The sequence below is a fragment of the Ambystoma mexicanum genome, chromosome 8 (assembly GCF_040938575.1).
Source record: "Ambystoma mexicanum isolate Mex_15411 chromosome 8, UKY_AmexF1_1, whole genome shotgun sequence".
NCBI lineage: Eukaryota > Metazoa > Chordata > Amphibia > Caudata > Ambystomatidae > Ambystoma > Ambystoma mexicanum.
The window spans coordinates 606706510-607859942 of record NC_090929.1 but is presented as its reverse complement, the minus strand read 5'-3'; the positions used below and the strand labels follow the sequence as shown (position 1 = coordinate 607859942).

Genomic DNA, 1153433 nt, shown 5'->3' with positions numbered 1-1153433 from the left:
GAGTTTCAACCTTGAAACTATATTGTCTATAAACTACCCGAGAAGCAGGTTGCACAATGAATGAGGTAGAGGAGAGCGTTTTGTACTTAAACAATAATGCTGCGTTACGAGGTCCAGACTGGGTGGTAATGGTTCTCAGCCCAAGTTCACAGCACGTTGTTTTTTGCCCAAATAATAGGGCATTATGACTATTAGCTTCCCGGGGCAAACACACATGGTGCTATGGATGAGATAACAGGGGGAAACATGGAATGGGACAAGCTCACGACCAGTGTATCTTTTCATGTAAAAAAGGGAACATTGTGGCCAGGGTTCCAAGTGGAGTCCCATTTCCTTTTCCAGCAAGAGGCTGGTGAAGGGTAAGAGGGTGGGCATCATGATGGATCTGGGAAGGGGGGGTGCGTTCTAAGGGCAGGGCAACACATAGTGCACCAGGAGATTATAAACATCCCCCCAGCTTCGGACACAGGTTTTCTTCTGATAATAAAGCTTGCGATCAGGCGATGCTGATTGTCTGGCACAAATTCCAAGTGAGCTCAACACACATGAGATCTCCCAGGTCTCCATTTCTCATCACCACCTGGCCCGCTCCAATACATTTGTGAATTTTGCACCCATGCCTGTGAGTCACATGTAGCATGTGCTTGGGCCATGATTGTGGGCTGTATGAGAGCCGTGTTCTTGTTGGCTTGAGTTTGCTAGGTTGTAAGGAGGTGTAAGTTGGATTTTCCACTCACAGATTCTGTGATCATGATGGGTAAGCCTACCTCTGTAGCTGCTAAGAGTGACATGATGCATGCTTGAAGGAATGGGTGCAAGGCTTGTGGATGATGGACTAGCTTTACCTGTCTCTGGACAGGTGATGCTTGCAATCTGTTATGGCTGTGTGAATTACCTGCTGTCATTCTTGTTGATGAATGGCAAAACTAGGTGGTGAGGTGAAGAGGGAGACCTAAACGTAGCCCTTGTTACACTCGCTCCACTTTCATCACACAGAGAAATTAGCGGTGCACATAGTTTATGGCCCCATCTCTTTCATTGTAAGTGTACCACAGGTGTGAGAAGCGTTATTCACTCAGAAAGTCATTCAGAACATACCCTAATAACGTTACTGAGGACATTTTACATAAGTTTGCAATCAATGGAGTAGGTTGACTGCCCGAGACCACACAGAAGCTGATAGTCTCATGACTGACATCATCACATAGATAATTTTGACATGACGCACATAGGCATGCCTGCACAACGCAACACAATTTAGTTTTATTGCGTATAGACACAAAGCAAATGCTTATGACTCACACAGAGGACAGACACATGTATACATTTAACTACATGGAAACTGCACTACGCCTAAGAATACATGTGAATGGCTTGCTGACGCTTAAACACAACTAACTTGGATGGCCAAGCAAATACAGATGAAAGCAATAGGTAAATTGGAGTGAATTGGAAAAGCGGGACGAACTTCAGAACACAAGGAAATGCTGATAGGCTGCTTCTGCTGAAGCATGCAGACTAGGCTTCCAGTGCAAACACTGTGCATAACCTCACCAAGAACAAATAGGGAAGGAATGTTTCAAGTAAACAGAAGCGTTATGGCACAGTCAAACATGATCTTAATTACAAGCAAGGTAGATCCATTCCGTGGTCCCTATACATGTGATCAAGACAGAGCCTATTAATTCTAGTCAGACCGAGATGACTGTTCCCATCAAACCAAAGACAGAAGGATACAACAGTATTACAGGTTCAAAGCTGAATGTTCTCAAGGCATAGGAGATCGGAGTTGGTAACTTATGGGAACATGCAGCACCTCTGGGGTCGTTCACACTATCTTGAATAGTTGCACTTGGTCTGATAACTGTCCACAGCTCCAAGGCTGAGAATACCCTTTCTGTCCAAGCTAAGCATACAATATGTTGCACCGGCCAATCACCTCTACACTAACCTGTAACTTTGTATTTGTGACACATAGAGATGGTCCCAGGAGGTCACCCGATATGGCTTACCCAATGATCCTACTAATCCCTTATAGAATGCATATATATAGTTCAACTCACTAACCAATCTCTTCCTCTGTTAGGTTTTTGAAATGGAACTTTGGTTTTGTGACGTCACTGGTTAACAAAATGGAATGGCAGGTGCCTGGAGAGCGAGAGCATGTGGAGAATTTTGCATTGTTTATTTGATCTCTGTCATTCTAATTGTTAATAAAGACAGTGAACTTTGTCCTATGGCTGAGTCTTCCATTCTTTGGGCAGGGGATTTCCAGGGGCCCCCTTCTTTTTGCCCGTAAACTGGGAGACTGATAATAGTTTCCCGCCACTCTATTACAAGTGGTAGCAGCGGACAGTCGCTAAGAACTTTTGGCATTAAGACCGTCTTTTTCCCTCCATGTTCACGAAGGGATGTGTCGCAACCGGCGATTACCGGATTGAAAAGCGACACTTGAATACTGAGAACGTCCTCAGGAGCCACTTTGGAGAAATTCCTGCCTGCTCCCATGAGATGGCAAGCAGACCGGATGGCAGAGAGGCAGATTTTGGGTGAGGCGGTGCCAAGGGGCTTCAGCGGAACCATGGAATGTAAGTATAGATACAGCCGCATTACAAATATTGGAGCGGGGAAAGTGTTATTTGTCATTGTATTTCTATGTTTTTGTGAAGGATCCCTGTTTCCAGGCGCATTAGCTGTGTTACGGCTGAAAAATGAAAAAGACAATAAAAGTATCCCTGTTTCTAGCTGGTCAGCTTAGCTTACGGATGAAAGAAGAAAGACAGTAAAAAGTTTACCTGTTCTCTAGGTACTTGCTTATTTTGTGGATGAAAACCAAGAAAAAGACAATAACAAGGATACCTGTTTTATGGGCAGTTATGCTTGGTTTACAGGTGATTTATGTATTGGTCCCTGTTTTCTAGGTGCCAGCGTAGCTCCCTTAGGTCACGGAAGGTGGCTTCTTAGTTTATCTCATTGATATATATTCCTATATGCAGCAGTGTAGAAGAAAGACCACATTATTTTGGTATTCCCTATCATTTGAGAGGTAGGAAGACCGACATGTGTTATGTCATTTGTGTTGTGTTTTGGGATGTCGTAATAATTGGGGGTGTATTTGAAGTATTAGGGTTTTCCTTTTGAGCTTGTGACATCACGCGTAAGGTTGTTGAATAGGATTTTGAGAGTTTATGTGGAAGTGAAGGCCCGCAATGCAGCACAGATGTGATTGTAAGAGAAAGCAGAAAAGGAGAGAAATGGGAAGTGTTGAAAAACCAAAGAGGACAGCTTTAACGTGATGAAATGATGTTCCGATTATCGAACAGTGTAGTGCCATTTGGGCTCGGCTCGAGGAGCATGTGAAGAAATTGTGGTTTGGCCATTAAGGACAGAGAATACAGTATGGGTGGTGCACGTAGTGTGCTCGTATTGATGGTGGTGAGCCAGAGAGGCTAGTTGAATGGTTTGAGAATTGTCATGGTTTTGGAGAATTTAATTGAGAATTGACGATAATTGTGAAATTTACAAATTGACATGGTATTCAAACATGTCAAAAATCCTGACTTGAGGTCAAGTAAGTATTATCAGTCAGAAAGAGATGTGCTGCCATGGGGGATACACTGATCCAACATGTGTGCGAGTCCCTTCCGCAATATCAAGACAAAATACGCAAGTATAGTGCAGAATGAACTCACGTTACAGAGGGAAAAATGGCAAAGCCATGGCCCCGGGAACGCAGTCTTTCCAAATATGTGCTGCAGCACATGACAACATATCTGCATGCCTCCTATAAAGGGAAGACACTGAGCAATAGATTAGCTATATTGGGGGCATGGAATATGTTTCAGTATGGGGAAGAGGACATACTCAAGTAAGAGTGTATGCTGGACCAACTTGATGTCAGGTGGGAAGCACCCATGGCTCCTCCTCCTCCTCAAACTCCAGACCACAAAACAGAAAGCCAGTGATTTTTCCCCTTTAAGGAATTAAAAGCAGCAGCAGGATACACCAACCTCGTTTAGCACCACCCGAGTATAGCAGCAAGGATACTCTTAGCGGTGCAATGCAGGCAAGTAAGAGAATAGAGGCTATAAATGATTAATGCAAGGAGCACAGCAACCTGCAAGGGAAACTGCGGGGAGAGTACAAAGGTATAGTGTGACATAGTGAGAATAACAAAGTGACAGTTCTGACAAATGAGTGGGTAGGGGGACAGATATTGCTCAAATTGGACAGAAGGGCTACAGACGAGCATAAAAGTACAGGAGAGGAAGCCCTATAAAATAAAGGGATGAAAGAAGAGGACAGATAATGTGGGAAGTGAATAGAAGAGAGAGGAACAAGAAAGAGGAACACAAGTTGCTGAAAAGGGAAAAGGAAAACGTGAGAGGAAAGGTAAAGGAAACGACAGAAGGAGATAGAGGAAAAGGCCATGAAAAAGGTGGAGGAGGAAAAAGAGAAGCAATTGCAAGTGAAGAGGAAGAAGAGAAAGTTGGAAATTGAAAGACTTGTTAAAGAGTGTCGACATAGAGAGGAAGAAGAGTAGGCAGGAACAGGAAAGAGACAGAAGTAGCGAGAGATGCCTCAGGGAGGTAGCAAACATTATGACAGGACCGGCACTTCTAAGTGATGATGAGAAAGAGAGGATACAAAAAAGAATATGGATACTGTATCGGAGCAGGAGGGATAGTGCCTGTGCCCCGATGACAAGCAGGAGTAAAGCAGAATCTCCATTGTGTGGGGTACGAGATTCATTGGACAAGGTGACAGGGAAATGACAGGGGAAACACATGTTGAGGAGACTTAATTTTGAAGATGGGGCCAGATGAATACCTCGAGGTAAGTGACGATGATGAGGGGAAGAGGCCTTGCCAGCCCTGCAGTGAAATAAGCCCTGAAGGTGAGACATTGTGGGGAGGAGAGAAAGACATTGTGACTAATAAGGAAGAACCCGAGGGGTGCCTGCAGCATCCCAAAGATAGGTCACATAGCGCAGATTAATTTACTCCATATGCACAGAGGCTCAGAGCCTTAACGGGACGGAAATGAGCGGGTACGACAAGAGCATTTACAGCTACAAAAGACATAGGGATATATGACAAGGGAATGCAATTTTCACAGTTTCCGTTGCTAGAAAAGGGTGGCAGATGACCACAATATATACCATGGCAACAGAGGGACAAAGATAAGGAGCGGGAAATGGATATATGAGTTAGAGAGGTTGACGGCAGAGACAACACTGGCAGTTGGCGTCATAAAGAGCTTGCTCTCAGCCATTCTTGGGGAGGTAGTGCATGATGTTTGGAAACAAGCTGGGTATCCTGGAGTGATGGAACAGAACACAGTGCATGATGGTGCACCATTTAATAAATACACAGCAGCCATATGGCAAACCGTAAGAGCCCAGTACCCAGACACATCTGACATAAGCATGATTATGGCTTGCAAAATGCTTAAGGACGAGGACCCACTTCAATATATTCAGGTGATGCAAGAATGTTGGCATCTCGAGACGTGAGAGCCATGGGATAAAACAGTGGGGCTATAGTACCATATATTAAGCCAACAGCTACCAGAGCAGATACACAAGCAGATGAAGAAATTAGTGGGGATGGAAGTGAAGCCATGGTCAGAAATTCAGCAAACTATAGTACATTATTGCTGACTAATACAGGAGAACGCAAGCAAAAAGTGTGAGAAAAGAAAGCAGGAAGAAGCAACATTAGTGCAGCAGAAGCTATCGAGGTATACAATGGGAGGGGCAATGTTGACGAGTTGAGAGGGAGTAGTTACCCCCAAAGCACAAAATAGGCAACAGGTACCAGGGGAACGTTTTGCTGGAAGACGAGATGCCAATTATTGGGCACGAGGAAGGGGAGGATGGCCCAGGAGAAGAATATTTGGACATTCAATGCAGCAGGGTGGAGAAGAGTTTAACGGGCGACCACTGAGACCCCTGTGGGGTCCACCACTATGCTGCATGTGCTGCAGGATAGGTCTCATATCAAGACTATGCAGAAGCAGAGGTGGAGAACAGCAGAATGGGGGGACGACATACCAGCCAGCATATCAGGCAGAGCAACCAGACTATTATGCCCAAGATCACATGCAGAAATATGCGCCGCCACCGTCACCAGCAAAAAGTACACAAGTATAGTCACACCAACACATGGTATACACACCGCAGGCACAGGGCTGTACACAGTCACCACAACCAGCCCAGCAAGCACTAGCACAGCAGAATGTTGGAGCCACAATACACACAGACTCTATGATGCAGACTCCTGTACAGAAATTAGGGGGAGTGATCGTGGTGGGAGGTAATCCCTTCACAGGGACAGGAATTACTCTATATCCAAAATAGGACAGCCCACAGACAGGTCTTATGTGTTCAATCCTATCCGGTACACCCGGCCTGAACAAGGAACCATATGTAAGTGTGACCATAGGTGACAAGACATTTTCCTTTCTCGTAGATGCAGTGGCGACCACCTCCTGTATCAGAGCGGGGAGATACCATATTTCAGGCATTGCCATGAATGTACAGTGATTCTCTGGGGCTACATTCTTGGTTCCTTTCACTGATGAGCTTCCCATTTCTATAGGGGAACATGCCCTAACCATGCCATGGTTATATTCCCTACAGACACCACTCAACATCATGGATAGGGACATGATGAGCCAACTTAACACGACCATCGATTTTACTGGTCATCGGATAGTGTGCTCGACACCAGGAATTCTCTACATGAAGGTGGAGAACTCATTCAGGCATACTGCGGGCAGACTGTGCAGAAGGGGTGCCAGTGACCCTTGAGTTGTTCCAACATGGAGTGTAAGTACTATTAGCATAGCTTCCAGGGATACAGGGGATACTGCTGTGTATACCCAATGGATTTTTAGAAGTGAAGGAAGGGCAAATGTTCCCACTAGAACTGGAGATAGCTGTAGTAAGGAATGAGAGGGTAATACTACATGGGACTGATGACAAAGTTTGCGCATGGAGAACATTAATCGTGGTAGGAGACGGGCACAAACTGACTGACTTGGCGGATGAAGAACTGTTACGAGATGACCATTCAGACCTTGACACTGTGTTTTTTATGAGCATTACCTATTGGGTGAGCATTCATTATAAGGACATACCACAGAGAATGGCCCTACTGAAAAAGGCACAACTGCCTTTTCTCGAAGAAGGTTGAGCACAAGTACTCAGTGTCTTATGGACCGACAGCCCATATGAGGCTGGCCTGCTAAAGGACGTAGGAGGTGTTAAAATAAAGTTCAAGCCATGGGATATCTTACCAAGGGCAAAACAATATCCTTCATTAGGGAGGCCGATGAAGGCATTTATGAGACAATATCCACGTTAATGCAGTAAGGAATTCTGGTACGTTCAGAATCATAGTATAACACAGCTGTGTACCCGATGAAGAAGCACAGGTAGTATAGCTCAGTGGCAACACGCTCGCCTTGGAAGCAAGATGACGCAGAGCAACATAAGTGTGAATCCCGGGTCTGCGCTTAGAAACCTCTTCGGTATTAAGCACGTTATAAAAAAACTGTTATGATATTGAGGAATCGCAGGATTTGACATAGTTTCTATATATAAACAAGTAGTGGAAACACACAGGGCTCCCTTAAGAGTACTGTGAAGTACCCTTTATATATAAAAGGGTCATCCAAATGGACTTAGGAAACATGCGTCTGGACAGCATGGTCATTCAGTATGTGGACAATATCTTGGTTTGCAACAAATCAGAGGAAAAGTGTAGAAAGGACTCAGTACAATTCCTGACAGTGTTAGCAGAAAAGGGTTACACTGTGGACAAGGTGAAGTTACAATTTTGCCAAAGCGAGGTGTTGTACATTAGACAGTTAATATCACAGGCGGGTAGGAAGGTAACCCCAGAAAGAGCAGAGGCGATCTTCAGAACACCACTGCAATGAACGGTAAGAGAGATGCAGCAATTCTTAGGTCTCTGTAATTCTTTCAGGGCCTGGTTGTTCGACTATACCACGCACATAAAACCCCTTTTAAGCTGGCTCAGGGAGGCCCAGAGCAGGAACTGTAACCTGACATGGACACAGGAGATGACCGAAGCATTCAAGGAATTGAAAGGGGCAATATGCACCGCCCCAGTGTTGGGGATTTCCAATTACAGTGAGGAATTCAACTTGTTCTGACACTTCAAAGGAGTAGTGATGACAACGGTGCTCAAACAGAAGACGACCGTAGGGCACAAACCAATGGCCTCTTATATTGGAAATTTGGACCCAGTGATGAAAGGACACTACCCTTGCAAACAAGCATTGGCTGCTACTGCATTTGCAGTGGAGAAGTCTGTGAATATCACAGTGGGATTTAGTCCCACACTGTACGTGAAGCATGCCCTTTTTGCTTTCCTTGAAAATCTCAAGAGCGCATTGACCATGCAAAGAGCATCCGGATAGGAAGTGATCATCTTGAATCCGGTGTGGAATTGTAAACCCAGCAATGTTTATAGCTGATCCAGTAGAGGAGGGAGACTGTACCACGTACACAACATTATTATGACATTGCTAGAGCAGGAGAGAATGACCTTGAAGGAGAGGGAGTTCTCTTTATTGACAGGTCTTCAAATATAGACCAGACGACAGCAGAGAGACATACTGGGACGGTGGTAGTAAAAATAAAACCGGACGGGACAGTTAAAGTAGTAGCAAGCACAAGTTTGCCTTCTTATTTTTCAGTGCAAGCAGCAGAATTTGTTGGCCTTATAATGTCATTAGAAGCGAAGGAGAATGAGGAGGTTACTGTGTATTCCGATTCCGCTTACGTGATGTCCACAATACATTTCGAAATATAAACATAAGGGCGTCCCCAACTCTATTCGGGGCCTGGGTAATATAAACAAAATATGAAGAAAAGTGTCCTGCCAGGAAATATTTAGATCATCCAAAATGAATTCATTATAATTTTCAAGTGTGGTGGAAGCAGGGGCACTTAATGACACTCTACTTAGTATTGCCCTAGTGAATTACGGGCAAACTGACACCAAAGTTTTTCTTTAATATTCTTTAATATTCAAAAGATCACAACTAGTTGGTCTTTTGGGGGCATGGCTAAGCAGCCATGTAAGAGGACGTGTCCGGCTGGAGCTCCCACAGATCCTTTCATAATCCTGAGAAAAGCCGTGCAATAAATGGTCCTCATAGCCTAACACGGAGAGGCACGTGTAGAGGAAGCAGCCATTCACGCATTGGGAAAACAAGATACAGCTTGCTGGAATGATTGAAGCAGCCGGAGACTGAGCAAGTTTGCAGGAGCCTGTGGCGAACAAAAGGAAAATGGCCGCCGCCTGATGAGCCGGGGGACAAAGGCGAGACCGGCCAGAGCGCGGACCATCGGATTTCCCGGAGGCTGGCTAAGTGGCCCGGAACAGCTGAGACACAGGCCAATGTGAGTGGAATGGGAGGAAGCTCGGCACCCTTACCGGGAGCCTGAGGCCGGCACTGCCATGTGATGCCATAATTGCTTGATCTGGGAAGCCACTGGGAGCCAGAGAATGCTGGCCACGAATACTGCCCACAGCGAGGAGCGCTCGGAGGGGGGAAGCAATGAGCCGGGCCTGATCGGAGTGCTACATTGTTTCCAACTCCACAGGCTCCGGCGCGATAACGAACAGTGGCTGACGCACTCATTCAATCTACTGCATTGAGGAGCAAGATATTGGAACACTGCAGCACGCTGTGCAGACGCTCGCACAAGTGGACACTTGGAACGGTTGCGCACCTGAGAGAGTCGGAGGGCGGGCACGCTCATTGACTGCATGTGGATGTATGAATTGCGGCCAACACAAGGGGAAGATTAGCCCCGTGAGAAGGACCAAGACAGAGTCGAGAGACATTTATACAAATGTAATGTGCCCCTACTAAATAAATAAAGAAATGAGATGGGATAGAAGGCTTCAAGAGGCAGGTGACGTGCCCCTCATGACTAAGGACTGTGCAAATTAAATACAGAAGCCAAGGTTGACCTCCCCTGGCGTATGCAGGAGGTGGGCGGTGTGGTAAAGTTAAGCGCGTCAAGCAGAGAGCTCAGCGAAACACCACCCACGAGCAGACGGCACCCGCGACCCGGCGGAGCTCACGGCTAACACACGCTGAGCCAGCGCTTGCACCCAGGCTAACCCAGATGCACTGGGGAGTGTGCCTACGCATACAGATCAACGGGGGCTGGGGCCCACAGACTGCGTGGACAAGAATCACCTGAGCACAATTACGTGGGTGGACAGTGGGTGAGAGAGTCGGAGAGCGGACACGCTCATTGACTTATTGACTGCATCTGGATGTATGAATTGCGGCCAACACAAGGGGAAGATTAGCCCCGCAAGAAGGACCAAGACAGAGTCGAGAGACATTTATAAAAATGTAATGCACACCTACTAAATAAATAAAGAAATGAGATGGGATAGAAGGCTTCAAGAGGCATGTGACGTGCCCCTCATGACTAAGGGCTGCGCGAATTAAATACAGAAGCCAAGGTTGACCTCCCCTGGCCTATGCAGGAGGTGCGCAGTGTGATAAAGTTAAGCGCGCCAAGCAGAGAGCTCCGCGAAACACCACCCACGAGCAGGCGGCACCCGTGACCCAGCGGCGCTCACGGCTAACACACGCTGAGCCAGCGCTTGCACCCAGGCTAACCCAGATGCACTGGGGAGTGTGCCTACGCATACAGATCAACGGGGGCTGGGGCCCACAGACTGTGTGGACAAGAATCACCTGAGCACAATTACGTGGGTGGACACAATCCACTCCAAGAGTGGACCTAGTGGTATACAGAAACTCCTAACACAGCCTGCCCTCCCGTTGACTGTGGTCTAACTTGATGGAGACCAGAGGTCACATACTGTTGAGCTTGCATACACTAGCTCAAAATACATGGAGATGACCAACAAACTTCCTGGAGTGAAGGGCAAGCAACCTACGCTCGACGAATATACCAGAACATCGCCGGGGGCAGAAGGGGCCAGGAGCAAAGACAAAACCCACCCAAGGGGCACAGACAACATGGGCAAGGACAAGGAGATCCTCGCCGCAATTGCTGACTTGAAAGTGGCCTGGCAAACCAAACAGGGACTGGTCATGAATGAGCTGAAGACAGCACTGGAGCTCAAAGTCGGGGCGGTGCAGGAGGAGTTGAATCTCCTCCGGCAAGATGTTAGAGCGCTGGCAGAACGCAAAGGTGACCTAGAAAAGGAAGTGGCCCCGAATACAGCTGCGTGTGCAGCCCACAAATCCGAGATCCATGCCCTGGTGCAACGTGTGGGCAATCTGGAAAGCAGGGCGGAGCAGGCAGAAGGACGTGCCCAGAGAAACAATATACATATCGTTGGATTTCCTGAAGGAGCTGAGGGACCCAACCCTACAGAGTACATCGAATCAATGCTGCTGCAGGAGATAACCGGAGGAGTGATGACCCAGGTTTTCGCTGTGGAAAAGGGCGCACAGGGCCCTGATGAGGAAGCCACCACCGGGAGCCCCTCCCAGGCTGGTGATAGCTAAGATCCTGAACTATCGTGACTGGGAAAAAATCCTTGAGCACTTCCGGAAGGGCGGAACGATACAAAGGGCATCGCAAACATAGCGGCATACCCGGATTAAACCCTGCAAGAGCAACGCCGACGCATGAACTTTGGTGCCGTGAAAAGAAGACTGCGGGAATCAAGCTACAAGTATATGCTGATCTACCCGGCAAAATTGAAATTATTCCACAAAAGCAGAACATTGTTTTTTGAAACCCCGGAGGATGCTACAGAATGGCTGGACATGCAGAGCTGTCCCCAGGAATCGGTAAATCCAGAAGGATGACGGCGCAGATAATTAACATGTGACCGTGGTAACCAGGGTGTGGCAGTCTAAGACTTTGGGACTTGGATATAGAACAGCTCATGGCTTACTGGAAGTGTGCGGCCAGGGCAATATAAACATGCATGATCCTTGAGCATGGGTACCTTAGCCGAGGTGTAGGAGCCCAACGGAACCAGCCCTCATACCCTCACGTCGAACAGATTAGTCAGGTCACCAGCAGACCGGTGACACCCTGCCGGGTTCCTGATCTCAGCATTCCGAGGCAGGACCAAACGCAGGGGAGCCTGAGATCCAGGGATGGAGCTGGGCACCAGTTGCGGTTGAGTAGGGTGGGGGGGAAGGGGTTGTGTGCAGTGGTTTATAGTTGTTTAGGGAGGGGGGGTTGATGGGGAGTTTTTGTTGGGAGTGGGAGGGGAACAAGCCCAATCTTGTGTCAAATCAGGTGGGAGGGGGAAACTGGGAGGGGAGGCGGGACAACTCACAGATGGCGTCGGGTAGCCTTAGAGTGGTGACCTGGAACGTAAGGGGCCTCAACAGCTATTTGAAGCAAAATAAAGTAATGATGTACCTAAGAAGACTGAAGATTGACATAGCACTATTACAGGAAACCCATCTCACTAGGGAGAAGATGGAGGTGGTCAAGAGAAAGTGGAGAGGGCGTACCACGGGAGCCACATATTCAGCTTACGCGAGTCATCACGTGGGTGGCACCGCATGTACCATTTCAACTGCTTCAGACCACAATAGACCCAGAAGGCAGAATGACAGTGGTGTGAGGGATGCCGGAAAACAGGGAAGTGAGCATTATAAATTGATATGCCCCTAACCAGGATATGGCGGCCTACTTTAGGACCCTATATGGCAAAATTGGCCACCAGTGGGTGGTGCAATTTTATGGGGAGGGGACTTCAACTGTACATTAAATCCTAAAATGGACAAATCAGATGGTAAACCAGACAGACCCACTCCAGCCGCAAAGGCATTACAGGCCCTGCTGAGAGACTTTGGACTCGAAGATATCTGGAGACAGCTACACCCAGCAGATATGCAGTATTCTCACTACGCTGCCCCACATAACCTGCACACGAGGCTGGATTACATGTTTGCTGCTTCGTAGCTGGTAGGAGAAATTACGGGCATGTAATACAAGGCCAGAGCGCTCTCGGACCACTCCCCCTTGATCCTGGAGTGGCAACATCTGCCCCCTATAGCGAGAATCCCGACGTGGAAGCTCAGAGCTGAGGCCTTGCAGGACTCGGGATTCCGGGAGGACCTGAGGGAGGTGATCACTGAGTATTTCAACACTAACACAGGAAGTGTTCAATCGGTGGGAACCTTATGGGAGGCATCAAAGTAGTAGTAAGGGGCGTAGCCATATGAAAATCCAGAGGGCTCAAAGGGGGTATAGAGCGGGAGTTACAAGAAACAGAGAGGGAGCTGGAAGGCATAATGCATAAGGGGGGCACCTCAGAGGAGGATGAGGAAATGATGAAGCAGTTACAACAAGCCAGTAGTGAGCACTGGGATGGACTATGCAAGCTGAGTTACAAGAAATACGTCAAAAGGCAACACGCGGGAGGAGACAAGCCAGGCAGGCTGCTGGTCTGGTTATATAAAAATGAAACACCACGGCCAGTGATCCGGGAAATCAGAGGGGATGAAGGCCAGATCTGGGATACCCAAGAGGGAGTAAATGAAGGGTTCCTTAGATACTACAAACTTCTTTATGAGGATGCAGGGGAAGAGATGGATCAAGAGATTCAGGAAACACTAGAGGACATAGGCTTGCCCAAATTAGACGACCTGGAATGGGAAGACCTGGAAGCCCCAATCACGTTAGAAGAATTGGAGATAGTGATCCAGCACCTACTCACGTGCAAAACCCCGGGGTCGGATGGGCTCCCCAGTGAATTCTATAAAACATACAAACAAGAGGTGCTCCCCCGCTGCTGGCCGTGCTTAATGAGGCGTTTGAGCATTGTAGGTTGCCAGAGTCCCTATGGGAGGCGGTGGTTATCCCGCTCTTAAAACCGGGTAAGCCAAGCACAAACTGTGGGTCATACAGACCCTTATCGATGCTTAATCAGGATAGGAAAATCCTCACAGCAGCGCTGGCAAACAGGCTTAAGCGAGTCATTGGTAAATTGATACACCCTGACCAAACAGGCTACGTTCCTGGCAGGAACATATCCGACAATCATAGGAGACTCCACCACATTATTGTCCAAACAGAGAAGGACCCCGGCTAACTGGTAATAGTCTCGCTGGATGCTATTAAGGCCTTCGACTAGGTGAGATGGGCTTGGTTGCTAGCGGCTCTGAGAGAATACAGGATGGGGCCGGGATACCTGAGGTGGGTCAAAATGCTGTATAGTTCCCCAATTGCCAGGGTCAAAACGGGCGCAAAAATCTCAGATAAATGGCAACTCAGCAGGGGCACTAGGCAGGAATGCCCCTGGTCGCCCATGCTGTATATCCTTGCGTTGGAGCCACTGGCAGTCTGCCTCAGACAACAGTACAGGGAGATAGGGATCCACACTGCGGGAGGTACGCATCTCATATCATTGTACGCCGATTATATACTCTTATATCTGTGCTTCCCAGAGGAAAATCTACAATATGTCCTGGAGGTGATGGAACGTTATTCCACACTCTCAGGCATGGCAGTGAACCCCAAGAAATCAAGCATGTTCCCCCCTGGGGAGGTACAGACACACCCTGCCGAGGAGCCTACCGGTCTTGCCAATACCCTGGCGGACCGAGACGTTCCGATACTTAGGAATCAATATATACCACACGACAGAGGAGGAACACAAACACAATACGGTAAAGGCAGTTGAAGGTATTAAGAATAGCATGGGGTTTTGGTCCAGACTACCCCTGGCCATGATGGGTAGAGCAGCTTTGATTAAGATGGTAGTCCTGCCCAGATTATTACATTTTTTCGCAAACATCCCGGATGTGATCCCCAAACGCTTTTTTGTTAAACTCCACAGCCTGTGTAGGGGTTTCATATGGCACAACTCCAGGAACAGCGTGGCCCTTTGGAAACTACAAAACTCATGTGAAAGGGGGGGTATAAACCTGCTGAACTTTGAGTTATATTATTTGGTGGGACAGCTGCAATATGTGGCCAGGTGGTTGTCTGAAGAAGAAACGGCCGAAGCCAGCCTATTGTATAAGGACCCTGCCCCCTTCTTCCTTAGAGAGACAGTGTGGTTGCCTAAACCAAAGGTGCTAGGAATGGCGAGACTGTTGGTGCTAGGCCGAAATAATATGGCGCAAGGCATGGTAAATAGTGGGAAACCCAGCCCCATTCTCCCCGCAGGTGCCGTTAGTGGCGCTATGCGGGGAGGACTCCCAAATGATAAAAGGGATCCGCAGATACTGGGAACCGTTGGGCCTGACAATCCTTGGAGATATATGGCAGGAGGTGGCACTAGACTTTCAGAGATTAATGGAGGACACCGGGGGGCATAAAGGCCAACACATTACTTATACCAAAATTATTAAACGGGTGCGAGAAAGGTGGCCTGAGGCAGTGTTCACGGAACAACCCGATGCAACCATCGAGACGATGTATGATATTTCGGAGGGTGGGCATGAAATATCTCGTCTATATGAGCTACTAGGTACTAGGGTGGGAAAAGAGCTGTTCCAACTGAGGCGAGACTGGGAGGAGGAGGTGGGAGAACCCATGTCGGATGGGCAATGGGACAGAGCCAAAGGTATCATAAGAGGGTGTCCCGAAACGCGAGGCTTCAGCAGATTCAGTTATATGTTACTCATAGGGCATACATGACCCCCAGTAAAATCACCAGGTTTGGAGGCCCAATGGCACAGAAATGCCCAAGGTGCAGGGAGGAGGAAGCTGGGATGCTACAAATGTTTTGGGCTTGTCTGGAGGAGGGGAGGTTTTGGACAGAGCTGAAGATACGCCTAGCGGAAAAAGGGATTATGCTGGAGGTGGAGTCAGCTTGGGCATGCATGCTGGGGGGCTTCACCAGACCCCGCAACCTGAAGCACATTAGTAAGATGAAAGACCTGGCCTGCATCATGGCCAAACAGAGAATTGCAATGTGCTGGAAGGCAGCCCAACGGCCTAGAATTGAGATGTGGTGGGCAGACCTCATGAAGTGGGCAGAGGCAGAAACGGCTACTTAGTATGAAGCAGTCAGCAGGGGGGGGTGGGACCCTTGATAGCATGGAGACAACTGATGGCCTTGATGATGGGACCCTCCCAGGCCGACCCTAGTGAAGATGATACGGAAGAGATAACTGAAGTAAACACGCCTGGAGATAAATAGGAAAGTGACATGGAAGCAGGGGCTCGAGTTAAGGGGGCGGGAAGGGGAAGGACCGATACGTTTAATTTGTAATATAATGATGTGAACCATAAATGTGGATGTCCTCAACATTTGTAATGTTTGGAGTATTGTTAATAAAATAAAAAAAAATATTTTACAAAAAAAACTAGTTGGTCTTTTTTAATCCTGTAAATTCCAGGTATTGCATTTTTTTTTGCAAAAATAAAATCACTTTCCAATTTTTTAGAAAATAGAACAACATATATATTCATGCATCAGATAGGTACCATCCATTTAGTTTTACCTTGTGAAGACTTTCACATATACCTTTTTTAGACACATCATTAGTTCACACTACATTTCAGTCTTTAACAGTGGAAGAAGAGGGTCTATCGACGTGCTGGCGGCACACCAGTGCAGCACGCGCCCCTATTGGCTGGACTCATGGACACACCACAACTCCCATGGGCCATAGCAGTCAAGAAGTGCCAGGCACAAACCAGGGGATAGGTCTTGATCTCCTGCAGTAACAAAGCTGCAGACACAAAGGTGAAGTGAGCAGCATACCTTACCAAAAACAATTAGGTTAATACCCCATCTCATACAAATATGTGTGCATAACATGATATTGAGAGAGGGTATAGTTCTTTGTCTCCTACCCAAATAGTAGAATTTCGGGGGGGGCACCACTAGAAGAGTTGGAGTTGTGGGTGAAGAGAGGATGTTCAATATCCGCCACCAATGTATTGTGGCGCAGAAGGACACAGGAAAGCCAGTGATTCCTGCGACATTGTTGCAGATTATGCTCATGCAGCTTTATTTCCCCACTTACCTAAGTAAGGTGTTTTTGCTGCACATATGGGAGAAGATTGGTTTGTTCACAATCTGGCAGAGTATTTTGCCACATTTATGGATAATTGCATAGTATGTAAAAAATACAATGCGGGTCATACGTTGCATGTAGTGCGAGTTGCAATACTGCACCCTATTGTGCCCTTCTAACACTTCCACATTGATTATGTGAATATGAACCAAGTTCTCTAAGGGTACCACTACATGATCATGGTTGTATGCCCCTTTGTCTTGCTGGATTGAATCTGGTCCATGCTCACACCCTGATGCCCTCAGTGCAGCGGAATTCCTCGTCAGAGAGGTGTTCCCACAATGGTGGTGTGCAAGGTCCTGCATTCAGACAATGGGCCTCAGTTTGTAAATGAAACCTTTGAACAAATTACAGCCCTGCTGGGGATTAAACGTATGTTTTCCTGTGTTTATTCTCCGCAAGTGAATGGGATTTGTGAACAACTCAATGGCTTGCTGAAGGAAACAATAGAAAAAATAAAAGCAACATCAAAGAAGAGAATAACTGCATTGCCTACCCCTAGACTTGATCACATTGTGCAATCAACCTGGATCCGAACATAATTTAACCCCTCATGAGGTGGTGACAAGAGGATACATTATACTCTCACATGCTCTTCCCACTCGAGTGTTGACAGATGCCCAGAGTACAGCCATTGTCTTAGGTGATGAAAACCGCAAATACATTGCTTCAATGATGACTACTGCTTCTTTTATCTCTTGACAGCTTCAATCCTGGTGGGGGCGGGAGGGCAGGCAGGATGAGGAAGACAATACACCAGTAACAGACTCTGAACTGATCAAGCAACCACCTCCTTACCCAGTAGACCAGGTTTATCTATGCAATTTTGTTTGGTCTTGGTACAAGCCCAGGTTTGAGGGCCCCTGTTCCCTAAAACAAACCACTGACAGAGCAGTGAAACTCATGGGATAAAGGGCCTTTAATTACTTTGGAGACATCAAGCCTGCAGACGTGAGACCTCCTCTCTCCAACACGTAGACAATTTGATGCAAGAAGAACAACAAGAAGAGGAAGAAATACCTCAGTGAATGCAACTAGCGCTAGACAAGAACAAAATGAAAAGCTAGACTAGGCACACCATCTGTTCCTCACACTAGGTAATCATTGTGAAAGTTTGAACTGAGTTTGGCTAATGATTCTATACCTGCACACACTTTGAGAAGCACTTTTCCAAACTCACAGCTACATCTGGACAGATGATACCACATAAGGTGTTTTTTTATGCTCTCCTTCTTTATGTGGGACACACTTATCCCATATTAACCCAAGGTAACACACCTATCATCGCACTGTTCAAAAGTGTCAAAGTGCAAATTGTCTGGGAGCAATTGTGTTTTGCTGCACTTGCTCAGTATCACCAAAGGAGAGCTTGACTAACACACCAAAATAAGTAGTGGTGTATTTTAAAGACTTTTTCAAACTGTCTCATGAACTCTATGGGCAATAAATAAGACATCCGGCATTACAGAAAATGGAAGCTGTGGCAAGATCTATTGTATTGATATTTTTCACCTTCTGTTGTCTCTACTTCTTTAACCTCTTTACACTGCAAAAGGTTGTATTGTCTTGTGCATATGTTTTGGTACCTTTAAACACAACCCCCATTTCTGCTCTCACTCAAGCCATATCTGTGTGGGTAACTAACATTGCCTGAGAACTAAAAAGACTTGCGAAGCACAGAAATAGATTTTGAATACGTCAATTCATACCAAGCAGATTCGGCTCATGTATCCAATAACACGTGGTACAAGCACATGTCCAAGGTGGGGAGAGAGAAAACGAAGGAGAGCTGCTTTGTGTGCTCTCTCATCACCTATGCAATAAATACCTCCAGAACATTCACAGCAACAGAAACCCAACAGCCAGAGCACAATGCTGCATGCACCTGCCACTATGCAAAACAAGTGCCAATTCCAAGGCAGATGGGCTACACTTGGATGTCACAGAAGACGTTCCCATATGAAGACGGCAATAACAAGATGCAAGATATGATAGATGTCTATTGGAGCACTGACAAAACAATAGAGTACTTTGATGGCCCAAACAAGAGAGAAGCCAGAATAGTGACACAAAAGTTGTTACAGTGCCCAAAGACAGGGCAAAGAGAGATGGGGGAATGCCAGGATGCTGGGAAAGACCTCAGCCACTAGTATGTGGACAAATATTCATAGGAGAAGGGTGGAAGGAAGGGATGGTAGGAAGCAGAGTGCATGCCCTATTGATGGTTCCGGTAGAAGTGGTGCAGAAGAAAAATGATGATAGCCTCAAGGAATGAGCAGTAAGTGCAAAACTGCTCACCTGGGTGGAAAACAAAGCAGGTCCCATGCCAATCACACCACTCGAGAATGCTTCCTTGTGTTTCCGGAATGAAGGTCCAGTGAAGGTTGGAGAAAATAAAGGATGCAAATGCATATCTAAGATACCATCCATGAAAGTCGGTACTGCAGTTCTAATGGATAACTACCGGGCCTCTGCATCCAAGGCATATATGCAACTGCTGCCAAACTGGTGAGGGCTAGGCTCTCTAGTACAACTCAAACCACCAGCATTACTAGTGCCTTTGAAAAGACATACAAGTAGATTGATTCCCCAAAATGGTTACAAACCAGAGGAAGAAGAGATATGTAGAGCTGACAAGAGTAAAGAGTGGAAACTGTGTCGATAATAATGGAGGATGCACTAGACGCGATAACACCAGAGCACAGATTATTCAGCAGGATGGAGATGTACTTTATGACATTCATTCCAGCAGTTGTGGCGAATGTGAATGGCAAGTGGCTCCAGGTCACCAGATGGAAACTGTTACAAATAATAAACTCAACCATCAAGGGGTTTAACACCATCAAAGAAGAGTTGAGAGCTGTCAGATTAATGACTTTACAGAACAGATACATCCTGGATCTTCTCACAGCTATTGAAGGAGGCGTTTGCACCAAGATCGGGCCTTCTTCCCATGATGAAGAGAATGGGACACTAACAGAGGCACTAAGAGGTTAGGGTGAGTGGGCACCGCAAGTATATATTGTAGAGTTTAAAGCTAAATATTATTCTTAATCTTATATAGTTATTAGGACCTGTTGCCAGTATTGCCCCACTTGTACTGTGGGGTACGGAAAGCATATAGAGACGTTGTCTGGGTTGGGATGTACCAGGCACCTGAAGGACCCGGTGTGAATGTATCACACATGCTTTACATGTCCATTAGAAATTTTTGTACCTTGGTTCTGGAATATTGCATACACAATTTCTCACAACTGTCAAATGATTTTTCATAAAAAGAAGTTTTTTTTATTCCTGTCATTCCATTTTGTTAAGCTGTGACATCACAAAAAAAAATGTATATCCCAAAAACCTAACAGGGGAAGGGATTGTTTAGTGAGGCGAACTATATATTCATTCTGTAAGGGATTAGTATAATCATTGGGTAAGCCATATCTGGTGGGACCACCTCTATTTGTCACAAATACAAAGTTACAGGTTAGTGTAAATGTGATTGGCTGGTGCAAAGTAGTGTATGCTTAGTGTGGAAGGTGGTTGGCGATTGGACAGAAAGGGTCTTCTCAACCCTTCACAATCGCTAACGTCATCTGAGTTGCCTCAACCAGTGCTTCAGAACCTCCTAACATTACTGAGACAATAGGGATGACCCTGAGAAGCCATGTAGGCCAGCCAGCAGCTGTTTGTGCAGCCTTGCTCACTGAACTGCCTGCCGCCTGATACCGCAGCTGTCTCCCATCTTGAACTCTGTCGCAGAAGCTGCAAAGCACCCTGAAACTGACTCTATACTGTCGAGCACCACGTACTTCTACAAGCACAACGTACATAGTTGTTCTGTCCCCATGGTCCTTCTCTGAAGGCACCTAGTGACAATGTATGACCCATTGCTTCCTTTGTGCTGAAACCAAGTATCCTTGAACTATTGCCATTAATTACTTTACCTAATACCCTCCTGTTAGTATCCAGAGTGCATCCCTTTTCCTTCCCGAAACTCTCTGTCCTCTGCATTCCTTTACAGGATGGGTTGTATTTTGTAGTGTGCTAGAAATGTCTGTTGAACAATAATAAAGTAGATATTTTTATACAACCTTGACTGGGCAGTCCCTTTTATCATTGGGAAATATATTTTTGCTGTGTTGCAACTAACCAATGATCCACGACCTTTCAGAGATAAGCCTGCCGTTCCGTCCACGTTGCCAAAATTCGACAAGGAGGTTTATAATTTGCTTGTGTTTCCAATATTTTCAGATCCCTTCTGGTGTACTAGGGATGGGGGAATGATTAATGGTTTAGAAGCCGCTATTCATCCGTGGACCACTGGTTCCCCCGGAAGTTGATTTGTCACATTGTTGGCAGGCTGGCAGATCTATTTGGAGCCTTACGCACAGTGTAGTTACCCAACGATAAAAGTACTGTTGCAGGCAATGTTTATTCACTGCTAGGCATTTGTAATAATCATGGATCTTTTCATAGAGACTGTGAAAGGCATGAGCAAGGATGTCCTGTGCATCTTATGTCAAGAGAGGTGACTTCCCTACAGTACTAAGGTTAATAAACCTGAATTGCTGATCAGCCTCCAAGCATGAGTAGAACAGGGACGTTGGGGAGCAGACCCTAGGGGATGGGCTAGGTCCTGTGTACCTGAGAGCAAAAAACCTTTCAGAGGGGGCAGAGGATGATGACTCGGAAGACAGCATGAGCAGTGCTTCTCGCCAACCATCTCGCCAGGGGGCAAGCGTGGTTTCTCAACACTCTAGAGTGACAGTGAGGTCAGGGGCTAGTGCGGCATCCTGCAGGTCCAAGGCCTCAGAAAAGTCTCTAAGTGGCCCAGTAATTATTCTGGCTGTTAATGATGTAGCGGCTAGAAAGCTCATGCTGGAGAAGAAGAGACTTGTGCTAGAAAAACAGAATCAGCGGGTCAAGGTTACCATAGAGTGGGTCAGGGTCGCCATAAAGCTGCGCAAGCTGGCGCTTGAAGATAAAGGCTCGACTTGTCCTCCTGTCCTCTGTGTTGTTGCTCCGTCCCTCTGCATGCTGTGATCAATAGCCCTTTGGGCACCCTGCGCTATGTGAAGGCCATGGTCAGAGGCTGTCAGAAGCACTGAGAACTTTACATTTCCTATTTGGGGCCTTTGAACTGGTGATAGAAACTTGCTAAAGCACTTGGCTTTCTATCTTCCTTCATTGTCCTTCCCCTCATCCTGAACCCTGGTCAGGTTTCCGAGAGCTCCATAGTAGGTTGCAGCATTTCTTATTGTTATATTTCTAACAAGATGGTCAGGACAAGACAGGGCTATACAAATGACACCCCTATTCGCCATAGGAATCATCTTCTGGAAGTGACTGCTGTTAGCGCTCGAAGGAGGAGATTTTGATTATACAGGGGATGCAGAGCCGAGTGACCAAATGGTTGGTATGGAGCCTGCGGTTCCCTCGTGGTCTGTGTCCTCACAGTCTGGTGATGATGAAGGGGAGAGAGACACTATACTGCCTGTGTACAACTTGGGGCTAAATTTTGAGCAACCCACTGAGACAGAACAGTTTTGCTCCTCTCAATGGCAGCAAGTGAGGGATGCAATTGAAGTTGAACCTGAGGTTGAGGACAAGGTGGGCACAGTTCTGAAGGGCTTGCCCAAGCTGGATGAGTTTGCATCAGCTCGGGGCTCAGATCACACTGACTTCTTCACAGCTCAGAAAGAGTGTCCCACTCTGGCGAGTCTGTGGAAGCAGATGGAGGAGCAGGCTAAGGATGAGGCCCATGGACTGTTCAAAGTGTACTGGGAGGATGGACTCCTGTAGAGTGAGCCAAATGACTCTGAGTGCAAGGGCACCAGAAGGTTGGTGATTCCCCAGTGCCACAGAAAGTTCCTTTTAGATTTCGCCCACCAAATTCCTTTAGCAGTTACTTGGGAGTGACTAAGACAGTGGACCGGTTGTCTGTGCAGTTTTACTGGCTGCAGTTCGGCGTAAAGGTTAAGCAATTTGTCCAGGACTGTCCAACTTGTTATGCTTCTGGCAAGTCAGATGGTGCCACAAAGGCCCCCTTAATCCCACTACCTGTGGTTGGGCGGCCTTTCGAGAAAATAGGCATGGATATTGTGATATTGTGAGTCCTTTGGATCTTCAAACTGGCTCACGGATCAGATACGTCTTGGTGGTGGTAGCCCATGCCACAGGGTACCCTGAGGCTGTCGTTCTGAGGAGCATCAAAGCCCCTGTGGTTGTGAAGGCTCTGATTGGGATATTCTACACTGTTGGATTCCCCAAGGAAGTTGTTTCTGACAGGGGATCAAACTTCATATCAGCATATATGAAGGCTATTTGGGAAGAGTGTGGAGTCACCTATCGTTTCTCTACATCATCCCATCCACAAACAAATGGTTCAACAATATCCTGAAAGACATATTAGGTGGCTTGGAAGAGCACCTGAGGAGAAAATGGAGTATTTTATGCTGCCATGCCTTCTGCTCACCTACAGGGAGGTGCCACAGAGCAGAGTAAGCTTTAGACCCTTTGAGCTTCTGTTTGGACATCCTGTTCGAGGTCCCCCCAGTCTAGGGAAAGAGGCATGGGAGGGATGGGAGGTCAAACCATCATCCCCTACATGAGATGTGGTGGAATATATACTTGGACATCGGTCTAGAATGGCAAGGTACATGGAACAGTCGATGAAAAACCTAAAGGCCAGTCAGGAGTTGATGAGGCACTGGCACAACCAGAAGGCCAATTGACAGTTTATTCTCCAGACCAGTGGGATTGGATTATGAAACCTGTCAAACCCAGTGCCCTTCAGGACAAGTGAACTGGTCCTTACTGTGTGCTGTAAAAGGTAATTGAGGTGAATTACCTCATTGACGGGAAAGGACCTAAACAGATGTGCAGGGTCTTTCATGAATACCGGCTAAAACCCCATGATATTTGGGATTACTTGGTCATGGCATTAGTGACTGATGGTGAGACTGGGCAGAAGACCAATCCCCTCCCAGACCTGCTGCACACTCAAGGCACCTCAAGGCACAGATGGGTCAGTTGAAGGTGTCAACCTTACAATGGACCTGTCAGAACAGCAACTGACAGACTGTCACAGTTTAAGGCTACAGTTTACTGGTCTGTTTCCACAGATCCCAGGTCATGCAGATTGGTGCACCCATTATGTGAACAACGAGACAGTAAGCCAGTGAAGACTAGGATTCACCAAATGTCCGATAAGGTCAGGGACACCATCAAGGAGGAAGTTTCCAAGATGTTGTCCCTTGGAGTGATAGAGCATCCTACAGCCTGTGGCGTAGCCCAGTGGTACTGGTACCTAAAAAGACCAGTGGGGGGAAGACTGAAGTTTGCTTTTGTGGGGACTACAGGAGGCTCAATTCTTTCACGAAGATAGATGCTCACCCCATTCCTCGGGCAGATGAGTTCATTGACAAGCTTTGCGCTGCCAAGTACATGAGCACTTTTGACCTCACGGCAGGGTACTGGCAGGTCGGCTTGACAGATGGAGCGAGAGACAGGTCAGCATTATCAACTCCAGAACAACATTATCAGTTCTCGGTGATGCCTTTCAGATTGAAGAATGCACCTGCCACTTATGAGCAGATGGTTAACCAGGTTTTGTCTGGTCTGGAAAATATCAGTGTCACCTTTTTAGACGACATTGCTGTGTTCAGCCAAACCTGGGAGGATCACTTATGCCACCTGAAACAAGTGCTTCAGCTGCTGCAGAATGCAGGTCTGACTTTCAAGGCAACACATTGCCAGATAGCGCAGGGCACAGTGACTTACCTAGGCCACTTGGTCGATGGAGGTGAGAAACAAACTCTCAAAGTGAAGCTACTGACTGTGAAGGATTGGGACATCCCCACCACACACGCTCAGGTGAGAGCCTTTCTAGGTCTCACCGGCTGCTACCCGTTGTTCATCAAGTGGTATGTGACCATTGCCGTGCCCCTGAATGATGTAACTGCCAAGAAAATGCCAAAGAAGGTAACTTGGACCCTCGCCTGTCAAACCTCCTTTCAGGAGGTATCTCATCCTCAGCACTACATTTGCACTGCTGAGGATGAGATATCTCATCCTTTTTAGCACTAACCTCTGGGAGGGTGGATCATCCCCCCTGTTGCAGCTCTGATCTCAATGACCCCCAGGCAGTGAAAGGGAGGAGTTCCCCTTCCGTGCTTGGGGGTCGGGGTTAGCCGTGATGACTTTGGTGCACGCTACATGCCTCAACGTCATCAGGAAATTATATTTACATCCTGACTGGGCTGTGTTACAGCTTTTGCATCCAGGGAGGGAAGGGGAAACTGTTGGGGCTCCATGTGACCCCCGCTGAACTTGTGGTCGGTTGGTCAACATTGGAGGCAGTATCCCAAGGGAGGTGGCAGCACACCTCGCCGTCTTAGAAATCTGGCTGGGCAGCGTTACAGCTTTTCCCTCCGGGGAGGGTGGTGGACCCTCCGGGTGCTCCCTGGGACTGCCACCGGGCTTGGAGACGGTCAACCCACATGGGAGACTGGCACCCAAGTCCGGGAGCAGTGCCCCCGGCTGTCCTGGAGCTTTGGCCGTGCCGCTTCACAGCTTATCCATCCAGGGAGGGATGTTGACCCTGCCAGGGCTCCCTGGGACTACCGCTGGACTTGGGGACGGTCATCCCACATGGGAGATAGGCACTCAAGGCTGGAGACATCACCCCGAGCAGAGCTCTAGCTGGGCTGCGTTACAGCTTTTCCCTCTGGGGAGGGATGGAGACCCTTGCCGGGACTCCCTGGGACTGCTGCTGGATTAGTGGATGGTCGACCCACATTGAAGACAGGCCCCTAGGGCTGGGGACATCACCCCAAATGGTTCTTGAGCTCTGGCAGTGCTGCATTACATCTTTTCCCTCCAGGGAGGGATTGTGATCCTTCTGGGGCTCCCTGGGACTGCCACTGGACTTGGGGATGGTCAACCCACATGGGAGACAGGCTCCCAAGGCCGGAGACATCACCCATGACCATCCTGGAGGTCTAGCCTGGCTGCATTACAGGTTTTCCCTCTGGGTAGGGATTGTGACCATTCCGGGGATCCCTGGGACTGCCGCTGGTCTTGGGGACGGTTGACCCACATAGAAGATATGTGCCCATCGTAGGGGGCAGCACACCCAGCCGTCCTGGAGCTCTGGCCATGTTGCGTTACAGCTTATCCCTCCGGGTAGGGACGGGGACCCATGACTGCCGCTGGACTTGGGAATGGTCGCTCCACATGGGAGACAGGCGCCCAAGGCCGGAGTCAGCACCCCTGGAGCTCTGGCTAGGCTGCATTAAAGCTTCTCCTTCTGGGGAGTAATGGAGAACCTGCTGGGTCACCCTGGGTCCGCCGTTGGACTTCTGGACTGATGACCCGCATGGAGCTTTGGGCGTGCCACATTGCAGATTTTTCCTTTGGGGAGGGACGCGGATCCCGCCGGGGTTGCTCCATGACCACCACTGGTCTGAGGGTCAATCAACCAATGTGCGAGGTAGGAACCTAAGGCCTGGGGCAACAACCCCGACCTTCCTAGAGCTCTAGTTGGGCTCTGCTACAGCATTTCCCTCAGGGAGGGATGGGATCCTGCCGGGGCAACCTGGGACAGCCGCTGGGCTTGGGGCCAGTCGACCCACATGGGCGACAGGCGTCCAAGGCCAGGGGCATCACCCACATATGTCCTGGAGCTCTGGCCATGCCATGTTACAGATTTTCCCTCCAGGGTGGGATGGTGTCTCTGCCAGGGCTTCCTGCGACTGCTGCTGGACATGGGGATGATTGACTCACATGGGAGACAGGCGCTCAAGGCTGGGGGCATAATCCCCGCCATCCTGGAGCTCTGGCCTGGCTGCATTACAGGTTTTCCCTCAAGGGAGGGATGTGACCCTGCTGGTGCTCCTGGGACTGCTGCTGGATTTAGGCTCGGGCGACCCACATGGGAGACGGGGCCCCAAGGCCAGGGACATCACCCCCAGCTGACGTAGAGCTCTGGCTGGGCTGCGTTACAACTTTTCCCTCTGGAGAGGGATGGAAAACCTGCCAGGGCTCCCTGGGATCGCCGCTGGACTTGTGGTTGTTCGACCAACATTGGAGACAGGAACCCAAGGCCGGGGGCAGCACCCCTCGCCGTCCTAGAGCTTTGGCTGGGTTGCGTTACAGCATTTCCTTCCAGTGGGGGGGGGCCTGCCGGGGCTCCCTGGAAAGCTGCAGGACTTGTCGACCCACATTTGGAGACAGGTGCCCATGGCCAGGGCCGGCATCCCTGGCTTTCCGTAAGCTCTGGCTGGGCTGTGTTACAGCTTTTCCCTTCAGGGAGGAACGGGGTCCCTACGGGGCTCCCTGGTACCATGGCTCGACTTATGGACCGTTGACCCACATTTGAGAAAGCTGCCCGAGGCCAAAGGCAGCACCACAGGCCATCGTGGAGCTCTAATGGTGCCACATTACAGCTTTTCCCTCCTGGGAGGGATGTAACCCTGCCGGGGCACCCTAGGACTGACAATGGATTTGGGGATGGTCAACCCTTTTTCTTTTCCGCCCAGGTTTGCGCACCCACACATGCGAGTTACCGTTTTCATTGGGAGACCGGTGGAAACGTGGGAAGGTAGGACATGTGTTGTTCCCGGAATGTTTCAGTGGGTCCCATTTGCAAATGTCTGAAAAATGTTTTTTTCCCTATATTTTGGAATTTGCTGGGCCTTGTGAGTAATACATTCTAGGGCGATTCACGCAAGTCAGAACCTCTTTGGATTCTCACGGGTGTCTTATTTTCAGAAATGCATGGGGTTCTCTGTTTTCCTTGGTGGCTGCGACACCCCAGTCCCAAATCTATAGGTTATGCACAAGACAGAATAGAGTAAAAACGCGGTCTTCCCAGGCCCTTTGATGTACCAGTGGTTTAGTCTTTTCCCTTTGAGCCCAGGTAAGTGCAGCAACGCATATGAGGTAAGGTTTTATTGGGACACCTGCTGGAACGTGGGAAGATAAGACATGTGGTGTTGCCGGCGTGTTTTCAGAGGTTTCCTGGTGGCAAATGTCTAAAAATTGTATTTTTACCCCTACATTTTGGACTTTGCAGGCCCTTGTGGGTAATACATTCTAGGGCGATTTGCGTAAATAAGATCTCTTTGGATTCCAACGGGTGGCTTCTTTCCAGAAATGCATGGGGTGCCCTGTTTTCCTTGATGGCTGCGACACCCCAGGCACAAGTCTGTGGGTTGTCCACAAGACCGAATACAGTAAAAATCTGGTCTTCCCAGGCCCTTTGGTGTTCCAGTTGCTTAGCCGTTTCCCTTTGCACCCAGTTAAAAGCTCCCACGCATGTGACGTACCGCTTTCATCAGGACACCTGTGGGAACGTGGACAGGTAGGACATTTGTTGTTGCCGGCGTGTTTAGGTGGTTTCCTGTGGCACATATCTGAAAATGTTGTTTTCTCCCTATATTTTGGACTTTGCCAGGCCTTGTGGGTAATAAATTCTAGGGCAATTCCCGCAAGTCAGACCTCTTTGGATTCCCACGCATGTCTTTTTTTCAGAACTGCATGGGGTTCCCTGCTTGCTTTGGTGGCTGTGACAACTCAGTCCCAAATCTGTGGATTGTCCACAAGTCGAATACAGTAAAAATGTGATCTTTCGGTGCCCTTTGGTGCACCAGTGGTTAAGCCTTTTCCCTTTCCGCCTAGCTAAGGGCACCCACACATGTGAGGTACCATTTATGATTGGGACACCTCTGGAAAACGTGGGAAGGTAGGACATGTCTTTTACCTGCGTGTTCTGGTGTTTGCTGGTGGCAAATGTCTGCAAATTGTGTTTTTATCCCTTCAAATTAGACTTTGATGGTCCCTGTGGGTAATACATTCTAGGGCGATTTGTGCAAGTCAGAACTGTTGCATTCCCATGGGTATCTTGTATGGGGTTCCCTGTTTTCCTTGGTGGCTGTGACACCTCAGTCCCATATCTGTGAGTTGTCCACAAAACCAAATCCAGTCTTCCCCAGTGCCTTTGATGTACCAGTGGTTTAGCCTTTTCCCTTTGAAACCAGGTCAGTGCACCCATACATGTGAGGTACAATTGTTATCGAGACTCCTGTGGGAATGTGGGAAGGTAGCACATTTGGTGTTTTGAAAACTTTTTCATGCATTTACTACTGCACTTCGTTACACAACCCTCTAATTTCCCAAATGTGACCAACATTTAGTCACTGATTTAGGCACTGTACGCTTTTGTATCTGTGCTACTCACTTATCCTTCAAAAGGTATGCCTGTGCCCTTTCAAAAAGTGTATGCTTGCCATTCTTCACCACATTCGTTTTCCTTTTTTTCAAATGCTAAGTATAGGCCGTCAGCATAAAAATCCTGTATAGCATGGCTCAGTTGTTGGCTCATGGTATTGCTTGTTTTGTGAAATATTACCAAAAATGTGTGATGTCCCAACTAGAAGAGTCAGGGGAATGTAGCACTGCATTGCTTTTCTCAATATTCACAGACGCCATTACCTGACAAGTACAAACATGTCCACCTCCTACTTTTTTTTCTGTCACTGGCGCCATTACCTGACAAGTGCAAACATGTCCAGCTCATACTTTTTTTTCTGTCACTGGCGCCATTACCTAACAAGTGCAAACATGTCCAGCTCATACTTTTTTTTCTGTCACTTTTCCAATTATTTCCAAAACAATGGGAATTTTAGGTACATAGTTGTTGCCAGACCTGCGCAAATGACCACTTCCTGAACTTGGAATTTTGTCTACCTTTCAGAAATGTATGCCTTTCTGTGTTCCCATTGAGCTTTCCTACCCTCCACTTCCATTCCATCCAAGCATGTCCTATTAAAAAAAGGGAGAAATCGCATAACTCTACCAAAACCGATGGCAACCTTATGAAAAATATGTTTTTTAGTTTCCACTTAACCTGTTCTTGAAAGCTTGGAAAATGGTGAATTCAAACTGCAAACTATTTGTTTCTAGCTCTTACAGGGAAAAAAAACACAGGTGTCTTTGTACATCTTTGTATATCATTTTATTGGCATTTTCTGGAAAAAACACAAAATGTAGTAACATTTTTTATTACTTTCTAACAATCCCCTACAGCAAACGACTGATCTGTTAAGGCATTATGAGCGTCTACATGTCAGAAGAAAAGGGTGCAAATGTGGTTGCGATATCACTTGTAACAAAAAGTGCTGACATACCAAAATAGCCAAAGAAGGGCTCAGCACTGGGATGGAAAACCCTCAGCAGTTGAGGGGTTACAAAGGATGGATTGTTCTGGGCCCCAGTTCTGGATGTCCCAGACAATGGTCAGGAGTTAATTATCCTTACAGACATCTGTGATTTTGGGATTGGAGCAGTGATAGTGAAGCTGACCTCTCAAGGGTTAAAGCAACCTGTCGCCTACATTACCAGGCGATTGACAAAAAGCTAAAGGAACTGAGCTGTCATTGAAAAACAGGCTTATGCAGTTGTGTGGGCTTTAAAGGAGATGAAATCCTTCACCTTTGGGTCGCACTTTGCCATCCAGACAGACCACCAGCCTCTTTGATGGTTAAGGGCCATGCAAGGGGAGAACCCTAAGCTTTTGTGTTTGACCATATCCCTAATCCCTACAGGGGATTAGATATGGCTCAAATCGGAATGAGGAATGGCATTTGGAATGGGGACTTACCGGGTCCACCTAGGGCGGAATGTCCCGGTAAGTCCCCTCTCCACCAGACTGGACCCGGACACGATTTTGGAGGCAGCCATGGCGCTAGGCCTCCAAAGTCATAATGAGGCCCTTAGTCTCAGGAGGGGTGAGAGTGATCAGAAGCCCACAATGAGCACACATAGTACAACTCCACAGAATACTCTTAGATAAGTGTATATCAAAAATACATTTATTATAGGCCTTATAAATAAACACATATACACCACAGTAATAATAAACAGTTACCACAGATGCCTTACACTATGTACCATACATACAAGTGCGTTTCACCCATTGCGGATCAGGGGGAGAACACCACTACAACCTGTGACAGAAGAGGAAAGTAAACACAATTATCACATTAGGCAGTTCTTCAAAGTCGATCTCTAACTTATGCAGTCCAGCCCTAAAAAGTGAGAAGCCTTGTGCTCAATGGTACAGCAGGGCGATAACAACACGTGGTTGTGCGTAAGAGCAAAAGCGGGTCCTCTTCAGGGAGCTGTAGCAGTTCAGGAAGGGGCATGAGACGATGAAGAATAATGCCCTCCTATTCGAAGAGAGTCTACTCTTGCAGGTAGAGTGACTTTTGGATGTTGGCAATAGCTAGGGAGCGCAGGCTAGCCCAGCTAATGTCAGTATTTTTTCAAGGATTCTCATGCGTAAAAACAATTGGCTGTGCCAGGGGGCCACGGGTAAGTGATGCAAGTACTCACCAACCCTCGAGACAGTCCGGGCAAAACTTTGCCAGTATAGTCCAGGTCACTTGTATATTTAACATCTGCAGTTACGCGTCACTCCAGCTCTCAGCAGCTGCGGGATGGGACAATCATCCTTGGCGGGACAGTAGCCTTGTCTCAGCTCTCGAAGAAGAAAGGAAGACAGTTCCAGTGCAGCACATCTCAGGGCACAGGTGGGCAGGTATCCAAAGCTCCTACTGTGACTGTCACCACAGCGGGGTCGGCGTGGCACACTCTCCTAAATCATGATCCAGAGGAGCTAGAACAACGAGTTTTGGCAGGAGAGGGCCCAGATGCACAAGTTAGTGATTACCAAAGTCTTGAGTGTCAACTCGGGATGGCGGTACTCTATACGATACCCTGTGTATGAGCTGGTCAGTTCAATGGATGGACTAGGGACACTTCCAAAGAGGCTCTTTTCGAGGGTAAGCAGGAGATGCCAAGAGTAGTTGGTTGCACTACTCCAAAGGGTCGAAGCGCCCTTGCAGGCTTTCTGTGCTCGATGCAAAAGCAGGAGTCCGACGGTACAACAGTGGGTTCAGGGTGCCAAACCTTCCAGCACGTCCCTGGTGGTTCCATGGTTCTGATCTTTCGTGTCAGGATACTTGGCTCCTTCTGTAGTTCAGTGTGAACTTCGGTTGATCGACCTGTAATAGGATGCAGATCCCATTCTCTTATTCAAGATTCTTGTGCGCTCAAATCTGGGATAGCTAATCGAAGATCTGCTCTCTTGCATTCACGCCAGGCGTGGGCTAATCATGGCCCACAGTGGTTCCAGTGATTCAGGGCTACCAGACATACTGGCACCAGTAGTGTAGATTGGGACCAAACAGTTCCAACCCTCTTCTTGGGCAATAGCACACGTGATGTGCGGGAGTCCGCAAAAGATGCGGTTTTCGCGGGAGGCTCTCGACCTGGGTGAAGGCAAAGGGACAAAATGGCTAAAGGACTGAAAAAAAATCATTTGTGGTATGGCCATTTTCGGCACTGGCCACGGTTTTGGGTCAAACGGAGTAAATGCAGTAGGTCAATGAAAAAGAGGTAAAAATACTTTAAAGGTAAACTGCTGACACCAGTTCATCCTAGGCACACTTGACCTATCACCAACAAATCCTTAGAGGGCAGGTAGGGCCATAAAACAAAAGGACCCCTGTGCACAGCACAGTAAGGTACTTGGCACATAGATAAAAAGTTAGCAAGAAATGGCAACATAGTCAAAGAATAAGGAAACATAGTTTTCCAGTACTGACAGCCTGAATGACGTGTCAATTTCCCCATAACAAATGAGCAAAAGCCCAGAGGAGCGCAGCTGAAGGCTGTGTTCCACTGGAAAAAGTCAGGTTAGGTAAGCCAAACAAAAGCAAAAAGTTTGTGGGGTCCATACATGGATGGAAAATTTCACATAAGGGCAATCTTTCCTAACAGAAAAGTAGGATAAACTTCAGAACACAGGGAAGGGCTGACAGGATAATTCTGCAAGTAGAGAAGGAAAGTTCTAAGTTAACGAAGTAAACAGAAGAGTTAGGGCATGTGTGAGGGACACAGTCAATAATCCTCTTAATAGCAAGCAAGGGAGCTCCATTGCACAGTCACTAGACATGTGATCAAAACAGTGCCTATTCATCCGATCCAGGATGAGGTGGCTGCTCCCATCCAATTAAAGACAGAAGGATACAACAGTTATACAGGTTCAAAGCTGAATGTGCTGTCTCAAAGCCTAGGAGATTGGAGATGGTAACTTATTGGGAACCTGCAGCACCATCGGGGTCATTCCCACTAACTTGAATAGTTGCACTTTGCCTGGTGACTGTCCAAAGCTCCAAGGCTGAGAAGACCCTTTCTGTCCAATCCCCAACCACCTTACACGCTAAGCTCCACGCTAAGCATACAATTTGTTGCACCGGCCAATCACCTTTACACTAACCTGTAACTTTGTATTTGTGACACATAGAGGTGGTTCCAGGAGGAGCCACAAGATATGGCTTACCCAATGATCATACTAATCCCTTATAGAATGCATATATAGTTTGTCTCACTAACCAATCCCTTCCTCTGTTAGGTTTTTGGGATGTAACTTCATTTGTGTGATGTCACTGGTTAACAAAATGGAACGAAAGGAGCCTGGAGAGCGTGAATACTTGGAGAATTTTGCATTGTTCATGTTGCGATCCTTGTCATTTTAATTGTTAATAAGGACAGAGGACTTAGTCCTATGGCTGGCTCTTCCATTCTCGAAGCAGGGGATTTCCAGGGCCCAGTTCCTCTTGCACATAAACGGGGTGACTCATACTAGTTCCCCTGCCAATCTATTACAATGAGGTACGCTTGGATGCTTATCCCAGGGGCCACAAGTTTGCATGCTGTAAATCCGATGGGGCTGGTTTGGATCATTTGACTGTTGATCAGGTGTTCCGATTTGCAAAGATGGGAGGTTTGCTGATGAGGTTTTGAGATTCCATGTACTTCTCTTCCCATGTTGAGAGAGAGTAGGTCTTAGTAAATATGGTGGGGTGCTTCCACGTTAGGGATGTGCTCTACGCATAATTTGGAATAATGTAAGCACATAAATTGATGGAGTTTTCAATGCCAGGGAATTGGAAGGTGTGCACAGCTGTGAGACCATATATTCCCTGAACCCCTTTTCCTGGGCGAGGTGCCAGTGTATATATGTGCAGATGGTGGCAGAGATTGGCCCTACGAGGTAGTGGAGTTTAGGGCTGAGAGCTTTGGGTTTTGTTGGCCACTGATGGAAGGTGCAGCAGGAGTGAAAGGCACTGCAGGGATCTATGGCCAGCCATGCCATTTTCCTTCTCTTGATATCGGCGGTTCTACTTGCTGAACATCTCCGGAACTGCATGGTAGTCAATAGGTAAGGGAGATGCAGTCACAGATGTTCTTAGAAGCCAGCAGGTGATGCGATGATGCTTGGAACAGAACTTTACTCCTTCTCCAATGTGATGCATTGCATGGCTGACATAGATGACCTTACACACAGTGTACCCCATGATGGTGGTGTATCCTGTATTTTTTGGCCGTGGGCTGAGTATACCTCTCAGCATGTGCAATCACATGGTCAGAGGCTCTGCGTAGAGGCACTGCTCAGTGAAATCTCAGCATACTAATCTTGCTAATAAAAGTCTTTACTCCTGCTCAAGCAAGGCTCCCCGTTTTAATCATGCCATTTGAGGCACAGTGTACCATGCATACTTAAACAAGATGTACAAAACAGCATCCTGCAAAATACAGAGTATTATCTATATTATACTTCCAGGGAAGTGTTTGAGTTAGTGTGAATATTGGGAGGGGCGATATGCAAATCATGAGATTGTGGGGCTTGTAGGTCAGAAGCACACAGTAAGGAGGCTGATTTTGTGTATAGGGGGGGTGAGTTGCTAAATGGACACCCGAAATGCTTTTGCACTGCTCATTTGCTTGCTATCAAGATCTGCACTTCGAGCAAATAATGTTCTCTGGAGAGGTGTGTACTGTGTTGGGTTAATGTAGGAGGTGTATTATTTTATGTGAGTTTGGAGATGGAAGGGACTGTTGAAGCTACTGGGCTATTGCATATTGGGTTTTGGCTGACCTTTGTAGAGCAATACCAACAGATGGACTGTGTTAGTGGGAAGATGAATGTTGGTTATGGGAGTTCATGGTCATGGAAATTTGCCATTGGATCGGTGTGACAAACTTGGACCGTGTCTTTTTGTTGATGTTTCCAATGTATGGAATGGTATCATGTATCCGAGGTGATGTCCGTATTGTGACTGGGTGTTTGTACATGCCTAATCTCTATTATTTAGTACCGTGTAGACAATGTTATCCTCCTTTCAATTGAATTAACAGCCATGTTTTTAGGAGTTTCAGAAAGGTCAAGTGGTCCTCCATTGTATACATTCACCTAGTATGCTGTTCCAGAGGTTAGTGGTCATGACTGAAAAGAATGCCCACATTGGAGTTTCGTTTTGTACTGTGGGACCATCACTAGTGCCACCTCACTAGACGATACCATCTCACTCAGAACATACTGGATGAACTTCACCATGGTCTCTTCTGGTACCGTGCCATGGAAGACTCAGTGGATGATGCAAAAGCTTCTGAAGTGGATCCAATGTTTGATTGGAAGACAGTGAAGGGAGTCTCAGACTAATGTGTTCACAGTCTCAGTAGGAGCCATGCTGCTGCCATTTCTGCTCCAGGTAATCTGGGAGGCCTATCTGAAGGTTGTTGTCATAGCCCAAATTTGACAGTACTAAAATGATGACTGCAAGAACTCTGTAGAAGAATGACAAACATGGCCAGATTTATCAAATACATTTTAGGGGGAGGATTCTGACCAGTGCATTGACTTGTAGTTCCAAGGTAACGTAGTTGTCCATGAACATCATAAAGTGTTAAATATCTCAGTGGGCCAAGAGTAATTTCCCATCTCTTCAGGCATGGATTGTCATAGCAGAATCTGTGGTCTTTTTAGGGTAGACCATGAGTTCAGTTTTGTTTTGGTTGCACTTTAATCTGCAGTTGATTAATGATAAGCGTCTGGCTGGGTCTGGTTGGTGATTTACAAGTTCGTGTTGAATATTCATATTTGTAGCAGGTACAACTTTGTTTGGTAATGATGTCAAAGAGTGGACTATACAAATGTGGAAGAGGATAAAGGTTTGGATGTGTGTGGCTACATGTGATGTTGCATTGCACTGAAGCGAATGAAGGCACATGAGCCTGCTATGTGCTTTGGAGAGAAATTACACCATCTCGCATAAAGATGGTAGCTTTAGCTCTCTTTCAAGTAGCATTTCTTTAATATAATTGTGTAGCTAATTGTATAGAAGCTTGCTTGCATTTACATTGAGGATCAGGGTGCTTGGAATGTCTTCATCTGCAGTTTTCTTTCACTTGTCCCAGAGAGACGTCAGTGTTAATTTGGCCGCTTTTTTGGGCCTAAATCCTCACTGAGTCTGCTATATGAAGTTATCAGATTTTATTGGAGACATTGCAGAAGTTGTCAAAAGATGTTTTTTTCCCACCACCAGAGTTGCATCAGTTATGGAATATTGGAAATTAGACAATGTTGAACCAGGTCATTGGGATTAGCTCTTTACTGAGATGACTAACATAGGAATTCTTGGAAGCTAATGGGAAACATCTTTGCTCTATTAAGCAACTGAGAACCTCTCAGAAGAGGTAGAAATCTTATTTCCTTGGGTTGCCTTTGTAGTTGTCTGATGGCCAGAGGGCCTCCGGAGACCCTGCTGTTTTGCTGGATCTGACTAGTTACAACAGCAGATGTTCTGTGAAGGGTCAAAGCATACTCGAGACTAGGATTTTGCTGGCATTGGAATGGTCTCGCATATGTCCTCGTGGCCAGAAATGGTGTTCTTGGTGTTCAGATAATCATGGAACTGTGTCAGAGTGTTAATGAAATGGATGTAATGGCATTGCAAAGCTGTTCTGAAAGTAGTGGCGTGTTTCTGCAGGACGATGAGTTCCTAATCCATACCTTGATAAATGTGAGAGTTTCTTTTTTTTTGTTGGCACTCAGCGCATTCTTTGTTGGAGGAGTGTGCTTCCCTGGCGTTCATGACGTCCACCCTCCTAGACGCAGGGTTATCAGCTGTAAGATATGTTGCAATTGTTTGTTCCCCAGATTGGCACCATCCTTATATTTTTTATTTTATTGCTCATTAGCACCCTGGAAGGGGGTGCTGGCCAATCAGGAGGAAGCTCATAACATGGCTGTATGGTCTTGTATAACCCGTGTTCCAAGCAGCTTCAGTGCTCCTAGCCAGTGCCCCTTCCCTTCCCTGCTCCTCCTCCCCTTCCTCTAGCCTCCTACCCTTCCGCGCATGTCCCTCATCTTTTAGCACCCGGGTAGTTTTCTATACGAGTCTTAAAAGTTTTTAATTACAAAATAAAAAATAAAAAATGTACCTTTCGTGTGCCACGTCACTGTGCCATAGTTTCTGAAGTCTGTTTCCTTGTTCATGACTTCACAGTCATCAGCTTCTCGAGGACCAACCTGAAAAGAGTGTGCATTATCTATTCCTGATGTGTTCCGGGGTCCTTCGTTTTGGTTAATGGGGCACCAAATATATGTTGCTGGGTTGAAGCCGTGGTGTTAGAATTTCTCCACAGAAATACAGTAAAATCACCCAGAATGGTAATGTAGTAACAGTCCACAAATAGTTGTGTTACTGCACTGATAAATGTGTCCAAGAACATGAGGTTTGCAGATCAGCAGGAAGATGAGTATAGACTTATGAGTGATGTTGCAGTGCACCAGGAGAGTTGCACAGTTCCACGTGTATGTTGTTGGAAGTACCTGTGTGGATGTGAATCCCTTGTGTTTGAGGGAAACATCTCCTACCTACATTCCTGTCATGCGAAAATTCCTTCTACCTACGCACCGGCCCTGCTAACGTAGGAAGTGGGATCCCTTCATGCAGATGCAGAGAGTAACCGTCTATCAGCCAAGTCTCATGTTGAAGAGGAGTCGTGGTGCCCTCAGCAAGAAGGTCATAGATGTGTGACCTATGATTGGTTTTGGATTCAGTATTGATGAGGAGGCTGTGGTTCGGCTGTTGCTCTCAATCTGGTGGAAGGGTTTCCCAGCTGCCTTCAGCTCGGTCCTGTGTTGACAGGCAGCCAATCAATGTTTGACTTTACGATACAACTGTCCTTCTTTCATGTTTGCACTGTAGTAGGAGAGAAGGCTTCTAAAGTGTTGATGTTGTCCTCGAGACGGCGTAAACGGTTCCTCTTGGCATTGTGGTCATATTCCTGGCTCAGGTGTCCTGGGTTGGAGGATTGTAAGTGAAGTCTGTTTTTTATTGTGTAGCGGGTAATGGCAGGCGAGAGGTCAGATTACAGACTCATTGGGGGTCTTTGCTCTGTTCCAGTGTTGGAGGAGTGTTGATGTGCTGGCCGGCTTTAGTTAGTCTGATCCGCGTCTATGATTTCTTGTATGCTCCTCCATTTTCTAGGCTGATCTAACTTCGGAGAGATTTTCTTTGGGTGTGGCCGTATCCTTATTTGAATCATTGTGATGACTCACAAGACACAATGCAAGGTAAGAAGTGAACGCTGTAGAGAGGAAGAGCACTCACCAGGGCAGGAACACTTTGGCCTCTTACCTAGCGGTGAATGTGGAGAATCTGCAATTCCAAATGAGGGGTCCCAGAATATGGGGTCATGATATGGTGGTTTGAAGTGAAGCAAATTTGGGTAAAGTCAGGTTTTTAATAGTTTTAGGATTTGGAGGGAGCCTTTAACTTGTAAATTCCAGCACTGAGCAGGCCTCTGTCATAGGTTTGTGGGCCATCTCCCTTAGGGTGATGAAACTGAAATATTTAACTTCATGGGGCCACAGTTGAGGACCAAATGAATGCAGGTACATAGAGGAGCTTAGATACGAACAGGGCACGTCAAGTAATAACCAAGTAGCCAATTTCAGTAGATAGCAATCGCCATTCAGCATCCAAGGGGGAGCTTCACATGCCACTGGCCCGCGGCATCAAGGAAAGCCTCTGAATACATCCAGGACTCAGGCAAGTCTCTGAGTACTAACTATGTTCGGACATAGCTCGGATTGCCAATCGTGATCAGACAATGCTTTGAGTTCCGACCTTTTTCAGGAGATGTTATCAGTTCAAACTCTGCTCAGGTAAGTTTCAAAACACCAGCCATCTCCATTCATGGCTTAGAATGCCAAAGGTGTGCAGGCAAGGCTTTCAACATTGCCAAGAGAAGCCTGCATCAAAGTTCTAAGGGACAGGAGGAGATAGGGGTTGGAGAGAGTGGAGGAGGAATTATGGGTGGAAAGGAGGTACTCGTGATATGTCAACATGTTTTCTTTTCATGACATTACGACAAGCTATTTTGGTTAGTGTATGTATAGTGTCTGGGTGCAGCACAGGGAGAGGATACCAGAGTTTGGGAAATATTTCAGGGATAAAGTGTACACATCTTGTTAAATTGCAATATTGCGGATGTAGAAAGAAAACTCAACCAAGAAAGAAATATTCAAAATAATACCCTGACATGCTGGGTGGTAGTGTTCTATAAACCTCATACTCCCTCTCCCTGTCTATCCCCTTCCACCTGGCTCCCCCCTCTCTCTCTGTCTCTCTGTCTCTCTGTCTCTCTCTCTGCCTCTCTCTCTCTCTCTCTCTCTCTCCCCCTCGCTCCTACTTGCCATGGTTCAAACACAGGCCCAGCACTCTCCCGATATACTGCTTAAGCCAGAGTGCCAGAGGTCTCTTGTGTTGTAACCATGTGCAGTGCTCAATTAGACAGTGCAAATAGCCAAGTGCCCATTTAGCCAAGCTGGGACCCTCACATCCTTGAACAGATATTTTGATGTTTTTTGTAATTACAATAAGGGACATAATCAGTACCTGTGGTCGATTTTTTGCTTCTGATCTGGACCAGTATAATAATAATAATAATAATAATAATAATAATAATATTAATAATAATAATAATAATAATAATAATTTAGCATTTATATAGCGCTACGAACCCTCAGGAATCTGAGCGCAGCTTATTAGTACCCATGGCGTGTGGTGCTCCTTTATCGACCTTGGAAATTATCTGTTGACTTGGAGTCGTTTTCAATCGGCCCCCCAGAAGTGACACGGAGCAGCCACTGCAGAGCTCTCAAGTTACCTTACTTAACATATGAGAAAGTTATCAGTCATGTGTTTTCTTGGAATCCGGGCACTTGTAGTTTTACAAATTGTAAAACATGAAAGAAAAATACTGGAAGTCCCAGAATTCAAAGGAAAAAAAAAACAGTTTTGGGTGTATCTTCTCGTGCCTTGAGATCTCTGCCAATGGGTGGAAGGAGTTCAACAGAGAGAACACGTTTATGCCTTTAATGCTCTAGGATTTTTGTTATGGCTCCTGAATAGGGGAGCCTGGCTTTTGGATGTATTAGAACCTTGTAAACAATGGATTCTTTACCAGTCCCATTGGGACCGCATACACGATCCCTCGTGCAAGGTCTTACCCTGCAGCATCTAGACAGAAAGGAGAAAACAACACACACTTGAGGTTAGGAAGAGTGAATGCAGGATGGGAATCTTCAGAAGGGCTTCTTCCAGACAAAATGTAGATCCAGTAAGTTTGGATCCACCTTTGGTATCCTGGCATATTGTCAAGACGGAAACAGAAGCGCGAGTAGAGGTGGCACCACATATGTGTGAAGGCACATTTGGCAGGGGATGCCAATGACAGATTTGAAGGTAGGCTGAGTTTTGTGGAACTTTGGGACTCTGAGTCAATCATTCTTGATGTGGTACATGCTGGTCGCATTATTCCTGGGGTGTTATAGTATAGAACCGTGTGTCATATTATGAGTCAGCTTTCTTCTCTCTGGGTAGGTTTATATGTTTTTGAGGTGTTTGTTTAGGTGGGAAATTGGGCTGTGCTTTGCTGTTTGCTGTCTTTGTCGTATTTTGGGTAAACTGGAGGCAGCTTGAGATTGCTGACATGGGAAGAGGATAACGGGGATGGAAGGACACCATAGATCGAAGGAGTGTAGGAAGCAACAGGAAGGGGATAGCATGGATCGAACAACACAATAGATGGAAGGATATAGGAAGACATGGGAAGGGGATAGGAGGGATTACAGGACACAATAGATGGAAGGAGTGTAGGAAGCAATGGGAAGGGGATATCAGGGATGGAAGGACACCATAGATGGAAGGAAAAGGAAGCAATGGGAAGGGGATAGCAGGGATGGCAGGACACAATAGATCGAAGGAGTGCAGGAAGCAATGGGAAGGGGATAGCGGGGATCAAACAACAGAATAGATGGAAGGAGTGTAGGAAGCAATGAGAAGGGGTTATCGGGGATGGAAGGGCACAATAGATGGAAGGAGTGTAGGAGGCAATGGGAAGGGGATAGCAGGGTTGGCAGGACACAATAGATGGAAGGAGTGTAGGAAGCAATGAGAAGGGGATATCGGGGATGAAAGGATACCATAAATGGAAGGAGTAGGAAGCAATGGGAAGGGGATAGCGGGGATGGACGGATACAATATATGGAAGGAGTGTAGGAAGAATGGGAAGGGGATAGCAGAGATGGAAGGACACAATAGATGGAAGGAGTGCAGGAAGCAATGGGAAGGGGATAGCAGGGATGGAAGGACAAAATAGAAGGAAAGAGTGTAGGAAGCAATGGGAAGGGGATTGTGGGATGTTTTGACCCACTTTTGCTCTGCTATGCATGCATCACTCTGCTATGATGGTGACCAGAATACAGCAAAATGGCCGCAAAACTCGTGTGCGTGCCAAAATCCCTGAAAAATCGTGCTTTACAAAGCACAAAAAGATGGCTGCCAATCTGCCACGCATGTTGTCAGTGGTGGAACAGAACTCTTACTCCTGAAATATGTCACTGGGCTCCACAACAATTGAACATGGAGTACAGAAGGAAAAAGCAGTGCTTTGCTAAATGAAACCCAGAATCTTGCGTTAAATCCCTTTTTCTTGGTGGCTGAAACTTCAGAATGCTGGTACAGAACACCCTCAAACATCCAACATACTTGCTGTGTGCTACAATTCACTTAGTTTTAGAAATCATGGTGAACTTACAAAGTCGTGAAAAGCTGAGAGCATAAAGAAATTTCCACAGCAAAAGTGGCCTGTCTTTGAATCTGTCAAAAATCTCTGGGTGCAATACCCTGGGCCGCCTGAATGACAGCTGTCAGGAGCCTGCCTGATTAAACTTTAACATGTATAAACTGAAATCAAATGTTTGCAATCTAAGAGGCCTGTTACTGATAGGAACCCATCTTCTAATTCTTTTGATCCCATGGTTTAGAATCTTGGATGAGAATTTAGCTGTGAATTTATACAAGTTTGTTTTAAGCTAAGGAAATTTCAACAGAAGTAACAATTAAAATAAACCTGGCTGAAGCTACCAAACTGGAAAAACAGGTTTCTCACAGAAAGAAGGTCTTTCCCCCCAGCAGGAAATCACACAAAAGCTCTTATTATGGGGTTGGGAAAGAACCTGGCCTACAGAGGCATGAGGAGCAATGACCAGCTGCAACTAAGGAAATGAGAGGTGTGACGACAGTCGTAAATGGCCTATGCCAAGAGCAAGCAGGGAGGAGACTGCTCCTGGACTGCAGGGAGACAAAAAGAGGTGGACCCAAACAACCATCTGTGGCTGAACATTAACAAAGAACAATTTTCTTAAAGACTTATAACTTGCCAGTCAATATTGTGAAAAATATAAAAGTAACTTATTTGTGAATCCAAATTTTGGCTGCACGTTTCAAGAGGCGGCAAAATCGTGTGACATGTTCTGGAAAGAAACGGCAAGAAATGTGATTTTATGCAAAATGTATTTCCACTAGAATTATGAAACTTTATACACTTATGCCCATATTAAACACGCACACTTGGAGAAATTTGCTTAAAATTGGGACATTTTGTTCCTGATGAAAAGGGCAACATTCTGTGAAAAGCAGAGACAAGAACCCACAGCTACGGGGTTTTGAGGAGTAGCTGCTATGTAAAATATGTAATCTGTATATTTGATTGTTATAGAGGTTGCACATGTGTAAATATGGATTGTGCCAAAAGTAGATTTTGTGTTCCAGTGGCTAGGGGTGGTTTCTCAGCCTAATAAAATCACACCATAAAGCTGACAATCTGTTTCTCTCCTCCTATCAAGGCAGAGAGTAGACTCTGACCCAATCACCTGTCAAAAATGACAAGCTTAGGCTAAACCAGCCCACACACACCCTTTATGATGCCTGTTCATAGCATAACTAGAGACAGCTCACCACTGATAAAGACAGACAGATTCACTCACTATCCCGATGCTGGCGGAGCACCCAGCTGCTGAACTCTACATCTTCCTTGCTCCAGACTCCAGAAACTTGTCAAAGCAAAAACCCATTGCATAGCTGAACCATTTTCAGCTAGGCCTCAAATTCCAGAACCAGAACCCCACAAACCTCAGGGGAAGCATCATAATACAGCCGGGCTGCTATGTACTGCCTGCCTGCTGAAAATAATATCCTCATAACCAAGAAGGGCAGCTCCAATCCAGTCCTGTGCCGTGCTGTGACCAGAGGGCCTTGCAGATCCAGTCCAGTCCTGTGCGGTGACCAGAGCACCTTGCCGATCCAATTCAGTCTGATGTGCCCAGACATCTGTCTTAAACCAGATCCAATCCCCTGACCAGAATTGACGGTTCCATTTAAAAACATATCCATTGAGTATCTATAGAAAGAAATGTGTCACTGGCATATGTATTTTGCATAGTCAATCCCTATCTTAAACCCATCCTATCTTGGTATTCAGAACCTTTATTGTTAGGAGTATTTTTGAATTGTCTGAACTCTCTATCCAAACCATCCTATCTTCCTCCACAACTAGTACTGTTAAAACTATCTTTGCACTGATCTTTTCTCATCTGAAGAAGGCGAGTTTCCTCAACAGGCAGTCATTCTAATCAAGTGGCTGTGTTCCTGTGTGGTATTCATATTGTTCATAGTCATCCTCTAGTGTAAGAAACCCTTTTGTCATTTTAAAAGTGCATTCCTGTTTTCCATTCTTGCACCTATCTCGAAAAAACAACCTCTTCTAAAACATCCATAACTCCCTCAGTTTTTACAATCATTGCTTATGTTTGTGTACAACTATCCAAAGCGGCTCCCATAAGAATTCAGAGCAATTTCAGCAATTTTGACCATATTTGGTGTTTTTGCCCAGTCCATTCTAAGGATAACTTTAAAAGCCATTCTGACAGCTTGACAGTCAATTCTGTTTTCTCTTGTGTTTGGAAGGGGGAAAGTGGGATTGCTATTCTGTTGATTCTTGCCTTTCCTGAATACCTGCTCTGTCCTCCTATCTCTTTACATTGCCTATTGGGGGTTGAGGGGTGTGCAGGGGGAACCTTTAACCACAGTGCTATCCTATCTGAAATCACACACAAGTATTATTTTCTGTGCTGAATTGTTTGCTCACTGCTACTCCTTGTGTATTTAAGAGAGTATTTCGTGTTACCTCACCCCATTTGTCAGTGTTGTGTACCTATTAAGACTATTGTGATAACATTTTAAATACATAAATACATCTTTACATTTGCAACCCAGCCTGATTCCTCGTTCAGTGTGACCGGAGGGGTTCCAGGAGAAGGGCGTGATATGAGTGGTATATCGTTCAGAATAAAGAACATTTGGGGGCTCGTCACGATATCCTGAATTAGACATACCACTTGTGACAGTCTAACACAGTGTGCTAACTGACTGGGTACATACACCTTGTTGAGCTACCATACTGTGATACACTGCAAAAACACCCTTCAATAGAAATACTCAAAGGAGTTAGGCCTGTTTTGTAAAAGTAAAGTAACCCTGAGATAAGTCAGAAGGAAATTAATATTTCCGGAATGGCGACCCTAGTGGAAATCAATATTGCAAGGGAACACCTACTGCACAAATTGTTTGTCAGGGGTGATTGGGTAGAGCAGGATGAGAAAGTTTGGCTGCAGGAAATCAACCAACAAGTCACTGCCACAGAATTAGATACATGGTAGGACCTGGGACCTTTACACCAGGCACTTACTGAACTCTATATGGCCCCAAAAGTAAAAGAAGAGCAAAGTAAAATTGCCAAAATAGCGGCTTACCTGTACCTCCACATTGGAGTAATACAGGAAGAATATGCCAAAAGCCTAGATCTGGCAAAGAGCCAAGTATAATTCCTAGAGAAAACCCAAACTGATCTGGACTCTGCAGAGCAAAGGCTACAAAAGAGCCAAGAAGCAGAGAGAGAAACCAGACAGTACCTGACAAAAGTAAAGGAAGATCTGGATCTCCTGCAGCAAGAGAAGGCAGAGCAAGATACCAAAATACTGACACTGCAAAAATAGTGTCAAGAAAGGTTGGATTCTCTACAACAGAGCCAACAAAAGCTGGAGCGGCAATTAAATTATAATAGAGCCTGCACAGGGCAGATGGTTGCCCTAGAAAATCAGATTGATGAACTAAAGGAGGAAAATAATACATTAATAGTGAAGGATCTCCACACTCAAACAGATTTTGATGGGGAGCGCCAGAAATTATGTGCCATTAGGAAACAAAGGTACGCCCTGGCTGAGCAGAGGGGAACTCTATGTCAAGAGAGGGACACCCTAGGCCAAGAAGTCAGCCATTTAAAAACCAAGCTAGAAGAAAATCACCTGGCCCTTCAGGGACTGGGTGAACTCAAAATGGACTATGAAAAGCTGTTAGAGCATACCAGGAGGGTGGACGATGATCTGGCAATGAATAATCAGGCCAGTAAGGACCAAACTCAGGATGTGAGTCTCCTGCAGCAAAAATTAGCCCAATACTCCCAATGCAGGCAGGAAGCACAGAGAGACATTGAGGCTCTCTGTGAAAAAAATTACAGACTCCATAGACAGATAGCCATGAAGGAACAACTCATATAAACCAGTAAGGCCTTAATAGTGGAACAAAAGGGTTATATTCTTGCATGCCTTCAGGGAGTAGGGGCTGAGAGAGATGAGGTCAGATGGGAGAGGGAAACCCCTGATCATAACCTCAGGAACCCTGGCACCAGAGACTGTAATCCCTTCAATTCCACGGACTCTGCCACCCCCATGTCCACTGGCTCACATGAACCAAGGGCCACGGGGATGGTAGACTTCAACCCAAGGGGAAATATGGGGCTAATAGGTCAGCGCCTCCCAGAAATTGATGGCCGGGCATCTATGTACAGGTTCCCAAGTGCTAGGGCCATCTTCTCTGATCAGGGAGACACCAGTGAGGGGAGAATCAGAAAACTGTATCCTCAAAAATATCACATATCTAGAGATCAGATGGTAAAATTTGGTGGGGAATTCCATGAGACTAGGCCCACCAAGAGCATACTAAAAACCTCTTCCGAGCTAGGACAGTGGGGGCGGGAGGGTACTCAACCAATCCTGGGAGCAAGAAAAAGTCAGAAGACTCTTCTGAGCGCCACAAGTCCCAAGAGACTAGGCCCCCACATTCTGCCAGCCATTCCCAAGCTCGCAGAATCCGGGAGAGCCTAGAAGATCAGACAGCCACTTCTAGTAGCAGTGCCTCTGAGTCAGAGGATGAGTGGACCAGGGTGACCAGAACTAAAAAGGCTAACAAAGTTAAGAGGGCTTTACTCAAGGATCCCCTGAAGCAAATAAAAGCTATTAGGAGCGTCATCACGCCCTACCAAAAAAATTCCAAATATTCGGTTTGGGAGCACCTTGAATTATTTGAGCAGATGATGGAGACTTTCCACCTGAAGGACAGCCAAAGCTGTATTCAGTACATAAAGTGGACATTTTCCCCTGAGTACTCCAGCTTTTTTGCGGGGCTGGAGGATCAGAACCATTCCAGATGGTCCACCTATAGGGCGGCCATCCTGAAACATTTTTCTATTCATAGGAACCCTCAAGAGGCCCGCAAGGCAGCCTACAACCTACAATGTGGGGAAGACCAGGCCCAACAAGAATTTGTTCAGGAATTGAAACACGCATTTGCGCAGACCACTACAAGGGTGCGCATTGACAGTAAGGAATTTGTGAACCCCTTCTTTCATGCTCTCCCTAAATACATTATGACCCAGCTAGTGAGGGACTTTCATGAGAAAAGATCACTAGACTGGATCATTGAACAAGCAACGCACATCTATGAAGTGCAGAAGCCGCTGGAAAGTAAAAATAATAGCAAAAGCCCCAAATCAACCAACACCCCTGCTGCCGCTAAGGTGGCAGAGGTGAAGGTTGCCCCCATTATAGATCTGGAGATGGGGGCCTAAAAACCTTCCCGCGCAGAATCCGACCAACCCCAAACCCAGAAGGTCCTCGGGCCAATCACAAACGGGGAGCCAGGGAGGTACCCCCACAAATGGGACCCCTAACCCCACCCTAACTACATCAGCCCACGATACAAGGGAAATAGACCAATCCTGGGCTATGTGTGGACTCCCCCGGCCCAAGTGGGGAGGATCCAACCGGACAGCTGGAAACCCAGGAAACTTCGCTCCTCACTTTCCCCAGGAGGGCAGTAATCCCCCAAATGCCAGACACATTTCTTTCCCCCATACCCACCAAACTTCAACCACCAAAACAACCCTTCTTTCTTTCCCCACTTTCCTGAGCCCATACAGCCCAATCCGGGAGAGGGGAGGCCAAGGGTGGAGGGGTACCCACACTATCCGAACCGGGGTATTATGCGAGAAGGGATAGTTACCCTACCCGGGATCAACCCCGGGTAGACCAGAAAACCCTGTACCAGCCAGAGCGGATGTGCCAACTGGAGCGCCAGGTCCAGAACATGGCACAGGATCTGGGTCGCATGCTGAGGGCTCAACCCTCAGATGAGCATGGCGGCGCAGAACTCCTCAAATCCAGGGTCTGGTGCTCCAAAACAATGATGGGGGAAGAACTCAGACAACCCACCGGTTCCCAGGGAGGAGGCACAAGGGGAAGGGGGGTGTAAAGCTTTAGAGGAAACTCCCTTCCCCACCTGTGGAAAGCCCCAGGAAACCCAGGAACCGGAACCAAAATCTCCTGCCCCCGAAAGTCTGCAACCCAAGGAGCAGAGGGTGGGTAAGAGAAATAAAGAGCCTAAAAAGGCCCATTTTGTGGAGGAGGTGCAAATCTTCCAGTTTGAAGGAGAGGGGTCCTAAGAGGATCCTGGGAAAAATATCTTCTCCTTCAGGGATGGGGGAACTCCTCCCAAAGAAAAAGGGGTCCCAAAGATCCCAATCCAGACTGGGTAGATGTGGGGACTGAGTTAAAACCACCCATCATCAAATCCCAGAATGACCAACACGAAAATCCCCTTGTTCAAACCCATTCTGGTGACTGCCTCCAAAAAGGAGGGGGCAGCCCAGAATCAGAACCAGGGGAGCCCAAAACATCCCCCATATCCAGCTGTCACCTTTTCCTTACAGGTTCCCAAGATCACAAACAGAATCCTGCTCAAACCACCTCTCTGTCAGTATCCAAAGCAAAGAAATTAACCCAACAATTTTCCAAAAATGTGCATTATCTTTGCCCCCTTGAGGAAAGCAGGGAAGATTGTATGCCCCAGTCCAAATACCGGGGCAATGTACAATTTTGGCACTGGTGGACACTGGATCCCAAGCCACCCTTCTGTCAAAAAGGGTCTTTGAGCAGCTGAATTCGGGAAGGGGGAGAAATACCAAATTGCTCTCACGTCTCTTCCTGGACAACTTCAGAACTTGGACGGGAAGGAAATTCCTGTCGAGGGGACTGCGGATTTAGACATTAAAATTGGGTGACACCAAGTGAAGCACCCGGTCATAGTTGTGACTCCATAGGGCACACCATGTTTACTAGGGAATGGCATCGTGAGTAGATTGTCTCCCCTCATAGATTGTGTAAGCAAGGTCCTCTGGACCCAGACTAACCGACCAATAATATTGAAACAGAATGTCAACCATGTTAGTTTAAATGGCACATGCCACATGGTTGAACAAAAACCTGACCAAGTTGAATTTCACTTCCAGAATAACCAAATACCAGATGTGACAGTAATTGTAGTAGGACAGCAGACTGGTGATGGGGAGTTTTCTCTATTTCTGAAAATCAACCTTCCTTCCAGTCTAAGGTGGCATTCCACACTGGAAGGAAACACTCTGAAATTCTATACAAATTCACAATCTGAAAATCCCATTCCTATAGTCCAAAAAGAAGAGAAATCAGCTCAAAGCTTGGCTGATATTCAGAAAATTGGAGAGCAGTTGTTCATCCCTATTCCGTTAAATGAGGGGAAGGACTCTGTTCTCGCCCAAGTGTGTGTGGACAACAGTAAGAGCTTCATCAGCGAGGCCATGTTCCGCAAACTCCCAAAAGATCTAGCCATTCCCACATTTAAACTGGTAGACAAATGGAAAATGGACCTGGAAACACCCAATTCCAGACATCTCCTGCCTAGCAGGTGTATGCTCAAAATTTCCATAGGCAACAAGAGAATAGTCTATAATTGTTGGTTCGTGCGAGATGTCCCTTCTGCATTTTATTTAGGCAGTGACATTCTCAATCGCTTTGCCATTAGTTTGGACCTAATAAAGTTTGATCCCGATTAGCGGGTAATCCCATGGACTTTGATGAACCAGAGAAAGCATTTCGGTTAGCTCAACTGCTGCCTTATGCAGTTAAAATTCAGGTTGGAGAGGAAGTCACCATCCAGAACGGACCCGACAATTCTCACTGGAAGTAAAAATTAAAAGAGGACAGAAACTGAAAAATCCTGACACCTATTTGCAGCTTAATGCTCATTCCCAACAGCAAGGGTTGGGGGTAAACCCAACACCACTAGTCAACATAGAACACAACACCATTCCAATAGAGGTGGATAACAGCAACCTAAAGAGTATCACTCTGGGTACAGGCACCATTATTGGAATGGTGGTTGATGACCGACATTTTTCCATAGATTTAGGTAACAAACTGTTAGGACCAATCCCCAAGGACTGTTTTGACAGTGATAGCGATGATGACACAACACCAGACAGGATCTTCACCCGGCATGGGGGGAATTTCCTTGTGTACTCTTCCTGGCCTTATGGTAAGGCAGATGTGACCTGTGACTTCAGAAGGGATGAGGTGATCTTTCAAGTCCACAAGGACTGCCTTCCCCACCTGAAGCCATTAGTCCATGTCAATACTCTGACCAGGGACTTCTCCACCCAGTTGGAGGAGGCCACTGAGATAGCCAAACCAGAAGTCTATCCAGGCTTCAGGCAGATGGTTGAAGAGAGAGTCAACCTAGCTGATGCCTGTGAGACTCTGGAGCAAAAGCAAAAATTGAAACAAGTTTTCTTAGATTTTCAAGATCTCTTTGCGGTGGACTCATATGACTGTGGTCGCACCGACATCCACACAACAACAATTCCCATGGACCCTGGCATGACTCCAGTGGTTGTGAAGCAATATCGCTTGCCTCTCGCATCAATGGAGTCCCTTACTGAAATAATTAAGAACCTTAATTCCAGAGGGATAATTCGTCCAGTCCACAGCACCTTCAATAATCCGGTGCTAGGGATTTTGAAACCTAACGGCCAGTGGAGACTCTGTGCTGACCTGAGGGAGCTCAACAAACGGGTCGATACTTACCGATGGCCTCTTCCCTACATTGACCAAGGTCTGGCCCAGATCCAGGGGTCGAAGGTATTCACTGCCATAGACCTAACCAATGGGTACTGGACTGTACCTGTCAGTAGGGAGGACCAGTAGAAGCTTGCCTTTACCTTCCGGGGGCAGCAGTACACTTGGACCCGGACTCCCGATGGATACATCAACTCCAGCAATGAATTTAACATCTTTCTACATAAGGCCATGCCCCACCTGGGTGAAAAGGGTAACCTGGCCTATGTGGATGATGTTGTAGCCAAAAGCTAAACTGTGGAGGAACACATAGCAGAGATCAGTTATGTCCTTACACAGTTGAGGGCTGCCGGAGCAAAACTCTCTTTCCAAAAGGCACAGTGGTGCAGAACCTGTGTCAATTTCTTGGGGCATTAGATAACTGTTCAGGGTCTCCGTCCCCGGGAAAATAAAGCAGAAACCCTCCAGAAAATAAAAGTCCCCACAACTCTGCAGGAACTATGGAGCCTCCTTGGACTAACTAATTACAGCAGAAAGTTCATTTAGGAGTACGCAGAGATCACAAGACCCCTGATCTATCTTTGGAAGGGGGGGTCAAGTGGGAGTGGGGTCCAGAACAAGCCGAGGCAGTAAGACAACTCAAAAGAAGCCTCTCACAAGCACCTTGCCTCACTTACCCTGTTAAAACAAGGAGTTCTTCTTGGAGACAGGGTTCTCAAATACATGCTTGACTGCAGTATTATATCAAAAGAATGACAAGGTCAATAAAGTAATCTCCTATGCGAGTAAAACTTTATTCTCGGTGGAGGAAAAATTCAACGATTGTGAGAAGGCACTCCTGGCAATGGTGTGGGCATTGAAGAATTACCGCCCGTTTGTCACAGGTCTGCCCCTTCTCACCTGTCTGTGTTGTTTGTTGGAGTGCTTCGATGGAGTCTTCTTTCGCACAGTTCGGGTCTTGTATAACCCTGTGCATAGGTCCTCGGGCTCCAGCGTGCGTTCAGCGTCCCGTCTCCTGGGAACGTTCAGATGTCCGGGAAAAGTCCAGGAAACGGCGAGGAGTGCACTCGGGGAACGAGTGCAAGGAGATCCGGGAAGCAACAAAGGACAAGAAAGAAAGGAATGAAGGAGGAGGAATTTAGGGGACTGGGAACCAGGAATCAAAGGAATTCGCAGTACGAAGTACGGCAGCACACGTCTAGCCACTGCAACTGGTAGCGTTGAGACGCGTAGGGTCGCAGGGGCGTGTCAGCCTTAAAGAATGTAGTGCGTACGATGCGGAAACTGGTAAACAGCGTTCTGCATTCGGCGGCCATGTTGGGAGTAATGCTGAGTGCAAGCCCCTATGGGTCAGGGACCAGGATGTCCAGAAAGGACGCATCCGATGGTTCATGACAGCATGCCTCCTCCGAAGGCCTGTTCCTCTGGGTTTGCCCGGGTGTATAAGGTGGTACCTTTGGAGTAGTCTGGGGGCATTTAGGTTTGAGACTGGTTCCCAGGTGAGTTCACTGGGAGGGTACACTTTCCACTCAACCAGATACTGTAGCTGACCATGTCTGTACCTGGAGTCACATATTCTGGACAATTCGTATTCTAGCTGATCATCGACAACCACAGGGGTAGACCTTGGAGTAGTCCGGGAGGTCTGGACATATGGTTTCAATAGAGAAGTGTGAAACACTGGGTGGATCCTATTCCAGGAGTCTGGTAGTTTGAGTCGGAAGGTCATTGGGTTAATGATTTCCTTTATGGAAAAAGGACCATAGTACCAGGGAGCCAACTTATTTGGTCCTAAGTGTCGAGGCAGTAGTTTCGAGGGCAGCCAGACCTTATCACCCACTGCATAGGAAGGCCCTGGTCTTCTTTTGGAGTCTGCATAATGCTTGGTGTTAGTTCGGGCACTTTCAAGGTGTTCTTTGGCTTCCTTGTGTACGTTGATGAGGGTTTCAATCCAGGAGTCAACTGTAGGAACTGGTGTAGGATGTGGGAGAATGGATGGTAGAACCGAAGGGTGGATGGAATCCTTGGCTGCAGAAGAAAGGGCTGGTCTTGACAGCCAAGTGATCCGAGTTGTTGTAGGCGAATTCAGCCACAGGTATTAAGAGTGACCAATCATCCTGGACCTTGGTGGTGAAGCAACAAAGATACTGCTCCAGGGTTGGGTTCACACGTTCAGTAGCTCTGTTGGTCTGTGGATGATAACCAGAGGAGAGGGCACGTTGGATTCCTAGTATACGGCATAAGTGTTTCCAGAATTGAGATATGTATTGAGGTCCTCTGTCTGATATGATCTTGGAAGGGAGTCCATGAAGTCGGAATATGTGTTCCAGGAAGATTCCAGCAAGTTCTGAGGAGGATGGTAGTTTATACAAGGGTGTAAAATGGCCATGCGAGTGAATAAATCAATGGTAACCATGATAGTTGTGTATCCCCTGGAAGGTGGTAATTCCACAATAAAGTCTCTAGCGATGAATTCCCTGGGCACTGGTACTGGGCAAAGAAGAAGGCCCAACGGGCTTGACGACTATTCCTACATTCCAGGGATTTTAGAACTTGAAGATTTCGATGGTCCTTACCGACCTGAACAGGATGTTTTGCTCCCAGGAGTAGAGGACGCCACTCTGTGAAGGCTTGACGGATGGCTAATAGTTCCTTTTCCAGAACAGAATAATGGGTCTCGCTAGGAGTTAGGGTTCGCGAGAGATAAGCGATGGGTGTTCTAACTTGTCCTCAAATTCCTGTTTTAGGACTGCTCCGATGGCGTAGTTGGAGGCATCCGTCTCCACTAGGAGAGGTCGATCAATGTCAGGTTGAGCCAGGATGGGGGCTTGTGTAAACTCCGACTTCAATTGTTGGAACGCCTCATCTTGGGCTGCTGTCCAGAGAAAGGCACTATCCTTTTTCAACAATGTAATGATCGGTTGTACTATCTCCGAAAAGGAAGGTATGAATTTCCGGTAGAAGTTGGCAAGCCCCAGGAAGGATTGAATCTGTTTCACAGTAGTTGGAACAGGCCAGGATAGTATGGAATTTATTTTTGAGTGGTCCATTCCAATTCCTTCTGGACTAAGGACAAATCCCAGCGAGTGAACAGTAGAGACATGGAAAAGGCATTTCTTGGGTTTAGCCAGGAGCTTATGTTCACGTAGCCGCTGTAAGACTGCCTTAACATGCTCTTCATGCTTAAGATGGTCCTTGGAGTATACCAGTATATCGTCCAGGTAAACTATGACGAATAGGAACAGCATATCGGAGAACACTCGGTCCATAAAATGTTGGAAGACTGCTGGGGCATTGGCAAATCCGAAGGGCATAACCAGGTATTCAAAGTGACCAAAGGGTGTTCTAAAGGCTGTTTGCCATTTGTCACCTTCCTTTATAAGGATCAGATGGTAGGCACCTCTGAGATCCAATTTCGTGAAGACTACAGCTCCTCTCACCACTTCCAGGATATCGGTAGCGGTCCTTGAGGGTGCATTGATTAAGACCACAATAATCAAGGCAAGGCCTAAGCTCCTTGGTATCTTTCTTGGGAACGAAAAACAACGAAGCTCCCGCCGGGGATTTGGATGGTCGTATGGTGCCATTTTGTAGGTTGGTATCCAATTATTCTCAGAGGGCCCTTTTCTCTGGTTCTGATAGAATGAACATCCTTCCAAAGGGAATCACTGCTGAGGGTTCAGTATCAATAGCGCAGTCTTCAGGTCTGTGAGGGGGTATGGCCTGATCTATGGCAGTTGAAAACACATCAGTGTAATCCTGATAGGCCCTGGGGACCTGGATAATATTTGAGACCGTGAATGGGCCTTGCTGGTCTGTCAGCGTATCTTCAGAGGATCTTGACGAGGAATCCAGGGATAGACAGTGAGACATACAATGTTCTGAACCATGAAACAAGGATCCTGCCGCCCAGATTATGTATGGGCTGTGCTTCTGTAACCAGGGCATACACAGTACCATTGGATAATGGGCATACTTTATGATGTCAAATTTGATCACCTCTCGATTATGGTTTATCGAGAGCTGGGTCTCTTTGGTTTGCAGGGTTATGGGTCCTGAAGAGAGAGGTCTTCCATCAATGGCCTCTACAGGTTGCATGATGTCTCGAGTTTCATATGGAATGTGGTGGGTAGTGACCCAATCCTGATCTACAAATATCCCCATGGCCCCAGAATCCACTAATGCCAGAATGGGGTACGTTTCTTTCTTGGACGGCGATAGAAAGGCCTGCAAGATCACAAGGTTGTTTTGTCCAGGAGAGTTCAAGGATAGAATAGATGTGGAGCAAACATCTCTCTCCCGAAGCTGTGCTCCATCTAGGATCAGGAGCTGGCGTTTCCCGAACGCCATGGAGGGGCTAAAGGACATTCTCTCATAAGATGCTTATCAGAGGCACAGTACATACACAGCCTGGTGTGAATCCGTCGCATCCTTTCTTGCGGGGATATGGGTCAGCGGAAGGCCCCTAGTTGCATGGGTTCTGTGTCTATGATCGGGGCAGGAGCGGGCTCAGGTCTAGAGGAAGGTTCTATAGAGGTCTTTTGGTAAGGCATGTTAGTCTTCTTCTTTTCCGCCTTCCTTTCCTGGATACGAAAGTCTATTTGTAAAGAGAGGTCCATAGAAAGGCACATTTTGGGCACATTAATGCAAGATAATACTCATAGAAATCTCCATAGCACATCAATTCCACATAAAGACCCAACACAAACCTCACATCCAACACAATTATACACGACATTCAGCGCGTGCATCCCCTTCACTCACACGGGCCCATGACACACTATCAACCACACCAACACAATTGAGGCAATCACATACGGTTGAGGCCATCACATAAGAACAATATCCACACACACTGGCCTCAATTCACACAAATAATGGCTCACTGATAATCTGGAAGACGCCCAACGTCTTCCTTGTCCCTTAGAGCAGAACTCCTTGGAACCCTACACATCCAGGGTCTCGACAACGCCGCACAACACCAGAGAATCCATGACACACCCTTCCACTCGGGGTGCTCCCATGTCAATCCACCACAACAGATGTCTGTGCGCATATTACCAGTTTGCCTGGCCTTCGCCCTCACACAGCACCACTCGAGCTTAACAGGCGACTGTCCGAGGCTGCTATCTTTCACATGGACACAAAACTTCAGCACATGTCCTGTGTCGTGAACGCCGAGCGCACCGCAACGGATAAACCCTTCCTTGCGCTCAGCTGCACATGCTGGAACGCACGCTCGAACGAGGGCAACGTGATCACCATTACACGTTTGGCCCCTCCTCCAAGAACATATCCGCGTTTCAGCCTCTCCAGCAGAACGCGTTCCAGACGTTCACACTGGAATACTTCTCGATGGCACCTGACGTCATCAAAACTCCCCCCAGGCGCTGCACTGTTCGCAAGCCCAGTGCCCCTCCACTGAGTGAAACGATCGGGGGCCCGCCACATCTGAGAGTGTGAGGTCAAGACCTGTGGACCCGGGCACCTCCAGCTGCTCCCCGGAGCCCCCATGGATGCAGACCGTCCTCTGCCCGCTAGCTGGACCACCCGGCCTCCAGTCAAACTTGCAGGGGCAATCACACATCCTAAATGCGGCGCTCCAAAGCCGCGACAGAAGAAACACCATTACCAACACGGCTCACACGCTAAGAGCCACCTCCTCCCTGGGCGTTCCTCCTCCAGCCACAAGCCAACCTCGAACCTCAATCGGAGCTAGGAACAACGGCGCCTGACGTGCTGGGACCAACAGCTGCCGCATGGAAGGTACTCCTTGGAGCCCTGCACACCGACACGTGTGCTGTTGGTGACTCCACAACAAAGTAACAGGATTCAGGTACGCTTAGGCTGGTACACACCCCAGGAACTGCACACCAACTTGTGTGCCGGACAGGCTCCTTTACTCAGCCCCACCTGGCCTGCTGAAGAACCTGCACAGTCCAGATCAAAACAACTCTGGACATCAACCTGCTGAAAGCTTAGTACTGGACATGAAATCAGTGGAGGGCAATGTTTCCTGGCTTCAGACTGTCCCCTCCTCAAAAGCATCCCATCCTCGTCACCAATGTAATAACTTGGAAGCTGATGAACACCCGAATCAGCAGGTAAGTTATTAAGTAGGTTTATTGTAGTTCAATAGCCAGGAACAAACTTCTCATGTCCTTTCCAAGTCAGCATACCTCCAACTGCCGAGCATAGAATCCCCTTTCAGATCACAACACACCAACACTCCACTCACACTGACCTCACCACATTCCAGTACAGTGATGTCATCACCTCAGCTACCAAGATACATTACAACAGTCCATAAGAGCCTGGAAGGAACCTGGGCGAGCTACCCTGGCTAGCTCGTCTTTTATCTCTTCATTCAGTCCTCATCGAAAAAGGGTAAAGCAGGCCTCTGAGGACCAGTCTGCTTCCTTGGCCAGTTGCTTAAAGCATGTTTTATAGGTAAGCATATCCTGGGACCCTTGTTGGAAATCCAGTAGGCGTTCTTGGGCACTGTAAACCTGTTCTGGGCGGTCAAACATGGTCTTTAGAGCCCGTACGAACCCATCATAGTCATCCAGGAGGGCTTCTCCAGAATTAACTAAGGCCGTAGCCCAAGTTAATGCATTCCTGGAAAGATGCGAAATCATAAAGCCCACCTTTGCCCTGGGGGTGGAGAAGTAGTAGGGCTTAAAGGTAAAATGTACTAAACTCGAATCAAGGAAGCCACAAAGGTTCTTTGATGAGCCATCATATTTATCCACTACTCCGCCCAGCAATACACTTTCCTTGGTCGCGGAATCACGTGACAGGACTAGTTGTTTTAATGCAGCATTCTCGGCTTTGAGATTCTGAACTTCTGTTGTTAACTCCTGCATGCCACGCATGAGGTCTTGAACTGCAGCCTCCATGTCCGTATCTGTATCAGTTTGTTGGTGTCTCAATCCGTCACAGGTTTCCCCCTTCTCACCTGTCTGTGTTGTCTGGTGGAGTTCTTCGATGGAGTTTTCTTTCAACCAGTTTGGGTCTTGTATAACCCTGTGCGTAGGTCCTCGGGTTCCAGCGTGCGTTCAGCGTCCCGTCTCCTGGGAATGTTCAGATGTCCAGGAAATGTCCAGGAAATGACGTGGAGTGCGCTCGGGAATGAGTGCAAGGATATCCAGGAAGCAACAGAGGACAAGAAGGGAAGGAATGAAGGAGGAGGAATGTATGGGACCGGGAACCAGGAATCAAAGGAATTCACAGTACGAACTACGGCAGCATACGTCTAGCCACTGCAAGCGGTAGCATTGAGACGTGCAGGGCCATGGGGGCATGTCAGCTTTATAGAACGTAGTGCGTACGATGCGGAAACTGGTAAACAGCGTTCCGCGGCCATGTTGGGAGTACTGCTGGGTGCAAGCCCCTATGGTCAGGGACCAGGAAGTGCAGAAGAGAGAGAGAGACGCGTCCGATGGTTCATGACAGCGTTTATCCAGGGGGAACACATCATAGTGGATAGTCCACACCAACCTTTGCAATATCTTCAAAGTGACAGAATCCGGGCCGGAAATGTGAGTAATTCCTGAATTACTTCATGGATTCTGTCATTGCAAGGCTTACCTGTGGAGGTCAGTTATGGCCAAAACAAGAAGAGTCACCTCGCTCAAGGTCTGGCTGACTTGCATGAGTGTGCCAGAGAAAACTGTTTCGAGGACGAAAGTCTTAAAATCAAGGCCAACATGGTGGCCTACCTTTATTCCCCACACAAAGTCTATAAAGAAGACCAGTGTGAGGGAATACCCACTGTCTATGTGGATGGGTGCTCCTACCATGTTGACAACAACGGGGAAAAGGAACCTGTGGCCAGCGTAGGAAATGCATGCGTGAATGATGCCCCAGAACCCTCTGCTGGGTACAAAATCGGTCCTCGAAGTAGTCAAGTGGCAGAGCTAATGGCTGTGCATCAAGCCATCCTCACTGCTGTCCAACACCAACTCCACAAACTGGTCATAATCACAGACTCAGATTATGTACAGAACGGGTTCACGGAGCACCTGGTTAACTGGAAAACCAGAGGCATGCAATGTGCTAATAATAAACCATTAAAACATGGGAAATTAATACAAAATATTGCTGATCTGGTCACCTCGAATGGGATGACCATCTACTGGAAAAAGATCAAGGCCCATTCTAAAGTAGAGGGACCAGACAAAACTGGAAATTATCTAGCTGATCAGCTGGCCAAAACCGGAGCTATCCAAGGGGATCTACTTAGATAGAGTCCCTGTTGGGGGAAATCCATGTCACTGTTATCACTAAGTCCCAGACAAATCCTCACAAAGAACTCTCAACTGCACAATGGAGTAAGGAGACCCCAGACGTGGATTTGATTACGGCTCAAGAGGGGGATCCGATAATTGGTAAGTTTTATGAACACATTGAGGACCCTGAAAATGTTCCCCTGACGGATACCGATTACATAGGGAAATAGGACCTCAGAGTGTTGATGAAATGTCCAAAAATGTTCCGAATCCAAGACGATTTGTTGGTGAGGAGATCCATAGCTGGCCATGACTAGTGGGTGGTCCCCACCTCATTCTGAAGCCTGATGCTAAGTCACACGCATGATGCGGCCACAGCCGTGATCGAGGGTTTGATACAACATTATAAATCTTGCAAGAGGTTGCATACTGGCCACACATGGGGCAGGACCTCAACCAATACTTGAAGGGGTGTCTTGTGTCTGCACAATTTCAGCCAACATCACTCACAAACCGTGCTCCCCTCCAAAAGAGGGGGATGACACTGCCTTGGTCACATTTACAAGTCATTTTTATCAGGCCCGTGATTTGCTCCTCTAGGGGGGACAACTACATGTTGACCGTAACATGCTTGTTCACTAAATGGTTGGAATGTCTCCCGGCCCCAAATTGCAAGGCAGAAACAGCAGCTGCCCTGATGATCAATCACATCTTCTTGTGTTTTGGACTACCCCAAAGGACTGAGTCAGACCGAGGTAGCCACTTCACTAGCAAAGTGATGACAAAGATGTGGAGATACTTGGGGTCAAAAGGAAACTACACATTGACTACCGGTAGCCTCTAGTGGTGGAGTTGAGAGATACAATAAGACTATTGTGAGCATATTAAAAAAGTTTGTGGCAGATTCTGGGCCAAGTTGGGACATTCAATTACCCCTTATCCTGATGGCCATCAGATCTACCCCTTCTTCTGCAACAAAAATGTCTCCATTTGAGCTGATGACTGGAAGAAGGATGGTGCTCTACAGAACTCAAGAGCAGACCTTGATAAATGCCTCCACAACCCATGAGTGTGTTGAGAATCTGAAAAAACACCTTCAACATGCTTTTTCCTATGCTCAGCGGAATCTAGAAAGATCTGCAGACAGTATGAAGACCCATTATGACCTTAAGACAACTAAAAAAATACCAAGTAGGAGACCGGGTCTACTTGTACAATTTCCAAAGGAACCAAGGCAAACAGTGCAAATTCCTCCCAACTTGGCGGGGTCCTTTTGAAATTGTAGACAGAATCTCACCAGTCGCCTAAAAAATCTGCATCCCAAGGGCAGTTTGGCAGAAGGAGAAGATAAGTGGGTCCACATAAACCAGTTGAAGAGTTGCCATCCCAGGTATACTTTGTGGCAAATAGAGGAGCCAACCGGAAACCAGAGGGGGACATTCTGGCAACCTATAAGAATCCACCTGTTAAAACCATTAGTAAATACAGGCGGGCAATATTGTAAATTGTGTTCAATGTATGCATCTGCCCCACTACACGAGTAGTGGTGGGGAAATGTCCATAAACATGCTCTGTTCTGTCTCATAGCATTGGAACCAAGAATTTCTAATTACCAAGGAGGTCCACTCGGGGGACCTGGAGGAAAGACCCAAGGATCCCGGAGTCTTGCTCGATACTCCCATCCAGAACCGGCGAGGAGAGCATGTCGATCCAGCACTTATGGGAGAAGCAGACGACTTTCTCCACCTGGACCAAAGAAGGAAAGAACATCCCAATCTCCTGACTTCTACTTGACAGGCGGTCAACTCAAGTTGGGAGGGGGGGCTCTATTTGATTTTTTTAACCACTTTTGCTCTGCTATGCTGCATCACTCTGCTATGATGGTGCCAGAAAACAGTAAAATGGCCGCAAAACCCTGGTGCGCACCAAAATCCCTGAAAATCGCGCTTTGCAAAGCACAAAAAGATGGCTGCCAATCTGCCACGCATGTTGTCAGTGGTGGAACAGAGCTCTTACTCCTGAAATATGTCACTGGGCTCCACAACAATTGAAAATGGAGTACAGAAGTAAAAAGCAGTGCTTTGCTAAATGAAACCCAGAATCTTCTATTAAATCCCTTTTTCTTGGTGCAGAACACCCTCAAACATCCAAATTCTTGTTGGGTGCTACAATTCACTTAGTTTAAGAAATAATTGTGAATTTACAAAGTCCTAAAAAGCTGAGAGCAAAAGAAATTTCCACAGCAAAAGTGGCCTATCTTTGGATTTGTCAAAAATCTCTGGGTGCAGTACCCTGGGCCGTCTGAATGACAGCTGTCAAGAGCCTGCCTGATTAAACTTTAACATGTATAAACTGAAATCAAATGTTTGCAATCTAAGAGGCCTGCTACTGATAGGAACCCATCTTGTAATAGTTTTGATCCCATGGTTTAGAATCTTGAATGAGAATTTAGCTGTGATTTGATAAGTTTGTTTTAAGCTAAGGAAAATTCAACAGAAGTAACAATTAAAATGAACCTGGCTGAAGCTACCAAACTAGAATAACAGGTTTCTCACAGAAGGAAGGTCTTTCTCGCCAGCAGGAAATCTCACAAAAGCTCTAATTATGGGGTTGGGAAAGAACCTGGTCTACAGAGGCATCCAGAACAATGACCAGCTGCAACTAAGGAAATGCGAGTTGTGAAGACAGTCAAAAATGGCCTCTGCCAAGAGCAAGCAGGGAAGAGGCTGCTCCTGGACTGCAGGGAGACACAAAGAAGCGGACCCAAACAACCATCTGTGGCTGATCATTAACAAAGAACAATGTTCTTAAAGACTTATAACTTGCCAGTCAATATTGTGAAAAATATAAAAGTAACAGATTTGTGAATCCAAATTTTGGCTACACGTTTCAAGAGGTGGCAAAATCGTGTGACATGTTCTGGAAAGAAACGGGAAGAAATGTGATTTTACGCAAAATGTATTTCCGCTAGAATCATGAAACTTTATACACTTATGCCTGTTTTAACATGCACACTTGTAGAAATTTGCTTAAAAATTAGACATTGTGTTCCTGATGAAAAGGGCAAAATCCTGTGAAAAGCAGAGACAAGATCCCACAGCTATGGGGTTTTGAGGCGTAGCTGCTGTGTAAAATATGTAATCTGTATATGTGATTGTTATAGAGGTTGCACATGTGTAAATATGGATTGTTCCAAAAGTAGATTTTGTGGTCCAGGGGCTAGGGGTGAATCCTCAGCCTCATAAAATCACACCATAAAGGTGACACTGTGTTTCTCTCCTCCTATGAAGGCAGAGAGTATACTCTGACCCAATCACCTGTCAAAAGGGGCAAGCTTAGGCTAAACCAGCCCACACACCCCCTTTATGATGCCTGTTCATAGCATAAATAGAGAGGGCTCACCACTGATAAAGACAGACAGATTCACTCACTATCCCGATGCTGGCGGAGAACCCTGCTGCTGAACTCTGCATCTTCCTTGCTCCAGACTCCAGAAATTTGGCAAAGCAGAAACCCATTGCATAGCTGAACCATTTTCAGCTAGGTCTCAAATTCCAGAACCAGAACCCCACAAACCTAAGGGGAAGCATCATAATACAGCCAGGCTGCGCTGTACTGCTTGCCTGCTGAAAATAATACCCTCATATCCAAGAAGGGCAGATACAATCCAGTCCTGTACCGTGCTGTGAACAGAGGTCCTTGCAGATCCAGTCCAGTCCGGTGCCGTGCGGTGATCAGAGCGCCTTGCCGATCCAATCCAGTCGATGTGCCCAGCCGTCTGTCTTAAACCAGATCCAATCCCCTGACCAGAATTGACGGGTCCATTTAAAAACATACCCAGTGAGTATATATCGAAAGAATTGTGTCACTGGCATATGTATTTTGCATAGTCAATTCCTATCTTATACCCATCCTATCTTATATTCAGAACCTGTATTCTTAGGAGTATTTTTGAATTGTCTGAACTCTCTATCCAAACCATTCTATCTTCCTCCACAACTAGTACTGTTAAAACTATCTTTGCACTGATCTTTTCTCATCTGAAGAAGGTGAGTTTCCTCCACAGGCAGTCATTCTGATCAAGTGGCTGTGTTCCTGCGTGGTATTCGTTTTGTTCATAGTCATCCTCTAGTGTAAGAAACCCTTTTGTCATTTTAAAAGCGCATTCCTGTTTTCCATTCTTGCACCTATCTCGAAAAAACGACCTCTACTAAAACATCCATAACTCCCTCAGTGTTTGTGCTAGAAACAAAATTTCAACTTCTGCTTGAAGCTAACATCCACAGCTTTAAATCGTGATTATCGTGCCGTGAAAAGTTTGCCGCAAATATTCGTTTTTGGAAATTCTTACACGTGTAAAACAGCTTTTGATTGCTTCTGACTTGAGCTTTAAGCTTTCAAATTGTTTCTTGGTATTAAATCATTGCTTGTGTTTGTGTGCAACTATCCAAACGGCTCCCCTAAGAATTCATAGCAATTTCAGCAATTTTGAACATATTTGGTTTTTTTGCCCAGTCCATTCTAAGGATAACTTTAAAAGCCATTCTGACAGCTTAACAGTAAATTCCGTTTTCTCTTGTGTTTGAAAGGGGGAAAGTGGGATTGATATTCTGTAGATTTTTGCCTTTCCTGAATACATGCTCTCTCCTCCTATCTCTTTATATTGCCTATTGGGGTGTTGAGGGGTGTGCACGGGGAACCTTTAACCACAGTGTTATCCTATCTGAAACCACACACAAGTATTATTTTCTGTGCTGAATTGTTTGCTCAATGCTACTCCTTGTGTATTGAAGAGAGTATTCCGTGTTACCTCACCCCATTGGTGAGTGTTGTGTACCTATTAAGACTATTGTGATAAAATTTTAAATTCATAAATAAACCTTTACCTTTGCAACCCAGGCTGATTTCTGGTTCAGTGTGACCGGGTGAGTTCCAGGAGAAGGGCATGATATGAGTGGTATATCGTTCAGAATAAAGACAAAAATAAATAAGGATTTCACTTGTGCACTACATGCTAGGCGTTGACTTGGTTGCGTGCCGGATAGAAATCACTTACAGGATAGCGGAGAGGGATGGACATAATTGAAGGAAAGAGTGTAGGAAGCAATGGGAAGGGGATAGCAGAGATGGGAGGACACAATAGATTGAAGAAGTGTAGGAAGCAATGGGAAAGGGATAGCGGGGATGGAAGGACACAATAGAAGGAAGGAGTGTAGCAAGCAATGCGAAGGAGATAGCGGAGATGGAAGGACACAATAGAAGGAAAGAGTGTAGGAAGCAATGGGAAGGGGATAGCAGAGATGGGAGGACACAATAGTTGGAATGAGTGTAGGAAGAAATGGGATAGGGATAGCGGGGATGGAAGGACACAATAGATGGAAGGAGTGTAGGAAGCAATGGGAAGGGGATAGCGGGGATGGAAGGACACAATAGATGGAAGGAGTGTAGGAAGCAATGGGAAGGGGATTGCGGGGATGGGAGGACACCATAGAAGGAAGGAGTGTAGGAAGCAATGGGAAAGGGATAGCGGAGATGGAACTACACAATAGATGGAATGAGTGTAGGAAGCAATGGGAAGGGGATGGCAGGGATGGAAGGACACAATAGAAGGAAGGAGTGTAGGAAACAATGGAAAGGGGATAGCGGATATGGAAGGACACAATAGATGGAAGGAGTGCAGGAAGCAATAGGAAGGGGATAGCGGAGATGGAAGGACACAATAGAAGGATGGAGTGTAGGAAGCAATGGGAAGGAGATAGCAGAGATGGGAGGACACAATAGATGTAAGGCGTGTAGGAAGCAATGGGAAGGGGATAGCGGAAATGGAAGGACACAATAGATGGAAGGAGTGTAGGAAGCAATGGGAAGGGGATTGGGGAGATGGGAGGACACAATAGATGAAAGGAGTGTAGGAAGCAATGAGAAGGGGATAGCAGGGATGGAAGGACACAATAGATGGAAGGAGTGTAAGAAGCAATGGGAAGGGGATAGCGGGATGGAAGGACACAATAGAAGGAAGGAGTGTAGGAAACAATTGGAAGGGGATATCAGAGATGGAAGGACACAATAGAAGGAAGGAGTGTAGGAAGCAATGGGAAGGGGATAGCGGGGATTGAAGGACACAATAGATGGAGGGAGTGTAGGAAGCAATGGGAAGGGCGTTGCGACAATGGAAGGACACAATAGGAGGAAGGGGTGTAGGAAGCAAGGGAGGGAGAGAGAGCAGCATGTTACATTGCTAGTAGAGAGTGTATAGGGTCATGAGTGCTATGGGGAATAAGGATGGTGAGTAAATGGAGCAGGGCAGTGAGCATGAAGAATAAGGGGGAGGGAGAAGCGTTGTTATGTTAAGTTGTGTTCTTTTCTTTCTGCTTGTTTTATACCCATGGGCCCCCTGAAATCACTGATGTGACAGGTCTGTCCTTGTGGATGGGACCAGGGTGATATGCAACTTCATAGTTTTCCTCTCTAAATAACAGTAGCTAAAACGTGATTGGAGACAATCATGAGTGGGCACCACGCCATGGAACACGTTATTTTGCAGTGTTCATTCTCAGTACGTGGGCTCTGCGCCTTTGGCAAACCCTGTAGCATACTTTATTGGACTGTGCCATGGATTTCTTAGTGCTAGAATTTAAATATCTGTTGAAAGTAAAACTCTTTAAGTGCTTCACTCAGGGTGGATGATGTTGCAAAAACTACCCATATGACTGATATGGAGTGACATGGATGTATAGCTTCATGTACTATAATCTCAACATTTCACGCTAGCCTCAAAACAGCGCACACGAGGGAAAAATATCAAATAAGAAATAGCACAACCAGAACGGTGTGTTTTCCAGAATTTAACCCCCCCCCTCCCCCCGCACACTAGTAATCATAGTTCACACTTGGAGGAACATATATACCCGATTTTATTTTGAAGATTCAAATACGTAAGAATTAGGAAACATGACTCCACCCTATTGACAAAACCCTCTCCCCGGAGAACTGCGGTGCAACGCCTACCTAAAAGTGATAGATCGAAAACAGATTTAAAAGCACAGATAGAGCCGCGTGTTCAACATTCAACACATGCTACAATTTAAAACATATAGAAAGTGAACACATTTTGCAAAAAGCATGTATATCATTCATCAATGTTTAAAAATAGCATGCATTCACCGGAAGATTAACTCAAATCAAATTCCCTATGAATATGCATAAACTAGAACAATGTGACTTGAGTAAAAGTGCCTAACAGAGAGGCAGCCTAATGATTAAAGACTGTTCTCCACAGTTATGGTTAACTGGTTTTTGCAATGTGTGGTTGCATGCATTCATCAGTACTAATTGGTGATCTCTTGATTATGAGAGGAGTCACATCATATTTCTTTTGTAGTCCTATTTTCACTTTGTATATGACTCAGCAATACTGCAATGAGAGGCCCTCTCGGGTTAAGTGTATTGCAATGAAGAACGCTCACATTCAATTGCTCGGCCATGATACGCACTCACCGTCAGTCTGTTCCATGTATGAGCTCTTTCAATGAGTGGTACTGAAGCTCGCATAGAAATGTGCACATGGCTTACGTTCGTTACTGCAGGGCACAAGTCAAGGGTACATGATATAAGTGTTTATTTATATTGCGCCCTTACTCAAGTGTTTCAGGGTGCGACGAGGCAAGGGAGGAGTACACGGGAAGAAAAAACAACCATCTTACTAGGCCCAGTGACATTAAGAACGCGCAGGTGCAGGGGAGCGGGAGGGGGGAAAGTGCAAGCGGAAGAGAGAAGTGGAAAAGAGGGAAGTGGAAAGTGCTGAACACGTGATGAAATAACAAGTGCAGTCAGAAGGTGGCAAGTGCAATAATTAAGTGCAGACAGCGGGTGTATAATAAGTGCAGGTAAGGGGACTGTGGAGTTACAGATACAGATCCAAGGGCAAGGGATGCCGGGAGGCAGTGTGGTTGCGCAGGTGGTTGGGCTGGTATCTGGGCCTGAGTACAGAGGTTAGCCAGGAGCCCAGTGCAGAAACAGACACATGAGGAAAGTGCATTCCATTGCGCTACTATTTTAAAGAGGGGAGTCCCTAACCCATACAACTAACGTGGCAGAGGACCCTGAAATGGGGGCAGATAGGGTGGGCCAGGGACATGTGACTGAATCTGCACAAACCATGTGAGCTCTTAGAACGCACTTTCCAGTTGGGCACTCATTCAATACCACCTAATTGTAATCCTCATCCACTTACCCCACCTCCTTCCCACCAGACTAGAGGAAGACAGCCTCTATGACGTCTTCTCTGTCTCTCAAAAATCGACCCTACAGCCCACAACACCAGCAGATACAGTGATATATATCTCATAGGTTAGGAAATGTCTGCATCTTGTGCTGCTTGACTTATAACTGATTTTTAACCAACTCTATTGACCTGCGAGACACAGTCTGCTTCTTGGGAAGTCTTCTGATTTTCAAACCTCCCTCCTACCAATTTCACCAAAAGATTGTGGCTCTTTAACTATGAACCATGCACAAAGATTCGTCTCACCTATCTCTCTACACACCCTCTGGAAACCTGGCCCAGAGGGTAACTGGGAAGATCTCCCACCATTGAGTTTCCCTTGCATGCCTCTTAAGTGAGGGCATGTCATTCTGCCTCACATACAACAAACGACCTCAGTCCTACTGGTCTCCAGTACAGGTTAATTTGTCAAGTTTCTATATCGCCCTTTTAGATAGGAACAACCAGGCTCACCTCTTGCTCCTTACCATTGCCTCTCTCCACTAAACAAACATATTAATCTCAGTCGTATGTGTTAAATGTTATGCTATGTCTTATGTTATCTGGAGTGCTTTCAGGCAATAATGTCTAATTCTGTCTCCTTTTGCAGTTTACACTCCATATTTGTCTTACTGAGTTGTTTCATTGCATTAAAACGAAAAAGTATTCAGCTGGAGCTGATTAGCAAGACATGATCCAGCTGGTACCAAATAGCTTTTGTGTCATAGGGCTACGTGAGTGAGAAGTGTTTTCACTCTGTTAATGTGATGTGCTGGTTGACAGCTTGCTGCCATGTTTGAGGGTTCATCGTGTGAGTAGTATATGTTGATCAATGAAGATGTGAATCAGTTATAGGGGGTTGGGGTATGGTTATGCTCGATGACACATTTGCATTTAAATATTTTCTGGTATTGTTGGAGTAGTTGGTTGTTGCATGTTTGCAACGGTGTTTGCTGTTATGGTTTAGTTTAGAGGGTGATGGGTGACTAACCAGAATGAGTACTATCTCCCATGGTTCTTGGCTGACACATTGTGTACTGGCCAATTGCTTGTTCATGATAGCATTAGTCCAATTACATTTAAAAGTAGAAAATAGTCTGAGCCCTATTCTCCTTTGCTGAGGTTTTGTGTACCGGCTCGTTGTATGTTTCTGAGTGTATCAGTCTGATTCAATTTAAGAAGCATGAGGAGAACTAGCCCAATAAGTCAAATCTCTCCTATCCCTTGGTGAACATGTTCAGTACTGATGAGACGAACCTAAAATGAGTCTGATCCCCCATATTTCTTGACAAACACCTTTTGTCCTGGCCCATGGCACGTACGCAGTTTATCAGTCCAATGAGACCTAGCTGAATGAATCTGATCTCCTGTACTCCTTGGCTGATGCCTTGCATACTGACCTATAGAAAGTCCACAAAAATATGAGCCTAATTCCATGTAAAGGTCACAGGGACCAACTGAACAAGTCTGATATTCCGTGGTCTTTGGCTGATGAATTGTTTGTAGGTCTTTGGCATATTTGTGGAACTGGGAAGGGGAGGATGTCAGCATTGCCACTGTATATCACTTTCATGTAGCAGCACCAGCGGCTTTTGTGTAACGCTCACCTGATATCCACGGGGATGTCACTCAGCCTGTTCTGACCTCTTACGACCTCAAACCCTTCGCGGGAGTCTACTCGACTAGAGACTGGGCCTGAAACACAGGATTGGTAGAGTTTAACTCCATATTGTCTCTGTGTGCTTGAACCCCCTCTTCCCCGGGGTCCAACCCTTCCCTTTGATCCACAGCTCACCTTGTTTTCTTGGAAAGTGTGCTCTCCGTCCTGCTTTCAGCGCAGGGGCATGTTGATTGATGCAGGCTCGTTGCTGCCTAGTTACTTCACTGGCAAGAGTCCGACAGGTAAGTATAACGAGTCTTTTGAACAGTTCTCTAACTTCGTTCCTTTCCTTCCTTAGATGATGGCCGGCATCCGGGGATGGCGATGTGCTGCTGAGATGAGTAGCGCTGAAGGTGAGTGAGAGCGCGATGCACGATGCAACCCTTTCGTATTTGTATTGAACTGAGTCATTTTTATGTGTCTTTTAGGTGCTGCAACGTTTTCAGCGTGGATGCCGGTTATGAAGAAGAAATGCAGTGAGTAAACGCGGTATGTGGTGCTTCTAGATGTTTCCACGCTAACCTGGAGTGTCTTTTCCCTCTTGCAGATGGATGAGAATTTCCAGAGACAGAGTTCCCCCAGAGCGGCTGGAATTCAGGTAAGCATTTGAAGCTTGTACAGTCTTTAAAAATAAGCGAAGATTTGCTGAATGCTTACTAATTACTAATGCCTTTTTTTTCTGTTCTTTTCCCTTTTCCTTAGGAAGCAGTGTTCCGGGATGGGAATGACACCGCCGAAGATGCCCGCAGAACAGAAGGAGCGATGAATGATGGGCAGAAGCGCCGCAAGGTAAGGCTGTTCCTAACGGTGTTCTTGTTCTTGTAGGAGCTGAGCGCAGAAGAAAGATGCAGGCCTCCTGGAGACCGATCCTAACACGGTGAGTGTCACGCTGCAGGTGCAGAAAACACAAAGCATGTTTCAAATCCTGGGCGTGGCTTAAATAGTCTCTGGGTATCCCAGGTGTCTCTGGGCTGAACCACACCCAAAAGACTAGACTGCACATGCAGTTCTGGGAACCGAAATATGTGGGGACATACATCTTGTCCCCATCAATGCACTACAAGTCCAATCCCCAATGTTATCCTATGGGAGTGAGTGAGTCTGGTGCCACAAGCGCCAAGTCTCACTCCAAGTGGGTCTTTGGAGGGATGGAGAGGCCCTTGAGGGCCATGTAGGTGATCGTGGCCTTGCTCTAGCCTGACATCTTGGAGGGCTGGGGACATGAGGGGCAGGAATCATGACAGCACTCCCCCCCCAAGGCCCCTCTTAAGGTGGCTCTTCTGTCTGGTCCTGGTTTGTTTGGATGGTTTTGATGAAATCGTCTAAGCAAGCGAGGTGCATGGATGTACTCACAAGGCTCCCATGTCCTGTCTTGTGGACCATACCCCTTCCAGTCTACTAAGTAGTATAATTTGGATCTGATGTACTTTGAATCCAGGAAGTCCTTGACTTCGAATTCTGGCTCCCCTTCGACTACTACTGGCTGCGGTGGCGTTGCTACACGGGTCCCAGGTTGAACAGGTTTAAGGAGAGACACGTGGAACACAGGATGAATCTGCATGTTTGACGGTAAAGCTAGTCTGACCGCCACAGGATTTATCAGGGAGGTGACGGTGAATGGACCTAGGTATCTTGGACGGAAAGTTCGGGTTCCTTTAATTGACACGTGTTTAGACGCCATCCAGACTTTGTCTCCCACTTGGTAGTTGGGGGCCTTTACTCGGTGTTGAACAGCAAACTTCTTTTGGCGATTCTTAGCTTGAAGTAGGTGTTCAAGGTTTTGACTGGTGGCATTTCCAGGGTTGTAGGAACGTCCAACTCAGAAGTACGTGGGTGCCTGCCATACATGGTATAAAAGGGTGGGGGCCCAGTGCTGGTGTGTAGGGAATTATTATAAGCATATTCAGCTATCCATAATAGGTCGAACCAGCTTCCTTCAGCTTGGTGTAACATGCAACGCAGATACTGCTCGAGCGTCTGATTTGTCCTCTCAGTTTGACCATCCGTTTGGGGATGGTGACTGGTGGATAGCCGGATGTCGATCTGGGCCATAGAGCAGCATTTTCTCCAGAAGTTAGATACGAATTGAGTACCTCGGTCTGAGACTAAAACTGAAGGAAACCCATGGAGCTGTACGAGGCCTTCAAGAAATACCATTGCCAGAGTGGAAGCATTTGGGAGCCCCTTAAGAGGAATGAAATGTGCCATTTTTGAAAATAGGTCCACGACCACAAGAATAGTGATAAACACTTGACTGGGTGGTAAGTCAGTAATACAATCGAGGGGCAACGTGTGCCAGGGTGCTGGTGGGATTTCCAATGGTTGTAATAGCCCAGCCGGTTTCTGCTTGGATGACTTGTTTTGAGCACACACTCCACAAGATGATGATATGAATTGGATAATGTCTTTACGCCACGTGGGCCACCAATAATTTCGTTTTACCTTGGCTAGGGTTTTAGCGATTCCGGGGTGGCCCTCGATCAAGGAATTATGATAACCGGACATGACTTGTTCTCGTAGTTCTTGGTTTGGTAAGAATAAATGATTCCTGAAGTAGGGCAACTGATCTTTTATCATGTAATGTTCTCCTTGTGCACTCCACGCTTGTAATTGCTCTGGACTCATCAGGTTTTGGATTTCTTCATGTAATTCTTTCTGAGTTATGGTTGCTGTGATTCCTAGGCGCTTGTCACTCGGGATGATTGCTACTGGGTCAGGGGTCTGATGCCCTTGCTCTTCTACCCCCATACGGGAAAGGGCATCGGCCTTCCTGTTTTTCACCCCTGGTCGAAATGTAATCACGTTGTCATATTCAGCAAAAAAAAGAGCCCAACGTAGTTGTCGTGAGGATTGGGCTTTTGACGTTTTTAGGTACTGGAGGTACTGAATGCTTACTAATGCCTTTTTTCTGTTCTTTTCCCTTTTCCTTAGGAAGCGGCGTGCCAGGATGGGAATGACACCACCGAAGATGCCCGCAGAACAGAAGGAGCGATGAATGATGGGCAGAAGCGCAGCATGGTAAGGCTGTTCCTAACAGCGTTCTTGTTCTTGCAGGAGCTGAGCGCAGAAGAAAGATGCAGGCCTACTGGAGACCGATCCGAACACGGTGTCACACTGCAGGTGCAGAAAACACAAAGCATGTTTCTCAGCCTGGGAGTGGCTTAAATAGTCTCTGGGTATCCCAGGTGTCTCTGGACTGACCCACACCTAAAAGACTAGACTGCACATGCAGTTCTGGGAACCGAAATATGTGGGGGCATCCATCTTGTCCCCATCAATGCACTACAAGTTCAATCCCCAATGTTATCCTATGGGAGTGAGTGAGTTTGGTGCCATAAGCGCCAAGTCTAACTCCAAGTGGGTCTTGAGGGCCATGTAGGTGATCGTGGCCTTGCTCCAGCCTGATATCTTGGAGGGCTGGGGACATGAGGGGCAGGAATCATGACATTTTTCCAGTAATGCTAGGTTCAATCACTGTCATGAAGCTGTGCCCACCCCACAATATATGGCAGTTATGTATGCCGGCAATCATAGTGGAAATAGCTGTGCTCACAATGGGGCTCACAATGTGCTTCATCACGAGTTGGGTGGGTTTCTCAGGATACCTGCAGCTCACCTGGTTGATTGCCCCTGTGTGTGGCCCTAGAAAATCAATGACCACGCCTACAACCATGCCCACAGCCGGACACGCATCTGCATTGAACGTGCTTTCGGACCTTTGAAGGCACGATTCAGGTGCATGGATCGCACTGGAGGGGCCCTCACTTATGCCCGGGACAGAGTAGGCAAAATCGTCTTGGCATGTGCAATGCTGCACACCATTTGACTCACGCGGAATGTGCCCTTACCCCCTGGCGCAGACAGGCAACACCCAGTGGCTAATGTGACAAGGACCATGTGGCTAGAGCCCGGCCAGATGCATACAGTGATGGGGTGAGGGAGGCTAGGCTGGCCAAACAGGAACTGATTGACAATTAATTTTAGCACTGTGATTGGACACATGATATAATATATGATATGATATGATAGTTTATTGATAAAGCGCCTATACACAATATGTTTCAAAGCGCTTCAAGGTAAGGGAGGGAACAAGGGAAAATACAATTACATTCTTACAGGCCATGAACAGTAAGGATGTGAAATTAACTAGCGTACTCGGCCTGACGACATTCCAGATGGTGCAAGAGCTAAAACATAGATAAGGAAGGGAGGGGGAGAGTGGGAAGGAAATGGAAACAGACAGGCGACTACCGTACTAGGCCTGGCGACATTTCTGGTACAGCCAGAGAAAACAAAAGGTGAGGGAGAGGGGTGCAGAAAGGGAGGGGAGGAACAAAACAAGAGACTATCGTACTAGACCGAATGACATTTCAGATAGTGCTGGAGGTGGGGTGGGGGACAAGTAAGGGGAGAGGGGAGGAGACAGACGAGGTTGCAATCTTACCAGGTCCAGGGACAATTCTTATAGAGTAAGTGCAAAGAAGAAAATAAGGGGAGGAGGGGAGGAGATAGGAAAAGGGAGAGGACGAGAGAACAGAGAGTAAGCAGTCAAAAAGAGTGGAGAAGCAAGAGAGGAGAACGAATACAATTGCAGAAGTCAGTAGTAACACATAATGTTGCAAACCTGGATACAAGATGAATAGGGAACAGCGTGATTCAGGGCCACCATGAGAAAGGGTGATGCACTATGAATCAATGAAGTCCATTAAGTCAAATCCAGCGATGGCCACAAGACGGTGATGGTGAAACCAGAATGTATCAGGACAGACTCCTGCAGAAGTAGTCTGGGGGGCGGGAGGGTAGGTTAGATGAATCAAGCACAACAAGCACACCTGTGTGCGAGAAGGGGCGGCACAAGGGAACATCACAGGCTGACCAGAGGGGAGGGGATGGCCTGTGGGGACAGAGGGAGTAACCACATGTTGGTGCATGTTTACCTGCTTTATGAGCAGGGGGTCGGGCCCTGGGTCCTCCTGGTCCAAACAGATCCAAACAGAATTGCCCTTTTCTTTGTCTGTCCTTCGCTTCGGCCACCCAGGCGAGAGACGCCCTTGATCAAAGAGTTAAGAGCAGGAAGGAAGAGCAGGGCTAAGAAGTTTGGTGGTGCTTAGGCCAGGTGACCAAGATCCACTTGCATCTTCCCCCCATCTGCAAAGGAAAAGAGGCTGGAGGGCTCCTTAGTTACTAAAAAATAACCCACTAGATAGCGGTTAAACGTATGACCAAAAGGTAAAAAATAGCTAGTAAATGTATGAGGTTGAAAGAATGTTGTGTCTCCTGGGGGAAAGAACGTGAGGCTGGGTGCTGTAGAAAAAACAAACTTACCAGCTCTGCGTCAGCTAAGGTACTAGTAGCATGCAGTGGCTGCGAACTCTCAAGTGGTTATTAACCACTGAACAGGTTATCAGGCCTTGTTCTGTCGAGAGAGGGGCGCCCGCTACCTTTCAAACTAAATTTCAAGGAACCTGGGATTGGTAACCCTAGGTCTCCTGGGGGCAACCAGACGTGGTCTCCCTCTCACTGTGCTTAGAGAGGCATCAGCTTCACCTCACTGATGATCCCCAACAAGGGTGAAACACGTGTATGGGGTTGCTGGTGGTACTCTCGTTCAGGTTGGAATTGCCATTGCATTTCGGTGCTGGACTGCCCCTGGGCAGGACAAAGACTGATATGCAAATGGATATTTCCCATCTGTGAAAGGCACAGTGAGTAAAAGCAGTGGCTGCGAACTCTCAAGTGGTTATTAACCACTGAACAGGTTATCAGGCCTTGTTCTGTCGAGAGAGGGGCGCCCGCTACCTTTCAAACTAAATTTCAAGGAACCTGGGATTGGTAACCCTAGGTCTCCTGGGGGCAACCAGACGTGGTCTCCCTCTCACTGTGCTTAGAGAGGCATCAGCTTCACCTCACTGATGATCCCCAACAAGGGTGAAACACGTGTATGGGGTTGCTGGTGGTACTCTCGTTCAGGTTGGAATTGCCATTGCATTTCGGTGCTGGACTGCCCCTGGGCAGGACAAAGACTGATATGCAAATTGATATTTCCCATCTGTGAAAGGCACAGTGAGTAAAAGCAGTGGCTGCGAACTCTCAAGTGGTTATTAACCACTGAACAGGTTATCAGGCCTTGTTCTGTCGAGAGAGGGGCGCCCGCTACCTTTCAAACTAAATTTCAAGGAACCTGGGATTGGTAACCCTAGGTCTCCTGGGGGCAACCAGACGTGGTCTCCCTCTCACTGTGCTTAGAGAGGCATCAGCTTCACCTCACTGATGATCCCCAACAAGGGTGAAACACGTGTATGGGGTTGCTGGTGGTACTCTCGTTCAGGTTGGAATTGCCATTGCATTTCGGTGCTGGACTGCCCCTGGGCAGGACAAAGACTGATATGCAAATGGATATTTCCCATCTGTGAAAGGCACAGTGAGTAAAAGCAGTGGCTGCGAACTCTCAAGTGGTTATTAACCACTGAACAGGTTATCAGGCCTTGTTCTGTCGAGAGAGGGGCGCCTGCTACCTTTCAAACTAAATTTCAAGGAACCTGGGATTGGTAACCCTAGGTCTCCTGGGGGCAACCAGACGTGGTCTCCCTCTCACTGTGCTTAGAGAGGCATCAGCTTCACCTCACTGATGATCCCAAACAAGGGTGAAACACGTGTATGGGGTTGCTGGTGGTACTCTCGTTCAGGCTGGAATTGCCATTGCATTTCGGTGCTGGACTGCCCCTGGGCAGGACAAAGACTGATATGCAAATGGATATTTCCCATCTGTGAAAGGCACAGTGAGTAAAAGCAGTGGCTGTGAACTCTCAAGTGGTTATTAACCACTGAACAGGTTATCAGGCCTTCTTCTGTCGAGAGAGGGGCGCCCGCTACCTTTCAAACTAAATTTCAAGGAACCTGGGATTGGTAACCCTAGGTCTCCTGGGGGCAACCAGACGTGGTCTCCCTCTCACTGTGCTTAGAGAGGCATCAGCTTCACCTCACTGATGATCCCCAACAAGGGTGAAACACGTGTATGGGGTTGCTGGTGGTACTCTCGTTCAGGTTGGAATTGCCATTGCATTTCGGTGCTGGACTGCCCCTGGGCAGGACAAAGACTGATATGCAAATGGATATTTCCCATCTGTGAAAGGCACAGTGAGTAAAAGCAGTGGCTGCGAACACTCAAGTGGTTATTAACCACTGAACAGGTTATCAGGCCTTGTTCTGTCGAGAGAGGGGCGCCCGCTACCTTTCAAACTAAATTTCAAGGAACCTGGGATTGGTAACCCTAGGTCTCCTGGGGGCAACCAGACGTGGTCTCCCTCTCACTGTGCTTAGAGAGGCATCAGCTTCACCTCACTGATGATCCCCAACAAGGGTGAAACACGTGTATGGGGTTGCTGGTGGTACTCTCGTTCAGGTTGGAATTGCCATTGCATTTCGGTGCTGGACTGCCCCTGGGCAGGACAAAGACTGATATGCAAATGGATATTTCCCATTTGTGAAAGGCACAGTGAGTAAAAGCAGTGGCTGCGAACTCTCAAGTGGTTATTAACCACTGAACAGGTTATCAGGCCTTGTTCTGTCGAGAGAGGGGCGCCCGCTACCTTTCAAACTAAATTTCAAGGAACCTGGGATTGGTAACCCTAGGTCTCCTGGGGGCAACCAGACGTGGTCTCCCTCTCACTGTGCTTAGAGAGGCATCAGCTTCACCTCACTGATGATCCCCAACAAGGGTGAAACACGTGTATGAGGTTGCTGGTGGTACTCTCGTTCAGGTTGGAATTGCCATTGCATTTCGGTGCTGGACTGCCCCTGGGCAGGACAAAGACTGATATGCAAATGGATATTTCCCATCTGTGAAAGGCACAGTGAGTAAAAGCAGTGGCTGCGAACTCTCAAGTGGTTATTAACCACTGAACAGGTTATCAGGCCTTGTTCTGTCGAGAGAGGGGCGCCCGCTACCTTTCAAACTAAATTTCAAGGAACCTGGGATTGGTAACCCTAGGTCTCCTGGGGGCAACCAGACGTGGTCTCCCTCTCACTGTGCTTAGAGAGGCATCAGCTTCACCTCACTGATGATCCCCAACAAGGGTGAAACACGTGTATGGGGTTGCTGGTGGTACTCTCGTTCAGGTTGGAATTGCCATTGCATTTCAGTGCTGGACTGCCCCTGGGCAGGACAAAGACTGATATGCAAATGGATATTTCCCATCTGTGAAAGGCACAGTGAGTAAAAGCAGTGGCTGCGAACTCTCAAGTGGTTATTAACCACTGAACAGGTTATCAGGCCTTGTTCTGTCGAGAGAGGGGCGCCTGCTACCTTTCAAACTAAATTTCAAGGAACCTGGGATTGGTAACCCTAGGTCTCCTGGGGGCAACCAGACGTGGTCTCCCTCTCACTGTGCTTAGAGAGGCATCAGCTTCACCTCACTGATGATCCCCAACAAGGGTGAAACACGTGTATGGGGTTGCTGGTGGTACTCTCGTTCAGGTTGGAATTGCCATTGCATTTCGGTGCTGGACTGCCCCTGGGCAGGACAAAGACTGATATGCAAATGGATATTTCCCATCTGTGAAAGGCACAGTGAGTAAAAGCAGTGGCTGCGAACTCTCAAGTGGTTATTAACCACTGAACAGGTTATCAGGCCTTGTTCTGTCGAGAGAGGGGCGCCCGCTACCTTTCAAACTAAATTTCAAGGAACCTGGGATTGGTAACCCTAGGTCTCCTGGGGGCAACCAGACGTGGTCTCCCTCTCACTGTGCTTAGAGAGGCATCAGCTTCACCTCACTGATGATCCCCAACAAGGGTGAAACACGTGTATGGGGTTGCTGGTGGTACTCTCGTTCAGGTTGGAATTGCCATTGCATTTCGGTGCTGGACTGCCCCTGGGCAGGACAAAGACTGATATGCAAATGGATATTTCCCATCTGTGAAAGGCACAGTGAGTAAAAGCAGTGGCTGCGAACTCTCAAGTGGTTATTAACCACTGAACAGGTTATCAGGCCTTGTTCTGTCGAGAGAGGGGCGCCCGCTACCTTTCAAACTAGTAGCATGCTGGATTCACAAGTGATAGGGTGCAATCTTTTCCTAGAGCCATCAGGGAACTCATAGCAAATATCCAATCTTAATGTAAGGCGACGACGCACCGAGCCAGTGGGTGGAAGTTCTTATGGTTGACTGAAAAGAAATGGCATTTCTGCAAAGTGTGGTGTACTGGCAGCATACCAAGCTGTATTAAGTTAATTGATTTGGTATACTAGGAGACAAGTTGGCATAACTTAGCAGCAAGTCTATCCATAGCTGTCCACAGGGGCGTTGCTAGGGGGGGCTAAGGGGGCTATAGCCCCTGATCTTTTGGTTGTAGCCCCAGATAGAATCTCAGGAGCTACAGCCAAAAGACTAGCTAGCCCCCAGCCCCAACAGTTCCGACATAAGCTTAGCCCTGGGTCTTTTCCAGACCTAGCAACTCCCCTGGCTGTCCAGCCTTCTCCACCAACAGAAAATGCGGTTCACCAAGGCCTACAGTACATCTCAAAGAAACCTCCCATCCCATAGTTTATCTAGCTAGGATCAAATGAAAAAGTCTGGGAGCCGATTGGTTAGGGTGCCTGCTGTTCGGTCAATCAAGCAGTTTCTGAACGCAAGCCACCTGTGCATTTCTCCGGGAGACACTACGTATTTGCACTTCTTTGCACGTTTCACATTAGTGCAAGCCATAATTTTGATCCACAAAGAACCATGTGAGGCAAGGCCAATAAGGAAGACCCCCCCCACACCCCCGAGCAGGCAGTCAAAACCGCTGATACAGACCATTAATGCGTTGGACCACAATCACTTCACAGGTCTAGGCTAGTGGTCCTCAGCCTGTGGCTCTGCAGATATTTTGGACTACATTTGCTATCAGGTATGGTGTGGGATCAAAAGGGTTGTGATCCAAAGCAGCTGTAGAGCTTCAGGGTTCAGGCCCTTGGTCTAGGAAAACGTCTGTTAAGTTCTGCTTATTGACATTGGAAACTCAAAAGTAACACATGTATCCCACCCAATAACTGACATCTTCCGGACACTACTCTTTCAGCCCTAAAGAAAGCGGAACATAAGAAACAACTTACTGCTTTCTAAATGGATGGGCAGTTTTGTTGAAACCATTGCATAACCTCAAGTGTATTCATCGCATCATTTAATCAACTAAAGTAATGAAAGTGTGTATATGTGAGAATGGTATTTATGTCAGTTTGGTATATCTTGAAATTTAGATTTGAAATGGTTTGTTTATTCTTTTAAAATGTTTGGTGGTATGCCACAACCCCAGGAACCTATAATGTTTCAAACCTACAACAACAACAAAAAAAGTTTGCATAGACATTGTGTAGACTGAATTTGTAATAAAATTCAGTTTTAAACAAATACTGTTTTGGCTCTTTACACATGACCTACTGACTATGGGGCACAAACATTCAAGGCTTTTTAAACAAGTGCTGAGATGGGAGGATAACACAACCTGCACATTTTTTATAAAGAACACTTCAACACAATCATGATTATCCTTGCATTTTGACTGTTTTCCACGGGCTTTCATGTATGTGAAACTAAACCCATCCACCCACCACCAACTCCCCTGCACACAGTCCCCACGCCCCCATCCACCACCAACTCCCCTGCACAAAGTCCCCCACCCACCACCAACTCCCCTGCACACAGTCCCCCCACCCACCACCAACTCCCCTGCATACAGTCCCCCAAACACCACCCGCCACCAACTCCCCTTCACACAGTTCCCCTAACCCCCACTCAAACATGCGTCCATTGGATGGCCTCCCTGGCCGACATTGCAAGTCCAATCACTGGTTACGTGGCCACTTCCCATGTGCACTGGATAGTTGAGAGCGCTTTAGCAGCCTATGCTGTGACCTTCGTCGTGGGGTTCCCTGTTGGGACTCCTCGGTGGGGGTGGCAGAGGTAGATGGGATATATGCAGGGATTAGTATTTTTTGCCGGAAGAGGTTGTTGTTTTCCCGCATTTGTTCTGTGAATGCAGAGAGCCCCTCGCATAGCTCCCTTACCGTCTGCCCGAACCCGTGAGGGATGCTGTACATGCATCCACCACCTTCTTTGTGGAGGCATTGTCCCTGGTCATGGTCTTTGTATCACCACTTATGGCACAGTTGATGGCCTTCACATGGCAAATGTGTCCTCTAGCAAGGCCCTCATTCCTCAGCTAACGTGCCTCTTTGATGTCAAGTCATGCCATCACTGCAGCCACAGGACCAATACGGATTGTTGGGGTGGGGCTGCGATGGCCGGGGGGGGGGGTTCCTGCCTATGGGGGCTTTCCTGCTTGGGAGGCTGTCCTGCCTGGTTGGGCTGTCCTGCCTGGGTGGGCTGTAGCACCTGGTGGGACTGTAGCGCCTGGTGGGACTGTAGCACCTAGTGGGGCTTTCCTGCGTGGTGGGGCTGCCTGATGATGAGGCATATGAGGGTGTGTCCTCGTCACTCACCGGGTGTAGGCTCAATGACGGCATGCCCGGGACAGTGGCCGTGGGCTGTTCACCTGCACACAGTCATTGCTCTATGGTGGTGTGCTGCTTTCAGGCACTTGCATGTGTTCAAGTGTGGGGGCCGCAGCTCCCTGCTTGTCATCATTGCTTGCCCCTCCCTCCTCCTGTGCTGTTGATATTGGAGCTGCTTCAACAGCCTCCTCTTGTTTGGGCCTGGTGGGTTGTGACCTAGGTGTGGTGTGGTCTTGGAGGGCTGGGCCGTTGATGTAGACAAGGCATGGGAGGGTTGGGACATTGCTGCTGGCGTGGCCCTGGAGGGTTGGGCCAATGCTGATGGTGTGGTCTTGGAGTGTTGGGCACTTGGTTGTGGCATGGCCCTGGAGGGTTGGGCCCTTGGTGGTGGCATGGCACTGCTGTGGTGTGGAGTGGTGGGGTGGGTCTTCCACTTTGGAATTCCCTTTCGGCCCCTTCTTTGGATGCTGGTGCTGGTGGAGGCGTGGGTGGGTGCTCGATGGGATGGTCCCTCTACCTCATCCTCCCTGGACATCTCAGGTGGTGTCTGCGTGACTGTAGGGACATAGGGAATGGCATCAGGTCACCTTCGCTCATGTGTTTTGGCATGCATTGCAGTACTGCCAGGAGGGGGGTGGGTTGCACAGGGTGGTTGGACTCATGCATTTTGCAGTGGGTTGGTATATATGGGGCATGGTGCGGGAGGGGGGACACCCTTGGGGATGTGGCTTCCCGGTGGTGGCATGGCACGGGTTGATTGTTGGTGTGGGCATTTGGCTGCTAAGCATCTGGTTTGCACGGCAATGGTGTACTGCTGTGCCCACACCATGGCTGTGTGTTGCATGACACTCGCTGTGTCCCTTGGCTGCCCTCCCCTCAGCTCTGGCTCACAGGGGTGGCCTAGGTGCACTGGCACATGGGTCCTGCTCTGGGTGCCTTTGGTGGCTCCCACACAATGCACCCATTCACAATGCCGGCTCATGGATGTACACACTGGGGGGTGATATGGTGGGCTGTTCACATTGCATTTGGTATTGGGGGTTTCACTTACCTTCGTCCTCCTGGGTGGCAGCGCCTGACTCTGCTTCTCCAACACCCTCTGTCCCTGCCATGTCGATGATGGTGCTTCACATGAGCTCCGGTGGTGGTTGCGGTGATCCTCCTCCAGTTGCAATGTTGTCAGTCTGGTGCTGGGCTGGGAAGCCCCTGACCCAGACCCGCAGGTCGTTCTAGCACTTTCTGCAGTCTTCCCCATCTCCGAGGACACGGGCGACTGCAGAAACCTTTTTGCTGATGTCCGCGCAGATGTTGTTGCAGCACTTTGAGTTTTTTTTTTTTTTTGTAGGACATCATACAGCTCCTCATAATGGGCTATCACCTCCTCCACAAGGACATTGAGCTCAGACTCCCTAAATTTGGGTTTGCAGATACAATACTAGGCTGACTTGGCCCTTGTACGCTCCTGTGAAATGTTTTTGTTTCAGTCCCTCTGGATGGCTACCAGGGACTTTTTGATGGATTGTGATTTCCAAAATGGCCTCTGCAGTGTTTCCCTTTCCGGCGGTGACACATTTCCTGTGCGATATTACTGTGCGCTACTACCACGCTGTGTTAATGTGTGGTGCCGGCAGCAGTGATGCTATTTATGCTGGGATTTTGGGCGTTAGCATTGTGAACGCCGAGCGTTAGAACGTGTGCGCATGTCCGCCTAGTCGTGATACAGTGGTTTATGCCTTACTAATCCCGACATTATCGCTAATAACGCTCAACGTTAATAAAGCCCAGATACCGCCCAACTCATGATCAGGCCTAAAATATGCCAACAATGCCAGGGTAAATATCTTTCATGAAGTTTGCCAAAATATATGCCAGCAATGCCAGGGTAAATTACTTTAATGGAGCTGCACCTACAAGATCTGAAACAATTCCAGTGTTAGTCATTTTTATGAAGTTTACCACAGCATATGCCAGCACTGCCATGGTACATCTATTTCTTGAAGCTGTACCCTCAATATATGACTCCAATCATGCTATAAATCACTTTGATAATGTCACACCCACATTGTTTGACAGATTTGTCACAGTCTTGTACTTTCATAATGCTGGTCTGACCCCTCCACCCCTGCCTAACAACGCACATACATCTATTGCACTTCAAAAAACACATGTGTTTATTTATTTATTACATTTGTATAGCGCACAAACAGCCCAGGGGCATCAAGCACTGTTACTTGCATGGAACTTAGTTACAGAGGTGATACAGTTGAGGGATACATTTGCGAGTTAGTGCATAAGTACATTAGTACAGTTTTTCAAATGTGTGAGGGGTTGGTCATTCTAAGCTGATAGCTCAAAATATTATGAAAAGAGAAGAGTTTTCATTGCTTTGCGGAAGGAGATGAGGGAGGCCTCGCCCCTGAGAGTGGGAGGTTGGTCATTCCAATGTGAGGGTGTGAGATATGGGAAGCTGGAGCCACCTGCTCTGGTTCTTTTTATTAGTGGATGTTAAGATGGATTTCTGAACTCTGTCCTGGAGGGGCAGAGGTTCAGAAGGCCAGCCTAGTTTCTTGGAACAGGGTAACCTCTGGACAAGCCAGACCAATCAGGGTAGTGATGGCGGCGGTCAAGACTAGGTCTCAAGAGGGGTGAGGGTGACTGAAAGCCCGCAATGAGCACACAAAGCAAGGACACCTACAAATGACTCCAAGCAGGTGTTATATTAAAAATATAGACACATTTATTACAAGGCCTTTGTAACATTGACCATAGTAAAGAATCACTGTAAAACTCAAGTAAACCAACACATCACAATCAAATACAATATATATACAATTACCGAAGGGTCTAAAGAGTTAGAAGCACGAAATATGAAGACCACCTAGATGGGGAGGAAAACAGGCAGTGCAAGTAATCGTTAGACCCAGTTCGCCTTCAAAGGCCACCTAACTAGAAGGAAGTCAGAGCCCTACGAAGAGTGGAGCCTTGTGCTCAAAAGTACCTGCACACGCTGGTGCCAACGGGCCAAGGGGAGTCTCTTCAAGGAAATCAGGCAGTTCAGAGCGGTGAACAAATGAGGACGAACAGATCTCCGCTACTCAAGCGCGGCCTCCACTTGCGGGCAGAAGCAGAGCGCGAGTGCGAAAAAGGCGTGCTGTTTAACACAGCGAGGAAAAGCTGCAGGCTACTGCAGGAGGGCGACCGGTTCCTAGCGTTGCTACTCACCGGTCCCCGATGCAGGTAGACCTGGGCTTCTCCGCGTCAGTTTCAGTGCTGGCAGGTTCAGATACAAGCAGGGGATGTCTCGGCGTCGTGTAGATTCCGCGGCAGCAGAGGTTAGAGTTGAGGATGTCCCAAACGCAGTGAACCCGCACAGATTGTTACCACAGCAGGGCAAAGCAGCGGCCGTGTGTATTTCAGCCTAATGCACACTTCTCACTTCAGACCTGGGAATGCCAAGTGTACGAATCGTGTGAGCGTGCAAAGGACTCGGAATACAACAGCAACCTGACGGCGGTGACAGATCAAGGCTCCTCAGTAGGCTGGACAGTCCACATGATGGCCCAGGGACGCTTCCGAAGGCTTACATGCAGGAGATGATGAAGATGCCGAGAAAGAGGAGCAGTCCTTCAGCGGGTCACCAGCGATTCCTCGGTTCAGCCTCTTAGTTGCAGGATACTTGGCTCCTGTATCCGTCGTTCGTGAGAACTCAGGAGATCGACATGGTAGTGGTGTTTCCTGCCTCCTCTTATCCAGAGTTCCCTTCGCGCCAAAACGGAGAGGACCCGATGGGAGATCTGCTCACAAAACACTCACACCATACGTGGACCTATCACGGACCACGGTGGTCCCAGGCATTCAAGACACACTAGACTGTCTGGCACCCAGGATGTGTATTGGGACCAGACAGCCCAGCCCACATCCTGGAGGCACACACAAGGCATGCAGAAGCCCGCGAAAGCATCTTTGTTTCGCGGGAAAGTACATGCCCAAATAAGGATGGCCCCGGGTCGGCTCGCCCTGGGGAAGGTGAAGGGGCAAGACGGTCAACGGACAGGACAAAGTACCTCATGGCATGGCCATTTTGGAAGCCAGGCCACCCATTTTGGCCAACCGCGAGAAGCGCGGTTAACAGGGCAAAAGGGAGTTCAATATACAAAGAAACGATCACTGCCACCAGTCCCATCCGTGACATACTTGCACAGTTCGTTATAAATCCATCAAGAGTTTCTAGGGCCTGTAGGATGACTAGAGACCCAAGAGCGCGGTAATGTAAGTTACCATGCACTCTTGTGCCATGTTGCGCGAAAACTGCAACATAAGAAAGGAACTACGGAAAACAATGTTTCCCGGTACTGACTGTTTTAAGGGCATGTCAGTTTCCCCGTAAGAATGGAGCGAAAGCCCAGAGGAGTGCGGCGGAAGGCTGCGCTTCTCTGGCAAAGTCTAGATCAGGGTGTAAAACAACAGCAAAAAGTTTGGGGGTTGCCACATGGAAGGAAAATTACCTACAATATGAAATCTTTCCTAACACTCGCCCCTCCCAGACTAAGGACAGGGGGAACTAATCCACCCCTGGATGAGTCTCTTGTTCAGGTCGGTTAAACATTCTGGACAACCCATCAGCATTGCTATGTTGGACACCTGGCCTATGCTCAATAGTGAAGTCAAAGCCTTGTTGACTTATGGACCACCTAAGCAACTTTGGATTCGCTCCCTTCATGTTCATCAGCCACTTTAAGGGTTTATGGTCAGTTTGCACAGTGAAGTGGGTCCCATAGAGGTAGGGCCTCAGCTTCCATAGGGCCCACACAACAGAGAAACATTCTTTCTCTACTGTGGACCATCTGAGCTCTCTGTCCTTAAGCTGGCGACTAATGAAACCAATAGGGTGTTCCTTACTCTTCTCATCTACTTGCGATAGTACAGCTCCTATCCCAGTGTCAGAGGCGTCTGTCTGCACAATAAAAGGTCTTTGATAATCAGGGGCCCTGAGGACAGGGGCCTGGCACAAGGAGTCTTTTAAGCCGTTGAAGGCCTTCTCACACTCGTCGGTCCAAGTTACCTTCTTGGGTTTCTTCGGAGTGGTGAGGGCAGTCAGAGGGGCAGCTATGGTGCCATAGTCTGCAATGAAGTTGTGGTAATACCCTGTAAGTCCTAAGAAGGCTCTCACTTGGGTCTGTGTAGTGGGGGTAGGCCAGTCTTGTACTGCTTGTACTTTACTGGGAAGAGGCTGTATCCTCCCTCCAAGGTAAACCACTGAGCCTTGTCCAATCTGGCATTTACTAGCCTTTATGGTCAAGTGTGCTTTCTGAAGAGCCTGTAGCACAATCCCGAGGTGTTTCACATGGTCTCCCCAGGTGGCGCTGAAAACTGCTATATCATCCAGATATGCAAGACAGAATTCATCCAGCCCATTCAACACATGATTCACAAGCCTCTGGAAAGTGGCAGGAGCATTCTTCAACCCGAACGGCATTACCCTGAATTGGTAAAGACCGTCTGGAGTGGAAAACGCTGTCTTCTCCTTGGCATGTTCTGCTATGGCTATTTGCCAATAGCCCGCAGTGAGGTCAAATGTGATGAGGTACTTGGAGGCACCCAAGGTATCCACCAGCTCATCTGTTCGAGGCAAGGGGTGTGCATCTGTCTTGGTGACAGCATTCAGAGCCCTGTAATCCACGCAGAACCTCAATTCAGAAGTGCCTGCTTTTGGAACCAAAACCACAGGGCTGGACCAAGGACTACTAGAGGGTTCAATCACCCAAAGATCTAACATTTTGTTGACCTCTGTCTAAATGTAATACCGTACTTTGTCTGACATCCTGTATCCTCTACTTTTGGTAGGAACGCTGTCTCCTGTGTCTATGTTATGTTTGCACCAAGGTGTCAAACCAGAGGACTGCGAAAACAGGGGGGAAAATTGCCTAAGCAAACTTTTCACCTCAGCCTGCTGATCAGAAGTCAGGTGAGGGGCCACTCGGACACCCTCAAAGGATCTATCTGAAGGACCGCTTTGGAACAGGTCGGGGAGAGGTTCAGACTCCTCTTCCTCAACATCTGAAGCCAGTAGCAGTGCTGCAATTTCGACTCTTGGGACGAAAGGCTTCAGCCTATTTACGTGGAACACTTTTGGAGCCTGTCCAGGCCTTCCAAGGTCCACTAAATAGTTGACCTCACCCAGGGGCTCCACCACTGTGTAAGGGCCTGACCATTTGTCCTGTAAAGCTCTAGGCCTTATGGGATTCATGATCAGGACTTGCTGACCAGGTGTAAAGTTGATGAGGGAAGCTTTCTGGTCGTACCAATGTTTCACCAGCGCTTGTCCTGCCTTCAACTTGTCACTAGCCAGACCCATCAGAAGTACCATCCGTTTTCTGAGCCCTAACACATAGTCTACTACGTTGGTAGTAATAGGGGGAGTGGGCATCTCCCATCCCTCCTTGACTATGGCTAAGGGTCCCCGCACAGGGTGACCAAACAGAAGTTCGAAGGGGCTGAAGCCAACACCCTCCTGTGGTACCTCTCGGTAGGCAAACAGTAAGCATGGTAAAAGAAGACCCCATTTTCTTCTTTGAGGTTCTCCCAGAGCCCCAATCATACTCTTTAACGTTCTGTTGAACCGTTCCACCAGACCATTGGTCTGGGGGTGGTATGCGGAAGAGAACTTGTAGGTGACCCCACATTCCTTCCACATAGCCTGCATATACTTTGACATAAAGTTGCTGCCTCTGTCAGACACAACTTCTTTAGGGAAGCCAACCCTAGTAAAGATGCCAAGTAACCCTTTTGCAACTGACTTGGCAGTTACAGTTTTCAATGGGATGGCCTCAGGATATCTGGTAGCATAGTCGACCAGCACCAGGATAAACCTATTCCCTGAGGATGTTTGCGGGTCAAGGGGACCAACGATGTTGATCCCTACCCTTTCGAATGGTATTCCCACAACTGAGAGTGGTACCAATGGAGCTTGGATTGTTGAGCCAATCTTACCAGATAACTGGCAGGAGGCACAACTCCTGTAGTGACTTTCTACTTGCACCCCCATCTTGGCCAGTAGAAGTGCATGGATAACCTTTGCTTGGTCCTCTTAATACCAAGGTGACCAGCAAGGGGCACTTCATGCGCCAGCTGCAGGAGGAAGGGTCTTACAGCAAGAGGGACCACCAACGTCCTATGGTCCACTTCTGTAGACTCTGTGGGCTCACTGTACAGGAGTCCACCTTCCCAATAAATCCGATGCTTCCCAGGAGGTTCACCCTCAAACTGGGAGCAGGCCTGTCTCCTTAGGCCTTCCAGAGATGGGCACTCACGTTGGCATTTAATGAATTCTTCCCTGTCAGGACCACCTTCTACTAACAAGTCTTTTAGTTCAGGATAGTCATTGGGGTCAAATACTTCAGGTATCGCCGACTCCTCGTCAGGTCCGGGCGATTGACCAACTTCCTCCACCGCAGTGGTAGGTGAGTTCGGGGGAATATTTTCTTTCCCTGGTTTCTTTACTCCTTTAGCCTTGGGTTTCCCCTTTGGCTGGGGCAGTGCATTGGTCTTGGCCAATGCTGCCCGTGTTTGAGACCGTGTGCAGGGTCTGTCAGCAGTTTCTCCCATGAGCCCTAAAGCTCTGAGATCGTTGCCCAACAAGACCTTTCCTGGGACGTTCCTCTGAATGCTCACTGGAATCCTGACTGCTGTACCATCGCAAGTAAGATTTACAGGTATTACTGAAAACATGCGAGGTGGACCGCCAGCCAACTTAGTGGGCATCAGAGTAGCTCTGGCAAATTCCTCTGAGTCTACCAAGGTAGAATCCACTACAGTTCGACTACACTCACTATCCCTACGAGCTGGAGTATCGACTCCATTGATCAGCACACTGTCTTTAAAGTAGTGCTTGGTATTATCTGGAATCCTAGCATAAGCCTCTGCGACTTTAGGCTCCCAGGAACCCAGGGAAACTAAAACTACCTCAGCTTCTATCCCACTGGGGAAGGAGTCTGAGGAGAAGGATGCTCCTGTAATCTCTTCTTCCTCGTAGGAGGAGAAGGCCAGATTAGCAGAGTGGACCCCCAAAGGTTTAACCTTACACCGGGGATCCCCCTTCACGTGGTCAGTTGCTCCACAAGCAAAACAAGATCCATTGGGTCTGTTTACATAGGGAGGCTTACTTTAACCAGAGTTCTGTTTCGGAGGCTGACCTCCACTACCCTGTGAGTTCTCTTGTGTTTTACCGTTATTTTTCTTTTTGTGGCCCTTTTGAGAAGAAGATTTATCAGATTCCCCACCCTCCTTATCTTTGGACTTTTCCCTTCCGCCTGCTTACCAGGGTGAGTTTTGTCCTTATGGGACACTCGATGTGACACCCATAAATCTGCTGCAATGGCAAGCTTCTTAGGATCTATCTCCTTTGAATCTGCCAAATGCTGCTTAAGCTCAGGGGAAAAAGATGCAAAAATATGTTCCAGCATGACAAGACTTATCATACCTTCAAAGGTAGAAACCTTATAACCTTCGACCCAGCCAGTCAAGTTTTTTAAGGATTCAGTTACATAAGATACCCAAGTACCACCTTCTTATTTCTTATACTCTCGGAATCGTTTTAAATATTGGGCAGGAGTCTTTCCAAACTTTAAAATGAGAGTTTGCTTCAACATTGCAAAATCTGCTTGCTCAGCCTTCGACATTTCCATAATGGCACTGCAGCCAGAATGGGGCAGTCTGCTGAGTAACCAGGCAATTTTATCAGCATTGTCAACTTGTTGAACTTCACATGCATACTCAAACATATTCAGCCAGTCCATAATGTCATTCTTTTCCTCATACACACTGAGCAGATCTTTTAGAAACCTTGGATCAGAGGAGGCCCCAGACCCATGTCCAGGACCCTTGAATCCATTTGCAACCTGAAGCTTGGCCAGTTCCAACTGGTGATCCCTGTCTTTCTGTTTTTCTGCCTGTTTGATTTTTAGCTTGACCCTATTGAACTTAAGCTCTTCCTGGTTGGCCATAATGAACTCAAGCTCCTTCTGCCTAAACAGCTGCTTTTGTTTCTTGAATTCAAGCATGGCTTCCCCATCGACACTGGCAAAGGAAACATTGGACATTTCATCCTCCCTGTCCTCATGGTTGCGGTGGACCAGTGCAGTGGCAGAACTGTCAGTTCTACCAGTGAGAGCAGCCCCACCTCCTTCTGCACTGTCCTCGGAAGCTATAGCGTCAAGCTGAGCTTCTTGCCACGCCACGATTCTTTGGATCATATCCAATTTGGTGCCTTGAGAGGAGACACCTCTCACAGCACACATCTTTTTCAATGTTTCGGATTTAGAAGCATTTAAAGTTAACAAGGTATTTGTTTCCATACTGTTAGATAGGACTGTGGCCTTTTAAAAGTTATACTACGACAATTCACTACGTGTCCTGGTAGGAATAACTTGAAATGCCTTTGCTCGTGCTCAACACTGGATACCTTCAGTCGTATCTCACCGCTGTACACCAATTTGTTAAAATGGATTTCTGAACTCTGTCCTGGAGGGGCAGAGGTTCAGAAGGCCAGCCTAGTTTCTTGGAACAGGGTAACCTCTGGACAAGCCAGACCAATCAGGGTAGCGATGGCGGCGGTCAAGACTAGGTCTCAAGAGGGTGAGGGTGACTGAAAGCCCGCAATGAGCACACAAAGTAAGGACACCTACAAATTACTCCAAGCAGGTGTTATATTAAAAATATAGACACATTTATTACAAGGCCTTTGTAACATTGACCATAGTAAAGAATCACGGTAAAACTCAAGTAAACCAACACATCACAATCAAATACAATATATATACAATTACCGAAGGGTCTAAAGAGTTAGAAGCACAAAATATGCAGACCACCTAGATGGGGAGGAAACCAGGCAGTGCAAGTGATTGTTAGACCCAGTTCGCCTTCAAAGGCCACCTAACTAGAAGGAAGTCCGAGCCCTACGAAGAGTGGAGCCTTGTGCTCAAAAGTACCTGCACACGCTGGTGCCAACGGGCCAAGGGGAGTCTCTTCAAGGAAATCAGGCAGTTCAGAGCGGTGAACAAATGAGGACGAACAGATCTCCGCTACTCAAGCACGGCCTCCACTTGCGGGCAGAAGCAGAGCGTGATTGTGAAAAAGGCGTGCTGTTTAACACAGCGAGGAAAAGCTACAGGCTACTGCAGGAGGGTGACCGTTTCCTAGCGTTGCTACTCACCGGTCCCCGATGCAGGCAGACCCGGGCTTCTCCGTGTCAGTTTCAGTTCTGGCAGGTTCAGATACGAGCAGGGGACGTCTCGGCGTCGTGTAGATTCCGCGGCAGCAGAAGTTACAGTTGAGGATGTCCCAAACGCAGTAAAACCGCACAGATTGTTACCACACCAGGGCAATACAGCAGCCGTGTATATTTCAGCCTAATGCACACTTCTCACTTCAGACATGGGAATGCCAAGTGTACGAATCGTGTGAGCGTGCCAAGGACTCGGAATACAACAGCAACCTGACGGCGGTGACAGAGCAAGGCTCCTGGGTAGGCTGGTCAGTCCGCTGGATGGCCCAGGGACGCTTCCGAAGGCTTACGTGCAGGAGATGATGAAGATGCCGAGAATAGTTGTTCCCACTATTCCAAAGGGTCGAAGTACCAGTACAGGCCTTCTTGTTCGATCAGAGGCCGAATGGTCTCACAGGGCGACAGCAGTGCAGAGGAGCAGTCCTTCAGCGGGTCACCAGTGATTCCTCGGTTCAGCCTCTTAGTTGCAGGATACTTGGCTCCTGTATTCGTCGTTCGTGAGAACTCAGGAGATCGACATGGTAGTGGTGTTTCCAGCCTCCTCTTATCCAGAGTTCCCTTCGCGCCAAAACGGAGAGGACCCAATGGGAGATCTGCTCACAAAACACTCACACCATACATGGACCTATCATGGACCACGGTGATCCCAGGCATTCAAGACACACTAGACTCTCTGGCACCCAGGATGTGTATTGGGACCAGACATCCCAGCCCACATCCTGGAGGCACACACAAGGCATGCAGAAGCCCGCAAAAGCATCTGTGCTTCGCGGGAAAGTACATGCCCAAATAAGGATGGCCCCGGGTCGGCTCGACCTGGGGAAGGTGAAGGGGCAAGACGGTCAAGGGACAGGACAATGAACCTCGTGGCATGGCCATTTTGGAAGCCAAGCCACCCATTTTGGCCAAACGCGAGAAGCGCGGTTAACAGGGCAAAAGGGAGTTCAAAACACAAAGAAACGATCGCTGCCACCAGTCTCGTCCATGACATACTTGTACAGTTCGTTATAAATCCATCGAGGGTTTCTAGGGCCTGTAGAATGACTAGAGACCCAAGAGCGCGGTAATATAAATTGCGATGCACTCTCATGCCATGTTGTGTGAAAGCTGCAACATGAGAAAGGAACTACGGAAAACACTGTTTCCCGGTACTGACTGTCTTAAGGGCATGTCAGTTTCCCCGTAAGAATGGACCGAAAGCCCAGAGGAGTGCGGCGGAAGGCTGCGCTTCTCTGGCAAAGTTTAGATCAGGGTGTAAAACAACAGCAAAAAGTTTGGGGGTTGCCACATGGAAGGAAAATTACCTACAATATGAAATCTTTCCTAACAGTGGCACACAGAGCATGTTGGTGTAAGGTGATCTGGTTGGTCTTGTGAAAGGTAGTTGGGTGCGGTGAGATGGATCCACTTGTGGGCCAGTGTCAGAGCTTTGAATATAATACTTTCCTTTATTGGGAGCCAGTGAGCCGATTTCCAGGCCTCCGAGATGTGTTCTGTCTTGGAGATGCTTTGGGCTGCGCGGAGAGCATTGTTCTGGATGACTTGGAGCCTTTCCAGGGTTTTTGCGGAATTCCCTAGAAGAAGTATGTTTCAGTAGTCTAGCCTTGAGCCAGTGATGGCTCTGGCTATGTTGGTGCAGTTCTCTTTGGAGAGAAAGTGCCTGGCTGCGTTGATTAGTTTAGCATGATAGGCAGCATAAGCGGCAATTGCACTGATTTGTATGCCCATGGATAGGTTGGAGTCCAAATAGCACTCACACCCATGACACATGCATACACAGACATGCACACTCACTGAAAAATGGATACAAACACGCATGCACAGTCATATGAGAATGTGCACCTTCATTCAAACTCTTACAAACATACATTGCAAACCATTTGAGGCATACCACACACACACCCACGCAAACAAACAATGTTTTAACTTACCTTCTCGTGTGTAATCTGCTGCTCCTGCGACCATCACCATCTCCACCCTGCACAGTTCTATTGAGGCAGTGAGCCTGGAGGACAGATGCGACTGACTCGCACCAGCACCACAGATATCTGCAATTTTGCACCTTGGCAAGACTGTACCCTGTAGAAATGACCTACAACTGATCAGAGCACATATGAGCGCAGCAAGAGCACATAGATACCCGAACTCTGCCATGGGTGTGAGGGCTTTGCAGCAGTGAATTGCCATTGAGTGTGCTGCACTAATTGCGGCACCTATAATAATGACACACGACCAGATACAAAGCATACCTCTACAACTGGCCATAGCAGATGGGCTGGTTAGCTCACCAGTATGACCTAATACATAACTACATCCTATAGCAACTGACACTACTGACTCCCATGGTCTGTGTAATGAAGGACGGCCTCAAGTGAGAGAGTGCTCTTGTAAATGAGAAGTGTCCCTCAAAGACATTTCGCTATGTATAGGTTAATGGAATGGATGTGTTGTTTGGAGACAGAGAGCATCTTTCATGATTGCCGTGATCGGCGGAATGAATGAGCAGTCTCCCATATAGCTTCAACTGAGTCACTGTTCGAATCGACAACCTTTGCAAGTCCAGTTGAATTTCTTATAAGATGACACCAACAGGGGCTTCTTCTGCACTGTAACCTGCCCTCAGTACCCGAGATTCCAGGAACACATGCTAATCCTCTGCGGTGCATTACCAAGCCACAGGCAATCAGATCAAACTCCTGGCTGAAGATCAGTACATGTAGACATAGCCAATGATCGGGATATGCCACATTCATCAACAGGTTCTGATTCTGATGCGGGGGGGATGATAGACACTCATTCAACCTCATCCTTGGGCTGTTCTTCTAGAAGTTGTCTCATTATGGATGTTCAAACACAGCTGCAGGCCATACTGAGCAAAATGAAAGCTATAGGGCAGCAGACCTAGCATACTAATAATACTGTCCAGTATAGTATGCTAGAGTCAGCTGAACGCTCCAGCAGAGTGCACTATGGACAACAAGCAACACATCAGTACACTGGATAACAATCTTGAGAACACCTCTATGGAAGGAGGTACAACGCTTGGGTGCCAAAATGGAGGACCAAGAAAACAGGACCGAGCCCAATAATCTCTGCCTTGTTGGAATTCCTGAAAATGCTGAGGGCACCGACATGGAAGGATTCCTCTACGAATTTCTTCAAGACAAGCTGAAAATGGAGAATTCATGAACTTACACCATCAAAAGAGCCAAAACAACACCTATTTGTAAACTAGCCACAGAGGAACACCCCATGCATCATCACCATGCATCTGCTGAACTTCCAACAAAAACAAGCAATTCTAAATGCGTGCCAAACTGCAAAAGACATTCACATAAACAACTCTAATGTACAGATCTTCAACAATTTCTCGTTCAGAGTCTCCAAAAGTAGGAAGGGCTTTAATTCCCTTTTTAAGGCTTTGAAAGGCACCGATTATAGATAGTTCTTCAAATTTCCAGCAGTGTGGTGTATACAGGTCAATCGGCAATGACATTTCTTTGAAGATTCTGAGGAATCTTGGCGATTTCTGAGACAATGTGAAATTGTCTCTAACGACAATGCTCCTATAGCAGACAATGATGCACCAGCACACCAGCTGTCACCACAGCCTCAGCGCAATCCCAGGACCCAATATGGATGAAAAAAAGCTGGCAAACAATTGCGAGGCCCAGGACATACATAAGTGGGAGTCGACACTGAAATGAAAATAATAATAAATAAAACACTGGCAATTGCACCAGTTGGGAACTAAACATCATCTAACTATGGTGTTCATGTAACACTGGATATCCGACTCAACAGTATGGGAAAATGGCATCACAAGTTTTCTAAGCTATGTTTTCAAGCACCTGTAGCAATACCCATCACCCGAATTCGACTCTTATCAGATCATCTGTTTTCAAGAAACATGGCTTTCCAATACCCCATGTTCTGACGGCTTCCTAACCTTCCTCAACCCAGCCCCTTTAAGAACCAAAGGAAGACCCTCATCAGGTCTATTAATGCTAATCAAGATCGACCCTACATGGTCTATACTGCACACCACAAACATCAACCCGTGGATACAAAACACAGTTATAAATATAACAACAAAGGGAGGCCCAGATTCTGACTTATCGACACTCAAGCATGAAAGAAAAATGTCAATAATGAACTTGTACTGGAATCCAGCTGCAATCAACAACGAAGCTTTCTTGGACGGTGTCTTTTCAACAATCGACAACCTCATTCTCAAATATGCAAGAATCGAATTCATCTTATGCTGAGATTTAAACCTCCATTTATGGCAAAAAGATGGACAACCCATTCCTAATGAAAAACTAACAATCCGTGCAAAAAAATGGACTAAAGAAATCACCACCCGTAACCTACTACTTATTGACTACCCTACGGATGAAACAAGCAAGCCCCTTCCCACCTGGTCCCGAGGCAAGTCATCCGCCATAATCGACTACATCTACCTATCGAAAGAACTGAGAGCTGCAGTAGAAACAACAAATATGATCACAACAACAAAGGGTGACCATAACCAACTTGTCGTACATGGACAACACATGCAGCGCCGACCTCAGCCCAATCGTCCTACTCTGCTAGAAGTCTGTACAGCTGGGAAAAAACTCAGCATAACCCAACAAGCAACAAACCTACTCATAAGACAATTTATGCAAACCACTCTACCGGACGACCAGAAATTAAACTACCAATGCTACTTCAATCCCACTACAGACCAACCAAGCAGCAAACCTCACAGACTCATCAACACTCCTACAACAAGGAGCTTCCCGAAAGGAAAAGGGCACTAAGAAACACCGTGCGGCAATTCACGAAAAGAAAAGACAAAGAATCATTCATTAAAATAAAAGCGGCCAAACAAAACTACAAGAATTAGATTAAAACGCATCGCATGATGCTACTACAAGCAGATGCAGAAGCAATCCTAGAAACTTATAAAACACACAATCTCCGAGACCTATGGAATCTCTTCAACAACAATGCAGCACACCAACAAAAACTGACAGTAAATGTGACAGAACAGCCATGGATTGAACACTACATAAAAATATACGAAGCTCGGCCATCAGAAACCGAAAAAAACTCACAAAGACAGAACATAAAGTGGACAGTAACCTGCAACTATCAAGACATTTTTGAGATGATACAAAAACTCAATATATCCTGTGCTCCAGGCCCTGACGGGACATCGAACGCAATGATAAAGAAAGATCCGCACTCATGGGCCAATCTCATGAGGAACTTCATGACACTCATAAACAAGCTCAACCGGATACCTACATCATGGAAAACCGCAACCAATGTACCCATTCACAAACAAGGTTTGAGAGATGATCCGACAAATTTCCGTCCAATTGCACTACTGGATCCCTTAGGAAAGTTATTTGCATTGATTCTTCTAAAAAATCTCACTCAGTGGGCAACCGAAACACAGTGTTTTGCAATAAGACAAACTGGCTTCACCCCGAACGTCGGGACAGATATCAACTTACTACTGCTAAATCTGATAAAACACGAAGCAATCCACAACAAAACAAAATGTACGCGGCCTTCATAGACCTTCACATGGCCTTTGATGGGATATCCAGGCAAAAACTTTGGAACAAACTTGAAAAATGGAACTGCCCTAATGACATCTTGGGGCCAATCAGACAACTTTATTCAAACACCTCTGTAACAATAAGACTCTCACGAGAAGGCCATACAACACCGAAAATAAAAGCTGAAAACGGATTAAAACAAGGATGTGTAAGGATATTTGGCGTGTTACAGCACAGAGTACAGCACTACTACACAGGTATCAATTTTTTTTTTTGCAGCACCACCACAAGGGTGCGGTGCATTGCTATGTGTGTTACCAGATTAACAAGAAAAGACAGGCTATTCAGTCAAAAACGATTTTAACATATAAGATGCAAATCTATTTTTACAGTTAAAAGCATATGTGCTCATTTAAAAATGCACACTATTTTTCACCTGAAATGCCTATGGTGCGAGAGACACATTTGAAAATAAGAACTAACCTTACTGATAACTAACCTGACTAATGAAACATAATCCACTAATAAAAATGTGTCTCCACTGCAGAATTAGGCCTATTCTGAAAGTGAACTTTTAAACGCACATCCATTTTTTTTTCTGTTCTCTCTGCTGCCCTGTCCATATAAATACAGGAAGCAAATGGGCTCGAAAGAACAGGAAATCAGTTGGTTACAAAGTATTACTATAAAAATGAGCCATTGTGTAGAGAAGGAGGAGATGGCGTGATTAATTCTGATTGGAGCAGCGTCATAGCAAGTATCATGCTAGAGGGAGTGATCAGGTTTTTGCTGGGGGGAGTTTGAGGAAGAAGAAAGGCAGTCAAGATTTGGCAGAGAGGGGAGGAAGACCTTTTCCTGGTTGGAGCATTCCTATCTGCAAAAGCTGAGAATTCCAGGCAATGACCCCGGTTTGAGAAGGCAGGCGATCCTTTTACTGGGGTTAATCTTCAAGGGAGCCACACTCAGAAAGAGAACAGCTAAAGAAAACTTCACTGAACAGATAAGGTAATTACATAAGTGTGGGAGCTTAGTGTGAGCGAGAATATGCAGTCAGTGTAGGATTCCTGTGCATGCCTTAATCAAATGCTAATGTTGCAATTTGAGTTCTGTTCTCCGCCACTCTCTTTGCAGTGTGTCATAGACAAAGCTGTTACTGTGCTGTTTTAGTTATTTCTGTAAAGAGTGAGATCGTGTTTAAATGCAACTTTTATAATACAGAAAAAATATTTGAAAGCAGACGGGTGGTGTGTCTTCTATTTACCAAGACAGTGCTGATGAGGGGAGATTTTTAAACAGTGCAATTGTCATTTTGCATGATCAGATTCAGTATGAACAGTTGGGAGTGATTGTAGCATAGCTTGTTGGAGGTACATGAGCCAACGGGAAGAGAGACTCTTTGGACATAATTCCCTACCGTATATAAGGTAGTGGAAATTACCACATATAGCTCTCTGTCGTAAATAAGTCAGTGAGATGGCCCATGGTGGCACACTAACACTAACACTGAAAATGTGGTATTCCTGAAATGTAGGCCTGAGGTCTCTCTAGTGATTACACGAAAAATGTAAGCAAAGATAAGGGATTCTGGACATTGGGGCCACCAATAAAACAAGGGAATAATGCTCACCAAAATACCACCAAAAACGCATACCAACCACGCACACCAAATATGCATGTCTGGGTGCTGAAATAATGCATGTCCACTGTATTATTGTTGTACAGGGCCCAATCTGAATACGAGGAGGGATTATTGCTAAGTTATTTTTCGGCGGTAATAAAATACCGTCAGGCCCCAAATCTCCACAAAATACCCTACATATTTATGGTGCGTTGCAGGCCGGGAAAGTGATCATAGAGTACCTACTGGGCGTGGCAAGCGTGTCTCACACTGCCATTTGCACATTAAAGGGAACCCATTTTATAATAGCAGTGTGCCACTAAAAACGAATTTCAGAATGTCACAAAGGGAAAGCACATTCTCAGATCTAGTGCAATATTTAGAGGCAAAGTTATTTGCACATGGGAATTGGTCTTCGAATAGCACGTTAGAATGGAGTAACCGCATTCAGGGTGAGGTGCAGAAAGAAAAACTAGACAATATTTTTGCAGAAGGCAGCATAATTCAGGTCTGCCTTACAAGATTATTGAATGCAGCCGATAAAAGTGCAGAGAAAGACTGTTTAATACGGCTATGCGGCAAAATATGGTTTATTTTAAACAAGTCCCTGCGAATGCAAGAGAATGATACTCAGCTAATTAACAGGTTAAAGACTGAATTAGAGGGGGCAAGTAAAAATCAGGAAATGTTGAGAGCAGAATTGGATGTATGCCAAAAAGACATGCAATTAAAATGCAGAGACTTTGATACTCAGTTATCCAAAAGCAAGAAACAATTTGAAGATAGTGAGCAAGAATTGGCACACTTAAAAGCCTTAGTGGATCACATTAGGCAGGATAAAGATGAGGTTGTTTCAGAAATGCAGATTTTACAAAAAGAACATTGTGAAAAAGAAGGTGATCTCCAGAGTGCAGAACAAGAAATGATTAAAATGATCCAAGAAAGAGACAAGAGAAATAAAGAGTTCAATGAATGCCAAATGCAAATGTGCGAAATGCAGGAGGTGATTAATAAAATGAGTGATGAAAATAATTATTTGCAAAATGAAGCAACCAGACTCCTTAAAAAGTGTAAGGACTTAGAACAGCAAATGTGCATTCCCAGGTCCCAGGAGAGGCGGCAGGGTACCACATTCAATGGAGTGGAGGTGAATTCTAGCTCTGCCCAAAGAGCTAGTGCTCCAGTGACTGGGCCAGTGACTGAACTTGGTTGCAGCGCCCTTGGGGGATTTGATACTCCCATTGGGGGCAGCCACGAATCTCATACACCTGAAAACAGGATTGAATCACAAAATAGTGCAATTCCATGCATTGCAACAAGTAGCCCCATAAAAATAATGAAATCCATTAAAGCCCTGATCAAACCATTTAAAAAGGGAGGTGAATGCTGCATTGAGGATCACTTAGAAGCGGTGCATGACATTTTTAAAGCACTCCAGATACCTAAGGAACAGTACAGACAATATTTTCATTTAACTTTAGATGCCCCGACGGCCAGCATCATAAGGGGATTAAATGAACAGCAGAATATGACATGGCTGGAGTTTGAAAAAGAAATTAGGCGTCATTTTTCTCCTTTTCAGTCATTGCAGGAGGCAAAGAAAGTCGCATACACAATTACTGCTGGACCTAATATATCCCCTCGCCAATTTTTACAAGACTTAAAAAGAGCATTTTCTCGCTTTGATGTATCTTTTGACTCAAATTCCAATCAGTTTAAAACTGCATACTCCTATGGGCTACAGAAAGACATCATATCCCAATTGGTCCGTGAATTTGACCGTGACAAGTCCCTTGAATGGATTGTACATCAAAGCACAAAACTATATGAGGTACTCTATGGTCAGGGTAGAGAAAGTGATAAAATGAAAGATACTAGACCTAAATCTAAAGAACCCTCAGCCACAGTAATGGAAATCAGGTCAGCCAAAATGTCTCTTGAGTCTGCTCAAAGCCAAGGTAAAAATAATGTGACACCTGAACAAAGGGGTAATCAACAAAGATCGCCATTTCCTGTACCAATGTTCCAATCACATGATCCTAGTAATAGAGAGAGCTACATCAGCCCTAGGTATTTAGGGGACAGACCCCGGGTAGGATACCGGCCTGATATGGCAGGTATGAACAATAACCAGAGACAAAATCAAGATCAAAGAAATGATGGTCCCTACCAGTCATTGGGGACACAGAGCAGATTTGATCCCAGCACCATGATATATGGTAATCAGGATAGGCCCCGATATGTGGATCGATTTACTGATAATGGAAATCAACATAGGGGCCAGTACCCACAATCTGAGAGACAGGACATGAGGCAAAACGTGAACTACAGTCCACGCCAGTACAATGATTCCCCACCAGGGGACTATAATCAAAGGATGGGTGCAACCCGCTCCCCTCCACAAATGAATCAAGAGTTCAGAAACCATCCCAACCGACATCAATCACCTGAGAGGTATCAGAATAGATCCAATCAGGGGGAAAACAACCAATATCGACCTAGGCCACAGAAAGAGGATCCTAGAGAGATGGAAAGGTTCCAGTGCCTTGAGGCCCAAGTGAAAATGTTAGCTGAGCAAATAGGAAAGCTCTATACAGCGCAAAAACAACCTTCCAAAGAGGGGGCTGATGGCCATAGCAATGACCGGGGGGCTTCCGAAAAGTGACTAAGTACTCATGATAACTGCAGTGCCAAAATGACAGATTGCTCTGATATAATTTTGCATAACGACTCTGAGATGCCTAATGGATTAAAAATGAAAGTACCAGTAAATGAAATTGTGACAGAAAGTGCAAATACTTCTAAAAAAGAGGTACGGTTTAACTTAGAGCTAAATAAAACAGTAAAGATTTGCACAAATGAAAAAGAAACATTAGGAATTCCAAAAGAACAAAGGAACAGATTTAAGAAAAATGACTCATGCATGGGGAATACCAGTGAACAGGGAATAAGTGGGGATGCTATAGCTCCTTCCCTGGGCAAGCAAAACAATGACCAAACACAGACAGAAAAAGGAAATACTCACAAGGAGGGTACAAGTCAATCACCTGAAGAATTCTTTGAGCCACATATTTTTGAAGAGGCTGAAAGGGCTGGTATTACACTAAATGATCACAAATGCACAGAATTAAAAAATGACAAATTGCTGAATGATGTTGTTACACATGTTCAGTTGGAGGATTGTAATGTGGTCTCTGATGTTACCCAGATGGATGGGAGAACAGTGGCCACACTCCAAAAAACCTCTGAACATGGAGAAATGAATAAAATCTCTCGCACAGAAATGGGTAAAAAGGAGGGAAAAATGTCTTTTCATTTACCAATGTGCTTAGCCAAAAGTGAAAAAGACCTGAGAAAGGTGAGCCCTGAAATCAGTAAGAATTCACATTTCTTATGTGTATTAGAGGAAGTTGAGGACAGATATTATGCACCCATCACTGTAGAAGAAAAATGCCACACCTTTGCTATGATTGACACTGGCGCACAGGCCACAATTATGTCCAAGGAGCTGGTAAAGAGTATCAATGAAGGGAGACCTCCACAGAGTCAGATCACAGTGAAGGAAAATCAAGGCCCAGTGCATAACTTTAATGGGGAGGAGGTGCCCATCATAGGTGTAACTGAGGTTGACATAAAAATAGGAAAGCACAGAATGAAACAAGAGGTATTGATCACATCTATTTGTGAAATTCCATTTCTGATGGGGACAGATTGCCTGAAAAGATTGTCTCCTCTCATAGATGGGGTGAATGGAGTGCTGTGGTCCTTAACCAAAAAACCATTGAGGCCTAAGAAACTAAAATCACAAAACAGCAATATAAATGAATGTCACACCGTTGCCAAAACAAATGATGCTGTGGAGGTATATCTCCAGAATAGCTGCATACCTAGTGTCACTGTCATATTAATGTGTGAAGACAAAATGCAGAGCGACAATGAAAAACTACCTGTACAAATATACTTGGACCCAAGGAAAGATTGGCAGACTGCCATAGATTAGCACACATTATGTTTTTATCTAAAAGAGAAAACGTGCAAACAGAATATTGCTCCTAAAACAGATTCAGAAAAACACATTACCACTCTGGCAGAAATACACATGGAAGATGAGCAACCATGGGTTCATGTTGGTATAAATGATAATCTTAAAACAATAAAAGCCTCTTTAGCGCTTGAACATGAAAGGAGTTTCATTAATGAGAAATTGTTGCAAAAAATTATGGAGAGGGAAGAAATCCCGAAATTTAGGATTAAAAACCAATATGTTTCTGGGTTGGACAGTCCAGATTTTGAAAACCGAATTGCAGGCAGATGCATGCTTAAAATTAGCATTGGGCAGAAAACAATTTACCATAATGTATGGATAGTGAGTGGAGCACAAAATGAATTTTACATGGGAAATGACATCATGCACAGAATGTGTATGGTGTTAGATTTCCTTAATCAAAAAATATGGTCACGCCTAGGTGGTCCGGCACCTGAATTTGAAGACAAAAGAAGGGCTTATCATTGTGCACAACTGGTTCCCTATGCAATCGAATTACAAATGAGGAAAAATACTATTATTCCTGCATTTACAAAACAGTTTGCAATAACACTGAAATGCAAAAATGGACAGCAGATGAAAGGCTCTGATGCATTTGTATGCCTGAATGAATCCATAAAACAGCAAGGCCTGGATTATGAATACATTCCATTGGTAGACATTGGTGAGGGATCTGTAAAAATCATGGTAAATAATAAAGGTTGTCAGGATATTCATTTAGAGGAAAACTCCCCATTAGGAATGGCCATACAAAAATCACATTATACAGCAGATTTAAATAACATGGTGATTGGGAATATTCCTGAAAAATATGTAGATGCCAAGGGCGAGTTGCCAGAACACCTGGACTCTCAGCCCAAAGGAATATTTAAAATTCATTCTGTGTATCCTTATGATTCAAATGAGACGGTGTGCTGCCATCAAGAGGATTGCATAATATTTAATTTAAATGAAAATGAAACAGAAAATCAGCCCATTGAAGTGGAAGCTGATATGCCAAAATATTTAAAAGTGGCAGCTTTACAAAAAGACACAGCCACACAGTTAGAAGAAAGCGCCGAGATTCCCTTACCAGAAGATTTTCCAGAATTTTCAAAAATGGTAGAAGAGCAGGTCTCCTTTAGCGGATGCATGTGAAAGCGATAAGGATAGGGACAACCTGAGGGAAATATTTATGGAGTTTAAGGATGTATTTGCAAAAGATGCTTATGACTGTGGTTTAACTGATTTACATGTGGCCACACTACCAGAAGGGTGTAGCAGAAACCCAGTGTTTGTACGCCAGTATAGACTACCGCTGGCATGTTTAGAATCATTGGCAGAGATTATTAAAAATTTGGAATCACGGGGAATCATCAGGCCCATTCATAGCACATCCAATACACCTATTTTAGGTGTATTGAAGCCAAATGGTCAATGGCGGCTATGTGCAGACTTGAGAGAGTTAAATAAAAGAGTACCAATATCTAGATGGCCACTGCCATTCATTGATCAAGGCCTAGCTCAGATACATGGTTCAAATGTATTTACCACATTAGATCTCACCTCTGGATATTGGTGCGTGCCATTGGCAGAGGAGATACAGAATTTATTTTCCTTTACATTTGACAGGACTCAATATGCCTGGCTTAGAGCTCCGTTCGGGTACATCAATAGTGGGAGTGAATTTGGCATATTTTTGAGAAAGGCCATGCCGGATGCAGCGGAAAGAGGAACAATAGTTTATGTGGACGATGTCCTGATAAAAAATGAAAGTTTGAAAAGCCATTTTGATGAAATAAGACATGTACTTGGCCAATTGCAGAAAGCAAGCGCCAAAGTATCTTTGCAAAAAGCACAATGGTGCAAGAAAAAAGTGAACTTTCTAGGGCATGAAGTGACTGAACATGGGCTAAATCCACAAAAGAAGAAAATAGAGGCCATACAAAGATTAAAAGATCCTAAAAATGTGAAAGGAGTAAAATGTTTATTAGGGATGACAGGCTATAACAGAAAGTTCATTGAAAATTATGCAGAAATCACTCAACCATTGACTAAACTGCTTAAACTGAATACGCCCTGGAAATGGGAAAAGGGGCAGTCTGATGCAGTGGCTAAATTAAAGGAATGTCTTGTAAAGGCACCATGTTTAGCATACCCCATAAAGGACAGGGATTTCTTTATAGAAATAGGTTTCTAGGTGGACAAAATAAAAAGAGCCCAATTGCTCAAGGGTTAGCTGACTTACATGACTGTGCAGCTGAACAAATACCAAATGAAATGGAAGTGGAAACTAGTTTGCAGGAATTTGAACAATCACCACACAAAGCTTTTGATGAAAAAACATGCAAGGATTTGCCAACTGTATATGTGGATGGTTGTGCTTTTCACATTGAAAATGACAGTAATAAACAGTTAGTGGCAGGAATAGGAAATGTCTGGTTAAAATGTGAAGGTGTCCCCAGTATAGGGATGAGGATTGGAGATAGGAGCAGTCAGGTGGCGGAATTGGCAGCCATTTATAAAGCAATTGCTACTGCAGTTGATAAAAAGTTCAGTGAAATTGTCCTGGTGACTGATTCTGACTATGCACGGAATAGCTTTGTGGAGTATTTGCCTGGTTGGAAAGCAAGAGGCATGGTTACATACAACAAAAAGCCACTTAAACATGGAAAAATGATACAAGCCGTAGACAAATTGGTGTCAGAAAATAATTTAACGGGGTGGCGCTGTGGAGCAGCCCAAGATGGCTGCCTAGCTCCTGAGCTCCGTGTGGGACTGGGCGATATCCGTCTATATCTGCGGCCACACTGTGCGTTACACGCTTATCTCTTCATCACTTTTGCCCCACACTTCAGCGCCTCTGCCGAGCGAAATTCCGGCTCCTCTACGACCCCGGGCGACCCAGATCGGGGTCCTGGACTGGGCGGCCTGACTCCGGCTCTCTCCTCCGCGGTGTGCGCGGCGCCGGCCCGAGGCCCTCCCCCTTCTCAGGGCCTGGCACCTCTCCTGAGCGCTCGATCGGGCGGACTGCGGCCCGATCGGAATCGCGGCGGCCTCCAGGCGTCCTGGGTCTGACACCCCCCGGGAGCGGCCTGACTGGGGGCCCGTGGCCGGTGGCGACGCGGACGCGTCCCGGCCCTCCGCCGGCCGTGAGAGGGCGTCGGCTGTGGTCCCTTGCTGGGGGATCAGGGGGGTGCGCCCCCGGAAGGTAAGAGGCGGCTGCCGGTGGGCCCTACATCCCCGCCCGGCCCCCCCGGGCGGACTGTGGCCCGCTGGGGGACCCGTCAGCACACCGCGGCCTGCGGATCGGCAGCGACGTCCCCCACCAGGTCCCCGCTTGAGACTGGCTCTCTCCCCCGCGGTGTGCGCGGCGCCGGCCCGAGGCCCTCCCCCTTCTCAGGGCCTAGCACCTCTCCTGGGCGCTCGATCGGGCGGACTGCGGCCCGATCGGAGTCGCGGCGGCCTCCAGGCGTCCTGGGCCTGACACCCCCCGGGAGCGGCCTGACTGGGGGCCCGTGGCCGGTGACGATGCGGACGCGTCCCGGCCCTCCGCCGGCCGTGAGAGGGCTTCGGCTGTGGTCCCTTGCTGGGGGATCGGGGGGGTGCGCCCCCGGAAGGTAAGGGGCGGCTGCCGGTGGCCCCTACATCCCCGCCCGGCCCCCCCGGGCGGACTGCGGCCCGCTGGGGGACCTGTCAGCACACCGCGGCCTGCGGATCGGCATTGACGTCCCCCACCACGTCCCCGCTTGAGACTGGCTTAGTGGCGCCCCCCCCCCAGATTCGCTTCCCGGGTCGCCTGCATCTGCGGCCCGGACCTCTCCACACTGTGGGCCCTGGGTGCTGCCCAACACCAGCACACCCCAATCAGCCCCGCTGGGCCCTGCTCTCCTTCACCCGAGAGGCCTACACAGCTGGGGTTCTCCCCCCTGGTATTGCCCCCGCACTCTTCTCTCTGATATTGGGACCACCGCCTACTCCCCCCCCGCGCACCAACCCACGATGCCTAGCAAGATCAAGGGATCCTCCAGGGGGGGTGCCATGGATAGATTCGCCAGGGCTGTCCAGAGGGAGGAGGCTGACCGGGACTTACCTATTACTGAGGAGCTGGAGAACAACGTTTGCCCCTCTCCTGCGGCCCCTGACCTGACCACGATCATGGAAGCTATGGCCAAAAACTTTGCTTCCTTTCACGAGAAGCTTGACGACATCAATGCCAATGTTGCCTCTTTAAAGACACGGGTGGATCAGGCGGGGACCAGGATCACGGACGCCGAAAACCGTATATCAACTAATGAGGATGCTATACATGCGCTACAAGATACTGTGGCATCACTGTCCCAAGATATGCGGAATGTGAAAGCAAAGTGTGAGGACCTCGAGTCGCGCTCCCGCAGGAACAATCTGCGTATTATCGGAGTGCCAGAAAACGCTTTAAAGGGCCGCATGGAAGACGCGGTCGAATCATTATTGAGGTCCCTCCTGGGTGACCCCGCCATGTCCCCATACTTCACCGTCGAGCGGGGAGTGTCGGGTTAGCTGGAGATACCTGCGGGGAGGGGTGGGGGTTTCACACTGCAAGTTGGGGGTGGGCAGTGAGGGTGGGGCGCGGTTGGGGTGGGGATTGGGGACATGTTCTCGAAAATGGCAGTGGCGGACTGACAGCTGGTCGCGCACCGGATCGCAATGCTCTAATTGTACATAATTCTGTTTCTGCATTTCAGCATCTGTGGTGGGATGTTCACTAAGCTTATTGAGATATATCTGTCCGCTTCAGTCATGGGCACTCTGTCATTGGGAGATCCGGTGACCATTGCACTGGGGTCCGGTACTGGGGGAGGTGGGACCTGGCGTCCTCTGATGTTGGATCACTATCTCTGGTTTCTCCGCAATGGGATTTTATCGATTGGGGTACTAGTATGGCTGTGACGATAATGACATGGAATGTTCGTGGCCTCAGCAATTACACCAAGGGTCGCAGGATCATGGCTTACGCTAATAGGCACCACTGCAAGGTGTTACTCCTGCAGGAAACACACTCCACTGGCCCGTTGGCCAGAAGCATTGCGCCCACATGGGGTCCCCTCAGGTACTTCACGACCTACTCTACAAGGGCCCGTGGAGTGCTGACACTAATTCACAAGTCTCTTAAATTCTCTCTTCACAGAAGCTATATTGACCCGGGGGGGAGGTACATCATCCTGCATTGCGCCATCGCCAACAGAGATTACCTACTCGTGAACACTTATGGCCCCAATGTAGACTCCCCTGAGTTTATTGATCAGGTGGTGTCCATACTCCTGGGATACGTGGGTGTACAGATCATCTGGGGTGGTGACATGAATTTTATTTTAGACCCTGCCGTGGACAGGACTGGCTCCGCCCCCAGACCCTTAGCGAGTGCAGCGCGCAGGCTCTTGACACACTGCAAGTCACTGGATATCCTGGACAGTTGGAGAGCTCTCCATCCGCTAACGCGGGAATACACATATTATTCATCGGTACATGATAGCTCTTCTAGAATTGATCTGATCCTACTGTCGGCCCAACTGATTGGTGGGGTTTCAGATATTCGTATACTTGCACGTACTCTGTCTGATCATTCACCGGTCATACTGATCGTTAACATGGGCATCCTAGCCCCCACCATGAATACTTGGCGCTTTAAATCGGCCGCCCTGCAGGACATCGTTTTCAAGGCAGACATTCTGTCGGATATTCGGTCCTACTTTGAATTCAACTCGCCACAGGACACCACCCGGGGGGTCCGCTGGGATGCCTTCAAGGTTTTCATTCGGGGGGCAGCCATCTCTAGGGAGTCCGGGGTTCTCAAGTCCATTAGGGCCTCCCTGTCGCGATCTGAAGCCAAACTGCGAGATCTTGAGCGGGCCCACCCCACCTCTGTTGACCCTGTCATCCTTTCCCAGATAAGTGAGGAACTCAAGCTGTTCAACGAGCAGGCCGTCAGGGAGGTGCAGTACTTTAGCCGACCTCAGGCGGCGCGGAAATACGGTGAGGGGGACAGACCTGGCAAAACTCTGGCCGCCTTGGCCAGGGGGGAGTGGGGGCCAGCCCAAATCACCTGCGTCAGAGGTAGCAATGGGTCGACCCAGTGGTCGGACCAACATATTTTAGAGACCTTCACAGACTTTTACTCCGAACTGTACTCGCAGCCTCCCGAACATAGCGAATCGCAGATGCGCGAGCTCCTTGCCCAGATCCCCACCACTGTCGTCTCCCATGCTACAAGGGAACAGCTAGACTCCCCCTTCACCCTGGACGAAATAGTGGAGGCCATTTCCAGCCTTCCGAAGGGTAAAGCACCGGGCCCCGACGGGCTTACGGCCGAATTCTTTCAGGAGCACGTGGCCATATTGGGCCCCGAATTGCTTGAGGTCTGGAATGAATCCCTGCGCCTGGGCTCTCTTCCCCCATCCCTACGTGAAGCTGTTATCACGGTTCTCCTTAAGCCTGGCAAGCCGCCCGATGAATGTGGTTCGTATCGCCCCCTCTCACTCATGAACCTAGATACGAAGATCTTCGCCAAGGTGATTGCTAATCGCTTTCTCCCGGTCATGCCTTATATGGTTCATGAGGACCAGTCCGGTTTTGTCCCTGGCAGGTCCACATCACACAATATTCGACGGCTGCTTAACGTAATGGCCCGCATAGACCAGAGCGTGAGTGCGGTGGCGGTGACATTGGATGCCCAGAAGGCTTTTGACATGGTTTCCTGGAGATACATGTGGCTGGTTCTGGAGACCATGGGCGTCGGTCCTGGGATGATCTCCTACATCAGATTATTATACACCTCCCCGGTTGCCAGAGTCCGCGTCAACTCTCAAACTTCTACACTGTTTCCTCTCTTCCGGGGTACCCGCCAGGGATGCCCATTCTCCCCAATTCTGTTCGCCCTTGCCATCGAGCCTATGGCGGACTTTATCAGGGAACGGCACATGCGCGGGGGAATACCTCTCCGGGGCGCCTCCGAGGTGGTCTCCCTATACGCGGACGATGTCCTTCTGTTCGTTAGGGACCCAGATCTCTACCTCGACCCTCTCCTCCGGGACATCACCCGCATCGGGACTTTTTCAGGCTTCACTATAAATTACACAAAGTCCGAACTTTTCCCCCTCACACACTCCACACTTCACCCGGCCACTGAATACCCGCTCAGGTGGTCTCCCAATGGGATCAAATATCTGGGGGTTCATGTGTCCCTGACTAGGGAGACCCTTCTGGCTGACAACTATGTGACATTGGCTGCACTGGCCGAAGCCAAACTAGAGCGCTGGCGCTCTCTTCCCTTATCATTGGCCGGGCGGCTGTCGCTGGTCAAGATGATACTGCTCCCTAAGTTCCTGTACACGTTTACAAATGTTCCCATCTGGCCTGGAAATAGTTACTTCACTGATCTGCACAAGCTGTGTGCCCAATTCTTGTGGCATTCCGGCGCGGTGCGGAAAAAGTGGGGTGCTATGACCCTTCCCTATGATAGGGGCGGGTTCACGGCCCCTGACTTGATGAGTTATTGGACTGCGGCGCAGGCACAATTTGCCACATACTGGTATCCTGGTCCTCCTTCCCGCCCGCATGTCAGGCTTGAAATCATTGCTGCCTCCGGTGCTAACATTATGTCCTTACTTCTACACCGGAAATATGAGCCTGACTCTCCCATAGACCCCGTCCAGACCACCTTGTTTGCCTGGAGGCGGATATTCGCTGCTGCCCCCGAGACTCACCCTTACTACAAATGGCTCCCCGCATGGCGGGTCCCCAGTTTGGAACCCACGAATGACTCAGCCCTGGCACGGCACTGGCGGGACCTGGGTTATCTGGCCCTTACTGACTTCTACCCGGATGGGGTATTCATAACGCCACAGACGTGGAAACCAGCCCACTCGGGCTCGCCACTTGAGCTACTTCAGTATTACCGACTCCGCGCAGCGTTCCGGGCGGCTTGGCCCACCTTCCCCAGCGAACCCCCAGACCACCCTGCCATCTCCTACATTGCCAACTCCGGGGGGGCGCGGGGAGTGGTCTCATCATTGTACAAACTCCTGCTCACTGCTTCAGCAACACCGCCCCCCAGGGCGAGAGAGGACTGGGCCTCTGAACTGGGGGTTGTTATTTCAGAGCAGCTGTGGGGTAAAATGTGCTCCCACACCAGTAGGGTCTCCCTTAATTTTCGACATCGCACTATGCAGTACAAGCTACTGAATAGGCTATACTATACGCCACGCAGACTTTCCAAATTCGCCCACTCCGACACGCGACTCTGCCCCCGTTGTGGGGCGGAAGATGCCGGTCATCTCCACATGTTCTGGGATTGCCCCAACCTGGCCCCATTCTGGGATGAGATTCTTAAGACCATGTCAGCACTCTGTGATGCGGTGCTTGAGCCTGACCCGATGGGGGCGTTGTTTGGTCAGTGGGATGCTGAGGGCGCCAGAGGAGAGGCCAGGCTGTTAAATGTATGCTGTGCAATTGCTAAAAAATGTATTCTTCAAAACTGGAACTGCTCGGCACCCCCCACTTTCCAGAAATGGCTGAACTTGGTGACCTGGTCCCGTAATTGCGAGGAGGACTACATTATTACCCTCCCAGGCCCGTCCCGGCCCAAAAACATTTGGACTGCCTTCAACAGCTATCTCAACGCCCTCGATGCTACCTCTTTGGCGGATAGCTCGCCCTAGACCCCATTTCTGTACATTGTGCTCCCCAATATGGCACTTAGCTGATCTCTATCTGCAAATGTATGCTACTGTGTGTGAACATCCCAGTGTAATGTACCTTGTCATGTTTAAAGACCATACTCTCGATCTGTTGTGTGTGTATGTCAACTACCACTGCCAGCAAAAATAAAAGTTTAAAAAAAAAAAAAAAAGAAAATAATTTAACAATATACTGGAGAAAAATTCGTGGGCATTTAAAAACACCAGGAGAGGATAAGGAGGGAAATGATAAGGCAGACCACCTGGCTAAGATTGGGGCTGTGATGGGAGAATTGCTACCTGTGTAGTAGTGCTGTACTCTGTGCTGTCCCAATCCACATGCATTTTAAAAGAAAAAAGAAAGAACAATTTGTTTTTGGGAATTGGCTTGGATTATAGCCAAGTTCTAAAAACAAAAGGAGGGTATGTAAGGATATTTGGCGTGTTACAGCACAGAGTACAGCACTACTACACAGGTAGCAATTTTTTTTTTTGCAGCACCACCACAAGGGTGCGGTGCATTGCTATGTGTGTTACCAGATTAACAAGAAAAGACAGGCTATTCAGTCAAAAACGATTTTAACATATAAGATGCAAATCTATTTTTACAGTTAAAAGCACATGTGCTCATTTAAAAATGCACACTATTTTTCACCTGAAATGCCTATGGTGCGAGAGACACATTTGAAAATAACAACTAACCTTACTGATAACTAACCTGACTAATGAAACATAATCCACTAATAAAAATGTGTCTCCACTGCAGAATTAGGCCTATTCTGAAAGTGAACTTTTAAACGCACATCCATTTTTTTTTCTGTTCTCTCTGCTGCCCTGTCCATATAAATACAGGAAGCAAATGGGCTCGAAAGAACAGGAAATCAGTTGGTTACAAAGTATTACTATAGAAATGAGCCATTGTGTAGAGAAGGAGGAGATGGCGTGATTAATTCTGATTGGAGCAGCGTCATAGCAAGTATCATGCTAGAGGGAGTGATCAGGTTTTTGCTGGGGGGAGTTTGAGGAAGAAGAAAGGCAGTCAAGATTTGGCAGAGAGGGGAGGAAGACCTTTTCCTGGTTGGAGCATTCCTATCTGCAAAAGCTGAGAATTCCAGGCAATGACCCCGGTTTGAGAAGGCAGGCGATCCTTTTACTGGGGTTAATCTTCAAGGGAGCCACACTCAGAAAGAGAACAGCCAAAGAAAACTTCACTGAACAGATAAGGTAATTACATAAGTGTGGGAGCTTAGTGTGAGCGAGAATATGCAGTCAGTGTAGGATTCCTGTGCATGCCTTAATCAAATGCTAATGTGGCAATTTGAGTTCTGTTCTCCGCCACTCTCTTTGCAGTGTGTCATAGACAAAGCTGTTACTCTGCTGTTTTAGTTATTTCTGTAAAGAGTGAGATCGTGTTTAAATGCAACTTTTATAATACAGAAAAATATTTGAAAGCAGACGGGTGGTGTGTCTTCTATTTACCAAGACAGTGCTGATGAGGGGAGATTTTTAAACAGTGCAATTGTCATTTTGCATGATCAGATTCAGTATGAACAGTTGTGAGTGATTGTAGCATAGCTTGTTGGAGGTACATGAGCCAACGGGAAGAGAGACTCTCTGGACATAATTCCCTACCGTATATAAGGTAGTGGAAATTACCACAAGACTACCATATATAGCTCTCTGTCGTAAATAAGTCAGTGAGATTGCCCATGGTGGCACACTAACACTAACACTGAAAATGTGGTATTCCTGAAATGTAGGCCTGAGGTCTCTCTAGTGATTACACGAAAAATGTAAGCAAAGATAAGGGATTCTGGACATTGGGGCCACCAATAAAACAAGGGAATAATGCTCACCAAAATACCACCAAATACGCATACCAACCACGCACACCAAATATGCATGTCTGGGTGCTGAAATAATGCATGTCCACTGTATTATTGTTGTACAGGGCCCAATCTGAATACGAGGAGTGATTATTGCTAAGTTATTTTTCGGCGGTAATAAAATACCGTCAGGCCCCAAATCTCCACAAAATACCCTACAGATGCCCTCTAGCAGCTACACTGTACAATCTCTTTACTGCAGACATCGAGACTCATATACAGTCCGATGCCCTCAACCCCCCAAAGATCAACTCAATACCGGTAAAAATCATGACATATGCGGATGACATTATCCTCTTAGACAAGACCCCTTCAGGCCTACAAAACAGTCTCAGTCAACTAAGCCTCTACATGAACCTCAACGAACTCACCATAAATACAAAAAAGACGAAAATCATGCAACTGACCAGATCGAACAATAACAACGGAAAACAACTAAAAATCTATCTAAATGACAGCCAGCTTGAAGAAGTAACAACATTCAAATACCTGGGAATCCATATAAATCAATCCAAATCTGAAAAAGAGTGGACTCTGAAATTAAAACAAAGGATCCAATCTCTGACAAGACAAGGATGTGTGATCCAGCGCAAATTTGGCAAATACTCATTCAAACCCATAACTACATATTATAAACAAAAGGTGATTACAACAATAGTTTATGGAACAGAAGCCATGATAAACACAACAGACTATGGCTGGACAAAACTAGAAACCTTCTTCTGGCGTAAGATCCTGCAGCTGCCATCTTCTTTCCCTATGCCTAGGATTAGACACGAAGTAGCGGTACAGTCCATCAGCTCAATTATTTTTTGGAAACAACTAGACCTATACCGCAAGCTCCTCACCGACGAGAAAACACTGGCAATTCAAATCTTGAAGTCCTACGACGGAGCAATGAATAACACAATTCTCGCTAAGTGGAAAGACAATCTGGAGAAACTTATGAAAACAGAAGAAATTTCACATGAAATGCTCACTCTGCGCCCTCAACATGCAAAAATAAAAATAATGAAAAATGACTGGATAAAAACTCTTGAGGAAAAAACAAAATACACCCTCAACTTACAATGCGAGATAGACATCAGATCCATTAACGAATTACCAGCCTACCTGACCATCTTTCCCGGCGCCAAAATACAAGCAATATACCTGAAATTCCGAATGAACACAATACCAACACGTTTCTATCTAGTCAAAACCAGACAAATTGCTCCAACAGAACATTTTTGCCACTTCTGTTCAGACACTCAAAAGTCTGAAACGCTCTTCCACCTACTAATGGAATGCAATGATCTCTCAGAACAAAGATCCAGATTCAGCAGCTACTACAAAATCGGAGAACAGACGATGGAGACAGAAGATAGATGGATGGAGATGCTTAACGGCAGATCGCAAAAACTCATCCTCACAATATGCCAATTTCTACAAGAAATTTTAAGTCTTGGCAAACCTGTAACGAGGTAAAAAGAAACCTTGGAAAACTGGAGACAAATGAAAAGTTAAAAAAATTAAACTATAACATTTAAAAAAATAACAATTAAAAAAAATACTTGAAAGCTGCACGGTTTAACCTACATAGTACCTAAGTATATGTCTGCTGGAGATGCGATAGTAGCACCAAACTTACTTACTACAAACTGCCATAAAGGGATGCAAGAAATGCAGATCTCTGATCACATTGTATCACTCATAGGAGGGTGGAACATGGCAGATGGCTCGTCACCTATGGTACATCGCTTGCCCTCACTATCAACAATGCATACTTGTGCAACTACTTTGTCTGGCTCCCCTTACCCAGGGGAGCTGGGATGCGAGCGGATGGGATGAGGCTTCAGTCCTCACCTATACCACCCTCTGTATGGGCTCACATGGTTATGTTTTGGGTTCCAGTTCTTAGATCCCAATGTTTATTTCCTATCCATGGTTTTATAGTTGTGGAAAGTTTCAAGTGCATAGCATTTATTTCAGTGATGATTCCAGTTTAATTAAAAGTTGGGGGATGCTGATCACGTGATCCCTGGGATCAATGCATGTAAAAATATGGCTTTTCTCACATGTATTATGCTTAACATCCAGGGCCTGGCCATCCTATCAAAAGATGACGTATGCTGAATTACTTGAGGGACCTCTAGTTGGTTATTCTTTTTTTTAACAACAGACACACCTGAATGCTGATGACTCTGATAAATTCTGTAGGGTCTGGGTGGGAATAGCAGTTCACTCCCCATGTCAGCGGAAGAGGGGGAACTCAATTCTAATTCACAAGTTTCTTAATCAACAACCTATCACTTTTCTCAACATATATGCCCCCACCACCGATGTCGCAGGCTTTTTCAAACATACCTTCTTGGCATGTGCACAATACATGGGAAATCTAACGATTGTCGGTGGGGACCTGCATTTGACCATGTATCCACAGTGGGATAGACATGGCACAGGTACAGTTGTGCACACTACCCCTACAAAATTGACAAACATATGCTCCCTCATGGATGAACTGCGATTGATTGATGTGTTGCGTAAAAAAAAAATGTAGAGAAGTGGGATTATACCTTCTATTCCAATTGGCATCACAACAACTCCTGGCTAGACCATTGGCATACATATGGTGGGCAAATGCAATATACTTCCCATGATTCTGCCTCACCATGCTGGTGCATCTTAATCTGCAAGACGCTCCCAAACACGCCGAAACAAATGCCCCCGTGCAGGTTAAACCTTGCGTCGTTGAAATACCCAGATCTAGTGATAATTTTAGGGGAGGATTCAGAGGGATGTTGGCAGACTAACGTGTCCGAAGAATACACATCCCATAGATGTTGGGATGCTTATACATCCTTTATACAAGGTTAATGGATTTCGAGATGGACACATGAATTGAAATCTTGGTCAGTCGTGAAATGCAGTTGAATGCTTATATTCTACGCACCGAGACATTACACAAGCGCACACATGAACCTAAAACATACACCCATTTACTCAAACTTCACTCGGAATTAAAGCAAGTGTCATCTCAGCGTGCCCAGAAGTCCTTCATGAGTTGGTCCCAAGTTTTTTACGCAGAGAGTGACAGACCTTTACATATGATGGCTCTGGCAAAAAGGGGTAGACTGAAAGCTCAAATAATATACTCAATTGGAGATAAACAGAGTGTACTCTCTTAAGGGGGTTGACAATATTGACAATTGATTTGCAGAATGTTACAAGGGACTATATGCCATGCCACAATATGAGACATGCAAAAGGTTCAGAGTTTCTGCACTCTAATCCATTGCCCTGGATAATAGGGACCCAATCAGACACCCTCAATGCCCCAATCACTACATCTCCCAAAAACCATGCTTAGCGCCAATATCTTAGTCTTTCAAAAGAAGGGCCATGATATGAAATGATATGATATGGCATTTATAACGCGCCTATGCACAAGTGTTTCAAGGTGCGACCCTGAAGAATGCAGCTCCTACCGTCATATATAATTGATAAATTCTGATGAGAAATTCTAGCAACATGTTTAGCATGGCGTATCGAAGGAGTGCTGCTGTCGCTCAGGGGCGTTGCTGGGGGGGGCGCTAAAGGGGCTATAGCCCCTGATCTTTTGGTTGTAGCCCCGGATAGAATCTCAGGAGCTACAGCCAAAAGACTAGCTAGCCCCCAGTCCCAACAGTTCCGACATCAGCATAGCCCCGGGTCTTTTCCAGACCTAGCAACTCCCCTGCTGTCGCTGATCCATAGTGATCAGACTGGATTCATCCAAAATAAGCACTCATCAGATAATTTACAATGTTAATTACATATTAAGGCAGGAGAGGCTGACCAAGAAGATGCAATCCTTTCCCTAGATGCCGAAAAGACCTTTGACAAGGTCAAATGGGACTATATGATTGCTGTCATGGACAGATTTGCTTTCACAGGATAGTTTCCATGACCAATCAAATGCCTTCATAACAGTCCTAAAGCCTCCGTGGTGACGAACGGCATCATCTCCATCCCATTCTTTCGACACTTTGGCACACAACAGGGGTGGCCACTGTTGCACCTCCTCTATGCCCTCACGATGGAGCCACTAGCTACAAAACTCTGAAATGACCAGGGCTGTCCCGGTATTGTGAGGGGTAGTGAGGAACATCGGGTCTCACTCTACACTGATGACCATCTGCTCTAATTGAGTCACTGCTCAGTGTCCCTGTCACATATACAATAAATTCTGCAGGACTACGATCGCATAGCAGCATGTAGGGTGAACTGGGGCACGTCGAGGAGCTCCCTCTGAGAACAGATATACCATGGGACCCAGGGGGAGTGACGCCATTTAGGCTACAACAACACCGTATTTAATACCTGGGTATAAATGTGAGCAAATACCTCAAAGAAATGCATGAACTGAACTATCCACCGGTGCTTCATAAAATTAATTTGGACGCGTCCAATTGGAAATCGATGACGTTGATGAATCGATGGGTAGAATAAATGCCTTTAAAATCAATTTATATTCCAAAACTAATATATCTAGCCTCTATGATACCGACTGCACCTACGCCTAAGATCTGGACACACATTTTTCACAATTTATGTGGCGGGTCAAAAGCACATCTCAATAAGAAGACAGGACAGGCATCTAAAACTGATGGCAGTCTAGCGCGCCGGTCTTTGAGAACTTACTACTTATTGGTACAGGTCTGCTGGGCCAAGAGGTGGCTTAACCCCGAAGACGTATTGAGTTGATGGAAGATGGAAGTCACTTTATTGCACCCTCATTCACCATAAGAGATTTTGGCTATACCTACGTTAAATCTTCCCAAACGCATCAAGATACTTCCCATAGTAGGACCAACACTTAGACAGTGGCACAAAATGAGATCTATGATGGGTGTGAACACAGATTTTGCCCTGTATGGAACAGTATACAAGCACTACTGCCATATGGGCTGAAACGTAAATTGCACCCCAAACAGGACTCAGATTGGCAGCATGCCAGGGTTCTGGATCTTTACGAAGACTCAAAATCCATATCATTCCAGGAGGCGCAACGTATCCTTGGCTTAACTGGTACTCATTGGCTTTGTTGCAAGACTTTGCAATCAGTGATCACTGCGCATGCCTCCCTAGGATTCTTAAATGATGAATTATTGGCTTGTGAGACAGAACTAGGCCATGAAGTATCGACATTCCCGTGACTACACACGTGTGTGTATCCCGCATAACATTGGCAGAAATGATACAATAGCCGAAATATGGTCTAGAGTCCTTGAACTCGTGATAAATACAGTGGACATTCATGAGTATTTACCTGGAATTCCAAAGGTATCTTTTAACCTCAAGAATATAGAAATTCAGTTAAAATAATTCACTGAGCATATTACACTCCCACTAAGCTATATAGCATGGGTCTAACACAGTCACTGACATGTTGGAGACCGAGCATATTACACTCTCAATAAGCTATATAGCATGGGTCTAACACAGTCACTGACATGTTGGAGACCGAGCATATTACACTCTCACTAAGCTATATAGCATGGGTCTAACACAGTCACTGACATGTTGGAGGCAATGTGGCGGCTTAGGTACCCATGGCAATGGGACATATACTGTGGGCCTGCCCTTGCATACGGCTGTCCTGGGAAATAGTACGCCTACATACCTAAAAAATGAATGCCTCTGAGATCGAATGTTTTTTGAGTTTTTTGGGGGATGATATTGCCATTCAAATAATTAGCTGAATTGTGTTTATTGATTGTTTAAATAATATGTGTGGTTTGAAAGCTTGGCTATAGTCAGCCTTAAACCAAAGAAGAATTGTGTTTGGGACGCCTGGATAGAGAGGCCTTGCCTGCAGGCACTGTATCCTAAGGAAAAAGACTCTGTTTGTTGCTGGCCTGGTGGCTGCATGGCCTTGTTCAGACGCCCGGGTCATGTACTATTTCCATCAGAGTGCTTGCACCTTGTTAACTCCAGGACCATGGACACACGTGCAGCCTTCACAACCTGTGATCGGACTCCATTGATAACAGTGATGCAAACTATGAGTTAACTCATACTCCCTTCTACATGGCACATATGCACAAATACAACACTTGCACCGACCTGGCATGACACGCCCCATGACTACTTTCCCATCCACCATTCCGTGGGACACTCTTGGAGAAGTGTAGAAACAGATTGTCCAAGCCCTCCCAAACCCCCACTCAGTCTTGGTTTTAAATGTTAGCACACAGTTGTTTAGTGAATACTTGTCTACCATTGGTGCACATACCACAGCCTAAACAGCCAGTGCTTTAAATGTGTCATTATGAAATGTGACAGTGTATTCGTGGCCCAGGTCTCAGCCCATCTTGGCGGAATAAAGCTTTTGAGCCTGTTCTTCACTGCCATAATGTCAGCTAAAAGGCTTTTTCAGGATAACAGTTTGATACAGTTATGTTGGTAATTTGGCTGAGCACAAAAGCATATCAACATAACATAACAGTATTCGACTTGCGTTTTATGGTGAACCCCAAATAATGCATTTTGGGTGATCTGATAAAGCACGTTAAGTCTGCTGCTGCTCTACCTCTCCTGCACTCCTGGATCTGGTTCTCACATGCTTTAAACTTGATGATTTCTTGTTCTCATCTTGGTGCAGTTGTTCAGGCAACCTTGCAGATAATATCGCCATCATCTGTAAATGTGTTATTGTAAGTAACTTCTGATCGAAATGGACATCCCTGTTCTTCAAACAAATACAAATAAAAATAACGGTATGCCTGTCCATGTTTTGAATATTCCCTCTTCCTATGTGAAAGAAAGTTGGTTGATCTCGCTAGTCCATCTATTTGTTTGTTGTTTGTTTGTCAGTGTGTGTGTTGGCACTCTTTATTTCTCTCAACCAATCAGTGTGTCAGTCTGTTTGCTTACGTGTTCGTTTTGTTTCCATCCTGGCCTCTTTTACTCTTTGACTCTTTTATTGATGCTCCAGTCTATGAACGGCTGGCTGGTGGTGCTACTGTTAGTCGCCATCCCTTCTCATGTGCTTGTCTGATTTTCAGAGACTATGCCCGTCTCTCTGCAATTCTGTGCCTATCTTCCATCCTTTCTATAAGCCTTTGAATATGTTTTGTTGCCTGTATTTATCATCTCTGTTGCATGTTGTTTTTTATCGGTCAATTATGTGTGTGTATTTAGTTGTCTCGGTGGTGGACAGGCCTATAGGGAACTCTGGGAAATTCCCAGTAGGCCTCTGCACCCTGGGCCTCTTGTGTATGGCAACCTATGTTGTTTTCAAATGTTCTCATAGGAAAAGGACTGGGCTTGCTGAAAATGTGTAATATCGGGCCACTTTTAAAATTATTTCCAGGGCTTCTTTAGGTTGCCAGTCCATTCTTTACATTAGCATATGAATCATTGGCCCTAATTCATGGAATTGTTTTGCGTGGTGCAAAGTGACTTTGCACTGGTGAATGAATCACTTTGCACTGCCAACAAACACCCTGATTCACAGAGCAGTGCAACGTGTATTTTTGCAGTGCAAAGTCACTTTGCAATGCAAAAGTGCTCTCTAGAGCACCTAAATGGGGCTAATTCATGGTGTAAAGAGTTGCACCGCAGCACTACACTTTGTTCCGCTCTGTGAATCAGGGTGTTTGTTGGCAGTGCAAAGTCACTGAGCATCCCACTGAAAATTCCCTGAATCAGGCCCATTGTCTTGTTACGCATGCTTTCTGTTTCCAATTGTGGATATGTCGTCTGGTGCCTGTTTCTCATTGTCGATTTGTTTTGAAGAATTTAGTGGGGAAACCTCCAAAGGATTGACAATGTGCGCCCCTTACCTGCAACATCAGTCCAAAGCAACTGCCCTCATGTTTTCCGTAACTGAGATGTATTTCAAGATAATTTGATTTTTCCCATTTTCCTTCTCCCTTTTCTCGTATTTTAATATACCCTTTATTGCTGCAGCCACAATCACAGCCTGCCAGCCTGTCTGTGTTTCGCTTTGTCCGCTAATGTTTCTTCTTGTTTGTGTGTGTAGTGTGAGGTTTCTGGTAAGGCTTCTATTAAAGGGAGGAATGGCATGCAGTAGGCCTCCATGGGCACCATGCGAAATCGTCTGCCAATTCAGGCTGAGCCGGTTCGGCATACAAAGGGGGTAGTTGCTCCTTGAAGTCGCCCTTGTTCTCTGTTTTGTTGCGGACTGCGGACATAGTTCTGTTCACAGGAAACATGCTGGCATACACGAATAGTCAATACTCTTGTAAACAGCGGAGACATGAAATAACCTTTGTCTAGACAGTTACATTTTAAATCAAGCATTCAACAAACATAAAGCATTAATAATAAACAAAAACACCCACGTGAGGCCAATAAAAGTGTTTGCATCGCTATAATAAAACTATCTCTTTGAAATGTAAAATGGGAATTAAGGGAATGTTGCAATGCAATAACGATGAAGCACGGGTAGTACAGCTCTGCGGCCACATGCTCGTCTTTTCCGCGCTTTCGAAACCTCTTCGGTATTAAGAGTGTTATAAAAAAAACAATTATAATGAAGGCTTCCAGTTTTATGGTATTTATTATCTGCCATTTCCGTCTGTATTTATCCATATTTATTTTTGGGCTTTTTTTTCTGTATTTATCCACATTTATTTCTTGTCATATAAAAACATAATTCGCAACCAGTATTTTTCTGTATTTAATCGAATAAAAAATGCATTTATTAAAGCACACATGCAGCCATATAAGAAATAAATGCAAGTTCAATTTATTCGATAACAAACGGTTGCTCCTGTGATTGCTGCTGCGTGAGGAATTCGACCATCCGCATGGGAAAAGTGCACTCGCTGGTGCTTTTTTGTTTGTTTAAAAAAGAATGAATGATGGGGCCATTCCCGTGCACATTTTCCATGCTCACGGCACAGCAGAAAAATAGTAATGTACTCTGCGAGGACAGAGCTTACCAGAGCCACCCTCCCCTCTCATGTGCAGCTGACACCTGACAGCCGTGGATACATCAAAAGCCTTTGGCCATGGGCAGCCTGATTGGAATGTTAAGGCCCCATGGATTTGCATCTCCACTGTGAAGCCTTGCTGGTGGCAGCGAAAACTGAAAAATGTTAATTGGCAGGCCTCAGGGAAGGCCTGGATGCAGGGAGTGACAATGGAGACCAAACACCAGACACCTCTTTGTAATGCAATGTGTGAACCTGGTACTAACACACCTCCTTCTCAGGGGCCACAACCAAAAGGCTAGTTAGCTAGTTAGCCCTGTGTGCCGACATTCCCGACATTAATGTAGCCCCAGATCTTTTCCAGACCTAGAAACACTACCGCAGATCAGAGCAGTATGTGAATTGTAGGAGACGAAATCTGCCTGCAACCCCCTACTTCAAAGGAGGCCCATGTTGTGATCAAGCGCTGCATAGGGCTCAGTTATTTAGGGAGACACTTTGATGTTCAGCAGGCAGGAAGATGGGTGGGAAGTATATGTTGTCATCCTTTTCTTGTCTTTTGCCAAGTGCCCTGGTTCTGACCTGAAGCACCACTGAAGATTGTTGGTGGGGACCCAGGATTGGTCCATTAAGGTGGGTTTGGCCCACACCAATCGCTGGGGCCCATTTGGCTTTAAAAGAGGGCTGAACCCCTCACTGATCAGATCACTGAAGACGTCTCAAGGTCTAAGAAGGATTCATTTGGACACGACCTGAAGGTTCAGTTGTGGGATGTACTAACCCACTAGTTTATGCCCTGCAACATCACTGTGTGCTGCTTGCATCAGAAACAACAGGATGGCCGCCAAAAGATCTATGCGCCAAAAAGATCTATGTGCTAAAAATCATGGAAAATGCGCAGGAAACCCTGAAAAATAGTCCACAAATCCATTTTGCCTATGTCAGTGGTAACACAGAAGACCACTGCCAAAACCTATCATTGGGCTGCCCACAGAGTAAAATGAAACTACTTGAAAAAGCAGAGCTGCATTGCAAGGGAAACCCAGAACTGCTTTAAAATCTGTTTTTCCTTGGCTGTTAAATTTGCAAAATAAGGATTCTCAAACAGCAGAGAAGATCCAACATCCTTGTTGGGTGTTAAACATCACTTTATTTAAAGAATCCACCTAAGCACAATGTCAGCAGAAGCACATTTCATCATAAGAAAATCCACATTCAAAGGTGGTTGCAGGGAAAAATATGTCAGAAATGGGCACAGTACCGCCACTCGCCTGTGTCAGAAGCTGGCATTTACCTATACTGTCATTTAAACTTGTACATTAAAATCAAAGTATGGAAAAGAAGAGACTTCCCATCAAAAGTAATATAGGTTGATATAATTCAATCTTTATGTTGTAAAAAGGCTGGAATTAGAGATTTGTGCCTATATTTGTTAAAAATGTTAATTGTATTTTAGAAAAAGACTATTTTAAACAGTGTTTTAAAAATGAGTTAAAGCCAACCACACTGGGTTTCAAAGACATTCCACAGCTTCTACTAAACAAAGGAATCGTCCCCCCTGCTCTCTGCTGAGGAACTGGCAGGGAGTTGTGAAAGGAGGTGGGCGGAGGACTTTGGCCTGTTGCTCTGACAGGAGAGAAAAGACTCCCTTGACTGAAAGAAAATGCAAATTTGGGCGTCAACAGAAACCAGCTGCTGGCAGGAAGAGGCTCAGGTTGCTCTTGGCTCAGCAAAACCTTGGAGGTTGGGCTAGACTGAAATGTGTATCTGAAACTGGAGAAAATATATTTTTGAGGAAAAGACTCATAGAAAACTGTGCCAAACTGGTAAAAAATCTGGAATTTATAGGTTGTTAAAATGAAAATGTGGCTCATAAGTAGAAACTACTCTGGAATTTGTGCGATACTCAGAGACTGAACTGTTGATATTGTAGCAATTGTGATAATGCTAGGAATATGAACATTTACAGGAGTATGCCCAGATGTTATGTGTATGTATGTGGAAAGATTTGTACAGATCTGACACTGGGTAACCAATCAAAAGTGCAAAAAACTGTCATTTGTGAACCGAAACTCTTAGGAAGATGGGACTTGGACAGATAAGTGCCTTATTTAATATGTGATGTAAATATGTATTATAAGCAAGTTGGTGATATTGTAAATATGTTTCATATTAAAAATATATTTTCTGTGTAGAAACAAAGGGGAGGTTTTTCCCTGGACCATAAACACAGCGTCATCATGACACATCATGACACACTGGTTTCCTTCTCAAATCAGGAGAAAGGGTATACTTTGACCAATCAGTTTCCTAGAGGCTGGGCTTAGTATAATCTGCCTATCCACCCCTTTGGGAAATACATAAATAGGGACTGTTGAGGACCTAAACACACACACATTCACCCATCAACTGATTTACTAGCGAAGCGCTCTGCAGCGGAACCCAGATCCAGACTCAAGAACTCTGAAAGCAGAAGGCCCAAATCCGAAGCTGAACCCTTCTCAGCTGGCCTTTAAAATCTTGAAACCTGATTTTAACCCCAGACTTCCAAGGGGCGCATCACAAATTGAACAGCCGGGTGTGCTGTTTCTGATTCTTGCCAAGAACCCTTGCTAGAACCCAGAGATCCAAACCAGTAGAGCAGAGCTGTAACCCAGAACCAATCCGTCAGATCCAGTCCAAGAGGCCGTGCAGAGACCAGAGTGCCTTGCTGAGTGCAGAACCAAGTGCCTGAATCCTGTCCGGTGGCTAACAGATTCCAGTCCAAAACCCTTTGACTAGATCCTGACGGCCCTATTCCAAAACCATAGTTGTGAGTATTTAGCATAGAACTGTCCATAGCCAAACTCTTATCCTTAAGTAATCCCATCCAGCCCATTCTATCATATCCAGAACTGCATTGTAGAACCTCTTTTGTCTGTCCTGAATTCTTCTCTCATCCATATAGTCCTGTGATAATTGTAGTGATAAATCATCTTTACGCTAATATATAGTTGCTGGAGAAAGGCGCGTGTCGCAGCGGGCAAAGATCAGACAGAGGTGCCTCTGGACTGGTGGCTGTACTGTTGGTATCTTGCATCTTCATAGCCCCTTAGTGTAAAGCCAATCCTTGTTTGTAATCTTCAAAAGCGCATCTTTCATTTGAAATAAATATTGACTCTTTTCTGAAAAAAAATCGAACTTTACTAAAACCTTCATAACTTCTGAACCGTACATGCTAGGAACAGAATTTAAGTGTCAAATTGAAGCTAAAATCCTCAGCTTTCAAACAATATAGTTTTGCCACAACCACGCTTAACGTGCATGGAGAAGTTTGCCGCAATTCTGCATTTGGAATAATTTCATCCCATCTAAAACAGCTATTCTTTGCACTCAACCTCTGAATTCAGTTTCTTATCTGCCAGTCATTCAACCATCATTGCTAGTGTTTACCTGAAGCAATCCAAAGCAGCTCCCACTAGTTTTGAATCCAATTTAGAGAATGAAATCCATTTTTAGCATTTTCCCTATTCATTTAAAATCACATTCAAAAGAATTGACCTGTTTTAAAATCATTCCTGTTTCTAAGCTTGCTTGGGGAATTGGGATTGAAACTGCATTTGTAGAGTGTTTATTCCTAATTAACAATGGGGGTCCTGGGAGTCCCTCTGCCAGACATTAGTCCTGGTTACGAGAGACTTACCCATAGTCTTTAGCTCACTATCTTTCACAGAGAAGAAATATCCCAAACATATCAGTCTTTGTCCTGCCCTGGGGCAGTCCAGCACCGAAATGCTAGGCAATTCTTCTCTGAACAAGAGAACCAACAGAAAACCCAGACACGTGTTTCGGTCTGGTTGGACCTCATCAGTAGGGTGGATGTGTGCCTCTCTAAGAATAGTGAGCAAGGGGTCCAAGTCTGGATTCCCCTAGTAACTTAGGGTGAGACCCAAAGTCACTTAAATATGCAAATTAACAAGGGGGGTCCTGGGAGTCCCTCTGCCAGACATTAGTCCTGGTTACGAGAGACTTACCCAGAGTCTTTAGCTCACTATCTTTCACAGAGAAGAAATATCCCAAACATATCAGTCTTTGTGTTTATTCCTGAAACCTGTTTTCTCCCCTTCCATCTCTTTATTGCATATATGGGGGGATTGAGTAGCATCAGGGGGAAAGAGTGATTACATTGCATTTGATTGAATTCATATCAGGTTTTATGTCTGTGCTGCATTCTTTCCTATCATTGCATTTCATTGAACCCACACAAAGTATATTCTATGCTACATTATTCTTCTCATCCATATTCCTGTTGCTTAAAGAGATTGTTGATTGTAACATCACCCATTGCTGATCATTGTATACATATTAATAGTGGGATATATAGATATTGTTCAAATTCATAAAAGTGTGATATATATATTGTTCAATTCATAAAATAAATCTTTTAACTTTGCAAAACAACCTACTTCTTGGTTCAGTGAGACCGGGGGGGGGGGGGGATTCAAAGAGAGGGGCGTGTTATAAGGGTACATCATTCAGAAATAAAAGAGTTTTAGACATAAAAATATATAATTAAGGGTTCCAGCTGGGCATATGACACCAGGCATTGACTTAGGTGGAGTGCTGGGTTGAAACCACTTACACAGTCTACCTTAGTTGTTTAAAGCACTTTATGGTCTTGCCCCTCCCTATCTTTCTTTGCTTGTTTCTTTTTATCTTCCTTTGCGTTCTCTTCAGTCTGCTTCTCATTTCCATCTTGTCGTCCCCTCTCCTCCTTGTGCCCAATCTCATTTCTGATCTTTTTTTCTCCTTGCACCTTTGAATTGGAATACTCGCCCTCTCTCTCTCTCCGATCCATCACTTTCTACTCCTCCTATCGAGCTTCTCTACACTCTTACTTACTTTTATCTGTTTAGCAAGGTCCTATTGCAATTTTTAAAATACTCTGTGTTTTGAATTTGGATCCTATTGTATGTGCTGTTTTAATGCTATGTAAAGCGCTTTGGTGTAAGGCGCTATATAAAATAAGATACAAATACAAATACAAATACCTTACATCTTCCACTAGTGAAGGAAGGCCAGGAGTTCCAAGAGGGAAGCAAGATCCCTCCTGCGTTTGTTTAGTGAAATTGGTTGGGATCACACCCCGATGTATGACAGGATCCACCGGCCCATACATAAGGAGCCAGAGACCTCAAGCACAGTGAAATGCCATCTCGGCACTCAGGCTTACCAGAATTACCACAGAACTCTGTTGTACAACTTTGCTTAACAAATGTGCAGTCATTGCTCTCTGCGTCTAGCTGAGAAGCAGTGTCTCTCAGAACCAGGCTCACACAGATTTTTGCTGCTGTAACGCTCACCTGGTATCCACGGGGACACTACTCAGCCTGTTTCGACCTCCTATGACCTCGAACCCTTCCCTGGAATCTGTTTGACTGGAGACTGGACCTAAAACACAGGATTGCCAGAGTTTAACTCTACTGTCTCTGCTTGCTTGATCTCCGCTTCCCTGGGGACCAAACCTTCCCCTTTGTCCACTCCTCACCTTGCTTTCTTGTGTAGCACGCTCTCCGTCCTGCCCTTTGGTGCAGGGGTGCATTGACTGATGCAGGCTCTATGCTGCCCAGTTGCTTCACCGGTGCGGGCCCAATGGACTGGGCTTGCTGTAACTTCAGCCCGACCGGTAAGTTGAATGATTCCTATGAACTGTCCTTTTGACTCTTGTCCCTTCTATAACATGTCTCTCCGCCCTTAGGTGTTGGAGGGGGTCAGAGATGGTGTTGTGCTGCTGAAGGGGAGCCGAACACTAACAGTGAGTGAGAGCAAAATGCGCGATGCTGCCCGCTCTTCATTGTATTTACCAATGTTTGTCTCTGTGTCCTTTTCAGGTGCAGCAATATTCCAGTGTGGCTGCCGGCTGAGAGGATAAGGTACGGTGAGTAAGTGCGATGTGCAGCGCCTCCTTATGCTTTCCGTGCTAACCTGGAATGTCTTTTCCCCTTGCAGGTCGCTGGGATGCTCCGGAGCTGAAGTTACCCCGAGCGGCTAAAGTTCAGGTAAGCGTTGACCCATTTTACAGTTTTAGAGTAAGCTAAGATATGAAGAATGCTTACTAATGTCTTTTCTTCCATTTGTTTATCCTCCCCTAGGATGCGGCGTGCCGAGATGGAGATGACACCACCGTAGCTGCCCACAGGACAGGAGGAGTGATGGATGGAAGCTGGATGCTCTTCAAGGTAAGTATAATATTAATGCTGTTCTTGTTCTTGCAGGAGCGTGGGATGCAGAGGAAAGGCAAAAGCCTTCATGAGACCGATATGAGCACGGTGAGTGTCACGCTGCAGGTGCAGACAAACGCAAAGCGTGTTTCTCAGCCCAGGCATGGTTTAGATAGCTTTCAGGTATCCCAGGTCTCCTTGGGTTGAACCACACCCAAAAGGCTAGACCGCTTACTCAGTTCAGGGAACTGGGTTATGTGGGGGCATCCATCTTGCCCACAATACATTACAGGTCCAATGCCAAGTGATTCTTAGAGCTATGTGTGAGCCTGGTGCCACAGGTGCCAGGTCTGGCTCCAAGTGGGTCTCTGGTAGGATGGAGAGGCCCTTAGGGGCCATATAGGGGATTGTGGCCTGGCTCCAGCCTGATGTCTCAGGGAGCTGGGGGCAGGAATCATGACAGCACTCCCCTCTAAGGCCCCTCTCATGGTGGTTCTCCTGTCTGGCACTGGTTTGGTTGGATGGTTTTGATGGAACCTTTTAAGCAAGAGAGGTGTTTGGATATACTCGCAAAGTTCCCATGTTCAGTCCTGTGGACCATACCCTTTCCAGTCCACTAGATAGTATAGATTAGATCTGACATACTTTGAATCCAGGATGTCCTTGACCTCAAATTCTGGCTCTCCATCGATTACTATTGGCTTCGGTGGTGTTGCAACACGGTCCTCAGGTTGAACAGGTTTTAGGAGAGATATGTGGAACACAGGTTGAATCTGCATGTTAGGTAGCAAGGCTAGTTTGACTGCTACTGGATTTATCACAGAGGTGATAGTGAATGGACCCAGGTTTCTTGGACGGAAAGTCTGGGTTCCTTTAATGGGCACATGTTTAGATGCCAACCAGACTTGGTCTCCAACTTGGTAATTGGGGCCTTTTATTCGGCGTTGGTCAGCAAATTTCTTCTGGCGATTCTTAGTTTGGAGTAAGTGTTCGGCTGCCCTTTTAAAGGTTTGAGAAATGGTCGTGTGTAAGGTTTTAATTGCTGGCATTTCCAAGGTCGTAGGGACGTCTAACTCGGAAGTGCATGGATTGTATAAAAGGGCGTTTGCCCAGTGCTGGTGTGTAGGGAATTATTATAGGCATATTCAGCTATCCATAATAGGTCTGACCAGGTTCCTTCAGCTTAATGTAGCATACAGCGTAGATACTGCTCGAGCGTTTATTTTGTTCTCTCTGTTTGACCATCCGTTTGGGGGTGGTGACTGGTGGATAGTTGGATGTCGATTTGGGCCATAGAACAGCACTTCCTCCAGAAGTTGGACACTAATTGAGTACCTCAATCTGAGACTAGTACCGATGGAAACCCATGGAGCCGTACGATACATTCGAGAAATACCTTTGCCAGAGTGGAAGCGTTTGGGAGACCCTTAAGAGGAATGAAGTGTGCCATTTTCGAAAACAGGTCCACAACCACTAGAATGGTGTTAAACCCTTGACTGGGTAGTAAATCGGTAATAAAGTCGAGGGATAACTTATGCCAGGGTGCTGGTGGAATATCCAATGGTTGTAAGAGTCTAGCCGGTTTCTGCTTGGATGGTTTGTTTTGTGCACACACTCTACAGGATAGGATGAATTGGATAATGTTTTTACGTCACGTGGGCCACCAGTAACTCGTTTTACCTTAGCTAGGGTTTTTGCAATTCCAGGATGGCCTTAGATTAAGGAATCATGATAACCGGACATGACTTGTTCTCGTAGTCCTTGTTTTGCAGGAATAAACGGTTCCTGAAGTAGGTCAACTGGTCCTTTATCGTGTAATGTTCCCCTCATGTACTCCATTCTTGCAATTGCTCAGAACTCATCAAGCCTTGGATTTTTTCATGTAACTCATTCTGGGTTATGGTTGCTGTGATTCCTAGGAGTTTGTCACTTGGGATGATGGCTATTGGGTCAGGGGTCTTGTATCCCTGTTCATCAACACCCATACGGGAAAGAGCATCGGCTTTCCCGTTTTTTACTCCTGATCGAAACATGATCACATAGTCATATTCAGTGAAGAAAAGGGCCCCGCGTAGTTGTCGTGAAGATTGAGCCTTTGCTGTTTTTAGGTACTGGAGGTTTCGATGGTCAGTTATTACGGTGATTTTGTGTCTGGCACCTAGAAGATAGTGTTGCCAGGGCTTAAAGGCTGACTTGATGGCTAGAAGTTCTTTGTCCGTGATAGCGTAATTGAGTTTGGGGGGGGTGAATTTACTCGACCAGAAGGCAACAGGGTGTAATTGGGCCTCATTAGGACCCTGGCGGAGAGGGTGTTACGCCAGCGTAGTGCATGGCGTACATCTCCGCCATACTACGAGTTCCCGTAGCGCCATGGCGGCCTTTTCCGCCTGGTTTTACCAGGCGGAGAAAACCATGGCGCTACGGGACCTCGTTGTTAATTACGCCACCGTATTTTACGGTGGCGTAATTAACTCCTTCCCCACTCCCATTATACCCTATGGGGCAAAAATGGGAATGGGGAAGGGCAGAATGGGGATTGGGGATTTACCGCTCCGCCGAGGTCGGAATGGGGCGGTAAATCCGCCAACCCCCATGGCGCTATCGGCGGCTTTCCGCCATGCTTCGCGGTGCATTTAGCACCGCGAAGTCCGCCTGGGTCCTAATGAGGCCCATTGACCCGTTTCTGGGTCCTTTTATGAGAGGACGGTTCCCATAGCCATAGTCGAGGTGTCGGTCTCCACCACGTATGGTAGGTTTGGGCGAGGATGACATAGAATCCGGGCAGAAGTGAATCTCGCCTTGAGTTCCTGGAAAGCCTTTTCTGCTTCTTCTGTCCAGTGAAACTTTTTATTGCATTTCCTTAGTAATGATGTGATGGGATGCACTATTTGTGAGAACCCCGGGATGAATCAGCGGTAGAAGTTTGCGAAACCCAACATGCTCTGGACTCCTTTGAATGAATTTGGCGATGGCCAGTTTAGGATAGCATCTACCTTTCGGATTCCATTCGGGCTGAGAATGAAGCCAAGGAATTCCACCTCGAAGACATGAAATGAGCACTTTTCTAGTTTGGCATAGAGCTAGTGTTGGCAGAGTTTTGCCAGTACAGATCCAACATGTTTGACGTGGTCCTGCTTTGATGCGGAGTATACTAGGATATCGTCAATATATACTAGGGCACAGACATCAATTAATTCCCTTAAGACATTGTTCATGAAGTATTGAAATGCAGTGGGCGTGTTGCAAAGGCCCAAGGGCATTATTTGATATTCGTACAGGCCATACTTGGTATAAAAGGCAGTTTTCCATTCGTCACCCTTTTTCACTCGATCGAGGTGATACGCTCCTATCAGATCTAATTTTGGGTAGATTTGGGCGTCTTTGACTTGATCATGCAGTTCAGGGATTAGTGGCAGAGGGTAACGATTTTTTGCGGTGATCTGGTTCAGTGCGCAATAGTCGATGCACGTTCTCAAGTCCCCTTCCTTCTTCAGCACGAAGAATAGGCGACTGGCTGCTGGAGACTTCGAAGGTTGTTGAATCCGTTTGCCAGGTTGTTAAACGGGATATCATATTGTACCTTCTTTATTGTATATATTGGCCTAAGCCCAGTCACTCTGCGAAGAAATCCACGTTGCAAAGTTCCGACCTTTGATCGATTTTGCTGCCATTTTAGGTCCATCGCCATTTTGATTTCCATTTCAAAGTCACTCTGTGTTCTAAAATGGTGGACAGTGTTTCCCGCTTGTAACCTAGCCGTCCTGACCTTCACACAAAAGTTAATGTCTAAACTGCCCGTAGGCCAAATGTTAGGGTCGTGTAATGAAACCTTGTCCTACGTTTGACCTATAGATCGAGGATTACCCGTGCCAACAAGTCCGATCCGCGGACATACATCAAATACAATGTTGTTTAAATACTAAACGTGAACACTTGATGAACTACATTGTATAGGACGCGTACTAAGACTAAGGCTTAATGTTAAATCCGAAGATACACTGTTGCCATTGTGACTTGTTGTTGTACAAACTGGAAATAATCCATATGCATATTGTTGGATAAACTAGAGGTGAACTCGCCACAAACCCTAGACCGAGAATTATTAACCTGCAGTTGGGTTGGACATTACGATTGGAAAATGTATAAAAGATGCAAATGTTTAGACGTCCAGTACCTCTCACTTCTCACACCGAAAGGGCTGGTATTCGCTGTGATGTACTGAGGGCCAGATAGCTGTCTGATACTTTGTTTCTTTGTAAAACTGTACAGTTATTTGAATAAAGATCTGTGAATCTTTATAAGCCCGTGTTTGGTGTATTTCTTTTTGGGGTACTCAGCTCTAATATTTTTCTTTTCTTTTACAAGGTAATGATCTAGATAGGACTTCAGGTGCTGGTTTTCTGGTTCAGTGAGTGCGTAGATTCGTCCACAAGGGATCTGTGCGCTGGGTATCAGGTCGACCGGGCAATCGTATGGTCTGTGCAGCGGTAGAATATTACTTGTTCCTTCTGAAATACATCTTGAAAATCCTGGTATTCACTTGGTAAGGTACCGGTTGCCACTGTTCCAAGAGTAGAAGTTCTGGTATCAATTTGCTGTCTCCCTTGGCGATAAGAAGTGTGGGGACAACTCTCGGAAAAGGCCAACTCTTTTGCTCGCCAATCTATTCAAGGATTATGAGCTACCAACCACGGCATTCCTAAAATCAACCGGAACTGAGGTGCCTTGATGAGGTCAAAAACGATAGATTCTTGATGTCCATCATGGCATAGAAGGGTTAAGGCTGCAGTGCATTGGGATACCGGACCAGAAGTTATTTCCGTGCCATCAACAGTGGTAACAGTGTCTGTGGTGGACTTAGGGCATAAAGGAAGCCTCATCTTTGCTGCGAGATCTTGGTCTATGTAGTTCCCAATGGCTCCACTGTCTATGTACACTCTTACTGCGTGCATCCAAGATGGTTGTTAGTGATTGATCAAGATTGCAACACTGCAAAATGGGAGGACTGTAGTTCACTTTCTTCGCTTGACAAGTGAACCCCTACACTTGCCGGGCTTGGCAGTTTTCCGATTCCTTGGTGGTATCTTCCTTGTCCGTGGCCCCTACTGTTCTCTTTGGTGGCTTCACTGGGCACTCTTTAAGGAAATGGCCTGACTTTCCACTGTACAAACATAACTGCTGCTGTCTCCTTTTATCCGTTTCAGCCTTAGTCAAGGGGGATCTGACCCCTCCGATCTGCATTGGTTCCCCTGAGCTCTCGGTTGTTTGGGAGACATTGGGGGTCATTATGAGTTTGGAGGCAGCCATGGTGCTAATAGCACCATGGCTGCCTCCAAACCGTGTCCGGGTCCATGGTGTCGGAATGGGGACTTACCGGGATATTCTGACCTTTGCGGACCCGGTAAGTCCCCATTCTGAAAACCATTCCCCATTCCCATTCGAGCCCCCATAGGGCTCAATGGGAATGGGATAGAAGCTTATAATGGGCCCGCAAATAGCGAGTCCGTTATTAGCTCCTTGGTCCCTTAGCGGCTCCCGCTAAGGGCGGCTGGTAAAACCAGCTGGCCTTAGTGGGACCTGCTAAGGGACCTCGGAATGCGGCGTTAGGGGGTTAACGGCACTGGCATCCTTACCGGTGCCATTAACCCCTTACCGCCACACTCGGAATGAGGCCCATTGTCCTATGAACGCACATACATAGGGCGAGTGCCCGGTCTGGTTCGATCTGCTCTTCAGTCTTGCAATCTATGATGCAATTGAACAACAAGGTTAATACATTCTGCAGTCTTTCGGAGGGTCCATCACTTGTGCAAGAATATCTTTTAGCTTTCCCCGCAGACCCCGATGAAATAACATGGTTCTTTTCTCCTCAGGCCATTCTGCTTCAACCACGAGTCTATTGAATGTGACTATGTATGTTAATAGGTCTTGGTTCCCTTGACGAAGGGACAGAAGTTTGTTGTCTAATGCCTGTCCATGAGTATGACGGGTGAAGAGTTTCTCCATCTCCTGCTGAAAAACCCTGAAGTCATGTAGCAAAGGAGCATCTTGATTAACAAAGGGTACAGACCAGTCTGCGGCACTACCGCACAGATAGGATAGCACAAAACTAACCCATAATTGGTCATTTGGAAAGGCCCCTGGCCTGCAAAGCAAATGCAGACGGCATTGATTCATAAATGTTGCATACTTCTTGGGATCCCCTGTGAATCGCTCGGGCGGGCCCAAGGGAACTGCCCCAGGAAGGGTTATCTGAACAGGGTTGGCTGAGGGTACTGGCAGTGAAGACACATTACCCAGTAATGGTGCATGTCCCGCTTGTGACTGGAGAAGTTGCCGGCTTAAATCGTCAGTACGTTCTTTAGCGACTATCAACTCTCTCTTCAGGGTGTTGGTCTCTGGCCTGGCTGTATGTACCTCGGCACGTAGCTGCCCCAACATTTGGGCTAACTGGTCGGTTTCTGACGATTCCATGACGTCCAGGTTTATTATGGTGTGAGGCTTTGCGTTCTGTAACGCTCACCTGGTATCCATGGGGACGCCACTCAGCCTGTTTGGACGTCCTACGACCTCAAACCCTGCCCTGTAATCTTTTCGACTGGAGACTGGGCCTGAAACACAGGATTGCCAGAGTTTAACTCTATTGTCTGTGGTTGCTTGACCCCCTATTCCCTGGGGACCAAACATTTCCTTTGTCCACTCCTCATCTTGCTTTCTTGTGTAGCGCGCTCTCCGTCCTGCCCTTCGGTGCAGGGGTGCGTCGACTGATGCGGGCTCTATGCTGCCTAGTTGCTTCACTGGCGTGGGCCCAACAGACTGGGCTTGCTGTAATTTCAGCCCGACCGGTCAATTGAATGATTCTTATGAACTGTCCTTTTGACTCTTATCCCTTCTATAACACGTCTCTCCTCCCTTAGGAGTTGGAGGGGGTCGGAGATGGCGCTGTGCTGATGAGGGGAGCCGAGCACTAACGGTGAGTGAGAGCGCGATGCACGAAGCTGCCCACTCTTCCTTGTATTGACCAATTTTTGTCTCTGTGTCCCTTTCAGGTGCTGCAATATTCCAGTGTGGCTGCTGGCTGAGAGGATAAGGTACAGTGAATATTTGCGATGTGTGGCGCCTCCTCATGCTTTCTGTGCTATCCTGGAATGTCTTTTCCCCTTGCAGGTCGATGGGATGCTCCGGAGCTGCAGTTACCCCGAGCGGCTTAAGTTCAGGTAAGCGTTTGACTCGTCTTACAGTTTTAGAGTAAGCTAAGATATGAAGAATGCTTACTAATGTCTTTTCTTCCATTCGTTTATCCTCCCATAGGATGCAGCGTGCCGAGATGGAGATGACACCTCCGTAGCTGCCCACAGGACCGGAGGAGCGATGGATGGAAGCTGGATGCTCTTCAAGGTAAATATATTAATGCTGTTCTTGTTCTTGCAGGAGCGTAGGAGGCGGGGGAAAGGCGAAGGCCTTCAGGAGACCGATCCGAGCACTGTGAGTGTCACGCTGCAGGTGCAGAGAAATGCAAAGCGTGTTTCTCAGCCCAAGCGTGGTTTAAATAGATTTCAGGTATCCGAGGTCTCCCTGGGTTGAACCACACCCAAAAGGCTAGACAGTTTACTCAGTTCAATGAACTGGGTTATGTGGGGGCATCCATCTTGCCCACAATACATTACAAGTACAATGCCAAGTAATTCTTAGAGCTGTGTGTGAGCCTGGTGCCACAGGTGCCAGGTCTGGCTCCAAGTGGGTCTCTGGTAGGATGGAGAGGACCTTAAAGGCCATATAGGGGATTGTGGCCTGGCTCCAACCTGATGTCTCAAGGGGCTGGGGCCAGGAATCATTACAGCTGCCCCGAATGTGCAGTCAGGGTCACACCCCAATGTATGACAGGATCCACCGACCCATACATAAGGAATCAGAGACCACAAGCACAGTAAAACGCCATCTCAGCACTCAGGCTTACCAGAATTACCACAGAACTCTGTGGTTCAAATGTCCTGTACTGGGAAAAGGGGACCAGCCCACAAGCTTTTACCGTAGTGAAACCTAGCATACGAGACCAATAGGACACCTCTTCCCTTAACCTGTCCCTCCGCCCTGATGAAGGCCAAACACACGCCAGCTTTATTAAACAGCTGTTCTTTTTTAGCTGAAACACAGTAGTGTCGACGACCCATTTCTTGTACCAGTGTCCATCACCAAAACTGTTAATTGTGCACTGTGATGTTTGTTGTGCTCACATGTTATCTGTAAATTGAATTCCATAGATGTTATAAAGGAAGAAACATACCTAATATTCATCAACTCCAGTCAAATTGAATGGACTGTACTTTTGTGTATTCTGTATAAAGCTGTACAAGTAAAAAATGTCCTTGTTTTTTGTTAAACTGATGTGCATTAAAAGCTTGTGGTATACAATACTTCTTCTATTGACCCACACAGCTTATGAGAATAATGTATTTTTTGCATAGGGACATAACCATGAATATATGCGGTCTTACCCTGATTATTGTGTTATTATATAATGGTAAGAACCTGGCATATTTTAAATACCTTCTATTTTTAAAATGCCACCTGATTATGAATTGGCATGGAATGGGATGTTTACACCGTACGGTGCATCAAAACTACTGTATGGCCAAATATGCATTATTTGCCATGTATAGCAGCCACCTCCTTCTCGCCTCCATCAATTCTGTATATGCAGCACATGGCTTTTCCACCACTGCCCCCTTTGTGCTGTTTGCTGCTTGCAGGCTATTCTGCGTAAGTGCCAACATCTGAACTATCTGGCTTAAAGTGCCCACCAGTTTCTTCCAGTTTTGAACCACTGGCTCCTGGCCTAACCCTATGGCCAGATCCCCGCTAGTGTGGCAAATGATTCTTTCAGGGAGTGACTGGGTACCCTGGCGTCTCTGGTGCTGGATGGGCGTGCCTTTGACCTTTCTTAGCTTAACTCAAAAAAATGAATCTTACCACAATCTGGTGGGGCAGAGCTCCAGAATCAATTTCCCAGCAGCAGAGTGTTTGGCAGGCTGTGCCAAAATGACTACTGCTCTGGACGAGTGCAGGGATGGGAGTGGCTACTGAGCCCCACACTACTAATAAAACTGCAGCGATCCCAATTATAAAGGTGAAGCAGGCTCAACTATAAAGGAATATCTCCCTCACCTCTTTTGCTAGTCCAGGCCAAGGTCAGGCCATATCTTCAAAAGGGTGTGTGTTGATAACTGTAGCAGCCAAAATTGCTAAAGTACAATAATGATGGTGGCGATTAAGCTAATCCTTAGGGTCTAGAGGCTTTGCATTCTGTAACGCTTACCTGGTATCCATGGGGACGCCACTCAGCCTGTTTGGACGTCCTACGACCTCAAACCCTGCCCTGTAATCTGTTTGACTGGAGACTGGGCCTGAAACACAGGATTGACAGAGTTTAACTCTATTGTCTGTGCTTGCTTGACCCCCTCTTCCCTGGGGACCAAACCTTCCCTTTGTCCACTCCTCATCTTGCTTTCTTGTGTAGCACGCTCTCCGTCCTGCCCTTCAGTGCAGGGGTGCGTCGACTGATGCGGGCTCTATCCTGCCTAGTTGCTTCACTGGCATGGGCCCAAAAGACTGGGCTTGCTGTAAATTTAGCCCGACCGGTAAGTTGAATGATTCTTATGAACTGTCCTTTTGACTCTTATCCCTTCTATAACATGTCTCTCCTCCCTTAGGTGTTGGAGGGGGTCGGAGATGGTGCTGTGCTGCTGAGGGGAGCCGAGCACTAACGGTGAGTGAGAGCGCGATGCACGAAGCTGCCCACTCTTTCTTGTATTGAACAATGTTTGTCTCTGTGTCCCTTTCAGGTGCTGCAATATTCCAGTGTGGCTGCTGGCTGAGAGGATTAGGTATAGTGAGTATTTGCGATGTGCGGCGCCTCCTCATGCTTTCTGTGCTATCTTGGAATGTCTTTTCCCCTTGCAGGTCGATGGGATGCTCCGGAGCTGCAGTTACCCCGAGCGGCTTAAGTTCAGGTAAGCGTTTGACTCGTCTTACAGTTTTAAAGTAAGCTAAGATATGAAGAATGCTTACTAATGTCTTTTCTTCCATTCGTTTATCCTTTCCTAGGATGCGGCGTGCCGAGATGGAGATGACACCGCCGTAGCTGCCCACAGGACCGGAGGAGCGATGGATGGAAGCTGGATGCTCTTCAAGGTAAATATATTAATGCTGTTCTTGTTCCTGCAGGAGCGCAGGATGCGGAGGAAAGGCGAAGGCCTTCAGGAGACCGATCCGAGCACGGTGAGTGTCACGCTGCAGGTGCAGAGAAATGCCAAGCGTGTTTCTCAGCCCAGGCATGGTTTAAATAGCTTTCAGGGATCCCAGGTTTCCCTGGGTTGAACCACACCCAAAAGGCTAGACAGCTTACTCAGTTCAAGGAACTGGGTTATGTGGGGGCATCCATCTTGCCCACAATACATTACAAGTACAATGCCAAGTGATTCTTAGAGCTGTGTGTGAGCCTGGTGCCACAGGTGCCAGGCCTGGCTCCAAGTGGGTCTCGGGTAGGATGGAGAGGCCTTTAGGGGCCATATAGGGGATTGTGGCCTGGCTCCAACCTGATGTCTCAGGGGGCTGGGGGCAGGAATCATGACAGCTGCCCCGAATGTGCAGTCAGGATCACACCCCAATGTATGACAGGATCCACCGGCCCATACATAAGGAATCAGAGACCACAAGCACAGTGAAACACCATCTCAGCACTCAGGCTTTTCAAAAAAGCTAGCAGGCGCTCCTCTCCAGAAAGAACATGGCATGATAACCTGTTCTGAGATGAGAGTTTTCAGCACACGCTTTTTGCTCACTGTACTTTTCACAGATGGGAAATAACTATTTGCATATCAGTCTTTGTCCCGCCCACATGGGCAGTCCAGCACCGAAATGCTATGGCAATTCCTCTCTGAACAAGAGTACCAAAAGCAACCCCATACACGTGTTTCAGCCTTGTTTGGCCTCAGGTTTACCAGAATTACCACAGAACTCTGTGGTTCGAATGTCCTGTACTGGGAAAAGGGGACCAGCCCACAAGCTTTTACCGTAGTGAAACCTAGCATATGAGACCAATAGGACACCTCTTCCCTTAACCTGTCCCTCTGTCCTGATGAAGGCCAAACACACGCCAGCTTTATTAAAACAGCTTTTCTTTTTTAGCTGAAACATAGTAGTGTCGACGACCCATTTCTTGTACCAGTGTCCATCACCAACACTGCTAATTGTACACTGTGATGTTTGTTGTGCTCACATGTTATCTGTAAATTCGAATTCCATAGATGTTATAAAGGAAGAAACATACCTAATATTCATCAACTCCAGTCAAATTGACTGGACTGTATTGTTGTGTATTCTGTACAAAGCTGTACAAGTAAAAAATGTCCTTGTTTTTTGTTAAACTGATGTGCATTAAAAGCTTGTGGTATACAATACTTCTTCTATTGACCCACACAGCTTATGAGAATAATGTCTTTTTTGCATAGGGACATAACCATGAATGTATGTGGTCTTACCCTGAATATTGTGTTATTATATAATGGTAAGAACCTGGCATATTTTAAATACCTCCTATTTTTAAAATTCCACCTGATTATGAATTGGCATTGAATGGGATGTTTACACCGTACGGTGCATCAAAACTACTGTATGGCCAAATATGCATTATTTACCATGTGTAGCAGCCACCTCCTTCCTCGCCTCCATCACTTCTGTATGTGCAGCACATGGCTTTTCCATCACTGCCTCCTTTGTGATGTTTGCTGCTTGCAGGCTCTTCTGCGTAAGTGCCAACATCTGAACTATCTGGCTTAAACTGCCCATCAATTTCTTCCAATTTTGAACCACTGGCTCCTGGCCTAACCCTATGGCCGGATCCCCGCTAGTTTGAGAAACGATTCCTTCAGGGAGTGACTGGGTACCCTGGCGTCTCGGGTGCTGGATGGACAGTGCATTTGACCTTTCTTAGCTTAACTCAAAAAAATGAATCTCACCACATTCTGGTGGGGCAGAGCTCCAGAGTCAATTTCCCAGCAGCAGAGTGTTTGGCAGGCTGTGCCAAAATTGACTTCTGCTCTGGACGAGTGCAGGGATGAGAGTGGTTACTGAGCCCCACACTACTAATAAAACTGCAGTGATCCCAATTATAAAGGTGAAGCAGGCTCAACTATAAAGGAATATCTCCCTCACCTCTTTTGCTAGTCCAGGCCAAGGGCAGGCCATATCTTCAAGAGTGTGTGTGTTGATAACTGTAGCAGCCAAAAATTGCTAAAGTACAATAATGATGGTGGCGATTAAGCTACTCCATAAGGTCTAGAAGACTAGAAAGAAACCTTCAGTTGAGGATTGGTTGGCAGAGTTGCAGATTCTATGTAAATATGAGAAGATTTCAATGAAGGGTAAAGGTAAGGAGGAAGAATATATTGAGTTATGGGGATTGTTTAATGCCTTAAATGAGTGATGAGGTAGTGAAATGTTGGGAAAGGTAGAATGGTGGGAAGCGAGAAGGAATTCCTTTTTTTTTTGTTTTTTTTTGTTTGTGAAGTGTTTTGTCTGTAAGTGTGAATTTTTAGTAATTGTATTCTCTATGTTAGTTGCATAGGATGTTAGGTTATTAGTGCATATAGGCAGGGATATACTGAGATTATACTTATGAATTGGATGGTGTTATTATTACGATATAGTTGTTATATTAGTTTTTGTTAGTTTGACTTATTATAACCTATGTGATGGAACTGTATTTTGATGAAAATTCAATAAAAAAGATTTTACAAAAACAAAAAATATCCAATCAAGTTTGTACAAAGATATAGGCACTCTAATAAAACAACAAATGAAACAAATGTAATAAAAACACTACAACACCACCAAAGTAAAAGAAAAACTGAGAATGCAAAACTTGCTGAGAAAAGGCACTCTGGGTTGATTAGCACGGGTGTTCAGGCAAGAGACTTGGCAACAATGTCAATAATTCAAGGATATGGCTTTGTAGAAAAAAGGGAGGGAAGGGGGGCTTAAAAGTCACTATGTTCCCAAAAATTGAAACAGGGGCATGGCCTCTTCACAATATCTTTGGATTTGGATGTCCGGGTCTGTGTATCTCACTAGTGGTCCATTTCTGGAAACAGGGCCAAGAGTTGTTCCATGATTCTGGGTTGCTGGTAAGCCCAATCCAGGGGCATTAGGATAAAATGAGTCCTTCTTTTCTGCTCTCTCACTTCAGGGAGATGTCTAGCACCTCTAGGGTATCCTTCATCTCCATTGAGCAAGGTGCTGAGTACAATGCAGCCAGCAGTGAGGCCTTGGTTCACTACTGTTCACCCCAATGCTCCCTGCTGATGGTTAGGGGACAGAGCGTTCCCCTGCCTTGGATGCAGGGGTGTAGGAGACACATAACATCTGGGGGGGACAGGGGACATCTTGGGGACTTTGCTTTATTTATTTATTTACTGTATTTTAGTCAAAGAACTTGACTTTTCACAAAATTTGAATTAAAATAGCAGTACGTATTAAATTACAAATATCACTGTACAAAACAAGAGAAAAGAAGAAAAGAAAAAAGAAGAACATTAAAGGATGCAGCAGCAAAGACCATGCCTTTGTATGTTGCATTTCTGGATTTTTCATCTGACCATGAGCTCATGGTAAGAGAGAGGAAATAACAATTGCTTCCAGTGGGCCACAGCTAGGACGCCAGCTCGTTAAGAGGCAGATCACCTGTAAGTGGACTCCTGCCAAATAAAGGAGTTGAAGCCTTTTCTACCAACTGCAAGTTGCTACTTTTTTTGTGTGGGGCAAGGAGACATGTGCGTCTCTTGGATTGGAAAGATGAGGGTTTCAGAGAAAGAGGAAATCTTGTTTGTACCTCTGAGTAAGCCCTGTTATGGGAGTAGAGGGACAAGGTGTGTGATGTTGCTGCTTTGACTGTCCTCTGGGGGGAGGGTACAGCAAACAAGGAGGATGAGCGATCGCAAGCCAACCCCCTTATAAGCACACCCCAGGTCCGCGGCCGGATGTGTTGGATGTCTAGTAGGTGGGGTGTATGTGGACCCAGGGGGTGGCCAGAGGGGCAGCCCGCCATGTGGGCTGCCCCTCTACCGCCCCTGCGAGTGCCAGCCCAGCCTCTCACGATGAGTCTGGTCCCTCTTATTCCATCTCATGCTGGCTTCAGAGCCTAGCCTTTTTTTGCCTTTGTTGTTCTGAATGCAGAGCTGGACTCTGTTCCTTTCTCGTTTAACATTTGCTGCAAAGCCTGATCTATTTGATTCTCTTATATGTTACTAGGACGGCAGAGCATGGGTCCTCTGCCCTGTTACATTATTCAAAGAGCCCCTCTGGCCTTTCTTTGCCTCTCCCTTGTCTCACTGCTTGCTTGCTTAATACATACCTCCTTGCTTGAACACTCAACATATTCTCCCTAACACAGCAAAGGCAACTGCAGTCTGTCTTACCTTCTATATGTTCCGTGTCTTGAATTGGCCTCTTATTTCCCCTTTTCTGTCGGCAGGGGAAAGCCATTTGCCAGTCACTGCCATGATGGTTCTACCTGGCCATAAGAGGGCAACAGCTAGCCAAAATTGGAAGAACATGGGTATATTATGCCAAAGGCTGGCAACTGCCTTCCTAATGCCTACACAAGAGACACAACACTTGCCTTTGTTTCTAACATTAATTCAGTGGATGAAGAAACACGAGAGCACACTTATTGCTTATAAAGAAAGGGGATGATGTCACACTTGGTTAAGCCATTTTGATCATGCCAGGAGCTAATTTCCAGCTGTAATTAAGCAATTATCTTTTAGACTTCTGGCTTTAAATAACATTAGTATCACCTGGAAATCACAGAGGTTGCTCAATAGGGTTCTTGGAGCACAAGGGGTAGCCTACTCTTGGTCATGGATGATTGGAGGGCATTCTTGCCCTGTTTTGGTGCCTTGCCCATTAAGCCATGATGGGGGGAGAGGCCTATTACATTTGGTTGTACATACCCTTTGAGGGTGGGCAGACATTGCCTCCTGCTTTAGCCCACTAACAGCTCTGCTTTGCAACTTTATCACACATACCTGTCAGGTCGCATGTAACTCAATGCTACTAATGTTATCAGCCTCAGAAGTCTGGAATCCTTTACCACATCAACTAGGGTACAGGCTTGCCACCTGAGACTTACCCATGTCTGAGTCGGCATCTGTCTCCCTGTGGGGAGGAGACACACAGAAAGAGAAGGGCACAGTGCCCTTGTGGGTTTTTCACACTTCCTCCTCAGGGTGGGCACAATTCACTCCGCAGAGAAAGTGGCACATGCTGGGCAACATTCTCCCACTTTGACAATGTCACCTAAAGAGCGAAATTTGCCATTTGAAATACCTCTGTCGACTAATTATTGTACAATCCACACTGATGGGTTTCAGCACCTGCTTAACGCGAGATGGCAATTAAGGGCATTTGCCAACGCACTCAAGAAGCACAGGACACCCTCTTACCAGCGACATGTCATGCTCACTCATTCTGATCACGAATTGGCAATTATCTGGGGTCATGTTAAATGTATTTATTTATTTATTACATGTGTAGCATCACACAAAACCTCCAAGCATCAAGGCGCAAAGTAAACTGCATGGAGTGGACCACTTCCATTGACGCACATTTTTACTTTTCCGCCACAAAATGGAAGATTTTAACGTAAAAGGCAGGTGAAATCACATTGCTTTTCCACTTTGAAAGAGTGTAAATACCTCACACAATTAGCGATTGCTGGCGGAATTGACAATGGCTTCCTCTGGACTCTGCCTGCTTTTACCAGGTTTCATTTCCAAGCAGATCCCAGAGGAATCCCTTTCCTCATTTCCATTATGAGAATCCATGATGGCAGTAAGGCCGCATTTGTCTGGTGGAGGGGAAAATACAGGGGGTCCTGGTGTGTCCACTCGGCTCCCGAACTCCAGCCAGAAAATACACGAAAATCTGGCCCATCAGAAAAAGCAACAGTAATAGTGTTTTCCACCACTTTTTCTGAACCAATTGACCTGGAAAATGCTGTGTTGCATCGGAAGCTGAATGCATTCACTCTGCCTATTATTCCACCGGAAGATTAAGCCAGGTGCTGAACACAGGTGTTGCATATTCCTGTGCACAATCTGCATTTGGAGAATTAACAACTGAGCTACCTTACAAATGATATCTCCTCTGGGGCTTTACTGTCTTAACCCCTTAACTGCCATGGGTATTTCCCCCCAGTGCCAAGGCCTTTTTTGGTGATTTCGTTATGTCGCCATTCAATCCCTTGTAACTTCTTTGTTACATGAGATATCTTGGCAAAAGTTGCCCATTTGTGGGTTTTTTCCGAAAATGGCAATAAAATGTTGGACAAAGAAGTGTGTGGTGTTTTCCTTGTAAGAGCTGGGAACAAATGGTTTGCTGTGCTGGATTTGCCATTTGTGAGGCTTTCAAGATCAGATTGAGTGGAAACCAAAATAACATATTTTGATATGCTTGTCCAAATGGACCATCATCGACGGAATGGAAGAAAAGGGTAGGAAAGCTGAATCGGGAGCCCGAAAGGCATACATTTCTGAAAAGTAGACAATAGTCCAAGTTTAGGAAGGGGTGATTTGCACAGGTCAGGTAACAACTATGTAGGGAAAGATTCCATAGTTTGGGGGGAAATCGGGAAAATGACAGAAAAAAACCACAATGTCAGCACATTTCACTCTGGTCACTCACCGAAACACGCAGCCAACAACACATGGCCTACCTTCCCGCTTTCCCACAGACTTCCCGATGAAAACGGTACCTCACATGTGTGGGTGCACCTGCCTGGGTGCAAAGAGAAAAGCCTAAAACACTGGTAACCGCAAGTCTTTTCGTACAGCAGATTTTCAGGAATTTTGCTCATGTGGACAACCTACAGATTTGGGCCTAGGGTGTCGAAGCCACGATGGAAAACAGGGAACCCCATGCATTTCCGAAAAGAAGACACCCGGGGGAATCCATAGAGGTCTGACTTCCGCGAATCGCCCCATAATTTATGAACCACAATCGATGACAAAGTCTGAAATTTTGTGGAAAAAACACAATTTTCATTTTGTCTGGGATTGTGGGTAATACATTCTGGGGCGATTCAATCAAGTCAGATCTCTGTGGATTTCCACGGGTGTCTTCTTTTCAGAAATGCATGGGGTACTCTGTTTTCCTTTGTGGCTTTGACACCCTAGGTCCAAATCTGTAGGTTGTCTCCCCAAACATTTTGGGGGTTACCAGTGGTTTAGCCTTTACCCTTTGCACCCAGGTAGTTGCACCCACACATGTGAGGTACCGTTTACATCAGGACACCTGTGCGAACGCGGGATGGTAGAACATGTGGTGTTGACGACGTGTTTCAGTGGGTAACAAGAGGGAAATGTCTGAAAATTGTTGTTTTTTTCACCACATTTCAGACTTTGCCGGGGATTGTGGGTAATACAATCTGGAGCGATTCGCGCAAGTCAGACCTCTGTGGATTCCCACGGGTGTCCTCTTTTTGGAAATGCATGGGGTTCCCTGTTTTCCTTGGTGGCTTCGACCAAGGCCCAAATCTGTATGTTGTCAACATGAGCAAAATCTGCTCTGCCGAAAGGCTTGCGGTTACCAGTGGGTTAGCCTTTTCCCTTTGAACCCAGGTAGGTGCACCCACACATGTGAGGTACCGTTTTTGTCGGGACACCTGTGGGAACACAGGATGGTAGGACATGTGTTGGTAGTGTGTTTCAGTGGGTGGCCAGAGTGAAATGTCTGAAAATTGTGGTTTTTCCACCAAATTTCAGAGACATTTCCCTCTGCCCACCCACCGAAACATGCCGCCAACAACAGATGTCCTATCTTCCCGCGTTCCCACAGGTGTCCCAACGAAAACCGTACCTCACATGTGTGGATGCACCTACCTCTGCGCAAAGGGAAAAGGCTAACCCACTGAAACAGAGAACCCCATGCATTTCCGAAAAGAAGACACCCGTGGGCACCCCCCTTTCCACTAAAAACATCCATGGTGCTTTAGTGACCCCCACACCCACCCAAAACAAGTTATAATTTGTTTTATTTTTGTTTTGCCCTTTTCCTAGGGGCAGATGGGCACATGTGTGTAGCCATCTGCCCCTGGGGAGGGGGGCAAAATGTACTGCCCCAGGCTTGGGGGGTGGCTCTGCCAATATTTGGAGTGGCCTCCCCCCCACTCCAAATGGATGGGGGCATCTCATGTACCCCTTCCTAGGGGCAGAAATATGCCCCCAGGGAAGGCTGCGTAAGGTGCCCCATCCACTTAGGGTGGGGGGAGAGGGCCACCCCCCTTTCAAACACAAATAATCCTGGTGGTCTAGTGGGCCCCCTCCCCCAACCAAAACAAGTAATAATATATATATATGTTTGTTTTGCCCTTCTCTAGGGGCAGATGGGCACATATGTGTGGCCATCTGCCCCCAGGGGGTTCAAAACATACTGCCCCAGGCTTGGGAGGGGTCGCTCTGCAAATATATGCAGTGGCCTCTCCCCCTCACCCCAAATGGATGGAGGGCATCTCATGTACCCCTTCCTAGGGGCAGAAATCTGCCCCCAGGGAGGGCTACACAAGGTGCCCCCCATCCAGTTAGGGTGGGGGGTGAGGGACACCCCCTTGCAAAAATCCCTGGCGGCTCATGGTTCCACCCGCACCACCCAAAACTACATTTATTTTTGTTTCCCCCCTTCCCTGGGGAAAGATGATCACCCATCTGCCCCCAGGGTATTGCCCCTATGCTTTGGGGGCCAGGGTGGAGAGGGCGGTTTACATAGTAAGCAGCCCCTCACCCCACTTCAAAAACAGATCCCTGCACGACACACCAAACACATATTCTGGGGGGGATAAATGACATTACATCCCCCCACTTAAAATTGTGGGGTGGATTTGTCCCCCCCTACCCCCCATGTCCTACGCCCATGCTTGGATGTCTTCTGTCTTCTCCTCTATGACTGAGGACTTTAGAGCAGGCTAAGTCCCCCAACTGAGGACCACTGCTTTCTTCGTGTTCTTGTAAGAGCCCAAAGATGAATCACGTAATAGATAATTTGATCTTCTTATAAAGGTGAAATGTCAAAAGGGATGAGTCCGAAGCACTTGCTCTAAGGGATCCAATCCGGTTGATATAACAAGCACATTTTGACTTCTGACATCACAACTGTCCTTTTCCTCACTTCTTCCGTCTGTTGCTCCGGGAGCTTACCTCTGCCATTGGACTGCACGAGGCGGCATCTCCCAGAAAGAGACATCATCATAGCTAGGTATGTCCTGCATGCCTATTCATTTATTATTGTTCAAACACAGAGCAGCTCTGAGTCTGATCACATTTGGGGGAATTATGAGGTGATTTACCTTTGTGCACACTGTAACGCACTGTGTACATTTCATCTGCTGCTACAGATTGCGCAGGTTGGGCTTTCACTATCAGTGGACACTTTGTTTTTCCTTCATGGCCGCAGCCTTCACTCTTCCTCCCGGCTTTGGATTGCCTTACTGTCATCGAGCACTGCAGCTGCAGTGGTTGGCCCACATGCCCTTCAACGGCCCAATAGAAGAGCCGGCAGGCATGTGAGCCAGCCCATCCGCCAAAGCCCTCATCTGAGGCCCCAGTCTGGACCTGCTCTTCCAACTGTCCTCTTCCTCATTTCTTCCATTTACTGCTGCGGGACCTCACCTGCGCCACTGGACTGCACGAGGCGGCATTGCCCAGAAAGAGACTTCAGCACTGCTAGGTAAGCCCAGCAGGGCTATTAGTTTATTATTGTGCAAACACAAGGGGACTCTGAGTCAGAGTGCATTTGGGGGCATTGTGAGGTGATTTACCTTTGTGCACACTGTAACGAAGCTGAGTGTGTGCATTTCATCTGCTGCTACAGAATGTGCACTTTGCCCATTTGGGCTTTCATTATCAGTGGTCGGTTTGTTTTTGCATCATGGCTGCAGCATTCACTCTTTCTACAGGCACTGGAGTGCCTTACCATTACCAAGCACTGCAGCTCCAGTGATAGGCCCACTTCTCCTTCAAAGGCCGAATAGGAGAGCCAGCAGGCATGTGAGCTGGCGCATCCCAAGACCCTCACTGAAAGCCCCTATCTGGACTTGTGAGGGCCTGGGGTGGGCCCAGAGGGCCTCCCCTCTCCTCCTCATCACTTGGCATTGCCTACTACCTCTAACCTTCCTGGACAGTTCCATCATGCAGCCAGCTACTCCACAAAATCGAGCCTCACCGGGTGCCTTCTTCCTTCATATCTAGAGTTCTTGTGATTTTGATCTGGGCTCTGATGCATACAGTAATTCACAAATGTTGATCCTAGCTGTGCCTTAAAAACATTTCTCTTTTCCTAAGCCTTACTTCCCCCCTTTTTTACTGCATCTGTGTGCCTTTTGCATTTTTCATTGCATTTGTGTGCTTGTTGTTAATTTTGAACATAGGTGCATTATTACAACGCTACAGCCCCATTCTGCATTGCATTTGTGTGTTTGTTGGTAATTTCGGACATAGGCATGTTTTTACAATGCTACTGCTCCATTTTTCATTGCATCTGTGTGCTTGTTGTTAATTTTGAAAATAGGTGTGTTTTTACAACCCTACACCCCCAGCTTGCATTGCAGTTATGTGCATTTTAATAATTTCAAACATAGGTATGTTTTTACATCACTACACCCCCATTCTGCATTCCATTTGTGTGCTTTCTGATAATTTCAAACATAGGTGTGTTTTTACAATGCTACACTCCCATTTTTCGTTGCATTTGCATACTTGTTAATTTTAAACATAGTTGTGTGTTTACAATGCTACAACCCCATTCTGCACTGCATTTGGGTGATTTCTGGTAATTTCGAACATAGGTGTGTTTTTACAATGCTACACCCCCATTTTGCATTTGTGTGCTTTTTGTAACTTTGAACATAGGTGTGCTTTTACAACACTACACCCCCATTTTGCATTGCATTTGTGTGCTTGTTCATTTTGAAAATTGGCGTGTTTTACCATGGTACAACCCCATTCTGCATTGGTTGTGTGTGTTTTTTCAAAAAAGATTTTGAACATAGGTGTGTTGTTACAATGCTACACCCCCATTCTACTCGCCCCTGCGAGGGCCAGCCCAGCCTCTCACGATGAGTCTGGTCCCTCTTATTCCATCTCATGCTGGCTTTAGAGCCTAGCCTTTCTTTGCCTTTGTTGTTCTGAATGCAGAGCTGGACTCTGTTCCTTTCTCGTTTAACATTTGCTGCAAAGCCTGATCTATTTGATTCTCTTATATGTTACTAGGACGGTAGAGCATGGGTCCTCTGCCCTGTTACATTATTCAAAGAGCCCCTCTGGCCTTTCTTTGCCTCTCCCTTGTCTCACTGCTTGCTTGCTTAATACATACCTCCTTGCTTGAACACTCAACATATTCTCCCTAACACAGCAAAGGCAACTGCAGTCTGTCTTACCTTCTATATGTTCCGTGTCTTGAATTGGCCTCTTATTTCCCCTTTTCTGTCGGCAGGGGAAAGCCATTTGCCAGTCACTGCCATGATGGTTCTACCTGGCCATAAGAGGGCAACAGCTAGCCAAAATTGGAAGAACATGGGTATATTATGCCAAAGGCTTGCAACTGCCTTCCTAATGCCTACACAAGAGACACAACACTTGCCTTTGTTTCTAACATTAATTCAGTGGATGAAGAAACGTGAGAGCACACTTATTGCTTATAAAGGAAGGGGATGATGTCACACTTGGTAAAGCCATTTTGATCACGCCAGGAGCTAATTTCCAGCTGTAATTAAGCGATTACCTTTTAGACTTCTGGCTTTAAATAACATTAGTATCACCTGGAAATCACAGAGGTTGCTCAGCAGGGTTCCTGGAGCACAAGGGGTACCCTACTCTTGGTCATGGATGATTGGAGGGCATTCTTGCCCTGTTTTGGCACCTTGCCCATTAAGCCATGATGGGGGGAGAGGCCTATTACATTTGGTTGTACGTACCCTTTTAGGGTGGGCAGACATTGCCTCCTGCTTTAGCCCACTAACAGCTCTGCTTTGCAACTTTATCACACATACCTGTCAGGTCGCATGTAACTCAATGCTACTAATGTTATCAGCCTCAGAAGTCTGGAATCCTTTGCCACATCAACTAGGGTACAGGCATGCCACCTGAGACTTACCCATGTCTGATTCGGCATCTGTCTCCCTGTGGGGAAGAGACACACAGAAAGAGAAGGGCACAGTGCTCTTGTGGGTTTTTCACACTTCCTCCTCAGGGTGGGCACAATTCACTCCGCAGAGAAAGTGGCACATGCTGGGCAACATTCTCCCACTTTGACAATGTCACCTAAAGAGCGAAATTTGCCATTTGAAATACCTCTGTCGACTAATTATTGCACAATCCACACTGATGGATTTCAGCACCTACTTAACGCGAGATGGCATTTAAAGGCATTTGCCAACGCACTCAAGAAGCACAGGACACCCTCTTACCAGCGACATGTCATGCTCACTCATTCTGATCACGAATTGGCATTTATCTGGGGTCATGTTAAATGTATTTATTTATTTATTACATGTGTAGCATCACACAAAACCTCCAAGCATCAAGGCGCAAAGTAAACTGCATGGAGTGGACCACTTCCATTGACGCACATTTTTACTTTTCCGCCACAAAATGGAAGATTTTAACGTAAAAGGCAGGTGAAATCACATTGCTTTTCCACTTTGAAAGAGTGTAAATACCTCACACAATTAGCAATTGCTGGCGGAATTGACAATGGCTTCCTCTGGACTCTGCCTGCTTTTACCAGGTTTCATTTCCAAGCAGATCCCAGAGGAATCCCTTTCCTCATTTCCATTATGAGAATCCATGATGGCAGTAAGGCCGCATTTGTCTGGTGGAGGGGAAAATACAGGGGGTCCTGGTGTGTCCACTCAGCTCCCGAACTCCAGCCAGAAAATACACGAAAATCTGGCCCATTAGAAAAAGCAACAGTAATAGTGTTTTCCACCACTTTTTCTGAACCAATTGACCTGGAAAATGCTGTGTTGCATCGGAAGCTGAATGCATTCACTCTGCCTATTATTCCACCGGAAGATTAAGCCAGGTGCTGAACACAGGTGTTGCATATTCCTGTGCACAATCTGCATTTGGAGAATTAACAACTGAGCTACCTTACAAATGATATCTCCTCTGGGGCTTTACTGTCTTAACCCCTTAACTGCCATGGGTATTTCCCCCCAGTGCCAAGGCCTTTTTTGGTGATTTCGTTATGTCGCCATTCAATCCCTTGTAACTTCTTAGTTACATGAGATATCTCGGCAAAATTTGCCCATTTGCGGGTTTTTTCCGAAAATGGCAATAAAATGTTGTACAAAGAAGTCCGTGGTGTTTTCCTTGTAAGAGCTGGGAACAAATGGTTTGCTGTGCTGGATTTGCCATTTGTGAGGCTTTCAAGAACAGATTGAGTGGAAACCAAAATAACATATTTTCATTTGCTTGTCCAAAAGGACATGCATCGACGGAATGGAAGAAAAGGGTAGGAAAGCTGAATGGGAAGCCCGAAAGGCATACATTTCTGAAAAGTAGACAATATTCCAAGTTTAGGAAGGGGTGATTTGCACAGGTCAGGTAACAACTATGTAGGGAAAGATTCCATAGTTTGGGGGGAAATCAGGAAAATGACAGAAAAAAACCACAATGTCCGCACATTTCACTCTGGTCACTCACCGAAAACACGCAGCCAACAACACATGGCGTACCTTCCCGCGTTCCCACAGACTTCCCGATGAAAACGGTACCTCACATGTGTGGGTGTACCTGCCTGGGTGCAAAGGGAAAAGCCTAAAACACTGGTAACCGCAAGTCTTTTCGTACAGCAGATTTTCAGGAATTTTGCTCATGTGGACAACATACAGATTTGGGCATAGGGTGTCGAAGCCACGATGGAAAACAGGGAACCCCATGCATTTCCGAAAAGAAGACACCCGGGGGAATCCATAGAGGTCTGACTTCCGCAAATCGCCCCATAATTTATGACCCACAATCGATGACAAAGTCTGAAATTTTGTGGAAAAAACACAATTTTCACTTTGTCTGGGATTGTGGGTAATGCATTCTGGGGCGATTCAATCAAGTCAGATCTCTGTGGATTTCCACGGGTGTCTTCTTTTAAGAAATGCATGGGGTACCCTGTTTTCCTTCGTGGCTTCGACACCCTAGGTCCAAATCTGTAGGTTGTCTCCCCAAACCTTTTGGGGGTTACCAGTGGTTTAGCCTTTACCCTTAGCACCCAGGTAGTTGCACCCACACATGAGGTACCGTTTACATCGGGACACCTGTGCGAATGCGGGATGGTAGGACATGTGGTGTTGACGACGTGTTTCAGTGGGTAACAAGAGGGAAATGTCTGAAAATTGTTGGGTTTTTTTTCACCACATTTCAGACTTTGCCGGGGATTGTGGGTAATACAATCTGGAGCGATTCGCGCAAGTCAGACCTCTGTGGATTCCCACGCGTGTCCTCTTTTTGGAAATGCATGGGGTTCCCTGTTTTCCTTGGTGGCTTCGACACCCTAGGCCCAAATCTGTATGTTGTCAACATGAGCAAAATCTGCTCTGCCGAAAGGCTTGGGGTTACCAGTGGGTTAGCCTTTTCCCTTTGAACCCAGGTAGGTGCACCCACACATGTGAGGTACCGTTTTTGTCGGGACACCTGTGGGAACACAGGATGGTAGGACATGTGTTGGCAGTGTGTTTCAGTGGGTGGTCAGAGTGAAATGTCTGAAAATTGTGGTTTTTCCAGCAAATATCAGAGACATTTCCCTCTGCCCACCCACCGAAACATGCCGCCAACAACAGATGTCCTATCTTCCCGCGTTCCCACAGGTGTCCCAACGAAAACCGTACCTCACATGTGTGGATGCACCTACCTCTGCACAAAGGGAAAAGGCTAACCCACTGAAACAGAGAACCCCATGCATTTCCGAAAAGAAGACACCCGTGGGCACCCCCCTTTCCACTAAAAACATCCATGGTGCTTTAGTGACCCCCACTCCCACCCAAAACAAGTTATAATTTGTTTTATTTTTGTTTTGCCCTTTTCCTAGGGGCAGATGGGCACATGTGTGTAGCCATCTGCCCCTGCGGAGGGCGGCAAATGTACTGCCCCAGGCTTGGGGGGGTGGCTCTGCCAATATTTGGAGTGGCCTCCCCCCACTCCAAATGGATGGGGGCATCTCATGTACCCCTTCCTAGGGGCAGAAATATGCCCCCAGGGAAGGCTGCGTAAGGTGCCCCATCCACTTAGGGTGGGGGGAGAGGGCCACCCCCCTTTCAAACACAAAAAATCCTGGTGGTCTAGTGGGCCCCCCACCCCCAACCAAAACAAGTTATAATATATATGTATTTGTTTTGCCCTTCTCTAGGGGCAGATGGGCACATATGTGTGGCCATCTGCCCCCAGGTGGTTCAAAACATACTGCCCCAGGCTTGGGAGGGGTGGCTCTGCCAATATATGCAGTGGCCTCTCCCCCTCACCCCAAATGGATGGAGGGCATCTCATGTACCCCTTCCTAGGGGCAGAAATCTGCCCCCAGGGAGGGCTACGTAAGGTGCCCCCCATCCAGTTAGAGTGGGGGGTGAGGTCCACCCCCCATGCAAAAATCCCTGGCGGCTAGTGGTCCCACCCGCACCACCCAAAACTACGTTTTTTTTGTTTCCCCCCTTCCCTGGGGAAAGATGATCACCCATCTGCCCCCAGGGTATTGGCCCTATGCTTTGGGGGCAGGGGGGAGAGGGCAGTTTACATAGTAAGCAGCCCCTCACCCCACTTCAAAAACAGATCCCTGCAGGACACACCAAACACATATTCTGGGGGGGATAAATGACATTACATCCCCCAACTTAAAATTGTGGGGTGGATTTGTCCCCCCCTGTCTCACCCAATGTCCTACGCCCATGCTTGGATGTCTTCTGTCTTCTTCTCTATGACTGAGGACTTTAGAGCAGGCTAAGTCCCCCAACTGAGGACCACTGCTTTCTTCGTGTCCTTGTAAGAGCCCAAAGATGAATCACGTAATAGATAATGTGATCTTCTTATAAAGGTGAAATGTCAAAAGGGATGGGTCCGAAGCACTTGCTCTAAGGGATCCAATCCGGTTGATATAACAAGCACACTTTGACTTCTGACATCACAACTGTCCTTTTCCTCACTTCTTCCGTCTGTTGCTCCGGGAGCTTACCTCTGCCATTGGACTGCACGAGGCGGCATCTCCCAGAAAGAGACATCATCATAGCTAGGTAAGTCCTGCATGCCGATTCATTTATTATTGTTCAAACACAGAGGAGCTCTGAGTCTGATCACATTTGGGGGAATTATGAGGTGATTTACCTTTGTGCACACTGTAACACACTGTGTACATTTCATCTGCTGCTACAGATTGCGCAGGTTGGGCTTTCACTATCAGTGGACACTTTGTTTTTCCTTCATGGCCGCAGCCTTCACTCTTCCTCCCGGCTTTGGATTGCCTTACTGTCATGGAGCACTGCAGCTGCAGTGTTTGGCCCACATGCCCTTCAACGGCCCAATAGAAGGGCCTGCAGGCATGTGAGCCAGCCCATCCTCCAAAGCCCTCATCTGAGACCCCAGTCTGGACCTGCTCTTCCCACTGTCCTCTTCCTCACTTCTTCCATCTACTGCTGCGGGACCTCACCTGCGCCACTGGACTGCACGAGGCGGCGTTGCCCAGAAAGAGACTTCAGCACTGCTAGGTAAGCCCAGCAGGGCTATTAGTTTATTATTGTGCAAACTCAAGGGCACTCTGAGTCAGAGTGCATTTGGGGGCATTGTGAGGTGATTTACCTTTGTGCACACTGTAACGAAGCTGAGTGTGTGCATTTCATCTGCTGCTACAGAATGTGCACTTTGCCCATTTGGGCTTTCATTATCAGTGTCGGTTTGTTTTTCCATCATGGCTGCAGCATTCACTCTTTCTACAGGCACCGGACTGCCTTACCATTACCAAGCACTGCAGCTCCAGTGATTGGCCCACTTCTCCTTCAAAGGCCGAATAGGAGAGCCAGCAGGCATGTGAGCTGGCGCATCCCCAAGGCCCTCACTGAAAGCCCCTATTTGGACTTGTGAGGGCCTTGGGTGGGCCCAGAGGGCCTCCCCTCTCCTCCTCATCACTTGGCATTGCCTACTACCTCTAACCTTCCTGTTCCAGTTCCATCATGCAGCCAGCTACTCCACAAACTCGAGCCTCACCGGGTGCCTTCTTCCTTCATATCTGGAGTTCTTGTGATTTTGATCTGGGCTCTGATGCATACAGTAATTCACAAATGTTGATCCTAGCTGTGCCTTAAAAACATTTCTCTTTTCCCAAGCCTTACTTCCCCCTTTTTTACTGCATCTGTGTGCCTTTTGCATTTTTCATTGCATCTGTGTGCTTGTTGTTAATTTTGAACATAGGTGCATTATTACAACGCTACAGCCCCATTCTGCATTGCATTTGTGTGTTTGTTGGTAATTTCGGACATAGGCATGTTTTTACAATGCTACTGCTCCATTTTTCATTGCATCTGTGTGCTTGTTGTTAATTTTGAAAAAGGTGTGTTTTTACAACCCTACACCCCAAGCTTGCATTGCAGTTATGTGCGTTTTAATAATTTCAAACATAGGTATGTTTTTACATCATTACACCCCCATTCTGCATTCCATTTGTTTGCTTTTTGATAATTTCAAACATAGGTGTGTTTTTACAATGCTACACCCACATTTTGCATTTGTGTGCTTTTTGTAACTTTGAACATAGGTGTGTTTTTACAACACTACACCCCCATTTTGCATTGCATTTGTGTGCTTGTTCATTTTGAAAATTGGCGTGTTTTTACCTTCGTCCAACCCCATTCTGCATTGGTTGTGTGTGTTTTTTTTTAAAAAAGATGTTGAACATAGGTGTGTTGTTACAATGCTACACCCCCATTCTACATTGCATTTGTGTGCATTTTGGTAATGTCAAACATAGGTGTGTTTTTACAACGCTACACCTCATTTTGAATTGCATTTGTTTGCTTGTTAATTTTGAACATAGATGTGTTTTTACAATGTCCCAACCCCATTTTGCATTGCATTTGTGTGCTTTTTGTAATTTTGAACTTACGTGTGTTTTTACAACACTACACCACCATCTTGCATTGCATTTGTGTGTTTGTTGTTCATTCTGAACATAGGTTCGTTATGACAACACTACACCCCCATTCTGCATTGCTTTTGTTTGGTTTTTTTGTAATTTTGAACATAGGTGTGTTTTTTCAATCCAACACCCCCTTTTTACATTGCATTTGTGTGCTTTTTAGTAATTTCGAACATAGCTGCGCTGTTACAATAATAAACTCCCATTTTGCATTGCATTTGTGTGTTTTTGCTAATTTCGAACACAGGTGTCTTTTTACAATGCTACACTCCCATTTTGCATTGCATTTGTGTGCTTGTTGGTAATTTCAACACAGGGTGTTTTACAATGCTACACCCCCATTTTGCATTGCATCTGTGGCTTTGCCACCTGGCAACTCTGAACTTTGGTTGTGCCTCATATTTGTGAGCCTTACACCGTTATTCGGCTGCTAGGCCACCTGACGAATTTGTGCTTGTGCCATGCAGTATCTCCTTCTATCTTCCATCCTCACCTCTTCTCCACCCCTATGGCTCTCTCCATCTCTCCTAGCTATTCTTACTGCTATACTATCACCTATCCTCCTTCTCCCATGACATCTGGAAGGAAAAAGTTCAAAAATGACTTCCTGGCCTCAATGCTACTTCCAAACAGATTGTCACTGATATCTTCTTTTTTGTCCCCTTCCTAGACCTCTGGACTCCTCATCTTATCACTACTCTCTCTCTTTACTCATCCTCACTTGTTAATGGTGGAACTAGATGGGAAGTACTCTTGGCAGGCCTCTCATCATCGAGGTGTATCATTAACGTCCATCACAATGGCACCATGATGGCTGAGGGTCATCAACCCAACCTCCTCCTGTTTGACCGGCACCTGCAGTCCCTCACCAACTTCCTTTCTGCGCCTGCTACTCATTCTTCATTTTCTCTGTCCCTACTCCTCCTCCAACTTGTGTATCAAGTCCCTGTACCCCTCCAGGACCTTCAAAGACAGAGACCAGCTTCATGGTGCCATGCTTAATGCTTGCTCTGCTATCAAACATTCTGCTGACATATGCCTCCTTCTTGAAGACCTTGACCTCTATATCCTACCTAGACATGGTTCAATGCCAGCTCAGTCACAGTCAATTCTTCCTGATGGCTACAACATCATCTCTAAGCCGCTCCCTAACCATCCTGGCAGTGGGGTTGCCCTGATCTTCCTTGAGTGGGACCCTGTCTCCCTCGTACCCACCCAACCTTACTCCTCCTTTGAGAGCCTGGTCTGCAAGCTGGTCATCTCTCCTGCTTCCTCCCTGACCATGGCCACTACCTTAGACCACCTGGCTCTATCTCTCTGTTCCTCTCAGAATTGGCTGATTTTTCCTACTCTCTGCATACATTTACCTCTAAACTACTCCTCCTGGGTGACTTCAACATCGACATTGGCTCCTCTATCACAGTGTCCATTCTTTTCTGTGACCTCTGCACCTCTCTCTCCCCGTCCATTCTCCCCTCGGGTCCTACTCACTCGGGTGGACACACTCTAGATGCCTTTATCCACACCAATATTTTGCTCTCCGCCCATCTTGCCACCCCACTCTCTCCTGGTCAGACCACTCCCTCCTCACCTCTGACCTGGGTCCTCTCTGTCCTCTGACTGCTCCTGCCCCAGCTCTGCCAGCCTTGTTTACAGACATCCACCTGATGAAACGAGTGGCAGGTGCCACCTTTGCATCCACCTTCATCCCCCCTCCTCCCACTGTAGACTCTAACCCTCACGCTGCTCTCAGCAACCTCCACCTTGCCATCACTAACACTCTTGACATTCTTGCCCCAGTCATGCAAATCTGCCTGAAACATGTCTCCAAACGTAACGCTTGGTACGACTCTGATCTAGCAACCCTGAAACGCAAGTCTGGACCTGCAGGAAGAAAGTGTCAGACCTCAAGCTCGTCTTCTGACAAACTGGCCTGTCGTCTTCTCCAAAGGCAATAACCTCTCTCCATTCATTCCAATGAAAGGGCCCAAATCCAGGCTTGCCTCTCTGGAGAATCCAACAAAATGGCTGAACTCTTTAAAATCTGCAAGGAACTATCCAATCATTCTGCAGTCTCCACATCACTTCTCCCCTCCCAGGCCATCTGTGCTACACTGGCCACCCACTTCACTGTAAAATCCCAGAACATTCTGAGTACACTTTCTTCACCCCTTCACCCTCCTCCCATCCCCTTTCCAACTCTGGCCTCTGATCCTCCCTCACCATTCTCTCCTTCTTCTCTCTTGTCACATCAGATAAGGTCACTAGGGTTGTCTGCTCTATGAAGGTCTCATCCAAACAGGTCTCCCCCTGTTATTCCAGAACTATTAAGGACAACATCGGCTTCCTTGCCCCTGCGCTTGCCGATGTCTGCAATCACTGTGTTGCTACTGGATGTTTCCACTCTTCCCTCAAGCACTCCCTTGTGCGCCCCCTCCTGAAAAAACATTACAGCGACCCCTCCTGTCAGGCTAACTACTGCCCCATTTCTATCACTTCCTTCCTTGGTTAACTCCTGGAGGATCTGGTTTTCCCCCAACTAGTCCAGCATACTGAGCTTGTTGGATGCCTACATGGAAACTGCTCTCCTGAACACCTGTGAAGAACTACTTGCATCTCTTGACACAAACTCGCCCGCTGTTCTCATTAAACTTGATCTCTCCTCTGCATTTGATAGAGTCAAAGACTCCATCCTCATAAAACGACTACATGATACCCTCGGTATCTCAGAGCAGACACTGGATTGACTGACCTCCTTCCTCACTGACCAGCCTCCCAGGTTATCTGGGGCTCTTTCCAGAAGCTCAATGTCCCCAGCGCTCAGGTACTTTCTAGGCTAGGCTATTGCAACAGCCTCTACCTTAATCTACCCTCTTCCTCTGTCTGCCCTTTCCAGCTTATCCAGAATAGGGCTGCAAGACTTATGCTTGACCTCATGCCCAAGGACTGGATCTCTCCAGCTCTAAAATCTCTTCACTGACTACCGGCTGCTGCAAGGATCAAATTCAAATCCCTCTGCATCACCCATAAGGTTGTCTCGGGCCGGGGACCATAATATCTACAACTTGCTCTAACCAAATACTCTCCCTACAGATCTCTACGCTCCTCCGGCTGCAATTCTCTGCATGTAAAGTGCTACTCTAAGCAGAGAGCTAGTGGCCGATCTCTTTCCTCTGCTGGCTTCCTCCTCTGAAATAGCCTCTCCCTTCCTCTCCGTCTTGAGCTGGATCTCCTAAAATTGTGGAAGCTCCGCAAGACTCTTCTCGTCACCTCTTCCTTCCCACTCTCCCTCCCGTGCTAATTCTGACAGTTACTGAGATTGGTGGCCTGGGGCCTTATTTCTCCTTCTGGGTCCTGGCTTTCCTTCCAGTTGCTTTCAGCCTCCACCCTTTCCCAGGACTTGCTTTCGGGCTCCCACTGGCCTATGCTATCCCACCAGCCCACACTTACTGTAGTAGCAGATGAACGCTCCTCGCCTAGTGATCTCAGCCAGGCCCTTCATTGCTATATGCAAATGACTCTCTGGCACTTCCCCTTCTGGAAGATTTTGCACTTACCCCCTTACCTTGTCCCTCCTCTCTCTCTGCACTTGGAAGTTACGAATGCTCACAAGGCCTAGTAGGACCGCCACTTTCTTACATCAGTGTTGTTTTATTCTGCCTATGTGTTCCCTTGTTGCCACCCCTTGCCCAGTGGGCACTTTGAAACACAATTGTTCGATGTATAAACACCTTACACAATAAATAAATAACATACCCGGCATAAACCATTATGGTGGAACACTTCCCCCACCAACCTCTCTCTCTAGCAAGTCTACCTCCATCCCCTTCCCGTGCTTTTTGACTACTAAGAGACTTCATTGGTGCACAATCTGGTATACATTTGTCTTTGTTATTGTTTAGGCAGTGCTGTTTTTAAAGCACTGGTTCAAGGTAGGCCTCCTGGGGCCTTCTCTTGTACTCTGGAGGAAGGTGTTGTTATTACTGAACAGGGATACAGGAGGCAACACCCTGGCTTTTGTTTCAAATCGCAGCTGTGGAGTCAGTGAGACCAGACACCAATGCACATCAGCCCTGGTATAGTTTGACCCAGGTCAAATAGCTTATACTAATGTTATATTAATTATCATCGTGTATATTAAGAGCACGTAGTATTCACCATGCCAAACCAGACATGGCCTATTTTTACAGATTGTCCTGCCACCAAACTGACTAAGGCAGAGCAGACAATTACTAGATTAGGAAACAGGTGCAGACGATTAAAATGCATCTTGCCTGCAGAAACGTTGCATTCCAGCCACAGATGGGAATGCACATGTGACATTTGAACCTAGCCTGTGCAATTGCAGGACTGGTATTCTACAAATGCACATGTCTGCACTGTACGTTGGGCATGGAATATTTAAGGACCGGGGTACGATTAGCAGACCTCCCTTTCAGAGCATTTTATGCAAATGAAAATCATAAAAGGTAGGGCTTTCACACCCTCAAAGATGGTATCCAACACCCATGCAGCAGCCGATGGCCTTCAGCAACAGGATACATGTGGAGTGGTGGAGGTTTCACACAGAGGACTGGCAACAGAACCTTGCTTGTACTTCAGCAAAGGTGCTATTCCTGGGTAATTGACTCTCACTTTTTGTGTTTTACTGCTTTTCCTGGGGAAGCAGTGAATCGGCATAACACGGGAATCCATGTTCACAGGCACACAGATGTGTTGCTGCCCTGTGACCTCTCCTCGTGTGTTCTGCATGTTCCCCAAAATTGTCCACACTATGCACATTTTGTGACAGTAGCCCACATTCTTGCAGACAAATAACATGGCCGTGTTTTATTTTTTCTTCTGCTGGATGAGGGTTTATTTCGCAAGGAAAGAAACGCACCGACGAACTAGATATGCCTGCAGTTGATCTACAGGAATAAGGCCATTCCAAACCCCAGGAAAGTGGTGGCCAATATGCATCTGTTTGCATAGTTTGGCCTCTCTGTGAGTACTGGTCTAGTGTGCTATCTGCTTCTATCTCTAGGTATGTAGGTCTCCACGTGCATTTTATGTATTTAGTCAGGGTGCGACCCTACTCTCTGACTGTCCCGTGTGTATGTGTCTGTATGAACCCGACCTAGATTTGATGCCTGATCTTTGTACCACTCCTGTTTACTTTTGTGGTGTTCTTTTTACGCTCCTCGCTGTGTCCCATTCTTTACACCCGTCCATTCTGCTGATGATGTAATCTGTCGTCTATTCCTTTATATTCGGAAGTGACTGACGTTGTTCCTCTTTATATCTGGATCTTTTGACACTTGAAGCAGCTCTGAATTCTGAATTTTGAGTTCCTTTGCCATGTTCGTTTAAATAGACCTGCATTCAGTTTTCTGCATAAATACTGGTTCTACTGGGTCCTTGCTTTGTCTTTGACAGCCACAGACTGAATGTGTGATCTTGGGCATATATACACTGTCCTCTGCCTTTAAGACATGTGCACCTGTGTGGTGCTGGAAGGGTTCTCTGAAGTTAGGCATAATTTGATTTAAAAACACTTGGCATGACTCTTTTGTTCTTCTACACACAACCTGTACTTTTTCATAAATCACGTGGGTGGGGACACAGTAGACCATTTTTTTTGGACAAGGTACTGTGCCCTAAGACTACTACGGTGTTGAATGCCACCGTATAAAAGCTTTATAAAATATCCTACATGTGTTCATTCACAGGATGGAATCAGGAAGAAACCCTGAATCATAAATGTTTCAAGCTGAATGTCAAAATGACATCAAAAATATGTCTCTGATTTGAGCTGCTCGAATACATAAGAGTACATTCTTGTTATAACCGGCTCGAAGTTTTTGGCAACTTCTTCTGTGTTTTCTGAATATACTTTGAATTTTGTGTTGATTTCGATTTTATTTCCTTTTGTTTGGCTCACTGTGTTATTTGACCTTTATTGGTGTGACGTTGCACGAAGGCATCGTCCGTGTCAAGTGGAAAGGGGACACAGGTATCATGAGAGAAGGGTAGGGAAGGTGAGGGACCAGTTATGGAGGAGTAAGAGGACGAATAACGACGTACGTAGTAATCCTCCTCCTGTGCCCGCCTTTTCCTTACTTGCCTTGCTGCATGAAGGAAGGCCGTATGGGCTGGTATTGGTGAGACCCAGAAGAAGTCAAACATTACACTGGCGATGAGCGGTTCGACAGATGCGTGTCGGGTCCCTGCGGGTCGTGAAGCCTAGAAACTGTAGCAGAAGAGCTGTGGGTGAATATCTCGTGGGCACTGCCGTCCCGTTAGACCCTGCCTCTGGTCCCTGCAAAGCATGAAGCCTACTAACTGCAGTGGAAGAGCTGTGGGGGAGGTTCTTGTGGGAATGGCGTTTCCGCTAGCCCTGCCTCATCCTCCAGGTGGCGGAGAAAGGCTCAGAGTCTAGGACCTGGAATGCGCACAGGTGCATGCAATTAAGATCTCAGTCACAGGAGCACACACATGAGGCCCAGGAAGCCTGCGCCGCTCCACGAGAACCTGCATTCCCTATGGCACACAAAAGCAGCCCATGTGATATCTGCCTGAGTGTCGTGGAGAAGCCATCTCAGAACCCAGCATGACGCAGAAGGCGCACACGGCTATTTACAAGGTCAGTCAACCTATGAGACCCCTGTAAGGATCTCCCAACCACAAATACAAAGGCCCCACCACACAACAGGCAGAAGTCAACCACCAACACTGTAGACTGTCGCCCTCACCTAATACCAGCCAGGAAAGGGAGAAACCAGAACATGGCCCTTCCCACATCCATCACTGCACATTCCCTAAAGGACTTATTACATCTCCCATCCCCAAGGGCAATAACAGTTACCGTCTGAAATGTCTTCGGAGGAGATCTGACATTGCCCATTACTCCAGCAGCATTCTACCTCCAGGACTGCAAGACAATCTCATCACAGAACTACCCACACACATCGTCTGTCCGAAACCACCAGCTTGGGTTCCAGATGGAGAAGGTGGGTGAGGGACTTCGAGGTATACATAAAAGCCATTGCGCCTCTTGAGAGAACAAGAAACACAACCTTCTGATGCTATCCATAGACCCCAACATACGAGACATCATGGATGCATTCCGAACTGGGAGAACAGATACCTTCACCAATCTCTAGACAACTCTCACTGATTATTTCACACCACACACCAACGCAGATTACGAAAGACATATTTTTCACACCACTAAGCAAATAAAAGGGGAATCAATGGACATCTATGTCATGCAGCTACGCATGAAATAAACATTTTCTGACTTTAACAATTATTCAAATGATGAAGCCTTAAGTTCACAGATCATAGCAGGATGTGAGTGTGCTGACTTTATGAAGAGGTTATTACAGAAACCTTGATCCTGTAAGAGTAGCTGGAGGCTCTGAATTGTGAGGGCTCTGAAGTGTAGGGACTCTGAAGTGTAGGGACTCTGAAGGTTTGCATCCCTAACAGCTCATCATGTTATCATTCGTGTGTAGCTCATCATTTTAGCATACATATGTTAGCATGAGTTTGAACTGCAATAGGGGTTCAAGGGAGTGAAACACATTTTCTGACTCAAGAGGGTGTGTCTCAGCCAGAAATGCACAAGGCGCATGATGGAAAATGCACTGAGCACAGAGCTAATGCTTAAAATTGCACATTATATCAGGATACTGTTTCAATTGATTGAGTTTCACTGAACCTAATCATAATATATTAACATACTAATCCAAACCCAGTAACATGTCCCTTAATAACATTTAGTGCAAATTAGTCTATGTGGAAATAACCTGAAAACAGTTTTGGAAAATACATGATGCACTTTTTTCAATGGGAAAGTAAATGTGCAGGCTGGGTTTGTGCTGGGTGATAAAAATGCCAAGATCCGTTTCACTAAAGTAAGCCATTGTGTGAAGCAGGAAATCCATGGAGAGATGTATCTTCTTGCTCGCCAAAAATGAAACTATGTGGTTTTCAGTGGAATGATCTGGTCATGGGGAAGGGTTTCCCTTGAGTGGCAGAACGCAGTAATAAAAAGGGTTTGATAGGGGGTAGCTGGCCAGAGACATCTTTGGGCACTGCGCTGGGAGAGAAGATGACATGGAGCTGGCAGGCAGGTGGAATCCAGTGATGGCAGGCCTTCTGATGTGGGAGTTTCTAATCTGAGCTGGAAGACAAGCAGAGAGTTTGATGATGATTTCCATGTGAAAATTAATAAGAACATATGGCCAACAGATCGGGGTAAATGTCACTTTAAGTGAAGCTTTGCTGTCTTGAGTGAGGTCAAATAGTTAGATCATTTCATTTTAGGCAATGTCTATTTTTAAACGTGCATGTGCTTAGAAAAGTTCAATTTATGTTCTTGTTTTCAAAGTGTATTTATCTTGCCAAGTTTCATGATGGCAAGGTCAGTTGATAAGACCTGGCACTGCTGAAAGCTTTTTAATGGCATTCCCTCTATGAAACAGAAAGGGCACAACTGTACTGTGTGTAAATTGCATATTTATCTGTCACGATAAAAAAAAAAAATAACACAATACAAAGTTACTTGTAGTCCTGGTGCATTTTTGCTGCAGGCAGTTATTTTATTCGGTACGCACAAAGAGAAAAGTGTGCAATAAGAAATATCCCCATGTGAAGTACCTGCTGTGAACTGCCTAGCTAGAACGTGAATGAATGTGAAGTATTTCAACTTGCCTGTTTACAAATGTAAACATTGTGCATTGTGCATAAGATACCACCAAGAAACATAAATCAATGACCACCATATACCACCATAATAAGAAATACCACAAAGCAAAAGGTATAATCCCAAAACACATCCAGAAATCCCTAGAAGAAATACTACGCCCAGCAAGGTAAGATGAAGCCTTGGCACTTCAAGTGGAGGGTCTAAGTGACATCACAATCTCACATGGAAAGAGCAAGAACATCCACAAATATAAATGATGCAATCAAGCAACGGTAACACTGAACCATTTTGCTACGGGTGTGGATATGAATTCCCCCATGAGGGTATGTGCCCGGCCATCGGACAACAATGTTCGGCATGCAGTGGAGACAACCATTTCAAAGCTGTATGCTGAATGTACCGTAGCCAAGCAAGAGGTAAAGGTAATGGAGAGAGACAAATGCAAAGTCCCCCACAGACTGCAAGCCAACCCTATAAGCCATCTCATCAAAGAGACAGAGACAAAAGAAAAGAAGGGAAACCACAAGAAAGGACATCAGGAGAGTGGAGATCGACCAAATCAATGACATCCAGGCCTAGGAGAAGACCCAAGAGGTATGTTTGATACCTAGTTGAGCAATCACAAACAGAAAGTAGATCCAGAGCATCTTCAGATGAAAACACAAGGAGAAAGGAAATCCCTCAAGCGAAGCCACGGAAGAGAGGTTACCTCTACGCACTGGGATATCCAATGGCAAAAGAACAAAGCCCAGTTTTACTCCTCCAGATAAACAACATGGTGGCTGAATTCTTAGTAGACACATGAGCCACAGTAAACTTTATAAGTGAAGAGGTTTACACCAACTTGCCTCTTGCCCCACACCTCCGACCAGCAGAGCTACACATCTACCCGTATGGGTCAAAAATCCAATGCCCTGCAAGGGCTACTTCATGGCTCAGTCCAGGTACAAAGCACAAAAAAAGAAAATACCCATGCATATCCTAGAAGCCACAACGGATAGTGGTTGCATCTTAAACTTCAAAGCGGCAATAGACATGGGCCTCATACATGTGCTCTACAGACTAAGGGCCCACAAATATCTGCACTAATCCACAACAATAGAAAACTTTCCATATCACTGTTCAAGGGCCTGGGCAAACTCAAGGAACGGCAGATCGACTTACACATTGACCCACTTGTACCGCCGGTAGCCCAACACTAACGTGGCATTCCTGTAAACATACAAAGAAAGGTGGAGGAACTATGCAAGCTACTAGACGCAGACATCATAGAAACAGCATAAGGCCCCACGCCATGGGTATCGCCCATTGTTCCAGTGCCAAAAAAAGTACTCCTCTGACATCAGAATATGTGTGGACATGCAACGACCAAATGAAGCCATACTAAGAGAACGTCATCAAGTCCCTCGCATTACTGACATGGTACACCTGCTAAATGGTGTTGCAGTATTCTCAAAATTAGACCTTAACAAGGGATATCAGCAACTTGAATTGAGCAAGGATTCACAATATATAACCACATTTGTCACCCACCTAAGTCTCTACAGGTACAAACGTCTCAGCTTTGATGTGCCCTCTGCCGCCGAGATCTTCCATGCAGAAATACATAACATCGTAAAGCATATTCCAAATCACTTAAATTACAATGACGATATCCTGATTTTAGGACAAGATCAGGAACAACATGATAACACCCTCACTTGTGTATGCATGGCACTGGAAGAAGCTCGCCTCACACTAAATAAAGAGAAGTGTGACCCTTCAATTCTTCTGACACTTATTCTTAGTGCAGGGCATGACCCCAGATCCAGAGAAAGTAACCGCTCTCACAGAGGCAGACCCACCCACGAACATATCAGTCCTATCATCCTTCCTAGGGCTCACTAGCTACTGCACCCGGTACATTCAGGATTTAGCATCAGTAAGTAAACCACCGCTAACACTAACGAAGCAACAAACAATTTTCGAGTGGACAGGAGAGTGCCAAGAGGCATTTGAAATAATTCAATGAAGGATAGCTTTTGCCAAAAACATGGCATACTTTAACACAGCAAGGGAAACAGAACTGATTTTCGACGCAAGCCCCGTGGGTTTGGGCCCCATTTTAACACAGATTGACTCAAAAGACAGCAGAATGTGTCATATTGTCTCCTATGCCAGCAGCACCTTATCAAATACTGTGGGAATAAGACCCTCGGCGGCGGGCCAATACCGCCCCAGGTAATGCCCGGGGCTGTTGTTATTACAAAGCCCCCGAGCATTATCTGTGGCGGTATTGGCCTGCCGCCGAGGGTCTTATTGCAATTAGTACCCTGGCCCATGGGATAGGGGTGCTAATGGCATTTTTTTCTGTTCCGAAAAAAAAAAAAAAAATATGCCCGCCGCCATGGAAAGGGAAAACGTAGTCCGTTTTCCCTTTCCTTGGCGGCCATCGGGAGCGGACGCGCTGGGAACAGAAGTGTTCCCAGCGCGTTCGCTTCCAAGACCAGAAGAAAAAAGAAGGTAAGTGGGGTCGGGAGGGTGGAAGGGAAGGGATGAGAAGGAAGAAAAAAAAAAACGTACCGCGGTCTCCGGCGGGGGGACGATGGAAGCCTCCAGCCGTGTGGAGGCTTGGAGCGGGGATGGCCCAGCTCCGAGTCTCCACACGGCTGGAGGTTTCCATCGTCCCCCGCTGGAGACCGCGGTATAGAAGGTAAGTGGGGCGGGGAGGGAGGAGGGAGGAAAGGCTTGGGGGAAAATAAAATCTTACCTGAGTCCCCGGTGGGGGACGAAGGAAGCCTCCAGCCATGGGGAGGCTTGGAGCGGGTATTGCCCCGTTTCGAGCCTCCTCATTGGCTGAGGGGCTGTCACACCCCTCACCGGGAATAGAGTAGCCGGCACGCAGGGCGTGGACGGGAATACCGTGTGGTATGGCTCACAAATGAGCCAATCACCACACAGTATTCCTGTTCAGCCACGCGTGCCGGGTACTAATGAGCACGCCTATTCACAAGCAGAAAAAGAGGGCCTTGCTGTGGTGTGGGCATGTGAGCATTTTCATCTTTTCCTAAACAGGAAGCCTTTCGCAGTGGTCACAGACAACTGAGAATTACTTTTCATCTATGGAAACACCCAATCGAAAATGCCCCCCACAATTGCTTGATGGGTGGTAATACTGCAAGACTACAGTTTTCGCATAATGCATCATTTATGGAAGGACAACAATCCTGCAGACTTCCTTTCACGGTATCCATGCAAGGAACCCCAGTTCATACCCTCCATAGGGAACCAATACATACACTACATTGCGCACAAGGCCACAGCCAGAGGCATAACTACAACTCGCATTGCACCAGAAACCGAAAACGACCATGCCAGAAACCGAAAACGACCTCCAGTCATTTACAGATGCCTGGAGTCGGGACAATGGAAACAAACTAGGCAGGCAGGAGCGAACACTAATCCAGAAACCCAACAAGATATCAACAATCTGGTGGCTGTAAAGGAAGAGTTAGCTCGAACTGAAGAAGGACTCCTGCTGAAAGGGACAAAGATAGTGATCCCTCATGACCTGCAAAGGAAAATTCTGGAATTGGCGCATGAAGGACATCGGGGCATCCTGTCCACCAAAAGGATGCTACGGCAGAAGATATGGTTTCCACAATTAGATTCATAAGTAGAAGAACTGCTCAAGGAATGTCCCACGTGCACAGTCATCAGTCCCATCACTTGCTCCGAGCCACTACGCATGACGGACCTTCCCAAGAAGGCCTGGGATGTGATTGCAGTTGACTTCTTTGGACCCCTGGAAGGAGGGGAATATATATTTGTGGCAATAGATGAATATTCCTGCTTCCCAAACTTACAGCTGGTACCCTATACTTCAGCCTGTCACACCATAATGTAAGAGGATTCATTTCAACACTACAGCTAAGTCAATGCCTAGTCTGGTATACTGAATGGAAACCCTTATAAATTGGGGGCTCGTAGCCGGGGATTCCGGATTAGATCTATCACTTGTGCAGATTAATACAGTGTGCTAACTGACAAGATACATACATCCGGTCGGATCACCACGCTGTGTTACGCTGTAAAGCACTCCTCAAAGGAACGCTCTAAGGAAACGGTCTGTTTTGCAAAAATAAAATACAAACTTCTGTAAGTCAGGAAGGAACTCAAATTCCAGAATGACGACACTGGTAGACATCAAAATAGCCAGAGAGCACTTCTTACATAAGCTATTTGTGAGAGGTGAGTGGACTCATCAGGACCAAATGGTCTGGTTGCAGGCAATCGCTCAACAGGTCACTGAAACAGGGTCAGATATATGGGGAGATCAGGGTCCCCTACATGTGGCCCTGAGTGAACTATATATGGCCCCTAAGGCCAAGGATGAGCACAACAAGATTTCCAGGGTAGCGGCATATTTATATTTACATATGGGAGTCATGCAGGACAAATGTGCTGAAGGCCAAGATCTGGCGAGTAGGCAACTGCTGGCATTACAGAAGGCCCAATCTGATCTGGACTCTTCTGAGCAGAGGCTGCACAGAAGCCAGGAGTCTGAAAATGAGAGTAGACAGTACATCATTAAAATAAAGAAGGATATGGATATCCTGCAACAGGAAAAGGCTGACCAGGATACCAGAATTCTGGCTTTGCAGAAGGAGCACCAAGACAGTTTGGACTCCTTACTGCAGAGCCAGAAAAAGCTGGAGCAACAGATCAATTTCAACAGGGCATGCACAGAGCAGGTAGCCACCCTGCAAATCCAACTAGACAGAGAGACAGAGGAAAGCAATAAATTGATTTTGAAAGACCTGGATACCCAGGCAGAGTTTGATGAAGAACACCAGAAAGCTGGTGCCTTCCAAAGGCAAAGGGACGACCTGGCATCACAAATGCAGGCTCTTGGTCAGGAAAGGGATACCTTAGGCCAGGAAGTCTGCCACTTAAAAAGGAAAATGGAAGAAAATCACCTGGCCCTCCAGGGACTGGGTGACCTCCAAAAAGAACACCAGAACTTGTTAGAGCACACCAGGAGGGTGGAGGATGCTCTGGCAAGAAAGGAGCAGGCCAATAGGGACACAGCTCAGGAGGTAACCCTCCTGCAGCAGAGACTGGCCCAGTACTCCAGGACCAATCAGGAGGCACAGAGAGAAAACGAGGCTCTCTGTCAGCACAATAATAGGCTCCAGCAACAGGTAGCGATGCCGGAGAGACTGATAGAGTCTAGTAAGGCCTCAACTGAGGAACTGAAAGCGCAGGCTCTTGCATTGCAACAGGAAGCAGGGGCGGATAGAGATGAGGTTCGCTGGGAAAGAGAAACTCCTGTGCATAACCTCAGGAGCCCTAGTACCAGAGGCCTTCATCTCTCCCAGTCCCTGGACTCCGCCACCCCCATTTCCCCTCGCGCACATGAGCTCAGGGCCACAGGGATGGCAGATTACTATCCGGCTAGAAGTATGGGGCTCATAGGCCAGTACCTCCCAGGAATGGATGGGCGGGTATCCGGGTATGGGCACCCAAGCACAGTGCAATTTAGTGGGGAACCCCAGGAGAGTAGGCCCATTAAGGGCATCCTGAAAACCTCTGCCCAGTTAGGTCAATGGGGGGGATACCCAGCAAATCCTGGTAGCAAGGAGGGATCTGAAGACTCCTCTGAGTGTCACAGGAGACCAGGTCCCCACATTCTGCCAGCCATTCCCAGGCCCGCAGAATCCGGGAAAACCTGGAAGATCAGACGGGCACCTCTGGGAGCAGTGCTTCTGAGTCGGAGGATGAATGGACCATGGTTACCCGAAACAAAAAGGCCAATAAGGCAAAAAGGCCCTTGCTTAAGGACCCCTTAAAGCAGATCAAGGCAATCAGGAGTGTCATCACTCCTTATCATAAGAACGCCAAGTATTCCGTTTGGGAACACTTGGAGCTCTATGAGCAAATGATGGAGACTTTCCATTTGAAGGACAGCAGTAGCTGCATCCAGTACATCAAATGGACATTCTCCCCAGAATACTCCAGTTTCTTTGCGGGGCTGGAGGACAAAAATCATTTAAGATGGTCCACCTATAAGGTGGCCATCTTGAAACATTTTTCTGTTCACAGAAATCCTCAAGAGGCTCGCAAGGCAGCCTACAATTTGCAATGTGGGGAGGATCAGGCCCCACAAGAGTTTGTGCAAGAATTAAAGCTTGCTTTTGCGCAGACCACCAGAAGGGTGCGCACGGATAGCAGAGAATTTATCAATATGTTTTTCCATGCCTTACCCAAATACATAATGACCCAGCTTGTGAGAGATTTTCATGAGAAAAGATCTTTAGACTGGGTCATTGAATAGGCTACCCGGATCTATGAGGTGCAGAAGCCCATCGAAAATAAAAATAATGCGCCGAAAAACCCCAAAACCAACAGCACCCCTGCTGCTGCCAAGGTGGCAGAGGTAAAGGTTGCCCCCGTTTTAGATTTGGAGATGGGGGGGCCTACAAACCTGCCTGCACCAAATAATTCACAGCCCAGAAGGCCCTCGGGCCAGTCACTACCAGGGAGTCGAGGAGGTAGTCCCACAAATGGGGTCCCCGGCCACCCTAACTATGTAAGTCCCCGCTACAAGGGAAACCGACCAATCCTGGGTTATGTGTGGACTCCTCCAGCCCAAGGGGGGATCCAGCCAAGCACCTGACCCGGTGAACTTCCCTCCTAACTTCCCCCAGGAGGGCAGAAATTCACCAAATCCTGGGCAGAACGTTTTCCCCAGGCATCCACCCAATTTCCAGCCCCAAAATCATCCATCCTTCTTTCCCCAATTCCCTGAGCCCAGACAACCTAATCCGGGAGAGGGGAGGCCAAGGGTGGAGGGGTACCAAAATCTTCCCAACCAGGGGTACTACCAGAGAAGGGATAGCTACCCTTCCCAGAATCAGCCCAGGGGAGAAAATAGAGCCCCGTATCAGCCTGAGCGGGTTTCACAACTTGAGCGCCAGGTCCAAAATATGGCACGAGATCTGGGTCACATACTGAGGGCTCAACAGAACCCTCAGATGAGCATGCCACCGCAGAATGCCCCAAACTCTGGACCTGGTGCTCCAGAACAGTGACGGGGCAGCACCCCGATAACCCACCGGTTCCCAGGGAGGAGGCACAAGGGGAAGGGGGGTGTAAAGCCTTGGAGGAAGCTTCCTTCCCAACTTGTAAACAGCCCCTGGAAAACCAGGAACCGGAAACAAAATCTCCTACCCCTGAAAGTCTGCCACCCAAGGAGCAGAGAGGAGGCAGGAGAAACAAAGGACCCAAACAGACCCACTTTGTGGAGGAGGTACAGGTCTTCCAAATTGAGGGAGCAGGATCCTCAGAAGATCCTGGGAAAAGGATCTTCTCCTTCAGAGATGGGGGAACACCTCCCAAGAAAAAATGGGTCCCAAGGGATTCCAATCCAGACTGGGGAGATGTGAAGACTGAGCTACCGCCGCTCATCATCTCATCCCAGAACCGACAATACCAAAATCCCCTGGTTCAAACCCATCCTGGTGACTGCCTCCAAAAAGGGGGGAGGGTGGCCCAGAACCAGAACCAGGGGAACCCACAATGCTCTGATCTCCAGTTGCCAACTTTGTCTTTTAGATTCCCAAGACTCTCCACAGAATTCTGCCCAAATCTCTTCTTTCGCCTGTCCAAAACCAGAAAATTAGCCCACCAGTTGTCCAAAAATATGCATGATCTGTGCCCCGTTGAGGAGAAGGAGGGAAGATACTATGCCCCGGTACAAGTACAGGGGCAGGGTACAATTTTGGCACTGGTGGACACTGGATCCCAAGCTACCCTTCTGTCCAAAAGGGCCTTTGATGAACTAAATGCAGGAAGGGGGGAGAATTACTGTATTCCTTTCACCTCTCTTCCTGGATCACTGCAGAACTTTGACGGGAAGGAGATTCCTGTCTAGGGGACTGTAGATTTGGACATCAAAATTGGGCGACACAAGGTGAAACACCCGGTCATAGTAGTGACTCCAGAGGGCACCCCTTGTTTACTAGGGAATGACCTCCTGAGAAGGTTGTCACCCCTAATTGATTGCGTAAACAAGGGCCTCTGGACCCAGACTAGCCGACCAATAAAATTAAAACAGAGTGTCAACCATGTTAGTTTAAACAGCACCTGCCACATGGTTGAACAAAAATCTGACCAAGTAGAATTTCACTTCCAGAACAACCAAACTCCAGACGTGACAGTAATAGCAGTACGACAACAGACTGGTGATGGGGGGGTCCTCTCTATTTCTGAAAATCAACCTTCCTTCCAGTTTAAGGTGGTATTCCACACTAGAAGGAAACACACTGAAATTCTTTACTAATCCACAATCAGACACTCCCACTCCTATAGTCCAGAAAATGTGAAATTAGCTCAGACCCTGGCTGATATTCAGCAAATTGGCGAGCAGTTGTTCATCCCTGTTCAGTTAAATGATGGGAAGGACTCTGTTCTCGCCCGAGTGTGTGTGAACAACGGTAAGAGCTTCATCAGCGAAGCCATGTTCCGCCAACTCCCAAAAGATCCAGCCATTCCCACATTCAAACTGATAGACAAATGGGAAATGGACCTGGAATCACCTAATTCCAAACATCGCCTGCCAAGCAGGTGTATGCTCAAAATCTCCATTGGCAACAAGAGCATAGTCCATAATTGTTGGGTCGTGCGAGACGTCACTGCCGCCTTTTACTTAGGCAGTGACATTCTCAATCGCTTTGCCATTAGTTTGGACCTAATAAACTTCAAAGCTTGGTCCCGATTAGCGGATAATACCGTGGGCTTTGATGATCCATAAAAAGCATTTAGGTCAACTCAATTGCTACCTTATGCAGTTGAAATTTAGATTAAAGAGGAAGTCACCATCCCAAAAAGGACCCGACAATTCTCCCTGGAAGTGAAAGTTAAAAGAGGACAACATTTGATAAACCCTGATTCTTACATACATCTAAACACTTCTCTCCAACAGCAAGGGTTGGGGGTAAACCCAACTCCATTAGTCAACATAGAACATGACACCATTCTAATAGAGGTGGATAACAGCGACTTAAAGAGTATTACTGTAGCCGCAGGCACCATTATTGGAATGGCGGTTGATGACCGACATTTTTCCATTGATTTAGGAAATGAACTGTTAGGACCAATCCCCAAGGACTGTTTTGACAGTGACAGTGATGACAATAAAACACAGGACAGGATTTTTACCCGGCATGGGGGGAATTTCCTGGTGCACACTTCCTGCCCCTATGGTAAGGAAGATGTGACTTGTGACTTCAGGAGGGATGAGGTGATTTTCCAGGTCCATGAGGGTTGCCTTCCCCACCTGAGGCCTCCAGTCCAAATCAGCACTCTGACCAGGGACTTCTCCATCCAGCTGGAGGAGGGCGCTGAGATAGCCAAACCAGAAGTCTTTCCAGGCTTCAGGCAGATGGTGGAAGAGAAAGTCAACCTAGCTGATGCCTGTGTGACTCTGGAACAAAAGCAAAAGTTGAAACAAGTTTTCTTGGATTTCCAAGATCTCTTTGCGGTAGACTCATATGACTGTGGCCGCACCAACATCCACACAACAACAATCCCCACGGACCCTGGCATGACTCCAGTGTTTGTGAAGCAATATCGCTTGCCTCTCGCATCAATGGAGTCCCTTACTGAAATAATTAAGAACCTGGAGTCCCGGGGAATAATCCGTCCAGTTCACAGCACCTTCAATAACCCGGTGCTGGGAATATTGAAGCCAAACGGCCAGTGTAGATGCGCTGACCTTAGGGAGCTCAAAAAACGGGTCCATCATTCCCGATGGCCTCTGCCCTACATTAACCAAGGGCTGGCCCAGATTCAGGGGTCACAGGTATTCACAGACCTGACCAATGGATACTGGACCGTGCCTGTCAGTAGGGAGGACCAATACAAACTGGCTTTTACCTTTGGGGGCCAGCAGTATACGTGGACCCGGACTCCCTTCGGATACCTCAACTCCGGCAATGAATTCAACATTTTCCTGCATAAGGCCGTGCCCAACCTGGGTGCGAGGGGTAACCTAGTTTATGTAGATGATGTCCTCATCAAAAGTTCATCTGTGGAGGAACACATAGCGGAGATCCGTTATGTTCTGACACAGTTGAGGGCCGCCGGAGCAAAACTTTCCTTTCAGAAAGCACAGTGTTGTAGAACCCGTGTTAATTTCTTGGGGCATGAGATTACTCCTCAGGGTCTCTGTCCCCAAGAAAAGAAAGTGGAAGCACTCCAGAAACTGAAAGACCCCACAACTCTGCGGGAACTAAGGAGCCTCCTTGGACTGACTAATTACAGCAGAAAGTTCATTGAAGGCTACGCAGAGATCACTAGACCCCTGATTCATCTCTTGAAGGGGGGGGTCAAGTGGGAATGGGGTCCAGAACAATCCGAGGCAGTAAGACAACTCAAAAGAAGCCTCTCACAAGCGCCTTGACTAGCTTACCCTGTCAGAAACAAGGAGTTCTTCCTGGAGACGGGGTTCTCTAATATGTTCTTGACAGCAGTATTATACCAAAAGCATGACAAGGTCAATAAAGTAATCTCCTATGCGAGCAAAACTTTATCCTCTGTGGAGGAAAAATTCAACGATTGTGAGAAGGCACTCCTGGCAACGGTGTGGGCATTGAAGAATTACCGCCTGTTTATCCATGGGGAACACATCATAGTGGAGACTCCACACCAGCCTCTGCAATATCTCCAAAGTGACAGAATCCGGGCCGGAAATGTGAGTAATTCCCGAATTACTTCCTGGATTCTGTCAATGCAAGGCTTTCCTGTGGAGGTCAGATATGGCCAAAACAAGAAGAGTCCCCTCGCGCAAGGTCTGGCTGACTTGCATGATTGTGCCAGAGAAAACTGTCTCGAGGACGAAAGTCTAAAAATCAAGGACAACACGGAGGCATACCTTAATTCCCCACACAAAGTCTTTGAAAAAGACAAGTGTGAGGGAATGCCAACTGTCTATGTGGATGGATGCTCGTACCATGTTGACAACAACGGGGAGAAAGAACTGGTGGCCGGCGTAGGGAATGCCTGGGTGAAGGAGTTTCCAGAACCCTCCGCTGGATACAAAATTGGTCCCCGAAGTAGTCAGGTGGCAGAGTTGATGGCTGTGCATCAGGCCATCCTCACCGCTGTCCAACATCAACTCCACAAACTGGTCATAATCACCGATTCGGATTATGTACGGAACGGGTTCGTGGAGCACCTGGTTAATTGGAAAACCAGAGGCATGTTATGTGCTAATAACAAACCCTTGAAACATTGGAAGTTAATCCAAAACATTGATGATCTGGTCACATCGAATGGGATGACCATCTACTGGAAAAAGATCAAGGGTCATTCCAAAGTAGAGGGACCAGACAAAACTGGAAATGACTTAGCTGATCAGCTGGCCAAAACCGGGGCCATCCAAGGGGATCTAATCGAAATAGAGTCCCTGTTGGGGGAAATCCAGGTCACTGCTATCACTAGGTCCCAGACAAATGCTCACAATGATCTTTCAACTGCCCAATGGAGCAAGAAGACCCCTGATGCTGATTTGATTACAGCTCAGAAGGGGGATCCAATTATTGGTAAGTTTTACCAACACCTTGAGGACCCTGAGAACTTTCCCCTGACGGATACCGATTACATTGGGAAAGAGGACCTATGAGTGTTGATGAAATGTCCAAAAATGTTCCGAATCCAAGACGGTTTGTTAGTAAGGAAATCCCAAGCTGGCCATGATCAGTGGGTGGTTCCTACCTCATTCCGAAGCCTGATGTTAAGTCACGCCCATGATGCGGCCACCGCCGGTCATAGGGGGTTTCACACAACACTGGAAATCTTAAGAGAGGTTGCATACTGGCCACACATGGGCCAGGACCTCAACCAATATTTGAAGGGTTGTCTTGTGTGTGCACAATTTCAGCCAACATCCCTCACACACCGGGCACGTCTCCACAAGAGGGGAATGACACTCCCATGGTCAGATTTGCAAATTGACTTTGTAGGCCCCGTGATTCGCTCTGCTAGGGGGAATAAGTACATGTTGACGGTGACATGCTTGTTTACCAAGTTGGTGGAATGTCTCCCAGCCCCAAATTGCAAGGCAGAAACTGCAGCTGCCCTGATGATTAACCACATCTTTTCCCGTTTTGGTCTACCTCAAAGGATTGAGTCAGACACAGGTAGCCACTTCACCAGTGAAGTAATGACAAAGATGTGGGAAATACTGGGGGTTAAAAGGAAGCTACACATTGCTTACAGGCCAGCTTCTTCTGGAGCAGTGGACAGATACAACCGAACCATTGTGAGCATATTAAAGAGGTTTGTGGCAGATTCTGGGCCAAGTTGGGATATCCGATTATCTCTGGTCCTAATGGCCATCCGATCTACCCCTTCATCTGCAACCAAAATGTCACCATTTGAGTTGATGACCGTGCGCAAGATGGTGCTTCCCCAGCATTTGCTCTACAGGACCCAAGAGCAGACACTGATAAATGCCTCCACAACTCATGAGAATGTGGAGAATTTAAGGAAACACCTTCAATATGCTTTTGCCTATGCTCAGCGGAATCTAGAAAGATCAGCCGAGAGTATGAAGACCCACTATGACCTGATAACTTCCAGGAAGGAATATCAGGTGGGGGACCGGGTCTATTTATACAACTTCCAAAGAAACCAGGCAAGACAGCGCATATTTTTGCCTACATGGAAGGGACCCTTTGAGATTATAGACAAGATCTCCCCTGTGGCCTACAAGATCCGCATCCCCAAAGGCGGTTTGGCAGAGGGGGAAAACAAGTGGGTCCACATAAACCAGTTGAAGTGTTGCCATACCAGGCACACTTTGCAGCAACTGGAGGAGTCCTCTGCAATCCCAGAGGGTACCGCTCCAGAGTAATTCAATTCCAACCCTAAAATATCCTACATATAGCCTATCAAATTCTGTGTTTCTCAAGTTTATGTGTTCCTGTCTCTTAATTTAAAACATGTGCATGTTCATATCTGTTGAGTTCTAAAATATATATGCCACCCCACTATATCAATGGTGGGGGAGAAATGTCCATGACTAGGTATTGCCGCTCTTCCTTTGTCGTCCTAGGAGAAAGAAAACCTTGAGACTGGCCAAGGAGGACGATCCGGAGACCGGGAGCAAAGACCCGAGGGGCCCGGGGTACCGCCCAATCCTCCCATCAGGACCAGCAAGGAGAACTGATTGATCGACTGCAGGGAGGAAAAGATGCTGAACTGTGCCATTTGCAGAATTGGAAGAAGATTATGCGGACATACCAGTGCGTGGGTCAAAACCTTCTGTGCACCCGACTCCCCATCGACTCAAATTCAAAGAGCAGTCGCGTGGGGGGGCCTTGTTGGGTGTCCTTACCCACTTTTGAGGTATCATGCTGCAACATTTGGTGCTGTGGGCTTAGAAAATCCAAGATGGCTAAAAAGCCCACATGTGCGCCAGAATCCAGGAGAACCACGCAGTTTGTGCTCACACCAAAATGGTTGCCTAACTTGCCACCCACCAGTGCGAGCATGATGGGCCAGGGTGCCATGAGTGGAATGGGTGCCAAAGGTAAAACAGCAGCGCCTGTTAGCAAAAAATAAAAAAACGCTTTAAAATTACCTTTGGTTTCTCTGAATGCTAGCTCAAAATGCCTATTTTCAAACATTGCAACACATCCAAAAATCTCACTGAACACCAGCAGACATCTGGCAGAATGAATTTTTGTGTGCCTACAAAATCTGGGAAGATGAAGAGCCCAAAATAATGTTGATAACAAGACTGGCTGAGTGCTAAACTGAACTGAAAGACACTAAAATCGAAATGTTTAGAATACATGAGTGACCTACTTTTGAGTGTCACATAGTTTGTCACTGTTGAAATGTCATAGTTTTGAACTTAGAATCAGCATTCTAGCTGCATGTGTAAAAATTGTAAGTTTGATTTAAACTGGGAACCCAAAATGACATGTAGCTAAAAACTGGCTTAAAGAGATTCCAATTCTGCCTGACATCTACCCCCACAGGAGTTGAAACTTGATCAAGCAGGTTCCCAGGCCTGGCTGCATTCTGTTGCCCCTGCCAAAAGGAGGTCACACACTCTCTGATTGAATTACCTGAGGACTGCAGGAAACTAAACAAAGGGCCCAGGCAGATGGTTTATTGGGGGGGGGGGGGTCGTAAATGGCTTCCTTTTGAACAAAGCCCTTCCTTGACTCAGGCAGATGGTTTATTGGGGGGGTCATAAAGTGGCTTCCTCTTGGCAGAAACAGGGAGGGGCAGCCCCCTCTGATGACAGGCTGAGCTTAAAGAAAGTGGATAGACTGGTTTCTCCACCATGTGACCTGGGAAGACACACCCCTGTTGGCCAGAATATGATTTTAAGAAAGATGTATAACTCATGGTACAGACTTGTCAAAATTATCTAAATGATACCATAATTCTTGTGATTTTTCTGCCCACATTTTAAGAGGTTTTAGGACCCGGTGGTATGATCTGGGGGTTTAGAGCGGAAAAGAGGCTGTTACTCTAAATGTATGCATGTTAAAAATCTGACACTTCCTTATCTAAATGCCCACATGCCTTGCACACAATTGTATACATTTGGAGAAAAATCTGATATGGGGAAAGCTACTAAAAAGCGCAAAAGGTTGCCATTTCTTTATCCAAGCTCCTAGAAACGCCAGGGTTGGAACAGTGCCTCCCATCAGTAATGCATGATGTGTGTATGCAATGACAAACAACTGTGTATCTGTGGAATATGTATTTGGGTCAAATATAGATTTGTGTGCAATTTGACAGGGGAGTGTTCTTTCTGCAGGCCATAAAACAGCATCACCATGACTCACATTTCCTTTCCCCTATCAAGGAAGAGAGAAAAGCTTGACCAATGATCAGTTGAGAGAGGGGCTGGTTTAGTGATGCTGCGCACACACCCACTTTCAAAAGACATAAAAAGAGCCACTGGAAGCTAGAGAGGACATTCAAATCCAGTTGCTGTGGAGCGTTTTGCCGGACCACACAACATCCAGAAGATATCAGTTCCAGACTGACTCCAGCTACATACTCCAGAACCTAGAACTTATACTTTAGAACCTAAATCAGAGGCCTAAAACCACAAGCTGAGTTCTCTGCAGCATGCCTCAAATCATTGCAAGCTACTCACAGCCGGGCGAGCTGCTTGAATCCCTTGCCAAGAACTTTTGCCAGGACCAGTGCAGAGATCCAGGAGCCGTGCAGAGACCGCTGTATCCGGACAGACCAGACCAGAGATCCAGAGTGACCCACACCGCTGTGAGCAGAACCAGAGAGCTGACCCAGATCACTGGGAAGTGCCGAGACCAGAACCGGAGTCCAGTCCAATTTATATTGTGAGTACCTAGCAGAACTGTGCAGAGCCAATCTCTTAGTTAAAATAATCTAATCCAAACTATTTTAACCTAAGTAGAACAGCCTCCTAGAAATCGTGTCATCTGTCATTTGTAAAGCTGCACAACTGTCACCTGTCAATTCTGAAGCTGCAAGCTGTCACCTGTCATTTTGAGTTTACTTTAAATCCGAAAAACTACCTTTATTTAATCGACCGTATCTCTGGAACCGTTTGGGCTAGGAACGAATTCACGCACTCGCGAATTTTACCGAGATTTGCGATTTGGTTAAAAATCCAGCCACGTGTAACCATCAACAGTCATTTCTTTCCTTGCTAAAAATTTGTTTGCCTCTTAATCACCATCTCTGAATCATTGCTAAAGTGAGCCTGAACTCATCCAAAGTATCTCTCACTCACCCGGAACCTCCTAAAGGGAATTAAAACCATTTTCGGCATATTTTTCACTTCCTTGCCACCACATTCAAAGCACTTGGGCCGGTGTTTTAAAACTCATACCTGATTTCTCTAAGTTGCTGGGGGGGAATTGAACTGAATTATATTTGATTGCATTTCTAAGAACTGTGTGCTCTCCTCTTCATCTCCTTACATTGCATAAAGGGGGGTGAATTGTCAAAGAAAAGTGATTGCTTGTTTTGTTGAAGTCATATCAAATTATTTCTGTACTGCATTTATTCCACCTTGCATTTCCTTGAACCGTATAAAGCATTCTCTACTCCTTTATTCTTCTGTTCCTATTCACAAGTGTGCTACCTCATCCTCTATACTACTCCTGAGTAACCAAATCAGTTTACTAGTAGAACATTATTCATTGTTGATTACTGCTCATATTCTTGTGTGATATTAAATATTAATTTATTATAACAGTGTGATAGATATACCATTATATTTCTCAAATAAACCTTTTAAACTTGCAAAACAGAACTACTTCTTGGCTCAGTGGGGTCAGGGGGATTTTAAGAGAGGGGTATTATATAGGGGTAGTCGTCCAGAACTCATGAACTGGACATAAAGATATATCAATAAGGGTTTCCATTCAGTATCCCAGACTAGGCATTGACTTAGCTGTAGTGTTGAATTGAATCCTCTTACAATACCCACTCTAGATAGGATGTTTACCGCCTAAGGGATACCACAAATAGTGAAATCCAACAATGGACCTCCATTTACAGGACACGTTTTCAAGATATTCACAGAATACATGGGTTTCACCCACATACAAATCACACCCGTCTGGCCACAAGACAATTGGTACTGTAGAACGCTATATGAGCAACATAAAAAAAAGTGTCTGAGTCTCATGCTTGATGGGAGAACCTGTGGAAAAAGACTATACCAAAAGTTGTGTGATTATCACAACACACCCCACAGAACTACTGGAAAAGCACCTTCTGAAGTAATGTTTGGACGAAACATGCGCACAAGAATCCCTCATGTCACAAGCACCGATGAGAGATGCAAAGACGACGCTGAGATAAGAGAACGTGACACGAGAGTCAAGGAAACCATGAAAAGGAGAGCGGATGAGAACAAAAGAGCCTGTGAAAATGATTCGGTAGTAGGAGACATCGTGATAGTGCGCCCGCCACAGACTAGGAAACACACGACTGCGTTTGTCAAAGAAACTATGACAATAATTCGAGTGAAAGGATCTCTCGTCACAGCTGAAGGAGGGAAGAGAGAGATAACGCGAAATTCTTCACACTTCAAGAAGATGCCTGGAATCATCAAACCAAGTTGTCAGCCGAAGAAGTTGAACCACACGGGTGGGATTCCTCCTACGAAGGGGATGGTCAGGACTCTACTGAAGAGCAGGCCAGCTTGCCTGTGAGAGAGAGACATGGCCATCCTTCTCTGTACCTGATGGAGAGGCAGGCCTCAGAGGGCCAGAAATCGACCCCAGAGATTCAGAGAAGAAATGAACTGAAATGTAACATTTTGTTGTGAAGAGTGGGGGTGATGTTGCATGAAGGCAGCCTCCGTGTCACGTGGAAAGGGGACATGGGGATCATGGCAGAAGGGGAGGGGCGGGAAGAGGAGGGACAGTTATGTCGGTGCAAGAGGACAACTAAAGACGTACGTAGTAGCCCTCCTCCTGTGTCTGCCTTTTCCTTACCTGCATGAAGGAAGGCCGTGTGGGCTGGTATTGGTCAGACCTAGAAGAGGTCAAACGTTACAATTGGGATTACATTTAACTCTGCCTGATGCAAACAAATAGGTGGCAATGGTTCGACCCGATTCGAAACACAAACGTGGGGAAGCGCGCCTTGTAAGGCTTGGTTTGAGTCCCCTGATGAGCCGTCTCTGCAGGGGTTTGATTACAATTGTTACCAATCATTCTCCCACAGCCTCAGCTCCTGCCCTGGCACCACTTGTGCCGGCCTACGACCTCTGTCTGCCCTTTCCGCCTCTTCTTTCCACCCATGCATGCTACACACGCAGGGCACACGACCTACAATTATAACCTCGGAGTCTAAAGAGCACAGAGAAGCGCCAGCCGTCACAGGAAGCGACATCAGAACAAGAGAAAGCATGCTGGCCACCCCCTTTTAGTCAAAGGGGGGACCTCTGAGCTGCCTTATAGAAAACATGCCTTTTAAGTAGCTGTTGCATAGTCAACAAACACGAATGTCGAAGTGGACACATAGATAAAAGGCTGCCATCAATCATGATTTAATGTAGCTCAAGTGAATCCGTCATCGGGGAGCAATGCCCGTGGCACATACTGTCCCCTGGGACTCTGGTGCGGTGTGCGCTGCTGATGACTAAACACATGTTTGTGAGGTCTTTCTCCGTGTGTGTCTTAGTCTGGCCTCGACATTGGAAATGCGCAGCTCTTGCTCGTTCGAGCAGAGCTGATTCTAAATATGACTCCGGAGAAAGAGAATGCTCCCAGGAGGCATGTCTTGAGCATTTGAGCTAAAGGTAGGCACTTCAAAATAAAACACAAATGATTTGTATTACACTTCTGCCTCTCCCCTTCTGCCTCTCTCTCTCTCTCTCTCTCTCTCATCTCTCTCTCTCTCTCTCTCTCTCTCTCACACACACTGACTGTCTGCAATTTCTCTCTAGTCCTTTCCCTCATGTTTGCAAAACCTCTCTCTACATACATTCCCATTCCCCATGTCTGAAAACTGATATCTCTGGCTATTTCGTTCCCCCATGTCTGCAATCTCTCTTACTTTTTATATATCCCTTTCCCTTATGTGTCCAATCTCTCCCTCTCCATTTCTTGTCCCCATGTCTGCAATCTCTCGCTATTTCTTTCCCCATGTATGCACTTCCTCTCTCTGTATTAATTCCTTTCCCCATCTCTGTAATATATCTCTCTATTCCTTTCCCCATGTCTGCAAATTCTCGTTCTTTATATATTCCTTTTCCTCATGTCTCCAATATCAATTTTTTTAATGGATTTTCGCCATTGTGGCAATCTCTCCCTCTCTATTCCATTCCATTTCTGCACTATGTATTCTATGTTATCTTGCATTTGTATAGCGCTTCCTGACATAGTTTATGGCATCAAAGTGCTTTAGCCTGTTAGAGAGGCAAATGAGTAGTATGATAGAACATTCAGAAGTGGTAGGGAGGAGCAAAGTCGGGTAGATAGCTGGGAAGGGGGAGAGGGATGAATAAAATGCTCAGGAAGGCATGAGCAGGAAAAGGAGGAGGAACTATGTGTAAAATAGGACTGCATTTATTGTGGAATTCAACTCTATTCTTTGGGGGGCTGCACCAAAAGGAGATATAGATAACAAAGAGGTGTTCGCTGCGCCAAGGGGTATAACTGGAATTTACTGACTCAATGGTAAACAAGTGCATGTTGAAGTCATGCCCAAAAAAACACAAACAACAATGCCCTTCTACTTACATCCCTAGGCCCCCAACAACATTTGCGAGGGGCTGTATGTCAGAAATTTGAATTTGCCAAGTTGCCAAAAGCTCCATTAAAAGCAAACCAAAAATAAACACCAATTATTTTGGTTTCCTCATTTATGCCATGATTTTTAAAACTCCTGGTCAGACTTTTGAGCCTACCAATGTCCAAGGCATGTAGAATAGAGCATGCAGCACTCCTCTACTTACTCTCCTACATCAAAAATGGCCAGGTGTTATAGATGGGAAATCTGAAAAGAAATAAGGGCACCTTTAACCAAGGGTGGGATTTGGACCATGGCTTACTTGGGATCAGAACACCAAGCCCCAGTACAGCCTTTCCGGAAGGTTGAGTGCTGCTTGGTTATATTTGTGTGCGAGGCAGGAATCCTCTGAGGCTGGGTGCTTATGGGAGTTAATTTACCATAATCCAGTCTTTGACTAGCCTTCTCACCAAGGGCTCTAGTTACTGAGTCCTCTAATAGAGTACATCATGTGAATGTTATGTCAAAATAGGGGTGTGTGGTCAAGTTAACAAATTAGATGTCCACGTCTACCCTTCTGTCTTTTTGTTTTTTTGCATGTTTAAGGAGTTGCTACCTGCTGTCTTCTGGCTGTTTCAAAGGTGCTTGAAAATTAGCCATTTAAAGCAAAACATTATAATGAACATATAATAATGAAACCTCAACATACTATAACATGACCTATGCAGCTAGTATAAAAGGAAACTGACATCACATTCGCCCCTCATCTCTCAAAAAGAGTGAATGAGTACATACAGTGGTACTCAGGTATATTCTAGTAAACATGCATTTAGCTTTGGGAAAATAACATAGTGATCCCAGCAGAACAAGACATTACACACCAGGGGCCTCATTACAAGTTTGGCGGTGGCCTTGCCGGTAAAACCGGCAGGCTGCCGCCAAACGTGCCATTTTTTCCGGTGCTCGCGAATGGGCAATTACCGGGTCATTACGGCCCCTGCCGGACACGGTAATTGCCCATTCGCGGGTGCCGGAATGGAATGCTCCCCATTCCCATTTGAGCCCCAGAGAGCTCAAATGGGAATGGGGAGGTCGGATGCACCGGCATGTAAGAGGATTCAATTCAACACTACAGCTAAGTCAATGCCTAGTCTGGGATACTGAATGGAAACCCTTAATGATATATCTTTATGTCCAGTTCATGAGTTCTGGATGACTACCCCTATATAACACCCCTCTCTTGGAATCCCCCTGACCCCACTGAGCCAAGAAGTAGTTCTGTTTTGCAAGTTAAAAGGTTTATTTGAGAATTTAAAATATATATATATATATATATCACACTTTATAATAAATTCATAATTGAATATCACACTTAATCTGAGCAGTAATCAATAATGGATAGTCTGGCACTAGCACACTTCTTTATAATCAATGATGAGTGGTTATAGGATGGATAAGATAGCAACAATACTTTTATGGTTTCAAATGGATGCAAGGTGGAATGAAAATGCAGTACAGAAAAAAAACTTGATAGGGTTTCAGCAAAAGACAATGTAATCACTTTCTTGGACAATTCACCCCCCTTTTATGCAATGTAAGGAGATGAAGATGAAGATGACACAGTTCTTAGGAATGCAATCAAATGTAATTCAGTTCAATTCAGCAAGCTTAGCCTACAGAAGTTTGAAACACAGGCAAAAGGCTTTGAATATGATGACAATGCAGTGAGAAATATGCTGAAAATGCTTTTAATTCCCTTCAGGAGGTTCAGGGTGAGTGATATCTAGTTAATATGAGTTCAGGCTCACTCTAGCAATGATTCAGGGATGGTTCTTAAGAGGCAAACGAAATTTAGCAGTTCAGGCAAAAGCAGCTATCTTTTTACAAGTAAAGAAATCGGGCCAAATCGCAAATCGTGGCAAAATTCGCGAGTTCGAGAATCGTGATTATGGCAAAAGTATAAGGAGTAGCAAGTCGGCTTGTTGGAAAGCTGAGATTCTAAGCTTTCAGAGGAAAGTTAAACCAAGTTCCTAGCACAAACGGTCCCAGAGATCCGGACGATTAAATAAAGGTAGTTTTTCGGATTTGAAATTTTAAAAGTTCAAAGCGACAGGTTACAGCTTGCAGCTAGAAAATGACAGGTGACAGCTTTGCAAATGACAGATGACAGTTAGGAGGCAGTTCTGGTTAGATTTAAAATAGATTGAATTATATTATTTTAACTAAGAGATTGGTTCTGCACAGTTCTGCTAGCTACTCACAATATATTTTGAAATAGGCCTCCCCACGGATCTGGTCAGGTTTTGGACTGGACTCCGGTTCTGGTCTCGGCACTTCACAGTGATCTGCGTCAGCTCTCTGGTTCTGCTAACAGCGGTCTGGGTCACTCTGGATCTCTGGTTCTGGATACTGCTCTGCTTTCTCTGGGTACAGCACTGCTTCAGGATCTTTCTGCACAGCTTTCTCTGGACCCAGCGCTGATCTGCACGGCTCCTGGATGCGGCTACCGCTGTTAGGTTTTCTGGATGCTGAGGCCTACTGAGAAGAGTTCTCAGTTTGTGGTTAGGCCCTTGCTTTGAGTTCTGAATCAAGTTCTTTGGTGTTTTAAAGTCTAAGTGTTGAATCTGGTATCTTCTGGATGTTGTATGGTCCGGCCGAGTGCGTTGCAGCAACTGGATTTTTTTTGTCCTCTCTAGCTTCCAGTGGCTCTTTTTATGTCTTTTGAAAGTGGGTGTGTGTGCAGCATCACTAGCCAGCCCCTCTTTCAACTGCCCATTGGTCAAGCTTTCCGCACTGCTTTGATTGGGTGAAGGAAATGTGTGCCATGGTGATGCTGTAGGTTTTATGGGTCAGAGGATTCTCCCCTGGTCAGTTTGCCCACAAATCTATATTTGACCTAAAGACATATTTCATAGATACACAGTGGTTTGAAATTACATGCACCCATCACGTATCACATGAGGTATACTCTGTTCAAACTCTGATGTTTCTAAGAGCTTGCATTCAGAAACGGCAACATTTTGCGTTTTTTAACTGGTTTTGCAATATTGGTTTTTCATTAAAAATTATACACATATACACGGCCTGTCCATACATACTCCAGTAAATTCCCATGTCTCTAGCTTAAACACAGTGTCTGTAGTATACATAAATAGCAGGGTTTTGCCCCAGAACATCACACAAATTCCCAACGCGTCTTAAAACGTGCACAGAAAAATCACAAGAATTATGGTATCATTTAAATAATTTTGACAAGTCCGCACCATGAGTTATACATCTTTCTTAAAATCATATTCTGGCCAACAGGGGTGTGTCTTCCCAGGTCACATGGTGGAGAAACCAGTTTATCCATTTTCTGCCAAGCTCAGAGACCCTGCCCCTCCCAGCTTCTGCCAAGAGGAAGCTATTTTACGATTCCCCCAATAAACTATCTGCCTGGGCCCTGGAAGGCCCATTGTTCAAGAGGAAGCCATTTAGGGCCTCCCCCCAATAAACCCTCTGCCTGGGCCCTGTGTGTAGTCTCTAGCAGTCCCTTGGTAATTCAATCAGAGATGGGTAACCTCCCCTCAGAATGCAGCCAGGCCTGAGAACTGCTGTGGATCCAGTTTCACTCCAATTGGGGGGAAGTTGTCAGGCAGAATCCAGTTCCTTAAGCCAGGCCCCAGCTAATGTCACTTTTAGTTACCCAGTTTTCTGCATTCAAATAAAACTAACAATTTTTACTTATGCAGCTAGAATGCTGATTCTAAGTTCAAAACTATGACATTTTAACAGTGTCAAACTATGTGGCAGTCACAAGTCTGTCCCTCAGTTTATTTACACATTTCGATTTTTGGTAATTTTAAACCCAGTTTCAGTTTAAGCCGCTGCAGACCTGCAGAGCTCAGCCAGTCTTGTTATAAACCTTCAAGTCACTTCAGAATATAACTTTACATTGTATCCACCTCTCAGTAAGTCTTTCTTTAGCTTGCTTTGGGTTCATTTATTCAGTTTTACACAAAAGTCTGGTGGTTTTAAAACGCCGGCTTTCTGATAGTGGTGAGTACTGGTAATGCAACCATTTTTGGGATTTAAGAAAATGAATTCCCCACAGTTCTAGGTTGCTTTTGGCAATCAGCATTGCCATTCCCAATGGTTTCAGGCTACTGTGTGGGTAGTCCAATGGTGGTTTTAGGCAGTGCCCTTCTGTGCCCATAACATCGGCAAAAATGGGTGGCAGCCTATTCTTCATGCATTTCCCTGGGCATTTTCTGGGAAGCTCTGGCCATCATGATGTTTTCAATGCCAGTAATGCACAGGTTTTTTTTGGTAGGGCTCGGATGCATGGGTAAAAACATCCCACAAGCCCCCCTCTTGCGATGGCCATTCTGTTTCACTAATGGAACTCGCAAGATCTGGGATGTTCTCCTCATCTTCTACCGGTAGATGGCACAGTTCAGCATCTTTTCCTCCATCCGGTACTGATCAATCGGTTCTCCTCGCCGGTCCTGATGGGAATATTGGGCGGTACCCCGGGCCCCTTGCGTCTCTGCTCCCGGTCTCCGGATCGTCCTCCTTGGTCAGTCTCCAGGTTTTCTTTCTCCTAGGACGACAAAGGAAGAGCGGCAATACCTATTCATGGACATTTCTCCCCCACCATTGATATAGTGGGGTGGCATATATATTTTAGAACTCAACAGATATGAACATGTACATTTTTTTAAATTAAGCGACAGGAACCCATAAACTTGAGAAACACAGAATTTGATAGGTTATATGTAGGATATTTTAGGGTTGGAATTGAATTACTCTGGAGCGGTACCCTCTGGGATTGCAGAGGACTCCTCCAGTTGTTGTAGAGTGTGCCTGGGATGGCAACACTTCAACCTGTTGATGTGGACCCACTTGTCTTCCCCCTCTGCCAAACCGCCTTTGGGGATGCGGATCTTGTAGGCCACAGGGGAGATCTTGTCTATAATCTCAAACGGTCCCTTCCATGTAGGCAAAAATTTTCGCTGTTTGGCCTGGTTCCTTTGGAAATTGTATAAATAGACCCGGTCCCCCACCTGATATTCCTTCCTGGAAGTTTTCAGGTCATAGTGGGTCTTCATACTCTCAGCTGATCTTTCTAGATTCTGCTGAGCATAGGCAAAAGCATGTTGAAGGTGTTTCCTTAAATTCTCCACATACTTATGAGTTGTGGAGGCATTTATTAGTGTCTGCTCTTGGGTCCTGTAGAGCAAATGCTGCGGAAGCACTATCTTGCATCCAGTCATCAACTCGAATGGTGACATTTTGGTTGCAGATGACGGGGTAGATCTGATGGCCATTAGGACCAGAGGTAATCGGATATCCCAACTTGGCCCAGAATCTGCCACAAACTTCTTTAATATGCTCACAATGGTTCGGTTATATCTCTCTACTGCCCCAGAAGAAGCTGGCCTGTAAGCAATGTGTAGCTTTCTCTTGACCCCCAGTATCTCCCACATCTTTGTCATTACTTCACTGGTGAAGTGGCTACCCCTGTCTGACTCAATCCTTTGAGGTAGTCCAAAACGGGAAAAGATGTGGTTAATCAGCAAGGCAGCTGCCGTTTCAGCCTTGCAGTTTGGGGCTGGGAGACATTCCACCCACTTGGTAAACAAGCATGTAACGGTCAACATGTACTTGTTTCCTCTAGACGAGCGGATTACAGGGCCTACAAAGTCGATTTGCAAATCTGACCATGGCAGTGTCATCCCCCTCTTTTGGAGGGGTGCACGGTGCGTGAGGGATGATGGCTGAAATTGTGCACACACAAGACACCCCTTCAAGTATTGGTCAAGGTCCTGCCCCATGTGTGGCCAGTATGCAACCTCTCTTAAGATTTCCAGTGTTGTGTGAAACCCTCTATGACCGGCGGTGGCCGCATCATGGGCGTGACTTAACATCAGGCTCCGGAATGAGGTAGGAACCACCCACTGATCGTGGCCAGCTTTGGATTTACTTACCAGCAAACCGTCTTGGATTCGGAACATTTTTGGACATTTCATCAACACTCTTAGGTCCTCTTTCCCAATTTAATCGGTATCCGTCAGGGGAAAGTTCTCAGGGTCCTCAAGGTGTTGGTAAAACTTACCAATAATTGGATCCCCCTTCTGAGCTGTAATCAAATCAGCATCAGGGGTCTCCTTGCTCCATTGGGCAGTTGAAAGATCATTGTGAGCATTTGTCTGGGACCTAGTGATAGCAGTGACCTGGATTTCCCCCAACAGGGACTCAATCTCAATTAGATCCCCTTGGATGGCCCCATTTTTGGCCAGCTGATCAGCTAAGTCATTTCCAGTTTTGTCTGGTCCCTCTACTTTAGAATGACCCTTGATCTTCTTCCAGTAGATGGTCATCCCATTCGAGGTGACCAGATCATCAATGTTTTGAATTAACTTCCCATGTTTCAAGGGTTTGTTGTTAGCACATAACATGCCTCTGGTTTTCCAATTAACCAGGTGCTCCACGAACCCGTTCCGTAAATAATCAGAATCTGTGATTATGACCAGTTCGTGGAGTTGATGTTGGACAGCAGTGAGGATGGCTTGATGCACAGCCATCAATTCTGCCACCTGACTACTTCGGGGACCGATTTTGTATCCAGCGGAGGGTTCTGGGGACTCATTCACCCATGCATTCCCTACGCCGGCCACCAGTTCTTTCTCCCCGTTGTTGTCAACATGGTAAGAGCATCCATCCACATAGACAGTGGGCATTTCCTCACACTTGTCCTCTTCAAAGACTTTGTGTGGGGACTTAAGGTATGCCTCCATGTTGTCCTTGATTTTTAGACTTTCGTCCTCGGGACAGTTTTCTCTGGCACAATCATGCAAGTCAGCCAGACCTTGCCCGAGGGGACTCTTGTTGTTTTGGCCATATCTGACCTCCACAGGAAAGCCTTGCATTGACAGAATCCAGGAGGTAATTCGGGAATTACTCACATTTCCGGCCCGGATTCTGTCACTTTGGAGATATTGCAGAGGCTGGTGTGGAGTCTCCACGATGATGTGTTCCCCCTGGATAAACGGGCAGTAATTCTTCAATGCCCACACCGTTTCCAGGAGTGCCTTCTCACAATCGTTGAATTTTTCCTCCACAGAGGATAAAGTTTTGCTTGCATAGGAGATTACTTTATTGACCTTGTCATGCTTTTGGTATAATACTGCCGTCAAGCACGTATTAGAGAACCCCGTCTCCAGGAAGAACTCCTTGTTTCTGACAGGGTAAGCTAGGCAAGGCGCTTGTGAGAGGCTTCTTTTGAGTTGTCTTACCGCCTCGGCGTGTTCTGGACCCCATTCCCACTTGACCCCCCCCTTCAGGAGATGAATCAGGGGTCTGGTGATCTCTGCGTAGCCCTCAATGAACTTTCTGCTGTAATTAGTCAGTCCAAGGGGGCTCCTTAGTTCCCGCAGAGTTGTGGGGTCTTTCAGTTTCTGAAGTGCTTCCACTTTCTTTTCCTGGGGACAGAGACCCTGAGGAGTAATCTCATGCCCCAAGAAATTAACACGGGTTCTACACCACTGTGCTTTCTGAAAGGAAAGTTTTGCTCCGGCGGCCCTCAACTGGGTCAGAACATAACGGATCTCCGCTATGTGTTCCTCCACAGATGAACTTTTGATGAGGACATCATCTACATAAGCCAGGTTACCCCTTGCACCCAGGTCGGGCATGGCCTTGTGTAGGAAAATGTTGAATTCATTGCCGGAGTTGAGGTATCTGAAGGGAGTCCGGGTCCATGTGTACTGCTGGCCCCCAAAGGTAAAAGCCAGCTTGTATTGGTCCTCCCTACTGACAGGCACAGTCCAGTATCCATTGGTCAGGTCTATTGCAGTGAATACCTGTGACCTCTGGATCTGGGCCAGCCCTTGGTCAATGTAGGGCAGAGGCCATCGGGAACTATGGACCCGTTTGTTGAGCTCCCTGAGGTCGGCGCAGAGTCTCCACTGGCCGTTTGGCTTCAGTATTCCCAGCACCGGATTATTGAAGGTGCTGTGTATTGGATCAATTATTCCCTGGGACTCAAGGTTCTTAATTATTTCAGTAAGGGACTCCATGGATGCGAGAGGCAAACGATATTGCTTCACAAACACTGGAGTCATGCCAGGGTCCGTGGGGATTGTTGTTGTGTGGATGTCGGTGCGACCACAGTCATATGAATCTACCGCAAAGAGATCTTGGAAATCCAAGAAAACTTGTTTCAACTTTTGCTTTTGTTCCAGAGTCACACAGGCATCAGCTAGGTTGACTCTCTCTTCCACCATCTGCCTGAAGCCTGGAAAGACTTCTGGTTTGGCTATTTCAGCGGCCTCCTCCAGCTGGATGGAGAAGTCCCTGGTCAGAGTGCTGATTTGGACTGGAGGCTTCAGGTGGGAAAGGCAGCCATCATGGACCTGGAAAATCACCTCATCCCTTCTGAAGTCACAAGTCACATCTTCCTTACCATAAGGGCAAGAAGTGTACACCAGGAAGTTCCCCCTATGCCGGGTGAAAATCCTGTCTGGTGTTGTGTTGTCATCACTGTCACCGTCAAAACAGTCCTTGGGGATTGGTCCCAACAGTTAATTTCCTAGATCAATGGAGAAATGTCGGTCATCAACCGCCATTCCAATAATGATGCCTGCGGCTAGAGTAATACTCTTTAAGTCGCTGTTATCCACCTCTATTGGAATGGTGTCATGTTCTATGTTGACTAATGGAGTTGGGTTTACCCCCAACCCTTGCTATTGGAGAGAAGCATTTAGATGTATATAAGCATCAGGGTTTTGCAATTTCTGTCCTCTTTTAACTTTCACTTCCAGGGGGAATTGTCGGGTCCTTTCTGGGATGGTGACTTCCTCTTTGATCTGAATTTCAACTGCATAAGGTAGCAATTGAGCTGACATAAATGCTTTTTCTGGATCATCAAAGCCCATGGGATTATCCACTAATCGGGACCAACCTTTGAAGTTTATTAGGTCCAAACTAATGGCAAAGCGATTGGGAATGTCACTGCCTAAGTAAAAGCCGGCAGTGACGTCTCGCACGACCCAACAATTATGGACTATGCTCTTGTTGGCAATGGAGATTTTGAGCATACACCTGCTTGGCAGGAGATGTTTGGAATTGGGTGCTTCCTGGTCCATTTCCCATTTGTCTATCGGTTTGAATGTGGGAATGGCTGGATCTTTTGGGAGTTGGCGGAACATGGCTTCGCTGATGAAGCTCTTACTGTTGTTCACACACACTCGAGCGAGAACAGAGTCCTTCCCATCATTTAACTGAACAGGGATGAACAACTGCTCTCCAATTTGCTGAATATCAGCCAGGCTCTGAGCTGATTTCACATCTTTCTGGACTATAGGAGTGGGAGTTTCTGATTGTGGATTAGTAAAGAATTTCAAAGTGTTTCCTTCCAGCATGGAGTACCACTTTAAACTGGAAGGAAGGTTGATTTTCAGAAATCGAGATGACCCCCCATCACCAGTCTGTTGTCCTACTGCGATTACTGTCACGTCTGGAATCTGGTTGTTCTGGAAGTGAAATTCTACTTGGTCAGATTTTTGTTCAACCATGTGGCAGGTGCCGTTTAAACTAACATGGTTGACACTCTGTTTTAATTTTATTGGTCGGCTAGTCTGGGTCCAGAGGACCTTGTTTACACAATCTATTAGAGGTGACAACCTTCTCAGGAGGTCATTCCCTAGTAAACAAGGGGTGCCCTCTGGAGTCACTACTATGACCGGGTGTTTCAACTTGTGTCGCCCAATTTTAATGTCCAAGTCTGCAGTCCCCTCAACGGAAATTTCCTTCCCGTCAAAGTTCTGCAGTTGTCCAGGAAGAGAGGTGAGAGGAATACGGTAATTCTCCCCCCCTTCCGGCATTTAGTTCCTCAAAGGCCCTTTTGGACAGAAGGGTAGCTTGGGATCCAGTGTCCACCAGTGCCAAAATTGTACCCTGCCCCTGTACTTGTACCGGGGCATAGTATCTTCCCTCCTTCTCCTCAAGGGGGCACAGATAATGCACATTTTTGGACAACTGGTGGGCTAACTTTCTGGTTTTGGACATTGCTAGCGAAGAGATTTGGGCAGAATTCTGTGGAGAGCCTTGGGAATCTGAAAGAAAAAGTTGGCAACTGGAGATCAGAGCCATTGTGGGTTCTCCTGGTTCCGGTTCTGGCCCCCCCCCCCCTTTTTGGAGGCAGTAACCAGGATGGGTTTGAACCAGGGGATTTTGGGAATTGTGGGTTCTGGGATGAGATGATGGCTGGCGGTAGCTCAGTCTCCATATCTCCCCAGTCTGGATTGGAATCCCTTGGGACCCATTTTTCTTTGGGAGGAGTTCCCCCATCTCTGAAGGAGAAGGTCATTTCCCCAGGATCCTCTGAGGATCCCTCTCCCTCAAATTGGAAGATCTGTACCTCCTCCACAAAGTGGGCCTGTTTGGGTCCTTTGTTTCTCTTACCCCCCCTCTGCTCCTTAGAAGGCAGGCTTTCAGGGGTAGGAGATTTTGTTTCCGGTTCCTGGTTTTCCAGGGGCTGTTTACAAGTTGGGAAGGAAGCTTCCTCCAAGGCTTTACACACCCCTCCCCCTTGTGCCTCCTCCCTGGGAACTGGTGTGTTATCGGGGTGCTGCCCCCGTCATTGTTCTGGAGTACCAGGTCCAGAGTTTGGGGCATTCTGCGGTGGCACGCTCATCTGAGGGTTCTGTTGAGCCCTCAGTATGTGACCCAGATCCCGTGCCATATTTTGGACCTGGCGCTCTAACTGGGAAACCCGCTCAGGCTGATACGGGGCTCTATTTTCTCCCCTGGGCTGATCCCCGGAAGGGTAGCTATCCCTTCTCTGGTAGAACCCCTGGTTGGGAAGATTTTGGTACCCCTCCACCCTTGGCCTCCCCTCTCCCGGATTAGGTTGTCTGAGTTCAGGGAATTGGGGAAAGAAGGATGGATGATTTTGGGGCTGGAAATTGGGTGGATACCTGGGGAAAAAGTTCTGCCCAGGATTTGGAGAATTTCTGCCCTCCTGGGGGAAGTTAGGAGGGAAGTTCCCCTGGTCAGGTGCTTGGCTGGATCTCCCCCCTTGGGCTGGAGGAGTCCACACATAACCCAGGATTGGTCGGTTTCCCTTGTAGCGGGGACTTACATAGTCAGGGGAGCGGGAGACCCCATTTGTGGGACTACCTCCTCGACTCCCTGTCTGTGACTGGCCCGAGAGATTTCTGGGCTTAGGATTATTAGGTGCAGGTAGGTTTTTAGGCCCCCCCATCTCCAAGTCTAAAACGGGGCAACCTTTACCTCTGCCACCTTGGCAGCAGCAGGGGTACTGTTGGTTTTGGGGTTTTTGAGCGCATTATTTTTATTTTCTATGGGCTTCTGCACCTCATAGATCCGGGTAGCCTGTTCAATGACCCAGTCTAAAGATCTTTTCTCGTGAAAATCTCTCACGAGCTGGGTCATGATGTATTTGGGCAAGGCATGGAAAAATGTATTGACAAATTCTCTGCTGTCTGTGCGAACCCTTCTGGTGGTCTGCGCAAAGGCACGTTTCAGTTCTTGCACGAATTCTTGTGTGGCCTGATCCTCCCCACATTGCAAATTGCAGGCTGCCTTGCGAGCCTCTTGGGGATTTCTGTGAACAGAAAAATGTTTTAATATGTCCGCCCTATAGGTGGACCACCTTGAATGATTTTGGTCCTCCAGCCCCGCAAAGAAACTGGAGTACTCTGGGGAGAATGTCCACTTTACATATTGGATACAGCTTTGGCTGTCCTTCAAATGAAAAGTCTCCATCATTTGCTCATAGAGCTCCAAGTGTTCCCAAACAGAGTACTTGGCGTTCTTATGATAAGGCGTGATGACACTCCTGATTGCCTTAATATGTTTCAATGGGTCCTTAAGCAAGGCCCTTTTTGCCTTATTGGCCTTTTTGGTTCGGGTAACCCTGGTCCATTCATCCTCTGACTCAGAGGCACTACTCCCAGAGGTTCCTGTCTGATCTTCCAGGTTTTTCCGGATTCTGCGAGCCTGGGAGTGGCTGGCAGAATGTGGGGACCTGGTCTCCTGTGTCCTGTACCGCTCAGAGGAGTCTTCAGATCCCTCCTTGCTGCCAGGATTTGATGGGTACCCCCCCACTGACCTAACTGGGCAGAGGTTTTCAGGATGCCCTTAATGGGCCTACTCTCCTGGGGTTCCCCACTAAATTGCACTGTGCTTTGGTGCCCATACCCAGATGCCCGCCCCTCCATACTTGGGTGGTACTGGCCTATGAGCCCCATGCTTTTGGCTGGATAGTAATCTGCCATCCCTTTGACCCGGTGCTCATTTGCGCCAGGGGACATGGGGGTGGCAGAGTCCAGGGACTGAGAGAAATAAAGGCCTCTGGTACTAGGGCTCCTGAGGTTATGCTCAGGAGTTTCCCTTTCCCAGCGAACCTGGTCTCTATCCGCCCCTGCTCCCTGTTGCAATGCAAGAGCCTGCGCCTTCAGTTCCTCAGTTAAGGCCTTACTAGACTCTATCAGTCTCTCCTGCATCTCTACCTGTTGTTGGAGCCTATCATTGTGCTGACAGAGAGCCTCATTTTCTCTCTGTGCCTCCTGATTGGTCCTGGAGTACTGGGCCAGTCTCTGCTGCAGGAGGGTTACCTCCTGAGCTGTGTCCCTATTGGCCTGCTCCTTTCTTGCCAGAGCATCCTCCACCCTCCTGGTGTGCTCTAACAAGTTCTGGTTTTCTTTTTGGAGGTCACTAGGTCCCTGGAGGGCCAGGTGATTTTCTTCCATTTTCCTTTTTAAGTGGCAGACTTCCTGGCCTAAGGTATCCCTTTCCTGACTAAGAGCCTGCATCTGTGCCGCCAGGTCGTCCCTTTGCCTTTGGAAGGCACCAGCTTTCTGGCGCTCCTGGTCAAACTCTGCCTGGGTATCCAGGTCTTTCAAAATCAGTTTATTGCTCTCTGCCTTCTCCCTATCTAGGTGGCTTTGCAGGGTGACTACCTGCTCAGCACATGCCCTATTGAAGTCTAACTGTTGCTCCAGCTTTTTCTGGCTCTGCAGTAGGGAGTCCAAACCTTCTTGGTACTCCTTCTGCAAGGCCAGAAATCGGGTATCCTGGTCTGCCTTTTCCTGTTGCAGCACATCCATATCTTCCTTTATTTTAGTGATGTACCATCTGCTGTCATTTTCTGACTCCTGGCTCCAGATCAGATTGGGCCTTCTGTAATGCCAGGAGTTGCCTACTCGCCAGATCTTGGCCTTCAGCACATTTGTCCTGCATGGCTCCCATATGTAAATATAAACATGTCGCTACCCTGGCAATCTTGTTGTGCTCATCCTTGGCCTTAGGGGCCATGTATAGTTCACTCAGGGCCACATGTAGGGGACCCTGATCTCCCCATATACCTGACCCTGTTTCCGTGACCTGTTGCGCGATTGCCTGCAACCACACCGTTTGGTCCTGATGAGTCCACTCACCTCTCACAAATAGCTTATGTAAGAAGTGCTCTCTGGCTATTTTGATGTCTACCAGTGTCGTCATTCTGGAATTTGAGTTCCTTCCTGACTTACAGAAGTTTGTATTTTATTTTTGCAAAACAGACCGTTTCCTTAGAGCTTTCCTTTGAGGAGTGCTTTACAGCGTAACACAGCGTGGTGATCCGACCGGATGTATGTCTCCTGTCAGTTAGCACACTGTATTAATCTGCACAAGTGATAAATCTAACCCAGACATCCCGGACGAACCCCCACTTTGTAAGAGGATTCAATTCAACACTACAGCTAAGTCAATGCCTAGTCTGGGATACTGAATGGAAACCCTTATTGATATATCTTTATGTCCAGTTCATGAGTTCTGGATGACTACCCCTATATAACACCCCTCTCTTGGAATCCCCCTGACCCCACTGAGCCAAGAAGTAGTTCTGTTTTGCAAGTTAAAAGGTTTATTTGAGAATTTAAACAATATATATATATATATATCAAACTTTATAATAAATTAATAATTGAATATCACACTTAATCTGAGCAGTAATCAATAATGGATAGTCTGGCACTAGCACACTTCTTTATAATCAATGATGAGTGGTTATAGGATGGATAAGATAGCAACAATACTTTTATGGTTTCAAATGGATGCAAGCTGGAATGAAAATGCAGTACAGAAACAAAACTTGATAGGGTTTCAGCAAAAGACACTGTAATCACTTTCTTGGACAATTCACCCCCCCTTTTATGCAATGTAAGGAGATGAAGATGAAGATGACACAGTTCTTAGGAATGCAATCAAATGTAATTCAGTTCAATTCGGCAAGCTTAGACTGCAGAAGTTTGAAACACAGGCAAAGGCTTTGAATATGATGACAATGCAGTGAGAAATATGCTGAAAATGCTTTTAATTCCCTTCAGGAGGTTCAGGGTGAGTGGTATCTAGTTAATATGAGTTCAGGCTCACTCTAGCAATGATTCAGGGATGGTTCTTAAGAGGCAAACGAAATTTAGCAGTTCAGGCAAAAGCAGCTATCTTTTTACAAGTAAAGAAATCGGGCCAACTCGCAAATCGCGGCAAAATTTGCGAGTGCGAGAATCGTGATTACGGCAAAAGTATAAGGAGTAGCAAGTCGGTTCTAAGCTTGTTGAAAAGCTGAGGTTCTAAGCTTTCAGAGGAAAGTTAAACCAAGTTCGTAGCGCAAACGGTTCCAGAGATCCGGACGATTAAATAAAGGTAGTTGTTCGGATTTGAAATTTTAAAAGTTCAAAGCGACAGGTTACAGCTTGCAGCTAGAAAATGACAGGTGACAGCTTTGCAAATGACAGATGACAGTTAGGAGGTAGTTCTGGTTAGATTTAAAATAGATTGAATTATATTATTTTAACTAAGAGATTGGTTCTGCACAGTTCTGCTAGGTACTCACAATATATTTTGAAATAGGCCTCCCCACGGATCTGGTCAGGTTTTGGACTGGACTCTGGTTCTGGTCTCGGCACTTCACAGTGATCTGGGTCAGCTCTCTGGTTCTGCTAACAGCGGTCTGGGTCACTCTGGATCTCTGGTTCTGGATACTGCTCTGCTTTCTCTGGGTACAGCACTGCTTCTGGATCTTTCTGCACAGCTTTCTCTGGACCCAGCGCTGATCTGCACGGTTCCTGGATGCGGCTACCGCTGTTAGGTTTGCTGGATGCTGAGGCCTACTGAGAAGAGTTCTCATTTTGTGGTTAGGCCCTTGCTTTGAGTTCTGAATCAAGTTCTTTGGAGTTTTAAAGTCTAAGTGTTGAATCTGGTATCTTCTGGATGTTGTATGGTCCGGCCGAGCATGTGCTAGCAACTGGATTTTTTTTGTCCTCTCTAGCTTCCAGTGGCTCTTTTTATGTCTTTTTAAAGTGGGTGTGTGTGCAGCATCACTAGCCAGCCCCTCTTTCAACTGCCCATTGGTCAAGCTTTCCGCACTGCTTTGATTGGGGGAAGGAAATGTGTGTCATGGTGATGCTGTAGGTTTTATGGGTCGTAGGATCCTCCCCTGGTTACTTTGCCCACACATCTATATTTGACCTAAAGACATATTTCATAGATACACAGTGGTTTGAAATTACATGCACCCATCACGTATCACATGAGGTATACTCTGTTCAAACTCTGATGTTTCTAAGAGCTTGCATTCAGAAACGGCAACATTTTGCATTTTTTAACTGGTTTTGCAATATTGGTTTTTCATTAAAAATTATACACATATACACGGCCTGTCCATACATACTCCAGTAAATTCCCATGTCTCTAGCTTAAACACAGAGTCTGTAGTATACATAAATAGCAGGGTTTTGCCCCAGAACATCACACAAAATCCCAACGCGTCTTAAAACGTGCACAGAAAAATCACAAGAATTATGGTATCATTTAAATAATTTTGACAAGTCCGCACCATGAGTTATACATCTTTCTTAAAATCATATTCTGGCCAACAGGGGTGTGTCTTCCCAGGTCACATGGTGGAGAAACCAGTTTATCCAGTTTCTGCCAAGCTCAGAGACCCTGCCTCTCCCAGCTTCTGCCAAGAGGAAGCTATTTTACGATTCCCCCAATAAACCATCTGCCTGGGCCCTGGAAGGCCCATTGTTCAAGAGGAAGCCATTTAGGGCCTCCCCCCAATAAACCCTCTGCCTGGGCCCTGTGTTTAGTCTCTAGCAGTCCCTTGGTAATTCAATCAGAGAGGGGTAACCTCCCCTCAGAATGCAGCCAGGCCTGAGAACTGCTGTGGATCCAGTTTCACTCCAATTGGGGGTGGTTGTCAGGCAGAATCCAGTTCATTAAGCCAGGCTCCAGCTAATGTCACTTTTAGTTACCCAGTTTTCTGCATTCAAATAAAACTAACAATTTTTACATATGCAGCTAGAATGCTGATTCTAAGTTCAAAACTATGACATTTTAACAGTGACAAACTATGTGGCAGTCACAAGTCTGTCCCTCAGTTTATTTGCACATTTCGATTTTTGGTAATTTTAAATCCAGTTTCAGTTTAAGCCGCAGCAGACCTGCAGAGCTCAGCCAGTCTTGTTATAAACCTTCAAGTCACTTCAGAATATAACTTTACATTGTATCCACCTCGCAGTAAGTCTTTCTTTGGCCTGCTTTGGGTTCATTTATTCAGTTTTACACAAAAGTCTGGTGGTTTTAAAACGCCGGCTTTCTGACAGTGGTGAGTACTGGTAATGCAACCATTTTTGGGATTTAAGAAAATGAATTCCCCCCAGTTCTAGGTTGCTTTTGGCAATCAGCATTGCCATTCCCAATGGTTTCAGGCTACTGTGTGGGTAGTCCAATGGTGGTTTTAGGCAGTGCCCTTCTGTGCCCATAACATCGGCAAAAATGGGTGGCAGCCTATTCTTCATGCATTTCCCTGGGCATTTTCTGGGAAGCTCTGGCCATCATGATGTTTTCTATGCCAGTAATGCACAGGTTTTTTTTTTGGTAGGGCTCGGATGCATGGGTAAAAACATCCCACAGGCACCATTCAGAATGGTGCTGGTGCATCCGACATGCTCTGCTCGCGGGTGCAAGTACACCCGCCAGGTCAGACCTGGCGGGCAGAGCGGCACGCGCGAGCTCAACTCATAGTTTGCCGGTCCGGGAACTGCGGTACTGGCAAAGTTACCGGTACCGTAGTTCCCAGACCGGCAAGCTTGTAATGACCCCCCATAACTGTCATGGGTTTCCCCCACCCAGTGCCAGGGCCTTTTTGGTGATTTCAGTATTTCACCATGCAAAGCCTTCTAACATTTTATCCTTCATTAACCCCTTAAGTGCCAAGGACGAGCTATCTCGTCCTTGGCACTGGGGAGGTAATCCCAAGGACGAGATACCTCGTCATTGGCACTTAAAGGGCCATAGCATTGCATAAAGTCTAGCATGCCAAACATAACTGAGTGCAGCACTTCAAAACAATTCTCCGTCATATTTCTTTATTTTCTTGCCCGCCGGGCGCCATAAATTGAGTGTTCCACGTTATCCCTGGCCCAGCTCCTTGTATGGTTTCCTACCCTTGTTCTATCCTACCCCTGTTCATTCTCCTACAGACTACAGAGCACCTCCGCCCCACAGTGTTCGCCTACAACATCTCCTGTCTTCTTCTCGCATGCCCTCTGCTGTTCACGCGTGGCATTCCTTTTCTGGAGTGCACCCAGTAGGCTCTGCCCCATCGCCCCCCCTCCCCTCAATACACTCCACTTTCAGCAAGCTCTGCCTCCATCCCTCTGTGTGCTCAAATGTTGCCACACCTGGCAGTTTCTATTCCTACTGAACCCCACCCTGGTCCTCTCTTCTTGCCCCCGCCGCTCTCATGCTCGAATTGTCCAACTCCCACCCTCCCGCTCGGGTCCCTGGTGCCCTACGCGCTCCCGGAGCTGCTCTGTCTTAATTCACGCTGCTCTCAGTAACAAGACATGTAACCTGCTAACTGCGTTTACGACAGCATTAAATCACCGTCTCCCCCGGCGGAGCCGCCACCGTGTCACAGATGGTGAAATTTGTCCTCTTTGTCAGCACTTGCCGAGACGTGACGGCATAAATACCTGGCACATTAGCCTCCGCGCGGAGAAGGCTTATCGCATGTATTAAAGCGTCTCCCCTCCCCCAGGAACGGCGGAAAGCTACCTCCTGAGACAAAACAGCACCGCCAACCCCCACCCCAGTAGTCATTTCAAAATGATGAATGTCCCACAACCCCATTGCCATATACCTAGACAGGGTGCACACACACGCACGTATTGTTCTGTGAAATCAGTGCCAATGACAATCAGAAACTACAGGCATCTGATGCTGATCTTGGCATGGGATATCATGGCAACAGCTGGGCACACGAGGCTGCATGCGGTCTCTATACAACATGTACGAGATGTTACCTCACCTGCAATTGGATGGCATTGCTGGTGCATTTAAGCCTGTCACTTGCATGCGATGGCAGTAACTGTGTGTGAGGCTGCACAGTACAACAGTACATGCAGTGGCTAGCTCATGCATGTGAGGCTTTAAGTTTCTTTGCGTGGCATTCATTTCGCATGAGGCTGCACGTTACATGTGGTGTTATGTGGCATTGGGCCTCATTCCGAGTACGGCGCTAACCAATGGCGCTATTAACGCCTTGGTTGATGCCGTACCCGGACCGGCAGCGCCTTGGTGGATGGCGGAATTACCGCCCCATTCCAAGGGTGGCGGGGCGGTAATTCCCCAATCCCCATTTACCCTTCCCCATTCCCATTTTTGCCCCATAGGGCATAATGGGAGTGGGGAAGGCGTTAATCACGCCACCGTAAATTACGGTGGCGTAATTAACATCAAGGTCCCTTAGCGCCATGGATTTTAACACCTGCTAAAAACAGGTGTTAAAACCTCCATGGCGCAAAGGGAACTCGGAGTATGGCGGTAAGGGATTACCGCCACCGCTCTCGTTAGCGGTGGCCGCTATCCCTTACCGCCATACTCGGAATGAGGCCCATTGTCTGGCATTGGATGGTATTTCGGGGGCATTTGAGGCTGTGCTTGTCAGATGGTGTCAGAAACTGGAATATGAGGCTACATCATTTAACAAAAAAAAAAAAAGGTTGCCTTTATGTTTGCACAAAGAAGAGCGATTCAATACAAAAGCCAAAGCAATTGGCCTTGCCAATGCTTGTTTTTTCCTTGATTTCATAGGCTTGTTCTTCTGGTGTTCTCATTATAAATCCAAGACTAGGTTGCGTGGAAAAAAAACGCAACTGGGCAAACACATTCTTATCTTGTTGCATTTCCATTACTCATTGAGAAGGCATGACATCACTCAGGCACGGCACTGGCCGGCATCCTTTAAAACGTGCGGTCCAGCACAATTTATTTTTCAAATATATTTTTATTGCAGTTTTAAATGCATAACAAAACAAAAGCAATGCCCTGAAATCAGGGCTTTAAGTGGAATAAGAAATCGAGTGGGGGGGGGCTTCATTTGGGGATGTGGCTTGTGGGGTGGGCGTGGCCTAAAAAAATACACAAACCATAGTAAGGTACGCAAACATATATATACATGTATGTAAGCATTCATATATTAGCTAGCGTACCTTACTATGGATGCAAGCCATCTTTTATAAACAAGTACACAAACCATAGTAAGGTGCACCCATAAATATAGAAATGCTTATATTTATATATTTGTTAGCAAGCCTTATAATGGTTTGTGTACTATGCAAGCCATCTTTTATAAACAAGTACACAGACCATAGCAAGGTATGCACACAAATATATAACATTTATATATTTGTGTGCCTACCTTATGGTTTGCCTATTTTTTAGGCCATCTGTTTTAAAGATTTCTATGTTTATAAAAGATGGCTTGAAAAGTACACACTTCAATCCATCTTTTATAAATCTTTGATGATGGACAAAGCTTCAGGTGTCTTTGTCTGTCGGCAAAGCCTTATAAAAGATGGCTTGAATTGTGTACTTTTCAAGCCATCTTTTATAAACCTCGAAATATGTCAAGGAGTCCCCAGGTTTGCCTAGGGTTAAAGACGCCTCGGCGACCTTGGGAGAGAGAGGGGAAACAAACGGACAGTAACTTCCTCTGGTGACCCCTGTCATGAGGGGTCACCAGAGGAATTTACAGTGACTGAAAGAAGTGCCAACCAGCATCACTGTGGCTGGCTGGCACTTCTGTAACAGCTTGCCTGACTTAATGGCTGGTGCATCTCCCATCGCAGCTGCGGCGGGACAATGTGTCCAACCAATGTTGTGGTGGGACAGGGGGGCCCCGGTAGGGTCCTGGCTCAGCCCCACATTTTGGAGACTGCCGGGCGCGGATGGCCCCGGCCAACTTCATGCACTGTCTGAACACCAGAGACCACCAAACTGAACACATGAAAATGACCGGTATGGCTCAGTAGCAACATGCGCGACTTAGAGGCAAAACCACACAGAGCAACACATGTTTGAATCCTGGGTCCACGCTTTGAAACCTCTATGGTAGTAAACAATCATAATTAAAAACAAATTTAGGGTGAATAAAGATAACAATAGAAAACAGCATTATAGATGTCAAAGGCAAGGAGTGTCACCCAGTCCCAGCAACCAAGCAAATGATTTTCGTTATGGGGATAAGAGATATACGGGTGAAATGTCCATAGCTTCTAGCCCGAGACCCAAACTCCTGTGAGCCTATATTCTCATGCCTCGATTACCATCCACATATACTTTTGAACAATAGCACAATTTTCATGTACAATTATTCCACCAAAAAAAAGTTGGAGATTTGAAGGAAATCAACATGTTTCTGACATAACGGGGGAGGGGTGGCAGTAGTCTAACTAAATGTGGCATTAGCACATTCCCCTGAGTCCTCTTCCAATGGGTCCTTGCTAGAAACACTGAAAGAATTTGTCCATATTGGGCGGTCCCCAAAGGCCAGGAAATTCGCCAGCAGACTGTAAGTTTACTTTATACCCATCTGGCTTGGGTTGTGCCGAAAAGTATATCCTACCCTCCCGACAACGACCGACGCTGTGAGCGGGGCCTTCACAATCCTCAGGCCCATTGCAATTGAAACGGGTGAAATGATATAATGCTGCCATTGGACCCCGTCTCCACCGACACCAACAGGGGCATTGCAAAAGGGCACAAGGATACCCCTAGGACCACTAAGAGCGCATCTAGGAAACCTAAGTGTGTAGCCCTTGAAGGGCAGAAGAGAGGGCCACATCCAGGAATGGAGGGGTACTGATGTCTGGGATAGGGGAGTGCTGCCCCGATGTATGAGTTGCCCTAGTGGCATATACATACAGTGCCCTAGTAAAGGCGCTGTACCCCCAGGAATACAGAAGTGTGTAAACATCCAAAGGATAGAGTATGGTGCCTTTCGGTACAAAAAAGATACTAAACTTCAGGAAAAAAAATAAGTGGAGATCCAGCTCCAGGGTTGGAAAAAACAACAACAGGGAGGTGGAATACAAACCCCTCTGCCATGAAGGAGACTGTCCTCCTAGGATCAGAAGCCGACTCACCCAAGGGACAAAAGTGAATGATGGTCTAAGGTGCTGAGGAAAGCACCTCTCGAGGGGTAGAATAGGTCACCAGAAATCTAAGAGGAACTCCCCCGGAGAAAGGGGAAAGCAGGTCCCAAAATCTGGTGTGGAATATGCTTTCAAGAATTCACAATGTCTTCTGTTCAGACAAACCATATGGGAGCCGAAGTGCGATTATTTGTGAGCTGGAACCCCTAAATATGGGATCCACAACATAGGGTTTGATTAAAGACTATGCAGCATGAGAGCAGGGTTCAATCCTAGGAGCATTAAAGAATTTAAAGGCATGGTCTGATCAGACAGGGAACCTTTATGCTTTACTCAGTCATAAACAGTAAGACGCAACCAAATACGCAATTACTGCTTTATGGACCCACATCTTCTTTGGGAAGCAGATGAAAAGAAAATGTCACTGGTTCCTTTCTTTCCATGTTTGTTCTACACTGTACCACATTCTGGTGAAGTCTCCATGGTGAGGCATTTGGATACCTGTAGGCAGATGCAAGTTTTATTGGACTTAACACTGACTATGAGCTTCATGTCTTTTTAGGGATCTAACTTCAGATGAACAAAGCCTGATTAGATTAACCGTTCAAAGTCTTGCACAGGGGTGGGCTTCTGCAGACTTTGCCGTGCTGTAATCTGCTGTCTCAATAAAGTTTATATTAACTTGGCTGGGCCTTATTACGGGTGAGCCGGTCCGGTACAAATGCCAGAAGAAATGCTGGTATTACCGGCCCCGGTATTTTTACTAAACCGGCTAACTCAGAGTCTGCCAGTAGGAGCAGGGGACTACCGGCATGCCTGACCTGCCTGGAGTTCAAGCCCCTACAGGCAGAGAAATGATTGAATCACTTGCGCCGTTAACAACATTGCCAGTGATTCAGTAGTTCCCATTCCATGGAGTTCTACGGGAAACCATGGAATGGGAACCTACCGCCGCTACTGGCACTTGTAATATCACGGTAACACTGGGATATCAGACACTGGTAATAGTAGGGCATGTTTGCCGGTAACCTGCCGGTAGTACAGTCGGGTTTCCAGCAAACCTGTAATGCGGCCTTAGTCTCCCACTCTTTCATTTCCATTGCAAGGAGCAGCACTTTGCAGTGCACATTTCGAAAAGGAACCATTGCATTGTGAAAGAGGCACATAGCACCCACATGGTTCCGGACAGAAGATTGAGTTTTTACTTCTCACACTTGCCGAGGCGCTAGCTCTGCTGCCAACATTTGACAATAGCGATTATCCACTGGTGTTCCTTTCAGTCAGATATACAGCATGATTTTTGCTACGATTAAGTCATTTAGGTGTTGCACGGCCACAATACTCTATACATGGGTTTGATCATTTCTGATATCGGGGGTGATGAATGGTTCTCTATGTTGGAATTTTTGACACAGCTACATGTCCATTGCACGCTTTTGGTGTTCACAACAGTTTTCATGTCCTTCTTGTGCCAGTGTTCAGAGCCAGGACACACTGAGTTGTTCATCTGTGCTGCCTTACTTACAGCCATCATTCCTTTTCCGGCTCACATACACCAGCTTGTCCTGTAGCACCCCCAGGCTAGGACACATCCAGAGAATACCAAATAGCCTACATGTGCTACCCTCCTCACAGCCATAATTCTCTTGCATGCTGCCATGCACAAAATTACCCTATAGCACAACCAGGCCGGGAAACATCTGCGAGACACCAACTAGTCCATCTGACATGCTCTCAGACACTGGCGTGTTGTGTATCAGCCCCAGGCTGGGACACATCCAGGACACATCAAGTAGTCATCCTGTACTACCCTACGCACACACATCATTCATTTTGCTTCTCTCATACACCAGATTGTCCTGTGGCCCCCTCAGGCCGGGATGCCCTAGTAGTCCTCCTATGCTACCCTCTTCAAAGCCATCATTCCTTTAGATTTCCCCATACACCGCCTTGTCCTGTAGGCCCCACAGTAGTCCTCCTGTGCTACTCTAATCACAACCATCATTCCTTTTGCTTCTCTCATACACCAGCTTGTCCTGTAGCACCCCCAGGCCGGGATTCCCAAGTAGTCCTCCTGAGCTACTATGCTCACACCCGTCATTCCTTTTGCTTCTCTCAGACACCAGCTTGTTCTGTAGCACCCACAGGCCAGGATGCCCACGTAGTCCTGTGCTACTCTGCTCACAGCCATCATTTGGTGTGCTTCTCCAATAGACCAGTTTGTCCTGTAGCACCTACACGCCAGGATGCCCAAGTAGTCCTCCTGTGCTAGCGTTCTCGCAGCTTTTGTGGGTGTCCCATGACCCCCACTTGCGATGCCTGTAAGCCCCCAAGCACATACAGACACACACAGACACGTCCGTACTGCACAGGCTTCCCGGTCACACTAACGCGGCTGGGAACGCCCCCTTTATTTATACTGCACGCAGCGGCGTGCAATGTCACGCCGCCGCGTGCGCATCCTTTCAAGGGGCAGCACCACACTCCTCCTTTTTCGGGAGGACAAACAACAAATACTTTAATACTATACACCATAAACCAAATAACCATAATAACACAACACTTCAAAACAGTTCCCCACACACCCCTTTATTAGCATCCACCCGGGTCCCCTTAGTTAACACTCCAGGGCCTCAGGCCGATTAGACATGTGTCCCAACGCGTAATCGCTGAGGTAAGCGGGTTTCCTTCGCCCAACGCTCTGGGGTACCTCCATCCGCTGGCACTCCCCGGGCGGGGGACTCGGGTATACAAGGCTGGCCTCCTCCATCATCAGGCACCTCCATTAAGTCCGGTTCAAGGGGAGGCTCAGTTCTCGGATCCTCTAGCTTCTTGAAGAAGCTCACATTGCGGGTGACAGCCGACCTCCGTCCGAGGCTGTCACCATGGACCCCTTGACAGCCACAACGTCCAATGGCTCTGGTTCGTATGGAAGTGAGAGCTTTCCATGGGGGTGTCTGTTTCTGATGAGGACTTTGTCGCCTGGCTCCAGCCGCTGCGGGTGAAGCCCTCTTCTCATGTTCTCCTGCTCAATTCTCAATCGCTGGTTCAACTCTACCTGTTGATCGTCAATCACCCCTGGCTCCTTCTCCCCCACTTTGGGCAGCAGACCCCGGGGGCACCGCTTGTACAGTGCTTCAGCCGGGGCCACCCCTGTGGAGGCCTGCGGAGTGGTGCAGTACACCCGCAGGAACTGATAGAGGGCCCTCTGCAGGCACTGTCCTTGGCCTTGAGCAATCCTGAAGGTCTTATTTAGTGTCCTTATCAGCCTCTCGGCCTCACCATTTGCCCTTGGCCAAAGGGGGGTGATCTTCCTGTGTTGTACCCCGCAGCTCTCCATCAGTTCCGAGAACCGCTCGCTCTGGAACGGCACCCCGTTGTCGGAGCACAATGTATGGGGGAACCATGGGCCGCAAACACCTTCTCCACGGCCACCACCCTGTGCTCAAAGGCCACAGAGTCCACAAACTCAACCTCTGGGTATCTTGAGTATTCATCTACGATCACCAGGAAGTGGATACCCAGCGTTGTAGATCCAAAGTCCGCGTGTACCACCTCCCAGGGTCGCGTCCCTGAGGCATCGCCTTTATGGCCGGTTCTCTCGCAGAGGAGACACCGCCTGGCACCAGACACAAGCCATCACAAAATCATCCACTTTCTGCTCTAGCTCAGGGAACCACACCTTGAGCCTTAGCCGGGCCTTGGTCTTCACAGCGCACTGGTGGCCTCGGTGAGCAAGGGTGATCACTTCTTTCACCTTAGATGACTGGGGGACGACTATCCGGTCACCTCTGAGTAGCAGGCCGGAGGCCGAGAATGATAATTCTTCCCTGACCTTCCAAAGCTGCTCTAATCCCATCTTGGCCTCTTGAGTACGTCCGGCCAGGGATTCCAGCACCGACTTCCAGGAACCCCCCTGCATGGAGTGTCTTAAAATGTGGAAGCACTCGTCTCCTGCAGCTGCCGCCTCTAGTTCCTCGAGGGGCATCGCATTAGGCGTGGCTGCCTCCACCACCATGCGGACATGATCATCAGCTTCTTCGGCACAGGTGTCATGATCTTTCCCCCCATGTGCACCCGGATGTCTGGATAGGTAGTCTGCCGCATTATTCGCCCCCGGCCGATATACCATAGTAACCCCATACTCCAGGAGGGCGAGCATCCATCGCTCGATCCTCGCCGGTGGTTTGGATGACAACCCTGCAAAGGATGGGAAGCAGGGGTTTGTGATCTGTCACGACCATCACCGGGCGTCCCAGGACATAGAGCCTGAAGTGTCTGCAGCCCCAGAGCACCGCCAGTGCCTCACGCTCAATTTGTGAGTACCGCTGCTCAGTCTCGGACAGCGCCTTACTGGCGTAGGCCACCGGGCGGACACCCCCATCCCAATCTATTTGTGTCAGTATGGCCCCCAGGCCAAATGGGCTGGCGTCCACAATGAGTTCTGATGGTAAGGCAGGGTCGAAGAATGCCATGGTGTCTTCAGCCGCAAGTGCGCCCTTAATGTCCTTGAACGCTGCCTGCTTGAGTGGGCCCCACTGCCAGGTGGACTCCTTCTTCGTCAGGGCCCTGAGAGGTTCAGATCTCGAGGCGAGGTTCTGGATAAACCATCCGCAGGAAGTAACCATGCCGAGGAAACTCCTTACAATGGACACCGACTCGGGTGGCGGTGCCTTTTTGATGTCCTGGACCTTCTTATGATCCGGCGACACACCTCCCTCTTTGAAAACAAAGCCAAAGAACTCAATGGACGGGCGCAGAAATCCACATTTCTCTCTGTGAAGGGTGAGGCCCAGTGACTGCAGTCTCTCGAATGTCTTTGCCAGCCTCCGTAGGTGGTCCACCTCAGTTATGGCGAACACCAGGATATTATCACTGATGTTCAAGACACCCTCTAAGTCTGCGAGGGCACCCAGATGATATTCTGGAATACCTCTGCTGCCGATTATATGCCGAAACTAAGTCTCTTGTAGTGGTAGAGTCCCCGGTGGGTGGTGAACATCGTGATGTATCTTGATTCAGGGTTTAGGACCACCTGATGGTAACCCGCCCGAAGATCCAGCATGGAAAAGAATCAAGCACCCTGCACTTCTGCAATGATGTCGTCAATCGTTGGGGTAAGGTGCCTCTCCCTTTTGATGGCTTTGTTCGGCAGCTTCATATCGGCACAGATGCGGACAGAGTCAGGTTGTTTAGGTTTCCTCGCCACGACAATTGGGGACACCCAGGGAGTTGGACCCTCCACCTTCTCTATGATGTCATGGTTAACAAGATTGTCCAGCTCTTTGTCCACCTGCTCACAAAGATGAAAGGGTACCCTGCGATGTTTCAGGGCAATGGGCTGCACGGACTCGTCTATGTGTAGCCTCACCGGGTCACCAGCCATCTGTCCAATTCCACTGAACAGGGCGGAGTATTTGTCTAGTAGGTCGCTAATGTCCTCGAGATACACAGAGTAAGCAAAACTGACTATGCCGAGGGCCTCGGCCGCAGCGCAGCTCAAGAGAGTGTTCGTGCTTACCGGCATCACATAGAAGCGTGCAGTGATCTGTGAGCCATCATGCTCCACCTTCGCTATGAAGGCACCAAGGGTTCCAAGCCTCCGAATGCAAAGATGCAGGCTTTTGGTGTGACCAGCTTGGGAGGCACGTCCATGGCGTCATAGTGCCTTCAGGCAATCACATTAACCGACGCTCCTGTGTCCACGAGGACCAGGACTGGTGACTTGTTGACCTCCACCACACACCTCGGTTGTCGCCTGTTCTTCGTTTTGAGGGCCCCAACACTGGAAACAAAGAAAATGTTCTCTTCCTCTTCTTCCTCCACTTCTTCCACCGGGTACCCTCCTCACCCTGGTCTACCTGGGCAACATTCGGCAGGCGATTCTGGCGAAGGAACACGGACCGAACCAGGCCTCTTGGCACCATCATAGGCAGGGCTGCCTTGCACACCTGGGAAAAGTGATCCGGCAGCCCACACCTTCCACATGTCCTTCCAGCCACTGGACACTCCGCTGGGTTGGGAAGGTCGTACCCACACTTCTGGCACGACTCACCAGCTCTGTCACAGAGTCCAGAACCAGGTCTTCTGATGCTTCTTCCACCTCGCCACATGGCACACCCTTCCTCTGTCTTGACCGGACGGGATCCAGCATCCATCCTGGCTGCCCGAGCCTCGGACACCTCATGGCAACGTCCCAGCTCAAGGATGCGAGGCAACGTGGTGCCCAGTTCTCTTAGCACCTGCTGTCTCAGTTTGCCAGAGGAGCACGCCTGGATGAGCATTGTTCTTATCATGTCCTCTGCATCGCCCCATGCACACGCCAGCGACAGGCGCCTGAGGCGGCCTTAAAAAGTGTCCAAAGTCTCATCTTCCTTTTGCCTTGCAGACAGCATCACAAATGTTTTGTAGTCCGCATTGGCAAGGGGCAGAAAATGAGCCTGGAGGGCTGTCTTTGCCCCCGCATAGGTGCCATCCGCTGTTTGTAGCGACTCGAAGATCTCCTGTACCGAAGGTCCTGCCGAATACAGCATAGTCACCAGCATGCTGTCATCATCCGTCACCTGTGCGGCCCTGAAATACATGTCGAGGCGGTCTACCCACCTCTTCCATCTGGGCCCCAGGCTGGATGGTGGACCGGAGACATCGAACTCAGGAATCGGCTGTAGAGCCGCTGGGGCTCGTGCTTGGGCCATGACGGGAGGTGTTGGCTGAACAACCGGTTGTGCCACTGGTGGCGCCTGAGGTAATGGAGCCTGACCTCCTGCTAGAGGTTGAGGAGGCTGCTGCTGAGCTGCTGGTTGCCCACCATCCTGAGGAGGCTGCTGTTGAACTGCTGGTTGCCCACCATCCTGAGGAGGCTGCTGTTGATCAGTTAGCTGGCCACTGTCTTGATCACAAGGCCCGTTCATGGGCTTGAGCGCACAGGCACCCCCAGTGTGGATCTTGGGGGCCGCAACTCACTCCCACCACCATAGCACAGTTCTGACACACACCCAGGCAAATGAAATGTCCAACCTGGCAGTGAAGATGATGATGGCAGAGAATTCACCCCCACAGAATGTCTCATGCACAGACACAGCAGACGGACATGATGATGAAAAGGATGAAGAATATGGAAGTCCCCAGCTGCAGCAGCTTGCAATGATGATGAAGAGGATGATGAAGAATGAATCCCCAGCTGCAGCAGCGCTGTGTGTAGGGACAGATGCTCCAAAAATTGAGCCAAGGAGATTTTGGGCTAAGCAGGCCCAGCCATTGTAGCCCTTCACCTCGCTTTCACTCGACGTAGGAGGCCCAAAAATATATTTAAAAAATCGGAAATCGGGCATGGGTGTGCAGGTATAACTGCCTGCTAACAGTTTGTCCAGAAATTTGGCCTGGATGCCTCTCACCGTGCAAACCAGAGCCCGGTGAGTTTCCACGGCCGAAATTCAAAATGGCCACCTGCCTCGTGGTAAATGCACGGCCTACGGCATGAAACGAAAACCCCAACAATCTCTACTTCAAGAAGAAAAATTGACGTGACTTTCACCGCCGAGCCCAGGCATTCCACTGACCTCGTCGCCAATGTTGTGGGTGTCCCATGACCCCCACTCGCGATGCCCGTAAGCCCCCAAGCACATACAGACACACACAGACACGTCCGTACTGCTCGGGCTTCCCGGTCGCACTAACGTGGCCGGGAACACCCCCTTTATTTATACTGCACGCAGCGGTGTGCAACGTCACGCCGCCGCGTGCGTGTCCCTTTAAGGGGCAACACCACAGCAGCCATCATTCCTTTTGCTTCTCTCATACACCAGCTTGTCCTGTAGCAACCACAGGCCGGGATGCCCAAGTAGTCCTCCTGTGCTACCCTGCTCACAGCCATCATTCGGTTTGCTTCTCTCATACACCAGCTTGTCCAGTAGCACCCACAGGTCGGGATGCCCAAGTAATCCTCCTGTGCTATCCTGCTCGTATCCATCATTTGTTGTGCTTCTCTCATACACCAGCTTGTCCTGTAGCACCCACAGGCCAGGATGCCCAAGTAGTCCTCCTGTGCTACCCTGCTCACAGCCATCATTCGGTTTGCTTCTCTTATACACCAGCTTGTCCAGTAGCACCCACAGGCCAGGATGCCCAAGTAGTCCTCCTGTGCTGCAGTGCTCACAGCCATCATTCGGTTTGCTTCTCTCATACGCCAGCTTGTCCTGTAGCACCCACAGGCCGAGATGCCCAGGTTGCCCTCCTGTGCTACCCTGCTCACAGCCATCATTCCTTTTGCTTTTCTCATACACCAGCTTGTCCTGTAGCACCCACAGGCCGGGATGCCCAAGTACTCCTCCTGTACTATCCCGCTTACAGTCGTCATTCGAGCGCATGCTCTCAAGATCTCAAACACACCTATGCATATCTTTCCGCACCAGATTCCATCTGCTGGCTGCACAGGTGCATTGCACCCACAAAAAGCCCCATCACAGTTGGCTATACAAAACAATTCCCAACACGTATCATTGACGGATGGAATTATATTGCTTACGTGTTCAGATGCACATCGCCTACTAGTAAGGACTGCATATAACCCGGAAAGCCAAAAAAAGGTATAGTAAAAGCACAGCACTCTATAAACCAGATAAAGGCGCACTGCCTCAGGCATTGAGAGCTAGCTAGCCTTGGTGCCGCCACTAATGGCAGGTGTCCATAGTGCACGTTGTTGTTAATTCAAGGGCTGCAGCTAGACAGGAAATCCATAATGACGAGCGAGACAGAGCTGCCAACTGTGCGCTGTCCACAGGAATCTGAAAGGGAAGCCAGGGTCCGGTGCCCCATGCAGCGACTAAAAGGTATCCGGGCCACCCCGGGATGAGGATCTGCTCTCTATCCACACCCAGCACAGCACCATCCTTCACACACTCAGCCGACAAGAGTCCTACATCTACCTGTGAAATGGTAATTTCCTGTCATTTTGAAAATGAGAGTAATGTTTTTACATTTGTTTAAAATCATTTCCGGAGAAATTAAACCTTTCTTTCATGGCGCTGCACGTCTTTATTTTGTGTTCCTTAAAGGGGGTTGCAAGCTTTCCACAATGGTCTTGGGCTAGAATATGTTTATGCTGCATTATTTGTTTGTGTTGTGTTCACAATCTTTATGGAACCTCCCCTTTTTAAAATAAAACCTGTTTCTTCATGCTGTACTGTTTTTAAAGCTGGTGTCTACACTTGTTTCCTCCAGATGAGCTTGTATCTCAAATGCGTGTACACTTCAAGGGAGTCTCGCTCATTACTACATCACTAACCTGATACATTTCCCAGGAGTCTCACGCACTACCCAGCGCATCAAGGGACATTACGTTAGTATGTCATCGTCAGAAAAACGTCGCTTCGCGAGCGGGTTTTATCGCCTAACTCCAGATCAGAGCTAGTCTGATCCGTTAGCGATGACGACACACCTATTCTCACGACCACAGACATATGCCCCCTCCCCAACCCATCCCAGTTCTCTGTTGGTATCCTACTCCCTGCTCTCCTTTTCTCTCGCCTCTGCTCTTCCTTTCTTCCACAGACCATGGTCAGGCGCACTGTGGGCACGATATGCCACCTTTCCGGTCAAGCTTCCCAGCCCTAAGACCACTATGGTGGAGAAGGACATTGTAAACATTCTTTGCAACCCAACAAAGCCGTACCATGGGGTGCCAATAACATGTACAACATAGCATAGCATGATAAAATAACATATACCCAGCATTGCAAGTGTTAGATACCTAGCTCAGTGAGTTAAATGCCCGTGATAAGATCTGGGTAATGCCCGCTCATCATGAGTAAAATCCTGACAGGACAAACTCAGCCTTTCATCTTCCCGGAGTCAAAACATGAAGTACTATTGAGATGGGTATGATATGATATGATATGGCATTTATAACGCGCCTATACACAAGTGTTTCAAGGGGCGACGAGGCAAGGGAGGGGGAACAAATGGAGGACAGACAACGATCCTACTGGGCCAGGTGTCATTCAGATTGCGCAAGTACATGGGATGAGGGAAGGGACAGTGCAGTACATGGGAATAGATAATAACAATAAGTAAAACTAACTGCCAGCAAGTAGCAAGTGCAAGGGAAAGTGCAGAAAACAGGTGTCAAGTGCTGGTAGGGGGACTGTAGGTATACAGAAACAGTCCCTAAGTGCCGGGGTTGCCAGGCAGGCAGTGCAGGTGTGTGAGACTGGCAGGGAAGGGACCTGGGCCCGAGGTCAGTGGGTGTCCAGGTAACCAGTGCAGTTCCGGTTACAGCCAGCAGGTCAGGAGGGGAGAGGAGGAGAACAAGCAGAAGTAAAGAGACAAGTTTTGAGGTGCTCCGGAACCGGAGATGGTTCTCCTCAAGTTTAAGGGAGGCAGGACGACTGTTCCAGAGGGAGGCCCCAGCTGAAGAATAAAATCTACCACCAACTCTTTGCTTGGAGAAGCGACTGACCCTGAGGGAGTTGGAGGCGAATGAGCGAAGAGCTTGAGAACAAAGATATTTAGGAAGAGAGAGTTGAAGGTATTGAGGCCCCGTGGCCCAGAAGGCCTTGTGGACAATGCATAGGTTTTTAACTTAATCCTCGCAGCCACTGGGAGCCAGTGCATGTATCAATGTATGGGATAATATACAGGATAATGTACCACCTACTCTATGTTATAAATATAATACAGGTGATAGAGGAGTCTTGTGACTAATAGAAGAATGAGGCCAAAGTCAGAGTTCCCGTATAAGGCCCCAGAACACCAAGGTGACTTGCACTCTCCTTTATTGTGCATGGTAGGGTTTTTTTTATTCCTTATGAGGCATGGCTGGGCCATCATAATCTTTAATATTTGGTCTCTTGCTTACTCTAATGCAAAATATCAGTGAAACCTATAATAAATAAATCTCTTTGGATGGAAAATGCGTTGCAAAGCATGTTTTAAGCAGTGTTACACATGTATTTGAAAGCCATTTTGTGGTTTACAATAAGTGATAATATGGAGATGGATTATTCCAGTGCTGTGTTAAACTCCAGCTGTGCAACAAAAAATATTTCACCATAATGAAGATTACCTATGCTTACAGCGCAGGGAGTCTTGATTCTATTAATTAGTAATCTTCATTCAAAGTCAACACCGGAGGCGAGCATATGCCTGTTCAAAGCTCCTCACTACTGTTTCTGCTAAAGTCTACACAGGCTTAAAATAAATGGTCCAGAAGGTAGAGTCAATCTACCAGTCAGCTTTGTTGAGAATGTCCTGCAAGGAAACCCCTACTGTGAACGCTTTAGATGCCATGGCACCCTTCATGGAAGACACGCCAAAAACAGAAGTATCTATGCCCGCTGCCACTATAATATCTCTCAGCCACTTGGCGATAGTGGCCACTGCCACTGTGTGAATAGGCTTCCTACGCACAATCATCAGCTGTGACACTCCTTGCGGGCGAACAAACGCCAATGACTGTTCATAGCATTTTAATACACTGTGCTATGCACATTTTAGGGTTGTCCGGAAAATATGAGTAAGAGATCACATCCAAATTCCCTTTAGTCTGTCTGGTGATGCTAAATACGACACTATGCTTATAGAAAACGTTCCTATCCATCTCTAATGCCCTGACATCATATACCCTCCTGCACTAGGCAGAGCAATGTGGCTAGTTTACTCAACAGCTGTTTCACTGATAACTGCTCATTCTCTGGCCAATGATCTCAGACCCTGTTGACATTCCACAATGTGGCATATTTTGGGACTGTAGGCGTAACCCTCTTCACCCCTTTAAAAATCCTTACTATTGCTGGATGCTCCCCCACGGGAGAACCGTCCATGTGTTTGTGTCCAGCTGATATGGCGGACCTATACAACCCTATCATCCGAAATGCCTTCCCTGCTTGTGAAAGGGATACCAAGAAATTAAGCGTGTGAACTACATGGGCAGAAACAGAACGAACACGTTGTCACTCGCAACAGGACACCCAGCTCTGCCATGCAGCGCCATAGCTCCTGAGGATGGAAGGAGCCCAGGACTCTCTGATAAAGAGAGCAGCCTGTTCTGAAAATCCCAGCATATTCCACCGTCGCCTAAAATTCTGCAGGCTAGTAGCCGGAGCCTCTGTGTCTGAATAAGAGGGTGAGGATGCCCTCACAGATCAGAGAGCATATCCTTCTGGGATGGAATCATCCTCGGGAAACCCATGGAAAGTTCCTTCAGTACTGGAAACCAGGCTTGCGACCTTCACTCGAATGCTATTACTAGCGCTTCTCCTCTCTCCCTGTGAATCTTTGCCTGGCAATCATAATAAATGGGGCAAAGGCATAGTGTGTTGTGCCATTCCAATCTTGCAGAAACGTGTCCGTACCCAGCGCACCTGGGTCCAGCCTCCAGTTGAAGTGCCTGGATAACTGTGCGTTGAGACAGGACGCAAACAGATTAGTAAGGAGGAGACCCCATAGACTCTGAATCCTATGACATGTCCCCCTGTGTAGTCTCCAATCACTGAAGTTTGTCAGTTAATGAGAGTTCCAATCCACCACTATATTCTGCACCCAAGGCAGATATTCCGCTGTGATGGAGATATGCTTGCTCAGGCAATAGTGCCATAAGTCCTTTGCCAATTCCGCCAACATCTTGGATCTGGTCCCTCCCAGATGGTTGATGTAGCTGACTGCCGATATGTCATCCATCCTGAGGAGGATACAACATCTTGCCCAGTCCTTTGCTAGGGCCTGGACCCTGAAGGAGCCTTCGAGCAGTTCCAAGCAGTTGATGTGCAGGGACAGCTCTGCTTGCGACCATCTCCCGCCTGTTTCCAATGTGCTTCACTTTGCTCCTTAACCTGAACTGCTTGCATATGACTCTATTATAAGATCTAGGGCATCAGCCGTTCCATGCCTCATGTTGTGGAGCCACCATTCCAGCTCTGCTCTGGCCTCACTGTCAGAGGGAACCAGTTGGTGATAACCCAAGCCCCCTTGAAGGGGATTGATCTTGAGTCTCTATAGAGCCCTGTTGGGCAACGGACCCGGGAAGGTCACTTGTATCGAGGAAGCCAGCAGACTCACTACCCTGGATAGACTCCAAAGCGGTATAACCTGCCACCTGGTCACCCCTCTCAGCTCCTCCTTGATTGCTCTGACCTTGGGTGTCGGAAGTGCCAGCGTCGATTTGATGTGTTAATGACTAACCCTCGGAATTCCATGCGCTTGCTGGGGCTTAGATCTGACTTCTCCGAGTTTATCAAGAAGCCTAGGGATGCAAGTAAGTCACTGGCCCATTACATTTTCTCCAAACGCAGCACCTTGTCCTGTGCTAGGAAGATAATGTTGTCTAGATACACAATCGTCTTCACTCCTCATTCTCGAATCTCTGCTGCATCAGCTTGGTAAAGGCCCAGGGGGCTGAAGATAGCACGAAAGGTAGACACCTGAACTGCCACACCCCACCCTTCCACAGAAAGCATAAAAAGGGCTGATAGCCGCACGCGGCCGGTCCGGTGAGACACACATCCTTCAGGTCTAGTTTCACCAGCCAGTCTCCTCCTCTGAGAATGTCTTGGAGGAGATGAATCCCCTCCATCTTGAAATGTCGGTATATTAACCAACTGTTGCTGACCTTGAGGTTTATGGCTGGCCTCACCTTTCAACTAGGAACATATTGCTGTAGAATTCCTCCCTCTGGCAGGGGCCTATTTCTATGGCCCCTTTTAATCAGAGCTGCTACAGCTCCAACTATAACTACTGAGACTCTGCCTTGGTAGATCGTGCTGAGTGCGGGCACTGATCCTGCTGTGGATAACCAACAAAGTCCAGCCTTGCAACTGTCTGCGACACCCTAGCATTGCTTGATAGCCTGCATCAATTTGCTAGAAACTGGCTAGTGCTCCCCCCAGCTGGAGGATACACATGCGGTATTGCTGTCACCTGCTACTGCACCATAATGCTGGTAGAAGCCTCTACCTCTACGACCTCTGGACCCTCTGCTTCGGACGGGAAGAGCTTCAGGACGGGAAGAAGGCATCCTGTTGCCTTGTTTCCTAATATTGGGCTCTAGGACCCTGAAGTCGACTCTGCCCCTGAAATCAACCGGTCCCTCGACCTCTGTAGCGAACAGTCCCGGCAAAAACCTTATTAGAGAATATTTTCCTTATCAATGTTTGTGTTTTCTCGAGCACTGTGAAGTCAGTGAATGTGAGAAGCTGAATCATCCCCTGTAAAGGTGCAAAGAAATAACACCACACGTTCCAAGTTTTATTCATTTAAGACATTTAAATGCTGCAAAATGGACCAAATCATGGTCCACGTGAGCCAAGGCTGAAAATAGAGTTGATTGTGGAGTCCTAGAACAACGATAGTGCGTGCTCGCACTCCCATATATTCCCAGAGACAAGAATACTCTGCAAGGCCAAGTTCAAAGGCAATCTTCATGGCAGAAGGTATGGGTGATGAAAGACGTTGGGCTAATTGAGTGGGGACGTAAAGTCAAGTCTACCTCCGGGGTCTGAGCTTGCGTGCTGCTAAGTGAACCAAATGTTCCAGACATAGCACAAGCCTGCCAACCAATTATAGAGGGCAGTATAATGAAGGGCCTTATAGTTTGAGAGCCAATGATATACTTTGTACTTAATATTGTTGAAGATTACATGTTTTAGAGAGGCATAAATTGTCCACCTGACAGTAGATATCCAGTCACTATCCCTACAGAAAGTATAGTGAGATGCTCCCCTTGATCCTATCACAATCCCCCATAAGTTTTTGTAATTTGGTACATAGTATGACATCACTCATAAATATATTTTTATCAAAAAATCACTGAGAGCTTGAGCGAACATCCGTTGATGCCCATTGTAACTCCCTATTTTAGATAATTGTTAATAATACAGCAATCTTTGCCATCTTCCTGAGTTGGTTTGATTATTCGGTGTCAGAGTTATTCTGCATCCCCATCCATTCCATGCACCTTATCCAAAGGGCTATATGTTCAATAGCATACACACACAGATTGCTAATGGGATCTTATGACTCTGGGACGACCAGGATGTACAGGGTGCTTCTTAATGCTCTTCTGAATCTACTGTAGCTGGCTTTAGTTCTGGGGGCTTTGGTGTGGTCATCGTGCAACTACGTCATACGCCCATGGACCGACTCATGTATCTAGATATTATCATCATATGCCAGGTGCAGCCTCAAATGTGCCAGTGCACCAATTATAGGCCAGGTAAAAACATCTGGGCCCATATATGGCTATACCGTCTTTCAAACATTGCTGGTCAATAGTCTTTAATAAATAGGACCTTAGAACAGAGGGTACATTACAAATATTGGGATAAGATCTCACTGCACAAACATGTCTGCAGGCATGTTAAAGTAGACCCTGGTCCATGTTCAGAAGCATACACCCAAGTATGACAATTATATGCAAGATACAAGGACATTTGCTAGGTATATCAACACAGTTATTATTTATGCATTCAGCGCTTGTAATACGTTTATTCAGAACGATTTGTCGATTCAGAGTACGCAATGAAAAGAGCCAGGATGATCTTAAAACAGCATGAGGAAGGAATGAAGACGCAGAGAAATAGGAGAACGATCACTGTATTTCAATGGCAAAAGGGTACTGGGTCAATAGATGAGGCAACACGTGCCTATTATAGATTGCATCAGATGTGGAAGGAGAGTTCTGTTCCAGAGGACTAGGGCTGGCACTGCAAATCTGTTGCATGGCTAGGATGACAGATCTGGAGGATAAGACTTCCTGAGGGATGGTATCTCTTGAATGTAGCGTGAATGTCGGATGGGTTTCGAGCGACAACTAGACCTCCAGATCCATAAGGAGGCCTCACTGAACTCAATTTCTCAGAATGTACAATGGGTCATTCGGTAGAGGTGCTTTAATTCCCATGAAGATGGGACGTGGCCTAGTAGTTTTGGGGGGCCTGCTTGCTAAAGCTGGCATAACCAAGATTGACTTGCATATGGACAGTCCCCTTCTGTAATGATGCAGATAGGCGAATTTCCAATAAAAATGATACAACAAATGAACATAAATGCAACAAATTTTGACTTGTTTGGCACTGCCACACTCTAAGTGGGTGTCATCAACAATATAGTATTGACATTGAAGGTGCCAGTGGTTGTGAATAATTCAAAGCCATCCATGAATTGTTGATTTGCTTACCTAAGTGAGAGAGGGTATGCCTGGACATGGGTCCCTTGCTTACAGTGCCATAGGCACATGAGCTTCACCCCACTGATGAGGTGAGAAAGGGCAATACATGTGTTGATTATTCCTGCCACAGGAATAGATCCTGAAGCACATGACTATGTATTGTATTTCCCTCACTAAATCAACATGTCCCACACGACTGCATGCCTTAAAATGCATCTGATTACAGATGTGATCATTGCGGACCACAGATGAAACCGTTACATATTTTTGTGAGCTGGGCCTATGCTTCATGGGACCTTCACACGTTCATACCTATAAATAAATAACTCAATAAAAAAAACAACAGTGAAAGCCAACATTATTCGCTTTGCCAATACTTTTTTTTTTCCTAATATAATACCTGTGGCTGATTTCAGCCAGACCTCAAAGCAGGTGTTATAACTGAATATGTCCAGTTCAAGCAATGCACACCCTTTCACTATCCGGATACCACGCAGCACCTTAGTAAAAGTGCAAACACACCTGCCTCTTTCAGATATTGTCAACATGACCGGGCGTCGAGGGCTCAGTGCTGACAACAGTAAGCTAGAGACGTGACTCCAATACACAACATTGCCCGGAAGGAGGGAAATGCCATGCAGACACTGTGCCACCCTCCACTGCACATGCACCTGGTGATAGATCAACAGTGTTAAGCCATTACCCACTCGTCACAAAGCATCTGCTTGTCACGCATCCCTAAAATGACAGGGACAGGCCATCACACAGCAACAATGTATTTTGCATCTTTTTTGAGCTTGAACAGCAAACCGCTAAATCCGCTTTTCGATTTTCCAAGTAACATTGACATTTCACTTATAAACACATTTCAAAAGTTGCATAATGCGAGATTCAGTTCTTTGTCGGGTTCTGAATGACATTATCATAAACTTCAAACACTGGCTTTTCGTGCAGCGGCAAAAGCTAAGCGGAGCAAACAATCATTTTCAAGGAATTTCGCTCAAGCCTTTAAAGCAGTGTATTTTGCTTTTGCATAACAGCACATTCTATAATCTCCATAATTGTTTCGGGCCAAGTCTTTCAAGAGTATTTGGATCACTTCCTAATAAATAGAGAATGACAGTCCATTGGTGGTAAACATATGCCCAGTCTTCTCAGCGCATGATGTGAGTGTCGATAGGCAGGGCCATTTTAAGCATTTTTGTGGCCCTGGGCATGGATATCTTTGGGCCTCATCTCAACCAAACAAAGGAATTAAGTGATCAAGAATATCTGGTGGAACCCCCCCCCCCCCCCCCCCACCGTGATCATAACCTTTAGGTTGCTATGCTGCCTTGCAGCATTCAAAATAAGCATGTTTACTCCTTTTAAGTCCCTTTGCCTTCTTCATTCTTGCTCTAATCAGAATGATAAACAAGTAGCATTTGAAGGCCAATATTAGCAATCTACGAAGAGGTTACTTCTCTTCTAGTATAGAAACAGGATACTTTTTATCAATAGCATCTGGGAAGGTATGTAGCCTGTAGGATTAATGCAGGACTTTATGTAAAAGGTACATGTTACCCAGATTAGGCAGGTGACTCACATTAGCTGCCTCAGAGAATGCAAAAGCGCTCAAGCATGGATAGAGTAGACCAATTGTAAGGAAGGAAAAAGCTACACATAGCATAGCATGGATAGTGAATGCAGATTAGAAGGTACCAGGGGCATCATCACGAGTTGGGCAGTAACGCTGGCACTATTAGCCCTTCCGCCAAACCCCCTGGCGCTATTAGCGCCGGATCACGGGTTTGGCGGAATGGTTATTGCCCATTTCCCATTGGACCGATCCGGGAATTCCTCATTCCCCATTGGGCCCAATGTGGAAAATTCACGCTATTACTGCCGGTGGATTTCCCCTGGTGGTAAATGTGCCAAAAATCGGCAAATTTACAGCAGATTTCCCCCCAGCTTAAAGCTGGGGGGAAATCTGCCAAGGTCATTGATCTGGCAGACCCTTAAATGCAGCGGTAATAATGCTACCGCCACATTTAAGGGTTACCGCCAACTCGTGATGAGGCCCCAGGTGTCTTTATCTAGACAGACTGAGATTACAAGTGGGACATGGTTGCCATTAGAGATCAAGGGTACAAGTGCCTGTGGTGTGCAGTATATCAATGCTCTCTATTATAGTGGAAGAAACCCTATAGCCAGATAGGCTTTTATGAAGATCATACCCTGAGAAGGAAATCACTCTGAAGGGCTGATAATTTTGAAAGGATTAGCGATTGGCAATTCTGAGAGGTTAGGCAATAAAAGATTAAATGAGATGCCCAGGATCCCACATTGCTTAAGGGTTAAAGCTGGGATGTGTGCCAACTATGCAATTTCTGCATTTGAACACTTTTGTTTTCCAGCTGTTACCATGTATTAAAACAATCGCATTTTATAAAACTGACTAAATATTCCAGAAGGGTGTTACGCAAAACAGGAACAATTCTAGCTTCGTTCTCTCCATCATCAAGGTAGGTATGTAAGTACCAGCATACCAATCGATGCGATGTAACAGATTGAATCTAGGTATGTCTTTTGTACTTTTAAGCTTTAAATACTTCCAAAACAATGGCTTGTGAAATTGTCATTCATAAACGTGCAGAAAAACCTTTGACTTTTATACATAAAGCAAAACTTTTTTGTGTCAAACGAGTAGACCTTAAAATATGCTTGCCTAAGGCCTACAACATCTGATCCGCTTTCTCCTGTCTACCACCCTTTTCACTCAAATGGCCTAGATAAGAAGAAATATCAAGTAATGAGCTAAACGATGCTACCAGCATGCAAGAAGGCAAACCTCACAGAAGACAGCATAGTAATGCACAAGAGATATTATATGATTTGACCAGGATCACTGTATCATCTGCTGGCAAAGCCAGGATAAAAGAATGAACACTTTGGTTCCACAGTCTTTAATTTGGATACTTATTCACCTCGGGACTAATAGTTTATGCTCATATTTGGAGAGGATTGCCTAGGTTTTGGAACGCCCCATCTGAAAAACCAATTTCTAGGCCTTCACAATGCGAATGACATGTTAGTTTTCATAGCAACCCCTATCATAGTACAGGAACATTGCTGATAATAGCACCTCTTATGGCCCAAAACCAGGGACGTATGCAGGTAGGTTTATAAACTTCAGAAATAGGAAAGGCTCAGCCAGCCTTGCTGGAATGTGCTCTTCTAATCTTTCATATGAACACATATCTCTGCAATGAGTGCTTAACACACTGAGCTAACTTCTGAACCATTGTGGCACTCAATTTATCAATATGGATTTCAACTTTGGCTATTGCACATGATCAACATAATTCCCACAGGAAGGAAAGAAGGATACAGAAGTTGTGCTGTACGGAACCCACAAACTATGTATTCCACAGTGAACACAGAAAGCATTACATGATTAAGGCAGAATGTACTTGTCAAAACAGTCAGACAATAGGTTTAGCGCTTCAGCAGCATGCCATAAAATCTCCTGGCGTGTGCTATTTAAGTCTGGTGAACAATAGAATCTTACTTTAGATTAGGCAGCCTTGTGGGGGCCCCCTCTAAGATGGGTCCCTGGGCAAGTGCCCCTTTTGCACTCCCATAAACACGTCTCTGTCTATAGGGAAGTGTATGCATAGCCTGACATGTCAATCATTGGACAGTACTGCAAAGGATGTGGCTTGTCAATTAACTCATCATCTTGGCAGGGAGCTACAGCATCGATTCTCAGTTCAACTTTATTTCAGCAAGCAATGCAATACAAGCGAAACAAAATACATAATACATTATATAGATTGAAATATATAAAACGTGTAAAAACTCATATAAAACACACTTCCCATTCAACTGTCCCATGCCGTTCCGAATAGAAATACGCATTAACTAATATAATGGCCCTCATTATAAGTTTGTCGGTATCCCGCCGGTAATTCTGGCCGGACACTGGCAAACCAACCTTACATTTCCTGCAGCCCGATATCCTGATATTGCCAGGATATTATGGGTGGCGGAGAGCTGCATTCCCATTGGACTTCATGGGATGGGAATGCCTGAATCACTGGCACTGTTAGTGACGGTGACAGTGATTCTAGGAACTTATTTGCCTGTAGGGGCCTGAACTCCCAGCAGGTCAGACCTGCCCGGAGATCCGTGGCACCCACCAGCAAACTTTATGTTTGCTGTTTGGGAAAAATTGCCGGAGCCAGAATGACCAGCATTTTTACCCGACCGACACACTTATAATGAGGCTAAATGTCTTGGCATCATATATCAATGCAAGGTTTCGTAAACAAGACAATCACAGCATAAAAATAAAACCATTATAATAAGCACTATATTTTTAAAAGCTTCATCCTAGGGGTAACTAATGTCTAGAAGTACAACCTCTTATACGCAGACTGTGATACAATTGAACATAGCACTCGCTTAGTTGACACTCAGTATGATCATACTTCTGCCATCTGAGTTATGGCACCATTGCAGACCTTCTCCAGGCTTTGAGTAAATAATTGCCTGTCGAGTGAGCTGCAAGACAATCCTTAGCAGCATTGCAGAGCATGATAGCTTCTGCAGCGGTTCCAACGCATCAAGCTGTAAAGAGTGGTCTTAAAAATGTCCTTCTTAGAACCAGATATTGTGGGCATATCATTCCAAAGTGGACAATACTTTCAATTTCGTTTGGGCAAACTAGGCAAATTGATGATACATTGCTGTTCCACTTGTCCCTTAAGCTTGCCACCGGTAAAATCCCTAGGCAAAGCTTAATCTTTAATGACCTCATCTGCTTTGGGCACCTATATTCCAAGTGGTCCTCATAACCGAGGGATTGTTTCAGCACCCAATGCTGGATGAATTGACTAGATTGGTCAATCTTTACCAGGGTATCTGCCTCAAGTTTTGAGACATACATTTTTTATAGAAACCTTTCGATTGCCATTCAGACTTCTAGGTTTTGACCAATAATCACTGAAACCTATGTCACAGAGGTCTTTATTTAGGTGTAAAAACCAGAGCAGCTTTCTTCCGTCCTCCTGGTTCAAAATATCCACAAGGACCTCCATTGATTTCCCCAAATTATCATTTGCCCAGTCTCTTGCCCGGTAATATACAGTTTTACCCCGAAGATTATGTCAAAACTATGTAAATTAACTTCTAAAAGAAGTGGGAGATTTTATACATTAAAAGGTAAGCCCAAAAGATTATTCAGAAACCTGTGCTCTGTGACAGCAAGGTTAGTAGAATTGGTCCTTCCTCAGAACTCGGCTTCATATAGAGCTGCCAGCCTAGCCTGATTTTGATATGCCTCAAGAGAAACCCTAACTGCCCCATTCCCATGATCTCTTGTAAATCTGGATATCGTTGTACTATATCTAGCCAGTGTAATACTTTCCCTAGCTGTTTGCCCTCTCCAACTGCAGTCCTCTCTCACCCTCAAGCCCAAATAATCATAGGAATCTACCTTCTCTATTGGGCCTTGCTTCAATTCAAGCGTTATGTTTGCTTTTTTGTTTGCCATTTTTCCCCTAAAGACCATCGACTTTTTCTGGGTGTTGATAGATAACCTGTTAATTTCACAAAATTCTGCAAAAACGTCTAGTTGCGGCCCATGCCCTGTCAGGGTTAGAGAAAGGAGAACTGCGTTGTCAGTAAACATGAGGATCGGGACTGGATGGCCGAAGGCCGCCCTAGCAAAGATGTTTCCCCCCACATCCAGCAAGGAAATAGGCCTGTTATTACAGGGTTGATCTCTATCACTCCTCTTGTAAATAGGCACTATCTCTGCTTGGGGCCAGTAGGAAGGCACCTTGTTAAATTCCAATGCAGCATTAAACAGTTTCATCAGATAATGGATCAAATTTTCTGGCTCTAAGGCATAGAAGCCTACTGGGATCTTACCAAGACCTGGTTCCTTACCAGTTTTCTGGTCTGCAATGCTAGCCTAACTTCCTTAGTGCTCAGCACTAAAGAGGGACCATCCTTGGAACTACCTGCAGGGCTGTGCCACCAAATTCCCTAGTTTTGTGGTACGTATCCTCGAAATGCTTGAACCAAACAATTTCGGGAATGCAACCCTGAATGGTGCTTTGGTCAACTGGCCATTCCTTCCCATCATTTCCAAGAACTTTTTCGAGTCCTTGTTGTTAATCGCCAGCAGGAATGAACTCCAGAGATCCTCCACATAAACCAATTTCATTGCCTTAATTATGGATCGATTAAATTCCTGTGCCCTGTGCAATGCTGCTATTCCATCAAATGTCACCTGTTTGGCTTGTTTTATCAGCAATCCTTTGGCACAGTGGCAAGATTACTGGTAAGGTTCTCATGCGCTGCTAATAAGTCGACGCATTACCCAGTATCTATGGCAAAAAAATCTCTGGGGCACGGAGACTGGAACTATACATTACTGGAAGAATTATTTCATGCTCCTTATGTTCCCATTTAATGTACCGTGAAGAATGCCCTGTAATGGATAGAGGAACTGTCGTACTCTCTGATGACACCAAAACCACTCCCAGTGGGGCACTATCCCACAGTAAGGACTACTGGATAATGATCGCTCTCTGGTCTGGGTTGCCTCACCAGCCTTGAATGTTATATTCGCTGGGGAATCGCCCATGAGCCTACCCTTGCAGGCCCTCAAGTTAGATGACATGATCAATCTTGCGACTTTGTCTGCATTCTTATACTTCCACTTGGGTTGGAGGCCACCAATACAGCAAGCCTTACCATCCTCCTCCAGGGTATTAGCCATGATATCTAATGGCTTGTTCTGGAGGTTGGAGTCGCCCATGACTATAATTCTTAACGGGCCATGACACTTCATCCTCCATGAGTCCACCCTTTCCTGGAGGAGAAAAAAGAGCCTGGAGCCTCCTTGCATGAATTGGTGGTTATGTAAGTTAATTAATAACACATCAGTCTCATCTACAAGGCTCATGTTTAATTCCATAAAATCGTTAGACCCAGTGTCAAAAACTGTAATGTTAGTAAAGAGTGTGAAGCTAAACCAGGTTAATAAGACCCTACATGGTCTACCTGTCTTGCCTTGAATGGCTGGGATTGCATATGGTGCATACCCCTGCAATTTAGGAACTGCCATTACCAAAGTCTCCTGAAAGACTATTATATCATGGGTACGAATAAACACCGGCCAATCCTCGTCCATTACATGCTTTTGAACCCATGCAATATTCCATGATGCCATATGCACCACCCCCCTGCAATTGCGCGATCTCAATGTCACCTGGCCTAGTAAGATCATTGTCTCTGTCTTCCCTCTGTTCCCGCCCCTTTGCCTCTTCGCACCTTGAAACACCTGCGTATAGGTGCGTTATAAATGCCACATCATCATATCATATCATATCATATCATATGTCATATTATTCATATTATATCATATCATACCTGAATGAGACTCGTCCACAGGGATGCCAATAATAACAATAGGGTCACCCCTAGCCCCTCCATAAGTAGTAGGGTGCAGAACCCATCAATTTCATTGATCTAAGATCTAACTATTCCCCTCGGGTTTACTTCTACTTACTACTGGTAGCAAAATCGATTGATATTTTGGACCTGAATACCAGCTCAGAACAGTGAGGCTGATTTACAACGTACGTACAGGTAGTAACTCTGACTTACTCTTGGAGAGAGAGTATCTGAATTTACCACCCACAGACCTACACAGTAACACTTTTCAAAGCAAGAACTGGGGAAAGCATATATGTATTCATGAAAGTCGCAAAATCACAGACCAGGAGTCACAAAGATGCAAATACATCACCTCAATAAACCAAAACACTATTCACCTCAACCAGTAACAGACTGAGCCCATGACAGCCAACTACATCTCCTAAACCTGCAGAAAAGTTCACAGTGCCACAAGGTCATGTACATGCCAGAGGTGCACTTTAGGAACCGCCGTAACATTGTGTTATTGCCTATGGAATCCGACTTTCCACTACAAATGATATTCATTCAAGTAAATTTCCTTCTGAGCTAATCAGCAAATTCTACAAAATACAGGCACACCTAACATCCCCGCGCCCCACACACACACACTTGAGGGAAGACAGGACAGAAAAACAAGAAGCCCACAGAATACAAAACCAAGAATGTCTGAAAAAAAGATGACTAAATATTAAGCAATAAGGACCTCAGGGTGTGATATATTTTCTAGTAATGGCCAATCAGTCTGAGATAGTGGTCTCAGTAAAGAAGAGGCCATTACATAAAAAAACAGCAGGGCCTTTACTAGCTGGTTCAGGTAATCCGTGAGCTCCTAATCATCACTGGCAAATGCTGCTGGGTGCTAATAGTTGTCTTGTCTTGTTGAAGAGTTTCGGATTGACACCACAATCTGATTACCAAAAAGAAAGCCATCAAATCTGTTTTCCACAAACAAATTGGCCGCACATGGAATGAGTCTTTTTCCTTGGCTGCCATCGGTTGTGGGAGGAGATAAGGCCTACGGCAAGGGGCAGAAAAGTCAAAACTGCTGTTAAATGATTTTCGACATAATTTAATAGAATGCAGTGCGGAAGTGGGGAGCCATGGTGCCACAGTCTTGTACCAGTGAATAACTCCTGTGTACCAAATTCAAGTCTTTCTCCCACAGGGTGGGTTCTGCTGCATGCTAGTTGCCTCGTTGCTAATTGATGGGCTTGGTTGCGGCTTGCACTATTCTGCCAAATAGTGACTTGACAGAGCTCTTGCTGAAGAGCCTAGGAACTGCTGCAGTGGCCACCATGCAGTCTCAAACATATGTACGTGTGCATGACTATGCATAGAGATACTCTCCTGATTGTGTATGTGCTATACATTATTCCACAGTCGTGTCATAGTAAACTGCTTGGCCCAAATCCAGCTCGTCTTTGAATTAAGCAGTAAGGATACAGAGGATTCCGACCAAATTAATAAAGTTTACGTGACCATCCAACAATGGATGGCTATCAATGGAATGTGTCTAAACGCAAACAAAACCGAGATGATGCTCTTTGGGGCGCCACAGGCAAGATCCAAGTTGGATTCTCAATATGCCGCTTTTTACGTTGAAGGCTATGTTATTGAAACTGTGGATAAAGCCAGGCCCTTGGGAGTGATTTTTGAGTCTTCACTTAATGTTAATGCAAATACTGAAAGTATAGCAAACAAGCCACAGTATATTCGACGAATTCTAAGGCTAGTCAAACTATACGTGTCAGAAGTAAACTGCGCCACTTTGGTACGTGTGCTTGTGATGCCTCAGCTAGATTAATGCAACACCCTAATGGTAGGGGCTAGCAAAAACAGCCCTAGACGACTTCAGGTCTTACAAAACGATGTGGTACGCATCGTCAAGAGCATACCCAGACATGAACCTATTTCCTCTCACAGGAGGAATCTTCACTGGCTCCCAGTGGAAGCTTGCATCCAATTCAAGGCACTGGCAATAGTGCATAAAAATCTTTATGGGAAGGCTCCTAGTCATCTTAAAGAATATGTTAACATCCACAACCCGACTAGGCTTACTAGGTCAAGTGACGGGATCTGTCTCATAGTTCCAAGCAGCAAGCCGGTACAAGGCATGGACAAGTCTTTTGCCTCTCATGGTGCTTCCTTGTGGAACAAACTTCCGAAACTTTTGCGTGCTGAAACAGACCTTCTGAAGTTTACGGAGTAAAAACTATTGCTTTCGGTTAATCTCCTGTTCTCTGTTTTTTCAGTATCTGACTCTTCATACCGTCTAATATTCCTGCACCCTGATGCCTGCAGGCTCTGACACATTATAAGTTCAAAAATCAAAACCAAATCAGTTTGATGTAATTATTCTCAAGACAATTGTTATGAGGGACCAAATTCCAATTTGGTTTTTAATCTTAGCAGCTCAGAACAGTCACAGAAATAATTTAATCTAATTACTTGTGTAAGCAGATGTATAATATTCATTAACATTTTTACCAATATCAGCCAATAACATTCTTTTGCACCCTGGCTGGGGTTGCCAGCCAGGGTGGCTAGGAACATGTGCTTGAATCACCGGTCCAGGCCTGTTTTCCATATCACCTGACGGCCGGCTCCCTCTGCTGCAATCTTCCCCCACCCTCTGTTCCCTTATTTTTTATATTTTTTCCCCTTTTCCCAACCCAACTTACCTGTTTGTTGTGGTGGCGCAGGCCGCTGCCGCAGCTGCTTTGCCGCTTCCCTGGCCACCATGGAAAGGGAAGAAGGTGTTTCGAAGACCCCTGCCATCCCTTTGCATGGTGGACATCTTAGAAAAGGAGTTGATTCATTGAATAGGCCACCTTGCGCGTCCCGTTCAATGAATGAAGATCTTTTTTTTTCTTTTTCTTTTTTTGCACCCCGGGTTACCGTTTTGGTAACCTAGGGTGCTTATGGCGTTAAACACCTGTTCCAGGGGCTGGAACGGGTGTTAACGTCCGGGGTCCCTTGTTAAAATGCCTCGCTTTGCTCGGGCTGTCAACTTGGGCCGCCAGGCCGTTAACACCTTTCCAGCCCCTGGAATGGATGCTTAATGCCACAATCATATAAGACTTGAACAACATAAGAGGAAGGAGGAAGTGTACATGCAACACAAACTATAATGGCAGCATTTTAAGGGTCTCTTGTCCCAGCTTTGTGAAGGGATCCAAAAAGTCTTGTACGCACAGAGAATCACCTCGATTTCTGGAAGGCTCTCAAGACCTAGCATCCTGACTGACCTAGTCCACCTTCTGGGTGAACAGGGATATCCGAGGAGACATTAAGGCAGTACCTAGCCCGCACTGAAAGTATTCCAGTCAAACCTTACAGTATAATCTGCATAACTTCATGGTAACCAGATATTGGCCTGACTTACTGGTACATATAGCACTCTATCACAATGGAACATAGCTATATCCCTACTTGGGCACAGCCACCCACACACCCACATACATCTGCACTAATCACTAATCAACTACTCAAGACATACATCACCACTGCCAATAGAATGCAGCTGAGTGCCACAAGCAAATTTGGTCCATCTGTGTGCATAATCCGTCTCCTTGACTCGCCTACTCGCGTGATAGCCCATCACCACTATCCAGATCTGCAGGGGTCGCTATCACAGACTTAGCCACCCCTTACTAACCTTCGTACTGACTAGAAAGGCACACACGCATTCTAGAATTCTCTTTCAACTCACACATCTCGGACCTGCAAATGGCAGTTGGTGCAATACAAAGGCCATTTAACATAACATAGCATAACATACAATGGACTCCAAATAGGATAGATGTACTATACGCTGCTATTCCACCAAACACTGTTTGGTGTCTCCATTGATTCCTATGTGCCACAGAGTGTAGACAGAAGCAAAGGAATTCTGTCCTTACATTTACAAAAATTCTGGACATTCACTGACCACCCACGTTTTAGTTTGGGCTATTAGTTGTTGCTCCAACACTTATATGCTGCAACTATAGCATTGGAGTACAGATAAGGAGGAATAGCATATGAGGAGGGACACAGAGGGCCTCATTACACGTTGTGCGCTAAAAACTGCAAATTAGCGGCATGGCGCTATTAACATGTCCGCCCTCGCAAGAGGGCGCTAATGGCGTACCATTACGAGTACGCGGACACAAGCATAGCGCCATGCCGTTAATGACCCTACCGCCATGCCGCTAAAGTCCCCAAAAAGTCATTTACCGCCTTCCGGGAAAGTGCAGATAGCACCTCCGCCCTCGCGCCATTAGCGGTCACCGCTATTAGCGGTGACTGTTAAATTGCGGAACCGGAAATAGCGTCATCGCACAGGAACGGGAAAGAGCACGGCGGCCATCTTTAAAAACACAATCCATTGCCATCCTCTGCACCCTGGACCTGTTTTGAGTTGGGAGCTGTGCAAATTCATCTGGGACACCTGCATCATGCCCAAGGCACTGAAGAAAACCAGTGACAGGCAGCGCAAGGAAAAATATACCAATGAGGAATTGGTCATGTTAACACAGACCCTTGCAGAGCATGCGGAGGTAGTCTTTGCAAATGACATGCGCCGGCCAACCTTGCTGAAGTAAAAAGCCATCTGGGAGGAGGTAGCTCTCAAAGTCAGTGCTGTGGGCACCAGCACGCGCAACGTGCACGAATGCAAGAAGAGGTGGGACGACCTCAGGCTGCGGGTGAGGGGCATCCTGGCTGAGAACCACCGCATTGCCAGTGCCGGTGGAGACGGCTCACCAATCCGGATGAAGGAATGGGAGGAGACATGCGCAAATATGATTGCCGTTGAATCCATTGAGGGAGTGGGCAGCATGGAGATCGGCGTGGCTACCACTTCAGATGGAGGTGAGTGTAGACATGACAGGATGCGGTGTGAATGTACTGTTACCCCCATATGTGAGCACAGACTCCTCTCATGCATGGACACACATCCACACATGCATCCATCCCTCACCATGTCAGTGTCAGACCCAAACACACACACATGCACACATCACCAGAGACAAGTCCCAAACACACCCATGCATGGATGAGGCACTGAACTGGCACATCACCTGCATCCACAACCACTGAGTCCCAATGGCCACAACTGCATCATTCATGTAATCTTCATCAAGTAAATTGAATCGCAACCAATGATATCCCCCTTCTCGTCCCTCACAGGCTCACATACAGATGGGGAGGATGCCGCTGATTCCTCAAACGCACCGGCTACATGCAAGAGGGCAAGGGCACAGGAGCCGGAGGATACCCCAACAACATCCAGGGGCAAGGGGGGAAGGGCACACCTGACGGGTAGGAAACATTGTCATGGTGCCACTGCCAGGGCAGTAGTAGCTGCACCACCAACTGCGGCCCCACCACCGGAGGTGAACCCACTGGCACCAATGCCAGCCACCGAGGGACCACCATCAGCTGCGGCTAGCTCCACTGGTGAGGCAGCCGCCACTGCCCCCCTATTCGATCCGGAGGACACCCTAGGCCAGCACATGGAGATGCACACCCCAAGCCCCCCTGGAACCCCAGCGCCTGTGCCATTCCAGACCCCTGGGTCTGATGGGACTGTTGAGGACACCAACCCTGCAATCATGTCCCCCATGTTACCATCACCTGCTGCAGTGGATGCATCGGAGGGCACAACATCCAGTGCACAGTCACCCAGCACTGCCCCCCAACTCACCACCATCCTGCAGCGCCAAAACGAGCTGACTGTGTTGGTCGGCCAGCATGTTGAGGAGGCTGCCAATCTCAGAGAGAACATTGTCGAGGCGGCGTGGCACTGCACTGAGCGGATGGACGCCAACACCGACAGGCTATGCGATGAGATAGCGAGGCTCAGGGAGGTCCTTGTCCGCATGGCTGACACTATGGACCGACCACTTTTCCCAACAAGGCCAGTCTGCCCCGTCCTCATCTTCCGGGTCGAGACAAACAAGCCCCCTCCGGCGCTCATCGCGCACCACCAGGCGCACGTCTGGCAACCCTCAAGATCCTTTCAAGGACAATGGAAAATAGGGGGTTGATGGAGATTCCTCTGTATGCATTGTCCAGGGAATACATGGCAGACACATGAGGGACTGTAGTGGGGGGTGGTGGGAAGGGTGTTATGGGTCTGTTGTGGGGGGTGGTGGGAAGGGTGTTATGGGTCTGTTGTGGGGGGTGGTGGGAAGGGTGTTATGGGTCTGTTGTGGGGGGGGAAGGGTGGTGAGATGTTTTTGGGCTTGCACTACTACACCTTTATGTCACTCAATACACTGGTTTCTGATCAAAACACAGGCTTGGACATCTTCATTGTGTGTGTGTACTTTATTGGCGACAGGGTCCATTGCGTGCTTCAAAACATACACCAGTGCATTACCCCCCATATCCATGTGACAGTACGGAAACATGTTCCTCAGAATATTTGGTTGATCAGATGCTGTCTCACAGCACGTCCCTCCTGGCCATCCCCTCTTGCAACACCTGCATCCCCTTCACCTCCGTCCTCATCACCATCATCATCCTCATCAGGTGCTTCTATTTCAACGTCAGGGGGCAGTGGCACATTCCGTTTGATACATATATTGTGCAGCATGACACATGCCATGGTGATCTTGCCCACCTTCTCATGTCCATACAGGAGAGCACCACCAGACCTGCTAATGCACCTAAAACGTGACTTCAAAAGTCCAAAAGTCTGCTCGATCACGATGCGGTTAGGGGTATGTGCACGATTGTATTCCTCCTCGTGCCTGTTCTGTGGGTTCCGTACAGGTGTGAGGAGCCAGGTCTTCAGGGGATAGCCCGCATCACCTGTATGGGGGAATGAACGGGGTCCTGTACTGTTCACCTCAAGATCGGCCTGTTCACATCACACAAATTGACATTGCATTGTGATTCAAGTACTGAATTGACAGCATACATGCAGATGGTCTGTGTGACAGCAACGTGCAAGGGGGAGGTCGACCCTGCAAGTAGAAATGCCACATTCATGCCTCCAACAGTAATTGACATGTCCTGGGTGAGGCCAGGTCTTAGGTGTCCCTGGCCCATCCAAATTAGGTACCACACTGCTAGTGTACAGACATCCTGACACCGATGTTGCCATGCTGTGAAGCATCACTTCAGTGGTGCCATAGGTGTGTGGTTCAGTGCTATGTCTAGGGGTGATCCCTTTGCATACATTCAAGGGCGCGTTGCTGGATTGACGTTGTGCTGCACTGATTCTGTATTACTGTCTTGACGCCATGTTGCTGATTTGTGTAATATGTGGCGTGGCATGATGTGCAATGTGGATGGATGTGTGATATTTTGCAACCTGCATTGTTCTCAATGTTGTGCACCTTCGAATTGCATGTGGGTTCTTCTCAAGTACATCGTGGCCTTCCCTGAAGGACATTGGCGTACATCTGTATGTCCATTTTCCCTACGGACGCCAGTCAACACCCAGTTGGAGTATGTATCTCTCCCCCCCCATTCACACCCAGTTGGAGTATGTATCTCTCCCCCCCCTTCACACCCAGTTGGAGTATGTATCTCTCCCCCCCCCATTCACACCCAGTTGGAGTATGTATCTCTCCCCCCCTTCACACCCAGTTGGAGTATGTATCTCTCCCCCCCATTCACACCCAGTTGGAGTATGTATCTCCCCCCCCAAATCACGCTGCCATGTGCTTGCCCTGCTACTCACCAAGTAGCCACGAACGTTGTCCGGTGTGTCGCTCCATGTAGCGTGGGATAGTTGAGATCCTGGGAATCTGGCACAGCAATGTGTGATTATCTTGTTGGCGTCATATACCATTTGGACATTGATAGAGTGGAATTGCTTCCTGTTTCGGTACACTACTTCATTGTGATGTGGGACCACCAATTCCACATGGGTACAGTCGATGGCCCTGATGCAACTTGGGATGCCTGCCAGTGAATAGAAGCCAACTTTTGTGTTTGCAATCTCCTGGGCAGTCTGTGGCATGGATATGTGTTCAGGTGCATGCTTCAGGAGTGCATCGAGTACCTGGTTCAGCGTGCGTGAGAATACTGGTTGTGAGATGCCATGCATCTGTCCCACTGTATGCTGATAGGTGCCTGTGGCCAGGAAGTGGAGCACACTCACCACCTTCAGTAGCGGGAGGATGGCAGTTCTGATGTCTATGAGGCTCACAATGTCATCGCTCACATGTCCACGATGCTGGTGATGGTAGCCCTGTCCAGACGGTACAGGGTGTGTATCTGCTCAGGGGTCAGGTTGAATGGACTGGCTCTGATCCTGGGTATTGGTGGGTGCCTCTGTGGTATGATTAGGTGCCGTTGTGGTGCCTGCTGTGCCTGTCTTGCCCTCCTCCTCCTCCTCCTGCGTCTCCTTTGTGCTGCCTGTTGTTGTAGCAGCTGCGCTGCAATGAGGTCCTCCAGGCCATGTAATGCTGCCAGTATTGGAACCATCTTGGTGTGGGGAGGGGTGTGGGAAGGGGTGTGGTGTGCTCCTTTTGAGCTGCCACAGTCTCCATTGCCTTCACCTGTGCTGATTTGGTCCACCTGTGGCAGGTGGGAACACTCCTCATTTCTCTTAACGGGTGGTCCGCGATGCCGGTATTTGCACCATGGCGGTAAGGGGTTTGGGGGATTTACCATGCCGCTATTAGCATGTGCACTGGCCTTGTGATGCTGTGCTAATAGCGGCATGGCGTAATTAACGGGACGGAGGGTCGCGCGCACGCGGCCTGCCCGCTATTAGTGGCACCGTAATTAGCGGTGCCGCTAATAGCGGTGTGCCGGGTCGTGATCCACATGGGGATTTAACATTACCGGTAACGTTAAATCCCTACCGCCATCCGTGTAATGAGGCCAAGAGTCTCGAGGTGTTACTTGGGCATGTGCCCACCCTTTGCCTGCTCATGGCCAGGCTAATCCCTATGGCCATTCCAACCCATTCCTGTCTCTGCCCACCCAAACCACCTCTTCATGGGAACTCTTTGAGCTCGCTTTAATCAAGCCTTACCATCAGTCTTTGCATTCAAAGTACCTGCCCGTGTATGCTCAAAGCAGTCTTCTCAGAGTTAATAAACACGCTAAAGCTATAATAAAAATGTCTAACCGGGCCTTCCTTCAGTCACTCAGGTAAAAATACTCTGCATGTTCTCCACTGAAGTCCTGTTAAAAACATGCATTGGCAAAACCAACATTTTTGGCTTGTGCTTGCGTTTTTAGCTTTTACCAGGCACTGTTATTAGATGCCCAGGTATGTGCATAATTTTACACCAGCTACCAACAATGTGGAGTTAATATGACTACGGCCATGCCTAGTAAGTGAGTTTCCCACTCCTACACAAAAGCCCAAACGGTTGGCTTTTCCGATGCTTGTTTATTCCTGAGCCTTCTCACTCAGCTTCTATCTTTTTCCCTGAATACAAAACTAGGAATGTACTAGATTCACTGCCTAAAATATTTGACCAGAAAGGAAAGAGGAAGCATAGGCAATGAGAACAGCGTGATGGAGGTAATCATAATTTTGATTTCTTTCTTGGCGTTTCCCGCTAACACAATCACAAGACTGGACTATTCTCCATCAGCTCTCTAATAAACTGTAAATTAGTATCCAGCTAGCTCAGTGGTAGACCTAGTGAACAGCTGCAAGAGATTTCCAGATATTTTAATTGCTTAACCATATCAGTGCGGACGGATGTCTGGAGTAGTGCCCATAACACACCACTGTGAGAGCGGAACTCAGACTCACCAATGTTCACTTTAAAACTAGACAGATGCCCATACAGAGCAATATGTTTGGACAAAACCAACAGAGAATCTGTAAGATCGCTCATAAAAAAAGAGTACATTATGCACACATACCACTGCTTCAACTGAACTAGTTCTGGCCCTTATGAGCCCACATGTCTGCATAAATTCCCCCAAAAGAGGCTTGAATGTAAAAATAAATAACATAGGTCATATTGGGCAGCACTGTCTATGGACCAGCATTAATTTTAATAGGTAGAGGCCCCATTGAATCGGCACAGGATAACATCAATGATCCTCTCCATCCACGCTGTGCCACCTGAGATATTTCAATCGAAGGTCGACTCTAGACTGTTTAAAGGCTTTCTAAGTGTGAATTCCAGGGCCAGCCCATTTATTCCTGCTTATATTAGCCTTAGCCATGATATCACATATTATCTATTAATATATATCCTTGGGGCAAGGATGTTGTATTGCCAATGCTTTATTCCACCTGTGACATACGGGCTGGGGGCCTAACCATGGGTAACTGGGAATGGTTGGAAAAAAAATGTATATTATGTACTGGAGAAAGATACTAGGCCCCTCGCCCTGTGAACCTATAGAAATCATCAAATTAGAACTAGGGCTGATTTCACTCAGATCATTTGTGACCTTAAAAAGGGTACGTCTTTATGTAAAGGCCATGACTTCCCAAAAAGAACAACTTTTGTTTTCCCTAGGGAAGGAGATGAAGACTAGTAATAGGGCGGCCGGTGTGATGCAAGTCCAACACGTATTTGATGATGTGGGCTGGAAACCGGATTGGAATGAGAATCATCAATCAATCAAAATGGACATTACAAGACAATTAGAACTGTGGGATTGGGGCTGTAATTTCGACCATTTTTGTAATTTAAACACATATGGGTTTGTAACTTTTATGACCTACATGTTCAAGAAACCGAAGGCCTACCTTACCTTGTCTCCATCAAAGGATCAAGATTCTTAATGTCATTGCGCTTGAACCGTTTGCCAATTTTGGCTGTACTTGCCCCATGTTGATGATCCTAGTGTGTAAAAGATTCTGTGGGATCTGTAGGAAAAAGGAACATGTTGAGTGGGGTAAGCACGTTTTGATGCAATGCCCCGAGCTAGCGTTTTTATGTTGCAGGTACCTGATACCCCAAGTGCATAATCTTAATACTATTAGGGATTCAGACTTTTGGATACAATGTTTAAATTCCCCTTCTAAATATCTGCAATTGGCACCATATAGAGTCTGGTTGGAGGTTGTGCTGAAGCTATCCACAGTTGGACTCAATGAGGGGAATTATGAAACGTAAAATCATGAAATGTGAAATTAATTGTCTTGCGGAGCTTAGAGTCACAGATATAGGGCTTCATTACGACCCGGGCGGATTACCGGCATCGATTACCGCTCCGCATGATTAGGACACGCCAACCCGCTATTAGCGGCACCGTAATTAACGGTGCCGCTAATAGCGACATGAGCGTGGGCACGCGACCCATCATGGCGGCAATACCGGCATGGTGCAAACAGGGGAACATCACAAGTCAGGCGGACATGCAAATAACGCCCTAGTGAAGGCTGAAAAGTACCTTACTGGCATGGTGCAAATACCAGCATCGCGGACCACCCGTAAACGGCCATGTGCAGTGTTCCCAACTGCCACAGGTGCACACAGTCAGCACAGGTGGAGGTAATACAGACTGGGCCAGCACAAAAGGAGCACACCCCACCCCTTCCCACACCCAGTCACACACCAAAAAGCTTTGGCAAAATGCTCTGCAAAAAAAAGCCTGGTGATCTAATAACATAGAGCCACTGAAAGTGATGTTATAGTTTTCTTTTAAATTTTGTTGTAAATGTTAATGTAATAGGATATGTTATTTATTATGGGGCCAGAGAAAATATTTTTTAATTTTATTATGTCAATATATGCATTTGTCTATATGGATTGTAAATATATGGTGTTTTTGCGTGTTGTTTGTTTGAAAATGTGAAAAGGTTTAACTGAAACACATTAATACATAAATAATACATAATTGATATAAAATCCCAGGTACACCTGGTCGGTACCAATGAGTCTCATCTAACCGCCCCCAAGTACCACATCAGTACTTTTGCAAGGAGATTGCATTCCAAGTTTAAAAGCTAAATGGGGGATAGTTCTTAGGCAATTTCGTATCCGTGTTCTTTGACCATAATAATCACTACACGCTCCAGTAATGAGCTACCCTGGCCTCCCAGGGCTGACACGTCATGAATGCAATCTTGAACCATTAGGACGAGTGCTAAAGTGAAGATCCTTAAACATCCTGGTGTTAGACCACCTGACGAAGGAGGATTACTTTCCTTTGCTAATGGAACATCAGAACTCTTCTCGGCCTGCCGTTGTAGCAAAGTCTGGTTCCGACCCATTGACTGTAAAATATCTCCAAAAAATAGACATAGAACATATTCTGCGATTTAGTCACACAATCACCCTTTGCTGCTTCAAAGCTAGCAGCCTCTGCCGATCTTTCGGACCCTTTCACTGCCGGGACTTCAATGATTTCCTATGGGTACTGGAACGTATGTATTCACCTTTAGGACAGTGATAAAGGTTTCAGTCAATTTGCCAAGCATAATCTGCCCTATATTATAAGGGAATATTTATGGACATGGTAATTTTTTATTAAATGCAAACAATAAGTACATTAGCTTAGCTTGCTTGTTTGTTTTGTTGGCTGTCTTGGCCCACGTTCAAGTTATTATGCTGCAACATTTGGTGCTGTGGGCTCAGGAAATCCAAGAGGGCGGAAAAGCCCACATTTGCGCCAGAATCCTGGAGAGCCGTGCAGTTTTGCGCACAACAAAGTGGTCCCCTGACCTGCCACCCACCAGTGCAAGCATGATGGGCCAGGGGTGCCATGAGTGGAATGTGTGCCAAAGGAAAAACAGCAGTGCCGGTTGGCTAAAAAAAAGCGCTTTAAAATCACCTTTGTTTCCCTGAATGCAAGCTCAAAATGCCTATTTTAGACATCACAAGATATTCAAAAATCTCAATGAACACCAGCAGACATTTGGCAGAATGTATTCTTGCGTGCATACTAAATCTGGAAAGAGAAAGAGCCCAAAACCATGTTCGTATCAAAACTGGCTGAGCTGTGGATGTCAGCAGCTGAAGTTAAATGGACAGAAAGCCACTAAAATCAAAATGTTTAAAATAAATGAGTGACCTACTTTTGAGTGTAACATAGGTTGCAACTGTTAAATGTCATAGTTTTGAACTTAGAATCAGCATTTTAGCTGAATGTGCAAAAATTGTCAGTTTGATTTGAATGTAGAAAACTGGTAACTAAAGTGACATTTAGCTGAATGCTGCCTGACAACTACCCCCGACAAGAGTTGAACTGCCTCAACAACTCTTCCCAGGCCTGGCTGCATTCTGCTGCCCTGCCAAAAGGAGATGACACCTCTCTGATTGAATTAGGGGAGGAGCACCTGGGGACTACAGGAAACTAAACAAAGCACTGTCCCTGGCTCAGGCAAATGTTATATTGGGGGGGTCGTAAAATGGCTTCCTCTTGGGAGAAACTGGGAGGGGCAGTGCCTGTGAGAGCAAGCTGAGCTTGGGGGAAGCGGATAAACCAGAAATTCCACCATGTGCTTTGGAAAACCACACCCCTTTGGGGCCAGAGCATGATTTTAAAAAGATGGATAATTCACAGTGCGGACTTGTCAAAATTATATAAATAACATCATCATTCTTGTGATTTTTCTGTGCACATTTTAAGAGGTGTTAGGACCCTGTGGTATATTCTTGGGGATAGTAGCAGAAAAAAGGTTGTTACTCCAAATGTATGCATGTTAAAAATCTGACACTTTATCATCTGAAACCCATATCCCTGGTGCACATTTGTGTAAAATCTGGAAAGGTTTAGAGGTTTTTATCTGGATGAAAAGGGGAGAATTCTGTCATAAGTGGACACAACATCGTACAAAGACAGGGATCGGATGGTTTGGTGCTACAGAAAATATGTTAACTGGACCTATAATATTAGAAAAATGGTACATAGATAACTATGTATTTGGGTCAGAAATAGATTTGTGTGCAATTTGACAAGGGGAGGTTCCTCCGACCATAGAACCTACAGCATCACTCTGACACTCCATTTCTTTCCCCCAATCAAGGGAGAGAGGAAAGCTTGGCCAATAATAAATGAGAGGGGCAGGCTTAGCTAGACCCAGGCACACACCCATTTTCAAAACACATAAAACATAAAAGGAACATTGAAACCCAGGTAGAGACATTCACTTTCCACTTTCTTGCGGGACGCTTTGCCGGGAGAATCCAGACTTCAAATCCATCAACCTCCAGAGACCAGAGATCCAGAGAGACCAGAGATCCAGAGAGACCAGAGATCCAGAGAGACCAGAACTCTGCAGTGCTGAGAGCAGAACCAGAGACCAGACTGCTGTGAAGAACCGCTAGCAGAAGTCCAGCCAATCCTGACCCGATCGGTGACGAAGTCGCATTCCTGTCCAAAATCTAGTGTGAGTACCCAGCTAGCACTGTGCCAAAACCAATCTCTTAGTTTAAAATAATCTAATCCAAACTATTTTAGCCTATTAGAACTGCCTCCTAAAATCGTGACATTCTGTCATTTTTAAAACTGAAAACTGTCATCTGTCATTCTGAGCTTTAAAATTTCAAATCCGAAAAACTACCTTTACTAAATTGGCCGTATCTCTGGAACCGTTTGTGCTAGGAGCATGTTTTAACTGTCATCTTAAAGCTAAGATTCTACGCTTTCCAACGAGCCTAGAACCGACTTCTTGTAGTACCTCACTAATTGCGCTTGACGCACGTGACTTAATTTGCCGCGATTTGACATTTTGCTTAATTTCAGCCACGTGTAAAAATATTTGTCCTTGCTTTCCTTGCTGAAATTCGTGTGCAACCTGACAATCATTCATAGAGCATTGCTAAAGTGATCCTGAATTCATTTAAAGTATCTCTCACTCACCCTGAACCTCCTATAGGGAATTAAAAGCATTTTTTGCATATTTTTCACTTAATTGCAACCACATCAAAGTATATTGCCTGTGTTTAAAACTCCTACCTGTTTTCCTCTAAGCTTGCTAGGGGGGAACTGAATTATATTTGATTGCATTCCTGAGAACTGTGTGCTTTCCTCCCATCTCTTTACCTTGCATAGAGGAGGGGGGGGGTGAATTGTCAAAGAAAAGTGATTACATTGTCTTTTGTTGAAGTCACATCAAGTTTATTTTCTGTACTGCATTTTCATTCATCATTGCATTGTCCTTGAAGCCATAAAAGCATTCTCAGCTACTTTATCCTCTCTATATCACTTCTAAGCCATCAAAAAGAGTGTACCACTGTAACATTATCCATTGTTGATCACTATCATCTTCACAAGTGTGCTATCAAACATTAATTTATTATAAAAGTGTGATATATATATATTGTTTAATTTTCAAATAAACCTTTTCATTTGCAAAACAAACCTACTTCTTGGCTCAGTGGGGTCAGGGGGATTGTAATAGAGGGGTGTTATATAAGAGTTGTCATCCAGAGTAAACGAACTGGACATAAAAATATATCAATAAGGGTTTCCCTCAGCATCCCAGACTAGGCATTGACTTAGCTGTAGTGTGAATCCGCTTACAAAGTGGGGGCTCGTAGCCGGAGATTCTGGATTAGAATTACCACTTGTGCAGCTTAATACAGTGTGCCAACTGACCGGATACACATATCCGGTTAGATCACCATGCTGTTTTACACTGTGAAAACACTCCTCAAAGGAACGCTCTAAGGAAACGGTCTGTTTTGCAAAATAAAATACAAACTTCTGTAAGTCAGGAAGGAACTCAAATTCCAGAATGACGACACTGGTAGACATCAAAATAGCCAGAGAACACTTCTTACATAAGCTATTTGTGAGAGGTGAATGGACTGAGCAGGGCCAGGATGCGTGGCTGCAGGCAATCACACAACAGGTCACCGCAACTGGGTTAGATATCTGGAGAGATCAGGGTCCCTTACATGTGGCCCTGAGCGAACTATACATGGCTCCTAAAGCTAAAGATGAACACGACAAGATGGTTAGGATAGCAGCATATTTGTATCTATATATGGGAGCCATGCAGGACAAATGTGCTGAAGGCCAAGATCTGGCAAGTAGGCAACTGTTGGCATTAGAGAAGGCCCAATCTGACCTGGTCTCTTCTGAGCAGAGGCTGCAGAGGAGCCAGGAGTCAGAAAATGATAGTAGGCAGTATATCATTAAAATAAAAGAGGACATGGATATACTGCAACAGGAAAAGACAGACCAGGATACCAGAATTCTGGCTTTGCAGAAGGAGCACCAAGACAGTTTGGACTCCTTACTGCAGAGCCAGAAAAAGCTGGAGCAACAGATCAATTTCAACAGGGCATGCACAGAGCAGGTAGCCGCCCTGCAAATCCAACTAGACAGAGAGAAAGAGGAAAGCAATACATTGATTTTGAAAGACCTGGATACCCAGGCAGATTTTGATGAAGAACGCCAGAAAGCTGGTGCCTTTCAAAGGCAGAGGGACGACCTGGCGTCACAAATGCAGGCTCTGGGTCAGGAAAGGGATACCTTAGGCCAGGAAGTCTGCCATTTAAAAAGAAAAATTGAAGAAAATCACTTGGCCCTCCAGGGGCTGGGTGACCTCCAAAAAGAGCATTAGGGCTTGCTAGGTCACACCAGGAGGGTGGAGGAGGCTCTGGCAAGAAAGGAGCAGGCCAGCAGGGATGGGACTCAGGAGGTAACCCTCCTGCAGCAGAGACTGGCCCACTACTCCAGGACCAATCAGGAGGCACAGAGAGAAAATGAGGCTCCCTGTCAGCACAATGATAGGCTCCAGCAACAGGTAGCCATGCAGGAGAGACTGATAGAGTCTAGTAAGGCCTTAATTGAGGGACTGAAAGCGCAGGCTCTTGCATTGCAACAGGGAGCAGGGGCTGACAGAGATGAAGTTCGCTGGGAAAGGGAAACACCTGAGCATAACCTCAGAAGCCCTAGTACCAGAGGCCTTCATCTCTCTCAGTCCCTGGACTCTGCCACCCTCATGTCCCATGGCGCGCATGAGCACATGGCCACAGGAATGGCAGATTACTATCCAGCCAAAAGTATGGGGCTCATAGGCCAGTACCACCCAGGAATGGATGGGCGGGCACTGGGGTATGGGCACCTAAGTACAGTGCAATTTAGTGGGGAACCCCAGGAAATTAGGCCCCCTAAGGGCATCCTAAAAACCTCTGCCCAGTTAGGTCACTGGGGGTGGGTACCCATCAAATCCTGGTAGCAAGGAGGGATCTGAAGACTCCTCTGAGCATCACAGGACACAGGAGACCAGGTCCCCACATTCTGCCAGCTATTCCCAGGCTCGCAGAATCCGGGAAAACCTGGAAGATCAGACGGGCACCTCTGGGAGCAGTGCTTCTGAATCAGAGGATGAATGGACCAGGGTTACCCGAACCAAAAAGGCCAATAAGGTGAAAAGGGCCTTGCTTAAGGACCCCTTAAAACATATTAAGGCAATCAGGAGTGTCATCACGCCTTATCATAAGAACGCCAAGTATTCTGTTTGGGAACACTTGGAGCTCTATGAGCAAATGATGGAGACTTTCCATTTGAAGGACAGCAGTAGCTGCATCCAGTATGTCAAATGGACATTCTCCCCTGAATACTCGAGTTTCTTTGCGGGGCTGGAGGACCAAAACCATTCAAGATGGTCCACATATAGGGCGGCCATCTTGAAACATTTTTCTGTACATAGAAATCCCCAAGAGGCTCGCAAGGCAGCCTACAATTTGCAATGTGGGGAGGCAGGGGAGTTGCTAGGTCTGGAAAAGACCCGGGGCTACACTGATGTTGGAACTGTTGGGACTGGGGGCTAGCTAGCCTTTTGGCTGTAGCTCCTGAGATTCTATCCGGGGCTACAACCAAAAGATCAGGGGCTATAGCCCCTTTAGCCCCCCCCCTAGCAACACCCCTGTGGGGAGGATCAGGCCCCACAAGAATTTGTGCAAGAATTGAAACGTGCCTTTGCGCAGACCACCAGAAGGGTGCGCACGGACAGCAGAGAATTCATCAACACATTTTTCCATGCTCTTCCCAAGTACATAATGACCCAGCTTGTGAGAGATTTTCAAGAGAAAAGATCTTTAGACTGGGTCATTGAGCAAGCCACCCGGATCTATGAGGTGCAGAAGCCCATAGAAAATAAAAGTAATGCGCAGAAAAACCCCAAAACCAACAGCACCCCTGCTGCTGCCAAGGTGGCGGAGGTAAAGGTTGCCCCCGTTTTAGATTTGGAGATGGAGGGGCCTAAAAACCTGCCTGCGCAGAATAACTCTAACACCAGAAGGCCCTCGGGCCATTCACAGACAGGGAGTCAAGGAGGTAGTCCCACAAATGGGGTCCCTCGCTCCCCTGATTATGTAAGTCCCCGCTAAAAGGGAAACCGACCCATCCTGGGTTATGTGTGGACTCCTCCAGCCCAAGGGGGGATCCAGTCAAGCACCTAACCCAGAGAACTGCCCTCCAAACTTCCCACAGGAGGGCAGAAATTCACCAAACCCTGGGCCGAACTTTTTCCCCAGGTATCCACAAGGTTTCCAGCCCCAAACTCATCCATCCTTCTTTCCCCAATTCCCTGAGCCCAGACAACCTAATCCGGGAGACGGGAGGCCAAGCGTGGAGGGGTACCCAAATCTTCCCAACCCAGGGTATTACCAGAGAAGGGATAGCTACCCTTCCCGGGATCAGCCCAGGGGAGAAAACAGAACCCAGTATCAACCAGAGCAGGTTTCCCAACTTGAGCGCCAGGTCCAAAATATGGCACGGGATCTGGGTCACATACTGAGGGCTCAACAGAACCCTCAGATGAGCATGCCACCGCAGAATGCCCCAAACTCTGGACCTGGTGCTCCAGAACAATGACGGGGGCAGCACCCCGATAACCCACCGGTTCCCAGGGAGGAGGCACAAGGGGAAGGGGGGGGGTGAAGCCTTGGAGGAAACTTCCTTCCCAACTTGTAAACAGCCCCTGGAAAACCAGGAACCGGAAACAAAATCTCCTACCCCTGAAAGTCTGCCACCCAAGGAGCAGAGAGGAGGTAGGCGAAACAAAGGACCCAAACAGACTCATTTTGTGGAGGAAGTACAGGTCTTCCAATTTGAGGGAGAGGGATCCTCAGAGGATCCTGGAAAAGGATCTTCTCCTTCAGAGATGGGGGAAATCCTCCCAAGGAAAAATGGGTCCCAAGGGATTTCAACCCAGATTGGGTAGATGTGGGGATTGAGCTGTCGCCGCCCATCATCCTATTCCAGAACCAACAAAACCAAAAACCCCTGGTTCAACCCATCCTGGTGACTGCCTCCCAAAAGGCAGGGGCGGCCCAGAACCGGAACCAGGGGAACCTAAAACCGAATCAACAGACTGGGTAGATGTGGGGATTGAGCTGTCGCCGCCCATCATTCTATCCCAGAACCAACAATACCAAAATCCCATGGTCAAACCTATCCTGATGACTGCCTCCAAAAAGGGGGGGGCAGCCCAGAACCCGAAACCATTTCCAATTGCCAACTTTTTCTTTCAGATTCCCCAGGCTCTTCACAGAATTATGCCCAAATCTCTTCTCTCGCCATGTCCAAAACCAGAAAGTTAGCCCACCAGTTGTCCAAAAATGTGCATTATCTGTGCCCCCTTGAGGAGAAGGAGGGAAGATATTATGCCCCGGTACAAGTACAGGGGCAGGGTACAATCTTGGCGCTGGTGGACACTGGATCTCAAGCCACCCTTCTGTCCAGAAGGGCCTTTGATGAACTGAATTCAGTTAGGGGGAGAAGTACCAAATTCCCCTCACCTCTCTTCCTGGACAACTTCAGAACTTTGACGGGAAGGAAATTTCCGTCGAGGGGACTGCAGAGTTGGACATTAAAATTGGGCGACACAAGGTGAAACACCCGGTCATAGTAGTGACTCCAGAGGGCACCCCTTGTTTACTAGGGAATGACCTCCTGAGAAGGTTGTCACCCCTAATAGATTGTGTAAACAAGGTCCTCTGGGCCCATACTAGCCGACCAATAAAATTAAAACAGAGTGTCGACCATGTTAGTTTAAATGGCACCTGCCACATGGTTGAACAAAAATCTGACCAAGTAGAATTTCACTTCCAGAACAACCAAATTCCAGACGTGACAGTAATAGCAGTAGGACAACAGACTAGTGGTGGGGGGTCCTCTCTATTTCTCAAAATCAACCTTCCTTCCAGTTTAAGGTGGTATTCCACACTGGAAGGAAACACTCTGAAATTCTTTACCAATCCACAATTAGACACTCCCACTCCTATAGTCCAGAAATATGTGAAATCAGCTCAGAGCCTGGCTGATATTCAGCAAATTGGAGAGCAGTTGTTCATCCCTGTTCAGTTAAATGATGGGAATGACTCTGTTCTCGCTCGAGTGTGTGTGAACAACGGTAAGAGCTTCATCAGCGAAGCCATGTTCCGCCAACTCCCAAAAGATCCAGCCATTCCCAGATTCAAACTGATAGACACATGGGAAATGGATCTGGAAACACCCAATTCCAAACATCTCCTGCCAAGCAGGTGTATGCTCAAAATCTCCATTGGCATCAAGAGCATAGTCCATAATTGTTGGGTCAGGCGAGACGTCACTGCCGCCTTTTACTTAGGCAGTGACATGCTCAATCGCTTCGCCATTAGTTTGGACCTAATAAACTTCAAAGCTTGGTCCCGATTAGCGGATAATCCCATGGGCTTTGATGATCAAGAAAAAGCATTTAGGTCAACTCAATTGCTACCTTATGCAGTTGAAATTCAGCTTAAAGAGGAAGTCACCATCCCAGAAAGGACCAACAATTCTCCCTGAAAGTGAAAGTTAAAAGAGGACAAAAATTGAAAAACCCTGATGCTTATATTCATCTAAATGCTTCTCTCCAACAGCAAGGGTCAGGGGTAAACCCAACTCCATTAGTCAACATAGAACATGACACCATTCCAATAGAGGTGGATAACAGCGACTTAAAGAGTATTACTCTAGCCGCAGGCACCATCATTGTAATGGCGGTTGATGACCGACATTTCTCCATTGATCTAGGAAATGAACTGTTAGGACCAATCCCCAAGGACTGTTTTGACAGTGACAGTGAGGACAATACAACACCAGACAGGATTTTCACCCGGCATGGGGGGAACTTCCTGGTGTACACTTCTTGCCCTTATGGCAAGGAAGATGTGACTTGTGACTTCAGGAGGGATGAGGTGATTTTCCAGGTTCATGAGGGCTGCCTTTCCCACCTGAAGCCTCCAGTCCAAATCAGCACTCTGACCAGGGACTTCTCCACCCAGCTGGAGGAGGCCGCTGAGATAGCCAAACCAGAAGTCTTTCCAGGCTTCAGGCAGATGGTGGAAGAGAGAGTCAACCTAGCTGATGCCTGTGTGACTCTGGAACAGAAGCAAAAGTTGAAACAAGTTTTCTTGGATTTCCAAGATCTCTTTGCGGTAGACTCATATGACTGTGGTCGCACTGACATCCACACAACAACAATTCCCACAGACCCTGGCATGACTCCAGTGTTTGTGAAGCAATATCGCTGGCCTCTCGCATCCATGGAGTCCCTTACTGAAATAATTAAGAACCTTGAGTCCCAGGGAATAATCTGTCCAGTCCACAGCACTTTCAATAATCTGGTGCTGGGAATATTGAAGCCAAACGGCCAGTGGAGACTCTGCGCCGACCTTAGGGAGCTCAACAAACGGGTCCATACTTCCCAATGGCATCTGCCCTACATTGATCAAGGGCTGGCCCAGATCCAGGGGTCCCAGGTATTCACTGCAATAGACCTGACCAATTGATACTGGACCGTGCCTGTCAGTAGGGAGGACCAATACAAACTGGCTTTTACATTTGGGGGCCAGCAGTACACATGGACCCGGACTCCCTTCGGATACCTCAACTCCGGCAATGAATTCAACATTTTCCTACATAAGGCCACGCCCGACCTGGGTGCGAGGGGTAACCTGGCTTATTTAGATGATGTCCTCATCAAAAGTTCATCTGTGGAAGAACACATAGCAGAGATCTGTTATGTTCTGACACAGTTGAGGGCCGCCGGAGCAAAACTTTCCTTTCAGAAAGCACAGTGGTGTAGAACCTGTGTTAATATCTTGGGGCATGAGATTACTCCTAAGGGTCTCTGTCCCCAAGAAAAGAAAGTGGAAGCACTTCAGAAACTGAAAGACCCCACAACTCTGCGGGAACTAAGGAGCCTACTTGGACTGACTAATTACAGCAGAAAGTTCATTGAAGGCTATGCAGAGATCACTAGACCCCTGATTCATCTCTTGAAGGGGGGGGTCAAGTGGGAATGGGGTCCAGAACAATCCGAGGCAGTAAGACAACTCAAGAGAAGCCTCTCACAAGTGCCTTGCCTAGCTTACCCTGTCAGAAACAAGGAGTTCTTCCTGGAGACAGGGTTCTCTAATACGTGCTTGATGGCAGTGTTATACCAAAAGCATGACAAGATCAATAAAGTTATCTCCTATGCGAGCAAAACTTTATCCTCTGTGGAGGAAAAATTCAACGATTGTGAGAAGGCACTCCTGGCAACGGTGTGGGCATTGAAGAATTACCGCCCGTTCATCCAGGGGGAACACATCATAGTGGAGACTCCACACCAGCCTCTGCAATACCTCCAAAGTGACAGAATCCGGGCCGGAAATGTGAGTAATTCCCGAATTACTTCCTGGATTCTGTCAATGCAAGGCTTTCCTATGGAGTTCAGATATGGCCAAAACAAGAAGAGTCTCCTCGCGCAAGGTCTGGCTGACTTGCATGATTATGCCAGAGAAAACTGTCTCGAGGACAAAAGTCTAAAAATCAAGGACAACATGGAGGCATACCTTAATTCCTCACACAAAGTCTTTGAAGAAGACAAGTGTGAGGGAATGCCCACTGTCTATGTGGATGGATGCTCGTACCATGTTGACAACAACGGGGAAAAAGAACTCGTGGCCGGCGTAGGAAACGCATGGGTGAATGAGTCCCCAGAACCCTCCGCTGGATACAAAATTGGTCCCCGAAGTAGTCATGTGGCAGAATTGATGGCTGTGCATCAAGCCATTGTCACTGCTGTCCAACATCAACTCCACGAACTGGTCATAATCACAGATTCGGATTATGTACGGAACGGGTTCGTGGAGCACCTGGTTAACTGGAAAACCAGAGGCATGCTATGTGCTAATAACAAACCTTTGAAACATGGGAAGTTAATTCAAAACATTGATGACCAAGTCACCTCGAATGGAATGACCATCTACTGGAATAAGATCAAGGGTCATTCCAAAGTAGAGGGACCAGACAAAACTGGAAATTACTTAGCTGATCAGCTGGCCAAAACCAGGGCCATCCAAGGGGATATAATAGAAATAGAGTCCCTGTTGGGGGAAATCCAGGTCACTGCTATCACTAGATCCCAGACAAATGCTCACAATGATCTTTCAACTGCACAATGGAGTAATGAGACCCCTGATGCTGATTTGATTACAGCTCAGAAAGAGGATCAAATAATTGGTACGTTTTACCAACACATTAAGGACCCTGAGAACTTTCCCCTGACGGATATCGATTACATTGGGAAAGAGGACCTAATAGTGTTGATGAAATGTCCAAAAAGGTTTCGAATCCAAGACGGTTTGTTGGTAAGGAAATCCCAAGCTGGCCATGATCAGTGGGTGGTTCCTACCTCATTCCGAAGCCTGATGTTAAGTCACGCCCATGATGCGGCCACCGCCGGTCATAGGGGGTTTCATACAACACTTGAAATCTTAAGAGAGGTTGCATACTGGCCACACACGGGGCAGGACCTCGACCAATACTTGAAGGGGTGTCTTGTGTGTGCACAATTTCAGCCAACATCCCTCACACACCGGGCACCTCTCCAAAAGAGGGGGATGACACTGCCATGGTCAGATTTGCAAATCGATTTCGTAGGCCCTGTAATTCGCTCGTCTAGAGGAAACAAGTACATGTTGACCGTCACATGCTTGTTTACCAAGTGGGTGGAATGTCTCCCGGCCCCAAACTGCAAGGAAGAAACAGCAGCTGCCCTGATGATTAACCACATATTTTCCCGTTTTGGTCTACCTCAAAGGATTGAGTCAGACAGAGGTAGCCATTTCACCAGCGAGGTAATGACAAAGATGTGGGAGATACTGGGGGTTAAAAGGAAGCTACACATTGCTTACAGGCCAGCTTCTTCTGGAGCAGTAGAGAGATACAAACGAACCATTGTGAGCATCTTAAAAAAGTTTGTGGCAGATTCTGGGCCAAGTTGGGATATCTGATTACCTCTGGTCCTAATGGCCATCAGATCTACCCCTTCATCTGCAACTAAAATGTCACCATTTGAGTTGATGACGGGACGCAAGATGGTGCTTCCCCAGCATTTGCTCTACAGGACCCAAGAGCAGACACTGATAAATGCCTCCACAACTCATGAGTATGTGGAGAATTTAAGGAAACACCTTCAGCATGCTTTTGCCTATGCTCAGCGGAATCTAGAAAGATCAGCTGATTGCATGAAGACCCACTACGACCTGAAAACCACCAGGAAAGTATACGAGGTGGGGGACCGGGTCTATCTATACAATTTCCAAAGGAACCAGGCCAAACAGCGAAAATGTTTGCCTACATGGAAGGGACTGTTTGAAATTATAGACAAAATCTCCCCTGTAGCCTATAAGATCTGCATCCCTAAAGGTAGTCTGGCGGAAGGGGAAGACTAGTGGGTCCATATTAATCAGCTAAAGAGTTGCCATCCCAGGCACACTCTGCAACAACTGGAGGAATCCTCTGGAATCCCAGAGGGGGCCGCTCCAGAGTAATTCAGTTCCAACCCTAAAATATCCCACATATAGTCACTAAAATATGATGATTCTGGAAAGAAAATATTTCCTGTTGTATCTTGTTTTTTAAAACAAGACTATAAAATGTAACCGGATGTATCAAATGTATGTGTTTGCCACACCATTAATAGTGGTGGAGAAATGTCTACGAATAGGTATTGCCGCTTTTCCTTTATCATCCTAGGAGAGATGACACCATGGAGACTGACCAAGGAGATTGACCCAGGGACCGGGAGCAAAGATCCGAGATGCCCAGGGTACCGCCCAATATTCCCATCAGGACAGGCGAGGAGAACCGATCGATCCAACCGGATGGAGGAGAAGATGCTGAACTGTGCCATCTGTGGAATTGGAAGAAGATGATGCGGACATCCCAGCGCGTGGATCAAAACATCCTTTGCACCCGACTCCATCTCGACTTGAAATCAAAGTGCAGTCGGGCGGGGGGGCTTGTTGGGTGTCTTGGCCCACGTTCAAGTTATTATGCTGCAACATTTGGTGCTGTGTGCTCAGGAAATCCAAGAGGGCGGAAAAGCCCACATTTGCGCCAGAATCCTGGAGAACCGCGCAGTTTTGCGCACAACAAAGTGGTCCCCTGACCTGCCACCCACCAGTGCAAGCATGATTGGCCAGGGGTGCCATGAGTGGAATGTGTGCCAAAGGAAAAACAGCAGTGCCGGTTGGCTAAAAAAGCGCCTTAAAATCACCTTTGTTTCCCTGAATGCAAGCTCAAAATGCCTATTTTAGACATCACAAGATATTCAAAAATCTCAATGAACACCAGCAGACATTTGGCAGAATGTATTCTTGTGTGCATACTAAATCTGGAAAGAGAAAGAGCCCAAAACCATGTTCGTAACAAAACTGGCTGAGCTGTGGATGTCAGCAGCTTAAGTTAAATGGACAGAAAGCCACTAAAATCGAAATGTTTAAAATAAATGAGTGACCTACTTTTGAGTGTAACATAGGTTGCAACTGTTAAATGTCATAGTTTTGAAATTAGAATCAGCATTCTAGCTGCATGTGCAAAAATTGTCAGTTTGATTTGAATGTAGAAAACTGGGAACTAAAGTGACATTTAGCTGAATTCTGCCTGACAACTACCCCCGACAGGAGTTGAACTGGCTCAACAACTCTTCCCAGGCCTGGCTGCATTCTGCTGCCGCTGCCAAAAGGAGATGACACCTCTCTGATTGGATTAGGGGAGGAGCACCTGGGGACTACAGGAAACTAAACACAGCACTGTCCCTGGCTCAGGCAAATGTTATATTGGGGGGTCCTAAAATGGCTTCCTCTTGGGAGAAACTGGGAGGGGCATTGCCTGTGAGAGCAAGCTGAGCTTGGGGGAAGTAGATAAACCAGAAATTCCACCATGTGCTTTGGAAAACCACACCCCTTTGGGGCCAGAGCATGATTTTAAAAAGATGGATAATTCACAGTGCCGACTTGTCAAAATTATATAAATAACATCATCATTCTTGTGATTTTTCTGTGCACATTTTAAGAGGTGTTAGGACCCTCTGGTATGTTCTTGGGGATAGTAGCAGAAAAAAAGGTTGTTACTCCAAATGTATGCATGTTAAAAATCTCACACTTTATCATCTGAAACCCATATTCCTGGTGCACATTTGTGTAAAATCTGGAAAGGTTTAGAGGTTGTTATCTGGATGAAAAGGGGGGAATTCTGTCATAAGTGGACACGACATTGTACAAAGACAGGGATCGGATGCTTTGGTGCTACAGAAAATATGTTAACTGGACCTATAATATTAGGAAAATGGTACATAGATAACTATGTATTTGGTTCAGAAATAGATTTGTGTGCAATTTGACAAGGGGAGGTTCCTCTGACCATAAAACCTACAGCATCACTCTGACACTCCATTTCTTTCCCCTAATCAAGGGAGAGAGGAAACTTGGCCAATAATAAGTGAGAGGGGCAGGCTTAGCTAGGCCCAGGCACACACCCATTTTAAAAACACATAAAAGGAACATTGAAACCCAGGTAGAGACATTCACTTTCCACTTTCTTGCGGGACGCTTTGCCGGGAGACTCCAGACTTCAAATCCATCAACCTCCAGAGACCAGAGATCCAGAGAGACCAGAGATCCAGAGAGACCAGAGATCCAGAGAGACCAGAGATCGAGAGAAACCAGAACTGTGCAGTGCTGAGAGCAGAACCAGAGACCAGACCGCTATGAAGAACCGCTAGCAGAAGTCCAGCCAATCCTGACCCGATCGGTGACGAAGTCGCATTCCGGTCCAAAATTTAGTGTGAGTACCCAGCTAGCACTGTGCCAAAACCAATCTCTTAGTTTAAAATAATCTAATTCAAACTATTTTAGCCTATTAGAACTGCCTCCTAAATTCGTGTCATTCTGTCATTTTTAAAACTGAAAACTGTCATCTGTCATTCTGAGCTTTAAAATTTCGAATCCGAAAAACTACCTTTACTAAATCGGCCTTATCTCTGGAACCGTTTGGCCTAGGAGCGAGTTTTCACTGTCATCTTAAAGCTAAGATTCTAAGCTTTCCAACGAGCCTAGAACCGACTTCTTGTCTTCCTACTCCTTATAGTGCCTCCGTAATTGCGCTCGACGCACGCTACTAAATTTGCCGCGATTTGACATTTTGCTTAATTTCAGCCATGTGTAAAAATATTTGTGCTTGCTTTCCTTGCTGAAATTCGTGTGCAACCTGACAATCATTCATAGAGCATTGCTAAAGTGATCCTGAATTCATTTAAAGTATCTCTCACTCACCCTGAACCTCCTATAGGGAATTAAAAGCATGTTTCGCATATTTTTCACTTAATTGCAACCACATCAAAGTATATTTTCCTGTGTTTAAAACTCCTACCTGTTTTCCTCTAAGCTTGCTAGGGAGGAACTGAATTATATTTGATTGCATTCCTGAGAACTGTGTACTTTCCTCCCATCTCTTTACCTTGCATAGAGGGGGAGGGGGGGTGAAATGTCAAAGAAAAGTGATTACATTGTCTTTTGTTGAAGTCACATCAAGTTTATTTTCTGTACTGCATTTTCATTCATCATTGCATTGTCCTTGAAGCCATAAAAGCATTCTCAGCTACTTTATCCTCTCTTTATCACTTCTAAGCCATCAAAAAGAGTGTACCGCTGTAACATTATCCATTGTTGATCACTATCATCTTCACAAGTGTGCTATCAAACATTAATGTATTATAAAAGTGTGATATATATATATATATATTGTTTAATTTTCAAATAAACCTTTTAATTTGCAAAACAAACCTACTTCTTGGCTCAGTGGGGTCAGGGGGATTCTAAGAGAGGGGTGTTATATAAGGGTTGTCATCCAGAGTAAACGAACTGGACATAAAAATATATCAATAAGGGTTTCCCTCAGCATCCCAGACTAGGCATTGACTTAGCTGTAGTGTTGAATTGAATCCGCTTACAGTTTGTTTGTTTTGTTTATACTGTGCACCAGACCCGAGGGTATTAGGGCGCCTAAGGCAAAAAGAGGGTTGTTCAGCTTAGGTTACATTGCTGCGCATTACAATAAGAGTTGACAACACACAATGTATAACAAAGTAAAAATAGTACAGGCAAATATCTTACAAGTAGGCAGCAACAGACAACGAATATGTACAAAGCAATTATATACAGTGATAAGGGTCAGATGTTGTGTTCCTTAATCCAAAGAATAAGGCTGGATCTAAAGCATGGGTAAGACATATCCTTCCTTAGGTGGGGTGGGAGAGAATTCCAATTTTGGGCAGCTTTGACTGGGAAGCTATTACCCCCTGTCTTGGAGCATTTGAATCTCGGCACTTGAAGTAGGTTAGCAGTAGCTGTTCTGGAGGGGCGGTTAGTGGATTGTTGTATGAATCTAGTAGTAAGGTACTGTGGGGCGGCCATGTGTAAGCATTTATGAATCAGGGAAGTTGATTTGAGGAAGATTTTATCTTTAGTGGAGAGCCAATTGCTAGCTCTTCTGAGGTCAGATATGTTGGCTTTCTTAGGGATGTTGAGAGCTGCTCTTAAAGCATGATTTTGTAGGGTCTGAATCTTGTTAGTAATATATTTATTGCACCCTACATATAGAGCGTTACAATAATCCAATTTGGATAATACCAATGCTCTCGCTAGTGTAATGCAATTGTTAGGTGTGAGGAAGGGTCTAGCTGCTCTGATTAGCTTATAAGTGTAAGACGTGGCCGAGGCCATGGAGTTTACTTGTTTTTTGAGGTTAAGAGTGGAATCTAGGTAGAAGCCAAGAGTTTTGACTTCCTTGGCCACTGTAATGTTATTGTTATCTATAATGAAGTTAGAGTAGTGCTGGCTCAGTTTGTTAAGATTTGCCGGGGTACCGACTATCAGAAGTTCCGTTTTGTCATCATTCAGGCATAGTCCATGAGAGGCCATTTGTGCCTGAATGATGAGATACACTCTGTTCACAAAGGCCAAATCCTTGTCATAATCTCCCGTCAGCGGGATGAGGATCTGTGTATCATCTGCATAGTTAGTGTAGGTGATACCCAGACCGTCTAGATCGTCGAAAAGGAGCTTTGTGAAAATGTTGTACAGAGTGGGTGAAACGCATGAGCCCTGAGGCACACCGCAGGTGATAGGTATAGGGTCTGCTGCTGCTGAAGGAGTGAAGACACATAGTTCTGTTATCTAAGAAGGATTGAATCCATCCTGTGGCTTATTGTGAGAAATGTGTGGCATAGTCCAAGTGGTGGCAGAGAGTTTTATGGTCGACCAAGTCGAATGCCGCTGAGAGGTCAAGCAGCAGTAGAAGTGCTGAGTTGCCGTTGTCTCTCATGGTGTCAATTTGTGCCTTAAGTTCGATTAATGCCGTTTCCGTGCCATGTTGTGGTCTAAAACCTGACTGGTGTACTCCTAAGAGATGGTGACATTCCAAGTATTGTATGATTTGTAGGTAAGCCACCTTGTTGAGGATTTTAAGCAGAAACGGTACTGTTGTAATAGGGCGGTAATTTGTGGGAATAGATGGGTCGAGTGTTGTTTTTTTTAGGAGTGGTAAGACCCATGATTGTTTTAGGTTGTTGGGAATGGTGCCTGTGGAGAATGAGGCATTTATAAGCTTGATTATAAATGGCTAGAGGTCACGTGCGGCATCCTTTATAATTTGCGCTGGGCAGGGGTCACCATGACAGTTGGACGGTTTAAGAGTGAGGATGACCTTTTCAACGTCTAAAATGGATACTTTCTTGAAGTTGAAAAGGGGTTTAGGCAGTTCAGTGGGTGCGAGAGATGCGGTAATGGGAGGCGCGGGGGCCGTGATATTGTTATCATTGGAGGCGAGGTTGTTAGAGTTAGGGGTAAGTTGAAGGGACTCTTTTTTATTGTTAATTTTAGCCTGCATGGTCGTTATTTTATTAGCTAAGGCATTCTGGATACTCTTGCACCATGTTTTGTCTTTAAGGCAGGTGTCCGGGGCTTGGATAGGTGTTTCCATTTCTTTGAGCATTGTGAACAATTCTTTGGTATTAGAGTATGCTTGGGTGATGCGTAAATTGTAAGATTCTTGTTTGGCAGAGATGATTTCTTTTTTGTACAAGGAAGCTAGTTTAGTGAGGTTATTTTTATTAATGTCTGAGGGGTCTAGTCTCCATATTTGTTCACATTTCCGTTTCTCTAGTCTAATGGCTTTTAGGTGGGGAGAGAACCAGGTGTTAATGTTTATTTTTCCTGTTTTCATTTTCTAGTTTTCAGGGGTGCTATAGTATCTAGGGCAGAGAGCATTATTGTATTGTACTCTTCGACCAAAGTGTGAGGGTCCGTGGAGGCTGGAAGAGAGTTCAGAGTAGGAAGGATCAGAGGTATACGTTTATTGGCGGTAATGTTCTTTTTAGTTCTAGTGGGAATGGCAGGGGCTATGCTGGCGGCCTGAAAGGGGGGCTGTAGCTTTAACAGAGAAGGCGATCAAGTGGTGGTCAGACCAGGGCAGAGCGTTATGGCAGTGATGGAAGTTTGACAGTAGTGTTCCGCTACCCAGTCAAGGGTTCTGCCTTTAGTATGAGTGGCACCTGTAACCTTTTGGGTAAATCCTAGTGCCTCAATGGAATCATTAATCTGTGTGGCGTTGGGGTCTGAGGGATCTTTATAACCGAGATTAAAGTCACCAAGGAGAATGCATGGTGAAGTATTTTTAAGGTTATCCGATAGGATGTTAGTCAAATCTTCTTCAAAAAAGCCTAAAGGGCATGGAGGTCTATAGATAAGGTGGATAGAGATAGTTAGCTTAGCGGTCAGGAGTTCGCATGAGCCTACATTTAGAGGAGATGCAAGTCTCATTGCTAGGCTAGTTTTAGCAATTATGGCTAGACCACCGCCTCGGAAGATGGTACAGTCTATTCTTAAGAGGGTGTAATCCTCTAGGGTTGCTAGCATGATTGCTGGGCCGGCTGCTGAATGGAGCCATTATTCCGTAATAGCAAGGAAGTCCATATTTTCAGCTGAAATTAGGTTGGCTATTTCTGTGGCGTATGCCACTAGAGACATGGCATTTATTAGGGCACCTCTTATACCGGGCAGTGTAGTCACTGTGGGTGGGGGCGCAATGTTATGGATAGGTTTAGGATGAATGGGATCTCGACAGAGTCAGCTGTTAAGCTGCAGGGGGTGTTTCGTATTGATGGATTTAGGAACAGAGGTATTGGTTTTAGTCTGGTGCAAAACCTCCCTTTTTGTCTGCAAAATCATCATACATGCCTTTGTTTTCTATTAACATATTGTACATGTCGTTCTTCCTATTCCACCTATACAACAATGCCCGCCATCTTGATGTTTCCCATATATATCAAGTGGCACCATAGGGAAAGAGGACCCTAGAGCCTTTCTCTGTAGTACCCACATGCCTGAATTCCTGTCCTTGTCAGGTTCCTTAGTTTTGTCTACAATTCTGTGAATTATGTCAGTAGGTTGCTTGGAAGAAAACATGATGTGAAGAGAGTTCCTTCTTCTCAATGATCTATGTGGTGTCCCCCAGGGATCTAACCTCTCCCCATGGCTGTTCAACCAGTATCTGGCACTTCTTGCCCACCGCATCGCCGCTCTCTGTCCCAACTTTCAGTGCTACGCGGATGATACCCAGCTCATTTTCAGGCTACCCCTGGCCTCCTCTTCCCCTTCCCTCATCTCTGACTGTCTTTCTGCTACCCATGAATGGTGTGCCGCCAATGACCTCTGCCTTAATGGCAGTAAAACTGAGATTCTACTCATCGGCACACCCACTCCTCCTTCCCTGCAGCTCTCTGGCCTGCCTCCCTTGGCCCTCTTCCTGCTCCTACCGGCAAGGCAAAAAACCTCAGGTCATCTTCATCTCCACACTCTCTTTCTCTCCTCACATATCAGACGTCTCTAAGAAGTCACACTACCAGCTACACCTCCTCAGAGGTATCCTTCCTTTCCTCTCCTTCCCCCAGAAGCTCACTGTCTCTAGAGCCCTGATTCTCTCGAAGCTGGACTACTGTAACAGCCTCTATCTAAATCTGCCTGCCTCTACTCTCCGCCCTTTGCAACTCATCCAGAACAGGACTGCGAGACTTGTCCTTGGCCTCAAGCCCAGGGACCGTATCTCTCCAGGACTGAAATCACTACACTGGCTCCCAGTGGCTGTGAGGATTAAGTTCAAACCCTCTGCATTGTCCAGAAAGCCTTCTGGGGCCTTGGGATAAAATACCTTCAACTCTCTCTTCCTAAATATCTTCCTTCTCGAGCTCTTCGCTCATCCACCTCCAACTCCCTCAGGGTCAGCTGCTTCTCCAAGCAACGAGTTGGGGGTAGATCTCTCTCCGCAGCAGGGGCCTCCCTCTAGAACAGCCTTCCTCCCTCCCTGAAACTTGAGGAGAACCATCTCCGGTTCCGGAAGCACCTCAAAACATTCCTCTTTGCCTCTGCTTTCTCTCCCTCTCTCCTGTGCTAAAATCACTGAACCTGCACTGAATCTGCAACTGGTCCACTCACCGATCTCGGTCCTTGGCCCAGCCACTCTTCCTGCACTTTCTCCCTGCACTACGGGACTGTCTATGTATCCTACAGCCCCTCCTCCCGGCACTTACCTTGCCACCAGCTGGCCCTATTATTTATCTTGTGTTCTACTAACCATGTACTGTACTTTCCCTTCCCCTCTACCCTTGCACTTGCGCAATCTGAATGACACCTGGCCTAGTAGGATCGTTGTCTGTCTCCCCTTGTTCCCCCCCTTGCCTCGTCGCGCCTTGAAACACTTGTGTATAGGCACGTTACAAATGATTTGTCATATCATATCATATGCCAATGACCTATGTACAGGATATGATGCAAACTGTGGGCGGAGAGAAGGTGTCAGCACTGTTTCAGTCAGATCAATGGGAGGGAACTTTCTATTATGTGTCCCTATGAGCAGGGTCGTGGTGGGGTATAATTGGCCTAGGTACCAATGAAAAGGTGGTCCCCAAGGGGGCTTTTGTTTGTCAAAATGAAATTAAAATTTGGCAATTTAAAGAATATTTGTTCAATAACAATGGTCACAACTAATAGGAGCACAGTGAAATGACTCACCAAACTGGATCAAATAACTGTCCCACTTGGACCAAATAAACGGTCCCAAACTAACATATGAGGTCTGCACTTCTGGTATTGCCCGATTACCCCATAGGCCAGCCCAAGCGTGCCTATACGTCTCCCATTAATGGGCAAACCATGTTCCCCGGCTACTATAGTTCTCCTATTCTGTGTTTCTCCTAGGCCGAAAACCTGCATTAGATGAGCGTGGGTTATCAAGATATAGGAGAACCCAAAAAACATTTGCTTTGAAGGAAAACCATAACCCATGCTAAGGACCCAGGCTAAGGACATTAATACATAGCATTGCTTATGATTTAAAACTCCTAACTAAGGACTCAAACACAATGAACAGTTTGAAGGAAATGGTAACTGCGTAGGAACACGGCAAGGGCAACAAAAACAGTGCATGTAGATCTACAACCCCTGTTCTTCGTATTGTTCTTCGTATTTATTCAAACAGAAAATCATATAACAGTGACAGTAGACCATACGCGTCGGATGATGACATTGAGTGCAGCAGAAATGGGCAATGACCTTCATAATAGTGGGTCTTTTCTCTCTACTTAGTGTTCCCATTTAATGAAAGGTATGGGTTGGGGAGCATATTTAATAATTTGCCACCACGGTTTTAGAGTATGGAGACCTGCTTTTTCTGGCCCTGATCCAGGGCCAGTTGGGCCCTTTGTTACACCAGACCCGGGGCAATCCACATTTTAGCCAGCCCCACACCCAGACCAGCTGGACAGGACGGGGCACTACGCAACATGCAATGAAAAATCGTTTTAGAACATGAGATGGGTTAATCGCTGAGTCGCCATGAGATCTTAACTTACTTTACACAATGTGAAACAAACGCCAAGGTGGAATGCTTAGCGATCCCGGGGAGGGACAGCTTTTTATATGTAAACCCCAACACAATAACTTTATTTAGCCACGCTAGAAATCTTATAATTCTCATTTTCTCTGTTCCACTGGCATGATTTCCTGTTGAGTGATCTGCCCGGTCAGCTCACCCTCCCTGAAAGGGGCGAAAGGTTGACCCTTAGGGTGGAACTGATGGAACAGACCCCCCTACTCTCTGCCTGACACCACCCACTGAGGAGGAAGGCCCAGAGATGGCCCTGTAGAGTTTTTTCATTCCATAGGTGGCCTTTGGCAGTCAGTCACTTGTTCAATTATCATGTCAGGGTGCTTCTCAAGAGCTCTTTAGCCAATCCCCTCACTTATCTAAACTTCTAAACAATTCTATATACATCCACAAACGAATTCATTATAAGCCCAAACGCCCACCTCAATTGCTTTAACTATTCATGGAAACCTCAACATAAAGACCCAAATACATACACAGCTACACACATTGTAAGCCATAATAAACTTGTATTTACATTATTTTACATGCGTGTGGCTGCTGCAGTCCATAGGGCTACTGACAGTACCTTGCCTCTTTTGTTACAAGTGTATAAATTAGCTGACTACCAGGGTTGGCCTGCCCCTGTCACTGCTCCTCGCTCTATGGTGCCCCATTCGCCACTTGGAGCATTGCATTACAACTACATGACTTGAGCACTTGGACTGTTTCATAGTTGTGTAGCATGTGGAGTGCCAGGATCACCAACGCTGTGCCCAGTGCATTGTCCCATCTTCATGGTGAACTCCTTCCCTGGTGTATAGCCACACTCACCACCATGCACCAGAGAGCAATGATCTTCCTCGGTGGCCCCATACCCTGGGGATCCACTAGTGTCCACGGTGCATTGTTTCTGCTGGTGAAATCGCTGCTGCTATGGGGATGCCACGATCACTGCAGGGCCCTAGAACACACATTAGCTGGGCAATGGGCCCATCCCTTGCTTTTTTACACCAATGCGGCGCAAGTGACGTTCCATGCACTCTTTGGAGCTCTGGCCGGGAAGCCAGAGCTCCCCTCTTCACCCCACCACATGACGGACATAGCAGCCCAAGACTTTTCTTCATCACTCTGCCTGACATGGAGGTACAGGCTTCAGCTTGCAGCCTCTTCACCTCCAGGCTGCTCTGCCAGATGCAACCCAGGAAGTCTTATCCCTTGGGCCCACCCCGTCTTGCTCTGCGGCAGGGTGGCAAGAGGCACATCCACATTGCCTGGTTCGGGCAGTGCTGAACACATGGCTGGGCTGGGTGGCAGCTCTTTCCTCCAGACCGCAGCATACACGCAGTCTGGGAACTTGACAGTGATGCGGGCCAACAGCTCACATTGCACCATGAGTGACCAGGCTGCTCCGGGCATGCAGTCCAGACCCACGGAAGATGCTGGGTTGCACCTGGCATATTCGGCCTGGTTTAGAAAGTTGTTAGGCCCGAGGGGCTCTACAAGATCAAAGCCTCCCAGAGAGCTGTTGTTTGCCACCTCTTTCCATCTCCCCCACTCCAACCGTACGCTCAACATTTTCTTTTTTCTTTTGTTCTCTTCTTCGTTCCAGCCGTCTCCTGGGCAGAGGTTACACTGCTCTTTTTCTATTATTCTTTTTCGCTCCATCTAGCCCCAGGATAGGCTGAGTGGTACAGTCCCAAAGCACTGTTAAATCCAGTAACTAAACACACAAATACTACATAAACACAACAACAAATAACTAAACTATTACCACACCTTGGTGTTTGTCTCTTTATTTCTTTATTTCCTTCAGGGGGCAAGCATGTAGCCCAACATAGCTGTGCCCAATATGGGCCAGGGGCTACTAGTAGGATCGCGAGAGGCCACCTGGGAACAACAAAGGTTTACCAGATGGGGCCTCTGACTTCCCCTTTGACACCCCAGAAACATGTCTGCAATCGCTTGGTGAGACGTCATAACAACAGCATCAGACACACTAAGCACATCAGTCAGTCCATGAATCATGATTACTTACTGTTGCGTGCGCACACACCCTGTGCGACCCAAGTCTCACAGCCGAAACCACAGAGAGCCGACTGAGAAGAGGAAGCTAGGGCCCACCCTACTATCACCAGGAATATACTGCTTGCATGGAATAGGTGATTGTCAGGCGCCATGTATCATGCCTCTAGGGCTTAATGCCGTTTGCTCTACACCAGTGTGAAAAGAGCTCTGGAATCAGACTCCCCTCCCCCTGTCACTGTGGCTTTTCCTCAATGTGGAAGACACCGGGTAGCATACGCTTTCATAGCACATCTCATATAGACACAGGATGCAGTGGAATGTAGGCGTTGCTGGGTGGACGTGGGGAGACGTAGACTTCCCTCTCTCCCCTACATGGCACCTCCAGCTCACGATACACGTGCATCATCCTAGATGGGGTGCAGAGTCAGCACCATGCTGGTTGAGGCTGGATCTTGTGTATGTTACGTTGTTCTACTTGATATTTGCTTACCGCCTTACAGCCATTATGACGTTGAAGCATTTTGGGTGTGGGGCCCTTCGGCAGACTGTAGTCTGAACATACATGAATATAAATAGAGTGTTACTTGCATGCAACTATAAAATGTATAATGATAGGCAACATTTCAAGTTATTAGCAGTGATGACTAGTGTAGTGACATTATAATAGCTGTGATAAGTAGAATGCACAGGTGCAGTGTGAATTGCTACTTCAGTGACTATGTGAAACCTTTCATGGGGATCAGATATATTCTTCATGGTGTGGGGCTAAGGTGGAGCCGGCGGCGTATAAGTGCATCTTTCAATTCTTAGAGCAACTGTATCCAGTTGAGGGCTCTGCAATAGTTTACACTGCAACCACGTGAATAACAAAAACACAGACAATCACATGTACATTGCATGCAATTTTGGTAGACATGTCATGATACATGCATGTCCACTTGTAGGGCCGAAAGGTTGGGGAGAGGAGGGAGGGGGTGAAGGTTAGGTTACTTTAAATACCCAATGTATCCACATGGGTTCTTATAAGCCTCTAGCAAGTGAAGAGGCCCAGACAAAGCAGGAAGTACCATGGTACTCAGATAGGATTGTTAATGAAAACGGGTGTTACTACATACAAATTGAATATTGGAAGGGGCCACTTGGATGGACTAAAAGGCAGAAGGTGAATATTTGTGGCTTTACAGTTACATAAGTAAAAGTCCTAAAATAAAACATTACTTTAAAAAATGTAACTAACACAAAATTAAATGAAACATATTTTAAAATATTTCAACTAAAAGTTTAGAGAGATCCTTTAAAAACAGGTAGAAGGTTGCCTGAATGTAAGGTTGTATGTGCTCGATAACTACACCAGAGATATGATGCATTAACTAACATATGAAGTCATTTCTGGTGCTTGTGATGCGGCGCTTAGCATGTTATTGAATATGTGGACATGCAAGGCTGTCCCTTATATATGATGATTATTCCAGGCATATAAGCTATCACATTTCACTAAGTGGAAATCATGGGATTTTTAGGCTACACTTGGTATACGGTTGCAACACTAGTACAAGTGAACATGCAATTCACATTTGATGACTATACCAGTGTCATGAGGCTTTCTGTGGCATAAAATGGCAATATTGGATATTCGCAAGAGCACTTGTTATGTGATGCCAACACCTGGACACGTGAGGCTGTAGTTTACCTATGATGAATATACCTGGAATATATAGCTGTATCCAGCATAAGAAAGTAGTACTTGTGAATTTGAGGTTGCGCCTGCCTAATGATAGCTGCTCCTGGACATGTGAAGTTAGACCTTGCATATGACTATTCTTTGCACATTTTATGTTATGCACTTAACAGGGTTCGAAATTGAGATTCAATGAGCAGGAGCTAAAACCAGCTCCTAGTCATCAGGCATTACCATTGAGGCAGGAGCTACCACTGGGGAACCAGGAGCAGGTACCTAGCACAACATGAATCTAACTACCACATGAGCTGCACATGTTAACATTTTGCACAGAATGTTTGATTCATTGTGTTTAAATGTGTACTAGATGTGTGCAAATTCTTCTATAGTAGCATTCTCAAATACCTAAAGTCATTGTCACGTATGCAAGTTTGTAAGGCACAAATTGCGTGGGGAGCTAAAAGTAGCACCTGGTAGCTGTTGCTTTCAACCTAACAAGGCGCACGTAGGCTAGAAGCAGGAGCTAAATAGCTCCCAGCTCACCTCAATTTCAAACCCTGACTTAATGAGACTTTATTGGGCATACAAGGGTAGTTTTTGGATGTTTGATGCTGAGCCTGGAATTTTGAGAGTACCTGGGCATAGGGGGTATGCCTTTACGAAGGTAGGTAGGGGCAGATAAGTCCCTGCTAGCGACCCATGGAGATCTGGCTAGTGGTCGGGTGCTGTGATGGGCTGTCTGGGAAATACGCTAGTCAAGGAGAAGTTACACACAAGCCCGAGTCACATGAGTCTTTAAAACAATCCGCTTACATTCTGGAGACTAGTCTCTTTCCTCAGTGGAAACTGAAGTGCAGGGGCCAGTAGCAAAAACGGGGAAGACACCAGAGCCCAGGCCCTCCCCACCAGTGGTGGGAATATCTGAGCTAAGGGGTGGAACCTGAGACCATTCCACAGAGAAAGTGCCAAAAAGAGAGGGTTGAAAGGGTCCTGGGTCATGTAAAGGGGAGGCCTGATCAGATGTGGCTAGAGGGCAGATGAGGAAGAACCTCAAAATGTTTCCTAGCTTCATCTTTGCTCTCTGAGGACCATCATGCAGAGAATACACCACTGCCAGAGGAAGTCGCCCAGGCAGTTCAGTAGGCTGAAGGACCAGTCAACTGATGTGCAGCATAACTGATGAGTAAATATCCTACAGGTATCACACGTTGATGTTCTCTTTCCTTATTCTACCTCTGCCCTGTAACAACCTGAAATATCATTCCTGCATCCCAACCATATCCAGTCATAACCCCAGGTAATATGTGGTTGTTAGCTGATTGGTAATGTAAGTCATATTTTATATGCTAACTGTTATTGGAGAAATTTAACTTTATTTTTGTTTCTTTACATCTGATTTTTTTTTTTTTAAACATGTTTATTTTTGATCGACACACCAGAGAAAAGTACATTACAACCTGTTCTTTCCTGACACTCTGTGCAGCTCATTGATCATCTCCTCCCCCATCAACCCCATTCCCGTCCCCCCTTAGTTAACGTCCAAATCTTGCTCTTCTGTCCGTTGTATCATCTCTGTGTTCCTTGCCGTTAGAGCGTTTGCTACCGCTCGTGGCTTAAATGTTAGTGCTGGATAGCTCTGGTCATAGTCTATTACAGGGGACCAGAGGTTCATGAAGCAGTGAAGGAGGCCTCTGTTTGCCGCCGTGATCTTTTCTGCGACAAAGATGTCCAAAATTTTCAGCCACCATAGGATCATCAGGGGTCCCTCTGGCGATTTCCAGGTTCGCGCCACTGTGATTTTAGCGGCCAGGAGGAGGTGAGTGAGGAGGGTGGCACTTCTACCCGACCTTGGGTATATGCCTGGGAGCGGGGCTCCTAGTAAGATTGATTCTGGCTCCAAGGGCATCTTTATCCCAGTTATGTCTGCTATGGTGGCGATGCATTGGGCCCAGAAGTTTTCAACTACTGGGCAGGACCACCACATATGGATGAACGATCTCTGTAGGCCGCATCGACGCCAGCATCGAGGGTCCAAGGCTGGGTTGATATGGTATAGTCTAAGTGGCGGGTAGTACCATCTTAGAAGTAGTTTATGGGCACACTTCCGATTAGTGATGCAGAAGGAGGAGGCCCGCGTGCGAGACCAAATGTCTGACCAGACCTGGTCTTCTATTGGGTGTCCTAGGTCTGTTTCTCATTGGTTCATGTAGGTTGCTCTAGCGACCAGGAGATTCGTCTGCAACAGCTTGTACATCACTGAGATGCACCCTCGGTGTGGGGGATCTGCGATTGTCAGCTCTGTAGGGTCTAGATCTCGGGTCGCTGCCTTGCGCGTTGTTGGATGGGAACACCAATGCCTCAGTTGCACGTATGTGAATCTGTCTGTTTCCGCTAGATCAAAGGTGTTTTTGCATTGTTCAAAGGTGAGTGGTTGATTCCTCTCAAAGAGCTGGTTTAGGGAGCTGAGGCCACCGGCGATCCAGTTCTTAAAGTTCACTAGGTGGGTTCCTGGGGAGAACGCTGGGTTATGAAATACCGGGGAAGCTGAGCCTAGGCCTCTAGGGATTCCCCTCTGTTTACGAGTCCATTCCCAAGCTTTTACAGTCTGCCTAGTGGAAGAGAGGATGTTCGGCCACGTTCTTCGGAGGACGGGGGAAAGGTGCAGGAGGAAGCGGAGAGGGAGGGGTAAGCGCGATTGTTCAATCTCGACCCATCTAGGTCTGTTCGAGGTTATCGTCCAGCCCACAGTGTGAGCCAGCTGAGCTGCGATCTGGTATTTCTGGAGGTTTGGGACTCCTAGGCCCCCCAAGTTCGGATTGCTCAGCATTGTCTTGAGCGGGATCCTTGACTTTTTACCTTTCCAGATGAAGCGTAGTACCTTCCTTTGGAGGCGCAATAGTAGGGACCGGGGGATCAAAACTGGAATGGCCGAACAGGTGTAAAGTAGGCGTGGAAGGAGGTTCATTTTACATGCCGCTATGCGGCCCAGTAGTGAGATCTCCTGCGAGAGCCAGCGAGTGAGGTCCTCCTCCAAGGTCTTGAACAGTGGTTGAAAGTTTGCTTGGTAGGTATCCTCCGGTCGGGCTGTGATCTGTACTCCTAGCTAGGGGATGGACTTTTCGCTGAGCTGGATCGGGCAGAGGGCTCTAAAAGAATTCTTATCTTCCTGCTCCAGTCTCACTCCCAGGGCCAATGATTTTGCAAAGTTTATCGCGAATCCTGAAACTTTACCAAAGCGATGAATTTCTGCCAGGGAGGACCTCAGCGATTGGGTGGTGTCCGATATGGTTAATAACACATCATCCGCATATAGTGCTATTTTTTGTTGAGTGGGGCCTACTTGGAGGCCTTTGATTCTGGGGTTCAGTCAGATCCTTTGGGCCAGTGGCTCCATAACCAGGGCGAAGAGCAGGGGAGACAGGGGGCATCCTTGTCTGGTGCCGCATGATAAGGGGATTGGGTTAGATAGGAAGCTGTTAACGCGGAGCAAGCTTTTCGGTGATTGGTAGTTCACTAAGACGAGATTCTGAAATGTGGGTCCAAAGTGAAAGGACTCTAGGGTGAATCGGAGGAATGACCAATCTACTTTGTCAAAGGCTTTAGTCGCATTTAAAGCTAGCACAGCCATTTTACGTGCATCTCGTTGAGTGACTTCGACCAGGTTTAGGACTCTGCGAACGTTGTCTGCAGCGGGTCTATTCAGTACGAATCCTGTCTGGTCTGGGTCGATGATGTCCGGGAGCACTCTCGCTAATCGTTTGGCCAAGACCTTTGAGTAAATGTTAGCTTCCAGGTTTAGAAGAGAGATAGGTCTATACGCTGTGATGTCTCTGGGGTCTTTTCCCGGTTTCAGGGCGAGAACCGTGATCGATTCCTGCATGGATGAGATGATGGATCCCGAGGTAGCGAAGGAGTTAAAGAGCGATGTGAAGGGGGTCACCAGCTGCGAGCGAAAGATTTTGTAAAAGCGGGTCAAGAATCCGTCTGGACCCGGGGCCCTTGGTTTGAGACTTTTGATGACTTTTTATGACTTTGTCGACCTCTTCGCTCGTGATCGGGGTCTCCAGCTCGTCTCGCACCGTAGGGGCGATCCGGGGAAGCGCTGTGTCTCGCAGGTACGAGAGCCGCTCTTCGGGTGATCTCGGGGAGGCTGTCATCGTGTCTGTGAGGTGAGTGACTGTGATGTGTTGCTTGACTCCCTCTGCGAACTGGACTCTGCCCTGGGAATCGTGGAGGCCTAGGATGGAATTTCTCTTTCTAGTCTTCGCCAGTTTTTCCACCAGAAATTTGTTGGCCTTGTTCCCTTTAGCGTAGTAGCTCTGCTTGGTTCTGGCAAGAATCTGAGCCGTGTCCTCAGCGTAATGTGCTTCTAGCTTTTTTTGAGCTATCTGCATGGCTCGATGGGTTCTGGGCGTCCAGTTTTTTGCTTTACATAAAGCTTCTGCTCTCTCTACGTCCTCCTGTAAGATCTGGCGAGTCTGGCGCTTCTTTTTGTGATAGGCCGCTCCTTGGGAGATTAGGACCCCTCTCACAACCGCTTTCATTGCGTCCCACGTGTTGGCCGGTGAGGTGTCCTCGCTCTTATTTTCTTTGAAGTAGTCTTTGATGGCTTTCGCTACCACATCCCTTAATGACATGTCATTCAAGATCGGGTCATATAGGGACCACTTGCGTTTAGGCAGTGGATCAGGGTCATGGGCTCTCAATGTTAGCATGAACGGGGCATGAGCCGATAAGATTCTGGGACCTATGGTCACCTCGTCGGTGTAAGCCAGGACTTTGGGGGAAGCCAGCAGCAGGTCGATGCGAGAGTAAGTTCTGTGTACATAAGAATAGAATGAGTAGTCGCGGACCTCTGGGTGTAAGACTCTCCATGTGTCGACCACATTCAAGATGCAGAAAAGTTTAAGCAGAGCTGTTGCCACACTGAAGTCTTTACGAGCAGGGGGGTGAGATTTATCTTTGATTGGGTCAGGGGCTCCGTTGAAGTCTCCCCCTATTATCGTTTGACCCTCCACGAATGGTCGGAGGGCATCTTCCAGAGCTGAGTAAAACACTTAGGGCCTCATTACGACCCAGGCGGTAAGTTACCGCCTGGGCCGTGACTTTACCACCATGGCGTAAACTACGTTTACGCCATGGTGGTTGGCGGACTTACCGCCCCATTCCGACCTTGGCGGGGCGGTAAGTCCCCAATCCCCATTTACCCTTCCCCATTCCCATTTTTGCCCCATAGGGCATAATGGGAGTGGGGAAGGCGTTAATTACGCCACCGTAAATTACGGTGGCGTAAATAACTCCATGGTCCCTTAGCGCCATGGATTTTAACACCCGCTGAAAGCGGGTGTTAAGACCTCCATGGCGCTAAGGGACCTCGTAATTGGCGGTAAGGGGTCGGCGCAGCTAACGATGGCGTAAACCCCTTACCGCCAGGGTCGTAATGAGGCCCTTACTGTTTAGCATTCGAGGTGTAGATCGAGATAAGGGAGTATAGCTGGCCGTAGATCCGGCATTTAATTGCTACGAAGCGGCCATCTGGGCAAAGTAAAGTGTTTAAAATTTGTGGTCTAAGTGTCTTAGCGAAGAGTAAAGCCGCTCCACATTTTTCGGTGCCGTTCGATGCCAGGATTTGTAACGGGAATTGTCTGTCCCGGTGCCTAGTGAAATCTGCTGGAATCAGGTGAGTTTCTTGAAGGAATACGACTGAGGCCTCTTCGTTCTGTAGACGCCGTAGCATAGATTTCCTCTTCTGCGGCCCGTTTAAGCCTCTGACGTTGAGGGTTAGGAACTTCACTTTCAGGTGTGGTTGAGGGTCATCGTGGGCTTTCCTCGACGGCTGGGGTGGCTCTGTGGGGGAGAGTCATGAGTTTCAGGCATCATCCAGGAGCTTGGTGACAATGCGGTTCTCTGGTGGTTTTGTTTTATAACCTCTCCAACGGGAGGGCAAACTGAAACGGGAGGGTGAACATGGATGTGTGTGGGGGGCCAGGGTTTTCTGTGCGGCCTTCTCCACGGCCAACAGGGCCAAAACTGTTTTCCCCGCCAACAGGGCTGGGGTAGAACCATTGGACTTGGTTCGCCTCCAAAGGTGAGTTGATGACATACCCCTCGGAGTGGGGTGTGGGCCGCTCGGGGCCCGCGGCATAGTTATTTTACGCTTTAGTTTCAGGATCAGCTGGATCACGATAGAGGGGTCTGACTGGATCATCGTATCCTCTGACGTCTCTGTGCTTTAGACCAGGATTGTTGTTGCTGTCTTTTGGGTGATTGGTCCGGTTCTTCTGGCAGGAGGTGAGGACTGGAGGAGAGCGAGGCCTCCGGGGAGTTTGGATGCAAGATGGATTTTGAGTCCTCAAGATGGCTGATTTTGCGTAGGGTTCCCTGGTATGTGAATTGGAGAGTGGAAGGGAACAGCCATCGATAGCGGATCTGCTGGCTTTGGAGGAACAGGGTCAAGGGCTTGAGGGCTCTTCTTTTCTGAAGGATCATCAGGGAGAGATCCTGGAATATCTGAAGTGGGGTACCCATGAATGAGAGCTTGTCCTTGGTGCGGCTTATTGCCGAGATGGCCTCTTTGGTGGCATAGAAATGGACTGTAGTGATTACATCCGGGGGGCCATCTGAGTCTACTCCTCACCTCTCTGTCTTGGACAGACGACGGGACCCCTCGGATGCGCAGGTTATTCCATCGTGCCCTATTCTTCAGGTCCTCCTGCTTAAATTCGAGCACTTCGCTTCTAGCATGGAGTGCTTGAATCTCGCGTCGCATTTCTATTAGTGTTGCGTCATGGCTCTGGGTTAAGTCCTCGACTTCTCCTAGCCTCTGTTCGGCTTCTGTGAGTCGTTGGTCGGACTGTTCTAGACGTGTGGTGAGCTTGGTCATGCAGGACCTAAACTCAGCTTTGATGTCCCGCATGAAGGCCACAATGTCATCTTTGGTGGCCAGGTTAGCTTGTTCTTCCGGGGACTTCTGTGTGGTGAGCCTAGGGCGAAGGTCCGGCTTCTTTGCTTTATCCGGCGCTAAGAGCATGGTGGAAATGTCCGAGGACTTGGGTGTTTTAGCGGGCTTCGACATCTTGCCAGTGCAGTGACCCTGGGGCTTCTTTTCCGGATGGGTCGCAAAGGGTAGGGGACTGCCCGCCGGGGAGCTGCTGTTTCAGGCTCTACACCGGGCTGAGATCCGGGATATCAGGGTGACGGTAGGCAGGGGCGCCCCAGGAATTCGCCAGGTGGCTGGGCCAGCGGAGGATCGAGGTGCAGGCTTCTATGGCCGCGTGTCCGGGTTCCTCTGTCGTAGCTGGAATGGTGTTGGGGGAGCGGAAGCTGGAGTTCAGCTACTTAACAGGGACTCAGGTGATTCACCCCCGTTGGGCCGAGTTTAGAGCAAGGCCTCAGGGCCCTCAATTAGTGAGTGCCTCGGGGGCCGAGCGCTTCGCTCACTCCGCAGGGGCGATGCTTATGGGGGATGGGCTCACCTCTCTTTTGTCGCCGCTCTCGGATGCCGCAGTTCCTCCAGTCCTTGGTTCGGATCTGGCACCGACGCTGCTCGCTGGTCAGCCACGGAGAGGGGAGCCCTTCGTTTTCACGGTTCCGTCCGCGTCATTACCCTGGAAATCTTTGGAGCGTGCCGCCAGTGCCGGGGCAAGGAATCTCTCCTCTTGGCTCCACCTCCACCTCCTCAGCAGGTCCCGTCCACCATCTTGAAAATGTTGCTGCCGGACTGCGAGCGCGGGGGAGTTCGATTCATTTCAGTGCTTAATCGGGGAATAATGGAGCCTTACTGCACATCGGCGAGTGCCCCAGCATATCAGCTTGCCATAGCTCCATCGGTCGATTCGATCCGTTCGCTAGGGGTTGATTAAATGCTAAATGCCGCGGGTCTCGGGCGGAGGCCCTCAGGGAAGCAGCCGCATCGCTGGCGCTCCAGGCCACGCCCCCTGATTTTTTTAGATCTCAATCGATGACCATGTCACATTATTGGGAGGGATGACTTTTGAGGTCACATGTCATGTTTTTTACTTCTGTGATCAATGCTGTGATAATGAGCTGTCTCTCTGTCCCCCATGACCTTCCAATCACTCCCCTGTCATGCAAGTACTAACCCCATATCAAAATTTCAATTGCCTAGCCTAAAAATGCATGCACATGAATTCAGGTGCTAACAATGAAACACTTTACATTAATAATTGCTGGGCCTGTGTTAACAGTGCAGCCGCAAACCCTGTTTATTATCTGTGTCTGGTCCTGTTCTCAGGGCCATCCTAAGCACTTTTGTGGCCCTGGGCATGAACATCTTTGGGGCCCCCTCCACCAAACCAAAGGAATTAAGTGATCAAGAATATGCCCCGCCCCCTGCCACAATCACAACCCATAGATATAAGCCTGTTTACTCCCTTTAAGTCCCCTTACCCTCTTCATTCTTGCTCTAATCAGAATAATAAACATGTAGCATTTGAAGGCCAACATTCTCAGTCTACGAAGAGGTTACTTCTGTTCTAGCATAGATTCAGGAGAATGTTTATCAATAGAATGCAGGAAGGTATGCAGCCTGTAGTATTAATGCAAGGCTGTATGTAAAAGATGCATGTAACCCAGAATAGACAGAGAACTCACATTTGCTGCCTCACAGAACCCAAACATGCTCAAGGATGGATTGAGGAGACCAACTCGAAGGAAGGAGAAAGCTACACATACCACAGCATGGATAGTGGAAACAGATTAGAAGCTACCAGGAAGGTGTCTGTATCCAGACAGACTGAGATTAGAAGTGGGACATGGTTTTCAAATAGGGTTGCCATTAGAGATCGAAAGAATAAAGTGCCTGTGGTGTTAAATATATCAATGCTCACTATTATAGTGGAAGCAACACTATAGCCAGGGAAACCATGAGTGAGGCTGTTTTGAAGATCATACCCTGAGAAGGAAATCTCTCTGAAGGGCTGACCATTTTGAAAGGTTTAGGGACTGGCAATTTCGAGAGGTTAGGCAATACAGGATTAAATTAGATGCCCAGCATTACACACACTGGTTAAGGGGTGAATCTGGGGTTTGTGCCATCTTTGCAATTTCTGCATTTGAATACGTTCATTACCAGTTCTTACCATGAACTAAAGTAATCTAATTTTATAAAACTGACTTGGAAAGCATACACAGCACATTACAAAACATCACCATTTTTATAAACTAAATATGATAGAAGGGTGTAACAGAATTATTCTAGCTTCATTCTCTCCATCATCAAGAGAAGTATATCAGTACCAGCATACCAATCAGTGTGATTTAACAGATTTAATCTGGGTTGGTCTTTTATATTTTGAAGCTTTACATAGTTCCAAAACACTGGCTTGTGAAATTGTCATTTATAAATGTGCAGAAAAACCTTTGACTTTTACAAAAATGCAAAGCGTTTTTTTGTGTCAAACGAGCAGACTTTAAAATATGCTTGCCCGAGTCCTGCACCATCTGGACTGCTCCCTTCTGTCTACCACCCCTTCCACTCAAATAGCCTACATTAGAAGAAAGATCAAGTAATGGTCTAAACGATGCCACCAGCATGCAAGGAGGCAAACTTCACAGAAGACAGTACAATAATGTACAAGATATTAGATTATTTGACCAGGATTACTGTATTGCCTGCTGGCAAAGACAGGATACAAGCATTATTATTATTATTATTTATTCAGATTTGTAGATCGCACGTCAGCCCGGGGGCATTGTGGCGCTTTGGTTTCACTTGTGGATACTTATTCATCTTTTGGACTAACAGTTTATGCTCATTGTTGGAGGTGATTGCCTGGGTTTTACAACACCCATCTGAACAAACCAATTTCTAGACCTTCACCTTAAGGATGACATGTTCGTTGTTATTGCAACCCCCATCTAGTACAGGTACATTGCTGATAATAGCACCTGTTGTGCTGCAAGACCAAGTACATACACCGACAGGTTTATACACATTAGACATAGGAAAGCCTCATCCAGCCTTACAGGAATGTGCTATTCTAATCTTGCATAGGAGCACATTTCTCTGCAATGAGTGCCTAACACACTGAGCTAACTTCTGAACCATTGTGGTACTCAATTTACCAATATGCATTTCAAATTTGGCTATTGCACATGATCAACATAATTCCCACAGGAAGGAAAGAATGCTACAGGAGTTGTGCTGCAAGGAACTCACAAACTATATATACCACAGTGAACACAGAAAGCATTACATGATGAATTGATCGAGTCAGAATGTACTTGCCAAAACAGACAGGAAATAGGTTTAGAGCCTCAGCACCATGCCATAAAACATCCTGATGTGCGCTATTTAAGTCTTGTGAACAAAGGAATATTACTTCTTTAGATTAGGCAGCCTTGTGGGGCCCCCTCCGAGGTGGGGGCCCTGGGCAAGTTCCCCTTTTGCCCTCCCATAAAAACGTTTCTGCCTGTTCTGCCACGCTCTGTAGGTCAGTCAGGTCAAGTCAACATTTCAGGGAGAGGAGGGCTAAAGCCCGGCCTGCTCAATGACCATTGTGCCACTGATCAAGACAAATACAGCTACGGGCTAATAACCGCTACTTATCATGAGACGGTCAATCAGCAGGGAGATGAAACACTAAATGCCCAATGATTATCACCTTGTCTTTTGACACTGGTTCCTTCACATCAGTCCCTTGCTGACAATGAAGAATGAATTTTCAGTGGGCATTTAGTGTTTCAGCTCCCTGCTGAATGGCCGTCTCGTGATAGTCGTGGCAATTAACGCTGGGTGTTTTTTGTTGTTGCTTTAAATATGTGCTTTGCAGTGCTCACGTTACAAACCTCATTTGTAGGAGCCCTTCAGGTCATCACTTCCAAGTGACGGTGTGAAGGGCTCCAGCAATGAAGGGCTCCAGCAAATGAAGCTTGTAACACGAGCAGTGCAAAGGGCACATGACTACCTGAAGGGCTCCAGCAAATAAAGCTTGGAACGCGGGCACTGAACAACTCCCTTTTAAAGCCTCATAACAAACATAATATATAAAAGAATCTACTTTATTATAGGACTGCTGACTGGCAACATGGGAGCAGTTGCTGGGGGCCTCCCTGTAACTTGAGCCCCCTTGCATTTGAAATGGTTGAAAGGCCCTGACATTGTGCCTGTATGTATGTGTGTTTGTGTGCACATAGCCAGCTGAACATGTGTCATTCATCAATGGGAGGCCACCCAGTGCTCTAAAGTGTTATCTGAAAACAAGCAGGCCCTCTGAAAAGGGGGCATGGCCAAATTGCACTGGGAATGGTAAAGGAGGGTAGGGCATGCATTATAATGGATACATCAGGGCCTGGGGTTGATAGCTGCAGATTATCATGAAATGGGTAGCCAGCAGAGAGCTGAAATACAAAATGTCCACTGAAACCCAATTAATCAGTCTTTGTCATCAATGGGCTAATGTAAACGAAAGGGAAGTAAAAAGGCAACGAGATGATAAAAGCGTTGCTGGATACCAAGCAAGGTGATGGCCCCTGAAGGGCTATAGCAAATGCAGCCCGTAGCATGTGCACTACAAAGTGCACATTGAAACTTCTGAATGAAAGGAGTATCTTCTAGTCTCGTAGGACTGCTGGCTGCCAACGTGGGGGCAGCTGCAGGGGTCCCCCCTAACTATCGGGCCCATTTTAACTGGAAAGTTTTAATACCCGGATGCCTTTCCTGCGTGCAGGCAAGGCAGCAGCTGATACATGCTTTAAATAATAACAACAACACAAAGATACACCTGTAATACCTGCGTCACTCCTTTATTTGGTTTGTTTTTATAGCATTTTAATGTGTGTAATAAATATAGGGAGTGGGTTTAGCATTTGTTCTCAATGCAGCATTTGAACTGCAGATCCTATGTTCCAACATTTCTGGGTGGAGCTCTTGCAGTCTGTAACTGTCACCTGTTTCACAATTTCTGTCAACAATTGGCAGCTGAAATGTTTCTGGAATTAGGAGGCTATTCGTGTGAATCTGTATGATATGATATGATATGATATGGCATTTATAACGCACCTATACACAAGTGTTTCAAGGAGCTACGATGCAAGGGAGGGCAAACAGAGGGAAGACAGAGACAGCAATCCTACTAGGCCAGGAGAAATTGAGATTGTGCAAGTGCAGGGGAGGGGGGAAGGGGTAAAGTGCGGGGGAAGACCAAGGGCAGTGCAGTGCATAGGATAAAAGTAAAATAAATAAGACAATAAATAATAAATAAATAAAATGTGGCCATCTGGTGACAAGTGCAGGGGTAAGTGCAGACATCAGGTGTCAAGTGCTGGTAGGGGCTATAGGGATACAGAAACAGTCCCCGAGTGCAAGGGATGCCAGGAGGGCAGAGCAGGTGTGCAGCCGGCGCGGAGGAGACCAGGGCCTGAGATCAGAGGGTAGCCAGGTAAACCAGTGCAGTTTCAGATTCAGCCAGGAGATCCGCAGGGGAGAGGAGGATAGAAAGCAGAAGCAAAGAGGAAGGGCTTGAGGTGCTTCCAGAACCGGAGATGGTTCTCCTCAAGCTTCAGAGAGGCAGAGTGGCTGTTCCAGAGGGAGGCCACAGCAGAAGAAAGAGATCTTCCAACAACTCGCTGCTTGGAGAAGCGACTAACCCTGAGGAAGTTGGAGGCTGATGAGCAAAGAGCTCAAGAAGGAAGATATTTAGGAAGAGAGAGAGTTGAAGGTATTGAGGCCCTAGGCCTCGGAAGGCCCTGTGGACAATGCAGAGGGTTTTGAACTTAATCCTCGCTGCCACTGGGAGCCAGTGCAGAGATTTCAGTCCTGGAGAGATACGATCCCTGGGCTTAAGGCCAAGGAAAAGTCTTGCAATCCTGTTTTGGATGAGTTGCAAAGGCCGGAGATTTAGAAAGAGGCTGTTGCAATAGTCCAGCCTAGAGAGATCCAGAACTCTGGAGACAGTGAGCCTCTGGGGGAAGGAGAGGAACGGAAGAATACCTCTGAGGAGGTGCAGCTGGTAATGTTACTTCTTAGAGACGTCAGAGATGTGAGGAGAGAAGAAAAGTGTGGAGTCAAAGATGACCCAGAGGTTTTTCACCTCACAGGTGGGAGCATGACGAGTGCCAAGAGAGGCCGGCCAGGGAGTGATAGGAAAGAAGGACGCAGGTGTGCCAATGGGGAGAATCTCGGTCTTACTGGCATTAAGGCAGAGATCGTTGATGGCACACCACTCCTGGATGGCGGACAGACAGTCAGAGATGAGAAAGGGAGAACAAGTGGCAGAAGGGAGCCTGAAAATGAGCTGAGTGTCATCTGCATAGGACTGAAAGTTAGAGCAGAGAGCAGCAATGCGGTGGGCAAGAAGTGCCAGGTATTGGTTGAAAAGCCTGTACTAATAAGTGTGCGCGTGCATGCACCGCCGCATGTACAGAGGGCTTTCTTTAATTTTCTTGATGCATTAGAATGTATCGTATTGTTAAATCAAGCCTCTGCAGACTTGAGTGGGGCTTCAGTGAGTTTGCCTCTTTGTAGTAGGTATTGATGGCTCCCGCATCAGGTTGACAAATCAGGAAACAACTGTTTGGCCCTGTTCATCATGTTGTCATGGTTTGAATGAATTTTAGTGACCTATGTGTAAGCCGCTTCTTAGCTTTGGTGGGGCCCTTCGCTACAGCTGGAAAAACAATCCAAGTCACCTGTGAGGTGCGTATTATAATGGAGTGAAAAGAATGCAGCAAGGGAGTTACATGCTGCAGATTATAAAGGAGCAGCCAGCCAGGAACTGAAATACTAATGTTCACTGAAAAGGTATTGATTACTTTTTAACAGCAGGGCACTAATGTAGAGGATACTAGATTGAAAAGGCAACAAGGTGATAAACAAATTGCTGGATATGGCAAGAGGCCTGAGGGTGGTGATGGCCTTAGGACACCAGCAATGGCAGTCTGGAACGTGCACACTGCAAAGCACACAATTAATGTCCTGAATTAAAAGAGTATGTTGCTGTGTCATATGTTGTGGCACAGGCATCATGAACATGTAAAATACTTCCCCTATGCTGTTGATGAAATGAATATTAAATAGCATGGCTTTTTACCCCATTTTTCATAAGAATTTTGTCATATAATGGACCATTTCAAAAGATGACTTTAAACATTTTCTTGGAGACAACGCCACCTACACCTCCTACATTACTAGGGCTCCCTGGCTGAGCTTGGTGGCTCACATCAATTTGTGAGAGATGTCAATGGCCCTCCACTAAAGATATGCACCTGCCACCACTGACCTCAAATTGTTTACACGGCCAGTGTCCTTCCAGGATTCACCCACCCTCCTGGCACCAAAAAGCAGATCTACTATTAGCATGTGCATAATAACTTTACTGGTTTGTGCAGTATGATGGTTTGTACTTCTGGACACCAGGGTACAGACGCCGCGCCACTCCCTTGTTTTTAAACTGGGTGAATGAAGTAGGGTTTGATTTAAAAAATGAACATCTTTCATCTAGTGCAGTGCTCAGTGTCTCCCGTCAGCAGGATGGTCACCTGTGCTCTGCCATGCCTGGAGGCTGAGGTCGACCTCTGGAGTCTTTGGCACCCCCCTGCTTTTTTGAGAAAGTTGGGGGTGGGGCTCCTCATCAGGTCTTGTAGCCCACCCCCCACATTTTGTGTTGTGCCACTGAGTAAACTGTCTTGACTACTAGCATTTTGAGTTTCTTGACTACAAGAATTTAGAGTTTATTTCATTTCAAAAACAGTTACATAATTCCTTTGCTTGTAGGGTATTAGCAAGAGTAAGATGTAAACAAGCTGGTTTCTATCTTCAATTAAATGTAATGTTACTCGTATGGGATCAACACATTAACAATAAATGACAACCATCAGGGATAGTATTTGATAGGTTCTTACAATAGGTAGTATTTTCTGCATAAATAAATACGCTGGGGACAATATTAAAAGTTAGAGAATAGAAAAGGTTCAGCTGAGCACAACACACATTCACATACAAAATGCAAACGTGCCATTTGCTTGGCATGCACCTGCCAAACAATATCAGCAATTAGGATTACAAAATTTAAAAAATCCAGGTGTTACAGGAAACATGCTATGAAATCGTACAAAAGAGATTGGGGGCATAGCGTTGCACCAAAACGTCCTAAGAATGACTATTGTTTGTTCATGGTGATCTATTGTAGAGAACGGTTTCAGACACTATGGGCCTCATTACGACCCAGGCGGTAAGGGGTTTACGGCAGCGTAAACAGCGCCGGCCCTTACCGCCTGATTCCGAGGTCCCTTAGCGCCATGGAGGATTTAACACCTGCTTTTAGCAGGTGTTAAAATCCATGGCGCTAAGGGACCTTGTTGTTAATTACGCCACCGTAATTTACGGTGGCGTAATTAACGCCTTCCCCACTCCCATTATGCCCTATGGGGCAAAAATGGGAATGGGGAAGGGTAAATGGGGATTGGGGACTTACCGCCCCGCCAACCTCGGAATGGGGCGGTAAGTCCGCCAACCACCATGGCGTAAACGTAGTTTACGCCATGGTGGTAAAGGTACGACCCAGGCGGTAACTTACCGCCTGGGTCGTAATGAGGCCCTATATCTGGGACTGTAGAATAGCTCTACTGAGCCCCTTCTGCTATGAAGGAACATGTACACATGACTTCTTCTATAGGATGCTGCCCATGAGAGAGGGTTTACAATAATCATGCTTTTCTCACAGTGCCTTAACAGACGAGAAATATCAATTTCCATATCAGCCTGGCCCCACACACAAGGACAGTCCAACAATGAAATGCATATAATTCTCCTCTGAATTAGAATCCCAAAAGCAACCCAAGACATGTGTTTCTGACTTTTACGATGTCATCATTGAGGGCCAAACACTTATACATATGGATATTTCTCCTCTGTTAAGCTACTCAAGTAGGCCCTCCCTAGTGGGTGCCATCCCATAGAACAGGCTATATGACCGTGCTCCCTCTCATTAAAGGGGATTTCACAAGTTTGCCTAACTCTTTGTCCTGCATTCCTGAGTAGCTGGTTGTTCAAAACTGCAAGTGCATGAGTCTTTCATTAAAGAAAGACTTTTGTAGAAGACTTCAGATCTTAACATGGCTGCAGTTTGGTTGTTAGTTTACTGAACATGTGTAAGAGAGTAGCATTGCTAGGCTGGGCATGCTCAGTTTAATTGTTAAGGGGAGCGCTAGCTGTGTATTGTTTCCCTGATTTCTAGCAAAGCGCTTCCTCATAATGGCTAATAAAGAGGTGGTCTTGTGACTACTTTTGCCTTGCATGGTGGTTCCTGATCTTTGCATCACCATTCGTTTACCCACTGAATCTGTGCAGCTGACCTCATAGGTCTTTTTTCAGAAAAATATTCTGAAACACTCTAAAGGTATCATTTAGGATAGACCAAGATCTTGTTTGCCTTGTGGCTGCCGACTAAGTAGATCCAAAACTCCACTGGCTTTGTGGTTGTAGGCATTTTCCTAAAATTGATGCAGACGGCTTCTTTGAGGCGAGTGGCCGATTGTCTCTGGCAGTAGGGAACTGATCCAAGACAGTAATTGTTATTTACTTTCATTTTGCAGGAATCGCACCTGTAAGAATTGCGACCCAGCATTAGAGACAACATGTTTGCAGAAGAAATTCCAAATTAAGTGTGAGGCTTTATTTATGTTGTCTGGTGACCAATCGCTTTCAGTCCAGGGATGTCATTTCACCAAAATGCGAGGGGTAGCGAAAAGTGACATCACACAACCCTTGAATCTGATGACCCCACCCCGAAGTGATATCATGGGAAGCGATGCAACACGACCTTTGACCCCTTGACAAAACAGGAAGTTGCATCAAATAGCATTGTTCCTAAGTACACTATGAAAAATATGGTTACGATATCACTATAATGTGATATACATTTCATACAAGAATGGATTACTATGTGGATTGTTAAAATCAGTGTGTATAGGCCCATATTACCAAATTAATATACATGCAAGCAGACTTCCATGGCCAAATGATAATGATGTGTTATTATATAGCACTTACGCTTAAGCGCTTTATTTAGAACAAATATACATACAATATCACCCATCCTGTGTTGGTACTTATTTATCGACTTCAGAAGCATGAAAGGCTGAGTTGAGGTGTTTAAGAACAGACTAAATTAGTGACTCACCCCTAAAGTGTGCCTGAAATAAACCTTTAATGAGTTTAGCAATTATTGTGTAGAATTCCAGAAAGAAAAATGATTTGTTATTCCTATTCTTTCTTATTTAGAGTCACTGCTGAAACTGTTAAACTTGTGGAACCCCTGTTTATTTTATATTTTTTAAGAGGCCTGAACTAGAAATCCAGCCAATTCAGAAGCAAAGAGCCACATGGTGCTGGCCAAAGCCCAGGAGGTTGCATTAAAACATTTTTTTTTTACATTTTCTTTTTTTTAGGGGTAGCAAGGGAGACCCCAGGGTTAGCAAGGGAGACCTCAGGGGTCGCATTTGCAAGCCCTGACGACCCCTAAATGACGTCCCTGCTTCAATCTCTTTGAATCCTGAGCAATTCATGGACACACACAAGCATGCAATGATAGACACACACACACTCACACCCAATGAATATCATTAAGCTGCTCACACAATTTGTGGGCTAGACCTAGGAGCTATTGTAGTTGGGTAAACTATAGAATCCGCTACTTTACTCATCCATCAACTACTGATACCACGTCATTCTCAAAGCATGCACAGAGCGATTACCCACAAACAGGATATGAGTTAAACCCGTGGAAGCCCGAGACCCTGTTTCAGAATATGCATAGTACAAGTGGACAGTGATATATCCACAACACACAATTCTGATAATAAACAAACAAGCTTTTACCTACTGTGGTAGTGTCTTCAAAGACAAAGCACGACGCAGAAAGGGCCAATTCACAAAGAAAGCATAATGAAGCATACATTCGAAGGCTCTTCATGAACAGGGCAAGAGAAGGAATGCAAAAACCCAATTTCAAAGTGTGTTTCGTGAATAAGGCCCATAGTCCCTAGCATCAGGCAAACTGGTGAGCACAAACGAATTCCCAGAATTAATTACATTTTTCTTTCTGTTGGGAATCAAATCATATCAGCTGCAAATGTTATTGTTTTTTTTTATTGTGGTTAGTAAACATATGACTTTTCACATTACAAAAGAAAAAAGAAGAAAACATTAAATTATTCGAATAATAAAATCCATCATGCAAAATAGTTACAGTACACATTTGCAATCCATTAATCTTAATTAGAAAGAGAACAGAAAAACAAGATAAAAGTGATAAAAAGTGAGAAAACAAAAAAAGAAGAAATTAAGAAACAAAAGGCAATATCTCAGCCCAATCAACACTGATAGATTATCAGTAAACCTTGATTAATCTAAGAACCTCCAGTGATGGGAAAGTGTCTTTTCCTTCTGACATTCGATTCCAAAATTCGTCTGAATGCAACCAGTCAACTTTATGAACAAAACATGAGAAGTTGTCAATCCTTTGTTTGTTAAGCCCCACACATGTTATTAAGAGATGTTTTACATTCTATTGGGAACCTATGTCACAGAGATTACAAACACTATCCTTCAATGGGCCCTTATTCCTGATAGTCCATTGGACTCTTGTAGTGTATGAGTTTAGGTGAAAATTTCAAAGATTGTCCCTCTGTCTTGGATTCGGGAACCTTTCCAAATAAGGCAGTAGGTAATCAAGGGGTTTGTCATTTACTGAGAAATTCTCAAAGCATTTCATATTGATGAATGACACTCTTTTTGCAAATCAATAAATTTGACGCATGGATTTTTATCTTCAATGGATTGTCCATTAGCTCTATTTCTGAAGAATGACAGTTGGTGATTATGCCTAATGCATCAGGTTTCAATTCCCGTAGGCTAACGTTGGTATTTCTTATCATTAGCCCACCGATATCTTCATAAAGGGAATTTTTAGCTGGGGATATGATTGACCTGTACAGCATAATCCTTCTCCAATCTGCTTAGAATGTTAAGGACAGCAGACCCAACTCATACCTTAGCCTAGCCATAGACAGCGATCGAGGTAAGTTATTAACTTGTTTCCAAATGGAACCCTCTATTCGAGCCCAATTGATCTTAGATGCCATTTGCTCAATTTAAATTCCATACATAAGAATGGATATGATTTTACCCTTATAGAACTTGATTGAGGTTAAGAGGGTGGATCTGCAAGAAGTGGAGATGATTTTTTTCATTTGGCAAACAAGTTCATTAACCTTGCTGCCTATATCAGCTTCTAGCGCTGCAGTTGAAGGGTTTGATCTAATCATAAAACCATTTGACGCCACCTACTCCTTTTTTCTTTAGATGGTTATATACCATGACAATCGATTTAGTTAGGTTTAAAATAAGGTAATTCTGACGGGTGTAGTTTTCGAAGGCTACAATCAGACGCTGTCGGCCTATCGGGTTGTGATCTAATAGGAGAACGTTGTCTGCAGAGGTCAGACATGTTACTTTAAGGTTACCAATTTTAGGCGGTGCCATCGAGTGTGGTGCCAGTTTGTTCCACAGGTGGGCCAAAAAAAGGTTAAAATGGCAGGGAGCAACAATGCATCCCTGTCTTAGACCTTTAGCCAAAGGGATAGGGGAGGAAAGATCACCTGCAAAATGTAATCTATCCTGTGTCATTGTTTTATCATGTATGTGAATTAAAATAGCTAAGAGACCAGCAGGGATTCCCCATTCTTTTAGCTTACACCACAGTTTTCCTCTACTTATGGTCGCAAAGGCACTAGAGAAGTCTATAATGATAATGATGTGGTATTTAAATTGCGCCTTCATCCAAAGCGCTTTACAATGCACATATTTACATCCTATCCAAGCCCCATAGCGACAAAACTCTTTCTCTTGCCTATTGTTTAGGATATTTAGGACCAGGACGTTTAGTGTGGTAGACAGCCCCTTCCGAAAACCGGTCTGGAACTTCGAGATGATATTTGCCTGGTACGCCCTTTTCACCATCTCCTTTAGAATTATTTGTGCAAATATCTTGCTCTCTATGTCCATTAAGGCAGTGGGGTGATAATTAGCTGGGTTCCCATAATCATCTTTCTTATAGATAGGAATTAATTGCTGAGGGCCAAGGCTCAGGACATTCACATGTTTTTATTTTGTTGTTGAACAGGTTAAGAAGGATGGAATTCCAAAGTCCCACTGCAGATCATAACATATTGTTAGTGAGGCCATCTGGCCCGGCATCCCTCGATATCGACAAGGTACGTATAAGGCCCTCCACCTCGCTTTCTGTAATTTCGAGTTCCCACTTCAATTTGGTGGTTAATCACAGCCACATGGGTTAGTTTCCTCAAAAATTCCAGTAAAATATTCTCTCCAAGTCGATTCCAAAATGCAATTCGACTGGGCTGAAACTTGGAATTGAGGTTGCTGATTTATAATGCCCTAGAAATTCTGCAAATTACCTTCTGTTACTGCTTTTAGCATGGACAGTCCATCCAAGTGGCTTCTCTCGAACCTTTTACTTTTTACTCTTGACACATTTTTGTTTGATTACATTATATTCTTTTCTCTCGCTCGAATGTCCCCAGATCAAGACCCTACCTTTCCAGTCTCATGATGTTACTTCGCAGTTCTCTTTTAAGCTCCACAGTCTCTAAATCATATGAGTGGGAGTGAGTCTTCCATCCAAGACCTTGTTTGGTAGCAGGCCTATCTATGTCCTAGAGAAGGTCAACAAAGGATTTAGGTTCAAAGAATTCCTCTGCGACCCTAGAGCCCATACATCGATTCATCATTTCGGCATTAAGATTAGCCCCTTGTCGCCTAAATGCAACTAATTGATTCATACCCTGATTTACCATTGATGTTTGGATGAATTATGAATTCAGGAGATTGAATTCATATTGACCAAAGACTGCCGACAGCGGAATATGGTCACTTGTGCCAATGTCAACAGCCTGCAACTCCAAACATCACCTCAAGAGGTACTCAGACATGATTATGCTTTCGAAATTGGACGCAAACACCACACTTCTCCAGGTTTTCACCGGCAGAATATCACAGTGAATGCAACCATTTCCCATACAGAGATTCCATTCCTCAAAATAGTTGTGCCACCAATGACCATTCAACCATTATGTACCACCATAGATCTTGTCTGCAGCTTCCTCCCCCAAACATCTGGAGTTCAAGTCACCTGCCACTAACACATTGTCATCTGGAAAAGTGGAACTTATAGTCAGGAATATATCCGATAAATCTTCAAGAGAAACCTCCAAGTTGGAGTGTGCGGAGCTCCAGGGTATGTTGATCAATATCATGGATTTACACATAAGTTGATCAGAGAAACAAATCCTAACTGGCAAGATACCTAATGTTTTAGAGGCAAGTTGTTTTATAGACCATGCCAGAATGTTACGAACAGCAACCAGTAGCCCCACCGAGGGCCTACCCCTATTCATGTTGGTTGCAAACGGATTTAGGATTGTAAAACCACCATCCAATTTAAAGGGCTCCCTTAGCCATGTCTCCTGTAAGAGGATCAAATCATTGTCTTGGAAGAGATATTTCATCATTTTTCCAGTTTTAAAAGAACTTGAGCACGGTGTATCCCAACACACAAATTTCAATATCCCCTACACTAAAACAACTCCTCATATTGGTTTTTAAAAAACATTTCCAGTCACTTCCCTGGTCAGGAGTATCGAATCATGTTGCCCCCTGCTGGCTGACAAGAGATCCTGACATCCTGAGATGTAAGCTCATCATTCCACCCTCACGCCTTTGGTTCCTTCTTTGATGTCTGATGTACCATTTGTGTCCTTCTTTCTCGCCTTTTGTCATTTATGTCCTGCTCTTCTTTCCTTTCTTGGTTGTGCTTTATCTTCGTGTGCATCCATAAATTCTTAAATCCTTCCTTGTGCTGATTCCTTTCCTCAGGTTTTCTCATACATTCATTATGTTCTCGGCTGTCTCGCTGTGTTCTCCATTCTCTTCTCATGTTCTTTATTGCCTCACTGCGTTCCTCTTCCCCTTTTTTAATCACTATTCTTACTTGCCACCCTGCTAGCTGCACTACCATGTGTTGTTGTTTTATCCCTTGCCTGAGCACTTTCCACCTCTCCCCTCTCCCTTGCACATTCCCCCCTTCCTTCTCCCCTGCACTTGCGCGTTCACAATGTCACTGGGCCTAATAAGATTGTTGTTTTTGTCCTCCCTTGTTTCCCCTCCCTTGCCTCGTCGCGCTCTGAAACACGTGTATTTGAGCGTGATACAAATAAAATATCATATCATATTCACTTCTTGTATTTTGCATTTTATGTTTGTGTTCTCCGCCATCTCAATTGGCCTCATTACAACGAGGGCGGCCACGGTATGAATGGTGCCGGGACCGGCACCGTTCATACCGGGCCGCCACATTCCGAGTACTGCAGCGGGTCCAACTCTGTACGCCTGGCCAGACCAGATGTGCAGAGCGGGACCCGCTAGCAGTACAGGATGCTAACAACGGGCCCGTTATTAACGGGCTCGTTGTTAGCATCCTCCCCATTCGCATTGAGCCTTATGAGGGGTCAAATGGGAATGGGGACGTACCGGGTCCGGGTCCCGCAAAAGGGAATTACCGGGCCCTCCAAGGTCAGAATGGCCCGGTAAGTCCCCTTTTGCGAGACCCGGACCAGGACCTGAGTTAGGAGGTAGCCATGCCGCTAAAAACGGCATGGCTACCTCCTAACTCGTAATGAGGCCTGATGTGTTTTTCATTACCTTTTGCACCTTGAAACACTTGTGTAGAGGCGCGTTATAAATGTCATATTACATCATATCATTTTATTTCATCTTTGGGGTTCATTTTGAACGCGCAGTTCCTATGCATAACGATAACAAATTTATGAAAACGTTTTTTATGCCTTTATTTTATTCTCTGGGTGATTTTTGTGTAAATGTGTGTGGGAGGATGGGAGCAGAGCACAGCTGAATCTGCCACACCATCTGCACTGCCTGACAAGTACGGGAGCATCTCGGCCCGCATCCGATTTTGGTGCAGGCCAAGATGCTGTGGATTCCTATGGAATCCTCGTGTCTTTTTGCAGGCTAAGATGCTACGGATTCTTATGGAATCCTCATAGTTTCACCACAAGAAAAAAGCAGGCCTATTCCTCAGAAATCCATGTAAATGTTCCCTCCAGCCACCATGCACGTACACTGCAAGAGGCACTTCTGCTATGATCACTTTTATCATTGGTGTAAATGCAACAGGAAAACCTGAGTTCACCCATTTCTGTGCTATATTAACGTCCTCGAAAAAAAGGTTTGCTATCGTTGCACAGAAAACAGTGCTTACTTTGTGGGGTGTTTTCCAGAGCTATGTCTTGCCACTTATTTCTGTGCGCTTATTGTCCCAGACTGTTTGATTGTGAAATGGTGTTTTGCCAGGTTTCATATTTTAGCTTTGAGGCAGTAGTAATCACACAACAAGCAACAACTGTGTGCACAAGCCAGGCAATTCTGCATCTCCGGCCTCCTCATTGTCATTAATGAACCATGTCAGTCATGCCGGTGTTTCTGCGTTATTTATCCTTTTTCATGAATAGCAATGAGCTAGAAGGTGGCAGTCCTGGGCACTCATGCAGGCCAAGCCCTACACAATGGTCCATTTAACATGTATGACATTGGAACTGCTCTGCTACTGTAATAACCATCAGTATGATCAGTAGCTCGAGCATGGAGTGCCACTGCAGAAGCCAGGCAGACATGGTACCACAGGGTTGTTCAGCGAGTAGGTGGGCAATGTCAGGAATATGGGTGGCACACATGCTTATGGATCTCCTGTGTCTCTGCAAGCGGGAGCACTCGGCTAGGCACATGCATGGCCTTGATAAGCTGGGCACTATCCCCTTCTCATCTTGTGTGCGCTGATATGCGGGTGCATGCCAGTTATGCCAACTCACAGAGGTTTAAACACACGCTAACGTTTGACTGCGATTGGTGCTGCACATTCGCCAGTGTCATTAGCGGGGCAGGTTGCACAAGGTACAGAGAGGACACCAACAGGATAGTCACCAGCCAGCAGAAGCAACAGATGAGTGTCTGCTCTGAGTACAGACCTATATATGAAGATATCGCTGCAGTTTTTGACAGGATAATTCCTTAGTTCCATAGTAGTTTTGTCTGCAATTGTCCATCACTTTACAATGTGAAGAACGCATTGTTGCTTTGTTTTCGGTGGATAGATGGTAGTATGTTACATTTTCCACCTGTAGAATCGGTCGATAATGATAACAAGAATGATGGTATAAACAATGTTTTGCTGTCATATTTCACTACACAAGTAATATGTTTTCTGTTGTGTGTATTGGTATTTGTAAATCATGCTTCGGGGACACTGTGGCCAAACCTCCACGCCTGTTCAGTCTGCCCATTTGTGGTCAGTGGCCCTAGCAAACTTGGCCAGTGACAAGCCCCTTTTGCTGGTGTTGACCCCAAAAGCAGTTTACGGTGGGGGCTACTGACAGGCCAGTTATTTGGGCAAGACCACCTGCACCGCATCATATGGCATGGGAAACCTACAACTTTTATTGTAAGTGGTCAGTTAGCTTTGCAGAGCTGCATTGGATATTGGGAGTGGGCAACTAGAGAAAACATATAGAGCTCGACCACCCTTCATCCTGTAGGGTGTTTTGTTGTGGGGAAGGAATTAGTCAGTCATGCTGGAGCATTAGCCTCACAGAGGAACCCCCCGAATCGGGAGAATGACAGCAGTCTGTGGGAAAGCTTGAGACCTATGTGAAACACTCTGCGAGAGAGCTTGACACATTTAGTGGGTGTCTATTTTTTATGAAATGGCCCAATATTCTTAGTGTGTGGCTGCCTCCTCTGATAAAAGCACAGTACCTTAAGACTTCACCTTGTGAAATAACCTGAGAATCTTAAGGGGTGGCTGTGCCCTGTGAATAGAACACGACATTTAAGGGTGGCTGTGGCCTATAAAAGAGCCCCATATGTAGTGGGTGGTGACGGCCTGCAAACTTAATTGTGGCTGTGCCCTTTGAAAGAGCCAAAGAACCATAGTGGGTGACCATGCCCGCTAAAAAAAACTCAAGAACCTTATGGGCAGACTGCATCTTGAGAAGGAGCCCTGAAGGGGTGGCTGTGCCTTCAGATACAAATCTAAGACCCTTAGCGAAAATGTTGGAAAAACTAAAGGGGTGGCTGAACTTTGTGAAAAAACCAACAACGTTAACTGGCGGCGAAGCTCTTTGAAATTGCTCGAGAACCTTGGTGGGTGGCTTTGCCGTGTGAAATAACATGAGACTCTTAAAGGATAGCTTAGCAAAGTAAATATCCCAAGAACCTTACTAGGTAGTTATACCCTGTGAAAAAACATGAGACCCATCAGGAAATGTATTGTGTTTGTTTATTAATGACCCACTGTTAACAAACCCCCAAAGCTGTGAACAGTACAAAACAGCAAGTAGAACCTGCTTATCGTACAGATCCAGGGCCGGGGATATGGCACCACTTCCATGGTGCACGAAGTAGGACGTAATAGCCTTGCTATGCTTGTCTAGATTGACTGCTGCTTTTCTATTGACACCCCCCCAGGTGGGATGCTCTGAAATCTCACGCCAAGATAATCAAAATTATCGACTTGCTGAATTAAAGTGCCATCGACTTTTAACAAGATGGATTTACGTTTTTGTTGGCAAGATTTAAACACCAATGATTTGGTCTTTCCAATATTTAAATTCAATTGAAGCTCCTTACATTTAGCTGCAAAAATGGATGGAGATTTCTCTAGGTCCTTAGGAGTGGTTGAAATCAAAACAGCGTTGTCCCCATAAAAAAGGGATGAATATTTATCGGCGGACAGTTTTGGACAGTCTTGGCACCCTTTCCATAAAACATCTATTATTTCATGGATAGGAATATGGAATATTCAAATAAAGGTGGAACAAGAGAGACCCTTTTTTATACCTGTATTTAAAGAAAACTGTGAAGTTGATTAGCCTCCCGCACCATAACGTACATAAGCATTGGTTTCAGGGTATAGCTGGATTATTATAGCAATCAGGCCTGGAGGAGCATTGCGGGTTAATAAAATCTGCCATCAAGTCGCCCTCAAAATTGAGTCAAAGGCAGTATACTTTAAAATTAACAAATAAAATATTATGCATTGATCCAATGTTCCTCTATTCATTCGGAATCCCGCCTGCAAATTGCATGTTACATTGTTACTGTCCATCCATTCCTGGAGATAACAAAGTATAATCTTTCCAAAAAGCTTGCCTACCCCATCCAAAAGAGAGATTGGGCCATAGTTTGAGGGATTTTCCCTACCCCTTTTTTTATTAATAGGGACAATCGCTGCATTATGCCAATAATTTGGAATAGTTCCCTGCACTAAGATGGCAATAAAAATCTTACAGAGAACTGGAGCCCGGACAGCTACCTCATCTTTCAAATGTTCAAATGGTACTAAATTTGGGCCGGCGACCTTGCCCCTCATAAAGGAGCACATGGTCGTTTCCACTTCTTTCACCAAAATACACACAAGGTCAGAAGTCCAAAAAGTTGGTAACAGCGAGAAAAATGGAGAGAAGAGTCAGATTATAACCCCCTCAAACTGTATCTTCCAAGCTTCACTACTAATGCTACATTGAACAAACTGTTCATCCTTCGGATCTCTGTCCTGAACTAATTTTCAAAAAAGGCAGTCACTCCCAGACCTAAGGGAATTTTGTAAAGTTCTCCATTTATCTACGATAAATTCTTTATTCTTACTCGTAATCAAACTTTTACAGTTAGCTCTTAATGCACGTAGCTTAACCCTATCCACTCCATGTACTAAACTGAAGCGGTGTTCAACTTCTCTATTTGCCAAACAACATTCGCCATCATACCAGTTAGGGTGAGCTAATATGTTCTTCCTTATTGTTTTTACAGAGTTAGATACATATGGTGGGATTTTAGCCTTCATATTTTCATATTCTGTTAACCCTTATGGGAAATGTCCAACTGGAAAATAATTTCTAGGTTTGGGATAACTGAATCATATATGCATGATTTGTTCATATAATCATTAATGGGCACCCGTTTTATTGATTTGTAAGCGTGACCCTCAATTTCTAATACTTGGCCAGGTAAGATGTCGCAAGATTTAGGACAGCCTTGTGAGACACAAATTGAGGGCAGCAAGTGATCGATGTATCTCAAAATCAATGATTCTATTCCAATAATTTACTGTAATAAGGATGTAGTCTATGAGAGAATTCTCATTCACCCTATTGAAAGTGGGCTTTGCTGGTTGATCCCCCACACATCTCCAGTTATTGGCCCTCAAACATAGGTTAGACGAAATACAGGCAGATTCTATAGCCAGGCGATGCACTCTGAAAGGATTGGCCACTACCATAGGCAAACATCCCATGAAAAGTCCTGGTCATCCCACAGACCCAGCACATTTTTTAATGGTTGCAACTGGATATAGAAGTCTACAACTACAATAATACATTTTCTTTTCACAGACAAAGGAACAAACTTTGATAACATTTGGGATTGAAGACATTCAATGGTTGCCATGCTTGGCTCAAGTCCTATTGTAAATATTACATAAACAAAACATTTCATCTTTGCTGGTCCAAATAAAAAGCATAAGGAGATCAGGGCAGTCAATTAATATGTCCTCAACCTTCAAGTTACGACAAACATCAAACCAAATTGACATGCCTCCATAGGGTCTCTCCTTGGGGCCTTTAGTTGTCGGGATGTAAAAAAAATGATAGCACCCAAAAAATACTGAGTCAACTGGCTAGGTCTCCTACAGCACTATACCATGCAACGTGTGCAGAAAGGAGCACCAGTCTGTATCAAACAGCAATCGACTAACACCAGCAACATTTGAAGAAATAAGTTTGTACCCACAGGCATTATCAGTTCTACTGTTCTCCCCTAGGTTAGTCAATCTATCGAACGGAAAATCATATTGTGCCTCCTACACTGTATGAATATATGTATATTGGCCTATGCCAAGCTGCTTATAAGTCGCTTACGGGAAAATCACGTTGCAAGGTCTTGACCTTAGATCAGTGTAAACTGCTATTTTAGGTCTATCCACCATTTTAGATTCTCCCTCTAAAGTCACCCTGTGTTCTAAGATGGTGGACAGTGTCATTCCGAATGTAACATGGCCGTCTTGACCTCTGTGTACAAGCTAATGTGTAACTTGCCAGCAGGCCACATGTTAGGGTCATGAACTGAGACCTTGTCCTTCGCTGACCTGTGTGTAGAGGATTACCTGTGCCAACAAAGCTAATCCGCGAGCATATTTTTATTTATATTATTTTTTTTATATGTTGAACACAATTAATTCAAATACCGAAATATGAACACTTGTTTGACCTCATTGTATAAAACTGTTTGAGAAGGCTCTACGAGAAATCCTAAGACAAACTGTTGCTATTGTAATCTGTTAGTGAATGTATTAAAGGTAAACCCTAAATGTATAGATGTATGAACTCGGCACGAACCCTAGATCTGTAATGTATTAACTTGTATCATCTTGGAAGTGGGTTGAACATCATGATTTCGAGAGTATAAAAAGTGTGACTATTCTAATGTATGTACTGCCCCACTCACTGAACACACCGAACCAAGCTGGAGTTCGCTGTGTTGTACTGAGAGCCGATAGCTATCTGTTGCTTTGTTCCTTGAAACTGTTCATTATAAAATAAAGATCTTTTGTATGTTCCTTTGTAACCCACGTTTGGTGTATTTCCTTTTGGGGTACTCAGCCTCGATATCTTCTTTTTGTTTTCTCAGTTGGTGCCCGAATAGGGACCCTCAAGATTGATGCCGGATCGTTGAAGGTTGACACAAGCTATCGGACCGGGATCGGACGGTGTAACAAAATAAAGGGGCCCCTTTCCGAAAGAGATGCGACACCTCAGCAGCACTGCACGACCCGATCCCTGGACGATGAGCTTGTGGTCTGAGACGGCATCTTGACGAGGGTCCACTTATCGAGGCGGGCAGATTTGCCAAAATCACTAAACACGAGGTAAGATTAGTTAGAAAAGAATCTTTGAAATCCGATCGGACCTCCTTAGGATTGATCAGGTGAGTCGTGACCCGATTCTTAAGTATCCTGATAATTTGCTTTGGCGCATTGTATCTGCAAATAAAATTATTGACCATGTAACACCAATATTTTGATTTGCCTGGGAAATTGTCTACCTGCTTCAGGGCGTTATACCGTAGTGATAGGCAATCTTTGGAATTTAGCTGTCCAGGACCACAGGAGGGGTTGCCGGCTTGTATTATTTACTGTAAGCATGGCATTGGTAGTATAGTGTTTAATGATATTTGGCACAGACAAACCAGACATGCTTCCGAACTTCAGTGGCCGATCAATGGTATTTTTGAAATCCTTCGTATTGAGTATTTAGAATCCATTTTATTAAAGAAAAAGGCTAGAACTGCAGCATTCGATGTTTTACAGAATTGGAAGAAAGAAGCTGTGTTACAGCTTAAGAGTAGAGAACAACATGCGCGCCATCATAAGACGAATGCCGAAAAAGTGTTGTTATATAACCAAAATAAACAGTCTGAGTCAGCTAGGAATATGGATAGGGCTTTCTCACTTGGCATTCAGAAAATCTATCCTTCTAAAGACCTTCATGTTTCTGACAAATTTATTGATAAATTGTTAAATGAACGAAGGCCTGGTGCCACTGCGCCACATCCGTATGTTCCTCTTCCTGCTGCTTTGCCTCTTCCTGCTGTTATTCCTGCTCTTCCCGCTGTTGTGCCTGTTATTCCTGCTCCTCCTGTTGTTCAACTTCCTCCAGTCGATGTCCCTCCTTTTGTTGCTGCTCCTCCACCTGTTCCTCCACCTCTTCCTATTGCACTAGTAATAGTACCTCCGCTGAACTGCCTGCTCTTCCTCTTCCAAGTGGTCCTGCACCCCTTGTTGTTGATGAAGGAGCGGGATCAAGGGTTGTCACTCGTAATACTGTAGCTCCAGAGATGAAACGGAACTTGATTGCTTGGGCTAAGCATTGTATGGAGAGAGATGATCGAGCTAATGTTTTTGCCAAACTTTTTAATATGGACAATTTTCCTGAGAAACATTTTTTTATTGAGGGATTAGGGATTCACTTATTTGTAATGTGGGACAGATTAAACAATACAGATCTCCCACAAGGGTTGAGGGATCTGAACACCTTAGCGCTTTCTAGAGACACTGTGGAGAAAGTACAAGAGCATGTTGAGAGGATATTCGAGTATAGGAAGGAGTTGGAAAGGTTATATAATGAGGATGACGATGAGGATAGTATGTATGTACAAAAACGGTTCCTTCCTTGTCGTAAATCGATATCCAAGGAAACAAGAATTTGTATTAAAGATGCGATTAGATGGATCTCAGACATGTCGACAACTCCAGTTGAAGTATATGACACGTATAGTCAGTATAAGCCAGAAATGCAGAGGAAAGTGATACAGGTAATGGTAGAGTACCGGCAGGATGAACGTGTGAAAAGAAAGATTTGTTGTCCCACAGAGTTATTGAGTATTTATAAGAGAGCTTTTTCACTTGACACTTCTTCGACTTCTTTAGCGCTCGATTTGGCTCTGTTGCTTAGTAAGCGTTCAGTGTTGCCTACTTCTCAGTTGCCTGAGAGAGGTTCCTCCGACATTTTTTCCGAAAGTTGAGATTGCGGCTGATGCTGTAGCAGGTACACCTGCTCAAGATATTCCTGCACATTATGTGTCGCAGTTCGTTCACATCTCGTTCTCAAGACAGGAAGTGAACTCCATTAGACAATCTATTCCCGACATTTGGAAAAATCCGACAGGATTCTATAAAGAAATAGAGTCTGTCTTGCAATCCTCAGTATTCACCTTAGGTGATATTGATCTGTTGTTTCCTGTACTCCTGCCCGTAGATTTGTGGAAACAGGTTAGGACTACAGATGATGTAGCAGGGTTAGGAGATACATGGGCTAACATAATTAGACTCGATGGAGAAAGATCAGCTGGCGAGAGACCGCCCCAGGTGATACTAACTTTAGCTGATAGAAACGTTGCAAAATTAAAAAACATAATTCCTGAAAAGAGAATTATTTGGGACAAGCTTACGGTCTGTGTGTTACACTTCGGGCTTCCTCTTTGGCCTCCTTGCAGAATACTACTTCTTTACAAGCTCCTCTGTGGACCAGATACAGGCTGCCATGGCGCCTGTACAAACTACGACGGACTCCGGGTCAGCTGACACGTCTTGTACGTGGAAGACGTACGGCAAGACACGCCTCCTTACGACTATAAAACCGCCGTCTTTCAAGGGGCTCGTTGCTGCTAATTAGCGTTACAAGCTACACGCGGTTACGTCCGTTACTTATTCGTGTCTTCTCCACACGATTCCTCATCTGAATTCCTGGTTTTAACCTTTGCCTGATTACTGGATTGGGTTGTCTCCTCCTTTATTCCTGTCGTGCTCGTCTGGTTTTTTGACTCAGAAAATTACTGGATCCGGCTCCTTTCTGTCTCTTGCAGTACTTCATTCCAGGATGCCGCTTCTGCACACGGAACCAAAGCAGAGGACTAGCTGTCAACTATCCAGAACTTTTCTACACCTTCTCTGGATGCATGTGTGCTCAGGTACATACTTAATTGGCAAATCGCGTCTCTGCTACTATTTTCTCTCTGCGACCTGTTTGGATATTTGTCTCCTGTTGGATACTGGGACATTGAGTGACTATCCTGTGAACTTGTCTTCAAGTGCATATAAACGCTCTGCTGAAACTGCACCAACCCGGGATTAGTGCGACCCTCGTGCCGTCAGGGACTACTTCCCTATACTAACATTCCAGTTTGTTATTTTCTCCTTTCGTTGTCTTCTGTTTCCTGGATTCCTTTCCTCAAAATATCCTTATTCAGGTTAGTTGTTACCAAATTCGAAATATATGTTGGGACTGATAATTCAAAAGACTCTTTAGAACATTCCCACTCATTTTGTGTTATTTATTGTAGATCCACCCTGGGGAAGCTCCACTCCAATACTTATCTAGGCAGTTTCCCATTAAATCAACTGTTCAGATTTCTTACCTTAACTTCAACACTGTCTAATATCTTTGTATTCCTTTGCAGCTTGGTATTGGCGGTATGTGTTCTCCCCGCTCTTTTATTCAATTGACACCTCTGTCTGTCCCAACTGAAACAGCAGAGAGGTACATAGTAGAAAGGAGCACCTCTATGAGGAAGCCTGAGTCTTGTACTCAGGGGAGCTCGGATGGAAGGCTGAATATCGATTCTTGTACCACCATCATCTCCAAGGTCACTCCTCCGCATCTTCGGCCTATTTCGGAGTGGTGAGTAACAGAATTAGCAGCCACAAACAATGTCCACGGAGGCCAGTGATGCTTTGACTCAAATAGTGCAAATGCTCACGGATCTACGAACCGACTTGATCAATGCACAAGAGGCACTGCGCCAATGTATGGATGCCATTCAGGCCTTGGTTACCACACCAGCCCCACAGATGGCCGGTGCTGGTGCTACAGCATCAGGATCAGGGTTTCAATCTCCGCAGCAGGAATTAAACCCCAATCATGCTTACAACCCAGTTCCCTTTAGCTCCTCCTGAACGCTTCCTAGGCGATCCTAAACAATACCGAACATTCATTAACCAATGCAAACTGCATTCTTTGTGCCGTCCCGCTTCATTTCCAACTTCTACAACTAAAGCGGCTTTTGTCTTGTCACATTTAGGAGGCACTGCAGCCGCATGGGCTAACCCATTATTAGAATCCAACAGTCATGTTCTCTACAATTGTGATGCCCTTCTTGCTATGATGAGTAAAGTATTTGATACACGTTATACTACTCAAGCTACTGACCTGGAACTCTTAAAGCATCGACAAGGGAACAATTCTCTATTGGTCTATTTGGCCCTGTTCAATCAGTTGGCAGCAGAAACTGACTGGCCTGAAGAAAAGAAGACAGCCGTCTTCTATCAAGGCCTCTCAGATGAGCTAAAGGACATCCTCTCAACTGTACCTGTAGTCCACAACGGCATTCGGGAAACTGCTAGATTTAGTCCTTCAGATTGATGCCCGTAAATCCGAAAGACATGGCGAAAAGAAACCAGCATTGTTCAGCACGGTTTCAGCAGAGGCCTCGTCTTCTTCACTTCCTGTGCCAGAACCTATGCAGATTGGTGTGGTTAGGGGACCACTTACCCCTGCTCAACGAGAATATTGTAGATCACACAATCTCTGCATGTACTGTGGGGCCTCTGACCACTTATTACCTGAATGTCCCAAAAAACCCAAAAGAAAGGCGGGAAACGCCAAATCCCGACAGTAGACAGAGTCCCTATGTCGGGAAACTCACCTTTGGACTCTACATTACAGAATCCGAGTCATCTAATCCGCCTACCTGTTACATTTTCCCTGAATCACGGTGTTTCATTCCAGACAACAGCCGTGATTGATTCAGGTGGAACAGGTAATTATGTTAATCAATGCTTTGCCTCTATGTCAAGAATACCACTGATTCGCAAAGCTATACATGAAACAGTCAATGCAGTGGATGGTTCAATTCTTGTATCAGGAATGGTAACTCACCAAACAGTTCCACTACATATGAGTACCAATGAAGGCCATACTGAAGAGATATCATTTGATATCATCAAAGCACCAGTTTACAAAGTCATTCTGGGTATTCCATGGTTGAATCTTCATAACCCTGCCATCGACTGTTCGACAACTCAGATTCAGTTCCCTTCCAATATATGCAATACCCGATGTACTACATTACTTGGAATTACCCAGGATAGTCCGGTCAGGGCACTGGTTTCTCCTACTATGCATATTGGAGCTGTTTCTAAAAATGTTGTCTCTCTGGTGCCTTCTCATTATGCAGATTATGCAGATGTTTTTGTCAAAGGGATGGCGGAGACTCTACCTCCACATAGAGCCTATGATTGCCCAATAGACCTAATACCGGGAGTAAAGATACCATCCAGCAGAGTGTATTCCCTCACTCTCAAAGAAGATGAAGTCCTTAAAGATTATATAGACAAGGCCTTGGCCATGGGATTTATTCATCCATCCAAATTACCAATTGCATCACCACTTTTCTTTGTTCCTAAGAAGGAAGGGGATTTACATCCCTGTATTGATTATCGTGCTTTGAATGCAGGAACCATAAAAAACCAGTACCCTCTTCCTCTGATCTCTGTCCTCCTTGATCAATTGGGATATTGCAAAGTATTTACTAAGCTCGATCTCAGAGGAGCTTATAATCTTGTCCATATGAGAGAGGGGGACGAATGGAAGACCGCTTTCAAAACACAATACGGTCTATTTGAATACCTTGTCATGCCCTTTGGGTAATGTAATGCCCCGGCCACCTTTCAGGCATTCATGAACGATTTGTTTTATGACATCCTTGATCAGTTTGTTGTTGTCTACCTGGATGACATTTTGATCTATTCACAAAACCAGGAAGATCACAAAATACATGTCAAAACAGTGCTCCAACGTCTGAGAGATCACAAATTGTTTGTGAAAGCCGAAAAATGCATATTTCACGCCTCAGAGGTGGAAATTTTGGGATATGATCTTACTAACAATGGGGTGCGTATGAGTCAGTCCAAAATTAGTGCTATCCTGGAATGGCCTGTGCCCAATTCAGTCAAATCTTTACAATCATTCCTGGGATTTGCAATTTTTTATAGACACTTCATCAATGGTTTTTCTGAAATCTCTGCACCTCTTACCTCTCTGACAAGTGCCAAGGTGCCATTTGTATGGTCTTCAGAAGCTCAGAAAGCTTTTGATCAATTAAAATCAGCCTTCACATCCGCCCCGGTCCTCAAACATCTCGATCCCGAGCTTCCTTTTTTTGTTGAAGCTGATGCTTTGGGTTATGCTCTTGGGGCGGTGTTGTCACAAACCTGTCCTCATTTGGGCGAGATTCATCCTGTTGCCTACTTCTCTCGTAAATTGACAGCTTACGAAAGAAATTATTCCATCACGGAACGCAAACTCTTAGCCATCAGAGATGCATTCTTAGAATGGAGACATCACCTTCTGGGGGCCAAACACCTTGTAACGGTATACTCGGATCACCGCAGTCTGTTAGCCTTCAAATCTATGAAATGTCTTACAGCTAGACAGGCGGGGTGGCATTTATTCTTTTCACAGTATCAATTTGTTATCACATACCATCCTGCTAAAGCTCAAGTTTCGGCTGATACTCTCTCTCACCTACATGCGGATGGCCAGTCCCAAAAGATCGAAGCACTTGCTCTCCTACCGAACAAAGTTGTTTGTGGTTGTTCAGTTTAGCCCTCTTTGCGATCAATCATCCCTGATTGGGTGTCAACCCATCCAAAAGAGATCACTGATTTCAACCTGGAAGTAATTCAGGGTATGCCATTCATTCAAGGGCACGTCTATATACCCTCAGGTCAAGCTACAGTTTTAGCGCTCCAGTGGTCTCACGATTCTTTGATTGCTGCACATCCAGGAAGTCAAAAGACTCTTGAAGCATTACGACGTTGGGCTTGGTGGCCTTCCATGGTTCGTGATGTAAAGGACTACATTTTGACTTGTTCCATATGCACTCAGTGTGAAACCTCTAGAGCCAAACCAGTAGGCTTGTTACAACCTCTTCCTGTTCCGTACAAACCTTGGCAGATGCGGTCAATGGATTTCATTGTGGAACTTCCTGACGTTCAGGGCCATGTGTCAGCACCGGCTTCTAATACAATTTTAGTTCCCTTCTTTATCTCTTCAACCTCCTCACCTGTGGAGTCGAAATCCTCCTATACTGGGCTGAGCGCTCGGTGTGCCGTGTAGTCCTTTTCCTTTTTTCGAGGCTGAGAGTGTCTCCCACAAGAGGAAGCCACAGTGAGAGCGTGTAAATACGCCCTGACCGTGTCCTCCTCCCAGGAGGGACAAAAAGGGGGAAAAAAGCCAGAATATGCAAAAAACCCCTTGAACCGGCAGGTATCCTGATGGCAGCTGGGCTCGTGTAAGCAGACGAGAGACGGGAGAAGGCAGCAACAGGAAGCACCGGGATAAGTAAACTCCAGCAACACCGGAAAAGAAAGTAAACAAACGAAGGGCAGAAAGCTGGGAACGAAGGAGTGAAAGGAGGGAGGAGGAAGAGAACTGAAGGCGGGAACCGGAGAAAGACCGGGAAGAGAAAGGAAAGTGCAAAAGGTAAGGCTCGAGGAGCAAGAGGTAAACAGCATGTAGCAAGACCGCGGCAGCGAGGAAAAGCAGCTGACCGTGGAAGGTTGCAATGCGCTGGATCAAGTGAGAGGAGTGCTTAAATAACGCTACGGTCAACCAAGCGGAAAAAGACTAGACCGCTTAGTGAACGCAGCGTCAAGCGTGACGGGAATCAAGAAGTCCGTAAGCTGCAACGGGGCCAAAGATGCCAGCTGAGAATGCGGTGCATGACAGTATGCCCCCCGCCAAGGCCCAGACCTCCCGGTTTACCGGGATGTAATCGGTGAAACTTCCAGAGAAGGACAGGAGCGTGGATGTGTGCTTTGGGTTCCCAGGAGTCCTCCGCATGGGAAAAACCCTTCCAATGCACCAGGTATTCCAGGCGCCCTTTGCGGTACCTGGAGTCCAGCAACCTGGATACTTCATACTCGGGTGTATCAGGTGAGTGAGAGAGAGTCGGGAAAGGACGAGCCCTTAGTGACTGTTCGGCACTCTTCAAAAGTGATGCGTGAAACACTGGGTGAATCCGCCTAAGAGAATGTGGCAGCTTTAGGCGGAAGGCCACTGGATTGATCTTAGCAGTAATGGGATAGGGACCAATAAACCTGGGGGACAGCTTAGACGGCTGAGACCATCTGGGAAGGTATTTAGTGGACAACCACACCTTGCATCCCACCTCCCAATCAGGTACTACCTGCCGGTGCCGGTCAGCTTGCTTCTTGTAGGCCTGGAGGCTATCTCTGTGCTTCAACTTAGCTTTGTCCTGGATTTCCCTTATTCGGACTAGTACCTCCTCTACCGCCGGAAGTGCAGGTTTGCAGGGAAAATGGGGAATGATGGCTCGAGGATGAAATTCATAAGAGCAATAGAAGGGAGACATTCTGCTTGCGGAATGACTGGCATTATTATATGCGAACTCCGCCGTCGGCAACATATCCACCCAGTTGTCTTGTTCCAAGTTGGTGTAGCTGCGCAAATATTGTTCCAAGGTGGCGTTTAAACGCTCCGTCTGCCCGTTAGTGTGGGGATGATATCCCGATGACAATGCGTGCTTAATATTAAGAGCGGCGCATAAGGACTTCCAGAATTTGGAGACGTATTGGCTCCCTCGGTCTGATACAATCTTGTCCGGGAGACCATGGAGTCGAAACACATCTTTAATGAAAACCAATGCCATCCCATCTGCAGTTGGAATACCAGGAAGTGGAGAGAAATGAGCCATCTTGGTGAGGGAATCGATGGTCACCATTATGCATGAACATCCTTGAGACAAAGGTAAGTCCACAATGAAATCAGTGGATATATGACTCCACGGACGTTCCGGGATGGAATCTTGTTGCAACAGACCTATGGGTCTCTTTGTGTTGTTTTTACTCTGACAGCAGACTCTGCAGGACCTGACGTAACGTTTAACGTCTTCAGACAAACTTGGCCAATAAAAGGCTCTTCTGATCCGGTCCAAGGTACTCGCCTGCCCCCTATGGCCTGCAGTCTTGTGATCGTGGCACCAGGACAATATGTCCTTCTGGAGAGGTTTGGATGGTACCCAGATCCTCTGATTCTTCAAGAACAAACCATCCTTTTGAATCATGCCTCGGGGTTCTGGATGTGAGGAGACGGCTTCTTTTAATCCGTTGAAACAAGGAGGAGATAGTGGCAACAATGCGGTTCCTGGGAAACAACTTCTCCGGGCAGGATGAGGCAACATGGGAGGAAAAAGACTTCCTGGACAGGGCATCTGCCAAAGTGTTTTGGCTTCCAGGAATATAAGTGATGCTAAAGTCATATTGTGAGAAAAAATGCGCCCATCAGGCTTGTCTGGAATTGATGCACTCCATTGACTGTAGAACTTGTAAATTCTTATGGTCGGTCCGGATTACGAAAGGGTGACTGCACCCCAGTAGGAGGTGTCTCCAGACTTCACAGGCTTTTTTCATGGCCAGAAGTTCACATTCAATTACGGAATAATTCCGTTGACTAGTAGTGAGAGTTTTTGACAGATAAGCTGTTGGATGTTCCGCGTTGTCGTGCTCTTGTAGTAGAACAGCTCCTATAGCTGCGGCAGAGGCATCTGTCTCAACGATAAAAGGCTTGTTTTGGTCCGGCTGGCATAGGATGGGAGCGCTGCAGAAGCTCTTCTTCAAGAGTTGAAAGCTCTCTTCAGCCTGAGGGCTCCAGATAAAAGGCACAGATGTCTTCTTTAATAAGTTGGTAATCGGTAGAACAGTGTTGGAAAAACCTGGCACGAAACGCCTATAAAAATTAGCCAGGCCCAGGAATCTCTGAACCTCTTTGACTGAGGAAGGAGCCTGCCAATGGAGAATAGCCTCAATCTTTTTTTGATCCATTTGTACTCCTTGTAGTGAGAGGATAAACCCCAAGTAAGGTACCGAAGATGCCCCAAATACACACTTTTCACGTTTGGCCAATAAATGATGTTTTTTAAGGCACTCCAAGACCTCTGTGAGATGCAGCAGATGCTCCGACATAGTCTGTGAAAAAACAAGTATGTCGTCAAGGTAAACTACCACTGAAATAAACAATAAATCTGAAAATATCCGGTCTATGAACCTTTGAAAAATAGCTGGAGCATTGACTAGTGCGAATGGCATCACGTAGTATTCGTACAGGCCAAATGGCGTCCTGAAGGCCGTCTTCCATTCATCTCCGGGACTTACTCTGAGTAAGTGATATGCATTGCTCAGATCCAGTTTGGAGAAAACTGTCGCTCCCTGTACCGATTCCAAGATGTCAGGAATGAGGGGCATGGGATACCTTTCCTTGCGAGTTACCTTATGGAGTCCCCTGTAGTCGATGCATGGCCTGAGGTCTTTAGAATCCCTCTTTGGGATAAAGAACAAGGGAGCACCCGCCGGGGACTTAGAGGGTCTGATGAGACCGTTGCATAAGTTGTCATCCAAATACTTTCGTAAGGCGTCCTTTTCAGTCTTGCATAAAGCGAACATTCTGCCGAATGGCACCAGGGCATTGGGTATCAGCTCGATGGAACAGTCCTCCGGTCTATGGGGTGGTAATGCCATGGGGGCGGATTCTGCAAATACCAAAGGGTATTCTTCCAATACCTTGTCAATGGAATGCACCCCAACACTCGTGGGGAGAACAGTGGGAGATATCTTTACCTCCTGGTAGTGTGCTTCTTGGAAACAGTGTGTTTGGCAATAGCTGGAATTAAAGTGCAAACAATTTGACTTCCAGTCGACATGGGGATTATGTTGTCGCAGCCAGGTGATCCCCAAGATTAGGGGAAAATGGGCTGCTCGAATGATGTCAAAAGTAATGACTTCTGAATGCTGAAAAATAGTGAGAGGAAGGGGTTTGGTCGTCTGAACGATGAGTCCTGAGCTCAAAGGTGTACCGTCAAAGCCTTCTACTATCTGGCCGTGTCTGCGATCTATCCGGGAAGCACCAACTTTGTCTACCCAAAGGGTGTCAGCGAAGTTCCCTCTGGCACCTCAATCCAAGAGAGCCAGCGTCTCTACCGGGCTGCCATGGATAGTAACCTTAACAGTTATAACCATGAGGCGGGAATCCTCAGAAGGGTTCGAGGAATCAATTGACATAGTCACGTAGGGACTGGAAGACTGCCCTCGATAATCCGTCCCAACTAGGCTCGAGGGTTTGCGTTTTCCACCGGTTTCTTGGTTAGTTCAGTACAATTATGCACCGTATGGCGATCAGAGGCACAATAGGCGCATAGGCCCTGTTCCCTTCTCCTCTTTCTTTCTTCAGGCGTTAGAGAGTCGTGAGGTTTGAGTGCTGTTGAAGGAGGTGAGGAGGTCCTTGAAAAGGAGGTACGTGTCTTTCTTCTTTCTTGGCGTCTTTCTTGCATCCTGAACTCCATCTGAAGGGCGGCCGTCATCAGATCCTGCAGGGAAGTAGGACGAGGGAAGTGAGCCATTTCGTCTTTTAATTCTTCCCTAAGGCCTCGGCGGGACAGAATAAATTGGGATTGCTCAGACCAACCCGTCTCCAGGGCCAATCTCTTAAATGAGGAGATGTAAGACAGCACATCAACTTGTCCTTGACGAATGTCCATCAAGTCTTCCCCAGCTGCCATTGAAATTTCGGGTCTTTCAAAGGTTTGTTTGACAAAGTCAACAAAGGCATCGAAATTCTGAAGGACAGGGTCATTTCCTGTGACTAGGGGGGTGGCCCAAGCAAGAGCGTTCCCTGTCATATTGGACACCACAAATCCAACCTTGGCATGATCAGAGGCATAGGTGCGGGTTCTGAAGGAAAAATACACCCTGCAGGCGTCAAGGAATTCTTTTAGAGTTTTGGGGGAACCATCGTACTTCCCCGAAGACAATGACATAGGAGGCAGGTCTGTGTTGGGGGGCTCCCTCACTGCCACCATTTGCTTTAACAGGTTGTTTTCGGTTTTCATATTTTGCATTTCGAGAGAGAGGCTTTGTACTGCAGCAATTAGTTCCTGCACTTGCTCAGGAGTTGCCATGGTTGTTGTTTGGAGGCGTTGCAAACTGTCAGCACCGGCTTCTAATACAATTTTAGTTCCCTTCTTTATCTCTTCAACCTCCTCACCTGTGGAGTCGAAATCCTCCTCTACTGGGCTGAGCGCTCGGTGTGCCGTGTAGTCCTTTTCCTTTTTTCGAGGCTGAGCATGTCTCCCACAAGAGGAAGCAACAGTGAGAGCGTGTAAATATGTCCTGACTGTGTCCTCCTCCCAGGAGGGACAAAAAGGGGGAAAAAAGCCAGAATAGGCAAAAAAACCCTTGAACCGGCAGGTATCCTGATGGCAGCTGGGCTCGTGTAAGCAGACGAGAGACGGGAAAAGGCAGCAACAGGAAGCACCGGGATAAGTAAACTCCAGCAACACCGGAAAAGAAAGTAAACAAACGAAGGGCAGAAAGCCGGGAACGAAGGAGTGAAAGGAGGGAGGAGGAAGAGAACTGAAGGCGGAACCGGAGAAAGACCGGGAAGAGAAAGGAAAGTGCAAAAGGTAAGGCTCGAGGAGCAAGAGGTAAACAGCGTGTAGCAAGACCACAGCAGCGAGGAAAAGCAGCTGACCGTGGAAGGTTGCAACGCGCTGGAGCAAGAGAGAGGAATGGTTAAATAACGCTACGGTCAACCAAGCGGAAAAAGACTAGACCGCTTAGTGAACACAGCATCAAGCGTGACGGGAATCAGGAAGTCCGTAAGCGGCAACGGGGCCAAAGACGCCAGCTGAGAATGCGGCGCATGACACCATGACACCATTTGGGTGATTGTGGATTATTTCACAAAATATGCATTGTTCATATCTTGCTCTGGCTTGCCTGCGGCTCCGGAATTGGCGAGACTGTTCTTGACGAATGTGTTTAGTTTCTTTGGATTACCATTGGTTATTGTTTCCGACCGTGGTACACAATTTACGTCATGATTCTGGAAGGCTCTTACAGCTTCTCTGGGTATTGAAGACAGGTACTCCTCGGCTTACCATCCTCAGACGGGCAGACAGAGAACTAACGCTACTATCGAACAGTACCTACGCTGTTTATGCCTTCAGTTCCAACAGTCTTGGTTTATTTCTCTGCCTTATGCGGAGTTTGCATATAACAACTCTATGCATACATCAACTGGGGTTTCTCCCTTTTTTGCCCTGTACGGTGGTCATCCTAGGGCACTCCCACTTGATCCGGTATTACCGGGCGTTAATCCAGCAGCAAGAGACTGTATAAGAGATCTCGATAAGATTCATCGGGATGTACGCTGTCATTTACTCCGAGCTCAAGATCGTGCCAAGAAGTATGCTGATGTGCATCGATCCCCTGCACCAGTCTATTGGAGTGGCATGAAGGTGTGGTTGTCGTCCCGTAATTTACGAATTGCGGGCAAACGCTTGCTTCTGCCCAAATACGTGGGACCCTATGCCATTACTGATGTTATCAATCCTGTGGCGGTCAAGCTCTCCATGCCGCGCTCATGGCGGATACATCCAGTCTTTCATGTCTCCCTGATCAAGCCTTTCATCCAGGGGACCCGTCTGCCTACACGTCCTTTGCCAATCTTGGTGGATGGAGAGGAGGAGTATGAGGTCTCGCGTATCCTGGACTGCAGGGTGTCTAGGTGTACGTTGTTCTACCTTGTGGATTGGAAGGGTTATGGGCCTGAAGACCGTACATGGGAGCCTCTCTCCAATTTACATTGTCCGGATCTTCTGAGGAGTTTCCATTCCGCCAGGGGGTTGCCGGAGTCTTTGGGGGAGGATGCTGTTACACTTCGGGCTTCCCCGCGGGCCTCCTTGCAAAATACTACTTCTTTACAAGCTCCTCTGTGGACCAGATACAGGCTGCCATGGCGCCTGTACAAACTACGACAGATTCCGGGTCAGCTGACACGTCTTGTATGTGGAAGAGAAGACGTACGGCAAGACACGCCCCCTTACGACTATATAACCGCCGTCTTTCAAGGGGCTCGTTGCTGCTAATTAGCATTACAAGCTACACACGGTTATGTCCGTTACTTATTCGTGTCTTCTCCACACGATTCCTCATCTGAATTCCTGGTTTTGACCCTTGCCTGATTACTGGATTGGCTTGTCTCCTCCTTTATTCCTGTCGTGCTCGTCTGGTTTTCTGACTTGGAACGTTACTGGATCCGGCACCCTTCTGTCTCTTGCGGTACTTCATTCCAGGTTGCCGCTTCTGCACACGGAACCAAAGCAGAGGACTAGCTGTCAACTATCCAGAACTTTTCTACACCTACTCTGGATGCATGTGTGCTCAGGTACATACTTAATTGGCAAATCCCGTCTCTGCTACTATTTTCTCTCCACGACCTTTTTGGATATTTGTCTCCTGTTGGATTCTGGGACATTGAGTGACTATCCTGTGAACTTGTCTTCAAGTGCATATAAATGCTCTGCTGAAACTGCACCAACCGGCACTAGTGCAACCCTCGTGCCGTCCGGGGCTACTTCCCTATACTAACATTCCTTTTTGTTATTCTCACCTTTCGTTGTCTTCTGTTTCCTGGATTCCTTTCCTCAAAATATCCGTATTCAGGTTAGTCGTTACCAAATTCGATATATAAGTTGGGACTGATACTTTAAAAGACTCTTTAGAACATTCCCACTCATTTTGTGTTATTTATTGTAGATCCACCCCGGGGAAGCTCCACTCCAATACTTATCTAGGTAGTTTCCCATTAAATCAACTGTTCTGATTACTTGCCTTAACTTCAACACTGTCTAATATCTTTGTATTCCTTTGCAGCTTGGTATTGGTGGTGTGTGTTCTCCCCGCTCTTTTATTCAATTGACACCTCTGTCTGTCCCAACTGAAACAGCAGAGAGGTACATTGTAGAAAAGAGCCCCTCTTTGAGGAAGCCTGAGTCTTGTGCTCAGGGGAGCTGGGATGGAAGGCTGAATATCGATTCTTGTACCACCATCATCTCCAAGGTCACTCCTCCGCATCTTCGGCCTATTTCGAAGTGGTGAGTAACACTGTGTCCAAGGGAAGTCTGAGGGTGCTACCGAGTTCTTTAATCGGTTCGAACAAGTATTCTCGGATTTCAGTGGACAAGACTTAGGCACAGAGTCTGGGAAAAGATTATTCGTAGACAAATTTGTGCGTGAATTGTTACCTGACACCCAGTCACAAATGATGTCTTCTGAGAGTGCTTGGCAAGCGAAGTCTCAATCAGAAGTACTGCACATGGCTCAGTACTATGAGAATCATGTCAATAATGAAAAAGAAAGAGTAGAAAAAAGGAAAGGTGATTTGAAGACAAAAGTATTATTGCAGCAAATTGTTAGAGGCCTTAGAGGGGGTAGTTCGCAAATAAGAGGTCAGTATGTTGCACAAGGAAATGTGCCCTTGGGTCCTGTAAACATTAACCAGTGTGCCTATTGTAGGCAAGAGGGTCATTGGCGTGCACAATGCCCGGTCCTGCGACAAAGGGCAAATAACGCATTTGGAAACATGGGTAGACGATCCAGAGGTCGCCCGGGTGTTGGGGGCCCTGGTAGAGGTCAGTTTGCACAGTATCCACAGCAACCTTTTTCACAGGATAATCAGGTACCAAATGTGGATATGAGAAACATATTTGATCATCCTTCTGCCACTTACCTCTCTGAAGAACTTCCTTTGATGACATTCTGTTTCATTAGGATTGCCCGAAGCAGGGTTTGGAACCGACGCGTATTCCCGTTAATCAGAAAGGTCCCTATGTTGAAATGATAGTGGGAAATAGGAACCATCTATTCTTGATAGATACAGGGGCACAGAAGTGCTCCATTGATCATTCTCGGGTTCCAAACATTCCACTGCCAGGGCAAACCAATGTTTCTGTAGGGTTTTCTGGCACACTAGTTGTTTGTCCAGTTTCTTCACCGGTACCTATTTCTTTGGGTCCCTTTACGGACCACTGTCCATTCCTTTTGACTTTGAATTGTGGGGAGAATTTGCTGGGATTGAATCTGTTGAAGGAATTAAATGCAGTAATTCATTGTTCTTCTGATGGAGTGCGTTTGATGATTTCACCACACCAACTTTCTGTCTCACAATTCTTAACCAGACCTTTGCCGCCAGAATTCAGTGATGTACCAGAGAGTTTATGGGCAATTGACGACAATGGTGTCGGTGTTTTGCAGATCGAGCCTGTTAAAATAGTTCTGAAACATGGAGTAAAGCTGCCACGTATTCCACAATATAAGATTTCAATTGAGGGTGAACAAGCTTTGAAATGCATTGATTCTGATTTTGTGCATCGAGGGGTGATTGAGGAAATTGCAGGTAGTTTGTGCAATAGTCCAATTTTGCCCATGTACAAAAAAGGCGATAATGCAATTCCATTTTGCTTCATGATTGATCTACATGCCGTCAATAAGGTTGTCGCTTCACAATTTCCAATTGTGCCTGATGTGACGACAATTTTAACTATGATTCTGGCTTCAGCTACTTACTTTAGTGTTGTGCATCTGAAGAATGCTTTCTTTAGTATTCCTATACATAAGGAGAGTAGATATTTTTTTTTTTGTTCACCTTAGGGGGACGCTCGTTCACCTTTACCCGTGCACTGCAAGGTTACACGGAAAGTTCTAGCATCTATAGTAGGGCTTTGAAAGAACAGCTTGAAACCCTTGAGTTGCCCTCTACTTGTACATTGCTTCAGTATGTTGATGACTTACTTTTGGCTGCCGACTCTGAGAGCGCTTGTAAGGAGGGCACTGTGTTATTATTTATACACCTGGCTAAACATGGACACAAAGCTTTGCTTAAAAAGTTTCAATATTGTTGTCAGAAGGTCGCCTACTTAGGCTATCTCCTGTCAAAGGAGGGAAGAAGATTGACACCTGAACGGATAAAACTAATTTCCCGGCATGTGTGTCCCAAATACGCAGAAAGAAGTTAGAGTCTTGATAGGAATGGCTTCTTACTGTAGGTTATGGATCCTGAACTTCTCGCTAGTGATTAAGCCGATGTTGGCTTTGACGAAGAAGGGCATTTCTTCGCCATTGCCGTGGAACATGGAGCACCAGCAAGCATTTGATATGCTCAAGACTGCATTGTGCTCGGCACCGGTTTTGGGCACACCAAGCTATGAAAAGGCCTTTGTGTTGCTTGTGCATGAATGTGATGGATGTGCTTTGGCTGTATTAACGCAGGAACATGGAGGGAAGAATAGCCCATGCAGTTACTTTTCTACCGCCCTTGATCCTGTAGCATGTGCTTTGCCAAGATGTTTACGAGCTGTCGCTGCCGCTGCTGCGTCTGTAAAACAGAGTGAGGGAATGGTCCTAGGCCATCCTCTAACCCTGATGGTGCCTCACTCTGTAGATGTTCTATTGAACAGAACTCAAATGCAACACCTCACTTCCGCACGGTTGACGAGATATGAATTGATCTTGTTTGCTCCTCACATACAAATTAAGAGGTGTTGTGTTCTTAATCCGGCTGAACTCTTACCTTTCCCGCAAGGTACTGCTTGCAGTGACGAAGAGTCACATGACTGCCTGTACACTACGGAACAAGAGACAAAGGGTAGAATTGATCTAAAAGACACTCCTTTGAATAATCCACAAGGAGAACTGTTTTTTTTTATGGCTCCTGCTTCAAACTTCCGGATGGTACATCCACAGCTGCTTATGCAATCACCACATTAAGCACGGTCGTGGAAACCAAGAGAATCATGCATAACTCTGCGCAGGCCGCAGAGATTATAGCATTGACTCAAGCTTGTGAACTTTCCGAAGGGCTTACAGTAAATATATATACTGACAGTCAGTATGCCTTCAGGGTGGTTCATAACTTTGGTAGACATTGGTCAGAATGGGGGTTCTTAACTTCACACGGTACAAAGATTCAGCATGGCTCCCTAATAGTACAACTGCTCTCAGCGTTTGCACTTTCCACTCAGTTAGCTGTCGGGAAATGTCCAGCACATCAAAAGATTGTAGATTAAATAGGAAAAGGGAACTCTTTCGCTGATCAGATAGCTAAACAGACTGCCACCAACCTCTCTGCAGATATGTATATTTCAAGGGAGACCGTGAATGCCTATGTAATGGAGGAGGGTGTTGACTCTGTAAAGGACATCCAAGCCGATGCCACATTAGAAGAATCCAAGAGATGGGCAGAGGGCTTGGGGAAACTCGATGATGATGGGTGTTGGGTGGATGTAGTTGAAGGAAAATGGCTACTTGCTGACGCATACATGATGATGATGGTCGTCATGGCTCATGGCCCTACCCATATATGTGCCCGGAAGCTTACACAAATGTTGGAGAAAGTTTGGGCAAATGGCAAAATCTCTAAAATAGCTGAGCGTTATGTTCAGAATTGCATGATCTGCTTACAGCACAATGTGGGAAAGGGAACATCAACTCCCAGGGGATGTTTTGGTCCACCTTCTGTCCCCTTTGAGGTCATTCACTTTGATTTTATCGAAATGGAACGGTGTAATAACTTGAAATATGGTTAGTTGTCATCTGTGCTATCATCAAATGGGTTGAGGCTTTTCCTGTTAAAGACGCTGCAGCCATGACTACTGCAAAAACTATGTTAAAAGAGTATTTTCCTAGGTTTGGGCTACCAAGAGTCATCTGGTCGGACAATGGTCCACATTTTGTCGCTGCTGTAATTCGGCAGATATGTACGGCATTGCAAATCGACAAACGGTTCCATTCGGCCAGACACGCTCAGAGTGCCGGACTAGTAGAAAGACACAACGGCATCATCAAGAACAAGCTTGCTAAGACGTGTGCCGGCACCAAACTAAAATGGCCAGACGCCTTACCGATCGTGTTACTAGCTATGCGTACAACCCCTCAAACTAAGACTGGGCTCTCTCCATTTGAGGTGGTAATGGGGAGACCTGCGAATATCTGGAACCTTCAGAAATGTCGGTGTTTGAAAAATGTTGAAAATGTACTTCTTTCAGATTACTATAGCCAGTTGACTAAAAACCTGTATTTGATTTATCACCAGGTGCGAGAGGCTTTACCTGTACGATATGAGGGCCTTGGTCATAGCATTCGGCCTGGAGACTGGGTGTTGACGAAGGCATTTGAGCGATCCTCTTGCCTTGCACCTCGGTGGCGGGGCCCTTTCCAGGTCCTGCTGGTCACACATACTGCGGTGCGTGTCGCTGGCAGAACAAATTGGATCCACGCGACGCATGTCAAGAGGCTTCCCCACCCGGTACCATACGATACAGAAGAAACAGAACCCCTCACCAATACTGCAACCAACGATCCCGAAGCAGTAAATAGTGACAAGAGTGCATCGGAGATTCTCTCTGAGCCCGCAAGGCCTGGGGAACCAGCCATTTTGTCTCCACACTCTCCGAAAGTTTTGCTTCCGGAAACTGTTGTTCCGAATCTTGCATCTTCACTTGCTCTTGATATGTTGTTTCCAACAGGAAGTGAAGACACATTGTTCTCAGATCAATCAATACCAGGGACAACAAGGTAAAATTTGCGTCCAAGGAAATAGACTTATGGCACAGTTAGGCTGTGCACTCGAAGAAGGAAGGAAAATCATGAAGGGCTTGCTTTTTGCCCAAGTAATTGTTTGAAAAAGGGGATTCTGTAGGCTAGGGTTGTGGAAGGACTAAGAAGTCACCCGGCCAGGAGATCGCCAGCAAAATAAACATTGGGGTTTTTCGTTTGAAGACTGCAATGCCTGCAACCACTACCGCTCGTTCAGGACTGATAAATGATCATGTGACCAGCAGTGAGAATGGACAAACTGTTTGGACCTGAAAACGTACTGCTGTCTTTTTATAGTATTAATTGGTTTTATAATAGTAATTGTTCTAGGCTTTTGGTACCTGGAAGAAGTGCATCCATTCGAAACCTTGTTACCGACTGAAAATGTACCTATGTTTCTACTCCTTTCGTGCATCTGCACACTTTAGCTCCTAGAGACTCTCAGCATAGACAGAGATACTACAATAATACATTGTTACATTTCATGAATGCTACACATGCCATTTTTAATAAGTCCAACTGTTGGGTCTGTTCGCATTTACCGCAACACAGGGATAAGGGGCTACGTTGGTATATTCATCTTTTACCTTTGACAATAACTTGTTATGCTTCTCTTAGAGCACTATTTTTTGGCCGATGGAACGATAGTATCTCGGGGAACTTTGATGGTACTAATTTGAATAGTTTTGAGAGACGTGTTCTTACACCCTTGGGATGCTCGCTTTTCGCGAATAGGAGCAAGCTCAATGTTGCTTCTATTAGGCCTTCTGATAGACTGTCTCGTCCTTTTCAATCTTTGATCTCTTTCAAGATGGCTCCTATAGGCAATAAGGATGCCATGCCTCCGTCTTACACTGTTAACCATAGCCCCGATTCAGTTTCTTTCTGCATACAGAGGAATGGCACTCAGTCAATGGGAAATTTGAAAGGTTGCACCAACGTTGCGAATTTGACTGGTGAAGACAGACCTTTGTATGAAGGTGAACCTGTCTACTTTGTTTGCGGTAATGTAGCATTTCCATGGTTACACAGGGATTGGAAGGGAACTTGTTATTTAGGCATCCTGTTACCCGGGGTATTCATAGCTAGTACTATAGAGGTTTCAAAGGCTCATCCACGGCGGGATGAGAATGGTGACACTCCAGCACAGGTTGTGGGAGACGTAGCGAAATCCCTTGTGCTATTTTGTGGACAAATTGCAAACTCTGAAGACATCAGGAGACTAGCAAGAGTACTGGAGAGAACCATCAACTGGACCACGGACATATTCTATAATATGACATTAGGACAGAAAGCAATAAGATTAGTAGCACTTCAGAACCGGATGGCATTAGATGTCATTCTGGCTGAACGTGGTGAAGTGTGTAAATTAGTGGGGCCCGCTTGCTGTGTTTTCGTGCCAGATTCCTCCCCAACTATTTTCAAAGCAATACAGAATCTGCACGTCCTTAGTTCAGAAGTGCATGTTCCCGAGGGAAACTGGGATCTTAGTGCTTGGTTCTGGGACTTCTTGCGATCTTGGGGTTGGAAGGTGCTTTCGCTCCTACTGATCATTCTGGGAATTCTGTTGTTTCTTTGTTGCTGTATACAGTGTTTACCTAGTATATGTTCGATGCTAGGGGGATGTTGCGCACAGGCGATGGGTACAATAGGACACAAGGTATACGCCACAGATAAGAATTCTAAAGAGTATGTGTTGAAAGAAATCCTGATAGACGATCTAATGGCAATAGATATTTCTGACAGTGATTCAGAGTGTATGGACGTTGAGACGTGGAGCTGTTCGTAAAGTGACCAGAAGTAGTTTAGAGCTTGACATAGGCCAAAAGGAGGGTTTCTCGAACAGAAAATCATATTGTGCCTCCTATACTGTATGAATATATGTATATTGGCCTACGCCAAGCTGCTTATAAGTCGCTTACGGGAAAACCACATTGCAAGGTCTTGACCTTAGATCAGTGTAAGCCGCCATTTTAGGTCTATCCGCCATTTTAGATTCTCCCTCTAAAGTCACCATGTGTTCTAAAATGGTGGACAGTGTCATTCCGAATGTAACATGGCCGTCTTGACCTCTGTGTACAAGCTAATGTGTAACTTGCCTGCAGGCCACATGTTAGGGTCATGAACTGAGACCTTGTCCTTCGCTGACCTGTGTGTAGAGAATTACCTGCGCCAACTAAGCTAATCCGCGAGCATATGTTAAACACAATATATTCACATACCAAAATTTGAACACTTGTTTGACTGCATTGTATACAACTGTTTGAGAAGGCTCTACGAGAAATCCTAAAACAAACTGTTGCTATTGTAATCTGTTAGTGAATGTATTAAAGGTAAACCCTAAATGTATAGATGTATGAACTCGGCACGAACCCTAGATCCATAATTTATTAACTTGTGTTAACTTGGAAGTGGGTTGAACATCATGATTTCGAGAGTATAAAAAGTGCGACTATTCTAATGTATGTACAGCCCCACTCACTGAGCACACCAAACCCCACTGAAGTTCGCTGTGTTGTACTGAGGGTCGATAGCTATCTGTTGCTTTGTTCTTTGAAACTGTTCAGTATAAAATAAAGATCTTTTGTATGTTCCTTTGTAACCTGCGTTTGGTGTATTTCCTTTTGGGGTACTCCGCCTCGATATCTTCTTTTTGTTTTCACAAATCCACTGCCTCAAGGTCAATACTACTCCTATTTCACCCTGGACTTTGCAGAGAGCCCTTAACAGTAGGGCCCACAGTCGTTGAGACATGAGAAGTTTTGGGGCGTGAATTGTCCTAAACATTCCTGGGGGAGGCCAAGCATACAGAATAGAAATAATCCCAAAGTTTTATTATTATAGCAGATTTTCCAATAGGGTAAGAACTATAGTCAATACTCAAGAATCGCTCCTTGGTACCCTGGGGACATTTACCATAAACACTGAACACAATTGCACTTGATTAAAATCGAGGTATTGTCTATTTAATGATGGCCCCTGTGATACACTCTTACCTTTTACAATGGTTCAATATTAGGGCCAGACAACCTTGCATAAGGGGAACTTTTGGGATAAAAGCCCCAGGTGACATTAGTGTCTGTAACAGAAGTTGTCTGCGGCTGGAGCTCATGAACACGCATGGTTCAGGGATGGACTGTTTGAAGAACAGACTTGTGGTGCCTTAGCAGAATGCTTATTACTAACAATAGGTATCTCCTTGGGTTGGGCCTTAAGGATATTAAAGTCAAGGGTGCACTAGACTCCACAAGAAAGGAGTTCATAGTCTTCATCTTTTCCTTGATCTTTGTGAAATCACCAGTTAACTCGGATAACCACATTTCGATTTTCTGGGCAGTCAGATCCTTATGTTTGGTGAGCACTTTGTCCAATTTCTCTACGATTTAAGATTTTTCGAGATATTCGGGTTGTTCCGTATTACAAGTCTAAGTGCCCCAAGTCTAAGGTCGACTTTGCCTTATGGTTGGCAAGACACGCCTGAAGGAGCATCTTCTCTCTAATTGACCTGTGTATATTTCATTTTGTTGTACCGTTTTATTCTGTGAAGTGCTTAAGTGGGTTTATAGTCAAAGTTTCGAATACATAGTTTCGAAATGCAATTCTTTCGAATCAAAAGGATCGAAAAAAATATTCGAATGCACGTTTTTTAGGGAAAAAACACGAATTTGTACTATACCAAACCCCCAAAAGAAACATATTTAAGAAAAATAAAAACATTAGATTTTTTTTCTCAATCCTTTTGATTCAAAACTATTGCATTTCAAAACTATGTATTTGAAACTTTGACTGGACACTGCTTAGGCGTTAAGCACTATATGAATAAAATACAAATGCAAATCGATGGCAATGTTCTTGTCCATTCACTTCAATAGATGCACATTGACTCGTGTGCCACTTTCCACTAACCTGAATCTCTAGTGAGGCCACTTGTGGTGTTCACACCAAATCACTGAAAGTGTCATACAGTGCAGCATAAACATAACCAGCACAATATCTTACTCTCTGACCGGGTCACAGTCACTCACTACCTCTCCCTACGCTTCTACCTCTAACTACTCTTAATTCACTTCAGTTTATTAGGTCTTCCCTAAATATTCGAAATCTGCATCCAGAAACAATTTCCTGCACTCTGAGAGCTGCGGAATACTGAATGGGATTTCCAGCTGCATGTCCCTCATTAAGCCATGAGGAGTAACTTCAGACAAACATTTCTAAATGTCCTTCAGGTGATTTGGCTTGTTGTGGGAAAATGTACCCAGACCTACTCACAACAATCTCTTCATTGCCCCTTTTAAGTTTCTTTCATTTCTGTTCTTATCACTGCCTCCTCCTGTCTGGAGTCCTCAGGTAATGTGACCTCCCTCCTACCCTAATCTGTCTCTCCTAGGTTTGCTAAGCTCTTTCACCTTTCTGTCTGATCTCTACTATCCTCTCTGAACCTCGCTGCTCTTTTATACCTCCTACACTTTTTACTCCTCTCTCCAGATCCCCACACCCTTCTCTTTGCTTTCCTCTTTCCATATTTTCTATTTCCTTCTTCAGGCCTCTCACTCTCCTCAGCAACCTGTACTCTCTTCTCCCCTCTTCAGGATTTTCTGCACTTCTCCACCTCCTTGAAATTCTACTCTACATTTCAGGTATCTCAGCTTGTATTAATTCCTCATTCCCGGATCCACATTGCCTCTTCCCAACATTGCTTACCTGTTTACCTCCCTCCAATACCCACATTTGGCTTTGACTGACCTGTCTGGTCTGTGAATTACGAACTGCGCTCAGCTATGGTGGAGGAATTGTGGGGTGTAGAGATTGGCTGTCTGAATTTGAATTGTCCTTCGCTGGAGTTTTGTGTTATTTTCTACTTCACAGCTGAACTCATGCAGTGAACTAGCAAGAGGGGGCCAACCATATTGTATCTTACACAACTCTGGCGCTCTAGTAAGGGCTCATATCATACTGCTCCTCTGCAAGCACTATCCCATGCGAAATTCAAGGTAATTGCAAGGTGGTTCTCCTTATATGACGCCATTGTTGAATATCCATTTAAGCGAGATTGTGAGACCCCACAGCTGACTCCCTCACGTGTCCCGCTGTCCCACCTTAAATCTCTTGGGAACAATGCAGATGACAAGCACATCTTGGAAAATGGTGTTGAAGTTAAATTTGTTTTGTTGCAGGCATCTCTTCTAAAAAGAAACCCTATTACTATCACAGACTTTGATGAGCAGTGGGTTTTGGGCAGGTAGGGATTTCTCATATGGGTTTTCTTATAAAGATGGTGGGTTGTGGAGACAAGCTTCAGCGACCATAATATCTTAAAGATCACTTCTGGTTAATGGACCAGGGTCAAGCTCAGTCAAATGTGTCAGAAGATTGCCATAAACTCTGGCCTTTCTGTACTAAAAATTCTCCCTGAGAATATAACAAATATGACAACAGCTTTAAAGGGAAACACAGTTAGTGACCAGTCTGACTCTCTAAGCAAACGAGTGAAATACACAACAGTCCTATGTGCATTTTCAGAGAGAAAACCTAGGGGGCTGAATGTAGATTTTAAGAGAGAACACTGTTTTGATGCAGAAGTGGCCACTAGGAAATCACTCCCACAAGTAAGGCAGCTGTGGAAAAGCGGATCGCCCAATAAAAAAAATAATAATAAAAAAACGGAAGCAAATCTTTCAAAACTGGCTTATCTCATATAAACATCTGCTGCTACATAGAGATGCAGAAAAAATGCTCAAGCTCATCGCATCGAAGAATACTGCTGAGGTATGGAAACTCTTCTATACCGTGCGCAAACCTCAGTTGTACTAAGTAGCTAATGCAGTAGCGGTTGAAGTTTGGGATACTCACTTCAAATTGCTGCATGCATCTTCTGGAATCGATGATCAGTTGCAAACTACTGAATCCCAGGAAGAATGGCGACTGAATATAGACAAGGAAGAATTCCTGACCTTCATCTAGGGTGGCAGGACCAAGTGGCATCTCGAACCAAATCTTAAAGAATCATCCGGAACAATGGGCCTCTTTTATTGCGGGATTATTCCATCAAATCAAGAAAACTCAGAGAATACCTGCTTCATGGACACATTCCACCATTGTGCTGATCGTTAACAAGGGCGATAGGTACAACCCAAGGAATTACAGGCCTATCAACCTTTTGGATGTCATCGGAAAACTATGCGCAGCAGTTATTCTAAAAATAATTGACAGATTGGAGTGGGTCATCAAATCATTGAGACATCTGGCAAGCAGGGTTTGTGAGAGGTATTTGCACGGGACTAAACCTATTTCTAATCAATTTGCTGAAGATGAGGGCTAAGGACAGAGGTATCCTGTGGTCTAAGCTGGTGCGTTGGGAATGCCCTATGAATATATTAGCACCAATAAAGGCTTTACACAGTGGTACTTCTATTTCGGTTAGACTGGACAATTTAGGTAATCTGTCCAAACCCAAATATACAGAAAATTGGCTTAAGCAGGGGTGCAGGTTGGCACCTGCAATTTTCAACCTGTTCATCTCTGACATTAATACGGTGTTCTCAAATATAAGATGCTTTCCACCAACTTTATCAGGTCAACCTTTGAATAGACTGCTCTACACCGATACTTGATCATGATGAACCAGACCCAGGTTGGTTTGCAGCACCAACTCAACGCGTTAGAATTATACATCGAAGCCAATGGTCTAAAGATCAACATGAACAAATCCAGAATCCTAACCTTGGGTGACAGGTCAGGAAGGAATAACAATTGCAACGCCTGGTTTTTGAGTGGTGAAATATTTTTGCAGGTTGCATCCTTGACATATCTTGGTGTAAGCCTCAGTAACAGTGAAACAGATGTGTTCCAGGAGAAAAGCCTGTACAGTAAGATGAAGATTCTGGCGGCACAGGCTTGATACTGCAAATTCACAATGCTACCTGTGATTGACTTTTATTGTAAAAAGGTAACGCCAATTCTGACCTATGGATCGGAAGCATTGTTGGCGTTATCTTACAATCTATGGCCATGGCTTGAAGGGTTATTTTGGAGGCAAGTTCTCTCTTTAGCTAAATCTACAATGGTACAGGCTATAATAGTAGATCTTGGCCTTAACTCACTACATATGGTTGTTGTCTGGAAGTCCCTGGCTTTTCTGTGCAAGTGCCTTAGGACAGAAGGAGAAAGAGGCTTTGTTGTGCTGAAAAAAGCGCTAGCCAGAAAAATAGAGCCCATACTAGATCAATGGAGTACAGGCTGCATGGTTCATAGACATAATTTCGAATACAAAATATTCGAAAGTCAAAAAGTCGAAAAAAAAACGTCGAAAAAAAAAATGTCGAATTTTTTTTAATGACGTTTTTTTTTTTCGAAATGGGGGGGTTCCCCCCCCAACCCCCCTTTTTTTTTATTTTTACCTATTTTTTTCACAGAAACTAGAGCCCAAAAAAAAATATCGAAAAAAAAAACAATTCGACATTTTTTTTTTCGACATTTTTGATTCGACTTTTTTGACTTTCGAAATTATGTTTTCGAAATTATGACTGGACACCAGGATGCATGACTCACTTGTCAAGTGTAAATGCCAGTCAAGATGATCTGCTAAAAAATCCTACACTAGTGAAGCGCAAATTGATGGATCTTGATTGGATCACCTCCTTGGTGGCGAAGAACAAGTGCAAAATTTATGGTAAGCCTATCCCAGAAGTAAGGGCGAGGGGTAGTCTTCCATCCTACCTGATCAAATTTCCAAGTGCCAAGCTCTGTTGTCAGTTCATGCGCTTCCAATTGAATTTAATTCCAATAAAGGAAATTACGGAGGTCAGGAAGCCGCAAGCAGGCCGGAACTTCTTGTGTAGGCTGTGTGGCCATTACAAAGAAACTCTTTTTCATCTAGTTTTACATTGCCAAGCTTTAAGGGATGACAGCACCCATATACTGGGAAAATTATTTTTGGAGCTCAGAACATTGGATACTGTTGTTTTGTGGAACTTGTTCACTTCGGGTGAAGATGATCTTTGACACTGGCACTCCTAGCTTTCCTAAAAATTGTCATTGATATCTTGGAGGGCCGAAAGGACTGATTTGGCCTCCAAGGGATAGTAAGTTAATATCGGGCAGAAGGAATGGTGCGCTGGAGTAAGGGGGAGTCGGTATGTTGTCAGGACATGGCCTGGGCCCTGAATTAAAGTGAAATCTAATGGGATCTCCTCACGCCATGTCACGTGAAAACTGTTTTGTTTTCGTCACTCCTTAGCGCCACCTTGTGGCATAGTTTGCTTTGTGTTTGATGATGTATCTTAATGGTAAAAAGGTTTGATTATTAAACCAAGTACCTAAATAAATTAAAGAAAAATAAGGATGGTGGGTGATGAGCATGGAAGAGTTTCAGGTTGATGGGGTATGAACTTCACCTATAGTTGTGGGGTCATCTTAAAGACAAATGGACATTGATTCTTATAATGGAGAACATAGATTAGAGGTGCCTGATTATGGAAAAAAGTGACGTTGTTGATCTTACCTCCCCACTGCAAAGATTGTTTGTTTGTCCCTTGGCAAGAAATGGCTTCCATTTATTGCTGTCTGTGGAATAAAGTGCTTAATAACTTAAACCAGGCTGTTTTTGGAGAGAAAATGTTCTCTCCTTTTGATATGTCTTCATGCGAAAATTGTGCAGGCAATCTAATACCCTTTGGGTGGCACATGATTTTCTGCAGCGTGGAATGAGCCAGGATTAATACAATTGCTTAAATTAGTCCTGAGATATTCACACATGTGGTTACTTCACTTATTATTATTGTTTTAAATAGCGTTTCATCTGCTCGATGACTTTGACTTTGAGACCTAGGCAGCTACATTGTACAACACCTAGATTTTTAGGTATGTGTGATTTCTTTGCGTTACGGTCCAGGACATGTTAACTTCTTGTCACAAGCAGCTCCTAGGCCTAGAGGCAGAGGTGCAGGGACAGATAGAGTTTAGTTTAGTTTAGTTTATTTATTTATAAAGCGCACCAGACCCTGGGGCATCAGGGCACAAAAGATATGAAGATCTTCATCTTAGTTACAAGGTACATAGATATACAAAGAATATACAGGGAGGTCACATATGCTCTAATATACAGGTATATACAAAAGTGATCAACTGGTTTAGTTACAGGGTGCATATGTGCAGGATAAACTTGGGAAATACAAGAATATCAGGCAAATTGCAATATACAGTTGCAGTTATGTACAGTGTGAGCTGGAGTGTTCGGGAAACACCTGAGACATTACAGTGTAACTTGCAAGAAATCAAGATAGCATAACGACTAAGTGAACTCAGAAAATCTGGGGTGCAGTTCAGGTACATAGTAGGCTAATCAGAGGGCAGAGAAGTGGGCGTTCAAGTGGGGTGTCAAGGGTGTTAAGAGGTGGTGGTCGGAGTGATTAGATATCATTTACTCTTAGCCAGTTAGTTAGATTCTGTCTGAATTTAGAGAAGGGCTGAGGATCTCTGATGCTAGGGGGTAGAGAGTTCCACAGTTGTGCCGCCTTAACTGGGAAGCTATGTCCTCCTATGGTTGGAGTCTGAAACGCGGAACTTGGAGGCAGTTCATATTGGCTGTTCTTGTCGGTCTGGATGAGGTTTTTTTGCATAGTCTGTCCTTGAGGTAAGGCAGTGCTTTATTGTTAAGGCACTTATGAGTGAGGGAGGAAATCTTGAGTTGGATTTTATCCAAAGTGGATAGCCATTTGTATTCTCTTCTTGTCGAGGAGATATGCTCGTTTCTATTAATCTTAAGAGCTGCTCTCAAGGCATTGTTCTGGAGAACCTGAATTTTATGGATGGTATGTTTATTCGCTCCAATGTAGAGTCCATTACAATAATATAATTTGGAAAGTATGAGGGCCCTGGCGAGCGTGAGGCAGCTGTCTGTGGAAAGGAATTGTTTACTAGCTCTTATGAGTTTGCATGTGTATGCAGTGGAGGAGGCTAATGAGTTAACCTGTTTAGAAAAGTTAAGAGTAGCGTCTAGGTAAAAGCCTAGGGTTTTCACTTCTTTAGCTACTTTTATGTTATTGCCATTGATGGTGAAGTTGGCATAGTCAGGGCTGAGTTTGGATATATAAGTCGTGGTGCTTAGGATAATAAGCTCCGTTTTGTCATCGTTCAGTCAGAGACCATGAGTGGGCATCCATGCCTGAACGATCCTGTAGATTCTATTCACTAAAGCCAGATCCTCGGCGTAATCTCCTGAAAGTGGAAGGAGGATCTGGGTATCGTCTGCATAGTCTGTGTAGGCGTTGCCCAGATGATCCATTTCGTCGAAGAGGGCTTAGTGAATATATTATAGAGTGTTGGTTACACACAGGATCCCTGTGGTACACCACAGGTTATAGGGATCTGGTCTGCTGAGGTCGATGGAGAGAAGACTCTCATAGTCTGATTGCTCAGAAAGGACTTGATCCATGTTATAGCCTCTTTAGAGAAATGGGCAGCAGAGTTTAGGTGTCTGTACAGGACTATATGGTCGACCAAGTCGAATGCAGCTGATAGGTCTAGAAGGAGGAGTAGGGCTGACTGTCCATTGTCTCTACACTCGTCTATTTGGTGTGTACCATTCATTCTTTATCCAATCCCTCCTTCTGTTGTTGGTAGTCCTGGTCCAATACATGAGTTAAAAACATTCTGATTCTACGTAATATTTAAATGTTGTGTAGATTGGACTGTCCCATTTGGGTGTTACATGAAGTACAGTTGACAGTCCATAACGTACATAGATCTAGGTCCCTGTTCTTTGTTCATTCCATTTATTTAAGCCAGGGATCCTTGGTCAAGGTCATTTTCTCTTTCTGGATCTATCTCTCCCTCATGGTCCGAATAGCATGTCATGGTGTCCTTGAGGTTTTGGTGGAGATGTATTTCTTCCTAGACTAGTGATAGGCTAAGGAGGCAGAGGGTCCCACTCCTTACCTCCTCCAGGACTATATCATACAATAGGGGGTCACACTCAGCCTGTCGGGTCACGCCAGCCCAATCACTCAGTCCAGAACATGTGACTTAGTCACGTATGTGAATGGTGACATTCACTAGGTGGCTCATGTGACTGAATGCTGGCTTATCTGAGAGCAGGCTAAAGGGAATGTGGTTAGGGAATGTGGATGTAGGCATGACAATGTAGAAATGAACTCTGGCACATTTGAACCGTGAGGTCCACAACAAATGAGGCAGCACAAGTGGCAAGTGTTTTGTCTTTGGATCTTAGGAGTTTGGAACTGAATTTGGGATATTGGTTAAAGTGCTTATCCTTGAGTGAGAGTTATCAGGTGAAGACCCGTCTCAGTGAGAACTGGATCCCTGCTTACAAAGGAAGGTGTTGCAAAACAAGAGGGGTTACATTTGACGTTCATATTCTAAGAGCTGTGAGAGATATGAGATCGGATGCACATAAACTAAAGGAAAGATCGGACATGTTAATGTTACCTTTATGGAAACTGAATGAACCTAAGATATGTATGGAGTTGAGAAGTGAAGAAAAAGGGAGGGAAAAGAGGTGTAACTAAAAAGATAGGAACATATTATGTTGAGGTAAATGGAGGAAAGCAAATCTATGCTTATGGTTCTGAGGATTATGAAAGGAAGGAATACATTAGGTATAGCCTAACATACAAAGGAGGATGAGAATAGCTAGAGTGTCTGATAATGTCTCGGTATGTACAGCGGCATTGCTGGCAAATTACATGGCAGTCATTAGGATTATGGAGACACATGTAGCAATGTGTTTGTGTTTCTAAGCATTGCCCAGGAGCAGTATTTGCATACAAATTCCAGTGATGAGAATGACAACTAGAGATTATTACCTTAAAGCTGAGATATTTGGGTGTATCAAAACTACAATCAAAATATATGAGGAAATGTGGAATAATTCATCTTCTTCAGTAGTATTTTTATGCTAATACAGTCCCTCGGCTATGCCCAGAAACACACACACACATATACACCTGAAAATCAATCAATATATTTCACCAAGGATAGTCTGGGGCCAAAAATAAACCCGGTGCAAAAACAAGGTCCCCATGTGCAATTTGTGAACTTGCAAGAACAACCCTTCAGGTTATACTCAGGGGTGCATTCTTTCAGACCATGTGAGGCAAGCTGCCCATTTTAAATAATATTGGGTCAGTAACAATGATCAAAATTATGACCTGCATGGTTAAACAAGTCATCAAATCGGCCCAAGCTGACCCACACAATTGGCCGAGAATAGCCTATGTGGCTGAGTTTTTTTGGGTACTGCTTTTATGATTTTATATGATGTGGCATTTATAACACGCCTGTACACAAGTGTTTCTAGGCCCAACAAGACAAGGAGGGGGAAACAAGGGAGGACAAAATCATGATCTTACTAGCGGTTGCGTCATTCAGATTGTGCAAATGCGGGGAAGAGGGAAGGGTACATGTGCCAGAGGGGAGATGAAGGAAGAAGTGCAGTTAACTCACAAGTGCAGCCAGCGGGTGGCTCATAAGTGCAGAGAGAAGGGACTGAAGGGTTGCAGATAGAGCCCCTTATGTGCTGGGGAGCACAGAGGCAGTGCAACTGGTCATGCAGGAGCCTGTGCCCGTGTTCACGGGGTGACAAGGTGACCAGTCAGGTGCATCAACAGGGGAGTGAAAGAGAGAAAGTGGAAGTGAAAAAGGAAGGCCTTGAGTTGTTTCCGAATGGGAGGTGGGTCTGCTCAAGTTTGAGAGAGGCAGGGAGGCATTTCCAGATGAAGGCCCCAGCCGAGGAGATAGATCTGCCCCCAACTCTCGGCTTGGAGAAGTGTCTGACCCTCAGAGAGTTGCAGGTGGTTGAGCGGAGAGCTCGAGAAGGAATATGTTTTGGAAGAGAAAGTTGAAGGTACACTGCTCGTAGGCCCCAGAAAGCCTTGTGGACAATGCAGAGGGTCTTGAAGTTGATCCTTGCAGCCACATGGAGCCAGTGAAGAAATTTCAAAGCTGGAGAGATATGATCCCTGGGCTTGTGGCCAAGGACAAGTCTTACAGTCCTGTTCTGGATAAGTTGTAAAGGTGGTAGAGTAGAGGCAGGAAGATTTAGAAAGAGGCTGTTTCAATAGTCCAGCCTAGAGAGGATCAGAGCTCTGGAGACAGTGAGCTTCTGGGGGAAAGTGAGAAAAGGAAGAATACCCCTGAGGAGGTGCAGCTGATAGTTTGACTTCTTAGAGACGTCAGAGATGTGAGGAGAGAAGCAGAGGGTGGCGTCAAAGATGATAACAAGGTTCTTAACCTCACAGGAAGGAGCAGGAAGAGGGCCCATAGTGGGCGGCCAGAGAGAGAGAGAGGAAAGGAGGGAGCGGGTGTCCCAATGAGGAGGATGTCCGCCTTGCAGGCGTTAAGGCAGAGATCATTGCTAGCACAACATTCCTGAATTGGGGCCAGACAGTCTGGTATAAGACATGAAGCAGAGGTGGCGGAGGGGAGCCTGACAGAGAGCTGAGTGTCATCCGCATAACATTGAAAATTGGAGCAAAAAGTAGCGATGTGGTGTGCAAGATGTGCCAGGTAGTGGTTGAAGAGCCAGGGAGAGAGGTTAGGCCACTGGGGAACACCCACTTGTAGAGCGAGAGATAGAAGAGAGGAAAGACAGAAGTTGTACCTGAGAGGGTCGGTCAGTGAGAAAGGAGGTCAACTAGGCCAGGGCCTGATCAGTAATACCAAGGTTCTCCCGGAGACGATTGAGCAGGATGGCATTGTGCACCGTGTGAAAAGCAGAGGATTGATCAAGGAGAATGAGGACAGAAGGGAGATTAGAGTCAAAATTGGAGAGCAAGTCTTCACTGGTGTTCAGGAGAGTGGTTTTGGTGCTTATGGCAGCTCTGAAGCCAGACTGGTGGTCATGGAGGAGGCAACCAACAGATTAAGTATGTATATTTAGCTGGGAATGGGCCAGTTTTTCCTAGAGGTTGCCCAGGAAAGGGGGGATGGAGATTGGGTGATAGTTAGCCGGACAAGAAGGATTGGCCGAGTGTTTCTTTAGAAGGGGATGCACAAGAGAGTGCTTAAGGTGGAGGGGAAAGGTCCAATGGCAATGGAGTGATTGCAGAAATCGGCCAAGGCTGGAGTAAATGTGTCGATATGGTCCTTCATTGTTCTGGATGATCAGGGTTGAACCTGCTTTGACAAGACTTTCATAGATCAGACTGTCAGGGGTGAAAAGGGGAAAGGTGGAGGAGAAAGGAGGAGGAGGGACGGCCTCTGACGGGCCAGGAGTGGTAGGAGAGGAGGAAGAGGAGGTAGAGGAAGAGAGAGTGGATATGATGTCCTGTGTTCTAGTAGTGAAATGAGAGTCCAAGGCCGTGCTGAGGGCCTGGAAAGGAACAGGACAGGTAGAGACTGAATCAGGATTGGCCAGCTCACAGATGCAGGCTTGGGTGTAGGCTCTCTTCTTAGAGAGGACAGAGAGTCTGTACTGCATTTGTAGCAGGCGGCAGGCCAGTTTGTCAGTGGGTGCCCCCGAGAATCTCCACTTCCTCTCCACCGCCCTCCACTTGCTTTTAGGGGTGGCAAGGTCAGAATTGTACAAAGAGTTGCACTTGGATTTGGGCTTCAAGCTAATCCTCATGACAGGGTCAAGGACATCCAGAGTGTGAGAGATAGAGAGTGAAGGTTAGAGAGGGCTGTGTCAGGGTGTGAGTCAGCCAAAGGTGCACGAGGAGGAGATAAAGTAGCAACAAAAGCCTCAACTGACACACACTTCATGGGTCAGATGACCGAGAAGGTAGGTGGCAGTGTTGGAGTTGGTTTGACTGGTAGGAAGAGAGAGAGGTGGGAAGAAAGGAGAAAGTGATCACTCCAAGAGGGAGGAGTTGTGAGAGGGTTTGAGAAGGTCTCAGGAGATCAGAACATCCAGGGTGTGACCTGTAGAGTGAGTCAGGCCAGAGGGAAGATATAGAGAGAGAGAGAACCGCAAAGGTTGCGAAGGATTCCTGAAGAAGGGCGGGTAGCATCCCGGTGGATGTTCAAGTCTGCGAGGAGGAGAAGTTGGGAGGTAGAGGCAAGGAGTGAGGAAGAGATGGCAGCCCACTCAGAGAGAAAGAGGGTGACCTGGCTAGCTGGGCTGCAGATAGTGCCAACAGTGAGAGAGAGGCCAGGAGAGATGGGGTGTCTGCAGACCAGGCATTCAAAGGAGGAGCAGTGCTACACTTGAATGATGGAAACAGGGATCCACTCTAGGAAACTCAAGGCTCCACAGCCCACCGGGACAGATGGTTCTAGGTTCAGAGAGGATCTTATAGCAATCGGGAAGGAAAGTGTTGAAACTTGTGACCAAGCTGGCCATGAACCAAATATTGGTGAGACCGAGTACCTCCAAATCAAGCTCTTCCAGGAGAGGGCAGATGTCAGGGGGGTGTTTGACAGCTGAACAAGAGTTGAGAGTAGTTATGTGGAGCAGGTTGCCACATTTGAAGGACTTTCGGCGAGGAGTACAGGCCAGAGGTACAACCTGCGGAAGTGTTGGAGGTGCCTGAGGATGGGCAGAGGAGGAAGAAAGAGAAGGCAGGGGAGTCAGAGAGGGAGAAGAGAGTGCCAGAGAGGTGGCATAGGATGGAGGCAAGAAGGTGGCCAGCGAAGCATCATGGGGTGATGAAGAGGTGGCAGAGTAAGGAGGCAGCAGAGGAGCCATGGAGGGGTAAGAATGGATAGCAGGAGAGGAAAGGAAGTTGAAAAGGTGCGGGAAGTGTCTATCAAAGAGGAGGAGATTGGCCTGAGGGCCCTGGATCAAGACGGTGCCAATTAAGTAAACATTAAACATAGTCTTAGAGGAGTGGAAGGGTGCCAGGAGGGCCTCCCACCAGGTGCCACCATTAATGGGAGAAGGGGAAAAGGGAGACAGAACAGAGACCATATGGGGGATCCATTGGCCTGGAGAGGGACCGACAAAGAGTATGTCAGTAAGGGTCGGTCTGGAGGATGGACTGGTATAGGTATCAGCAATAGGGAGGACTGGGTTGGAGACCAGGATGTCCCTTTTGAGCTTCATCCTGCCAGACCTAGTGAGAGGGATAGGATAGTCGATTGAAAAGCAGTTAGAAAAGATAGGTGAGACAGAGAGCACCAATGGGGTTGCAGGGAGGAAAGCGGGTTAGGGAGATGGAAGCTGAGGCAGGGGAGGAGGTAGGGAGGTCACGCAGGGAGGGGGTGGATTGGAGGGAGGAATGGGGGCACAAAAGAGAGGGGGCACAACAAAGAACAAGAACAACGGACCTACAAATAGGATGCAGTACAGAACCATCAGAAAGAAAAGAGCACAACAGGGAACCTAGAAGTAGAGAATGCCGATGGCGTACAGAAACAAGTCAAAGCACAAATCACAACAGGGAACCTGGAAGTAAATAAAGCAGATGCTATACAGGACCAAAAGCAACATGCAGAGGTCAGCAGGGAACCTAGAAGTGAAGAATGCAGGCAATTGCAATGCGATGCCACAAACCGTGGATAGCAACACAATATCAAGAACCGTAGAGAGCAAACACCAAGACAATACAGTCAAAATTACAGCCAACAAGAAACCGAACACAAAAGTAAACTAGAAGAAGAATGCAGGCAATGCAAAGTAATTCCAGAAAAACAGTGGGCCACGAGACAGTGGACCACGAGACAGTGGACCACGAGACAATGTCAGAATAGTACACAAATAGATTGAAGAGGGAAGGGCTGAGATGCGTGAGGAAGGGAAACGCAGGATAGGGGACAGAATAGGATGCTGCGACCTACGATACGAGGGAGCGTGTGGCCAAGTTGTTGGCTAAGTATTTGAGCACAGCACAATACATAACACCCAGATTTGACTTTCCTGATCAGTCGCAGTAGGTTGACAGATGCAGGCTATGTGCTATCACGGCAGACACCGGCATTCACCACTGGAGTTGTCCTTAGACTCTGGCCCTTTGGCTGAAAGGGCTGTCACGGAAGGGTGTGACTTGGGTGGCCGAATTAAAGGGCCTTCCAACTAATGGGATTGCGGTGGGAGGGAGGGACGGGAAGGGACAAAGGGAGAGGGGAACGGGTACACAAGCGCTGCAGCGTGAGAACACAACTTTTACAAATGCACATCTTGCTGTGCCATGGAGCACCTGTCCTCACCCCAGCACCGGAGAAGTTGACACTGGCTTTGCCTGATGATGGTGGGATGCCCTGTGGGGACAGAGGGAGAAGACACATGTCGGTGGATGCTTAACTGCTGTCTGAGCAGGGGTTCGGGTCCTGGGTCCTCTTGGTCCAAACAGGCCCAAATAGGAATTGCCCTCTTCTTCATCTGCCCTTCGCTTCAGACGCCCAGTAGAGAGATGCCCTTGATCTAAGAATTCAGAGCAGAAAGGAAGAGACAGGGCTAAGAATGTGGGTGGTTCTTAGGCCAGGTGACCTAGATCCAGTTGCACCTGCTCCCCATCTGCAAAGCAAAAGAGGCTGGAGGGCTGCTTAAGTAAGGAAAAAGAGCGGAAGTATATGCTTGTACATTACAAGTTAACAGTAAAACACAATACGTGAATGACGCGAGATGTAGAGGTTGGAGGGATCATATAATATCTGCTGTTCAGCAAGTGAACATGTGGCAAAGTTGAGGAAAGGATGGTAGCATACAGAAGGAGGGAAGTGGAGGTGATGGGGAAACTGGGGAGAGAGAAAGGAGAGAACTAGAAAGAGAGGAGAGATTGAGAGGCAGGGGGAGAAATAGAAGGAAGAGAAGAGAGGGGGAGAGAGTAAAGGAGCAAGAGAAAGAGCTACAAAGAGAGGAGAGATCGAGAGGCAGGGAGAGAGAGAGAGAAAAGAGGAGAGAGGAGAAAGACAAAGAGCTACAAAGAGACGAAGCAAGAAAAGAGACAGAGCGGGAGAGAGAGAGATACAATGTGAGGGGATAGGAATGGGGAGGCGAGGGAGAGAAATAGAGACAGCGAGGTAAGCATGAGCAACGTCAGAACTAAGAGAGACATAAGAGAGAAGATTAAAACAGAAGGGAGGGAGCGAGAGAAGTATATCACGCAAGAGAGGGAAATGTGGCTCGGAAGCACACAGTTTGAGAAGGTCAAGGAGTCTGAATTAGAAAGCGTACAAGAATGAAAAGAAAGTTGGAAGGAGATGACAAAAAACGAAGGAATAAAGGACGTAAACAGAAGTAAGAGAACAAAAGTCTCCGCTAATGCGAGAGTCGGAATAAAAGCACGAGTACAAAAAGCGGCAAAGTCTATTAAAGCCGGGCGCGGCCACTTAGCTTTGAAGATGCAGGGAAATTGCATCAAAGGACAGAATAATTTCATTAAAGATACTCCTGGGGGGAAAAGAAGGTCAAAATGGAACATGAGCACAGAGGGCAGACAGGGAAGGACGAACTGCCGAAACTTTGTCTGCACATAGCGGGCTGCAAACTGCTGTCTCTGTGCATCACTACTGTGCCTACACGCTAAGCATGGCAACGTCGCTCTGTCTGCAAACTATGCATTACAAATCAGTGTGTGCACGCCCACAAACTAACCTTGACAAACTACCAGGACTGGAACCAAACGCAGAAAGTGTCTGCCAGTACACATGGCAAATGTAGTGTGCCTGCCTGCACACAATTGCAAACTACTGTAGGCCCGATTCATGGAATGTTTACATGGTTCAAAGTGACTTTGCACTGCTGAAAAGTGACTTTGCACTGCCGACACAAACCTGATTCATGGAACTGTGAAAAGTGTATTTTTGCAGTGCAGTCATTTTGTGCTGCAAACATGACTACTTCCACTGACTTTACATTGCAAAAATACACTTTGCACAGTTCCATGAATCATGGTTCGTGTCAGCAGTGCAAAGTCACATTTCAGCAGTGCAAAGTCACCTTGAAAAGTGCAGAAAATCCATGAATTGCACAGTTTGGTTCTGATTCACAGAGCGTTTTTTTTTTTTTTTTTTAAATGGGATTGTGCCATTGTAAAACACTTCTGTTAATCAGGCCTTTTGTCTCCACGCTGCAACCCACAAACAGTAGTGTCTGCAAACTACCCATAGCTAAGCTACTGGCAGAAGTGGGGGAAGCATTACTGTTGTTATTTTTTTTTTAATGGGGGGCGGGCGGTCGGTTCCTCCCAATGTTTAATCAAAGAAGTCGGCAAGACTTAACTAGTAACATTAATAGACTCCCACGCCCCACTCCGACAATACCAATATATAGTCTAGAACTGGTGCCGCTGGTGCCTTTGCAGAATGGAGGGGTGTAAATGCTTGCCCTGAATTGGACCGAATGAGTGCCCGTGAACTAAACCAATAGGATTGGACCGGTGCATCCCCTCAGAAAATGTTTACAATAATGGGTTGAAGTGTTGCATTTTGCAGCATAAATCCCAGAAATATTTGGTAACAATGTGGTATTGTTACTCCGTTCTGCACGGCAACACATAAAACACACCAATAAAGCCAGGTCACCAACAGCGACAGGAGCATTTTGTGACTGGTGTTGATGTCCCCTGTCCCTAAAGTAAAAAAAAAAAAAAACATTAAAAAACCCCAGAATGCCTTGCTCAAAAATACATGCCAGCATTGCCCCACTTTCAAGCAGGTTCTGCCAAAACCAGATCATGAGGTCTATTCCCTTATCATGATTTGTGTGTCTAAAGAAAGTAATCAGGCTGGCCTCAACAATACCCAAAGAAAGTAATCAGGCTAGTCTCAACAATACCCAAAGAAAATAATCAGGCTGGCCTCAACAATACCAAAAGAAAGTAATCAGGCTGGTCTCAACAACACCCAAAGAACTAATCAGGCTAGTCTCAACAATACCCAAAGAACTAATCAGGCTAGTCTCAACAATACCCAAAGAAAGTAATCAGGCTGGCCTCAACAATACCCAAAGAAAGTAATCAGGCTGGTCTCAACAATACCCAAAGAAAGTAATCAGGCTGGTCTCAACAATACGTGTCAGCATTACTCCTCTCGAACAACTTCATATTGCGACTACCCAAAAAAGGCCTTTCTCAACAATAAATGCCTGTGCTATCCAACTTTCGTGCTGGTAGTTCCCAAATCAAATCCAGCATTCTTTCTCGATTGATGATTTTGCTGTCCCCAGTTGTGTCACAAACCGTCCCCCACCAAACATACAGAAACACATATGTTCACGCAAGCACATTTAAGCAAACAGGCCCGAACAATAATTTCACAACTGGCATTGGAACACTTGAGATCTCTTTAAACTGTTTTGCATCCCTTGAGTCCAAGACAGACACCTCGTGAAGAGTCTTTGTGATAAACCCATCCGCTTGCAGTTATTCTTTGACAAAGGTGGATTGCTGTGATTTTGCAGAAGATGTTTTCTTCTAAGTTATTTTTACTGAAAAATGTTTTATGAAAAAAACCCTCAATTGTTTTATTTATTTCCATTTGCAGGGCTCACACCCCCAAGCCTGCTATTTCTCCATGTCTTTAACCCCCCCCCCCCAATCTCCTCCCCACCTGTTTTAATCCCTTACCCCACATATATATTTTTATAAAATTGGTATTTTTTCAGCAAAAAATGTTAGGTAAAAATAACTAAGAACAAATCTTCAGTAAAATCACTCAATACCGACAAAGGTATGCATCACATGTACCACATGTGCAAATCAAACAATCTTCTATAACACTCAAGGAAATCTGAGATTTCTGAGAGGAGTGGCTACCCCAGTACTGTCTACTATGTGTGCTATAAGGTGCACAACTACATCAACGTGTGGGGGGAAGGCAGTAGACTAATGCTTCAAATTGTGGCTTTTCAATTGCTAGTTTGTTGTGCATGTCCATATGCATGTTGTCATAATCCCATGTAAGATTGAGTGGCACTCAAGTTGGGGTGTCTGAGGTGTCAGTGGGCAGTAAGAAGGGAGGTCACCGACACCAGAATAGAAACTCTTGACCCTTAATTTGTGACATGGCATAATGTCATCTGATATAGCATCAGCATATCATCCTATAAAATGGCATAATAAGAAATAACAGCTGCAGAAAGAACATTTTGCATGGATATGGGCAAAATAAATGTTATCAACTGGAGTGTTTTCAAAATTAAAAAAGGGTGATCCCCAGTTATTAGGGGATTTGTTGTGCAAGACCTGGTAACAATAACTACCTCATAATCATTCTATCTCTCAACCTAACCGACAAAACAGCTGGACATACAACCCCAGACCCCAAACAACACAGATTACACAATGGATCATACACCACCTGAAGACACGTGCCTACACTAAATGTCCCCATACAGCACACTAACTAATCAGAGGCAGACCAACAGAGCTCTTTCCACTTATTATGCACCATTCCGACAGACACCAAACATAACCACACAAACAATTTACATTAGCAACCTGCAGTGCACATTAACCACTGCTCCAGACAACTCACATAATACCTAAAACTTAGACACCACAAAAAGGTCTATATTTTCTAATCTGCACACATCAACATTTCAATAAACCGATCTAGCCCTGCTGCCCTTGTTTCTACATGAGACTCCCACCTCTTGCAGATCTGAAAGCTCCACAAACCTCTGGAAACATCAGAAGATGTGAAGTGCAAAAATAAATAACATACCAGGGCATATCAAATAGATTCACTCATTCGCCTGTGTGGCTGTAATCTGGAGGTCCAAGCAGCTTCAGTAATTTGCAGCAACAAGGGAGGACATTAATGTTGGTTCTGTTGCAGTCAGTCCACTATGCTACAATTTCTCGTGCACTGGCTGGCTAGTGAGGCTATATATATCTGCCTGTGAAATCAAGTGTTATGGGATGGAGGAAGGGCCTGTGCAACAATAACTCATTTCTAGAGCACGGCCACAGGGGCCACTTACAAACACACAGACACCATTTTGTCCTTAAATATCATGACATCTGCTCCAGTGTAAGGGAGCTTTTTTAAAGTGTCAATTTAATTACTTTTAATGACTCTCATGTAAGGAGTTAAGACAAAGTGAAATTAAATGATTTGCCCACAATCATACACACTTCGGTTAAGCAGTGACACCAGGTTTTAGACATTTCAATACATGCTTTCTGAGTTATAGTTGGTACACATATTTAAATTTTGGCTTTCGCTGACTACAATAAAATGGCCTTCCAGTGATTACTTGCAAAATACACACATTATATAGTAAAGTAAACTGACAACATTTAAATCCTAATAGAAACATGTTAAGCCAAAAGCATATAATTTGGTGTTAATTCCACATCCTTAATTGAAAACTACAAGTCCCAGAATGCAAAATAATGCACGTTTTAAATAAACTGATTTACAACAGTGCACTTTAAGCACTTTAAAACACACACTAAAAGACACTTTGCAATAAGGTCACCTGTTTCTCACACACTTCCAGTATGCTGTCATGCACAGTGTTTGGGACATCTGGCTATCTATCCATAAAAGAGTGAAGTATTTCTTTGCATCCAAGATATTATTGAATCTTTAAAAGGCACTTTTCTTCATTACTCAATTTCATTGTTTTAGTAGCAGACTCAGATTTACTAGGTAATTTGAGGGATGTAGGGGTCTTTCATTTGGAAATGTCCAATCACTCTGCCAAATGACTAAATAGTCATGTCTACAAAAGGCACTGCTAGCAAAATACATGTTTTAAAAAGGACATTGAGAAGCAGTTCCTAAGGGTCCTTTTGCCATCTGCATTGTGTCCTGCTCATGGCAGCTCTGAAGGGGAGCAGGCCCCTTCAATAAAGGAACGTGATGGTAAGGGGTTGCTGCAGCCATACATTTAAACTGCCGGCCATTAGCTGGGTAATGCTAAAAACCGAGACAGGTGCGAAAAAGTAGCAGCCTGGGACGTCAAAAAATGAATAGCCGTAAAAATGTCTCCCAGCCGCAGTGCTCTGCTGACAAGACAGCAGCCTCGGGGAACGCTCCAAAATGTCCTGGTTTTCTACACTATGGAGCACTGGGTAAGCAGCCCTACACCCTCCTCCTCGGGTAGGTACGCTACTGGTACAGTGTCTGCATCCTGCACATCGCAAAATATTTTGTGTGCACACTTTGCATGACAAAGGACTCTACGCACAGCAAACGCAAAGATTACTGTCAGCCTCATTGTGCCATGATGGGTGGAGCGGGAAATAGAGGCGTAAACATGAGGTGAAAGACTTGTATGCCTTCATTTCCAGGTCCAGCCCCTTTTTCAGGCTGACACAAGGTGCAGGGGAGGCACGCAGCGGAGATACGGTTTATGCCATGCTCACCTCCATCCCTCCTGTGTGAGCACTTCTTTTTACACCTGCATGGGATGTTCATGCAGGCATACAATGAATGGATTCCTGTAGAATCCACCTCAGTTTTGCACCTGTTCAAAACCAGGCAGATTCCATCGGAATCCATTAGTAAAAGTGTTTTTTGCATGCAGCGTTTACTTTTTCACCAGACTGAGAGGAAAGTGAAAGAGAAAAATCAAATTCATCTCGCTTCTACTCCCCCCTTCTTCCTTTGGCCTCGTGTAGGTTTAAAAGTGCTTGTGGGGCACCTCACATCACATACATGTCAATGTTAGTGGTCCCTTCATGCAATGTATGATTTTAATAAAATTACCCTGTGTCAGTGGTCGAAGAGGGCGGCAGCGGTTGGGAGCAATGTTCCTCTGCCTTTTCATTTAGGATTTACTGTTCTTGTACTTTTTTTTTTTTTAAATAAACCGTTCCAGAATGGTTTAGTTTTAAAATATAAGTGTAGAAGAAGTTTAAACTTGCACATTCCATGCACTGCACATTCCCTGCACTGCACATTCCCTTAAACAGCAGCTGTGTTTGTTTGGGGGTTTGGATTGCAGGAGGTAAGGGGTGTGGCAATGGGGTTTGGGCAGATCAGGGGCAGGTTACCAGAGAACACAGTTCCACATCTTCTTTTCCTACACTTTGATCACTGTCCTCTGTGTCTGCTCACTGCACGTGACAAAATACTGTGCCTGCTCATTACACATGAAAAACACATATGTCTGAAAACTATACAGAAAACGCTGCCTCTGCATACATTACATGGGAAATTGGCCATTACTCCACACTACATATTGCAAACTGCTTTGTCGGCACACTACGCGTTTATAAATGGTTTCTGTACATTACACATGGTGTGTTTTTATTTATAGGGGTTTTTGAAAAGTGACATTGATGGGCAAAGCAGTTACAATGCGATAGCAAGGCAAAAGGGTGAGGGTAAGGGACCAATTGTCACATGCTTTGGCATATTCAGATCGTTTAAGTTTGGTGCGAACAATATCACATGTAGTGCATGGAGGGATTAGACGTTCATGTCCAATAGCTATATTCCCACACTTAAAGATATCTAGAGTAGAGTAGGAGATCTATTTTATTTTTAAGAAAAATGTATCTTTACTTTGTGTTAGTTGTGTGTAATCAGAATAGCCCCAAATATCAGCACAACAGGTACATGCTGGCCAGTCTTTTGCCTCATAGTTATTCAAAGTTGGTTGCACTAATCTACAACCTGTTCTATAGCTAATCGTAGGGCTGCACCTCAATTGTGTTTCCAAAGTTAGATTGGATGTTATGCTTTGGTCTTGCCAATTATCTTTTTTGTTAATTGTGTCCCCTAAATAACAGTATGAAGTCACTTTTTCTCGGAAATATGTTAATATGTAATTGCAGGCATTTTACCTCCTTCATTTTCCCGCTGCAAACCATAGTTTTTGTTTTTAAATAATACAGTGCAAGGCCTTTGACATTACACATATCAGCACATAATAACACTTGTTTTAAAACTCTAATGATGTTTTTGGCACCATAACTTTGTCAACTGCAAATATTAATTTCCCTGTAAGAATTGCATTTGAAGATGGCTGATCATCTATTAGACTGGTGATTCTTTCTGCAATATCATGAATACATAATTTAAAGAATACAGGGGCCAAATGCATCCCAGACTCACTCCTTTTTCAATTGGGATCCCTTAGTTTGTTATCCCCAATCCATAGCATACATTATCCTTGTTATTTTCATAAAGACTCATGGTTATTCTTTTTTTTAAAAAAAAACTTTTATTTTTGATTCAAAAGCATACAGATACCACAGAGAAAAACAGCACAGAATAATTAAGTTATCGTTATTGCACAGCCTCTCTCTCATTCTGATATTGTTCAAAGATGGTCAAAGTCTCTTAGCCTTTGAATGTTCTTGTTTTTCATTTTTCAGTTCCTTTACCCATTTGCTCCCCCCCGCCCATCCCCCTCCCTGCTTTAAACATAACTTCAAAAATACAGAGATCGACATGTGTGAGGTCCATGGTTAGGGTTTCATTTGTGTTTGTTCCCTCTTTCTGTTGGTGGAACTTATATGACATGTGTGTTCCTGAGAAGACGAGGTTTGAAGTATTGGGCCTCTCTGTCGCGCACCCACTCGTGGAATGGAGTCCAGACTGTCAAGAATTTTAGGTATTTTCTGGGACTGAGTGCGCATATTTTCTCATGGCCATCACTCCCCAGACCTTAACCCACCACCATGCTGTTATGGGGCCCTCTTTGTTTTTCCAGTTCTGCGCTAAGGTAATTCTTGCCACTGATAGCGGGTGAGTGAGGAGAGTGGCTGTCGCCCATGACATTGCATATTTGCCATCTATAGGGACACCTAGCAGAATGGTTTTCGGGGACCTCGGGAGTTCGACGCCGGAGATGTCTTATTTGGCCCAGTATTTCCTTCCAGTAGGCCACTGCTTTAGGGCATGTCCACCACATGTGAATGAAGTCTCCTCTCTCTCCACAATTTCTCCAGCAGTTTGGCGAATATGTCTTAGTGATCTTGTGTAAGTGGTATGGAGGCATGTACCACCTGAGGCACAGTTTATAGGCAGACTCTTTAATCGTGGTGCATCTTGAGGTACCATGTGCCCGTGACCATATTTTGCACCATTCTCCTTCTGTTATAGACTCTTGCAGATCTTTCTCCCAGTTCACTTGTTATGGGAGGCGGTCTGTCGTTTGGGAGTTTGAGAGGAGTTTGTAGAGTCTGGTGACCCATTTTGTTGTCTGACCCTCCTGCAGGGTTAGCTCTAGGCCCGACGGTGGTCGTGTGCCCGCCCTTTTCACTGTCGGATGGGTTATCCAATGCCTTATTTGCGCATATCTGTAGCGGTTTCTTTCCCCTATGCTAAACTTCTTCTTACAGTCTGTGAAAAGTAGTGGGGAACCATCTTTGTACATCTCCGTAAGGGTCAAGGTCTCGGCTCCGGTCCAGCCCTCCCTGTCTTTTTTTCTGGAGGTCCGGGGGGAAATCAGGGTTGTGCAGTATAAGTGAGTATGGGTCCAGACCTTGTGGGGTGCGTTTCTTTTTCCTGGCCGTATCCCAACTCTGTAGTGAGCATTTTGTTAATTCCAGGAGGGTACCACTTCTTCCTCTATGTTCTGCTCTCAGTGCTAGCAATGTGATCAGAGGGGTCGACGTGACTGATTGTTCTATTCTGCACCATCCTTTGTGGTTCTCCGGTCTGGCCCAGCGCAGCATAGGGGCTAGTCGTGCAGCTAATGTGTATCTTTCCACTTCTGGTACTCCCAGGCCCCCTAGGAGAGGGGGACGCATTAAGATACACTTCTGGATCCTAGGCTTTTTACCTTGCCATATGAATTTAAGGATTGCATTTTGCAACTCTCTGATCTTGGTTGATGGTTGAGCACCGGGATTGAGCCCAGCACATAAAGGAGACGTGGGAGGATGGTCATCTTGACGGCAGTGATGCAGGCGAGCCACGACAGTTCCTGAGACTCCCATTTCAGCATATCGTCCTGTAGTTGCTTCCATAGAGGGGTGATGTTCGCCCCGTATAGCTTGCTTGGTTCTCTGGTGAGTCGTATTCCCAGGTATTCGAGAGAGTCTTCCACCCAGGTTAGCGGGGGTGACTTCCCTAGCGTTTCAATCACTTCCCTCTTCGCCGTGATGTTCATAGGCTTTGATTTGGAGAAGTTTATGGGGAATCCTGAAAGCTGCCTGAATTCCTCCAGTCGTGCCATCGCTCCTGGCATTGTGTCGTCTGGATCCCTCATGTAAAGAATGATGTCATCCGCGTACAGGGCGATTTTATGGGATTCCGAACCTAAGGTCACGCCTTTGATGTTGGCTTCTTGTTGGAACAGTGTAGCACATGGTTCCATTGCCATCACAAATATTACAGGAGAGAAAGGGCACCCCTGTCTCTTGCCTCTTCTAATCTTCACGGGTTCCGTTTTCTGACCATTGATTATGAGACTTGTCGATGGGGTTTGATAATTGGCTAGCACCATCTTGGTGAACTCCGGGCCACAACCCAAGCGTTCCAAGATTAGAGTCAGGTATCTCCAATCCATACTATCTAATGCCCGGGAAGCGTCCAGGGCAGCCACTGCAAACTCTTGTTGTGTCTTTTGCCCTGCATCTATAATGTCTATTGACCGTCTAATATTGCCCTGTGTGTGGCGGTCTGTGATGAATCCCGCTTGATCATTGTGTATTATGTATGGGAGGATTTTCATCAGTCGGGTGGCGAGGATCTTCGCATATATTTTTGCATCAGTGTTCAGTAACGCTATGGGACGGTAGCTTGCACAGTTGTAGGGATCCTTTCCAGGCTTCAAGGGTAGTATTGTTGTGGATATTTCCATGTCAGGTGTTACCCTCCCCTCTTCTCTGATAGTGTTGTATAGCTTCGTCAGTGGTCCAAGTAATTGAGTGCGAAAAGTCTTGTAGTACCTATTGCTAAAGCCATCTGGGCCAGGACTTTTATTTGCCGGTGAAATGGCGTCACTGACCTCTTGCGCCTGGATCGGGATTCCAAGGCTGATTCTGTCTTGTTCTGTTATCTGGGGCAAGGGGAGTGAGCTTATATAAGAGATTTGCTGCGCTGGATCCAGTTTCTCGTTACATAGGAATGCCTCATGGAAGCGTTTCATTATCTTTTTTTTATCTGGTTCTGCTGTGTGTGGTTTCCCGTGTTCATCGTTCAGTTGTACTGTGTAATTACAGGCTTTACGTTTCCTCAGTTTTGCAGCTAAAAATCGGTTTGCCTTACCCCCGTGGGTGTAGTAGAACTCTTTTGTGCAGAGTATTGACTGGGCCTTCTGGTCCGCTGTATGATTCTCGAGCTGGGCTCTGATTTTCCCGAGTGCTCATAGGGATTTTCTCGAACGGCAGACTTTGTGTTGCGTTTCTGCATTTTTCACCTCTATTTCTAGCCAGTGTGTCACTATTGCTCTTTCTATGCAATATGCCGCTGCCTGTCACATAAATTCTCCCCTGATCACCACCTTCCCCGTGTCCCATATCGTCCCCCCAACTAGTTTCCCCATTATCGTTCTCATTAAAGTAGTTGTTTATGGAGATCGCGATGTGTGCTCTCCCTCCAGTCTACTCCCACCATCACTGGCGCATGGTCTGAGTGATATTCCACCCCTATTTCTACCCTGGTTATTTGTGGGATTAACGTAGCTGAGACGAGGATCATATCTATTCTGGAATATCCCAGGTGTACCACCGAGAAGTGGGTATACTCTCTGTTATCCCCTTGAAAGAATCAACAAGTCTCAATGACCCCCATTTCCCTGAAGAACCGACCCCGAGCCTGTCTATATTTCTGATCTGCATTTGTGGTGGGGAGTGTTTTATCCAACAGTGGGTCCATAACACAGTTAAAGTCTCCACAAATAATTAGTTGGCCCTCGCACCAGCTACCCAGTTTGCCCAGTAAGTTTGTTATGAACACATCTTGGCGTTCGTTAGGAGCACATATGGCCAGGATTGTGTAGACTCTACCTTTGATCGACCCCTTTAGACCCAAGTATCGTCCCTCCTTCTTTCTGCAGAGTTGTTTTTTTTAAGGCTAGGGCCTTACCAATCAGTATGGCTACCCCCCTCTTTTTCCCTCCACTAGATGCAAAGTATTGCTGCAGGAAGGTCTGGTGAGCCATGCACTTTTCATCTTTAGGGTTGAGATGTGTCTCTTGCAGGATCCCTATTTCTGCCTGCATCATTTTCAGCCTATCAAGGATGACCCGCCGTTTAATTGGAGAGTTCAGCCCCTGTACATTCAGGGAAAGTATCTTGGATTCAGCCATATTTATTCATGAGGAGGGAATGTGCCTTCTTTAAAGTTATGGTAGGTTGTATTGGTGTCACCTTCCCCTGATCCACTGGGCCCATCTCAGTGTTTTTAGTCTCACTTTCATGTGTTGATCTCCTATAACTTTCCCAACTCCCTTCACACCCCACACACCCCCACTCTCCCCCCCTCCCTACCTTGTATTCCCATCGACCTGGATTCCCTAGAATCCCCCCCTTTAACCACTCGGGGCGTCGGGTCATCCAACAATTCACAAGGGTCGAGAAGCCCGAACTTTCCGGGTCTCGGATTGGATTCCATAGATTGCCATTCCCTGTCTCTGCACCGGTTGCTTTAAGAAGTTTATATTATTGTAATGTTTAACTCCACAGTTCACCATAGGAGTGCGTAGTAGGATATGGTGTAGTGTTGCTATTTTTCCTGCTGGCATTGGACCATTTGTGGACCTCTTAGCTTTGGTTCTCTCCTGGGTCTGCTTCTGCGCGCCGTAGTCCATTCCCATGGGTTGGGCCCCGTGGCCTGGGAGTTTCGTGCTGTGTCATTATCTAGGCGGTTCGGATCTTCTTCCAAATTTAATAAGGTCTGACCTTCCTCGCATGTATTGATTCGTGTCTGTATGCCCTCCCAGTGGAACAGCAGGCCGAAAGGGTGTGCCCATCTGTAGGGGATTCGTTTCTATTGGAGGGCTTTTGTCACTGGGCACATGAGTCTGCGCTTGTGGAGCGCAGATAGCGCGAGATCCTGGAACAATTTGATTGTATTGCCGTTGATAGTCAGGTCAGTGATGGATCTGGCCGCCCTCAGGATGTTTTCTTTTGTAGTGAATGAGGTGAAAGCAACTAGTACATCTCTGGGCGGGTGCCTGAGTCGTTCCTTCTGGGTCCAACTCAGTGTATCCTATCGAACCCTATTGATTCTGGTGCTGGATCCTGTAAGATGTTGCTAAAGGCCTGTTGTAATGTCTCACGAAGGTCGCTATCTGGGATCGATTCGGATAGGCCCTTGACCCGTATGTTGATCGTCTCGACCTATTTTCGAGGTCCTCTGCCTGTAGCTCAAGATTGTTCGTGGCGGCTGCTATTTGGTCCAAAAAGAGGCCAGACTGATTGGACTCCTCAGTTAAGTTGGAGAGGCCGTTTTCTACAGTGTCAACTCAGTCGCCAAATTCATTTACCTCCTTTCTGATCTCCTGTAGGGAGCCTTTTATGTCTTCCCTCAGCTGGCCTATTTGGGCCTGGAATGCTGTTGTCATACTGGCCTTCATACCCTTCAGGAAGGCCAACAATTCTTCTTTGTCCGTTTCCATGGCTTTCAGAGGTGATTTCGGGAATAGCTCAGTTGGTTCCGGTTGTGCTTGCATGGGGGTCTGATCCTGCTGCTTCGCCTGTCCCCAGTACTGTAAAAATTGCATTTGAAGACGGCTGATTATCTATTAGATTGGGGATTCCTTCTGCAAAATCATTAATACATAATTTAAAGAAGACAGGGGCCAAAATGCACTCATGATTATTCTTAACAAGTCGGATGGCATACCTTGTTTCTAGATGGATAGACACAAGGTGTGTCTTGGGACTGATTCAAAATCAGTTTTTAGAGTTACGAAACATAAATAAAGATTAACTTTCCTAAGGGCGACATGGTTCCCTACTAGGATAGAGAGCCTAAGCATCTGTTCTGTAGTGCAAACTCCTGTATGGAAACCAACTTTTAAGCAAGATATTATGCCTTTAGAACCAACCCAGTCCTCTAAATGGACCAAAATTCTCCCAGATATATTCACTGCTGTATCCAGGTGAGAGGTTGGGTGGTAATGCATAGGATGTTCTCTCCCACTCTTTTTGCATATTGAGATGACCTCTGCATTCAGCCACGATGAATTGAGTTTGATAGAAACAATGATGGCATTAAACAGACAGGTTAAATTTGGAACCCATATTGTTTCTTCTCCTTTAAAGATGCCGGTTGGAATATCATCTGGGCGAGTGTTTTTCCATGAATTTTGTTCACACATCTTCAAATGGGCCTCCTTAACTACAGTCTAATGGTGATGTACTAAATGTAATTCGTAGATCATTGAATCCCAGCATAACTGTTCTATAGCTTCACACTATACATTCATACGACACTCATGCCAAACACATTCATGTGTTAAGCCTCCTGGAATATTAGGTTCCCACTGTACCCTTTATTTATTAGTTCCTAAAATGTCTTTTAATCACTGCTTTTAATTGAGGCTGCCAGAAATTCCCAATTAATAACCACAAAGGCTTTCCGTTTTCATTGATTAATGCCTTGCATTCGAGTATCATTGCTAAATTTGCATCAGGCCAAGCGTTTATTTTTTGCATTGTCCACAATCTTGGTCGTACCAGGATTGATCTCAGTTGTGATCTTATAAAAGTATAACACCTGGTGTTGATCACTATGGATAATGTGTCGTTTATCATCACATGATCATATGAATCAGATTGCATCCCAAATTGGAAAAAAACCTGCATACAATATTGGTTATAATATATTGATATCCAGATTATCGCAATTGGTCGTCCTGCAATTTGATTATTTATTCTGCGTATTGGGAGAGCCCATCTACTCAGCACCAAGTGGAGTGGAAATGTATTAATCCTCATTAGAGTAGATATGAGCGGGTCTTGGTCCCACTATGAATGGTTCATGATTTTAAACAAATTGACAAGATGCCAAAAAATAACATTAATTAGCAAATAATCAATATTGCTAGAATGCTCAGATCTTCTATAAGTGATACATCTCTGCACTGCACATATTGAACTACTGTGTGTTAGCATTTTAGCATTTGCAGGAAGGAAAAGGATACAGAAACTTGCTTGCATGCTCGTTAACTTTATTAAACTGAAAGTCACTTTGTTCCATCCTGACTTCTCCTCTACCTCCCTGTGACGTGTCCTTAAAGGACATGTATAAGTATGCAAACCCCTCACAATACCTCCACCAAACACATATCTCCTTACGTCCATCTCATATGTCTTTAATGAGTCTGCTGGGTCTTTTGATGTTCCGTCTAGGCCGGTCATCTCTCACAGACTCTATTTCCGGGGGCACTGGTCCTTCTTGTTGTACGTGTCCATCTTTGCTTCTTGTCATCTCTTGTGTGTCCTGCACCCTGGCATGGTCCTTGTCCATGTCCCTCTCTCCCTCAGGCATGAGGTGCTTGACTAATAATGTGCTCCAGGTCACTTCCCTTTTCCCATTGATGGTGGTGACCATTGTCCCTTTCACTTATGTCCCCCGCAATGGCATGCTCTTGTATCTCAAATCCATCTTTATTTGTATCCTTTGCTTCACTGAGACTTCATCTCCTTCACCAAACACCTTAATCTTCGCCCTTATCGCCCAGTCGGTTCACTCCTTGGCTATTTACTTCCCTCTGGCATCTCTCTCTCTCTCTCGTGGGTCTGCTTCCATGATTTCTACCTCTCCTACCAGTGCCGGATTCCCTCCGTCCACGAGGGGTAGTCATTTCTACACATTGTAAGCCCTCATCAAGTTGCCGGGCTGTACTCCTGTCATGGTGTGGGGTGTGCTCCTGTAGTACCGCAGCATTCGGCACAACGCTTGTTGTACTGGCATCCCTTCAACTACGGCCTGTGCTATTGTCCTCTTTATGGACAACATAAACCATTCCATCATGCCATTGGTTTGGGCCACAGCGGAGTTGTCTTCTGGTGTGAAACTCCTGGCCATTGAATGGCGGCCCATAGTCCGTTTTCACAGTATGGGGGATGCCCTATTCACTGAAGACCTCATAGATCACCCCCACTACCTAGGCAAATGCTGTTCAGGCAGTCCACTTTACAAATGGAAACCTCGAAAACTCATCCAAGATCACCAGTGTGTAGTCTCCAGTTTCCAAAGGCCCATAGAAGTCCATTACGACCTTGTACCACACCCTCTCTGGAATCACCGTCACTTGTAGTTGGTATGGCGGATCACTCTTGATAGGAAATTGACACAGGAAACACCACCTGATTGCCTCCTCCACCATTGCATCCATGAGCAGGAACCATGCAGGAACCATACAGTCTGCCTGAGCATCATCTTAGTCACCTCCACCCCACAGTGTCCCTCTTGTCCCAGAAACACTAGGTCCCTTCGCAGGAAGGATGGTATGACATATTGACATCCTCTCAGCAATATTTCTTTTTCAGACACTGCTAGTTCCGTACATGCTTTTGCTATCCGTTCTATTTCCTGCTTGTTGGTGTTCTTGTGTGTGGGAACTGTTGCTAATAGTCCTTCCACTTGCTGGTGATTGTTAGTTCCCTTGCCATGCTGATGGACGGGTCTCCGGATGATATCCAAAAAATATACACACTGCACACTGTGATGTAGGTACATTGTTATTAAAATAGTTTTCCGTTTACATTATTCTATAGAAAAATTGAAAAATATTAACCACTGATGAATAGAATGTTATTCTCGAAACGTGTTGTGTACCAAGAATACAAGATTTACTACATGTTAAGATAATTGTCTTGTGTTACATCTGTACTATCTTGAAGAGCTGATTTCAGCTAAAGTGCATAGAACATATATGCGTTTTCTCAAATGTTTGGCTCTTGTTTGAGGACCTGTGAGAGAGTGTGGGGGACCCTAGAAGGGAACATCTTTTTTTGTTGCAGGTTTCCATGTGATGCCTGTGCCAGTTCTTCCATCATCAGGGCCAGTGGCCTGTCCTGCTCAGTGACGTAGCACAGATACTCTGCATCCCCTTCTCTCGGTGGCTGATGCTTCAAACTCGGGTACCACGATATACAGTTGGCTGGGTTTTTGTCGTCCCCTCCTGTCAGTGGATGAGGTTGTAATAATATTCCTGAGGTGGATATCTGGGGCAGCATCTTCATCCTCAGGTTCCCAAACAGTGACAGGAGGGCTTTGTGGTCCATAACATGCTTTAATCTCTTCACTATTACAAAGTGGTGGAAGTACTTGCATGCCCAGACTGCACCCAAACTTTCTTTCTCTGCCTGTGAGTATGCATTTTCTGGTTGGGACAATGCCTGGCTGGTGTAAATCATGATAAAACTAGCCAGCGCCTAGGGCTGTTCACATTGGGCGAGGATAGCGCTAGCCCCACAGGGCTGGCATCAACCACAATATCTGTGTGCCACGCTGGGTTGAAGTAAGCCAAATGGGTTACACAGACCAGCTCCATCTTGTCAGTTGCAAAATTCCTTTGACATTCCTGCAACCAGTGGAATGTCTCTACTTTCTGCAGTAGTCTCTGTAGAAGTTCAGTTGTGATGGCATATCTCGGGAGGTACCAGGCGTAGTACCCTGCCATCCCTAAGAATGACCTGACGTCAGCATCGGTGACGGTAGCTCACTGATGGTGTGTACCTTCTATGGGTCCGGTTGCATTCCCTGGCCAGAGAATATGTGCCCATAAAAGCATAGTTTGTCCTTGCTGATATTGCACTTCTCATAGTTGATTGTAATCCCAGCTCTACTCACTATGTCACACACGGCCATGAGGGCATGATCATGATCTTCCTGGGATGTCCCATATATTCGAATCTTATCAGAGTAATTAAATGCTGATTTCACTGGGATCTGCCACTGCCTGATGGCCTCCTGAAAAATATTTGTGGCCGACGAGATACCAAAATTGAGGCATTTGTGGTGAGTCAACCCTTTGTGAGTGGCGAATATTGTGATTATCCTTGACTTGGGTGTAGCTCCAACTGGTGATACCCCTAGCTGAGGTCCAGTTTGGAGAACTTTGTGGCACAGTTTAGTTGAACAATCATATCCTTTATTTTTGGACCTGGGTGTCTCTGTCTCTATCACAGTGTTGGCCACTCTGATGTCAATATTACGTCTTATTTTGCTCCCTTCCTTTGGCACTATGACCAGAAGTGAGATCCAAGGTGTGGAACCAGTTGCCCTCTCAATTATGCCATTGTCCATCAGCTGTTGCAGTTCTCAAGACACTGCCTCATGCAGATGGAAGCCTGCCAGCCTGGGCCATTGTGGAACAAGTCTGATATTCCCGTTGATGTGCAGCCAGACCTCAGCTTTCCCAGCCCCTGAAACAGCTCTGGGAACACTTGTTTGATCACTTCTTTCCCCATTGGTGCTCATTAAATTTATTAAACTGAAACTAACTTTCTTCCATACTGACTCCTCTTCTTCCTCCCCGTGACGTGTCCTTAAAGGTCATGTACACGCATGTGAACCCCCTGCAACACTGTGCATGAGCACTACATAAAACAAACTAGTGTGCCTTTACACTACACAATACAAAGTACTATGGGCCTCATTCCGAGTATGGCGGTAAGGGATAGTGGCCACCGGTAACGAGACCGGTGGCGGTATTCCCTTACCGCCATACTCCGAGTTCCCTCTGCGCCCTCGCCCTTAACGCCTGCTATGAGCAGGTGTTAAAGTCGAGGGCGCAAAGGGGCCTCCAAGCCAATAACGGTGACCGTAATGAACGGTCACCATTATTTGCATCTTCCCCATTCCCATTGAGCCCTATGGAGGCTCATTTGGGAATGGGGAAGAGCCTTGGTGAATGGGGAATTACCGCCCCGCCAACCTTGGAATGGGGCGGTAATTCCGCCATCCACCAAGGCGCTGCCGGTCCGGGTACGGCGTCAACCAGGGCGTTAATAGCGCCATTGGTTAGCGCCGTACTCGGAATGAGGCCCTATGTCTGTAAACTACAGATGGCAAACAACTGTGTACCCACAAAACACACAAAAAAACGACTGTCTCTTTATGGCATATGTGAACAACTTATGTGTCTGCACAGAGCCTATGACAAGATACAGTGCCTGCACACAGCAATTAGACAGCTAATGTATGGACATAATCGGCATGGCAAGCCACTGTGTCAGCACAGTAAAACAGCACATTTTTGCTGTCTGTTCCTTCCATTCAAATTACTCGTTTGCTTTTACACTAAATGAAAAATCTACTGGGTCTGCCTGGTAAACCTGGCAAACCACTGTATCTTCATGATACTGATTGACATCCTCTGTGCCCACACACAACATATGTCAAACTACTGTGCCTGCACACTACATAGGGAAAACGGCTTTGCCTGCACAAAACACATATCAAAGTGCCGTTTGCACATTATAAACAACCAGCGTGTGTGAACACCACACATAGCAATCTCCTGTCGCTAAGCACTCCATGTGGTAAACCATTGTGATTGCACAGTACAGGTTAAACATTTACATAGACTGCAAATAACATACAGTTAACTAGTGTGGCTTGACACTGGAGATGAAAAACGACAGTGTCAACATAGTAAACTTGGAAAAACACAGTCTCTGCATGACACCCATGGCAAACAACTGTGTCAGAACATTACACATGGCAAAATATTGTTTCTGCACACCACACACTCCTATGTTTGCACACTCCGTATGGCAACCTATTGTGTTTAACGCTATAGACCACACAATTACTGTGGTTGCATACTTAAAATGGTAAACTACTCGGTCTACACAACGCACAACTGAACATGGCAAACTAGTCCCTCTGCACCCATACATCAAACTACTCCCCTACGAACTATATATTTTATAATGTTGCCTATACCTAACAGACAGCAAAGGTCTTTGTTTGCACATAAAAGACTGACACCTACTGTCTGAGCACACAACACATGACAAGCTACTTTTCTGCACAATACACAGGGCAAAGTACTGTGTCTGCAATCAACACATGGCAAACAAATCAAGCAACCAGTGACTCTGTTTGCATACTACACATGGTGAACTACTGTGCCTGCACACAACAGAGAGCACTCTCCACATGACACATGAAAAACCTGATGTTTCTAAACATAAACAGAACACTGTGTCTTCACGCTGCAGGTGGCATACCTACTTGGTCTGTACGCGTAATATTTCATACTTGCTATGCCTCAACCCAAACAATGAAAATTCACGCTGTCTGTTCAAAAATATCTTAGGCTTACACTATAAGAACACCTATCAGGAACAACTCACAATTAATGTGAGTGAACTACCGTGATTGTGGCCACTTCAGAGCTCTTGTAGACTACTTTTAAGATGTGAAAGGGTGCAGTGGTTATCTAAATGATAGCTGATTGGATAATCTGATCATTTGAATTGTACCTCACAATGAGTTTACTGGAGATGGTAGCACCTGCTTTTACGAACATTGGAAAAACATGGCTGTATGGTTACCAATTGTAGTTTCTTCATGTTCCAGAATGAGAAGATGGTTTCTCATCATATTTACCAATGGCCAGCAACAAGTGCTATATGGACTCAAAGGTCCCCTCACCACCCATGGGAGGTGACCTCAGAAGCAAAGAGCATACCTATTAAACTGTTTATATCCTGTTTAGGGGGTGGAGATGATTCATAGGAAGATTAAAACCTGCTAAAATGATGATCTGTGTGGGATGAGAGGATAACAATGACAAGAACTGGGACCTGATAGTGAGTTAAGCTACTGAGGGGGGGCAATGAGGGATGTTTGCAATATAGTGCCTGAGCCAGCTCATGGTACCAGGTGACCATGCTCTCCCTCACTTTCCCCTCAAGCTCTATCCTCTCCTATCTTTTCCTCCCTCTCCTATACTCTCCTCCCCGCTCCTCTCCTCTCCTCTACTCTCTTCTCCAAAACATAACAAAAAGAAAAAACGCCAATAATTAAAAGTGAAAAAAACTACATTTGCTTCTCTCGAAATGTGAAGAAAGTGTGTGGCTATACATGGAAGATAGGTAATTCTACATTGTTTCCAGTATGTGTTTATTTGTTTCTTTCTTTTATTTATATAGCGCTCCTGACCCAGGGGTATCTGGGTGCTTTAAAAATACAGTTACATGGTTACATCAGAGTTACAGTCACAGTTACATGGGAAACAGTTTTGCTGTGGAAAACGTTCATACATTCATATTAGTAAGCAGTTGGCAAAGGATAGAGTAGGTACTATGAAACAACAGTCAGATGCAGAAGATATTAGGCTATACCCAGATTACCAACTGCTGGTAGCACGCAGTAGTTATTTAATTCTTACTAAGAATCCAGGAGATAACGCTTCTCCTGAAGTTGCGAAATATTTGTATAGCCCTGATGTTAGCTGGAAGGAAGAGCCAAAGTTGGGAGCCCAAGACCGGAAAGCTAGATCCCCCGGTTCTTTTTAGGTTGTATCTAGGGTCCGTCAGGCAGAGGGTATCAGTAGATCTGGTAATTCACGTGGAGGATCTCTGTGTGAATTTTTCGGTGTGATAGGGAGAGGCTGTGTGGTTCTACGCTTTGAAGGTAAGAAATAGGGTTTTGAGTTTGACTTTTTCGTTGATGGAGAGCCATTTGAGTTGTTTCCTTGTTGCTGAGATATGTTCATTTCTAGGTATGTTTAAGGCAGCTCTGATAGCATTATTCTGCATGCAGAGTCTGGAGTTTGTTAATTACGGTTTTGTTGGCACCTAAGTAGAGCCTGTTACAATAATCCAGTTTGGAGCTTATAAGAGCTCTGGCTAGAGTGAGGCAGCTTTCAGATGGCATCATGGATCTTCAGGCTCTTATCAGTTTGCCTGTGTAGGCAGTGGCTGAGGCGGTCATATTTACTTGTTTGCTAAGGTTGGACGTGGCGTCAAAGTAGAAGCCAAGCGTTTTAACTGCTTTGGCGATTTGGATGTTGTTCCCATCTATATTGAATATATTGTAGTTGGAGCTTGGTTTATTTAGATTAGCTGTGGAGCCTACTAGCAGTAGTTCTGTTTAATCATCATTCAGGCATAGGCCATGGACGGCCATCCATGCTGAATGATGGTATATATTTCGTTCACACGCAGTACATCTGTGTCGTATGGGCCTGTGAGGGGTAGGAGTATCTGGGTGTCATCTGCATAGTTAGTGTAGGTGACACCCAGTTGATCCATTTCATCAAATATTGGCTTTGTAAAGATGTTATACAAAGTGGGCGAGACGCAGGACCCTTGGGGCACACCGCATGTGATAGGTATGTGGGTAGCTGCTGCGGTAGTCGAGAAGACTCGCATGGTCATGATCACATAGTACCTTATGGTCAACCAAGTCTAACGTCGCTGGCAGGTCTAGAAGGAGCAAGACAGCGAGTTTGCCCTTGTCTTTAAGGTCATCAATCCAGTTTTTTAGGTCAACAAGGGTGGTTTCAGTCCCATGCTGTGGTCTAAAGCCAGACTGTCAAGAGCCCAAAAGTTTGTTAGCCTCAGGGTAGTCCTGGATTTGCAAGTAGGCAACCCTGTCCAAGATTTTTAACAGAAATTGGACCGTAGTGAATGGTCTATAGTTTGTGGGAATGGCAAGGTCTAAAGTTTGTTTTTTGAGTAATGGGAGTACCCAAGATTCCTTCAGGTTACTGGCTACTAAACCACTAGAGAAGGAAACGTTGATAAGTTTGGTGATGAATGGGGCTAGGTCCCTGGCTGCATCTTTAACAATCTGAGCTGGGCAGCTGTCACCCTGACAATTAGATGGTTTCAGAGAGGGGATGATTGTTTGAACATTAGTTACTGATACATTTGATTCAGTACTTCTGTAGGTGGCTAAGTGGCAGCTTGGTTTGTGAGTAGTCTGCGTTTGTCTGCTATTTTGGTCTGTAGTCTGGTAATTTTATTGGTGAGTGGATTTTGAATGTTTGTGCAGCATGGATTGTCTTTTATGCATGTGTCCCTTGGTTGGTTTGGCGTCTCCATTTCACTCAATATGGTGAAGAGTTCTTTGGTTCTGGAGCCTGCTTCATTTATTCTGGTGTTGTACGTGTCACGTTTAGTGCGGATGATTTCATTTTTGTATTTAGTGGAGATGGAGACTAAGTTGTTTTTGTTTTCTGGTGAGGGAGTGTGTTTCCAGAGAGCTTTGAGTATTCTTTTTTCAGATCGCAGCACTTTCAGCTCAGGGGTAAACCATGAATTCACATGGGCTACTGGTTTCCTTTCACGCATTTTGAATGGCACTACTAGGTCAATAGCTTTAAGCATGGAAGAGTTATAAGCGTCTACCAAGATGTTAGAGTGGCTTGTGTTCGGTAGTGCACTAAGGGTCGAGAATACAAGGGGCATAACTGTCTAAGCCATAATATTCTGTTCATTTCTGGTAGGGCACGGGGGTGCTATCGGGCATGTTTTGTTATGTTATGTGTAATATTCATATTGAGCTAAAATGCGATAAGGTAATGGTCAGTCCAGGTTTGCGGTACGATATTGTTTATTACAATGTTGCAGTTTAAATCTGCTATCCAGTCGAGGATTATACCTTTCTCGTGAGTGGGTTGGGTAATTCTTTGAGAAAATCAATGTTCAGCCACGGTGTTAGCTAGAAGTGTTGCAGGAAGGTCAATGAGGTTGTTGTAGCCTAAATTGAAATCTCCTACGATTAGGACTTGCGAGGTAGTTTTGATATTATCAGAAAGTAAGGTCGTTATATCCTCTTCAAAGATGTTTAAGGGCCCAGGAGGTCTGTAGATCAGGTGGATGGAGGTGGTACTTTTGTGCGAAGTTTGGAGTTTAGCTGAAAGGATTTCACATGCAGAGAGTGGTGGTGAGGGGACTAATCTCATATTGAGTGTGTCCCTGAAGATGAGGGCGATGCCTCCTCCTCTGGTTATAGGTCTGTTTACTCTGATGATAGAGTAGTTGTCTGGGATGGCTAGTAGTAATGAGGGACCTGCATATTACTTGCATGCTTCCATGTTGCTCTTCAGCTAACGTTTGTTCCACTTCACACTCGCGCCACCATTGCCACTTCATACTCGCTGCCCGGGGACCTCGTCTGCATAGTTCCTGAACCTTCCACTCTGCCAAGACACATCGTACCATCTGGTCAGGGACCAGAGCACCGCAATCAGGCTGCCATCTTGCCTGTGCCCCCTAGTGGCCTCCCATTTGGATTGTTTTTAATTAGGGATGTTAAATGGGCATGGACATTCAGGCTGTCCTGAGTTCCCCATGTCTTTTTACACCCCATAAAATAATCGCACAACGGTAAAGTCAGTTTTGGTTGTTGTGTACGCTGGATAGGCTAGGGTTTTGATAGGCATTTGATAATGCTAAAACGCCACCAAATAGCAAAAATAAAAAAATGAAACTATTCTTGGGGTGCTTGGGGCAGGCTTCGGGGTCACAGTGAGGGCTGCTTTGCATATGTGAAGGGGGAGCTGGTTTACACCGCTAAGCGGGACCACAAGTAGTTGGGGGCCATCATTATTTTGGATTGGTGACCTGAAAATGTCTGCTGGTCATTTTGGGGTTTGTTCGATTATCCTAACAATCAACTCCTTAACACCCTTATTTGAAAACCATATCTTTGAACGTTAGTGGCCTAAATTACCTATTTAAAGACGAACATACTATCACATTTGAACTCCAGCCAGATCGAGATTGTGTTCCTGCCTGACGATTGAAATACAATGTGAATTGGGAGGAATTTAATATAACCTTTACTAGACTAGGAAAACAAGGAGATTGCATATCCCTTTTTTACAAACTCCTTAAGGTAAGTTCAGAAGTAGATAAGGACAAAGGCAGTATATATATCATCTTGTACTTACAGGTTCACATGTTTTAGTACTTTATGGTGAATCTTTTTCCCCTCTGACCATAGGGTCTACTGAGAACATGCTAGACCTAAATATGACATTGGTATGGTTTGTTGGTCATGGCATGGGGGTAATTTTACACTACCAAAATGAAAGCATATAAGCAAGGCATATTACGTATGCTTCCATGTTGCTCTTCAGCTAATGTTTGACCCTGTCAGGAGATAGCAGTGGCACACAGTGGCGTTAGCATTTCTGCTTTGCTTTGCTCCTTTATAGTGGAAGAGCAGCAGGATTTACCCCTGCATAAGATGTTCATGCAGGCGTAAAAACAATGGATTCCTTTGAAATCCGCTTTGTGTTTGCACCTGGTAATGAGCACGCGTAGGAATCCATTAGTAAACGATTCATGCATTACTTTTTTTCAAAACGCAGTGTAAAAAGGCTCTTGCTTCCTTTTACTCCTCACAAATACACTCTGCTTTGTAACTGTTTGAAATTCATGCAAGGGATGCCACAGCCCCAAAGTACTAACATTGGTGGTCCTCTGCATGCAAATTTCACTTTAGTAAGCATTACCCCCTGTGTTATAAAGGGGTGATATCAGTATGGACCTCGATTTAGCCATTGATCGTAACTCATCCGCTTAAATAAGTAAGAACAGTGATAGAAACATTTTCAATATGTTAATGTCTGATCACGGGTTTGATGACAAAACATAATAGAATGTTTCTTCTTAACCAAAGTCTTGATCAGGAATGCCCTCTGCCAATTGTAGCAGCGTGCACATGTCAGAGGACCATAATATTGAGCTCTTACTAACAAGTGACATTCCCAGCCTGAAAGAGGCAACCGGGACCAGCAGACAGGACTCTTCTTGGTCAAAATAGCCAATGTATTCTGGGGTCACTCTCTTTGATAATTAGTGGATTCATTAATTAAACACTCTGGGCCTCATCACGAGTTTGTCTTGAGCCCTTAAATGTGGAGGTAATCATATTACCGCTGCATTTGAGGGCTGGGCATATCATGAGTTGGGAAAGAAAATCACATTTTTACCTCCAGCTTTATGCTGAAGGTACAAAATGACTGTTTCCGGCTCTATTACTGCTGGTGCAAATACCGCCATCGGAAATAGCACTTCCCAACCCCATTGGGCCCTATGGACCCAATGGGCAATGGGGATTTACTGCCCTTTGCCCCCACAGCTCGTGATCTGGCACAAATTACAACGGACTGAGTTGCGGTAGTGCGATCAGCGTTGGGCAGTATCCGGGTGGGATATTAGCGCTGGGATACTGCCCGACTCGTGATGAGGCCCCGATGGAATTTAGCACACTGTCCACACATCTCATCTACCCAAGAAAGAAAGAATACTCAGACACACTCTTATGTGCAAAAGCCTATTTGATGATATCTAAGAAACATCACTGTGTATAATGGCTAATAGACGCACACCTAGATACCCCGCCTATATTGGTTGGAAACCAAATGTCCCATTTAATTCTCAGAAACCATCAATCTCATATACCAAGCAAGTGAGCACGAGTGCCTTTAAGGTATTGCTTATTTAAGATCCAGGAAACAATAGACACCATCACAATTATAGGTTCTCTCCTTTCACGTTGGCCATGAACCCTTCGATGCAGACAGATATGACAGAGATGCCTCACCTGCCTGTAAGTGAAATCATGAACCTCTTTAATGTGTAAACAAGACTACATATGCACAAAAACACTGCTACTGCTTATTCAACCGTCCAGGCATGAAAACACCCCCTCCCCCCCGCCTGGATAATTCACCACCAACTTAGACATCCCACTAGAACCACACAAAATAGTTATCCTAACCAACCCTGATCAAAACCAAGGACTTCAGATATGGGAGTCTCAAAAGGGAGACACGTGGCCTCATTACGTCCCTGGCGGTAGAGTGATAACGATGCCGGTATTGCTGCCGGCGCCGTTATCAGTCTACCGCCACATTACAAGTTCTGCTTGTGGGGCCACTCTGTACGCCTGTTCAGACCAGACGTGCAGCGTGGCACCCGCTAGCAGAACAGGATGGTAGCAACGGACTCGTTATTAACAGGATCGATGATACCATCCTCCCCATTACCATTGAGCCCTACGGGGGCTCAAATGGGAATGGGGACGTACCGGGTCTGGGTCCCGCGAATGGGAGTTACCCGGCCTGCAAAGGTCGGAATGACCCGGTAATTCCCATTTTTCCGGACCCGGGTTTGGGGGTAGCCATGCCGGTAAAAACAACATGGCTACCTCCAAACTCGTAATGAGGCCCACTGTCACTGATATCTTGGGTAGAGGTTATTCAACTGGAGCGGCAACAATCCACACATTCACCTATCTGACATGGATGCAACACTCCACAGTAAGTGCAAGGTTGCAGGGAGGGACATGGGGCACACTCACACTTGCATGCTCTCTAGGAAACGAATACTCCAGACAGGGACTCAAATAACTAACATTACCCGCCTACTTACCAATTCATTATCACCACCATCACATCCCTTCCATGAATTTTAAACATTTACAAAGTAGGGTGTAAATGTCAGGAGTAAAACAAGGTGAGGTGATTGCCTTTAATCTTCACTGTTACACTCTTTGAAAAAAGTAATGGACAAATTCAACCAGATCTGGGACTATTGATGGACTTATAGGATGAAGACTGATGATATTCTTACCCTGTTACTCTTGCTTCAGTGTCCTGCTGTATGATTATTTACTGTGTGCTTTCATAATAAATGATGTGGGTTTGTTTGTGTCCTTTCTTCCCTCTTCCTCCGTGCACTTATTTGATCTAGTGTGTACCAGATGGTGCACGGTTGTTGTTATACCTCTTGACTAAACAAGTTGCATTAGTTATATGTATAGTGCATTGTTTGTATGCTACATCTTGCCTTTATGTTATTTGTTTATGTAAAATAAACATTTACATTATAAAAGATCACATTCCCTCCCTAACCTTATATTCCATCAAACAGGTAAGAGACACACACAGCAGCGACTTGATTGCTCATGCCTGCCCCACAACACACTGACCACTCTTACTTGTTCTATCATTCCACACATTACTTTCCCACACTTACCCATGTTCATAGGGCAAATCTTGTTTGCATGAGACATAACATTCCACCTGGACCAATATGTCAACACAAACCCCACATAGCCTAACCCATGCACCTATAATATCATGGGCACACAGGCAGGGCAGATGGTACCTCTGATTCTGCATGCATCAACAGCTAAGGATTCACACCTTGCCTAGCCTTGTGCTCAAACTATCCCACTCCTTGTAGAAATGATTGCCAAACAGGCTGCTAAATGGCATGTGTCAGGTAATAGACATTCCAGTTATATTACATTATATGACTGTCAGAATGCTGATATCAAAGACTGAGAGTGGGTGACATGTAAATGGGGCTTGCATGTTTGAGCACAAGCATTTTAGGGTTTTTATTTTGACACTGAGGGAGAAGAGAGAAGCAGAATTCCTAGACATAGTTCTCTCTGAGGGAACTTCACTTTGCCTCACATCCCCCAGGAATGGTAAATGCCTTATTTTGTCCGTGAGATTGTTCCAAAGTTTAGGTAATCCCCTTAAATAACCAGATTGCAGGTAGGAATTATATACCAATTAGTCCGTGTGGATCCATGCTACTAGGTGATTGGCCTGACAGCATCTTGATTTGAAACCTAAGAGTGGCAGATTTCTTGAGGCACTTAAGTAGAAGTTAAAGCGCTTCATTATGTGTTTGGAGGGAAAAATAAATACATGGGCCTCATTACAAGTTGAGCAGTAAAGACAGAGGTCATTCTGAGGGACAGAATTACATTTACCACCATGGTGTATGGCGGAATTAGCTCTATTTATGAGTCCATGTTTGTGTGCCTCAACCATTGGTAATAAAGGAAATTCTGTCCGCTGCAACTAGCACCAAAAACCAAAATCAATGGGTAAATTCACCAATTTTCAGCAGAATTAGTATTATCAATCGAAAATTGGAGGAATTACCCAATGGAATGGAATAAGCAATGTGAATACATTGCATCATTGTAAAAATGGGAAGGCCTGTGGTGGCCATTTTTAAAAACGCAATTCATCCTGGATCCACCACTTCCCATAGTCATCTAACGAGAAAACTTTGCAGAACCATGCCAGGAGGGAAGGACAAGTCAAGGGTTCCTGAATTTAAAGTCTACAAACCCAAATGTAGTGAGGGAGAGTTGCAGATCTTATCAGATGAGGAGGTGGACAATAAAGAACTTTTTTGAAGCCAGCAGCACAAGACGTCCATCCATTCCAAAACCATTATATTATTGGAAATAAGGGTCAAGGTAGTGGACACTGTGGAGCAAGATGTAGACAACTGCCGGAAGAGGTGGTATGACCTCAAGGTGTTTTTCCACAGTCTCCTTGCCACTCACACCCACAGAACATCTTCCACCGGAGAAGGCAGAGTGGTGCTGCTGCACCTTACCCTCTGGGTGGAGAAAGTGCACATGGTAGGGATTGAGGGAGTAGCAACAGCATCATTTGGAGTAGACGGCCAAGCCAAACCAGGTGAGCACAAAAAACACCATGGTGGCAGGGATATGTAAAGCAGTGAATGAGTTCCAAGACATCATTAGGTGGTGAAACAGGTGACATTGTTGATTGTAAGTCACTTGCAGGCTCACCATCAGCATTGCCACAGGCATTCTGATGATGACCCATTCCATGAGTACTCCTGGAAGTCACAGGAAGTCACTTCTGAAAGATAGGCAATTGACAATGCTGAACGGTGGTGCGGCTGGTGATGTTCCTGGGAGATTCACCTTACAATGTTGCCTAAAAAAGGCAACTATCGACTATTTCTACTGTTTGTGTGATTTTATTACACATGTTATGATTTTAGAGATACATAACGCAAACAGCGATCGTGATGCTCTAATTCTATTTACCTTTGTGCTTTGAAGCACTTCATTTTTGTATAGGTGCTGTACAAATAAACAATTGCAATTACATCCATGGCTATTGACAGATGTGATATTATTCCCAATTTCTGGGGGTGGTTGGCGAATTAGACTTAGGGCATATAGAATCTTTGAATATGACAGGAGATAAAATTGGATATAGGTTTGCCAGGATAATTAAATCCTTTGCCATGGCAAAACCTTTGTTTGCTTTTAAGGTTGACCTGGAAGGTCCAAAACAGTATGTTGACAATTAAATAAAAATGGGCAAACATAGATTAAGACACGGAATTAAATCAATTTGTAGAACTATGCTGATTCCCTTACAAAATTATCTAATCTCTAAACAATCCAAAAATAATATTCAAACTGGCTAAAAAGACGAAAATATTTGATAAACATCGCACAATGGCAAACCATGAAGCAAGTGCTTGCAGGTGGAAAAATAAAAACCATATGGCAAGCGTTGGGTGCATATACAGGTAATCCCCTACATCACTCTTTTAATCTGACTCAACTAGTATCTGGACGGCCCATATTACAACTTTTTTTGTGGATCAGGATATGTCAACTAAAAGCAGATTCACTCTGCGATTACCATTTGAGTTAACATTTGATAAACAAATAAAAAATACTCAAACGTTCAAGAGCTCCAGGACCAAATGCCTTGGCCAACATAGTTTTAAAGCAGAACCCAGAGCAATGGTCTTCCATTTTGGTGATTTTGTTTAATGAGATTTGTCGTTATTGTTGGGTCCCTCTATACTGGATGCGGCTGATCTTAATTCCAGTGCACAAGAAAGGAAGCAGGAATGTTCCCTCCAATCATCGCCTGCTTTCTATGTTGGATGTGTCCAGCAAGATATTTGCTACTTTATTTCTTAGGGTGTTGCAAATGAGGGTAGATACGTTTCACTTTGTCGGCACTTTCCAGACAGGATTCACTGCCACGACACACAACATGCTGTTGCTGGATGCATTCATTTGTAGTGCATCCAGAAAAGGAGCTTGTGCACTTTACGTGTTGTATGTCAACACGCAGAAGTTGACACGATTAACCAAACAAATCTGTGACAGAAAGGTATGAATATGTGCATTCCTTGATGGCTATTGGAAGCTATCAGCAGTTCCATGATGCAACTACTGTTTGTGTACAGCTGGATGGTGGAGGGTCTAGCACAGACCCCATCCCCACTAATCGAGGGCTGAAACAGGGCGGTCTGCTGGCCCCACTACTATTTAATACTATTTAACTTGAATATTGCACATCTGCCTGACTGCCTCAAATGTGTTAACAGCTGCCCCCCAAAAATGGGGGGCATCCACATGGACTGGCCCTCCTATGCGGACAACATTCTTTTATTAGATCATACGTATAACCGTCTACATAGGACAGTCCAGGAGCTCTGTAGATATGCCAAGGAAAATGACTTTGTAATAAATGTAGAAAACAAAAACAGATATCTGTGACAATTTCAGGAAATTACCCATTTCTTCTGACTGAAAAAACTAAACACTTTTTTGATTTTTTTACTTTTTTAAAAATAATGTGATGGAGTGCCCCAGCATCCATCCCACTCATCCCCACCACCTTAACTTATACCATTACCCCACCCTGCACCTATTATTTACTACACAAATACTAAAATACCTACCATTTTCGTTCTAACAAATTCGGTAATTTCTCCTTCGGTTTCTTTGCATTCGTTTTTCTCCACAGATTCCGAAATAACCGGTTTATGTGCCATGGCAATAGCAATTGTATGATATCTCCTCTTTTGCTCACTGAACGGAAAATTGAATTGATATTTGAATACAAATACCTTGGCTTGGAATTTGGACATGAAGCTATAAAGTAATTATTGCTAAAAAGTGTAGAAAATAAATTATTCAGAATGCGCTGATTAAGAGATTTGCATGGAATACTGCGGGTTACAGTTATTAGGAGATTGCATTATGATATGATATGATATGGCATTTATAACACCCCTATATACAAGTGTTTCAAAGCATTTTAGAAGCAGGATTTTTGCCCAGCCATTTTGTTTGCTTTGGAATCCTTACAAATGACCGATTTCCAATTGTTGAAAGTGATAGAAGGACAATGTTGCAGGTCTGTGTTAAATCTATCTTGTTCAGTTCCAATTGAGCTTGTGCGATAGGAATTTGGATTAAGATCTCTTTTATCCCAAGTTCTCAGGAAAAAGGTTATATTGTACATTAAAGCCGTTAAAAGTCTCAAGTGCCCTCCACTTCATTTAATGAGTTTGTTTATGAAAAAGAACAATAAGGTAATTACATAATATCGCTGGGTAAAACCAATGTTAGATATGTTTGAACAAATACATTGGATACCTAATTTATTGAATGACTATTATCATTAAAAACTGAATTTGAACGTAAGTTGGATACCTGTGATTGGGTAGCACATTTCATCCATATGGAATTGCTGATCAAATATCCCGGTCAATATCATTTAAGGTATCCTTCTTTGAACCTGCATAAATATCTGGTGAAATCCCTGTACGGTTTAGTGAGATGATTCTACTTGTTGATGAGATTAGATCATTTGACAACACTTTGAGTCCCAAACGCTGTATTCCATGAGAGTGTCATACTTGTCGTATGTGCAAGAACTCTTATGCCCAAGAGACTTCTCAGCAAGTATTAACATTTTGTAACACACTGATAGTGCTCTATGTAAACCGACTTGCACTTTTGTTCACAATATAGCGGCTTTATGCAAGAATTATTTTTGGTTCTACTGCCTTAATTCTGATAATATGTCCATAGTGTTGGCCTTATATAGCATATAGAAGGGATCTGAAGCCAAATTAAGTAAAATTGATTAAAATTAATGCTGGAATCCATTGTATTACTAAGCACGGAAAATTGAGAAATTGTGTAATTTTAGTTTTAGTTTTAAATTATCAGTAAGATTTTATTGTTTGTTTTATTGTTTGTATTATTATTATTAAAAAATGTAAATGTTGTACTGTGGATATATGCAACAGAGACAAACAATTCTACCACTAGCTACCCTGTCTCCTGCTACACAGGTTGTCAATGAACAACTCTACACATCGATCACAAACGGCTCATTTTGTCCCATTTGTGTAAACCACTCACCAGAAACAATATAACAAATACATATTTTAATTAATATCACAACATCTTATTGTAAAAGCCTTTAGACAAAGGATGATACACAATACAGAAATATTTTTGTCACAATTAATTTTCTTATTCTCAATATTTTTGGACATGGGACGTCAGCTCGCTTGAGCCAGGTGTAACAAAATGTCGACGCCCTATGTGAAAACATTTTGTTACACCTGGCTCAAGCAAGCTGACGTCCCATGTCCAAAAATATTGTTTTAGACGTGGTTGAGAAAGAAGTCACCTGTTACTAACATTTCATTGGTGTTTCGATTCATTGCATCTCCATCCATAAATTCAAATTTGGTGGAGGCTGAGTGTCTTCTTTTAAACGTAACAGAGAATTAATTTTGCCAAAAATATTTCAAATTTGAACGCCATCACCACTTTGTCAGGATGGATGAGTACAACCATGACGTACATGCAAGTGACCAATGGTATCCCATTTGCAGGGAAATCTAGCTACTGACAACTACCATAACTCATGACCCCGATAAGGAACCCCGTGGATGCCACACTACCATAACTCATGACCCTGATAAGGAACCCCGTTAATGCCACAGAAGATTTCCTACACCGACGTACACAGGCGGACCAGCGTGTGCCCATAGAGCACACATTTTGATGCTTGAATTGCAGGTTCCTGTCCTTCTAATGGACTCGGGGGACTTTATGAACAGTCTGTAGAACATTGGTAGGAATGTTGTTGTGTGTGTGGTGCTGTATAATATGTACATCAAGAGGAATATTCCACTGCCTGCTCAGGAGGACATGGCACCACCTGACTCCGAAGAGAAGGTGGATGAAGAAGCATGGGCTAGCAGGTGAGCATAGGATGGCCATGCTGAAGGTAGGGATGGGCCATTGAGATGAACACTGCACACTATAATGAGAACTGCTACAGCGGTAAGTATACAACATATACAACGTTGCCATGGTCGCTCAAATCTTGAGATTCTTGATTCCTGCATCACTGCAGTTCACACGCCGAACCGCCAAACCGCCAAACCGCCCTGCACTCACAAGCACCTGCTCAGAGCATGCGGACAGGAGCGTGCAGCAGGGGCTTAATGTAGTGTTTGCATTTGATGAATCCCAAAGAGTTGTGCCCATCCTTCTCCGCAGCATATATATATGCCTCCATTTTCTGCATCCCCAATCCATCTTGGACATCCCACATGTTAGTTGGCATGTTTCAGCCTGTGCTGGACTTTCCTTGTTCATCGTGGTACATTGCATGTGTGCTTATGCTAGTGTGATTGATTGGAGTATTGTATGTCTCCTGGCAGTACTGCACTACTGGGAACAGTGAGGTGCTTTCCTCTCTGCTTCGATGGTGAACCACCTGGGGCATTCACCACGTCCAAGTGGTGGGAGAGGAAGCACTCTAGCAATACAATGCAATTCCAGTGTTGCTGTCCTATGCATTATGTCCAATTGGTGAAGTGTGGAGAGGGCATGGCATGGAGTGTTAGGAAGGCCATGTTGCCCATGCCCCCTGAAGGTTCTTCCTAAATGTGCATGGTGGATATTTGGCACTGCCCCACCCCCCATCAATTCAATCCACATGCACCTTTGTGGAAACATTCCATCAGAATGTATGTGTGTTGTCCTTTGTGGGTGTCCATGTATGCAGGCAGTGGTGTTGAACCAGGGAAACAGGCATCGTGGTGGATCACAGTGGGTGCAGTCTGCATTGCAATCAATTTGCAAATTGTACATTCATAGAATGGTACTGTTTCCTATTGCCAAATGCATGCTCTAATGACTGGTGTGATATCAATATCACATGCATGTAGTCGAAAGCTGTTATTACATTTGGAAACTGTGCAGTAGTCTAAAATCTGGCCTTCATGCATGCACTTCTAGAGGGGTGGTGGGCAGAGAGATGATATGGTGCACATATTGCATTAGTGTATCCAACCGCCCAGGACTGATACTAGCTTGAACAGCAGTAGTATAGCTGTTTATATATTGATCCCTCTCTCAATCTAAGGCTGGGTGAGAGTGCGGGTGTCTGATCTGGTTTGCCGGTTTAGACGATAAGCTGTCATCAATTGTCCATCTATCAGTGCTCAGGGAAATGGTCTGACTCAGTGAATGGGTAGCATCCTTGTCACACGTCTCCTCCTGCATGGCCCTGGTAGGTTCCTTTGTTGCTGCTGCTGTGCTATCCTCTGCAGGCTAATGTAAAGTTTAAGTCCCTGTATGTCAAACTCTTTCACTGATAGTGCTGCATAGTGCATGGAAGTGTGTTCAAGGAAGGTGTGTCCCTTGCATACCATTTTGGAGGTTATTGGTTGCACTATGGGTTTATTATTTTCACCAGGATGCATTTACCTCTTGTTTGATGGAGGAAACTGGACCTATTTTTTGGGAGGAATTCCCATCATGTGTTTGGCTATATTGCTGCAGTATTTCACCTTATAATACTGTGAAATTAACACTGACATCCTGGGGCTAATTCCACTACAGGAATTAGCACTGGAGTAATTACTAGCCTTTTTTGTGTACTAATTCCTCCACCTGTAAGTCCTCGAGTGGAAATACCATCACTGGAATTACCGCTGGTTTCTGTTACCTGTAGTTCGGTGGCATGATAAAATGATGGCAATTCTGTGGCTGTCACTTTTTCCCCTTAGTACCCAACTCGTAATGAGGCCCATGCCTGCTACCACCTGATAATGAGTTGAGATCAGAAAGAATAGTTGGTGCAGAGTGTACACAGAAAACACTACATTGGCTAAATATCTGCCATTTACACCACTCAGTATTTTTTATGTACCGTTTGGCACTTTTATTGGATCTAGAGAAACCCCTTTAGTGAGTAGACGTTACCATCATGCTCGTTCACCACTGCTATTACTACAGAGCCACATTGTCATGGTTGTTGGCCGAGGATTCCCAATAATCGGTTTAAAGAAAGCTGTGTCCCCTTTAAATGGTTTAGAGTGCAGAGCAAAAACAGTTCAATGCCGTGTTAGTCCAGTTTTAAAATCACACAAGCAGCAGGTTTTGATAATGGAAGGGAGAGGCTTCCTAACCCGAATAACAGAACATGGTGAATGTCTTCTAAGTGAGGAAGAAGTGTTCTTAACCGAGCCGTGATGAGGCATGCAGGTTGTACAAATGTGCAAGAACCAATTTTGAAAGAGTTATTTTCAGATCTGATTATGTCTCCAAAACCACAAAAAGCCTGGGTGATGAAAATTCTGCGAAAGATGTGATGTGCGCAGGTCACAGGGGAGAGGAATGTTTATGAAAGATTCATGAGAGTCGGTGTGAACTCCTAGAGTGAAGTCAATACAATGATTCAAATATCTCTCTCGCTCTACTCGCCTCTCTACGTACCCCCCTCTTTTCTCCGTCCTATTCCCTCTCCTCTTCCTCTTATCTTCCCTTCCCTTTCCTTCATTTCCCTTCCCTTCCATCCCCTTCCCTTCTTTTCTTTTCTCTTTTCTTCTCCTCTCTTCTCTTCCCCACCTTACATTCCCTCTCTGCCTGTTCTCTTCTCTTGCCCCTTCCATTCTCTCTCCTCTCTTCTTCTATTCTCGTCTCCCCTTACTGCCCTCTTCTCACCTTTTCGAGCTCGATTCTCTCATCTTCTCTCCTCTCCTCTCGTCTTCTCCCCCTTCCATTCCCTTTCCTCTCCATTTCTCTTCTCTCCTCTCCTCTTGTCCCTCTTCCATTCCCTCTCCTCTCCTCCATCTTTCTCTCCTCTCCTCCCCTTCCATTACCTCTCCTCTCCTCCCACTTCCCTCCCCTCTCCTCTCCTGTCCTCTCCTCTCTTCTCGTCTCCTCTCCTCTCCTCTCCGCTTCTCTCCTCTCCTCTCCTCTCCCCTCCTCTCCTCCTCTCCTCCCACTTCCATTCCCTCTTCTCCCCCTCCTCTCCCTTCTACTCTTCTCTCCCCTCCCCTGCCCTCTTCTCTCATCGCCACTTCTGCCATCTCCTTTCTCCCCCTCCTCTCCCCTCCTCTTCGATTCTCTCCTCTTTTTTCTGTTTTCCTGCCTCTTTGTTGCATATCCTCTCTCCTCCTCGTCTAGAACCTATGAGTTGGTGACATCAAACAGACCCGTTGATCTTGGGGAGCCGATAGTCGCAGGTTTACTGACACATTAATTATGCTACCTTCAAGTGTAGCATTATCTGATCCAACTTCTTGTTCTAGGTTTGAGCATATAGGGATGGGTTGCTGATGGATTTCAGCTTGTAGAGACAGGCACAGGTTTAATAAAGAACTAGTATTGTCAGTTTCAATTGACTCACATGCCTGGGTAGGACATGACGCTTTCCTCAATTCTAGCTCCATGTGCAGCTTATTTCCACCCTTTATACCCTGCACATTAAAGTAACTGGTCATTTTAGAGTGATTTGACTTTATTCCAGACTTTATTCCAGACTGTGGGGAGACCGATCTTGTTCGTGTACCCAAGCTGGCCATATCTGTTTGCACAGGTACATGGGGAACAGGGGACATACCTTGTTTATTTTATGGAGGTTATAGATGTGTTTCGGCGGCATTAGGCCTTTGGCAATTTAAGCAGCTGCTGATACAGTGAGGTATTACTATGTATGGTGTTGATAGGCACTCTATCCATGCTCACACCCAAAGGAAGTGGCTACAACTGTCCAAGAACACTGGGCCCTTCGACAAGGGCATCGTCAAACTTCAGCTGGTACTTTCACTTCTACTTCCCGTGGAGTACAAACCTTGTGGATAACTAAAGACACCCCACAATGCCTAATACCAAACGCTCCCAACTACAATAGAATGGCTCACCCCTACAAAGAGAACAAGGCTGCTTCTAGGGCCGAGCCGCGGGCAGCTAGAAGAAACTGTACTAAGGCCCCTAGAAAGCTCAGTAAAGGCTCAGTTATAGCAGTTCCTAATCCACCTATCCAGCTATTGCCACGAGGTGCGGGTTGCACATGCCACCACACTTACTGGAACAGGAGATTACTGATCCCAAGGCAGATACTTTCACCTTCAGGCAACCACAGCACCCCTTGCCTGTCCTTTTCCGTAAATTTCCATGGGACCCAACGCCACTGCCACTACTATCTCAGCGGCTCCACTGCTACGGCCAGCACTTCCAGCACATCCAGGACTAGGCGTATTGCCGGACGGTGTTCTGGTCTCCTGTCTCAGGTGCGGGCTCAGATCTCGGCCTTCACCGCCAATACCACAATCACTGGATCATGGGAGCACAGTAGCTCAGGAGCAAGTGGGACCACTGCGGCCGTTTGTCAGCACTCGTTAGAGGAAGGGCCCGCAGAACTTACTGAACCTCACGTGTCAAGCCGCACTGCAGTGCTATCAATAACGAAAACTCAGAAGCTCGCAGCCACTTCCGATAAAAAATGACATTGTCTTATCATCGCTCTTTTTATATCATCCACCTACCTGTCTCTGGCTCTCTGTGTTCCCTCTTTTCGTTTCACCTCTCTCACATGGTGTCTTTTTCTTTTGCCATTCCCACTATCTCTCAATCTCTTTCCTTCTCTCACACCATTTATCTCCCTCTCACCCCTGAGTTTCTACATATCTCCAAATCTCACAATTTGTATCTCAAACCATCTAATTTTGCCATCTCTCAATATTTCTCTCACCGACTGTCTCTTAATCATTGATCTTCTGTTTTTTTCTTAATCCCTCTCATCTCTATTGATATGTCTATCTCTCCCCTCTGTCTCTTTCTCTCTTCCCTCGCTCTCTTTCTCCCCCCTCTTTCTCTCTTTCTCCCATTCCCCACTCTCGCTCTCCCTCTCACTCGATTTATCTCAGGCCTTTTCATGGTGAGAGAGATGGTTGAGGGAGAATTCTCTTAATTGAAAAATGAATCAGAGATAAATTTGCCTATTTTGTGTACTTTGTTCACCATTTGGTCTGTGTTTTCTCCCTATCCCAGTACCAAGAGAGAGTGTCCAGCAATCTATTAAGGTTTGTGTTAAAGTTCTGTCTGGTTGAACGGGTGGGTATTATGTATGCATAGGGTGACTCACCAGTGGTGATGTTAAATGACCAATCAAGGTCCAAGTTCTCTGAGAGGAATTTGTAGGGTGGCACAATGTTTACCAGGGGAATAAGACGAGGCTCTATTTAGAGCCTGTTATTTTAGAAAGGCAGAATACGTAATAATGTACAGAAAACCTAAAGTATTCTATAGTTCTGATACACTTTAAAGGGAAGGGTACTATAAAGCTGGGGGCAATAAAATCCACAGAAATGCATAGAGTAAATATTATTCCCACCAATAATGTTGCCATATATATAGTCATTGGGAAACGGCCTAGGCAACATTATTGATGGGGTTAATTAATATTAGGTTGAAATGGGAGAGGGGGTAATATTGTCTCAAAAAAAGGTGCCATTCTTGTATGGCAATATTTTTGTGCCAATATTAACACATGGAACCGTCCTGCAATTGTGGTTTTCAGCTGATCATCTTTCCTGAATGGTCTGGGTCCTCCCAGGAGAATATTTCTTCGCCTTCTGCATCTATTTTAAGTCGTGATGCTCACAGCTGGAACAATATGCAAATATTGAAGCACTGAAGCACTGTAAACCGGATTTGGGCTGATTCTGGGCTGATTCTGGGCCACACAATTGAAGTGGTTCTCCTGCCTTCAGTCCAGGGTGGAAAGGCCCTGGCAGAGGCAGGTTATTGTTTCCGGTGATGCCTAGGAACCACACAGAGATGGACAGCTCTATCTCCTCAGCTGAAAGATCTCACAATTAAGTGGTGGTTCTAGATCCGGCAAATGTGGTGGCAGCAGCTGAAGGTTGTCTTGGAGAAACGTTCTTGTAAGAATTGCCCTGATGAAGACAAATGTGGTGGCACTGCAAGCGCAGAGTGCTTTCTATTTCCTATGAAATGTGAGCATATGAACAGGGGTGGGGAGGACTTTTCAGTACTCAAGGGCTGAGTGCTAAGTACTGTGAGTAGGAGGTCAGGAAGCAATTTTAGTTTTTTTGAACTCATGCACAATGCACACATACTGTTAGTGCTCTGTGGTTGATATTTGGCAGCAACCAGGGTTACTGTCAGCAGGAAGAGTTGACAGCCCAGGATGCTTAATGTTGTTTTGGTTTTGGTGGGTCAGTGGGTGATCCAGCCAAGCTGTGCATTACCTGGTTTGCAGTGGCATGCTCTGAACAGGCAGTAGGTCATTCTTCTGTTAAGTAATCTAGGTTTCATGTGATAATGTTGCCTGGAAAAAGTCGCCATGCAGGCGACTTTCTTTTCCTGACCCATAAAACACTTTCCCCAAATACTCTAGGAGGGGTATAATTTTATTTCATAAACTCCAATCCTAGGATATTTGGGGAACAAGTTTGATTTTACTGAGGGTGCAGTTTTTGGGAAATGTCACCGCCTGACAGCCATTTCCCAGGCGACTTTATCACTGGACACCGGTAATCCTTCAATTAACAAGTAGGGTAAAATAGGCTCCAGGCTGTTCCGCCTGGCAAGAATGTCGGCTCCTTGACAAAACCCCACATACATTGAGAACAGATCCAATGCCTCTATGGATATCCAGTGAAGTTCAAAGTACTTGCGGAGAACCACAGTACAATGGAGTATTAGATTTGGGAAGAAAGTCAGGCACCCAATCCCGCTTATACAGACCTTTATATTGACAGGCCCTGAACATTCAGTGCCAGGTACATCTCATTAAAAATGTAAGAAATGTGGTCTGACTGTTGGGGCTGCATGGATTCTAGTCTATACAGTAACCAAGATATACCTCAAAGACTAGCAGCTGCCATCCCAAGCAACTTCCAGTCAGCCTTTAGACATGGCTATTCAACTGTGAAAAAGGGGGTAGGGCAGTGATACAAATGGAAGAAAACTGCACTCTGGCAACCCACCATGGGTGGTGCTGTGGAGTGGGTAAAAATGGCAGGGCTTGGGTTTAGTCATTGAAGTCCAGTGCTGTGCTGATCAGAGGCCTGGCCGTTCTCTTCACCCAAGCTGACAGTATATATCAAATAAAAATGGCAATGCCACTATGCGGCTCTTCTGCGGAGGAAAACATTGTAGGTGTTTTGGCAGTATTCAAACATATAAACAGGCAGTATTGACCATATATGGTATACTTAGGAATAATGCCTGCAGTAAATACCCCACACCACAATCAGGCAAAGGCGTAAAACAGGTGGAAGTTGTATTCATGTTTTACCATTTCCGCAAAGCACTCTAAACAAGGCCAATATAGTCTCTGTACATTTCTACTTTCATGAAAGCCGAGGGAATTACTGACAGAACTATTCACCCACTTGAAGGTTACTGACCAGAACATGCTAGATAAGCTGCTAGGCTATTGCTCTAGACCAATCAAAGAGCCACGTAACATTCACAGACATCATACGTGGCCACTTGGTCATTTAAAAACATGAAGTGCATCTAAATTTTTGAAATGGAAGCCATGTTGGATTTGAAAACTGAACGCGCAGTCTGCGAACATAGCGGTAAAAACATATGAAAAAATACATTACACTTGTCAAATAAATGAAACAATGTTATGGGGAGTTGAGGGGTGATGAGGATGAGATGGGATATGTCCAGAAAAAGCCACAAATCTGATGTGTTTTTCCTTCTCCGATATCTGCGAACATCTCAGATTTTCGGGATGTTTGCAAACTTCACAAATGTTTGAGGGCATCCATGCATATGTGTGCATTACAGTGTCAGTGAAGAGGAGTTGTCAGATGGCTTATAACTTTGACACCATTCAACGAAACTGCCCAAATATGTGCAATACAAATATAGACCCAACTCTGAGTGTAGTTGCAATGTTTGGTGCCATTTTGTCAGGAGGGTGCAAAAAAGGAAGTGGGAGTCCTAATATTTTTAGATGACATAACTATGGTGCCGTTTGACAAATCTGCACAACAGTTTTCAAAATTACTATAAGACCCATCTTCGTTGTTTGTGAAAAGTTTGACGGCATTTTGAGAGGGTTAAAGTGTAGAGGGGTCCCAAAATAGGCTTGAATAGGAAAACAAATCTGCTTGTGGCTCCAGCCCGAAGTGCTGGACAGATTTTTAGCAAACTTGTGCGAGGAGCAATGGTAATAATCCGAAAGCATGTTTTTGCAAATCTGTCCTGTGTTTTCATTTTTGAAAAGTGTCAAAATGTAGGTACAAACTATAGTAATATAACTTTAGTGGCATAGCCTGTGGCCATGGACAGTGGCCAGATCATGGGCATGCCCTGGACAATCTGGTCAATGGCCATGGCCACCGGGGACCGGCAATGGGGTTAAAATGGGCATGGCCACCAGGGCCCCCTAGGTGGTAACATTTTCAAAATCATGGTAGACTTAAATGGGAAGAAAAAAATCTCCTTGCAGCTACAGCCTGAAGTGCTGAATGGATTTGCAGCAAACATGCACAAGTAGCAACAGCAAGGACCAGAAAGCATGGTTTTGCAAATCTGTCCTGTGTTTTATTTTTTCCAAAATGTCAAAATATATGTGCAAAAAATAGTGATTTAACTTTGGTCCCTAGGCAGTGGGTCTGACCCTTGGCAAGGAAACATTTCTACTCTGATTTGCTTATTGGTGCCGGCGGCATGGCTGAAACCAATGCCTCATGGATATTGGACACCGCCCATTGTTTCAAGCCATGAGCACTGGCCATTGGTCACATTATGGAGTTATAGTTGTCACTGGACCAGGATGCAGGTTAATTGCAGTGGTTAATGGGTGTCGTTTGGTGAGGAGGTGTATAGTTCTATCATACATGTTAAAAGAGGAATTATTAATACACAGTAAAGAAAACAGGTTTGGGCGTTACCTAGTTTAGCTGTGCTCGGAAACAGTATTATATACTGAAAGAATGCAGCTGGGGTAGGTGTAAGCAGGCTTCTGAATGAAATCTGGGATACTGGTGTCTCTTCCTACAAGTGATGGATATGTCTCTAATACCAACCGCAAACAGGAAAGCACATCCCTTGTGATATTTCTGCTGGGAGATACCATGAATTCTGTGAACAAAGTCTCGATACTGATTGCTTCAGAATACTGTGTTTCACTCTCAGGTATTACCAAAGTAATGTGGTTCTGTAGTAAACTTTAAGCCTGCATGCCAAAAGTAAGAGCATGCTGTATGCCCAACAGGGGGCTGCAACTAACCACAGAGCCTGCAATACTTGATTGAACAGATCAGAAGCCTAAATATATGATGGATATCAGAAATGAATGCATTCAAAGCAAACCGAACATTGAGTATGCATCATAGTTAGGGTGATATCAAGCACATGCAAATAATAATGGAGCACAGAACTTTCAACTTAACCAGCCTATTCAGCAGCCAAATCATTTTGTGTTTCTCAGCCCAGCCTTGAAAAGGACCGCACTAGGTCGAAACATGTGTTGGTTTTTGGGCATACATTTATATAGACCTGTGGGCAAAAGTTTTTACTACACTAGTATATGGCTAAAACTGGGTCAGCTTCTTGTGCTTCAAATCTTGAGACATATTATGTATGACTTGCATATGTCTTGTATTACCATTTTGCAATGGTGATTGTGTACAGGATTCATGTTTATATGAGAATTATGTGGAGAAAACTGGTGATCGAAACGTTACATAAGGGTACCAATTGCTCTGCAGAGGTAATCATTTTTCAGAAGCAACTAGCAATGTATCATTGTTTAATACATTTATTTGTGGTTAGTGCATGGGGTTAAGTGTACTACAGACAGCTTTAATTTATATACAGTGACGTAACCTCATTAAACATTTTCACTTATTGAAACCATTGAAATCGAGTGAACTCACTTGGTTAAAGGAACGTTATGGTTAAGATGCACTAATAAAAACCTATGAAATGCACAAAAAAAACTTTGTTAAAGGGCGTGTTGGTTCAGTTGTACTAATAAAAAGCTATAAAATTAATTGAAAAACATTGTTAAAGGGATGGTATGTTTGCAAAGTAAAATTGAAGAAACCAAAGAAATGTGGCAGTTAGGGTAAGCTATGCAACCATAACTCAGGCCACCACCATGCACTGGTAAGATTAACACCCAGAATATCGAAGATGACATCACAAATAGCATCACATATGCCATCAATTCTGATGGAAAGTCCCTACAGGGGTTCTCTTTAGAACGTAGCTAGCAACATATGGTGATCGGGAGACCTCTAATGAACAGAAACCTTCTACTGAAGTTTTGTTGTCAATAAAGCAATTCAATACTACAGCATGAACCATACTAGATTAAACATACTCTACTTCTATGGTACCTACTGCAGCAGGGACCATAGAAGTAGAGTATTTTTAATGTAATATTCGGCCAGTAGAATCAAAAGTTCAACCCTATCAGAATCTTGATTCATGTTAAACTTGGAATTAACAGCTAACAGTACAAAAAATGGACATGAATAGCATCAATGCATACAAATCTGAGGCACATACAGAGAAAGTCTAGTAAGGAGGAAAGAAATACCATGACGAGAAAATGACATAAAGATTAGAATTCATCATCATCTATAAAAAATGTATTGTCTATCTGGGGCCTGCTTATTGTCCCATGTATGTTCACCATGAGCACACGCCACACCCTAAGGAAAGAACGTTAAGAACACTGCAGAAAGTTACGGTCTACATATACAGCACCTATAGAGTATGTGTATCATGTTTTCAATGCAGTATGACCATATCATGTCATCTGCTTAAAATTCTCATATTCACTGAATAAATCAACCATCCCGATATGTGATGTCATCAGTGATGCCATCAATGATGCCATTTGTGATGTCATCTTTGATGTCCTGGGTGTTAGTCTTAGCAGTGCATGGCAGTGGCACAAGTTATGGTTTCACCGCTTACCATAACTGGCACATTTCTTAGGGTTTTCAATTTTACCTTGCAGCCATTACGACCCTTTACCAATGATTTTTGAGCAAACGGATGCACACACTTCACTTCAATAAATAGCATTCCATAGAGTGGCCAAGGAATGAATGGGCATGCATAATGCACGTTCCACTACGCTTTATAATGCAGCGTCCAATAGAAAGCTCAGGGATGGCATTTGTGCTAAGGAAGTACTAATGATCCCCTTAAGGACGGGTATGTAGCAATCAGTGGTGAAGGATATGCTTTCATTACAACCCCTGATTGGGACGGTTCTTGCAGGGGCTGATACAGATGGGGCACCTTGCATGTGGTGCTGCGCCGTTCTGCTATCAACTTGTGCACTATGGATGCTAGAGTCAATGGGGGTAATTCATAGAATTCGGCGCACAAGTGGCGCACGCGGCTGGTGCACAGAGTGCGCGTGCAGCAGTCTGCGCCAGCCGCATGCACCAAAACCCATTTCAGCGCACAGCGTATTTATGGATTTCAACATCCATAACCAGCCATGGCGCAGAGCGGCGGAGTGACCCTGCAGCAGCGCCAGTAATGCCCCAAAACCCGCCCTGTGCGCCAAAAACATCGCACAAATCCCCTACATGGCGCAAAGGCCAGTGGACCAGCATACAACCCCCCAACCATGAAACCGCGTGGAAAACTCGTCATGCACTCCTCGGAATACGCATACCCCGCTAGCGCTATCGAAAACACGTGTAAAAGTCCACGTGCACCCCTCGGAATATGCGTACCCCGCTTGCGCTATCGAAAATGCATGTAAAAGTCCACGCGCATCCCTCGGAAGACACATACCACACTCGCGCTAGCAAAAACGTGTGTAAAAGTCCATGCGCACCCCTCAGAATGCCCGTACCTCGCTCGCGCTATCAAAAACACGCGTTAAAGTCCACGTGCATCCCTCGGAATACGCGTACCCTGCTCACATTAGCGAAAACACGTGTAAATGTCCACACACACCCCTCAGAATATGCATGCCCTGCTCACGCTAGCGAAAACACGTGTTAAAGTCCATGCACAGCCCCGGAATACACGTACCCCGCTCGTGCTATCGAAAATGCATGTAAAAGTCCACGCACACCCCCGGAATACACGTACCGCTTCCCACGAAGAGCACGTACAGAGCGATGGAAACCCACCTGGGACCTTCAACCCGTGGTGAGGGAAATGCCTGCGCATGTTACATCACAGACGCGCTTACGAGCTAAGGGCCTTTCCTCGAATTACACGCTGGCGTGCTGTTTTACACGTGCCAAATCACTCCATATCAAGCTGGCCACACAACAACACACGGAAAACCATGCTCCTGCCCAGAAGGCCGAATTACTGGCCCCCAGAGCCCTGAGCAGCCTCATAGGAGTCATCTGCTGCTGCCTGCCTGCTGCCACCATGCCCTGCCATTTGGTGCCTGCACATCTGCCATCTGCAGGGGTCCAGTGGCAGTGAGCACCCCTGCTGGAACAGAAGACTCCAGACTGAAGTTCCATCACTCCACAGCTCAGCCCCAGGACCCAGTTGCCCACCCACACCTTGCCATGTCCAACACAACACCTTCCGGCACCAGTGGCAACCCCCCAGAAGAGAGGCAGAGGGCGACCAGCTTCAGTGAAAAGGAAGTTGGTATCCTGGTGGAGCAAGTTCTGGGGCATTATGATGCCCTCTTCACACCATTGCGCCGACAAGGAAGGACGGAAGAGGAGCTGGAAGGACATAGTGGGTGCCATCAACGCGGAGGGCATTGCACCCCCCGACATCAAACATGTCCAGAAGCGCTGGGAGGACTACAAGTCCAGGACCCTCTTGGAAGCATTGGATGCAGTGGGGGCGCTGGGTCCAGCTTACCACCCAGCAGATGAGGGTCCTGGAGTGCATTCGCCAGTGCTTCACCACCAGATCCTCAGGATGCAGGCCCATTTGGAGTCGAGCGGTAAGTGGCCATGCATTCATGTTTAAAAAAGGGCATGTTGCAGCGTGCTGGTAGTTATCTACTTGGCTGCATGTGTGACATGGGTCATGTTTGGATGTGTGTGTGCAGGGACATGATGGTGCTGCATGTGAGATCAGTCAGGCGTGACGCACATGGATGGTGTATGTGTTACAATGCATCATGCAGAGCAGCATGCGGAACACACACATGTATGCATGCCATGTGTCTGTACTTTGACATGTTTGGGGTCTGAGAGATGTGTGCTGCTGTCATGGACATGCATGATGTACGTGTCCATGTGTCTGAGTAGTGTGTGCGCCATGGATGCATGACACATGTCCGTGACGATGTGTTCATTCACTGATACAGCCTAGTCAACCTTGTATCCACTGTGTCTGGGGGTATACCGGGCCAGATGCATGACCCTCCGGCGATGTGTGTGCATGTGACCAGCATGTCCCTTGATGCATGTGAGAATTAGCCCACCATTGGATGCAACTACGGTGCCTTGAATATGGATGCCAATGTATGTTGCATGTGCCATGCCTGTTCCTGCATGTGTGTTGCCTGCACTGACCCATGTGTTGTGGAGGGACATGATGGAAGTGACGTTTGACAGTGCCACTCATGTGCTATTGATTTCTGTCTAGGGCACTATAGTTCAGTACTCTGATGCTTGTGTTCAATGTCTCCCTTTACACAGCAGCGAGTGAAGAAGAGGGCGGAGATGGTGCTGTGGAGGAAAGCGGCAGGGATGCCTCCACCGGCCGGCGACGCAAGGCCCAGTCACCCTCCCAGGAAATACCATCATCCGGGAGTGAGGGGACTGGTGCCGCGTCTGCCACTACGGCTGCAGTGGAAGGGGTGGATGAGCCCCCACAGGGGCTTGCAACGGCAGAAGACGGTGCAGAGACATCCAGGTTGGTGGTGTGTATGGAGGAGGAGGCGCCACAAAGCCGCACATGGGGCCTGGTGGGGGTGGTACCACTGGTGCAAGTGGTGCAGTCAAGGGCAGGGGCAGGAGACAGCACAGGTCACCACAGAGGTGCCTGTGCATGTCTCTGTCCCTGACACCATGACTGCATCACTTTGCACCAGCAGGGATGCCCCGTCCCAGGCCCGTCCGAAGGTAGGGGGGAAGTCCACGTCATCTGACACTCCTCTACCTGCAGACGAGGGGACCCGTGACCGGATGGAGTCCATCCTGATTGGTGTTGCTGTCGGAATTGAAACAATGTTATGCCTCCTATCGCAACAAATGTATGTGATATTGGCCTACGCCAAGTTGTCTAAACATCATATGCGAACAAACTCCACGGCCTTAGAGAAAGTAATGTAAGTCGCCATCTTGGATTAAGCCGCCATTTTAGGTTCTCTTGTAATATGGAAGTCACCCTGAACATCAAAATGGAGGCTGAATGACATTCTGAGTAAGATTCTGGCCGTTGTGACCTCCGTACACACGAATAATTAATATGCCTGCAGGCCACTTGTCGGTGTCGAGAACTGAGACCTTGTCCTACTGTTGACCTATGTGTAAATGTACAACTATATCAGCGAAACTAATCAAAATGCATATATTATAGGATTGACCTGGCAAGGAACCCATAGGCCCGATTCCTAGAATGGTTAACCCGCGAGAGGGTTGGCCAAGGGCTGGATAAAAAGTATAAAAGACCCAAGTATTCCAATGTACGCTCTCTCTCACTAACGCATCGAACCTTCGTTGAAGTTCGTTATGTTACTCTGAGAGCCGAATAGCTATCCTTTTGTCAATTGACTTTGGTAACTGTTGTAGCTTTTAAATAAAGCACTTGTATGTTCTTTGTAACCTGTATTGGTGTGTTTCTTTCTGGGCTTCCCGGCCTCATATTATTTTTATGTTTTCACAGTTGGCGCCCGAATAGGGACCCTCAAGATTGATGCCGGACCATTGAAGGTTGACGCAGACTATCGAACCGGGATCGGACGGTGTGATACTGCGGGCCCGACCGAACGAGACGCGATACCTCAGCAGCGCTGCACGATCCGATCCTTGGACGATAGTCGTGTGGTCTGACATGGCATCTTGACGAGGGTCCATTTTTGAGGCGGGCAGATTTGTCGAAACCACCAAACACAAGGTAAAATTTGTTAGGTAAGTTCTTTGGTATACCGTACGGTCCTCCTTAGGTTTGGTGAGGTGCAGTCGTGACCCGGCTCTTAATTTAACCCTGACAATTTGAATTTGGCGTATTGTATCTGCAGACACAATTACTGACCAGGTAACACCAATTGTTTGTGAAATGCCTGGGAAATTGTCTAGCTGCTTTAGGGCTCTGTTCCGCAGCGATCGACAATCTTTGGAATTTAGCCGCCCGGCACCACAGGAGGGGTCGCCGGCATATACTATGTACTGTAAGTATGGCATTGGAAGTATAGTATTTAATGATATTTGGCACAGACAAACCAGACATGCCTCTGAATTTCAGTGGCCAATCAATGGTAGTTTCGAGATCCCCCGTATTGAATACCTAGAATCGGTCTTGCTAAAAAAGAAGGCCAGACCTGCAGCATTTGATGTTTTGCAGAATTGGAAAAAAGAAGCGTTGCAGCAGCTTAAAAGTAGGGATAAACATGCACGCTGTCATAAAACAAATGCCGAAAAGGCGTTGTTATATGATAAGGAAAAACATTCGGAGTCAGTTAAAAATATGGATAGGGCTTTTTCACTCATAATCCAGAAAATGTATCCCTCTAAAGATTTCCATGTTTCTGAAGAATTTATTGAAAAATTGTTAAATGAACGCAGGCCTGATGCCTCTGCGCCACCTCCGTATGATCCTCTCCCGGGTGCTCTGCCCATTCCTGCTGTTGTTCCTGCTGTTATTCCTGTTCCCCCTGTACAACCTATTGTTCCTATTCCTCTAGTTGTTGTTCCTCCACCTATCCCGCCACCCCTTCCTCTTGCGCCGATAGTTGCACCCTCATTGAATTTGCCCATATCTCCGCTCCCGAATTGTTCTGTATTGACTAACGTTGATCGGGGTGTGGGGTCAAAGATTGTCACTCGAAATACTGTTTCTGCAGACAAGAAACAGGAATTATTTGCATGGGCTAAGCACTGTATGGAGAAAGGTGATCAAGTCAATGTTTTTTCCACATTATCAAATATGGACAATTTTCCCGAGAAAAATGTTTTTATCGAAGGTTTGGGGACTCAATTATGTGTAATGTGGGGTAGATTACATAATTCGGATCTCCCACAAGGGGTGAGGGATCTAAATACTTTAGCACTTTCGAGGGATACAGAGGAAAAAGTACATGGTCATGTTGAGAGATTGTTTGAGTATAGGAGGGACTTGAGAAATTGCGGGATGAGGATGATGAAGACGACAGTATGTATGTGCAGAAACGGTTCCTTCCGTGTCGTAGATCGGCACCTGAGGAAGTGCGAATTTGTACCAAAGATGCGATTCGATGGATCTCGGATTCATCGATACCGCCAGATGAAGTATATGACACGTATAGTCAGTATACAGTAGAAATGCAAAGGAAGGTGATTCAGGTAATGGTCCAGTACCTGCAGGAAGAATGTGTAAGGAAGAAGGTTAGTTGTCCTATAGAGTTATTGGGAATTTGTAAAAGGGCTTTTTCACCCGACACTTCTTCGACTGCCTTAGCGCTCGACCTGGCTCTGTTGCTTAGTGGACGGTCGGAGTTACCTATATCTCAGTTGCCTATGAGAGAGGTTCCTCCGACATTTGTCCCAAAGGTTGAGATTCCCGCTAACGCTGGGACTGGTGCACCCGCTGTGGATATCCCTGCGCATTATGTATCGCAATTTGTTCACGTCCCGTTTTCACGACAGGAAGTGAACACTATTAGACAATCAATTCCCGATATCAGGAAAAACCCGACAGGGTTTTACAAAGAGATAGAGTCTGTTTTGCAGTCCTCTGTGTTCACCTTAAGTGATATTGACTTGCTATTCCCTGTACTCCTGCCCGTGGATTTATGGAAGCAGGTTCGGACAATAGACGATGTGCCAGGGTTGGGAGATACGTGGGCTAACATGACTAGGTTTGATGGGGAAAGACCAGATGGTGAGAAACCACCTCAGGTAATACTTACTTTGCCTGATAAAAATTGCAAAATTGAAAACTATAATTCCAGAGAAAAGAATTATTTGGGACAAGCTTACGGCCTGTGTTCAAGGAAAAACTGAAGGTGCCACCGAATTCTTTAATAGATTCAAACAGGTATTCTCTGACTTCAGTGGACAGGACTTGGGCACAGAGTCTGGGAAAAGGTTGTTTGTGGACAAATTTGTATGTGGATTGTTGCCCGACATCCAGTTACAGATTATGTCCTCTGAGAGCGCTTGGCAGGCGAAATCCCAATCTGAAGTTTTGCACATGGTTCAGTATTATGAGAACTGTGTTAATAATGAAAAAGAGAAAATAGAGAAGAGGAAAGGAGATTTGAAGACTAAAGTATTGTTACAACAAATTTTTAGAAATCCCAGAGGAGGTACTTCACAGATCAGAGGTCAGTATGTCCCAAAAGGAAACGCTCCTTTGGGTCCTGTGAATGTTAATCAATGTGCCTATTGCCGCCAGGAAGGTCATTGGCGAGCACAGTGCCCCGTCCTTCGACAAAGGTCAAACAATGCGTTTGGGAGTATGGGTAGACGACCTAGAGGTCGCCCTGGAGCAGGGGGCCCTGATAGAGGTCAGTTCTCGCAAGATCCTCAGCAACCTTTTACACGGGAAAATCAGACTTCAAGTGTGGACACAAGAAACATATTTGATCACCCTTCTGCTGCCTACCTTTCTGAAGAGCTTCCTTCCAACGACATTTTATTTTGTTAGGACTGCCCGAAGCAGGGTTTGGAACCTTCACCTATTCCCGTTAATCAGAAAGGTCCCTACGTTGAATTGTTAGTGGGGAATAGGAAACATCCGTTTTTGATAGACACTGGAGCACAGAAGTGCTCCATTGATCATTCCCGGGTTCCAAACATTCCACTGTCAGGGCAAACAAATGTTTCTGTAGGGTTTTCTGGTATACCAATTGCTTGCCCGGTTTCTTCGCCGGTGTCTGTTTCTTTGGGTCCCTTCACGGACCATTGTCCCTTCCTTCTGACTTCGAACTGTGGAGAGAATTTGCTGGGGTAAAATTTGTTGAAGAAACTAAATGCAGTAATTCATTGTTCCTCTGATGGATTACGACTGACGGTTTCACCACAGCAACTTCCCAATTCTCAGTTTTTGATTCAACCATTGCCTCCTGAGTTTAGTGTTGTTCCAGAATGTTTGTGGGCGGTTGACGACAATGATGTCGGGGTGCTACAGATTGAGCCCGTTAAAATAGTTTTGAAGCATGGAGTTAAACTACCACGCATTCCGCAATATAAAATATCAGTTGAGGGCGAGCGTGCTTTGAACTGCATTGTCTCCGATTTTGTGCATCGAGGGGTGATTGAAGAGATTGCAGGTAGTTTATGTAACAGCCCGATTTTGCCTGTATACAAGAAAGGCGACAATGCAATCCCATACCGTTTCATAATTGATCTTCGTGCTATTAACAAAGTTGTCACCCCACAATTTCCAATTGTGCCTGATGTAACAACGATACTAACAATGATCCCTGTAACAGCTACGCACTTTAGTGTTGTGGATCTAAAGAATGCTTTCTTTAGTATTCCGATACACAAGGAGAGTAGATATTTGTTCGCGTTCACCTTGGGGGGACGTTCATTCACATTTACTCGTGCACCTCAAGGGTATACTGAAAGTCCAAGCATTTATAGTAGAGCTTTGAAAGAGCAGCTTGATACCCTTGAATTGCCGCCTACTTGTACACTGCTCCAGTATGTCGATGACTTGCTTTTGGCCGCAGATTCTGAAAGTGCTTGTAAAGAAGGCACTGTACTGTTGCTTGTTCATCTAGCTAAAAATGGTCATAAAGCTTCGCTCAAAAAATTTCAATATTGTTGTCAGGAGGTCGCCTATTTAGGCTACCTCCTGTCAAAGGAGGGGAGAAGATTGACACCTGAAAGAATGAAACACATTTCTGGCATGTCTGTTCCAAATACACAGAAGGAAGTCAAAGCCTTAATAGGTATGGCTTCTTACTGTAGGTTGTGGATCCCGAACTTTTCACTAGTGATAAAACCGATGTTGGCTTTGACGAAGAAGGGCATTTCTTTGCCGCTGCCATGGAAATCGGAACATCAACGATCATTTGAGCTTCTCAAAATCGCGTTATGCTCTGCACCGGTTCTGGGTACTCCAAATTATGACAAGGCCTTTGTGTTGTTTGTGCATGAATGTGATGGATGTGCTTTGACTGTGTTAACACAGGAACACGGAGGGAAGAATAGGCCGTGCAGCTACTACTCCTCCGCCCTAGATCCTGGCGCATGCGCTTTGCCAGGATGTTTGCGAGCTGTCGCTGTTGCTGCCGCGTCTGTAAAACAGAGTGAGGGAATGGTCCTAGGCCATGATTTAATTTTGATGGTCCCTCACTCTGTAGATGTCCTATTGAATAAGACTCAAACGCAACACCTCACCTCTGCCCGGCTGACAAGGTATGAATTAATTCTGTTTGCCCCTCACATTCAAATTAAGAGGTGTTGTGTTCTTAATCCGGCTGAACTTCTACCTTTCCCGCAAAATACTGTTTGCGGTGACGAAGAATTGCATGACCGCCTGTATACCACTGAACAGGAAACGAAGGGCAGGATAGATCTTATAGATACTCCTTTGGGCAGTGCAGAAGGGGAGCTGTTTTGTGATGGCTCCTGCTTCAAACTCCCACATGGTACATCTACAGCTGCCTATGCAGTTACTACATTGAGTACGGTTGTTGAAACTAAGAGAATTCCGCATAACTCCGCGCAGGCCGCAGAGATTATAGGGTTGACCCGAGCTTGTGAACTCTCCGAAGGGCATACAGTAAACATATATACTGATAGCCAGCATGCCTTTGGGGTGGCTCACAACTTTGGGAGGCTCTGGTCGGAAAGAGGGTTCCTAACCTCACATGGGACCAAGATTCAGCATGGTCCCCTGATAGTGCAATTGCTCTCGGCACTCTCACTCCCTAGGCAGTTAGCGATCATGAAATATGCAGCACATCGTAAGGTCATAGATGACGTGGGAAAAGGGAATGCTTTTGCTGACCAGATAACCAGGCAAACGGCCACAGACCTTAGCACAGACATGTATGCTCTAAGGGAAACAAAAGATGCCTATGTAATAGATGAGGGTATCGGGTCTGTGCGAGATATTCAAACTGATGCTACAATAGAAGAATCTAAAATGTGGGCCGAAGGGATGGGGAAACTGGATGACGATGGGTGTTGGGTAGATACATCTGAAGGAAAATGGTTGCTCCCTGATTCATATGTGCTGGCAATGGTTACGATGGCACATTGTCCTACGCATGTGTGTGCTCAACAGATCACGAAAATGCTAGAACAAGTCTGGGTGAATGATAACATTTTGAAGACTGCACAGCGACATGTTCAGAATTGTATGATTTGTTTACAGCACAATGTGGGGAAGGGGACAGTAACTCCAAGGGGTAGCTTTGGGCCCCCTTCTGTTCCCTTCAAGGTCATCCACTTTGATTTTATTGAGATGGAACGGTGTAACAATCTAAAATATGTTCTTGTGATTATTTGTGCTTTTAGTAAATGAGTCGAGGCTTTCCCCGTTAAGGATGCTACTGCCATGACTACTGCAAAGACTATGGTAAAATAATTCTTTCCACGATTTGGGCTTCCAAGGGTAATTTGGTCGGACAATGGTCCCCATTTTGTTGCAGCAGTAATTTTGCAGATATGCACAGCGTTACACATTGAAAAGCGATTTCACTCGGCTAGACACCCTCAAAGTGCTGGGTTGGTAGAGAGACATAACGGTATCTTAAAGAATAAGCTTGCAAAAACATGTGCCGACACCAAATTGAAATGGCCAGATGCCTTACCTATTGTTTTGTTAGCCATGCGTACCACACCTCAAACTAAGACTGGGCTTTCTCCATTTGAGGTAGTGATGGGGAGACCTGCTAACATTTGGGGTCTTCCGAAGCCTAAAGCATTGAGGGAGGTACAAAATGTATTGCTTGTAGACTACTGTCACCAGTTGACTAAAAATCTGTATCTCATTGATCATCAGGTCCAATCAGCTTTACCTGTACGGTTTACGGGCCCAGGACACGATATTCAGCCTGGAGGTTGGGTCCTAGTGAAGGCCTACGAAAGGTCTTCCTGTCTTGCGCCTATCAGGTGCTGTTGGTCACCCAAACAGCAGTGCGGGTGGCTGGAAAGAAGCATTGGATCCACGCGACGCATGTCAAGAAACTTCCTCACCCGACGCCACACGTTACAGAAGAAGCAGAACCCCTCGCTGATGCTACAATCTCTGATCCTGGAGTAGCAAACAGCGCTGTGAGTGCGTCGGAGAATTTCTCTGAGCCCGTGGAGCTTGGGGAACAGTCCATTTCGTCTCCGCACTCTTTCAAAAAGTCACTTCCGGAAAACACTGTTTCAAGTTCTGCGACTTCCTTCGCCTCCGATACGTTGCTTCCCTCAGGAAGTGACGTTACCTTATTTCCGGATCAAACAGCATTGGGTACCACCAGGTACGACCTTCGGCGAAGAAAATAGAACTACGGCACGGGTTTTGCCTGTGCATCTGGAAAGAAAAGGTCATTGAGAGTTTTTTTCTTGTGAAAGGAAGTTTTTGTTGAAAAAAGGGATTCTGCTGGCTAGGGTTGGGGAAGGACTAAGAAGTTGCGCGACCCTAGTGTCGCCAGCAACGAACATTGGGGTCGTCGATTGAGAAACTACGATGCCTGCCACCTCCACCGCTGCTGTTCGCATTGGACTTGTAAATAAGAGGGTGACCAACTCGGACAACGAACAATGTGCCTGGGCCCCGAAAACGTATTGCTGTGTTGTGTTAATAATAATTGGAATTTGTATAGTTACTGCTGTGGGACTTTGGTACTTCGAAGAAATTTACCCTCTAAAACCTCTACTGCCAATTGAAATTGTACCTACTGTTTTGACTCCCTCTATACACCTGCACACTCTGTCACCCAGAGACTCCCAGCATAGACGAAAATACCATAATAACACTTTAATGATAATAATGAATTCGACGCATGCCATTTTGAATAAGAGTAATTGCTGGATTTGTACCCATTTACCGCAACATGGGAACAAGGGGCTAGGATGGTATATTCACCCTTTACCTTTAACGATTCTTGCTATGCCTCTCTTAGAGCACTATTCTTTGGCCGTTGGAATGATAGCATCTCAGGGAACTTTGATGGAACTAATTTAAATGATTTTGAAAAACGTGAATTGACTCCCCTGGGATGCTGGCTTTTTGCAAATAGAAGTAAACCTAATGTTGCTTCTATTAGGCCATCTGATAAACTATCTCTTCCTTTTCAAACTCTAATTTCCTTTAAAATGGCTCCGATAGGCAATAAGGACGCCGTGCCTCCTTCCTACTCTATTAATCATAGCCCTGATTCAGTCCCCTTCTGTGTACAAAGAAATGGCACTCGGTCAATGGGAGATTTTGAAGGTTGTGTGAACATTGTAAATTTGACCAGAGAGAACAGGCCTCTGTATGTAGGGGGGCCTGTCTATTTTGTTTGTGGTAGTTCAGCATTTCCCTGGTTACCCAAGGATTGGCAGGGAACCTGTTATTTAGGAATCCTGTTACCTGGGGTATTCATAGCTAGTACTTTGGAGGTTTCTAAGGCTCGCCCACGGCGGGATGAGAACGGAGATACCCCTGGGCAAGTATTGGGAGATATAGCAAAATCAGTTGTGCCATTTTGGGGACAGATAGCAAATTCTGAAAATATTAGGGGACTAGCAAGGGTACTGGAGAGAACCATCAACCGGACCATGGATATACTCTACAATATGACACTAGAACAAAAAGCAATAAGATTGGTAGCACTCCAAAATCGGATGGCATTAGATGTCATTCTGGCAGAACGTGGTGAAGTATGCAAATTAGTGGGGTCCGCTTGTGTTTTCGTACCAGATTCCTCACCGACAATTTTCAAAGCAATACAGAACTTGCACATCCTTAGTTCTGAAGTGCATGTTCCTGTGGGAGATTGGAATATTAGCGCCTGGTTCTGGGTTTCTCTACGATCCTGGGGTTGGAAGGTGCTTTCTGTTATCCTGGTTATTTTGGGAATCCTGCTATTCCTTTTTTGCTGTTTCCAATGTCTACCTAGTGTATGTGCAATGCTAGGGGGATGTTGTGCTCAAGCAGTGAGCACAGTAGGGCACAAAATATATGCCCCAGATACAGCATCTAAAGAGTTTGTGTTACAAGAAGTTCTGATGAACGACCTAATGGGTATAGACATTACAGATAATGATTCAGGATGTATGGATGACAATGCATGGAGTTATTTACAAAGATATTAGAAATGATATTAGCACTTGGCATAGGCCAAAAGGAGGGTTTGTAGGAATTGAAACAATGTTATGCCTCCTATCGCAACAATTGTATGTGTATTGGCCTACGCCAAGTTGTCTAAACATCATATGCGAACAAACTCCACAGCAAGGTCTTGACCTTAGAGAAAGTAATGTAAGTCGCCATCTTGGATTAAGCCGCCATTTTAGGTTCTCTTGTTATATGGAAGTCACCCTGAACATCAAAATGGAGGCAGAATGACATTCTGAGTAAGATTCTGGCCGTTGTGACCTCTGTACACACGAATAATTAATATGCCTGCAGGCCACTTGGGGACGTGAACTGAGACCTTGGGCCTCATTACGACCCAGGCGGTAAGTTACCGCCTGGGTTGTACCTTTACCGCCAGTTTACGCCATGGTGGTTGGCGGACTTACCGCCCCATTCCGAGGTTGGCGGGGCGGTAAGTCCCCATTAACCCATTTACCCTTCCCCATTCCCATTTTTGCCCCATAGGGCATAATGGGAGTGGGGAAGGCGTTAATTACGCCACCGTAAATTACGGTGGCGTAATTAACGACAAGGTCCCTTAGCGCCATGGATTTTAACACCTGCTAAAAGCAGGTGTTAAATCCTCCATGGCGCTAAGGGACCTCGGAATCAGGCGGTAAGGGTCGGCGCTGTTTACGCCGCCGTAAACCCCTTACCGCCTGGGTCCTAATGAGGCCCCTTGTCCTACTGTTGACCTATGATGAAAATGTACAACTATATCAGCAAAACTAATCAAAATGCATATATTATAGGATTGACCTGGCAAGGAACCCATAGGCCCGATTCCTAGAATGGTTAACCCGCGACAGGGTTGGCCAAGGGCTGGATAAAATGTATAAAAGACCCAAGTATTCCAATGTACGCTCTCTCTCACTAACGCATCGAACCTTTGTTGAAGTTTGTTATGTTACTCTGAGAGCCGAATAGCTATCCGTTTGTCAATTGACTTTGGTAACTGTTGTAGCTTTTAAATAAAGCACTTGTATGTTCTTTGTAACCTGTGTTGGTGTGTTTCTTTCTGGGCTTCCCGGCCTCATATTATTTTTATGTTTTCACATTGCATTGCGCACACGTGATATTCGTGATGACGTGCGTGCTTGCTTGGGGGACCACGCACATCATCACGAAGAGCTGTGTGCCAACGTGGCCCAGTTGGGAGGGTCCATTGCTGGGGGTTTCCTCCATGTGTTGGCCAGTCTTGCAGCCCTCTCCTCCTCTGTGCACACTATACACCAGTCATTCTCCATGCCGTCTTCTGGCCCAGATGCCACCAGAGCCCCCTGTGGATCTGCCCCAAACAATGCAGTCAGCCTGGTGGAGATCCCATCCCTGCCACAGTTGGGAGTCGGAGGTCCAGCAGGGGTGGACACCCGACCAACTGGACCCCAGCGGATGGATGATGTGCCGGCTCCAGCAGGCAGGGCACGTGCACGATGGCGCTTGTGGATTCCATCATCCCGGATGCCGTTGTGGTGGCAGAGGCAGTTGCGTCGGAGGCAGCGGCAGGCTCAGCGTAGGAGGCATCATGGCTTGGGGCCATCAACTTCACAGGGTCAGGCATCGGCCGGAGGGCAGGAGGACCCTGGATTGGGAGTGTCTTCCTCATGGCAGCGGTTGGGCTAGCGGATAGATGCGGAGCGGCGGTGGGCAGAGGAGGCACAGCTCACTATGGTCAGGGCAGAGAACTCCATGCGCAGGGCATTGAGGCGGGCTGAGTGCCTCGAGGAAACTCGCAGGGAGTTGAAACAGGCCATGACTGCATCCCTGCAAGACCTCGTGGCCAGGGAAGAGGCCTGCCTCCGGGACATTGACATGGAGTTCGATGATGCCCTGGCTCAGAACATCAACAAGTGAGCAGTTGGACTTGTCCGCTGCCATTCTACATAGTTCATTAGTGTTAGGTTTCCTTTGTTTTTTCTTTTATTTTGGATTTCAAAGACATTGCTCCACTTCGTGTATATAGTTTTTTATTCATAGGACTTTTTTGTAGGTTTCTTTTTGTTTGTGGATTATGGACCATTTGGACTTCCATTGTATATAGTTGCAGACTTGTAAACACTTTCTTTTTCAATTTACCCATGGATCAATGGTTTTCTTTTATTTGGATTATTTTTTTCTTATTGACATTGGAAATGGACCACTTTTTTATTCAACATGACGTTTATTTTTGTTTCATTGGATTACCATTTTTTTGGGTTATATCTGTCATTGTACATTGCTTTTCAAGTTTGATATCCTCTATGTTACCTCATTATGTTTTTAATATATTTTGTCTAACTTCATGATTGGTGTTGTGTTCTATCATTGGTTTTGTGCCTGTCGCAATGAACATTGCCTCAGTCATGTTTTGCCACTGTGTGGCTCTGCTGTGCTTTTATGCATGGGCATGGTGGTACTTTTAAGACTGTCATGGCATGGGTAATTTGGGAGTGGGTGCTGTGGATGGTTTCATGCTTGTACTGGCGGGCAAGGAGGCCCGACTCATGTCCCCCACCCACCCAGCAACCAGCTAGTGACGGGCACCTGCCAGCAGGCCCTGACTCATGCCCCACCCACCCAGCCAGCAGTGACGGCACCTGCCAGCAGGCCCTGACTCATGTCCCTCACCCAAGGCAGTGACGGGCACCTGCCAGCAGGCCCCAACACATGGCCCACCAAACAACATGTCCTAACAAAACAGACCCATGGACCTAATGCCAACCCAAATCCCCCTTGCCCCCCAGTACAAGCACGCAACCATCCACAGGACCCACTCCCAAATTACCCATGCCTTGACAGTCTTAAAAGTTCCACCATGCCAATGCATAAATGCACAACAAAGCCACACAGCGGCAACACATTACTGAGGCAATGTTCATTGTGAAAGGCACAAAACCAATGATAGAGTTGGGGCCTGCAGGTAGGTGCCCGTCACTGCTGGGTGGGTGGGGGACATGAGTCCGGGCCTGCCGGCAGGTGCCCGTCACTGCTTTGGACATGAGTCGGGAAATGAAGGAGCTAATATAGGATGGTCTTGAGAGCTCTTCTAAAGCCTAGATGGTTTGGAGTGCTTCTGAGTGACAGTGGAAGATTGTTCCAGAGTTTGGTGGCGGCAATGGAAAAAGCCCTGCCACCAACCCTTTCACGGTTAAAGCTAGGGACAATAAGAAGGTTAGTGGTGGAGGAGTGTAAGTCATGTTCAGGGGTATAGCGAAGGAATTTGGACTGCAGAAACTCAGCTCCTTGGCCGTGGACCGCACGATGAATAATACAGAGTGACTTAAAATGGACACGTTGGGCCACTGGAAGCCAATGGAGTCGATGGAGCACTGGCGAAATATGAGCGCTGTAGGGAGAGCCAGTGGCTAACCTGGCTGCCAGGTTCTGCATGCGCTGAAGCCGCTGCGTAAGGCCGATGGGTTGCGATAGATAAAGAGAGTTACAGTAATCTAGCCGTGTAAGGACTAACGCAGCCACCACGGGGGGGGCAGATGGCTTCTGGTATCGACATGGAGAGGCAGGCGGAAAGAATGACACCTAGATTTTTCACTTTGCTCACTGGGCTAGGAAAAGGACCTAAAGAAGTGGGCCAGAAAGCAGGGGTCCATAGTGAGGGGTCCGGAGGACAACCCACAACCATTACCTCTGTTTTATCGCCATTAAGTTTAAGCCAGTTCTGGTCCATCCAGTCCCCAACTGCCTTCAGACAATCATGGAGGCATGACGAGGTCCCAACCTGATCTTGGTCTAGACGGATCAGGATTTGGGTGCTGTCAGCATAAGAACAACAATTGAGTCCGTAGGAACAGATGAGGCAGACCAATGCCCAAATTAAGATATTAAATAGGATCGGGGAAAGTGAGCATCCCTGGGGGACACCACAAGTGAGAGGGCAGAAAGAAGAAAGAAAAGGGGGCATGGCAAGAGTCTGAGTACGATCTGAGAGAAAGGAGGTAAACCATACAAGGACTGGGCCAGATATCCCAATCTGCGCCAGGTGTGTAACGCTCACCTGATTCTCGCAGAGGCGCCGGTCTTGACTGGGCGACTACCGTATCTTCAAAGGTGATGTGTAGCACCCGGTTGGCTCTTTGGGCTGGACCTCTGTGCACTGTATGCCTGACGTGTAGAGTAAGATGTCTTAGGTAAGTGAATGCCGAGCTCTCCATCTGCCTCAGGGCAGGGTGCTGTAACCAGTTTCTTCACTGGATAGGTAGCGCAGGCCTCTTGACTTCAGAGGACTGCTGTCCGTCGTTTACTGCACGAACGGTAAGTTTCGAGTCATTCAAATGTCTTTAAAGTCTTTAGTAATGATGTCTCTTGTTTTGCAGGGTTCCGGCGATGGCGGATGACGGGCTGAAGTGAGTTGAAGATGGAGCCCGTGTGATGAATAGAAGCGCCTGGAAGCACGTAAGTAAGCGCTTGTTGCCTGCTTCACGATGCGCTCTAACTGTCTTTTTATTTTGCAGGTACGAGTTCGGAGCGGCTGCAGGGTGCCGGAATACCCACTGGATTAGATGTGGAAAGGAGTAATGGCACGTGAGTATTAAAGTTCCCCAATGTCTTTAAACGCACCTTGTTTTGTCTTTCAGATGCGGGATGCAGCGCCGAAGACCTCCGGAGCGCACGAAGAGTAGGTAAGCCTTTGCCTTTCAGATGCCGGAATGCTAACCTGTTCTTTCTTGTCTTTATAGGTGTTGCTGAAGACTGGATTCAGGATGGTAAGCCTTTGCCTTTCAGATGCCGGAATGCTAACCTGTTCTTTCTTGTCTTTATAGGTGTTGCTGAAGACTGGATTCAGGATGGTAAGCCTTTTTCCTTAGGCCCAGGACCGGATGCAGAAGACACGATGAGCGTTCTGCTGCAGAGGTTGCAGAATAACGCAAAGCAAGATTCATCCACCGGGTGTGGTTTAAATAGCCTCCTGTAGTGCTTAGGTGTCTCCTTCCACAGCCACGCCCAAGTAAGAAAAGAGTTCCTGGTAAGAAAAGAGTTCCTGCCTTCCAGAAGAGTTCCAGTGTTCTGAATCTAGGGAGTGGCTCCAGCCCCACCCAACAGGAAAAGTAGTTCCAAACAGAAGAGGATCAGAGGCTCAACTGGCAGGCAAGTAAGCAGCATGGTCTGCTGAAGGTAAGTCCACCCAAGCATTATGAGCCCGGCGCTTCCAGCGCTGGGACTGGGCATATTTATGAGCCTGGTGCCACTGGCGCCAGGACTGGGTTCAAAAGGTCCCAATTGGGACTGGTTGGCACTCGGAACCTGGGTTATGGATCTGCTTCCAAGGGAGTTGGGAAAACCCTGACCTTTTGGAAGCAGAGATCATGACAGTACCCCCCCTCAAGGCCCCTCCCAAACCGGGCTTCTCCGGGGGTTTTGGCTTGTCAGGAAATGTTCGGTGAAATCTTTTGATTAGGCGAGGAGCGTGGACATATTCAGCAGGTTCCCAGGATCTCTCTTGGGGGCCGTAGCCTTTCCAGTCAATTAGGTAGAATAGTTTAGATTTGGAGATCTTGGAGTCCAGAATGCTTTTGACTTCAAACTCGAGTTCTCCATCCACTAGGATAGGTTTTGGAGATTTGGTTAGTCGGGTTTGAGGTTGCACGGGTTTTAATAGAGAGACGTGGAAGACCGGATGTATCTTCATGTGCGGGGGCAAGTCCAACTTGACCGCTACTGGGTTTACTATGGTAGTGATGGAATAGGGACCAAGGTATCTTGGGTTGAATGTGCGTGGCCCTTTTAGAGATAGATATTTGGTGGATAACCAGACTTGATCCCCTACTTGATAGTGAGGGGCTTCCTTCCGATGTTGATCTGCTCCTTTCTTGTATTGTTCTTTAGTCCTTTGAAGGTGAGAAACAGCTTCCTTAAAGGCTTGGGTGATTGTAGAATGCAGGTAGTCTACTGCTGGTGTTTCAAGATCTTGGAGGGGATCCAACTCCGAGGTTCGAGGGTGACTGCCGTACAAAAGAAAAAACGGGGTTTTCCCAGTTCCCGAATGGACAGAGTTATTGTAGGCATACTCGGCTATCCAAAGGATATCTTTCCAAGTTTTTTCAGTTTGTTGCAGCATGCAGCGTAAATACTGTTCCAGAGTTTTATTGGTCCTCTCGGTTTGTCCGTCGGTCTGAGGGTGGTGACTGGTCGATAGTCTCACATCAATTTGAGCCGACCGACAGCAACTTCGCCAAAAATGAGAAATAAATTGACTACCTCGATCCGAAATCAGAACCGAAGGAAAACCGTGCAGTCGGACGATGTTTTCGAGAAATTCTCGGGCCAGAGTTGCTGCTGTTGGCAAGCCTTTGAGCGGAATGAAATGCGCCATCTTGGAGAATAAGTCCACGATTACTAGAATCGTATTGTATCCGGAGCATGGAGGTAGATCGGTGATGAAGTCCATAGAAAGCGTATGCCAAGGGCGAGGTGGGATGTCAATAGGGCGTAAGAGGCCTGCTGGTCTTTCCTTTTGACTCTTGTTTTGGGCGCATACTCCACAGGACATTATAAAGTCTCTGATATCTTTTTTCCAAGACGGCCACCAGAAGTAGCGCTTGATCTTTTCTGAGGTCTTGGCTATACCGGGATGACCTTCCATTAAAGAGTCGTGATAACAAGAGATTACTTTTTTCTGTAAATCTGTGCTGGGTAGGTATAATCGTTCTTTGAAATACAATAAGTTGTCCTTTACTGCAAAGTCCTTTCCCTGCAGATGCCAATTCTGTATGTCTGCTGGAGTTACAAGTTGCCTGGCTTTATCCTTAACTTCCTCTATGGATTCTGTGGCGATTACACCCAGAATTCTTTGTTCGGGAATGATTGGTACAGGTTTAGGGTTGACCAAGTGTTCTTCCACTCCCATCCGAGAAAGGGCATCGGCTTTACCGTTCTTTGTACCAGGTCGATAGGTAATTATGAAGTCAAACTCGGCAAAGAATAATGCCCAACGGAGTTGTCTAGAGGATTGGGCTTTTGCGGTCTTCAAATATTGCAGGTTTCGGTGATCCGTAATCACAGTAACGGTGTGTCGGGCCCCCAGCAGATAATGCCGCCAAGCCTTAAAGGCAGACTTGATAGCCAGAAGTTCCTTGTCAGTAATCGTGTAATTGATTTCAGGAGGCGAGAATTTGCGGGACCAAAATGCCACGGGATGCAACTGATTGGTTACCGGGTCCTATTGTGATAGAACTGCCCCCATGGCAAGGCTTGAAGCATCAGTTTCCACGATGTAGGGGAGTTCGGGGCGAGGGTGTTTTAAGATTGGTGCAGAGATAAATTTAGTCTTCAAATCCTGGAAAGCTTGTTCCGCCTCGGTAGACCATTCAAAACGTTTGTTTTTCTTTAACAAGGCAGTGATGGGCTGGACTATTCGAGAGAATTCGGGGATAAACCTGCGGTAAAAGTTAGCGAAGCCTAACATGCTTTGCACACCTTTTACGGAGGATGGTGATGGCCATTTGAGAACTGCATCGACCTTCTTTGAATCCATACGCACTCCGCCAGGTGATAATATGAATCCCAAGAATTCAACTTCAGTCACGTTGAAAACACATTTTTCCAACTTAGCGAAAAGTTTGTGTTGACTCAATCTTTCGAGGACCATTTTCACATGTTTCCGATGTTCAGATTCCGATGAAGAATAAACGAGGATGTCATCAATGTAAACAACAACACATACATCTATGAGCTCTCTGAGGACATCGTTCATAAAATATTGAAAGGCGGCCGGGGCATTGCAAAGTCCGAAGGGCATGTCCTGATATTCAAATAGCCCATACTTGGTGCGGAAGGCCGTCTTCCATTCATCGCCCTCTTTTACTCGTACCAAGTGGTAAGCTCCTCTAAGATCCAGCTTTGTATATATGCATGCTTTTCTGACTTGGTCCAGGAGTTCAGGGATCAAAGGTAACGGATATCTATTCTTAACGGTGATCTGGTTCAGGGAGCGATAATCGATACAAGTTCTAAGGTCTCCTTCCTTTTTTGGAACGAAGAACAAAGCTGAAGAAGCAGGGGACTTGGAAGGACGAATAAACCCATTTGCCAGGTATTGATCCAGGTATTGTCGAAGGTGAAGGTTCTCAGGCTCGGTGAGGGCATAAATTCTACTACAAGGAGGAGTAGATCCAGGTATCAGGTCTATCTGGCAGTCATAAGACCTATGAGGAGGTAGAGAGTTAGCCTGATCCTTCCGGAAAACATCTTGGTATTCTAGGTATTCGGGAGGTAACTGGGGAGTCTCTGAAGAAATTGCGGCCAGTGCAACACCAGGTGGAGGGTGACAAGTAGAGACACATTCTGGAAACTGGACCGTTCTTGCTCGCCAATCGATCAGAGGATTGTGTTTCTCTAACCAAGGTATTCCTAGAATAATCTGAAACTGAGGGGCCTTGATCACATCGAACACGATCTTCTCATGGTGTCCATCTTGACTTACTAGCGTCACCTCTTGAGTGGTATGCGTTACTGGCCCGGAGGCTATCTCCGTACCATCCACCGTAGTAATGACGTCCTTTACAGCCTTGGGACAAAGAGGTAGATTCATCCTCAAAACCATTTCATGATCCACATAATTGCCGATGGCACCGCTGTCGACGTAAGCTTCAATTGCATGTAATCGATCCGGATTATCAGGGCTAATGAGGACCATAGGTATCACGAAATGCGAGGTCACGGAACTGGTTTTCACGCTCGGCAAGAGGACCTCTATTCTTGTCGGGCGAGGTCGTTTCCCTGCTCAGAGTTTGTAACTTTGGTAACTGCAGCTCCTACTGCCTTCTTGGCAGGTTTCACCGGACAGTCTCGAAGAAAGTGCCCTGAGTTTCCGCAATATAGGCATAATTGCAACTGTTTCCTCCTTTCCCGCTCCCTTTGTGTTAGAGGACCTTTCAGACCCCCTATTTGCATGGGTTCCCCGGAGTCTACTCCTTTGGAAGGAGTTGGCGGTTTGGAAAATACTCGAGCACCAAACTTGGAACGATCGGCCTTCCTGTTCTGCAGCCTGTGATCTATTTGAACGACCAAGTCTATATAATCCGAACAGTCTTGTGGGGGATTCACTACTTGGGCTAAAACGTCTTTGAGCTCTCCACGTAGACCTCTATAAAACAGCGTAATCCTTTTGTCCTCAGGCCATTGAGTTTCCACTATTAGTCTATTGAAAGATGCAATATAAGCCAAAAGGTCTTGATTACCCTGTCGCAACGAAAGAAGCTCTTTGTCCAAGGCCTGCCCCTGTGAATGTCTTGCGAACAGTTTTTTCATACTAAGCTGAAAGGCTTGAAAATCATGGAGAACCGGATCATCTTGATTAACTAGAGGGATCGACCAGTCTGCCGCATTGCCACTAAGGTACGAAAGTACAAAAGCTACTTTTGCTTGATCAGTTGGAAAGGCTGCTGGCCGGCATAAGAAGTGCAACCGGCACTGATTGATAAATACTGCAAACCTCTTTGGGTCACCAGAAAATCGTTCGGGCGGAGCCAGAGGTACATTCCCAGGTAGGTTGATCTGCACTGGATTCATAGAGGATGTTGAAGGAAGATTTGCCCCTGATGCGGGTAACGGGGTCTGTCCGGCTTGTGACTGTAGCACTTGTCTAGCAAGATTGTCTGTTCTCTCCTTGGAAATAATTAGTTCCCTTCTTAGAGCATTCGTTTCCTGACGAGCTGCATGCACTTCTGCCCTTAGTTCCCCAAGTAACCGGGCTAGGGGGTCAGTATCCGAGGTTTCCATAGCGCCTGGGCGAGAGTTTTGCGGTAGGCTTTGCGTTCTGTAACGCTCACCTGATTCTCGCAGAGGCGCCGGTCTTGACTGGGCGACTACCGTATCTTCAAAGGTGATGTGTAGCACCCGGTTGGCTCTTTGGGCTGGACCTCTGTGCACTGTATGCCTGACGTGTAGAGTAAGATGTCTTAGGTAAGTGAATGCCGAGCTCTCCATCTGCCTCAGGGCAGGGTGCTGTAACCAGTTTCTTCACTGGATAGGTAGCGCAGGCCTCTTGACTTCAGAGGACTGCTGTCCGTCGTTTACTGCACGAACGGTAAGTTTCGAGTCATTCAAATGTCTTTAAAGTCTTTAGTAATGATGTCTCTTGTTTTGCAGGGTGAGTTGAAGATGGAGCCCGTGTGATGAATAGAAGCGCCTGGAAGCACGTAAGTAAGCGCTTGTTGCCTGCTTCACTGTGCGCTCTAACTGTCTTTTTATTTTGCAGGTACGAGTTCGGAGCGGCTGCAGGGTGCCGGAATACCCACTGGATTAGATGTGGAAAGGAGTAATGGCACGTGAGTATTAAAGTTCCCCAATGTCTTTAAACGCACCTTGTTTTGTCTTTCAGATGCGGGATGCAGCGCCGAAGACCTCCGGAGCGCACGAAGAGTAGGTAAGCCTTTGCCTTTCAGATGCCGGAATGCTAACCTGTTCTTTCTTGTCTTTATAGGTGTTGCTGAAGACTGGATTCAGGATGGTAAGCCTTTGCCTTTCAGATGCCGGAATGCTAACCTGTTCTTTCCTGTCTTTATAGGTGTTGCTGAAGACTGGATTCAGGATGGTAAGCCTTTTTCCTTAGGCCCAGGACCGGATGCAGAAGACACGATGAGCGTTCTGCTGCAGAGGTTGCAGAATAACGCAAAGCAAGATTCATCCACCGGGTGTGGTTTAAATAGCCTCCTGTAGTGCTTAGGTGTCTCCTTCCACAGCCACGCCCAAGTAAGAAAAGAGTTCCTGGTAAGAAAAGAGTTCCTGCCTTCCAGAAGAGTTCCAGTGTTCTGAATCTAGGGAGTGGCTCCAGCCCCACCCAACAGGAAAAGTAGTTCCAAACAGAAGAGGATCAGAGGCTCAACTGGCAGGCAAGTAAGCAGCATGGTCTGCTGAAGGTAAGTCCACCCAAGCATTATGAGCCCGGCGCTTCCAGCGCTGGGACTGGGCATATTTATGAGCCTGGTGCCACTGGCGCCAGGACTGGGTCCAAAAGGTCCCAATTGGGACTGGTTGGCACTCGGAACCTGAGTTATGGATCTGCTTCCAAGGGAGTTGGGAAAACCCTCACCTTTTGGAAGCAGAGATCATGATAAGGTGTGAGAGCAGAATGGGGTGGTCAACCGTGTGAAACACGGCTGACAAATCCAACAGAATCAAAGCACCAACTCCACACCATCAACTAATCTGGACATGTCATCTTGTACAGAAACAAGCACACGTTCTGTGCCCCTCCCTGGCCTGAAGCCAGCTGGAGCACGGTTAAAGATTTTGGAAGATTCCAGAAAAGAAGACAAGAGGGGGGTGATAAGAGATTCAAAGAGTTTGGACAGAAAGGGAAGCAAAGAGATAGGATGGGAATTAGCGTGAATTGTGATATCAAGTGAGGGCTGCTTGAGAAGGGGGATAACCCTCAGAGATTTCAGCTCCGAAGGAACCAGTCCTGACTGGCAGGAATTGTTTATAGCAGCAGTGATATTTACTAGTATGTCAGGGGCGATCTTCTTCATGATGGTAGCGGGGATGGCATCCTCAGAAGAGGATGGTTGGATTTTTAAGATAGCCGCTAGGACCTCTGCCTCGGAAAACAGTGGAAAGGTGGACCAGTTTGCAGAGGGGTAAGCGGGAGGAGCAGGCAAAGACATGACTGTATCAGGGGTCATAATCGCAGGGGATTTGGCGATATTGGAACGAATCGTTTAGATCTTAGTGATGAAAAAAGAGGCGAGGTCATCGCACAGCTTTTGTGAGGGCTTGATCATAGAAGTAAGGAGGCTAGTGAGTGTACAATAGAGAATAAGGTTTTGGGCTGACACAAGGCATTTTCAATTTTCTGGGAGAAAAAAGTAGCTTTGGACATTTTAACACTGGCCAGGTAAGTAGAGAGAGCGCATTTGTAAGATTCTCTGAGCACAGGGTTGTATCTTTTGCGCCCTTTGCACTCCAATTGTCTGAGTTGCAGACAAGCAGATTTAAGCTGATCTGTAAACCAAGGTTGGGACGGTAATCTGCGACCTTGGGTCAGTTTAAGTGGGGTGCAGAAATCTGCAGCCGCCACAAAAGTTTTAGAGAGTAATTTTAAAGATAGTGGCTTCAGGGAAGCACAGTTGGTGACTATATGGGCACTGATTGCCTTAGTATCAACCGAGCGCCATGGACGTAATAGAGTTTTAGGAGGGAGAAGTTTGCAGGGTGGTTCAGCTGCTTTGAGTGTGCAAGATACCAGATGGTGGTCAGACCATACCACTGGTTCAATAGGGCCAGGACATAACAGAGAGTCCTTGGCAAATACTAAGTCAAGCGTATTCCCGTGAGAATGAGTCGGTGCTTGGATCAATTGATGCAGGTGTAAATCAGAGAGACCGACAAAGAAGGAGTTCATTTCAGCAGATCTTGGCAAATTGAAATTGAGTGAGTCTACCATCCAGGACAGTCCCAGTCAATGACCTTGGCACAGCACATGTTGCAGGGCAGGGTCAAGTCAAGGGCACCCAGCAGCCACTGGTAGTGTTGGGACACGACCGTGATATGCTAGTGGGCCCGAATTGTCACACTACGGCTGCCCAGCGTTTGTCCCACTGGAAGCATTAAGCAGAGGGTGTCAGTGCAATTGGCGTTGAGGTGCACACAGCTCAGGAGTGCAAAAAGTGTTGGGATGACCTCCGACACTCTGCTAAGCTAAAGCGTGCCTCTAATTACAACATGACTCTGGTGACTGGCAGTGGGCCACCACCTGAGGAGGAAGATCTCACTCCGCACGAGTCAGTCGCTGTGAAGTTCATACTGCCAGAATTGTACGAAGGAGTGGGAGAGATGCTGGACTTTGATGCCCCGTCCAGTGAGTGTTGTCGGTGTTTGTAGAGACCATGTGTGGTTTGCTTGTGTGATATGTTGTGCTTGACTGCTACTACATGCTATGTGTACATGGTTCTCATGTGCGAGTCATGCAATGCTTCACTGATGAGTGCCTGTTGTGCAGCATGCTGGACATGTAGACAGACAGGGACTGTCCTCATCACCACACCTGCACCCTGCTCACATGCTGGTCACCCGGCAGCCCTTCCAGTCCATGTCCAGCTCACTGGCCCTTCTGCATGTAGCCTGGGGTGTCGCTCCACTCAGCACTGGGACTATGTCATTGCATAACTGACGTGCATGTGGGTTCTGCCTGCATGCGGGTACTCCACGTAGGCATGCTCCCTTGCCCCTCCATCCCCTACACCCAAATTTCACCATGGCACTGGTGGGTATCATGTTGGAGTACTGCAATGGCCTGTTCAATGCTCCTGTGTACATGCACACTTCCCCCTGCCAACCTGCCAGACACATACAGTGTTGTGCAGCCTTTGTCCTTGATGCAGGGTGTGTCACTTGGACTGTGCAGATGGCAGATGCTCCACAGGGACATGAGTGCCCATTCTCGCTCCATGTGCATTCCATGCATGCTGCTATGTGTCCTTGCCCGGATGATCATTGTACTACGTGTACAGGATGACATACATTTAATGGCATTTGATCATCCATTCCATGCCCACTCTGGCTCAGTCCTGCATCACGCACATGTTTAGGCTGTCACAGTCTGGGTGGGGCACAGGTCTCCCCCTGACTCTGCTCAATTGGTGTAGTGGCTCCTGCACACATGGGTGTACTACTAAGGGTTCATCATGTGTCCTGCTTACTGTCCCATTCTCATCTGCTGTGTTGTCAGTTGACTCAGATGATGTAATTGACGCTAGTTAACACTGTCTGCCAATACACAGTTCTCTGATCACCCTTTTGCTGCCATGCAATGCCTCCATGCATTTTCACTAAAGGGGTGGGGGTTGCCTGTAGCCATGCAACCCACTGCACGTGATGCCTGAACTTGCCCTTACACTGCCTTCATGTTTGTTGATTAAAATCATAATGTACTTGTTCATGTAGATAGTGGGTAACGTACACATGTTCTGCACTGCATCAACTAACTTCTGAGCCTTGTTACACTGTTCTACATGCCTACTCACTGCTGCAATGTCAAAGTGACCTTGCATGTATGGTCAGATTTTCATACTTTCACTGTCAGGAATGCCACAGGCACAGGTGCATCCTGTGACAAATGTACTCAGTACCTAGCGGGTGTTTAGCAAAGTTGATTGGTCAATCTGCGGCCTATACCAACGGGTCTAGGGCACAGATTGATTGTAGCCTGCCAATCGGGTTGTAATGACTGTGGAGCTGCTTTTTGTTTGTTTGTTTGTTTGTTTTTTGTTTTATTCATTTATAATGAGCACCAGACCCGAGGGTAAGAGGGCGCAGCAGTACAGGATATGCAAAGCGTAGGTTACAAAGTTACACATTGCAAAGTATAAATAATATAAACAGGCCGAAGCAGTGATACAGTAAATTATATACAGGATATTATACAGTAGTTGCCAGTAGTGAGGTATCAGATTCATAGTGTGGGCAGTAAGAAGCAGAGAAATTTGCTATATACAGGCTATGTCTGTAGTTCAGCTGCCTTCACGTGTGTATGTGTACACTTTGAGATACATCAAGCAAGCAGCGTTGTAGCTGCTTGTTTTGCTGTATTGGATGCTGTTCAGGTTCACAATACAGGTGTATAGTGAAAGGGGTGTTTTTGCACACTTTCATATGTACATATACAAGCAGCTTCTACGTTGTGTAGTGCAACATTGCGGCTACTCACGTATGTGTGTGTGAAAGTGCTCATTTGCACATGTGCCTTCCACAGATTTTTGGTTGACTAATGTAGTTGATTGATGTTTATGCTGGTGAGATTTCAGCTTTGTGCCCTTATGTTCAACTGGCATAATCCTGAAGGTGCACTGTTGTGCAGTATGTGTACGCCCAGGCCCACTTAGCTAATATGGTGGGGCCTGGCCGTGATGAATTTACACACAGAATAATAGAATAGAGCACATTCATAGCACAATGTGCTCGATCAGGCCCTAAGGGGTGTTCTGGAGGCTTCATGGCCTGGAACTCGGACTGTACTGGGCGTTATGGTCCCTCATGCCTGGTTGCAGGCCCTTGCTTTTCTAGGGACATTCACTATGTCTACATGGCCCATGATGCCTGGTACGGGCTGATCTGCAGATGCATGAAGATATATTGGTTATGATGGTTTAGTGATGCATGTGTACATGCATATTACGTGTGTCATTGTGTGTTTGGATTCACTTGCAGGTGTGGGCATTTAGCAGTTCAGGCAGGCTTATGGTATGTGCCATCTCTTTGTTGCCATCTGTCATTTCTGCCTGTGACATGTGCCTGACAGAGGTGGTGTGTGATAGAGGTGATATACTACATTTTGTACTTGTGTAGGCTTTGCTCTTTAGACACATCCATTTCTGCTTTTGGGATGTGTTTGCATATCATTGCCACTGGATGCATACCAGATTCTCATTTGGGTGTGACATGTCTACTTCATTTGATGGATGTCGATGTGATGTCTATGTGTGTGTGGGTTATGTGTACTCATGTTTGTTTTTTCCACTTTTCAGATGATGACACAATGGAGGAAGAGGTTGGTGATGTCATTCCAGGCACAGGATTGCTATCACACCAGCAACTAGGCACAAGTGGGGGTCGTGGGGTAGTAGGCCACGAGAACCCACTTGTGCTCCAGACCATCGTATCTAGGGCTGGCAATGAGTCTAGTCCGGATGATCACTCTGACGACAATGTCGAGTTGGATGTGCGTCATGTCTATTCATCAATGGTGAGTGATTCTGATGTGGATGATCCTCGGTCCGTGACACCCCACCTGGGGCATCATGTCAACGGAGGAATGTAGTCCTACTGCCGTGGGCGGTGTCAACCCAACAAGGACTGCGGCTCCTTGGGCCCCACGGGTGTCAAGCCCAGCAACGGGTATAGTGAGTGGGAGCAAGCCATGGTTGCCAATTCCGAAAAACAGGGGGCAGCAATTGATAATATCGCTCAGAGCAAGGAACGTAAGGCCCAATCTGGGCTCCCACCTTCTAGGCATGTGGATCTCCAGCAGTGGGCAGCACAGTCCACGGCCCGCTCGCTCAGGCTGGGCATGGCGGCCTCAGACAGGGCACACCGGGCTGAAATGTTGTCTCTGCGTCAAGCAATTGCTGCTCATGCAGAGGAACACATGGAGGCCCTGAGGGTAGACCATGATTCCCTGCGATCGACTCTGTGTGTGCTCTTGATGTCCCAGAGGCAGCAGACAGAGGAGAGGTTGGAATAGCTTGAGAATACCATCTCAGTTGAGCTACGTTCTTGCCGGGAGGTGTTCCAGATGTCATGCCAGGCCATGCAGGAAGAACTCTGTGTTACATGTGTTACCTTGCAAGAGGAAGCACGAGTATCACGCAAGGTTCTGCATGCTGACCCACGTGTCATCGCCGCACAGAACCAGGCTCACCGGGCCCGCAGACTTGCTGCCGACGAGGGGCAAGCTGCGCATAGGTGTGGTCAGGGTACTGTGCCACATCCACCTTTTGAGTCAGAGGGTGAGGAGGACAACGACTTATCTCCCACACAGGTCGGGCCGTGCAGGCGTTGAGCCCATGGAGTTTTTTTTAAATCTCAATATCATCGCATGCGGGTGTTGAGGTGCACCCTGTACCTCCGCGCTCCTGGGTGAACCCCCCCCCCCCCGGGTCGTTGTGGCCATTTTTTATTTTTATAGTTAGTTTAATTAGTTAATATAGTTTAAAATTGCTCGTCTATTGTGCATTCATGTGACGGTGTGGTGCTTTGTGGCTTTTGAAAGCATCCGCTGTCTGTTCCAGCTGGGCCCTTCAAGCTTGTCTCTTGTATGTGTTTGCAGCTTGGGGTCCTGACTCACATATGCCACTCCTGCTTGCCCTGCCATGGGCTCGCAAGGATGGTTCGGTGTTACAACCCTTTACACAAGGCTATTAGACTTTCATCATATCTGTGGCCTGTCTGCTTCTGTACTACTTGTGTTAACACCCCTAGTGGGGATTATGGATATTTTCTCCATGGCATATCTGCAATCATTTTTTGTGAGTACATTATTGAAATGTCCATTTATTGATGTTGATTGTGATGTATGTTATTTTCTTGCCAGTAGATGTGCTTGATGCACTTCATGCTGTAGACAGTAGCCTGCACCCTTTACCTGTCAGTGTCGCACTGATGGTGGGAGGGTGCCTGATGTTGACAATGTCAAGTTGGTGTATGTTGAGTTCAGCCCCTGGGGATTGTGGCAAAGGAGGATACATTAGGAATGTGACCCAAGAGGCACAAGTCAGGGTCCAGACCTCACCTGAGAGATGTCCGCCTATACTACTACTAACTCTGTTCCCTTTGGACGGCACGTTGTGTCTGTCTTCCCTCTTGGACTTTGATGCTGCCTGAGGGCGCAGTTTTCCTACTGGACTACTGCTCCTTGACTTGTTTTTCACACTCTGGTGCCGTTAGTCCGTGTTCTTCTTTCTGCTATTGTCATTGATGCAGATCTGTCTGCCTGTCTGCCGGGCTGTTATTTCCACATACTCTTACACTGCCTAGGTTTGCCTCTGTAGAATTTTGTTCAATAGCATCTTTCTGTCACTCGTCCTGTCTTTCATCTATTACATCCATACCTTTATGTTGGCTGTTGGCTTTTACCAATTCTGTTCGACTGTTGTGGCTCTTGACTTGTTGTCACCTGTTTCTGGCTATCTCACATTCTCTGTGCCTTTCAAGACTTCTGCTGTCTCTGCCTTTCTTTGTTCACACTATCTATGAATGATAGGGTTTCAGGGCAACCATCCTGTTGTGCCAGTCTCCTTCATTATTTTCGACTCAAGTTCCAGCTCTACCTGTCAGGGTACAGAACCTGGAGTTGTGTGGGAGGAGGTGAGATGTAGGTCTCAGACATGGCCCATTGACAACCAGCATGAAGACACACACAGTAAACTTCCAATACTTATTGATGCCTTTATGCCCTTTCTGCAGGAAAAGGAGCAATCAGACTACCTTTTCCAGCAGACACCGCCCAAGAACTACTGAACCCTTGCCACATTGGGTGATGCACATCTGCGCATGCACACGCAAGCAGAAGCACGGGGTTTGTGCTCAGACATCCGACAGAAGCAGACGTGTTTCCAGGAGCTCCAAGCAAGGTGAGCAGCATGAGGGGCCATGCCCCAACCGACCTTCCTCCAGGCCCCTCACACATGCAAGCTGAGTTGCGCCAGTGCTGGGGAGGTTGGCCAGGCATTGGGGAAGATGCACACAGTACAGCTAAGCTTGCTGAGGACAAAATGACAAAAATCTTTCCCAGTTGTCAGGGGCACACACAGGGGCTGTCAGCCATATCCTCAAGTCCAACCTGCTCCATAGAAGGTAAGTTGTTGGCGCAGTAGCGTTCCTAGACACACACTAATACAGTGCAAGGGGGGGCACCCAGCACCGCACAAACACAAGTTCAGTGCATATCATTAGTATATGCAAATTGCCACGTGCACTACCTATAGAAATCCACGGCTGGCAAAACGCAACTTGTACTGAAGTCGCACCTCGCCACATGTGTCTAGCAGGTCACCCAAGGGCCATTCTATCATGTGTGATTCTTGACACATGGTCTTCCATTTACTGCGGGCCACGTGTAACTGCCATAATGCATTAACAGTTTATGAAGCATCATGGGGCGCAAGCAAGAGGACACGAATGAAGCAGCAGAAAAGCGTTCTTGTTTGGGGAGGATTCCCCAAGTTTGAGGCATGAATGGTGCTATGTGTGTGGGGAAAACACACACAGAATAGTAACTCATGCTCTCTTTACAGCATTGAAGTGCTCCAGTTACCTGCAGGAGGCCAGCACTCACCCCAGAGATAAGTCTCTCTTTGTCTCGGATTTGAGCCATTTTGTACAATGGGCATGAGGAACATGGTTTCTCTGATTGAGTATGTGTAATTGTCAATAGTAGGATTTATTGTTTTGCCTACTTTCCCTTGCCCATCCACCTCCCCTCTCCTGTCCCTCTTTCCGGTTATCCTGAATACCGATGCCTATCCAAACAATGGATCCCTAACCCTCTTTCCCTGCCGGCGTCTCGGAGGCCTGTGTAAGTTTGACCTTGCAGGCACCCAGACAGTGGAGGGGGTGGTTGGTGTGTGCCACTCCTGCACCTTGATACCAGAGCTGTGACACTACCCATCAGTTGTTTCATCCTCATTGATTATTGTGTACTGAAAATGCTACCCATCCTGTTGATCTTCTGTCATTCTGCTTGGACATGTGCTTGGTCATATTCAGCAACTTCAAGTCATCTACTGGAGACTCTTCCAGGGTTTGTGGTGGGCTACAGGCTTTTTCCCAGGTTTGGGGGTTTGGCTCCTTGGAGTTCTCTGTGATTTGGTATTTTTACCAGTCAAGGAGGCCTCTGAGGGGGCTGGACCCTATTTCCACGCAGGGTAGAACAAGGAAACCAAGGGGTAGGGGGATCCTGAAGCCAGTTAGACTAGAAGGAAGAAGCCAACGTACCCCAGACACAGTTCTTCTGATGGTCATGGTGATGAGTAAATGAGGGAGGGGCTTTGTTGTCGGACAGTACCCTTGGGCTACAGTGTTTGGACACTCTCTGACATTGTCATTGTGGGGTACTATGTACATGATGTGTTCTGCTGGTCAATGGCTGTTCCTGTGTTGGGTTTGCTTTAAAGGTATCAGGAGATTGTTGTGGTTTGACATACTGAGGGTGTACACATGGGCAATGTTCACATGTGATGTGTACAGGATACTGAGGGTCACTTGATTTCACATGCATGTATTGCGTGCATGTCCCTACTGACACACACACTTCCACAATGCTCCACTACACATACAACCACCCCTCCATGCCCACACGTGCACACAGATTGACTTCTCTGGCATGTTGTGTCCCTGCAGCGCATGACCACTTACCATTTGGGGATCGTGTACATGAATCGATGGGTTATTTTTTTTGCTTGTCCTTTTTATATGATGCTCAAGGTGTATCCCCAACAGAATGGCTGCTCACTGTGCTGTGTGCTGAGCGGTGTGTTGCAGGAGACACACACAGCACAAGAGTTAGGGATTTGCGCATTTGGCTTGGCCAATGTGCATGTCAACAGGCATTGTGTCTTTTGTTGATGGTACCGCTGGTGGCATGCATTTGTATATGACTTTGTATGTGGGGGGGTTGTTGCTCAGTCATTTGACCAGATTCCATGTCAGGTGTGATTGTCTCAGGCCTGTTTCTATTTATCACATGTCACTTTGTATGTAATTGGTCTTGTGTTGGGCTTTTGGTTTGCTCTTTTGCTGTTGCATGCCATGGTGTGGCAGACAAGGGTGATGTGGGTTGGGAGGGTTTGGGTGACATACCAGTGATTGTCATGGCCTGTTTTGCAGGGGGTGGTATGATGTACACCTTGCATGTTTTCCTTTTGGTCACACTGGATTGGTTATGTTTAAGTAGCTAGGGATGCACACAATGTGGCACTTGTGTGGCAACATTCTCAGGGTGGTAGGGTTGTGACAGTTGACTGTCTCTTTGTCATCATCGATTGTCACCTGGTATTTGCCAGGCCTGTGTGCATTCCGCAGGGGTGAGAGTTTAGGTGAAAAATGTGGCCACAAGCTGGGTCTGGGCTGCCTCGCCACATGCCCTTTCCCCTCCCATGGGCAGTGCCTGTGCCTGTGGTTGGGGATGTGGGGGCACCACCATGTCCACCAGTACGCCCTATCGTGTTGCAACATTGTGCAGGACACATGCTGCCACAATGATCCTGCACACTACTGGGTTGCATATAGTAGCTGCCCGCCAGAGCGGTAAAGGGAGCGGAAGTGTGACTTGAGCACTCCGAATGTGCACTCCACTATGCCCCTGGTTGCAATATGGGCAGCGTTGTTTCTTACCTGGGGTTGTGTGGTGGGGTTCCGTATTGGCATCATCATGTGGTTGCTCAGAGGGTAGGCACTGTCCCTGGGGAGGTGATAATGGTTGTGATTAGTTGGGTTTGTGTATTTGTCTGTGTGTGACATGCACGCATGTGCACAGGCATTTGCACTCACCTAGGAGCCATGTGTCGCCATGCTTCCCAGCTTCAAGGGCCCGGCTCAGGGCAGATATTCTGTATAGGAAACTTTACATAGTATATGATAGTTTACATAGACAGAGGTGATGATTCCCTTGGCATCGCATACAACCTGTACGTTGATGGAATGCCAGTGCTTGCGGTTTCAGTAGATGTGCTCAGTGGCCCTAGGTGGACGTAGGGCCACATGGGTGCAATCTATGGCACCGAGCACTTTGGGGAAGTGTGCCACCCTGTAAAAGTTCAGGGTCATGGCCTGCCTTTCTGCGGGTGTTATGGGCATGTATATGTGCCTGTGGACTGAGGGGCGCGCAGTCATGATTGCCAACACCTGGCTTAGGCAACGTGACTGTGTGGCCTGTGAGACACCCCCAACTATGGCAGTTGTCCGCTGAAATGACCCAGTGGCCAAATAATGCAAGACATTGAGCATCTTTTCCAAGGGGCTCAGTGCTTGGGAGCACAAGTGGGTGATGTGAGGTCATCCTCCCACTCCCTGACCAGGTCTAGGATGATATGAGGTTGAAACCTATACCTGCCGTAGACCTGGTCATCAGGCATCCCAAAAAGGCTGGTCCTGGGCAAAATAATGTGGGGCCTGGCTATTCTCCTCCTCCTGTGGTGTCCCACGATCAATGCTGCGACAAATGGGGCATTCATCGTAGCTGTGTATATGTGTTTGTTGTTTGCCCGCACTTTTATACTGAGCGGGGACGCTTCGCCTGCCTTCGTGTGGCGGACGTGTTTATGCCTGTGCGCGTCTTTTGGCGTGCACGGTTTTCCCATATTCGATTCCATGAATACGTGTTGTCCGCGTGCGTGTGGGCGTTCCATGTATTTCCCTGCAGTACTTCCCCAGTTACACCTTCTTTTTCATGCTTTGTTCCCCATTCCGCATGTTCCACCCCGTGTTCCTCCCCCTTTTTGGTGTGTACGCTGACGTTGTGCGCTTTCGCTGTGCGCGTCGCTCACGGCGTTCTGAATGTTGCAATGATGTGTGCGCCCGTGTGTTCCACCCACGGATTTGGCGCACATCCCGGGGAAAACATGTGCAGGGCCTTCCATGAATCGCACGCGTGCGCGTGTGTTTGCTTTTTCACGCTTGCACCACTTGCGCCACGGATTTCGGCGCACATTTGTTCCATGAATCGGCCCCAATTACTTTCCATCTAAATTCTCCTGCTCGCCTTGTCCAAACAAATCACTTTCCTACTGTACAGGTGGCATGACTATCGTGCATAAAGTGAATGCCTGCATCTTGTGCGGTACCCCTTATTGGGTCACCCACGTTAGATCCGCAAAGTTTTGCATTTGGGGGTGCACCTTTGCACGCCTAAAATTCAATATATGCCAAGATGCAATATTGTGGATTAACAAAGGGTCTCTCTGAGTATGTGAAACACAGATTCCCAAATTCAAGTGCCTTTTTGGTTGAATGCGTTAATCCGCAAAGCTGAGGATGTGGGTTGTGTCATTGCATTTTTGAAAGCATCCAGTATTCCCAAATAGCCTGCGATTTCTCTGTAAATGTTGCAAAAGCAAGCCTGGGAAAGTGCAATGCACAGAAGGGTTAATTCTGACCCTTCCTTACAATGGCCCCAATTCTTAAAAAGTGAACAAGTAGGAAAAGCACAGAGGATGCACATTGTTTACTTGCATGATTTGGAGAAATACACATTTCACTTTAATAACTTTCACATTTCTGTGGAACTGTGCTCCGGATCAAATTAGGAACTGGCCCTCATTGGTGTGAGAGCGTATTCCCAATACTAATTTTTGTGTGCACTGGGAGGGCCTGCCTTTGCGAAATGCCCAAGAAAATGTTATCCCTGTGTGGCCGATTCAAATGCAAGTGATACAGCAGCAGTTCATGCGACTCAATGAATGAAACAGTCAGAAATGACCCTCTCATGCATTGTGCATCCCCTGTACCTGTTGCAGAGGAATTTCAATGTTTTTTCTTTACTGTACTTTTTAAAGCACATCCCATTTGCGAATTTGGGAAATGCTTGAAACGTACTGAAACAACCCCAGCACACATGGAGTGTGCAACTATGATTGAGATGCTATTTGCGATTTTGGAAAACACATTTTTTTCAAGCAAATGAAGGAAATGCACTAGCTCATCTCGTGACTTTTGTGGAAAAAAAATGTTTTGATGTACATGCCCATTATCTATAGCTTTGATCAGCAGCTTGTTTCCTAGGGGTAGTGATTTCTGTTTTCAGTTTTTAGCAAAGCATGATGGGATATCATAGTGAATTGCAGTCCCAGTTTGTAAGGTGCCCACTAATGTAGGCAGGTTTCGGCCCTCTACCCAACCCCATGCTGGATGCTAAAAAAAATTGAAATATTTGGTGTATGAGTGCGTTCGATACTCAGCTATTTATTTATTTATTTATTTATTTATTTATTTATTTATTTATTCAAATTTGTTGAGCGCACATCAGCCCAGAGGCATCGTGGCGCTTGTTACAGACATCTTAGTTGCAAAGGAAACCGTAGTTACAAGCAGTACATAAATTACAGAGGAAATATATACAATAGCAAGGCAGTATATTTACATGGCTTCCTGAGAGTTTGCTAATTATTTGCGAGGAACGAGGTTTTTAGTTTCCTGCGAAAGATGGGAAGTGAGTTTTCCGTTCGGATGTCTGAAGGGAGGGCGTTCCATGTCTGTGCTGCAATGTAGGGAAAACCTAGACCTCCGGCTTTGGCTTTTTTGATGCGTGGGGTGCAGAGTAGGTTGGCGTATTGCGTCCTATTGGGACGTGTGGAGGAAGGTTTGAGGATGGTATCTGAAAGATAGGACGGGGCGGAGAAGGAGAGGCATTTGTGAGTGAGGGTGAGGATTTTGAGGGTGATCCTACTCATGGTTGTTGAGCTGTGCACTCTCGGGATCACAACATTAGCAATTCGCTTATTCACATAGGTGTCCTACACATTTTTGTAATTGAGCATGTAAGTCAAGGTTGTCCAACATACGGCCCGCGGGCCACAATGCGGCCCTCCGAGCCATTTCATGTGGCCCGCAAGGCTGTACAGATAAAGAAAGGACATCGCAAAGGACCAAGCCGGCATGGGTTGTGATTTCCATTGGCTGAGAAACAGCCAATGGAAATACTGTTGCCATGCAAGGTACGTCATAGTAAAAAAAAAGAAAACCTTGCATGGTCACAGTATTTCCATTGGCTGTTTCTCAGCCAATGGAAATCACATATGGGTGGACTGAAGGTAAGGTATACGTGCCAGCGGCACCACCTTCACACTTCTCTTCCAGCCAGCAGCCCAGCCCAGCATCACGCCGGTGACCGAGCGAGACCGAGCGAGGCCTGGTAAGTTTTCTTTTCTTTCTGTGTTTTATTTTTTTGTAGTCCACGGCCCAGTTTATTTATTTATTTATTCAATGTTTGTCGGGTCCGTGGACCCGATTAATTTATTTATTTCTGCAATGTTGGGCCCGACCAACATTGCGGAAATAAATAAATTAATCGGGTCCACGGGCCCGACAAACATTGAACAAATAAATAAATAAACCGGGCCGTGCGTGGAGCACTGTTACTGCCTCTGGTGCCCCCCTGGAAGGGGCACCAGAGGCAGTAACAGGCCACGGCCCAGTTTATTAATGTATTTGTTCTGTTTGTCGGGTCCATGGACCCGATTAATTTATTTATTTCCGCAATTTTGGCGGACCAGCATTGCGGAAATAAATAAATTAATCGGGTACACAGACCCGACAAACATCGAATAAATAAATAAATAAACCGGGCCGTGTGTGGCGGGGCACTGTTACAGCCTCTGGTGCCCCCTGGAAGGCCCGGTTTTTGCTTTGCCACAATGTTTGTCGGGTCCGTGGACCTGAATTCTGTGCTGTGGCGGGGGCCTGTTACTGCCTCTGGCTTGGTTTGTTTATTTATTTGTTCGATGTTTGTCGGGTCCATGGATCCGGAAATAAATAAATGTATCGTGTCCACAGACCCAACAAACATTGAATAAATAAATTAACCGGGCCGTGCGTGGCGGAGCACCGTTACTGCCTCTGGTGCCCCGTGGAAGGGGGCACCAGAGGCAGTTACAGGCCCGGTTTTTGCTTTGCCACAATGTTTGTCGGGTCCGTGGACCTCAATTCTGTGCAGTAACAGGCCACGGCCTGGTTTATTTATTTATTTGTTCGATGTTTGTCGGGTCCATGGACCCGGAAATACATAAATGTATTGTGTCCACAGACCCGACAAACATTGAATGAATAAATAAATAAATAAATAAACCGGGCCGTGCGTGGCTGAGCACTGTTACTGCCTCTGGTCCCCCCTAGAAGGGGGGACCAGAGGCAGTTATAGGCCCGGTTTTTGCAGGAGAGAAGATTAAACATTAGGCAGTGCCATCACCCTGCATTTCCCCAATATCGGGTTATTACTAATCGGTTTACAGTTAAAAATCCTCGAAAATGTAACGTGCGTCGTGCTGTAGAAGAGACTCATAGGTAGATGCATTGCATACATTAGTCACCATTCAGTCACACCTCTGGGGTAATGCCAGGACGCCACAAGTTTCAGAACTTGGTGCAATCTTGGTGCGAACTAAATACAGATTCTTTACACGGGGGAAACGCACACAGCCAGCCTCTTCTACTCACTCACGCAGGTCAGTCAGCACCTGTCCTGGGAACAACACACACGGTGCGCCCGGGAACACAAACTCCAAAACAAACAACGGTCGATAAATGAGTACCAACACAGGTTGGGGGATATTGTATGCATATTTGTTCTATATAAAAAAGAGCTTTAGTTGTAAGTGCTATAGTTATACAATAACATATTATCATTTGGCCTTGGCCATCTGCTGCCACTCATAGTAATTTGACAGTATGGATCGATACACAAAGATATTATTGATACATATGGTGATCCATTCTTGTAGGAAATGTGTTCACTGTTTTCGGGTCCGTGGACCCGATTAATTTATTTATTTCCGCAATGTTGGGTCCGACAAACATTGCAGAAATAAATAAATTAATCGGGTCCACAGACCCGATGATAGCTCAGTGGGTTGAGAGTCCAATGCTGAGCTGTGTGTGTGATCTGCATGTTCGAATCCCAGCAATGCCATCTCAGCCTTTCATCCTTCTTACCTCGATAAATGAGTACCAACACAGGTTGGGGGATATTGTATGCATATTTGTTCTATAAAAAAGAGCTTTAGTGTAAGTGCTATATACAATAACATTATAATTTGGCCTTGGACGTCTGCTGCCACTCATAGTAATTTGACAATATGGATCTATACCCAAAGATATTATTGATACATATGGTGATCCATTCTTGTAGGAAATGTGTTCACTGTTTGTCGGGTCCGTGGACCCGAGTAATTTTATTTCTGGGCCGTGGCAGAGGACTGTTACTGCCTCTGGTGCCCCCTGGACCAGTCATCTATGGTAGCAGACATACAGGCTGCAATGGATCTAGTTGCAGCTCACTAATTGTGCCCCCTGCTCTTCATGAACCCCCATAGTTGGTCAACCTAGTGGTGTCATCAGTAATCAAATTTAGGGGCACAGAGGGGGCCAAAGGAAAAAGTAGGGGACATGGTCAACATAGATACAGAATATTTACTTGGCAACACTGGTCAAAACTATTATCTGCATAGTGAAGTACCTAATCACCAGTGCCATGGAAGTGGTTCGAAGTGGAATTGATATATACTTTGGGAAAGAAGCATTGTGAAAGAAATTGAGCCTCCCCACTTATATAATGGCATTATGTGTAGTGGTTAATAGCCTTGCCTTTAATTTGCAGCACTACAAAGCTGGAAGACTCTGGCAACAAGCACGACGTAAAAAAAAAAGTCTGTCATACTTTGAGTTTGTGCTCACATCGCGTTTCTTCAATTGGGTTCACCTTTGGATGATCAATTTTCCACATTTTATCTTTTGAATGGGATTATGCTTCTTTCATTACCACAGAAGTAATGAATGTGTATTACAGAGATAAGCTGCCATATGTTTTGGGCACACTGCACAGGCAGCATCAATCATTAACAAAGAAGTAATGATTGTGTATTACAGAGATACGCTGGCATATGTATTGGGCACACTGGACATGCTCAGGCAGCATCAATCATGCTTTGTACAGGACAATGCTGGCCTAAATTGGGAACAACCAGCATAGACATATTGCTACAGAGGCCTATTTTGGGCACAACCAGCATGCCAATGTGTTACATCAGTGACAGGGCTTTCTTACACTGTGGACACATTGATCATTAAAATGTGTTGTGTTCTACAATGTTCTTGTCTGCTGTTGGTGACATGGAATGTACATGTTCCCCTTTAGAACTGATTGTACATTTATGGCTTTTTGGCCACTTTTCCTGCTGTAAAATGCACCATTTCAGCCCCATATTTGGAAAAAAATCTTGGGGGGGAACCCCCCCAGACCCTCCCCAGATCATTATAGCTCCCTCGCTACGTTTGATCGCCCCCACTGTTTCAGAAAAATATCAACACGCACACAGTGGTGGAAGAAATCACAAGAAACTAACCTTTGATTACTGTCCCTGACACCAAAAGCTATGTTTGGGACTGCATGGCTATCACTGCCAGTGATGCTACTGTGTCAAAGGTCACACACCATCGATTTTGAGTATACTGCTTTGGGTGAGGGTGTTGACTTTTGGCTCGCCGGCCCACCGGGTGAAAAAAAGTTCATGTTTCGGCCCCACATTCAAAAAGGTTGGACAAGCCTGATGTAAGTGAAATGCACCATTTGGATTTCAAAGGGAGTGACGGGGAACTGAGAAGGATTAGCAATAATGTCATCACCCCCAAAATATCCATGTCGTTACAGTCATTACATGTGTGGGCTCCACTAATCTAGTTCCTACAACGGAGGCAGCAAAGCACAAGCCTAAGTCTTGACCTTAGCTCTACATGATACCGAATGCATTATCAGCAACACAATTAGAAACAGCTAAGACCCCGCTCCACAGGTCACATGCCTCTATGGTTTCACTGACCTCCAGTCCATACCTGTTTCCATCTCGTGGTCGTCCAATCATCAAAACGGACGACATTGAAAGAGATCGCAACATCCATCATCAATATAGTTTCCCATTCTCCTCCTTCGATCAATTCTAAAAAATAACCTAATCATCCCCCATAACTACACCCCATGCATACCATTGTCACTACGTTCCTTGCAAAATAAAGTTAGACATCACCCATTGCAACATGCACAGGTTCACCTCCAGAGCCCCAATCACAAACTCAATTGGCGATTGGGAACAACACATAAGCAAATAATAGCTATTGGGCCTCATTACGACCCTGGCGGTCCTGTAATGAAAGGGGCCTTTACGGGTCCGGCACCCTTCATTACGGGAGCGCCTATTACGAGGTTCCCTTTGCGGGACCCGGAACAGACGTCTGGTAAAGCCAGACGTCCTTTCCGGGACCCGCAAGGGGAAGAGGGAGCTAAAAACTGGGCCATTTGTAATGTGTCCGTTATTACCTCCCTCCCCATTCCCATTGAGCCCTATGGGGGCTCCAATAGGAATGGGGAATGGTTCCTTCAAAGAGGAATTATTGGGTCCGCCAATTTTGGAACGACCCGGTAATTCCCCATTGAAGGAACCCGGTATTGGAGCCTTGTATGGAGGCAGCCATGGCGCTAATAGCACCATGGCTACCTCCATACTCGTAATGAGGCCCATAGTCTTTCTACCAACACGGGGAGATGTCTACTTGCCTGCCCTAAATTTATTGACAGTACACCCTCTAATGGTAAAAAAATCCTGTTGCATCCAGACTGATTGACACATATTCCTAACCAAACTCAGACAGTGATTGCAATAAACAAGCCAGGCAACATAGATGGATCCACTGAAATGTCCTTCTTCGACTTCCATATGGTGGGAGAACAGGAATGCCTTTTCGCTGGATCACTTGAAAGCACATACATTTTTTTTTCAATGTGTATAAGATTCATACATTAAGCCTTTACACAATTCAACAACCATAAGAAAAATCACAACACATGAAATGCTTATTATGTATTTACAAGTTCAACATCCAAAAAGCACTATTGCCTAAATTGACCTTTTACAATTGACCTTTTGCACAATTTACCTAAATATAGTGGTCCTAATTGCCCTTCTGCACAATTGACCTTTATATTATTTTAGTTATTTTATATATGTATTGGGTTGGTTTTGGATTATAAATAATGTAAGGGGATTGGGTGGGGGGTTGCAGGGGTTTTTGGATTGGGTGGGGGGTTGCATGGGGTTTCCCCCGCATATATGTCCTAATTGACCTTCTAAATTAGGTCAATTCTCCCGAGGTCAATTCTCCCGAAGGCCAATTGCGAAAAGGTCAATTACTATACAACCCCAAAAAGCATACTAACACTTACAGCCTAAAACAGTTCCATTATTAAGTTCATATTGGGCAGCTGTAAATGTACTGTGGCAGTGGCGGATGATGTGTTGTATAAAAGCTCAATAATTAATTAATGTAAGCTATTCAGTAGAAGTCCCAATGTAAGCTGCATGCTTCAATTTGTGTGTCCTCCATGTGTAAACCCATGAACTTCCTGCAAGATCAAATGATATGATAAGTCATTTATATCGCGCCTGTACACAAGTCTTCCTAGGCATGACAAGACAAGGGAGGGAGACAGAGGGAGGACAAAACAAATGATCTTACTAGGCTTTGTGCCATTCAGATCATGCACGTGAGACAATACAACGTGTGGGGCAAGGTAGAAAAGGAGTGGTAGGGAGAGGTAGGGGGAAGTGATATATGGGTAAAGTTGCTCTAAGTAAGTGCAGCCAGGGCAGGGCGGCTCTGGGTAAGTGCAAGATGGCAGGTGTCTGTAGGGTTACAGAAACAGCCCCTAGGTGTGTGGAGGCCTTGGAGCAGTGCAGGGGAATCTGATCAAGGAGGCGCCTGGTACCCAGTGAGACTCTGAGGGTACCAAGCAACCAGTTGGTGCAGCAAACAGGTAAGTCAGCCGGGGAGGGAGAGAGAGAAAGCAGAGAAGAAAAGGAAGGTCTTGAGCTGCTTCCAGAACTTCAGATGGTCCAGCTCAAGTTTGAGAGGGGCAGGGAGGCCATTCCAGAAGGAGGCACCGCCAGAGAAGAGTGATCTACCCCAACTCTGCCTGGAGAAACGTCTGATCCTCAGAGAGTTGGAGGTAGCTGAGCCAAGGGTTAGAGAAGGAAGGTATTTTTGAAGAGAGATTTGGATGTAGTGCGGGCCCTGGCCCTAGAAAGCCTTGTGGATGTGCAGAGAGCCTTGAACTTGATCCTTTGAATCTCTCTTCACCTTTCACCTGATGGCCTGAGAACTGTCATCCTCTCAAGCAAGAATGCAGACCACATCAAGTGTCAATTTGGTCCTCTAGGGGAGGCTGTGCAAAACGTCACTCTATGCCTCCCAAACCAGATACACCAGATACCCTTAAGCAAGCAGTCCAAGACTGGAACCTGAAATCCCTCAACACTCCCTGGGATGTCACCAAAAATAGGAATGTATGATGCCATTGTTGCCAGGCTTTGCCTACAAAGCTCACAATGGCACTTACTTGTTATGCCCCCTTGTATGTTATTGCCAAAGGGGCAGCCTTTTTGTCAATATTGTGTTGTAGGGTGGCTGCGCGTTTATATGTTTATATTCATAATATCATGTAATCATTTGTTTAGGTTGCTTTTAACCCGCTGAAACCAGGTGATTTCTTCTAGAAAAACCTAATACAATATATTGTGCAAAACTGCAAACCTAGCATAAGTGCAAACCTGGCTTGAAAGCTTGGGAACGGAGGGCTGTACAAAAGTAAATACAACTGTAATAGTGAAAAGTCACTTTTGGAAGAGTCCAAAGATGACCGGGAGTCATGGATAGGTTTAGGTGAATGCAGGTTCCCAGCACTCCAAGAGGAACTGTGTGATCAATAGGATCTTCATTTATTTGCATGGATGTCTGAAATATATTACAAAATATCACTGAATAGGATGTCCAGACATCTGAGTTTTGCCGGGTATGTTCTGGAGTTGGGTGCTCTCTGACCCCTATCACAAAAGATTGTTTTTTATTTAAAAACCCATACCGCTTTGGGGAGCTGGTCAGATGACTACTTGCACTGCTGACAGAAATGAGCGCAATCGCAGATCCCTGTAAATCACAGAAGTGATGGATTGCAGGGTCCATATATGAACAGATTACCATAATAGTTATAAACTACAGAAATATACGTTATTATTAGGCATAGTGTTAAACCATATTCGCATAATATGGTCTGGTTATGAACATTGGCCTAAGCACATTCGCATTGTACAGAAAACCGCGTCTAAAATGCCCTGAATAGAATTGACTAAAGCCGCCATTTTAGAAACGTCTGCCATTTTGATTAGTTTCTGTTTCTGTCTGAAACTGGACTATGGGCCTCATTACAAACCTGGCGGTCCCATAATGAAGGGTTCCGGTACGGGACCTTCACCCTTCATTATGGGAGCGCCTATTACGAGGTTACCTTTGCGGGACCGGGAACAGATGTCTGGTAAAACCAGATGTACTTTCCAGGTCCCGCGAGGGGAAGAAGGAGCTAATAACGGCTATTTGTAATGTGCCCGTTATTACCTCCCACCACATTTGGGAATGGGGAATGGTTCCTTCAAGGAGGAATTACTGGGTCCTCCAATGTTGGAATGACCCGGTAGTTCTCCATTGAAGGAACCCGGTATTGGAGCCCGGTATGGAGGCAGCCATGGTGCTAATAGCATCATGGCTACCTCCATACTCGTAATGTGGCCCTGTGTGTTTTTCCGACCTCAGCTGAGCTGAATGAACTTTGGACTATGCCAACATGCTGAGGCTGCCTAAAGCAGAATGTTTGTTCTGTGCAAAGAAACCTTGTAGCCAAAATAAACTGCAATTTAAGTTTTGTCTCCACCCACAGCTTTATCCTCATTCAAACAACGGAACAGAATGTTAAGTAACTAAAATCGTGTGCTTTGGCAGAAACCCTTTGTGTTCATCTCTTGAAACTGGGCTTACTTTAAGCTCAAGAATAAGGAAAGATCTACATGGCCGAACAGAACAAAGTTTATCAACATTGTATTCTGTGTGTAGAGAAACATTTCTTAAACCTGAAAACTACATTGCCATATATTTGTCATGTGAACTGTGCATGAACTCTAGCAACTAAATAACTTGGAGAGGAGCTGGACAATGTAACCCGAACTGGGGAAGAGTATAAATAATGTGTGCTTCGTGACATCCAGCACTCTCTCTCCTCACGGTGTCTGCTGGTACATACTGCGAAGCGCTTGAGAGCCTTATATCTATCCATACTTTGATTAAAAAGTATAATGGTAACTCTGAACTCCTTTGGTCTTTCAATAGTTTGGTGATTTTAGTGTAATACTTAACGCCTGATCTTTGCCATCCCTGGTTGGGCTCCAACCACTGACTTTTCAGTTAATGGCCATAAGCACTAACTGAGACAGGCATGCACTCCCGAAATATCAATCAGAACAAAAGCACCTTTGAATTTAATATGCTTAGAAGTCACAGCTGCCTCTGCACAGTTTACACCAGGGTGATGTCTGAAATCTGACCTCTCCTCCCACCCATTTTCCCCACTACAGAAGTGTAGCCCTGGTATCCACTGTCAAAATAATAGTCCCACTTTTATATTGGTGGTCCTCAATTAAATGATTGAAAATGATAGGCAAATGCCAAGTTTCAGCAGAGTCATCCCCACGCCCTTGAACAGCAACCAACTCACATTGACAAAACACAGTAGCCAAGGCCAGCATCAACGAGAAGGAGTTGCAGGCCAGCCCACCCTCATGTGTATTGGAACAAGGCCAGAATCAAAGAGAAGGAGATGCACACCGGCCGATACTCATGTGTAATGGAATCTCTTTAGAGGTGTACAGCATATTATTAAGACTTTAAACCCCTTTCAAAAGCTACACTTCCTCCTCCCTCATCTCCAACACTCGTGGAGTGTCCAACCCCACTTAGGATAATCCTGTACAGGCAATTACAGAGCACAATTAAGTATTTGAATCTGTGACTGCAATACAAAGGAAACTGATTATACTTGACCCGTCTTCTATTTATGACCTAAATTGGGGATTCAAATCACAGTTATTAATTAGGGAAGAAAAAGGTGACAACTCTATTCTTACAATGGTTTTCACAGGGGATCGACATTGATCGTATGTCTCCATGCTCGTCCCACTGAAAGAGCAGTTTAATTACCACAAAAGAGAAGAGCTGAATTGATTTGTTCACTGTAATTCACAGCTAACTAGTTTATCAATAATTAGAAAGCAGAAAATGCAGAGGGAGAAGAGATAATTAAGGCCATGCCTGAGGCCATCTTGATGAAGGATGTGCAGAGGCCTTATAGATCCATGCCTTTGGAGTGAGAGGGAGATGGACAGTTAGCGCAGGGACCGGGTATCACCACTCTGGGTGACAAGAGAACCACAACATGCTTTAGACCCTGCAAAATAAAGGTGTCCTCTCTTTTTCTTATTCAACTACACATGTTTAGTTGGTGGGATTAGAGACGTGGTTCTACCCATCACGCACAAATGAGCCTCTTACATCTTTATTCGTAGTCATAACGTCGCCGTGTCAATCCGTGTCACACTATAGGACTGAGAATGACTGTATAATGACCAGAGTGGAGGAGTTTGGACATGAACTAAGGATGCAGGCACAGGGTATTTCTTATACTAAATGGCACCTCATGCAGGAAGCATTGAGGTGGGGTCAGATCTTTCTCTTTGGCTGGTGACTACCTCTGGAACAGCCTCCCTGCCTCTCTGAAACTTCAGCAGAACCATCTCCGGTTCAGGAAGCAGCTCAAGACTCTCCTCTTTGCTTCTGCCTTCTCTCTTCCGCTACCTTGCTAATCTCCTGTCTGAAACTGCACTGGTTGCCTGGTTACCCTCTGAATCACAGGCCCAGGTCCCTGTCCTCCGAGCTGCACACCTGCACTGCCTCGCGGCACCCCTGCACTTGGGCTCTATATTCAACCCTACAACCCCCCTACTTGCAATCAATTATCTATCACTTGTTTTTCTGCACTTAACCCTACACTGCCACCTGCTGGCCACACTTCCTGTTTTCAATGTTTGATCCTATGTCTTGCATTTGCTCCTCCTTCTCTTCCCCTGGCACTTCTCCCCTTCCTCCTCCCCCACACTTGCGCAAGCTCAATGTAACTGGGCCTAGAAAGATAGTTATCTTGTTTGCCCTTGTTCCCCCTACCCTTCCTTGTCACGCCTTGAAACACGTGTGTATAGGCGCGCTATAAATAAAATATCATATCATATCATCCTTGCAGTGGCATTCTAGAAAGGAACACATGGTTGACTGCTGATCTTTTCTAGAAGAGCAGCATAAATATTGTGCAGCAACTGCTGCAAGTGCTGCATGCCCAAACCGTTTAGAGTGGTTAGGAAGGTTTCTCCTTTCAAGAATTATTTAGAAATAATGGGTTGAAATGGTGTATTTTACAGCACTTACAGAAAAAGTGGGTAAAAACCCTGTAGATGCCTGGTTGACAGTCCAACAGCACACAGGAACACATTTTCATGCTGGCTTTGTCAAAAGCAAAACAATGAGTTCCGCTTCAATAATATTTGAAAGCATTGCCATCAGAAAAATAATTGCCTGTATTGTCACTGTAATAACACATTTTAATGCTGCTGTGCCCAACGTATGCCTGCACACTACTGCAAGAACACATGCTCGTAATGGTTCGGCACCCTGTATGCCAGTATGCCACTGTAATAACACATTTTCATGATGGTTGTGCCTACAATATGCCAGCTCTCACAGACATGTTCTAATACACTCCCATCGCGTACGTACACACATACAAACACACACACACACACACATTATTTTAATTCAGTAAAATACTAGCAGCAGCATCAACTTCACCTGCCTTGATCTCGCCCGCTGTCTCTTCTCTACATCCACATCCCGCATGTTGGCATCTGAAATTTAGGCTGCAGAGACATGCTGTTCCAGGTCTCTCCTCTTCTGAGCAGGAACATACTAACATCCATGTATAGGCAGGCAGTGACCTAGCACAGGGTGCCTCCTTTAATCTCTACCTCTCCATGCTACTGCATTAACCTAGCTCAGGGGCAACTGAGCTCTATACATGTCATTGAGCAAAACATTGGTAACACGAATGTAACAATTCATCATGTCAATATTAGTCATAATTATGACAGTACAATATAGAGATGGGGGTGTACACACGATTGCATAAATCGAGATTACACCAACGTGTATTTGGAAAATCCAGGTCAGATACTTCCTAATCAAAAGGCGACTTGGATAAGTCTGTATTGCCTCCAAAATGGAGTTCCGGAGGACCGGAGAGTAGCATAAGAAGGACTGTGTCCAAGTTTTCTTCGTGCAAGCTAGTCTACATTCTAATCTGGTAATAGTCTTACTATGAGATGACCGTGTGCTGTGTGCTGTTTTTAGTTTGACTGTCATGTAGGACAGTGTAGTGGCCGTGGTTGGCTTGTAGGTGAGACAAGCAGCTTTCAACCAGATTCTAGCCGGGATAGGGAGCTAGTGTAGTTCAAGTAAGGTGTGGGTGATGTGCTTCATTTTCCAACAGCCAGTGTTGAGGCGAACCACTACATGGTAGGCAACTTTGAGTAGCATCAGATGGTCAGCTGGGAGCCCTGCAAAGAGGATGTTAACCCCATCAAAATACATGATCACTAAGGTCAGAATCACTATTCAGAAGTTCTGGGGCTGGAGGAGAGCTTGATCTTCGGGAGTAGAGAGAAGGGCTCAATTCGAAGGAACACGCAGGTGGACGGAGTCCTCCCACTTTTTTCAGAGGGCACCTTGGTATGCTAATTCCCGGTGACACCACATACAATTGGTATGTTAATGAGTCCCCTCACTTTTTTTTAATGGCTTGACCCCTGGTAGAGAGATCTGATACAAGGTACTTGAGCCTCTAGTGATGTGTTGTTTGAAAGATGTATTGCTACCCACAATTAAGTAAATTAAACAATTGGCTCAACCTCACAGAATCTTGCGCTAAGGAAAATAATAATTATACATGTATATTTGGTTGTGTCTGTCTTGTGAGTGCTGCTTGGTCATACCTGACACTCCGCCCTGTGTCAATTAAATCAATAAAGGTGTACATTTATTATGTCCTTTAGCGCTCTGACTGCAAAAATTACCAAACTGGCTGTTATCATTTTCAACAACACATTCAAGAACCATATAAACATACATAAATGAGATATGCCTTCCTTTATTCATTAGTCAAAAAATTAATAATGAATGGTAAAATTTACTGTCGAATTTGCCAACACGTGTTTCGACACTGAGTCTTTTTCAAGACATAAATTACATTGGGCCTCATTACGACCCAGGCGGTAAGTTACCGCCTGGGTCGTACCTTTACCACCATGGCGTAAACTATGTTTACGCCATGGTGGTTGGTGGACTTACCACCCCATTCCGAGGTTGGCGGGGCGGTAAGTCCCCAACCCCCCTTTACCCTTCCCCATTCCCATTTTTGCCCCATAGGGCATAATGGGAGTGGGGAAGGCGTTAATTACACCACCGTAAATTACGGTGGCGTAATTAACATCAAGGTCCCTTAGCGCCATGGATTTTAACACCTGCTAAAAGCAGGTGTTAAAACCTACATGGCGCTAAGGGACCTCGGAATCAGGCGGTAAGGGTCGGCGCTGTTTACGCCACCGTAAACCCCTTACCGCCTGAGTCGTAATGAGGCCCATTGTGTCTCACTACAATTATATTTTTTAACATTTATGTAATGCCCAGACCCTCAGCTACCACAGTGTTTGGTATAATAAATAGGCAAGTGAAAGTAATATACACGAAAATGTACATCTGCAAAAGCATCACTTCATGTTACGGGGGCTACATCAGAAGAACAGATAGGCCAATAGGTGACGTATATGCACAGTTGCACACGCCTCACTGTAGAGATGAATAAAAGATTCTGAGCGCACCGTCACGCGAAGAGTCTTCTCCTTGTTATTGTTGTAGGGGGAGGACGTTCGCGTGACGGCAGCGACATTTGAAAGGACGGAGGGAGAGGGAGTGATTTTCTGGCGGGCTCACCGTAATAAACTTAAAGTTTAAACCTACTCACCGTGTCAGCCACATCATTACAATGGCGACGAGGTGAAAAGCGAGCCTGCAGCAGGGAAGAGCTCCTCAGCAGAACATACGCATGCCTGCAATACGTGAGAAAGGCCACCAGTGTGCTCTGGAGCCTCCTGTCCTCCCGTAATCAGCCATGGAGGGAGCGCAGAAAGAAGCACCGCCAGGCGCCACAACGGGCCAATCTTCCCAGCGAAGAGGATCTGCGGCTGAGTGAAGGAGCACAGCTTGGGACCCGCCCACCCCGCTTCCCGTCGTTCGCAAGCCTTCCAGGTGAGGAGGGGCAGTGGGAGAGCGGGGGAGAGAGCCGGCCATTACAAAAGGGGGCAGTCCACTCAGTTTCCTATCACATCGCTGGGTAAGACTGTATACTTTAACAGGCTGACAACTAGCATCTCTCTCGGCACAGCCTCTGTCACTAGGAAAAACAAGCCCAACTGCCACTCGGCCTGATAAGTAAATAAACAATGCTACAGCACTAGGGGAGTGTCAGATGAGAACTGTCGCAAGTAAAGAAGAGTTGAAAAGTGCAATGTACACACACACACGCTGCTAGCAGGAATAAATAAACAGATTGTGTCTATACCTCCAAGTTATAGAGGAAGGATACTTTAGACGTACTTTAGACACTGCATTAGTATTGGTGATTAAGACAATTAAAAAAATGTCTGCAGCAAGCATGTCCCCGCCTCCACCTTTCTTATCAGAGCCAGGTACTCCGCCACTAAGATGGGACAGGTGGAAAAGGCTTTTTGATACATACCTAGTGGCAATTGGTGGGGATAAATTTACCGTTGCAAGAAAAGAAGCAATACTCTTGCACAATCTAGGTATGGAGGGTCGAAGTGTCTATGACAGATTGCCGCAGCCCCCACAAGAAGGTCAGAGGGAGGTAGACCAGTACACTCTGGCTGAAAAGAAACTGGAAATTTATTTTGAGGCAAAGAAAAACATAACATTTGAAAGACATAAGTTTTTTCAGAGAATACAAGACCCTCATGAGCCTGTAGAGAACTTCATTGCAGCCTTATGATCCCTGAGCCATACATGTGAGTTTGGCCAATTAACGGTTTAACTTATACGGGATCAGTTAGTCAGTGGTCGAAGTGTACGAAAAGAAGTAGTGGAACTATGTTCCCTGCTGGGCTGCCCCTGCTCCCCACAAACCCATTGCCACAACCCCTCCCACACACAATACACCCCCAAACACTTGCACCTGCTGTTTAAGGGAACGTTCAGTGCATTGCACTGAAAGTGAAGGTTTCAACTTCTTCCTGCACTTTTTTTTTAAAACAAAACCATTCCGGAACGGTTTCTTTTTAAAATAAAAGTATAGGAGCTGTGAAAGGTAATTTAATAAAGTATAGGAGCACCGCTCCCGACCGCTCCCGCTCACTTTGACCACTGCAGTTAGTACGTTGTACTAATAACATGAAGATACAGGAAAGACTACTAACCAAAGATGTGTCTCTAGAAGTGGCAGTAGAGACATCCAGAGGCATGGAGCAGACCCACAAGTACATGTCCACCATGAAGGGAGACAGATAAGAAGGAGAAGTAGCAGCAGTAAGAGGATTTCCAAAAAATGAATATAAACAAGGAGATTAAATGCTATAAATGTGGTAGCAATCGTCACATTTCCACGAGTTGTATTCTGTCCTGCGAGGAACATTTCTTGTTTAAAATGTAAAAAAGAAGGGACATTTTGCAAGGGTCTGTAGGGAATCAGGCCAAGTGCAAAGTATTGAGTCTGGAGCAAGAGTCCCAGAACAGGAAGAGAGTTCAAGTGTCGTCCAAGGACCTCACACCAAGCATGTGTTGGAAATATCAGAAATCTCCAATAAAGGAAGTGCGCCTACCAATGTATTTTTGGTAAATGGAAGGGTTGTAACTTTAAAGGTAGATAGTTGTTCGCCCTGGACTCTGATGTGAAGAAGAACATATGAAAGCTGCTTGCAAGGCAAACTCACTGAACTGAAAGAGCATACTATAGAACCATATGCCTACGGAAATGTAAAAATCGAGGTATTAGGGAAATTGCAAGCAGCTATCAAATACAAAGGCAGAAGTTGTGATTCAGAAGTGTATGTGACATAAGAGGGCAAAACCAAATGGCGGCAAAACCAAATGGACAAATAAGACTTTGTGTGGACATGAGAGACATCAATAGGAACATTCTCATAGACAGACATCCTTTGCCGATAATTAGTGATAAATTATCAACTCTCAAGGGTGACAGGGTATTTTCTGTGATTGACCTCTCTCAAGCATATCACCAGATACCTTTGAAAGAAGACTGACATCTAATGACATTTATAACGCCTTTTGGTACCTTCAAGTACTGTAGAATGCCGTTCGGCCTTGCCTCGGCGGCATCTGTATTCCAGAGGGTGATGGACAATGTTATGGAGGGGGTAAAGAACATTGTCGTGTTCCGAGATGACTTGCTTACCTATGCAAGTGGTATGGCTGAACATAATGTGATTTTGACCAAGGTGTTAAGTGTAAAATTGCGGTTGAATGAGTGGAGTACCTGGGACATGAAATTGATGAGTTTGGGGTGAGACCGAAGAAATGCTTGGTGGAAGCGGTAAAGAGTTCACCAGTACTGACAGACAAAGATCAAGTGAGATCCTTTTTGCGTCTTGCCGAATACTATCACACATTTGTTAAGGATTTTGCTATGGTGTCCACTCCTATAAGAATGATACTCAAGAAGGGATCAAAGTTCGATTGGACTCCAGAGTGTGGTGTGGCTTTTGAAAATATTAAGGAAGCGATTAGTAAGGAGCCTTCTATTGGAAGGTTTGATCCAATGGATAAAACTGTGTTGGTGGTGGATGCAAGCATGTTGGGACTGGGAGCGGCCCTATTGCAAAATGACAAGGAGAGCAAGGAAAGGGTTATTGCGTTTGCATCAAGGGCTTTGAGAGGGACGGAGTCCAAATACTCTGTTATTGAGAGAGAGACGTTGGCCATATTGTGGGCCATTACATACTTTAAATACTTTTTGTGGGGTAGGCGTTTTGTTGTTAGATCAGATCATAAACCACTAGTGCAGTTGTTTGAGAGTGGAATGTGGGCCTTAGGATCACCTAGGATAAGTCGGTTTAGGTCTCCAAGGATACAACTTTGATGTGAGCTTTCTGCTTGGAAAAAAGAATGTAGTGGCAGATTGCCTATCCAGGCTGCCTATTAGAGAGACTGAACATGATTTTAAGGAAATAGAAATGGAGGAATCAGTTGTAGCAGAGGTAGTGGATGCTGTTAGTCAGGAGAAATGGTCCCAGGAAGAAGGTTCTGATGAAGAACTTAAATTGATTAAAGAGTGGACAGTGAAGGGGTGGCCCCAAAAGAAAAGTTTGGATACGAAATTTGATATATGGTGGGAGCTCAAGGAAGAATTGAATATCTATAAAGGCAGACTAAGGAGGGGGCGGTGCATCATTCCTCCAGAGTCAATTAGGCCATGTCTGATAGAACTTGCCCATGTGGGACACCCAGGGGAAGGGGCTATGAAAAGAAAGCTTTATCAGAACTATTGGTGGTCACGCATTGACAAGATGGCTGAGAAATGGGTGAAGGACTGCATGATTTGTCAAACAAGTGACAAGACAAAAATTGTGCGGGAGACTCCGTTGGTTCCTAATATAGTTCCAAATCAACCATGGTCCAAAGTGGCAGTAGACATCATGGGTCCCATTATGGGTTTGGGAGGAGGTCTGAGATTTCTGTTTGTACTAGTGGACTTCCATTCGAAATGGATTGAGTGGGAAGCGGTCAAAGAAGTCACAGCCAGGGAACTGATGTGATTTTTGGAGAAAATATTTCTTAAAGAGGGGGTGCCCACTGAACTTGTCTCAGATAACGGGGTTCAATTTGTTTCGGACGCAATGAGGAAATTCCTTAGCAGACATGGTATAAAACACATCAAAACTGTGTTGTACCATCCTAGAGCAAATGGCCTTGTGGAGAGGGTCAACCAATGTTTGAAAGAAGGGCTGCAATTATCTATGAGAGTGGGGCAACCATGAAGAGAAGTATTGAACTTGTTGACTTGGAATTATGTAACTACCCCGCATTCAGTGATGGGAGTCTCACCATTCGCGTCTCTGAAGGGCAGGGAACCAGGGACCAGATTGTGTCCGGGATGGTTAGGGATAGCCAAGGTGATTCAAGTGGATAGAGAACAGATCATGAAACTCATTAATGTGAGCCAAGAGAAAAATAAGGACTGGTTCAATGCCTGGGAAAAGGTAAAGGAACGTGAGTGGAAAGTTGGAGAGATGGTATACATAAAAAATCCCAGTTTGGTGAATAAGTGTTTGGAAAGTAAGTTTATGGGGCCAAAGAGGATATCTGCGGTCAAGAGGACAGTGGTGATTTTGGAAGGAGGATAAGTGTGGTCAAAATGGAGGATTGCAAAGGTGTATGGTATGAGTGAGGAAAGAGAGAAAGCAGGACAGTTGAACAAAAGCAGAAGTGAGAGTGAGAAATTGAACTAAGATGAAGAGAATAGGTCCTGCTGTCTCCGAAGAACAAGGTCCAAGCCTGTTTGGATGAAGGACTATATGTCATGAATGTTCAATGTTATAAATGTGAAAAAAAGGATGTTAGTTTTATACAATATTACTTTCAAGCAGAGTTGAGTACCTCTTATTGTTCTCAATAATTTATTTCGGATTAATTAATTTACTAAGGTTTTAACTATGATACGTTATTAGATACAGTCTAATTTTGGTGTATTCAATGCTTTGTTGGTTCTCCTTAGGGGGAAGATATGTAGAGATGAATAAAGATTCTGAGCGTGCCGTCACGCGAAGAGTCTTCTCCTTGTTATTGTTCTAGGGGGGAGGACGTTCGCGTGTGTGACGGCAGCGACAGTTGAAAGGACGGAGGGAGAGGGAGTGCTTTTCTGGTGGGCTCGCAGTAATAAACTTAAAGTTTAAACCTACTCACTATGTCAGCCACATCATTACACTCACCTTATGGTACAGGGCTACATTGGGCATACAGATAGGCAAATAGATAAAATATGAGTAAATACGCAACTTGGAAAAGCCTCACCTCATGGTGCGGGGGCTAGATTTGGTGTACAGATAGGGAAGGAGGTCAATATGTGTAAAGTAGGAAAATCATCACCTCATGGTACAGAGGGCTACATTGGGTTTACAGATTGGGAAATAGGTAAAATATGAGTAAATGCAAAACTGGTAAAAGCTTCACCTCATGGTATGGGGGGCTACATCGGGTGCACAGATAGGCAAATAGGTAACATATTTCTAAATACACAGCTGGACAAACCTCACCTCATGGTACGGGGGCTACATCAGGTGTACAGATAGGTGACTATGTAAAATATGAGTAAATGCACAACTGGGAATAGCCTCACCTCATGGTACAGGGAGCTACATTGGACGTACACTTAGATATATAGGATGCAGTATTTGTGTGGGTACCCATTCAAACAGAGCTTCACCACCGATGCAGGGGCTACATTAGAGGGCAAAAGCGAAATAAGAATCAACAGTAAGACATGACTAGTGGCAACCATCCTGTGCAAAGAGGCATGATAGACGTTCACTGGAGTAATACATCCGTGATACAGGCTGAGAAGACACAGTTGTAGGAATGGGTGTTATGAGCAATAGGTTAGGAATTACTGGCACTACGGCAGCTATACAGGGTGAAGGGATATGACCAGGATAGAAAAGGGAGTAGCAAACAAAGAATATTAACCCACTTACACCAGTGCAGCCAAGGTCTATCTAACAATCAGAAGACAATGCATTGATCACACTAGCTGGGTTAAAGTAGAAGCATGTTAGGAGTGCAGGTTAAGATAAAGAGTGCAAACTGCATGGGTATAGTAGGTTAGAGAGGAGGGGTCTGGGACTAGCACAGGTGGACCATGCTCAGTGTGATAGAGGATTGTGAGGGTGGGATGGCATCATCAATTACTATGGAGTACATGTATAGTTTGAAATTGCAGTGTGCGTGAAAGCACCATACCCTGTACATTGGGATCTGATTAAGTATGGTATGTGGGTGGGAAAAACAACGAGCAGGAGAGGGACGATGAAGTGACAATCAATTCCTTTCTTGTCCTGTGTGATCAAATAATGAGTGAGTATTCCTTTCTGTAAATCAATATACAATCCTACTCCTCATCATCATTAAATCTGTGATTCTGTGCTTGTCTAGAATTGTAATACAGTAAGTGTGGCTTGTATCACAGGTAGTTAATATGGGTTCCTCTTAATATGGGATTTCTTAAATCCTTCCACTCCTCTTCTGCAAATGCACTTATCCCTTGACTGCTGCAGATCCAGTACTGTACCTGCCATACCACTACTGTTGCAGTGCCTTGTTAACTTGTCTTTGCCTCAAACGTCATCTGCACTGGTATGCTCACATTCTATTCTGTGTAATCATATCTGCCTTGCCCTTCTATTTTGTATGTATGTACTGTGATTCTAAGCTGTCTTGTTATGCGTCCAGATACCCTAGGGTGTGGTGCTCTTTATAAATCAATAAAACAAACAAACAAACATCATATATTGCGTGGATGTCTTACATCCATGTTTGACCTCTCAACTGGCTTGAGGATCTGAACATGGTATGATGTAAGACATCCACACAATTTTTGATATGAAGAGGAACCCATATTAACTACATGGGAAACAAGGCGATTTAACAATGATGAGGTATATGATTGAATGCTGATTTACAGACAGTAATACTCACTTGTTAATTGATCAAACAGGATAATAAAGGAATGGATTGTGAGGAGATACAATACAATGTATGCCTTGAAAAAGACCCAGTGTCGAAACATGTGTTGTCCAATTCTAGGGCAAATTCTAATACCTATTATTTATTTTTTGACTAATGAATAAATTAAGTCATTTCTCATTTATGTATAGTCATATCGTTCTTGAGTGTGTTGTTGAGACTGCTAATGGTCAGTTTGGAAAATTTCGTAGTGAGAGTGCTAAGGGACATACTAAATGTACACCTATCCACAATGAAGCTTTGGATTTTGCTGAGTGGGTACAGTGAGAATATACGAAAGGGAAAGCCCAAAACAGAGCACAGGACTAAGGGCTATCATAAACGAGAAAACACAAGGGGGGTGGTCCTGGCTGATGTAGTCAAAGCTAATTGCAGATGATTGGACTGCAAATAAAATTTGCTATATCTACTCCTTTGTTAAAATACTCATTGATATGAATACAAAGGAACAGTGGGAAAGTACCAAGGAGTAAGGATATATACCACAAACACTTAGTTAGTATAAGACTGGGAGTGTTTTTTATTTACTCTCCTCCGTCAAGGGTTTATTTATAAACCAAACATAGGATGCAGTACAATTTTAAAGCAAACAAAAGTTACCTGGACCTATGAATGGTACAAGCATTGCATTGTATAATGTTTTCATAACATATTGTTTCTTCACATATTTAGACATGTACAAAGCAAAAACATATTGATACCAAGCTCAACAAAACATTTTTGTTGCTCTAACACAGAACCTTGGATGGGTCTGACAAAAGCCAGGCTAGAGGGTGACCAAAATAGATCTGGGTACAGTGAGGGCTGATCCACCAAAGTACATTTCTTAAAGCCATCATTGAGTTGGTTATTGCTTATAGGGGTGGAACCACTGTGGTCTCGATGGATTGAGTTTTAAGTAGAGACCTGCCATCCATTCTTGAATGTTTGCAAGGCATAAGTGACCTGGAGCAATATCTTGTGGGCGCTTGACCCTAAGGCGCAACTGTGTATCATTTGCAAGCTGATGTACTGAGATGTTGCTGTCATCTAGGAGTTAGCTCGGGGATTCCCTATAAAGGGTAATGATGATATGGGAGCAAGCACTAACTTGAGAGACTCCACAGGGGATGGTGAGGCCTTCGCAGCAGAGGCAGCACATCTGGACAGCTTGGTGTTTACAAGATGGGTAGGAATTGAAGCATGCTAATATGGTGCCATTCTTTGGGCAAGCAGAGTGAGTAGTGTGTGATGGTCAACGATCTTGAATGCAGCTGAGGGGTCCAGGATGACTAGCAAGTATGAGTCACCTTTGTTGATAATAAGAAGGATTTTATCAAACACCTGGATGGTGGCTGTTTCATTGCTGCATTTGGGGTGGAACCCAGAATGGAAATCCCAGAGCAGGTTAGAGTTGCTCGATTTTTGTAGAAGTTCATTATCAACTATATTCTCAATTACTTTTCTGATAAATGGGAGGCTCATGATAGGCAAGTAGTTTGCTAGGTCTTCCAAGTAAAAGGTGACTTATTAGCGATGGGTATTTAATCACTGGTTATAGCACATTTGGAAATGTACCTTCATTTACAAAGGTGTTGACTATCTCAAGAAGAGGCACAAGGTCAAGACTGGTATGTTGTTTTCTTTAAGATGGTGGCCTGAGGATGTTGTCATAGTAAGAGGCTGGCTTCAAAATGTGAGGGTGTCTGAAACTTACTTGGTGAGAGGGAAGAGAAGTTGGTTCATGGTTAATGATATGTGGGGGAAATAGGGACAGAGGTCCCAGGTTGTGGAGTATTCCCTGTGGAGCCTGATGGTATCAATCTTGTTCATAAGGAACCTATGGATAGCCTCACACCTCTCCTGGGATTCTGGTGCCTTTGGGTCTCATAGTGGTTTGGACAGTGTTTGATTGCCGTTTGTCACCATAAATGGAACCCAAAAACAATTGATTAAAGCAAGAAGTGCTGCAAAGCTGCACTGCTTCTTCAAGTTTGGCACAAATTATTGAATAATATGGAGAAATATTGTATCGACAAAGTATGTGAATAGGTGCTGCCACGTGTAATAGATAGCACCTAACAAAAGACATAGAGACTGCCTTAATGTAAAGCGATGAGTTCCAAAATAATGCATTACTTTATTCATTAAAATGTCTCATCAGTTCCTTCTTTCCATGAGAGACAACACTTGGCATATGACACAGAGTTGCCACAAGTGAACAATGTACAAAAAGCTAACTAAAATGGGTGCCAGTTGCAAACCATGAAAACGTGACTATGTTCAAAATAACAAGATTCTATGTATTCATTCAGAGTACTATAAATCACAATATTTTGGTATGTGTCTAAAAGGAAGAACCACAATGCGAGCTTTTCATTGCTTTGACAGTGTTTGAATTGTAATTTGATTCTTATTCATGTTATGTTGAGCACAAAGGAATAAAGTATCAAGAATATTTAATCAGAATGGTGTACATTTTGTCAATACAAAAATAAGTAAATAAGCATTTAATCCACATGAAATCTACAGAGACTTTGAGATATCTTTGACAATGCTTGTTATTCTAAATTTGTGTTCAAATGAACAAAGGTTAAAACTTCACTTCTGCTCTCCTTGTACATTCCAGTGGAGGTGGCGTATGTTCTCAAGAGACTGGCCTGAGCATTTCAGACTGGAAAGATTTATGGTCTGTTGTCAAGACAATCCATTATCCTCACACGACAAAGGAGCATCTGTAGAAGGACCCTCCCACAGAATCCTATTTTAAGGATAAATACTCAAAAATATATTTAATAAAATTCCACCAAGCTGAAGTTCACAGTGTGTACAGCGATTAAAACCTGAACAAACCAGATGATCAAAGCACTATTTGGTTTATTGCATAATGTGAAAGGTACATTCTTGTAGTAATGTGTTTCCTTTTGAACTTGCCTCCTTATAAAGCATGATCAGATGGTACTAATGGAAAATCCCAACAAAGGAACCTGTTAGGCACCTCAATCAATTATTGTTTTAGGCTTCATGGAAACACATCTGAAGAGCTATTGTTTTACTCATCATGGTTGCACAAGGTTCTATAATTCAAGGAACAATCACACTTATTTAAAATCAGCACCTAAAATAAGTGTTTAAATGTTTTTGCACTAGTTTTGCAATGGGACAACATATGAACAAAGATTGTGTTGTGATTGTGAGATAAGTATCTATCTATTCAGTATACATTGGACATTTCTATGTATATCAATATTTCAGAAAATGATTCAAATTAATAACTTAGGAAATGTAACTCTACAGATTCATATCGCATATACACATGTCTGTGTGGGCCAGAAGATTACAGACATCTTTGTTTATTAATGTTTCATGTTACTGTGATTTATTATAAAAAAAATAATATGATTTTGCAATCAAAGTGCAAGAGTGAAACAGCACCCACCTTTGCACATGTTCAAACATATGGCAATATGAACATCCAGGGAAGATTGAGTGTTTATTCTCTTGGTGTGTCTCAACTGAGGGGCAAGCAAGTGAACAGATTTGATCAATCAAAAAGTGTGACAAAGGGTGAGAATATTGAACATTTTAAAAAGCATAAACTCAAAGGGAATCAGAAGTTGAATTAAAAGTTGGAATTAAAAGTTGCAGGGAAGGAAAACACCTTTTCCAAAGGTATGAGTTCTGAATGGGGATCATATTTGAAGAAGACAAGGCCTTGCCCATGAGGGAGTCTGAACTAAATTAAATCTGAGGCAGACCTGCTTTCTGAGAAAGGAAGAAGGCACAAGAGAGGCCTGCTAGCTGAGCATTCACTAGGAACAGCAGAGGGACTCTTCTGGTTTCATGCCTTAAACATTTTTCAAAGTAAGTATCAGAATTCCCCAAATGAAATGATAAATGCTCTCTAGAATAAAATGTCTGCTGAATCCCAGAAAGGGGTGGTCTGGAACGGTTGCTACTTAAATGCATTGATTTTTTATTATGAAATGAAAAGGTCATTCACACAGCATTTAACATCAAATGAGATGTCATTTTAAAATAAATGTTTGAGCTGCATGCACATTGTGATACAGGTAGCACTTCTGTGCCGACCGCAGACAACTCTTTGTAAATACGATCCTCCTTCAATTGTACCTAATGCATTGCCACAGAAATAGCTTACTATAGCTTATTGAAGAATTGCTCGATAATGTGTTTTCGTCAAAGCCAGTTATACCTATACAAATTGCAAAATTAAAGGTAGACTAGTTGTGTCATCTCTACTCCCATAGAAAATAATACTAATGTAAATCCCACGCACCCCTCTCTCTTGATGTTACATAGTAGAAAACAACATCATAGAAAAAAAAGAATCTTCTGAAAATATGACCACATATGTGAAATAAAAATGGATTGGCCCTCATACTTGTATCAGAATATCCTAAAACCTTTCCCCTAGCTTGGGTGTGGGAACTGCCATCTGTGTATTCGGGATCAATGATATTATTTCTCAAACTCAAAAACCAGCATCATTCTGATGCAACTCATAGTAAACCTACCTTTAAAATGCACACACATACTAGCAAACCACAGCACTATATTTACATGGGATATGTGATGCATGGAACAATTCTATGATTGCCTGACTTGTTAGTTATAATGGAGAAAGCAACAATCTATCGTTTGGCATGTAACTTTATGAGTAATTTAGAAATGTTTTGAAGTAACAAAAGTTTTGATACACTGACTGACAAGTGGTAGAATTCTATTTAGAATGTCTATCACTATTCAGAACTAAACATACATAGATATAATTATGTTGAAGGATGCATGTGTGTGAGAAATAGCCAGACGTATGCAGACAGGTAATTTAGATTTTTTTTGTATTTGTTTGTACAGAAGCTACCTGTGATTGTGTAATATTGTGGTGCCTACCTCTACATAAGGCTAGGGGACCACCTTTGCATTGATTTTATTTTAATAAAACAAAATATTGATTCCTAAAACAGCCTGTTTCTTGATCCCCGAATTATGGGGTGGGATTTTATGTCATGGGCCATTATGTCAGGATTGACTTCTTGGTGAAAAAAAAACAATGTATTTCATTTCTGCGACATATCAAAAGGGCTTTAGTCCTGTTACCAGTTGTCATAATAGTGGTGGTGTGTTAAGTATCCTTGACTTTGGCTAGCAGGCGCTGCCATTTGGAGCATAAGGCCTTAAAAGTCATCTGGTTTGTGGGCATTGCACCAGCATTTAGCAAGAGCTCTAATGGACCATTTGTTGATAGAGAGGTCTTGAGTATACTATGGGCCAGAATGTATGGTTTTGATTATGGTGCGACTCCATTTTTCCAGATCGAAAGAATTTCATAACTTTTGAGGTTTGGCTAAATGTTTATAACAGCAAGGTGACATTCACAGACGTGGGGAATCGGATGCATGTCTATCTAGTGCCTCCACTGAAAAGACGTTGAAGGAGTGATGTAACAAAATAAGGCCTTTGTACTAACCCATGTTTTCTGTCAATGACTGTCATAAGGAGAATGACAGGGCTGCATGGTATTTCCAGTCAAGTAAAAATGGGTCTTGGCAGCTCAGGAGGAGGAAAGAGCTTAAGATGAGGTCTAGGATATTTCTGTGTGCAAGTATGCAGTGGGTTATATTCTGTGATTCTGCAAGGGAGAGGAATCAGTCTATGGTGTTTTTGGTTGCCTAGGTCCCAGGAAGTTTCAACTGTCCAAGGAAGATATTGGTAGAATGAGAGTCTGAAGCTGTGGAAAGTATGTTTTTAAAATCATCTGGAAAGCTACCATACCTGTGAGGTTGTATGTAGATGAGTATTTGAACGATAAAGGAAATTGGCAAGTAAGAGTTTCCATTGAATATAATGATGACTCTGTACCATACATTTTGTGTATGGCTTCTACTACTCCGACCTGTTTTACTTGACCAGTCATCATAATGGATGATGTATCCAGTTGGGACAAGGACATCAAAGACGTTGGAGGAGGTTGGTGTGAGTCAGGTGCCAGTATTGAAGAACGCATTGAGTTTATTGGTAATAATTGACTAAGAAATGTCTTCTACAATTATATGGGCAGAAGGGCCACAGTGGTGCTGGCAGCTGCAAATGGAGACCAGAGTATCAGGGACATATGTGCGTGATGGTGTGTAACTGTATGTGCTGTTGGATAGAACATTGATTGCTGCTTCGTTGATTGCTCAGTGTAAGGGGAACACCAAAAGGCTGAATGTGTGGGAAAATGTGTCTGCAAGTCTGTCAGGTTCTGGGGTGGATCAGGTCCTAGATTTTAACTAGATCAGTTTCATCTCAGAGAAGAAGGAAATGCACAGTCTGCAACTCTCAGACGCTACAGAAACAATGGTGCTCCTGAAGGCTACAGACATGAAGCCAATGGGCACTGTCTCATGACAGGCATAGAAGGCAGAAGACACTGCGAGGCAAATACAATGAGTTGCCTGATTCTAAAGCTGAACTGAAACAGTTTGTGAATATGGCCTTATCGGATGCTTTAGTGAAGGAAAGTAATGCCAACAGACCGGGTGGAAAGGTTGAGGACTCTGACCCTGGCAGCAAGTGGTCGTGTATCCACAAATCGCCTCAGACGGCAATACTAAAACATATCTGAGATACACTGGGCTTCCTGAAAAAGACATTGCTGAGGAAGAACAATCAGACGTTCTTAACAGCCTTGACCAATATATTCTGCTGCGATTCCCATAATCAAAACAATCAGGAAGTCCTTTAGCACACATTGGCAGGACCCAAATAGGTTTGTGCCTAACTTCCTGTCTGACAAAATACTCTGAGCCTGACTTCTCAGAACATCTGACAGTCAAGTCATTAATTTTGAATGTGGTCAGCAAGCCTTCTATGATGGCGGAAGAGATGGTTCACAGGGATTTGTCAAATAGACAAGCAAAATCATCCCTAGAGAGGCTATGCAGGGTCCAACCTGACACGAAGAACAGAATCTACTAGATCCCTAAAATCTAACAATCAGCTCCTCATGGCAACTCACCATTATAGAAATACTAGAGCTGGGGGTTGTAGCTTCCAATATATGGCCACTAAACATTGGAACTCCCTCCCTCTCAGCATCAAAAAAGAGGAGTACTTCATTGGCTTAAAAAAACTGCTTAAAACCTGGTTATTTAACCAATACCAACAAATCTGCAATCTCAGAACCTGTTGTTAATGCTGCCTATGCTTTGTATAAATGTTCATTGTAAAACTTCTGTATTGCTGTATATATGTTTAGTTGCTCCTGACCAATTATTACCAAGCTGTCTGTAACCTCGCCGTGATACCCCAGTGGCTGGGCATGTAACAAATGTAATAAATAAATAAATAAAATAATAAATAATTCCTCGAGTTTACACAGCATAAGTGATGCCATGTTTAACAAGAGACAAAAAGAGGACCGTAGTGATGATCTTTTTTCATATTGAAGAACAGATACAGGGCCTCATCACGACCTCGGCTGTAACCCTTAAATCTGGCTTTAGCGCTATAACCGCCGGATTTAAGGGTCCGCCGAATCAGGGCTTCGGCGGATTTCGCCCCAGCTCTTGGCTGGGGGGAAATCCGCCGAAACATTTGCGCTATAACCGCCGGCGGGAAATCCGCCGGCGGTAAGAGTGCAAATTTTCTCCATTGAGCCCAATGGGGAATGGGGCATTCCCGAATGGGCTCAATGGGGAATGGGGACTTCCAAGTCCGCCCAAACTCGTGATCCTGCGCTATTAGCGCAGGGGGCTATGGCGGTCGCGCTAATAGCCCCCGCGCTGATAGCGTTAGCGTTACCGCTGAGGTCGTGATCAGGCCCACAGACACTAACTGACTGGGATAAACCCAATTACCACTGCAGTCTTTATGTGGTGCGCCATAACAACAGGCAGACATCAGATATAAATTATGGACTGGAGCACTGATGCATTATATTGCACATACCTTTACTGGTCAAATAGCTGTTTGGGCCTAAATTTAATTAAATGGTGAAGAAGTAACATGACGACCGGACATGCTCTAAAACTTAAAAGGGACATATGGAATAGGAACAGTAACACAGATCAAAGCCTAGCAAGTCTTTCCGAGGACTTACCTGGACTTTGGGGTGTATGGGAACAAGGAACTCATGTAAACAATTCCTAGCACCAGAACGAGGTTGTTTATTAGCATTTGCTCATGCACGGATGACCTTGACATGAGATCTCTGGACCGCAAACATTGTGCAATATGAATGTGCTACAGAGCGAATGTCCACTCCAAACCAAACATGATAAGTGAGGACTTGTAAACCAAGAGAGCTAACATGCAATCTATTTCCGGGGAAAATTGTAGAGGAATTACACCAAAAAGACAATAATTGCTATGCAAATTAAATATAGAGACTAGGGATTATATTCCCATATGTTTTTCATCCTGAATGCTTCAATAAAACACAGATTGCTCATTAACTTGAACAAACTCAATGTCTGGACTCCAAGCATTCAATGTCATGATTGAGACCCTACAGAAAGTCCTACAATTGCCAAAGCAGGGATTTTTCATGGTGACACTGGACCTGCAGGATGCATGTCAGCATGTCCGATTGTGCCAGCTCACCAGAACTAGCTCTGCTTCACCGACATAGGGAGATACAAGCAATGCAAAGTGTTACCCTTTGGCCTCAATTTACCGTCACAGGAATTTAAAAAAATGATGGCACAAATGGCGTCCCTTCTCCACGATAAGAGAATTTTCGGTCCACCCTATTCGAATGACTGGTGAAACCTGAATCCAACACTGGAGTAATGAAGGAATTAAAACATGAAAAAATGTAATTTGATCAGCCAACTAATGTTCCTGATCAAGCAGAAGAACTAGCAATATGTACTAGTACAGTAACTGCAATTAATTGGTGTGACAAGTGCAGCAGATAAAGAGATGGTGTTTCTGCTGAAACGAAGGGCAGAGCAACTAAGACACAAGTTACAGGACCCAATATCACAAGAGAGGGCTACAGCAATATATTGGCTTAAAGTACAGGGGAGATGGTGGTCACCTTATTTTTGGCACCATGTACTGGCGCTTCCTCAACCATCTCATGGCCTATCTTATAGATTAATGGTGCTCACACAGCAATAACTATGAGGCCTCAATTCTTGTGATATCAGAAATAAAAAGTTGTCGACAATTGTGGTTACTTACACAAAGTTCAAGGAAACGCGTATTGTTGAACCACCACGTTCCATGATAGTAGTGACTGTTACCATCCATATAGGTTGATTGGTGACATTGGGAAACCAGGGTGCTCAGGGAAAAGGGCTGCTTTCAGAAGAGACTGGATCCTCCAACGCGAGACAATTGTCAGCAATACTGGAGGTTCTGGAAGTATTCACCTCCTTGGTCAAATAGAGAGCTATACTAATATGTATGAACAATATGATTGCCATAGCTTGCAAAAACAATTTCAGTGGACAGCATTGAATATACTTTCTCTAACAGTAATACACACATAGGGAACCCTTAATGTAAGGCACTGCAGGGTGTTTCCATCCTCCCATTACTATTTCTATCCAAGATAGCATTTCCATCATCATATGAGGTTCTGGATCCTTTAGATGGGGTTGCCCACCACAGGAGTGAACTCTGTGATGCCACAGTTCTGCTTGCAGGTTTTGGATCAAAGTAATTGGGGTGGGAGATGTTGTGTTGAACATGGCATTGCCCGAAATCTTGCTATCTGTGTTTCTGCCTCTATCTCTCACCCTCACATAGAGCAGGGAGATTCAGGACGAAAAGGCGTAAGTGAGTCTAGTGCTACCCATTGACCCAGGAGGACATGATTCCTTCTTCTGTTGATCCTGTCAACAATCCAGGTTCTCATTCTACCCAATTCCCCATCCCCTGTCACCGCAACATCCATGATGGAATTGAAACAATGCTGACTCAGACTTTTCGATTGGAGGTCGTATTACAATCAGAGGTTGATGAATCGATGCAAGGATCCAGGCACTTTCCACATTCTCATCACTGGACATCAATCCAGGTCTGGTGCAGATGCCATTCAATCCATCTCATATACTGTGAGTCCCCCAGTATTCTTGATAATTTGCCCTATGGTTTTCATAATGGACTGGTGGTCGATGCGGTTAAAGTTCAGTGTGCCACCATTGAATCATTTATGAAGCCACGTGGTGGCTTAATCATCTTGGATAAATTGGTGCCCAAATTAATGGGTTAATTTGACTGAATACTCAAATAAAAAAGATAATATCTCCCTAGGATGTAGCACTTGCGCGTAATTACGTGTTAAGTGCTCTATTGAAGCCCTGGGACCAGGGAGGTATATTGTGGGTTACTTGTAAAATGTTCATTTCTAGTGCCAATTTCTTCTGGGCACTGTCTAGGAGATTTTTTGAGACTTTGGTGCAAGCCTCATTATCCATGGATTCACCTGGAAGCTCTCATACTTCGACCAGAGCATGACGTTCTGACCAAAGTCAATTCAACTTGCCACCTGGATCAGCAGGATTTTCTTGCGGCCTGGTCTTCACCTGAGGATTGAGTTTGGAGGAACATATTATTTGTCTTTTCATTCTAAGTTTCATCTGTCCCTTGTTTTATGTTGCTTCTGATTATGCTCTTATAGAAATCTTTCTATATTAGCTTGGACATTATAGCACTGAGAATACATTTACGAATTGCTGTTATGAGATGGCAGCTGCTAACGGTCACGGTGCAGATCATGAAACCTCTGTGGATTGAATTGATATTATGTTAATTATTAGGACAGGGCGGCATTATATTGTGGCCACTAATATCGCTGACCTTGCTCTTTTTTTTTTCAACTTGAATTTTATTGATTTTAACATTGGAGATGAACAGTCAGGTGGGTGCATATTCTGCATTAATAGTTACATCAGAAGGTTACTCTGTTCCACCTTGACAATGCATAACAACAACAACGTGTTTGGTTCCAATGAAAGAAAATTGAGGGTCCGCTCCCTTGCCCCCCTCCCTCCCTCCCAGCTCCTGAGTCTTCTATGTTCGTGGCGTTGCTGTGGTGAACCGTAGTGGGCTGCGTGGCGTTCATCTCTGGTCATCTTTGGATGGTGGAGCTCTAGTGGAGTCAGTGACAGGTATGGATGGTTGGCAGTGAATCATATGGTGTTCAGCTCCTGGTGGCACAGACTGGCTGCTAATTTGCTTGTTATGTTGGTACATCTGTGGATGGACCTGTGATATAGGGCCTCATTACACGGACGGCGGTAAGGGATAACGGTCACCGTTAATGGTACCGGTGACCGTTAGCCCTTACCGCCTTACTACGAGGTCCCTTTGCGGGTTGGAGACTTTAACGCCTGCTTTTTGCAGGCGTTAAAAACCAACCCGCAAAGGGACCAGGGTGCTAATTACGGTACCGCAATTTGCGGCACCGTAATTAGCGCCTTCCCCATTCCCATAGAGCCCTATGGGGCAAAAATGGGAATGGGGAAGGGCAATGGGGGTAGGGGGAATTACCGCCCCGCCAATTTTGGAATAGGGCGGTAATTCCCCTTTCCACCAAGGCGGTGCCGGTATTTTACCGGCATGGACCAAGGTGCTAATAGCACCTTGGTCCTCCAATAGCACCTTGCTCCTCCGCCTACCATGTAATGAGGCCCATAGTGTTCGGTAAAGTCGCACCAGGCTTCTTCGTGTCGTGCAGCCTTTTCGTGAAGTATTGCTGTTATTTTTTCCATTGTGTAAATGTTTGTGGCGATCTGTATCCAGTCCTTTTTAACTGGAAGGCGTGGAGATTTCCATTTTATAACCAGGGCTGCCCTCGTCGCGAGTAACAGGGGGGACACTAGTCCTTTTACCCTAATCAATTCGTCATCTTCTTCTTCAAGGCCGAAAAGAATCATGAGAGGGGTTGATTCCCTCTCTATGCCATCCAGCTGTTTAATCCACCCCAGGACTTCTTGCCAATAGACGCAAACCTTGGGGCAGTTCCCCCACATGTGCCAGTAGTCGGCATCCATACTGCATTGTCGCCAGCACCTCGGGCTGGAGGTTTGGAACATTTTGGACAGCCTGTGTGTGTCATACTGCCACCTGCGGAGTAATTTTATAGCGTGTAGTTTATATTGGGCTGTGATTGACATTCTGGATGGTGTTTCACAAATTTTGTCCCAAGCCTGCTGATCAAATTCTCTGCCAAAGTCTCTTTCCCATCTTCCTTTGAGACAGAGACTTGGAGTGTCATCTTTAGTGATAAGGGCCTTGTACATTCGCGCTATCAGGCTTTTGGAGGTGTTGGTCGTGTCCAAGATCGTCTCAAAGGGCGTGAGTTCTCTTTGTGTGGTGGCTTTCCATTCTCTCCTGGATAGTACGCCTTTCAACCGCAAATATAGGAAAATCAGAATCGGGTGAATTTGGAGAGCTTCCTCTAGGTCCGTAATTGAAATAAATTTCCCTTTTCTCCACAGCTGGCCAACTCTCTCAAGGCCGGCGTCAAACCAGGTTTGGTATCTGGCGTGTTATGTGATTTCTTCTCTGATCCCGGGGGACCAGAGATGGCTCACAGGTGAAGGCCACGTGGTGACCCCGGACATTGCTTTCCTTTTCTTCCATATGTTCCACATTGTTCCCAATATAGGATGATCATGCAGTCTTCGTGTGAGCTCCGGTTCTGGGGACCCATAACCATTCTGCTAGGGTTAGAGTGGCTAAGATGTTGTTGTCTAACTGGACCCATTGGAGGTCCTTTCTATCTCGCAGGTGTGGGATGAGGACTCTGAGTTGTGTGGCCTGGTAGTAGCATTCTATTTCCGGAAGGCCTACTCCTCCTAGCTCCTTTGGTAGTATTAAGATGTCGTAGTGGATACTGGGTTTCTTTCCATTCCACAGGAATTCTAGTATGGCCTTCTTGACTTGTTTGAAGAAGTGTTCAGGGATTGTGATGGGCAAGACCTGAAAAGGGTATAAAAACCGTGGGAGGCTCACCATTTTGATTGCATTCAGACGTCCCATCCAGGAGATTGTAAGTGGTTTCCACTTCCTAAGGTCAGCCTTGAGGGCTTCAAGCAGTGGAGGAAAGTTTACTTCGTAAAGGTTGTCGAGTTGTCGCGTTAGATTGATCACTAAGTATCGCAGTGCTGGACCTCCGATGATCAGCCCAAGGCGTTCAAGAGCTATTTGCTGTTCTGGGGATGGTTCGTGAAGTGGAAAGAGGATGGATTTGGTCTTGTTGATTTTGAACCCTGAAAGTGCGCCATATTCTTCTATCAAATGGATCGCTCATGGGATTGAGGACGTTGGGTTTAATACATGGAGCAGGATGTCATCGTCGTACAGGCCCAGTTTATATTCTCTGCCGTTTACCTGCATCCCCTCCATGGCGGGATCTGCTCGGAGCGTTATGGCAAGTGGTTCCAAAGAAAGTGCGAAGAGTATTGCTGAGAGGGGGCAACCTTGTCTCGTACCCCTACTGAGAGGAAACCAGCGGGAACATTGGGAGTTCACTGCCACCGAGTGTTCTTAGGGCTGTATAGACAGCCTTGATCCCTCGACGGAGTGTGGGGCCTAAGCCTATCTTCATTAACGTGGCCTCTAGGAAATGCCATTCGACTCTGTCGAACGCCTTCTCGGCATCGATTGAAAATAACGCTGGTGTGTTCGATTATTCTCGGGCCTCATGAATTAGGTGAAGGGTCTTTTGGGTGGAGTCTGCGCCTTGTCTACCTAAAATGAAACCCACTTGGTCGTTGTGGATTATCGCGGGCATGTGTGATTCCAGCCTTGGAGTGAGGATTCTTGTGTAGATTTTAGCATCGATGTTCAGAAGGGATATTGGGCGGTATGAGGCACACAGCTTCGGGTCCTTACCCTCCTTGGGAATTACTGTTATTAGTGCTTCTGAGAAGGATTCGGGTGCCACACCGGATTGAAGGATGTTGTTAAAGAGGTCGACCATGAATGGGAGAAGGGCATCTTTAAAGGTCTTATTAAACCCTGCTGTGTAACCATCGTTCCCGGGGACTTTTCCTGTTGGGAGTCTTTTGATCGCCTCTTCAATTTCTTCTCCTGTGATGGGAGCTTCCAGGTTTTGTACCGTGTCGGGCGGGAGAGCCGGCAAGGATATTTTGTCCATGTAATCTGTTATCGCCTCTGGATGCAGAGCTGCGTGCGACATATATAATTTTTTGTAGAAGTTGGCAAAGGCTTCAGGGATATTGGGGGGGTATGGGTCGCGGGAGTCTCCTTCTTTATGAATCGTGGGTACCCACTGTTCTTGGCCGTGACCTCGGAGTCGTGCGGCTAGTGGGGTGCCCGCTTTGTCCCCGTGTTCATAATGCTTCTGCTTAAGGCATTGGAGCTTGCGAGCGATGCTACCTGTCTCCATCTGTCGTAGTTCTTCCCTTTTGTCATTGGCCTGCTTAATCTTTTGTAGTCTGTGTTGGTCCGCCGACTGTGCCATGAGGTCGAGTTGAGGGATTTCGTTTCGTAGCCTACTTTCTATGAGTTGGTGTTCTCTTTTCTTCGCTGCCCCATCTTTGATGAGTAAACCCCTCCAGGTAGCCTTGCCAGCTTCCCATACTACGTTAATAGAGATTTCGCCTGTATTGTTCTTGTCAAAGTATTGGGTGATGTCTTGCTCGAGCTGTTCCCGAAAGATTGGGTCTTTGAAGAGAGTCTTGTTGCATCGCCATTTGGAGCTCCTCCGAGGGAGGGCCATCTAATCAATAATGACTGTAACCATCTCATGGTCTGACCACGTGACAGGAGATATGGTGGCTTCGGACATCGCCACGCTGAGGTCTGAGGTTAGGTATATATAGTCGATTCTCGAGAACGTCGCATGCGGTGCCGAGAAGAAGGTAAAGCCTGTTCGGTTGTGGTTCATATGTCTCCATGCGTCAGTGAGATTGTAGGCATCCATCATGTCCGCGGCCGGTGGGCGTCCGGGGCCCGATGGGGGGGGTCGTAGGAGGATTGCCTGCTTGCCTATCCTGATTTGGATCCATCCACATGTTAAGATCGCCGCCTAGTATTACTTTGCCCTCTGCTTCGTTCATGACTTCGGGATTATTTGTTGCAGGAATCTAGACTGTCCTGTGTTGGGTGCGTACACTGACGCAAGGGTGATGGCGGTGCCTTGTATCTTGCCCACTAATACTAGTGCTCTACCACTCACGTCCATCCAGGTCTTTAGGAGTTCAAATCAGATCGTTTTGTTGAGTAAGATGCCAACTCCCGCTTTCTACAGCAGGCCGGACCCCCAGTGTTCCGTGCGTAGCTTGGTGTATAGGACCTTCCTCTCATCCCCTTTGCTGTATCGGGTTTCTTGTAAAAAGAGTATGTCTAGTTTCACCCTCTTGAATTCTCTGGACACCAGTGACCTTTTGGTGGGGGAGTTAAGCCCCTTGACATTCAGCGTGCCAATTTTGAGTATGCCATGCCTGTCACTCGATTCGTCATGACTGTGGGTCAGTGTTATGTTCATTGAAGTCGGTCGTCACGTCGCGCTGCCCATTGCAGGAAATTGCCACTGTGGAAGTAGTGTGATTCCGCCTCCCTGCCCCCTCCCCCTTGTAAGGTATTAAACATAATACCCGTTGCCCTCGGTTCTGTCTCTTGACTCATTTCTAGTTGAATGAGGGTTTGGATCTTAGTTTGGTGGCGTCCGGGTTGGACTGGGTGTTTAGAGCCGGTCTACTATCGGACCACCAGTGAGGGTCGTAACCGCACGACCCCGACTACTACTATTATCATGATAACATTTGAGCCCCTACCCCCCCTTTCTTTAACACATGAAAATAAACAACATTATAATGCACAACAACTTGCATTGAGGATTGATATGTATAATGATACATGCGGTTTCCGGGTTCGTTTTCTTCCATCTGCTCGTCCTTGTGTTCCAGGATGCACGCACGTTACGATTCGGGTCCAGGCGCTGGGGTGCGCCTGATTCTGGGGTGTTGATAGGTCCACATGCAGAGCAATCAAGGTGAGCAACTGTGAGATTTGGAACTTGAATGGGCGGTATCATTTGTTACTATCTGGCGTGACGTTGGGTCGGTGATATTTTCTGGATCCCTTGACTCTATTTCTTCTTGGGCCATGGAGTTCCCATCTTGCTCTGTCCTGTACCGGGTACTCTCGTGTTCTATCTTTTGGGTCTGTTCCAAGGATGTCTGCGATGCATTCACAAATCTCTTCTTCCGAGCAGAGTATTATTCTTCTGCTTCCATGTTCATATGTAAGGGAGAAGGGATATCCCCACCTGTATCTCGTACCTTGGTCTTTTAGCCATTTCGTTAGCGGGCTGCAGAGATGTCGCAGGGCCATGGTGAGTGAGGATAAGTCCTGGAAGATAGTTATTTGCGCCCCTCCAAGGGTGAGAGGGCCTCAGGACCTGGCTTTGGCCAGTATCCTAGCTCTGTCCTGATATCTGTGGTCCGGTGCGTTATCACAGGACAGGCCTCCAGTGGTCCTCGTCTGCCCAGAAAAGATCATCCTGAGCTGCATCCGGAGGGAAATTTGCCACACCTCACAGCTGGCACCTTAGGGGCGCCAGCAAATTAATCTCTACTTGTCATCATGACCAAGGGAGCGGGAGCCGGAAGAAAGCGAAGCTCACTAAATATGTTTACTAAGACACCCTCCAGACCACCGACTGAGCCTCAAGAGGAACCGGCCACCGCCTCGATATCCTTACCCCCAGATGACTCACAAAAAATGCTGGAATACATGCACGAAGGTTTCACCATGCTCCATACTAAGTTAGACGATATGAATGGTACCATCTCGTCGATAAAGGCTCATATCAAGAGAACAGATAGCCGGGTCGCTGAAATCGAAACGAGGGTTGGCACTACTGAGGATGACCTGGGTTCCCTTCGTGCAGCGGTTACCACTCTTACCAGTTGGGTCCTGGCAGTGGAGAAGAAGAATTACGATCTTGAATCCCACTCCAGGCGGAATAACCTCTGCATTGTCGGCGTGCCCGAGGACAACATTGGGGAGCCCATGGAGGAATATGTGGAACGAACCCTTTTAACACTAGTGGACCACCCTAAGCTGTCAGCACAATTTGCGGTGGAAAGGGTGCAACGCTCCCTGACCACGAAACCCAGACCTGGCGCACCTCCCTCCCCATCATAGCCAGGATCCTGAATTTTCGTGATCGATGAGCGGCCAGAGCTAAGGGGGAGCTGCTCCTTGGGGGGGGCGAGGATACACTTATATCCGGACTTCTCTGTGGCCGTGAAACAGGAGCATAAAACCTTTATAGCTGTAAAAGGAAGACCCGAGACATAGGGGTTAAATACTCTATGCTTTTTCCTGCAAAGCTGAGAATCGAACACTCCAACCAGACGTTCTTTTTCACTATCCCAGAGGACGCCTCCAAATTTATAGATGAACACATCCCTGGATGAGCCACTTACTGTCTAGATGGGATGTGCACCTACTCTGCATACTGCTGTGCCTAGGATACGCGGGGGACCCCTGTTGGCGTCTCCCCCTATGATGGCACCTTATTGTTGAAGGTTATTGGTTGCTGGTTTGTTCACGTTGCTCCTTTTATCCTATACAATTGTGGCCCTGTGTGCCACGCTGACTCATTGTTTCCAGAGGCATTACTCCCTGACAAGACCCCATCTTGGGTGACTATTCTATGACTACTACCAGACCCCCGAGGGTGGGCCCCTGGACCCCTGTCCCGCCCTTACCACTCGGACTCGACATTTTGCTCCCCATATGGTATATCGAGACCCATGGCTGCTCCCCTCCGGCTTCCCTCCGGCTTCACTGGCTTTAGTTCCCATTGGCCATGGCCCCTCTTATACCTGTACATGCCTCGAACACTATGGCAAATACTATTAGATTGCATACTCTCCTCATGCTCTCCCCAGTCCGGTGCGCCTCTGCCCGGCAGCTAACAGTCCCACAGGCGTTGATGCCTAGAAGTTCTTGGTTCATATGGGTTAGTTTGGATCTCGTCCCTCAGTTTGGGGGAGGGATGTGGGTGGGGGGAAGGGGAAGGGGAGGGGACGTTATGGTTAAAAAAGTCTTGACGGCCACTAGAGGCGCCCCATCGGCCGAGGCAATGCGTTTTGAGTACACAGACGGGGCTCCACGCACTGCCGGATCCACTAGCTCCCTGTGGCTGGTGCCCCCGTGGCAGGAATACAAGCAGTACCCACATGAGTATGGCTAACACTACCCTGACCTTCATGAGCTGGAATATCCGGGGGTTAGGCAATCACAGAAAGATGAGACAGGTACAGCTACATGCTGAACGTCATGGGGTGAAGATCCTATGTTTACAGGAAACCCATGCCCGATCAGAGCAGTGTGAGCGGTTTGCGCGGCAATGGGGGCCCCAGAGGTACTATACTAACTATTCTACGCAAAGCCGTGACACCCTTACTCTGATACACAATAGCTTGAAATTCACATGCCACCACTCGCATATCGATCCTCTGGGCAGATACGTATTTATCACGGGCAAACTGCTCCAGATAAAGATAGCCATCCTGAATATATATGGTCCTAATATCGACAACCCTGAATTCTACCTACACTTAGCTGCCCTCCTTGAAAGTTAACCCCTGCTCCCAATATTATGGGGGGGCGGTTTCAATACCATACTAGATGTCACCCTAGATAGGTCAGGCACCAGACCTCGCCAACTTTCCAAGGCAGCCTACACTATCCTTACACCCCTTCCCCGTCTGGCACTTGTGGATGTATGGCGCCTAATGAACCCTGATTCCCGCACATTCTCCTTCTACTCTTAGGTTCACGATTCCCATTCCAGGATAGACAGATGGCTTATAACGGACAGACTGGTCAGATCCTTGTCTCACTTGGCTATCCTCCCTAGGACGCTTTCAGACCATTCTCCGGTACTCATTTCCCTTAACTGGGGTCAAAATGCCGGAAAGGCTAGGCAGTGGAGGCTGGGACCATATGCGCTTCTCGACCAGGTCTTCGCAGCCGAACTCGAATCCTCCATCGAGGCATTCTTTGAGATCAATACAGGCACAGTCACATCGCACGCTGTCCTGTGGGAATCGTTTAAAGCATATGTGAGGGGGATGGCCATATCCAAGTGCTGCGGCATCCTTAAAGGAATCCGTTCTGACATTGCTGCTAGCGAATCGGCCCTGGCTATCCTTGAGTCCCAATATGCCCAGGACCACTCCCCAACCACTCTGGCTGCACTGGGTTCCGAGCTGGACAGGTTTCTCAACCTCGCCCAGCGAGAGGTTAAATTCCTAGACTCCCCTCAGGCGGTGAGGAAATATGGAGAGGGTGAACGCCCCGGTCGTATGCTCGCCAGGCTATTGCGCCGGGAGTTCGGTGCCCCCCATATCCCTGCGATAGTGCGACCTGATGGCTCACTCGCCACCTCCCGGAAGGACATCAACTCCCAGTTTCAGCTGTTCTTCACCTCCCTGTACTCTGCTGACGATGGTCCCCAGGTTCCAGAAATTGATTCCTACTTAGAGGGCCTTCCCCTATCAGTACTGTCCACTGAAACCAGCCTTCTCCTGGAGAGACCGTTTACCTCCGAGGAACTTGACGAGGCCATTGCATCATTGGCATCAGGAAAGGCTCCTGGCCCCGACGGGCTCCCCATGGATTTTTATAAAGGATATAAGTCAAACCTGATTCCGCAACTGTTGGCCTTGTGGGAGGAGTTATGTGAAAAGGGTATACTCTCTCATCTCTCCGAGAGGCACTGATAACAGTGCTCCTCAAACCGGGTAAGCCCCCTCCTCAGTGTGGCTCATACCGACCGCTGTCATTAATTAACAGCGACGTTAAAATATATGCTACACTTCTGGCCAACCGCCTAGCCCTATACATGCCGCACATTATCCACCCCGACCAGGCGGGATTTGTCCCGGGCAGGTCTACATCCCTGAATTTGAGGAGGCTTTTCAATGTAATCAGCCGAATCAGTCCGACCACACAGGCGTTTGCAGCCACCCTAGACATGCAGAAGGCATTTGACTCGGTCTCGTGGAGGTATCTATGGCGAGTCCTGGAGAGGTGCAAGTTCGGCCCCAACTTTCGTGCCTGGGTTAAGCTGCTCTACACTTCCCCGTCGGCCAGAGTTCGTACCGAGGACAGATGTTCCACTCCCTTCCAGATATCCAGAGGCACACGACAGGGTTGCCCCTTCTCCCCCCTTATATTCGCTATTGCTATGGAACCCTTTGCGGACATGGTACACCAATCACATTCACATAGGGGCCTGCGCACAGTCAGCCAATCTGATGTAGTTTCCCTATATGCAGACAACGCTCTTCTGTACATCCGGTCTCCCGACTCTAACCTCGCCCCCATACTGGCGGATGTGGCTCGCTTTGGGGACATATCTGGCCTTAAAATAAACTGCTCCAAGTCCACCTTATTCCCACTTACGGACTCCACGCATCCACCCTCAGATTTATGTGGATTCAACTGGTCGCCTTCCAGCATCACCTACCTGGGGGTGGTGGTTTCCCGCCAAGTGGCCAAGCTTCGTGAGGATAATTATCAGACTTACTTAACTAGCCTCGCGGTGAGGGCTTCCAGCTGGTCCAAACTCCCCATTTCACTAGCAGGCAGGATTGGAACACTTAAATGGTGGTATTACCCCAACTCCTGTACCGATTCACTAACCTCCCTGTGTGGCCTAGGGATGCTTTTTTCAGAACACTGCGCCAGATAAGCAACCCCTTTCTGTGGCATTCGGGGGCTGTCCCCCTTAAGCTGTCCACATTGTCTGCTCCCAAGGAACTGGGTGGGTTCAACGCTCCAGATTTCATCAGATACTGGGTAGTAGCCCAATCGCAGTTTGCGTCATATTGGTTTAATACGACTGATCCCCCCGACACGTTCGGCTGGAAAAACTGGCGGTCTCGGACCGCATGATAGGATCCCTGATTCTCAAACCAGCACCCCCTGACTCCGCAGACCCGGTTGCTACCACGTCCTTAGCCTGTGTGAGTCTCGGTAGGGTGGAGGACTTGTGGTTGCACAGAGGAGGGTACACGCCCCAAGAGTGGGGGCCCAACCCTCTGCGTTGGCTTTGGTATGAGCTCCGGCTTCCTGCCCTGTGTGCTGGGTCCTTGGGGGAGAATTCGGTTAATGCTTCATAATTGGTGTCCCAGGTGTCTGCAACGTGTCCAGGTATGCCAGTTATGGTGCGTTTGGTAGGGAGTCTAAGTTCGTACTTCGGCTGGCAGTTGGGAAAGGTTCTTTAGCCCTACGTGTATTGGTGCCCCCGTGGAGAGTCAGACAACCGTTGACTCTCTTGTAGTGGAGCTTGGGGTGGGTTCTGTCTCTTGCGGGGGGGGTGTCCCGTAGGTCCTCATCACCGGGCTGTGAGCTCGACCCTTGTATTCGGAAGGGGAGCGTTGTGCAAGGCGGGCTATTGGGCACTTTAATGGGGGGCAGTTTAGGAGTCATGGGACTCTGCCTTGTGTAGAGATAGGCCTGGATTGACGCAGTGTGGGGTACAGGGACTGCGTTAGGGCCTGTGGCTAGAGCCACGTGTCAGAGTCTCCCCATCCTGGGTTGCAGGGCTGTGTGTATGTGCGGTCTTGGGGGTCTTCTGGAGCAGGGGGTGGGCAGGGGCCAAGTTATCTGTGCCCTTCTATAAGGGCCGGCATGTTCAGGCGAAGCACAGGGTATGGTGTGCCTCGCCGGAGGTCCTCTCTGGTCCGCGCATGTCCCGCCGCCGTTTAGATGAGGCTGGGGGTAAGGGGGGGAAGTCCTCCCGTGCGACCAAAGCAGCGCCACTCTGCTTCTGCTCCTGGGCCGGGAGTGCCTCGGGGGGAGACGTGGTCATGGAGCCCACCGGGCAGCCCTGCGTGTTTTGGGGCGGGGGAACGGCACTTACCCGTAGTGCAGTTTCTCGACGCTCAACGAGGTGCCGGGAGCCGTTACTGTGCAGGCGGCCACACGGGGCGAGTTCTTACTGCCCCTTGTGCCTGGCATCCATCAGTATCTCAGGACAGGCTGGGGGGGCAGCAACTGCTGGGGGGAACAGCGACGCGGCCCGCACTCACCGCGGGAGGATGGTGGGCAGAGCTGGATATCCTGGGTCTCCGTCAGCCGCGGCTCTCACACAGGGTGCCGCGTAAATGACCGGGAGGGGGAGGCGCGGGCCAACAGTTTTTTCTCGGGGTAGGCTGCACCGTATTCCTCTGAAATTTCACCCAGTGGTTGGGGGTCCAGTTCGCACGGCCTGGGCAGCCGTTGTTGTGCACGGGGGGCATCAAAAGTGGGGGCTCAGGGCACTTTTGAGGTCCGTGGGTCTGGAGCTCCCACGGAGGAGTTCCACATCCATGCGCCCCCTGGTGGCCCTGACCTTGCTCTTTGAGGACTAGGCATTGGGGGCACCAGTTGGTCCGGACACTGGGAACATGAACTTGTGGATTTCTCTGTGCATCTGTAAAAATGTAGCTGACATATGAGGCAGGATGTGGACAAAACCAGGGCGGCGGTGAGGGGGTGCAGGTTGCTGCTGCAAGATAAGAGGGCGACGTGTTGTCAATCTTGTATGTTCAATTGCATTGGAATGCAACAAACTATCACTGTCCTTTGCCGCTCTACAATTTGGATTGTGCGACTTTCATTTCTCCCACAATTTGGAGATCTGTATGGCACTGCTGGATGTCACGGGAGTAGTTCTAATCTATATTCCCAGAACAGAATCTTTCAGCAATTGTAACAATCGTTTTGTGATGTTTGGCACAAATAACAAGAGAATAAAAAATCAACCATCTCTTCAATTAGCATTTGAATTGGGCTGGTCGTTTGAAAAGCTTCAGACATGAATGAGGTTATGCTGTACTCTATCATCCATGGTCCTTCCACCTTGGGAGTTGCATGGTCTCAAGCTCTGGGAGTGCGGCCCCCGGAGCTTTGTAGGGCTGCTAGATTTGCTATTTTCAGATATTGTTCAGGCATACAAACTGTGAACACGCACAGGTAAAAATTCCTGTTTCTGTCCTGAGTGTGAACAGGTTTGTTGATTAATGATATATGAAACTATGTGATTGGGTGGAGTTTATGAACTGAATAAAGAATTGCAGTTGTATTAAAGTTAAAGACCAAGTCTCAGAGGCCGCAAGAGAGGCTTTTTTCTGAGCACAGTTCACTTGGGCTAAAGTTCAATGGGGTTATTCATCTAACTAAAAATGGTGCAGTTAAAACAATATTTGGCTCTGTTGTGTTATTGGAATCTGTCATTTTTTAGATCTATTGTACATTATATGCGAAAGTTGAGTTGTACCCTTGGTAATAACCATTACAGCAACTCTACTCATGACCACACTTTTTCCCTCCCCTCGTCTCAGTACCCAACAGGTCAACAGACCCAAATTCCATAGTAATACAATAGATGGGCCTAAACCTAGGCCCTATTATTGGTCAGATCTAGGGGAGGAGCCAAGGCAGACAAGGGGTGGAGTACAACATATTAGAAAATTTTCTGGCGTAGACTATAATGATATGAGTATGTCGAGAAGAGAGTAGTGTTGATGTGACGGAGATTACCAAAATAATGGTGCTTATTTTTCTCGAGCTCGTTATTGGGCAGCTGGGAGCCGTTACAGTACCACTTCAATTTAAACTACTTTGGTCATTTGCATTGCACGGCCGAGTGGAAAAGTGCAGGACAAAAGGCGGCGTACAAGTGTGCATGATGCCTTTTCTGCTGCACTTTTAGTAAACGTCACTTGTCATTTACACATTGCAGGCGGCGTTAGCAATGGATAATGCTGGTGCAAAAAGCCGGCGGGCGCTATAGGGATCGCCAGCAGTTGGGTTCTGTCCATCCTCTCCACCATACAAATTGCCGAAAATGTGCCGTGACGTTAATGGAAGGCGTACAAGCTGTACCCCTTCCATTAACGTAATAGCTCATCCAAAATGAGCCTCAATGTAGGTATTTGGCCCCCTGTACAACTCTCTTCTCTTTCCGCTATGTAGTGCTCATATTTCATGATAGTTATGCACCCTTATTTTATTTATTTTTAAATGAAAAAAATTGCTTTGTTGCATCTTTCGCTTTACATAACAAAATATGTTGCTATTTTATTTTTTGTATGTCAGATCCACATCTACTGCAGAGCACTTCCTAAATGTATATATGTATTTTTTAAAATAGAGACTACTCCAAAAAGCGAAGTTATATAAAACTAGCATAGCAATGCTTTGCAGCATCTTTATGTAATTAGAACCACACAAGAAAGCCTCCTTCCGAACCCACCAGCTTGTCATCTTAACGCCATTCACATGCCCGCAGAAAAATAATCCGCATGCGACGATGAGCGAGGGATTCCCACGCCGGAAAATACGAAGCCAGCGAGTTAAACGGAAATGGGGTTCCGCTCACGTTGCAAACTTCCTGCACCTTGAAAGAAGGCCTCTTGTGGACTCTTCACACATACAATCGGTTGTAAATTGTTAGAGCAGTAGATGCACAACTTTTAATTCCAAAGCTGCTTCAGATGAGTACAACACTGTTTACCCATAACTCTGGGACAAGACAGTGCATACAAAATAAAAAAATAAAATAAAAAAAACAATCCTTGGTCCATGTCAAATACCCCTCAATTCAAGAATGCAGAGAGGGGATACATCTACCCCAGCCCCCTTGCTCCAAAGACTCGCCCACTCCCCCTCTCTTGCCCAGTTGGAAGCAAGTTGCAGTTAAATACATTGAATTCCTCTTAACTTAGCAGTGACATGCTTGATTATTGCTGTTTGCCTTCATTTACAAATATTTGGGCTGCAATTGAAGTTAATGGATAAATGGTAACGGACATCCAGCATTAGTTCCGGCTTTCAGTGTAGATACTCTGATTGGTCACCATTTTGTTAGACACACTTAGGATTGGCACTCAGGTCAGGCACGGAGTAAATGAACCTCAGACAGCAAGACAGGCCCTCATTCATACCATGTCTCTGAAGATCGTATTTGCAAAGTGAGTGTAGTATTGTGGGAAGCCAAACATGTTGTTTAATATCATTGCAAACTGTGTTGCTTTGTAGTAAAATCATTCTGCTTTTACAACTATCCTTGTGATAACCACAACCCTGATGAATGATGGCTGGAATGTTTTGATTAATTAAAAAACACTGCATAGGTCTAGGCAACCCTCCGACCGTTGTGTTCCCGCCTGCCATACCATTACAGAAGGGCAAAGATCATAGGCAAAATAGACATATTTTTATCTGAAAAGATGCATTCCAGCCTGAATTGCTATGTCAGAGCCCTATGGCATGAGACTACAAGCAATCACAGACATGTTTCGGTCTCATTGGGCCTCATCAGTGAGCTGTAGCTTGGGTATCTTGGCACAACAATCTCAGGGCCCATGTCTGGGCATACTCATGTCACTCGAGGTGACTAATAGACACTGAAGAGTTGTCGTGTTCAATTAATTTAAAAAAAAAAACAGACAGTGCTCAGTGCAACAATATAGGCAATTATTTTCCAGCTTGCCATGCCATTACAGAAGGGGAAAACCCATATGAAAAGGAGGTATGGTCTGTAGGGAGATGGGGTTCTGAATCTTAGCTAGGGCTCCACATTTGAACAAGGGTAAAGACTGACCGCATTTGTGAACAAGAGTGTGATGTGTGAGTCTCAGGTTGAATCTAGTAGGTGTCAGTATTGTGAATGCAAAGAACACATGCCTGAAAAAAAGAAGGTTTTGAATTTGGCATTGCATACCATGATATTAGCTTTTTGCACCACTACACCACAGTTATGGGCTGAGTTGCACTGAAGAACATGAGACTAACATACACTAAGTTATACCAATATCGTCCAATCTCTAATATATCCCTATTAACATTCAGGGCAGATCAGTTCATGACTTTTAGATAAACCTATTGCAGATCGATAAACTGAATGTGCAAGCCATTTGGGCTGTGCAAGGTTAGCTTGGAAATGCAAGAAATAGAAAGTGCAGAATTAAGACTGCTGTGTTTGAATGAAGATGTGACAAGTTAGAATTATGGAATGTGAAATCCAACTTTCAGAGCAGGAAACCAGGGGAGAGATGTAGCTATTTGCATCTGTTGCTGAAGTCCGATCATGGTCAAAGGTGGCAGGCAAAACACGTGTTTCTTTATGAACTTTCCAAAGGGAGGTGGCTTTTGATGAGCACATGTTGTCACTTTAAGAGGCAGGCTTTTCTTACAGTTTCTTTAAGGGAACATATAGGGGGTAGATCTCTGTGGTTGGTATAAAAGTATTTTGCAGTGATGTCAAAGGGGTTGTCCTTCCCGGGCTGTCATTTGGAGCAGGGGGCACTGGCTGGTGGTGTGCCGGCTTTCTCTCAGAAGAGTGTTGGCTGAGCCGTCCTAAGCATTAAAGGAAGAAGGCAGATAAAGGAAGACCCAGTGTGAGTGCTGTCCAGAGGGCTACCGTGGGGGTGTTTCGCAACAGTTGATCTGAAGGGGAATCCCAACCTTGCTGTGTCTGGGCACACGCTGAACCAGACATCGTCTAGGTGAGCATACAACCATAATTGTGGTGTGTGTAGTTTCAAAACCACAAATGTAGATATGGATTTTGCATGGGTTTCTACATATCAGGCATTCCAAAGTCTGCTTGCTCCCCATTCTACTGAAGTGAAGTGCATTTCCCAGTGCAGAATCCGTTACCACAAAATAATAATTGCAAAGGATAGAAGTTACCACTCTCAGGGCTGGGTTTCTCAAGGTTGTTGCATAGTGTTCTCTGCCAAGTTAGAGGTGGGAGAGAGGGCCACAGTAATTCTCTGAACTTCTGTGGGATCATCTCCTGGGGCAGGAGAGAGAAAAATGTATGCTAAATCTTGCTGCTGGAATTGTAAATGCATTGTATCAATTTAACAGATTGTAAAATCAGTATGGGCAAGTGAACAACAGTACATATCTCTTCTACACATTAGATGTGCTGTTTTCTTTTATTCATGAATCTCAATTACTTATAAAGTGATTGCAAAAGGAATAAGTCTGCCTCTGTCTGTTTATTATGTGTTCTTGTTCCTTGTGTTTGTATTCAAACTGATATAAAACTAATGGCATATTCATCTTACCGCAGACGGTAAATTCATATGGCCGTGTTGGTTAAAGCACAAAGCAAAGATTTTCGCTGTAAATTGTGTTCTTCCAAGAGGCCCTGAATGAATGCTCATATTTGGTCTACATGGTAAATGTGTTCTAAGATACAGCCAAAAGGGCATAATGTGGTATTGTGAATAAAATACTGCAAGGGAATGAAGTTATGTACAACAATGTACAAAGTCCAGTCGTGACTTACCATTAGTGACCCCAGTATAAAAACAATCACCGGGCAATTCCCTATATTCTAGACTCACCACTATACTACAGAAATACCACCAAAAATACCACCAAAACTTACTGCCAAGAAATATCTCTAGCAGGTCCCACCCTAAAAGGGGCAGCTCAGCTTGAACTGCTAGGCCACATCTCTTCTGAACTAGACCACAATAAACTCCAGACATAGTTCAGCCTTATTGGGAGCCATTATTGAGGTTTAGATTGGGTCTCTAGGCACAGCAAGCTAAAGGGCCATATCTGGGGCTTCCCATTACACTAACAGTGTCTAGTGCAACACTGAGGAGAGATTGCTTGATGGTTTTTGGATGAATCAAAACTGCTGGAAAATCCCTGGGCAACCCTCCAAACCATTGTTTTTCTGTCTACCATGCAATTGCAAGGCGCAAATATATACCTAGAAAAGATGTGGTCATTGCCACCTGTGCAGCAGGAGGATCCCTAGCTACGAGGATATGCTTGGCACACTGGCCATTGGAATATATCTGTCATGCAACCATGCAATCAACATGAATATTACTCCACCAGCAGAACAACTTGCTGCAGCATGGTGACCCCTAGCATGGCATCCACTACCACCAGCATGACGAACATTGCTGGCATGGCACACACAGAACAAATAATGAATCTTGTATAACGCGTTTAATACCGGAGACCAATCTGTAACCGTGGGGCCTAGGATTCAAACCTGTGTTGCTCAGCGTTGTCTTCCTTCCAAGACAAGCGCATTGCCCCTGAGCTAGCCTCCGAGTACAATGACCAACACCAGCAGTTCATTTCATCTAGCTGAATTCCCGCAACTGTTGGGAGACCAGCTCACCAGACGGCTGCTCTCCTGGGCAGAGGTCTACATGCCCCAGTACCAGGGTTCTAACAGCCTTTCCTAGGCTTCCTTGTGCTGTCAGTTCTGTAGTTTGCTGCTTGGGCGCAGAAAGAGTCATTGCTCGGGCAGTGGTCAGAATGTTGTCGTGATTTTTCATATATGCTATCTGACCTGATATGCCCAAATGAAATACCCAAAAAGGTCATTGGGCATGACCTTGTACCCCATGACCTTGTTTTTGCAAGGGGCACAAACTGTAACATTGTTGCTTTCTTTGGGTGGTCTGAAGTATATTACATGCTTTGGTGGGTAGGCATCCTTGCTTACCTGATTAATTTAGTGCATCAGAAGTTTATGTCAGAAGACATTGGGACTCATTATGACTCCGGCGGTTGCCGTGCTGGTAACAACGGCACGGCTGCCGCCGGAGTCATTTTTATTCCAGTTCCCTGGAATGGGCAATTACCGGGGCATTACAGCCTTGGCGGACCCGGTAATTGGCCATTGCCGGGCGTCGGGAAAAAAATGCTCCCCATTCCCTTTCGAGCCCCATAGGGCTAAATGGGAATGGGGAGGCCGGATGGACTGGCATCATTTGTGTTTTGTGTGGGCAGGCATCCTTGCTTAACTGATGAATTCAGTGTAACAGAAGTTTATGTCAGAAGACACTGCCTTGTGCTGAGTGCAGTCCATGTTGTGGCTTCAATTGTTAGAAAGTTTGCAGGTTTGTTTCTACCTTCTTTTAGTAATTTGTTTTGTGTGATGTTTTACTAACAAAAGGTATAGCATGTGTAAGGCTGAAGCAAAATGCTATCAAAATGTATTGTTGGTCTGCGGTCTCTGGGTAGTGCAATCAGCTTGTAGAAATGTGCAAAATGTTCGTTTTGTGGGTTATACAACTGGTTATATTTGACGGAGTACGAATGCGAGGGATAGTGAGTGTAGGTGAGTGTGTAGGTGAGTGGAGAAATTATGCGGGATCCGTATTATGCAACCTGCCATCGGACCTTATTGTTGGCTTGCAGGGTCTGGAAGTTAACTTGCAAGTGGAAAATATCGTGGTTAGGCAGGCTCTTGGTAGTCAACCTGCGAGTTCAAGTTATAATGGGCTCTCCAGGGATGCAATCTGCTAGTAGTTAATGTTATCAATGAATGAGGTACAATACGCAGGCTTTTCGGGGATGCTACCTGTGTATTTATAGGCATGGTGGGTATATTGCGGGCACTGGATAGATTGCTGATAGAAGTGAGTGTGTGACAGGTTATGCAGGAAACTCAACCTGTGTGGAGAAGCAGGCTAGTAGGAGCCCTACATTTTGGCAACTCAGGTAAAGAGGATGCGTTAGCCTTGGATGGTGCACGAGGTGAGACTATTATGGTTTCAGTTGCAGTGTTAAGAAAAGGAGGTATGTGTTATAACTTGGAAGTGAGTCAGTCTGACGTCATTGTTCTCTGTGGCATCTGAGCATGAAGATTGTGGCATTTTAGAGAGTGTGAGGTCACGCAGGTGGAATGCGGAGGTTTGAAGGGAGGCACAGAGCATCTGGGCAGGGGTGGCCAATGGTTGAAGGGTATATCTCATGATATGTACTGGATCTGTGGAGCATTAACTTGAATCAATTAAACCTACATGAACACTTAAAAATAAAAAGCATATGTCCAATCCAAGGGTGCTCGGCTAGCTCAGGAGGAAGGTGACTGTGATGTCATCTTTGATGTCCTGGGTGTTAGTCTTAGCAGTGCACGGTGGTGGCGCGAGTTATGGTTGCTTATCTTACCATAACTGGCGAATTTCAAGGGTTTTTCGGTTTTACTTGGAACCATAACGTCCCTTTAACAAAGTTTTTTTCACTGAATTTCATAGGTTTTTAGTAGCACAACTTAACAATAATGACTTTGACTTTATATACATGTCATATGGAACTGACTAGATCTCTTCTTATGAACTTGATGTCCGCAAACTTATTTAATGTTCGCGGACATGTTCGGAGAACAGTACCACTACCTAAAAACTGTGGGGGGGTGGTGGGGTATGTTTGATTGTTATATCATAATGTAGGCACATTTAACAAATTCAAAAAGCAGCACACAAACACATTATATGTAGTAATACATAAGAAATGTAACCCATATATGTAACACACTCACCATTCTGAAATGGAATATACCACAAGAAGATAAATTGGCTTCCAACATAATTACCTCACAGACACAACAGAACTGAGAACAAGACCAGACCCACTGAATGCATAGGACCTATCTTACCAGAAATAGTAAGTGTACTTCATTTTAGTCATATATTTATAAACTTTCTGTATTAGATTAAAAAATATATTATCTTTTTTTTTTTTTTCTCACAGAAATGTCTAGTACTCTGGAATGGCTAGAGGACAATTTCCCACATGAAGAAATGTCACAAGATAGTAAAACTAATGGTAAACACTTTATAATATAAACCATTTATTTATTATTTTTTTTATATACATTTAACATTTATATTATTTTTTTGTACAGAGCATACCAAAATAGAAAAAACTTCAGAAAACCCTGTTATGGCTATATAGTCTTCACAATATAGAAGAAAAAATGGATGTATTGTTGGCTAATTTTAATAATTTAAAAACTTTTGTAGAAAATCATTTCAAACCAAAAACCTCGTACCATTGCCCCACATGTACTTGTCCCTCCTCACCATATCCCAGTCAATTATCCCTAAACCCTCTCCATAATGCAAAACTTTTTGATGAGACTTCCATCCCTTCTTCACCTAATACCAATCATGTTGAAACCCCAAATTCTCCTGTTTTTGTTTCTGTTTCTGCCTCACCTTCTCTGTCATAAATTATTTATATATGTTAAATAAAGTTTAATTTTTATATTGTATTGTGAATAGTTTCCGTTTTTTTTTTAAAAACAATGAAAGTGTCCGCGGACAGTGCGAGTGTTCTGAAATGTTCGTACATAAACGAAAATGGAGGTTTCCTGAAGAACACGACACCTGTTCGTACTGTTCGCTAACAAGTTGAAACTTTTCTAAGAACACACGTGGTGTCCTGAAATGTTCGTAAAGAAACACAAATTAAAGTGTTCTAAAGAACACTATATCTGTCCGTAATGTTCGCTATCAACGTAAAACTGTCCTAAGAACACAATTGGTGTCCTGAAATGTTTGTAAATAAACGAAAATGATGTGTCCTGAACAACAGTACAACTGTTCGTAGTGTTCGCTAGCAACATGAAACTGTACTAAGAACACACGCGGTGTCCTGAATTGTTCGTAAACAAACAAAAATTAAAGTGTCCTAAAGAACACTATACCTGTCCGGTACTGTTCGCTAGCAAGTTCAAACTGTTCTAAGAACGCTATTGGTGTCCTGAAATGTTCGTACGTAAACGAAAATGGAGGTGTCCTGAAGAACACTATACCTGTTCGTAGTGTTCGCTACCCAATTGAAACTGTTCTAAGAACACAATTGGTGTCCTGAAATGTTCGTACATAAACGAAATTACATGTGTCCTGAAGAACACTATATCTGTCCTTACTGTTCGCTACCAAGTTTAAACTGTTCTAAGAACACACGCGGTGTCCTGAAATGTTCGTTTCACGTGTGACGCACTTTTAATTACTTCAGAACCCGAACAGTGTCCATAGGACATCAATGCACATGCACTGACCAATCTCCGTGTACTTGGTGTCCTGCGGACAGGCGCTTCCTTCGCGGACTAGTTCGAGAACGGATCATATGACAGCGCCCATGCTCATCGTGTGTCCTGAAATGCGGACACTGTTCGTGTCCCCGAACAATTTAAAAGTACATTTTCAGTTAATCCATAATATTTTACAATAAAATCTCACCATGGCACAAGTCCCACATAGCAAACTTGAGTTTCTATATACCTTTTGAAACTTTCCGATCCTTTTTTTATGTTTGATCTGTCCGCGGACCGTGCGCATGTCCGCGAACCGTGCACAAGCACCCCTATAAAAGACCACGCCCAAGAGCTTATTCCCATTGTGTTTCTGGCTATTCTTCAGAACACAGTGATTTTTGCTGCCACCTGCAGACTACACCATCATCGAGATGGCATCCTTGGCTGCTGAACTGCCACTTGGTGCTGCACCTGCTTCAGCACCACCCCCACCCCCTCCACCACCACCACCTCCCCAAGGGCCTGAAGAGGGGAACAGGAGTGAGGATGCGGAGGAGGAAGAAGAGGATGATGAGAATGAGGTAGAGGAAAACCCTACTACCCGCACTAGGCGTGAGTCTTGGGTGTGGCGGCTATTTACCATTCATGGTAATGTTCCTAAGGCTCGTGCGAACCGTGTTACCTGCAATGAGTGCAAAATGATACTCAGTCGCGGGAAGCACGGTAAGTACAGCTTTGGGACCACTACTATGAAGCGACACCTGAGGTCATTTCACTCTGGGGCTATTCGCAGGGTTGTACCTTGCGAAGAACGTAGCAGGTTGATTTCCTCTACTTCATCCTCTGTTTCTGATCCTGTCACCACAAGGACCACCTCTGTGGGACAGCGTCTTCCTCAAGCTGCCTCACATGCCATACAGAATGCTGATGACCCTTACCTTTCGAGGGTCACAGTTGTATGTATGTACTGTGACACAGTACTCTGCAGGGGGGAGCGAGTTCGGAGTGCTTTTCAGACTATCGTCTCAGAGCACGAGAAGACCTGCTCACTACCCAAATAAAACCCACTCTACAGCTTCCTCTCTCAGCTCGCCCTTTCTTATCCCTGTGGTTGGTGTCCCCACCTTTACCCTCCTCTCCTAGTGTCTCGTGTCTGAAAATCCAAAACAAATACAAAATTACAAAATCAAAAAAAAATAAGGCTCTTTTCAGAGCCGCCTTTCCCAGTTAAAAAATAGAAGTGAAAATAAATGAAGCAGGGCTCTTTGTATTTTTTAGAAGTCCGCGGACAGTTCGCGAACATTAAAAAAATTGGGTTGCTACTCCATCACAAACATTGTAATTTTCTCTGGAAAGAAGTGGTGGCTCTGAAAAGAGCCTTTGGGTGGTGTTTGTAAGTCAAAAATTGTAAATGCTTAACATCTACTTCAAAATCATTGTTGTAATTCCAAAAAAGGTCGCAATGCATTTTGTACATTTCTCAGTAAAATCTGATTGCCAGCATAAGTAAGATGGACTCCATCTCTGCGAAAAATGTATGTACTACAAAACATAATATTTTCATTGTGAAAAGAAGACATGCCAAAATCTCTTACAAAGCCACAAACAGCCTTATTAACATTGCGCCTTGCTTTTTCCATTTGTGGACCAAATGAAGAAGAACGAAGTCACATTTGTCTCTGCGCAATCCGTGAAAATATCACTTGAGAATTAGGAAACATGTCCATAACCTTCCTAAGTCCTTCTTTCCTAGCAAATTGCAAAAAAAAATTCCAGTCACATTTCCTAAACTGTTCCCTCCACAATGAATTACAATTATGTCTGGATGTTGCTCTGTCTCCAAAGTAGCACAGAGAGGTAGCAAGTCCAACCACTTCATTTCACGTACTCCATGCCAATGTACTTCCACATGTGGGAATCCAAGATCTACAGCTACTCCACAGCTTTCTGCATGCACCTTCAACCAATGTATCCACGAATATCCTAAAATCCAAACAATCTGTTTTCTGAAACACACAGCCATAGCTATCTTTTGTTCTCTCAGAAATTCAGGGCACTACACGGCATATATAAAAAAGAAATGTGGATGGTTTGAATGTAATGATAGTACCATTACTCTAAAGCAGAGATTACCAGCAAATCTTACAAACGCTTATTTGATGTTCTTAAAACCAAAATTTGATAAATAAACTGTATTTAAACCTTTAAGTAAATTTGTGTTAAAAAAATATAAACTGTTAGAATACTCCAAAAGCTATCTAACTGCTCAAAGATTCTACAACAACTAATCAGATAAATGAATACCACTAAATTAGACCAAAAAATACACAGTTAGAATACGCCAATTGGTATCTAACTGTCCCAAAATTTAACAATATCCAAATAGATAAATCAAAACCACTAAAATATATTAAAAAAATAGACAGTTAGAATACGCCAATTGGTATTTAACTGCTCCAAAATTTTATAATATCAAAACAAATGAAGAATCTGTTACTGCTCCAAAAAAAATACAACAAAGCAAAGTATAAAGCATTAGCCAGAAACAACAAGTGAACACTGAAAACAAACAAACAAATAAACTGTAGCATAACAGAAAAAGGGTTTTTTTAAATCCAACATGGATTTTTTTTTTCTCCCACAGACCCAATGATTTTAGCAGCAAAATGCAGAAACTGAGCAAATTGCACAGTACTCTGATTTGTACTCTACTAAATATGAGGGTCGAAAAAAATATATATTGCTTATACAATGTAATAAGTCATTACAAAATACAAATACTAACATGCGATTTTCTTTTATCACAGAAATGAAGAAGAAAAACATGGACTCCCATTACTAGACCAAACAGTAAGTATACAATAATAAGGACAACCATAGCAGCATATCACTACCATAGTATCTAATACCTTTGTTCCTTATACATTTGTTTTTCACCCAAAGTTATAAGCAAATATGAATGTGATATGCTGTGGTGGTTGTTGCCAGGGCATAGAGTCTTGGGTGCATGGCCATGCCATGCACCCAAGACTCTATGCCCTGGCAACAACCACCGCAGCATATGACATACATAGAGTCAAACATTTCAACTATGATCTATGGGAAACTTTTAATGTCCGCGAACAATGTGAGTGTTCTTAGAACACTTTGAACTTGCCAGCGAACAATACGGACACTGTTTTCAGGACACCCCCTACGAACATTTCAGAACAACGCGATAGTTCTTAGAACACTTTCAACTTAACAACGAACAATACGGACAGCGTCCTAAGGACACCCCCTACGAACATTCCAGGACACCGGGAGTGTTCTCAAAAACGTCTTCAGAACACCCCCATTTTGTTTATTTGCGAACATTTCAGGACACCGCAGGTGTTCTTAGAACACATTCAACTTGACAGAGAACAATACGGACAGCGTCCTCAGGACACCCCCTACGAACACTCCCCAGACACCGCGAGTGTTCTTAGAAGCGTCTTCAGAACACCCCCATTTTGTTTATTTGCGAACATTTCAGGACACCGCGGGTGTTCTTAGAACACATTCAACTTGACAGAGAACAATACGGACAGCGTCCTCAGGACACCCCCTACGAACATTCCAGGACACCGGAAGTTTTCTTAGAAGCTTCTTCAGAACACCACCATCTTGTTTATTTGCGAACATTTCAGGACACCGCGAGTGTTCTTAAGACACATTCAACTTGACAGAGAACAATACGGACAGTGTCCTCAGGACACCCCTTATGAACACTCCCCGGACACCGCAAGTGTTCTTAGAAGCGTCTTCAGAACACCACCATCTTGTTTATTTGCAAACATTTCAGGACACCGCGAGTGTTCTTAGGACATATTCAACTTGACAGAGAACAATACGGACAGCGTCCTCAGGACACCCCCTACGAACCCTCCCCGGACAGTGCGAGTGTTCTTAGAAGCGTCTTCAGAACACCCCCATTTTGTTTATTTGCGAACATTTCAGGACACTGCGGGTGTTCTTAGAACACATTCAACTTGACAGAGAACAATACGGACAGCGTCCTCAGGACACCCCCTACAAACATTCCAGGACACCGGGAGTTTTCTTAGAAGCTTCTTCAGAACACCACCATCTTGTTTATTTGCAAACATTTCAGGACACCGCGAGTGTTCTTAAGACACATTCAACTTGACAGAGAACAATACGGACAGTGTCCTCAGGGCACCCCTTATGAACACTCCCCGGACACTGCAAGTGTTCTTAGAAGCGTCTTCAGAACACCACCATCTTGTTTATTTGCAAACATTTCAGGACACCGCGAGTGTTCTTAGGACATATTCAACTTGACAGAGAACAATACGGACAGCGTCCTCAAGACACCCCCTACGAACACTCCCCGGACACCACGAGTGTTCTTAGAAGCGTCTTCAGAACACCCCCATTTTGTTTATTTGCGAACATTTCAGGACACCGCGGGTGTTCTTAGAACACATTCAACTTGACAGAGAACAATACGGACAGCATCCTCAGGACACCCCCTACGAACATTCCAGGACACCGGGAGTGTTCTTAGAAGCGTCTTCAGAACACCACCATCTTGTTTATTTGCAAACATTTCAGGACACCGCGAGTGTTCTTGGGACACATTCAACTTGACAGAGAACAATACGGACAGCGTCCTCAGGACACCCCCTACGAACACTTCCCAGACACCGTGAGTGTTCTTAGAAGCGTCTTCAGAACACCCCCATTTTGTTTATTTGCGAACATTTCAGGACACCGCGAGTGTTCTTAGGACACATTCAACTTGACAGAGAACAATACGGACAGTGACCTCAGGACACCCCCTACGAACACTCCCCGGACACCGCGAGTGTTCTTAGAAGCGTCTTCAGAACACCCCCATTTTGTTTATTTGTGAACATTTCAGGACACCGCGGGTGTTCTTAGAACACATTCAACTTGACAGAGAACAATACGGACAGCGTCCTCAGGACACCCCCTACCAACATTTTAGGACACCGGGAGTGTTCTCAAAAACGTCTTCAGAACACCCCCATTTTGTTTATTTGGGAACATTTCAGGACACCGCGGGTGTTCTTAGAACACATTCGACTTGACAGAGAACAATACGGACAGCGTCCTCAGGACACCCCCTACGAACACTCCCCGGACACCGCGAGTGTTCTTAGAACAGTTTCACTTTGCTTGCGAACAAAACAGACACATATTAAGTCCTTAGAACACCCTCCAGTCAGTTTATTTAGAACATTTCAGAACACCTGTGATGTCTGCAAACAAATCAAACACAAAAAGAACGTCCAACACATAAAAAACACAACTTTAATCCTATCTCATACACTCCCACCCACCCCAAACACTCCTACACACCAACACACTCTACAAAATACACATTTTGAACAAAGTTTCACCACGCTGTCCGCGGACGTCCGCGAATCCAAGATGGCGGGCGCTACCGAAAAAACTGACGCACTTCACGCTCCACGCCGTCCAATCAGCGAACACGTTGCATGTCCGCGAACATCACGCAAGACGATTGGCCAATCAGGACACTGTCCGCGGAGCGAACAGGGAAGTGTGTCTGCGAACTGAACACAGATATCACTAATTTTTTTTTAAGCAAATTTTTTTTCCCTTTCAGTCTATGGGAAAAAAAAAGTTTTAGGACCCCCCCTATAACTTTGCCCCCCCCTGGACGAATCCTCACCAAAATTCAGAGTGACCCAAATACTTTTTTTGCAAAGTTTGGTAAGGATCCGTCCAGGGAGAGCGAAGTGATAAGCCACCCAAAAAGTGCTCTTCCTATGGAAATAGCAACCATCAATGACATTTGTGATGTCATCTTTGATGTCCTGGGTGTTAGTCTTAGCAGTGCACGGTGGTGGCGCGAGTTATGGTTGCTTAGCTTACCATAACTGGCGAATTTCAAGGGTTTTTCGGTTTTACTTGGAACCATAACGTCCCTTTAACAAAGTTTTTTCACTGAATTTCATAGGTTTTTAGTAGCGCAACTTAACCATAACGTCCCTTTAACAAAGTTTTTTTCACTGAATTTCATAGGTTTTTAGTAGCGCAACTTAACCATAACGTCTCTTTAACAAAGTTTTTTCACTGAATTTCATATTTTTTTAGTAGCACAACTTAACAATAATGACTTTGACTTTATATACATGTCATATGGAACTGACTAGATCTCTTCTTATGAACTTGATGTCCGCGAACTTATTTAATGTTCGCGGACATGTTCGGAGAACAGTACCACTACCTGCAAACTGTGGGGGGGGGGGCGGGGTATGTTTGATTGTTATATCATGATATAGGAACATTTAACAAATTCAAAAAGCAGCACACAAACACATTATTTATAGTAATACATAAGAAATGTAACCCATATATGTAACACACTAACCATTCATTTAAATACAACATGTTCGGAATTGGAATATACCACAAGAAGATAAATTGGCTTCCAACATAATTACCTCACAGACACAACATAACTGAGAACAAGACCAGACCCACTGAATGCATAGGACATATCTTACCAGAAATAGTAAGTGTACTTCATTTTACTCATATATTTATAAACTTTCTGTATTAGATTAAAAAATATATTATCTTTTTTTTTTTTTCTCACAGAAATGTCTAGTACTCTGGAATGGCTAGAGGACAATTTCCCACATGAAGAAATGTCACAAGATAGTGAAACTAATGGTAAACACTTTATAATATAAACCATTTATTTATTATTTTTTTTATATACATTTAACATATATATTATTTTTTTGTACAGAGCATACCAGAATAGAAAAAACTTCAGAAAACCCTGTTATGGATAACAGTCTTCACAATATAGAAGAAAAAATGGATGTATTGTTGGCTAATTTTAATAATTTAAAAACTTTTGTAGAAAATCATTTCAAACCAAAAACCTCGTACCATTGCCCCACATGTACTTGTCCCTCCTCACCATATCCCAGTCAATTATCCCCAAACCCTCTCCATAATCCAAAACGTTTTGATGAGATTTCCATCCCTTCTTCACCTAATACCAATCATGTTGAAACCCCAAATTCTCCTGTTTTTGTTTCTGTTTCTGCCTCACCTTCTTTGTCATAAATTATTAATATATGTTAAATAAAGTTTAATTTTTATATTGTATTGTGAATAGTTTCCGTTTTCTTTTTTAAAAACAATAAAAGTGTCCGCGGACAGTGCGAGTGTTCTGAAATGTTCGTACATAAACGAAAATGGAGGTGTACTGAAGAACACCACACCTGTTCGTACTGTTCACTAGCAAGTTGAAACTGTTCTAAGAACACACGTGGTGTCCTGAAATGTTTGTAAAGAAACAAAAATTAAAGTGTTCAAAAGAACACTATATCTGTCTGTAATGTTCGCTTTCAACTTAAAACTGTCCTAAGAACACAATTGGTGTCCTGAAATGTTCATAAATAAACGAAAATGATGTGTCCTGAACAACAGTACAACTGTTCGTAGTGTTCGCTAGCAACATGAAACTGTACTAAGAACAAACGCGGTGTCCTGAATTGTTCGTAAACAAACAAAAATTAAAGTGTCCTAAAGAACACTATACCTGTCTGGTACTGTTCGCTAGCAAGTTCAAACTGTTCTAAGAACGCTATTGGTGTCCTGAAATGTTCGTACGTAAACGAAAATGGAGGCGTCCTGAAGAACACTATACCTGTTCGTAGTGTTCGCTACCCAATTGAAACTGTTCTAAGAACACAATTGGTGTCCTGAAATGTTCGTACATAAACTAAATTACACGTGTCCTGAAGAACACTATATCTGTCCTTACTGTTCGCTACCAAGTTTAAACTGTTCTAAGAACACACGCGGTGTCCTGAAATGTTCGTTTCACGTGTGACGCACTTTTAATTACTTCAGAACCCGAACAGTGTCCGTAGGACATCAATGCGCATGCGCTAACCAATCTCCGTGCACTTGGTGTCCTGCGGACAGGCGCTTCCTTCGCGGACTAGTTCGCAAACGGATCATATGACCGCGCCCATGCTCATCGTGTGTCCTGAAATGCGGACACTGTTCGTGTACCCGAACAATTTAAAAGTACATTTTCAGTTAATCTATAATATTTTTCAATAAAATCTCACCATGGCACAAGTCCCACATAGCAATCTTGAGTTTCTATATACCTTTTGAAACTTTCCAAACCTTTTTTTGTGTTCGATCTGTCCGCGGACAGTGCGCATGTCCGCGGACCGCGCACAAGCACCCCTATAAAAGACCACGCCCAAGAGCTTATTCCCATTGTGTTTCTGGCTATTCTTCAGAACACAGTGATTTTTGCTGCCACCTGTAGACTACACCATCATCGAGATGGCATCCTTGGCTGCTGAACTGCCACTTGGTGCTGCACCTGCTTCAGAACCACCCCCACCCCCTCCACCACCACCACCTCCCCAAGGGCCTGAAGAGGGGAACAGGAGTGAGGATGCGGAGGAGGAAGAAGAGGATGATGAGAATGAGGTAGAGGAAATCCCTACTACCCGCACTAGGCGTGAGTCTTGGGTGTGGCGGTTATTTACCATTCATGGGAATGGTCCTAAGGCTCGTGCGAACCGTGTTACCTGCAATGAGTGCAAAATGATACTCAGTTGCGGGAAGCACAGTAAGTACAGCTTTGGGACCACTACTATGAAGCGACACCTGAGGTCATTTCACTCTGGGGCTATTCGCAGGGTTGTACCTTGCGAAGAACGTAGCAGGTTGATTTCCTCTACTTCATCCTCTGTTTCTGATCCTGTCACCACAAGGACCACCTCTGTGGGACAGCGTCTTTCTCAAGCTGCCTCACAGGCCATACAGAATGCTGATGACCCTTACCTTTCGAGGGTCACAGTTGTATGTATGTACTGTGACACAGTACTCTGCAGGGGGGAGCGACTTCGGAGTGCTTTTGAGACTATCGTCTCAGAGCACGAGAAGACCTGCTCACTACCCAAATAAAACCCACTCTACATCTTCCTCTCTCAGCTCGCCCTTTCTTATCCCTGTGGTTGGTGTCCCCCCTTTACCCTCCTTTACCCTCCTCTCCTAGTGTGTCGTGTCTGAAAAATAAAAAAAAATACAAAATTACAAAAATCAAAAAGAAATAAGGCTCTTTTCAGAGCCGCCTTTCCCAGTTAAAAAATAGAAGTGAAAATAAATGAAGCAGGGCTCTTTGTATTTTTTAGAAGTCCGCGGACAGTTCGCGAACATTAAAAAAATTGGGTTGCTACTCCATCACAAACATTGTAATTTTCTCTGGAAAGAAGTGGTGGCTCTGAAAAGAGCCTTTGGGTGGTGTTTGTAAGTCAAAAATTGTAAATGCTTAACATCTACTTCAAAATCGTTGTTGTAATTCCAAAAAAGGTCGCAATGCATTTTGTACATTTCTCAGAAAAATCTGATTGCCAGCATAAGTAAGATGGACTCCATCTCTGCGAAAAATGTATGTACTACAAAACATAATATTTTCATTGTGAAAAGAAGACATGCCAAAATCTCTTAGAAAGCCACAAACAGCCTTATTAACATTGTGCCTTGCTTTTTCCATTTGTGGACCAAATGAAGAAGAACGAAGCCACATTTGTCTCTGCGCAATCCGTGAAAATATCACTTGAGAATTAGGAAACATGTCCATAACCTTCCTAAATCCTTCTTTCATAGCAAATTGCAAAAAAATTCCAGTCACATGTCCTAAGCTGTTCCCTCCACAATGAATTACAATTATGTCTGGATGTTGCTCTGTCTCCAAAGTAGCACAGAGAGGTAGCAAGTCCAACCACTTCATTCCACGTACTCCATGCCAGTGTACTTCTACATGTGGTAATCCAAGATCTACAGCTACTCCACCGCTTTCTGCATGCACCTTCGACCAATGTATCCACGAATCTCCTAAAATCCAAACAATCTGTTTTCTGAAACACACAGCCATAGCTATATTTTGTTCTCTCAGCAAAAAGAGTATCTGAGAAAATCTTTCCTGGCACAACACACCCACCAAACCTTCCTGACCAATCCCTTTCAGTGCTTATTCTCATTTGCATGACTTGTGAACCCAAAAATCCCCGGATGTAACTCCCGATGTCCGCGAACTACCGCCATGTCCGCGGACATATCGTAACATGAACAGCCCTTCTACCATTTCCACTACACTCTCTCTGCCATTCCCTCATTGGATGTACCTCAAAAATCACATGACCATGCACCAATCACATTCAAGACCTCTACATCTAACTGCATCATCATAGATCAGCACTGCAAATGTACTCTGAATCTCTCTGAGTACAAGTGTCATATCATTGGCAAGCAGCATCTACCAGAAATACTTTACAAGTCTTCAAGATGTCTACTTGTAGCTCCATGCATATCCATATGCATGAACACAAACTTCAGGTATGCATATTTTCTGTATAGTAGATGAACACATTTTCAAACAGACTTTTACCTTGTAAAATCTGTAAAATGATTTTACTGTACTTTTTTCAATTTCCTAAAATCAACTATCACTTATAAACCTTTATACATTTTACTTTCTTTGTACACACACACTCAAATCATGTTAAACTAACATTTTTTAAATGAAATATATAGACTACATATATTCAAAGAAAATTGCATGCAAACACAATCTATGTTTAAACCTTTATAAAATTACTTATACAATTTCATATTTTTTGTTTTTATTTATTTATTTACTTAATTACTTTAAATTAGACATGACATTGAGGCGCTATTACCTAGAACAGTTTACTTACATAAATAGTGGTATTCACTAATATATTATAAATTTCACAAGACATAGTAAAGATATTTTATTTTGCTACAGTTAGTCATTCAATACAATTTGTTCATTAAGAACATATCATATGTACTGAACTGATGCAATCTATCTTATGTAAATAAATTAGCTTAATGGTTTTACAGAAGGCACTGAGGATTTCAATGAAAAAAACAATATCTAAATTAAAAACAGTGCTATATACAAACAAAGTTACTAATTTGAAGCTTTTACAATTGCAGTGAAGACCAGTTTCCTGAAAAGAAGCAGCCGAATTCGAAGAAGAAAAACTAAGAAGTTACCTGTTAATTTAAAAAAAGTAAGTAAAATATCACCATAATATTTGTATTATTAATGAAATATACTATAACATTAATACGAGCTATTTTGGTTTCTAAAAATAGAGATTTTGTACCATTTTGTCCAAAAATGTCCATGTCTTAAACAGCGATTTACAGCCAGAATGGCCCACAAATTTCTATTTTTGGACACACAAATTACCCAACTGAACCACTACAATTTTCATATTATAGAACAAACAACTGTTTTAATTGTATACATTAGATTTACTATTTGTACTTTTCCACACCACTAGCTTACTTTTTTTTTTGTCATCTGAACCCCAGTTTAGTAACACATAAATTCAAGAATACCTATCCCTACTGGTTTTAGTTCCCAATGCACAATCACACACCATTACATACATCTTTATCATCTTACTCAAACACTCATGCACACAGCACACATACATTCCAGAACACCCCAACCCATATCTTGTTTATTTTTTTCAACAGACCCTAAAGAATGCCTACCAAAAGTCAAGTCCGTAGAAAGCAACGCAAAAGTAGAGCAAATGAAAATAAAGGTGTCCAACATAAGCATCCATCTCTAGCAGAATTTGTAAAAAAAGTTGAAACAAAACAGCTAATACAATCATTTAGTGAAACACAAGAAGTTTCAAGTACAACAACTTCGCTTCAGCTATCAAAATGTAAAACAAACCAAAAAACAATTAACAGAAAATCAGCTATCAGTACAGATAAAACTACTTCTTCAAATTTTAATATAGTGCAAAGTAAGCATACCAAGAAAAGTATTTTAGCCAAAATATACCGTCACAAAGTCCTTCAAAATCTTATAAAAACAGGAGAGAAATCAGGTTCAAAGCTTAAAACCTATCGTAGGAAATTAATCTTAGAAGCATTGATAGACAGTGCAATTCTTCTCAAAAGAAATTTATTTATTTTACTGTTAAACAAAATGAAACCACTAACAAAACTAATTACTAAATTACAAAAAAGACTTCTCAATAAGCGAAATATCAACAGAAAGAACTTCTTAAGTATCTGCGGAGGTGAATGGAATCACACTACGAGCACAGAACCATATTTTAATGAAGAAGCGTACAAACAAAAGCAAACAAATACAATTGCCATAAATAGCAGTGTTCGAGGTTATGAAAAAGTGAATAATACCATAATGGAACAAGAAGTACTCCTTACAAAAATATGCCCTGAAAACTTAGAATTACCCCTCCATTCAACTGAATCAGAACGTCTAGTGTACACATGGCCATGCACGTCAATGTGTAACATTCCCAAACAATGTTTCAAATCTTTACGCCAATTCCTCAATAAATATGTAAAAAGCAAAGACAAAATCAAAATTAAATTACTGCAAAATATAGATACCTGTCCAGTGCGCAAGTACACAGGACTACAAGGACATTCATTGGCCTGCATTACAGGACCTACTTGTAAAACCACTTTCCATGATATCAAAAGGATATCAACACATCATTCAACTATAAGAAATCTAGTCAATAAACTGTACTATGCTAAAAGTCCTGCTTTAGCACTAGCAAAGTTAAATAACATCCTTCTACATGGTACAGCAAAAGACCTACTTGAAGAAATTCACTACATCCAGAAAAAATATTTTGGAAGTGAAAGCCATTTACAGAATGAAATAGCTTTAAACCAATTAAGCAACAATTCTACACATGGCAACCTTTTGCTAAACACATACAAAAAAGAAATACTAAAATTTAAAAGTACATCAGCTGAAGTACCAAACTATGTATGTGTATGTTGCCATAGAATTTTTTATAAAAGTAACACAAAAACTGTGGACCTATCATACAAAATAGAAGACAATGAAGATTCTAAAGGGTTTAAATAAGTTCTCTACCTTGTAGCAGAAAACAAATATGAAATAACTGAGCCCTTAATACTTTGCAGTTATTGCACTACAAAACTTGACAACAACCAAACTCCTTCACATTCTATCACAAATAATTTGGAATTACAACATCTTAATTTATATGAGAGCATCATAATTCAAACAGTACACCCATTTCAAGCAATAATACGCCTTCAACCAAAAACAGCAAAATTACCTCCCTCTGAATTGGTAAAAGGCATTCGTGGAAAAGTAGTTTATTTACCATTAAATCTAAAAGAAAATGTGCATACTCTAGGAGTGCAACGTCCAATGCAGCAATCTTTAATTATATTAGTAAATGGAGTACCTACAAAAGACAAAAAAATATGGCAACAGCTGGTAGATTTATATAAAGTTAGACAAGCCTTCTAATATCTTAAAGAGAATAATGAATATTACAAAGAAATTAATATTGAAGAAAACTTGAAAGATACAACTGAAATAATTCAAGAAACACAAGAAGCTGGTCAATTTGAGCTACTAGATCCTGCTACAATATCAAATACTTTAGACCATTATAAAATTCATCCTTTGCACTGTAATGACACCGTACAAGATGTACTGGAAACTTACCAATTGCGTCAAACAAAAGGATCGCCAATCAGTATATGGGAAAAAAGTATAGAAGCACGTGCTTTTCCTCTACTCTTTCCTACTGGCAAAGGAGGAAGGTATGATGATAGACCTATTCAAATATCAGCTTCAGAATACCGCTCATTACGGATGTATTCTGAATATCCCAGATTTAGACAAAATGTGGAATACATATTCCACCTACTCTTTGAAAGTGAACTAGCAACTTTATGTCACGGAGTTGCACACATATTAAAATCAGGATCACACTTTCAAAATATGACAGCTACGCAATTATTAGAGAAAGTGCAACAAAAGGATGAGGTTTTACAATCAAATATTACAAATCTATTAGCAAATATGCGTGGTACTAAAGAGTACTGGTTTCGACGTCATGGAGATGTACGTTGTATGATCAGAAACCTTGGCCCACCCACTTGGTTTGTTACATTAAGTTGTGCAGAATATGCATGGGAAGATTTACATGATTTCCTACGCATATCAAATAAAAACAAAACAAACATAGATATTCTAACACCTGGAGAACTTTGTTCTTTGGATCCTGTTAATGTTTCAAGATATTTTCACCATCACTTCATTGCTATGCTACATTTTATTTGTAATAAAACTGTTCCTCCCCTTGGAGAAATGCAACACTTTTTTTGGAGAAAAGAATACCAAGCCAGAGGAGCACCACATATCCACATGCTTTTATGGATTAAAGATGCTCCTAAATTTGGTCAAGACAGTGATGCCACTGTTTTACAGTTTATTGAAAAATATGTCACTTGTGAAATTCCATCAGAAGCCACAAATAGTGATCTTCGTGCACAAATTTTACAATTTCAAAGACACAAATGTGGAAAATATTGTCGTCGCAAATACAAAAACAAAGGCAAATACTACACCAAATGCCGATTTGGTTTCCCTAGACCAGTTACAAATACAGGTCAAGTAAACAACCTCATGTCTTCAGTTAGACATAGTGTTAAAGGTAAGTCACCTAAAAATACATATTACATAAAAAGAAAAGAAGAAGAAAAATATATCAATGATTATAATGCAATCATTACCCACTTATAGAATGCAAACATAGATGTGCAGTACATTGCAGACAATTCTACGGCAGTTGCATGATATGTCACAGCAGACTTAACTAAAGCAGGAAAGACATAGCTCCAAGACCTCTGGAATGACCTGTCATCAGATAAAACAGTATCTCAGAAATTATACAGCTTGGGCATAAAAATGCTCACCCATAGAGAATGTGGATTTTATGAAGCAGCTTATCGTTTAACTGGTACTTCATTGTATGGTAAATCTGAAAATATAGTATGGCTAAGTCTTGGTCCAGCTAAATCTAGAAAAAGAGTTCTAAAATCATATGAAGATATAGAAACAATAGCCAAACATGATCCCAACAGCCAAGACATTTTAAAAAACTATTTATTGCACACATACTACCCAAACAGAAGTAATACTTTGGAAAACATGTGTCTATACCAAATAGCCCAAAACTACACATACAAAAATAATATGAAACCTGATGAACAAAAAGGTAAATATAGAGTGACAGACTGTGAGGGCAGCTTAGTTAAACTCACTAAACCAAATTTAATTAATCATATCAAATTGTCATTGAAGACTCCTCAACATAAAGAAGTATATTACATGTCCCTGCTACAACTCTTCAAACCATGGAGAAAAGAAGAACAATTACTAGATAACTATGACTCATATGAGGATGCTTTCAAATCAAATGAAAGCACTATAACTGATGTAAACTTTACACAGTACAAAACAATGTTGCACAATGAACAGCAACATGAAGAAGAACTCCAAGCCCAACTAGATAAGGATACTCCTGACAGTAGTCAACCTTCTGTAACAGGAGGCCAAGAACCACTGGAAGAACCACTAATAACAAATGAGGCAGAATTAGCTATGATAGAAGTAGAAAACACCATGTGTCAGTATGAAGATAAGGAAGACTTAACTATACTACAATCAAAAGTAAACAATGAGCAAAGTAGCATTTTTCAAGAAGTAACAAAACAAATTGCACATGGTGTAAAACATGAAAATAAAGAATGTGCCTGCCATAATTATAAACCTATACTACTGTACATCAGTGGTGAAGCTGGTTCTGGCAAAACATTCCTAATCAAAATCATTAGTAAGTTCCTTCAACAATTGACAAACAACAAACTGTCATCTGTTGTCACTGCCCCCACAGGTTTAGCTGCCTACAACATAGGTGGTGTTACATTACACCGATTACTACTATTACCAGTAGAACACCAGAACAAATTAGACTATTACAAACTTTCTGCAGAAGCTGCAATGGAATTACGCAGAGTATTGAAACAAATGAAAATGCTACTAATAGATGAAGTGAGCATGGTCTCCAACCTGATGTTAGCTTTGATTCACCTCAGATTACAAGAAGTACTCAAAACAGACTATGAAGTGCTCTTTGTAGGAAAACGCATTATTGTTTTTGGAGATCTGCTTCAATTAACACCAGTAAAAGGTGAACCTATTTTTAAAACATTAGGGCACAAACTCTGCCGTAAAACTGTTGGCAGCATTGGAAATGTCAACCTTTTGCAACATTTCCAATACAGAGAATTAACAGAAAACATGCGCCAATCTGCAGATCTAACTTATGCCAACATTTTAAAAAGTTTGAGAGTTGGTATACGTTCTAAAGAAGCAGAAGCAACATTGAAAACCGGCACATTTGGAACAATTACCCCACAAAAATGTCAATTGTATGGCCTTAATGCCAACTCTTGCAAGCTGTCTCAAATTCAATGAAATAATGTTAAGTAAAGAAATGCAACCAATAATGGAAATTAGCGCCACAGACAAACTAGATGTACATGGTATGACACTACCCATGTGTGACCAAGTCACAACAAGACTAAATAATTTAGAAAAATCAATCTCAAACACAGCAGGCTTAGAAAAGATGTTAAAATTATCTTTAAATTGCAGAGTAATGCTTAAACGTAACCTTGACGTGGACCAAGGACTAGTTAATGGAGCACTGGGTACAGTTGTTGGCTTTCAAACATACCCACGTGACAACAAAATTCAGTTTGTCAATATACTCTTTGACAAACTTTCAGAAGTAAAATGAATAGGACGCTCAACAGCTAGATTCCTTCTCTTCAAAGATATGTATGTACGCAGAGAACAATTTACTCTAACTTTTGCATACGCAGTCACGATTCATAAATCACAAGGTCTTACCCTAGACAAAGCAATGATAGATATTGGTAACACAGTCTTTAAAGAAGGCATGAGCTACGTAGCACTATCACGCTTACGTACACTTGACGGTCTATTTCTAATCAACTTTGATGCAAGTAAAGTAAACGCTGATATTCCTTGCATTTTAGAATATAATAGACTTCGCTCACTATACACTCCCCATCTAAACACATATTCTGTTCCACAAAAACTAAAACGTTGTAAAAGAAAACTAAATCAAACAGAAATGCAACAGGACGTCACTGCAAATCCTCCAAAGAGAGTAAAAGAAACTAATACTTCATCAAGTACAACAAACAAAAAAGAATCAATTAGAGAAAGTAAACCAGGTACTTCTTTAAAGAAGGAAGACAGACTCCAAAAAAAGCAGTTAGATACAGAACTACCTGGACCATTTAAATTCTCAAATATAGTTGGTGTAAGTTGCTATGCAAATGTAGCAATGAATATTCTATTTCAATTACCACCAATTGTTGACAACATTTACTTACACAGTACAGACCCATTGTGTTTGCAAATGTTAGTACTTCACAGAAATGCAGCAAACAATCCTAACAACACATATATTGTTTTTGGAATAAGACGACAATTGGACTACTGTGCTGGAATGGTGAAATTAAATATAAACTCACAGGAAGATCCACAAGAATTTCTAATGTACTTACTACAAGTACTGGAAAACAAAAACATACCTATAAATGAAATCTTTCAGATTTCATACATATGGAAACATACATGCACTCTCTGCAACAATGTGACGCAAGAAGAAATCCCCAATGAACGCTTCATATATATATCAATACCAAATTTCAGCAACTTGTACAAAATGCAAACCATGGTAGATTATGCTCTACCTGCAATTCAGATAATCGCTCCACGTTAGTAATACAAACACATAGTAAATACGTAATACTAATGCTTCTACGTTACAATGCAGATGGTACCAAAAACAACTGCAAGCTGACTGGATTCACACATGGTCAAATATCACTTGGTAAGAAAACCTTCACAACAATAGGTATAATCTACCACGCACGAGCCACAACCAATTCAGGGCACTACACTGCATATATAAAAAGAAATGTGGATGGTTTGAATGTAATGATAGTACCATTACTCTAAAGCAGAGATTACCAGCAAATCTTACAAACGCTTATTTGATGTTCTTAAAACCAAAATTTGATAAATAAACTGTATTTAAACCTTTAAGTAAATTTGTGTTAAAAAATATAAACTGTTAGAATACTCCAAAAGCTATCTAACAGCTCAAAGATTCTACAACAACTAATCAGATAAATGAATACCACTAAATTAGGCCAAAAAATACACAGTTAGAATACGCCAATTGGTATCTAACTGTCCCAAAATTTAACAATATCCAAATAGATAAATCAAAACCACTAAAATATATTAAAAAAATAGACAGTTAGAATACGCCAATTGGTATCTAAATGCTCCAAAATTTTATAATATCAAAACAAATGAAGAATCTGTTACTGCTCCAAAAAAAATACAACAAAGCAAAGTATAAAGCATTAGCCAGAAACAACAAGTGAACATTGAAAACAAACAAACAAATAAACTGTAGCATAACAGAAAAAGGTTTTTTTTTTAATCCAACATGGATTTTTTTTCTCCCACAGACCCAATGATTTTAGCAACAAATACAGAAACTGAGCAAATTGCACAGTACTCTGATTTGTACTCTACTAAATATGAGGGTCGAAAAAAAATAAAAGTATATTGCTTATACAATGGAATAAGTCATTACAAAATACTAATACTAACATGCTATTTTCTTTTATCACAGAAATGAAGAAGAAAAACATGGACTCCCATTACTAGACCAAACAGTAAGTATACAATAATAAGGACAACCATAGCAGCATATCACATCCATAGTATCTAATACCTTTGTTCCTTATACATTTGTTTTTCACCCAAAGTTATAAGCAAATATGAATGTGATATGCTGCGGTGGTTTTTGCCAGGGCATAGAGTCTTGGGTGCATGGCCAAATGGCCATGCACCCAAGACTCTATGCCCTGGCAACAACCACCGCAGCATATCACATCCATGGAGTCAAACATTTCAACTATGATCTATGGGAAACCTTTAATGTCCGCGAACAATGTGAGTGTTCTTAGAACACTTTGAACTTGCCAGCGAACAATACGGACACTGTTTTCAGGACACCCCCTACGAACATTTCAGAAAAACGCGATAGTTCTTAGAACACTTTCAACTTAACAACGAACAATACGGAAAGCATCCTAAGGACACCCCCTACGAACATTCCAGGACACCGGGAGTGTTCTCAAAAACGTCTTCAGAACACCACCATCTTGTTTATTTGCGAACATTTCAGGACACCGCGAGTGTTCTTAGGACACATTCAACTTGACAGAGAACAATATGGACAGCATCCTCAGGACACCCCCTACGAGCATTCCAGGACACCGGGAGTGTTCTTAGAAGCTTCTTCAGAACACCACCATCTTGTTTATTTGAAAACATTTGAGGAGACCGAGAGTGTTCTTAGGACACATTCAACTTGACAGAGAACAATACGGACAGCGTCCTCAGGACACCCCCTACGAACACTCCCCGGACACCGCGAGTGTTCTTAGAAGCATCTTCAGAACACCACCATCTTGTTTATTTGCGAACATTTCAGGACACGGCGAGTGTTCTTAGGACACATTCAACTTGACAGAGAACAATACGGACAGCGTCCTCAGGACACCCCCTACAAACACTCCCCGGACACCGCGAGTGTTCATAGAAGCGTCTTCAGAACACCCCCATTTTGTTTATTTGCAAACATTTCAGGACACCGCGGGTGTTCTTAGAACACATTCAACTTGACAGAGAACAATACGGACAGCGTCCTCAGGACACCCCCTATGAATATTTCAGGACACCGGGAATGTTCTCAAAAACGTCTTCAGAACACCCCCATTTTGTTTATTTGCAAACATTTCAGGACATCGCGGGTGTTGTTAGAACACATTCAACTTGACAAAGAACAATACGGACAGCGTCCTCAGGACACCCCTTACGAACACTCCCCGGACACCGCGAGTGTTCTTAGAACAGTTTGACTTTGCTTGCGAACAAAACTGACACATATTGAGTCCTTAGAACACCCCCTAGTCAGTTTATTTAGAACATTTCAGAACACCCGTGATGTCCGCAAACAAATCGAACACAAAAAGAACGTCTAACACATAAAAAACACAACTTTCATCCTATCTCATACACTCCCACCCTCCCCAAACACTCCTACACACCAACATACTCTACAAAATACACATTTTGAACAAAGTTTCACTGCGCTGTCCGCAGACGTCCGCGAATCCAAGATGGCGGGCGCTACCGAAAAATCTGACGCGCTTCACGGTCCACGCCGTCCAATCAGCGAACACGTTGCATCTCCGTGAATATCACGCAAGACGATTGGCCAATCAGGACACTGTCCGCGGAGCAAACAGGGAAGTGTGTCCGCGAACCGAACACAGATATCACTAATTTTTTTTTACCTACTTTTTGGTCATTTTATAAAGAACTACTGGACGGATTTTCACCAAATTTGCAAAAGCACGCTTTCGGGACCAAGCCGCTGCTCCTGGTCCAAATTTGGTGGAAATCCGTCCAGCGGTTTGGGCTGTAGGCGCGAGCAAAATTTTTTTCCCATTCAGTCTATGGGAAAAAAAAAGTTTCGGGACCCACCCTATAACTTTGCCCTCCCTGGACGAATCCTCACCAAACTTTGCTAAATATTCAGAGTGACCCACATACTTTTTTTGCAAAGTTTGGTGAGGATCCGTCCAGGGAGAGCGAAGTTATAAGCCGCCCAAAAAGTGCTCTTCCTATGGAAACAGCAACGTAACCATAACTACATGGCCACTACCGTGGCCATGTGATATATATATATATATATACATTTATTTATATATATATATATATATATATATATATATATATATATATATTTATATATATATATATATATTTATATATATATATATATTTTTTTTTCAGTAAAAAAACTTTGTTAAAGGGACGTTATGGTTCAAAGTAAAACCGAAAAACCCTTGAAATTTGCCAGTTGTGGTAAGCTAAGCAACCATAACTCGCGCCACTGTGCACTGCTAAGACTAACACCCAGGACATCAAATATGACATCACAAATGTCATTGATGACATCACTGATGACATCACATGTTTGGCTCCCCCTTTTTTCCTTTACTGACATATCTAGACCACATGGTTTTGTTCAGTAACAGTCAAGAACTAAAAATTGAAAAGGTACTATATTTGTAGACTTATCCTTCAAGTATGTTCTTACAGTAATTCCCTTAGGGTCAAGTCACATCATATGAAACATATACATAGAGGAAGACACAGGCTTGAAAGAGAGCAATCCTTTCTGTGCATGAAGATAATCATTAGGCTTATCAGCACTTTCTCATAGTTTTTTTTTTGCATTACTGTACTTTCCCTATATATACTCATATTTGTATACATTGTACTCACACTCCTTTCCTTAGGGTCCAGTCACATCATGTGATACACATACATAGGGTAAGTAGCAGCTTTGAAACAGAGCAATACTTTCTCTGCATAAAGATAATCATTTAGCTTATGAAATCTTTCTGCTACTACTTCTGCTTTTTTGCTTACTTCACTTTCCCTATTTACTCACATTTGTATGTGTTGTTGTCTCTTTGTGTTTTGTCTGTAATAATCCAATTATGTATTAAGTGGGTTTTATTAGCTACTTATTACATGTTTCATAGTACGCAAAACTCTAATAAGAAAGCAGTTATCATTTCACTATTCAACATGGCAAGATTATGAATATTGCACCTTCATCATCTATATTGCACACACTGCCTATGTTTCTGCATGAGTAGCTTAGTATACTGGATTGAACATCATAATAGAATGCTATTTATATCAATGCATTGCTTAATGTACTAAGTAGCTCATGATATTTATTCCAATGATCCTTGACACTTTTTGGTCAACATTATAAGAATCCCCTGTACAGAGTTTTCATGAAAACTAAATGCACATGTGACGTCATCAGTGATGTCTTCAATGACATTTGTGATGTCATCTTTGATGTTCTGGGTGTTAGTCTTAGCAGTGCACGGTGGCGCGAGTTGTGGTTGCTTAGCTTACCATAACTGGTGAATTTCAACGGTTTTTCGGTTTTACTTTGAACCATAACGCCCCTTTAACAAAGTTTTTTTACTGAATTTGATAGGTTTTTAGTAGCGCAACTTAACCATAACGTCCCTTTAACAACATTTTTTTTACTTAATTTCATAGGTTTTTAGAAGTGCAACTTAACCATAATATCCCTGAATTTATATATATATGTAACATAGAACATTCTGAACCCCTAGCTAGAGATTTTGATGTCCGCGGACTGTGCGAATGTCTGCGGACGGACGCGGAAAACAGCAACACTACCCAAAAACACAGGAGTATCTTAAATTGTTATATCATGAGATATGAACACTGCAGAAGTTGAAAAACCAACACACAAACACATTATATGTAGTAATGAATAAGAAGTAGAACCTATATATTTCTAACACATCAACCATCCATTTAAATACCATATATACTAAAATGGAATATACCAAAACAAGAAAGATATGCTTCTAACATAATTACCTCACAGAAACTGCACAACTAGGAGTAACAGCATACCTATAGAACAGTGAGAAGACAACTTACCACAATCTAGTAAGTAAACGTCTTTTGTCTTATATATTTCTAAAATGTCTTCATAAGATACAACAAAAGTAATATATATATTTTTTTCCTCAAAGAAATGTCAAATACTTTAGAATGGCTTGAGGAACTTCCCACATGGTGAAATGTCTGAAGATAGTGAAACTAATGGTAGACACTTCTCTATAAAACCAAATTAATAAGCATTACTTTATGTGCACCTAAGATATATATATATATATATATATATTTAACAGACCATACAAACATTGAAAACAATACACAACAAGATACTTTAGAGCAAACTCTCCAGCGCATGGAAGAAAAAATGAACAAGCTCATGACAAATGTCCACCTTTTGAAAGATTTTGTGGAGGACCATACAAAAGAAAAACTTAGATACCATTGTGCAACATGTACCTGGCCCCCCTCTCCATATCCCAGTCAATTATCCCCAAACCCTCCCCACATAGAAAAACGTTTTGATGAGACTTCCATCCCTTCATATTCTCCTGTCCACCCTCTTGAAAACCCCATTTTCCCTGTGTTTGTGTCAGTTTCTGCTTCCCCTTCTCTATCATAAATTGTACATATATATAATATAATGAAAAATAAATGTTATGTGTGTGTTAATTTAGTCATTTTGGTCTTTTTTTAAAAAAAAGTCACTTTTGGTGTCTGCGAACAACACGGGTGTCCGGAATGTTCGTAAATAAACAAAATAGGGGTGTCCTAAGAACAGTACGCCTGTCCATATTGTTCGCAGGCAAGTCGAAACTGTTCTAAGAACTCACGCGGTGTCCTGAAATGTTGTTAAGTAAATGAAATAGGGGTGTCCTGAGGACACTATACCTGTCCATACTGTTCGTAGGCAGGTTGAAACTGTTCTAAGAACACATCAAGCGTCCTGGGATGTTCGTAAATAAACAAAATGGGGATGTCCTGAGGACACTATGTCTGTCCGTATTGTTCGTAGGCAAGTTGAAACTGTTCTAAGAACACACGCGGTGTCCTGAAATCTTCATAAGTAAACGAAATGCGGGTGTCCTGAGGACGCTATACTTCTCCATACTGTTCGTAGGCAGGTTGAAACTATTCCAAGAACACATCAAGTGTCCTGGGATGTTCGTAAATAAACAAAATAGGGGTGTCCTGAGGATGCTATGACTGTCCGTATTGTGCGTAGGCAAGTTGAAACTGTTCTAAGAAAAAACGCCTGTCCGTAACTGTTCATTTCACTTGCGTCGCACTTTTAATTGGTTTCAGGACCCGAACACTGTCTGTAGACTATCTACGCACATGCACACCACACCCATAAGTCCTACGAATGCCGCGCCTGTCCGTAGCTGTCCAGCACACTTGTGTTGCACTTTTAATTAGTTTGAGGACCCGAACACTGTCCGTAGAACACCAATGCGCATGCACAAAACAGTTCCCATGCATTTGGTGTCCTGCGGACACCCGTTCCCTACGCGGCCATGTTCGCGACACCATCATGTGATCTCGCCCACGCTAAGCGTGTGTTCTGATTACGGACACTGTTTGTGTCCCCAAACAATTTAAAAGTACCTTTTCAGGCAATCTACAATATTTTATATTAATAAATCACCATAGCACATGTCCAAGACAATGATCCTGACTTTCTACATACTTTTTGGGACTTGCTGAGCCTGTTTTTGGTGTTCGATCTGTCTGCGGACAGCGCGGGTGTCTGCGAAGCGCACACCAGCACCCCTATAAAAGGCCACACCCCAGAGCCCATCCTCATGGTGTTTCTGGCTCCCTGACAGAACACTGTACTTTGGCTGCCAATCTTCCTGACTTTTCAGAAACCTGATGGCAACCATGGATCCTCTGCTTCCACCTGGTGCTACATCTGCCTCAGCACCACCCCCAACCCCTCCACCACCACCACCTCCTCAAGGGCCTGAAGAGGGGAACAGGAGTGAGGATGTAGAGGAGGATGAAGAGCATGTGGTAGTGGAAGTCCCTACTACCAGCACTCGCCGTGACTCTTGGGTGTGGCGGTTATTTACCATTCATGGTAACGTACCCAAGGCGAATGCGGACAAAGTCACCTGCAAAGAGTTCAAAATGGTGCTCAGTCGCGAGAGGCTTGGTTCGTACAGCTTTGGTACGACAACTATGAAGCGACACCTAAGGTCGTTCCATGGTGGGGCCATTTGCAAGGTTGTACCTTGCGAGGAGCGTAGTAGGTTGCCTTCCTCTACTACATACTCCATTTCTGATCCTGTCACCACAATGAACACTCCTGTGGGAGAACATATCCCTCCAGCTGCCTCACAGGCCATTCGCAATGCTGATGACCCTTACCTTTCGAGTGTATGTACTGTGACACAGTACTCTGCAGGGGGGAGAGACTTTGTAGTGCTTTTGAGACTGCGGCACGAGAAGCACGAGAAGACCTGCCCACTACCTAAGTAAGGCCCACCCTACATCTTCCTCTCTCCACCCGCCCTTTCTTATCCCCGTGGTTGGTGTCCCCCCTTACCCTCCTTTCCCCTCCTCTCCTAGTGTGTCGTGTGTAAAAAACCAAAAAATATATAAAACAACAAAAAAACACAAAAAAAAAGGGTCTTTCCAGAGCCGCCTTTTACGGTTTAAAAATAGAAGTGGCAAATAAATGGAGCAGGACCCTGCCTTTCACAGTTTAAAAATAGAAGTGGCAAATAAATGGAGCAGGCCCCTGTGTATTTTTTAGAAGTCCGCGGACAGTTTGTGGACATCTAAAATGTTGGGGTACTGCCCTATCATAACCATTGCACTTTTCTCTGGGAGGAAGTGGTGGCTCTGAAAAGAGCCTTTTGGTGGTGTTTGTTTGTGTTTGAAAAACCTGAAATGGTCAACACCTACTGCAAAATGGATGGCTGTAATTCCAAAAAAGGTTGCAATGCATTTTGTACATTTCTCAGGAATATCTGATTGCCAGCATAAGTAAGATGGACTCCATCTCTGCGAACAATTTATGTGCTATGAAACATAATATTTTCATTGTGAAAAGAGGACATGCCAACATCTCTTAGAAAGGCACAAACAGCCTTATTGACATTGAGCCTCGCTTTCTCCATTTGTGGACCAAATGAAGAAGAATGCAGCCACATTTGTCTCTGCGCAATACGAGAAAAAATTACTTTAGAATTTGGAAACATGTTCATGACCTTCCCAAGTCCTTCTTTTATTGCAAATTGCAAAGAAATTCCAGACACATATCCTAAACTATTCCCTCCACAATGAATTATCATTATGTCTGCATGATGCTCTGTCTCCAAAGTAGCACAGACAGATACCAAGTCCAGCCACTTCATTCCACACACTCCATGCCAGTGCACTTCCACATGTGGGAATCCAAATTCTACAGCTACTCCACGGCTTTCTGCATGCACCTTCAACCAATGTATCCACAAATCTCCCATAATCCAGACAATCTGTTTTCTGAAACACACAGCCATAGCTATCTGTTCTTCTCTCAGGAAAAAGACTTTCTGACAAACTCTCTCCTGACACAACACACCCACTAAACTTTACTGACCAATCCCTTGCTCTGCTAATTCTCATTTGCATACCTCCCCACCCCAAAATCCCTGTATGTAACACGCAATGTCCGCGGACTACCTCCATTTCCGCGGATATATCGTAACATGGACAGCCCTTTTACCATTTCCACTTCACTCTCTGTGCTATTCCCTGATTGTGTACAGCTAAGCAGTCACACAACCATCCACCAATCAGATCCAAGACCTCTATCTCTAACTCCATCATCGTAGATCAGCACTTCAAATGTACTGTTAATCACTCTGAGTGCAAGTGTCATATCATTGGAAAGCACCTACTACAAGAACTACTGTACAAGTCTCCAAGATTTCTACTTGCAGCTGCATGCATATCCATATGCATGAACACAAACCACAGGTATGCATATGTTCTGTATAGTACATGCACAATTCTTATAAATACATATAAACAGATTTACTGCCTTTTAACCTGTATAATCTATTAATTGAACTTACTGTCATTTTTCCCATCTGCTATAATCAACTGTCACTTCCAAACCTATCTGCTATTTAATTTCTTTTTACACACATTTGCAAAGCATGTTGAACTAACATATTTAAAGTAAAATATTAAGACTGCATTTAGTCAAACAAAATTGCACACTATGTTCAGATATCAAACAAGAATACTTCTACAAAAACATAAAAATCAATGTCTAAATTAACATCAGTGCTATAAACACACAAAATTACTAACTTCTTTCCTTTACAATTGCAGTGAAGACCACTCTTCTGAAAAGCAGCAGCAGAATCTGAAGTACAAACAACTCAGAAGAAACCTGCTCATTCCACACAAAAATGTAAGTTAAATACCACCATAATATTTTTACTGTTACTCAAACACACTCTGGGGTTCATTCATGGTAGTTCTACACCACAAACAGAGATTCTGCACCATTCTGCCCACAAATTCTCATTTGTTAAAGGGGGATTTGCAGGCAGAATGGCACACAAATCCCTGTTTTTCGGCGCACAAATGACATAACTCAGCCCCTAGAATGTTAGTATTGTAGAACAAAGATATGTTTTAATTCTATACCATTAGATTTACTATTTGTGCTTCTCCTGACCACTAGCTTACTTTCTACTGTCATCTGAACCCCAGTATAGTAGCACAAAAATTCAAGAATAGCCATCCCAACTAATTTTAGTTGCCCAATCACACACCATCACATACATCTTTACCATCATACTCAGACACTCATGCACACAGCAGACATACATTGCAGAACAGCCCAACCCATACCTTCTTTATTTTTTTCAACAGACCCCAAAGAATGCCTACCAAAAAGCAAGTCCATAGAAAGCAACGCAGAAGTAGAGCAAATGAAAATAGAAGTGTCCAAAATATGCATCCATCTCTAGCAGAATCTGTACATAAAGTTCAAACAAAACAGCTAATACAGTCATTTAGTGAAACAAAACAAGCTTCAAGTAGAGAAAAGTTGCCTTCTCTACCAAAATGTAAAACGAAACAGAAAACAATTAACAAGAATTCAGCTACCACTACTGCTAAAACTGCTCCTATAAATCTTGATATAGTGAAGAAGTAAGCATACCTAAAAAACGTATTTTAGCAAAAATGTTCCGCCACAGAATCCTTCAAAATCTTATAAAAACAGGAGAGTAATCATACACAACCCTAAAACCTACCATAGAAAATTAATCTTAGAAGCTTTGATAGACAGTGCAATCCTTCTCAAAAGAAAGTTATTTATTTTAGTGTTAAACCACTAACAAAACTAATGACTAAATTACAAAAAAGACTTCTCAATAAATGAAATGTCAACAAAAATAACTTCTTAAATATCTGTGGAGGTGAATGGAGTCACACCAGAGGCACATAACCTTATTTTAATGAAGAAGCATACAAACAAAAGCAAACACATACAATTGCCATACATAGCACTAGAGGAGGTTATGAAAAAGTTAATAATGCCATAATGGAACAAGAAATACTGCTTACAAAAATATCCCCAGAAAACTCAGAATTACCTCCCCATTCGACTGAACCAGAATGTCCAGTATACAAATGGCCATGCGCGTCAATGTGTAACATTCCCAAAAAATCTTTCAAGTCTTTACGCCAATTCCTCAATCAGTATGTGAAAGGCAAAGACAAAATCAAAATGAAACTACTGCAAAATATGTATACCTGTCCAGTGCGCAAATACACAGGACTACAAGGACATTCATTAGCCTGCATTTCAGGACCTATTTGAAAAACCACCTTCAATAATATCAAAATGATATCAACACATCATTCAACTATATGAAATCTAGTCTATAAACTGGACTATGCTAAAAGTCCTGCTTTAGCACTAGCCAATTTAAATAACATTCTTCTACATGGTACAGCCAAAGACCTACTCGAAGAAATCGACTATATCCATAAAAAATATTTTGGAAGTGAAAGCCACTTACAAAATGCAATAGCTTTACAACAGACTAGCAACAATTATACGCATGGCAACCTTCTACTACACACATACAAAAAAGAAATACTGAAATTTAAAAGGACATCTGCTGAAGTACCAAACCATGTGTGTGCGTGTTTTGCCACAGAACTTTTTATATAAAAGTAACACAAAAACTGTAGACCTAACATACAAAATAGAAGACAATGAAGATTCTAGATGGTTTCAATTAGCTCTCTACCTTATAGCAGAAAACAAATACGAAATAACTGACCCCTTAATACTTTGCAGTTACTGCACTATAAAACCTGACAACAACCGAACTCCTTCACGTGTTATCACAAATAATTTGGAATTATTCCCACTACCAAAACCCCTACAACAACTCAATTTAAATGAGAGCATCATAATTCAAACAGTGCACCCCTTTCAAGCAATAATATGCCTTCACCCAAAAACAGCAAAATTACCTCCCGCTGAATTTTTGAAAGGCATTTGTGGCAAAGTAGTGCATTTACCATTAGATCTAAAACAAAATGTGCACACTCTGGGAGTGCAAAGTCCAATAGAGCAATCTTTAATTATCTTAGTAAATGGTGTACCTACAAAATACAAAAAAAATTGGCAACAACTGCTAGACTTACATGAAGTTAGACAAGCGTTGCAATATCTAAAAGACAATAATGAATACTACAAAGAAATGAATATTGAAGAAAATTTGAAGGAAACCACTGAAATAATTCAAGAGTCACCAGAAACTGGTCAATTTGAGATTCTAGATCCTGCTGCAGTATCCAATATTTTAGACCATTATACAATTCATCCATTGCACTCTAATGACACCATAGAAGATGCACTAGAAACGTACCAAATGCGACAAACAAAAGGATCACCAATCAGCATATGGGAAAAAAGTATAGAAGCACATGCTTTTCCTCTACTCTTTCCTACTGGCAAAGGAGGAAGGTACGATGATAGACCTATTCAAATAACAGAATCAGAATACTGCTTGTTACGGATGTATTCTGAAGATCCCAGATTTAGACAAAATGTGGAATACATATTCCACCTACTCTTTGAAATTGAACTAGCAACTCTATGTTACGGAGTTGCACACACATTAAAATCAGGAACCCATTTTCAAAATATGTCAGCTACGCAATTATTACAAAAAGTGCAAGAAAAAGATGAGGTTTTACAATCAAGTATTACAAATCTATCAGCAAACATGCGTGGTACTAAAGAGTACTGGTTCCGATGTCATGGAGATGTATGTTGTATGATAAGAAACCTTGGCCTACCCACTTGGTTTGTTACATTAAGTTGTGCAGAATATGCATCAGAAGATGTACATGATTTCCTACGCATATCAAAGAAAACCAAAACAAACATAGATATACTAATACTTGGAGAACTCTGTTCTCTAGATCCTGTTAATGTTTCAAGATATTTTCATCATCGCTTCATTGTTATGCTACACTTTATTTGTAATAAAACTGTTCCTCCCTCGGAGAAGTGCAACACTTCTTTTGCAGAAAAGAATACCAAGCCAGAGGAGCACCACATATCCACATGCTTTTATGGATTAAAGATGCTCCTAAATTTGGTCAAGACAATGATGCCACTGTGTTACAGTTTTTCGAAAAAATATGTCACTTGTGAAATTCCATCGGAAGCAACAAATAATGATCTTCATGAACACATTTTACAATTTCAAAGACACAAATGTGTCAAATATAGTCATCGCAAATACAAAAGCAAAGGGAAATACTACACCAAATGCCACTTTGGTTTCCCTAGACCGGTTACAAAAACAGGGCACGTGAACAACTTCATGTCTTCAGTTAGACATAGTGTTAAAGATAAATCACCTAAAAATACATATTACATAAAAAGAACAGAAGAAACAAAATATATCAATGATTACAATGCAATATTTGCCCTCTTTTGGAATGCAAACATAGATGTGCAGTACATTACAGACAATTTCACTTCAGTTGCACAATATGTTACAGCATCCTTAACCAAAGCAGAAAAAACAGAGCTGCAAGACCTCTGGAATGACCTGTCATCAGACAAAACACTGTCTCAGAAATTGTACAGCTTGGGCATAAAAATGCTCTCCCATAGAGAAAGTGGTTCCTATGAAGCAGCAGATCATTTAACCGGTACTGCTTTGTATGGAAAATCTGAAAATATAGTATGGCTGAGTCTTGGTCCTGCTAAATCTAGAAAAAGAGTTCTCAACTCATACGACGACAAAGAAACAATAGCCAAAAATGATCCCAACAGCCAAGACATTTTAAAAAACAATTTGCTGGTTACATACTACCCAAACAGAAGTACCACTTTGGAAACCATGTGTCTATACCACATAGCCCAAAACTTCACATACAAAAAATAATATAAACCCGATGAAAAAAAAGGTAGATACAGAGTGACAAATTGTGAAGGCAGCTTAGTAAAACTCACCAAACCAACTTTAATTAATCATATCAAATTGTCATTAAAGACTCCTCAACATAAAGCACTAAATTACTTGTCCCTGCTACAACTCTTTAAACCATGGAGAAAAGAAGAAGATATACTTGATAACTATGACTCCTACGAAGACGCTTTCAAAGCAAATTAAAGCACTATAACCGATGTAAACTTTACACACTACAAAACAATGTTGCACAATGAACAGCAACACGAAGAAGAACTCCAGGCCCAACTAGATAAGGACACCCCTGACAGTAGTCAACCTTCTGTAACAGGAAGCCAAGAACCACTGGGACAGCCACTAATAGCAAATGAGGCAGAATTAGCTATGACAGAAGTAGAAAACACTATGTGCCAGTATGAAGATAAAGAAGACTTAACTATACTACAATCAAAACTAAACAATGAGCAGCCTAGCATTTTTCAAGAAGTAACAAAAGAAATTGCACATGGTGTACAACATGAAAATCAAGAATGCACCTGCCAAAATTACAAACCTATACTACTTTACGTCAGTGGTGAAGCTGGTTCAGGCAAAACATTCTTAATCAAAATCATCAGCAAGTTCCTTCAACAATTGACAAACAACAAACTGTCAACTGTTGACACTGCCCCCACAGGTTTAGCTGCCTACAACATAGGCGGTGTCACTTTACACCGATTACTACTCCTGCCAGTAGAACACCAAAACAACTTAGACTATTACACATGTTCTAGAGGAGCTGCAATGGAACTATGCAGAGTGTTAAAACAAATGAAAATGCTACTAATAGATGAAGTGAGCATGGTCTCCAACCTAATGTTGACTTTGATTCACCTCAGATTACAAGAAGTATTCAAAACAAACTACGATGAGCTCTTTGGAGGAAAACACATTATTGTTTTCAGAGATCTTCTTCAATTGACACCAGTGCAAGGTGAACCTACTTTTAAAACCTTAGGACACAAACTCTGCCGTAAAACTGTTGGCAGCATAGGAAATGTCAACCTTTGGCAATATTTCCAATACAGAGAATTAACAGAAAACATGCAGCAAGCTGCAGATCTCACTTATGCCAACATCTTAAAAAGTATTACAGTTGGTATACTATCTCAAGAAGCACAAGCAATATTGAAAACCCAGCACATTCATGCACTTTATGGCGATAATGCATGTGCTACTGATGTTATGGAACAATTAGCGCACAAAAATGTCAATTGTATGGTCTTAATGCCAACTCGTGCAAGCTGTTTCAAATTCAATGAAACAATGTTAAATAAAGAAATGCAACCAATAATGGAAATTAGCGCCACATACAAACTAGACGTACATGGTATGACACTACTCTTGTGTGAGCAAGCCACAACAAGACTAAATAGTTTAGAAAATTCAATCTCCAACACAGCTAGGTTGGAAAAAATATTAAAATTATCCTTAAATTGTAGAGTAATGCTTAAACGTAACCTTGACGTTTATCAAGGACTTGTTAATGGAGCACTGGGTACAGTTGTTGGCTTTCAAACATACCCATGTGTCAACAACATTCAGTTTGTCAATATTCTCTTTGACAAACTTTCAGAAGTGAAAAGTATAGGACGCTCAACAGCTCGATTCCTTCTCTTCAAAGACATGTATGTACGCAGAGAACAATTTTCTCTAACTCTTACATACGCAGTCACCATTCATAAATCACAACCCTAGACAAAGCATTGATAGATATTGGTAACGCAGTCTTTAAAGAAGGCATGAGCTACGTAGCACTATCACGCTTACGTACACTTGACGGTCTATTTATAATCAACTTTGATGCAAGTAAAGTAAACGCTGATATTCCTTGCATTTTAGAATACAATAGACTACGTTCACTATACACCCCCCATCTAAAAACATATCCTGTTCCACAAAAAGTAAACCGTTGTAAAAGAAAACTAATTCAAACAGAAATGCAACAGGATGTCACTGCAAATCCTCCAAAGAGAGTAAAAGAAGCTAATACTTCATCAATTACCACAACCAAAGAAGAACCTAATATTCAAAGTAACTCGGGTACTTCTTCAAAGAAACAACACACATTCCGAAAAAATGACTTGGACACAGATCTATCTGGTCCATTTAAATTTTCAAATATAACTGGTGTAAGTTGCTACACAAATGTAGTAATGAATATTCTATTTCAATTGCCACCAATTGTTGACAACATTTACTTACACAGTACAAACCAATTGTGTTTGCAAATGTTAGTACTTCATAGAAACGCAACAAACAATCCTGACAACACGTATAGTGTTCATGGAATAAGACAAGAATTGGACTACTGTGCTGGAATGGTGACATTCACTAAAAGCTCACAGGAAGATCCACACGAATTTCTAATGTACTTACTACAAGTACTGGAAAACAAAAACATACCTCTAAATGAAATCTTCTAGATTTCATACATGTGGAAACATACATGCACTCTCTGCAACAATGTGACACAGGAACAAACCCCTAATGAGCGCTTGGTGTATGTATCCCTACCTAATTGTGAATCTGTTCCATTTCAGCAACGTGTACAAAATGCAAACCATGGTAGATTATGTGCTACCTGCAATTCGGATAATCACTCCACCTTACTAAATCAAACACATCATAAATACGTAATACTAATGCTTCTACGTTACAATGCAGATGGTACCAAAAACAACTGCAAGCTGACTGGATTCACACATGGTCAAGTATTACTTGGTAAGAAAACCTTCACAACAATAGGTATAATCTACCCCTCAGGAGCCACAACCAATGCATGTCACTACACTGCATATATATAAAAAAAATGTGGATGGTTCGAATGTAATGATAGTACCATTACTCTAAAGCAGAGATTACCAGCAGATATTACAAACGCTTATTTAATCTTCTTAAAACCATAATTTAATAACTAATCTGTACTTAAACATTAACAAAACTTCAATTAAAAAACTATAAACTGTTAGAATATGTCAACAAGTATCTAACTGCCCCAAGATTCTACAACAACTAAACAGATAAATGAATACCACTAAATTATATAAAAAAATAAACAGTTAGAATACCCCAACTGGTTTCTAACTGCCCCAAGATTTTGCAATAACCAAACAGATAAATGAATACCACTACATTAGAACATTAGCCAGAAACAACAAGTGAACACTGAAAACAAACAAACAAACAAATAGACTGTAGCATAACAAAAAAAGGTTTTTTTTAATCCGACATGGATTTTCTTTCCCACAGACCCAATGATGTTAGCAACAAGCACAGAAACTGAGCAAATTGCACAGTATACTGGTTTGTAATCTACTAAATATGAGGGTCAAAATAAATAAAATATGTCTATTATTCAATGTTATAAGTCTTTACAAACTACCAATACTAACATGATCTTTTCTTTTATCACAGAAATTGACAAGGAATGTATGTACTCCAGTTACCAAACCAAACAGTAAGTATATTATAATAAGTACAACCACCACATCATATCACACCCATAGTGGCTTATAACTTTGGTGCTTATAAATGTGGTCTTGGCCATGCACTCAAGACTCTAGGCCCTAGCCACAACCACCGCAGCATATCACACCCATAGTGACTTATAACTTCAGTGCTTATAAATTTGGTCTTGGCCATGCACCCAAGACTCTAGTCCCTGCCACAACCACTACAGGATATCACACCCATAGTGGCTTATAACTTCAGTGCTTGTAAATTTGGTCTTGGGTGCATGCACCCAAGACTATAGGCCCTGGCCACAACCACTGCAGCATATCACACTCATAGTGGCTTATAACTTTGGTGCTTATAAATGCGGTCGAAGGTGCGCAACCACTGCAGCATATCACACCCATAGTGACTTATAACTTTGGTGCTTATAAATTTGGTCTTGACCATGCACCCAATACTCTAGGCCCTGGCCACAACCACCGCAGCATATCACACCCATAGATCACACCCATAGAATCAAACATTTTAACTATGCCATATGGACACTTTTATGTCTGCGAACAATATGAGTGGTCTTAGAACAGTTTCAACTTGCCTACGAACAGTACGGACAGGTATAGTGTCCTTAGGTCATTCCCATTTCATTTATTAACAAACATTTCAGGACACCGTGTGTGTTCTTAGAACAGTTTCAACTTGCTTAAGAACAATACGGACAGGCATAGCGTCCTCAGGACACCGCCATTTTGTTTATTTACCAACATCCCAGGACACTTGATGTGTTCTTAGAACAGTTTCAACTTGCCTACGAACAATACGGACAGGTATAGCATCCTCAGGACACCCCCATTTTGTTTATTTACGAACATCCCAGGACACTTGATGTGTTCTTAGAAGACTATAGTGCCTTCCCACAACCACCACAGCATATCACACCCATAGTAGCTTATAACTTTGTTGCTTATAAATTTGGTCTTGGGTGCCGAAGTTATAAGCCACTATGGGTGTGATATGCTGCAGTGGTTGGGGCCAGGGCCTAGATTCTTGGGTGAATGGCCTACTGCCATGTACCCAATACTCTAGGCCCTGGCCACAACCACCGCAGCATATCACACCCATAGATCACACCCATAGAATCAAACATTTTAACTATGCCATATGGACACTTTTTATGTCCGCGAACAATATGAGTGTTCTTAGAACAGTTTTAACTTGCCTACGAACAGTACGGACAGGTATAGTGTCCTTAGATCATTCCCATTTGTTTATTAACGAACTTTTCAGGACACTGCGTGTGTTCTTAGAACAGTTTCAACTTGCTTACAAACAATACGGACAGGCATAGTGTCCTCAGGACACCCCTATTTTGTTTATTTACGAACATCCCAGGACACTTGATGTGTTCTTAGAACAATTTCAACTTGCCTACGAACAATATGGACAGGCATAGCGTCCTCAGGGCACCCCCATTTTGTTTATTTACGAACATCCCAGGGCACTTGATGTGTTCTTAGAACAGTTTCAACTTGCCTACGAACAATATGGACAGGAATAGCGCCCTTAGGACACACCCATTTTATTTATTTACGAACATCCCAGGACACTTGATGTGTTCTTAGAACAGTTTCAACTTGCCTACGAACAGTACGGACAGGTATAGTGTCCTCAGGACACTCCCATTTCATTTATTTACGAACATTTCAGGACACCGCGTGTGTTCTTAGAACAGTTTCAACTTGCCTACGAACAATACGGACAGGAATAGCGTCCTCAGGACACCCACATTTTGTTTAATTACGAACATCCCAGGACGCTTAATGTGTTCTTAGAACAGTTTCAACTTGCCTACGAACAGTACGGACAGGTATAGTGTCCTCAGGACACCCCCATTTTGTTTATTTACAAACTTATCAAGACACCGCGGATGTTCTTAGAACAGTTTCAACTTACCTACGAACAATACGGACAGGCGTAGTGTCCTCAGGACACCCCCATTTCATTTATTTACAAACATTTCAGGACACCACGTGTGTTCTGAGAACAGTTTCAACTTGCCTACGAACAATACAGACAGGTAGAGTGTCCTCAGGACACCCCCATTTTGTTTATTTACGAACATCCTAGAACAATTGATGTATTCTTAGAATAGTTTCGACTTGCATGCAAACTATACTGACAGGTACCGTGTCCTTAGGACACCCCATTTTCATTAACTACGGACATTAAGGACAGCGCTGCTGTCCGTGGTCAGAACAAACACAACAGGGGTGCCTGCCACCTAAATAAATACAACATTTGACCCATCTCTTATTCCCCCACCCTCCCCAAACAGTCTTACACGCCAAAACACTTGACTAAATAGCATTTTTCCACCAAGTTTCACTGTGCTGTCTGCAGATGTCCGTGGATACAAGATGGCGGGCGTGTCCAGAAAATCTGACGCACCACACGCTCTCAACCACTCAATCAGTGAGCACGTCGAAAGTCCGCGGACATGATGCGGATCACCCAGCCAATCAGGACCCTGTCCGTGGACCAAACAGGGAAGTGTGTCCTCGGACCGGACATAGATATCACACATTTTTTTGCCTTACGTTTTAGTCATTTAAAAAAGAAATACTGGATCGGATTTACGTTTTCGGGACCAAGCCGCCGTCCCTGCCAAAAATTTGGTGTAAATCCATCCAGTGGTTTGGGCTGTAAGTGTGAGCAAAGTTTTTTTCCCATTATGTCTTTGGGAAAAACAGAGGTTTTGGGACCCCCCCTATAACTTTGCCCTGCCAGACCAAACCTCACCAAACTTTGCAAAAAAATTCAGTTTGGGCCATATACTTTTTTTCAAAGTTTGGTGAGTATTCGTCCAGAGGGAGCGAAATTATAAGCTGCCCATAAAGTACAGTGGCACTAATTTTATCCACTGTCTTACTAGTGAAAGTACTCACTCTCCACAATCCCAAATAAATTCAGAATAAAGGACACCTCCCAGTAGGGGATGAGACCACGAGAGGTGATTGCAAGTAGTCAAAGATTTATATAAGATTCAGCATCCAGAGAACTCTGCTGCCTCGAGAGCGCTCTGGCAAACAATATAATACAATGTACTTTTAAAAGGTTACGGCGTCATTAGTGACGATTTCTATACAACCAGCAAGTTACAATGTCATTGGTTAGAAGGGAGGTGCACATATAGTTCTTTAGGGGCCGGCTCCACAGGGTTGGCTGATGGCTTGGCGAGAGGTTGGACACCATGTGATTCAGCTGGGCCAGTCCATGTGAGGTGAAGGTTAGGCCAGGTCGGAGAGGTGGCTGGACATCACTAGCTAATCTATACAATTATTCTACACAGGCAATAAACAATGAGCATCAATATACCTTTGAATAAATCTCAGAGGCTTATAAATTGTACATACATAACTGCATCTTCCCACATTGGGTCATTCATAAGGCGAAGGGTGTGGGGGTCTTGCCTTCTGGATAACCTGGGGACTGGGCTGGTCTGGCACATCGGGGCGAGGCAGGGAGTGGAGTGGCACATGTTAGTTCAAGACAGGATATAATGTGACAGGTGTCTGAGTTTATTGGGGGCACTCTATGGTGGCCTGCACAGTGGGGGCACACTTCTGTCACATCAAGAGAATACCTTAGGAGAGCACAGGGTTACACAAGCAGTAATTTTCCAACCGACAGGGTGAGGGGTCAAGATCAGGTTTGTGGAGATAGATGAGTTACAAGTCATGGCTCGGGCTGGTTCACATACAGGACACTGATCTCAGAGGAAGAATTATATGATACACAGTTTTAATGGTTACAGTTAGCTTCAGGGCATCTGTGAGTGTCAGAAGGGTCTGCTATGTCTTCCTCCTCTACTGAAAACTCTGTCTCTCCCTCCTCCCCTTCCACCTCACCTCTGTGTTTCCAACGAAGTGCCGGCCTCTGGTTTCCTTTGGGTCTGGTTCTCTCCTTGTTTTTGTGTACATAAGGGCGACCGTGGAAGGACGCCACAGTGTCACCTTGTAGGTAAACTGTGGCAATCCTCTGCGGCCACCTGAGGATGGGAAAAAAGCCAGAGGCACAAAAGACCCCAAAGCTGTCGAAGTCAGATGAGGAAACAGAACTAGGTTGCTCTGGAAGAAGATCTGTGGACTGTAGCGATGGTCTTGGTAAGTCAGTGGACCGGGGAAGCGGAGAAGAAAGGAGGCCACTCTGAAAGGTTGATAGTTGAAGAAGACGCAGCAAGGAATAGCTTGCCACAGTACAGGACACCGGAGGAAGCAGTCCAGGGACAGGCAAAGTCTGAAAACTGGATGGCAATCGGAAAGGCAAAGGCAAAATCAGGGCGAGGAAAGGCAATCCTAAATACAGGCCGAGTCGGTACACAGGAGGTCAATACAGAAGGTGGTAAAGAAGGAAAAAGGGAAAAACAATGGCTAGACTAGGAATGGGAAACAGAGATCAGCAAGAAAACAACAGAAGGCGGGCGGAATCGGGAGGTAGGGTCAAGGGAAAGGGTTCAGCAAGGGGAGAGAAAGCAATAGAAAAGCGGGAGAACACAGCGGAAACAGGGGCAAGGAGGGAACGTACAAGGAAGGAAAACTAGCCAAAAGCTACGAGAGAATGGAGAAAGCGCCGGCAACAGCAGACGCACTGGAAAACAGGACGTTGCAACGCGCCCGACACCGGAAGTGACGGAAAGATAACAACCGGCATCGGCAGCGTCGCACTTAAAGTCTAGATCTGTACTCTGCGTTTAGCAGAACGTGATGGAAACGGTAATGGAGGGCGCCATTTCCATCGGTTCCAAAGTCGCCAGGTACCCCAGGATGTGACAGTGAGAAAGGAACTGGGGCTGCGCAGAAAAGGTGGGGGCAGTTGGTGCTCATTGGGCGCGGCGCTGCAGAGGGGAGAGGAGACTTTGTATTGCAGAATTGCGGCCTAGTCCAAATATGGAGTTGAGGGCACACAAAATGGAGTCCAAGTGTGTCTTGCAATAGCCCCACCTCTGCTCCATCTGAAGCCTTATTCTTCATGGCTGCCGAAGGGGGGTGGAGGTGTCCCCCACTAGTGCAAGAGCAAGAGGTCTATTTTGCATAGAATGCATGAGGGGGGCTAATTTGCCCCTTCATTCCTTACACTAGCCACATGCAATACTTACTAAGAGACTTAGAGAGGTGTGCAGGTGGTGATGACCAGAGTAGAGAAAAACCAACTGGCTGGGTGAGAAGAAGACTCATCAAATATGATGGTTATGAGGTGTATGAATAATACAATACATGCTGGGTATCACCCAGTGTAGGTTTTGTGAAAACTGTTATTAGCCTTATCATGTTATGGAAATAACTGTTTTATTCTATGGGTGTATACATTATGTTGCTAGGTGTGTTATGGTGATTATAATGTTCCTTTTCTTTCCTTTGATAGTTATACATTGTTATTTAATATGGTTTGGTGTTCATTTTAAATGTATGGTTTTGTAATAATTTATTTATGCAATGCATGAGGGGAAGCATATGTTGTATATTAATGTGCGCGTGATGAAACTCTCCACATTCCAATTTGGAATGTCATCATGCGCACACTAATATACAACACTCTCCCTCAAATGGAAAATCTTCACTCTGTGCCACTTTGTTTACTTTCACATATCAACCCTGCATGAAATGTTCTAATGAACGGAGGAAAAATGAATAACTGATGCAAATGCAAATTGTTGTCGTGTCTCAGTTTCCCTCAGGATGGGTTGTAAACGAGAAAACAATCTGCTACTTTTAAGCCAACCACAGATCTTTCAGTGGGTACAGAAGATGAGGCAATGTTATCGACCAGCTGGGAAGTTGAATAGTGCCAGAAAGTGAGATAGACACTGTCAAGGGATGTCATCGAAAGAACAATTAAACACAATAGGCATTCAAGGTCTGCAAAGCCAAAAAATGCATATGCTCAGAAAAGGATACACAGTTGTGTTTATACTTAAATCTGTTATAAACTAATGGGACAGGGCAATCCGTGCAGCTGTCACGATTAATCAGGTGGTCATACTCAACTCAGGGAGTTCCTTTCCCCGCCAAGCAATGTGGCATGCACCCAAAGCACTTATACAGATTCAACTTTAATGAGGCCTCCAACCCTTCTCACACCACCCCAACAAACACCTTCTATAACCCCAATGAGCTAGAAACCAGGCCGGTGTACAGTAAGAATATATATATATATATATATATATATATATAGTATATATATATATATATATATAATATATATAAATATTATATAAAGGTTTCACAAAGAGGACTAGCAACCTACATCAACCACCAATGCTGTGGCGCTACACAATATCATAACTCTAAATTCTCTAAATTACGTATCGTGATTAAAATAACACAGGTAAAATTTTGAAATATGCAGTCACAACCTAGAACACTTTCAATCACAAATGAACCAATAGAAAACATTCACAATATGATTTTGGCTTTATTTTTTAGAAAGGCAATGTTTCAGAAACTGAATGGGAAATTCATTTTTTAGTCTTGTATTTGAAAGGCAAGGTTGGGAAAAGGAACGCAAATGGGAAATTGTTTTTCAACTTTTATTTAAATTGAAAGGTTGGCAAAAGGAACTCAAATGGAGAAATCATTTTTCAACACACATTCAAATGAGAAGCAATGCTTGGTCATTCTGGTTTGGGATGCAAGGGAATAAATGTGGAATTTCATTTTGCAACACACATACCATTGAGATGTAATGATTGGTAAATCTGGTTTGGGGAGCAAGGGAATACATGGGGACAACCCCTTTTGGTACAGAAGACAGGGGATTCAGAAAGGTAGAGTCACCCAAGTACATTATTGTCTATACCAGCTCTAACACACTGGGCATGAACTTTGTTAGTTTTGAATTCTAACAACACTCATCTTGTGATATTCTATATGGGAATTAATTGATTTAACTTCAATTCAATGTGCTAAGGATCTACACAGCTTCCCCTCCTACACACAATTTACAGGGTAATTCATGGAATGAATGTGCACTGAAAACAGAGGCGCAAGCGGCAAAATCGCAGCACATGATTGCGAAAGTCGTGCAAGTGCCCGTTTGTCGATTCATGGAAGGCGCTGCACGTGGCTTACCTGTGATCTGGGCTGAATCCACGTGTGGCGCACACGTCATTGTGACATCCCAAAAGCTGTGCATGAGGCAGCCAGCAAATGCGCACACAGCCCAGTGCACACACCTAAAAAGGGGGATGAAAACGTGGAATGGGGAACAACACATGAAAATGTGGGCGTTACGGGGGAAGTACCGCTGCCAAATCCTCGCAACGCCCACATGCGCGCTAACAACATGTATTCATCGAATCGAACAGGGGAAACCCGTGTGCCACAAAAGATGCACTAAGCGGGAAACATGTACTCCAGGCGAAAGCTGGTGCAAGCCCCCCCGCGCAGCATAAACGTGCACACAAACAACAAACAAGCTCATACCGCTATGATGGATGTATCGTTCCTCGCAGCAGTGGTTTTGGGACACCGCAGGAGGAGGAATATAGCCAGGCAATGCATTTTTGGGATGCCTGATGACCAGGTCTAAAGGTACAGGTTTCCACCCCATATTATCCTAGACCAGGTTGCTGAGTGGGAGGATGACCTCACATCACCACCCTGTGCTTCCAAGCACAGAGCCCCTTGGAAAAGGTGCTCAATGTACTGCATTTCTTGGCCACTGGGCCATTTCAGCAGACAAGTGCCATAGTTGGGGGTGTCTCACAGCCCATGCAGTCACGCTGCCTACATCAGGTGATGGTGAACATAATTACATGCCCCTCCATCCGCAGAGACATATACATGCCCAGAACACCCACAGAAAGGCAGGCCGTGGTCCAGAACTTGTACAGGGTGGCACACTTCCCCAAAGTGCTCAGTGCCATTGATTATACCCATGTGGCTCTACGTCCTCCTAAGGCCACTGAACACATCTATCACAACCGCAAGCACTGGCATTCCATCAACATGCAGGTGGTATGCGATGCCAAGGGAATAATGACTTCTGTCTATGCAAAATATCCATAGGCCACCCATGATAGTTTCATATTCAGAATGTCACCTTTAAACCGGGACCTGGAAGCTGCGAGGCAGGGCGACACATGGCTCATTGGTGTGTACAAATGCCTGTGCACATGCATGCATGTCATACACAGAGAAATGGCAAAACCAAACTAATCACAACCATTATCACCTCCCCAGGCGACAGTGCCTACCCTCTGGGCACCGACATGATGACGCCAATACGGAACCACACAACACCACCTGAGGTAAGATACAACGCAGCCCATATTGCAACCCGGGGCATAGTGGAGCGTACATTCGGAGTGCTCAAGTCACGTTTCTGCTCCCTTGACTGCTCTGGTGGCCAGCTGCTATATGCACCCGCAGTAGTGTGCAGGATCATTGTGGCAACATGTGTCCTGCACAAAGTTGCAACCCGGCGGGGCGTGCCAGTGGACATAGTGGTGCCCCCACATCCCCAACCACATGCATGGGCACTATGCATGAGAGGGAAAGGGCACATGGTGAAGCAGCCCGTACCTAGCTTGTAGCAACATTTTTTACCTAAAATCCCACCCCTGTTGATTGCACACAGGCCTAGCACATACCAGGTGACAATTGATGATGACAAAGGGACAGTCAACTGCCACAACCCTACCATCCTGAGATTGTTTCCCTGGAAGTGCTACATTGTGTGCATCCCTAGCTACTTAAAGACAGCCAATGCTGTGTCAGTTAAAGGCACACATTTATGCTGCATAAAGGACTACTCCCTTGTAAAACAGCACACCCAAATACTGGTATGTCACCAAACCCCTTCCAACCCCCATGCCACCTGCCTGAGACACCATGGAATGGCATACAATGTGAAAGCAACCAAATAAATGCACATCACATGACACAACTGTCACAAAGTGCACCGTCAAAAATAGAAACAGGCCACAGACAATTCCCTCTCATATATGAAAAAGAAATTGCAGACATGGGCATATACTTACCAGCATAACAAAACATGAATACGGGACCCAACAGTGGAAAGGTCTGACAGTGACCAATCACAATAGTCCAAATGTGACAATCTAACAAAGGCAGCACATTGACCCCTCCCATCTTCAGTGTATTATTGGTAGGTAAATGTGGCAGGGTACTGCACACAGCATGAACTGCATCTGCAATGGAGACAGGCAAGGTAACACATGAAGAAGCTACATGTAAATATGCATAATGAGCAATATTGAATGCAATACACAAATCAACCATGCAGTGGAGAAACCATCACCACTCCCCACTAGGGGTGTATCCACAGTTTGGACTATAGACTGGCGACACAAGTGATGGAAGCCCAATGCTTCTGTGTAAGTTACTGTCACACGGTGCCACCCTTACGAGCCCATGGAAAGGGGAAGCAGGAGTGGCATATGTGTCTGGACCCCAAGCCTCAAACACAAACACAAGACAAGCCTTTATGGGCCCAGCTGGAACACACAGTGGATGCCTACGTGTGCCACACAAAGCAACACGCTGTAACATGGATGCACAATAGACCAAAAAAGAGGAAACATAAAAATTAAAAAAGAAAAAAACAAAATCAAAAATGGCCATGGGTGACCAGGGGGTGGTGGGGACCACCCAAGAGGGAGGAGATGCAAGGAGCACCACAACACCCACATGCATGGATGTTGAGAACAATAGGAAATCCCTCCATGGGCTCATGGCCTGCAGGGCTACCCAAAAGTGGGAGAACTGCTGTCGCTGTCGTCACCCTCTGGTGTTACATGAGAAGGTGTGCGTGGGATGGGAAGCAGAAAATCCAAATCCCTGGCATGCTCCTCCATGGCAGCAAGCATGCAGGTTTGAAAGTTTTGGTTCTGCAGGATGATGGTCAGGTGGCCCCTATGCAGCAAATCCCAGGTAGCACAGAGTTCTGCCTGCAAGGCCTCATGTGATGCACAGATCTCCTCATGGGTTGCCTGGAGCTCAGCTGAGATTGTGCGTGTTAACTGCTCCAGCTGCTGTTCTGACCGTCTACTCCGGGACTCCTCAAGTGCAACCAGAGTAGCTCTGAGGGAGGTGTTGTCTTCCCTCGGGGCATCCCTGTGAGCCTGTGCCTCTGCAGATATGGCTGTGCGCAGAACCTCCGGTTCAGCCCATCGCCCTGTTGGCAGCCAACATGTCCTGCCTGTGTGAGTGGCACATGGACCGTGTTGCCTGCTGCTGGAGCTCCAACTGCCTTTCGGGGGAGAGAATGGAAGTGGCCACCCTATACATGGCCTGAGCCATCATCTCACATGCACCCCTGTTGTTGTGCAATTGCATACATGGAGTTCTCCGACATATTATTTGCCTGTGGTGCACGCCCACCGCGTTGCCGGACACAACACCTGTCAGCCCCAAGGTGATTTGCACCTTGCTGTGCTGGCGCTGCCTGAGGCTGCAGGACTGCATTCCTCCTTTGATCTGCTGCCCCAGGAAAAGAATATATAGTGTGGAGTGTGAGCCTGCATCCGTAACTGCCACAGACGGACATTTCCTCACTGAATGGGCCATTGAGGGGTCCACCCCAGTGCAGGTGCGTTGGACAGAACAGCATCCCTGCCTAAAACACTCCCCTGCGACGGGACATTTGTGTCAATGTCTGATTCAGCAACTGAGCCATAGAGATCCTTGGAGATGTACCCAGAGACACCTGTGGACAGGATGGTCTGTAGGAGCAATGGATTCTCATGCGGCATCACCCCACGTCTTCCACTGGTGCTTGGTTGGGGCTCTGAGTACTCCTGCCACTTCCCCATCTCCTCCTACTCCTCCACAGCATCAAGTGCTTCATCACCTGCACAAAATGAAAGGAGAAGTCATGAAGACACGCATGAAGAGCATAGCCGACACACATAGGCATCACAATGTACACATCCAATACATTTATCAGACATGTCACACATGACACAAACTCAGCCATGCATGCAGTGGTAATGAAGTGGAAGGGGACCCTGAAAACAGACACTGATGACTCCAAAATGGAAAAGCAGCACATGTGCTGCATGGTGCATAGCACCTGCATCACACATAAGCCTGTGAGTGGCATGGACCTTCCACAAACATGACACTATCCAGCACACAGATGCCACGTAGCATAGCCATGGCAGAACTGACAAGGACACCCAGATGCGTGTTAATCACTACTGTCCCCCATCCATGTAAAATGCATATCATCAAACAGAACATGCAAAAGAGTGGGACAAAACACACATGTGTCACATGCTGCAACAACGCCAGTGTGTTCAAATACAGTGTGGACACATCAATGATCGGTCACTTGGACAGGACACAAGTGAATTGTCATGCTGAAGGTTAAAACAGGGCTCAGAAGTGAGCAGGTGCAGTACATGTGTAGGTGTGCAGCAGTCAATCAGCCTGATTGATGGAATCATTTGCATGAAAAGCGCACATTTGTGTGCCTTTCTGGCTGAAAATTCCTGTCTGAAGTATGGTGATTTTCAGGCAGAAAGGCACACAAATCTGCGTTTTCATGCAAATGATTCCATGAATCAGGCAGAATAAAGAGAAAAAAACTGTAATAACAATGTTGTGGCATGATGGCAGCTTAAGGGCAAGTGCAGTCATCATATGCAAAGTGTTTGCAACGGTCAGTAGAGCTACAGTGAACTCCACACCTAAGGGCGGGGGATGGCTTGGAGGCACTACATGGGTCACATATGGCAGTTATGACTACACAGCCTGACCTGGCACTCGATCTGAACACATCACCCAAGCAGCAAACACATGGTCTGGACACACACGCATGGGCACTCACCGGACATTGTCTCAAGATCTCGTAGGTCTCCCACGCCTTGGATCTGATCCTCTGGGATGAACCCTCCAGTGATTGCCTCGTGTTCTGTGAGTCCATCCTCCTCTGGTGGTGACCCACTGCCAGTCACCAGAGTACAGGCGTAATTATAAGTGAGCTTGTTTTTTGCTCTGCGTTTGAGGTCATTCCAGTGCCTTGAGCAATCATCAGCTGTGCGCTCAACAAATCCCAAGGAACTAATGTGGTCCGTGATGCACTGCCAGTGGGCCCTATGCTGAGCAGGCGTAGTCTTGCACCCTGCCGTCACCAGCAAATCGCGGCCATGTTCCGACACATATCCCACAAGTGTGTCTAGTTCCACATTATTGAAACTCTGCTTCCTTGACATGTTGGAGGGGCGAGCCATGTCTGGGGTCTGAGCCTGTTCTGCAAGGGCACACTTCTTCCTCTTGAGAGGTGGTGTGGACCCTGAGTGGCTTACACCACTCCGGTCTGTAGGGGCCGAAGCGCAGGTGGACTGGCCTCTGGAAGCCGGAAATGGTACTATGACCAAAGGTCTCACTGCAGGCATTGGCTGCTGGGTGCTGTTGCCAGGACCAAGCTGCACAACTGCCTTGATGTGAGAGGCCGGGACCAACACTGTCCCGGCTGGGTTACTCATAGCCAGGGTGGAGTGAGCTGCAGCTGCCCCTGCAGCCTCCTCACCCTGGCTACTCAGGGCAGCAGATGACATTGCTGCCCCAGATCCACGTAGACAGCAACTTTCACCACCACACGTGGCTTGGACTTTGTGACATAGAAGTCGGCCTGTGAGTCATCCCGTGCCTGTTCGGTGACCAATCCGGGCCGGGCTAGCAGGGCCTGAGCTGGGATGGTGTCAGCTGCATCTCCCTGACCCACTGGGCGGGGGGCATAGGTGTCCCTGAATGGTCCTGGACACACTGGGCCTCATTACGAGGTAGGAGGTAGCCATGGTGCTATTAGCACCATGGCTACCGCCTTACCGCATTCCGGGTCCGGGTTCTCGAAATAGGGACTTACCGGGTCATTCCAACCTTGGAGGACCCGGTAAGTCCCCATTCCGAGAACCATTCCCCATTCCATTCGAGCCCCCATAGGACTTAATGGGAATGGGGATGGAGCTAATAATGGGCCCGCTAATAGCGGCCCATTATTTGCTCCCTGGTCCCTTAGCAGCTCCCGCTAAGGTCGCCTGGTAAAACAAGGCGCTCATAGAGGGACCCGCTACGGGACCTCAGAATAGGACGGGAAGGGTTTACCGGCACCGGTCTCCTTACCGGTGCCCGTTAACCCTTACTGCCCACCTCGTAATGAGGCCCACTGCCCTCTTGGACCACCCTGCCCACATTGCCCACCGCTGCAACCTTGGCCACCCCGGCCACCCTGCTCATCCTGGCCACGTCCCCTACCGCAGACACCTCTTGGAGGTCGGCCACTTTGCCTCCCTTACCACTTGGTCACCTCCCAACCATGGCACTGATGTTCTTGTACGAATGGGAGGTGCAGAAAACAATTGTCCTGGCCAATTGGGGTGAAGGGGGCAGGGTACTAGATGGAATAGGTACCCTGTGCTCCTGCAAGGCTGTCTGTGACCCCTGGGGAAAAATGACGGGTCGGGTCACACAATGCTCAGGCACTCCAAAAACAAAAACAAACGTGCACCCGACCGCTGGGTATTAAGGACCTGTAGTATGCTGTGGCACCCAGAAACACAAAAAATGCATACGCGCGGTACACACAGGCTACAATGACCTCTGAATGGGTACGTGACACACAGGGGCAACCACAGTGGAAAAATACATGCACGACTCACAGTCTGCATGGAAAAGAACAGAAAAAACATGCGCGTGTGCGCTTGGCAACACCCCCACCAAAAGAAGAAGTTAGCTCTGCCGCAGTAAACAAGGGGTACGCATTGCAACCGTTGTGAAGTAATCACTTGTCAAACCACAAGAAGTACAAGAATTACATACTCACTCTCCACAAAAAGCACGTACAGGAAAATGGCATCCTACGCACACATTTAACCCATGTGCATAGCAATGCCCACGCGTGCCATGTCACTTAGGTGCTTACGTGTTAAGGGCCTTTCCTCGAATTACAGCCACACATGCTGATTTTTCATGTGCCGAGTCACGCTGCATCAAGCTCGCCTAGTGACAACACACAGAAGACAACGTTCCTGCCCAGAAGGCCATTTTCCTGTCCCCCAGAGCCCTGAGCATCCTTCCATGAGCCATCGGCTGCTGCCTGCCTGCCTGCTGCCCACGTGCTCTGCTATTTGGTGCCTGCACATCAGCCATCTGCAGGGGTCCAGTTGCTGTGACCACCCCTGTTGGAACAGAAGACTCCCAACTGGTGTTCCATCACTCCACAACCCAGCCCCAGGACCCAGTTGCCAACCCACACCTGCCTTGGGGGTTGCCATTTTGGGGCAAACTCCATATGGGACAACTGGCAACCCACAGCCAGAGAGGCAGAGGGCTGTCAACTTCTCAGCCAGAGTAGTTGGCATCCTGGTGGAGCAAGTCCTGGGGCATTATGATGCCCTCTTCAGATGACTGTGCGCCAACAAGGAAGGACAGAGCAGGATCTGGTCAGACATCGTGGTTGCCATCAACGTAGAGGGGGTGGCAACCCGCGACTTGAAACATGTCCAGAAGCGCTGGGAGGACTTCAAATCCAGGACCCTCAGGAAGGCCGGGGCGCTGGGTCCAGTTTACCATCGACAATATGAGGGTCCTGGAATGTGTTTGCCCAGTGCTTCACCACCAGGTCCTCAAGAGGCAGACCCATCTGGAGTCGAGCTGTAAGTGTCCGTGTGTTCTCATTCCAAGCAGTGCATGTTGAGGCGTGGCAGGGTTGTGCAGCTTGGACATATGTGAGACATGGCCCATTCATGGATGTGTGTGTTCAGGGACATGACCGTGCTGCATGTGTGCCAAGTCATGTGTGGTGCACATCAGTGGTGTATGTATTCTGATGCATGATGCACAACTGCATGTTTTGATGCACGCATGTTTGCATGTCTGGGTGTGTACAATGCCATGTTTGTTGTGTGACACATGAATGCCCTTGCCACATTCATCTACTTGCATGATGTGCATGTACGTGTGTCTGTTTAGTATGTGTGTGACTGTGAGACGCCATGATGCATGTGACATACACATCAAGGTGCCCAATTGGCTGATGTCAGACAGTTGGTGATGATTGCACTGTGACAAGAGGCTGAGATGGCCATAGGCATGTCTGTGTGGTGGCATGTGTTCATATGATTGTCATTCCCCATGATGCTTGCAACTTCCTGTTACCCTTGGGATGTACATGCAAATGGGCGAAGATGTCTGTAGCACGATCCCAGTTTATTTGTGCATGTTTGTGGGTTCAAATGACATGAGTGTTGGGGAGTGTGATGCCATCTGAGATGTCTGACACTGACACTCATGTGCAACTGTTATGTGTATAGCAGACCATTGTACGGTGCCTGTCTCTCGCTGTCTGCAGCGTCGACTGATGAAGAGGGTGGAGACGGTACTGTGGAGCCCAGCAGCAGGGATGCCACCGCCAGCCGGAGATGCAGGGCCCAGCTCTTCTCCCAGGTTATAATATCTTCCAGGAGTGAGGCGTCTGGTGCGGCGTCCATGGTACCAGCTGCCTAGGGGAGGTCTAAGAGGCTATGGTTGGAGGTGGACTCTTCGGCAGCAGAAGGGGCAGCTGAGCCCCCACAGGGACGTACTTTGGAAGACGGTATGGAGTCATCCAGGTTGGTGGGGGTGTGGTTGAGGAGGAGGCCATATCAGCCCCACGCACAGGGAAGGTGAAAGATGTGTCATCTCAAAATTGCAGATTGTTTTTTCCTTTTTGGATTCTGAAAATATAACAACATGGCATCTATATTAATTTTTCAGATAACTACATGAATCTATGGGCCTCATTACGAGCTTGGAGGTAAGGGCAAAACGATGCCGGTAAAGGATTACCAGCATCGCTTACCGCTCCGGGCTATTACGACCCGCCAACTCGCTATCAGTGGCACCGTAAATAACGGTGCCTCTAATAGCAGCCTTACCGTGGGTACGCGACCCTATATGCCGGCAATAGCGGCATGGCGTAAACAGGAGCTGAACACAAGTCAGGCGGACATGCAAATAACAGACTACTGAAGCCCGAAAAGTCCGAAAAGTACCTTACCGGCATTGGAGCCGTGGAACCAGTACTCTTTACCTGCATTGTCTGGACTCAACCCGCTGTGAGTAAAGCATCATACCCTTAGTCGCTTAGTCTACCCTACGGTCCTCATGGGAATGTCAACTGCTTATTGCTAGCAAATACATACAAACTTGGCGAATTCACTCTTGCTAACTTTGTTGCTCATGTGCATGGTGCGATTGCTACTACTCTTATGCGCCATATCGCGCTGCACCCCATTAATGCCGTTGAAACCGTGTCGTGCCCTTTGGTCGCTCATAGACCACAGTAATTGTGTCGTGCCCTTTGGTCGTTCATAGACCATAGTAATTATGTTGTGCCCTTTGGTCGCTCATAGACCACAGTAATTGTGTTGTGCCCTTTGGTCGCTCATAGACCACAGTAATTGTGTTGTGCCCTTTGGTCGCTCACAGACCACAGTAATTGTGTTGTGCCCTCTGGTCGCTCACAGACCACAGTAATTATGTTGTGCCCTTTGGTCGCTCATAGACCACAGTAATTGTGTTGTGCCCTTTGGTCGCTCATAGACCACAGTAATTGTATTGTGCCCTCTGGTCGCTCACAGACCACAGTAATTATGTTGTGCCCTTTGGTCGCTCATAGACCACAGTAATTGTGTTGTGCCCTTTGGTCGCTCATAGACCACAGTAATTATGTTGTGCCCTTTGGTCGCTCATAGACCACAGTAATTGTGTTGTGCCCTTTGGTCGCTCATAGACCACAGTAATTGTGTTGTGCCCTTTGGTCGCCCATAGACCACAGTAATTATGTTGACCTGACCACACTCTACCCAAAACTAGAACTCTAGCCTCCATCTAGATACAGGACTCTCACACATGACTCTCACACATTATACAATGCTCCTTATACTATCCTATCTAGTATACCTGGCCTCTTCACTCGCCCTATTGGAACGACTCACCATGTCGCCTCTTATAGCAACCACAATACAACAATCCACCATACAATGTAACATAGCCGACAGAAACCTAAGGCTACGAGCAAGACTACCCAGAATCTTTGATCCGCTCATCAAATACGAAACTAACACCACTCGAGCCAAAAAGGAACCCACTCGCAAACCTTTCACCCATAACTACTTTAAACACAACAATTACCAAACAAACAAAGAAACAAATGCCACTCCTAATGCAGCAATAAATACTGTTACACACCCTAACCGCACACCTAAACTTAAAGGAGCCTTAATAAACGCTAGATCCTTAGTCGCCCATGCCATAGAAATATCTGAAGTCATCTCGACAGAAGACTACGACTTCCTAGCCATTACAGAAACTTGGCTGCATGAGGCATCAGGCCCAGCACTATCCCTAGCTGTGCCCAACAATTATACTATCCTCAGAACGGATAGGTGCGGAGCTCGAGGTGGCGGACTAGCCATCATCGTCAAAACTAAACTTGGGATGAGACTCACCCCCTCACCAACCATTGAATCTTGTGAGATAATGACTTCCAAGACATCAACAGCTAACTCTCAAACTCTTAACCTTCACTTGATATACCGACCTCCAGGTCCTATCAAGAATTTCATAGAAGACTTAACTACCATCCTATCAGAAAACCTCAAAGATACTACTCAATCAATACTACTAGGTGACCTCAATATTGGCTTCAATGATATCAACGACTCACACGCCACAGCAGCATCCAACACCCTAACAGAACTGGGATACACACCAAAGAGTGTTTGAGCCCACCCATATCAAAGGGAGAACCCTCGATTGGATTGCTGACCACAACTGCAATATATCTACTCTCACCATCTCACCCCAAATCTGGTCAGATCACCATCTTATCTCATTCTCCTTGGACACCGTCACCCCTAAACTGAAACAACCGTGTGCACCACCCGCACTTACCAGAAACAAAAAAAACATGACACTAGACAAACTACTCCCTGGCATCATGCCCACCTTGGACGCTTTACCTGAGAACCTTAACCCTAACAGCCTAGTGGAAGAATTTAACAACATCATGAACAAAACCCTTGACGACATCGCAAGACTCAAGCTCAGAAACAGCAAACCACAGAGCCACCTGAACAACTGGTTCACCCCTCTACTAAAAAATCTGAGATTAGAAAAAAGGAAATGGGAAAATATGTGGAAAATTAGCCCCACTCCAGAAAATAAACTAAAACTAGTCAATATCTCCTCTCATTATAAAAAAGAAATCATCTTAGCTAAACAAGAGACTTACAATAACAGAATTTCACAAGCTAGATCAAGCACAAAAGAACTGTTCGCCATACTCAGAGAACTGGAAAACCCAATAACACCTCAAGATAACTGTCTTAAAGATAAAAAGTGGTGCTCTGAAATCCAGCAAGCTCTCACTAACAAAGTCCGAAACCTCCAAAAGAAAATAGAACTAAAACGCGAGACCTTAGCATCCAATATATTACCGCCTACTAAGACACTTTCTAACTTCAAACCCACTACGCAATTCCACTTCTCCAAAGTCTCCATACTAGAAGTAGAAAAAGTAATACTTGGCCTAAAACCGTCCAACTGCAAAGGAGACCTATGTCCAGCACAACTCATCAAAGATGCCGCACAAGATCTAGCACCATTTATCACTAAGTTAATTAATGCCTCCTTTACCACAGGCATTATCCCCAGTAACTTAAAAGAGTCCTGGGTGCTCCCACTCTTAAAAAAGGCTACTTTAGACCCCACTATACCCACCAATTATAGACCTATTACTACGGTACCGTTCCTTTTGAAGATACTGGACAAGGTGGCATATATCCAAATCCAGAATTTCCTGGAACAAAACCAACTATTAGGCTCCCGACAATCTGGCTTCCGCCCTCTTCACGGCACAGAAACTGCACTGATTGACCTTAAAGCCCAAATAGACAAAGTACGAGATTCTGGAAAACCAGCACTCCTCCTGCTACTAGACCTATCGGCCGCTTTTGATTTAGTGGACCATAAAGTCCTATGCAACCACCTAGATTCAGCAGCACACTTCTCCACTGAGGCCATAGCATGGATACAATCCTTCCTTAGTGATGGCACCATGAGGGTTTTCTCACCTACAGCAGCTGCAGACCCCATCCCTATTACCTGCGGTGTGCCACAGGGATCGTGCGTTTCACCAACGCTATATAACATATTCACTAAGCCCCTGTTTGATGATTTGGACCATCTGGGTATCACGTATACTAACTACACCGATGATACCCAGATCCTCCTCCCACTCACGGGGGTTTACGAAGAAGATCTAGCACTGGTGAACAAAATATACAGCATCATTCAGGCATGGATGGCAACCCACGGCCTATGCCTGAACGATGTTAAAACTGAGCTTCTTATCCTAGGCACCGCACCCCTCATCAATAAACTAAGCACAAATTACTCTTCCTTCATCATAGATGGGAACTGCATACAAGTTGCTAAAGAAGTTAAAACATTAGGGATCTACCTTGATTCTACCTTATCATTTTCTAAACAGGTAAATTCCCTAGCTTCCTCAACAGCCTACACATGTAAGCTCATTAGAGCAGGAAAACAATTCCTATCCCAGCACAGTTGTCTAACACTAGCCAGAGCCCTTATCATCTCTAAACTAGATTATTGTAACGCACTGTACATAGGAGCCTCTAAATCCATCATCAACAAAATCCAGATACAGCAAAACAAGGCCCTCCGAGCGGCACTGGATATCCCCAGGAGAGAACACATTACAGAAACAAGAAGGAAACACAAATGGCTCTCCACCCATGAGAAAATCAGACTTAAAACTGCATCTCTCACATACAAATCTCTACACAACAAAGCCCCTCAATACCTTAAGGACAGATTCACCAGATCACACCCTACAAGACAAACCAGACTTGCTTACACCAATCGCCTCCAAGTACCTCGCTTTAAACTGACCACCATAGGCGGAGCTAGCTTCCCAGTCAAAGCTGCTCAATTGTGGAACGAATTACCCACTACCGCGAGGCTAGAACATTCTCTTTCCAAATTCAGGCAAATTGTAATTAACTGGCTGACGACAGCTACTGCTAATTGAAATTATGATAATGCTCACGCCTGTTTGCTAAACAGCATCTGTACCATATGATTGTAAACTTGCATTGTAAACTAGTATCTGTAACTGGTAATTATCTGTAACATGTAACTGTAACCTGTAATTTATGCTCTAAGCTGTACATCTTCTTACTTCCTGCGCCCTTATACCCCAGGGTCCGGTGCGCATAATAAATACTAAACAAACAAACAAACAAACCGGCATTGCAAACGACCCGTAAACGGCCATGTGAGGGTTCCCAACTGCCACAGGCACACACAATCATCACAGGTGGAGGCAATGTAGACTGGGCCAGCACAAAAGGAGCACACACCACCCCTACTCACACCCAGTCACACACCAAAATGATTCCAATACTAGTAGCAATACTGGGGCTGGAGGACATGATTGCAGTGGAACTCCAGTAACAACAACAAAAGGCAGCAAAGAGGAGACTCAGGAGGAGAAGGAGGGTGAGGCAGGCACAGCATGCACCACCAGTGCTGGCAGTTGTACCACACAGGCAGACCCCAATCCCTCGAATCTGAGCCAGTCCATTCAGCCTAACCCCTGAGCAGATCCACACCCTGTACCATCTGGACCGGGACACCATCACCACCATTGTGGACATGATACATAACAACATTGCCAGCCTCGTAGACATCCATACCGCCATCCCCCTCTACTGAAGGTGGTGTCTGTGCTCCACTTCCTGGCCACAGGCACCTACCAGCACACAGTAGGGCAGATGCATGGCATATCAAAACCATTATTCTCACGTACGCTGAACCAAGTGCTCAATGCCCTTCTGAAGCACACAGACGACCACATATTCTTACCACTGACTACCCTGGAGATCTACAACACCAAAGTTGGCTTTCATTCACTGGCAGGCTTCCCAGGTTGCATCGGTGCCATCGACTGCACCCATGTTGAATTGGTGGTCCCACATGCCATGGAGGTAGTGTACCGCAACCGTAAGTTATACCACTCCAACAACGTGCAAATGGTATGCGATTCAAACAAGATCATCTTACGTTGTTGTGCCCATGATTCAATGGTCATGCAGAACTCCACGATACCACGCTACATGGAGTGACACGCAGGGCAACGATCCTGGCTACTCGGTGAGCTGCATTTCAAGTCCATGGCAGTGTGATGTGGGGAGATGATTGGGGGGAGAGATGCATACTTCACCTGGCTGAGATGGGGGGGGGAGATGCATACTTCACCTGGCTGAGATGGGGGGGAGATGCATACTTCACCTGGCTGAGATGGGGGGGAGATGCATACTTCACCTGGCTGAGATGGGGGGGGGGAGAGATGCATACTTCACCTGGCTGAGATTCGCTGAGAGGATGGACCATGCTCATACCCCAAAGTAGGCCAGACTGGACCGGACACCTGACACCTAAATGCAAGACGTAAGCTGTACTACTATGAAAATGAGGCAGTGCTGCAACCATTCCATAGCCATCAACATGTACACTGCACATAATCAGACCGTAGCCCCTGCAACACAATCCAGCGACATGCAGTTTGTATGGCCAATGTACATGACCAAATAACATCATCAAAAAGCACATGTGTCCATTAGTCACATGAGTCCAAAATACATATTCTCACTCCTACACCACCACAGAGGTCCAACAAACCGGCATGGCAACTTAAAGCGTGGAAAGTGAGATCATCAAGAGTCTGGCATCAACGGTGACAGGATATAAGCATACAAGTAAATACACATTACCTAGATCATTGGAACAACCGGCGTGGGCAACCACAGTGCATGAGCACTCATAAGGAATAGGACACCCCTGTGTCCACTAGACGATGCCACGCACACCTGTCGATCATATGAAATCACACATTGCAGTTACTTTGAGTGGCTCTATTCATGCATGGTTATGTGGATGCAAACAGGAAATAAATGCATGCCATTGTGTCATTGATACAGGTCCCATTTGATGTAACCACTTACACATAACCATTGTTGTACACATGCAAGTGATGCTGGCTATCCCTTGAAGAGGTGGCTCCTTACCCCTGTCCGGAACCCGCAGAGCAGGCACGAAGAGGACTACAATCGTGCACACACACGTACCCGTGTGGTGATCGAGCAGACATTTGGTCTTTTGAAGGCACGGTTTTGCTGCCTAAGCAGGTCTGGTGGGGCACTCCTGTACGGGCATGAGAAGGTGGGCAAGATCATCATGGCATGTGTCATGCTGCACAATATGTGCATCAGACGGAATGTGCCTCTGCCCCGTGACGCTGAACTGCAACCACCTGACGAGGGGGATGAGGAGGGAGGAGATGGAGATGCACATCATGGAGGTAGCGATGCACAGGAGGGACGTGCCATGCGCCAGACTTTGATTAACCAATGTTTCTAACACACATGGATGCGGAGTGTGCCATGGAGGTGGGACTTAGGGCACTGGGTGTGTCGGGGATATGGACACTGTACACTGTTCACCAATAAAGCACACGTACACAAAAAGCAATGTCCGGTCATGTGAATTCTCATTTCATAACAGGTGTATTGAACAGATAGAACATTGAATGTGCACAAGCCCTCTACCATACATACCCTCTCTCCCTCCCCATCCCCCCTCAACTTCCCACACACCCTCTCTTCCTCCCCTCTCCCCTCAACTTCCCCACACACCCTCTCCCCCCCCTCAACTTCCCCACACACCCTCTTCCCCTCCCCCCTCAACTTCCCCACACACCCTCTCGTCCCTCCCCCTACCCCCTCAACTTCCCCACACACCCTCTCCCCCCTCTCCCTCCCCCCTCAACTTCCCCACAAACCCTCTCCTCCCACCCCCTCCCCCCTCAACCTCCCCCACACCCTCTCCCCCTCCCACTCCCCCTCAACTTCCCCACACATGGTGTGCACTTTCATGCATGCACCATTAGTCTTCAAGAGTTCGGAATGGCAGGCTGCACCTACACCCCTTGTCCACTGCCAGCATCGTGTGGACCCCTGTCCGACCTGCGCAAGTTCTGCACAGACCTACGCAGGTGGCTTGTCTGTGTGGAGCTGGCATTTGAGGAGGTGCCTGGTTGTTCAACCACCTGTGCGGGACGCAGGGACTCCAGGGCTTCCACCATGCGGGTGAGGACCTGCCTCACAGCCACCAATTAGTTGGCTATGTTTGCAGAAGTTGACTCAATGGCAGCTTTGAGGGATGCTGCACATTCCCTGAAATCCTCCCTTGCCTGGCCACTTTCAATGATGTGCTGGGTCACCAGCCCTGTCAGCTCCTCCTGGCGCTGTTGGATTACCGTGATCCCCTCTTGCCTCTCCCGGACACTGGTGGATGCCAAAGCTGCATGCAACATGGTTGGTGCTTCATACATGCTCCCCGTGGGGCTGAAGCTCCCTGGCCATGACTCCACAGCAGACAGCTCATGGCTGCTGGCATTGTGTATGTTGGGTGCGGAGAGGTGGGGTGACTGCAGGGGACCTGTAGCGGTAGGTGTTCTGGGTGTTGGACTATGTGCTTCATCATCAGACACGGCTGCCGTGGCAGCTGCCTCTCGATGGTACTGCTGGCAATGGATACAGTACCTTCAGGCACTGGCCCCTGTGTGGTGGTGGCTGGTGTGGGTGCTGTGGTGGTGGCCCTATTGCACATTGGTGCTGTAGGTTTGTGGGTTGTGTTGGCCTTGCGAGGTAGTCCTGGTTTCACTCTTCCCCTTGATGTTGAGGGCCTGTTTGCGCCCTCCATGCCCCTGGACTTTTTCATTGCTGTTGCGGGCTTCTCCGTGGGGTCCTGATCATCGTTGTCAGATTGTGTGCCTGTGGGGGACCAAGAGAGGGAGAGCATTAGTGATGGGTCTACGTGCATCAGGCATGCATTGTGGTAGCTGCAATTCTATGGAATGACAGGTATTTGCCATTGGAGTAGTGACATACGGGTTGCTAGCCTTATGGGTGGGTTATGCAGGGATGCGTCTGGGCCGCCAAATGTATGGGGTGCATCATGCATGTAGACAAGAAGGTGGTGTGCACTGCCTGTAGGCAGGTTTGCATACATGTGTCTGGTGGCCCCTGCTATGCATCATTTCACTGTCAGTTCGGGGGGACATCTTCATGATTTTCATCACAGTGGTTTATTTGGGACACTTACCTGCATCAGCAGATGACGGGGCTCCACGCTCCATATCCCCCACTCCCTTGATTGCCTCCATTCCAATGGTGCTCGCACAAGTCTCCTCCCAGCGAGTCATCTTTATGGGTGAGCTGCCTCCGCCACCTGTTGCCATTCCCTGGCTACGGTTTGCTGCGAGGATGTTCCTTACACATAGGCGCAGGTCATCCCAGCGCTTCCGGACATCTTTCACCGTGCGTGGGGTGGTTCCAACTGCACTCACTTTACGCGCTACCTCCACCGAGATCTCTTTTTTGTGCAACAGTGCTGGTCGACGCATATCATTAGAAAACACTACATCCCCATTTTCAGCCAAGGTGTCCATGAGCATCTTGAGCTCTTCTTCGGAGAAGCGCTCCTTGCGCAGGCGCGCAGCTCCTTTTTTAAGTGCTTTGGGCATTCTAATATGCTGCTGGTTTATTTTGGGAGAGCGCCAGGGGCCCACTCCGGTGGTAATAGTGCGCGGTACAAATGACCTTTAACATTAACATTAACAGGTGTGGTGGTGATGTGGATCCTAGGTGCAGAGGATGGCAATGGATTGTGTTCTTCAAGATGGCCACTGTGCTCTTTCCCGTTCCTGTGCGGTGACACTACTTCCGGTTCTGCTTATTTACGCTGTTAGCGGTGACCGCTAATGCCGGAGGCATGGATGGCAGTGGTGCTATCTGCGCTTCCCTCGATGCCGCTAAGGCCGATTTTTGGGCCTTTAGCGGCATGGCGGTTTGGTCGTTACCGGCATGGCGCAAAGCTCGTGCCTGCAAAGTCGTAATAGCCCTCTAATAGCGGGCTCTTTGCTACACTAACACGCTATCATGCCGGTAAAGACAATTACTTACCTCCAACCCCGTAATGACCCCTATATATTTTCTAATTCTACATTTTATGGTGAGTTGGAAAATATTAATTTTATTTCTGCACGCACTTCATGGGCATAGCCACCATTTTTCAAGCTTTGTGGCTGTGCTGTAATAATACAACTCTGATACTACATATTTCCCACATTAATTTGACAGTCTATCAATATTTTCAATTCCACAGACTTATGAAAATGCCAGGATCATAATTTTGATCCTAGCTTACGTTATGTACATCACAAACATTGTGTATGTACATGGTCCCAACTGGCTTTTTGTCCCCTTTAAAATTAACTTGAGATGAGCTTGATGGGACACACAATGCACTTTTTATTTGAGAAAATGTATGCAATGTTAATCAATTGCACTGCATAATAGGTGCTCCTAGTTTCCCTCTTATGGCCCCCATCAAATCTGAGGTTTTTATTCTCCTTAAACATGTGACCAGCCGTCTGCTCGGAACAATGTTTATTCTACCCTCTTCTCCTGAGCTTCAAAGGGTCTTTGCTCAGAGCTAATGCACACTTCATGGGAACCTGACCTTAAAGGTTATATCTGTTGGTCATGTTATCTGTATCACCTTAGTTCCAATCTCTCTTGCAACATTTCTTATATTTTTAACTGAAGCTCCAAGCCTATTCCTTCATAAACCCAGCCCACAGGTTGGGGGGAGGGCGATCACATTTTGAGATACACCCAGTTCAGCTACTTGCCCAACTCTGAGAAATACTATTTACATTTAAAAAACATATTTACACATGACATTTTGTATTGCATCCAGTCTTGCTGGCAACAAATAAACTCTTTCTTTACAGAATACTTACACCGAAATAAGCCCACTCTTGGTATTATTTACAAAGATAGGCCATAGTTACATAATAAACAGTGTTCACTGCTACAAAAATTAATTGGCCTTTCTCTTTACCGGCTGTCATTGTATATGATGAAAATTAAGTCTCTCTATTCCTGATGAATGCAATCTGTCATTTGACTTTATTTTTTTAATTGTAAGTCATCATTCCTCCTTTTTGTCTTTCAAATGCACAGTATTTCAAATGCATTTATTTCCTTCCTTGTCCACCTGTGCAGCCTTAAATCTGTCACACGTGCCTTCACACAGTGTCAGCCTCTGAAGTGCCACATATCTTTTTCGAATCCATTGGATGCAGTTTACAATATTCCAGTTCTATGTCACACTTTTCTTCAGCTGAGTGCCTGTACATTCTAACAAAATGGCAGGAGGTCCATTGCCACTCATTCACTACATCTTATGTTGAAATCACTGTTTTGTAATGGCTTTTATATTTCAATGGAACTCCACACTTAGCCAACTACACTCTCACAATGGGGACTAGCATGGCCTCTCCATCTCTGTCGCTCTAGGGCTGCCTTTTTAACCCACAAGTCCCCATCCTGGGTGATTGAATCGAATGACCCATAGAAAAGAGCAAGGGAGAGTAGTGTTTTTGTTTTCTTTTTACTTTGCCTTATTCCATGAATTTCCTCATTGGAACACATCCACTCTTTTACTATTCTGAGGTAGTGACACTATGGTCTGCACACCATTCTTATTTCAGCTGTTGTGGTTTTGGTCCTGAACCCTTCCATTTTTGGAAAATCCAACCTCTGCAGTTTTGAAGCTAAGGTGTTATTGAATCAGCCAAGAGTGAAAGAAAGGTTACTTATTTTATACAGTACTTCTCTCCCTAGTAAATAGGGATACAAAGTGACAACAAACAACAGTTTATACATTTCAACCATAAATTACCATTGATTTCACTTGACATACACAATTCGACAACATTCCCTGCCTCCATCCTTTCCTCTCATTCTTCATATGGTTCCTGGGCTTTATCCTCACTTGGCTCTTCAATCAGTTGTAGCACCTTTCTGGGGTGACAGCTCTTCAACTGATTTATATCAGGAACAGGATAGAAGAGACAGAGGTTGAAGGAAGATGAACATAAAACAAAGAGTAGACAGCGGCAAGAACAGATGTATCAGGAGGAGCAACAAAATAAAGAAGGATGGGCAGAGGAGCAAAGAAAGTATGACAACAGGGGCAAAGAGCAATAGAAGATAGTGACAGAAGAGAGAAGAGGAGGAAGTGCAGAAATGAAGGGACAAAACAATACAGAGAGGAAGAGAAGAGGAAGAAGAGCAGGAGTGATGAGAAAAGAGATGAGACAAGAAGAGGAGAGAGTTAGATGTAAGCGAGAAAGCGAAGAGAACTAGATGAAGAATTAAAACGTAAGAGGAGACAGCGAGAGCTTGATATTAACCTCGATATAGGAAGTATCAGAGACAGGATCGATAAAGCCTATCAAGAATTGAAGGAAGGTAGCAAATCGGGAAGCAGAGGGAAGGGAGATCAAACCCTGTTACTCCAATCACGAAGCAAAGAGGAAAGTCCAATTAGCCTGGAGCATAGAGCTTTATCCTTAAGCAGACTGACCTTAGATAAGGGTGAAGGGGATGAGAGTCACACTAGTTGGGGACTAGACATGTCAGACGAGGAGAGATAATCCTTCCCTGTGGAAGAGGGAGGAGGTGCATGTGCCCCCGAGGGAAGCCTGCAGACAGATCAGGAAGTAGGATGGTCTGATCTGGAGCAACCTAAGGATAGGACACCAGATCCCATAGCATATCGAAAACATCCCAGAGGACGATCATATAGTTAGAAGGGAGAATCACCACCACATGCGAGCAGATTAAAATTTTTGCCAGGGAGAAGACGGTCAGGCACCATTGTCCCTATCATGGAAAGGCAGATGATGGGAGCCAATTGTGGGTTAGGGTTTTCTCATTTTCCCTTTTTGGAAAAAGGGGGAGCAAGATGACAATATATTCCATGGCTGTAGATAGATAAGGATAATTTACGATACAAACGCCTGTGTTTGACATTGGATGCAGTAAAATGGATTTATGAATTGGAAAAAATGACAGGAGGAAATACCTTGGCAATAGGGGACATTAAGGGTCTCCTAGCAGCCATTCTTGGTGAAAGATCTGATGACATATGAAAGAGAGCAGGCTTTTCAAGTGTGACAACAAAGAAGAAAGCGCTAAATGGAGAGCTATTTAATAATTGCAGAGCAGATGTTTGGAGGGCTCTCAGGGTACAGTATCCTGACACATCAGACATGGGTGCAATCATGACACGTAAAATGAAAGCAGAAGGGGCTTTATTGCTCACATTCAGGACATTCAAGAGTGGCGGACCCTTGAAAAGAGGGAAACGCGTGAAAAAAACAGTGGAATTATTTTACCACATTTTATGTCAGGGGTTGCCTGAGCAAGTGCAGAGGCAAATGAAAAAGTAAGTGGGAATGGAAGCAAAACCATGTGCTGAAATACAGTTGACCAGAGTGCATCATTGTCGGCTGTTGCAGGTGAAAAATCAAGAAGGAAGATGAGGCTAGAAATCTTGAGGAAGCCAAGTCTGTAGAGAAGAAATTGTCAAAATATGCTATAGAAGGAGCAGCATTGACAAGTGGAGAAGGGTTTGGAATACAGCAAGCAGTGGGAACATCGCAGGCAAATAACAAGCACCCGGTGGACCAAGGAGGGAATGAGTTCATGCCACAAGGTAGAGGCATGGGCTGCAGAGATAGGGGTGGATTCCAAAGCAATCAAGGTGGGTTGCAGAATGCACAGAAAGAGAATCAAACGTGCAAGGAGAGCTCAACCAAGGGGGACTAGTCAGATGGGCTCCTCCTGTATGTTGGACTTGTGGGATGACAGGGCACATTGCACACATATGTGGGATCCACGGATATGTACAGATGGCCAGTTCTCAAGAGGGTGGACATCTTATCCTCCACCATATAGGACCAAAACTGGGGAAGGGTTTGCCCAAGATCAGTGTATCAGACACAAGTGCCGCCAATGCAACAGGCACAACAACCACAGAAAGGGCAAATGAATCCACTGCAAGGACAATCACAGCAGGCCCCTGTGCAGACCCAGCAGTATACAAACATGGGACAATTGCTGATACCTAGAATAGGATGTGTGTTACTGTGGTGGGAGGGAATCCCTTTATAGGAACAGGGTTAGGCATGTACCCAAAATAGTACAGCTCACAGGGTGACTTGATGTGTTCAGTGCTATCAGTGACACCAGACCCCCAAGAGGAACCAAGGGTTGATGTGACAATAGGAGGTAAATCTTTTTTATTTTCTAGTAGACACTGGGGCTACTCGTTCATGTATGCGGGAGGGAAAATATCCAATGTCAGGAATTGCCATGAATGCTCAAGGGGTCTCTGGAGCTACGAGTTGAGTTCCATTTACTGATGAATTACCAGTCTCTATAGGAGAGTGTGACATGTCTGTTTCATTGCTGTATTCACAACAGATGCCAGTTAACATTTTGGGAAGAGATTTGATGAAAAATCTTCACATGACAATTTCATTTACTGACAAAGGGATAGTGTGTTCCACTCCTGGAATACACTACATGAATGTGGGTGAATTTATATTGGCATTCACAGGGCAAGTGGCTGTGCAAGGTGTACGAATAAAGCCAGATGTTTTTCTTTATGGGACGAGCATTCTGTTGACATGGCTACCTGGCTTAGTAGGAAGAACTATGAGGATACCTCACAAATTTTTGTTCAGACAACAGATATCTATGGTCGAAGAGGGGGGACAAACTCTCCCTCTAGTATTAGAAGCAGGCATAGTATGTAGGAAATTGCGATGCTGGAAGGAACGGGTGATGAGGGTAGACCATGGAGAACAGTAATAGCTATTGAAGCAGGATGCAGCCTGACTGACATTACTGATGATAACATGTTTAGAGATGACCCAACAGATGATGAAGTAGTGTTCTTTATGAGCATTTCATATTGGACTAGAATAGAGAAAAGGGAAATCCCACAGTGAATGGTGATAATGCAGCAGTGTCCAGCATTTTTTGACAAAGACTTGGAGAAGGTGGCAAGTGTTTTATGGACTACAAGCCCATATGACGTAGAGATAAACAATTGGGTACTCCCTATTTTTGTTGACAGGGGGTCCGATCTGTACTCTGGGGAGAGTCATATGGTTAACACACTGGGAAAAAACAGATTGACTAGCTCTCTCTAGAGGTCTCTTTAGTACAACAAGTCAGAGGATCGGAATCTACTGAGTAATTTGATAGATTGAACACCCCTTATCCCTTTTACACTTCTCTATATCAAAAACAGCTTATTTCAAACAATTCTCTTTATTTTCCTTTTTTTTTAAACATTGTAAAAAACATATCAACATTTACTGAACATTCCACATTCACCACTTTCATACAACAATTTTCTTCATAATTGGGGTAACTTCGTTTTGCTTTTCTTTAGTTGACACAACAGTCATTTAGTTATGCCATGGAGATAGGGAAAACATTTCGAGTTCCCTTGTAGGTTGACATATGTTTCAGCCTTTCCTGTGTGTACAACTCCCTCTCAAAGGCTGTCACTCAATATAATTATTGGGCCATCTTCAGGACAAAGCAATTTAATCGGGAACCTCAATTCCATTCCCCAGTGGTACATCTTCTAATCTAAAAACAATACATAAAAAACTTAATTTAGTAACACTATATAGTTCATGGAGCATCAAGGGGGCAGTATTTTAGAGGTGATGTCTCATTAAATATTAGAAATATCGACCTGGTCACTGACCTGTTGTCCACACAATAGTATTCGGGACGTCTGAGAACACACTCTGACTTGTGTTGTTTTAGGCTTCAAGTCCTTTTATTGACCTGAGAAGATAACCAGAGCACTTGTTTTTAACCCATATGATGTAGGCCTATAGAAGGGAATAGAGGAAGTTAAAATAAAGCTTAAGCCAGGGCCACTTTTATCTCAATCAAGACAGTACCCCATGTCTCGAGAGACTGATGAGGGTATTTTCAAGACTATTTCAGCACTGATGGAACAAGTTATTCTGGTGCCATCAGAATCATCATGTAACACTGCAGTGTATCCTGTGAAAACATCAAAGGAAGGGTCATGGAGATTTATACAAGATATGAGACTGATTAACCAGATTCTAGAGGCAGAGTTTCCCTTAGTTCCTAACCCGGCGACGATACAATACAGTAGCCCGGTGTAAGCTTGATATTTCACAGTGATCGATTTGAAAAATGTTTTTTTCTCAATCCAGTTGCACAAGGACTCACAAGACTTAACTTCATTTATGTTTTGACAAACCTGTCTGAAACACACTAGGGTACTCCAAGGGTACCGTGAGTCCCCATCAATCTTTAACAGGGTCCTACAGATTGACCTAGGCAATATTGATGTAAAGAGTGTTGTGATACAGTATGTAGATGCCATTTTAATCTGCAGTATGACACAAGATGAGTGCAGACAGAACTCAATTCAGTTGATGCCTATTCTAGCAGATACGGGATATAGGGTAGACAAGGAGAAGTTACAGTATTGTCAAGAAGAAATATTATATATAGGACAACTGATTTCACATGAGGGGAAAAAAGATAATGCCTGCGAGAGCTGAGACAATCATGAAAACTGCAAAACCACATACAGTAAAACAGATGCAACTATTTTTGGGACTATGTAATTACATAAGCGCCTGGGTGTTCGGCTGCAGTGCGTACACAAGACCCCTTTTGAAGGCTTTAAAGAAATCACAGGTAAACAAGGAGCAAATAGAATGGACTGAGGAGATGGAGGAAGCATTTGAGGAGCTGAAGAAAGCAATTTGTACAGCTCCTGTTTTAGGAATTCCCAATTATGTGGAGGAGTTTTTCTATTTTCGCACACAAATGGGATAGTCAGACAGCAGTGCTCACACAGAGGACCACATTGGAATAGAAGCCTCTATCATATTACAATGGGATGTTTCCTCACCTTCCCCAGAAGCTCACTGTCTCCAGAGTTCTTGTTTTCTCTAGGCTGGACTATTGTAATGGCCTCTTTCTTAATCTGCCTGCTTCTACTCTCTGCCCTCTGCAACTTACCCAGAACAGGACTGCGAGACTTGTCATTGGCCTCAAGCCCAGGGATCGTATCTCTTGAGGACTGACATCTCTGCACTGGCTCCCAGTGGCTCTGAGAATTAAGTTCAAAACCCTCTGCATCGTTCACAAGAACTTCTGGGGCTTGGGGCCTCAATACCTTCAACTCTCTCGCCCTAAATATCTTCCTTCTTAAGCTCTACGCTCATCCGCCTCCAACTCCCTCAGGGTCAGTCGCTTCTCCAAGCAACGAGTTGATGGTAGATCTCTTTCTTCTACTAGTGCCTGCCTCTGGAACAGCCTCCCTGCCTCCCTTAAACTTGAGGAGAACCATCTCCGGTTCCGGAAGCACCTCAAAACTGTTTTCTTTGCTCTGCTTTTTCTCCTCCTCTCCTCTGCTGACCTCCTGGCTGTAACCAGAACTGCACTGGCTACCTGGACACCCACTGATCTCGGGTCCAGGTCCTTCCCCCACCAGCATCACACACCTGCACCACCCACCTGGTAACACCCGCACTTGGGGACTGTTTCTGTATCCCTACATTCCCCCTACCAGCCCTTGACTGATGCCCGCACTGACCCATACACTTGCCACATGCTGGCCAATTACTTATTTATTGTTATCTTCTTTCCCATGTACTGCACTGTCCCAGCCCCCTTCCCACACACTTGCGCAATCTGAATGACACCTGGCCTACTAGGATCGCTGTCCGTCCTCCCTTTGTTCCCCTCCCTTGCCTCGTCGCGCCTTGAAACACTTGTGTATAGGCGCGTTATAAATGCCATTTCATATCATCATATCATATCATATCATGTTACACCCAGTTATGAAAGAACACTTTCCTTGTGAACAATCATTGACAGCCGCCACATTCGCAATTGAGAAATCTACAAGTATTGTTATGGGCTACTCTATGACGCTTTTTGTAGAACATGCTTTATTTGCCATTTTAGAGAATCCCAAAGGCACATTTACATCTCAGAGAACTTCTGCTTATGAAGTTATGATTTTGAATCCAGCTATCAAAATTGTCAGTTGTAAAATAGGAAATCCTGCCACATGTGTAGCTGAGCCATTGACCGAGGGTGGGCATGTGCTTGATTCTGCAAACTACGTTGAATTCTATGTTAATATACCTTGCATAAAAGAAAATGCACTGTCAGGAGGGAAAATTCTCTTTATTGATGGTTCATTGAAAAAGTATCAAATTAGTGGAGAAACGCATTTAGGCACCACAGTAGTGAGGCATAGAGCAAATTGTGAGTTTAAAATTGTAGCAAGTGCAAGACTACCGTCTCACTTTTCAGTGCAAGCGGCAGAATTGGTAGTGCTTATTGTCGCACTCGAGAATCATGAAGGGCCGGAAGTGACGGTGTACAGTGACTCCGCCTATGTTACGTCAACCGCACACACAGGGCTAGCATGTTGGAAAAAGAGGGGCTACCTCCAATCGGACAGTACTCTAGTGCAGCACGTATCTTTATTGGACAGACTTATTAAGGCACTAGAGCTCCCAGTAGCCATAGCGGTCGTTAAATCGCCACTCATACTAAAAGTACAGATTTGATTTCTTCAGGGAACAATGCCGCAGATTCAGAAGCCAAAAGGTTTTCATATTTACCAGATATCGCAAGTTTTGATAATCCAAATTTTAAAGAAAAAGTGGTCATGATTATAATAATGAAGGAAGGGTTTAATCATTGGCTGAAAACCCAATTAATGGAGATTCAATGCAGTGCATAGCAGAAAGAGAAGGAATTATGTTAGCGAAGGGGTTGTTCTTTATCCCCCACATAAGCATTATTGCAACAGGACAGCACTGGAAAGCCGGTGATGCCAGTAGCATTGTTAAAGGTGGGCACATGTAACTAGGGAAAGTCTTGCTGCAACGATTGCAGAAGACTGGTTTATTCCAAATGTGTTAGAACATGTTGCATTTTATGTAGTAAACTGCATGGTATGTCAAAGGTTTACCACTGCGAATACATTGAGAACAATTAGAGGAGTAATTCCTGGATCAAATGGTCCTTTTCAGCATTTACATATTAACTATGATGATATGCTGCAGGTGTGTAATGGATATAGGTATCTGATAGTGGTGTTGTGTCCCTTCTCCAGGTGGATTGAAGCAGGTCTGTGTACACACCCTGATGACCCATGCGCAGCAAAGTTTTTAGTATGTGAAGTCTTTCCAAGATGGGGTGTGTGTGCAGTGCTGATAATGAGCCACATTTTGTCAATGAAATGTTTGAACATATAGGACTATTGCTGAGTATTAAGCATATATTTTCTTCTGCTTATCACTCGCAAGCAAATGGGAGATGTGAGAGACTCATTGGCCTCCTTAAAGAAAGAATTGCCAAGCTCAGGCTAACTTTGAAGAAGGGACGGCTACATTGCTTGCCCTTAGCTTTATATGCCCTTAAGAATCAGCCTGGTTCGGCCAACGTTAATGTCTTTAATGCCCATGTACACTTGTTAACTGTATGTGCGATACTGCAGAGTGAACAGCTAACAGCTGACCTTGTTTCCTTTTTTTAGGTGCTGAGCTAGAGTTACTATGGAGCCAGAGGCATGCAGAGACCTTGATGCTGCCTTCACTGAGGAGCCGAAGCAGCTGTTGAAGCAGGATGCAGGCGAGACCGAACGGGTAAGTATGTAGAGCGCTGGAAACCTAATTGTTTCTTTGGTTTTTGTGGAATATGGCGTATTGATGCCAGAGTCGTCGACAAACTTTGAGCTGCAGTAAGCAGTGAAACACGAAGCGAGGCTGTATGCATGGGTGTGGCTTAAATAGGAGGCCCACCCATGCAAAATAGACAGCATTCCAGCATTAGTTCCAATAGCCTAGTTGTCAGCCATGTTGGTGGGCTAAAATGTACTTCTGAGGTGGCCCCCTTGGAGGGGCGTCTACTAATGTAAAGGCAGGGCTAATGGCTCTGTGGAGCACCAGGTCTGCCACAGTGAGGTCCAGCCTATACCTTTCCTGGCCCTTTTCTCCGTGACTGCTGTATGCATGTGAGGCTTGTGTGTGCAAGTGTGTATGTTCCTGTTGGCTACCCTGGTAATCATGACACATACCTTATGCCATGGGAACTTTCAAATTATTCATAGCTACAGAAGTACCAGTGAAAAAAGCTCACTGCCTGATGCATCTTGCACTCTGCATGACAAGAGGACAGTTCTAGGGTCGAACAACATCCAAAGTGTGGATGAATACAGCAACAAATCAAAGTGAAGATAATTATGTTCAAGATTTGACAACAAGAGAGAAGCCAGAAACAAGGCATCAAGTGATAAGAAATTAACAGCCTGAACTCTGTGGAGCAGGAATCAGGATTGAAGAAAACAAGATGTTAAATTGCCAAAACAAGAATAAAGAGGAGATATGGATACATTGAGAAAGAGGCCAACTACAAATCAAAGGAACAGTGCTTACTCGTGAAGGGTGTGCTAAAGGATTGGTTATGTGGAGAGCAGCAGCATTAACGGGACAGTGGGAAGAAGCTGTGTTAACTGCAGAAAAAGAATACACAATTCAATGGCCAAAGATTGCAAAGTTGATGACATGGGTCAATGATAAGAGAAGACAATTACAGATAATACATCTAAAAAGTGCGTCCTTATGTTTCAGAAATAATGGTATGAGGAAAGTTGTAGAAAATCGCCAGTGTGGCCGGGTTTTGATGTACCAGACATGAAGGATGGGACAACTGTATTAATGGATCAATATTGGGCTTGTGGGTCTAGAGCCCACATTAAGCTGCCCAAAGACTTGGGAGGTGTGTGCTCTGTGGTGCTTATCCATGTTCCAGCATTAGTGATTCCTCAGAGTGACCTGAACATTGGAGAGTTTCCTAAAGCAGATGCCCATTTGAGAAGGAGAAGATCACTCAAATTTCTCAATCAAAGAAGTATGGTGAATTATTTCTCAGCTAAATCGATAGAAGCCTTTGATGCTATTCCATATGAGCACAGGTTGTTCAGCCATACTTCAGCAATATTCCGACTATCTTTATGCCTGGGAACCAGACAATGGTGAAAGCAAAGTGGTTGCAAATAATTTGCTGGGAACTCTTACAGACGAACAACACCACCATAAAGGCATTCAATGCTACCAAAGAAGAATTGGGGACCGTAAGACTGACTGGTGACCCTCCAGAACAGACATGTCCTTAATATGATCACAGCGACGAAGGGGGGATTTAACCTAGAATTGGGCCATCATGTTGCATGTTCATACCTTCTCATGATGATGAATATGGGATCTTGATATAGGCTACAACGTTGCTGACGAAACTGCACGATCAGATGAAAGATGAGATAGAAGACATTGCAGACAACAGTTGGTTCCCGGTTATCTTCTCATGCGTTCCACAATGGATTGCAAACATCTTCAAGCTTCTTGGATCAGTATTATTGATGGTGAAGTTTGGATTCTGTGTGATCAGGATAATAAGTACACAGTGCAAGAAGACACAAAGAAGGCAGTAGGAATGAAGATCATGATCGAGGTCGAATCAGGGTTTGGAGCGAGGGAGTTGACAGATGAAGAAACCAAGAAATATGTAGAAACCAGAATTTTAGCAGCTGAGGGAATAAAGTTCCTTCATCCAAGAAATCACAAGAAGAATGTAGGACAATGGGTATATTGTAGTCCAAATGGACAGTGCAGTTACAAGACCTGGAGTGTTGATGAACATGTAAAATCAAAAGGATCCCTGAAAGGAGTGCTAAAGATATGGATTCCAAAAAAAGCACTACTTCAAGAGAGGATGCCTAGATGTGCAGAATGGTGAAGGATTGGTTGATGAATCAACCAGAGGGGGGAGTGTAGAGGAACAGCTGAATGCTTCTTCAAGTAGTCCCGCCCCCACCCTTCATATATGTTGGAAGCCAGAAGTCGTGTCATGAACAACACAAGTGATCGTGCCTATCCCTCAAAGAAACTTCGAGAAAAGGCATCCATTGAGAAAATCCTATCTGATGTATGCCCGTAGATATGACAATCTCTTGGTGGAGATCCCCGAAGGAATATGTAAATGTTAGTGAACCCTCAGGGCCGGGTAGAGGAAGTTCCAATATTGGGCAGCTTTAAACAGGTAGCTACTCCCACCAGTCTTTGTGCGTTTAAACCTGGGCATTAGAAGACTGGCGTTAGTAGTTTTTGTGGGTCGTTTGGAGAGTTGTCTTGTAAATCTGTCTATGAGATATTTTGGGGCAGATTGGTGAAGGCATTTGTGTGTGAGGGACACTGTTTTGAGTAAGATTTTATTATTTGTGGACAGCCAGTCATAAGATCTTCTGTGGTCAGAAATATGGGCTTTCTTATGAATACATAGGGCTGCTCTTAAGGCGTTGTTTTGCAAGTTCTGGATCTTATTGCTAATGTATGTATTACTCCCTAAATATAAGGCATTACAGTAATCCAGTTTGGACAAAACAAGGGCTCTCGCCAAGGTGGTGTGCGAAGTGAAGATTACACGTGTGAAAAGTACTGCAGATAATGCATGCCTTTTTATAACTGTACAGATGCAGCAACGCAAGTAGACTAAGTAATCATAAAGGCTAGCTATATGTAGTGAATAGACTGCAGGCGATGCCACCATTATATAGAATCTGGAAATTCAATGTCACAATTTTATTAAGCTCAGACCAATGGAGAAAGAAGGAGCAGAAAGCTGTGTTCCAGCAAGAAAGCAGCTGAAGATGGAGGAAAGAGGAGAAAAGCTTTCTGGCCAGGTGTCAAAGACTGGAGTGGCCAAGAACTGGTTATCTATCCTTGAATAACATTGAACGTGAGAAGTCAAATCATCCCTTAGTAAGGTGCGAGGAAGGGACACCACGAGTGCCAAGTTTATTCATTTAACATATTTAAATGTTAGAAAAGTAGCAGAATTGTGGTCTCCTGCCACATGGGCTATGGATGCAAATAGAAGGTGGGCATGCAGCTCTAGACTTGGGGTAAGCGTGTGCTCACACTCCCATATATTCTCAGGAGCAAGGATACTTTGCAAGGCCAAGTTCAAAGACAATCTGCATGTTTTAAGGCCTGGGTGAAGATGGATTATGGGCCAATTGGGTGGGGAGACACAGTCAAGTCCACCCATTGAGCCTGGGTTGCTAGCTTACATGCTGCTAGTGTGTTGAATGTTCCAGAAGGGCACGAGTATGCCAACCAATTGTAGAAGGCCATATAACACACAGCCTTATAATTTGAAGAGCCAATGATATATTTTGTATCTAACTACTGATGAAGATCACTTGCACTAGGGGTGGGTGTAAGTTGTCCACCTGACTGTAGATACCCAATCACAATTCAATCCTTTATAGAAAGTATACTTAAATATTACCCTTAAGTCTATCACAACCCCCTGTAGGTTTTTCTTGTTTGCCACATAGTATGAAATCACATATGTGTTTTTATGTAAAAGGTTCGAGAGCTCGAGCGAATGCCCACTGATGTCTGTTGTAACTCCATGTTTTAGACAATAGATAATAAAACAGTCGGATGAGACTTTACCAACTTCCTGGGTCTGTCTAATTATTTGGTGTAAGAGTTATTCAGCATGCCATCCTGAGTATGACATGTTACTGATGAAGGACCCGTGGGTTAACCAGGTTTCCCCTTTTTCCCAAATCGGGTATGGCCTTATGTAGAAGATATTAAATTAATTGCCAGAGTTTATGTATTGAAAGGGGGTCTGGGTTCACGTGCATTGCTTCCCCACAAAGGTAAAGGCAAGCTTCTACTGTATTCCCTACTCATGGGTACTGTCCAGTAACCGTTGGTCAGGTCAATGGCAGTATACACCTTTGACCGTTGGATCTGATCCAGTCCCTGATTGATGTAGGGAAGGGGCCATCTTGACATGTGTACCCATTCATTTAACTCCCTTAGGTCTGCGCAAAGTCTCCATTGGCCGTTGGGTTTGAGTATCCCCAGTACTGGGTTTTTAAAGGTACTGTGGATTGGACAAATTATCCAAAGGGATTCTACATTTTCAATATTCTCTGTGAGTGACTCCATAGACATGAGAGGTAACCAGTATTGCTTCACAAATATGGGAGCCATCTCAGGGTCCATGGGTATGATGTTTGAATATATCTCTGTCCGTCCACAATCATATGAATCCACTGCAAAGACATTATGAAAATCCAGAAGCTATCTGTTTCAGCTTCTGTTTTTGCACCTCGGTCTCACAGGCATCAGAGAGATTGATTTGTTCTTCAACCATATCCTTAAAGCCTGGAAAGACCTTGGGCTTGGCAATTTCAGTGGTATCTTCCAGTTGGGTGGAGAGATCTCTTGTAATGGTGTTGGCCTGTACGTGAGGTTCCAAGGATGGGAAGTAATCACTGTTGACTCAGAATACCACCTTATCCTTCCTGACGTCAGAGGTCACCTCGTCCACACCATAAGGGCAGGAAAAGTAAACCAAGAAATGACCCCCTTGCATGGTGAAAATCTTTTGCAGAGGAATACCATCATCGAAATTGAAGCAGTGCTTTGGAATTGGCCAAATAATCTCATTACAGAAATTAATAGAATAATGTTGGGTATCAGCCCACATTCCAATAAAGGTGTCTGCACCAAAAGTGATACATCTAGGGTCACTGTTATCCACAAAAATGTGAATGGTGTCGTGTTCAGGTCGACTACGGGTGTTGGATGTAAATACAAACCTTGTTGTTGTAGATGATAATTCACATTTATATAGACGTCCTGGTTTTTTAGGTTCTGTCCTTGCTTAATTTTTATTGGAATTGTAAATTGTCACACCTGTCCTGGAATGGTAACCTCTTCACTCACTTGAACTTCATCCACATACGGAAGCAATAGAGCTGACCGAAATGCTTTCTCAGTGTAGTCAAAGCCCTTGGGATTACCCCCTAGTCGGGACCAGTTTTTGTTAATAATTAGGTTGAAATCAATTGCGAATCAGTTGAGAATGTCACTGCCTAAGTACAAGCTGGAGGGGACATCTCTCACAACCCAACCATTATATTCTATGCCTTTGTCACCAATTTTCAGCATACACCTGCTAGACAGGAGGTGTTTGGAATTTCCAGGCACATATCTCACTTATCATTCATTTTAAATGTGGGAATGGTCTGTTCTTTTGGGAGTTTCATGAATAATGCTTAGCTGATGAAGCTCTTCCATTTTTCAGGCATACCCTGGCAAGAGCAGGCTCCTCCCCCTCATTTATTTGAATTGGGAAAAACAGCTGTTCACCCTTTAACTGGATGGTAGTCAAAATTTGAACTGGTTTTTCATCATCTTTTGTCATGGGGTGTGGGTTTTCCTCTGATTGTGGATTGGTATAAAACTTTAGACTATTTGCCTCCAGTGTGCAATGACACTTAAAACTGGGAAAGAGGTTTATCATTAAGAATGGAGAAGGGTTCCTATCACCAGTTTGTTCTCCTATAGAGATGACAGTGATGTCTTGGACTTGATTGTTCCTAAAATTGAAATCTATTTTGTTCGACTATTGTTCATTCATGTGGCATGTACCATTCAAACTCACATAATTTGTACTTTGTTTTCATTTGATTGGCCAGTTAGTCTGAGTCCAGAGGACCTCGTTCGATCAGTCAATCAGGGATGATAACCTCCGAAGTAAGTCATTGTCCAGTAGACAAGGTGTGCCCTTTGAAGTGACAACTATAACCATGTGTTCGCCCTATGTTGCCCAACTTTTATCTCTAGACCCACAGTCCCTTTTGATAGGTATACCATTACCATTGAAGTTTTGGAGTTGTCTGGGAAGAGGTTTGAGGGGAATTTGGTGACTCTCCCACCTTCCTGAATTTAGTGGTTTGGGATCCAGTCTCCACCAGTGCTGATAATGCCTTGACAGAAGCATAAAATCTTCCTTCTCTCTCGTCAATGGTGCAAAGAAAATGTGCATTTTGTGCCAGCTTGGTAGTTACATTTTTTTCTATTGAACTCTGACAGTGTGTGATCTTGGTTTTTCATCATCTTTTGTCATGGGGTGTGGGTTTTCCTCTGATTGTGGATTGGTATAAAACTTTAGACTATTTGCCTCCAGTGTGCAATGACACGTAAACTGGGAAAGAGGTTTATTATTAAGAATGGAGAAGGGTTCCTATCACCAGTTTGTTCTCCTATAGAGATGACAGTGATGTCTTGGACTTGATTGTTCCTAAAATTGAAATCTATTTTGTTCGACTATTGTTCATTCATGTGGCATGTACCATTCAAACTCACATAATTTGTACTTTGTTTTCATTTGATTGGCCAGTTAGTCTGAGTCCAGAGGACCTCGTTCGATCAGTCAATCAGGGATGATAACCTCCGAAGTAAGTCATTGTCCAGTAGACAAGGTGTGCCCTTTGAAGTGACAACTATAACCATGTGTTCGCCCTATGTTGCCCAACTTTTATCTCTAGACCCACAGTCCCTTTTGATAGGTATACCATTACCATTGAAGTTTTGGAGTTGTCTGGGAAGAGGTTTGAGGGGAATTTGGTGACTCTCCCACCTTCCTGAATTTAGTGGTTTGGGATCCAGTCTCCACCAGTGCTGATAATGCCTTGACAGAAGCATAAAATCTTCCTTCTCTCTCGTCAATGGTGCAAAGAAAATGTGCATTTTGTGCCAGCTTGGTAGTTACATTTTTTTCTATTGAACTCTGACAGTGTGTGATCTTGGACTGTTTTTTTTGTCGGAGTCTGGGAATCTGTCAAAAGCATTTTGCGCCCAGAAACAGGTGAGATTGGGAAGTCCTCTTTCCCCCTGATTCTTTGCTGTCCCCCTTGTCCTGGAGACAGTGACCCAAACCTGCTTGGGGGGAGGATAGCTCATGTTTTCAGGGTTCTCTGGGTGCCCTTGTTGGGGTTTAAGAATGTGCTGCTCTGGGGTGGTCTCCATACTTACTCAGTCTAAATCAGGGTCTTTTGTGACCTATTTTTCTTTGGGAGGCTTCCCTCAATCCCTGAAAGGGATTCTTCTCCTTCAAAGGCGAAGATGCAGACTTCCTCCACAAAGTGTGTTGTCCTTGGCTTTTGATTTCTCAAAATTAAACTCAGTTCTTTCGGTTCTAGCTTTTCAGGGATAGACAATTTATGTTTAGGCTCAGAGGTTTCCAGAGGTTTTGTTCTGATGGGAAAGCAAGCTTCCTCTAGGGCTTTGCATCGCCTTTCCACCCAGGCCCCCTGCTGTGAACCCTGTTGGTTGTCAGAGGTTTCTTCCCGTCATTGCTCCAGTGCACCAGACCCGGGTGTCGAGTTATCCTGGGCAGCACTTTCCAGTTTAGGGTTCTGCTGAGCCCTCAACATGCAAGCAAGGTCATGGGTTTATTGTTGCACTTTTCGCTCCAGTTGTGACATTTTTTCTGGTTGGTAGTGAGGTCTGGATTCATGCTTTTGCTACTGCTGGGAAGTGTAACTTCCCCTTCTCCCAGAGTATCTCAGGTGTTGTGAGTTTCCCTGATAGCCTTCCATCCTAGGTCTTCCTTCTCCCAGATTCGGTAATCTATTGTCTTGAAAGCTGGGAGAGGGAGGAGGATTGTTCTGGAAACTAGAGTTTGATGTTTATCTGGGCATGAAACTTAGGTTGGGGGTGGAGTATTACTTCCCTCCTGAGGAAAGTTTGGAGGGAGGTTTTGTGCGAGGCTTACAAGGGCAGTACATACCTGATTGGACCCCCACCCTTGTGCCGGGGGAGTCCATACATAACGCAGGATGGGTCTGTTACCCTTGTATCCTGGACTGATATATGCGGCAGGGTCAGATGTAGGGTTGGTCTGATATCCTCCCTGGCTACGACCCGATTGTGTTGGATCCAAGGATCTCCTCTGCCTCTCATTCTGCTTGTTGGTGGGAGGAGTATTTTTAGGCCCCCCATCTCCAAGTCCAATATGGGAGTATTTTTCACCTCCACTACCTTTGCATCAGCAGGTGTGTTTGATGGTTTGGGTTTTTTTAGGGTTGTTTTTGTTTTCAGAGGACTTTTGGACCTCAAAACCCAGGTGGTCTGTTCTCTCACCCATTCCAGGACCCTATATTCATGGAAATCCCTCACTAATTGGGTCATTATGTATTTTGGTAGTGCATGAAAATAGGTGTTCATGAACTCCAGTCTATTGGTGTTTACTCGACTAGAAGTCTGTGCAAATGCTAATTTCAGCTCCTGTGCAAACTCTCTTGGTGCTTGTTCTTCCCCACACTGCAGTTTGTAGGCCGCCTTAAGGGCCTCCTTAGGGTTCCTTTGAATGGAGAAGTGTTTCAGAATGGCCACCTTGTAGGTGGACAATTTTTGGTGATCTTTGTCCTCCAGTCCTGCAAAGAAGCTGGAGTATTCAGGGGAACATTTCCATTTGACAAACTCCATGGAGTTGCTATCATTCTTAATACCAAATGAAGTCATCATTTGCTCATAATGCTCCAGATGCTTCGATACTGAATATTTGGCGTTTTTATGGTATGGAGTCATAAAGCTCTTTATGGATGTTATCTCCAGAATAGAGTCTTTCACAAGACCTCTCTTACGTCAGGCCGTCTTTCTTTTCCGCTGCACCCAAATCCACTCACCCTCTGACTCAGAGCTGCTGCTACTTGTGGTCCATTCTCTGTCCTCTAAGTGTTCCCTACCTCTATCAGACTGGGAATAACGTCAAAAATTACAGGGTCTTGACTCTTCTCCCCTATGGTGCAGTGGGCTCTCAGTGTTATTTCCCTTGTCTTCCCCTTTTCGCACAGGAAAGTACTCATGATCCTCATCCCTCCTTCTGGGTATGGTGGAGATTTCCCATCACCTCCCTGAATGTGTGGAGGTTTTTAAGATGCTCATTTGAGGCCTAGACTTGGGCTCTTCTCTGTCTGCAAAATGGACAAGCTGCTCCCTTTGTAGCTTCATTTCCTGCCAGTCCAACTCCCTGATCTTTTCATCATAGAAGCCCTCCTGGTCAGAAGTACCTGCCAGGGTATTTTTAAACTCCTAGAGGCCACCGGTCCAGTCACCTTCCCTTCTGCTTGGTAGAGATGAATATTCATCAATGTCTGATAAGGACTGGCCTTCTGGCTCAATTTGACCATGCCTAGGTGAGTCCACCTGTTCATGTTTCCCTGTTCTTGAGAATCTGTAGGTATTTGTATTTTTATATTCATTTATAGTGCACAACGGGCCCGTGGTCAGCTGCACTCTGTACATATGAGGCGGTTAGTTGGCTTTAGGTCCCTGGTAAGGAGGTCATCACTCCGTAATCAGAGTGTGCTTTTCCATACTGGTCAGGGTGCCTCAAATCCTCTTAATATTTGTCTATTTCACTTTCCAACTTCTCACATGTGTTTTTCTCAGTCCCTATCTCTTGGTGATATGCAGAGCCATGAGTTTTCAATTCTGCATCAGTGCTTGAGTGGCTTCCAGAACTTTACTTTGTGCCATTAATCAGTATCTTAGTCCCTTGTTCTCATCACAATGGGACTCATTTTCCTTCTGTGAGGCTTGTATCGTCGGCACATTTTCAGATTGTTCCTTTTTTCAGGAGCCTATTCTCCTCTTCTGTGGCAGAATCTCGTCCTGCACTCTAGTTATTACTCATAAATGTATGTCAAACACTGCCCCTAAATATCTGGCTGACAAATTCTCTACACCAATCCACCAGACCTACTAGAACCTTCTATTTGCACTGCCTCATTGTCCAGAAATACAAACTTAAAAAGGCTGGAGGATCGAGCTTCCCAGTTCTGGCCGCCAAATGTTGTTACTATCAGAGCTGAACCCTCCTTCAGGTCTTTCACAGCTAAAGTAAAAAACTGGCTCTTTGACAAGAAACTCTAAAAGGCCCCAGGTAATTCTTCTTAACTCCTGTCACAATGTATTGTTGTATTCTTTGGTGCTGTCGACCAAACTGTAACTGCCAGCAACAATGCTATGCTCTTATATGTATTATTATGTAACACGACTAGCTTGTAATCTATTGTCGACAAGCCTGTCTTTCCTATGTATTCTATTTGTATGTTTCTTTAACTCTTTCATAAGCTCAAGCACCCAGTTACCTCAGGGTTAGGTGCACTTTATAAATAATAATCTAAACCAAACTAAACCTCTGCTTGCCTCACATGTTCCATTAATTTTGAATTTCTTGCCTCATGTCAGTCATTCCTGAGAACATATCTCACTTTTCTCTACATCCTCCCTTAACTGACTCACTTCCTGACACAGGATACTAGTCTCTTGACTTAATTTTTTATTTTCTTCCATCAACTGCTCTCTCTGCTGTTTTAAGGTGTTCTAATCTTCGTGCATCTGATCAAATTCACCCTGAGAATGAACCTCCTTAATGATTAACTTGCTGTTTTCAGCTTGCAGTTGTTTAACCTATGCTTCAAATCTGAAAATGTCCTCTAAGAAAGCTTTATTTTGAACAACTTGCTAATTTAAGTTGTGTTGACTTGCACTCAGGTGTGCAACACATTCTTTAAACTCCTCTTGCAGTGCCGAAAATTGAGCCTCTCGCTCTGCATTCGCTTGCTGTTGTGTCCCTAACTCATCTTTTAGCTGTTGAATAATATTTTCTAATTTTGACTCTGATTTTTGGCTCTGTTGCACTTTTGCTTCTAATTGTTTCAACTCTCTCTGAGCTTGATTCAAGAGCTCCGCCTGGTTTTGCACAGAGGCCACACTATCTTGGTGTCTTTCTTCCATGATCAGCATATGGAAATACATATATGCTGCGAGCTGAGCCACTTTAATTTGCTCATCTTTGCTGGTCTGTGTCATGTAAAAGTTTGTCACGGCCTGATGTAACAGCCCATTATCCTGCCACATATCAACACTTGTAGAGGTTATCTCCTGCATCATTCTGGCTTGCCACATTTCATGTTCTTGTTCTACCCATTCACCTTTAATAAACAATTTGGATAGGAGATGCTTCCTGGCCATATTGATTTCTACAGTGCTCATTCTGAAATGTGTTCTGCACCTTATATACTTTCTATGTGCAAAACTCCCAACCCTGTTCCTGCTTAGTTTCCACTCACAATGACAACTCAAAATCACCACTGTTTTATCCATACACCGCATTTGAACCCAGGGTACAGGTCTGAATGGCAGGTCTGAATCGCACCTTTACAATGCTTCACCTTCAAAACACATGTGTATTAGCGTGATACAAATACAAATAAAATATCATATACACAACTTTCAATCCACTGTAATGCAATTACACGCAAATGAATAGTCTGCTGCTACCGCACTGTCACAAGTAAAAACTCTCTCTAATCCCGGCCACGAGCCCTCAGCTTTTTCACGATTTATCAGGTGGTCACACTCAACTCAGGGAATTCCTTTCCCCCGCGAGGAAGGTGGCGCGCATCTGAAGGGCTTATTCAACTTTAGTGAGGCCTCCAACCCGTCTTGCATCACCTCAACAAACACCTTCTGTAGTCCCAATGAGCTAGGAAACAGGCTGGCGTAAAGTAAGAATATATATATTTATTTAAGGTTTGACAAAGAGGACTAGCAACCTACATCAACCATCAATGCTGTGGCACTAAAAAACATCACATCTCCAAATTACTTTCCATGATTAAAAGAACACAGGTAAAATTTTGAAATATGCAGTCACAATTTATATCAGATTTAATTACAAATTACATGATGGAAAAAATGCACAATACAATGGAAACATTGTTTTGGCTTTATTTATAGACAGGCAATGTTTGAGAAAGAAAATTAATGAGAAAATCATGTTTTAGGCTTTTTTTTGAAAGGCAAGGTTTGGAAAAGGAACTAAAATGAGGAAATCATTGTTCAACTTTTATTTAAAAGTCAAGGTTGGGAAAAGGAACTCAAATGGGGAAATTGTTTGTCAACACACATTCAAATGAGAAGCAATGCTTGGTAATTCTGGTTTGGGATGCAAGGGGATACATAGGGAATTTCATTTTTGCAACACATATACAGTTGGGATGTAATCTTGGTAATTCTGGTTTGGGATGCAAGGGAATACATGGGGAATTTCGTTTTGTACCCTCCACATTCACTTGAATAGCAGCATTTTAGGGTTACTTATTTTGGGATTATGGAAACCCCCTTTGGTACAGAAGACAGGGGTTTCAGAAAGGTATAGTCAACCAAGTACTTTATTGTCTATACCTGGTCTAACACACTAGGCATGAACATTTTTAGTTTTGAATTCTAACAACACTCATCTAGTGATTTTCTATATGGGAATTAATTGATTTAACTTCAATTCAATGCGCTAAGGATCTACAGAGCTACCCCCTAAATCCCCCACCACAACTGAATGGAAAGGATTGAAGCGGGCTGTTTCTTACACAATTCAATGTAAATGGATAGGGTGATTTTCTATAGTGGAATTCATTTTAATAGGATTTAATAAAATGTGCCATGTGTCTTCCCAATACCAACCCCCTACCCGATATGCAAGATGGATATTAAGGCTGGCAGTTTCCCCCCTTAGTCTTTTGATGGCTTTGGGATATATCCATGTACATGGGAGGACTTGGTTATGTGGCATCCACAGAAACAACAGGGCTCGTCTGAGGACAGAACATATCTGGTCAAGGGCTTCAGTCAAGAATGCTCTCCTGCACCCAAACTTCCTCTGCTCTTCTTTGAGATTCCCTGTCACTGTCTCCAATGCAATGATTGAGTCCTCTCTGCTAGTTGTTCCTCGCAAGAGTCCAGCAGCAGGCTACTTTCCGGAAATAAAGTGAAAAAGCCTGTTCTGGTGTAGAAATGACCTGTTATAGGGCTGATGGTTCAGGAATTGGGAGGTATGTATGATGTAGGCTGAGGGAGGAGAAAGATTTGTCATCTCAAAATCACAGGTGGGTTTTACCTTTTTGGGTTATGAAATTCTAACAACATGGCAGCTATGCTAATTTTTCAGATAATTACATGAATCTATATATTTTCTAATTCTACATTTTATGGCGAGGAAAATACTAATTTTATTTTGGCATGACCTTTGTGGGTGAAGCCACTGTATTTTGAGTTCTGAAGATGAACCATAAAACTTGCAACTCTGACACTGCATACTTCCAATATTAATTTCACTATCTATCACTCTATCAATATTGCCATTTCCTCAGACTTATGAAAATGCCAGAATCATAATTTTGATCATAACTTAAGCTATGTATGTCACAAAAATGTTGTATTTACATGGGCCCAACTAGCGTTGGCTTTTTATCTCCTTTAAAATGAACCGGAAATTAGCTTAATGGGACACAAAATGTACTTTTTATTCGAGAAAATGTATTCAATTTTAATAAATGGCACTGCATAATTGGTGCTCCTAGTTTCCCTCTTTTGGTCCCCAATAATCCTTAGGTTTCTATTTCTCCTTAAACATGTGACCAGCCATCTGCTCGAGTCAATGTTTGTTCTACCTTTTTCTCCTGAGCTTCAAAGGATCTTTGCTCAGAGCTATTGCAAACTTTATGGGGAACCTGACCTTAAAGGTAATTTATGTTGGTCATGTTATCTGAATCACCAGAGTTCTAATCTCTCTTGCAACATTTCTTATATTTTTAACTGCAGCTCCAAGCCTGTTCCTTGATAAACCCAGCCCGAAGGTCTGGGTCTCACAGTCCCAAACAAACCCAGTTCAGTTACATGTACAATTATGAGAAATAACATTTAAATTTAAGAAACATATTTACACATGGCATTTTGTGTGGCATCCAGGATTGCTGGGAAGAAATAAACTCTTTCTTTACAAGAATGCTTAAACATAAAGTAGTTCACTTATGGTGTTATTTACACAGATAGACTATAGTTACGCACTGCAATAACAAACAAACCACACATAGCCTCACACAACAGCACATGATGGATACCGACCGGATACCACTCCTAAAAGCTCCATGAATGGTGTTAACAAAACTGAAGCTGCCAACAGCACATCACAGGTCCCTTGCTCTTTCTCCAAACTTTGTCCCCCCAACCGACCACCTTTTTTTAAGATGCACCAGAGCGCAAGGGGATCACTCCTGTGGTGATAATGTCTGGTATAAATATCATTTAACATTAAAATTAACATAAGAAACCAGTGTTCACTGCTACAAAAACAAAACAGGCCTTTCTCTTTGCAGGGTGTAATTTTATATGATGAAAATTAAGTCTCTTTATTGCTGATAAATGCAATCTGTCACTCAACATTTTTTCTTAAATTTAAGGCATCATTCCTTCTTTTTGTCTTTCAAATGCACAGTATTTCAACTGTATTTATTTCCTTCCATGTGCACTTCTGTGCCTTATATGTGTCACATGTGCCTTTACATGAAGGTAGCATCTGCAGTGTCACATGTCTTTTTGGAATACATTGGCCACAGTTAACAATATTCCAATTATAAGTCAAACTTTTCTTCAGCTGAGTGCCTGTACATTCTAACAAAATGGAGAGAGGCCCATTCTCACTCATTCACTAGGCGTTATGTCGAAATCATTGTTTTGTACTGGCTTGTATATTTCAATGAAACTCCACACTTAGCAAGCTTCACTTTCACAAAGGGGCCTACCATGGCCTCTCCATCTCTGTCACTCTGGGGCTGCCTTTATACCCCATACAGCAATGTGGGGTGCTTACAATTTTGGAAGATGAGGAAACATTTAGAGATGTGTGTATCAGTCATCTGCAAGACGAGGAGGCCTATGCAAACACATAAAGACACATTCAGTCACAACAACTGAAATCTTCCAGTTATTCTGGTTTCAGTGGGAACCTACCAAACTGTTAATAATGTCGGTGGATATTTCTGTAAACAATGGTGCTAGCGGTTTTCTGGTGCCAGCTTTTGAAAGTAAATAAAGTGTATCTATCATGGCTACTTGATTTTTTTTAAGCAGATGTAACACTGTTCCTAAGATAGAAAACAAATAATAATCATTATGCAATCTCTCGCACTGGCATTTTGTAGGAAGAGATCCACCATTAAATCATACTGCTGCAATATTATCCAACACAATGGTCCTCATTTAAGGCACATAACTTACTGTGAGCCATCCCAACAGGTATTTTTAAATAGTAAAATCCTACCAAGAGCTCTACTTATTAACAACCCCAGCGGCACACATATAAGTGAACACAGACAGAAGAATGGTTGCATCAGACACCAAAGTATGCGCCTAAATGTCCAGAACCCAACGTGCCAATTCCTACACAATGCCTCTCAAGAAATCTCCTGATTGAAATACGCTCAACCAGCAGCACTCAGTTCAATTTGTTGTGCATTTCCTACTCAGTCAGTTTAATGCACAGAGTGCATTCAAATACAGAAATACAAATTCATAAACAAACATATTATCAATTATTTGCGTGTAAGACAGGGACTTGCTGACAAAATGGCAGTCAAATTCCTGTTTTACACTCACAAAATTCCATGAATCAGGGCAGCAAGCTAAAGGTGCACATATACGGCCTGATTTACAAAAGCATTTATGAATAGGTAAATCCCACTGAAAAGCGTTTTGTAACTTAGGCGCATAAAATGGTAATGATACACCAAGCAAGCCATTTCGTGTTTCCTAATGAGCAAGGATATCTGCAAGTTACTTTCAAGGCCCAAGAAGTCAAGGAATCTCAAAAAAAAAGACAGCATTAAAATCAATGTCCGCATTATGAGAAGCCCATATATTTTAAACAGGCATTGGTAATGCCAACAGTCCTGGCTTCTGTGTAGGCATAGCATAGCCATTTGGAAGGCACTTCTGTAATGGTATTAACTGGCTAGTAAGGATTGCAGCTTCAAAATGATGTGAGCACCTGGGCATATAATAGTAGTACCCGCCAAATGTCTCTCTAATAACTATGCACATTGCAAAACTGTAGGCTTTGCCAATGCTTGTGTTAAGAGGAATTCAGTGAAGGACACACATATTGCTTATAAATCAAGTGGCTGATGGCACCCTTTAAGACATGTTTATTAAATCAGTAGTGTACCTACAGCTCGAATTAAACTCTTATCTCTTAGAAGACTGTCTTGAAATAACACTGGCAGTACGTTGGACACGTTTGATGTTCAATGTTTCTGTTTGATGGTTCTACTTGAAAAATCCAGCTCAAAGAGATTCTAGGAGCATTTGTTTTGGATGGGGAAGGTCAGTAAGTGGGGTGCGGTGGCCATAGTGATTAGCATAGCCATGGGCAGTCAATATGTGGGGAACTAACAAACAACAGCGACAAGCTGTGTGGCCCTTCCTCATATCCCACTTGTCTCCTAATGGTAATCCAACTCATTATTTTTTGCCTCTAATAACCACAACTAAAATTGGAGCAATGTATTTTGCACACATTCATGTACAGTGACTGCTAAATAATGCAAATTATAATGGGTCTAAAGAATCATCCCAGCATATGAGCAAACACACTTTTGATCCATAGTGCCAAGGCCACGATGAACCTCTCACAAAAGCAAGAAGCATTACATTTAACCTGAACCAGGTCTATAAGGATCTAATGTTGTATTATTTTTTTAAAAAGCGGAGATCCTTTTGACAGCCAATATCTTATTTGAGGGAAAAGGTAATCCTGCTGCCGACTAGCACTGAACATATTTTGTTCAAAACTGATGTATAATAATAGGGTTTTGAGACAGAATCGCCATCCTAACTAATTAAACTAAATGCAGGCGCATGATCGTTTATGTGGGTTCTCCAGGAATTCTTCAAGACAGTTCCGACATCACAAATAATTCAGTTTTTCAGCTCTGCTTTTCCGTTGCACCAGGCTGAGCTCCAAAACTCTCAGGCATAAAGAAATACATCGAGATACACACTCAACCCCCCACTCTTCGAGGAATGAATGTTTATACATAGGATGACTTTTGGGTACACAGAACACATCTCAGGAAGTGGTTTCTTAAATAAGGAAAAACTGTCTGTGCACCCTCACATCCGGCATCCATAGCTTGCCCCATAAATGTGCTTGCCTTATATACACCTTAAAAAAGGATATCCATCTGCATATAACAATTCGGACACATATCTCGATGTTAATTTAGGTGTATTCTTAAAATCTCAATCCATTTACCTGGCCAGTGAATACATATAAGCATTTAAAAAACGGGGCTACGATGTTACCCCGTTTAGTACACCTTGTGAGAAAAAAGAAATACGAAAACTTCTTGCAATCTTGCTCTCTCTTCCATTTCTATCTGCTGCTGTTGTCAGGCAGACATCCCAATATGCGTGCCTGCGAGTTTCTCCACCTTCGGTTGCCGCTGACCAGGAGTGGAAGTGGCAAATCTTAAGCTGCATCAAAAATGGCGGGAGTGTGATGGTCAGGCAGATGAGGGGGAGGGGGGGCACAACAGGGGCGGGCTTGTACTGTATGGGTGTCGAGTGGGAGTGAAGGGGGGTTGGCCAAGATCACAAACTTTGGCTCAAATGGTTCATTTTAAGGTGTACAAAAATAACGTCTTATGGAGTTGTATTACAAAAAACACAAATTACATAATAAAGCCACATGACAACATGTCAATCCTTATAGCACCATGTTAAGCCAAAAGACTATCCCCCATGTAGCCCCCTACAACTAGAGGTGAGGCAAGTCAGAGTATGTTCCCAAAAGCTTTCATTATTCTGTCATCATAATACGTATTATACCTTTGTACTTTAACACGCACTTAGCGTAACTAGTGCCTAGATGCCTCAGGGCTTTGTGCACTGAAATAAATGTATACATGCATACATAAATAAATACATACAAATTGTGGCTTTAATGTTCATATCATGAATGGTAAACTGTAAGTCCCAGGATGTAAAATAGTGTCAACCTGAAAAATGTAACCCCACTGTACTTTCAGTGATTTTAAGACATGTAATAACAGAAGTTGTGTAATAAATAAAGATAGATACGCAGATTATTTGTCAGAAACTTCCAGCTCATTGGTATTCATGGTGTTAAAAAAAAACATTTAATTAATGACTTAAAGAGACTTTATTGTTTTGCATGTCATGTATATAAACAAATCTTTAAATGGACGCTTTGTGTTGCTCGCTTTAACTATCACAGATTTGCAAGGTAACTGGTGCTTTGCGAGCTCTTTGAGTTGGAAATGTTCCATCATCCATATGAAAGGCTCTGCCACTGATAAAAGAAACGGGTTTGCAATCTGAGCACCTGAACGACCTGCAGAGCATGGAGGGGGGGACGTGTGTGTGTGCGTGCGTGCGTGCGTGCGTGCGTGCGTGCGCCTAGATGTGACTTGGGAAACTGGCAGTGCATGTATACCCAGCCTGAGTCGATTCTCGGAGAAAGAAAAAGCGTCCAGGATACGTTTCTCGAGCCTTTGAACTAAATACCTCTATAAAAAGCAAACAAACTAATGGTACCAATGAGTTACATTACAATTCCATCTCTGCCGCTGACATAGTTTCGATGGGCAGGCATGTAAGATTTCCAGAAGCAACAGCACATATCTTGCAACCTCTCATTCCTGTACACAGAGCTCTGCTTCATGCCACAGACCGGCGCTGGCTTCATTTCACGTACCTGATGGCACTTTTGCTCTTCACTTACCTTATGCTCCTTTCCACGCCATGGACCTGCTCACTGCCTCACTGTTCTCTGTTCCACAAATCCGACCTTATCTGGAGGTCTGCATGCCCGCTAAAACTTACCTGCGAATCATTTTACTGCACGTCACATACAGTGACTGCTTTTGGCATATGCAGTGATCGGTACTGAGTATCTAGTGGCCATTCTCCATATTTCTTTTCTGTCAGCTCCGTTTCATTTTGGCAGCTGCATCTGCTATATACGCGGTCGCCATTCTCTTCCGGTATAAGCGGCCTCCATTCCCTTTTTTTGCTGCCTTGTGCTTTACAGTCCCCTTTCCCTGTTCCTTGGTGCTGCTTCTATATGAGCCATGAACGTAAGTTGATGTTTTTGAGAAAAGTGTTTGTAGAGAAGGAGTTAAGTACCCCCATCTCAACCACTTTGCCTATTTGCCTATATGTTGGGTTCCAGAGTGTGGGACTCAAGTAGTACCAGGGGAAGTGCTCATACCCAAGAGAATCCTAGAGGCAAGGTGCCCGTTGAGTAAACCATACCTGCCACCAAGATGGTATGATGGCTATTTGAATAAAAACCCAGAAGGAAAAGGACGAATGCACAAGAGAGCAGATTGGTGACATCATGCGAGAGAGAGTAAAGCTGACACACCTAGAAGAGATGTAGAGACAAGAGAATGCAGACATTCTATAAGGCATCAAGAATGTATCAAAGATGGGCTCAAGATGAAGAGGCTTATGCTGAAGAAATTATGACATTATTAAAGTCAATTCACACGTGTACAGATACAAGGTAACGCAAGCAGACAAAGCTTTCATGGGGCTAGCTTTATAGTAAAATAGATTGCGGCAAGTGCCAATATTTCTATATATACGTGTATGAAGTATGGGTAAAGAATGGTGTCTTCCACCACGCATTTTAGCAGAGCCGGACCACAAGAAGGAAAAAAACTGCCTTTTCCAAATATGTTGCAGTAAGAAAACAAGTGAATTACAGGCAAATTTCAGAAAGGCGAGGTTGACTGCGCCAAGAAGCCAAGGTAGTTTTTGGCTGGAAGGAACAGGAATTAGTTGCAGTCTGTGAAGAAATGAACCACCTGTTCTGAAGGCGTGGATGAGTACAAAAAAGACGTCAGAGGCTCAATGGAAAATAGTCTTTTTAATACGCCTTAGCTCGATTTTGTAGTATCCAGTCACGTGGGGAGAAGGAGTTGGACGAGCATGATGGTCACACCTACACACAAGGGCAGAGAGTGCCTTTCATTTCCTGTATTCTGCAGGAACAGAGAACATTTTCAAGGACGAGTTCAAAAGGCCTAATTCACAGCAGACCATGAGGTGATGATAGATGATGTTCTAATTGGTGAGATGCTATGGTCATGAGCAGCTCACCAAACACCCGGCAGCCTGGCCTGCATGCTGCTAGCATGGGTGGAGGAGGACTGACAGAGGTTAGAAATCAGCAAATGATATAGGGCTGCATGATTACGAGCTCTATAGTTAAGTAACCAATGGGACGTTGTGCATTTAGTGACGTTCATAGTGACCTGTTTTGAGGGAAGAGCTTAGTTGCCCAACCGGATGTTAAGAAACCTATCATCTCTTTCATGCCCATTAGACTAGTATGGAATATTTACAAGGATATTCCCGTAGATTAATCACACTTGCTAGTAGGTTCTGTAGTTTGCCACGTAGGATGACGTTAGTAATAAGAAGGTTGTACATCACCTATGATGAGATTTTAGTATAAAAGAGTGCTTTTTTGTGAAGTTCATAGAGAGCTTTCTATGAAACATCCAATGGCTTTCGTTGTAATCCCTGTTTTAGATACTTGATATTAAAACAATTATCTTTTTGCCTACTTCCTGAGTGTTTTTGATTATTGATGTTTTGAGTAATCTCTGTATCCCCATTCATCTCAGAGTATTGCTACCTTGTCTTAAAGGGCTGGAAGCTTTCCAGTTCATGTTCACTATCTGTCCGGAAGCAGTTACTTCTTTGTCCAAATGAGCATACCCTGTGAGTGAGAATCCTTGGGGGGTCTTACCCCATCCTTCATTTCTGAGGAATTCCCTCACGAGGAACTGGACATTCACTTCCCAGTAAGAAAGGCAGGCTCTTTAAGATCTGTACTGTGTTTCATCTTTCCTGTATCTTCAGCTCTGACCAGTGCATGAATCCTATTATTCTGAATCCTGCAAATACATCAGCTGCTGATCCAGTCCTTTGGCCAGTATTGGTGTCACCCACTGAAACCACAGGTCCTGGTAGGTGTTCCAGCCCTGGTGTTCCTCAATTTGAGAGTAGCAGGGAGGGGGTTCTTTCATTTTAGGCCAGGTACCTAATGGTCCTCTCTTGTTTACTCAGCCCCACTTATTGTAGAGGATCCTTCCACACAAGTCACCATTGAGAACTGGATGATACCCATCCCATGAAGATTCTTCTAGTTGGTTCTGCCACAAACGTAGGCTACCCCTCCACAGGATAAGCTGTCCGACTTGTGGGTCTGGATTGCAATATAATTATTTCTGTGTGACTCCCAGGGAGTCATTAGTAACAGCTGTGATATATGAATGGTATGACATTGTTACATCACCAGTATTTATTTTATGATTTTCTTGCCATAAATTGTTCAATGAAAAACTCATTGTAAAATACAGGGGCAGGGGGTAAGGGGATATAAGTGGTAGTGGGGTGGAGAATAGGGAGTAAATAATAGGGGAGGAGTTGGCATGGGGAACTCCCAAATACATAAAAATAATTATCAATGAGATTTTTCATTTGAAAATGTTCAGCAAAAAACTAATTGAAGAAATAACTGCAGATGTAAAAACATAGAACCATATGAATACAACCATTTCAAGACATCTTACAACTGTGTTTCAATCCCCATGACATACATACTATCCCAAAATATTCCTCCATTTACCTCATCAAAAGGGGAGATCCAAAAAGGCAAGATATATGGGTCAGCTTTTGATAACTACATATTTTCAGCACATGAGAGGCCAATTTAGAGCCTATCCTTATATACCCTTGCTTTTTGTGATTGGTATTCTTGTATTTTGCTCAAACTGTCTTTCCAAAAGATTTGGCAGACCCATCTCAAAACAAGATGGAACAGACTGCATCAGTCCTATCAACTTTGCACATGTTTGCACATTTTGTCAAAAACAGCAGTAAGCCATCACTCATGCATTTGACATTTTGGTAGAGCTTCATTCCATACATTAGTGACACTCATATACGCAACATGAGAGGATGACAGGTTGTATCATTGATCCCAAACAGGTGTCTGTATTTGCACTAGCTCTCAATTCCTTTCAACAGTACATGTCTGGCAATAACTCTCTGTATTGTAAAATAATCAACTCAATGTTGCTCATTATATTCACCTCTAAATGATTAAACAAAGAACCAGGTTTGCTTAACATGTGATATACCCAACTCCCTGCCAAAGCATACATAGATGCAATTCTTCCTTGAAATCTCACCATTACACACATCCAATATAATTAACTTATCAGCCCCTTCTGGTGTGCGGGATGAAAGATTGAGTTGTCCCTACTCAAATTCAAGACATTAGGTGCAGTACTGATATTTCCAATGGATGTATGGACCTTTTTTGATATCTCATTGATGTGTTTAATGTGCTGTTAATCACTTGTACATAACACTCAATTTTCCCTCACTGACTCCCTGATCCAGCCCCATGGCCATCTATCATTTCTTCTCTGCTGCTTTTAATCTTGTTTAAAGTTATACTATCAATTTATTTACAGCTCTCTGCCCTGAAACCTGATCCACCCCAAACATCTGGAACATCTTCAAGAGATCATGCTTGGGAAATTGACTCATGAGTCATATAGATTCAGATATAAGAAACATGTTTGAAGACTGTGTAGAGAAGAAGTTGCATGCCTCTGCAGGAAATCCCACCCCCCTACCTCCTATATGTTGGAAGTCTAAAATCATGCAGTTTTTGACAACAGCAGTTGTGCCAATACAGCAGGGTATATTCAAAAGCAGATGCCCATTGAGAAAACCCTATTGAATATATACCTGAAGAGACGTCGATCTGAGGGAGGAACTCCCTGAACGAATATGAAAAAGAAGCAAAGAACGGAGCCTGTGACATCATAAGAGAATATGAACAACTTCTCAGAAGATTGGTTGAAGAGGGTGTATGGATCTGACAGAAACTAATGACGAAGTAAAGAGTCAAATGAACTTTTAAATACGAAAAATAAGATTACACATGCATGAAGTGCTGCAGAGAATCAACGAGTCAATAATTGTACAGATGCTGAAACGCATGTAGACTAAGTCATCATAGCTGGACATCGTTATCATACATTTTAGTAAGCCAGGACCGATGAAGCAGAGTGGGAGAATTGGGTTGCAGCAAGAATAAGCTGAAATTGTGGAGCTGCATGGCGAGGCTGTCTGGCCTGGTATCAAAATGAAAGCAGCCAAGGTTGGCTATCTATTCTTGAATGCAATGAACATGCAAAGGATGAATCACCTCTTGTTAAGGTGCAAAGCAGGAACATCAAGAGTACCAAGTTATATTAATTTAGGACATTTAAAACCTGCAAAATGAACCAAATCGTGGTCTCCTGTCATGTGAGCCAAGGATGAAAATAGAGTCGAACTTTGAGTCCTAGAACGATATTGAGTGCTCACACTCCCATGCATTGCCAGAGACAAGGATACTTTGCAAGGCCAAGTTCAAAGGCAATCTTCACGGCAGAAGGCTTGGGTGATGAGAGATGTTGGGTTAATTGGGTGAGGAGGTAGATTAAGGTCCACCTCCCTGCACCTGGGTCTGGGCGTATGTGCTGCTAAGTGAACCGAATATTCCAGAACTTGGCACAAGATTTCTAACCAATTTTAGATGTCCATATAATGAAGGACCTTATATTTTGAAGACTAAATGAAAACCATGTACTTAATGGTTTTGAAGATTACATGTTTTAGAGGTAGGCATATATAGTCTACCTGAAAGTAGGCAGCCAATCACAATCCTAGTTCCTATGTAATGCATACTTAGATGTTCGCCTTAAGCCTATCACAATCTCTTGTAGGTTTTGCATTATTTGCCACTTAGTATTACATCATTTCTGATATATTTTTAGTATAAAGTCTATGGGGGTCATTACGAGGTTGGAGGTAATGTAAAAACGATGCCGATAAAGCATTACCAGCACCGCATACCGCTCTGGGCTTTTCCGACCCAAGAACCCGGTATCAGAGGCGCCGCTAATAATGGTGCCGCTAATAGCGGCATGGGCGCCGGCACAGGGTCCTTCAGGCCGGCAATAACCGGGATGCTAATAAGAGGAGGACATCACATGTCAGGCGGAAATGCAAATACCGGCATCATGAAGGCCCTAATACAGGATACTGGCATGCCGGCGATACCGGCATCGCAAAGCACCCGTAAACTGCTATGAGTAGTGTTCCCAAGTGCCACAGGTGCACACAATCAGCACAGGTGGAGGCAATGAAGTCTGGGCCAGCACAAAAGGAGCACACCCACACACCACACCCCTTCCCACACCAAAATGATATCACTAGTAGTAGCAATACTGGGGCTGGAGGACATGCTTGCATTGTTACACCAGCAACAACAACAAGAATTGCAGGAAACACAGAGGAGAAACAGGAGGAGAAGGAGGGTCAGACAGGCCCAGCAACCCCCACCAGTGCAGCCAGTGGTACCACGCAGGCAGCTCCCAATCCTCCGCATCAGAGCCAGTCCATTCAACCCCTGAGCAGATCCACACCCTATACCGCCTGGACCGGGACACCATCACCACCATTGTGGACATGATACACGATGACATTGTTAGCCTCATTGAAATACGCACCGCCATCCCCCCTCTACTGAAGGTAGTGTTGGTGCTCCACTTCCTTGCCACAGGCACCTACCAGCACACAGTGGGGCACATGCATGGCATATCACAACCCTTATTTTCTCGCATGCTGATCCAAGTGCTGGTTGCCCTCCTGAAGCACACAAGGGACTACCTATCCCTACCACGGACTCCCAAGGAGATTTTTGATACAAAAGTTGGTTTCCATGCACAGGCAGGCATGCCAAATTGTATTGGTGCCCTCGACTGCACCCACATGGAGTTGGTGGTCCCGCATGCCATGGAGGTGGTGTACCGCAATCGCAAGCAATACCACTCCATCAATGTGCAGATGTTATGTGACGCCAGCAAGATCATCACATATTGTTGTGCCCGATTTCCCAGATCAACTCATAACTCTATGGTCCTGCGGAACTCGACTCTACCACGCTACATGGAGGGACATGCAGGAAAGCGTGCCTGGCTGCTTGGTAAGTTGCATGACAGGCGCATGGCAGTGAAATGGGGGGATAAATGCACACACCACCATGATGTCATTGTTGTTTTGAAAGCATGATGCGCACATCCCAAAACACTGTGCCCCAAAGTATCCTAAACTGAACATGACAACCAAATTCCATAGCAATGAAGTAAGCTGCACACCTATCACAACATGCCAAACTTAAAACCACCACACATCCAACAACATGTGCACCACCCATCATCGTGTACAGGAGGGCAGAGCGACCTCTGATGGGCCCATGGGATCAGAGCTCACCCTCAAGTACTTTAAGACCAGATAGCTGCACCTTGAGGAGGATGGGGTGAAGGATTCCCTTACTCCAACAGCAATCAATAAGGACAACTCAATGGTTTGGCAAAGGGAAGTTTGTTTAATGACAAGTACAAAAAACGTGGAAACATTAGGAAATCATCGGTGATGCGATCACCTGTCTCGCTTCAACTTCCACAATCTTCATTCAAACAGCAATTTTTATAGGCAATATACGTCATCAATGACGTTTAACATTCGAATATTTGTCATGCAATTCTATTTGTTGGAAAAGGTAACTTAAGTAAAGGTACTATAACTGTATATGGTAACGGGGTGTGAGGATTGGATAACTCTTATCGGGTGGGCGTCTATGCCCATCCCTCTACGTCACTCATGCTATACGTCACTACAAGTACAACGCCTCATTGGTTCTACTAGCTATAGGTCCCTAGATTACTTGGTCCATTGTGATTGGGTCAGTTACACCCCTTGGCATAAATCTCCCACTTTAATTTGCAGCTTGCAGAATGGTTACCCTGATGCGGCATGGCCCAAGATTCACCCTGCCTCCCTTCCATCAATCAGTACTTTAGGGATATGTGTCAATTAGTTGGCTGAGGATGGCCTCGAAACTGTAGCTTCTTACCAGAGAAAGTTATGGCATCCTCTGGTTTTGGGTGACATCAGACGTTGGTACCTCTTCGCGATTGGCTGGTCACGTGTCAGTACACCGTGAAGCTGCTTAATTTTCCATCTATTTGCATATTTTATTCTCTCTTCGGTCTCGCCATCTGCCTGGGCCTCCTTATCTCGACCTTCACGGGCAGGCTGCTATGCTCTTAAGTTTCGATTCTTCAGAGTTGCCGCTCTCCCCCCTTCCTTGGGTTGACCTTGAATTCCTAGGCATGAGCTACTTCATGCTAAGTTTTGATTCCGCCCTTTCGTCTGGCTTTGTGCTGGTATATGAATCCTGTCCTGTTTGTCCCCTACCATCCTGGGCTTAATTCTGCTTTCATGTAAAGTGGACTGCACTTATATCATGTGCTTCATTGAGGGAGATATATATATGCATATAGTTGGCGCTTGCCGCTCTATTCTTCTACAGGGCATAGCAAGCCGTACTGTTTTCTTAGCTTCTTGTGTTACAAGCCTATGTACAGGCGTTAGCTGGTTGCGTATTTACATCTTGCTTTATGGTTGCGTTTCTTTATATTTTGATATCGTCTTAACTTCTATGTCTGTGATGTCTTTATTCATGGTGTTTCATCTTAGTGTGTTATCTTTAGGTTGTTGTTTGTTCATCTGTACGTCTGCCCGGGCCCTCGTGACATCACCATTAACTTTCGATTAAGGCCCTTTGGATCTCTTCTGGGAAAGTCTGAAAGTAGTCTTCATGTCGTGTCAGCTGTTGGCATGGTTGTCTCAATGGGTACCGTGCTGCCCATGGTTGTCTGGTTATTGGCACTTCAACAGGTATTTCTCTTCTGATGGGCACTGGGCAGACCCCCAGTGTGGCTCTCTGTTAGTTTATTTTCTCTTCATATGTCACATATCTCGGTGAGTATATTCCTGGTATTTCAAAATGGGTGGCTGGAGTGCAGGCCATATCTGAGACCTCCTCTGCACTCCCCACTCTGGTCAGTTCATAAATCACTTCTGCTTTCTCCTTTGTATTCACCTTACTTTGTTCTTCTTCATCTTCTGGGTTTGTAAACGATGGTGCAAAGGAGTTTCTCTTTGGAGTCCAAATTTGTATCACTCCTTTCAAACTTCCTGCTGTTTTTACATGTTGGTCTTTGTTCCAGGCCATTAGCTGGCATTGTCGATTTGGGCTGCAATAAATCCATTTTCCTTTGTACTTTCTCCGTTTCCTGGGATGCACAAATTTTGTTCCTTCTGGCGCAAATTCTCTGGCCTTCAGAAAGTTTCTTATTTCTTCATCAGTCAGGTTTCTGGGCTTCCAACCTGGTTTGACATCGATCATGATCTTCATCCCAATGACTTTCTTCGCAGTTTTCTGGCATTGTGAGATAATCATCTTGATAACACAGAATCCTAATAGTATCATCAGTAGCAGGGCTCCCAAGAACATGAATATGTCTGCCATCCATTTTGGGACCCATGAGAAAAGTGTTCCAAACCAGCTGTCGTCATCAACTTCGTCAGTTTCATTGATCATCTGGTTCTGTAGCTTTGTTAGCATCTCTATGGCTTCTGTTAAGGTTCCATTTTCTTCGTCATGAGAGGGTATAAATGTGCAACAGGATTCTCCGATTTTTGCACAAACTCCTCCATCCATTGCCGTGATCATGTCAAGCACATGTCTGTTCTGTAGAGTCATCAGTCGGATTGCTCTTAACTCTTCCTTGATTGCGTTGAATCCTTTTATTGTCGAGTTGATGGTTTGCAGTAATTCCCATCTGGTGATTTGCAACCACTTAGTATTTGCTCCAACCTGGAATCTTGGCATGATGATCGTTGTGAACAAAGATGAGGTGAGGCTGAAGAGCCTGTGCTCATACGGGTTTGTATGGAATGGTTCTTCTGATTTGGCAAAAAAGTAATTTTCTCTTTTCTTTCGGGATACCAGCTCCACATATCTCCTTTTCCTCGGGTGAGTATCTGCTTTTGGGAAAATGTCAATATTCAGGTCACTTTTCAGATCACTAGTGCAGGAACGTGGACGTTCACTACTGTGCATATGCCTCCCCATTTTTTCGGTAGTCTTATGTATACCTTGGATCCACATGCCCAGTAATGATCCATAATTACTGCGGTTCTGTGAGTCATTCCTGGAGCCTCAAAAACTCATCCACAGTTCTGATTCTTTCCAATCTTCCTCATGCCATTGTTCCTGAAGCACAAGTTTGGCCTTTCCAGTGGCACTATCTGCAGGGGTCCACCTCTGTCTTCAACCCATGTCAGTAATCTTGTGAGTTTCAGCCATAAAGGTTTGCACAACCTCTGTGAGTTCTCTATTGCTTCCTTTTAGGCTCCAAAGACCATCCATGCTCGGCAGATCACCACTCCTTCTTCCCATCCATTTAGTGAAAGCACTGTTCCCCAAATCTGCATTTGGCCTCTGTTCTTCCAATTGTTTGCCTCTTCTTGAGTTTTTCCTTGGACATTCAGCTTTAGGTTCACTTCCCATCTGATTGCTGTTCCTTTACCTCCAGGCTTCACGTACCTGATCACATGATTCTTTGTATGGGCTCTGTTTCTTATCTTAATGTCCTGTATATAGTCGTCTTCATCGGGGTACTTTGTCTCGGTTACCCATAACAATGAGGCGTCTCTCCCATGAACTGTCCTCTGGTGTTGCACATTGCTACGTGTGAAAGACAGTGTGCTGTCGGGACATCAATTTCTACAGCCACAAAGATCTTGGATTTCCCCATGTTGTATGGTAGGAGTGCACAAACGAAGCATTCTCCTTCTGATTTCCCTCTTCCGACTTCCTTTATGTGTTGGTGCCAAATTTTGTTTCCTAGATGGCCTGTGCTGTCTAGGTAGTTGTTCAGTTCGCTGTTATCTTCATGCAGGATCCTCTTGATCCTTAGTGTCTTCCTGTAGTTCGCTATACCTACATCTCTAAATGCGTCTGTGTGACATTTCCTTGCTGGAGGACTCTCGGGCATTCTGGTTGATGGAGCAGGTTTCTTTATCTGCATCAATGTGGTAGGTGGAGGTTTTGCAATTCTCTCCTTCTCTTCTTGCATTCTTTTCCTGCCCTCTAAAAGTGCCTTTGTTAGCCACCAGCCTGTCACCGGCCCAGTGTATGGCTGCATCGTTGGCCTGGTAATTGTTCCTTGTGTGATTGTCAGTACAGTCTCTGCAGTTTTCTTTTTCAGTTCCTCATGCCGTTTCTTCACTCTAGTATAAACGGTAATAAATGATCTATTAACATTTGTGTCTTTGCAGTGAATTCTCCAACAGCCACTTCTATCTTTTTAAAGGCTTGTGTTAAGTCTTCTTTCGCTGGCTTTTCTCTTGATTCTTCTTGGTTTCTCTCATTATTTTCTGGGGCTAATTGTCCGGTAGGCAGTCTCATGCTCTCGATTGCTTTCGCTTGAGGTCCTGTCGCCATTGACACATGCCCTGGTTCGTGTGCATTGAGTTATTGGGTGCGTCTGGTTGTCAGTGCTAAGTTTTTATTCATTCCGTGCTGACCCTGTCTCCAGCTCTTCTCTTCATTCGTTACCTCAAGTGTGTATGTGTCACTGTCAATTACATTCATTTTCAGTTCATTTACTTTACCATCGGATTTCCTCTGGACTGGAATAACTATATAGGGCCTGGGTGCTTTTGTGGGACTCATGCGTACATCATCAGGTGGGTGCACTGAAATTGGAACGCTTCGAACACCAAGAAAAAATGCCAGCTCTGATCATTAATGACAGCAAAATAATGATAAACACAAGGCATAGATACATGATGGTACGGTACGTGAGGTGGCAGCATTTCCTTCCGGAGAAGCGAGGACACCCCTCTGCTTGTGGGAGGACCAGGTTACTGTTCTGGGCCCCCATCCCGCTCATAACAAAATGTCAATGTTTATTCTTTTCCCCCAATTCACTTGTTCTCGAACAGTTTGTATCATAAAGTGTCTGGTGCTTCACAAGTGCCCCCCCTCTTGTGGGTGACCATTGTCTCTTGATACAGGATGCAGTATCCTTGCTAGACTTTGATAAGTCACTTTTACTGTGTATATTAAAAGTAGGTGAGTTCCCAGTCCACCCCTAGTGGTCGAAGTGGGTGGGAGCGGTCGGGAGCGGTGCTCCTCTACTTCTTTTAATGAGGTTTTACCATTCCTATACTTTTTTTTAAAAAAGAAACCATTCCGGAATAGTTTTGTTTTAAAATAAAAGTGTAGGAAGCAGTTGAAACTTGCACTTTCAGTGCAGTGCACTGAACATTCCCTTAAACTGCAGGCGCATGCATTTGGGGGTTTATATTGTGCATGGGGGGGGGTGTGGTGATGGGGTTTGCGGGGAGCAGTGCAGACCATTAGGGAAAATAGCTCCACTACTTCTTTTTGCACACTTCAACCACTCTCCACCCCCCGAATCTGCTTCAGTCCTGAGGACATGCTGGACACTGTTCAATGTGATGAAATGGGAAAATGGCAATCAAAACAAATAAAGCTGAAGTTCTTGTCTCTGCTCCCTCGATCTGTCCCACGGCGGAAAGATGAAGTGCTTGCCTCGGCTTCCTCGATCTGTCCCTCGGCGGAAGGTTTCACTGGAACCTCCTCATGTAATCTCTCTGAAAGTTGGACAGCTCCACTTGAAGCATGATGCCATGGAGGAGCGTTCCCGTCTGTGCAACGTTAGCTGGATCTCTGTTGAAGGGGAGGATGTCAACCTCGACAGGTCTCCCCACCATTTCCGGAAAGTCAGTTACTAGGCGGAAGAGGACGTTGTGAGCCAGTCGGCTGTCCTCAGGTGACAGGGACATTTGTCATGCTTTGCTGGGTTCAGGGTTATAGGCTTTTCCCTTGACATGAACAATGCTTGCACTTTCCTGATGCGTGGATTGCCACCAGATAACTTAGCTTGGTCCACAGCTGGCTCAAGAGTTCAGAGTTTGCTGGATCTCAAATAAATGTGAGGGTGTCTGTAGTTCTCCCAACATTAGCTGGGCATTCCTCTGTGATGCGAAGAAAAGCGTGTTGACGAGTTCATCTATAATCGCCTGTGGTGGAAGCATTTGTGTCCTTATCACTGTATTCAGGTAGTTCAATGAAGGCTTCCACAATGACGTAAGTAGTTGCCAAATTATCTTCTTGTTGGCAGGGTCTTGGATGAAGTCTGAGACAATGGTGACCCTCCCTACTAGTGATGGATAGGATTCCAATACTAACTGAAAGTACGCTAGCACAACCATTGTGATATTTCTACTGGGAGACACCATAAGTGCTGCACGTCAAAGTCTTAGTATTGGATGATTCAGGATACTGTAATTTGCTCTTAACATAAAAGTCCTTGATCGCTGTCTGTTAGAGTCTTGTTTCTCAACAATTCTTAAGTGTGGCTTGATTCACAAGTTTGTGTCGACAAAACGTGTTGTGGCTTAAATGCAATTTCTTCTTCACCCTGCAACTGGGATGCACAGAGTGTCCGTTTTATGTCCTTATCCCCGTTTTTGCTTAGAGGAAATGTCCAATTTAAGCCACAATTTGCTCAAGTGTTCTTTGTCTTGGCTTTGCTGCTCATGCGTCCTTCTTCCTTGTCATGGATCTCGTCTGCACGTGCTGAGGTTCTTCCCCGTTGTTTGTAGTTTCTTCGCGGTGGGGTGCAGCTAGAGGACGTTCTCTGATATAGGGCTTAATCTCATTGAGAAAAATCCATGCTCTCCTGCCTTGCAGTTTTACAGCTGAAGGAGTGCAGTCCTCTACGATGAAAGGGCCATTGATTCTTGGCTCGTCTCAGCTCTTCCTCGTGTGGTTTTTTACTAACACCACATCTCCAGGAAAGTCGAGTGGAACATGTAGACCTTGAACTGCATCTGTTTAAGTGTCCTCCGCTGTGTTTTGTGCTGCGCTGCACCCTTTTCGTCATCGCTGCAGTTGGTCTGAAATTACAGTAAGACTGGATGTCATGCAGTTCACACATTCTTGTAATTCGGATCCCCGGACCTCTCGGGTTGGCTGGGCATCACATCTAGCCTCTGTCTCGGGGGGTTAGGGGAGTATTTATTCTCCTTCCTGTGACTATCTCGTGAGGTGTAAGATGATGGTCGGAGCCTGGTTGGTTCCGAAGAGCATACAATGCCAGTGGAAGGCAGTGCAACCATCCCCTCTTTAGAGTAAGATTCAATTTGGCTATCCTTTCTTTTAACAAGCCGTTGAGCCTCTCACAGATACCATTACCTTCCGATGATACACCGATGAGAACTTGTGCTTTATACCAAACAACAAGCTGGTCTGTTCAAAAACTGCATTTACAAAATGAGCCCCATTGTCTGATCTCATCACCTCACACACCCCCCATCTAGGGAACACTTCCCTCACCAGAAATTTGGCTGCACAGGTAGAGTCTGGGTGTGTACATGGACCTGCTTCTATCCATCTAGAGAGTGGACGCACCACTACAATTAAGTACCTGCACCTGTTACACACTTGAATCATGTCGACATAGTCGATATGTAAGTGCTGAAAAGGCCCATTTGGCCGGGTGATGACTCCTGTCATTACTTTTAATGTGTGCCCAGCGGTGAATTGCTGGCAGATTATGCAGTTCACCAAAAAGAATGGAACATGCTCTGCTAAATTTGGCATAAACCAGTCTGCTGCTAGCGTTGCTGATAAATCTTCCTTTGAGATATGTATGGGGTAATGCAATTGCTCCAATGCTATTTTTAGTAGGGCTACAGGTATTAATGGTTTACCTGTTCTGTCTTTCCGCCACAATCCATCAGAGGGGTTTAAAGGACACCCTCGACGTTTCTACAGGTTATTTTTGTCCTGCGGTGCATCCCCTTGAAGCTCCATTAGTTGTGTCTACCCCATATTACTATAGGCTTCAGTTGTGGTTCGTGCCACCATCATTCTCTCATGGGTACATGTCACTTCCATGATTGTCTGCTACATGGTTTCCGTGTGACACACAATCTGTCCCTTTGGTGTGGGCTGCGCATTTCACGACTGCTATGCCCACTGGGAGCTGTAGTGCCTTGATCAGCCTGTCCAATAAGGCTGCATTTTGCACTGGCATGCCGTCCGCTCGGAGGTAGCCCCTCCTTTTCCAGCACGCTAGTCCTGCGTACACTGTGGACGTCACATACGCAGAGTCACTGTACACTGTAACTTCCTGGTCTGTGTGATTCTCAATGGCGAATATCAACGCCAATAATTCGGCAGCCTGTGCTGAATAATGCGATGGTATTCGTGCACTGACGAGCACTTGGAATTCTCAGTTTGCTATGTGTTTTATAACGGCAATGCCTGTATATATTTGTCCGTCTTCTTGGTCGATTCTCATTGAGCCATCTATGAAAACAATCTCTTCTCCCGCCAGGGCATTTTCTCTCACCCTGGGGATTTCATCATAGAATTCTTCATAGTTTGCACAGTCATGTATCGGCTCTCCTTCAGTGACTGGCTCTGCTATGAATGTAGCTGGGTTCACTGTTTTTACATCAAACTATTTTGATCTATGGATTAGATATGATCACTTCATATGCAGAGTCTCTCTGAGATGTCAACGTGCCTTTAGGTTTCTCTAAAATAGCGAACAGTGAACGTTCGACGTATAACGTCATGGAACATCCCATCACAATAGTGGTTTCCTTTTGTATGGTGAATGCTGCGGCAGCTAACCTTTGTTCGCATGGGAAGCGGCCTCTCATTACTGGGTCCAGGATCCCACTGTAGTATGCCAGGGGCTTGTATCCCAATTAAGTTTTTTGAGCAAAAACTGCCATTATAATGTTGCTATCTATATGCAAAAACAAGTAGAATTCCTCTGCATAATTAGGAATTCTGAGAACTGGAGCTGTACAAATCGCTCTCTTGAGTTCAGCAAACCCTTTTTCCATTGCCTCATACCATCAATCTTTTCCTTTGTCACCTGGGCTCTCTTTAGACCCTGAAGCAAAGGCCTGGTGTATGACCTGTAATCGAAGACACATGCTCTAACATAGTTACATAGGCCTAGAAAGCTCTGCATTCGCTTTATCGTGTGTGGCTTAGCTGTGTTCAATATGGCTTCAGCCCTTCCTGGGTCACCTTCTTGCCTTCATGTGAGATCAACTGGCCTATTTATAGCACCTCTTGTTGACAATACTGCAACTTTTCCTTGTCAACCTTATAACCTTTCTCAGCCAGTATGGTCAATAGCCAAATAGAATTGTGTCTGCATTGTTCTTCCGTGGAACTGCAGATCAGGATGTCGTCCTCATATTGCAAGATGACACTTTCTAATGCATTGTTGCTTAGGTCCATCTGTAGGACTCTAATGAAAATGGACGGGGACCCACAGTACCCCTGTGGCAACCTTGTGCTTTTCAGACGCATTTGTCTGAAAGTGAATGACGTCAGATCTTGAGAGTCACGTGCAATGGGATTGAGAAAAAGGCATTTTTCAAGTCAATCACCGTAAAATATTTTGCCTCGGTGGGTATATTACATAAGATTGTAGATGGATTAGGGACTAGAGGGAACCTGGCTTCAACAATATCGTTTAATGCTCTTAAATCTTGAATTAAACGCCAAGACCCTCCCTTTGATTTCTTGACAGGATAAATCACCATATTACATGGTGACTCTGACGTCACCAAGATGCCCTGATCCATCATGGCGGAAATTGTCTTCGCGATCCCCTCATCTGCCTCTCTGGACATGGGATACTGTTGCACTCTCTGTAAAATTGCTCTTGATTTCAGTTTCATTTTCACTTCCCCCACTCCCTTCAGGAGGCCTACGTCATATGGTCCTGTAGTCCATACTGAGACAGGCACCTGGGCCATGTCGTCATCAAAGTATTCCGGACATATCAGTGCCAACATAATTTTCTGAGGCACTTCTCTTTTGATAATTTTGCCCAAAATATGAGACTCACTTCCACCCTTGTCTCTTCTGAATCTGGTTGTTCTTCAAACAGATCGTCATCGGTGACGTCAGTCACTCGACACCCTTCTTCAATGGCGATAATTGCGCACCATTGTCTGCCTTCATCATCGCAGCCTTCAACCAATGCTATTTTCCCTCGCACAGCTGCGGTATGTATCATTTAGGGAAATACTTGTCCCTCCTCTTCATGCATAGGTATTTTTGGTCTGAATAAAAATTCAGCTGGGGTTCTCATGGTCCTATCTGCAAGGCCAGTCAATCCTGCCATGAGCACACACATGCCATATGCAAAATCTTCTGGCTCTAGCGGTGTAGCTCTCATGGCTATATGCCCTGACTATGCCCTAATCATTTTGCACACGTTTGAATAATGCATTCCTGTAGTGGAGCATACTATGCCCTCCTCCGTGAACGAGATCATCATGTTCAACTTTGTCATTAAGTCTCGACCCAAAATGTTTACTGGGGTCTGACGTGAATATAATAAAGGTACATTCATCTCACACTTTCCTACGGAGACTGGGAGTACGTCTGTAAAGGGAACTCGACTGTTAGCTCCTGTAAAACTCTGAGTATCTATGGCCTCGCCGGACAAGGAAAACTTGCCTTCACATATTCACCCTAGGTTACCTATCAGGGTCTGGAGTCAGTGATAGGTTAGAGCACATCAGGGTTCCCAGTGAGCTGTCCTAGTTCATATATAAATTCGGGCCACTCTACACTTGCGGATTCCCTCCACTCCCTGAGCTACCTCCCCTTCCGGAGCTTGAACCCTGAGACGATTGCAGTGGTGCCTGTTGTAATTGCCCTTGAGTCAAATTCCACATGTTTGGGGTTTGAACCCCTTGTTGCGCACCCTGCTGCACGCCTGGAGCTTGCTGCTCCACTATGTGGTTTTGCGCATTGCCCTATTTTGAGATCGCAGGTGGATTCGCTGTGCCTGCTCCGATTCCTTGGCTATTCTGCCACACTTCTTGACTTCTGCACACGCGTGCCAAATGCCCCATCATTCCACACAGCAAACTTACTGTCGGTGGTCAGATTATTTGTCCGTTTGACATATCTAGGTTGCCCATTTGCACTTTTTGAAAACCTCCTTGATTACTCTGGAAACCTCCTTGATTACTTTGCCATCCTCTTCCTCTAAATCCCCTTCCCCTCGGGTACAGTCCTACATTACCCTGGTTGTTCTGCTGTGGGTTAGCCAGCTGTTGTGAGCTCTGTTCAGCTGGGCTAGTTTGCATGGCTCCTTCGAGAGCATACTTTGATAATTTCTTTTGCACCAGCTTCGCTTCCTCACCCTTTCGTGTTGCCTCATTTTTCTGATCTTTTCTTGCAACAATCTACAGTAATGTGTGATAGTAAACTGTATTTCAGCCCAAGGTTTAGCCTCAACCCCTACCATTTCTTGAGCTGTTTCTGCACTGGTTCTGGCAACCCTTGGCACAATATGTGGTAAAACACTGGTATAGATTTCATCCAAGATTCATGCGTTTCGATCACCCATGCGTCTTGGAAATTCGGGATATAAATCAATGGATCTTCTGACTCCTTCATTTTGCGAGTCATTATAGCTCCCATATCGGAAGTGTCTGGGTACACCACTCGTAGGGCTTTTCATACTGCTGCTCTGCAATTATTAAATGGTGCTCCGTCGTGAGCAGTTTTAATTATGGTTACCCCAGGGTACCCTGCCCGCGTCCACACATCGTCTTCTCTCTCACCAAGTATGGTGATCAGGAGACCTTTAATGTCCCCTATTGCGAGCGTGACACCCCCTGTCATTTTTTCTAACTCGTGTATCCATTTTCCAACTCCCGATGTCAGCATTGGAAGCCTATTTTTCAGGTTTTCGCGATCCATGTGTGGCCATGGAATATATTGCAGTCTTACTCCCCCCTTTTCTAGCAGCGGAAATTGGAATGCACAGCCTTCTTTCTCTTTCCCCATAGCTCTTCTGTCTATCGCTGGAGTAATATTCCCACATCGCCGTCTGCCTGGCAATGTCCTCAACCTGTCTGCATAGGCGGGTGCTGACACCCCCCTCCGACCATGGGGTGTTCCGTCATGCCGGTCCGACTGTGTGGCAGACTTTGATGTCCTCGGTGCAGACTTACTAGCAAACAACCATCGTACCACCTTGTCCCTTGGAAGCCGCTCTCGCGTTGTCTCCCTTCTTCATTTGTCTCGCGCTCCGTTTCCTCTCTCGAGTCGGACATTGATTTTTCCCAATTCATGCAACTCCTTGTGTCATAATCATTTTTCCTGATTTCTAGTCTGTCCAGGAACAGTCTCCTGCTCCCACTACTTCGGGTGATATCCGCAGTGTCATACAGCTGAGTGCTCCCCAGGCGCCCGTCTTCCCTTTCCCCTTGGGATATTTGTTCTATCCCCATTTCGTCATATATCTAATTAATTGTTTCCCTGATGCTTCTGGTGTTTAAGTCATCTTCAATATTTGCCCCGGTCGTGCCTGGTACTGAGTAATACGCAGGGAAGAATTCTTCAATGTCTTCCCATTCTACAACAGGATTGAGTTTTTTAACTTCCCTCTCCAGATATTCAAGATTGTGTGCCCTATGTCTACGCTTACGTTCTATGACATCATCACATTCTTTGTGCTTCCTCGCCTCTTCTCTGACTTTATCTTCTTTCCTTCTCCTTTCATTTCTACGTTCATTTTCCCTTCAAACTTCCTCATCCCTTTGTCTCCTTATCTTGTCACGTACTCTTTGCTCTTCTGCTAAACCTTGCTGTTTCTGTATGTCCAAGGCATAGACTGCTCTCTGTTTGCGATCGAGCTGTTTCTCTTGCTCTTCGTGATATAGCTGTTCACGCCTCAGTCTATCCTTCCGTCTTATCCTCTCATCCCTTGACTCCTTGTCTTTCTCCTTTTTCTGCACCTCATCTAACCTCTCTATAGATCTCACATCATCACTTCCTTTTCCATTGAGTTTCAACAATATCTGTCCTCCCAATCATTTGTCTTTTGTGAATGCTACCTCATCAGTTCTGCTTTAACCTTCTTTCCATTTCTTTCCCTCTCTCTCCTTATCGAGAGATGCACTAATCTGTGCCTGATCCTTCCTCTCATCATCGCGTCTGTCCTTGTCTCTAGGGACTACGTAGGTAAGAATCTGGTCCTGATCCTTCCCTCGGTTTTCGTCACTACTGTAAATAGTTGACTCATATGCGGGGTTGCTGTACCCTGTGGCTGCTTTAAGCTCCCTTAATGGGTAGAGTCCCTCAGGCTTACTTCCCTCGGTTTATGTTTCAGGCGGGGCAGGTGGTGCAGTAGGCGTCTCAACCCCTCCATGCATATATTTAATATTGATTCTGCAGGTGGCTCTTCTTCCTTCGACTGTTCGAACATTTTCCAAAGTTCTATAACAGCGAGTCGTTTCTCTAGTTTTTTCCCTGCATATGTGGCATGAAAGTAAGTCGTCATGTGTTGTAAAACGCCTTTAGATAAAGACCCATTTTGTGGCCATGGCATAAACATCTTGTGGGAGGTGCCCTTAACACACTATGTGCTATATTTCTTAAGCTTGGGTGCATGTTTCGGCAGTTGCTTACATAAATGTGCTAATGGTGTAATTTCTTCCATGGTTAAATCTGTTCTACTTTCCTCTTAAACACCACTTTTCAATGCTTCCATGCAATTTTAACACTTGTCAATAATATGAGCGAGCACCAAACACTGCAAGCTCCAATCCAATTTTTTCCAGCCAAAACATTTTTATCACCAATTTACTCAAGAACATCAATCCATGTGCAATTCCCTTTCAACTATAAAATCGCGTAAAAACCCTATTTGATTCTAACCAACACAAGACAAAATGTCTTACATGTGACATACAACAGAACAGGTACAACAGACATATGACGGACTAGACAGTCACCAGCTGGACACAAATATCTCTGCCTTCTAATTAATACCCCGATATGGAGTTTAAACAAACTCCTTTTACTACGTCTTTAAACGTGGTCGTAGCCTAGTCGTCCGCTATTATGTGGGCTCTGAGTTCACGTTTCTTCTGACCGCTATATTAAAGCGCAGGAACAAGGCGGATCCTCTCTCTCCTCAGGTGCCACCCTGGTATTCTTTAGTATCTCAGGTGTCCACCATGGTATTCTTTACTATCTCAATTATTCTCGAGTCATTATCCCCTTATAAATATAGTCTTCTCTACTTCTGACTATTTTGTTTATTCCACCTCCCTCCGTTACCTTTTCCTTTACTTGTTCTAATGCCTATAACATTTGCCAAAGCATTACATTTTTTGTTTCACTCACCGCTCACATCATTCCTCTCTGGATCCTTGGGATCACCGCCTCTGTTACCGCCTCCTTTGGTCTTTCGTCTGTTCCGCTGCCCGTAGGAATGGAAGGTTTTCTGTTTATAAAACGGGTTCCTTTAGACCCACTGCAGATTTTAGATAGATTTATACTATCATTGTCCACGGGAAGCTTCACAGTCTACTCGGCCAAATGGCAAAGGACTTGTGATATTCCCGAAGACCTAGAGTTACTTCGTGTCGACGGTCAATAGGTGTCTTATTTTAATCAATAATCAATAATTGATGGTCAAAACCATCCTCACCACTACCAAGTGTACAGGAGGGTGGAGCGACCTCTGACGGGCCCATGGGATCAGAGCTCACCCTCAAGTACTTTAAGACGAGATAGCTGCACGTTGAGGAGGATGGGGTGCAGGATTCTCTTACTCCAACACCAATCAATAAGGACAACTCAATGGTTTGGCAAAGGGAAGTCCGTTTAATGACAAGTACAAAAAAAGGGGAAACATTAGGAAATCATCAGTGATGCGATCGCCCGTCTCGCTTCAACTTCCACAATCTTCATTCAAACAGCAATTTTTATAGGCAATATTCGTCATCATTGACGTGTAACACTCGAAAGTTTGTCATGCAATTCTATTTGTTGGAAAAGGTAACTTAAGTAAAGGTACTATAACTGTATATGGTAACGGGGTGTGAGGATTGGATAACTCTTATCGGGTGGGCGGCTACGCCCATCTCTCTACAACACTCATTCTAGACGTCACTACAAGTACAACGTCTCATTGGTTCTACTAGATATAGGACCCTAGATTACTTGGTCCATTGTGATTGGGTCGGTTACACCCCTAGGCATAAATCTCCCACTTTAATTTGCAGCTTGCAGAATGGTTACCCAGATACGGCATGGCCCAAGATTCACTCTACCTCCCTTCCATCAATCAGTACTTTAGGGCTATGTGTCAATTAGTTGGCTGAGGATGGCCTCGAAACTGTAGCTTCTTATCAGGGAAAGGTATGGCATCCTCTCGTTTTAGGTGACATCAAACGTTGGTACCTCTTTGCACTTGGCTGGTCACGTGTCAGTACACCGTGAAGCTGCTTCATTTTCCATCTTTTTGCATATTTTATTCTCTCTTTGGCCTCGCCATCTGCCTGGGCCTCCTTATCTCGACCTTCACGGGCAGGCTGCTATGCTCTTAAGTTTCGATTCTTCGGAGTTGCCACTCTCATCCCTTCCTTGGGTTGACCTCGAATTCCTAGGAATGAGCTACTTCTTGCTAAGTTTTGATTCCACTCTTTCATCTGGCTTTGTGCTGGTATATGAATCCTGGCCTGTTTGGCAACTACCATCCTGGGCAGAATTCTGCTTTCATGTAAAGTGGACTGCACTTATATAATGAGCTTCATTGAGGTAGATATATATATATATATATATGTATATAGTTGACGATTGACGGTCTATTCTCTACTAAGCATAGCAAGCCATACTGTTTTCTTAGCTTCTTGTGTTAAAAGCCTATGTACAGGTGTTAGCTGGTTGCATGTTTACATCCTGCTTTACGGGTGCGTTTCTTTATATTTTGACATTGTCTTAACTTCTATGTCTGTGATGTCTTTATTCATGGTGTTTCGTCTTGGTGTATTATCTTTTGGTTGTTGTTTGTTCATCTGTACGTCTGCCCGGGCCCTCGAGACCTCACCATTCGCCTTCAATTAAGGCCCTTTGGGTCTCTTCTGGGACAGTCTTAAAGCTGTCTGCATGTCGTGTCAGCTGTTAGCATGGTTGTCTCAATGAGTACCGTGCTGCCCATGGTTGTCTGGTTATTGGCACTTAAACAGGTATTTCTCTTCTGATGGGCACTGGGCAGACCCCCAGTGTGGCTCTCTGTTGGTTTATTTGCTCTTCATATGTCATATATCTCGGCGAGTATGTTCCTGGTATTTCAAAATGTGTGGCTGGAGTGCAGGCCATATCTGGGACCTCCTCTACAATCGTACCTCACCCTCTGTAACACAGTCCAGCAACATGCTGTGAATATACACTATGTAAATGTCTGCAGCAAATCACCACACAGGACAAGCATCCATGGAAGTACACTGAACAAAACCACCAAGAGAATCCACTGCTTGTCACAGGGCCGCAGCCACCACAGAAGTGTAGCATGTCATCATGGAAATAATCAGCGCTGAATGGAAAATAATGCAGAAAGTACTGCCAACGCTGCCAGTCAGAAAATCATACAGAACACTACACATCACATATGTAACACAAACACAGCGGTATGCGTCCACAATGCATGGGCAGCATCAAGGCAGTGTACACAGTGTATCATCTTGAAGATGCAACCCACACCATAAGTCCATGGCACAGAACACATTGAGGGCATGAGAAATGTGTGCATACAACCAGGGACATGTGCATGTGACCATCAATTACCTGCAGGCATGTGTGACAAGTACAGCTGTCCATCACAAATCGACTAACATATACCTTTAATTTCCTCTCATGCATCTGATTGTGGTTATCCCTTGAAGCCATGGCTCCTCACCCCTGTCTGAAACACACAGAACATGCACGAGGAGGACTACAATCGTTCCCATACCCGTATCCGTGTGGTCATCGAGCAGACCTTTGGCCTGTCGAAGGCACGGTTTCGCTGCCTTAGCCGGTTGGGTGGGGCACTCCCCTACAGGCATGAGAAGGTGGCCAAGATCATCATGGCATGTGTCATGCTGCACAACATGTGTATCCGACAGAATGTGCTCCTGCTCCCTGATATTGGACTGCAACCACCTGGTGATGATGAATGCAATGAAGAAGATGTGGGTGCACATCATCGCAGTGCCGATGCACAGGAGGGACATGCTGTGCTTCAGTCAGTGATTGCACAATATTTCTGACACAAATTGGTGCAGAGGCTGACATGAAAGTCAGACAGAGGGCACTGGGTGTGAGAGTACCTTTTGTAAGCGATATTCAATCAACACTACAGCTAAGTCAATGCCTAGTCTGGGATGCTGAGGAAAACCGTTATTGATGTATTTTTATGTCCAGTTCAGTACTCTGGATGACAACCCTTGTATCACACCCCCCTCTTAGAATTCCCCTGACCCACGGAGCCAAGAAGTAGGTTTGTTTTGCAAATTTAAAAGGTTTATTTGGACAATTCAACAATATATATCTATCACACTTTATAAATAAATTGATAACTGATATCACACTTCAGAATACGACCGTGATCAACAATGGATAATGTTACAGGGGTACACTGATTTGGTTACTTAGGAGTAGTGTAAAGGATGAGGTAGCTGAAAATGCTTGATGGTTTCAAGGAAATGCAAGGTGGAATAAAATACAGTACAGAAATAACTTGTTATGATTTTAGCAAAAGGTAATATGATCACTTTTTCTTTTGACAATTCACTCCCCCCCTATGCAATACAAGAAATGGAAGGAGAGCACACAGTCTTCAAGAATCCCAACAAATCACACTTTATAATGCAACACACAGTTCCAGTTCCCCCAGCAAGCTTAGAGAAAACAGGTATGAGTTTTAAACACAGGCAAATTACTTTGAAATGTGGTGGCAATGAAGTGAAAATGCTAAAATTGATTTTAATTCCCTCTAGAGGTTCAGGGTGAGTGAGAGATGCTTGTTGATATTAGTTCAGGCTCACTTTAGTGATGCTCTATGAGTTATTACCAGGTTGCAAACGGATTTTAACAAAGGAAAGAATGGAGCTGCTATTTTGACAAGTGGAGAAATTGAGCCAAATCGCAGTAAATTCTGCGAGTGCGCGAATTGCGATTGCGGGAAAAGTATAAGGAGTAGGAAGTCGGCTCTAGGTTCGTTGGAAAGCCTAGAATCACAGCTTTAAAATGAAAGTTAAACCACGTTCCGAGGACAAACGATTCCGGAGATACAGACGATTTAATAAAGGTAGATTTTCGGATTTAAAGTAAAACTCAAAATGACAGGTGACAGCTTGCATCTTCAGAATTGACAGGTGACAGTTGTGCAGCTTTACAAATGACAGATGATACGATTTCTAGGAGGCTGTTCTAATTAGGTTAAAATAGTTTGGATTAGATTATTTTAACTAAGAGATTGGGTTCTGCACAGTTCTGGCGGTACTCACAATATATTTTGGGCAGGAATGGGCCTCGCCACGGATCTGGTCAGGTTTTGGACTGGACTCCGGTTCTGGTCTCGGCACTTCACAGCGATCTGGGTCAGCTCTCTGGATACATCGGCCTATAGTTCTCTGGATCTCTGGTCTGCATCTGGTCCGGATCAAGTGGATTCTGGATGTAACACTGCTTTCTGGGTACTGGCAAAAGTTCTTGGCAAAAGAATTCAGACAGCTCGTCCGGCTGTGGAATAGTTGCAAATGATTTTAAGGATGCTGAGGCCTGCTGAGAAGAGTTCTCAGTTTGTGGGTTTAGGCCCTTGCTTTACGTTCTGAAGTAAATTTCTGGTCTCTGAAGATTGATGGATGTGAAGTCTGGAGTCTCCCGGCAGAGCGTCCCGCAGAAAATTGAATTGAATCTCTCTACCTGTCCCAGCAGTCTCTTTTTATGTGTTTTGGAAGTGGGTGTGTGCGTGGCATAACTGAGCATGCACCTCTCTACTTGTCATTGGCCCAATTCTCCCCTCTCCTATGATTGGGGGAATTGGGTTGTGAGTCAGAGTGATGAGGTCTGTTTATGGGTGAGAGGATCCTCCCCTGGTCAATTTGCCCACAAATCTATATTTGATTCAAATACATATTTCCCAGGTAGACAAGTGGTTGACATTACATGTACATATGGCACTTTGCTTAAGGTAGTCTCTGTTCCGCCTCTGGCGTTTCTAGGAGCTTGCATTCAAAAATGGCAACTTATTTTCGATTTTAGTGGGTTGTGCAATATGGGATTTTCATCAAAAATTATACAAAGGTACATTTCCCTTCCACATATATCCCAGTAACCTTCCATGTCTCTAGCTTAAACACATTGTCTACAATATTCATAATTAACAGGGTTTTGCCCCAGTACATGGTACAAATTGGAGTTTGGACTCAAATCGTGAGGGCATTTTTCAAACTAAGACTCCCAAAGTTGTACATTCCTGTCATTTGGTTACAATAAGTTATCACTATTTCTATAAAATATATATTTGTTGCAATTCAACTCCCCAAGTGTTTGGGTCCGCCTCCAGAAGTCTGGGTGGGTCAGTGATCACATGTCTCTCCTTGCTGGCAGAGGGCTGTTGACAGGAAACACTCAAAATTAACATACCCCATTCAACAGAAAGAGCCTTTTGTGTGGGCTCCAGTAGGCTGCCTGGAAGTCTCTCAATCAATCACCAGGGTCATGTGATATCCTGCCTCCTGGTGTGGGAATCTCTGAGGTGTTAAGAGTTCTCAGCCTCTTGGCCTCTGGGAACAGCAGGTGGCTAAGATTTTCAATTAACCAACAAGCTTTGAAGTCCCTGCCCCTCTTGCAACTCCTAAATACAGTTTCCCTGTCAGAGTTTAGACCGCTAGCGCCACCTTGGGAATTTGTCGGTACTGCATCCATTTTTGAGTTGTCTTGAATTACTGCATTTCAATAGAGTGGTCTTTTGCTTGATAGTATAGGGCCCTTGCTTAACATTGTTTTGATGGCATACTTACAGTAGAGTGGTGATGTGGAGCCCCCCACAAGAAGGTTGTATCTTTGGAGTGGTCTCGTGCCAACTGCGCAGTTCTCCTATTCTGGCGTGACTGTGGGCGGCGATAGCTCATCCCCACATCCACCCAGTCTATTGATTTAGTTTGTTCTGGGATAGACTAATGGGTGGCGACAGCTCATCCCCACATCTACCCAGTCTATTGATTCAACATGGGTCAAAACCCTTGACAATGTACAATATGCACTGTATATCAATAAATGACACACATGAAATAAGGAATGTCCACTCAAGATTTTTTTTTCACACAACAGGTGTATTTAACTGTCCAAAAAATATTAAAGTGCTGAAACCCTCCACCTCACACACCCTCCCCCCACAACTCCCCCACACACCCTCACCCTCCCCCTCCCCCCACAACTCCCCACACACCCTCACCCCTCCACCTCCCCCCACAACTCCTCCACACATGGTGTCCAAGCAATTGTCTATTGCCTTCATCAGGCTGCCCTGTCTACATCCTGCCACTCCCTGCACAGCATGTCCGAGCGGTGCAGGGTGCGCACCGACCTGCGTAGGGGGCTGGTTTGCGTGGAGCTTGAGGAAGATGGGGTGGTCGCCTGCTCCATTCTGGGGGCTTGACGCTCAGCCTCCATTGAATCAGCAATGTGTGTGAGGACCTGCCTCAGGGCAGACACTTCCTCACACAATCTATTTGTGGCTTCCATGATGATCTCCCTCAGGGAGGCGGTGTTGTAGCGCCCCTCCAGCCATGCTTGAGCACTGTATGTGACGAACTGTCCCACCAGGGCAGTGAGTTCCTCCTGCCGCTGCACAGCGTGTCCTGCCTGCTGCACCCCCACCGGTACACCAGTGGAGGTGGAGGGTGTATGTGTTACATGGGCAACTGCATTTGGGTCCTCTATGGGACTAATGCTACCTGTATGGACTCCCCCCAGAGCTCTGGGGTGGTGTTGTGGTATGAGTCGACAGTTGTGAGATGGGGGGATGGGGCCAGACTTGGTGTAGCAGGTAGGTTGGGGGAGTCGTCCTCGACAGGCATACACACCTGTCCCTGCACCTCATCATCTGTGATGGGTGCTGTAGCTGTCACATCCCCAACAGAGCTGTTCTCTGCATATTATGGCCCTTCAACTGCCTTTCTCTGCAGGTGCCACAGATTTTGTGCGTACTGTGGTGATGGGCCTTGGTGGCACCAGTGCCCTGTCATCCAGGGCTGGTTTGGTCTTTGGTGCCTGTCGTGGCTTGTGGTGGGATTTGGAAGTGGAAGGCATGTTGCCTTCATCCCTGGGCCTCTTCCGGTGTGTATTCACCTGTGGCGAAGAGTCCCGGTCCTCGCTGTCAGGATCTGAGCCTGTTGGGGATGAAGAGAGGGACGGCATGAGTGATGGTTTGACAAGCATCATGCAAACATTTGTATTATTGCTCATCTTCACATTAGAGGGGAATAGGCAGTGGAGTTTTGATGATCAAGTTGCTTGCTATATGGGTTGATCATGTAGGCATCCGTCAGGGTCACTCATGTTGGGGTGGCCGTATGCTATGTGACATGCATTTCTGTTGTGGCCTTCGTGCAGTGTGACTTATGCCATTTTCATATTTTTGTGGTGTGTGTCAGTTATGGCATTGCCATGCTGCAGGCATGTGCATGTGTCTGTGCTGTAGACAACAACTAGGCTGGGAATGTTTATTGGGCAATGCCGTGCCTCTTTAGACAGATAAATTGGTGGACTGTCATCAGACTTTGCATTACAGTGTTTTCTTAGGCAACTCACCTCCCTCCGCCGATGGCCTGGTGCGACACTCCATATCGCCCTCGCCTTCGATGGCCTCAATACCAATTGTGCTGGCACAGATCTCCTCCCACAGGCTCAGCTTTATTGGTGAGCTTGCTCCTCCACCAGTAGGCATGGCCTGGCACCTGTTTGCGGACAGGATGTTCCTGACTTGCAGACGCAGGTCATCCCATCTCTTACGGACATCCTTTGTGGTGCGGGGGTTTTGCCTACCGCGCTGACCCTTTGGGCGACTAGTTCCCAAATTTCCTTCTTCTTGAGGACTGCCTCCCTCTTGAGGCTGTTTGCAAATACGACATTGGCATTGTCAGCCAGGGTCTCAGCCAACATGGTGAGCTCATCCTCATTAAAGCGCTCCTTGCACTGGCAGGAGGCACCTTTTTTTACTGCCTTGGGCATTATATAGTTGTTGGAGGTTGATCTATGTACTCAGCAATATGCTCCACATCCTGGGTGCTAAGGATGGCAATGGATTGCGTTTTTATAGATGGCCGCCGTGCTCTTTCCCGTTCCTGTGCGATGATGCTAATTCCGGTTCCGCTTATTTACTGTGACCGCTAATGCCGCTTCAATTGATGCTGGTAGTGCTGTCTGCACTTTCCATGATGCCGCTAAGGGCCATTTTCGGGAGTTTAACGGCATGCCGGTAATGTCGTTACTGACATGACGCAAAGCTCGTGCACGCGTACTCGTAATGGCCCTCTATTAGCCGGCTCTTTACTGCACAGACACCGTATTTGCTCCATGCCGGTAAGGACAGTTACTTACCTCCAAACTCATAATGAGGCCCAATAAGTAAAATGTGTGGCCAGCTGGTGGCAAGTGCCAGCAAAATGTAGAGTAGTGTTAGAAGAAGAAAGATTTGATGCAGAAAGAATTGGAGAAAGGATCAATAAGGTCTATCAAAAGTTAAGTTGAAACAGCAGGTAGGAAACTCGAGGGAACTGTGATTGATCCCCAGTATCTGAATCAAAAAGTGAGAAGGGAAACCTGTTCAATGATGAACGTCCGGCATTGTCTTTGAGCAGACTGACCTAAGACAAAGGTGAAGAGGATGATAGTCACACTAGTTGGAGACTAGACATGACAGACGAGGAAAGAGAGTCAGGTCTTGGGGCAGAGGCGGGAGTGCCTGTGCCCCTGAAGGAAGCCTGCAAACAGACAAGGAAGTGAGTTGGTCTGATCTGGGACAACCTAAAGATAGAACACCAAATCCTATAGCATACGCTGAGCGTCCCCGAGGACTATCAAACAGTGAAAAGGGAGAGTCGCCACTATGTGAGCAGGTCAAGGTCATTACCCACAAGGAGACAGACGGGCATGATTATCCCTGCCATGGATAGACTAATAGTGAGATCTGACTATGAGACAGGGTTCACACAGTAGCATCCCTTGTTAGAAAAATGGGGAGCAAGACCTCAATATATTCCATGGCCACAGATGGACAAGGATAACTTAAGATGCAAGCTCCCTAGTTTGACTTCGGGCTCTGGGAAATAGATGTATACGAATTAGATAAAATGACAGGAGGAAATACGCTGGCCATAGGGGACATAAAAGGAGAGGGGAGAGGGCTGATGACATATGGAGGAGAGCAGGGTATTTAAGTGTGACTGTACATAACACAGTGCATGATGGAGCGCCATTTAATAATTGTAGAGCGGATGTTTGGAGGGCACTCAGAGTACAGTATCCTGTCACATCAGACATGGGTGCAATTATGATACGTAACATAAAGGAAGATGAAGACCCTATTGCTTACATTTAGGAATTTAGGAGAAATGGCAGCTTGTAACTTGCACACCGTGGGAATGGGGGTCATTACGAGTTTGGAGGCAGCCAAACCCGTGTCTGGGTCTGTGGTGTCGGAATGGGGACTTACCGGGACATTCTGACCTTTGCGGACCTGGTAAGTCCCCATTCTGAAAACCATTCCCCATTCCCATTGAGCCCCATAGGGCTCAATGGGAATGGGGAAGGAGCTAATAACGGGCCCGCAGATAGCGGGCCTGTTATTAGCTCATTGGTCCCTTAGCGGGTCCCGCTAAGGGTGGCTGGTTAAATCAGCCGGCCGTAGTGGGACCCGCTAAGGGACCTTGGAATGCACAGGTAGGGGGTTAACGGCACTGGCATCCTTACCGGTGCTGTTAACCCCTTACCACCGCACTCATAATGAGGCCCAGTGGCATTATTTTACCACATTTGATGTCATGGGTTTCCTGAGCTAGTACAGAGGCATATGAAAAAACAAGTAGGGATGGAAACAAAACCATGGGCTGAAATAAAGCTAACGATGCACCATTGTCGTTTATTACAAGAGAAGAACAAGAAGAAAGATGAGAATAGGAAAACAGAGGAAGCCAAATTAGTTCAGAAAACATTGTCAAAATTTACTAAAGCAGGTTGGTATTGACAAGTGGAGAAGGATTGGGAATGAAGGAAGCAATGAGGACATCAAAGGCAAACAATCTGCACCCGGTGGATCAAGATGGATATGGGATCACACCACGAGGCAGAGGGATGGGTTACAGAGGAAGAGGAGGCGGGTTTCAAAATAATCAGTGTGGATTTCAAGTCACACGAAATGAGAACCAGAATGCTCAGGGAGGATATAACCACGGAGGGACTAATAGGAGGGTTCCTCCAGTATGTTGGAATTGTGGAATCAGAGGACATATTGCGTGCATATGTGGAAGCCAAGGGAATGGACAGAATGGACAGTTCTCAAGAGGAGGGACAACTTATCCTCCACCATATAGCACACAGACCAGAGAAGGATTTGCCCACAATCACACATCTTATCAGACACAAGGGGCGCAAATACAACAGGTATCACAGCAGGGACAGGTACAAATGAATCTGCCACAAGGGCAGTCACAACAAGTCCCTATGCAGACACAGCAATATGCAAACACAGGTCAAGTATCGACACCCAGAATAGGAGGTGTGACTGTGGTAGGAGAAAATCATAGGGTGACTTGATGTGTTCAGTACTATCTGTGACACCACACCCCAAAGAGGAACCAAGGGTGGATCTGACAATTGGAGGCAATGTCATTGCCATTGGCCCGGAATCCCAGATCCCGCACCATCAGGGAACGAGAGCATGGGGTAACACTACCTTTTATTGTCCCTGAGGGACAATACAGCAGGGAAGGCCCAGCTGGACTCTGTCATGGCGCCTTTGGCTGCCAGGACCATGATTAAATGTGCACTAGCACATTTTTATTTGGTGCAAATACTTTTTTTCCCCTGCAGGGGCCTCCACATGCATTCGGTCGGACGTGGCTGCTGGGGAGAGTTAGACTGCACGTGCAAGCATCCCTTAGGTGTGGCAGGGTGGGGCCAGTGAATCAAGGCTAATGGGCGTGGCCAGAGCAAGGTTATATAAGCCCACCCAGCCGTCATGCACGCAGTTCACAATATTCTGCTATTGCAGCGTAATGCTCACTGCCGCCTAAGCGCATCTTACCTGTTTCCAGCTACAGGCTGAGTGCATCTTACCTTGCTACCAGCTACAGCCTGAGTGCATCTTACCTTGTTTACAGCTACAGCCTGAGCGCATCTTACCTTGTTACCAGCCTGAGCGCATCTTACCTTGTTTCCAGCTACCAGCCGCAACACTTACCTTGGAATCTGCTTTATTCAGCACGCATCATCGTTGACTTTGGCATTCATCATCCAACTCTAGACCTCCGGAAAGCAGCGCTCCAGCCCGACGTCGTGACATCAAGAACAATCGATCTGAAAACGGTGCCTGCAAGAGAAAAAGAGAAAGACAAGGTTAGACTCAGCTAAGACATTACGTTTAAGGTCACGCTTTGACAAATCCTTGCGCTTGACCTTAAACCAACACCTACCTTCTGTCGAGCATTGTGGACTCCATTTTCTTCCCATTTGGCCTCGCTTCTTGCACCGCAACTACCGCTCAGCCACTTTTCACCTGATGGGAGAAAGCGAAGGAAAGACATTATAAAAGATACGGACTATAATCAAGAATCAACATCACAATATTTTAAAAGCCGAAAGACAGTTACTTTCAAGAGTGGTTAGGCCACAGCTGGTCTGGGCTGCCACGCACATGGGCCAGTGAAGGAAATCAGTCCATCGAAAGCGCTCCTGCATTGAGAAGCAGGATGGAGAGCTTGCCATCATCAATCAACAGGTGAGACTATATGGGTCGGCGCATGCTCACCACATTCTGGGAAGACGGGTTCGAGGGAGACAGCAGTCATATAGCCACATTCTCGCGGTCTCTCATATCCACGCAGGAGCAGTGTCAACAATCAGCGCAGCAAACATCACAAAAGCAGGGGAAGAAGCCTGGTAAGGGGGATCCACTTCCAGGGAGGGCTGCAACTGTGCCCCAACACCCCCGCAGAGACCAGGTGAGCGTAACAAGCAAATCCTTTTCTTCTCTTGTAGACACTGGAAAAACTCATTCATATATACAAGAGGGAAAATGTCCAATGTCAGGTATTGCCATGGATGCTCAAGGGTTCTCTGGAGCTGCAAGTCAAGTTCCTTTTACTGATACATGACCAGTCTCCATAGGAGAATGTGATATGTCTGTTCCATAGTTATATTCACAACATACACAGGTTGATATTTTCAGAAGAGATTTGATGACAAAACTTAAAATGACGATTTCATTTACTGATCAAGGAATAGTGTGCCCCACTCCAGGAAGACACTATTTAAATGTGGGAGAGTTTATACTGGTGTTGCCAGGGCAAGTGGATGCAGAGAATTTTCTATATGGAGATATTACTGACATGGCTACCTGGCTTGGTGGGAAAGATTGTGAGAATGCCTGATGAGTTTCTGTTCGGACCACACATACCTGTGGATAAGCAAGGTGGACAGATTATTCCTACAGGTTTGGAAGCAGCCATAGTACAAAAGGAAATGTCAATGCTCGAAGGGATAGAAGATGAGGGTAGACCATCTATATACTCTTATATATACTCGTGAGTAAGGGTATAGATTGACTGACATAACTGATGATGATATGTTCAGGCAGGACCGAACAAATGATGAAGAGGTGTTCTTCAAGAGCATTACATACTGGATAACGATAGAGAAAATGAAAGTCCCACAGCGAATGGCTATAATGCCACAACAATCAGCATTTGTTTAGGACGATTTGTAAAAGGTGCCAGGTGCCCTATGGACCACAGGCCCTTATGATGTAGGTTTATTGAAGGGGATAGGAGAGGTTAAAATATAGCTTAAGCAAGGAGCGATTTTACCTCGAGCAAAACAGTATCCCATGTCTCGAGAAGCTGATAAGGATATTTTTCAGACTATTTCAGCACTAATGAATCAGGAGATTCTGGTGCCATCAGAATCATTGTGTAATGCCGTGGTGTATACAATTAAGAAATCGGAAGAGGATTGTGGAGATTTATCCAGAATATGAGACCAATTAACCAGATTGTAGATGCTGAGTTTCCTTTAGTTCCTAATCTGGTGACAATATTGTGTAGTATCCTGGTGAAAAGCTCGATATTTTATGGTGATCAATTTGAAAAATGTGTTTTTCTCAATCCTGTTGCACAAGGACTAAATTAAGATTTGACTTAATTTACATTCCACCAAAAAAGACTGAAACATACTATGCTGCCTTAGGGGTACTGGGCCTCATTACACGGTAGGCGGTAAGGGCACCGGTACCGGTAAACCCTTACCGCCTTACTACGAGTTCCCTTTGCAGGACCCGACCTTAACGGCTGGTTTTACCAGCCGTTAAAGTAGGGTGCCGCAAAGGGACCTTGGTGCTAATTACGGTACCGCAATTTGTGGTGCCGTAATTAGCGCCTTCCCCATTCCCATTATGCCCTATGAGGGCAGAAATGGGAATGGGGAAGTGCCTTGGTGAATGGGGAATTACTGCCCCCGCTCACCTTGGAGTAGGGCGGTAATTCCACCATCCACCAAGGCGGACACGGTAAAATACCGGTGGCAACCATGGCGCTAATAGCACCATGGTTACCGCCTACCGTGTAATGAGGCCCACTGTCTCCATCCATCTTTAAAAGAGTCCTACAGATGGATTTAGGCAATATTGATCTCAAAAGTGTGGTGATACAATATGTAGATGACATCTTGATTTGTACCACCACAGAAGATGAGTGCAGGCAGGATTCTCTTCAGTTGATGATTATAGTAGCAGACGAGGGATATTGCCAAGAAGAGTTCTTATATATAGGTCAGTTGATTTTGCATGAAGGAAAGAAAGTGACACCCGAAAGAGCTGAGGCAATCATGAAAACCTCAAGACCAAACATAGTGAAACAGATGCAAAATATTTTGGGTATATGTAACTATGTTACAGCCTGGGTCTTTGATTATAGCACCTACACAAGACCACTTCTGCAAGCATTATAGAAAGCACAATTTGGTAAAACAAAATTAGGATGGACAAAATAAATGGAGGAAGGATTTGAAGAGTTGAAAAAACCAATTTGTAGAGCCCCTGTTTTAGGAATCCCAAATTATGCTGAGGAATTTTATTTATTTTCACACACAAATCGGACAGTCATAACAGCAGTGCTTACACAGATAACCATAATGGGGTACAACCCTTTGGCGTATTGCAGTGGATTTTTAGACCCAGTTATGAGAGGACATTTCCCTTGTCAACAATCTTTGGCAGCTTACGCGTTGGTGATTGAGAAGGCTACAAGTATTGTAATGAGCTGCTCTATGACTCACTTTGTGGAGCATAGTCTATTTGCTGTTCTAGAGAAACCCAAGGGCACATTGACATCCCAAAGAGATACATCTTATGAGGTAATGATTTCTAACACAGCGATTGAAATCGTAAGATGGAAAATAGTGAACCCTGCCACATTTATAGCTGAGCCAGTAGAAGAAGGCAATCATGTGCATGACTGTGTTAATTATGTTGAATGTTATGATGATATACCCTGTGTGAAAGAGAATGCTTCAGTGGGAGGGGAGATACTCTTTATTGATGCATCGAATGAAAACGCCCCTTACACCTCTGTCTAGGAGTAGAAGTGATGCCCAGAGTGTAGCAAACACTTTAGGTGATGAGATGCTCGATTATTTACCGTGTATGACCTCTAGTATTTCTTTCATTTCAGATCAATTCAATTCAAGCACAAGGAGTGTCAGTCAAATAATACAGAAGAAAACAATTTCACAACTAATCCAAATGAACTTATACCATCACCTAAGTTATATGTTAGGGACCTAGTCCTCAATAAAAATGTCACCAGAATGTGGCATGAGTCACGTTTTCATGGCCCTTTTATCACCGAAGAAGTGTCCCTTATGCAATTAGATTACAGGGAAGAAGAACTTGGCTACATATGGGCGATGTGAAGATCTATAAAGGAAATACTTGCCCTCCCACCAATGCCTATCCAGAAGCAAGACAAGAAGAATAGCTCTGGCGTGTGCAGACCCAATCAAAGACAAAGAAGAAGGGCGACTAAACAACAAGTGATTAATACAGATTTTATATTGGACTGGAATTCAATGGACACTCTTTATAGATATTTTAGCAGAGAGTGAAAAGAGTTGCAGAAAATTCCAGGAATTTTTAAATGAACTTTTAGAAATACATATTGAAGCATCAGAGTTATGCCTAAACGTCAGTTCTTGATCAGAAATTGGAATCAAGATCAGCATCAAGACTCATTTCGTGGAGAATATTTGTTCTAAGTGATCAACCTATGGTACCTGCCGATAGTGACGTTCATCGGCTTGTGCTTGCCGTCTTTGTATTCATACTTCGATCTTACCCTGTTCTTGTTAGAAGGGATGTCGATTTTCACACTTTATTGCAGGATCCTAAAAATGGCCCAGTGATAAGAAGGCTTCTTATTGCTATAATTGTACAGATTTTACAGTTACAAACATAAAGAAAATGGTATGATTGTATAAAAAATGATTAATGAAGCGAGTGCCATAGTTGTAGAAGATAAACAAGTGCAACGAGTAGTAGGATGGTATGTGAGATTGATGCCTATGTTCTTATAGATAATATACAAGTGCATGATTGTCTCATTATCTTTCTGTTCCTCATCTTTCACAGTCTGTATCATGTTAGTACTTCTGAAAGACCAAAGAAATATTGAGGCTTAGTATCACCAAAATGAAATATGCCAATCACGAGTTCAGAGATACATGTATTATTTCTTTCTTTACAGATAGCTATCTGGCTCCCAACACCTCGCAGTGTGTACCAGCAGACACTGTGAGGGGAGAGAGTGCTGGGCATTACAAAGCATACATCTTTTATACACAATCCAGGTTACATCGTCCAGCCCTTCTCCAAGTTAACAATTTGCTAGAGTTCATACCCAGTTCACATGACAAATACAGCAATGTGGTCTTCAAACGCTTGAGATGTTTTTCTGTACACATAATACAATTGTAACGTTGGTTCTCCAGTTTAAAGTAAGTCCAGTTTCAAGAAATGAACACAATGGGTTTACGCGAAGGCACACGGTTTCAGCTACTCAGTGTTCTCATCCCCTGTTTGAACAAGGATGAAGCTATTGGTGCAGACAACATCTAAATTGCAGTTCATTTCAGCTCCAAGGTTTCTTAGTGCAGGACAAACATTCTGTTTCAGCAGCCGCAACATTTTGACACAGTGCAAAGTTCATCTTTCCCTCCTGCAGCCGAAAACACAGTTTCACATGAGACAGAAACAGGAGTTTAAACAAAATGGCGGATGATTCTAAAATGGCGGCGTAGTCAGCTCATTCAGGTTCATTCAAACGTGTTTTTTTTAGTGTGAAGCAAATGTACTTAGGCCAATGTTCATTAACTGGCTGTATTATGTGAAATATGGTTTTACAAACCCTGTTTTTGGCCTAAACCAAGAGCATAACTCAAGCTATTAGCATCATGACTCCCCCCTTAACGTGTACCGGGTCCGGGTTCCTTGAATGAGGAATTACCGGGCCATTCCGACTGTCCTCATTCGAGGAACCATTCCCCATTCCCATTCGAACCCCCATATGGCTCAATGGGAATGGGGAGGGTGCTAACAACAGGCCCTTTAATAACGGGTCCGTTGTTAGCACCCTGGTCTGCTCACGGGACCCGCTAAGGGTGCCTGGTAAAACCAAGCACCCTTAGCCGGCTCCCGTGAGCAGGCTCCTAATGAGGCGGTAAGGGGTTGACTGCTCCGGCACCATTACCGGCACCATTAACCCCTTACCGCCTCACTCGGAATGACCCCCAAAGACCATTTATCAGTGTCAGAGTAACCTGGGTCACTGGTTTAAGAAATATCAATCGCCATTAACTCCTTGATGGTAATATCCTGCATTACTAAGACATTGGTAGCTTTTTCAGGCATATGTATCTTAGGTACTAGTGTACCTATGGCTTGTGCCGAAGGTCCTCCTATCATACAACAAATGACAGGCAGACACTGCATACAACAACAGCAGAACAGAAAAATGGCAAAGACTACCATTAAGACTGCAAAGATTTTCCAACCCCAAGATTGCAACAAATCCCAGAACCATGTACTAATATTCCAGTTTCCCTCTGGGACATGTACTTCAGCACTTAAGGTATGTAGATTATAAATTGCTTTAAATATGGTGGAAGAGGAATCGGGGTCAAAAACGCAACATGCATATCTCACCATTTTGCATACCCCACCATGCTCAGCTAGAATGATGTCTAACACCATCCTTTATTGGAGAGCCACTAATCGAATTGCCTTTTGTTCTAATGTCATGTTATACAAAATATCAGTGGTCGAATTGATGGTTTTCTCCAATACTCTGCTAATTTTCTGATATCTTCGGAATTCGTTATCTGTCCCCAGAATGGCACAAAACATTTGGCAACATCACCCAAGACTTGTGAAGGAGTATCGCCATTCTCATCCCGCATGGGATGAGTTTTAGAGACTTCAGCAGTGGTGGCAACATATTATCCTGGCAGCAATATACCCAAATAACAAGTACACTCCCAATCTCTGGGTAACCATGGATAGGCCTAATTTTCGCAAACAAAGTAAACAGGGTCTCCTACATACAAGTCTCTATCCTCACTGGCTAGAATTGCAATGTTACTACAACCCTCGAATGTACCCATTGGTTGAGGACCTTCTCTTTGTATGCAGAATGGAATGGAATTGGGACAATGATTGGTAGTATAAGAAGGAGGCATGGCATCCCTTTTGCCTACGGGAGCCGTCTTGAAGGAAGTCAATGATTGAAAAGGTCTGGAGTGTCTGTGAGATGGCCTAATAGAAGCAACATTTTGCTTGCTCCTATTTGCAAACAAAAAACATCCGAAAGGTGTTAAAACTCACTTTTCAAATTCATTAATATTAGTCCCGTCAAAATTCCTGGTGACACTATCATTCCAAAGGCCAAAAAATAGTGCCCTAAGCGAAGTGTAGCAAGGAGTAGTTATAGGGAGAGGATGAATATACCAGCCTAGTCCCTTCTCCCTATGTTGTGGCAAATGCGAGAACTCCCAGCAATTGGTTTTGTTTAGAATGGCATGGGTTGCATTCATAATTAGCAAAAGAGTGTTATTATGATAACCCCCTCTGGGTTAGAGGTCTCGAGGAGGAAGAGTGTGCAGATTCACATAAGGTGGAGATATAGTGGAGGTACTTGCAGTCGGTTACACAACATCAAGCGGATGCACATTTTCTAGATACCAGAACCCAAATGTTAATATAATTATAATAAATACTGCTATTGTAACCAGTAACCATTTGGTCCTCAGGACCATGACCATTGATGGGCAGATTTATCATCAAAAGAGTGACCAACATCTCTTTTTGTACAAGTGGATTTTACAATGGGCATTGTTTCTCAGTGTCCGTTAAGAAGCCTCACTGTTAGGCTTTTTTAGTTCATCCGGCGGTGGCTCCTGACCAATGTTCCCTCTAATTTTTTTGTGCTGTGTGCGCCAAAGAATAGTTGTGTGCGGGCTGTTTTTCAGTCATGTGCGCAACTGAGTGATACGCTGCAAGACCGAGGGTGGTCGGCGGCGGTGGTTCACCGCCTTACCAGTGAGCAAGGCTTAGTGATCAGATTCCACAGTGTGGAAGCGAGGAATGCGAATTTGCGGCACAACAAACTCTGCTTCAAGGGACATTTGGGTGCTCTATTCTCAAGACTTTAGCTCATCTGAAATTGTGTCCTTTTACATCTCTAAACATTAGCAAGATCATTCGTTTTATGATGGGTTGGTACAAGAACAGAGTGGTTCTTGTAGTGGAACACAGATTCTGCCTCACAAGTTAATATTAGCACAGCATTAGCTTCTCCATTCTCAGTTCACTAAATGTATGGAATATAAAGGAAATGCTTTCTATTGGTTTAATGAAATAAACAGTACATGAACATGATTAATGACAAAGATGACTAGAAGGGGGGATATGAATGGACATTGGACTATTATCATATCATATCATAGTCCCCATTTCCAAAATGGGAAATGGGGATTTACCATTTACTGGCGCCTGACTTCCCAGAACCGCAGGGGCTATAATGCCCCGGTGTTTCCGGCAAGCTATCCGCCAGTAAAATTCCCAAATCCGACATGGTTACCACCAGACTTGTAATGAGGCCCTATGTCTCGCATTTATATTGTTTATTTTCGCTCCGCATTTAAAATGAGAGTGGTAGTCTGACAACAAGTATTTTAAAACAGAAAAAAATCAGTATCAGCATATTTCAAGGTCAAGTGTGGCACATTAGTAAATGCAGCACCCTAAAATGCAGCGGGTGCCCTAACTTTCGAATGCAGCCCAATAGCCACCAAAAGTGGAAGCCCTACGGTCCCATTCTGGATGGATGCGCGAAGGAACGGAGTGGGCTTGCAGTTTCGCCATCTATTTCACTTATATGGAATCGAACGCTTGCCACTTTGCCAGTAGAGAGCTGGTTCTAGCAGGGGTGGACCGGGAACAAAAAGAGGCTCTGGAAAAACGTTATAAGTGGCCCCATTTCCTCAAATTACACATTTTCAGCAAGCCCAAGCCCTTTCCTATGAGAAACTGTGGAAATAAAATACCAGTTACCTTACCACACAAAAGACGACCATTGCGCAGAGGCCTGCCAGGAAATCTACGGAGTTCCCTATAGTCGGACCGCCCCTGAGTTCTAGTCATTTACTGGGGATCAGGGGATAGTGACTTTTCAAGGATGACACACACTACATGCTCAAACGGAGGTGCTGTGACTCAAATGCGGGACTCAACTCAAACAACAGAAAGTAAACCAGTCGTCATTACAACAGTCCTTACATTGCTTGCTAGCTTCTCCCACTATCAGCATATTTCAAGGTCAAGTGTGGCACATAGGTAAATGCAGCAGCACCCTAAAATGCAGCGCAGTGGATGCCCTAACTTTCGAATGCAGCCCAATAGCCAGGGGTCAAGTCCTAAGAATTAAAGTGGGGGGACTCATCCACAAATGCAATCAGATGTGACACTACCAGATGTTAGCATATCAAGGTGAAATATACACATTTCATTAAATTGCCTTTGCATAACCACCAAAATTGCACAGGACGAATGGCATTTGCCTTTCATAAAATCAACACACACAAAACTGAGAGAGGATATTTTCTTCTAATAGTGTATTTGAAATCGTTAAAAGGTGTGCATGTTTTAAACTCCAAGAACCAATACAAATGTTTTCCCTGGGACTTTCAGCATCGAAATGAGACATTTCACCGTTAGTTGTTTGTTATTTGTCATCAGTTTATATAGTGCATTGGTGAAGGGTCCAGCCTGGAAACCGGACAACTGCTTTTCGCAATAATCACGTAGATCCATCCTAAGAATATTCATTAGTCTGTAACACCCTATTTCCCCATGACATCCTTTGTGGTGCATACAGCACAGTGTCAATGTCACTGCTGTGTCAATTTTAGACCCAGTATAGGTAAGGCAGAGATGACCAGTGTGTGCTGCTGCTCAAAATGCAGACTCATTAGCTCATGTTTGAAATGTGGATAAATTACACAGAAGGGCCCTGTTACGTTTGCACTTTGGTGTAAACAGGTCTCCTCTGTGGACTGTTCAACATTAGCACATCAGAGTTGAAAGTGGAGTGTAAAATGGTGGCATACTCGCCTTTACGCCGCTCTGCCAGCCATTTACGCACGACAGGCAGCATTTGCAATGGATTGCTATGGCACCCACAGCATTTACAGCAGCATGTACATGTCATGCTGTCATAAATGCGGGAGTATTTGTATGGCGGAGAGGAAGAGGGAGGCAGAGTCATAACTTACGATCCATGCCTCCCCTCCGCCATAGAAATGGATGAAAATGAGGTGTAATGTGAATTCAATGCATTACATTGACATATGCCTCCACAAGGATGAGCTCCTATGTGTTCAACATCAGGAGGACATAGAAAGCGGACCCACCACCCATCGAGATTATGCAGAATGAAATGCAGACGGTTCAACAACGGGGTTTCTTCTGTCGCAGGCTCGGACTGGCCTATGGGTGAATAGAGCAATGCCAAGCCAAAAACGCAAAATGCTAGTGTGGGCCAGTTTTTTGGGTCAAAGTGGGTCACTATTTTGGCCCATGTGGGCCAGTTTGATAAATTACTTCAACATGTGGCTAGTCGTTTTGACCAGTGTTTCTGAATAAATATTTTTGAAATTGCACAATTTGCATCGCATTTTATCAAAAACCTCCCCCTTGGGTACTACTCAAACTGTCCGTCACAAAAGGAATGAATTGCCATTTGCAACTGTGAGCCACTTTTTCATTGGTGCCCGAGACAATGCTATGACCCAGTCCGTCCGTGCTTTTGTGTCGCATGAGAGGTCCATTAGATGTTTAGGCTTTTTCAGTGCACTTGTGTTGATTTTCAACCCATAAGAAGACAATGTGGATTATTAAAGCGAAGGCCAGGCTTTGAAAGGAAGAAAACATTGCAACCCCTGTCCCTTCCCATGCGCACATGTTAATTAATCCCCTGGGAGCAATGAATGATGTGAGGGTTCAGATCTGTCGGAGAGGTTGCTCTGTTCGTAATTACTTTGTGAGCTATTTGTTGTTGTTGTGGTGTTTTTTTACTTAGACTCTCCAAGGTTGCCACAGCAAAGGCTGGGGCTTTGAGGATGCTTTCTCATGGCAACTCATCAAAGCGCTTGCCGCCAACTGGAAGGGAAGCGTCATTGCCTGTTGGAGAATTCCAACATGGCGGGCTGTGCAAAAAGACTTTACTTTTAAAATGCTGAGTAGTGTGTCTTGATCCTCCTGAATTCGGAGGGTGCAATGTTCGGGTACAGGCCACTCATACGCCTGGACATTAACAAGAAGGCTCTTCAGTCCTCAGCGCGGCCTGCAGCGTGTTTTTAAAGCTGGCCTGGGATCCCCCAGATACTTAAAATGCAATAAAATAGAGCATTCCTTAGGTGCGGTCTGGTGGAAGGCGGGGGGGGGGATAAGGTGTATAATGCCGGCGTGAGCGCCGAGTCCACGGGGGTACAGGCAGGTTGGGCCTGCTGTCATGGTGGCGATAAGAGACGGTCCCCTGCTGATGAAATCCGACAGATAGTTGAAGTCTCATCTTAAATGGACTTCCAAATCCAAACTTAGGCTGCCCGCCCTGCCACCCACCCATATAACTAATTTTGTACCTACCTTAGGCTGGGTGGCATGTGGCTGTGCGCAGCTCTCTTCACAGGGGTGGGGTCACACAAGCTGCAGCAGGTGCCTGTGGCATCATCCGTCGTGGCACTGGCAGCTCGAGTTCCTCAGGCTCAGCCATTGTCTGCATGCAGGCTTGGGGTCTCTCGCACTTGCTACTGGCAGACAGTGCCTAGTGTGCAAGGCAAGGAGAGACCCAGCAGCAGGGCACGTGCATTCCCGCGACAGGGCGGTGGCTAGGCTCCCTGCGCAAGTGCAGAGTGCAGCCCTCAGCCAAGCACATTCAGCACGAGTAGCAGCCCAGGAGGCCGCAGCAAAGTTCGTGTCACCGCACAAAGGTGTGTTTTCTAGCAATCACGAATGTTGCTGCTGCCTCCTGGCCTGCATCTAGTCTGGCCGCCAACCCGCCAGTATTTATATTTGGTGGCCAGCCTTAAAAAATGTTTTTAAAAAAAAAAAGTTTTTTTTTTTTCATGAAATGATGATTGGAGCACAAGTGCGCGGCAACAAAAGCACTATGCGCGGCTCAGAATCAAAAGGTGCGCCGCCGCACAGGCGGGAACCTTACAGGGAACATTGCTCCTGACCACGTCGCCTACTTTGTTTGAAGGTAACTTTGCAGGTCCCCGCCTCTTATTTGTATTCAGCAGAGGAATGACGAGGGACTGGCTCAATGGTGGTTTCTTCTGAGCACAGCCTATGCTGCACTTTAAGTTTGATTCTGTGGTCACAGATTGTACCTTAAGACTCCAGGTACGGTGTGATCCATGAACAAAGGTAATTGTTTCCTGTAGACAATGAGGAAGCAGAAGCAAGATCGTTCGACGGTGAAGAAGAATTTGAAGAAGAACTTGAAGAAGCAACAATCTCCCCAGGCCCGACGGGCTCAAGAAGGCTTGTTGTGAGCATCACAAACACCAATTCCGTTCTCCTCCCCTTTCTCGTAGGGCAGAGGAAAAGGAATCTTCTTCATGTGTGTTGCATGGATCCAGAGTTTCTTCCCTGCCAATTGTACTGCAGTCTACGTGGCCAAAAGGACTTGGTGCAGTCCCTTCCAGCGAGGTTCAAGACAGGAGCCCCTCTCAAAGTTCTTTAGTAGGATCCACTGGCCAGGTCGGAGTCGATGACCTGTGCCCTCGTATTTTACTAGGAGGGCTTCTCGCACCTGTTGATGAATCAAGCACAAGTTTTGAGTTAACTGGTCACAGTAGTCAGAAAGAAGCAGGTGTTCGACATTCTTCAACAATTTGGGTTTTCGGATGTTCCATATATTGGCTGGTCCCATTACAATCTCTTAGGGCGAGAGCCCTGTCTTTGATTGTGCGGTCGTTCGCATTGATAATAAGGTTATTGGTAAGTCATCAGGCCATTTCAAGGTACTATGCACACAAACATTTGCTCTCTTGTTCTTCAATATAGTGATATGGCATTCTATAAATCCGGCACTCTGAGCGTGCCTGGTGAATGGAACCGTTTATCAATCTGTAATCCCGTGCATACTTGCCATTATTAGACCAAATGACTCTCGGCAAGCCAAACCTAGGAAAATATTCCTTAAGAATGGCATTCGCCATTGACATTGCTGTGGCATCTTTTAGAGGAAAAGCTTCAAGTTATTTACTGAAGGCTCAGATGAATACTAATACATACTTATAGTTCTGACAGCACTCCATCTCAATAAAATCAAAATGTATGGCCTCAAAAGGCATGGAGGGGGGACCAAAACTACCCTTTGGTGTTGGTGTTCCTTTTCCAATATTATCCTGCAAGCATATCATGCAACATTAGACAAATCAATCAGCAGTCTTTCGAATATTAGTATTATACCAGACAGGATCTAACAGTTTGCAAATCTTTTTGGCACATATATGCGTTGGACCATGAGCCATTGTCACCATAGCGGTAACATAGGCATTGGGTAGCACCCATCTTCGTTTTTCATTATCCACCCAACAACCCTCATCATCTAGACTCGCTGGACCCTCCGCCCATTGTTTAATTTCATATAGAGTAGCATCAGTCTGAATTTCTTTTATACAACCAATTTCTTCATCTATCATACAAGTGTCAGTGACCCCTTTTGTTGGATCTAACACGTACATTTTGGAACGCAAATCGGTGGCAGTCTGATTGGCTATTCTGTCAGCAAAAGCGTTTCCTTTTCCTACATGAGCGTCACCACCTGGTGACTGTCACACTTCATTATTGCTAACTGTGTAGGAAGCAAAAGTGCTGAAAGTAGCCAAACTGTTAAGGTGCCATGCTGAATCCTTGTTCCGTGCAAGGTCAAGAAACCTCTCTCAGCCCATAGTCGACCAAAGCTGTGAGCTACCCCGAAGGCATATTGGCTGTCCGTGTATATGTTCACACTTAGCCTTTCACAAAGTTTACAGGCTCTAATCAATGAAATAATCCATGTGGCCTGCACAGAATGATGTGGAATGTGTTTGGTTTCCACATTAGTGCTTAATGTGGTGATTGAGTAAGCAGCAGTGGATGTACCATTCAGGAGTTTAAAGCAGGAGCCATCACAAAACAGCTCCCCTTGTGAGTTCTTTAGAGGTGTATCAATTAAATCATATCTGCCCTTAGTTTCTTGTTCTGTAGTATAGAGGCAGTCATGTGACATTTTGTCACTACAATCAGTTTCTTGCAGAAGAAACAATAGTTCGGCCAGATTTAATGAGCAACATCTCTTATTTTGGATATGCAGAGCAAATAGAATCAGCTTGTACCTTGTTAGGGGTGTTGATGTGAGATGTTGCATCTGCGTTCTGTTTAATAGAACGTCTATGGAGTGGGGTACCATCACGGTTAAAGAATTACCTAAAACCATACCCTCTGTTTGTTTTACTGATGCAGCAGCAGCAGCAGCAGCTAGAGCTCTCAAACATCTTGGCAAAGTGCATGCAACAGAGTCTAACGTGGAGAAAAATAACCACACAGTCTATTCTTGACCCATGTTCCTGTGTTAAAACAGCCAAAGCACATCCTTCACATCCATGCACATACAACACAAAGATATTTTCATAATTTGGTGTGCCCAAAACCAAGCAGATCAAAAGCATTCTGGCAATCCATGTTCCATGGTAAAGGAAAAGAAATGCCCTTCATTGTCAGTGCCAACATAGGTTTTACCATTAATGAGAAAATTGGGATCCACTGTCTACAGTATGAAGTCATGCATATTAAAGCTCTGACCTCTTTCTGTGTTTTTGGGACAGACATACCAGAGATGCTTTGTATCTGTTCAGGTGTCAGTCTTCTTCCCTTCTTCGACAGGAGATAGCCTAAATAGGCAACCTCATGTTGACAATACTGAAACTGTTTTAATGAAGCCTTATGCCCATGATCTGCTAAATGAATAAGCAGTAACATGAAGCCCTTCTTGCAAGCACTTCAGAATCTGCAGCTAGAAGCAAATTGTTTACATACTGCAACAATGTGCAAGGAGAAGGTAACTCAAGCGTATCAAGTTGTTCTTCCAATGCTCTACTATAGATGCTTGGACTCTCAGTGTACCCTTGTGGCACACAAGTGAATGTAAACGAGCGTCCCCCTAGGGTGAATGCGAACAAATATCTACTATCAACATGTACAGGAATACTGAAAAAAGCATTTTTCAAATCCACAACACTAAAATGTGTAGCCATAGCTGGAATCCTGGTCAATATTGAAGTAACATCAGGTACAATCGGAAACTGTGGAGCAACAACCTTATAATGGTGCGCAAATCAATAATGAACCGAAAAGGAATCATATTATCCTATTTCTTATAAACTGGTAGAATCGGACTATTACACACGCTCCCTGAAATGTCCTCAATCACACCAATATGTACAGAATCAGAAATAAGAGACCCAAAGTTACTTAAATATGCAGATTTAACAATTTGCTTATGCAAGTAACTTTGGGTCTCACCCTAAGTTACTAGGGGAATCCAGACGTGGACCCCTTGCTCACTAATCTTAGAGAGGCACAGCTCCTCCCTACTGATGAGGTCCAACCAGACCGAAACACGTGTCTGGGGATGCTGTTGGTACTCTTGTTCAGAGGAGAATTGCCTAGCATTTCGGTGCTGGACTGCCCAGGGCAGGACGAAGACTGATATGTTTAGGATATTTCTTCTCTGTGAAAGATAGTGAGCTAAAGACTCTGGGTAAGTCTCTCGCAACCAGGACTAATGTCTGGCGGAGGGACTCCCAGGACCCCCCTTGTTAATTTGCAGAATCAGAAATAATACTCTTCAAAGACTGTTCGCCTTCAACCTAAATCTTATACTGCGGAACACGTGGCAATTTAACACCTGGTTTCAACACAATTTTAACTGGTTCAATTTGTAAAATGCCAACGTCATTGTCATTAAATGCCCATAGACATGTCAGAACTCTATTCAATTCAGGCATTAGACGTCTAGACTAAAATTGTGGAACGGAAGTTTGTTGAGGCAAAATTGTTAAATGCACTCCATCTGGAGAACAGTAAATTACAGCATTCAATTCTTTTAATAAATTTAATCCCAACACATTTTCGTCACAATTCGTTCTCAAAGGAAATAGACATGAATCAGTGAATAGCCCCAGTGATATTGGTACCAGTCGAGAGACCGGACTAACCACTGGTGTACCAAAGAACCCTACAGAAATGTTGTTCTGCCCTGACAGTGGAATATCTGGAACCTGTGAATGATCAATAGAACACTTCTGTGCTCCTGTATCCAGAGTCTGCTTCAGGCTGTCCTAATTTAGCATTATATCGTCAAATGCAAGATCTTCAGAAAAATAGACAGTTGAAGGATTATCAAAAATGTTCCCACTATTAACACTATGTTGCTGAATGTCTGTTGAAGCTGTCTGATGATTCTGTGCAAACTGACTTCTACCAAGACACCCTATCCCAGGACGGCCTCTGAATCGTCTATCAATGGCACCATATGTGCTATTCGATCTCTGCTGAAGGTTTGGGCATTCTGCTTGCCAATGACCTTCCTGTCTACAATATGCACATTGGTTCATGTGTACAGAACCCAGGTGTGTGTTTCCCTGTGGTGTAAATTGACTTCTAAACTGTGTATTCCCACCTCTGCAATCTACTGCAACAATACTCTAGTTTTCAAGTCTCCCTTCTTCTTTTCCACCCTCTCCTTCTCTGTATTAACTCTATTTTCATAGTACTGAGCCATATGTAATACTTCAGATTGTGATTTCGCTTGCCAAGGGCTCTCAGAAGTCATAATCTGTGATTGGATTTCAGGGAACAATCCGCGCACAAATATGTCTACAAATAGCCTTTTTCCTGACTCTGTACTTAAGTCCTGACCACTAACATTTGAAAATACTTCCTCAAATCTATTAAAATACTCAGTTACACCCTCTGACTCCGATTGTCAGCAAGCCGTAAGTTTGTCCCATATGATTCTTTTCTCAGGATCCAGATTTTTCGCTTTAGCTACTATTCTGCCTGGAAATTTCTGTATCACTTGTGGCGATTTCTCACCAGCATTTCTTTCCCCATTTATTTGTACTGTTATCCCATGTATCACCCATGCCTGCCTGATCGTCTACAATTCTAATATGTTTCCATAAATCATCAGGAAGGATCACGGGAACCAATACATCTGTATCACCCAGCGTGAAAACTGACAAATGAAAAACAGATTCAATTTCTTTATAAAATCCTGTTGGATACTTCCTAATTTCTGTAATTGTTTGTCTAATGGTATTCACTTCCTGTCTAGAAAACGGAACATGAATAAACTGAGAGACATAATGTGCTTAAATAGTAGTAGCAGGCTTTCCTGCTACGGCATCAGCTGGAATTTCTACTTTCGGAACAAATGTCGGAGGAACGGCCTTCATTGGTAATTGTGAAGTAGGCAAATCTGAACGCTTATTAAGCAACAACGCTAAATCAAGTGACAAAGTAGACAAAGCAGTACCAGGCGAAAATGCTCTCTTATAAATGACCATCAAATCTGCAGAACAACAAACCTTTCTCCTGATAAACTCACCTTTAGATACTCTACCATTACCTGTAACACTTTCCTTTGCATTGCCGTAGCATACTGACTAAACGTGTCATGCACTTCAATGGGTAAAATTGAAACATCCGAAATCCATCTAAGAGCGTGTCTTGTGCAAATGTGCATATTTTCACTCATTGGTTTCAATGGAGGAAGAAACTGTTTCTGCACATATGAGGCTTCCCTTCCATTACCATCCAATTCATCTTTCTGTATCCGATCTAGCTCCCTTTTAAAGTCAAATACCTTCTCAACATGCTCATGTACTTTCTCTGCAGTGTACCTTGAGCGGGCAAGGACATTGAAATTCCTCAACCCCTGTGGGACATTCATGTCCTTCAAATCACTCCATATATCAGCTAAATGCTTTCACAGCCTTCTATCAAAATAGTCTGTTCAGGAATACTTTCTTGGACAGAAATTCCAAATAAAACAGCCGATTCATCACCTTCCTCTATGTACTTTTTAGCCCACGTATGCAATTCTCTTTTTCTAGCTTTAGATACTGTACCATGAGTCACTATTCTTGAATTCAATCAGCTCCCGTCCCTTTAACTACTACAAGTGGAACAGAACCACTTGGTAAAGAAAGTTCAAACAAATCTCGTTCAATAGGTAGCGGAGACTCTACCGCTGGCGGTGGAGATGGAATTAAGGGGACAGCAACTGTTGGTAAGGGTGGAGGTGCAGGAGGAACAACAACAACAGGAAGAGGAGGAACTACAATGGGAGGAAGCACAACAGCGGGAGGAGGCACATAAGGAGGATGGTCAGTTTCAACAGTCTGCTTTCATTCAACTATTTATTAATTAGTTCATCTGATGTATGAAAATCCTGAGACAGATATATCTTCTGCACATTAAGGGGGTAATTCATAGAATTCAGCGCACAAGTGGCGCATGCGGCTGGTGCACAGTGTGCGCGTGCGGCAGTCTGCGCCAGCCACGTGCGCCAAAATCCATTTCCGCGCACAGCGTATTCATGGATTTAAACATCCTTAACCAGCCGTGGCGCAGAGGGGCACAGCAACCCTGCAGCAGCGCCAGTTACGCCCCCAACCCCTCCCCGTACTTCATGAACAGCACACACATCCCGTACATGGCGCACAGGCCAGTGGACCAGCATACAGCCCCCCAACCACGAATACGCCTGTAAAACTCCCTGCGCACCCCTCCGACTGCACCTACCCCGCTGCGCGGGGAGAAGCACACGCAATTGGCCCTGTGCGAGCGGGGTACGTGTATTTCAAGGTTGTGTGGGAAGTTTTACACGTGATTGCCCCTGTGCGAGCGGGGTACGTGTATTTCGGGGGTGCGCAGTAAGTTTTACACGCGATTGGCCCTGTGCGAGAGGGGTACGTGTATTTCGGGGGTGCGCAGGAAGTTTTACCCGCGATTGGCCTTGTGCGAGTGGGGTACGTGTATTACAGGGGTGCGTGGGGAGATTCACATGTGATAGGCCCTGTGCGAGCGGGTACGTGTATTTTGGAGGTATGCGGGGAGAATCACACACGATTGGCCCTGTGCGAGCGGGGTACGTGTATTTCGAGGGTGCATGGGGAGAATCACACACGATAGGCCCTGTGCGAGTGGGGTACATGTATTTCGGGGGTGCGTGCGAAGTTTTACCTACAATTGGCCTTGTGCGAGCGGGGTACATGTATTACGGGGGTGCGCGGGGAGATTCACACGTGATAGGCCCTGTGCGAGCGGGGTACGTGTTTTACGGGGGTACGCGGGGAGATTCACACGCGATAGGCCCTGTGCGAGCGGGGTACGTGTATTTCGGGGGTATGTGGGGAGAATCACACGCGATTGGCACTGTGCGAGTGGGGTATGTGTATTTCAAGGGTGCATGGGGAGAATCACACACAATAGGCCCTGTGCGAGCGGGGTACATGTATTTCGGGGGTGCGCGGGAAGTTTTACCTGCGATTGGCCTTGTGCGAGCGCGGTACGTGTATTACGGGGGTGCGCAGGGAGAATCACACGCAATTGGCTCTGTGCGAGCGGGGTACATGTATTTCGGGGGTGTGCGGGGAGAATCACACGCGATTGGACCTGTGCGAGCGGGGTACATGTATTTCGGGGGTGCGTGGGAAGTTTTACCTGCGATTGGCCTTGTGCGAGCAAGGTACGTGTATTACGGGGGTGCGCGAGGAGATTCACACGCTATAGGCCCTGTGCGAGCGGGGTACATGTATTTCGGGGATACACAGGGAGAATCACACGCGATTGGCCTGTGCGAGTGGGGTATGTGTATTTTGAGGGTGCATGGGGAGAATCACACGCGATAGGCCCTGTGCGATCGGGGTACATGTATTTCGGGGGTACATAGGGAGAATCACAAGCAATTGGCCCTGTGCGAGCGGGTACGTGTATTTCGGGGGTGCGCAGGAAGTTTTACCCACGATTGGCCTTGTGCGAGCAGGGTACGTGTATTACGGGGGTGCGCGGGGAGAATCACACGCAATTGGCCCTGTGCGAGTGGGGTACGTGTATTTTGGGGGTGCGCAGGAAGTTTTACCCGCGATTGGCCTTGTGCGAGTGGGGTACGTGTATTACGGGGTGCGCAGTGAGAATCACACGCGATAGGCCCTGTGCGAGTGAGGTACGTGTATTTCAGGGGTGCGTGGGAAGTTATACCCGCAATTGGCCTTGTGTGAGCGGGGTACGTATATTACGGGGGTGCGCGGGGAGATTCACATGTGATAGGCCCTGTGCGAGCGGGGTACATGTATTTCGGGGGTGCACGGGGAGAATCACATGCGATTGGCCCTGTGCGAGCGGGGTACGTGTATTTCGAGGGTGCATGGGGAGAATCACACACGATAGGCCCTGTGCGAGCAGGGTACATGAATTTCGGGGGTGCATGGGAAGTTTTACCTGCGATTGGCCTTGTGCGAGCGGGGTACGTTTATTACGGGGGTGCGCAGGGAGAATCACATGCGATTGGCCCTGTGCGAGCGGGGTACGTGTATTTCGAGGGTGCATGGGGAGAATCACACACGATAGGCCCTGTGCGAGCAGGGTACATGTATTTCGGGGGTGCACGGGAAGTTTTACCTGCGATTGGCCTTGTGCGAGCGGGGTACATTTATTACGGGGGTGCGCGGGGAGAATCACATGCAATTGGCCCTGTGCGAGTGGGGTATGTGTATTTTGGGGGTGCACAGGAAGTTTTACCTGTGATTGGCCTTGTGCGAGCGGGGTACCTGTATTACGGGGGTGCGCGGGGAGAATCACATGCGATAGGCCCTGTGCGAGTGGGGTACGTGTATTTCGGGGGTGCGCAGGAAGTTTTACCCGCGATTAGCCTTGTGCGAGCGGGGTACGTGTATTACACAGGTGCACGGGGAGATTCACACGTGATAGGCCCTGTGCGAGCGGGGTACGTGTTTTATGGGGGTACGCGGGGAGATTCACACGCGATAGGCCCTGTGCGAGCGGGGTACGTGTATTTCAAGGGTGCATGGGGAGAATCACACACAATAGGCCCTGTGCGAGCGGGGTACATGTATTTCAGGGGTGCGCAGGAAGTTTTACCTGCGATTGGCCTTGTGCGAGCGCGGTATGTGTATTACGGGGGTGCGCGGGGAGAATCACACGCAATTGGCTCTGTGCGAGCGGGGTACATGTATTTCGGGGGTGCGCGGGGAGAATCACACGCGATAGGACCTGTGCGAGCAGGGTACATGTATTTTGGGGGTGCGTGGGAAGTTTTACCCGCGATTGGCCTTGTGCGAGCAAGGTACGTGTATTACGGGGGTGCGCGGGGAGATTCACACGCGATAGGCCCTGTGCGAGCGGGGTACATGTATTTCGGGGGTACACAGGGAGAATCACACGCGATTGGCCTGTGCGAGTGGGGTATGTGTATTTCGAGGGTGCATGGGGAGAATCACACGCGATAGGCCCTGTGCGATCGGGGTACATGTATTTCGGGGGTGCGCGGGAAGTTTTACCTGCGATTATGCCTTGTGCGAGCGGGGTACATGTATTACGGGGGTACAAAGGGAGAATCACAAGCAATTGGCCCTGTGCAAGCGGGTACGTGTATTTCGGGGGTGCGCAGGAAGTTTTACCCACGATTGGCCTTGTGCGAGCAGGGTACGTGTATTACGGGGGTGCGCGGGGAGAATCACACGCAATTGGCCCTGTGCGAGCGGGGTACGTGTATTTTGGGGGTGCGCGGGAAGTTTTACCCGTGATTGGCCTTGTGCGAGTGGGGTACGTGTATTACGGGGTGCGCAGTGAGAATCACACGCGATAGGCCCTGTGCGAGCGAGGTACGTGTATTTCAGGGGTGCGTGGGAAGTTATACCCGCAATTGGCCTTGTGCGAGCGGGGTACGTGTATTACGGGGGTGCGCGGGGAGATTCAAATGCGATAGGCCCTGTGCGAGCGGGGTACATGTATTTCGGGGGTACACGGGGAGAATCACATGCGATTGGCCCTGTGCGAGCTAGGTACTTGTATTTCGAGGGTGCATGGGGAGAATCACACACGATAGGCCCTGTGCGAGCAGGGTACATGTATTTCGGGGGTGCACAGGAAGTTTTACCTGCGATTGGCCTTGTGCGAGCGGGGTACGTTTATTACGGGGGTGCGCGGGGAGAATCACATACAATTGGCCCTGTGCGAGTGGGGTACGTGTATTTTGGGGGTGCGAAGGAAGTTTTACCCGTGATTGGCCTTGTGCGAGCGGGGTACGTGTATTACAGGGGTGCGCGGGGAGAATCACACGCGATAGGCCCTGTGCGAGTGGGGTACGTGTATTTCGGGGGTGTGCGGGAAGTTTTACCCGCGATTGGCCTTGTGCGAGCGGGGTACGTGTATTACAGGGGTGCGTGGGGAGATTCACACGTGGTAGGCCCTGTGCGAGCGGGGTACGTGTATTACGGGGGTACGCGGGGAGATTCACATGCAATAGGCCCTGTGCGAGCGGGGTACGTGTATTTCGGGGGTATGTGGGGAGAATCACACGCGATTGGCACTGTGTGAGTGGGGTACGTGTATTTCAAGGGTGCATGGGGAGAATCACACGCGATAGGCCCTGTGCGAGTGGGGTACATGTATTTCGGGGGTGCGCGGGAAGTTTTACCTGCGATTGGCCTTGTGCGAGCGCGGTACGTGTATTACGGGGGTGCGCGGGGAGAATCACACGCAATTGGCCCTGTGTGAGCGGGGTGCATGTATTTCGGGGGTGCGCGGGGAGAATCACACGTGATAGGACCTGTGCGAGCGGGGTACATGTATTTCGGGGGTGCATGGTAAGTTTTACCCGCGATTGGCCTTGTGCGAGCGAGGTACGTGTATTACGTGGGTGCGCGGGGAGATTCACAAGCAATTGGCCCTTTGCGAGCGGGATACATGTATTTCGGGGGTACACGGGGAGAATCACACGCGATTGGCCTATGCGAGTGGGGTATGTGTATTTCGAGGGTGCATGGGGAGAATCACACACGATAGGCCCTGTGCGATCGGGGTACATGTATTTCGGGGGTGCACAGGAAATTTTACCTGCGATTATGCCTTGTGCGAGCGGGGTACATGTTTCACGGGGGTGCGTAGGGAGAATCACAAGCAATTGGCCCTGTGCGAGCGGGTACGTGTATTTCGGGGGTGCGCAGGAAGTTTTACCCACGATTGGCCTTGTGCGAGTGGGGTACGTGTATTATGGGGGTGTGTGGGGAGAATCACAAGCAATTGGCCCTGTGCGAGTGGGGTACGTGTATTTTGGGGGTGCGCAGGAAGTTTTACCCACGATTGGCCTTGTGCGAGTGGGGTACGTGTATTACGGGGGTGCGCAGGGAGAATCACACACGATATTCCCTGTGCGAGCGGGGTACGTGTATTTCGGGGGTGCGTGGGAAGTTTTACCCATGATTGGCCTTGTGCGAGGAGGTTACATGTATTACGGGGGTGCGCGGGGAGAATCACACGCGATAGGCCCGGTGCGAGCGGGGTACGTGTATTTCGAGAATCACATGCGATTGGCCCTGTGCGAGCGGGGTACATGTATTTCGAGAGTGCGCGGGGAGAATCACACACGATAGGCCCTGTGTGAGCGGGGTACGTGTATTTCGAGGGTGTGCGGGAAGTTTTACCCGCGATTGGCCTTGTGCGAGCGGGGTACGTGTATTACAGGGGTGCGTGGGGAGATTCACACGTGGTAGGCCCTGTGCGAGCGGGGTACGTGTATTACGGGGGTACGCGGGGAGATTCACATGCGATAGGCCCTGTGCGAGCGGGGTACGTGTATTTCGGGGGTATGTGGGGAGAATCACACGCGATTGGCACTGTGTGAGTGGGGTACGTGTATTTCAAGGGTGCATGGGGAGAATCACACGCGATAGGCCCTGTGCGAGTGGGGTACATGTATTTCGGGGGTGCGCGGGAAGTTTTACCTGCGATTGGCCTTGTGCGAGCGCGGTACGTGTATTACGGGGGTGCGCGGGGAGAATCACACGCAATTGGCCCTGTGTGAGCGGGGTGCATGTATTTCGGGGGTGCGCGGGGAGAATCACACGTGATAGGACCTGTGCGAGCGGGGTACATGTATTTCGGGGGTGCGTGGTAAGTTTTACCCGCGATTGGCCTTGTGCGAGCGAGGTACGTGTATTACGTGGGTGCGCGGGGAGATTCACAAGCAATTGGCCCTTTGCGAGCGGGATACATGTATTTCGGGGGTACACGGGGAGAATCACACGCGATTGGCCTATGCGAGTGGGGTATGTGTATTTCGAGGGTGCATGGGGAGAATCACACACGATAGGCCCTGTGCGATCGGGGTACATGTATTTCGGGGGTGCGCAGGAAATTTTACCTGCGATTATGCCTTGTGCGAGCGGGGTACATGTATCACGGGGGTGCGTAGGGAGAATCACAAGCAATTGGCCCTGTGCGAGCGGGTACGTGTATTTCGGGGGTGCGCAGGAAGTTTTACCCACGATTGGCCTTGTGCGAGTGGGGTACGTGTATTATGGGGGTGCGTGGGGAGAATCACAAGCAATTGGCCCTGTGCGAGTGGGGTACGTGTATTTTGGGGGTGCGCAGGAAGTTTTACCCACGATTGGCCTTGTGCGAGTGGGGTACGTGTATTACGGGGGTGCGCAGGGAGAATCACACACGATATTCCCTGTGCGAGCGGGGTACGTGTATTTCGGGGGTGCGTGGGAAGTTTTACCCATGATTGGCCTTGTGCGAGGAGGGTACATGTATTACGGGGGTGCGCGGGGAGAATCACACGCGATAGGCCCGGTGCGAGCGGGGTACGTGTATTTCGAGAATCACATGCGATTGGCCCTGTGCGAGCGGGGTACATGTATTTCGAGAGTGCGCGGGGAGAATCACACACGATAGGCCCTGTGTGAGCGGGGTATGTGTATTTCGGGGTTGCGCAGAAAGATTTACCTGCGATTGGCCTTGTGAGAGCGGGGTACGTGTATTTCGGGGGTGCGTGGGAAGTTTTACCCGCGATTGGCCCTGTGCGAGCAGGGTACGTGTATTTCGGGTGTGCCCCAACGAATTGGCAGTGTGTGTCCTCCCAGGTGTGCCCCCGCCCCCCTCCCGAGGGCATGCAGGCAGCCCACAACACAGGGGAACACACTGCACCCCTGGCCATGCCCCACAGGGAGCCCATCTACCCTGGTGAAGCCCCCCAGCCAGACCACATGTCACCACACACAAGAGAGCACTGACACATGTCCCCCAGCACCCCCATCCACCCAGCATTGAGGGTCAGGCCCCGACCCATGTCCCCCAGCACCCCCATCCACCCAGCATTGAGGGTCAGGCCCTGACTCATGTCCCCCAGCACCGCCATCCACCCTGCATTGACGGGCGCCTGCCAGCAGGCCCCGACTCATGTTCCCCAGCACCCCCATCCACCCAGCATTGAGGGTCAGGCCCCAACTCATGTCCCCCAGCACCCCCATCCACCCAGCATTGACGGGCACCTGCCAGCAGGCCCCGACTCATGTCCCCCAGCACCCACATCCACCCAGCATTGACGGGCACCTGCCAGCAGGCCCCGATCATGTCCCCCAGCACCCCCATCAACCCAGCATTGAGGGTCAGGCCGAGACTCATGTCCGCCAGCACCCCCATCCACCCAGCATTGAGGGTCAGGCCCCGACTCATGTCCCCCAGCACCCCCATCCACCCAGCATTGACGGGCACCTACCAGCAGGCCCCGACTCATGTCCCCCAGCACCCCCATCCACCCAGCATTGAAGGTCAGGCCCCGACTCATATCCCCCAGCACCCACATCCACCCAGCATTGAGGTTCAGGCCCCGCCTCAGGTCTCCACCCAACATGTCATAAAGATGCATATTCATGGGCCTCATGTCCACCACAATCCCACTGCACGCCACCCCAGTCTTTAGACAGAATCAAGTTTCCCATCCACCCCACACTGAAAGGCCTATTACTTGTCACTAACCAAAAGTCAAATATGCACATCGACACTTGTCCGTCACACAAACACTGGGTGCGAGTGATTGTGTAAACCCACATTGTGACATGCAGTAAACCAAAGAGCAAATAACACACATGGAAGTAAGAAATCAAAATGTATTGTGCACAAAAATACTAAAAATGATTCAAAGCATGTAAATAATCATAAACAAGAAAAAAAGGCATGTCCAAATCAAAAAAATAATAATGATGACACAATCCAAATGAATCCAAAATAAAGTTTGTCAAAAATCCTTGTCCATCAAAGTAAATCCAAAGGAAACCAAAATCCCAAAAATCCATTGATCCATGCTGAGGGTAAATGATGTAAGAAAAAAAATCCACTGTCCAACTATGTACAAATATTGCATCAAGGGTCCATGAGCACAACAAATGAAAAGAAACCTATATACAAAACCCTACCTAATTTACAACTATATACAAAAACGTGCGGCATTGTCCAAGAGTCCCAAAATAATAAAAAAAGAAAGGAAACCTATCACTAACTAACTATATACAATGGCGGCAGGCAAGTCCTGCGGCTCACTCTGTGATGTTGCGGGCCAGGTCATCATCGAACTCCATGTCTGTCTCATGGAGGCGGGACTCTGTCCTGGCCCCGAGGTCTCGCAGTGATGCACTCATGGCCTGTTCTAACTCCCTGTGAGTTGCCTCAAGGCACTCAGCACACCTCAAAGCCCAACGCATGGAGAACTCCTCCCTGACCATGGAGAGCCGCGCCTCTTCCGCCCGCCGCCGCTGCGCATCTATACGCTGGCCCAACCGCAGCCGCACGGAAGACACTCCCATTCCAGGGTTCTCCTGCCCTCTGGCCGATGCCTGCCCCTCTGATGTTGATGGCCCCGAGCCATCATCGCTTCGACCTAGGGCCTGCTGATGTCCATGTGCCCTGTCAAATGATGCCTGCACATCCTCCATCTGTTGGTCTCCATTTGTTTGGGTGTCCACATCAGCAGGACCGCCGACTCGCGACTGTGGCAGGGATGGGATCTCCACCAAGCTGGCTGTGTTGGTCGGGCCAGGTCCACAGGGGGCCCTGGTGGAATCTGGGCTGGAAGACGGCAGGGAGAACGACTGGCTCATAGTCTCCACAGAGGAGGAGAGGTCCACCAGAGTGCGCGACACATGTAGGAACCTACCGACCAGTGCCCCTCCCAACAGTGCCACGTTGCCATGCAGCTCTTCGTGATGGCGTGTGTGCTCCCCCCAGGAAGCATGCACGTCATCACTAATGTGACACGTGCGCAATGCGACACCAATCAGGACGGAGCCCATACGGTAATTGGACTCCCCGTCCGCAGGTAGTGGAGAGCCAGATGACGTGGGTCTCCCCCTACCTGCGGACGGGCCTGGGACAGGGCATCCCTGCTGGTGCATGGTGGTGCAGTCACATGGTCAGGGACAGCGACATGCACAGGCCCCTCCGCGGTGACCTGTGCTGCCTCCTGACCCTGGCCCTGGACTGCACAACTTGCACCAGTGGTACTACCCCTGCCAGGCCCCATGTGCGGCTCAGTAGCGGGCTCCTCCTCCTCTGTGGAGACCACCAACCTGGATGTCTCCGCACCGTCTTCTGCCATTGCAAGCCCCTGTGGGGGCTCACCCAGCCCTTCTGCTACAGCCGTAGTGGCAGACGCGGCACCAGTCCCCTCGCTCCCAGATGATGGCAATTCCTGGAATGGTGGCTGGGCCTTGCGTCGCCGCCCGGTGGAGGCATCCCCGCTGCTTGGCTCCACAGCGCCGTCTCTGCCCTCTTCTTCACTCGACGCTGCGTAGAGGGAGACATACAACACAAGCATCAGGGCACTGTACAATAGTCCCCTAGACAAGAAGCAATAACACATGAGTGGCACTGTCAAACGTCACTTCCATCCTGTCCCTCCAGAACACATGGGTCAATGCATGCAACACACGTGCAGAAACAGGCAAGGCGCATGCAATCAACATCAGCATCCATGTACAAGGCCCTCCATGGACATAAATGTTGCCTTCAAACTCACATGCATCATGGCTCATACTGATCCCATGAACACACATCAGCAAATGGTCATGCATCATGGCTCGGACACCACAGACACAGTGGATACAACGGTCACCAGACTGCATGAGTGAATCTACACATCGTCACGGACATGTGTCATGCATCCATGGTGTTTCAAAGTCACACACATGCTTCTCAGACACACAGACATGCGCACCATACATGTACATGAGAGCAGCACCCATCTCTCACCCCCAACCCATGTCCAAGAACAGGGACTGGCATGCATTCATGTGTGCATTCCGCATGCAGCTCCCCATGTCTCATTGGAACACATGCACCATCCATGTGGTTCAAGCATTACTGGTCTCACATGCATTACCATGATGCCCTGGCACACACACATCCATACATGGCCTATGTTACACATACAGGCAAGTAGCTGACTACCAGCACACTGCAACCTGCCCTGTTTCACACAGCAATGCATGGCCATTTACTGCTGAACTCCAGACGGGTCTTCCTCCGAAGGATCTGGGCGTGGAGCGCTGGGCTTAGGCGTTCCAGGACCCTCATCTGGATGTTGCTCATGTGGACCCGGCACCCCTCTGCATCCTCTGCCTTCACGAGACACCGGGCCTTGTTGAGGGTCCTGGACCTGAGGTCCTCCCAGTGCTTCCGGACGTGCTTGATGTTGCGGGTTGCCACCCCCTCCGCGTTGATGGCAACCATGACGTCCTCCCAGATCCTCTCCCATCCTTCCTTGTCGGCGCACGATGGTGTGAAGAGGGTATCATAATGCCCCAGGACAATCTCCACCAGGACACCAACTTCCTTCTCACTGAAGCTGGTGGCCCTCTGCCTCTCTGGCTGGGGGTCGCCAGTGGTCTCGGATGGTGTTTGCCCCGACATGACAACCCCCGAGGCAGGTGTGGGAGGGCAACTGGGTCCTGGGGTTGGGCTGTGGAGCGATGGTTCCCAGTCGGGAATCTTATGTTCCAGCAGTGGTGGACACAGCAACTGGACCCCTACAGATGGCTGACGTGCAGGCACCAAATAGCAGGGCACGTGGGCAGCAGGAAGACAGCAGCAGATGGCAGGTGGGAGCAGGCTCGGGGCTATTGGGGGCAGGAAAATGGCCTTTTGGGCAGGAGCATGGTCTTCCGTGTGTTTTCGCGTGGCCAGCTTGATACGGAGTGATTTGGCACGTGAAAAAATTGCATGTCAGCGTGTAATTCGAGGAAAGGCCCTCAGCACGTAAGCGCGTCTGTGACATAGCGTGCACGGGCGTTTCCCTCAACACTGGTGCATAGTGGATCAGCACTTGAAAAAACCACAAGTCCATGTGTGAATGCGTGTAATTCGAGGAAAGGGCCGAAGCACGTAAGTGACGTGACGGGTGCTGGCATTTCCCTCAGCACGGTTTAAAGGTGAGTGGGGCCACCAGGGGTATTGGCTACGTTTGTTTTTCCTCATCGCGCTAGTCTGACGGTGAGTCGCGCACGCTATTTTTCCCACTGCGGGTGCCCCTGTGTATCACGTACGCATTTTCGAGGTCATAGTAGCCTGCATGTCCCACGCGTACGCGTTTTTCGTGTTCCTGGGTGCCACCGCGTACTGCGGGAGGTTAATTCCATGCACGTAGGCTGCAGTGGTTGCGTGTACAGTTTTACTGCTGTTTTGGGGTGCCTGAGCCTTCCGTGACCCGTCACTTCATCACTGAGTTCACATACAGTCTTGCAGGTGTAGGGGTGCTGTTAACATCTTGCATCCCACCCCCTTCACCGCAATTGCCCTGGACAATTGTGGTGTACACCTCTCATTGGCACTTCTCCATCTGTGCCGGCACTACTCCATCTGTGCCATGGTTGGGAGGCCACCAAAGGTGAGGGGCGCCTCAGCTGGGTGTACTCCTCGTGGCGGGCGTGGTCAGGGATGTGGCCGGTGTGACCAGGGAGTAGGGGTACTCCAGGGTGTCCAGGGTGGCCGCAGAGGGGGAAGAGGCAGGGGTGCGCCACTTGGGCACGATGTTGTGCCATGTGTCGGTGTAGTCATGCCACCACCTCCTGTGGTTCCGAGAGATGCAGCTTCCGCATCTGGCACTGGCGCCCATCTGACCCGGCAGTCGATTTCATCGACTGCCACGGGCCCAAGGGTAGTGGTAGCTACAGGTGCAGCTGTGGACACCACCACCCAGGATCAGGGTCTGCCAGTGCAGGCTGCGTTGGCACTTGAATAGTGCATGGAAGATTTCCAACAGGGCAGGAGGCAAACCGTAGGTGCACGCAGGGTTGCCCTGACCGAGACATGTGTCCCTGGGGCAGTAATGTCATCTGCTGCCCCGACCAGCTGGGTGTTGGCAAGTGCAGGGGCAGATGCAGCCAACAACACCCCAGTTGTGAGTCTACCAACCAGGACAGTCGTGGTCAATGACCCTGCCACAGCAGATGTTGCTGCGCAGGGTCCATTAGAGGGCACCCAGCTGCCACTGATGCAAGTCAGGCCTTTGGTCGTCCCTCCACCTGCCACTCCCTTGGCTCAATCCACCGGTGCCACTGGCCATACTGATCAGGTCGGCATTTGCCAGCCAGAGTCTGTGCCACAATCCAAGAGGAGGAAGGTTGCACCTGCAGCACAGGTTGGGACCCCACACACAGCCACAACCTCCTGCATGTCGAGGAATAAGCCTTTCTGCAACCAGGAACTGGACTTCCTCGTGGACTACGTGCGGGACCACATCCGTGACATGCTAGTGAGGCCTAATTGTCAAACTACGACTGCCCACCGTGATACCCACTGGAAGCAAGTTGTGGAACATGTGAGTGCATTCGCCCATGAGGTGCGCACAGCGCAAGAGTGCACAAAGTGTTGGAATGACCTCAAGCGCAGCGCTAAGGCTAAGCGTGCCACAAATTACAACTTGACTCTGACGACTGGCAGTGGGCCGGCACCTGAGGAGGAAGACCTCACTCCGCACAAGTCACTCGTTGCGGAGTTCATACCACCTGAATCGGTCGAAGGAGTGGGAGAGGTGCCGGACTTTGATGCCCAGTCCAGGAGTGTTGCTGCGTGTTTTTCGAGGACATGTGTATTTAACTTGTGTGATGTGTTGTGCATGTCTGCCGCTACATGTCATGTGTACATGGTTCTGATGTGCAAGTAATGCAATGCTTCACTGATGCATGGCTGCTCTGCAGGATGGTGGACATGTGGAGCAGACGGGCAATGTTCCAGCTCACTGGCCCTTCTGCATGTAGCCTGGGGTGACCTTCCTCTCAGCCCTGGGACTAAGTCATAGCATGACTGACGTGCATGTGTCCTCTGCCTGCATGCGGGTACTCCACGTAGGCATGCTCCCTTGCCCCTCCACCCCCCTCTACATCCTAATTTCACCTTTACACTGGTCTGCATCAATTTTTCTGTAAAGTCGTTGCCTGTTCATGTGTCCTGTGTACATGCTAACTTCCACCAGCCAACCTGCCAGACATATGCTGTGTGGTACATCCTTTGTACTTGATGCAGGGTGTCTCACTTGGACTGTGCAGAAGTCAGATGCTCCACAGGGACATGAGTGCCCATTCATGCTCCATGTGCATTCCATGCATGCCCCTATGTGTCCTTGACTGGATGATCATTGTAGTACGTGTCCAGGGTGACCTACATTGCATGGCATTTCATCAGCCTTCCAATGGCCACTGTGGCTCAGTCCTGCGTCCCACACATGTTTAGGGTGTGACAGTCTGTGTGGGTAACAGGCCTGTTTCATGCCCAATGACTCCGTCCAACTGGTGTAGTGTCTTCTTCACACGTGGGTGTACTCCTGAGGTTTCATCATGTGTTCTGCTTACTGTCCCATCATCATCTGCTGTGTTGTCACTTGACTCAGATTATGCAATTGATGCAAGTCAACACTGTCTGTCAATACACAGGTCTATGGTCATCCTTTTGATACCATGCAAGGCATCCCTGCATTTCCACTTAGGGGGAGGGGTGGTTTGCTTGTAGCCATGCTAACCATTTCATGCACATTGCACGTGATACCTGAAGTTGACCTTGCACTGCCTTCACATTTTCTGATACACATCATGAAGTACTTGTACATGTTGATAGTGAGTAACAATTTTGCTGCACTGCATCGACCCACGTCTGAGCGTTATAACACCCTTCTACATGCCTTATCACAGAAGCAATGTCAAGTTGACCCAGCATGCATGGCAGGTTCTCTTTTGTGTGTGACATGTCTGCTTGATGTGTTTGGTGTCTGTGTGATGTCTTGATGTCTATGTGTGTGTGTGTTGTGTGCTTCTCACATGTGTAGTGACCTTTTTTCTCTCTACTTTTCAGATGATGACGCAATGGAGCCAGAGGATGGTGTTGTCATGCTAGGCACAGGGTTGTTATCACTACAGCAACCCGGCACAAGTGGGGGTCGTGGGGTGGTAGACCACGAAAACCCACATGCGCTACAGACCATCTTGTCTTTGGCTGGCAATGAGTCCAGCCCTGATGACCACTCTGATGTCCATGTCGAGTTGGATGTGCATCAGGTCCATATGTCAGGGGTGAGTGATTCTGATGTGGACAGTCCTCTATCTGCGACACCTGCACTGAGGGGTTAGACAGTGGTGGAACCTCCACCTGTGGTGAATCGGGATGCAGGGTCACCCTCCACACTAGTCACTGATGTGCCTGGGCCATCACGTCGACGGGGGCATGTAGTCGTGCAGCCGTGGGTGGTGCCACCCCAACGAGGACACCCAGTCCTTGGGTCCCGCAGGTGTCAAGCCCAGCAACGCGGTGGCCGCGCGCAACTGCGGTATACTGAGTGGGAGCAAGACATGACTGCCAATTCTGAACGCCAGGGGGCAGCAATGGAGAACATTGCTGTGAGCATGGAGCGTGTGGCCCAATCCGGGCTCCCCCCTGCTAGGCAGGTGCTTCTCCAGCAGCAGGCGGCACAGTCCACAGCCCGCTCGCTCAGGATGGGGATGGCGGCCTCAGACAGGGCACGCCAGGCTGAAATGTTGTCTCTGCGTCAAGCAATTGCTGCTCACGCAGAGGCATACATGGAGGCCCTGAGGGCTGAGTATGAGTCCCTCAGATCCACTCTGGGTGTCCTCCTGATGTCACAGAGGAAGCGGTCAGAGGAGAGGTTTGAGCCGCTTGAGCGTACCATCTCGGCTGAGCTGCATGCTTGCCGGGAGGTGCATCAGTTGTCCAGCCAAGCCTTGCAGGAAGTGTTACCTTGCAAGAGGAAGCATGAGTATCACGGGAGGTTCTGCATGCAGACCTAGGTGTCATGGCAGCACAGAACCAGGCTTACCTGTCCGGCAGACTTGCTGTCGACGAGGGGCAAGCTGTGGCTAGGCATGGTCAGGCTCCTGTGCCGCGTCGTCCTTTTCAGGAAGAGACAGTCTCGGACGACGAGGTATCTCCCAAATAGGTCGGGCTGTGCAGGCGTTGAGCCCATGGAGGGTTTTTTTTCCTCAACATCATCACATGTGGGTGTTGAGGAGCACCCTATACCTCCCCCCTCCTGGGTGCCCCCCCCGGGTCATATGTGGCCATTTTTGATTTTTCTTTTAGTTTAGTTAGTTAACTTTCAATTTGATAGTTAGTTTAATTAGTTAATGTAGGTTCTTCATAGTTAGTCTAATTAGTTAATATAGTTTGAAATTGCTTGTCTATTGTGCTTTCATGTGATGGTGTGGTGCTTTGTGGCTTTTGAAAGAATCCACTGTCTGTTCCAGCTGGTCCCTCAAGCTTGTCTTGTGTATGTGTTTGCAGCTTGGGGTCCTGACTCACATATGCCACTCCTGCTTCCCTTATCCATCTGCTCGCAAGGATGGTTCGGTGTCACAGCCTATTACACAAGGGCTTTGGACTGTCATATCTGTGGCATGTCTGCTGCTGTACTACGTGTGTTGACACCCCTAGTGGGGATGATAGGGGTGATGTTGACCACAGTTCTTCCTTTGAAAGATGGGTGGTTTCATGATTCATGTGTACATTAATTGCTATACATTGTGTAGTATGATTCTTATCTTTACTGTACATGTGCTTGATGCAATTCATGCTGTTGACAGTGGCTAACACATTTTGCCTGTGAAAGTCGCATGGATGGAGTGATTTCTGATGTATGTCTCTGACATGGTCCAATCATGACATGCCTGAGGAGACACACACAGGGAAATTTCAAGCATTAATCATGTGTTTTCTGCCCTTTCTGCAGGGGGATGAGCCTCCAGGCCACCTTTCCCAGCAGAAATGGCCCATTGGATGTCTGGAAGCTGGCCATGTTCGGTGGTGCAGACATGCACATGTGTGCGCAGGCAGAGCCACAGGGATTGCGCTCGTACATCCTAAAGAGGCTGACGTGTTTCAAGGAACTCAAGGCAAGGTGAGCAGCACAAGGGGGCCACAACGCAGCCAACCTTCCACCAGGCCAGTTGCACATGCATGCTAAGTAGCACCACTGACGGTGAGCTTGGACAGATATTGGTGTTGAAGCGCACAGTACAGCTAAGATGTGTTGGTGGACTAATGGCTAGTTGATGGGAAAGTTGTCAGGGGCACATGCAGGGGCAGTGGCACATATCCTACGGTCCCCCATGATCCATTGAGGCTGTTGTATTAGCCATGTAGCGTTTCAAGACAGGGAAAGAAGCAGCTCACAGGAACAGACAGCGAGGGACAGACTTGTGTGCAGTGCATTTCATTTTCATGTTGAAATCGCCACATGCACTACCTACTTTATTTGGGTTATGCTGGAACACGACTTGTATTGAAGTCGTACCTTGCTTAATGTCTCTGGCTGCTTACCCAGGGAACATTGGATGTTGTGTGAATCTTGACACATTGGTCTTCCATTTGCCACCCACCCACCGGTGCCTGACTTACTGCATTGACTGTGTATGAACCATCATGGGGGGAATCTTACATATGGGTAGAAAGCACCACACCAGATAGTTTGTTTGTAGAGTATTTTGTTACTTTGGGGCTTGCATGGTGGTGTATGTGTGTGTTATGGGCATGCACAGATTAGTGACTCTGGCTCTCTTTGCAGCATTGAACTGCTCATGTTACCGGACCTGAGAGTGTGCAGGCAGGAGGCCAGCACTCACCCCAGAGATAGGTTTCTTGTTTACTTCCATTTGAGTAATTTGGTACTATGTGCATGTTGCACCGTTTGGTCTGATTGTGTATGTGTTAATGTGATTATTATATTTTCGTACATTCCCTACTTTCCCTTGTCAATCCTACTCCCCTCTCCTTCCCCTCATTCCGGTCATCCAGTATACCAATGCCTTTCCCGACTGCATGTCCCTGACTCCTTCCCCACCAGGGTCTCAGAGGCATGTATGAGTTTGACCTTGCAGGCACCCAGACCACGGTGGGGGTGGTTGGTTCGTGCCACTCCTGCGCCTGTACACGGGAGCTGTGACAGTACACATCAGTTTGTGGTGCATCATTGTATATTATGTACCAAACATGGTACACATCCTGTTGTGACATTGTTTTACTGTGCTACCTTGGTTGTTCCATCATTGTTGTAGTACTTGTGCTTTGTGATGTACTGCTGCTTCAATTCATCTGCTGGAGACTCTTCTGGTTTATTTTGCTGCCTGCAGTTCTCTTTGATTTGGTGTTTTTGCAAGTGAAGGTGGCCTCTGAGGGTGCTGGACACTTTTTACACGCAAGGTGGAAGATGGAGACAAAGGGGGAGGGTGATCCTGTGGCCAGGTAGACTTCAAGGATAAAGGCTACATACCCCATGCGCAGTTGTTCAGTGGGCCATGGTGATATGTGAGGGGGAGGTATTTTGTTGTTGGACAGTTGCCTTGCCCCACAGTGTGATGGGCACCATGACATTGTAATTGTGGTATCCTATGTACATGATGTATTCTGCTGATCAATGGCTGTTCATGTGTTGTGTTTACCTTTCAGGTGTGAGGGTATAGTTGTGGTTTGACATGCTGGGGTGTACACATGGGCAATATTCACATGTGATGAGGGCACTGATGGTCACTTGATTGCACATGCATGTATTGAGTGCATGTCCCTACTGACACACACACTCGCACTATGATCCACAACATGTACAACCACCCTTCCATGTCCACATGTGCACTCAGTTTGCCTTCTGGGGCCCACTGTGTCCCTGCAGCACATGATCTATAACCATTTGTGGATCCTGTACATGCGTGATTTGTTTGTAGCTAGGGATGCACACAATGTGGCACTTCCATGGCAACATTCTCAGGGTAGTAAGGTTGTGACTGTTGACTGTCTCTTTAACATCATCGATTGTCACCTGGTATGTGCCAGGCCTGTGTGCACTCCGCAGGGGTGGGAGTTTAGGTGAAAAATGTGGCCACAAGCTGGGTCCGGGCTGCCTCGCCACGTGCCCTATCCCCTCCCATGGCCAGCACCTGTGCCTGTGGTTGGGAATGTGGGGGCACCACCATGTCCACCAGTACGCCCTGCCGTGTTGCAACATTGTGCAGGACACATGCTGCCACAGTGATCCTGCACACTACTGGGGTGCAAAGAGTAGCTGCCCACCAGAGCGGTCAAGGGAGCGGAAGTGTGACTTGAGCACTCCGAATGGGCGCTCCACTATGGCCCTAGTTGCAATATGGGCAGCGTTGTATCTTACCTGGGGTGGTGTGGTGGGGCGTTCCAGATTGGTGTTATCATGTGGTTGCTCCGAGGGTAGGCACTGTCCCCTGGAGAGGTGATAATGGTTGTGATTATTGGGGTTTGTGTATTTGTCTGTGTGTGACATGCATGCATGTGCACGGGCATTTGTACTCACCTAGGAGCCATATGCCGCCATGCTGCCCAGCTTCCAGGGCCCGGCTCAGGGCAGACATTCTGTATATGAAACTGTCATGGGTGGAGCCAGGGTAGTTTGCATAGACAGAGGTGATGATTCCCTTGGCATCTCATACCACCTGCACATTGATGGAATGCCAGTGCTTGCGGTTTTGGTAGATGTGCTCAATGGCCCTAGGTGGACGTAGGGCCACATGGGTGCAATCTATGGGACCGAGCATTTTGGGGAAGTGTGCCACCCTGTAAAAGTCCTGGACAACGGCCTGCCTTTCTGCAGGTGTTCTGGGCATGTATATGTGCCTGCGGACTGAGGGGCACGCAGTCATGATTGCCAACACCTGGTGTAGGCAGCGTGACTGCGTGGCCTTGAGACCCCCCCCCACTATGGCATTAGTCCGCTGAAATGACCCAGTGGCCAAAAAATGCAGGACATTGAGCACCTTCTCCAAGGGGCTCAATGCTTGGGAGCAGAGGGTCTTCCCACTCCCTGACCAGGTCTAGGATGATACGAGGTGGAAACCTATACCTGCCGTAGACCTGTTCGTCAGGCATCCCAAAAAGGCTAGTCCGGGGGGGAAAAATGCGGGCCTTGGCTATTCTCCTCCTCCTGAGGTGTCCCACAATCAGTTCTGCGACAAATGGGGCATTCATCGTAGCGGTATATACGTGTTTGTTGTTTGTGCGTGCTTTTATACTGTGCGCAGGGACGCTTATGCCTGCCTTCCTGTGGAGGATGTGTTGACGCCTGTGCACGTCTTTTAGCGTGCACTTGTTTCCCGTATTCAAATCCATGAATATGAGTTGCTCGCGTGCATTTGGGCGTTCCGTGTATTTCTCTGCAGTACTTCCCCAGTTATGCCTTCTTTTTCACGCATTGTTCCCTATTCTGTGCGTTACGCCCCGTGTCCCAACCCCTTTTTGGTGTGTGCGCGGACATTGTGTGCTGTCCCTGTGCGCGTTGCGCACATCGTTCGGTTTGTTGCAATGACATGTGCGCCCGTGTACGCCACGCACGGATTTAGCGCACAACGAGTGGAAAACACACGCAGCGCCTTCCTTGAATCGCACCCATGCGCCTGCGCTTGCTTTCTCACGCTTGCGCCAGCTTGTGCTGGGATTTTCGGCGCACGTTTGTTCCATCAATCGGCTGCTAAGTGCCTAATTCACAGAGCGTTTTCCAATGGGGATTTGCCAATATTAAACTCTTCAATGAATTAGGGCCTTAGTTTGAATTAGTGGTAAAAGGATTTGGGTGGATCCTTCGATTTATAGTAAGAGGAGATTGACCTCCATTTTGAATTCCACCAATGAGATGGCTTAGATATCATGGGGAGAGCATTCTAGTGGATTATGGCAAGTAGGGAAAGTTACACGAGAGGGAGAGGAGGCATGGGAGGCTGGGGACTGATAGGTTGTGCAGAAATGATGAGCAGCAAAATTGAGCTGGAGAGTAGAGTGAAATACATATCTCGCTGTATTTGTGGGGGAACGACCATGGATAGATTTATAGAGGAGTAGCAGAAATGTAAAAATAACATTATTTTCCTGAAGAGCTACAAGCGTGGTGACAGTAGGAAGAGGTGGTAGAGGTTCTGGAAGCATTAATTGGGTGTGTATGATGAAGTAGAGGGGTAGAACGAGTAGTAGTATCAGGCAGTAGCCAAGTTTTCTGAGCACAAAAGTAGAGATAAGTGTTTTTGTGGGGGCGGCGTGGGCCAGATTTTACTATTATTGTTAGGTTATTTATTGAGCGCGAACCTAGCTTCAGGAAGCAACAGAGCACTTTAATCATAGCGGGAAGAACACTGTAAAGGAAGCAGAGGGGCATTGAGAGAGTGGAGGATCAGTCTTTGTACCAGCAGGATAAACACAAATGCATTGGTGTCTTCCGCAATTGGATGGCAGGGAAGATCAATTGTTGAGGACACAGGCAGGAGGGGGTAAAGTATCAGGCAGGGTAGTGGTCATTGGAGTGGTGGACATTATAGAGTTGAATTCAATAAAGACAAGATCAATCGATTAAGCAAGTGAAAGAGAGAGATTAGAGCACAATGTTGACATGGGCAAGGTAGGGGACCATGAGTCAGGCTTCCATTTACACTTAGTGAAAGATTAGACAGGATAAGTGGAGAATGGGGGGAGGCATAGAAATGGGGAGTTGAATGTGAGGATGGTCAAGGAGAGAGACATTGATTGTGGAATCAGAGCAGTCCAGGGTGGATGATAGTTATATGAGATTGAGAGATGTGCCTTGGGTGTAAGTTGTAAGGTTAAGAAGGTTAATTAGTTGTGACAGGGTCAAGTTGGAGTGATTTGTCAGTAGTCATATTGGAGAGGTTGAAGGTGCCCAGTATGATGACATGGACATCAGCAGAGTGCATTTTGAGTAAGAGGTCAAGATCAGAGATGAAGAGGTTGAGGGTGCTTCCTGGGTTGTAGATGAGGAAGATAGTAAGAGGGGTGGGAAGGAAGTGTTGACCCAAGATATGCTCATAGGAGGTGTGAACAAAATCAGAGAAGGGAAGAGGTGACAATGATGTTTGCATTCTTGCTAATGATAAGTGTTTGAAATATCATATATGTTGTTATGTTGTTATTCCAATGAGGAAGCCTTTTGTGCTCTATGACCATCTGTTTATTGGCTGTATACTTTATTGATGTTGTATGTCTGATGACGTTCTGTCCATCAAAGGCGATCACAAAAAAAATTAATTGCCATCTAGACTAGACCAAAGCACATGTAGCAAGATGTAAGATTTTACCTATTGGCAGAAATGGTAACATAATGCAGAAACATTTTTGGGATTGCTTGTGTTTACGTAAAGAGGGGACCTGGTCTAGTAGTTCGGGCAGCACTGCTTCTATTGCTGGCAGTATCTGACTGATTTGCATATGGCTGGAACCCCCTACATCATGACTCCGCACATGGACGATAAAACCGTCAGCAGAGTAGCAATGAGGTCAATGGCAGAGCCTGCATACTTTCCAAAGCAGACACACTACAGTGTGGTAGTAATGAACTAGACCTCATGCATAATAGGTCACGGCGATGATCATGTTCTGAAAAATAACGGGGTCATTTTCGAAGTAATCTCTATGTTCCTTGGATGATCTTTACTGTGGAGTGTGGTGGAATCTTTACACATCCCCACCGTACGTGGTGTCTCTTCCTCTCCTTTTTTGACATGTGCTTGATTTCCCCTGACCATCACAGCTAGAGGTGAATCCATTTTTAACAATGGACCTCCCTTGGCCCTCTCAAATTAGAGGGGATGTCTCTTTGGCATGTGGCACGCATCCTCTGTCCCTAACCAGTAGAGGGCTATCCCTTTTGGGGTGGGCTGGACCTCACTAGTGCCTCACACATTATAGACTTGTCCTTTGAAGAGTGGTACACGCTCGTAGTTATTTATCTGTGGACATTTGGGGTGGAGGTGTCCCCACAACGTGGTGTACACTTCTGTCACTGCGGCTGCATGGAGTAATCGCTCTGAGATTAATGGGAAAGATGCACAGCGTGCCCTCTACAGCTGCAGCTCCATCTCACAAACTGAGAAGGTGCCACCTTCTTTACACTGTTGTCAGCAGCTTCATGACAGGAGCTGGATCACAGATCTTAGCTGGTTGTGATGGAGTGATCTCCTGAGGGGAGGAGGAGGGTGTCACTGAAAAGTGATTGCAGGGTAGAACTCACTGCAGAGTCTTAAGTACGTTTCCTTATTTCTGTATTGCGCTTCTTGCTGCCAAGTTACAGGATCAGGATAAGGACATAAGAAAGACCACCCTCTGAGCATGGCATCTTATCTAGCCCCCAGATGCCAGCTCACTTTCATAGAACGTTCACACAGAACAGCTTCTCAACATTCTGGTGAGCACCCTGCAGACCTGTCATTCACCACATACAGACTCATACATAGGGCACGACATTGTCATTATTAAAACTAAGTTCGAAGTAATTTGAATGAGACACAGATTTCATAAGCAACTTGCTTTCATTTACCACCGCCTTCTGCTGGTGTTGCACGCTGGGTTTCACAGCTCTGGCGTCTGGTGCATCACATCTTCCCACCAATGAAGGGCCTGTTTGAGAGTGCATTTCAGAACAGTTATGACGCCCATTTTGGTGGCTACCTTATGCCACATAGTCCTTCTTTCTCGTTGGGGGATACCCCTATACCGCATGACAATGTTAATGTCATAATGTGCCTAGCTGGGCCCAACTCCCAAACTACAGATTCAGAATTTACTTGGACCGTCATCAAGAGAGAACCTGGGTCATCCAGGATCATATGAAAATGATGTGTTCTGTGCATGTATGGACTTCTGTTTTTGCATATAACGTATGAATAACCCACTGCAAATGTAACTAAGCATGCTTTTGTGATCTGGTAAATGTACTTTAGGGAGTAAATCAAACATGAACATGTGGTTACGCATGTTTCTATGTTCCACTGCATGTACTGTATCAAGAATTCAACTCCATACATGGGGGTATGCTTCTCAAGTCTTCAGCAAAAGTGGATTTTTGTGAACTAAATCATGGTTCATGCACTTACATGTGTGCAATGATTTTTCGCTGCAAAAAAAATGAATGGTGTGGGCCAACAAATGATGGCATATGCCGAAAGAATGGCAACATGTAACTTTGCATAGCTGCAAGGTTGCTAAATACTCAATATCATGATGGCGGAAAAAACTTTGCACACGGCCTGCCTGCATGCACTCCTCCAACGGCCATGCCACCTCCACCTCTCCTTCCCTATTCCCTTGCCCCTTCGGCACTGGAAATCCCTTCTTGGTCGGCTCTTCCTCCTCTCCTCTTTCTGAGTCATGCCCTATGACTATCCGAGCTCAGGTGACACATACCCTGTGTTTGGGTGATTGGCACCTCCTACAACATGCACAACGGACACGCTATTATCCTCCAGTGTATGGGAATTGGCATCCATGTCCTCCGGGAAATTAACCTCTCCTCCACCTCCACCTCTCTCGTCAAATACAATTCCCTGTTTCATGATTTCAATCCCTTTCTAAAGAAAGGACTCAAATTAAACAAAAAACAACAAAGACAAGTGACTGAGAAAGGGAAGCAAATGGGTTTACGTGGGGCTTACAGAGACTACTGGAAAGGGTTCTCTGATGCTGAGGAAAGTGATTGAAACACAGGAAGGATTCTCTGGTTCACACAGATTGGTAGGGAATGCATGTCTTTACCTCTTCTGCATTCACTTAGCCATACATTCACTTTGTAAGATTCATATCTTCCAACCTTTACTTCGTCTGACATTCACTTTGTCATTACTGGGGAGGACCCCACCTGTAACCGCTCTTCTTTTCTTACCCATATTCTTCTCCCGACCCTCCTTCACCCCAACCCTATCCTTACCATATCCATTTCCACCTTGACAATGTGAAGATTCAGACGAAGCAAGAGTATGAAGGAGTAATTACACAAAGAAGTGAATGTTAGACAAAGTGAATGAAGAAGGAAGTGTGGAAGGAATGTTCTAGGTGAAGTAAAGGGGAATTACCAATGGTAAGGCTTTTTTAAGTTCCACACAAACAAGTGGCAGTATGAAAGCAGAACGTGTTGTATTGTTTTTTTTTGGGGAACAGTAAAAGACAAGGGCCCTCATTACGACCCTGGCGGAGATCCATGGTGCAATTTGCACCATGGACCATGGCGCAGAGCTGCCAACTCCGCCATGGGGGTTGGCGGACTTACCGCCCCATTCCGACCTTGGCGGGGCGGTTAGTCCCCAATCCCCATTTACCCTTCCCCATTCCCATTTTTGCCCCATAGGGTATAATGGGAGTGGGGAAGGCGTTAATTACGCCACCGTAAATCACGGTGGCGTAATTAACAACGAGTCCCGTAGCGCCATGGATTTTTCCGCCTGCAAAAAGCAGGCGTAAAAATCACCATGGCGCTACGGGAAGTCGTAGTAAGGCGGAGAGGTACGCCATGCATTACGCTGGCGTAAACCCATCTCCACCAGGGTCGTAATGAGGGCCAAGGAGAGAGAAACCAGTTGAAGCAGTCACTCAAAGCTTATTGGATAAAGAATACAAAAGGGAAACTTTTATGTTTTTATTTTTTAAATATTTGGAGTGACAAAGGAAAAGGCAAGTGGGGAAAGTGCACATCACCTTTTGGGTGACAAACGGGAACAAATAAGGACCAACTAGCATTAAATGCAAATGCGCTGGCACGTAAGACCACCTACGTGATCTACTTGATTTGAAATATTCCGTGTTCTGATTGGCCTGCTGCAGTAGAACCGGTGAGGTTGGGCACTGTATTAGGCTGCCAGTGAATGCAATGACATGTCACGTGACCACCGAACACCAGAACTGGGTCGTGGGATTGGAGAGGCAGAACTTCACACAAACCTGCTACATGCTACTAATAGGTCCATTGAATTTAAGCACAGGGATTATGGACACATGAACTGATCACATTGAGTATTTATCAATGCAAATCTTAAGGGATACTGCAAACCGTGGTGGAAGATATAGTGAAGAACAACAGCGATCTCACTTGCCTGATTTCACAAGATGTTCATGTTCCACAGCGTCACTGTTGGATCGGGGACAACGCATCACGCTGCCATTTTGTACACATTGTTCGTGGCATTTTTTACGAGGAGCAGAGCTCGCATAACCCTCACAATACCCCTGTCCTTCGTTACACACGAACTATAGCAAAAATCAAGATTTAACGCACCCGTACCCCCTAAATAAAATAGAGCAAAACATGCGACAAAACGGCTGTTTCACCAAGTGCGGTGAAACAGCAACGATTCGATCGGCATGTACCTCAGTGCTCTAGATGACACAATGCCCTGTCCTTCCTATAACGCGTAATGCATCTATTCCTCATAAGACCTCGCATACCTCAATAGAAGAACTCACATGCCACACAAGCCCCATAAAACAAGCTCACGTGTCTCATAATAAGAGCTCAATAACCTCATAAAAAGGTACCTTGACTCATAAGAAGAGTTCACGTGTTTCATAAGAGTTCACGTGCCTCATGAGAAACGTTCAACTGCCTTATAATAAAACCCACATGCCTCATTATAAAAACATAATTTGCTTCATAATAACACACATGCCTCATAAGAGGAGCCCCTACACCTCCTAAGAAGAGCACACCTGCCTCATAATAAGAGCACACGTGCCTCATAAAAAAAGCTCCCTCGCCTGATTTGAAGAGCAATTTTCCTCATAATAAGAGCTCACATGCCTCATGAGAGAAGCTCACATGCCTCATAAGACAAGCTCCTCATGAACAGAGCACATGTGCCTCATAAGAGCACACATGACTCATAAGGCAAGATCACTTGTCGCATAAGACTTCACATACCTCATAAAAAGGTACCTTGACACATGAGAAGAGCTCACGTGTTTCATATGAGTTCACGTGCCTCATGAGAAACGTTCAACTGCCTTATAATAAAACCCCACATGCCTCATTATAAAAAAATAATTTGCTTCATAATAACTCACATGCCTCATAAGAGGAGTCCCTACACCTCCTAAGAAGAGCACACCTGCCTCATAATAAGAGCACACGTGCCTCATAAAAAAAGCTCCCTCGCCTGATTTGAAGAGCAATTTTCCTCATAATAAGAGCTCACATGCCTCATGAGAGAAGCTCACATGCCTCATAAGACAAGCTCCTCATGAACAGAGCACATGTGCCTCATAAGAGCACACATGACTCATAAGGCAAGCTCACTTGTCGCATAAAAAGACTTCACATACCTCATAAAAAGGTACCTTGACACATGAGAAACGCTCACCTGCTTCATAAGAAATCCCCATATATATGCCTCATAAAAGCACATTTCCTATAAAAACTCACATGTCTCATAAGAAGAGCTCACATGCATTATAAAAGGAGCTCACATGCCTCAGAATAAGAGCACACGTGCCTCAAAAGAAAAGTTCACCTTCCTAATATGAAGAGCTAATATGCCTCATGTTAAGAGCTCACATGCCCCATAAGAAGAGCCCACTTGTCTCAATGGAAGAGCTCACATGCTTCATAAGCAAAGCTCACATGTCTCATAGCAAAAACTCACTTGCCTCATAATAAGAGCAAAACATGTTGTCGGCTTATCTAGTAAAGAACAGCACAGATTTCACTTGGCCGATAAGAAAAACTCACGTGCCCCATAGGAAGAGTTTTCATTCCGCAAAAGCAGAGCTCACAAGCCTCAAGGGAAATGCTCATGTGCCTCATAACAAGAGATAATTTCCTCAAAAGAACTCACATACCTCATAAGAGGAACTTACATTCCTCATAAAATCCCACGTGCATCACAAGACAAGCTCACTTGCCTCATGAAAAGAGCTAATTTGTCTCATATGAGCACACACGCCTCACAGGACAAGCTCATGTGTCTCATAATAAGAGCTCAGGTACCTCTTAAAAAGGTGCAAATAATAAGTGGGGACCTGGGAGACTCTCTGCCAGACATGAGTCCTGGTTACAAGAGCCTTACCCAGAGTGTTTAGCTCACTATATTTCACAGAGTAGAAATATCCCAAACATATCAGTCTTTGTCCTGCCCTGGGGCAGTCCAGCACCGAAATGCTAGGCAATTCTCCTCTGAACAAGAGTACCAACAGCAACCCCAGACACATGTTTCGGTCTGGTTGAACTTCATCAGTAGGGTGTAGCTGTGCCTCTCTAAGAATATTGAGCAAGGGGTCCACGTCTGGATTACCCTAGTAACTTAGGGTGAGGCCCAAAGTTACTTGAAATATGCAATTAACAAAGGGGGTCCTGGGTGACTCTCTGCCAGACAAGAGTCCTGGTTACAAGAGCCTTACCCAGAGTCTTCGGTACTGGACTGGCCCAGGGCAGGACAAAGACTGATATGTTTTGGATATTTCTCCTCTTTGAAAGATAGTGAGCTAAAGACTCTGGGTAAGGCTCTTGTAACCAGGACTCATTTCTGGCAGAAAGTCCCGCAGGATCCCCCTTGTTATTTCCATATTTCAAGTAACTTTGGGTCTCACCCTCTATTACTAGGGGAATCCAGACGTGGACCCCTTGCTCACTATTCTTAGAGAGGCACAGCTACACCCTACTTATTAGGATCAACCAGACCGAAACACGTGTCTGGGGTTGCTGTTGGTACTCTTGTTCAAAGGAGAATTGCCTGGCATTTCAGTGCTGGACTGCCCCAGGGCAGGACAAAGACTAATATGTTTTTGATATTTCTCCTCTGTGAAAGATAGTGAGCTAAAGACTCTGGGTAAGGCTCTTGTAACCAGGACTCATGTCTGGCAGAGAGTCTCCCAGGACCCCCCTTTTTATTTACCTCATAAAAAGTTACCTTGACTCATGAGAAGAGCTCACATGCCTCATGAGAAACGGTCAACTGCCTCATAGGAAAACGCCATATGCCTCATAAAAAAACCTAATTTGTTTCATAAGAACTCACATGTCTCATAAGAGGAGCCCATGCACCTTCTAAAAAGAGCTCACATGCATTATAATAAGAGCTTTCATTCCTAATATGAAGAGCTAATTTGCCTCATGATAAGAGCTCACATACCTCATAAGCAGAGCTCACACATTTCATAGGACTCACAAATCTGAATGTTCAACTGAGAGTGGGAGTTAAGGACTGATATTTTGGAGGAGGAACACATGTAGACACCGACATCTCTGCCATTTCAATGGAAACATTACCACGTGCGTATTTGGACAGGTTGCGAGTTGTGCCCGTTTACATGTTTTAATGATAGACATGGTCCCTCGGCGACTGGAGGGTGCAGGTGGGAAGGGTGACACTGCGTTGATCGTTGATCGGTTGCAGGAGGGCAGTGTTTTGGAAGCGGCTGAGAACAGTGTAACGACAACACCTTTGCTGTGCCCTTTTAACTTATAAAAGGCTAATACAGTATATGATTATTACAATATGCACTAAACGATCCCCCGCAACAAATATTTACCAACTTTGGTAAATTTAGAAGAGAGGCGCATTTTGAAACCGAGAGAGTGTTGTGTACTTGCTCCCCACTGCAGTGTTTCAGGCCAATGCAATATTAAAGTGGGTCAGAGAAGGAACATCTATGAATAATGTACACGCCTAGGTCTGGAAACCGAGAGTGTCCGTCCCTGCAGAGAGACTTCGGGGAGATCTATGCACAGCAACGAAACCCGCTCAGCCATTGCCAGTTACCACTCCACGTGATAAAAAAGCATTCACAATGTCCACCTGTGAGGGATGCCGGACTAAGGAATCAAACCCATGTGGCATGGCATCGCCCTGTTCGTAAGAGGTGCGCGTTGCAATTAGGCTATCTACTTAAGTTTGCAAAAAAAAGTACGGTACAAAATCATAATCATGTTAAAATCTTCACGCTTTTAACCATACACCAAGTCAAAGTGTTGGCTTTCATTAAATACTATCCGTGGGGGATCATGGTGACTTTGATTATCTATGGCGCTTAGAATCTGGACGTATCTATATCTATATTCACTGAAAAAACTTTGTAAAAGGGACGTTATGGTTATGTTGGACTAATAAATACCTATGAAATTCAAAGAAAAAACTTTGTTAAAAGGACGTTATGGTTTCAAGTAAAATCGAAAAACCCCAGAAATTCGCCAGTTATGGTAAGCTAAACAACCATAACTCGCCCCACCACCGTGCACTGCTAAGACTAACACCCAGGATATCAAAGATGACATCACAAATGTCATTGATGACATCACTGATGACATCACATGTAAAATACATTGTGATAAAAAGTCCCTACAAGGAGATGTGTTTATATTGTTGGTAACAAGGTGTCAGGGGTGATCGGGAGACCTATCATGAACTACTTAATCTATTAAAGAATGTACTCATCTAATATTGTATTGGAGTGTTGTTGTTAATCCAGAAACCTAATCATGTATAAACATAGGGAATGACTGCAGCGTGCACCATAGAAGTACACTATTTGTAATATTGTAATTTTGGATAGTACAATAATGAATGCTACCGTATCAGAGTTTTGAGTAATGTTAAATATGTAATAACTAGGTAACAATTGAAGACTTACAGCACTTGTGCTGGTACAAACAATACATATGAAGCACCACAATGCATACAAATCAGAGGCACATACAGGGAAACTAAAGTAAGGAAGAAAGCAACTGCATCATCAGAAAATGTTAATGACATTAAAGTTTATCTTCATGTATACAAATGAATTGTGTGTTTGAGACCTGCTCATTTCCCCATGTATGTGCAGCATGAGCTGAGACCAAACCCTAAGGAAAGTACTTAAAGAACTTATGACAAGGTTATCGTCTGGATTTATAGCACCTTTTTCAATTATATTATTCTGACTGCCAGTGAACAAAATCACCTGGCCTATATATGTCAATAAACAAAAACAAGTGGACCAGATATGTGATGTCATCAGTGATGTCATCAATGAAATTAGTGATGTCATCATTGATGTCCTGAGTGTTAGTCTTATCAGTGCACAGTGGTGGCGCGGGTTATGGTTGTTTAGCTTACCATAACTGGCGAATTTCTGGGGTTTTTCGATTTCACTTGAAACCATAACGTCCCTTTAACACAGTTTTTTCTTTGAATTTCATAGGTTTTTATTAGTCCAACATAACTATAACGTCCCTTTAACAAAGTTTTTTCAGTGAATTTCAAAGGATTTTATTAGTGCAACTTAACCATAATGTCCCCTTAACAAAGTTTTTTCATTGGATTTCATAGTTTTTTATTAGTGCAACTTAACTATAACGTCCCTTTAACAAAGTATTTTCATTGAATTTCATAGGTTTTTATTGGTGCAACTTAACCATAACACCCCTTTAACAAAGTGTTTTCAGTGAATTTCAAAGGCTTTTATTAGTGCAACTTAACAATAATGTCCCCTTAACAAAGTTTTTTCATTGAAGTTCATAGGTTTTTATTAGTGCAACTTAAAAGTCCCTTTAACAAAGTTTTTTCATTGAATTTCATAGGTTTTTATTGGTGCAACTTAACCATAACGCCCCTATAACAAAGTTTTTTTCAGTGAATTTCATAGGTTTTTACCAGTTCATGCTATTTTCCTACAACTTACCAATATCATACTAACCCAATATAGCAATGTTTGTGTCCAATTTACAAAGTGTCACCTTAAAACTCTGCCATTTCCCACCCTCTGGAATCATTTTTAACACTTCCATACACTTTTTGCAACTATTTCAACTAGTTTTGCATCCGTAGACGTCTACGAACATCTGACTTCATAGCGGACCTTCCGGACAGTGCCACATGACCATACGCTGGCGCGCGGCATGATGAGGTGTCCGAGAACCAGTTTGCACTTCACGATAAGATCTCTGCTTCGTGGACAGTTCAGAACTGCATTTTCTACTGATCTAGGAACTTTCAACTTCAAAATTTCCCTTGCACAGCTCCAACACCTATTCCTACACAGTATCCATTAACAATCTAGTACACAGTACATACTTTTAGCAAAACTGCTATTGATCTTAAAATGGCATCAGCTAATGCCATCCTTTACTCCCCATGAGCTACCACCACTGCTGTAATCAAGGAGCATGAGAAAAACTGCCCCTTCCTTAGAAATAACACACACGCAACATTTTCCCTTGCCCACCTACCCCTCCATACAAGTGTTTGGTTCCTCTTCCCTTATTTCCCTCCCCACCTTTCGTTCTCAGCTCTCCTGCCAAAATAAAATACATCCAAAAACAACAAAAGACATACGGCCTCATTACACGGTAGGCGGAGGACCAAGGTGCTATTAGCACCTTGGTCCATGCCGGTAAAATACCGGTACCGCCTTGGTGGAAAGGGGAATTACCGCCCTATTCCAAGGTTGGCGGGGCGGAAATTCCCCCTTCCCCATTGCCCTTCCCCATTCCCATTTTTGCCCCATGGGCTCTATGGGAATGGGGAAGGCGCTAATTACGGTACCGCAAATTGCGGTACCGTAATTAGCACCGTGGTCCCTTTGTGGGTTGGTTTTTAACGCCTGCTGGCGTTAAAGTACCTACCCGCAAAGGGACCTCGTAGTAAGGCGGTAAGGGTTTACCGGTACCGGTGCCCTTACCGGTACCGGTAAACCCTTACCGCTGTCCGTGTAATGAGGCCCATATTCCTTTAGGAACCACCTTTCAAGTTAAAAAATAGAAATAAAAAAAACATGTATAGACCCCAACTACTTTTTATTTCTCAGTAAAGTACGTAGACTCAATAAGATTTTCCAACGTTTCCATTTGCATTTTGTGTTATGCTAATGCAAATATTGTGGCGTTCATCCTCCGTTCCAGGGACTGGAACGGTGGATACTCGCCCAGTAGCCCAAGTTATCAGCCCAAGCGAAGCAAGGGTGGATAACAAGGTCTCTGGATCATTATCCCCCCATTCCAGCCCCTGAAATGGGGGATCAAGGCCATTAGCACCCTAGGTTCCCAAAGCGGGAATCCGGGGTGCTACCCGGTGTAGGAAGGAAAATCCTTTTCCAAGATGGCCACCATGGAAAGGGAAGGCGAGGTTTCCATACAGAGCCCCTCTTCGCTTTCCATGGCAGCCTGCAGAAGGCAAAAAGAGAACCCTATAACCATATTACCACAAGCATATTTTTCTTCCCTTTCAGATCTATCCCAATTTCAAATAACTTTACCACAAAGCCTGTCCCAGGTGGACATGGCCACTTTAATCCTATGTTTTGTCCCTTGTGGTCATGGCCAGCATCCAGATTGTCCGGATCATGACCTTATTCCATGACCTGGAATATCTGGCCACTGCCCATGGCCACAGGCTACCCCTCAGTCACTAAAGGTATACCGCTATTGTTTGTAGCTACATTATGACACTTGTCAAACAATAAAACACTGGCACATTTGCAAAACCATGCTTGTAGGTCCTTGCCAATGCTCCTTACGCAAGTTTGCTGAAATCCACCCATGTTTTATTTTTTTAAAAGTGTCAAATGTATGCAGATACAATCTTCATATAACCTATCCCCCACTTGACAAAATCCATTCAGACTTTACGAAAACATCTATATCTAGATCTATAATCTTTTTGCAAACCTTTATGTAGATTTGTTAAATGGCACCACATGTATAAGCCTTTACAATATTTTGGGACCCACCCTCTAATTTTGCTACCTATTGACAGAATCCCACCAAAACTTTGCAAAAACATGTATATCTAGATCTATTATCAGTTTGCCAAATGAAGTGTAGATTCATCAAATGCACCTCATTTATAAGCCTTTACATTATTTTGGGACCCTCCCCTGTAATGTTTCCCCCTCTTCACACAATCCCACCAAACTTCGCAAAAACATTCATATCTAAATGTATTATCGGTTTCCCAAACTAAGTGTAGATTCGTCAGATGGCACCTCATTTATAAGCCTTTACATTATTTTGGGACCCCCCCTCTAATTTTGCCCCCCCATGACAGAATCCCACCAAACGTTGCAAAATCACTCAAAATCAGGTCAGAAATATACATGCAAAATATCATGCAGTTTCATTAAGTGGTGCCAAAAGTTAGAAGCCATCCAAGAACTGCATTTCACCAACCCTGTAATGCTGAGGTGTCCGTGAACTTTTCAGGACTGTTCGCGAACACCCATTTTATTGCTTCTTGCAGCTATATCCCATCCCATCCTCATCACCCCTCACCTCCCCTGAGATTATTTCATAAGTTTGACAAGTGCAATGTTGTGTTTTTTAATATGTTTTTACCGTGATGTCCGCGGACATTGGCTGCTGTCCGCGAATCCAAGATGGGGCGTTTCAAAAAATCTGATGCACTTCACGCTCTTCACCATCCAATCAGTGAACATGTCGCATGTCAGCGGACATGACACGAGCGGAATAACAAATCGGTGTCCTGTCTGCAGAGTGAACAGGGAAGTGTGTCCACGGAGCAGACATAGATATCACTAATTTTTGGTGACCTACTTTTTGAACAGGCAAGTGTGTCCGTGGAGTGGACATAGATATCACTAATTTTTTGTAAACTACATTTTGGTTGTTTAAAAAAAACTACTGGACGGATTGTCACCAAATTTCCAAAAGCACGCTTTTGGGACCAAGTCGCTGCTCCTGCCGCAAATTTGGTGAAAATCTGTCCAGCGGTTTGGGCTGTAGGCGTGAGCAAAGTTTTTCCCCCCATTTAGTCTATGGGAAAAAAAAAATTGTGTGACCTCCCCTATAACTTTGCTCCCCCTGGACCAAACCTCACCAAACTTTGCAAAATAATTCAGAGTGGGCCATATACTTTTTTTTTTTTTTTTTTTATACAAAGTTTGGTGTTGGATTCGTCCAGGGGGAGCAAAGTTATAAGTCGCCCAAAAAGTATACTTCCTTTGGGTTTAGCAACTTAGCAACTTAACCATAACTACACGGCCACTACCGTGGCCGTGTAATCTGCAAGTAGTATATATATATCTGTATCTGTAAGTAGTATACATATATATATATATTTTAAAGAAAGGAAAAGTAATTGCACTTCTCCACACAGGGACAGCACTCAATGCGGTCATGACGCCAATATAAAACTCCAAGAAAGTAAGTCAATCCACCATTCGCCAAAGTTCTTATGCCATATCCAGTTTTATTCAAGGCATTACAACCTATGGCGCGTTTCGCAACGCTCCCGTTGCTTGCTCACATATAAAACATAATGAGACTGTGAAGTGCTTTTAAGTACAGAAGGGCTCGATCTCTATGATACTGCCCTACACATTTTGTCCTTTTTCTCTTTCAGTTCTTGCAATATATATATATATTTTCAATGAAAAAACTATGTTAAAGGGGCACGATGGTTACAAGTAAAACCGAAAAACATCAGAAATTCAGCTGTTATGGTAAGCTAAGCCACCACGTGCACTCCTAAGACTAACACCTAGGACATCAAAGATGACTTCACAAATGTCATTGATGCTAATGGGAATAATGTGGCATTCATCCCCCGTTCCTTTAATTTTTTTAGCACCCCGGGTTCCCGCTTTGTCCAAAATGTACTTGGGAAAAACAAGTGTTGTTTCTAGAATTGTATGTTTATTATGTGTGATTCTTTGCGTCATGCCCACATTTGTCTTTTTAAATAAAAACTGCAATCATTTGAGGTCATGTACTTGGAAACAAATAAAAAAGTGTGTTTTGTGTCTGGAATTCCCCTGGAAGGGATGGATCGACTTCCCAAGGGGGAAAGTCCATCTCAGGGGGCAGATCATTGAGGCCTCTATTGCATCATGATGACTTCTCACCATTGCCTGCGGATGAGGGTGATATAGCTCCTGTGAAGCCTGGGCATGTTAGTGTGGGAAGGCGCTTGTGTATTCAGATCTATAGTCGGGTCTCTGGCCATTCCTAAAGCATTCTCGTGTGGAATGTGGTGGGACTAAGACACAAGCTCCTGGACACTGAATGGATATTGTTTATTAGGGATTTTCAGATTTAACCTTTTCGGGAAACTTGGCTACATGACCCAGTTCACATACATGGGTATCATCTCTACAGCGATAGGTAAAAACAGCTCTAAGGGCCGTACCCCAGGAGGGCTTTAGATTTTCATATCAGTTAATTTCTCCTGGCATGCTAAACTTTCCATTAGTACCCGGTAAGGGTCAACCAGAATGCAACAAGCATTCTGATTGGCTCTTGCCGGGGAATTACGAGGCCAGGAATCCCTTGCTCACACTACGTGCCTTTTGTTCCCAGCAGGGGGCGTGGCGGCCCCTTAGCCAATGAGGAGGCTCGAAATGGGGCAATCTCCACTCCGAGCCTCCCCATGGCTGGAGGCTGCCTTCGTCCCCTGCTGGGGACTTAGGTAAGTTTTAAGTTTTTTTTTCCTCCACCCCCTTCCCCTACAAACTATCTCCAACCCGCCCTCCCAACCCCACATACCTTCTTTTTTCTTCTTTTCTCAGGAACAAATGCACTGGGAACACTTCTGTTCCCAGCGTGTCTGCTCCCGATGGCCACCATAGAAAGGGAAAACGGACTCCGTTTTTCCTTTCCCGGCGATCTTTTTATTTGATTTTTTTTTCGTAACACCAAAAAATGCTATTAGTACCCCGGTTTACCTGGCCAGTATACTAATGGCTATAAGCCCCTCGACGGCAGGCCAGTACTGGCCACTGTAATGCCCCTGGGGCTTCATTAAGGCCCTCGCTATGCTCAGGCCTGTAACTACGGCCCCGGGGGCATTATGTGGGGCGGTATTGGCCCACCATCTTGTGGCTTATTGCCACAATAAGTCTAATGGAAATTGGCACTTCCTGCTGCTACAGGGTGGGGGGTTGCCTTTGGTTCAATCATTTTAACAATAGATTTGCTTAATACCCTAAATTAGTACCCAGCGAGGGTCAACCAGAATGCAACAAGCATTCGGATTGGCCCTCGCTGGGAAATTACCAGGCTGGGAATCCTTTCCACACACAACGTGCCTTTTGTTCCCGGCGTGGGGCGGGGTGGCCCCTTAGCCAATGAGGAGGCTCAGAACGGAGCAATCCCCGCTCCGAGCCTCCCCATGGCTGGAGGCTGCCTTCGTCCCCCGCCAGAGGCTCTGGTACATTTTTTTTCTCCACCCTCCACCCAATCAAACTATCCCCTCACCGCCCTCCCAACCCTATCAACCCTCCCAACCCTATCAACCCTCCCAACCCCACTTACCTTCTTTTTCTTCTTTTCTCTGGAGCTAACATGCTGGCATCATTTCTGTTCCCATCGCATCCGCTCCGGGTGGCCACCATGGAAAGGGAAAACGGACTATGTTTTCCCTTTCATGGTGGCCATTTTATTTGACTTTGTTTTTCTGTTTCGAAACGGTGAAGAGGGCCGGGGTACTAATGGCTATAAGTCCCTTGACAGCAGGCCAATACCACCCATGGTAATGCCCCCGGGGCCTCGTTAAGGCCCTCTCTACGCTCGGGCCTGTAACTATGGGGTCATTACCTGGGGCGGTATTGGCCCGCTGTCTCGTGGCTTATTGCCATAGTAAATTCAGATTGAGGGTAGTCACAGTAAAGCTGTGAAGTTCCCCATTATTGTTTGCAGTGATTTTAAAGATGTGGCACACTCCAGACCAGGACTCCTGCTACTGGCCAGGGATGTGGCACACAATAAATAGATTTCAAGTTTATTACATTCAGATTCAATTTTTGAGAAGTCAGCCAACCCGCCTCACACCCTCCTTAACGTACATCCAATGTCGCAATGGACCATGAACCAGGCCGGTGTGTAATAATGAAATATTTTTTTATTTTTCATTTTGAATAAAAATCAAACACATTCAATATAGGGCAGCAATCACCAGTGTAGTGATAATTACACAGAAAAATTATAGGATACACTGCGTTTAACCTTCTAATATCAGATACACAATGCACAATTGAATGAAAGGAAGATTACTTTTTGAGTTGTGCTTTTAAATGGCACCACTGTTAGGCATTCCCCCTACAACACTCCCTCAAACCCCTGTTAAGCAAGTTTTGTGTGGGTGGAGAGGAGTAGCAAGGAGTCAGGTATACTAGGCAAAAATCAGAATGAGAGGCCAAAATCGGATTGAGCTCCCCAGAATTACTGAATAGTTATTTTACGTGTGCGGTTGAACGGATAAGGCAATAATGTGTGTGGCTGTACTAAAGAAGCACGAAAACTGACAAGCTGCAAGGCAAGGTTCTAAACAACATGCATACAGTTTAGAAAATCGACTTTGGGAAGGAAAAACTGTGCAGCAAGAATCACATGTGGCAAAATTGAAATTGCTTAGTTTTCACAGGTTTAAAACAGCAAAACAGCTTAGAAAATGAGGTAAACAGACAAAATCGGAAATTGGTTTTAATGGTAAGGTACAAAGGCACATAACAGGTATGATACTAAGTGAAAGGATGACTCTGGATGGTGACAGAATGGGATTCTTAAACGGAAAGGAAAAATCAGATGTTTACACTGGAAACACTTTCACAGGCAACTCGGTTATGTTACAAAAAGGATTAATTCTACTGCTGTTGTATTTTTAATGGATAGATTGTTAAAGAAAGACACAGTACACGAGGAAGTTACTTGCAAGGTTAACCTGTCCATGCTGCGTTCATCTCTATGGGAAATTAATTAAATTATTCAAAATAGTACTAAGGACTTACACAAGGACTGAAATGATTAGAAATAATTGCGCTAACATGTGAAGACTAACTCAGATTTTTCTAAGGACAGGATACACAGAGGATTCTAACAATTTTAAGAAGTTAATAGGGTACTTATAGGATTTCTTATAGGGTTTCATATAGGGTTGGACAAATGGCAAGGTAACAGAATGGTGTATGCAGTATTTTGATATTGGGGAGGGTTGATACTTACAAGAAGCACTTGAATTGGGTAGTTTGGACAGCTAACCTGGTCTCAGAAGAGCAGGACAAGGATCTAGTCGCTGTGCAGCAGTGACTATCCTCTAGGGGAACAGCGAGGCAACCGGGGTCTGGTCTCTTGGACAGTGGGTGAATCAGCTGGGCAAGGTCTAGTCACTGGATTTTCCCTCTGGGTTCCACAGCCTATGTTCATTTCTCCCTCAATTATTGGGATTTTTGTAGGGTTTAGTTCTGGATGGTGGTTCTGCCTGGATAGTAGGTACTGCATGGATCTGGATCAGCTACCTCTGGCCTGGCCCTGGAGTCTTGAATGTGGAATGTCTAGAACTCTTGATGTTGATTTGTGAAGGAGTGATTCTTGAAGGTCTGGATTTTTGAATGTCCTGACCTAACTAAGGTTCCACCTTTTATAAACTGGATGACATCCGAGGATTTTTACTATATGGGCAGAACTAAGCTGGACATACCTCTAAGATCAGATAGGGCAGGCTGAGGATATCGCCACTGCCTGTAAGCAGATTGGACACAGGGAAGTGACATCAGTTTTAGTGTGGGTGTTTTTATGAGGTGTTTTGTTTAACCACAGTTACTTTTGGCAAAATCATTTATGAAACAAAACCCTTATATTCATAAACATCACCCTTATCAAAATTAGATAGTCAAATACCATGTTTCACATGGAGTATACTGATTGAAACGCCAAGTCTGTATGATGCGGCTTTGCACTTCTGGCACTTTTTTCACAATTTCTATGGAAAATATTTCCCCTAAAATTCTAGAAATTGATACATCTAAGCCTATTAATGTCAGGCATATTTTCATTTAACTTTCATAACTGTGTTTGGATGCTTTTTCCAGAAATGCCTCTTTAATGCCATTCTGGGCAGGAAAGCCTTAATTGATGATGTTACGTTTAAACATATGAACTGGGCTGTGTTGAATAAGAACAAAACTGTGCGAGGTTCGCAATGAAGATAGCACCATGGTAATTTTAAATGCAGATAATTTCTGGGCGCAGCCTTGGGCTTTCAAATGATAGAAGCAGTGCAGCGCCATTCTTTATTTAATTTATTTTCTTTGGATTGACATGAAGAAAACAAAGTGCAGCCATTCTTGGGGCTATTTTCCATCTCGCCCCATATTTGCACAGCAGACACAGCACAGCCATTATTTCTGTGGCTGCTAAAATGCCGATTTGTGATGCCAGGGAACATGTGCTCTACAAACACAGCGCGCTATGATTGCTTTACAACTGCTAAATGCAGTTTCGTGATGCAGGGATTTCTGTTGGGTGGGTAAATGTACCCCACAGAATCCCCCCCACACTGCTTGCCCGGGACTTCTTGTTGAGGGAGAGTAGAGCAAAGTGTGGTTCATCTAGTGGAGTTCTTCTTTCATCAGGGAGCGATAAGTCAAGATCTTCCTTTTGTCTTTCTCTTCTGCCAGGGAGCGGTACGCCCAGATCTTCCTTCTGTCTTTCGTAAGAGAGTGTGGAGCGACACCTTCTTTCCTTCCTTCCCTTTCCAGGTCCCCGGGGAGGCCTCATCAGTCTACTAGGGAATGAAGTTAGTACTCTAATAGGAGATAGATAAAAACAGGTTTTAGAATCTTTCACTGACTGTCTTCCCGGAAGGTTGACATCCGTGGGACATGGCATATATTTACATTGATCAGGGTACTTGAACAATATCAGTCAACAAATTACTTAACAAAGCAAAGACATGATTGAACTTTTACAACATACTTTCATTACATATTTTTGCAATAACACTGAAGAAAAGTATTGCCTGTTAGACAGATATTCCTATGGGCCTACCTGTTGCCTTCTGCATTTTCTTCTTCTTTCTTCTCATTCTCCAGGTGTCTCCTCTATTTGACTTTCCTTTGGCTCCTCAATCAGCTGCAAAGTGTATTTAGGGTGACAACTTTTTAACTGGTTAATGTGGACCCATTTCTCTTCTGACAGCTCTCCTTTAGGGATGTTGATTCTATAGGCGACAGGTGAAAATTTGTCTATAATTTCAAAGGGACCGTGCCAGGAGGGAAGACATTTCGGCTCCTTAGTCTCGTTCCTCTGAAAATTGTACAAGTAGACCCTGTCTCCTACTTGGTATTCCTTTTTGGTTATTTTTAAATCATATTGAGTTGTCATCCCCTCTGCCAATTTCTAAAGATTCCGCTTGTTAAACCGTATTCGTATAATACCGTTGTGTTATGAATATTGGCCTAAGCCCATTCTCGTTACACAGAAAACCACATCTGAAAGGTTCTGCTTTTCAAACAACTCCGCCACCATTTTAAGAATCGTCCGCCATTTTGATTTCAACCTTTGAGTTCTATTAATGTTTAGGCTGACAGAGAGCAGACTGTTTAACCAATGTAAAGAAACCTTGTGACTCGAATGAACTGTCATCCAAGTGTTGTCTGCACTCACAAGCCTCATCTTCATATAAACAATGAGACAATGGAAAACAAACTCAGTTTGTGTGTTCTGGTTGAACTGCATTGTAGTGATTCTTGGAACAAGGCTTACCGTGGATCAGAGAACCAACAGCACCATTGTAACTTCATGGACATGCAAACTTGTTTAATTCCTTGTACAATATTGTAATTTTTGACATGTGAACTGGGCACAAACTTGTAACTTATTAGCTTAGAGAGAGGCTGCACAATGTTTCGAAAATAGTATAAATATGTTTGTGTTTAGATGTCCAGCACTCTCACCCCTCACTGTGACTGCTGGTACACACTGTGAGGTGTTGGGAGCCAGATATCTATTGGTTTTGCCTTGAAACTGTACAGTAATAAAAGATACTTGTATCTTTTCAACCCGTGATTGGCAAATTTCATTTGTGCTACTAAGCCTCGAGATTTCTTTGGTCTTTCAGATGGCGCCCGAATAGGAACCCTCAAGATTGATGTCACCTCGCTGAAGAGAAGACTCAGCATTCAGACTAGGATCAGAGAGTGATAAAAAGGGGGCCCCTTTGTATGAGATGCGACACCTCGACAGTACTGCACAATCTGATCCCTAAACGGTGAGCACGCGGTTTGAGAGGGCATCTTGACGAGGGTCCCCATATCGAGGTGGGCTCTTTGCTGAAATCGCCAACCATGAGGATCTTTTGTAATCCAATTGGACCTCCTTGGTCCTTTGTAATCAGGTGAGTCGTACCCCAATTCCTAAGTATCGTGATATTTGGTTGTAGATTTGCACCCGTGGGTTCAAACGACGCGCGTTAACACCAGTGATCTGATATGCCTGGGAAAATTGTCTGCCTGTTTCAGGGAACTATTCCGCAGAGACAGATAATCTTTGGAATTTGACCGACCGGCGCAACCGGAGGGGTCGCCAGCATGTACTATAACTGTAAGTACGGCATTGGTAGTATAGTTTTCAATGATATTTGGCACAGAGAAACTAGGCATGCTTCAGTGGCCAGTTCATGGTAGTTTTGAGATTACCCGTATAGAGTATTTGGAGACTATATTATTAAATAAAAAGGCTAGGCCTGCAGCATTTGATGTAACTCAGAATTGGAAAAAGGAAGCTATGCAGCAATTTAAGAGGAAAGAGAAACATGAACGTTGTCACATGTCTAACTCAGAGAAAGCATTATTGTATGAACAACAGAAACAGTCAGCCTCATTATGAGTCACCCGGTATGGAAATAACGGTGGCGGTAAACTCGCCGCCACCGTTGTTTCCATACCGGGTGATCTCGAGTCCTGCAGGCGGAGGTGTCATTCCCACCAGGGCTGACCTGGCGGGTTTAACACCGCCCGCCTACAGGCGGACGTGGAAACACTGGCATCATCACGAGATGGTGCCGGTGTTTCAATGGACTCAATTGGAATGGGGATTTACCGAGTTCCACCTCCGGAATTCCCGGGTCACCGGGGTTGTAATGCCCCGGTAATTCCGGGACTCACGGAGGCGGAATGGTAATACGAGTCTGGCGGTAACTGAGCCGGAAAAACCAGCAGGTTACCGCCGGACTCGTAATGAGGCCCACAGTCTCTTAGAAACATGGATAGGGCTTTTCAACTTGGAGTACAGAAAATATATCCGTCTCAGGACTATCATGCCTCAGACGAGCTAATCGATAAACTTTTAAATGGGCGTAGGACTGTTGCTACTGCACCTCCTCCCTATGTGACTCTCCATGTCGCTTTACCTCTTCCCGCTGTTATACCTCCTCCCGCTGTAATTCCTGTTCCTCCTGTTGTAGCTCCTCCTCCAGTTGTAGTGTCTCCACTACCGGTTGTGAAAGATTTGTCTGAACTTTCTTTTCCAAGTGGTTCTGCTCCACTTGAAACAATTGAAGGGGCAAGTGCCAATTCAAAAGTAGTAACTCGATGTACAGTTTCAAAAGCTAGAAAAAGAGAATTGTATGCATTGGTTAAGAAATGTATAGAAAAGAGTGAAAAATCAGCCGTCTTAACCACAATTTCTGACGAAGAAAGTATTCCCGAACATAAGATTTTTATAGAGGGAATGGGAATGCACTTGGCTGAAATGTGGAATGGCTTCACAGACATGGATGTCCCACAAGGGTTGGGGGATTTGAATATCTTAGCGTACTCAAGGGACACTGCAGAGAAAGAACATGAGCATGTTGAGAGGGTTTTCGAGTTTAAGAGGGAGTTAGATCAGTTACAGAATGATGTTATGGATCGTGATAGATTGGACGCTTCGTATGTGCCGAAACGTTTTCTCCCCTCTTGTAAACCAATGAGTGAAGAAATGCGTATTTGCACAAGGGATGCGCTTAGATGGATTTTGGATATTTCGATATCTCCCATGGAAGTATATGGCACGTTTAGTCAGTATGTTCCGGCTATGCAAAGGAAAGTGTCACAGGTAATGGTAGAGTACCTGCAAGATGAGTGCATGAAGAAAAAGGTTTGTTTTCCCGCAGATTTGATGGTTATTTATAATAGAGCATGTTCACCCGATACTGCTTTGACTACTTTGTTGCTCGATTTAGCTTTACTGCTTAATGAACGTTCTGTATTGCCTACTTCTCAATTTTCAATGAGGGAAGTTCCACCGACATTTGTTCCTAAAGTGGAAATTCCAGCTGATACCGTAGCAGGCACACCAGCTACCACTATTGCAGCTCATTATGTTTTGCAATTTGTTCATGTCCAATTTTCCAGACAGGAAGTGAATACCATTAGAGAGTCAATTCCAGAAATTAGGAAAAATCCAACAGGGTTTTATAAAGAAATAGAATATGTTTTGCATTTGTCCATTTTCACTCTGGGTGATATAGATGTGTTGTTCCCAGGGGCGTGGCTACAAGGGCCATGTAGGAGGACGCGATCTGGAGGAGCTCCCGAGATCCTGCAACGATCCGGGCAAAAAGTGCGTGATGACGGGCCGTTGACCACTGAAAATACACATGCCGGTGTGTGAATGATTGGGCTACGCGAGGTGAACTTCTGGATGGTACAGGAGGAACGGCGGCAGAGATCGGTGCGGAAGAGATAAGGAGCACCGGAGACGAAAGACAACACAAAATGGCCGACTAATGCCCAGAACAAAAGAAGAAGCAGGCCGCACAGTGACCTAGCGAAAGGGGCGTACTGAGTTCACAATTGTCACTTGTGCTCAACACAGGTCCTCTGGGTCATGTCGAATAGGACGGTGAGGCCGAAGGCGAAACAGCCCACCTTAGACGACTTTGCTAAGACGTCCCCTGGTCAAGACACTACCAAGAGCAGGGACAAGCCGCCTGCAAGCGGCATGCCGACTTTGGGCGCTAACCAAGAAGTCCTGGCTGCGATTGCGGACCTAAGGGCGGCCTGGGAATCTAAACTAGAGCTAGCCGTCACTGAACTAAAAACGCCACTGGACCTCAAGGTCGGAGAGGTGCAGGAGGACGTTAATCTACTCCGACAGGATGTCAGAGCCTTTGCGGAGCGCACAGAGTCCCTTGAGAAGGAAGTTAGCCCGAATACTGCGGATTGCGCCTCCCATAAAGCCGAATTGCATGCCCTGATACAAAGAGTGGGTAACTTGGAGAGCAGAGCCGAGGAGGCGGAAGGACGAGCCCGACGAAACAACATACGCATCGTGGGCCTGCCGGAGGGATTGTAGGGCCACGATCCCACGGAATTCATTGAATCCATGCTACTGAAAGAGATACCCGGAGGAGCCCTATCCCAAGGATTTGCAGTGGAAAGGGCACATAGAGCCCTAACAAGGAGGCCGCCGCCGGGGAACCCGCCTAGGCCGGTGATAGCCAAAATTCTTAATTACCGTGACCGGGAGAGGATATTGGAACACTTTCATAAGGGAGGAACGATCACACGAGGAGCGGCAAACATCACGGCTTACCCGGACTACACCCTGTCTGTGCAGCATAGCCGCATGAACTTTGGGACGGTAAAGCGGAGATTGAGAGAGGCGGGCCACAAATATATGTTATTGTATCCGGCAAAATTGAAAGTCATTCATAAACATAAAACTTTGTTTTTTGAGACCCCGGAGGATGCCATGGGATGGCTCGATGCGCAAGGATGTCCCCAGGAGTTAGAAGTTCGGACGGAGAAAGAGTTGGGAAGAGATAAGTGATGCAAGAAGAAGGTGCCGCAAGATGGCGCGGCACGTGGGACTTGAATATAGTCGCTTGCGCAGCCTTCAGTAGAGAAGGTTAGACTATTGCACTATATGTCATAAGCACTGTGGTTAATGTTGAACTAACGGGAGCCTTACGGAGCGTTTCTCTCTACCCCATAACAGTTTCAGTTAAGTGGCCATTAGGGCGACTTCACCCTACTGAGCTCTTTGCCTCGTTTAGTGCTTGCAGGGATAGATGTGGGGGTGCCTGAGCTCCGGGAAGAGAGCTGAGCAGCAGTTGGGGTGTGTGATGTTGGGGAAGGGACTGGTGGGGGGAGGGGAGGGAAGTTGGGGATTTATCGTGTACATAGTTATGGGGAGTTCGAGCTGGTACGAGAAGCTACAAGCAAAAATGGAGGGCTGTATCTGTATCACGTGGGCAGGGGGGAGGCGCTACATGGGAGGCAAGAAGACACTCACGAGCCATGGGAGACCTTAAGATCGTAACATGGAATGTCAGGGGACTTAACAGCTACTTAAAAAGAAACAAAGTCATGATGTACTTAAAAAGACAGAGGATTGACATTGCGCTGTTGCAAGAAACACATCTGACGCAGCAAAAATTGGAACTGGTGGGGAAGAAGTGGAGAGGTACTGTAGTGGGCTCTACGTACTCTGCCTACGCTAGGGGAGTGCTGGTCTGGGTGGCACCGCACGTTCCGCTCCAACTTATGCAAGAGGTGGTGGACACGGAGGGTAGGTTGGTCATATTAAAGGCCTTGGTAGAGAATAAAGAGGTGTGCATTATAAATACATATGCCCCCAACCAAAACACTGCTACGTATTTTAGAACCCTATGTACTCATCTGGGCGCGTGTGTGGGGGGAGCGGTTATCTGGGGAGGGGACTTCAACTGTGTGCTCGACCCAAAGGCAGACAGATCTGATGGGAAGATTGATAGGCCCACCCCGGCGGCCAGGGTATTTCAGACATTACTAGATGACTTTGGGCTGGCGGATGTTTGGAGACTGAAACACCCTAATGAAACACAGTACTCACACTACTCAGCTCCGCAGCACCTGTACACGAGGTTGGATTATTTTTTTGCCATGCCAGATGTGATGATAGAGACCACCCAAATAGAATATAGAGCGAGGGTCCTGTCGGACCACTCGCCTCTGGTGCTGACCTGGCAGCACTGCCGCCCCAGGGCGCGGATACCGACGTGGCGCCTCCGAGCGGAGGCGCTGAGAGACCCAGTCTTTAGGGAAGACATCAGGGATGCAATCTCACCGTACTTTGAGGTAAACACAGGCAGTGTAGATTCGGCGTGCACACTCTAGGGAGGCCTTTAAGGTGGTGTTGCGGGGTGCGGCTATTGCTAAGTCAAAGGGCCTACAGGGTGGGGTCCTAACAGAACTAGAGGAAGCGGAAGAGAAACCGGAGCGCGAAAGCAACTGGGCAGGAGGGGACGCGGAACTTGTACTCGAGTTGCAGCAGAGGTGTGCGGAGCTTTGGGAAAGGCTCTGCAACCTTAACTACAAAAAGTATGTTGAGAGGCAACATGCAGGTGGGGATAAAACTGGCCGCTTGTTGGCGTGGTTATACAAGAGCGAAACCCCCAGGCCCCCGATTAGGATAATAACCAGAGAAGACGGGGAGGAGGTTGACACCCAGGAAGGAGTCAACGAGGCATTCTTGGACTATTATAGAACATTATATGTGGACAGGGGAGGGGACAATCAGGAGGAAATTAGAGAAACACTAAGAGACATGGAATTACCTAAGATTAGTGATGAAGAAAGGGAGGAACTAGATGCACCGATTACCCTGAAGGAATTAGAGGAAGTGGTGAAACAGCTGCCCACCTGCAAGACCCCGGGTACGGATGGATTCCCGGCTGAGTTTTACAAAACATATAAAGCAGAAGTACTCCCCCCTATGCTAGAGATGCTCAATGAGTCTTTTGAGAAGGGTCGGCTACCGGACACGCTCAGAGAAGCACTAATCGTGCCGCTGCCCAAGCCCAACAAGCCAAGGCATTGCTGCGGCTCCTATAGGCCGTTGTCAATGTTGAACCAGGACAGCAAGATCTTGACGGCGGTCCTGGCTAATAGGCTGAGAAGGGTCATCAGTAACCTGATACACCCGGATCAGACAGGTTATGTCCCCAACAGAAATATAACCCTCAACCACAGGCGACTCCACCGAGTGATTGAAGAGGGAAACAGGAGCGATGGGGAAATGGCGGTGGTGTCCCTAGATGCAGTCAAAGCTTTTGATTCAGTGAGGTGGCCATGGTTGCTGGCGGCCCTGGAAGAATACGGGATGGGGCCAGGTTATGTTAGGTGGGCGAAATTGTTGTATAGTGAACCACTGGCCAGAGTCCGCACAGGATCGGTGATATCTGAAAGGTGGCAGCTCAGTAGAGGCACCAGACAAGGGTGCCCTTGCTCCCCGATGTTATACATTCTGGCCCTAGAGCCCCTGGCAGTGTACCTCAGACAACAATATGACATGGTCGGTATTGAATCAGGGGGAGAGAAACACCTAATATCCTTATATGCTGACGATTTGCTACTGTATTTGAAATATCCGGAAGAAAATCTTCAGTATATTCTAGAGGTCATGGAAAAGTATGCAGAATTGTCCGGCATTGCGGTGAACCCCCAAAAATTGAGCATGTTCCCATTGGGGAGCTACATAGGAGCCCCTCTGGAACGGTTGCCAGTGTTGTCCGTACCTTGGGCGGCTGATTCCTTCCGCTACCTCGGAATAGATGTATATCATACTGTGGAGGAGGAACACTTGCATAACACCGAGGTGGCTGTGAAAAAAATCCGCACAAATATAAAGTTTTGGGAGAAGCTGCTGCTGGCGATGATGGGACGGGGGGCGATGCTCAAAATGGTGGTCCTGCCTAGGCTGTTACATTTCTTCAGTAATATACCATACTTGATACCCAAAAAGTTTTTTGTCAAACTGAACAGCATGTGTAGGGACTTCCTGTGGCATGGCACTCGAAATAGAGTGGCGCTATGGAAGCTACAGAACTTCCATGATAGAGGGGGCATCAAGCTGCCGAACTTTGAGGCCTATTATTTAGCCAGTCAATTGCAATGTGTAACCAAATGGCTCTCTGATGAAGAAACTCCTGTATCTAGGCTGTTTGGGCAGGACTGCACCCCGTTTTACCTAAATGAGATTATCTGGGTGACTAGACTTGAAATGAAAGAACGCCCTGGTATGCTGTTGCTTGGGTGGAAGATGTGACACAGAGTATGCCAACTGATGGAGAACCCATGCCCGTGTTCCCCACAGGTGCCACTAGTTGCCTTAGCTAGGGGAGACAACCAGCTCAGGATGATAATCAGGACCTATTGGGAATCGGTTGGGCTAAAGAGTTCGAAGAACTGGGAGAAGAGACAGGCTTGCATGGAGGCCAACATGTCACGTATCGTAGGCTAGTGCAGACTATTCGCAAAACCTGGCCAGAGATTGTACTGGCGGAAGAACCAGACGTTCTTATTGGAACAATATATGATATATCAGAAGGAGGGCACGAGATCTCTAGACTGTATGAGATGGTGATGACCCGGGTGGGGAAGGATTTGACTCACCTGAGGCTGGACTGGGAAGCGGAGGTGGGGGCACAGATGACCGATGGAATGTGGGAACGTGCTATAGGATACCACAAGAAAGTGTCCAGAAATGCTAGATTGCAGCAGATACAGTTATACATAACGCATAGAGCCTATATGACCCCGAAGAGAATATCTAAGTTTGCAAACGCAGGAAGACAAGCATGCCCAAAATGCGACGAGGAAGACGCAGATATGACACACATGTTCTGGTCTTGCCCAGTGATTGAAGCTTTTTGGGGGGAAGTGGCACGGAAACTAGCGGATAAAGGGGTCTCGCTCAACATAGATACAGCCTGGGCCTGCCTGTTGGGAAGGGTTTCCCAGACCACGGAACACTAAACACCTTGGGAAACTGAGGGACCTGGCATATGTGCTTGCTAAAAGAAGGATAGCTATGGGCTGGAAGCAATGCCACAAGCCACGGGTAGAGGTATGGTGGCGGGACTTGCAAAAATGGGCAGAGGCTGAAACGGTGGTGTGGCAGGAGGCATGTAGCAAGTGCGGGGAAGAAGATGTGGGTAACCTGATGGCTTGGAGAATGTTAATAATATGACTGTTTGGCACAGTAGTGGATCCTGCAGCTTTGGAAGGAAGTGATACCCAGCCACACACAGCGAATACAGAACCAGAAATGCAAATAAGCTCTTGGGGGGGGGGGAGATTGGGGAGCAGTAATGAGCGTTAATTGATGTTCACGAGTTTATTGTAAATAATGCTGCAAGTTTGGTTTGTATTGTTTATTTGTTTTCAAAATAAAAATCTTTTTTTAAAAAAAAATAGATGTGTTGTTCCCTGTGATCCTACCTGCTGATTTATGGAAACAGATTAGAACTGTAGATGATCAGGCAGGACTGGGTGACACATAGGTTAACTTGGTATGGATAGATGGAGAAAGGAAAGCTGGTGATAGACTGCCACAGGTGATACTGACACTTCCATACAGAATACTAACTAAATTGAAGACTTTAGTTCCAGAGAGAAGAATAGTTTGGTATAAGCTTACTGCTTGCACCCAGGGGAAATCTGAAGGTTCTACCAATTTTTTTAACCAGTTCGAACAAGTATTTTGGGATTTTAGCGGTCAGGACTTGAGCACCGAGTAAGGAAAAAGGCAGTTTGTGGAACCATTTATGCGTGGATTGTTGCCTCATATCCAATCACAAATTATGACTTCCGAAAGTGCCTGGCAAGCTTAGTCACAGTCTGAAGTATTGCATACGGCTCAGTATTACGAAAAAAGAGTCAATACTGAAAAAGAGAGAATAGAAAAGAAGAACGAAGACTTGAAAACCAAAGTATTGTTGCAGCAAATAGTAAGAGGGACTAGAGGTGGAAGTACACAGTTTCGGGATCAGTTTGCTCCACAGAGTAATGCGCAGATTTATTTATTTATTTGCATTTGTATAGCGCCCTTGCAGCCCACAGGCATCGAGGTGCTGTTACAAGAAAATTGTAAGAAATGTTGATTCATTTGTAAAACGGGCGTCCAGAGGTCTCTTGGTAACAGGTAGAGAATATATGCAGTACAGGAATGGTAAGAGTTACATACAGATAGTTAATACAGTGACATCATTATACATGGTTATCATTGAAATGTTACTTTCATACAAAACGCTTGGTTTTGATTGCTTTGCGGCCTGCTTGGTGAGACTCTATCATTCTTAGGTGAGTTGGGGGTGCATTCCAATGGGTAGCAGCCAATGTAGGAAAGCTGGAGCCCCCTGCGCTGATTTTACGGGTCCTGGGGGTGAGAATCATGTCACAGTATCCCTTGCTCAGCGGCCTTGTAGCAGTGAGTCCTGTACACATGAACCAATGTGCTTATTGCAGACAAGAAGGTCATTGGCGAGCAAAATGCCCGATCTTTCAGCAAAGATCGAATAAAACATATGGTACCATGGGTAGACGATCCAGAGGCCGTCCTGGAATAAGGGGTCCTGGAAGAAGTCAGTTCGCTCAGAATCAACAGTCATTTTCACAGTTTAGTCAGCAGAATAGTGCAAATAATGGGAACATTTTTGATAATCCTTCGACTGCCTATCTTTCTGAGGATCTTGCATTTGATGATATATTGTTCCGCTAGGACTACCTGAAGCAGAGTCTGGAACCAGCACCTATTTACGTCGATCAGAAAGGGCCCTACATTGAGATGAAAGTAGGGAATAGGAAGCATCTATTTTTGATAGATACAGGAGCACAGAAGTGTTCCGTCGATCATTCATGGGTTCCAGATATTCCACTGTCAGGGCAGAATAACATTTCTGTAGGGTTCTCTGGTACGCCAGTGGTTAGTCCGGTCTCTCAGCCGGTACCGATTTCACTGGGGCCATTCACCAATTCATGTCCATTTCTTTTGATGACAAATTGTGGTGAAAATGTGTTAGGGTTGAATCTGTTAAAAGAATTAAATGCGGTAATTCATTGATCTCTGGATGGAGTACATTTTACGATTTCACCTCAGCGAACTTCTGTTCCACAATTTTGACTAGGCATTTTCCGACTGAATTGGATAAAGTTCCGGCATGTTTATGGGCAGTTAATGATAATGATGTTGGTATTTTGCAAATTGAACCTGTTAAAATTGTTTGGAAACCAGGTGTTAAGTTGCCAAGTATTCCACAATATAAAATTTCAGTTGACGGTGAGCAAGCTTTAAAGAGTATAGTTTCTGATTTTGTACATTGAGGAGTGATTGAGGAAATTGCAGGAAATGTGTGCAATAGCCTGATTCTACAGTTGTACAAGAAAGGGGATAAAGCGATTCCTTTCCGTTTTATTGTTGATCTGCGTGCTATCAATAAGATTGTTACTCCACAATTTACAATTGTGACTGATGTGACCACAATATTAACGATGATTCAAGCTTCTGCTACTCATTTCAGTGTTGTGGATCTTAAGAATCCTTTCTTTAGCATTCCTTTAAATGTTGACAGTAGATATTTGTCCGCATTCACCGTAGGGGGACTGTCATTTACATTTACTCGTGTGCCACAAGGGTACACTGAGAGTCCAAGTATTTATAGTAGGGCTTTGAAGGAACAGCTCTATACACTTGAGTTGCCTTCCACTTGTAAATTGTTACAGTATGTTGATGATCTTCTTTTAGCTGCAGACTCAGAAGGTGCTTGCAAGGAGGGCACCGTGCTGCTGCTTATTCACCTAGCAGAGCATGGGCATAAGGCTTCATTGAAAAAGTTTCAATATTGTCGACAGGAGGTCGCCTATTTAGGCTATCTCCTGTCAAAGGAAGGAAGAAGACTGACACCTGAATGGATAAAAAGCATCTCTAGCATTTCTGTCCCAAATACACAGAAAGAGGTCATAGCCTTGCTAGGCATTGCTTCGTACTGTAGACAGTGGACCCCAAATATCTCATTGATGATAAAACCAATCTTGGCATTGACAAAGAAGGGCATTTCTTTGCCATTACCATGGAACTTGGATTGCCAGAAAGCTTTTGATCTGCTCAAGGATGTGTTGTGTTCAGCACCAGTTTTGGGCACACCAAATTATGATAATGCCTTTGTTTTGTATGTGCCTGAATGTGATGGATGCTCTTTGGCTGTGTTGATGCAGAAGCATGGAGGGAAGAAAAGACTGTGCAGTTAGTTTTCCTCCACGCTTGACCCTGTTACATGTGCTTTGCCGAGATGTCTGAGAGCTGTTGCTGCTGCCACTGCATCTGTAAAACAAAGTGAGTGTATGGTTCTGGGTAACTCCTTATCCGTGATGGTACGTCACTCTGTAGATGTTCTATTAAACAGAATGCAAACGCATCATCTCATATCAGCACGATTAACAAGATACGAGCTGATTCTATTTGCACCACATATCCAAATTAAGATATGTTGCGCATTAAATCCGGCCGAAATATTGCCTCTTCCGCAAGACACTGCTTGCAGTGACATGATGTCACATGACTGCCTCTATACCACAGAGCAAGAAACCAAAGGCAGAAGTGATTTAAATAATAGACCACAAAAAGATCCACAAGGGGTGCTCTTTTGCGATTTCTCCTGCTTCAAACTTCTGGATGGTACATCCACTGCTGCTTATGGCATCACTACATTCAGCATTATTGTGGAAACCAAAAGAATTTTGCATAACTCTGCGCAGGCCACAGAGATGATCACATTGACTCAAGCTTGTGAACTTTCCAAAGGGCTTAGAGTAAATATATTTACAGACAGTAGGTATGCCTTTGGGGTGGTTCACAACTTCGGTAGATTATGCGCAGAAAGGGGTTTCTTGGCATCACATGGAACTAAGATTCAACATGGCACGTTGATAGTTCGGCTACTCTCAGCACTTGCACTTCCTACTCAACTGACAATAATGAAGTGTGCCGCACACCAGAAAGTAACAAATGATGTGGGGAGAAGAAACGATTTTGCTGACAGGATAGCCAAACAGATTGCCACCGATTTGTATTCTGAAATGTGTGTAACAAAAGAAGTCACCAACACTTGTATAATAGATGAAGGAATTGATTGTATAAAAAAACATTCAAGCTGATGCCACTCCAGAAGAGCTTAAGCAATGGACTGAGGGTTTAGCAAATTTAGACAATGAGGGTTGTTGGGTAGACACGGACAAGAAAAGATGGATGCTACCAGATGCTTATGTCACCGGTATGGTCCAACTCATATATGTGCTATACAAATTTGTAAACTGCTAGAACCTGTCCGGGTAAATGTAAATATCTCAAAAACTGCTGAGCATCTGGTCCAAAATTGCATGGTATGTTTACAGCATAATGTGGGAAAGGGTACATCAACGCAGAGGGGTGGTTTTGGTCTGCCCTCTGAGCCCTTTGAAGTTATACATTTCGACTTCATCGAAATGGAGCATTGTCAAAATTACAAGTATGTTCTGGTAGTCATTTGTGCCTTTAGCAAATGGGTCGAAGCCTTCCTGGTAAAAGATGCCACGGCAATAACGACAGCAAAAACCTTGCTGAAGAAATATTTTCCTAGGTTTGGTTTGCCCAGGGTCATTTGGTCGGACAATGGTCCACATTTTATTACTGCTGTTATCCTGCTAATATGCACAGGATTACAGATCGATAAACGGTTCCATCCAGCCAGACACGCTCAGAGTGCCGGACATGTAGAATTCTATAATGGTATATTAAAGAACATGATGGTGAAGATTTGCGCTAGTAGCAACTTGAAATGCCCAGATGCCTTACCGATAGCTCTATTGTCCATGCCGACAACCCCACAAACAAAAACTGGGCTCTCCCCCTATGAAATAGTTATGGGAATGCCAGCCAATATTTGGAATTTGCCGAAGCCTAAGCGAATGAAAGACGTGGAACATTTGCTCCTTTCCGAATACTGTGACCAGTTAACTCAAAACTTGTATTTGATTTATCAACAGGTGCGAGAAGCCCTCCCAGTAAAATATGAGGGGCCAGGTCATCGTTTCGACCCGGCGACTCGGTGCTCACTAAGGTCTTTGAAAGAGCTTCCTGGCTCGCACTGTGCTGGAGAGGACACTTCCAAATCCTATTGGCCAAACATACTGCTGTAGAGGAAAAAAACACTGGATTCACACAACGCACATCAAGAAGATACCTTTTCCTCTGCCTCACGACGAAGGAGAAGAGAAGAAAATTGTTTGTTTTGTTCCTCATCGCAAGCCCGTTCTGACTGACACCAAGGGTGTCCCAGAAACCCTTTCTGAGCCCATGGGGCATGGGGAAACTGCTGTTTCGCCTTCTAATTCTTCGTTGGATCTTTCTGCATCATTGAGCAATCTTGCTTCTGTTTTACCACTTCCATCAGGAAGCGACAACACTCTGTACGCAGATCACGCCGTACCTGGAGTTTTCAGGTACGATCTGCATCCAAGGTGCTAGACTTACAGCATAGCATCGGCTGTGCCCGCAAGAAACCACAGTTGAGCTAGTCCCTTGCCACTCTCTCACTGAAACATAAATAAGAGGCAAGAGACCGGCAAAGTTGTTACCTTCAAGCAAGATAGGTCACGTGGTCAGGGGCCACCGATAGATGAACTAAAAGAGCCTGACGGAGAAGCTTCTAAACTGACTCTGAGAAACAATGTCCTTTTCTAACTCTACTCATACGGAACAAGCATTTGGTCTTGTGGTTGACAAAGTATCTGATCATCAAAGATCATGGTCCTTGAGGACTCATTCAGGGTAATTCATAGAAATTCGCACAAAAATGGCGCACGCGGCTGGCGCACACAGTGCCCGTGCAAATGTCTGCGCCAGCCGCGTGCGCTAATATCGATTTCCGCGCACAGCGTATTCATGGATTTTCGCATCCAAAACATGTTGTGGCGCAGCGTGGCGCAGCGACCCTGCCGCAGCGCCAGTTACGCCCCCAAGAACGCCCTCGCGCAAGGAAAAGACTTGAAAATCCCCAAATAATCGCAAAGGGCTGCCCTAACCCTGGACCAGTTCACAGGGCTGGCAAACAGCAAACGCCAAGCGGGGAACGTGTATTTCAGTGGTTCGCGGGAAGTTCCACAAGCGATTGTCCTGTGTACGTGTGCATCAGGGGTGCGTGGGAAGTAACACACGCAAAAGCAGCAGGGTACGTGTATTTCAGGGGTGCGCGGGAAGTATCACACGCAAAAGCAGCAGGGTACGTGTATTTCAGGTGTTCGCAGGAAGTATCACATGCAAAAGCAGCAGGGTACGTGTATCTCAGGGGTGCGCGGGAAGTATCACACGCGATTCCATCAGGGTACGTGTATTCCAGGGGTGCGCGGGAAGTATCACACGCAAAAACAGCAGGGTACGTGTATTCCAGGGGTGCACGGGAAGTATCACACGCAAAAGCAGCAGGGTACGTGTATTTCAGGGGTGCGTGGGAAGTATCACACGCAAAATCAGCAGGGTACGTGTATTTCAGGGGTGCGCGGGAAGTATCACACGCAATTCCATCAGGGTACGTGTATTACAGGGGTGAGCGGGGAGCACCACACGTGAATTGCACGTGTGGGTCCTCCCAGGTGTTCCCTCTACACCCTCCACGGCCCCTGCAGGTGGCCCACACCACAGGGGCCTACCCTGCACATGTCCTGCAGGCACCCCAAACACCATGGCCATGCCCCCCAACCAACCCACATGTCACCTTGCACTACTGCCCACCAACGCATGTCCCCCTGCACCCCCAGCCACCAGGGGCAGCCTCCACCAGGCCCCCACCCATGTCTCCCATCACCCCCACACCCCAGTCACCAGGGGCAGCCTCCACCAGGCCCCCACCCATGTCTACCACCACCGCACCCCCCAGCAGTGCAGGGGCAGCCTCCACCAGGCCCCCACTCATGTCTCCCACAACCCCCAGCCCCCAGCCACCAGGGGCAGCCTCCACCAGGCCCCCACTCATGTCCCCTATTACCCCACCCCACAGCCACCAGGGGCAGCCTCCACCAGGTCCCCACTCATGTCCCCTATCACCCCCACCCCCCAGCAGTGCAGGGGCAGCCTCCACCAGGCCCCCACTCATGTCTCCCACCACCCCCACCCCCCAGCCACCAGGGGCAGCCTCCACCAGGCCCCCACCCATGTTTACCACCACCCCCACCCCCCAGCAGTGCAGGGGCAGCCTCCACCAGGCCCCCACTCATGTCTCCTATCACCCCGACCCCACAGCCACCAGGGGCAGCCTCCACCAGGCCCCCACTCATGTCCCCTATCACCCCCACCCCCCAGCAGTGCAGGGGCAGCCTCCACCAGGCCCCCACTCATGTCCCCCTGCACCCCTACCCCCCAGCAGTGCAGGGGCAGCCTCCACCAGGCCCCCACTCATGTCCCCTATCACCCCCACCCCCCAGCAGTGCAGGGGCAGCCTCCACCAGGCCCCCACTCATGTCCCCTATCACCCCACCCCCCAGCAGTGCAGGGGCAGCCTCCACCAGGCCCCCACTCTTGTCTCCCTGCACCCACACCCCCCAGCCACCAGGGGCAGCCTCCACCAGGCCCCCACTCATGTCACCCTGCACCCCCACCCCCCAGCAGTGCAGGGGCAGCCTCCACCAGGCCCCCACTCATGTCCAACTATTGTCTCCCTGCACCCCCACCCCCCAGCAGTGCAGGGGCAGCCTCCACCAGGCCCCCACTCATGTCCCCTGCACCCTCACCCCCAAGCCAACAGGGGCAGCCTCCACCAGGCCCCCACTCATGTCCCCTATCACCCCCACCCCCCAGCAGTGCAGGGGCAGACTCCACCAGGCCCCCACTCATGTCCCCCTGCACCCCCACCCCCCAGCCACCAGGGGCAGCATCCACCAGGCCCCCACCCATGTCTTCCACCACCCCCACCCCCAGCAGTGCAGGGGCAGCCTCCACCAGGCCCCCACTCATGTCCAACTCATGTCTCCCTGCACCCCCACCCCCAGCAGTGCAGGGGCAGCCTCCACCAGGCCCCCACCCATGTCCCCTATCGCCCCCACCCCCCAGCCACCAGGGGCAGCCTCCACCAGGCCCCCACTCATGTCCCCTATCACTCCCACCCCCAAGCAGTGCAGGGGCAGCCTCCACCAGGCCCCCACTCATGTCTACCACCATCCCCAACCCCCAGCAGTGCAGGGGCAGCCTCCACCAGGCCCCAACTCATGACCCCCTGCACCCCCACCCCCCAGCCACCAGGGACAGCCTCCACCAGGCCCCCACTCATGTCCCCTATCACCCCCACCCCCCAGCAGTGCAGGGGCAGCCTCCACCAGGCCCCCACTCATGTCCCCTATCACCCCCACCCCCCAGCAGTGCAGGGGCAGCCTCCACCAGGCCCCCACTCATGTCCCCTATCACCCCACCCCCCAGCAGTGCAGGGCAGCCTCCACCAGGCCCCCAGTCATGTCCCCCTGCACCCCCAGCCACCAGGGGCAGCCTCCACCAGGCCCCCACTCATGTCCCCTATCACCCCACCCCCCAGCAGTGCAGGGCAGCCTCCACCAGGCCCCCAGTCATGTCCCCCTGCACCCCCACCCCCCAGCCACCAGGGGCAGCCTCCACCAGGCCCCCACTCATGTCACCCTGCACCCCCACCCCCCAGCAGTGCAGGGGCAGCCTCCACCAGGCCGCCACTCATGTCCAACTATTGTCTCCCTGCACCCCCACCCCCCAGCAGTGCAGGGGCAGCCTCCACCAGGCCCCCACTCATGTCCCCCTGCACCCCCACCCCCCAGCCACCAGGGTCTGTGTCCACCAGGCCCCCACTCATGTCCCCTATCACCCCCACCCCCCAGCAGTGCAGGGGCAGACTCCACCAGGCCCCCACTCATGTCCCCCTGCACCCCCACCCCCCAGCCACCAGGGGCAGCATCCACCAGGCCCCCACCCATGTCTTCCACCATCCCCACCCCCCCAGCAGTGCAGGGGCAGCCTCCACCAGGCCTCCACTCATGTCCAACTCATGTCTCCCTGCACCCCCACCCCCCAGCAGTGCAGGGGCAGCCTCCACCAGGCCCCCACCCATGTCCTATATCACCCCCACCACCCAGCCACCAGGGGCAGCCTCCACCAGGCCCCCACTCATGTCCCCTATCACTCCCACCCCCCAGCAGTGCAGGGGCAGCCTCCACCAGGCCCCCACTCATGTCTACCACCACCCCCAACCCCCAGCAGTGCATGGGCAGCCTCCACCAGGCCCCCACTCATGTCCCCCTGCACCCCCACCCCCCAGCCAGCAGGTGCAGCCTCCACCATGGCCCCACTCATGTCCCCTATCACCCCCACTCCCCAGCAGTGTAGGGGCAGCCTCCACCAGCCCACCACTCATGTCTGCCACCACCCCCACCCCCACCCCCCGCAAGTGCAGGGGCAGCCTCCACCAGGCCCCTACTCATGTCTCCCTGCACCCCCACCCCCCAGCCACCAGGTGCAGCCTCCACCAGGCCCCCACCCATGTCTACCACCACCCCACCCCCCAGCAGTGCAGGGGCAGCCTCCACCAGTCCCCCACCCATGTCCCCTATCACCCCCACCCCCCAGCCACCAGGGGCAGCCTCCACCAGGCCCCCACTCATGTCCCTTATCACCCCCACCCCCAGCAGTGCAGGGGCAGCCTCCACCAGGCCCCCACTCATGTCTCCCACCACCCCCCACCCCCCAGCAATGCAGGGGCAGCCTCCACCAGGCCCCCACTCATGTCTCCCTGCACCCCCACCCCCCAGCCACCAGGGGCAGCCTCCACCAGGCCCCCACCCATGTCTACCACCACCCCCACCCCCCAGCAGTGCAGGGACAGCCTCCACCAGGCCCCCACTCATGTCCCCTATCACCCCCACCCCACAGCCACCAGGGGCAGCCTCCACCAGGCCCCCACTCATGTCCCCTATCACCCCCACCCCCCAGCAGTGCAGGGGCAGCCTCCACCAGGCCCCCACTCATGTCCCCCTGCACCCCCACCCACCAGCCACCAGGGCCAGCCTTCACCAGGCCCCCACTCATGTCCCCTATCACCCCACCCCCCAGCAGTGCAGGGGCAGCCTCCACCAGGCCCCCACTCATGTCCCCCTACACCCCCACCCCCCAGCCACCAGGGGCAGCCTCCACCAGGCCCCCACTCATGTCACCCTGCACCCCCACCTCCCAGCAGTGCACGGGCAGCCTCCACCAGGCCCCCACTCATGTCCAACTATTGTCTCCCTGCACCCCCACCCCCCAGCAGTGCAGGGGCAGCCTCCACCAGGCCCCCACTCATGTCCCCCTGCACCCCCTCCCCCCAGCCACAAGGGGCAGCCTCCACCAGGCCCCCACTCATGTCCCCTATCACCCCCAACCCCCAGCAGTGTAGGGGCAGCCTCCACCAGGCCCCAACTCATGTCCCCCTGCACCCCCACGCCCCAGCCACCACGGGCAGCATCCACCAGGCCCCCACTCATGTCTCCTATCACCCCCACCCCACAGCCACCAGGGGCAGCCTCCACCAGGCCCCCACTCATGTCCCCTATCACCCCCGCCCACCAGCAGTGCAGGGGCAGCCTCCACCAGGCCCCCACTCATGTCCCCCTGCACCCCCACCCCCCAGCCACCAGGGGCAGCCTCCACCAGGCCCCCACTCATGTCACCCTGCACCCCCACCCCCCAGCAGTGCAGGGGCAGCCTCCACCAGGCCCCCACTCATGTCCAACTATTGTCTCCCTGCACCCCCACCCCCCAGGCAGTGCAGGGGCAGCCACCACCAGGCCCCCACTCATGTCCCCCTGCACCCCCTCCCCCCAGCCACCAGGGGAAGCCTCCACCAGGCCCCCACTCATGTCCCCTATCACCCCCACCCCCCAGCAGTGCAGGGGCAGCCTCCACCAGGCCCCCACTCATGTCCCCCTGCACCCCCACCCCCCAGCCACCAGGGGCAGCATCCACCAGGCCCCCACCCATGTCTACCACCACCCCACCCCCCAGCAATGCAGGGGCAGCCTCCACCAGGCCCCTACTCATGTCCAACTCATGTCTCCCTGCACCCCCACCCCCCAGCAGTGCAGGGGCAGACTCCACCAGGCCCCCACTCATTTCTCCCACCACCCCCACCCCCCAGCAGTGCAGGGGCAGCCTCCACCAGGCCCCCACTCATGTCTCCCACCACCCCCACCCCTCAGCAGTGCAGGGGCAGCCTCCACCGGCCCCCACTCATGTCTCCCTGCACCCCCACCACCCAGCCACCAGGGGCAGCCTCCACCAGGCCCCCACCCATGTCTACCACCACCCCCACCCGCAGCAGTGCAGGGGCAGCCTCCACCAGGCCCCCACTCATGTCCCCTATCACCCCCACCCCACAGCCACCAGGGGCAGCCTCCACCAGGCCCCCACTCATGTCCCCTATCACCCCCAACCACCAGCAGTGCAGGGGCAGCCTCCACCAGGCCCCCACTCATGTCCCCCTGCACCCCCACCCACCAGCCACCAGGGCCAGCCTTCACCAGGCCCCCACTCATGTCCCCTATCACCCCACCCCCCAGCAGTGCAGGGGCAGCCTCCACCAGGCCCCCACTCATGTCCCCCTACACCCCCACCCCCCAGCCACCAGGGGCAGCCTCCACCAGGCCCCCACTCATGTCACCCTGCACCCCCACCTCCCAGCAGTGCACGGGCAGCCTCCACCAGGCCCCCACTCATGTCCAACTATTGTCTCCCTGCACCCCCACCCCCCAGCAGTGCAGGGGCAGCCTCCACCAGGCCCCCACTCATGTCCCCCTGCACCCCCTCCCCCCAGCCACAAGGGGCAGCCTCCACCAGGCCCCCACTCATGTCCCCTATCACCCCCAACCCCCAGCAGTGTAGGGGCAGCCTCCACCAGGCCCCAACTCATGTCCCCCTGCACCCCCACGCCCCAGCCACCACGGGCAGCATCCACCAGGCCCCCACTCATGTCTCCTATCACCCCCACCCCACAGCCACCAGGGGCAGCCTCCACCAGGCCCCCACTCATGTCCCCTATCACCCCCGCCCACCAGCAGTGCAGGGGCAGCCTCCACCAGGCCCCCACTCATGTCCCCCTGCACCCCCACCCCCCAGCCACCAGGGGCAGCCTCCACCAGGCCCCCACTCATGTCACCCTGCACCCCCACCCCCCAGCAGTGCAGGGGCAGCCTCCACCAGGCCCCCACTCATGTCCAACTATTGTCTCCCTGCACCCCCACCCCCCAGGCAGTGCAGGGGCAGCCACCACCAGGCCCCCACTCATGTCCCCCTGCACCCCCTCCCCCCAGCCACCAGGGGAAGCCTCCACCAGGCCCCCACTCATGTCCCCTATCACCCCCACCCCCCAGCAGTGCAGGGGCAGCCTCCACCAGGCCCCCACTCATGTCCCCCTGCACCCCCACCCCCCAGCCACCAGGGGCAGCATCCACCAGGCCCCCACCCATGTCTACCACCACCCCACCCCCCAGCAATGCAGGGGCAGCCTCCACCAGGCCCCTACTCATGTCCAACTCATGTCTCCCTGCACCCCCACCCCCCAGCAGTGCAGGGGCAGCCTCCACCAGGCCCCCACTCATGTCTCCCACCACCCCCACCCCCCAGCAGTGCAGGGGCAGCCTCCACCAGGCCCCCACTCATGTCTCCCACCACCCCCACCCCTCAGCAGTGCAGGGGCAGCCTCCACCGGCCCCCACTCATGTCTCCCTGCACCCCCACCACCCAGCCACCAGGGGCAGCCTCCACCAGGCCCCCACCCATGTCTACCACCACCCCCACCCGCAGCAGTGCAGGGGCAGCCTCCACCAGGCCCCCACTCATGTCCCCTATCACCCCCACCCCACAGCCACCAGGGGCAGCCTCCACCAGGCCCCCACTCATGTCCCCTATCACCCCCAACCCCCAGCAGTGCAGGGGCAGCCTCCACCAGGCCCCCACTCATGTCCCCTATCACCCCCACCCCCCAGCCACCAGGGGCAGCCTCCACCAGGCCCCCACTCATGTCCCCTATCACCCCCACCCCCCAGCAGTGCAGGGGCAGCCTCCACCAGGTCCCCACTCATGTCTCCCACCACCCCCACCCCCCAGCCACCATGGGCAGCCTCCACCAGGCTCCCGCCTATGTCTACCACCACCCCCACCCCCCAGCAGGGCAGGGGCAGCCTCCACCAGGCCCCCACCCATGAACCCTATCACCCCCACCCCCCAGCCACCAGGGGCAGCCTCCACCAGGCCCCCACTCATGTCCCCTATCACCCCCACCCCCCAGCCACCAGGGGCAGCCTCCACCAGGCCCCCACTCATGTCCCCTATCACCCCCACCACCCGGCAGTGCAGGGGCAGCCTCCACCAGGCCCCCACTCATGTCTCCCTGCACCCCCACCCCCCAGCCACCGGGGCAGCCTCCACCAGGCCCCCACCCATGTCTACCACCACCCCTAACCCCCAGCAGTGCAGGGGCAGCCTCCACCAGGCCCCCACCCATGTCCCCTATAACCCCCACCCCCCAGCCACCAGGGGCAGCCTCCACCAGGCCCCCACTCATGTCCCCTATCACCCCCACCCCCCAGCCACCAGGGGCAGCCTCCACCAGGCCCCCACTCATGTCCCCTATCACCCCCACCCCCAAACAGTGCAGGGGCAGCCTCCACCAGGCCCCCACTCATGTCCCCCTGCACCCCTACCCCCCAGCCACCAGGGGCTGCCTCCACCAGGCCCCCACTCATGTCTCCCACCACCCCCACCCCTCAGCAGTGCAGGGGCAGCCTCCACCAGGCCCCCACTCATGTCTCCCTGCACCCCCACCCCCCAGCCACCAGGGGCAGCCTCCACCAGGCCCCCACCCATGTCTACCACCACCCCCACCCGCAGCAGTGCAGGGGCAGCCTCCACCAGGCCCCCACTCATGTCCCCTATCACCCCCACCCCACAGCCACCAGGGGCAGCCTCCACCAGGCCCCCACTCAGGTCCCCTATCACCCCAACCCCCAGCAGTGCAGGGGCAGCCTCCACCAGGCCCCCACTCATGTCCCCTATCACCCCCACCCCCCAGCCACCAGGGGCAGCCTCCACCAGGCCCCCACTCATGTCCCCTATCACCCCCACCCCCCAGCAGTGCAGGGGCAGCCTCCACCAGGTCCCCACTCATGTCTCCCACCACCCCCACCCCCCAGCCACCATGGGCAGCCTCCACCAGGCTCCCACCTATGTCTACCACCACCCCCACCCCCCAGCAGGGCAGGGGCAGCCTCCACCAGGCCCCGACTCATGTCTCCCACCACCCCACCCCCCAGCAGTGCAGGGGCAGCCTCCACCAGGCCCCCACTCATGTCCCCTATCACCCCCACCCCCCAGCCACCAGGTTCAGCCTTCACCAGGCCCCCACCCATGTCTACCACCACCCCCACCCCCCAGCAGTGCAGGGGCAGCCTCCACCAGGCCCCCACTCATGTCCCCCTGCACCCCCACCCCCCAGCCACCAGGGGCAGCCTCCACCAGGCCCCCACTCATGTCCCCTATCACCCCCACCCCCCGGCAGTGCAGGGGCAGCCTCCACCAGGCCCCCAGTCATGTCCCCCTGCACCCCCACCCCCCAGCCACCAGGGGCAGCCTCCACCAGGCCCCCACTCATGTCACCCTGCACCCCCACCCCCCAGCAGTGCAGGGGCAGCCTCCACCAGGCCGCCACTCATGTCCAACTATTGTCTCCCTGCACCCCCACCCCCAGCAGTGCAGGGGCAGCCTCCACCACGCCCCCACTCATGTCCCCCTGCACCCCCATCCCCCAGCCACCAGGGGCTGCGTCCACCAGGCCCCCACTCATGTCCCCTATCACCCAACCCCCCAGCAGTGCAGGGGCAGACTCCACCAGGCCCCCACTCATGTCCCCCTGCACCCCCACCCCCCAGCCACCAGGGGCAGCATCCACCAGGCCCCCACCCATGTCTTCCACCACCCCCACCCCCCAGCAGTGCAGGGGCAGCCTCCACCAGGCCCCCACTCATGTCCAACTCATGTCTCCCTGCACTCCCACCCCCCAGCAGTGCAGGGGCAGCCTCCACCAGGACCCCACCCATGTCCCCTATCACCCCCACCACCCAGCCACCAGGGGCAGCCTCCACCAGGCCCCCACTCATGTCCCCTATCACTCCCACCCCCCAGCAGTGCAGGGGCAGCCTCCACCAGGCCCCCACTCATGTCTACCACCACCCCCAACCCCCAGCAGTGCAGGGGCAGCCTCCACCAGGCCCCCACTCATGTCCCCCTGCACCCCCACCCCCCAGCCACCAGGTGCAGCCTCCACCAGGCCCCCACTCATGTCCCCTATCACCCCCACCCCCCAGCAGTGTAGGGGCAACCTCTACCAGGCCACCACTCATGTCTGCCACCACCCCCACCCCCCGCAAGTGCAGGGGCAGCCTCCACCAGGCCCCCACTCATGTCTCCCTGCACCCCCACCCCCCAGCCACCAGGGGCAGCCTCCACCAGGCCCCCACCCATGTCTACCACCACCCCAACTCCCAGCAGTGCAGGGGCAGCCTCCACCAGGCCCCCACCCATGTCCCCTATCACCCCCACCCCACAGCCACCAGGGGCAGCCTCCACCAGGCCCCCACTCATGTCCCCTATCACCCCCACCCCCAGCAGTGCAGGGGCAGCCTCCACCAGGCCCCCACTCATGTCTGCCACCACCCCCACCCCCCAGCAGTTCAGGGGCAGCCTCCACCAGGCCCCCACACATGTCTCCCTGCACCCCCACCCCCCAGCCACCAGGGGCAGCCTCCAACAGGCCCCCACCCATGTCTACCACCACCCCCACCCCCCAGCAGTGCAGGGGCAGCCTCCACCAGGCCCCCACTCATGTCCCCTATCACCCCCACCCCACAGCCACCAGGGGCAGCCTCCACCAGGCCCCCACTCATGTCCCCTATCACCCCCACCCCCCAGCAGTGCAGGGGCAGCCTCCACCAGGCCCCCACTCATGTCCCCCTACACCCCCACCCCCCAGCCACCAGGGGCAGCCTTCACCAGGCCCCCACTCATGTCCCCTATCACCCCACCCCCCAGCAGTGCAGGGGCAGCCTCCACCAGGCCCCCACTCATGTCCCCCTACACCCCCACCCCCCAGCCACCAGGGGCAGCCTCCACCAGGCCCCCACTCATGTCACCCTGCACCCCCACCCCCCAGCAGTGCAGGGGCAGCCTCCACCAGGCCCCCACTCATGTCGAACTATTCTCTCCCTGCACCCCCACCGCCCAGCAGTGCAGGGGCAGCTTCCACCAGGCCCCCACTCATGTCCCCCTGCACCCCCTCCCCCCAGCCACAAGGGGCAGGGAGCACCAGGCCCCCACTCATGTCCCCTATCACCCCCACCCCCCAGCAGTGTAGGGGCAGCCTCCACCAGGCCCCAACTCATGTCCCCCTGCACCCCCACCCCCCAGCCGCCACGGGCAGCATCCACCAGGCCCCCACTCATGTCTCCTATCACCCCCACCCCACAGCCACCAGGGGCAGCCTCCACCAGGCCCCCACCCATGTCCCCTATCACCCCCACCCACCAGCAGTGCAGGGGCAGCCTTCACTAGGCCCCCACTCATGTCCCCCTGCACCCCCACCCCCCAGCCACCAGGGGCAGCCTCCACCAGGCCCCCACTCATGTCCCCTATCACCCCACCCCCCAGCAGTGCAGGGGCAGCCTCCACCAGTCCCCCACTCATGTCCCCCTGCACCCCCACCCCCCAGCCACCAGGGTCAGCCTCCACCAGGCCCCCACTCATGTCACCCTGCACCCCCACCCCTCAGCAGTGCAGGGGCAGCCTCCACCAGGCCCCCACTCATGTCCAACTATTGTCTCCCTGCACCCCCACCCCCCAGCAGTGCAGGGGCAGCCTCCACCAGGCCCCCACTCATGTCCCCCTGCACTCCCTCCCCCCAGCCACCAGGGGAAGCCTCCACCAGGCCCCCACTCATGTCCCCTATCACCCCCACCCCCCAGCAGTGCAGGGGAAGCCTCCACCAGGCCCCCACTCATGTCCCCCTGCACCCCCACCCCCCAGCCACCAGGGGCAGCATCCACCAGGCCCCCACCCATGTCTACCACCACCCCCACCCCCGAACAGTGCAGGGGCAGCCTCCACCAGGCCCCTACTCATGTCCAACTCATGTCTCCCACCACCCCCACCCCCCAGGAGTGCAGGGGCAGCCTCCACCAGGCCCCCACTCATGTCTCCCACAACCCCCACCCCTCAGCAGTGCAGGGGCAGCCTCCACCAGGCCCCCACCCATGTCTCCCTGCACCCCACCCCCCAGCCACCAGGGGCAGCCTCCACCAGGCCCCCACCCATGTCTACCACCAACCCCACCCGCAGCAGTGCAGGGGCAGCCTCCACCAGGCCCCCACTCATGTCCCCTATCACCCCCACCCAACAGCCACCAGGGGCAGCCTCCACCAGGCCCCCACTCATGTCCCCTATAACCCCCAACCCCCAGCAGTGCAGGGGCAGCCTCCACCAGGCCCCCACTCATGTCCCCTATCACCCCCACCCCCCAGCCACCAGGGGCAGCCTCCACCAGGCCCCCACTCATGTCCCCTATCACCCCCACCCCCCAGCAGTGCAGGGGCAGCCTCCACCAGGTCCCCACTCATGTCTCCCACCACCCCCACCCCCCAGCCACCATGGGCAGCCTCCACCAGGCTCCCACCTATGTCTACCACCACCCCCACCCCCCAGCAGGGCAGGGGCAGCTTCCACCAGGCCCCCACTCATGTCTCCCACCACCCCCACCCCCCAGCAGTGCAGGGGCAGCCTCCACCAGGCCCCCACTCATGTCCCCTATCACCCCCACCCCCCAGCCACCAGGGGCAGCCTCCACCAGGCCCCCACCCATGTCTACCACCACCCCCACCCCCAGCAGTGCAGGGGCAACCTCCACCAGGCCCCCACTCATGTCCCCCTGCACCCCCACCCCCCAGCCACCAGGGGCAGCCTCCACCAGGCCCCCACTCATGTCTCCTATCACCCCCACCCCCCGGCAGTGCAGGGGCAGCCTCCACCAGGCCCCCACTCATGTCTCCCTTCACCCCCACCCCCCAGCCACCGGGGGCAGCCTCCACCAGGCCCCCACCCATGTCTACCACCACCCCCAACCCCCAGCAGTGCAGGGGCAGCCTCCACCAGGCCCCCATCCATGTCCCCTATCACCCCCACCCCCCAGCCACCAGGGGCAGCCTCCACCAGGCCCCCACTCATGTCCCCTATCACCCCCACCCCCCAGCCACCAGGGGCAGCCTCCACCAGGCCCCCACTCATGTCCCCTATCACCCCCACCCCCCAGCAGTGCAGGGGCAGCCTCCACCAGGCCCCCACTCATGTCCCCCTGCACCCCCACCCCCCAGCCACCAGGGGCTGCCTCCACCAGGCCCCCACCCATGTCTACCACCACCCCCACCCCCAGCAGTGCAGGGGCAGCCTCCACCAGGCCCCCACTCATGTCCCCCTGCACCCCCACCCCCCAGCCACCAGGGGCAGCCTCCACCAGGCCCCCACTCATGTCTCCTATCACCCCCACCCCCGGCAGTGCAGGGGCAGCCTCCACCAGGCCCCCACTCATGTCTCCCTTCACCCCCACCCCCCAGCCACCGGGGGCAGCCTCCACCAGGCCCCCACCCATGTCTACCACCACCCCCAACCCCCAGCAGTGCAGGGGCAGCCTCCACCAGGCCCCCATCCATGTCCCCTATCACCCCCACCCCCCAGCCACCAGGGGCAGCCTCCACCAGGCCCCCACTCATGTCCCCTATCACCCCCACCCCCCAGCCACCAGGGACAGCCTCCACCAGGCCCCCACTCATGTCCCCTATCACCCCCGAACCCCAGCAGTGCAGGGGCAGCCTCCACCAGGCCCCCATCCATGTCCCCTATCACCCCCACCCCACAGCCACCAGGGGCAGCCTCCACCAGGCCCCCACTCATGTCCCCTATCACCCCCAACCCCCAGCAGTGCAGGGGCAGCCTCCACCAGGCCCCCACTTATGTCCCCTATCACCCCCACCCCCCAGCCACCAGGGGCAGCCTCCACCAGGCCCCCACTCATGTCCCCTATCACCCCCACCCCCCAGCAGTGCAGGGGCAGCCTCCATCAGGTCCCCACTCATGTCTCCCACCACCCCCACCCCCCAGCCACCATGGGCAGCCTCCACCAGGCTCCCACCTATGTCTACCACCACCCCCACCCCCCAGCAGGGCAGGGGCAGCCTCCACCAGGCCCCCACTCATGTCTCCTACCACCCCCACCCCCCAGCAGTGCAGGGGCAGCCTCCACCAGGCCCCCACTCATGTCCCCTATCACCCCCACCCCCCAGCCACCAGGGGCAGCCTCCACCAGGCCCCCACCCATGTCTATCACCACCCCCACCCCCCAGCAGTGCAGGGGCAGCCTCCACCAGGCCCCCACTCATGTCCCCCTGCACCCCCACCCCCCAGCCACCAGGGGCAGCCTCCACCAGGCCCCCACTCATGTCCCCTATCACCCCCACCCCCCGGCAGTGCAGGGGCAGCCTCCACCAGGCCCCCACTCATGTCTCCCTGCACCCCCACCCCCCAGCCACCGGGGGCAGCCTCCACCAGGCCCCCACCCATGTCTACCACCACCCCCAACCCCCAGCAGTGCAGGGGCAGCCTCCACCAGGCCCCCACCCATGTCCCCTATCACCCCCACCCCCCAGCCACAAGGGGCAGCCTCCACCAGGCCCCCACTCATGTCCCCTATCACCCCCACCCCCCAGCCACCAGGGGAAGCCTCCACCAGGCCCCCACTCATGTCCCCTATCACCCCCACCCCCCAGCAGTGCAGGGGCAGCCTCCACCAGGCCCCCACTCATGTCCCCCTGCACCCCCACCCCCCAGCCACGAGGGGCTGCCTCCACCAGGCCCCCACTCATGTCACCCTGCACCCCCACCCCCCAGCAGTGCAGGGGCAGCCTCCACCAGGCCCCCACTCATGTCCCCTATCACCCCCACCCCCCAGCCACCAGGGGCAGCCTCCACCAGGCCCCCACCCATGTCTACCACCACCCCCACCCCCCAGCAGTGCAGGGGCAGCCTCCACCAGGCCCCCACTCATGTCCCCTGCACCCCCACCCCCCAGCCACCAGGGGCAGCCTCCACCAGGCCCCCACTCATGTCCCCTATCACCCCCACCCCCCGGCAGTGCAGGGGCAGCCTCCACCAGGCCCCCACTCATGTCTCCCTGCACCCCCACCCCCCAGCCACCGGGGGCAGCCTCCACCAGGCCCCCACCCATGTCTACCACCACCCCCAACCCCCAGCAGTGCAGGGGCAGCCTCCACCAGGCCCCCACCCATGTCCCCTATCACCCCCACCCCCCAGCCACAAGGGGCAGCCTCCACCAGGCCCCCACTCATGTCCCCTATCACCCCCACCCCCCAGCCACCAGGGGAAGCCTCCACCAGGCCCCCACTCATGTCCCCTATCACCCCCACCCCCCAGCAGTGCAGGGGCAGCCTCCATCAGGCCCCCACTCATGTCCCCCTGCACCCCCACCCCCCAGCCACGAGGGGCTGCCTCCACCAGGCCCCCACTCATGTCACCCTGCACCCCCAACCCCCAGCAGTGCAGGGGCAGCCTCCACCAGGCACCCACAATCTAGATATCTGGCCCTTATGGTCAGCCTCCAAATGCCAAACACCCACCCGAGTATTGCATCCACCCACTTAGAAATGGCAAAAACATGATAGAACCCCAATTGCAAGTTTGGAAATGAACACATGTCCCTCACATACACCCAATGGGTGTCAGTGAATGTCAAAACCCATATCATGATATGCATGAAACCAATGAGATGATACTACACATTGAAGTTTGAAGATAAAATATGTATTAAACGCAACATAAATTGAATCAAAAATAAAGAAACAATAATGGATTTTTTTAAAAAAAAAAACAGCAGGTACGTGAAAAAATGCTAAACCACAAATCATAATGCAAACGAAAGGTGTCCAAAGTCACAGTCCACAAAAGTTAATCCAATGGAAAATTAAAATCGAAAACCATTGCTCCGTAGGGAAATCATAAAAAAATGAAAATCCAAAAGTCAACTATGTACAAATAAACAATCCAGGGTCCATGATCCCAACCGAATATATGAAACCTATCTAATAACACTACCTAAAAAAATAAACTATATTCAAAAATGTGGGCCATTGTCCAAAAGTGCCAAAAAAAATGCTAAACCAAAGGAAACCTAACAATAACTACAGAACTATTTACAAGGGCAGCGGGCTAGTCCGACGGCACACCTCGGGATGTTCCGGGCCAGGGCATCATCGAACTCCTGCTCAATGTCCCGGAGGCGCTCCTCCTCCATGGCCCCGAGGGTCCGCAGGGCCGTCCACATGTTCCCCCCAAACTCTCTGCGGATTGCCTTGAGGCACTCGGCACGCCTCAGGGCCCTCCGCATGGAGTTCTCTGCCCTGACCATCGTGAGCCGTGCCTCTTCCGGCCGAAGCCTGCCCCTCCGATGTGGAAGTCCCCGAGCCATCATGGCTCCCACCACGTTGCTGCTGCTGCTGCGCCTCTGCCCGTGCACTGCCTCCTGCTGCCTGCACTTCCTCCGCTGGCTGGGGTGCAGTCGTTGATGTGGCCACCCCTGCTGGACGTCCGACTCCCGACTGTGGCAGGGATGCCTCCTCCACCAGCCTGGCCGCACCGTCAGAGGCAGCTCCACAGGGCACCCAGGTGACTGATGGGTGGGAAGATGGCACGGAGGACGACTGGCGCATAGGGGGTTCAGTTGAGGAGGGGGTCGTAGCAAGCCCCATCAAACGGTGGAATCCGGCCTGGGTGAACTGTCCCAGTAGGCCGACGCGGTCAACGAGCCATTCGAGATGACGTGCAGTCTCGTCATGAAAAGACTGCAGGTCACCTCGCATGGCCCGTTGACGCAATGCCACACCAGTCAGGACAGGCTCAACCCGGACCCGGATAGCCACGTCCGCAGGCAGAGGAAGGCCAGTTGTCGTGAGCTCATCCCCTGCCTGAAAAGGGTTCTGGACGTAGGCATCCCTGCTGGTGCAAGATGATGCAGTGACAGGATCAGGGACAGGATTGCACACAGGCACCTCCGCGGCGACCTGTGCTGCCTCCTGTCCCTGGTCCTGCACTGCACCACTAGCTCCAGTGGAATCCCCACCTCCAGACCCCGTCTCTGTTGCTTGCACAGCCTCCTCTTCCACCAAACCCCCCCACCAACCTGGATGACTCCGTGCCATCTTCCCCCGTTGGGCCATGTGGGGTCCCAGCTGCCCCTTCTGCTGCCGAGGAGTCCAACTCCGACCTCTACCTCTTGGACCCCCCCCCGACAGCTGCGGCCTGGGACACGGCACCGGACTCCTCACTCCCTGACGAGATCACAACCTGGGAGGGGAGCCGGACCTTGCGTCTCCGGCTGGCGGTGCGACCCCGCCGCTGTGCTCCACAGCACCTTCTCCGCCCTCTTCATCAGTTTACGCTGCAGACAGGGAGAAATAAAACACAGGCATCAGGGCACTGTTCAATGGACACATACACACATGACAGTTGCACATGAGTTGGATTGGCAAACCTCAGACATGGCATCACAATCGGCAACACACATGTCATTTCAACTTGCACACATGAGCCATACCACAGCCACATTGCAACTGCCAGCACCATCCATACACATACAACAGCATGAGCAGGCACAGGTGAGCAAGACATCACATGCAACACAGGGAGTGCACTACACATGCACGCACACCACCACACTTGCATGCATGTGTACACCTCAGCCAACTGTCGCAGTGTTCCGATGGGCATCCATGTCACATCTGCCAATCAGGCTTCCACATCCCGCTGTCACATGCATCCATGTTGCATCACTGTTGCACCCTTGTCAAATACACACACATGCACATGTACACAGTGCTGATACATACAGCTGAAAACAACATACATGCATGACATCACGACCATGCCTACTTACATACACATTCATCCAAACATGTGTGCCCACGCAACTGCATTTGGCATGCAAGCCTACACACACAAGCACCATCCATGTCTCACACATGACAGCCCTCGCATGTGTTAGCCGCACGGCCCTGTACACCCCCACCCATACTCGGCCCCATACAAACATATGTGCAACCGGCACACTACTGGCACATCACCACACGCACAGCTTACAATCATGATGCATGTACACTTACCGCTCGACTCCAGACGGGCCTGCCTCTCAAGGACCTGGACGTGGAGCGCTGGGGATATGCGTTCCAGGACCCTCATCTGATCTTCCGACAAGTGGCCCCGGCGCCCCTTAGCATCCACTGCCTTCAAGAGGCGCCAGGCCTTGTTCAGGGTCCTGGACCTGAAGTCCTCCCAGCGCTTCTTGACATGTTGGAAGTCGCGGACTGCCACTCCCTCCGCGTTGATGGCAGTCACGATGTCGGTCCAGATCCGAGTCCGTCCTTCCTTGTCGGCGCGCACCCTTCCGTAGAGGGCATCATACTGCCCCAGGACTTGCTCCACCAGGACACCAACTTCCCTGGCACTGAAGCTGGTGCCCCTCTGCCTCTCTGGCTGGGGGTTGTTAGTGGTGCCAGATGTTGCAGTGCCCGACATGACAACCCCAGAGGCAGGAGTGGGTGGGCAACTGGGTCCTGGGGCTGGGCTGTGGAGCGATGGAATCCCAGTCGGGAGTCTTCGGTTCCAGCAGGGGTGGTCACAGCAACAGCACCCCTGGCTGATGTGCAGGAAGCAAATGGCAGGGCACCTGGGCAGCAGGCAGTCATGCAGCAGCAGATGGCAGGTGGGAGCGTGCTCGGGGCTCTGGGGGGCAGTAATTCGGCCTTGTGGGCAGGAGCGTGGTCTTCCATGTGCTTACGCGCGGCCAGCTTGATATGGAGTGATTTTGCACGTGAAAATCCTGCACGTCTGCTGGGGGGTGGGGGTGCAGGGAGACATGAGTGGGGGCCTGGTGGAGGCTGCCCCTGGTGGCTGGGGGTGGGGGTGGTGGGAGACATGGGTGGGGGCCTGGTGGAGGCTGCCCCTGGTGGCTGGGGGTGGGGGTGGTGGTAGACATGAGTGGGGGCCTGGTGGAGGCTGCCCCTGGTGGCTGGGGGGTGGGGGTGCAGGGAGACATGAGTGGGGGCCTGGTGGAGGCTGCCCCTGGTGGCTGGGGGCTGGGGGTGATGGGAGACATGAGTGGGGGCCTGGTGGAGGCTGCCCCCGGTGGCTGGGAGGTGGGGGTGGTGGGAGACATGAGTGGGGGCCTTGTGGAGGCTGCCCCTGGTGGCTGGGGGTGGTGGGAGACATGAGTGGGGGCCTGGTGGAGGCTGACCTGGTGGCTGGGGGGTGGGGGTGGTGGTAGACATGAGTGGGGGCCTGGTGGAGGCTGCCCCTGCACTGCTGGGGGGTGGGGGTGGTGGTAGACATGAGTGGGGGCCTGGTGGAGGCTGCCACCTGCACTGCTGGGGGGTGGGGGTGCAGGGAGACATGAGTGGGGGCCTGGTGGAGGCTGCCCCTGGTGGCTGGGGGGGTGGGGGTGGTGGGAGACATGAGTGGGGGCCTGGTGGAGGCAGCCCCTGGTGGCTGGGGGTGGGGGTGGTGGTAGACATGAGTGGGGGCCTGATGGAGGCTGCCCCTGGTGGCTGGGGGGTGGGGGTGCAGGGAGACATGATTGGGGGCCTGGTGGAGGCTGCCACTGCACTGCTGGGGGGTGGGGGTGCAGGGAGACATGAGTGGGGGCTTGGTGGAGGCTGCCCCTGGTGGCTGGGGGGTGGGGGTGATGGGAGACGTGAGTGGGGGCCTGGTGGAGGCTGCCCCTGGTGGCTGGGGGGTGGAGGTGGTGGGAGACATGAGTAGGGGCCTGGTGGAGGCTGCCCCTGCACTGCTGGGAGGTGGGGGTGCAGGGAGACATGAGTGGGGGCCTGGTGGAGGCTTCCCCTGGTGGCTGGGGGGTGGGGGTGGTGGTAGACATGAGTGGGGGCCTGGTGGAGGCTGCCCCTGGTGGCTGGGGTGTGGGGGTGGTGGTAGACATGAGTGGGGGCCTGGTGGAGGCTGCCCCTGCACTGCTGGGGTGTGGGGGTGGTGGTAGGCATGAGTGGGGGCCTGGTGGAGGGTGCCCTGGTGGCTGGGGGGTGGGGTTGCAGGGAGACATGAGTGGGGGCCTGGTGGAGGCTGCCCCTGGTGGCTGGGGGGTGGGGGTGGTGGTAGACATGAGTGGGGGCCTGGTGAAGGCTGCCCCTGGTGGCTGGGGGGTGGGGGTTCAGGGAGACATGAGTGGGGGCCTGGTGGAGGCTGCCCCTGGTGGCTGGTGGGTGGGTGTGATGGGACACATGAGTGGGGGCCTGGTGGAGGCTGCCCCTGGTGGCTGGGGGGTGGGGTGGTGGGAGACATGAGTGGGGGCCTGGTGGAGGCTGCCCTTGGTGGCTGGGTGGTGGTGGTGGTGGGAGACATGAGTGGGGGCCTGGTGGAGGCTGCCCCTGCACTGCTGGGGGGTGGGGGTGGTGGGAGACATGGGTGGGGGCCTCGTGGAGGCTGCCCCTGGTGGCTGGGGGGTGGGGGTGGTGGGAGACATGGGTGGGGTCCTGGTGGAGGCTGCCCCTGGTGGCTGGGGAGTGGGGGTGCTGGGAGACATGTGTTGGTGATCAGTAGTGCAAGGTGACATGTGGGTTGGCTGGGGGGCATGGCCATGGTGGATGGGTTGCCTGTGGGACATGAGCAGGGGTGCAGGGTAGTCCCCTGTGGTGTGGGCTGCCTGCAGGGGCCGTGGAGGGTGTAGAGGGAACACCTTGGAGGACCCATACGGCCAAATCACATGTAGCATTCCCCGGCACCACCTAAATACACGTACCCTGCTGAAATCGCGTGTGAATCTTCCCGCGCCCCTCGGAATACACGTACCCAGGCCAATCGCGTGTGGAACTTCCCGTGCATCCTGAAGTACACGTACCCGGGCCAATCGCGTGTGGAACTTCCCGCGCACCCCGAAACACACGTACCCGGGCCAATCGTGTGTGGAACTTCCCGCGCACCCCGAAACACACGTACCCAAGCTAATTGCGTGTGGAACTTCCCGCGCACCCCGTAGTACACGTACCCAGGCTAATCGCGTGTGGGACTTCCCGCGCACCCCGAAGTACACGTACCCAGGCCAATCGCGTGTGGAACTTCCCGGGCATCCTGAAGTACATGTACCCAGGCCAATCGCGTGTGGAACTTCCCGCGCACCCCGAAGTACACGTACCCAGGCCAATCGCGTGTGGAACTTCCCACGCACCCCGAAACACACGTACCCAGGCTCATCGCGTGTGGAACTTCCAGCGCACCCCGTAGTACACGTACCCAGGCTAATCGCGTGTGGAACTTCCCGCGCACCCCGAAGTACACGTACCCAGGCCAATCGCGTGTGGAACTTCCCGCGCACCCCGAAGTACACGTACCCAGGCCAATCGCGTGTGGGACTTCTCGCGCACCCAGGTACACACGCACACGCTATTTTTCACACAGCGGGTGTCCGTGTTTGTCGGTACCCCTTTGCACCTCATTTGTCCTAGAGGGCCACTGTATGGACCATTCATCATGGCTGTATATGGGTGCTCTTTGTTATCGCACATTTTGGTGCACATTTTTTTCACGCGCCGGGACGCTACCGCCTGCTTTCTTGTGGTGTACTTGTTTGGCCCTGTGCGCGTCTTTGACCGTGCGCTGTTTTGCCCTATTCGATTCCATGAATACGGGTTGTAGGCGAGCGTGTGGGCGTTCCAAGCACTTGCCTCTTGTACTTCCCCCGTGACGCCCATATTTTCACGCGTTGTTCCCCATTCCGAGTGTTACGCCCCGTGTTCCGCCTACTTTTGTGATGTGCGCCGCGCTATGTGCGATTTCGCAGTGGCCGTGGCGCACGCTGTTGGATGACCTGTGCGCCGGCATGCGCGGTGCACATTTTTAGCGCACATCCAATGTTTTTCTCGCGCACAGACTTCCATGAATCGCTGTGCGCTGGTTTACCTGCGATTTTCGCACTTGCACTGCGATTTTCGCACTTTTCCTGCGATTCGCACCTTTTGGCACCTCTGCGCGGGAATTTTCGGTGCAAATTATTTCCATGAATCGACCCCAATGTTTTCTTGTCATAGTGTTAATTGGTTTGACAGTTGTATTTTCGCTTGGGTTTTGGTATTTGGAAGGGGTACGTCCACTTGAGACTTTGTTACCTACTGAAATTGTTCCCACTATGTCTACACCTTTCGAGCATCTGCACACTCTACCTCCTAGTGACTCCCAACATAGACAGAGTTATCACAATACCACTCTCCTACTAATCATGAATGCCACCCATGCGATTCTAAATAGAAAAAATTGCTGGGTGTGTTCATATTTGCCACAGCACAGGGAAAATGGTTTGGGCTGGTATATTCATCCTCTTCCTTTGACTACTGCATGCTGCGCCTCACTAAGGGCACTATTCTTTGGCTGTTGGAATGATAGCATTTCTGGGAACTTCGATGGGACTCATCTGAACGAATTTGAAAAACGAATCCTGACACCTTTGGGATGTTCCCTTTTCGCAAATAGGAGCAAACTCAATGTTGCTTCTATTAGGCCTTCTGATAAATTTTCCAGACCTTTCCATTCATTAATTTCTTTCAAGATGGCTCCCGTAGGCAATTGGGATGCCATGCCTCCTTCCTATACTATCAATTATAGCCCCAACTCTGTTTCCTTCTGCATACAAAGGGATGGTTCTCAGCCAATGGGTAAATTTGAGGGTTGTACCAACATTGTAAACCTAACTAGTGAGGACAGACCTTTGTATGTAGGTGATCCCATTAATTTTGTCTGTGGCAATGAAGCCTATCCTTGGTTACCTAGACATTGGCAGGGTACCTGTTACTTGGGTATCTCGTTACCAGGGGTATATGTGGCTAGCACCTCTAAGGTCTCTAGAGCTCGTCCAAGATGGGACGAGAATGGTGATACTCCCTTCACAGGTCATGGGTGATGTAGCAAAATCCTTTGTGCCATTTTGGGGTAAGATAATGAACTCTGAGAATATCAGGAGACTAGCAAGAGTGTTGGAGAAAACCATCAACAGAACCAGTGATATACTATACAATATGATGCTAGAGCAAAAGACGATTAGATTAGCGGCCCTTCAAAATAGGATGTGTTAGACGTCATCCTAGCCGAGCGTGGTGACGTATGTAAATTGGTGGGATCTGCTTGTTTTGTTTTCGTACCTGACTCCTCCCCTACTATATTCAAGGCAATACAAAAGCTGCATACTTTGAGTACAGAAGTACATGGCCCCGAGGGAAATTGGGATCTTAATGCTTTGTTCTGGGACTTTCTACGTACATGGGGTTGGAAGAACTTTTCAGTCCTAATGATAATTGTTGGTGTTCTATTGTTTTGTTGTTGTTGTGTACAATGTCTTCCTGCCCTATGTTCGATGTTAGGAGGATATTGTGCACAACTATAGGTACATTAGGACCAAAGGTACATGCACCTGAGAAAACTGCTAGCGCTCTTGCAATAAATTATATCACTACCAAGGAACGTATGGCGATAGATATTTCTGAATAATGTGATTCAGGATGTACGGACATTGGGGTCTGTGGTTTTGAGTAAAGCGAATGTTTGAGTAATGCTCCTGGCTTAGGCCAAAAGGAGGGTTTGTTAAACCGTATTCGGATGATACCGTCTTGTTATGAATATTGGCCTAAGCCCATTCGCGTTACACAGAAAAATGCATCTGAAATGATCTGCTTTTCAATCAACTCTGCCGCCATTTTACGAATCGTCCATCATTTTGATTTCAACTCTTGTTTCTGTGTTCTAAAATGGTGGACTGTGTTTTTGCAGTCGAGTCAAAAAAGACCTTGAGTTCTGTTAATGTTTAGGCTGACTGAAAGCAGACTGTCTGACCAATGTAAAGAAACCTTGTGACTCGAATGAACTGCCGACCAAGTGTTGTCTGTGCTCACGAGCCTCATCCTCATATAAACAATAAGACAATGGAAAACAAACTCAGTTTGTGTGTTCTGGTTGAACTGCATTGTAGCGATTCTTGGAACAAGGCTTACCATGGATCAGAGAACATACAGCACCATTGTAACTTCATGGGCATGTTTAATTCCTTGTGCAATTGTGTAATATTTTACATGTGAACTGGTCACAAACTCTAGCTTGTAACTTATTAGCTTGGAGAGAGGCTGGACAATGTTTCAAAAATAGTATAAATATGCCTGTGTTTAGATGTCCAGCACTCTCACCCCTCACTGTGTCTGCTGGTACACACTGCGAGGCATTGGGAGCCAGATAGCTATCTGTTTTGCTTTGATACTGTGCAGTAATAAAAGATATTTGTTTCTTTTCAACCCGTGATTGGCATATTTCATTTGTGGTACTAAGCCTCGATATTGCTTTGGTCTTTCAAGCTGAACGTACTCAAAAGCATGCTGAAGGTGTTTTCTTAGATTCTCAACATATTCATGTGTTGGGGAGGCGTTTCTCAATGTCTGCTCTTGTGTTCTATAGAGTAGATTCTGTGGTAGCACCATCCTTCCTCCAGTCATTAGCTCAAATGGAGACACTTTGGTTAGCAGAAGATGGTGTAGATCTGATGGCCACCAGGACAAGATATAATCGCATGTCTCAAATTGGCCCAGAATCTGCCACAAACTTTTTTAGAATGCTCACAATGGCTTTATTATACCTCGTAACTCCCCCACTAGTGGTGGCGGCATGCAATATGAAGTTTCCTTTTTACCCCAAGTATCTCCCACATCTTTGTCATCCCTTCGCTGGTGAAGTGACTTCGTCGGTCTGAGTCAATCCTTTGGGTAGGCCAAAACGCAAGAAGAAGTGGTTGATCATCAGGGCAAATTGCCTTGCAATTTGGGGCCGGGAGACATTATACCCATTTGGTAAACTAGCATGTTCCTGTTAATATGTACTTGTTCCCCCTTAAGGGGCAATTCACGGGCCGGATGAAATCTACTTATAAATATGACCAAGGCAGTGTCATCCCCCTCTTTTGGAGGGAAGCTTGATGTGTGAGTTAACTTGACTGAAATTGTGCACACACAAGACACCCCTTAAAATATTGGTTGAGGTCCTGCCCCATTTGTGGCCAGTATGCAAACTCCCATAAGATTTCTAGAGTAGTATGAAACCCCTGATGACCGGCAGTGGCCTCGTCATGGGCGTGACTTAGCATCAGGCTTTGGAATGAGGTAGGGACCACCCACTGGTCACAACCAGAGAGGGATCTTCTTATCAACAGACCGTCTTGGATTCGGAACATTTTGGAACACTTCATCAACACCCTGAGGTCCTCTTTCCCAATGTAATCAGTTTCTGTCAGAGGAAAGTTCACAGGGTGCTCAATGTGTAGGTATTTTTGCATTAATCAGATCCCCTTTTTATGCCATGAGTACATCAGCATCTGTGGTCTCCTTACTCCACTTGGCAGTTGAGAGTTCATTGTGAGCATTTGTCTGGGACCAGGTGACAGCAGGGACCTGGATCAAACCCAAAAGGGACTCAATCTCAAGGAGATCCTCCTGGATCGCTCCATTTTAGGCCAATTGATCAGCCAGGTCATTTCCAGTTTTGTCTGGACCCTCTATTCTAGAATGAACTTTAATCTTTTTCCAATAGATGGTCATCTCATTAGAGGTGACCAGATCATCAATATTTTGTATGAGCTTGCCATGTTTCAATGGTTTGTTATTTGCACACAGCATGCCTCCAATTGATCAGGTGCTCCACGAACCCGTTGCGACCATAATCTGAATCTGTGATTATGACCAGTTCGTGGAGTCTGTGTTGCATGGCAGTGATGATGGCCTGATGAACTGCCATCAACTCCGCCACCTGACTACTGTGGGGACCGATTTTGTACCCAGAGGAGGGTTCCGGGGCATCATTCACCCAGGCATTCCCAACGCCGTCCACCAGTTCCTTTTCCCTGTTGCTATCAACATGGTAGGAGCACTTCTCCACATAAACTGTGGGCATCCCCTCACACTTGTCTTCTTTATAGACTTTGTGCGGGGAGTTCAGGTACACCTCCATGTTGTCCTGGGTTTTGAGACTTTTGTCCTCAAGACAGTTTTCCCTGGCACAATCATGCAAGTCAGCCAGATCTTGCGCTAGGGGACTCTTCTTGTTTTGGCCATATCTGACCTCCAGAGGAAAGCCTTGCATGGACAGAATCCAGGAGGTAATTCTAGAATTACTTACATGTCCAGCCCTGATTCTGTCACTTTGGAGTTATTGCAAATGCTGGCGTGGAGTCTCCACTATGATGTGCTCCCCCTCAATGAACGGGCAGTAATTTTTCAATGCCCACACCATTGCCAGGAGTGCCTTCTTATAATCATTGAATTTTTCCTCCACAGAGGATAAAGTCTTGCTTGCATAGGAGATTATTTTATTGACATTGTCATGCTTTTGGTATAATACTGCTGTCAAGCATGTATTTGAGAACCCAGTCTCCAAGATGAACTCCTTGTTTTCGACAGGGTAAGCTAGACAAGGCGCTTGTGTGAGACTTCTTTTGAGTTGTTTTACTGCCTCGGCTTGTTCTGGACCCCACTCCCACTTGATCCCCTCTTCAACAGATGGACCCGAGATCTTGTGAACTCTGCGTAATCCTCAATGAACTTCCTACTGTAATTAGTCAGTCCATGAAGGCTTCTAACCTCACACAGAGTTGTGGGGTCTTTCAGTTTTAGTAGTGCTTCCACCTTTATTTGCCTAGGCACAGAGACCCTCAGGGGTTATTTCATGTCCCAAGAAGTTGCCACATGTCCTGAAACACTGTGCCTTCTGGAAGGACAGTTTTCCTCCGGCAACCCTCAACTGGGTCAGATCATAGCTGATTTCCTCTATATGTTCACCCACAGTTGAGTTGTTAATCAAAACATGGCTTCACTGATGAAGCTCTTTCCATTGTTCAGGCACACTCTGGAGAGAACAGGCTCCTTCCCCTCATTTAACTGAATAGGGAGGAATAGCTGTTCCCGAATTTTCTGAATGTCAGCTGAGCTTTGAGCTGGTTTTTCATCACCTTTGACTAGAGGATTTGGATTTTCAGATTGGGAATTGGTATACAATTACAAAGTATTTGCTTCCAGTGTGGAATGCCACTTGAACCGGAAGGAAGGTTGTTTTTCAAGAATGGAGAGGAGTTCCCATCGCCAGTTTGTTGTCCTACAGCGATTACTGTAATGTCGGGTATTTGATTATTCTGGAAATTAAACTCAATTTGATCAGATTTTTGTAAAACCATGAGGCATGTGCAATTTAAACAAACATGGTTGACACTTTGTTTTAATTGTATTGGCCTATTAGTCTGAGTCCAGAGGACCTTGTTCACACAGTCTATTAGGGGAGATAACCTGCAAAGGATGTCATTTCCTAATAGACAGGTGGTTCCCTCTGGAGTAACGACTATGACCGGGTGTTTCACCTTTTGTCGCCCAATTTTAATTTCCAGATCTGCCGTCCCCTCGACAGGAATTTCATTCCCGTCAAAGTTCTGGAGTTGTCCAGGAAGAGTAGTGAGAGGGATCTGGTGTCTCTCCCCCTTCCTGAATTTAGCTGCTCAAAGGCCCTTTCTGACAGAAGAGTGGCTTGGGATCCAGTGTCCACCAGTGCTGAAAATGCACATTGCCCTTGCACTCAGACGGGGGAGTACAATCTACCTTCTTTCTCCTCCAATGGGCAAAGGTAATGGGCATTTTGGGCAAGCTGAGCGGTCAATTTCTTTATGTTGGACTCCAACACTGTGGAGTTTTGGACAGTTTTCTGTGCCAGAGTCTGGGATTCTGTAACAAAAATTTGGTATCCTGAAATAGGTGAGATTTCGAGATCTCTTTTTTCCCTTAGCTCTGGGCTCCCCCCTTTTCCCTGGTTGCAGTCAGTAGAACTAGTTTGTGAGGAGGATCCCTCCATCAATATTTTGTTTTCTGGATGAAGATTCTGGGATTTAGGGATGGGCAATTCTGAATCAGTCCCCATGCCTACCCAGTCCAAATTCTGGTCTCTTGGGACCATTTTTCTTTGGGAGGAATCCCCCCGAAGGAGAAGATTTTCTCCCAGAATCCTCCAAGGATTCTTCCCCTTCAAACTGGAAGACACTGACTTCCTCCACAAAATGTGTCTTTTTGATTTCTTTTTTTCTGCTACCCGCCCTCTGTTCCCTGGGTTGCAGATTTTCGGGGGCAAGAGATTTTAGTTCTAGTTCCGGGGTGTCGAGGGGCTTTTCACAGGTGACGAAAGAATCTTCCTCTAGGGCTATGCACCTCCCTTACTTCTGTGCCTCCTCCTCTGGGAGCAGTGGGTTTTCGGGGTTCTCTCCCCATCATTGTTCCTGGGTGCCAGACCCTTGGTTTGAGGGGTTCTGAGCTGCTGTGTTCATTTGAGGGTTCTGCTGAGCCCTCAACATGCGACTCAGATGCTGAGTGAGGTTCTGGACCTGGCACTCCATTTGGGACACCCGCTCCGGCTGGTACGGGGGTCTTTGGTCAAACCTAGGTTGTTCAGGGGGAAGGGTAACTATCCCTTCTCCCGGAGTACCCTGGGTATTGGGGATTCCCTTGGTAGCCATCCACCCTTGGCCTCTCCTCTCATGGATTGGGTAGTCTGGACTCCTGAAAGCGGGAAGAGAAAGGGAGGGTGTCCTGCAGGTTGGGGTTTGGAAGGTAACAGGGGAAGAAACTTAACCAAGGATTTGGAGGATTACTGCCCTCCTGAGGGAAGTTAGGAGGGAGGAAGTTTCCTGGGGCAGTACTCACCTGGTTGGATCCCCCCTTGAGCCGGGGGAGTCCATACATACCCCAAGATAGATCCGTTGCCCTTATACCTGAGACTGATATAATTAGCAATGTTACAGGTCACATTGGTGGGATTACCTACCTGTCTACCACCTGCTGCTGATTGATCAGAAGGCCTTCTTTGCCTCTGGTCGGGCTGGTTTTGGAAAGGTGTGTTTTTATGCCCCTCATTTCTAGATCCAAAATGGGGTCAACCTTCACTTCTGCCACCTCAGCACCAGCGGGGGTGTTGGTTGGTTTGGGTTTTTTTGTTTTTTTTTGCTTTCTGCAGGTTTTAGGACCTCATAGATCCGGATAGCCTGCTCTATTACCCTGTCCTGACTTTCCCTAAGCTTCCTCCTTTTATAAACCGAATGACATCAGAGGATTTTTACTATATGGTCAGAACTAAGCTGGACATACCTATAAGATCGGATTGGTCAGGCTGAGGATGTCACTGCCTCCCTGTAAGCAGATTGGACCCATGGAAGTGACATCAGTTTTAGTGTGGGTGTTTTTATGAGGTGCTTTGTTTAACCACAGTTAATATTGCCAAAGTCAGTTATGAAACAAAACTCTTATATTTATAAATGTCACCCTTATGAAAATTAGATAGGCAAATACAATATTTCACATAGAGTATACTGATTCAAACGCCAAATCTGTACGATGATGCTTTGCCCTTCTGGTACTTTTTCACAATTTCTATGGAAAATATTTCCCCTTAAATTCTAAAAATGGATACACCTTAGCCTATTATTGTCGGGCATATTTTCATGTAACTTTCATAACTGTGTCATGTACGCTTTTCCCAGAAATACCTCTCTAATGCTGTTCTGGGAAGGAAGGCTTTATTTGATGATGTTAAGTTGAAACATATGAACTGGGCTGTTTTGAATAAGAACAAAACTGTGTGAGGTTCGCAATGAAGGTAGCACCAGGGTCATGTTAAATGCAAATCATTCATGGGAGCAGCCTTGGGTTTTCAAATGACAGAAGTAGTGCAGCGCCATTGTTCATTTCATTTCTTTTCTTTGGATTGACATGAAGAAAACAAAGTGCAGCTATTCTTGGGGGCTATGTTCCATCTTGCTCCATATGTGCTCAGCAAACACAGCGCAACCATTATTTCTGTAGTTGCTAAAATGCAGTTTTGTTATGCCAGGGAACATGTGCTCAGCAAACACAGCACAGCCATGGTTTCTTTGCAGCTGCTAATTGCAGTTTCGTGATGCAGGGATTTCTGTTGGCCGGGTAAATGTATCCCACAGAATCACCAACCCCAGCCCGCTCAATAGGGGGCATACTACACCTGCCAAATAAAATCACTGTTAACAGGAGATGTCCTGTGGTAGCTCAATGGACTTGCTTAATACCCTAAAGGAAATTCAGATTGAGGGTAGTCACAGTAAAGCTTTAAAGTTCCCCATTATTGTTTGGGGTAATTTTAATAACCACTTGGTGTAGCCCGTTTCCCGGCCCTAACCCAAACCAAGGTGCATCCAATCCTAGCCTAGGTCAGGGACAGTGCTCATGGAAACATGGAAACCACCAACCCCAGCCCTCTGGGTAGAGGGGGCACTGCACCTGCCAAATAAAATTGCTGTTAACAGGGGATGGGCTACACCCTGAGTTCTTTGATTAGTAATGTTCCAGGCATCAGAATTAATTTTAAAGGGATCCCAATGGGACCCCTCTTTATTTCATAAAAGCACTAATATCTTTACCCTTTTCTCTAGAAGTCCCCTGGTGCGAGTCACTAGATGTTGTTTCTAGACATGTTACTGCATTAAATATCAATTTCCATATCATCGTGGATCTATGAGCATGCAATCACATGTGGGACGCCGACCACAGCAGAGTTTACCTAACAGGACACTCTTATCATTGATATTCTGTGTTCAAAGGTCCACTGCCATATGGAAATTGAGGTTTAAGGCAGCAATGTTTCTAGAAACAACATCCAGTGACTTTATAAGTTGTAGGTATACCAATATTTTAACCAGTCTAAGGAAATCACAGCCTACACCCATACATCTAGAATCAACATCTAGTAACTATATTGGTTGTGGTTATAATAATATCTAAGTTGTCTTGCCAGTCTAAGGTAAACAAAAACTGGCCCACAGATATGATAATGATGAATCACCGAACATTTACATATTGATTTCTTGCCAATGAACAGAAATGAAAAAGACGACACAGGGTTGAAACACGTTTCAGCTTGGCTAGTGCACAACATTGTTTTGTTAAAATACAGATGTCATGTCAACACCAATTAATTGGGTTTATTAAAATGAACTAATATTGTTGGGAACAGCACACTGGCATTGGTGTTATTTCTTTTCCATTACTTCTGATGGGGATTTACTTTTGTGAAAGCTGTTTATGGGAACAGGTTATGGAGCGGTTAATGGGTGTCTTGGCTATGGGACGGATGGTCATTTTACCGTCAATAATAGACGGTTTCAAAGCATCATCAATTATGTGTTAGTATCAATTAGCTCTATTTTAGGCTTTGAATTACTAAGGAGCCCTGAAAGTGACCATAAACCTCTATCTCTTAGTTGGGCTTCTGATTATAATATGGTTAATAATGTTCCTTCATACTCTATACCCCTAATAAGATGTTCACATGAGAGACTGCTCTGCTGGAATTATGGCAAAAACAGTGTTCTCAACCCACACTTCCTAAACGGCTGACCTGTTGGAATCCAGAGTCAATTCTTTAAATAGTTTATCTAATTTTGAGGAATTTTCAATGATCTGCAATCGTATTGTTAGATTTGCTCTGCCTGAGGGAAAAATGAACCACCAGAAACCACAATCCTGGCTGTCTGCTGATTGTAAGGTGAAGAAAAAACTTCTTTCAGATGTGTTAAAGCACCTGGTGGTGTTGTCAGGTGATATTCGGATGAGGAGCCTTTTGTTTAAAATGGCTCTGTCATTCGGAGAAAGGAGTTTGTCAATAAATACTGAGATACTCTATTTGAATCCACAGCTCTATCAGGCTCGAGAACATTTTGGAATATTGTGTCTAGAAATAGTGCAGGGTTAAGTGCAGGGTTAGATACCGTGTCTGAGCGTGACTTCATATACCATATCTCGGAGGAGGTCTGGGTTAATCACTTTGAGAGCCTATAAAATTCTAATGTTACCTCAGTTGCAGAGTGTTTTATATCCCTCTGTGTGGAAGAGTGAGTACGTCTTTCTCTTTTTTTGCTGGAAGAGTTGGCATCTATTCAAACTAAGCAGAAACCTTACAAGGCTTCTGGCATAGATGGTATTCCAATTGACTTTTCCTTCAATGAGTTATGCGGTCCATTCCAATTACAGGTTTTTAATGCAATTCTTTGCAATTCTAACATTTTGTCCAGCTGGAAAAAGGGTCTGATTGTGCCAATTAATAAAAAGGGTTGCTAGTCATCTTCATCTCCCTATCGTCCTGTAACTTTGTAGAATTAAAGGAATCTTGAAGGTTTATTCAGGGCTTATCCTGAAACATTTGGAGGAATGGGTGGAAGAACATAATATTCTGTGTGATACTCAGCCGGCTATTAAGAGGGGGACCAGGACCATCTATAAGGTTCATAACCTATATCTGATTTTAGCTAAATATGTAGTGGCATTGAAGACCCCTGTCCACATGGCTTTTATGGATCTCAGCTCCGACTTTTGACAACATAGACAGGAGACCTCTTTGGGCAAAACTTGTTTTAATAGGGGTCTGTAAACCCTTACTCTGTATGTTAGAAGTGTTGCTTATGAACTCAGGGGAATGGGGGTCCGGTATGGCACTGATAGGGAGATAAGTAAACCAATTAGAGTCAATAAATGTTTTTGCTCCCATTCTTTTTTAACTTTTGGTGAACCCTTTGAAATCTGATGTTCCTCGTTGTGGGGCCAGGAGATTGATAGCTCTCACTTATGCTGATGATGCTGTTCTCCTGGCCAGAATGCCAAAATATTTGAAGGTTTCAGTGAAAGAATTCTGGATATATGAAGGCAAATGTTTGGGCAAGTATGTTATTTATTTCAAAATATTTTTATTAGCATTTCTTAGTTGGCATTACATCCTCTTTATGAGGTTGAAACATGTTCTATTATTTCTTATACATAATAAACAAAACTCTAACATACCACAAACATACATTGTCTTCCTTTTGTAGCGAATATGACGTCTGGATTACTTAGGGTCGGATTGGTGGCCCGTCCCAATCTCTGCTTGTGGGTTGAGGGTAAGGTTAGCATTCATTCCCAATGTGCCACACCTCTCTCCTCTCTTCTTTACGAACCACGTGTCTCTTGGGGCTGTGTGCCAGTCCACCTACTCGTTAGTTCATGGGGGCATATCATCCGACGGCAGGAACATGTCTCTGATCACGGCCTTCCATGCCTCGAATTTAGCGTTAGCGTCCCCTAGCCCTCTGGTGGTCCCGGTGCCCCACGCTTCCGTCTCTGCGGTCGTCCACCGCTCCATCTCCCTTTTCCATCTTGTATATTGCGGGCCTTTCTTTGACTTCCACGACATTGCTATTTCCCTCTTTGCCAAGATGCATGCTATGTCCATCACCCTCACAATGTGTTTTAACTTGCTGATCCTGGGGTACGTGCCTAGCAGACACTCCTTCATTGTCCAGTCGTATCTGCTTACTCCGCCCTTCTCGCATGCCTGTTTGATGTTGGCCCAAAGAGTGCCCACCGTTGCACATCCCCAAAACATATGTATTAGATCTGCGTTTTCACTGGCACACCATGGGCATTGCGCTTCCGGTTGCCGCTTAAAGCTAGCTACTCTTTTCGGGGTCATGTACGTTCTGTATAAGACATTTGTTTGGATGAGTCTGAATCTGGTGTTTCTGGACACTGCTTTCGGAAACTTCAGTGCTCTTTCCCATTCATTGTCTGAAATCTCTTCACCAAGGTCAGTTTCCCATTTAGCTTTTAGAGTAGCGCCCCTGGGGTTGGGCCTATCATTCATCTGCGCATAGATTCTTGACACTGGCCTCCACCCATCGCTTAGATTGTACATTTCTGTTACAAGAGGGGTCGCTGTTGGCTCCTCTGGCCAGTTGCTCCATCTCGCTTTAGCCTCGTGCTTAAGCTTCTGATACCATAAAAACTGTCCCATGGGTATTCCCTCTGTCTCGTGCAGTGATTCCAGCCCTCTGAACTCCCCATCCTCAAACATGTCTCCCCAGGCGTAGATACCCAGTCTTTCCCACTGCCTGATCGTGTTAGTGTCGGCTGGTGTTTTTCTTAAGCCTGCCATTATTGGGATTTCTGGGGAATAAGGATTCTTTAAGTGCGTGATGGCTTTAACTCTTTCCCATATCAGTCTGCCCAATCCAGCCAATGGGGGTGCTCTGTCGGGACGGTCTGGGGGCACCCATATTATCTCCTTGAGGTACAGAGGTTTGATTAGATCTCCCAGGAGGCCTGTTTCGTTGGTAACTTCGTCTGATAACCATTTGGTGACATGGCTAAGTTGGGCCGCCAGATAGTATCTTTCGAAGTCCGGGAGCTGTATGCCCCCTACATCATGCGGGAGGGTCAGAATATTCAGTGCCAGTCTGTGGCGTGCCTTACCCCATATGAAATCCCTAATCTGGGCATCTAACTTTCGAAAAAAGGGTGGTCTAATGTAGTGGCAAATAGTCTGGAAGAAGTATAAATATCGGGGGAGTATAATCATCTTTACTATTGATGCTCTTCCCATCATTGAGAGTGGTAGCTTAGACCAAAATTTCATAGATTTGTGAAGCCCCTGAGTTACCCTCAGCGTATTTTGCTCGTGTGTAAGCTCAGGTGTATGCCTGATCCAGACCCCCAGATATTTAAACGTGTCCGGTTGCCATCTTATCCCAACTTGGGGTAGGTTGTCTGTTCCTAGCTCCCTTAGGCCCGCCAGCGGAAACATGCAGGACTTCTGTTTACTAAAATGTATCCCCGAATAACGCGCAAAATTATCTAACACTTCCAAGATTGTTGGGGCGTTGTTTTCTGGGTCCCTTAGGTAGATCAGGACGTCATCCGCATATAGCGAGATAACATGATGTCTCCTGCCCACCCTTATCCCAGCGTCCCAGAATTGACTCCTAATGTAGATCGCAATTGGCTCCAGCCCCAAGATATAGAGCATGGGCGACAGGGGGCATCCCTGCCTTGTGCCTCTTTGTATGTTCCAGGCTCCCGAGACCCATTTGCCCGTCTTCACCCTGGCCGTGGGTCCATTATACAATATCTTGACCCAGCGTACAAATCGTTCCCCGAATCCGAACTCCTTTAGCACCTCTATCAGCCACTCCCAGTATATGGAGTCGAATGCCTTTATGGCGTCTAACGACATTACCGCCATATGATCCTGGTCTCCCTCTGTGTGTGCTATAATGTGCTGTAATCTACGCAGATTGGCCGTCGTATTGCGGTCGGGCACAAAGCCATTCTGGTCCTCGTGAACTAGGCTTCCTACCACTTTTGACAGTTTTTTGGCCAGTATGGTGGTCAGTATCTTACAGTCGTAGTTTAGCATTGCTATTGGTCTGTAAGAGTCGCATTCCTCGGCCGGTTTATGTGGTTTGGGTATCGGGACTATTAGTGTCTCTGTCATGGATTTGGGTAAGGTTCCTGTTTCATAAGCCTCCTGGTATACCTCATATAACAGTGGGGCCAGTGTTGTCTCATATGCCTTGTAAAACTCGGGGGGGAGCCCGTCCGTTCCTGGGGTCTTGCATGTGGCCAGGGATCTAATGGCGTCTGTAATGTCTTCGGGCGTGAGGGGCTCTTCTAACAAGTCTCGTTGTTGCTCACTTAATTTGGGGAGTCCTATCTCTTCCAGGGTGTTTTGTATGTCTATCAGCGGGACTTGGGTGTCGTGTGCATATAGTGTGGTGTAGAAGTCAGCAAATGTGGTGTTTATGGAGTGCTGGGTTGTCTTAGTGTCACCGTTCATGTCTTTTATGGCGGTCACTGGGTGTCTGGGGTGCTCTCGTTTACATAACCAGGACAGCAACCTGCCTGGTTTGTCACCATGCATGTGTGCTCTGGTGGTGCGTGTTGCGTAGTCGAATTTCGCTAACCGTCCCCATGCCTGGTGACAGACTATCCGTGCCTCTTGCAAATGTTCCTCTTCCTCTCTAGTCCCTGAATTATTAACTTCCCCTTGCCTTATTTCTTCCTCCCTTTCTTCCAGTTCCCTCATCAGCATTCTCCTGATTCCCGCTGTCCCGGCTATGACTTCTCCCCTCGCTACCACCTTCAGGGCCTCCCAGACCGTGCTCCAGTGCTCGACGCTGCCGCTGTTAGTGGTGACATAGTCTGCCAGCTTTTCTCCCAGTTCCTCCCTAAACATCAGATCCGTCAGTGTGTCCGTGGGCATACGCCACAGCGGGACAGGGGGTCTTGGGCCTTTCAATGCCCAGTTCATTAACAGGGGGGAATGATCTGAGATCGATCTACCCATGTATTGTATTGATTCAACCTGGGCTTGGTGTGTTTTATCTATAAACATATAATCGATTCTTGTGTGGAGGTTGTGTGGGGAGGAGTAGTATGAGTATTCTCTGTCTGCGGGGTGGTGTACCCTCCAGACATCCACCAGGTCCAGTTGTTCCAGCAGGCTGTTCAGTGCCCAGGAGGTCCTATCCACTCGTTTCTGTGGGGGTTCAGATCTGTCTAAGCTCGGGTCCCTCACACAGTTAAGATCCCCGCCCCATATGTAAAGGCCATCCCTGTGTCCCGCCAGTTTCAGCTGTAGTGTTTCAAGATAGGGCGGAATACTGTGATTCGGAAAGTAGGTGTTGACTAAGCAGATCTCCACTTGCTCTAGCACGCCCCACATTATCAGATACCTCCCATCCGTGTCTATTTCACATCCTATCAACCGAAAGGGTACCTCAGGGTTTATCCAAGTGTACACTCCCCTAGCGAATTTGGAATAAGGGGCCCCTTGCCCTTGTCCACCCCAATACTCCTGCAGTCTGGACTGGTTCTCCTTTGTGAGGTGTGTCTCTTGGAGCATTGCAATATCTACTTTCTTCCTGCGAAGGTAGGACCTGATCCTGTTCCGGCGTAGGTATGACCCCAACCCTCTCACGTTCCAGGTTAGTACTCTAAGTTGTGTTGCCATTCGTAGGGTGTCTACCCCCCAGGCTCTTATTCTTTCTCGCCCTCTCACCTTTTTTCTTGCATCCTCCGTCTGTCGGCCACCTTTCCCTACTCCTCGTTCTGTATGAAGACTGTGGTATCAAACTGGAACTGCTGCGGCAACATCCACAGCGTAAACAGGTGCGCCCAGCAACTACACAACCGGCGTTGTGCTCGGGCGCCTCCACGCTCTCTAGCCCCTTCAGGGGCATCCAGCGTGGGCTTGGGTATGCCAGCAACAGGCTGGCATCCATCTTTCCTAGTGTTGGGGTGATGTGTGCGGTGCAGTGGTTGAGCTCTGGTCGGCCGTCCGTTAAGAGCACCTGTGGTTCACCCCCAGTATTCCATGGGACTTTCACTGGTGGCTTAGTTGTCGTCGTCGCTTCCGTGCCTTTGTGTTCGTCCGTCAGCTTCCATCCTTTCGGGAATCTTTGTCTTGGCCATCCGCTAAGTTATTGTGCTCTAGCCACGTGTTCGCCGCCTCAGGGGTTTCCAGGAATATGGCTCGCCCCTTATGGATTATCTTCAGGCGGGATGGGTAAAGCAGCATGTATTTTATGTTAAGCTGCCGCAGCCTCGCTTTGTTCGGAACGAAGGAGTTTCTGGCCCTTTGCACCTTTTGTGTGTAATCAGGATATATGGCTATCTTAGAGTCTCCTCTCTCTATCAGCCCGCCTTCCCTCGAATGCCTGAGTATGATCTCTCTGTCCTGAAAGTTGAGGATTTTTGCTATCATCGGCCTGGGGTGTGAGCCGGGAGGCGGTTTCTTCTGTAGGGCCCGGTGTGCTCTTTCCACCGCGAATCCCTGTGACAGGTTGCCTGGGCCTATCTCCTGCTGCAGTAGGGACTCTACGTATCTTGTCGGATTCATTCCTTCGGTTCCTTCGGGGATGCCGAGCAGTCTAACGTTACTTCTCCTGGCCCTCCCTTCAGCTTCCTCAGCTCTAGTCTCCAGCATTGCCACCTTCTTCTCCAGTTCCCCTACCTTGGTCTTTAGTTCAGTCGTGGCCTCCGCGGCTTCTGCCACTCCGGTTTCTGTCACCGCCACCCTCTCCGCAAGGTTCCGTGCATCTTGCCTCATAAGCTGCATGTCCACTTTTATTTCGTCTATTTTCGTTTCTATGGAGGTTCTTAGAGCAGCTATGGCCTCAAGCACTTGCCCATCTCTATTGTCCATTCTTGGTTCTCCCTGCACCTCGATTTCCGGCGGGTTTCTTTGTGCTGTGGCTGCCGTTTTCTGTGCCACAAACGCGTCCATGGTCGTCATTTTCACCTTTCCTTTGTCTTTAGTAGTTGGCATGTTTGTATGGCGCTTGTGGTTCCGATCCGTGTGTCCAACTTCGCCCTGCGTCCTCACTCGCCGGGCTTCTTCTCGGTTTTCTCTATGCGTTGGCTTCTTCCGCTTTACAGCTCTCGCTGGAGTCTCAGTGATTGATCTTGGGTCGTCCAGTGCCCCTTCATTCCGGACTTATCCCCCACCAGCTCCTCCTGCTCTGCTTATCTGCCGGTTATCGGCCACCTGATTCTACGGCCGGTGTTTCCCGCGCTGCTCTGGGCACTGGATCCGTCAGGCTTCCCGATAGCCCCGTGGTTCGGAGCTGCAGTGCCCCACGGTGTGTTTGCGACAGACTGCTGCCGGCCCTGCCGCTAGCCCTGCTCCCCTGTGTTAGCTCTCCAGAGCCCCGGGTGGTGTAGTGGGTAGTTTCCTGCGCAGTCCGGTCAGTGGTCCCCGAGCCGTCTCTGCGCACTCTGGGTGCCGTTTTCTCCACCCCGTTCTCTCACCTGGGTGCCCGTTCCCCGCTGGGGCCACCGGTCTCACCTTGTCTTCTGCTGGCAGTGCTCACAGAGTCCCGGGGTTTCACTGTCCTCTTTCGTGGTTCCTGGGAGGGTCTCTGGCTGCGCTGTACTTCTCAGCGCCGGATTTCTGCTCCCTTGGTCTCGGGGTCCGCCGTCTGCGTGGCTCTACCCATGGGTGTCCGTCTGCGGCGTCCGGTCCGATCTCCTTTCCCTCGCCGCGTTATGTCCTTCCGCTGCGGGTCCGTGGGCGCAGATCCGCTCCCAGAGGTTTCGCCGCGTCGGTCTCCTTCGCTGCGGCTGCCTCGGTGCCGGCTCACCTCTGCGGTCCCCGCTCGGATTTGTCAGCTGGGTTCTTCGCCGACTCCGCTGGGCTCCGTCGCCGTGGAGCTCGATCCGTGAGAGTCTTCTGTAAGCCGGGGGGCCCTTTTCCGTCGCTGGTGTAGTCAGTTCTGGGGCCGGTTTGGTTTCCGCGCCCTTCCCCCTTCTCTCTTCTAGCTCCGGTCCGTCGCCGCCATCTTGGGCTGCTCAGGGGGGGACTCGTCTCACACTCCTCACTGCTTCCCTCGGCGTCCGATTTTTGTCGATTCCGCCACGGTTCTGGTGCGGATCGCTTTGTCGTCCTAGTGGATTACTTCTGCTTTCTATTGGTTGTATCTGTGCTTCGCTGGAGGATCAGTACGTAGGATCATGGCCGGAGCTCAGTGCCCTGCTTCCTCACTCCATGCGCGCCAGACCACGCCCCCCTTGGGCAAGTATGTTATGATGTCTATCTCCCGAATTACGGTTAAGCCCCCTCGGATCGTGCTGAGCGGCCAGATTCTTTGAGGTTGCCTTCGTTCAATTATCTGGGTCTTAGATTTAACAACAAACTGAACTGGGATGATTATCTAGTCAAACAAACACTTAAACTGCATCAAATTGTGTGTAGCATCTTCATATTTGCCAGAACACTCAATCATAGCTCTGTGAAACATATGTTAAAGATTTACAAATGCAAAGCAATTGAAACAAGTGAATTATGCTGCCATAAAATCTGAATTTCCTGGGGGCCTGTATGTCCCATGAAATTTTAATAAGAAATTAGTTTGGAGGTACCACCTTCTTAATTCCATCATCCAAAATAATTCAAGAAAATAAAGCTGAAGACCGAGCAGTCAATGATCAGAATTTGAAGTAATAGGTTGGACTACCCAGTTATTCTTGTTTTTTCTCCTGTACAGAATGATCGCAATATATCCCTGATTGAATCAGATGTAAACAGTACAGTGTGTGAAGCAAACAATACACACTTGGTCTTTGATGAGTCACTTTAATGCTATGCTGTTTTTGACGATTGCCCCAATTATATGATCTTGCAACTTTCCGTTTCTTGAATTACATTCAAGTCAGGGTATGTATTTATCATTCATTTGCTAAAACCTATGTTTCCCACTCTTGATCTTATCCATTTGTTTATGGGCTGTCACATTATAAAACAATGCCATGCTACTTTGATGATAGACACCACTAATTGTCTGTCTGTATTCTAAATTCAATGGACAGAGATGTTAGGGGAATCAAATGACACAAAAAGAATGTTTAAAACAATTGCTTAGGGTGATATGTTCAGCATTGGCCCTACCAAACTGTTAAAACTAATATTTTCAGACTCTCATTCAGCTCTAGCTAATCACAGGGAAAATTATGCATATGGAATGGAAGAGAGAACTTATTTTGCATCAACTGCAAGCTGGAGGATTCCAATTTTATTAATATTTTAGCTTTATGCCTGGTAGTGTCCCAATTTTGCAGATAGATAGCTGTGAAAATTAATGCAAAGTCAAAACCACTGAAACCATAAATCCGTAACTGATCTTGCCGGGTCTGCTGGGAAATAAAGTTGGCTTGACCGAATACTTCCTGTTCAATGTTACATTGATCTTTGGATTAGCAATCCCTGACAAAGGCTTGAATGTTTTTTTCCTATATTAAATCAGTGGTTTAACTCTTAAAATGTATTCCATGTAATGCTGAGCTTTTGATTAGCTCAACAAAAGCAAAATTACATAAATTCAAGCTTCACTGGCTCATTTTGGTTGGTGTTCCCGTGTCCCTGTTTCTCTTGCACTTAGTGCACAAAACAATTGTTAATGGCACCTGGTATGTATGCAAATGGATGGCAGCATTTATGCAAATTCATATGGATTCTGATTCCTTTTTACAGATATAAAGAACATGCATTATCCATAGGGATTCTACTATCTCCGTCTGCATGCAGGCACACTTGTAGCATGGTGCTAGTGGAAGAAAACAGGAATGCACTCAGAGACCTTCATTGTGTATCCCATGTGTCATACAGGCGGGTGAGAAGCAGGAAGACTGAACTCATTCAGAACATTTTATTTTTATTGTGTAGACAAAAGGAAATTAGATCCGTTCCTATAAAATAAAGAGATGTTTCTAGGAAGTGTGGTGATACAGTTTCTCCTTCCAGATGGTGTTGCAGCCTTTCCATAATTTCCTGAAACCTTCTTGTCTTTCAATGTTCATTACAGGATTAGAAGGGGATTCTGGCCCCTTCTCATCTCTCAATATTAATTGTGGGCTTCCAAGGAGATAAAGAACCCTAGTAAAACTTTCTTGTAGGCTGAGTTCTTTGGTAGAGCCTTGTCATATCTTCCTTCAGCAGATTGTAATATAGAAGATTTTCTGCTGGCCCCAACTGGAGACAGGACACAACTCCTACACTTCCCTTGCAGGTATTCAAACTGGAGTGTGGTCCCCTTCAACTCCTGGCACTCTGACCTTTCAATACCTTGTCTGGCCTTCCTGCCTCAAGCATATTCCTTTTCCCACCACTATGACCTGGCATGGGCCAACTGGGTCTCCTTATTTCTCTTCATTCTTCCGATAAGCTAGGTCTCTGTGCTCCACTGCCTAGCTATGTGCTGGTATGATACACCATTCCATTCACAACTGATTCTCTTGCTCTTCCGGATGATTACCAGCCTTCGACTCACCCCTCACACACCCTCTTAATGTTATTCACATCCTTGCTGTCACAAATACCACCTCCTCCTTGTGTCTACCACCTCTAGAAGTTTCTCTACCTCCTCGCTGTTTTTGACCAGCTCCAAATAATTTTCTCTTTTGGCCAACTGATGCCTCCCCTCATCCTTACTGTTACCAACCTCCTCACGTAATCTTAGCACATACAGCCGTTCTTCTACCTTCTTCCACCTTCTACTTGATTCATTCAACCTTTTTCTTCTCCCTGATTTGCCTCCACCTCTTACCAGTCCTAGCCATGCTCCCCAACTTCCACCAACCACCTTTCACCGCCTCCTTCTCCAAACTCCCACACACACTGACTGAGAGGTTGAGTTCATACCGAAACTGCTGGTGTGCAACAAAACCTCTGGAAAGCTGCAGAGAAGGGATGCAGAAGAACAGAGAAGATCCCGGTGCGCCAAGAGAGCCACAGTGAACACAGTTATTTGGGCCTCTCATCCTGTATGCTCAGATTTTGGGAATACCTTGACAGCCTTGTGGCTCAAGGTTCCACAGAGAACACCGGTTGGCTGCATACACACAAGTCTGTATCCCCACGGTGCACACCTCGACTGGCAGCTCAGCATCTGGCAGGGTTGCTTCAGGGGTGTAAGGTTTAAGGAGTTGTATGCAAACCCATGCTAGAATGCAGGGTTTGCAGAATGAGTGAGGTAAGATTGCCAGTGTTTATTTGATTCTTGCAAAACTGTCAGTGGCTACTGTTAGGCCTCTGCCAATAGTGATAACAGAATTGCTACTAGTAGAAACTAGCAGGAAGCAACAGAGACCCATCTAATGATGGTTTGTAGCAAGACAGTTGGTAATCCGTTCAAATGTAGCTGGTGAGAAAGGATGAGACACATTTCCTAGGGTAGCAGTACAGAGGTTTAACATCAAAGATTTATGGACTAATACTTGGGGAATGATAACAAGGAGAAGGGTGGGGTCATAGATCTATGAGTTTTAGGAGATTCTAAATGATCAACCATACAGGTAGGAGGCGATCCAGATGAGAGCAGATTTGAGCATACCAATTTCCTGGAGAGTGAGTAGGAGAGAGGAGTAGTTGGCAGTGCCAAAAGCACCAGGGGGGGTGCAAAATGATGAGTATATGAAAGCATTTTAAGTGGTGAGCATCAGAAACAAAGTTGCCGACATGCATGTGTTTGTCTTTATAGAGTATTTAGTAGGGAAGCAAGATTGAGGTTGATCTCCAAGGTTATTATCCTCAAGGTACATAATGATCCAATTTATGACCACTGCCTCAATGACCTTTTAATAATTTGGAAGAGGGAAAAGGTAGCTCATCAGAATGCATGGGTCAGAAGAGGGTTTCATCAAAAAGGGGAGGAGAGTTGTAGATTTGAAGGGGGCAGAGAAGAGTCCAGCGGACAGAGAGACAATAGGAGCACACGATAAATAGGTCAGCACTACAAAGGATGGGTACTCATTTAGTAGGGCAGAAGCAGTTGAGTACAGTGCAATAAAGGGGAAAGGTGGTAGATAGAAGGACGGTGGGGACAGAGATAATGCAGGGATATGCGAATGTGATGACATTTCAACATTTTAGAGGAAAACCGTCAGCAAAGGCATGATCGGAGGCAATGAATACAGGCTTCTGAGGTGTGAGCAAAGAGTGGAGGGTAGATGAAAGTTTGCTGGGGTGATTGTGAAGTGAGGAGATTAGGTTGGCGAAGTAGGAGTCTTTTTGAGAGTCCAGTGCAGAGATGAGAGTAGCAAGAGAGTAGGAATGGAATTTTGTGAGCTAAAATGGCAGGGTTCGAAATTGAAGTGATCTGGGAGTTATTTAGCTCCTGCTTGTAGCCTAGAATCACCTAGGTAGTTTGACTCCTACCAGGAGCTACTTTTGCGTCCCCAGGCAAACTGATGCTGAACACACACACACACTCACATGAATTTAACTGTGCATTTGGGACAACCTATAAATAAACATTATGACACATCTATACGTCATTTAAAACATAGTTGGTCATAAATGTAAATGATGGACAAAATGATCAGTTTGCATCTTTTGTTGAAGTTAGATTTACGCAACACTATGAACTAGTTCTCATTCCCCAGTGGTATCTCCTGGTCACTGGTCAATGCCATATACCCAGGAGCTGCTTTTAGCTCCTGCTTATCCAATCTTAATTTCAAAACCTTGGGTCGGGGGTGCTTGATTTGAACCAGCATTGTAGTTCATGACGCATGTCCATTTTGAAGGCCTGTATCTCAAAGGTGGTCTATGGCAGAGAACTGGGAGGAGACGGTGTGAATATGTGTGAGTCATAAGTACATAGCAAATGTAATAAAAAGCATAGTCAACAGAAGTGACATAAATAGGGGAGAGGGACAAAGGAAAGGTCCTCACATCTTCAAGGTAAGGGGCAAGAGAGTGCAGCTTGAATTTCCTCTTCGTCACTGAAGAGGGAAGGGCGTGAAGTAATCAGTGGAGGGACTGAGATGTTAAAGCGAACAACACTCACAATCAGCCCAAGCAAAATGTAATCACACAGAAGACACCAAACATAACAGGAAAACACACAACCTACCTAACCAGTATCAATCTCATTCCTTGACCATATGTCCCACCACACCCATGTGTAGAATATACTAAACTGATCACACCATCCACGTGCACTCATCTCCACAAACAGCACTCCACCCCAACACTCTACTAAACATTACCAGACCCTCATTATCACCCATTTCAAATGTACACTACAGCCCCAACACCAGTTCACATCACTCAGATACTCCATGGACTTGTTTATGGACAATTCGCCATTCCAAACCAAAAATAAATACATGGAACAACAACACAGTTCACACCACTCACACAAGTGGACCTGTTTAAAGATGCCGAGCCATTCCAACCCAACAATAAATACATGGAACAACGACACAGCTTTTCGTGTCTCAACAGATCATAACACCTCTACCTCCACTACACGCACAACCAAACTACAAGGCCAAAATCACATTGATTCAGTCAATGCTAGATCAGCAATGAAAACTCCACATCACATCTCAGCTCTTATTGAAGACTTTAATCTAGACGTACTGGCCATAACAGGAACACAGATAACAGACAATTGCATTACAACTCTGAACAAAGCAGCACATATTCTATTTGCAAGCTACCAGCCAGCCATAAAAAAAGTTACTTGCAACCTCAATTTGTAAATACACACAGCACACCATTTCTTACTTGCAAGAGTCAATTATCACTGTCCAATGGCTAGATGAGAATGCAGATATTGTACCCTTTTTCTTTCCAATGACTTCCCTACCAAAACAGTCAACAGGAAACATAGAAAAGTTGGAGGCATTGCATCCTATAGCACAAGACCTAAACCACACTTACTGTGACCACCATCTCAACATCCAATTTAGAAAGCCTTGTAATCAAACTCATCATTAACCCTAAACCTGCCTTAACATGTGTCATCATCCACAGAGCTCCTGGACACAACCTGCACTTCCAGAGTGAATGGGATTCCTTTCATACCACAAAGAAATACTGAAAAGGTAAGTTCCAGTGGTGGATACCCTCTCGTAGCGAAGGCTACCTTAGATGAATCGACTTTTTGACATACAGATAGGTTTCAAATCTCTAATCTCGAAAAATCATAGAGAATCTAGCACCCAACTATCTCACCCGATTCTTAGAATTGTATAACCTCCTCTACAACAATCAGAAGCACCACAACCACACTTCTATACATTAGAAACCACATCTTGCTTGCACTAGATAACAACACTCCTACCTGCCTCATCGTTCTAGACTTCTCTTCAGCGTTTGACACCGTCTGTCACCCCACACTTCTTAAATACTTGCATTTCCACTTAGGCACACAAGCCCTAAAATGGATTCAGTCTTTTCTTCCAAAACTGCACCACCGCAGTACAAGTCTGAGATTTCCTGTCAATACCTAGGGAGGTTACTCACGGAATGTCTCAGGAATCTACCTTATTCCATGGCTCTTCAAAGCCTATATCAAGCCCCTCATGCACATTACTAGCAATGCACACCCACATTTGAAGAATAGCCAAATAACACATAACTTGCCATTTCTATTTCAGCAAAAATGCAATCCAGCAACTCCATTGGGCAATACCTTACAGCCATACAAAAATGAATGTCACAAAACAACTAATGCCTCAACCCCAGCAAGGCAGAGGTAATGGTTTTTGCCACCCAACACATTCACTGTTTTCTTTTATATGGCCTGCTGAGCTAGGAACCCACCCTTCACCTATTTCCCAGGCACAGCACTTGGTAATCAACTATACTCTGAATTAGACCTTACACCACATATAAAGACCTCACTGAAAAAGCAAACTACCTCCTACACTTTCTGAGAAAGATACCCCTACTTGGAACTTCACAAAAAGATCATCATCACCAATGCCCTAATGCTCCCCAAAGTGGAATACTGCATTGCTGTATATGGGTATGTCCTCAGAAAACCTAAAATTGCTCCAAATTATCCAAAATAGAGCTGCAGAATGTGTATGATTCCTCATGCCGTAAAACTATATCACTCCAGCAATAGAACTCAACATCCAAAAGATGACCCATGAAACCATTCACTCTTCTAGCCCCTCATGCCACCAATCATTCCTTAAGCTAATATCTCAAATTCTGGTGCTGATTACATCTCACAAGATCCCAAATTCAACACCTTCTAATGTTAATGTTAATGTTAGAGGTATTTGTATCGCGCACCGTCACCAACAGAGTTGGTCCCCGGTGCTCTGGCGGATCTGCAATCGAGAAGGTGGGATGGGTTAGTAGTGTGAAGAGGGAATAGGATAGTGAGAGGGGTGGTGTTCTGTTTGCAGCTTCATCTCGGTATACACCGTGCGCTCAGCTTTTGGTGCCAGTACCGGAGTGATGTTGGGCCTTGTGTGCTGTTGGTGCGGCTTATGTGTTGTTGCGGTGTGGTGAAGTGCATGTGGCTTGGGTTGCAAGAGGTGGTTGTGTGAGTTTATAAGTGCGTTAAGTATGCCGAAGAGTTTGAGCATATTGGTTAGTGGGCCAAGTTTTGCAGCTAGACCATATAGCGATCTAAAGACTGGTACTCCGCCAACCTTCAATCACAAACCTAACACACCACCTGCTTCAACCTTCATACACCTAACACTTAATTATCATGACTCACTCCTTCCTTCATCCAGACACCCCCTTGTTCAACAATATACATACTTAAGATACCCTAGATGACCCTCCCTACTAGCTCTCCTTCTACCTTGGTTAACACGTTCCCCTTCTTTTGCTCCTTCCATCTCCTGTTTACCATAATACCATCACTAACCTGATAAGCACTTTCAGAGCCCATAGCACCTTTACTTCTTCAGTAAACACTTACTTTCATTACAACTCTTCCCTCCCTTCATTGCTCCTCTCCCTGCCATCCACTTACCCCTCTCCCTCTATGGGCCTCATTACGACCCAGGCGGTAAGTTACCGCCTGGGTCGTACCTTTACCACCATGGCGTAAACTATGTTTACGCCATGGTGGTTGGCGGACTTACCGCCCCATTCCGAGGTTGGCGGGGCGGTAATTCCCCATTAACCCATTTACCCTTCCCCATTCCCATTTTTGCCCCATAGGGCATAATGGGAGTGGGGAAGGCGTTAATTACGCCACCGTAAATTACGGTGGCGTAATTAACAACAAGGTCCCTTAGCGCCATGGATTTTAACACCTGCTAAAAGCAGGTGTTAAATCCTCCATGGCGCTAAGGGACCTCGGAATCAGGCGGTAAGGGTCGGCGTTGTTTACGCCGCCATAAACCCCTTACCGCCTGGGTCCTAATGAGGCCCTATGTCTCCTTAGCAATTCTGGAATGTACTCTCTTATGCCTTAAAATTATTAGCTTACTAAACCTAAACAAATGTCAATGGTCTGTGAATGATTTGAATTGCTGGCTCAACCAGATAACTTTGGCACCTTGAAGCACATGTGCGACCTGGCACCTGTATATAAGACACCAATAAAATACAATTAAAGTAGCTTGGTCAGAGGGAGAAGGGTAAATGGAGAGGTCAGAGGAGGAGAGCGAAGTTGAGAGAAAGACAAGATCAAGAGAGTTCCCACCAAAGTGAGCAAAATGAGGGAAGGGTCATATAGCCAGGAGTTAAGCTGAAGGTGCTCGGCTGTGGAAAGCTTAGGAAGATTAAAGGCCCTGGCATAACCCTGTTGATGCCGGTGGAAACATAGTGACTGATGAAGAAGTTTCCAGTGAACAGTGAGAGGGGTAGAAAGGAGTTGAACTGTGACATATACAAAAGGGGAGGCGTTGATGTCAGAGATTGTTGAGGGACAGTGGTGAGTGCTTCATTTGATAAGAAACCCACTCCACTACCATTCGTGACAGGTCGAGAGAGTGGGAGAAAGTGGTAGAGTCAGTGTATGGAGAGCTGCTTGTGTAGCAGAATCGTGATGGGAGATCCAGGAATCACTGATGGCAAGAAGTGAAAGTTAAAGGTGATATGAGTCGAAGTGTTCAGTGATGTAGGGAGACTTGCTATAGAGAGATTGTCCATTCCAGTGATCTAGTAAAAGAGTAATAGGTGATAAGGAAGAGGAGCAGGTGGTGTGTGGGAGGTGAGAGTGATAGATGAGCTTGAACATCCTGAGGGAATGGGAGCATCCGATTTAAAGAGTGTGGGTGCTGGTGGAAAGGAGGGATATAGGAATGGGGAGAGTGAGGTAGAAGTTAAACTGAGTAAGGATGAAGACTATGACAGGAAAGGAAAATATTGCGTACAAGGAGAAATGGAGCAAGTCAAGGTGAAAGATGGAGGGTAGGAGAAATAGGCAAGTGAAGACAGTAAGGGAGAGGTGAGAGGTGCAAGCTCCTTTATAATGTGGTTTCCACAGGAATCAATAGGAGGGCAGGTTGAATTAGCAGAGCAAAGGATGAATAAGTGTTTGCTAAGAGTTGAAGGAGAGAAATGAAACAGTAAGAACAACGCAGAGGATGTAGAAGGAGGGAGAAATTGAGTTGGAGGGATACAAGGGTGGACATGTGCTGTGCATTGTCTTAATTTTAGAGAACTAGGAGGTAAGATCATTAGCAAAGAAAGAGAGAGAGATGTTCATTGCAGAGGGGACGCAAAGTCTAGAAAGTCATACAATATTTTTGAGGATGTGAGTAAGAATATTCAGTCTGTGTTGTAGAGTATTGTGCAGGGTCAAGAATGCTCGTGAGAGTAAGTAGAGCATGTCTTTGTGTCCATAAAGAGAGATGTAGCAATGTTTGCACCAGCGGCATAAGCAGAGATGCACAGATGTTCACAGATGTTGGATGGCTGGGCAGATCCAAGGGTAAGGGTGGGGGTGGGAAGAGTTGTAAGAGCTGGCAGGATAATTATTGAAAGATTTAGCCAATGATATCTTGAATTCAACAAAGGCATGTTCAATAGAGTTCTCAAGTGTAGGCACGGGAGCTTAAAGGAAAACATGATCAAGATAGGGTACTATGGAGTCACGTTTAAGTTCTGTTTGGGGGTTTGGGGATGGCTAGGGTGGGTGGAGAAAGAGTGGAGGGGGACAGAAATTGTGAAGTGGAAGGGAGAGAGGTCACAGTTGACAGTCAGATGGAAAGTCCTGTGGGAAAGATGGTGATATGAAATCAAAGGAGTGGTCTTGTGTGTGGGTAAAGGGGTATGAAGTTTTATCAAAGGATGGTCAGAGATGATAGGGTACAGCTGAAGCTGGTGGACCTGTGTCAACAGATTGAGCTCACCCTTTATGAAGCAGGGCATTGGTTGAAAGTGATTCTAGAAGAAGGTCAAGGTCAGAAAATAAGAGGTCAACATTGCTGTTTAAGGCTTGGGTGAGGAGAATATTGAAAGGGGTGGAAGCCAAGAGTTGGACGGGATGTGTTCCAAGGAGGAGTAACTGAAGTTGTGGGGGAGGGTGGAACAGGATGAATAATATGCCTTTACTGATCATAAGACCAACAACACTGCATGTTCTGCCTCTTTGAGTTAGGCAAGGGAAGTGAGAGAAGGTAGCAAAATCCACATGGGTGAAAGTGTCGTAGCGGTTTACAGGTTTCAGTCGAATTCATAACAAATAGTTAGGGCTGAGGGCAGTCACATAGCTCAGTAAGAAATTATATTTGCTTACAGAGGGACTGGCCCTTCCAGAGGCCCATGGTGAGTTCAGTATGAAGTGAAGGGTAAAGTTAAAGTTTAGGAGAAGAATAGAGGCTAGCGATGGGCAGACAAGGTGTAATAGGAGAGGTTATTGGATGGGTCAGGGGGGTGGTCACAGGCCAGTAGTGAATTTTAGGGAGCGAACTTTAAAGAAGAGAAATACATTTGCAGTGAGCATGTTGAGAAGAGGGAAGGAAGGGGAGAATATGTTACCTTGAAAGGTTGGTGGGCTGTGCAGAGGGAGTAGCTGCGTGGCTCACAGGTTTTCAGACTTGATTGGGACAAGACAGGAATTGCCCTAAGTCCTAAGTCCAGTTAATGTGTGTTTACCTGAAAACAAATGCAGAGGCATCAGCAGTAAAAGCTGAGAGAGAGAAAGGATAGATACTTTTGATGGAGATGGTGAAAGTGTCAGGAAGAGGAGAACAGATTGTTTTGAGGAATAAGGGAAAGGATGTTATTGAATTTGAAAATGAGGTTCTTAATGAAGTGTGGATAGGACACAATTTGAAGGACAGGGTTTAAAATTAGTATACCACAGAGTACTGGAACCAGCAAGTACTGTGATCTCTGTCTTGTCTGAATTAAGGCACAGGGATGTACTGTTATTTCAATGAGATCTAGCTGACATAAGACTGAAATCTTAAAGTGGTTGTATGCTGCCTCCCACCCAAATGAATATGGTCTGGGTGACATCAGCATAGGTACATAAGGACAATCCAACTGTAGAGATCAGGAGGCCAGAGGCTCCACATTAAGATTAAAAAGACCAGGCCAAGCGAGAAACCCAGAGGGAAACACATAGGGCCTGATTCACAGAAGCATTTTACAATGGCGCAATCCCATAGGAAAGCGCTATGTGACTCAGGCTGATAGGGTGTAGATCCAAAGTAAAGAATTTAAGTGAAAGAGGTAGACACCAATTTGACAAGAAAAGAAAAACATGATAAGACAGCACCAGTAATAACACTGTTTGGAAGGCAGCCAAGATGAATAGTGTGGTCGACAGTATGGAAGGAATCTGAGATGTCAAGCATGACCAAGCCCATGATGGCCACCATGTAGATCGCATCCAGGGAAGCTAGGCGAATGAACTCTGTACTGTGATCCTGGTAGGGGAGAAGGGCGTCAGTGTGTTTATAAAAGGGTAGATTTGACAAATGACAATGGATCTAAAGTAAGATCTTAGGGGAGAGGGAAATTGGAAAATGATCAGCAACAAAAGAGTCATCTGACAGCTTCTTCGATAGGCGAGTAACTATGACACATTTCAGAAGGGAATAATCACACTGATGTTGAGGGAGGTATTTTAGATAGCAACAGTGACTAACATACAAAGTATGGTCATTGTTTCCGAATTCTAACATGTCTGCGCTCAACAGGAGAGATGGACTTCAGATCGGAGAGGCATGTGGGAAGGTCTGAAAGTAGTTTAAGAAGTCAATAGAGGGAGTAGAAGAGCAAGACATAAATATCCAACTTCGAATGGATGGGGTTCATCTATACAGTGTGATTAGAATGGGGATAGTGGCACAAACAGATTCCACTATTTCAATACTTAGCCCCAGAAACGTGGGGTGCAGCCAATCAGTGCATTTGGATTGCAGACTGAATTCGTCCAAAATTGTTCACATTCTGAGAAAAATGAAGGCTGCTTTCCTACGTTACCACACTCCCCTGGACACCAACCCCTCATTGCTGTCTCACTCTTCATCACCAACCCGCCATGCCCCACTCATTTGCACAACACTTACCATTTCTTTGCAAGTGCTGCCACCTTCTAATCCTGTTAGACTCCCAGAGTAAGGGAGAAGGAGCTCTTTTTTTCGAGCACCCTTCTCTGGTTTCCATGGCTGCCAAGTTTCCTGGAGTTAGCTTTCCTTCCATTGATAGATGCTCACATTGGGCATCGTTTTCTGAGAGGAACATATTAGTAAAAGAACAATTTCCATCTGGGATTGGCAGCTGGGGGCTCAATGCATTAATGGCCACCACAGGTGCATCATCTGCACTGTAATGGCCCTTAGCCCTGTGTGAAGGAGCCTGCTGTGTTAGGGCCGTTTACCTGAGGCTAACAAGCCTTTGCTGGCCTGGCCATCTCCATACCGTGTCCATTGATGTTTATTAAAATAGAAAGTTGTACAGAGACCGAAGACGAGGGGTCTGTAGATGACACAGGTGCAAAAGGATGAAAGAGCTCATTGAAGATGGAAAAAACGTTTATAATGATTGGAGGAAGATTCAATGCACATTGGATATTAAGACCAGTACGCAGAAGTAATGGTGTTTTTAGACTTTAAACTGGGGATTATAAAGATTTTTGGAAAGTGTGACATACCCATGATGCCAGCAAAGTTTAGTAGCTAGTCTGGCAGTTTTGATAGCAGGTTCTTGTGTAACCTGCTTAAAATTTAGAGACCTATGGTTACAGCATGGGCACTGGAAGAAATAAGCAAAACAATGGTTAAATGAAGCAAGAACAAGTTTAGGGTCAGCAGGGACAGGGGCAACATTGTTGGCTAAAGCAGATTGCACGTCGTCAATGATGGGTTTCTTCGAGGGTCTGGAAGAAAGCATGAAATGGTGAAAAAGGAAAAGGAGAATAGGTACTGTGTAGATAGATAGGAGCAAACAAGGGGAGTGGACAGCAGAGGAAACTTGTACCAGGAGTCTGCATCCTATGGCAATCCAGAATTGTAGAACCGGACTCCCATGATCCCTCGCCATTGACTATTCTCGCTAGGGTTGTTAGGAGTTGTGGTCCAATACATGAGAGAGCCTAAGGTTGCAGACCCCTGCAGATTTAGGCTACACAATAAAAGTTTCTGCAGATAATTGGCTAAAGGATTCAGGGAAGACACAATCTAAGTTGAGGTAAAAGGAGCTAAATTATCAATTCTCTACCTCTTTCCCTCTTTCCCTTCCTGTTAACAACCCCACTGCCCCTGTGACTGGTGGCCCGATCCTCATGTCTCTCACAGGATTCCAGGCATCTTCTTCTCAGTCAATACCAGCACACACACCCTCCCTGCCACACTGCACTGCCCTTTCGGGCCCTGCTTGTTGGCTCTGCAACTCACCCTTGGACTCACCTGCACTAGCAGTTAGCCTGAGGTTCTCCTCCATGGCTCTCCTTAGCACCTCCTTCCCCAGCCCTCCTCCAGCACTTGTCCACTCCTCTGCTCCCCCCCTCCATACTCGTCCCCTGCACTTCTCCTCACTGCACTTGCATGTATGAATACCACAAGGCCTAGTAGGACCACGACAGTCTATTTATTGTTTTTTGCCATTGTTATTATTTCCCCTGTTCCCTTCCTATTTCACCTTGTGGCACTTTGAAAGACAATTCTGTTGTATAGGCGCCTAACAAATGTTCATTAAAATAAAATAAATAAAGAGAGGCAAGACATCCTAGAAACAGAAGCGTAGTCACCCCATGAGTAAATTTACCCAGGACCAAGAATTGAGAGTAGAACAGAACTCCCATAATAAAATCAGGGATCAGAGCTTGGGAAATGTGGATACACCACTTTCAGCCGCAAGACCTTCAGCACCTCAAGCAATGGTGAAAGGAGTCTGCTGCAGAGTATTTTGGCACCTGAGAAGGAAAGACACTGCACCCCTGCTCCTATAGCTGTACCTCTTGAGAACCTTTGGAAAAACTTCATCCTCTTTCTATCACCATCATTCAAGGCATTCAAAATACCCAGGAAGCTGCGGAGTGACCGCAGAGTCTGCTGCAGAGTCTTTTGGCACATGAGGAGGAAATACACTAAACCCCTGCTCCTGTATCTGTACCTCTTGAGAACATTTGGAAAAAATGTGTCCTCTTTCTATCATCATCATTCAAGGCATTCAAAATACCCAGGAAGCCGCAAAGCGGCTTTGTAGTCCACTGCAGAGTCTTTTGGTCTTTAGTCTCTGCAGGCTCTGCAGCACCACTCCGGGATCGAGGCTTCGTTAAACTACTCGATTGCGACCAAAAACATCTGACTGTACCAAACACCTCTGAAATCCATAGAGGTAAGCTTGGAGGTAAGAGAGCACCTAACTGCAGATAACAACGCTGCCCCCCCCACTTCCTCCAGCTCCTGGAATCCCAGCCCAAAAAAGCTTACCCCTGGCCTGTCGTGACCCGCAACTCTCTCCCGGTGAGCTCAATCCCTCCTGAGGTGTGAGCTCTAGACCCCAGCCCATGCGAGCTGCGGCCTCTGCGGCCCTTATCCTGCGGTCACTCCTGACCGCAGGCGCCCCCAATCTGATAGGGCCCGTCCGTCGTCGGTGCGAGCTGCTCCAACTCAACTCCTCAACACATATATGACGACGAAATGAGCTTCTCCTCCCCGTCACTTCTAGGCAACTGTACGACATGCGCTACAAACCACAAGAAATCTCGCATTCAACACTGAGGCAGTGCGCAACAACATTCCAACTGTCGTCGTCAATAAGAAGCTCAACACAAAGTCCTTGAAAACAGCCAAGCGCATTTCTACTATACTACTGCACCCTCTCCCAGTGCACAGAATAATCTAAATAAACAGGTCGGCGGAGTTTGCAGACGTCCTTTTCCTTGTTCCAGCCCAGCGCTCCAAAACATGGAACCAGACTTTGCTCCAACTTCTTCATCACATCCACTTCTAGTGCTTAAATTACTCTGAACTACCGGAACACAGGAGACTGCAGGGACTCTCTCCCCTTTTATCCTGCCCAGCGCTGTACGAGCAACTCTGACACGGGAGATTGAATTCCACACAGTACCCTTCATAACAAACACCGAACCCCAGTGCAGACTGCTCTAAACAAACTGAGCGTCGAAGACTGCAGGGGTATCCCCCCTCTGATCCAACGCTCGTACTAAATCACGACACGGCAGACTGCGAGGGCCATGCCCTTTTGATCCCTCACCTAATAAACCAGCTAAAAAAGGTCCCAACAGCGAAAGGACAGTTACTACGACCAAACTCGGGACGCACTAACAGTCTAACAACCTGGGAGCAACAGACTACAGAATTTTGCATCCTCTTGACCCGACCTACAATTCTACAATCAACCAGGATACGAGAGACTGCGGGGGACCTTCCCCTTTGATCCCATACCCTGTGTGGCTGCCAGCTAACAAGCAAAGCTACAATCAATCAGAGCATAACAAACTAAGTGGGCCCTGCCCCTGCAAACACTCCCCTTACATACCCACAACGACTGGGACATCTGATCATTACCCAACCCTTTAACGAACTCCGTGCTTCCACCCTCAAACAACTAAATCTACAAACATCTAGCGCAGAAAGGAATCCAGAAGTTCGTTTATCAGCCATTCCTCATACATACTCCAGCACTCTAGTCTGGAAAATGCCTTTGTCGACCCAGACGAAAAACAATCAGACGACTGGCCCAAACACAAGACAGAGAGGAAAACTTGGCCTAACCATTGACTCAACACAATTAACAATGGAACAAGCAATACAAAAGAAGAAACCAAACAATCCTGACCTTGACAACCAACCTCACCCAAATAAAACTGAAACAGATCCCACAAAGCAAGAATCCAGCAAACATACAGCTGAGCTAAAAAAAGGCAAATAACTCTGAACTGCGCGAAGAAGATGACATCCCAAATGAATGGGACCTAGCTGGAAGCACACAACTCACAAACCAGGTTGGAACAACCAATGAAGTTCACCCTAAAGATCAAAGAAACACTAACGATAAACACCCCTCTGAACGCCATGACAACACCCAACCTGAGGCATCAAATACAAACAATCTCTCCAACCAGATACCAGTGGAACGAACTTGACAAAAACCCCCACAAATCCACCATCCTCATCAATAAAGGAACTCGGCAAAGACAGAGCAAACAAACAGAAAACTTTCAATACTAATCCTGATCCAATATCAGGAAACCAATTGTCCAACCCTGACCCCAAGATCCTCGATAGCTGGGATAGCAAAGAAGGAAAAAGCAAAATTGGCTAAGCTTCAATGGCTCCAAACCCACACAGCTCAAAACCTTATTAAAGAACCACTATTACACCAACCCAATGCCACAACATACAAGGTTGCGCACCTATCACTGGACATTACTTTAATAGAATCTAGCATGAACAGTGCGGAAAGAAGGAAAGAAATATTTGGAGACTCGACATAACTAGCAACACTAAATTTTACCTCCACGCCTCTGATCAAAAACATCAATGCACAGCATAGCCGCAAACACCATACAAAAAAAGATCCAACAAATCCAATGGTGAAAAAGGAACAAATCACCCCACAATTTACCTATGAACCTGAAGAATCCTTCCACACCCCAGTGCAGGACAAGGACAGCAAGCGTCCAACTCCTACCACAGATCCCCTGAAACAGAACAGTGGCATGCACAAAGACATGTACAACCAGAGGATACCAAGAGGCATGCTAGAACTCCAAAACATGCTTCTAGCAGTAGTCTCCCAATCAATGATACCATTCCTCAAATTACATGAAACAATTAAAGACAACATACGAGATCAAGCAACACTACTAGCAATGATACACTCAAAGCAAGTATACACAGAAAATTTCATAACAACTATAGAAAAATGCCTAGACTCAGAATCTGAAGAATCTCGTGTTTGGCAACAAAGACTCTTCGAGGTTGCAAGAGGAGATAGAGAGGAGAAAACTCAACTCACCAAGGAATTTATGGCATGGCTCAAAACTCAACAACAAAAAACACCACCAATACAGACTCCTCCTACTGAACAAATGAAAAAATCAACTCCTGACTGCTTGGCCCCAGAAAGACTCAACCTCGACCAACAGAGACCCTCCTCTAAAACAGAAAAGGCCTTGTCACCAAACCAAATTGTAGTAAACTTTTCATCTGTTCGGGCAGCTAACAATAGCACAATAGCTGCCCTGGTAAAAACGAGTATGAAAAACAATTTCCACATCTTTGCACTGGGAAAGAAAACTTCTGAGGAATGCGCGAAAAAGACAACTAAACTTTAACCGAAACAAAGAGCCTTTCTACGAAACCTGACAATCCCGAAACCCATCGTAGAAAACAGAACGAAAGATCGACAGAAAACTGGCACACCACATCAAACCACACCTACCGTGCCATCTAAACAAGTCAGAAAGACAACAGTGGTTCCCACAACAAATAATGAAGACCTCACCCCGACATTAGATGATCTACTCAATCTAACAATGCACATGGATCAGTCAACACAAGAAGCCACGGAAACAAAGAATCAAATAAACGATTCAAGCCTCCTAATAATTGACAAATATATACCTAGTCAATCTGACACCTCCATCCTATCCTGCGAAGAAATCACAGATGGGTCTTTGATATACTCTAACGAAGTCACAAAAGACCACGAAACGTATGAGGAAATCTCAACAATTTCCCTCCCCAACGAAACAAGGAACACCACCAGAAATACATCCTCTGCGCGACGATCACTGCGAGAAAGATCCAAGAAGAAAGACACCCGAGAAATCCTCAATCCCAGGCCCAAACTAAGAGAGGTCTCTCAACCCATATTTATCAATCCATTTCAGCAAACATAAAACCACAGTTTGCGGATAGAAATATCATTCATAGGCCCAAACCTTTAGTTCTGAACAGAACAAATCTACTATTACTCTTCCAAGCAATCCCAGAATTGAATCGAATGTGCATGGGGGAAGTGATTGAACCAGGAGACAGATTGTAGAGAGGAGAAACCGAGAAAGAGAAAGAGGAGGGTGAAGAAGAGTGGAGACAGGCATAGTTAAAGAAGTGTGTGAAAACAATTTGAAAGACTGTCATCTGGAAGAAAGGCATGCAAAGATGTCCCTGAGGGAGCCAGAGATACAAGGCTATGGCCAGGAGGCACACTCTATCATAGGGCGGACTAGACAATGGGGCACCTTTGTTGTAGTGATTCTATACTGCAATAAGACAGTTTGGAGTAGAGAGACTGGGCTAGGAAGGTGAGAGCTACCCTTTTGCACATCATTTTAAAATAAAAGTTTAAAACCAATTTAGATTGTTCCATGGCTTATTGGGAACACTGTCACAGTAGGTGAAGTGGACTAAGTTAGAATCTACAAAGAGGGCCATAGCTTCTGCTAATAGAGGAACAGCTTAACATGCTGACCAGCCGTACCTTACACAATTGCACACAGATGTGCCTGCTTCGTCTGCACCCTTGGCACACCGGTAGTACACCTGCTACACATGTTCACTGTGCTGACATGATTGCTGCCAGCACATAAAATGGCGGGCAGTATGACCTGGCAGCCAATTGGAGCTGCACAGGAAGAGACACCATCAACGTCATTTAGGGTGTTGCCAGGGGTCACAAATTCGACCCCTGAAGTCTCCCTTGCTACCCATGTGGTCTCCCTTGCTACCCCTACAAAATGCTTTAAAAATGTATATTTTCTTTTTATTTGAGGGTTCCTGGACTGTGGCCAGCAGCATGTGGCTCTTTGTTTCTGGAGTGGCTGGTTTTCTGGTAACTATAGCCAGTAAGGTAGCTCAGTGGGTAGAACGCTAGCTGCTGCAATGTGTGTGTGATCTGCAGGTTCGACTCTGGGGCAAGGTCAGCTCAGCCTTTCTTCCTGCTGAGGTTGATAAATGAGTACCAACAAAGGTTAGGTGATATTGTATGTATATTTGTTCTATATGAAGCACTTAAGTGTAAGTGCTATATAATTACATTATCGTTTGGTCTTGGATGTCTGCTTGCATTCACAGTAATTTGGTAATATGGGCCTATATGCACTGATATTAACAATACTTATGGTAATCCATTCTTTTATGCAATGTATGTCACTTTACAGGGATACTGTAACCATATTTTTCATAGTGTACTTAGAAACAATCCTATGTGATGCCACTTCCTGTTTTGTCAAGGGGTGAACGCTCGTGTTGCATTGCTTCCCAGGATGTCACTTCGGGGTGGGATCAGATGACATCGCTTCATGTGATGTCATCAGAGGTCAAGGGTCGTGTGATGTCACTGCCGCTACTCCTGGCATTTAGCAGAAATCTTGGAATTGCCACTGAATCTCCAGGGTGCAAAGATGTAAGTTGCAAGCTACTAGACAACCATATAAAGGCTATACTTACAGACAGCACACCATTTTATACCGAGAGTCCATTTTCACTAGCCAGTGGTGATTCAAGTTTTGCACACTGGCTATAACAGGGCATGTTTAGCAGCAATGATACAGGAGCACTGGTATGCTTTACTGGAAAGAAGGAAGTAAAAGGAATTAAAATCCAATGATAACAAAACAAAATAAATGTACCCCAAAAGGGATCAGGGGTCCATTCCGATCCCAAGAGTTAGGGAGATTTTGTAAATCCTTTCCACTCTGCCTGAACCTCCCAACGTGTCACATAAGGGGGTAGCCGCCTAACAAAGTTACACCATACTATAACATATGTATGTGGTGGATATTATAAAATTGGTGGTCTATGCAGAAATTTTCCTTTGATTCATCCTAGTGATGTAATCTAACATCCCCTGGGGGTTGAAAACAAGACAATATGATTTGTATTGTATAGGCAAGTTCTATTACAAGAAACCAGTTTTATATGGTGCCGTTTTTTTAAATTTTATTGCACTCAATTTTCTTTAACAAAACAACAGAAACAAAAATGCAGTGTCCTGGTATGATGGACATGCAAAAAGGTCGAGGCAGTAATAGAGCATCAGTCTCAAACCTGAAAGAAAAATTGCTTATAGCATCATCATTTGCATGGTAGGATTCTTTACCAGCAACAACAGGGTAACACTTATTTTAGTTACAAGAAAAGGTTTAACAAATTGTTTTCCCAATTGGGGAGCTCTGTAACACAAAATAAAGCAGGACAGAGTGGTGAATGTTAGTAGAGTAGTGTACATTTGCATATAGTCGGGCAACAATTTTCCTCAAAATATCAATGGTGAATCCTATATAGTTGTACACTAGTATGCAGATCTATAAGTGACCAATCCTCAGTCGGTCTACGTCAGGAAAAAGGAAAATTCCCAAAGATGTATGTTGGGTCAGCAGAGGTGGTTCTGGACCCTAGGACGTTTCGGCTTCCAGTGTGGGTGCCTTCATCTGGGCCAAAAGAGGATTGTATCTCCCTATAGGTGATAAACAAGAACAGGAGGAGGGGAGGTGTTAGAGACTCACAAAGAAAACCTGTAACTGAAATAGGTAACAGTATGCTACATACAGATAGATGACCTGCATGGCTAAAAGAGAGGGGAGCTCTCATTAAAACCAAAGAAAAAATATATAGCCAACCTGAAGCTTGGGTCCGGGTGGGGGGAGGGAGAGAAGAAAAGGGCGGAGGGGAGAGCGCAGCAGTCTCGTCTCGAGAAGCCGTAATAAATCAGTGGCTGCAAGGCGGCAGGATCCGTGGTCCCTGAGTGGGGTGGGGGAAAGGAATCCTCACCTTATATCTGAAAGTTACCAGTGTGTATATATCAGAGCTGGTAAGGCCCATGAGGACAAAAAAACACTACTACAAGCCATAATTTTGTTAAAGCAACGGTGGAAAGGTAGATTTCCTACCTGAAAATGGTGTAGACTGAAAACCTTCCGGTGCGGGCCAGGAAAATTCGGGGCCCAACTGAAGCCCTGGGCAGGAAGGGGGCTGCAGAAATATAGGCCCAACACAGATGAGTTGAGGGGCCGTGGTTCCAAAGAGGCTCCCCTGTACAAGTGGACAGGCGGTGGGTCCTGTAATGGAGGGCAGAAAAGGGGAGGCAAAAATACTGCCATTAAACAGGAGTGAGCCTATGTGAAGGGCTGGTGTGTAAAAAGAGTACACACAGGAGAATGAACAAGAGAGCAGAAAAAGCGGGTGCCCTCTGCTGTCGGATGGCTTCTTACCTCAAGGTTGCGGAACAGCAATCCGTAGTAAAAGCTGTGGGGCTAACGGGCGGTGGGAAGCTGCAAATATGGGCTGGGAATGCACGTAATAGCCGTGCAACGAGACACTACCCATGTGCGCATGCGTGGAAGGGATCGCGAAAGATGGCACTGATCACCCGCGCATGTGCAATGGCATTGCTATGTGAAGTAGCACTGATCCCGTGCACATGCGCAGTTCAGAAAACTTAGGACCGCGAGTGACGCTGCTCCCAAGTTAGTGCATAGGTCGCAGCTCGATGGGAAAAGACCAAGCGAAGGCTGCCTGGCAAACCACGGACGCGGCGTAAGGTAAAGGGATCCCGGGGGTCCAGAAGCAATCTGGACCCTCAGAGTTGCCCCTCAAAACGAGGGAAAAAGACCAGGCTCAGCAGCAGGGCGTGTATGCTGCAGAGAGGGTACCAGATGAGTGCCAGTGCTAGCACCCAGAAATGCAAAAAGGGCCATTACTGTCAGCGTCCCAAACAGTCCCAGAGGCTTGTGGACATTGTGGAGGGCTAGGAGCAGCGAGATTGGCTGGTCATGGAAAACGGGCCTGAGACTCCGGGTACCCAGGGGCCCTGGGGAGGCGGGGGCTGTCAACAGAAGAAGGGGGTCGTGGGGGAGAGGAGGGAGGGGGGGGAAAAATAAAAAAAGAGGGGAACAACAAAGCTAAACATTGGAAGCTGCAAATGTGTAATGAGGTGGTACACCTATAAATACACCATGAATAATAAATAATAGGCTCAACACAAAAGCAATTAAAACACAGTTTAGGTAAGTGGAATACATTTATAAACAAATTAAGCATTGTCAGACACATATTTCCAACTTGGAGAGTCAGAAAAACCATTTGGTCAGCCTGTGCCCTCACTAGCTGCAGTGAAGGGAGGATAGTAAGGTGGTAGGAAGCAGAGTGTGCATGTGAGGACTGCCGGGGTGGGCATGTTACCAAGAGGTTGGGAGACAGGAAAATTGAGGACGACCCCTTAGTAGTACCGGTTATCCAATGGTGCCGCCTCATTGAGACCTGTTTCAATTGAACGTAACTTGAACACCCACCATGCTTCTTTGTAGTTCAGGGCACTGATCACATTCCCCGAATTCTGTATCTTTTCAAGTACCCACCATTTGAGCTGGTCTTGGTTGTGCTGTAGTTCCAGGAAGTATGGGACCAGTGGTGCTGTTAGCGTCCGACATCTAATCCTAGACCGATGTTCCACAATACTTTTGTGTATTGGTCTGCTGGTCTGGCCTACGTAGCGGAGGCCACAAGGGCATTCGATCACGTAGATGACATTAGGAGTTTTGCAATTAGTGTGCTGGCGTAACGTCCAGTCTTTGCCTTGAATTTTAAAGGTCTTTATCTTGTCAGTGAAGCGGCAGACCGTGCAGGTCCCGCATGGGTAATGGCCCATGATTTCTCTTAGATTCCAAAGTCCTGTTCTTGGGGTCTTTTCGGAAGTCTGGCATGCGTTATCCATTCGTGGATGTTCTTAGAGCGTTTGAGGGCCATTCGTGGTGGAGGTTCTCCATGTAAGACTTGATGGATTAGGGGCCAACAGTGCTTGATGATACTCTTAATCCTATTGGTATTTGGTCCAAAAGTAGTAAAACAAGTAATTCTGGTGTTCTCTGTGTCTCTGTTTTTGGGCTCAAGCAGTGTTTAGCGGGGGATACAGCTAACTCTTTTTCTGGTGTTTCTGAGAAGTTTTTTTGGGTACCCTCGCGCTGTGAGTTTAGATTCCAGAATGTCTGCATGGTATTGATATTGGCGGATGTCTGAACAATTGCGTCTCAGCCTAAGAAACTGTCCGAATGGGAGATTTGTCTTGAGGCTTTGTTGGTGATTACTCCGGTAATGAAGAAGGGAATTCCTATCAGTTTCCTTTCTAAAGAGGGTACATGTGAGTTTACCCTCCTCCACGGTGATATTAAGATCCAAAAAGTTAATGGTTGTGGCACTGCTGGTAATGGTGAATTGAATGTCAGTGGATCTGGCGTTGAGCCATGCAAAAAAGGCCATAAGTGTATCCGTTGTGCCTCTCAAGACAAAAATAATGTCATCGATGTATCTATACCATCTATTGATGTTGTTGAAGAAAGGATTCTGCTGGGTGAGGACATGCATTGCTTCGAATTCTGCCATAAAAATTATGGCGAGACTGGGAGCAAAGGCTGCCCCCATAGCTGTCCCGGCAACTTGAAGGTAAAAAGTATCATCAAACGTTAAAAGTTCTTGGTTAGTGCTATTTCCAATAATTCCAGGATGAAGTTGACTGGGACACGTTCTTGTTCCATATGATGAGTTAGATGATCCCGTATGCAATTAAGGGCTGGCGTTTGTAGAATACTGGTATACAGAGCTTTTATATCCAGGGTCACTAAGAGATCGGTCTCACTATCAAAGGTAAGGTGCTCAAACAGGTTGATAGTGGATGTAGTGTCCTTGAGATAGGTGGGGGTCAGTTGGCACAGTGGTTTTAAAAAGAAGTTAATAAATTTACAGAGTGGCTCAAGGATGGATCTGCAGCCAGATACAATTGGTCTTCCAGGTGGGGAGGTGGCGTCTTTATGGAGCTTGGGAAGTGCATAAAAAGCTGGTATTCTTTCTTCTGATGTATTAAGAAAAAGTTCCTCCTTGTCTGAAATCCAGTCACGTTCACAAGCGTATCTGGTACACGCAGAGATTTCTTGTTTGATAGTAACTGATGGATCTTTGCTCAGTACTTTGTTCTCTCATCAAGCAGAGTCAGCACCATTTCTTTGTATTGTAAAGTGCTTTGCACCACTATTCCTCCTCCCTTATCTGCAGCCTTAATCACGATGTTGTTGTTCGTGGATAGATGTTTAAGGGCCTCACGTTCACCATTAGTCAGGTTATGTCGTATGTGGGTCTATGTGGGTCTATGTGTGGTCAATTTTGGCAACTTCTTGTCTGACACATCTTTCAAAGCTGATGAGGGCTGGTTCTGTGTCATTGTCGTTAGGACAGAAGTTCGACTTCGGTATCAATCCTGTGTCTTCCGCCTCTGATCTTTGATCAGCATCATGAAAATATGCTTTGAGTCGAATGGATCTGAAGAAATGTTGGAGTTCGTTTTCAAGTCCAAACCAGTTGGTATTGTTGGTTGGGACGTATGAAAGGCCTTTGGAGAGCACTGCTAGTTCTTCTTCAGTGAGATTTTCCCCAGACAGATTGAAGACTGATAGTTTGTCAGGAGTGGCTAGCGGCGGCGGTTGCGGCGTTGTCCCCTGGGTCTGTGCCACGGTGGGTATCCGAATGTTGACATTGGGGGGGGCCCAAAAATTGTTGTTGAGGCCCCCTTGCCCTAATAAAGGTGGAGGTTGTTGAAAAAATGGTGGTCTGGGCTGCATGTTCCTGCCGAATTGGGGATTTGGGTCTCCAGACCCCGAGCCTGAACTTGAATTGTCCGAGAACGTGACACAGCGTTTTCTTTGTCTGGCAGCGCCTGCTGTGTTTTGTGCTCTTTCTTTCTCTTTGTTTTCTTTATTATCTGGCGATAGGTAAGGGTATACTTTTTCTATCTTGAAAATCAACATATCCTTAGCCAATTTTTTATGCTTTTTCTCCAGAGTATCTGCCATGAATTGATCCATAACCTTATTTATTTCTTTAAGCTTTTCACGTGCATTGTCTAATGCATTGTCGTTAAGGAATTTCTTTTCTTCATTTTCCAGTTCAATCTTGATTTTCAGATGAATCCGTTGGGCTGTGGTGATTGTTAGCACAATTGGATCCCGGCTGCATTTCGTAGCAATTTGGCTAAAGCCCAGCATGTAGTCTTGATCTTCCAAGAATAATGCGGGCTCATTCCGAATTGTTAGTCCCAGCGGCACCATGTTGGATTTCAAATATTCCCTCAAGAAGTGGCCGTGTACTTCCGTCCGGAAGCACTTTTTCTTTAATTTGAGGAGTTCGTCTCCTGACGCTGTAGATGATGTCATCAGTAGGGCTCCCGGCATGTTGAAAAGGGAGGGACCTCTGATGATTTCATTTGTTTGGTCCTCTGAGAAGCTAAGTACCTGTTCCATTGTGCACAGAAAGTAGAATGTGAGGGCAGACACCATTAATGGACTCTCTGGGACTCCAGGTGTGAGTGAGGCCTCTTTGTCTCCCCCAATACCTGCATGTCATTTGGTTTTGGGTTTGCTGGAACCTTCTTAAAGGGATCCAATGAAGGGGAGACCTCTCCCCCTAGTCTTTTGAGCCTCATGCTTTCCTATGGCAGCACTCCCACCACTGATGGTATGCTGCCAGTGACCTCTAGGGTCCCTATTTCAATGTTATTTTGGGTTCACTGGGGTGTCCCCAGGCCCCTCCCCCCCAGTGCAGGAGTGGTCACCTCCTTTTTGTGGCTGGTATTCTTTACCCATTTCAGTGCATGCCATCCTCAATGCAGTGCTGTGGGAACACTTTGTATCCCCTTCACTTTGTTGAAAGGGACAATATTGTTACTATTCAGGCACCCCCTGAACAGGCTGGTGGCAGTCATTACTTGTTACCCTATTTTGTGAATGCATTCATCAAGGCTGCGGATACAGCTGCGGTAATGCACTATAGATGTCCTATCATTTTTTGGCCATCCTTCTTCTTTCACAAGTGGGGATAAGCCCTTTCTTTGCATGCACCTTAATTGTTTTCCTGCAGAAAGCCTACAGGGGCTCTCATTTGTGTATGTGCTGGCAGGAAGTGGGGAGGAGTTGCCAAGACCCCAATACACATTCCACCAGGAGATTTTTCTGTTGCTCAGGAAATTCTAGGAGGCTGGTTACCCCAATTGGATACCCACCTCTAAGTTTCAATGTTGCAAGTGTCCTTATTGGAGGGCTTGGGTCTCCCTCAGTTCATGTTATGGATATAAGGAGATAAGCTGGACAAAGCAACGGAAGTAGACCACTGGACCTGATGTGATCCAAAAAGGAAGAGGACTGAGGCACACCGGAGCACAGTGACCATTTCTGCACCAGTAGAAACCATTGCGTTGCACACCTCAACCTTCTAATTGACAGAAAAAACATCTGCAAGGTGTTTTCCTTCCTAAGACTGGTGGAACCAACCAGTCACCTGTTCTGCTTGAGGTTTGGACCAGTTGTCTGCCACTGGAGCGGGCACAGCAGCATTTGCTATGCAAAGCCTGAGACTAGCGAGCTTCCATTGCAAGCACTTCCGGCTGCCCACCTGGCTCATACTCAACATCTCCAAGTCTCTGCTGGGGCTCTGGAAATCCACTGTGCTGCCCTTCACCTGAAGCCGTGCCTGCAAGACGACAGGAATTCGACCGCTGAGTTGCCGAGTGTCCCTTGACGCTTTCAGGGGTCTATGCAAGAAGTGCATCCATAGAGATCTCCTTGAGGGTCTCTTCCTTGACGTGGAACCGAACCATAGTATCCTGCCTACAGTCTGAGGCCACCAGTAGCTTCTAAAGATGACCTGGTTACCAAACTCTAACCCGTGACCCTGCCCGACAACTTCAATGGTAAGCCTTGCTTCTCCCAGCAATTTGCTCTCGCATGGGCCTGTTTCCAACTTTCTAGGGATTCAGGGCCCTGAGATTGCTTATATCTATTGACCTACCCCCCCTATTCATAGGGTTTAGAGTGGGTATGACGTTCTGCTTATCTTAGAGCTATCCAGGGCTGAACCAGGGTGGTGGTGTCCTGGTCAGCACTTCTCTGGGTCCTTCCCAAGACACCCAGGGGTGGTAGTTCCTCCTCTTCCACCCAAAACTAGACTTAAGGCCTCTTAGTCCCAACCGTGCATCGTTATCTATGACCTGCATTGATTATAATCTGTACTACACCTGCCCAAGTTGCGTGTGTCCTCCTGACCATTGACCTCCATCCTCCAGAACCTTTTGGAACCACTAAAAGAGCTAGAGTCTTGGGGTAGACTGGGGCTGGACTTCTAAAGTTTACTACATGGTGTGGAGCCTACCTATGCAATAACATAACTTGCTCCCTACTTTCAACACTTGCATTTACCCTCATTACGACCCTGGCGGAAAGTGACTGACCGGACCGCCACAGCGTAAATAGCGTTTCCGCCATTGCACGAAGGAGCAAAGTGCGGCCCATTCCGACCCATCGGGCACGAGCACCACGGCATGGCGGAAGTGCAAAGTCCGCGATGGCGGAAATGACCCCAAAACGGCCCACACCGCCGCCGTACGGCGCCCTAGGTGCAATACCGCCACCCATCACAGCGGACACCGCAGTGTGCGCCTACCGGAAAGTACGGTGACCGGAAATATACGGAAACGGAAGTAAAAACATGGGCCCGGAACGGGAAACATCCCGCCGTACACCTATAAAACCACTAAAACCACACAACCACTAAAAACACTACCCTGAGACACACCCCAACCCGTCATCCACCCTAGCGAAACCAAGAAAAATGGGAAAAGTAGCGAAGAAAGCGTGCGACCGCAAGCGGCAGGTCCACTTCTCCCGTGAGGAACTCACCGTGCTAACAGAGACCCTCCAGGAGAATGCTGCCGTCGTCTTCTGCACACAAATGACCAGGACGGCACTTGCAAACAAGAAGGCCATATGGGCTCTGGTGGCACAGCGGGTAAGTGCGGTGGGGACCGCACCCCGCACCCCACAGCAATGCCGAAAGCGATGGGACGACCTGCGGATACGCGTCCGCAGCATACTCTCTGCCAACCGCAACATTGCCACAGCCACCGGGGGAGGTCCTGAATCACCCATCAAGTTAACCCCCTGGGAAGAAATCTGTGCCTCCACCATCGGAATGGAGAGCATAGAGGGAGTCGGAGGGATGGAGAAAGGAGTGCAGACATCCGAAGATTCAGGTAGGTGGGCCAAATAAAACAATGCTAAATCCACAATGTCCAATCATGTGAAGTACCATGTGTCCACATAGTGCAACAGAAACACATGTCCAGGAGAACGTCCACACACATCGGCCTGATAGCGCACTTTAAAACTCACAATAAATACATAAATAATTATAAACCCCTAAAACACCCACTACACGTGCAGCAGGCACACCCTAACTGCAGGCTGCCAAACAACTGCACCCTCACTCCACACACAAATGAAAGCACCTCCAAGGCCCCGACCCAAATCACCCTCAGGTACCACCCCAATGCATGTGATACAATGCCATTCCAATACCCACAGACCCATTAATAACCCTCGCCCTCCTTTACTCCACCACAGGGTCCGATCCAAACGACGAGCATCAGGACACCCCTACCAGCACACCTGCAAAGAGGGCCAAGACCAACGGCCAAAGACCCTCCACCTCAGCTGCACGCATCAAGACACGGCAGCAGCACAAATCAGGTGGCAGCACAGAGGAGGGAACATCAACAGGCACCCCAGCAGCCAGCATGCCCACAACACCACCACCACAGGTCCCCCCAACGGATGCCACAGAAGGCACTGCCTCTGGTGGCAGCAGCACCATAGGTGACACCCCATTGATGGCAGCATGCTCCGACACAGAAGACGGGGATGTCGAAGTCAGATCCATCCATGACCTGTCGCAATCCCCCTGTCTGTCCCATCCCGTACACCATGAGGATACCACGCAGGGGCACCCACAAGACGACGACTGGCCATCCCCCACAAGCCCTGTGGCAAGGCAACATAAGGTCAACAGCCCCTCTGTGGCACCCCCGCAAATGGCCATGGCCCAGCAGAGGCAACAGTCCCTCGACCAGTTAATCGTGCAACAGCAGCAACTGGCCACGCTCCTCAAGGACCATGCCGATGAATGTGGGGGCACTAAGGCAGACATAGAAACATCATAGAAACATCAACTGAGACACTTAGGGCAGAAATGGTGAGAAGTACAGAGACACTAAGGGCACAAATGGAGAGTAGCACCGAGAGCCTGAGAGTCCAAATGGAGACTAGCACCGAGAGCCTGAGAGTCCAAATGGAGAGTGGCACCGAGAGCCTGAGAGTCCAAATGGAGAGAAGCACCGAGAGCCTGAGGGGGGAACTGCATGCAACGTCCACAGACGTATGTGCCGAACTTGCCGCAGTGCGCCGTGTGCTCACTGAGCTCTCACAAACCCTTAGGGACATGCATGGACGTGAGCAGGCAGAGACATCATCCGTTGCAAGTTCCGTCCAGGGCAGCCCCCAACGTAGATCTGGGAGGAACCTGCAATAGCGACAGCCCACTGACAATGAGCATCTTTGGACACTGGTGTTCGGGGGGGAGGTAGGAGGGTGGAGGGGGTGTGTTGGGCTCACTTGGGTGGCGGGTCGATAGGGTGTTCAATATGATATCACATATGCCATAAACAGTGCACGATCAACCAATGTGATGTGTGGACAATGATCATTGTGTACTAGGCCATCATAGGCGTACAGTCCATATTGTGCATGTACCAGACACACACAGTGCCACGAGTACCGTGTCCATGTATCAGCCACCAGGCGTGAGTGCTAGAAGCATGCATCAATGAGATGCTGACGAATGTCACGGCCCTCCGGTGCCTCGCAGACTCCTTGAGGTGCTGCCACATCCCCACCCTCATCATGACCATCATCAGGTGCTTGCAGTTCTGCGTCAGGGGGCATGGGCACATTTCTACGTACGCACATGTTGTGGAGCATGACACATGCCATCACCATCTTTGCAACCTTCTCATGGCGGTACAGGAGTGCCCCGCCAGACCTGCTGAGGCAGCGGAAACGAGTCTTCAGTAGGCCGAACGCCTGTTCAATGACTACACGGGTACGTGAGTGGGCATGGTTGTAGTCCTCCTCATGCTGGTCCCGTGGGTTCCGGACTGGTGTGAGGAGCCATCTCTTCAGTGGATATCCAGCATCACCTGTATGTGGACGATAAACGGATTATGTGGAATGCCATTGCTACGTACGCACACCACCCCCCCCCCCCTTCCTGCCAGGTCATTGCCGAATCACATACCCCACATTATCATGCATGTAATGAGACTCACCGAGTAGCCAGGATCTGTTCCCTGCGTGTCGCTCCATGTAGCGTGGTATTGTAGAGTTCCTCAAGACCATAGAATCATGGGTTGATCCAGGGAATCGGGCACAACAATGTGTGATGATCCTGTTGGAGTCACACACCATTTGTACATTCAGGGAATGAAATTGTTTTAGGTTGCGGTACTGGGCCTCCATGGCATGTGGGACGACCAATTCAGCATGGGTGCAGTCGATGGCACCAATGCAACCCGGTATGCCGCCAAGTGCATGGAATCCCACTTTCGTGTTAGTAATTTCCTGCTCCGAGCGTGGTAGGGAGATGTAGTCGTCTGCGTGCTGCAGGAGGGCATCGAGCACTTGCAATAGTGTCCGTGAGAACAGTGGCTGAGAAATGCCATGCAACTGTCCGACTGTGTGCTGGTAGGTGCCTGTGGCCAGGAAGTGGAGTACAGACACCACCTTCAGTAGGGGTGGGATGGCGGTTGGGCTATCTATCATGCTGACAAGGTCAGCCTGTGTCATGTCCACAATGGCGGCTATGGTGTCCCGGTCCAAACGGTAGAGGGTGTGGATCTGCTCATCAGTGAGGTTGAACGGATGTGCTCGGAGGCGTGGGATTGCGGCCTGCCTGCGTGGTGGTAGTGGCTGTGCTGGCGGCCCTTGCTGGCCCTGCCTTGCCCTCCTCCTCCTCCTGCGTCTCCTCCGTGCGGCCGGTTGTAGTTGGTGTTCGTCTTCTTCTTGGAGTTGGAGTACTTGCAGTGCTATCAGGTCCCCCAGGGCCAACATCGCGAGTCCTGCCGGTAGCATTTCGGAGTGTGTGTGGTTGTGGGAGGAGACTGGGTGTGCAATTTATGTGTTTTCAGGCTGTATGGCCTCCACCTGTGGTGATTCATTCCACCTGTGCAAGCTGCTCTCCCCTTTGGCCGAGCACGTCCCGCACACAACGCTGCAATTCGGTAATGCCATCTTGCTATTGCAATCATGTATTTGTACCCGATGGCCGTGTAACATTTGTTGATATGTACATTCGGCTATGGTCCCATTGTTTCACATACAATCTTTGCCGTCGCGAACAGACTTGTGAAGGGTCAGTGGAACGTAGTACTCGAGTAACGGTGGGCCCTCATGCATCACTGTACCGAGTTGCACCGACGGGCGGGGCGTCCCATTAGTGGGTGAAGGCAGTTGCCATTTTCACACACAGCCGCACTAGATGGATTAATTTGTGATTTCAAACGGCCACAGATGCCTTTTCGACGTGATGTTGCAAATGAGGAATTCGAAGGCCGGCGCTTTCGGTTTTCAGCTCGCGGCGAGGAGATGCCCACAGGTCTGACTGCAAATATAACGTTCTATTGTTCAATGTCCTTGAGACAGGGGCCATGGCGAGGAAGCAATGATTGATATGAATAGTTTGGGATGCGCAATAGCGACGTGGGCGATGAGGCCGGACGTTCCCAAATACATGTTACTTCACAACACTGGAATAACGGGCTGGGGCACTGTGGATTTTGCAGGCTGCATAACGCACAGACTCAATGGATATTTCTAATGTCATGTGAGTAAATGTTCTGGCGTTTTTATACCGGGATGAGGGAATGATGAATGGATGCATGGGCAGATGATTTGATACAGAGTTTGCCATGTTCAGGGCTTCTTGGAATCTATCCGCCTCCCCTGGGCTATGTGATGCAGGGCTGCCATAGTGGGACCATCGTCTATCTGGCCTTGTTGAGCCCTCCCTTTCTCGACGCGCCTTCAGACACTTGTGTCCATGCACGTTAACAATCCCATCAGATGGATTCTGTTTTGACAGACGCATGCACAGGTACACTCGTTTGTGATGGTGTTTACACCTCGATATAGATGGTTATGAGTCGCAAATGGTTTTGGGGTGGTGATGATCCTTTGGAGTGGGCTAGCATGCATATGGCTGTGGATTCTGTGTGATCATTGAAGTGAGTTGTTCGGATGTAGTTCTGATGGCCATTCTGTTCTTTTTCTTTTCTTTTGGTTGACAGGTATCTCCTCCCCTTTTGCCACTGCCATCTGTATGCCACTCCTGCAGATGGCTTTTACTCCCGACACCTGCTGCTTCGTGTTAATCAGTGGAGCAGCATTACGATCTTATGGGACGATCGCCAATGGGCCACATGCCCTTACGCAGTACTAGTGGCTCGGAGCAACATTTCGGCCTTTCACCTGGACTAGTACCTCCCCATTGGGACGGCCCTGCGGTTCTGTGCGCTTCCATGTTGCCTTTTCGTACGTGAATGTGGCTCTGTGTACCATGATGGAACAGGGCGTCACACAAGTAGTGGCTGGTCATTTCTTGCGGATGCAGCCCACAATGGTGAAATGTGTTTTGGAGTTCATGGCCTGATGGCTGTATGGCCTTGGTGATTTTGTTGTGCATTAAATTTCTATTCTGATTTGGCCCGTGTAGCGTTCTTCTTTGCTAGTGATGTGGCATATTCCTATTTGGGGAGCGATGTATTGTGAGGAGATCTGCATTGGGTTCCAGCTTCGGAGTTTAGTTGCGTGGTACTGTGCTGGGCGCGTTTGCCTACGAAGCCCGTGAGGTCAGGGATGGGGGCTGCCAATATGACTGTTTGAATGTTGTCATGCTCAGGGGCGGGGGATTGGGTTTTGTGTAACAGATGCCGGTCAGCCAGGTGGACTGGTGGAATGATGTGAATTTCGGAATATTGCTGGTCACAGGTGCCTGTGTTTGCGTGCGTTTCTTGGTGGGGGACTGTGGTCATGTCCATTGGGATGGCTTCTGTATTCGTGCCATCTGTGCCCTGCAGCTCCCATTGGCCCCTCTTGTGTTTCATTTGTTCGTTGGCATGCATGGGTGACTTGTACATTTCAATGGTTGCATTGTGACTTCATTGCACCTACGGGGAGTTGTACTTTGTGGGCAGGGAGCGGTGTACAGGCACTCAGTGGGGCCGTTTACGGTTGATTCGCGATGCCGTACTTCTCACCATGGCGGAATGGTACATTCCGCCATGCTTGATGGCGTTAGGTACATGTCCGCTAGGGTCGGAATTAGCGTACCCTTGCGCCATGGTGGTGTTTACGGTTTGGCATGGCGCGCGCGCGCGTGCTTGGTGCAGTTAGCGTTGGCATTCACTACGGTGTCGCTATTGGCTTCGTACTTTGCGGTGACGGGTCATAGTCGCACCGAGCGCTATTCGATGGCGGTATTGCATTTCCGCCATCGTTTTCCGAATTCCGCCAGGGTCGTAATGAGGCATGTCTTTTGCCAATGTACTTTAAAAGTAGTGTGTAACCCAATGTGGGTGACCAACTGTGAGTTGGAAATGTACTAACATATTTTTACCTACTTTATGACATTTAAGGTGTGCCGTAGTGTTGTAATAAAATAGTGTTCTTTTTTTTAATTTACCTGTGTGGGTCTTTTACTTAACTGTTTTGCTAAGCGTTAATTGTGCTACACAACAGTGCCCCCTTCCTCCTTAGTTCAGCCATGCTGCTGGTCATGCTACTACAGTGAGTGGCTTTGATGAACTGGGGTTGTATGAAACCTTGCTAACTGTAGGTTGGCTTTTCCTAGTCCTATCCCAGATAGAAACTTTGAAGAACCCTCCTAACACCAACCTATGTGGAAGATCAAAGGAACCGAAAAAGAGGCAGGAGCAAGCAAAAGCGTAGAGTTGTTCCATTTCACATGTGACCAGTACCTGCAAAGTCAGCTCAGCGCAACTTCAGTCTCTGCTTGCTCCACCTCCCTGCCTCCAATCCCCCGGCTTCCTGGCTGTGGCAACTTGCATTGTAAACAACTCCTCAATATTTCCTCTTCATACGCCTTACACTTAATACTGATAAAAATATATAGTTTTGATGAAAAATATATATTTACAATTTTATTGCTAAAACGACAGGTTCATTAAATGTATAAAACTATGCAACCTGGAACCATGATTTTAGTCTGTGTATACTCTGAGCATTCCAGAAAATGTGGTATGTTAGCTTATGGACAGACAATAGTTCCAATGTAACACTGGGACTATTTTACAATTACGGCAGCAATGCGACTCAGGTTGCATGCAATCAGTCATTTTCAATTCAGCAAAGCTGATTCTATAAAGACAGAGCTGTAGGGAAGCTTAGAGATGTGAACGATCACAGGAAAATCAAGGTGGGGTGACATGTCACAGGAAGGAAGGAAATGGAGTGAAAGAAGGAATGGATGGAGAAAGGAACGGATGGAGAGAGGGGAAGAAGCAAAGGAGTGAATGCGGGAACAGATGGACAGAGAGGGAAAGGAAGGCAGGAAGGCAGGGAGAAACAAGGAAGGAAGGAAATAAGTGGGTCTCGGGAGAAGGAGCGAGGAGAGAAGAGAGCAAGGGAGGGGGAGAGGAGAAGGAGAGAGGGAGTGAGTGAAGAAGGAGAGAGGGGTGAGCAGAGTAGGAGAGCAAGGCGGAATGTGGGGTTGAAGGTGGAAGGGAGAAGGAGAGAGGTGAGGAAGGGAGAGAAGGAGAGAGGGAAGGAAGGAAGGAAGGAAGGAAGGAAGGAAGGAAGGAAGGAAGGAAGGAAGGAAGGAAGGAAGGAAGGAAGGAAGGAAGGAAGGAAGGAAGGAAGGAAGGAAGGAAGGGAGGGAGGGAGGGAGGGAGGGAGGGAGGGAGGAGCGAGGGTAGGATGGAGGAATTGAGGAAGGACAGAAGAGAGAGAGGGAAGGAAAGGGAAAGAAGGAAGGGAGAGTGGGAGAAATTGAAGGAAGGAAGAACTGTCGGAAGGACGGAAGAGAGAGAGGGAAGGAGAAGTAGGAAGAGAGAGAGGGAAGGAAGGCAGGAAGGCAGGGAGAAACAAGGAGGGAAGGAAATAAGTGGGTCTCGGGAGAAGGAGTGAGGAGAGAGGAGAGCAAGGGAGGGGGAGAGGAGAAGGAGAGAGGGAGTGAGTGAAGAAGGAGAGAGGAGTGAGCGGAGTAGGAGAGCAAGGCGGAATGTGGGGTTGAAGGTGGAAGGGAGAAGGAGAGAGGTGAGGAAGGGAGAGAAGGAAGGAAGGAAGGAAGGAAGGAAGGGAGGGAGGGAGGGAGAGAGGGAGGGAGGGAGGGAGGGAGGGAGAGAGAGAGGAGAGAGGGTAGGATGGAGGAATTGAGGAAGCACAGAAGAGAGAGAGGGAAGGAAAGGGAAAGAAGGAAGGGAGAGAGGGAGAAATTGAAGGAAGGAAGAACTGATGGAAGGACGGAAGGGAGAGAGGGAAGGAGAAGTAGGAAGAGAGAGAGGGAAGGAAGGAAGGAAGGAAGGAAGGAAGGAAGGAAAGGAAGGAGGGAGAAAGGGAGGGGGAGGGAAGGAGGGAGGGAGGGAGGAAAGGAGGGAAAGGGATGGAGAGGGGAAAGGAAGGAAGGAGGGAGAGAGGAAGGAAGGAATGAATGAACGAAGGACAGAAGGCATTAAAGAAGGAAGGAAGTTGGGGAGAAAGGGGAGATGGAGGCAGGAAGGAAGCAAGGAAGGAATGAAGGGAGGAAGGGAGGGAGAGAGGAAAGGAAGGAAGGGTGGGAGTGAAAGAGGGCAGGGAGGAATGGAGAGGGGAAGGAAGGAAGGAAGGAAGGAAGGAAGGAAGGAAGGAAGGAAGGAAGGAAGGAAGGAAGGAAGGAAGGAAGGAAGGAAGGAAGGAAGGAAGGAAGGAAGGGATGAAGGGAGGGAGAGAGTGGTGGAAAGGAAGGAAGGAAGGAAGGAAGGAAGGAAGGAAGGAAGGAAGGAAGGAAGGAAGGAAGGAAGGAAGGAAGGAAGGAAGGAAGGAAGGAAGGAAGGAAGGAAGGGAGGGAGGCGAGAGGAGAAGGAGAGATGGAGTGAGGAGAGAAGGATAGAGGGGCTGAGGGAAGAAGGAGAGCGAGAAGAAGGTAGGGACAAACGAGAGAGGGAGGGAGGGAAGAAGGAGAGAGGGAGGAAGGGTAGAAGGAGAGAGGTAAGGAAGGAAGGGGATAAGGAGAGAGGGAAGGAAGGAAGGAAAGAAGGAAGGAAGGAAGGAAGGAAGGAAGGAAGGAAGGAAGGAAGGAAGGAAGGAAGGAAGGAAGGAAGGAAGGAAGGAAGGAAGGAAGGAAGGAAGGAAGGAAGGAAGGAAGGAAGGACATCATTGGATGGATAGACAGATGGATGGATGGATGGATGGATGGATGAACTTTCGGACAGATGGATCAGTGGATAGAAGAATGGGTGGGTGGGTGGATGAATGGACAGATAGTTGGACGGATCAGTGAATGGACACATCTGGGGATGAATGGAATGATGGATAGACAAATGGATCAGTGGAAGGATGGACAGATGGATGGATAGATCCATGGATGGATGGTTGGATGAATGGATGAATGGATAGAAGGATGGATAGACAAATCAGTGGATGGCTGGATGGATGGACTAATTGATGGACTATGGACAAATCAGTGGATGGATGGATCAATAGATCAGTGATGGGACAGGCGGACAGATGCATGGATGGATGGACAAATAGATAAGTGGATAGATGGTCGAATGCATGGATGAATCAGTGAATAGATGTACAGGTGGATGGATGGATGTTTGATCAGTGGATGATATACAGGCAGATGGATGGATGGATGGATCATTGTATGAATGCATTGATGAATGCTCGAATGGACAGACAGATGGATCAGTGGATGTATAGACTGACGCATATAGGGATGGATCAGTGAGGGACCAATGAATGGCTCACTGGATGGATGAACAGACAGATGGACAGGTGGATGGATCAGTGGATGGAAGGACAGATGGATGAATTGAGGAATGGATTGATTGATTTGATGGATAGATAGACAGTTGGATGGAAAGTGTGATGCATCAGTGGATGGAGTAATGGACAGTAAGATGGCTCAGTGGATGGACAAATCGATGGATGGATAGATGGATCAGTGGATGGACAGAAAAATGAACCAACAGATTGATGGATGGATGCACGTCTGGACAGACACAGATGACAGGATCAATGGATGAACGTATAGAGAGTTGGGTGGATCAGTGAATGGATGGATAGAAAGAATGTTGGATCAGTGGATACATGGATGAGTGGATGGATCAGTGAATAAATAGATGGATGGGTGTGTGTGTGGATGGATAAGCTGATGCATGTATGGATGAACATATCAGTGGATGCATGATGGATTGGTGAGTGGTGTGATGGATAAGTGGATGCATGGATGTTATGGTCCGTGGATCAGTGGACACATGGATCGATGGGTGGGTGTCTGGATGAGTGAACAGAGGTATGGATGAAGCAGTGGATGGATGGATCACTGAATGGATGGATCAGTGGATGGATGGATGCAATGATGGACATGTGTGTATGGATGGCTGGACTAGATGGGGAGTATGGTCAAATGAGTGGATGGGTGGATAAATGAAAGGATTAGTCAAAAGATGGGTGGTTGTAAGGATGGATGTGTGGTTCAGAAGATGGATGGACAGATGGATAGATAGACATACTGATGGCCATTGGATAGACAGACGGATTGATGGATGATGGATGGATGCTTTGATCAGTGAATGGATGGACAGATGTACGGATAGATGGACCAATCAGTGGATAGATGGACTGACAGATTAACAAATGGATCAGTGGATAGATGGACAGATGGAGGAATGGACAGATTGATTAGTGGATGGATAGATGGACGTGCAGATGGATCACCGGATGGATGGATGGATGGATGGATGGATGGATGGATCAGTGATTGTATGGATGGAGAGATGGATAGAACGATCAGTGACTGGATGGACAGATGGATGGACGGACGAATGAATGATCAGTGGATGGATGAATGCATGGACTGGTCGACAGATGGATTTGTATTTCAATGGACAGATTAGATGGATGGACGGATGGATCAGTGGATGGACCAACAGATAGATGGATGGATGGATCAGTGGATAGACAGACAGATGGATCAGTCGATAAACAGAAAGATAGACGATAGATGTATCAGTGGATGGACATACACATGGATGGATGGACGGGGCAGATCAGTAGCTGGATTGACTGTTGGATGAATGCATGGATCAGCTCGAAACAAATGGATGGCCGAATGGGTCAGTGGATGAACAAACATATAGAAGGATCAGTGGATGGATAGACAGTTGGACAAATAGAGGCATGGGATAATCGATGGATGGATGGACACATTGTTGGATGCATCAGTGGATGAATGGAAGGTTGAATGGATCAGTGCTTGACCTCATTGATGGTTGGATCAGTGGGTGCATGGATGGATGGGTCGATGGGTGAATGGATGGATCAGTTGATGTATGGATAGATGAGTTGATGGGTGAAGGGATGAATCAGTTGATGTATGGATAGATGGGTGAATGTATGGATGAATTGATGGATGGATGAGTGGATCGATGCGTGGATGGATGAATTGATGGATAGATGAGGGAATGGACGGAGGGGTGGATGAAGAGATGTATGGCGGGCTCGTACACAGTGGTTGGATTGTTAAATGTATGTATAGATAGATAGATCAGTGGATGGATGGATGGATGGATGGATGGATGGATGGATGGGTATGTCTGTATATGGATGGGTGGATGAGTATGGTTGCATGGAAAGATGGATTATTGGATTAGCGGATGAGTATGATTGGGTGGACTGGTAGGTAGGTGGATGGATGAATCTGTGGATGAATATTGCTTTGTTGGATGGGTGGATGGATATATGGATGAGTATGGATGGATGGATGAGTGGATGGATGGATAAATCAGTGGATTTGTATAGTTGTACAGATGGATGGATAAATGAATAAATTAGTAGGGGAACATTTAGCTACGTTAGCAAGTGAATTTGTTTGGATGGGAAGATGGATAGATGGATAGGAGGGTTTGATGGAATTGATATATGGATAGATGGATGGATTGAAGGATGAACTGTGGATGGGTGGATGAGTATGTGAATGGTTTGATCACTGAATGTGTTTGGTGCATGAATGGATGGGTTGATGTCTGATGGATGGATGAGTAGGTGAATGTGGTTGGATGAACTGATTGTTTATTGGGTTTTTTGTTGGTTCTAAAATCGGGACTGATTATCTTCTAGGCAGCACTGGATGGGAAGTGAACTTTGGGCTGATGTTATCTACCTGCACTACACCCCCTACATACTCCAAAATATTTGACCATGATCTGTGGACCTCCAGCACTTTAAAGACACCAGAAAGTATTCTGCTTGGAAAAATGCCAAACCTCACTGCAGTTTAATTTATATATGTTCAGAGTTCGATTAAGTGGTATCTACAAACTCCATGCCAGTGGAAGAAATTAACATAGAATGTCCTCTAAAGTACATAGTACAACACAATGTGCACTCAGCAATGTCTTTTTTGCCAGTGATGGTTACATTCACATAGTTAAATGGCAAAATGTAAAGGAATAATTTACACACATTTCCATTTTTCCACTGCATCACACTTCTTGTTTTCCTGTGTCCTTTATTTGAACATGTTAGAACATCATTTGTTATTTTTAGACTTCGGGATAGGTTAGGTTTGGTTGTCAGTTGCTTATTGTGTCACATATTGTAATCTAGGTACCACATAAATGAAATAGGTACAATGCTTTATGTCACAGCCTAATACCAGCCTAACAAGAACATGATTTTAAAAGAAAAACTCCAGAATGTTTGAACATTCATTGGAATTAGGTTTGCTCTCAGGGACGACACGTACAGCCAGTGGAGTAACTTTGCTGAAAATGTTGGGGGGGAAATGACAACAGAAGGAAAAGGGTGGCGTGAAGGGAAGGGAAGGTGGATGGTGGCTCTGATGGATCATTTTGGGCAAATAGTTAAAAAAGATTTGGTTGAATGGTAGATTTGACCAAATTCGGTCACCAGGTTTCATTCAAAGCCGAAGATACCGAACATGAAGAGCAGTGGTTGCAGGGGTGGCCCCCTCAGCCCATGTTCAGTATTTTTGGCTTCGGCGGTTGCAGGGCTGTCCCCCGCTTCCTCAGCATTGGTTGCAGGGGACCCCACAAAACAAAAAGAAGAAAAGGGACGCTGCAGCGTCAGATCCGACCTGTGTTAAAGGGATGGATCTGACTCAGCAGGTTACAGGAGAGGCAGTGGATGGAGAAAAGGTAAGTGAGGGGTGTTTATGGGTGTGCTGGTGGTTTCAGGGGACATGGGTTTGGTTTTTTGTACCGAGGTAAAAACATATTCGCAGCAAAAATGACTACAGTTAATTCCGGTGTGATTTTGTAAATCAGTCAAACAACCTAAATCCCTGAGGGATAACACTAAACTACTACGCCACAAGAGTCCATTGTTGACCATCTGTTATAATTTTCATAAGACTGGTGGCGTATCTTTAAAATTCAATTGGGCTCCCACACATCTTCAGCCGGCCTGCCATGCACCCAGTGACACAACATAACATTCACAAACTTAATTCTACTAGAACATACACACAATGCATTATCATTCATTCAAACATAAAAGCCAACACACATGTTTGCACACACTCTCACTCACACACAAATGCACCCAGCACCTCCACTGACATAAACTGTGTGCACACAACATTTAAATGTACATTTACAATAATACATGGAAACAGTGGCGCAAAGTCCATTGAACAGACCAGACTTTATCATCCCCTGATACCTGAAATTTTGGGCAATGTTGACTTTACATAGTTGAACTATAAAGCCATGGTCGAAAGGACCAGATTCACTGGAATGTCAGCAATTTGTCTGATTTTTCCTTTCATTGAAAGGCAGAAACCATTGGTTAATGCAGTGCACTGGATGACCAAGTATAATCGGTATAGATTTTTAAATGCCATATATCTCCAAACTTGGGTTCTGCACAGCACCTTATATGTCTATGTGCTGATAGATTTTTTTCTACAAGATTTTGACTGACTAAAATTAAGGTATGTTTTCCTGTGTGCAATGGCTCAAAGCAGTGGAGTACCGAGCGGGAGAGTCGCAAGGGGGTGGTCAAGCTGCCTGCCCGTAGCTCTTTTAAGAGCCAGAATGGGACATTTATCATTGAGACACCTCTCCCATTCGGCACCTCAAAGAGGGTGCCCAAATGCAAAAGTGTCCCACTGGCAAGACAATGTGTGATGAGCAATTCCTGTTCAGCACGCTCATTGTCCTGGCAGCAGGACACCTTACCCGTTCCGAAAGGTAGAGGTATTCCGCTGCCAGGACAATATCCCAAAGAGCGCCGGGCAGCAGAGGGTCCTCACGTTGCTCTGTATCAACAGAGTATTACAATGTGAGCCATTAGGCACTGACGGGAGGGAGGGGGGTACTATTATCAGGGACTTTTGACTCTTTAGAAATGTGAATGGGAGGGAGTGATCAGAAGTGAGAAGGGTGCATAATGTTGCATGCTTTATGAAATAATGACTATGGCTTTAAAACCCAAGGAGGATTTGTTAGGCTCACATTAATCTGCATGATGCTATTGTGACTTTGCATGCAGAATGGGGAGAATGAAACTAAAGCCATACTCCCATTGCTGAACATATTTCTATGACAGTGTATACAGTGTATGGTTAGTTTACTGTGCAATGCTAGTTTATTAAGTAATGTGGTTTGCTTCCAATGCATTGCTATAAATAATTACATGTTATATGTATTATATCAATAATAAGCACATAACAAGTAAAGCAAAACCTTAATAAATATCTATATCAACTAAGCCTGGAAAGATGGGCACGGTCGCTTAAATTGTCCACATCCCAGTTTCACCATTTAACCAAGTGTGTGATCCTGGGCAAATTATTTAATCACAGTGTGCCTTATCTGCAGCTCTGTAAGTGATTCTCATTCACTTGAAAGCTCATGTTAATTTATCATGCTATTTTAATGGAAAAGCCTAATGACTATAGAGTTGCTCCACATATAACAATAGTGCAATTTAAGTATTTTGCACCACAAAGTTATTTGTCACTTGGCTTATTTAAGGCAACTTATTCTAAAGTCACTTCCATGGTGCCTCCAAGTATCAGAGACTAATGATGCACCTTCCAATGTCCTTTTCTGTGAAGTCACTTCAGTTGGTGCAATCCATATGCTAATTAGGAAGTTTGCATGTATTTTGCCTCAGAGGGATTGGACAGAGCTCCCCAACAAACATACACAAACACAATTAAAAAATAAAAATAAGTACCTCTGCTTTCAAATGCTGCCTGGGCCACATCTCATGTTCCACCGACCTAACCTTGTCGCACTCACGCGCCTCCAGACAGAAACCAGGAAGCTGAATGAGCTTCCTAGTTCCTGTCTGTGTGTCGCACGAAGACAAAGCCAGAAAGCGATGCTCTGTGCCGCTGGGCTCCGGAAGTGCTGCTGCTAGCATGACAGCACAGGCACAAGGCCCTGCAACACCCAGTTCAGGACCATGGCTGCTGACTTTGAGTCAAGCCAGCCAGGGTGAGGGACTGAGCCACGCAGGGCATCACAGCCCTGAATGTGTTGCAGCACGGCTGCCAAACATCTCCCAATTATGTAATGAGACAGCATAAGCCTTGCTGAGCACCCCAGCTGGGCTGGCGTTGTCCAATTACATAATTGACGATTTCTCCCCCCCTGCCCTCCCTCCAAAAGATGGGGGGGACAAAAAGGCATGCCACAGAAGTTGGGGGGGACAAAACCCCTGTCCCCCCCTATAATTACGCCCATGCGTACAGCGATAATTACAGTTTTATTGAAACCCAGCAAGGCACCATCCAAATGCACCTCTTAACAGCCACAGCCATTGACACATATGGATAATAAGATTTCAGCTAAACTAATCGTGTACAGACTCCAACCACTACTGCCATCCTTGATTCTTCCGAACCAAGCAGAGTTTATACCAGGCTGCTCAACCCCCAGAACATTTGCAGAGATTATTTGCAATGCTGCATCATGCTGACCCCCAGATTCTGGCGGTTGTGGCCTCTCTGGATGCAGCCTAGTGCTATAGGCCCATCTAGGAGCACGAGACAAGGGTGCTCACTATCCTCCATCCTGTTTGCCCTCGCAATAGAACCCATAGCTTGTTACATCAGAGAGTAACATAAACATAGAGGCATCAAATTATACTCTGCCCGTAACATAATTTCAGAACATGCAGATGATATGCTACTATATATCAAACAGCCACAGCAGCATCTGCCACAGGCAATGAATGATATTGTTGTAAATGGAGAGCTGTCAGGTCTGAAAATAAATTGTGAAAGTCAGAACTACTAGCACTTACCCTAAGTACCAAAATAGAGCTCATGTTTATGTTTATGTTTATTAGGCTTCTATAGCACTCTCATCATTCATCTTCATTTATAAATAAATGCCATATCATATCCAAACCACAAGGTACAATAATGAAAAAACATTTTTTTTAACTTAATTAAATTGTTTAAAAAGAAACAAATTTTACAAGATTGCTCCGTAGGGATTGGTCTTTCAATCCGTACAAGAGAAAGACCTAAACAAGCATTTTTACAATTATGAAACAAAGCAGTGAGACAATAATTAGAACAATTTACTTAGGTGGCGGGCGAGAGGGAAGGGAGAAGGGAATGGGAGAGTGGGTGTGGAAGGGGTGATTACACCCCTTCCCCACTATACTGACTACCTTCCAATAGAGGGAGGATACCATTCAATACCTTGGCATACATATATCCACCAGTATCAATGTTCTATACAAGAACAAGACAAATGGTTATAGATGCACATACCCACCATGTTTGGGGGGAATATGTAACAACATGTCTAAGCTTTTCAATGGGCTATGAGTATTTGTTTAGCAAAGACGATTTTATCATAGAGGTATACCTATCTGTGTTGGAAGATCTGATGAGACGGTTCTTGTTTGCAAAGATATGCAGCTAATTTACCCCTGGCTATGGTAAAAGTGAAGTGGGACAATACACATTCTTCAATGTGTCCCTTTTGCACTTGCACCAAGGAACTTTCACTGCACTTCCTTTTTATTTGCCCCCGATACAGTGACATCAGGAGCAGGAATCTTAAGCAATGTTTGAAGAATAGGGGCATGATGACGTTGATTGACGCTGACAATGTATACAATGGAGCTAGAACAATTAATGTAATCTTTGCAGTTCCTACATATTTTAGCAGTGCTTGAAGAAGGAGAGAGATTCTTTTGAATGTGAGATGATATTTTGCACAGGGTGTAGTGTTGCTAATTTTATAGGTTGTTGCATACTGTGTGTTCAATGTTTTCAGTCGTGTCTGTGTTATATGAACTATGCGTCTGGGCTGCTACGAACAACTTTTATGAATTGTATGTCTGAAATTAAGTTGTTTACACACACAAAAGAATAACTATGGGGAAGCCTTGGAATACCTGGAGGCCAGAGTTGTGAGATGGATACAGCTCCTACCATTTCAAGTCGGAGGATGCTGCTAGCAAAGATGGTTATAGTACCCAAGAAGTTATACATGTTTTATAATGTTTGACTCATGCACCCCGGTCTTTTTGGCATATGGTCATACCTATGATGACTGCACTTGTGTGGGCTGGTAAACACCCCGGTGTTGCATTTAATACCCTTGCACAACCCTTTGAAAAAAGGTGAGATGAATTACAGACCTTTATGTACTATCTAGTTGCTCAGGCACAATCTGCCTCTTGGTGGTTGATAGTGCAGCATGAATATCCTTATGTGAATATTGAAAGAGCCATTGTGTTCCCAGCAAATTTAAGATCTATACTATGGGGCAGCAGGGTAGTTAACATTGGGGAAATAATGATGGTTTCCACTTCCAGTGATGCATAGGATAACATTGCTGAGCTGGTGGGGTTGGACCGACTATACGTCCCCAATTTTTCTCTTTATGGGGAAGAAAGTATTGAGCTCATGCAAGAGAAGGGATTTTGATTACTCTTTGAACCCCTAGGGCATCACACCCTTCAGAACTTGTTTGTAGAGGGGCACTTCATATCACCAGAGCAGCTTAAAGAGAGAGGCAGGGTAAATGAGATCACAATATTCTTATATATGGGGCTCCAAAGCGTACCGAAACAGCACATACGTAGCTTGCCCGATGCTCCTAATTTTTCCCCTCCGGCGTTATATATGATTAAGCCCCCGAGCCACACAAGACTGGTATCTAAAATATATATAAGGTGCTTAAAGATCAACAAGTACAAGGGCAAGACCTAGCGAGAAGTAGATGGAAAAACTCTCTTGGGGAAGCACTCACAGTTGAACAATGGAGGCAAGTGTGTCTACTTACCAGATCTGTTGCTTTGCGCTCCAGATATAGGGCTTCATTACGAGGTTTGTGCTAGTCATGGCGCTATTAGCGCCATTACTAGAACCAATAAAGGTACCGTGTCCGCCCTCGTTCAACGGGGATTTACCGGTCCAGTCCGACCTTGGCGGGACTGGTAAGTCCCCATTGTAAAAGCCATTCCCCATTCCCATTTGAGCCCCCATAGGGCTCAATGGGAAGGGTGAAGGCGTCAATAACAGTACCGCAAATTGCGGTACCGTTATTGACCCCGGTATCCCTTAACGAGTCCCATCCATAACGCTTGGTGAAACCAGGCGTTAAGGGAGGAACCCGCTAAGGGACGTCTGAATAGGGCGCAAAGGGATTACCGGCACCGGTGTCATTACCGATGCCTGGTATCCCTTTGCGATAGACTCACCCACCATAAATATTTACATCCTATGTATTACAACACAAGTAAGTTAGCTGCAATGTATTTTTCATCCCCATCGTCCCGCTCTAGATGTTATCATGAGAACGCAGACTTTCTGCCTTTGTCATGGTACTGACCTCCTGGACTAAACCTTTGGACCCATATTATTGACTGCTCAAGTGAGATGTTGGAAGAGACCATTCCGGGAAATACCTACGATTTGGCTACTAGGATTATTCCATGTGGAAGGGTTACTTGCAAGGTCATTTCTGAATATGGTGTCTATAACAGCTCGGACCCTGATATCCAAAGTGTGGTAAAGGGGCCCCGTTCCTACATTATATTCATGGCTTCAAGCATTGTCGTACCGTGACACTCAAGACACCCTATACGGAGGCATTCTCCCATTTTCAAGCAGGCCTAAAAGATCTATGGGCACCCCTCAAGTCCTCTCCTACACGCCGGGCCAATAGTGAGAATAACGAGAATGAGTGATGGATGGGGTTGCAATGCCCATCTGCTTTGTATGGGACAAAATGTTTCATTTGCAGTGCCCTATACTGGATGAAATTTGTGGTAGCTCTGGTTGGGGACGGTGTATTGGGGACTGTCAGGTGGTGGATATTGGTGGTGATGGAGGCGATATGGGTCAGATCGAGTTATATTGTTTATGAAAAAGTTATAAATAAAGATTAAAAAAACAAAAAAAAAATGGACTATTGATACCTTTCTGTTTTACACCAGCAGTGTTTTCTAGTTGTTTATGAAAAAGGGGAATCACATGGACACTTCATGACCTTACTCCTTTCTCTAGGTAGCTGCAATAACTAAAAAAAGAGGTCCTTAACACAGAAAAGAATCCATAAAAAATAAAGAATCCTTACACAGTAAACTTTAAAACTATATACTAAAACACTTACTTGGGAGACAGAATAGCCAGGGTGGTCTCAAGGTCCTTTTTGCTGCAGGTCTTAGTTTTATTGCTCCTCGGTGTTCAGCGGGCAAGGCAAGAGCAGTCTGCGGTGGGCACCAAAGTCCTTGTAAACTGATCTGCATCTGATAGGATCATCCCAGTACGTTAGCAGAGGTGAAGAAGGGTCCCTTTAATAATTACTGGCCAGTTACATATGCCAGGGGCAGTCTGGCGGCATTGATTGCAGCATGGTTGGTCCACAGGAAGTCTCTCCACCAGGCCAAGTCCCACACAGCAGCCCAGGGACCCTTTGTGGGCCCGCTTTAGCAATGGGTGGGGCAGGCACTATTCACGTGGTGCTTCCCATTCTTCCACGAAGGGGCACCATGTATGGAAGATGCAGCCCGGGTGGAGGCACCACCTGACTCGCGAGACGCCATCCGGCCCTCTCATCCCTGCCACCCTGTACAGCTGCACCCCTCCTCTGTGCCCCTCTGTATCTTACCTCTGCTCTGTATCTATTCTGTTGTTACTTCTGAAAAGTGCTCCGTTATGCCTCTGTACTCCTGTATACCCCTGTGAAGTGCTGCTTTATGTATCTGTATTGGTGTATACCTCTCTAAAGCACTCTGTTGCTTCTCGAAGCCGGGTCTGTGCTCAATAAATACCATAATAATAATAATATCAATACAAAAAGACAGATGAATCTCGTGGCGCAGCGATGATGATAAGGGCAGTGCTGATCCAGGCAAGAAGGCGCTGATGTTATGCAAAAGCAGGACTGAACCAGGTAGACTTTTAGTTTTTTGCTGAGCCAAGCACCGGCTCAACCCTTTGTTGTTATTTTCAGGCAAACCTTAACTACTAATGGTGTGCTGATCGCCGCGTCAACAACATTAATGTTTTGCTTTCAAGGGACCCCGTGCGGCTTCACGTGCAGGGATTTACACACAACGGTGCATTTTAGCATATTACAGCACCTTCCTGGGTAATATAACATTTTAATAAAACTCTGAGTCAATGGCAGCATGTTACAGAAAACATCTTTGCTGCACTTCGATACGGCAGCGTAATGACTATCCTAGTTATGCTCATCTTCCTTTCCCTTACACTGTTTGGTCAACCCTCTGGAATAGCCACCCTCTGGAACAGCCTCCCTGCCGCCCTCCGTCTTGAGCCTGATCTCCTTAAGTTCCGGAAACACCTCAAGACTTACCTCTTCGCCTCTTCCTTCTCTCTCCCTTTACCCCCCTAACCTATCTCTTTGCTCTTTCCCTCTTTCTCCCCTTTTCCATACAGCTTGCTGACTGGCCGCCTAGTGTGCCTCAAAGTCTCACAGGTCCCTGGCACGCACGCCAGTCCTCTCGCACAATATCGCTCAGAATTTCAAAGGCTCTGAACGACTGTCGTTTTTTCCCCATGTTCCCACCCTCCTTTAGCGCTTTGAAACACTTTCCCTGTGTATATGCGCTTTACAAATACCATACCATACTAAAGGATAGACAGTGAATATGTGAAGGATCTTTATGGATCCTTTTAGAGCTTGCTCTCTCTTTATGAGTAGCAATCTGCGGGAAACCCGCATGCTCTGTGTTGATGAGAAATTATAATCATTCCGATCTTCATATAGGGTTGGTTGGGATGTCGGCCCACCAGGCTGCATGTGTTTAAAGTAAGTGGAGGAATAGGGTGTACAGTCAAAATATCGAATGAAAAATGTCGAAAGTCATAATATAGAAAGCAATAATGTTGAGAAAAAAAAAGTCGCATTTTTTATTGTTTTATTTATATATTTTTTTGGGGGTCCGGAAAAAAAAAATGGATAAAACAAAAATAAAAATAAAAAAGGAGGCTTGGTGGGAACCCCCCCATTTCGAAAAAAAAACGTAATAAAAAAAAACGACTTTTTTGTTTTCGACATTTTTTTTTCTATATTATGACTTTCGACATTATTGTTTTCAATTTTATGACTATAAACCGAGGAATAGATCTCCAGTGAGCTTCAGAAACCGACACGGTCAAGATATATTTAAAATCTAGCTGCCGGTGATGCGTTTGAATACATCGTCTGACAATCCAAATGTGTTTAGTGGCTGCTGCTAAGAAGGTCCCCCCTCTGATAAACACACAGTTATGTGCGCAAGCACGCACACACTCTCACGCATAAATGCAACCCTGATACACACATGAATACACATGTGCATGTACACACACACACATTTCTCTAGAGTTTCAGTGATTCCTGCTGGTCCCACAGATGTGTGTAACAATTGGAAGGGCTGCAGACCTCCTTGCTTAGTAACTGATCAGTGACAGCACAAATCCCCCTGCTCAGCTTCACCTGGAAGGGGCGAGGGGAGGGGGCTGCATGCTGGTGCGTAAATGAAGCAAACTCGTTTGTGTGTCTTTTTCCTCATCTGGCGCCAGTGCGCTATCTGCTAAATGTGCCCCCCTAATGGTTCAATGTGGCCTGGACCCAGGGCTCTTTTTCAGTGACGGTATACCTCAATTCGGATCGTTTTGAGTTCCTTGGAAGAAAATACAATTGTTCTTCTTCACCCCTCTTGAATTTGACAAAGGATCACTTCAATCCCACAATCACCAGCATTATATCATAAAATGGTTTTACTACCACTGTTAAATATGGATATCCCGGGAGACTTTACCACCTCAGGCTTTACCCCAAACACATCTTTGCACTCCTCAGCCCATTCGATTTCTGCCTCCTTCCTCATCAGCCTCTAGATATTCTGAAACTTCTCCACTACATGCTTTACTCATTGCATGTATTACTCAAGTAGCCCTGGCTCAGACTCCAACTTTGGCTTCCATTGCAGAGACGTTAACCCCTCTATGGCTTCAAGCATATTGTCTATGGAGCATGTGCCACCCTCAATGAGGATATGCCCCGGGCACTCGATGGGCTTCAACCATTCGCCTTGCAACGCTCGCCTTCATCAGCAGACCGCAGCATCACTCCTCATGATCTGGCCTGTGCTTCCTAATTGTGCGAAATTCCGATTTGCTGCTACATGAAATTGAGAAGTTTGCTGTATTTTCTGCTGCTTATGCGGGCAGTGTTTTTATTTAACCTCAGCATTCATTTTGGCAGATGACATTACTCTCCAATTCTGTTTGTGGTTACAAATCATTGCAAACACGTATGTGCATCAAGAAGTTCTCAACAATACAGTTGTGCTGAAGAATTCAGAAGTAAAACTGCACTTGCAAAGTGTATTCATTACTAAAGTTCAACCAGTGCAACCGAATAAACAGACATATGCACATTTTCAAACATTATTGCTAGCTAAGCATACATTTAGTAGAAAAGAAAACATACATTACTACATTTGTAGGAAGCCGAATTCCATATATCCACACAATACTCGTGACTTTGGGATCAGCCTGGCTATTACTTTGTATTGGTAACTGTCACTGCATATTTGTGGTTTGTGAGATAGGAGCACAAAACTCAGGGAGGTGGAGATGGCCTGACTAAAACTCTCCACACGCACTCAAAACCGTTGGACTAGTATACCATCAGCATAAAGGACAACTTACAGCCGAGCAAGAAACAAAAAAATACAGCACACAGCCATAAAAACGTCTCAAGAGACAATCTGTCACCCACCAAATAACGGTTCTACCAAAATGAACAAAAAGAACAAACACACAACAAGAAACAAAACTTCATAAAAATGCAAACTCCATTAACAATAATCACCCATCTTGTATAACTGCCATTAGAAACCCCGATATGCAGCCAACAAGAAAATCTCACCAGGAAGAACATACTAAGAGCTAGGAACAAACCTGCCGAAATACTCAAATGGAACTTAACCTGAAACAATTGTGGACTAGCACAACACTCAAGCACAGCCCATTAAAAGTATAATAATCAATCTGTGTTCTTTGAAACATCACCCGCAACCAGAACAATGTTAAGCACCTGAACCCTTTTGCAAAACGTACTCCAGCAACAAGAACGATGAGAAAGATTTAAGCGGGTCCAAACCAACTTTTCTCACAAACAACGTGTAAAGAAAATATCCCACTAACAACTCCACATTTGACCCACCCTCACTCAGCACATGCTCACCAAACTTGCTGACACAAATGGGCAAACAAAACCTGCAACCCAGTCCAAAACAGTGACAACCCATCGTCTGGCCACAACACCCAGGTCCAGCCTACGCAAGCGAGGTCTCAATCTGGAAAGAACATGACTTTAATGTACAAATCACTAGCCACGTAACATAACATTACATAACATAACATATGCTGGAGTGGGGTGGGAGGGCATACTCTCTCCCAGTAAGGAAGGCATCAAAGGAGGAGTTGATTTGACAGCTAGAGGTGATATCTGGTGAAAATCATACCCGAACAGTCCCGTCATCAGTGGGATGCTGTGTTGTCGCAGGAGCCAGACCTGTACCAGGAGTAGAAAGCAGCAGTGAGAGTTCATATTTAACTTAGATTTGAAAATTAAAATCTAAAACTGAACTCAAACTCTAAACTCTGAAAACTAAACTCTCATCAAAACTGTATAAAACACAGTCTATATGCTAACTGTCTAAATTCTAGGTGACCTAAACTCTAAACACGGTAAACTAACTGTAAACTTTGAACTATACTTTAATATATCCCAAATAGACACCTGTTTGCTTTTCTTCAATGGAAATCAGGAGCTACAGCTGCAAACCTCCAGTGGTGCAGTGGAAACACTGTGCCAAAAGAAGCTTGTACGAGTACAGGAATTGTACCTTAAGAAGACACAGTAGCCCACAAAGACCCCACCCAAATAGCACTGGCAACAACATGCCCCAGGACCCACCACTACTGTTGCCACAGCCAACGGAGCGTGTGGAAGAGAATACATGAGAAGTTCTGGTAAGTCTACAGACAGCTTGATCATAAAAATGCCAAGATGGGAGTTTTGAAGAGACGTTTGACACTACCTTTCTGCGGTGCTGGCCTTTTATCATTTCTATTTCCCTGTTTCCTTTTATTTCTCTTTCGTGGTATTTTTATGGTTACATGTATTTATATCTGGACAGTGGCATATTCATGTTATCTTTTTGTTTTATATTTCATGTCGCTATTTGACCTCATTACAAGTATGCCAGTCTGGAATTAAAGTGCCTGTAATTCTCTTTACCAGCACATTTCCAGCCCGACATACAAGGATTTAAAGACTGTACAGCAGGGTACCCACCCTCCTCTCTGCACAGTTTTTCCTTAAGTCCTGCAAGGACCGTCATTGAAGACAGAAGGACAGGTTTGTCAGCTACAAGTGTAGGAATTATGATGATGCTCACAATGAAACAGCACTTACTACACCACGCATACACTGTTCCGGAAGAGTAGGATTTCAAGCAAGCACATCTAGGCGACTGCACATATTGTAGCAGCTCCTGATTTAGGTGACAATGATGCTGAGGGCAACACCATTATCCACTAGTGCTGCTTGGGTGCAGAGAGGAGGGTGGCCACCCCTTCTGCTGTACAGTCTTTAAATCAATTATTTATAGATAATTCCGTAGCAATGTATCGGAGCATAAAACTAAGGCCTAGGCACCTACTTATGAAACATTGCGAAGAAAGGAACGAGGAAATCTTCCCAGTTTGTAGTATGCTCACGTAATGCTCTTAAGATATGCTGCATATATTGGTATTTCCTGTTTGCAAACTCTTCAGAAAAATCTCAACAATAACAATGCATTGCTGAGTGGATAAAGGTCATTTCCAGATATTTAATTGTATCCGAAGCACTATCTGTCTCCAGATTATTGTTTTAGCGGTGTGAGACAATGCATTTCGGAACAAGTTCAGACTACAGGGCTGTACAACATGAATCTTAAATCAAATGAGCATGACCAACAGTACAAAAAAATAGTACAGAAAACAGAAATCGAGTGGTGATTCAAATAGCTGTCCCATATAGCCCGTTTTAGGGACATGTAAAAAGAGATTTGTATTTGCATGTTCAGTTTCAAAAAAAGGTGGCAATTAGGGGAACAAGACAGGGTGAATAAACGTATGTGTTAATCTTGGTTGCTACTGTACATGGACTATTATGGCAAAAAGCATATCTGAGTTGATCACCTGGTTACTTGTTAAAACTTCAGATCTATGTGGAGAATAACACATATTTTTAAACATCAGTGAGGGACACTGCCACTGCATTGTCATTATGCTACTCACAATAGAGTGACAATAGGAGATTGTGTTACCTGAAAATAGGATGTCACGAAAATGACCATCTTGGAGTGGTGCTTTTTCCCCGAAAGGTAAAAAGCTCGATATTAATGAAAAGACTGCACTGATGGAAAAAGCAGTCTGTGCGTGTCATTTTCCAAGCAGAGTGTGTTGGATTAAATAAGCGTACCTGTCGGGACGCATCTAGCGATGCAGCGTGCAGGTTAATGTAGACCTTGCGGGCCTCTGAAGTTCGAGAGCTTAGTTTACATTATGGTCGCTGTTGCCAGGCGACAGGCCGTCCTGCTTATGTGTACGCAATGAAGTGGTGTGCGCCTCGCATCTCTTCTGTCCATGACAATGGACGCGCTGGGTGGTGGCCATGTTGTGGTTGGAGTAGTCTGTATGTGGTGATCTAAGCAGTCATCTTGTGGTTGGCCGTGTGTCAAAAATGTCAAAAGAGGCGAAGGTTCTGGTGGGAACCAACACTAAGGTTAAAAAATAAAACTGGTGTAAAATGTGCTCTTGTCACAGAGGCGCTATTTCAGGAGCAAGTATAGGAGCCAAATTGGTTCCTGTATATTGTTGTGTGCGATGGATCTCATAATGTGCGTGTAATACAAAAGAAAGCAGAGTCACAATTGTTAAATTAATGTCACAATGGTAGGCAAGTAGCATTCTGAGATGGAAAGCCATCTTGGGGGAACCGAAAGGTGCATATTCACAGTTTCTCGTAAGAGTCAGTCTAGTCTGTAATCTACTAAAATGGAAAACCGAGGGTAGATTACAACAATGTACACTTCTCTGGTTGCCATTTCCAAATAGTGGTTACATTGGTAGGTAGGTAGTACTTTGTGGTGGATGGCCACAGGTAAAGAGAAAGATACAGATGTTAGAAATATTCTGATAAGTGTCCGTCTTTTGAAAATGTTCAGATGTAACAGATGAAGTTAATTTCTTCATTAAAAAGGAGAAAAAGGCCCAGGAGGGGGAAGAGGAACTTTAAGAGGGGAGGGACCAGTGACAAGACAGCAAAAGAAAACCTAGTACTCAATCTATCGCAGAGAACTCAGCACTGCAGATACCAAAATGTTACAGAAAGTCTTAAACATCGTGCCTACGTAGAGCACAACTCTATTAAAAACAAAGGTGGAACGTTTCCGGTTTGTCAGGAAACTCAATCTGAAGGTATTCTTCCATGATCTAGAAAGTGCTGAGACACTGGATGCAACAGAAACACCAGAAGAATTCAAAGAGTTCAGAAGTAAAAGCTCCTTTTTGCCACCTATAAATGTTCCTTCCATTGAGATCTTCCATAAACAAACCCTCCTGGACCTTAAACAGATCACATACAAACGTCCTAAATACAGCAACCTCAAACCATCAGAACTTTATCTTTTTAAATGCCTCCATGGTGACAATATATAACCCGTCTCTCTCGCCCTCTGTGAGGCGATTCATCTTACTTTTTCATCTCAACCAACTTCCAACCTGGGTGGTAATTTGCCCGAGAATTAGTATAGTGAAAGAAGGTAGATGGTGTTGATTATGTCAATACAGAGGTGTCATGGAAATCAACAGACAAGTCTTGTCCTAGTGAACAATTGCTGGGATCGGTATACATAAGGTATCTGGGGGAGTTAACACACACTGTTAATAATTTAAGATCTAACTCGTTCCGGCATATATGTTTGTTAGCTTGAAATAACTGTAGGAATACGGTACTTATTTATTCAAATTTGTTGAGCGCACATCAGCCCAGAAGCATCGTGGCGCTTGTTACAGACATCTTAGTTGCAAAGGAAACCGTAGTTACAAGTAGTACATAAATTACAGAGGAAATATATACAATAGCAAGGCAGTATATTTACGTGGCTTCTTGAGAGTTTGCTAGTTATTTTGCAAGGAACGAGGTTTTCAGTTTCCTGCGAAAGATGGGAAGTGAGTTTTCCGTTCGGATGTCTGAAGGGAGAGCGTTCCATGTCTGTGCTGCAATGTAGGGAAAACCTAGACCTCCGGCTTTGGCTTTTTTGATGCGTGGGATGCAGAGTAGGTTAGCGTATTGCGTCCTAGTGGGACGTGTGGAGGAAGGTTTGAGGATGGTATCTGAAAGATAGGACGGGGCGGAGAAGGAGAGGCATTTGTGAGTGAGGGTGAGGATTTTGAGGGTGATCCGTTCTTTGACTGGGAGCCATTGGGCTGAGAGCCTGGCCTGGGTGATATGCTCTCTTCTTGGGATACTAAGAGCGGCCCGGAGAGCGTTGTTCTGCGTGATTTGTAGTCTATTTATGTTTTTGGCTGATGTGCCTGCTAGGAGAGCATTGCAGTAGTCCAATTTGGCTCCAATGGTTGCCCTCGCTATGGAGAGGCAGTTAGGTTTAGAGAGGTAGGGCTTGATGGCGTTTATAAGTTTGGTGGTGTGTGCGGATGCGGAAGTGATTGCGCTGACTTGTCTAGTCATTGATAGCGAAGAGTCAAGGTATACTCCCAGTGTCTTGACGGCTGTGGACACGGGGATGATGGAGTTGTCAATGGAGAAGTTAGTGTACAGTTTGTCCAGTTTGTCTAAGGTGTTCTGTTGACCTAATATCAAGATTTCAGTCTTGTCAACATTGAGGCAGAGGCCATTAATTGCCATCCATGCCTTGATGATGGAGTAGATAGTGTGGAGAGCCTATTTAAAATGTGGCACAATATATAACAGAAATTAGAGAAAGTAGTTCCATAATGATTTGTAGTGGTATTAACAATTTAAATGGACAGAGTGGATCTGAATTCATACTTTTATATGTTTTGTTGACGTTTTATTGTAATATATGATGTATGATAATTATATATAGAAATGTGAAAAGTTAATTTGAACTGTAGTGCAATAAAAGAAATGTGGAAGAATGAGGAAGACTTGGACATTTGGAACATTGGCTGCTATGCGCACTGGTAACAGATGGAGGAGGCATTGGCGAGGCTGGAGAGTTCCACCAGCCTGGAAGTGGGTTGTCCTTGAAGAGGTGGTGTTAATGGTGTCACTTGGACTGCTCTGTTTGGTTGTAAAGGAAGGGGGCATTTCTAAAGAGCCTTTCCTTGTATGATGGCAGTGAGACCTCTACCATTCATGCGCAGGAATTTGGTTCAGTATCCATGTCTTGTACCTTGCCATATTCTGCACTGAAAAAAGCACACCACTGAAATGTGTCTCCTGGGTTTAAACTTGTGGCACTGAGGATCGTCTCAGAGCCAACTATGTCATCCTGAAATGTGTTTCTAAGTGTGGATACATGCAGTTAGCCAGACCGAGAGTTTCTGCCCCAAGGTCTCAGTCTGGTCTCCGAGCACATGAACCAGAGGTATCACATTACTGATGGTTTTGATTTCATTGCTGACAGCTTTTGTGGCATGTTTAAATCATGTTAGAATCTGGGTGAGCTGTTTTACGAGATCCCATTGCCTATGAGTCAAAGAAATGGATGACCCTTGTTCATACTTGTGTAGCATCACATAATAATTGAGAGCTTCCATTCAAAAAAGGTGTTGATGCACATACAGTGTAGAATTTCATCAAGTAGGAGCCCTCTGCATGAGTCCGAGCTGGAGAAGACCATCCATAGTTTGCAGTCCCCTCAGTGTCTTTCATTCTTTTATTGGAATGTCTAAAATGGCCACATGTTTTGCAATATTTGGTCATTACATTGAAAACTCCTTTCATCCTTTAGGAAGTCCTGCACTCTGAGGATCAAGAGGCGTGCACAACAGTGTACATGGTAATAGTATACACCTACCATTGCACACACAATATTACTACCATTGCCACTGACAACCAAAACCAACAATAAGCCCAGTTGTGTTTAATACATCCCACAATCCTGGCTTTCAATACTGCTAGGATGTTTGCTGCTGTGTTAGCCTTCTCCAGGGCAAACATGGAACATGTTGCTTGCTGGTGAAGTTATAGCTGTAGGCAACAATTGAGGTAGATAGGGTTGAGCGGCTGGTGTTCAGTTGCTTAAAGAAGCCCAATGTGTCATGATAAGCATATAGTGGGCCATTTTTAATAAAAATAAAATTATAACTGTATGCAGGAGATAACCAATGTTAGCACTTACATGCTGTTGGGAGTCAAAGCATGCAATTTTAAACATTTACAAAACCTAGTGTAAAACGCAGTACAGTGAACAGTAAAAATAGGAAAAATTGACTTTACTCTTCAGCTTTACTCTCCTCTTTCTAAAAAGAAAAGGCTGTGTGCTGAAAAAATATGCTTTGGCTGCAGCATTTGCTAATGAATTCCTATGGAATCTGCCTGCCCATTAGCAAGTGCTAATCTGAGGCGTATTCCATAGGACTCTTTGTTTTATAATTGCATGAAAACCTCATTCAGCTGTAAAACATGGATGTTCTTCCAAGATGGAGGAGTAAAGCACAGCAGAGATGCATCTTCCCTCCCTATGCCTCAGATGGGGACGCTAATGAGCTGAAATGCAAAATGAAGACATAAAGCAAAACACCTTGCTTTTACTCCTTTTTTCACTACGTTCATTTTAAATTGAACTGTTGCCTGTCCACTAGTCCACATGTGTGATGTCACAGCGGGCTCAATCACTGCTTTTCTGCTTGTTGCTGAAGTGTTCTGTTTAGACAAGGCACTGCAAATGTTGAAAAATATGTGCAGCTGAGTATACTATTGTGGATAAAAGATTCTGTGGTGGACAATATAGAAGTACCCAGCCCCCTTGAGTTGTTAGACGACTGTCAGTTGACGTCACTTTACTTCCAGTTGTACTTGGAATACTTGTCTGATTCTGGCTTGATTTATTTTTCATGAACAAACATGGCACAGATGGGTGTCACATTGTGAGATATTTGGTCTTGTTGGGGTAAATTTGGGGTTTGGTAGTATTTTCTTACCATAAAAATGTTGGCAGTAATTTGGTGGTAAATTAGTCTTGCATTTGGATTGGGTATTTAGTGCTGAACATAGCTTTCTTCAAAATATTATAATCCCATCATAAAACAACACCTTCCTTTCTATTATAATACCTCCCAGTGGTCTATAGAGAGCCTTGGACCTATGCAATAATTCAGAGCACCATCTACAGTTCGTGGCTGGTATCACTGGCTTATCTATATCCAGTGACCTGTGTGCCTTAGGTATTACTGGCTCATGGACGTCCAGTAATCTATATATATATATATATATATATTATCATAAGGTATCACTGGCTAATTTACATCCAGTAATCTATGCCTTTCCCATCAACATGCAAGGAAAGCACACACACACACACCACACACACACACACACCGGCTTTATCAGTTACTTGGCTTGCAATGGTAAATTGGCAAATGCATTACTGTACTTAATCTGAGCCTCCCCTTTAGACCATGGGCCTCATTACGACCGACCCTGGCGTTAAGCGTTTAACGGTGCCATAAAAGGTGTCGGCGCCATTAAACCCTTAACACCTGATTACGAGGTCCCTTTGCGGGACCCGACTTTAACAGCTGGTTTTTCCAGCCGTTAAAGTAGGGACCCGCTAAGGGACTTTGGTGCTAATAACGGTACCGCAATTTGCGGTACCGTTATTAGTGCCTTCCCCATTCCCATTGAGCCCTATGGGGCAAAAATGGGAATGGGGAAGGGCCATGGTGGCATGGGGAATTACCGCCCCACCAACCTCGGAATGGGGTGGTAATTCCCCATTCCGCCATGGCAGACACCGGCATGGACCATGGTGCTAATAGCACCATGGTCCTCCGCCTGGGTCATAATGAGGCCCCTTGTAAACTATATACATACATAAGTCCACAGATGCAAAAATTACACCAAAATCCCATTTGTTTTTATATACTCTCATTATATAATACACAAATATTATTCACAATCATTACTTCTTACCATGAATACATTGCATTGCCATCTGGAATACAAAGAGAAAACAAAATAGAACAAGCAGATTTTTTTAAACATGGGTTAATGTTCCCACATTCTGAACATGGCGACAAATAAACATGCAGTGACTTCCCTGCCTTTCTACTCTATAAATTGTAGTCAAACATACACCGTTCAAAAGATCCTCACTTTGCACAAATATATCTCACCGAGATTAGAGTTTCTTTGAAGCTCCGAGCGTGACCTTGCTATTTTCGCAAATGCAGGCCCAGTATCAGCATTAACACTTCTGTAAATCTTGTGTGTGTGGGGAGTGCCAGCGAGATATCTTCTCGAGCCAGCGCTCTGCAAACCCCTTGGAACTCCATCTGTCTTTACAGCCTAGTCTCTACTAATTCCTCTCTGCAAGTTTTGCCATTAGCAAAAGTCAGAGCCTTCCTACTTCATTTACATGGCATGTCTGCAGACACTTTCTTCCAATCACGTCCAAAGAATGTTTCTGCGCCATCCTTCATTTCCAGAACAAAGAAATCCTTGCTCTCTGAGCAACTGTTTCATTTATTTCCTGCTGCACATACTTTCTGCTCTTCACCAGCTAACACAGAAAGGAAGAAAAAAAATGCCATTGTGTATTTAAAATGCATTTCAGCAGTGCCAACAAAATATGTATTTTCACCTCATTTTGCACATGAGACCACATTATCATGTTAGAGAAGTTAGAATTAGTATTTAGTAATGTTAATTCAGTTAGTTAGTTATATGAATAATGTAGTCTTCTATGTATGAGGTATCCCAAAAATAAAATGGTGCACTTCATTGTTTGTCCTGGCAGCACTAAGCTTCTATGCATGCCTTTCTCTGAAGTTTCAAGTTGTGCTCGGCTGTGTTGTAAATTATGTACTTTGCATGCCAACAGCACCTTTACATGTCATACTGGTTAAATAAAAAGAATATATATATATATATATATATATATATATATATATATATATATATATATCGTATTACTGCTGGCAAAATACCACTACATGCTGGCAATAAAATGCCATCCCATTCCTCTCCCCCCTTCTCTGCATCTCCTTCACCCTCTCCTGGGGACTCCATCATCAGACGAGGCTGCGTTTGGGCATGGGGGACTCATGCTGCTGAAATGGACACGAGCATGCGGTGCCTGGAGCAGGCCGCCATTATTCACTCGAAAACACCGCTAATTGCAGAACTGCGCTCTCCCACTCGACAGGCATATTACAACTTTGCCGGTGAGTGCGCACTACGGATTAATGGGACTTTGTCTGTTGTTATGGTGCACTGCCTCACCAGGGCCATATGCTACTAACCACCTTCCAAGATGGCGGCACGAATCTCTGTTCCCTTTGTGCCTACCCACCACAGCCCCTGCTGCAGCGTGATTGGTCTCTGGCCTGCTGTTAATGGCCAATCCGACGCCGGCAGGTGGACGCCGGCCCCCCTCCCCAAGGCCCACCTTTGTAAGGCCCTGTTTGTCACCCTGTGACTCCATTCCTCTCCCCCCTTCTCTGCATCTCCTTCACCCTCTCCTGGGGACTCCATCATCAGACGAGGCTGCGTTTGGGCATGGGGGACTCATGCTGCTGAAATGGACACGAGCATGCGGTGCCTGGAGCAGGCCGCCATTATTCACTCGAAAACACCGCTAATTGCAGAACTGCGCTCTCCCACTCGACAGGCATATTACAACTTTGCCGGTGAGTGCGCACTACGGATTAATGGGACTTTGTCTGTTGTTATGGTGCACTGCCTCACCAGGGCCATATGCTACTAACCACCTTCCAAGATGGCGGCACAAATCTCTGTTCCCTTTGTGCCTACCCACCACAGCCCCTGCTGCAGCGTGATTGGTCTCTGGCCTGCTGTTAAGGGCCAATCCGACGCCGGCAGGTGGACGCCGGCCCCCCTCCCCAAGGCCCACCTTTGTAAGGCCCTGTTTGTCACCCTGTGACTCCATTCCTCTCCCCCCTTCTCTGCATCTCCTTCACCCTCTCCTGGGGACTCCATCATCAGACGAGGCTGCGTTTGGGCATGGGGGACTCATGCTGCTGAAATGGACACGAGCATGCGGTGCCTGGAGCAGGCCGCCATTATTCACTCGAAAACACCGCTAATTGCAGAACTGCGCTCTCCCACTCGACAGGCATATTACAACTTTGCCGGTGAGTGCGCACTATGGATTAATGGGACTTTGTCTGTTGTTATGGTGCACTGCCTCACCAGGGCCATATGCTACTAACCACCTTCCAAGATGGCGGCACAAATCTCTGTTCCCTTTGTGCCTACCCACCACAGCCCCTGCTGCAGCGTGATTGGTCTCTGGCCTGCTGTTAATGGCCAATCCGACGCCGGCAGGTGGACGCCGGCCCCCCTCCCCAAGGCCCACCTTTGTAAGGCCCTGTTTGTCACCCTGTGACTCCATTCCTCTCCCCCCTTCTCTGCATCTCCTTCACCCTCTCCTGGGGACTCCATCATCAGACGAGGCTGCATTTGGGGATGGGGGACTCATGCTGCTGAAATGGACACGAGCATGCGGTGCCTGGAGCAGGCCGCCATTATTCACTCGAAAACACCGCTAATTGCAGAACTGCGCTCTCCCACTCGACAGGCATATTACAACTTTGCCGGTGAGTGCGCACTATGGATTAATGGGACTTTGTCTGTTGTTATGGTGCACTGCCTCACCAGGGCCATATGCTACTAACCACCTTCCAAGATGGCGGCACGAATCTCTGTTCCCTTTGTGCCTACCCACCACAGCCCCTGCTGCAGCGTGATTGGTCCTCGGCCTGCTGTTAAGGGCCAATCGACGCCGGCAGGTGGACGCCGGCCCCCCTCCCCAAGGCCCACCTTTGTAAGGCCCTGTTTGTCACCCTGTGACTCCATTCCTCTCCCCCCTTCTCTGCATCTCCTTCACCCTCTCCTGGGGACTCCATCATCAGACGAGGCTGCGTTTGGGCATGGGGGACTCATGCTGCTGAAATGGACACGAGCATGCGGTGCCTGGAGCAGGCCGCCATTATTCACTCGAAAACACCGCTAATTGCAGAACTGCGCTCTCCCACTCGACAGGCATATTACAACTTTGCCGGTGAGTGCGCACTACGGATTAATGGGACTTTGTCTGTTGTTATGGTGCACTGCCTCACCAGGGCCATATGCTACTAACCACCTTCCAAGATGGCGGCACGAATCTCTGTTCCCTTTGTGCCTACCCACCACAGCCCCTGCTGCAGCGTGATTGGTCTCTGGCCTGCTGTTAAGGGCCAATCCGACGCCGGCAGGTGGACGCCGGCCCCCCTCCCCAAGGCCCACCTTTGTAAGGCCCTGTTTGTCACCCTGTGACTCCATTCCTCTCCCCCCTTCTCTGCATCTCCTTCACCCTCTCCTGGGGACTCCATCATCAGACGAGGCTGCGTTTGGGCATGGGGGACTCATGCTGCTGAAATGGACACGAGCATGCGGTGCCTGGAGCAGGCCGCCATTATTCACTCGAAAACACCGCTAATTGCAGAACTGCGCTCTCCCACTCGACAGGCATATTACAACTTTGCCGGTGAGTGCGCACTACGGATTAATGGGACTTTGTCTGTTGTTATGGTGCACTGCCTCACCAGGGCCATATGCTACTAACCACCTTCCAAGATGGCGGCACGAATCTCTGTTCCCTTTGTGCCTACCCACCACAGCCCCTGCTGCAGCGTGATTGGTCTCTGGCCTGCTGTTAAGGGCCAATCCGACGCCGGCAGGTGGACGCCGGCCCCCCTCCCCAAGGCCCACCTTTGTAAGGCCCTGTTTGTCACCCTGTGACTCCATTCCTCTCCCCCCTTCTCTGCATCTCCTTCACCCTCTCCTGGGGACTCCATCATCAGACGAGGCTGCGTTTGGGCATGGGGGACTCATGCTGCTGAAATGGACACGAGCATGCGGTGCCTGGAGCAGGCCGCCATTATTCACTCGAAAACACCGCTAATTGCAGAACTGCGCTCTCCCACTCGACAGGCATATTACAACTTTGCCGGTGAGTGCGCACTACGGATTAATGGGACTTTGTCTGTTGTTATGGTGCACTGCCTCACCAGGGCCATATGCTACTAACCACCTTCCAAGATGGCGGCACGAATCTCTGTTCCCTTTGTGCCTACCCACCACAGCCCCTGCTGCAGCGTGATTGGTCTCTGGCCTGCTGTTAAGGGCCAATCCGATGCCGGCAGGTGGATGCCGGCCCCCCTCCCCAAGGCCCACCTTTGTAAGGCCCTGTTTGTCACCCTGTTCGTTGCCCGGTTCGTAAGGTGAGCCCCCTCCTCTCCCCTTAGTATGCCTGCGACCCCGCTCCCCACACCCCGCTCCCCTTAGTATGCCTGCGACCCCGCTCCCCACACCCCGCTCCCCTTAGTATGCCTGCGACCCCGCTCCCCTTAGTATGCCTGCGACCCCGCTCCCCTTAGTATGCCTGCGACCCCGCTCCCCTTAGTATGCCTGCGACCCCGCTCCCCTTAGTATGCCTGCGACCCCGCTCCCCTTAGTATGCCTGCGACCCCCCTCCCCACACCCCGCTCCCCTTAGTATGCCTGCGACCCTCCTCCCCCCCCAGTTTGCCTGCGATTTCCCCTCCCCTCCCTCCGCTCCCCCTCTGTGTTCCACCCCCCCCTTCCTGCCCCTTCCCTCCTCCCTCGTTCACTTCCACCCTCTCTACTACCTTTCCCTCCCCCCCTCCTACTCTGCTCCACTTCTGACTCCCCCTCCTAGCACTTACTGCTATCACCTGTGCCCTCAACTCTTGATAGCAGCATGTCTGTCCCCCTCCTCCCCCCTTGTACTCTCCCTCCCCCCTCCCCTACTTATCAAATTGTCACCAACTTTTTGCTTTGTAGCGTGCCTTGTTTCTCCTTCCCTCTCCGTCCCATTACCCCCCCCTCCCTCCCCTCCTCCTGTTACCACCTGCACTGCGTAAATTGTCGTCAGACTTAGTAATGTTACTGCTTGCTCTGTTTCTCCTTCCTTTCCATTACCTCTTGCCCTACTTGTTTATGCACTTGCACTATCAGAAATGTCGACAGGCCTATTATGATAGTTATTTCCACATTCTGTACTGTTTCAAGGGCTTCTCAGAATGTAACTGTATTTTCCTATGTCCCCTCCCCCCCTTGAAGCGCTTTGAAACACATTGTGTATAGGCGCTATATAAATAAACTATCATATCATATCATATCATTGCATTTGCAATAAAAAAGAAATGCCATTACATTTTGGTAAAATATATCTGTTCTTACATATTCCCTCCTTTTCCGACAATTCTGGCTACCCAAATCCACAATTGGAGGAAACCCAAATTGTTACTCTTTCTTTTCATCATCTGAATCACAATTGACATGTGAATCCCTTTCAATCAGGGTTCAGACAAGGATTTGGCACCGAGACCTCTTTACTGGACCTCAAATCTCAACTGCTTCAGAGATTGGATAATCAGCAGATTTTGCTTCTAATTTCTTTGGACCAATCTGTGGCGTTTGACCTCATCGATCATTCCATACTGGCAGATAGGCTTATGTCGGTAGCCAATTGCTCCCAGGCCGCCACCAAATGGCTGTTCTCTTTCTTATCAAACAGATTCAGTAGGGTGTGTGCCAATGAGGCGAAGGCACCGGCCATTCAGGTGCTCTTTGGAGTTCCGCAAGGAGCCAGTCTATCTCCTTGTATTTATTGAACAATGGATGATGCTAAATAACCTCACACTCAACCATGGTAAGACTGAACTTATGGTGGTGGGATCCAAGGGCATTTTAGCTAAACTTGACCCAGCTTATAAGCAATTCCAGCGAGGGGATGTTGAAATTCCCACTCTCCCCAAAGTAAAAATCTTGGGGGTGGTTCTGGATCCGTCGCTTAACATGAAGCCCTATGTTGCCAGTATAGTTTCATCCGCCACCTACTATATTAAATTATTGGCAAACCTGAGACCGCTCATCTCTCGACAGAATGCCAAGTTTATTGCCCCAGCCATTGTAGGAGCCAAACTGAATTATTGCTGCAGTCTGCTAGCAGGCTCCAGTAAATCCACCATCAATCATCTCCAGGTGGTTCAAAATGGCACACTTAGAGTCGTAACTGGACTCTCTTACAGGGCCCATGTCTCTGATGCACATTGAGCTCTGCACTGGCTCCCTGTGGAGTCTCGGATATCCTTCAGACCTTTGGTCATCACCTTTAAATGTCTTAAGGGTACGATGCCACCACATTTACAAAGGCACATGGGAAAACAAAACATGCCTTAAAAACTTGCGATCTAACAATCATAACCTCCTTAACCAGCCAAGATTTAAAACCAAAAAAGTGCAATTGGGTGCTTTTGTGTTTGCAGCCCCGGCGCTTTGAAATGCCCTGCCCAGTCACCTGAGAAACTCTTCAGTCTTGAGTAACATCAAAAAGGGTCTTAAAACCTTCCTCTTTAATTTGTATTAATCTGATATCCTTCTCTCTGGTAACTCTTTGGCCTTAGGATATCCACTGCTTGTTTCTTGTTACGTTTGTCCTTTGTCCGCACCCTCACACCCATGGGTCTACAGCTGCGCATTACAAATGTTATAAAGTAAAGTAAAGTAAATAATAGCAACCTCATATAATGAACCTTGAAATATTTCATAATAAACCACTGCTTAATCACAATAGCAGTAAGATCTTCCAAATGTGTCCATGAGTCCTCATACACATGTGCATATCAACATTTTATGTATAACAAAACAATAAAATAAATAAAATATATAAAATAAATGGCTAATATAATTAACTAAAACAAATAATTAAAATAACAAACATTCAATTCTCCACCACAGAATTTTCAGTTCCATAGAATAATACTATGAGGAACGCTGTAGAATTAAGTTCAATTCATTACTGTTCTGTTTAAAAATGTTCATCATTTTCATGACCACAACTTTGAGATATTCTGATCATCAACTTTTCATCATTTGGTTCATTCGGTGAAATCCATCTTGGCACCCTTGTATTCTTTTCCAGAGAAGTCATCTCTTTGGGCGTCCCGATTACTTTGTCTTCACCTCCATATTTCGGTCTGGAGGCATTACTTGAGCTTCATCCTTTGGACTCCAGGACTCCGTCATCTCTCGTGACCTCCTGTCCTGTGACCTCTGACCTCAAAACATATATTAGTCATTCTACATCAAATAGAAAAGAGACAGATTAAGTACATAGCACAATACCAATTTCACCCTTTCTATCATTAAAAAATATATAGTCCAAAACATTCCGCTTCATTCTGAAACTAAGCACATGTTAAAGAGAAAACAAACATACACACGGCACCATTATACATCAAAACATTTAAACATTGTACCATAATAATTCAATCTGCTTCAGCCCCTTATATCAATGTTTATCACCTATGGTATTTTCATTTACCTTTATCTCTATAATAAGGACCACAACTATTTTATTTCTATGATGTGGGATACTATGAATACAGCCACTGTGTCTTCCCTTCCATGTCTTCAGGGCACTTAAGCTGTTTCTACTTGCTCAAGTCTCCTGATTTCATGTTTGGGATGACAGGGCTTAATCTGGTTAACATGAACAAATTGTTCTGTTACCGTTTCACCCTCTACCTTCAATATTTTATAAACTACTGGAGACACCTTATCCACAATTTTAAATGGCCTTTGCCAGGCTGCAAGAAATTTAAAATGTTTCTGTTTGCCTTTTCCAAAGTGAAACTTATATACCTGATCCCGTACATTATACTCTTTCACGGACGTCTTTCTATAATAATATGACTTTATACTGTCAGCAGCTCTCTCCGAATTTCGCTTCATCAGGCATAGCCTTTCTCAAAAAGATGCCAAATTCGCTCCCACTATTGACGTCCCCGAATGGTGTTCTAGCCCATGCATATTGTGTTTTATCAAATGAAAAATCAAAACGAATTCTGAATATCCTCTGCCAGTGGCACACACCAATATCCAGAAGTGAGATCTAATGTAGTAAATACCTTTGAGCCATGCACATGAGCAAGGCCTTGATCAATGAATGGAAGTGGCCATCTGGACACTGGCAATCTTTTATTTAACTCTCTCAGTTATGCACACAGACGCCATTGACCATTTTGCTTTAACACACCCAAAATAGGAGTGTTGCAGGTGCTATGAATGGCCCTAATAATTCCCCTAGACTCCAAATTTCTAATTATCTCTGCCAATGACTCTAAACATGCCAGTGGTAATCTATATTGGCGCACAAACACTGGATTTCTACCACATCCTTCCACTAATGTGGCAACATGTAAATCAGTTAGGCCGCAATCATATGCATCTTTGGCAAACACGTCTTTAAATTCCATAAATATTTTTCTCAGTTCGCTCTTATCTTCTTCACTATCACATGCATCTGCTAACAAAATCTGCTCTTCTACAATTTTCGAAAATTCTGGGAAATCCTCCAGCAGAGGAATCTCTGTGATTTCTTCCAACTGTGTAGCTGTGTCTCTCTGTAAAGCTGCCACTTTAAAATATTTTGGCATATCAGCTTCCACTTTCCCTTTCCCTTTATTATTCACCATAATTTTAACAGACCCTTCCCCAACATCTATCAATGGGGTGTATTCATAATCCAGGCCTTGTTGCTTCATGTATTAATTTAAGCACACAAATACATCAGACTCTTTAATTTGCTGCCCATTCTTTAGTGTTATAGCAACTTGTTTGATTAATGCAGGAATAGTAATATCCTTTTTCACCTGTAATGCAATTGCATATGGGACCAGTTGTGCACAATGATAAGCCTTTCTCTTGTCTTTAAATTCGGGCACAGGCCCACCTAACCGGGACCATATTTTTTGGTTAAGGAACTCTATTACCATGCACATTCTGTGCATAATATCATTACCCATGTAAAAATCATTTTGTGTTCCACTCACTATCCACACATTGTGGTATATGGTTTTCTGTCCAATACTAATCTTTATCAGGCATCTTCCTGCAATTCAGTTTTCAAAATCTGGGTTGTCCAAACCAGAGACATATTGGTTTTTAATTCTACATTTTTGGAGCTCCTCCCTCCCCATTATTTTCTGCAGTAATTTATCATTAATAAAACTCCTTTCCTGTTCAAGCGCCAAAGTAGCTTTTATCACTCTAGCATGGTCATTTATATCAATGTGAATCCATGGCTGCTCATCTTGCATGTGTATTTCAGCAAGGCTGGTAATGTGTTTTCCTGTGTGTGTTTTAAGACTAGTATTCTGTTTGCATTTCTTCTCTTTTAAATAGAAGCACAATGTGTGCTCATCTATTTCAGTTTGCCATTTCTTTCTGGGATCCAAATAAATCTGCACAGATTGCTTTTCTTTTTCATTTTACATTTTATTCTGACACATCAAAATGACAGTGACACTAGGCACACAGCTATTCTGTAGTTATACCTACACTGCATCATTTGTTTTAGCAACAGTGTGGCATTCATTTATACTGCTGTTTTGGGATTTTATTTTCTTAGGTCTTAATGGTTTTTTTGGTTAAAGACCACAGTACCCCATTTACCCCATCTATGAGAGGAGACAATCTTTTCAGGCAATCTGTTCTCATTAGGAATGGAATTTCACAAATAGATGTGCTCAACACTTCCTGTTTCATTCTGTATTTTCCTATCTTTATGTCAACCTCAGTGACACGAACAATACGCACCTCCTCACCATTGAAGTTATGCGCTGGGCCTTCACTCTGTCTCTCTGTGATCTGGTTTTGTGGAGATCTCCCCTCATTGATACTTTTTACCAATACTTTGGCATAATTGTGGCCTGTGCGCCGGTTTCAATCATTCGCAAATGTATTGCATTTCTATTCCACCGTACTGGGAGCATAGTATCTGTCTTCAACTTCCTCTAACACACACAAAAAGTGTGAATTCTTACTGATTTCAGGGTTCACTTTTCTCAGATCTTTTTCACTTTTGGCTAAGCACACTGGTAAATGAAAGGACATTTTTCCCTCCTTTTTGTCCATTTTCGTTTGAGAAACCTCACTCATCTCCCCATATTCGGAGGTCCTTTGGAGTGTGGGCACTGTTCGCACTTCCATCCAGGGATCATCAAAGTTCACACTACAATCCTCCAACTGAATATGCGTAGAAACATTACTTGGCAATTTATCATTTTCTAAATCTGGGTGTTTCTGGGTATATGGCATGGTATCAATCTTTTTAACTTCCTCAAACATCTGTGACCCAAAGTACTCTTCATGTGACTGTTCTGTATCCTTGTTTTGAGTACTTATTCTTCCTGCCCGTATTTTGTTAATGTTTTGATTGTCTAGGGAAAGCGTTTTAACATCCTCACTTACTCCCTGTTCAATGGTATTACCCATGCATTAGTTGTCTTTCTTAAATCTGTCCCTTTGCTCTTTCGGAATTTCATGTTTTCATTTGTACAAATCTCCAACATTTGCTTTTTTAGATGTATTTGCAATTCCTGTCACATGTTCATTTGCTGGTATTTTCCTTTTTAAATCATTAGGCAACTCAGAGTCATTATGCGAAATCAAATTAGGGCACTCTGACTTTTTAGCATTGCAGGTATCATTAATATTTAGTCACTTATTATAGGAAACGATCCAGTCATTGTTATGGCCTTCTGCCCCCTCCTTTGATGACTGTTTTTGTGCTGTACATAGTTTTCCTATTTGCTCAGCCAACATTTTCACTTGGGCTTCTAGACACTGGAATCTTTCCATCTCTCTAGAATCTTCTCTCTGCGGCCTAGGTCAATATTGGTTGTTTTCCCCCTGATTGAATCTATTCTGATATCTCTCAGGAGAATGATTTCTTTTGCAGTTGTTTCTGAACTCTTGATTCATATGTGGAGAGGAGCGGGGTGCACCTATCCTTTGGTTGTAGTCCCCTGGTGGTGGTGATTCATTGTATTGACGTTGGGCATAATTCATACTCTGCCTCATGTCCTGTCTCTCATTTTGTGAGTATTGTCCCTATCCTGATTACCATATATCATGGTGTTAGGATCAAATCTGCTCTGTGTCCCCAATGTCTGGTAGGGACCATTATTTCTTTGATCCTGACTTTGTGTCTGATTATTGTTCATATCTGACATATCAGGCCGATATCCTGCCCGGGGCCTATCTCCTAAGTACCTAGGGCTAATGTAGCTCCCCCTATTACTAGGATCATGTGATTGAAACATCGGTGAAGGGAGTGACAACCTCTGTTGATTACCCATTTGTTCAGGTGTCACATTATTCTTGCCTGGACTTTGAGCAGATTCAAGTTACATTTTAGCTGACCTGATCTCCATCACAATTGCTGAGGATTCTTTAGATTTTGGTCTAGTGTCTTTCATTTTATCACTCTCTCTACCCTGACAGTACAATACTTCATTTAGTTTTGTAGTTTGGTGTACAATCCATTCAAGGGACTTGTCACGGTCAAATTCACAGACTAACTGTGATATGATGTCTTTCTGTAGGCCATAGAAGAAGCAGTTTTAAACTCATTGGAATTGGGGTCAAAAGATACATCAAAGTGAGAAAAAGCTCTTTTTAAGTCTTGCAAAAATTGGCTAGGTGATGTATTAGGCCCAGCCGTAATTGTGTAAGCAACTTTCTTCTCCTCCTGTAATGATTGGAATGGAGAAAAATGTTGTCTAATCTCTTTTTCAAACTCTACCCCTGTCATGTTCTGATGTTTATTCAATACCCTAATGATCCTGGCTGTGGAGCGTCCAGAGTTAAGTCAAAGTATTGTCTGTATTGTTCCTTAGGTATCTGGAGGGCTTTAAATATATTGTGCACCGCTTCTAAGTGGTTTTCTATACAGCACACCCCACCTTTTTTAAATGGTTTGATCAGAGCCTTGATTGATTTCATTATTCTAATAGGGCTACTCATTGCTATACATGGAATTGCACTACTTTGTGATTCATCCCTTGTTACAGGCGTATGGGATTGGTGGAGGCCCCCAATGGGTGTGTCAAAACCCCCAAGGGCGCTGCAACCAAGTTCAGTCACTAGCCCAGCCACTGGTGCACTAGTTCTCTGTGTAGAAATAGAATTCACCACAACTCCATTGAATGTGGTACCCTGTTGTTTGTCCAGGAACCTGGAAATGCATATTTGCTGTTCCAAATCGTTTGACTTTTTAAGGAGCCTATCTGCCCCCTTACGCAAATAATTGTTTTCATCACTCATCTTATTAATCACACTTTGCATATCGCTCATTTGCATTTGGCATTCATTGAATTCTTTGTCTCTATTGTCTCTTTCTTGAAACATTTTAACTATCTCCTGTTCAGCATTTTGAAGATCACTTTCTTTCTCAAAATGTTATTTTTTATAAAATCTGCATTTCCAAAATAACTTCATCTGTATCTTGTCTAATATGATCTACCAATGCTTTCAAGTGTTTTAATTCTTGCTCACTATCCTCAAACTGTTTCTTTCTTTGAGACAATTCAGTGTCGAGATCTTTATATTTTGACTGCATGTCTTTTTCACATACCTCTAGTTCTGCTCTTAACTTCTCTTCTTGTTCACTAGCTCCATCCAGTTCAATGTTTAATCTGCTAATTAGCTTGGCATAATTTTCTTGCATTCGCAGAGACCTATTTAAAATGAACCATGTCTTGGCACATAGCCTTATCAGACAATCTTTCTCTGCATGTTTATCAGCAGCATTTAATAATCTCAAAAGACAGACCTGGATTATGCTACCTTTTGCAAAAATGCTGTATTATGGTTCTTTCTGCACTTTACCATATATGCGGTCATTATTTGATGACCATATTCCATGTGCATCTAGCTTTACCTCCAGATATTGCACTAACTCTTGGAATGTGGCCTCCATTTGAGACATTCTGACATTCACTTCTAAAGTCACATTGCTCTCATAAAATGGGTTCCCTTTAATGCATGTATGGCAGTGTGAGACACACTTGCCACGCCCAGTAGGTGCTCTACAGCCACTTTCCCGGCCAATTCACCATTATCTGTAAGATATTTGGTCTTATTGGGGTAAATTTGGGCTTTGGCAGTATTTTCTTACTGTAAAAATGTTGGTGGTAATTTGGTGGTAAATTAGTCTTGCATTTGGATTGGGTATTTAGTGATGAGCATAGCTTTCTTCCTTATATTATAACCCCATCATAAAACAACACATTCCTTTCTATTATAATACCTCCCAGTGGTCTATAGAGAGCCTTGGACCTATGCAGTATTACAACCCAATAATTTTATTCAGCGCACCATCTACAGTTCGTGGCTGGTATCACTGGCTTATCTATATCCAGTGATCTATGTGCCTTAGGTATTACTGGCTCATGGACGTCCAGTAATCTATATATATTACCATAAAGTATCACTGTCTTATTTACATCCAGTAATCTATGTCTTCCCCATAAGCATGCAAGGAAAGAACACACACAAACACACACACACACAAACCTGCTGTATCAGTTACTTGGCTTGCATTGGTAAATTGGCAAATGCAATACTGTACTTAATATGAGCCTCCCCTTTACCCCTTGTATACTACATATATAAATAAGTCCACAGATGCAAAAATGACACCAAAATCCCATTTGTTTTTATATACTTGTTTATATTGTATATTATACACAAATATTATTCACAATCATTACTTCTTGCCAGGTGTGCATTGCATCGTCATCTGGAATACAAAGAGAAAACAAAATAGAACAAGCAGATTTTTTGATACATGGGTTGATATTCCCACATTCTGAACATGGGGAAAAAATAAACATGCAGTGACTTCCCTGCCTTTCTACTCTATAAATTGTAGTGAAACATACACCGTTCAAAAGATCCTCACTTTGCACAAATATATCTTACCGGGATTAGAGTTTCTTTGAAATTCTGGGCGTGACCTTGCTATTTTCGCAAATGCAGGCCCAGTATCTGCACAAACACTTCTGGAAATCTTGTGTGTGTGGGGAGCACCAGCGAGATATCTTCTCGAGCCAGCGCTCTGCAAACCTCTTGGAACTCCGTATGTCTTTACAGCCCAGTCTCTACTAATTCCTCTCTGCAAGTTTTGCCATTAGCAAAACAAAGCCTTCCTACTTTATTTATGTGGTATGTCTGCAGACACTTTCTTCCAATCATGTCAAAAGAATGTTTTCTGTGTCATCCTTCATTTCCAGAACAAAGAAATCCTTGCTCTCTGAGCAACTGTTTTATTTATTTCCGTCTGTGCATATTTTGTGCTCTCCACCAGCTAACACAGAAAGGAAGACAAAAAATGCCATTGTGCATTTAAAATGCATTTCAGCAGTGCCAACAAAATATGCATTATCACCTCATTTTGCGCATGAGACTACATTATAATGTTAGGGAAGTTAGAATTAGTATTTAGTAATGTTAATTGAGTTAGTTAGTTATATGAATAAGGTAGTCTTTCATGTATGAGGTATCCAAAAAGGTGCACTTCATTGTTTGGCCTGGCAGCACTAAGCTTCTATGTGTGCCTTTCTCTGAAGTTTCAAGTTGTGCTTGGCTGTGTTGTAAATTATGTACTTTGCATGCCACCAACAACACCTTTCCATGTCGTACTGGCTAAATAAAAAGAAAAAAAATATATAGGTCATATTACTGCTGGTAAAATACCACTACATGCTAGCAATATAATTCCACTGCATTTGCAATTAAAAAAGAATGCCATTATATTTTGGTAAAATATATCTGTTCTTATAACTTGCACTGTTTCTTTGTGCTGCCCTTCTTTTGCTCTTCTGTCACACTCACAGTGAGAGGGATAACAGCAGGACCAATATTGTCATCACTAGAGCGTGTTAGTGATTCTTGCATCATACTTTTGCCAGGGCCTGCTGGGTCCAAAGTCATTCACTTGACAATCCAAGATGGACCCCCTTGCTTCTAGTGCTTTGCTTCCTCCTCTTCCTGGGAGTGTACCTCAACATTGAATATTTTCTCCAGCATTACAGCACCAGTCATTTTCTTTTGCACATGATTCTAACTGGATTATGCCTTGGGTTCAGAGTTATGTGCATTTTCATTTTTTCACTACTGATTGATGCTCCTGGTACAGCAGATGGTGGTTTCTGTAGTTTTCAGAATAATTGGAATGGTTTGTTCCCAGACTGAGTAACACTGCTAGTTGTATTGGAGGTGGTTGGCATTTTCTGGTCAATGCCAGCTTGCTTCTTTAGAGTGATTTTGCAGACAGTGTTGCCTCTCAGGAATGGAATCTCTTGATGGAATGGTCTACCTGAATGAAAGAAAAAAACATTCATGCATCCACTATATGCATCTATGCATATATGCAGTGCATGTACTTGCTTGAATTTGCAGTATTCAGGGTTTGGTAGTAAAAAGGCATGAAATGCACTTTCATTGGTTGAATCAGTTGGATGAACTGTGACTCTCTACTGAAAGCACTCAATGACACCCTCTCAGCCTCCATTGACCAACACGTGCCTCTGAAACAACGCACCTGCAAACCAAAACCATCAGCACCCTGTTAAACACAGGAACTCAATCTCAGCAGGAAACCGTTCCAGGACTGCATCCAACCTGGTGCCCCTCAAGGAACTCTGATCAACCCTCGGACTACTGATAAGCACAGCCATAGCCTTGTACTATCAGAGCACCATAGCAGAATCCAACAATGGAAGCATAGCCCTCTTCAAAGTGGTCAAGCACTGCTTCAACCTGCTACTCGTCCCTGCCATACCACACTCGATCGAAAAAATCCACCGCCATCAACACCTTCTTCATTGACCAAATCATCAATATTTGCCAGCACATAGACTTCAGCTTTGCATCCACAGTTACACTGCACATCCCTCCATGCAAAATATCCACACCCTGGACAACATTCAAGACACTCACGAAAGACAACATGGTAGAACCCATGGCCGTCCTCAAAGCCTCATCGTATACAGACAGCATCCTCCCAGCATCCATCCTCAAGACCCTCCTCGCAGAAGCTCGACTTCCCTACCTGGAAATCATCAACAGCTTCCTAATTCAAGACACCTTGGCATTGACCCTAAAAACAGGACACATATTCCCTCTAATAAAGAAACCCACCCTGAATCCTTACAACCTAGGTAACTATTGCCCATATTCGGCCAATAGGTACTGTAGGGTATTTTGTGGAGATTTGGGGCCTGACGGTATTTTATTACCGCCGAAAAATAACTTAGCAATAATCACTCTTTGTATTCAGATTTGGCCATGTGCAACAATAATACAATGGACATGCATTATTTCAGCACCCAGACCTGCATATTTGGTATACGTGGTTGGTGGTATTTTGGTGAGCATAATTCCCTTGTTTTATTTGTGGCCCCAATGTCCAGAATCCCTTATCTTTGCTTAGATTTTTCGTGTGATCACTAGAGAGACCTCAGACCTGCATTCTAGGAATACCACATTTCCAGTGATAGTGTTGGTGTGCCACCATGGGCGAACTCACTGACTTATTTACGACAGAGAGCTATATCTGGTAGTCTTGTGGTAATTTCCACTACCTTATATACGGTAGGGAGCTATGTTCAGAGAGTCTCTCTTCCCGTTGGCTCATGTACCTCCAACAAGCTATGCTACAGTCACTCACAATTATTCATACTGATTCTGACATGCATACATCTGTCTTAAAATGACCATTGCACTGTTTAAAAATCTCCCCACATCATCGGCATTGTAATGGTAAATAGAAAATAAAACACCCGTCTGTTTTCAAATATTTTCTGTATTATAAAAGCTGCATTTAGACACGATCTCATTCTTTACAGAAATAAATAAAATGGTACAGTCAAAGCATTGTCTATGACACACTGTAAAGAGCGTGGCGGAGAACAGAACTCAAATTGCAACATTGGTATTTGATTAAGACACGCACAGGAATCCTACACTGACTGCATATTACCGTACACACTCAGCTCCCACACTTCTCATTACCTTATCTTTTTAGTTGTTCTCTTTGTGAATGTGGCTCTCTTGGATTAACTCCAGCAAAAAGGAACGCTTGCCTTCTCAAGCCGGGGTCATTGCCTGGAATTCTCAGCTTTTTCAGATAGGAATGCCTCAGCCAGTGGAAAGGTTTTTCTTTCAGCTCTCCCCAATCTCGACTGCAGCAGGACACAGGAATCTGCATTCAGTCAGGACCCCACAGCCAGGTCCTCTCCCCAGTAGTGCAGAAAAATGTCTGCCTGTCTTTTTCCCTGATACTGCCCACTAAAACTTTCCTCTCAGCCCTCTGTATGACGTGTCCCAATGAAATCCATCATCTCTCATCCTCCTACTCTTCAACAATAGCTTTGCTTATACATTTGCAATTGTTGCAAATCTGACTTCCTTCTTCCTGCAGTTACTGTGCACAAAAACACGGAGAATCAGGCAGAGAAGAGAAGAAAAAAATCTGCACACGCATTTAAATGGTTTTCATAGTATGCCTAATTCTGCAGTGGAGAACACATTTTATTATTGGGTTATGTTAAATAAGGTTTTATTAGTCAGGTTAATTGTTAATAGGTTAGCTGTTAATTTTCAAATGTGTCTCTAGCAATATAGGCATTTCAGGTGAAAAATAGTGTGCATTTTTAAATGAGCACGTGTGCTTTTAACTGTAAAAATAGATTTGCATCTTATATGTTAAAATCGTTTTTGACTGAATAGCCTGTCTTTCCTTGTTAATCTGGCAACCCATATAGCAATGCACCGCACCCTTGTGGTGGTGCTGCAAAAAAATTGTGCTACTTGTGCAGCATTGCTGTACTCTGTACTGTAACACGCCAAATATCCTTACATATACCCTCCTTTTGTTTTTAGAACTTGGCTATAATCCAAGCCAATTCCTAAAAACAACTTGTTCTATTTTTTTTTACAATATAGCAATCCAACAAAATGAATATTCATGTGCATCAATGAAAATTTGCAATCAACATTTCATCTGAGTCCATCAGTTCATAAAATGTTCCACATTTGCCTTCTCAGTGGAAGTGGCATTACTTTAAGTTTAAATTTTCCAAGTCAATTAAAAACAATGAAATAAAACAACTAACTAAAACAAATAAGTAATATAACAAGTTAAAATAAATAATTAAAATAATAAATACGTGGAACTTCATATGCCGGAACTTTTGTTTTGTCTCTTTTGGTATGTCCCGACCAGCGATGTTATTCGGTTCATTCGAGTACTCTTTCATCTTGGCAATCTTGAACCCACAGTAGTCATCTCTTTTGGCATTCCGGTTATTTTGTCTTCACCTCCACCTGGAGGCAGGCATCTTTTGGTCTTCATCCAGGGGACTCCAGGACTCCATCGTCTCCCGTGGCCTCTGATCCCGGAACCTCCGACCAAATAATGTTAATTGTCTAAATCAAAATAGAAAATAAACAGATGAAGTACATAGCACAATACTAACTTCATCCTTTTGCCAAAAATAAAACATGCTTGGTAAAAATACTTTGTTTTTTTTTCTTTTTTCTGAAATTAAACACAAGTTAAAAGAAAACAAACACATATAAAACAGCATTCAATATTTAATACACTTTCTCTCTGCACACCAACCATGAGCTTCCATTATATGTGCATTTATTTATTTATTCATTTATTTATATTTATTTTATATTATATTTTACATATACTACAGTGTTTATGTGCCATCATAACAATCAACTTTTTTTTAACTTCTTTGTCACTGCCTCCTGATTACACCCATTTATTTTCTCAAGGGACTCTATCCGTTTCCACATGCTCAAGCTGCCTGATCTCATGTCTGGGATGGCATGGTTTGATTTGATTTACATGGACAAACTGCTCTATTGCTGTTTCACCTTCATTTTTCAAAATTTTATACACTACAGGAGAGACTTTATCTATAATTCGAAATGGCCCCTGCCAGGCTGCTAGAAATTTAGAATTTTTCTGTTTACTTTTTCCAAAATGAAACTCGTACACCTGATCCCCTACACTGTATTCCTTTACTGATGTCTTTTTATCATAATATGACTTTGCACTGTCAGCAGCTCTTTCCAGATTTCTCTGCACAAAAGCAAATGCATGTTGCAAATGCCTCCTCAGTTCATCAATATATTCATGAACTGTGGATGCACTCACTAGAGTTTGCTCATGTGTTCTGTATAGTAGGTGTTGTGGTAACACCATTTTCCTACCTGTTAAGCCTCATGGGGGCTAACACCTGTTGCTTTGGCAGGAGTCGACCTTATTGCCATCAAAACCAATGGTAAACGCAAATCCCAGCTGGAACCTGCTTCTGCCACAAATTTCTTTAAAATATCCACAACAGACCTATTGCTTCTTTCAACTGTACCTGAAGACGCCGCCCGATATGCGATATGTAGTTTCCTTTTCACACCTAGTATTTGCCATACCTTGCTCATTAGAGTACTTGTGAAATGACTTCCTCTGTCTGACTCAATTCTTTGCGGCAACCCAAACCTTGAGAACACATGGTTCACCAGCAATGTGGCTGCTGTTTGCGCACTACAATCTGGTGCAGGAATGCACTCAATCCACTTTGACATCAAACATACCACACTCAAAATATAACGGTGTCCCCTGCTCGACCTTTTTAAAGGACCTACATAGTCTATTTGCAAATCTGACCATGGGAGAGTTAGGCCTCTTTTCATCAATGGTGCTCTATGCATTGGTGAAGCAGGTTTAAATTGGGCGCATACTAGACATCCTCTAGTATATAATTCCACATCTTGGGACATATGAGGCCAGTAAGCATAATCTTTTAGTATTTCTAATGTTTTTTGTGAACCTCTATGGCCTGCAGTTATGGCATCATGTGCATGGTGTAGCATCAGTCCTCTGAATGAAAGGGGTACTACCCACTGTATTTGTCCTGTTATGGACTCTCTAATCATGAGTCCATCCTGTAATCTGATTCGTGTTTTGTTCTTTAATAACACCCTCAACTCTTCTTTTCCCATGCAATCTTTTTCTGTTAAAGGATTTTGTTCAGGATCTATCAAATGATTATAATAGATTCCCAAAATTTGATCATTCTTTTGTGCCTCAATCAAATCTTGGTCTGGCGTGTCATGACTCCACTGCACCACCGGTTGATCTATCTCCTTTGGTGCTTTAGAACGTGTCACTGCATCAATTTGTATTTCATCCATTAAATAATCAATATGTAGCAATTCTCCCATCACAGCCCCAATCTTAGCCAGATGGTCTGCTTTATCATTTCCCTCCTTATCCTCTCCTGGTGTTTTTAAATGCCCACGAATTTTTCTCCAGTATATTGTTAAATTATTTTCTGACACCAATTTGTCTATGGCTTGTATCATTTTTCCATGTTTAAGTGGCTTTTTGTTGTATGTAACCATGCCTCTTGCTTTCCAACCAGGCAAATACTCCACAAAGCTATTCCGTGCATAGTCAGAATCAGTCACCAGGACAATTTCACTGAACTTTTTATCAACTGCAGTAGCAATTGCTTTATAGATGGCTGCCAATTCCCCCACCTGACTGCTCCTATCTCCAATCCTCATCCCTATACTAGGAACGCCTTCACATTTCAACCAGACATTTCCTATTCCTGCCACTAATTGTTTATTACTGTCATTTTCAATGTGAAAAGCACAACCATCCACATATACAGTTGGCAAATCCTTGCATGTTTTTTCATCAAAAGCTTTGTGTGGTGATTGTTCAAATTCCTGTAAACTAGCTTCCACTTCCATTTCATTTGGTATTTGTTCAGCTGCACAGTCATGTAAGTCAGCTAACCCTTGAGCAATTGGGCTCTTTTTATTTTGTCCATATCTTACTTCTACGGGAAAACCTTGTAATGCCAGCGTCCATGAAGTGATTCTGGATTGCGCTAGATTGCCTGATCTAATTCTTTTACTCTCTAAAAATTGCAAAGGTTGATGATTTGTTTCAATAATCACCTTTTCTCCCTGAACAATGGGGCGAAAATGTTGTAGCGCCCACACAGTGGTTAATAGGGCCTTCTCACATTCATTAAATTTCATTTCAACTTGGGAAAATGCCTTACTTGCATATGCAATGGTTTTGTGATTCAAATCGTGTTTTTGTGATAACACAGCTGACATACAATGTTCAGAAAAGCCTATTTCTATAAAGAAATCCCTGTCCTTTATGGGGTATGCTAAACATGGTGCCTTTACAAGACATTCCTTCAATCTAGCCACTGCATCAGACTGCTCTCTTTCCCATCTCCAGGGAGTATTTAGTTTAAGCAGTTTAGTCAATGGTTGAGTGATTTCTGCATAATTCTCAATGAACTTTCTGTTATAGCCTGTCATCCCTAATAAACTTTTTACTCCTTTCACATTTTTAGGATCTTTTAATCTTTGTATGGCCTCTATTTTCTTCCTTTGTGGATTTAGCCCATGTTCAGTCACTTCATGCCCTAGAAAGTTCACTTTTTTCTTGCACCATTGTGCTTTTTGCAAAGATACTTTGGCGCCTGCTTTCTGCAATTGGCCAAGCACATGTCTTATTTCATCAAAATGGCTTTTAAGGTTTTCATTTTTTATCAGGACATCATCCACATAAACTATTGTTCCTCTTTCCGCTGCATCCGGCATGGCCTTTCTCAAAAATATGCCAAATTCACTCCCACTATTGATGTACCCGAACGGAGCTCTAAGCCAGGCATATTGAGTCCTGTCAAATGTAAAGGAAAATAGGTGTTGTATCTCCTCTGCCAATGGCACACACCAATATCCAGATGTGAGATCTAATGTGGTAAATACATTTGAACCATGCATCTGAGCTAGGCCCTGATCAATGAATGGTAGTGGCCATCTAGATACTGGTACTCTTTTATTTAACTCTCTTAAGTCTGCACACAGCCGCCATTGACCATTTGGCTTTAACACACCTAAAATAGGCGTATTGGATGTGCTATGAATGGGCCTAATTATTCCCCGTGATTCCAAATTTTTAATAATCTCTGCCAATGATTCTAAACATGCCAGCGGTAGTCTATACTGGCGTACAAACACTGGATTTCTGCTACAACCTTCTGGTAGTGTGGCCACATGTAAATCAGTTAAACCACAATCATAAGCATCTTTTGCAAATACATCCTTAAACTCCATAAATATTTCCCTCAGATTGCGTCGATCCTCATCGCTGCCACATGCATCCGCTAAGGAGATCTGCTCTTCTACCATTCTGGAAAATTCTGGAAACTCTTCTGGTAAAGGAATCTCAGCGCTTTCCTCTAACTGTGTGGCTGTGTCTTTTTGTAGAGCTGCCACTTTTAAATATTTTGGCATATCAGCTTCCACTTCAATGGGCTGATTTCCTGTTTCATTTTCATTTAAATTAAATATTATGCAATCCTCTTGATGGCAGCACACTGTCTCATTTGAATCATAAGGATACACAGAATGAATTTTAAATATTCCTTTGGGCTGAGAGTCCAGGTGTTCTGGCAACTCGCCCTTGGCATCTACATATTTTTCAGGAATATTCCCAATCACCATGTTATTTAAATCTGCCGTATAATGTGATTTTTGTATGGCAATTCCTAATGGGGAGTTTTCCTCTAAATGAATATCCTGACAACCTTTATTATTTACCATGATTTTTACAGATCCCTCACCAATGTCTACCAATGGAATGTATTCATAATCCAGGCCTTGCTGTTTTATGGATTCATTCAGGCATACAAATGCATCAGAGCCTTTCATCTGCTGCCCATTTTTGCATTTCAGTGTTATTGCAAACTGTTTTGTAAATGCAGGAATAATAGTATCTTTCCTTATTTGTAATTCGATGGCATAAGGAACCAGTTGTGCACAATGATAAGCCCTTCTTTTGTCTTCAAATTCAGGTGCCGGCCCACCTAGGCGTGACCATATTTTTTGATTAAGGAAATCTAACACCATACACATTCTGTGCATGATGTCATTGCCCATGTAAAATTCATTTTGTGCTCCACTCACTATCCATACATTATGGTAAATTATTTTCTGCCCAATGCTAATTTTAAGCATGCATCTGCCTGCAATTCGGTTTTCAAAGTCTGGACTGTCCAACCCAGAAACATATTGGTTTTTAATCCTAAATTTCGGGATTTCTTCCCTCTCCATAATTTTTTGCAACAATTTCTCATTAATGAAACTCCTTTCATGTTCAAGCGCTAAAGTGGCTTTTATTGTTTTAAGATAATCATTTATACCAACGTGAACCCATGGTTGCTCATCTTCCATGTGTATTTCTGCCAGAGTGGTAATGTGTTTTTCTGAATCTGTTTTAGGAACAATATTCTGTTTGCATGTATTCTCTTTTAAGTAAAAACGTAATGTGTGCTCATCTATAGCAGTCTGCCAATCTTTCCTTGGGTCCAAGTATATTTGTACAGGTAGTTTTTCATTGTCGCTCTGATCTTTGTCTTGACACATTAATATAACAGTGACACTAGGTATGCAGCTATTCTGGAGATATACCTCCACAGCATCATTTGTTTTGGCAACGGTGTGACATTCATTTATATTGCTGTTTTGTGATTTTAGTTTCTTAGGCCTCAATGGTTTTTTGGTTAAGGACCACAGCACTCCATTCACCCCATCTATGAGAGGAGACAATCTTTTCAGGCAATCTGTCCCCATCAGAAATGGAATTTCACAAATAGATGTGATCAATACCTCTTGTTTCATTCTGTGCTTTCCTATTTTTATGTCAACCTCAGTTACACCTATGATGGGCACCTCCTCCCCATTAAAGTTATGCACTGGGCCTTGATTTGCCTTCACTGTGATCTGACTCTGTGGAGGCCTCCCTTCATTGATACTCTTTACCAGCTCCTTGGACATAATTGTGGCCTGTGCGCCAGTGTCAATCATAGCGAAGGTGTGGCATTTTTCTTCTACAGTGATGGGTGCATAATATCTGTCCTCAACTTCCTCTAATACACATAAGAAATGTGAATTCTTACTGATTTCAGGGCTCACCTTTCTCAGAACTTTTTCACTTTTGGCTAAGCACATTGGTAAATGAAAAGACATTGTTCCCTCCTTTTTACCCATTTCTGTGCGAGATATTTTATTCATTTCTCCATGATCAGAAGTTTTTTGGAGTGTGGCCACTGTTCGCCCATCCATCTGGGTAACATCAGAGACCACATTACAACCTTCCAACTGAACATGTGTAACAACATCATTCAGCAATTTGTCATTTTTTAATTCTGTGCATTTGTGATCATTTAGTGTAATACCAGCCCTTGCAGCCTCTTCAAGAATATGTGGCTCAAAGAATTCTTCAGGTGATTGACTTGTACCCTCCTTGTGAGTATTTCCTTTTTCTGTCTGTGTTTGGTCATTGTTTTGCTTGCCCAGGGAAGGAGCTATGGCATCCCCACTTACTCCCTGTTCACTGGTATTCCCCATGCATGAGTCATTTTTCTTAAATCTGTCCCTTTGTTCTTTTGGAATTCCTAATGTTTCTTTTTCATTTGTGCAAATCTTTACTGTTTTATTTAGCTCTAAGTTAAACCGTACCTCTTTTTTAGAAGTATTTGCACTTTCTATCACAATTTCATTTACTGGTACTTTCATTTTTAATCCATTAGTCACCTCAGAGTTGTCATGCAAAATTATATCAGAGCAATCTGTCATTTTGGCACTGCGATTATCATGAGTACTTAGTCACTTTTCGGAAGCCCCCCGGTCATTGCTATGGCCATCAGCCCCCTCTTTGGAAGGTTGTTTTTGCGCTGTATAGAGCTTTCCTATTTGCTCAGCTAACATTTTCACTTGGGCCTCAAGGCACTGGAACCTTTCCATCTCTCTAGGATCCTCTTTCTGTGGCCTAGGTCGATATTGGTTGTTTTCCCCCTGATTGGATCTATTCTGATACCTCTCAGGTGATTGATACCGGTTGGGATGGTTTCTGAACTCTTGATTCATTTGTGGAGGGGAGCGGGTTGCACCCATCCTTTGATTATAGTCCCCTGGTGGGGAATCATTGTACTGGCGTGGACTGTAGTTCACGTTTTGCCTCATGTCCTGTCTCTCAGATTGTGGGTACTGGCCCCTATGTTGATTTCCATTATCAGTAAATCGATCCACATATCGGGGCCTATCCTGATTACCATATATCATGGTGTTGGGATCAAACCTACTCTGTGTCCCCAATGACTGGTAGGGACCATCATTTCTTTGATCTTGATTTTGTCTCTGGTTATTGTTCATACCTGCCATATCAGGCCGATATCTTACCCGGGGTCTATCCCCTAAATATCTAGGGCTGATGTAGCTCTCTCTATTACTAGGATCATGTGTTTGGAACATTGGTACAGGAAATGGCGATCTTTGTTGATTACCCCTTTGTTCAGGTGTCACATTATTTTTACCTTGGCTTTGAGCAGACTCAAGGGACATTTTGGCTGACCTGATTTCCATTACTGTGGCTGAGGGTTCTTTAGATTTAGGCCTAGTATCTTTCATTTTATCACTTTCTCTACCCTGACAATAGAGTACCTCATATAGCTTGGTGCTTTGATGTACAATCCATTCAAGGGACTTGTCACGGTCAAATTCACGGACCAATTGGGATATGATGTCTTTCTGTAGCCCATAGAAGTATGCGGTTTTAAACTCATTGGAATTTGAGTCAAAAGATACATCAAAGCGAGAGAATGCTCTTTTTAAGTCTTGTAAAAATTGGCGAGGGGATGTATTAGGTCCAGCAGTAATAGTGTACGCGACTTTCTTTGCCTCCTGCAATGACTGAAAAGGAGAAAAATGACGCCTTATTTCTTTTTCAAACTCCAGTCATGTCATATTCTGCTGTTCATTTAATCCCCTTATGATGCTGGCCGTCGGGGCATCTAAAGTTAAATGAAAATATTGTCTGTACTGTTCCCTAGGTATCTGGAGTGCTTTAAAAATGTCATGCACCGCTTCTAAGTGATCCTCAATGCAGCATTCACCTCCCTTTTTAAATGGTTTGATCAGGGCTTTAATGGATTTCATTATTTTTATGGGGCTACTTGTTGCAATACATGGAATTGCACTATTTTGTGAGTCAATCCTGTTTTCAGGTGTATGAGATTGGTGACTGCCCCCAATGGGAGTATCAAATCCCCCAAGGGCGCTGCAACCAAGTTCAGTCACCGGCCCAGTCACTGGGGCACTAGCTCTTTGGGCAGAGCTAGAATTCACCTCCACTCCATTGAATGTGGTACCCTGCCGCCTCTCTTGGGACCTGGGAATGCACATTTGCTGTTCTAAGTCCTTACACTTTTTAAGGAGTCTGGTTGCTTCATTCTGCAAATAATTATTTTCATCGCTCATTTTATTAATCGCCTCCTGCATGTCGCACATTTGCATTTGGCATTCATTGAACTCTTTATTTCTTTTGTCTCTTTCTTGAATCATTTTAATCATTCTTGTTCTGCACTCTGGAGATCACCTTCTTTTTCACAATGTTCTTTTTGTAAAATCTGCATTTCTGAAACAACCTCATCTTTATCCTGCCTAATGTGATCCACTAAGGCTTTTAAGTGTGCCAATTCTTGCTCACTATCTTCAAATTGTTTCTTGCTTTTGGATAACTGAGTATCAAAGTCTCTGCATTTTAATTGCATGTCTTTTTGGCATACATCCAGTTCTGCTCTCAACATTTCCTGATTTTTACTTGCCCCATCTAATTCAGTCTTTAACCTGTTAATTAGCTGAGTATCATTCTCTTGCATTCGCAGGGATTTGTTTAAAATAAACCATATTTTGCCGCATAGCCGTATTAAACAGTCTTTCTCTGCACTTTTATCGGCTGCATTCAATAATCTTGTAAGGCAGACCTGAATTATGCTGCTTTCTGCAAAAATATTGTCTAGTTTTTCTTTCTGCACCTCACCCTGAATGCGGTTACTCCATTCTAACGTGCTATTCGAAGACCAATTCCCATGTGCAAATAACTTTGCCTCTAAATATTGCACTAGATCTGAGAATGTGGTTTCCCTTTGTGACATTCTGAAATTCGTTTTTAGTGGCACACTGCTATTATAAAATGGGTTCCCTTTAATGTGCAAATGGCAGTGTGAGACACGCTTGCCACGCCCAGTAGGTACTCTATGATCCCTTTCCCGGCCTGCAACGCACCATAAATATGTAGGGTATTTTGTGGAGATTTGGGGCCTGACGGTATTTTATTACCGCCAAAAAATAACTTAGCAATAATCACTCTTTGTATTCAGATTTTGCCATGTGCAACAATAATACAATGGACATGCATTATTTCAGCACCCAGACCTGCATATTTGGTATACGTGGTTGGTGGTATTTTGGTGAGCATAATTCCCTTGTTTTATTTGTGGCCCCAATGTCCAGAATCCCTTATCTTTGCTTAGATTTTTCGTGTGATCACTAGAGAGACCTCAGACCTGCATTCTAGGAATACCACATTTCCAGTGATAGTGTTGGTGTGCCACCATGGGCGAACTCACTGACTTATTTACGACAGAGAGCTATATGTGGTAGTCTTGTGGTAATTTCCACTACCTTATATACGGTAGGGAGCTATGTTCAGAGAGTCTCTCTTCCCGTTGGCTCATGTACCTCCAACAAGCTATGCTACAGTCACTCACAATTATTCATACTGATTCTGACATGCACACATCTGTCTTAAAATGACCATTGCACTGTTTAAAAATCTCCCCACATCATCGGCATTGTAATGGTAAATAGAAAATAAAACACCCGTCTGTTTTCAAATATTTTCTGTATTATAAAAGCTGCATTTAGACACGATCTCATTCTTTACAGAAATAAATAAAATGGTACAGTCAAAGCATTGTCTATGACACACTGCAAAGAGCGTGGCGGAGAACAGAACTCAAATTGCAACATTGGTATTTGATTAAGACACGCACAGGAATCCTACAATGACTGCATATTACCATACACACTCAGCTCCCACACTTCTCATTACCTTATCTTTTTAGTTGTTCTCTTTGTGAATGTGGCTCTCTTGGATTAACTCCAGCAAAAAGGAACGCTTGCCTTCTCAAGCCGGGGTCATTGCCTGGAATTCTCAGCTTTTTCAGATAGGAATGCCTCAGCCAGTGGAAAGGTTTTTCTTTCAGCTCTCCCCAATCTCGACTGCAGCAGGACACAGGAATCTGCATTCAGTCAGGACCCCACAGCCAGGTCCTCTCCCCAGTAGTGCAGAAAAATGTCTGCCTGTCTTTTTCCCTGATACTGCCCACTAAAACTTTCCTCTCAGCCCTCTGTATGACGTGTCCCAATGAAATCCATCATCTCTCATCCTCCTACTCTTCAACAATAGCTTCGCTTATACATTTGCAATTGTTGCAAATCTGACTTCCTTCTTCCTGCAGTTACTGTGCACAAAAACACAGAGAATCAGGCAGAGAAGAGAAGAAAAAAATCTGCACACGCATTTAAATGGTTTTCATAGTATGCCTAATTCTGCAGTGGAGAACACATTTTATTATTGGGTTATGTTAAATAAGGTTTTATTAGTCAGGTTAATTGTTAATAGGTTAGCTGTTCATTTTCAAATGTGTCTCTAGCAATATAGGCATTTCAGGTGAAAAATAGTGTGCATTTTTAAATGAGCACGTGTGCTTTTAACTGTAAAAATAGATTTGCATCTTATATGTTAAAATCGTTTTTGACTGAATAGCCTGTCTTTCCTTGTTAATCTGGCAACCCATATAGCAATGCACCGCACCCTTGTGGTGGTGCTGCAAAAAAAATGTGCTACTTGTGCAGTATTGCTGTACTCTGTACTGTAACACGCCAAATATCCTTACAGTACCTAGGTTTTCGGGATCCTGAGTGTTTTTTTTAGTAGAGGAGGGATTTGTCACCTATCTTCCCTTCCTAGGTAAGATCATCAAAAAAGTGGTAGCCGCGCAACTGAAGCAAAACATTGACACCAGCAATCTCCTCCAAACCTACCAATATGGGTCCAGACCCAGATCCAGCACGGAGACAGCAACCATGCAGGTGGTGGACGATGCCCTCAACATCCTTGATGATGGCCACCCCGGCCTCCTGGTTCAACTTGACCTCCAAGCCACTTTTGACACAGTAGACCTCCAGGCTCTCACAGACACCCTACAGTGGTGCACCGGGATCAGCAACCTTGTCCTATGCTCGTTCAAATCCTACCTTGCCAACCATCAGCAGTTTGTTCAGATGGACTTCTCTACATCGCCCAAGCTACCCATCATCTGTGGAGTCCTGCAGGGTTCCATCCCCTCCCCAGTGAACTTCAATCTATACATGGATCCGCTGTGAGCCCTCCAAGTTACACAAAACATCACCATCCACCAATACTCTGATGACACACAGCTATACCTCAAGATCAACTCCATCAAGGACATCCATAGGCTCAAAACCTGCCTCACGCTGATCCAGGCTTGGATGTCCAGTGCATACTTGAAGCTCTACCCCTCCATGAACAAATTCCTACTCTTCACCAGCAACACCGAACAGCCAGACATACAGACCTGGGTATCAACCATGAATTCTGAGGGCTTCACACCCAAGCTCACCTCCTGCACCATGTCCCTCTGGTTCCACATTGACAAACCCCTCTCCTTCAAGGCACACATAGCTAAGAAAACTCAGACAGCTTGGTATCAGCTCTTCCTCTTGGGGAAAGTCAAGTCCTTCCTCCATCCGGACAGTTGTAGATCCACTGTTCAAGCACTGGTCCTATCCCACCTGATGAGGGCAATGAGCACCTAGAAGTCCTTTTATCGTCCTCCCTAGTACCCCTAAGAAGTGTCTTACATGCAGCTGCATGCCTCATCAAGGTTCTAGGAATATATAACCACATCACCCCAGCCCTCATCGACCTTCACTGCCTCCGACTGCATGTACGAATCACCTTCTAGTCTTGCTGCATCATTTATAAGGCACTCACCCTCAAGTCACCAAGATACCTTGCGGATAAACTCAGCATCTCAAGTAGACAGCGCACCAACCAAAGCCATAATGCACACTGACTTGAAATCTGCTGCTACAAAAATGAAAGGCCAGAAACCAAGCCTTCTCTGCCTACACCCTAAGACTATGGAACCTCCTCACCGTCGAGCATTAAACTCTCTCCCACACTCCTACAATCAGAAAATAACTCATGATCCACCGCTTCAAGGAGTCTCTCCTCTTCAACACCAAGGCCATCACATAGCCCCTTAGGCCATCTGACTCTCTAAACGTTGCCCGCCCCTCTCTTACCCATCCCCGGTACAGCTGCACCCCTCCTCTGTGCCCCTGTGTATTCTACCTCCGCTGTTTACCTGCTCTGTTGTTACCTCTGAATAGCATCCCTTTATTTAGCTGTACTGTTGTGTATCTCTGTAAAGCAATCTTTTATCTATCTGCATTGTATACCTTTGTGAAGTACTCCATTGTTTCGCGAATTTAGGTCCACACTCAATAAATACAATAATAATAATAATAATAATAATAATAATAATAATAATAATAATAATAATAATAATAATATCTCTTGATTGCCTGGACTGTACTTACATATTTTAGAGTGGCATTACCATTAAGAAAAGTATTGACTGATTGCCTATCCCAACCAGGCTAATTTTAAAGAAATTGATTGTGTATATTTTAACATTGTTGAACGCAAACTCTAATTTATTTTAATTCTTCTGTGTATATATTTTAAGCTGTACATTTATGAAATTGTGTTTTCTTTTTTCATATTATGTATTTATGTTGTAATATTGTGATTAATGTTATATATGCACTTTAATGGATCATAAAGTTCTGAATAACGTATATTGATTGATTGATGATTGATTGATTGATTGGTACATATTATGGAATATTTTATGGAATGTGTATTATTCATAGTACAATTAAACATGTGTATACATGTTATCCTTATAATGCCTGTGAATGTGTCTGAGCTGCTGGACCTGTCTATAGCAATGGCTCAATTAAAGCCTGAATGAACAGATTATTTTTTCACTATTTCCAGGTTAGAGTGTGCACAAGGTCTACTTCTTTCAATTTTAAATACACATATGTTGTCACAATATTTTATTATTTCTCACTTTTGATGCAATAATTATTGTGTAATCATTAGTCTTGTCTTGTATCCCCCTGCCAGTGACATCTTCCATTGTGATTCTTTACTACACCCTCATCAAACACTGGTTCCAGTCCACTAATGTACCAATTAAAATCAAGAAGCAAGTAATTCATGAAAAATCTCAAAGTGAAAAACGAATTTAAATGGATCAGAAAAAATAATAATTGGGTTGAATAAAAAAATATAGTAATTCTTGAAAAATACCACAGTGACAAAACATTATATTGTTCAGAAATAATAATGTAGATGGAAAATAAAACGGTGATAATTCAGAAAGTATTTCACAAGAAATTGTTATTTATCAGAAATAATAATCAGGGTGAATACAAATATATAGTAATTCACAGAAAAGCTGTGGTGACAATACATATTCAACAGAAACTATAATATTCTAGGTGAGGAAATATTAGTCCCTCAAATATTAATATTGATCAGAATTCAAAATAACCAGGGTGAACATAAAAAAGCAGTCATTCTCAGACATGTCAGTTTAATGTAAAGTGGTCTTGAATAGTGTCTTTCTGATGAGTGCAGGTTAGACATGCCTGAGTCCTGAGCGTGTCTCTGATTTCTTTGGGTTTGTTGGAGACACTTGGGTGTTTGTTATCTGAAGGAGAGACCAAGATTTGACAGACTACAGCATTTTGGGTACGGTTAGTCACTGATGTGGGGAGTGTGACAAGGCTAATTGGGCAAGCTTGGTTATACTTTGATGAGTGTTGTTATGCTAACAGCTTGGATTGTGGTGTCTGTGGGGGATTGTGTGCATAGTGTAAAGTGGTAGCAGAACTTAGATAATTTGCAGTTAGTCAGGCTTTGTCAGGCAAAAGAGCTTGGTGTACTCCTGCACCCCTACCACTGGCCTCTTTTATATAAGTCTTAGTTAATTTGCTCACATTGTCACTGTCAGTATCTCTCTCTCTCTCTGTCTCTCTCTCTCTCTCTCTCTCTCTCTCTCTCTCTCTCTCTCTCTTTCTCTCTCTCTTTCGCGCCCTCCATCTTTGTCTCTCTCTGTAAAAGAAAATAATATTGATCAGAAATAATAATCAAGGTTAATAAAAATAGGAGTAGTAATTCATAGAAAATACCAGTGACAGCAATACAGATCAGACATAATAATGAAGGTGAATAATACAATTGTAGCAATTCACTAAAAATACCAGTGATAAAAAATGTGCATTTATTAGATGTAATATTTAGCAAGGAAAATAAAAAAGTGTAGAGACTCATGAAAAGTAATACATTGGCAAACCAATATTGATCTGCAATAATATAATAATGCTAAATAAAAGTATTGAATAATGGATTATAAAAATATTAGTAAAATAACATTAATATTTGAATGTTTACAAATACTTCAAACAAATAGAGCAATAAAGAATTATTAAACATATATGAGCAACACAATATCAATATTGTTTATATTTAAAATAGAGTCAGATTGCACATCAATCCTTACAAAGTGTAAAGTCCTGGGTTTATCATATACATATTTTTACATGTGTTTAGAAACTTGCATAATTAATATAAAAAGTAGATGGTTAATGTTTTTTACACTAACACATTCTAACAATGTACAAGTATGTGTTTCACAGTTGTACGCTTTTTAAGAATGTTAAAGCAATTCTTTCTTTCAACTTCAAGCCCCTCGAACCTCCCCTTTCCATTCTCACCAAAATGATTTGGTACTGCAGTGGTTAGCCTGCCAGTGCACTGAATAAAGAAATGGCTCAACAAATAAATTGGCTTCCCATTCCAGTAGCTCAAACTCAGAAATCAACCTCTGGTCCTTACCACTGACCCCTCTTAGTCCTGTGGCACAGACTGGCAGTGCCTCTCTCCCTCTGCCTCGCCTCTCATGCTATATAGACTCAGCACCGACAAAAAGACACACCTTGCAAAGACAAGATAACATTAAAATCAACATGTTTATGGCTGTGAGCTCTTTCAACAGCATCATATGATCCATCATCCCTAAAAAGTTGTTTAAGAAGTCAAAAACAATCACTCAAACATTTACAAATTACTTGTAATACGTACCATTAGTAATTACATGTATTTTAGAATGTAATAAATGCCAGGATTACACTGCAGAATAAAGCATGCATCCCAATGATTACAGCCATAAGTATACAGTCAGTCTCTCTCCCAGGCCAGCAATGAGATAAAAACAGCACGTGGAAGTGTGCACTGTCCAGGCTGCTTGCTACCTGCAGTCTGTGACATGCTTTTGACCTGGAAGTTATTCGTTTGTAAGAAATCATTTCAGTAAAGTGTTTTGTGAAATGTATTCTCTGCACACATTCTCCTCATTCGATGTGTAACGTAAGCACAATTTTTACTTTGGTTGCAGGTGTTTGCTGAGAGGAAAAAGCACAAGACCAGCTGATCATTCTTTATTGAGGTAGTAATCACGGTATTACCCAAATTGTTCGAACACAATTGTTCGAATGACGGAATGTCAAGGGTCTGAATTGACCTTTGCACATATATTACACGGCCACGCTAGTGATCGTGTAGTTATGGTTAAGTTGCTAAACCCATAGGAAGAGCATTTTGTGGGTGGATTATAACTTCGCTCCCCCTGGACGAATCCACACCAAATTTTGCAAAGCGGGTTTATGGCCCACTCTGAATTTCTTATCAAAGTTTGGTGAGGTTTGGTCTAGGGGGGCAAAGTTATAGGGGGGCATCCCAAAATTTATTTTTTTCCCCATAGACTGAATGGGGAAAAAACTATGCTCATGCCTACAGCCCAAACCACTGGACGGATTTTCACCAAATTTGCATCAGGAGCTGCGGTTTGGTCCCGAAAGCGTGCTTTTGTAAATTTGGTGAAAATCCATCCAGTAGTGTTTTTTTTAAAACGACCAAAAAGTAGGTCCCAAAATATTAGTGATATCTATGTCCACTTCCCTGTTCGCTCCACAGATAAAACACTGATTGGTTAATCGGCTTGTGTCATGTCCTCAGACATGTGACGTGTTCGCTGATTGAATGGTGAAGAGCGTGAAGTGCGTCAGATTTTTGGAAACACCCGCCATCTTTGATTCGCGGCAGCGGCCGGTGTCGCGGACATCGCGATAAAAACATATTAAAAAACACACCATTGCACTTGGCAAACTTATCAAATAATCTCTGGGGAGTTGAGGGGTGATGAGGATGGGATAGGCTATAGCTGTAAGAAGCAAAAATAAAATGGTGTTTTTTGCTGTGAAAGTCCGCAAACAGTTCCGATGTTCATGGACAGTCCTGTGAAGTTCGCAGACACCTTAGCATTACAGGGTTACAGGGTTGGTGAAATGCAGTTCTAGGATGGCTTATAACTTTGGCACCACTTAATGGAACTGCATGAAAATGTGCGTGTATATTTCTGATCTGATTCTGAGTGAGTATGCAAAGTTTGGTGGGAATCTGTCATGAGGGGGCAAAATTAGAGGAGGGTCCACAAATAATGTAAAGGCTTATAAATGAGGTGCCATTTGACGAATCTACACTTAATTTGGGAAACCGATAATACATTTAGATATGAATGTTTTTGCAAAGTTTGGTGGGATTTTGTGAAGAGGGGACAAAATTAGAGGGCATGGTCCCAAAATAATGTAAAGGCTTATAAATGTGGTGCCATTTGACAAATCTACACAAAGGTTTGCAAAAAAAGATTATAGATCTAGATATAGATGTTTTCATAAAGTCTGAATGGATTTTGTCAAGTGGGGGCTAGGTTATATGATGATTGTATGTGCATACATTTGACACTTTTGAAAAAATAATACATGAGTGGATTTCCAGCAAACTTGCGTAAGGAGCATTGGCAAGGACCTACAAGCATGGTTTTGCAAAAATGCCAGTGTTTTATTATTTGACAAGTGTCATAATGTAGCTACAAAAAATAGCGGCATACCTTTAGTGACTGAGGGGTAGCCTGTGGCCATGGGCAGTGTCCAGATTGTCCGGGTCATGGAATAAGGTCATGATCTGGACAATCTGGCTACTGGCCATGACCAGAAGGGACAAAACATAGGATTAAAGTGACCATGTCAACCTGGGACTGGCTTTGTGGTAAAGTTATTTGAAATTAGGATAAATCTGAAAGGGAACAAAAATATGCTTGTGGTAATATGGTTATAGGGTTCTCTTTTTGTCTTCTGCAGGCTGCCGTGGAAAGCGAAGAGAGGCCCTGTGTGGAACCCTCGCCGTCCCTTTCCATGGTGGCCATCTTGGAAAAGGATTTTCCTTACTACACCGGGACACCGTAGGAAGAAAAATCCTCTTTTTTAGCACCCGGGAATCCCGCTTTGGGAACCTAAGGTGCTAATGTCCTTGATCCCCCATTTCAGGGGCTGGAATGGGGGGATAATGGTCCAGAGACCTCGTTTTCCACCCTCGCTTCACTTGGGTTGATAACTTGGGCTGCTGGGCCAGTATACACCATTCCAGTCCCTGGAACGGAAGATGAACGCCACAATATTCCCATTAGCATAACACAAAATTCAAATGGAAATGGTGGAAAATCTTATTGATTTATGTACTTTACTACGAAATATAAAGTAGATGGTGTCTATACATGTTTTTTTTTAGTTCTATTTTTTAACTGTGAAAGGTGGTTCCTAAAGTAATATATCTTTTGTTGTTTTTGGATGTAATTTTTTGGGCGGGAGAGCTGAGAACGAAAGGTGGGTAGGGAAATGAGGGAATAGGAGCCAAACACTAATATGGAAGGGTAGGTGGAAAAAGGAAAATGTTGGGTGTGTTATTTCTAAGGTAGGGGGCAGTGTTTTTCATGATCCTTGATGACAGCAGTGGTGGTGGCTCTTGGGGAGGAGGGATGGCATTAGCTGATGCCATTTTAAGATAAATAGCAGTTTTGCTAAAAGTATGTACTGTGTACTAGATTGTTAGTGGATAATGTGTAGGAATAGGTGTTGGAGCTGTGCAAGGGAAATTTTGAAGTTGAAAGTTCCTAGATCAGTAGAAAATGCAGTTCTGAACTGTCCGCCACGCAGAGATCTTAAAGTGAAGTGTGGACGGGTTCTCGGACACCTCATCATGCCGCTTGCCAGCGTATGGTCATCTGGCACTGTCCGGAAGGTCCGCTATGAAGTCAGATGTTCGTAGACATCTACGGATGCAAAACTAGTTGAAATATTTGAAAAAAATGTATGGAAGTGTTAAAAATGTTTCCAGAAGGTGGGAAATGGCAGAGTTTTAAGGTGACACTTTGTGAATTGGACACACACATTGCTATATTGGGTAAGTATGATATTAGTAAGTTGTAGGAAAATAGCATGAACTGGTAAAAACCTATGACATTCACTGAAATAACTTTGTTAAAGGGGCATTATGGTTAAGTTGGACAAATTAAACACTATGAACTTCAGTGAAAAAACTTTGTTAAAGGGACATTATGGTTAAGTTGCACTAATAAAAACCTATGAAATTCAATGAAAAAACTTTGTAATGGGGACGTTATGGTTAAGTTGCACTAATAAAAACCTATGAAATTCAAAGAAAAAACTTTGTTAAAGGGAAGTTTTGGTTTTAAGTAAAGTTTTAAAAAAAGAAATTCGCCAGTTATGTTAAGCTAAACAACCATAACTCGCGCCACCACCGTGCACTGCTAAGACTAACACCAAGGACATCAAAGATGACATCACAAAGGTCAGTATGGTCTAGTATGGTCCCAGCGTTTGGTTTCTACGCCCGGATCTGGGATTCCAACCTCTGTTGATCTCGCACGGTTTTGTTGCTAAATCCAGCGCGCTGTACTTGTGCTACCCTCCGTTCACATTGGCGTTCAGTTCTACAATGCTACATGAGTGGGTGGATGGATGTTCAGCCAAGATGCGTGATCCCAGGGGAATCCTCTGCCTTTCTGTGAATCGGGCATACACCGGTCCATGAATGGTCGTAACTTGGGCGAGTAAAGTAGAGTCTTTTCCAAGTGTAGTGCAATGTCAGATTGGATAATTTTTTTGTGTGAATCAGGACCAGGATATTCCAGGGACAGTCTGCAAAGGGAACACAGGTGATATTACATTATTTTAGAGGCCAGCCCTTCCAGTTACACAGGAGCATTTCACTGCTTGCAGCAGCCAAGCACACACAAGCCTATCAGCTAAGCAACACCGGGCACACATCATATAAATGCTTGTGCTACATCACTGATACTATACCTAGGGACCCATGGCAATCATAAATTGAAGGCTAGTAAAAATAACACCAGTTGGTTTACAATATTGTCATGTTCTATTATTAAACAGATTCACAAAAACCTTAACAGGTGACAAGATTCATATTATTGTTTCTGAATAGTTCATAAAGAATAATACACATTGCCAGAAAACAACATACAACTCAGAGTTGCAATTATACACCAGGGATGCGTACCTCACGCTGGCATACTTCCAAGGTATGGGATAATTGCACTAATAATCCTGAGTGATGTCAATAATGCCAGAGTGTTGGGCATATTATAATGATCAATGTGCCAGCCTATAAGGGATATGGCTGAAATACGCCAACGTATTTTCACATATGTCAAAGTTCAGTTTAATGTACTAGCTTGTCAAATTCAACATCCTGATACCAATTTCCACATTTCCAATGTCCAAATTATTAAGCTAGTTTCACATGGTCACAGTTAATTGCATATTTTGATGACAGTTGTAACAGTGCCATGTCAGTTTCACCTTGGCATGATAAAGAAAATTGTCATGGCAGCTTTACTACATTGCCATACCGATTTCACAATCTCGTCAGAAGGTTTGCATGCTAGTTTGAATGTGCTTGGTGGGGTTGCCATTTCACTAGTTATGGAAAATATTATGGCATTTTCAGTAATATCCCTGAATATAAATGATGCCAGTTTTGCATTGCCTCATTTAACCGCAGAGGTTTCATATCGTATTCAGGAAATTGGTAAGTTTCAACAAGTGCCATTTGTTTCAACAGTGCCATTCACAGTTTTAATTTTCCCACTTGAGCACATTGTCATGCAAGTTCTAATATGTCTTTGAAAATGTCATATTGCCCCGGTAGAGCACACTGCCGTACCATTTTTAAAATGGCAATGTCAGTTTCCCAATGCCCAATTAACCAAGTTGAAATGCCAGTTTCATTACAGACTGCCAGGGTCGAACTGGGGCATAACGTTGCCCCGGGCGCGAATGAAAAAGTGTCCCAAGGGTGCAAATGACAATTCATTCCTTTTGTGACAGACAGTTTGAGTAGTTCCCAAGGGGGAGTTGTTTGATAAAATGTGATGCAAATTGTGCATTTTAAAGAATATTTATTCAGCAACAGTGGCCAAAACTATTAGCCACATAACTCATCAAACTCATCAAAATGGCCAAAAAAGTGACACACTTGGACCAAAAAAAGTGACCCACACCTGCATTTTACTTTTTGGTTAGGTCATGGGCCTATCGCCCCATAGGCCAGTCCGAGCCTGTAGACTGCCAGTTTCAAAAGCATGATGGCAGATTTAAGTGTTTCCAATTACGTACATTGACATTCAATTTTTGATATTTCCATCCGACAATATCAATGCCAATTCAAGGTCATTACCATGCTCGTTTTTAAATTGCCATTACAGTTCCAATGCTATCTTGATAGATTCACATTCGTCAAGTTAAGACTATCACCATGCTAATTGCTACTAAATCAAGTATAGCACCATCCTTAAGCATCTCAGGGAACTGTATTGTCATCCATCTCTTACATCTCTCTAGGAAAGTCACATTTTTTGCCTTTCTGTTCTTTTAAAAACTAGGCCTTTCTCCATCTTTTTAGGAAGTTGATTCTGGGTGTTTTTGCTTTGCTGTTATGTTGAAACAACCCTGTTTCCCGTCCACGCTGTTCCTGTGTTACCTTGTGATGTGTTACCTGCTTATTCTCCTTATGTGCCACCTCCTTTGTGAACCCTCCCCCTCCGGTGTTTCCTGTGGTGTGCAGCTCTTGGCTGTGCTTCTTTTCCTCCCTCACTCTCTCCACTCTCCTCCTCGCACCCTCTATGGTGCTCTCAATCTCTCCCATCTTCTCAAACTGCTATTCTATCTCCTATCCTATCCCTCTCACTAAGTTTGGAAGGAAAACTTTCAAGAGGAATATCCTAATCTAGAACCCAGGCCTCCCTATTGCTGATAGCCACATCAGCACTTCCGTCAGACACACTCTAAACAACATCTTCTTTGTTGTTCCCTCTCCAGACCTATGGACCCCTCACATGGTCTCTGTTCTCTTTTTTTCTCCTCCTCTCCCATTAATGGTGGAACCCGGCAGGCGGTCCTCGTGACCCCTTTCCATTCCTCCAAGACCATCACCAAAGTCTATCTAAATGGCACCATCATGGTCCAGGGCTCTCAGCCCAATCTCCTCCTTCTTTATAGGCATCTACTGCATCTCATCAATTTCCTCCCGTCTCATACCACTCCTTCTCCACAACTCTCTGGCCCCTCTGACACCTTCCTCCTCTGCCACTTCTCAGGCCCACACCTCCTTCTCCTCTCTGCCCCCTATACTCCCTCCGTCTACTGCCTCTGCCCACTCTCAGGCTCTTATACAGCCTCTGCTGAGTGTTCCTTATTCCTAGACCCCACCCTGGAAATGTTTCAAATGTGGCAACCTGCTTCACTTAGTTACTCTCAAGTCTTGCTCTACTGTCAAACATTCCTCTGACATCTGCCATCTCCTCGAAGACCTTGACCTGGATGTCCTCGCTCTCACTGAGACATGGTTAACAGCCAGCTGTGTCACAAGTTATGACACTCTCCTGCTTGAGGACTACAAGATCCTTTCCAAGCCCAGAACCAAATGGCCCGAAGGTGGAGTGGCCCTGATCTTTCGGGAATGGGTCCCTGCCTCTGTCATTTCTACACAGGCCTACCCCTCCTTTGAATGCCTATTGTGCAGGCTCTCTATCTCTCCTGGCCTCTCTCTGACTGCAGCAACCATATACAGACCACTTGGCCAGGTCACACTCTTCCTCTCAGAATGTGCTGACCTCTCTTCTTCCCTCCTTGCCTAGTCTCCCAACTTCTACTCAGATATGTCAACATCCACCTGGATGCTTCTAATCTCTCCGATTGGCTTTTCCGTAACCTATGTGACTCTCTCTACCTTTCCATCCTACCCTCTGGTCCGACACACTCTGCTGGACACACCATGGATATTCTCATTGCCTCAGACATCCCCCTCTCTAACCCTCTCACCACTTCTGCCTCTTGAACTAACCACTTTCTGCTCTCCTCTCACCTGAAAAGTCTTGCCCCTCAAGCAAACCTATCCCAGTAATGCTACCTTCGTTCTCGGTCAACCGGCCCATGAAGAGAGTGTCAGTGGATGCCTACTCAGAGGCCTCTAACAACAGGGCAAAACATTTTAAAATCTGCAAGGAGCTGGCCAATCCTACTGCAGTCTCCACCTCTCCTTTCACCTTAAAGCCCTTTCAATGGCTCTGACCTCTTATTTCAACTCTAAAACTCAAGGCATCCTGTTCTCACTTTCCTCTTCCACTCCCTCTACCCCTCTCAGGCCCCCTTTGGCCGCCTCTCCCTCACCTCTTCCCTTTTCCTACTTCGCTCTGACTACACCTGACAATGGACCTCATTACGAGTTTGGAGGTAGCCATGCCGTTTTTAGTGGCATGGCTACCCCCAAACTCGGGTCTGGGTCCCGGAAAATGGGATTTACCAGGCCACTCCGACATTTGCGGGCCTGGTAAATCCCATTTTCGGGACCCAGTTCCGGGTACGTCCCCATTCCAATTTGAGCCCCCATTAGGCTCAATGGGAGTGGGGAGGATGCTAACAGCAGACCCATTAATGACGGGTCTGTTAGCATCCTGGTCTGCTCACAGGTGCCGGTATGCATGCCTGGCCAGACCAGATGTGCATACTGCCACCCGCGAGCAAACTCGTAATGTGGCAGCCCGGTATGAACAGTGCCAGTACCTTACCTACCTTACCTTACCTTACTGGCACTATTCATATGGCAGCCGCCAGGGTCGTAATGAGGCCCAATGTCTCTAGACAAGTCTGATCCATTAAAGTGTCACCCAAACAGGTTCTGCCATGCTCCCCCAGAACCATCAAGGACCACATTGCCACCCTCGCTCCAGCATTGGCCAATTTCTGCAATCACTCTTTCACCACTGGATCATTCCCCTCTATCCTCAAGCACTCCCTTGTGCACCCCCTCCTAAAAATGCCTTCTGCTGATCCTACATCCCTGGCAAACTATCACCCAATTTCTATCACTCCTTTCCTGGGCAAACTCCTGGAAAAGCTGGCCATCTCCCAGCTTACCCTCCAAACTGACTATGTTGGCTGCCTCCATGACCATCAGTCTGGCTGCAGAGCAGCCAAAGGCATCAAAGCTGCTCTCCTGAACACCTGTGAAGATCTGCTCTCTACCCTTGAGTCCTGTACTTCCTGTGTCCTCATCCTCCTTGACCTTTCCTCTCTTTTTGACATGGTCAATCACGCCACTCTGATCAACAGACTCTGTGTGAACCTTATCATCATGGATTAGGCCCTGGCGTGACTGACCTCCTTCCTCCTGGACCATCCCTTCCAGGTCCAACTTGGGTCCTTTCTCTCCACCACCTCTCTCTCCACATGTGGTGTCCCCCAGGGTTCTATCCTCTCACACAGGCTCTTCAATATCTATAGGACCCCTTTGGCCCACATGATGTCCACCTTCTCTTCTAACTTTCAGTTTTATGTGGATGACACTCAGTTCTCTTTCAAGCTTGCCTCAGCCTCCTCTCCTCCCTCACTCATCCCTGAGTGCCTATCCGCGATTCAGGCTTGGTGCGCCTCTAATAAGCTTTGTCTAATGCGGTAAGATGGAGATCCTTCTCACTGGGAGCCCTGCTTCCGCTTTCACTCTCTCACTCTGGCTGCCCTCCCTGGGCCCTCTACCTTTGCCTTCCTGTGAGGCAAAAAACCTTGGCGTCATCTTCAACTCCAACCTCTCTTTCTCCCCTGACATCACAGACCTCGCCAACAAGGCCCACTTCCTGCTGCACCTGCTCAGAGGTATTCTACTTTGATGTGATATTATATGATATGATGTGGCATTTTTAACGTGCCTCTACATAAGTGTTTCTAGGCCGGCAAAGACAGGGAGAGGGAACAAAGATAGGACAAAATCATGATCTTACTAGGCCTTGTGCCATTTGGATCATGGAAGTGTGGGCAAGCCCTTGGGGGGAGAAGTGCTAGGGGGAGGGAAAGTGCAGTTAACTCACAAGTGGAGCCTGCGGGTGGCTCATAAATGCAGAGAGAAGGGTCTGTAGGGTGGCAGATACAGACCCTTAAGTGCTGGGGAGCCTGGAGGCAGTGGGAGGGCAAAGTGAAATGCAGGAGCCTGGGCCTGAGTTCAGAGGATGACCCCAGGTGACCAGTGCGTGGAGGAGTCAGGTGCATCAGTAGGGGAGAGGAAGAGAGAAAACAGAAGGAAAATAGGAAGGTCTTGAGTTGCTTCCCAAACCAGAGGTGGTACTGTTCAAGTGTGTGAGAGGCAGGGAGGCTGTTCCAGAGGGAGGCCCCAGCCGAGGAAATACATCTGCCCCCAAATCTCTCCTTCGAGAAGCGTCCAACCCTAAGAGATTTGGAGGTGGATGAGCTGAGAGCACCAAAAGGAAGATGTTTGCAAAAGAAAGTTGGAGCTCGAGCGGTCCCAGGCACCAGAAAGCATTGTGGATGATGAAGAGGGTCTTTAACTTGATCCTTGCAGCCCCGGGGAGCCAGTGAAGAGATTTCAGAGCTGGAGAGATATGATCACTGGGCTCGAGGTCAAGGACTAGTCTCGCAGTCGTGTTTTGAATACGTTGTAAAGGTCAAAGGGTAGAGGCAGGAAGATTTAGAAAGAAGCTGTTACAATAGTCCAGCCTAGAAAGGACCAGAGCTCTGGAGACAGTGAGCTTCTGGGGGAAAGTGGGAAAAGGAGGAATACCCCTGAGGAGGTGCAGCTGATAGTTTGATTTCTTAGAGATGTCAGAGATGTGAGGAGAGAAGGAGAGGGTGGAATAAAAGATGACACCAAGGTTCTTAGCCTCACAAGACGTAGCAGGAAGAGGGCCCAGAGTGGGCAGCCAGAGAGAGAGAGGAAAGGAAGGAGCAGGTGTCCCAATGAGGAGGAGCTAAGTCTTACTGGAATTAAGGCAGAGATTATTAGCAACATACCATTCCAGTATTGCGGCCAGAACAGTCTTGTGTGAGAGAAGAAGCAGAGGTGGCTGAGGGGAGCCTAAAAGAGAGATGAGTGTCATCCACAAAACATTGAAAATTAGGGCAGAAAGTAGTGAGACATTGGCAGGAGGTGACAGGAAGTGGTTGCAGAGCCAGGGAGAGATGTTAAACCCCTGGGTAACACCACAAGTATAGAGAGAGATAGAAGAGAGGAAAGAGCCTAGTTGGACCTGAGAGGTTCGGTTGGTGAGAAAGGAGGCCAACCAGGCCTGGGCCTGATCAGTAATACCAAGGTTGTCATGGAGGTGATTGAGCATGATGGCATGGTTGACTGCGTTCAAAGCAGAGGATAGATCGAGGAGAATGAGGACAGAAGGGAGGTTAGAGTCAAGATTGGAGAGCAAGTCTTCATGGGTGTTCATGAGATCAGTTTCCATTCTTCTGGCAGCTCTGAAGCCAGACTTGTGGCCAAGGAGGAGGCCAACAGATTCAGTATGTAGATTAAGCTGGGAGATGGCCAGCTTTTCCAAGAGATTGCCCATGAAAGGAGTGAAGGAGATCAGGTGATAGTTAGCCAGAGAGGAAGGATCGGCTGAGGGCTTCTTTAGAAGGGGGTGCACAAGAGAGTGTTTAGGGGGGATTGGAATGTTCCAGTGGCAAAGGAGTTATTGTAGAAATTGGCCAAGTCAGGAGCAGGGGTGTCGATGTGGTCCTTGATGGTTCTGGTTGAGCAGGGGAAAACATATTTTGACAAGACTTTCATAGATCGGACTTGCCTAGAAATATTGTCAGGGGTGAACAGGGGACAGGAGGAGAAAGGAGAAGGAGAGACAGATTCAGACGAGCCAGGAATGGTAGAGGAGGAGGAAGAGGAGGTAGAGGAAGCGAGGCTGGACAGGATGTCCGAGCTTTAGTAGTGAAATGAGTGCCCAAGGCCAAGCAGAGGGCCTGGGATGGAGCAGAAGAGGTAGCGACTGCAGCAGGATTGGCCAGCTCCTTGCACATTTTGAAAAGTTCTGCTGAGTTGTTAGATGCTGCAGAGATGTAGGCTCTGATGTAGGCTCTCTTCTTAGAGAGGACAGAGAGTCTGTATTGCCTTTGGAGCCAGCAGCAGGGCAGTTTGTCAGGGGTTACGCTCTATGCCCTCCACTTCCTCTCTGCCGCCCTACAGTTGAGTTTAAGGGCGGCAAGGTCCGAATCGCACCAAGAGTTGCAATTGGATTTGGGCTTCAAGCGGATCCTCATGACAGGGGCGACAACATCCAGAGTGTTAGACATAGAGAGATGAAGGTCAGAGAGGGCCATGTATGGGTGTGAGTCAGCAAAGGTGCAGGAGGAGGAGAGAAATCCACACTATGTACAGACCCCCTGGCCAGGGTTCCTCACTTTCCCCAGAGGCTCACTGTCTCCTGAGCCCTGGTTCTATCCAGGCTAGACTACTATAACAGCCTCTTTTTCAATCTGCCTACCTCTACTCTTCGCCACCTGCAACATGTCCAGAAAAGGACTGCAAGACATATCCTTGGCCTCAAGCCCAGGCACTGCATCTCTCCAGCCATGAAATCTCTGCACTGGCTCCCGGTGGCTGCAACAATCAAGTTCAAGACCCTCTACACTGTCAACAAATCTTTCTGGGGCCGGAGCCCAGACTACATCCATCTCTCTCTTCTGAACTACTTTCCTTCGAGAGGCCTTCGCTCAGCTACCCCCAACAGGTATTTCTCTCGTTTCAGAACAAAATAAAACCTGGCTACCACAACATATCTCTGATCCTCTATCCTGCGACTCCTTGACATGACCTTAGCTGTATGACCTCATCCTCAGCTAATTATGCTCAGTCACCAGATAATCAGTATATTCCTCCACTTACCTAGAGCTGTGCTAACCTGGCTGCACTTAGTCAGATCCATGCTGCCCTGATCACGCTTCCCCCTATTCCTCCCCCTTCCAATACACCCTCTCCTTCCCCTTGTATGTACTTCTACAACCTCCCACATCTACTCTTCTTGTGTCTTGTCATATTCAGCAGTTATGTGACGTTCCTCAAGCTCCCACATCTACAATGCATGCATCTTTTCAAATCCAGCAATAATGTGAAGAGCCCCAACCTCCCTAACCTACCATTACTTTGTTATATCAAATCTAGTGGTAATGCAAAGTGACCCAACCTCCCACATCTATCATTATTGTGCCTTTTCATATCCAGCATTAGCACCCGGCACGGGGGAGCCAGCCAATCAGGTGGCTAGGAATGCAGTCTTGAACCGCCGGTGTAAGCCAATGTACCAAGCTGCCATCCTCCCCCTGCCCGTCCCCTTTTTTATTTTTAATCCCACCCTTGCACCCCCAATCTTAACTTATTGCAGATGCAGTGGCACTCTCTGCCGCAGCCACACCTTTCTCTCAGTTCACAACGGTCACGGGAAAAGGTAGAGGGGTTCTGTACGGAGCCACGCCTTCTCTTTCCATGGCAGCCATGTTGGTAAAGGTTCTTCCTTCCTACAACAGGATGCTGCGCTTTGTAGCAACACTTTTATGGAAAAATTAAATTATCTTCACAGTGGTGATGATGCTGCTGACATGTGTTTCACACCTAATGGTTCACAGGGTAGTACAGTGTCTAATGTTACATAATATGATGAATACTCTCTTTTATATAAGTGAGTGTTGGTGTTTTGAGAATGTTGAATGGTCCCTGTGCGAAGCAGATTGCCTGGAGTCAGGATGGCAATTCTATGCTTTGAGGAGGGAAACGACTATGAAAGCAAAGGGAATGTGTACATTAAAACGTACCAAATTTGGTTACAAATGTTCAGAACATATACATTTGGTATGAAAACACACAGCTCCACATAGGACATGTACACATCAAATACAATGAGACTAGTTCATCAAAGTGCAATGTGTCCCCCCTGAATGACTAACTTTACATCATTGCTGGGTATGAAACAATCATATGCTTGCCATGTTTGCATCAGGTATATATTTCAGAATTTTGGGCAAGTCTGTGGTGTCAGGTTACCAACGTATGCATAAAGCCATAAACCATGAGGGCAGAAGGGTCAATTGGTTTAAGAGATTGAAGGCAGCCAAGAGGAAAAATATTCACAGAAAATGTGTGTTTCATCATACATTATTGTGTCTGAATTGAAAATAGGTATATGCATGATAAAAAGGTGAATGCATTTTAAAAATATTTTAAAAAAATGTTGTGTAGGAGGGCATCAGGAGGTGCATAGGTGCATAGAGGATGACTGGCTAATCCTCATGCTCCCTGGCCTGTAAGAAGTAAAGGGGAACTGAGTCCCCTCTTTAAGCCACCCGTGCCAGATCTGACGCTTGTACCCTGGAGTGAAATCATCCGGCCACCCCTGATCCAAATGTTGTGAAGATTGCTGGTCTGGAGCCGGAGCTAGCCGTGGGTGAAACCAGAATGGTGCTGGATACAGGCTCGGCCTGAGACGGAGATCGGAAGAGTCCCACGTAAGGTCGCTAGACACATGCAGACCTCGCGCAGGGGCTGGCACATTGGGGTGCAGTATCCCGCTGGAGGCAAGCCATGAACGTAGCCCTTCATGGATCCAGGCTGACGGAGACACCCTAGGAGCAGCCCTGAAGAGCCTGCAATAGAGCTAGTACATCAGAGGTTGTGAGAGGATGCAGCAGCCCGCAGGGTGTATGGAAGTGCCCCTCAAGTAAGAGTTGGTGAAGGTGAACTGAGGAGTGGGAGGACAATATTTAAAAAAAACAGGACTTGAAGGTAAATGGGGGACACGTAAAGGATAGGACATTGGGACACAGCCACTGTTGTCGACTATCCTGGTAGATCGATTGCCCCAGAGGCTTGCCAGTATGAAGGTTGGAGTGAGGGGCAAGAGGATAGCCCAGACCTGAGGCGGGGGTCCGCCTTGACATCTGAGGTGCAGCAAGACAGATGGAGTGAGGGGTGCAGTGAATCCTTTTAGCCCTAAGGTGGTGGTTTGATACCTTCACCGGGAGCTGGTGGTGACATATGACGGCAGAGTAGGGGGACACACCACCTCAACTGGGGAAAGCCGGCACAGTTATTCAGAGGGAGAAGGTGCAGGGGTGCTCCCACCCACTGCATAGGGTGCATAGACCCGGGGAGTGGGAATTAGTGACCACATCCTGGGCCACTGGAAAGCAGGTGTCTGCAATGTCTGTGGCAGTACAGCAGAGAGGCCCGCCGCACGTGGAGAAACTGGAGTATGAAGCAAAGGGTCAGCCTAGACCTACATCAGGCCCCCCCCCCCCGTTGCCTCCGACACATCAGAAGAGGAGAGTTGACGGCCATGGAGTGACCTGGGAATTCGGGGAAGGAGCAGACTCCCAGTTGGAGGTAAACTCCTGCTAGTGGAGATGAGCAGAGACCATGAGGGAGGATCTATGTTGATCCAAGGAGAGAGGGCCTGCACACCTTGCTCACTGGTCCATGAGCTGGAGAGAGGGACAGGGTTGGCTCCCTTTGGGACCAACATAGAAGGGGACCCGGCAACCACAAAGTCAAATGTTGCGGCCCTCATGGAGGAGATCAGGGGCATCAGATCTGCCCTTGACCAGAGGCCGGACAAAATGTTTCAGAGACTCCTATGGGTGGAAGATAAGATCCAAGGGCTGGAGGCCAACCAGACTACAGTGGACACCCTGTAACTCCAAACCCGGGTGAGGTTGTCGGAACTGGAAAGGAGGGAGGCAGAGGCTACTCTCAAATTGGATGACATAGAAAACTGGGAACGCTGCAACAACCTACATTTTTTTGGCTTGCCAGGAAAGGACAGGGAAATGGAGTCTGACATTAGGAGATGACCCCATTTTGTTTGTCTGTAATGAGTGGGGGGGCTCAGACATGGTGAGGAGTTGGAAGGGAGTCTTGTTGTTTCGGGACCTTTTGGAGATTCTATGCTCGAGGTGGAGGCATGGTCAGAATTGGATGCTGGGGGGTCTGTGGGGGAGGCTAAGGGGGAGTGGGGCAGGTAAGCTGAGGATAAGCCACAGGGGTTTGACCATGTTGGTTAAGTGTTTAGTTGTTCAGGGGATATCCCTTCATGGGGCGCAAGTTGTTCAGCTGTGTGGTTCAGAGTTTTTCAGGGAGGGATGGTGCAAGTGTGAGGCCCGATACAAAGTCATGACTTCGAGATTTGAACTAGTGATTGGCTCCTTCAATGTTAAAGGGCTAAACTCACCTACCAAGAGATCACTAACCATGAAGGAATTCCAGAAAGCCAAATTGGATCTCCTGATGGTACAAAAGACACATTGGCAGAGAGGCAGGGAGCCACGCCTGAGATCTGGGCGGCGGGAAGGGGTAGGGGTCCAGAGAAAAAAAGAGGAGTGCCAGTCACTCTTTCAGCTTGGCTGGGCTTGGTGGTGAATGAGGTCCCAATGGACCCAGGGATGGGGGGGGGGTTGCTTTTTATAAAGAAAAGCATGAATGGTGAAAGGATCACAGTATGCTCTCTCTACGCACCCAACGCGGGCCAGGCCGATTTTTGGGAGGGTGTAAAAATGAATGGAGGCTTTTTGTGGACTGACTGGTGCTGGGAGAGGACTTTAACATGGTCCTGGACCTGGTTAGGGACCGTAAGAGAATGGGTGAGGGGTTGGGTGACAACCCAGGCATGGCAACCTCCAGAAGATTTAGGAGAATCAACCAAGAAATGGGCCTTACAGACACCCTAGTGGAGGAGTGAGAGGGAGATAGATCATTTACTTTTTTTTTTCATCAGTCCACAACTCCTACTCCCGGATCAATCTGCTACTGGTGGACACTAAGGTGAAATCCCAAGTCAGAGACTCAAGTGTCATTTCAGTGCCATGGTCGACCACAATATTGTTAAGGTCATGGTGGGGAGTGATCCCAGATAGAAGCCCTCGGGAGGGTGGTGCTGCAATGAGTTTTTACTAAAACATAGGGATGCTACCCAGTCTTTATTGATGGAAATCACAGACCATTTTACCTTTAATGACAATGGGGAGGTGAGAGGGCAGACTCTCTGGGGGGGCTTTAAGGCCACATTATGGGGGGTGCTCATTAGAATAGGATGCCAGAAAAAGAAAGAAAGGAGAGAAAAGGAAGAGGAGTTAAGGGGGAAGATTAGGGAACTACAGCCCGGAAGTCTGTGAGGAGCATATCTCACACTGTGTAAGGCCGCTAACCTGCTACTTTATAAAGCAAAGTTTAAGGCTATCCTGGTTCAGGACCAGAAAAGCAGCTACTGTATTTAAAACAAAAATACAACGAGCATGGAGAAACAGCGGACACAATGCCGGCTTGCAAGCTATGTGAGGAAAGGAAAAGAAAGACAATTGGAACTATTAGGGAAGAAGGGGACAGGGACGTGCATGATCTGGTGGGAATAGGCAAGGAATTTGCTACGATCTATGAAGAGCTCTATTCATCGGAATTTGTAGATGACGAAGGGTGACAGCCACATTCCTGGATCCCCCGTCCCTGCCAGGTATACCTCTGGTTGAGCCTGAACATTTGGGGGAACATATTTTGGAACAGGGGATGAAGTCAGCAACTGCCCCAGGGGGCGACACGTTCTCTGTGCTATTCTATAAAAAATTCAGATGCACGCTAGCCCCATACCTGACTGGAGCATTCAATGTGGTGCTATTGGGAGACTCATTACTGAGCTCAATGCTGGAGGCCACGATTGTCATAATACACAAGGAGGGCAGGTACTCAGCAAGGTCTTCCTGTTAAACAAAGACGTGAAGATCCTAGCTAAAATCCTGGGTTCCAGATTGAAAAGTCTGCTTCTGTTCCTGGTCATTGGTGATCAAGTTGGCTTCATACAAGGGAGACAGGGTTCTGTAACTTTTGGAGTGATGTGTGCCTAGTCTCCATAGACTCAGAAAAAGGCATTTGACAGGGTGGAATTGACTTTTATGAAGTCCGTCCTGGGGAGGTTGGGCCTTAGATAGGGTTTTCTGAAATAGGTAGATGCCTTGTATATTCAGCCCAAAGCAGGAGAATGGGTCAATAATGTGCTATCTGATGCCTTCCACCTGACACGGAGCATGAGACAGGGATACCCTCTGTTACCACTGTTGTATGCTCTCACAATGAAGCTGTTAGCTGTCGCAATTAGAGCCAACCAGGGGATCAGGGCTAAATAGAGTGGAGCGCTGGAGTTCACACTGTCCCTGTTTGCAGATGATATTGTAGAGAATCAGCTTCATGCCTCTGCAGGCAACCCCACTCCCCTACCTCCCAAATGTTGGAAGCTTGAGATTGTTCCGTGTTTGACACCAGCAGTTGTGCCAATACTGCAACGTGTGTTCGAAAGAAGATACCCATTGAGACAACCCTATCAAATGTATCCTCGTTGGGACAATTTGAAGGAGAAACTCTGTACTGAGGGAGTGCCTAAGCCCTTTAAGACAAGGTAGCAATACAGTGAGATGAATGGGGATGCAGGTGTTACTCAAACATCAATAATCAAAACGACTCGGGTAGTTGGAAAAAAGGTTAACTGTTTTAATATCAATCATCTAAAACAGGGAGTACAACAGATGTCTCACCGCATGAACTCTCAATTTGCTTCAGAAAAGACATGAGTTATATAAGAAAATCTAGTCATGGATGACGTGAACCTACGTATTTACTAACATCGTCCTACGTGGAAAACTACTAAAACCTAGTGGCAAATGTGATAGGCTCAGAGGAAACATCTAGGTTTACATTCCATACTAGTCTAAGAAAGTGCTAGGCTTCTTAACATCATGTGGGGCAACAAAGCCCTCCCCTCAACAAGTCACCATGGACGTCACTAAATACACAATGTCCCATTGGTTAACAAACTATAAGGCTCTTAATAATGCAGCCCCTGCAATTGGTTGGCACTCTTACATTCGTCAGTAGCACTTAGCTCTCTTAGCAGCACACAGGCTAGACCGCCAGGTGCTGGTGAGATGGTCATAACCATAGCTCCCCACCAATTAGCATGTCATCTATCTATCATCATCTCAGTGGTCTGCTGTCAATTAAGGCTTTGAACTTGTTCTTGGAAATGTTTCTTGCTCTGGAGAATTCAGGGGAGTGAAGGCACGCTCTGCCTTCATGCCTAGGTACGGTCTGTTATGTTTGTCCAACTTCATCCTTCCACGTGACTGAAGACCACACATTTGAGGTCTAGTGCATTTAAAATACTATTTTTTTAATAGACATCTGATGTCTTCCATGTTTTGTCCATGCCTTCTGAACAGGAGTTTTGTTCTTTCACATGATTTGTAACTACTTTCTGCTCATCCATGTCTGATAAGACCTTGGCTTCTTGGTATTCATCCAACCTTGCCTTTCTGAGATCTGCTTCTGTAATTCAATTGTTTTTTCAAGTGTGACATACTGGAAAACAGGCCTTCCTTCTTTTGGTCTAGCTCTGCTATTACACGTCATGGAAAACGTCAATAATTCACTCACTGGCCGCAATCTATTAACTACATAGCTAGCCTCATGAATACTTCATCTGCTTGTGTTTCATTGCATATGTACATGTGTGAAATGACTTGATATCTTCATTGTTTCTGTAGCATAAATTTGTTCATCTTGAGCCCAAGATGTCACTTATCTTTCATACTTTCTCGATGCCTTATAGAATATCTTCATTCTCTTGTCTGCATCTTTTCTATGCACATCGGGCTCAGCTTCATGTGTGATGTCACCATTCTTCTTTTCCAGACATTTGCTCTGCATTTTCTGGGATTTCATTGAAATGCCCTTCATACTGTCTTGTATGCAGATATGGCTTCCTTAATGGGAACCTTGCCTCCAGGATTCTCCTTGGTATTTATATTTTCACTGGTACTGCACGTGTCTCACACTCTGGTTCCCAAAATATTGGCAATGTGGGCAAGATGGTTGAGGTGGGGGTACTTGGTTCCTCCTCTACAACTCACTGAAGGAATATAAAAAGAGCAAATAAAGAAGCATGTGAAATCATAAGAAACTATGAAGAACATTTTTGGAAGGCAGGCTAATCTACGGTTCTCCCCTAACCTTCAAAATTTTAAGAGTGCTAAGATTAAAAGCCTTTATCTATGGAAGGCCTCTCTTATGGAAAAATACAAGAAGAATTATAAGCAGATGGCAAAAAACTACAAGAAGGTTGTTATAATGGCTAAAAAGTCCTCAATAGATAATAGAATTAATCTAGCACAATCCGACCCCAAAGAACTATTTAGAATTCTGAAAGAATTAGAACATCCAGCTCAAAATGCCACACAATATTGATCAGGTGAAAGAATATATAACACTGAGTGAGAAATTATCCTCTAGTTTGACATCACAAGTCTGGGACTAGAATGAACCATTTCATTGTAAACCAATATATTAGGAGGAATTGGCTCTATTAATTAAAAACCTGAAACCAACGTTTTGCAAGGGGGAAGTATATCCTGCATTGGGTATAAAAACTGCTCCCATCTCCTCATTGGTACATTGTGTAATTGTTGTGAATGCCTCCTTTAGAGAATGTAATGTTCCTGCATCTATTAAGAAAACATGGATTTTGCCTCTATTGAAAAAAACAGGTCTTTGTCCGGCTAATCCCTTGGACTACAGGCCTATCACAAACTCTTCCCTTCTTATTGAAAATACTCACTCGAGTGGCCTACACGCAAGTTTTGACAGACTTAAAGAACAACAACATTTTTAATAAGTGGCAGTCATAGTTTAGGGAAAACCATGGTAAGGCGACTGCTCTTCTGGATTTTAAGTCAAAACATCTTCGGATTATGGATAATGGACAAACAGCCCTCCTAATGCTGCTTGATCTCTCCACTGTCTTCCACCTGGTAGATCATACCTTATTGCTTAATCATCTAGAGAAGGTGGCATGGTTCTCTGACAGAGCAACAGGTTGGGTCCAATCATTCTTGTTGAATCAATGGTGTAGAGTCATTAGTACCACGCCGGAGGCAACCCCTACTCTGCTTACACATGGGGTACCACAAGAGACGTGTTTCTTTCCCACTTTCTACAGTATTTTTATTTTTCAATTTCTTCACCTTATTGAAGAAAAGAAAATCAATTTCACTAATTATGCTGATGACACGTAATGTGTCATCAATCTTTCATGCACCCACGCAGAGGATCAAAAAGTAATCAATCAGATTTATGGAGTGATCCAACACTGGATGTGTGAAAATGGGCTGGCATTGAACAGCAAAGAGCTTATGGTGGTGGGCTAAAACCAGGAAAATGGCCTCGGAATACACTCAATTCCTTATTGATGGCTGTGACATAGACACCAAGAACAAAGTTAAAACATTAGGAGTATACTTTGACCGCAATCTTAATGTGAAGGCTCAGGTTGGGAGCATGGTATCATCAGACTCATATTATATCAAACTTTGCCACAAGCCCACCCATTCATATGCAGAGAAATGTGTGAGATACTTGTTATAGCCTTAATCAGCTCAAGTCTAGATTATTGTGCAGCCTGCTTATCGGCTTGTCATGGACATTAAAAAAAAGGGAACATGTGTCGGACCCCAGAAGGAGTTGGCACTGGCTTCTAATAGAGGCCACAATAATGTTTTGCCTTTTAGTGATAACACAGAAATGTATGATAGGTCCCTCGCCTCAATATCTGAGAGAAGTGTTAAAGATGAAAGCTAATATATGTAACCTCAGAGCTAATGATTCCAACCAGTTGAAAATGCTAGTACATAGATTGTCTCAGGTGAAGAAAGGAGCTTTCTTTGTAGCAGCTCCCGTGGTCTGTAATACTATTCAACCAGACATGAGGGAGGAAAAATGTACAGCTGTATTTAGAAAGAGATTCAAGACTTACCTGTTTAGATAAGGAGGATGAAATTAGCCCCCTTAGTCATTGATCTCTGGTTATTTGCCTGCCCCTTTAGTCTGTCTATGTAATACACCCTCAACTCTCCGGGTCAGCGGTGCGTAATATACATGATAAATAATAATAATAATGAACAACGTCTCAGGATATTTACTGAAGAGGATGTAAATGGATCCTACAGAAACTAATGATGGAGTAAAGAATCAAGTGAACTTTTAAATAGATTACACGTGCAAGAAGTGCTGCAGAGAATCAACTGTTCAATAATTGTACAGATGCTGAAATGCAAGTAGACTAAGTCATCATAGAAGCTGGCTATATGTAGGGAATAGAAAGAAGACAAAGCTGCCATTGTATAGAAGTTGGACATGCGTATTACAAATTTAGGAAGCCAGGACCCAAGAAGAGGGAAGAGTATGTTGCAGAATGAATAAGTTGAATCGTGGAGCTGCATGGTGAGTCTGTCTGGCCTGAAGTCAAGATTGAAGCAGCCAAGGTGACCTGTCTATTCTGTAATGGAGTGAATGTACAAAGGATACATCATCCCTTTTTAAGGTGTAAAGGAAGAATGCTAAGAGGGCCAAGTTTAGTTAATTTAAGACATTGAGAAGCTCCAAAATGGACCAACTTGTGGTCTACTGTCACGTGAGCCAAGTATGAAAACAGAATTTGAACTCAAAGACCTAGAACAACGATAGTGAGTGCCTGCACTGCTGTGTATTCTCAGAGGCAAGGATACTTTGCAAGGCCAAGTTCAAAGACATTCTTCATAGCAGAAGGCATGGGCGATGAGAGATGTTGGGCTAATTGGGTGGGCAGGTATAGTACGGACCACCTCATTGCACCTGGATCTGGGCTTACATGCTGCTAAGTGAACCGGCAGAGGAGCAGCTACATGCCTCTGCAGGAAATCCCACACCCCTACCCCCTATATGTTGGAAAGAAGAGATTGTGCATTGTTTGACGCAAGCAGTTATGCCAATACCGTAGCGTATATTGAAAAGAAGATACCTATTGAGACAGCCCAATAGAATGTATCCCAGAAGAGGTGACAATATGAGGGAGGAACTCCCTGAAGGAAACTGAAAAGAGCAAAGAGTGGAGCTAGTGACATCATGAGAGACATGTATGATGTCCCAAGATGTTAGCTCAAGAGAATGCATGAAACCTATAGAAACTAATGACAGAGTTACGAATCAAGTAAACTTACATATGCAAAAAGAAGATTGTATGCGAATAAAGTTTTGCAGAGAATCAACCATTCAATAATTGTACAGATGCTGAAACGCAAAGTAAATTGAGTTTTCATAGAAACTGGATATATGTATTGAATAGAAATACAGATGAAGCCGCAATGGTATAGGAGCTGGACATCGGTGTCATTCAATTGTAGTAGGACAGGAACCATGAAGAGAACAGGCGAGAACTGTGTTGCAGCAAGAATACACTGAAATCGTGGAGCTGCATGGCGAGGCTGTCTGGCCAAGGTCAGTTATCTATTTTGAAAGGAGTGAATCATCTCTTCTTAAGGTGCAAAGAAAGAACACCAAGAGTGTCATGTTTTGTCCATTCAAGACATTTCAAAACCTGCGAAATGGACCAAAGTGTGTTCTCCTATCACGTGAGCCAAGAATGAAAATAGAGTTGAACTTGGAATCCTAGAACAACAATAGTGAGTGCCTGCACTCTCATATATTCCCAGAAACAAGGATATTTTGCAAGGCCAAGTTCAAAGACAATCTTCACAGCAGAAGGCTTGGGTGATGCGAGATAATTGGCTAATTGGGTGGGGAGGTAGAACCAAGTGCATCTCCTTGCACCTGGGTATGGGCTTGAATGCTGCTAAGTGAACCGAATGTTCCAGACATGGCACAATCGTGCCAACCAATTGTACAGCGTTGTATAAGAAAGGTCCTTATAGTTTGAAGACCAATTGAGAAACTGTGTACTTAATGATTTTTATGATGAAACGTTTTAGAGGTAGTCATATATTGTCCACCTGACGGTGGGCAGCCAATTTTAATCCTAGCTCCTATAGAAAGTATACTTAGATGTTCCCCTTGAACCAATTACAATCCTTGCAGGTTTTTCATTATTTGCCACAGAGTATGACTTCAACTCTGACATATGTTTAGTAAAAAGTCTATGTTTTGTGAAGAAATCATTGAGAACCTGAGTGAACGTACATTGATGATTGTTGTAACCTCCCTGTTTTAGATAATTGCTAATAAAACAGTAACTTTGCCATCTTCCTGAGTTGGTTCGGTTATTTGGACTTAGAATTACTCTGCAATCCCATCCATTGCATGCATGTTACTCAATGCCCATAAGCTGACGTGGTAGAGGTACGGATGGTTAACAAAGATCTAAACTAGTTCTGCTCCAGTGTTTCGGACAAATGAGTATCCTCCTCCATTAGACGGAAGATCGCAGGGATTCCTGTGGAGAGCAGCCGATAGAAAAAAACTTGTAAGAAGAACTGAGACGTTGGGCAGGTCCCCCTTTGACGAAATCCCTGCCTGTTTTCCAATGATGATCTGCGGATGGAAGGCAAAGTGGTCAGTTTGAAGGAGGAGTCGATACCAAAGGCATCAACTCAATTAACAAATGGTGAGTAGACTAAGGAGAATGTCAAATAATGGGATGGAATTGTAATAATTATTGTGTAACAGGAAATATTGTGAAGAGAAGAGGTAGCGCCTAGAAGTCCTAGCTCAAGGGAGTTAGAAGGAGACGTCTCAATTCCCAACGGGGGTAAAGTGAAATATATGATGCATAATCAGGGTTAAGAAAGGTGATGTCTCAAACCCTGTATAGGGTATAAATTAAAGGCGAGATATAAGGTGTTCACTGTGTTTATAAATGTGTAATGTTTGACTAGTTTGAATGTTGTTTGTCGAGTAAAAATATCGAAGAGCGATAGAAGTTGTGAAGAAATTTTAAAAAATCGATGAGCAACAGTGATTGAGCTAGCAAAGTGATTGGCACCAATCAAGATAATAGATTTGCCAAATGAGAGAATAGGTGTATCAAGCAAGAGAATAGTTAGGCTATTGAAATTACAGGCTTGAGCAGCGATTGATGGTGCATGCTCATACTTATTGTTTTTAAGACATTGGAAAGTAGTGATTTAAGCAACTGTATAACGTTTATTTAACAGTCTGGTAAGTAATGACAGTCAATGGAGAATTGTCATTATGGAGGCACTCCTCTAATGCACCTATGCAAAACGCTATCAAAACATATGCTTAAGCTGAAGCAGTATAGCACGGTATGGGTGAAAGGCATGGCAGTTAAAATGTTCATTCCGTGGCCATAAGGGGAATCATTGTCAAAGGCAGTATTGCAACATTTGACTACATACTTGCACGCTGCTCACACAGGGAAGACATTACAGAAAATATTAGCAATTCTAGAGCTCTGGAAAATGTACCATGAAGAAAGAGAAGACCCACCACCTAAGGAGTGGATGATTAGTCAGCATAAGGAGGAAGGTGTTGAGCCCTCAGCTCCTCTTTCCTCACCTGAAGCGAAAATGTGTTGCCACAGAAGAAAAAGGGGTGTATCCTTAAAAGAGGTGAGAGCAGCGACTGGGTATAGTAATCTGATATATGAACCCCCCACTTACAGATAGTCCGGAGGAGAATAAGAGAAAGGAAGAGATTTCAAAGATCATAAAAGACAAGGAAGACAAGAGTGAGCAGTTGAAATTGTCAACAGAAATAGACAGGGAGATTAAGAGATGGGAAGTAGAGAAGCATAAGGATGACGAGATAGTGCTTGTGCAAAACAAATGCATGAGAGGACAGATATTACTTTAAATAGATGGGGAAAGTATCGAGGAAGTTAGGAATAGAGAAGACAAGGACAAACAAGAAAGAAAAGATAAAGAACGAGAGACGAGAATGAGAGACGATGAGCGAAAAAGAACAGCATTGAGCGACTAGAGCAGATATATCAAGAGGAGCAAGAAAGAAAAGAAGACCAGGCAGAAGAACAAAGAAAGTACAATAATAGACAGAGAGCGATAGAAGAGAGGTATAGGCAGGAAATTAAGAGGGAAAAGGAAGAGTCCCAAAGATTAAGGGATACAAGATTACAGAGAGGAAGGGAAGCAGAGGAGAGAAGAGAAAGAATGAGGAGAGGGGAAGAACGAAAGCAAGACGAAGAAAGAATTAGAAGAGAATCAAGAAAGCAAAGGGAAATAGACAAAGAAATAAAACGGAAGAGGAAACAACAAGGTCTTGATGCCAGTTTCATTCGTAAGGAACCAGTACAGCCAAGCCCAGAAATACGAGAATAGAGGAGTTTCTTCAGATAAAGGAAGCAACACCAGCAGCATCTAGAGTAGTATTGGAAGAAGAAAGATTTGATGTGGAAAACACTGGAGAAAGGATCAACACGGTCTGCCAACAGTTAAAGCGATGTAGCAAGTATCGAATTTGAGGGAATAGTGATCAATCTTCAGTATTTCAATCACAAAGCAAAGAAGATAATCTGTTCAGTAACGGACAAAGAGCACTGTTTTTAAGTAGACTGAATCTGGATAAGAGTGGATGGGATGATAGTCACACTAGTTGGGGACAAGACATGTCAGACAAGGAAAGAGAATCCGGTCTCAGGGTAAAAGGAGGGAGTGTGCTTGCCCCTGAAGGAAGGCTACAATTGGAAAAAAAAGTAAGATGTTCTGATCTGGATTAACCTAAAGATAGAAAACCAGATCTTATAGCGTATCTTGAGCATCCCCGAGGACAATCGAAAAGTGAGAAGGGAGAGTCGCTGCCATATGTGAGCAGGTTAAGGTCATTACACACAAGGAGACAGAGAGGGACAATTGTCAGGAATCAGGGTTGGCACAGGGTGGAGTGCTAAAATACGCCTATTGAGCCATTATGTGCTGGAAGGACAAGGAAACTACAGTTCCCAGCATCCTTTGTGTTATTTTGTAGTTTGGCCCGTGAGCGCCTTGCCAGATGTACTGCATCAAGAATCAAGGCAGCTTAAAGGCAGGCAACGGCGGTGGGCAGGTGTGGCTTATTGTTGATTTGAAGCAGGAGGCAGGCGGCTGCGTTCGGCAACAGGAGGAAGGCGTCCGCGTGCTACGAAACAAGATGCAGGGGAGAAACGCTTGCGCGCACGCGTTCACGGTGCGGTAGGAGCAAGAGGGGCGCTGAGTAGCCGACAGAGACAACACTTGCTGTTCTTTGTCTGGGAAGTCCCACGGGGCTCCCCAGACTCAGGATAAGTACTCGTGGGGGCAATATATTTCTGAACTGCTTGGAATGATATACCGCTGTTTCAATATTTGTCTGGGAAGTCCCGCGGGCTCCCCAGACCTGAGATAAGTAACGCCCTAATCTCTTTGAATTCAATCGGTGTGAAAAACCAAAGTGTGTTTGTTACTCGTATGTTACCAGAACTTTGCCAATCTTGTGTTGGGTTAATGCAGGAAGTACTGCATATGGACAACGACATTTCACTAGTGCCAGAAACTAAAGGAAATGCATTTATCTTGTATGTTGCTAACGCGCCCTGAAGGGCCATGTGTATTGTCTAATCATTTTGGGAAGCTTTCCCTTATGTGTGGTCATATTGCTTGCTTATGTGTTGTATGAGAATGATATGTCAGAGCAGGATACAGTACACGTACTAAGGTGTGCTATTCAGGAATCAAGTACATGTTAATAGTGCAGGTGATATTTCTGTTCATTCTATGTGAGATAGAGTAGGATTTTTCCTGGTCTATCCCGAGTCCCATCCACATTAGGAGTTTCCTTACCCTCTTTCCGGTGTTCCTAACTTCCCCTCCCTATCCACAACCTCTCCCTAACCCCTCTTCCCCCATTGGCTGCCATGTGGCGACCTGTTTCCTAAATCAGGCGCCTGTGCCAACCACGGTGGGAGGGTCGAGTTCATTCGGCTTCCGTGGTTCAGGGGAGAGTGTCGATCTCTCTTCCTTCCAGTTAGTGTGATTGTGACATAATAAGCCACCCCCGAATTGGGATACTCACAACCACCTAAGCCAAATGGACCCGACACCTCCACCTTTAGCGGATGTGCTAAAGGTATTACAGGATATTCAGTTGGAATTAGCACATGCTAGGCAGGAAGCTACCACCTTGAAAGCGCAGGTATAAGGGTTGGTAGCGCAACGTACCCCTTTGGAGGGGCCCAGTACCTCCACTACTGAGGGCACCTCCACTAGGGGCAATCCTACGGTCATTGTCCAACCACCGAGTAGTGTACCATTGGCCTCACCAGAACGTTTTTCAGGGGATCCTAGAAAATACATGACCTTTCTTACCCAATGTAGACTGCATTTTTTGTGAAACCCTGTGGCGTTTGAGACCATCCAAGCCAGAACCGCTTTTGTAATATCCTATTTGACAGGGGATGCAGCAGCCTGGGCGATGCCCTTAGTACAGAAAGATGACCCCTTGTTATATAACTGGGATAATTTTCTAGGAGAATTTGGTAGACTGTTTGATAGACGAGAGGTTTCATTGGCCCAAGACAAGGAGTTGTTAGGGTTAAGACAGGGATCACAAGATTTGGTTACATATGTGACACAGTTCAATAGATTAGTGAATGAAACTGAATGGCCAGAAGCAAAACAGACGGTACTGTTTTATCAAGGGCTACAGGAGGAAATGAAAGATGCCATTGCGCAGGTAGAACCGCAACCCAGTACTTGTACAGCGATGACAGACCTAGCCCTTAGGTTAGATCATAGAATGAATGAGAGAAGGGGAGACAAGAAGAAACCAGAAGCAGTCCCGTTTGTGGGATTGGGCAGGAGTAGAGGAGGAAGGAGTAACGATCTGGAACCAATGCAGATTGGTAGTATCAGAGGTCCTTTATCTGAGGCAGAAAAAGAACAGCGGAAACTTAATAAATTGTGTTTGTACTGTGGACAGGCAGGTCATTTTATTCGTACCTGTCCTAATACTCCGCAAAAGAATCTTGGAGGGGAACGAGGCAAGAAGGAATCGGGAAAAGAGTTGGGCCGACCTTAGGGGGAACTCAGGTGACAGGCCCGAAGGAAGCAAGGTTCTCCAAATTAGTGGCAAATACAGTTGGGAGCAAGACATCTCATTTGTATATTCTGGTAACGTTATGTTGGGCGATGTCTAAGCAAGTGGTGTTGGCTATGGTGGATTCAGGGGCCACAGGTAATTTTGTGGACATTACATTGGCCCACCATTTAGGGCTACCTGTACAAGATAAACCAAGAGTAGAAGGGGTCCAATCAGTGGACGGTTCTCCGTTAGTATCTGGTCCTATCAAACAACAAACGCATAAATTACAGATGACATTTGCATCAGGCCACAGAGAAGACATTGCTTTTGATTTAATAGCTGCCCCACAGTTTGGTTTAATTTTAGGAATGACCTGGTTAGTGCAACATAATCCCAGGATTGACTGGGAAAAGCAGACTGTAGAATTTACGGAGAAGAAGTGTCAAGGACACATGATATCTGAGATGGAACCTTCGGGATGGTTGGTTGATCAAGAAGGAAAGGATCAAGTGGTAGGAGCAGTGGAAGCAGGGATTCCCTTGCAATACAGAGAGTTCGCAAAAGTATTTGACAAAGGTGGGGCAGAGCAACTACCACCCCATAGACCATATGATTGTGTCATTGAATTGGAGGAGGGGGCAAAGTTGCCTTGTAGCAGAATCTACGCCCTGACAGAAACGGAAAATGAACATTTAAGAGTGTATTTGGATCAAATGCTGGAGAAGGGTTTCATTAGACATTCCACGTCCCCTGTCTCCTCTCCCTTGTTTTTTGTCCCTAAGAAAGAGGGGACATTACAAACTTGTATTGATTACCGCGCATTGAATAAGGTAACCATTAAGAATAGGTTTCCCTTACCTCTAATTTCAGTATTATTGGATCAGGTGCGGGCGGCAATAATATACACAAAATTGGACTTAAGAGGGGCATACCACTTGATCAGAGTGCGGGAGGGGGATGAGTGGAAGACGGCATTCCGGACAAAGTTTGGTTTATTTGAATACTTGGTCATGCCGTTTGGATTATGCAATGCTCCTGTGGCATTTCAATTCTTTATGCAAGAGGTTTTGAGAGATTTTATTGATGTGTTTGTCATAGTTTACATTGACGACATTTTGATTTATTCAGTTTCACCAGAACAACATGTTCAGCATGTGAGGGCAGTGCTTCAGAGGTTGCAGGAGTATCAGCTCTGTGTAAAATTGCAGAAATGTGCTTTTCACACTAGGCAGGTGGAGTTTCTAGGGTTTATTCTCACTCCAGAGGGCGTAGTGATGGATGCAAAGAAAGTACAAGCTGTAACAGATTGGCCATCTCCTCAATGTATCAAGGACGTTCAATCATTTCTAGGATTTGCCAATTTCTATCAGCGTTTTATTAGTCATTTCTCAGCCATTGTAACGCCAATTACACGATTGCTTAAGAAGGCAACACCATTCGTTTGGGGTCCTGAAGCAGAAAAGGCTTTCCAGACTTTAAAGGTAGCTTTCACCACTGCACCAGTGTTGCGACATCCAGACACAAGTCAAGCCTTCAAGGTGGAGACTGACGCTAGTAACTTGGCGGTGGGGGCTATTTTGTCACAGAAGGATATGCAGGGTGTGTGGCATCCAGTGGCATTTTATTCTAGAAAGTTATCAGGTTGTGAACAGAATTATTCTATCACGAATAAGGAGTTGTTAGCTATTCGATCAGCTTTTCTAGAATGGAGACATTACCTATTGGGGGCTAAGCATCAGGTAGTAGTGGTGACTGATCACAAGAACCTGCAATACTTTAAGACTGCTCACAAACTTAGTCCCAGACAACTCCGCTGGTCTCAGTATTTCAATGAATTTGATTTTGTAGTAACCTTCAGGCCAAAAAAGAATAATGGCAAAGCAGATGCACTGTCTAGGCAGCAAAATTTGGAGAGTGTAGGGAGTGAAGTAAGAACAATTATTCCCTCAGAGAAAGTCATTGGAGCAATTACCACCAACTTAATTGGGGAGGTCAAGAGGGCATTACCACCTCGGCAACTCCAGAAGTGGCGGGACAGTCATCCAGATAGAAAGGTGCGGCAGGGGTTGCCGTACCATCAAGACCGATTATTTCTACCTACTAAAAAAGTACAGAAAAAAGCATTATATTGGTGTCATAATTCTCCATTAGCGGGACATGCTGGGCAAAGGAAAATGCAAACTATGCTAGAAAAGTATTTTTGGTGGCCTACATCGAGACAGGATGTGAGCAAATATCTACTAAAATGTGAGAATTGTATGAGAAACAAAGCAGATCATGTAAAGAAAAGAGGGTTACTCCAACCATTACCCACTCCTGAGAAGGTATGAACCCATATATCAATGGATTTCATTACCGACCTTCCATCTGATAAGCAGTTTGACACTATTTGGGTAGTGGTGGATTTCTTGTCCAAACAAGCGCATTTCATTCCTTGTGAAAGAATACCTGGAGCAGGCAGGTTAGCGGAGTTGTTTCTTCAACATGTGGTTAGACTACATGGTTTGCCAAAAAGTATTGTCTCGGACAGAGGACCTCAATTGACTTCACGGTTGTGGCGAGATTTCTGTCGCATGTTGGGAATCAACTGTGCTCTCTCTACGAGTTATCATCCCCAAACTGATGGTCAGACAGAACGGGTCAACCAAACACTCAAACAATATTTGAGAGGCTATTTAGGTGATGGCCGAGAGTCTTGGGTACAGGCACTCTGGTTGGCTGAATTTACATATAACAATGCACTGCACATGTCATTGGGTATGTCTCCTAACGAATGCTTATTTGGGTATGAGCAGAATATGATACCAGAACATTTACCTGAAGTGGAGAATCTACCTGTGTTGCAAGATCGAAAACAGTTGCTTCTGAAGATCCGACAGAAGGCGCACACCAATTTGGAACAGGCTAAGAAAGCCTACAAAAGACATGCTGATAAACACAGACAGGAGAGTCTGCGTTATAAAGCAGGAGACAGGGTTTGGTTATCAACCAGAAACCTCTCCATAGTTGGATCTCGTAAATTCTTGCCTAGATTTATTGGACCTTATGAAATCATTGCAAGTGTGTCACCAACAGGTATGAAACTGCGTTTACCTAAAGCTCTACAGATACACCCGGTATTCCATGTTTCTTTGCTTAAACCCGCAGCTCCAGGGACAACTACGAAGAAACCCCCAGCCATAGTGAAACATGGGAACATGGAATACAAAGTAAAACGCATTGTGGATTCCAGAAGAAGATATCGACAACTATGGTATTTGATCCACTGGGTAGGTTACTGCCCTGAGGATTGTTCTTCTTAACCAGCTAGAGAGGTTCATGCTCCCAGTTTAGTGAAACAATTTCATTTACGCAACCCAGGTAAACCAGGTCCTGGGAGGAGCCCTGGAAGAGAAGGTAATGTCAGGAATCAGGGTTGGCACAGGCGTGGAGTGGTAAAATACGCCTATTGAGACATTATGTGCTGGAAGGACAACGAAACTACAGTTCCCAGCATCCTTTGTGTTATTTTGTAGTTTAGCCCATGCGCGTCTTGCCAGATGTACTGCATCAAGAATCAAGGCAGCTTAAAGCAGGCAACGGCGGTGGGCAGGTGTGGCTTATTGTTGATTTGAAGCAGGAGGCAGGTGGCCGCGTTTGGCAACAGGAGGAAGGCGTCCGCGTGCTACGAAACGAGATGCAGGGGAGAAACACTTGATCGCACGCGTTCACGGTGCGGTAGGAGCAAGAGGGGCGCTGCGTAGCCGGCAGAGACAACGCTTGCTGTTCTTTGTCTGGGAAGTCCCACGGGGCTCCCCAGACTCAAGATAAGTACTCTTGGGGGCAATATATTTCTGAACTGCTTGGAATGATTTACCGCTGTTTCAATATTTGCCTGGGAAGTCCTGCAGGCTCCCCAGATCTGAGATAAGTAACGCCCTAATCTCTTTGAATTTAATCGGTGTGAAAAACCAAAGTGTGTTTGTTACTCGTATGTTACCAGAACTTTGCCAATCTTGTGTTGGGTTAATGCAGGAAGTACTGCATATGGACAACGACATTTCACTAGTGCCAGGAACTAAAGAAAATGCATTTATGTTGTATGTTGCTAACGCTGCCCGAAGGGCCATGTGTATTGTCTAATAATTTTGGGAAGCTTCCCCTTATGTGTGGTCATAATTCTTGCTTATGTGTTGTATGAGAATGATATGTCAGAGCAGGATACAGTACATGTACTAAGGTGTGCAATTCAGGAATCAGGTACATGTTAATAGTGCAGGTGATATTTCTGTTCATTCTATGTGAGATAGAGTAGGATTTTTCCTGGTGTTTCCCCAGTCCCATCCACATTAGGAGTTTCCTTACCCTCTTTCCGGTGTTCCTAACTTCCCCTCCCTATCCACAACCTCTCCCTAACCCCTCTTCCCCACATTGGCTGCCATGTGGCGACCTGTTTCCTAAATCAGGTGCCTGTGCCAACCATGGTGGGAGGGTCGAGTTCATTCAGCTTCTGTGGTTTGGGGGAGAGTGTCGATCTCTCTTCCTTCCAGTTAGTGTGATGGTAGGGACGATAGTTGTCCCTGCCATGGATAGACTAATAGTAGGATCCAACTATGGGGCCGGGTTTATGCAATTTCCCTTGTAGAAAAAAGGGGAGCAAGACCGCATTATATTCCATGGCCAAAGATGGATAAGGATAACTTGAGGTGCAAGCTTCCTAGTTTGACTTCAGGCGCTGGGAAATGGATATATGAATTAGAAAAATGACAGCGGGAAACACGCTGGCCATAGGGGACATAAAAGTTCTCCTGGCAGCTATTCTTGGAGAAAGGTCTGATGACATATGGAGGAGTGCAGGATATTCAAGTGTCACCGCACAAAACACGGCACATTATGGGGCACTGTTTAATAATTGTAGCCCAGATGTTTGGAGGGCACTTAGGGTACAGTATCCTGACCCATCAGATATGGGTGCAATTATGACTTGTAAGATGAAGGAAGGTTAAGACCCTATCCTTCAGGATATTCATGAAAAATAGCAGCTTGAAACTCGTGAGCTGTGGGAAAAGACGCTGGCATTATTTTATCACATTTATTATCAGAGTGGCCTAAGCCAGTAAAGAGGCAGATAAAAAAAAGTAGGAATGGAAGCAAAGCCATGGGTTGAGATACAGCTGACGATAGTACACCATTGTCGGATGTTACAAGAGAAGAACAAAAAGAAAGATGAGAATAAGAAAATAGAGGAAGCCAAGTTAGTAAAGAAAAAACTGTCAAAATATGCCATAGAAGGGGCTGTATCGACAAGCAGAGAAGGATTGGAACTGCATATCCTCTGCCCAGGATCATTCATTTATCAGACACAAGGACCACGAGTGCAGCAGGTACAACATCAAGGATGAGTACAAATTAATCCACCACAAAGGCAGTCGCAACAAGCCCCTATGCAGACACAGCAATATGCAAACACAGGACAAGTACTGACACCCAGAATAGGAGGTGCCACAGTGGCAGGAGGAAATCCTTTCACAGGGACGTAGATGAGGTTGTATCCACAAAAAGGCAGCTCACAGGGCGACTTGATGTGTTCAGTACTATCAGTGACACCAGGCCCCCTAGTGTAACCAAGGGTTGATGTGACGATAGGAGGCAAATCGTTTTCTTTTCAAGTAGACACCGGGACTACTCTTCTTGTATACGAGAGGGAAAATCTCCAATGTTGGGGATTGCCATTAATGTTACCGGGTTCTCTGAAGCTACGAGTCGAGTTCCTTTTACTAATGAATTACTAGTCTCTATAGAAGAGTGTGACATGTCTGTTCCTTTGTTGTATTCACAGCACACACTGGTACATATTTTGGGAAGATATTTGATGACAAAACTTAACATAACTATTTCACCTACTGATCAGGGAATAGTGTGCTCCACTCCCATAATATACTATTTAAATGTGAGTGAATTTATACTGGCATTCATAGGGCAAGTGTGGCTCTGCAAGGCGTTCCAGTAGATCCAGAGGTTTTTCTATATGGGCTGAGCATTCTACTGACATGGCTACCTGGCTTAGTAGGAATAATTATGAGGATAATTGATGAGTTTAGGCCACGAATACCGATGGACAAAGAGGGGGGACAGACTATCCCTACCCTTATATAATTGGAAGCAGCCATAGTCTGAAGGGAAATGGTAATGCTTGAAGGAGAAGACGATGAGGGCAGACCATGGAGAACAGTAATAGCTCTTGAGGAGGGGTACATATTGACTGACATAACTGATGATGACATGTTCAGGGACGATCAAACAGACAATGAAGTGTTCTTTATGAGCATCACATACTGGATGAGACTAGAAAAGAGCGAAGTCCCACAGCGAATGGCGATACTGAGGCAGCGTCCAGCATATTTTCAGGAAGATTTGGAGAATGTGCCAAGCGCCCTCTGGGCCACAGGCCCTTATAACATAGGTAATCCTTTTCTTTTCTTGTAGACACTGGAACACATTTTTTGTGCATATAAGAGGGTAAATATCCAATGTCAGGAATTGCCATGAATGCCAAAGCTTTCTCTGGAGCTATGAGACAAGTTCCTTTTACTGATAAATTACCAGTCTCTTTAGGAGAGTGTGACATGTCTATTCCCTGGTTTAATTCATAGCAGACACCAGTCAATTTCTTTGGGAAGAGACTTAATGGCAAAGTTTAACATGACAATTTAATTTACTGATCAAGGGATAGTGTGCTCCCCTCCAGGAATTCAACTATCTAAACGTGGGAGAGTTCATGATAGCATTCACAGGGCAGGTGGCTCTGCGAGGCGTTCCGATAGATCCTGAGATTTTCATATATGGAATGAGCATTTTACTGATGTGATTAGCTGGCTTGGTGGGGAAGATTGTGAGAATACCCAATGAATTTTTGTTTTGACTACAAATACCTATGGATGAGGAGGGTGGACAAACCATTTGTATAGAATTAGAGGCACCCATAGTACAAAGGGAAATGGCAATGCTCGAAGGAGTAGATGATGAGGATAGACCATGGAGGACAGTGATAGCTCTTGAGGAAGGGTACAGACTGACTGACATAACTGATGATGATATGTTCAGGGAGGTCCAAACAGATGATGAAGTAGTATTCGTCAAGAGCATCAGATACAGGACAAGGATAGAAAAAAGCAAAGTCCCACATTGAATGGTGAAAATGCGACAAAGGCCAGCATTTTTTCAGGAAGACTTGGAAAAGGTGGCAAGTACCCTATGGATCACAGGCCCTTATGATGTAGGATTATTAAAAGGAATAGAGGAGGTGAAAATAAAGCTTAAACCAGGAGCGATTTTACCTCAAGCAAAACAGTACCCCATGTCTTCGAGAAACTGATGAGGACATATTCCAGACTATTTCAGCACTCATGAAACAAGGGATTCTGTTGCCATCTAAGTCATTGTGCAATACGATGGTGCATCCGATCAGAAAATCTAAAGGAGGGTTGTGGAGTTTTAAACAAGATATGAGACTGATTAACCAGATTGTAGATGCAGAGTTTCCTCTAGTTCCTAATAGGGCGATGATACTATGTAGTATCCTGATGAAAGCTCGATATTTTACGGTGATTGATTTGAAAGATTCATTTTTCTCAATCCCATTGCACAAGGACTTACAAGACTTAACATAATTTACGTTTCGCCAAACCCGACTGAAACGTACTTGTTTGCCTCAAGAGTACTACATATGGATCTAGGCAATATTGATCTCAAAAGTGCATTGATACAATACGTAGATGACATTTTCATTTGTAGCACTACAGAAGATGAGGGCAGCCCGGATTCTGTTCAGCTGATGACTATTTTAGCAGACAAGGGATATAAAGTAGACAAGGCGAAGTTGCAATATTGTCAAGAAGAAGTCTTATACATAGATGAGTTGATTTTGTATGAAGGAAAGAAAGTGACACCTGAACAAGCTGATGCAATCACGAAAACCTCAAAACCAAATACAGTGAAGCAGATGCAACAGTTTTTGGGTTTATGCAACTATGTTAGAACCTGGGTGTTTGATTATAGCACATATACAAGACCATTTCTGCAAGTGTTAACGAAAGAGCAAGTGAGTAAAATTTTGCTAAAGAATGTTATTTGTTTTTGCACACAAATGGGACAGTCATAACAGCAGTGCTTACACAGAGAACCACATTGGGGTACAAAACTTTGACGTATCACAGTGGGATTTTAGACCCATTCATGAGAGGACACTTTCCTTGCAAACAGTCTTTGGCAGCTGCCACGTTCGCGATTGAGAAATCTACAAGATTTGTCATGGGTTGTTCTATGACTCTCTTCGTGGAGCATGCTCTATTTGCTATTTTTGAGAAACACAAGGACACATTGACATTGCAGAGAACTTCAGCTTATGAGGTGATGATTTATAACCTAGCGATTAAAATTGTAAGATGTAAAATAGTGACTCCTGCCACATTTATAGCTGAGCCAGTAGAATTAGGCAATCATGTGCATGACTGTGCTAATTTTGTTGAATGTTATGTTGATATACCCCGTTTTAAGAAAAATGCTTTAGCGGGAGGGGAGATTCTCTTTATTGATGGTTCATCACAAATTTATCAGACTAGTGGGGAAAGGCATTCAGGTGCTGCATAAAACAAAGGTTAAATGGAGAATTTGAATTAGTAGCGAGCACAAGAATACTATCTCACTTTTCATCACAAGCAGGAGAATTAGAAGGACTTATTGTCGCACTCCAGAAACACAAAGGGCAGGAAGTGACGGTGTAGAGTGACTCCGCCTATGTGACATCAATGATATATGCAGGGTTAGCACTTAGGAAGAGGAGGCGCTATCTCTGCGCAGACGGCACTCCAGTGCAACACACATCCTTATTGGATAGGCTCATTAAGGCACTACAACTGCCAGTGGCCATAGCGGTCATTAAATGTGCAGTGCATACTAAGCAAACAGATTTTATCTCTTGCAGCAACAAAGCTGCAGATGTAGAAGCCAACAGGGTTGCCTATTCTGCAGAAACTTCAAGTTTTGATACTGAGAGCATTAAAGAAAAGGAAGTTATGGCCATGTTAATGCAAGGAGGGTTTAATAAATTGCTGATAACCCATCTAATAGAGATTCAAGGAAGTGCACCACAAGAAGAATAGGAATTATGGAAATGAAGGGGGTTTTCTTTATCCCCCATAGAAGCATAGGTGACAAGACAGCACTGAAATGCCAGTGATGCCAGTAACGTTATTGAAGATCGCACTTGAACAGCTGCATTACACTGCGCATATAACTAGAGAGAGTTGTACTACTACAATTTCAGAAGACCGGTCATTCCTAATTTGTTAGCACACGTTGTACTATTTATGGTAAACTGCATCGTATGTCAAAGGTTTACTCCTGGGCACATACTGAGAACAATCAGAGCAGTTATAACTCGACCGAATGGTCCATTTCAGCATTTACATATTGACTATGTCGCTATGCTGCAAGTATGTTATGGATATAGGTATCTATTAGGGGTGGTTTGTCTCTTCTCTAGGTGGATCGAGGCAGGTTCATGTACACACCCTGATGCCACTTGCACAGAAAAGTTTTTAGTGTGCAAAGTATTCCCAAGGTGGGGTGTGTGTGAAGTGCTGAGATCCGACAATGGGCCACATTGTGTCAATAAACTATTCAGACAGATTGTGCTTCTATTGAGACTAAAGCACAAGATTTCTTCTGCTTATCACCTGAAAGCAAATGGATTATATGAGAGACTCAACGGCCTCCTCAAGGAAAGAATTGCCAAGATTAAATTGACTTTGAAGAAGGGATGGCTGTACTGCCTACCCGTAGCCTTATATGCGGCTCGGAATCTGCCAGGATCAGACCACCAACTCACCCCGCACAAGCTAGTTGCTGGGTGTCGAATTTGAACGCCCTTTACATCTCCATATAGGAGTAAAAGTGATGCCCATAGTGTAGCAAAAACATTAGGTGATGAGATGCATGATTATGACATGTGTGACCTATAGTATTTTTTTCATTTCAGATCAAGTCAAGCGCGAGGGGGGTCGGTCTAAGAACATGGAAGAATATAATTCATCAATCAATCCGAGTGAACTATTACCACCACCTAAGTTACATGCTGCGGACCTAGTGTTGATTAAAAATGTTACCAGGAAGAGGCATGAGCCACTTTTTCATGGCCCGTTAATTATCGAAGAAGTGTCCCCATCTGCTCCAGTACAAGGAAGAAGAGCTTGGTTGCACCTGGGCGATGTGAAGATTTATAAAGTCAAGACATTCCCTCCAACTGTTAGGGATCCAAAACCAAGAGAAGAAGAAGAATTTCTACATGTGTAGACCTTATAAATGACTAAGAAGGACGAAAAACAAAGAGTGATTAAAGTATACTTTATTTGGACTGGAATTCAATAGACACTTATACTTATTTTAGCAGGGAGTGCCAAGACTTTTGGAGAATTCCAGGAATTTTGAAATTAACTTTTAGAAATATATTGAAGCAGAGAATAATGCATCAGAGTTATGCCTGAACATCAGTTCTTGATAAGAAATTGGAAACGAGACCAGTATCCAGATTCATTTCATGGATAATATTTGTTTTAAGTGATCAATCATATGGTACCTGCCAACAGTGACGTTCATTGGCTTGTGGTTGCTGTCTTTGTGTTCATACTTCAATCTTACCCAGCTCTTGTCAAAAGAGATGTTAACATACACACTTGTTTACAGGATTCTAAAAATGGTCCAGTGATAAGAAAACTCCTTACTGCTATAACTGAACACATTTTTCAGTTGTAGATATAAAGAAACTTCATGATTGTATTAAAAATTATTAATGAAGAAAATGGCATGGTTATAGAGAATGAGCTAGTTCAACTAGCTGTAGGATGGCGTGAGAAATTAATGCCCAGATGTGTAGATATCATATACATTTGCATGATTGTTCTCACTGTCTTTCTGTTCCACATCTTTCACAGTCTCTATCATCTTAGTACTTCAGCTAAAGGAGAAGTTCCTATGGTTCTCAACACTATGCCAACAAATAAATACAGGCTTTTGATTTCTGTAGGTATATTGGGAAACACAAAAGATAAGCAGAGGAAGATAGTGAAGGGATACATATCTATCTAGATAACATAGGTCACCTGGGTAATAACACATGTGGTACCAACAAATGAAAAAAGTAGGAAAGCAAGCATCTAAGGAGGGCTGTTAGATCTGCTCTCTCATCCCCTATACCATGAATACTGTAAGAACTTTAATTGCAAAGGAGGTTTCAGAGCATGATGCAAAGTGCCTCAGCCATCTTGCAAAATGTACTACCCGAGGACAATTCCAAGGAAGTGTTGCAAATTTGAGATGGAGATGAAAATTGTCATTTCCATACCAGGATGACTGCATCAAAACTCTTCAAATGAAGGAGGAGCCTGGATGGAATTGCACAATGCTTGTGTATCCTGCTGCAGGACAGGATGAGCTGATCATTGAAGAAATTAAGAGAATGAATTGCCCTAATGTGATGTAAATAGCCCGATCATCTTGATGTTGGGAACAAACTCAATTATTGATCTATGGACGAGTGAATTCCAAGAATGGATGGGAAGAAGGATGATGTCCTGTGCAGCTCATCTGCTAAAATCATATTATGTACAAGAGGTACAGAAGGTGAATGATGGATGCTTAAAGTCATGGGCCAAGCACTCCAAACTGTTGACATGGGTAGAAGACAAATCTGGCCCAGTTGTTGTAATCCAATTGGGTAATGTGACACTATGCATCCGAAGACACAGGAAGAACCATGGGGGATATAACAGAGAATGCAATACCAAAATTGATGTTCCTAGGATGGGAGAAGGCACAGCCATCCTTATGGATTGATATTGTGCTTGTGGATTTAGAGCTTATATGAGGTTGCCCAAGGATTGGGGTGGTGTATGTTCTTTGGTGCTCATCCATGTTCCAGTATTAGTGATTCCTCAAAGCAATCTGTATATTTGTGAATTTCCAAAGGTGGATGCCCACTTGAGAAAAAGATTGCTTGAACATCTCTGATGGACAAGAAGAGAAAGTTATTTCTCAGCCAAATCAATAACAGTGCATGACTCCATTCCTGAGGTGCACAGGTTGTTCAGCAAGACTGCCACAATACTGATGACTATATTCATGCCTGAGATCCAAACAGTGGGGAACGACAAGTGGTTACAGATTACTAGATGGGAGCTTCTGCAGACTATCAATGTTACCATAAAGGTATTCAACGCGATTAAGGAAGAGCTGAGAGCCATATGACCAATGACCCTCCAGAATAGGTATGTCTTTGATATGATCACAGTGATGGAAGGAGGAGTTTGCGCTAAAATCGGGCCATCATGTTTCACATTCACAACTTCTCAAAATGGAACCCTGACAGAGGCCATAACATTGTTGACAACCCTGCATAACAAGATGGAAGAGAAGACAGATGACATTGAAGACTACAGCTGGTTTGCCTCTCTGTTCTCGTGGATTCCACAATGGTTGCCAAATATATTCAAATTTCTTGGAGTAATATTGGTGCGTGTGTTGTTTGTATTCAGTGTAGTCAGGATAGTGATTGCCCAATGTAAGAAAACAGCAAAGAAATTGGTAGGGATGAAGCTCATGATCGATGTCAGACCTGAACCAAACGCTAAGGAGCTAACTGATGTCACTGTCAGGAAGTACATGGAGGCCAGCTTTGTAGCACCTGAGGGAACGAAGTCCGTGTAGCCAAAGAACCATAAGAAGTACGTGGGACAATGGCTCTATTGTACCCCGAATGGACAATGTAACTACATGACCTGCAGTGTAGATGAACATGTCAACTCAGCAGGAATGCTGAGGGGGGTGAAGAATATATGGCCACCAAAGAAACACTTTTTCAAGAGAAAATATCAGGATATGGAAATAATTGAGGAGGTGTTTGAGGATTTGACTAGAGGGGAAATTGAAGAGGAGCAGCTGCATGCCTCTGCAGCAAACCCCAGTCCCCTACCTCCCATATGTTGGAACCCTGGGATTGTGCCGTGGTTGGCACCAGCAGTTCTGCCAATACTGTAACATGTGTTGGAAAGAAGATACCCGTTAAGACAACCCTGTTGAATGTATCTTCGAAGGGATGACAATTTGAGTGAGGAAATCCCTGAAGGAATATAAAAAGACCAAAGAACGAAACCTGTGACACCATAAGAAAGTATGAACAATGTCTCAGAATATTGGCTAAAGAGGATACATGGATCCTACAGAAAATAATGACGGAGTAAAGAATCAAGTGATCTTTTAAATACGAAAAAGAAGATTACAATTGCACAAATGGCTGCAGAGAATCAAACGTTCAATTATTGTACAGATGGTGAAACACAAGTACACTAAGTCATCATAGAAGCTGGCTATAAGTAGTACAGGTGAAGCCGATATTGTATAGAAGCTGGACATTGGTATCACACATTTAGTAAACCAGGACCCATGAAGAGGGAAGAGAAAAACTATGTTGCAGCAAGAACAAGTTGAATCATGGAGCTGCATGGCGAGGCTGTCTGGCCTGAAGTCAAGAATGAAGCAGCCAAGGTCAGCTATCTATTCTGGAAAGGGGCAGACATACAAAGGATGACGTATCCCTTGTTAAGGTGCAAAGAACGAATGCTAAGAGTGCCAAGTTGAATTTATTTAAGACATTTAAAAGCTGCAAAATGGACCAAAACGTGGTGTCCTTTCACGCGAGCCAAGGATGAAAATAGAGTTTGAACTCACAGTCCTAGAACAACAATAGTGATTGCCTGCACTCCTGTGTATTCTCACAAAGAAGGATACTTTGCACGGCCAAGTTCAAAGACAATCTTTATGGCAGAATGCATGGGCGATGAGAGATGTTGGGCTAAATAGGTGGGGAGGTAGAGTCAGGCCCACCTCCTTGCACCTGGGTCTGGGCTTACGTGCTGCTAAGTGAACCGAATGTCCCAGACCCAGACATAGCACAATAGTGCCAACCAAATGTAGAGGTCCATATAATAAAGGACATTATAGTTTGTGAAAACAATAAGAAACTGTATACCTAATGCTTGAAGATGACATGTTTTAGTGGTAGACATATGTTGTCCACCTGACAGTGGGCATACAATTACAATGCCAGTTCCTACAGATATTATACTTAGATGTTCCCCTTAAGCCTATCCTGATACCCAGTAGTCGTTTCATTATTTGCCAGATAGTATAACATTGCCTCTGACATATTTTTAGTATACAATCTATGTTGTGTGGAAAGATCGCTGACATAAATTGAGCGTATGTCTGTTGATGTTCGTTGTAACTCCCTGTTTTTGATAATTGTTAATAAAACAGTACTTTGCCATCTTCCAGAGTTTGTTTATTTGAACTCAGAGTTAATCTGTGTGATCCCATCCATTACATGTACATTCCTAAAGTGTCCTAACCGCAATATTCTCGGATATCTTACCGAAGTTGATTTGTCGCTTCCCAAACTCCTGGAACAAATAGAGTTATGGATGCCTCTCTGGCCTTAAAATTAATGTAGACAAATCTAGCATCAAGCCCGTGGGTCCGAGGTGCCCCCACCCAGAATGCATCTCTCGCTACTTGGGGATGAGGGTCGAACAGACACAGACAAGGTACTTAGGGGTAGTCCTCCTGAGAGACGTTTCAGGGATTTCCAAAGCTAACTTTGACCCAATACTGGTAAAGATCAAAGAGGATCCCAAGAGGTGGGAGCCCCTGACCCTCTCTTGGTATGGACGCATGTTATCAGTGAAAATGAACATCCTCTCCCGTTTGCTATATCTGTTCACCACCCTCCCATCGAGGCTTTCGGAAGCCTTCTTTGTCGAGCTAAAGGCGGCACTCTCTTGATTTGTATGGCAGAATAGGGCACCGTGAGTGAAATGGGTCACCCTCACACTCCTGCATGTCCAGGGAGGTTTTGGTTTCTCGGACCCGTACCTGTAATACAAAGCCGTGCAGTTAAAAGTATTGTTGGAACATTCAAGGGAGGCCCTGAGAGCATACTGAACTTATTTGGAAGACCTGGAAATGCACCCGCTGAAGGTGAGGGATTATCTGTAGGCCCCCTGAAGGGATATCCCAGAGGTGGCAAGGGAGCACGCCACACTGGTAATCTTTTGGGACCTTTAGAGAAATAAGTGAGTGAATAGGAACTTCTTGTCCTGGCCTTCACTCATGCCTTAGGTGTGGATCCTTCCATTTAATCTGTTGAGGAGGGGGATGAGGTGTGCACAGCAGTGGTCGTATGGGAGTCTTGGGAGAGTTGTCCAGTTTTTTCAGAAAGGCCGCTTAAGAAGTCTTGAGGAGGTACAGGAGGGTCTGGAATGGGACAGGACAATGATTTATGAGTACTTAAGGTTAAAGGGGTGTTCACAGACTCTATGTGGTGGGCCCAGGTATCCAGGGACTTCACCTCATTTGAGAAATGGTTGGGCGGGTCTACCTCCCGGAAGGGCTCTCATTCAAGCATATGTAAATTATTGGTCTCTACCCTAGATGTAGGGAGATGTACCTTTAAAAGGTGGAACTCGCAAGGGAGGAGGTGGACCTCGCAAGGGAGGAGATCTCTGAGGAGGATTGGGACAGATTTGTTCAGGTAACTTTCCATGGCAATCTATTCACCTCCACCATAGAGCACAATAACACGATGAAACAGGGGTGGCAAAGGGACCTGTTGAAGTCTTTAGAATATTTCTGGAGGCCTCCCCCCTTTGCCTCAGGGGATGTGGCCGGGTTGGTTCCCTCTCCCACATGTGGTGCCAGTGTCCCAGGATACGTATCTTTTGGCAGGAACTACTTCGCTGGATTATGGACTATGAGGGGGTACAGCTGAGCATGGACCCACTCCAGATGCTAATAGGGGTCCCGGACTGAGACAAGGAGGAATATAGGTTGCCTAGGGTATGCCAGGCCATGCTAAGGGCTCAGAGACTGGGGATAGCGCAAAACTGGTGGGGAGGGGGAGAACCCACGAAACGGGAATGGAACAGAAGCTGTGTAATATTGTGGTAATGGAGAAGCTAACTACGGTTGTTAACGACTGCATGTGTTCCTTCACGGAGGAATGGGATCCTCTGCTGGCTAAGATGGAGGACAATAGAGTATTCATATGGTTACCATTAAATCTGGCCTGAATTGGAGAGCCAATCCAATCCATTCCGAGCCAATTCAGACTAACTTTTATTGACTCAAGTATCATTGCCCCTGAGAATTTCTATTATGTGATTGATTGACATTGCCCGAAAACGCTGAAAAGGAGAAGAATGGGAGGGCAGGAAATCCAGCTATGCGTGGTTAGAAGGAATGTGTGATTGGCGATGTTTGTTTAAATGCCAATAAAAACAAAAGTGTTTCTTTTAAATGTTGCGTAACGTAAATGCCTTTTTTTGAATAAAATAATCATTTATCAATAAGTTTGCAGACAATGATGGTGGTCGAATAGAAATTCAGACCATCAAATAGGACTCGGGGCAAATCACTGACATTTTTGCACTTAAACAATGATTTATTTGGTTTCTTTATTAACTGCTGCATGTGAAAAGGATAATTCAGAGGCTCTGAAAGCTACAAGCATCCGCTCGACCAACAAACAGGTCCTTACACTGCCGGGAAATATACTTTTTGAAAAGAACAGAAAAATACATTTTAGACTAGCCCTTGTAAGCAACACCTATACGACTCAGAGGAGAAAATGTATAGCCATTCCCTGTGCTCATATGTTCTGACTTTATTTTTCAATGATAGGCAAAAATATTGCCCATTAGCTTTCCATCACTATCATATGCACAGCCCCAGCTCGTGGACACAAACCGAGACAGGAAAGGAATTACCCAGAAAAAAGGAAAAGGTGCAGGTTTCCCACTGGTTATGTTTAGTTTAGTTTACTTTATTTACTTATATAGCACACCAAACCCAGGGGTAACTGGATGCTTTACTTAAATACATGGGGCCTCATTACGACCCAGGCGGTAAGTTACCGCCTGGGTCGTACCTTTACCACCATGGCGTAAACTATGTTTACGCCATGGTGGTTGGCGGACTTACCGCCCCATTCCGAGGTTGGCGGGGCGGTAAGTCCCCAATCCCCATTTACCTTTCCCCATTCCCATTTTTGCCCCATAGGGCATAATGGGAGTGGGGAAGGCGTTAATTACGCCACCGTAAATTACGGTGGCGTAATTAACATCAAGGTCCCTTAGCGCCATGGATTTTAACACCTGCTAAAAGCAGGTGTTAAAAACTCCATGGCGCTAAGGGACCTCGGAATCAGGCGGTAAGGGTCGGCGCTGTTTACGCCGCCGTAAACCCCTTACCGCCTGAGTCGTAATGAGGCCCATGGTAAGTTACAGTACACAATACAGATGATTAATTTACAGGGTTAGAAGGTTACAAAGTTTCAATAATAGGTAGGTTCCATAGTAACAATAGGTTTGGGTACACTTATATACAGAATTTACAGGTTTACAATATCAGGTAAGTTCCATAATTGTGTAAGGTTTTTGCAATTAAATGGAGTTAACCTGATGCACTGTCAGGGTGGAACCATGGTTGCAGAGAAATTTACAGAAATATGTAGCTAGCTGTACGTTTAGGAATATTAATGGTACACCAATCCCTGGGAGAACAGCCAGTCTTTTGTCATGGTTCTAAAGGCCCAGAAGGAGGATTCTGCTCTAATGGCTGGGGGGAGAGAGTTCCAACATTTGGCTGCTAGCACTGGGAAGCTCGAGCCTCCTGCAGTTTTTAAGTTGTATTTTGGGATGGTAAATTGGTTGAGATAACCAGATCTAGTAGGTCTGCCCAGGTTATGCATTTATCCGCATAAATGTGGTTCCTCTATCAAGAATCAATTAAAGCTATTCATTGGATCCGTTTACACAATTTTATTTATTTATATGAATGAGGAACTATTGATCACAAAAGAACGTACAACAGATAAGAAATCAGATTTGGTGGGAAGCAGTGAGCTTCTTACGATGGGTGAGTTTGAGGGATATTCTGACCAGGTTATGTAGAGGAGTAAATGGAACAGTCACCCAGGAACAATACATGGGTGGACATACATAGAGGACAACCTACAATGGATATTTTTAAGTGCAGGTAGGCGGTACACAAGCTGTTCTAGGGATGTGACCATAATGGGTAAAGTACTAGAATGGAGGCAGAAGAAGTGAGAGACAAAGGCAGGTTAGAGGCAAGGGAAAATGTTAGCTAACAGGCAGAAGAGAGGTAGGTTAAGAGTCGAGGCGGTTTATACATGTGAGAGAATTATTTCTATTCTTCATATATTTGGTTATGGCTAAATGTTATGAGGGCAGGGCATCCCAATGGGATCCGTAAGAGAGGAGCAGTGGGGGACCAGACGGATTGAAGGGTGATGGACTGAAAGATCTGTCGGGGATCACACAGAGACTTGGCTGGTGTGTGTGGTAAGGGGAATAGTTGGCTTGGGTTGAGTAAAGCAGGCATTCTGGGCCTCTCTCCCAAATAGAAAGGGGCATTGGGATGGGTAGAGAGGAACAGGATTTGGGAGCTGCCAGGACAACCCAGACTGAACAGGGCAGGCTGCAGAGAGTCGGAGACTTGGGGCGGTGAGTGTAGGGGGAGGGGAGTGCGTGTGAGTGCTGGATTGAGGACGTGGGGTTCAGGGGCTCTCCCTTGGATAAGAGGAGAGGAGGCAATCAAGGGGCTTGTTTACTGGGTGGTGGCAGGGGCAAACAGAGGAACTGGTGTACATGAGACACAGAGTGCAGCAATGGCAAATGGAAGGATACAGAAAAGTCTCTACAGAGTGGTAGTTTCATCATGGAAGCATTGTGCATGGGGCACATATTACTAATTTGTGCTGATATATTTTACTGCTTTGCTGATGTTGCTGTTGATGTTCTCGTTGAACGGTATTGGAGAAACACAATTAATGGATGGACATTTCAATCTTCTTAGAAAAGTTGTGCAACACACATGCAGGCTGTCCCTGTGAGGAACAACACCCTGTCCCTATCTATATGAATCTCTCCATAGAAAGCGAATAACAGTGTTATCCTTGAATTCACACGTGCTGCAACAAACACGCCAAGGTAAGCAGCCACACCTTGTGATAAGTAAAAAGCAATCTCATCTAGCATACCACCATCTATATACGTAACCTGCAAATCTGCTTTAATAGACGGTATCAAGGCACAGACCTGTGACATCTGATGTGCTGTACTACCCGCCAGTGGCCTATCGGTTCTACACGGACACACGGATTCCGGGTATGATTACTGTTAGGGAGAATTCTCTGTTTAGGCTGAATTTCCTAACCTAGTGAGTCCCCCAGCAGCTTTGCTGGATTTCTGGAGTTTGTTTTTTCCATCCTGCCAAGAGTGAGACGCTTTTCTCCCACTCTTGGACATGTATGTGTGTAATTCCTTTGAAATGTCAATGTGTTCAATGGGCTATGGGGTCTTTTACTCCATAGGGTCTCATATGCTTAAAAAAACGAATCTGGACCCATCCACCCCCACCAATTACCGCCCCATTACCACAGTACCTTTCCTCCTCAAAATCATTGATAAAATAGCATACCAACAGATCCAACAATACCTTGAGCACTTCCAACTCCTATGCGTCCGTCAATCAGGCTTCAGGCCACAACACGGAACAGAGACCGCACACATAGACCTTAAGGCACAGATAGATGAGCTGAGAGACCAGGAGAAGACAGCACTATTGCTTCTCCTTGATCTCTCTGCGGCCTTCGATCTGGTCGACCATGAGATCTTGTGCAACCACCTACAAATAGCTGCCCACTTCTCTCAAGATGCAACTAACTGGATCCAATCTTTCCTCAATAACCGCACAATGAGATTCTTCTCATTAACAGCATCAGCCGACCCTATCCCGATCACATGCGGTGTACCGCAAGGATCGTGCGTCTCCCCTACACTTTCTAACATTTTAACGAAGCCCCTTTTCGATGATCTAGACGATCTGGGTATCACCTACACTAACTACGCTGATGATACCCAGATCCTCATCCCGTTGTCGGGGGATTATGATAAGGATTTGGCCTTCGTTAATAAAGTGTACCTCATCATCCAGGCATGGATGGCCGCACACGGACTATGCCTGAATGATGACAAGACGGAACTTCTCATTCTAGGCTCCACACACCTCCTTAACAAACTGGGCCACAAATACTCCTCATTCATAATTGACAACAACAAAATCATGGTAGCTAAGGAGGTTAAAACCCTCGGATTCTATCTAGATTTCACCCTTACCCTGAACAAACAAGTGAACGCAATGGCCTCCTCCACCTCTTACACTTGCAAACTTATCAGGGCAGCCAAACCCTTTCTCTCCCCCACCAACTGCACCACCCTGGCCAGGGCACTGATCCTGTCCAAGTTGGACTATTGCAATGCCTTATATGTAGGCTGTAACAAATATATCTCCAACAAAATCCAAATACTCCAGAACAATGCCCTCAGAGCGGCCCTTAGCATCCTGAAGAAAGCCCACATCTCAGATTCCAGAAGAACTGCTAATTGGCTATCCACTTTGGACAAGATATTTCTTAAATCAGTGTCTTTGATTCATAAATGCCTCCACCAAGCAGCCCCCCAATACCTCATCGCTAGATTTACCAGACCCACCCTTTCCCGCCCCATGAGAACGGCCAATTCCAACCTTCTTCTGGTGCCCAGGTTTAAACGTACTACATCTGGGGGAAACAGCTTTCCAGTAAAAGCAGCACAATACTGGAACTCCCTCCCTCCGTCGTGCAGGGAGGACCTTCCCTACCACCAGTTCAGAGCTAGGACCATCAACTGGCTCAAATCCCTCGACTCACAATGACTACTAGAGACCCAGATGTGCCTCTACTATGTGGCGCATCACTGAATGTAAATTTGTTTATAGTATTGCCCTAATGCACATGTTAAGTTCGTCACCTACGCATTAATTGTAAATATGTTTATAGTACTGCCTTTAATGTACATGTTCTACCCTCTGACTTGGCGTGATATTTCCGGCAATGTAACCCTAGCTGGACCTCGCCACACGTATGTAACGAAGCTTTGCAACCCTCTTGCTGCCTCTGCGCCTGGCTACCTTCGGGTTAGGTGCGCATTACAAATAAATAAATACAAATACAAATAAATATGTTTTTCTATGTGTGTCACACTGCACCCTACGTGTCGTGGCACGGGGGCGCCCTAGCGGGTCCCCCACCATAGACTCCATACCCGGGGACTGACTACTGTCTCCCCGGGCATGTAAAGTCACCATTGGCTTTACTAGACCTAAATTTACTAACAGAACTAGTACCAACCATCTTATTGTGGACGTACTTGTAGGGGTAATTCGATTACTCCTGGATCTGTTACTCGAGGGGGCACTGTCCCGTCCCCCCTCGTCGAGTTTTGGCTGGTGGCAGTGGAAACTACTTGTTATGTTCGACCCCGAGCATAACCCTATGGGATTCATCCCATTGTTGGAGATTGATACTTTTTCTCATTAATCTCTAACGTACCACCGATCTACTTATCTTAAATAAGTTTATCGAGTGGTATTTTCTGCCAGAACTCGGTTTGTAAAATGGCGTCTGTGTTCGTCTCTGTGACTCCTAAACCAAAGGTTGAGCCCTTTGTTCCACTTTTGGCGGGCCTCTGTACAGAGACCCTCCAAAGTGGTGCCATTCTGTCTGGGTTACCTCAGGGGTGTGGGAGGGGGTTTAGGCACCCTGGACCGAGTTGCCTTGCCAACTTAGGTCGCACTCTGGAGTGATTGGCCCAAGTGGTGAGCGTTCCCGCTCACCACTTAGCATGTGTTGATTGACAGCTAGGCTGAATGAATGGGGGTCGTCTGCATAAAAGCAGGGCTTTTGGGACTGGATCTTCGGAAGTCGCCACAGGACCTAAAGAATCCGACGAGGGTAACGCTGAGCCGACCTGCACGACGACACCTCCGGTGGAGCCCTGCAGAACCGTCTCACGATCTCCCGACGACAGGAGAGATCTCCCCGCCGGAGAGTCTCTTCCCCTGGCTGGTGGGAACAACCAGTCTCTCTTGTGCTTTTTATTCGCCCCAGGACGCAGTGGTCGAATTGCCCGTGCAGAGCACCCGGCAACCGGATAGCCACTACCCCTGTACCGCGACCGAAAGGTGGTGCCTTGTGACGGAGCACTCTGCGGCTGGTCTCTTCCCTGGTGGTGCACCGGACTATCTTTTCTTCGACGACGAGATCATCTCTTCTCTTAGCCAAGACCCATCGTGCATCCACCACCAGGAACAACTGCCCCCGCCGGAGCTGCCCTCCATAACAAGGTACCGTAACCGCCTGGCTTCCTTTTCGACCGGTCCGAGAGAGGTGTCTAAATCCTCTCCGTTCCGTTGGGTTGCCTACAAGCTTTTCTCATTCTTTGTTCGGAACTGGTTCGACCTGTCGCTAAACAATTTGCTAACAAAGACTTGAATGCATCATCAGTAGAGACTTTCTGGGACATCGTGCCTTGCCTCTCACCGAGTGGGCCTGGCCGCTGAACTTTATAACTATCGTGATTACTGCCTTCCTGCCTTGCATTTTATCCGCTTCAGAGTGAACCGTGTTGACTTCATTACCTGCCTATCTTATCTCTCCCATCCTAACGAAATATTCGAGTGTCATCTTGGTTGAGGTATGCACCTCTGTCTGAAAATAAGTGATGCTGTGAAAACCTAGAGTTGTCGATATTGTGTTCAGGGGGATTGATCGTTTTCCATGCCGCAGAGTAATTGTGTTTTGATTTGTTTGCCGTGGTTAACTTTAGTGTTTTTCATAGACGTTCTGTTATAATTAAATAACTTACTATCTTTACACTAAGTCTCGTTGCGTGTTTACTTGTTTTGCTGCGAAGGATTGCCCTATCTTGTATACTCCCTATACTGACCAACTTTTCTTCAGAGAAGTCTGACTGCTCAGCCACAGCTACCAATTGAATCTGTGTGGTACAGACTGCTACCAAGTGGGTTCATCGCAACACCTGTAGTCCTAAATCTTTTGCAGTGGTCCCAGAGGGAACTGCACAGGTTTCCGCCTAACACTGGTGTACAGCGGTGGGATTAGTATCGAGTATACAGTTTAGAGTGCTTTTCGACGCTGTAGGACAACTAACCACAAAACTTTACACAAAAAGCAACTTTCAAAAAACATGTCTACGATGGAAAGTTACAGCCAAGAGTCTTTGTCAGGTAAAAATACTGAGAGTCTGCGAGCTCTCTGTAGACAAGAGAATCTTTCTGTAAAAGGCAAAAAGTTAGAACTGATAGAGAGATTGCTGGCGAACCAAAGTCTGGGTACTGGTTCAGAGGAACCAAACTCTCCAGCAACTGTAGATAACAGTAATGGTGTTGATCTGAATCGTAATTCTGATGATAGCGATGAAGAGGCTGACGAGGACGGCGAGGCTAACGAAACTGTCTCCCCCGCTCCTCTACCTGCCTTACCAGCTGTGCCTACGGGGCCCATACCAGGTCCCACAAGTAACCCTGCTTATTTTGAACTTGAAAAAATGAAGCTCGAATTAGAATATAAACGGTTCTTGGCTCAATCTGAACGAAACCAAGAGCTCGAGTTCAGACGGATGAATGCCCAGGCTGAGCAGAAGCAAGCTGAGTTGAGACTCAGAGAAATAGAGCTTAATCACGAATTAGAAATGAAAAAGTTGTCTATGGAAAGTACTTCTCTCTCCTCTGGTTCCTCTAGGAGCTCCAGTCCCAAAAGACCCCGGATGCCGAAGGAATTAGTGGGTATGTATGAACCGAGATTGGATGTGTTGGATTGGTTGAAACTGTTTGAATACAATCATGGGCTCCAGGACATCACCGGGAACGCGTTGCTTCCCTGGTTGTTCTCTAGGCTCCCTCCTGTTGCGACTGATGTGGTAATGGAATTGGGGGAGGCGGATAAGACGGATTACGAAAGTGTGAAACTAGCTTTGATAGCTAGATCCGGGAAGACCCCTTCCCAGTATCTTAAGAGGTTTAGAACCCTCAAAAAGCATGATGGTACCCCTTGGGCTACCTGGGTGAGTGAAGGGTTGAAAAACTTAGAGGGATGGATTAAGGGTTACAGAGTTGACACTTACGAGGGTATGCAAAATCTTTTTATGTTGGAGTCGATTTATGATGCCTGTTCTCCTGAGCTCAGACAGCACTTGGCTGATTCGAAGGAATTGGATTCCAGGGCTCTAGCTAAGGCTGCTGACTTATGGGTTGCCAACAGGGCCACTCCTAAGGATTCTGGGGCAACTCAGAAAAAGGATGGGGGAAAACAGCCTAAAAAAGACTCAAAAGAGAATTCGAATAACTCACCTTCCAAAGAGGGCCCCAAACAAAACCAGAAGGGTAAGCCACCGGGAAAACCACAGCAGAATAGTGTGTCTTCTGGTGCCAAACTGGAAGGAGGTCAGAACAAGCCACCATTCCAGAAAGCGTTCGGTAAATGCTTTGTTTGCGGCTCGACTGATCATGTGAAAGGAGATCCCAGATGTAAGGGTAAACCTTCAGGGGTCCAGCTTGTCTCCTTAGCCTTCGCTCCAGAGGAGGAAGTCCAAATGGCAAGTGGAAACTTTCTACTGCTAGCTGACGAACCCATTGGAGTCTCAGCCAGCGTTTCTTTAGTATCTCTGGGGTTGTGGGAACAACAGAATTTAGATGTCTATAATTCTATCCCCGATAATACTAAAGAGTATTATAAGGACAGTGTCCAGGTGAATGGTCAGGAGACTCCTGCCATTAGGGACACTGGGGCCAGCATAACTGTGGTGGATAAATCGTTTTTTCAGGCTGAGGATGTTGCTAAGGCACCCGAACGCCTCACCAAGTTAGCTGGAGGGCCTGTGCAGATGCTTCCCCAATTACCAGTTCTCATCCAGTGTAACGACATGACTGTAAAGATACCTGTCAGCATACAGAGTGAGGTACCAGGACGCGTACTGTTGGGTAACGATTTGAAAACTCTCGGAGTTGTATCGCATACTCCCAGACCTCCTAGTAAACGGTTACAGGAGCTAACCAGACCTGCAAGAGAGAGGACCATGCGCGGTACTCTCGGGGAGATGATGAAGAAGGAAATCACTCCTGCTCCATTGGAATTGGCGGCCGCTGTCTCTAGGAAAACAGAAACAAAAGGGAAACCTAAAACTTCTAACCCGAAACCAACAGCCCGCATTCCAATGCAACCGACACGGACTTCCCCGCGGTTGTCCAACGTCACACCCGTAACTCCACCTCCAGCTGAGGCTGAGAGGGAGGTACAACCCTGTGTGGTGGAATTAGACTCTGAGGAAGAGCTAATGGAAGGCCAAGAACTCATTGGAGATCTGGATCCTGTTGACCATCCTGAACTGCAGTTGTTACTGGCAGAAGGTGGACCCAGCAGGGCAGACTTCAGTAAGGGACAGAGAGAATGTCCAACTCTGGAAGGTCTTCGCCATCAGGCAGAAGCTCAGGCTGAAGGACAAGAGCCTGGGAAACATAGGTTACACTGGGAAGATGGCCTCTTCTACAGTGAACCGACCGAGTCTGCACCTGGAGACTACAAACGCCTTGTAGTACCCCAAGAGAACAGACTACAGTTCTTGCAGTTAGCCCACGAGATTCCTTTGGCTGGTCACTTGAGTTTCAAGAAGACTAAGGAAAGGCTCTCACTCTACTTCTATTGGCCAAAGATGGGGGCCGAAGTAGAAAAGCACTGCAGGAGCTGCCACACCTGCCGGCTGTCTGGTAAGGTGGGGTCCAAGAATGTGGCACCGTTAGTGCCTCTCCCCGTTGTGGGAGTCCCATTTGAGAGAGTAGGGATTGATATCGTTGGTCCCCTTGATCCTCCAACCTCCTCAGGCAACAGGTTTATACTTGTTGTAGTAGACCATGCTACTAGGTATCCTGAGGCAATTCCTATGAGGACTGTTACAGCTCCGGCTGTGGCTAAGGCCCTCCTTGGTATTTTTACTAGGGTCGGATTTCCTAAGGAAGTAATCTCTGACAGGGGGTCAAACTTTATGTCCCACTACATGAAAGCCATGTGGAAAACCTGCGGAGTAACTTACAAGTTCTCAACGGCTTACCACCCACAAACCAATGGGTTGGTAGAACGGTTCAACCGAACCATGAAGAGCATGATAGGTGCTCTAGAAGAACCCCTTAAGCGTAAGTGGGACCTTCTATTGCCATGCCTTCTCTTTGCTTATAGAGAAGTCCCTCAGGAGGGAGTAGGTTACTCTCCCTTCGAACTACTCTATGGTCATCCCGTCAGAGGTCCATTGGCCCTGATTAAGGAGGGGTTGGAGAGTGCTCCTCCCCCCAAGCCAGTCAGAGTGACTGACTACGTGATAGGTCTCCGGAGGAGAATGTCGCACCTGATGACGGAAGCAAGCGATAACTTGAAAGCTGGACAAGCCTTGGTCAAGCACTGGCACGATCAAAAAGCTAACATGGTTGAGTTCGCTCAAGACCAGCTCGTTCTCGTTATGATCCCAACAAGGCAGAGGGTCTTGCAAGATAAATGGATGGGACCCTACCGAGTATTGGGTAAACTCGGCGAGGTTAACTATCTGGTGGACTTGGGCAATCCCAAGGAGGCTCCGACAGTCTTTCACCCCAACCGACTTAAAGCGTATGTTTCACGACCTGATGTAGGAGCGTTGCTTCTAGCATCATCCGAGGAAGAAGAAGAGAGTGAAGCTCTTCCGGATCTCCTCAGAGGCTTACCTTTAGATGAAAAAATTGAAGGAGTAAATCTCTCCTCCAATCTGACACCCGACCAACAAGAGGAGTGCAAGACGATGTTGAATCAGTTTGCCTCTCTGTTCTCGCTCTCACCAGGCTTGACCCCTTGGGGCCAGCACGACATACTCACTGGTGACTTTCTGCCTGTCAAAAGCAGAGGATACCGCATGTCAGAAAACGTACGAACCCACATCAAAGGTGAGGTCAGCAAGATGCTTGATCTCGGGGTAATAGAGCCCTCTACTAGTCCATGGTCTAGCCCAGTTGTGTTAGTACCAAAGGCCGGATCTAAAGAACTTAGATTCTGCGTGGATTATAGAGCTCTTAACGCAGTCACCACGACTGATGCCCACCCTTTACCAAGAACAGATGAGTTGGTGGATAAACTTGGCGCCGCCAAGTTCCTCAGCACATTTGACTTGACGTCAGGCTATTGGCAAATAGCCTTGACCAACCATGCCAAGGAGAAAACTGCATTTTCTACCCCCGTTGGCTTATACCAGTTTAAGGTAATGCCTTTCGGACTGAAGAATGCACCTGCTACGTTTCAACGGATGGTAAACCAGGTTCTGAATGGGATGGAGGACTTCTGCATGGCATACTTGGATGACATCGCAGTGTTCAGCAATTCCTGGGAAGAACATGTAACCCACCTGAGAGATGTTTTGCAGGCTCTTGGACGAGCCAATCTGACCATAAAGGCGAGTAAATGCCAAATTGGACAGAGTAAGATAGTCTATCTTGGGCATGAGGTAGGCGGTGGAGAAATAAGGCCTTTGTTCAGCAAGATCGAAGCTGTGCAAAATTGGACAACACCGACTACTCAAACCCAGGTGAGAGCCTTCCTAGGCCTCACCGGGTATTACAGGAATTTCATAGAGAACTATGGGACCATAGCTTCTCCACTGAATGTCATCTCCTCGCCCAAATTTCCTAAAAAGGTTAAATGGAACGAGGAGTGCAATCAGGCTTTTGAAAACCTGAAGAAGGCTCTTTGCCAAGCCCCAGTACTCAGAGCTCCTGATTACCGCCAACACTTCATTGTGCAGACAGACGCTTCCAATGTAGGGATAGGTGCCGTACTCAGTCAACTGGATGGGAAAGGTAGGGAGCACCCCGTTTGCTTCATCAGCCGCAAGCTGAAGGATCCGGAAACAAGGTGGGCAACAATCGAAAGAGAGTGCTTTGCTATCGTGTGGGCTCTGAAGAAGTTTAGGCCGTACTTGTATGGTTCTACTTTTGTTATTCAGACTGACCACCAACCCTTGAGATGGTTAATGCAAATGAAAGGGGAAAACCCGAAACTACTGAGATGGTCGATCTGCCTGCAAGGGTTTGATTTCACCATTGAGCACAGGTCAGGGTGTCACCACCAAAATGCTGATGGTCTCTCTAGGATGTATGTCATCGACTAGAGGTATGAGATTCATCCAGGAGTGGATTAAATCCTCCTGTCCCTTAGTCTGGGGGGGCGAGTGTTAGGGAGAATTCTCTGTTTAGGCTGAATTTCCTAACCTAGTGAGTCCCCCAGCAGCTTTGCTGGATTTCTGGAGTTTGTTTTTTCCATCCTGCCAAGAGTGAGACGCTTTTCTCGCACTCTTGGACATGTATGTGTGTAATTCCTTTGAAATGTCAATGTGTTCAATGGGCTATGGGGTCTTTTACTCCATAGGGTCTCATATGTTTTTCTATGTGTGTCACACTGCACCCTACGTGTCGTGGCACGGGGGCGCCCTAGCGGGTCCCCCACCATAGACTCCATACCCGGGGACTGACTACTGTCTCCCCGGGCATGTAAAGTCACCATTGGCTTTACTAGACCTAAATTTACTAACAGAACTAGTACCAACCATCTTATTGTGGACGTACTTGTAGGGGTAATTCGATTACTCCTGGATCTGTTACTCGAGGGGGCACTGTCCCGTCCCCCCTCGTCGAGTTTTGGCTGGTGGCAGTGGAAACTACTTGTTATGTTCGACCCTGAGCATAACCCTATGGGATTCATCCCATTGTTGGAGATTGATACTTTTTCTCATTAATCTCTAACGTACCACCGATCTACTTATCTTAAATAAGTTTATCGAGTGGTATTTTCTGCCAGAACTCGGTTTGTAAAATGGCGTCTGTGTTCGTCTCTGTGACTCCTAAACCAAAGGTTGAGCCCTTTGTTCCACTTTTGGCGGGCCTCTGTACAGAGACCCTCCAAAGTGGTGCCATTCTGTCTGGGTTACCTCAGGGGTGTGGGAGGGGGTTTAGGCACCCTGGACCGAGTTGCCTTGCCAACTCAGGTCGCACTCTGGAGTGATTGGCCCAAGTGGTGAGCGTTCCCGCTACCAAGTGGGTTCATCGCAACACCTGTAGTCCTAAATCTTTTGCAGTGGTCCCAGAGGGAACTGCACAGGTTTCCGCCTAACAATTACACTCATGCTAAGTAATATCCTACATCACTAAGGGTTGCATGTGGACCACCTGTATACACCATGAGCCAGTGCACAGGTCAATATCAGTGAAGCAGAGTATTTGCTACCTTGGGCACAACTGATTACACTTCTCAGGTGTATATTGATAATCCCCTCTCCTGTCCACCACCCCCTTCCCAAATTAATAGGTGCTAATATAAGGACACTCAATGTGTTGCCTTTAGCCATTACACCATCACTAAGAAAGACAGTTAAAGCAATATGCAAACTAGTAGCCTGCAGTCATATTGATTGTGTGTCACCACTGGGGGTATACTTACCCCTGGTCTCTCTACCTTGTGTTAACTCACAGGAAGCAGAGGTGTCACCCAGAACACCAGGTTAATTCTCTGAGGGAGTGAAACCTTTATGAATAAGTATGAATGGTCCTGAAGAAGATTATTCCAACTACCATGATCATCGAAACCGGTCGACCCAACCATGCATGAGTGATCACACGCACAAGACGATGTTCAACCAAAATACATATGACACGTCCAAAAATGTGTTTTTTAGTACTAGAAAGCTGTTGTAGCCTCTAGGTTTCTCTGCTCTTAGAGTAGAGCATATTAACGTTTTCATCAGAGCTAGGTTTAAGTAGCCTGGACTACCTCCAGAAACTGGTGATTAAAACACAGATTCAAATTCCAGATGAGAAGATAGGTCCTAGTCACTTAGATAAAGACATAATCATATGGTATGCTGTCTCTTTAACAAAAAACATGTTTGTGACCTCAATCTGATAGTTTAAAGTGTATGAATGTTGGATATGGAGAGTTACTCTGCTATCCCTTTTAGATAGACGGTGCCCCATCCGCTTCCTATGGAGAGATTCATATAGATAGGGACAGGGTGTTCTTCCTCACAGGGACAACCTGCATGTGTGTTGCACAACTTTTCAACGAAGATTGATGTGTCCATCCATTAATTGTGTTTCTCCAATACCGTTCTATATGTGTTATGATAGTGTACCTTAACGGTAGGAAAGTATTTAGGACCGTTTGGTCTTTAGTAAACTTAGCCCCTGGTGTGTGATGTTCTCATTGATGCATTTGTTCAAATATTGAGGTTCATTAAATGATATGGTGTACATGACATATATATATATATTTTTTAAAACACTCAAACATTTTTGAAAGTCAGCATTTCTTTGATCATGCTTGGAAACGTATGGAATGATTTGAATTAATGAATATTCAGACATTTACCCAATGAGTAGGTGCATTTGATTAACTACTCAATCATGATCTTTTCATTTGTTTCCACCATAACAATGTGTTTTGAAGATAACTTGTATATAACTCATCACATCAATTCCTATTTGGATCACTACAAGCTCACTGAAAGAGATGGGTATTGAAGCGACTGTAAACTTAGCATTACTAACACTGAGAAATGAGTGACCAACAATTTGATGAAGAAACGCAGTGAAAAAAAGAAAATGAATCTTAAGAGGAAGCACCCTAAACTTCCTTGAAATTGTAGATAATTACTGGTGGTTATTGCCAGCATTCCAACGAAGCTAAGTGGATGACAATGTTGCACTCCAGATGTTATTAAATGGTTTGACATGGCTGAAGCAATTAAATGAACCCACTCCACTATCATACAGCTACATTATGAATACTAATGCCCCGGCCTGCAAGTTTTTTTTTTCTTTTTTCTCCAACGTCTGAGACTGTTTTTTTGAAATGTATCTTTTTGTTTTTGCAGAATTGCATTGTGATGTCACAGGCTAAGTTTAACATTCTAATTAAGAATGGATGCTCACACAACTAGTTGGAGTTAATTATGACAAATAGGACAACGTGCCATCACGCTGACATCATTGATTGTAACATATTATGCTCATGATGTTTATCTCATCTAGACGATTATGGTCGAAGAAGAAAAGGCAAATATTGGAACATTTCTCGAAAAAGTTATTTTGGTGCAGATGTTATGTGTTTGCATGGTATGGTATTTTTTAATGTGGGGCGTTGTGTACTTTTCTAGTCCGTCCACCAGAATAGTTATGTTCCTACACCAGGTAGAAGGTGTTTCTCGATTCAGCCTGGCTTTTAAAGTTACTGGAAAACGAGGTTCCAGAGCTGATGTACTTGGCAGCTGCACGAGAACAGTGCATGCTGCATGGGCGAAATGCAGTCATGCCATCTGATTGGCGATGGCCGGATGTAGGTTTTTGACTGGGCAGAAACTCTGCATATGATGAAATAATGGGCTAATCCTGCCGGGACTATACACCAAAAACTGGTACAAATTGTGCCAATCTCTCAGACCTTCTACTGTTTGTTCTCTTGAACAAACCCCATGCCCAGAGACTGCAGAATTGACACCATGGGAAAGAAAACATGCCAGTCCATGCCATTTGTTAAGACGAGTACACTAGCTGTTTGGGGCACGGTAATTTTATTTGATATGAACCCGGCACCCAGCTGCATCCACCTTCTTCTTTCTTTCTCAACCGCCTCACTCTCACTCTTCCTCTACACGAACACTCTCGCCGCAATCAAAGCACAACATTCCATGCATGCAGATTCAGTGGGAGCACCTACATCATAATACATGAACACAAATACATAGAACAAAATCTTGCCTATAATAAATATGAAGCATACAACACCACCCCTATTCCCCAAAATAAAAAAAAGAAAGATGAGGTGATTAAAAATCAAACTTATGCATTACTGTTTATAAAAAAAACAATTCTTAACATATATGATAATCATATCTATATCATTAAATATAAACTCACAGCGGTCAAAATATCTCAATTCATTATGTAATCTTTGGACCACACTGGATGCTTCTTAACTCTCATCCTCTGTGGCACTTCTCCACCTCTATCACCCATTTCAGTATTTCTAGGAGAAACATGTATCATCTCACCATTTTCATTTCCAACCTGCGAATATTTTCTTAGATCTTGCATTTCTCCTTCTCTATTGTCAGCGCTTCTCATTTGAACACCTTCCTTCCTCAATTCAATTTGAGTACCAGTACAATCATCAAACAATCCACTATCTCTTTTCCTCTTCTTTTCAGTCACGCAATCAGGCACATTACCACCCTTCATTTCCCTTACTGACACGGTCTACATTCCACACTGTACCATCTTCAATCCTAACCGCAAGTTCAAATACCTTGGTAACCCTTACAGGGTCAGAATACTTGGATTCACCCTTATTTACCATACGTCCCTTCTTAATTCTCAATAGTTCACCCCAGAATAATCTTCAACTTGTTCTCTTGAAATTGTCTATCCTTTTTCTTAAGACATTTTCTAGTTTCCCTGTAGTTGACCCAGACAGGATTAAGCAACGTATTAGGTACTCTACCTCTCATTAATTCAAAAGGGGATTTACCTGTTTCTCTCCTGACAGAAACTCTGCTGCTCCAGTCTTATCACTGAGAGCTCCTTCCACTGACATGTTGTTCCGCACTGCCTGCTCTATAGTTTCTACCGCAACTCTATTACACCTCTCAACAATCCCATTACTTTGGAGATGATAATAAGATGAACATTTCCATTCAATACCCACCTGCTATGCAAAATCCATAATTTCCTTACTTTTAAATTGTACTCCATTGTCTTTCACTATAGTTTTAGGAAAGCCTGCCCTCCTGAAAATTTGTAACAAAAATCTGATTACTTCAGCAGTGTCAACTTTATCCACCAGTTTAACTTCTATCCACTTGGAACAATTGTCGACAAGCACAATCACAAATCTTTTCCTTCGTATAAAATCTCTGTATGGTCCAACAATATCAATTCCTAACTTCTCGCAAGGACATTCCACCTTCCTTATTTCGATAGGCTCATTCTTAAAACTCTTACAACTCTTATCAGCGTTTTGGCATGACCAACAGTCTCTCACAAATCTTTCAACTGTTAAATCTACCCCTGACCACCGATATTTGGTTGTAACATTAACTTTGGTACCTGATATGCCAGGATGTCCTTGATGGGTTTTTTCAATTAACTCCAGGTGCAACACATGGGATGAATTAACTTATCTCCCCTTAGTAGTAATTCATCTTCTATAGAACATTCATCTCTGATTTCCCAGAATTTTACACACTCCAAATCTAACCTCCTTTTTTCTGGCCATGCACCTGGTGTACTGCAGAACCTTTGACAAAATATGGTCATTCGTTAGTTCTTCCAACCACTGTTCCTTAGATATCACTTCAAACACTGTTGCCACCACTTCCATCTCTTCATTGGTCTCTCTATCAGAATCTGCTGAAGGTAAGCTTGACAGAAAATTGGCTACTAAATTCCCTTTTCCTGGAACATATCTCACTGTAAAATTGTAATCTTGCAATTTGAGATTTAGCCTGGCTAATCTCGGGGATGCTTTACACATTCCTCTAACTAATAAAATCTCCACTAATGGTTTATGATCAGTATGTACTGAAAAAGTGTTTCCCCATAAGTACTTTCTAAAATATCCAATCGCCCACACACAAGCCAACATTTCCCTTTCTATGACAGAGTACCTATTCTCTGTATCCGTAACTGCTCTAGAACCATGTCTTATGATATTTTCTTGCCCTAATTCTGAGATTTGGGATAACTCTGCACCTAACCCGATACTACTAGCATCCACCTTGAGCTTGGTTTGTCTGACAAAAACAAAACCCCCTAGTTCTGCCATTTTGCAAAAACTTTTCTTGATAAATGCTGTTGCCCTCTTACATTCACTATCCCATGTACATTTTACATCCTTTCTCATTAATCCCCTTAATGGTTAAGTAATGCTAGCAAAGTTTTGTACAAATCTGTTATAATACTCGCACAATCCCAAAAATGACCTCAACTCATCTTTGTTGGTAGGATCCGGGGAATCCCTAATTGCCTTCATCACTTCTACCTTGGGTTTCTACCCCTTACCATTTACTACGTGTCCTAAGTACTCAACTTCCTTAACTTTGAACTTACATTTGCTCTTTTCAGCAGTCAAACCTTTCATACTTAATCTACATAGTACTTCATTCAATCTGTAATCATGCTCTTCTGCCCCTTTGCCAAAAACAATGATATCATCTTGATATACTAGAGTCCCAACAAGCCCTCTCAAAGTGTGTGCCATAGTTCTCTGTAAAACAGCTGCCGCAGACGCTAGCCCAAACGGCATTCGTTTACAGCGATATAATCTAAAAGACATGATGAAAGTTGTGATGTCTCTTCAATCTTCAGTTAGGGCTATTTGATGGTAAGCATTTGATAGGTCCAAAATAGTGAAGTTATCAGCACCCTCTATGCAGTTCAACATTTCATAACTTATGGGTAATGGATACGTGCCCATTATAATATTTTTGTTCACGTCCCTTAAATCCACACATATCCTTAACTTCCCGTTCTTAATTTTTCATGGCTACAACCAACAATGGGGCTTATCCATTGTGAGGGTTCTTTCTTCTCTATGATGTCTTCACCTTCAAGTCTTTATAGTTCCTGTTCAACTTTGTCAATCAAAGCAATCGGTATTGGCCTGGCCCTCTTGTGAGCCACTGGTATTGTTCCTCTTTTTAGTCTTATCCTGTGTGCGAAATTCTTCAACAATCCTAATTTTGTCTGGAAAACATCTTCTGGAATTATTTCCTTGCTAATGCTCTGCTCACTATTGCTTTTCACCAGTAAGATAGGTTCTTCATGGATCTAATCTGATTCGCAGTGCCGCCTGATATCTCCATCCAATTACATATACTCCCTTTTCTGCCACATACACCTCTATCTGGGCTCGTCACTCTTTGAATTGTACAATGCTGGTAAACCACCCTTTAATCTGTATTTTTGACCCTTCAAATCCTCCCGGGTTCTTTATGTCAGGTTTTTAAAGATTACATTTCAAACCTTCAGTCATTATTTTTTTCCAGGTTCCTTTAGTGATGACTGTGTAAAATGAACAACTGTCCACCATGACCATCAATTTCCAATTGTCTAAGGTAACTTCACAGCGCGGGCACTTTAGTTCACCCTCAGGTGGTTCATGAATTACCTTGACTCTTTCTTCCTCTGATTATTCTTCTTCTTGTACAACTTATATTCTCTTCTTTCGTCTGCATGTGACTACAAAGTGTCCTTTGGCCCCTCAATTTCCACATTTTTGCCTTAATGCTGGGCAGTTCCTGGAATTTGCGTAATGTGCTAGCCTGTCACAATTCAAGCACCTGTCTACATCCTTAGCCTGTGAAGAATGTATCCTTGAGTCCCCTTTTGTCCACGATTTCTTGAAATGTCCTCTTACATCTTTGTAGTCAGAACCTGAGCTTCTGTTGTTTCTACTTGCGACTTCATCTGTTCTTTCCTTGATACGTATGGCATTTACTAGACCTTGCTCCGCTTCTTGTGTCTGCCTGCTATTGTTTTGCAGGTAATTTTGAGATGCTTCTAGTTTTTTAGCTTTCATTTCCCTTGAACATAATTGGCTATGCTCCACCCTTTTCGCTATAGCTAGCGTCTCAGGTCTCAGGCAATGATGGGTCCCCCACCATCCACAGCATATCTTGTATTAGAGGATCTCTGTCATGGATTATGATTTGGTCTCTTATCAGTTCCTCAAGAGTAATGCCATTCCCAAAACAACATGTTTGAAATAATGCTTTCAAATCTGATACATATTCTTCAACACGTTCTTGCTCTTTTTGTGCTCTGGTATGTAAATGATACCTATTGATGGCCACGTTGATTTCAGGCGTATAATATTTGTCCAATTGTCTTAGGGCCTTTTCATGTTCATCACTGTCACCTGCTTCATTGAGGGGCAATTCAGGAAATTCTCTGTACTTCCTTTGTCCTTCTAAGCCAAGAGTGTGTAATAGCAAAAGTTATTTTCTTTTGGGGTGTTAATCCTTCTTGATCTACAGTTTTAGTGTAATTAATCCAAAATTCTCTCCACTCTGCCCATGTAACTACTGGTTGACTCGGACCAGGCAAAAAACTTGCGGTTGGTTGAATGCTTATGCCTTGCATTATTCACTTCACAATTCACTATTCTTTGTTGATTAGGAAAGTTTCTATTACTCCATTAATTTCTTCTACTGTAACATGTGTTCCTTCTCATCTACATGCTTTTGTGTATGGTGGCTAGGGTTTCTGGCGGTGATGTGAGAAAGAAAAAATTGTCCCCTATTTTTTTTTTCGGTGATGAGGAGGAGGTGGATCAGTTAATGTACGATTATCTCACTCCCTCACTTCCTTATTGATTTCAGTTAAGGACATGTGATGTTGTTTCTTTTGCGTCCTTTCTTCTAATTATTTCGCTTAGTGGGTATGCCTCCGACCGGATTAAGATTGCCTCAACTACACTGATCCCAGCGTGACACATCCCTTATTTTTGGCCCCTCCCCTCTCACCATGATACTCCTTAAATTCGGTCCATTTTTGGGTGCAGCGGCCCTTTAGAGCAATTACTACGTGCCAATTCCTACACAGAGAAACAAAGGATATTTCTCCAGAGCTCCTGCTCTCGTTCTGTGTGGTTTCTGTGGGCGCACCGGGTATCCTCATTGCCAAATGATAAGACGAGTACACCAGCTGTTTGGGGCACAGTACGTTTACCGGTGCCCCACTGCATCCACTTTCTTCTCTATTGCTCAACCGTCTCACTCTCGCTCTCCCTCTACACGAACACTCACTGCAATCAAAACACAACATTCCAATCACGTAGATGCAGCAGGAGCATCTACATCATAATACATGAACACAAATACATAGAACAACAATATCTTGCCTATAATAAATATGAAGCATACAACACCATTCCCCATGGTCAAAGAAAAAGAAAAAAAGAGCACTTGGACTGACAGAGAGTTGGAGCATACTGGGCAAGGTAACATCAATTGACTGAGCTATGCCACCCCACATCATGTGCCTAAGAACTCTCAGCAGACGAAGCAAGAGACAGGAAAGAAAGAAAAAGAAATGGAGCACCTGCCCACTACTGGCTGTCTAGGCTAGCTTTTCCAGCGTCCTCATCATAGTCTCAGTTACCAATGCTGGAGTGATGATGTGTTTTAAGATAATTTAGCCGATTTGGGATTATGCCAAACAATCATGTGTTGTAATCTCAAGAAGCTATGGTTACTAGTGCTCTTTCAAGACAATCTTTAGATATAGTGAAGCAGGTATTTGGGCATCTCCAAAAGAGTTGTATACACCTAGAACAGATAGGATTGGGGTATGAATTCCATCCCCCCCTGCTCTCCATATTATAAACAAATAGGTACGTAACACCAGATTCTGAATAATATGTTTAACCTATAAACAAACATGTATTTGACTCCCAGAATCCAATGATTAGTACGGAGTAGTGAAGCCCAGCAGTGAGTTTCCAAGTTCCTCAGGCTTGTTGCAGAGAAATGAGCAGAGTGATTGTGCAAAGGGGTAATATGACAAGTAAAGAACACAAATAGCTGCTCTGTGCTATTGAGGAAATCCCAGGATAGATTGGCGGCCCAGCTATGCAGAACTCAGTAGGGTGGCAGTGCCAAAGATGAATGATTAACCGCTCATGGCATATGTGTCGGTGGAAAGAGAGTACTTTATGACTAATGTTCTTCCTATCAGGGCTGGCATTAGTAAGGCTTAGCAGGCCCAGTTAAAAGACAAAATTCACTGGATCTGCTGTAGGAAGAACCGCCTCTCACTACTTAAAGACTTAAAGATAATTTAGTGTTGGTAATGGTGATCCAGGCTTTGAAGGAATGCTTGCCCAAGAGTAATCTTGGTGCTATTCAAAATGCGTTGGCCAATATGAAGGATGGATTGTTATCCCTTTGAAAATAGACCCTCCCAAATGTTGGAGTAAAGATTGAGCTGAAATGTCAGCTTTCACCTGTTTTCATGGACAGTCTACTCACCAGTATTCCCCCACTGCCTGATTTGAACTAAGATCTATCATTGCTCCAAGTCCTCATTAACCTACCCCTACCCTTGTCACACTCCTGATATTGTGATTTCTTTTACCGCAGGAGTGAGATGTAAGCTCAGAGACGTGTTGCAAATTATTTGGCTCAGTGCTAAACATTCAAATATAATCTATCTAGGTACAAGGCAGTGACGCTCCAGGTGGATGTCTTGGATCAGTTAAAGAACAGACTGATGAGACAATTAATCAGTAATGGTGATCATCAAGGCTGACAAGACTACTCCAGTTTAAAGCACTTCTCATGATATGTTCAAAGCAGTTATACGTCTGAACCGAAATAATATTACAAAATATCAATGAAAATATTAGAATAAAACATGATATCCTAATGCTATTGACACACATATTCAATTCACCTATGAGATAGGTGACACTGGAATACATTTTTAGATGTACAAATTAAACCTGATGATGTATCAGGCTTTAGAACGTGACTGCATCACAAGCCTACTGATAGGATAGACCTTGTGGATCATATGAGTTTCCATGCACCACCAACACTCTCAGGTTTACCATAGAGCCATCTTCTAAGGATGAAACAATCATGAAGGATGCTAACAAGAGTGCAAATGAATGACTGATCGCTTTATTGAAAGGGGATATTCCTCTGAAGAACACACAAAAGCACATGCCACGGTTAATTTAAGGTCACACACTTACTTATTAAGTACTCAAGATAAAACCACACACTTGTCACCACGTTTTTCAGCAAATACAGCATACAATTACAAAGGATAAAGACATGTAGATGGAAACACTGTTCAATAATGTACTCCTGGGAATACTGGGAACCATCAACATTTGGTTTTAACCTAAAATAAGCAACCTTTTAAGTGATAGACCAATATTTGCATATCAAAGAAGCAATCATTTAAGGATGTATTGGTTAATATACAGTGCACAAGTCATACAAAAAAGTTGGTGAAGAAGACTGGTACTTATCAATGTCTTAGTTGTAATAATTGTAACAGGGTGATTAAGGGAAATACAGTCACACACCCTAGAACAGGAGAGTCATCAAACTGTTGTCATGCAACGTGTGATACCACGCATGTGATACATTGCATCAATTGTCCTTGTGGTTTCTATTATGCAGGGCAATTAAGTCGCAAAGCTAAACTTATGAATAACTAACATCGCTCTAACTTAAGATCACGTAATGACAATCCTGCGGTAGCAGGACACTTCAATCAAAATAAACATCAAATTTCACAGGCACATTTTCAGATTTTAGAAATCGTGGAAACCAGGGAGCTAAGAATCAATATCACAAAAACCTGAACAGTGGGAGGTGTTTTGGATAGACAGACTTGATTCTTTCTACCCAAATGGCATGAACGAAGAACTGTGTTTGAGCTGTTTCCTGTAAATTGATTCATGAAAAGGAAGGTGATACAATGTTGTTCCAAAGCCATGATTTATCAAAAAGAGTTATTTGTTATATTTGCAGTTAAGATTTTTACCTTTGAAAACAACTTTATGACAGTCAATTCTCCATTTGTGTAAATTACATGTAAACCTCTATCTATATATATGTGGTTTTAATAATCATTCAATATACATTGAATTGTGCACATGTGGTCTTCTCGCACTCGCCTCCGGGCACTGCACTCGCCTCGTCACATGCACTTGAGCAATGACCCAAGAGAGGGAGTCTCCCTGCACTTACCCCAGTCTCCACCGACTGGGTGCACTTGGACCCACCCCCAAGACGTGTGCCCTCCTCCCTCCACCTTCCCCTACCCATTTATATTATTTGTAAATAAACTATCATACATCATATAAATAAACTATCATATATCATATCATATATCATATAATTTCATAACCATCTGTGCACTTGTGCAATCCAAATACACCTCTCCGAAAATCGTCTGTCTGCTCCCCCTGTCTTCACTCCTTAATTGCGCTTGGAAAACTGCAGAATCGTCATCAGACCTATTTGCTGTTGCGTCAACTGTTAATTGTACTATATGCACATACTCTCCCTGTGCAGACTAATATTGTTTCAGAATTTCAAGTTCTCTGAACGACTGTTGTTTTTTCCCATGCTCCCACCCTCCTTGACTGCTTTGAAACACTTGCCTGTGTATAGGCGCTATACAAAAAAACATTACCATACCATATTAGTTAGCATATATATGTATGTCCATACCAGATATGCTGTGTGTCCATGAGGCAGCCCATATGGCAGCCATACAATCGCTGCTACTGGATACAAAATCTTCAGATGTGACCACCTGGAACAGAGAGGTGGAGGGGTGGCCCTTATCATCAAAGAACACCTAGAAACACACTCGATCAATTTCACAAATTTGTTCGGCTGCAAAAGTCTTCTAATAAAAAAGAAAGTTAACCCTAATATAAACATGAACATTATGACCTTAATTAAGGCACCTAAAAACTGCCCATATTTGAAGAGCAACTCCTTGCTCTTTTGAATGGCATCACCTAGCCTCAATCGCCAGTGAATGTCATAGGTACCGCTAATCTTTGGGCAGAAGATGAATTTGGCTTTCAAGTCTCATCCCTACTCTTGGTGCTTAGGATCATTGACTGTACTCAGTTGGTCAAGGAACCGACCCATAGAGATGGTCATACCCTGGATTGGGTCTTAACACACAACCTTCATGTCACACACATTTCCACACTGTTGTGCCCACGGTCTGATCATCATATGGTCAACACCATAGTGCAACTACCAGCTGCTCCATTCACAGGAGATTTTTGTAAAGCTCCTAGTGGCTTTGGAAGGTAAGGGGGCAGTGCTGGAGCGGGCAGATTATTAGTGGTCAGAGTAAACACAATGCGGTTTTGGTCATTCCACAGGCAGGTTTGATTAGAGGTGACTGTGATGTTAAGATTCAAGTTAACCAGCCAATACAAGATTCGGCCATTAATGTGTGTGGGGTCAGAGATACATTGTGAGAAGCCTAGGGCTTCTAGAGAGTTGGCTAGAGACATGGCACTTAGGTCTAGGTTGTCATTCAGGCCGAGGTTAAAATCACCCTAAAGGGGTCGCCTTTGAGAATTGCTTTACATTGGAGAGGATATGTAAGATGTCCTCTTCAAAGGATAGGATGGGTCCCGAAGGGCGGTAGACCAGATGTAGTGTGATCGTGGTGTTGTGTGAGAGGTTAAGTTTGAGTGTTATAATTTCTCCAGGGTGATGTAAGGGTTAGAAATGATCCTCAGAGATAACAAATCTCTATCAATGAGGGCAATCCCTCCACCTTTAGAGGTTTCTTTATCATTATGATAAATGGTGTAGTTGGTAGGGTGGTAAAGGACAGAGCATGGCCAGAGGCAGCGTGCAGCCATGTTTCAGTGATCGCTAGAAGGTCTAGGTTGCTAGTTAGGAGAAGAACCATGATGTCCAGGGCATGGGTAGAGATGGACCTGGCATTCACACGGGTGCCAATTAGTAGAGTAACCTGTTGGTTGAGGGTCTGCTTGCGAGGTGGTTGGAGAAGTGTTCTTTTGGTGCTGGGTTGTGGCTAGACAGGTTTCCTTGGAGGTAGGTCAGGGCTTCATGAGCTGCACAAAGAGGAGCAGGTTGAATTCTGTGCAAGCAGGGAGTTGGAGTTAAGGACATGTGGAGTAAGGATGGTGTGCTGACTAGAGGTTAAGGTGGAACCATGGGTGTTTAGTTAGGAGATGAATCTGTTTGTAGTTTTGAAGGGGTAGGAGTGGTATTGTTATGGCATAACAGGGCTGCTGTGCATGTGGTTTGAGTGGCTGGTGTGTGCAGTGTGAGTGAGGCTGCAGGGCAACATATTTCAGCCTGGCACATAGGCAGTACAGCTAGTGTGAGGATGGAACTACTTCAGGGCAACTAGTTTCAGAAAGGCATATAGGCATTGCAGCAGGTGTCATCCTGGAGAGTGCTGCAGGGAAACTTGTTTCAGGCTGGCACATAGGCACTGCAGCTAGTGTAAGCATGGAGAGTGCTTCAGTATTACAGCGTTCAGGCAGGCACATGCATAGCGTGGCTGGTGTGAGGAGGGAGAGCGCTGCACAGCATCATGTTTCAGGCTGGCACATAGGCCAGTGCAGCTGGTGTGAGCAAGGAGAGTGGTGCAGGGCTACAGACTTCAGGCAACACATGGGCAGAGTCACTGCTGTGAGCAGGGGGTGCGTTGCAGGGCTGCTGAAAATGGCAGGGGAGGGCACAGAGCATCCTTGATCAGTGAGCTTTTTTAGAGGGTGGCAGGAGTTGTAGGTGCAGAGATTGTGGGTGAGTGTGGGCAGAGAAGCATTTACATCTTTCAAGGCCTACGCAGGGTCTCATGGTGCATGTAGCTTAGAAGGGAAATTTCGTTTTTTTTAGGTTTGGTTTTGAAGATGGAAAGGGGATACTGTTCACAGAGGGAGTGTGATGATAGTTGTGCAGTTCTTTACCTTACTTTACTTTAATCAATTTATAACGTGCTGCCATGAGCCCTGAGGCATGAGGGCGTGAGCAAAACCAACAATTACAGCAAAAAACATAAAAGCATAAAACTATTGCACTGGCTAATGTGGGAATAATTGTAGGTACATGCATTCCAATCAACAGAGGGTAAGCTAAGGAGGGCCCAAGAGGCATAGCATATGAGCAGCAAAGGAGCAACTTGTAAAGAAAAACACCTTAGAATATTAGATTACAGTATGAGGCTCCTCTAGGAATGTATTTACAGCGTCTTAGGAAGGCTGGCATGGTGCTACCCCCACAGCCGACCAAAACACAGACAAAATTAGGTTGTGTGCACCCATCATTGAGGTCCAGTCTGTGCAGAATCAACAGGTCCGCCATTCTGACTACCCCAGGACCAATTCTCTGTCGTAGCCATAGTTCTATCACGTCCTAGGCAAGGATGGCCATGTGAGTGGGCAGCCTGCAGGTGAAGTTTAGATTTGGGACGCTGGGATTCTTGGGGAGTGCTGAATGTGATGAGAGGTGATACAGTCTCTCAGGCCCTCAGAAGGGTATTCCTCTGGTTTGGTGGGAAATTTGAAGGTTCACAGAGGCAGTATGATTGGTCAGGTGGTGGGGGGAGCTTGAGAGGGAGTTAGATCCTAAGTTAGGTGGGTAATCATATTGAAGGCTTAGTGTGAGTGGGGCTTTTGGAGCGCAACTCTTTTGGGTGATCGGGTTTTGCGTTTGAAGTGTAGTTACCTGCATATGGCAGCTCTGGTGAGCTTGGGGAGGTATTTTAGAGAGGGTCACGGGTGGGGTGGCACATAGGAGGGTGGACTGGTATGGAGCATTGTGTGCATAAAGTCGAGAGCTATAGGGAGCGAAGTGGGCCTGCAGGGAGGTGGTGGTGAGCCAGGTAACTCAGGTAGTAGCATCAAAGGTGGTAGGAAGAGGGAAGGGGGAACAGGAGACATAGAAGGCAACGTGCAGGTCACAGAAATATTGGACGAGGTGGGGTGCAGACGAGTGAAACAGTACCTCGTTGGTGGCAACGGCATACAACCTCCCATGGCCGGACAGGGCCAGACAGGAGATGATGGTAAGGGCCTTGATCGTGGGCCTTTATACAGGGCAAGCATTGCTTGACAGCTCCCAGGATCCTTCTCCACCTGAAGGCACCCAATCAGGTGTGGATGAAGGCGGGACGTGGTGCAGGACTGGAGCCTACATCCCAGGCATCAGCGGCAAGTCGGTCATTTTGAAATCGCAATTCGCCATTTCAGTGCCTATTTGGACAATATCCAAGTTGCATTTAGGTTGCAGACCAACAGGGCATAATAGTGGCGTAATGCTATGATTGAAGCAAATGTTAGCATCGGGGACATTGTAGCATGCCTATAACGTATTGGGGCATTCGGCCAAGATTGCTCTGTTGACTATGTAGCGTGACTCGCTTTTGTTAAACCAGGTATGTGTATGGAGGAACGGGAGAAACATGTTGCGGTACGATAATTCTGTATTAGATGCTGGCTACAAACATTTTCCCGTGGTCTGCAGGAGGTTTTTTTTTTTTACAAGATCTCTGAGCCAAAGTTTGCTTTAAGAAATTCTAATAACCAGTGCCTGATTGTGCATGTGCTGGCATTGACAAATGCCATATGCCCCCGGAACAGTAAGACTCCCTGCAATAGTCTGCCAAAACACACAATAAATACAATAATGGGTTCACGGGGAGATACCACAGATCATTTCTATATTAATATTAGGAATTGGTTTTGAGCGTGAGACATGTCGGTTTCCACAAGCATAGAAAATGACCATTGGCCTTTGGTTAGTTGGTGACTAGTGTGGGGTTTTGTTTTCTTGATGCTTCTACCATTTGAGGGGGTACTTTTTCTAGAGGAAGGTCAGAACGTTTGAGCTTTGTGTTGGGCATTCATTGTCCTTCTGTCGTCTCCCTCCTTTATTTCCCATAACATCGTCACCCAATTGAGGTGTTATGCCTTCTGAACATTTGAGTCTGTGGTGGATAAGGCCTTTTTGAAAATGATGGCATGCATTGATCTACAGTTGATGTACCAGAAGATTCTCAAAGCAGCAAACCTGTGAAGAGTCCTTTCTGTTGAGTTAATAAAAGATGCAGAAATATATGAAAAAGCTTAATAGAACTGAAAGGAAAGCTGGTTGCAGTATGATAGACATGTAAAGAACTTGTCTACAGCTAACTACGTGTCCTTGATTAAAAGTAAATGCCTGGATTGCCAACAAAGTGACTGTGAGGCTGTGCAAGAATATCTAAAACAAAACACTAATTTTCAGCTCTTTTGGTCACTTGTGTCAATGATTACAAGATGATATGCTCAGGTTTCAGGCTCTGATATCCGTTTAAGGCACTAATGTCCAGGCACTGATTAGGGAGGACATCTACTTTAGTTAATATGATGTTCCTGAGGATTATGCAAGCATAATAAGCAACAATTCAATTTTCCAGGCGGAGAGGGATGATGACCGCCCTCTACGAAGGTTAATAGGCCTGTGTGGATTCCTCTTTTGTTTCTGTTTCATATGTGGGCTGGTTGTGGGGAGGACCAGGGAGCTGGAGTTGTGGGGTCTTATAGGGGTGGCAGCAGCTGTAATGATGTGGAAGGCCAGGTAAGGAGGGTGCCTTTTAGGGGTGTTGGGATTTAAGTGCGGGGTAAGTGCAGGTTGAGAGAGGTAGACTTATTGCATTGGGCAGTGCCTCAGGTGGGTGTGAGCAGCTCCAAGCTTGCTCCAAACATGGGCTTTCTCCTCTAGGCAGAGACCGAGTTCTGAACAGTCTGAACTCGCTGACCATTGATCTTAAAAAGATAAATAACTAAATAGGATCCTATTTGCTGTATTGACTAAACATTCAAATAAGACATATGGTTTCAACCATTCATCTGTTTAGTTCTTTCAGTCAGAGCTATGCATATCAGGATCAGTTTTACAGCTATTTATGTTATGCTTTTTTATCTTATTGCAACATCAGCAACAAATGCAGCAACATCCACAGGAGACGAATCAGACTCTTCAACCATGGGTTTCTCAGCACTCTACCAACATTTGAGATCAAAGATGCCACAGAAAAAAGAATTAGGCGTGGTAGTGAATCAGAATGGTAGTGTTTTTCATCTCTTTCTAAAAACCTATAGATTCAGTGTTTCCCTAACACACAATGGGAGACTGTTCCATAATTCAATATCAAAAATAGTACTGGATCATCCAGGCGCCCTCCATTTCTTAAACCCAGGAATCTCTAGAAAGCAGTGGAGTGAGGACCTCTAGGGATCAAAAATTGATTCCACCTAAATCTCTTTTCATGTAATCATGAGATTTATTATAAAGGGATTTGTGAATTCGGATCAGAAGTTTGAACTTGATCCTAGCTTAATTCGGGAGTCAATGCAACTTTCTCAAAACAGGGACATGTACATCCTCTTGGGGTTTGCAATAACCTGGGCAACAGCATTTTGAAGAATGTGTAGCTGGCAAATAAGCCTGCATATAGACTGTTGCATTTGTTCAATACTGTGCCTATTATAACACTTGCTAAGATACCACAAAAGTCTTCAGAGATCAAGGGCCTCATCTGTCTCAGGATCATTAGATGGTAGTGTACAGAGCTTGATAGACTACAGGAAGCTAAAGACCGTGAATAATCAAACATTACACCAAAAGACTGCTTGATTAAGAAACTGAACTGTACAGATCCTTCCAGACTATAAACCTGGGCAGGTCTTTAAATAACGCATGAGAAGCTAGAATTGTCAGTATTTAATTTTTGATTGGTTGGCAAATAGTCAATTATTTGACTTTCATCTTGCAACGTCTTGAAAAGTCTCTGAAATAAATGCCATGTTTTTGCCCTATGTCCCTGATCTGGGTCTCAGTGGTGTAATTCTGAAAGCTGTCACCTTGGTCAGTCAAGAGATTGTGTAAATGTTTGATGAATATATTGAAGAGAAATGGCGACATGCAGGAGCCCTGTGGTACACCAAACCTCTCTACCGCTGGTTTTGATGAATATTCCTTAACATTTACTCTAGATATTTTTGGTTTCAGAATATACAGGTGAATGCACGAGTAGGTTGAGTGTTGCTATGTTTAACTAATCCATCATGCATAACAAAGAGTGAACAGCTACTATGGGAACTCAAAAAAATGTTGTGTTATTTCACAAAAACAGTATTCTGGGATGCAAAGCCTAGGTGTCCTGGTTTGAATCCTGGGCAAAACTCCACTGCGTCAAATCAAAGTCCATTCCATATTTGGGATTTGACAGACCAGCAAATTCTTGCAATACTTACCTGCACTGCTGAAAGATCTTCAAACTCTCCCAAGTTCATCTGAACACACCCAACTTCACTCCTTTCAGGCCACAATATGATGGCTTGTGAGTTTCACACTCATTTGCAATTACTGGATTTGATCTCCTGCCACCAACAACTCTGGGATTTTATCCTCTTTATTAGTGACTGATGACAAATGAGGTATATGTGTGTGCATGTCCTTCAAGATGGTCATGAGGAATTGTACTCCCTATTAGTTATAACAAAATATGTTACATACATTGTGTTGCATTTACTGAATGGCAATCTCCTGCCTGCATTTACCAAACTCTGGGAATCAAAAAATAATCAACCCTATCGTAAGTCAATGTTCGGCCACTACCTCAACTACCTAAGCAACCTCAGTCATCTGCCTCTTGCCTACAAGACCACCACACTCGAACCTTAAAAGAATGTTGAAAGCGTTTAGTCTGGCAAAATCGGTGGAAATTCAGGGAATTTTACCATAATGGCGACATTACTAAAACTGCGTCTGAGTGCAGTACAAAAATCCTGACCCCCATTACTGCGCCCAAGCAGAGGGGCTTTGCAGGGGTGTCCCCTGCTCTCATTGGGCACAGTAATGGGGGTCAGGGTTGAGGGGGTGTCCCCCCTTACCAATACGGAAATGATTTATTTTTTTAAAAGGGCCCTGCGGTGTCAGCAACGACCGACGTAAATTGGAGGAGCTGACACCGCAGTGGTACACGGATGTCTGCGCCACAGCGCACACAGGAGTACACCGTAGTAAAGGTAACTCGGGGAGAGTTTTTCAGGATTGCGGGCTGGAGCAGGCAGGCAGAAGTGATATATTTGATTACTGCGTTGTGCCACAATTGCAGTCGACAATTTTGTCAGCGGAGTTACAGGCTGCGCAGTGATCCCATAGATTCGAAATTCAGATGATTATATATCAAGACCGGAGGAAAGCATTATGCTTGAACTTTTTTACTTTACACTCTTCAGAAGTTTCAACAAATAACAGAAAATCTTATACAACAACTTAATTTTCTTTTTTCTTTAAAACTACATTTCCCATTTCCCCATGGTCCCTGTAGTTCTCTTTATTTCCTGTGTCTCTCTGGCATCCTGGTCCATACTTTATGCCCTTCCTCTTCTTTTCCTACTCTTCAGCAAGATAAATACCCATTCTTACTGCAGAGCGTACCAACATTAATAAAAAAGTGTGTGGGGAGTTTAACATCATACTGAAGGAAGAACGAAGTGTGTGCAGTCTGTGGGAGTTAATAGAATTAATGTCAAATGTTTATATGGCGTTATTTAGACTCAACGCACGTGTAGGATTGAATTTCCACATCAGCGTGACGTGCGCTGCACTCACAAACACACTTTACAGCAGATGCGACCTGGAGCACTGCGGGGAAGGAGGAGTGCTTTCCCCGGGAAGCCAACGGAGCTGTGCTTAAATCTAAGCGCGCCTGGGGCTCCGTTTGGTTTTCCTGGGCCTCAAAGAGGAGCATGATAGCTCCCACCATTGGGGGGGGAGCTTAGTGCTCTCTCGGCTTCCGGTTCATCAGCTGGGCCGAGAGAAGTGCCCACCTGTGCACCTTTAAAGGGAGGAGTCTAGCGCTCTCGCAGGCTCCCGCTTCATTGGCTGGGCCGAGATGCATGTTACACAAGCGATGCAGAACAATCAAAAAGAGAGAAATTACACTGGAGCGCGTTCGTAACATTGTTAGCTTCGGCAAGCTCACAGATAAGTTGCTATTTAAGCAAATGCACATGGGCACGGCCCTAAGAAAATGCTGTGAAGCACACAGCAAACAAAGGAGGAACACCTAAACTCCAACAGAAGGGGACAGCCACATTTTAAGAGCACACCAGAGGTGGACGTGCAATTACACCTGCCTGCAGGGTTTCTTTGGCACTTAAACAGCGCTATCAGAAAGAATGTCTGGGCAAGAAAGGAGTGAGGAGGAGCAAGCGTAGGATTTAGCGCTTAGCTTTAAGCAAGTCCTGAATAGCTCCCTGGTAGATGCGGTGCAGAAGGAGATAAGCCATTGCAAGAGAGGCTGGCAACATTAGAATCCCTGATATATAAGAGGAAGACCAACACTAATATGAAACAAAAGAGCATGTCCACAAGAGGTCCTGAGAATGAAAGCCCTCAGGGGAGTAGCAAGACCGGCAAGAGAAAAACCTCTTCCAACTGTCTGGGTCACCAACACAGGGCAGACCTAAAGGCCCCAGAGGCAGCTGAAGCATTTAGTAAACTGAGGCAAGCGTTCTTGCAAGGATCAGCGGTGCCAAGCCTCCTGACCCCCACCTTCACAAGAAGAGGTAATAGGGCTTGGAAAGAGGTGAAGAAGTGGAACTGTCAGACATGCTAGCTAACCCCAACGACATCAGAATCCCAAAGTCGTCGGTTTGGCAACCATCACCCAGGGTAGCGAAATACATGGTGCAGAGAATAAGAAAAGCGCAAGATGAAGAGACAAGACTCTCCATGAGAGCAGAATGCCCTTGCCAGGAACTAGTGGGGAAAGTAGCAGAAGCCTCCGAGCTTGACCCCAAATTGCTAGCCTGTGTCACTAAGTCCACCAAGGACCTTCGTAAAAGGATGGATAGATCCTGGAAAAGTTGCCAGGAGAAGCTTCTGGACCTGACAGGTCCACTAGCAAAAATGATGGAACTAGCGGAAAGAGTTAGAGACACTGGTGAAGAAATCAACGCAGACACCCTAGCCAACTGGGCCCAGTGGGCAGTGCGTCTATTAGGGAACGCGAACTACGCATTTTCCTGTGAGAGGAGAAAATTATTACTCCTGAAAATTGACTCGAAGCAGAGTGACCTAGCTAACTACGAGGTAGGAGACGCATCCAAGGGCCTACTCTTCAGAGAAGACTTCGGGAAAGCAATTGGCAGATTTGTAAGCACCTAGATCTCCGTGGAAAAAGCACAAGCATCTATAAAAAAATATTTTCCCAGGGAGAGTTTTTGCCAGGACTGGCCACTATCGAGGTTGATCGGGCGGTCAATTTCAATCATCATGAAGAGAATAGACCTGAAAGATGCATATATCACAATATCAGTATAAAGCACATATCGAACTTTCCTGGCGTTCAGCTGGGAAGGATGGTTTAGCAATTCAGAACTATGCCATTCGATCTTGCTTCAGCGCTATGGGCTTTTACAAAGCTCATGAGACCAGTAGCATCAGCCATCAGAAAGAAAGGGATTTGGATTATCATATATCTAGATGATATCCTGCATTTAGCAGAGGACAGGAAGAAGCTAATACTGCAAACATCCCAAAATCTCCTGACATCGCTCGGGCTCCTGATAAACCAACAGAAGTTACACACAACCCCAACAAAGCATCTCGATTTTCTGGGATTCATAGTGGACACTAAGAGGGTGACACAAGAGCTGCCGGCGAGGAAGATCCGGGATATCAAAAAAGAGATAAGAGCATGCCTTGACAGGCAAGTGGTCTCACTGTGAGTACTAACGAGAATTGTAGGATTGCTAGTATCATCCATTCATGCCATCTTCCAAGGCCCTCTGCATTACAGGGCACTGCAAAGGCTAAAGATAAGGCACCTCCAGCAAGGACTGAGGTACCATCAGTCAGTAGCATTAGATCAAGAGTCAAACAGCATTACAATGCTGGTTACAAAATATGGAAACGTGGAATGGGCCAGCCTTTGGAGACCGCCCGGACCTAGTGGTGGAGTCAGATGCCATTAGAGCAGGCTAGTGAGCATTCTGCTGCACCTTAGAGACAGACGGGAAATGGAGTGCAGACAAGCTGCAACTGCATATAAGTTGTCTCGAACTGTTAGCTGGATCATTCACGATAAAAGTATTCTCAAAAAGGAGAGTAAACTGCTGCATTCTGCTGAAGATGAACAACATCTCAGCTGTCAAATATATAAATCACTTGGGAGGGAAGAAGTCCAAACTCATAGCAGAACTGTAAAAACAAGGAAATATCGAGGCTGAGTACCACAAAAGGAAATACACCAAACACGGGCTATAAAGATTCACAGATCTTTATTCTACTGTACAGTTTACAAAGAAACATAGAAACAGATAGCTATCTGGCTCTCAACACCCGGCAATGAGTACCAGCCCGTCAGAGAGAGGAGAGAGAGTGCTGGACATCTGGACATTCATACTTTTATACATTCCTAACATTATTGTCCAGCCCCTCTACACGTTAATAATCTGCGGTCTAGAGTTTGTGCCGAGTTCGCATACAGCTTATACAATAATATGCATATGTATTACATGAGTTTATATTTCCGCAGTGATACAATGACAACGTATGGTCTCAAATCCTACAACAAGCATCTTTTACAACTATGTTACAATTGAGTTCGGCCTGTGTCCACACTTGGCATTTACTCTGCATTGTCCCAGACGTGTATTCGTGGATTAGTCTTGCGAGCACAGACAATGCTGGGACAACAGTTCATACTCAGTACAAGGCCTCATTACCTAGTCCAAACAGTCGGCTCTTGGTCAGCCTAAACATTAACAGAACTCAAATGTCGACAGGCTTGGTTGCAAGTTGAAAACACAGTCCACCATTTTAGAACAGAGAATATACAAACAGAAATCAAAATGGCGGATGATTCTAAAATGGCGGCAAAGTCGATCCAAAATCGGAACCTTGCAACGCGGTTTTCTTCACAGAGCGACTAGGCTTAGGCCAATATAAATCAAAAGGAGGCACTAATATGATTTCCGTTTAACAAACACTCCTTTTGGCCTAAACCAAGTGCTTAAACTATAACTAGTCGCTTTACAAGTAACTCCACGTCTCAATGTCCAGACAACCTGAATCACATTCATCAGATATATCAATCACCATAAGATCTGAGGCAGAAATTTCATTAAAAAAAAATGTGTTGGTCATTCTTTCCGGTGCATGTACCTTTGGTCCTAATGTTCCCATAGTCTGTGCACAACGTCCCCCTAACATTGAACATATGGCAGGAAGACATTGTATACAGCAACAACAGAACAACAGAATACCCAGAATAATCAATAAAACCAAAAGAAGCTTCCATCCACAAGATCGTAAGAAGTCCCAGAACCAAGCACTAAGATCCCAAATTCCCTCGGGAACATGCACTTCTGAACTTAGGACATGCAGATTTTGTATTGCCTTAAATATAGTTGGGGAGGAATCTGGTGCAAAAACGCAGCAAACGGACCCCACTAATTTGCATACTCCACCACGCTCAGCCAAGATGACGTCTAATACCATCCGCTTTTGTAGCGCCACTAATCTGATTGCTTTCTGTTCTAGATTCATGTTATATAGTATGTCAGTGGTCCGGTTGATGGTTTTCTCCAGTACTCTCGCTTGTCTTCTAATATCCTCAGAATTCATAATCTGCCCCCAAAAAGGTACAAAGGATTTTGCTACATCACCCAGAATTTGTGGAGGAGTATCACTACTCTCATCCAGCCTTGGACGAGCCCTAGAGATTTCTGTGGTACTGGCTATTAATACCCTGGCAGCAGAATTCCTAAATAACAAGTTCCCTGCCAATCCCAAGGTAGCCATGGGAAAGCTTCATTCCCGCAAACGAAGTAAACATCCTACATACAAAGATCTGTCCTCACTGGTCAAGTTTGCGACACTAGTACAACCCTTGAAATCACTCATCGACTGAGAACCATTCCTTTGTATGCAGAAAGAAACAGAGTTGGGGCTATGATTGACAGTATAGGAAGGTGGCCTGGCATCCCTATTGCCTATAGGCGCCATTTTAAAAGAGTTCAAAGATTGGAATGGTCGGGACAATCTATCAGCAGGCCTAATAGAAGCAACATTAAGCTTGCTCCTATTTGTGAAGAGTGAGTATCCCAGGGGCGTTAGAACTCGCCTTTCAAACTCGTTCAAACTCGTTCCATCAAAGTTCCCCGAGATTCTATCATTCCATCGGCCAAAGAATAGTGCCCGTAGAGAAGCATAACATGCAGTAGTTAGAGGCAAAGGATGAATATACCAGCCCAACCCGTTTTCCCCATGTTGCGGTAAATGAGAGCAGTCTGTCTTATTCAAAATGGCATGAGTTGCATTCTTTATTAACAGTAATGTGTTATTGTGGTAGTTCTGTCTGTGTTGAGAGTCCCTAGGATATAGAATGTGCATGTGCAAGAAAGGTGTAGATACAGTAGGAACATTTTCAGTAGGCAAGAATGTTTCAAGTGGGCGTGCTCCTTCCATATACCAAAATCCTAAGGCGACTAATATTGTGAAACCTGTTAACATTATTACAAGAAAACAATATGTTTTAAAAGACCCTGTGTTTGATCGTCCATTGTCATTGTTGGCCACACAGTCACTTATTTGTTCCGTACGAGTAGGGGCGATAACAGGCATTGTTCCTTTGAAACGAAAACTTTGTAGTCCGTTTGCTGGTGATCTCCTGATCACGCGTTTTCTTAGTCTTTCCCTATCCCCAGCCAACTACTTTCCTTTGGATGCAAAAGATGGGGTGAAGGATAATCCCTATGGTTACTTTCCTAGGGGGCACAGCTGAACCGTTCAGTAAGTCTAGCCTCGTGGACGCAGATTTTTCCTTGTGACTCCTGGTACGGTGTGATCTGCGAACGCTGCGTCATTGCTTCCTGATGGAAGTGGTGAATTTGCAGCAGAACCAGAAAAGGATGCAAAAGGATCTGCAGGAGAGTGTGGAGATAAAGCAGCTGTTTCCCCAGGCCCCGCCGGCTCATGGAGTGTCTCCGAAGCACTCTCAGTACTGCTCAATGCTGAATGATCACTGGGAGCAGAGCAAGTAAGTTTCTCCTTATTTTCTCCGTTGTGTGGCAAAGGGAAAGGTATCCTCTTGACATGTGAAGCATGTATCCAGTGTTTCTTCCCAGCTACTCGAACAGCAGTCTGTGTGGTCAGGAGGACCTGGTGGGGCCCTCTCCACATCGGTGCGAGACAGGAGGCTTTCTCAAATTATTTAGTAAGCACCCATTCGCCAGGTCAGATGCTATGACCGGGCCCCTCATATTTTGCTGGGAGGGCTTCTCGCACCTATTGATGAATCAAATACAGTTTTTTAGTTAACCGCTCACAATACTCAGAAAGAAGTACATGCTCAATATCCCTCAATGCCCTAGTTTTCGGAAGATTCCAAATGTTAGCTGGCCTACCCATTACCACCTCATATGGGGAGAGCCCAGTCCTAGCTTGTGGGGTGGTGCGCATCGAGAGTAACACTATCGGTAAGGCGTCCGGCCATTTCAAATTGGTGCCGGCACACGTTTTAGCAAGCTTGTTCTTTAAGATTCCATTGTGTCTCTCTACCAACCCAGCACTCTGAGCATGTCTGGCCGAATGGAACCGGTTATCGATCTGTAATCCCGCGCATATCTGTAGAATTAAAGCAGTGATAAAATGTGAACCATTTTCCGACCAGATGACCCTTGGCAAACCAAACCTAGGAAAATATTCCTTAAGCATGGTTTTCGCCGTTGTCATTGCTGTGGCATCTTTTACAGGAAAGGCTTTGACCCATTTACTAAAGGCGCAAATAACAACTAAGACAAACTTGAAATTATTACACCGCTCCATTTCAATAAAATCAAAGTGGATCACCTCGAAAGGGACAGAAGGTGGACCAAAACTACCCCTTGGCATTGATGTGCCCTTCCCCATATTGTGCTATAGACAGACCATGCAACTCTGGACAAAACGCTCAGCAGTTTTCGGGATGTTTGACATTTACCCAAACATTTTCTAACATTTTACAAATCTTCCTAGAGCAGATATGAGTGGGACCATGAGCCATTGAAACCATCATAGTGATGTATGCATCTGGTAGCATCCATTTTCCCTCTAGATTATCCACCCAACACCCATCATCATCCAACCTCGCCAAGCCCTCAGCCCATTGCTTAGTTTCTTCTAAAGTGGCATTTGCTTGGATATTCTTTATGGACTCAATTCCTTCATCTATAGTACAGACATTTGTGGCTTCCCTTGTAGTATACATATCTGAATAGAGATCAGTAGCAGTCTGTTTGGCTATCTGGTCAGCGAAAGTGTTCCCTTTTCCTACTTCATTTATGATTTTCTGATGTTCCGCGCACTTCATAATTGCTAGCTGAGTGGGAAGTGCAAGCGCTGAAAGTAACCGAGCTATGAAGGTGCCATATTGAATCTTTGTTCCATGTGAGGTCAAGAAACCTCGTTCAGCCCAAAGTTTACCGAAGTTGTGAACTACCCCAAAAGCATACTGACTATCAGTATATATGTTTACTCTAAGCCCTTCGGAAAGTTCACAAGCTCGAATCAATGCACTAATCTCTGCGGCCTGCGCGGAGTTATGCAAAATTCTTTTGGTTTCCACAATCGTGCTCAGTGTGGTGATGGCATAAACAGCAGTGGATGTATCATCTGGAGGTTTGAAACAGGAGCCATGAAAAAACAGCTCCCCTTGTGGATCGTTCAATGGTGTGTCTTTCGAATCAATCCTGCCTTTTGTTTCTTTTTCTGTGGCATAAAGGCAGTCATGTGACATTTCGTCACTGCAAGCAGTACTTTGCGGGAGAGGTAATAATTCAGCCAGATTCAATACACAACCCTCTTAATTTTTATATGCGGTGCAAACAAGATCAACTCATATCTCGTTAATCGTGCGGAGGTGAGATGTTGTGTTTGCGTTCTATTTAATAGAACGTCTACAGAGTTAGGTAACAACAAGGTTAAAGCATGGCCTAAGACCATACCCTCGCTCTGTTTTACAGAAGCAGCAGCAGCAGCAAAAGCTCACAGACATCTCGGCAAAGCGCATGCAACAGGATCAAGGTAAGAGGAAAAGTAGCCGCACGGCCTATTCATGTTCCTGTGTCAACACAGCCAAAGCACATTCATCACGTTCATGCACATATAACTCCAAGGCCTTTTCATAATTTGGTGTGCCCAAAACTGGTGCTGAACACAGTGCATTCTTGAGCAAATCAAAAGCTTTCTGGTGTCCCAAGTTCCATGGCAATGGCAAAGAAATCCCTTCTTTGTCAAAGCCAACATTGGTTTAATCACTACTGAGAAGTTCGGGATCCACTGCCTACAGTAAGAAGCCATTCCTATAAAGGCTCTGACTTCCTTCTGCGTATTTGGGACAGACATACTAGAAATTATTTGAATCCGCTCAGGCATCAATCTTCTTCCCTCCTTTGACAATATTGAAACTTTTTCAGTGAAGCTTTATGTCCATGCTTTGCTAGGTGAATAAGCAACAACATGGTGCCCTCCTTGCAGACACTTTCTGAATCTGCAGCTAAAAGAAGACTGTCGACATACTGAAGCAATGTACGAGTGACAGGCAACTCGAGTGAATCAAGCTGTTCTTTCAAAGCCCTGATGTAAATGCATGGACTTTCCGTGTACCCCCGTGGTGCACGGGTAAATGCAAATGAGCATCCCCCTAGGGTGAACGCGAACAGGTATCTGCTATCTTTGTGTATATGGATGCTAAAGAAAGCATTCTTAAGATCTATGACACTAAAATGAGTAGCAGAAGCTGGGATCATAGTTAATATCGTTGTCACATCAGGCACAATAGGAAATTGTGGTACAACAATCTTATTAATAGCGCATAAATCAATAATAAAATGAAAAGGAATTGCATTATCCCCTTTCTTATACACTGGTAAAATCGCACTATTGCACAAACTACCTGCAATTTCTTCAATTACCCCACAGTTTACAAAATCGGAAACTATACACTTCAAAGCTTGCTCACCATCAATCAGAATTTTATACTGAGGAATACGTGGCAGTTTTACTCCAGGTTTCAAGAGAATTTTAACAGGCTCACTTTGTAAGACACCAACATCATTGTCGTCAATTGCCCACAAACACTCCGGAACATCACTAAATTCCGGCGGCAAAGGTCTAGTCAGAAATTGTGACACAGAAGGTTGCTGTGGTGAAATCGTCAAACGCACTCCATCTGAAGAACAATGAATTACTGCATTTAATTCCTTCAACAGATTCAACGCCAGCAAATTCTCACCACAGTTCAATGTTCAATGTCAAAAGAAATGGACAAAGATCCGTGAATGGACCCAGTGAAATCAGTACTGGCAGAGAAACGGACTAACCACTGGCATGCCAGAAAACCCTACAGAAACATTTCTTTTCCCTGACAGTGGAATGTCTGGAACCCGTGAATGGTCAATGGAACACTTCTGTGCTCCTGTATCTATGAAAAATAGATGTTTCCTATTTCCCACTATCATCTCAAGGTAGGGACCTTTCTGATTAACGGGAATAGGTATAGGTTCCAAACCCTGCTTCGAGCAATCCTAGCGAAACAATATATCATCAAAAGGAAGGTTTTCAGAGAGATAAGCAGTAGAAGGATGATCAAAAATGTTTCTATTATCTATACTCGATGGCTGATAGTCTTGTGAAAAAGACTGAGGATTCTGAGAAAACTTGCTTCTACCAGGACCCCCTGCCCCAGGCGGCCTCTGGATCGTCTACCCATGATACCAAATGTGTTATTCAACCTCTGCTGGAAGGATCGGGCATTGTGCTCACCAATGACCCTCTTGTCTGCAATAAGCACATTGCTTCGCGTGTACAGGACCCAATGGCACATTACCTTGTGGAACATACTGTCCCCTAAACTGTGTACTACCCCCTCTAGGACCTCTAACAATCTGTTGCAACAATACCTTAATTTTCAAGTCTCCCTTTTTCTTTTCAATCCTTTCCTTCTCATTATTGACTCGGTTTTCATAATACTGAGCCATATGCAACACTTCAGACTGAGACTTAGCTTGCCAGGCGCTCTCAGAAGTCATAATTTGCGACTGGATGTCAGGCAACAATCCACACACAAATGTGTCTACAAATAATCGTTTTCCAGACGCTGTGCTTAAATCTTGCCCACTGAAATCTGAAAATACTTGTTCAAACCGATTAAAGAATTTGGTAGCACCCTCAGACTTTCCTTGGACACAAGCAGTAAGTTTGTCCCAGACAATCCTTCTCTCAGGAATTAAAGCTTTCAATTTTATCATAATTCTATCAGGCAAGATCAGTATTAACTGCGGTGGTCTCTCACCAGCTGGTCTATCTCTATCCTGTCTAGTCTGATTATCCCACGTGTCCCCTAACCCTGGTACATCGTCTACCGTCCTAATCAGTTTCCACAGATCGGCAGGTAGGAGCACAAAAAATAACAAATCTATATCACCCAGAGTGAATACTGATGACTGTAAAACAGATTCTATCCTTTATAGAACCCTGTCAGATTCTTTCTAATATCTGGGATGGAATGTCTGATGGTGTTCACTTCCTGTCTTGAGAATGGGACGTGAACAAACTGTGATACATAATGTGCATCAATGTCATAGGCAGCTACACCCGTTGCGGCATTAGCCGTAACCTCAACTTTAAGGACAAATGTCGGAGGAACCTCTCTCATGGGCAACTGAGAACTAGGCAACTCTGAATGCTTACTAAGCAACAGAGCTAAATCGAGCGATAAAGCAGCTGAAGGAGTGTCAAACGAAAAAGCTCTCTTATAGATATTCAATAATTCTGCGGGACAACATATCTTCCTTTTTATACATTCATTCTGCAGGTATTCTACCATAACCTGTATCACTTGCCTCTGCATTTTTGGCGTATACCGACTATACGTGTCATATACTTCTACGGGAGATATCGACATGTCTGAAATCCATCTAATTGCATCTCTTGTGCAAATTAGCGTTTCTTCACTCATCGACTTAAAAAGAGGAAGGAACCATTTCTGTGCAAACATAGCGTCCAAACTATCACCATCTATTTCTTTATTCCGTAACCTTTCTAACTCCCTTCTATACTCAAAAACCCTCTCGACATGCTCACATACTTTCTCTGCAGTATCTCTTGAATATGCTAAAACATTCAGATCCCACAACCCTTGTGGGAAATGTACATCATTCAGTCTGTTCCACATTACAGATAAATGAATTCCCAGTCCTTCAATAAAAACATTTTTCTCAGGAAAACTTTCTAGATTAGAGAGTGTAGCCAAAACATCAGATTGTTCACCTTTCTCCATGCACTGTCTAGCCCATGCATTCATATCTCGCTTTCTTTCTTTAGAAACTGTATTACGAGTTACAATCTTTGATTCCGCTCCTTTATCAACTACAAGCAGAACAAAACCACTTGGAATAGAAAGAGTAGACAAATCTTGTACAATCGGTAACAAAGGTGCCAACACTGGTGCAGAAGACAAATCTACCAAACCTATAGCAGCAGGTAAAGGTGGAGGTACAGGTGGAGGAGCAACAATAGGAAGAGGAGCAAAACCTGGAGTTAGAGAAGCAATAGGAGGAATGATAGGAGAAGCAAGAATTGCTACGGGAGGAGGAACAACAGCAAGAAGAGGTAAAGCAACAGGAATAGGTACATACGGAGGTGGCGCAGTGGCACCAGGCCTTCGTTCATTTAAAAGCTTGTCAATTAATTCATCAGAGGCATGAAAATCTTTAGACGGATATGTTTTCTGAATGCCAAGTTGAAAAGCCCTATCCATATTTCTAACTGACTCTGACTGTTTCTGTTGATCGTATAATAACGCTTTCTCGGCGTTCGACATATGTCATTGTGCATGTTTCTCTCTACTTTTGAGCTGCTGCATAGCTTCTTTTTTCCAATTTTGCAATACATCAAATGCTACAGGTCTAGTTTTTTTCTTTAACAATATAGATTCTAAATGTTCTATATGAGAAATCTCCAAGCTACCATTGATTGGCCACTGAAGTTTCGGAAGCATGTCTGGTTTGTATTGTTAAACACTATACTACCAATGGCGTACTTACAGTACATAGTACACGCCGGCGACCCCTCCTGTGGTGCCCGATGGCCAAATTCCAAAGATTGTCTGTCTCTGCGGAATAATGCCCTGAAACAGGCAGACAATTTCTCAGGCATATCAGATTTCTCGTGTTACCTGATCAATAATTGTTCTCGCGAGGACAATGCACCAAATCAAATTATCAGGATACTTAGGAATCGGGGCACGACTCACCTGATCAAAGAACTAAGGGAGGTCCGATCGGATTACTAAGGACAACAAAGGACCCTCGTGGGTGGTGATTTCAGCAAAACTGCCCGCCTCTATGTATGGACCCTCATCAAGATGCCATCTCGGATCACGTGCTCACCGTCCGGGGATCGGGTCATGCAGTACTGTTGAGGTATCGCGTCTTATCCAAGAAGGGGCCCCCTTTCTCACCGTACGATCCTGGTCCGATAGCCATGTCAACTCTTCAACGAGGTGGCATCAATCTTGAGGTTCCCTATCAGGGCGCTATCTGTAAAAACAAAGAAATATCGAGGCTGAGTGCCACAAAAGGAAATACACCAAACACCGGCTATAAAGATTCACGGATCTTTATTCTACTGTACACTTTACAAAGAAACATAGAAACAGATACCCATCTGGCTCTCAACACCCCTCAATGAGTACCAGCCCGTCAGAGAGAGGAGAGAGCGTGCTGGACATCTGAACATTCATACTTTTATACATTCCTAACAATATTGTCCAGCCCCTCTACATGTTAATAATATGCGGACTAGAGTCTGTGCCGAGTTTGCATACAGCCTTTACAATAATATGCATATGAATTACATGAGTTTATATTTCTGCAGTGATACAATTACAAAATATGCTCTCAAATTCTACAACAAGCATCTTTTACAACTATGTTACAATTGAGTTCGGCCTGTGTCCAGGCTTGGTGTTTACCCTGCATTGTCCCAGACGTGTATTCGTGGATTAGTCTTGCGAGCACAGACAATGCTGGGACAACAGTTCATACTCAGTACAAGGCCTCATTAACTAGTCCAAACAGTCGGCTCTTGGTCAGCCTAAACATTAACAGAACTCAAAGGTCGACAGGCTTGGTTGCAAGTTGAAAACACAGTCCACCATTTTAGAACAGAAAATATACAAACAGAAATCAAAATGGCAGATGATTCTAAAATGGCTGCGAAGTCGATCCAAAATCGGAACCTTGCAACACAGTTTCTTCGCAGAGTGACTAGGGTTAGGCCAATATAAATTAAAAGGAGGCATTAATATGATTTCCGTTTAACAGAACCAGCAAAGGATTTCTGGCATTACTGCCTTCAGTCAGGGATTTCAGTGACGGCCGAATATCTGCCAGGTACGCTCAACGTGAGCGCAGACTGGAACTCCCAACACCTCACAGACAGCAACGAATGGAAGCTTGACACAGACACCTTCAAAAAAATGGAACAGCTATGGGGGTCCCATAGACACGGATATGTTCGCCTACAGACTGAACGCCTAGAAAGGAGAGAAAGGAGATGGATAATTCAGTTGGAGACTGGATCCGTCATCTCTATGGATGATGCCTTCCTGCACGATTTTTTTATATGCGGTGCAAACAAGATCAACTCATATCTCGTTAATCGTGCGGAGGTGAGATGTTGTGTTTGCGTTCTATTTAATAGAACGTCTACAGAGTTAGGTAACAACAAGGTTAAAGCATGGCCTAAGACCATACCCTCGCTCTGTTTTACAGAAGTAGCAGCAGCAGCAAAAGCTCACAGACATCTCGGCAAAGCGCATGCAACAGGATCAAGGTAAGAGGAAAAGTAGCCGCACGGCCTATTCATGTTCCTGTGTCAACACAGCCAAAGCACATTCATCACATTCATGCACATATAACTCCAAGGCCTTTTCATAATTTGGTGTGCCCAAAACTGGTGCTGAACACAGTGCATTCTTGAGCAAATCAAAAGCTTTCTGGTGTCCCAAGTTCCATGGCAATGGCAAAGAAATCCCTTCTTTGTCAAAGCCAACATTGGTTTAATCACTACTGAGAAGTTCGGGATCCACTGCCTACAGTAAGAAGCCATTCCTATAAAGGCTCTGACTTCCTTCTGCGTATTTGGGACAGACATACTAGAAATTATTTGAATCCGCTCAGGCATCAATCTTCTTCCCTCCTTTGACAATATTGAAACTTTTTCAGTGAAGCTTTATGTCCATGCTTTGCTAGGTGAATAAGCAACAACATGGTGCCCTCCTTGCAGACACTTTCTGAATCTGCAGCTAAAAGAAGACTGTCGACATACTGAAGCAATGTACGAGTGACAGGCAACTCGAGTGAATCAAGCTGTTCTTTCAAAGCCCTGATGTAAATGCTCGGACTTTCCGTGTACCCCCGTGGTGCACGGGTAAATGCAAATGAGCATCCCCCTAGGGTGAACGCGAACAGGTATCTGCTATCTTTGTGTATAGGGATGCTAAAGAAAGCATTCTTAAGATCTATGACACTAAAATGAGTAGCAGAAGCTGGGATCATAGTTAATATCGTTGTCACATCAGGCACAATAGGAAATTGTGGTACAACAATCTTATTAATAGCGCATAAATCAATAATAAAATGAAAAGGAATTGCATTATCCCCTTTCTTATACACTGGTAAAATCGCACTATTGCACAAACTACCTGCAATTTCTTCAATTACCCCACAGTTTACAAAATCGGAAACTATACACTTCAAAGCTTGCTCACCATCAATCAGAATTTTATACTGAGGAATACGTGGCAGTTTTACTCCAGGTTTCAAGAGAATTTTAACAGGCTCACTTTGTAAGACACCAACATCATTGTCGTCAATTGCCCACAAACACTCCGGAACATCACTAAATTCCGGCGGCAAAGGTCTAGTCAGAAATTGTGACACAGAAGGTTGCTGTGGTGAAATCGTCAAACGCACTCCATCTGAAGAACAATGAATTACTGCATTTAATTCCTTCAACAGATTCAACGCCAGCAAATTCTCACCACAGTTCAATGTTCAATGTCAAAAGAAATGGACAAAGATCCGTGAATGGACCCAGTGAAATCAGTACTGGCAGAGAAACCGGACTAACCACTGGCATGCCAGAAAACCCTACGGAAACATTTCTTTTCCCTGACAGTGGAATGTCTGGAACCCGTGAATGGTCAATGGAACACTTCTGTGCTCCTGTATCTATGAAAAATAGATGTTTCCTATTTCCCACTATCATCTCAAGGTAGGGACCTTTCTGATTAACGGGAATAGGTATAGGTTCCAAACCCTGCTTCGAGCAATCCTAGCGAAACAATATATCATCAAAAGGAAGGTTTTCAGAGAGATAAGCAGTAGAAGGATGATCAAAAATGTTTCTATTATCTATACTCGATGGCTGATAGTCTTGTGAAAAAGACTGAGGATTCTGAGAAAACTTGCTTCTACCAGGACCCCCTGCCCCAGGCGGCCTCTGGATCGTCTACCCATGATACCAAATGTGTTATTCAACCTCTGCTGGAAGGATCGGGCATTGTGCTCACCAATGACCCTCTCGTCTGCAATAAGCACATTGCTTCGCGTGTACAGGACCCAATGGCACATTACCTTGTGGAACATACTGTCCCCTAAACTGTGTACTACCCCCTCTAGGACCTCTAACAATCTGTTGCAACAATACCTTAATTTTCAAGTCTCCCTTTTTCTTTTCAATCCTTTCCTTCTCATTATTGACTCGGTTTTCATAATACTGAGCCATATGCAACACTTCAGACTGAGACTTAGCTTGCCAGGCGCTCTCAGAAGTCATAATTTGCGACTGGATGTCAGACAACAATCCACACACAAATGTGTCTACAAATAATCGTTTTCCAGACGCTGTGCTTAAATCTTGCCCACTGAAATCTGAAAATACTTGTTCAAACCGATTAAAGAATTTGGTAGCACCCTCAGACTTTCCTTGGACACAAGCAGTAAGTTTGTCCCAGACAATCCTTCTCTCAGGAATTAAAGCTTTCAATTTTATCATAATTCTATCAGGCAAGATCAGTATTAACTGCGGTGGTCTCTCACCAGCTGGTCTATCTCTATCCTGTCTAGTCTGATTATCCCACGTGTCCCCTAACCCTGGTACATCGTCTACCGTCCTAATCAGTTTCCACAGATCGGCAGGTAGGAGCACAAAAAATAACAAATCTATATCACCCAGAGTGAATACTGATGACTGTAAAACAGATTCTATCCTTTATAGAACCCTGTCAGATTCTTTCTAATATCTGGGATGGATTGTCTGATGGTGTTCACTTCCTGTCTTGAGAATGGGACGTGAACAAACTGTGATACATAATGTGCATCAATGTCATAGGCAGCTACACCCGTTGCGGCATTAGCCGTAACCTCAACTTTAAGGACAAATGTCGGAGGAACCTCTCTCATGGGCAACTGAGAACTAGGCAACTCTGAATGCTTACTAAGCAACAGAGCTAAATCGAGCGATAAAGCAGCTGAAGGAGTGTCAAACGAAAAAGCTCTCTTATAGATATTCAATAATTCTGCGGGACAACATATCTTCCTTTTTATACATTCATTCTGCAGGTATTCTACCATAACCTGTATCACTTGCCTCTGCATTTTTGGCGTATACCGACTATACGTGTCATATACTTCTACGGGAGATATCGACATGTCTGAAATCCATCTAATTGCATCTCTTGTGCAAATTAGCGTTTCTTCACTCATCGACTTAAAAAGAGGAAGGAACCATTTCTGTGCAAACATAGCGTCCAAACTATCACCATCTATTTCTTTATTCCGTAACCTTTCTAACTCCCTTCTATACTCAAAAACCCTCTCGACATGCTCACATACTTTCTCTGCAGTATCTCTTGAATATGCTAAAACATTCAGATCCCACAACCCTTGTGGGAAATGTACATCATTCAGTCTGTTCCACATTACAGATAAATGAATTCCCAGTCCTTCAATAAAAACATTTTTCTCAGGAAAACTTTCTAGATTAGAGAGTGTAGCCAAAACATCAGATTGTTCACCTTTCTCCATGCACTGTCTAGCCCATGCATTCATATCTCGCTTTCTTTCTTTAGAAACTGTATTACGAGTTACAATCTTTGATTCCGCTCCTTTATCAACTACAAGCAGAACAAAACCACTTGGAATAGAAAGAGTAGACAAATCTTGTACAATCGGTAACAAAGGTGCCAACACTGGTGCAGAAGACAAATCTACCAAACCTATAGCAGCAGGTAAAGGTGGAGGTACAGGTGGAGGAGCAACAATAGGAAGAGGAGCAAAACCTGGAGTTAGAGAAGCAATAGGAGGAATGATAGGAGAAGCAAGAATTGCTACGGGAGGAGGAACAACAGCAAGAAGAGGTAAAGCAACAGGAATAGGTACATACAGAGGTGGCGCAGTGGCACCAGGCCTTCGTTCATTTAAAAGCTTGTCAATTAATTCATCAGAGGCATGAAAATCTTTAGACGGATATGTTTTCTGAATGCCAAGTTGAAAAGCCCTATCCATATTTCTAACTGACTCTGACTGTTTCTGTTGATCGTATAATAACGCTTTCTCGGCGTTCGACATATGTCATTGTGCATGTTTCTCTCTACTTTTGAGCTGCTGCATAGCTTCTTTTTTCCAATTTTGCAATACATCAAATGCTACAGGTCTAGTTTTTTTCTTTAACAATATAGATTCTAAATGTTCTATATGAGAAATCTCCAAGCTACCATTGATTGGCCACTGAAGTTTCGGAAGCATGTCTGGTTTGTATTGTTAAACACTATACTACCAATGGCGTACTTACAGTACATAGTACACGCCGGCGACCCCTCCTGTGGTGCCCGATGGCCAAATTCCAAAGATTGTCTGTCTCTGCGGAATAATGCCCTGAAACAGGCAGACAATTTCTCAGGCATATCAGATTTCTCGTGTTACCTGATCAATAATTGTTCTCGCGAGGACAATGCACCAAATCAAATTATCAGGATACTTAGGAATCGGGGCACGACTCACCTGATCAAAGAACTAAGGGAGGTCCGATCGGATTACTAAGGACAACAAAGGACCCTCGTGGGTGGTGATTTCAGCAAAACTGCCCGCCTCTATTTATGGACCCTCATCAAGATGCCATCTCGGATCACGTGCTCACCGTCCGGGGATCGGGTCATGCAGTACTGTTGAGGTATCGCGTCTTATCCAAGAAGGGGCCCCCTTTCTCACCGTACGATCCTGGTCCGATAGCCATGTCAACTCTTCAACGAGGTGGCATCAATCTTGAGGTTCCCTATCAGGGCGCTATCTGTAAAAACAAAGAAATATCGAGGCTGAGTACCACAAAAGGAAATACACCAAACACCGGCTATAAAGATTCACGGATCTTTATTCTACTGTACACTTTACAAAGAAACATAGAAACAGATACCCATCTGGCTCTCAACACCCCTCAATGAGTACCAGCCCGTCAGAGAGAGGAGAGAGCGTGCTGGACATCTGAACATTCATACTTTTATACATTCCTAACAATATTTTCCAGCCCCTCTACATGTTAATAATATGCGGACTAGAGTCTGTGCCGAGTTTGCATACAGCCTTTACAATAATATGCATATGAATTACATGAGTTTATATTTCTGCAGTGATACAATTACAAAATATGCTCTCAAATTCTACAACAAGCATCTTTTACAACTATGTTACAATTGAGTTCGGCCTGTGTCCAGGCTTGGTGTTTACCCTGCATTGTCCCAGACGTGTATTCGTGGATTAGTCTTGCGAGCACAGACAATGCTGGGACAACAGTTCATACTCAGTACAAGGCCTCATTAACTAGTCCAAACAGTCGGCTCTTGGTCAGCCTAAACATTAACAGAACTCAAAGGTCGACAGGCTTGGTTGCAAGTTGAAAACACAGTCCACCATTTTAGAACAGAAAATATACAAACAGAAATCAAAATGGCAGATGATTCTAAAATGGCTGCGAAGTCGATCCAAAATCGGAACCTTGCAACACAGTTTCTTCGCAGAGTGACTAGGGTTAGGCCAATATAAATTAAAAGGAGGCACTAATATGATTTCCGTTTAACAGAACCAGCAAAGGATTTCTGGCATTACTGCCTTCAGTCAGGGATTTCAGTGACGGCCGAATATCTGCCAGGTACGCTCAACGTGAGTGGAGACTGGAACTCCCAACACCTCACAGACAGCAACGAATGGAAGCTTGACACAGACACCTTCAAAAAAATGGAACAGCTATGGGGGTCCCATAGACACGGATATGTTCGCCTACAGACTGAACGCCTAGAAAGGAGAGAAAGGAGATGGATAATTCAGTTGGAGACTGGATCCGTCATCTCTATGGATGATGCCTTCCTGCACGATTGGCAGGGGAAGCTACACTACGCCTTTCCCCTGTTCATGATGCTAAGCAGAGTGCTACCATAAATTTACAGGGAGAAGGTGACAATTATAATCATAGCACCCATATGGAACACCTGCTCATGGACCCAGCTGGGTCATTTCATAATCTGAGAGTGAAGGGCAGGCTTCTCCTCATGTTATGCATGGTATCAGGCCAATATGGTGACAGCCAGGAGGTTTGGAAAAAGCTGCCCCTGTAAGAGAGCTTCTTAATTTTCTTGCATCTCTCCTGGAGAAGGCAAAGCCTTCAGGACCTTAGGAGTTTATAGGTCAGCAATGTGGTCAGGAAATGAACAAGTGGATGGAACACCAGTAGGGGATCATCCAAAATTCATTAGGCTCATGAAGGGCGCCCGCTTCTGAATGCCGCCAGATACTCATAGATGTGGGAGGTGAACATAGTGCTATCATTTCTAAAAAGATGGCCATCACATATATACGTATCCCTGGCACAACTATCAGGGAAACTAGCTATGATTTTATGTCTAGTATCATGTGGTAGAGTGTCAGACCTCAAAGCATTGGACGTAGACAAGAAAGTATATGGGCCCAATAAATTCATGTTCATGATTACCACTAGGGCCAAGACAAATTCTGCATCTATCACATACCCTTACTTGGAAGACCAGCCACAGTTATCCGTAACAGCATGCATTAGATAGTACAAGAGTAGGACAATGCAACTGTGCCCGGTGGGCGTATCACAACTACTAATAGCACTTAGGAAACCACATAAAGCGGTATCCACTGCCACCATAGCAAGATGGGTCTGCGAGATCATGCAGCTAGCAGGTATTGATCTGACAAAATTTGGAGCGCACTCAGTAAGAGGGGCAGTGGCATTCAAAGCCTTTAAGACAGGAGGAGCTTTGAGTGAAATACTGAATGCAGCAGACTGGGCTAGTGATAGCAACTTTAAGACATTTTATTTTAAACCAGTAACGTCAGTGGCGGAGGGAGTAATGAGGAGCTTTGAACAAGCATAATGCTTACCTCTGGTCATTACATAGAAAGAAAATTCCCCCTGCATTATGCACAGGGAGTCTTGATTATATTAAAGACAAGGAGGCGAACATTACTATCCCACCCAGCGCAGGCATAGCGTATGTCGAACAAGGGGAATAACATGTTTAATTTCATTCTGATCATAGTCGATACTTACCCCACCCTTAATAATGTCATTCATCTGTCCCTTAGGAGATGACCAGAAGACCACTTGAGCGAGTATCAGGGAAAGGCTGATCGCAGCAGCAATTGTGACAAGACAAAGGGTTTCAAGGAAGGCAGCCCGAAGTTTAAGAGCGGGAGGTCGAAGTTTTGTTCTTTTGTAGACGTGACAGTTCCAGTTAAGACTCGGTTCAGAGTCAGTTCAGAGCATCCAGGAACATCATTTCACCAAAATGCCAGGAGTAGCGGAAGTGACATCACACAACCCTTGACCTTTGATGACATCACAGGAAATTATGTCATTTGACCCAACCCATAAGTGACATTACGAGAAGATTAGGAACACTGCCTTTCACCCCTTGACCAAACAGGAAGGGGCATCACATAGCATTGTTCCTAAGAACACAACGAAAAATATGGTTACAATATCACGATAATGTGATATACATTCCATACAAGAATTGATCACCATATGTATCGTTAATATCAGTGTGTATAGACCCATATTCCAAATTACTGTGAATGCAAGCAGACATCCAAGGCCAAATGACAATGATGTGTTATTATAAAGCAATTACGCTCAAACACTTTATATAGAACAAATATACATACAATATTCCTCAACATGTGTTGGTACTCATATATTGACCTCAGAAGGATGAGTTGAGATGTTTAAGAAAAGACACAATCAGGGACTCAGCCCTGAAATGTGCATGAAATAAACTTTTAATGAGTCTAGCAATTATTATATAGAGTTCCAGAAAGACAAATTATTTGTTATTCCTATTATTTCTTATTTAGGATCACTGCTCAAAGTCTTACACTAGTGCAACCCCATGTTTTTTTTTTTTTTTTTTTAAGAGGCCTGAACAAGAAATCCACCCCCTCCAGAAACAAAGAGCCACATGGCACTGGCCAAGGCCAGCCCAGGAGTTTACATTTAAGCATGTAAAAAAATGAAGAAAACAAAGATTTTTTACATTTTATTTTAAGGGTAGCATGGGAGACCAGAGGGGTAGCAAGGGAGACCTGGGGGGGGGTCGCAGTTGCGACTCCTGGCAACTTGCATATGACGACCCTGATAGCATCCAAAGAAGAGGAAGGGCATAGAGTCTGGGCCAGGATGCCAGAGAGGCACAGGAAATAAAGAGAACTACATGGACCATTCGGAAAACGGGAAATGTAGTTAAAAAAAAAAGAAAAAATGAAAGTTGTATGACATTTTCTGTTATTTGTTGAAACTGCTGACGAGTGGAAAGTAAAGAAGTTGAAGAATAATGTCTTGTCTTGTCTTTAATAGAATCAAGACTGCCTGTGCAGTATGCAGGGTTAATCTTGATTCACAGTTTATTCAAATAAGTTCACCTAGGTTTAGAACTTGCTTTTTATAGCTATTTTCCTATCACCCTCATTCATTTCTATTTCTAAGCAATGCAATGCAAGGAAGTGTCGGTTTCAAGTGGTGCAGAGTTTCTTGGTTTGCTTTTGAGAAACGGAGTTCATATAATGAATCGGCCCCTGGCCGTTTCTTTCGTCTGTCTCTGCATTTCATTATTCGCAAAGGAGTACAAAGAACATCACAGGACTTACAGTACCGTTCAACAAAGATGGCTGCTGTGCAACTGGTCTGGCATTTAATCTCATATTTGTGTTTTCCTATATAAGTCATAGTGACGGCTTTTCACATTGCATTGCCCAACGGTGGAGTCCAGTCCATGAAACCTTTCTCCTGTTGCTCCCATGCCCTAAAAATCTTCCCAGCATTTTAGGGATCTCTAACTGTGTGTATCCGCTTGTGGCAACCACAGTGTTTTGTGTAACACATGAATAAGTCTTGGTTTCTTTGTCTGCAGCAGTGTACATTTAGAGACGCGCAAACTTGTTGTCCAGTTCGAAGGTGGTTTGGAAACAGGTAAGAAAGCCTTTGTTGAAAATGTGTACATACGTGCAATGCGTGTTGGATGTGTGTGTACATATGTGTATGTGCTAACAAGGGTGTGTCAGTCATTGTAAGTGCATGTATGAGAGCTCGGTGTAAATAGTGTGTGTGCATGTATGGATGTGAGTAGGGGCGGTCGAACGGAATTGGTTAAATTCGGCGGCCTGCTGGGCCATTTACCACATTTTATACTGCAATTTTGGCAGGTTTTTTCGGGGGGATGAACATTTCCAAAACACAAAAAAATGAAATTTGCGCAAAAAAAACGCCAACTTTTCCTGCCTTAAATGTACTTTAAAAAATATATATTATTTCAAAAAACGAAATTTCGAGCATGGGCGAAATTGACGGATGGGTGAAATTCGCCAGTAATCTGCCAATGTTCCTGTGGAATGGATTTAGCCATTTTCACCCACCCCTAGGTGTGAATGCTTGTGTTGTGTGAATAAGAATGCATTGTTTTTAGTGTGTGTGTGTGTGTGTGTGTGTGAGAGAGAGAGGCTGGGGCTCAGGGGCATTGGAGCATTCACTTTTTCTTATAGCGAAATGGCATGTTTTACTGGCATGCTTGGAAAAAGCCAACTTGAGTGTTATTACGTGGAGGAGTGGTGTGGGGTTCAATGGGGCAGACAACCTGGAGATTTTGTAATTGCGACATGCGACACAACCTCTTTTCCTTTGCAGATGGGGAGCAGGTGCAAGTGGATCTTGGTAACCTGGCCTAAGGCCCGCCCACCTGGTGCCTTCCTGGTTGCCGCTCTTTTTCCCCACTTAGCAAGCCCCGCCTACCTGATGCCTTCCTGGTTGCTGCTCTTTTTCCCTACTTAAGGAGCGCTCCATCGCCTTTTGCTTTGCAGATGGGGAGCAGGTGCAAGTAGATCTAGGTCACCTGACCTCAGCACCACCCACCTTCTTAGCCCTGCCTTTTCCTTCCTGCTCTTAACTCTTAGATCAAGGGTGTCTCTCGCACCAGCGTTTGAAGCAAAGAGCAGACAAAGAAAAGGGCAATTCCTGTTTGGGCCTATTCAGACCAGGAGGATCCAGGGCCTAAACACCAGCTCAGACAGCAGGTAAGCATGCACCAACATGTCCCCACAGGCCCTCCCCACCCCTCTTGTCCCCCCTGTGATGTTCCCTTGTGCCCCCCTTCTCGCACACACATGTTACCTGTTTTGGTTGATTCTTCTAGCCTGCTCCCCCTGGACTCCTCGAGCCGACTTCTGCAGGAGTCTGTCCTGATACATTCTGGTTTCACCATCACCGTCTTGTGGCCAATGCTGGATTTTACTTTTATGGACTTCATTGATTCATGGTGTGTCACACTTTCTCATGGTGGCCCTGAATCATGCTGTTCCCTTCTTCATCTTGTATCCAGGCTTGCAACATTATTTGTTGATTCTGACTTCAGCAATTTTATTTGCTCTCCCCTCTTTCTTCTCCACTCTTTTTGACTGCTTACTCTCTGTTCTCTCCTCCTCTCCCTTTCTCCCTTTTCCTTTCTCCTCCCCTCCTCCCGTTACTTTTATCAATGCACTTACTCTATCAGCATTGTCCCTGGACATAGGATCCTTGTCTGTCTTCTCCCCCAACCCTTACTTGCCCCCCCCCTAGCACTATCTGAAGAGTTGTCAGGCCTAGCAGATAGTCGCTTCTTTTGTTCATCCCCTCCCTTTTTGCACCCCTCTCCCTCACATTTTGTTTTATCTGGCTCTGTCAGAAATGTCATCATGCCTCGTACGGTAGTCGCCTATCTGTTTCCATTTCCTTCCCACTCTCCCCCTCCCTTCCTTATCTATGTCTTAGCTCTTGCACTATGTGAAATGTCGTCAGGCCGAGTACGATAGTTAATTTCACATCTTTACTGTTCATGGCCTGTAAGAATGTCATTGTATTTTCCCTTGTTCCCACCCTTGCCTTGAATCGCTTTGAAACATTTTGTATAGGTGCTATATAAATAAACTATAATGTCATACCGTATCATTTTACGCGCATAATGGACAAGACATGGCCGAGATGATGTGTGTTCTTACATTGGGGGACGAGGGGGCAGGAGCATTTGTGGAGCCATCCAGAACATGTTTCCTTACCGTGGCGTTGCCTTATTTACTTGTATTAAGGCCAAAGCCAACATGATGAGTGTTCTTTCGTGCTAGGGGGAGTGTATGTGCAACCATCAAGATGATGTTTTCTTACTGAGCATGTTTCTTTTACTGGAGTTAAGGGCAAAGTAAACATGATGATTGTTCTTACATTGTAGGGGAGGGGTATTTATGGGTATTTGTGCAGCCTGCAAGGAGATGATGTTTTCTTACAGAGGCATGTTTTTACTAGTATTAAGAGCAAAATCAACATGAGTGGAGAGACAATGCATTTGTTCAGGCAGCAAGGAGACGTTTTCATTCTGTAGCATTACATTTTCTACTGGCTTTAAGGGGAAAGTGAACATGAAGTGTGGTCTTAAAGGATGGGGTGGGTAGCAGCTAGCAATCACATGTTTTTTTCCTGGGGCATATTTTTACTGGCAATAAGGGTAAAGCCAACAGAAGTAAATCCTTACAATAGAATACTAGCAGATATTGGCAGAGCCAGCATACAGATGTTTTCTGATGACATAATTACTGAGCTATTACTGGACACGGACAGAGGTTTCTTGTACATGTGTACATTTGGTTAAAAGAGACAAGGCACTGCCCCCTTGTTTCTATACACTTAGATCTTTAACGTAGTGCAGTGTGTGGCATGCCCCTGCATCTGCACTATCATCATGGGCAATGGAAATGCGTCGAGATCCAGCCCGGCCCTGATTGTGGCCCAGCCCATGCTTTGTTTTAGAACTTGTGGGTGGGGCAACAGCATAGCACGTAAGTGAGCCCCCACATTTTGTGTTACGCTACTGGAAAGGGCTACCTTTACTAGCTGAGAGTGTCACGCATAAGTCAGACAATGCACAAGAGAGACAGTCAGGCATGTAGCATCATTAAGCTAATTGTGCTTCATGTCCCCCCACCACAACATTCTGGTCTTGTGAATAAGGAACCTCACTTGCCTACAGAGGTGTTATGAAGTGACATACAATGCTAGTGATAAACAGTTTCCAGGAAACAGCTGGCACCGCATCTAAAGAAAAGTGTGTAGTAAACACATGAATGCATTTTTTTTAAACTCTATTGGTTTTTAATAACAGCAACAACGAACAGTCAGCACTGGGTGCTGACATAACAATTCCTTTCCCCCCTCCTCCCTTCCGGTACACCCCCCCTTATTTTAAGGATATCTTAATGTCCATAAATCCCACTGTGTTATTGTTACACTTTTTGAGTATCAGCAACCGAGTGTTCATTCAGTGATCACAGCCCATCTACACATTCTTTCTTTGGATTGGATTGTAACAATGTCATATATCATCCACAGTAATCAACCGTCACTTTCTGTTGTAAGTAGGGTATCCGTAGACACTCCAGGTCGTCGAATTAAGTATTGCGTGTGATCATCCCACATATTGCCACTAGTAGCCCGGTTCTGGTATAACGATCCCCAACCACATTCCATGTCCATACAATATGCTACGCCCAGTTTCCATTGTGTATATTTCAGGCCTTTCAATCCACCCCCCAGTGCATAGTCCCACATCTTTTGGCTAATATAAGCAACAGGCTAATTAGTTTCCTAGTATATTTGGGGAGGTCCTTGGTGTATCCCAGCAGGCCTTCTAGCGGGTCCAAGTGAATGTGCTGACTCGCTATGTCCCCAATGGTGTCAAATACCTCCTCCCAATACTACTGTACAGGCGGGCGGCAATCCCAGGACATGTGCAGGAAGTCTGCTTGTTCGGTGTTACACTTTTTACATCTCCCCGTGGTATCTTGGTAATATTCTTTCAGCTTAGCTGGGGTGTGGTAGAATTGATGAATATATTTGAAATGGATCAGTTTAAATTGCGCATTAATGGCCCCTTTCCTGATTCTCATGCAGCAGTTCGTCCACACCTCCTCTGGGATTTCCCTCCCCAACGTTTTTTCCCAGTTTGCCTTAGGTGCATTGCTAGTTCTGCACTCAGCCTTCATATACATGGCGTAAAGCCCTGACGTTATTCTGCTACCCGCCAACCCTTGTAGAGTTTTATCCAGCATGGTGGCGACCCGGTGCTGTTTGGGAAGTGTTGTGAATATTTGACTTAATCCCACCCGTAGGCGAAAATACTTAAATATGTCTAAAGCCGACATTGCCCCCCCTCTCCTTCAGCCCCTCCAATGTCACACGTTTTTCCTCCGGGAAAAGTTCCCCAAAGCTCAGTATCCCCAGTTTCTTCATCATGGCTACAAAACCCGGTTCGGCTGTGATTAGGATCCCAGGTTCGTGTATCACGGGGAGCCTGTGGGAATAGAGGACACCCCCCTTCTGAGTATGTTCAAGGTGCGTCCATGCCCTACAAGTCACTTCCACTAGATTCTGTGGGTCTGCACTCTACTCAGCGCCATCAGTATGACTGATCTAAGAAGGTGCGGTGCCGCCACCGCTCTCTCCACCTCCACATGCCTTCTATCCACCTGTGTATCGTACCAGTGTTCCAAATATCCTGCCTGTGCTACATGATAATATGTTGCAAAATCCGGCAGTGCCATGCCCCCTGCAGAGATCGCACCACTAACATATCCCAAGATATTCTGGGGTGTTTCCCCGCCAATAGGAACTGGAAGATGACAGATTTCACCTTCCGGAAATATACCCTAGGTACTGCTATCGGGGCATTCAGAAACACGTAAATGAGCCTGGGGAGCAGCATCATTTTCACTAGGGATACTCGACCATATACGTTCAGGGGAAGACTTGCCCACCGCGTCACCGCCGCTCGTGCTTAATCCATAACTCTTGGGTAAGTGTTATGGTACACCACTGCCTTGTCCCTAGTGACATTAATCCCCATGTAGAGGGTCTGGGTCATGTCCCACTGGAAACTCCAGCCATCCAGGTACTGCTCGACTGCCTCCATTAGCGCGAAGAGTATCAATTTAGACATGTTCACTCTCAGCCCAGATATTTCCCCAAAGCTCTGAACATCCCTCATTATTGGGTCCATATTGAGTGCCGGATCCCTCACAAACAGCACCATGTCATCTGCATATAATGAGATTACAATCTTATGCTTGTATAGCTGCACCCCCCTCTGTATATGTTTCTCCCGCATCCATTCTGAAAATGGCTCGACTGCTAGAGTGAAGAGCAGCAGGGAGATTGGGCACCCCTGACGAGTGCTCCTTTCAAGGGCCATTCATGGTGTCACCTGACCATTCACCCTCACCCTAGCTACTGGCTGCGTATATATTAGTTTGATCATATCAATAAACGCCTTTCCCAGTCCCATACGCTGCAGCACCGTAAACAGAAAATGGCCATTCAACCGAAACAAATGCCTTGGTGGCATCCAACAAACCTGCCACTACCTGATCCTTGGGCGGTGCCACCGCCATCATTCCAAACATCCTGCGGAGATCATGGGAGGCGGATTGCCCGGGATAAAGCCCGTCTGGTCCACCCAGACCATCGCTGGCAACAACGGCGACGGCTGAGATGCTAAAATTTTCACCAGAATTTTATTATCCAAATTTATTAGTGAGATTGGTCGTTAGGATGAGCAGTCGTTGCTGGGGTTATCCAGTTTCAGCAGCACTACCACTACCGCTTCCCTCAACGTGTCTGGCAAGAGCCCGTTCTCCAGACTTTGTTGGTACATTCCCAACAGATGGGGCGCCAGCATCGCGGCGTATTGTTTATAAACTTCTGCTGTGAACCCATCGGGTCCCGGCAATTTCCCGTTTGGAAGTGACTTGATGGCGTCTAACACTTTGGTCAATGTCAGTGGGAGATTCAACATTTACCCTTTGGTACCCTGAACACCAATGTAGGGCCATCTGTTCTAGGTACGCCTACATGAATGCATTTTTAAGGTGTAGCTATGTATGAATGTTTAGTGCATTGGAACTGTAGTGGTGCATTTGCATCTGACAGTGCACACACACATCTATGCCTTCAACAGAGAATTACAACGAGTAACACTCGTTATAAACTGTCCAGTTTATAGCCTGGATGTCTTAGTTTCAGATGAAAAAGGTGTTTCCTCCTTGTTGGCCATTTGTATTTTCTCACCACCATGCATAAAAACAAAGTGCATGCATAGGTGACCTCTTAGCAAAGTTGAATTTGTTGTCTTGAAGAAGGAGGTCCAAGTGTGGCCTTCGTGAACCCTGCCAGACTCGCAGCCTGAAGGCAGAGAGATGATAGATGTACATCACTTTTGGGCCCTTCTCTATAGCCGCAGCACAATTATGGAACAATAGTCTATCCATCAGGCTTTTAGAAGAGCTGTGAAAACACATCTGTTCTAGATGACTGCTGTTGACCATCTCTTGGCCTGTTGTCCTCCCTCTCCAGCTCCATGATACACTCGGGTGACAGTGCGCTATAGAAATCTCCTTAACATAACATCACAATTGTCGATGTATCGCAGATGTGTGAAATGTTACTCACACAGACAGCCATTCAAGCCACACCCGATTGATGATGTGGAGTAGATAGAGTTGCAATCAATTAAACAAGTTGGTTGACTGCAACTGTGAAAATTAATGGTGTCATCACTGACATCACGACGTAGGTGCACATAGACATGAAGCATATAGGTATCCATGCACGAAGCTACACAAACATACATTAGATGACTGGCACAAATAAATCCTCCGCTAAAAAGCAGAAACAGCAAGATGCCAAGAATACATATATCCAGTTTGCACATGCTCGATTGCAACTAATATGGAGAGCCATAAGAACAAAGATAGAAGCTATAGGTGAACTGAAGTGAATGAGGAAGGTGAGACAGGCTCTGAATACATGGAAGGGCTGACAGCCTGATTTAGCTGAAGGCGGGCAGGCGGAGCTTCCAGTGCATACATAGTACACATCCTAGCCAAGAACAAGCCAAGACGAAAAGTTTCCAGTTTTCCAAGACGATAAAACACCTGCAAGGAATTTAATTAAAACTCCTCACAATTACATGCAAGTGATCTCCATTTCGTGGTCCCTACACACGTGACCTGAAAGGACCGGACAATGCCTATTCACTAGAAGTAGATGGAGGGAAGCTGTTCTCATCGAACCAGAGTTGAAAAGATACACTAACTGCACAGGTTAATAACTGTATGTACTCTCTCAGGCTTAGGCAATCGGAGATGGCAACATGATGGAACACACAGCACTTTTGTGCTCGATCCCATCGCCTTGAAAAGGTTCACTGAGTCTGGTAGCTGACCAAGGTCCCAAGGCTGGGAAGACACATTTTACCCAATCTGTAGTTACCTTTCCCACTAAGACATATTTTGTTGCAATGGCCAATAATTTCTCCACTTTCCTACAACTTTGTATGTGTTACTTGTTGAGGTGGTCTTACATCGTATATGTAGTTATCCTAAAATGACCAATATCCATCCCTGTTAGGTTTTGGAGGATGTAACTTGTTTTTATGACATCACCTGTTTTTATGACGTCACTTATGGTTAAAACGGTGTGACACACGTTTGGAGGATGAGAGCTCTGGAAAAAAAGCATTGTTTTAGTGTGATCCCTGTCATTCTTGTTGGATAATGAAGACAGTAAACTTTGTCCATGATTGAGTCTTCCGTACATGCGGCAGGGATTTTGTTGGTGCTCAGGTATCCTCCTGCGGGTAATCGGGGTAGCTGCTAAGAGTGCCTCTGCTGCTCCCTTACAAGTGGTAGCAGGAGGATGATTACTAAGACCTTTCTGCATTAAACCTACCTTGTCCCACCACATGCCCGAAGGGCTGCGCAGTGACCAGCGACGACTGACACCCAAGACCATGCATGGGAAATAAGAGAAGAGGTCAACAGGAGCCACCTTGGAGGAAATTCCTGCCTGCACCCCACGGGACGCCAAGCAGACATGACATCAGAAAGGCACATTGTGGGAGAGTAGGTGTCTGAGCGGCTTCAGCAAACCAAATAGTCTAGACTCAACTATATGGCAAACATGGGGCTAGGGGAAGTTCTGCTTAGTGTTGTGATTCTAATTTTTGTGTTTTTGTGTAAAGGTTACCTGTTCTTAAGGCTGTCAGTATAGGCCGTCAGCTTAGACAGTCACTTTGGTTTACGGATGAAAAAAGATAAAAAAATTACAAAAGGTTACATATTTCTGAGGCGTTAGCTTGGTTTAGACATAAAATATTAAACAAATTCAAAAAAAGTATACCTATTGGTTATGAAGTTTAGCTTGATCCATGGATGATTATGTATGGTTGCATGTGTATAGGTATTAGCAGGAGAAGCTTGCTTATATCATCAAAGGTGTTTTCCTAATTTTACCTCTTTAAGATGTGTTCCTATATGTAGCAGTATAGAAGAGGGGCCACATGATTTTGAGGATATCTTGTTAGGCAGGTAGACGGCTGTGCATTCTGTCATGTTTTTTATTGTGTTTATGTTCCTTTATCAGACATATCTAGTGAAGGATTAAGAGTTTTTCTTCTAGGCAGTTGGTGATGTCACCTTTAAAGTTTGATGTCACCTTCTACACACTCGAGGCGTGTAGAAGGTGGTGGATTTCAGTTGTTGAACTGTTGCTTGAATCGATAAAAAGTGTTATGCTATTTTGGTGGAGCACGAGAAGCATATGAGTAGAGTCGAGGTTTGGGCTTAAGGCAGGGAAATGCAGTATGGGCAGTGCATGGAGAATGCACTTCTTTTTTTTTTTAAACTTTGGTTTTATTGGCATTTTAAAGAATATAACAAGCAGGCTACATATGTAATCATCAATCGTTCACGATGCACTTGCCCAGCAAACTCCCCCCCCCACCCACCCTCCCGCCCCCCCCTTCAAACCCCCCTCCCCCCACCCCTCGTTTTACCAACTCGAACCATGACATAGGGAGATTTGGACTTTTCTTTTGCGTCCTTTACTTGGTAGTGAGTGTGAGCGTCGGCGTTTTTTGGTGGCCGATGGCCGGCCGAATGTCCCCGGGCCGTGGGCGCCCATCCCGTCCATAAGGTCCCTGGTACTTTTTGGTACAGTCTTTCGGCTTAGTCCCCCCGAGCCCCGCTCGGCTCCCCCTCAGGCTTCAGTGCACATCCCATCCCCAGGCCTCCCTTACCCCCTGCCAATTTTCAAGGAATGACCCAGAATCATTGTTCACCATGGCCGTTAGTTTGTCCATTAGAAACAAGTTTTTCAATTTCTTTAGCCAGTCAGCCTTGGACGGGGTCTCCGGGCTCTTCCAATTCTGTGCCAATGCCACTCTCCCCGCCCGTAGCATCGTTTCCCACATTCTGGGGTACCTGTAGAGGTCCGAGGTCTCTGGCGGGAGGCCCAACAGCACCGTCAGGGGGTCCTGGGGAAGCAGTTCCTCTGTGACCTCAGCCATCCAGCCCCTCACCTCTGCCCAGTATGCCTGCACCTTCGGGCAGTGCCACCACATGTGGCCTCGTGAGCCCCTCTGGCCGCAGCCCCTCGGGCAGTCGGGGGACACCGCCGTAAACATTTTAGACAGTTTCACAGGGTCCCTGTGCCATCCCTGCAGAATCTTAAAGTTATGTTCCATATCTGCCGTGTACAAATTACCGTGAAAAGCAATTTTGAAGATCCTTGCCCAAGCGTCTTCCGAAATTACCTCTCCTGCGAGATCGTTCCAATATGAGCGAAAGCCCCTCCGTTCTACCAAATTCACAGTGTTGAGGATTCTATACATTCCGGAGACGGCTCCCTTTCTAGAGGTCGCCATATCAAGGAACTTCTCAAAGGGGGTCAACTGCCTCCTCAAGTTCTCTCCCCATGATTGGTCGCCGAGGATTCCCTTCAAGCGTAGATACTCAAACACGGAAAGGGACCCCCGCCCAATGGCGTCCCTTAGGTCCTCATAGGGCAGGAATTCCCCCTCCCGGAATAGCTGTCCCACCCATTCCAGACCCGAATCAGACCATGCCTGTGCCTTGGAAAAACCCCTGTTTCCTAATCTGAATGGGTGTCCCCAGAGAGAGGACATTGGGGATGGCCACGTCGTCAGGTGCGCCGTCTGGGGGCCCTCCCTCCAGACTGCCCAAAGGACGCCCAAGGTGGGATGGGATTTCAATCTGTTCGGGATGAACCTGTGTGGCGCCCAGAGAAGGTCACGTACCTTGAGGGGGTGAGCGTCCATGTCCTCCAGGTAAGACCAGTAGGTGCCCATCCCCTCCTTCATGTGCTCCAGGAGGACTCGCAACTGGGCGGCTCGGAAATAGAGCTGGAAGTCAGGCAAGCCGAACCCCCCCTCCTCCCTCGGCAGGGTCAAGACCGCCCTCGCAGTCCTCGGGGTCCTACCCTGCCAGATAAACTCTCGGACCGCCTTCTGTAGTGTCCTCATGAGGTGGTCGGGAATGTTGGATGGGAGAGAGGTAAAGAGATACAGTAGGCGCGGTAGCACGTTCATCTTTACTGCCGTCATGCGGCCGTACCAAGACAAGATCATAGAGCTCCACCTCCTGAGGTCCCTAGTAATGCTAGCCAGGGCCGGTTCATAGTTAGCGGGGGACAATTGGGATAAGTCTCTGGTGAGGAGGACTCCCAGGTAGCGTATGGAAACCCTGCCCACTGTGATCCCATGAAATATTCCCACGGGGTCCAGAGCCGGGTCGTTTACCCGCATGGGGAGAAGGACCGATTTGGAAGCGTTAATCTTTAGCCCCGAGAAGTGCCCAAATGCGTTCACCAGGGACAGGAGGGGGGGGAGGGAGGCGCCGGGGTCCACCAGGTACGCCAGGATGTCATCGGCGAACAGGGAGAGCTTGAATTCCACCTCCCCCCTCATTATCCCTCTGATCCCCGGGTGCGACCTCACCGCTATGGCCAGGGGTTCCATCGTAAGGATATACAACAGGGGGGACAGTGGACAACCCTGTCTCGTGCCCCGTGAGAGGAAGAAGGGGTCAGACAGCTTGCCATTCACTTGTACCCTGGCCTTCGGAGCTCTATAAAGAGCCGTCACCCAACCCCTGATGTGTGCACCGAATCCCATTCTCTGGAGGAGTAGCTAGAATGCACTTCTTGATGGTGGTGAGCAAGAGAGGCTGTTGAAAAGACTTTTGTACTTCCATGGTTCGGAGAAATTTGATTAACAAGTAATGTTAATTAGGTAAATTGGAAATCCACAACGTAAATTGAACGTGTCAAAATCCCAGTTTGAGGTCAAGTAAGTATTGATGAATATAAAATAACACATCAAAATGAGGGATACACCCATTCAACATTTTTGCAATCCCTCCCACGATACAAAGACCAAATATGCAAGTATAGCATGGAATGGACTCACAATACCAAGGCCAAATTGGTGAAGCCATGACCCAAAGACGGGAGCTTTTCCAAATGTGTGCAGCAACATATTACCATGTACTTACATACAGTTTATGAGGGAAAACAATTAAGTAACCGATTGGCTATATTAGAGCTATGGAAGATGTTTCAGGACGAGGAAGAGGACTCAATACAAAATAAATGATTGCTGAGTCAATGCGATATGGAAGGTGAACCTCTGTCGGTTTCCCCTCCTCCTCCTCAAACTGCAGACGTGGACCCAACACTAGAAAATCAGAGATTTTACCCCTTAAGGGAGTTGAAAGCAGCAGCTGGATATACCAAACCTATTTTTGCATCTCAGTGTATAGCAGAGAAGGGACACCTAGTGACGCAAAGCAGGCGAATAAAAAAGCGCAGGGTAATTGTGACGAATGTAAAGAGTTCAGCGAGTTTCAAGCAAAACTAAGGGAAGATGACATGGGGAGGGCAGGACATGGCAGAGGGTATGAGGCGATAGTCCTGTTAAATTAATGGGTAGGTGGACAGATATTGCTTAAACTGGATGGGAAAACCACAGGTGAGATGGGACATATAAGAGGGGCAGTTCCAAATCATAAAGATACAGAGGAAGAAGCTAACGAATGGTCAGAAATAATGGAGGAAATACATAGAAGAGAAAGGGAAGGAAGAATATGACGGGTTGAGAAAAGAATGAGAGTGAGCAGAAGAAAGAGAGAGAGAAGAGAGAGAGAAGAAAAAGCAGAGAGAGCTAGAGCAGAGAGCAAGGAGAAAGGCTGAAAAAGAGCAGGAGAGACAATTACAAATAAAGAGAGCAAAAAGAAGGTTGGAAGTCGGGTGACTCGTTAAAGAGCATCAACACAGAGAAGAAGAGGAGGATAGCAGTCATGAGTGGGAAAGAGCCAAAAGTAGGGATAGACATTCTAAGAAAGCAGTTGACATTAAAATGGACTTGACACGTCTGAATAACGATGACAGGGAAGGGATACAAACGTGATTAGGGGGACTTTATAGGAGGAGACACAGTTTTGTTGTCCCAGAAACAAGCAGCGGTACAACAGGGTCCTAGTTGATGGGGGAACATGGTTTTTCAGATCAAGTGAAAGGGAAACAACAGCAGAAAGCAATGTTAAGGAGGCTTAGCTTCAAGAACGAAAGAGAGGTAGAAAGTGACTATAGCATTAGGATCATGGGGCCAGATGGAGATCGACAGGAAATTGATGATGACTAGGGCGAGCGGCCTTGCCGCAGCACCAGGGAAACCATCCCCGACAGAGATACATTGTGAGGAGAAGGGGAAGGCATGGGAAAAGAAGAGAGAGAACCTGAGAGACAACTGGAACCTCCTAGGGACAGACCACACAGTACAGACAAAATCTCCCCATATGCACAGAGGCTAAGGGGCCTCCCACAATGGAAACAAGCAGAGATGACAAGTGCATTTACAGCCACTAAAGACATGAGGAGACATGATGGAGGAATGAGACTGACACAGTTTCCGTTACTAGAGAAGGGTGGCGACGACCCCAGAATATACCCTGGCAACAGATGGCCAATGATAATTTAAGGTGCAAAATACCTTTGTTGACTGAAGGGGCTGGGAAATGGATTTACGAGACTGAAAGGCTGACATCAGGGATGACACTGGCAGTGGGGGACAAGAAGAACTTACTTTCAGCCATTCTCGGGGCGGCTGCTGATGACTGGAAAATAGCTGGGTACCTCTGAGTGACAAAACAGAACACGGCGCACATTGGAACACCGTTCAACAACTGCTGAACGGCTGTATGTCAAGCTTTAAGAGTACAGTACACAGGCACACCTGACATAAGTCTGATTGTGTCACGCAAAATGCGAGAGGACAAAAACCCACTTCAATACATTCAAGAGATTCAAGAGCATTGGCATCTTGAGATGAGAGATCTGTGGGATAAAACAGTGGGGCTATTTTATCACATAATATGTGAAGGGTTTCCAGAACAAGTACATAAGCAGTTGAAAGGGTTAGTGGGTATGTAAGCTAATTCATGGTTAGAGATCCAATTAACTATAGTGCACTATTGTCAGTTAATGCAAGAAAATGTGAGAAAGAAGCATGAGGAGAGAAAATGGGAAGGAGCGAAGTTAGTGGAGAAAAGGTTATCCAAGTTTACAATGGAAGGGGCGATGCTGACGAGTGGAGAGGGAGTAGTTACTCAGAACTTGCAAAATCGACCACAGACAACAGGAGGAGGTTTTGTAGCAAGGGGAAATATGAATCAATGGCCAAAGGGACAGGGAGGAGTGCCCATGGGTAGAGGGTTTGGATTCCTGATGCAGCAGGATGGAGATGGATTCAATTGGGGAGAACCAAGGTCAATAGGGGGCCCAATACAGTGCTGGCTATGTGGGAGGATAGGGAGCATAGCTTGAGTGTGCAGAAGCACGGGTGGAATGTAGCGGAATGGGGGATGCCACATCAGCCGACACATCAGACAGAGCAATCCAGCTATTATGCCTGGATCACATGCCAGCTCAGGCATACCCACCACAACCGGCGCACACACAAATCATACAAATGCTGCCATACCAGCCCATCACACATGCACCGCAAGTACAGGATCACACGCAGCCACCTCAACCAGTAGAGCAAGCACCGACGCAGCAAAACATTGCAGCGAGGACACACACAGACTCCATGATGCAGACTCCTGTACCGAAAGTGGGAGGGGTGACTGTAGTGGGGGCAATCCATTTACAGAGACAGCAATGTCATTATATCTGCAATAGGACAGCCAACAGACAAACCTGATGTGTTCAATCCTATCCGTTACACCCAACTCAAACGAGGAAGCACGTATAGGGGTGATAATAGGTGACTTTTTCCTTTCTCGTAGGGTGACTCAATCCTGTATTAGGGAGGGCAGATACCCAATTTCATGTATTGCCATGAATCCAATGGGATTCTCTGGGGCTACAGAATTGGTTCCTTTCACTGACTAACTTCTGATTTCCATAGGAGAACAAAAACTGACCATGCCATTGTTATAGTCCTGACAGACATCAGTAAACATAATGGGTAGGCACATGATGACCCGACTCAACATTAATTCACTGACCATGGGATAGTGTGCTTGACAACAGGAATTATCTATATGAATGCGAGGGAACTTATTCAGGCATATTGCGGGCAGACAGTACAGAAGGGGGTGCCACCGAATCTCAAGCTTTTCCAATATAGAGTCGAAGTACTATTACTAATAAAGGATGAAACAGTAATACTAGTAAAGGATGTGTGAGAGTAGTATTGCATGGGACTCATGACACAGGATGATCATGGAGGACAGTAATCACAGTAGGGGATGGGCATAGGCTGACTTACTTGACAGATGAGGAACTGTTTCAAAACAGTCGCTCAGATCACAAGACAATGTATTTCATGAGCATTACAAATTGGGTGAGGATACATTACAGGAAAGTACTGCAGAAAATGCTTTTGCAAAAGGCACCACCACCATTTCTCGAGGAAGACTTGGGGTACCCATCATCCTATGGACTAGCAGTCCATATGATATGGGCCTGTTAAAGGGGATGGGAGCTGTCAAAATACAGTTCAAGCCAAGGGCTATTTTGCCAAGGGCAAGGCAATTTCCCCTATCAAAAGAGGCAGATGAAGGCATTTATGAGACGATCGCAGCTTTAGTGGAACATGGCATTTTACTGGCTTCAGAGTCACAGTGTAACACAGCTGTGTACCCAGTGAAGAAGGTGGCAGCAGGATCATGGTGTTTCATTCAGGATCTATGCCCTTTGAACTAAACCGTTGAGGCAGAATTTCTGTTAGTTGTCAATCCAGCAAAAATCCTATGTACCATTCTGCTGGAAGCTATCCATTTCACTGTGACAGATTTGAAAAATGCCTTCTTTTCTATACCACTGCACGAAGAATCACAGGACTTGACTTCCTTCCTATATAGAAATCGGAAGTGTATACACACGTGATAAACCACAAGGGGTAGTCATTTTGATTTGCAGCAAATCTGAAGACCATTGTCGAAATGACTCAGTACACTTGCTGACAGTATTAGCAGAGAAAGGATACAAGGTACACAAGGCAAAACTATAATATTGCCAGAAGGAAGTGTTGTACATTGGACAGGTGATATTGCAGGAAGGCTGGAAGGTAACTCCAGAAAGGGCGGAGGCAATCTTCAGAACGCTTATGACAAAACAGTGAGCGAAATGCAGCAATTCTTTTGCCTCCGTAATTATTGCATCCTGGGTATTTGAATACAGTACATATACGAGGCCCCAATTAAGTGGGGTCCATGAGGGACAAAGAGGAGACAGTAACCTATTGTGGACACGCAAAATGACCAAAGCATTTGGGGAGCTGAAGAAGGCGATAGGCACAGCTATGGTATTAGGGATTCCTGATTATCATGACAAATGTTATTTGTTCTCAAACGTCAACAGAGTAACAATGACTGTGGTGCTCACACATAAAACAGCTTTAGGATTCAAACCAATGGCTTACTAAAGTGGGCATTTTGGACCCAGTGATGAGAGGACATTATCCGTGTGAACAAGATTTGGCCACTGCTACATTCGCCGGACAGAGGTCTGTGAATATCACAATGGGGTGCAGCACCACTCTTTACATGGAGCATGCCCTCTTTGCGATCATCGACAAATGCAAACGCACGTTGACTACCCAGAGAGAATCTGGATATGAGGTAATCATCCCAAATCCAGCCATGAAGGTAGTGAGATGCAGAATTGTAAACTCAGCGACATTCGTAGCTGAACTAGTGGAAGATGGAGACTATGTTCACAACACGTACATGGAACAATATGATGACATTCCCAAAGTGGAGGAAAATGCCTCTGAGGGGGAGAAGAACTTTATATTGATGGCTCTTCGATGATAGACCCGGTGAGGGGAGAAAAGCATACCGGGACGCAGTTGTGAAAATGAAATCAGACGGGCTGCCGAAATAGTAGCAAGCGCCAGGTTGCCTTCACATTTTTTAGTGGAAGCAGCACAATTAGTGGCTCTCACAATGGCCTTAGAAGTGTGCAAAGACAAGGAAGTTAGAGTGTACTCCGACTCGGTTTATGTGACGTCTACAGTGCACGCAGGACTGTCACAATGGCAGAAGAGGGGCTTCTGGCTTGCTGACGGCCCACCAGTGCAGCATGCGCCCCTGTTGCTTAGGCTCATAGATGCGATCCAACTCCCATCAGCCATAGCAGTCCTTAAGTGCCAAGCACACAGGAAGGTGGAGGTCCTAGTCTCTCATAGCAATGAATCTGCAGACACAGAAGCGAAGCGTGCAGCATATTTTGCAGAAATAAGTGAGTTCGATACTCCATCGAACACATGTATACGCGTGCAAAACATGATCCTGAAAGAAGGGTACAATTCATTACCTGTCACGCAAAAAATGGAGTTTCAAGGAAAAGCACCAGTAGAAGAGAAGGAACTATGAGTGAAGAGTGGTTGTTCAATATTCTCTACAGAGGCATTATGGCGAGAGGAGAGCACAGGAAAACTAGTGATCCAAGTAGCATTCCTGCAGATTGAGCTCACGCAATTATATCCTCCCACTAATCTAGGGAGTGACATAATAGCTGCACACATTGGGGAAGAGTCGTTCTGTCCAAGTATGGCGGAGCATTTAGCTGCATTGAGAACTGTAAAATGTAATGCAGGCCATACTTACGTGTAGTGTGAGGAGCAATACCCCACCCAATGGGGACTTTCCAACACCTGCATGTAGACATGATTCAAGTCTGTCAAGGCTACCACTACATGATAGTCATTGTATACCAATTTTCCCAGTGGATCAAAGCTGGTCCCTGTTCAAACCGTGATGCTCTTTGAGCTGCAAAATTATTCGCTAAAGAGGTATTCCGACAATGGGGGGTGTGCAACGTCCTGCGGTCTGACACTGGACCTCACTTCATAAATGAGACCTTTGAGCATATAACGGCTCTATTGGGAATCAAGCACAAGTTCTCCTGTGCTTATCACCCGCAAGTGAATGGAATATGCAAACCTCTCAGTGAAAATAGCCACAATTAAAGCCAAGTTGAAAAAGGTATAGCTCCATTGCCTGCCTCTAGCCTTGTTCACATTGTGCAATCAGCCTGGATCAGACCACCATTTAACCCCACATGAGGTACTGACAGGGCGACACATGTGATTCCCACTTGCTCCTCCCACTAGAGCACTGACAGACACCCACAGCTCTGCTGTTATTTTAGGAGATTACATGCATGATTACATTGCTTCGATGATGGCTAGTGCCTCTTTTATCTCTTAGCAGCTTCAATCCCAGCAGAAGTCAAAGAAGAGTGAGGAAGACAACACCCCTGAAATGAATCAAGAATGTTTAAAGCCTCCAGTACTCTATCCAGGAGATGCTGTTCTTTTGCAGAGTTTTTTGCGGCCTTGGTTCACGCCAAGGTTCAAGGGACCCTATCTTGGAGACGTTAAGCCCAGCCAAGGTGAGACCTTCTCCCACCAGAACGAAGACAATTTGATGCACCATCACAAAGACTGACTTGGTCGGTGCCTAGAGTTACAGAAGGACAAATCACACACTCAGATTAGGTACACTGGGCCTCATTCCAAGTCGGGCGGTCCGGTAAAAAAAGTGTTGGTATTTGTGAATACCAGCAATTTACCAGTCCGCCCCGCTATGGGTTTGCCGGTGGGGCAACTGGGTTACCTCCAGCTAAAAGCTGGAGGTTAGCCAGGTGACCTACCAGCAATAAAAGCTGTCATTACCACCACTGGCATTGTCGGTGGCGGTAATAACAGCAAATCCCCTCATGGAGTCCTATGGGACTCCATGAATGGGGATGAACACCATCCCACCCTCACTCATAAACCGGCGGCAAGTGCCAGTAAAGGTTAGTACCAAATGCCGGTTTCCTGGCAGCTCTACTGCCAGGATACCAGCATACTCGGAATGAGGCCCACTATCTTTTCCTCACACTAGGTAGTCATCGTGAAAGTAAAGGACTGGACTAAATACATGATTCCATACCTTCACGCAACCTTTGCGGAACACTTTATTAGATGTGTAATAGAATCTGAGACTAAAAAGATGATCCCTCCTAGATTGTTCTTTCATGATTTTCTGTTCTATGTGGCAGAAACCCATCCATGTCCGACCCACGGAGACCCCTCTGTCTTAACATTGCTGGGTGATAATAGGATCTGTTTGGTGTGGGAGTGGTTGTTCTATGCTGTGTTCTCCCAATACTTTAGATGAGGAGCTTAACCTAATACACGAAACCATAACCATGCATTTTTGAGGCTTTTCAGGTGAGTGGTACGGATCTTCGGAACAACACAAGAGGACATTTGATATTACAAAATGGGAACTGTGATTCATACTGCTGTTTGCTGTTTTGTGCCTTCTGTTATCTTTACCTCCTTACCCTCTTTGCATTACGAAGGACTTTATTTTCGCATGCACAGGCTTTAAACCCTACTAACGGAAACCCTATCCATGCTTTTATGTAAGCCATATCTGGGCAAATGAAAAGCACTGCCAAGGAGGTAAAAAGACTTAAACACAGTGCAGACATAGGGCCTCATTACAACTCACCCGGTATGGAAACAACGGTGGCGGTAATACTGCCTCCTGCAGGCAGAGGCGTCAATCCCACCAGGACTGACCTGGCGGGTTTAACACCGCCCGCCTGCAGGCGGACGAGGAAACGCCGGCACCATCACGAGATGGTGCCAGTGTTTCCATGATCCCCATTCCCTTTGAGTCCTATAGGACTCAATGGGAATGGGGATTTACACCATTCCGCCTCCGGAATTCCCGGGTCACCGGAGTTGTAATGCCTCGGTAATTCCGGGAATCACGGAGGCGGAATGGTAATACGAGTCCGGCGGTAACCAGGTGGTTTTACCACCTCGGTTACTGCCGGACTCGTAATGAGGCCCATAGACTTTGACCAGGTAGATTTGTATATCTGATTCAGCCCATATATTTAACAACATGTGGCATGAGCACATGACCAAAGTGGGGAAAGAAACTATGAAGGAGAGTTATGCATGCTCTCTCATCTCCTATGCCATGAGTACGGAGTCAAGCGTCTCTCATGAAACTCCTTCTCTTGCACCCTCATCTGTGGTACCTCCATCTAGCACACTCCCCCCAATTCATCAATCCATGTCCAAGCCCATGTATTCCTTCGCTCCCTGCACAGTGGGCAAAGTAACTAAGATCATTCTCGATATGAAACCCGCCACTTGCAAGGGTGATGCCTGTCCCTCCAGGTTGTTGGTTGTTTGCCTTGATACCATCAGCCCTTGGGTCACCAAGCTCATCAACCAATGCTTCTTGGAGGGTCGGGTGCCATCTGATCTGAAGGAGGCATGGATTATGCTACTTCTTACAAAAGACAATATTTAACCCCTTCAGCCTAAGCACTATCAACCTCCCCTTTCTACTCAAGGTGATGCATTGTGTGGCTTTTCTGCAGCTACAGAGGTTCATTGAAAAAAATTCCATCCTGGGGCCTCACCAATCTGGCTATTATGCCTGGCATGGCACTGAGACCGCTAGGCCCGATTTGAAATCTATTTTATTGGCCATTGTCGATCGTGGTCATCCCATGCTCCTCATGCTGCTTGATATTTTGGCCGCTGGGTCGATTTGGTCGACCACAAGTTGTTGGCATCTAGGCTACAAACACTAATAGCTGTTCAAGACTTTCTAAACAGTGTCTATTTTCCTTCCTGGGCCCCCGCAATGCTTGAGTTGCCATTAACGATGCCTGTTCCTCACCCACTCTTCCCACGTGGGGTTTACCCCAAGGCTCTTCACTGTCACCTACTCTTTTCAACATCTACATTCTTCCTCTCCTCCTGATGCTTGATGACCTGGGTGTCTGGTATACTAATTATGCTGATGACACCCAGGTCATCCTTGAATTTTCTGGCAATTATGCGCAGGACGCTGAGGCCATTAACGCCATTACGCCATTATGCACGCGTGGATGGTGGTGAATTCTATGGTACTTAACACAGATAAGACTGAGATTCTTATCACAGCCGCAGATCATATGCTCAAGAACCTCTCCCCGGGATAGGCCACCTTTGTCATCTCCAATTTCATCATTCCCGTGGCCCAGAACTTTAAAACGCTTGGCGTCAATGTTGACTCCGAGCTCACCATGAGGCATCATGATGCCAAAACCTTTGCCTCTTGTGGCTGGATTAATAAACAGCTGGGTTATCTGCGACCGTTCCTCTCTGTGAACAACATGCCCATCCTTGCATCTGCCTTGGTTAACTTGCGGATTTACTACTGTAATAGTCTTTTGGCGTACACCGCTCAGTTCAATCTTGCTGTCCTTCAGGTCACACAAAATGGTGCAGTTAGAGCGGTGCAGGGCATTTCCAAATGGCAGTCTATTACCAAAGCCAGACAATCCCTACACTCGCTGCCTGTTAGGCACTGGGTCTCCTTTAAGATCTTGACACTTACTTCTCAGTGTCCGACCCTCGAATCGCCTGTCTACCTTTCCAAATGCATCAAGCGTTACATGCCGTCATGTTTGCTTAGGTCCCTTGACCAGGCTAAACTCATTCAACCCAGATTTAACTTAGCCAAATTTGTGAAGACAACATTTGATGTCTTAGCTCCAGTGACCTGTAACTCCATCCCTCTGGATCTGAAAAAGATCACATCACTGGTTGACTTAAAAAAGAAGTTGAAAACCTTTCTCTCTATGTCTCCTTAATTCCAGCTATTGCTTTGTCTGACGCTGTTTCCACTGTCTTGTGATTTGTCTCTGCTTGTCCTTTATTAAAAAATAAATAAATGCATCCAGAACAGTAATAGCAACTGAAATTCCAACCACCAGAGCCCAATGCCTCATGCATTTGTCGCTCTACACTACCAGAGGCCAATTTCAAGGGAGGTGGGCTACATTAAGCTAGATGTCACAGACGCAGAAGACGTTCCCATAGGAAGATAGTTATATCAAGACTCAAAACATGATTATTGGAGCACTAACATGACAATAGAATACATCATTGATGGCCCACATAAAGGAGAAGCAAGGCTAGTGACCCAAAAGGAATTATAATGCCGCAAGACAGGAACAAATGAGATAGGTGAAATGCCAGACTGCTGGGAAAAAACACAGCTATTAGTATATGGACAAATCTGCACAGCAGAAGAGTAGAAGGAGGGAATGATTGGGAGCAAAGCACACATGCTCCTAACAGTTCCAGTAGAAATAGTGCAAAGGTAGAACGACAAGTGCCTCAAGGAATGGGTTGGAAATGAAGCAGGTCATATGCCAATTCCACCACTTGAGGGTGCTCTATTGTGTTTCCAGAACAATGGTCCTGGGAAGGTTGGGGAGAATAAAGGATCCAAAAAAATCTCAAAGATGCCAGGCATGACGATCTGTACTGCAGTACTAATGGACCATTACTGGGCCTGCAAGTCCAAGGCATACATGCAACTGCCACCTAACTGGGGAGGAATATGCTCTCTGGTACAGATGAACACACCAGCATTAGTAGTACCTCAAAAAGACATACAAGTAGAGAGGTTCCCTAAAATGGATGCTCATCAACGGAAGAAGAGATCTGTAGAGCTGACAAGGCAGGGGAGGGGACTAGAGGGAACTATGCATCACCAAAGATGGAAAAGGCACTGGATGCAAACCCACCGGAACATAGGCTCTTCAGCAGGACTCAGATGTTCTTTTCATCCATTGTTACAGCAATTCAAGCAAATGTGAATGCCAAATGGCTCAATACAGCATGATGGGAGCTGATGCAGAAGATACATTTGACAGTTAAGGGGTTCAATGCTATCATGGAAGAATTGAGAGCTATCTGCTAATGGCCCTACAGAACCGATACGCTCTGGACTTTCTCACAGCAATGGAAGGAGCCATTTGTCCCAAGATCGGGCCTTCTTGCTGTACATTCATACCTGCCCACCATGAAGAGAATAGGACCCTGACAGAGGCTATCACCGAACTATCAGAACCGCATGCTAAAATGGAGGCAGAGACGAACACTGTAGGAAAGGATGAGGACTGGTTGTCATATATCTTCTCCTGGATACCATCATGGATGGCCAACGGACTGAAGGTAGTGATAGCAGCACTGGTAGTAGTGTTATTCACCTACTGTGTCATCAGAGTAGCAATATCACAATACAGGAAGACGACTGAAAAGACTATAGGGATGAAAGTATTATTAGACCCAGAGATGGAAGAAGATGAGGAAACAGAGACACAAATTGCACCGAAATCACAACTGACACAGTGCCCCCTGTAACCGGCAGGATCAGTGTTTGAGTTTCCCTTCAACACACGTGACTATTGGGGAAAATGGGTATTGTGCAACCCTAGTCGTGATTGCAGTTATTTGACCTGGAGTCTGGATGACCATGCAAAGTATGATGGGTACCTCCGAGGAATAACAAAGGGCTGGCTCATAAAACCGTACGCGAATAGAGAGAGCCATCTAGGTAGTGTTGTCGACTCATTGACCATAGGGGGGATTGAATACGAAATTAAAAGTGTGGCCTTTGTGACCCCACTACCCAACTCGCAGCCTGAAGGCAGAGAAATGATAGATGTCCATCACTATTGGGCATCTATCACCATCGTCGCTGTATTTCAGATGTGTGAAGCATTACTCGCTCAGTCAGCCATTCAACCCATACCCGATTGACCATGTGGAGGCAGGCAATAGAGTTGTCATCGACTGACTGACTGCAACTGTGAAAACAAATGATGTCATCACTGACATTATGATGTAGATTGTCACAACCCCGGAGTATCTCACAACTTCCCCCTAGCCACAGGAACCAAATGCAGTTGACCCCTCCCACCTTGTTTGGCACAGGCTCCTGATTTCAGTATACACAGATAACCTCGAGGTAGCCAATGGGGGAAAAAGGGTTAGGGAGAGGTTGTGTATAGGTAGGGGGTGTTTAGTGTAACTGGAAAGAGGTTTAGGATTCTTGAATTGGATAGGTATGGGGGAATTAGGGGAACATCATGCCTAATAAAACACACAGTCATGTACCGTGAAGAACTCCTCCTACCCTTACTCCTGGTGTCAGGCTAACACCCTTCTTGATTAGGATATTGCCCCCAGAACCTGTATCACACACCCTTCATTCCTAAGCCAGCGACTAACAAAAGAACATGATGTGGTATCAGAATAACTGCCTGATAACCGCTATGGCACACAACATGGAAAGTGACATAAGCATGAAGACAACATATACATTTTGCATATAGTAATAGTACCCCCACTGGTCCTCCTGACACCCCTTGCCATACCGCCTGGCAGAGGTTATTTCCAAAGGATGCATTTAAAGCTAGCAACATGCATCAAACACATTTCTTCCCATAAGAATTTGACAAGAGCAAGCAGCCACGAACACCATATAGCGTCCCTCGCTCTTATATTGGAATGCAGAGAATGTTCAAAGCCCTAGATTCTGCTTTTCTGCAACTTGCCCAAATAGAGTTCCTGAGATACGCTGCAGTGCAGTGCAACACACGTGGCAGCAACCAAACACTCTGTGTCTAAGTGCTCTGCAGCGTGCTGGAAATGAGCACGTGTGTTTGAACAGCATGCAGCGCTTGCTAACAAGTTAATGACAGACTTCCCCAAAGCCAATCACCCTCCCTGGTTCGAAGCATGCCCTTAACTGAGGCCTCGGGGGGCTCGCCAGCACCTTCCCAGGCAATGCTACTCCAGCATTGAGCAGTCACACCGCCATCCTCTGCTTCGTTTCCTCCGTGAGGGACAGAGGCTTCGGGAACACACCATAATCACCACCTCCTCACCACCTGGGGTCCGGGTCCATGAACTCTGCAACCTGCTCTCCTCCGGTTCGTGCCTGCCACGCCAACAATCACCAACAGGCAGCATAGGCCGGGGTGGGGTTTAAGTAGCGTGGACGAGTGTGCGCATGCGCCGGGACACAGAAAAACCCATGCCTTAATGGAACTTGTAGTCCTAGGTCTGTCTTTGTCCTCGGGCCATTTTACAGCCCCTTTTTTTTCCTCACATAGGTGCACATAGACATGAAGCATATAGACATCCATGCACAAAGCTACATGAACATACATTCCTTTTTAACAGATAGACACAAAACACATGCATATGACTTACGCAGATAGATGACTGACACAAATATATATCCTTCGCTAAAAAGTAGAAACAGCAAGATGCCAAGAATACATGTATCCAGCTTGCACATGCTCGATTTCGACTAACATGGAGAGCCATAAGAACAAATATGGAAACTATAGGTGCACTGAAGTGAATGGGGAAGGTGAGACAGGCTCTGAATACATGGAAGGGCTGACAGCCTGATTCAGCTGCAGGCGGGCAGACATAGCTTCCAACGCAGACATAGTACACATCCTAGCCAAGGACGAGCGGAGACAGAATGTTTCCAGTTTACCACGATGATAAGACACCTGCAAGAAATTTAGTAAAGAATCCTCATAATTACAAGTAAGTGAGCTCCATCTGGAAGGACAGGACAATGCCTATTCACTAAAGGTTGATGGGGGGAAGCAGTTTCCATCGAAACAGAGGTGGAAAGATACAATTACTACACAGGTTAATAACTGGATGTACTCTCTCAGGCTTAGGCGATCAGAGATGGCAACATGATGGAACACAACAAAAAAAAATAGTTCCTAGGTGCCCCTCTGCGAGAACGAACACGGCTAAATGACCTGTTCTTTGGGAAGGTACCCACTCGAGAGTCCTCAGCCACAATTCAGCTCACTGTACCTTTCACAGAAGGGAAATAGCCATTTGCATATCAGTCTTTGTCCCACCCACATGGGCAGTCCAGCACCAAAATGCTACGGCAATTCTCTTCTGAACAAGAGTACCACCAGCAACCCCATACACGTGTTTCAGCCTTGTTGGGCCTCATCAGTGAGGTGGAGCTGTGCCTCCCTGAGCACAGTGAGCAAGGGTTCCAGGTCTGGATGACCCTAGGAAACCTAGGGTGACTAAGTCCCTTAAACAAACAAAAAATAGTTCCTAGGCACCCCTCTGCGAGAATGAACATGGCTAAGTGACATTTTCTTTGGGAAAGTACCACTCTAGAGTACGCAGCCACACTTTAGCTCACTGTTCTAGTGTGATCCCTGTCATTCTTGTTGGATAATAAAGAAAGTAAACTTTGCCCTATGGTTGAGTTCTCCGTTCATGTGGCAGGGATTTTGTTGGGGCCCAGCTTTAATCTTGCTGGTAATCGGGGTGGCTGCAAAGAGTGCCCCTGCTGCGCCCTTATAGTCTGTCTCAAGTTTTCAACAGTAAAACATAGCCAATTTTTCATGCTCACATTACTTTTCACTCTGGGACTGCAACAGGGATGCCAGTGAACCACATGACAAGTGGTAGCAGACGTGAAATTACATGTCAGATGATATCACAGGAAGTGACATTGCATGCCAGTTGGACTCAACAATGTCATTAGAAGTTATGTCACATGGAACCGATACTCCCTATCTCCCCAAGCTAGCTTTCATAAACAGAGGGAAGGGAAGAACAACCTATGGCATGTCGCTATTCCAATTGAAAGATAGATAAGTTAGATTCATACTAAAGGACGATTATGGAGAGATCAGGAGGGAAGGGTAAGGATGACAAGTAAACACACTCTAGCCAACAAAGTAAACATAGGCAGTGATGGATCACTGACAGGGAAACGGATAGGAAGGCAACGGATGGATGTAAAATATACAGCACCAATACCAGAGTGGTGGACAATGCGTGCCTCAACCATGGAACACAAAGGTCCAAAATAGCACAGATGGAAACTTGCCATCCCATAACTCCTAACAATTAGACGGACAGACTAAAATACCAACTACATGGGACAATCAGATACGTGGAACAAGAAATACAAAGATTAAGAGACATAAAACCCACTAACACAAAAGCTCACATTTCCACATTCATATCTCACACAAAAACCCACAAAAGCACCCCTCTGCACAGCAAACCACACTTACTTCATTACATCGCGACAGCAAACAAACAATACATAACCCGCACCAACAGCACATGAGGACTCGCATCGATCCGATATTCACACCCAAACTCAGTGCACAGTGAAAAACGAACTGAAGCTGCCAACAGGACACCACCTTTCTTACTTTCCTACTCCCTCTTCACCCTAATAACCCCCACCCATCCTTCTTGTTTGCAGATCTGCCAGAGCGTCTGGGGCCAATTCCATTGGTGATGGTGCGCGGTACAAATACCATTAACATTCACATTACATTAACATGGACTTTGTTTCTGATATCATCATAGGAAGTGAACTTAAAGATTTGAGAACCCCAACAAAATGCACACATTCTTGAAACAAACAAAAAAGTTATGAAAAGAGACAACATGATATTTTAGTTACCAAACACATTTTAAGTATGATGTGGCCTTGATATGTCAGGGGTGCAGTCAAGATATGCCAGAGGAACATCAGATTCCAGAGACACTGTCTTCATTTGCTGGTACTGCCTCATATGGCAGATGATGAGGGGTAGACTGGGAACCAAAAGAGGCCATGGAAATAATGTTCAAGGTGGCCCCATTTTACTAATTTTCAGCAAGCCCAAACCTTTTCCTATGAGAACATTTGGAAATAACATAAGTTACCACACAGAGGATGCCCATGTTGCAGAGGCTTAGCAGGACATCTCAAGAGTTCCCCCTAGGCCATTCCACCCCTGCTGATCACTGTCACATTTTTTCTAGTTATAGCCTCACATGCTAAGCATAGTCATCATATGCAAGGCACAGTCGGCAAATGCCACAATATGCCCGGGCACCTTAATATGCCCACATACTTCCGTCTCATGACATTGAATGCCTCATATGTGAGGTACAGTCATCAGATGAAAGGTATAGCCTCACATGTGCAGGTGATGTCTCCTTATGGCAAGGGCAGCCTTCGATGGCCAAGCTCTACCATCCTATTGCTGATAAGGCATACTATGTCTAGTTTGGTCATAATGTGTTCTCATGTACGTAAAGTAGTCACCATATGTAAGGTGCAACCTCACATGTCCAGGCGCTACCTGCATATGTCAAGTACAGCCTTGAATCCTGCAGTGCTGCCTTCTCAATGGTTGTAAAGTGCCATGTTGGGGGCCTTGCTCTGTGAAATGAGGAAAGGAAAAGACCAATAACACGCTCTGTAACATCACTTGAAGTGGGGGAGTGCATGACTTGTGTGGGAAGAGCCTCCCATTGTAAGGTGCAGATCGCTGTCATTCATGGCGTGCTTATCTGTGCGGCTGTGTGGGAAGGGTGCAATTTGTCACGGTGGTTGAAGCTGCAGGCTGGAATTACTGTATGATTGCAGAGAACACACTACACATGCCCACACACTTGCAGCTAGCTCTCACCTCATTGTTCTCGAGTGTGACTCCCTGCCTCCTATCTCACCTCCCTGGAAACGTCATCTGTAATGTAAGTTCGCATTCTTTTCAGAAAATAGCGATTCACAGTTTTTATTTTGTTTTGCCTGCTCAGAACATTCCTTGTATATCCGATTACCCATCGTGGCCAACCTGAATTCAGTTCAAAGCTACAGCATTTTGCTGACTTCAGTTCAAGGTGAGTTATATTGCTGCAACTTTTCTACATGTATCTTCTTTCAAATTATTTAATAACATAACATATTTGAATGTTGATTTGGAATGGGAAAGAAGAAGGCGAGCTAACTTGAGACAAATAAGCAAAGATGACAGCCCCTGAAACTCATCTCCGAAAGAAGCAAGAAGCAGAGAACAGTGCCATGTATACCAAACAAGGTCAAGGACCACAGCAAGGTTCAGAAAACCATTGGAATTGAAATATGTAGAGCAAAGAACACCGAGAACAGAAGACCACCCAAACTATCCAGACACAAACTACCTTGTGTCTGCTTCCTCCTCATTGGCAGGGAAGTGATCCAGGATACGGAACACACAAGCAGCCTATGATGGTCAACAACCCAGAAAAGGAATGACTGGAGCCGTCATTAGGATTTAGTTCTGGAGAACTGCTAAGGATCTGATCACTCGGCATTCAGCCACCTTTATAGCCTTCCAAAATCCACTAGTTGCTCCACTTCCCCTATTCTGCTTCCTACACACTTCTGCCAGCACAATCCAGCTCCCAGAAATCTCTGACAATGCTTGTGTAGAGCAGGTACTCTGTGTCAAAGACAGACATAGGGGGTCATTACGACCCAGGCGTAAAAGGTTGCGGCGCCGTTAACCCCTTAACGCCTTACTACGAGGTCCCTTTGCGGGTCCCGACCTTAATGCTGGTCTGTACCAGCCGTTAAGGTAGCTAACCGCAAAGGGACCTTGAAGGTAATTACGGTACTGCAATTTGCCGTACCGTAATTGCTGCCTTCCCCATTCCCATTTAGCCCTATGGCGCAAAAATGGGAATGGGGAAGGGCCAATGGTAAATGGGGAATTACCGCCCCGCCAACCTTTGAATGGGGCGGTAATTCCCCATTTACCATTGGCAGAATCGGTAAAATACCGGTGGCAACCATGGCGCAACTAGCGACATGGTTACCGCCTGGGTCGTAATGACCCCCATAGTTTGGCAAGGTAGCTTTCTATACACCTTCACAACCCTTTGCCCTGCCTCGTACCTATGTTACTTGTCCCACTGTCCCTGATGTCAGTAGACTGGCCAATTGCTCTGCATTTCTGGAACGGATGGATGGTGGAGGTAGGCGGGGTAGCAGGAAGGAAGGGTGCAGAGGAAATGGTCTCAATTTCCTCTAAATTAAAAAAGCATTATAGTACACACTATAATAAGATCATTCCTATAGTAGGTGATTCAAGCAGGATACTGGTACTTTTTTATCTGGTTTACTGAGTTATCTTGTAATCTCTTTCTTACCTCTTTCTTACCTAGTCTCCAGCTATATCTTGGGTGAAACTGAGCAAAGCTTGTGTGGCTCGGAGCTTGTAGTGAACCTCCAATGAAGGCTTTTGCATGGGACTGTAGCTTGTACAACTTGGTTAAAATGGCTCATTCCACTTTCATAATGTTTTTAAAATTCCAATACAGTGAGCCTGAAACAATGCCATCGTGATATCTTTTTAGCAATTTATTGTGCAACCCTGCCCAAGCTCCTACTCTGCCTGCCCCTTGTCTCTCCCTCACCGACCCACTATACACAGATTGGGCCGTGTAGCACAGGCCAGGTGACTAGAAGTGTCCTCTTATGTGATCCTCCTGGGGCAGTCCCAGCCTGGGTAGGAGTGAATACTGGATGCCTGGAGTGACATCCTATAGCAACAGCTAACACCAGGCAAGGTGTACAGGTGGGGAGCACAGCATTACTTTGCTCTGGCAAAACCCTGACACTACTACATCCCTACCACCGGCTCCTAACACTGCATTGTATTCCACTGCGCTCCCCATTTTGCCATTGTGCTCAACATTGCTGTGCTCCTTAGCCTGCAATTGTGTTGAACTTTGCTGTGCTCTCTAGTTAGCCATCGTGCTGAACCTTACTCTACTCCTTAGTCTGCAACTGTGTTGAACCTCGTAGTGCTCTTTAGTTTGTCATTGGGTGAACCTTGCTGCGCTCTCTAGTTAGCCATTGTATTGGACATTCAGCGCTCTCTAGATAGCCATTGGCTAGAACCTAGCTGCACTCTCCAATTGGCCATTGGGCCTCATTACGACCGTTGCGGTAAGTCAACAACGGCGCCGGTAGTGCTAACGAGTTTGCTTGCGGGTGCCGCTCTGGATGCCTGGTCAGACCAGGTGTTGAGCATCACTGTGTTCTTTAATCTGCACTCTGTTGAGCTCCACTGCATTCTCTAGGCTGCCACAGTGTTGAACTCCAATGTGTGCTCTTGTTTGCCACTCTGTTCAATACCACTGCATTCTTTAGTCCGCGCTTGTGTGTAATTCCACTGTGTTTGTTAGTCTGCCATTGAGTTGAATTCCACTATGTCTGTTTCCTTGACATTGCATTGAACTCTCATATTTTAAACATTGCAGAACCCATACCATTTTGCAACACAGCCCTGTCGAACCTAGTGGAAACCTTACAGTACAAATGCTGCTGAACTGACACTGGTAGCAGTAGGATAAACCACACTGCATCAAATGGCACTTCCTCCCACAACACCCCTCCATATCACAGAGAGGATGTAAGACAGACACCATCTGGTAACTAAAAAGAACCTGGCCACTACAGGGAGGCTACAGCCGCTATGGATTGGACACAACAGGGCACTACAAAGGGATCACAAGGATTGATAGTCACACAGGATTCCCCAAAGACAAACGTACCGCCTCAGGTCACCAAAGGAACCCAACACAATATCAAAAGTCCGCAAAAGGAGACAACCACACAGGAAACCACAAGTAAAACCAATCCACACGTCACCGCAAGGAGGCTAACGCCTCTGTGAACTAGATACAAGACCCAACCAAGAGATCCAACAAGGAAAGACAAGCAAACTGGACCCCACAAGGGAAGAACTAACTACCAGAGGTGACCAAATGAGGCACCCACAACAGCTGAACCCAATAAGGAACCATCAAGAGACAATTTCAGACCGCTAATAACCACAGGGGGACTTCTCACACTGTGAATCCCATACAACTCAACTCATGTGTGCACACTCGGGAAGACCAAACCAAGGGAATTCCAGGGAGGCTTTCACAACTGTGAATCCCATATAATTACATAACCACAGATTTCCAAAAGCGAAAATCAAACCTAGGTAATCACAGGGAGACTTTTGCAACTGTGAACCGATACCTACATAGGCCACCACATGGAGGCCCTCACCACTGACAATTCAATACAACTAACACTATATAAAATTCAAAACCCCACTCATACAGATGGCCAAACAGAAACTCTCAATGAAGGATCGGACAACGGTACACCACAGGGAAGCTATCATCAATGTGAACCCAGTACCACCAACCATCTAACCTATTCCCGACCACAGAGGTCAGTCACCTACAGTTTAGGCAAATCTGAGAAAGCCTGAGTTAGTCTGAGGCAGCGGGAGACCTCCCCTACAGCCCAGGTAACAAACTGATGCAACCAACTGCCAAACCTAATCCGACCACCGAAGATATTCATCTATCACCTAGACTAATACCAGAAAAAATGAGCCAGCAGAAGATCTTTGCTGCTGCCAGGAAACAACTAACTGATGCCAGATACCAGATCCAGCACCCAGAAAGCCCAGGCCATGATAACGCCTCCTAGAATAAAGCCACCCAAAGAACAGCACCCTTCCCAATATGCCATGCACCAGAAAAGGCTGACGGACAAGGAACAGCCAAAACAGACCAAATGAAATGGAACAATCTCTGAATACCACACCAGGAAAAAGACACACACTGAGGGACAACACACCCGCACGTTAGATGTAAATAAGTAAATTCACGAAAACAAGACCTAATCACTCTACCTGACACTGTACATGTGCACACACCACCCGCCCTCTCCGACAGCCACTGATGCTCAAGAACATTAAGCTCATCAGTAGGATAACAGGACAATGAGGGGAAATACATGAAACACAGAAACGAAACAGACGGAAACAATATCACCACGCGGTTCATCACAAAAAACAGGCACAACCAAAGGTACCACCAATCATGACAAGGAGAAGACCACAATGAAGACATCAACCCAATTCAGAAACTAACCGATCTACTCAATAAAGAAACAGATTCCTCAGACCGAAATACGCAAACCGATGGCAACAATGAACAATGCCAACATCAACACCAAAAGACAAAGCCAAAGACCAAACAGACCACAACAAACAAAAAGACTCACTGACGCCTATTTCACGCCAGATCGTTTTCCAAGCACACAACTGAAATGTACGATCTGCTATGCGAGGGAACGATAGATATCATATTTCTCACTGAAACCTGGCTAACTCAAAACTGCAAGGTCATAGTGCACAACTGTCTACCCAACAACTTGAAAATCAAGCAAGCCAACAGTAGGAAAAAGAGGAAAAGAAATCACCATTGCTTAAAAGAACCACCTCAAAATAACTCAACCATTAGCATTCCAAACTGTGAATCACTCCTCATAAATCTAGCCTCAGACCCCCAATCCAATCAAACATGTGTACTCATCAACAGATCACCATCCTATGATTCTACATGCATAGACACCTTTGTAGAAGCTGTCACCAATAGTGCCATTAATCAAGACCACCTAATCATCCTTGGAGACTTCCACATCTGGCTCAAATGAGGGTACATAAATTCACCCAAAACTCTAACCAACCAACTAGCAACAATGCAACTATGAAAATTGGTGAAAGGAGCAATGTACACAGCAGGCCACATTCTACAGGCAAACGTTGTCAACAGATACCCGGTTGCAACTGCACCCCCAATGCAAATCCTTTGGAGTGACCAGTTTATTGTACCCTTTGTGATCCAATCTCCATCAATAACACCCTACAAGCTCCCTAAAAATCCACCAACCTTGAAATTAAATTGGAGAACCATGAACAGTGCAGACACAATCATCAAACTAGAAGACACAAAGCCATCAATCACCACTCTAGCCGTAACCCGCGTAGAAGAAATCCCTAAATGGGTCAAAATAACTATAGATGACATTGCACCGGAAATGCCTTTCATCTCATCACAAAAGAAAACAATGACAAGATGGTTCATGCCCTATCTCAAAGCAATAAAAAAACAAACCCGTAACTATAACAAGAATGGAGGAAAAGCTGCAACCAACACACAAAAAACACATATCAAAGACATATCAGACTGTACAAAACCGAAATACTCAATGCAAAATAAATACTTCAATGAATGGATTGCTAGAGAAGGCAACACCTAAAAAGAAATGTTCAACAACATAAACAAGATGAGAAACCCATCAATGTGCAACAACACACCAATCCCTACACAATAATTATGCAACAACCTTGCGGATCATTTTAAGAACAAAATCACCAAAATTCATCAAATCATACAAAGCAGGCCAAAAAAAACCCTTGCCACCTCAACCAGCCATTGATCAGACTAAACCGCATACTCCCAATCTCAACTGATAAATTCAACAGCCTGGTGAGCAAAAGCAACAGAGTGGGTTCCCAAGGAGATCCCTGCCCACCAGACATCTACAAAACCAACCGCTCTAAGAGAGCACCAACAGAATACTATCTCAACCTCTTCAAACTCTCACTAGCAACAGGAACAGTGCCACATGCCTTCATATCAGCTTACATCAAACCACTCCTTGAAGACATCACAGGAAATGTGGAAGACCTCACCAACTACCGACCAATTTCAAATATCCCACAGCTAGTAGAAAGCTATGTCTATGAATACATTTTGGAATACATGGAAAACAACTATCTGCTAGATCAGGCACAAGTAGGCTTCAGACCCATGAGAGGAATGGAAACTGCTCTACTATCCATCTGGGAGGATGAAAAGACCAATGCAGACTCCAACACAAACACAGCACTAATACTACTCGATGTCTCAGCAGCCTTCTGCATGTTATCAAAAGACTAGAAGATTTTGGGATCAGCAACACAGCTCTCGTCTCAAAAAAATCATTCCTGATAGAAAGAACAGAAACTACTTGGCTAGCATCATTCATATCAACACCTAGACAAACAACATGTGCTGTCCAACAGGGCTCTTCGCTGTCACTGTTATCCTTTAATACCTACATGACACCCCTAAACAGCCTCATCAAAAGACATGACCTCACCGGCTACAACTATGCAGACAACACCCAAGTCATCTATAAAATGTACTCCAGTGAAGTGGAAAACCTAACATGAACAGACTTTTTCACTGAACTAACCAATGGATGAGCACCAAGAGCCTTAAACTCAACCCAGACAACACTGAAATCACCCAACTACTTGGCACACAACCAGCACCTTCCATTGGCCGACCAAGCTGGGAAACTGACCATAACCAACCAAGGCAGTCCAAAATCTTGGAATGTGAATGGAGAAGCTAACCATAGAACAACTAGTCAACACGCTAGTTAAGAAATGCTTCTTTCACCTGAACATATCAAGAAGATACTTCCCTTCTTCTCCTTCACACACAGGAACACTTGCCAGATAGGCTATGGCAAAAGCATCTACCTGGGAATGCCAGATTATCTGTTGAGAAAGTTATGACAAATACAAAATGCATTGGCAAGACATGTCCTTCAACTCATCAGAAGAGAACACATCACACCAGCACTTCGAATGCTGCATTGGTTGCCAGGCAAAAAACAATTCTTCTTCAAAACACTCTGCATGGACTGCGCATGCGTGAGCTGTGCATGAAGACCTAGTTGCACCGGCTCCCGGCGGCCATGGCCAACATCCTGCTGTATCCTAGCCCCCAGGCACCCACCCTGTGCAGAATCGGAACGATACCATGGAGGTAATGCCCGTGTGCTACCTGTTCCAATCCTGCTGCGAATCGGAGCCCGGAAAGGGACAAACGGACGGAGGAACCCGGACGGAGTGACAGCCGCCACCTTGGCCGGTCTGAACAGGCAAGCCGCCCGCCTGCCTGCCTTCCAGCCATCACAACCTGCACGGCTGCAAGTCCACGAGCAGAGCAGGAGACGGAGTGCATACTTCTGCGGGGAGACTGGCAGTGCAAGGTGGATCCATCCTGCTGCACTGCCCCGACAGCCCCTGAAGTCGCATGTAATCCCCTCCTCCCATCTGGCCCTAGCTGCAACGCACACCAACAGACCAGGTGAGAGGCCCCCAGTGGACGAAGATCCAGACATCATCCCACGGGCCGGGTGACGGCGGTGGGCCGGTTCCTCCCACCCTCCCCCAACCTACTTCAATGGCCAGGAACAGGAACCAGAGGCTGAGCCTGGGCCGAAATAGACCACCGGGGAACAGGCAGGGGGACACTCTGGAGTGCAGATCCACCCCACCACTGGGAAAACGACAGCACCACCTTCCTGGCGCACAGTGAATCCCCAGCGCCCCAGGCCACAAACCCTGCAGCAAGTGAGGTGCTCCACGCAATGGACCCACGTGCAGTGAGCACAAGTAGCAGTTTCTCGTGGGTGCTCCATAAACTTAAGACCCGGCACTGGGATCACCACACCCCTGACCACAAGGCACGCGACGGACACACCGTACCAGTGAGACTCCTGGGGTGATACTTCTGCGGATGCCGGTTTATGGGCGACTGGTGGCCTTTTCCTACCTGAAGACACACCACCGACCACCCATACCACCCTACGACACGCCCAACAGCAACCAGGTGCGGTCTGGGGACACCCCCCCCGAGTCCGCTTGACCTGCTGGATATGGAGGCCTAAGGATCGGCCACCTCAGAAAAGGCCTATCTGCCACCTGCACCGCAGATATCTCCTTCGAGACTCTGACCACACTGCTGTGACCACCAGCCACAAGTAGGCACACCAATATCCATGCTCTGCACCACACCCACAGTGCGTACAATGCCTAACTCTAGGCTGCTGGCAGACTGGGGGTGAGGGACCTACCCTTGTGCTGCAGGGGGAAGCCCTGCAAGTACCCAAGCAAATATAGGACCTATCGGTCCCACCGCACCCAGCATACGTTGGTATCACAGAAGCGGACACACGCACAGTTCTCACGTCGGGCCTCACCAGGTCCCACCAGTGGACGGAACCTACCCAGTGCCTCACGGAACATGCACAAGCAGCCTCATGGTTAAAGAGAAGGCCAAGAGACAGGCCCTAAAGAGCAAAATGGACCTCTTTACAGTAGGGCCCCCCACTCCGACCCGTGATGCAAAACCCGGATGAGCCTGGGGAAGTAAATCAGGACCCTCCAATTTCACTCACCGACATCATGAAGGCGATTGGCGACTCAAGGACGTCCTTGGAACTGAAGATCGGAGGGCTCTCCTCTGAGGTGTCCTTCCTCCGCCAAGACCTTCGCAATCTGTCATCCAAAGTTGGGGAATCTGAGCAAAAGAGATCAGACACGGAAGGCACAGTTTGCCAACTGGAGCAGCAACTAGCAGCAATCTCCAGGAAAGTGGACCAGCTCGAATACCGTGCAGAAGATAGCGAAGGAAGGGCGTGACGCAATAATCTAAGGATCCTCGGGATCCCGGAGAAAGAGGAAGGACCCAGCACTGAACTTTTCCTAGAAGACTGTCTGGCTCATATATTTGCTCCGAAAAAACTGTCTAAATTCTTCTCCATCGAGCGGGCGCACAGAGTGCCCACTGGGAGACCCACCCCGGAACCCCACCAAGGACAATCGTTGCACAGCTTTTAAACTTCTGGGATCAGGACCATATCCCCCGAATGGCCCGTGCTTCAGGCCCAATCACATACAATGGATACCACGTTGGGTTTTACCCAGACTATACTAAAGAGGTCCAGAAAGCCCGTCAGTCCTTCGACTCCATGAAGAAAAAGCTCCAATCCTTGTCAATCAAATAAGCCCTCTTTTTCCCTGCATTACTTAAAGTCCATCATGACGGCACTACCCACCTGTTTCACAATCCCAAAGAAGCATGGAAATGGCTTGAAACTCGAATCCTAAGTGGGCCCGACCTTGGTCAATCTCCTCCTGGTCCATCTGGACAGAAACCGAGGCCCACACAGCCCTCGCCCCGCTCAACCCCCACAGGCCTGGAACCTGAAGCGGCACTGTGCCCCGATGAAAGCACCACAGAGAACGGGTGAAGTCCCCACACTGTGCTGACTGGGCTGCAACATAATCTTCCAAAGTGATGGCACTCAATGAGGATGCGACCAGCGACTGCCGCCTTTCGGAAGTACCCTGTGAATCACAGATGCACCCTAACTCCTGGAAGGGTCCGTTGTATTAAAGGGGAGTGCTCCCTGCGGCCGCTGCCTTTCTGCTGTGTCCTCATCACTCCTGCCTGGGCTACAGCCCTATAATGGTCCACGTTAATGTTTTGTCATGCTCCCCGTTGGTGCTAGGTTCGGGTTACAGGTACTTCAGGTTGGGGGGGAAGTACGGGGTTGGGGCGGGGTAAGTTGTTCTTTTGGAAACAGCAAAGGCAATCACACTCACAACTCAAGGTTGGGTAAGGGTCAGAACCACTGGTGTGAGGGCTGGGATTGGGCGCGGGAGGGGGCGGGCTATGGATGGACAGGGTGCCACCATTGGGGTGCTGGGACCACAGACGAGCCCTTGGCCAGGAACCCAACCCCCCCTGGCGAATGTTATCTCTATATACACACCAATGGCACATGACAGCCACCTTACCCTGCTCACCTGGAATGTGAACGGGCTGGGCTCTGGGGTTAAAAGACGGCTAGTCCTCCAACAACTAAATAGACACTCACCAGACATCGCCCTCCTTACAGAGACACGCTCCATAGGCACCGAATGCAGATTTTTCAAGAAATCCAACTATGCAACCACCTTCAATGCCGGGTTCTCCAGCGGCTCCCGGGGCATCATGATTATGCTGCATAAAAGGGTACCATTCCAACTGAGCGAACTTCATATGGACTGGAGGGGCTGCTTTGTGGTGGTCACTGGGGACATCGGGAGGACCTCCTGGGGCATTGTGGCGGCCTACGTCCCTCCCCCGTTGGCACACAAGTTCCTCCGAGACCTACAGGAGGCAATGTTGAGGGCACGGGAAGATATGTGGGTACTGGGCGGGGATTTTAATGAGGTCATGGACATCCGTAATGACAGAACGCACGCAGCAATAGAAATCCGGATACACAAATCAAGCTCCATGCCTTCGCATCCGCAATGGGCTGGGTGGATGCATGGCACTCTCCACCCCACCGACAGATGCTATTCCTTTTTCTCCAATGCCCATAACTCCATGTCCCGCATAGACCACCTTTTTGTTCCTCGAGACGTGTCACACACACTGCAAACTGCCACCTACCTTGCTAGAGGTGTCTCAGACCACTCCCCCCTCCATCTCACTATAAAACTGCCCCAGGCTAAGCGCCAATCCTCCTGGTGACTTAACGCATACTACCTGGGTGTCTCTGATATGTGCCAAGGCCTCGTGCAAAAGACAACTGACTACTTTACTCTCAACGAAGAGTCCATATCCAGCCCTGTCACACTGTGGGAGGGTTATAAGGCAGTACTCTGAGGGGAAGCTCTGTCTCTGATCACAGCACACCGTCACCGCTAAACCCTAGAAATCTCTGAAATGGAGGAGGCTGTGGCCAGGACCGAAGAGGAATTCTTGGCCTCCAGTATGCCAGAGTCCAAAGAAGCGATGGTCACGGCCCAGGAACTTTTCCGGAACCTGTCACTAGATAATTCCAAGACCGCCCACTTCACTATGCAAAGTCAGATCTATGCCACGGGCGACAAGGCCGGTCAGACCCTGGCCTGGCTGGAGCGACGGGACAGCACCCGCGGACATGTCAGAGCCATCAAGGGGCCTGATGGGGTCCTGCATCAAACGGATGCAGATATAGCAAACACCTTTGCCCCCTTTTACCAGAGCCTCTATGCCTCCAGGGACACCACGCCCGCCAGGTCGTCGCCACCCTACTTAGACGCTACCGTTCTCACCAGGCTCTCCGAAGCCAAGACCCATACATTGGAGGCCAAAATCACAGAGGAAGAGGTGGCGGCGGCGCTGTCTCAGCTTCATCCTGGTAAAACCCCTGGCCCTAATGGCTTCCCCGCCGAAACCCGGCAGAAAATGGGTGACTCGGTCGCAGGCCCCATGCACCGTATGCTGTTACGCTCCCGCACCGACGGTATGCTCCAAGAGGACCTAAGGCAGGCCACCATTGTTGTGATCCCCAAACCCGGGAAAACCCCAGACCTCTGCCCCTCATATAGACCCATCTCCCTCATCAACGGGGAGGCCAAAGTGTTAGCTCGGGTCCTAGCCGACAGGATGCTAAGGGTCATCCACTCCCTGGTCCACCCAGACCAGTGCGGATTCATGCCAGCTAAATCCACTAGCAGGGTCCAATTTGAAATCAGTCAGGCCCCCAACATCAAAGAACCCCTGGCACTTCTCGCAGTCGACTTTGAAAAAGCTTTCAACTCGGTGGGGTGGTCTGCCCAGTGGGACTTCATTGAGTGAATGGGGTTTGGGCCCAACTTCATGTCTTGTGTCAGTCTTTTATACACTGCGCCCGAGGTGACGGTCCGGGTGAATGGGATCTCCTCCAAGCCCTTCCCGTTGAGCAGAGGAACCAGGCAGGGATGCCCCTTTTCTCCCCTTTTGTTTGTATTAGCCATTGAGCCCCTTGCAATCTGACTTAGGGCATCCCCTGCATGGTCTGGGTTCACGAGGACCTGGGGTGGCGAGGACCGGGTCTCTCTCTATGCCGACGATCTGCTTATCTATATGAGCAGTCCTAGGGTCTCATGCCCCGAGATACCAAAATCCTAACAGAATACCAAACGTTCTGTGGGCATAAAGTCAACAGTCAGAAAACCATCTTCTTCCCACTTGAGGACGGGGCGGACATGATCCCTCGCGCTGCCCCTATTCAGTCTCCATCCAGAGTTTCGTTTACCTGGGTATCGAGGTGACCCCCAATCCCGAAGACTTCCTCCGACTCAACCTCCAACCCATGGTGAACAGGCTGGAAGCGGATGTCACGCACTGGCAATCTTTACGCCTGGGCTTGCTGGGGAGAGCCACCCTGTTTAAAATGCTTTCCCTCCCAAGGTTCCTTTATGTCCTCCAGAATTCCTCAATTCACATCCTCCCCGCAACCTTCTCTAATATTGACTCCATTCTCCGGAAACTACTTTGGGGTGGGAAACAACCCCGCATCGCCCTGACTACGATGCAGCGATCCGTCTGGAATGGTGGCCTGGGTATACTGTGCCTTCGCGCCTACTACTGGGCGGCACAATTAGGAGTCTTGAATGAATGGCTCCATGCGGATCCCACTCCTCCACATGTCGGTAATGAGACCAGGTGCATGGGAGAACGAACGCCCCTGCGGGTCCTATACGGAACAGACCCCGTCACGGTCAACCTCCCAGGTATGATACACCAGATACGGCTGGTGTGGAGGGAGGCACTCCAACATATTGGGTGGGCGGGACGACCAACGCTGAGCCAACCAATATGGGGCAATGAGTACATTCCGGAAGTTGTCACTATGGGCCGATTTCCTTGTTGGGAGGACCGAGGCATACAAACCCTCACGGAGGTCCTGCAGGACGGACACCTTAAACTGTTCGAAACATTACAAGAGGAGTTTGATCTACCACCCGGTGACATATACAGACACACGCAACTGGCACACGCCCTACGCGCACAATTCCCCACCCTCTCAGACATCCCTGCAAGATCACCCCTCGAGGTCAATGTACTACATGCAAGGATCCTAGCAAAACACAATTCAACACATACCAGGTGATCACTGCATTCGGAGCTCAGGAGCTAACCCACCTGCCAGAGAAATGGGAATGCTTACTGGGTCTCATGGAGTCAGAGGAGTTGGTGGAGGCTCTGATGTTACCCCCGTGAAATAAGCATCAATGCTAAATTAAGGTTAATACAGTACAAAATACTTCACCAAACCTACCATTCCTGGGCAGCGCTCGCTAAGTGGGGACTGAGGGAGGACGCCCACTGCCCCAAGTGCCGTAGGGCACCTTGCACTTTTTACCACATGCTCTGGGAATGTGCTGTTATTTACAAATTCTGGAGGGAATGCATGCATCAAATCAACAAGGTTTTGGATAACCCAACCCCGTTGGAACCCAAGACTGCACTACTGGGCATCCAGGGGGAAACAGATCATACCAAGAGAGAAAAAACGTATGTGGCCATAGAACTGTGCCTTACTAAAAGACTTGTAGCCACCACATTGGGGGCGCCCGACAGGCCCACCATTAACAGATGGACCAATGAGATGGAGAGGTGTGCGTCCATGGAAAAATGCATATACGCCGCCAGGGGCTGCCCTGGCAAATTCCTGAAAGTATGAGGTAAATGGTCCGGCATTATATGACTTAGAGGATCTCAACACCTACCTCAACGCTATTGATTGTGTACCTCACCCCGCTACCCTGTGGGCTCCCCCCCAGCCAACCTCTCTCCACCGAACTGGCTTATGCCCATTTATGCTACGGTGACCCGACCCACTCACCACTGTCTAATACATGCGAAATGTCTTGCTGGCACGCCGGCATGCCTATCTCCTGTCTGAATGTGTTAATCCTGTTCTTGGTTGTTTGTTGGATGGCGGGTATGCCCGCCTTTTTGTTGTAAACCAATAAAAAGAAAGTATAAAAAAAAAAAAACACTGCATAACACATATAGCGCTCCAGGGCCAAAGAGTGAAATTCATACAGGAAAATTCACCATCTAAAAACCAGTACAAACACTAAGATCCAGCAACAACATCCTCCTTGAACCAAAACAATATTCAAAACAAAATGTTTGAGGATCAGCATACTGCTGCATAGGAATGATGCTCTGGAACTCGCTGTCAAGTCATTTGGTCGAAAGACATTTGGTCGAAAGACAAATGGTCGACGGAATTTGGTCGAAAGCCAAATGGTCGAATTTTTTTTTTATTTATATATATATTTTTTAGGTTTTCGTTTAGGGAAAAAAGGGTTTTTTTTTAGAAAAAAAGGAGGTTGGGGGGCACCCCCCCCAAAAAAAAAAAAAGTGAAAATACTAAAAAAAAAAAATTCGACCATTTGTCTTTCGACCAAATGGTGTCGACCATTTGTCCTGTCGACCTTTTTTTTCGACCAAATGACTGGTAACCCTGGAACTCACTTCCAAGGGAAATATGAATAGGGGATCACATCAACTTCAGGAAGCTGTTAAAAACATGTCTCTTTAACAATCTCGACTGAAGAAAAAACCTGAGCAACAAACTCCATCCACCGCAAAACAAGCGAAATTCATGAGAATGAAACTGCCATTGGGTTGGCCTTGCCAGAGGCAAAGTTTTTGCCGGTGGCCAGTGTATTGAGATTGGGTATGTTTAAGGATGGCCAGTGCATTGGATTCCAATGTGTTGAAATTGGATTTGTTTGACGATGATCAATGGGCTAGGCTTGGATATTATATGAGAGTAACCTGTGTTATGAGTCTGGATGTAATTCAGGGGTGGCCAATGTACCTAATTTGGATGTACCTCAAGGATAGCTAATGTTTGGATTTGAATGAGTGTGGGGGTGGCCAATGTACTGAATGCAGAAGAACGTGATAAAACTGCCTTCAAACCCACTAACAATTCTCAAATATTCTGCTTACTCACTCTAAACACAAAACTAAATCAAATATCTACTGCAACAAAACATAAGACCATGACAAATTACAATGAGATACACACACCAAACAACACCAAACAAGAAAACAAGCCAACCAAACAATCTAGTCACACACCCACACACCTAGCACAACACAACAACCACCAAAGTTCACAAACCAGCACACAGTGACCATTTTTTCCAAACTGAAGCTACCAACAGCACAGCAAAACTCTTGTGCTTTTCCCTCTCTGTACCCCTAACAAATCTCCCCAATCCCTCCTTCCATTTCAGATCCACCTGGCGCAGAGACCATGTAAGTGGCAGCAGTGTGAGGTACAAGAACACATAACAAAATATAACATAACTATTAGAAGAGTGAAAATTAGGCAGATTGGGCATCATTCTCTAACTTTGGGCAGAACAAAAGGTTTAACGTTTAAGTTTGAGTTGCACTCAGTGTGACCTTTGATGGTTATTATGTGGACAACAAGGACTGTTCAACATTGACCTTCTTAATTTTACTCTGCCACATTCCAAATAAGTGATCTTTCTGTCATGGAGCTGTCTACAGAGAGTCCATCGGTGTCTAACAAAACCAGACACCTCAAAATAATTCTGCATTGCAAGGTTGAAGCAACACATGAACCTGCACGCATTTCTAAGATTATTGCTAACTGGTGCTATGTATCCTTGAAAAACAACAAGCACACAAGGTCTGGAACACCACAACTCAGGAACTCAAAATGTCAGCATGGGTAATAAAAAGAAATATGGGTGTGGCTAGCGACCAGCCATAATGACCACTTTGATCCAAAATTTATGCACATCATCAGTAGTTTTCTCTTACCAGAGAGACACGTTCGCGAAAGAGATTCAAACTGTCGTGACATGGAACAGAGAACATTGAGAAGCGAGAGAGTGGTAACCAAGTGCACATTGTGAAAGCAACGAATTGACCTTCTTGTATACTGATGAACGTTGAAGTGTAGAGGCAGGAGAACTGTAGAGGTTTGCAGAGATCAGCAATCCCAGTCTGGGGCATATTTGCACATTAAAACAATCTGCAATGAAGGTGGAGTGCACAGGTAAAGTTGTGGCAATCTTGGAAGAATTACCCAGTATATAACCCTCGAAGAGAAGGATACAGACCAACCACATCACTAACCCTTCTAACAACTTTTTAATATCCTTCAGACTCACCATCAAACACCAAAACAAAACAAGCACATACCTCTACATTAGCCGTAACCTAAAGCCACCACAAACTGCACACAATCTGCAGTCCATCTCTAATCCAAATGCACCACAGAAAACCAAACACACAAACCACTACATACATTTGCATACACAAAACATCGCCAAACTATTACCTATAAAAAGCAAACCTAGCACAAAGTGACCAGTTTTTCCCCAACAGAAGCAACACATAAGCTCTCCTGCACTCTTCCTCTCGATCCTACTAACTAAATCTCCTGAACCCTTCTTCCTTTTCAGATCCATCCACCAAAGCACCTGGAGACTATGAACATAGTGGCGGTGCATGGTATAAATCACAATAACGTTAGTGTTCCCAGCATAGTGTCAATATGAGTCCAGCACTGAAATGCTACGTAATTCTCCTCTGAATAAGAGTACCAACAGAAAGCCAAGACACGTGTTTCAGCCTTGTTAGACCTCATCAGTGAGGTGAAGCTGTGCCTCTCTAAGCACAGTCAGCAAGGGGTCCACATCTGGATAAAGCAGGAAAAGTGGAGACCAGTAACACAAGTCGGTGTGTGCAAAGTCCGTGGATGAGAACTTTTAAGCACCAGATACTCCTGCACATCATACAAATGTGATTAATATCACTACCCATGTTTATATTAAAAGTACCCCCAAAATAAGCACCATATTCTTTACTAATTTCGCAATTACGTGATTATCCATGAACCCCCTAAACAATGCAAGCCCAATCTTATCCAATTGGTGAGGACTATTCAAAATGTTTTATGTCAAAATTGAAACACCATTACAAATAATCATTAAAATCATTTGTAAAAACTTCAACTGGGTATCAAAGACTTCAACCCTGCAGTCCATGGGGGCCTTGATTAACATTGCTAAACTCCCATAGCATCTACCTCTGTTGTTCTTGCAAGCTGGAATTACAAAGACACACAGCCATCTAAAAGTGGTGATTCCAGTGCCCAAGTCTCCTTCAAGAGAATCATGGCAAGTCTCTTTAAAAAATGTAAAGTATCCATGTTTTGAAATGTATCCATCACCCCAGCTACATTCCATGAAAGGAGACTTAGATCCTGAGAAGTAACAAGCGGTTGAGAAAAGATACCCACATCAGCGTGCGGGTAAGGCAGCATTCCCGCCTCCTCACCAGGGGTTACAATCGGGGAGATGATTGGTTCCGACCATCAGTCAATCTCTTCATTTATAGACAGTGGGTCAAAACGATTTGACACCAGAACTGTCATCCTCTCCACCCCCTTACTCCCAAGAGTCCCTGTCAATGGTCCACACCTAGGCTTCAAAATGGGAGAATTATTCCGGTTTCACAAAACTTGGTTGCTATTCCGAGGGACCTGCTTCTTCCCCTCCGAGGGGTGAGGCAAAAGCCCTGCCTGCCTTACATCATTAGTAGCCAATGGGTAAAAGGAGGCCAGCGGTACTAATTTACTATGCAATGCCTCCCCATTGGGTCTAAAACGTCTGGACAAATTGGGATTATTCAGATGGTTATGAAAAGAGTGACTAGGAAAAGTCCCTAAAATGCAATCACCTCTATAGTCTTCTCTGTCCTTCCGACCCATCCGACCCTTCTAGCCATCAAACCTCCTTTGGATTAATGCTTGGTCCCATACGATTCATGTTAACCCAATGGCTAGTTTTGTTAATCAGGGAGGTGGAAGACTCCATGCTTCCCTTCTGCTGTAACAATAACCCCCGCAAAGGGTGCCGTAGCAGGGGGCAGGTCTAAAATATCAGACTTAGCCAAGGCATTAGGAAAAGAACCAAAAGCTGAAGTCAGAGAAGCGACTATGGGGAGGACATGGGAGACACAACTCGGCCTCCACACTAATGGGTAGTTCGGGCCTAGTTAATCTACCTGCAGGTTGGAACTCAATGGCCACATATCCCAAGGACTCCCTAGTAGTAGTCTGCTTCTCAATTCTAATTTCACCATTCTTCGGTAAAAGTTCTAAAAGGGCTTTGCTAATTTCTCTTATGAAATCATCTATAATTGTCAAAGTATTCATAAGCCCTTGTTTGAAGTTGTGTAGAAAATTAACAACAGGGGTAAACTTGGCATCCAAAACCGACTCCCCCACCTTAGTCATCAAATCCGATAATATCGTATTCTGATGAGATTAAATTTGATGGATGGGGGCTAATGGTTTCTCTAAAGCAAAATTATTTTTTTAATCATCTTTGTGTAAATTTAGGTGATCAGAATTCAGTGACAGCTCAAAGTTCAGGGGAGAGGGGGGACAGCAGCCACTGCCACCGGACCAGTTTCTGGTACTTCATCAGTGCACAAATTATACATTTCCTTAGCAACAAGGGTCATAACAGGAGAACACAAAGCTCCCCTATTGGCAGAATTCATCAGTGATGGGTCTTCCGACTCTTTCATACCCTGCACTACTGCCACAATGACCTGCTCTGTGGCCTAGATACAATGTTCAATTTGACCAGCCATTTATTTAAAATAAAGATCCAACAAGGAATTGGAGTTAGCTTTCAATTTCCACGTAGCATTTAAATGCTTTTTGCTGTTTTTCTAAGAAAGGGGTCTTCTCTAACTTTTCTTTTGGCGATGATCCCACCCCCCCAGAAAAATAATATATAAATAGATAATACAATAATAAAATTAAAGCCACCACAAAAGAGACCTAATGGACACAATCGAGAAATGCCTTAGTAACTAACACAAAGAGCAAGGAATGCTCGACAGCTAAGAGGGCTCTTAGAGACCGACTCCCACTCCTTGGCCCTCTGGAAAAAATTACAAGTCCAGCTGTTGGTAAAACATAAGCAGTCTAATAATAAGTAGCCAGAAGATGCCACAAAAACATTTAAGCCAAGTGAAAAATCACTTAGTTGAGAGTATCCATGAATCCAAGAGTCCAGGAGTCCAACGTTCAAGCAAGAAATAGAACCAAACAGCTTTCAAAATCCACAGCACCACAGAAAAAACAAGGAGATCGCCAGATGAAAAGCGGCCTTCTCTGAAGACACCACCCTTGCACATACACCCGCACCCACAAACCTCTGGGATTTACCCTCACGTGGGATGCAGCGGGATCTCAGGCAAGATGGGCAGTGTAGCTTCCTCCTCTGAGCACCAAGACACCAGCTCCTCTAATCCAACATTGGCTTCGTTTGGAGCATTATCACCCACTGTTGTCAGCACTTTACCACCTCACCACTTGCAGGGATGTGTATCCTTAGGCCATTACTTCCAAGGAGATTAATATCAGCAAAGTTAGCAAATTCAAACACTCCTGCTTACAATCCAACACCCTGCTGGTTCCATGTTATTCATGGTATTCTGACGTCTTTTACCTTCACAGATCCACAGGCTTAAACTATGCCAGCTGGCTAGCAGTTTATTACGGTTTCGCGCTTGCTCTAATTATTAAATGGCAACAACAACAAAAATCACAGGAGCTCACGGGTTTGGCCACTACTGATGTGGGGGAAGTCCAAAGACATTTGAATGCCTCACAGTCGTTTAATACCTTGTTAAAACCCGCAGTAAACCACTTGCAGCAAAGGACAGCGATGGGCTGGACACTAATAAAGGTAAATGTTAAGGCATACACAATTTTATCTCAGACATATTCATCAAAAATAAAGAAAGATCTGTGGTCATTTCTATGTCCAAAAGATGCTCTTTTATGTTATGAAAAACAGGCAGGAGCCCTTACTGGTGACATGTTTCCTCTTCCCCGCTCCTATAAGCGTCTTTTTAAAGAGTCCAATACAAGCACAGTAGACTCTCCATCTTGGAATGATAACCAGGTTGGTATGTCAAATGTGTGATTTACACATTTTGTCGACTTTCCTGAAAAATGAGCACAATGTCTAACTTCCCTTTTTTCGTGACTTTATTTGCTTTTTTATGAATGACGGTTACATCCCCAGGCCCTCCTTTGCCCATATCTTTTTCCCACTTTTCCTTCTTCTGTTTTTTACACTTTTGCTTGCCCTTCCATACCAACTGCATATATCTGCGGCATGGCAAGCCATCAGAATGGAGTCCGGAAATGTGGATTCACACATTTTCTTTTGGTGTTCTGACTGCACGCCTGATAACCTTATATCAGAACATAAATGACATGATTATTTTAGGATTTGTTAATGTACTTTGCTCAGTAAGACAATTAAATTGACATGATTACATCTCCAATATATAATAGAAGTGATGATGAGAAATAACCATTGCAACATTTTAAACAGAGACATTTTAAAATGTTAGTACAAAAACCTGTTAATCCCCAAGATATATTTTTTCCTTTGCTCATGCAAATGTCAGCAGTGGCTGTGGTGGTGCTAGAAAATACACACCTGCAACATGACACTCACCCAAGTAATAGAAATAGAAAGGAAGTGATAGATGGAAAATGTGAGTGAGATAAAGCAACAGTGGAGAATGAGAGCAGAGAGAGAGAGGGCGAGGGGCAGAAAAAGCATTAAATCCGCACGGAATACACTACTTATTGGCAACCTCACGTACCACAATCAATGCCATCACTTCTAGCACAGCCGATACATGTGCTGATGTTAAAAGCATGAAAGAAGTAGCGACTGGCCAGGATGGTAGTCTTACAATTGCATATAAGTTCTTAATCAGTAACCTGTCATGCATGGATGGGATGTAGAGTAATTTACACCAAATAATCAGACCTATTCAGGAAGTCGGCAAAGTCTCATTCAATTGTTTTAATATCCATGGTCTAAAACAGGGAGTTACAAAGGAAATTTGATGACGTTCACTCAAGCTCTCAATGTAAATCACAAAAAAATACACTTAAGTACTAAAAATAAATCATACGTGATGTCATACTACGTGGCAAATAAGAAAAACCTATGGGGGATTGTGGTTGGCTCAAGGGCAATATCTAAGTATACCTTCTATTGAGACAGGGTTGTGATTGGGTCTCTACAGACAGGTGGACAACTTCTGCCCACCCCTAGTGCAGGTCATCTTCAACAGTTATTTGACACACAGCTCATCATTGGCTATCAAACTATAAGGCTCTTTGTTAAATGGCCTCCTATAATTGGTTGGCACACTTGTGCCATGTCTGTAACATTTGGCTCCTTAGCATCATGTAAACTCATACTCAGGTGTTGGGAGGTATACATGAGTTTGCTTCCCACCCAATTAGCCCCTCATCGCTCATGCCTTCTGCCATCATGAAGACTGTTTCTGAACTTGGCCTTGCAGTAGATACTCTTCCCTTGGGAATAAAAGCAAGTACAAGCACACACTTATCACAGTTCTGGTCTGCATGCCCAACTCCTATTTCCATCCTTAGCTCCCGTGACAGGAGATCATATTTCGGCCTGTTTAGCAGTAATTAACTAAATAAACTTGGCATTCATGGTGTTCCTTCTTTGCACCTTAACACAGGATGATTCAGCATCTCATGGTATCTGCTCTTCTTGGATAGATAACCCTTTCTTGGCTGCTTCAGCTTTGATACCAGGCCAAACAGCTTCACCCTTCAAGTCTGCAATCCCCAGCTAATTCTTTGCTGCAACACACACAGCTCTCGATCCGTCTTTCTGCGTGGGTTTGAACTTACTAAAGTTGTGACACTGATGTCCAGACACTATACAATGGCGGCTTTGCCTGCAGTCTATTCACTACTTATAGCTAGCTTCTGGGATTACTTAGTCTACTTGCATTGCTGCATCTGTACAGTTATTACTTTTGCTTGCTTGCATTTTCTGCAGTTTGTCGCACACACATGAAATCTTCTTTTCTGCATAATGATATTCACTCAATTCCTTATTTCGTCATCTGTTTCTTTAAGGTCCATACATCTTCATCTTCTTATCTTCTCAGTGTGTCATTCTCACTTCTTGTGATGTCACCAGCTTCTCTTTCTCTTGTTCTCATATTCCTTCGGGGACCTTTTCCAAGTGTTTGCTATCTCTACAGGATACATATGGTATGGCTTTCTTAATGGACACCTTTTCTCGAATACTCGTTGGGGTATGGTCACAACGTCTGGCATTAAGCATTGTGCAGTTTCCTGCTTCCAACATACAGGCAGTTTGGCTGCTCCTCTACACTAAAGTGTAGAATTTGGTAGCAGGACTGGTACAATAGAAATAAACAGTCAGACATTGCAACCTCTTATACTGATCAGAAACACCGAAATGGGCATGACAACATTTGCCTTTTTGAAATTCCGGGGAAGCACACAAATGGTTTTGGTTATCTAAGAGTGGCTTCCAAAACTTGTCCAATTGTCCTTTTATCACCATTGGAGAATGATATCTCTCCTTTGACACAAACACACAAGACTCACTTTACAATGCCCCACGAAAAAGAGTTAATTCACATTCCAAACAAAAAAGATTTTCATTTAGCCAGATTTTTTGAAGTCGAGAAAGAATATGTCAAATGGTTTCTAGATCGGCATCCTGAAACTAAAAAGAGAGAATTGAAATATCCACTGTTAGACCCACCATGGAACTAAAAATAGAAAAACAACAGAATTCCAAGAACTATCTAAACATCAAATTTTCCTGCGGAGGATGCATATGGAGGTTATGGATACAACGATTACCGCAACATGACATCAAAGCAAAGTCCAGGTCAATATCAAGATGACAGATGACAGCTGTTACTAAAAATAATGCAATAGGTATCCATTGCTTTTACAGCAAGATGGCACTCCCAATATGAAGCTAAAGAAGAAAATGTATGCAATACATTATGCTTTCCTCTAAAGTCATCTATACCTTCTGCATGTGACAAAGAATCCACAATTTGGGATTGCCAAACGATATTAGGATTGATTCCACAAATCCTTGATTGAGCAATTGCGATTAAGGTTAATCGACTATGATGATTAAGTATGTTGATCTTTCAGTGACCATCAGTTTGTTTCACTCTTACTCAACTAGCCGGGGGATGATGGGGGACTGGCAATATGCTACACTGGTCTTACATTGGTACATCTAATTTGGAGTTCCCAGAGAAGGCTTCTCATGTAATAAAACGTGGTCAGATTATTTTGGTATTATTTACTGGCATTAGACTTTGGATATGTTAACTGAATTTTACAAGTTGGAACCCCTTTTGGCAACTGAACCCTTGTATTGAACAGGAGAACCTTTCCTCTTTAGACTATGGTCCTGGGCGTGGGTTTGGATGACCCATTACGATACAGTAGACTACAGCATTTTCAGATCCCTGACAGCTCGTTGTGAAACCTCTTGATTCATACCTACGCGTGTCAATGGTTAGGCTCATTATAAAAAGCAGGAGAAGATATAGTGTTATCTAAGGTAAACAGCAACTGGTATGGCTCCCCTGCAAGAGAAAAAACAATGCAAGCGTGGTGTCTCACGAAAAATGGCGTGCAGCTTTTCTGCGGTGTGTTGGAATGTATCTGTATGCAGCAATGGTGGGCGGCTCTAGCCGGTAGCATTAACAACAAACACCCGTAGTCATTTGTAACAAATGGGATCTTTACACACGCGGCCCGTTGCTGCTGCTTGGTCCTACCTTTCCTTATCTTTGTGTAGCGTGCAGGTAACGACTGACTAACTCTGTTTAGAACGTGTTGCACTAGGCATGTAAGATAATAGTTTTTACAATTCTGACCAACTAAAAACATTCTCCAAGGGTTATATATGTCATTTATAATAGGGTAACCTTAACTCTTGCACTAATGTAAGATTCAAATACTGTTATTTCTCCCAATTAGCTAATTTAGTATCTCTTAAAGATAGAAATGCTGCATTTTTCACTACATAACGTCTGTCATGTTGAAGATAGCTAAGTTAATAGGTGCTCCCAGAGGGTTTATAGTGATAATTTTGAAAAAATAATTTCAAAAAACTAAAATGTCTAAAAAAAAGTCTAATGAAAATATGTCGAAACTACATACTTACAATGGCCATGGGCATTTTTTCCAAAAAAGAAAAATCAAAAAAAAATTTGATGACACTATGCCAAAATATCAATGGCATTTGTCAAAAAAAAGTTAACGTTGTTATGGGGGGTCCCCCCAACCCCACTCCCACCCCCCCTCTAACCCCCCACTGAACATTATTTACCACTGTTACTATTTATTAAAATATTTAATGTATCATTATTAATATTTAATTAATTATTTACTATAGCAAACAATCGATTTATTGTTTATTAGACATTCATATTTTGGAAATAATATTTTCGACATTTTGATTCTCGAAAATATTACATTCGAAAATATAACTGGATACCCTCCCAGGGATGTTACAAAATGTATGCGAACCCAAAAAAATGGCTTGATTTACTTTTTCGGAAGTTAGCTTTTTGCATTATTTCAGGGGCCATTTGCTGTTCAATTATACGAGGAAGACACTAAATTCTTCACGGCACATAACGGGAACTGATTTGGAAATGTTATAATTGGAAACACACGTGAGCAGGTTGGTGGTTTCTTTCACGCTTATGACAAGCATGCTTGCAATGTTGAGAAACAGTTTGAGAGGCTGATTTTGTTCTACTTCCTCTTGCTTGTTTCAATCTGCAGGATTGATATACTGCAGTTACCCTTGAAGAGGGAGGAGAGCGACCTGATTGGGCCCCCACTTACGAGCAATGGGTATGATAATTGCTCACAAATTATTATATTCAGGAGCTATTCGTTGACCTAGATTGGCTTGTGCACAGTCGGTTCTGCAGAGATTTTTTTTTAAAATGTTTTTCATGTACGTCTTTTATGTTACAGATCAAGTATAAACTCGAGGTGGTGGCTCATGAAGATTTTATTCAAAAGACAGTCGAGTCCTGAGGAAGATAAGCGCCATCATTATTGTAGTTTTGGACGCCGTTTGGTAGAACCTGGGAGAAGGGAAGGTCCATACGAAGTATAAAATTAACAAGATGACTGGGATCTCCTCTAGTCGACAAATTACTGTTTTATATGTGGCCCTTTCTCTCCATTTAATGTTTGATGTATCTGAGAGAAGTAAAGTATTGTAGGGTTTCAGACATGTTTTGAAGTATCGTCTGTTGGGGGTGTACTAGGTGAAGTACATGCAGCACCCATGCCTTGAACTCCATGTTTAATTGAATTACTTGTCTTGCATGATATAATTAATTGTATATATTGTTTTGAGATTGGAAGTAGTTCCTTTACACATGCGTTTTTCTTTTTCTTTGTGTTAGATTTGAATGTGTATATGAATTGTCATGCTGTGTACAACACAATTTGTTGTTGTTCTGTGGTATTTGATGCAATTGAAAAGTATTGTTTTATGTATATTTGTTTTTATGTTCAATTGATTGAGAATAATGGTTTCATGATGTTATTATAAAAATAAAATAAGTGAGTTTTGTAGAAACTCTCTGTCCCAACTATCTTGGTCCAATCAAAAGCCCTGTTTTGAATTAATGTAAGTTTTAGTGAGACACCACACTTGCTGTGTTTTTGCTAATTTCTTTTCCCCAGGTGTCTGTGATAGGGGTGTTCCCGCACATAGTTGAGATCGCCTGCAAGAGACCCATTTAAGTAAAGAGGAATCCGATAAGCTGCAAATAGACTCAGGCCCTCATTACAAGTCAGACGTTAACGCCTGATTCACACTTTAACGCCTGCTTTTTGCAGGCGTTAAAGTCCAAGGTGCTAAGCGACCTTGGTGCTAATTACGGCACCGTAATTTACAGTGCCGTAATTAGCGCCTTCCCCATCCCCATTATGCCCTATGGGGCAAAAATGGGAATGGGGAAGGGCAAATGGTGAATGGGGAATTACTGCCCCACTCACCTTGGAATGGGGCGGTAATTTCGCCATCCACCATGGCGGAATCCGGCATGGACCATGGTGCTAAAAGCACCATGGTCCACCGCCGGACTTGTAATGAGGGTCTCAGTCTGTGACAAAGTTCATAGAAGTTTTATGGAGGAGTCTGGAAGAAAAGTGGACGTTGCTGTCCAAAAAAGCATTGTAGTATAAAATCCTTCAGACCTAGACATATGCGGATGGCAGGGGAATTAGCTAAAACACATTTGCAAAACTGCATACTAGTTATTATATAAGTATATATTACCATTATAATTAGTATAATTAAAAGCAATTTTCATTTAGAATGTGCAAACAAATGTAAAACAACACACATAGACACATACATGATTGTAATGTGTATAGCTCTGTTCACATACTGCAAAAAGACATTGCCAACATACAAACCCCATCTTTTTGCTGCCTATATCCAATCTGAACCAAACATGGGATATCATTCCAATTTTTCAAGCCTTTCAGACTCAGACTGTGAGGAATTCAACCATCCACATGGTGGCCATGCACTCGTCTGTTTTTTTAAAAAATGTTTAATTAAATGGTATAGTGGTAGACCGACCTCAAGAAAATGTGTGGGGCTAATCCACACACATTTTCCTATGGTCACACCATGACAAAGCTAGACCCATGTAGTCCAGGCTGGATAACGCCTTTAGACACTGTCCTCCCCTGTCAAATTTAGTTGGAATATGACAGCCATGGAGTGCACAATGTCATCACTAGGAAGGGGGAGGAACAACATTCCCCCTGCCATGGTCAGCCTGATTAACTGATAAAGGCTCCATTGAAGAACACTGCTCATTTTTTAGGTGCTGTAGCTTTCTGCAACGATTATCATACCAACAGGGGGTACTTCAAACAAAACGATAGCAAATGAGGCAGGAGATCCCACAACCTTTCATATGTAATGGTGTCAACCTGAAGCCAGCCCCCTGCCTCTCAGTATTAATGCCAGTGAACTATCACATCTGGGTATTTTGTTGCAGTAGGTCACCCCCACTAAGGGGATCCCATTCATAAGGTACAAGAAAGTGGTTTGTGGAAGCCAGAGAGTTTGGTCTCTCAGCATCTTCAATGAAGACTTGCCACTTTGAGAGAAACCACAAAGGGAAGACCATTAACCAGAGAGACTCTTTGAACACACCAGACCGGAGGATGAGTGGGACTTAGTATCACAGGAAGTGAGCACAGAGCTCTTTCTGTTGAGAGGAGTGTTCCGCCATGTTAGTTCTGGGGCACACCTTGCACCTGTTTTTACCTCTTTACCTTTCCTGTTCCAATGTACTCTGGTTATGACCTCAAGCATACAGAAGATTGTTGGCCAGGACCCCAGGATTGGTTCACTAAGGTAGACTTAACCTATAACAATCACTGTGGCCCACTTGGCTTTAAAAGAGGACTGAGCAGCTCTTTAGGCAGATCATCAAAAGTCCTCGTAGGAAGTAAGAAAGAAGAACTCAACTTTGGACCCTGGCTGAAGGTACAGTCTGCCTTACATGTTCTGCCAGTCAAGGAACAGTAGAACATCCAAAGAGGGAAGAAAAATCCCTCCCCTAAACCTCTTCCAGGGAACAGAGGGAGAAAAGAACTAAAATGACCCTCAAGCTGCTCCAGAACCGGTACGCAGTCAGCACACAACGTTCCCTGCTAGGCATTGTAGCAAACTTCCTGGATAGGTAGTGCCAGAAGGTCTCTGATTCAGAAACCAAGGACAAGGCAGCTGCCTGCAACAGACTCCCAACCTTTGGGCCATCCACCGTAAAGGACGACACGAGCCAACTGAAGAAGTTAGGAGAAGTGCCTCCTCATGCATCTACTACCGTCGGTCTTAAAGTAAATTGCCAAGACAGTTGAGTTCCCCGATCCGCAACCGGCTGCAATGCTGACCGTTGTCAAGCCGCAGTCACTTAAAGACATCTGCAATGTCTCGACCAGAATTACAGAACTACAATCAGCACTGACACTGAGTCGCCGTGTAGGCCAGCCTGTAGCCGTTCAGCAAGTTTAACTCACTGAACTGTTGTGCCACCTGATACCCGCAGCTGACTCCCATCTCAAACTCTGTCACAGAATCCTGCAAGGTGCCCTGAAGCTGACTTGACCCTGTCGAGCACCAAGAACACCAACAGCAAAAGGTGCATTGTGTCTCTGTCTTACTGGTCCTTCCCAGAAGGGCACTAGAGAAATTGTTAGACCCTTTGCTCCCCTTGTGGCGAAGCCAAGAAAACTTTTCAAACTGTTGTGGTCATGAACCATACCGAATAACCTCCTGTCAGTTTCTAGAGCGCATCCCTTTTCCCTCTTCAGGACTGTCTGTCCTCTGCTTTCCCTTACAGGGTGGGTTGCATTTTGTAGTGTTGTTATAATGTCTGTTGTGATAATACAAAAGTAGATATGTGTATACAACTTTGAATGGACACCCCTTTTATCATGTTGCAACTAATGATCCACAAACTTTAGAGGAGATAGGTGTGGAGCTGATTGATGGTTTAGAAAACGATATTCACCCCTGGTCCACTGGTACCCTGGAATTTGATTAATCACACATTTATTAGACATTTGTATGGCGCCTATGCATAGGTGTTTCCAGGCACCATAAAACAAGACGGGATGGACATGGGAATCAAAGAAGTAGTTATATTGGCCTTGTTACAATCCTACTGTGCAAGTGCATGATAAGGTGGGAAGTCCCGGGTGGTAGGGGGTAGAAGGAGAAGTGCAGGTGTGAGGTGACCACACAAGTTGGAGTGGGAAAGTGCTGGGTGGGCCAAGGCAGCAATTGCCAGGGGTAGAGGGGCGGAAGGAGGATGAGTGCAGTGGACAGGGATGACCAGGTTGGGCTAGCCCGGGAAATGGAGCCCAAGGGCAAGTGCTGTCAAGGAAAGCTGCTGGGACTAGTAGGGAGTGGTCTTGCCCCTGTATGAATCAGAAGGAACCAGGCCTCTGTCACAGCTCTAGAGGGAGAATTAGCGGAGGAGGTTCAGGGAGAAGGAAGAGGAGAAAAGGGAAGTCTTGAGAATATTCCGGAACTTAAGAAAATCTAGCTTAAGCCTGAGTGCGGCAGGGAGGCTGTTTCAGAAGGAGGAACCAGATATGGAAATGGATCTACCTCCCACTCTCTGCTTGGAGAAATAGTTGGCCTACAGAGAGTTAGAGCCAGAGGATGGAATGACTCTGCCCGGGAGGTATTTCGGGAGCAAGAGCTGGATATAGAGAGGGCCCAGGCCCCAGACATCCTTGTGGATGATGCAAAGGATCTTGAATTGGACCTTGCCATCACAGTGAGCCAGTGGAGAGATTTTAGGCTGGAGAGATGCGGTCCCTGGGCTTAGGCCAATAGTAAGTCTCACAGTCCTATTCTGGATTAGTTGAGGGGGGCAAAGGGAGGAAAGAAGCAGATTGAGGAAGCAAGTGTGGCAGTAGTCCAGCCTAGAGAGAACCAGGGCTCTGGAGATGTTGAGCTTCTGGGGGAAGGTGAGGAAAGGTAAAATGTCCCTGAGGAGGTGCAGCTGAAAGTTGTACTAGTTGGCAAGTTCTGTGATGTGTGGAGAGAGAGGAGTCCCAAGGTTTTTCACCTCACAACTGGGTGAGCAGAGGGGACCTAAGGAGTCTGGCCATGGAGTGGGGGATACCAGAAGCAGACGTCATAATGAGAAGGTTCTCTGTCTTACTGGCATTAAAGCAGAGATCATTGACAGAACACCATCCCTGAATAGCAGTCAGGCAGTCAGGTGTGAGGGAGGAAGAGAAGGAGGTTAGAGGATGGCAGCTTGAAAGTGAGCTGTGTGTTGTCTGCATAACTCTGGAAATGAGGGGAGAAGGTGGAGATCAGGTGGGCGAGAGGGGTCAGGTAGATGTTGAAGAGCCATGGTGATAGGATAGAACCTTGAGGGATGCCACAGGTAGGGTGTGAGGTGGAGGATAGAAAAGGACCCATTTAAACTTGGAATGGTCTGTTTGAATGGAAGGGTGTAAGCCACACAAGTGCCCTGTCCATGATGTCTAGGGCACAGTCGAGACAGTTTATGTGGATGGAGTTGTTGACTGTGTCAAGGCAGAGGAGAGATCAAGGAGGATCAGCACAGAGGGAATGTGTGAGTGCAGATTAGAGAGTAGGTCTTCATTGGTGTTGCAGAGAGCAGTTTCTGTGCCTCCAGATGCACTGAAACTGGACTGGTGGTCACGAAGGCAGCCCCCCACTTTAGTGTTGATGGTCAGTTGGGGGGTGGCCAGCTTCTCCATGAGTGTTCCCAAAAAAGGGGTGATAGAGATAGGGCATGATAGGACATGAAGTGTCAGTAGCCAGCTTTTTTAAGAAAGGGTGCACAAGAGAGTGCTTGAGGGGTTGTGCAGAGATCGGCCAAGGCTGGGGCAAGATAGGCAATGTTGTCCTTGATGGTTCTGGTGGAGCAGGGGAGCATCTGTTTAGGGGAGACTTTTATAGGACCGAAAACTCTAGAAACCTCATCTGGTGCATTGGGAGAGAAGGAGGAGTGTATGGGGGTAGAGGGGCAAGGAAGGAAAGAAAAGGGGAGCAGGGAGCAGAAGACAGAGCGGTCAGAATGTACAGAAAAGAAGTGGTCAGCCAGTGCAGAGCAGAGGGCCTGGGAGGGAGAAGAAGAGGAGGAAACTGCGGTGGGATTGGCCAGTTATTTGCAGATTTTAAAGAGTTCAGCTGTGTTATTGGTGGCTCCAGGGATACAGGCTTGGACATGAGCCCTCTTCTTGGAGCAGATGGCAAGACAATATTACCTTTCGAATAGGCAGCAGGCCAGTTTCTCAGAGGATGAGCTAGATGCCTGCCATTTTTGCTCTTCAGCTTTGCACTTGCGTTTCAAAGCTGCCAAGTCGGAGTCATACCAAGAGTTTCATTTGGAGGCAGGCTTCAAGAAAATCCTCAAGATGGGAGCAAGGATGCCCAGGGTGTCAGCGATAGAGTGGTGGAGGTTAGCTAGAGCAGGGTCAGACTGCGAGGCTAATGAAGGGGGCGGAGGGAGGATGAAGGAAGAGGCAAATGCAGCAACTGACACACCCTTCATTGGTCAAATGACGGAAAAGGAGACTGGCAGAGCGGGCAGAGGCATCATCAGGGCACAGGGAAGAACAAGGTGGGAAGATAGGAGAGAGTGGTCAGACCAGGTGTGAGTGGTAGTAAAATGGTTGGAGAGAGGGATGTCTGTTGAGATGAGTGCATCCAAGGTGTGTCCGGCAGAGTGGGTTGGGCCAGAGGGAAGCATAGTGAGGGAAAGAGTTTGACAGAGGTCACAAAAGAGAACCATAACCACATCTGGAGAGTCGACATGGATGCTAAAGTCCCCAAGAAGATATGTTTTGAGGGAGGAGGCAAGAAGCGAGGCGGACAGGTTGGCCCATTCTGAGAGGAAGAGGGAGGTTGGTCCGGGGGGCCTGCAGATGATAGCGAGAGTAAGAGAGATGGTAGGCGAGACAGAAAGCCTTCAGACAAGGCTTTCAAAGGAAGAGTAGGTTTGAGTGGGGATGATAGAGGCAGGGACCCACTCAGAGAAGATCAAAGCCACTCCACCACTAGGCTGGGATTGGACAGGATCTTGTAGCCTTCAGGGAGAAGAGTGTCAAAAGCAGTGTCAGAACTGACTTTGACCCACATCTCAGTGAGAGCAAGGACGCCAAGGTCAAGGTCTTCAAGGAGGTGACAGATGCCAGAGGAGTGCTTGATAGCAGGGCTAGAATTGATTGAGGGAAAATAAGTGAAGCTGGTTGCCCCCTTTAAAAGATTTGCGAGGGTGGAACATGTTAATCTCCTTTACAAATCTTTTGAATTCCTGGGAAGATGTCACGAGTCTCTGTCTGACGTGTTTTATTCCTTGATGTGTTTTCGGAACGTATTGACTGTGTTTTCTTGTAATATGTGAACAGAGCTATATGTACATTGTAAATAAAATTGCTTTTGATCGATTCCAGTTAAGGTGTGTATCTAAACACAGGGATAGTGGATCAGTGAACACACTTCTGTAGTATAAACGTTTTTCAAGCCCAGCATAGTACCTGTTTCAGTTGATGAGAGGTGCTGGACCTTCCCCCTTTTGTATTAGTAGTTCGTTCTTAGATCACCTTTACTGTAACATCTCACTATAATCATCAGTAGTTCTCTATAATATCATTGCATTATTGAAGCATGTTCTGTAGCCTCGCATTATTATCCACAATGGGTGACTTTGCTCAATGCCTTATTAGAGAGTTTGATGTGTAAGCCCAGCAGAGAGTGGCCCTTTGTCTGTTCACGGCCTTATTATCAACCTATCACTCTAATTAGCATTGGATGGCTGACTGTTCGGAGTCCTTTTACAGCATATTATCTGTAACCTCTCATTCTCTTCTGCATATAATCCTACGGGTCAAGGAGAACAATGTAGCATGCAGCTACATTTATCGCTTCATAGATCCCTATTACATTTACTCCCTCAAGGGTCGCACAGAGGTGCTAGCTCTCCAGCTGTTTCTACAAGTATGTATTTGTGTAGGTTTATTGAGTGTCTAGCATAGCTTTTATTCTACTTCAAAGGGCTGTACGGTGGGAAGAAAAGGGGTAGGGAGAGATGGAGGGAAGGTCTGGCCATTAAATTGAGCAGGCTATTGCTCAGTAGGCTTTATCATCAAAGCCTATAGGTTTAGGGATGATTTACTGGGCATAATCACTTCTCAACTCCCTTCACCAGAAAGCCAAGAGTTATGATATGATATGCTATTTTATTTATGTTGCACTCATAGACAAGTGTCACAAGAGTTGCTTCAAGCACACATCAAACGTAAGATCACTACACCTCTGACACCAACTTATATAGCACACCCAAAGCCAATGCATGCTAGCACCAAATAACATGAGATTCTCCTTTGAATACAAATGTATCTATGCTCTTGACACAGCACAAATTGACCTCCATTCACAAGCTTAGGATACCTAGGGTCTTCATGCATGAACACAACAGCAAATACATATTTAATATTCCACTCAAACATCACTAACCTCACCTAGCCCCACTATTTCAGATCCGCCAGTGCACATCTGGAGACCATGCAAAAGGCAGCAGAGTGAGCAATAAATCCCAATAACACAACACAACACAAAAGGTAGCATGTGGGCCACAGCAGTGCAAGCTTCACTCTCATGGAATTTGGAACAGCTGGTCAAGCTTCCCTCACACAGAGCTAATACACACTTGGATCAGCAGGGCAAGTCTCCCCCCTAGCATGAATAGGTACAGCACAGGCTAAAACAGTGAAAGCTATAAAGGTAAAGTACGGTCACAGCAGTGCAAGCTTCACTCACACAGTGATACAGCGGGGCAAGTGCCCCTCAAACTAAACATTTACAGCATGTGCCACATCAGGGTATGGTTGAATCTCACAGAACAGATACAGCATGGGCCACAGCAGGGCAAGCTCCCCTCTGACAGAATGGGTACTACATGAGTCACAGCAGAACAAGCTCTACTCGCACAGGATCTGGCTTAGGCAGCAGAGTGATACCCCTAAATTGCAGTTGCTGCACCTTACAGATGCAGGCTTTAGAGAGTGGAATGATCCAAATACATTGCATGTGCTGGTTACCCATAAGGGCCTGCAAGATGGAGACCATGAATGGCATACATGTAATTAGAAAGTAGAGTGTGTACAAACAAAAGCAGGAAAGGGTACTGAATAGGTGAGGTAAAGCTGGAAGCCACATCAAGTTGGTGTGTTGAGAGAAGGCAGGAAATAGTAAAGCAAGGGCAAACTGGAACACGTGCATCATAAGGAGACCGGGAATAACCTTGCAAACAAAAGGAGCCCTACGTGAATAAAACATGTCTTTCAATAGCTTTTAGAACTTGCATCACAAGTATGTAAGCTCAACTTTTTGCACTCATCCCAAAAATGATACAAACTTGTTTAATACTGTACATATTAGAGCACAAAGCAGTGAGCCTCACCTTGCTGCTGGAAATGCAGACGTGTCTCCCTTGATCCCCATGTTCTAGTGCAAATTGCTATTGATGATTGAGGGAGTTCCTTCTGGCTTCAGGAATACCCCTTTGGGGACAGATCTCAGCATGTGTATATGATAATGCCTTTACAGTCCCTCACTAACGCTGGCAGGACAGCCCGTATATATATATATAAACACTGATTACCTGCTGCTTTCCTGGTATCATTAGTTTGTTCTGGCACAACGTTTCCTAGGAGTTCCGGCAAAGAGCAGGAACTATTAAGGGTTGGGAGATACCTCACATTGTAAATTGCAGAGTTACTGCTCCACCATCCCATCACTCTTCTCCTGCCCCTCTCCTTCTCTCCCAACATGCTTCTCTTTAACCTTCCTGCATCCACAGCCTTCCTGTAGGTCTGAGAGGTTGACCTTTGAACTCCATGGGTCACTTTGAAAATGATGATCGCCTCGTTTCAACATTCCTGCACATTATTTCACAACGAAGAAATACTGGCAGGCGTACAGCATTATTTTGAAACTGGAATTTGTATTTGTATTTGTATTTATTGATTTATAAAGCGCCTTACACCAAAGCGCTGTACAATGGAACAACATAATACATAATACATAAACAATATAACGTTTGAAGCAATTACAATATGAATCAATCAACAAAACAGTGAGAATAGGAATTAACTGAAGGGGATAGGGAGGAAAGGGGAATAGGACTGGATAGGGGGGAGTGGAGGAGAAGAGTAGGAGGAGGGAAGGGGAAGGGTGAGAGAGGGGAGGCAGGGGAGGGGGGAGATAGTCGGGGGGAAAGAATAAGGAGGGGGGAAGCAGAAGGGAGAGGGAGTTTCAAGGAGGAGAATGGCAGAGGATTTAAGGGAAGTGCGGAATGAAGTGAAGGTGGGGGTAGAACGGATAGCGAGAGGAAGGGAGTTCCAGTGTAGATGTGCTAGGAGTTGGAAGGAGCGGAAACGGGAGGAGGCACAAGGGGACGGGGGTACAGTGAGAAGGAAATGGTCAGCGGACCGAAGGGAACGAGAGGGGGAGTAGAAGGAGAGAAGGGAGGAGAGATAAGGGGGAGTGAGACCATGGAGAGATTTGAAGACAAGGCAGATAAATTGAAATTTAAGTTGGGAGTGAAAAGGAAGCCAGCCAAGGTAAGAGAGAGAGGTAGAGATGGAGTCACGGGAGGTAAGGAGAAAGAGGGTGCGAACAACAGAGTGGTAGATGGATTTAAGAGGGGCAAGATGAGATGTAGGAAGTCCAAAGAGTAGGGAAGAGCAGTAGAAGAGGCGGGAGAAGATGAGGGAGGAGATTAAGAGTTTGGTAGCGTGGAAAGTGAGAGAGGAACAGATTTTGCGAATATTGAAGAGGTGGTAGCGACAGGTGTGAGAAGTGAGGGAAATATGTTGGGAGAAGGCAAGAGAGGAGTCAAAGAGAACGCCTCAATTACGAGCTTGAAGAGAGAGAGGAAGATTGGAGGGAGAAAAGTGAATAAATGGGGGAGGAGAGGGAGGAGGAAGAGTTAGAGGGAAAGAATATGACTTCGGTCTTGTCAGTGTTAAGAGAGAGAAAGCGGGAAGACATCCAGTTCTTAATGGCAGTAAGGCAGGAGGAAAGTTTTTGGTGAAGGTCAGGTGAGAAGGAGGAGAAAGAAAGAAAGAATTCAGTGTTGTCGGCATAGAAGTGGTGGGAGATGCCAAACGAGGAGATAACAGGAGCAATGAGGGAGGTGTAAAGAGAGAAGAGGAAATGACCAAGTACCGAACATTGGGGTACTCCATATTCAAGAGGATAGATAGGGGAGGACCAGCCACCCCAGGAGACAGTAAAGGAGCGGGAAGAGAGGTAAGAGGATAACCAGTTGAGAACAGAGCCTTTGAAGCCAAAGGAGGAAAGAGTGTGAAGGAGGAGGAGTGCGTAACAATTACACAATGTTCACTAAACCATGTGAGAAGTGACAGATGGGAGGGATTCCATGTTGGCCTGGGGCAGTGCATACTATATGAAAGGAGTTTGAGGCTTGTGAGAGACACCTGGGTAGACCTCTGGGAGAAATGACCAGGGGATTCTAGCCACTGCCCCAACAGCCTGATGAGTGCTTGGCAAACAGCGTCCTATGCCTCTGATGGGCAAATGTCCCAGCTGGCCACTAAGATAGCACCTGGGCAAGTTAGCCTGATGTTTGAGATGGTATGCAGCCTGCCAACCTGCATAAGGAAGTTGAAAGGGGCGCCTGCTGTTTTCAAATCATATGCAGCTGGTTCTCACCAAAAGGTTTTTGTTGCTCAAAATCTTTCACAGAAGATTATGATAATAAGTGGATCTCCATACTGTGCTCTTCCCACTTCGTCCAATTTCCAGAGCCTTACAGGACATATAGTCCGACATTGTGAGAAAGTGAAATGGGACCTGTCTGCAAGTGGCTAGTGGCAGGAGTTTGTGGGGACTCCAGGGGCTAGATTACAAAATATTTGCACCAGTGCAAGTACAACATTGCACTGCATTAGCACTAGGGCAAAGTTTTCCCTAGTGCCAAAAACTTTGGGGCTATATTACAAAACATGTGCACCATGACAAGAGCAATTTTTCATGGTGCAAAAAACATGCACTTTCAATGCATATTTCCATCAGGGCAAATTTTGCCCTAGTGCTAATACAATTTCATATTAGAAGTAGAGCTAAATTTGCCCTGATGCAAAAACACATTGAAAGTGCTTTTTTTTTGTACTTGGTCAATGTTTGTGTTCGTTCTCATACCGTGAAATAATGCACTTGGCATGGTGCAAATATTTTCGCAAATGGCCCCAATGTTTTGTTAATATGGTGCAACTTTCTACTTGCACCAGTGCAAAGTTCTTGTAATCTTACACCAGGTTGTATGGCATTTTCCAGATATTTCAATGTCTTCTTATGCATTGTGATTACATGTGTGGCTTTTTTCATGCCTTCCCATAATCTGTTATGATCTACTGTAAGTGCTATCAGGTTTGTCTGCCCATTAAGGCCTGTGACCGCTTTCTGCACTAATCTTTACAAATTCTACACTCCAACACAATATATGCATAACCACTTCACCACCCACCCCTGGCAAAAGAACACACATTGCAATAAACATCAAGCATCAGAACACACCACCTCTCGGGGGGTGTGGTTGCGCAGCCAGCAAAATCTCACCTTAGCTGAGATTAGAGCCATGGAATGTCGCCAGTGACACAGTGCCCTTAATCGAATGAAACCGGCTCATACACTGCAGCGGAAAGGACCAAAAGCAACTGGTGACTGGATGCTGCCTCAGTCATCAACCCCACACTCTGCAACCAAACCATTCGAGCGGCAATGGCGAGGCCCAGCCCCCCAGTCAGCTGCTTGCCCCTTGGCCCACCTGGATGGCAGTACCACCGAGGTTGGAGGTTTGGGTGGACAGTCGATGGGTGCGGCACCGGCCGTCGGGCTCTGGAGGATAACAGTGCCAAAAGGTGGGCGTGTGGCACAGGCAGACCTGCCAGGCTTGGTCACTGGGGTGAATCTGTGGGTGCCCATTGCCCCCTCCTCCAGGACAGAAACTTGTGTGCCTGCCTGTGAAAGCCTTTTTGCCGATATTGCCCAAGCATTGGCGTGCCAAAGTGCAGGCCAGATGGAGCTTGCTCTCTCTGTGTCACGAGGTGTGCGACCACGCTTGCGGCGAGCCACAGTATAATTTCAGCAGGGGAGCGCTTGGCCACCATTAGTCCAGAGGCCCTGGTGTACCACTGGCTGAACTCACTTACACAAGAATACAAAGAGCAACTCTATCAACAAAATGTAGTACAAATGGATGCCTTCACCGAGCAGGCCCCAAAAGCCAGGCCACAGGAGGGTTTACCCACTGACGGGGCGAAACACCAACCAGCACAAGACCTACCAAATGTACATGTTCTCTTAGATAGTATGATATGATATGATAAGCTATTTATAACACACCTGTACACAAGTGTTTCTCGGTGTGTATGCAGACTGGCTTTGCCTCTGTGATCAGCAAACTGGATGGTATTACAGCAAACATAAATACACTGTGTACCAAATTAGACAAAGAAGAAACAAGGATCACTAAGGCGTAGGGAAGAATCAGCACAGCGGAAGATGATGTACGCACCTTGAAGGCAGAGCCTGTCAACATGTCCACAGAGTTAAAGCGCACAGTGGCAAAATTCGATGACTTGGAGTCCATCTCCCACCAAAATAACATCAATATAATCAGTGTCCCCAAGAACACTGCAAGTACTTAAATGGAGGACTTTGTTGAAAAGCTGCTTCTGGAAGTGCTTGGAGGCTTGCCACTTTTGTCACATTTCATGGGTGAACGAGCTAATAGAGCCCGTATATCTAAGCCAAGTGCTGGCCCACCTCTGAGACCAATTGTGGCTTTAATCTTCAACTACCGGGGCTGTGACAAAATACTGAGACAAGTTTTGAGAATTTTGTGTATCCCCCACTAAAACCCTACATAGATTTTCCTCCCAGGTGGCCAGGAGAAGGCAGATGCTTACTGATCCCAATCCTGGGGGTGGTCTACTGCGGAAGGATCACCTGGGTGGAGGCCAGGAACAGAGAGGTGGGGAGATTTAGCAGGGTAAGCCATGGTGTGGTTTCTTGGATGATAGTAAAATCATTCCCAGAGAGTTCATAGCGTCCAGTCATTCAGATGAAGGTCAGTCTAGGGTTACCAACAAGCCAGTAAGATTTGGGACAAATGTGTCTAAAGATGTTGTTTCAGAACCATTCTTGTATACCCCTAAAACTCCATATTCTTCACAATATCAAATGTATTGCAACAGAAATGGTGAGATTGTGACCTTTCATACCCCTTCTGTTCCAAAAAAGGGCTAGATCTTATAATGCATCTCTTAATAATTTCTGGGGAAGAAATTCCATCTTAAAACCGTTTAAAGAATTAGATAAATCCAATTATCCCAAGATAAACTACAAGCCCCAGAATCCCTCAGGGACTGTGAAGAAGAAGCTAGCTGAAGCGGCAGACAGGAGTACAAGTCAGACAGGCAAGCCTAATGGCTCTGTAAAAGTTCAGGCAATTAGACTTAAGGACCTGTACCTGAAAACAACCCATCTGAGGGGCATAAATGGCGCCAGCAAGAAGGGGCAGCAGAAAGAAGATGGAGCAGGAGCTGGAAGGCCAGCAGTAGCAGAGGCAGAAGAAGTAGAGAAAATAGCCAGCAGTTCAAAAGGAAGTGTGAACACACAATGGATGCCGGAGAAGAGAAAAGGCAGATTTCACCTGCAGACTCTGAGTTGGTCCTCTGCTCACAAAACCTGTCTGGCTGTGGCAGCATTGGAAGGGACTGGAGGCAACAGGTAGTCTTTTCAGGTGTGCCTAATTGCTGTCAATGCAGAACTGATGTTTTGCATTCTCCCAAGACCCGTGTGCAGAGGCATGTTGAGGGAAACTGGAGAGTAGGAGTCTCTCCATTGAAGAGGCTGGATCGGAGAAACCTGTGCAGCAGAGCGGTGTGAATCCCAAGAGTGTCTAGAAAAGTAGAAGGAGAAGGAACCAGGCTGGGAAGCAGCATCAGCCTTCAATTGTTGTAATTAGGGTCAGAAAGAAAAGCTCTGTACTGCTGAACAGCAGAATAACCTTAACGGTAACTGAAACCAGCCTTAATCACACACGTGCTTCCATCTAATCGGGTAAATGTTTTCCGCAGAAGTGGGAAGTCTTTTCGTTAAGGGGAAATCCACATGCGCTTATATAAAATGCTTGTGTGTAGTGAAAGCCTTTCTTTTCCATAACATCAGTATTACTTTGTTCCTGAATGGTCGCGTGTCTCCTGTTAACACAAATAACATTGCTGGTTGCCTATTTGAAATAGAATTGACTTTCTTGAAGTGTTGCAAGCACTGTTTTAAAAGCCTGTGCATGAGTCAATGTTTCTGGGTACCTTGGAGGCTGAATGCTGACGGAAAGGTGGGAACGCGTCTCTCTTTGAAGTGGCAGTTCAAGAGGAGTGAAACAAAATAATCGTGTATGCCTTATTTTGTTTCTGGTGTAAATTCTGCATCTTGCAACACATTAAAGGCTGAAGCAGAAGTTGTAGACGAGGTTGAAGCTGAAGCCAGAAGAAATATTACCCAAGCCTAAAGAGCGAACTCTGTAAAACTAAATCCTTCTCTCTCACAAACTATATACCATTGTTCTGAAGTTGTTAAAGATATTGTTACCCATGATTCTTCTAAATTGAGTGGGACAGGAATATTCAAATCTGGAAGAGTGGCACAACCTCTTTGGGGTAGGCTTTGAAGGAAGGGCCTATTTTAAGCTGTGGAAGGGTGCTGGATACTTGTTAACAGAAGTTGTTTTTAAATTTGCATGGCGAAGACTATGTGAGAAGAAGTGGTCTAAAAGCCAACTGCAGATTTTGTGGTAGCTTTAACACAGGCAAAGAGGCTGCCCTTCCTTATGGTATAGAAAGGCACGTGCCTTGCCGGCCTGTAGAAGTCGAAGATGTCTTGTTAAGTTGCCTATCTTTGAAGATGCAGTTGTAGCAGCAAACTTAATTTCAGAAGTTTGAGTAGCAACTGCAGAACTGTGGCCTGATTGCAGAAGTCGTAGTAGCATTAGCAGAGCTGTGGTCATACATACACTTGTTATAAGTATTAAAGCTGGAAGAAGAAGAAGCTGAAAGTAACTGTGGGGCAAGGGAGTCCGCTCTCACAGTTTTATAGACAAGGAAGTTGTTAAGAGAGCAAACCTTAAAGCATCTTGCTGAACTGTGTAAATAAGATGACACAGAAGTTGAAAGCAGAGAAGTTGTCAAAGTGCAAGTGGTACTTTTGTCTTCAACTTTATCTATCTTTCCTGTAAAGGAAGTTGTCAAGGAAACTCCACTGGTGATGCCATTTTCTTTGTGGAACTGTGAAAGGAGAATCTTTTCACCAAGCAAAGAAGAGACTTTCCCAGTGGATTTTTATTTGGGTAAACTTTTGTTTCTTTGGCTACAGGATCTTCCCAGGATCACTAGAAGTCATCCAAGGCACTGGGTGCTTAGTAACCTTGTATGTATGTTGTTTTCATGTTGTTTTGAATGTTTATTTTGTTTAGTTTGAGGGTTCGTTTTATGAATGCTAGGAGGTTTTCCCAAAGATTCTATACTAGGTAGAGAATTCCCCCGTTAGAGTAGGTATAGTAAGGTTTTTTTTTAATGATTTTGTGTAGAGTAAAATGTTTAATCCTGAGAAATCTAAATCCGGTAATGAGTCTCACATTACTGACCCCTCACACATGCCAGAGAGAAAGGCAAGCTGAGATATGAATAGAGTCAGATTTACACATACCCTGACTTCTCAGTGTCCATGCAAGCTGAAAGGAACAACTTTGCTGGTGTCAAGAAGCTCCTGGGAGACAGAGCTGTCACATATGCAATGCTCTTCAAGTTGAGGTTTCAACACAAAGGCAAAATCTTCTTCTTCAGGCTCCCAGAAGAAGCAACACACTTTATAGAATCCAACATCACCCTGCCTAATGTTGGCGGTAATGTCTGCATTAACATAGCGGCTGATGTCATCGAGCAGGGTTGACTGGTGACAAACCTCTTGCAGAATCTGCTCCTTCTCGTGCAACTATTGAACCCTGATGCTACATCCTTCAGGGTGCCAACATGATTCCAACGACTGTGATAATCTTTATCTATGTTACGGGTGGTGAAGCCTGGCCGGAGCACACAGAGCTGTCCCCATGCAAGACTGCCCGTTTGCTTATAGTTTGTTATTGTTCTTGGGTATGTTATGGGCGGACACTATCACGTTGGGCGAGTTGATGAGAGTGGACTCAGAGCGGGAAGTTTGAGGTTGTTTTTTAAAATCACTTGGCCGTTTAAAACCGTTGTACTTGTAACAAGTAAGGGATCTGTCATATCCTCTTTCCCTGTATGCATGAGTCAATGTGATCACTAAGAGAATGTTGAGTGTGTGGTTAGAATGTGTGCATGTGAAGCTGGTTCCATTACATGCAGTTGGAGAATGTAAACCTGGGTGGTGAGTGCCAGTGGGTCCCCTCTGGGGCTCTGACCCTAACTGAGCTCCTACTCTGTTACATCTCAATAAAAGGAACTTGTACCAACCTACCTGATGTCTGGAAGATCCATCATTGCAACAGGGACGCTACGCTTCGCTATGCTACATGATTTTTATATTAAGGGATTGCAAACTCCTGCACACACTGTAAGACATCATGATGTGATAATGCTCAGCTGGAACGTGAGGGGCTTAGGTAACCTGATAAAGGCTAGAAAGATCATTGCACATATAGAGCGCAATAAAGTAAATGTTATTTTCCTGCAGGAAATGTAAGTATTGACACCATTTATCCTTTGCCAAACTATGGGGAAACTTTACGTTCTTTACTTCATACTCGACACAATCAAGGGGCATACTGACCATTGTTCATAGATCCCTGCAGTTTACGCCGCTCGTCTCCAAAGTAGATCCTATGGGCTTATATGTATTATTGAATGCAATGCACCTCAAAACTGTGGTATTATTGATAAATACATATGGCCCGAATATCTATGGCCCTGGGTTTTATGATAGTATAGTGGATCTCTGCATTGCACACCCAGATGCCTCAATCATATGCGGAGGCAACATGAGCACAATCCTAGACCTCGAATTAGACTGCATTGGCACCATAGGCAAGGCACTCTGAAAGGCAGCCCAAGCCATAAAAACTGCCATGCACGGCCTTGAGCTTGCTGACGCATGGAGAACACTTCACCCAACGTCTTGCGCATACACTTTTTACAACTGTGCATGACATGTCTTTCAGAATTTAAAAATGTCTAGTCACAATCGCAGCCCTACATAAAGTACTGCACACAAATATCCTCCCATGTACGTACTTGGATCACTCCCCAGTGGGTCTCAGTCTAGCCTTATCAGGGATTGAACACCCACACCGTTGCTGGAAGTTTAAGCCCCAAGCACTACAGGGCCTGATATTCTCTTCCACTCTGCGCGGTCACGTGCAAATGTACTTTGAAAAAGAATCTGGTCTCTCTTCAGTAGATGAGCACAATTTGCCAAACATTTAAAGTGTACATGAGAGGGATTGCCATGTCCACAGAAAAGGGGATGCTAAATACTATCAGGAAAAATATAAGGAATGCTGAGGCGGATCTTCAAAAATTAGAACTAGGATATGCCCATAGCCCATCAAAGGACACGTTGGCAGATATAAAACAGGTCCTAGACAGCTTTCATGACAATACTGACAGAGAGCTGAAATACATTGCTAGATCGGAGTCGGCCAGGCACTACGCGGAACGGGACCGCCCAGGCAAACACCTTGCTAAGCTACTCAACAGCGAAAGCAAGTGCATGAGTATACCTCACATACATGATCCCAACTGGAGAGCAATACATGGTTTTGCAGACTTTAATACTGTGTTTCATGGATAACTTGCAAATGTCACAAAATACTAAAACTGACCCAGTGATGGAGGCCTTTTTAGACAAACTCCGGATCCGATCACAGAAATATCAGAGCTCACAAAAGACCTCTTGGAGCATCCGATCACAATAGATAAAATACTTGCAGCCATCAGAGACATGATTTCAGGTAAATCCCCCGGCCCTGATGGTCAAAACGCTGAATTTTACGAAGCTTTTCAAGATCTCCTCACACAACATCTACAATCCCTATGGGCTAAAGCCTTGACTGTTAAAGAACTCCTCCCAAAGATTACCCTCATTATACTACTACTAAAGCCTGACAAATTTCCCACATACTGTGGCTCTTACCAACCACTTGCGTTAATCAAAACAGATGTAAAGATATTTGTAAAAGTACTTGCCCACCACCTACTGCTCTATGAGTCTCACATGATACACTCCGATCAAGCAGGTTTTATTCCCGGCTGCTCCACGGTGCTCAATATCCGCAGGTTATTCAACGTCATAGCACAGATTACACCATTGGCTCGTGCTGTAGCAGTGTAAACAGATGCACAACTTTGGGCCTTTGTTCACACAAACCGACAATTATCCTCACCCATACACTTAAACAGAGGCACGAGACAGGGCTGCCCTCTGTCTCTGCTTCTCTTCTTGGTGATCATGTAACTGTTTGTGGACCTGGTCAGATTCAAACTCTCTGGCAGAGGCATAAGAATCCTAGAGAAAAAGCTCAGAGAACTCCTCAGCATGATGTGCTTTTAGGATCGGAAGATGGCCTCCTGGGTGGGGATAGATACTCGATGTCACATTGGCTGGTGCAGAATACAGCCAAAAGGACAGTAATGGGCTACTAAAGTGAGCCTAAACATTAGTATAGGCTATATATTAAGGAGTGTTTTTTTTGTATTTGAGTGGAACGAAAGGGGATTTGTTGTTGTTAAATGGAAATGTAACAAAAGGTGTTTAATAAACTAATGTTACAAGAAAAACATTTACAAAATTAAGGTTACTGAGGATTCCTAGCACAGGTTGTCTCTGACAATAATTGGCAGTGTGCCAACTGATGAGGAGAGCCTCCCTCAACTCCAGGTTCTGTATACTGAAATTCAAAGTATTATACAGATTTAACTACACTGCAACCAAAATGCAACAGATCAATGTAGAGAACAGTGGTGCCTGCCCCAGGTGCAACACAGAGCTAGCAGGTTACATCCACATGGTCTGGGCCTGCCCCTCATTACATGTCTTCTGGGATGGTGTATGTAACAAACTTGAAGAAGTAATAGAAGAGGCAATTGTATTGTTTTGATATGTTGTGCTGAACTGTCTTGTGTTGTTCTGAAACCACCCCTGGATTCTGGAATGACATGAGGGAGCCATTGCCAGCGTTATAATCTGTTGTGAGATTTACTGTTAACCCGACTTCCCAGGGGTCTCCTCCTTGTCTCAATAAACCTCATTCTACCTGTACATCTTCTGATTTGGTGTGCACAATCCACCTCATGAAATTGGTGATGAGGATCCTCTGCTGACACTGGAACTGGAGGAGGAGACCACAACGCAATGCCACTTCGACCAACAGTGGCCTGGAGTGTGGCTGCATTGCGTGACTGTGGGAACCTGGCCGTAGAGGTGAGCTAATAAAGGAAAGAGGCCCTCTAGCATTCGTGGGGTGTGTGCATGAGCTGCTGGCCCCATTGGTGCAACCCCCTGAACTTGGGTTGTGAGCGCGAGCTGCCACAACTAACACATCGCAGGCACGATCTTAGAGGAAAGGACCTCTGAACATCCCTCCACATTGGAACCATGTTGTTTATGTAGCGTTTCAAGGGAAACTAGGCCTTGGAAAGCACAACGTTCAAAAGAAACATCATTGCATAGGATTCTGCACTTGCAGAGCTGCAAATTGGCGTTTGATCAACGTGATTAACTCAACCCAATACTTTCAAAACGATTAATCCTGTTTAAACGTTCCAAAACACACACAAAACAGAAAAGGATTTAATGCGATCAATGTTGTAAAGCAGATGCTCAGATAAAATAAAGAGAAACCAGTGGTACTTTCATTCATTCTCAAGGAACTCAAACTGTGAAGAAACATGCAAATAGACAAGCACCCAACCTGACTACCACCAGACAAGACCTATAACCACCCAACCATGCAGAAAACCCCTGCCCTCTGCACTTTTCTTGCCTCACCTGGGGATCCTCCCATACCTTTGGAGAAATGGGTAGACTCATTTCAAATGTATCTACATGCCATAGGGGGGAGAAAATTCAGTGAAGTCCTGAAGGAGGCATCCCTCCTGAACTGCATTGGTGCTGAAGCATTGAAGGAACTCTGCACCCTTCCCAATAAACCAGTCCTGGAGGGAAAAGGAGATTCTACCGCCTCAGGTTACACTAAGAAATATGAATCTGCTCTTGCCAAACTTGAGAGACACTTTGGAAACAAAACAAATTTAGTGTTGCAAAGGTATTTTTTTTTTCAAGAAGGCAAAAGAAAGCAGAATCAGTGGACAGTTACACAGCTGCACTGAGGGGTCTAATTGTTTCCTGCAAACTCACAGGTGCCAGAGATTAAAACCTCAGAGACCAACTTGTGCTGCACACTGCAGATTCAACAGAGGTTGTAGCAGGCTAAGTGCCCCACATTGAAACAGGCTATGGATCTGGCACGAACAATCGAGCTGGGCAAAAAGTGCTTGAGGGTTGTACAACAAGAGACAACTGTCTCCAAGGTAAGCAGAATAGAAGAGTGTGATCATGATAGCGATGACCCAACAGTTGCACTAGTAAGAACGAACTCAGCGTCTGCAGTATGGAGTAAAGTGACTGCCAATGATAAAACAAGAAAGGACAGAGGAGACAAATCTCATGATAAAAGTGCACAAGGTACACATCTTCAATCAAAGTGTTAAAGATGTGGACGTAGCAGACACCACAATGATGAGAAGCAGTGCCCAGCCACCAATGCAGAACGCTACAGGTGTGGTATAGTGGGACATTATGAAATAGTGTGTAAGGGCAAAAATTCCAAGACAATGGGATGCCGTACCATAAGAGCTCTTGAGGAAATTGGTGAGCCCAGCAGTCCTCTCACAATTATGGGACGAGAAGATGATGATACAATATGCATCCTCTTATTAAACACTCCCAGGAACAGAGAGGCTTGGGAAAAAGTTGAAGTAGACAGGACCCCACTGGAATTGATGATAGACACTAGGTCACACGGGGCCAGCCTGAAATTCCTTACAGCCGGTCGTAGCAGGTGGCCGGGGAGAGAGTGTCAGCCGCCTCCAGGCCCGTCCATGGTGGGCATTGTGACATATCAGAATTAATTTAGTGGTTCCATGAAATAATTAAAATCCTCCAATGTGCGTGTCACGGGCTATGCCACAATGCTATAAACATCCTAGGGTTCAAATGGGTTTAGCTCAAGTTTTGATACAGAGAAACCTTTTGCAAGCTGTTTGTGGCCCAGAAGGGATCACCTGTTCAAGGATGGGGCGAGCAGGCTGCTTTAACTCTTAAAATACGGAGTCCACCAGGGGACACAGGCAGAATGGAAGCCTGAATGCTCGTCTCTCTGAGAACCTTCGACTAATGGCTGAAAAGTGATACCTTTCCCAGCCTGCAAGCAATGCACGCATGCAAGCTGTCGAGGATGCTGAGGGAGGTGGGAGCCACCAGACCCAAGCCTGGATAAGATCAGACCCAGGATCCCCACAGAAAAACCCTCCAGACCTGATCCCCTGGTGTCTGGGGCCTTGTGGCGATATGGAGCCGCACAACAATGCGATGGCCTGGACAAGACGCCTGGTGGTGCTAAACAATGACAGTAGATGCTGGGATAACAGGGAGCTACAAAAAAACAGTGCACCGTGGGCTTTACTTGTTTGACCCAGAGACCGGTGGGGACTGGTAGTATCAGCAGGTTACGGAGGGTGAAAGTGCACCCTGCCAGAGGCTGCTGCATCGATACAGTGCTCCACAGTCACTGCGGGACATGCAGTAGCAGCAACTGTGAGGCTCTCCAGAGGCCCTTTGGGCTACCACGAAGTGAAGGGAAGTCGAGTACCATCTGTGAAGCTGACACTTCCAACAATAAAGTCAGAAGCGTGAGTGTTGTGCCAGAGGAGCACCCCCCCAGCAAATAACTACACTGGGGGCCGTGACCGGGAGCTCCTGGGCAAGACCGCACTGAAGGCGGCGGGAAGGCCCAGTAGCCGCGGCCCCAGAAACATCATCAATAGCAGCCTTGCAATCCGCGGAGTAGTGTAAGCCTGAGAAGACGCACAGCCACACTTGGACAACTGCCACCAGCCTTTCTTCCCAAGTGGTGCTCAGAGGGCGGCATCCATTACCTCATTCGCTGACCGTTGTGGAGCACCCTGGGTCAACAAAGAACACCCCCCCCCCCCGATGTAAGCAGCACCAGGAGTCTTCATGAAACAGGGGCTGCGGGAGCACCATTGCAACAGGAAAGGGGGGCACCTCGCGGACACCAGCCATGTCCCCATTCCCCCAGAGAAGCGACATACACGTCCAGGTCTGAGGTGCTCTACAGACGCTCCCAACTCGCCACTGAAGGAGAGCAGCCACCAGCTTGCAGCTCGAATGGAGTAGCAGCTCCAAGGAGATTTCACCCCCCATCAGCGTTCAGTGTGGGTAAGGAGAGCGGGCCTGTTCCGGGCGGGGCGGCAGACACTGCACAACCAAGGGCCTTACAGCTTTGGGGGCTGGATGTAGGCGCTGGGCCCCTGACCCCTCCCCCCCCGGCAACAACCAGGCTTGCTAGGGGCACGGACTTGAAGGCGGCTGACACACTCTCCCCAGCCCCCCGCTCCGACCCTCTGTAAGGAATTTTGGACTGGCCCTGCATTCCTAAACTGACGTGGATGTGGCAGCCGTCACACCCGGCGGAAAAACAGGCTGCTAATCCCCACAAGCAGTGCCATGTACTCAAGACCTATTGGGTGCAATAAGACCCACAAAACATTAGTGGTCTGATTTACTGGCCTCTTTTTTTGAGTCCGGGAAGTGGCCCAATAGAAACGACAACTGGCAGCCACTGTAAAATTGAGGAGCCACCTGGGTTAGACAATTTATTGAGAGGAACACATTGGAGACAGTACTCCCTGGCTCCACAAGGCCCTCAGTGACACAAATGGTTCCTTCTCCCCCCCACCAAACAGCCACATAAGTTGTGGGAGAGCTGGAATCCACAGTGGCCAACTGCCCCCAACCACAGACCAAGGGTTTCTCCTGCCAAGCCAACGTCTACTCTGTCGAGTGGCCTTTTTGCAGTCAAAACAGCACCGACACGCAGCTGGAAATCCATTGAGGGTCAGACACAGCTGGGAGCACACAGCTAACACCCCAGTGACCCACAGAGCTTGTGACAGACTCCCCTTGGGCCGACAGAAGCACTGCCTTCTATATGCAGGGCAAGATAGCCCTCCCCCACAGCCCAAAAACTCCAGGAATGTCGAAGAGGGAGTACAAGCATGGCTGCCTCTCAAGCCCAAGAGGGGCCCATCATCCCAGGGGGAGACCAGGAAACATCGATGAAGGTGGACATCCGCCTCTTGCTGGACAAAATCCACGCATTTAGGACCAGTATGACAATAACGGTCAGCACACTCCAGGAGAAGGTGCAACGGATAGAGGACAATGTGGAATCACTTGAATATTACCAACAGTCTGCAGACATAGTAGAAATGAAAACTGAAGGTCGATTCCAGGAACTTGATCAAATAAACCTGGATCTTGAGGTCAAAACTGACGATTTGGGTAATAGAGAGAGAAGAGCTAAAATAAGAATCCAGAGCCTTAAAGAAACTCCCAACGAGACTCTGGCATACTTAGAAAGACGAGTCAAGGACCTGATATCTGCGTTGCAACCCTTGCCACTATCCCTGGATCTAGAATTTAAAAGGGTGCACAGAGCGGGCCCCCCAGGCAGCCCAAAGTGTCGGTCCTAGCAAGATGCCACCATTATAAACACAAAGTAGACATCCTCAGGCAGACGAGAGAGAGAGATATCATAGACTTCGAAGATTCGAAAGTTAAAATCTATCAAGATCTGTTGCCCGCTACCTTGGCTAAACAAAGGGCTTGTTGACCCCTGACTTCATGGCTGCGGGAGCGTAACACAAGATACAGGTGGAATCACCCATTCACCCTTGTATTTGCCTATGCTGATGAGGACTAAAGAGTAACCTCGGGAGAGGAGGCCGATGGCGTGCTCAGGAGCTTGCAAGAAAAGGAAGGCGCGACTGACACAGAAGAACTGCCATCCTCAACAGAACCATAACGGATGCCTTCAGGGCCTTGGTGGCAGAGAGGTCGATACAAACGCAAGAAAAAGTTCTAAAGACTAAACACCCCATCATCAAGATAGAGAGGGAAAAATGGTCACACAATGTATGGGTCGAGAAGGATTAAGCGGTGGACACCACAAATGGACTTACAGAGGACACTTCGTCTAATCATCACGAGAGTACAACCGATCATTTGATCCTTGCACAACTGCTCTGCATGCACCCCCCTTCTTTTCCCTCCTCTCTCGGCCCTACCGAAAGCTGCAGCCGGGCTGGGCATCTCATAAAGTTGACATTATACTTTTGCATGAATCTTCCGTTAGAAACAGCTATTATTGTTCAGAGGGTTCTAGGGGCGACACCAGTTATGTGGCCCTCTGTTTTCACTTAGGGCTTCTCCAAAGTTGCAGGGAGATAGCCTTTTTTCGCCTTCTTTTATGCCTTTCTATCTTTCTTCTTTTACAACTGGGAGGGGGAATAAACAAGAGTCCTTCCAAGTCATTAGGGGTAGCGATAGGAAGCTAAAAACCCGGGAGATCAACCCAACTAGCCTACTTCTAAAGCATTCACGAGACACAAGCAGATTAGCATGGAAGATGCATCATTATGGGCCTTATAGACACCGGTAAAAGGAGACCCTTCAATCACTGGCCACAACACAACATACCATTCTCCAGGCAGCACGCACTTCACACAACATCAATGGGAGCTGACGCCATTCGCATGGGGACTCTAAATGTCAAGGGCCCCAACTTGCCGCAGAAAAGATCCATGCTGGTCCGTGAGTTCGGTCAGGCCAATTTGGATATTCTTTTCGTCCAAGAAACTAAATTCAGACACAAAATCACTCTTAAGGGAAGGAATTTTGGTGGGGTTTTGTGAGCATCTGGAAAAGAAAAGAAAGGTGGCGTGGGTATTTTGTATCGCTCCTCCCTAGAGCTCCAAATTTCACAAACACATAGAGACCCAGGTGGACGATTCCTCATTGTACAGGGCACCATTAGGTCCAAAGCAGTGACCGTGTGCTCCGCATATTCCCCAAACACACAGCAGCTAGCCTTTTGTAGAGACCTCTTCAAGCGGTTAGATAGGGAATGGACAGGATCACTTATTTGTGGGGGGGACTTTAACTCGATCCTGAACCCAAACCTAGACTGGAAATCTTACAGAGAGGGAGCCCTTCCAGCGTCAGACAGAAATGCCTTTAAAAACATTTTCTCAGAGCACCTATTAATCGATGCATGGAAGACCCAACACCCGCTTAGTAAATCATTAATGTTCTACTCACCCCCAAATCAGACTTATTCCTGCATAGATTATTTATTTGCAGAAGGGGATCTCGAATACTTACTGAAAAACACTACTATAGAGGTGGTAAGATGGTCCGATCACAACATGGTCAATATGGACCTAGACCCAGGTAAACCAATAGATAGATGATGGACGTGCAACGACACGCTCTCTAAGGACAATCTCTTCAGGAAGTCATTGGAGTAGGAAATATGCAACTTCTTTAAAAGAAATAACACAGGCGCAATCCCCCTCCCTACGGTATGGGAAGCTGCAAATGCGACAATAAGGGGTTTAATAATAGCTCAAGGGGCCTCAGTGAAGAGAATAAGATTTCTCAGAGAAGCTCAGATTAAGCAAGCAATCGAAGGCAAGGAGACAGCACTGGCAAGGGGGAGAGGGATCTGGTTGAAGCCAGAGCTGACGTAAGGGGCCTCAGGCAGGAATTGAAAGAGATCTGGCAGGAAAAGGTGCTGACCCACCTCAGATATGTTAAACAATGTTACTTTGAGAAGGGGGACAAAGAACACACGCTACTTGCGGTCAGGCTCTGAAAACAGAGAGCCGAAAGGGGTGTCCTTAAGTTATACTCTGCTTCAAGAACAGTCTTAGAAAACCCAATGGAGATCACTGCCCATTTTGCCCAATACAACAAACAGTTATTCACATCAGACTGTGACACCTCTCCAGAAAGCACTGCAGAGTATATAACCAGAGTCACGCTCCCCCTGATACAAGCTTCAAACCAGGACAACCTAAATGTTCAAATAACAGTGGAAGAGATAGACCACATCATCTCACACCTAAAAGCGGGGTCAGCACCGGGCTCAGACGAGTTCAACCTGGCTTATTATAAGAGGTTTAAACGTGCCCTAACCCAATTCCTGACACTTCTGTTTAACAACATTATGGCCACTGGACAAGCCCCGCCATAATTCACTAAGGCAAAGATCATTGTTATCCCAAAGGAAGGTAAAAATGAGCTGGAATGTGGTTCGTATAGACCGATCTCTCTATTAAACGTAGATGCTAAAATATGTGTAAGCATCCTGGCCTAAAGATTAAGTGAGCTCCTCCCTCAGCTGGTCCACAGTGACCAAGTTGGATATGTTAGGGAAAGGCAGGGGGCCGATATTGTTCGCAAGACCCTAGACTTAATGGCATTGATAGATGTACGAGATATAGACCCCACACTGATCTCGGTCGATTCCGAAAATGCCTTCGACCAGGTCGAATGGAGCTTCATGACGCATATTCTGCATGAGGCAGGGCTGGTCCCTGAATGGGTAAGGGGTGCCCAGGCATCATATAAGAATACTCACGCCAGGGTCATAGTGAATGGGGTAGCATTGCCAGAGTTCACTTTAACGAGGGGGACCAGGCAAGGATGCCTCTCTCGCCGCTGGTTTTTATTTTTTTCATCATGGAACCTCTCGCGCAGACTATTAGAAAAGAAAACAGGATAAAAGGTTTTGGCAGATATGGCAGAGAATATACATTAGCATTGTTTGCAGACAATGTTTTGGTTTATGTCACACATTCCACAGAATCGGTCTCCTAAACGTGATGGAGAAATATGGAGCACACTCCAGGTTCCGTATAAACCAAAACAGGACATTAATTTTCCCCCTCAAGGGCATCGACATACAACCAGACACAACCCCAACATTCTGTGGCTTTACAATATCACACAACAACTTATGCTACCTAGGGATCATGATAACTAAGGAACTGTGCGATTTATATCAAGCTAATCGTAAGCCACTCTGGGCTAAGATTTAACAGGACTTGGATTACTGGGCTAAGCTAAAACTCTCGTGGGCGGGCAGGCTAACAGCAATAGAAAATGAACGTCCTACCACGGCTCTTTTTCCTGTCCCAATCCCTCCCTGTTGCGCTCCCCGACAGATTCCTGAAGACAGCCAAAAACGCCCTGTTGACGTTTCTGTGGGAAGGGAACAAACTACAAATTTCATATAACACGCTAATTCTCCCAAAAGGGAGGGGGGCTGGCATATACGGACCTCCACGAATACCATAAGGCAACACAGCTGCAAATCCTTGTTGACCACATGGGAGAGTCTTAGAGCAAGCAGTGGGTTCATTTTGAGAACAGCCTCTTCTCCCCGGTGACCCTGGGAGAGTGGTTATGGGCTCCCCCTAAATCAATCTCACAAAAGCATGAGAACACCCAGTTTTAGAAGTATTGTGGTCTATATGGAATAACAGAAACTCTAGTTTGGTTGGAATCATGACCTGTCCTTTCGCTGTTAGCTGTATTTGGGCCCCCCCGTTCAGAGACTCCGTATCAGAACCACTCCACTTCCAGTCCCAGTACAAACAGGGTCTGGTCAGAGCGGGCCAAATGTGGATGGACAGTACCTTCCTGTTGAAAGAGAATCTTGAAAATGCACAGCAGGGCCTGAACATTAAACCTCTCCCTTACCTGCAGCTGAAAGGCATCCTCATAGATCTGAAATGGAGAGGACAGTTGCAATGCCCCCTGACCTCCTTTGAGAATATACTAAACACCCACCCAGGCAGTAGTGGTCTCATATCCAGCATATACAGAGCGCTTATAGACAGGGGTCACTTCCCACTGCCAAGTGCCAAGGCGAAATGGGAACATGCGCAGGGCTGGGTTGATAACCAAAAGGGCTGGGAAGCAATATGTAAAGCGGTCTGGAAATCCTCCATTGCCGTGCAATACAAAATGCTCAACTGCAGAATTCTAACACAGTGGCACTTAACTCCCCAACGTTTAGCCAAAATGTACGCAGTTATCACCCCATACTGTTGAGTGGGTGTACACAAATGTGCACTTATTGGCACCAATGGTGGGAGTACCCGCATATAATTATATTGGAAGGAAATTCTGGGTTGGATTCTCCAGGTAGAGGGTATTTTTTAGGGAGTTTACGCCTCTTTTGGTCATCTTTGGGGTAGAACAGATAGAGGACCGATACTTGATCCTTCCACACACATGCCTAGAAATGTACTGCTAGCCGCTCGCGTGTGTGTCATGATAAAATGGAAAGCCAACACTCTCCCCACCAAAATATAATGGCTGTGCAAAGCAAAAGAGATCTCTGAGATGGAAAGTCTCACAGCACTGCTTATGGAATCACACATGTACATTGATGCTCCATACGGGAGGGCTCTTTTTTTTCTCGTTTCTTATTTGAGTTTTGGTTTCTCTCCCCTCTTTCTACTTGTCTTCTTCTTGGGGGGGGGGTTGTTTTGTTCTTTTTTCGGGTGGGAGAAAATGTCCAATTCTTGTTTTGTTGATCACGTGTTGAACCATTATTACATTCCATTGTAGTGTAATGTATTTGTTATGCTTTTGTTGATCACAATAAACAAAAATTAAAAAAGAAAAAAATATACACCCTGGAGAAGAAAAGCCTATATTGAGCCTCACAACTCAGGATATATCCTCGAAAGAGAGTCTTGTGGAGCAGTTCCCACAAGTGTTCAATGACACCACTGGGAAGCTTAAAGGATTTAAGCACTGTATTGTGTTGAGAAGAGGAGTGAGAGCAGTGGCACATAAAGTGAGGAACATCCCTGTTGGTACAAAGTATGCATTACAGAAAGAACTGTAGAAACTTTGCAAGCAGGATATTATCGAGCCAATCGAGTCTTCTGATTGTTTGTTCCCAATTGTCATTGCGCAAAAAGATGATGGGTTGATTTGTATGTGTATGGGCCTCAGGGACCTCAATACCAACATTTGGGTTGACCGGCACCCCCTCCCTAACATAAATTAGTTGTTAACAACAATGAAGCCCACAAAAATCTTCACGACATTAGATTTATCATCCACATGTCACCAGGTAGTTAGGTTTGGATGAAGAATCAAGACACTTAACATCTTTTGTCGCTCCACTTGGGGCATATAGGTACAAGCGCTTGATGTTTAAGTTAGCTTTGCCTACTGCTGTTTTCCAAAGAATCATGTAACATTTGTTTGGAGCACTGGAACGGGTTTATTTCTTCCAAGATGACATCTTGATTGCCACGATTGCCACACCAATATAGACCATGATGCAAAATTGTTGGGAGTCTTGCAAGTGATCAGGGAGAGCGGCCTCACATTGAAAAATGAGAAGTGCAAGGTCAGGGTACTTGGATATCACTGATCAGGCTCTGGCCTGACTGACTTCTTTTCTCTCTGACAGACACTGCCAGGCCCAACTTAGGTCCTTCCTCTCCTCTATCACTCTCGCCACCTACCTGTGGTGTTCCTCAGGGGTCTAACCTTTCTCCCTGGTTGTTCAACCTATACTTGGCACCTCTCACCCACTGCATTGATCTTCTTTGCTCCAATTCCAGTGCTATGCATATGATAACCAGCTCACCTTCAGGCTCTCCTTTGCCGCCTCTTCTCCCTCTCTCATCCCGGATTGTCTAACTGCAATCCAGGAGTGTTGCGCCGCCAAGGATGTCTGCCTGAATGCAAGCGAGATGGAGATCTCCCTCATCGGCGCACCCGCATCCCTCTTTCCCTGTCACCTTCTGGGCGGCCTCTCTTGGCCTTCCTCCTGCTCCCATCTCTGAGGCTAAGAACCTCTGGGTTATCTTTGACTCCTCACTCTCCTTCTCTCTTCATATTTGCGACGTCTCTTAGAAGTCAAACTACCAAATGAACCTCCTCAGATGTATTCTTCCTTTCCTCTCCTTCCCCCAGAAGCTCACTGTATCTAGAGCTCTGGTTCTCTCTAGGTTTAACTACCGTAACAGCCTCCTTTTAAATCTGCCTGTCTCTACTTTGCGTCCTCTGCAATTCATCCAGAGCAGGACTGCGAGACTTGTCCTTGATCTCAAGCCCAGGGATCGTAGCTCTCCAGCACTGAAATATCTCCATATGTGTATTAAGAGTAGACCGCATCATTCCACCAATGTCTATGAGGAGCAGAGTACACGACCTAGCACACGGGCACAATTTAAGCAGGAATTTTAGCAAGAGACAGTTGAGGGAGTATTACTGGTGGCCTGGGATGTTAGGAGAGTCTGGAAACCAAGTAAAACTGTGCCAGGTTTGTGCTGTCACTGACAAGTCCAAGAAGATCAATGTAACACCTCTTCAACCTGTGCAAATTCCTGACTATTGATGGAAAATATTAGCTATGGACATAGCTGGACCCTTTGAGGATCTTTAGATATGAAAAGTGTATATAGCGTTTTTATAGACCACACGTCCAAGTGGGTGGAATGGTGTGTCAGGAAAGAAAGTGTGATGGTTATAAAAATTGTGAAGTTCTTAGAAGCAATGCTGAGCATAGAGGTAGAGACCCTGGAAATTTGTCACTGACAATGGGGCACAATTCACTTCTGAAATCATGCAAAGATTTTTGATAGACCATAGAATTCAACACAAACGCACAGTGCTGTACCATCCCATGGCAAATGGTCTCATTGAGCGCATGAATGGCGTGATCCAATTGGCAGTAGTGAATTCATTACCCTGGAGAGAAACTCTTAAGGAGTCCCTGGGTGAATGTAGGATGACTCCTCATTCCACAACAGAGATTGAACATTTTGTCATGATGAGGGGCAGAGTACCATGTAATAAATAGACTAAACCCTTTGTGGTTGATAAAGTTAAATGTTAAGGTTGTGGACATGGAAGAAGCTCTTTTCAGAGTGAGAGATAAACAAAAAGAATACAAGGATTATTATGACCGTTCCCGAGCTACCCATGATGTCATTTCCAAACAAGGTGACTGGGTCAGAGTCCAGGAACATCGCAAGGCGATAAAGGGCTGTTCTAAATTCAGGAACCCACAGAAAAATGTGAGGTTAGGAAGAAGATCTGTGGTCCTGGATGATGGGAAAGTTTGGTCCTTTGATGACTTTGCCTGTGCCTCCGCTGGTGCCCCTGGTGAAGACATACCATGTGAAGAGGGTGTGGTAGAGCCCCAGGGAGGAAGAGAGTAAGTGGACTGCCCTGGGCTGTCTGCTCAGAAGAGAAGGATCCTGCCTAACATCATCAATGACTTTGTGTACTATTGAACTGCATCTTCTGCTATGTCTGGCTCTGGGCTCCCTGCTTGTTGGAGAAAGATCCTGCCAATCCCAGAGATGACTTTTGTACTCTTGTACCATATCCTTTGCTACACAAGCCCCTTCCCTGTTATCTCCCTATCTCTTTCCTTCCTCCTTGTTTTCTCTCCTCTTTACCTTTTGTTTTCCCACCCTTCCCCTCCTTTCACTGTTTTACAGGGGAAGATGTTATGATATGTTTTGCTGGACTGTCTCGTGTTGTTCTGCAACCTCCCCTGGACTCTGGAAGGACACGAGAGAGCTGTTGCCAGCGTTATAATCTGTTGTGATACTTACTGTTACCCCGGCATCCTGGGGGTCTCCTCCTTGTCCCAATCAACCTCATTCTACCTGTACATCTGCTGGCTGGTTGTGTACAATCCGCCTCAACATGTACCGCTGCCACAGCTATGTCTATTGGCCAAGCCACCAAGGTTCCCTTTATTAAGTGAAGATTTGTGAACTTGTCCTCTTTATTAGCAAAACGATGCATATTTAAGAACTGGACTCGAAAAATACCACCTACAGGGGAAAATTGGCTCACAGACATGACATGGGAAAATCATAACAAAGAATTGTATGCTTGCATGATGCCGAGGACATCCAGGACTAAGGACATTTGGGCGTAGTTCAAACACTACTTGCTAAAAGGGCCGTCAGCAACTGTAGACATACACTCCTAATGCTCAGCTTGATAGCTGAAATATACCCCTAGAAATTCCGTTTGTATAGCTAGGTGCATCAATGCGGGTGATCCTGGGGGTATGTACAAATTCAATGATAGATGTTGCAATCTCTTCACCAGTGCATATATCCATGCGACCCCCCTGATCCTGTTACAATATGCTCAATGATGTTCTGTTTTTATCCCTTTTTTTTCGTTTTTCCATCAATGCAGCACAGAATGTATGTATCATTGTTCAGCCAAGTAAATAAATAAATATGTTTTAAAAAGAACACTGCACCTCTACCGCCAACTTACATCCCATGCCGCAAGCCAATGCATTAAAGCAAATGGGGCACATAAGGCTCCCTTCAGATGCAAATGATGCCACTATCCTTTTGACACAGAACATCTAGTAATTGACCTCCATATAGATCTTAGGGTACTTCCGGTCGGCATGCATCAGCAGAACAGCAAAAACTAAACTGCAATTTCCCCCTCTACCCCATTAACCTCACCCACACCCCTCTCTTTCAGATCCGCCTGGAGAACATGTAAATGGAACTGGAGTGCATTATGCATCCCGATAACATAGCACAACATAACCTAACAATGCATAACAAAACAGAGGAAAAGCAATGCAATGCTGCTTTATATTAAACATAAAATACATGCTACACTTTTTGCTGCACCTCTCTACCAGTCATCCTTCTTAACAGTTACACATCTCATGTTCACCTGCATGACAAAGGAACATGTTGCAGAGTATCCAGATTGCTCATCTTTTTATTTTACAGCTTCCTTTGAGTTCAATGGTTAGGAAACTTGAGGTTTATTTTGAAGCAGCAATTACTCTGAATCCACATATGAATGCAGCTCTCCTTCGCAGTTATTACTAACTTTAAGCCTCATTACATGTTTGACGGCGAGGGTAAAAACGGTGGTAAAGCAGCTGTAATTTCACTGCTGCATTACCGCACCATCGTACAACAAGTTTGGTGGTAAGGTGGAGGATTTACCTCCGTAGTAAATCCTCTACCTTACCACCAAAATCTGTAAACTCAGTTACCGCTGGTGGTAATTCTGCCAAAATACTCTTGGAGAACTATGGAATCTGAAAATGGGGATTAGCACCACCCTACAACCTCTTGTTATCTTGCAGTTCACACGTGGGAGCAAGTGGCGGTAACGGCAATCGAGCTTGGTGGTAATGTGTCACATTTACCACTGAATAGCCACCAAATTCATAATGAGGTCACTATTTGACTTTTCAAAAATGTTGTGCCCATACTGGACCCTCACCACTGAGCTGCTATAGTCAGGTGGGTTCACATTTAGATTTCTCTAATGCCTTTTATGCCTGCATCCCTTGGTTTGATTTAGACACATTGCAAAGGGGGCAGAACACAGTGTTGCACCTTATTCACAGGCCTCATGAAAAAATATCGTATATCTCATGCTAGGCAGCCCCTCCATTGGCTAAAATTTCAAGCTAGAGCTGGCTTTCCTAGCCTTCAAATGTGTTAGCAGTCTGGCTCCACCGGCTCTTAAGTCAGGAAATGGACCAAAATGTCGCCCTCACAATTGCGACAGCTGAAATGCTGACTTTTTATTTTTTTAAACACCCCCTTTACACCACATATATATGTGGAGGGGTATGGGATATTACAGTAATATGGGGTGTTGGCGGGGGGTCTCACCCCTCATATCTATGTGGTGTAAAGGGGGTTTAATTGAAAAAAAATGTCTGCATTTTTCGGCAGTCGCAATTATGTGTGGTCGCAGTGATCACATAGATCCTTTAGTCATTACGTTCCTCATCTTCCATGAATGTAAAGAAGTTCTAGTCAATGCTCCTTGAGGTTCCCTCGTTTAACACTATAACTATAGGTCTCAATTAAAATCCCTTCTTTTTCGATAGCACTTTTATGACCAATACCTGGACATATTTCAGATATAGGAGACCCATGCAAATGTCAATAATCAATCATGTCAGATATCACACAGAGGTAGGTGTTTGCTGGTGAAATCTATGTTCATACAGCCACTCAATATTTCATCTTTCTTGAGCTGATTAATCAATGAACTGATGACAAAGCCATTTCAGCAATCCGTGTAGGATTCATCTTTTCTGTTTCAGACCTTCAGAGCGCCTAGGCGCATATGGAAGTGAATAAGGCACGATATTCGATATATGGTCTGTCCTGTAGCAACTAAGCCTCTAGGGGTGGTCCCATACTGGAATTGGGCAGCCTTGCTGCATGGGATCACCAGGCTGCCTGTGGTGTGCAGCAAGCAAGAACAGGCAACAGGTGCAGGTAAGTCTGACTTACCTTTAATGGCACCCACCCGCATCGATCCTCACATCAACCACCACTGTGCTCACGTTTCCCTTCCAACATTCGCACTCGGGGAGGGGCACTCAGACAAACAGGTGACTAGATGTGCGGGTGAGAACCCACAGTGTACCGATCGTGTTTTCCCAGCCACCTGAAACCCTTCACTGCATGCCTCTATTTTCTTTGCACCTGCCTGCCACGCCCCAAACCTGACTTGCCGGATCCTCTCCCTGTCACCCACATCATCCCCAAGCCCCCACCCACTCCCCAAATACCTCCACGTCACTTACCTGCCAGGACTCATGGCACGGCCTCTCCTTCCTGTTGTGGTCACCATAGATATAGAGATAGAGAAGGAACTTGATCTCTATTCAGTCGTCTATTGCGGCGGCAGCCATCTTTTTAAAAATTTCTACTGAATATTGGGCTCACACAATACACTTGGGGCCCATCTCCCTTAAAAGAAACTACAACTATTTACACCTCGGATGAACAATCACTCCTGCTTGGGGGCGAGGAGGTGTACAGGCCTAGTAACGGCGCGGAGCCCTCAGCAAGGGTCTTGCTTCAATTGGTCCTACCTAGGCTCGGCCTGGCAGGCTGTTACTGCCCCCTGTACACCCTCCTAAACAGGGGTGAGTGCTACAATCTCCCCCAAGAGCTCACATCACAATCCCCCCTCAAGGAGTTCCAACCACAAGGCCTTCCCTGGCCCCATCAAGCCAGGGGGTGCTTAAAGATACAAAACCATAAACGCATGCATTAGTATCAACACTGTAGTATCTAGGACATTTACTTTCAGCAACACCTCTATCCTTGAACCATCATTGTAAACAGATTATGACTTACACAGTTCATATTCACTTTTAACACAGCTAGGTTACCCTTACCAATGTAGGTGTTTGTTTTTTGAGATCTGTGATCACACTGCAGGATGCAAGTTCAAGTACTAGTCGAGCCACCTCAGTTTTTCATCCTTCTGGGAGATGAACTGTGTAAAAGTGAAATGGGCACAATGAACACTGTTGCAATGAAGAGGGGTGGCAAGGGCTACGTAAGTACACGGACTGTTATTGTGTTTACTCCCATCTACCCTGGCCTGCACTGGGCAAAGCAAAGGGTTTGAGGCAGAGCCTTAATCCGTTGCTTGGCACAGCGGTTTTATCAGAGGGTGTGGAAGTGTACTTTTAAATAGGCAGTGCTTCTGAACGCATCTGCATTTGCAGTAGTGCAAGTGGAGGGGAACGTTCACACATACCATCACTTATCTGCCATACATTAAATGTCTGTCTGCAGTCTTGTAAAGGCTCTCGGTCATTGACCACAAATGTAGGCAGGCCCTGAGCCACTGCACCACTGGTTCGAGTGCAGTGGCCTCATAAAAAGGCTCTTTCTTATTCTTGCCACGTACAGGCTCCTCTGTACAGCGCGGAAATAGGCCGGGACAAGATGGAGCGGCGATCCTGCAAAACTTGTCTTGCCAAAGCGTGTCCTCAGACCCACTAGCGCAGGGCACTTCCACATCTAAAGCAGCGTTATCTCACGGGCGAGCAACATGTGCTTCAGTGAGCAGACCACATTCAGAAGACTTTGCAGCACTCTTCTGTTTAATGAAAGCAGTCTGCTCGTTGAAGCACAGGTTGCTCGTCCATGTGATAACACAGCTTCAGAACACATCTGTCCCCAGGCCCAGGGATAACACAGGACACTACCAGGAGCAGTGGTGGAAGTGGAACAAGGGAACTAGAGGTACTCTGGATGCATCCAAAACGGAGCGAGTGGGAGAGTGGGACGAATGGGGGAGACAGTGGGTGTGTGTTGGGGAGGGGCAGGGTGAGGGAGGTTGTGGCTTAACCTTTGGTTTGCAATGTTCAATGGATCTTTTTGGATTGTGGCCAGACTAGACATTGGCTGGAATAATAAACTAATGACACTAGATTCATCCCTGACAGAAATATCAAAACAATATATTCATAAATAGAGATCTTTGATACAACTGATCCTAAAAATTAAGCAAGATACTATTTAACACACACTTCTTTAGAACTTGTTTATTAGTGTTGCATAAAGCATGCAGTTACAACACAATTAAAGGTATGGTTTAAACATATTTTGACAAGCAGTAAAATGAGAACTGTGTAGGGTACTGTACCATGTTAAGTAAAAATATAATGTTCCTATATGAATAGTATAGGAAGTTAATCCATCTATGAAAGTTGACAGTTTAATGTTCATTTTAAATGACTGTACCTTTTCTCTTAATGAAGACTTTTAATTGTAAGTAACAGTAATTGAGCAAAAACGGCCATAGCAAAGTGTTTCACTCATTCGCCTGAATGGCCCAAGCAACATCTCTGACAAACGGTTTATAGTGAAAAGGTCGAATGAAAAAAGTCGAATGTCAAAATCTCGAAATATAAATCTCGAAAAAAAAAAAGTCGCATTTTTTTTCATGACGTTTTTTATTCGAAATGGGGTGGGGTCCCCCCCCCCCTTTTTTTTGTTTTACCCATTTTTATTATTCCAGGACCCCAAAATAAGTATATAATTAAAAAGGAGGGAATTCGACTTTTTTTTTTCGAGATTTATTTTTCGAGATTATTGTCATTCAACTTTTTTTTCGAGATTTTGACTGACCACCGTGACAAACAGTAACAGGAGAGAAATTTAATGTTGGCTCTGTACCAAAGATTCTAGTGTAGCGGACTGACTGGCTGCTGAGACTATATATTTCCCTGTCAGATCAAGTGATATAGAACTATGGGAGGGCCAGTGCACCAATACAGAAATTCTACGGTTTTGGAGTCCACTAAAAGATGAGCACCAATGTACACTATTTTCTGCCTACATATACAATCTGTCCCATTGCAAGGGTGTTGCTTTTTCAAATAGTGTGATTAAGTACACACCATTTGAAAAAAGAACTCCAACTTTTGCCGTTAAATAAGAACGTGATTAAACAATTGACCAGGTTCACACACTTGGCTAAAGAGTGAAGCAGGGATGTTAACCAACTCTGCAAATTTGCTACATACTTTTCAAGCATTACTTGGTACAAATATTTAAGTTTTGGAATTCAAGGCCTACAATCAGCCTTACAGATGAGGGGTACATCAGCCAATTTTACTCCCTAGAAATAGGTAAATCCTCACAAAAAACAAAAATACAGAGTAAAAATGCTCCCAACAAAAAATAGGAAAAATGCATGTACAATCTTGTTCCCCTGCTTTCGCACTTACAGCTCCATAGATATGTTTGGAGAAGTTGTGCATGTAGTATCACAGGAAGAAACTACTATTATAACTACCGGATCGGAATACGTAAACCTGTTTTTTTTTGTTTTTTTTATGTGCATGAATAATAAGATGCAAAGAAATAATTATTCCAAAAACATTTCAGTTTTTCAGTTAAGACATATTTACTCGCTTATAAGATACTCTCATTGGGAACTTGACTCACATTTTTCCTCCCTAAAAAATCATTTGCCTCCCAACTTTAAAAAATAGGGAGTACAATACTCCCACTTCCAAATCTTATCTGGAGCACTGCCTACAATCATAATATCTTACAGGGTTTACTTACAAAACACACAAATTTCAAAGTAAAGCCACACAACATGAAATCCGTATAGCAACATATTAAGCCAAAGGAATATATTTGTGGTTTTCATTTTCACATCCTGAATGGTAAAATATAAGTCCCAGAATGAAAGGGAATGCAAACCTGACAAATCAATTTACCCTCGTTGTACTTTCAGACTTTTAAGAGAGGCAATGAAATAAGTTGTCCACCTAGCTATGCAGAGTCTCTGTCACAAACCTCAAGCTTGTTTTTATTCATGATGTTGAGAACATTTGATTAGTGACATAAAAAAACATCTTGGGGGCGTGGCTTGACGGTGAGGCTGATGGCTGCTTCATTTCGTACCTCCCGCCCGTGACTTACTTTCTTAAATGCCTGTGGCACTATATCAATTATTTTAAATTTGTGTTTTGTTGCAGGATATTGTACTTCCTCTGGGGCTTCGAGAGGTACCACTCTCTCTTGTTTTACGTACGCTTTGGCTGACATTTCTTGCTCCGGTGCTCTGACATGAATTCAAGCTGACAGGAGCCGACACAGCTGAGGAGAATCTTGGCAAACTCTCCAGGAAATAGTGCTGCTTTCTGAGTCAGGCCTCTTGCATACGCCACCTTCTGGACTAATGAGATTTAGAACCAAATACAGTGAAAAGAAAACAAAAGAAATTAGATACAGAAATAAGCGTATATTTGCTGCACTTTAACGGTACCATGCTGCTGTGAGAATTTTCATTTTTATCCCTAATTTACCATTTTGGTGCCGCCGATCACCGTTCCGCCTGCTTCATTGTGTTGCAATTCTGACTAAAATGTTACTTTTAACTATTGATTTCAACACTACTACAGACACTTTCCCTGGCCAAAACCCTCATATCTCTGAACATCACAACTGACCATACAGAGATACACCACAGCTACAGGAAAAAGTTGTCATAAGATAGCACAAGCCAACAAAGACTCGCAGTCAGCCTCATCCTGAGCCACATTAAAAGTCACTCCCCTCCTCCATCCAATTCCTCCGACCCCAACATGGAATTATTACTACTTGAAATAAGGTCTCTAAAGCCTTTTATAGAAACTACTAACTAAAAACTGCAACAACTTGATGACAGGTGGTGCACATTTGAAAATAGAATGGAGGAGGTGGAAAAAAGAGTTAGCATGGTGTAAGATCTCTCTCCTAGAGTAACATCACTTGAATGTACCATCAAAGAACTCCATAAACACAATGAAGAACTCAAAAACCGTGGACAAAGGAATAACCTCCGTATCACAGGCCTACCTGAAGGATGTGAAGGGAATGAGGCCATCCTGTGCCTGCAGAAAATGCTTTCAGCCCTTCTCTAAATTCCACCGGATGCTGTCCTCAACATTCATCAAGCACACAGATTCAGGCCCCTCAAATCTGCTCAGGCTCATCATCCTATGCCACGTACTCTCATTTTTGTTGCTACGGGAATAAACACAACTCCAGCTTATAATTTCCAAAGCTAAGGAGAAAAAGTCTCTCATCTGGCAAAGCAACCGAATTTACATTTCTGAGGATGTCGCTTGAAAAACTGCATGGCGGCCTAAGGAATTCCTCTCATTCCGCCCTGCGCTGAAGCAGCTTAACATCAGATATGGTCTCTTCCATCCCTGCTCTTTCAAAATTACACATAATGGGAGAACATCTGTCTTCGAAGAACCTGCAAACCTCAAGTCCTTCATAAGATCCCACAAGGCTAACTGTTTGGATACTTCTACTCCACCTATGCTCTCCACCTGTGGCACTTGATTTCCCATTCAGTTATGTCATCTCATTTTTGTCCTGCTACCGTTTTTGCTGCAGGCATTGACTTTATACTCAATTCCTCTTCATAATGTTCATGGGTGTGGTTGTTGCGATGGGGGCACCCTTCATCCTGCAGGACTATTTTCGAAGTCCGCTCATGTGTCATCTTGCTCTCAACTTCACTAGGTTTGCTTATTTTGTATCTTTCTGACATCGATTTTATCTCTTACCTGCTGTATTTTTTACTTTTTTCATCTTTATTCCACTTTCCTTTTGCCTCTAGTATGTTACACAAATGTCAGGTTTGTTTGTCTCCCCTGCTTCTTTGTGTTTCCTCCTTATATGTTCGAGTTGCCTACCATGCAGCATTTTATATTGGGTATGGATTCTATTCAATTGCTATGTTTTACATGTATGGTTCATATTTTTCCTTTACGTTTCTGTAGCAGTTAATGAACGGATTTAAATGCATTTCCTGGAATGTGAAACGGATCAATAACCCCATTAAGCGGTGCAAGTTTCTCTCACACCTGTTGCCCCTCTGTAGCCTGCATCCAGCAACCCACCTGTCCTTGACTAAATCAATGCAATTGAAGTTTCTTTGGGTTCAAGATGTAATCGCCAGCCCTGCGCCTGAAAAGAAAAATGGTGTTGCTATACTCATCAATAAGAACTTTCCACACAAGATCATTGATCAAACGACGGATAACGATGGACTGTGGCTGTGGGTTAAGCACAGATTGAGACCAATGTCATTCTTATCATGAATATGTATGGTCCCATCGGACCAGATCCTAATTTCTGGGACTCTGTAAAATCTAATCTTTCTTTTTTATTTTTTTTTTAAAACCTTTATTTTTGTTGCACTTGGTCACTACTTTCACTTGGTTACAGAGACATCATAATTATAGACATTACATTTTACAATATGAATCACATTACAGCATCAAGTTGTTCAAGTCCGCTTTTCTCGGCGAGATACTGTTTGTACCTGCCCCAAATGTTTTTCGGGCGCGAGGCTGGGAGCACAGTATCAATATACAGTTCCTCCATGTCGTTCGCCCATGCCATGTCCCTTTCCCAGTCCGCCTTAGTGGGGGAGTGCGCACTCTTCCATCTGAGGAGGATCGCCCTTTTGGCGAGGAGCAGACTTACATTCAGAAGCTTTCGCCAACTCGGGCTTATTTTCTCAATTGACCCCAACAGGCATAATCGTGGGGTCCACTCTAGTGGGTGGTCTGCCATCTCGTCTATCGTCTGACATACAGCTTCCCAGTATCCCCTCAGTGCACTGCACCCCCAAAGCATGTGATAAATGCCAGCATTGTCCGCATGGCATCTCGGGCATTCCCCTGTCATGGTTGGGTATATGCGTTTGAGTTTCTCTGGGGTGTAATGTGTTCTCTGAAGAATTTTATAGTGGATTAGCCTGTATTTGGAATTGCAGGATATCTGTTTCACGAGTGCACAGTATTGAGACCACTCCTCTTCCCCCACCTCTTCTCCAAGGTCCTGTTCCCATTTTGCCCTTGCCGGACGCTGCTCTTGTGGGCGTGTGTGGAGTATGGTCTTGTACAGTGTGGAAGCTGTTATTTTTTGGCGTCCCCCCATAAACATGTATCCCAGTCCCATGTTGACTGGGGGTTCATCAGGGAAGGTTGGCCATATATTTTGTGTAGCTGCCCGCAGACCAGAGTATTGTCGCCTAGCCGTAGGTGTGTTACCCACCTCCTCCCTGATATCCTCCCATCGAATGAACTGCCCGTCCACAAATATCTGCCCCCATTGTGTTATGCCCTTAGCAGACCAGTGGCGGGCCGTCTCTCCCTCTGACGTAAAAGGAGTCTGCGGCATACCCCAGAGCGGCATACTAGGGTGGTATATCCTTTCAGTATTGTACATTTCAACAATCCTGGACCACGCAGTGATCACCACTTTAGAAGGTCTCAGGGAGTTATAATGCTTAACACCTGACCGTGTAATTTGGTGGAGTGCTAGTGTGGCCTCTTTTTCCAGTTGGTTAGGTACTGGGCCCGCTGGGTTGATAAATGTCGTCGCCCATTGGTTCGCATGTTGTGCCTGCGCGCTCAGGTAGTAGAGTTCAAAGTCTGGGGCCATCAAGCCACCGTACATGTAGTCGTTTGTAAGTGTCCCCCAGCCCACTCTCGGATGGCCATCCCATACAAATGAGGAGCACGCGCCCGCAATTTTAGTGAATAAAACACGCCCCGGCCACACCGGCACCGTGCTAAATAGGTAAAATAGCTTAGGAAGGATTATCATTTTCACCAGTGCAATCTTACCCATCATGGATACCGGGAGGGCCCCCCAGCGCTTTAGTTTCAGGCACAACGAGTCCACAAGCAGGTTGTAGTTCAATGCTCGGGATAGCTGAGCAGTCCGAGCAATCCAAGCTCCCAGATATAGAACATGCGTCGGGCACCACTGTAGCCCATGCAGGCCCCGTGGCTTCTCTGTGGCCCCCGTGATAGGGAACACTTCTGATTTATTAATGTTAAGTCTGAGTCCCGAGAGTCCACCAAACCTCTCCACCACCGCCAGGACCCTCCCCAGTGTTCTGTCTGGATCTCTCAAATATAGCAGAATGTCGTCTGCGTACAGGTTTATAATGTGCATTGTTGCCCCTATTTTTAGCCCACAGATGCCGGCGAGAGCCCTCAGTTCGTCTGCTAATGGTTCAATTATCAGAGCAAACAGCAATGGCGAGAGCGGGCAACCTTGTCTCGTGCCCCCCCGGAGCTCAATCTGCTCTGTTAGGGTGCCGTTAATTCTAATCCTGGCCTGTGGGGACGTGTACAGTAACTTTACCCATCTCAGGAAGTTCGGGCCAAATCCGTAATTTCGCAATACCCCAAACAGGAATGGCCAGGACACCGTGTCGAATGCTTTGCGCATATCCAGCGACACTGCTATCGCCTGCTGATCCGGGGGGGTCGTGGTTAGGACCTCATGGCATTTCCTAATATTAGTAGCTGCTGACCTACCGGGGATGAATCCGGCCTGATCTTCGTGGACCATGAATGGCATCCACGGTGTCAGTCTTGTGGCCAGTATCTTTGCTAACAATTTGGCATCTGTGTTAATTAGTGATAGAGGTCTATAAGACCCGCAGTCCTCTGGGGGTTTACCAGTCTTAAGCAACAGTGTTATCACCGCTTCCCTCGTGGACGCTGGGAGCTCCCCTCCCTCCAGGGCCTCGGTCCACATAGCCAGTAACCTGGGTGCCAGTAGGAGCTTAAATGCTTTATAAAATTCTGCGCTTAGGCCATCTGTACCCGGGGCCTTCCCGTTCGGGAGAGCTTCGATGGCCCTTATCACTTCCGCCTCAGTTATCGGGCTTTCCAACACCTCTCTCGTGTTTGCAGCCAGCAGGGTCGTCGGGATACGGGATAGATACTGCTCGATCTCACCTTCAGTGGCGTCTGACTGGGGTGAGTATAGCTCCTCGTAGAATTTATGAAACGTGGAGCGTATACTGCCCTGATCTGTAGTAACCGTGCCCTCCGCCGTTGTTATACATGGAATGTCGGTCGGACCCCTCTCCCCCCTTACCGCTCTGGCCAACAGCCTCCCCGGTCGCTCGCTCTCACCATAGCGGCGAGCGGCCGCCGGTCTGTCAAAGTAGCGGATCTCTTGATCCGCCGCCTCATTGAATTCGTCCAGTGCGTTTTTTAGGTCTAAGGCTAACTGAGGCGTCGGTTGAAGCTCATATTGTGACTGTGTAGCAGCTATTTGTGTTTCGAGGCGCTGCATCCTATTCCTTATATCTTTGAGGATGCCACTCTCACTCGATATAGAGGCGCCTCTAATACACACCTTGAATGCTTGCCACAAAGTCGCCTGGCGAGACACAGAATTATCATTAAATGCAAAATACTCCAGTATGTGCTGTTCCAGCGTGTTCCTATAGACCAGGTCACGCAGCGCTGCAGGTTTAAACCTCCAAGGGGGTCTATTCACTGCTTCGCCCGGTATTCGGAGGTCCAGCACTATCGGTGAGTGGTCAGAGAACGTCCTGGGCAGTATCTGTGCTGCGAGTACCCAGGCCAACACTACGTTGTCTAGTAGCCACATGTCTATCCTGGAATGCATGTCGTGCACCGTGGAGTAATAGGTGTATCCCCTCTCGGATGGGTGTAATGTCCTCCATGCATCTTTTAGCCCCAGGTCTGCCATATGAGCCATTATCGCTTGGGCGGCCTTAGTCAAAGTTCTCACCTGTGTTGAGGTGCGATCCATGTCCACATTCAAAATGGTATTGAAGTCCCCCCCGCAAATCAGGTGAGCAGTTGGATAGTGGGCCAGCAACCCGAAGAGTTCGGTGTAAAACACCGGGTCATCCAGGTTGGGACCGTAGATATTGAGGAGGACCACCTCTCTATCTTGCAAATTGCCATGTACCAAGACATACCTGCCCCCTGGATCACACCTCACCTCCTTGCACGTAAATCGGAGGGTTCTGTGTAACAGTATTGCTACTCCCCTGGCCCTATTCGAGTAGGTTGTGAAGTATTGATGGGTTCCCCACTTCGGCGCCAGTTGTTCCCCGTGTTGCGGGCCAATGTGTGTCTCCTGTAAGAATAGGATTTGTGGGGCATGTCTGTTAATGTAGGCCATGATTTTCCTTTTCTTAACCTTGGAACCCAGGCCCCGAACATTCCAACTCATGATTCTGATATTCTCAGAGCTCCTACCCGCCATCCCGTTCAGTGTGAATGCATTGTGAATCTGTAGAAGAGTGTCTCATATAGTTCCCATTCGTGCAAGTATGTTGTAACCTCGTGCTTTTAACTTTCTCCCCATAACAATAACACCTCCCCACTTCCGTCCCGATCCCACCTCCCCCCACCCTCACAGCACCCCGAACTTCTACTGTGCTTAAAGAAACCCCCTCCCCCCCACTAACTTTTAGCATATGCACCTGCAATTGGGGGGCCTGCGGAGATCCCCAGGGCCGATGCTCTTTCAGACTTAGCAAAAAAACAAAACACTTAATCGGGTCCGGCATTACTCTCACACATATTAATGGCGGCAAGGACAGTCCCCACGTAGCACAAACCGTAGACACTGATTTCCCACCTTAATGAGTGTCCCCCTCCGGGGAGAACTGTTGAAGTAAGTGGAGCGGGCATGCATTGCCGTACCTCTCCGGGCCCTCCCCAGGGAAGTCATTCTTGATTAGCGTCCTCGGCGCTCCCCACGACCGTAGGGATGTGCGTCTCCACAAAGTTGGCGGCCTCCTCAGGGAAGGTGAAGAAATGGACTTTGTTCTTGTACAGGATCTTCAGTCTCGCCGGGTAGAGCATTGCATATTGGACCTGTCGTTCCCTTAGCAGTTTCTTGACACCCGTGAATTGTTTCCTTTCTTGTTGTACCGCCAGTGTAAAGTCAGGGAAGATCCGTATCACGCTAGCCTTCCATCTCAGCTCCTGCTTCTCTCTTGCCGTACGTAATATCAAGTCCCTGTCCCTGTAGTTAAGCACACGTGCGATTATTGGTCTCGGGTACGCACCGGGTTTCGGCTTTGGAGCCATAGATCTGTGTGCACGCTCTATTAGGAACATGGGGGACCACCCTGGGTCGCCCAGCAGGTCGCGGAGGAGGGCCTCAACTCCTTTCTCCATAGAGCCCTTCGTCGCATCTTCAGGCACCCCTACAATACGGATGTTGTTGCGTCTTGATCTCGCCTCCAAGTCCTCGCATTTAGATTTAACAGTTCCCAGTTCAATCGCCATTGTGGACACCGTGCTTTTCAGGTTTTCGAGCGCCTCCTCCGCGCCTGATATTCTGGTTTCCGCTTCGGCTATGCGCGTCGTAGTTTTATCCAGTTTAGCCTTAATGGATGCCACATTTGCAGTGATCCCGTCGAGTTTGTCGTTCAGGGCGCCGAACCCCTGCTGCATAGCGAGGAACACCGCTTGGGGGTCCATCTGAGCTTGCGGTGTCGTTTGTTGATCTGGGGTGGGCGCCGGGGGCTCCATCTGCGAGGTGGTTTCCTTCTGGATATTTGTGGTGTACTTGTCGATGGCCCCCCTAGTCTTCTTGGATCCCAGGCTCTTGGGCATTATCCGCTGTTATTTGTATGGACTGATCGCCCCAGGCCACCACGACCCTCAGCACACCCGCCGACAGGCGTCCCCGATGCCTCCGGTGCGCAGGGTCGCGTGATCGAGTGTCGTCGCTCCTCGGCAACCCCCAGCGGACCAACTCTGGGCCCCCAATGTTCAGGTCGTGCGTTGTCAAGCCACGGGAGGGGGGGGGTCAAGAGACCGTGCCGTAGAGGAGACCTCAAGCCTCTGGAGCGAGGGCCGTCGGGGGCCCGATTAGCAGTTAGGAAGTGTAGCCGTCGGCTCCCGCCAGGCAGGCATGGTTCCCGTGTTCCGCCGTAGCAGTCGATGGATGGTGGGGCGATGCCGAGGGGCCGAGATGAGGGCCACAGTATCCAGCCGGGTTAAGCAGCGTGGTGGGGAGAGGCCAGTAATGAAGGTTCCTCCGCGAGCAGGCCGCGGATTGCGCTCGCTTTCTCCCGGGCTCCTCCCCTCTTCAAGGCGGCCGCGTAAAGGCCCCAGGCGCGGGCGCTTCCCAGAGCCGCGATAAGTCAGGATAGCAGCAGGCGTTCGGCCCAGAATTTCACCTCCGGGTAGCCCAGTCACCACCGCACCCTCCGTGCGTCGCCCGGGTGCAACCGGACCCGTTGTGCGGATATATTTGGAGCTCGGCCCTGGTTCACTCCGGAGCTCACACAGAAGCGGCCATCTTCCTCTGTGCCCAACAGCGCCCCCCAAATCTAATCTTTCTAACATTGTTGTGTGTGGTGACTTCAACAATGTTCTGGGGCCATTCATGGATAGGAGATCCAAATGTGTCTTCCGTAGTTCCAAATCCCATGACTCATTAATGTGTTGCATCTCAGAGACTGGCTTGGTCGACACATGGAGACTCTCACACCCCACAGACTTTGACTACTTGTTTCACTCACTGCCCCATGACTCTTCCTCACGGTTAGACTACATCGTTGCTACCAAATCACTATCACACACTATTCTCGACTCTCCTATCTCCAATATTGTTATTTTGGATCATGCGCCGGTTCTTACCACCTTTGACTTTTTAAACATCCACAAATACTCCAGCAGATGGTGCTTTAACAATATACTGTTACAAGATGATCCATTTATTAAGTCATTTACCAGCATTCAGCAGCTATTTTTTTTGTTCATAACAAGGATGAAGCCACCTCTACGGGTAATAAATGGGACACTTTTAAAGCTGAACTTAGAGGCCATGTTATTCAGTACGTTAGTAGAACAAAGAAACAATACAAGAAGGAATTAGATGATGCATTTCTTGAACTCACTAATAGAGAGAAAGCATACTACCAATCCCCCTCTAAGTCTAATCTTTCTCATGTCCTATAATTACGCACACAAATCAACAAGAAACTTACAGAGCAGACATACAATACAATACTAACGTTCAAATCCAAGATATATCAAACCTCTCATAAAGAAGGAAAAGCTCTTGCCTCTTACCGCAAATCACGCAAAGAGAAAACCTTCATCTCACACATCAAAAACAATATGGGCACTACTGTTACTAAATCCGATGAGATTTTAGCAGTTTTCAAGACCTTTTACTCTGATCTCAACTCCACTGACACTACTACCACTCCTGACAATCTGCTCTCTTTCCTTCAGCAGTCTTGATTGCCAAATATCCATCAAAGAAATCACTCAAGCTATCAAGGATCTCAAAAAAGGAAAAGCACCTGGTCCGATGGCCTATACGCCAAGTTCTTCCATCACTTTTCCTACATCCTATTCCCCAAACTCAAATCACTCTTTAGCTACTTTTCTAACAAAATGTCTTCCTCTTGGTCTTTCACTGATGCTACCCTAGTTTTTTTTCCTAAAGCCATCAAAGACTCTGATCTCCCTAAAAACTATAGGCCTATCTCCCTAATACATATTGAGTGCAAGATATTTGCAAGGATTCTTGTTAATAAAATCAAATCTTTCCTCCCCAAATTAATTAAAGCTGATCAGGTAGGCTATATAAAAGGGAGAAACATTTCCTCGAATGCAAGACTCTTACTGGATGCCATTCATCTTATTGTGAAAGACAAATATGATAAATAAGGCTATGTTTCCATTGTGCTCGATGCTGCAAAGGCCTTTGATTGGGTTAGTTGGGAATTCTTGTTAAAAGCCTTACGTCGGCATGGTTGTGGGGAACGTTTCATCTTGTTGGTCAAACTTCTTTACTCAAACTTCAGATCTACTATATTTATTAATGGGCAATCATCACCTTACTCCCCCCTCAAATGGGGCACAAGACAGGGCTGCCCACTTTCACCTATTTATATATCTTATCACTCGAGCCTTTATTACAACATATAAGAAATGACCCTCAGATCCCTGGAGTAACTTGTGGCCAACTGGAATAGCGGTATACACCGATTACTTTCTTATTCTTTTAAAAAGCCCAAAAGATCATATTCCAGGTTTACTGTCAGTCCTAAATCATTTTTCTCTAGCCTCCGGATAAAAAATTAAATAAGGATAAATTAGCGATCTTGCCTCTTAACCCATTCTGCCAAAAGCATGAAATTGATTTGTTTGGCTTTAAATGGTGTGATAATTCACTTAAGTACCTCAGCCTTCTTTATACCTCTTCCCCTAAGCTCACCATGGCACGTCTCTCTGATCCCTGTTATATCTTTCTTGGTGGGGGCATTTTGAAACTATCAAGGTGATGCTATCTCCCATCATTCTGTACCACTTACAAATGTTCCCCATTCTGCTCCCCATATCCTTCTTTTCTGCAATCAATCAACTATATCCTAATCAATTTCCTATGAGGCACTGGCAAAGGCATGAGAGTTGTCATCAGTAAGCTCAGAGGCCACTTTGAGCATGGTGGTGTCACATTTCCAGACTTCAAATAATGATGCTTTCCTTATTAAACAATCATGCATTTGGCTCACCTCCTCTGAAGCCGACAACCTCCGCTCCTGGTTTCTTCTTGAAACGGAATTAAATACACCTATTAAAACTCAAGATCTGGTATATATATTTGGATCTCTATCTTCTAAGCTCAGTAACCTGATCAAAGCAGCTGTGTCCACCCTCAGAACCTTCCTAAACAATCATACACGCTCACTATCTCTCATATTTTCACTTTTTTTGGAATAACAAGCATATCACACACAATAACAAAACACTTTACAGGAAGTCCTGGATCATCTGGGGTATTAGATGTACCCATCAAATTTACCACGACACAGGTTGGGTATCCTTCCAAGCTCTCCCAAAAATGTTTTCCTTACCTGCATCTGACTTTTGTTTCTATAACAGATTAGTTAATTCTTGCCTTAACAGCTTTGATCATTTTACTTAGAATGAACACATGCCTAACCCCATAAGAATTGTATTTATGAACTCTTCTCCCAAAGTCAAAGTGGCCCAGTTTTACAATGTATTTGGTGCCAAGAACTCTCTGACAGACACATGGTCTATCCAGGTTCAATGGGAAACAGATTGTGGGAGGCGGCCAATATAATGCAAAACGTATTTTTGTTTCTCCATAGGGCCTTCATAACCCCAATGCATCTGTTGAAAACTAATCTTGGCTCAGATGGCAGCTGCTGGTCTTGTGGTGACAACTATGGATCCTATCATCACATGTTTTTAAAGTCCTTTTGTTTGATCGTTTTGGCGAGGGGTATGGTCTCTTCTAAACATCATTTTCAAGGTCAATCTCCCCCTTACATTATCGAACATACTCCTAGCTAGCACTGCCCTCGAGAACAGTAGAAGAACACAACCCAGCCATAGTCTCTACAATCTATTTATTTCTGTTGCAATTAAAATCATTACAATTAAATGAAAAGATTCAAAAAATGTATCAGTAAAGGGCTGGTGGAACAATATATGTCATATACATAGACTAGAACACTGTATGGCAGCACGTCTTAATAGGAAATTCAAACATAATGTTAAATGGTACATCTTTATTGAGTATCTCTCCTTTCATAATATGGCATTGCATGGTTTGTGAATATCTTTTGTTGTAATGCTCCAAATATGTGATTACATGTATGCTCCTATTATCTATACCCAACTCTGTATGCTTTGAATATCTCTCCACTTCCCTTCGCCCTTTGTCTCTGTTTCGTTTTGGTTTGTCCTACCCATGTTCGTCCATTCTCAATTATTACATGCTGATTAGATCATTCTTGTCGTTTATCACTATATTTATGGTATATTATTGTGATACCTTTGTTTTTGGTAATCTCTCCTACTCATGTTAAACCTATCAAAAAGATTGATCTAATCATTTCTTTTACTGTTATTACTATTAAATGTTTAATACAAATTATTAAACAAAAAAACGTGCTATTGTACACGTCAGGTTAGTACACATCATGCATATCAACAATGATTTGAGTTGCTAATTTTAATTCTCTCTGACTCTCTACCACTGTCTCCCTCGTCCCTCTCACCCCACGAGTCCTGTCTTGTCAGTCTGTCTCCGGATGCCCTGTTTTTTCTTCTGTCCTCCCTCTTTCTTCCTAATGTGTCATGTACAGGCTTTCCTGCGTGCAGTGTTTATGTTTTTATTTTTAAGGTGGTATAGTGATAGTGTTTTTAAAATTGTCCAGAATCTATATTTTTGCTTTTTGACATTTATGCCCTCAACACAGCGGAGTAACATTTCTGAAGAATGTTGGGTTGCGGCATGGCATCTAAAGGAAAGGGGCCCAGCCAAATGAGGGGGTACAAAAGTAGGAGGGCAAACACACAAATATCCTCCCCCTAAAATTACCTCCACACCTCGCAGAGAATTGTATTTTCTGAGTTTTTTAAAATATTGCTACTTCTGCTGCATGTTTTGTTTTGAAACATCACAATCAATGAGTATGCATGGATATATTTGCATCAGAAAGGCATTAGTGAAAGGACATAACCCAAGTGAGTCATTGATCTTATTGAGAAATGGTGGATTTTGCTATGGTTCAACAAAGGGGCTCAACAAGGAGGAATTCATTAGGGATCATGACGTTCATTTTATTGCAGATTGGGGTGGGGGAGCTCATTCAACCAACAGTGAAGCATTTGCCTTAATTGATCTGACTGCAAACACTTAGACCAGTCAACAAAAGAAACAAATGACTGATCGATGCAGATAGGAGCAGAGGCATCGCTAGGGAGGTCTGGGGCAGAAGTGGGAATAGCCAGGGAATGTTTGGTTGTAGCCCCGTATAGAAGCTCAGGGGCTATAACCACCAGGCTAGCTAGCCGAGAGTCCCGACAGCCCGGACATTAGCCTAGCCCCGGATCTTTTTACAGACCTAGCAACACCCATGAATAGGAGCACATGATTTACTTCATTTGACCTGCATTATCAGTGTACTGGTCCAATGGAGAAATAATGTAGATCTTGAAACGCTTGAAAATTATCTAAGGCAAGAAACGATGCTGGAACACAATGAAGTCAAATACAATGTATCACTAGGGGACTTGTCTATTAGATCAGGTAGGACCAAACTCATGATGCAGGCATATTACACATGTACTCTAACTGTAATCATATCAAGGAGGTTCACATATATGATTGCGAGCATGGAGGTACTATAGAAAATGGACATGATGGAATGAATTACATTTTTGACCATGTTCGGATTCAGAGTAAGTATGTGGAAATACCTCTTGCGCTGGGCCTGAAGCATTTTCTCCAGAAAAATGGAGGGCTTATCATGGGAAAAATTACCATCCACGTTAAATGCTCCAAGCTCCTATGAACCCTCAAAATGGTAGCTAACACTGGCATACCAATCCCCTCCACCCCGTAATTTGGTGGGTTTCAGCCAAAATAAGTGGAAGTAGCAACAGTGAGTTTGGTATTATTTCCTCCAGAAATACCGCCGTATTTGTAACGAAGTCGATAGAGGTCAAACATCAGATGACCCTCACATACTACTTGCTCTCGTAATTGTGACTTTGTGCGCGTGTGTGTGTGTGTGTGTCCTCTTTTTTTTTTTTGCTGGAGTCCCTGTGTGCCAAGAGAAGTGCAACTCCTCATAATTTGGACATGGCTTGACAGCACCAGAGGAGACATCAAAGAAAATGGCACCACACACACAGACTGCCATCTACCTTTGATTCTCAAAAACTTTATTGAAAGTTGATTTACAAGACGTTGCCATATGTAAGCCATGAGATACATTCATTTGTGATGTGAAATATATGAATGATCACTACAAACTTTATATAGTGTTTAGCAATACCACGAACCACGAGTGGGGCTTATTTTTGAAAGGAGAACAGTGTGAACTATATAACTTTTGGGGACTTCCAATTTTTCAGATAAGACACATTGAGATACAATTATTTGACCAGTATCACATACATGCAGTAATTAGTGATGCTCGCATGGGAGGCCAGCCTCCAACTTAGGCATTACTGACCACATTATTTTTATTAGACACATATCTTTTCATCACAAGCTTATAAAAATATGTGTTAATCTTTTGTATTCAAAACGGCTCTGTTGTATGGAGATGAGTGGAAAACTGCACAAAGCACATAAAAATAAATAATAAACCAACATGACAAACATGTAAAGACTAATAAAATGTTGCACAAAAGAGTATTATTGTATTTATATTTCCCCATCTTGAATACCACAAGTACCAGAATGCAAAGTAATCTGAGCTTCAGGAATATCTGCAGGGTTTTCAAAGGTACTTTCAAACCTTAAAGGCACACAGAGATAATGGGTGATAAGTGTCACATGTCTGTGGTCATTGATTGAATTGCTTATATACTGATTGAGACACTCATTTATTTACAGACAGCAACTTATTTAGAAACAGAACCATACAGTGCTTTATTTTGCAGTATACAGAGCAGAAGATACAATGCTGACCCCAAAACCATGTTTGCAGGACCTGGTGTATTTTTTTGGGACAGGCAGCTCTTCAACAAACGCCCTGCCTCTCCTTTAGATCATGCACAGGATATTCTAGCCACACACCCTTTATTAGACTGTCCCAACATTGTATTCCACTTAAAGAACTGGTTATTCTCATAGTGGTGATGCTACATAGTGTGCTTCACACATTGCAGAGTTATAAGCTCAATAACAATACAAAGCTAGATTCAGTTCTTATTTATTTATATGTATGTAGCGCGCAAACAGCCCAAGGGCATCAAGGTGCTGTTACATGTGAAGAGCTTAGTTACAGAGGGTGTCAGCGATGCATTTTGGAGTCAATACTAGTTAGATACATACAAGATATGTTTTGATAGACAGTATGTGTGACAGATAGTATCATGCGATTTTTGGTTAGATGAGAAGTAATGTCTTGATCGCTTTGCGAAAGGTGAAGTGCACATCTTCTCCTCTAAGGGTTGGAGGAAGGGCGTTTTAATGCTGGGCTGCCAGGTATGGGAAGCTAGCTCCACCTGCTCTGACTCTCCTGATCCTGGGAACTGTTAGCATGCTGAAGTAGGGAGTTCTGATAGGCCTGGTAGTCGTGGATCGGTGAATTCTTTGGTGCAAGTAGGGAGGAGTGCTGAACACCTCATTGCCACTACAGAACAGCCTCAGAAGAATGCAACCACACTGCAACGGAATCAAGAAGGAAAACATCAGATTTGGTCGTGTTTTTACAGCAGTGAACTTGGAAGAAAACCTTTGCAGAAGTGTCCCTTTTGGTCAAGAAGGATTTGTTCTCAGAAGGGATAGCTGTTTGATACAGTAGGACTTCTTATCAGCAATGCTACGATTCACCTAGATGGAAAATTGTTTGGATGGGATAGGTACATGAGGCTTCTATGTTTGATTGTTTTACTAAGCTGGGTAGCATTGTGTAATGTTTTTGAACTCCACTAATTGTGTCATAACTAAAAACGTTTTCTTTTCTTTTGGAATTCTGGCGACATGGCGGGAATCAAGCTTTCGTAGTGTCATATGCAAGCTGTTGGAGGCCACATTTGTCTGGATGTGGCCCTACAAGCCATGTGAAAAGCAGGAGCTAAAGTACTGTAGAGTGAGGGGCCACACCATACTGTAGCATGAAAGCAGCTGGAGTTGTGTCACCGGTAAGAGAGCCTAGAGTCTCTTCTTTCTTCTTCTTGCTGACAGATTGTATCCATCAGCAGTGATTATTGGATACCGCGGCTTCAGCCTCATTACTCCATCCTCTTGGATTCAGTGTGTAGTCATGGGTTGCATTTCTTCATGGTCTGTGTAGACTGGTCACAGTAAGGCTGGCTTCACAGGGTCTTCACCACTTTGGGCTGCAGATAGCGGTCAAAAGGGTTGGCAGTCGTGGCAGTGAGTCTCCTGATCAAAGGGTACAGGCTCTGATCCAGTCCTTGGAAGAAGTCCTTGTTCAAAAATATAGAACACTTCACGAATGTGCGTGCCATCCTTGCACAGGGGCCATGCTTATCTTCTCAGTATCATTCCGATTTTACTATATGTGCTGCCCGAAGCGAGCACAGAGCCTAGTGTTTGGACTGAGAGAAGAAATATAGTAATGTGGTGGAGGTGTGGCACCATGGCCAGTCATTTCCTGGCCCAATCCGACCCAACCAGAGAAGGGTGGAGCTTAAACCTGCATCAGAGAGAGAGTGGAGGGAGCTAGAGGGTCAACGTGAGTGTAGACTAGAGAGTCGTGGGAAGGACTAAAGATATTCCAATTGATGCAACAGAGGAGTTGAGTGGGAACTTAAGAAAAAGGAGTGCAACGCTCAAATGATGGGAGCATAAGGGAATAAGGGAGAGGGAACTGACCTTTCACATCAGACTAAGAGTGGTGGGGTGCCTACTTTCCTTTACTTGGAAGGAGAGAGATTGCTTGACTTCCGTTACTTCCCAGTGGCGTCTAGAGACTCACACCACTCAAGAACCAGCAGAGCACTGGGTGAGCCATTGCATCCCCAGGACAGCGCATCCCGGGAGGCACCTCTCGCTCCCCGTTTCCCTCACAGGCCCTCCTGGTTCCACCCTCCGCACAGCGCCCCCTCGATAATGCGCCCTCCCCCACCAGGCCTGGCAGAGACTTATTAGCCGTGTTTACATGGCGGCAATGTCAAGCGATTAATTCCTAATGGCTCGGTTTATGGCGTGTTTGAACGCTTTATTGAGTAATTCTCACATTTAAGTGATTAATTCCCTGCAGTTCGGACCGACTGGTTACTTCGAAATTAATCAAGTCTGCTGATTGCCAGGGGACGATCCGCCCGCTGCGCTTGCCAGGCCGAGTGACGGCGGCCATGTCAGGCACTCGTAGGGAACACGTGTGCTTAATCAAGCCCTGCTGTGTACTGCATTACTCCCTTTGGTGGGTTAATTCCAGACACTAAAGCCCCCTCCTTCCTTCTCCTCCCACATTTTTCCGAAGTAGGCGGCATTCGTTTTAGAATTACTCTGTTCACATTTGCTCGTAAAAGTCAAAGGTTGCTCGTGCCAAGTGCTGGCTGGCAGCTTGCCACCACCACACTGTTTCAACTCAACAACAACTAAGCACATGTCAGTGTTAATAATAATATCAGTCATTTATACATAGCGTACACTACAAAGCTAATTAGCTCTTAAATAAAAGGTGTAGTAATTATCCGCCTCTCTGTACCAATATTGGAATTTTAAGCTGTGACCACACACCTCCCCGCGCCCACACTGCCCTTCACGCACACATCTCTGCAGCATGTGCTCAACGCAATGAGCTATTGCAACATGGACATTAGATGTGGGGGGATGTGCGTTAATGATAAGTATACAGTGTACGGTATACTTCTTGGTGCACGCTCTAGTTCATGGCTACGTTGTGTGTGGTAAGGCACCTGCGTCATCGACGGGTGGCGAGCCCTCCCTATTGGGGGGGAAAGGGTGGCCGAGTACAACGGCAGGCTCCGCACAAGTAAGCACGAGCCCGTGTTGAGAATCACCTGGTTATGTCAACTCTATATATGGTATGTTTGGATGGCGGTAGTACGATCAATTGAAGGTCAAAGGGTAAAGACCAGGAGTTCCTCAGCATGCAGCACAACTGGAGGCTTGCAATGTGCCAGGCTGACCGATAAAGGAGTGCACGACTTGGCAGCCGGGCGTGTTCGTGGGTGATGACCACTAAACATATGTGTGAGTGCAGGGCAATCAGGTGAGCACATTATATACCGGTTTCTAAAAAAAAGAAATCGAATTTATTATTAAAATGTTGACCCTTATGTTCAATATGCGACCAGTTTCCGCCATTTTAAATCTAAACTATAGATTAACGTCCCTATTTCTCGGAGTGAACTATTAGTTGTTTCTGTTTATTTTGTATGAGTGATGCATAAGTTACAATGTTATCATAGCCAAGGCAGGGGGAACACCCGGAAGGCAGCCTGCCCTTCTTCCAGCTCAAGCATGATGGCTGGGGACTGAGAGGGGTAACGGATTGGAGACACAGTGAGATGGCAATGGCAGAACGCATGGTGAAGGTTTGGAAATACAAAAGAGACAAGAGGTGGCCTTAAATGCAAACATGGAAAGCAAATGGATGGTATGAACGGGGAGAAAGCATGCAGGAACAAAGTGGAGGAGTCAAGAAGGCCCCTCCTGCCTCCTTCCAGGGCATCTCCTAGGGGCATGGGTTCATGCCCCAGAATATTTCATATGCATTCAAAAACAGAAACGTGATTTATGAAGGCAGTCCACAATTGGGGAAAATACCTTATCTTATGATCGGTGCATCCATTTTCAATTGCTATCATCTTGGCAGCCGACTCAATGCATTCCCACATGTGACGAATCCCGAGATGTCGTCTCTCCCCCCGACGAGGACCCCCTTCTTATGAGACCAGGGAGGTGAGTCCAGGTTTGCCAAGTCAAAACAGTAGAGAAACCCGGGTCAGGCACCCACACCCAAAAGAGTGAAGAAGTCCAAGTCATCTTCTTGTGGCAGTACCTGGCAGGAGATTGACCCGGGTCTACCAAATCAAAGCAGTAGAGAGATAATGGTCTGGGACCCGCACCCACAAGAAAGAGAGGAGTACAAACCATCTTCCTCGTGGCGGAACTTGGCAGGAGAGTCAACCAAGTCTGCCCCAGTCTGGAGACAGTGAAGCATGGGTCTAGGACCCTCAAAAGTAAAGACTTAAAGTGTTGAACTGTGAAACCAAAGTGAAAGAGAGGCCAGGGAAAGGCAGTCCTTCCCCCTGGTGGTGTTGAACTGTGCAACCAAGTGAAAAGAGAGCAGGGGAAGGGAGTCATTCTCCCTGGTTTGATCAAACTCTAAAGCCAAGATACCAGGAGGATGGAGTCATTCTCTTGGTAAAGAAGGCCAGGGAAAGAGAGTAATTCCCCCCTGGTTGTGTTGAACTGTAAAATCCAGATACCAGGCAGTGGTCGAAGTGTACTAAAAGAAGTAGGGGAACTATGTTCCCTTCTGGCCTGCACCCACTCCCAGCAAACCCCATCACCACGTTCTCTCCCACACAAAATACACCCCCCGAAACACGTGCATCTGCTGTTTAAGGGAACGTCCAGTGTAGTGCACTGAAAGTGCAAGTTTCAACTTCTTCCTACACTTTTATTTTAAAACGAAACCACTCTGAACGTTTTCTTTTTCAAATAAAAGTATAGGAGCTGTAAAAGGTAATTTAAAAAAGTAGAGGAGCACTGCTCCCGACCGCTCCCTCTCACTTCGACCACTGATACCAGGATAAGGGAGCCATTCTCCTGGTAAGCAAAGCTGAAAAGACTTTCTGATACAGAGTGTTAAAAGATAAGCCGTGTGTCTGCCAAAGAAAAGTGCTGGAACGTTGTCTTTTATGTTGGAGGACAATGTTGACTCTGGGAAGGGAGCTGTTCACCTAAGAAGAAGCCAACACCTGGAAGTGAACTTTTATCCACAATCCAGAGGAGAGGAGTCCCTCTTCTAGACCAAGAAGGTCTACTTTAAGTTCATACTTGTTTTGGTAACTGAGATCCAGAGGTCATATTTTGGCGCTGACCAAGTGATGCTTGATATCTAATAAATGTTAATTTCCATACTTGGTAAGTGTTTGCAACAATAATTGGTTTATTGTTTGTAACGTGTTTCAAACACTGATTGTCACTCTTGTTACATACATTCTAGTTGGTCAAGGCTTCAATAGACATAAAAAACAGCAAATAATTTGGTTTCACTAGTGCCAACACGTGTTTCAACCTTAAGGTTTTTCTCAAGGCAAGTAAATTGGATGCATGGTCCTGGTTGGATGCTGGGTGTACACCCAGCAGATCACTGCGAGACCAGAGACAACGCATACACCCATCTGGGAACAGGTACTATCCAGTACACGTGATAACATTGACTTTTTCCATCATCCAACCGGGACCATGCATCCAATTTACTTGCCTTGAGAAACACCTTAAGGTTGAAACACGTGTCGGCACTAGTGAAACCAAAGCATTTGCTATTTTTGAATTCTATGGAAGCCTTGACCAACTAGGATGTATGTCAGAAGAGTGACAATCATTATTTGAAACAAGTTACAAACAATAAACCAATAATTGTTGCAAACACTTACCAAGTGTGGAAATTAACATTTATTAGATATCAAGAATCACTTGGTAAGCGCCAAAATATGACCTCTGGATCTCAGTTACCAAAACAAGTATCCACAAACACTGGGACAGCAGGAGCTCTGTCCCTCTGAGATCCCCATTCAGGCGGCAGGCTAATTACAGAGGAAGTCCACACAAGCAGTGAGAACAATCGAAACAACAGCGCAAGGATACACAGTTCCAGCAAGCTCCAACACCTCGTCTTCTACTTTAAGTTTAGTTTAGTTTTAAGTGTGAGGGCCAGAAGTAGGGGTTTGACACAGGATGGTGGACTATTGATTTACCTTGACATTCTAATATAACCCTTAGTGTTTTAGTTCAGGCAGAGAAATCCCTCATAGAGATCGGGAAAGTTAGAATCTCTCTTTATTTTCTTAACCAATAAAAGTCTATAGCAATAACCATGCCACTTGTGTGTCAATCTCCTCCTTCTGCACCCTTATACAAAACAAAAGTGTTGGGCTGTTAGCCTCCGGGCGATTCAGTGAGGGCCAATTGCGGACCACCTTCTACTTGCTATGCACATGGCATTAAGTTTAGATGAATTGTATATGGAGTTTTAGAAGATAACCTTTCTTAAAAACCCTAGAAGCCTTTGATGAAAAAAGTAGAAACAATTCCACAGTAATATTTCGAGTCAGCCAGCCCTGTGTATCAGGGGTCCTACAGGCGAGTAACGACCGGAATAGCAAAGTCATTGAAAAAGAAGCGTACATCAAGCAGGAAGTTACAGAGCTTATTTAGGATGAGAAACAGGTAGGAGAGCATGGTTCAAACAGCATAGTGGAACAGAAATGAGTGAAAAGAGCTGTCAATGCCACCCACAGTGAGAAAAATCTTTATACACAAATGACATATTTGCATACACATAGTTGAAACATTTTGGGAAAAACCTTACAGAAGCTGATTGGTGGATTTACATCAGTCCCCTATATCTAGGCATACATTCAGTGATAGTAATTGGTTCAGTTCATCCTGATCCCCATTGTCCAACACCACCCATCGTGACATCACAAACCTTACCACCCCACCCCATAATGATGTTTTATAGCAATACATGATTGTCTGACCACTGGAACATTATTCATCTGCCATTGGCCAGTTCCCATCCAACACACAGGACAACCAGAGTTTGGCCTAGGGAAGACATTCACACGGCATCTGACCAATGAGGTGTCCCACAGACATCAGCAAGAACACAAAACACAGTCGCACCCTAGAGACATCGAGAATTCCCTCATGGTTGGTTCCCCATTGCTGCACCCTCACAACCCTCTTTCCATGACAATCTGCCAAGGGGCAATTTGAACAATTTACCCCACCGTGGTTAGATTTTATTTGACAGAAATTAATTTCAAATTCCCTACAAGTTCCCAGCGAGCACTCAGGTGCCTAGCTCACTGGCCTCGAAAGTATCTGCTGGTACCATTCCCCTGCAGCTCCATTTGCTGGGGAACGGTCAACTAGCAACATTTGTCCAGCACAATTATGTAGCGGAGTGCTCGAAAAATCCCTGTCCACCCACTAGATGGGACCCACAGCTGTGACAAGAGAATTATTTTCCTTACCTGAGGCCTATACCAAAATGGCTATTGTATAATTCACATTGTGCTACACTATTGGCCCTAGACACTACCCCAACCCTTATCCCTATCCCCTCTGAGCCCCTCACCCCCAGCCCCACTTTCCCTCGTGGACTTCTCCTGCTGAACCTGCACATATGCTTCATATCACAGCAGTCATTGATGTCCTCAAACCCAGGAGTGCCCCCTCCATTCCTGCTGTGTCCCTCATCAGTGACATAGTTGATAGGTGCAACCCCCTAGGCAGCGTTGAATTTGCAACTGTACTACATTCCTTCCTTTTATTGATCTATTGATCAACACTTTCTTGCTCGTCATATTTTTCCTTACCATCTTAGGGATCCACAACCTAGTTACTGTATCCATGCCCCCCTTCTTCCTCATACTCCCCCATGGAAGACTCTATTATCACACACTCCTGACCATCAGCTGAGCACGCCACCCAAAAGGCGTCATACTCGTCCACATTATCAGGCAGCATTGTAACTACCCCTTGTGCATCCTGCTCATTGCTCCTGACTGTGTTGTACCCAATTGTTTACTATGTGAACATTCAGGGACATTATCAGGCTGATTCATGGAATTAATGTGTGCTGAAATTTTCAGCGTAAGCGTGCGAAAGCGTGCAAAAGCGCGCGATTCGCAGTGCCAGTGCGAAAATCGCAGCGAAACCCGCGCACAGCGATTCATGGAAGTCCGTGCGCGTGTAAATCCCAGGATGAGCGCCAAAATTATGCATGGCGCATGCTGGCGCACACATCTCCAAACAGCATGCGCTATGCTACAGCGAAATCGCACATAGTGCGGCGCACACAACAAAAGTAGGAGGGACAGAGGGCATGACACGCGGAATGGGGAACAACGGGTGAAAATGTGGGTGTCATGGGGGAAGTACAGGAGGCAAATGCGCGGAATGCCCACACGCACGTTCAAAAAACGTATTCATGGATTCGAACGGGGCTAACGCGTGCGCCAAAAAAGACGCACTAATCCGGAAACACATACGCCAGCAGGAAGCAGGCGTATGTGGACCCGCGCAGCATAAAAGTGTGCGCAAACAACAAACAAGCTCAGACGCCAGGATGAATATACCGTTCCTAGCAGCAGTGGTTGTGGGATACCGCAGGAGGAGGAGGAGGATAGTCAGGCCCAGAATTTTCACACCCAGAACCAGCCTTTTTGGGATGCCTGATGACCAGGTGTATGGGAGGTACAGGTTTCCACCTCACATAATACTCGAACTGGTCAGTGAGTGCGAGGATGACCTCACATCACCCACCCTGTGCTCCCAAGCACTCAGCCCCTTGGAGAAGGTCCTCAATGTACTGCACTTCTTGGCCACTGGATCATTTCAGCGGACAAGTGCTATAGTGGGGGGGGGGGTCACAGGCCACGCAGTCATGCTGCCTACACCAGGTCTTGGCCATCATGACTGCACGTCCATCAGTCCACAGGCACATATACCTGCCCAGAACATCTGCAGAAAGGCAGGCTGCCGTCCAGGATTTCTACGGGGTGGCACAATTCCCCAAAGTCCTAGGTGCCATTGATTGCACCCATGTGGCTCTATGTCCCCCCAGGGCATCAGAGCACATCTATCGAAACAGCAAGCACTGGCATTCCATCAACGTCCAGGTAGTATGTGATGCCAAGGGAATCATCACCTCAGTATATGCCAACTATCCAGGGTCCACCCACGACAGTTTTATTTACAGAATGTCAACCCTAAACCGGGACCTAGAAGCTGGGCGGCATGACGATACACGGCTGCTCGGTGAGTATAAATGCCACAGCACATGCATGCATGTCAGATACTGAGTAATGTCACAACCCCACTAATGATACCTATCACCACCTCCCCAGGGGACAGTGCTTACCCTCTGAGCACCCACATGATGACGCCAATTCGGAACCCCACCACGCCACCCGGGGTAAGATACAACACAGCCCACATTGCAACCCGGGGCATAGTGGCGCGCACATACGGAGTGCTCAAGTCACGCTTTCGCTCCCTTGACCGTTCTGGCGGGCAGCTGTTATACACTCCCCCAGTAGTGTGCAGGATCATAGTGGCAGCATGTGTCCTGCACAACGTTGCAACACGCCGGGGCCTGCCCGTGGACATGGTGGTGCCTCCACATCCCCAACCACATGCACGCCCGCTGTGCATGGAAGGGGAAAGGGCATGGGGTGAGGCAGCCCATACGCAGCTGGTGGCTAATTACTTCACCTAAAATCACACCCCTGTGGAGTGCACACAGCCCTGGCACATACCATCTGACAATCAATGATGCTGACATAAGGGACAGTCAACTGTCACAACCATACCAGCCTGAGATTGGTCACCTGGAAGTGTTACATTGTTTGCATCCCTACCTACACAAACACCATCAATGCTGTGTCATCAAAAGACACACTTCTATGCTGCTGAATTCATTACCCCCTTGCAAAATACAACATGACAACAATGCCATTTCACCCAACCCCTCCCCAGCACCGCCATCCAACACACCATATCATGTCATGCTATGTGAGAGCAAACAAAGCAATCCCCAAAACATAACACAAGTGTCACAAAGTACAGTGTCCCTAATGGAAACTGGCCACACACAATATGCTCCCAGTAATGTAGAACTAACAACACACATGACCAAATAATTACCAACAATACAATGCAGCTACACAACCTCAAACATAGCATAAACATGACAGTAATAAGTTAAAGTAGTGGTAGTCTTACAACCTGATTATGCCAGCACATCGACCACTTCCAACTGTACAGTGCTGCTGCCACGCAAATGTGTAAGTGCGCTGCTTACAACATGAACTCCATCTCCAAAGTAGACGGCCTTGTGAAGACATGAGGAATGAACCTGCAAATTAGGAGGAAGACATGGATGCACAAGCACATATCAATACACCATGCAGTGTACAATACAACAACAATATCCACTAGGAATATAAACACAGTATTGACTACAGACTGCCCACACAGCTCATGGGAGTCTAACGTCACTTTGTAAGTCGCTGTCACTTGGGTACACCCTTTGCAAGCCCATGGAAACAGGAAGCAGGAGGGGTGTGTGTCTCACGAACCCAAGCATCTAACCCAAACTCAGGACAAGCCTGCATGTGCCCAGGCGGAATACAGTGGATGCCCACGGGAGCCACACAAGGCAACACACTGTAAAAAAAAAATAAAAAATAAAAAATGGCCATGTGGGGGCCAGGGGGAAGGCCACCCAGGAGGTCCGAGAACAGGGTGCGCACCAACAGCCACCTGTGTGGATGTTGGGAAAAAAAAAAACACCTCCATGAGCTAATGGCCTGCAAAGCTATGCCAATGTGGGAGAACTGCTGCTGTCGCTCTCATCACCCTCTGCTGCTGCCACAGGAGGTGGTGGTGCTATGGGAGGCAGCCCACGCAAAGCCCTGGTATGGTCCTCCATGGTAGCAAGCATGCGGGTGTGGAAGGTCTCGTTCTGGAGGATTATAGTGTGGAGATCCCCATGCACCACCTGACGTGATGCCCGGATCTCCTGCCTGCATCACAGCTGAGAGCGAACGTGTGAGCGACTCCAGCTGCTGTTCTGTCCTCAAGTTAGTGGAAGCCTCAAGGTCAACAAGAGCCTCCCTGAGGTGATGGAATTCTACCCTCAGGGCTTCCCTGTGACCCTGTGACTCTATTGATATCGATTGGCATAGAGTCTCCAGTGCCGCCCGTCTGTCCCTGTTGGACGCCAACATGTTCTCCCTGTGTGATTGGCAAATGGAGTCTGTTGCCTGCTGTAGTTGTTCCATCTGCCTTTCAGGAGGGACAATGGAAGTGGCCACCTTCTCCATTGCTTGAGCCATCATCTCAACTGATGCTGCCTGTTGGGTTGCCATACCGTACATGGATTGTTCCCATGCGGTATTGCCTGGTGGCGTACGGCCACCGCGTCGACGGGCACCACACCTGTTTGGGGCAAGGCGATCTGCCTGAGGCTGCAGGACTGCATTCCCCCTCTGATCTGCTGGCCCAGGAACAGGATCAGATGTTGTGGAGTGGGACCCTGCATCCGTAACCGCCAAAGGCGGACTTACCAACACTGACATCCCCATAGAGGGTTCTACTCCTGGTGCCGGTGGGTTGGACAGAACAGAATCCCTGCCAGAAACACTTAACTGCGACGCCACATAGGTCTCATCATCCGAATCAGCACCTGAATAGAGGTCTGGGAGGTGCACCCAGAGACAACCCTGGACAGAATGGTCTGCAGCAAGATTGGGTTCTCAACCCACCACCACACCACGTCCCCCACTGGTGCCCGGTCGTGCCTGAGATCCCTCCTGGGTCTGCACCATCTCCTCACCCTCAACAGCATCAAGTGCGTCATCCCCTGCAAAAACATGAAAGACAAAAAATGGAAACAGGCATTAGCACCATAGCACACAAATAGGCCTGACAAGCTACACAAGCTACAGAACCAGTACATGATTTACACATGTCCCACATGACTATAACCCTCCCATGCATGCACTGTCACTGAGTTGGAGGGGGGAGGCAAAAGGCAGACACTGATGACACCAAGATGGAAGAGCAACACATTTGCTGCATGCTGGGTAGCACTGCCATCACACATTGGCCTGTGAGTGGCATGTCCAATACACATACATGACACATGCCATCACACAGATGGCATGTACCATAGCCATGGTACATTCCACAAGTACATCCATATGTCAGTGAATGAATACTGTCAGCCATCCATGTTAGATGGAAATGATGAGATGAAAAATGCTACATAGTGTGACAAAATAGGCATGTGCCACACACTGCAACACATCCAGTGTACAAAAATACAGTGATTGCATGCCGATGTACACATCAATGGTTGTGCACTTCAAAAGGACAGGAAACAACTATCATGTTCTACATTCAAACAGGCCCCAAAAATGTATGTGATCAGGCCAATACTGTATCAGCCTGAATGGTCAAATCATTCACCTAACAAGGTAACACATGTGGGCCAATGTGGGGTTCATCAATGACAGAAGCATGTCACAAATGTGACAATAAGGCTGAGGAATGCAAAAGTGGGAGAATTGAAACAATCAGCCTGAATGAACACTGAAAAATACAAACACTGTTGTTGCAAGATGCCACTTCAAGGGCAACTGCCGTAATGTTACGCTAAATTACTACTGTGGGCAGAAGGGATACTGTCACACCCAAAATCCAAGGCCGCTGAATGTTTTGGATGAAGCACATGGGTGACCCATACCACTCAGGCACACACACCCTCACGTGGCACTCAATCAGAGCTCGTGACCCAAACAACATACACATGCATTACACACACATGCATGGGCACTCACCGGACAATGCATCATAATCAGGTAGTTCTCCCACACCTTGGATCTGTTCCTCTGTGACGAAGGCCCCAGCAACAGAATCATGTTCAGTGAGTTTGTTGTCCTCTTGTGGAGACCCACCGCCAGTCACCAGAGTAGCGGCATGATTTGAGGCCAGCTTGTTCTTTGCTCTGCGTTTCAGGTCATTCCACCGCTTGTAGCAATCATCAGCATGCGCCTCACAAATCCAAGGGCACTTATGCGGTCCGCGATGGTCTGCCAGTGTGTCCCCTATGTTGACCAGGTGTGGTCTTGCACCCTGCAGTCATCACCATTTCGCGGCTATGTGCTGACACATAGGCCACAAGTGCATCAAGTTCCACGTCATTAAAGCAAGGCTTCTTTGAGGTACCGTAGTGTGTAGCCGTGTCTGGGGTCTCAGCCTGTCGTGCCAGAGAACCCTTCTTCCTCTTCTTTAAAGGTGGAGCAGAGCCAGAGTGGCTTACGCTGCTCTGGTCAGTAGGGGCAGAATCACCGGTGGACTGGGTAGTAGGAGTGTGGGAATGCACAATGACCATATGTCTTGATGCAGGCATTGGTTGCAGGGTAATGTTGGCAGGGGGAACGTCAGTTTGATGGACCTGGACTGACACTGTCCTGGCTGGGAGAGTCAGAGCTGGGCCGGATGGAGCTGCAGCTGCCCCAGCAGCCTCCCCACCCTGCATACTTGGGGCAGCAGATGACATAGCTGCCCCAGATCCACGTGGCTTGATGATGATAGATTTGCTGACCTGGAAGTCAGCCAGGGAGTTATCCTGTGCCAGGTCAGGTGCCACAATGGGCTGGCCCAACAGGGGCTGAGCTGGGATGGTGTCAGCCACGTTTCCCTCAACCATGGGGGTGGGCATGGGTGTCCCTGATTGTTCCTCCACACATGGGGGTATAGGGGCACCCTGCAAATCCCGGCCACGTCCCCTACCGCGCCCACCACGCCCACCTTTTGAAGGTCGGCCACCTTTGCCTCCCTTACCGCTTGGGCGCCTCCCAACCATGGCACTGATGTTGTTGTGCGTATGGGAGTTGCAGTAAACTATTGTCCTGGGCAATTGGGGGTCAAAGGGGTAGGATACCAGATGGAATTCGTACCCTAGTGCTCTAACAAGGCTGTCTGTGACCCCTGGGGGAAGATGACGGGTCACGCAACGCACAGGCAGCCCAAAATCAAAAATTAACATGCACGCAACCCCTCGTAAACCATGTGCGTGAAAAAATGAATGCACTACGCTGTGGCACCCAGAAACACAAAACTAAGTGTACGTGTAATACACGCAGCCTGCAATGACCTCTGAAGGGGAACACGACACACGGGGCAAGCACAGTTGGTAAGTACGTGCGGAACTCACCGTCTGCCTGGAAAAAGAATGTGAAAAATACGCGCGTGTGCGCGTTCGCAACACCCCCACCAAAAGAAGAAGTGTACGCTGTCTGAGGAGACAGGACAGAAGGAGAAGTGAACTCTGTTTGAGGAAACGGGCCCAACATAAATTCAGAAAAGAGCTGTCAGAGGTAACAGGGAGTACGAACTAGAAACGCTGTGAAGTAATCACGTGTGAACCGACAAGAAGTACAGATTTCACCCACTCGCTCTCCACGAAAAGCACGTACAAGGAAATGGTGTCCTACACGTAGCATTTAAACCGGCCCACACGTACACGTCAGATACGTGTGTACGCGGGCGCTTTTCTCCAATTACACGCGATGACACTCGGACGTGCAGTTTTCCATGTGTGCTCTGTCATCACGTGCTATGAGGGAAACGCCCGCGCACGTAATGTAACTTACGCGCTTACGCGCTAAGGGCCTTTGGTCCAATGAAATTGCATGCGTGTGCTGACGCGCTTACGCGCTAAGTCCCTTTCCTCGAATTACACGCTGACGTGCAATTTTTTCACGTGCCAAATCACTCCGTATCAAGCTGGCCACGCGAAAACACATGGAAGACCACGCTCCTGCCCAGAAGGCCGAATTACTGCCCCCCAGAGCACCTAGCACGCTCCCACCTGCCATCTGCTGCTGCCTGACTGCCTGCTGCCCACGTGCCCTGCCATTTGCTGCCTGCACGTCAGCCAGGGGTGTAGTTGCTATGACCACCCCTGCTGGAACCGAAGACTCCCGACTGGGATTCCATCGCTCCACAGCCCAGCCCCAGGACCCAGTTGCCCACCCACTCCTGCCTCTGGGGTTGCCATGTCCAGCACAACACCATCTGGCAGCACTGGCAACCCCCAGCCAGAGAGGCAGAGGGCCACCAGCTTCACTGCCACTGAAGTTGGTGTCCTGGTGGAGCAAGTACTGGGGCAGTATGATGCTCTCTTTGGAAGTTTGCGCGCCGACAATGAAGGACGGACCAGGAAATGGATGGACATCGTGACTACCATCAACGCGGAGGGGGTGGCAGTCCGCGACTTACATCATGTCAAGAAGCGATGGGAGGACTTCAGGTCCAGGACCCTCAACAAGGCCCGGCGCCTCGCTAAGGTCCTGGACAAATGAGGGTCCTGGAACGCATATGCCCAGCGCTCTACATCCAGATCCTTGAGAGGCAGACCCGTCTGGAGTCGAGCGGTAAGTGTACATGCATGTTGATAGTACGCTGTGCGTGTCGTGGTGTGCCAGTTTTGTGAAGGTTGCACATGTGTTTATGGAGGGCCATGTAGGGATGTGTATGAACATGGGCGTGAGGCTGCCACATGTGAGTCCTCTCAGTTGTGAGACACATTGATGGTGTATGTGTTGGTAAGCATGCTGGGCAAATGCAGGTGTGGGAGCACACATGTTTGAATTTCTGTGTATGTACATTGGCATGGTTGTGGCATGGATGGTGGTTCATAATGCATGTATCTGTACTGTGTACATGTGCATGTATGTGTATCTGACAAGTGTGCAACTGTGATGCAACATGGATGCACGTGACACTGATATGTAGAAGGATGAATGGCAGATGTGACATGTATGGCGATCTCATCACTGCAACAGTTGGAGGAGATGTAGACATGCATGTAAGTGTGGTGGCATGTGTGCATGTCTAGTGCACTCCTTGTGTTTCATGTGATGTCAGGCTCACCTTTGGCTGTTCATGCTGTTGTATGTGTATGGATGGTGCTGCCTGGTGCAATATTGCTGTTGAAATGTTCATGTGTGTGAGTTAAAATGACATGTGTGTCGTGGAGTGTGATGCCGTGTCTGTAGTTAAACAATGCCACTCATGTGCAACTGTCATGTGTGTATCAGTCCATTGTACAGTGCCCTGAGGCCTGTGTTTTATCTCTACCTGTCTGCAGCGTCAACTGAAGAAGAGGGCGGAGAGGGTGCTGTGGAGCACAGCGGCAGGGATCATCCCGCCAGCCGGAGACGCAAGGCCCGGCTCCCCACCCAGGCTGTCATCTTGTCGGGGAGTGAGGAGTCCAGTGCCGCGTCCCAGGCCGCAGCTGCCGAGGGAAGGTCCAAGAGGCGGAGGTCAGAGTTGGACTCCTCAGCAGCAGAAGGGGCAGCTGAGACCCCACAGGGTGCGACAGAGGAAGATGGCACGGAGTCATCCAGGTTGGTGGGGGGTTTGGTGGAGGAGGAGGCCGTGCAAGGGACAGACACGGAGTATGGAGGTGGGGATTCCACTGGTGCTAGTGGTGCAGTGCAGGGGCAGGGACAGGAGGCATCACAGGCCGCCGCGGAGTGCCTGTGTGTAATCCTGTCCCCGATCCTGTGACTGCATCCTCCCGCACCAGCAGGGATGCCTATGTCCAGACCCGTTTTCAGGGAGGGGATCCACTTACAACAACTGGCCTTCCTCTCCCTGCGGACGTGGCTGTCCGGGACCGGGTTGATCCTGTCCTGGTTGTGGTGGCGTTGTGTCAACGGGCCATGCGAGGTGACCTGCAGTCTTTTCATGAGGAGACTGCACGTCTTCTCGAATGGCTCGTTGACCGCGTTGACCTACTGGGACAGCTCACCAGGGCCGGATTCTTCCGATTTCTGGACCTTGTTCCGACCCCCTCCTCAACTGAATCCCCTATGCCCCAGTCGTCCTCCATGCCATCTTCCCACCCATGTATCACCTGGGTACCCTGTGTAGCTGCCTCTGACCCTGCAGCCAGGCTGGTGGAGGACACATCCCTGCCACAGTCGGGAGTCGGACGTCCAGCAGGGGTGGCCACCTCAACAACTGCACCCGAGCCAGGGCACAGGCAGAGGCACAGCAAAAGCAGCAAAAAGGTGGGAGCCCTCATGGCTCGGGGCCTTCGATATCGGAGGGGCAGGCATCGGCCAGAGGGCAGGAGGAACCAGGACTTGAAGTGTCTTCCGTGTGGCAGCGGTTAGGCCATGTTATAGATGCGGAGCGGCAGCGGGCAGAAGAGGCACGGCTCACGATGGTCAGGGCGGAGAACTCCATGCGGAGGGCCCTGAGGCGGGCCGAGTGCCTCGAGGCAATTCGCAGGGAGTTGGAGGAGAACATGTCATCGTCCCTGCGAACCCTCGGGGCCATGGAAGAGGACCACCTCCAGGACATTGAGCAGGAGTTCAATGATGCCCTAGCCCGGGACATCCAAAAGTGAGCCGTCGGACTAGCCCGCTGCCCTTGTAAATAGTTTTTAGAGTTAGGTTTCCTTTTTGTTTTCCTTTTTTTTTGTGGTCAATGGACAATGCCACACAAATTTGTATATAGTTATATTTTTAGGTAGTTTGTTAGGTAGGTTTCATTTGTTTGGTTGGGATCATGGACCCTTTACATCCTTGGACAAATGGATTATATATAGTTTCATCATGTATTTATTTTTTTTTTTTTACATTATGGACATGGAGCAATGGATTTATTTTTTCCGGACAATGGATTGTAAATAGTTGGACTATGGATTGATTTCTCTTTTTTTTTTAATTATGAACATGAAGCAATGGAGATTTTTTTTAACATTTCCTTTGGATTTGCGTTGTTGGAGGGTGACTTTGGACTGTTTTTCTTTCAAATTTTTTTGGATTGGCTATCATTTTCATTCAATCATCTTTTTCACATGCTTTTCATTTCATGTTTCATATTTTGGTATGCTTTCATTTCATTTTTGATTTCATGTACATAATACATTTTCATTTTTTAGTTCCATGTGTGGGATTCGCTCATTGGGTTGATGCATGTGAAAATGTGGGTTTACACTAGCAATGCCAACCAGTGTATGTGTGTGACGGACATGTGTTGATGTACATAGTTGACTTTTGGTTTGTGTCATGAGATCGGCATTTCACTGATGGGGGGTGGGGGTGCAGGGGGACATGAGTGGGACATTAGTGGGGGCCTGCTGGCAGGTGCCCCTCAGTGATTTGGCTGGGGGTGCAGGGGGACATGAGTGGGACATGAGTGGGGGCCTGCTGGCAGGTGCCCCACAGTGCTGGGGGGTGGGGGTGCAGGGGGGCATGAGTGGGACACACGAACCCCAGGAATACACGTACCCCACTCGCACAGGGCCAATATTCCTGGGGTTTGCGTGAAGTTTCACACGCGAAAGTGCCCTGTGCGAGCGGGTGACGTGTATTACTGGGGTTTGCGGGAAGTCTCACACGCGATTTCAGCAGGGTACGTGTATTTCGGGGGTGCGCAGGAAGTTTCACACACGAAAGGGCCTGTGCGAGTGGGGTACGTGTATTCTTGGGGTTCGCGGGAAGTCTCACACGCGATTTCAGCAGGGTACGTGTATTTCGAGGGTGCGCAGGAAGTTTCACACGCAAAAGAGCCTGTGCGAGTGGGGTACGTGTATTCATGGGGTTCGCGGGAAGTCTCACACACGATCTCAGCAGGGTAAGTGTATTTCGGGCATGCAGGGGAGTCCTACACGTGAATTGCCAGTGTAGGTCCTCCCAGGTGTTCCCTCTACATCCTCCACGGCCCCTGCAGGCAGCTCACACCACAGGGGACTACCCTGCACCCCTGGTCATGTCCCGCAGGCAGCCCATCCACCATGGGCATGCCCCCCAGCCAAGCCACATGTCAGCTTGCACTACTGATCACCAACGCATGACCCCCTGCACCTCCACCCCCCAGCAGTGCAGGGCACCTGCCAGCAGGCCCCCACTCATGTCCCACTCATGTCCCCTTGCCCCCCCACCCCCAGCAGTGCAGGGCACCTGCCAGCAGGCCCCCACTCATGTCCCCTTTCACCCCCACCCCCCAGCAGTGCAGGGCACCTGCCAGCAGGCCCCCACTCATGTCCCACTCATGTCCCCCTGCACCCCCACCCCCCAGCAGTGCAGGGCACCTGCCAGCAGGCCCCCACTCATGTCCCACTCATGTCCCCTTGCACCCCCAACCCCCAGCAGTCCAGGGCACCTGCCAGCAGGCCCCCACTCATGTCCCCTTGCACCCCCACCCCCCAGCAGTGCAGGGCACCTGCCAGCAGACCCCCACTCATGTCCCACTCATGTCCCTGTGCACCCCCACCCCCCAGCAGTGAAGGGCACTTGCCAGCAGGCCCCCACTCATGTCCCACTCATGTCCCCTTGCACCCCCACTGCCCAGCAGTGCAAGGCACCTGCCAGCAGGCCCCCACTCATGTCCCACTCATGTCCCCCTGCCCCCAGGTCATGACGATCCTCAATCGTGGCCCTTATGGCCAGCCTCCCCAGCTCAAAAACCCAACCAAGTATTGCATCCACCCACATAGAAAAGGCAATTACATGATACAACCCCAATGGCAAGTATGTAAATGAACACATGTCCATCACACACACACAATGGGTGCAAGTGAATGTGAAAACCCATATCATGACATGCATGAAACCAATGAGATAATACCACACATCAAAGTATGAAGAAAAAAATGTACTGAACACAACATGAATGTAATCTAAATCCAACACACAACAATGGGAATAATAAAAGAAAAGCTGCATGTCCGTAAAAGAATAAAAAACAAGAAATCATAATCCAAAGAAATCCAAAAGAAATGGTGTCCAAAGTCACAGTCCAACAAAGCAAATCCAAGGGAAAAAAGAAAGTGAAAACCATTGCTCCATGGTGAAAATAAAAAAAAAGAGAACAATCCAATGGTGAACTATGTACAGATGAACAATCCAGGGTCCATGAGCCCAACTGATGAAATGAAACCTATCAAAAATACTACCTAATAAAAAACTACAAAAACGTGGTGCATTGTCCAAGCGCAACCAAAATAAAGAAAAAAACGAATGGAAACCTAACACAATCTAACTATATACAATGGCGGCGGGCAAGTCCAGAGGCTCACTCTGTGGTGTCCCGGGCCAGGGCATCATCGAACTTCATGTCTATTTGCCGGAGGCGGGCCTCTGTCCTGGCCCCGAGGTCTCGCAGGCAGGCACTCATGGCCTGTTCCAACTCCCTGCGAGTTGCCTCGAGGCACTCTGCCCGCCTCAAAGCCCGACGCATGAAGAACTCCGCTCTGACCATGGTGATTCACGCCTCTTCTGCCCGCCGCCGCTCCGCACCTATCTGCCGGCCCAACCAGTGCCACACGGAAGACAATCCCATTCCTGGGTCCTCCTGCCCTCTGGCGATGCCTGCCCCTCCGATGTTGATGGCCCCGAGCCATCACTACTCCCACCTAGAGCCTGCTCCTGCTGCTGCTGTCCATGTGCCGTGTCTGATGGTACCTGCAGATCCTCCATCAGCTGGTCTCCAGTTGTGGTGTCCACCCCTGCTGGGCCGCCGACTCCCGACTGTGGCAGGGATGTGAGCTCCACCAAGCTGGCTGTGTTGGTCGGGCCAGGTCCACAGGGGGCCCTGGTGGAATCTGGGCCGGAAGACGGTGTGTAGAACGACTGGCACATAGTCTCCACAGAGGAGGAGAGGTCCGCCAGAGTGCGTGACACATGTAGGAACCCACCAACCAGGACGGAGCCCATACGTTTGTGGGACCCCTCGTCCACAGGTAGTGGAGAGACAGATGACATGGCACTCACCCCTACCTGCAGACAGGCTGGGACGGGGCCTCCCTGCTGGTGCATGGCGGTGCAGTCACAGGGTCAGGGACAGCGACATGCACAGGCCCCTCGCGGTGACCTGTGCTGCCTCTTGACCCTGGCCCTGGACTGCACCACTTGCACCAGTGGTACTATCTCCACCAGGCCCCATGTGCAGCTCAGTAGCGGGCTCCTCCTCCTCTGTGGAGACCACCAACCTGGATGTCTCCACACCGTCTTCCGCCATTGGAAGCCCCTGTGGGGGCTCACCCGGCCCTTCCGCCACAGCCGTTGTGGCAGACGCAGCACCAGCCCCCTCACTCCCGGATGATGGTAATTCCTGGGAGGGTGGCTGGGCCGTGCGTCACCGCCCAGTGGAGGCATCCCCGCCGCTTGGCTCCACAGCGCCGTCCCCGCCCTCTTCTTCACTTGACGCTGCATAGAGGGAGACATAGAACGCAAGCATCAGGGTACAGTACAAAATACCCTAGACAGGAAGCAATAACACATGAGTGGCACTGTCAAATGTCACTTCCATCCTGTCATTCCACAACACATGGGTGAATGCACACAACACACATGCAGAAACAGTCCTGGCGCCTGCAATCAACATCAACATCCATGTAGAAGTCCCCCTGTAAATCAAGATGTTGCCTTCAAAGTCACATGCATCCATGGCGTTTCAAAGTCACACACACACTTCTCAGGCACACACACACACACATGTGCACCATACATGTACATGACATCCGCACCCATTCCTCACCCCCCCTCCATGTCCAGGAACAGAGACAGCCATGCTTTCATGTGTGCATTCCGCATAGAGCTCCCCATGTTGCATTAAAACACATGCACCAACCATGTGGTTCACACATAACTGGTCTCACATGCATGACCATGATGTCCCTGCACACACAATCCATACATGGCCTATGTCACACATACAGGCAAGCATCAGACTACCAGCACACTGCAACATGCCCTGTCTCACACAGCAATGCTTGGCCACTTACCACTCAACTCCAGACGGGTCTTCCTCCGAAGGATCTGGGCGAGGAGCGATGGGCCTACACGTTCCAGGACCCTCATCTAGATGTTACTCATGCGTGCCCGGCCCCCCACTGCGAGGCGCCGGGCCTTGTGGAGGGTCCTGGACCTGAAGTCCTCCCAGCGCTTCTTGACGTGCTTGATGTCGCGGGTTGCCACCCCCTCCGCGTTGATGGCAACCACTACGTCGTCCCAGATCCTCTCCCATCCTTCCTTGTTGGCGCGTGATGTTCCGAAGAGGGCATCATAATGCCCTAGAACATGCTCCACTAGGACACCAACTTCGGTGGCAGTGAAGCTGGTGGCCCTCTGCCTCTCTGGCTGGGGGTTGCCAGTGGTGCCAGATGGAGATGTGCCCGACATGGCAACCCCAGAGGCAGGAGTGGGTGGGCAACTGGGTCCTGGGGCTGGGCTGTGGAGCGATGGTATCCCAGTCGGGAGTCTTCTGTTCCAGCAGGGGTGGACACAGCAACTGGACCCCTGCAGATGGCTGATGTGCAGGCACCAAATAGAACGGCACGTGGGCAGCAGACAGTCAGGCAGCAGCAGATGGCAGGTGGGAGCGTGCTCGGGGCTCTGGGGGGCAGGAAAATGGCCTTCAGGGCAGGAGCATGGTCTTCCGTGTGTGTATGGGTGGCCAGCATGATACGGAGTGATTTGGCACGTGAAAAAATTGCACGTCAGCGTGTAATTTGAGGAAAGGCCCTTAGCGCGTAAGCAGGTCAGCAAACATACGCGATTTCATTGGACCAAAGACCCTTAGCGCGTAAGCGCATCTGTGACGTATCGCGCACGGGCGTTGCCCTTTCGTGTGTAAAAATTCACGCGAACCCCAGGAATACACATACCCCACTCGCACAGGGCCCTTTCACGTGTAAAACTTCACGTGAACCCCAGGAATACACGTACCCCACTCGCACAGGCCCTTTCGCGTGTTAAACTTCCGGCGCACCCCCATAATACACGTACCCTGCTGAAATCGCGTGTGAGACTTCCCGTGAACCCCAGTTATACATGTACCCCACTCGCACAGGCCCTTTCGCGTGTGAAACTTCCCGCGAACCCCATAATACACGTACCCTGCTCCAATCGCGTGTGAAACTTCCCACAAACCCCAGTAATACACGTACCCCACACGCACAGGGCCTATCGCGTGTGAAACTTCCCGCGAACCCCAGTTATACACATACCCCACTCGCACGGGCCCTTTCGCGTGTGAAACTTCCCGCAAACCCCCGTAATACACGTACCCTGCTCCAATCGCGTGTGAGACTTCCCGCAAACCCCCGTAATACATGTACCCCTGCTCCAATCGCGTGTGAAACTTCCCGCGAACCCCAGTTATACACATACCCCACTCTAACAGGCCCTTTCGCATGTGAAACTTCCTGCGCATCCCCAAAATACACGTACCCTGCTGAAATTGCGTGTGAGACTTCCCGCAAACCCCAGGAATACACGTACCCCACTCGCACAGGCCCTTTTGCATGTGAAACTTCCTGCGCACCCCCGTAATACACGTACCCTGCTCCAATCGCGTGTGAAACTTCACACGAACCCCAGTTATACACGTACCCCACTCGCACAGGCCCTTTCGCATGTGAAACTTCACGCGAAACCCAGTAATACACGTTCCCCGCTTGGCGTTTGCTGTTTGGCAGCCCTGTAAACTGGTCCAGGGTTAGCGCAGCCCTTTGCTCTGGATTGGGGATTTTGATGGCTTTTCCTTGCGCGAGGGCGTTCTTGGGGGCGTAATTGACGTTGCTGCAGGGTCGCTGCGCCACTCTGCGCCACGGCTGATTTTTGAGGCTAAAATCGATGAATACGCTGTGCACAGAAATCGATTTTAGCGCACGCAGCTGGCGCAGACATTTGCAAGCGCACACTGTGCGCCAGCCGCGTGTGCCACTTGTGCGCGAAATTCTATGAATTACCCCGTATATATCTCCTCCTCCCCTTTTTACATTTACAGTGACGTAATATATATATAAGTTGGTGTTTCCATAGGAAGAGCAATTTCTGGGTGGCTTATAACTTCGCTCCCTCTGGACGAATCCTCACCAAACTTTGCAAAAAGAGTATATGGCCCACTTTGAATTTTGTTGCAAAGTTTCGAGAGGTTTGGTCCAGGGGGGGCAAAGTTATAGGGGGGGTCCCAAAACTTTAGTTTTTTCCCATAGACATAATGGGAAAAAACTTTGCGCACGCCAACAGCCCAAACCGCTGGACGGATTTACACCAAATTTGCGGCAGGAGAGGGGGCTTGGTCCCGAAAGCGTGCTTTTACAAATTTGGTGTAAATCCGTCCAGTGTTTTCTTTTTAAATGACCAAAATGTAAGGCAAAAAAATTTGTGATATCTCCATTCGCTCTGCAGACGGACTTCCCTGTTCGCTCCGCGGACAGCGCCCCGATTGGCCAAGCGGCTTGCTTGATGTCCGCGGACATGCAACGTGTTCGCTGATTGGATGGCGTGGTGCGTGAAGCGCATCAGATTTTTTGTGGCGCCCGCCATCTTGCATTCCCCGATGACCGCGGACAGCGCGGTGGTACTTGGATTAAAAATTGTATTTAGTGGAGTGTGTTGGTGTGTATGAGTGTTTGGGGAGGGTGGGGGAGTTTGAGATAGGTTCAATGTTCTGTTTTTTTTATGTGCTAGACGCTTTTGTTGTGTTCGATTTGTCTGCGGACAACACGGCTGTTCTGAAATTTTCTATATAAACTAAATGGTGGGGTGTTCCGAGGACGGAGTATGTGTCCGTTTTGTTCGTAAGCAAGCTAAAATTGAGCTAAGAACACTTGTGGTGTCCTTAAATGTTGGTACATAAACAAAATGGGGGTGTCCTGAGGACGCTGTCCGTATTGTACTCTGGCAAGTTGAATGTGTTCTAAGAACACTCGCGGTGCTGAAATGTTTGCAATTAAACAAAATGGGGGTGTTCTGAGAACGCTGTTCGTATTGTTCATTGTCAGGTTGAAAGTGTTCTAAGAAACCTCCTTATGTCCGCTGACATTACAATTTCCTATGGGCCTTACCTGACTTTTTGTCCACTAAACAAACGATAAATCAGGCTGCTGTGCGCCGACATTATGTGATAATCCTAACACTTTCCCCATCAACCTGGCTGACCTGTTTTTGCGACACTAAATCATATCTCCCACCCCAAAGCGTGACATTATCAAAGCATTCATATTCCCCGCCTCTCTCCGTGACGTTACAGGGTGCGTAGCCAAACGCGCCCAGTCGTTTCCAGTCCTACGCGACTTTACACAGAACCCAGAAAACAACACACATCATCTCACAACACAGCGCGCCACAATTCGGAATATGAAACTGTGATTTAAAAGCAAACAGCAAGACTGTACATTTCGTACAGTACATTTATTTGACATCAAATGTTTAGAGAATATTCAGCGATTTGCATTTGTCTTTGCTGTCGATCCGCAAAAGTTCATCTTAACTCACGCGCTGTTCCTTTGCGCTACACAGGGTGTTGGTTTATGATAAAAGAAGCACTATGGTCGCACTGATAATCGGAAGGCTGTTCCAACAACGAGGCATTATGGATTATAAAATACTAGCATATTAAAAATGGCAATACACGTTTAAGAAGCGACAACAGAGCAACCTAATCATTGTGGGGTTTATTTAAATACTAGTGCATTTGCATGTGAATGTATGCATATGGATGTAATGAGTTAGCATCTGTGCATTCGTGACTTTCATTACAAAAAAGGGGTGAGCTCAATGAGAGGCTATGACAACCATGCCCTCGGCAATCACCCATCATGCACCTGGTGAATTATGCAAATTAGGTTATGACGTCATTTAGCTACTTCTAGCTACTTTTATGACGGCCAATAGCTACTTTTCTTACTAGGAAGTTGCCAACACTGCTCCTACGCGACTTCATACAGAATCCGGAAAACAACACAGACCATCTCACAACACAGCGCGCCACAATTCGGAATATGATACTGTGATTTAAAAGCAAACAGCAAGGTTTTACATTTTGTAAAGTACATTTACTTGACATCAAATGTTTAGAGAATATTCAGCGATTTGCATTTGTCTTTGCTGTCGATCTGCAAAAGTTCATCTTGAGTCACATGCTGTTCCTTTGCGTTACATAGGGTGAGGGTGTTGGTTTATGATAAAAGAAGGACTGTGGTCGCACTGATAATTGGAAGGCTGTTCCAACAACGAGGCATTAGACCACTATAACGGTTGGTATGTTGCTTCTAGCCACTAGTACCGCGTAAGGGCATATTGGTCCTTGGCGATTGTCCCATAAAATGGTGAGGGGTCATGAAGTTGTTTACTAGGAGCTGCACCTGGCAGTTAAAAAATGCGTCGGCCGGGGTCTGAAAATCGTGGCATTGACAGTAGGGAAGGATGTACCTGTTTTAAAAACATAAATTAGTCTCACGAGCAGATCTTCAATAAAAATATAAGGGCGTGAAACTATTTGCTAGCGAGGATAGTGCAACGGAGTATGTTAACTGATTCCCACTAACCCACCCTCTCTCCTGTGCCTTTTTCAGAGCCGTCTGAGCGCCAGCGGACCACTTCGGCGGTGATAGTGCGCGGTACAAAACAATATGCCACATTGAACGAACAAGTACAACTTAACCGGGCTTTAACACCACGCTCTTGTTATTATATTCCGGAATAAAATAATTTAAAGGGTTACTTAAATTATATTGGCATTTTCCATTGTCTACGTGTAATGCAGTCCCTAAATACGACTCCGTCTGTGCCAACGATCTTTCTCATAGTGATATAACATATAAAAGCAGTTTCGTTTCAGAAATGTCATCCTTATCGTCTCTTACGTTTTTGCACCCCTCCTTCAAAAGAAGTCTTTTGGCATGATCCCTGTCGGTCAAGGTCAAAAAACAATAGAACCTTATAGTGCGAGTCGTGGGCCACTCCGGCCCGTGAACAAAAAATGGAAGCAGCTGACCTTCACTGTGAACGAGCATAAATTCTTACTTTGCAACATTCTGTGTAAAGCCATCCCTGAGAAATTGCTTTTTACACTACATCTTTGTATATTGTCTGCGTGCTAATGAAAAAAGTTTGTTAAAGGGAGTTTATGGTTAACTTGCGCTACTAAAAACCTATGAAATTCAGTAAAAAAAACGTTGTTAACGGGACGTTATGGTTAAGTTGCGCTAATAAAAATCTATGAAATTCAGTAAAAAAACTTTGTTAAAGGGACGTTATGGTTAAGTTGCGCTAATAAAAACCTATGAAATTCAATGAAAAAACTTTGTTAAAAGGGACATTATGGTTAAGTTGCGCTACTAAAAACCTAACAAATTCAGTAAAAAAACTTTGTTAAAGGGACGTTATGGTTCAAAGTAAAACCGAAAAACCCCTGAAATTCGGCAGATATGGTAAGATAAGCAACCATAACTCGCGCCACCGTGCACTGCTAACACTAACACCCAGGGCATCAAAGATGACATCACAAAAGTCATTGATGACATCACTGATGACATCACATGGCTGGCTCTCCCTTTTTTCCTTTACTGACATATCTAAGCCACATAGTTTTCTTCAGTAACAGTCAGGAAGTAAAAATTGAAAAGGTACTATATTTGTAGACTTAGGGTCAAGTCATATCATATGAAACATATATATAGCGGAAGACACAGGCTTGAAAGAGAGCAATCCTTTCTGTGCATGATGATAATCATTAGAGTTATCAGCACTTTCTCATAGTTTTATTTTTATTACTATACCTTCCCTGTATATGCTCATATTTGTGTACATCGTACTCACACTCCTTTCCTTAGGGTTCACTGACATCATTTGATACACATACATACAGTAAGTAGCAGCTTTGAAACAGAGCAATCATTTCTCTGCATAAAGATAATCAGTTAGGTTATGAGCTCTTTCTATTACGTCTGCTTTTTTGCTTACTTCTCTGTCCCTGTATATACTCATATTTGTATGTGTTGTTGTCTCTTTGTGTTTTGTCTGTATTAAGTGTAATTATGTATTAAGTGGGTTTTATTAGCTACTTATTACATGTTTCACAGTACGCAAAACTCTAATAAGAAAGCAGTTATCATTTCATTATTCTACATGGCAAGATTATGAATATTGCACCTTCATCATGTATACTGCACACACAGCCTAAGTTTCTGCATGAGTAGCTTAGTATACTGGATAGAACTTCATAATAGAATGCTATTTATATCAATGCATTTCTTAATGCACTAATTAGCTCATGATATTTATTCAAATGATCCTTGACACTTTTTGGTCAACATTATAATAATCCCTCCTACAGAGTTTTCATGAAAAGTAAATGCACATGTGATGTCATCAGTGATGTCATCAATGACATTTGTGATGTCATTTTTGATGTCCTGGGTTTAGTGTTAGCAGTGCACGGTGGCGCGAGTTATGGTTGCTTATCTTACCATAACTGCTGAGTTTCAGGGTTTTTTCGGTTTTACTTTGAACCATAACGTCCCTTTAACAAAGTTTTTTTACTGAATTTGATAGGTTTTTAGTAGCGCAACTTAACCATAACGTCCCTTTTAACAACGTTTTTTCATTGAATTTCATAGGTTTTTATTAGCGCAACTTAACCATAATGTCCCTTTAACAAAGTTTTTTTACTGAATATATATATATATATATATATATATATATATATTGGTTTGTTGATAAAATCAACCTTTCAAATAGTTAAAAGTCAATTATATACTAAAAAACTTTTCTACATCAATATTTATGACAAACAGTTTCTAGTTCTTATAACTTTTGTAACTTGTTACAATTCAATTATATGTTCAAAATCATGCTTGTGATATGTGTTCAAAAATAATGTAATCACCCAGTCCATCCAGTATCGAGATAAAGTGTACAAAATGTAAATTGTCAATAATGCTAGTGGCAATTATAGCCCATTTACATTATACCGTGTTAGGCTCTGATTTTTATTATTTACCTCTCTGATTGTGGTAGAACTAAGTCTAAACATAATACCAGGTAGCCCACACAGAAGGTGATGAGCCCCCTAACAAGCACTTGGACATTTACTTTAAAAACGTTCACCAACCACGTAGGGACCCAAACAAAAAGAGAGTCAAACCAGCTGTCTGATTACATTGCATTTGTTTCCTTTGTCATAGTCTCATGGAGTGTACAAATGTTCTCTATGGCCTCCCTCTTGGGCCTAATCCCGATTTGGACGGTATCCAGAGTGGGATACCACCCAATTTTATTAGCGTTAGCACCCACCCATCTGGCAGTATTACCGCCGGATCACGAGTGGGGCGGTAACTGTTGGTCCCCAATACCATTGGACCCAATAGTGAATTTTCGGTGCAATTACCGGACGGTAATACCGCCAGCAGTAATTGCACCAAAAATTAGCATTATTCCAGAGGGGGTAAACACACCAGACTCGAGATTGGGCGGACCCATAAATGCGGCAGTAACACTGTTACTGCCGCATTTAAGGGCTACCACCCAACTCTTGATCATGTCCATTGTCTAAAGCCAAAAGTTTTATGTAAAAGTTTCATATTTCAGTACAAAAAGAAACACGCATTGTCCAAAGACAATACATTTCGATCTTTTGTATTAGCACTGTGAACCACACTTTGCATATAAAGCAAATTCATATAGGGTTATTTGTGGTCTGCCATGCCAGCCTCTATTTACACTGTACAAGAAATCAATATCCACGTTTGATGTTACTAGCTAGTGAAGCTAACTCTCTAGCCTGTGTCATTGAGATTTAAAAATCATGACATGTATACTAAATAAACAATTTATATCCAGTTGATATAACATTGGGGTGAGGCCATTCTCTGGCGGCATCACTGCGTCACTCTGCAAAACCCTAGATTCACAGTCCTTGTCTTCAGCGTTCACTTTGCTTGTGGATGGTTGCCCACGCATAAAAACCAGTAGTTGCTCCAATGTTTATATACATTTTATATCAAATCGATATAAACAATGTTTCAAATCATTTTATATAAAATGTTAATTCACTTTATATCAAATTGATCTCAATGTGATATCAAAACATTTTGATATCAGTTTTAATCCCACTTTATTAAAAAATATATACGTTTTATATCAAATTGATATCAAACTTTTTTTAATATCTTTTTTGTGTAAAATCTATATTCACTTTATATCAAATCAATATCAAAAGGGAGAGGTACTAAGACCGAGTAGAGGGGGCATGTCCACCTTTCAAATTTAAGATGATGTGAAAGGGGGCCCTTATAAATACTAATGCACGTGTAATGTACAGTAGTGATGGTCATCTCCATCTAGCAGCCAACGTGACCCTGAAATTCCATCTTCGTAGGGTCTTCCACAGGGTTTAACCCTTTAAGTGCCAAGGACGAGGTATCTCGTCCTTGGGATTACCTCCCCAGTGCCAAGGACGAGATAGCTCGTCCTCGGCACTTAAGGGGTTAATGAAGGAGAACATTTTAGAAAGCTTTGCATGGTGAAATAATGAAATCACAAAAAAAGGCCTTGGCACTGGGGGGATTAATGCGGCACTGCACAGCACTTGGAGGAGATATTTTTCCCCGGAAGACGGGTCCATGCAGTGGTTTTGTTGAGCACAGACGTAGCATCCACACAAGAAAGGGAAGCCCACTTAAGCACTAATTAGGATGAATTGGCAGATCCATCTCTGTCTTGTAAAAATTGATTATTGATTGAGGGAGGGGGTGGGGAGAGTGGGCGTCAGTGTTGGCCGCATGCAGCTGTCTTTGCACTCTGTGCAACGCTTTGTACCAGTGATGGATATGGTGCGCGCCGGATAGATCGAGCAACCTGCGGGTGTGGGGGCTGCAATAGTGAGGCCTGAGGCCTGTTTCATCTAATAATAAAGACGCATTGGATGGTGCTGGGCAAGATATGCAGTGTTGCGTGTCTCAATATACTGTGCACGACAGGGTCCTGCAAGTCAGGACTGAGGAGCATTGGCAGTGCAGCATAATTCTTTCTACTATATTAGCTTGGGTGCCCATTGTCAAGACGGACGTGCATTACCGGAAATGAGTGTATAAGTACTTGTGAGAGATACATCTGCCGGTTTCCAATCCTCTACGTCTTTTGTGGTTTCTACACTCTATTTTCACCTGGCATGTTTGCAGAAGCCTGTAATTTAGACCCCGGCCTGATCCAAGTGATTTTGTTAATATTTACTTGACTTTTCACCCCATGGCATCTGAACATTGGGACGTGGCTGTAAATCATAACCAACAGCGGAAAATGTGTTGAGCGCATTTGGATTTCCACTGCCTGTGTGTAACTGTAAACATGCCACATGCTAAGAACAATTATTTCTGTACATGTATCTTCTTCTGCCATTGTTTGTGAGGCTATTTATCATCTGGGGTGCGCTGCGTGTAGAGATTGGCTATTTCTAGGCAAAATTCGTCTGCTTTCCCAATTTCGACCATGGAGCAAAAATTGCCTACTTGGATGTTTTCCTGCTTGAAATGTAGTTTTTTTGGAACACATTTCATTTTTTTTCATACATTATTTTTGCCTCAAATTACGTGCAAAAAATGAAAATTCGTGGGAAAAAAAATGAAATGTTAGGGAGAACAACGAAATGTACTTAAAAGCTGCCAATTGGGAAACACACCCGCTCTGCCAGAGAACAGTAATCATTGGCAAATTGTGCCAATTTCGTTTCACCAGGGGTAATTGTGCCCATCTCTCACTATCACGAACACAGGGTAGTCTGCAGAACCTCTGTCATATACATTTCTGGTAACATATTTAAGTTTACATTCGTATCTCCATGTTAACATTTCAACACATAAAAAAATGGGCATCTTTCTGTTTTCTCTAATAATAAACTCTAATTTTCTATTTGCTTGGTGAAATCTGATCCCTAAATAATACTTTTGTGCAACGTTCTCTGGGGCTGCACCTTCTCTAAGCGAAGGTCTTCTCTGAGAAGGCCCTTCTACTAAGCCCAGGAAGGCTTGCTGTGCATAACAGAGCTATTTTTTTTTCAACTTCACTTAGAACTCCTCTCATAGCTTTGAATCCCCTTGTCCTAATTGACTCATATGTATTGTTGTCTTTGGCACACGAGTGAAGTCAGAGTGGAGAACAAATAAGGACAGAGCCCTTGTTTGAAAAGAGAGACATCTGATAGACATTCCAAATGTGCAGGGCCGACTTCTTCCAGGAAATGCAGATTTCCGAGAAGCATAGACTTTCAAAATTCTGTGCAGATTTAAAAAAAATAAATAAAAAAAACCCTCCAAATTTAGAAATGTTGGATAGCTCTAACATATTTTCCCTTTGTGACTATGGAATTTCCACCTACATATCTTCAATGACGTGACACCTCATGGTAACTGTGGCCAAAATATTGACCACCTGAGGAAATCCAAAGGTTGGATGTCCATAAGGTTGAATGACCCTGTACCATAATCCTGACATCCGAAATCACTCTTTCAAATTACTTGCGTGCCAGGTCCGCTTAACACACAGTGATTAGTTCACCTTCCACCTTCTACCTGCAACTCTTTCTCACTAAAAACTCTCCCTCCAGATCCCTTTGATCTTCTTGCTTCAATTCTCAGCCGGTGAAACACTTCTCCAAACAGAGAGCTGTGGGCATATCTTTCTCTTCAGCTGGCAACCCTCCTCTGGAACACTCTCTCTCTCCCTCTCCATCACCTCAAGTTGCGCAAACTACTCAAGACATTTCTCTTTCCCTCCTCCTTCTCCCTCCCTTCCTAACCATCCCCTCAGCCACTGAGATTGATGGCCGGTCCTTTAAGAGTCCAATAGGGTCTTGGCCATTTACCCAAATGACACCAACTCCCCCCTCCCTGCACTACCCTCTGCGCCTACACCTGCTAGTTGGGTAGTTTATCTCAGCCCTGCACTTACCTGATGGGCGTCAGACCTCCCGCTGGCTTGGGATGCCTCCGCCTATGCACCTAACTGTTGCCTCCCCAATAGGCAGCCCGGCACTTCCCCCATGCAGGGGCCCTAAGCACTTACCCCCTCACCACCACCTCACCTCTCTTTCTGCACTTGCACGCTCCAAATGTCACAAGGCCTACTAGGACAGTTGTCTGTTGTTTTTCTTATTTATTTCATTGTCACTCCCAATGATTATTTACTTACTTGTTCCCTTCCCTTGTGGTACTTTGAAACACTGTCTTGTTGTATAAGTGCCATATAAATGGCCAATAAATAAAAAATAAAATAAAATCTACATGGTGCCTCAGAGGAGAGCCGACTTCATAAATGACTTCTCCAACCTTCTCTCCACCATAGTGATTTCCTTCTCCTATAACATATTTCTTGGAGATTGCAATGTCCCCAAGTCGCAAAATATCAATTTAATTATTTTTAAAGAGAAACATCCTTTGAAAATGCTAGCGCAACGATTCGTTCTTGTACTTGTGCTCTGACATTCAATTCAAGGCTGCTTTTGGCCTCCATTCACTCATGTTCATGTCTGATTGCTAGGTACTGGAGCGCCTGACCAGCTGGGGGAAGGATCACTTTGATTGACCCTCTCTGTGCAAAAGGCCCAATCAGGCTAGCCGGCAAGCAAAAGCCGCCCCGCCCCCGGGGCCCACAGCTAAGGCCCAGTCTAAGCCTGTGCAGGCCTGATTGGGCTTGGTTGGGCCCCCCAATTGCTGCTCCACAAACAATGCTGCAGCCTCTTTTGCATGTCCTACTGCTTCATGAACTTGATCCTCAGCACCCGAGCCCCCTTTTCTGCGCACATGTGAGTGATGGCTGAACTGTCCTATTGCCTCCTCCAGCTATCTCCCTGAACTATAGCTGTGCCATTCCTATTCTGCCTTTTTCTTCGTGGACCACCTCCATGTTCTATTCTCCTTCCTCTCACATCCCTGTGTGCACATTGTGTCTTTGCTTTCCATCTTCCAGCCATTCTTGTGCACTGCATTGCATTGTATTGGTGTTTTTTGGGTGTGCTTCAATCTTCCTTCATTTTCATGTATTGCACTGTATTGTGCTTTAAAAGTCGAATCTAGATGGTTGTGCATCAATCTTTCATCAATGTGTATGCATTGCATTGCAACCAGTTTTTGAAAATCAAATCTAGGTAGGTGCACTTCCATCTAACATCCATTTTTGTGCACTCCATTGCACTGTATTCTGTTTTTGAAAATCGAATCTAAGTTGGTGTGCTTCCATCTTCCCTCCATTGTGTACATTGCATTGTATTGTGTTTTAAGTCACATCTAAGTGGGTGTGCTTCCATCTTCCATCCGTTTGTGTGCACTGTATTGTATTTTGGCTTGGCATCTTGCATTCTTGTTATGTACAGCATTGTATTCATTTTTCTGTGCCTCGACTATTGCTCTGCATTGTATTGTGTCCTCCTTAACTACTAGATCGCCTGTAAGTGCCCAGGACTGTGCAGTGCAGCCCCAATACTTTACTCTTCTTGCATCTATCTTCTGCCACTGAGATGGCACTCACCATCTCTCCACTCTTTTCTAATTGCTTCGCTATAACTATCCTCTCTCTCTCACGGAATCCAAACAGAAAAAGCACAAAAAAGACATCCTGGGTGCAAATCCTGGCCTTCCACTTGCAGACACCTATGTCAGTGCATCCTCCAGAGAGATCTTCACTGATATCCTCTTCTCTGTCCCCTCTCCAGACCTATGAACTCCTGCTCTCATCTCTACTTTCTCCCCTTTCACATTCTCTCCCATTAATGGTGGCACCTAGCGGGAAGTCCTCTTGGTGGGCTTGTTTTCATAAAGGCTGCATCATTAATGTCTACCCCTGACCGGATCGTACCATCCCTCATTAACGTTCTTCCTTCTCCTGCCTCTACCCCTTGTTCCCCCTCTGTCCCCCATCTGACTGAAGTACCACACCCCTGTACTCCACCTCAGAAAACGTTCAAAGGCAGAGACCACCTCCACCTGGCCACACTTAATGCCCGCTAAGGAAGGATTTGGTCTTGGTTAAGCTTAATGTAGGCATTCAACATCCATATTTGGCTTGTGGGCAGGCACTCACAGTAGTGGATGAGGATGCAGTAGCAGTGTTTTAGTATAACAGGTTCTGATATTCGATGTTCATTGTCAGAGCTGGACGCTATAATGGTTCCATGCGTTAAAATTGCGGCAAAAATTACTGTGCTTGCAAAATATTGTGGCACAAAATGCTGTGGTTTTGCTGCTGCAATCCATTTAAAGGATCCGGGGGACACCCCTGCTACCCCCAGACCCATTTAACCATTTAAGAGGAGCGGGGGACACCCCTGAAACTCCTGCTCCCCTTAAATGGTATAACTTGGTTCACCTTTACTGGGTAAAACCACAGCATTTGTGCCACAATTTTTTGTATAGGTGACATTTTTGCCACAATTTTATCACTGCATACCGCTATAATAGGACAAGTTAGTGCAGGTCAAGGTTGACATGCAGTGACATTGCTGTGTATATTTGACTACTTTTATGGCAGGGATTTTTCAGGCTAGGGTTATGCTGGATTGGCAGGGATGAGTGCATGTGCGTTTGTGTGGGGGTTACAGGCTGGAGGGGGCTTAGTATTACAACAGAGCCTGTGTATCAGGTCAGAGCTGATCTGCATTGGCATAGCTGTGTGTGACAGTACTATGAAAGCAGCAGGGGTGTACGCCATTATTCAGGTGAAATGGCAGCACTGTGTATAATCTGTGTGTTCACATAATGGTAGGGGTACAGTATTTCAGTTTCCAGGTGCCTTGGCATAGCTGTGAGCATTTCCTTAGGGGAACAGCATTGGCAGAGCTGTGTGTTTATCTCGATACTGCAATTGGGATTCTGTACTTCCATGTTGGGGTACAGTGGCAGGATTGTATGCTTTTCCATACTGGTCAAGTGAGTAGTACTGATGGTGCAAAATGTTATATAGTAATAGAGCTGCGTGAGGGTTCAGTTCTGTCAGAGGAGTTGGTACAACACATTAGGAATGAGGCCAATAACAGAGGTGTGTAGGACGGGTGGCTATGGAAGTGCCGTTTGGGAGGGTGGGAGGGAAAAGTCTAGAGGGTTGGACCTGCAGGAGAGGTACAGATTTTCTGACTTCTTTCAAAGCAAAACAATCACCATGAAACATAAACAAATCCCTCCAAGAATACCAACCAAACATGATCCAGTCCTATCTTTCCATCGCAACATTGAAGCGAACATACTAGAGTCCATAGTGATTGTTTAAATAAAAAAAAACACATTCTAGTGAACAAAGTGATCCTTTACATAGATAAATATATTGACAATTCTACCCTTTCTCATGCTAATTAATCAGGATTCATTCCACTTTGACCAAGGAGGTGGTCCAAAAAGTCTAGAACCATCAGCAAAATATGACAGTAATATGTGTGTGATACAATGGATCAGAAGCTCCTTCTCCACCACCTCCATGATCTCATAGGAATTAAGGGACTGGATCGACAGTAGATTGAGTCTCATTGGGAGACTTGTTCTGTTTTAGTAAAATTAGGGTGATAGATTGCAAGCCTTGCTCCCCTTTGGTACGTGATTCTCCAAAGATCCTCTATTTCACCATGGATCTTTAATAAGAATACTTACAAAAATCATGAAAAGATCTGCTGTGCCATTTGAATAATATACTCACGACGTGCAAATCTTGTGTCAGCTAAAATTACACCAATTTGCAGTTGATCACACCATGGATCCCATAAATCTATACATTCATGGATGGAAGTGGCCTTTGCCTAAATGGCAGCAATTGGGAAGTGATCATCATTAGCAATTCGATATAAATGCTTTTCTCTTCAAATTGCTTGATCTACTTCTACCTCCCACATCTACCCCTCACACTCCATGCATAAAGAAAATAGCAGAAGACTCGGCCGCAGACCAGCACGCATCTGCAATCATACAACCACTCGAAGACATTTTCCACAAAACATCTGCCAGAAGAATGCAGCTACAGTGCATTACAAAAGAATTGATAAGTGATTGTACACATAATGTCCCTTCAGCTCTCGCCTTCACACTCTAGACTACCTATGACCACCCGTCGACATGCCATCTCGACATTGGTGGCTCGCAGGCACTTGGTCACCCCTTCATATCATCGCATTGTCCAATATGCACACATGCATACTAGCACCTCCTCGAATACTTCACATAGCTGGACTCCGGTCCCCCAAGGGCATTCAAACTACAGCGCATTGTAACCATACTAATGGTGAAAGGTGCTATATGAATGATGCATTACATTACATTACTGCCCCCCTCCTACCTCTATTGTCAAATTCATGAGACCTAGACATCATCAAACACTCTGATCTTTCCATTATCTCACACTTAAATGCGGTTTTAAACAACATCCACCTACAACTCCATTAGTAAAGACAATTCGACCGTCTCTGGAATTAAACACAAAGCTTCCCTACTATGCCCCTGGTACGAGTCCAGTTGCAGTACTGTAACGACGAGTATGCTGGCTTTGCGATACATATTTTTAAAAACATCACAGCTACTGATTATCTTCTAAAACAAACTGTCCTGATCCCCTGCGACTAAAGACAAAACTGCATTGGCTCTGCCCGGCAATCACCCCATGGTTGCTAATCGAACAAAGGATCAATGTGTATCACACATCGAACCCATTTGTCAGGGACACCTAAATCCTTAGCAATTCTGATTAATCTGGCATGCTTAAGAAAAACCTGCTATACAAAAATCAAAATGTTACCCTGTTGTGGATGATTACTGTAATGGCTGCTCCCAAAATGTGTAACTGCCTTACAGAGTACTAAAAGTGCAAGAAAAACATGCAACAATTTCAGAAGACTTTTCTTGAAACCAATGGTGGTTCACCCAAGCTTTCATAAAGTCAAAAGGCTTGCAGACTCACAAAGACTTGAAGAAGCACTAAATAATTGACTGGCAGCGAAACATGCCATGCCTGTTCCCGATTCTTCCCGTCTGCCCCTGAAATTGTTCGCTCTCCTCAGATCTTGTACCTTGGCATCTCGTTTGCCTCATCAGCATGCTTACCCCTATTATGTCCTCTTAGCACTTTTCAGTCGCAAATGACTATGCTGTAAACACATACATAAATAGACAAATAAGTTGTTATTGACTCCTCTGCACCATATCGAGGAGACAAAAGACATGGTAAGAAAACTATGGAACACCAAAAGACAACATAATGTGCATTAGAAGATGTTGCACTAGTAGAAAAAAACTGCACATAAGGCACAGGTACATATAGTGAAGGCATTTGGTCATCCACGTCCCTAAAATAACTCCATATTCTATCAAACCTGCATAAATTAAATGTTGTGTTATACACCTTCCTTCAATGGGCACTATCTTACTTAGTGTTTGTAAAGAAATAACAGTATCAGGGTTTTTTCAGGTTTTCTAAAAACATAATGGGACTGATTCATGGGATACTTTGCAGGGAAAATAGGGACTTTGTGGTCCATTCTGCACGCAAAACTCCCCTTCTTCATCGATTCATGGAATCGGCTTTGCAGGACTTGACCAGAAATGCAGGGATTGTGTGCTGCTCTGGCAGTCTCTGCGTGCAGTCGAATGGATTGCACGAGACTCCCCGCAGAGCGGGGGTGGGGACGGAATATGCAAATATCCCATTTTCCATGCAGATTGAGGAATAATGTGGGCGTGTTGAGGGACGGGATACGCAAAGCAATGGCATGCCCAATCCTCTGCAAATCCAACCAAATTCATGGATTCCAACATGCAAACTTACATCGGGAAAAGTCACATGCAAACCCTGTGACCCTACTGACACATGTTAGCAGGTGTAAAGTTCAACCCACAGAGTATCCAATTCATATAAAGCATGCAATGCGCACCATACAAACATTGCACAGCCACAATGAACGTTGCAATAGAGGGAACCATTGTACATGGACGCAGAAGAAGGAGGAGGATGCGCAGGCCCGGGATTTTTGCAACACCCACTTCACTGTTTGGGATGCCCGATGACCAGGTGCATGCCAGGTGCTGGTTCCCACCCCATGTCATCCTAGACCTTTTCAGGGAGTGGGAGAAAGACCTAGCATCACCCACCATCTGCTCCCAGGCCCTTACCCCACTTGAAAAGGTGCTGACAGCATTACATTTCATTGCCATAAGCTCCTTTCAACACACCACTGCCACAGTTAGAGGGATATCACAGGCCACACAATCCCACTGTCTCCACCAGGCCTTGGTTTGCATAACATCATGTGCGTGTCTGCGTATGCCGATAACACTGGAGGAAAGACAGAAAGTCTGCCAGGATTTCTATGCAGGTGCACACTTTCCACATGTACTTGGAGCCATCGACTGTACACTTGTTGTGCTACGGCCACCCCAAATGACGGAGCATATATACCGCAATCATAAGCACTGGCATTCCATCAACATGCAGGTCGTCTGTGCCGTGCCGCAAATGGAGTGATCAATCAAGTCAGTGCCAATTTCCCTGGCAGCACGCATGACAGCTACATTTATCACCTGTCACCACTCTATCGGGCCCTGGCATTGGGAAAATATGGCAACACCTGGCTCATTAGTGAGTATGATCTGGATCTGGCCTGCATATACATGCATACATGCACGACACACATTGAACAACATACCATGAGAATAAGTGCCAATAACAACCATGTAAACATGTTCAGGGGACAGTGCCTACCCGCTATCACCATTCATGATGACGCCATACATTAATCCTGCCACACCAGCTGAGGTAAGATATAATATAGCACATGTGGCCACAAGGGGCATAGTGGAGTGCATATTTGGGGTGCTTAAGTCACATTTCCACTGTGTTAGTTCATGTTCTGTACAATATGCGCATGCATTTTATTGTCACATTTCCACTGCCTAGACCACTTTGGAGGTGTATTGCTATATGCCCCACCACAAGTCTGTAAAATCATTGTTGCAGCATGTGTACTGCACAATGTAGCCACATGAAATTGCATACCAGTTGATATGCAGGTGGGACATCGCCTTCAGCCACAGGCACCACCCTTGCCCTTGGTTGGTCCAAGGGCACAGGTAGAGGCTGCACCCAACCAGTTGGAGCAAATATACTTTACCAGATAACCAACCCTGTGGAGCACACACAGTGAGGCCACAGTCCTTGTGTCATTCAATGATGAATTAGGGCATATCCTCTGTGCCCATAACAATGCCCTATAAATGTGTGTCTGCGAGAGACAAACTGTGTGTGTCCACTAGACATACTATAACATCCACCAAACACCAACACAGTCATAGCAAATGGAAAAAACTGAATCCATTTTGTTTTCAGGAAGCACATTCAGATCCTAGCCCCTCCCAAAAGATTCACATTGTGGAATTAACACTAACACATGGGGAATGCACAGGGGTGGGAATAGGAGGAGGGGGGGATCATGTAAATAGAGGTGGCTGGACGAAGACGTGTATTGTAGAAGCGTCATGTACAATAAAATGCATGTGCATATTGTACAGAACATGAACTAACACTGTATTTCACAGAAGACCTCAATCCTTGCAGGCTGTGTTGGAAACAAAGAACAACAAGGGCTCTTCTCTTGCTTGACTATCACATCCCAACCCCCAGGCAAGGCAGGGAACACACACTTACACACATATACAAATGTATCAAGTTACAACTTTGTGAAATTAGCCAAGAATGTGAGCAGTCATATGGGAGAAGGGCTGTGGCCGATTGTGAAGGTCATACCCATTGGAGCCAGGTTTTAGGTCCTTAGCTGCCAAAACACAAGACGACACTAGCGTCCCCCAGGATAATGGTCATCCTATTTGAATCACCTGATGCCCAGGGATAACGCTCCTAAATCCTTCATGAATCAGATGGATCAGTGGGACTTGCAGGAACCACAGGCCTACCCCTTGGGAGGAGTACCTGACAAAGGGGGCAACAGAGAACAACAAGGTCTATCATTTGTAGCAGGGAGCGCGAAGGGCGATGCTAACGTCAATAACATTGTGGCTAGGAGGCCTGATAGGGGCGCCTGCGTGTCTGGGATGAGAAAACAGTTGCCCTGTTTGCAAGGACCAGGCTGACCCCAAAGTTGTCTACTGAGCTCATATTGATGGTCAGGTGCACATCACTTCATTAGACCCCCAAGATAGGGTGGAGTAATCGAAAGCCTAACCAATCATTTCACAGTGACCCTAGGTGAAGAGTCTGTCACCTATTTGTGAAAAAGTTGGAGGACAAGATGACATGGCCAATGGGAGACTGGACAATATGTGACTATAAGTATGTAAATAGGCAGTAGTCAATGAGGATGTTTCCTGAACACTGTTCTTGAAATGGACACACATGATGACTTACATGGTTATAACATCTGGCTTGCTCTGATTATGACTGAGAGCTCTGTGGCAGTGGACTATTAACACTTTGTCGCCATTTTCCTTTTTGTATACAAAACAAAGCTCTTGTTCTTCCTGAAAAAGGGCGCACCTAGCCTTTTTCCCTAGTGGGTTGCTAATTCAATGTCTGTCTGCTATGAGGCTACCTTACATTTTCCACAACAAACCACACAACACGAGTAACAACGTCCCTGACCACTGTCACATGGACACCATTTTGCATGTAGCCACCCACCAACACACAGGAGAATGCAAGTAGAAAGGCACAGCACAAAATGGGAAACAGCAAGTAACACATGTCAGGACTGCACTGGACACCCTATGCATGCCACACAACAATAAACAGGTGTAGTGGTCCCCTCATTCCGTTACAAGTATGCTCACAATACACATCCACATAAAAGTAGTCATGCAGAGTTTGAGTGCAAAAAATGATGCACATCTCACCTCACATCTTTCTTCTTTTGTGCCTGCACTATCTGTACAGTCCAATGCACCAAATTGCCCCTCCATAGGTCTGCATACCACCCAACTCTGCATATGTGTCATGTGCACGCATCCAACAGCAATGTCCCCTTCAATTGGAGCAACCAACCTCCCCTGCAGAATGCCTCAGTAGAGAAAATAAAACGCAAGGTCATGGCAGGTAACACATCCATGCACCCAAATACACTGTAACATATGTCCTACTGAGTGCCATGCAACAAATGAAAACAAGAACTTCCAGCCACCCACCACCATGTGTCCCCTCACCCATGCCATCAGATCCACACACCTCAGCAAATGCAATTCAATCTATCACCCCACAGAGTGAAGGTCGACTGCCTGAGTGGGAAAACATGGCATGAACAGCTGAGTGAATGTGAAGCAGCATGGCAGGCAACACACATGAAACAACTGCAAGCAATCACTCACTAGACTCCCATCATCATGTGTCCCAACACCCATGCAGTCGGACCAGCCACCCACTTGACAACTCACCAATACACACCCTACAGTGACAGTCTCCCTCACAACAATCCCCCTGCAACCAGTGCCCTCCTGATTGCCACGCAAACACAGCAAGCATACAGCCACTAGCCTACCATCACCATGTGTTCCCACACCATGAAGTCAGACCTGCTCACCTAACTACAAGGACATAAAAATACATCCCACACAGTGCCAGACTCCCTGCCACCAACAACACCACAACAAGTGCCACAGTTAGTGCCTTTGACTTATCTGTGCAAGGTACCCACCTGTCTGGCATCCACAACATCCCAACTGAAACAACATTCTGAACTTGCAAAGACATGCATTGCATCAATGTAAAGATACTGGACAGCCATGTCAACTCCTGTATGGAAGAAGGAAATAGCCATGGACCATCCATTGTGAACGCCCAGAAGTACAAAAAACCTAGTGTCCTAAACTATCAACATACCAATAGCAAAACTCACCAGCAGATAAATCACTTTGTGATGCTGTGACAGCTACTCTTGATGAGCCGCCACAGCATCACAATTGTATATGCCTCCACCTGGGCCATCTGGCATGTGCACTACTCTCGATGCTCTCTGTGCGCTGGCACATTCTGTTGCCCCCTCCTCCACTGCCTCCTCTGTGCCCCAGTCATCCTCCAGGGAGTCTACCTTGCCAGTTCCAATCAAGGCCCCCTCTACGCCAATCCCACCCACATCACCCAGTCTAGTTCCTGCCTCCAGTGGAAGTCCCACACACTACAGAAGAGGTGGTCACTGTGCCTGCCCCGGCACCAATACAGGGACAGGCAGCAGTGGGAAAGTTGGCACCTGAGGGCCGTGCTGGCACTGTACCCCACGAGGTGTGACATCCAAACGGCGGGTGTACCTGTGCAGCCTACGTTCAGCCAGGCAACAGCAGATGGGGATTGTCCAGAGACAATCCTTGTAGGGCCATTCTTCATCGAGGATGCAAGTCAGGTGGGACAGTTGTGACATCTGGAGACTCCACGATATGGTGTGCGTCTGGATGGAGTTTTGAAGGCAGTTGATGGCAGAGAAGCAGTGGGATAGGGAGGCAAGGATTGCAAGGGCCAGGGAAGAGGTGCTGGAGAGACATACTTTGAGGTGGGCTGCCATCCTGGGGGTGGCTTGCAGGGATACGGAGGAGGAGTAGAGGAGGATGTTAGGGGGCCTGCAAGCCATCCAGCCAAGTATAGAGGCCTGCCTCCATGCTGAGGAGGGGGAATGTGAATCTGCCCTGCAGGACGTATTGAGAGACAATTAAGCCTGCTGCCTGTGTAAATAGTTATTTGTGTGGATCAGTCGTTATTCGATAGGTGTTTCCCTACCACTGCAAAACCACCCACCTGCACAGGGTGAGGGTGGCTGGTGGGTGGTGTCAGGACCTGAGCGGCTGCCTGGGTGTAGTGTTGTAGGTGAGGGGGGCTGCTGCATGGTGTCAGGGCTACCTGGCGGTAGTGTCGGAGGTGAGGGGGCTGGTGGGTGTGTCAGGGTTGCCTGTGGGTGGTGTCGGAGGTGAGGGGGGCTGGTGGGTGGTATCAGGACCTTTGGGGCTGCCTAGGGGTAGTGTCAGTGGTGACGGGGCAGGTGGGTGGTGTCAGGACATGAGAGGCTGCCTATGGGTAGTGTCGGAGGTGAGGGGGACGTGGGTGGTGTCTGGGCTTGAGTGGGCAGCTGTGCAGTAGGGGTATATGGCAGCAGTTCTGGTGCTTAGAGAGTAGGGGGACGGTTTGCAGTTTTGCTGGGGTGCAGCCATTACTTACGTGGAGCTCACACAGTTTTACAGGGGTGCATGCTTTACTTATGGGGGACCTTGTGCAGAATCGCAAGGCTGCAGCCGTTACGAAGGGGGACATTGTGCAGTTTAGTTGGGGTGCAGCCTTTACTTATGGGGGTCCTCGCGAAGTTTAGATAGGGTGCAGCCTTTATTTTCAGGGGACCTCGCACAGTTCTCTGGGTTGCAGCTTCGACTTATGGGGGACAGCGTGCAGTGTCGCCAGGGTGCTGGATGGTGATTAAAAGGTGGATGTGGCGGGTTGCACAAAAGTTGGTCTATGGTTTTGTTTTGCGTGCAGGCATTTTGTGGGCATTTTTCGCGCAGCTTGGTTTTCTTTTCGGGTCGGGTCGCTTTGCGATTTTGATTCCATGAATATGCAGACTGCGCATTGGAAACTTTGTTTGTAGTGCCACGCAGGGTCATTTTCGGCACGCAGACCTTGTGGGATCAATGCACATTTTTTTGTGAATCAGGCCCATATATATCTTTTTGATTGCTAACAAAAATGCTTTCAGAGCAAATCTCCTTTGATATAACATGAGATGATATGATATGGCATTTATAATGTGCCTATACACAAGTGTGTTAAGACTTTATTAAGTCTTAACACTTTATCATGATATGGATGGACAAGAAGAGAAGAATCTATTTGGTGGTTCCACACTTACAAAACTTCTTTTAACAAGATCTTAGTCCTTCCACATCCCTAAAGCATGTGGAATAGAAACAAGACTACTTTATCATAAGCCAAGAAAGAATTGTCCACACTTTGGCCCCGTTTTTCATCTTTTCAGGATTATAGTATGTGTACCACAAGGATATCTGTTTGGTGAGTCCTTGACTATAATCACATGGGGCATTCATCTTTGAATACCCTTTCGGCATGTATATATTGTACAATAATGTGGGACTCGTTCGATCGTTGGACACTTACATATATCCTAATTTGAGGTAGGTTTATGATGTTCTGTGCCACCCCAAGTCTAGTCAATCTCCTGTGAAACATGTAAGTCTCTGGCTCAGTGGTACCCCAGATCCTCCAGTATTGAGAAGTTTATTGGATTTTCAGACAATAACAATCCCCTTGAAAACATGACTTGACTCAACCAAATCCGTTTCCCAAGAATGCCAATCCATGTCATCACAGCTATTCCCGATCAAATGCAAAAGAAATTTTTATAGTCATTTTATTGTTAAGTTGTAAATGGTTTATTAGCATCCGTGGCGTGGGTGCAGCCAATTAGGTTCCTTGGTGCGTGGGCATTAACCCTGATCTCAGCCTGTGGTATTTGGAACCCGATGGCTGCTTCCCCACCCGCTCTGCCATCTTTTCCATACTCACCCACCCGTTCCCCTTCTTTTTTTTTTTTTTTACTAATCCCAACACCCCTCCCCAGCCTCACTTACATGACTTAGGAGCATAGCTCTCAACCATTTGTGTTGCAAAGGCGGGTGAAATCACCCGATTTTGTTTTTGGCGGGTGAGACGCCCATTGAAATGAATGGGAGTGCTGGAGGCTTGGCGGGTGAGTCAGCCTTTTACAAGGCGGGTGACACCCGCCAAAAGCGTGTGAGTTGAGAGCTATGTAGGAGGCGCTGACGCCCACCGCCACTGCAGCAGATTCCCTGCTTCTTGCTTTTCTGGACGCCATGGAAATGGAAGAGAGGCTCCGTATGGAGCCCTGCCTTCCACAACCATGGCGGCCATCTTTGCACAGTATTTTCATTCAATAAATGGGACGTGTGCGGTGCCCCATTCCATTGAATAAAAATACTTTTTTTTAACATCCCAGGTTACCGCTTTGGTAACCCAGGCTGCTAATAATGTTAGTAACTCATTCCACGGGCTATACCGGGTGTAACGTCCCAGTGCCTTCAATAAACGCCCTCACTTCACTAAGGCCTTTAACTTGGGCTGCCGGGCTGTTTTCCCCCAGTATAGCTTTTGGAATGGGTTACTAACGCTATATTAAAACAATGAATACATGTGAAACCTTGGCTGGGAGGAAGTGGGCTAAGGAGGTTGTTTGTTCTCCAAAGGGGACTATCAGTGGACAAAACATTGTGGGGGTAGACTATGTTTTTTTCTACCACTAATTAGTTTGGATGCCCGTGCCCTGACCAACCTCTCAAACAACCAGACTAAAAGGTGCAGCTATGTTTCTGACCCCAAAAGGGACATCCTTTAACCATACTCAGTTAAACACCATGAATGGCCAGTACAGCACTAAAATTCAGCAATCACATGAGTGATCATCAGTGCCATGACTCGTGAAGTCTCATAAATGACAGACGTGCGCTACACAAATCGCACATAAGATAACATTAATTATTATAAAGGGTGGGGAAACTTCCGCCCAGCCTTGCTCGTGGTTCACACAGAGCACACACTACGATAGTGTGCTTTCCTAAGGGATCCCAGAGGGCTCATCAACACCCAATAATGATGCTCTTGGAGATTTGAGCGCCCTTAAAAGGAACAAATCAGTTTCATTTTCTCACTCTGTTTTTGTTGGGCTGAGGGGAGTTTACAGGGCACAACTTATGTTTTCGAGGAGTGTTGATATATTTTGAAGGGTTTGCTGATCTTTCTTGATAGTGCATTAGATTTGAGTGCTTTTGACTTTTGTCCACTTTTTGACGTTGTTTTCATTATGCCTTTTTCATCATTCTTTCCTTTTCACACTGCCTTTCCCTCACCCCGAAAAGTTTTATCTGTCCTTTTCCTTGTTCGTTTCTCCTTTCTTCCCTTCCCCACCAAAACAATAAAAAGCAAAAACACTATATTACTTTAGCATTCCGAATCCAATTGCCTTTAGTCACAACGGAGAAAAAAATAAAAAATGAAATAGTTACCAATTGAGTTCCAACTTTAGAAAACTAAAAACACTTCCCATCGTTTTGTGAACCAGTGAATCCTTCCTGTTTTATTCAACGTATTTTGTTTGTCTGAGAACCCTGGGGTAGAATCTCAAAATCGTTTTATGTGCAAATCTGAGATGCCAAAATTGCAAACAAAATAGTTGTTCTTGACTCTTAGAAGTTATGTTATGTTATGTTACTTGGCTTTTAAACTGCGCAGATCACCACTGAAGACGTCTTAAATCACAGAGCCCTTGTCCAAAGGAGCAAACTGTGACCCTACCGAGGGTGTAAACCAGACTTTGGTCTGTTGGGTGAACAAGAAGAGGGGAAAGGTAAGTGGGAAGTGATGAAAGGGGAAAGTCAGAACAGAAACAGACATAAGTCACATCAAAAAGCAAGAGATAACATAGGGTTGAGTAATGGTGATTGCTGGGATGTATGAATGGTAGTATGGGTTTAGTAAAAAAAAAGGTAATGAAAAGAATCCAGAATTGTCGCTGTTGGACGATATGGTTGACTTGTACGTTAGCAGTGCAATGTGCTGTTTGTATCATTTAAAATCGATTTTCAGGATGTGTGATGGCCTTGAGATGTGCTCAGGAGTTCCTGTGAGTTGATGGAGCTTAAAACCAGGTGTTCATAGTGAGTTCCCTTATGAGGCATAGTTAGGAGACCTGGTAATGCCACACCCTCTGACACGGTTGTCAGAGCCAAGAGTTGGCTGTGTGCTGAATGAAGCTGGGGAAAACAAACAGGCAATAACAGAATGACTCTAGGCACACTACAATAGCATCCAGTGGAGCAGAGAGGGTGAGTGTGACAACTATATAATAAAATGTACTGACCATCCATGAGCTAAAGGGGGCAAAGGACATTATACTAACATAGGGGGGTCTTGGAAACTCTCTACCAGCACAAACACAGCCCATTGACTTGTTCTTGGGTGGATGGCCCCTGGGAGAGTCTCAACCAAGTCTTTAGCTCACTGTTTTTTTCACAAAGAAGACATTTCCCCCGCATATCAATCTTTGTCCTGACCAGGTGCATTCCAACACCAAAATGCTAGGCAATTCTCCTATGAACAAGAGTACCACAGCAACCCCATACACGTGTTTCAGCCTAGTTAGGCATCATCAGTCAGGTGAAGCTGTGCCTCTCTAAGAGCATTGAGCAAGGGGTCCACGTCTGGATTCCCCTGGTAACTTAGGGTGAGACCCAAAGTTAATTGGTATGCAAAACAGAGGGGGGTCTGGGAAACTCTCTACCAGCACAAACAAAGCCCATTGACTTGTTCTTGGGTGGATGGCCCCTGGGAGAGTCTCAACCAAGTCTTTAGCTCACTGTTCATTTCACAGAGAAGAAATTCCCCCGCATATCAGTCTATGTCCTGCTCAGGGGCAGTCCAGTACCGACATGCTAGGCAATTCTCCTCTGAACAAGAGTACCACAGCAACCCCATACACGTGTTTCAGCCTAGTTGAACATCATCAGTGAGGAGAAGCTGTGCCTCTCTAAGAGCAGTGAGCAAGGCACGTATCGTGCAGTTATGGCTAAATGAAATGGTTGATCACCTAAGAGAACCAAGTGAACCATATATCTACATGTCACAGAAATGTGCATCTCATGCACAAAAGCAGGTCAAAAGCTGCTCACAGTGTGTGGAAGGCAAGTAAAGCAGCCATGTTAAACGTGCAATAGGCGACTGAACAGCAAAAGCAGGCAGAAATGTTAAAAATAATCGAATCCTCTAAGGTTGGCTGACATCTTTTCACCAAAAACGGCCATCGATATTTGCTCTGAAAAATTGGAGCAAGCCGTCCAGGAAAATGTGCAAGTCAAGAGTTGACAAAATGAAGTCAAATTATATCACATAGCACAGTAGAAAAGTTAATCAGGTGAAACATGTATCAATGGCTGAAGCAGGGAGCATAATTCTGCTGAGTCAACTCAGAAGGTGAAGTTGACAGCGAATTTCAGAACACAATGCAATGACACCTGCGACTTTCACACATGAGCCCTTGACTCCTTGCTAGACATGCCTGACTGATCTGAGACGTTACACAGGTCTACTGAAAAATATCTATTTTCTGGTTTAACATCAGACCAGAATGTGAAAACAATTAAAAGCAAAACACCATACCCGCGTCTGTCAATGAATACCCAAATGTAAAAGCAATGTTGTCAAAGTATATTTAAAAAAAGGTGCAGCAAATGTTTCCTCTTTCCTTCAGCTATATTCCCCATCATAAAATGCCTTCTCAGGTGTGACTTCCTAAATTAGCAGTCTGTGGACAGAAGGAAGCCCGGCTTGGTGTGGAACAACCATAGATGGAGCCATTATTGGAACTACATTACCCTCTTACAGAACTCTCTAATGCAGACGAGATGTGGTTAGCAGAAGCTATGGTATCAGAATGCTAACACATGGACAGGCAAACCTACCTCATTGCAGTGCGCTGCAGGCTAGTGTGCAGGTCTTCAAACCTCTTCTCCACTATGTTGAAGACTACAGGTACCTTGTGTATAATTGCCTGTCTGCTTGCACCAAGCTTCCTGGATATTTAAGCAACCTTACTGGGTAGAGCTTAAAGTCCCTCACTGAGAGTTGGCTGGATTAAAGGGACCTGTGTTCTTATTGAGAGCAGAAAATGTTGCATCTCCTCCTCCCAGTTTAAGTATGGTTGTAGGCCAGGGCGATTTACGCATGCCCGTCGGGTGACACATCTTGGTGTGTCTGGGTTAGAGGTCTGGGTGTCACACTGGCTTCATCATCTTGGACAGGCAATGACCTTTCAACGTCCTCTACACTGCCATTCACAGCAAGATGTCTGATCTCATTCTGACTCTGTGGACATGGTCACCAGCACAGACTCCTCCGTGTTATCACCCTCAATTGGTGGCATGTCCTCATAAATATCCACAATGGTGGTGTGGTTCTGAGTGGCACCTGTGTGATCTAGGAAACCTGAAGTCCAATTCCTGCTAAATATGTGCCTGACGAAGTCTGCCAAGCAGATATGGGCAGAAATACTGGAAGAACCAGAGTGTGAGGAAACACTTGCTTTGTTGTATGAGTTGGGGGAATGGATGGCAGAAAGTTTCCAGACGCTATGGGAGACTGTTGAGTAGCCCGACTGCTGGGACGCATAAGGTGAAGCAGGCTTCGGATATGGATTTGGCCAATGGACCGGCGCACAGGGAATGGGGCATGGTTTTATAATATGCAAAACGGGTATCTTGGAATGTGAGACAGAGACTGGTACAAAGTTCTGGACAGGAAACATATGAATCCGCATAGGGTAGCAAAATCTAATTGCAAGTGTCGTCGGCCTGTCCATGGTGCAGCACAGAGGGGGCTAATTTAATGCACATGTTCTGGCAGTGCCAGGTGAACTAGGAACGTTGGGGTCTCGTTAAGCGCATTTTCGAAAGGATAGGCAAGGAGTCATTTCCATGGACTCCAGGGGCATGCCAGTTGGGTGTTTTTTTTCCCTAGCCGAAACAGAGGAAACACATGACAAAACTGTAAGATTTGTCCTGCATATTGGTTAAATGGAGGATTGCTATGTCTTGGAAGAAGGCGAAGGGTCTGGTCTTTAGGGCATGGTCTGAGGAAATGAAGAGGTCGAGTATGGCTGAAACAAAAATGTGGTACAGGCCCACAGACAAGGGAGCTTCTGGGACAAATAATAATATGTTGGCATGGGATGCTTTAATACTAGCTATGTTCTGCCTTTCTGATGATAGACCCCCCGTCCCTGAATGTTGATTGCCTGGGCAGGGCTATGAAATGACTAATCTGCTTCAGGGATAGGGAAAGGGGGCTAGGCTGAGTGGGAGGTGTTTGACCACAGTGCAGACCTTGGAATGAGGTGGAGGGGACACCCATGATCAAGGGCCTGATATGCCAAATGGAAACTTTATCGGAACCGTGATACGCTGTATGTTTCTTTGGTTATGTTATGGTTGAGGTTTGTTTCTTTCTGCATATCGGCCGCAATACAATTGGTCCTGGCTGATGATGTGAGGGCAACAAAATTACAATAAACAGATTTAAATATATATTGCTTGATGGAGGAAAAGGTTATTAGCATGAGTATGCAACGGAATACAGTCACACACAGAGGGACTCCCTGAGAAACAACACTAAAGAATCAGTGTTGTGAATCCAGCCCTTACCCGGACATCGGACAATGTCAAAAGAGCTGGGTCCCTATTGAAATGTGCAGCGCGGAGCAATTACTATTGCTTAAAAATACCAATAAAAAAAACACTGTATTATAACAATGTAATACAGTAATAAATATAATATTCTATATTTAAAACCATGACAGCAATTTCATACGTTATGTATTCTTAAAAGTACCACGCATACTCCATCAAACACTCCTCAGACCAACTACTAAACCAAATACATCATCTCATGATGAGTGAACACATTAACCTCTCTTTCAGATTGTAAAGCGAGATGCTGCCAAAATGCTAGACATTGGGCCTCATTACAGGGATGGTGGTGGACCAAGGTGCTATTAGAACCTTGGTCCATGCCGGTAAAATACCGGCACCACCTTGGTGGACAGGGGAATTACCGCCCTATTCCAAGGTTGGTGGGGCGGTAATTCCGCCTTCCGCCATTGCCCTTCCCCATTCCCATTTTTGCCCCATAGGGCTCCATGGGAATGGGGAAGGCGCTAATTACGGTACCGCAAAGTGCGGTACCGTAATTAGCTCCCTGGTCCCTTTGCAGGTTGGTTTTTAACGCCTGCAAAAAGCAGGCGTTAAATTCCCCAACCCGCAAAGGGACCTCGTAGTAAGGCGGTAAGGGTTTACCGGTACCGGTAGAATACCGGTAAACCCTCACCGCCTACCGTGTAATGAGGCCCATTGTGTTACTCAAGACCACTTTAAATTACGATACATTAAAGTACATTACACACGCTCAGCGCTCATTATCCTCACATCTCCAGACCTGCATGCTCAGGGGTGGGGTGGCCCCTGGAGGATGCCTGAGATTTACCAGAAGGCCTCTGAACCCTGGGCCTGTTTTCTGTGGTCACACAAGTGATGGGTGGAAGCAATTGAATACATCCGTACCACTGGCAATGCTCTGGGCAACCTTCCACACCACCATTTCTTAGCCCGTCTGCGCCATTTCAAAAGGGGTCCAGCCATATGCAAATCAGTCAGGTACTGCCAAGAATGGTAGCAGCCCAGCCCGAACTGCTAGGCCAGGACCCCTCTGCACGGAAACACAAGCAATCCCAGACATGTTTCGGCCTTGTTGGGCCTCTTTGTTTTTGCTGTTTTCTGTGGTGACCTATTTTATTTCCAAATGTTCTCATAGGAAAAAGGTTGGGCTTGCAAGAAAATGTGTAATATGGAGCCATTTTAAACATTATTTCCAGGGCCTCCTTTGGTTCCCAGCCCACCTCTGTTCATACTGTTTACCCTTTGCCAAGTAGGATAAACACCATTGCCTGTTAGTAGTATATGTAACTCTTGTGCCTCCCAATAGTAATGTAAATGCAAAGTAACAGGCTGATAGCCACTGAAGCTAGTAGTGCTGCTCGTATACAGCCTTTTTGCCATACATTTTTCACTGCAGTATTTATTTTCAGGTTTTTTTTTCAAACTGATTTGCACTTTTTATTGCAAAATACAGTGTGTTACTGTTTGTGTAAGGGAACATGGGGTGAGAAGTGGGGGGTAGTGGGTTGGTAACACGTTGTAACTTTGTGATTCACTTTTTACAAAATAGGCTGCTGAACGGTGTGAACATTTGGTTTTCCGATGCTAATTTAGTGCTAACAGTTCAGAAACGTAAAAATGTAACACTTTTTCTGAACACAATGGCCTCTTTAATCTCCCTTTTCCCAATTACTGCTGATCTTCTGATGAAAGGGCAGCGCATTACAAATCCAACGCAGAAAGCAAACGAGTGAAGCAATCGTCTTTGCCAGGCTTCGAGGAGGCCCTGCTTAGTTCACAGCTTTGCCTCTGAGGAAAAGAAGTCGCCTTCTTTTAATTACATTTTCAATGTCACAATCCTGGTCAGCAAGGCCTGACTGAAACTATTGGAAGACATGGTTTTGCCTTAGTGTACCGCTTGCAAACATAAATACAGACAGCAAACATATGAGTTTCAGTGTGTATTTATGTGTAATGCATTTGCAAAAAAGAAATAAATAATAATGCAGCACTAGCCATGATCTTCTACCTTTTTCAACATTCCGACACTAGTCGCTGATCACCAAGCACACGTGTGTCATCATGGTTCTGTGCCCATCGATTGGATAGATGGGCAGCACATTCTAGAAACCCCCTCTGCCATCTACTCTATCTAGAGGATACTTAGGATCCCTAGCCATGATTTTAAAAGTGTTGATACACACTGAGCTGCCATAGCAACACCAGTATTATCAACAATTCTACCTAGGTGTATACTGTGAGGGTAAGGGACAGCACCTAACTCCAGGATGTACTGGGTATACCGGACATTTAGGGAGGAGGTGTCTGTTGACTATGCATTATGGCAGCCAATATTTTTGTGCACAATTGTATAATACACTTTGATGTCTGATCACCCGGCTCCTCTGTAGCTGGCTGTATTGCCCTTATGCCAACCACAGATGTAGTGTTGATCATAGGAGAAACTTCCTCATCCCCATGTGTCAGGAACATTTTTGTGGTTGGCTCTCCTACTTTGCCACTGCCATGGCTTAATTGGTTGGCCAGCATATCCTTTTTTGCGATGTTAATTGTCAGCCCAGCACTTTGTTTCCCGTTTGGGTGTCTGGAGGTGTGGAGGACACAGGGCATTTCTATTGGTGGCTAGTGCCATTCAGAGTGCAGTGCGAACAACGTTAATTGGTCGCTCTGCGTGCAGCTGAAAGGGACTCCTCATGTAATTTATCATAAGGGCCACTTCTCCTGCTTTGACATTCATGGCACTTTACACCCATTTACTGCATCCTTGCCACCTTCACCATTACTGGGTACCACCCGATTATCCTGGATGGAGTTTTCAGCCTTCCAAGGTCATGTACTAGTGCCAAATGGACTTTTGAGTTTACTTCCTATCCTGCATGCATTGTTTAGGGTAAGTGCACACATTTCGGAAATATCTGATGCAATGCATATGTTCTGGACATCATCTGAGCAGGAAATGTGTACATCTGCTGGATGCACACACAATATGCACATCGTGCCAGAAGCACCGATAAATACATCATGTTTGCACTGCTTTTGCATAACAATCTGTACTGGCTACCACATGGAGTGTTTTTGTGTGTTGCTTTTGAGAATTCCTGCATCAAAATAAGATGCGCAATGACACAAGTCCATCTTTGTGCCACTGCACCTCTCATTGTGATGCACATGTTTTTAGTGAATCTGTCTCCTCTGTGAATACATTTTTTGGCTTGTAGGTCAATTTTCCTTATTATTATTACCCAGTGTTTTAGTCCTAAAATGATTAAGCAGTTCAAGGATTTGTGGGAGTGTGAGGACAAGTATTGGAGGAGGATGAATTCTTATGGGAGGAGGATATTGGTTGCCAGGTGGAGGTCTGCAGAGAAAATGGTCTCTCCTGTGGCTGTGGGCCTTGTAGATGCCAGAAGCCCACGTCCAGAGCAGGTGTTTCCTGAGGTGTGAGAATCATTGGGAGATGCCTTATGAAGAAGTGAGGATGCAGTGATGACAGATGGCTTGACACAACACAGGTGAGATGTAAGAGGAAGCAGGGTGTTGGGAGGGGCTCTCAGGTATGCCAGAGTATGGCTGGGGGTCCGCTTGACTTTGAGAGCTCAACACTTTCCCCAGAATAAGCAGAGGACTCAGTCAACGGCAAGTTAGTACTGCAGTTTATTGAAAATAAAACCAACAGGTTCAATACAAGAAAACGGCAATTCTCAGGGACATCTCGGATCACCAACTTGTGCGGCCAGGTTTTGTACAACTCTGGTGTCACCATCTGGGCCTCTCTGTCACGTCCTCAATCGTGCCCTCCTCCCGACACTTACCCGGCACCATCCGTTCCCATACCCACCACCCACACCAACAGGGAAGACACGGCAGGCGGGATGTCAGAGGGGTCAGAACCACCTCCTTCCGCCCGTTTCCGTGTTGGCGCTTGCCCTGGCGTCTCATCCATGCCCGACGGCTCCGGGGTCGTCGGCTCCAGCTCCCGCGCACGGGGAGAACCCGATCGCGTCTCGCTCAGACGATCACGTGACTAGTCACGGGTTCTTCGTCTGCAGCCGACGCCGGCTTCCACGTTGGACAAACAGCAATCACTGATGTCGTTCGGCCTCACGTGACGCTCCTGTGCGGTCACGTGCCCTGTCACGTGATCTGCTTCCCTTCAAAAGGAGCCGAGAGGAAACACTCAGCGCTTCACAGTTGTTTCTACCTGAGACCTGTTCGGCATTACACATTTGCTTCTAGTTACAGTTTGGAACTCGACCACGGAACGTTATTTGGACTTGTCTTGGATTTCCCTTTGGATTCGTCGTAGCTTCTGGACCCTTGGAACTCTTGACCCCCCTTTCTGGCACTGGAATTGCTCTGGATTACCCTTCTGTCTTGGCGAGCTAATAACCACCTAGACCTTGGATTGACTTGCTCTCTGGTCACACTCTGGCTGCAGGTGTGAGTTGGAGGAACTGCAGCACATCCCAGCCTGCTGTTGGTCCTCCCTTGTTGTCTATTCAGGTTTCCCACCGGTTCTATCATCCCCAGGGTAAGCTTTGTCATTTTTCCTTGTCTGCTTGCACTGCCATTCTTGTTCAAAGCGTACCTGATCCTAACCTTTGCATTACAGCACTCAGGGGTCCTTCCGGTGTTCCCGGTATCTGACGACGCCACTCATCACCTGTGGCCTCAAAGATTGCTAGGGCAGTATATTTTTTTCTGCTCGAGCGGTACTTGGGGACGGAGGTAGTTTATAGCTGCACGACCATCAAGGCGGATCGCCAAGATCACGACAGACTGTGAAGCCTCTTGGTCGTCCAGCTATGAACACCTCAGCCAGGGACCCCGTGACGGTTTTAATGCAGGCAGTGACAGCACTCAGGGCCGATATGGCAACCGCTACTGCAACCCTACGCTCTGACATGACCGCTGCCACCACCGCATTACACCACCGCCTCGACACGGTGCTAAGTGCACGCCATCCCTTATCCGCAGAAGCTGAGTTTGACGAAGCCTTTCCTCCCCAAAACCCTCCTCCTGTCATACCCCCTTCCTCCCCAGCCACCCCTGTGGTGATCCAAAACCCTTTTCCCTTGGCTGCTCCCGAAAGATACCAGGGCGACCCAAAGAAATACCGCACTTTCATCAATCACTGTAAACTTCATTTCATGTGTCGTCCTCAGGCTTTCCCCGATTCCGTATCAAAAGCAGCCTTTCTTCTCTCCCATCTATCCGGGGTAGCCGCCACATGGGCCAATCCATTGCTGGAAAACAACCACCCTCCGTTGTACAATTTTGAGTTACTGACCCAAGAGATGGCAAAAGTATTCGACACCCGGCACAAGACACAGTCTAGAGACATGGAGCTCCTTGATCTCACGCAGGGTCGGTCATCCCTCATAGAGTACATCACCAGGTTCAATCAGTTGTCTGCTGAGACCTCCTGGACAGAAAATAAAAAGGCTGTGGTGTATTACCGGGGTTTGTCTGGGGTCATGAAAGATGCCTTATCTGTAGTGCCTACGCTTCCCACAGTTTATACTGATTTGGTGGACTTAACGTTACAAGTCGATGCCAGACGATCGGAGCGACGGGGGGAAGGTCCATCCTCGTTCCCACTCCCATCCACGGCCAATGCTACTCCCGAACCCATGCAGATAGCCGGGATCCGCAGCCCTATCTCACATGTCGAACGAGAGCGCAGGAGAACGGACAATGCCTGTTTTTACTGTGGTCTCAACGGGCATTTCGTGAAGGAGTGTCCTCGCCGCCCAAAAAACAGAAACCCGGGTTTTCAGAAGGCTCGCCCCTAAGATCAGAGGTGGGAGCGAGTACTATTCGGAATACCTCTGAGCCTACTTTCGGTCCTGTGCGACCGATCATAGTTCAGGCCTTTCTGAACCACGCTACAGGTTCTCACGCAGTGTCAATAGTGATAGACTCAGGTGCTACAGGCTGCTTCATCGACATAGCCTTGGCCGGTTCACTGGACCTGCCTTTGGTCATGAAGAAAAGTCCCGAACCGGTCGAGGCGGTGGATGGTACTTCTCTTGCCTCTGGTCCGATCCGGCAACAGACAGCTCCCTTAGAGCTAATCATTCAGGAAAACCACAAAGAGACGATCTCATTTGATCTCATTGCCATCCCTCAGTTTGGGGTAATTTTGGGCATTCCTTGGCTAAGGTTACACAATCCCCTCATCAACTGGGGGACGGGTCAGGTTTCATTTGAATCTGAAACATGTCAACACTACTGCCTACTGGCAACACCTCAGTTCCCCAGTCCCGCGGGAATCCTGGGTAGCGTCATATCCTTGGCTATAGGACAGCGCTGACCACCATGATACACACACAGTAGGGGCTGTCACGGGTGGGATACCTGCGGTTTACCACGATTTCCAGGCGGTATTCGACAAAAGGTCTGCAGAGGGCCTACCCCCGCATCGACCTTACGACTGTCCTATCGACCTAATTCCTGGCGCATCTATTCCGAAGGGTCGTATCTACTCCCTGACTCAGGTGGAAGACCGGACCTTGCAGGAGTATATCCAACAGGCTTTACGGCTAGGTCATATTCGTCCATCGACCTCTCCGGCTGCAAGCCCTATATTCTTCGTTCCGAAGAAAGAAGGGGACCTCCGTCCCTGTGTCGACTATAGGCGCTTGAATGCCGTCACGTGAAGAACCACTACCCCATACCTCTGATCACTCCGTTGCTGGACAAACTCACCCATGCTACGATATACACCAAACTCGACCTCCGCGGGGCATACAATCTTATTCGCATGCGTGATGGTGATGAATGGAAAACGGCCTTCTGCTCACGACAAGGCCTATACGAGTACACTGTCATGCCTTTTGGTCTATGTAATGCCCCGGCTACCTTCCAGCACTTCATGGACGACGTTTTCAACGATATCCTGAACACTTATGTAGTTGTTTACCTAGACGACATACTGGTTTTCTCCTCCTCCCTTGACGAACACATAACACATGTCAGGGAAGTGTTGTCGCGACTACAAAACAACGCCCTTTACGCCAAACCCGAGAAATGTTCGTTCCATACCGATCAAGTCGAATTCCTGGGGTTCCATATCACGCCCAAGGGGCTATCTATGAATCAAACCAAGGTTCGGGCGATCGATGAATGGCCGATTCCGACCAATCTCAAGCAGCTGCAGTCCTTCTTAGGATTCGCAAACTTTTATCGAAGATTCATATCAGGGTTTTCTTCGGTTGCGGCTCCACTCACTGCACTCACTAGCCCTTCTGTCCCCTATGTATGGTCCACGGCTCAGCAATCTGCTTTCGATACACTGAAAACCCTGTTCACCACTGCTCTGGTATTACAGCACCCTGACCCCGACCTTCCATATATTCTCGAAGCAGATGCCTCTTCCTATGCATTAGGTGCGGTGTTATCCCAGTCCTGTCCTACCACCAACCGTTTGCATCCAGTAGCATTCCACTCCCGCAAGTTCACGACTACCGAACTACACTACACGGTTACAGAAAAGGAACTGCTGGCAATTAAGGATGCACTACAGGCCTGGAGACACCACCTTCTAGGTGCCAAATATCAAACCATAGTGTTTTCTGATCATAAAAATCTCCAGGACCTTGCTTCCTTGAAATGCACAAACAGTCGTCAGGTTAGGTGGCATCTTTTCTTTGCCGCGTATGATTTTGTGGTCAAACACAGGCCCGGTGTTGGACACGGTAAAGCCGATGCCCTGTCCCGTTCACCTGGGGGTGAGACACTTCCCTCTTTTCCGGACACCCTGTTGGGAAAAAATCATGTAGTCTGTTTATGCATGCCGACCCCCTCCTTGTTGTCAACTATCCGCCAATGGGCCTCTCAGTACCCGCAGTCACTGGCGGAATGGGACCCGGTCATGCAAGATGGGCTGCCTTTCGTACATGGGGGAAAACTCCTTCTACCCACAAGTGAAACCCGGAATCAAGCGCTGACCTGGTCCCACGACGCTGCCATCAACGGTCACCCCGGACAACTTCGCACCTTAGACCTCCTTAAACGTTGGTGCTGGTGGCCTACGATGAAGCGTGACGTACGAGACTATGTCAATACCTGTGCGGTGTGTGCCCAGGGCAAATCGCGCAGGGGTCGGCCCTTGGGTCTTCTCCTTCCTCTCCCGATACCTCCACGGCCTTGGCATACGATCTCCATGGACTTGGTCACTGATCTCCCCCGCACTCATGGGTTTGACACTATTTGGGTCATAGTTGACTCGTATACCAAGTTTGCACGTTTTATACCCTGTAAGGGAATACCTTCAGCCCCTGCTTTGGCCAAGCATTTCTTCAAGCATGTATTTTGTCTCTTTGGATTGCCCCATGTGTTGGTCTCTGATCGTGGTTCCCAATTCACCTCCCGCTTTTGGCAGGCCCTAACCGCCCTGTTGGGCATAGATGCCCGATTTTCTTCTTCGTATCACCCGGAGAGTGACGGACAGACCGAAAGGGTCAACCAAACGTTGGTGCAGTATCTGCGCTGCCTGACGCTGCAATACCAGGACACATGGCTCAATCTGCTACAACTCGCAGAGTTTGCCTATAACAATGCTCTGCACTCGGCTACTGGGTACTCACCTTTCTTTGCACTCTACGGTCAGCATCCTCGCACCCTCCCCATTCCAGACTTTTCCTCTTCCAACACCCCCGCCGCATCGGCTTGTGCCCGAGACATCGTATCCGTCCACGCTCATAACTTGGTCCACTTACGTGAAGCACAGGCTTCCATGAAAGCGGCTGCTGACAAAAGGAGGGCTGTCCCGCCCGTTTACGGGGTGGGGATAGGGTTTGGCTGTCCACTCGACATCTACATATTCCTGGCTGCCGCAAACTGTTGCCTCGTTTTGTGGGTCCTTACAGATTGGTCAAGATTCTGAACCCGGTGGCGTTGCGTCTGGCAGTGCCCTCCGCCTGGCTGATCCACCCGGTTTTCCACGTTTCCCTCCTTAAACCTTGCCTTGGCCCTACCCGCTTGGTGTCTCCTCCTGCTCATGTCTCTGTCTCTTCTCCCGATGTATTTGAGGTCCGGGCTATTTTGGGTTCTCGTGTCCATAGGGGTGTCGTGCAGTACTTGGTGGACTGGTTGGGTTATGGCCCCGAGGATCGATCGTGGGTTGCTTCCCAGGATGTTCATGCCCCCCGTTTGTTGGCCCGTTTTCATCACGATAAACCTTCGAGCCCACGCGGTCGTGGGCCTTTGGGGGGGGCTCTGTCACGTCCTCAATCGTGCCCCCCTCCCGACACTTACCCGGCACCATCCGTTCCCATAGCCACCACCCACACCAACAGGGAAGACATGGCAGGCGGGATGTCAGAGGGGTCAGAACCACCTCCTTCCGCCCGTTTCCGTGTTGGCGCTTGCCCTGGCATCTCATCCATGCCCGACGGCTCCGGGGTCGTCGGCTCCAGCTCCCGTGCACGGGAGAACCCGATCACGTCTCGCTCAGACGATCACGTGACTAGTCACGGGTTCTTCGTCTGCAGCCGACGCCGGCTTCCACGTTGGACAAACACCAATCACTGATGGCGTTCGGCCTCACGTGACGCTCCTGTGCGGTCACGTGCCCTTTCACGTGATCTAGCTTCCCTTCAAAAGGAGCCGAGAGGAAACACTCAGCGCTTCACAGCTGTTTCTACCTGAGACCTGTTCGGCATTACCCTTTTGCTTCTAGTTACAGTTTGGAACTCGACCACGGAACGTTATTTGGACTTGTCTTGGATTTCCCTTTGGATTCGTCGTAGCTTCTGGACCCTTGCAACTCTTGACCCCCCTTTCTGGCCCTGGAATTGCTCTGGATTACCCTTCTGTCTTGGTGAGCTAATAACCACCTGGAACTTGGATTGACTTGCTCTCTGGTCACGCTCTGGCTGCAGGTGTGAGTTGGAGGAACTGCAGCACATCCCAGCCTGCTGTTGGTCTTCCCTTGTTGTCTATTCAGGTTTCCCACCGGTTCTATCATCCCCAGGGTAAGCTTTGTCATTTTTCCTTGTCTGCTTGCACTGCCATTCTTGTTCAAAGAGTACCTGATCCTAACCTTTGCATTACAGCACTCAGGGGTCCTTCCGGTGTTCCCGGTATCTGACGACGCCACTCATCACCTGTGGCCTCAAAGATTGCTAGGGCAGTATATTTTTTTCTGCTCGAGCGGTACTTGGGGACGGAGGTAGTTTATAGCTGCACAACCATCAAGGCGGATCGCCAAGATCACGACACTCTCTCCAAAAGACCTATCAACGCAGAGGACTGGATATCGAGAGTACTATAACCAATATGGTCTCCTATGATGTTATTCTACTGGCTCTTGCATGTCAGGTGAACGGCCTGTCCCATCCTGAAGTAACTATATATTCTAAGCTGTGACTTGTTAGATCTGAACTCCCCAGGCCTGGGATTCAAATAAAAGCTCAGCCATCTGTGCACCTCTTCAAGGTGATGTGAACGATTTTGTGTCTGCATTTTAATTTGCGTGTACCACCTTTGCCTATAAGAATGCGCTCCTCATGTTGCAACACTTGTCTCCGTTTGCATCTGGCTTGCCGGGATCGGCTCCGCTTTCCCACCATGGATGATTTTCCATTGTCTCGTTTGGCTTTACCATGTGCTTAGAGACCACGAATTTGAGTTCTGCAGTTTACATTTATGAGGATTTAGTCTGCTTCTCTGCAGCTGGTCCCCTTGTCGCCTGGAGTTTGGAATGTGTCTGTGTATCTCCGACCTTGGCTGTGAGTCTGTCTTGCTCTCTGTGCCACAAGAATCAGCTTTGCTCGTCTCATGCTCCGTAGCTTTAGTCCTGCTGTAATTTGCCTAACCCTGCTGTACATTTAATGCGAGTGCCCCTATAGGTTAGTGATATGTGGTTCTATCAGGCTACATATATACTTATGTATGTCCACTCAATTATTGTTATAAGCATCTGCAAGCTTCCTCAGGATCTCTTGTGTTTTGCAATTCTGCATTACTGCATTTTGCTAGTGAAAAAAATAATAAAGCATTGACAGCAGGTATATGTGTCTGTCCTCTATCTAAACTAGATAATCATGTTCTTCATGTTTAAGAGTGTATGGTTGTGTGGTGCAATGCAGGGCTGCAAATGTGCTTCATGTCTAACACTGCTAAATCGTGGTGTCACTAATGATGTCAGAACTATGGCTTCTTGGTGCTTTAGTCGAAGCTGTCCATAAGGGCATTTCTGTCCACGGTATTTGTTTCTTCTCCTATACCTCTGAAGATGTGTACAGGATTTGGTCTGTAATGCTGGCTGAGTGGGTACCTTTCTGTATACTTGTCAATCACTGGTGCACTCGGGATCTCTCGGAAATAGGATGAGTGTTGGCGAGCATTTCTGGCTCTTTGTCCTGTCATGAATCTGGGGGTGATGAGGGGCATCCTCGGGATCCTGTCTTCAGTCCCCCCTCTGGTCGAAGTGTCAACCAAATCCTCATACTGCACCCCTTTTGCCTTGGGCTCCCAAATTGAGGTTATCCCTCCAAGGTGTCCATAATAATTTACGTGGTCATCAAAGTCCAGTCCATACAACTTCACATCCTTCTGGTTTGCACCACTCCCATTTTCCTTCATAGATCTTTCTATTTAATGGATTGTCTAGCTTCATTGCCTCAACTGTGAACAGTGGACTTCCTGCTATTCGTGTTCACAGCTTGTCTCTTTCTTCCACTATTTACTATTCACTCCTGCTATATTTACGTCCATCATCACCTTCATTCCTATCAATTTCTCTGCCGTCTTATGAAATTGTTCAATGCATATCTTCATCACACACAGTACAAGTGCTGCCAATATTAGTGCTCCAAGTATTACCTTCAGCCCATCTGCTAACCATGAAGGCATTCTTGACCAGAGGTATGCTATCCAGCTTTGGTCCATTCCAGTCCCCGTTGCTTCTTCATCCATTTTGTCATGCATTTGTGACAGCTGGTTCACTCTTTCTGTCAAAGTGCCATTCTCTCCTCATTGGCAGGTGGGAATGTGCAACAGGAGCTCCCAATTTTTGCGCAAAGTCCTCCTTCCATTGCTGTGAGCAGATCCATAACATATCTATTCTGGAGCGCCACTAACCTTACTGCTCGGAACTCTTCCTTGATTGTGTTGAAGCCATTCACTGTAGAGTTTATCGTCAGCATCAACTCCCATTGGGTGATCTGCAACCATTTCGCATTTGTATACGCCTGGACCGCTGGAACCACTGACTGGAACCACTGATGCGAAGAACATTTGTGTTCACTTAATAACCTATGTTCTGGTGGTACTTCAGCCATTGCTGTTTCTGATGCTTCTGAGAAGTAGTTGCTGCCTCTCTTCACTCTGCTTAGTTCTTCATGTCGTTTTTCCCCTTCCTCGTTTTTGGACCCCAGTGATCTTTTCTTTCTTTTGCCACAGTCCACTTTTTGGGAAGTCATCAAACTTTATGTCTTTCTGTGGCACTACCCGTGATGGCATGTTGATGTGCACCAATGAGCAAACTCCTCCCCATTCGTGTGGAAGCTTCTCATATGCCTTGGATTCGCACACCCAATAATGATCCATCAGTACTTGTGTGCCTATCGTCATTGCTGGTTGCTTTTCAGTGTACCTGCATCTGTGTTTTCAAAAAATTGTACTGCTCTATCACTCTTTTAGCACAGAGCTATTATAGGCATTGGTCCAGCTTCATTTTCTGCCCAAGTTATCAGCTTTGCACTCACACTCCATTCTTTCAGGCCCTTGTCATTTTCTCCTTGCATGGTTTTCACTGCTACCTGTAGTAGTGTGTGTGCTATGCTTCCCACTACTCCGTCCTTCCAGCCTTCTGCGTATACGTGACCATACACAAGCATCTGCAGTCTCTCCCAGCATCCTTGTTCTCCACCTATTTCCTTTACCCTCCCTCTTCGGGTATGACTTCTCCTTCAGTGTTATTGTCTTTGTGTCGCCTTTCTGAGGCCCATCAGTTATGCACTGTATAGCTTCATCTAACTGCCAGTAATTGTTCATCATTTCAAGAGTCTTTATGTAATTATATTCATATGGGAACGATGTTCGAGACATCCATCTCAATGTTGCTGTCCTCAATTGAAATCTTCCTCGAGTTGTTACCATTGACAGGTACATCAGGCATTGAGCTCTTGCCACTGGGATTTCAGTTGCTATAAACCTTTGGGAGGCACTCATGGCATAGGGGAATAATGAGCAGACATAACAGCTCTCCCCAGTGGTTTTCTTACCAACTTTGGTCTTCTGCAAGTACCACATGTTATTAGACACTCGAGCAGAGTCAGTGAGACAGAGCTCAACCCTCCTGATGGCTGTTTCAGCACTGTGCTTAGCTCTTCTTACAGTGTTTTCAGTGCTCTCCTTTCCACCTGACATGGTCAGCCACCTGCTGGAGTTGGGGTTATGTTAGTAGAGGCTACAGCGGCAGTGCTAGCAACAAGCAATATTCACCAAAATACAAAAACTAAAATGCCACTGGGAAATAAGAGACACGAAAAAATAAGCAAATGTTTTATTATTTCACTCATCTTTACCTGTGCTGCTGGATCCTTGCAGCTTGAAGATATAGTTGCCTGCCTGAAATGCGCAAGAATGAGTGTTATTGTGTTAGAGTCTTAGTTTAATGTCCCATAGACCAGATAGTCGTTCACAGCAAAAATGAATATATGCTCCCACACACCTATAATTGCAGGGTCCCTCAGTATGGAAAGAATAGAAGGGTTTGCCTGTGCAAGCCGTGGGTAAGCTTGGGCCAGATGTACTATAAATGCAAGATAGTATACTCTAGGCGAACTGTCCTCAAATCCGCTTGGTCTTCTCATATTATGGACAAATTAGTTCGAGAAAGTATAATGGTAGAAATCAGTGGCAACATAAACAATCACTAACTATTACAATTGACTTTCTCAAAGAATGTATGTAGAGAGTAAAATAACAAAAAGACAGTGCATCCTCACACTGGATGTGTCGGCAGTCCTTGTCCTAACTCTGCTGCACTTGACCGAGTAACCATTGGGTGACCTCCAGTCGGTAGTGTAAGTTCAGAATTATCGTTTTGCTCCTCTTGCTGCAGATCGTTGGCCCAGTCAATCTCGTTGCCAGGTGACGTCTCCACTTTGTAGAGCTTGATGTCTAAGAGAGGATTCCAGACTGTCTTCCCTGCCAATCTGGCAGCCTTGTCTGATACTTCTTCGATGATGCAAGGACCAATAAATCTGGGTGCGTCCCACTTTCTGATAAGATTCCTCAGCAACACTGTATCGCCAATGCCAACATGTCTTTTTGCTCCAGAGTCTTTTAGTTCATTGTCACTGGTGTTTTTTCAGATCTCTTTTGGCCTGCCCGGTGTTGTCCAATCTGGTGAGAGATAAAAGAGGCACTAGCAATCATGGACGTAATGTAATTGAACATTTCCTGGCCTAACACTTCTGTACTACTCTCGGGATCTTTTAAAGCCCTAGTGGGAGGAGCCAGTCAGAGTTGCATGCAATGTCCTTCCTTCACCCCATGGGGCATTAAATGGTAGTTGTATCCTGGCTTATTGCACAATGCAAAAAGTGCAAGGGGCATGCAATGGAGCCAGTTTTTCATTGTGCTCGGTTTTGTCCTTGCAATCAACTCCTTCAAAAGACCATTTAGGCATTCACACTCCATTTGCTTGCAGGTGATATGCACAACAGAACTTATCTTGAATGCCCAGAAACGTAGTAATGTGCTTGAACATCTCATTGGCGATGTGAGGGCCATTGTCAGACCACTGGTCCTTACACACGCCCCATTGTGGGAACAATTCCCAGAGCAGAAACTAGGCTGCCCTGAGGGTATCAGGATGAGAACAAGGCACTGCCCCAATCCACTGGGAGAATGGGCAGACAACCACAATCCAGTAGTGGTACCCTGGGCAAACTTGGATCATGCAAACATAACTGACATGGAGATGCTGGAATAGACCTGCTGGGCGAGGTATGGCTCCTCTCACAACCCTCAAATTATGTCCTGAAGTGTACTGTTTACAGATGAGACAGGTACTCACAAATCCGGCCACATGCTCTGCCAAATTAGGACAGAACCATGTTTCTCCAATATGGGCAGCAATGACCTCCTTGCCTGTGTGGGTTTTATAATGTAACTGTGTCACTGCACTCTTCAGTAATGCTAATGGCATCACCACCTGAATGCAATACTTTCAAACGAAAAGGATCTAAAAAAAGAATGTGAATTCCCGTTTTTTTGGGGAAATACCACTAATTTTTCCTATACGAAACCAGAAAAAAAAGAAAAAAAAAGAAAAAAAAGGGAATTCGACATTTATTTTTCTCGATCCTTTTGTTTCGAACATACTGGCCCTCATTACGACCCTGGCGGAAAGTGACTGACCGGACCGCCACAGCGTAAATAGCGTTTCCGCCATTGCACGAAGGAGCAAAGTGCGGCCCATTCCGACCCATCGGGCACGAGCACCACGGCATGGCGGAAGTGCAAAGTCCGCGATGGCGGAAATGACCCCAAAACGGCCCACACCACCGCCGTACGGCGCCCTAGGTGCAATACCGCCACCCATCACAGCGGACACCGCAGTGTGCGCCTACCGGAAAGTACGGTGACCGGAAATATACGGAAACAGAAGTAAAAACATGGGCCCGGAACGGGAAACATCCCGCCGTACACCTATAAAACCACTAAAACCACACAACCACCAAAAACACTACCCTGAGACACACCCCAACCCGTCATCCACCCTAGCGAAACCAAGAAAAATGGGAAAAGTAGCGAAGAAAGCGTGCGACCGCAAGCGGCAGGTCCACTTCTCCCCTGAGGAACTCACCGTGCTAACAGAGACCCTCCAGGAGAATGCAGCCGTCGTCTTCTCCACGCAAATGACCAGGACGGCACTTGCAAACAAGAAGGCCATATGGGCTCTGGTGGCACAGCGGGTAAGTGCGGTGGGGACCGCACCCCGCAACCCACAGCAATGCAGAAAGCGATGGGACGACCTGCGGATACGCGTCCGCAGCATACTCTCTGCCAACCGCAACATTGCCACAGCCACCGGGGGAGGTCCTGAATCACCCATCAAGTTGACCCCCTGGGAAGAAATCTGTGCCTCCACCATCGGAATGGAGAGCATAGAGGGAGTCGGAGGGATGGAGAAAGGAGTGCAGACATCCGAAGATTCAGGTAGGTGGGCCAGATAAAACAATGCCAAATCCACAAAGTCCATTCATGTGAAGTACCATGTGTCCACATAGTGCAACAGAAACACATGTCCAGGAGAACGTCCACACACATCGGCCTGATAGCGCACGTTAAAACCCACAATAAATACATAATTAATTAAAAACCCCTAAAACACGCACTACACGTGCAGCAGGCACACCCTAACTGCAGGCTGCCAAACAACTGCACCCTCACTCCACACACAAATGAAAGCACCTCCAAGGCCCCGACCCAAATCACCCTCAGGTACCACCCCAATGCATGTGATACAATGCCATTCCAATTCCCACAGACCCATTAATAACCCTCGCCCTCCTTTACTCCACCACAGGGTCCGATCCAAACGACGAGCATCAGGACACCCCTACCAGCACACCTGCAAAGAGGGCCAAGACCAACGGCCAAAGACCCTCCACCTCAGCTGCACGCATCAAGACACGGCAGCAGCACAAATCAGGTGGCAGCACAGAGGAGGGAACATCAACAGGCACCCCAGCAGCCAGCATGCCCACAACAACACCACCACAGGTCCCCCCAACGGATGCCACAGAAGGCACTGCCTCTGGTGGCAGCAGCACCATAGGTGACACCCCATTGATGGCAGCATGCTCCGACACAGAAGACGGGGATGTCGAAGTCAGATCCATCCATGACCTGTCCCAATCCCCCTGTCTGTCCCATCCCGTACAACATGAGGATACCACGCAGGGGCACCCACAAGACGACGACTGGCCATCCCCCACAAGCCCTGTGGCAAGGCAACATGAGGTCAACAGCCCCTCTGTGACACCCCCGCAAATGGCCATGGCCCAGCAGAGGCAACAGTCCCTCGACCAGTTAATCGTGCAACAGCAGCAACTGGCCACGCTCCTCAAGGACCATGCCGATGAATGTGGGGGCACTAAGGCAGACATAGAAACATCAACTGAGACACTTAGGGCAGAAATGGAGAGAGGTACAGAGACACTAAGGGCACAAATGGAGAGAAGCACCGAGAGCCTGAGGGGGGAACTGCATGCGAGGTCCAAAGACGTATGTGCCGAACTTGCCGCAGTGCGCCGTGTGCTCACTGAGCTCCCGCAAACCCTTAGGGACATGCATGGACGTGAGCAGGCAGAGACATCATCCGTTGCAAGTTCCGTCCAGGGCAGCCCCCAACGTAGATCTGGGAGGAACCTGCGCTCCACAGGCAGGGGTGCCCCTGATACCCGCAGAGGGGGCTTGCAATAGCGACAGCCCACTGACAATGAGCATCTTTGGACACTGGTGTTCGGGGGGAGGTAGGAGGGTGGAGGGGGTGTGTTGGGCTCACTTGGGTGGCGGGTCGATAGGGTGTTCAACATGATATCACATATGCCATAAACAGTGCACGATCAACCAATGAGATGTGTGGACATTGATCTTTGTGTACTAGGCCATCATAGGCGTACAGTCCATATTGTGCATGTCCCAGACACACACAGTGCCACGAGTCCCGTGTCCATGTATCAGCCACCAGGCGTGAGTGCTAGAAGCATGCATCAATGAGATGCTGACGAATGTCACGGCCCTCCGGTGCCTCGCAGACTCCTTGAGGTGCTGCCACATCCCCACCCTCATCATGACCATCATCAGGTGCTTGCAGTTCTGCGTCAGGGGGCATGGGCACATTTCTACGTACGCACATGTTGTGGAGCATGACACATGCCATCACCATCTTTGCAACCTTCTCATGGCGGTACAGGAGTGCCCCGCCAGACCTGCTGAGGCAGCGGAAACGAGTCTTCAGTAGGCCGAATGCCTGTTCTATGACTACACGGGTACGTGAGTGGGCATGGTTGTAGTCCTCCTCATGCTGGTCCCGTGGGTTCCGGACTGGTGTGAGGAGCCATCTCTTCAGTGGATACCCAGCATCACCTGTATGTGGACGAGAAACGTATGATGTGGAATGCCATTGCTACGTACGCACACCCCCCCCCCTTCCTGCCAGGTCATTGCCGCATCACATACCCCACATCATCATGCATGAAATGAGACTCACCGAGTAGCCAGGATCTGTTCCCTGCGTGTCGCTCCATGTAGCGTGGTATAGTAGAGTTCCTCAAGACCATAGAATCATGGGTTGGTCCAGGGAATCTGGCACAACAATGTGTAATGATCCTGTTGGAGTCACACACCATTTGTACATTCAGGGAATGAAATTGTTTACGGTTGCGGTACTGGGCCTCCATGGCATGTGGGACGACCAATTCCACATGGGTGCAGTCGATGGCACCAATGCAACCCGGTATGCCGGCAAGTGCATGGAATCCCACTTTTGTGTTTGTAATTTCCTGCTCCGAGCGTGGTAGAGAGATGTAGTCGTCTGCGTGCTGCAGGAGGGCATCGAGCACTTGCAATAGTGTCCGTGAGAACAGTGGCTGAGAAATGCCATGCAACTGTCCGACTGTGTGCTGGTAGGTGCCTGTGGCCAGGAAGTGGAGTACAGACACCACCTTCAGTAGGGGTGGGGTGGCGGTTGGGCTATCTATCATGCTGACAAGGTCAGCCTGTGTCATGTCCACAATGGCGGCTATGGTGTCCCGGTCCAGACGGTAGAGGGTGTGGATCTGCTCATCAGTGAGGTTGAACGGATGTGCTCGGAGGCGTGGGATTGCGGGCTGCCTGCGTGGTGGTAGTGGCTGTGCTGGCGGCCCTTGCTGGCCCTGCCTTGCCCTCCTCCTCCTCCTGCGTCTCCTCCGTGCGGCCGGTTGTAGTTGGTGTTCGTCTTCTTCTTGGAGTTGGAGTACTTGCAGTGCTATCAGGTCCCCCAGGGCCAACATCGCGAGTCCTGCCGGTAGCATTTCGGAGTGGGTGTGGTTGTGGGAGGAGACTGGGTGTGCAATTTATGTGTTTTCAGGCTGTATGGCCTCCACCTGTGGTGATTCATTCCACCTGTGCAAACTGCTCTCCCCTTTGGCCGAGCACGTCCCGCACACAACGCTGCAATTCGAGGAATGGCATCTTGCTATTGCAATCATGTATTTGTACCCGATGGCCGTGTAACATTGGTTGATGTGTTCATTCTGCTGTGGTCCCATTGTTTCACATACTATCTGTGCAGTCGCGAACAGACTTGTGAAGGGTCAGTGGAACGTAGTACTCGAGTAACGGTGGGCCCTCATGCATCACTGTACCGAGTTGCAACGACGGGCGGGGCGTCCCATTTGTGGGTGAAGGCAGTTGCCATTTTCACACACAGCCGCACTAGATGGATTAATTAGTGATTTCAAACGGCCACAGATGCCTCTTCAACGTGATGTTGCAAATGAGGAATTCGAAGGGCGGCGCTTTCGGTTTTCAGCTAGCGGCGAGGAAATGCCCACAGGTCTGACTGCAAATATAACGTTCTATTGTTCAATGTCCTTGAGACAGGGGCCATGGCGAGGATGCAATGATTGATATGAATGGTTTGGGATGCGCAATAGCGACGTGGGCGATGAGGCCGGACGTTCCCAAATACATGTTACTTCACTACACTGGAATTACGGGCTGGGGCACTGTGGATTTTGCAGGCTGCATAACGCACAGACTCAATGGATATTTCTAATGTTATGTGAGTAAATATTCAGGCGTTTTAATCCCGGGATGAGGGAATGATGAATGGATGCATGGGCAGGTGATTTGATACAGAGTTTGCCATGTACAGGGCTTCTTGGAATCTATCCGCCTCCCCTGCGCTATGTGATGCAGGGCTGCCATAGTGGGACCATCGTCTATCTGGCCTTGTTGAGCCCTCCCTGTCTCGACGCGCCCTCAGACACTTGTGTCCATGCACGTTACCAATCCCATCTGATGGATTCTGTTTTGACAGACGCATGCACAGGTACACTCGTTTGTGATGGTGTTTACACCTCGATATAGATGGTTATGTGTCGCAAGTGGTTTTGGGGTGGTGATGATCCTTTGGAGTGGGCTAGCATGCATATGGCTGTGGATTTAGTGTGATCATTGAAGTGAGTTGTTCGGATGTAGTTCTGATTGCCATTCTGTTCTTTTTCTTTTCTTTTGGTTGACAGGTATCTCCTCCCCTTTTGCCACTGCCATCTGTATGCCACTCCTGCAGATGGCTTTTACTCCCGACACCTGCTGCTTCGTGTTAATCAGTGGAGCAGCATTACGATCTTATGGGACGATCGCCAATGGGCCACATGCCCTTACGCAGTACTGGTGGCTCGGAGCAACATTTCGGCCTTTCAGCTGGACTAGTGCCTCCCCATTGGGACGGCCCTGCGGTTCTGTGCGCTTCCATGTTGCCTTTTCGTACGTGAATGTGGCTCTGTGTACCATGATGGAACAGGGCGTCACACAAGTAGTGGCTGGTCATTTCTTGCGGATGCAGCCCACAATGGTGAAATGTGTTTTGGAGTTCATGGCCTAATGGCTGTATGGGCTTGGTGATTTTGTTGTGCATTAAATTTCTATTCTGATTTGGCCCGTGTAGCGTTCTTCTTTGCAAGTGATGTGGCATATTCCTATTTGGGGAGCGATGTATTGGGAGGAGATCTGCATTGGGTTCCAGCTTCGGAGTTTAGTTGCGTGGTACTGTACTGGGCGCGTTTGCCTACGAAGCCCAGTGAGGTCAGGGATGGGGGCTGCCAATATGACTGTTTGAATGTTGTCATGCTCAGGGGCGGGGGATTGGGTTTTGTGTAACAGATGCCGGTCAGCCAGGTGGACTGGTGGAATGATGTGATTTTCGGAATATTGCTGGTCACAGGTGCCTGTGTTTGCGTGCGTTTCGGGGGGGGGGGACTGTGGTCATGTCCATTGGATTGGCTTCTGTATTCGTGCCATCTGTGCCCTGCAGCTCCCATTGGCCCCTCTTGTGTTTCTTTTGTTCGTTGGCATGCATGGGTGACTTGTACATTTCACTGGTTGCATTGTGACTTCATTGCACCTACGGGGAGTTGTACTTTGTGGGCAGGGAGCGGTGTACAGGCACTCAGTGGGGCCGTTTACGGTTGATTCGCGATGCCGTACTTCTCACCATGGCGGAATGGTACATTCCGCCATGCTTGATGGCGTTAGGTACATGTCCGCTAGGGTCGGAATTAGCGTACCCTTGCGCCATGGTGGTATTTACGGTTTGGCATGGCGCGCGCGCGCGTGCTTGGTGCAGTTAGCGTTGGCGTTCACTACGGTGTCGCTAATGGCTTCGTACTTTGCGGTGACGGGTCATAGTCGCACCAAGCGCTATTCGATGGCGGTATTGCATTTCCGCCATCGTTTTCCGAATTCCGCCAGGGTCGTAATGAGGGCCATTGCATCTCAAAACTTTGTATTCGTAACTTTGACTGGACACCTACAGGACATTGTGTGTTGTCTGACAGGCAATGAATGCGGTGTAGGTTGAAAAGATTTTACTAGTGAGGAGGTTAGTGATGGAGTGGGAAAACTGGAAATGGGAAGGAGGGTCAGCGTTCAGACACTTCTACGGGTGTAATGGTGGAGTCCTTCTTTGGTTCTGCGGAGATGCTGTATGTCATAGAAGAGCAAGTTGACATCTGGATGGGTGTACCTTGGGTTAAGATTTTGTTTGATTGAGCAGGGGCACTTGACCTGTCTCCAATGGATGGAGCTTTTGCTTGGTAATATGCACATGTTATCCCCGTACAAGTCGAGGCATTGGAAACTGGTGTATTCTGTTTGTTAATCTTAGTTCTTTTCGGTTTGTCCAGTTCACTTAAAGGAAGAGCCAGGTCTTGAGCTGCTTTCTGAATTTGAGGTGGTTAACTTCCAATGTGCAAATCGATCAGTATGGAGTTCCATTGTTTACTAGCCATTAGGGAGGATGAGGATCCACCTGTTTTTTTTGTTTTGTTTTGTTTTAGCAACAGACCTGCATTACTGGTTCTTATGACCTGGAACAATGTAATGCTGTAATTTCCTTCTGAAGAAGCCTTGGCCCTCTCCATAACAGTGGGTGATGCAAAGAGTTTTGAAATGTACATTTTCTTTTCTTTTTTTTGACGGTCATCCAGTGAAGCTTGCTTTGTTGCAGGGTGATGTATTTGAATCTTTTCATCCTAAACAGTGTTCTAGAATTTGGGTTTTGTACTCTTTGCAGTTTTTGCATGAGGTGTTCAGGGAGTCCCAGATGTAGGCTTTTTTAAGTAGTCCAGTCTTGATAACACTAGCAATAGCATGATCATGACTCCAGTGATAAACTGTATAGAGTGGAGTTGGAAGAAGAATCCTCTGTCAATGCCGCTCATTTGCAGCTTGATCGTAAGGCTACTCTCCATGGTGATTTGAGGTTCCGCAACATGGGTGATGGTACTGAACATGGTCCAACCTCGACAGGTGAAGGACCTAGTGTGGTTTAAGATGGAGCTGTACTACAAACCATGAGTTCCATTTTGGTAGGATTGAACTTTATTCTGTTTGCCATCGTTTATGCATCTACACGTGCAAGGCATAGCTTTTGTTCTGGCGAGTTTGCCGAAAGGTTTCGTAGATTATATGTCTTCCATCTGCGCAGTCGCAGTAGATGAGGCTACGCACACTGATGAGTTCCAGTCGGGTGTGCTGTAAATGTTGAAAAGAAGAGCTGATCGCATGGAGCCATGGGCTACTCTACAGGCAAATAGCTTAGATTTCCGGGGAGGCATAAAAGTGGATTTGGCCATGTCCGTGAAGAAAGCGATGATCCAGCCTGGGGCCACTCCTGTTATTCCAATGTCTACTACCTACCATTGATACCATCTCTTCCTCTTCCCTGCTGATTTCCTGCCTGATACTGCACTGTTACCTGGCTATCCTCTGAACTTCGGACCCAGTTCCCTACCCTCCCAGTTGCACACCTGCACTGCCTCCTGCCAACCCTTGCACTTGGGTCTGTATTTGCAACCCTACAGTCCCTTTACCTGCACTTATCAGACACTTGCTGCCTGTACTTAACACTTGCACCGCCACCTACTGGCCGCACCACCTGTTTTCGATCATGCGTCCTGCACTTGCCCTTGCTCCCCTTCCCCTGGCACTTTACCCCTCCCATCTCCCCTGTACTTGCATGATCTCAATGTCACTAGACCTAGTAAGATCGTTGTCATTGTCCTCCCTTTGTTCCTTCTCCCTTGCCTCATCACGCCTTGAAACACTTGTGTATAGGCGCATTATAAATGTCATATCATATCATATTTCATATCATATCATATTTTGTTAGAATCCTGTGGCTAATGGTATGAAACTCTGCTAAAAATTTTGCGATGTTCTGTGTGCTCTCACAGTTAACATCTGCATTTGTTTTTTTGGGGGTAATTCATGGAATAAATGTGCGCCGAAATCAGTGGCGCAAGCAGGCACAAGGGTGAAAAAGCCAGTGCACGCGTGCAAATAGCTGATTCATGGAAGGACCTGCGCGTGTAATTTCCGGGATGTGCTCCAAATCCGCACGTGGCGCACACCGGCGCACAGTCATTTCCACATCCCGAACGCCATGCGCAACGTGCACAGCGAAAGCGCACAACGTCAGCGCACACATCAAAAAGGGAGCGGAACAAGGGGCAGAACACGCGGAATGGGGAACAACGCGTTAAAATAACGGCGTAATAGAGAGGAGGTACCGCTGGGAAGTACACAGAACGCCCACACGAACGCGAACTACACGTATTCATGGAATGGAATAGGGAAAACCCGTGCACTTCAAAACACACGCATACGCACAATTACGTCCGCCACACGAAAGCAGGCGGAAGCGTCCTCGCACAGCATAAAAGTGCGCAAAAACAACAAACAAGCATATACAGCTATGATGAATGTCCCGTTCCTCGCAGCAGTGATCGTGGGACACCACAGGAGGAGGACCATAGCCAGGCCCCGCATTTTTTTACCCAGGACCAGCCTTTTTGGGATGCCTGATGACCAGGTCTATGGTAGGTATAGGTTTCCACCTCATATCATCCTAGAGCTGGTCAGGGAGTGGGAGGATGAACTCACATCGCCCACCCTGTGCTCCCAAGCATTGGGCCCCCCTGGAGAAGGTGCTCAAAGTACTGCATTTTTTAGCCACTGGGTCATTTCAGCGGACAACTGCCATAGTGGGGGGGGGTCTCACAGGCCACACAATCATGCTGCCTACACCAGGTGTTGGCAATCATCACTGCGTGCCCCTCAGTCCGCAGGCACATGCCCAGAACACTTGCAGAAAGGCAGGCCGTGGTCCTGGACTTCTACAGGGTGGCACATTTCCCCAAAGTGCTCGGTGCCATAGATTGCACCCACGTGGCCCTACATCCACTTAGGGCCACAGAGCAAATCTATCAAAACCGCAATTACTGGCATTCCATAAATGTGAAGGTGGTATGCGATGCCAAGGGGATCATCACCTCTGTATATGCAAACTTCCCTGGGTCCACCCATGATAGTTTCATTTTCAGAATGTCTGCCCTGAGCCGGGCCCCGGAAGCAGGGGAGCATGGCGACACATGGCTCCTAGGTAAGTACAAATGCCTGTGTACATGTCACACACAGACAAATACAAAAGCCCCGCTAATGACAACTATTATCACCTTACCAGGGGACAGTGCCTACCCTCTGAGCACCTACATGATGACGCTCATACGGAACCCCACTACACCACCCCAGGTAAGATACAATGCAGCCCATATTGTAACCAGGGCCATAGTGGAGCGCACATTCGGAGTGCTCAAGTCACGCTTTCACTCCCTTGACCACTCTGGTGGACAGCTACTATATGCACCCCCAGTAGTGTGCAGGATCATTATGGCAGCATGTGTCCTGCACAATGCTGCAACACGGCATGGCGTACCGGTGGACATGGTGGTGCCCCCATATCCCCAACCACATGCACAGCTGCTGCACATGGGAGGGGAAAGGGCATGTGGCGAGGCAACCCATACCCAGCTTTCTCCAAGGCATGTTGTAATAACGAGGCACTCACGAATCCTCATGATGACTTAAGCAAGCACAGCTGAATTCAATGCTATATATCTATACAAGACACCCCATGATCCACGGAGAAATAGCTACCTTGATACGACTTTCTTAACAAGAGTTGAAAATTGAAAAAGCAACAGCGGGTGTTTGCGCCCTGGGGACCTCGTGTTCCATGCTGCGTCCCTCTTACCTGTGGAAAACCACAACCCTGGCCAAAGTGGCTTTTTGACTCAGTCCATGCCCAGAATCAGGGGTTAAGTTGGGTTCCCCATCACTTCATGTTTTGTCCCTGAGGAAGGCTTCAGCTAAATGTACATGCCCAGCAGGGGGCTGATCCGAAACGTGTAATGGATGTTTAAACCGCATCTCTGATAGGAAGACCCAATTTTGGAACTCATTTTGAAGTTCAATTTCTAATTAATGTGGAAAATGTAACCGCCGAGGCACAAACACATTTGTGTACTTGCGAGGTGTCTTTCCTCCATTTAACACCAACACGTCGGGAGACCTACATTCATTAATTTCAGCGGTACCTGGATATTGTATTGTGGGCTGTCACATTTCCCCTCCATATGAGGGGATCTGAAATTTTCGTTTTTATATGTGCTATTGTCCTATTTATATTTATTGGTTCATTCACTGTTTGCATTCACCTAATTGTTAAAATTGAATCAACTGCTTCTTTCTTTTTCTCTCTTTTTCAGTCTTATTTCCTTTCATTACTTCAGGATATATGTATATTGATACTTATATGTTTTTTCTTACAAATGTAAAATAAATTATTTTGTTAACACAAGGAATGTTTTCAGAGTATATAAAAATATTGTGGCAAAGAATCTTTGTGATATCCATGGCATAGGACACAACATAAATGAAGTTGGTTTAATTCATCTTCAGTGAAACAAAGATTCTCAGCATAGTGGATAGTTTTGGTTTAACAATAGATATATCCCACACAGTCCCAATCCACTTTATGCTCTAAGGGACTACCCCAACTCCATTTTTTGTATGAGACATACCCAGCTTGTGGCTACATTTTCCACCTAAACTCCAATCCCTGCGGAGTGTACACAGGCCTGGCACATACCAGGTCACAGTTGTGTTAAGAGCACCAGGGACCATGGGTTGCCGTGCCTCATATATACAGATTCATAGTGATTTGCAGATTGGTTCATACATTTTGCAGTCAAAAACAATCATCAATGGACACTATTGAGTACATGTTAAGGGAGAGAAAAGAAGAGATTTTCGTATTGGTTGGCAACGGTCCTAATTGGTTTAGAGTGTTTGGTAATGATTGACTCATTTGCAAGGGGTTCACCTGGTAGGTAAGATAGAGGGATTGTCCTGGTTCCTGCTTGTCGCAGGTAGGTCAGTTAGTTACTGGTTAGTGGTAATAGCAAGGACTCAGTCCGCCCAATGCCTGGTTTAGCAGAGGTCAATACCTATGAATAAAGAATTAAGGTAAACTAGTGTGAATATTTAATGTCCAAGGACTGACTCTTCTTTTCTCTCCCTTAACATGTACTCAATACTGTCTATTGATAATTGTTTTTGACTGCAATGTATGAACCAATCTGCAAATCACTATGAATCTGTATATATATCACAACCACTGGGAATTAAATCTCCCACACATAATATGTCCAAACACAAATGTCACATGATATGCACCCAATCACGAATGGTGAATGCCCGATCTTGGGACCACATTGGCACCAAATATGTATCGAATCCATTGTTATTAAAAATTATGAACGGTAGCCTAGAAAAAGACCTGTTAGGTCGAAACACGTGTCGGCACCATCTTTGATGTTACATCATCAATTGATGAATTCGAGACAATAAAAGATTGGAAAAAATGAAAATCACAAACCTTGTGGAACTACATTTTTCAAACGCAGCAAAAGACAATGGGGTAAACCCCAGCATAAGAAATTGCACACGCGCCGAATGAGTGGAAACTATTCTCTCTGCATACCAGGTCACAATCAATGATGACAAAGGGACAGTTAACTGTCACTACCTTACCACCCTGAGAATGTGTCCACGGAAGTGCCACATTGTGTGCATCCCTAGATACTTAAACACAACCAATCCCATGTGTCCAAAGGGAACACATTCACAAGGCACCCCCCACCCTTGCTAAACAGGGCATGAAAGGACTGGCATGCCACCCAAACCCTCCCAACACTCCTCAACCCTGACTGCCATACTATACCATGGCATGCAACGGCAAAACATCCAACCATATGCGCAACACATGACACAATAGTCATGAAGTGCCATGTGAGAAATGTAAATAGTCACCAGACAACTATGCCCCACATGGAATCGGAAGAAAAGAGTGACCAACATCTCACACCCTGAAAACCGTGCCACAAATGCATGCCACCAGTCGTTCAAGCAACAATAGTCTGAATACCTTTTGCCATGCACACTGGACAATAACAAATGGCCATATCAAACACTGCACACTGCACAGCACAGTGAGTGTGCATTTGCATTGGTGAAAACCCCTCTGCATCATTTCAAAAAATGGCATACAACCAAATATCACCCTATCATGCATGTACACGAATAATGACTCAGAAGTGAAAATGGATTGTTGTGACACAGCATGCATGAGAAGGCAATCTGGGTGCAATGCATTTGGGAGTGGTGTTGCCTAAGTGTATTCATCCATATGGACATGTCTAGAATACATGCATGTGAAATGAAGTGAATGCCAGTGTCCCGTACACAGCACATATGAACATAGCACCAAGGACCCCCCTCTGTCTCAAACCACACCCATCCCCTAACACGTCAAAAGAAATCACTACATTGCATCAGCCACTGACCAGCAGAACATATCATGTACACAGTACACCACATCGGCAATGGCAGACAGTGACCCATCACTGATTCATAGAAATCGATTAAATGAACAACACACAAACTTCATCAAAGCGCATCAATGAGGGAGTGAATAAGGGAGAAGAACAGTGCATTCCTACATGTCCTTCAAACAGTCCACAGTGTGAGAATGAACTGGAAAAGCAAAATACATATTATAAATGCAAGGACCAATAAAGGAGAGCCCAGGGAGGGAATGTAGGATGACATAACTAGCATCTACATTCCTATGCCTGACTGGAATAGTCGCAGTGCAGGAGTCACATTAGGAGGGGAGTGACGGAAGAGGATGGAAGAGGTGAGGAGAGTAACAAAACAAGTGGCGAACTGTGGTAGGTCTACAAAGAATCAACATAGTGCTGGGGAGGCGGAGAAGAAAGACAGAAGGGAAAGGGGGAAGAGGTGACCTGTAATCAGTGGTGGAGGGACTAATGATCAAATCAACTGTCAAAATAATACTTAAAATGGTGAAGGTGGGGTTTGGAAGGATGGAGGCAGAAGGGCAAATGTCTGCAAAGAACAAGCGCCTATGTATCACCATGGTCAATGGCAATTGGGCTAGTGGTTGAAAATGACAGCCAGAGTACAAGGAGGAGGCCAAAGGGTGGTGGAGAGGGAGAGGGAGGAGAGAAGAGAGGAGGTGACCAAGCTCAAAATGACCAATAGGGAAGATGGTGAAAGAAAGCACACACAGGGGGCAGAGGGAAACCTGACGGTAAGGAGAGTAGGGGATGTGATGATGAAGGGGGGAGACAGAGGGACACTGACAGGGGCAGGGGAGACAGGGGGGACTTCAAGTGACTGAGAAGGCATGTGGACAGGTCTAGACAGGGGCACCTTAGTGGTCTTTTGATAGTGGTGGCAGGCTCAAGCATCCTGGTTGGCCGGATTGCCACAAGGGCCAAGTGCAAACAGTGGGAGGGGGGGAGCAGGTCCAGGACACAAACTGAACATTTAAATGACAAACAATGTAGTCATAACTCAGATGTCACATTCAAACACCAGCCAGGGCTGGGAAATTTCCAAAGTTTTCCTAGCAAGGAATGGGTGGTTGTTGAAATGCGTGGTGACAGGGGTTACTCAGCGTGCAGCCTTCATGTGGCATATCAAAATCACTGTGGGAAAACTGTCCCAATTCCACATTCTCAGCACATGGACCCTCCCACCATCAGTGTGTTGTATGCAGCCAAAGGGTGCATGGTACCAGCTACAGCAGGAAATGCATCACATAGACATTCAATCCATAACAAATATCTCAAGCAACATGATGAAATGCACAGCCAGCTTAATACTCACCAAAGTGAAGTGTAGACATGCATTGGAGAACCCATCTGGAATACCCACTAGGGGTGTACACACAAGTAGAACTGCAGGCTGGCCACAGATATGACGGAAGCCCAATGCGCATGTGTGATATGCTGTTACACCAATCCATCCTTGCGAGCCCATGGAAAAGGGAAGCAGGAGTAGCATATGTGTCAAGACCCCAAGCAAAACACATACACAAGACAAGCCTGAATGGGCCCTGCAGGAACATACAGTGGATGCCTTCTGATGCCACAAAGCACCACACTGTCACATGTATGCACAATAGACAAAATAAAATTGAAAAAATAGAATTCTAAAGAAAATACAAATAAAATCAAATAATCAATTGAAATAAATAAAATGAAAAGAGTAATGAATGAAACAAAAGCAAAATCAAAAAAACAGAAGAAAACCTGAAAAAACATAACAAATAAAAAGTAAAGTGAAATAATTGAAAAAGAACAGCAAAATAACAGAAAAAAATAAATCAAATGAAATATTAAAATGAACACATAACATACTTACCAAAAATTTTGATGAAAAATCACAAATATTTTCAGATTAAAAACTGCTGGAAAAAAATCCCCCAAAAAAAATTGCAGGAAAAAAAATAAAAAATGGCCATATATGATCCAAGGGTTGGGGAGGCACCCAGGAGGGGGGAGGTACAGGGTGCACCTCTACACCCACATGTGTAGATGTCTAGGTAAAACAAAAAACCTCACTGGGCTCAGCGCCTGCACGGCCCGACCTATGTGGGAGATAGGTTGTCATCGTCACCCTCTGGATCTGAATCAGAAAGTGGAGGTGGTGCATTTGACTCACCACGCCTAGCCACGCCTTGCCCCTCAACAGAAGCAAGTATGCAGTTCTGGTAAGCCAGGTCCTAGCGGGTAATGAGACTGAGGTCAGCATGCATTACCTCACGTGTCACATGTGCTTCCTCCTGCAGGGACTGACGTGTGAAACGGAGTTCAGTTCTGCTTGCATGGCCTCACATGACAAACGGACTGACTCCCGGCTTGCACAGAGTTCAGCCGAGATGGTTCTTTCAAGCTGTTCAAACCTGTCTTCTGTCCGCCTACTCTGATCCATCATGAGGTCAGCTAGAGTAGATCGGAGGGCTTGTTGTTCCACCCCCAGGGCCTCACAGTGAGCCTCTACTTGAGCATTAAGTGTTTCACGCAGCGCCACCATTTCAGCCCGGCGCGCCCTGTCATACGCCGTCATGCCCAGCCTAAGTGAGCGGCACATGGACTGTGTAGCCCGCTGATGGAGCACATTTTCCTAACAGAGGGGAGGATGAAATGTGCCACACTTTCCATACCTTGAGCAATCATCTCAACTGCTCCCCCCTGTTGCTGTGCTATGGAAATCATGGAATGCTCCCACTCAGTTGACCCTGGTGGCACACGGCCACCGCGTCGCCGGACACCACACCTGCTGGGCCCAAGGAGACATCGTCCTTGCTGGGTTGGAGCCACCTGCGGTTGCAGGACTGCATCCCTCCATCGACCTGATGCCCCAGGAACATGGCCAACTGGTGTCGAGTGTGACCGTGCACCCATAACCACCACAGGTAGACATTCCAACCCTGCCTGGCCCCGTACTGCAGGTGTTGCAGACAGAAGACCATCCGACACAGGGTCACCTACGGCGATGACACGTCAAGATGCAGATCCGGCTCAACATAGTGGTCAGAGGATACATCAGAGCCTGACTTAGAGTCAGCTCTGGACACGATGGCCTGGAGCACCTGTGGGTTCTCGTGGGCTGCCACCCCACGACCAACACTGGTGCCTTGTTGGTCATGTGAACTGACCACCGTGTCTTGGATTACATCTTCATCCTCTGCCGCCAGTGCATCATCACCCGCTCGATAAAAAAGAAAAACAAGAACACGCACATCAGTAGCACATACCACACACATACATTTCACAACATTGACATACAAATAATGAAACAGCTATGTCACAGGCAAATCAAACCCCAACATGCATCCAGTACCATTGCAATGCAGGGCCATCCCAAAAGCAGTAAAAGGTGTGTGCAAAATGTGAATGCAACACATGTATTGCATGTTGCACATCACCTGCATCACACACAACCTCTAAAGGGCATACATGCAATTCAAAAATGAGAGATGGTAACAAATAGTCGGCACCTAGCATAAGCATGTGTTACCACACATATAGACACAGCTAGAAATGTAACCGAACAGACCATGATACATGTAACATGCATGTTCATGTGCAGCACTCAACTACAATCAACTATGCACAGTACATGTGTCATAGGAGGCATCTACGCTAGTGCATTTCCAAACTGTGATTGGTGGGACATGGGTACATACATGTCAGGTCAACATCACACAGCACAATCATGATTGCACTTTGAAGGGCTTAATTTGGCACAGGAGTGGGTGTGTGTGTTGCAGTGCATGTGTAGCCCATCAACATCAAGATTTACGTAGTGATGACAATATTCAAACATTATGGCAGTGTAATGGCAATTGCAGCCATCATGTTAAATAGCATGCACCAGGTAGCATGGTTTCCGTGAAAGACTTGCCCTATGACCAATAGCAGGGAAGTACTGCATGGCAATGACATGTTCCACGCAGAACTGTGCATTGCCAGACAGTGTAGGCGTGCGTTTATTGCATTTCGTCAGTCAAATGTCTCTACAGCCAATGAGAAGTTTACATGATGGAGGAGAGTTGAGGAACCATCCAGAGTACATCCATGCATGTAGAAGACAATGCCAGTTGAAAAGTGGTCATGGGCCTGTAACTGGGGGGGGGCATGGCCATGATACAGATGTGCACAGCTCAAAGACGTGCGTGATGACACACAGACGTACAGTGAGCATGACAACGCTGTCCTAATGAGATGACACTTGGATCATCCTGGAAATATACAACAATGAGCAGATGGTGAAGGACACCTAGGGGCATACATGGAATGCACATGTAACATAATCCTGCACATATGTGCATGGGGAGCCACTGCCATCAGCACACTTATAGTGTGCCACACTGCACCAAGGACAAAGGATGCATATGACATGATGTGACATCTCATCAAGATTGCACACGTACACAAGTGGCTCAGAGCGCAAACAAGCAAAGGGAGGGGAACAAGGGAGAAAAGGAATTCAAAACAACTATCATGCTCGGCACAGTAACATACAGAACACACTAGTGCATGGAGAAGGGATAAAGGGTTGAAGACCCAGGAAAGGGGAGAAGGGGAACGTGCCAAACAGAACAGACCAAAGAACGAAAATGAATTGCAATGGTAGAATGTCCATTCAAATAGTGGTAGTGCAGCCAGCATGTGGCAAGTGCAAGATGATTTGGACAGGGCAAATCTGATGAGTGCAGACAATGATTGCTGGACTGTATGGGGACAAGCACTGGACCCATTGATATGGGAGGCCTGTAGGCAGTGCAGCAGGGAGGCAGGGTGAGCAGGTACCTGATCCGATGGACAGAGTGTGTGCAGGGGCACAGTGCCAACAGAGGAAACTCTTCAGCTGGGTAGAAGAGGGGCTAATGCAGGAGCAAGAAGGAAGGTGTTGAGGTGCTACCAGAAGCAGATATATCTCCCCTCAAGATTCAACGCGGCCAGTTGCCTGTTCAAAAGTGAGCTCCCAGCTGTACACAGATCTGCTCCTACCTCATTTATTAAATTAACGACTGAGCTTGAGGGAGTGTGAGGTAGAGGAGCAAAGGACTCAAGGGGGGAGGAATTGGTAGGGGGATTTTCAAAGGTATTTTCTACCCATTCCCAAAGAAACCTTGTGCACAATTCAGAGGGTCTGAAGTAACATCCTTGCATCCACTGGTAGCCAGTGAAGGGGTCACATAGCTGGAAAGATGGGATCCCAGGGCTGGTGGCAAGGAAAAGTCTTCCAGTCCTGTACCGGATTAGTGGTGGAGGGTGGAGGCCGGTTGATTATTGAATGAGACTGTCACAGTACCCCAACCTTGAATGAACCAGAGCTTGACAGACTGTGAGAATGTAGGAGAATGTTAGGGAGGGCACAGTACCCTTGAGGTGGCAGAGCAAGAAGTTAATCCATTCCAGGATACATCACAAATGTGTGTGTAAAAGGGATGTGTTGAGTCAAAGGTGACCCAGAGGTTCATGGCCTTGCAGGTGGAGGCAGGAGGAGGGCCAAGTGGGGATGGCCAGAGATTGATTGCAAAGAATGGAAAAGGTGCATCAATGAGGAGGATGTCAGTCTTGCTGGAATTCAGACAGAGACCGTTGGTAGTACACCAAAACCAAATGGCAATGAGGCTATCGGAAATAAGGGAGGGACAAGAGGTGGCCAGGGGCAGCCAGAAAATCATCAGCATAGCACCAGAACTTGTACAAAAAAATTATAATGCAGTAGTTAAGAGCTGCCAGGTGCTCTTTGTGAATTGAGGCTGAAAGTTCAGACCCCTGGTCAACAACACAGGTGGAGAGGGAGATTGAAGATAGGTAAGAGCCAACTTGTAGCTGAGCGGGTCACACATGCCAAAAACACATGTCATTGAGTTACACGCATCAGTACTCACCAGATGATGCATCATAGTCCATCCTGTCTCCCACTCCATGGATTTGTTTCTCCGGGATGAACTCTGAAGTGATCTCCTCATGCTGAGTGAGTTCATCCTCCTCTGGTGGTGGCCCACCACCAGTCACCAGAGACATGGAGTAGATGGAGGCACGTTTTTGCTTAGCACTGTGTCTGAGGTCATTCCAGCACTTGTAGCAGTCCTGAGATGTGCGCAGGTGGAATCCCATGGATGTCACACCATCCGCAACATGCTGCCAGTGGACCCAACGCTGGTGATGTGTTGTATGGCACTGTGGGCCCACAAGCATATCGCGTTGGTGTTCCGACATGTAGCCCACAAGGAAGTCCAATTCCTGATTGGAGAAAGGCTTCTTCTTTGATCTGCCGGAGGCTGGAACCATGTCTGGGGCCCCAGCCTCTTGTACAGGAGCATGCTTCCTCCTTTTGGCCGGTGGTACTGACCCTCAGTGGACAATGTGGTCCTGATCAGTGGGGGCAGTGGTGCTGGTGGACTGGATCAAGGCAGTTGGTGTTGGTATGAGGACATAAGGTCTGGTTTGGGTCTGACTCACTGCCCGGGTGGTGTTGGCAGAATCTGCACATGCAGTTACCACCACCCAGCTGCTTGGGGCAGCAGATGTCATGACTACCCCAGATACGTCTGCCACAGTCACAGCCACAGTGGACACACATGACCCCAACCTCCGGACAAGATGGAAATCGTCCTGCGAGTCCTCTTCACACAACGCAACATGCGCTGCCTGACCCGGGTGGGGGTAGCCACAGCTGCACCTGCAGCTACCATCACAGGTGGGCCTGTGACAGCAGATATAATTTGCTGTTGGGTGAAATGGATGCCAGGTTGTGATGCAACAGTTGCATCATCAGGAGCCACAGGGGGTGGTGGCATGTCTGCACCAGCACATGGCTGGGCATCCCGTCCCAGAGGGGCACCCCTACCTCTTCCACCCCTGTAGCCACCATGGCACCCTGGACTCCCTGTCCTCCCTGGTCTCCGCGCCCATGTGCCCGACCATGTCCAGACCTGGGAGGACGGCCAGCTTTGCCGCCCTTAGCCTTTGGTGGCCTCCAAACCATGGCACCGATGGAAAATGGGCTATGGGAGGTTCACTCAACAATTGTCCTGGGCAATTGGCTAGAAGGGGGCAGGGTACTTGATGGAATGGGTACCCCAGTGCCACTGCAAGGCTGTCTGTGACCCCTGGGGAGAAATGACGGGTCACGCAGCACTCAGGCACTCCCCAAAAAAAAAAAAAAAAATCTAAAATAAAAATGAATTTAAGCTCACGTAATTAGAAAAAAACAAATAATAATTAGTGCACGCGACCCCGATAGCCCACGTCTGTGAATATTACCTCCAGCAGTACGGTGTGGCACCCAGGAACACAAAAAACATGTGCGCATGGAACACGCAGGCTACAATGACCTCTAAACGGTACGCATGCACAGTGGGAACCACAGTGGGGAAAAAAGTGTATGCGACTCACCGTCTGCCTTGCGTGGAAAAAAAATACAAAAACACACGTGCTTGTGTGCGTAGGCAACACCCCACCAAAAGAAGAGGTACGGACTTCAGATGCTGTGAAGTAATCGCGTGTAATTCCATCAGAGAAAACACACGCGTCGGTCTCCACGAACAGCACGTACAGTGTTTTGCTGGCCCGTGCTCACCTTTAACCCATCCAGAGAGCAACACCTGCGTGCGTAACCCGCTTACGCATTGGGCCCTTTCCTCTAATTACACGCATTCACATGCGTACGAGTTTTTTGGCAAGTGCAGATGCATCCGTGCTGAGGGAAATGCCTGCGCTTATCACGTCACATACGCGCTTACGTGCTAAGGGTGTTTCCTCGAATTACACGCTGATGTGCATTTTTGTCACGTGCCAAATCACTCCATATCAAGCTGACCACGTGACAACACACGGAAGACCACGATCCTGCCCAGAAGGCCATTTTCCTGCCCCCCAGATCCCTGAGCATGCTCCCACTTGCCATCTGCTGCTGCCTGCCTGCCTGCTGTCCACGTGCCCTGCTATTTGGTGCCTGCACGTCTGCCATCTCCAGGGATCCAGTTGCTGTGACCTCCCCTGCTGGAAAAGAAGGCTCCCGACTGGTATTCCATCGCTCCACAGCCCAGCGCCAGGACCCAGTTGCCCACCCACACCTGCCTCGGGGGTTGCCATGTCCGACACAACACCATCTGGCACCAGTGGAATCCCCCCAGCAGAGAGGCAGAGGGCTGCCCACTTCAGTGCCAATGAAGTTGGCATCCTGGTGGAGCAAGTCCTGGGGCAGTATAATGCCCTCTTTGGATGTTCACACGCCGACAATGAAGGATGGAAGAGGATCTGGAAGGACATCATGGCTGCCATCAACGTGGAGGGGGTGGCAGCCCGCGACATGTAACACGTCCAGAAGTTCTGGGAGGACTTCAGGTCCAGGACCCTCAACAAGGCCCGGCTCCTCTTGAATGCAGCGGATGCTGAGGGGTGTCGGGTCCGCCTTAACAACAACCAGATGAGGGTCCTGGAACGTATACACCCAGCGCTCCACCTCCAGGTCCTTGAGAGGCAGACCCATACGGAATCGAGCGGTAAGTGTACATGCATACTGATTGGACACTGTGCATGTTGAGGTGTGCCAGGAGTGTGCAGGTTGGACATATGTCTTGGTAGGCTCATGTATGGATGTGTATGTACAGGGACATGAGCCTGCTGCATGTGAGTCCTGTCATGTGTGAGGCACATCAATGGTGTATGTGTTCAAATGCATGGTGGCCAAATGCATGTGTGGGTGCACACATGTTTAAATTTCTGTATATGTACTGTGGCATGGTTGTGGTGTGACACATGGATGCTGGTTCCACCTTCATGTATCTGCGCAAAGAACATATGCATGTGTTTGTATTTGACAAGTGTGCAACTGTGATACACCATGGATGCATGTGACACTGACATGTAGGAGGCTGATTGGCAGATGTGACATGGATGGCGATGATATCACTGCGACAGGTGGTGGAGATGTACAGATGCATGTATGTCTGGTGGCGTGTGTGCATGTGTTCTGCACTCCCCGTGTTGCATGTGACGTCAGGCTAACATTCGGATGCTCATGCTGTTGTATGTGTATGGATGGTGCTGTGTGCTGCAACATTCCTGTTAATTTGCGCATGTGTGTGAGTTCAAATGATATGTGTGTTGAGGAGTGTGATGCATGTGTGAGTTTTAGACTGCCACTCATGTGCAACTGTCATGTGTGTATCAGACCACTGTACAGTGCCCTGATGCCTGTGTTCTGTCTCTCCCTGTCTGCAGCGTCAACTGATGAAGAGGGCGGAGACGGTGCTGTGGAGCACAGCGGCAGGGATCGCACCGCCAACCGGAGACGCAAGGCCCTGCTCACCTCCCGGGTTGTCATCTCGGCGGGGAGTGAGGAGTCTGGTGCTGCGTCCGTGGCTGCAGCTGCCGAGGGTAGGTCCAAGAGGCGGAGGTCGGAGGTGGACTCCTCGGCAGCAGAAGGGGCAGCTGAGACCCCACAGGGACTTATGGAGGAAGACGGCATGGAGTCATCCAGGTTGGTGGGGGGTTTGTTTGAGGAGGAGGCCTTGAAAGGGCCACACACGTGGTCAGGAGAGGGGGATTCCACTGGTGCTTGTGGTGCAGTCCAGGGGCAGGGACAGGAGGCAGCACAGGCTGCCACAGAGGTGCCTGTGTGTAATCCTGTCCCTGATACTGGGACTGCATCATCCCGCACCAGCAGGGATGCCTTCGTCCAGACCCGTTCTCAGGGAGGGGATGCGCGAACAACAACTGGCCTTCCTCTCCCTGTGGACGTGGCAATATGGGACCGTGTTGAGCCTGTCCTGGCTGGGGTGGCATTGCGTCAATGGGGCATCCGGGATGACGTGCAGGGTTTTCGTGAGGACTCTGCACGTTATTTGGGATGCCTCATTGAGCGCATCAACCTACTAGGACGGGTCACCAGTGCTGGGTTCCTCCGTCTGCTGGACCTTGTACCAACCCCCTCCTCAACTGAACCCCCTATGCGCCAGTCGTCCTCCGTGCCATCTTCCGGCCCAAGTATCACCTGGGTACCATGTGGAGCTGCCTCTGACCCAGCGGCCAGGCTGGTGGAGGACACATTCCTGCCACAGTCGGGAGTCAGAGTTCCAGCAGGGGTGGCCACCCCAACAACTGGACCCCAGCAGGAGGAGGACGTGCAGGCATCAAGAGGCAGGGCACATGCACGGCAGCACCAAGCTCAAGGTGGGAGCTATGATGGCTCGAGGCCATCAACATCAGAGGGGCAGGCATCGGCCAGAGGGCAGGAGGACCCTGGATTGCGAGTGTCTTCCGTGTGGCAGCAGTTGGGCCAGCAAATAGATGCAGAGCGGCAGCATGCGGAAGAGGCACGGCTCCCTATGGTCAGGGTGGAGAACTCCATGAGCAGGGCGCTGAGGCGGGCTGAGTGCCTCGAGGAAATTCACAGGGAGTTGGAGCTGGACATGGCATTATCCCAGCGAGACCTCGGGGCCAGGGATCAGGCCTGCCTCCAGGACGTTGAACAGGAGTTCGATGATGCCCTGGCCCGGGAAACAAGTGAGCTGTAGGACTTGCCCGCCGCCATTGTATATAGTTAATTAGTGTTAGGTTTCCTTTCTATTTTTCTTTCATTTGGGGCGCATGGACTATGCCCCACCTTTTTGTATATAGTTATTAGTTAGGTAGGGTATTTTGTAGGTTTCCTTTGGATTTTTGGGCTCGTGGACCCTGGATTTTTACATTGTACATAGTTCTGGACTGGATTTGACTTTATTGATTTTTTTTTTACCCATGGAGCAACGGTTTTCTTTTTTGTTTACCTTTGGATTTGGTTTGATGGACGAACGCTTTGGAGTCTTTTTCTTTTGGATTTATTTGGATTCTGCATTCATATATTCTTCATTCATTTTGGACATGCAGCCTTTTGTTTATTATTTCTATTATTGTGTGATTTTCTTTCATTCCCTTGATTTTGTATTTAATACATTTTGGTTTCATACTTCATTTGTGTGGTATTCTCTCATTGGTTTCATGCATGTCACGATGTGGGTTTTCTCATTCACGTGCACCCACTGTGTGTGTGTGAGACAGACATGTATTGATGAGCATATTTGCTATTTGGGATCTATCATGACATGGGGATTTCAATGTGGGGTGGATGGAATACTTGGTTGGGTGTTTGGACTGGGGTGGTGTGGCGTGGGATTTGGGTGGCCACAAGGGCCATGATTGTGGATCGTGATGACGTGTTGGGGGGGCATGAGTCGAGCCTGCTGGCAGGTGCCCATCACTGGGGGTGGGTGGGGGTGCAGGGGGACATGAGTCAGGGCCTGCTGGCAGGTGCCCGTCAATGCTGGGTGGGTGGGGGTGGGGGTGCAGGAGGACATGAGTCGGGGCCTGCTGGCAGGTGCCTGTCAATGCTGGGTGGGTGGGGGTGCAGGGGGACATGAGTCAGGGCCTGCTGGCTGGTGCCCGTCACTGGGGGTGGGTGGATGGGTGGGGGACATGAGTCGGGGCTCACAAGTGTGCTCACAAGTGCATGGTGCGATGTGGGCTGACTGCAGGGCATGGTGAGGGTTGGAGGGTAGTCCCTTTCGTGTGGGCTGCTTGCAGGGCATGGGGAGGGAAGAAACCTGACACCCGGGAGATGCCAAATCACGTGTGAAACGCCCCGCGCACCCCCGAAATACAAGTACCCCTCTTGCACAGGGCCTATCGCATGTGAAACTCCCCGTGCACCCCACAATTACACGTACCCCTCTTGCGCTACCGAAATCGCATGGGAAAAGTCCCCCCTGTGGTGTGGGCTGCCTGTGGGGCACGCACTCAGGTGATGGGCTGCCTGTGGGGCATGGGAGGGTGGATGGGCTACATGCGTGTATTCTGAGGGGTGCGCTGGGAGTTTTACACGCAATTTCGCTAGCGCGATTGGGGTGCATGTATTCTGAGGGGTGCGCTGGGAGTTTTACATGCGATTTCGCAAGCGCGAGAGGGGTATGGTGGGTGCGCTGGGAGTTTTACACACGATTTCGCTAGTGCGAGAGGGGTACGTGTATTCGGACGGGTGCGCGGGGACTTTTACACGTGAATTCGCTAGCGCAAGAGGGGTACGTGTATTCTGAGGGGTGCGCTGGGAGTTTTACACGCGAATAAGCTAGCTCGAGAGGGGCACGTGTATTCTGAGGAGTGCGCAGGGAGTTTTACAAGCGATTTCGCTAGCGCAAGAGGGGTACGTGTATTCTGAGGGGTGCGCAGGGAGTTTTACATGTGATTTCGCTAGCGTGAGAGGGGTATGTGTATTCTGAGGGGTTCGCAGGGAGTTTTACGTGTATTCTGAGGGGTGCACGGGGAGTTTTACATGCGTTTTCGTGGTTGGGGGGCTGTATGCTGGTCCACTGGCCTTTGCGCCATGTACTGGATTTGTGCGCTGTTCATGGCACGCAGGGCGGGTTGGGGGCATAACTGGCGCTGCTGCAGGGTCGCTGCGCCACTCTGCGCCACAGCTGGTAATGGATGTTAAAATCCATGAATACGCTGTGCGCTTAAATGGGTTTTGGTGCATGCTGCTGGCGCAGACTGCCGCACATGCACACTGTGCGCCAGCCGCGTGCGCCACTTGTGCGCTGATTTCCATGAATTACCCTCTTAATGTTTTCCAGATTGCACACAAAAACAATTGTGTGTCCCTCGTGAGTCTAAAGTAATGCAATACCCTGTGAATAAGTTTGTTTGTCGCAATAAAATCCCTCAGTCCAACATGTAGGTTGTTTTCCAATACCTTTCCATTGCACGGAAGGTTAGCAGCAGGGTAGAAGTTTGCAAGGTAATTTCGGTGTGCTGTGGAGTTTTTGAGAAGAGGCCTTATGCAACCTGGTATCAAAAGTAGAGGGGGGCATTCTGGGTATTGATCGAGTCAATAAAAAATGATTTAAAAAAGTGTCTGTTCTGGTTGTTTTGTGATGTTTGTATCTACATTTTGGCGGCACTCATCTCCTGGGGAGTCTGAAGGTTTGCAGGAGTTTATTATATGTTATCTTAAATTATTGTGACTTATACCATGCACCAATGCCACTTTGTGTGGGCTCCAGGAGTCCTGGCGGATCTGAAAAGAAAGAAGGGTTGGATGGACTTTGTTAGTAAGATTGTGAGGGAAAAACGCAAGAGAGATTTGATTTACTTTTGGTACCTTTGGAGTATGAGTGTGTGTGTAGATTGAATGTGGCTGGCCTAATTTCTTGTTTGGTGTTGTATGATGTGTGAAGTTTGTGGTGGTTTATGCTTTATACCGGAAGAGGCATGGCATGTTTGGTTCTGTGTTTTAAGGTGAGTAAGTTGGTTGGAGCATTTTTAGTGGGTCAGTTGACAGTCGCATCACGTTCTGCTAAGTTCGATATATTGGCTACGCTCAGCATTCTTTGAGTGCTACACATTGGCCAAACTCACAATTCCTCCAAGTCCAACAAACCAGCCAGCCACACAATTCCTTCAAGTGCAACACACTACCTACCGCTAAATCCCCTCTAAGTGCAACACATTGCCCACCGCAAAAATCCCTCCAAGTGCAATACATTGCCTTCCCCTAAAATCCCTCCAAGCACAACACATTGCCCACCCAAAAACTCCTCCAAGTGCAGTACCTTGCCTACCCCAAAACTATTCTAGGGGCAAGACCTTGACTACACTCACAACTTTTCTTAATGCATCACATTGGCTAGCTTCAAATGTCTTCTAAGTGCAAGGCATTGCCTACCCTCACCATTCCCCAAGTGTACTACATTGCCCACACTTAAATCCTTCTTAATGCAATACACTGCCCACCTTCCAATTCATCTAAATTTTATACATTGCATACAATTAAATCAATCAAAGTGAAACCCATTGCCCACACCCAAACTCCCTCCAAATTCAATACATTGCCCACCCCAAAAAACTCTTCCAAGTCCAATATGTAGAAGGTTTTGTAGGGAGAAGGTGTGCAATGTCTTTAAAGAGGGGGTCGTTGTTGCCTGATGGGATGTCTACTTGGTGGGGAACAGAGGTGCTGGTCTTTTGTTATCCAGGTGGTCTTTGATTTGTATGATCTTTTTGCTGAAGTGTATCACAGTTCTTTTGCAAAGTTGTAGAGTCAGACTTGGGAATGTGTTGCAAGTTGCTTGGTCTTGAATTTTTGAATGATGCTGAACATCTGGTTGTGGCTGTGTTATGCAGATTCGATGTGTAGGGAGTAGTGCACTGTTGAAGCGTAGCTCGTGATAGTAGGAAAACCTATCAGATTATAAGTTATTTTTCCTATAGAATTTCTCATGTTTCTGATTTCTTTATTTATGTTTTTTAGCTTGGTGATGAACCATCTGGTCAGTTTCATATGATGTGGAAGGAATTTTCCATGCAAGGGTGACCAATTCAGAGTGAATGCAGGTGTACAAATTGTGGAGTTGCTCATCTAGTGTATTTGTTGGTGGGGCCAGTGTAATTATTGGTTTGGATCTATCAAGTCTTTTCAATAGAGTGTTTATTCATACTTATTTCCAGGGTCTAGTGAAGATAGCAGATCCATTGGATGGTTACTCAAGCACCAATGCCTCCTTGAAGAATGTGAAATGAATGAATAGGTGGTCAGTCCAGGCAAGGTCGACCAGAAAGCAGGTTGTGATTATGTTTTGAATTCAAAAGAGCATCCTATTGTGTGGCCATCCATGTGGGTGGAAGGTTGAACTGCTGGAATGAGGTCTGTTTATGAGCAGGGAATTTAGCAATGAGCTGTGGGAGATGGAGCCGATGTGTGCAAGCGATTCAGAGTCCTGTATGGTGTTGGGGAATGGGGTTGAGATTTTGATAGAGTTTATGTAGACCAGTGGTGCTGTCCTGTTGCCTTTTCTATTGGGTTAAACGTGAATACAACAAATAAAAAAATAGTGAATGAAAAAATATCGAAAAATAAATCTTTTTTTTTTCTAATTGCGGCGGCCGCCCCCACAGCCCACCTTTTTCCCACGCTTTTAACACCACTCCCACACTTCATAACCCCTTACCTCAACCCCCATGTATTTATATTTCGTTATATTTACAGTATTATTTCATTAGGTTTTTTTTTCTCGATATAATCACTGCATACCTTCTCTTATTTGGATTAGCACATGTTATCTTCTATCCTGGTGTAATAGTTTTGTGGATGACTAGCAATTGCTCATCAGAGAGCTATCTTTCAATGATGGAATGTAGATCTAGTTTGTCCTCGGAGAAAAGGTGAACTATGTCTATGGTGTGATTGCCAATAGAGTGTGCATGGATCACAAGGCAGCTGTTGACCAATAAAGCATGGTGTGTATTGGCAATGGGGCCCATGCCGTGGTTTACTTGTTGTCATTGGCTGCCCCAGGTCTTAGTTAAAGCTTTCTGATTCAAAGAGGCTGAGTGGGTTCTTCTTGACTTCACAGTGATCACATTGGTATGTTTATGAGGTGTTTATTCTGCTGTTTTAGGTTGTCTTGTTGTGCAAAGTGTAGTATAAGTTTGTTCTTGCAATTCTTGTTCTATAGTAAATCAGTAACTTGGTGGGTGGGTAGAGGTGAAATTGGTGTTTTAGAGTTGTGTCCTATTTCATCATTTAGAGTTTCTGACTGTGGTCTTGTGGTTTCTTGATAGTATATTGTTTTTTTGTAGATGTTTCAGGTTTTATCTGGTTAGGTTTTGTCCCTCCAATATCAAAGGGAATTTAGGTATGGAATATGCCAGCTACAGAATGAAATGGTATCTGCAGATTTAACAGAGAAAAAAAAAGAATGGTACATTTGTTCGAATGTCAGCGGCACGAAAAATACGAACAGCCAAAAATGTTGAATATGATTATCATTCAGTGCCTTTATAGTGAACAAGGGAGCAGGGGATGCATAAGTGTCCCCCATACACTTGTTCACTATAAAGGCATCAGGGGTTGCAGCAGTGTCCCCCGCTCCTGATGTAATAAAGTTAGAAAAAGAAAGGAAGACTCTGCAGCGCCAGTTCCCATGCACGGAAGTGAAGGGAACCAGCGTTGTAGAGAGATGCAGGAGACACACAAGGAGGTGGGCAAGCGGGTTATCAGAAATGTTCGGGGGAGTGAAAACCGAAAGTCATTTTCATTCAAAATGACCTTTGATTTTTCTCCTTCAAACATTTCTAATTCGGTTCATTCGTGGTAATCCAGATGAAATCGGTTAATAATATTTCCCAGAAAATCGGGAGTATCCCAGTCAGCTGCCCTGCAAATGGGGAGACTGTCAAAGAACCATGTGAGTCGCACTAGAGACAGAAAGGACATGTTTCCCTGGCACGCCAAATACAGTTAACTAAAGTGAGATCACTTTGGCACACCAGACACCTCACAAACTGAAAATCCATCCAAAGTGCATTCTTTAAATTGAAACTGTGATGAACTTGATGAATAATTTGACCTCCGAGATCATTATATTATAATTCAACAAGTTTACTCAATAAAGCTGAATTTATGACATACATACATAATACACTGTCATTACTATGAGCCCAGCCAACACGTGTTTCGAGCCAATGCTCTTCGTCAGGGCTGTATGTATGATTCAAAAAATTAATGTGCACTAATAAACAAAATTGCAAATCATGGTCACATGTTGACAAATTAAGACAGCATTCACTGTGTAATGATATAGATCAAAAGCAAAGAACATACAGAAACAAAGAGAGAGAGAGACACATGAGAGAAACAACATTATCTGCTATTAGATACCAATTCATATAAGATTTGTCGTGAATGGTGTTGTTAACAGTGATGCTCGTGATCAAACCAATAACTCAGATGTGTTGGCAAAGCACTCTCTTAAACTGCTTGTTGGGTAATTGTGCATGTTTCTAAATAACTGGATGAGACCATGGGGCGTGAGGGATCCCATATGCAGCAGGCCGGGGATTAGAGGTGATCTACTGATTTACAGTAAAGTACTGAGTGTTGTTAGTATGTCATGCCATATGTGCACCAAAATATAACATTCTGTGGTATGCATCCGCTCATATTCACGTAGTGCATCACATTACCATGCAACCAGAATACCGTGAGCTGCAACCTCCGACCACTGAGTAGGCGGTAGTTTGAAGCCGCCTTCAATGAAAGAGCGGGTGAGACACTGTCAACGCAGCAGTTGAAGTTCCAAAAATAAAATATCAATATTAAAATGTACCGTTCAGCAGCAAGTGTATGTTTCGATTATGTGAATTATAATTGGCATTAAAATTGACAATGCAGGGACCTAAAGCATTGACTCCTATCTACTAACCCCTTCTGCATTCATTCTTTAATAGCTCGAGGGCATTCATTTCAAATATTGGCAACCCCACAATGGGGTTCCAAAGGAACCAGAAATCGCCAAGATGGTGCTCTGGATCACCAAAGCTTGCTTGTAAACAATGGGATATCAGTCCCTAATCAGTTTTGTCAATGGTAACTTACAAGTTACCTAGATACACATACTTCGGCAAATGCAGCTATCATACCGCGTTCAGTGCTCCTTTCTTTCTGCACACTACTGTGTGAATTCGGAATCACATTTGAGGTAAGCAAATAGACACTGTCTGCCCGATAACACTAAATCCTATGCAATTTTAATAGGCAGCATTGCTCTTGATTATGTGACCCCAACACTCATAATTATTTCATAACAATACAAGTTCTGAACATCGAGCAACATTGGCAGCAAAGAATCTCTGGGGGGAAGCTTACCAGCCAGTACCAACCCCCTCATCAGATAACATGTCCATCTCTAATGCAGCAACCTCCAAATCTATAAGAATCATAGCACATAAATGATTGCATACAAACAGCATGCATATTTATGCCCCTGTTCCAATTTATTCATAGACCATTTATCATGGCCACAGTTATTCACTGGCAGCTCATTGGCATTGATTTGAACAACTCTAAAAGTGAGTACATTGCTTTTGGGCTTACTGCACAAAATCCCCCAGACTTGCTTTTAAGTAGACAAGGTTGCTTCAATGTGGCAGGCCACAGCTCAAAAAACTTGGTAACCTGGCTCCCTGGCCTTACAGACTAACATATCCATTTTAACAAATGACAAACAAATAAATACATAAACAATTTAAAATCCCCAGCAGATAAATAAATAAACTATTTATATTCCTCTTTCCTGTCCCTTGTTCCCTCCCCTCCCCTTAAATTCCTCTGAACCTTCATTCCCGCTTTCTCCCATCTTCCCCCTGAGGCCACGCCAGCCTTCTTCAATATCTCTACCCCCTCTTTGTAACCCCGTGGTAGCCCGTTCATACAAAAAGCACCACCCCCTCCTTTACCACGCTAGTATCCCATTGTGCTTCCCCCAACCCTCCTCCAAAGGGCCATGTCATCTGCACCACAAAAACCCTCCCCTGAGGTGTTCTTTCTGCCCCACCCCTTCCCCACCCAACTTCTCCTCTACCTCCAACACTTTACACTATCCTCCACAGCCAACCTAACATCACACAGATAGAACATGTTACCCAATAACGACAAATGCACCCATCCTCCCGAAATAATGCAAAATCCTCATAACTGATCTTTCCTGGTGCGCCAGCGTTTGCACCCCAGGATTTGAAAAACGTCACCATCTCCCAGTTCATCTTTTTTCCTCGTCCTTTCTACTGCTCCATCATTCACAGCCACCCCCCCATACTCCTCTTAGCAACAACTTGGTCCAAACCAACCCCACCCTGGGCCACATCTCCTTCAACCAACTTAGATCCCTCTTCATCTTTTTTTAGCAGTGACACCCCCATATCCCTAACTATAACATTCTCCCCCCACATGCAAAATGATTGCCACTGGAACCCCATGACATTCCCTTGAACCTGCTAACATAGGCAGCAGTTTGTCTCTGAGCCAGCCTACACCCAACCATATCAAAAAAGCAATGTTATAGCTACATCCCAACTGTGTCCCAAAAATTCATTTTGCTGCACGTTTCCGTGCCCATTTCACTGTGGAATGTCCTCATATCCAGATCTGCGGCAACTCACCACTCCTCTGTGCCACAATTCTTTTTGCAAACACTTATATGGAGCACGAACAGTATTATCACACCAACAAAATAACTTTTTCAGTAGTATTTATTTTTTGCATTGAAATCATGCGGTTTCCTTCTTTATACATTGATAAACATCCTTATAATTATTTCCTCTCCGTATACATCCTTATAATTATTTCCTCTCATTTCCTCTCAGTACACATCGTTATAATTCTTTCCTCTCATTCTAATTAAGAGAAGAAAATTATACAAAAAGTAAGACAAGATTAACTCTTTTTTTAAAACAAACAATAGTGGTGGTAAATGTTATAAGCAACTGTAATAGTATTGCCTTTCAGTTATACTCACCAAAATTCTGTGTTTTGTGATATTATTTCTGATATATTATTTCTTTGTTCATAATTATCTCTCTCATTTATAATAATCTGTCTTTATTATAGTAAGATATAGGCAGGTTTCTGTAAAATAGTAAGAAAGGGTATCATGAGTTAAACCCAAGCTTTCCTGTTCCTCCATGGCCTAAAACTGTATAGTCCAGAAGATGTTCCATTGAAGCCCAGATTATATTAATCTCATAAGAAAGTTACCTTTTGTTGCCCTTGGTACGATTGCCTCCGGTCTGCCTCGATCCGCACTACTTAACTACACGATTTTCTCTTTCTTTTATACAAACCGCGATCTCGTGACATATGACGTCATTGCATCATGCTGCGCAATGGCGTCACACGTCACGCCGCGCGGTGACATCACACGCCACACAGAGACGTCTGGCGGCCATTTTAATTCCATAATTTTACCGTGAGATCTTGATAATTTTTAAGCTTTCCTAATTTTAATAAGTCTTACTAATAAGACCTATATTTTAATGATACCCAGCCTCAAAGGATATATAAAGAGTAAGAATAAACGAAAGACTACAGAAAATGAACGAAGTCCTAAAGAATGGAGAATCACCTCTTAACAAACAGCTTGACTTTTCTTTGCTACTCCTTGATACATTACATATTTTAACCCTGAAACAATACTTAACTATAGCAAACAACTTGTACAGTCTATGTTACTTCTTCATACATTCCATAATTTAACCATAAAACAATACATGTCTAGAAAAAACAAAAAACAAAAACAACGAGAAATGAGTGAATATGCTTTAAACTTGGTACTTTTTCAAGGTCTATACTTTTCTTTCCAGAATTTGAGTGTTATAGTGCGTTATAACCAATAAGCCATCTCACTTTCTGAGTTCAAACCAGAATAGTAGGTGTCCAAAGGACATATCCATTTAGCTTCTCTTTTCCTTAATTGTAGCTCTCTATTACCTCCTCTTTCCATTGTGTAAACTCTTTCAATACCTAGAAACTTAATTTCTTTGATGTCAGTTATTTTATGTTCTTGATTGAAGTGTACTGCCATTGAGTATCTCATGTCCTTATTTTTGATTGCTCTTATATGTTCTTGTAATCTAACCTTTAGTGTTCTGATTGTGCTTCCCACATATTTTTTTTTGCATACGCATGTTATTACGTAAATCACATATTTTGTATTGCAATTAATATATTGTTTTATCTTTTGGCCTCTTCCATTTAGTAGTCTTATTTCTTTGATTCCATTCTCTATTTGATCGCAAATACCACAATTCCCACAGCTGTGGGTTCCTATTGGTGCCAGCACTTTTAGGAATTGACTGAGAACCTCAGGTTTATCTTCTTTGAGATGACTTGGACTAAGTTTTTGCTTTAATGTTGGAGCTCTTCGGTAGAATATCCTTGGTTTGACTTCTATATTCTGTTTGATCGTATCATCACTTTGTAGAATATTCCAATGTTTAGTCAAAAATGTCTTTAGAATATATGCTTCGCTGTTGTAAGTGGTGATAAAATCTACCTTTGTTTCTTTATTCTTCAACTTTGGTTTATCTTTCAATAGTTCAGGTCTGGGTATTTTTTCAGCTCTTCGTATAGCTTTTTCTACTTCTTGAGGTTTATAGCCTCTCTGTATAAATTTTTCTTAGAGAAGTAGGACATGATTTTCATATTTTTGTTGTGAGCTACAATTCCGTTTTGTTCTTAGAATTTCACCATACGGTATATTTTTGATTATATGCTTCACATGGTTACTTTCTGCATGAAACACTTTGTTTACTGATGTTGGTTTTATGTACAGATCAGTCAGGTTTTTCTCTCCATCCATATACATTTGCAGATCAAGAATTCTATACTTTCTGTGCTTGTTTTTATTCTGTGAATTTGATATTATAATCCTTTGTGTTTAAATATTCAATGTATTCATGTAGTTCCCTCATATCTCCATTCCATATCATTAGAATATCATTGATATACCTTCCCAAGTATACGATACGTCCTTCTGTAAATACTGGGTGTTGCCATGCATGATTGATCTCAAAGTGACCCATGAACAGATTTGCGTATGCGGGTGCAAACTTATCCCCCATCGCTGTACCCTGCTCTTGTCTATAGATTATTTTATTGAACATAAAAATGTTGTTGGTTAAAGCAAAATGCAACATTTCTAAAATCATTTTGTTTTGTTGAAAAAATGAGATTAATCTTGATTTCAGAAAGAATTCAGTTGTTTCTAAGCCTTTAAGATTTAAGACATTGGCAGCAAAGAATCTCTGGGGGGCAGCTTACCAGCCAGTACCAACCCCTTTATCAGATAACATGTCCATCTCTAATGCAGCAACCTCCGAATCTATAAGAATCATAGCACATAAATGATTGCATACAAATGGCACGCATATTTATGCCCCTGTTCCAATTTATTCATAGACCATTCATCATGGCCACAGCTATTCACTGGCAGCTCATTGGCATTGATTTGAACAACTCTAAAAGTGAGTACATTACTTTTGGGCTTACTGCACAAAATCCCCCAGACTTGCTTTTAAGTAGACAAGGTTGCTTCAATGTGGCAGGCCACAGCTCAAAAAAACTTGCTAACCTGGCTCCCTGGCCTTACAGACTAACATATCCATTTTAACAACTGACAAACAAATAAATAAATAAACAATTTAAAATCCCCAGCAGATAAATAAATAAACTATTTATATTCCTCCTTTCCTGTCCCTTGTTCCCTCCCCTCCTCTTAAATTCCTCTGAACCTTCATTCCCGCTTTCTCCCATCTTCCCCCTGAGGCCACGACCCTCCTTCTTCAATATCTCTACCCCCTCTTTGTAACCCTGTGGTAGCCCGTTCATACAAAAAGCACCACCCCCTCCTTTACCACGTTAGTATCCCATTGTGCTTCCCGCAACCCTCCTCCAAAGGGACATGTCCCCGGCACCACAAAAACCCTCCCTTGAGGTGTTCTTTCTGCCCCACCCAACTTCTCCTCTACCTCCAACACTTTACAATATCCTCCACAGCCAACCTAACATCACACAGATAGTACATGTTACCCAATAACGACAAATGCACCCATCCTCCTGAAATAATGCAAAATCCTCATAACTGATCTTTCCTGGTGCGCCAGCGTTTGCACCCCAGGATTTGAAAAACGTCACCATCTCCCAGTTGATCTTTTTCCTCGTCCTTACTACTGCTCCATCATTCACAGCCACCCCCCATACTCTTCTTAGCAACAACTGGGTCCAAACCAACCCCACCCTGGGCCATATCTCCTTCAACCAACTTAGATCCCTCTTCATCTTTTTTTAGCAGTGACACCCCCATATCCCTAACTAGAAAATTCTCCCCCACATGCAAAATGATTGCCACTGGAACCCCATGACATTCCCTTGAACCTGCTAACATAGGCAGCAGGTGGTCTCTGAGCCAGCCTACACCCAACCATATCAAAAAAGCAATGTTATAGCTACATCCCAACTGTGTCCCAAAAATTCATTTTGCTGCACCTTTCGGTGCCCATTTCATTGTGGAATGTCCTCATATCCAGATCTGCGGCAACTCACCACTCCTCTGTGCCACATCTGTAAAAAAATAAAAAAATAATGAACCTTCTCTCCAGCAACTGCATTAACCCCCAATCCCTACTTTAATTCCTTTACTAACCAACCCCATTACCCAGCTTTCTAATGTATCCCCTGTATTTTACTGATTTCCATCGCCCCAAACGCTTAACCTCCTCTTCAGTTAGACCCATCCTACACCCTTCCAATGCTGTCCCCATCCTGAAAAAATGAGTACCAAACTCTTCAGCACTCTCTCCCAAAGCCAGCAGAGTTCTCCTCATGACCCCCAAAATGTGCGCTGCAGTCACCTCACACCCATTTTCATGCTGGAAAACCAAACCCTCTCTTCCTTTACATTTTTTCTGCCACAATGCTCTTGCCCTCACTGGACATACATCTTTACTACCTCTATCCAGAGGCACCCAAAAACCCTTTCCTTTCTGATCCATACTTGATCTAAAAATCCCTATATCTAAGCTCATTTCTGATAAGTGCACATCATTCCACAGTAGACCAACCACATCAAACATGTCGAAAACATGTCCCTCTCCCATGATGACCAGCACACCCGCTCCAAAACCTTGGGCAACCTCAATAACAGGAATAACAGGGCTGCTGAAACTGGTCTCCTGCTAGCCTTACCCTTCCTTTTTTCCCTTGCCCATCCTTCCAACATCCTATGCGCCATTTCATTGCTTAAAGCCCCAGAACCATTTCCCGTAAAAGGCAATGCCTGCCATTTTCCTTGCTATTGTTGCCCTAGAACAATCCTTGTCCATATACCCCAATATAAATTCAACCACATCATCCCTTCTTCTTTCCTCTGTACTCTCCATACGTTCCACCTATGCGATCCCCTTTTATCAAGTCCAACCATGCCCTCTTGTATGCAGTCCTAGACACAGGTGCTAGAGAACCCTGTACTTAGTGCAGTGCTCTCAGTTTCCTAGCCACCACAGCACCGCCGGGATCTGATGCCCACTCACGTCCACTTCTGGTGCCATTCCACGGAATCTCTGCCACTGAAAATGAGATAATGCATCAGCGATGACATTATCCTTCCCTCATACATGAGTTGCTCTAAACAATACATTCAACTTCATACATCACAGCACACATTCCCTAATTAGCCTGGCTAACCTGTGGTCCCTGGCTGACTGCCTGTTCACCATATTGACCACCGACTCATTGTCAACATTAAAATATACTTTCTTATTCTGCAGCTCTCCGTCCCACAACTCCAAGGCCACTAAAAAAAGGAAAATCTCCAGAAAGGCTATGCTCCTCCCTCCTTTCTGCCACTTCTCAGGCCACTTTTTGGCACACCACTTACCTCCCCAGAACTCTCCAAAACCTCCAGAAGCTGCAACTTTTCAGAAAACGTGAATGTCCCACAAAATTGGGTCCCCTTGCAGCTACATTGACACACCATTGATTTTTTTTCAAAAATCTTATCCAAATCTTGCAATCCTCCCTGACCGCTCCAGACATCCTCATCGTGTGATGCGGACACTTGGCCCCTGCCATAGAACTTGCCATGTTCCTACAAAAAAGTGTGACCCAGGACCACGACCCGACACGCAAAATCTAGATGCCCCCCTAACCTCTGCATGTCCACCAGTTTCATTTTTTGGGCCACTATCGCCTTCTCAAGCAACCTCACAAGCCTGCTCACCTAGTATTGCGGCAAGCATGAGGTTGTGGCCACCAAATCAAGTCCTAGCCCTAGAAAGATCAACACCACCGCCGGCCCTTCAGTTTTATCCTCCGCCAATGGCACTCCCAATTCCTGCATTAATGCCTGGAAAAACACCAAGCATCCACAGACATTTCTGTTCTTTCCCTGCCCCACTGATAGAAAGAAAATCAATCAAATAATGCAAAACTCCCTTGCAACCAGAACAGTAAAAAAAACACTGCAAAAAAGAGCTGAAATGCTTAAACAATATACAAGAAATTGCACAGTTCAATGGCAACACCTTGTCAACATAAATCTGGCCCTCAAACTGCATCCCCAGCAGCCAAAATCTACTGGATGCACCAGTAACAAACAAAATGCCACCTTGATATCACACTTGGCCATGAATGCACCAGACCCTTCCTCCTCACTAAGCCCACTGCCTGATCTACGCTGGCATATGACACCCCTCAATCTTACGGTGCAATGAAGTCATTCACTGACATGCCCTCCTGCCATGATAAATGATGAGTCAAACTGAATTATCCTGCTGCTTTCTTAGGCATGACCACCAAAGGCGACAACACCAAGGCACCCGGGAAATCCGTAAATGGCTCTACCACTCTCCCCACTGCCACCTCCTTGTGCAACTTCAGTCTCACCACTTCCAAATTCTACTGAGCGGATTTAAAGTTTTACGCCCACAGCGGCATCTTAGGACCCTCATAACCCAATTTAAAACTATTGCGAAAAACTTCCCCCACAATTCTGGCCCTTTACCTATCTGGGTGAAAACTGAGCCATCCTTCCAAAACCTCAACCTTAACTGGAGTATAAGCCTTTCCCCAAAACTCCTCATCCTGCCTTATGCCCCACCACTCTGTCACCTGTTTGAAAACATTGTGTAACAGGGTGCCATCCCGCACATCGGCTACATTTGTGCCTACATTTGCACACCATTCTAGTACAGCTTTCCTTATTGAATGGACAGCAAGCTGCTGAATGCTGACCCCTGCCTCCTCCCCTGGATCCCTCGGAGGCGGGGCAACCATTAAAGGGCCAGTAAGGCACAGGTAAACCACTTGCTGTATGCAGTGCTGGTGCGGGACATGTAGGCGCCATCCACTGTAACCATAAATCCATGTCGATCTCTCCCCGTACCACTTGGGTGTCCTCACCTATCCTAGCCCTAAAGTATTCATCACATCTCACCCATGCAAATCCCCCAAAACTGGTAAAGGCTTTCCTTATTAGGTCCATGTATTTTAGCAACGCTACACACCTCTTGGAGAACTTTATGCAATAATCACCAGAATATATTACAAATGCTGATGTCCAATTTTCAAATGTCACCTGTACCCTTGGTCTTGCCGCCAACTCCCGCTGTTCTTCCTTGGACCCTTCTTTTGCTCTCACCTCCCTGTGTAAGAGTTTAAAAACATTCACAAACTCCTCAGCCCATATTTGTTCCTTTATCGCCACCATCAGATGCGCACCCAGTGCCTTTGTAATGCCCATGTAAGTCATCTTCTTGGCCTTCTTCTTACTCTCAACCATCCTCTCTGTAGGAACCTCTACCACCCCTTGGGCTACAGGCTCCACAGCCTTGTCCATTTGTACTTCAACTGAGGAAACACTTCTTCCGCTCGCCCTCACCAATGCCCTTGCAGGCACTCTCTCCATCTCTCCCTACCCCCTGTGCCCCAACCCCCCCTGTGTGTTCCCCACCTAGGACCATGTCGCTGACCACTCCCTTTTTGGCTCACCTCTTTCTGTCCCACTGTCACCTAAATGTGTCATTCTGGCCTCCACAACGACACTCCTCTCTTTCCTCACCGGGCTCCTGCTGTGAGGACAAAAAACATCAGCAGAGCCTATAGGCCAATTTCACCACCGTCCTCTTTCACTCCCACTACCCCTAGCCCCATCTTCCCCCTCAAACCATAGACCCTTCTGCACCTTTTCTCTCCCCGCAACTCTCCATGCTCTTTATCGCCCCAACGTGCACAATTCTCCTCCAGTTGGTCCTCGCCTGTTAAATACCATTCATGTTGCAAGTGTATGCTCGGGCCAGGCAGATCCTGTTTGGGCGAGCACGGGGCGTCCACCCCGATGCTCCTGTGACATCTTCTCTGCGGGGTTGCACCAACCCCTTCCTGCTCATCTCTTCTTGAGCCAGGAATTCCTTCCTCCACCCTGTGCTCCGCCGTGCTAGGCGCCGTACTGTGCCCTCTAGGTTGTCCTTTTCCACCTGCCGCAGGGGCCGCTCTCAACCCTCTGATTCCACCTCCTCAGTGACAATGGGGGCTGTACCATTCCCTACCCGTACCACCCTATTTTGCTGGGAGGTCGCTCCATACTTTCCCCTCCCTTCGCTATCCAATGGGGCTAGAGTCCTCAACCTCCCACCTGCACTCTTCTGCAGGCATTTCCCCCCGGGCCCTCTGTACTCCTGCACCTATTGGGTCCAAACCGACAGTAACATCATCACTACCTTGTCCTGTGCCCACCTCTGCCCCTATTCCCCTTCCGCTAGCCAGCTCTCCCAGCCCATCAGCTCCTGGCACGCTACCTATCCCCCCACATTCTGATCCCCCCTCCTGGTTGCCCTCCTGGGTACATCCCTTCTACTCTTTCTGGCCCTTTTGTCCCATACTTCCCCCCCACCCTGCTGATGAGCTGCAAGCCACCACCGCTGCGAGGGCCCCCTTGAAGCCGCTCTTCGCTCTGGCCTCCCCTCCCTGTGCCCCCTCTAACCCGTAACTTCAATTTCTGCCCCCTTTAGCTGGTCTTTTGATGCCCTGCTGATAATGCTCAGTGCCTCCCTCAATGCCTGGGCGTCCACCAAGCCCTTTGCCCCAGCACCCTGTTCTGCCATCCTGTTCTGCTAAGGAAATTGATCAATTAATGACACTGACTCGAGCAGCACCACCAAAATATACTTCCTCACGAGCCTGGTTGTATCGATGTCCCTGCTCCGGGCTTATTTCTATAATATAAGTATTGTATGAAAATACTTACAAATCTATAAGTATACCTTTATATAATTTCTTTATTATTAATTATGTTATATATTCTTAAGGCAGTCAGGGGCCACCCCCCTTTTAGGAGCGAAGGCTCCTAACAATCTCCCACCTGACTAAGAAACCTATTTCCTGCAATATATAATCAATATTGCATACCTAAATTCCTAAAGAAAGTTCCCTTAATTATTCAAATTCTTCCCTATCCTACCCGATGCTGACAAGCAGCTCTCAATCAGTCATGTGGGAGGCTAACAAGTGTCTCCCCTTTAAACCAGTGCATGTCCTCACTAGGATCGCGCACCACACTGCCCCCAATTGGCCACAACCGGCACCACACTTGCAGTAAACTGCATGCGAGCAGAGGAGGCTCACCTCGGTCTCAGGCTGCCCGACATCTTCCCCCCAAGCTCAATACTATGTTTGGCCAAAAACTGACACGCTATCCCCCAATCCTGCAAAAGAAGGATACTGGGCGATGTGAGCCTGTCTACCCAGCTTCAATAAAACCGGCTGCCCCAAATGGCCAGCAGGAGCAGGCATGGCACCACATGACACACAACAGGAGAAGACAGGAGACCAGGTCACCGGTGCCCCACTGACAAAATAACCTTTCAGGTGAGAGTGCATGCTTTATTTACATCACTGCTTCAATAAAATAATAGCCCGCCCCCACAGCCACCAGCGCCCAACCCCAGATACCTCTGCAGAAATCTTTACTGAATGACACTGTCTTTTCCCAACACAGGCCCACAGCAGGGAAGGCTCGGGAGCAGCGACCAGACAAACACTACATTTCTGAGCGTTGCTTGCTCCCGAACCTTCCTGGCCCCCTTATATATCTTCTGGGATGGTGCTCTGTGTGCAGGCCAGCTTGCACGTTGCTCCCGGGCACGCCTTTACAAGCAGAAGTGGAGCAGTTCAGTATCACGAGAATGCCACCATAATCTTGTTTACCTTTTGTCTCTTCTGAACCACTATTTCATGCATTCATAGGTTTTGTTTTGAATCATACATACAGTTCTGATTTAAGAAAAGCATTGGCTCACAACATGTGTCGGCTGGGCTATACTAATGACAGTGTATTTTCCATGTATGTCATAAATTCAGCTTTATTGAGTAAACATGAATTATAGTATACCTATCTATGAGGTCAAATTATGAATCAGGGTCATCACAGGTTCAATTTAAACAATGCACGTAGGATGGATTTTCAGTTTGTGAAGTGCCCAGTGTGACAGAGTGCTCGCACTTTAATTAATTAATAATATTTCCCATCTATATTCTTGTGGTGTTATGACACAGTGGCTGAGCAGTGAAAAAAAACAGATAATGGAAGAATGGGTGTGGGCACAGCAGCATAATGAAAGGGGACATTTGTAGAAAGGAACAGCATGTTTGATATTGATGTATATAATTCTGCTACAAGGGAGATAATAGATGTTAGGGCTATGTTGAATAATGTGATCAATCCATTCAATATTAGTAATTTTGATGGCATAGGTTGCATTGGTATTGATACTGTGGATATGTAGGAGATTCTCTCATGAATATAGTAGGGATAGTGTCAGACTCGAAAGATTCTGGCTTGTGGGTCTTTATATATCACTTTATGTCATTATTTTACTACAGGAAACTTGAGCTGTGGAGTGCCCTTCTGTACCTGATTATCAGGCTTTGTTTACCCCAGCTATACCTGCTGTTAGAGGTGGGGCGAAAAGGGAGGCTGGTGACATTTATTAAATCTGCCATCGCTATGGCTTTAAGCTTGCATATGGGTCCTACATTTAACATTCAAGTTGTGAAATGTAAATCTATTTTGGGGATACATGGGTATACTTTCAATGTTTATGAAAATTGTTCAGGGAACAATGCTAACACCTTTACCCTAGACATCCTTCATAGCCTTTATAATGAAATAGTTGGGATCGATGATCTGCTACTTAAGCAATAAGCCCTGAACAGGAGGGCATTACCATTTTAGGTAATGCCCCGGGCCCATAGTTAATGCCCCCACTGTGCAGGGCTTATTGCTATTAGTATTGCAGTCCGTAAGACTGCGGCACTAGAAGTATTTTATTTCGGTTGCGAAACGCTCTGGTGTTTGATGAGCAGAAGTGAAACTTCATTAAAAAAACTTCAATTAGAAAATATCACTGACATATTCATAAAACATGTCTTTGACATACAAACAAAATAACTAAACAAACAACTCAACAAGTTACGTCAAAATGACCATACATATCCTCAAGCATGTTATTGAATAAGCGTCCTCCATAACAAAATATGTAAAATATAGAGAAAGCCCACAAACACACCTGTGTATTCTGAGCACTACCCTATATGTTTGAGCATTTATTGCTATTAAAGCTGACAAATCTTCAGGGGTATGAATGACATTCAAGACAATTACATTTCTATATAATCTTATAACCCTGAAGATACAACTGAATAAAATGGTCACGTTGCTTGAGGTCTGTAAGCCTGGATGTCTGATTGGTTACAGGAACACATCTTCATTCATAATGTCACTGAAATATGCTTGCAGTCATGATGCATCTCCTATAGAATCACAAACAAAACACAAAAACGAAATGACTGATTCATTCTGACTTGTATGAAAGTGTGTAACACACGCCATTGTAAACAGCAAAACAAGTTCCTGGTCAATTATTAAGGCTACTTCCAGATAAACGTTTCTCATTACTATGATTGTAATGGTTACCATTGGTTTCCTTCCAGATCTTCTATGAAAAAATAACAAAAAATATTTTTTATTTCTCAGGATATCATTTACAAATCCCCCCCCCCAAAAAAAACATAGTGTTCCCGATCAGTGACCAACCAGCAAATGGATTCACTTTAGCATGAAAGTGAATATGTCTTCAAGAAGTGAACCCCCCTCAGAGCCTTGACATATAGACCAGATGAATGGGTAGAAGATGCTTCTAATGATGGCCACATTCTTTAGCCACAATAACGACTTCATGCTTGCAGATAAAAGACAACACCATGAAGAAGATCCTGAATGTTCATTTTAAGAAAAAGGCGAGAAAAACACATTCGAAGACATACCTCATGTGGCTTATTGGCGTGCATACACATCCATGAGACGTTTCACAGATTGACCGTCCCACAGCAAAACCTACGTGGGAAAGCAAAAGGCAGGAATGTCAAATAACGTGTCTATGCAACACGATCCAAAAATGCAGCAGTATCAAACAATGTGGCTATGCAGTTGTGAATCGTGTGGTAAAACAACGAATAATTCAATCCAGTGGGAAATGAAAAGGCAGCATAAACAGTAAATCTAGTTGTGCAGCGATCTTCAATAAGGACACACAAACAAAGAATCTGATTATGCAGTCGTAATTCAAAAGTCAGCTCAATCTATTCATGTAATTAGAAGTGATATTTAAAAGGCAGCAAAATCAAATAATACGAGTGCTACTTAGATTCAAAAGGCAGCACACACAGTTAATATGGCTATGCAATGGGGATTTAATTGAGACCTGGACCAATCTCATTATGAGTGGAATTCAAAAGGCAGCACAATTAAATAAACTGACAATGTGGTGCCGTATAGCGAATTTAAAGCAATTTATCTGTCTATGCAGCGGGAATTCAAAAGGCAGAACAAAGCCTTACTCTGGTTCAGCAGTGGAAATTCAAAGAGACAGGACAGGCAATTAATACAGCTGTGAAGCAAAATGAAATAAATGCAGTAAAATTAAAAGAGAGGCCCAGTCAAATAGACTGGCTATGCAGTGACATGTATGGTAGTGCGGGCATTAATCAATCTATGCAGTGGGAAATCAGAAGCCTGTACATTGAATTACTCTGTGCATTGAATTACATTGAATTCTAAAAGAAATAGATCGAGCTTTGTGAATTACTCTGGGATTAAAAAAAGGTGGCACAATCAAATGATATGCCTATGCAGTAAGAGTCAAAAGCAACACAAATGATATGCCTATGCAGTAAGAGTCAAAAGCAACACAAATGATATGCCTATTCAGTAAGAGTCAAAAGCAACACAAATTATATGCCTATGCAGTAAGAGTCAAAAGCAACACAAATGATATGCCTATGCAGTAAGAGTCAAAAGCAACACAAATGATATGCCTATTCAGTAAGAGTCAAAAGCAACACAAATGATATGCCTATGCATTAAGAGTCAAAAGCAACACAAATGATATGCCTATTCAGTAAGAGTCAAAAGCAACACAAATGATATGCCTATGCAGTAAGAGTCAAAAGCAACACAAATGATATGCCTATGCAGTAAGAGTCAAAAGCAACACAAATGATATGCCTATTCAGTAAGAGTCAAAAGCAACACAAATGATATGCCTATGCAGTAAGAGTCAAAAGCAACACAAATGATATGCCTATTCAGTAAGAGTCAAAAGCAACACAAATGATATGCCTATGCAGTAAGAGTCAAAAGCAACACAAATGATATGCCTATTCAGTAAGAGTCAAAAGCAACACAAATGATATGCCTATGCAGTAAGAGTCAAAAGCAACACAAATGATATGCCTATGCAGTAAGAGTCAAAAGCAACACAAATGATATGCCTATTCAGTAAGAGTCAAAAGCAACACAAATGATATGCCTATGCAGTAAGAGTCAAAAGCAACACAAATGATATGCCTATTCAGTAAGAGTCAAAAGCAACACAAATGATATGCCTATGCATTAAGAGTCAAAAGCAACACAAATGATATGCCTATTCAGTAAGAGTCAAAAGCAACACAAATGATATGCCTATTCAGTAAGAGTCAAAAGCAACACAAATGATATGCCTATTCAGTAAGAGTCAAAAGCAACACAAATTATATGCCTATGCAGTAAGAGTCAAAAGCAACACAAATGATATGCCTATGCAGTAAGAGTCAAAAGCAACACAAATGATATGCCTATTCAGTAAGAGTCAAAAGCAACACAAATGATATGCCTATGCAGTAAGAGTCAAAAGCAACACAAATGATATGCCTATTCAGTAAGAGTCAAAAGCAACACAAATGATATGCCTATGCAGTAAGAGTCAAAAGCAACACAAATGATATGCCTATGCAGTAAGAGTCAAAAGCAACACAAATGATATGCCTATTCAGTAAGAGTCAAAAGCAACACAAATGATATGCCTATGCAGTAAGAGTCAAAAGCAACACAAATGATATGCCTATTCAGTAAGAGTCAAAAGCAACACAAATGATATGCCTATGCAGTAAGAGTCAAAAGCAACACAAATGATATGCCTATTCAGTAAGAGTCAAAAGCAACACAAATGATATGCCTATGCAGTAAGAGTCAAAAGCAACACAAATGATATGCCTATGCAGTAAGAGTCAAAAGCAACACAAATGATATGCCTATTCAGTAAGAGTCAAAAGCAACACAAATGATATGCCTATGCAGTAAGAGTCAAAAGCAACACAAATGATATGCCTATTCAGTAAGAGTCAAAAGCAACACAAATGATATGCCTATGCAGTAAGAGTCAAAAGCAACACAAATGATATGCCTATTCAGTAAGAGTCAAAAGCAACACAAATGATATGCCTATTCAGTAGAGTCAAAAGCAACACAAATGATATGCCTATGCAGTAAGAGTCAAAAGCAACACAAATGATATGCCTATTCAGTAAGAGTCAAAAGCAACACAAATGATATGCCTATTCAGTAAGAGTCAAAAGCAACACAAATGATATGCCTATGCAGTAAGAGTCAAAAGCAACACAAATGATATGCCTATGCAGTAAGAGTCAAAAGCAGCACAAATAGTTAGAAAAGGAGTGTGGGAGCCCCACTACTGAGAATGAACACAGGTCAAACACACTGTTCTAAGGGGGATCTGCAACCTCGTTGTAGCTCACTGCACTCTTCACAGTGGAGAACGATCCATCTGCATATCAGGCTGGTCCCACCCACAAGGGCAGGACAGCACCGACATGCTAGTCACTTCTCCTCTGAACAACAGTATCATCAGCAACCCCAGACACATGCTGTGGCCTTGTTGGGCCTCCTCAGTGAGGTGAAGCGGAGCCACTCTAAGGCCTAGTTAGAAAAGGGTCCACATCTGGCTTACCCTGGGTTGCATAGGGTGAAACCCCACGTTCACAAAATTACAAAAACTGGTGCTGGAATGGCCAAGTGGGTGAGGCTAGACTCATACACAAATGGCTGTCTGTCCTCTGTGAAGAGTACAGCAAGTTAAAACATGGTTGTAGACCCTCCCGAGTGGGCTCCTGCCCACAGAACAGGTCATGTGTCTGTTATCGTCACAGGGCTCCTAGGCCTCTTTGTGTATGTTTAGGAACTTGGGTTTCAGCCTAAATCACCCAGGGTAATCCAGACGGCTAATCTACACCATAATTTGAAATCACTCAGCTGTGGCAAATAAGCTACAACTAGTACTAGCAAGAGTAGTGGTGATCAGGCACTACTCGCCAGTAACTTCAGAATAAAATACCACATCCTCTTAAATATGTTTAAAATATTAACAGATGTTCAACACATTCCTGTTCATGGTGTAACCAACATACATGCTAATGGTGTAATCAATGTACATGCACACGGTGTACTAACCTACATCCTAACATTCTTCCATACTCATAGTGTACTAATCTTCAGCATACTTCACTTCCAATAAATGCTCAGGGTGTACTACAATACACCCTAACATTTGGATTACACACCATACTCTAAACAGTGAATTACTCCACAAAAACCCACAATTTATACATCATACAATATATATATTTACCTGGGCAAATACATTCCATATTATCAACATAATATTAACATCCATAATTGGAAACTCATTTCTTAAGTTTCATCTTCATAAACCCGCAAAATACCCCAGCATTAATACATGAACACTGAAACAACTTCACTTAATTCCCAAAAGGTACACACTCCCAGCAAACTACATTATAAATCTTCACTTAATTGCAAAACACAATCATTTTAAAACACTCTGCCAGTGAACAAGATTAGAAGACTATAATCAATAAATCCTGCAGAAACAAAATAACATTTCCTCCCTTTCCTCCTTAGCATTCCCCTTGATAAACGCTTTGTCTTCCAAACATCAAAAGGAAGGCAGACCACAAATTGGTTCTCTGTGAGTACATAGAACCCTTAACAGAGAATGCTTTTTCAGGGAAACAATAACAGTGAAAAACTATGCGTTTTTAATTGGGGGGGGCCCAAACCCCTTTTTCTGTATGTGCTTAAACCAACCCAACCCCATTCCCACCCAATATACCCCGTTACCTCACCCCCCAAAATGTTTGAGTTTATTTCTCTGCTTGTGTTTCTCTGTCATAGCATTATCAGTAAATGCAGTCTCTGTTATCAATCTGTTGGTACCCAACACATGTACACCGTTTACAAACAGTAAAGAAGGCATTGTCACTAGGCAATCCCCGTCGAATAAAACAAATCTGCAGAGTACCTCATCTGCAATGTTTGAAAGCACCATTCGTAATAACCTCTGCAACGACCCTGCGCGACTGCATGGAATAGCACGGTCCCAAATTTCGTGAACTGACAGACGTCTGATTATCAGAACGCTGCATCCTCTGCTCACATGAGCAACACCATCACGTGAAGACATCTTTTCTTAAATGTAGGTGCCTTTCAAGATGGCGCTGACCCCGTGCGTACTATCAACTGCCAAAGTGGAACACACAGGAAACAACAGAGCGCCTGATTGAAACGAGTGCCATAAGTTCCTCATTTCAAGTCTGTTTTTCCTCCGTAACCCAGCACTTCCCCACACCAAAGGGAAAGTCTTGTGCCGTTCCGATGCATCGCCCAAAAGGGACCACATGCCCCATAATTCTCCATTGACATTTTTCTTTTCTAGCAGAGCCGACTTGTGCTGCCTGTAAACCCCCTGGAATGCACTCCTTGGTGCCTGACACCTCCTGCACCACTACAGCAGCCACAACCAGCGCCACTGTCCACACACATCCGCGAAACCGTTGTTCGGGACAGCCCTCCACCTGCTCAAAACTCGATGCAGTCCACATGCCGACCACACAGGCCTTCTCTGGGGTACCTTGAGGCTCTCTTCATGGCTCTACAATGCCACTCGCCAGGGTCTCTGGTGGCATCTCTGCATCAACCTCCATATCTTCACCAACAACACTAACCGGAATGGAGCTCCCTACATGGTGCTGCAATGCCACTATCCAGTCTCTCTTGTAGCTGTCACACGGCATCTCTTCATCAGCCTCCATATCTTCACCAACATCTCCTCGAGTCTGTAGCGGTCTCATCATGGTCGCTCCTTTTAACATCACTTGTCACCAAAATTGTATTCTGGGTCACAATTATTGTCAGCCAGCACACAGGAACCATGCAGGATCCAGGTAAGTACAAAAGGAAATTGACTTTATTGTTTCAGGCAAATGTAGAAGGTAAAACAGGAGACCAGGGAGCAGGCATCCTTCTAGTCCAAGCTCCCATCCTGAAGTCCCCAACCCTTTCTTTACAAATTTCCAGCAACCCTCTATTCCACATTCCAACAGGCATTTTAATACCAGCTAACAACCCACGCAACATTAGCATCCACGATATCTCAACATGTCTGGGGTTGCTGTTGGTACTCTTCTTCAGAGGAGAACTGACTTGCATTTCGGTGCTGTACTTCCCAAGTGGAAGGGACACGACCGATGTGCAAATGGATATTTCTGCTCTGTGGCAAGTACAGTGAGCTAAAACGTAAATGCAACAGGTTGTTTGACCATGTTCGTTCGGGTAGAGGGGCTCCCAGAACTCCTTCAGCACACATAGTTAATCTGTCTTTGCAATTGGAATTCAAAAGGCAGCCCAATCAATGCATCTGGAAGCTATGCAGTGGGATTAAAAAAGCAGCATATTAAGTAAATCTGGCTGTACAGTGAGATTCAATAGAAGCACAAGCGATTAAGCTGGCTATTCAGTGGGATTCAAGAAAGCACAATGTAACAGTGAGTTAAACCTAATATGCAATAGCTTATCTAATTACTCCACAAAAGTATTCTAGCTATGAAATTGGGTTCACAGCTTGCAAACGAGTGGATCAATGTATTCCTTTAATTCTGTATTGGATTCACCGCTAGCACAATGAGTTAATGTATCTATGCAAAGTAGTTATTGGCTGTTCAAGGCGAGGAGAAATGACTTGATGTAGATATGCAATATATAAATCAGCAGACCCATGATCCAGAATTAGATATGCAATGTATTCAACTGTAAGTAAAAAGAAATAGATCGAGCTTTGTGTTGGATACAAAGCACAATGAAATGAATGCCACATTAAACAAGTATGCAATGGATTCACCGACAGCAAAATAAAATTAGTCTAGCTATGCAGTGGTGTTCATAAGTAGTGCAAAGAATGATACAATGGATTGATTTTATGCTGTAGTGATTTCACTGCTGATAAATTAGTTAATGTAGCTATGACATTGCATTCACAGGCAGACCAGAGAATGGGAACATTCCTTAATCCAATAGTGCTAGGCATAAGGAGCTATTGTAGCTATGCAACGTTTCCACTAAGGGCACAATGAATGTAGCAATGACTTAGTCTAGCTGTGCAATGGATCCACATTGAACAAGTACTGGCCTAATTGTGCCATGTATTTACAGTGAACGGAGCCATCAATTAGGCTAATTGTGGGATGGATTAAGTGGTATTTAGATTCATCTTGCCATTCAACCTCATTCACAGGTAGCTCAGTGAAAATGTCTAGCTGTGAGATGTATTCACTGGGAGCACAATCTGATTCATAGCAGGAGGATAGCGAGGTTAGATTGTTTATCTCGCATCATTGTTCAGCGCAGTCACTTTGGGGAGACTAACAGATGCATGTCGAGGGCACAAGGTGATCAGGCAAAAAGGAGGAGCCATTTGCCTCTGCTCTGCACCAGCTTCCCAGGCAAGGCTGTCCTAGAGATACAGGTATGTATTGGCTTACATGTCACGTGACGTACGTGATCAGACAATCAGGATCATCCGGGCTGATACAATGGCAGGGGAGAGCAGGCTGAGAGGAGAAGAGAGGAAAGTCAGGGCCAGGCAGCACTGACTGCACTTGAAACAGCAAAGAGAGAACACAAGTGGGAAGAAAGGAAGAAATGTGTGCAGGTTGGCGGAGACCTCGTCTGCTTCTTGCCACTGGTTACTGTGGTCATGCATAACCATCAGAATTTGTCACACGATGTGTTTCCCCTTTGGTATACATTGAATAGTCTTTCAAGCTTGGCAGAAACTATCTGTATGGATAGTGCAGATGCTCAGATTAGAACACGAAGGGAAGGAAAGGCCAGTAGGCTGATTGGTTCTGTGCTCATCTCTATAAGATGGAACCCTTGTTATGTATCCCGCTATTAGCCAGTGTTTTTAGAGCTGTGTTATCAACATGTACCATCCCTAAAACATTGGTTAAATGCAGTTATAGTCTCAATTTTTCAAAATAGTGACCATACTTATTCTTGGAATTATTGAGCCTGCTCCCTCCAAGAGTTTCCTATTAACATCAGGGCAGGTCACTGCTTCAACACATAGAAGAATGGTGAATGACAAACAATAAGCTTTCAGTAGCCCAGTATGTAATTAGAGAAAAAGTCTGCACAGAACTGCAACGCCTTGTTCTCACATTGATAATATAGACATATTGCGGAAGGACAGGAGGAAATTTAGATGTAGCCTTTAAAGGTTTGTTCAGTGGACAGATACAGCGAAGCCTTCTCAAAGAGCTTTGCCTGGATTAATGCATACTGACTATTCTGATCCGGATGTACACCACTCTTATGATACTGGGCAAGAGAGGAACACAAAAGGTTTTTATTCATTTTCATTGTTAAGGCAGGGCTGTGTCTTTGCACTACTCCTCTCTGTCATCTGTAGACATTGAGTTGAAAATAAGCTCTTAGAAGCAACACCAGGCACACAAAAGGATGGTAACTTGGCACATTCCCATTCATTCATATACAGATGACAGTATTAATTGGTCACAACGCATTGTCCTTATAAAGGTTAGTTGAAGTAGAAAGGAAGCTTGAAGTAAATGTGGAGACATCAGCTGTGATGTGGATAGGACATTGAAATAAACCTCCTCCGTTAATATCAATAGAGAGCAAAAAAACGGATTTGGTGTCTACATTTACTTATTTGGATCTAACATCCTCAAATAATTTGATAGTTTTTCAATTTATGTGGGAGAGTCTCGCTGTTGCCTCCCCACATTAACAAAAATGGTGCCACCCCGGGAAGAGCCTTTGGTGGCTAGGACAGTGGGCGGAGGATGTACATATTCACCCACTGTTCCAGCCACCTGATTGGCTAATTTCCCTTCCCCGGGTTCAGAAATATATTACACAACTGATGAAGGGTACATTTAAAAATATGGTACTTGAACAACTTTCAGATTACTTTGCTCCCTTCCCTTGATTAATCTCTCCACCAGAGTTATCTAAATTATATTTGCAATAGAGACATAACTCTGGGTCACAAAGGCACAATTGTATCATTCGCTGCCTAGTAGAAAACATTTTAAACTAGAGTTTCTGGTAGGTACTGTATGTCACTGTGACAAGAACTGTGTCAGGAACCCTATGCCTCTGTTCATGTTTCGTCCATTGTATGCAGGTGAAAGAGACATGTGTTAACGCCTCAGTTTTGGTGAAATGGTTTTCGACATTGACTTGTTTCCATTTTTTATTTATTCTCTGTGGGGAACAGATTGTTGACAAACGTGCTGGACACATTTCGCAAAGCCCATTTAATAGAAATAAATTAGAACTGGATAACTTGTGTAACATAATAATTAAAATACTGTTAAATTGTACATGGGCTGAATTAGATCAACCATGTATTGCTGAATATGTAAAATGATTCATAATTAGCTTACACAAAGTATGTTAGCAAAGGCTCCTGTTTAAATTAGTCACTTTTTTAAATTAGTTTGTTCCATTTTAGAGATGGCTGTTGTATTTTCTGCAATCTTATGGTGTTCCCATTTTATGAAAGTAATGGGCATCTTATCTTGGTGTGTATCCCCACTTTTGCAGAGCCCAAATATTTTTGGTGCAAGTGCTGAGATGCACTAGCACATCTCAATTGGCCTAAACAAAAAGGAACAAACCCATTCTCAAAAGGAATCACAATGAGTGCAGTGCATCTTAGATGCACTCTCTCAGATGTCCCTTTTCATCCCTTTGCAAATGTGCACAATCAAAGAGCATTTCTGGGCATTTAAAAGTGCATTCTGAATTCCCAAATGGGCTACGCCTTTAAATGTCCAGAAAGAAGGGTCATAACCTTGTGCTTAGAAGTTTTCTAGAAATGAAAAGCTGTGATTTTTTTGTCACGATGCGAATGATTCCCACTGTAATATCGAGGGAAACAGAAAATAAAAATTACTCAAAATTATATTTGAAGGAGGAAAAGTGGGGGAGTTTGTGATGGGCTAGGGAGCTAGTCTTGCGGTATTGCCGCAATACGTGCGGATACATGTAACTGTGTCACACAAACCCCTTGAAATTCAATGAAAACACTTTAGTTAAGAGTGAGTTAAGGTGATCTGATGTATTGCAACAAAAACGTTGAAATTCTGCGAGTGTGGGAAGTGATGATCATTTTATCTTTGTGCCCCCACAGCCTCCTATTGCACATCCCATGGTCCAGATTCTCAAAACAAAATTGCCAAAAGTGCTGAGATGAGCTAGCACATCTCAATTGCGCTAAAAAAATTAGAAGACCCATTTTCAAAGGGCATCGAAGTGAGAACATCCTAGGTGTTTTTTTACACCCCTTTGCACATTTGCATACACAGGAAGCATTTCAATGCATTTATTTAAAGGTGCAGTTTGAATTTACAAATGGCATACACCTTTAAATGTCCAGAAAGGAGGGTCATCTCCCCTCTACTTTTTGGAACAGTCACAGGGGAAAGCAAAAATCATGGTAAGGTAATTTCTGACCCTGTCATGATTTTTTTTTTTTTTTTTAAGTTTGACAGCCACAGCTAAAACCATGGCTGTCACACTTGCATTACCATCACAATGGCAGGCTGGCAGCATATCATGCATTAGTGTTGTGAGCACCCTCCTTAAACTAATGCAAGCAAGGGGTCTGGACAGTGCACCCTTGCACTGCTGTCCAGTCTCCCTTTAAATGCACAGATCACCTTTGAGAATCAGGTGATCTGCGCATTTCTGAAAGTAGTGCAAATGAAAAAAGTGCATTCTCTGCACTGGTTTCATGTGCCCTACCTTTTGAGTATCTTTGGTCCATGAGCACATTCATCATATCACAGAAGGTATTCAAAATAAGATACAAAATGACATAAAGGTGGAGAGCAATAGGGGCAGGAGGGTGTCAAGTGAAAATGCTCATCACTTCCCACACCATGTGAATGTCAGGAGATATGTTGTAATGAATCAGATAACCTTAATTATCTGTTAACTAATGTTTTTGTTTAATTTGAACAAGCACATCTGGAGCAAAACATGTTACCTGGATATTCTTTCCCGTTGAAACCTGCATGTTTTGTTGTTTTAAACAATAACATATTGCAGTGTCATTATATCATGTTTTTTGTCATTTTTCAAGACTCTCCTGCCCTTGGATTATGAACATTTGGCACAATTTATTGATGAGACTTTGTTTCCACTTGTTTCAGTTCTACCATCATACTTACGGGACAGCAAGGATTTTCCGAGACATATCACTGGCATACCTTGGGAGGAAGGATTCATTTTGGCAACATTCAATGTGGTCTCGCTTTGCACTTCTATTGATCACACGACTGGGCTGGCAGCGTGCAAATTCGTTTTGGACACTCGATCTTTGAACTTTCTGGGACACAGCGTTATGATTTTGGATAGGTTACTGTTTTGTTTAACCAACAATGTTTTTCTGTTTGAGGGTTCTTTCTATCAGCAAGTAAGAGGTACTTCTCTTGGCAGTACCTTTGCTACATTTCATGCAAACTTAACTATGGGGTGGTGGGAGGCAACATTTGTATCTGATTTACTTTTGTTGAGTTTTCCTACACAGTTCATTTGTTGCTGGCGGTATATTCATGATGTTTTTATAATTTGGAAGGGAAGTGAAAGTGTTTGGCTGTTTTTTGTTGAAAGTATTAATATTAATACTGTGAACTTGAGATGTACCGAATGCCACAGCCCTACAGAAATAGTATACTTGGATGTTACTGTTAAGCTTGACAGCCTGGGTATTCATACGTCACTGTATAAAAAACCATCAAACACAGGCCTTCCCTTACATGTCACGAGTTGCCATCCGCCATCTTGTAAAAAATGTATCCCATATGGTGAATTCATACCTTTTCATCGCAACTGCACATATATTCTTGAGTTCGATCAATGTTGCAGTGCAGCCGTTGTTGATTTCTTGCACCAGGGATATGATGAAAGAACTATTGAAATGGCTTTTCTCAAGGCACGTGCACTTTCAAGGCAAAAGCTCCCGCATGGGTTGAGGAATAAGAAAAACATGAATGGTGATGATCTTCTATTGATTGTTACATTTAACAATGCCTCACCTGATATGCGGAAGATTATTACGAGACATTGGCACATTCTTATGCTTGACAAAGACCTTGGTCCAGTTCTGCCCAAGCATCCTACTTTGACCTACAAACAAGCACCATCACTAAGGGATAGATCGGTTTCTAGCTATCTGTCTCCTATAGAGAAGAACTCTTCCATGACCAATCGGTTATTAGGCTCATTGAAAGGCTTCACCAAGTGTCAAAAATGCAAGGCCTGTCCCCATGCTACTGTATGTAAATCATTTATACATCCTATTACAGGCCTTGCATTGGAGATTAGACATTTTATTAATTGTGACACTGCATTTGTTGTCTATGTCCTTTCATGTCCCTGCATGAAGTGGTACATCGGGAGTACTACCTGCAAATTAAACTTCAGAATTCTACAGCATCTCAGAGCCATTAAAAACTCTGATCCCACGTACCCCATGGCCAAACATTTCAAGCAGGAGCATGGTAATGACTTTCATTTACTCACTTTTTTTTGCTGTGGCTCATGTTCCTATTCACCAAAGAGGAAGAGACCGAACCTTGAGATTGAGACAATTGGAAACAAGGTTAATTTTAGATTTTGACACTAAATATTCCAATGGCCACAATGTGGATGAGGAGCTACATCCATTTATGGGCATATGACTTTGCTGCCTTCCCTCTCTCATTATCCTTTACTCTGGCACTTAAATACCTTTTTTATGCGGATCTGCATGGCACACCCTCCTGGCCTGTAAATGCCTTTTTAATTTGTGTTTTCTTTTATGATAGATCCTACTTTCTTGGGTCTATGGCTGCTTTGCTTCCTTCAACATCTGGGGAACATTACTTTATGATTTATGCAGGCCATAGTATTTTTGATTTGTCCTGCTTTGTCCCTCTCACGCCGAATACCTATTCTCCACCATGTTAATACATGGGTCCTTGCTCATCAACAGTGACTACTTTAAGCTTTTCCTTTGGTTTCCTCTAGGAGGTACTGCTACAAACATTTTTCTTTTACTTGCCCTTGGATGTGCAGACTATGGTTCTTATGCATTTGAACTTTATCATCAAGTGGTATGTGCTGTAGACTGAAAGATATTTGTTTGCAAATGCACTTGCACTTTATTATCAACCATATGTACCATCTATCTGTATGTTCTGTAGATGGACAGGCATTTGTTTACAAATGCACTTGCACTTTATCATCAGCCATATCTATGTTTGATTCTATATTGCTGCTACACGATTATATCTGCAATTACATATTCATGTTAATGCATACTTTATTTGCATCTAAGTCTGTAGTGTTTGGTTTCTGAATGCATTTGCACTTTATTATTAAGGTATATGTACTGCAGACTGAAGGGTCGACCAATGCACTTGCACTTTATTACCATCTAGATATATCTGTTTTTTTATATGGTTGCTATGTTTATATATGTGCATTTGCCCTGTATGTCAATGTGTTTGTACTCTTAGGGCAATTTTATTAATCTATTTGTACCAGCACTTCATGATGATCCTCCTTGTATTTAATGTGATTATCTTACGGGTCTAATGCAAAAGTCCTAAGTTTGACCCAGTGGTCCTCGGATATTTTGAGTGATCACCCATGGCCAGTATTGCCCCCACTGCGGTTCTATTGTTTTAAATTGTCGGCTTTGCCCCATATACTACATTCCCACTGTTATGGTTAATTCACTTTACCATTGGACCGCATGTATTTCTATTTCATTCAAATATGGCTGCCACAGTTACATTGTACATTGCAGGACCTACCGGAGATAGGCAAAATGGTAAATGGACTATATTCTGATATCTATGGCGATTGTACGCCTCGTTCCCCTTACGTGACCAAGCGCTCAGTGAAGCACGAAACACGTTGTTCAGGATTCCCCCTCCCCCTTTGGCGTCCTGCTTGTTGTCTGTTATGTGTTTGCTGATTTATTCTACTTAATAAAACCTGTTTCTTCCATCTGATCCAAGGTTTTTGATTTTGGGAGATGTAAGGGACTTTTAGATGGTGTCTCTATGGTTTGCAAGCTAGAAGTTCGCGCAGCCTCTAGTGTGAGAACACATTTCAGTTTCATAAATCGGACATCTTGAAGCGGCTGTATGAATGAAAATAAAGAAGGTGATGAACCACTAACCTTGCATTAGGAGTGGGCAATCTCATGGACAAGCACTGCTGTGTTTATGCAAACGATGACTGAGCATGTGACAACGTAAGCAAAAAAGAATTGTACGAACGTATTAAGGAAAGCATGTAATATGCTTAACAGATGAATCAGTATCTTTACAATGTTTATCCTAGTTAGCTACTCTCAGTCGGTTGTACTGAATCAAAATCAAAAACCACTCCTGTACTAATGGAAGATTGTCTGCATGACTTCTGTCAGTGAAGACTAATAAACCGAAAAGGATACCTGATCCAGAAAGCAATCAAAGAAAATCGCCATAAACAGGCTCAGTTGCTGTGTTATACGCAGTGCTGTTCCATATGATTTTACAGCCTCATACAAGATGTAGGATGTATAACAAATGCAAATGAGCAAAGAGAGCAAAGTGAGATGTGTCAGGCAATTCATCATGTATACACTTATGCATAGGTATCAAATTCGATGAATCATGTGCAAATCAGCAGCATAGTAAAGTGCTTAGTGCTTAATCAACCAATTTTGCCATTCTTGCAATAGACGATAGTAAACGCTGTCAAACAGAAGTTATTGTGATGTTGTAAACATGCAACTGAAGCTCTCCAGCATAATATATGGTCTGTGTGCAAATTAGCAATTAAGTGCAAAATATGCAGATCATAGCACAGTGCTCGAAATGTTGCAAGTATGCAATTTAAGCAGCATTATAAAGTGCTAATTGCTTAGAATAAAGTGTCTAATGCAAAAATTACAGTTTAAAAATGCTGAAACCTCCACATGAGACAGTAAAATAACAGGAATGCAAGATATAAAGGGGCCGATTCATGGAACAAACGTGCGACGAAAATCCCAGCGCAAGCAGGCGCAAGGTGGCGCAAGCTTGAGAAAGCAAGCGCACGCGCACGCGTGCGATTCAAGGAAGGTGCTGCGTGTGTATACCACTGGTTGTGCGCCAAATCTGTGCGTGGCGCACCCATCATCAAACGGAGTGCGCTACGCGCACAGCGAAAGCGCACATAGTGCGGCGCACACAACAAAAGTGGAACAGTGGGCGGAACACGGGGAATGGGGAATAACGCGTGAAAAAGAAGGCGTAACTGGGGAAGTACTGCAGGGAACTACACGGAACGCCCACACGCACGCAAACCCGTATTCATGGATTAGAATACGGGAAACCTGCGCACAGCAAAAGACGCGCATAGGCGTCAATGGGTCCGCCACAGGAAGGCAGGCGGAAGCATCCCCGCGCACACTATAAAAGTGTACGCAAACAACAGACACGTATATACCGCTACGATGAATGCCCCATTTGTCGCAGCACTGATCGTGGGACACCGCAGGAGGAGGAGAATAGCCAGGGCATGCATTTTTTCACCCCGGACAAGCCTTTTTGGGATGCCTGATGACCAGGTCTACGGCAGGTATAGGTTTCCACCTCGTATCATCCGAGACCTGGTCAGGGAGTGGGAAGATGACCTTACATCCCCCACCCTCCGCTTCCCAAGCATTGAGCCCCTTGGAGAAGGTGCTCAATGTCCTGCATTTTTTGGCCACTGGGTCATTTCAGCGGACTACTGCCATAGTGGGGAGGGGGGTCTCACAGGCCACGCAGTCACGCTGCCTCCATCAGGTCTTGGCAATCATGACAGCGCGCCCCTCAGTCCGCAGGCACATATACATGCCCAGAACACCCGCAGAAAGGCAGGACATTGTACAGGACTTTTACAGGGTGGCACACTTCCCAAAGTGCTTGGTGCCATAGATTGCACCCATGTGGCCCTACGTCCACCTAGGGCCACTGAGCATATCTACCGAAACCGCAAGCACTGGCATTCCATCAACGTGCAGGTAGTATGTGATCCTAAGGGAATCATCACCTCTGTCTATGCAAACTACCCTGGCTTCACCCATGACAGTTTCATATACAGAATGTCCGCCCTGAGCCGTGCCCTGGAAGCTGGGCAGCATGGCGACACATGGCTCCTAGGTGAGTAAAAATGCCTGTGCACATGCATGCATGTCACACACACACACAAATACACAAACCCCCAATAATCACAACCATTATCACCTCTCCGGGGGACAGTGCCTACCCTCTGAGCAACCACATGATGACGCCAATCCGGAACCCCACCACACCACCCCAGGTAAGATACAACGCTGCCCATATTGCAACCAGGCCATAGAGGAGTGCACATTCGGAGTGCTCAAGTCACGCTTCCGCTCCCTTGACCGCTCTGGCGGGCAGCTACTCTATGCACCCCCAGTAGTGTGCAGGATCATTGTGGCAGCATGTGTCCTGCACAATGTTGCAACACGGCAGGGCGTACCGGTGGACATAGTGGTGCCCCCACATCCCCAACCACAGGCACAGGCGCTGCCCATGGGAGGGGACAGAGCACGTGGCGAGGAAGCCCGGACCCAGCTTGTGGCCACATTATTCACCTAAACTCCCACCCCTGCGGAGTGCACACAGGCCTGGCACATACCAGGTGACAATCGATGATGACAAAGAGACAGTCAACTGTCACAACCTTACCACCCTGAGAATGTTGCCATGGAAGTGGCACATTGTGTGCATCCCTAGCTACTTAAACATAAGCAATCCCGTGTGACCAAAAGGCACACATGCAAGGTGTGAATCACACAGACCTGCAAAACAGGCCATGCCTATCACTGGTATGTCACCCAAACCCTCCCAAACCACAACATGACATGGCAAGCAATAGCTATACACCAACACAGTACCAATAAGGTACACATTGACATGTGAAAAATGTAAAGTTGCATCACACAATGATGCCTGACATGGAATCAGATGAAATTACTCCCCAACAACCTCCCACCCAAAAGAAGTCATACCCAAATGCATTCCAACAGTTGTAGTTGTAACATAACAATGAATGCCTGTCTGCATGCACATTGTGCATTGCAAAATCAACACTGCAGCTTCTGTGTGCCGTGCCCACCTCCTGCAACACACTGCTCAGTGCACAGCATAGTGAACAGCCATTGTGTGTGACGCACACCCTGAGCATCACCTCTAAGCGACAAACTACATCAAAAAACAAATTACGCATGTACAGGATCCACAATTGGTCATAGATCATGTGCTGCAGGGACACAGTGGGCACCAGAAGGCAAACAGAGTGTACATGTGGACATGGAAGGGTGGTTGTACATGTAGTGGATCATAGTGCGAGTGTGTGGGTCAGTAGGTACATGCACTCAATATATGCATGTGCAATCAAGTGACCATCAGTTTCCTCTACACATCACATGTGAACATTCACCATGTGTACACCCCAGCATGTCAAGCCACAACTATTCCCTCACACCTGAAAGGTAAAAACAACACATGAACAGGCATTGATCAGCAGAATACATCATGTACATAGGATACTGCAATTACAATGTCAGGGTGTGCATCACACTATAGGGCAAGGCAACTGTCAACAACAAAACACCCCCCCTCCCTCACAAATCACCATGACCCACTGAACAACTGCACCTGGGTTATGCAGCCTTCATCCTTGATTTTCAACTGGCCAGAGGATCACCCTTCCCTTTTGTCACCATCTCCCACCTTGTGTGCAAAAATCGTCCAGCACCCTCATAGGTCACCTTGACTTGCAAAAACACCACATCAGAGAGAATTTAAAGCAGGCCAACACAGAAGCCAAGCAAAAAGCCTGCAGGCAGCAAAACAAACCAGAATAGCCTCCACTAGATGACTTGAAGTAGCAGTAGTCACATAGCCCAAGTACTACCACAATGACGTAACAACCAAGGTAGCACAGTAAAACAATGTCACAACAGGATGTGTACCATGTGTGGTACATAACACAGAATGATGCATCACAAACTGATGTGTACTGTCACAGCTCCCGTGTACAGGCGCAGGAGTGGCACGAACCAACCACCCCCACCTGGTCTGGGTGCCTACAAGGTCAAACTCACACAGGCCTCTGAGACCCTGGTGGGGAAGGAGGGTCAGGGATATACAGTCGGGACAGGCATTTCTATACTGGATAACCGGAATGCGGGGCAGGAGAGGGGAGTAGGATTGACACGGGAAAGTAGGAAATGCACAAAACTGTACTACTCACATTAACACATACACAAGTACACCAAACTTGATCATCATGCACATAGCAACAAATTACTCAAATGGAAGACAAAGAGAAACTTATCTCTGGGGTGAGTGCTGGCCTTCTGTCTGCACACTCTCAGGTCCGGTAACAGGAGCAGCTCAATGCTGCAAAAGAGAGCCACAGTTACTAATCTGTGCGTGCCCATAACACACAAACACACTACCATATATGCCCCAAACTAACAAACTACTCTACAAACAAACAATCTGGTGTGGATGCTTCGTACCCATACGTAACATTACCCCTGTGATGGTTCATACACAGGCAATGCAGTAAGTCAGGCGCTGGTGGGTGCGTGGCAAATGGAAGACCAATGTGTCACGATTTAGACAACATGCAATGTTCCCTGGGTAAACATCGAGACGCATATAGCAAGGTATGACTTCAGAATAAGTCGTGTTCCACCATGACCAAAATAAAGTAGGTAGTGCATGTGTGAAATTCGACATGGAAATGAAATGCACTGCACACAAGTTTGTCCCTTGCTGTCTGTCGCTGTGAGCTGCTTCTTTCCATGTTTCGCAACACTACATGGCTAATACAAATGCCTCAATGGACCATGGTGGACCGTAGGGTATGTGCCACTGCCCCTGCAGGTGCCCCAGACAACTTTCACATCAACTAGCCATTAGTCCACCAACACATCTCAGCTGTATTGTGCGCTTCAACACCAATATTTGTCCAAGCTCACCGTCAGTGCTGCTAATAAGCATGCATGTGCAACTGGCCAGGTGGAAGGTTTGCTGTGTTGTGGCCCCCCGTGCTGCTCACCTTGACTGGAGTCCCTTGAAACACATCAGCGATGTATGAGCGCAATCCCTGTGCCTCTGCTTGCACACACATGCACATGTCGGCACCACCAAACGTATCCAGCTTGCAGACGTCCAATGGCCCATGTCTGCTGGCAAAGGTGGTCTGGAGGCTCATCCCCGTGCAGAAAGGGCATGAAACACATGATTAATGCTTTAAATTCATCTGTGTGTGTCTCTTCAGGCATTTCATGACTGGACCATGCCAGAGACGTACATCAGAAATCACAGCATCAGTCCGTCTTTCACAGGCAAAGTGTGGAACACTATCTACAGCATGAATTGCAACAAGCACATGTACAGTAAAGATAAGAAACATACTACACAATGCATAGCAATTAATGTACACATGAATCATGAAACCCCCCATCTAGCGAAAGAAGAACAGTAGTCAATAACACCCCTATCATCCCCACTAGGGGTGTTAACACAAGTTTGACAGCAGCAGACATGCCACAGATATGACAGTCCAAAGCCCTTGTGTAAAATTCTGTAACACCGAACCATCCTTGCGAGCCCATGGATAAGGGAGGCAGGAGTGGCATATGTGAGTCAAGGACCCCAAGCTACAAACACATACACAAGACAAGCTTGAAGGGCCCAGCTGGAACAGACAGTGGATGCTTTCAAAAGCCACAAAGCACCACACTGTCACATGAAAGCACAATAGACAAGCAATTTTAAACTATATTAACTAATTACACTAACTATGAAAAACCTACATTACCTAATTAAACTATCAAATAGAAACTTAACTAACTACACTAAAAGAAAAATCAAAAATGGCCACATACGACCCGGGGGAGGGAGGCACCCAGGAGGGGGGAGATACGGGGTGCTGCTCAACACCTGCATGCAATGATGTTGAGAAAAAAAAAACTCCATGGGCTCAACGCCTGCACAGCCCGACCTATGTGGGAGATAGATTGTCGTCCGAGTCTGGCTCTTCCTGGAAAGGAGGATGTGGCACAGGAGCCTGACCACACCTAGCCACAGCTTGTCCCTCATCGGCAGCAAGTCTGCCGGATGGGTGAGCCTGGTTCTGTGTGGTGATCACACGTAGGTCTGCATGCAGGACCTCACGTGATACGCGTGCTTCCTCTTGCAAGGTAACACGTGTAACATGGAGTTCCTCCTGCAAGGCCTGGCTGCACAACTGTTGCACCTCAGCCGAGATGGTACGCTCAAGCTGTGCAAACCTCTCCTCTGCCCGCTCCCTCTGGGACATCATAAGGACACCCAGAGTGGATCTGAGGGAAGCATACTCCTCCCTCAGGGCCTCCATGTGTGCCTCTCCGTGAGCAGCAATTCCTCGATGCAAAGACACCATCTAAGCCTGGTGTGCCCTGTCTGAGGCCGCCATACCCAGCCTGAGCGAGCGGCCCGTGGACGTGCCGCCTGCTGCTAGAGAAGCACCTGCCTAGCAAGGGGGAGCACGGATTGGGCCACACGCTCCATGCTCACAGCAACGTTCTCCATTGCTTCCCCCAGACGTTCAGAATTGGCAGTCATGTCTTGCTCCCACTCAGTATACAGCAGTTGCACGCGGCGACCGCGTTGCTGGGCTGGACCCCTGCGGGACCCAAGGACTGGGTGACCTCGTTGTGTTGGCACTGCCCGCGGCTGCACGACTACATGCCCCTGTCGACGTGATGGTCCAGGCACATCAGTGACTGGTGTGGAGGGTGACCCTGCATCCCGATCCACCACAGGCGGAGGTTCCTAGACTGTTTGACCCCCCAGTGCAGGTGTCGCGGACAGAGGAGTGCCCACATCAGAATCACTCACCCCTGACATATGGACCTGATGCACATCCAACTCAACATGGACGTCAGAGTGGTCATCAGGGCTGGACTCATTGCCAGCCAGAGACAGGATGGACTGTAGCACATGTGGGTTTTCGTGGCCTACCACCCCACAACCCCCACTTGTGCCGGGTTGCTGTAGTGATAACAACCCTGTGCCTGGCATGACGACACCATCCTCTGTCTCCATTGTGTCATCATCTGAAAAGTAGAGAGAAAAAAGGTCAATACACATTTTAGAAGCACACAACACACACACACAGACATCACACAGACAACAAACACATCAAGCAGACATGTCACACACAAAAGAGAACCTGCCATGCATGCTGGGTCAACTTGACACTGCTTATGTGATTAGGCATGTAGAATGGTGCCATTTTGCACAGAAGTGGGTCGATGTAGTGCAGCAATTGTGTACGTTACTCACTGTCTACATGTACAAGTACTTCATGATGTGTATCTGAAAATGTGAAGGCGGTGCAAGGTCAACTTCAGCCATCACATGGAATGTGCATTCAATGGCTAGCATGGCTACAAGCAAACCACCCCTCCCCCCAGGTGCAAATGCAGGGATGCCTAGCATGGTATCAAAAGGCTAACCATAGACCTGTGTATTGACAGACAGTGTAGACTAGCATCAACTGCATCATGTGAGTCAAGTGACAACACAGCAAATGATGATGGGACAGTAAGCAGGACACATGATGAAACCTCCGGAGTACACCCACGTGTGAAGAAGATACTACACCAGTTGGACAGAGTCATTGGCCATTAAACAGGCTGAGGCCTGTGACCCACACAGACTGTCACACCCTAAACATGTGTGCGACGCAGGACTGAGCCACAGTGGAAATGGGAAGGCTGATGAAATGCCATGCAATGTAGGTCCCTCTGGACTCCTACTACAATGATCATCCAGTCAAGGACACATAGGGGCATGAGTGGAATACACATGGAGCATAAATGGGCACTCATGTCCCTGCGGGGCGTCTGACCTCTGCACAGTCCAAGTGAGATACCCTTCATCAAGTACAAAGGATGTACCACACAGCATATGTCTGGCAGATTGGCTGCTGGAAGTTAGCATGTACACAGGACGCATAAACAGGGAAGTACTCAATGGCAAAATTGAAGCATACCAGTGTTAAGGTGGAATTGGGGTGCAGAGGGGGGGAGGTGTAGAGGGGCAAGGGAGCATTCCTACATGGAGTACCTGCATGCAGGCAGAGGACACATGCACGTCAATCATGCTATGACATAGTCCCTGAGCTGAGAGGAAGGTCAACCCACGCTACATGCAGAAGGGCCAGTGAGCTGGAACATGGACTGGAGGGGCATCCTGGTGACCACCATGTGAGTAGGGTGCAATAGTGGTGATGCAGACAGTCCCCGTCCGCTCCACATGTCCACCATCCAGCATAGCAGACATGCATGAGGGAGGCATTGCATTACTTGCACATAAGAACCATGTACACGTGACATGTAGTGGCAGTCATACACAACACATCAAACAAGTAAAACACACATGTCCACAACAAACACGCAGCAACACTCACTGGACTGTGCATCAAAGTCCGGCATCTCTCCCACTCCTCAACCGATTCAGATGGTATGAACTCCGCAACGAGTAACTCATGCGGACTGAGGTCTTCCTCCTCAGGTGCAGGCCCACTGCCAGTCACCAGAGTCAAGTTGTAATTTGAGGCATGCTTAGCAATAGCACTGCGTTTGAAGTCATTCCGATGCTTTTTGCACTCTTGCGCCGTGCGCACCTCATGGCCAAATGCACTCACATGTTCCGCAACTTGCTTCCAGTGGGTTTTACGGTGGGCAGCTGTAGTCTGACAATTAGGACCCACTAGCATGTCATGGCTGTGGCCCAGCACGTAGTCCACGAGGTAGTCCAGTTCCTGGTTGCAGAAAGGCTTCTTCCTCGATTTGCTGGAGGTCGTTGCTGTGTGTGGGGTCCCAACCTGTGCTGCAGGTGCAACCTTCCTCCTCTTTGATTGTGGCGCAGACCCTGGCTGGAAATGCCGCCCTGATCACTATGGCCAGTAGCACCGGTGGATTGAGCCAAGGGAGTGGCAGGTGGAGGGACGAAGAAGGGCCTGACTTGCATCAGTGGCATCTGGTTGCCCTCTAATGGAACCTGCGCAGCAACATCCGTTATGGCGGAGTCATTGACCGCGACTGTCCTGTCCGCAGACTCACAACCGGGGTGTTGTTGGCTGCATCTTCCCCTGCACTTGCCAATACCCGGCTGTTCGATGCAGCAGATGACATTACTGCCCGAGGGACATGTGTCTTGGTCAGGGCAGCCCTGCGTGCACCTACAGTTTCCCTCCTGGCCTGTTGGAAATCTTCCAAGGGCTCTTCAAGTGCCAACGCAGCCTGTGCTGGCAGACCCTGAGGCTGGGTGGTGGTGTCCACAGCTGCACCTGCAGCTACCACTACCCTTGAGCCCGTGGCAGTCAATGAAACAGACTGCCGGGTCACACGGGCGCCAGTGCCAGATGCAGAAGCTGCATCTCCTGGAACCACAGGGGGTGGTGGCGTGACTGCACCGACACATGGCAAAACATCTTGCTCAAGTGGCGCACCCCTGCCTCTTCCCCGTCTGCGGCCACCCTGGACACCCTGGAGTCCCCCTACTCCCTGGTCACCCCGGCCACGTCCCTGACCACGCTCACCACAAGGAGGACGCCCAGCTGAGGCGCCCCTCACATTTGGTGGCCTCCCAACCATGGCACAGATGAAATAGTGGCGGCACAGATGGAGGAGTGCCAATGGGAGGCGTACACCACAATTGTCCTGGGCAATTTGGGTGAAGGGGGTGGGATGCAAGATGTTAACAGCCCCCCTGCACCTGCAAGGCTGTATGTGACCCTGGTGATGTAGTGATGGGTCACGCAACGCTCAGGCACCCCAAAACTGCAGTAAAACCGTGCACACAACCCTGCAGCCTACGTGCGTGGAATCAACCTCCCGCAGTACGCGGTGGTACCCAGTAACACAAAAAACACAAAAGCGTGGGACACGCAGGCTACTATGACCTCGAAAACGGGTGCGATACACAGAGGCACCTGCAGTGGGAAAAATAACGTGCGCGACTCACTGACTAGCGTGATAATGAAAAACACGCATAACCAATACCCCCGCCAAAAGAAGAGATACGTCCTTGATCCGCTGTGAAGTTGTGATGGCACGTGAAACAACACGAAGTAGCAACACACGTCGGTCTCCACGAAAGGCATGTACAGCAAACTGCTGGCCCCGCTCACCTTTAACCCGTGCTAAGGGAAACGCCTGCGCGCGTCGCGTCACTTACGCGAGTAGGCACTTTCCTCGGATTACACGCATTCACACGTGGAGGTGCAGTTTTTTCACACGCGCGCTGAACCACTATGCCCACGTTACGAGGGAAACGCCTGCGCGCGTCGCGTCACAGATGCGCTTACGCGCTAAGGGCCTTTCCTCGAATTGCACGCTGACGTGCAATTTTTTCACGTGCCAAATCACTCCATTTCAAGCTGGCCACGCAAATACACACGGAAGACCACGCTCCTGCCCAAAAGGCCATTTTCCTGCCCCTAAGAGCCCTGAGCATGCTCCCACCAGCCATCGGCTGCTGCCTGCCTGCTGCCCACGTGCCCTGCTATTTGGTAACTGCACGTCAGCCATCTGCAGGGGTCCAGTTGATGTGTCCACCCCTGCTGGAACAGAAGACTCCAGACTGGGATACCATTGCTCCATAGCCCAGCCCCAGGACCCCATTGCATACCCACACCTGCCTCGCGGGTCGCATTGTTGGGGCAAACACCATCTGAGACCACTTGCGACCCCTAGTCAGAGAGGCAGAGGGCCACCAGATTCAGTGAGAAGGAAGTTGGTGTCCTGGTGGCATTATGATGCCCTCTTCGGAACATCACGTGCCAACAAGGAAGGAAGGTTGAGGATCTGGGAGGACGCAGTGGTTGCCATCAATGTGGAGGAGGTGGCAACCCGCGACATCAAGCATGTCAAGAAGCACTGGGAGGACCTGAGGTCCAGGACCCTGTACAAGGCCCGGCGCCTCGCGGAGGGGGGGCTGGGGCAGCATGAGTAACATCCAGATGAGTGTCCTGGATCACGTAGCCCCAGCGCTCCACGCCCAGATCCTTCAGAGGCAGACCTGTCTGGAGTTGATCGGGAAGTGGCCAAGCATTGCTGTGTGAGACACGCCATGTTGCAGTGTGCTGGTAGTCTGATACTTGCCTATATGTGTGACATAGGCCATGTATGGATGTGTGTGTGCAGGGACGTCATGGTCATGCATGTGAGACCAGTAATGTGTGAACCACATGGATGGTGCATGTGTTCCAATGCAACATGGGGAGCTGTATGCGGAATGCACACATGAATGCATGCCAGTCTCTGTTCTTGGAAATGGAGGGGGGGTGAGGGATGGGTACTGCTGTCATGTACATGTATGGTGCACATGTGTGTGTGTCTGAGAAGTGTGTGTGTGTGACTTTGAAACACCATGGATGCATGACACGTGTCCGTGATGATGTGTAGATTCACTCATGCAGTGCGGTCACCGTTGTATCCACTGTGTCTATCCACTGTGTCTGTGGTGTACAAGCCATGATGCATGACCCTCTGGTGATGTGTGTGCATGGGACCAATGTGAGCCATGATGCATGTGAGCTTGAAGGCAACATTTTTGTTAACAGAGGCCCTTGCTGATGTTGATTGTAGGTGCTGGGACTGTTTCTGCATGTGTGTTGCGTGCATTCACCCATGTGTTGTGGAAGGACAGGATGGAAGTGACATTTGACAGTGCCACTTATGTGTTATTGCTTCCTGTCTAGGGGAATATTGTACTGTACCCTGATGCTTTTGTTCTATGTCTCCCTCTACGCGGCGTCAAGTGAAGAATAGGGTGGACACAGCGCTGTGGAGTCAAGCGGCGGGGATGCCTCCACCGGGCGGCGACGCAAGGCCCAGCCACCCTCCCAGGAATTGCCAACATCTGGGAGCGAGGGGGCTGGTGCCGCGTCTGCCATTATGGCTGTAGCGGAAGAGCCGGGTGAGCCTCCACAGGGGCTTGCAATGGCGGAAGATGGTGTGGAGACATCCAGGTTGGTGGTCTCCACAGAGGAGGAGGAGCCTGCTACTGAGACGCACATGGGGCCTGGTGGGGGTAGTACCACTGGTGCGAGTGGTGCAGTCCAGGGCCAGGGTCAGGAGGCAGCACAGGTCACCGCGGAGGGGCCTGTGCATGTCGCTGTCCTTCACCCTATGACTGCACCACCATGCACCAGCAGGGATAACCCGTCCCAGGCCTGTCCGCAGGTAGGGGGGAGTGCCACATCATCTGCCTCTCCACTACCTGCGGACGAGGGGTCCCACGAGCGTATGGGCTCCGTCCTGGTTGGTGTCGCGTTGCGCACGCGTGACATCCGTGATGATGTGCATGCTTCCTGGGCAGAGCATGCACGCTATCACGAACAGCAGCTTCGTGACATGGCACTGTTGGGAGGGGCCCTGGTTGGTGGGTTCCTACATGTGTCGCGCACTCTGGCGGACCTCTCCTCCTCTGTGGAGACTATGCGCCAGTCATTCTCCCTGCCGTCTTCCGGCCCAGATTGCACCAGAGCCCCCTGTGGACCTGGCCTGACCAACACAGCCAGCTTGGTGGAGATCCCATCCCTGCCACAGTCAGGAGTTGGCAGTCTAGCAGGGTTGGACACCCTAACAACTGGAGTCCAGCAGATAGAAGATGTGCAGGCATCGGACAGGGCACATGGACAGCAGCAACAGCAGCAGGCTCTAGCTGGGAGCAATGATGACCCGAGGCCATCGACATCAGAAGGGCAGGCATCGGCCAGAGGGCAGGAGAACCCTGGAATGGGAGTGTCTTCCATGTGGCTGAGGTTGGGCCAGCGCATAGATGCGTGAGCGGTGGCGGGTGGAAGATGCGCAGCTCACCATGGTCAGGGCGGAGTTCTCCATGCGTCGGCGGTTGAGGCGGGCATAGTGCCTCGAGGCAACTCGCAGGGCGTTGGAACAGGCCATGAGTGCATCCCTGCAAGACCTTGGGGCCAGGGCAGAGGCCCACCTCCGGGACATCGACATGAAGTTCGATGATGCCCTGGCCCGGGACATCACACAGTGAGCCGCAGGACTTGCCCGCTGCCATTATATGTAGTTAGATAGCGTTAGGTTTCCTTTGTTCTTCTTTTAATTTGGAGTTAATGGACATTGCTCCACTTCGTGTGTATATAGTTTTTTCTTCCTAGGACTTTTTTGTAGGTTTCCTTTTGTTTGTGGATCATGGACCATTTGGACTTACATTGTATATAGTTGCAGACTTGTACATACTTTCTTTTTCTATATTCCCATGGATCAATTTTTTTATTTTTTTATTTTTGATTATGTTTTTATTATGGACATTGGCAATGGACAACTTTTTTATTCTACGTGATTTTTATTTTTTTTAACTTCATTGGATTTGCAATAATTTTTTTCTACATCGGTCATTGTACATTGATTTTCAGTTTACTATTCCTCAAAGTCAGTTCTTTATGTTTTTAATACATTTTTTATTACTTCAGAATTGGTGTTGTGTTCTGTAATTGGTTTTGTGCATGTCTCATTGAACATTTCCTCAGTCAGGTGTTGCCACTGTGTGGCTACGTTGTGCATTCCTGCATGGGCATGGTGGTTCATTTCATCTATCATGGCATGGGTAATTTGAGAGTGGGTTCTGTGGATGGTTGCATGCTTGGATCTGGGGGCAAGGGGGATTAGGGTTGGCTTTAGGGACATGGGTCTGTTTTGTTAGGACATGTTGTTTGTTGGGACATGAGTCTGGGCCTGATGCTCACTGCTTGGTGGGTGGGGGTGCTGGGGGACATGAGTCGGGGCCTGCTGGCAGGTGCCCCTCACTGCTGGGGGGTGGGGGGGGCTGGGGGACATGAGTCGGGGCCTGAGGCTCACTGCTGAGGGGTGGGGGTGCTGAGGGACATGAGTCAGGGCCTGCTGGCAGGTGCCCCTCAATGCTGGGTGGATGGGGTGCTGGGGGACATGAGTCGGGGCCTGTTGGCAGGTGCCCCTCACTGCTGGGGGTGGGGGTGCTGGGGGACATGAGTCGGGGCCTGCTGGCAGGTGCCCCTCAATGCTGGGTGGATGGGGGAGCTGGGGGACATGAGTTGGTGCCTGCTGGCAGGTGCCCCTCACTGCTGGAGGGTGGGGGTGCTGGGGGACATGAGTTGGGGCCTGCTGGCAGGTGCCCCTCACTGCTGGGGGGTGGGGGTGCTGGGGGACATGAGTCGGGGCCTGAGGCTCACTGCTGGGGGGTGGGGTGCTGGGGGACATGCGTCGGGGCCTGCTGGCAGGTGCCCCTCACTGCTGGGGGGTGGGGGTGCTGGGGGACATGAGTCGGGGCCTGCTGGCAGGTGCCCCTCACTGCTGGGGGGTGGGGGTGCTAGGGGACATGAGTTGGGGCCTGCTGGCAGGTGCCCCTCACTGCTGGGGGGTGGGGGTGCTGGGGGACATTAGTCGGGGCCTGAGGCTCACTGCTGGGGGTGGGGATGCTGGGGGACATGAGTCGGGGCCTGCTGGCAGGTGCCCTTCACTGCTGGGGGTTGGGGGTGCTGGGGGACATGGGTTGGTGATCACTAGTGGAAGGTGACATGTGGACTGGCTGGGGGGCATGGCCATGGTGGATGGGCTGCGTGCGGGACATGACCAGGGGTACAGGGTAGTCCCCTGTGGTGTGGGTTGTCTTCAGGGGCCATGGAGGGGGTAGAGGGCACACCTGGGAGGACCCACACTGCCAATTAACGTGTGGGACTCCCCGCGCACCCCACTGGATACAAGTACCCCGCTCTGACAGCGAAATCGCGTGTGATACTTCCCGCGTACCCTGGAAATACACGTACCCCGCTCGCACAGGGCCAATCGCATGAGAAACTTCCCGCGCACCCCTGAAATGCACATACACTGCTCGACAGGGCCAATCACGTGTGAAACTTCCTGCGAACCCCAGTAATACACATACCCCGCTCGCACAGGGCCAATATCATGTGAAATTTCCCGCGCACCCCCGAAATGCATGTACCCCGCTCGCACAGGGCCAATCGAGTGTGAAACTTCCCGCGCACCCCAGTAATACACGTTACCCGCTCGCACAGGGCCAATCGCGTGTGAAACTTCCCGTGCACCCCTGAAATGCACGTACCCTGCTCACACAGTGCCAATCGCATGTGAAACTTCCCGTGCACCCCCGAAATGCACGTACCCCGCTCGCACAGCGCCAATTGCATGTAAAACTTCCCGCGCATCCCCAGAATGCACATACCCTCCTCGCACAGGGCCAATCGCGTGTGAAACATCCCACACACCCAGTAATACACGTACCCTGCTCGCACAGGGCCAATCGAGTGTGAAACTTCCTGTGCACCCCCGAAATGCATGTACCCTGCTCGCACAGGGCCAATCGTGTGTGAAACTTCCTGCGCACCCCAGTAATACACGTACCCTGCTCGCACAGGGCCAATCCCGTGTGAAACTTCCCGCGCACCCCAGTAATACACGTACCCCGCTCGCACAGGGCCAATCGCGTGTGAAACTTCCCGAGCACCCCCGAAATGCACGTACCCTGCTTGCACAGGGCCAATTGTGTGAAACTTCCCACGCAGCGGGGTACGTGTATTCGGAGGGGTGCGCGGGGAGTTTTACAGGCGTTTTCGTGGTTGGGGGCCAGTGCGCCATGTACAGGATTTGTGCACTGTACATGGTGCACGGGGAGGGGTTGGGAGCATAACTGGCACTGCTGCAGGGTCGCTGCGCCACTCTGCACCATGGCTGGTAATGGATGTTTAAATCTATGAATACACTGTGCGCGGAAATGGATTTTGGCGCACGCGGCTGGTGCAGACTGTCGCACGCGCACACTGTGCGCCAGCCGCGTGCGCCACTTGTGCGCTGGATTCTATGAATTGCCCCCAAAATGTTTGAGTATATGGGATACATGTGCAAAAATGCAAGATAAGAAAGTGTGATGTGCATACATAAAATGTTTCACTAAATGCACAAGAACCTATAATCAAGTTACAAATAATCACCTGACACAAATGTTATTTAAAAGCAGACACTGAAAGGTCTTACTATGGGCTGCAATGAAATGCAACGCTTATAATCCTAGTTGTAAAATATGCCTAAAAATGTGCATGAATAAAAACCCTCTACAAAAACAGGCCATACAAAATGAAAACTACTATAAATTCCTAAATATAAGGACACGTAAGCATTAGAGGAGAAACCAAATCTGTGATCTCCAAATGTTCCCTAAGAAACATTTTTAAAAGTTTTTTTAAAGATGTTTTTGTATGAAAGTGCAACCTGCCATAGTCCAGATCATCCTGAAAAATGCAATTTAAAGGCAATTTGCAAAAAATCATCAAAGTGCAGTACTAATGACTACAAAATATACCCAGAAGGAAAAAAAATGTAAGAAATGCAAATGTGAAAATGCAGGAAGAGAAAATACAGAAAGGGAAAACAATTGGGAGTGTTATTTCAAGTGCCCAGAAAAATATAGAGTTTCTCATCCAGGTTGTGTCCTCTGGGTCTCTTTGTCTCCTGTTCTAAAATACACTTGGTCTCCAATTGTCTTAATACAAGTACTTGATTACCTCCTCTGGGTAGTTCTGATATTGAATGTATGCCAAAATATGCAAAACCATCACGTTTTCCAGCATGAACTGTTTTAAAATGTACTGCCATGGGATAGGTGGGATCTACATTCTTGATTGCACGTATATGTTGGAGCACTCTAAGTTTCAGTTTACCAATGGTGCTTCCAAAGTACCATTTGTCACACGGACAGGTGAGTACATAGACCACATAGACAGTATTGCAGGTAATCCTGGGTGTTATTTTGATGTCAGAGGCTATGACAGCATGGCAATGGCTCATGGTGTTAGGAGCACACTGGCAAGCCTTGCATTTCATGCATTTGTAGAATCCGGGAGTTCTATTATTTAACCAACATTCAGTCTGAGTGTTGACAATGGGGCTCATGTAGCTTGACACAAGGTTGTCTTTTAGCAATGTGGATTTTCGTAAAGTGATGTTGATCTTGACTCCCAAAATTATGCTGAGATGTTAATCCAGTTTGAGCACATGCCAATGTTTGTTAATTATTCAACGGATGTTATCAGACCTCTTTCCATAGGTTAAAATCAGGTGTGTGTCTTGGTCCTCTGGGTCAGATTTCTGAAATGAATTAGATGTGAGAAGGGAGATGCAATCTTTCCCTCATGCTTTGATGTAGGCTCTTTCAAGCACGTTTTTGGGGTAGCTGAAATTTAGAAACATGTTGACCATACGGGCACATTCTATATCAAAGCTTTGTATTTCAGAACAGTTCCTCCGTATATGACTCTCCATACAGTATGCTCCACTTTAAAGCCACAAGATAGTTATAGTGGCATCCAAGGGTATGTTCGAATGTGTAGGTTTTCTGTAAAGTGCTGTAGTGGGTTCACCTTGAACTGCCGTAACAAGAATATCTAAAAACACGATAGCAGTCTTGCTATGGCTTTCAGTGAATTTTAATTTTAGCTGGTTCACATTCAGAATTTTCACAAACTCCAACCATTCTGTGACAGTACCGTCCCAGATGATGAATAAATCATTAATATACCACAGCAAAAGAGCTATTTTGTCATCCGCATATTTGTTATTATGTATATTGATGAATAAATCATCAATATACCACAGCCAAAGAACTATTTTGTCTGTATATTTGTTATTGTGTGGGTGCCACACCACATATTTTTGCCACCAACCCATGGTCAAGTTTGCATACAAGGGTGGCAAATGGGGTACCTATGGCCATGCCTTGGAGTTGGATATAAAACTCCTTATTGAACAAAAAAGTATTGTTGGTGAGACAAAGGTTGATCATTTCCAAAATCATTTTCCCATGTTGCAGGTAATTCATAGATCTAGTGTGTAGAAAATACTCACAAGGAATATATATATTTGTTAAAGGGACGTTATGGTTAAGTTGCGCTACTAAAAACCTATAAAATTCAGTGAAAAAACTTTGTCAAAGGGACGTTATGGTTCCAAGTAAAACCGAAAAACTCTTGAAATTCGCCAGTTATGGTAAGCTAAGCAACCATAACTCGCGCCACCACCGTGCACTGCTAAGACTAACACCCAGGACATCAAAGATGACATCACAAATGTCATTGATGACATCACTGATGACATCACATGTGTATGTACTTTTCATGAAATATGTGTACAAGGGATTCTTATTATAATGTTGTGAAACAAGTGTCAAGGATCATTGCAATAAATATCATACCCTATTTAGTGCATTGAACGATGCATTGATATAAATAACATTCTATTATGGGGTTCTATCTAGTATACTAAGCTACTCATACAGAAACATAATATTGTGTGCAGCTTACAAGATGAAGGTATAATATATTTGTAATGTTAATATGTTGAATAATGAAATGATAATTGTTTTCTTAATAGATTTTTTGTGTACTGTGAAATATGTAATACGTAGCTAATAAAACACATGTATTACATAATTTCATTACTATAGACAAAACACAAAGACACAAGAACACATACCAATATGGGTATATACAGGGAAAGTGAAGTTAGCAAAAAAGCACAAGTAGTAGCAGAAACAATTCATAACTTAACTGATTATTTTCATGCAAATAAATGATTGATCTGTTTCAAAGCTGCTATTTTCCCTATGTATATGTATCACTTGATGTGATTGGACCCACAGGGAAAGTACAGCCATAAAAAAAAACAACAGAACTATCAGAAAGTGCTCATAAGTCTATTGATTATCTTTATGCACAAAAAGGATTTCTGTCTTTCAAGCTTGTGTCTTCCTGTATGTATATGTTTCATATGATGTGACTGGTCTCTAAGGAAATTACTGTAAGAACCTACTTGAAGGATACTTCTACAAATAAAATAAAATGTTTAGTTTCTGACTGTTACTGAAGAAAACCATGTGGCCTAGATATGTCAGCAAAAGAAAAAAGAGTGAGCCAGACATGTGATGTCATCAGTGATGTCATCAATGACGTTTGTGATGTCATCTTTGATGTCCTGGGTGTTAGTTTTAGCAGTGCACGGTGGTGGCGCAAGTTATGGTTGCTTAGCTTACCATAACTGGCAAATTTCAAGGGTTTTTCGGTTTTACTTGGAACCATAACGTCCCTTTCACAAAGTTTTTTCACTGAATTTCATAGGTTTTTAGTAGCGCAACTTAACCATAACGTCCCTTTAACAAAGTTTTTTCATTGACATTAGTGATGTCATCTTTGATGTTCTGAGTGTTAGTCTTAGCAGTGCACGGTGGTGGCGCGAGTTATGGTTGCTTAGCTTACCATAACTGGCGAATTTCAAGGGTTTTTCGGTTTTACTTGGAACCATAACGTCCCCTTAACAAAGTTTGTTCACTGAATTTCATAGGTTTTTAGTAGCGCAACTTAACCATAACGTCCCTTTAACAAAGTTTTTTTCACTGAATTTCATAGGTTTTTAGTAGCGCAACTTAACCATAAAGTCCCTTTAACAAAGTTTTTTCACTGAATTTCATAGTTTTTTAGTAGCACAACTTAACAATAATGACTTTGACTTTATATACATGTCATATGGAACTGACTAGATCTCTTCTTATGAACTTGATGTCCGTGAACTTATTTAATGTTCGCGGACATGTTCGGAGAACAGTACCACTACCTAAAAACTGTGTGGGGGGGTGGGGTATGTTTGATTGTTATATCATAATATAGGAACATTTAACAAATTCAAAAAGCAGCACACAAACACATTATATATTGTAATACATAAGAAATGTAACCCATATATGCAACACACTAACCATTCATTTAAATACAATATGTTCTGAAATGGAATATACCACAAGAAGATAAATTGGCTTCCAACATAATTACCTCACAGACAAAACAGAACTGAGAACAAAACCAGACCCACTGAATACACAGGACTTATCTTACCAGAAATAGTAAGTGTACCTCATTTTACTCATATATTTATAAACTTTCTGTATTAGATTAACAAAATATATTATCTTTTTTTTTTTCTCACAGAAATGTCTAGTACTCTGGAATGGCTAGAGGACAATTTCCCACATGAAGAAATGTCACAAGATAGTGAAACTAATGGTAAACACTTTATAATATAAACCATTTATTTATTATTTTTTTTACATATATTTAACATATATATTATTTTTTTGTACAGAGCATACCAAAATAGAAAAAACTTCAGAAAACCCTGTTATGGATAACAGTCTTCACAATATAGAAGAAAAAATGGATGTATTGTTGGCTAATTTTAATAATTTAAAAACTTTTGTAGAAAATCATTTCAAACCAAAAACCTCATACCATTGGCCCACATGTACTTGTCCCTCCTCACCATATCCCAGTCAGTTATCCCCAAACCCTCTCCATAATCCAAAACGTTTTGATGAGATTTCCATCCCCTCTTCACCTAATACCAATCATGTTGAAACCCCAAATTCTCCTGTTTTTGTTTCTGTTTCTGCCTCACCTTCTCTGTCATAAATTATTAATATATGTTAAATAAAGTTTAATTTTTATATTGTATTGTGAATAGTTTCTGTTTTTTTTTAAAAAACATTAAAAGTGTCCGCGAACAGTGCGAGTGTTCTGAAATTTTCGTACATAAACGAAAATGGAGGTGTCCTGAAGAACACCACACCTGTTCGTACTGTTCGCTAGCAAGTTGAAACTGTTCTAAGAACACACGTGGTGTCCTGAAATGTTCGTAAAGAAACAAAATTTAAAGTGTTCTAAAGAACACTATATCTGTCCGTAATGTTTGCTATCAACTTAAAACTGTCCTAAGAACACAATTGGTGTCCTGAAATGTTCGTAAATAAATCAAAAATGATGTGTCCTGAACAACAGTACAACTGTTCGTAGTGTTCGCTAGCAACATGAAACTGTACTAAGAACACACGGGGTGTCCTGAATTGTTCATAAACAAACAAAAATTAAAGTGTCCTAAAGAACACTATACCTGTCCGGTACTGTTCGCTAGCAAGTTCAAACTGTTCTAAGAACGCTATTGGTGTCCTGAAATGTTCGTACATAAACTAAATTACACGTGTCCTGAAGAACACTATATCTGTCCTTACTGTTCGCTACCAAGTTTAAACTGTTCTAAGAACACACGCGGTGTCCTGAAATGTTCGTTTCACGTGTGACGCACTTTTAATTACTTCAGAACCCGAACAGTGTCTGTAGGACATCAATGCGCATGCGCTAACCAATCTCCGTGCACTTGGTGTCCTGCGGACAGGCGCTTCCTTCGCGGACTCGTTCGCGAATGGATCATATGACCGCGCCCACTCTCATCGTGTGTCCTGAAATGCGGACACTGTTCGTGTCCCCGAACAATTTAAAAGTACATTTTCAGTTAATCCAAAATATTTTTCAATAAAATCTCACCATGGCACAAGTCCCACATAGCAATCTTGAGTTTCTATATACCTTTTGAAACTTTCCGATCCTTTTTTTGTGTCCGATCTGTCCGCGGACAGTGCGCATGTCCGCGAACCGTGCACAAGCACCCCTATAAAAGACCACGCCCAAGAGCTTATTCCCATTGTGTTTCTGGCTATTCTTCAGAACACATTGATTTTTGCTGCCACCTGCAGACTAAACCATCATCGAGATGGCATCCTTGGCTGCTGGACTGCCACTTGGTGCAGCACCTGCTTCAGCACCACCCCCACCCCCTCCACCACCACCACCTCCCCAAGGGCCTGAAGAGGGGAACAGGAGTGAGGATGCAGAGGAGGAAGAAGAGGATGATGAGAATGAGGTAGAGGAAAACCCTACTACCCGCACTAGGCGTGAGTCTTGGGTGTGGCGGTTATTTACCATTCATGGTAATGTTCCTAAGGCTCGTGCGAACCGTGTTACCTGCAATGAGTGCAAAATGATACTCAGTCGCGGGAAGCACGGTAAGTACAGCTTTGGGACCACTACTATGAAGCGACACCTGAGGTCATTTCACTCTAGGGCTATTCGCAGGGTTGTACCTTGCGAAGAACGTAGCAGGTTGATTTCCTCTACTTCATCCTCTGTTTCTGATCCTGTCACCACAAGGACCACCTCAAGCTGCCTCACAGGCCATACAGAATACAGATTACCCTTACCTTTCGAGGGTCACAGTTGTATGTAGGTACTGTGACAAAGTACTCTGCAGGGAGGAGCGACTTCGGAGTGCTTTTGAGACTATCGTCTCAGAGCACGAGAAGACCTGCTCACTACCCAAATAAAACCCGCTCTACATCTTCCTCTCTCAGCTCGCCCTTTCTTATCCCTGTGGTTGGTGTCCCCCCCTTTACCCTCCTTTACCCTCCTCTCCTAGTGTGTTGTGTCTGAAAAACCAAAAAAAATGCAAAATTACAAAAATAAAAAAAAAATAAGGCTCTTTTCAGAGCCGCCTTTCTCAGTTAAAAAATAGGCGTGAAAATAAATGAAGCAGGGCTCTTTGTATTTTTTAGAAGTCCGCGGACAGTTCGCGAACATTAAAAGAATTGGGTTGCTACTCCATCACAAACATTGTAACTTTCTCTGGAAAGAAGTGGTGGCTCTGAAAAGAGCCTTTGGGTGGTGTTTGTAAGTCACAAATTGTAAATGCTTAACATCTACTTCAAAATCGTTGTTGTAATTCCAAAAAAAGGTCGCAATGCATTTTGTACATTTCTCAGAAAAATCTGATTGCCAGCATAAGTAAGATGGACTCCATCTCTGCGAAAAATGTATGTACTATAAAACATAATATTTTCATTGTGAAAAGAAGACATGCCAAAATCTCTTAGAAAGGCACAAACAGCCTTATTAACATTGCGCCTTGCTTTTTCCATTAGTGGACCAAATGAAGAAGAACGAAGCCACATTTTTCTCTGCGCAATCCGTGAAAATATCACTTGAGAATTAGGAAACATGTCGATAACCTTCCTAAGTCCTTCTTTCATAGCAAATTGCAAATAAATTCCAGTCACATGTCCTAAACTGTTCCCTCCACAATGAATTACAATTATGTCTGGATGTTGCTCTGTCTCCAAAGTAGCACAGAGAGGTAGCAAGTCCAACCACTTCATTCCACATACTCCATGCCAGTGTACTTCCACATGTGGGAATCCAAGATCTACAGCTACTCCACAGCTTTCTGCATGCACCTTCAACCAATGTATCCATGAATCTCCTAAAATCCAAACAATCTGTTTTCTGAAACACACAGCCATAGCTATCTTTTCTTCTCTCAGCAAAAAGAGTATCTGAGAAAATCTCTCCTGGCACAAAACACCCACCAAACTTTCCTGACCAATCCCTTTCAGTGCTTATTCTCATTTGCATGACTTCTGAACCCAAAAATCCCCGGATGTAACTCCCGATGTCCGCGAACTACCGCTATGTCCGCGGACATATCGTAACATGAACAGCCCTTCTACCATTTCCACTACACTCTCTCTACTATTCCCTCATTGGGTGTACCTCAAAAATCACATGACCATGCACCAATCACATTCAAGACCTCTACATCTAACTGCATCGTCATAGATCAGCACTGCAAATGTACTCTGAATCTCTCTGGGTACAAGTGTCATATCATTGGCAAGCACCATCTACCAGAAATACTGTACAAGTCTTCAAGATTTCTACTTGCAGCTCCATGCATATCCATATGCATGAACACAAACTTCAGGTATGCATATTTTCTGTATAGTAGATGAACACATTTTTAAACAGACTTTTACCTTGTAAAATCTGTAAAATGAATTTACTGTACTTTTTTCAATTTCCTAAAATCAACTATCACTTATAAACCTTTATACTATTTACTTTCTTTATACACACACACTCAAATCATGTTAAACTAACATTTTTTAAATGAAATATATAGACTACATATATTCAAACAAAATTGCATGCAAACAAAATCTATGTTTAAACCTTTATAAAAATACTTATACAATTTCATATTTTTTGTTTTTATTTATTTATTTACTTAATTACTTTAAATTAGACATGACATTGAGGCGCTATTACCTAGAACAGTTTACTTACAGAAATAGTGGTATTCACTAATATATTATAAATTTCACAAGACATAGTAAAGATATTTTTTTTTTGCTACAGTTAGTCATTCAATACAATTTGTTTATTAAGAACATATCATATGTACTGAACTGATGCAATGTATCTTATGTAAATAAATTAGTTTAATTTTTTTAAAGAAGGCACTGAGGATTTCAATTAAAAAAATCAATATCTAAATTAAAAACAGATCTATATACAAACAAAGTTACTAATTTGAAGCTTTTACAATTGCAGTGAAGACCAGTTTCCTGAAAAGAAGCAGCCGAATTCGAAGAAGAAAGAAAAACTAAGAAGTTACCTGTTAATTTAAAAAAAAAGTAAGTAAAATATCACCATAATATTTGTATTATTAATCAAATATACTATAACATTAATACGAGCTATTTTGGTTTCTAAAAATAGAGATTTTGTACCATTTTGTCCAAAAATGTCCATGTCTTAAACAGCGATTTACAGCCAGAATGGCCCACAAATTTCTATTTTTGGACACACAAATTACCCAACTGAACCACTACAATTTTCATATTATAGAACAAACAACTATTTTAATTGTATACATTAGATTTACTATTTGTACCTTTCCACACCACTAGCTTACTTTTTTTTTGTCATCTGAACCCCAGTTTAGTAACACATAAATTCAAGAATACCTATCCCTACTAGTTTTAGTTCCCAATGCACAATCACACACCATTACATACCTCTTTATCATCTTACACCCATGCACACAGCACACATACATTCCAGAACACCCCAACCCATATCTTCTTTATTTTTTTCAACAGACCCTAAAGAATGCCTACCAAAAGTCAAGTCCGTAGAAAGCAACGCAAAAGTAGAGCAACTGAAAATAAAAAGTTAAAACAAAACAGCTAATACAATCATTTAGTGAAACACAAGAAGTTTCAAGTACAACAACTTCGCTTCCTCTATCAAAATGTAAAACAAACCAAAAAACAATTAACAGAAAATCAGCTATCAGTACAGATAAAACTACTTCTTCAAATTTTAATATAGTGCAAAGTAAGCATACCAAGAAAAGTATTTTAGCCAAAATATACCGTCACAAAGTCCTTCAAAATCTTATAAAAACAGGAGAGAAATCAGGTTCAAAGCTTAAAACCTATCGTAGGAAATTAATCTTAGAAGAAGCATTGATGGACAGTGCAATTCTTCAAAAAGAAATTTATTTATTTTACTGTAAAACAAAATGAAACCACTAACAAAACTAATAACTAAATTACAAAAAATACTTCTCAATAAGCGAAATGTCAACAGAAAGAACTTCTTAAGTATCTGCGGAGGTGAATGGAATCACACTACGAGCACAGAACCATATTTTAATGAAGAAGCGTACAAACAAAAGCAAACAAATACAATTGCCATAGATAGCAGTGGTCGAGGTTATGAAAAAGTGAATAATACCATAATGGAACAAGAAGTACTCCTTACAAAAATATGCCCTGAAAACTTAGAATTACCCCTCCATTCAACTGAATCAGAACGTCTAGTGTACAAATGGCCATGCACGTCAATGTGTAACATTCCCAAACAATGTTTCAAATCTTTACGCCAATTCCTCAATAAATATGTAAAAAGCAAAGACAAAATCAAAATTAAATTACTGCAAAATATAGATACCTGTCCAGTGCGCAAGTACACAGGACTACAAGGACATTCATTGGCCTGCATTACAGGACCTACTTGTAAAACCACTTTCCATGATATCAAAAGGATATCAACACATCTTTCAACTATAAGAAATCTAGTCTATAAACTGTACTATGCTAAAAGTCCTGCTTTAGCACTAGCAAAGTTAAATAACATCCTTCTACATGGTACAGCAAAAGACCTAATTGAAGAAATTCACTATATCCAGAAAAAATATTTTGGAAGTGAAAGCCATTTACAGAATGAAATAGCTTTAAACCAATTAAGCAACAATTCTACACATGGCAACCTTTTGCTAAACACATACAAAAAAGAAATACTAACATTTAAAAGTACATCAGCTGAAGTACCAAACCATTTTTTTATAAAAGTAACACAAAAACTGTGGACCTATCATACAAAATAGAAGACAATGAAGATTCTAAATGGTTTGAATTAGCTCTCTACCTTGTAGCAGAAAACAAATATGAAATAACTGAGCCCTTAATACTTTGCAGTTATTGCACTACAAAACTTGACAACAACCAAACTCCTTCACGTTCTATCACAAATAATTTGGAATTATACCCAGTACCAAAACCTCTACAACAACTTAATTTATATGAGAGCATCATAATTCAAACAGTACACCCATTTCAAGCAATAATACGCCTTCAACCAAAAACAGCAAAATTACCTCCCTCTGAATTGGTAAAAGGCATTCGTGGAAAAGTAGTTTATTTACTATTAAATCTAAAAGAAAATGTGCATACTCTAGGAGTGCAACGTCCAATGCAGCAATCTTTAATTATATTAGTAAATGGAGTACCTACAAAAGACAAAAAAATATGGCAACAGCTGGTAGATTTATATAAAGTTAGACAAGCCTTCCAATATCTTAAAGAGAATAATGAATATTACAAAGAAATTACTATTGAAGAAAACTTGAAAGATACAACTGAAATAATTCAAGAAACACAAGAAGCTGGTCAATTTGAGCTACTAGATCCTGCTACAATATCAAATACTTTAGACCATTATACAATTCATCCTTTGCACTGTAATGACACCGTACAAGATGTACTGGAAACTTACCAAATGCGTCAAACAAAAGGATCGCCAATCAGTATAAGGGAAAAAAGTATAGAAGCACATGCTTTTCCTCTACTCTTTCCTACTGGAAAAGGAGGAAGGTATGATGATAGACCTATTCAAATATCAGCTTTAGAATACCGCTCATTACGGATGTATTCTGAAGATCCCAGATTAAGACAAAATGTGGAATACATATTCCACCTACTCTTTGAAAGTGAACTAGCAACTTTATGTTACGGAGTTGCACACATATTAAAATCAGGATCACACTTTCAAAATATGACAGCTACACAATTATTAGAGAAAGTGCAACAAAAGGATGAGGTTTCACAATCAAATATTACAAATCTATTAGCAAATATGCGTGGTACTAAAGAGTACTGGTTTCGACGTCATGGAGATGTACGTTGTATGATCAGAAACCTTGGCCCACCCACTTGGTTTGTTACATTAAGTTGTGCAGAATATGCATGGGAAGATTTACATGATTTCCTACGCATATCAAATAAAAACAAAACAAACATAGATATTCTAACACCTGGAGAATTTTGTTCTTTGGATCCTGTTAATGTTTCAAGATATTTTCACCATCGCTTCATTGCTATGCTACATTTTATTTGTAATAAAACTGTTCATCCCCTTGGAGAAGTGCAACACTTCTTTTGGAGAGAAGAATCCCAAGCCAGAGGAGAACCACATATCCACATGCTTTTATGGATTAAAGATGCTCCTAAATTTGGTCAAGACAGTGATTCCACTGTTTTACAGTTTATTGAAAAATATGTCACTTGTGAAATTCCATCAGAAGCCACAAATAGTGATCTTCATGCACAAATTTTACAATTTCAAAGACACAAATGTTGAAAATATTGTCGTCGCAAATACAAAAACAAAGGCAAATACTACACCAAATGCCGATTTGGTTTCCCTAGACCAGTTACAAATACAGGTCAAGTAAACAACCTCATGTCTTCAGTTAGACATAGTGTTAAAGGTAAGTCACCTAAAAATACATATTACATAAAAAGAAAAGTAGAAGAAAAATATATCAATGATTATAATGCAATCATTGCCCACTTATGGAATGCAAACATAGATGTGCAGTACATTGCAGACAATTCTACTGCAGTTGCACGATATGTCACAGCATACTTAACTAAAGCAGAAAAGACAGAGCTCCAAGACCTCTGGAATGACCTGTCATCAGATAAAACAGTATCTCAGAAATTATACAGCTTGGGCATAAACATGCTCACCCATAGAGAATGTGGATCTTATGAAGCAGCTGATCGTTTAACTGGTACTTCATTGTATGGTGAATCTGAAAATATAGTATGGCTAAGTCTTGGTCCAGCTAAATCTAGAAAAAGAGTTCTAAAATCATATGACGATATAGAAACAATAGCCAAACATGATCCCAACAGCCAAGACATTTTAAAAACAATTTATTGGACACATACTACCCAAACAGAAGTAATACTTTGGAAAACATGTGTCTATACCAAATAGCCCAAAACTACACATACAAAAATAATATGAAACCTGATGAAAAAAAAGGTAAATATAGAGTGACAGACTGTGAAGGCAGCTTAGTTAAACTCACTAAAGCAAATTTAATTAATCATATCAAATTGTCATTGAAGACTCCTCAACATAAAGAAGTATATTACATGTCCCTGCTACAACTCTTCAAACCATGGAGAAAAGAAGAACAATTACTAGATAACTATGACTCATATGAGGATGCTTTCAAAGCAAATGAAAGCACTATAACTGATGTAAACTTTACACAGTACAAAACAATGTTGCACAATGAACAGCAACATGAAGAAGAACTCCAAGCCCAACTAGATAAGGATACTCCTGACAGTAGTCAACCTTCTGTAACAGGAAGCCAAGAACCACTGTGAGAACCACTAATAACAAATGAGCAGAATTAGCTATGATAGACGTAGAAAACACTGTGTGTCAGTATGAAGATAAGGAAGACTTAACTATACTGCAATCAAAACTAAACAATGAGCAAAGTAGCATTTTTCAAGAAGTAACAAAACAAATTGCACATGGTGTAAAACATGAAAATAAAGAATGTTCCTGCCACAATTATAAACCTATACTACTGTACGTCAGTGGTGAAGCTGGTTCTGGCAAAACATTCCTAATCAAAATCATTAGTAAGTTCCTTCAACAATTGACAAACAACAAACTGTCAGCTGTTGTCACTGCCCCCACAGGTTTAGCTGCCTACAACATAGGTGCTGTTACATGACACCGATTACTACTATTACCAGTAGAACACCAGAACAAATTAGACTATTACAAACTTTCTGCAGAAGCTGCAATGGAATTACGCAGAGTATTGAAACAAATGAAAATGCTACTAATAGATGAAGTGAGCATGGTCTCCAACCTGATGTTAGCTTTGATTCACCTCAGATTACAAGAAGTACTCAAAACAGACAATGAAGAGCTCTTTGCAGGAAAACACATTATTGTTTTTGGAGATCTGCTTCAATTAACACAGTAAAAGGTGAACCTATTTTTAAAAAATTAGGGCACAAACTCTGCCGTAAAACTGTTGGCAGCATTGGAAATGTCAACCTTTGGCAACATTTCCAATACAGAGAATTAACAGAAAACATGTGCCAATCTGCAGATCTAACTTATGCCAACATTTTAAAAAGTTTGAGAGTTGGTATACTTTCTAAAGAAGCAGAAGCAACATTGAAAACCCGGCACATTAATGCACTTTATGGCAATAATGCATGTGCTACAGATGTTATGGAACAATTAGCCCACAAAAATGTCAATTGTATGGCCTTAATGCCAACTCTTGCAAGCTGTTTCAAATTCAATGAAATAATGTTAAGTAAAGAAATGCAACCAATAATGGAAATTAGCGCCACAGACAAACTAGATGTACACGGTATGACACTACCCATGTGTGACCAAGCCACAACAAGACTAAATAATTTAGAAAAATCAATCTCAAACACAGCAGGCTTTGAAAAGATGTTAAAATTATCCTTAAATTGCAGAGTAATGCTTAAACTAACCTTGACGTGGACCAAGGACTAGTTAATGGAGCACTGTGTACAGTTGTTGGCTTTCAAACATACCCACGTGACAACAAAATTCAGTTTGTCAATATACTCTTTGACAAACTTTCAGAAGTAAAATGGATAGGACTCTCAACAGCTAGATTCCTTTTCTTCAAAGATATGTATGTACGCAGAGAACAATTTTCTCTAACTCTTGCATACGCAGTCACGATTCATAAATCACAAGGTGTTACCCTAGACAAAGCAATGATAGATATTGGTAACACAGTCTTTAAAGAAGGCATGAGCTACGTAGCACTATCACGCTTACGTACACTTAACAGACTATTTCTAATCAACTTTGATGCAAGTAAAGTAAACACTGATATTCCTTGCATTTTAGAATATAATAGACTTTGCTCACTATACACTCCCCATCTAAACACATATTCTGTTCCACAAAAACTAAAACGTTGTAAAAGAAAACTAAATCAAACAGAAATGCAACAGGACGTCACTGCAAATCCTCCAAAGAGAGTAAAAGAAACTAATACTTCATCAAGTACTACAAACAAAAAAGAATCAATTAGAGAAAGTAAACCAGGTACTTCTTTAAAGAAGGAAGACAAACTCCAAAAAAAGCAGTTAGATACAGAACTACCTGGACCATTTAAATTCTCAAATACAGTTGGTGTAAGTTGCTATGCAAATGTAGCAATGAATATTCTATTTCAATTACCACCAATTGTTGACAACATTTACTTACACAGTACAGACCCGTTGTGTTTGCAAATGTTAGTACTTCACAGAAATGCAGCAAACAATCCTGACAACACATATAGTGTTTTTGGAATAGTCCGACAATTGGACTACTGTGCTGGAATGGTGAAATTCACTATAAACTCACAGGAAGATCCACAAGAATTTCTAATGTACTTAGTATTAGTACTGGAAAACAAAAACATACCTATAAATGAAATCTTCCAGATTTCATACATGTGGAAACATACATGCACTCTGTGCAACAATGTGACACAAGAAGAAATTCCCAATGAACGCTTCATATATATATCAATACCAAATTGTGAATCCATTCCATTTCAGCAACTTGTACAAAATGCAAACCATGGTAGATTATGCTCTACCTGCAATTCAGATAATCGCTCCACATTAGTAATACAAACACATAGTAAATACGTAATACTAATGCTTCTACGTTACAATGCAGATGGTACCAAAAACAACTGCAAGCTGACTGGATTCACACATAGTCAAATATCACTTGGTAAGAAAACCTTCACAACAATAGGTATAATCTACCACGCAGGAGCCACAACCAATTCAGGGCACTACACGGCATATATAAAAAAGAAATGTGGATGGTTTGAATGTAATGATTGTACCATTACTCTAAAGCAGAGATTACCAGCAAATCTTACAAACGCTTATTTGATGTTCTTAAAACCAGAATTTGATAAATAAACTATATTTAAACCTTTAAGTAAATTTGTGTTAAAAAAATATAAACTGTTAGAATACTCCAAAAGCTATCTAACTGCTCAAAGATTCTACAACAACTAATCAGATAAATGAATACCACTAAATTAGACCAAAAAATACACAGTTAGAATACGCCAATTGGTATCTAACTGTCCCAAAATTATAAATTTGTGTTAAAATAATATAAACTGTTAGAATACTCCAAAAGCTATCTAACAGCTCAAAGATTCTACAACAACTAATCAGATAAATGAATACCACTAAATTAGGCCAAAAAATACAAAGTTAGAATACGCCAATTTGTATCTAACTGTCCCAAAATTTAACAATATCCAAATAGATAAATCAAAACCACTAAAATATATTAAAAAAATAGACAGTTAGAATACGCCAATTGGTATCTAAATGCTCCAAAATTTTATAATATCAAAACAAATGAAGAATCTGTTACTGCTCCAAAAAAAATACAACAAAGCAAAGTATAAAGCATTAGCCAGAAACAAAAAGTGAACATTGAAAACAAATAAATAAACTGTAGCATAAAAGAAAAAGGTTTTTTTTTTAATCCAACATGGATTTTTTTTTCTCCCACAGACCCAATGATTTTAGCAACAAATACAGAAACTGAGCAAATTGCACAGTACTCTGATTTGTACTCTACTAAATATGAGGGTCGAAAAAAAATAAAAGTATATTGCTTATACAATGTAATAAGTCATTACAAAATACTAATACTAACATGCTATTTTCTTTTATCACAGAAATGAAGAAGAAAAACATGGACTCCCATTACTAGACCAAACTGTAAGTATACAATAATAAGGACAACCATAGCAGCATATCATATCCATAGTATCTAATTCCTTTGTTCCTTATACATTTGTTTTTCACCCAAAGTTATAAGCAAATATGAATGTGATATGCTGCGGTGGACTCTATGCCCTGGCAACAACCACCGCAGCATATCACATCCATAGAGTCAAACATTTCAACTATGATCTATGGGAAACTTTTAATGTCCGCGAACAATGTGAGTGTTCTTAGAACACTTTGAACTTGCCAGCGAACAATACGGACACCGTTTTCAGGACACCCCCTACGAACATTTCAGAACAACGCGATAGTCTTAGAACACTTTCAACTTAACAACGAACAATACGGACAGCGTCCTAAGGACACCCCCTACGAACATTCCAGGACACCGGGAGTGTTCTCAAAAACGTCTTCAGAACACCCCCATTTTGTTTATTTGCGAACATTTCAGGACACCGCAGGTGTTCTTAGAACACATTCAACTTGACAGAGAACAATACGGACAGCGTCCTCAGGACACCCCCTACGAACACTCCCCGGACACCGCAAGTGTTCTTAGAAGCGTCTTCAGAACACCACCATCTTGTTTATTTGCGAACATTTCAGGACACCGCGAGTGTTCTTAGGACACATTCAACTTGATGGAGAACAATACGGACAGCGTCCTCAGGACACCCTCTACGAACACTCCCCGGACACCGCGAGTGTTCTTAGAAGCGTCTTCAGAACACCACCATCTTGTTTATTTGCAAAGATTTCAAGACACCACGAGTGTTCTTAGGACACATTCAACTTGACAGAGAACAATACGGACAGCGTCCTCAGGACACCCCCTACGAACACTCCCCGGACACCGCGAGTGTTCTTAGAAGCGTCTTCAGAACACCCCCATTTTGTTTATTTGCGTACATTTCAGGACACCGCGAGTGTTCTTAGGACACACTCAACTTGACGGAGAACAATACGGACAGCGTCCTCAGGACACCCCCTACGAACACTCCCCGGACACCGTGAGTGTTCTTAGAAGCGTCTTCAGAACACCCCTATTTTGTTTATTTGCGAACATTTCAGGACACCGCGGGTGTTCTTAGAACACATTCAACTTGACAGAGAACAATACGTGCTGCGTCCTCAGGACACCCCCTACGAACATTCCAGGACACCGGGAGTGTTCTTAGAAGCGTCTTCAGAACACCACCATCTTGTTTATTTGCGAACATTTCAGGACACCGCGAGTGTTCTTAGAACACATTCAACTTGACAGAGAACAATATGGACAGCATCCTCAGGACAGCCCCTACGAACATTCCAGGACACCGGGAGTGTTCTTAGAAGCGTCTTCAGAACACCACCATCTTGTTTATTTCCGAACATTTCAGGACACCGCGAGTGTTCTTAGAACACATTCAACTTGACAGAGAACAATATGGACAGCGTCCTCAGGACACCCCCTACGAACACTCCCCGGACACCGCAAGTGTTCTTAGAAGCGTCTTCAGAACACCCCCATTTTGTTTATTTGCGAACATTTCAGGACACCGCGGGTGCTCTTAGAACACATTCAACTTAACAGAGAACAATACCGACAGCGTCCTCAGGACACCCCCTACGAACATTTCAGGACACCGGGAGTGTTCTCAAAAACGTCTTCAGAACACCCCCATTTTGTTAATTTGCGAACATTTTAGGACACCGGGGGTGTTCTTAGAACACATTCAACTTGACAGAGAACAATACAGACAGCGTCCTCAGGACACCCCCTACGAACACTCCCCGGACACCGCGAGTGTTCTTAGAACAGTTTCACTTTGCTTGCGAACAAAACGGACACATATTGAGTCCTTAGAACACCCCCAGTCAGTTTATTTAGAACATTTCAGAACACCCGTGATGTCCGCAAACAAATCGAACACAAAAAGAACGTCTAACACATAAAAAACACAACTTTCATCCTATCTCATACACTCCCACCCTCCCCAAACACTCCTACACACCAACACACTCTACAAAATACACATTTTGAACAAAGTTTCACCGCGCTGTCCGCGGACCTCCGCGAATCCAAGATGGCGGGCGCTACCGAAAAATCTGACGCACTTCACGCTCCACGCCGTCCAATCAGCGAACACGTTGCATGTCCGCGAACATCACGCAAGACGATTGGCCAATCAGGACACTGTCCGCGGAGCGAACAGGGAAGTGTGTCCGCAAACCGAACACAGATATCACTAATTGTTTTTGGTCATTTTAAAAAAAACTACTGGACGGATTTTCACCAAATTTGCAAAAGCACGCTTTCGAGACCAAGCCGCTGCTCCTGGTCCAAATTTGGTGGAAATCCGTCCAGCGGTTTGGGCTGTAGGCGCGAACAATTTTTTTTCCCATTCAGTCTATGGGAAAAAAAAAAGTTTTGGGACCCCCCTATAACTTTGCCCCCCTTGGACGGATCCTCACCAAACTTTGCAAAAGAATTCAGAGTGACCCAAATACTTTTTTTGCAAAGTTTGGTGAGGATCCGTCCAGGGAGAGTGAAGTTATAAGCCACCCAAAAAGTGCACTTCCTATGGAAACAGCAACTTAACCATAACTACATGGCCACTACCGTGGCCATGTAATATATACACACACATACATATATATTCAAGGAAAAAACATTAGTTGCAGGGATGTTAAAGTGAGCACTTAATGCAACAAAATCCTGGAAATACATCTAAAGCCACCTTAACTTTGCGGCCCCTGTTGCGCTCACTATGACATCACAGATCACATCACTGATGGCGTCACTAATTACATGTTGTATACAACAAGGATGACATTACAAATCACATCACTGATGCCATCACTGGTGACAACAGTAATTGCATTGTATATAATTGATGACATCAATAATGGAATTGGACATAACATCATTTATATGTTATCTCATGAAAACCTTGATTAGCTTAATAACAATTTAAGTCATGGACTTTGCCATCACTAAGGCTGGGGTCACTGGCCAGCCACTGGCCAGCACAAAAGACCATAGCTAGTGGTTGGTTAGTGTTCAAAAATACCAATGTGCATGGTTAACTGCCATGCCTAGTAGCCTGTCACTGTATTAAAATGTACAGTGGGCAACATTAAAAGCTGCAGTCAATGGCCATGGCTAAAGGCCATAGCTAGTGCCCATTAATATGTCAGAATATACAGTTGGCACAGCCAAAAGCTGTGGCCACTGGCTAGTATTGTGTTGAAGACCATGGCTAGTGGCTTGTTTGTGTATATAATATACAGCAGACACAGTCGAAGGCCATTGTTTATTGCATTTTATCATTTTAAAATGTACAGTGGACATGGCCAAAAGATGTACAAACTGCTCAAGGTCAAAAGCCATGGCAAGCGACCCATTTATGTGTTGGAATATATAGTGGGCACAGTCAAAGATTGTGGCCACTGGCCAGTATTTTACTAAAGTCCATCGCTAGTGCCTGGTTAGTGTATATAATATACAGTGGCCTCGGTCAAAGGCCATAGATAGGGACTGGTTAGTGTTGTATAATACACAGTGCCCACATCCAAAGTCCATGGTTTAGGCCATGTTAGTATTTTAAAATATACAGTACACATGGACAAAAGATGTACGACATGCTCATGGTCAAACGCCATGACTAGTGGCCCATTCATATGGTAAAATATATAGAGAACACACTCAAACATTGTTGCCAAAGGCCAGTATTGTGCTAAAGTCCATGGCTAGTGCCTGTTCAGTGTATATACTATACAGTGGACACTGTTGAAAGCTGCATCCACTGGTAAAGGCCAAAATCTATGGTTGATTTGCTTGTTATTGTTTTAAAATATTCAGTGCACATGAGTGAAGTTTGTGACCACTGTCCATAACTGAAGGCCATGACTAGTACCCATTCATGTGTTAAATATATATTTGGCCAAGCACATTGACCATGGCTGAAGCCGATGCTTAATAGCAGTTACTGTTGTAATGTCATCAGTGATGTGATCTGTGATGTCATCATTGTGGTCATAGTCTGCGCAAGAGGAGGTGCAAAGTTATGGTGGCTTTAGCTGAATTTCCAGGGTTTTGTTGCATTAACGTCTCACCTTAACATCCCTGCAACTAAAATATTTTCCTTGAATTTAAAGGGTTTTGTTATTCCAACGCATAATTAACATTAATAATACAGATAAATCAGCTAATCAAAAGAAAGTAAAAAAAAAAGCAAAAGGACAACCACATCCCCCCCAAATAAACCTGTTGTAACAAAAAATGAATGTGCATATGTGCACAATGCATATGTACTATTCAAAAATAGTTATTAAAGTGTTAGAATAACCATCAATATATTTCAAAATAAATATTTGCAAGACTACTGCCCATATGAATGCAGATACATATATATTAAAAAACATAAAAAGGTTTTATAGTCGCATCTACAAGGGATACATGCATGGCTACATAAAGCAACGACTGGTGGAGGGGGTAAGCCACGTGTGCAAAATTGGCCAATATAACATCGACATCCTTCAATGCGGCTACGCATCTTCGTGTCTAATATGTCAGCCAATGGTATCATGTGCTACGGTCCCGGGCCTACATGTTATACACATCAACAAATGAACCAATCACACACTACAATGTATTGACGCAAGTACGCCCATGCCGTTTGACGTAACCCGCGCATATGAAATAAGCTAATGGGACATCTAACTCCTGTAACGCGACTGCGTCTCTTCGGGCAGAATACATCAGCCAACCATAACACGTGCTGCTGCTCCGTGCTTACACGTAACTTCAGATGTGTCAACAAACTATTCAATCACACGCCGTGATGTATTGACATGAGTATGCCCATGCCGTTTGACGTAACCGTGTGTGCAAAATCAAACAATGGGACGTCAAACTCCTGCAATGCAGCTACACCTAATGCATCAGCCAACCATAACACGCGCTGCAGCTCCGCGCCTACACATGACTTTTATATGCATAAACAAACTATCCAATCACACTTTGTGCTGTATCAACGTGGCTACGCCCACACTCTTTGATGACATCTGCGAATAGAAGACTGTCCAATCAGATGGCGCGGCAGTCTGTAGACGTGAATAATCCCTACACCCACAAAAAATAAATTGACATTAATCATTGCTTTCTGACTTGCTAGTGAAAGGATTTTTGAGTAACTTCAAGCACTTTTGGCACATTATCTATTAAACTCTTCATCCTTTTTACCCAGTTTTCCCAAAATCCAATTTTCCTTTAACTTGTGATTTGTTTAGTTTGTCTATTTTTTGTTTCACTTTGTCTTTAAACCTTGCTCATTTTTTGCAGCATTGTCTTTTTCGTGTTGTCATTTTTATTCTTTTATGTTTTCCTTCCTGGTTGGACATTCCAACATGTCCAACCATGACAATAGGAGCAGTGAGGATGATGTCATCATTTGGGTCGACAATCCTTCACCACCAAAGAAGAAGCACACAAGAATGCGAAACATTTTCAGACAGTTGGTGCTTCTATATTGTGAAGGAACACTGCTCCAGAAAAAAGGTGGAGGAGGTACTGTGCCCCTTCTGCAATAAGACTCTAAGCTCTGGGCCTTCCGACATCCCGTCTCAAAGTCTAGGAACATCGATATTGATCAACCATCTGGTGCTAGTCCACTGCAACAATGTCGATGATGAATATCGTAAAGCCCATGAACATCACAAAAGAAAAATGCATGCAATCCATTCCTTGCATAGAGGAAGGTCAGCATCACATGCAGAACCTCCATCCACAAGTACATCAACAACGCCAATTGGAAATTAAGCCTCTACATCAGCAGTGGTATCCACCACACTGACTCCTCTGTTACAGACACCAGACCTTTCCAGGATGCAAATCATGTGTAAAGGATGCTGCAAATGGATAGTCAGGGGAGATGCCACAATTTAGTAATGGCTCAAGTTAATTGCTGAACATCATGCTATAGAGGAAATAACTTCTCGTTGGAGAACAAAAACGTCTCTACTGTTAATTTAAATATTTAACATTTAAGTCATTACAAACTAATTTTTACATCCGAAAATTCAATAAATTGCCTACAACATCCATCGCTTGTATACCAATGAATGCATTGCATTGCAATGTGCAGATGTTACAATACTATACAAACATTACTTTATGCTACATGACGATTAATTTACATATTTCTTGATGCAACCTTCACCAGGAAACCAAGACACAGAACAAAACTATGGGCCTCATTACAAGTTTCCCGGTCCGGAATGCGGTGATTCCGAGGCGACGGAAACAAAGTTTCCATGTCCGCAAGGTTGCGGAAAGACCGGCCGATCATAGGCTGACGGTCGCGCGCGCCACACAGATGTGGAAACGGTGTCACCGTCGCCACATAAACACCCACGGAAATGGACATAGCGGCCCCACAAGCAGTGTAAAAACCGTTTCTGCCGCCGTCGTCACGGGCACGGAAGCGGAAATACCATGACTGCGAAA

At 45.8% G+C, this 1153433-nt stretch overlaps 1 non-coding gene across 1 annotated transcript; it reads right to left on the bottom strand.

Annotated features, from left to right (window-relative positions):
* Positions 1-993126: 993126 nt before the first annotated feature.
* Positions 993127-993234, bottom strand: LOC138474972 (U6 spliceosomal RNA). The gene has a single exon (XR_011269181.1). It is a non-coding gene; the product is annotated as a U6 spliceosomal RNA (small nuclear RNA).
* Positions 993235-1153433: the final 160199 nt, after the last annotated feature.